At 32.9% G+C, this 1,153,433-nt stretch overlaps 1 protein-coding gene, 1 long non-coding RNA gene and 2 pseudogenes across 7 annotated transcripts; 1 reads left to right on the top strand and 3 right to left on the bottom strand.

Annotated features, from left to right (window-relative positions):
* Positions 1–256,428: 256,428 nt before the first annotated feature.
* On the bottom strand, positions 256,429–1,138,986 carry ADGRB3 (adhesion G protein-coupled receptor B3). Of its 4 annotated transcripts, XM_051997210.1 has the most exons (32): positions 1,138,106–1,138,983; positions 1,136,412–1,136,611; positions 1,134,560–1,135,331; positions 805,206–805,316; positions 798,607–798,768; positions 790,489–790,653; positions 770,183–770,347; positions 768,956–769,120; positions 759,397–759,498; positions 758,967–759,073; positions 735,218–735,412; positions 716,873–716,941; positions 711,281–711,389; positions 673,525–673,674; positions 671,954–672,029; positions 658,389–658,491; positions 638,563–638,606; positions 452,075–452,201; positions 450,349–450,452; positions 446,688–446,790; positions 343,000–343,150; positions 339,484–339,553; positions 331,936–332,002; positions 329,395–329,480; positions 323,343–323,441; positions 322,856–323,027; positions 308,582–308,677; positions 307,149–307,188; positions 299,236–299,879; positions 279,661–279,696; positions 265,276–265,380; positions 256,429–258,997 (listed from the first exon to the last, which is right to left on the bottom strand). In XM_051997210.1, exons 3-32 carry the CDS (start codon positions 1,135,314–1,135,316, stop codon positions 258,809–258,811), a joined length of 4,569 nt encoding a protein of 1,522 aa, XP_051853170.1. In that variant the 5' UTR covers positions 1,135,317–1,135,331; positions 1,136,412–1,136,611; positions 1,138,106–1,138,983; the 3' UTR covers positions 256,429–258,808. The 4 variants fall into 4 exon arrangements, with proteins under 4 accessions (XP_051853170.1, XP_051853172.1, XP_051853173.1 ...); XM_051997212.1 differs by lacking the exon at positions 279,661–279,696 and having other exon boundaries at positions 1,138,106–1,138,986; XM_051997213.1 differs by lacking the exon at positions 323,343–323,441 and having other exon boundaries at positions 1,138,106–1,138,984.
* LOC127561893 (60S ribosomal protein L6-like) lies at positions 686,552–689,659 on the bottom strand (annotated as a pseudogene).
* Positions 850,112–907,315, bottom strand: LOC127561894 (uncharacterized). 3 transcript variants are annotated; one of them, XR_007953565.1, is made up of 4 exons: positions 905,825–907,315; positions 892,331–892,398; positions 875,038–875,179; positions 850,112–850,465 (listed from the first exon to the last, which is right to left on the bottom strand). It is a non-coding gene; the product is annotated as an uncharacterized LOC127561894 (long non-coding RNA). The 3 variants fall into 3 exon arrangements; XR_007953566.1 differs by lacking the exon at positions 892,331–892,398; XR_007953567.1 differs by lacking the exons at positions 892,331–892,398; positions 905,825–907,315 and adding an exon at positions 880,298–880,532.
* LOC127559229 (40S ribosomal protein S8-like) lies at positions 1,065,501–1,069,517 on the top strand (annotated as a pseudogene).
* Positions 1,138,987–1,153,433: the final 14,447 nt, after the last annotated feature.

The following is a 1,153,433-nucleotide window of genomic DNA, read 5'->3' as shown; positions in this document are numbered from 1 at the left end:
TAAAATTCTTTACCAATGAAGATGGTCTTCTGCAATTTGTCATAGGTGTTCACAATTATGAATATAGCATAATGTCTTGCCTTTGTATGTTTGTGTTGTCACTTATTCAAAGAATGATATGGAGACGGAAACTTCTAAAACAATCAAATAAGTGATATGCAGATGGTGATCTATAAACACAGAAAGTTTTTTAAGAAAAATAATATCACACTAAGTAGTTCAATGACAGTAGATATTTCATCCCAGTTGTTCAAAAACAAACAAAAAAGGTAAAAATTCCAGAATTTTTTTTAACACACTCTTTTTCATATTAACAGCAAGTCTAACATTGCTTGAAAGACTCAACAAAGCTAAGATGCTTTTCAGTTTAGTGTTTCCAGTGTATTTTGGGCATGTTTTCCTGTTTAAAAAAAATGTTCTTTCAAAAATCAGACAATATTGAATGGGATATATTTGTATGAATAGTCTTCCTTAATATAGTTCATGTTTCCTCTGATGTCCCTCTGACTTAGAGTATTTGCTTTAAAATTCTAAGACCAGTTAATTTTATATTGTACTTTAAGTATCTTGAAGTAAAAGAATAATGAAAGAATAGAAGGAAACTTTTAGTTGAGATATCGTCATTTCTTTTTTTTTTTTAATTTTTAAAATATTTTTTATTAAAGATTTTTATTTATGAAATGTATGCATGGGTAATTTTTCAGCAATGACCCTTGCAAAACCTTCTGTTCCAAATTTTCCCCTCCTTCCTTCTACCCCCTCCCCTAGATGGCAGGTAGTCCAATATATTAAATATGTTAAAATATAAGTTAAATCGGATATATGCATACATATTTATGCAGTTATCTTGCTGCACAAGAAAAATCAGATCATCAGAACTGATTATTATATAGTCTGGTTGTTGCCGTGGATAATGATCTCCTGCTTCTGCTAATTTCACTTAACATCAGTTTATGTAAGTCTGTCCAGACCTCTCTGAAATCTTCCTGCTGGTCGTTTTTTATAGAATAATAATGTTCCATAAAATTCATATACCATAATTTATTCAGCCATTCTCCAGTTAATGGGCATACAGTTATCTTCATTTCTTAAGGAAGAAATAGTTTTAAAGCAATATATTTCCTACAGATTTTAAATGACCAATTATTTAGAATAGAAATTAAATTCTACAATATTATCATTATATGTACTTTGCAGATCAACAATAATCAGTTAATAATTTAAGTGATATAAGCAGCTTATATTTGTTATTAATTTTCTCATCTGCTGTCATACTTGATCTTTACAATAAACCTGAGAAATTGATAAACAAATATTAATCTTATTTATTGATTAATAAAGAAGGAATCTTAAATAATCTAATCAAATTATTTCATTTTATAGATGAAAAAACTAAAGCATAGAGAGTTTAAATAACTTATTCTAGACCCTACCAGCATTCCTGGTATGAAACAGATTTCACTTGTTACTTTAACTTCCAGAAGTGGACAACAGATAAAAGGATGGGACATGAGATGAGTACTTTTGAGAATTAGGAAGAGAATAGGGGAGAACAAATGGTGGTCAAGTCAGAGATGTTCACATGTTCCTTCTCACTTTGTTTTTGACATTGTTTTGTTTTGTTTTGACATTGGTTACTTTGACAGCAATCTTTCCGAGTGGAAAATACCAATAAACTTTCCCCCAGGTCAATAGGAGAAAAATTTAGACCAAAGCAATGGTAGAAAATTAGAATCTAATAAATAGCCAGCACCAAAGTGTACTTGAATCAGATAACATTTTGGCACCTAAGGTGGACTAAGGACCCTAATTTCACTGAAGAAGGCCTAGTGACCAGGAAATAGTATATTTTAAATAGACTAACAGGAAACTTTGTTAAAAGCTAAACTAATAACTCACATTTTCTAGCTGAAATGGGGCAGATATTAGGAAAAGAGTCTTCCCACTCCCACCCCCACTCCCAACCCCACCCCGAGGGAGATCTACAGGAAGCATACTCAGCCTGATAAAGAGGCAGGGTTTGATTGTTACTTGGGAGCAGATTGATGGATTTGTGGATATATCAGAATGCATGTCCCCTTGGTTCTTCAAGGAAGAAAGAATAGAGGCAAATAACTGGAAACTAATAGGAGATCAACTATGTTAATATTATAATGATAATAGAAATTAGATTCAATTTCTAAGGAAACATTCTATATGTACAACTTAATACAATTGGCCTTAAAGAATCCCGCAAGTTATAGAAAAAAGAAAAATTTTAAGAACAGCCACATAAGGAAGTATGAGGAGAAGACAAAGGAGAGATTAATGGAAATATTGCCAGGGGGCATGAGGAGTTAAATGAACTTGAAGGGCCTAGTGATTCCTACTTTCACAGCCCAGTTTCAACCCTGCCTATACCAGCGCAGACTCTTGACCCTCTCCCATCAATTTTACCTTCCTGGGGGGAAGGAGAAAGAAGAGTGGGACAGGCAGTGAATTCACCAGCACCTCCTCCCAGAAATCACCCACTCCTATGACTAGATTGCAACAGGCACTATTTAAAGCCACAGAAGAAGAGCAGGATTTAGCTGATTTGAGAATAGAAATGTATCCTGTGATTGAACAGCTTAACTCTTCAGGTCAAGAAAGTAGAAGATACACTCCTTTTGATCTATAAATAATCAAAGATCTGAAAAAGGCTTGTACTCTTTATGGGCCTACATCATCTTATGTTAAGATGTTATTACAGAATTTGGCTTATGAAATTTTAATCCCTAGTGACTGGAAAATCTATAGCAAGGACATGCTTAGAACGTGGACAAAACTTGTTGTGGCTTTCTGAATATCGTAAACTCTGTAGGATACAAGCCCAATGAAAAAGGCAAACTGGAGTTAATCCTTCAATTCACCTGTGACCAACTAACAGATGTAGGTTCTTATGCAGATACTTCAGCATAGATTAATTACCCTATAGCAGCATATGAGCAAATTGCTTCTGCTGCTATCAAAGCATGGGGTTTTATCCCAAGTAAACAGGACAGAGGAGAGGGCTTCATGAAAAATAGCACAAGGGCCAAATGAACTCTTTGCTGATTTTGTGGAATATCTGCAGACAGCTATCACAAAAACTAATGGTGAAAATGCAGCAACAGAAATTATGATAAAGCAACTTGCTAAAGAAAATGCAAAAGAAGTTTGTAGAAGAATTATACTAGGATTACACAAGGATGCTCCTTTAGAGGAGATCATAAGACACTATGCCACAGTGAGCACAAATACCTTTTATAGCCAGGCTATGATGCAGACTTCCCAAGATCCAAACATGAAAAGACAGGGTCCCTTTTGGCAAGGGACTTCCAGAGAGACTCGTCAATGCTTTCAATGTGGTAAAGTAGGACATCTGAAAGCTCAATGTTGACATAGAGACAGTGAGAAAACAGGGTGGGAGAAGAAGACCCAGAACCCCATGTCCAAAATGCAACAGAGGCTTCCATTGGGCATCAGAATGAAGACTCTTTCAGGGAAATGGGATGGCGGGCCCAGCCCCAGGGCCCAAGACAAAAAATACTTGGGACATAATGGCAGCCCAGAGAGCCTCTTTACAAGTTCAATATTCAGACATGACCAATCATCCAAGAAGCAATCTGAGGGGAGAAAGGGATTACAATTGGGGAGAATAGAGTTGTATGCAGCTAGGACTACTGAGATACCCCCTGGAGAGGTGAAATCTGTTCCTCTCCAGCCTATGGATCCTTTGCCTACAGGCACAGTAGGCTTGACTATTTCATCTCCTGAGAGTACTTACAGAACAGTGTCCATTCATACACTGATGTGGGAAACTGGGAAACATGTAGATAATATCCCAGTCAGTCACTAATACAGGTAGACAATGAGTGACTTATCAACCAGCAGAAGTAGTAGCATCAGGCTTCCTGATACAGACTCCTAATAAGCAATCTGGTGATAGTTTCCCAGATTCTAACTCCAAGCAACAGAATCCAGGAATATTCAACTATTAGAAGGGTTGGTAGACATGGATGCAGATCATACAGTCATTAGAGGTGCCCATTGGCCCAATCACTGGCCAAAGATCTTAATCTTTGGATGCAGATACCAAATGTCTGGCATAGGAGGATCAATAGCAGCTGAAGTTAATGCTACCCCTTTGAGATGGACATTTGAAGGTAAGACAGGAGTTTTTACTCCTTTTATAAATGAAAAATCCCCATCAATCTGTGGAGAAGAGACATTTTACAACAATTAGGATTACAAATGAATACTTCGGTTTTTTAGGCAGGGCTGCTGTTAAAGGCCCGCTTGCCCTCTGACTTGTTCCTATTCAATGGAAAACTGATACACCAGTGTGGAGAGAACAATGACCCTTAACTAGTGAAAAAATTCAGGTTTTATTAGATATAGTACAGGAGCAACTTGACCAAGGACACTTACAATCTTTTCAAAGTCCTTGGAATTCCCCTGTATTTGTTGTAAGAAAGAAATCTGGAAAATGGAGGATGTTGACTGATTTAAGAAAAGTAAATGAACAGATGGAAACTATAGGAATTCTTCAGCCTATGCACCTGAGGAATAAATGTTAGAATTGTTAATGAGACTGATGCAGGACTTCAAAGCCCTCAGGAATCATTGGATTCTCTGAGACATGATGAAATTGTTGCAGGACTTTAAAATCTGCAGAAATCATTGTCTGAGACATGATGAAACTGTTGCAGGACTTCAAAAATTTGCTGGGATCATTGGATTCCCTGACACATGAAGCAATAGACAATAGATTGGTTTTGGACTATCTCTCGGCTGATGAAGGAGGCTTATGTGTGATTGTTATTTACATACCCTCCTTCTAGGACTTCTGGAAATCTTTTACAACACCATGATGATTTATAATGTTTATTACATCACTACTTGCATTTACAATTCATGTTTGTTACACCACATTGAGCCTGCCCTGGCTATGGGGAGAGTCACCACTAATAGCCTCTGCATTATTGCTATGTGCTTGTGTAATACCTCCCATGCTGATGGGTTTGTACATATCTGTTTCTAGTAAGACCCTTCAACCCAGAAACCCGCTAGCAATCCCCGTTTCCCTTTGGTGTTTTTTATCTCTCTTCCTGAGAAGTCCTGAGAGGGGTGGGGCATGATCACCTGTGTTCTAAAACAAAAGAAAGTGGGAGATGTAGAAGGCTGAAATTTTGAATAGATGTACTTGAATCAGACAACCGAGCACTTAAGGCTAATTACCTATTCAATGTGAGAGAATGGTGGCGAGCCTCGTGGCAGTTTGTCTGTCTCCTTTACTTATCCCCTAAAGACCAAGGACTTCAATTTATCCTGACTCTGATCCTGGGAGGCCTCCAGAGAGCTGGCTTGGACTTAACAGTGGTCAAGTCAGAGATGTTCACATCCTGTCCCTCTTACCCATTTGTTTTGACATTGGTTACTTTGACAGCAATCTTTCCTAGTGGAAAAGGCCAATAAACTTCCCCCCAGGTCAATAGAAGAAAAATTTAGACCGAAGCAATGGTAGGAAATTAGAATCTAATAAATACCCAGCACCAATTCTGTCTACTTATTGCATTGCCTCAGTTGCTAAGATTACTGCCAATGAGAAACCTTGGAAAGATAACTTTGCCATGTTACCTCAGGGACTAACTGGGAGAAACAGAACTCCTGGGATTTGGACCTTCCTACAGCTTGGGAAATTTATTCAGAAACTAGAGATCCCAGAGATATGAGTACTGAATTCATTGATATTAATGTGATTTGATTCATTTTTATAATTCTGATTGAAACGACTGTAAACAAAAACCTCAATAGAAATGCTGAAAGAATAGGATTTAAGGGAGAAGATTCCTTTAAGAGGAAAGGGTCTTTAAGCCTCAAGAAAATCAAATCAACACAATGAAGTGGGTGCTGGATTCAACATTAAAGTTCAAATCTAGGTACAAGTTTGGATTCTTCTTTCTAACTATGCAATCTTAGTCAAGTACATCCCTTAACCTCTCCAAGCCTGTTTCCTCATCTATAAAATGGAGTAGTGTACACCATCAGGTCTCTGAGATCTCTTTTGGTTTTAGATCTGTGATTGTGTATGTGTGTGTGTGCTTTGTAAACAATGCTCACAGACATGTGTGCATAATAATTAATTGGTTAGATAATTGATACCAACCTCAGACTAACAAGAAAAGTGCCATCATACTCAAAGATATGAAGCCAAAGAGTGATTGGCATCCAGCTAGCTCACTCAGAGCCACAGGGAACCTGACATAGTGTTCTCTGATGTTACATGGTGTATATATAATCAATGAAGCTGAATGCTTGATTGACAGCAGAAACCTTGATCTTTAGTGCTGAAGAGAACCAAGCACTGATCACAGAACCTCCACAGCTATCCCACTGATAAGTGACAGACTTGGATTCCCTGCTGAAGCATTTTGCATTCGGGGCTTTTTTTTTTTTTTTTATTAGTGTTGTCCCTGTGCAAAAAAAAAAAAAAAAGTAACAGAAGTTTCATTTGTATTCAACAAATATTAACTGAATACTTGCTATGGGCAAGCTCCATGCTATACAGTGTTTCTGAGCATATAAAATTGACTATAGTAACCAAAAACCTTTTTTTTCCTTAAGGGCTATACCATTCACTTCAGCAACCAGGGTCAGGAGAATTCAACCTTTCCATACCCAGAAGTCCTACATGTCTTCATAGATGTCTAGACCTAGACTTCAGCCATGGTTCACTTTACTACTTGATTTTCTCTTCATTAACTGTCATTATATTGTACATGTGATTTCATTATTCTTTTTCTGTTGCAGTTAAAAAACCCATAATTAATTTTTGACATTGTTCTTGGGAAGGGTATGTCAGTTTAACTTGCAAACCAAAATATCCTCCTGATCACAATTCCCCTATGTTTGTTGTTTGGCTCCATTAGAATATGTAATATTCCGTCTGAGTTCATTCTGCTCATTCACACTAGACTAGCAATTTAGGATCTCAAAAGGCAATGAATAACATTCCCTTCAGGTCTCTAGGGTTTTTGCTGAAGGGTTGTGACTTCTAATGTAACTGATCAAGAATCCCCATTTGATGTGCTCCCTCATGTTGAATGACCCATTGCTTTTTGCTGTTTATATTTAGTGATAAGATATAACAGGAATCACAGGAGATTTATAAAATTAATATGGACTTAAACTTTAACACTAAGGTAAGAAGGCACATACATAAGGAACATATGGGACTAAGGATATCTTGAGACTCTTGCTTCTGGGAGTTCTTTTTTTAACTTTGAAGAAACCCTATCAAGTCTGATTCATGGCATTGCTTCAGTGATGGATGAATTGCTCTCTTGCTCTGCCTTAGACCAGCTTCTGCTAGGAGAGGCATTTTCAGTTGGGGTAATCAACTGTCAGGCTGAGTCAAGCAGGCCACTTGGCTCTTAGTCTTTATTACTCTTGCAATCTGGTGAGGTCTTTTTTGGGACCCCGGTAGATCTCAGGCTCACTGGTCACCTGGGCACTCCTCTCTCTCTGAATACTCCTTCATCTAAGACCAAGAAAGAATAAACATAAAAGAAATGGATGACCAGTGTTCCTCCCTCATCTTAATAGGAAGAAAAATATAAAAGGGTTATGAGTTGCATCAATCCTTTTATATTTGAACTTGGTTCCAGTTTCATGCCTCTTGAAGTATTAGTCCTTCTGACACTGAAGCCAATGAGGAAACATTCTGTCACATAGTATCATGAGTCATCATATCTAAAAATGGTTTCTGAAGTTCCATGATTTGTATTGGTGACAAGGTAGAGAATGTTTGCATATGTTTTAAAACCTATGCTAAAGTTGGCCAGTCTTCCATTACAAATGTAAACCATTTTTGTTACTGTATTTGTATTCCCCAGCACTTATTATGGTGCTTGGCACATTATAAACGGAATTTTTTTCATTAATTCTTTAATTTATTATGAATAGAGGCAACCAGTAATGTGTTCATGAAACATATTTTCCTAAGAGAAATTACTTCATTATTCCTGTCTTAACTAGTTATCCTCCCTAGACACTTAGCTCTAGCTCAATCTGTTTAGTTTTGTCTTCCCACCCTCCTACTGTCTACATCTCCTAAATTCTAGCTTAGCAGATATTTTCATTTGAAAGTACCTTAATCTTCACTCTGAGCCAATTGCCAGAATGGTACACTCACTTTTTAGCAATGAAAAATCCTACAAGACCAATTAATTGTTTAACTTAATGACTGAAGGTGGTGGCAATATTAAATTTCTCTTTCAAAAATGGGTCTTATGAGAGAGTTATTGATTTCCTATTATCCTTTTCATCAGAATCAAAGCAGATATTTTCTGCAGAAAGCAATTTTCCTTGTTGGGGGCTCTTGAAAGAAAGTGCCTATTGATTTCTAGTCATTATTTTTTTTTAATATGCAGAAACATTTGCTCAAAATGGCAGGTATAAATATCTTGTGTCTGTGTTTAGCCTGAGCACTTTACTAAGATTTGAATCTTTAAATGTTCAAAAAATGAGTGTCATTTGAAGGAGATACCTGTGGTCAGACTTTAGTTTCCATTCCAGTGTTGTGTTCTTAGTTAGTCTCATTCACATAACCCTTTTCTAAGTGATAGACATAATTCAATTTTGTCATTACATCCTATTCCATTTAGTTTTGTCAAGGTTGGAATAGTCAAAAAAAAAAAGACTCTGAATGGCCTCATCACATCCTGGCAAAAGACTTTGACAATCCAGCTGAGCTGAACAAGGTTAACAACGTAGTGTGAAAGGATGCTATTATTGACCTGCTGTCAGTTGAGCAGACACTTGGATTTGTTTTTCCAGTAGCACTGATAGGTCCACAAAGCCATCCATGTTCCTATTCATTCTATTTCCCTAGTATTCAGCAGCATACATTTTTGAGACAGGTAGCTGAGGTGAAGGGTATTGTCTGTGTTAATGTAATAGACATTTCCCCTATGTGAAGCTAACTAGTCCCTTTGAAACCTGGAACCCATGACCTGACTTCATTATTAATATAGGGGGAAAATATGACTCCAGCATACAATCTTCCAATTAATTTCCAATTAATTCAATTTAATTCAACAAACATTTAAACACTACTATATGATAAGCATTGGTATACAAAAATTTTTTAAAAAGTGGATCCTGTCCACAAAAACCTTAGATTGTGCTGGAATATGAATTAAGGTGGTGGATTGACAGTAGTTGGCCAGGAAGGGGTAGATGAGCCATCATAATGTAATCTTGATATTATTGTTATATCATTCTTTTTTCTGAGGCAATTAGGGTTAAATGACTTGCCCAGGGTCACACAGCTAGGAAGTATTAAATGTCTGGGGTCGGTTTTGAACTCAGGTCCTCCTGACTTTAAAGCTAGTACTTTATCCATTGTGCCACCTAGCTACTCCCTTACTTTATCATTTTGTTATTTTCATTGAATTAATCATTTTAGTACTGCTATAGTAGAGTGTTATAATTTTTAGAGCTATTTGGAGTCAGGAAGACCTAATTTTTTTTTTTCCTTATAAGCTGTTTTTGTTTTTTGTTTTTTTTTTAATTATAGCTTTTTATTGAGAGAACATATGCATGGGTAATTTTTACAACATTGTCCCTTGAACTCACCTTCTGTTCCAATTTTTCCCTTCCTTTCCTCCCCCCCCCCCCCCCCAGATGGCAGACAGTCTCATACATAGTAAACAGGTTAAAGTATATCTTAGATATATATGTGCAGACCTGTACAGTTCTCTTGTTGCATAAAAAAAAAATTGGATTCAGAAGGTAAAAATAACCTGGGAAGAAAAACAAAAATGCAAGTAGTCCACATTCATTTCCCAGTATTACTTCTCTGGGTGTAGCTGATTCCGTCCATCATTGATCAATTGGAACTGGATTAGATCTCTTTGTCGAGGAAATCCACTTCCATCAGACTACATCCTCATACAGTATCGGTGTTGAAGTGTATAATGATCTCCTGGTTCTGCTCATTTCACTTAGCATCAGTTCATGTAAGTTTCTCCAAACTTCTCTGTATTCATCCTGCTGGTCATTTAAAAAAATATATTTTATTATTATTATTTTTTATTTTAGCTTTTTATTTACAAGATATATGCATGGGCAATTTTTCAGCATTGTCAATTGCAAAACCTTTTGTTACTATTTTCCCCCTCCTTCCCCCCATCTTCTCCCCCAGATGGCAGGTTGACCAATACATGTTATACATGTTGAAGTATATGTTAAATACAATATATGTCCATACAGTTATTTTGCTGTACAAAAAGAATTAGACTTTGAAATAGTATACAATTAGCCTGTGAAGGAAGTAAAAAATGCAGGTGGATAAAAATAGAGGGATTGGGAATTCTATGTAGTGGTTCATATTCATTTCCCAGAGTTCTTTCACTGGGTGTAGCTGGTTCAATTCATTACTGCTCTATTGGAACTGGTTTGGTTCATCTCATTGTTGAAGAGGGCCACATCCATCAGAATTGTCATCATATAGTATTGTTGTTGAAGTATATAATGATCTCCTGGTCCTGCTCATTTCAGTCAGCATCAGTTCATCTTAAGTCTCTCAGGCCTTTCTGAAATCATCCTGTTGGTCATTTTTTTTTACAAAACAGTAATATTCCATAACATTCATATACCACAATTTATACAACCATTCTCCAATTGATTTAGTTTCCAGTGTCTGGCCACTACAAAGAGGGCTGCCACAAACATTCTTGCACATACAGGTCCCTTTCCCTTCTTTAATATCTCTTTGGGGTATAAACCCAGTAGAAACACTGCTGGATCAAAGGATATGCACAGTTTGATAATGTTTTGGGCATAGTTCCAAATCACTCTCCAGAATGGCTGGATGTATTCACAATTCCAGTGTCCCAATTTTCCCACATCCCCCCCCCAACATTCCATATTATCTTTCCCTATCATTCTAGCCAATCTGACAGGTATGTAGTGGTATCTCAGAGTTGTCTTAATTTGCTTTTCTCTGATTAATAATGACTTGGAGCATCTTTTCATATGGCTAGAAATAGTTTCAATTTCTTCTTCTGAGAATTGTCTGTTCATATATTTTGACTATCAATTGGAGAATGATTTGATTTCTTTAAATTAGAGACAATTCTCTATATATTTTGGAAATGAGGCCTTTATCAGAACCTTTGAATGTAAAAATGTTTTCCCAGTTTATTACTTCCCTTCTAATCTTGTCTGCATTAGTTTTGTTTTTATAAAAACTTTTCAATTTGATATAATCAAAATTTTCTATTTTGTAATCAATAATGATCTCTAGTTCTCCTTTGGTCATAAATTCCTTCTTCTTCCACAAGTCTGAGAGGTAAACTATTCTCTGTTCTTCTAATTTATTTATGATCTCATTCTTTATGCCTAGGTCCATGACCCATTTTGACCTTATCTTGGTGTATGGTGTTAATGCCATACTAATTTCCAATTTTCCCAGCAGTTTTTGTGAAACAGTGAGTTCTTAACCCAAAAGCTGGAGTATTTGGGTTTGTCAAACACTAGATTATTAAAGTTATTGACTATTTTGTCCTTTAACTCTAACCTACTCCATTGATCAACTAATTTATTTCTTAGCCAATACCAAACAGTTTTGATAACCACTGCTTTAAAATATAATTTTAGATCTGGTACCTGCTGGTCATTTCTTACAGAACAATATTCCATAACATTCATATACCAAAATTTACCCAACCATTCTCCAATTGATGGGCATCCATTCATTTTCCAGCTTCTAGCTACTACAAGAAGGGCTGCCACAAACATTTTGCCACATACAGGTCCCTTTCCCTACTTTAGTATTTCTTTGGGGTATAAGCCCAGTAGAAACACTGCTGGATCAAAGGATATGCACATTTGATAACTTTTTGAGCATAGTTCCAAATTGCTCTCCAGAATGGTTGGATTCATTCACAATTTCACCAACAATGTGTCAGTGTCCTAGTTTTCCCACATCCCCTCCAACATTCATCATTATCTTTTCCTATCATTTTAGCTAATCTGACAAGTGTGTAGTGGTATCTCAGAGTTGTCTTTATTTGCATTTCTCTGATCAATAATGATTTGGAACACTCTTTCATATGAATGGAGATAGTTTCAATTTCATCATCTGAAAATTGTCTGTTCATATCCTTTGACCATTTATCAATTGCAAAATGGCTTGATTTCTTACAGAGTCAATTCTCTATATATTTTGCAAACGAGGCAGGAAGACCTGATTTCAAATCCAACATCTGACCTCTAACTAGTTTTGTGACACTAGAAAAGTTAGTTAAGTTCCTCCTGGTTTCTCTGGCTTCTTTCAAGTCTCAGTTAAACTTTGACATTATACAAGGTCTATCTCAGACCTTGCCTTGTGTTTTAATCTTAATGCCTTTCCTCTGGGGTTATTTTCCAACTGATGCTGTCTACTTTTTATTTGTACATAATTGTTTTCTTGTTTTTCTCATTTAGATTGTGGATTCTTTGAGATCTTAGATTGAATTTTGTTGTTTTGGTTTGTTTTTTGTCTTTGTATACTTAACACTTAGCAGGGCACCTAATTTGTAGAGTGATTTGACAACCCTTCTGACCCTCAATCTCATCATCCCTAAAATAAGAATAATGATTACAAATGCTTCTTGCAGTGTTGACAGGGTCTAATGAAATTTTATATATGTTTATCTGTATCACTTTGAAAATATTTAAGCACTATAAGAATATGAGCTATTATTGATGCTATTATTATTACCACCAGATGATGTTAACATAAGCATCATCTTCTGAAACTTAATATTGATATGATGTGGCTCCCGGGGATGATGTAGCAATAACCCTAAGGCTATCTGGCTTTAACCCTATAGACCCTTGGCCTTGGGAGTATTGTAGTTCCAACCAATAATGGCTGTCAGATAACAACAATCCATTGGTCAGTAATAACAGTTTCCAAGATAATAATGAAGTGCGTACTAGACCACTCCTTAACTCCACCCCAAGCCATAGAATTCAATACTAAAATCACTCAATTCATAAAATTAGCATATCAGTGGTGAATGAAATCAGGTGAAGTTTTCTTAAAAAATCTTCCAGATGGAATAGTTTCGACCTGAGGCCTAAGTCATGTGATTCTTATTCCCAGAGGCCTTCAGGGCAGGAAGTCACATGATCTCTAGGTCTAGAGTTCTTTAGGGCAAGAAAGGTCAGAACCTACATCTAAGCTTCAGGAAGTGACAGGAAGTGACATGACCCACAGGAAACAGATATTAATGACAGGAAATGACATGACCCACAGGAAACAGACATTAATGACAGGAAGTGACATGACCCACAGGAAACAGATATTAATGACAGGAAATGACATGACCCACAGGAAATAGATATTAATGACAGGAAATGACATGGCCCACAGGAAACAGATATTAATGACAGGAAATGACATGACCCACAGGAAATAGACATTAATGACAGGAAGTGACATGACCCACAGGAAACAGATATTAATGACAAGAAATGACATGACCCACAGGAAACAGACATTAATGACAGGAAATGACATGACCCACAGGAAACAGACATTAATGACAGGAAGTGACATGACCCACAAGAAACAGACATTAGTCAGTAATGGTCACTTCCTTTTTAGTCCATCCAATGAAAAGACTTGGATTTTTTGCTATTTAACCAGCTTTCCAGACAGAATACATGTTGGGAACTGAGATGCCTCCTGTGTGTGTTTGGACCTCTTGCTGCAGGGATTGAATAAATGCTTTCTCTTTGTATCTGAAGATGTTTCTGATTAGTTAATTTGGGTAAGGGGGTCTAGCACCCATTTCACACAGTGACAAGAGGTTTTCTATCCTTTTTTCTATAAATTTATCTTCTTACTCCTGATTCTTTGCTAAATTCCTTTGGAACTTAGCCCACATTCATTGGCATTAAAATTACACTAAACTTTGCCCCTTGATTTGGAGATGGATCTAAGACTGAAAATTCTTTTGATATACCCCACAATACTGGTCTGGAACACCAACTTTTGGGGATTTCCTTTGAACCCCAACAATATTATATTTATACTTTTCCTGGGCTACTGTGGGCCTAAATCAATCCAATTTGGTTCATTTGAATACTTATCTGACAAATTGTTCATTCTTCTTATTTCTTATCTTTCATTTGTTTATTTATCTCACATGGTGAACCTGGGGACAGTTTGAAATATTTGTCCATTAAGGTGACTCATTAAAAACAAATAGACTAAATGTTTAAAGTATTTTTTATTGTTCCATTAAAAACTTAAAAAAAAAATAAGGTCACTTCCATTTAATATGGTGATATGAAAGGTTTTAGAGGAACCCAATTTCTCTCTCACAAGTACTTAAGCAAATTTCTAAAATTGTACTAGAAGAAAGAATGATAAACACAACCTAAGAAAAACAATAAGTTGCTCTAACTGATCTAGGACTATAGAAAAGTGATGAAAGAAAGAAAAAAAGATTTTTGAAATTAATTCAATTCAATAAAATTCAACAAAAAAAATCACATATTATATTCTAGATATTTTGCTAAATCCTAGTAATACAAAGAAAGTACAAAATAGTCTCTGCACCCAAGGAGCTTACATGAGGGTATGTGGGAAGAACCAGGAGGAGGCAGGATAGTTAAGGTAGAATTGTATTTTATGCACAAAGACAAATAAATACTCCTCCTCTCCTCTTCCCCAGTACAAGCCAGGCCACATAAAGATTTTTAGAAAGAAGAGCAAATAAACTGACCAACTCAGCAAATACCTCTTTAGAAAGACCCACTATTCACTGTTTAATGTGACATGGGAGTAAAAAGCTCCCTGGTGACACTTGAGGGCTCTGTCCCTGAATTTTTATTTTAATTTGGATTTCTGAACTCTAAAATGTTCCTTAAAATTATTACTTGCTGACTTGCTAATCTGTCTAATTAGATGGGGATGAGAATATGGAGAGGAGAGAGATGGGGAAAAGGAACATATATCTAGCCATGACATTTTTCAAAGCAGATAAGTATTTTTATATACATGTTGGGCCAACATTAGTCTTTTAAAAAGTCTAGAAATGAAATGGAACTTTTAATTTAAATAGAATGTTAGCTAGAATCTCAGAATGTAAGAGCTGGAAAGAAATTTAGAGATTATGTAGAACAGGGGACAAGAGTGGTCTAAAACCCAGGTGGGTCCTTAAATACATACCCTGGGGCTCTTTTAGTCTAAAGAAAGTAATAAGTTTATAGCATGCCTCAATTAATCTTTCTAATGGATGAACCTTACATCTGTTGAAAAAGAAAGCTGCTAGTCTTGGAGAAATATTGTGTTCATGTTCAGTGCCTTCATGTTCTAAAACCCCAGAAGAGACCCTATATAGGCTTTCTCCCACTTAGTCATTAACTCCATCCATCAACTTCCTACTCTCCTGGATTTGGCTTATTTTTTTTTATCCTCTCCCTTCTTTTTCAGACTTCATTTCCTTAGCATTAAACTCGGTCTACTTCATAATTTGTTGATTAGCTAATCTGCTAATCTCTGTACTTTTAGAGGAAGAAGGATATAGAAATACGATCTGTGTATTATAGCAAGGTCCTTAATAGAGACAACAAATAGTTAATATTTGATCTTCATATTATGTCATATTAATTATTATAACTATATTAGTTCAGCAAATTAACTGATAAAATATTATGTCACATTAACTGTTATTAGCTATTCAATTGAAAAATAAAACCCCACAAACCAGTGCAGATTTTTATTTGCATTATTTATTGTGTGTGTGTGTGTGTATGTGTGTGTGTGTGTATCTTGAAAAATCTCTGGTATCGATTGACAAAAGAATTATCGGTCTATGTGCATGGGATTTTAATAGCTACTTTTCTTTATAATTCTTTCTTCTTGTGAAAGAGAAATTGGGCTTCTCTAAGTCCTTTCATGTCATCATATTTTTTGATGTGACCTTATTTTTTTTAATTTTTATGAGAATAATGAAAGGTTCCTAAAACACTTGGTCTGTTTTCAATAGATTACTTTAATAGGCAGGACAAATATTTCAAACTGTCTTCAAATCCTCATGTGGGATGGATGTGTGTGTGTGTGTGTGTGTGTGTGTGTGTGTGTGTGGACTTCTGCAGATAAGATGAATGAATAATTTGTCAGATGAGTATTCCGTTGAACTGTATGCAAACCAGAATGTGGGAAAAATTCAACTGAAGGGAACTTTTATTTCCTTGCCCAAGGTAACCCATGGGAATATCAAGAGAGAGCAGATAGAGAGCAGAGGTCCCAGGATATAGCATGAAGACAGTTGGATAGCACTCCATTCATACTTGTCTGTGCATGTGTAATGAATGATGATCTAAAAAAGAAGTAAATAAATAGAAGATGAAGCACAAAAACATTTCTATGATTTAAAACATAAGGTGTGGGGAGTTGCCTGGGACAGGCCAATATTAAGCAACTTGCCCAGTAGCAAGTAAATGTTATAGGGTCTATGATCTCAAGGCTGCATGAGACTATAGTCTCCAAGAATCCAGCATTCAAGCAGCTAATGTGAGTTCTCAATGACATATATATGCACATGGCTCCAAGCTACCAGGGGGTAGACCAAGACAGGGGCAGAGTCAGAGCATTGAGAGCCTGAATGGACTATCAATCTGGTTCCGACAGGATGAGGGGAGGCACCTGATATTCTGATAAGTTGGGATCAAGAAAAACCATGACAGAAAGGGGGAGGCACATATATAATAATATATGATATATATATATATGTATATATATATATAATGATATATGATAAGTAGAGAAGGTATATATATATATATATGTATATATATATATAATGATATATGATAAGTAGAGAAGGCCTGGGATCATGATGTCTAAGATAGAAGGTCTTTCTTCTTATCTGGATCATGATGATTAGGAGGGAGGGATGGCGTTGCAGGACTGAGCAGAACAATTCGGAGCTGAGGCCGAACAATTCAGGGAAATGCGAGGCAGGACAATTTAGGGAAACTGAGGCAGGACAATAAAAGGGACAACATTATGTATCAGAAAGGGGACTTGACTTCAATCTTCCTATCTTTCTATTCACTATATCATTCTACCTTCAGTACATCTAATAGACATACACATATGCACATATGCACAGATGTATACTCATTTATAGCTGCATATATATATATGTATTTATAACATACATATATGTATTATATATATATATATATATACTTTAAAAATCTAGTTCTTTAAAAATTAATATTCTAAGAACATTATGTAAAACATCTTGTATCCCTTAAAAGGTTACTCAACTTGGATATAGTCTATCTTCTTCATATTACAAATGAGGAAACTGAGGCCCAAAAAATTACTTGTCCAAGGTCACCTACAAGTCAGTAACTCATCTGGCAGACTAAGGCCAAGGTCTTAAATCTCCTTTTCAGTAGAGTGCTTTTTCCATTTCTGTGCACAGCATCCCAAATGATTTCTTCTCACCTCTAATGGAAAAATGTCTAAATACCTTCTCTCAAAGAAGAAAGGAGTCTATAAAATTATTCTTTTTAAATCAGAGACAAGTTATTCTTTTCAGCCCAGCTCATTTCTTAAGAAAAACCACAGACTTTTCTTGAGGATTATTTTTAGTGTCAGACACTCTTCATTTCTCCACCCCCCCCTTTAATATATTCAGCAATATGATTGAAAGAGGCTCATTAAGTCTTTAGTGTGATTTTTATCATATCCTAGGGCCAAATTATTTTCTAGGAGGACATGTCTCCATTTTTATAATCTGAGTCAGTCAAAGGGAAATTATGATTCAATTTTCAGAAATTGACTTTATAACCAACTTTTGGGGAGAACATTTATTTCCTAAAGTATGCCTTCTATGCATTTTCCCCTGTCTCACTGTCTTATTTACATTGCATAATCCTTGAAAAGAAGAATGATTTTTTATCACTTTATGATGCACAGCACAAACTGTGTCAGGTGGAAACTTAATAAACATTATTCTATTTTGATACACTGGTTAGGATGGTAATGGTATAGTGGAAAGGATGCTTGACTTTGAAAGTCAGAGAGGTTAGTATTTAAAGCCTAGCTGATTCTTATGCTCAGTGTTCTTGTGTAAATTGCTTTGTCCATTCTGAGTCTCCTATGGAAAATGGGATATGAGTCATAATGGAAAGAGAGCCAGTCTTGAAGCCAGGAAAACTGGGGTACAAGTCAGTTTTCTCCTTTGAATCACACACTGCCTGTTTGATTGTGGGCAAGTCACTTAACTTTTTAATGCCCATTCTAAGCAGTTCTTTAAAATTATAGTTTGAATATAAGGTATTTATCTGCATTGATAGAGGAAAGTTCCTCCCCTGGGATTTCCCAATACTAATAAAATAACATATAGCTCCATCCTTATCCCTAATGCCAGTGGTTCCTACTTCATAGGATTATGAAGACAAAATGAGAAAATGTATGTGATATGATTCACAGAACTTAAATTGCTATATAAATGTCAACCATTATTCATATTATTTTTAAATTTTTATTTTTTACTATATTTTACTGTGATTTCATGGAACTCTCAATATGGAATCTCTCTTCATGGATGCAGATCATCTGCTATTCTGTAATTTGTGGTTCTTGAAAACTGCCTGGAAGCAAGGAAATGTTAAATCACCTGCCTAAGGTCACAAAACTAATGTGTGTCAGAAGTCATCTTTATTCCAAAGCATGTTTTCTATATCCATTCTACACTGTGTCTTTTGTTTTTTATTGACTTTAATATTATATATCTGAAAGATGATATAGATAGAGAACATATTTTCTTGTAATAAAGTAACTTATATTTGCAGTATTCTTAGTTTTCCAAAACTCTTTCCTCAATCCTATAAATTAGGCAATGTAAATATTATTATGTACACTTAAAAAATACTAAGAAATGATTGATTTCAATTCAGTTAGTGTTTAGTAAGCACCTACTATTGTCAGGCATGATACTAGGTGATATGGGATGATAAACTTACATTCTACTAAGAGGGAATAATAAATATGCAAATAAAGAAATATAAAATCTGTATAAAAGAAATACAGAATAATCTGGAGGTGGTATGTGGAATGCTAATTATCATGACGAGTGGGAGAGACTTTGTGTTGGAAAGGATTCTTAATATAACCCATAATTAACTTGCATATGGTCATACAACTTGTTCTTTTTCTCATCCCGGACTCAGAACTTTTCAATTATCTGGCTCTGAGATCAATAATCTCTCTACGAGGCCACACTATGGCTGGGCATAATAGATAGATTTCAGGTCTCTAAACTAGGAATACCTGTGTTCAAATATTGATGCGTGTTGACTATAACTCTGAGCAAATTACTCAACTTAAGTTGCTACCCTACATCTCTCTAAAAATATAAATTGTAGAACATCTGATTTACATTGGTAAATACATTCCTTTATTAATGAAATTACAGGTCTGTGGTCAGTAGTGGTGGTGGTAGTGAAGTGTGTGTGAGTGTATATATGTATGTATGTATGGTGGACATGAGAAGAGCAGTTTCAATATCTTTATATGGCTCTGATTATCTTGACTGAAATACATCATTGGTGTTATTGGATGGAGACCTTTGCAATGAGCTTTTAATTATTCTTTTTAAATGCTATAGATTAAATTATTTTCCTTTAAATAATTTCATAAAATCAAACGAGAGTTTAATGGAATTGAATTAGGATGATAATATAAAAGGATAATGGAGAGGGGAAATGAAAACAATAGGTTGAATTTTTTATTTTCATTCATTGATTTAGAGAAAGAACAGAAGTAACATTTAAAGGCAATTTGCATTTAATTTCCTTTGAATTTTCAGGATAATACACTTCTGGGTCTTCTAGTTTTACTTCATATCCCCAGCATCCCTTTAAAATATATCACTGTGCAACTTTATACTGCAGTAATATGGAGATTGGGAGAGAGAGTAGTCTTTTGATTTCTGTGGTCTAGGAATGTCCTGCATGAAGAAACTATGCTGATGTAGATCAGCACCTTATCTGCAATTTATAACTTCAGAGAGCTGTCTCTGCAGAGTACTGAGAAGGTAAATGATTTGCCCAGGATAACATAGTCAGTATGTATCAGAAGCAGGGTTTGAAGCCAGGTCTTCTTGGCTTTGAGACCATTTATCTATCCACTATATCATTCTATCTCCATAGCAACATCTAGATACATTTACATAGATACACATCTGAGTGTGTATCATGCAAGATGAGGTGAGGACTTGTATTGCAATATATAGCACCTTTAGAGAAAGTGCTATATGTGAACTAATGAACAAAATTTTATCCCCGGTATTTCATGCCATTTGGTTGTAAGAAACTGATTTTCATTGCACAGTAGCAAAAATTATTCAGTTTTCAAGCTCATATTTAACCTGTAGAAGTAATGCTGGTAGAAAAGAAGCAGATTAAATAAAACTGAAAATATACCCATCTTTCCTTCCCACTCTCCTCTCTTTTAATCCATGCAATATTGATAAATTCTTTAGTTCTAATTTGGTTTCTGTCATAAGCCAGTCCTGTTTGCTTTCTCTGACTGACAGAGATCTCAAGATAACTTGAATTCAAAAAGTTACTTATATTCCATCCACTTATTATAAGCCAGTCTAAAAATAGATCTAGAACAAAAAGGGGTTTCATTGTGACTCTGAGGAAATCACAGAAAAGCAGCACCTGCCACACCAGGGCATCTTTAATTACTTTGAAGACTCCAGCTGGCTTCCTTGGGAACTCTCAGGGCATCAGAGAGATGGAGTGAGCTGTGCTCATCCCTGGAGCAGAAGAATCAAAGAGAAAATATGTCCCTATAGCTAAGAAAGCTCACTTGTCAGACAACACAGGTATTCAGGATAATTTCATTATCAGTCTGCTTTTCTTCTGTACAATTTTAATTGAGTCACAGTCTCCAAGATATTTCTTCTTGGCACTGACATTTCCTGGGAGTGATTTGAAAGAGTATAGGCCTAATCAAGGAAATGAAATATTTCTCCTTTTCTCCCAACTTCAGGAGGGTGGTGGAAATTAAATGCTAAGCCTGAAACTGCACAAGGATTCTCAATATTCCCAGAAGAAAAGGGCCTGTCACTTGATAGGGAAAAAATGTTACCTCCTGCAGAAGATGTTGTTTGATTCCGCTTAATAAATAAATGGCGTGTAGGAGTGGGCAAAAATCATTCTCAATATTTAAGTTGAATTTAAATAGTTTTGTAGTTCACTTGTTTTTTTAGGTAAACCAACCCTTTTGAGAGATTATAGATCTAATTTAGCAAGCTCTACAATGGTTAGGAGTTTCATGCCATCTATAATAATCATTTTTTCTATGTAATTGGATGGATGGGCCAAAAGGCTGGTCCATCAGTGCCTATCACTTGGATAGACACTGAGTATGGAAAATGAAGTGGGTTAGTAATGAAGAAAAAGAAGAGAACTGGCTGGATTTCTTTTGGCAATCTGTGCAGTACTTTCATTTTCTTAAAACAAATCTTTATTGATATCGTTTGCTTTTTATATTACCAGAATTTCTTTTCCCCCATTCAAAAGAGTCATCCCATGCAGCAAATAAGTTTTTAAAAGAAGAAAAAGAAGAAAAGAAAAAAATTAGCAAAATTAATCAATGCAAAGTCTAAAAATATATTCAATTTCCTTTGCCTGTGTATCTCTTACCTTTGCAAAAGAGTGAGGGGAACTATTTTCTCATTTCTCTTCTTTGGACTGTATGCAGTAATTTTAATGATTCAGATATTTCTCTCTGAAACAAAGGCCTTTCTTTTTTTCTTTCTTCTTCCTTCCTTCTTTTGTTTCTTCTTCCTTTCCTCCTTTTTTTCTCTGTATCTCTCTTTTTTAATATTTAACTAAACTCATTTTAAAATTTCTTACTAGAATATTGCTTCTCCATAGTCCTTTCCAAAAAGTCCTTATCAAAACATGAAAGTGATCCATGATTCTTTTGTTTTCTTCCTTTTATAAACATGTATAGTCAATCAAAACAGATTTCCACATTGGCCATGTTAAAAACAATGTCTCATTGTGCATTATGAATCCTTCCTTTCTCTATCAAAAGGTGGGAAGCAGGTTTCATTATTAGACTTCTGGAATCTTGATTGGTCATTACACTGATAAGAGTTCAGTACAATAGTATTTCATCATGTTTATATACCATGACCAGTTCATTATAGGCACCCTCTCAGATTCCAATCCTTTGCCATTTCAAAAAGAGGCAGGATTAATCTTCACTTTTCTGGATACTGAAAGAAAGAATGAGAATGTCCCCATATGGCAGTTTATATCCTTAGAATTTTTGGTTAGTACTAATTCTTCTCTTAATATGCCTCCCCTCTAATTTCCTCCCATCTTCCCCTTTTTCCTCTTTCCCTTCTATTTCTCTATTGAGTACAAGGTATTATCCAATTATGTATGTGTGTATGTATGTGTATTCCTCTTTCTTTTAACCAGTTCAGATGAGAATGAGGTTCAAGCATAGCTGCTGCTCTTCCTCCCCACTCCTTTCTCCTTATGTAAATGTCTACATGTGCTCCCTAATCATAAGAGATAATTTCCCCTAACCTTCCTTTCCTTTTTGTCCCAATATATTTCCCTTCCCCTCTCTTTTCACACTTCCATCATTTCTTTAAAATCAACATTCTTTGGTTGATTATAGGTTCATATCATGAAGTACCATTTCTGAAGAATTTATAAAGATACAGGCTACCAAAAGGGCCCGGAAGGCCATTGGATTAAGTGGGTCATAATCCATGACCACACAAAAGTGGTGCAATTGTATTAGAATAAAAAAAAAAAAGTAGGGTCAGACTCATAGCAAAAGACTTATAAGGAGAAAAGATAATTACCTTGTATGCACCATTGAAATCCATATAATGTCAAAAGACCTTAAAGCAAAGACTTCAGGACCTTGGGTGGGCCCTCTGCTGAGAGTACTTGACAATGAAGAAAAAGATTTTGATCCCCAGGATTCTTAAGGGATGTTTAGAAGTGTTTAGCTTCTCTTCCTATTTCCAGTCTCCACTAATGGTATTCCTCCAATATTAGAGGTCCCTTGCACCCCAATTCCATTTAACTACATAATAGATTAGCTTTTATAAAGGAATATTTACTTCCCTGGGGCCATAATTCCAGCCCCTCACCCATATAAACTACTTTATACTCTGTAGCAGGGAGGGGATTAGGTTCCCAATTTAATGAGTTCCTAGACATTCCAAGTTCTAATTCCAAAGTACCTATTTTGGCTTGAGTTCCAGGCACTCTGATTTCTCAGAGCTTTTCTGCTGGGATGGCTAGTACCATAGCTTGAAATCCTGCCTCCAAGGTCTCCATTGCTCATGTTCCTTGGTCCAGTAGGGATTCTACCTCCAGCACTGAAAAGAACTGAGAAAGACAAACCAAGCCAAACAAAAGAAAATACCCAATCCCAATTTCTAACGATAAACAGGGTAAGGAGGAAGAGAAGAGGAAGGTAGTCCATTTCCATTGTCAAAGTGCTTACACTGTGGATGAGTCTTTCCCCTTCTGGAGACTGAATAAAAGAGAGAAAATGTTCCCATTTGGCAGTTTTTAAATATTTAGTTTGCTCTAACTACATAATTGAAAGAAAGAGTCTTTTGCCACCTATATAACAGGGTAATACTTGCAAGAATATTTTCTCTCAGAAGCTCAGTTATCACCTATGTTAGGTGATCTGGGCATGTGCAGGTAGATTCCCATTACATATGACAAAACAAATGCATAATAAAATAGCTTCTATTTTTGACATGCATGCCTGGTACTCCTGAGGGAAACATCAATTTTTATGATGATAAACAGCTATAATCTTCAAGGCAAACTTTCATATAAAAATAATAATGCAAAAAAACCATAAACTTCAAACTATGATGAATCTTAAAGATGCTTATTAGTAACAAAAGTGCCCTAATAGTTGTTCTGTCAGATCTCTTTTTTTAAAATAAGTTCTTGATATTATCATTATTTTAGGATATGATTTTAGCCAGTTGCCATTTTGTTATTATAATTTTTTTCTTCAAATTTGCATTAATTGGAATTTTTGAGGATGAAATCTGCATTAGTGCCTGCTTATCTTTCAGCACAAATATTATCATGGGCATACTGGCTGAGTGAAAGAAGCAGTGAAAGTCTACTTGTATTAGTGAGGTTTTAAAACCATATATTGGAAAGCATGCTTCAGAGCTGGTTTTAGAAGCTAGAATACCATCTCTGTAGCCTCAAGGTGCAACCATCTAAATCTGCTTTCTCTCAAATGATATCTTAGAAGACCTGGGTTCAAGTGTTGGCTCCACCACTTATTTCCTGCATCACTTTGCACAAATCACTTAACCTTCCTGGCTCACATGTAAAATGAAGGATTGGACTAAGACTCCATTCACTAGTTCTAAATTTATATATTCTGTGTATTTTTCTGTACTGTTGGCAATTTTAACTCTATATAAGACAGGTGACCCCATCAATTCAGTCATTTCTTCCGGAACCATGACTTCCCTCAACTCTTTACTTGTTGTTTAATTATTCCAGCAATGTTTAATTTTTTTGTGACCCCATTTGGGGTCTTCTTGACAGAAATACTACAGTGGTTTGCCATTTCCTTCTTCAGTTCATTTTGCATATGATTAAACTGAAGCAAATAGGACCCAAAGTCACATAGCTAATAAGTATCAGAGGGTCAGATTTGAACTCAGGAAAATGAGTCTTTGACTCGATGTTCAGCACTGGCCACTGAGCCATCTAGCTTCCCTTGTATAGCAAAAGTAATTGAGCATGTCTTGTCAACCCTACCAGCCTTCCCACATCTTTGTTCTTCATTTTTTTGACACACAAATTCTAGAAGACCCAGTTTACTGTAAAACCTTTTCAACTCACTCCAGCCTAAGATCATTTCTTCCTCTAATGAGGAAGTAGTAGTAGTGATCTACTCTAAAGTATCAGAATTCAGACAAAGACCAAATAAGACTTGGGCTTATTGGCCAATCAGTGAGAGCCAGTGTGATTTAGGTTTAAGGCATGGTCCTTACAAAAAGAAGTCTAGCCCATTAATTCCAATTTAAATGGAATTTAAATGATCATTTTAAATGTTTAAATGATCAAAATTTGTGTACCTTTGAACAGAGCATACATGGTAAGGATGTAATTCCCTACATAAACAAAGATATTGGAGAGAGGAAAAATAGAGAGAGAGAAGGAGGAAGACAGGCAGGCAGGAAACAATTGCTATTTACATTCACTCTGAAAGATCAGAGCTCAAACAATAAACAAATGAGGCTTGGTCTAGGATTTATACCTGATGTTTGGTAAAGACCAGATTGGATTTTTTTTTTTTTGACTAGGTTAAAAGACACTGTTTTCTGCTTCATATCTTTTTATTTTTATTTAAAAAATTTTTTATTTTCAAAACATATACATAGATAATTTTCAAAGTTTTACCCTTGCAAAATCTTGCGTTCCAAATTTTTTCCTTCCCTTCCCTCTCCCCTTCTTCTAAATGGCAAATAATCCAATATATGTTAAACATGTATAGTACATACGTATGTATTTCCACAATTCTCTTGCTGCACAAGAAAAATCAGATCAAAAAGAAAAAATGAGAAAGAAAACAAAATGCAAGCAAACAGCAACAAAAAAGTGAAAATACTATGTTGTGATCCACACTCAATACCCACAATGCTTTCTCTGGGTATAGATGGCTCTCTCCATCATAAATGGAATTGGCCTGAATCACCTCACTGTTGAAAAGAGCCACATATATCAAAATTGAGCATTGTATAATTTTCTTGTTGCTATGTAGAACATTTTCTTGGTTCTGCTCATTTCACTTAGCATCAGTTCCTATAAAGTCTCTCCAGGCCTTTCTGAAATCATCTTGCTGATTATTTCTTATAGAACAACAATATTTCATAACATTCATATACCATAGCTTATTCAGCCATTTTCTAACTGATGGGCATCCACTCAGTTTCTAATTTCTTGCCACTACAAAAAGTCTGCCTCCTATCTTACCTAACTAGAATCGTTGAATGAACATTGCCTCAGATAAACTGAAACCCAGGAAAAACATTAACTTAAAAAGGCCAATGTTTCCCAAAATGGTCCTTTCCACTGGACCCAGACAGCTCCAGAGGAGGAGAGTGTAGGACTGATGACTTTGCGTAGCTCTGCCTCACTTAAATCCAAATAACTTCCAAGTCATGACTTCAATATCCTGATGTATGGTCTTTGAGAAAAAAGGATAAATAACAATTATGGCCATACTACTTGGAGGGAAAAATTTGGACTTGACTCTAGACTCATATTTGCTATAATTACATTACCAAATATAAAGTTAAAAATAATTTTTTTCATAAGACAAGTGGAAATGTCTAGTTGTTATACTGATAAAAATTGTTAATATATACTAGTTAATTGAGTTAGAATTCTTGAGCAAGAATGATTTAATAAGTGTGCTAGAAGTTGATTAGATGATTTTAAATAAGAAGCATTCCTCTTCATTGGCTTCAGGGCCCACCGGTTCCATAATTTCTTTGGGTCTGTTTCCTTTGAACTCTTCTGAATACCCCAATGAATAAAATCAAACTTCTATGGATTCGCATTTGTTTCTATGTTCTTATCAGGAAGAGGTTCATGCTTTGTAGCTCTTAGGAATTTATGTAAGAAATTCTTTTTACTGCCTTGTTATAAAATTCCTGTTATTTCCCAAAAGATGTCATCTGAATTAGTCTTGATAGGTAAATGTATCTCAGAATTTTAGATCACAAGGCCCTTGACCTTGTCTTTTTCATTTTCATTTTTTTTTGTTTTATGTCCCCAGAACCTAGCACAGTGCCCAGCATATAAAAAGCAAAATGTTTGTTAAAATAAATTAAATAACATAAACAATCATACTTTATATTGTCCCTTAAGGTTTGAAGAACGCTTTTTCTTCACTATCCAATTTGATATTTGTAAAATCCCAAGAGGTAGGAACTATTAGTATCCTCATTTTACAGATGAAGAAACTAAGGCTGAGAGAACTTAAGTGACTTGTCCAAAGGAATACAATTAATAAATAACTCATGCAGAATTTGAACTCAGGACTTTCTAGCTAAGTCCAATGCTTGATTTGCTACTGGATATAAGATGTAAAAGTAGATTCTCAAAAAAATAAATTAGAATAATGAAAATTAAGTACACTATTAGGCAACAACAAAAAATTTAAATCAATTCAATCGACATTCTGTAAGCACTCTATATGTAAAGTAATATTCTAGGTATTAAAGGTTTAAGTATAAACATGATACAGAGCATGACTCATTCATTCTATCTCCCGCTTTCCATGTAATATGCAGCATACATACACACACACACACACACACACACACACACACACACACACATCTAACAATGATATCCAAAATAATATATAGAAGGGGACAAAAAAACCGACAAGATTTTTTGTTGTTGTTATCTTGTTAAAGTTAATTCACTCATTAAAAAAACAAAAACAAAACCTCAATTTTATGGCATCATATATAGCTTTCTGGCAATATGCAAAAAAACAAAAACAAAAAACCTACAAAACTGTTCATGCTCTTAAGCCCAGTGAAAGCATCACTATGATTAAACCCAAAGGATGTTATTAAAAGAAAAAAGAGACCCATCTGTGCACTAATGTTCATAGTACAATTATTTGTTATAGTTAAAAAAGTAAATTACCCACATGTTGAATAATTGGTGAATAACTAAATTAATTGTGGTATGTAAATGTATTAAAATATGATGGCCCCATAAGAAATGACAGCTATAAAAATTACAAAGAAATTTAGGAAAACTTGTATGAAATAATAGAGTGAAGAAAGAGAATCAGAATAATAATACACATCTGGCTACAATTCTGTGAAATACATATATAACCATTTCAAAATTGCTTTATTTCATCATTATTTTTATATTCCATCTTTCCCTATGCTTTATAACTTTTTTTTTTCTGACTTAAGTGACTTGCCCAGGGTCACACAGCTAGGAAGTGTTAAGTATTTGAGGTCAGATTTGAACTTAGGTCCTCCTGACTTCAGGGCTTGTGCTCTATCCACTGCACCACCTAGCTGCCCCCATTTTTTAACTTTTAACTCTATTCTTTGTTATTATTGTAACCTCTGGTCCTTCCAACCCTCATTTCTTTCCTAGGTTATTATCCCCCTTCTAGCTATACTTTTCTTCCTTACCTACCTTTTGATGAAGCAGATCAAGTCAACTCTTTTTTGCACTAGAGTATGTTGATTCCCCCTTTCTTAGTGAAGATCTTGCTCTATCAAGTCCCAGCTTTGGATTATTCCTACTATTTACTGCCTTTACTCCTATTCTTGAGTTTCTAAATGAATCCGGAAACCATGTTGGTTGGGTATGCTACAAATTTATCTTACATAATCTCAATTGAGTCCTTACTGCAGCAAGGCAAACTCTTAAAATTCCCTAATCAATTTACTATCCCATTCACTACAGTGGCTATTCTAAACCTTTTGATTCCTCCTAAACCTTCCACATCAAACCCTTTCTACTCTCTGAGTTTTGGGGGACCTTGCTATAATTCACTGAAAAAAATAGAGTTGCTTCTAGCTTCTTAACCTCTCCTTATTTTACATCACTAAGATGTCTTTTCCTCTTGCTTCTCTTCTTCCATTGGCTTACATGAAGAGAGGTCTCATCTCTTTGCTATAGCAAATGCTTCTGCACTGATCCTTGATTCCATTCCATCCCATCTTCTCTAAGAGACTGCCACTTCTGTTATCCCACTCTTATTAATCTTAAATCACTTAGTGACTCTGCTGACTACAAACATACCCAAGTCTTCCCAATGGCTTAAAAAATAAAACACCTCATTTGATATGGCCATTCCTTCTACCTGTCCTGGAGTCAGATTGCAGAGGGCTTTAAATGTCAGTATAAGTGGGAGGGAGATTTGGTTCCCTCTCTTTCTCAAGGTTGAAGTAGTCATGGAATGTAGTCACAGATGATAAGGTGATGCTATCTTGTCAGGATGTTAATATCCTGTTGTCCCTGTGTGAAATATGAATTACTCATTGAATCAGAGAAGTTAGAATTAGAATGCTATTAAATTAGAAGAAATGAGGACTTAAATAAAGATAGGTCAATAGGAATAGGGGCAGCAATGGATTCAAGAGATATTACAGAAGTAGAAATAGCTAGTAATTGAATTTTTGAAATGAGAGGGAAAAGTATTGCCAAGATTAATTACCTGGGAGATGAGGATGAAGCAGACTAGGGAAAATGTATGCCTCAATTCAAAGTTTTATTGATAGAAAAATGTTAACATTAGATAACAAATACTAGGCTATATTGCAAAATGCATAGGGATAAACATCCTATCTCATCTTCCTTATGGCATGCTCAGGCAGTTAGGTGGTACAATGGAGAGAATGGTACCATGGTCCTGGAATCATGAAGTTAGTATCCTGTACTATCTGTAGTACCCTGGGCAAATAATCTATCTCTATATAGTTTCCTCACCTGTAAAAAAGGGATAATTATAGTGTCTACCCCTCAGAGTTATAATCTAATGGAAAGCCTAAGTAGCAACTGTAAATCTTAAAGCACTATATAATCATTGTATATTTTTATTATTGTAGAATAGCACATAGTAGGCCCCCAATAATGTTGACTTCAACAAAAACTAGATCATATATTAGCACTTTTTTTTTATGTCATTAATTATATCTCCTTGGACCAGCTCTGAAGTGATCCTACTTAGCAGTGACATAATTCATTTAGGCTTCTATCATTTTACAAATATTAGTTCATCTGTTGTATGAATTAATCTCTTAATAGCTGCTACACTTTCTGTAAGTATGAGTAGGCCATCTAGGCAGTGATGGGCTATTTGAAGTCATGCCAACTGAATCAATGGCTGTGGTTGAAAATGACTTAGATTATGCTCAAGAGCTATCAAATTGGGCATACTCTTTGATCTAGTAGTGTTACTATTAGGCTTATATCCCAAAGAGATCATAAAAAGGTAAAGGGACCCACATATGCAAAAATGTTTGTGGCAAGGAATTGGAAACTGAATGGATGCCCATCAGTTGGAATAAGTTATGATATATGAATGTTATAGACTATTATTATTCTATAAAAAACAAAAAGCAGAATAATTTCAGAGAGACCTGGAGAGATCTACATGAACTGACGCTAATTGAAGTGAGAAGAACCAAGAGAGCATGGTATGCAGCAATAACAAAAATATACAATGATTCATTCTGCTGGACAGCGCTCTTTTCAGTTGTGAGGTGATTCAGGCCAGTTCCAATGGTCTTGTGATGGAGAAATTTCCCCTGTGGTGTATCATCTGCACCCAGAGAGATGACTGTGGGGACTGAGTATGGGTCATATCACAGTCTTTTCACTTTTTATTGTTTGCTTAATTTTTGTTTTCTTTCTCATTTTTCCCCTTTTTGATCGTTTTGTGTGTGTGTGTGTGTGTGTGTGTGTGTATGTTTGTGTATGTGTGTGCAGCATGATAACTGTGGAAATATATATAGAAAAATTGCACATGTTTAACATATATTGAATTACTTGCCATCTGGGGGTGGGAAGAAGAAAGGAAGAAAAAAATTGGAACACAAGGTTTTACAGGGGTGAAAGTTGAAAACTATCTATGCACATATTTTGATAATAAAAAGCTTAAAGAAAGGAAAATGAGTTAGATCATTTGCTTTCTTCTGAACCTCACAGCATACACACACACACACACACACACACACACACACACACTATACATACATCCACAGGTTCACAGGTTCCTAGACTATAGTGTCTGTGAATAGAGAACTGAAGTACTCATGGAAATTGAAAACAGTGATCATGAGTTGGAGGTAGGAATTAGTCAATAATTGTTGGAATGGCAATTATGAAATTATCAGGTAGTAAGGATCCAGAAGAAAACATTATAGACTATAAAGCAAGACTTAGAAAGCAAGAAATGACAACATCCTTAGAATAGACAGATGTTGTTTTTATTATGATCACGATACTGCAGAAAGTAATATTTGTATTTAATCACATCTATGATTTTATCAGTATATTGAACTCTTGGTAAAGGGTAGGAATATTTTTATATTTGGGCAAAAACAATAAGCCTCAGTTTCCAATGTTTAAGCAAGAAAAGTTCAATTTAGAATTAGGTTACTTTCTTGGATTGATTTTCTATTACTAAAAATTCAGGGGAACTTTGAGCCACTTACCATCTTTTTTTAGTATCACCATATTTTCACTTTTCTTGCTTGCTGAAAAATTGAAATTTTCTCTCATTTTCTCACAGGATAGAGAAAAAACACACTTTCAATCTTCCCTTCTTCATACTGCTCCAAAGTAAGAAGAGCCAAAGGGAAAAAAAAATAAGTTTGCACATTTTAAATTCAGAAAACAACCCCTTATTTTAAGATGAGATTAAATTGAAAATTCAAAATAAAAATAAGCAAAAACTAAAACTCCAAACAAAATTAAACCCAAATGTCCATCTCAATTTTGAATACCTATCTGATATACTTATGTCTTGATTAGTTCAGGCTGCCTCTACACTAGAAAAGTCCATACTTCCTATCTACTCTACTCCATTCTAAAACTTTCATGGACAGTGTCCATGTGATATATGCCTCCTCTAGTCAATCCCTATTATCTTCCTACCTAGTACATAAAAGATGGAAAACCTATTAAACATAACTGAATAAGAATTGGTTGCCTTCTCTATACAACCTATGGCCTTTGATTGAACCATTGAGTTGACTTGGTATGGAAATGGTGAGATTCAGATATTCTATATATTAATCAGGTGTAGGGACTTGAAGTGGTTGGCAGAAACTGTGTGGAACAAATCAGAAGATGGTCTATTATGGAACTATGGTTGATTCCAACCTCCTTCCTCTTCCTATCATTTGCTGAAGTCTTAAGGCTGGGCTATTTCCTCTACTGACTGAGAACCAATTCCAAATGGATCCTACTTCCTTTAGATGCTGGAATCCTTGGAATACTCTGGCTGAAATCCCTTCTTCTTTCTTCCTTTTCTCTTTTCTTCTGCCCCTACCCCTACCCCTACCCTTTAGTCCCTGTATCTTCCTTGTGAGAGTTAAAATCTATCAAATACATATCTATCATCATGGATGCAGAAAACTGTTTAGGAAGTTTAAATTTTGTCTTATGAGTTTCTTGATCAAGAACAAGGCAATGTGGTGCTTTTGAAAGAACACTGAACTTGGAGCCATACCACCCAAGTTCAAATCTTCTTACTTCTCTGGGCTTTAGTATTCTTATCTCTATCTTGAGGACATAGATGAGATGACAATATATGGTTCTTAGAGTCCCAATCTTAGGCTCTTAATCTGAAGCCTGAGAACTTTATTTTTAATATTTTGACAATTGTTATAATTGGTTTCTTTTATAATCCTATATATTTATTCTGAGAAGGGCTTTGTAGTTTTTACCAGAAAGCTAAGGAGTCCATAATTTAATAAAAAAGGTTAATAATTTCTGCTAAATCTATGATGCTATGGTCTCTCAGGACTTGTTTCCCCATCTGTAAAATGAGGATAATAATATTAATAATACCTATCTCAGGGGACTTCTATCAAGTCTAAATAAGCTGATTATAATCATTAATGCTCTTTCTTCTGTTTTTATCAAATCTCTTTTAAGTCTCTAAATCCATGAGGACAGATTGTGACCAAAATATACATAAATGTCATACATATGGATTAAAAAGAGAGAAAAATTCAGGAACATCTGAATGTTTTGTCTATGGAGAAACAACATCTAGGAATTTAGGAATTTTTTAAAATTGGCCACATCTTTCTCTCTTTACCTGAATGTCATTCATTGTCAAAGAGAGAAAAGAGATCACCTATCACAGATATTTCAAACAAACAAAAAAAAGATCTATCAAGTAAAGAAGCTCAAACTCTCAGTTATCAGCTACTTTAGAAAAGCATACCATATTGGTACAGCAATTATTCTTTTGTTGCATTCCACTGATATTAAACAACCATATGGAAGCTTATATTTCATTCCATTTCATAGAGTTCTCTCGCCCCTCTCAATGCACTCCTAGCCAAGCACTAGCCTGGAAATGGGGTCAGCTGTGTGTTTTCTATTTTAAGGAGCTGTGGGTGTATGTAGAATGCCCCAGTTTCATCAATCGCATTTTCATTTTTGTAGGTCACACACCAATAGCTCCAATTCAGGATGTTTTTCTCTATTTCTGGAATAAATTGGGCACGTAGTATACTTCACCTAGGTTAACTTAGAACTGTGAGAACTGATGGGACACATTTTTGTTCTGGATGTCACCATTGAGACAATAGCAAACTGTCACGTTTAAGAAATCAAATCAAATGCTTAACATGTGGCTAAAATATGAAGACTTGTGCTTCTTAAAGAATGAAAATGACATGCATAGTGTTGTGGGCAGTGGGGGTGGGAATTTCAAACAAGTAGCTCAGCTTATAAGAGGAAAATTATAGAGGTCAAACAAGAGATAAAGGATAATATAATGTGATATTGAATTATAATTCACTCATTGGAATTAAATTAAAATGGAATAGAAACCGAATGTCATGAAATAGAAATATTAATAGGAGAGGGGAAAAAAGTCTCTTTACAAGGAGTTTTCTGCAGAATGGTACAAGGTAACCAGTGCTGGATTTGGCATCTGATGTCCTGAGTTCAAATCCTGTGTCTGTCACGTGCTATCTGTATGACCTGGCAAATTGATTTAACTTTTCTAGACCTTAATTTTCTTCTCTATAGAGTGAAGGACTCATTTTAGATAACCTCAAAGATCTTTCTGGCTCCAAATCTACTATCTTATGTGTCCTGTGGAGACAAAAGCTCTTATTTCCCAAATTTTCTTCCAAAAGATTTTTTTCCCTAATTTAGTTTACTAAAGGGAATAAGATGTGTCTCTACATTTCTCTTCAGACATGCCTATTTGTCATTTTCAATTACTTGCTAGTAGGGGAGAAGAGACTAGTGAACCAGTCAAACTTATTAATGGAAGAAGACAGAAAAATGACAAATGATCAGAAGAGAGATTGCAAAAAAAGAAAGGAAGGTGTAGTATTTGTAGTGTCATGGAAAGAATATTGAACTTGAAATTAGAAAAACTGTTTAGTTAAACTTAAAAAAAAGTTTAAAAGTTTTTTTACTTTATCTGCATCCCTCAATGTATTTTCCTCAACTCCCACAGAATTATTACAGTTTTAAAAAAATAAAGAAAAGAAAGATTTTTTTAAAATTCCAGCAAAACTAACCAGTGTATTTTAAAAAGCCTAGTGTTGCATATAGCATTTATATCTATGTTCTCCAACTTCTGCAAAGAAACTGGGGGAGATGTAATCTCAGATGTCCTTATTCTTGTTAAATTTGGTCATTTCAATGTGAACTTATTCATTTCTATTCTGTTGTCGATTTATTTCCATTTATATTACTATAGTCCTGGTGAATATTATTTTACTGTTCTTATTTCATTTTACATCATTTCTCACATCTTCCCAAGCTTCTCTAAGTTCATCATATTCTTTGTTTCTAATAGAAGTTTGATATTTTGATATTTTGTTGCATTCCTGTACCATAATTTATTTAACCATTCCTCAATTGATTGCTGTTTACTTTGTGTCTCTCCATTAAACCCTTTTTGTTGTTTTGGCTTTTAAAAGTATAATTCCTCTTCATAATCTTTAATCCTCTTCTTTTAAGATGTAGCTCAAATGCCATCTTCTGTATGAACATATGTACCTTCATATATATACCTTTTTGAACTCTCAAAATGATAGTTGCCTTCCCTTCCAAACTATCTTGTATTTAAATACTCAGAAACCCCTCAGGAACACCTACTCTTTGAAGGACACATAAACTGTGAATCCACGGCCATTCGATGTCTTTGGTCTAAGAAAGTCGACCTAATGACCATTCTTTTATTAACGACTTTATTAATAAAATGATTAGTTACCCAGAAATTATGTCTCTTGGAACTTTTTTTATACTTGTCACAGAATATAAGCTCCTTGATAAATTGTTTCACCAGCACCTAGTATGGTACCTGGCATGTTGTAGGCATTTAATACTCCTTAACTGATTAATTAATTGCTTTTGAACAAGAAGTATGTTTGGTCTCATATCCTCCACATAAAAATACAGCTGTTTGGTGAAATGATAAGAATGCTGAATGGAGGGGCTGGGTTCAAATTCTGACAATGCCATTGTTATGATACCTTTTACTCCCAGTATAGCACAATTCCTGAAACATAAATGCTTTATAAATTCTTGTTGGCTGACTATCTGAATAAATGTGTAATCTTAGGCAAGACTTTGCATTCCTGAATCTAAGTTTTTATATCAGCGAAATAACTAAGTTAGAATAGATTCCTTCTAGACTTACATTTATGGTTCTTCTAAAACATTTATTAAGAGGCCTAAGGGAAATTAGTCTTTCCATCTGCAATTATTTTCATTATCATTGTCTTTGTCATTTCAGCATTTTAAAGTTTTCTGAATTTTTTTTCATTTAAATAAGAAAAGTATGTTTTGAAGTTTTCTCTGCCACTGCTTTATTTTCATGAAGAAGATTCTGTAGCTGTGTATTTAATTGCTTTGATTTCTGTAGACTTTTAAAACTCAGAGTTCTAAGGTGTTGGAGGGGGTTCCTTTGTGTTATTATTATATATCTAATCTTTCTACAGATAAATAATCACCATGGCAAGATTTATAGGTGTTTTAATGCCTATTGTCATAATACTCTAACCCATTTTTGTCTCTATTATCTAGTCACCTAGTCACTAATTTAAAAGAGCAATGTCTTCTTAAATGATTGTTTCTTCAGAGTCTCACAGACTCTTTGAGCTAAAAGAGACCTTATTGATTCTTTCTCTCTCTTTCTATGCTCTCCCTTGCTGATTTCTTCTGCTCCCACAAGCTTAATAATCACCTCTATACAGATGACTCCGAAATACATATACTGGACTAGTTTCCCCCTTGAATTTCATGCCTAAATATCTTGACTTGGATATTTCTTCCTGGATGTCATACCAATACCACAAATTTAACATGAACTCATCATTCCTGATGTGGACTTTGAGTTTATTCTCTTCTCTTGTCAGGAAAAAGTCCATCTTGCTATCATCATGCAATCCTGTTTGTAAAATGATTACTAGACTGGAACTCTTTATCTGCCTCTATTGTCTATCCCCGCAAAACTCTGGGCATCTTTAAACAACCTTTGAGATATTTATTAGCATATTTTTAGACAGGTGTGGCACAGAGTCAGCCTGATGCATTACATCTGGTTCCTCCTTGATCCTTTCCTCTAAGTACCAAATTCTTCCCTTATACTTCCCCTCTTCCCCAGAGAAATCCCCAATGTTATATTTCCTCTATAAAAGATTCTCTCATGATGGAAATCTTCACTAAGCCTTTTTCAGGACTAAGTTTACTATTAGATACTCTCCCTTTCCCTCATAGTTTCTTTCCTTTAATGGCATCTTTTTCCTTACTGTAGCTAGCTGTGATTATTCTGCTATATTCCTTTGTGTATTTAACTTGCCAGTCAACAATGTACTCCCACCTCATAGTGTATTCCTTCAATGGATTCTTCCAAACTCCTTTCCTTGGTAACTCTACTGCTTTTCCAAATCTATTTCATATTTACCATTTCTGTGCTTATTTTACCTCTTCATTTTGCTGGAACCTCTTCTCCTATATAAATGTCCCTTTTGGCAAAGAGAATAAATTATTTTTGTGAATAAAATTTCTTTTGAAATAAATATTCATATGTTTATTTCAAAATAGAAATTTCTACCCTCATCTCATTACTTCTATCTATCTCAAATCAATGCCTCTTCCAAATCTGTCAATTTTTGGTATAGGAACTCATCCTCCTAATTGTTGAGGCTCAGAGAAGATCCCAAAAGATTGGGGTTTCAGACCAATGTCATAAGGTATTTCAAAAGAATTTGCAGGTTTAAACCCATCTCCAAATCAAGGTTCAAAGTGTATTATAACTATGATGCCAATTAAATGAACTAAGTTCCAAAAGAATTTAGCAAAAAACCAGAAACAAGAGGATAAATTTATAGGAAAAAGTTAGACCAGTTGTTTTATGTTACTTAGTTTTATGGCTTATAGATAGGTTTGAGGAGTGATCTATTCACTATTGTCTCAGAAACTTTGTTATCACTGATCAACAGATTATTTATCTGATAGCAAGTCAGCAATGTTTGTAGGACTAAATATTTTCTTTAAAGGCCAGGGGAAGAAATACATAGCTATATAGTACTATATGTACATATAGTACTATATAGCTATGTATTTCATAGTACAATATAGCTATGTATTTCTTCCCCTGGCCTTTAAGGAAAATATTCCCAAGGCCAGGAGACTTTGGAATTACTGACAAACAGATTGTTAGAACAATAGAATTCATAAAGTCAGGGAGCCTCAGGATTATTAAACATTTTCCCCTTGAACTGCACCCATCATTTCCTTCTCAAGTAGTTGAGATCCAAATTCATTTGAGACAAAGGGAAGGTCTCATTTTCTGGAGCTGCTTCATCCTGATAAGGGGTGTAAAGATAGCCCTACCTTGTAGGATTCGTACTGAGGAGGGGAGATTTGAAGATGGCATCAGTAGCATCCAGGGTGTGCTGATTGTCAGAATCAGGTAGCAGATCACATTAAGATTGAACAAGTTTTTGGAGGTTCATAACTTGGATTCTGGAACAAATTTCACAAATAGATAAAAAACGCAGGAGTCAAGAATAAGCAAAACTGAATAAGCAAAAGTCGAGTTAGTATGGGGGTTATTAGGGATAGTAATCAGGAATCCCACCCAAAAGCAGACTTAGGTGGGGAGTGAGGCCATCATGAATGTCTCACATCCAACTAGTTTAGTGCTCAGGTGGATGCAAGCCATATAATGTTTAAAAGTATTGAGCATTGGGTAGAGAGGATGAGAGACAGAGTGGAGATGATAATTAATCTTAAGTGCCTCACTCACAGATAGGGTTATTTGAGAAGTAAAGACTGGGCCATTATTGCTCTGTAAAGAGCTGGGCAGGCCAAAAGGAAGTATGATCTCTTTTAGCAAAAACTCTAAACCCTTTCAGTCTTGCAAGAGAAGACTTTTACCCATTTAATAAAGGGGACAACAAAAACCAAAAGCAGTTTGAAGTTCCTGCAAGGGGGCATATACATTTCTCTTAGCTTATGACCAGTGAAAATAGGTTTCATAAGAATTATGGGGCTTTCCCCAATTCTAAAGCTCTGGTGAGGGCAATGAGTTTGTCTCTCTGAGCAGAAGTCCCAGGGAAAGTAGTTTAGCCTTATTGAGGTTCACCACAGAATAGTTACCAAGAAAACTAGATATATCAATCAGTTCCCTCAAGTCAGGCTGAACAGACAGAACCTAAAGCTTACTCATAATTTTAAATGATAAAGCCTGACTGAGTACTGTCAGGGAGCAGGATGGCAGAGTTGAGAATGCATCATTGGGTCTGTCTTAACAAGAGAGTCTGATACCTGGTAAGCCTCCCACTAGCAAGCCACTGATGAGCTTTGGCTTCCAGAATGCTCTGAACCTGGTTAGGGGTTTGAACTTCCAAAGGTTGGCCTAGGATGAGATTGGAGGCTTCCTCAAATAGAAGGGCTGTGAAAGCCACTGCTCTAAGGGGCCACCCCGAGGACATGAGTCAAATTTCTTTGAGAAGGTCCCAAGAACTCTATTAAGAACTCTAGAGTCTGGTTCCATCATACTCCAACATTCAGAGTGAAAGGCTTTTCTAAATTAGTTAGGACTAAGGCTGTCAGGGTTATAAAAGCCATGGACTGATCAAGGTCCCAATGGAGGGGAAGTGTGTCAGAATTTGAACAGCTACAAGATCTAGCTATGCCCAGCAAAGTATGCAGTTGTTTCTCTGAGGCAGGTTCAGGGAGTTTTTTCTTGTTGGCTGCATTTTAAATATTTCCAGTAACAAAATCTAGTTTATAGGGGAAAAAAAGCCATTTCACAGACATTCTGCATAGAGACAAACACAAAGAAAATGACACATAAGAAAACTGTCCCATCTCTGTCAAAAGCCATAATGGTGCCTCATCTGTCCCAGGTGTTCCAGGGAGGGTGAAAAGATGGCAAAGCTTCCCTAGTTAGAGGGGACTTTGATGAAAATTGCAAGAATTTCCAAGTCTGAGCATCCTTAGTCAAGGAAAATTTGCTGAGCATGGAGCTGCTAACAATTCCCAGGGGCTTGGGGTATCCAACTACAGTATTGAAGAAGAAAAGAATGGGAGACTTACCTTGATAATGAGAGGGTAAAGCCAGAGAAGATCAGACTCTCCCTTTTCAGGGCTACAAAATGTTGAGGTTCAAAGGAGAATCCAAACTCCAAAAGTTGGGGTTTCAGATTAGTGTCATGAGGTATCTCAAAAGAATTTGCAGGCTTAAACCCATCTTCAAGCCAAGGGGCAAAGTTTATTATAATTATAATGCCAATTAAAGTGGGCTAAGTTCCAAAACAATTTAGCAAAAAACCAAAAGTAAGAGGATAAATTTGAAAAAGTTAGAGAGACCAGCAGCTTCATGTTACTTATTTGCCAGTTTTATGGCTTACAGGCAGCTTTGAGGGGTGGTCTATTCATTCTTGTCTTAGAACTTTGTTATCACTGACCAACAGATTGTTTATCTGACAGTCAGCTATGTTTGTAGGACTATATATCTTTCCTAACAGTTAGGGGAAGAAATAAATGACTATATTACTATAGCATTCTTAGGCCAGAAGACTTTAAGATTATTAACAAAAAGACTGTTAGAACAATAGAATCCCTAAGGTCAGGGGGCTTCAGGATTATTGCAAATTTCCTCTGAAGCTGCACCCCATCATAGTTACTTTGGTTTGAAGCCTAGGCATCATTTTTTTTTTACTTTCCCTTCTCTTCCACCAATCTCCTCTCTCTTTCTCTCTCCCTACCTCCCTTTCTCCTTCTCTCTCTTTCTGTTTCTGTCTCTGTCTCTGTCTCTGTCTCTCTTCCCTGCCAAAGAGCAGAGACTATTTACCAAAAGAGAAATGTTTAAAAGAATATGAAAAAAGAGTTGTCAAAAAGAAAAATTGCAATTGATTAACAACCATATGAAAGGAGGCACCTAATCAGTGAAAAAAGAGAAATGTAAACCACAACGGTCCTGCTAGAAAGGTATTTTTACTCTGGCAATTATACTCTGGCATATAATTTTGAATTATATGAAGAGAATTACTGAAATATTCCCTTGGATTCAGAGATTCAATTACTAACAATCAATGACAAAGTAAAGGACCAATATACATCAAAATATTAATAGCAGCATATTTTGTAGTAGCAAAAAACTGGAAATAAAGGAAATGAAATAAATATCTATTACTTGGGGCTAAACAAATTGTGATAACTGAATGTGATGGAATATTATTGTATAAGAAACAATGGACATTTTAGTCCTTTTCTTCATATAATTCAAAATTTATTTCCAGAATGAAAACCCTCAATTCTCTTTACTTCTGCTTTTTCTTTCAATGAGAATGATCCTTGGATTTGGATATATAAAAGAGAAATAGTTAACAAGAACTAAGGTTTTGTAGCAAGCATTTTGTAAAAAATATTCTTGTTCATAATTCAGTCTAAATGGTCTCTGTGGTCTCTTCTAGCTCTTAGATTTTGTGGTGCTCCTTACATATAACTAAAATCTGCAACTTTGACTTATTATTAATAGAGGCAGCTAGGTTGGACTTGGAGTCAGAAAGACCTGAGTTCAAATTTATTTTACAAAGACTTACTAGCTATATTATCCTATGCAAGCCACTTAATCTGTCTGCCTCAGTTTCTTCAACTGTAAAATAGAGATAACAATAGCACCTACCTCACTAGGTTTTTGTTAGGAGAAATGAGATAATATTTTAAAGCACTTTACCCAGTTCTTGGTTCATAATAGATACTATAATTGCTTATTCTCTTCCCTTCCTTAACTTGGTTTGATAAAATATGATAATATTTGTAAAGTACTTTGCATACCTTAAAGTGTTATATAAATGCTAGACGACATCATCATCATCATCATCATTACTAGTTCCATCATGGAGAAAAATCCTAATTAATCTCTTTTTCAGAATTTAATACTGGGATGGATAGAAGAGAAACAGTTAACAGGACAAAGGATTTTATATTACTTTTTGGGGGGTTACTATGTCATATCATTAATTCATATTGAGTTTACAATCCACTGAAACCTACTTACTATTTCTACATTAACTATTGTCTAATCATATTTTTCAGTTGTTTATTTGGGAGGTTGAATTCTCTTGTCTGATTTTTGAAGCTCTCTGCAGTTTGGCCCCAAACCTGCTTTTCCAAACTTATCTAATATTATGTGAGCTGCATAACTCTCTGTCCATTACACATGTACTATGCTCCCTGACTAGCATCATGACTCAATCTTTTTCTTCCTTTCTTCTTTTTCCTATTCTTTAAAACTCAGTTCAAGCACTACCTTCTTTAGGAGTGTTCATTGATTCCTTCAGCTATTAATAACCTTTTCTCCTCCGATTCTATACATTGTTTAGGAACTAAGGGAAGTACAGGACAGTGGAGGTATTAGTATTTCTCAGCTACTGCCTCCTTAAATTCAGCCTCCAGGGTTTGAGCTTTTTAGGAACATTGAATTAAGTTGGAAGGATGTCAGAAAGGTCTCTTGTTCCCCCTCCCCAATTTTCACAACCTGCCTGTCACACTACTTGAACTCTCACCATTAAAAAGTCAATCCCTTGGGTGAACAATCTTTCTATTAAAATATAAACAACTTTGGAAGGGCTAACATGGGAAATTGATAAGTAGTCTATTATTTATCAGTCAGTTAGATTTATGTGTAGCAACATTCCAGCTATAACAATGTATGACTGATCATCTCAGGACAAATTAAACATTTATTTGCAAACATGTAACATAATTAAAATTCCTTGGACTCAGTAAATCAAAGATGATCTCATTTAACATGAGTAACATTTGTAATACTAATGGTGTAAAATAATACTGAGGCACTTATCTACTTCAAAGTGTGGGAAAAATAAATTTCTGATTTTCCCATATTTGCAGTAGTTTAGACATAGGATTTCATTGGCATAGAACAGTAATTCTCAAACTATTTTGTCTCAAAGACCCCTTTACACTCTTAAAATTAACACAAAACCTTCTCCTAAGAGCTTTTGTTTATATGGATTATATTTACTTCTATTTACCATAATAGAAACGAAAACATCTTGGTATTATTATGAAAATAGTTTTGATCTTACAGAGTTCCTGAAAAAGTCTTGGGGACACCCAGAAGTCTCCAGACCAAGATATAGCTTTAGAGAGAGTAGACTGAGGCATTGAAAGGCTAAATAACTCACCTAGGGTCATGCAGCTAAGATGAATTATAGGAAGAATTTGAACTTAGGTCTTTCTGACATCACATTTTTAAAAAAATTATTTTGCCACCATCCACTATATTAACTGACTCCTATCTTTCTCATTTTAAAAGTTTTAAACCAAAAGGATAAATCTTAGCATTTGAGACTCATAAGTAATTAAATTTGCTAGTTGTAAAGATCAAATGATGAAAGATCATCAAATTTTATCCCTCAAAAAAAAGATATCATTTAGATTCTATAGGGATAAGTAAAAAAGCAAAATTCAATTGCCTGATATATTGCTTATGACTTTCTTAGGAATAGTATGGTATAAATAGATAAGAGGGCTGGTTTTGAAATCAGAAAGCTTTTAGTACAAGTTTTACCTGTGACATTTATAGGCTTTATGACCATGAGGAAATCACTTAATATCTAGTATACCAGAGAACTTCCTAATATGATATAAGTTGCCAATCCTCATTGATGAGATAGTTTCCCACTGATTTTTCCCAATAGCAATAAAATTACAAATAAGAATGCTACCATTACTACAATACTCCTCAACTTCCCAAATTATTACAAATTATTAATCCAACTCAAATTGAATTTAGAATGAACATTGATTTTTCATTCAAGACTAAATATAGAATATCATCCTTTAGAAAGGAAAGGATATTTATTCCTGGAAACCATTATAAGCTTCTCTCTGTGTCCTTTGTCCCCCTTTCCCTTTGTCTCTCCAGTTGTACATAATTAGTAATTATACATATTAGTGTATATAATTAGAATATAACCAGATTCTAAACATATTGAATACATATTACATAATATATGTGTACATGTGTTATGTATCATTATACTATACAAACATTGCATATGACTAATGAATAACATTTTATATACATCTAATATATGTGTATATATATTTTGAATGTGGTTCTATTATATTCAAATATTTTAGTGCTTGGAACCACAAGAAAATACCAAGTTGGCTTCATAAGTAATCTTTACATTTTATGCAAAATAATTTTTATAACTCCTCTAAGCTTTACAATCGACAGAAATGAGTGAAAGGATTATTTGTTATGGAAACCTTTTATAATTAGAAAAAGTGGGTAGCAGGGCTCTAAATAGTTTCTAAACAGCTTCTTCTAGAAGTATGAAATTACCAGTTCTAAATACCTCCACCCTTGGCCTTCTTTCATCGTTCTGAGAAATTAAAGGGAACAAATCAGAGATGGACTACAAGAGATAGCCAAGACCTATTTCCATATAAGAAAGAATTTTTTTTCCTATTGCAATGTTGTAAAGTCATTAATACCAACTGCAGAAGAAAGCCACTTTGGAGGGTGAATGGAATGCAACAAGCTGTGAATAATAAACATTTTCATATACTAAATAAAAGAGGGAAAAGTAAAAGGCTTATCTGCACAACCTGTTTGCTGCCAGTCAATCCAAATATCTATTTTTTGGGAGAAGCAGAAAATGTAGAAGTGAGTCATGCAAAATGGAGATACTGCAGGCTTTCAGCTCTGGTTATCTCGATACTGCCTCACATAGTCTTGCTCTAATTGTCTAACATCAGTTAACTGTGTCATGTAATCTGAATCTTTATGAACTCAATTTTATAAATTGGTGTTGATTGCTTTCTTACATCATACAGATCTACCCTTTGCCTCTGGCTCCCCTAATTTCTGTCAGCCACTTCATCAGATTCTTTATCTGTAAATGAGGGGACTGAACTAGATGGCCTGTGAGATACATTTTTATTGTATGATCTTATGATTTCTCCTCTCCTCCCATCCCCTCTCCACTTCTCTTTCTTATTGTGATTAGTTATGTGTAGTTTATTACTTTTCTCTCATTCACCAATAGTTTGATTCAATTCCTACTCTTTGGGCTCAGAGTTAATCTAGGGGGAATGAAATATTATGAAGAACATTAAAATAAAAAAGCTCTTCATGAATGCTCATCCTTTGGGGCTTCCCCATTAGTTCACAATCTTCCAATAATTCATATTTTCAGGGAATTAGCACATTGTGATTATATAGTTTATTGTACATAGTGTAAAAAAAAATTGATTGAACATTCTGACACTGCCAGATATCTATACCCACTTCCAGATATCTGCTAAGTCTCATTATTATTATTTTTTTTACCCTCCCAGATTTTTGGTAGCAAAAGGTACTTACCAATATATATGTCAGCAATTTGTAAAAAGGAGACATTTGAACATTTTTTTGTGAATATAATAGAATAGATATTTAGGAATAAGAATGTCATTAATTTGGGGAAATCAAAACCTCCTAATAAGAAGCAATAATTTTTATTAATCTTTGAAAAATCTATTTTATTGATTCCTTGAGATAGTTATTTATCTTTACCTTCTACTTGTAGATCTATCTACTAATAACTTCAGCTAGGTAGTGGAAAGAATGCTAGAGTAGAAGTCAGAAAGTCCTGAATTCAAATTCTGACTCAGATACACTGCTTGTGTGACTTTTGGCAAGACCCTTAATCTCTCATCCTCAGTTTCCCTATCTGTAAAATGATATAAACAACATTTATTTCATAGGATTGTTGTGAGGATTAAATAACATTGTATATGTAAAGTGCTTTGAAAACCATAAAATGATACATAAATATTAGTTATTATTATTATCATCATCATCATCTTTGGAAGAAGAGAATTCTATATTTTTCACTCCATTGGGAGGCAGTAAAGAAATGGGGAAAAATGGAATAGAATGACTGTTACACATTCTCTTACTAGCATGTGGGTGTTGATTGAAGCAGCATCCCATTTATTTAACTCTCCTCTTCTTCCCCCTCCTTTTCTTCATTAAATATTTATTTTGTTATTTATATGTATAGAATACCAAGCTACTTTCATGTCTTCATTCCCACTTAACATCAAAAGCTCCATTATGTTCACTTCTGTCTTGTCCCTGTATTTCGTTTGTTCTTTTTTCTTAACCTATGGCAATATCATGAATAACTTAAATGTTCAGTTACTTTAGTGAAGGGCTGCTTTGTGACACAATTTCAAGTATCATAGTATACTTGGAACCCCTTTCAATTTTGAGGGGAAAAACAAACGGAAAAGAGATCATAGAGGTTGAGATATTTCAGGTGGATTTTTCTGGCTCACACTGAGTTTGCACTGGGACCAGAATGATAGGCTATTACCTGTCCATCTAAGGAAGGTAATTGCTCAATATAATGATTACTTTCTTTTAGAATAGGATGGCAGTTTTCAGGAAAAAAATTGATACTTCTATTCTTACATATGGCAGGGATGAGGCATTTAGTGGGTGGGACTGCTTCTTGCTCTAAGAACTAATAAGTAAGAATACTTATTAGTCAGAGAATCAGAAAGAAGCTCAAGGGGCCAGATAAAAGCAATCTTGTATTTTGTTCTAAGAAGGAAAAATGCCATTGATTCCATTTAAGATTCAGATAATAATTAAATAGCCATCTGAGAACAGACAGTCAGAGCCAAAGTAAGAGACTTAGTATACCAAATAGATAGAGATAGCATTACGCAAAATTTTGAAGTAAGCAAAACTGGGTTTTTGCATCTTTTCACATCTGCAACTTTACCCTTCTTCTTTCCAGGATACATAATGTGACAGAGTTAAAACAAGAGTAAGGAAATGAAGTGCTTGCCTCTTAGGGACAAAACTGAAAAATGAAGATTAAAAATGTCAAATGCATGTCTAAAGCATTAGTATTCTTGCCTTGGGTGCGACATTAACTATTTATAGTTCTGCTCTATATACTGAATAATTACATAAATCATGTTATAATAAAGATCTATTAGATGAAGCCTATTATTTCTTCTAAAAGTAACAACAATAATAACACTGACATTGATATACCCTAAATTTTGTGAAGCCCTTTACATACATCACCTCATTTGGGTATCACAGCAACACTGTGATGTAGGCACATATCATTATTATTATTATTCCTATTTTCTGGATGAAGTAACTGAGGTTCAGAAACATTGTTATTATTTTCCATAGTTACACAGCTATATGACAATTTTCAAAAGCATGATTTAAATCCAGAGTTTTATTTTTTACTTTAGATCCTGTATTCAATTTATTATGCTACACTATCCTTCTAAATAAATAAGCATTTTCTATACATAAATATAATGTATGATCACAATGTAAAAGGCTCCTGAAAAAGTAAGGATATATAGAATAACAAGGAACCAGAGGAAATTGGTCTTTTCTGGAAATAAGAGGCTGACACAAATGATTCACTCTTATTTGCCTTCACTTCACCTTTTTCACCTTCCCAATCTTAAGGCAGCTGTTAACATAAGTTGCAAAGTTTGGAAATTCTATTGCTCTATGGAATATGTCATTGTTGCCTACTTTCTATACTCCTCCACTCCAGGGCATTGAACTTCATGGAACTTCTTTCTCCCTGAAGCTAAGAACAATTGCGTTGTTCTATTTTGGACTTGACTCTAGTCCTCTGGTAGTTTAAGATTGTTATTGGAATGAAATGAGAAACTTGTTGGTCATTCAACAATGAACAAAATGAGATTTGCTTAGCCTCTAGTAGGGGGAGGATTATCAGTAAAGACAGTTGGTTCATCTGAACAAAGCTCCCCTGATTCTGAATTGCTCATGGTGGTCTCTTGGCCAAACATCAATAAGCACCTTTGCTCTTTGTGTCTGTTTTGTACTTATATGACCAGGAAGTAATATCAACAGCCTGAATTTTTTAGTCCCTCAGTCAATTAAGTCTTTCTTGAGTGTGATTTCAATGCCTATTAAGGAAAAACTAGTCTAACTTGCATAGAAAAGAACTGTGATACTATTCTTGCCACATGGTTTATTATCCTTCCTTCCTCAACCTACTCCTCTTCCAAATTTCTCTATTACGCCATGTATTTTGTATATCCTTATACATTCTATCTTTTCTTATAGAATATAATCTCCTTAAGGGTTGCCACTGTTTTCCAGGTGGTTCAGTTCCAAGCTAGACTAATTCTATTGAGCATAAAGTGCAAACTAATAACTTATTCACTGAAAGAACACAAATGTAACAAATTATATTTTTAAGACACACACACACACATATATATTTGGAATGTAAAGCTCTTTGGGAAGTTAAAGAACTACACAAATGCAAAATTTATTGCTATTATTATCACTAATAGAAAGTTAGGGACTTTTGAAAATAGCAACTATTAAATTAAATTTATAGGCTTAGGGAAAGGGATTGAACATTGGTATAGTGAGCTTCCAGGAAAAGAAATTTTACCAAGAAAGGTAAGCACCTTCTTTGCAACTTACAATCTTAGAGACCAGGTAGAACACTGAGATGTCCAATGACTTTTCCAGATGTCCACGACATGTTATGTGTCAGAGACAGGATCTGAACTCTTAAATATATACTGTGCAAAGTACATACTATGCTCTGGGAAGGAGACTAGAGCTCTTACAGATACAGACTATATTTTCATTACTGCTGACTGAAGATGGTGAGTTCAGAATAAATGTGAATGAAAAAATAAAGATAAAGTATGTTTGGGAAATAAATAACTAGCTAAGAAAGAAATGCCTGAGAATGAGATTTGGATTTGTGTGTTATCAATCCATCAGCCAACAAACATTCATTAAATACCTCTATGTGCCAGGCACCCTGACAGGCACTTGACAGGTATACAAAGGCAAGAATGAAAGACTTTCTGTTGCCAAGGAGCCTATATTCTATGGGGAACACAATATGTAAGTACATAGAGAGAATGTCTCTACAATTAGAGAGAATAAATACCAAATAAATATGTAAACATTTAGAGAGGTGACGACACCAGCATTTAAGGTCTATAGATACAGGTGGGAAGAGCTTAAATAGAAAACAAAAAAAGCTCAACAGAGGAGATTCTATAATAGCTATAATAATAATATTATAATGATAAGCATTAATTTAGTGCTTTAAGTTTGCCAAAGTGCTTTACATATGTTTATTCAATTGATCCTCACACCATCCCTGGCAGGAGTTACTATTACTATCCTCATTTTATAGATAAGAAAAAAGAAATCTAGACAATGACTCCAGGTTCACACAGCTAATAAATTTTTGAGATAAGATTCCAACATAGGAATTCTTGACTATAAATCTCACAATCTATGCAACAGATGAAAAATGAGGAAATTTTGGCTAAGGTTGTACCTAAAAAATATTGACTAAAATGCATTTTCACTTGAATCATGTAAATCTGATCAAGATAACTTTAAATTGAAAAGAATAGAGGAGGGAGAAAACTTCCTGCCAAACTAGATAATGCAAAGCATAAAAGGTAAAATAAATGAAGAGGATCAGAAATGAAATCCATGGTCTCAAATTTTAATATATAAAACATAGACCATAAATAAGGTGGCCTACAATTCCAATAGACTTATGATGGTGAGAACCATCTACATCCAGAAAGAGGACCCTAGGGACTGAATGTGGATGACAACATAGTTTTTTCCCCTTTTTTATTGTTTGTTTGCTTTTAAAAATCTTTTTCCTTTTTGATCTGATTTTTTATGCAGTATAATAAATGTGGAAATATGTATAAAAGAATAGTACATATTTAACATATATTGGATTACTTGCTCTTTAGGGGAGAGGTTGGAGAAAGAAGAGAGAAAAATTTGGAACAATTAATAATCCCAATTCCTTTAAATAATTACTCTCAACAAATTTTAGAACACCAGAACCCATAAAAAGATGAAATGGAACAATTTTCCAGCTGAAGACAACTTGAAAGGTCCACAAGAAATATCTATAGCACTGGTGGAGGGGAGTCCAGTGTAGTTCCAGGCCTTTCCAGTCTCAGATCCAGCAGCAGCAAATAAAAAAACTGGCCTTGGGATCTCAGAATCAATGGCAGTACTAGCTATTTCTAAACCTCTCAGCCCAGAGACATCAAAGATGACTTGGAAAGTTGGCAGGAAAGTTTTGTCTCACTGGGTTGAGAGGGCCTTGGGAAAATAGCAAACCAGGAGAGGGCAGTGGTGGTGGCAATGGCATCAGCTTTGGGGGGTTTCAGCCCACAGGAGGTCTCTTTACTAATAATGAGGAAGGACTCTGCTTTAGCACACTAGAACTTGCAGTGATCATGGAGACGGTCCCTTCTCAGTTTCAGAGCAGAAAAGAGTACTTGTGGTCAGGTCCATAAAAGGATCTCTGAAAAAATCTGCACAAAACCCCTGAAGCTTGGGAGATTACACACCCCACCCTAGAAAAAGCCCTATTTTGACAGAGAGTTAAAAGCCAAAAATTAAACTGGTGAAATTAGCAAAAAAAAAAAAAAAAAAAAAAAAGATTCTGGACATAGAAAGTTACTATGGTGACAAGGAAGATCAAAACACATACTCAGAAGATAGCAAAGTCAAAGCTCCTACAACCAAAACTTTCAAGGAAAAAAAGAATCTCAGGCCATAGAAGAGCTCAAAAGAAATTTTGGAAATCAAGTAAGAGAGGTAGAAGAAAAATTAGGAAGAGAAATGAGAGTGGTGCAGAAGGAAATGCAAAAGGCTAATGAGGAGAATGCCTTAAAAAACAAAACTGGTGGGGCAGCTAAGTGCACAGTGGATAGAGCACCAACCCTGAAGTCAGGAGGACCTGAGTTCAAATCTGGTCTCAGACACTTAATACTTCCTAGCTGTGTGACTCTGGGCAAGTCACTTAATCCCAATTGCCTCAGAAAAAAAAAAAGGCCAAATGGAAAAGGAGGTACAAAAGCTCATTGGAGGAAAAAAAATCCTTATAAATCAGAATTGAGCAAATGGAACTTCATGACTTTATGAGAAATTAAGAAAAATATAATAAAACCAGAAGAATGAAAAAAAGAAAAGAAAAGAAAACTATGTGAAATATCTCATTGGCAAAACAATTGACCAGGAAAATAGATCCAAAAGAGATAATTTTAAAATTATTTATCAAAAAGAGCATAGACATAATCTTTCAAGAAATTATCAGGAAAAACTGTCCTGATATTCCAGAACCAGAGGATAAAATAGAAATTAAAAGAATTCACCAATCATCTCGTGAAAGAGATCGCAAGATGAAAACTCCTAGGATTATTATAGCCAAATTCTAGAACTCCCAGGTCAAGGAGAAAATATTGCAAGAATCCACAAAGAAACAATTCAAGTACAATGGAGCTATTGTCAAGATGACACAAGTTTTAGCAGTTTCTATATTAAAGAATTGGAAATTTTGTGAATGGATGCCCATCAATTGGAGAATGGTTGAGGAAATTGTGAAATATGGACGTTATGGAATATTATTGTTCTATAAGGAATGACTAGCAGGATGAATACAGAGAGGACTGGCGAGACTTACATGAACTGATGCTAAGTGAAATGAGCAGAACCAGGAGATCATTATATACCTCAACAACGATACTGTTTGAGGATGTATTCTGATGGAAGTGGATCTCTTTGATAAAGAGAGCTAATTCAGTTTCAATTGATCAAGGATGAACAGAAGTAGCTACACCCAAAGAAAGAACACTGGGAAATGAATATAAACTGCTTGCATTTTTGTTTTTCTTCCCGGGTTATTTATACCTTCTGAATCCAATTCTCCCTGTGCAACAAGAAAACTGTTCAGTTCTGCACACATATATTGTATCTAGGATATACTGTAACCTATTTAATATGTAAAGGACTGCTTGCCATCTGGGGGAGGGGGTGAAGGAAGGGAGGGGAAAAATCGGAACAGAAGTGAGTACAAGGGATAATGCTGTAAAAAAATTACCCTGGCATAGGTTCTGTCAATAAAAAGTTATTTAAAAAATAAAATTAAAAAAAAAGAATTGGAAATTTTGGCATATGATATTCTGGAGAACTATGGATCTAAGATAACATCTTAATCATCTACCCAGAGAAATTGAATATAATCCTTCAGGGGAAAAGATGCATATTCAAAGAAATAGAGGAATTTCAAGCATTTGTGATGAAAACACAAGAGTTTAATAGAAAATTTGATTTTCAAATACAAGTATCAGGGGAAGCATAAGAATGTAATTAGGAAAGGGAAATCATAAAGGACTTAATAAGGTGTATCTGTTTACATTCCTAGATGGAAGGATGATACTTTTAATTCATAAGAACTTTCTCATTATTATGGCAATTAGAAGGAATATATTTATTTCTTATTAAGGCTTTTTAATTTTCAAAACATATGCATGGATAATTCTTCAACATTAACCCTCGCAAAACCTTGTGTTCCAATCCTCCCCTTCCCTCTACTTCCTCCCCTAGATGGCAAGTAATCCAATATATGTTAAACATGGTAAAAATATATGTTAAATCCAATATATGCATACATATTTATGTATGTAGTTATCTTGCTGCACAAGAAAAATCAAATCAAAAAGGAAAAAATGAGAAAGAAAATAAAATGGAAGCAAACCACAACAAAAAAAAATGAAAATATGTTGTGACTCACTCTCAGTTCCCACAGTCCTCTCTCTGGATGTAGATGGCTCTCTTCATCACAAGATCATTGGAACTGGCCTGGATCATTTCATTGTTGAAATGAGCCATGTCCATCAGAATTGATCATCGTATAATTTTGTTCTTGCATTGTACAATGATCTCCTGGTTCTACTCATTTCACTTAGCATCAGTTCCTGTAAGTATCTCTAGGTCTCTCTGAGATCATCCTGTTGAGTATTTCTTATAGAACAAGAATATTCCATAACATTCATATATCATAACTTATTTAGCCATTTTCCAGCTGATGGGCATCCAGTCCATTTCCAGTTTCTTGCAATTATAAAAAGGGCTGCTACAAACATTTTTGAACATGTGGATTTCTTTCCTTCTTTAAGATCTCTTTGGGATATAAGTACAGTAAAAACACTGCTGGACCAAAGGATATGTACAGTTTGATAGCCCTTTTGGCAAAGTCCTAAATTGTTCTCCAGAATGGTCGGATCACTTCACAACTTCATCAACAATGTGTTAGTGTCTCCATTTCTCCACATTCCCTCCAACATTCGTCATAATCTTTTCCTGTCATCTTAGCCAATCGGAGAAGTTTGTACTGGTACCTCAAAGTTATCTTAATTTGCCTATCTGATCAATAGTGATTTAGTGATTTAAAGAACCTTTTCATATAACTAGAAATGGTTTTAATTTCTTCATCTGAAAATTGTCTTTCCATGTATTTTGACCATTTATTAATTGGAGAATGGCTTAAATTCTTATAAATTTGAGTCAGTTCTTTACATATTTTAGAAATGAGACCTTTATCAGAAGCTTTGAATGTAAAAATGTTTTCCCATTTTATTGCTTCTCTTCTTATCTTGTCTGCATTAGTTGTGTTTGTATTTTAAAAAAAAAACTTTTTAACTTAATATAAACAAAATTATCAAAATTTTGCTCAATAATAAATTCCAGTTCTTCTTTGGCTACAAATTCCTTCCTTCTCCACAAATCTGAGAGATAAACCATCATTTGTTCTTCTAATTTGCTTATAATATCACTATGTTTCCATAATGAATCCATTTCTACCTTATCTTGGTATACGGTGTTAGGTATGGAACAATGCCTAGTTTCTGCCCTATTAGTTTCCAATTTTCCCAGTAGTTTTGTCAAATAGTGAGTTTTTATCCCAAAAGCTGGGGTTTGGAGGTTTGTCAAACACTAGATTATTATAGTCATGGACCATTCTGTCCTAACCTATTCCATTGATCAACTACTCTATTTCTTAGCCAGTACCAAATGGTTTTGACGACCACTGCTTTGTAATATATTTTTAGATCTGGCATTGCTAAGTCACAGAAGGAATATATTTAGACAGTCCTTTTGGACATAATTCCAAACTGCTTTCCAGAATAGCTGTATCAGTTCACAGTTCCACCAAGAGTACATTAGTGTCTAAATGTTTCCATATCCCTTGAAAATTTATTGTTTTCCCTTTCTCTCATATTAATCAATCTGATATGTGAAAAGTAAACATCACACCCTGTGAGTGCAGAAGCTGGAGGACTGGCACTTGGAGGAAGATGCAGCTTTTGGTTTGGGGTTCCAGGTCAGAGGGGAGAGCTGAAGAATGAAACTAAAAACATCATCCTTCCACCCCACATTTAGAGGTGCTTATACTAATACTTCTCATTTAAAAAAAAAAAAAACAAGCAAAGAAGAAGAACCCAATCATAGAAATTGTGGGAATAGGGAAGACCAAGGTTCATCTTCAGAGGAGGTTGCTGAAGTAAAAAAAAAAAAAAAAAAAAAGCTTCTTCTATCACCAAAAATTCATGGTAAATGGCTCCCCACATAGAGAAAATTTATAGAACTCAAAAAAGAATTTACAAATCAAATAAGGGACATAAAGGAAAAAAAAACTACTATTCAAGAAAAATAAGATTATGAAAAAAAAACTAGAAAAGTAGAAAAGGAGATACAGAGTCTTTTTTAGGTTGATATAACATTTATTAAAATGAATGAAATTGTTATTAATAGAATCATATAATTCTATTATAGGTTAATATATTGATAATATATTTATGTTAATGCGTACTAACAATATAATATAATTATATATCATAATATATATTTAAATATATAATAGAATTCGAGTTAAGTGACTTGCCCAAGGTCATTCAGCAAGAAACATTAAGTGTCTGAGACCACATTTGAACTCAGATCCTCCTGACTTCAGGACCAGTACTGTATCTCCTCCATCATCTAGCTGCTCCAAGATAAAGAATCTTAAAGTCGAAAATTAGAATTGGGTAAGGAAAACCAGTGAAGCTATTAAAAAACCAAGAAATAACAAAATCCAATATAAAGAATGAAAAAATAGAAGATGTAAAACATAAGAAAAATGAGAGATCAAGAAGAAAAAAATTAAAAATAATAGGATATCTTGAAGCTGTGACCAAAAAAAGAACCTTGACACAATAACACAAGAAATAAGGAAAGAAAATTGTCCAGAAATGATAAAAACAAGAGGGGAAAGAAGAAATAGAAAATAAAATCTGCTGCTTATCATCTCAAAGAAATATTGGAAGGAAAACACATAGGTACATTATTGCTAAATTTTGAAACTCCCAGGTCAAAGAGAAAATTTTTCAAGAAACAAGAAAAAAAATTCAAATACAGTAGAGCTACAATTAGAATTGTATAGGACTTATCAGCAGCCATAATATAAGACTGCAGGTGCTAGAATCATAAATACAAACAATCAAAAGAAATAGACCTGTAGCCAAAAAAATCATGTTGAGCAAAATTATCCATAATATTGGAATGAAAAATAGGAATATTCAACAAACTTGTAGATTTTCAGTACTTTATTTCAATCAAACTTGAACTCAATAGAAAATTTAATGTATAAAAGTGATTAATCTTTTGTGTTTTTTAACATGAAAATATATACCATATGTCTTAAGATCAGTATCAGCAATTGAGTAGTTAACTCAAAAGAAAGATTGGGGCAGAATTTAGTATGATCTTACTCTAAGAAGCAAAACTACCTATGAAAAGGAAAAAAAATAGTTATTATCATACAAATGAGGTACAGAGGGAAAATAGAGGTATTAAAGAAGGGAGGAGGGCTCATAGTCTGAAAATTTACATTGGGAATGGATTAAATCGGTAACAGTATATATATACCTTGAAGGGTATAGCACCCTCTAAAATCTATAAAGAAACAAGGGGGAAGGGATAGGTGTACAATGAAGCAACAGATGAAAGAAGAAGATAAAGGAAGGAATCCATGGGTAGGACAAAGTTAAGTAATAGCAAGGCAAGTTAAGGAGCAAAATTAAAGCAGAAGACTTAGCAGGGATAGGAAAGAATGAGATATATACAAATATACAACAAAGATCAGGAGTTGAATTTATTAGAAAAAAAAAGTTCACAAGCAAATCATTGATTTTAGGCAAAATCAACAAAGATTCAATCAAGAGAGAAGAAAAATCTATATTATATGTCAGCCATATTAATATTGTATTAGATGTGTGTTTACATGTGGGTAAATGCATCTGTATATATACATACATACATATATTATATATATATAATATATCTATGTATGTGTGTCTGAGTATATGTAGATAAGTATACATGTTGCTCTTTGTATGTGTGGATGTGTATATATTATATAATATATATATATATATATATGTATATATGTATATGTGTATTTCTGTGTTTATAAGTGGTGTGTGTATGCATGTTGCTCTATGTATGTGTGGGTGTGTATATATATGTGTGTTGTGAGCTTTTTCTTCTCAAAATGCAGTCAGGTGATAAAAGTTCAGATCTTTTATTATCTCCAATATAGCCCGGTTAGCTTAGAGGCCTATCTCTCTGCTTGGTTCCAAGAGCTCTCACCGAATGTCGCCAAATCCAATGGTCTGCTCCTTCAGCCTCTGCCTCTGCTTTCTTCAGCCTCCAGCCAGCTCCACTCTTCATGTCATTCCGGTGAAATCTCGATTTGTAGCTTCTTCACTCTGAAGAACTTCTTTGACTGGCCCATTGAAGCTCTATTTATGCTCCTTCAAGAAAGGGATTGTGGGTTTTCTCCCATAGTGCTCTCTGGCCCAAAGAGTTTCAAGGGAGGTGTGAACTCATTGAACTCCAATGAGTAAAGGTGTGAACACAAGCCTTGTATTAATTAGTTCTACTTAGTACCTTGTTTCAGGTTCTGCCCAAAACATCTTCTTGTAAGATTAGATCAACTCTAATTAGTTAGCAGTTAGTAAGGATTCCAACATATGTGTATATGTATCTCTGTGTACATGTATAGATGGTGTGTGTATATATCTGTATATGTATACATGAAGATATCCTGCCTGAGTGATATGGGGGAGATCAAATTTTAAAACTATGCAGTAGAGAACAAAAGAACAACCCACAAGGAAACAAAGAAAAGATGAACGCTCATGAATATAATTTTTTCTATTATTATATCTCCTTTCTTGAACTGGTAATTTATTGTTACATATTTTAAATCCTCCCTGTTGGGCACATGATAAAATTCTGTTCTATTTTGTTTTCCTTTTCTTTTTTGTTTGTTCTTTTCTGTTTTTAAATATATATATATATATTTACTTCAAATGGAAGGTCTCAAGGACAGGAATTTATTTCCTAAGGACAAGATCTTGCCTAGACTGGGAAGATTTAGGCAATTGCATCTATCAGTAATGTCCTTTAGAGGTTGGCTTAATAACCTATAGAGGTTGGTTTCTTAATGAAGAGACATTAAGGAAAAACCTTAATCTTAATTTAATATTTAGTTAATATATGGGAAAAATAACTATTTCTTTTCAACACAATAATATTCTGTAACATTAATATAACAACATTTCAGTAGCCACTCTTCAATAGATCCTTTAGTTTCTAGGTTAGAGTTATTAAAAAAGAGCTACTATAAATATTTTTATACTTATGGATCCTTTTGCTCTTTCTTTGATCCCTTTGTATCAATAGGTCAAAAATATGCAAAATTTAGTAACTTTTGCTTTTCAGAATGACTAGCCCAATTAATACCTCTGCCTAAAGTTCATTAAGTGGGCCTGGTTTTCCCCCAGGCCATCCAACATAAAGCATTTTTGCATATGGCTATTAATAAATTAAATTTCTTCCTTTGGAAACTATTTATATCCCATGTCCACTTATCTATTTGCAAATGCTTCTTCATCTTATAAACTTGAATCAATTGGTTTATGTAAAGATATTGTTTATATAAGGATACCCTTATCACAGAAATGTGCTACAAATAAGGAAACTGTATGGTTCAATGGATAGAATGCTGAGTCTAGAGTTTGGAAAATTTGAGTTTGAATCCAGCCTCTAACACTTATTAGCTGTATGACCCTGAGAAAGTTCCTTAATCCCTGTTTGCCTTAATTTTCTGGAGAAGGAAATGACAAACCACTCCATTATCTTTACCAAGAAAAATTCATGGATCCTAATGTCTACTGGGTCATGAAGAGTTGGACATGACTGAAGAACAACAGCATGCCGTAGATATTTTTCCCAGTTTCCAATTTGTTCTTTAATTTCATTTTTTCCCAGTCATATCTAACTCTTCATGATGCCTTTTTTTTTTTGACAAAGATATTGAAATTGTTTGCCATTTCCTTCTACAGCTTATTTTACAGATAAGGAAACTAAAGTTAAGTGATTTGCCCAGGGTCACATAGCTAATAAGTATCTGAAGGTATATTTGCATTCTCTCCGTGTGACTTGTTGTTTTTATTTTTGATATATGTCCTTTTTTAAGTCAATTATTCAATCAACCAATCAATATACAAGAATCTACACCAACTATATGCTATTCACTATTAGACATTGTTAAAAGATGACAAAAATAAAACTGTCCCTTTCTTCAAGATGATTGTTGTTCAGTTGTTTCAGATTCTTCATATCCTTATTTAGGTTTTTCTTTTTCTTTCTTTCTTTTTTTTAATATTTTAACTTTATATTCACAGAATCCATGCCAGGGTAAATTTTTTTTACAACATTATCCCTTGCACTCGCTTCTGTTCCGATTTTTCCCCTCCCTCCCTCCACTCCCTCCCCAGATGGCAAGCAGTCCTATATATGTTAGATATGTTTCAGTATATCCTAGATACAATATATGTTTGCAGAACCGAACAGTTCTCTTGTTGCACAGGGAGAATTGGATTCAGAAGGTAAAAATAACCCGGGAAGAAAAACAAAAATGCAGATAGTTCACATTTGTTTCCCAGTGTTCTTTCTTTGGGTGTAGCTGCTTTTGTCCGTCATTTATCAATCGAAACTCAGGTCTCTTTGTCAAAGAAATCCACTTCCATCAAAATATGTCCTCATACAATATCGTTGTCGAAGTGTATAATGATCTCCTGGTTCTGCTCATTTCACTTAGCATCAGTTCATGTAAATCTTTCCAAGCCTCTCTGTATTCATCCTGCTAGTCATTTCTTACAGAACAATAATATTCCATAACATTCATATACCACAATTTACCCAGCCATTCTCCAATTGATGGGCATCCATTCAATTTCCAGTTTCTAGCCACTACAAACAGGGCTGCCACAAACATTTTGGCACATACAGGTCCCTTTCCCTTCTTTAGTATCTCTTTGAGGTATAAGCCCAGTAGTAGCACTTCTGGATCAAAGGGTATGCACAGTTTGATAACTTTTTGGGCATAATTCCAGATTGCTCTCCAGAATGGTTGGGTTCGTTCACAACTCCACCAACAATGCATCAGTGTCCCTGTTTTCCCGCATCCCCTCCAACATTCATCATTATTTTTTCCTATCATCTTAGCCAATCTGACAGGTGTGTAGTGGTATATCAGAGTTGTCTTAATTTGCATTTCTCTGATCAATAATGATTTGGAACACTCTTTCATATGAGTGGTAATAGTTTCAATTTCATCATCTGAAAAGTGTCTGTTCATATCTTTTGACCATTTATCAATTGGAGAATGGTTTTATTTCTTATAAATTAGAGTCAGTTCTCTATATATTTTGGAAATGAGACCTTTATCAGAACCTTTAACTGTGAAGATGTTTTCCCAGTTTGTTGCTTCCCTTCTAATCTTGTTTGCATTTGTTTTGTTTGTACAAAGGCTTTTTAATTTGATATAATCAACATTTTCTATTTTGTGATCAGTAATGGTCTCTAGTTCATCTTTGGTCACAAATTTCTTTCTCCTCCACAAGTCTGATTGATAAACTATCCTATGTTCCTCTAATTTATTTATAATCTCATTCTTTATGCCTAGGTCATGGACCCATTTTGATCTTATCTTGGTATATGGTGTTAAGTGTGGGTCCATGCCTATTTAGGTTTTTCTTGACAAAGATACTGGAGTGGTTTGTCATTTCCTTCTCCAGTTCATTTCATAGATTAGGAAAATGAGGCAAACAGAGTTAAGTAATTCAACTAAGGTCACATAGAGTCTTCCTGACAATAGGGCCCATGCTCTATTACCTATCAACAACCTCTTTCTCAAGATAACCACATCCATCTTTTGAAATATTTACTCCTTTTCTGGTTTATTGAAATAATTTTGTTATTCACAAGTTCTCAAGATCAAATTCTAAAAAACAGAATTATAGGAGTACAGAATTTCAGATGGAAGGCAGTTCGTTACACAGTAGAATAGCTGAACCTGCTAGGAAGTATGTATCTCACATCAAGCAAAACTGCAACAAATATAGGACACTCAAGGTTTTGTTCAAGGGACTCATATCAATCAATCAATTAACAAGTATGTATTAAACACCTGCTAAGGCACTGTGCTAGGTGAAATGACACAATCCCTGCCCTCAAGGAACTTAAATTCTAATAGAATAATATGTTCATGAAGTAAGCTTCGTCATTTGAGGGAAATAACTCGTCTTCATCCCAAAGCTGGTGCAGCATGAGCTACTTGGACTATTCCCTTGCCCAGCATGAGGATTCCACAGCTGTCATGGCATTCTCCAGAGCCAGGTAGTCTGGAACAGACAGCCCCAGATGTTCTGCTGGCACACATATCTGTGCTAAGTTGGACATCTGGGATCAGCAGGATCAACAGGGAGAGCAGCTGGGAATCAGCATGTACATGTCTTTTTAAAATCTAACTTTGGCTGTCAGAAGGGCCATCAGTGTTGATTTCCACTGACAGCTCCCCTTTTTTCTTCTTAAGAGAATTATTTCTTATTGTATCTTAATCATTTTCTTTCTGATAACTTCTGATTCCCCTAGGGTAATTTCACTCTTATATTTTAGTCTATCTATCCTTTGAATCTTTTGAAATCTGCTCTTCCAAAAAAGAGATGTATGTGATATTATCTCAGCTTTTTTATCTGTTTCCCAGAGTGATCATCACTGCTGAAAGTTTCCATCATTAATCAATCCATTACCCCCAAGTTATTTTACTATCATCCTTGGGCCATCTTTCTCTGTATAGTTTTAGCCCACATGACCCTCCATTTCTTTCTCTGAAGTGTTTGAGACCCGCTATTCCAAAAGCTTGAGATATGTTTCAGTTTTCCTATTCTGTCTAAGGGGAAGCAAAAGGTTCCTTTTTTTTTTTTATTGTCTATTGAGTTGTGTCCTTTTTTTCAATTGACACATTTATTTTCTCTTTCACCTTTCCCATTGGAAAAATAAATAAAACTAAAATCATAAATATCCCTCATCAAGGAGATACATCCAGAATGAGCAGAGCCTGAACTTGGAGTCAGGAAGACTGGAATTCAAATCCTGCCCCAAATACCAGATATTTCACTTAACTGCAATTTATCTGTTTCCTCATCTGTAAAATCAGAATTACTACAGCATCTATCTACTTCACAGAGTTTATTGTGAGAATAAAATGAGAAAATTTATAAAATGTTTTGAAACCCAAAAGTTCTCTATAATATTATTATTATCAAGCAAAACAAATTGCAAGATTAGATATTATCCAAAAACACGTCTCCCCTTATAGATAGTTCCTTCTTTTCATTCAAAATCAATAGATGTTTTTCCTTCACCTTTTGAAAGATGAAATTATTATTAGAACACATTAAAATGTATTCATCACTCTGCTTGGATATAGCAAGGGGGGGGGGGGGACAGAGACAGAGAGACAGAAAAACAGACATACAGAGAGATCAGAGACCAAAACACACACACACACACACACACACACACAGAGACAGAGACAGAGAGAGACAGAAAACAAAGAGAAACAGAATGAATACTCAAGTAAATATCCAGGTAACTGAATTCATCCAGTGTTTCTTCTGTCATGCTTGAGGCAGGCTTCTTGAACTCCTAATCTTTTCCTTCGGTCCAAGTAGTCTGCCGTATACTTCCATGCTAATATTTCTTCTGTTTCTCCCTCCATTTTTCTTCACCTTTCCCCAAATGCTGCCTTCCTTTGTATCTCAGATTTTTTAAATTATTATGTCTTCTGAATGTATTACTTTCCTGTCTCTTTTAACCATCCTGTTTGTTTTGAATGTGTTATTCAAAGTCATATTCTGGTCATGATTCCCAATTTGATCAAGTCTCAGTAACACCCATGAAAATCAATTTTTCTCTTTCCAGTAGTATGTCTAGGCCACCTTATGTTTTTATGTATATAAATTTATTACATCCTGCAACTTTACTGAAGTTGTTAACATTTTCAGGTAGCTTATATGACACAGTGCTAAACTGCAAAGGAAGGAGTTAGTTTTACTAAAATTAAAAACAAGACAAATGTTAAAGATGGAGAAATTCATAAATTGAATGTGACATAGATATCATGTGATAATTGGCATTCATTAGTCTCAGAGGTGTCCTGATTACCAATTTGCAACTGCTCATGAGTGATGGGGTCACCCCTGTATCACAGGTATAGATTCCAATATCTTCTGTCTAGGTATGACATTTTTCCTATATGTAAAATGCTTGATGGCTGAGTCCTGCACTGACCTTTATCTTTCCTTGTGAATGCAGACTTGTAAAGTTTACAAAAATAACAGACAATAACCTCAGCAAAAGCAACAGAAAGTAACCAAGCTGGATCTTTACTTATAACCAAGAAAAAATGAATACAAGCAGTAGGTAAACACACAGAATCCTAGAAAGAAAATGTGGTAGAACCAGGGAATATATAATATCTTCTCTGTAAATATCTGTTTAGACACTCTTGCTTTTTTCAGCAAGCCTTTTATTTAAATACATTTTGATTGATGTCTTCTTATTATACTTCTCATAAAAAGTCAGCTCATAAAATAAAAGGTGGGTTTTTAAAAGTGAGATTGTATTATTTAAAAGGGGGAAATAGCACAACTGATCAATACATTAAAAGTCCAAAAAAAAAATGTGCCACATATCACTCCACAAAGGGGTAGCTTAGGAGTTTTTTCTCATTTTTCTTCATTCAAATCATTCCTAATCTTTATAATTTTATTACATTAGCTTTTTTTTTTTTTGGTTTATGGTTGTTCTTTTAGTTTGCATTGTTCAATTATTCTATATGTTGTTTTCTTAATTTTCTTTCCTTTACTCTGCATCAGTTCGTATTTATTCTTTCCATGATTCTTTGTCTTCATCACATACCACATTTCTTTCAATACAGTAATATTCTGTTACATTTGTGTACCACAATTTCTTTAGCCATACCTCAATTAATGGACTTTGTTTTCCATTCTTTGCTATCATAAAAAGTGCTACTATAAATATTTTGGTGTCCATGGAGACACCAAAGTTTTTGTCATTGGTAAACCCAGTAATAGAGTCTCTGGTTCAAAGTATATGATATATTTGCATGATTCCAAATTGCTTTCTAAAAAGATTGTACTAAATGAAAGCTCTGCCTGTAATATACCTATCATCCCATAACCCCTTTGATATTGACTATTGCCAATTTTTATCTCTGACAATTTTCAAAGTCTGAGATGAAACGACAGAATTATTTTGATTGTGATTTTCTTATTATTAATGATTTGAGCATTTTTTCCTGAAGCAAATCTTTAAAATTGATATGCTTTTAAACAACCAAAGTCCACCAAAGGAGAAGGCCAGGAGAAAAATTCTGCAATTTGCCATGAATGTAGGAAATACTCAATAAATATTGGTTTGAATTCAATTGAATCTGAATAAAAATACTTAAACATATAAAATTATGCAGATGTTTCCAAATATCCAGATGTCTGATTTTTATGTATGTAAAACATGTAGATAATTAATTGAATGTTGCAATTTTCATCCAGATGCTTGCTATCATTTGGACAGATCCAACTACTAATGTTCATTTTTTGCTAGTGCATTTCCAGCATATATATTTTTTTTTTTTGGTGAAAAGACAATAATACTAATCTGAGGATAGTTTTCTCATGTAGAAAATGCCAGATCATTGCAACTTTATAGTTTAAACTTGCTCAATTGCTTTTATTATTCCATTTAGTGTTTTCCTGGCAAAGATACTGGAGTGGTTTGCCAATTTCTTTTCCAGTCCATTTTACAAAGGAGGAACTGAGCAAACAGGGTTAAATGACTTGCCAGGGTCATATAGCTAGTAAGTGTCTGAGAACAAATTTGAACTCATGAAGATGAGTCTTCCTGATTTGAAGCCCCATACTCTATATGACAGATTATACACAAATTTACATGAACGATCTAGAGCAAGAGATAAATACTTGCCAATATATCCCTAACCTAATGACATTCCAAGTTCTAATCCTGTCTCTGAGTTTAATTTATTATCTATGCTATTACTTGACTTTGTTTTAATTTCATCATTTGCTAAATGAAGGTAGTAAAAATGACAGGTTTGCCAATAACCTGAGGTTTTCAGTGAATGTAATAATAATATTATTCTGAAATAAGGAACAATATTTCAGTAATAAGTTTTGTTATATGATTTTGATCTGCTTAAGATAGTTTAAGAAGTAGCTGCAGAATGAGATCATCAGGCTTTTAGATCAAAAAAGGGCTTTAGAGATCATCCATATATGCCCTTCAGAAGTATGGAGGAAAAAAGTCTAGGAGCAAAAGAGAATCTTGTCTCACACTTGACCTAAAGTATTTAGTCAAGAAACTTCTCCATTGAAAGTTTCAATCTTCATTTTAGTCAAATTAGATAATGTTTATCCTTCCCCTGCATCACAGAGATTTTATAAAATTGAATAATAATGTTCTAAAAAGCAATCTGAAACCCCATTGAGGTAGACATAGTTTAAACATGTGTTCTTACAAAGAGAAACATTTTTAATTAGAATCACAGAAATTTTTGTTCTGAAACTGTATCTGGAAATTGTATTTGGAAACTGTATCTGGAAATTGTATCTGGAAAAACTATTCAGATTCAGGCACTTCTCTATAACCAAATGCTTTCTTCTAAAATTAGCACTATATTGAACAAACATCTAATATAAATTTTAAAATATCTAAGGATAAAGATTTAATTAATTCAAATCAAGGTCTCATTCCTCAGTTTTTAAAAAAACTAATTTCTGTATGAAGAAATCTAACTTTAATATATTTTTTTTCTTAATAAGATATAATCCTATTTCTCCCTAATCTATTTCTAGAGGGAGAAAACACTTAGTTGCTATCTTTCTTTTCATTCAGGACCCAACCTGTAAAACTGAATCCATCTGTCAGTTAGAATATTTTTCTTTTTCCTTTTACTCTTTCTGTCCCCTGACTAAAGAAGTCCAGATCCCATGAGATAGGGACATAGAAACAGCCAGACCAGGGCTTCTTCTCTCCCAAATTTCCCATCAATACCTCCTACTCTTTCTTCTTTTTAGCTAGAAAGGTACTTTAGAACCAGATTGTGCCAGATTTAAATCAGAGGGTTTTAAATTTCTTATCTTTAATGCCTTGCAAAGCATAGTTCTCACTCCACTGCTACTTATTAATGTTTATTGAACTGAACTGAACTGAATTGAATTCATTTTATTATTTTGTTGAAGGAAAAAGATGGGAGACCTAAATTACAATATATTCTCTCTCTATTTTGTTTTCATTTATTTCAAATATGTGCATTTAGTTATGTATTTGTGTATATCTAATTATTCTTATTTGTTTTCATAAATCTACCTGTCTGGCTTGCCTTAGTCTTTTTTAAGTCTTCCTCTCTAATCATTGTGTTATTTATCAAGCTTTTCTTGGTGTTCAGGTGCCCAGAACTAAAAGTGTCTTCTTTTGTATTTGTGGATATGTTTTATGGAGAAGGCTTGCCACTGTGAAAGGACAATTGATTAAAGATTACTGCGGCATTGTAAGAGTTAGTACCTTGAGAGCAGAGGAACCATATCTCAAACTCTTAGTATTCACAACTTCAAGAACCTTAGTTGATATGCAGTGATCACGCCACAAATATTTATTGTTGATGATGCTGTTAATTTTGTTATTTATCAGATCATGAGGGAAACTTTTAGCTTTCTGGTGGCTAAATTAACACAGCAAGCAACAACTCTTAAGCTCTCAATGTAGCAAACATGGATGGCAAGCGAGAATCTTGTTGCAGTAGGTAGTCAGTTATAAGAGTTAGCTTAGAGAATTGTAAAGAAAAAAACTCCAAAAACCTGAGTATCTGGTTTCATGCAACAATATAGAGCAGAGAGAACTTTTTATGGACTGCAGGGAATGGCTTATGCTTTTTTTTTTTTCCTCTTTTACAACTTCAAGTAAGGATTATGTTTTCAATAAATACAAGTTGGTCTATGTCCTTTTGGAAAAGAAAATGGATAAAAGAATAGCTCTAGCCTCTCCATAATATCAAGAATTGTTTCTTGAAAGAGTGGAAAAAAGAGATTCAAGGAGGAGGCAGAGGAGAAATCCTAACTTTTACTTAAAGATTAAATAGTGGGAAAATGTGCTAAAGAAGAAAGAAAAGGAGAAAGGGCATTGAATATTCTAAGCTAATTAATAAATATGAAGTTCTTTAAGAAGAACTGAGAATTGAACCATACTAATGGGAAGTATTTTTATTTTGTGTGCTGTAAGAAATGAGTATGAAATCAATTGATAGCAACAGGAAAGAGATTATCCAGTTACAATTAGAAGAAAAGATGGGTAGGGATGTCAACTGAAAGGTACTGAAATGCTACTTAAGGAATTTCTATCAACAATAGAGAAGCATTCTATCCCCCCAGTACGGGTAGCTGAAACGTGATGTACCTTTTACAACACTCAGTTATGATGAATTGTAGATCTAATTTCACTTCATTACTTTATTCTCACATTACCATCTCCCAAGTTGGGATCTATCCATAATTAACTCACCAGCATTTCAAACATAAGTCATCTAAATCTTATACTCTAAGCCTACTCGTGCCCCTAATCTTCCTGTTTTCATTGAGAGGACCACCTAACTCATAGTGACTCAGGTTGCAAAATTTCATGCTTAACTTTCCTTCCCAACCCAAATATTCAATGATTGCCTGAAAGTGTTAATTCTACCTCCACAGAATAGCTCACATCAATACCTTTCTCTCTACTCACATGGCCCCAGTTTCTTATGTACTTTTTTTTCACAACTGGTCTCCTTTTCCCTAGTCTCTTCCCTCTCCAATCCATCTTTCACATAGCTGTCAGCAAAATCTTCCTTAGGCACATATCACTCCCCTATTCAAAATCTTTCAGTCACTCTAGGATAAAATACAATCTCCTTTGCCAGACTTTGGAAGCCTTTCATCATCTGGCTTTCATGTACCTTTTCAGCCTTATTTTAATCTATTCCCCATTGTGTTTGCTGTATTCTAGCTATAGTGTTCTCTTTTTTGATCCCTGAACTTAGCAGTCCATTTCTCATTGCAGGCCCACCCTCCAACCTGCCATGCATGACCCCTTCATCTCTACTTCTCTTAATCCTTCTTATCTTCCTTCAAGACTTAGCGCAGGCTGTGTCTTCTGTCTATAGCTTTTCTGGTTCCGTAGTAGTAAGTTTTCTCTCTTTAAAAAAAAGTAGTTTATATTCTGCTTATTTATATGCATGTTATATCCATCACGACTCTATAAATTCCTTGAGATCAAATCTGAACCCTTAGTGCTCAGTACAGTGCCCAGCACATAGTAGGTGACAAATAGGAGACAGATTTTTAGCTTGACTTGTAGGGGGGATAATCCCAATAATTAGAACTGATTAAAAGTGGGATGGGTTGCATTAGAAAGGAATAAATCTCCTATCATCAGAAGTCTTTAAATGAAGACTAGATGTTGTAAAGAAGATTATTCATCAGATGATTTGAAAGCTTTTAAGATTCCTTTTACCTCTTAATTCAATTATTTCATGATTAAATTACTATAGTTGATTATCTTACTTTCTAGATATAGTTAAGGATTTTTTTTTCATCTTGAAGCTATTTATAGTTTATGTCTTGGAGAGAGTTATTAATTCTCTGGAATATCCATGCACTATCATAATTTTTAAAAGGGGTCCTTTAAACTAAAGGAATTCTGGAAATAGTTGCTATATGACCTTAAACCAATATTCACATTGGCTCTTTTTTTTAATATACCCCTGAAGAAGTCAACAATCCCAAATGTTCCTGTGTGCATTCCTTAGAGTTGTGTGTGGGAGAAGAGTTACGTTCTAGTATCATAGTAAGTGACTTATTTTTCTTTATCAATCTAGCTTTGAATTCATAGGAACCAATAATCAACAAGAATTTATTAATAGAATTTTTGTATCAATTAATTTGTTAATTGAACATTAATTAAGCTTCAACTTTATTTGAGTTAGATGCTAGGAACACAAGGAAAAAGTGAGATAGTCCATATCCTCGTATTTAACACAGAAAGTACTCTTTCTACTATGATTACTTTTTTCTTGTTCATTTTAAAATTTTACCAAACATCCATGGTGTTTTGGCCTCTACAGAACACACACACAGTCTCTGCCTCCTTAATGCCCTTATTTATTTTGTATATATTTATTCTGTGACAGGCAGCAAAGGCTAGTGGATAGAGAACTGCCCTCAGAGCCAAGAAGAGCTGGTTTTAAATTCTAACCCTAACACAGATTAGCCGTGTTACTCTGGGCAAATCATTAAATCTTCCTGTGTCCTAAGCTTCTCTTTAAGCCTTCAAGTTGCAGAACAGGTGCTGATTTTCATTGTTAGAGGGAATTTCCTAATCTAGGAATTCTCTAGATTAGTGAATCTTGGGTCCAGTCTTTGGTTCCTATATTTGTTCTGTATAAGTGTATATAGACATTCACATAGGATCTTCCTTGATAGAATTAAGCTCCTTGAGAATAGGGATTGTTTCATTGTTTGTATTTCTATCATCAATAAATGTCACAATTCTTGGCATGTAATAGTGTTTAATAAATGTTTGTTGACTGGTTTGTTGATTCTATTTAATTCTAGGATTTTTCTCATATTAGAACATATTTTCTTTTTTTAAAAAAATGTTCTCCCTTTCTTATTTTATTGTCATCTTTTCTTGTTCAGTAGATTGTGAGCAAGTATCAGAAATAGAAGCTTGAGACTGAAGGTGAGACATATCATTCTAATCTTCTAGTCTTGAAATTATTTTTCTTAAATCAGTTAACATTTAGAAAGGAAGTTCAATGATAGGGGAGTAGTACCTTAGCAGACAGCAGATGGGAGGATGTACAAGGCTTCTGAAAAGGCAGACACTACCATGAAAGAATCACTGATAAGAAAGAGTCAGAGGACTCTGTGAGTGGTTTTCTTGATTAAAGTGCTAAAAGCAACTAGGAGAAAAGCTGTCCCTAACACAGGTAGGTGTATGTAGGTATAGGACCTGAGTAACAGAAGTGGGCATAGGACCTGGGAACCCAAAGAAAATTGGACAGAGAGAATTAAAGCAGAATGATGAAAGGCTTTGAGAGATTGACAGAGTATATGGAAGTTCATTTTTACAGTAATAATTGTTTTGCTCAAAAGAAGAATCATTCTTGGAGGAAGAGAAAGCAAGGTAAGGAGATAAGGGATGGAAGAAGTAAAGGGAAACTTGAAACATAACAAATTGAGAGAATTCAACTTACCAGAAAAAGGGGCACTATTTACTATAGATATACCTCAATAATATTGAGAGTTCACTTCCAGTCCTCCAAATAAATCTAGCTACATGACATTTTTGGTTTCCTAGTGCATATAAAAGTTATAATTGCATTGTACTGAAAATGCACAATAGCATTATATGTAAAAAGAACAATTTACTTGTCTTCATTAAAAAAATATCTTATTGCTAAAAAATACTCTCATTTGAGCCTTCATTGAGTTACAATCTTTTTGCTGGCAGAGAATCTTCCATAAATGTTTATAGATGCTGACTGATAGGGTGATTATGGGATTTCTTAAAATAAGACAATGAAATTTGCCCCAGAAATTGACTCCTCTTTTCACTTGAACTCTTAGAATCATTGCAAGCTTACTAATTGGCCTAATTTCAGTATTGTGTCTCAGGGAAGAGAGAAGCTTGAGGAGAGAGAAAAATATGGGGGGATGGCTATTGGCTGCAATGGTTTTGGTGCCCAAAACAACTATAATATTAACATCAGAGATCACTGATCAGAGACCATCCTAATAGAGAATTACTAACATGTGATACAGAGATACCCATCTGATCACATGCTATTGGAAAATACCTAATAGACTTTCTCCTAGAATTGCCACACATCTCCAGTTTTGTAAATAAATAAAAGCAAAGTACAATAAAACAAAATACAATAAAATGAGATATATTTGTATATGGAAACCATCTACTATCAACAAATAGCATTTATTGAAAGTCTATTTTCATGTATACAGTATTATGGTGAATGCTGTACAATAAAGTTTATATCCAACAGAATTCAATAAAAGAGTAATATCTGTAATCAAATAGGATATACAAGGTTCTGTATTATACAGAAATGAAACATTCCCTGCCTTCAAGCAGCTTATACTTACAGTAGGTGATGGGTTATAACATATTATATTATAAGAACTGAAAAGTAATTTAATTTAATTGTTCTAGTTCTTTTATTAGTGAAGGTCAACTTTCTGTTTTAGAGAGTTTCCTGGAATAGTAGGGTCACACCCAAATAGAAGTGGAAACACTAATCCATATGCAAAGATGCTTGTGGGTACATACTAACTTTGTTTTAAAATAATATAATATTATTTGTTTTATTATATTTTTATTTATTTTGCTATTTCCCAATTACATTTTAATCTGATTCATACTATACTTGGAAGTGTTGGGAACTACTTGCTACCTTTGACCTTGTGCTTGATAGTTCTAACCTAGAACACTGAGAGATTAAGTGATTTAACCCCAACTCACAAACCAGTGATAAAATTTGAGCCTATCTTTTCCTGCCCTCAGTTGAACACTATGTCCTATGTCATGTTTCTTCTTACTTTTTAGCAAGTAAAATAAATGTGACAATTGAAAGGTGAAGATGAAATCTCCAAGGTGGTCAAAGAGGGATTTCCATACAAAATGCTACAAGAGCTAAGCCTCTAAGGGAACTAATATCCTAAAGGGAATTGTTGAGGAATTAACACTTGCACAGACTGCATAAAAACATGAAGGCATACCATCAAGTTCTGTGTATGGGGAACAGCAAGGTAGGTCGATTTGGGTAAAATGTGTCATGAAACAATATGTAATAAATCTAGTCATGAAACCATATGGTGAAGGATTTTCAACTCAATTCAAAATTTTAAAGTTCTGAAAGGGGGGTATATTACATGGCAAACAGGCATTTATTTAGTGCTTATTACTTGCCAGATGCTGTGCTAAGCCAAATATAAGCAAAAAGAAAGACAGTTTCCGATTTTTTGGAGCTTCTAATAGGAAAATTCTAATTCTAATAGGAAAAGATAATGTACAAAAGGAAACTGAAAAAGGGGAAGGAGGAAGTTACTGAACTCAGCAGCTTGAGGGGCAAGTCCAGAGAGCAGCCTAGTGAGAAATGAATCATGGCCAATCTTTTACTTCAAGAACCTAATATTTATCCATGAAAGGAACATTGAAATGGGAATGGATTATCATTGCAGGTAGGTATATATTTATGAATGTGAAACTTACAGTTGACATACAAAAGACACTTAATGACATAAAACACTTATTACTTGTGATGGCTCAGTTTATATTATCTGTAGAATCTCTTGCATGTAATGGATGGCTATCAGTATTTACATCTCGCAGGCACTGGAGAGAGCTTTGTGGCAGGGAACAAGATTTTATGATGTTGTGGAAAAAGTGGGAGAGAGACCTTGAGAGTTCTGGAATAGATTTTCAGACTTTGCAGTCTTATTAGGTTATGTTTTTTCCCCCCCTTTCTCTCTTGCATTTGCTTCTGAGACAGAAGAAATCAAATCTCTCTTCTGTATTTCTTTCACAGATGGCCAGCACTATCTTCTCTACAAGTCACCAATTAGAATAGCTGGATTTCGCTTTCTGTATACTGGCTATTATGATAATAATTACTTTAGTATATTTAGAGTCAGTATTTTATATCTTCAAATTGTTTTGAGAAAATACCAACTAATTAATTCTCAGTACACTCTTGTGTGGAAGATAATGGTAATATTAGTTAGTTTTTACTGATGAGGGAATGGGGGTATGGGTAGATCAATGTCATTATGGCAGCTGGTGGTTGTGCAGGCAGTTTTGGAGAGATCATTTACTAGGTGAAATTGCCCAGCAGGTGAACACATTGAATGAGTTTCTTGAGAACAGTTTCTTAATAGCTATGATCCCTTTAAGCTATCAGATCTATAATCTTATGATCATTAAATTATAAATATGGTCCATCTAGAACTTTTGGGAAGTTAATTATTCCATGTTCTGACAGCTGACAGCATCTCTGATGTTTTACTCTTTCAAATTCCAAAATTTTGTTTTACATTAACCATGTAAGTTGGAATATATTATAATATATATTAGATAATTCCTTTTCCCCTTAAGTTTAGTTAAATATCTCAAAAATAAATGAAGATTTTCATGGTTCAGGGCTTCACATTCTGAAAGAATGAAATAATAATGCATTTACTAAGCACCTACTAAGTACTAAACACTGTGCTAAGCCCTGTGAATGCAAATATTAAAGCAAATAGAGTTTCTACTGTCAAGGACTTTATATTCACTCTAATGTGGGGAAACACAAAGAGAGGGAGGGAATGTTTTGGCCTGAAAAGTTGCAGGGTAGAGAATGGCATTAAAGAGGAGTAAATTTTCCTTTCCTGAAGAGTAGAAAAGTTGATTTTAACTGTGGAACATGACCTCAGATTTTTACTACCTATGAGATCTTGGGCAAGTCACTTCTGTTTCCTCTTTGGTAAAATGAACCTAGAGAATGAAATGGTTTAAAACCACTCCAGTATCTCTGCCAAGAAACCCCCAAATGTGGCCATGAAGAGTCAGATACAACTAAAAAGCAACTACAAAAACAACAACATTTGGATCAAGGAGAGGAAAAGTATAGATTTGGCAGCAGAAAGGTTGGCTGTAAAGATAAAAGATTGAGAATGAAATAAAATAATTATGACTGGGGTTTTATAATCTTTTAAAAAAATTTACTCTTGAAAAGAAAAATCAAATCCTCATAACAAATAGGCATAATCAAGCAAAGAAAATTTCTGCTTTGACCATGTCCAAAAAATGTATGTCTTTCTGCATTTTGAGTTCATTCTTCTCTTTGTTAGGAAGCAAGTGATATGCTTCATCTTTCTTCCTTGAAATCAGGTTTGTTTGTTGATCTGAATTTTCAAGTCTTTAAAACTTAAAACTGTTTTTCTTTATACCATTATTGTATAAATTGCTTTCCTGGTTTTATGTACTTCACTCTGCATCAGTTCTTGCAGATCTTCTTTGACTGGGTCTTTCTTCAAAAAATAGTATGGGAGAGGTAATCACCAATAAGCCCCAGACTTTCTCGTTTATTTAGACTCTGATGTTTCATAATTATTTGGCACTGCACTAAATGGGCCCAAGTTGCTGTAGTTTTTTAAAATTTCTTTGTTGATTTATTATATTTTCCATGTTTTTCTCGCTATCACAAATGAGATAATATTGATTAAAAATGCTTGGCACACTGCCTAGAACATAAATAAATACTATATAAATACTTATTCCCTGCTTTCGCCTCTCCCCGCCCCCCCAAATCAGGCAATGACTTCTTGTTACTATAAATTTGTCTGCTTTTAGAAGCCCAATGTTCCCTATTTTAATTTGCTTCTTCTAATCTTCTGGAGACCTGGAAAGCAGCTAAACAATCTTACTAGAATCATGTGTAAATCCAGAATAAATGTGCTTTGAGTGAGGATTTACATCACTTGCTGAAAGGGGCCTGAAATTCAAAGGTCCAGCTAAGATCACAAAATCCTGTATGAAAATGAATGTAGCAGCAGAAATCCAGCTAGAAAGCTGTAAATAGAAAGGCCTTCCTATAAGGGAGGAGATCTTTGATTTGTATTCTTTCCAACACTGAGAGTGGCTGACTACCAGACTCAAGTTCAACAGAACTCACATAAAGTTAGTTGAGCTAAGCTGTTTCTTAAGAACTGGGGAAGTCAAACTGTGAAGAGAAAAGAGGGGTCTTAAGAGTTCATCAAGCTGAGGAATAACTCCAAGCAGGAGGGCTTCCAAGTAGCCAGTCAGGTTTGAGCACAGAGGAAATAGGAATGAAGGATCTCAGATGTAAAGTAATATGAACCAAACTGAGACCAACATACCCCAGTTGTTTCAACTATTTTTGAATGGTCCTGGACTATTCCTATAGTCCCAACCCATATGTATAAAGACATGAATCCTGATGTTTGATCAGACAGTGAAACCTAAGACCTTTTCAATGAACAAAACATAAGAAATTTGTCTGTTTTGATTTCTCAAAGAATTTTTTTTTAATATAGTTTTCTATAGTGGATTTAGAATCAAGAAGACTGGGTTTGATTTCCTATCTTATCAGTTGCAAACAATCAGATTGAGCCTCAGTTTCTTTACTTATAAAATAGGGAGCCTCTTATTTCATATGATGGCTGTGAGAAAAGCATTTTATAAACTTAAAAGTGCTATGCAAATGTGAGCTGCTGATTTGCTTTCCCCCTGATTATTGTGTGCATTCTAAGTACTGCAGATCACTAAATAGCTGACTATAGACAAGCTATTATTAGGACAGCCAAGTAGTGCAATAACTGAGCACCAGGTCTAGAATCAGGAAGAACTGAGTTTAAATCTGACCTTAGATACTTAATAGTTGTGTGACCAGTGGCAAGTCATTTAACCTGTTTGCTTCAGTTTTCTCATCTATAAAATGAGCTGGAGAAGAAAATGACAAACCCCTACAGTATCTCTGCAAGAAAACCCTAAATAGGGTCACTAAAGGTAGGATATTGCTAAAAATACTGAACAATAACAAAAGTAGATAAATATCTATAGTTCTGTATCCAAAGATGTGAATGATCTGTGATTTTGTAAGCATGGAGAACTTCCAGTGTGGTCCTCTTTCACTAATACAGATAACAAGTTACTTAGTACTTCGTAGACAAATTAAAGGGAGTAGCTTTGAAACTGAGGACTTAAATGACTTCTTCAAGATCACATATCTTTAAATATTAATGAAAAGATTTGAACCTATATGAAAAATGTCTTCAAGCCCAGTACTGTATCTACTTTTAAAATACTGCCTCTGCATTGCTGACATGGAATTATAGAAGTTACTTTCATATGCTGTGGAAATTCTGGATTCTTGGATCAGTTCAGAATTTGTTCAATGCTTCATAGGAAATTATTAGAATGTATAGATTAATTTTCTGTCTCCAATAAGCATGGAAAAACCCAAGAAATACATCTGACAATGTAAAAATTTTAAGGAATGGAACTTGGATGAGATTGTCATCTGCTTCTACTCTGGGTTTTTTTTTTTTTTTTTCATTTTCTTGCATAGAATAAGGCTGCAAATCATATTGTTTTAAAGTTGGACAGGATCTATTAGGTTTTTGTTTTTATTCTGAGGCAACCTGGGTTAGGTTACAGCCCAGGTCACACAGCTAATAAGTGTCTGAGGTCATATTTAAACTCAGGTTTCCCTAACTTTAGGGTCAGTCCTCTATTCACTGTGCCACCTAGCTGCCCTTTGGATAGGATCTGCCCAGGAAATAAATCTACTTGATTCTCTCTCTCCTTTTCTCTTTATGTTTAACAAAGAAGGAAAATGAATCTCAAGAGAGCAATAAATGTTTTCATCATCCAGTAATTCAACATGGCTAAGATCATGCAGACTTTAGCTAATTAATCTGTTAATGAAAAAGTCAGGGGAAAAATCTAGGTCTCCTAACTCTTTATCTGATACTCTTTCCAGATACTGTATATGGAATGATATGAATAAAAAATATAAAGAAACAATTCTACTTAGTCTTGTTTAAAATATAGCTAAGTAAGAAGGCAAAAAATCCTGTATACCAATTCTGAAAATTACCTTACCATGATCCTCGTGATTGAGAGTATATAGGGAGAAGGATCGTGCTGCTTTAGGAAAACCCTTGTCATTTCCAGTTTCCAGTTTCCAGCTGTAAGGTATCAGGAAGGTACCAAAAGCAACCAGCATTGCCTTTTTCCTTTCTCTGTAAAGAACTGAAGAGACAGAACACCAATGGACAGAATATGGCAATAACATTCTTCTTCCTAATATTCTACATGGATGGCATTTATCATTTAAAATGAAAGTTCCAGACCAGCAAAATTTTCTTGTGAGCTTGCAATGTTATTTAGGTTAGATTCATGCATAGACTAGAAAAACTTTTCCTCTTCACATTCCTATCAACAGTAAATAGTCTGCCAACAAACAATTATTAAATACCTACTATGTTCTAAGCACTGGACTAACATTTTTATTCTGGTTTTCATTATGGGACAATTTAGGTGGGGTAAAATAAAACTGCAATTAGGAAGCAGTTGTGTAGCTCAGTAAATAGAGTTTTGAGAATGGGGTCAGAAAACCCTGAGTTCAAATCCAGCCTCAGATACTTACTAGTGTGTGAGACTGGACAAGTCACTTAACCTCTGTTTGCCTGGATCTACTGGAGAAGTAAATGGCAAACCATTCCAGCATCTTTGCCAAGAAGATCTCATAGACAATATGGTTCATGGGATCACGAAAAGTCAGATACAACTAAACCGCTGAACCACAAAATTATAAAAATAGAATTTGAACAAAATAAATTTCTTTTTTTCCCCAAATAAACATTTGGAATTTAAATGAACATAATGGAAGGGATATTTTGAAAAATGGCAAAGGTTTTACTACAAAGAAAAGACATTCCAATTCAGTTTTTCTGGTACTAGAGTAGATATTGACCAATCTTTAAAATCCTATACAAGTAAGGCCATTGCATATTTTTAAATTCCAATACCAGCATCTAAAAATTGAAAATTTGGTATTTTTCTAACTCAAACTACTATCATTTTTATATAGTTTCTACAATTGCAGACTGGGCTAGTTATTTCATTGTGCTCTCTACCTCTTCAAATGAATGCTAGCCTTCTTAGGTGAAACGAGGGACTAATACTAGATCCAGTAAGTCCCCATGAATGATTTTCTGCTATTTTGTTATTTTCAGTAATGGCACACTCCAAAATATTCTATCCCTTAGGTGAACTCTGTGCTGAATGTGTCATACTTAGGATTACAATGAAAGGGTGATATTATTCAGAAATAACAGGAATGGAATTTTTACAAGTCTCTATATAACAGAGGGTTTATTGTTCTCATACCAATCCATGAAGGTTTTGGGACACGAGACTACTTCAATATGACTACAGAAATGAGTCAAGATGCAAATATTGGCCTTCTACATAGACAATAAATCACTGGAAAGATTCAGCAGCATCATAAACTGCAAATTTAAAGCAAATTATCAGGATACATTCCTGTCACATGAACACTGACAAGCTAGAGATGCAGACTAGAGGCAGTATATATATTGCCTGTTGTTTTGAAAATTGTCACTGTTTATGATTTATGGAGAACATTTAAAATAGATATATTTTTGACAAAAGTGACAAATGTGATGATCTAAAAATGGTGAGTCTAGTTTAATCGCTTTATTTTGTAGTCAGAAGAATATATAATGCCTTAGAAGGTAAGTTGTCAGGGAGTCCTTTGGGATTCAGCTAATTCTGTGATGATTGGGATGTTTGCTGACATTTTCTGGTTTTGAATTTCCAAGGCCATCACCCCAGAGGATGTTTATTTCCTTCTAGATTCTTAGGATATATACATTTCCACTAGGTAGCAGTAGTGCCTGATGGTCAGAGCAACTAGGTTTCTAGTGTTCCTAAAAGCTCAGAAATAACTATATAAATGCATTTTTATCTAATTATGCTTTTTCAAAGATGAAGAATATAGCTCTTTATTTAAAAAGCTAAGTATCAACATCAACTTTTATTATAAACAATTTCCTTTACAGACAAAAAGACAATACACAATTAAAGCAAAACAAGTAAATATTACATCTCTGTGTCATTAAGTTCCATATTTTTAGGAACTCTTCACTGTTATTAATTATTCCTCAAACCAACCTTTTTCCCTTTTTTCTTCTAAGACTTAAGTAGAATGGTTCTTTCATTTTACCATGATTTTTATATTTAGACTCAAAAGACAGTATATGTATAATTCATTGTATGAGACTTATGCCCAATATAGTGATTTTATCAGTATGTTCAGATGCTTGGTATTAAAGTGATTTTGCAATGTCCCATAATACCTATGGACACTAATTGTATTTCTCCTTGAGGCTTTCTAGCTTCTTTTTTTAAGTGCTTATCTTTTTGTTTTCTTCCATAGAATAGAGGAAGTGTTGACTATAAGAGTGAGTATCACAAATCAGGCACTATCAAAGTCAGGGAGTCCTGGTTCAGGGCTTGAAGTAGCAACAACAACTAAGTAGAGTGAAATTAATTAGTAGGGTCCAAGAAAAAAATAAGGAATGAAACAAGAGATATAATCAGGGAGTCTGAGATCAGCATGGCCATAACATCAAATTAAGCACAACTCAAAATAACTCTAAGACCTAGAGGCAATTATTGATCAAAATCTTAGGCTTTCTGTAAACTTTTATTCCTAGGCAGTCCAAAGTCATCTGAATGACTTCACTACTAGAACAGTATTCTTTGGGCTTTAAAGTGATACTGGGAATAGTTAATCCTTCTGAAGTTGAGAATAATCTTCCATTAGTTCGTGAAACTTTCAGACTATGCATCTAAAGACAAGACTCTGTTTTCTGGCTGGATTCAAGACTTAGTAAGGCCTGTATATTTAGACAATCTATTAGGTTGGATCTCAGTGATAGAGGTAAGCAATTTAGTTTTTGAACTTTATCTCTGATTTTTTTAATTGTTATTTTTGGAGATTTACCTCCATGCATTTCAATCCCATATCACCAATCTAATGTTGGTCATTTCTAACTGTATCTTTGGAATCTCAAGCTCAACATGTCTAAAAGAGAAAGCATAATTTTCTCTCCTAAACCTTCACTTTTTTTTAATATTCCCATTTTTCTCATCCTTTCAGTTATGTTTATATGAAACTCTAGAGTTTTCCTTCTTCTCTCTTCACATTTCCTCCCCGTCCCTTACTTCTCTGATCAGTATGTTCCCAAGTTTACTGTTTTATCCACTACATTTTACAAGACAATCAACCATTTAGGAATTTAGCAGCTTTCACTTAGATTACTGCATCAGTCCTTTAACTGGTCTTCCTACCCTTTCCCATATTACTCTATCTTTACACAACTGAGAGGAGGAAGGGAGTAAAATGGTCAGACATACATTTTAGGCAGATCATTTTGACAGCTTAGTAGAAGATGGATGTATTTGTATAAGGGAGACCTACCAGAAGACTTTCAATAATACATGCATGAGAGGAGAAAAACCTTCAACAAGGTGGTAGCAGTGTCAAAAGAGAGGAGACATATAAGAGAACTAACAGATCTTGGCAACTGATAGGATATGAAGGGTAAGAAAGAGTAAGGAGGTGAGGATGATATCTAGAGTGTTAGTCTAGATGACTAGGAGGATGCAGATGCCCTTGATAGCAATAAGAAAGTTAGGAAGAAGAGAGGGCTTAGGAAGAATTATAAGTTCAGTTTTGGACATGTCAAATTTAAGTTGTCTATAGAATATCCAATTTGAGATCTCTTCTAGGCAATCAGATATATAAAACTGGAGATCAACAAAAAAAAATTAGAGCTGGATAAGTATATTTAAACATTTTCAACATAGAGCTAGAGATAGGAGCAGATAAGTGGCATAATGGATAGAGTTCAGAGTGTGAAGTCAGAAAGACTCATCTTCATGGTTCAAATCTGGCCACAGACACTTACTAGCTGTGTGAAGGGTCACCCCCTGTTTGCCCTAGTTTCTTGCCTGTAAAATGAGCTGGAGAAGGAAATAAATAAATATATATATATATATATATATATATATATATATATATATATCCAAATCTTTGCCAAAACCCCCTCCATCACTTCCTTCCAAAAAAGAGATCATGTAGAGAAAGTGATGATTGAATAACAGCAGCCAAAAACGGGGCATCTAGGTGGCTTAGTGTTTAGAGTATTGACTTGGAATCTGCTCATCTTCATGAGCTCAAATCTGTTCTCAGACACTTACTTGCTGTGTGACCTTAGGCAAATCACTTGACCACAATTGCAGAAAGAAAGAAAGAAAGAAAGAAAGAAAGAAAGAAAGAAAGAAAGAAAGAAAGAAAGAAAGAAAGAAAGAAAGAAAGAAAAAGTAAAAGGAGAGAGGAAGAGGGAGAGGAAAGAGGAAGAAGGAGAGGGAGAAAGGAAGGAAGCAAGAAAAAGAAAGAAAGAGAGGGAGAAAAAGAAAGAGAAAGAATAGAAAGAAAGAAGAGAACTATTGTGAACATAGTTGTATTAAACACAACTGAAAAATGACTAAACAACAACAAAAGGATTGCTTTACTGTAGCAGAGGCCAAAGTGAGATTGCATAATTTGAATTGGTAATGGACCCAGTAGGCACAATTTTATGATTTTCTCCATCTTTGAACAGGAATGGTGGGAATAATCCAAGACTGAAACTTGGCAGGGCAAGGGACTCAGAGGGAAAAAGAAAAAAACTGAAAAAAACAAAAAACAAACAGTTTCCAAAATTTCTATTATTTAATGTTGAATGTGTTCTGGGAAAAAAGATTCAGTAATATAAGAAGAACTATAAATAAATCCAACCTGAGTTTAATTCTGGCTTCAAATATTATCTGTATAATACTGGGCAAGTCACTGCCTACTTCAGTTACCTCAACTGTAAAATGGGGATCTTATAGAACCTTTTCTCTTAGGATTGTTGTAAGGATTATATGAGATAATATTGTAAAACATTTAGCACTATCAAAGCTTTAAAAGGCCCTGAGACTTTTGGGACATATTGTGAATGCAGCAGTGGTGTGGTGCTATATATATAGTGCTATGCTATGAGAGAAAGCACTGTATTCAGACATTTCCACTCCCAGCCTTAGGAACAACTGTATTAGAGACAGTTAATAAAATAGAAAAAGTTATGGAACTGGAGTCTGGAAATCCTGACTCCAATTCCAACCCCAGATATTCTTAGACAAATCACTGGCCTTTTGTCTGACTTAATTTCTTCAACCATAAAATTAAGATAGCAATAGAATCTACTTTACTAGATAATCATGCCATAGGATATTACTATTATAATTATTTTGGGGTACCACAAACTGTGACCATATAAGATAGTGAACTTAATCAATAAATTCTTCTAGTCTCTCTATGCCCTGGGATATAATAATGTTGAAAATAGCCCTATTAATAGCCTTACAAAGTCTTCTAAATGTTCAGGTTAATCAATCACAGTGTCTGGTATGTAGTAGGTACCATATGAGTGCTTATTTCTTTGATTGTTGTCATAAAGTATCAGGGCCAGGATTCAAATTCAGGTCTCTTGATTCCAGGTCTAGATTTCTTTCTGTTATATTAGGTTACCTTTCATACCTAAATCTATAATTATAATAGAGGCAGTAAAAATATAAAGGCTTTTTTTTTTTAATTTTTTTTTTTTAGCTAAAGAGAATTTCTTTCTACAGAGTAAGGCCCTTGCTGGAGTAATTTCTTGGAATGATGCCATTTACAAAGAAACATTTGACAAATAATTTTTGAGAATAAAGTTGCTCTCTTACAATTAGATGAGAGAGAGAAAGACCAAGGATTTAAGAGCCTTCTTGTCCCTGAGGTAAATGAATCAGCAGAAAAGAAGTCAATAACAAGTTCACAGGATTGCACAGCATAATTCAACAGCTACTCAATGAACAGCTAACAGTCTACTGGCCTGTCTTACCTTAACTAAATTTATAGCTCACATTAAATGGTGAGATTAAACCCATTATCTTAGGCTTGGTCTCTGGAGCTCTAGAGTTTGTCTTTAGGACATGCATTTCTGGTAGCAGGGACTTTAGAAACTTGGATGTGGCAGCTTTGAAATTTCCTATCTTTACCTCCTCATTTTATGGACTAGGAAAAATGAGGCACAAAGCCTTGCTTCTAGTGCTTAGACAGTTCCTGTCACATACTAAGTGTTTAATAAATGTCTATTGACTGATTATTTGAAGCCAAATAGTTAATAAGTGGCAAAGCCAAGATACCAATATAGACTTTTTGATTCTTATTTCAGTGCTCATTATCCTATACCATCACATTGTGCTCTATTAAAGTGCCTCTCATGTTGAATGTTTTAAAATTGTTTGTTTCTATATTAATTTATCCTTTCTGATCATAAGTGTAAGGACAACTCTCTGTGTATATGTTATTCCCAAGTTAACTTTACTTACAAGCAATTTAGGTAAAGAAAGAGAAAAAAAGATAGACATTTTAATTTTTAAAACAAATTTTAATTTTTCCCCACATTTTCATTATTACCCTCTGCAAAACATATCCAGTCCAATACCCCCTTGGTAAGAATTAAGTAAAACAGACCTATATACAACATTCCATAAACTTGGGCTCTCACTTCTTAATCAAGGTGGTGGACAGTAGTCTGATTCATGATTTATCTGATTCATGATTTATGTTCTGGTTCCAAGACTGATCACTGCAGTTGATCTGAGTTTTGCTGCCTTTTTATGTTGTTTTAATTTACATCATTGTAATAATTGTTTATTTGGTACTATTTTGTACATATATTTATCTTATATAATATATATTTATATTTTGTAAGATTTGTCTTCCCTGATAAACTGGTAAGCCCCCTAAAGGAAGGATTATTTCATTTTTTCTTTGCATACTTAGCACCAAACTTAGTGCCTGGCATATTATAGACTATTAATAAATGTTTGTTGACCAAATAACTGATATATTCTTCTCCTGTTTCTTTCTTTGCTCTGAATCATATCAGTTAACTCTTACCATGTTTCTTTTAAGTGTTCACTTTTGTTTATTATGATATAATAATATTTTATTGTATTCATATGATTGAATATTTGATTTGTTCACCACTAAAATGCATCTTCTATTCAGCCATCAGAATGATTTTCCTAAAGCACAGGTCTGACCATGTCACTCCTATACAACAAGCTCCAGTGGGTCCCTATCATCTGTAGGATCAAATGTAAAATCATGAAGCAACTGAGACAAAGAGGATTAAGTGAATTGCTCAGGATTACATAACTAGTAAGTGTGAGCCAGATTTGAACTTTCTGACTCCAGGTTCAGCAGTCTATCTTCTTCACTACTTGGCATTCTTATTATGAGCCTAAACCTTTCTACTAAACTTTTCTTTATCTTTCCAGTCTTTTGAGGTATAATCCTAGAATTTCTGGGGGAAAAGGTATGAACAAATTAGTGACTTTTTCCTATAATTCCAAATTGTTTTTTAGGTAGATAAAATGTTTTTAAAAATATCTCTCCTGGGTCTATTTTCCAGGTCAGTTGTTTTTCTCTCTCTCTTTTTTTTAAGTAAATCTTTTTATTTAAAAAAAAACATGCACAGATAGTTGTAAACATTGTCAGTTTTGCCAATGAGATATTTCACATTATTTTCTGTTTTTCCATTATTTTGTTTTGTTTTATGTTTCTTGATTTCTTATAAAGTCTTTAGGTTCTATTTGCCCAGATCTATCTTTTAAGGAATTATTTTCCTCAGTGAGCTTTTATACTCTAAAAATATTTTCTATTTGGCCAATTTTGCTTTTTAGAGCATTCTTTTCCTCATTAGCTTTTTGTACTTTCTTTTATATCACTCTGATTTCTCTTCTCAATTTTTCCTCTTTCTCTCTTACTTGATTTTCAAAATTCTTTTTGTGTTCTTCCATGATCTGAGACCAATTCTTATTTTTCTTGGAAACTTTGGATGTAGGAACTTTGACTTTGTTATCTTCTTCTGAGTGCATGTTTTGGTCTTCCTTGTCACTATACTAACTTTCTATGGTCAAAACCTTTTTCTATTATTTGCTCAATTTCTCACTCTATTACTTGGCTTTTAATTCTTTGTTACAGTAGGACTCTATTTCCAGGGGAGTGAGTATGATGTACCAAGCATCAGGGATTTTGTGTAGCTGTATTCAGAGATTCTTCTGGAGAATCTGCAAGTTTTCAATTCTTCCCAAGTAGTATGATCTAAGGAGAATTGCGTTTACTCTGTTCTGCAAATGACCACAAGCACTCTTTTCTGTCCTAGAATTTTGAGATGAGTTCTCAGGGATCCACTCTGGCTATGAGCTCTAATGTGCTAGTGTTCCTTCTTATCCTAGAATGGTAAGCTACGACTGCTTCCCAGATCTAAGTTTGGGCAAAGCAAGAGTCCTGCCTCAGTACTAATAAAAAGACTTCTTTCTGACTAGCTGTCCAACCCCTGTATCATCTGTGGGTTGAGACCTCTGGAAGCTACTTGCTACCACCACTCCACAGGTGCCATTGCCGATTTAGTGGCTCCCAAGGATCACTGTAATGGTTTGCTGGTTCCCCAAGACCCTCTTACACTAGTGAGGCAAACCTTTCCTTCTGACTTTCCAGGTGAACTTTAGTTGCCACTGAGCCAGAGGCCCCAAGATCTGTTCCTGGATTTATGAGACTAGGCTGTGCTGTTCTCTCACCGTGATGCAACAGACCTTTCCTGCTAACTTTATAAAGTTGTTTTCAGCTGAAAAATTGTTTTACTCCATCTTTTTGTGGAGTCTGACACTTTAAAATTTGTTTAGAGTCATTGTTTAAAGATAATTGGAGAAATCCTTGCCTTTATTCTGTCATCTTGGATCCATCTCCCCCAAATTATTTTTTCCACAATGGAAAGAAACAAGCATTTATTTTATTAAGTGCCTGTTGTGTGCTAGACACTATGCTAAATGCTTTACATTATTATCTCATTTAATCCTCACAATAACCCTTGAGAGAAAAGGTTCTATAAGATTCCCATTTTACAGTTGAGGTAACTGAAGCAGGCAAAGTGACTCTCCCAGTGTTATACAGATAATGTCTGAAGACAGTATTAAACTCAGGTTGGATTTATTTTTAGTTCTTTTAATATAGTACTGAGTCTTTTTCTCTAAGAACCCATTAAATAATAGAAATCCTGGAAACTTTTTTTTTTTTTTCATTTTTTTCTCCTCCCCTCTCCTCCCCCCCATTCTATCCTTATTGGAACTCTTTTATAGGAGATAGAATATTTAAATGGTTCTCATCTGGTTAACAGGCATTCTTAGCTCCTTGTCCTTGACTTTCTTTTACATTCTTCCCTTATTTTTTCCCCTTCTTTAAGGGAGCCATCATTATGTCTCAAATGAAATTTTTTTTCCTCTGTGGCATTTGTGTTTTCATCCAGTTGTAGATGTAGGTAGGCACAAGCTATAGAGTCAGATGAGTGGATTTTAGATTTAAATCATGACTCTGCTCCTTCCTACCTTTGTGACCAACGGAATGCCATTTCACTCCTATAGGCTTCACTTTTCTCATCTCTTAAAGAGGGATCTGGATTAGATGATCTTTAAGATATTTCCTAGTTTAAAATCCATAAAACTGTTTTAAGTTTTCCTTATTTATATCTGGAATTCCAGATCCTCTTGGGATTTTTTCCAGTCATCTGATGAGAACATGTGAAAATAGTATTAAATTTTTAATTTTCCTTAATAAACAATTATTTAGAAAAATATTGATTTCTGGTTGCTTTGTTGTTAATTTTCTTAATGATGATCAGTCTTGTCTGAATCACTAATGAGATCATGAAAGTCATATTCATTTTTTATTTAATTTTGATTTCTGGAATGGTGTGAATTAATATTTACTTTGATTCCCTGAAAGAATTTCCATACATGTACTTAAGTATATCTCTATTTGCTAGATAGGTTTGTAGAAGATTTGTATGACCTATGGTGTACTTCAAAGCAGTCATGTTTAATTTTATTTTGATTAAATATCACCTTGGAATAAGAAAACCTTTTGTGAGACAATGTACCTTCCTTCTTTTTTCTACTTTGCTGTTTATTTAAGTCTTTTTGTAAGGAAAAAAAAAATCATGTGCTTTATTGTATTTTCCTATCTTTTGCCTTTCCTTAACCATTTCCACTGTCTTCAACAGATTGCTTTTAAATCTTTTGTCCTTGGAGACCAAAAGCTCATATGGAGCAATATTAATGGATTATGAGAAAATCTTTTTAAAAAACTTTCCATTTTACTTGTGGATGTAAAGAAACTAGCATTTTATCTAGTATCAAGGGTCCGAATATTATATAGAAAACCAGTTAGCAACTAAGTTTCTTACTAGTCAACCATGTACAATATATTTGCTGTTCTTGGTGCTCTTAGAGCAGAAAAGTGTGTTGGGGGGGACTTTTACTTACTCTGAAGAATTTAATATATTTAATGAATAAGGGGAATCACACAGCTAATCATCCTCACAACTGGAAGGCTCCTCAGTAGCCATCAAATTCAAAGCAGAGATGGATGATGAATAGGAGACAGTATAGATTGTAGGCAGAAAGACTAATTAGGAGGATATTGCAAAAAAAAAAAAATGCATGTAAAACTCTAATGGCCAAGCTTGGATATGAGAAGGTAACCTCCTTCTGCTGGATTATTCCATTTGTTTTCTAGAAAAACTGCTTGGGAGTTTGGGTGATGGTACCCCAAATGGGGTGGCCGGGAGAGACCACTGCATATATAAAGTATTTTGCAAACTTTATGTAAGCTATTATTAAGCCATGATATGTCAAAGAACATAACAAAGATCTGAAGAATTACTTAAATCTTCCTTACAGATGAATTTATTCCTGAGGCCTAAGGCAAATCTACCTGTAGTAAAATCCTATTGAAGTAATAATTGGATTGGTGCTCCTTGAATGATTTCTTTTTAAGCAAGTGCCATTCTTTATAACTTCTCAGCCTTTAAAATTACAGCTGAAAATTACCATTTTCATAGAAGAGAGTTGACATATTGTTTCCATATGTTGGAAAAGAAATAAAGTCATGGAGAATACAGATATACATTCTTATCAGATTGCTGGAAAATAGATCAACAGCCTTTGTTTTACCCAGAATATTTTTTTGAGAAGTTCAAATGTTAATACTTCCAGTTTTAATGGTTAGTTCAAGATGTGGATTTCTTTATAAATTACATAATTAAACTTACAATTTTTTTCTTAGAATTTTAATGATGTTTTTTAAAACTATGTTAATTAGGCATATGACAATTTATGTTTGATTTCATGACTCCATAGACCATAGCATACCAGGCCCATTTATCCTCCACTATCTCCTGAAGTATGTTCAAGCTCATATTTATTGCTTATATGACACTTTCTATTCATCTCATCCTCTGCAATCTTCCCTTCTCCTTTTGCCTTCAATCTTCTCCAACATCAGGGCCTTTTCCAATGAATCCTATCTTTTCATTATATGGTCAAATTGTTTAAGCTTCAGCTTCAGTGAATAGTTTCCAATTTCTTTAAGTATTGGCTGCTTGGATCTCCTTGCTGTCCAAGGGACTCTCAAAAGTCTTCTCTAACATAACAATTTGAAAGCATTGATTTTGCAGAGCTCAGCTTTCCCTATAATCCAACTCTCATAGGCATACATTATTACTAGAAAAACTAGAAAAACTATACAGATATTTGTCAGAAAGATGATGTCTCTGCTCTTTATGATGCTGTCCAGATTTGCCACAGCTTTCCTTCCAAAGCACAAGGTTTGTTTGTTTGTTTGTTTGTTTTTTGCTTGTCTTTTGTTTTTTAGATTTCATGGCTATAATGATTATCTGTAATGATCTTTGAACCTAAAAATGTAAAATCTGACACTGTTTCCATTTCTTCCTCCTATCTTTGCCAGGAAATGATGGAATCAGATGCTATAATCTCAGTCTTTTTTTATATTAAGCTTCAAGTCAGCTTTTATATTCTCCTTTTTCAATCTCAGCAAGAAGCTTCTCAAATCTCTGTCACTTTCTGCTATCAGTGTTAATCTTCTGCATATCTGAAATTGTTGATATTTCTCTTAGTAACCTTAATTCCAGTTTTTGATTCATCCAGCCTGACATTACACATGTTATACTCTGCATATAAATTAAATAAGTAGGGTGAAAACATACAACTTTGTCATACTCTTTTCATCATCTTAAACCAATCATTTCTTTTAAAAATTTTTTATTATAGCTTTTTATTTACAAGATATATGCATGGGTAATTTTTCAGCATTGACCCTTGCAAAACCTTCTGTTCCAACTTTTCCCCTCCATGTCCCCACCCTCTCCCCTAGATGGCAGGTAGACCGATACATGTAAATATGTTAAAGTATATGTTAAACACAACATACACACACACACACACACACACACACACACACACACACACACATCCATATAGTTATTTTGCTGCACAAGAAAAATCAGACTTAGAAATAAGGTAAAAATTTCCTGAAAAGGAAATAAAAAATGCAAGCGGATGAAAGCAGGAGTGAAAATGCTATGTTGTAGTTCACACTCATTTTCCATAGTTCTTTCACTGGGTGTAGCTGATTCTCTTCATTATTGAACAAATGGTCTGATTTGGTTCATTTCATTGTTGAAGAGAGCCACGTCCATCAGAATTTATCATCATATAGTATTGTTGTTGAAATGTATAATAATTTCCTGGTTCTGCTCATTTCACTTAGCATCAGTTCATGTAAGTCTCTCCAGGCCTTTCTGAAATCATCCCTCTAAACCAATCATTTCTTAACTGTTTTTCTTCATCTGCATAAAGTTTCCTCAGGAGATTTCATACTCCTATTTCTGAACATTTGCCACATTTTGTTGTAATCTACACAGTCAAGGACTTTAGTGAAGTCACTGTAACAAGAACATACATAGTTCCTGGTTTTCCCTTTCTTTTTCCATAATCCAGCAAATGTTGGCAATTTGGTCCCTAGTTCCTCTGCCTCTTTGAAAAATAGCCTGCACTTGTGGCACTTCTCAGATTACATATTGCTAAAGCCTAGACTGAAGAATCTTAAGCATATGATTTCTGGAATGTGCAATTATTTGGTAATCTGAACATTCTTTGCCATTGCCCTTCTTTAGGATGGGGACACAAACCAATCTTTTCCAATCTAATGTCTAACTACCAATAACTTCCTGGAAAAAAAAAAAAAAAAACACCCTTCTGCTTTATTTTCTGCTTTCCCCAGTTTCTTGACCAGACCAGACTACTCAAGTTCAACCACCAGGAATAGTGAGATATAGGAACAGCCAAGGATTGCAAAGCAGTGGTGGGGAGAACATACATAGCAGGGGCCGTGAGGCCCTCGGCAGGATACAATTCCAATTTAATAATACTAGGATCAAGAGAAAAAGCCTCATGCTAAAGAGGGAAGAGTGGGGAGAGATAGCAGAAGATAAAACCACATTAACATGCAACTTGATCAACATGCAGGAGCCAAATCTAAAAAGTATCAGGGGAAAAAAATCAGATACAGGGAAATACAAAGCTAAAGCAAATAAGGTACTATCTCCTTAAGGAGCAAGACAAAGCAGATACAACTAAATTCAAGAAATATATATTTAGATCTTGAACTACTGTGATATTTTCTTTTTAAATGAAATTTTTATTCATTTTTATATTACTTACATTTCTTAATATATTCCCCCCCATTCAAAGCTATTTCTTATTTTTTAAAAAATATTTTTTTTAAAAGAGAGACAAAATCAGTTTAGCAAAAATAACCAATGAAAAGGCCTGAAAATAGATGCAGGTTTCACATTTATAATCCTTGTACAATACAAAGAAGAGAAGGTGAAGTGCTTTGTTATATTTACTCATTTTATTCTAATTGAAAACAAACGGGATACTTAGGTTATTTCTGACCTTGAAATTTGTAAAGGTCATTTATTCTTAGTTTATAGGTAAGGAAAAAAAAAAAGATGTTCAGCAAGTGAAGAGACTTACTTAACATTACTAGTTAGCAAGTAGCAAAATCAAAATTTCAGTAAATATCTTTTGCACTTGTAAGCCATATCCTTAGCCTTAAAGAATTCACAGGAGTTGCCCCTATGCTTGAAACCACACCCCTTGCTTGTAGTAATTCTTAGAAATATTGTGCCTCTTTTACTTTCTCTGTGAGACTTTTTTATCTTTATCTTTATCTTTGTCCCCAAATATCAATTTTTTTTTCATATTCAAAGTACTTTGAATTTACTTATCATAATGTATCTTTGCATTAAAATGTAATCTCTTTGAGGTCAGAAGATGTTGAGTTTTAACTTTTGTATGCCCTATGTCTAGTGTGGTGTCTTACACATGATGGGTCTTAATGAATGCTTATAAAACTGAAGTATTGGGGTAAAATTTGATCCATTTTTTCCCCCTGTTCCAACATCAGCATGTTTTCCAAAAATACTGTTCTGGGCCTACTTAATATGAAACTAAACTTATGATTTTTGTTCTGCTGCTGGATTTCAATAGTTCAGGAAGAGAGAGCCTGACGACTTTGTGCAATTCTACCTTACTTTAATCGAATTCACTTTGCAAGTCAAGATATCACCTGTGATGTCATTTGTTCCCTTTGAAAATAAAGGATGACCAACAACAAAATGAAATTAGATTGATACTACAAATCCAATTCAATTAAAAAAAATCTTTATCGAGGGCTTGCTTTGTGGAAGAGTACTGACTATACAAAGATGGATGTGTAAAAGACTGAATACTTCAGTTGTGAGGACATGCAGTGAACGACTGTCAGTCACTTTATATACTGTCTCTCTTGTTACATTCAAAGATATAATTTTGGGATATCTTTCAGTAATGATGTGTTACTCATGAGCTCTGCCCCCACCCACCATTACTCCCATTTTTTTCAGATTCACAGTTTTTTTTTTAAGACAGTCAGTAAACATTTATTAAGCATCTACTATGTCCTAGGCACTGAGGACCCAAAGAAAGACAAAACCTTAAAATAAGAAAAGTTAAACAATTTTCCCTTTTGATCTGATTTTTCTTGCACAGCATGACAATTATGGAAATATGTTTAGAAGAATTGCACATGTTTAAACTATATCTAAATGCTTGCTGTTTTGGGGAGAGGGAAAGGAGGAGGGAGGGAGAAAATTTTGGAACACCAAGTTTTGCAAAGGTGAATATTGAAAACTACTTTTTCATGTATTTAAAGAAAAGTTAAATAATATTTTAATTAGATAAGTAAAAATATAGTAGCAAAATTAACCTGGTAGCTGCTTATATCATATCATGTAATATTCCAAACACTTCCCAGTCTCTATCTGAACAAATCATATCCTCATAGGTTGGAATCATTTCAGCTTTCTTCATGTTATCAATTTGTGAGAAATCAAGGCATTCAGCTGCTTATTTTATATCTATGATCTCTACCATGGAGAACATTGTGGGGGATGGGGAAGAATCTAATAGCCATCAATTATAGTACTTGCAATAGAAGCAGATGCTTGCTATGTAAAGAATGATTATAGCCAGTTTGACTATAGATTATTCTGGCAGTGGGTACTGGGCTTCTATGTAAGGATTGTTCCATTAACATAGTAAAATCTTTATCATCTTCTCTGAGCTTTTTGGCTCTGCGTCAGAAGCATGTGTTTCTAGTTAGCCTTCTTAAAATCCATTATGGAAAGGGGCAACACTCAAATGTTTCAGAAGCTAGCGTTCATGGAATGTGACCTATCACGAGTCTAACATCAACAATGGCAGGGGAATAAGCTAGACTATATGTCGGCTCTGGCTGCCATCTCTCTGTCTCTCTTTTTCCCTTCAGAATTCTGTAGCTTGCTTGGGCATCAGATGCCACATTTTCATTCCAAAATTTCCAAGTCATGCTGGCAATAAAGGCAACTGGCAATTGTCCCAGTACTTACATTCCTGTGGAAACACTATCCCAAAAGATGCATTCTCTCCAGATGTACCATAAACCTTTCTGTCAAATAACTTATAATCTAATAAAAGGAAGGACAAGTACATGTATAACCATGATATGAGAAAATGAAATAAGTACAAAGAAGGTACCTACTCAAATTCTTTTAGAAATTTTTGGGAAAAAATGAGCAAGGAGAAAGTACTTTCATCCAAGGTGTCAGAAAAACTTCATGGAGAACACAGCATCTGATTTAGCTCTTGAGGGCAGAGACTTGAATAGATGGAAGTGCTGTGAAAAAAGAACAAAGTTATTTAGACAGGATGGGGATGAGACAAAAACTAGGGAATAAAGAGTAGCTATATTGAGCTGAAAGTTGGAAGAGATGATGCAGCATGGGGCTAAATATGAGATAAGACTGCAAAAGGGATTTTGGAGACAAATTGTAGTGGGGTTTAAATCATGGTATTAGGAATTTATGCTACATTTATTTATTTATATTCCTTTATTTATAGGAAACTAAGAAAAACTGAAGGTCTTTTACCAGAGGGATAATATAATTAGAGTACTGTCTTAGATAGATCGCTCAGCAATTTGAAATATGGATTGGTGAAAAGAAAAGATTGAAGGCAGGAAAAAAGAGTTAGGAAATAATTATAATAGTCAACCAATATAGCACTAAGATTATTAGATGATGAGAGAGATTTTATTCCATTCCCTATCAGTTATATACACGGCAACAGGTTCACATACTTATTATAATCAACTTTTTAGTAATTCCAATTGTATCTTTAGGCAGAAGTGTAACTAGTACAATGCCGGGCTTTCTCTTAAGATTGCTCACAGACAAGAGGATGCTTATGCTTCCTTCCCATGCTAGCTACCATTCCTATAGTCCTCCACTAGCCTGCTGAATGTGAAATAGCTGCCAGCTGTCTCATTACTACGGCACCTCTATGCCAGATCTGCCTTCTCCCCTAACCAATTCTTACAATGGCAAGACAGTTCCTTAGCCCCCGTGGATCACCCATATCCTCATTCCCTCAATGGTTCTAGTTCTCAAAGCATTGTCTTTTGTCTCCAGCGCAAAACATACACCACAGCTGACATATATTTAAATATAGCTGCTTAAAATGCCCCCTCTACTAGACTAACTTTTTTATTTGAATAGAAAGTTGGGCAAGGAGTGCAAAAGGGAGACATTTCAATGTCGCAGTGGCTTCTGAATAGGGGAGTGGCAAGGAAAGGAGTTGGAGTGGTGGAAAAAGAAATAGACTTTTTTTCACCTTTGTTCTCCAAGTTATGTCTAACATGTTACAAACAATGAGAGGCAGCATGATATAGTTGATGGGTATTAGACTGGGAGTGAGGAATATCTAACTTCAGAACCCAACCAGATATACTCTCAATATGATCTGGGCTGATCACTTGACTTATGTCTCTTTCACAGTTTTATCGTTATAATCAATGGTCTCTAAAATTCTTTCCAGTATAAAATTATTATCCTATGAATTATTCATATTTCCCTATTTTTCCTAACATACCTATTTCTGGCAGCTATGTGGCACAGCAGAGAGAGTGCTGAAACTACAAAGGAAAATCTGGGTTCAAATATGACCCCAAACACTAAGTGAGTGACTTGTCCTCTGTCTTAGTTTTCTCAGCTGTAAAATAGGGATAAAGATAGTAACTGCCTCATAGGATTGTTATGAGAATCCAGTGAGATGATATTAATAAAATACTTAACAAAAAGCCTGCTACACAATAGGCAATGAATGCTTATTTTCTTCTTTCTATTGAGGGCTTGACCATCCTCCTGGTTACCTAGAGTGCAACATTCATTATTAATTCCACTGACTGCTCTTTTCATATTTTGTCAATTTCTTAACTATTTTCTTTTTCTCTAGTCTCTTACCTCCATAATCCATGATTCAATTATTTTCTGATTGTGGCCAACTATTCAAAAACTTTCATTAATTTCATGATTTCAAAAATTTTCAAGATTAATCTGATTTGATCAATTATCAAGTATCTATTAAATTATGTTCTAATTCCATTCTGAAAGGAGCTAACATTCTATCAGACATGTGGATAAAAATTACATGCAAAAAATAAAAACACAAGTTAACATTTTTCTTTTCTTTGTTAAAGCTTTTTATTTTTAAAGCATATGCATGGATAATTTTCAACATTCATCCTTTCAAAACCTTGCATTCCAAATTTTTCCTTTCCTCCCACCCCTCCCCTAGATGACAAGTAATCCAATATATGTTAAACGTGCAATTCTTCTATACATATTTCCACAATTATCATGTTGCACAAGAAAAATCAGATCAAAAAGGAAAAAAAATGAGAAAGAAAATAAAATTCAAGAAAACACAACAAAAAGAGTGAAAATACTGTGTTGTGATCTATACTCAGTTCCCACAGTCATCTCTCTGGGTGCAGATGGCTTTCTTCATCACAAGACCATTGGAACTAGTCTGAATCATCTCATTGTTGAAAAGAGCCATGTCCATTAGAATTGATGATCAAAAAAATCTTGTTGTTTCCTTGCACAGTGATCTCCTGGTTCTGCTCATTTTACTTAGCATCAGTTCATGTAGGTCTCTCCAAGCCTCTCTGTATTCATCCTGCTGATCATTTCTTATAGAACAATAATATTTTATAACATTCATATACCACAACTTATTCAGCCATTCCCCAGTTGATAGGCATCCACTCAGTTTCCACTTTCTTCCACTACAAAAAGGGCTGCCACAAACATTTTTGCACATATGGGTCCCTTTCCCTCCTTTAAGAGCTCTTTGGAATACAGACCCAGTAGAGACACTGCTGAATCAAAGGGTATGCACAGTTTTTTATTTTATTTATCTGCTTATTTATTTATTTATTGCTGAGGCAGTTGGGAGTAAGTGACTTGCCCAGGGTCACACAGCTAGGAAGTGCTAAGTATCTGAGGCCAGATTTAAACTCAGGTCCTCCTGATTTCAGGGTTGGTGCTCTATCTATCCACTGTACCACCTAGATGCCCCAGATATGCACAGTTTGAAAGCGCTTCAAGCATAGTTGCAAATTGCTCTCCAGAAGAGTTGAATTAATTCACAACAATGTGTTAGTGTCTCATTTTTCCCACATCCCTCCAACATTCGTCATTATCTTTTCTTCTCATCTCACCCAATCTGAGAGGTATATAGTGGTACTTCAGAATTGTCTTAATTTGCATTTCTCTGATCAGTAGTGATTTAGAGCACTTTTCATATGACTACAAATGGTTTCAGTTTCTTCGTCTGAAAATTGTTTATATCCTTTGACCATTTTTCAATTAGAAAATTGCTTGAATTCTTATAAATTTGAGTCAATTCCCTATGTATTTTAGAAATGAAGCCTTTATCAGATCCCTTGTATGTAAAATTTCCCTCAATTTATTGCTTTCCTTCTAATCTTGTCTGCATTAGTTTTGTTTGTATAAATTTTTTTTAACTTCATATAATCAAAAGAATCCATTTTATATTCATAATGTACTCCAGTTTTCCTTTGGCCACAAATTCCTTCCTTCTCCATCTGAAAGATAAACTATCCTTTGTTCTTCTTAATTTGCTTATAATATCATTCTTTATGTATCAATCATGAACCCATTCAACTTTAATGTGGTTTAGAGTGCTAGGTGTGGGTCAATGCCAAGTTTCTGCCATATTAATTTCCAAATTTCCCAGGAGTTTTTTTTTCCCAAATAGTGAGTTCTAATCCCAAAAGCTGGGGTCTTTGGATTTGTCAAATACTAGATTACTATAGTCATTGACTATTTTGTAAGAAACAGGAACTCTGTTTTTTAGCTAGAACCAAATGGTTTTGATGACCGGTGCTTTATAATACAGTTGTAGGTCTAATACAGCTAGGCCACCTTCATCTGCATTTTTTTTTTCATTAATTCCCTTGAAATTCTTGACCTTTTGTTCTTCCAGATGAACTTTGTTATTATTATTTTTTCTAGCTCTGTTAAATAACTTCTTGGACATTTGATTGTTGTGGCATTGAATAAGTAGATTAAATTAAGTATTGTCATTTTTATTATATTCACTCAGCCTATCCATGAGCACCTGATATTTTTCTAGGAGATTAGATCTGACTTTTTTTGTGTGGAAAGTGTTTTGTAATTGTATCCATATAGTTTCTGATTTTGCCTTGGCAGGTAGACTCACAAATATTTTATATTATCTATAGTTATTTTAAATGGAATTTCTCTTTGTATCTATAATTTTCTTTCTCGGTTTTCACCCTATGTGGTTTAGCTATCAGCACCATATCTGTGTCATAAAAGGAATATGGTAAGACTCCTTCTTTCTCTATTTCTTCAAATAGTTTATATAGTATTGGAATTAATTGTTCTTTGAATGTTTGGTAGAATTCACAGGTAAATAAATCTGGCTTTGGAGATTTTTTTCTTAGGTAGTTGATTAATAGCTTGTTCTATTTCTTTTTCTAAAATGGGACTATTTAAGTGATTTTTTCTTCTGTTAATCTGGGTAATCTATATTTTTGTAAGTATCCCTCCGTTTCACTTAGATTATCAGATTTATTGACATATAATTGGGCAAAATCACTCTTAATTATTGCTCTAATTTCCTCTTCATTGGTGGAAAGTTCTCCCTTTTCACTTTGATACTAACAATTTAATTTTCTTCTTTCCTTTTTCTAATCAAATTAACTAAAAGTTTATCTATTTTGTTAATTTTCTCATAAAACGAACTTTTAGTTTAGGTTTATTAATTCAATAGTTTTCTTACTTTCAATTTTATTTAACTTCCCTTTGATTTTTAGAATTTCAAATTTGTTATTTAATTGGGGGATTTTCATTTGTTTTTTTCTGACTTTTTTAGCTGCATGCCCAATTCATTGATTTTCTCTTTCTCTATTTTATGCAAATAAGCATCTAGATATATACAATTTTCCCTAAGAATTGCTTTGGCTGCATCCCATAAATTTTGTTATGTTGTCCCATTATTGTCATTCTTTTAGATGAAATGACCAGTTGTGTCTGTGATTTGTTGTTTCACCCACTCATTCTTTAGGATTAGATTATTTAGTTTCCAATTTTCATTTACTTTCCTCTGGCCTTTTAATTGCATGTAATTTTTATTGCATCATTATCTGAAAAAAATCATTTACTATTTATGCCTTTCTATATTTTATTTTGAGATTTTTATGCCCTAATACATGGTCACTTTTTGTATAGGTTCCATATACTATCAAGAAAAGAGTATATTACCTTTCTGTCTTTGTTCAATTTTCTCCAAAGATCTATCATACCTAACTTTTCTAATATTCTATTTACTTCCTTAACTTCTTTCTTATTTATTTTGTGGTACCAATTTTTTCTAGTTCTGAGAGAGCAATATTGAGATCCCCCACAATTATAGTTTGCTGTCTATTTCTTTTTGCAGCTTTTTAAACTTCTCCTTTAGGAATTTAGATGCTATACTACTTGGTGCATATTTAGTTTTGTTTAGTATTGATATTACTTCATTATTTATGGTTCCCTTTAGCAAGATGTAATTTCCTTCCTCATCTCTTTTATTCAGATCTATTTTTGCTTTTACTTGATCTGCAATCCCTACCCTACCCCTATTTTTTTTTACTTTAACTGAAGCATAATAGATTGTGTTCCAGCCTTTTACCTTTACTCTGAATGTATCACTCTGCTTTAAATGTATTTCTTATATATAACATATTGTAGGATTCTAGCTTTTAATCCAGTTTGTAATTCACTTCTGTTTTATGGGAGAATTCACCCCATTCATATTCATAGTTAAAATTACTAGCTCTATTTCCCATCATCTTGTTTTCCCCAAGTTATATTTTTCTCTTTCCCTTCCCTTCTCCCTTTCCTTCCTCCACAGTATTTTGCTTCTGACCACCATCTCCTTCAAAAGCCCTTCCTTTTTATAGCCCTTCTCCCTTTCTTATACCTTTCCCCTTCTACTTCTATTTTTCCTTCTATTAGTGTCTCCCTTTCCTTTTCCCTTTCTCTTCCTATTTCCCTATAGAGTGAGATAAGTTTCTCTATGAGGCTAAATATGTTCTGTTATTCTCTCTTTAAGCCAAATCTGAGGAGAGTAAGATTCACACAATGCTTACCCCCCCCCTTTTTTCCCTCAAATGCAAGATGTCATTTTTTTTTTTTGCCTCTTCGTGATATGTAATTTACCCCATTTTAACTCCATTTTTCTTTTCTTCCAGGAGAATATCCTTTACTCTTCTAATTTCTTTCTAAAATCATCACAATAAAATCAAATTATACATGCACTCTTTAAGTATACCCATAACAGAAATATGAGAGTGAAACATATTATCTTCCTGTATAGGGGTATATGTGTTTTTTTTCTTTCCTTTTTTTCTTTTTATGCTACTCTTGAGTTCTGCATTTGAAGATCAAATTTTCTATTCAACTCTGGTTTTTTCATCAGAAATAAATGAAATGAACCTGTTTTATTGAATGTCAATCTTTTCCCCTGAAAGATAATGCTTAATTTAGCTGGGTAGTTGATTCTTGGCTGCAATCCAAGTTTCTTTGCCTTTCAAAATATCAGATTCTAGGCCTTTCTATCCTTTGAAGTGAAAGCTGCTAGGTCCTGGGTAATTCTGATTGTGGTTCTTTGATAATTGAATCATTTTTCTGGTTGTTTACAATATTTTCTCCTTGATCTGATAATTCTGAAATTTAGCTATGATGTTCCTTGGAATTTTCATTTTGGGGTCTCTTTCAGGAGATGATGTGAATTCTTTCAATGACTATTTTACCTGCTGATTCTAGCACATCAGGGGAGTTTTACTTGATAATTTATTGAAAGATGATGTCTAGGCTCTTTTTTTCCATCATATTTTCAGGTAGTCCAATAATTTTTAGATTGTCTCTCCTGAATCTATTTTTTCCAGGTCAGTTGTTTTTTCAATGAGATATTTTACATTTCCTTCTATTTTTTTCATGTTTTTGTTGTTGTTGTTCTGTTTGACTAATTCTTGAAGTCTCATTGAGTCATTCACTTCCATTTGTTCAGTTCTAATTTTTAGTGAATTATTTTCTTCAATTATATTTTTTATCTCCTTTTGCATTTGACCAATTGAACTTTTAAATAAGATGTTTTGTTCATTTTTTTTTCCATTTCACAAATTGTATTTTTTGATTAATTGGTTTCCTATTTTGTAAGGAGTTATATGATTTTTCTATTTTACTAAATCTATTTTAAAGAGTTTTCTTCAGATAATTTCTGTGTTTCCTTTTCCAAACTTTCTTGAAAAGTTTTTATTTCCTTTCCCTATTTTTCTTCTAACTCTCTTTTAAGATACTTTTTGAATTCTTCCAAGAGATTTTCGTGAGATGGAGACCAATTCATATGATTCTTTAGTGTTTCATCTAGAGACAATTTGCCTTTAGGATTCTCAGGGCTTGAGGTCTGTTCTATGTCTTCATAAAAGCTATCTATGGTCAGAGTTGTTGTTTTTTTTTTCCTTTTTTGCTCATTTTTTAAAGGTTGAGATCTACTCTTAGGGCAAAGGGGAGATTGTCCCAGTCTTCCTTTACAAGTGACAGCGATGTTATGCTGCCCTAAATTAGTGCTGCTGACTTCCTTCCAGTGCTAGGTGGGCATGGCCAAGTCCAGGGTTATTCTGGGATTCAGAGGCTCACTATTTGCCTTTTGTATTTATGTTGTATGTCTCACCACTAATCTGCTGGTCCATCAGCTTGTAACCAGGACAGAATAGCAATGCTGCTGAATTTTTGCTAAGAGCATCTTGGTAGATTCCCCACATGTGGATGCCACACTGACAAAGGGACCCTATGCTTGGCTGCCTCCCCTAGCCCTCACCCTCAGCCCTATCCAATTGAAACAGATCTTTTCTGAAGTTCTTCTAAAATAACTTCTGCTGAAAATTTGTTATACGTCAAATATTTGTGGGTTCTGTCACTCCAAAACCAGTTCAGTGGCTTTATTTGGTGTTGATCTGAGGGACACCAGAAAAAACTCAAGTAAAGACCTGTCTACTCTCTACCATTCCTTTTTGATAGGAAGATACTAGAAGATGGAGATTTCAGGAAAGACTTTATATAATAGGTAAATTTGAACTGATCTTTGAAGAAAACTATGGTTTTCTTAAGGGTAAAGTTTGAGAAGATACATTCCAGGCACGGAGAATGAAATTTTTTTTCGGTTTTCTTTTCTTTTCTTTCTTTCTTTCTTTCTTTTTTTTTTTTTTTTAACAAAAAATAAGTTGTTTGTGATACCTACATTTTTCCAAAGATAAAAACCAAGGAGAAAAGTAGATAAGAGAGGATACATCTATATGGAGACTAGTAGAGTAGAGAAGACCAAAGGCAAAGTTGAAAGAGGCCAGGGTTAGCAAGATATGTGCAAGGCTCAGATTACTACATTCTTCATAATCCTATGGAGGGGGAAAGTGGAATTTGAAATTGTTCCTCATTGCATCAGGAGAGGTGAAACCTTGAGAGAGAACAACTAAAGAACATTTGTGAGAATACTGGGATGAGGAGGGACATAAGTTTCCTGCAGATCATTGTCAGACCACAGTGGGACAGGAATGCCAATGGATATAATGGCCTGAGTCCCAGCACAACTTAGAACTGGGTTTCTAGTCAGGGTCAACAATGGTATTGTTTAGGAATATTATTACAACAATTTCTTAGCATGATCTGTTTCTGGAGGGTCTCTTGGACTGGTTTGTGACTCCTAAACTGCTTCAGCATTAAAGGCAGTCTCTTGAAAAGAGAGGTTTCACTCCACACTCTTGGTCAGAGGAAGATACTTAGGGCTTGCCTATCCTTGTAAGATGGGTCATATCCTAGGTATGATTTTAAGCTCCTAGATGTGCTCCTCATTATTTCTCTAGAGTGGCTCTGAGTGACAGAGAGAAGACAAGCTCATCTTGGTAAGAGGAAGGTGGTTTTCCCTGGCCATCCCTATCCATTTGTTATGTATCCATTTCCTATGGTAGGATCAGGTGACTTTTTGCCAAAGGTAACTCTTCACCATATTTTAGTATCCATTATAATCTTTCATTATCTCACATGAGCTGCTAAAGGGTCTCTGCCACTTCAGTCCTCAGCTGACTCTTGTCAGCATCCATACACCCTCTATATCCTGTCCATTCAGGATCTTGTGCTCTTGGAAGGCTGGGAATTGGCTTTCCATTCAATGGGGCCTTTTTCCCTCAGGAAGGGTATCACAGCCCTAGACTTTGCTCTGGTCTTGGAGTACCTACAGTGAAGAAGAGGCTAATTAGGGCCTCTAAGAGTACCAAAGCCAAGAGGACAGTGACAAGGATGAAGTGGGACCACTATGATCCAGGAGTGCGTCAGGGAGGTGGGTCTGTCAATAGTCAAAAGGGTTTCTGCCCATTCTCTGGGAATCCCTGTTAATTCTGGGGGCAAGAGGTCCGTTGGGATTTGTGTCTATTAGGAGACAACAAGATGAGTGAAGCCATTCTCCATTGCCTAGCACTAGTAGAGACCTCTGACTTTTTCCCAAAGTAGGATCATGAGGGAACCATTGTAGATTGCTATAGAAGAAGTCTGAATGGGGGTTACTCAATAAGTCCAGTGGTACATAGCTAAGGTGGAGGTTTGGGGACAGAGGAGTTCCAAGATTCAGTGAAGAGGAGTCAGGACTTCTTTAATGAGATGGGGTGCATTCTGGGGTTGCTTTGGTCTAGGGATTCATTAGGGGCTAAGTCCATGTCCTTAGTCTATAGTTCTTGGATCTATGTATGGGGAATAAATTATGAAAAACACCATAAATCATGAATATGGAAGATGGATTGTTTTGTGTGCGGTAGTTTTGCTAGACTACAGAATGAGGGAAATGGAGTAACATGAAAGGCCAGAAAGATAGGTTGGAATCAGGTTGTAAAGACCCATAAACATGAAGAGATATAGAAGTATAAAAGTATAGACTGAATATTCTATGTTTAACAGTAATAATAATAAGGAGCCATTGAAGTTTATTGAGTAGTAATTTCCACAGATCTTAGAAAAATTATTTTAATAGCTGTCAGAAAGATAGATGAGAGGAAAGAGACTTGGGGCAGGAAGATCATCAAAGAGGCTATTGTAGTAGTTCAGGTGATTATGGCCTAGACTAGGATGGTGTTTGCGTGAAGAGAGAATGGGACAGGTGTGAGATGCTGTGGAGGAAGAAACAATACTTGACAATTGATATGATATGTGGAATGAGAAAGGAGTTAAGAATGACTCAGTGTGCAAATCTGGGTGACTAGATGATGGTGCCAATGACAGAAACTGGAATAATTAGGAAAAGAAGACTGGGAAAAGTTTTGTTTTATACATGTTAAATTTTAGATGACTTATAGTCATCTCAGTTTGAAATGTGACTTATGGCCATATTCAGCTTGACATTTCTAATAGGTAATTGGTCATGTAGGACAAAACTCAGGAAAGAGATGAGAGTTCCTGGACATCATGGAGTCAAGACAAATATCCAGGTAGAAAATAAGGGCAGAGAAGACTGAGGAATAGTCAGATAGATAAGAGAACAACCAAATTCATTATCTTGTCATGAAAGATCTTCTACTATCAGGTAATATTTTCTCAATTTTACAGTCTTTTTCATAGTAAGTGCTTAATAAACATTCATTTCATTGAATTGACTTGGGATCAGGTTGAAACTCAACTAATTAGTTCTGTGACTAGGTAAATCATTCAACTTCTCAGTTTTCTTATCTATAGAACATGGGGATTTATTAGACTGTGTAGTGGATAGGGCAGAGTATTAGAACTTAGCTTTTACTTTAAACATTTACTAATTGTGTGAACCTAGTCAAGCCACATAATATATCTGTGCCTCAGCTTCATTATCTGCAAAAGGAAGTAGTTCAACTTATTGGCTTCTAAAATTTCTTCCATTCTCTCTCTCTCTCTCTCTCTCTCTCTCTCTCTCTCTCTCTCTCTCTCTCTCTCTCTCTCTCTTCACATACACATACACACACACACACACACACACACACACACACACACAAAGATCATGTATATGTGTGTTTATACACATATATTTATTTTTGTAATCCTATATATTTTTCTCAAACAGTAATCTGAGAACTGAGTGACATTTTGGGATTTGTAGTTCACAGGGACAATTTCTACATTCTCAGCTCTAAGAAATAGTTGAGGTCTTTCTAATTTTGAACAGGAGATGGAATTGACTCATGTCTTGAAGCTCATAAAGAGACAGTCACAATCTGGGATAGAGAATGTGAGCAAATCCTGGAGATTTTAATAGGTAAGCAGGAGATGTGTACTGCCTCTTCAGTCCACCCAGGACTTAAGGAATAAAGCAACAAAGAATTAGTGGCAAAAAGCCAAAAGAAAGAAAAAAGCAGTATTGAATTGTAATAAACAAGAGAGAAATCAAGGAAAATCACTGGCTTTATAAGAATCTTGGAGCAGAAGACTTAAAGATAGACTTTAACTTCCTCTTTGGGTACTGAAGAAAGTTCCTAGAAAATATTTGCCATTTTATCAAGTTCTGTAACCTTCTCTACTCACTTATTTACCCAGTGTTTCCCATAGTTTAATTTTGCCTCAACCCTAAAGAAGTCAGGATATAGATAAAGAAAACATAAATCTAAATTAAGGCAGAGAATTACATTTCTGACTAAATTTAGGAATTTTCCTAAGAACACTGAATGATCATGATTATACTCCTGATTTTTGATTTAATATTAACTTCATCAAAGGAAAGAACTATGTACATCTGAAAGGTTATTATATTGCCTTTAGGCTGAAAAAAAAGAGCTAGTTGTGACTTGGTGTAACTAATTAAATCTCTGGAGACAAAAGGATTAAAGAAGAAAGAATATTGATATCCAAATACCTACCTCCAGTGGTGACACACTATGATGAATCTATCATCTCTATGTCACTTTATACTATCATTCCAGGATGAAAATTATTTCAGGAAGATTAATTTGACAGTTGGCTAAGTTAGAAGGAATAGAGACTACTCAAAGAGACCAGCTACAAGAAAATAGTAATTTAGACATGAGATGATGAGAACCTGGACTAGGCTGATGGCAGGGAAAAGGGAGAGGAATGGGTAAATCCAGGAGCTATTTCTTATAATCAATGTCTACCTTGTATAACACTGTTAGAAGGTGCTCAGGCTTTTCTTAAACTAGAGGGTCTTCTCTACCCTTTAACACAATTATACAATCGCTGTATCTCTTTCATTTCATTTGCTGCTAAAATTGAAAAAAACAAAGTCTATACCAGATGTCTCTATTTCCTCACCACCCACTTACCCTTCAATCCTTTGGAATTTGGCATCTGTGCCCACTTCTTTAGAAACTAGTCTTTCAAAGATCACTGACAGCCTCATTAACAAATTTAAATCTTAGCTCTGATCCTCCTTTCTGTAGGTTTGATATTTCTGACCATACCCTACTTCTGAATACTTTATTCTCTGGGATTCTAGGACAATGCACTTTCCTGGTCCTCCCTCTACCTCTCTAACCAGTCTCTCTGTCCCTTTCAGTGTTGGTTGTATCCCATCCTCTGGCTCTTCTCTTTATATATACTCTTCCTTTGCAAACACATTTTCTCCCTAGAGTCCAAGTATCATTATTATATATATGGCTTCCAAAATTTCTATATCTCTTACACTAACTTTTCTCCCAATATTTAGAACCACATGCTGAATGTTTTATTAGAACTCCAAATGAAGCCTATAACAAATCATTTTTATTATCTTTACCCTTATACTTTTTTCCTTCTGTCGGTGGGATTACTATCATTCATATTTGAAATATTGGGGTTGTATTTGATTTTTCTCCTCCCTACCAAATCCAGTCAATAGTCAAATTCTATCATTTCTACTTCTTCACTCTCTTGCAACTGTCACCTCTTCTCCTTTCCCAAAGCATTACATTAATCCAGGCCTTAATTAATACTTATGTGAACTATTATAATAGCTTTCTACTTGGTCTTTCTGTCTCCCTGCTATAACCTATTCCTTGCACTGATGACAGATTAATTTGATTTATGCATAGATAAGATCATGCCTCCTTTCTTCTAAAAAAAACCTTTAAAAGTTCCCAGTTGCCTACTGGATAAAGTTCAAACTCCTTAGCTCGCTATCCAAGGACCTTCATAATCTGGTAATTTAAAAATTTCTCACTTTGCCTATTTTTTTTAACCTATACTTCAGCCAAATTGTACTATTGTACTACAAATTGTACTTCCTCTTCATGCTTTGTAATTTCCTGTTTCTGCAGCTTTGTTCGTGCAAACAATGACTGGGGGATATTCACCACTCCATCCTTTCTCTTCTTTTTGAAATCCCACCCATTCTTCAAGGGAATTCTCCTCCATGAAGTCTCTCTCTCGCTCTTTCTCAGCAATGGTTCTTATGTAATCAGATTTTACATAGAACTTGGCTGATACCTGTCATGTACTTATTATGGGTCATTTTTTAGGATAGCTATTTGATTTTGTATTGTAACATTGCTTCCCCTCCTCCTACATTATTAACTCATTAAGGGAATGTTTGTGATTTATATTGTGATTGTATCAGATATTAGCATAATGCTATCTGTATACAATAAGAACTTAGTGAATGTTTATTGAACTTGAATAATTTTTTTAAGGTTTTAAAATTAATATGAAAGGAAAAAACAGACTAGACCATTAGAATGTTTTTTGGCATTGGAAAGGAGAAATTAAAATGAAGGTCTATGTTTCCTCCCACTAACTATTCCCTATAATTTGCATATCTTCTACTATCCTCCCTTCATTCTCTCCAAACCTCATCATGATCTTTCAGTCACCTATGGTCTTTTACATCCCTTCCATTCAATGAGGACTAGTTCCCACCTCCTCTATTAAATCTATTCTTATCACTCTAGCCCTTCCTGAAGTCCTTTTCCCCTGAGCTCCTATAGTTGGTTGTTCCTGCTTTGTAGCATGCAATTGGATCCTTAGTTTAAAACTTTATTTTGTTGTTTTCTAATGTAAAAATTTTTGTTCTAACTAGATAGTAAGTGCCTTGAGAGCAAAGTAGTCTTGTAGTAGGCATCTTGGTTGTGAGTGGTGAAAGAGGGAAAGAATACATAGAAGATAGAGGGAAATTCTCTGTGATTTTCCCAGGATCCCAAGCTCCTGATAACAGCTGAATTGAGCGGTGACTGATTGCATTGACATGTCTTCTAGGATATTTCATAGTCAGAGAATAAAAGGGGGCTCATGTATCTTGGAAAGACCAGCCCAGAAGATGTGGTAAGGAAAAAAAAAAACAAACTTATAGTAAAACTGGAAGGAGTGAATACAGGGGGAAGTTTACATAGGTGAACTTCTTTACATGGGTTAAGACTGGGAGAAGTAGAGTAGTGGCTGTTGTAGGGCCTCCAGTATTTGGATCTGGAGGCTTCATTTTAAGGATTTTGGGAAAAGGGCCAACATTTTTTTATTATTATTATTTTAATAGCTTTTTATTTACATGTTATACGTATGGGTAATTTTACAGCATTGACAATTGCCAAACCTTTTATTCCAATTTTTCCCCTCCTTCCCCTCATCTCCTCCCCTAGATGGCAGGATGACCAGTGGATATTAAATATATTAAAGTATAAATTAGATACACAATAAGTATACATGACCAAACCGTTATTTTGTTGTACAAAAAGAATTGCACTCTGAAATATTGTACAATTAGCCTGTGAAGGAAATCCAAAATGCAGGCAGGGGATTGGGAATTCAATGTAATGGTTCTTAGTCATCTCCCAGAGTTCTTTCGCTGGGTGTAGCTGGTTCAATTCATTACTGCTCCATTGGAACTGATTTGGTTTATCTCATTACTGAGGATGATCAGGTCCATCAGAATTGATCATCATATAGTATTGTTGTTGAAGTATATAATGATCTCCTGGACCTGCTCATTTCACTCAGCATCAGTTTGTGTAAGTCTTTCCAGGCCTTTCTGAAATCATCCTGCTGATCATTTCTTACTGAACAATAATATTCCATAACATTCATATACCACAATTTATTCAGCCATTCTCCAATTGATTGGCATCTACTCATTTTCCAGTTTCTGGCCACTACAAAGAGGGCTGGAGGGCCAACATTTATTAAGCACCTACTACATACCAGATATCATATTAAGTGCTTTATAAATATTATCTCATATGACCTTCATAATAACCCTGGAAGGTAGGAACTATTATTATGAGTATTTTACAGTTGAAGAAATTGCATCAGAGGTAAAGTGATTCATCCAAAATCACACAATTATAAATGCTGGAGGCTACATCTGAACTCATGTCTTCTTGACCAATATTCCACTGTACCATTTAATTGTTGCCTCTTATGTTGTTATTGTGGTACAAACTAGTGCCTTCAATAGTTCAGTGATATTCTTACACAGAACTACAAACAACAGGTCATGGAACTAGAGAAGTAAGCAATAAGGAGTGCTGTGATCATATTCAAACTTGAACTGCTGCAAGGTAAATTTCCCATCCATTTCCCATCCCTAGAGAAGGTAGCCTGTTGGTGGACATGAGGCTTTTGAAGCTGATTCTCCACCTGATTAATTAGCCTTATAACATTATAGGCACTTAAGTCATATAATCAATCATTAATAAGCCTTTACTGCCTGCCATGTGGTATAATATATGAGTAAAAGATGCCATAGATATCTACAAGAGACACAATCTGTGCTGATCAGCTTTCAGCTGTTCATTCTTTCCTGCGGCTTCAGTTAATCCTCATATATGAGGACCTTTGAGGATAACACAACTCGTTAAGGACCAAAACTATCCATTTTCCAATAGCTGAGAGAGGAGCTATCAACTCCAGAATGTAGGTGGCAGTGGGTGATGAGTATAGTAGGGAAAAAAGCCTGGAAGAGTTGTCTAGATCAGGAGTCAAGGGTTTAGGGAGGATGAGGTAATGAGATGGACAATGCAACATCCTGGACTTGAAACCTGGGGGGTCTGGAACCAGGTGCACATTCTTGGAGTGAGAATTCAACCAGATATTATAGGTCAGAGCAAGTCTGTGAAGCAGAACTAAGTAAGCAAGCTGGAGTCTGGGTATACAGAAAAACCTTAAGGAAAATTAGCAAGTCACAAGCCAAGTTCACAGCAATAAGCAGGAGATTTACAAATATTGGAAGATGGAGAAAGGCAGGAGATCTAAAATCTAAGCAAACAGTCAATATCCAAGGGATCTGCATGGATCAAACTAATAAGGCAAAATGTATGCCTCAGTTTTTTCCTCTATAAAATGAACTGAAGAAGGAAATGACAAACAAGTCCAATATCTTTGCCAAAAAAGAAAACCCATACCAAACAAACAATCAAAACCACCAAACCTTAATGGGGTCAGGAAGAGACAGACATGATTGAAATGACTGAACAAGAGGTTAAGGAATCAAAAGATGTGAATTTGAATCCTTACTCTGAATACATACATCTATGTGGCCTTGAGCAAGTAATGAACATTTCTAGTACTCAGTTTCAATTTCCTCATTTATAAAATAGGGCTGATATATCTGCATAATCCAGATTGACATGATAAAAGTACTTCCATAAAGGAGGACTATAGAAATGAGCTATTGATGTGTCACAGGCAAGATTTGATATTTCAGTGCTTTAAGGTTTGCCAAGGATTTTACATGTATTTTCATTTAATCTTCATAACAATCTTGGAAGGTAGGTGCTATCATTATCTCCATTTTACAGATGAAAAACTGAGGCAGAAAAAGATTCAATTATTTGTTCCAGATTGCACAGTTAGTGCCTGAGACAGGATTCAAACTCAGATCTTCCAGACACCATGCTTTATGTACTATGCCACTTTCCTCAAGCAGGTTTTATTTGCTTCCATACTATCTATCACCTACTCAGTGTTCAAGGCAACTATATATTTTGAAGGGAAGGAGGATCCTTACCTGGGAGTACCTTATACTAATGGAATCAGAGGCCTAATCCATCTTATTTTTGTTTTTATTTGTATTTTAGCCAGAAAAGTAGTCCAGAGTCCAAACTTTTTAAATGGCTCTTCTGACAGGAGAAACCAATCACTAGTTAACTAATAATCAATCAATGAACCTTTATTAAGGGCTTACTATATGTCAGGCACTATGTTAAGTGGCTAGGGGTACAAAAAGAGGCAAAAGGCAATCCCTGCTCTCAAGCAAGTTACAGTCCAATGCAAGAGACTCTATGCAAACAAATAAACTCAAAGCAAGCTATACAGAGGAAATAATTAACAGAGGGGAGGTTGATTATCATCACTTATAGATAACAAAGAAAACTGCACTGAAATAGAATGCATATAGGCAAAAACAAATTTTACCTTTTAGTAGGCTGATCCTAACAGTATTGTTAGTGTGAAAACTATTTTAAGGGATGTTTGTGTGAGTGTGTGTGTGTGTGTGTGTGTGTGTGTGTGTGTGTCTGTAAAGCACTTTGGCTCCATTGTGTTCTTCTGATGGAAATCAATTTAAGAAATGGATATAAATCATGAAGGGCATTTGCTTTTTAATACTTTTCCACCCAAGCATGATTCCTGTTGACGATTTGTTACTGTGATTACTAAGGCAATTCTGTTTTAACATCTGCAACAGAATGAAACACCAATTTCATCCTTTGGGAGAGAGAGATAAAAATCCCTAAAATAATTTAATTGGTTAGCTATTAGAGATAGAAACATAGAGCTATGAACGAATGTTAGAATTGAAAAAAGGACCTTAGAGATCCTCTGGCTCAACATCCTAAATTTACAGCTGAGGAAACTGAGGCCCCAAACAAAGGCTGCCTTTCCCAAAGTCACACTTCCCATCTAGAGCTTTTGTCAGATTATCCCACTTTTATTGTGTATGTGTAATGCTTTTTTTTTTTTTTTTCTTATTGAAGAAAAAAAGGAATTATCCATTAAGGGAAAAAAATGATTTGTACTGAAGTAGCCAACTCTAGTGAGGGATTTAAAATTATTGATTTTCAGCACAAATTATTTCCTCAGGCCTGATGCTTCTAGCCATACATTCAGTGTTTACATCTGGTGCCAAGTTTCAGGGAAATATTTCTGACAGTGTTTTCCTTTTGCCCTGCGCTGACTACTTGAAATTTACAGTTGACCTCAATGATAAGAATTCTGTCAGGAGGGAGTCCTGCAGGCACATTGCCAGTTTAGACAAATGGCTCTATAAGTAGAAGAATGCCAATTTTCTTTTAGTATTAAAATTCTTCTAGCAGAGGGGCTCTGTGTGTGTCCATGTGGGTGTATTCTTGCACAATACTTCAGTATGTATTTATAGCTACATATTTTATATGCATTTATATCTACATATAAATATACAGGTATGTATATATCTATATCTGTATATGTATATGTGGGGGAGAGGCAACTTGGTGGGGTTAGCTAGAACACTGGCCCTGAAGTCAGAGGATCTGAGTTCAAATTTGTCCTCAGTCACTAGCAGTATGATCCTGAGCAAGCCATTTAAAACTGTTTGCCTCACTTTCCTCAGCTGTAAAATGAGTTGAAAAAGGAAAAGACAGACTACCTCATTATCTCTGCCAGGAAAGCCTCAAATAGGCCCCTAAAGACTCAGGTGTGACTGAAATGACTCAACAACAACAAAGATAGGTGTGTATATAGCAAAAAAGATATTATATATTTGGATAGCACAGCAAAGTGGCTAGGGCCTTTTACTTGGAGTTAGGAAGAAATCCGCTCAAATCCCACCTATTACACATTAACTACATGATTCTGGATAAGACTTAAACTTTGCTTCAATTTTCTCTTCTATAAAATGAGAAAGTTCAACTTGATAGTCTCTAAAGTTCCTTCACATTTTAAAGCTTTGATCCTATATACATAGAAACATTTTAAAGAACTCAAATGGCATTTAATATTTGTCCTTGCAAATCACTTCTCTCTATCCCAACTGCCAGTCCCGTTAGAGGAAAAGCAATAAAACAGACTTTTTCCCCCCCCACTGGTTAGAGTCCAATGGCATTAAAATGCCAATTACTCATTATTACTCTTGAAACATAGTTCTCACAGATGAAAATTTGTAGTTGCCAGGAAGGTTGGAGTTAGTTCCATTCACTGAACTGGAAGATCTGTCTCTTGATATGTGACATTCCACAAATGGAGGAGTTGAAAATGGGATGAGGTTGGGGAATGGGGGATGGGAAGACACATGATTTTGTTATTTTTCTCCTGCTAGGGGCAATGACTTCCAATGGTTTTCCCCATATGTAGATTTGCAATAGATTTGTAAACCCTACCTGGTTAGAAGCAGCCTATAGTATTCATGCCAGATTAATACTTCTTAACAGTCTTTCCTCATGAACTCAGTGTTTACTGGGAGATAACTATTATGAGTGAGTTATTAAGATTTCCTCGCAAGGAAAATAAAAAAGAATTATTGTTCCTCAATGATGACACTTTATTTAATGGGGCAATATTTTTCCTTACAGAGAGGCATTGCTTTCTGGCTAAGTGTAATGAATGTACATAGATAAGTGCTTTTGCCCAACATCAGTTATCTGCAGGTGCTTACTGCATGTGTAGGGAAGGGCCATATTCTCTCCAACATCAAACTTACCTCACACTGGGGGAATAGGGTTGTGTAGAAGCCAATAGTTACATTCATATGACTTAGGTAAAATTTTTTCGGGGGATTAGTTTAAAGATCAACAAAGAACTTATTTAAAAAATGAATATAAATCATGAAGGAAATTTGTTTAGTAATATTTTTCCATTGGAGCATGATTCCTATTGAATATTATATTTCTTACATTTACTAAGATAATATAATAAAAACAGGTGTTACCAAATAACTTCCCCCTAACACCTCCACTATAAATCTGAGGCAGATTATCCCACTAATTTACATGGGAAGAGTGGGCAAAAGCTAAATACAATCATAGTGATGCACAGGTGTAGGGGGACATCCAGCTATGGCAAATCACAAATATTATTATTACAGAATTTAGATGTCCTTTCTCCTTTATTTTCTTTTTTTTTTTTTTTTAAATTTACCTGAATCTTATATTTCTTAAAGAAGATTTAGCAGTAGAAAAGCTCTTAGAGTTCATCTAATTCAAACGTCAGACCTTCTGCCTACTTTTTCCAGATAGAAAATTGATGTCAGTAAAAGACAAGTGACTTGCTTAGGATCATACAGAGAGGGAACAGATTTGAGATTTGAGCCTATTTTTTGATTCCAGTTCCAATGTTGTCTCCATTATAGTATGCCATATTCTCCTTTTTCCTAGTTCACCTCAACCATTCCATCCCTTCCCATCTGACTTTGGTTGCCACTAGAGAAAAAAAATATTTAAATATTCTAATTACTTATAATATAGTAGCCATGCTGTAGTGAATAGAGAGGTGACCATGGTTCAGGAAGATTTAGGTTTAAATCTTGTTGCTAGCACATTAATTGGCTTCTATGACTCTGGGAATGTTATTTAGGCTACTTTCTAAAACTATAAATTGAGAAGCAAGGATGTACCTGAAGCTAGAGGAAATTTTTCTTAATGTAGTGAAATCACAGGTTTAGTTCATTTTCATGATTTAGCAACTTTTCATTTTTTAGAACCTACAAATAATATTAATGACCTTCTTCTATATGTCTCTCTGTCTCTCTCTGTCGCTGTCTCTGTCTCTGTCACTGTGTCTCTGTCTCATTTTCTTTCTCTATGTAAATTGAAGTGTGTTTAAAATGTGAAGGAAACAAAAAAGAACCAATAAGTTGGTTCTTTTATTTCATATGCCTCTCTGGTATTAACAGTGACTGAGAAAAAAAGGCCAACAAATCAGTTTTTTGTTTTGTTTTGTTTTGTTTTGTTTTTAAAGCAAAAACACTGTCAACTTAATGAGAAGAATCAATCAAACCTGAATGAGTCACTGACTGAACTGACCCGTTTGGTCAAAATAATAGTCTTAGCCCTTGTCATTGTTTAATTTCCAACATAATTCTCTTTCAGACTTAGTTTCAATTCAATGAGCATTTATTAAAGCCTTCTATGTGCTAGACACTGTATTAAGAGCTAGCGATATAAAGACAAAAAGGCTTGCCTTCAAGGGACTTGTTAAGGGGTTGGGAGTGAGGAGGGACAACCCATATATAGTTAAGTAAATAAGACATAGTTAAAGTACAAAGTAATTTTAGGAGTGGGGTGAAGGGAAATAAAAAAAAAAAAAACAGAACTGGGGCCAAAAAAGGTGTTGGGTTGGAGATGGTTCTTGGGCTGAGCTTTGAGGGTAAAGTCAAGAATTTTAAGAGGTGAAAGTTAAAAAGGAAAGAATTTTCTAGATATTTAAAGTAGATAGGAGAGATAAGCTCTGTAAAAGCATAGATATGGGACATAGCATGACTGCCTGCATGCAGTAAAGGACAGCCTACAGGTCAAATCCTATACTCCATGAAATTTTCTGTATTGTATAGTATCTGAGAATGCCTTTCACATTTTAAAATAAAAAAATTTTAAATAGATAAAGATTTATTTTAAAATTTAAAAACTATTCTTAGCTTATTAGAGCAAGCCCTGATGGATTTGGCATTCTGGCTATTGATTCCAAACCAGTAGATGGTAAAGTAGTTGAATAGGATAAGTATGAAATTAATTAAGGCAGGTTCGAATCAAATAGTGAAGGACTTTAAAAGCTAAACAGAGGAGGCTGACTTTTGTTTATGATAATAGTGAGCCACTGTAGTTTACTGAGCAGGTGAGTCACATGGTCAGAGCTATGCTTTAGAAATTCAATTTCAGTAATTCAGTAAATATTTATTAAGTGCTGACTATATGCTGGGCATTGTGCTAAGTGCTGGGAATACAAAAAGAGGTTTTTACCTCTTGATCTCAAAGAACTTACAACTCTGATGAATACCAGTTTGGAATATCATTTGACAGCTTTGTGAATGAAAGATTAAAGATGGAAGAGAATTGTCAGAGAGAGACTTTCTAAAAGGATGTTGTACTTGTTCAGGGAAAAATATTGGGGGTCTTGTCTAGGATTAGTTTGTGATTTAGAAAATGGGAGGAGAAGGAGTAAATGGGAGGGCTGTGGAAGTGGAATCAAGACTTGTTAACTGAATGTTTATGGGAATGAGGGAAAAGGAAGAGTTGAGGATGATTTTCCATTGACTTTTGAAAGGAGGATTTTAAATATTTCAGTAGGGGTCGATGAAGTTTTTTTTTTTGGAAAACATCTTTCCATTTTTCAGTAATATTCTATTAATCTCATCTGGAACATAGGGACTCTTTAGATTAACTACAACCAAATGACATGAATCTAAGTAAATGAAATTGATGAGAGGTTATTTCTACCTTCATCTATGGTCTCATATATCCATAAAATGATCAATAGAATAGATCAATGTAGTCACTTAGATTTAGAATCTTTAATCTCATTTATAGTATGATTTCATGATAAAATGAACAAAAGAAAAGATTATTTAGGAAAAAGGACACTGAAGTTGATAAAGCAGAAGTAGTGAGGGAGAAGAAAGATTTTGTGTGTTAAAGGGGTTTTCTGGGTGAAGTACAGACGAAAGACAAAGCACAAGCTCCAAAAAATATACCCTTTGCAACTGTAGGCTTCAATTTTGAGAGATGAATCTCAGGACAATGATGCTCTCACAGTTGCAAGACAAGAAGTGATTGGAGTGGTTTGTTGTGTTAATTACATCAGGAGCTTATAGGATACAAGAATGTTTGGGTGGCTGAAGCAAATTTATGGTAGGTATGTGAAAGATAAGATTTTAATCTCAAATTCCATATCAGTTCTCTGAATTCATAAACAATCACAGCATATCATGATTTCAGTCATTGGTTTGATCAGGATGAAGTACATGGTACAAAATCCAGTGCTATAGGAAAGTAGTTGGGGAGATGCCTGATCACTATTAAGGGGTTAGGCTACTTGGCTACATGTTAGGGATCTGTGGTATATTTCCTGAAATAGGAGGGTGTTTTTTCTTTATGTTATGTTAGCAAAGATGATTGACCCACTTCATTAACTTAGGTGTTTTATTGCAGATTCTACTAGAAGTTGTTTTTTTTTTTTTTAATATATTAGTTAAGAAGAAAGAGAAAACATTAAAATAATACTTGAATGGGTCAGGGTTCCTTGGAAACATTAATTAAAGTATGAAACACCCTGGAGGATTAAATATTATTTTCCTTATGGGACAGAAATCTTTATCAAATTATAGAATAACAAAAGAATCTGACTCTAAGTGTACTCTTATTAAAATTGTCAGCAGATTTCTTGATTATCTCTCCTCCTTCTAGCCCCATCAAACAGCAACATAATTCAGTGACCAAGTACTAATTAACAAAAAGAGTAAGAGAAAACAATTGAGAGAAGAGCAAGGATGACTCTTTGGAGTAATATAGTAGATATCGTTTTTAACCAAGAATCAAGCCCTGTTTGTTCATTTTTTGTAGCATTTTGGGCAAGTTATTTTTTTTTTTCTAGCACTTCAGTTTTCTAATCTGTACCATAATGATAATGGTCATTTCTATGTGATTTATGAAACTGTTTTCTGAGGAGTTTTTTTTTTTTTTTGATGGAGATTTTTAAAAATTTATTTTATTTTGTATTATCAGTAGATTACTGGGCAATGAATTCCTTGATATTGGCAAATCATGAAACAAACAAACAAAAAAGCATATGTTTTATTTAGTCTGCCCAACTTGTGTCTTGCTTTTGCAATGCCACTGACAATAGCAGAAAAGGGAGGAATTTGTTAAGAATTATACAGCTTTCTAAATTTTCTTGGTTCTTTCTCCTGCCTTCAGACATTGCCAAGTCTCCTCCAACCTTAAAAAAATTTTTCATTAGACCCTATTATACTGTCAGGCAGATGCCAAATATCTTTCTCTTTCCTAGAAAAAGCTATCTATACTTAATTGCTCTGTTTCTTTCCTCTCACTTTTCTACCTTTTGCATTCTGACTTCTGTCTTCCTCATTTATTTCATGACAAGCTTTGGAATTAGTGCTTGACTAAAAAAAACCACCAATAATTACCAAGAGAAGATATCCTCGAAATTTGCCAGAAAAGGTCTGTTCTTGCTCGTGGATGGGAATGGATAGATCGAGCACAAACTGAAGGCAGGCAGCAGCAGCACAGCAGATAGAGTAAGGCAGGCAGCTCATTGCTGAGCAGACCAAAGTGGGGTGGGTTGTGATCTCAGCCGTTTCTTCAGCCAACACAGTGTTGACTACTTTGCCCTGGCAGCAAGCCAGTAGACAAGCAGAGAAGCTAAAAACACAGGGGATAAAGACTATAACCCTGAAAAGTGAAGGTCTCTTGGGACATGCCCACACCCACCCATAGTGTCTCAGCAAGCTCTCAGAGCCTCAGAGCACAGGCGCAGCACAGCCATCACTCTCCTGCAGTGCCTCACTGCTGCCCCCTGCAGTCTGTAGAGGATGCTCGGTAATACCACCCAGCTTCCCTCTCCTCCCCAAAAAAAGCAGATTCCATTTGTTTTTGTTTTGTTTTTTCTTTTGCTAGCTTGTCTTCTTTGATTTTTCTCTGAAAAAATGAGCAAAAAATTTAAATAGACCTTAACCATTGATAGTTTCTATACAGATAGAGAGCAGATTTTAAACCCTGAGGAGACTAAAAACAGACAGTCTCCAGATGAATCCCCAAAGGGGCATATGAGCTAGTCCTCAATACATAAGACTCTCAAAGAAGAAATTAAAAAGACTCTCACAAGAGAGCTAGAAGAAAAATGGGAAAAGGAGAGGGAAGCTTGGCAAAAGAATCTAGATAAGTCATTCCACTCATTTAAAGACAGAGTGGATAAAGAAATCAAATCATTGAAAAACAGAATTAGTGAGTTGGAAAAAGAAAACAGCTCTCTAAAAAATAAAATTGGTGAAATGGAAAAAAATCCCATAGAACAAAACAACTCACTTAAAAACTCAATTGGACAATTAGAAAAAGATATAAAAAAGTGAGTGAAAAAATACTTCATTGAAAATCAGAATCAAACAAATGGAATTGAATGATTCGAGGAGACAAGAGTCAGTCAAGCAAAATAAAAAAAAAATGAAACAATGGAAAAAAATGTGAAATACCTTCTTGGGAAAACAACAGACCTGGAAAATAGATCTAGGAGAGACAATATGAGAATTATTGGACTCCCTGAAAAATATGATGAAAAAAAGAGCCTGGACACTATTTTCCAGGAAATTATCAAAGAGAACTGCCCAGAAGTTATAGAAATAGAGGGTAAAATAGAAGTTGAAAGAATCCATCAATCACCTACTGAAAGGGACTTTAAAATCAAAACACCAAGAAATATAGTGGCCAAATTCCAGAACTATCAGGTGAAGTAAAAAATACTGCAAGCTGCTAGAAAAAAATCAATTCAAATATAGAGGAGCCACAATAAGGATTACCCAGGATCTCGCAGAGTCCACATTAAAGGATCAAAGGATCTGGAATATGATATTCCGAAAGGCTAAGGAACTCGGTATGCAGCCAAAAATAACTTAGCCAGAATGAGCATCTTTTTCCAGGGAAGAAGATGGACATTCAACAAAATAAGCAAATTTCACCTATTTTTGATGAAAAAACTGAAACTAAACAAAAAGTTTGATCTACAAATATAGAACTCAAGAGAAACCTAAAAAGTTAAAAAGAAATCTTGGGAATTATTTATGGTATAAAGATATATAAAGAATACATGTATATTTTGTTCTAGAAACTAGAGATGAAAAGGAAATTGTACCCAGAAAAAGGTAAAGTGGGGATACTACATCTCACAAAGAGTCAAAAGAAACCTATTATATCTGAGAGAAAGAATGGAGGGGATGAACATAGTGTGTATCTTACTGCCATCAGAACTGGCTTAAAGAGAAAAATATTAGACATATTCGATTTATGGTGAAACTTCTCTTACCTCATTGAAAAGTGGGAGGGGAAAAGTGAAAAGGGAAGGAGTAAGCTAAGCAGAAGAGAATGCAGAAATTGTGAGGAAAAGGGGTAAATGGGGGAGGAACTCTAAGGTGGAGGGAGGGATACTAAAAAGGGAAGCTGTGAGAAGCAAGTGGTGCTCACAAGTTTAATACTGGGGAGGGAAATGAGGGGGAAGGAAAGGAGAAAAGCATAAGCAGGGGGTTAACAAGATGGCAAGTAATACAGAATTGGTAATTTTAACGACAAATGTGAATGGGGTAAACTCCCCCATAAAGAGGAAGCGGTTAGCAGATTGGATTAAAAACCAGAATCCTACAATATGTTGTTTACAGGAAACACACCTGAAACAGGGTGATACATACAGAGTAAAGGTAAAAGATTGGAGCAGAATCTACTATGCTTTAGGTGAAGTAAAAAAAGCAGGGTAGCCATCCTCCTCTCAGATCAAAAAAAAAGTAAAAATTGATCTAATTAAAAGAGATAAGGAAGGGCACTATATCTTGCTAAAGGGTAGCATAGGTAATGAAGCAATATCAATATTAAACATATATGCACCAAGTGGTATAGCATTTAATTCATAAAAGAGAAATTAAGAGAGCTGCAAGAAGAAATAGATAGCAAAACTATAATAGTGGAAGATCTCAACCTTGCACTCTCAGAATTAGATAAATCAAACCAAAAAATAAATAAGAAAGAAGTCAAAGAGGTAAATAGAATACTAGAAAAGTTAGATATGATAGATCTTTGGAGAAAACTAAATGGAGACAGAAAAGAGTACACTTTCTTCTTAGCAGTTCATGAAACCTATACAAAAACTGACCATATATTAGGACATAAAAACCTCAAACTCAAATGCAGTAAGGCAGAAATAGTAAATGCATCCTTTTCAGACTACAATGCAATGAAAATTACATTCACTAAAAAGGCATGGGAAAACAGACCAAAAAATAATCAGTAACTAAATAATCTCATACTAAAGAATGATTGGGTGAAACAGCAAATCATAGACATAATTAATAACTTCACCCAAAAATGACAATAATAAAACATCATATCAAAATGTGTGGGTTGCAGCCAAAGTGGTAATAAGGGGGAATTTCATATCTCTAGAGGCCTACTCACATAAAATAGAGAAAGAGAAGTTTAATGAATTGGGCTTGCAACTAAAAATGCCGGAAAAGGAACAAATTAAAAACCCCCAGTCAAACACCAAACTTGAAATTCTAAAAATAAAAGGTGAGATCAATAAAATTGAAAATGAAAAAAAAACTATTAAATTAATTAATAAGAGTTGGTTCTATGAAAAAAAACCCAACAAAATAGACAAACCCTTAGTAAATCTCATTAAAAAAAGGAAAGAAAAAAATCAAATTGTTAGTCTTAAAAATGAAAAGAGAGAATTTGCCACCAATGAAGAGGAAATTAGAGCAATAATTAGGAGTTACTTTGCCCAACTTTATGCCAATAAATTCGACAACTTAAATGAAATGGAAGAATACCTTCAAAAATATAGCTTGCCCAGATTAACAGAGGAAGAAGTAAATAGTCTAAATAGCCCTATTTTAGAAAAAGAAATAAAACAAGCTATTAACCAACTCCCTAAGAAAAAATCCCCAGAACCAGATGGATTTACATGTGAATTCTACCAGACATTTAAAGAACAATTAACTCCAAAAGCTATATAAGCTATTTGAAAAATAGGGATTGAAGGAGTCCTACCAAATTCTTTTTATGACACAGACATGGTACTGATACCTAAACCAGGTAGGTTAAAAACAGAGAAAGAAAATTATAGACCAATCTCCCTAATGAATATTGATGCCAAAATCTTAAATAAAATATTAGCAAAAAGATTACAGAAAATCATCTCCAGGATAATACACTATGACCAAGTAGGATTTGTACCAGAAATGCAGGGCTGGTTCAATATTAGGGAAAACTATTAGCATAATTGAGTATATCAATAACTAAATTAACAAAAACCATATAATCATCTCAATAGATGCAGAAAAAGAATTTGATAAAATCCAACATCCATTCCTAATAAAAACACATGAGAGGATAGGAATAAATGGACTTTTCCTTAAAATAGTCAGGAGCATCTATTTAAAACTGTCAGTAAGCATCATATGTAATGGAGAAAAACTGGAACCTTTCTCAGTAAGATCAGGAGTTAAACAAGGTTGCCCAACAAAACCATTATTATTCAATATTGTATTAAAAACGTTAGTCTTGGCAATAAGAATTGAGAAAAAGATTAAAGAAATTTGAGTAGATAATGAGGAAACCAAACTATAAGTCTTTGCAGATTAAATGATGGTATCCTTAGAGAACCTCAGAGATTCTATTAAAAAACTATTAGAAATAATCCACACCTTTAGCAAAGTTGCAAGATACAAAAAATTCCACATAAATTCTCAGCATTTTTATACATCACCAACAAAATCCAACACAAGAGATACAAAGAGAAATTCCATTCAAAATAACTGTTGACAGCATAAAATATTTGGGAATCTATCTACCAAAGGAAAGTCAGGAATTACATGAGCAAAATTACAAAGCAGTTTCCACACAAATAAAGTCAGATTTAAATAAGTGAAAAAAATATTAAGTGCTCTTGGATAGGCTGAGTGAATATAATAAAGATGACAATACTCCCCAAACTAATCTATTTATTTAGTGCCATATCAATCAGACTCCCAAGAAACTACTTTAATGACCTAGAAAAAATAACAACAAAATTCATATGGAAGAAAAAAAGGTCGAGAATTTCAAGGGAATTAATGAAAAAAAAAATCAAATGAAGATGGCCTTAGCTGTACCTGATCTAAAACTATATTATAAAACTATAAAACCATTTGGTATTGGCTAAGAAATAGTTTAGTTGATTAGTGGAACAGGTTAGGTTCACAAGACAAAATAGTCAATGACTATAGCAATCTAGTCTTTGACAAACCCAAAGATCCCAACTTTTGGGATAAGAATTCATTATTTGACAAAAACTGGGAAAACTGGGAATTAGTGTGGCAGAAATTAGGCATGGACCCACACTTAACACCATATACCAAGATAAGATCAAAATGGGTCCATGATTTAGGCATTAAGAACGAGATCATGAATAAATTAGAGGAACATAGGATAGTTTACCTCTCATTCTTGTGGAGGAGGAAGGAATTTGTGACCAAAGAAGAACTAGAGATCATTATTGATCACAAAATAGAAAATTTTGATTACATCAAATTAAAAAGCCTTTGTACAAACAAAACTAATACAAACAAAATGAGAAGAGAAACAACAAACTGGGAAAACATTTTTACTGTTAATGGTTCTGATAAAGGCCTCATTTCCAAAATATATAGAGAATTGACTCTAATTTATAAGAAATCAAACCATTCTCCAATTGATAAATGGTCAAAGGATATGAACAGACAATTTTCAGATGATGAAATTGAAACTATTTCCACTCATATAAAAGAGTGTTCCAAATCACTATTGATCAGATAAATGCAAATTATGACAACTCTGAGATACCACTACATATCTGTCAGATTGGCTAAGATGACAGGAAAAAATAATGATGAATGTTAGAGGGGATGCGGGAAAACTGGGACATTGATGCATTGTTGGTGGAGTTGTGAACGAATCTAACCATTCTGGAGAGCAATCTGGAATTATGCCCCAAAAGTTATCAAACTTTGCATACTCTTTGATCCAGCAGTACTACTACTGGGCTTATATCTCAAAGAAATACTAAAGAAGGTAAAGGGACCTATATGTGCCAAAATGTTTGTGGCAGCCCTTTTTGTAGTGGCTAGAAACAGTAAAATGAATGGCTGTCCATCAATTGGAGAATGGTTGGGTAAATTGTGGTATATGAATGTTATGGAATATTATTGTTCTGTAAGAAATGACCAGCAGGATGAATACAGAGAGGCTTGGAGAGACTTACATGAACTGATGCTAAGTAAATGAGCAGAACCAGATCATTATATACTTCAACAACAATACTGTGTATGAGAATGTATTCTGATGGAAGTGGATATCTTCGATAAAGGAAAGATCTAATTCAGTTCCAATTGATCAGTGATGGACAGAAATAGCTACACCCAGAGAAGGAACACTTCTTTCTCATTTTTTCCTTTTTGATTTTTCTTGTACAGCAAGATAACTGTATAAATATGTATGCATATATTGAATTTAACATATATTTTTACCATGTTTAACATATATTGGATTATTTGCCATCTAATTGAGGGAATAGGGGGAAGAGAAGGAAAAACTGGAACACAAGGTTTTGTAAAGGACAATGTTGAAAAATTAACTATGCATATGTTTTGAAAATAAAAAGTATTAATAAAAAATAATTATACAGTTTTTAAACTCATCTATTAACAAATAATCATTTATCTACTGGCTCTCTAAAGGTGAGGGCATTGTCCAACAACAAAAATATATATGATATTCAAGAAAGTTGTCCATATCAATTTTGACATTCTCCATATAAATGACATCAAAAGATGTAAGGATATTGCATCTAAATGAAAGAATGGCTTACAATTCTCTTTGGAGAAACAAATAAAGAAGATAGTAAAGATAGTTGCAAAATATTCCCAAAGGCAAGAGGAAACATGATTTCCTGAAACATCTAGTTGTCTTCCCTTACAATGCTTATAATGGAGATAAACAAAAAGATCACTATGAAAATCATTGCAACTTATGATCCAATATCTATCCTTTTTTTTAAAAAATTATAACTTTTTATTGACAGTAAATATGCATGGGTAATTTTTTACAACATTATCCCTTGCACTCACTTCTGTTCTGATTTTTCCCTTCCTTCCCTCCACCCCCTCCTTTAGATGGCAGGCAGTCCTATACATGTTAAATATGTTATAGTATATCCTAGATACAATATATGTGTGCAGAATTGAACAGTTCTCTTGTTGCACAGGAAGAACTGGATTCAGAAGGTAAAACTAACCTGGGAAGAAAAACAAAAACTCAGTTTACACTCATTTCCTGGTGTTCCTTATCTGGGTGTAGCTGATTCTGTCCATCATTGATGAATTGGAACTGAATTAGATCTTTTCTTTATCGAAGAGATCTACTTCCATCAGAATACATCCTATATAGTATCGTTGTTGAAGTATATAATGATCTCCTGTTTCTGTTCATTTCACTTAACATCAGTTCATGTTAGTATCTCCAAGCCTCTCTGTATTCATCCTGCTGGTCATTTCTTACAGAACAATAATATTCCATAACATTCATATACCACAATTTACCCAACCATTCTCCAATTGATGGGCATTCATTCATTTTACAGTTTCTAGCCACTATAAAAAGGGCTGCCACAAACATTTTGGTACATACAGGTCCCTTTCCTTTCTTTAGTATCTCTTGGGGTATAAGCCCAGTAGTAGCACTGCTGGATCAAAGGGTACATACAGTTTGATAACTTTTTGGGCATAATTCCAGATTGCTCTCCGGAATGGTTGGATTCATTCAGAACTCCACCAACAATGCATCAATGTCCCAGTTTTCCCACATCCCCTCCAACATTCATCATTATTTTTTCCTGTCATTTTAGCCAATCTGACAAGTGTATAGTGGTATCTCAGAGTTGTCATAATTTGCATTTATCTGGTCAATAGTGATTTGGAACACTCTTTCATATGAGTGGAAATAGTTTCAATTTCATATCTGAAAATTGTCTATTCATATCCTTTGACCATTATCAATTAAAGAATGATGAGCCAATATCTACCAAAGAAAATGAAAAGAAAACTCTTTCAAGGAACTCAATGAGATCAAGTTGTATGTTTTGGAGATTTCTCAGATTTAACATTTTTAAAACTGAACTCCATCTTTCCCCTAAAAAAAGCATTCCAAATTTTGCTGTTTCTGTTAATGGCACCATTATTCCTCCAGACTCCTAGGTTTGTAAATCTCCAACAAAATCCTTGACCTCTTACTCTCCCTCAATCTACATATCTTATTGTTTCCACCTCTACAATGTTTCTCACATTTTATCTCAACTCTATTCATACAGTTTATCAACTTAGTTCAGGCTTCCATCCCCTCTCAATTTCTTTATTGCAATAATACTCATATTGGTCTCCTTGCCTCAAGTCTTTTTTCATTTCAATGCATACCACATGTTGCTGACAAAGTAATTTTCCATAATCAAAGAACTGACCATATTGCTCCTTAATTCAAACATTCCTATGACTTCTTGCCTCTAGAAAAACAAAATAAACAAAACAAAACCTTCTACTTTAATTTGTAAAACCCTATTTAGACTGGCACCAACATATTTTTCCAGATTCATTGAACATTTTATATTGCTCTCTTTCAAACTGGCCTTCTCTCTGTGTTTCCCACATAACACTCTACCTCTCTTCTCCATCTTTTTGCTTTTACTATCATACTTTCCTAGAATCTATGAGAATCATTCTTTTACTTTAAGATAACATTCAAATGCTGTTTTCTTCATAAAATCTTTCTTCATCCTACAGCTGTCAAATTACCTTATATTTAACTAATTTTTATTTATCAACTGCACATATATAAATAACATGTGTTCTCGTTGCCTTCCTCATAGTCTACAGTCAGTCAACAAGTCTTTGTTAAGCCTTTACTTCAGCTCAAGTCAAACTTTATATTAGGAATACAAGTAGAAGCAAAAATATAGTATTTGCTCTCAATGGACTTACATGTTAAGGAGGAAGATAAAAGGTGAAGTGGTGAGGGATGGAAGATACCTAGCAAAAAGATAGATGAGTGAGGATTACAGTCAGGTAAGAAGTGAGAAGATGATTGACTTTGGGCACCCTCCTTAAATGGAGGTTCTGGAAAAAGTCATCTAATCAGTGGGAGAAGCTGCAGTGAGAGAGTGTATTCCAAAGTTTGAATTTCAGGGCTGGAGTGTATTTCCAGAATGAACAGCTTTCTAGGATACCATAGAGAAGTCCAGAGTGAAACTTTGTAATATAATAGGATACAAAGACAATAGAATGAAAGATACAAATACAGTAGAATGTAAGCTCTTGGTGTGAAGGGATCGGTTGTATTTATATCCTTGGCACCTAGCACAGTCCTGGCACTGTAGATGTTTAATATATACTTATTCTATCAAATCATAGATAGTTGCCAAGTTTTTGTAGAATAGTATAGTGAACAATATCTTAGAAAATGTGGTTCAGGATTAAGTTGAGAAAATAGAACAAAGGCTGCACAGAAGCCTCCTGCATATAATTCAAGAACATTTTCTTCAAGAAGAGAGTCAGGAGGAACAGGGCAGGCAAGGACAGACTAATATCACTGAAAAAATGCAATTTCCTATATCTTAGCAAACAGGAAATGACAGGTCACCAATGTGGCAACCTCTTCCAAATCAGCTGTCCATGTTCAGTCAGACTATTGACTTGTTAGGGCAAAAGTCAAAATTGATACCAAACTACAGTAGAAGGAAGGATAAAGATGACAACTTCAACCTGACCTACTGATAAACTATTGATGCTGAAAAATAGAAAATGTATAACCAAAGGGCAGCACTGATTATAATCTTTTCCTATAGGGCTTTGATTAGTGTGAAGCAAAAGGAGACAAAAAGAGCCCCCAAGCTACTTCAGCCAAGCAAACACTGACTATCTGAGTAGAAACTCATTTGCCCATTATGGAGGAATATGGCAGAAGGTTATTTTCTTACAATACAATAAAGAATGGTAGACAGAGCTAGGTGTGGTAGATTGCAATAATAATCCCTGCTGCCTATGTCAGTTTATGCCGATGAATTCTTGAGCTCAGGTGTTCTGAGTTTCTTTACAGCTAAAGCTGATCAATTGTTCAGAATGATGTGCTGAGACCCAGAGCAGGGGAAACTATTGAGCTGCTTTAAGAGGGGGCAAATTGGCTCAGACTGGAAAAGCAGAGAAAATTAAAGCCTCTGTGCTAGATGACTTTAAGACTCTATTCCACTAGTGGCTGCTAACAATTATGATCCAGACAAGAAAGGGACTCCAAGACAGGTCTGGGAAACTGTACTTAGAATAGATTAGAAATTAACTACTACTTACTTTAGAACTGGGTGGTATTCATTTATATACACTTGTAATTACTTTTCCCTGGAGACTTATTTGGTATCCTGGACTGTGTTATAAAGAAGGATAAAAAGTTAAAGAAGAAAATGGCCCTATATCCCCGGTATCCACCCTTTCCAATTTATTTTTCACTAATCATCCAAGGGACAGAACAGGTCATTTTTAATCTTCTTTAATAAGAAAAATGGATTGTGAAGGCAATCTTAAAGCCAACTATTTGATGATTTTCTCAGGTAAAAAGACATATATAGCACATATCTTTTAAGTCATTGAAATATCCTAAATATTCAATTCATCTAGTATATATTTGGTTGTACAAAGCCATTTTTATGATTTCTTCCATTAGACTTGAAGGTCTTTGTAAAGAGAAACTAACTAATTTTTCCTTTCTTGCCATCCCCTGGGCTTACATAGCTCAGTGCCTAGCACTTTATAGACAGTTTCTACGTGCTTGTTGGCTTGAAAACTTAATTAATATTGTATATAAATAACTTATTTCCATGGTGGTAGGACCTTATTTAAGTTTACAAAATGGAGCATATTATTATCTGTCTCTAAGGTTCTCCTCTAGTATTTCATTGAGACATTAACTCTAGTAGATTCTACCAACTAGTCAATGGATTGAGGATGATCTGTGTATCTGTTGTCTGGAGACTAACCTGACTCAGTATGGAGGGATTTAAAACCTGGTTAATCTTTATAGGATGAATACTTTTTTTGGCCTTAACAAATCAAAGCATCTATTAAGTATCTATTCTAATCAAAAGTATCTTTTAATGTGTGGAAGGTTTAAGATCTCATGGGAGGAATAAATTTTTTATCCTTATCAAATCATAAAGAGATCTCCATGAATCTTCTTATCTGATCCTATTGGCAGCTAGTATACTCCCTGCTAAGACTCCTTTGTATTTATTTGACATGTGTCTTTTATATTCTTAAATATGTTTATTTTGTCTCCTAAGTTACAATGAGTTCTTTGAATGCAGGACAAAATGTTTCTCTTGTCTTTGTATCCACCAATTCTTTATATAGGACCTGACATACAGTAGGTGATGTACTTAACAAAATGTTTGTCCTATTATTATTATTATTATTATTATTGGTAAAGGAAATACCCACAGTAATGAAATCATAGATCTTTTGAGCTATTAAAAAAGGATTTGCTCTGGAATCATCATCTTCTTCTCTACCATTGGTAGACGTCTAAAGCTATCTTTACAATAGATAATAACAACTACTGTCATGATGTTTTAAGGTCTGCAAAAGACTTTGCTCACAAGAAAACTGTGAGGGAAGTATATAGATACTTTCTTTCCCATTTTACAGATTAAAAAAATAGATCCTGAAAAGTTAAATGTTTTCCCCATGATCACATGGTTCATGAATGGCAGAAGGAGGATATAAATCCAGTGCTTCTGACTCCAGAAAAATTATCCAACATGCTGATATTATCTTAAAAATATAATTAGTAATTTTAGATCCTTTTAGGTGTTTCTAATATAATTTTTAAATCAAACTAGCACTAAAACTTTCAATGATAATGTTTTTCTTGATGTTTATTTCAAGGCACACTCATGAAAGTGAAGAAAAATATGGCTATCCCCTCACTGGAACTTTAGTATAACACAAACACACTTGGATTAATTTTAAAATTCAGTTCTAGTTAATAACATTTATTTGACATTTAAGAATTTGACTTCTTTTTGTAGGGGTAAAAAATTGACTCTTTTGGGTACAGGTCCTGACTCTGATACATACCAACTGTATGACTGGAGCAAGTCAGCCTCTCAGTGCCTCCAAGCAAATTTTTAAACTACGAATTACAAAACAGTTGTTGCTATCTACCAATGGAAGGAGTTTCATACCAAGGAGTTTTTCCACATTCATGAAACAGTAAATTTGAACCAAAAGGGAAAAAAAAAAAAACAAGAAAGATTCTCCAGTAGGCACTTGGTTTACAGGGAGAAAAGAATAAGACAGACTGTCCTTAAGGAGATTACAGTCAAATAACATGAATACAGATCACTTGGTGTTTATAACACTCATTTAACATTTTACATTTACTGCCTTTTATTGCTATTCACTTATATATCCTGTGCCCAAACTAAATTATAAACCTGATGAAGGAAGTGACATCTTCATTTCTACCATCAATCATCCCCTAGTATCTGTATCTTCATAGTAGTAGGTGTTAAATAAATGTCTGTTGCCAATAATAAAATTTATACACCTTTTTGTACTTATATCCATACTTGCCATGGATTGATTATTTACTTTCAAAGTTAATCTGAATGAATGAAAAAACAAGTTATTAAATGCCTGACTATATACGCCAAGTGTTTTGTTAATAGCAATACTTATATACAACAAATGCCAAGTTATATTGGATGTTATAGAGTCAGTTTTCATGTAGTCTGGTTTAAAAAAAAAGGTGAGGTGAGGTTAGTGAATTCTTATAACTGACAATACTGTTAAAGCCAATGTTCTTCCTATATGAGGACAGTGCCGTTGATCATATTACAAAGATGCCCGAGGTTCAGAGCTTTCTGGACTAGACTCTCATGGGCTCTGTTTAGCAGCTGTGGCTCTTGCCTTTTAGTTTTCTCATTATTGTAGCTCTACCTCTTGGCCTCATCTGTCACCTTTGCCAATCATTCATGATGTTACCACTTTTTGGACTCTAACCTGTCACCACGATGTTGACTTAAATTGTGTCTCTACCTTAACATCCATATGGCTTATCCTTTGTTGGCAGAAAAGAAAGTAGCTAGATTTAGGGCAAGTAGCTTCTGATTAGAGACACTCTGTACGCTGTTTCTTGGGAATTAACTTTGCTACATGCATCCTGCTAATATGTCAGCTACCTTTGATAAGGTGATAGTTGCCAGCATAGAACAATGAGAACAGTGTGCTGTTAAGGTTAACTGAGTTGTATAGCCCCACATTTGGACTATTGGCTCATCAGGATGTTATTTTGTAAGGGACAAAGGTTTAAAGGAGAGATATAAATATAATGGGGAGTTTGTCTGAAATCAGAGATGCAATCATTGGATCAGGAAGAGATTAAAAGATGTGTTTCTTGTCTTTGCTGTTATAAAATTTTAAGAGCAGTAAAAAGCCTGGACCCATACATATATCATACTTAAAAGATTTGTGGCTGACATATTGAGGTTGTAGCCTCCAATTTGATCATATTCTTTCCTCCTCCTAGCATTATCTCTTTTTCCAAGCAATGTTTAATTCATTTCCCTGTGTCTTTGGGGGAATCACATTATTAGGTTGAAAGATCTGTTTAGTTTGTTCCAGGAAATGAGATAAAGATGAGGCGCATCAGTGTTGATATTCTGATGGTTTTAAAGACAAAAACAAACAAACAAATAAAAAACACCAAAATATTATATCTGCTTCTTTGGCCACCTGTGGTCAGGGAAATCATTATATTTTCCCCCTTCATTCAGATGCCCCCTGAAAGTGAATGGACATTAGTACTCATTTGACTCTGCCTGATAGCCATCAAAAATAATAGCAGCAGTGGCATTTTGTTTTCTTTCTCATTTTTTTCCTTTTTGATCCGATTTTTCTTGTGTAGCAAAATAATTATATAAGTATGTATACATGTATTGAATGTAACAAATATTTTTTACATGTTTAACATATATTGGATTACTTGCCATCTAGAGGAGGGAGTGGAGGGAAGGAGCAGAAAATTTGGGACAAAACAAGTCCCTTGTTTTGCAAGGGACAATGTTGAAAAATTATCCAGGTAGGGGCAGCTAGGTGGTACAGTGGATAGAGTTCAAATCTGCTCTCAGACACTTAGCTTTTCCTAGCTGTGTGACCCTGGGCAAGTCACTTAACCCTAATTGCCTCAGGAAAAAAAAAATTGCCCAGGCATATGTTTTGAAAATAAAAAGCTTTGATAAAAAACAAAACAAAACAAAAATAATAGCAGCAGTAACAACAAACCACTACTACAACAAAAAGTACATATGTTCCAAAGTTGAGGATCATGTCCCATTTAAGTCCTCCTGTTTAAGTATGGTGCTATATATCCTTCAGCACTTTACAATAGTGCTACCTATCTATTTGAATTTCCATTATCTATTTTGAATTAAATTTTATATTTTCAATTAACAATTATTTATTTTCTCTTTTAACTGTATTCATTTTCAAGTAAAACAGATTCCCACAATGGCCATGTTCAAAGACATCTTATTTTGCAACCTGAGTTGCATCTCTCTTAGAAGGTGGATAACATGTTTTCTCCTCAGTTCTCTTGAATCACAATTGGTCATTGTGTTGATCAGAATACTTATGTCTAAAAGCAACAGATTTAAGCAGGTAATTATGTAAATATGCATACTTACATATGTGCATCTATATTGCTGTGTATATTAAACATATGAATAAAACCCCAGTTTTCGTCAGGCCTAGTGAGACAGTCACTAACCTTAGAAAAAATTTTAGGAAAAATCAAATAATCACCATTTGGAAGATGTTTCTCTTTGAGTGTTTGGGGAAGATTGGCAGGGCTCCTGGAATCTCTCACTTGTTCTGAAACTTTGGGAAAAGAGATTCTGACTGACCATATTAGGGCCAACTTGTCTGTCTCATAGAGTCCTCCATTTCCTTTAAGCTGAAGCTCAAGCATGATCTTCTATGCTTGAGGTCTATCTTAGAAAGTTAGGTAGCATAATAAATAGAAGGCTGGATTTGAAGCCAGAAAGACCTGAGTTCAAAATTGGCTTCACCCACTAACTACTTTGTGACTCTGAATAAGACACTTTGCCTCTATGTAGTTAGTTTTCTCATAATCTATATAAAAGAAGAAGAATAAGGTATTTGTAACAATTCCTTCCCAGGGTTGTTGTGAGGATCAAATGAAATAATATTTATAAAGTACTTAGCTTAGTGTCTTGCCTTTATTGAGCACTATATAAATGTTATCATTATTATTCAATCTTTCCTACTACTGGTGCCTGCTCTTCAAACTAATATATATATGTATGTATCTATATATGTGTGTGTATTTGCATACAATCACGCATATTTATGCTTCTGTGTGTATTTGTGTATATATAATATATATTTAAAATGTTTATATGAATATATTATGTTTTTATAAAAATATATATTATATTAGGTTATATACAAAAATATTTTATTTATTCATGGGTATTCACACTTTATATATTTGCATATGTATTTTTCTCCTAGAATTTAGTCTCAGTAAAAGTAGAGATTGTTTCATTCATTGTTCTTTTATCTCTACCTTAGGTACCTAGCACAATGCCTAGCACACAGCATGTGCTTAATTAATGTTTGTTGATTGATAGGGCTGTGAAAAGCCTCATTATGTGCAGTAAGGGATTATACAGAATCTCAAATTACTTTTGGGGGGGGACTGCACTGATTGAGCTGGATAATGTGAAAAATACCTATTTAGTCTAGTTTCTCAAAGAAAAATCTTTCTCTCATTTATATGACAGAACAAAAATCTTCTCATTATGTAAGAATGCTGTCATGCTGTTTTTGGGTCTATTGTGACAAAGCATTGTTTTCTATCCATCTTTTTAGATAATCAAAGATTTAGAGTTCTGAGGGACTTTAGAAGTCATTTAGGCCACCTTTCATTTATACAGATGAGAAAACTTTGGGCCAGAAAGATAAATTCATCTGTTCCTTATTTTAGCAGATCAAATTATTTCATTGGTGCAATTTGCTAACTAACCATACTGATTCATCTTGGGTGATACTTATTGATGTCTTTCTGGAAATCTTCCAAATCTAGTGTGATTCCTTCTTTAGTTCTTTAATATGTAATTGAGTCATATTAATTTATCAAAAAATAATCAGCGAGGGTATAAACATATAATTATAGTCTATTTCATCCAATTAATTTTATATTATAATACATAGTTATAAATATATTATATATCATATATTTAAATATAATATATTAATAATATTGCTATATTGTTATACATCTATATTAAATATAATAAACAAAATTAAATTTATATTTAATATAAATAATAGATTAATGTCTAATATGCAGTATAATTCTGGCTTCTTCCCATTCTTGTTCCATGTGCAGCCCATCTCCTTTTCTGGTAATACATAAGATCACATATGATCATTTGGGGGTTTTTTTGAGGGGGGAGAATTCCTGAGGTTTTATTTTAAATCTTAAAAAATCTAAAACACTGTAAGAAAAACTGAAAGATGTTACAGAGATCTTCTAGAACAACCAATCAAATCAGACAAGAGGAAACTAAAGTCTGAAGAAATCATGACTTACTAAGGTTGCAAAAGCAGCAACGATCAGAGGTAAAATTTGAATTCAGATCCTTTTATTCTACAGATAGGATTTTTTCCATTGAACTACAGTTTCTCAAGTTTGGTTCTAGTTTAAAATTCTGGTCCATTTTACAAGCTGTTTTAGGATTTGGATACCCAGAGAACTAAAGTAAATATTCATAATGTTTTCCTTCAGTAGGAATACCCTGAAGATTCTTAAGAAATAATAAATAGTTAATTAAGGAACAGTGCAATCACCAACGGACCATCATTAGTGTACATTAGTGTACAGTAGCAAAGTACACCTGAAAAGTTTTCAATTTAAAATGCTAAAAGTAAATGTATATGTTCTATTAAAGGAATACTTGGTATTTATAACCTTTTGCTGAACAGTTTATAAAGCAAAAATCATGTTAACTGTGATGAATAAGTGGATTCTGCTAGGCATATATCATAGAGAGCTATGTTCTTTCTAGGGATCTCAATCCTGAAATTCTTATTGCTCTTTATGGATATTTAAAACATATTTCAAATATGATAAAATGATAAAATCATTTTTAATTTAAAAAATTAATAAATTTGTAGAAAACTTTATGAAGATATGACAAATGAAATTTTGGAAATGATCTTCCCTTCTCTAGCATACGCTCTTCTACACCCATATTGCCTTTGACTGCTGCTATTTCTCTGTTTGTCAAGATGCTTGTGTTTGTTGACCAAGATAATTTTGGGGCATTTCTAGTCTCTTTAGTATGTTGATTATTTTATATAAATTGTCTTTCTAAGAAATGGTGATTGTGTTGATAATGTTGCTGTTGTCCATTTCTTATTTTGGGGACATCAACATTTTGTTTAAAAAAGGTGGGATGATCCTGTAGTAGTTATTTGCCTTTATTCTTTCTTTAGATTGCATATGCATTATGACGCTTGTTCTATGTCCATGAATGATGATGAAGAAGGGACCCCGAAACTCGAAAACTCCTTGAAGGAGAAAATCTCCTTCAACTCTACCTCAGTGAGGGACCCCACCCGAGGGACAAACAGTTTCATTATGTTATCTAGGTGGGGTCAGTTCAGTCCTAAAACTCGTAGTTGAATTCTGTTCAAATTCCAGCCCCCTTCAGCTTGTAGCCAAAGCTCCTATTATAAAAGAGCCAATCTAAAATCCTCTCTTTGTAGAGATTCCAAACATGCTATGCTATGCCATGCTAGGCTATGCTGCTATGCCAAGGAGCCTCTGCCCACTGGGTAACATTCTTGTCCAGTGCCATCCTCTCTTTATCCTCACCTATTTCCCTAACCAGATTTTATGCCTCTCTCTGTCAGGATTTCTAACCTTACTTCCCAATCCCTATAATGAACCTTTTATCAATCTAGGTTTTTGGATCTGTAAATTCCTTTATAGAGAATCTCTGCACCACCAGAAAGGGGGTTCCCCAAAATTCCCTACCTTTGCACCAAATCCCAAGGGGTGCAGGGGAGCCAAACCTCTCCATTTGGTTCCCTGAACCCCAAACCTGCCACTAAACCTTATCATTTAACTCCCTGACCACCAGAAACTCTAATCTCATTTTGGTTCCCTAAATCTAGACCTTATCCTTTGGTTCCCTACTAAAGAGAACCCCAAAACCTAAACATCATCAATCTGACTGCATCCAGACACCTGATTCTTTAAAAAAAAAAAAAAAAAAAGAAAGAAAGAAAGAAAGAAAGAAAAGCCCCATGTCAGCAGAAGATATTTGTTTGTTAAGCTAAAATTAGTTTCATTTTTTTATAGAGTTTCTAGAGTTCAGTTCATCAGTCTTTTAAAATCAAGATTGGCCATTGTATCTATCCAAGTTCTGATATTTTTAGTATGATTTTATTTAGGTTATTATGGTTACTGTATAATTTATTCTCTTGGTGTTGCTTAACTTGTCCTGTAACATTATATACCATAAGTTTCTCTGAAAATTTTGTATTTGTCATTTGTTATAGCACAAAAATATTCCATTATAGCTGTATACCATTGTTTCTTCTTTCCTTCCTAACTTTTAAAATTTAACTTAATTTTCAAAATTTGTCTTCTTTTCTTTATTCAGAGCCATACTGGAACCTAGACAAAAGTAAAGTAGAACACAGTAAAAGAATCCCCATTGTGGTTATATCTTCTTTGTGCCTTTACCCTTCTTTCCACCTAGATCACTGCTGAAAAGCCAGAGATATTTAAGTAAGTCTTGAATAATTTCCATTGACTAAGAAACAAATGCAATCAGCTCTTCATAAAAAAGTAAGCATGTTGTATGATTAACATTTTCTTCATTATTTTCTTAACTTCAAACACTCAACAAAACAATAAATCAAACACAGATTTGTAACTTGTTATTTTCAGAGGCATAAATGTTTATCTTTATTATTATTTAAGTATTGGAGATGACTCTATCATATCCTTGGCTTGTGGTAATTCTAACTACCTGTTTCTTCTCAGGAATACCTTTGTCTCTTTTAAAAAGAAGTCGAAGGCCCCAGATATGGAAGGATAGTGATTTTATTCAGCAATAGAGTAGATTCAATGATATTGGATATAAGGATTTCCAAAATACTGAATTATTCTGCTATCTCTGCTGAGATCGATGCCCTGGCCAACTAATGCAAAATGAGTTTAAAATTGATATACAAAGTAATTCTCTCAAAGGTAAATTATAGGAATAGTTTTCATTATTACAGATGTTTCATTGGATAAATTCACAGTCCATAAGACCACAGAGCTTAGGACATACTGTGGTCTCCTTTTACTAGTTTTTTGGGATCGTGTTTTAAAAAAACAAAACACTGTCATTTCAAAATTTTTCACAGACTGTGATTGCCTTTCTCAACACTGGATTCATAATTCTCGTATTGTAGAGTCAATGCATAGTCTTTGATCAGAACAAACATGGGTTTAAATTTTGTTTTGAATACTTATAAGTTCTCTGATGCCAGAAAAATTGCTTACACTTCTCAGCTTCAATTTCTCCATTTAGGAAATGAGAACAATAATACTTCCTAGCTCACAGGATTCTTGTGAGGAACAAAGACCCTGTACCTTTAAGGTTGTATGAATATCAGCTCTTTATCTTTCTGCAAAGATCAAAGTTTGTCCCGGAGCAGAAAAAGTTGGCTTATACTCAACTCTTTCCTCAGCTTTAAGGTTAAAAACTCTATACTGTCACATCTGCCTCTTAGTTTCCATTTCCTTCAAGACTCAGTTGAAATTGAGCTTGCAGTAAATCTTTCTTGATCCACTTGGTTGTTAATACCTTTGGCTTCAAGACTACCTTCATGTATTCCATATAGCTTTTATGTAGCTAGTTAGCTAGGGTTAACTTAAAAACCTGAGTTCAATGTCTGCTTCAGATACTTTATATTTGCTTCATACTGAACAAGTCACTTAACATCAATTTGCCTCAGTTTCCTGAACTCTAAAATGAGGATAATAATAACATTTATCTCCTAAGGTTATTGTAAGGATCAAATAAACATATATATACACACACACACATAAATATGTGTGTGTGTGTGTGTGTGTTTATATGTGTTATATATAATATATATCACATAATAGATAAATAAATATTTCCCCTTTGCATGTTGCTTCTCCATTAAAATATGTCCTTGGGAGGAGAGAGATTGGTTCCCACCTCTGCCACTTTAATCCCCACTGCTTAACACATAAGGGAATACTTATTGACTAACAAATCTTTCATTTCCCAGCAGGCAGGCACTTTGTGGATGGACTTGATAACTAACAATGGCCCCACTATAAAGTACAATTTTATTATATTATTCTGGTACAGTGTCTCATTTTTATCTTCCTTGATTTCTGTGAAGGATACTATGTATATATAAGTCCTGAACATGTTAGAAGGCTAAATCTAAACTGTTATGTATATCATAATTATTTTTAAGGAAATTTCTTTGTTTTCTCCAGCTGTTTTGTTAGTGATATACAGAGAGAGATCAGTGATTTTGATGGACTTTTTTATATGCTGTTCTCAGTTATTTTATACATTAAATTTCTGGAATTCTCTTAAGTATTAATCATTATATTGTCCGTAAATAAAGACAATTTTTGTTGCCTCTATTTCATTTCTCAAGTTTTTTTTTTTCTTTTTGTCTTCTCGCTATAACCAGTATTTCAAGGTCCATGTTAGATATATAGTAGAGAGAATAGACATCCCTACTTGATATTCTGGAACTTATGTGGAAAATTTCTAATATTTCTTTTGTAAATGACATACCCTTGTGTTTTAGGAAATGTTTATTATTTATATTCACTCTGAGATAATCGAACCAAAACAAAGATCAAGTGGGCCTGGGGCCTTTTATTGGCCAATCATTGAAAAGCAGATTGATCACAATTTTTTTTTTTCTTGACTAGGCAAAAGAGGCCATATTTGTCTCATTTCTTTCATATTTAGCCTTAATCACTACAGGAGTGGTTGCCTTAGTAAAACTGAGACCTGTTAAAGACTAGCTTAAAAAGGCCACTGCATCCTGGGCCATCTCCAGTCTTCCTGATCTATATTTGGCCACTGGATCCAGATGGTTCTGGAGGCAAAAGTGAAGCAGGTGACCTTGCACAGTCCTTCCTCACTCAAATCCAATTTACTTATATGTCATGTCATCACTTCCCTAATGTCACAGTTGTCTTCAAGAATGAAGGACAAATAACAATGTTTATTATTATAACAATGACATAATGTCATTATAACAAAACAAAAATGATAACATAGTCTTTTAATTTGTCTAAGGATTTTGTGTATGTATATGCCATTAGTGGATAGGACCCCTTATTTATCCTCTTAAAATTATTATTAAGGCTATTTTAATTATTAATATATAAGAATATATTAATGAGAACAATGTGAGTATATTTTATAATTTTTTTAAAATAATGCTTTGATACTTTGTGATATAATTTGAAACGTGTATTAGGAATTCAATTTATTTTGAGATTTTGTTTTGAAGGTTATGAAAAATGATTATTAAATATCTCTTGGAAACACATATGATCCAAATGAATGAACTACAGCTGTTGCTGGCTTACTAAATCATGAAACTCATTTTTCATTCCTATATACCAAATTATTCAGAGGTTTTTGTTAAAATATATAAAGTAGATTTCTATCTTCCCTGATGTTTGTTAATTTTCTTACTAATTCATTGGGTATTAAAGTTTTATATATATTTTTACAAACAAATTCAATATCCATTGAAACTATTTTATTTGGAAGATTTTTAATTCAGTTAGAAAATTTTGTTTCCAAGTTTTTTTAATTGTGCAAAAATCAGTTGTCATGGGTGATATATTTACATTTTTTTGCCAAAAAAAGAGATTAGTTTTAAAGTGTTTTCCTAATTGTAATGAAGACTTACTGTGATTAGCTAATATTGCAAGACTGTTTTTCCCCCCTTAGAGAGGGAGTCATTGTTAATGATAGTGGATATAAATCTATGTTTCAAATAACCTTGATAATTTCAAATTTTTTGTGGCTGACTTATTGACATATGCAATTAGTCATTGTTTATACTTTGTAATGTGGCTGATAAAGAGCTTGTACTAGGAACAGCAGAAGTGTCAGCTCTGCCATTTCCCTGATTTCTTTGAAGGAATCTTTTAAAGAAACTTAACTGTTCTTGTGAGAGCTAGTTTAGTTAAAACTAGATAATAGAATCCATAGATCTACTTAACTAAACACATATAAACTACAATATAATATAATTCATTGAAAATGCATAAATAAGTGAATGTGTTGCTGTCATTCCTTCTGCTTTGTAGAACTCCCAGTCTTCCTTCAGAATACCTCATATGTCATGATATAGATAGTCTGACGAATGAGCTAAATGAGAATGCCAATGTTAATTTCCATATTAAATACTAGAGATTCATTTTTATATTGAAAATATAAGAGAAGTATTGATACTATTTTGTATTTCAGTGTGTTATTTTGTAGGTACCCCCCATCCCCTGTCATGTACACATACTTTGTAGACCACTGATATACAAAGTTGACCAGAGCAGGCGATTCCCAGAGGTAGGATGGAGATTAGAGTTAGATTTCTATATTTTGTTGATGAGAGTCAATTTTCCTTTTTGCTCAGGAACTCATATTTTAATCTCTTTGGTAGTCTGATGAAGTCTATGGACTCCTTTTAAGAATGATAAAATAAGATACAAAACTTTAAGAAGAAAACCAATTATATTGAGCTATAGTTAGTAAAAATATATATTTTTAAAGACTAAGTTTATGGACTCCAGTTTAAACTCTCAATTCTAGAGTCATTTAGAACCCAGGCTCTTGCAAGGAAGATTTCTTGTAGCTATGTGACACAGTGGATAAAATACTGGCTGGAATCAGGAAGACATGAGTTAAAATGTGACTTCAATTAAAATGTGATCCTGGAAGATTATTTAACCTCTGCTTGCCTTGGTTTCCTCATCTGTAAAATGGTGATGAAAAAAGCATCTATTTCAAAGGGATGTTGGGAGAATTATATAGGAAAGCACTTAATACAATATCTGGTACATTGTAGGGACTTAATAAATGCTTCTTCCTTGGTGGTGTTCAATTTCTTATATAGCTCAAAGAGGATCTCTTTTATGCATTCATCATGGTTTTCTCCTCTGATCTGATGGCAAGAGTTATCAAATTTCTGATTATGTTATATTTAGAATATTTTTCTGAGAATGATATATTTATCATTTTAGTGATTTTCATTTTGTCTTCGGGTACCCAATATTTATGTGAAGTTATGATTTATAATTTCTTGATATGTGACACCTGCATTTGTTTTTGTTTTATTATATTTTTCTGGAAGCCCAATGATTCTTAAATTATGGACAAGTTTATAGATTATAATTCCTTGCTAGCAAAGGGTAAAATGATTCCCTGCCTTATATTTACCTATGTAAAATATTCCATGGTTCAAAAGTGATCCAAATATTACCTATAGTACCTTCCAAGAAAATATAGTCTGTACTACCATTAAGGCTATATATATATATATGTAAAACTGTTCTTATTAGTTTTACATATAGTTCTTATTCCTTAATCTGTAATCCCATCTGGAATAGGAAGAACTCAAGTACATACCAAAATCAAACAGGAAGAGATCTCAGCTTTCAGTCTTCACTGTGGAACATTTAGCCTTTAGCCCTCCAAGAAATCTTCAGTCTAAGCTAAGCTTACTTAGCATGAGGCAGGTAGTATCCAGAATAGTGAAATGCAATTGTTAATATAACTCTCTCTTCTCTCTCTCTCTCTCTCTCTCTCTCTCTCTCTCTCTTCTCTCTCTCTCTCTCTCTCTCTCTCTGTTCTGTCCTCCCTCCCTCAGTTTTTGTTATTCATTTTTTGGCTGTACTCTAGATATTAATATATTTGGGTTTGAACAGATAGTCAAACAATGTAATTAAATTAATGTAATTTAGATATACAATTTACCTTCCCATTCTCATAAGCTTTAAGATCATAGACTTGGAGCTGAAAGAAAGCCAAATCAGAGGCCAACACCCTCATTTTTAGATAAGGAAAATGAGACCTTTGGGAGACCAAATATGTTATGTACTCTCCCATGGGAAGAATCAAAGAAGAGGGATTTGAAGCCTTGTCTTAGCACTTTGCAACTAATACTCTTCAGTGAATCATATTATCTTTCTGAAGGAGTCTTATTGGGATATTTTGATAAAGCATTAGGAGATAGATTGCCCTAGCAAATAGATTTCTGGAGTCATGCATGGAATCCTAATATAGTCTTTTGTTTTTGAATAGAGATTTATACTCTTCAAAGCTTTTCCCTATCTTTGAATGTAGCAAACACTCTTGCCATAGTAGTCTGGGCAATCCCCTGCAACAAAGCCTTATGATGCTATGTATAGATAGGAAGATGTGATTCTTGAATGGATGAAAAACCAGAGATAAGAGAGAAGCAGACAAAAGTATAGAAAGATGAAGCAAGAAGAGAAAGCTTAGACTTTGCTAAACAGAAGTTCTCCAAAATTACAACATAAATGGAGGAGTAGGCATCCTATTAATAATCTGGAAGTTATATAGGTTGACCAAAGTGAGGAGGCGCTGCCATCCAGAAACAAAACAATACTTCTACCTAACTGGTGAGAAAAAAAAAAATCCTCCCTTTGAAAGTCTGTTCTGGATGGTGCAGAAACCAAGAAGCATACTGCATCATTGACTCTTATGTCTGCAATTTCAGAAACCTTCTATTCTTTTTCAAAATTTGATCATTGTCCCTCTTTGTCTTGTTCTTTGTACATTTCTCTATCCTTTTCTTTCCTCTCTGTAATCTCTCAGCCAATTTAAAGAAACACTTCCCTGAATGTAAGCAGACCCCAAAATCTATTCTTCTACTTCCCAGTTCTCTTCTTCAAGGGATTTCCCAGCTTATGTGGAAAGGATATATTAGATGTAGATTCCAAAGTAGAAGTCAAGTTTATTGCCCAGTGTGAATGTACTTTTTTTTCTTAACCTCTAAAATTCTTTGCATGTATGTTGTCCACAGTGGTTCATGATAGGAATATTTATACTCATTTCTTTTTAAATTGATTTTTATTGATATCTTATATTTATCTTTCCCTCTAGGAACCTTTCATCCCTCCTTTCATAGAGAGATCCATATAACAAAGAATTTTCCATCTATTTACTAATGAGCACATAGTTTACTTTTGGTAGACAGATGACTTCACATCCCATTTTATTTAAAAGGAAAGATTAAAACCATTTGATGTAAAATCCCTCAACTTCTGTCCTCTGATCATCATCTGTCAGTCTTCATTCATTCTCTTTCTTTCAGTCTTGAAGGATGAAGTATCTATTGTATTTGTCAAAAGTAAACACTCTTTTACGCTCTTAAACACCTGACCTTCTATTTTATATGTGGTATTCTATTAACTCTTTCCCCTCAGCTTACAAACTTGCTGTTGACCCTACCATTCCCTCAAGTTGTCATTCATTCTCCTTCCCTCCTCTTCCAAACTCCTAGAAAGAAGTATCTACACTTAAATGCTACTTTCATTTTTTTCACAATTGATTCACTTTTTGATGCTTTACAATCTGGTTTCCATCCTTAGCACTTCATTGACAATTATTTTCAAAGTCACTAATAATTGTATCCTCAAATCTAGTAGCCCCTTTAATTCCCTTACCTTAATCGATGCCTTTAGGTGGTTTATGATACCCCTTCTTTCTGGATACACTATGCTCTGGTGTCTTCCTTCATGTTATATTGTCATAATTCTCTGTATCTCTACTCCTCTTCTGTCTTTTGCAGTCTTCCTCTTTTAACCCTTAATCATTGTTGTTCTTTAAAACTCTATCTTTAGTTGTCTCTTTTGCTAACCTTACTTTCTCTTCTGCTGATCTTATTTATTTCCAATAGAAATACATATAACCTTTTTCCATTCAAATAATCATCAGTTCTATACAGATGACTCTCAAATCTTTATTTCCACATACTTCTGGATACTATCCCCCACTTCTCACCAAGATTCCAAAATGTTATTTTTGACTGTCTGGTGGACATTTTTGCTGGACCTTGAACTAAAATCTGGAATTAAACTCATTTTCTTTCTAAATTCTGCTTCTTCTCTTAACATCTCTATTTCTATTAATGGCACTACTATCTTTGCAGGCACCAAACTTATAACTATCTTTGACACCTTTCTCTCCCTCATCCCACACATCCAATCAATCAGTTGCCAAGTTCTGTTGATTCTACCTCCTATTAATTTCTCACATCTGGCCCTTCTTATTAATTCCCATGGCAACTTCCCTCATTCCGCCTATCATCCCTTTTCACCTGTACAATTGTAAGAGCCTACTAACCAGTCTTTCTGCTTCCAATTTAATTCTTCTCCAATCATAGACTTACAGCTTAAAGGGTCATTGATGCGATCTTTTTTATAGATGAAAAATTGGAAAGATTTGCCCAGCAGCTAAACTCAGGTCCTCTGACTTAAAACTAAGGTGCTCTTTTCACTGTATTATGCTGCCTCTAATCTCCATAACACTGCATAAGCAATCTTCTTACAACATTCCTCTAATAGCATTACCCTGCCACCCAAAAGATCCTCCCCACTTCTTAAGGAATATCAACTCCTGATCCTAATATTCCAGGCTTCTCTGCAAATATGCTCTATCTTGGGTCTTCTAACCTTATCTAGAATTTCTCAACCTTGTCACCATCATATATACTATCTTACAGTCAAATTGAATTACTCTAGCCTCCATCCTTTCATCTCCAATGTCCCTTGTTTGTTCTTTCCTCCATTTTTGGAAGAATTACACTCTACTCCCAATCTCCATCTATTAAAGTCCTATGTCCAACACAAAAACCATTTTCATGTAACCCTTCTTTTTTCTTGATTATCTGTCTAAGTTATAGGAATCTCTCCCTCACTGAATTGCCGAAGCATTTTGCTAGAATATCTTTCCCTCAACCTTTTATCATATGTACCTTTATTGCTTCTTTTCGATTGTCTTGATTGGACATCCCACCCCCAGTTAAACTTCTAAACTCCCTGAGAACAATACCCGTGTGTTAGATCTATTTTTTTACATCTCCAGTATGTGGAGATAGTATCTTGTATCAGGAAGGTACTACCATACTAGTTTTTTTCAGTGAACAAACAAAAATATTCTCTATCATCGACTTTATGCCTTGTAGCATTTGAAGCAAGGAAGAGAATATGAGAGAGTGAGTAGTTTTGTTGGAATCAGACTTGGAAAGCACAAAAGCATTGTTTTACCCTATTCACAGATAAATAAAGTTGTTTTTGGTAACTATGGTATCTACTTTATGTCCATACATCTAGAAGAAGGCCTCTTGAATTTTGGATGGAACCCCTATGTAGAATCCATGAGAAAACATAGATGAGCTCCACAGGATAAAATGGTAAACTGTCATCAGCATTGTTAAAGGGAATAGCTATAAATAAAGCCTCAGATCCATTGGACTACCTAAGTACTTTTTGGCAGAAATAGTTTGGTTTTTTAACATAGCATTGACCATTTCAGGTAAGTAATAAAGCTTACATCCTTAGCATCTGCATCTGAAGTGTCTTATGATAATATAATAAAAGGTATAGAATATTTTAATTAAATAAATAGGTCTGTGATTCTCATTATTTGTAAAGTGTGTTGTTCTGAATTTTTAGGATGAGGCCAGTTTTTTTTTTTTTTTGCAGAAATAATATCTTTAAAAAAAAAAAAAACTAAACAAATTCTTAGTAAGTACCTACTTTGTACTGTGGATTATACTAGGTAATGTGAATATTAAAGCAAAAAAGAAATAGTCTTTACCCTCAGAAGTTTGCATTATATTGAGGGATATAACATACAAATGGAAAATAAAATGCTAAGTAATTTCTTAGGAGAAGTTATTATAGCTATTGGGAGGAGGGAGGGGAAGAATAAATATTTGCTTCCTGTTTGATAAATACAATTTGATTTGAAACTTTAAACAGTGTGGTAGAAATGAGTAAATAGGACAGTCAGAGCATGGGGAACAGCCTGTGCAAAGACATAGAAATAGGGGATATATTACATATAGGAAGTAGTATACTGGTAAAATGTTTAACAATCAACTTTTTTTCTTTTACAAAAAATGTATGTAAAACAAAATTTTTCATTTGATTTTCATTAACATTTTCCTATCATTTTATTAAATAAAGGATCCAGACAATCAACAAAACAATAGAATCCTCTAGACTCCAGACAATCAGCAAAACAATAAATGCCTTTAGACTCTAGTCAGTCACAATAAATCAAGCCCTAGTTTCCAAGGTCTAAATGCTCACACTGAAAACTGAACAATTGGTTCTTGGGTTTGACCTGGTTTTCAGTCTCCCATTGTATAGTAAGCATAAGCCACAATAAGCAAGTCAATCTGGCTGAATACTAAAACATGTAAAGGAGAATATAATTCTTTACTCTCATATTATGTTATAAGTATTATTAAAACAGATAATGAGTTTCAATCATCTTTTTGTATCTGTTGTTGTGACTTGTACCTAATTATTTAGAAAAATAAAAGGTTGAATGAATAAATTTTCCACCATTATTAGAAACTTAGAATTTTGACACAAAGATCACATGCTTAGAATTATGAAATGTTGGCTGTATTTTATTTTTTTCACCAACACTGTAAGGATTAAAGAGCAATGTTGAATACTTAGTTGACATAGCTGCAAATTATGAAAGAGCTTTCTAACAAATTTTTCCCCATTTGATTGTGGTTTTGTCATATAAGTTTTTACTTTTGAAAACTAAAGTATCATTCCCTGAGACTGGAGAGGAGAATAATGTAGATGATAATACAGAGTGAAGTGAAATGGATAGGTTTCACTTCAAATACCTTCAATATTCTCAACAAAGTAGGTGGTAAATTCACCCGATGAGGATAGGCACACACATATTTTTTTTTCTTTAGTGGAATGAGACATGTAGAGACTCTACAACATATAAAATTTCTGAAGCTCTATATGCTGACTTTTTTTTTTAGTACAATGATGTTGTACCACAGTTCTCTTTTATTGTCCTGACTGTTTTCCCAATTGTCCCAACTCAGTTTCCCTAAATTATCCTACCTCTGCTTCTGTGAATTGTTCTGCTCAATCCTGCAACACCATCCCTCCCTCCTTATCATGATGATCCAGATAAGGAGAAAGACCTTCTATCTTAGACATCATCAGAATATTGGGTACCTCTCCCCATTCTGTAATTCCAATTATCAGATGTCCCTCGCCTCCCCTCACCCTGTCAGAACTGGACTGTTAGTCCCATGTTCCCACTCTTAGTACTCTGACTCCGCCTCTGCCTTGGTCTACCCTTATATCTGAGCTACATATATATATATGTCATTGAGAACTCAGTTTGTTTGTTGGATTCTTGCAGACGATAGTCTCATTCAGCCCTGGGACCAAACCACGGATCCATTTGGTCCCTGTCAATCTCTCCCTTTCAAATAAAATATCAAATACTCTCTAATTCTATCTTGCATTAGTTTCTCCAGCATTACATTTTGGAGGCCTCCCACCAAGATATTAGAAAATGAGCAGGATTAAAGATTAAAGACCTTCAGGTTTTTGCCTTGGAGGCTGGAGATCTGAGTTCTTGGCCTGGAGAGGATGGCCGTCTGAATTTTTTTTTCCACAGTCTCCAGGGAAGAAAGCAGTTTTCAGTTGCAGCCATGCCCGACAGTGGACACCTTCATTTTGGCCATGGGAAAGTAAGTCTGGATGTCTTTTTTAGAACATAATCTGATCTGTTTACCTGTTCTGTCTTTCTGTGCTAGCATCTGGATTCTCAGAATAATAAACTGCTGATGGGCATTAAATTCTGAGAAGTAGTGTCAAACTAGACACTGGATGATCGATCCCCTCTGGTTTTGGTGTCTTCTAAGACACATCTGGTCTGATCTGATTCTGAGCACCTTTTTAGGCTCTCAGGTTATATGTGTTAAATGCTGTAACTGCGCAATCTATGTCTGTGTGTTCTGTGTTCTGTGTGACTTGTCTGTCTGTTCCATTGGTTAAGAGCTCTGTTAAGTTTTAGGAAAAATGATGAAAAAATTTGGGAATTGGCTATTTCAATATTGCAACTGTGCTTAGTATAAAATTTGCTTGTGATTTTAACAGAGGTTGCAAAACCGTATCTGATTGAAACTCAGACAGGAGAAAACATTTGATTAGGAATTTTAGGATGATTCTGAAATTGTGGGAAATAATTTTACTGTTGCCTATGCAGGCTAGATTTGGTTATCTTTGAATATAAGATAAGAGAAGTTCTGTTCACTTGCTTGAAAGGGCTCACGTGCTTCTAATTAGGTAAAGTATGTTACCTTCTGAAATACATTGGGTAGTTTGTTATATTATAACATTATAAGTTATGCTTTAAATTCAGCTCAGCTGGACATGTGAATAAAGATGATTTATTAAGGAATGATTTGTAAGAGCAATTTAAGGTTTGGATGATTTTAGGGAGTAAGAGAAAGCATTGGGAAGGTATTTGGGAGAAGAAAAAAAAATTGGATGGGGTAGAGAGAAACAAGATTGCCTTCCCTCCCCCCTGCCTCTTTGGAGGTGGAATCGGGGAAAGGGGGGGCCACATGGAATCCTCTCCTCCCTCCCTTCCCCTTTCTCCCCCACTTTGTTTCTCCAGCATTACATTTTGGAGGCTTCCACTAAGTGTGTTCCAACTTGGCTTTGGCAAATGACTTCAAGAGATAGGCCCACTTTTAAATTAATTGACTCAATATTTGTTTCTTTTGATACAGAATGGTTTTCTTGGTTAAGGAATATATCATAAATGTGATCTATAACTTGGTAGGGCTATTTCTTTTAATTGATATTTTTAAGAATCTTTCAGATCCTTTTATGTGGAATTGGGTATTCTGTATAAGTTTAATTGATTGTATTGATTGTATCCTGAGGTTATGTCCATCATTTAAAGGGCTTCTGAAAATAATAGTTGTTTTTTTTTTTAATTTGTCTTTTTGAAAATGTTTCTGTTAAATATGAAAGATAACTTATGAACTTACTGAGACAAATTTCTTACTGTTATTAATATATAGTTATGGTATTTCTAAAACTTTAATATTTTAAAGAACCTCTTAGATTCTTTTATGTGGTATTAGGATATTCTGTATAGGATATTCTATCTGTTTTAATTGATTGTATTGGATCATCCTGAAGTCATTTAAAGAGCCTCTGAAAATAATAGTTTTTTTTTCCTTTTTTGTCCTTTTGAAAGTGTTTCTGTTATGGACAATGGGCAATTTGGAATATTTGTCTATGTATTGAGTATTTAAAAGCAAACTGATTGGTATGTATAATGTTCACTTATGAAACATCTACTTAAATATGAAAGAAGTGAATTTATTGAGACATTCTTACTGTTATAAATATAAAGTTATGGTAAATATCTGTTTAGGATTTATCTGAAACTTTGGTTAATGGGATTTATTATTGGAAGTAAAATTTCTTGGGCTTATAGTTAATGTTATTTGGGAGTTTTAAAGCTCCATTGGGACAATTAAGTGGAGTAAAAATGAATTAAAGATATTTTATCCTGTATGTGCTGAAAGTTGAGTTTTAACTGCTTATGTTGTGTCCCTGCATTTTTTCCTCCTGTGACTGATTTCTATGATCAGAGCAATGGTCAATAGAAATTGTTAACACAATTCAATTATGTCATACCTTGCTATTTCCAACCTGATTATATGTAATCATTATATCCTAAATATTTGGGCAAATAAGTATTTAGCCCGATCATTTCTCTGTTACTGGATATTGTGTCTATGACATTCAAGTTTTTTTTTTTTTTTAACTTTCTAAATAATGAGAGGACAATTAGCATAATGAGACCTAACTGCTATTTATGGGGACTATAGCCTTTTGCCTATGAGACAAGCATATTTTCACATAGGAAGCTGCTGGACAATCTATTTTGGCCTCTCTCTCTTGTAGCAGTCATTGTGGACCAGTCTTTCTGTCTCAGACTGTTCTAACCTTTATTTGTTAGGTTTGTGTTTTTTTGTTTTTTTAGATTTTGGTCAAATTATAGATTATTGAACCCTTTCTGGGATGTGGATCAGCCCATATGAAGATTTGGTAGTAGTCAGCACACCACACGTATCCCCTGCATGGACTGAGAGTTTCCACCAGTGTCCAACCTGAAGCAGTTTTGAATGAGGCTTCGTCCCTTACTCTTGATGGACTGATATGGATGAATTTGGGAACCCTGAGTGGGCTATTACTGTGTGTTTAAGATTTGGGATGGAATTTATTAAACTTGTGTACTTATTACTGTTATGTTTGAGGGATTTTTAGGAAACTTACTATACTAGTCTGTGAGGTATAGGAATTTTGATTCACTCTTGGGATTTATATGTGGAATGGTTATTTAATAATTCCTTTCCATGAGAAAAAAGGGGAGGAAGAGATAGGAAATTGGGGAAATTGGTGTATTTTTCTCAAAAATACCTGAAAGAATGGGAACAATTCCTATTTATTTTGCCTTATTTAAATAGTCCTTTTCATTTTTACTCCTTATTTAAAATTATTGGACTATGATTTGCTGGTTATGTTTTAACTTTGAAATCCCTTATTCTGCTGGAATTGCCCTGGCAGACTCAGTTTTGGGGATTATTTTTTTAGAAACAACCCAGAAATCAGACATCTGTTTTGGGACTGGCAGTCTCTCTGATCTGTTTCTCCACTCCTGTTACCCCAGTTCCTTAATTAGTATTTCAGCATTCTCAAAAGACCTTGAAATTTTGTATCAGGCCTCCAAGAATTTGGGGTTGCCTGCTTTGGTCTAACTGTGCATAATCTGTTCAGAAATCTGGATCCTAGTAACAGCTCCTGTTCTATTGAGAGGGGAGAGGTGGAGCTACTCCAGACCCCACTTTTCCCCACTTTGGAGTCCTTGACACACTTGGGGTGCCCTCTTAGGAGGGCCAGCAGGACTGTCTTGAGCACTGCTACTCCCTATATAAGCAAAGGCTGAGTTAAATGCACAAATGACCATAGACTTTAACTCAGTGAATTGTCTATCTTAAACTAGATTCTCTGGCTGAGGTGCCCCAACTGCAGAGAATCTGACATGCTAACAACAGGAAGCCTTTGTATTGCTGATTAACTCTAGGATTACCAGGGAGAGACTTGTCCTTGCATTTTTCTAATTTTATTTTGCTTTATTTGCATCACATAGGGTTAGTCAAAATTATGGTGCGAAGACTTGTCTAGAGAGAGGTAATTCAATAATTTGAACATTCAGAAAAGAAAGAGTGTGGAATGTTATGTCATAGTTCTCTTTTATTGTCCTGACTCAGTTTCCCTAATTGTCTTGACTCAGTTTCCCTAAATTGTTCTGGCTCGGCTTCCCTGAATTGTTCTGCTCAATCCTGCAACACCACCACTCCCTCCTTATCATGATGATCCAGATAAGGAGAAAGACCTTCTATCTTAGACATCATCAGAATGTTGGGTGCCTTTCCCCATTCTGTGATCCCAATTATCAGACGTCCCCCATGCCTCCTCTCACCCTGTCAGAACCGGATTGTTAGTCCCATGTTCCCACTCTCAGAACCCAAACTCTGCTTCTGTCTCTGTCTACCCCCTGTATTTGAGTCACATGTATATGTCACTGAGAATTCAGATTGTTTGCTGGATTCTTGGAAATGATAGTCTCATTCAGTCCTGGGACCAAACCATGGATCCATTTGGTCCCAGTAAATCTCTCCCTTTCAAATAAAATATTAAATACTCTCAAATCTCTATCTTGTCTCAGTTTCTCCAGCACTACAATGACAGTTGGAAAATGCAATATTTTTGATATACTAAAAAACAAAGTATGGAATTTTGTATTTTCTTTCTTTTTTTTTTAATTTTTTATTTAATAATTACTTTATATTGACACTCGTTTCTGTTCCGATTTTTTTTTCCTCTCCCTCCCTCCACCCCCTCCCTAGATGGCAAGCAGTCCTTTATATGTTGGATATGTTGCAGTATATCCTAGATACAATATATGTTTGCAGAACCGAACAGTTCTCTTGTTGCATAGGGAGAATTGGATTCAGAAGGTATAAATAACCCGGGAAGAAAAACAAAAATGCAGATAGTTCACATTCGTTTCCCAGTGTTCTTTCTTTGGGTGTAGCTGCTTTTGTCCGTCATTTATCAATTGAAACTCAGGTCTCTTTGTCAAAGAAATCCACTTCCATCAAAATATACAACTCTGAGATACCACTACACACCTGTCAGATTGGCTAAGATGACAGGAAAAAATAATGATGAATGTTGGAGGGGATGCGGGAAAACTGGGACACTAATGCATTGTTGGTGGAGTTGTGAACGAATCCAACCATTCTGGAGAGCAATCTGGAATTATGCCCAAAAAAATTATCAAATTGTGCATACCCTTTGATCCAGCAGTGTTACTATTGGGCTTATATCCCAAAGAAATACTAAAGAAGGGAAAGGGACCTGTATGTGCCAAAATGTTTGTAGCAGCCCTGTTTGTAGTGGCCAGAAACTGGAAAATGAATGGATGCCCATCAATTGGAGAATGGCTGGGTAAATTGTGGTATATGAATGTTATGGAATATTATTGTTCTGTAAGAAATGACCAGCAGGATGAATACAGAGAGGACTGGCGAGACTTACATGAACTGATGCTAAGTGAAATGAGCAGAAGCAGGAGATCATTATACACTTCGACAACGATATTGTATGAGGAATTTTGTATTTTCAATGTAACATCCAAATATCTTGACCAAGCAAATTTTGAATCTAATAGGTCAAAGAATGCTTAAAACATTAAAGCAATCAACTGCTAATTATTGAAAAACTGATTATTTTGTTGGCAGTTTTTGAAAAAAATATTTTCCTTCTCTTCTGCCCTCAGGTTTGTTTGTAGGGCTTATTGATCATAAGCCCTAATATCATAGGATTGGCAAGGGAAACAATAAAAAGGGAAAAATAAATCCAATTATCCCTCCACTTCTTGTGAAAGAATAAAAATGAGAGAGAAGCATGAGAGAGCATAAGAGAGAAACTTGCAACTAATGATAAAATGAAATATGAGATTATCTGCAAAAATTAATTGTTATGCTTTCCCTGTTAATTATCAAGACAAGTGTCTACAGCTTATTCTACCTACTTCTAGACAGTCTATCACTAGTAACTTGCTCCTTTTCCCAAGAGTGGGTTCTTTCTTTGCTCCCAGCTATACATTCCCAATTCCTCTAACTGTACATATATAGCATTGTTTCTATAGTCTTCATTAAGTGTTATCTTTTATAAATGCTCTCTGGTTTGTCCATGTCAATCTTAAAATGTGGTACCTAGAACTAAATAGAATAATAGTCCAGATGTGTTCATACTTGCAGATCCAACTCACTTACATGTCATGTCATGACCTCCCTGATGTCCTAGTCCCCATTAAAATTGAAGGACAAACAACAATTTCTGTGAATAGAGATGCTTTCCTGGGGAGCCAGGAACTGTTCATTTGGATAGCATAACTCTCTCTTCTCTTCTTCCCTTTCTCCTCTTACCTTTTGTACTTTTTCGAAAAAAAATGCATTTTTTTTTCTATTGATGAAACCTTCCAAGATATCTTGGTGTTTACCAACTAGATTACTTTATTAAGCACCATGTCTTAAAACCAAATTACACATGCTGTCATTGGCCACCAATAGGTCCCAGCCCAAGCTCTATTTAGTCATTATTTGGGGCCCTGATTAACTCAGAGTGAATATAAATAGCAATTGCTTATTTCTGGGTCAAAAACCCTGAAAGTTTTCCCCAGCCAGGTTGGAATTTTTTTTTTTTTTGACTAGGTAAAAGAGGACATTTTCCCCTCAATTCTTACTTAGCTTTAATCACTGAATGGGCATTACTTCAGTCAAACTGATACACATTAAAGACCTTAACTTAAAAAGGCTAAAGTCTCCCACTGTATCCAAGGCTCTTTTGAGTTATCCTGATCTCTATTTTGCTACTAGACCCAAGTGGTTCTGGAGGGAAAAGTGAGGCAGATGACCTTGCCTAGCCCTCCCTCACTTAAATCCAAATCACTTGCATGTCATGACATCACCTTCCTTATGTCATGGTCCTCTTTGTAAGAATTAAACAGCAGTGTGACTAGCGTCACCTGCATTCTAGATATCATACTTGGATTAATGTGGTCTAACTTGACTTTACCTTCTTTTTTCTCATCCCCTTTGGTATCAGTATCACATTATTGCCTTATATTAAACTCTCAAGTCCTTTGTTAACTATTTTTCAACTGTATTTCCTATATCTTTTTTGCTTATGCAATTGATTTTTTTTCCATATTCACATCTCTGACTTTGATCTTTGTTAAATTTCATCTGGATAACTTTGATCCTTCCAACCTCGATCTCCATAAATCCTAATCCTGTCATCACATACAGTAGCTTTCCCCTTAGGATTCATGTCATCCCCAAACATGATAAACATTTTTTTCTGTCTCTGAGGTGTGCCATCTTCCCTTTACAAATTGATACTAATGATGCATGATTTTTCAAATAATCATGAATTCATCCAGTTGTGATATCATAGGCCTGGTCACCTTCCTGTTTTCTATAAGACTATTATGAGGTGTTTTGAACAGTTCTTAGTTGAAATCTTTGTATACTGTGTCAATTGGGCTTCTCTATTTCAAAAAGTGAAATGAGATTAGTAGGTTAGTTTCTTGTAATAGTGATTTTCCTTTCTTAAGGGTTTATCAGTTTAAAAACTGTTCAATAATTTTATCCAAAACTAATATTTACATATCTGAAATTTACCTTCCCCCCAAAAAACTAAGAATATTTGTGAATGTTGTGAGTTTGATGCATCTTTCATCTCCTATGATTCTTCAAAGCTTGAACAATTCAGCAATCTCTCTTTCTGTCTCTGACTACCTCTTTCCAGTCACATACATACTCTTTTTCTACTCTGTCATAGATACTTAAACTCACTTAAAGCTGCTAGGAGTTCTCTCTTACTTATTGCTATATTATAGAGGCTTCACTTCTGTAACCATCTTTGATCTGCTATTTTTCAGTGTGAAGATTATTCTTGCTAAATAGATGGAAGAATGTTGGAGTTGAGTAGATCTAGAAACCCCAGGAAATGTTAAACATGGCAACAGACTTATTTGAAATGTAATACCAAAAGGATCTTGGAAAATTTCCAGCTGATAAAGCATCTTTTGAGCAGTGTTGGCGGTTTAGCACGATGATTGACTAGAACCCGAAAGGACTAGCGGCATGCTGTGAAAGAAATGTGGTAATTGCAAGAAATAACAAATCTGTATTTTGATGTTACTCTTGAAGACTGTGGTCTTTGAACCATAAAACCTGCCACTTAGGAATGAATAAAACACTGCTTTGCCCACTTCCACCTGACATGGTGTTCTTGAGGCTTAGTTCTAACTAACCATTGCAACCTTTCATCTTAAAGTAGAATCACCTTATGAATAGAAATACCAAATGCTTGGATCCATTTATAGCTCTCCGGTTATAGCTAGACAGTTAATATTCTTGGAGAAGTAGTTTCACAACTCTAAGTAAACAGATGAGTAATTTTCACCAGATAGATTTGAAGTTATGGGATAGGAATAATACACACACACACACACACACACACACACACACACACACACAAACACATCATATATATAGTGAGAATGTTATTCCTTTCCAAGTCTATGTATGAGCCAGTATTTCATCTGCAAAGTATATTTTTATACCAAGGTAAGTTATCTAATTACTTTAGATCAAAAAAAAAAAAATTACCTACAAAAGCCTGGAGAAGTTGCCAATTTAAAAGGCTTTTTGTTTTCTAAGTTCTTCCATGTCTGAAAATATGATCTAACTTTGAAAATCATTTTGTAATGTTGGAGAAATTGAGGCAAGATAGAGATTAGTGAGTTTTTAATATTTTATTTTATTTTCTGAGAGGGAGAGAAAGTCTGGAGGCAGAGCAAAATCCATTCTGCTGAATTGTACTTTCCTCTCAAAGAATCCAGCATTGAATGTGAGATTCCAATGATTTTTATATGTGGCTCTAAGCAATCAGGGAAGACAAAGGCAAGAGGTGGAGTCCAAACTCTGGTGAAAGCAGGAAATTCCAGAAACGGACCATCAATCCAATTCTGACAGGGTGGGGGATAGGACCATAAATTCTGATAAACTGGGAGTGAAGGGGTAGTCACTAGGGACAGAAAGTCTGAAATTTAGAGAGGCTGCCAATTAGGTATCTGAGATAGGACATTTGGAATTCTATCTTTTGGAATGCCAGAGTGGCCAGATCTCTACAACCCTAATTATCTTAGCCCTAAGGAACAGGAAAGGGGAGTTACAATAAGGGGGATTGAGGCAGAACAATTTAGGAACTAAGGCAAAACAATTTAGGGAAACTGAGGCAGCACAATAAAAGGAAACTGAGGCAGCACAATAAAAGGAAACTATGGTACAACAATGTTATTTTTGTGCTGGGTTAGGAGTCAGAAGCCCTGGGTTATAGTCACAGTTTATTTCTATATGGACTAGATTGGGATAAGTCATTTAGCTTTTCTGACCCTTAGTTTCTTCATCATTAAAGAGGGAATAATTATACTTGCCTTTGCTATTTTCAGGTTGTGAATTAATTACAAAAGAGATAAAGATGCAAAAAAGGTGCTGTACAAATCTAAGAAATTGTTGCTATTATTATTTTGCAGTGAGGCAGAGAAAGCTATTTTAAATAACAAGGTGTGTTTCAAAGATCTTCAAGGTCCTTTCAGAGTTGGAAAAAGATATTTGTACACTAAGAAAGGTTTGAAAGTTGTGGTTGATTTCTCCCTCCCTTCTCCCACAGACTCAATTTGAACCTACAAGATAGTAGTTTATTTCATTTCAAAACTGAATGCTTAATAAATGTTTGTTGACTTAGTTTTATAAGATGGGGAAAATCCTTAGGCCTGAAGATTTAAGGTATCATCAGATAACTATGGACAGAGTTGGATTTCAAATTCAAATTAGCTGCCCCCAAATTGAGCATTCTCCCTAGTACATCATACTTCCTTGACATATCTCTCCATCACATCTACAAACTCATCATGAGATGCTTAGGCAGACCTATCCCTGGGGCTCATCAGAATGAATTCACTTGTCCCAAGATCATGCATTTATTTTAAAAAATAGCAACATTAAAAAAATATATCCCTTATTGTACTTCCTACATGTTGCCATGTGGAGGGGCTGCCTCGTTGAATGATTTTCCATCTTGATTCTGGTTCTTAGTAAAGATACATAAGAAACTTTAAAATATGTATACATACATGCATACATTTATATATATTTTTATTTTTATCACAATCATTATCAAATATGTTCCTATCTCCTTCCCTCACATTAGCCATCTCTCCTTTCTCAGATGAAACTTCCCTTGTTAAGCAGGTATTTAAAGGCATAGTGGATAGAACAATTTTCAGCCCTGTTCAACTCTTCATGACCCCATTTGGGATTTTCTTGGCACCATTTCCTTCTCTAGCTCATTTTACAAATGAGGAATTGAGGTAAACAGAGTTAAATTAACCATGGTCACACAGTTATTAAGTGTTTGAGGTCAGATTTGAATTCAGGAAGATGGCTCTTCCTGACTCCAGACAAAGCACTCAATCTGATAAGGTTTAAATTTAGGGAACCAAAATGAGATTAGGGTTTCAGGTCATCAGGGAGTTAAGTGATAAGGCCTAGTGGCAGGTTCAGCGTTCAGGGAACCAAATGGAGAGGTTTGGCTCCCCTGCCACCCCTTGGGATTCGGCGCAAGGGTAGGAAAAGAATTTACAGACTTGAAAACTAGATTGTTAACAGAAGTTTATTATGGGGATTGCAAGTAATGTTAGAAATCCTGACAGAGAGACATAACGTCTGGTTAGGGAAATAGGTGAGGGTGAAGAGAGAGTGACACTGGAAAGAATATTCCAGTAGACCGAGGCCCTTGGCATCCCAAGCATGGCATAGCTGGCATGTTTGGAACCTCTGCAAAGAGAGAGTTTTAGTTTGGCTCTTTTATATTGAATGTCTTAGTGGGGGCTGGGACAACTCAAGGTGACTAGAGCTGGAGGTTGCTCTTGATGAGGATGAATACAATTTGAGTTGAATTGGATTGGAATTGAATGGAAGATCTACATTTGAATAGGGTTGGAATTCTTTAGCTCAAGACTCAATCAACCCCACCTAGGTAAACCACTTTATATGATTCCCTGGGGTGGCCTCTCACTGAGGCAGAGTTGAAGGAGATTTTCTCCTTCAAGGATTTTTAGAGTATCAGGGTCCCCTCTTCAAATCCACTATGCTGAATTTATTCAGAATTTGAACTCTTGGCTTCCTGAACTGGGGCAGTGTGTCACCTAAATAATTTTATTTAGGAACCTGAACTCAGATCTTCTTGTGTAGCTAAGTGGCATAGTCAATAGAGTACTATTTGCCATGGGTACTAGAGTATCATTGATATGGGAAAGATTCCTTTCTTTGTGACTCCCAACCTCTCCCTTCTTCCCCCCTTCTCCCCCAGTTAATGTAATTACCCTTTAACTCACAAATCCTGGTTCCTTTGTACTCCAATAGAAGATCCAGGCCTGTCCCAGCCCCACCTGTATCTGAGCCAACTTTGGGGCTACACCCAAAAGCCCCTCGAGCTAAATCTCCCATTATAAAAGGACCATGCTGGGAACCCCCTCTTTGCAGAGGTTCCAAACATGTTAGCCATGTGAGGACCCTCTGTCCACTGGACCTCTGTCCGGTGCCCTCCTTATCTCTACTTTCACCTATCTCCTTACTTCCAAACCCAATAGTAAACCTCTTTTATCAATCTAGTTCTTGGGCCAATAAATGCTTTTATGGGGGATTTGCACCGCTACTAGACCTCATTTACCATACAACGAATCCAAGGGGGTTGCAGGGGAGCTCTGTTTAACTCCCTGTACCCCACACCTGCCACTAGACCTCAACTAAACCCTAATTTCATTTAGGTACCCCAAATCTAGACCTCAACACTATGGACCTGCAAGATTAATTCTTGAGTTCCAATCTAGTCCCAGATACATACTGGTTGTGTGACCCTGTGACTTCAAAACAGAGATAATAATAATATTCATCCTACGATTGTTGGGAAAATCAAGAGGTAAGATTTGTAAAAAGCATTTGGCATTGCATATAGTCAGCCATATACAAACATTTATTCTCTTTCTCTTTCCCTTTATAACAAAGAAAAGCAATTAAGCTAAAAAAATCTCTGATAATGCATACAACTCTCTACTCTAGAAGTGGTTTTGCCCTGGATGAAGATGTTTTATTATCTGCTCTCTTATACCATTACTTTTTGTTTTCCATTTACTCAGTTCAATTTCATTTTAAACATCTCTTTCTGTATGTTGTTGGAGCCATTGTATATATTAGTATTTTCATTTTTTTTCCTCTCTAAATCAGATGTTCCCAAGATCATTATAATCCTTTTCCTTTCATGGTCATCTCTGTTTAAGAGGGAGTAATCAACACTTCAGGAAAGATGGTCTTTGTTAATTGGGAAAAACCAACAAAAACCAACTTGTTCTGAGTGTGGAAAGTAGATCCCTGCTAATGGTACTTTACTATTTAAGAACTTGATTATAAAAGCCCAATGAAGATAAAACTTCTCCCCATGTCATTGAAAGCACAGTGATGTAGCTTTAATTATTTACTGACTAGTGGTTTTTTAGATCAGTATTTCCTTAATTTATGCAGTTTCGAATTAAAATGAGATGGTATGTCTCAGTTGATCTCTGACCTCCTAATGAAAATTGTGTTCAGGAACTTAGGTGATTTATCAGAAACTGTCATGGTGTGAGAACCACAAAATGAAGAATTATACAGATTTACATTTTATTACATGGTTTAAGAAAACATGGGGAAAGAATGAATTCATTTAATAAGTATTATTATGGACCTGTTTTACATTTTCTTACCAATGTGAGCTCTTTGAGGGTAGAAAATTTTTGCTTTTGTCCCCACCCTAAGGCATATAATTCCTGGCACATGCTAAACGCTTAATAAATACTTGCTCTATTGAATTGAATTGAATTGCAATTTATTGTGCTATGTATTGGGGAAAGATACAAAGAAACATGAGAAATAATGTAACTTAGTTAGCTGAGTTATGAAATGGAAGTCAGAAAATTTGTTTTTCAGATTTTTTTTTTTTTTTTTTTTTTTTTTTTTTGGTTTTTACCTAACTCTTCTACTTCTTCCAGAGAGTCTGGTTGCAGTTGATGCTTGAAAGAAGCCACAGAAGTCAGAAGATAGAAGTAAAGAGGAAGAGAATTCCAGGCATTGCAAATAGCCAAAGAAAATGCATAGAATCAGTTAAGTGAGAAGTGACATTAAGGACATCAAGGAGGTAAGTGTCACTGGAGTGTGGGAAGGGGAGTAAAAAAGTGGGAATAATGAAAAGGTATAAAATGGCCAGATTGTAAAGAGTTTTTAAAATGAAACAGGATTTTATTTTGATTCTGGAGGTAATAGAAAGTGACTGGGGTTTATTGAATAGGGGAGCACTGTGGTCAGATCTGAACTTTAGAAAAATCATTATTGGCATCTTAGTGGTGAGTGGATTGGAGTGGGAAGAGACTTGAAATGGAAAAGCTAACCAGAAAACTTATTACAGTAAACTAAGAATGAGGTAATTCACCCTCCTGATGAGAAAGGTTGGCTCTCACAGTATTTGAATTTGGCAAAGTATTTCATAACTTCCTCTGATCTCCAGCTTCACTCCCCACCTTACTCAAGCTATCCAAAATTCATGGAGTTTTCCCCCAGGAAAGGATTTCATACATTTGGGTACAGAGCTCTATGAGCTTCAGTGACTGTCAGAATTCAGCGCAACTCAGCTGATTGTCAGCTCTTGAAAGCTCTTTTTAGAATTGCTTTTCTGGTTTCCTGGGTGATGTGCTTATTGGCACTCGTGAAACAATAGACAACTTTGTTACTAGGAGTATGAACTGTTCCAGCATAGGAAGGAATGGAATCAGTACAGACCATACTGCAATAGAATTAATTTGCAGGAAAGGAATCATGAGTGGGTTCATCTAGTGATTATAATATACCAAATTTAAATATTAAGACTGTCTATAGGGCAGTTGAATCACAACATAGCATGTAGAGTAAACCCTTCTTTCTGACTTGGCAACAAAGTAGCTACCACCTAGATGCTAATCAGGGGAAATGAAAAGCACTTGCAATAGGATTAACCTAACCAGGTAATAGGAAGAAAAGTTACAATGGAGGAGGTGAAAATTTGGACTTTTGATTGACAAAACTATTCCCAAACCTATATTATAGTTGTATTTGATAGACAATCAATTCAATTTCACAAGAATTTATTCAAGGCATTTTTAGATACCTACCTTGCCTGGAGATAGAGGAAATAGAAAATAGTTCTTGCTTTCAATAAGCTGACATTCTTTCTTGGGTGATACAAGTGAGAAAATTCAAAATAATATGAGGAAGAAGGGGATGGGTGAGACCAAGAAAAATTTCCCACAGGGGATGTTGCACCTGAGATGACCCTTGAAAAAAGCTTAGATGGATAGAATGCTGGTTTGGAGTCAGGAAGAATGTTTTTAATATATTTTAATAATAGTTTTTTTTTTTTAAGTTTTCAAAATACATGCAAAGAATTGCACTGTGCTTACAGAACTTTGTGTTCCAAAATTTTCTCCCTCCTTTCCCCTAATCCTCATCCCCTAGACAGCAAGTAATCTAATACAGATTAAACATGTGCAAGTCTTCTAAAATATTTCCACATTTATCATGCTGCACAAGGAAAATCATATCAAAAAAGAAAAAAAAAATGAGAAAGAAAAAAACCAAGCAAAAAACAGCAAAAAAGGTGAAAATACTATGTTGTGATTCATATTCAGTCCCCATAGTCCTCTTTTGGATGGCTTTCTCCATCACAAGTCTGTTAGAATTGATCTGAATCACTCTTTGTTGAAAAGAGTCACATCCATCAGAGATGATCATCACATAATCTTGTTGTTGCTGTACACAATGCTCTCTTGCTTCTACTTCACTTCACTTGGCATGTAAGTGTCTCCAGGGCTTTCTGAAATCATCTTGCTGATCGTTTCTTATAGAACAATAATATTCCATTACAAACATATAACTGTAACTTATTCAGTCATTCTCCCACTAATGAGCATCAGTTTTCAGTTCCTTGCCACTACAAAAAGAGCTGCTACAAACATTTTTGCACATGTGGGTCCTTTTCTCTTTTTTTTAATCATCTCTTTAGGATACAGACCTAATAGAGACACTGTTGGACAAAGGATATATACAGTTTTGTAGCCCTTTGGGCATAGTTCCAAATTGTTCTCCAGAATGGTTGGATCAGTTTACAATTCCTTCAAAAATGCATTAATGTTCAAATTTTCCCACATCTTCTCCAACATTTATCATTTCCCTTATCTGTTATATTAGCCAACCTGATAGGTATGAATACCTCAGAATTGTTTTAATTTGCATTTCTCTAATCAATAGTGATTTAGAAAATTTTTTCATATGATTATAGATAGCTTTAATTTCTTCATCTGAAAACTGTCTTGCATATTCTTTGATCATTATTTTTAAACCATCCTTGAAAAATATATTTGAAGGAAATAGGAAGTCTATCACACAATATTCTATAACAGAGGACATCTTTACAGTATCCAATGGTCTAAAAGATATAAAAAATGTAAGCTCCTACCCTACAGCATTTAATTTGGTAGGCCAAAATTTCATTTTAAAAGCTGTGTCTTAGGGGCAGCTAGTTGGTATAGTGGATAGAGCATCAACTCTGAAGTCAGGAGGACCTAAGTTCAAATCTGGCCTCATACACTTAATACTTTCTAGCTGTGTGACCCTGGGCAAGTCACTTAACCTCATTTCCCTCAGCAAAAAAAAAAAAAAAGACAACTGTATCATATAAAAAGTCTTTATGATGCAGTAACACAGAAAACTTCATTCAATCCTGTAATTATTCTAATATACTTTATGCTCATTGGAGCTGTTTGCTACTACTATGAAGCTTGTTGAGCAGAATCTGCAGAGAAGAGGGCTTCTTTATAGAGATTTAGAAAAAGTTTCTGAAAGGATAACTTTGGGGCTGCATAGAGTTAAAACTTAAATGGAAATTAGTACTTACATTGCAAGTAAGGAAACTGATATACCGTGAATGGAGTCTAGTGATTGAGTTTTGATTATGAAATTTGATTTTGATTGATTCTAGGAAAAAGTGTCATTACAAAATAGGTACTTTCTTTTGCCTTGCATAGACAGCATTTATTCTCTTCAGGATAGTATGACCTAGTCTATACAATGTCTTTGCAGTAATGTCAAGCTTTCTAAAAGCATAATATAATTAGACAGATATGTTATCTTGATTCCACAGTGTTCCAGTTTGCAGAAGTTATTAAATTCTAATTACATCCAGTCCAAGCATGTTGTAGAGCCTTCTAAATACAATCATTCAAGAGATGGACCTCACCATAACCAAAGAAGGGAAAAAATCCAAATGGATTAAGAATACCTATAACCCAGGTTGTGATATGTCTTTAGATGTACAGCCCATTGAGTATAAGAAAAATGACGAGATTGCATTTGGAAGTTTTTATAGTACTTTTAGAGACCTCAAAGCTTTTTTCTTAGAAAAAAAAATCCAGATTTTTAATACTAGTTTTCTTGTGATGATGTTATATGTCCACCAAATATATAATACTATAGACTCTGAAGAATAAAAATTACAGATAACCTAAAAAAGATGGAGTGACACAAGAAGATCATAAGTACATTATGACATTTTAGGAACAAAGGATTGCTCCAAAAATAAGACATAATACAGATCATTCTGATCAAATGATCAGAAAAGGAGGTGAACAAAAATGTACCAAAAATGAAGAATGGTCAGCTTGTGTGCTGTATTAATACATGTGGAATATAAGAGGTTTAGAAAAAGTCATTTTGTATATACTTTCTACAAAATATTTATAGGAGAGCATGGGTAAGAGTTGCAAGGAGATGAATTCTAATGTGTACAATTAGAAGGAATACTGCATTGGTGAGATAAAAAATATCTACTGACTTAATGAAGTCTAGAAATATGGTGTGGTGAAAGAATCAAATTTGACATCTGAAGTCCTGTTCAGCACACCTCTCTTACCATCTTTGTGATTTTATGAAAATCCTTTAACCTTACTGACCGTCTCTCGTATAAAATGAAGGATTTGGAAAAGTTCTTTATTTTTAAGATATTACTTTTTAAAAACACAAATGGGTACTGTATTTTGTCAAAAACCTTTTCTGCATCTATTGACATATGAAAGGTAGCAAAATATAATGAAAGCAGCACTAATTTGAGAGGACATGGATACAAATTCTGCCTCACTTACTTATTCCCTATGTGGTCTGATGTAGATCATTTCACCTATCTATCACACAGTTTCTTCATATGTAAAATAAAGAGATGAATTATATGACTAATAAAGTCCTAACTTAAGGCCTATAATCCTATGATTATATAATCTCCAAGGTCCTTTCTATTGACAAATCCTATGATATTTTTCATATCTTTGAAAAGCAATTTACCCTTTCTTCCAAGGCTAAACTTCTATTTCAAAATAGAAGGTTTTTAAAAATAAACTAAGTGAATAAATAGCTTATCAGTGATGAAAGTTGAACTTGATATGAGAAAAAATATACTAAGAAATGAAGAGAGGACTATGGGGTCTTCATGAGGACTTAAAAAAAAATCAAGGTAATGTATTAATTTAAACCAATTCTTTTTTGTAAGGAAATTTTTAACAAAAAATTTGTCAAAATAGCTTTTAAGAAAACGAGGAAAAATATGTGGTGCTTAGAATATTAAAATATAGTTGAGAATCAGTACAGATACCAGACTTTATAATATTCCTAAGCCCCTTTGGAAAATTTCAAAGATGGTTACAGGTTTAGAAGAGAAACAATCTCAACCTAAATAGAGGAATGAAGTAAAGAGTGATAAGTACTACTCCCATGGGAGAATGCAGTGCTAAAAGTTGGGATTAATTTTGAGGATGGACATAGAAAAATCTGTAAACTCATTTTAAAAATAGATGATCAGATGGAAAATAAATTATGCTAATATTAGTATTCTCATCCAGTGATTATCAAATTAGGAAACAATAACATTATTTTCCATACAGGTTTACAAAAGCCGTGAATGCAATATCTTTGGAGTTCAGTGGATTTGGAGAAAAGCTGTTGAGTGCATTGAAATCTGGCTGACTAAGCAAAGCCTAATGATAAATGAGAGTGATCCATTTGGAGGTAGGAAGTAGCTGGTAGGGTGCCTCAGCAGTTGGTATTAGCTATAGTTGTAATTAGCATTTTTATTAGTGAATTGGAATGAGGAGTAAGCATCAAATTAATGGAACAGCTGAAAAAATTGAAGCAGAAGCTTTAGTTTATAGCACTGGAGACAGAAGAAAATATAGGGAAATCAAACACTGAACAGTCAAGGAGAATAGGGGAAAACAACAACTACAACTAGGAAATTCAGCTTTATAAGATAATAAATCATTCTGAAGAATATTAATTTGAAATACAGTTATAAAATGGGACAAATATGCATAACAATGACACATATAGCCTAGTGGCTAAGTTGCAGATAGTAAACTTGGGAATTGTAAATTTTGAATTTGATCCTGCTACCTTCAATAAATTAATTTACCTGTCTTGGCATAGTAGAAAAGTAAGAATAGTTTCTCATCTGTAAAATTAAAAATGCTAGACTATAATACTTGAAATTGAACACAACTCCTATCCTGATAAACAGATCATCTTGTTGATATATGCCAATAAATTCCTGAGTGGGTTATGAAAGACAAAAAGAAAGAGGGGGAAAAATGAATGAAAAAGCTTTTATTAAATGCTTACTATGGGGCAAGCACTAGAAATACTAATAGGAAACACAAACCAGTCCATGTCCTCCTGGATCTCCTACTCAAAAATGAGGGAGACAGCCTATATTCAGTCATGATTTAGATGAAAGTTCTAAGGGTTCAATGTTAGGATAGATGGCATGGTCCAATAATCAGTTAGTCACATAGAGAAAGGGCAGATGATTAGGCTTGGAGGAGCTTCCAGGGCAATAATGAAACAGATGGGAAAACCTATTGCTCTTCCATCTCATGGGAAGACATATAGTGTTTGACTTTCATCTCATGGGAACTCTGCAAGAAGTCCAGCAGCCCAATGAAAAGGGGAGTAAAAAAGGGGAGTATGCCTCCAGTTGTAGGGGAGCTTCCAGTGCCAAGCCACTGTGAAAGAGTCATAGGATTGACTTGGAGGTGGAGAGAGATAGGAAGAGAGGAAAAATATTCTTGGTGTTCATGGGACTTCCAATCATCTAACTGAAGAAAAAAAAGGGAAGGAGAAGAGGTAAAATCTGCTTGTATAGATCATAAAATAGAGGAAGGTAATATGAAATAAGGCTGAAAAAGTAAACTGGAACTTGATTGTGAAAAGCTTTGAACTTATGCTAGAGCATTTGAATTTTATTTGGGAGGCAACATGGAACTATTAAAGGGTTTTGTAGTAGATTTGTAGATAAAAGAAAATAAGCATGGCAATACCATGAAGAATAGGTGAGAAGAAGGCCAGAGTAAATGTGAGATCTGTTAGGGAGATAGTTCTCAAATAAGGGACATCCCATACCTTTAATGGAAACAACTTTTTCTTTTCTCATTTTTTGATAGAATCTAGTATATATTTTTTGCCTTCCTTTACACCAAGCTGTATGATAAATATTGTTCCCAATTTTTTCTTTAGAGGACCTTATTTTTCATTGTTTCTTCAGTTCTTTTCAATGTGTCACAGAGAAAGATTCAACCCTAGTCTACCATCTCATATTTTCCCTATCCAGAAGGAGGATTTGCTGGATGTAGGTTACAGTAGCAATAGCTGTCAGTACTGATTAATCGGTAAGAATTTCTTAAGTACCTACAGTGTGCCAGGCATTTCATTAGGTGCTGAAGATACAATAACAGAAACAAAATAGCCTCTTGGAATGTATATTCAAAATCAGGAATCTGTGCAAGAATTAATTTCTCTACATAAGATGTAGCCTTGGCTCCTGTATTCATTTGATAATAGAATGCAATGATAATTCTGGGAGCCTAAAATCAGTCTATATAGTTCAAATAAGCTTTTGTTAGATACCCAAAATGCCCATTTTATTTAATATTAGTTAAATTATAAAGAAAAATTGAAAAAAAATTAAATCTTCCAATATGAAGGAAACATGGGAGAAAACTGGTATAGAATATGAAAACCTCACCTGGTTATTAGAAGGACCAGTGGATTTGGAATCAGAAGACCTACAATTCAAGTTTGAATTAAACAATCTATAGTAATTTTGTGGAAGTCAATGTTCTTCTCTGGATCTTAGTTTCCTCATCTATAAAATAAATGTGTTGGACTAGATCACTTCTGAGATCCTTTTTGTCACTACACCCTATAAACCAACTCTGCATTCAAACCAAAAAGAAATAGCAGCTGACCCTAATATGCCAGTGATTTTGTTATATCATTGGTGTGAATATTCTCTTTAAGAATACATTTTTCAACATCCTTTCCTGCCCATCTTATGCTACTATTGTTCATATCTTCTGTAAAAAGAAGACCCCAGGCTCCCCCAAATGGAGTCCAATGTAACAATTAAAAGTGGTTATTGTATAAGAAAAGGAATTTTCAAGAGAGAGCTCACATGGGAGGAGAGAGACAAAGTATGAATGATAAATCTTAATTGCTCAAAATTGGTATGGAAAAAGTGAGATATTAATGTTTTTAAGAGTTTTTGAGGGGTATTAAGTAGAGGGAGATGTCTGTAGACACAATAAGCTAGGGAGGTAGGTATTTAGAAAATCCCGAACAAAGCTCTGAAATGCCAGAAGTATGTCATGTCTTGACCATATGTTCCTTATATGTATGTCTTCCTAACATTATATATTATACAAATGTTTATTCTTCCTACTCATACTATATTTGTGGATGGTATACCCCACATTTTGGGGAGAATTTTTTTTTAACTATTTTATGATGTCATCTTAGATTTCTTTGCTTTGAGCTTCTTCCAGGCTGATTGTTAAAGATAAATACAACATCAATGGCTTATGAGAGTTTGGAATGTAGACTTATACCTTAAGAATATAGACTTATAAAATACCTTGAACATAAGTAGCTATTGTCCATTTGATGGGCCCAAACTTTTGAGTTTATGTTTGGAGGTAGTGTAAAGGGCCACAGATAGTGGGGGATCTCTGGGTGAGGTATAAGATCCTTCAACCCAGAGGGAACCTGCTGACAGTATTTGGTTTGGCTCCCTATCTCCCCTAAGGGCTCTTGGCTTTCCTGAGAAGTTGGGGGTGCCAACCTGTGTTTTGTTGAAGGAGAGTGATACCAATTGTCAAAGAGTCATCTACATACAATAGCAAGTTGTTTATGTGATCCTGCATGTGCAGTACATAGTTAGCACATGTAGTGTTGTTATAGTTATATAACGCTATTAGGGTATATAAGGCTGAGAAAATTTGGAATAAATGGACTCCATATTTGACCATCCATGCAAGTCCTGCCTCTTCACTCCTTTTCTAAAACCAAGGATTTGGGCTGGTACTGAGATCCTCCAGAAAGCTAGTCCAGATACAACAAGGTAGCTTAGAGTTGGGTCTGTGTATGGTTGATGAAACTGAAGCTCAGAGAGATTAACCTGGGTCACAAATCTAGTAACTATTTGAGGAAGAATTTGATCTCAGGATATCTCTTACATCCTTTTGCTATACTTATCCCTTGTATATTTTTATTATCTTGGATTAATTCTGAAAATCTTTTTTGCCCTATCCCAAATATTGATTATTCCATTCTGTCCTTTATGTAACTTATATTGTATTCTCCTTTTCTTTTAATATTGTTTTGACCCTCTTTTCTCCTTTTGAATTCTTTCTGAAATCTCATTTGTTATTGAATTGTTTTTCGGTTGTATGTGACTTTTTATGACCCCATTTGGAGTTTTCTTTGCAAAGATGCTGGAGTGATTTGCCATTTCTTTTTCCTGCTCATTTTACAGATGAGGAACTGAGAGGAACAGGGCTAAGTGACTTGCTTAGGGTTACACAGTTAGTAAATGTTGGAGGCCAGATTTGAACTCATGAAGATGAATCTCTCAATTCCATGCCCAGCATTCTATCTTCTGCATCAGCTGCTCTGAAACCTCATTTGGAAGATTTCAAATGGAAAAGAAAAATTCAAGGAGTTCACACAGTTCTGTATTCCTCTTTCTTCCTTTATGTATTTGAATGTATCACTAGTTTTCAACATCTCAAACTGAATTAACTGAGGTTAAGAAAACAAAAAACCCAGAGACAATTCAATGGCTTAGCAGGAGCTCAGTAAACATTTACTGATTGATCAGTGGATGTGGCAAAGAATTATTCTATTAGCCTTTCAGTGTTCTGTCCACAATTTAAGCCCCTGCTATAATGGATCAATTTCTGTCGGTGGGTGTTGTTTGTGCTATTCAGGAAATACCAGTCTAGTCTCTTTTAGTTAGATATATTTATATTGAAATTGTGCTTCAATGATACAGAATTTTAAGGGAGTGAGTACCTTCTCTATCATTGCAGCTTTCAAACATATTGATCCTTTGTCATGCATAACTCTCTGTGACCCTATTTTGAGTTTTCTTGGCAAAGATTTGGGAGCAATTTGCCATTTCCTTCTCCTGCTCATATTATGGATGAGGAAATTGACACAAACAGGGTAAAGTGAATTACCCAATATCATGCAGCTAATAAATGTATGAGGACAGATTAGAACTCAGGAAAATAATTTTTCCTGACTCCAAACCCAGTGCTCTATCCACTGTACCATATAGCTGCTTCCTTAAAGGCAATTTGGTGAAGTGAATTTTCAAAATTTGCTTTTTCATGTAGTAATCAATTTCCTAGGGATGATCTCTCTGGCCATTAGGATATTTCCATAATTTATGGTTGATGGTTATATACCCCACTACTGAGCCTGTCTTCCTTCCCTATGCCTGGAAGAGGTATATGTAATAGAATAAGAATTAGCTCGGAATCAGATCCCGCCTTCTGATGTCAACTACCTGAATGATCTTGAGCAAGTCATAATTTCTGTGGATCTTATTTTCCTCTTCTATAAGATGAGGGTTTTGAATCTGATAGAATTTGATGTCCTTTTTAGTACTGGTTCTATGAGTCTCACCTCAGTATCTTCAAACATCCATAGTTTCCTTTGTACTCCATGGCCACAGCCTTTGAGAATTTCGTTACCTCCATGCCATGATGGGGCATTAGATCGGGGCTTTACTAGATTGAACCAGTAGTGATTGATATTAAAATGATAATTGATTAAACAAGCTTTTTTATGTGTTCTGGTAAGATGAATTTGCATTAATCCCAATGATAGAAAGCAAACAATTATTCTTCCACTGAGCCCTAGTTACCACACTATGATAGAAAGTTCTGATTATTACATTTGTATGAGAAAACTTTAAGGTAGCATTCAGTTCTTCTAATGTGAGTAATTTTAAAAACCATTGCTCTGAAAGCAGGACAATTATTTCTGCATCCGTAGTTGCTCTATAGCAAGACAATGACCCAAGTGAGTCATGCAGAAACCTCAATACTACTACAGCACCTTTCCTGGAGCCGTTAATTAAAATTACCCTCTCTCTGATTCCAATGAATTTAGTCTTGTTAGTTTTCATTAAAATTGAACTAAAAAAAGAAAATGAAAAATTTTAAGGATGAAGAAAATGGTAAAGAAAGGTCATTGCCTTCCTATAATGGCCAGATTACCACAGAAGCTGCCTACTGGGTAATATGAATTTTATTTAGCCTTCAGATTGAGTTAAAAGGAAAAAAAGGGAGGGAGCTACTGACTTGCCTGTGACTTTATCACTGTAAAATGAGACAATCTCCTCTCTTCTACCATGACTATTAAGTGACAAAAGCTAGCTAGTTTATTTCTACCATTGGGATTTTATAATATTTCTGAAAAATACATATGTAAATCCACTAATTTTTTCATATCTTAATCATTGAAATCAATCCTTTTTCCCTCATCCCTTTATGCTTTCCCAACATTGTGCTATAACATTTTTCTATGATTTTCTTTGCTATGCTATATCTAGATGGTGGCTTACTTAGAATTACCACCTCAAATCTAATGTTGCATGACTTATGGCATTTGGACAGGGGCCATTCAGCTAAAGGAGACTTTGAATTTCAGAATCTAAAAGATGTATTCATATTAAAGTATCATACATAGAAGAGCCTTCTTTCCTTCCAGTGAATAGCTAAACTTCAATTGGCTAGATTGGAAGATTTTTCTTTCAAAGTAGGACTTGGAATTTTAATGTTTATGGTTGTTGATAAGCTTGGTTAGTTGTTTGCCACTGGGCTGAATCCCAAACACCTTCCTACGTGAGGGAAGACTTGGATACTAACAATTAATACATAAGTGTTACAGACAAGACTCTCTAGAGGCAGCTAAGGAAAATAAACAACTTCACTTACTGTCATTCTGAATCAGAAAATAGAATCTGTCCTATTTTTCCCCCATGGTTGACAATATATTAGGATGCTTGCCAAGCTAACATGTCTATGGCCCCAAATTCAAATAATAGAATATTATAGCAATTTGGTGAAGTTAACTTTCCTAGGTAGTCAAATCATAAAGGCACAAAAATGGACTAGTTTGGGGTTATCATAACCTTTATCTTTTTTTCACCCCACTTCATGGATTACAATGGGAAGAGCTAAAAGATTCAATTTTCCTTTTAGTGGAATTAGTCAATATAATCCTAAATGTTTCTGAGTTGAAGTTGAGCTGAACTTGTATAAATATATCTGGAACCTTTGAAACTTATTAGGTCTATAAAACTGGATAAAAATCTTGCAGCTTATAAAAAGTGCATTGTCAGATTTTTGGCATATCGTGCAGTAAGAAAGAAAAAATAACTTCTAGTGCCATTTTAGATGGAAGAGTAAAAGGATACAAATTTAGCTAAATATTAGAAAATTGCCTCAATATATTGTAAAGGTGATCCTTATCATGAATATGGAGAGCAAGTGCTAGAAAATCCTACCAACTGGAAAACCTCTGAGTTCTGCTCATTAATCCTTTACCCAAAAATTATATATTTAAGTTTTGATAGGTTCATTACCAGAAAGTGAGAAAATGCAAAAAGATTGTTTTTCCTCTTTCATTTAAGAATAACTATCCACTAAGTTATGTTGAGTTTACCATTTATCTAAGATACAGTGAAATACCCATACTATGACATTATAGATTTTTTAAAATAAGTTATATTATCAAAATAGAGACAGGTAGGTAACATAGTGGATAGAGTATGGACTAGAGTAGGGAGAGCTAAATTCAATTCTTCCTTCATACATTTAGTAGCTATATGACTCCAGGCAAGTCATTTAATCCTGTTTGCCTTAGTTACCTCATCTGTAAAATAGCCTAGAAAAGAAAATGGCAAAACAGCTCCAGTATCTTTGCCAAGAAGACCCCAAATTAAATCTCAAAGGGTTGAACATAACTGAAATGACTGAACAACAACTACTATCAAAATGCATTACCTTTCAAGCCAGTGCTACCCATTATTCAGGACATCTTCAACATTGCTATTATGTATTCAGAATGTATCCTTAAAGCAGAAAGAAAATCCTCATAAGTTTCTAAATGAATAGAATCTTAAACTCTTTTTGCACAATACCTAATTTTCCACATCTCATAGAATAAAACTTATCTGTGTTCATTGTTACAAGAACAAGAATTTACTATATAACTTGTTGGAGTTTTATCAAATTATGAGATTTTTTTAGTGGAATCCAATGTTCTCAATCAATAAACCAGTTTAAAAATTATATATATCCATACCTATATAGACATATCCATATACAGAGAGATAACTCATAAAAGTAAGCACATGGCTCTTATAAAGGGACATTTAAACCCCATGTCTGGGAAAAGTTCCAACACTGGTAGTTCTTTTTCTCTTACTGACATTTCCCTTGTCATTCCAATTACAGAGACTAGTCTTAATTTCCTGTTTTCCTTGCAGAATGACTCTGCAAGATGAAAATGTTTCTTGAAATGGCTGCTCCCTTTTACCTGGAATCCAAATAGCTAAACACTCCAAATAACTCATACTGTATTTGTGCATTTTGTACTCTACTCCTGTGCAAGCCAAAAAGCAGAACACGGGGATGTATTTCTAAAAGAAATGTCTAGGCCATTTCACACTGTCAACCTTCTATTCAAATCTTGTGAACTTTCTTCATCTAAAGGACAATGCAATGATAACAAATTCTCTTAACTATGTCACCAAAGCACTGGTTGATAGTGTCTTTTTAGTGATCAAAGAATTATGTTTTATATCTGAAGTAATTTATTGATAAGTGGATCTGATTATATTTAAATGCATTAAAAGTTGGTAACCCAAGTGAGATAATAATTTACAGGTGGCCATATAGTTAACTAAAATATTATTCCATCACAGTGTAGGCTAAAAGAGAATTGAGGAGGTATCCTACATCTGTAATAGCAGATTCTCTAGAGAAAGAGTTGGAATCTCCCTGCACCCAGGAAGTTTGGATTTCAGTTTCCTTATTTCTAAACTGAATAAGCTGATTTTGATTCTAGTTCTTTAGAACTCTTAGATTTCATGCTTCCTGTATTATCTAAGATTGGGTTGAGACAAAGATTTCAGTCAGAAATATTAAATCTCATTAGATGCATTTCAGAATAGGGTAGAACTAACCTTAGTCTTCAAGTCCTCTTTCTGATATGTATGCGATAATAGTTAAAGTTACTTGGCCTCATTTTGAGCATTTTACCACCAATATTGGCAAATGCTACAAATCAAGATTTGGTTTATTTAATTTGAAGATTAAATTGAAAAAGTAAGCTTGTATATACAATATCCCATCCTCCCTGAAAGCCAGTTGTTAAACATTTAACAATATATCACTCTTTCTCAGTGACTTTAGACAAGCCTCAAGACAATAAATTACCTCACACTGATGAAATCTAAAGTTTGAGCCAAGAAAAAAATTAGCTGTCATGGATATTATGCCTATGGAGTTTGTCTACTTACTACCCATAGGGTTGTTGAGGTTGTTTGGTAGTTTGGTTGTTGTTCTTCAATCTTGACAAAGATCAAAATGATATCACTATGTCGGAGTTAAGGTACAATGTGTCTAACTCTGCCTGATCAGACCAATGTGAGCTTGGAAGCTCTACCACAGTTTGGGTACAAATAGTCCATGTTTTTTGAATGACTAGTGAATCGGAAAGGAAATGGTATTGTCATATAATACCCTTCTTCCATACCCTCCGCTAATGAGGCTAAATCCTGATATTGTTACCAGTTATCAATATTACAATTTGTTTTATTCCATTAAAATTAAAAATTTCAGTATTCACTAGTTTATTTCATTAGATTTGAAATCCTTGAAAGTAGGGATCATCTTTTGTCTTTCTTTGTATCCCCATTGCCTTCCACATAATAGATGCTTGATAAATACTTATTGTCTTTATTTCACAGAAGAGGTAACAGACTCAGAGAGGTTATGCAATGTGTTTGTGGGCATAGCAAACAAATAACACAGTGGAGATTTAAACAGTAGTTTCCTGATTCCAAGTCCAGAACTTATTCCATGACAATATTCTATATTATCGCAAGCAGTCATGACCTATTTCAAACTTAGATTTTTTTCCTCAAGATACTTCTGAATCTCCAGAGTTGTTTTAATATTAAATGTACACACACACACACACACACACACACACACACATGCACACGTCTCCTATGTGACAGACTGGAGACATAAAGATAAGACTGTTTCATCAATAATTTGCCTCATTGCAAGTAGAAAAAATGAAATAAAACTTTGTATAATAACAACAAAAGCATTACTACTAATAGTAACTGGCATTACATAGTTTTTTATTTTATTTTTAATTTATGGAATAAAGCAAGCATTTTCATAACAATATAATAAATGATTGTATATGAAACTGAAAATTTATTATGTGCAACTTACTATTCCTTTCAAATATATAATAAAGTTATCATATACATTTTTCTCTTTTCCCTCTCCCCAATTTAAAAATGGCTACCATTAAACCAAAATTGCACACACACACACACACACACACACACACACATAAATGTATATAGTAAATTATTCTATACATACTTATTTTTATCAGTTCTTTCTTTGTACACAGATAGCATATGTCCTTTCTAGTTAATTTGAGTATTTATAATAGTCAAAAGGATTGATTTGCTCAAAGTTGTTCTTAAAACAATATTGCTACTATTATATTTTCTTGGTTATGTTCATTTCACTCTTCATTATTTTATGCAAGTCTATCCATATTTAAGACCATTGACTTCATCATTTCTTATATAACAGAATATTACATCACAATCACATACCCCGACATTTCCCAATTGATGGGCATTCACACAGTTCTTAAGGGTATGCTAAATACTTTACAGATATTATTTCATTTTATCCTCACAATATCCCTGGGAGAGTTGTGCTGTTATTATTATTTTATAGATGAGCAAACTGAGGCTGACAGAAATTGTTGGTTCAGGGTGACATATCTAATAATAATCTGAGGCTGAATTTGGACTCAGGTCTTCCTAAGCCAGGTCCACCTAGCCTGCTTCTGATACAAAAACAAATACAGGCAGAGTTATGTATATATGAGCCTAAAAATAAATTTATTACTGAGTACAATGTAATAGGAAAAACTCAGACTAGGTGATCTAAAAATAATTGAGATTGTAGACATTATTTCCTATTTGGAGTATCAGGGAAGCTTCACAGAAAAGATGGTACCTGATCTGGGTATTGATAGAAGAGAAAGATTTCAGGGGCAGCTAGATGGCTCAGTAGATAGAGAACTTACTTTGGAGTCAGGAGGACTTAAATTCAAAACTGCTTCAGATACATGACACTTACTAGATGTGTGACCCTAAGCAAGTTATTTGACCTCAATTGCCTCATCAAGAGAGAAAGAGATGGGGGGAGGAAGGAAAGAAAAAAGGAAAGAAAGAAAGAAGGAAGGAAAGAAGGAAGAAAGAAAGAAAAGAAGAAAGAAAAAAAGAAAGAAAGAAAGAGAAAAAAGAAATTTAATGTTAAATGAAAGTTAAATAGCCAGATGGAAAGCCAGTGCAGTGTGAGGTAGTTAGCAGTTCCCAAAATGCAATATTAACACTTAATTTTTCAGTTGCCTTTCTCATTCTAACTTGTTTTCATTCTGGCTGATCTAGTTTCCTAGAGAAAGAACAATTATTGCTCAGTTATACTCATGTTCTTTTAAAGTTCTGGAGGGTGGGCAGGGAGAACCTGTTGAGGGAAAATATTTTCTCCTATTACCACTTTAGCGCCTTAGTTTCTATAAAGTTTCTATTTACATAACCAGCCACTTACAATAATGATACTTTTCTATCTTAAAAATAACTTTATTTGACAAGGCAAAAGAAAAAACCCTCAAATATTAAAGCAAGTGCATAAATAATAAAACATTCCACAATCCACATATAAATTCCCAAATGTACATTAAATATCTGCAGAGTAGAATGGGCATACACTTATGAGAATTGGTAGGGGAGTGAATGGGGAGAAAAAACCACTCATTTGTGGAGAACTCACTACTATGCATTGTAAGTTTTGATCAACTTATTAGCATCTATATTATACAAAACTGCTTCTTTGCTCAATCCCTGCTTACATGTTAGTCTTTACCATTATCCAGTTGGACAAATCTTCTTCACTCTTGATGGCATTTACAATCTCAATTTATAATCACACTCAAGTGAGATTTTAGAAAATATCCCCTATTTCTTTAATATAAGCTTTTACTGATTTTTAAAATATATATCAACATATTTTTCTTTAATGTCCTTCCTTTTTTTTTCCCTCCTACAAAGTGAACCCTATATAATGAAGAATATTTTCTAAAGAAATAAAAAGAAAATATAGGAAGATTTCCACCCAGTTTTGTAGAATTTACATTTTAAATCCAGATAATGTGAATACTGATAATCTTAAATTTAGAGCAATTTAGGATTAATGTACATTGTTATATCAACAAGTATGTTTCAGTAAAGGGAAACTAGTCTTATAGTTATTCCTATTATGATCCATGAGATGGAGAGAATAGACACACTTTCAGACTTTCTAGACTTTCCCAGACCTTCCAGGATTTTTCTATAGTGCTTTGGTACCTTCATTTTCACTCAGACCCCCATAATTTCTATCTATCTTTTATGTATTGTAGTCCTCCATTAGACTATAAGTCCTTGAGAATAGGGACTATCTTTTTGAGTGTGAGTGTGAGTGTGAGTGTGTGTGTGTGTGTATGTGTGTATGTGTGTGTGTGTAGGTTCCTGCTTAGCACAGTACCTTGGACATAGTAAGAACTTAAATTCTTGCTGATTTCTTGTGACTTGTTGACTTGGGTCTTCAAAAAGATGTGGCTATAGCTCTTGCAAAAGCAGGACCTATCTCCACACAAGTTGTTTTCTAGGGTGATGACTGGGAACACTTTTCTGGGAATATTAGCATTCCCAAAGTTTTTGGGGTTCAGGGTTCTGAGATGTTTCCATCAGAGCCTGAAAGGAGATTGAGGTCAATATGGTGGTAGTGATTTGCATGACATCTGCTGCCTCTTGTTTCTCCTTCAGGTTGCCTTGACATTTCATTTAGCCTATCTTGCCCATGATATGATTGGTAGTTGGTTGATAGTGAGAATAATTGGCTCCTTCTCCATGGGAATTGCCTCTCTATATGATACTAATTGGGGTGGGGCTGGAAATAGGATGGGTAGGCTAGGGATGCACTGCCTCTCACAGGTTTCTGTGATTATCTACCTGTTGGTGGCAATTGGTCAACCACTGTTTCTGTTGGTGATAAGAATTCTTTATCCACAATGGTTTATCCACTCAATGAAGGACTGTACTAAAAGCAAGTCTGGTAGTTTGATGGACATTGTAATTAATTCCCAAGGCTCTTAAAATTTTTTTTTTGATTTTTATTTTTTCTCAATTATATGTAAAAAAAATTTTAACCTTAGGGTTTTTTTTTTAAATTTTGAATTTCAAATTTTTCTCCTCCCTACCTTCCTTCCCCCCTCCTTGAACTCACCAACAATTTATTAGCAGCTAGGTGGCACAGTGGATAGAGCACCAGCCCTGAAGTCAGGAGGACCTGAGTTCAATCTGGTCTCAGACACTTAACACTTCCTGGCTGTGTGACCCTGGGTAAGTCACTTAACCCCAATTGCCTCAGAAAAATAAAGAAAAGAAAACACCAGCAATTTGATATAGATCATACATATGCAATTATGCAAAACATTTTCATGTTAACTGTGTTGCAAAAGTGAACACAAGGGGCAGCTAGGTGGTGCAGAAGATAGAGCACCAGTCCTGAAGTCAGGAGGACCTGAGTTGAAATCTGACCTCAGATACTTAACACTTCCTAGCTGTGTGACTCTGGGCAAGTCACTTAACCCCACTTGCCTCACCAAAAAAGAGAGAGAGAGAGAGAGAGAGAGAGAGAGAGAGAGAGAGAGAGAGAAAGAGAGAGAGAAAGAACACAAAACAAGCAAACAAAAAGAACAAGTTTTTGGAAAAAATTTGCTTTAATCTGTATTCAGATTCCATCAGTTCTTTCTCTGGAGATATATAGCATTTTCCACCATGAGTTCTTTGGAATTTTCTTAGATCATTGTATTGCTAAAAATAGTTATTTACATTCACAGTCCTTTATCATACAACATTGTTACTACTGTGTGTCATGTTTCCCTGATTTTGCTCATTCACTTTGCAGCAGTTCTTATAAGTCTTCCCAGGTTTTTCTGAATCACCTCCCCTCTTATCTTTTCTTATAACATAATAGTATTCAATCTCAGCTTATTCAATCAATCCCCAATTGATGGACATTTCATTTTCGAGTCTTTGTCACCACAAAAAGAGTATGTACACAACACACACAAACACACATACACACACACACACATGCATGCACGCACACACACCATTTTCCTTTTTTCCTTTTGAATTCTTTGGGATCCATACCTGGTAAAGATATTGGTGGGTCAAAAGGTATGTATTGTTTTATAGACTTTTGGGTATAGTTCCAAATTGCTCTCTAGAATGGTTGAATCAATTCACAACTTCTCCTGCAGTGCATTAATGTTCCAGTTTTCCCACGTCCTCTCAAAGGTGCAACACTTTCCATTTCTATCATATTATCCAATATAACAGGTATGAATTGGTACCCCAGAGTTGTTTTAATTTGTATTTCTCTAATTTATGGTTATTTAAAGCATTTTATATGACTATAGATCATTTTGATAACTTTCAGATAACATCTGAAAACTCTTTGTATTCCTTGACCATTTCTCAAATTAGGGAATGACTCAGTCTTATAAATTTAACTCCAAATTTCTTTTAAAAATGAGCCTTTTATCAGAGAAACTTGCTATAAAAAAATCCCCCCAGTTCTCCTTTTCCTTCTAATCTTGGCTTATTTAGTTTATTTGTATCTTGTAAGATTCTCTACCTCTTCTTTGGTCATAAATTCTTCCTTTATCCAGAAATCTGACAGATAAAATATTCTATAGTAGCCTAATTTGCTTATGAGTGAAATGGGAAACTGAGGACTTGCTTTTCTAGCAGAAGTACCTGAGATAACCTCCTGGACCTTTACTTAACTGCTTAGAAAAAAAAAATGACTAATTATTTAATGGCCTGGAGATATTCAAGAAATATCCAAACTAGTTATCTCTATTTGTTAATTGAGGAAGCCTGAGATAAACTTAAGTTTCCTTGATTATTCTAAAAACCTTCTAACTCCTCTGGCTTAATGGATTACTTACCTCTAAATAAATCTCCTTATTGTGAAGGATTCTGTGACTTCTCATAAAATTATTAACTAAGGTAGATTGAACCTATAACCTAAATTTAGTTTATGAAGATCTGATGGGTTTGAAAAATGAAATTCTTTGTACATATCTTATAATACAATGCTCATACTAGCTCAAGTACCATAAACTTAGGCAAACACACTTGCAAGCATTTGTAAACCTTGTGAAATCGACCACCATAAACTTAGGTAAACATATCTGCAATAAATCAGCTATATTTGACTTGGCTAGAATTTAACAAACCTATGCTACTTCCATCTAAGCAGGCAGTGAAAATAAAATAAAATAAATTGGGAGGGGAGTGGGTCATGGATTCTTGTGGGTTAAAACTATATAATCGCCCTTAACTTTTGTGAAATTGGCCTCCTCTCTCTGGAGAACTACAGTGAGTGAACCATCTGCTTCTCCTGAAATTCTAATAAAACTTCTGTTCTTCACTTTGAGAAATCTCTGAGTAGTCATTTTGAGTTAGGACTTGCCATACCACACACTTATGATATTATACTTTATGTCTAAATCATATATACATTTTGATCTTATCTCACTATATGGTATAGAATGTTGATCTATATCTAGTTTCTGCCAAACTGTTTTCTAGTTTTCCCAGCAAATTTTTTTTTTTCCATTAGTGATTTCATTTTCCCAAACTTTGGCTTTTTGGCGTCATTTACTACTATGTATTATATATCTGATCTATTTTTCTCATCCACTTCTCTTTCTTATCCATATTAGATTGTTTTGATGATTACTAGTTTGTAATATTGTTTGAGATCTTATTCTGTAAAGAATTCCCAAGATTCTTAAGTTCAGTATCTGAGGGGAGATAGAGATTAAGGTTGAATGCAATAATTTCTCCTTTGGGGGCCAATCTGAGGAATCTCTTTATTTTCATATTACTTTTATCTCTTATATCCTTTTCCCTCTCAGGAAATCAAGTATTAAGTAACATTAAAAGTTTTTTTTTTAATCTCCAAAAATCAATCAATTGATGGGAAAATATGACATTATATCAAAAGTTGCATATCTGTGAGCCCTGACTTCTGCAAAGGAGTAGGAAAAGATGTTTTCTCACTTTTATCCTTTGGAACAAATTGTGGGTTTTTTTGTTTTTTTTTTTTTTTTTGGTTGTTGTTATTTTGCAACATTCATTTTTAATATTTTTATGGCAGTTATTGTATTTTCATTGTGGCAACCATTGTGTATGTTATTTTTCTTGACTTTTCTTATTTCATTCTGTATCAATTCATGTAAATCTTCCCATGCTTCTTGTTTTTTCATCATACTTGTCATTTGTCACAATACAATAATATTCCATTGTGTTCATGAGCTACAATTTGTTTATTCTCAATCAATGGACATTTACTTTGTTTTCAATTCTTTTCTAAATACAAAAAATACTGCTTTAAATATGTTAGTATTTATAGAGCCTTTCTTTTTGTCAATAATTTCCTTGGGGATACACAAATTACCATAGAATATATAGGGCAAAGAGTATGAATATTTTAATCACTTTATTTGCATAATTTCAAATATCTTTACTGAATAGTTTCCTGAGAGCAGCATTTTAAAGGTATAATATATTACGCAGTCAGATAAACAAGTACAAGATTGAGGAATAGCTAGTATCTTAGTTTTTCTGGAATGTAGAATGCATAAAAAGGAATAAATGGGGAAAAAAAAATCTGGGACCGAGTAATGAGAAAACCCCAATTTTGCAGTCTTCAAAAGCTATGTATGTGAGCAGATATTTTTCTAACAGATTATAGTGAGGCACTGATGATTTTGGAGCTCAGGAGTGCCCCACTCTTTGTGTATTAGGCAACAATTTGGGCTGCTATATGAGATGAATGCAAGAGAATAAAAACTTTAGGTTTGCATTAAGTTCCAAGGAAAGGCAATCAAGGCCTGAACCAGAGTGACACCATTTGAAGGGAGTCAATGTGAGAAATGTTGTGAAGGTAGAACTTAGTAGCTGATTGTATGTGTGAAATGTCAAAGAAGAGATAGATTCAATGCTTAGAATATTTCTCTGACATAACTTCTGGGGGGAGGGAGGGGGAGGAGAGACAGTGAAACCATACATTGAATGGACTACATGCTCATTTATGAAAATAAGGAAAAGAATTAATTAAAATCTTAGTAGATTATGTTCTGGCTCAAAATTAAAATAATTCTTAAAGAATCACATTTAGATTCAATGTTTAATATCACAGTTTTACAAATAATAAAAACTGATAACATTGTCTGGTAGTAAATAACAATGAATGAGCATCACGAACACATTGTATTTTGTTGCCAGCTTTCATTTCCATCTGGAACAGATTCTTTCTGGTAAACAAGAATGAGATCAGAGTATTTGAATTTGATTGAACACAACGTAAGATCCACTGTCCTGATATTTTGCACTATAATTTTTCTTTACAACAATACCTGATAGCCTAGCTACTATCTATGATGGGGCCTGTGGCTAATTATATGGAGATCTGTAGGAGAAGTTGAACAGAAATAAGATCCACAAAATAAAAAGTTGATCTTCAGATTGCATTGTGATAATTAGATTATTTCTTCTTGGTGTATCAGTATTATGCCTCTTGATTTACTCCCTGATCATTTAGGCAATATTATTAGTGCATTACGATAACCACATGTGATTTGTATGCAACTTCTTTCAAATTAAGAACCTGAATTCAAATATGGATATTAGAAGGATAATGATTATTAATATAAGTATGCTAGAAAATGTATTTTAATTTTTCAATATTATTATTGCATTTTGGTTGTAAAAATAATTATTTCTCCTTAATCTTCTATCTTTCTATCCCTCTTCTTAGTCCTTTTGTAGTTAAAAATATTTTTTAAAGCAATCCAACCAAATATAACTGTCTGGCAAATGTAATTGTCTGGCAGTGCTTACTACATTCTATATCCATGGCCTCCATATCTCTCCTGAGAGGAAGAAAATATTTTCAAATGAATTTCCCATACTACTACTGCTGCTGCTGCTGCTACTATTGCCATTACTGCTGCTACTAGTGCTACTATTACTACTACCACTGCTACTGCTGTGCTTCTATTGCTGTTACTATTGCTGCTATTACTGTTACTACTACTCCTATTACTACTGCTACTGCTATTGCTACTACTACTACTACAGCTAACTAGCTTATTTATATGATTCTAACGTTTGCAAAGTGCTTTACAAATATGATTTCATTTTATCCTCATAGCACATTTGGGAAGTAGATGCTACTATGATCATCCCCATATCACACAGATGAAGAAACTGAGGCTATTAAATGCCTAAGGTCATAACTAGGCATTTAACTATAGAATGAACTTGAGTGACTAAAGATTTCATTTAGAATACTCTGTGTTGTTTCAAGGCTTTATGAAACAAACACAAAGTCATCCACAAAAACAAAACAAAACAAAATATTTGGAGCATTTGACCATGAATAAATCATTTAAGTTCTTTGGATTTTAGCTTTTTCATATGTAAAAAGAAAGAATTGGACTAGACTTACAAAGATGCAACTCTGAATCTATGACCCTATTATTTTACAACTTATTCTTGATTGGATCATGTTATAGTAGCAAGCACTTTTGGGTAATTTCTCTCTGTTACATTTCACTTAATTGAAGAAGGTTGTTGAATTAAATAAACTTTTCTTTTGACTTCCCAGGAATTTTGTATGATTTTAACATTTGGATGCTATATTGCTGCATGAGAATGTTTAAAATGCCATTCTACCTAAAAAAAAAATCAAATGCTTAAAATATTTAATACATAATAAACAAAATAATATTTAGTATCCTTTTTTCTTTTATTTTTCATCAATTATATGATTAAATATGTGGACTTCTGTAAAGTATTGTTTATAAAACTTTCTTCCTTCCCTTTCTCTATTTTTAGAATTCTTCAAGTGAAGACTTTAAAGTAAAAAATGACTACTTTGGGGGCATGATTTAAACTAAAAAGACCTTGACAGCCCTGTAAATTGCTGAAATTGTGATACTTCCTTTGCAATGCATCAGGGATTATGTTATAGAGTCTAAGCGTTAATAGCTCTACTGTTATGGATAAATATGATAACTGCTATAGAAATATTTGTTCTTCTTTTTCAATTTTCCATCTGTTTTAATTTCCCTCTTTTAGTTTCATAGCTTATCTTGTAATGAGCTAAGTCAATTGAGTCACTAAATTTTTAAAAATTTATTTTTCCCTCCATCCTATCTTAATATTGTATGAGGTGACATTGCTCATAATCTTCTCTTGCCTTCCACCTGTCAGGGAAATAAATATTTAATGGTTTTCAGGTTCCCTTGATCTCTTTGTTTTGATAGTTAATTTACATTGTTTAAGATTCCTTAGGCAATATGTAGTACTTTCCAATGTCGACTATTTTATCCATTTCCTCTTTTTTTTTTTCCAATGATCATAGCTTGTTTAACATTTTCAGGTTGGAGATGATTTTAAATTCAATGTCATGTCTTCTCTTTTTCCTTCTTTCTTTTAATTTAGCATTGATTTTGATTTTTGCATTAAGAAGTTGATGGTTTCAGGATTCCTCAAACTTTTTTCACTGTCCTTCATTCTGTTGGAGGGTGGGACTATAGTAAAAGCAAAAACTTTGTTTTGTGGGCCTTTAAATAAAGAAACTTCATAGCCCTGAGTGAGAGGGATAATCGCCCTCAGTTGCTGCATCTGTCCTGCGGGCCATAGTCTGGTTAAATAATGTAATCAGTTTATTTGGAAATAATTTCCACATTAATACATAGTAATTTCTTTCACTTAATATATACCCCAATTTTTTTTATTTTTGTTATGCTATTTTGTGCTTCCTGATTCTCCTTGAAGAAAAGTATATAAAAGCATGCAACTTATTTATAGTCCATAAATCTATGAATTCTTTTGTTTTTGAAGATTTAACAATATTTGACTTGCAAATGATTATCAGGAACATTCCAATATCTCAAAGACCAAGCATTCCATGAAAGTGTTTCTAATTGCTTTTGTATATATGACAAAACAATAAACTTCTTTATTTGACTTTTGAAGAACTGGTAAACCATTTTTCCATTCATAGTTAGTAGGAGTTCTTAACCTGGGGCCTGTGAACTTGTTTAAAAAATATCTTGATAAATTTATTTAAATATGATTGGTTTCCTTTATAATGACTTGCATTTTATTTAATGCCTTTAAAAGTATTATTCTGAGAAGGGATTCATAAGTTTCACCTGCCTGCCAAAGAAATCCATGAAACAAACAAAAATGGTTAGGAATACCTGGTCTGTAGACATGCATTTTCTGTGTAGTCTTTAAGCCTATGGATTCTTTTTATTTTATTCATACATAGTTTTCACCATTGCATTCTATGCCTACTTTTGTACTGGTGTTATTGAACATTCAAATATATGTTGCTTTGGCACTATAATAATAAAACTGCCAAGCATGACTGGCTCTCTTAAGAGGTAGGTCTAATCTGACACTATCTTAGTTTAGATTCAATTTGGGGATGAAAATAACGCACTTATAAATCATTAACCAGTTAAGAAGGGGTCTAGTCCTAACATAACTTTGGTAGGAAAAGTGTCTCTCATCTCCTTAAGGAAGCAAGTTTACCCAAGAAGTCATTAGGATAGAGTATGGCAGAGAAGACCACTCCCTTGGATTCTCATGGAACCTTTTATGCTCTTAGGTGACTAAGAAAATGCATCAAAGAAAAAGGGCCAAGCAGATACTAAGAACTGCTTTGTCTTTTTTTTTTTTTTTTTAAGGGAAAACTAACCCCTTTAATAGGAAGGAAGGTGAGGGCCTAAACCATAATGTGGGGAAGAAGAGGTAGCCATGTCCCTAACCCATGTTGAGTGGAAAAATGATATATCAGTCCTATCATGGTCTCCTTCTAAATTTCCTTCTGTGTATTTTTATATGTTGCAACTGTTCTATTTTTTCTTTTTCTTCCTCATCTTCCTCTTTCCTCTTTCTCTTTCTTCTCACTTTTACCAGTCACTAATTTCTTCCCTAATTTGTCTCCAATAGGAACCCTTTTTATAACCAGTGGAGATAATTAAATAAAAATATCAATAAATAGATATATCTGCAAATGCATGCCATTACAGTCCAGGCAGAACCTCTTTGGTAAGAGGTAGATGACATATTTTTTGATTAGTCTTTGATAAATGGACACTATATTGATCAGAATTCTGAAGTATTTCAAAGTTGTTTTCCTTTACAATACATTATTGTGGTCATTTTATAAATTGTTCTTTTATTCACTGCTTCAATCTATATAACTCTTCACAGGTTTCTCTGAAACTTTCATATTCATGATTTCTTATACTACAAGAATAACCTATTGTTTTCATATGCTATAATTTGTTCAATCCTTTCCTAAAATTTGTGAGCATGTATTTTATTTATATTTTTGCTGGAAAAATTAATGCTAAAATATGTTTGTGCATATGAATCCTTTTTCTTTGTCTTTGGTTTTTTTGGAGATAATGTGCCTAATGATATACTGCTGGGCCAAAGAATATACGGAAGTTTTGACTTTTGTGGTATGATTTCAAATTGCTTTATGGACCAATTCATCTCTCCACCAACCATGCATTATGGGTAGAGTTATCCTTATCATTAATAAAATCTTTATGGTAATCACTTTGAAAATGCTAATATTAACCATTAGTATTGTACTATTGACAAGAGAACCAAATATGGTGTAAAATGATGTTTTGAATTGCTCTTTAACTGTGATAAACAATCCTCCAAACATTCTTTCAAAAAAGAGCCTATATTATCCATCTGCTGCAACTTTTTGTCTTCTGATTTCATCAATAAAATTAATATTCAGATGGTTATGATTCAATTCCTCCAATAGTATGTCAATTTGTTGGTCACTGCAAAAGGATGTTACATTTCATAGTCCCAAAACTTATGTCAACATTTTAAACCATGTCAAAATGTGAGATTTTTTAGCTTTAAAAAAGTCTTCTTTTCAGTCATTTTGTCACCATCACTGACAAAGAACTACCTGAGATCATATGAAATTTTGTTTCTTAGGTTGCCATGGACAAATGATTCATCCCTTAGTTGCCAACCAATTAGTGAAGAGATCTTTTGTACCTACCTAGGCAAATCCTTAGAAAATAGTTAGGATCTGTTACTGGTATTGCTTACATGTGAATTTACTAGTATATAATAAGAACTGGAAAACATTTTTCTCCCTCAATAGGGTATCAGATACGTAATCAATCAATATAGGTTTTAGACTAAATGTGGGAAAAGTCCTTTATATTCATTTGATACAAAAATACTGTTTGAATGGGTTGGAAAATTTAACCATGGCCAAAGGTCACCTATAATTTGTTAAATTGTTTGAAAAAAGAAATAGATTTGAGAGAGAGAAGCATGGCTGACATTTCATTATATCCTTTAGGAGCAAAGGTATTATTGAACTAAGTCTGAAAAAGATATTGAGGCGGAGCATTGGCTTCCATAGATATCTAGCAGAAGAAGATCCATTCTGAAGGAAATTTGAAGAGGTCAGTTTCTTCCAAAATCCTCTCCTAGTTTTTGTTATCACAAACACTAAAATATTATCTGTTGTGTTACCTAAATATTTCAGGTAAATGGAGTTTTGCCTATACTACAGAAAAATAAAGAATTAAGATAAGATAGATATAAATATAAAATTAGAGAGGCTAGCATCTTTTTATAAGCTAAGACATCTCTTAACTGGTGGATCATCTGACACAAAATCCCTGAAGTTGAAAAAGGAAACCACATGGACTTTAACCACTATAATATTGTCCCCAAAACTTAAAAATGATAATTTAAACTTAAAATATTATCAAATTATTGATGTGGGATGTTACCTAAAAATAAGCATAACAGAAGCTGTGTTTATAAATATTGCTTGTATTTTTCCACTCAAACTGTTGAAGTTTTTCTTTCTTTTTTAACCTACAAAAATGTGTTATTTGCTTATTGTAAAGGCCTTCATATCTTTTTCATCAATGAAAATAAGAGTTTGGTAAGAACTTATTTGAATGAACAATATTACTTTAGAAAAAGCGGAGAAGATAAATAATGAGGAAAAGTAAGAAATTAACTTTTGAAGATATTTCCAGCTCAGTAACATTCATTAAAATTATTTTTATAAGTTGAGAATATTGTTAATAATAAAAATCCCAAATAAAGTAAAAGCTTCATTCATGTTATTCAGAATAAAGGAGGCCAATTACACCCAGATCATATAAGATTTTCAGTTACAAGTACAATATTTTAGAAAGGACATTGGCAAGTTTGATTATTGTAAGGAGGATATTCAGGAGAGTGGGGGGATTATGGACAAACAGAGATTGGATAAAGAATTGTGTCTTTTAACCTGGAGAAAAGAAGATTTAAGGATGACATGATAGCTCATTTCAAGTATTTGAAGGGAGGTTATGGAAAAGAGAAACCCTCAGGACCAGAAGTAAGATAAATGATTGGATGTTGCAAAGATGTTACTTAAGACTCAATGCAAGAAAAACTTAAAAGTTAGAGCTGAACAAAAGTTGAATGGACTGATGATGAGTTTCCTTCCATTGGCAATCTTCAAGATTATTGACAAGAATATTGTCAAGGATATTTCTGTTCTGTTGTAGTTTGGAATAGATGACTTCTGAATTTCCTTCCACTTCTTAGATTCTATGATTCTAAGAAAGGGAGAAATATGAGATAGGGCTGGAAAGTTAATGTGGATTCACAGTGTGAAAGTTATTGAAAGCCAGGATTAGTACTCAAATGCCAGCATTCAGTATTCAAAGGGAAATTACTGAAGTTGCTGAGTGACATAACCAGAGCAATTCAATTGAGAATTATTCAGACAATAGTGTGAAGCATAGATTGTAAAAAGCTAGAAAGGAGGAAGAAAGGCTTATTGAAATATTATGAGAGCCTAGATGAGAACACATGAATCCATAGAGTTATTGCTCTGGGGATGAAGAGAAGGGACAGATGAAAAGGATTCTTTAGGTAGAATTGATGAGAGTTGACAACTGATTAGATGTAGGGAAAGAAAAACAAAAATCTAAGATAATTAAAATTACAAACCTAGATGATGGAGAGAATGATGGTGCTGCAAAAAAAAAAAAAGTAATAGGGAGAGTGATAGATTTGGGAGAGAAAATGATTTCAATTTTGTATATGCTAACTAGAAGTATAGCCTAGATAAGTGGGCATACGTATCAGACAGTAGGAAAGATGGAACAAGAACTAGGGAGAGTGATAGATTTGGGAGAGAAAATATGATTTCAATTTTGTATATGCTAACTAGAAGTATAAGCTAGATAAGTGGACATATGTATCAGCCAGTAGGAAAGATGGAACAAAAACTTTGTAGAGAAAATGAGATAGGAGATTATAGCTTTTAAAAGACAATTTCAAAAGGTTGATAATGAAATTCATAGTGCTGCATATGCTTACCAAGAGAGAACATATATAGAAAGATGAAAAAAAAAAGCCAAGGACAAAAATATGGGGATATCTTCACATTTGAAGGGCTGGAACATAAAGAGTAACTGTAAAAGATATTAAAAAAAGAATAATCACAGAGACTTGAAGCTTAAGAGGTCAGTATTGTGAAAGCCTGAAATGGAAAGAGTATTAGGAAAAGATGGTCCATTAGTGTCAAGTGCCAAATATCATTTAAAATAATGTTTTGGGTTTTGATCAAAATTTTAAAAGGCAACCAAAAGTTTAACTTCATTCATGGAAAGTGTATTCTCTCACTCCTCTCACTAAATTCACTTCTTGTTCTTCTTCCTCCTCCTCCTCCTCTTCCTTCTTCTCTTCCTCCTCCTCCTCCTCCTTCTTTTTTTTGTGAAGCAGGCAGGTTAAGAAACTTGTCCAGGATCATTTAGTCATTTGTCAAGTGTCTGGTCTGAGGCTAGATTCAAAATTAGGTCTTCCTGACTGCAGGACCAGTGCTCTGTCCACTAAGCCACCTAGCTGTACCCTTCAAGTTACTTTTCAATGACATCTTTTGCTACTCTCTTCACCTGGTCTTTTGCTACCTAACTCTACTCTGATGCATTATATATATAGAAGATTCTCTATTTCTCATACATTTAAATTCCCACTAGTACCAACTTTAACCTCTTAGAACATAATTTTAGACAGGTTACCATATGATGTAGTATACACTATTTTAATGAATAATGTAATAGAGTCTACCCATTCTCCAAATTGCCAAATTTAAATGACACGTTAATTTTTTTCCTTTCATGGAATCAAAACTAGAGTATCCTTAAAGGTCATCAAGTCCAATCCCCAATTTGACAGATGAGGAAATTGAGGCTTGAGGAAATAGTTCTTGATATTTCTTCATGAAATACATTAAGGACTATGATATAGACTTTAAATATGGTTGTTCTGTTATCAATAAAAAGAAGCTTGTTGTTGTAGAATAAATTACAATTACCCTTTCATGATCTGATTCCAAATTCCATTCATGTTATATAATATGACACAAATTAAATGTAAGAATGTCATTGGATAGTACAATAATGAATGAATGAAACACAAACATTTATTGTTTAATATGTGGCAGAAACTTCAAGATGTACCGAGGACACAAATACAAGTACAAGGAACATTCATCCATCAAGGGAAGACAGACAGGAGAATGATCACCAGGATTAGGTACTTTGGTCTGGGAGGCCACCAGACTAATAATTAGTTATAGGATAATTAAATGACATGCTCTTTACATAAGAAACTTATTGTTGATTTGATTACATTTCCCAAAGCAAGAGATGAAAAACAGGGAGTGGGGTATGGATGGGTGGATAGGAGAACACAGGTTTCGGTTAGGCTGAGGCTGGCCAGGTGGAGTTGTTGTCATCACTGGACAGCATAGCAATACAAGAAGTACCAAGTAAATTATCCAAAGAATACTTTCATTAATCTGGTGTATATTTTACTTATATTCTTCCTATTGATATTTCCAAAACAAATAGAAAAGTAGATTCCTTTATATTTTCTCCTAACTTTTTACTCAATGACAAATTAATTTCCATCCAATCTTCCCCCATATCCTCTATTTAATTATTCAATAAAATCAGGGGGAAAGCTGTGATGATTTTATAGTTAAAGTATCACACCCCAAACTTGAATATAACATTGTTTTTTCTTGAATGGAGAAGGATTCAACATATGGCAGATCATTCTTGAGCTCTATTCAAAGGAACTTTATCACTGATGTCCTGAAAGAACATAATAGAAAGTAGCTTCACCTGTGAGGTAGTCTCATGGTAGAAATATGTAGGACAGCCTTACAGTGAAAGCCTAGAATACAGCTCTTCTTTCTAATTGAAGATGATGCTAATGGTAGTGAATACAATCTGTGCCTACATGTGTAGTTCACAAGGGAAATGCATCTTTTCATTCTCTCCTAAACCAATCAGCTAAGGTAACAATAATAATTAGGAATTTCATATATGGAATGATCTTCCTTCAGACTCAATTAACAAATAATTATGAAGTAACTAATACAGGCCAAGTATTTTGCTGGGTACTAGGGAAAGAAGAACAGACTTGAAATAGTGTCTACTCTCAAATAACTGACATTTCATTGAGGGAAAATGTATATTAATTAAATATGTACTTAGTAAATTCAAGGTACTTTGGATTTTTTGTTTGTTTTGGCAAGGGAATTGCCAAAGTTATATGATTTGCCCAGGGTCATGTGGCAAGTATTTGTTAAGTGTCTCAGCTCAAATTTGAACTCAGTTCCTCCTGATTTTAGGGTTGATGCTGTCACTGAAACATCTAGCTGCCCTAATTCAAGATACTTTGGAAGGGAGGCTGTAGGATCTAAATGTTGGATTAACAGCAATCTGAGACTGATGTTTCTGCAAATATTGCTGCCTATCCAAGAGAGTCTTCCTCTCTTGCCAGCCAGCCAAGTGGAAAATATTCTGCCTTGCCTCGGAGAGAGGGCTTCTGGCATAACTCCGCTGAAATCTCGACTTGTAGCTTCTTCACTCTGAAGAACTTCCTTGACTGGCCCATTGAAGCTCTATTTATGCTAGTGCTCTCTGGCCCAAAGAGCTTCAAGGGAGGTGTGAACTCATTGAACTCCAATGAGTAAAGGTGTGAACACAAGCCTTGTATTAATTAGTTCTACTTAGTACCTTGTTTCAGGTTCTGCCCAAAACATCTTCTTGTAAGATTAGATCAACTCTAATTAGTTAGCAGTTAGTAAGGATTCCAACATCTGGGTCTCTCAAATCACATAAAAGCTGTTGTGTTAGATGTGAATTTTTAGATCTTCTGCAAAGTCAGGAAGTAATGGGGAAAATCTGTTTATGATAAATACAGAAATACCGGGGACATAGATGGCACAGTGGATAGAGTGCTGGCCCTTTCCAGTCAAGAGGGCCTGAATTCAAATTCAGCCTCAGATACTTATTAACTGTATGAAATTGGATGAGTTATTTAACCTCAGATATCTCCTCTTCACTCACCCCCCAGTATATCTTCTAAGAGGGAAAGACAGAGAGAAATACAACAGTAAAATAGGAGAAAAGGTAAAAGATCACATAATAGTAACATATGGTATCCACTATGTGCCAGGCACTGGTTCTCTTAAGAACCCTGGGAGGGAGGTACTATTATTATATCCTTATTTTATGGTAGAGGAAAGTGAGGTAAATAGAACTGAGTGACTTGGCCAATGTCACACTGTTAAATGTAAAAGGTAGATTTCAACTTAGGTCTCCTTGACTCTGAACCTAACACTCTTTCCACTGTTACCTAGCTGCTGAGAACTTGCCTTTTTTTCTTTCCCTTACTATCTATTTATTCCCTAATTTACTAACTACCTGAAATGATTTTTCATCTTCACCTTTTTAGAACATCTGATTTTCCTTAAGACAGTTCAAGTATCACTTTCTGCAGCAGGATTTTCTGAGTCCATATACTAGTACTTCCTCCTTCCCCCCTCCCCATAAGGTCAGTCAGTCAGTCAATAAATGCTTGTTGACTATGTGTTAATGAGTGCATTAAAATCAGCCTCTTTCTCCACAAAGCTTACGTTCTAAGTAAGAGACTAGAAGACAATGTATAGCTCTTTTTATATATTGTATAAAAGCTTTTGGAGGGGGTGAGGAAGAAGAAGACAAAAAGCATTTATATAGTACCTACTATGTGCCAAACACAATGCTAAGTACTTTTCAAGTATCATCTCTTTTGATTTTATGTATATCAGATGTATATGATTATATATTTAAATTATATTTCATGTATAAGATAAAATGGGATAACATATAATAAATTATTATAATATATACAAAGGGTTAATATATACACATGTATACACACACACACACATATATATACACATACGTGTGTGTGGGTATATATGTGTGGATAGATAATCTGGAGTCAGTAAGACCTGAGTTCAAATCTAGTCTTGGACATTTACTACCCATGGACAGTTTACTTAACTTCAGTCACTTCAGTTTCTTCATCTATGGAAAGGGAATAATAATAGCACTTATCTCCCAGAGTTGGTGTAAGAATAAAATGATATAATATTTACAAAGCATTTTGTAAATCCTAAAGTGTGGTATAAATGCTGTTACTGTTGCTGTTGCTACAAATATAAAAGAGACTAACAAATAATTAATACATAAGAAAATTCATCATAATTGTAGTTATCAATCATCAAACAATGTATATAAAACACTGACAGCAAATTATTCATTCAGGATGCTTCGAGATTGGCTGAAAGTCAGACTTAAACAATAGAATAGATCAGTGAGCTAAATTCTGAAAGATGCAGAATACACATGGGTCCCCCAGAAAGATTTCAGGAAGAGGAGTTAGTAACCTAAGAAGTTAAAGCTTATTTAATACTACTTTTTTTCCAATTACATATAAAGATTATTTTAACATTTTTTTTGAGTTCCAAATTTTTTATCATCCCTCCTCCCCAAGAAAATCTTATATAGATTATACTTGTGCATTCATGTGAAACATATTAAATAGATTTGAGAATAAAGCCTGGATTAGTGATTTGAACAGTACAGATTGGTGTGTACATACACACACAGACACATATAGTATTAGAGGTATTTAGGTAACATCTGGAGGGGTGGACCTGGAATTAGGAAGATCTTGAAGTCAATCCTGGCTCAGACACATATACTTTTATGACTGGGCAAATCATTTAACTGTCTCAGATTCAGTTTCCCCATCTAAAAAACACCTATCTCATAAAGCATGCTAGGTATCATTAGAACACTGAGAAGTAAAGTTACTTGCCTGGGTTAATCCACCCGATATCACAGAAGGAATCTGAACCCTGATTCTGAGAATCAGAAACTTGCTATCTAATGTATCACATTGACCCTCTTTCAGGATTAAATATTAAGACCTCTTTTAGTCTTCACTTCTGCCTTTAATTATTATTTTAATCCTCTGAATTTTTCTCTGTATTATTTTAATAAAATGTTTAAAAATCATTTGAACAAATGTTTATATGTATTTTTCAATGTCAGTGGGAAAGACATGTCTGTTCACTTTCTCAAAGGTCAGTATTAGACAGCTTACATTTCAGAAAAGACAGAAGGCAGTAGCACCAAAGTAGGACTTGTTGGAAGAAAAGAGAAGGGAGGACAGGGAAGGCATGGAGCACATTAGGTCTCTGGTACCACACTTGGGAACCTGGTCATGAATTCTTTAAGAATGGCACATTCACTTGCTTAAACTCCAAGTCTGTACTATGGAGTACTAAAGCAACATTTTGTGTAAGCCACTCACCCTGCCTTGGGAGAAGAAAAGACTATATGACTTAGAAAGTCTTTTCAGTTCCCAATCTTCATGATATAATATGTAATGCTTTATAAAAGTGACATTTTTATTAGTCTAGGTAATAAGATATGTAATCGTTTTGCAGGGCAAATGTTGGCATGGTAGATTAATGATTTCAGAATGTTACTATTATTTATTGTTATTTAACCTTGATTGAGCTTCAACAGCATTGCCATTGAGTAAGTCTCTTTCTGATTGGCTTAAGAACCATTTATTTTGTGATTTAGTGCCCATATAAGCATATATTAAGTTTTTATTGGGCTAAAAGATTTACTGAAAGATTTGTCCAATTTGGAAAAAATAAAACTTTTTTCAGTAATTATCAAATGTATCCAGTAACCTGATAAATTGGCCTACATTCAGTTTTGAATAATAAGGAGGAATAATTTGAATTCACCTTTGGGCAACTTGTTTGCATTGGAGATGCAGGATCTTCTTTATAATTATGTAGAAGTATGTTTATATAACTTATTTTATTGGAGATAAAATATAACCTACATGTCATTTTCAGGATGGGTCATGTGGGTAGGAAAAATAAGCCAGCTTTCTGTTTGCTATAGTTAGAAAGCTCCTAGATAGGCTTCCTTCTTCCAAATGCTAATTTCACTTCTTTTCATTCTACTATTCCTTTGAATCTGGAGCACTTTTTGGTTCCAATATCTCTGGGAATGAAGATAGCTTGATTGGCCAAAGTTAACCAAGCATCAGAAAATTACACAACCTCAGAATTGGAAGGTATTATATCAACGAGAATACCTTCTACTTGAGGAGTTCTTAATCTTTTTTGTGAGATGGATCCCTTTGGCAGGCTGGCAAAGTCTATGTTTGTTATTGTTCAATCATTTCAGTTGTGTTTGAATTCTTCATCCCAAATGGGATTTCTAGGCAAAGAAACCAGAATGGTTTGACATTTCCTTTTCTGGCTCATTTTACATATGAGGAAACTGAGGTAAATAGGGCTAAATGACTTGGTCAGGTTCACACAGCTAGTATTGTCTGGAGCAAGATTTGAACTCAGGTCTTCCGGACTTTGAGCTCTTTATTCTATCCACTTAACTCCAAAAAGGCCTACATTACTCCTTAGAATAATGAATTTCCTTTGAACAACAAGAATAAAAATGAGAGCAATAAGAGCAACAAAAATGATGATAATAAAAATAATAGTTCCTGGGGCAGCTAAATGGCACAATGAATAGAGTACCAGCTCTGAAATCAGGAGCACCTCAGTTCAAATCTGGTCTCAGACACTTAACACGTCCTAGCTGTGTGACTCTGGCCAAGTCACTTAACTCCATTGCCCCAGCAAAAAAAAAAATAAAACAAAATAATAATTCCTTCAAGTCCCAGCTAAAATTTCACCTTCTGTAAGAAGCCTTTCTCAATCTCTCTTTACCCTAGTACCTCCCCTTTAAGGGATTATTTCCTATTCATATTGCATATAATTCATGTGCTTACATACTACATGTGCATAACTACATGTACAAGGGCAAGGACTGTCTTTGCCAGTCTTTACCTACTTCTGAGCATAGTACTTTGCACAAAGAAGGTACTTAACAAATGCTTATTGACTGATATTTTAAAATAATTGAAAGAAATGCTAAATTTCATTTAGAAGCTAGTGAAAGATGTAGGGTTTTCCCCCCATTTTCATTGACAGATCTTCTCCCTGCCCTATCTACAGAATCCTTGGGAGTTCCATGACTCATAGATTAAGAACTCTATTGTACAACATATTTGACAAATAGTCATCTAGTCTTTACTTGAGGACCTAGAAGAAAGGGGAAAACACTATCCCTAAGGACAACCCATTTCACTACTAGAGAATGGTAAGAGCTCCTTAAATTAAACAAAACAGAAGGTATACACTAAGTAGCCTTCTTGATCATATACAAATTATGTTTTACCTTTATAAGAAGGTAAATAAACAACCAAATGGATTACAAAGCTCTAAACAGATTCTGCATCTCCTTTATAAAAATGTCCATCAATTGAGAATAATTGTATAAAATATGGCTTATAAATATAATGGAATACTATTGTGCCATAAGAAATAATGAAGCAGATGGATTCAAAGAAACTTGAGGAGACTTGTATGAACTAACATATAGTGTAAAAAAAAAAAATTCAGAGAACAGTTTATAAAATAATAATGATACATAAAGGCAAACAACTTAGACTCAAGAACTCTGATCTACAAAATGACCAACCAGGATTCCAGAATTCTTATGTTCAAGATTCTGGACTATCATTCAGTTAATATTTAATTTTAATAAGTATTTGCTATTTTCCAGGCACTTGGATGAGTACTTTGGATAACAAAAAAAGGCCAAATTTTCCTTTTCTTTCTCTCAAGGAACTCAATGTAAGGAGCTTGGCAGCAAGTAAATAGCCATGTACAAATAAGATATTTATAGCTTAAATTGGAAAGGCACTAAGATTTAGGAGGCCTGCAAAAAGCTTCTTGCATTAAGTAGGACTTCAGATGAGAAGGAAGTTAGGGAGCAAGGCAGAAATGAATAGAGAGAGAGGCAGGGGAATAGCTGGTGAAAAAGCCTCATTGGAATGTCTTGTTTGAGGAACAACAGAAAGGCCAATGTTACTGAAAAGTATATGGAAAGAAATAAGACTTGAAAGACTTAAAGGGGCCACTTTATGAAGCACTTTAAAAGCCAAACAGATGATCTTATATTTGATCCTGGAAGTAATGAAGTTTACTGAAAAGGAGAGTGATATGAGATCTGTTCTTCAGAAAGATTATTTTGGCATTTGAGTGGATGATGGACTGGAATTGAAAGTTACTGCAATAGAGGGGCTGCACCAGGTGGTTCCAATGTCAGAGGAGATAAAATGATATATAAGAAAGATGTTAGGAGGAGGAAGAAATATATATTTTTTGTTGGTTGAAACAAAAATTAAATTAAATTTAGAATAAAGTTTATGGAACTCCACAACAACCAAAAAGAAAAAGAGGGAGGATTGTTTTGTTTTGTTTTTTCTCAACATGGATTAGCAGTTCTGAAACAATAGACTTCCAGGGCTCCAAGACTAATCTCTGCTAATTTAATAGTGTTGCTTGGGGCAGACTCTGAGTCACAACTACACATTTTGTTGTATACTTCAAATCTTAAGAAAAGAAAAAAAGGAAAGGAAAGGGAAAAGAAAAAAAAAGAAAAAGAAAAATCTTTCTGTTAAATAGGAAAGGGACCAAATATTGCCTCAATCAGAAGAGGGAGAGATTATAAAACTTGCAAACTAGCAACCTTAGACATTTTTAGCTGTCTGCAGCTGTTTGGGAGTAACAATGTGTCTGTAGCAAAAGTTTGTTTTTTTTTTTTTTTTTCCCTGAGGCAATTGAGGTTAAGTGACTTGCCCAGGATCACATAGCTAGGGAGTGTTAAATGTCTGAGGCCAGATTTGAACTCAAGTCCTCCTGACTCAGGGATAGTACTCTATCCACTGTGCCACCTAGCTGCCCTTTAGCTCTTCTTTTCAAAGATTTTCAGAGTGATGAGGTTTAGAGTGGTCTAGATCTTGGTGGTCTAGAGTTAGTGGCTATAAGCGAGTTATTAAGAATCCCCATTAAATCTGCCGTAGGTTTTAGGAGTGAAAGAATTCACTCATTCCCGAATATTAGTTGCAAAATGAAAGTTTATTGCTAGATAGAAATCAGTTTACTCAGAGACTGACTTCTAAAATGGCAGATCTATGGAAGATGGAGTTTTGCACTGAGAATGCAGTTCTCAGTGGACAGAGAGTCCTGGCAGCAGAGTGAACTACCGAGGGCCATCTGTAAAGACTTTAGTCGATAGAAGCTTATTCTATTGGGTGTCTTGGTGTGAGTTAAGTAGTCCAAGCAGATCAGAACCGGGGGTGGGGGGTGGGGGGGAGTGGCTCAAGCAAGTCAGAATGGGGGCTGGGACAAGCCTGGATCTCCTATTGGAATTGAATTCAAATGGATGCTTTTTGAACAGGATTTGTAATTGAATCAAAGGCTCTGGATCCCAGAAAGACAACTTGTCTGGGGAGGATATGCCTCAGCCATGAAGAGCTGGGAATCTGAAAGGAATCACAGATCAATAGGAAATACGGTTTCTTAAAGGGACCACAACCTGCTTCAAGAGTACTTGTGATCAGTCTCAGTTCTAAGAGGAAATATAAAGTTCAGCATTTGTACTAAATTGTAGATTTGTCTTATTGTTATCTGTTCAAATTTCATGATCTTTAATAGGAAATGTAAGCAAAACCAAAACTTTTTTTCCCTTTGCATGAAAAACATGCTCATTTCTCTAGAATTTAAAAATATTAGACATTTTATGCCGATATCTTATCATACTACAGAGATGAACATGCTTCTTGAGCACTGACTCAGCAAAACTCAAAGTATGGCAAGTTCTATCAAACATGCACTGTCAGTTTTTTGTCCAGTAACCAACCTGGTTACATTCAAATAGCTCTATCAACAAATTATCTTTAGGGTGATGAATTTTTTCCTCTGGATGCCTTTCAAATGACATTCAATAAGTCATTGGGTGAGGGGAGGCACTCTCTGAGTTGGTGCAGGGAGTACTAAGTTACAAGTTTTTGGTGCATTGAAGTAGATAGTATTGATAATTTAGAGAGAGTTGCAAATATTCACGTTATTTTCCTAAGTTAACTTCAAGTGAAGGACAGAAGGTGAAGACTATGAATATTAGATTTTCTTGTCTGCTTAGGGAAGCACACTGGCTACTTTAATCTATAATTCAATTGCTTTACTTAATCAGGGAAGTGCTGTTGGAGGTGCAAGAGTCTCTTCTAGCTACAATTAATGCCCTGTCTAAATCCAAGCTCTTATTCTATGTTGTGTTTATCCAATGGAAGAATTAAAAATTAAAACGAGACATTCAATCATCATACTAAAACCTCCACAAAGTATTAAATGGATGATGCTGGATAAAAGGGTTGTCAGAATTTTGATGATGTAGAACACAAAAAAAGAGTAAGGGGATTTAGCAAATTACATTTATGAATCACCATTATATATATAAATTAATTTAACAAATTAACATTATGAAACCTTATACTTACTGTGCATTGCACTGGATGATGTAAGACTATTTTTACTACAACATAACTCCAGCATTATTTAGTTCTGTTTATTTTCTGCTTGCCATCCTTTCAGCTCATTAGTTTGCTAACCTGTAGGTACATCTTTCTCCTGAATATGACACATTTAAAACATAGCCCTTACTTTTCAGTTCCATAGGACTTGAAGTTCCTTGAGGACAGAGACTATTTAAATCTTTGCATTCCTAGTTCTGAGCAAAATGCTTTGCCAGTAGTAGGTGCTAAACAAATATTTGTTAAGTGAATGAATGGTTCAATGAATGAATGAATGAACTGGGAAGAAAAGAATGTCAAGTTATATTCATCTGCATCTGACTCAAATTTCTTATCACTTTAGCAAATTGATAGCTTTGAATTTTTAAGGTCTTTTTTTTCTAATGGTCCCTTTGCTCAATTGTATTCAGTAAATCATGACTGAAATCCATATTTATGAAGTTAATACAAAAGTTCGAACAATATAAAAACCAATTAAGAGAAAATTGTATGAAAATGCCCTTTTTTCCTTTCTCCAGATCAGTTTTTTTTTTTTTTTTTTTCCCAACAAGAGCTCAACAAGAGTACCAATTCTATTGGCTCTCAGTGGAATTTTTTTTCTCTCTTTTGAATTTCTTCCTGTTTTAGTTATTTGCTAGTTTCCTTTATACTTATATCCAGTATCATGTCAGCATGACAACAATGTTATGGAGAGAGCTAGTTTCTGAGTCAGGAAAACTTGGGTTCAAGTTCTGTTTCTGACACATATTAGTTGTGTAATCCAGGAAAAGTCATTTTTCAGTGCCATTTGAAATTCTTGATTATTAGTGATAGAGAAGATGTAATTATTTAGAAAAATAAGTTCCTAGCAGCACCTTAAGTGGCACAGTGGATAAAACACTGGGCCTGAAGTCAAGAAAAACTGAATTCAAATACAGTTTCATTTACTAGCTCTGTGACTCTGGGCAAATCACTTATTCCTGTTTGCCTCAGTTTCCTAATTTGTAAAATGGGCTTGAAAAGAAAATGGCAAAGCACTCTAGTGTCTTTGCCAAGAGAAACTTAAATGTGGACACAAAGAATAGGACATGACTAAAGAATCACATTAGTACAATCTACTACCTAAAAGCAGAAGCCATACCTATTTCTGTCACCTTCTAGAATATGGATGCTTCTCCATGATGTTCAAAATAAAACCATCTAGATTCTGCAGAATGACAGTCAATTCTCACTCTCCTGTGCTAACCTCTTCTGGGTATCTTGAGACATTGTTATTTACTTAGTATCCTTGGCACTGATGATTTAAATCCTAATATATTGATGTGATAGGAATGAAAGCCATAAGAAGCAACAGATCTAGATGGATGAGGAGAGCTGAAGGGACCTCTGAGACCTATTCCATCTCTGACACTCCAGATTACAGGAGAGTAATCACTTCTGTTTTTAAAGTGGAGATCACTGGGTTCCAATACTAATAGCTATTGCCTCTTTAGAATGGGAACTCTAGAGTTGCCTAGTTACTTCAGCAAAACAACGTTATCATTGTTCCCAATTCAAATAAAATTTAATTGATGAGAGATTAGGATCACTCATAGGAAAGATAAGGTGCTGGCCTTTATAGAGTTTATATTTTAAGGTTGGAGGAATCATTTTTGGTTACAAGCTTTAGTTTTAAAATTATGCTTTGGGAGCTATTATTATTTAGGAGAGAATTAGCTAGAGGAAAATCCATATACATTTCATTTCCCTTTTATCAGGAAGAAATTCTGTTGGAATGTGAAGTTGTATTTAGGGAAAGGGAAAGACTTGGTCTAGGACAGAATGTTGTAATACTCTAGTAGATCTGTGATCTCATTGGTGTGAGTATTCCTGATAAATTCTTTAATGTTAGGTATGGTTAGCAGAAAAACTCTTAAAAATTAATCCCTGAGGCAAGCAGGGAGAAGACACTGAGAGAGATCAGTTTAAATCCATGGTTTCACTTTTTGGGGAGGTGGTCCAGTTTGAAATCTAAGTTATGTCTACCTTCTGAGACCCACCTTCTGTAGAGGTCTCCAGCAGTCTCACTTTGCTGTGCCCTGTCAGAAATCCCAGTCATGTCCTGAGGTTAAATTTTTCCTTAGACTTTATAGCAAAAATAGGTCATCCTGATGACCAAAACTCTTTCTCTCTCTGTGACTTTGGGGGGACTGCTAAGCTCTCCCCTGAGGACCCTCCCAGGGAATCAAGATAAAGTGATTTTCATTCTGTTAGTCAGATGGGACTGGTTGAGTCTAGGACCACTCTCTAACCCTATTGAGTTGTAAATTAGCCCAGAGACACTCATTCAATTTCAAGATTTTCTATTCTGATTCCAGCTCAAACAAGCCCCCATCAAGAATTTCCCCCAACTTCTAGCCAAGGTTTCAATTATAAAAAGAGGCAACTTGGGGCTCATTGCTTGCAGAAGGCCTAAAATAGCTTGCTCAGCTGCAACCCTCTGCCCGCTGAAATGATATTCTCTTTCAGTGTTACCCCTTCTTTATCCTTCTCACCAATTTCTCTTACAAGACCTTATCCATCTCTCTGTCAGGATTTCTCTGCTAGAAACATTATCTTTCTCTGTGCCAGGATTCCTCCACTAGATGTTTTACTTCTCTGTCAGGACTTGCCACCAAGGAATTCAGTCTTTCTAACAAAGGCTGACTTCCCAATGCCAATAATAAACTTTTTGCCACTCTAGCTTTTCAATTTCATAAATTCCTTTACAAAGGACCTCTGCGCCAACCAAAGGAGTTGCCACAACTCACTGCCCTGCACTGAATCCTAAGGGAATCTAGAGGACCTCTGGGTCAAACTTCATCATTTGGGGAATCAACCCCAAACCTCATCAATCCCATGGCTGCTGTCTTCCTTTGAGTCAGTCCTCAAAGGCACTCTTTCTCATGCTATCTTTCTCTTTACCACTCTCCTCATGCCATATAGTATCTCTCCTACCTCCATTAAGCTTCCCAAACCCACTTTTCCTCCTTACAGCTAACAGACCAGTTTTTTTGTTTGGTTGGTGTTTTTGTTTTGTTTTGTTTTAACAAGAGCTCAACGAGGGTACCAATTCTACTGGCTCTCAGTGAATTTTTTTTCTCTTTTGTATTTCTTCCTGTTTCAGTTATTTGCCAATTTCCTTTACACATATATATATATCCAGTATAAATACAATCTTTTATTCTCAACATGGAAAGTACTCCTTTAAGGTGCTAAGTCCCTTTCAGGATTTAGCTTGCCAGTTAAGGGCATGCCCCAATCTCATGAGATGCCTCCTTTCAATTGGGTAATTTTGAGTTCCACTGAGGAAGTTGTTTTTCATATGTACTGCTAATTCTATTTCATTTTTACCATTCCTGGTGTCTATTGTATCCTCTTCCCTAGATAAATATACTTTTTACTAAAAAAATTGGTCATTGTGAATTCTTCATATGACTGAACCCCAACTTTTGTTGCCTACCATCATTTGGTGTCTACATCACTCACATTATTTGGTGCCAAACTCCACATCATAAGCCATAACATTTTCCCCAACAATTCAAATCCTCACCCTATTCTTCTTTCTTAGACTTCCTGGTGTGCCATAGTATATCAACCTAAAAACAACAACACCACTTTTTTTTACTTCCCCTACTTTCTCTTAACATGATTATAATAATAATGAAGAGTACTATATATAGTTTTTAATGATTTATAGAATGCTTTACAAATCTCAACTCATTTGATCCTTATGACAACCTTGGGAAGCGGGTGCTATTCTTATACCCATTTTACTGATGAGGAAACAGATGCAGATAGAAATCAAATTATTTATTTAAATTCACACAACTAAGTAAGTATATGAGGTAGTATTTAAAGTTTGATCTTCCTGACTCAAGGCCCAGTGCTCTCGCCTTTTCTTCATCTCAGTGACTGCATATCAATGGAGGATGTGGGCTATCTATTAAATTATAATAGATTCTTTGAGTTTCTCTCTTCCTTTTATTACAGTTAAGCAGCCATCTTCTAGGCAACTAAGTGGTATAGAAGATAGAATACTAAGCCCAGAGTCAATAAATTCTGAGTTCAAATGCAGCCCCAGATACTTCCTAAGTTTATGACTCTGAGTAAATCATTTAATCTGTTTGCCTATTTCCTCATCAATAAAATGGGAATAATAATAGCACCTTCTTTCCAGAGTTATTATTGTTGTGCCACAGTTCCCTTCTAATTTCCCTTAAATTGTTCTATCTCAATTCCTAATTGTTCTGCCTTAATCCCCCTTATTGTAACACCATCCTTTCCTCCTGATTATTAGAACTGAAATAATTTAGGGCTGGTTACATGAAGATTATAAATTATAAATGTTTGACCCAGATAAGGAGAAAGACCTTCTATCTTAGACATCATGACCCCAGTCCTTCCCTACTTATCAGAATGTCCCCTGACTCCCCCCTTTCTGTCATTGTCCTCCTTGATCCCAGCTTATCAGAATGTCCAGTGCCTCCCCGCACCTTGTCAGAAACGAATTGATAGTTCGTTTTGCTCCCAGTGCTTTGACTCCACTCCTGTCTCTTGTCTACCCCAGTGGCTTGGAACCACATGTGTATGTGTGTTTGTGTGTGTGTGTGTGTGTGTGTGTGTGTGTGTGTGTGTGTGTACTTCATGGGAAACACACATGGATTCTTGGAGATGATAGTCTCATGCAGCCCTGGGAATGGATCCATTTAGTCTCAGCACAATCTCTCTCTCTCAAATAAAATATTAAAAACTCTCTAGTCTCTATCTTGCCTTAGTTTCTCCAGCATTACATTATGAAGATCAAGTGAGATAATAAAGTACCTAGCATTTAGTAAGTGCTTTATAAATGTTATTTTATTATTATTATTCTATATAAAGCCTTTCCTGATTCCCCTCAACCTGCTATTCCTCCCCATGGTTTATATCTTCTTTAATCATACTCTTGTTCACATACTTTGTATATCCAGTGATCCAGTGATCCAGGCTTCCTGACTGTTCTCTGATTAAGACAATCCATCTCCTGACTCCAGGCATTTTCACTGTCTGTTCCCCATGCTTGGAAGGCTCTCTTCCTCCTGACCTCCTTAGCTTTTTTCAAGTCCTTGCTAAAATCTCACTTTCATAGGAAGCCTTTTTCCAATTTCCCTAAATTTAAGTGCCTTACTTCTGTTGATTATTTCCTATTTATCCACTATGTAGCTTGATTGTATATAGTCGTTTTATTTTTATTTTTAAATGAATTTTCTGTCCTTGAATTGTCAACTCCGTGACTGGGAATGGGTTTTTTTATTTTTCTTTAGTAGTTTTTGTATTCTTACCACTTAGCATAATGCCCAGGGCAAAATAGGTACTTAATAAAGATTTATTGATTGACTGATTAGTAATTGCTAGTGTTCTCCCTCCCTAACTTCATTGTATTTACAACTTTGTATATATTTCTTTTTTTTTTGTGGGGGCAGCTAAGTGACCCAGTGAATAGAATATGGGGTATCGACTCATCTATCTACATTCAAATCTGACTTCAGACACTTACTAGGTATGTAACATTCCAAAAATTACTTAACCCTGTCTGCTTTAGTTCTTCATCTGTAAGAGGAAGTGGAGAAGATGGAAAACACTCCTATATCTTTGCCAAAAGAAACCGCCCCAAATGATATCACAGAGAGTTAGACAACTGAATAAGAACAAAAATAGATTTGTGTTTATTCATTTTATAGTTATATTTTGAATATAGGTATGTGTATACACACACACACACACACACACACACACACACACACACATATATTTATGCATACGTGGATGTTTAGCTATCTCCTTGATTAGAAAGCAAATTACTTGTCAACAGAAATTATTTTATTGTTTGTATTTGTACTCTGTGGCATAATGTCTTGATTTTGGCATTAAAAAAAAAAAAGGGACATTTTAATGTTAAGAGTAGCATAGGAAAATGTTTGATAATTGAAGGGAAATCAAACAAGACCAGGAAAATGTTGTTTCAAGCAAGAGTGACAGCTAGGCTAGTAAGAAAAATCAAGAACCCTTGGAGCATTTTACAATTATACTTTTTCTCATTGTAAAATATTATCTTTGAAAAGTAAGGGTTTTCTCCTTGATCAGACTTTAATTTCGATGCTAAGAAAGCCATATTTACATAGCTTTTGTTTTTGCAATCATATTTTCTGAGGTGCTAACTTCAGGGTCTACAGAAAGTGATTTACCATCTTTTACATATGCTTTCTGCCAGCAAGACTTCCTTTCCATAATTCACAATATCTTATCTTGACCTTGCCTTAAATCTGTATTATGTTTCCATGTTGATGACATGGATATAGCTGAAGAGAAAATATGAATAAAACATTTACTAAACAGATCTAGTTTTAGACAAGTTCTCTTAAAAGTCCTTTCCATGTTGAAATCCCTCTTGTGTTAGTTTCATCAATACTTTAAAAAGACAATGATAAGTGGAGGATTCTGGGAAAATGGCAGGGTAAGTCAGAAAATTCCAAGCTCTCCAGATTTCTCCCATAAACAAAATGAAATTGTACCTCAGGATGAACATAGACCCATGAAAACAAGACTAGGGGCAGAACAAGGGTTGTTCTGGGACAAAGATCCAAATAAAGATTCCAGAGCCAGGATTTAATCTCTGTGAAGTATAAATATCTTTAGTCTAGCTCCATAGAAATAACAAGGAGGGAGCCCTAGGACTAGCTTGGTCAGAGGACCACAGGAACTTTTGCCTTTGGGACAATTAGCAAGTTGGGAGTCTGAGTCTGGGAAGATTGAGAGAACCTCTGCTGATTAGAAATTCCAGGTCCAGCTGTGCTACAAAAGTGCTGTCTTGGGTAAGAAAGAGCCAGGATAACCTATGAGTCCAGAAGCAATGGACTCCAGAAGCACCTGCTGACTATAGACATATATAGAAGGATGGAGTTTTTGGTTTGGGGTTCTAGGTCAGAGGGGAAAGTTGAAGTGAATCCAGAGGCACCCCTAGGATTGGAGGTACTATAAAAACTTAACTGTGGAGATAGGGAAGACCAGGGTTCATCTTCAGAGGACGACAGTGAAGTAAAAAAAAAAAAGTTTAATAATTTCTTCTTCCCCAAAGAGTAATGTTAAATGGCTGCCTGCCTAGAAAAAATTTGTAGAACTCAAAAAAGACTTTGAAAATCAAATAAGAGAGATAAACATTCAAAAATAAACATAAGAACCATTCAAGAAAAACAAGATTATGGGGGGGAGGGGAGTTAACCAACTAGAAAAGGAGATAGTCTTAAAGGAGAAAACAATTCTTTGAAAATTAAAATTATTCAAGGGGAAGTCATTGAGCCAAAGGAGATCAAGAAACAACAAAATAAAATATAAAGAATGAAAAAAATAGAAGAGAGTGTGAAACATCTTATTAAAACAACAACAAATGTGGAGAACAGATGAAGAAAAGAAACATAAAAATACTTGGACTACCTGAAAGTTATGACTAGAAAAAGAACCTTCACACAATAATACAAGAAATAACCAAAGAAAATTGTCTTGGAGAGACACACAAGGGAAAATAGAAATTAAAAAAAAAATCCACTGATCACCATCTAAAAGAGATCTTACAAGAAAAACACATAGGAACTTTATTGCTAAATTTCAAAACTCCTAGATCAAAGAGGAAAATTCTATAAGAAACAAACAAGAACAATTCAAATATTCTGGAGCTACAATACAGGATTTATCAGCAGCTACAATAAAAACCCACAGATTCTGAAATAATATATCAACAATTTTAGTGTTCTTATTAGGTTTTCTTGAGGTCTTTGGGGGCAGCCTTCTTTTCAATTCAGTAATCATCATAAGAATAGCCAGGTGTTAAAAATCCAAGTCTTTATTGTCTCCTTTACCTGGTGCTCCGCTAGCTTTCTTTTGGTCTTCAGAGGGAACTTGCTTTCAGTGGAGAAATGAAGGAGGAGATACTGCCATCAGAAGCCTGACTAAAGATGGAATCAATCTCTCTCCTTTGCTTCGAGAGCTTGAGCTCCCATCTCTAGTTCTCTTGTCTTCTCTGCCCCTCTAACTCTGGCTGAGGCTCCCAGCTTATATTCTCTACACTGAATATAAACCAATCATTATATCACTTGGAAATAATTATTTGTTGTAAGATTAAATTAATCATACTGAATTTAGAGAACTATTAAGCACCATGCTAAACTAGATAACCATTGTATCATCAATTCCACTGACTTAACAACTTGTAAGGATCTTTGTTTCAGAGTTCTGGCCCATAACAAACAATCTAAAGAACTAGGTCTGTAGCAAAAAATATATTCACCAAAACTAACCATAATATTGGATGAAAAAAATGGACATTTAATGAACTCACAGAAAATTTTGTGTCAACCAACCTTGAACTCAATAGAAAATTTAATATATAAAAGCCAAGATTAATTTCAAGGGACTCAACAAGGATATACTGTTTGTTTTTTACATAGAAATGTAAACTATATGTTTAAGATTGACATCAGTAATTGGATACTTCAAAAGAACAATTGAGGCAAAGGTGATCTGATTCTAAAAAGCAAAACTGTCTAGGAAAAGGTAAAAAATAATATTTATGCTATATAAATGAGGTGCAGAAAAAGAACTGACATAGAGGTTAGAGGGTAAAGGGGAGAAATAATAGTTCAGAGAACTACCATCATCAGAAATGAGTTAAAATATGGAGCAATACAAAATATGGAGCAGTACAAACTCACATACACATGTGCACATGCGTGCACACACACACACACACATACATACCATGAAGGGTGTAGCATGCTCCAAAATCTATAAAGAAAGAAGGGGAGAGAGAATAGGAAAAGGTGAGTATAGAAAGGTGTACAGATTTATGACAGTGGGTCAAGGTAAATAAAATTAATCTAATTTAATTTAATTTCCCATTAATCTAATGGGAAAAGGATGAAGAGGGAGGAACAGGGTGGGCTAGGATAAGGTGAGGGACAGAAGGGTGTTTAGAATAATGGGAATGGAATAAGGTATACAGATTAATGTGAATGGGATAAAGAGGGAGGGAAAAGGTGCAGGTAGAGATAAGGGAGGCTTTCATAGGTGGGCGGAGGTCAAGTTAAGGATTAAATTAAAGTAGAAGAGTTAGCAAAATTAGATCAGGGATAGAATTTATTAGAAAAAAAAGTAGGGCTAGTAATCATTGATTTCCAACAAAGTCAAAGAAAAAAATCCACATTATACGTCAGCCATATTAATATTGTTTTAGATGCATGTCTACATATTATATAAATTTACATATGTGTGTGTATTTTATATGCATGCATTTAGGTTATATATCTGTGTACATAGATATGTGGTTATATATGCATATATGTAGATGTGTGTATGTGTATATAGAGGTATATATGTATGTGGGTAGGTGTGAGTATATATATGTACACCTACATTATATATTTTATGTATGTATATATGTATGGGTACGTAAAATTTTCCCATGCTTAAATGTAGCCTGCTTGGGTGAAGTGAAAGGAATGAAAGGTTGGGAAAGTATAAAGTAAAAAAGTACATAGCAGAGAACAAAAGAATGACTTAGAAGAAAGCAAAGAAAAGATGAACAGTCATAAATATAGTGTCTTCTATAATGATATATGCTTTTTTGAATAGGAAATTTATTGTTATATATTTTGAATCATCCCTGATGTTCTGCTGGGCATAGGATGATGTTTTGTTTATTTTCCTTTTCTGTTTTTATTTTTCTATTTTGTTTTTTTTTTCTCATTTTGTATTTAGTTTTAAATTTAAAAAATAAAATAAAAAACAATGACAAGTGGTCAAACTGGTGGCTATAAAGCAAAAGCTTCTTCAACTATTAGTTTTGCAGGAAGTAACTATATCTATCTTGATAGGTGGTTCAAACTTGAATCTGATCTCTCTTTTCCCTAACTCTCTCCTTAACCCAACTATTTCTCTGGAAACAATAATCAAATGGACATTATAGCTGCTATTGGTAAGACAATCAATTATCCCCATTCACCATCCCTATATGTGTTTAAATCAAACTATCTTTCCTGGCCATCACTAGATTATATACACTCTGACTCCCTTTTATAATGTGCATTCCTTGAGCTGTCTCATTTTGTACACATTTCCCTACCATTTTGCAATGCTTGACACACAACAGTTGCTTAATAAATGGTTTTTCATTCATTCATAATCAAGCCTCAATTTTAGCCCTTGCGGCAGCTCCTCCCCTCCCCGCCAACAAAATTGGTTGTGTGTCAAGTCCCAAGAATAAAATATGTTTTTGTACATTAGGAAGAAATTCAAAGAACAACAAGGAGAGGAAAACATACAGCTTTTGAGAACCATCTCTAGTCTCCATTTGTTGGCATAATAATAATAAGGAGCATCATTCACAAACTTTTAATTCCAATAGTAATTCTATGAAACATCACTAAAAATTGGCTTATTTCTGCTTTTCTTCTTTTACAAGGGAAAGAATTTGGGCACTGAGCAGCTTAGTAACTCACAGCTGCAACCTGAGCGACAATATCCCAAAGCTTATCTGCTAGCCTCCACTTCTTCTCAAAGAACCCTACTGATAAAGGACAGAACTTTTCAAATCTGCGCCACTGAAGGCTGTAAAGCCCCTGACATTCATTCCGGGGACTATTTTTGCAAAGTATATAACCTGAAATCTTATCCCAGCTTGGTGTTCTCGGGTCTTGCTTGTAATTACATTTCAGTCTAAGGGCTGGACTTGGCGCAGATGTAGTTAGATTTACTAGCTCCGAACATGAAAATCAGAACATTGCTAATCTCCTTACACTTCGAGGTTCTCACCGTTCGAATAGCTAAATAAATTTTTAGAGAACATTCTCAAGAACTGATGTGATAACAAGCCCACGTCTCAGACCTCGTACTTCCTCAGAGCTAGATGGTACAGGTGTGGAGACCAGCATATTCAGCATCTTACCATCTTCATGCTTCCAGACATTAAAAACCCTAATTTGACCTTATCTCACAGCTACAGCTGTACTGATTTTTCTTTGCTTCCCTTCATACCCTTCTAAAAACATTTGCTGTTTCTTTTATAATGGCTGACATTATGTAATGAAGGTATTTCTGAAAGGCTGTAACAGACCAGGAGTTTACCTCTATAGAATTAAAATATCAGGCTCAGCAGAAGAACAGGTTGCCTAGCAACTGATACTGCACGCTCCAGCAACTGTTCATGCCTGCTGAGATTGACAAGGGAGCTCTAGATGACTGGCTGGGTTCTGCTCTTAGTAATTCTGGCAACAAATATTAAAATGCATGGGGAGAAAACAGAAACTTAGAAACTTTTCTAAGAGAAATTATTACAAGTGAAAAGAGAGTTTGAAGGTATATTGCATGCATGTGTGTATGTGTATATATATGTGTTATGCCTCATCCATATACAAAACTGCATTTTATCCCTGGAGAGTGATAGATAAATTAGGTTCTGGAGAAAGAAAAAAGATATAAGATACACTCATTGCAATAAAAAAACAAAACAAAACAAAACAAAACAACAACAACAGTGCAGTTCATTTTAGTTTAGAGGCACATTTGAGACATATGTGACTGAGAATGTCCTAAGAAATTTTGTTCTAGATGAAAATGGATACCAAATGACTTTTGAATATCTGGGCAGGTGGAGCTACATGTTTCCATCTACTGTTTTATATGCCATTGTACTTATGTGTTGTGCTAAAATTGTCAAGTATTGGTAGCAGGCTGATTTAGGAGCTCACTCTTGCAGCCACCAGGGAGGCATTTTTTAAACTGTCGAAATAATTAACTCATGTGAAGCATTTTTTTTTTCTGTTATATTTTGCTGAGTTGGTGAAATATGCAAATATGAAGTGCAGTCAGAAATATATTCCCATAACATAAATCTATGGGCCTGTTAGGTTATTTTGTTTCTTTGCATGATGTTAAAGGCAAGGATTCTAAATGATTTTCTTTCTTTCTTTCTTTTTTTTTTCAGGGGCTAAAAATAGAAGTATCACCCAGAGGACAATGGCACATGGTGGGTATGGATAGGCTGTAATGCATTACAAATGAGGAATTATGAAGGCAAACAAGAAGAAAGAATGTCTTCAAAGAAAAATGTATGAGTGAAAAAGATGACCTGAGTGAAGGTTAACTGTTAGACAGCCATAGGGCTCTTTTGGTATCTTTGATGTCAAGGGAAAATGAGGAAGGCTGCATGTCAAGAGAAATTGAAAAAGATAGCAAGTTGCATGGAGTCTTCTTGATGAGCTTATGGGAGGGAACTGATAAACACTGCCGAGTGGACCAGCAGTGATAAATAATAATCTTTATCCTTGGAAGAATTACTCATATTGATGAATTAATAGATCCATTGAATGTTTTTGTATGAAAGGAGGGGAAATATAACCTATTACAAGAGCCTTCAGAATTGAAAAGATTTTATTCATCTGTGATTTTTCCCTTCTCTTATTTTTGTTTTATTTTATTATTTATTTCAACACATATTGCTTTATGAATCATGTTGGGAGAGAAAAATCAGAGCAAAAGGGGAAAGTATGGGAGAGAGGAAAAAAACAGAAAAAAGGAGCAAACATAACATATGTTGATTTAAATTTGATGCAAATATGTATCCCCCTTGACTTTGGGGGGAAGCAAAGGGGGTGAACTCTGAAAAACTCTCCTTTGGGAGAAGCCCCCTCTGGGAATCAAGGTAAGTGGTTTCATTCAGTAGGAAATCTTGGTGGGGACTAGTTGCACCCTCTATTGGGTTGAAAATTAATTCAGGACCACTCCTAGTAGCTTATACTTAAGTAGTCTCTTTAGTTGGAGATCTAGGCCTGATATTCCTATTGATTGGCTTGAAACTCCAAAATGAATATTCTCTTTTCAACTGGAAATCTAGGCCTGGCAGTATTGACAATATTGAGGAATTCTTGTTCCATTTTGAATGGAAGCCCGAACCTCACACTGCTAATATAAGACAATTCTGAATTCTAAATCTCAGCAGAGGTCTGAAGTAAGATTATACTTTGCCAAGGAAACTCTCTTCTTGGCAAGGCTGCCTGCCAGGACTTTTGCCCATTGCAAAGATATTCTCTTCTCAGTGTTAACCTTTGCCATTTTCCCTGACAGGACTTTACCCACTGAGAAGTCTGTCTTCCTAGCAAATCTGGCTTCTCAGTGCAAATAAAATTCCCTTTTGCCTCAGATTTTCAGGTTTGTGAATTCTTTTGCATTGAACTTGCATCTCTGACCCAGAGGGGATTCCCCATCTCAATTCTCTACCACTAGCACCACAACACTTGGACCATTTACCAACTGGTTCTTCATATATTTAGAAATGAGAATTTTTTCAGAAATATTAGATGTTGTCAGATTGGCTAAGATGACAGGAAAAGATAATGCTGAATGGTGGGGGGAATGTGGGAAAACTGGGACACTGATGCATTGTTGATGGAGTTGTGGACATATCCAACCATTCTGAAGAACAATTTGGAACTATACTCAAAAAGCTATCAAACTGTGCATACCCTTTGATCCAGCAGTGCTACTACTGGGCTTGTATCCCAAAGAGATAATGAAGAAGGGAAAGGGACCCACATGTACAAAAATATTTGTGGCAGCCTTTTTAATAGTAGCTAGAAACTGGAAATTGAAGGGATGCCCATTAATTTGGAGAATGGCTGAATAAATTGTGGTATATGAATGTTATGGAATATTATTGTTCTATAATAAATGACCAGAAGGATGAATAGAGAGAGGCTTGGACTTACATGAACTGATAATAAGTGAAATGAGCAGAACCAGGAGATCATTATACACTTCAACAACAATACTACATAATGATTAATTCTAATGGACGTGGCTCTTTTCAACAATGAGAGGATCCAAATCAGTTCCAATTGATCTGTAATGAACCAGAGAAAGAACACTGGGAAATGAGTATGGACCACAACATAACATTCCCACTCTTTCTGTTATTGTTTGCTTGCATTTTTGTTTTTTCTTCTCAGGTTATTTTTACCTTCTTTCTAAATCTGATTTTCCTTGTGCAACAAGGTAACTGTATAAATATGTATACACATACTGTATTTAACATATACTTTAACATATTTAACATGTATGGGACTACTTGCCATCTAGGAGAGGGGGTGGAGGGAAGGAGAGGAAAAGTTGAAACAACAGTTTTTGCATGTGTTTTGTATATAAAAAGCTAAAAAAAAAAAAATACTGGATATAAAGATTTTTTTGCCTCTGGGAGGGGCCACACCCATTCTTAAGGAAAATTCTCAGATAAGTAATCTCATTCAATTGGAAATCTTGGCTTGGGGCATGGTCAACTCAATAGAGTTGGTGATTAGTCTTTCAAACTGCTCCCCAGCTGAGGCCAGAACAAATCTGATAAAACCAAAAGCTGTCAATCCATCTCTGCTAATTCCTAATCAGGAATTTGCCCACTAAGAAAGCTGTTTTCTTAGTTTAAATAAACCCATTTTTACCACAAACCTCAAGCCTGTATTCATTGGGATTTGTGAATTCTTTTGCAAAGCCTGCCACTAGCCAAGGGGATCCAATTGCTGTTAGGGGATTTCTCAACCCTCAATTCTCACACCTCATCAAAATTAATGTAATCAAAGTTGTCCATTTTACCTTTCATAATGTTCTCTAGTTCTTCTTTGATCATAAATTCCTCCCGTCTTCAAAGTTCTGATAAATTGTCCCTTGTTCTAATTTTTTTATAGTATTATCCTTTATGCCCAAATCATGTATCCAGTTTGACCTTCTTTTGGTATGGGATGTGAGATGTAGGTCTATGCCAAGTTTCTGACGTATTATTTTCCAGTTTTCCCAGCAATTTTTGTCAAATAGTGAGTTCTTATTCCAGAAGCTGGAGTTTGGAGGTTTATCAAATACTCATCTGTGATCTTGCTGATTTGGGTATTTTCTTCAGTCACACAGATGGGAACCCCTTCCCCTCAGCATGCCTCTCTTAAATAAGATTCTTGTCCATATTCTTCCTGAAGTGGAATATTAAATTATAGCATTTGTTCCATATTGAGAAATGAATTTTCTTTAGCTGTTGCTCCTTTAAAATTTATAGCTTATTACCAAAAGCAAATGATGCATCCTATCATTTCAGTCTTACAAACATGTTTCATTCAAAGAATTAATAAAACAAAAACATCTTTCAACTAGCCTTCTTTTTAAAATGTATTATTGAATTTTGTTTACAACAGTCATTTTCCTTTAAATCCTATTCTCTTCACCTTGCTGCCATTGGATGCTTCTTATAACCAAAGAAAATATTTAAATAAAGCTAAATAGTACTGAATTCTTATCTGAAAGTGTATATTGTACTCTACATTAGTCTCATCCTCTTACTGAGAGAATGATAATGTTATATATTAGATCTCTAGAACTAAGATGGGATTTAATTGCTTTTTTCTTTTCGGTTTTTTTTTTTTTTTTGATCATTTACATGATGATAATTTTTGTATATGTTGTTCTTTTGGTTCTGCCTTCTCTCTTCTGTAGCATTTCATATAAATCTCTTGTTTCTCTGAATTCTTTATTGTGCTACATCTTCCGATGTAATTTATTCTAAATATTTACATACTGCAGTTTATTCATCCTTTTCCCAATCAATGAACATTCATTTTGTTTCAGTTTTTAGCAATCAGAAAGAGAGCTGCTATGAATATTTTATTATTTGCAGGACTTTCTGTTACTGATCTCCTTGGAGTATATGCCAGGGAGTGTCACCTCTCCTTCTAAGAACATCTTTAAAATAATTTTGTATTCAATTAGCCAATTATCATAAAAGATTACAGATGATCTCCTTGGGTCTTAAGGGTGTTTCCAGGCTCTTAAGCGAATTAGCTCATGAACTTTCTAAACCTTAAGTAATTATCTTTGAAAAGTCATGGAGAAGACTCCAGAGACTAGAAAAGAGTAACATCATACTTGCTTTCTTCTATTTCTTTTACCCTTCTCAAAGATAAAGATGTAGAAACATTTTACCATTTTAGTCCTATTCTAATGCCTCATTATCATAGGTGATGATCCCAGATTCTCAAAAGATATGAAAAAAAGATATTTTTAAAAAGTACAATTTCTGACAGTTTCTAGCAAAGTGAAAGGATTTTAATTATGGTTCTATTGGCAAACTATCTCCTAAATGAAGACGGGCCTACATAAGTACAGAAGAGTCTTATCCCTAGTAACTTGACTAGCAAATGGTGAACTTTTTGACCAATCACCCACAAAAATAAAAATTGCCCTCCATCCCATACAGGCCTCTTTGACTTATGCAGCAATCTTGTTGAGGTATCAGAATATGACTCTAAAAAATATTGTTTTCAGACCACCTAAAATTATCTGAACAATTTACATTCTAACTGACATAGTTAACTTTGACATAGTTGCATAGAAAATCAGCCTTGTCATAGCAGGAAGTCTCAAGTTCAAGTTCAAACTTGTATACTTGATGTGTGATCTTGGTCAAATTTAATTTTTTGGTGTTCCAGATTAGAATCTGATATAGTAAGTTGTTCAGTGATTGCTGATCTAAAACTTTTCTCAATCTAATATCTTTCTACTTCTCCAATTTTCTTAATTTTTACTCCTCCATATATTCAAAACAATTCAGTGATACTAGCTTCCTTGCTGTTCATCATCCAGACTCCATATGAAGCTTTTACTTTTTCACAATCTGTCCTCCATGCCAGAAACGCTCTCCCTCTTTGCCTCTACCATCTGGCTTCCCTGACTTCCTTCCCTGAGTTTCTTCAAATCTTATTTAAGCCTTACCTTTTTAAAGAAACCTTTCACAGACCTCCCTCACCATTCTGAGATTATCTTTTACTTAGCTTCCATGTATCTTGTTTACATACATTGTTTGCATGTTGTCTTCCCTATTAGTATGTGAAATCTTTAAAGGCGGGTACCATGTTTTTGCCTATCTTTGTAAGCATTTTGACAGTCTTCCTATAAATAAAAACAGGATGCATAAGGAAATTGAAATAAAAGTGATGACTTACAGATTCATATTTGGAGAGGCAAATAAAGGAGTTCCCACAGATCTTTCCCTGTTTACTAGGATATCATAAGGAACATTGTTTCATGGGTCACTTGGATATCTTGCATTGTAATGTTCATGATTTTATAAGCAATCAAACAATTGATTAAGAACTATTCATTAAGCTTCTACTATGTGCCAAGCTGTGCTAGGTACTAGGGATACAAAGACTAGAGTAAAATTTTCCTTGCCCTCTAGAAATTTACATTCTAAGAGAGACAATATAGACAGTGATACCTATATATGCACAGATGAATGTAGGTATTCATCTGCTTTGAAACTCATCAAATTCAGTTTTTGTCAAATTTTGATGAGAAAAAAATGTTTCAGCACTTGATGATTGCTTGGCACTTGTTGCACTTGGTTGTTGTCATGGTTGAGTGGTGAGTTTGGCCAGTTTGCTGTCGAGCTGTGCCTCTGATGCTCCTTCCCAGTGAAGGAAGTTGTTCTCAGGATAGTCAGATTGGGATCCCAGATGCTGAAGTTGTGTAGTCTATGGGCAAGTTATGGGACAGTTCTTACAGGATGATGTGGTTTGCAGCATATAGTCTCCTGGCTTCCAAAATATTAGCACTTTAAGGGACACAAGTGGTCAGTGAGAATCAGAAACATCAGGAGTAGAGGCAATGGCATAAACAGCAGTGATGAGAACTGAAGTGGAGACTAAGACAGGGGAGAATGGAAGGCTTTCAGGAGTCTAATTCCCAGGTGACAGCCAGAGCCCAGGGCTGCCTCCACATTCAGGTCCCTCTCCTGCCTCCCAGAAAACTGAGTGATGTGGAGAATGAGGGAGTTTAAAGGTCATAGTTCCTCTCAGAAATTGACTTGGATCAAGAAGGAATGAATCCAATGAGCTGATTTTTCTCCACAGCTGGAAGCCCTACTTTTGCCCCTTTGGGGTATTGGATGGGGAAGGATGATTAAACTGTGGATTGGAGATTTATTCCTTATGGGAAAAATAAATTCCTATTCATCATTTTTAAGTCATGCCTTCTGGAACCATGAAACACCACTGTACATATATATGTAGGCATGTACATACACGTATATACAGAGTAAATAAAAATTAATGGGGAGAATAGTGTCTGTGGTGAGCAGGAAAAATCTCATGAAAGATGGGGCTCTTAGCTAGTCTTTAAAAAAAAAGTTGAGGTTCTAAGAGGTAGATGTTACAAGGGGATGTATTCCAAGCATGGGAAAGTTACAAAGTACTTTGAGGCAGCTAGGTAGTGCAGGAAATGGTCCAGGAAGGTGTTAAATTGTTTTTTCAATTGTGCCTGATTCTGCATGACCCATTTGGGGTTTTCTTGGCAAACATATTAGAATAATTTGTCTTTTCCTAATCCTGCTCATTTTACAGCTGCAAACAGTGATTTGCTTCCAGTCACATCACTAGTAAGTGTCTAAGGCTTGATTTGAACTCATGAATATGAGTCTTCCTGATTTCAAGTTCAGTGTTCTATCTACTATGCCACCTGAGTTCAGATTCTATCCCAAACTTTTAGTAGCTGGGTGACCCTAGGCAAGTCACTTGCTTCTATTTACCTTAGTTTACTAAAGTATAAAATGGGGATAATAACAGTACTTGACTCTTAGGATTGTTAAGAGACTTAAATGAGATAATATTTGTAAAGCACATTGTACAGTCCCTGGAACATAGTTGGTACCACATAAATGTTTATTTTATTTTTCCTTTTCCCTATGTAGAAGCATGGATATGGTTAATAAATATTATATATAAAGAACCAGAAAAACCAGAACAAGAAAGCTACATTTATGTAGTTAACACTACATAAATGTTATTTCATTTCTCTTTTTCCCTGTGTCGAGGCACTGATATGTTAATGGGATATTGTGTATGAAAAAAGAACTAGAAAACCAGAACTATAAGGTACATAAAGAGGAGTAGATTTGTGTAAGGTAGTAAAGGGCTTTAAATGTCAAACAAGAGAGTTGGTATAGATCAGCCATGAGAATAATTATAGTTTTTATACCAACAGCTGTTATAGTGGCTAAAGAAATGATATTCTCTAAAGAACTTAGTAAGATCTTCTAAATTAAGTCAACATATACTTTCCTACTCTGTGACTCAGATGTAAAAATGGAAGCAGAAGACATTATATAAAACTATGATGGCAAAAATTGATAGGGTTTATGACATTAAAGAAAACACAGACCTTTAGATCACTTAGAAGCTTCATTCTTGTATACCTTGAATACTTAATACCATAAGAGAATCAGAAGGTCCTAGACAGCAAGCATGAAAAGGCATCATTAAAAAAAAAGACCATACACAAAAACAACCCAACAACTAAACTTCATCTTAAAAGACGAGAAACAACTTGTTACAACAGTAGCGATCATTGTATAGTCAACTCTCTGGTCAGTTGTATTATTGACTGGTTAAAGTAGAGATAAAAATCAATATGAGATTAGAAGGAAAGAAAAATAGTTGATATAGACAATCTAAACAATTATAGTAGTTCTAACCTATCTTGTTTAAAGTAGATATCACCTGAAATGGAAAATTGAAATAAAAACAATGACTCAAAGAAGTTTAACTGATGCAAAACAATTATCTCAATTAACAAAAATATAATCTTCTTGACAAGTAGTGATCTAAGACATCCATGGAAAATACATATTTAGGGTACAAGGTCATCTGTAAAACATTAGAGACTAAAAGGAGAATGGTTTAGAAGTAGTGTTCTCTTAGAAACCTGCGAAAAGAAGTTGAAAGACTGAACATGCTGAGTTCTTGGTGCAACAGCATCCAAGCCAGATCACCCAGAGAGAGAACATTTGTAGATGAAAGCAGAAGGAAAAACAAGAAACAGATGGACTAGAACTGCTGTTGTTTCTATAGTGATCTATTTTCATCAGCAGTGATATCAAAATCATCACCATGGTTAACATCCGCCACTTCAGTATGTGATGTACCATGTGAGGAAGTAGCAAAGACATTTAAGAAAATGTTGGGAAGAATGTCTGGATGAAATACAATTTTAAAAACACTTGTAGATCAGTTTTTAAGACTTTTAGAAAAGAAGAAATTAGGGAAAAAAATACAAAGTCAGAAGCAATATTCTACCAAGAAGACATGAGCTATCAGGCTAATAAACCAAATTCCTACTTTCTCTTTTTTTTATAATGTTTATAGAATGGTCTATGTATATCAGTTGGGTATCCTTGATGAAAACACAACACGCTGGCTTTTCTTAGATTATGAGTTCTAAAAGACCATATGTTATAATAACAAAGATAATTTAGAAAATTAGAGAACACAAAATTTTACTGTTAATGCTTTCAGTGGGTTTTTTGTTGTTATTGTTGTTGTTGTTGTTGTTGTTGTGATCTCATTGTTATAAGTAGAAAACTCCCTGTGTGAAAAGGAGTAACTCACTTATAACTCACAGCCTTAAAGAATTGCCTGGAGGCACTGAAATGTTAAGAGACTTGCTCAGGGTCATATGACTAACATGTATCAGAAGCACTCAAACGTTTTCTTATCTTCAAAACAAGCCACTCCATACACTTTGTGGTATTAATTCTCTGTTCATTATTTATTGACTAAAAAAGTTGACTTGATGACATTAAATGAAATCTTGAAGACTTTACTTAAAAAAAATCTTTTACATAAATGTTAATAATAAGCATTGTGATAAATGTGACTATGAGAAATATTTTTGTGTGTGATAGTCCATTGAATATTGATGTCAAGTAAAGTGAAAAGCATGGGGTCATATGGTTTACTCACTGAAAGTCAGGGAATGGAAGCTGTATGACACTGACATTCTTAATTAATTTCATAATGAGATTCTTCAAATATTCCAATTAACATATTATATTGTATGAATTTCACTGAACTCTGAAAGCTCCTTCAGTGAAATCCAGATTTATTGAGAAGATATTGGAAGATATTTTCTAGTTTACTACTTTGGATAACAGATTTTGTGGAAAAAGCATATTATTCAAACTGTGTTATAGAGCTGGATGGGCTGCCCATCAAGCTAGACCAAGAATACTGGAAGATATCATAATTCAGCCATTACACTGAACAATAAAATTTGGGAAATATATATTGTTTATTTGCTTATTTTTTTTTTCTATGTGAATTGTCAGGTTATACTTTCATTGATAAGATCCAGTAGTATTTTAGAACTTGATGCAATCAGTATAGCAGTGGCTGTAACAGGTTGTTGGATTTGGGTACTTGTGCAATGATTTTAATGATTATAACAGATTCATTGAAAGAAACAAAATGTATCTAATACCAATGGCTATGATTAATGGATTTATACAATATTAGGAGGCAGCATGGTATAATGGAGAGAGCACTGGCTTAGGAATCAGAGGAATGGTTCAAATTCTGGCTCTGTTGTGTGTGAAATTGGTCAGCTCCCTTAACTTCACAGTTTTTTTTTTAATCTATAAAAGAGAGGCTTGGATAAAGTGGCCTCTAAGTTTTCTTCCAGCTCCAAATTTATGATCCTATGATTAAAATGAAATGCAGAATTGAGATATGACCACTGATTAGATATGTAGGACGAGGGAGAGTGAGGCATTAAGGTTGATTCTAAAAGGGTAAATCTCAATGACTCTAATGATGAAGATACCCTCAACGGAAAATAGAGAAGTTTGGAAGAGATGTGGATTTAGAAAGAAAAATAATATATTGAATCTGAGATGTCTATTAGGACATTTGTTGAAAATAACTAATAGTGATACAGAATTGAGACTTAGGACTAGGCTAAAGCTAGATATAATCCACTTATTTATAAATTAGATTCATTTGCATAGAAATAGTAATTAATCTCTTAGGAGTTGATGAAGTTATGAATACTGAGTTTAATGAGTTCATGCTTTAATCCACATGGGAATTCTCTCCAATGTTCTTTTTTTTTCTTTTCTAGGAAATTTTAATACATTTCCTATGATAAACTCTCCATAGAGGATCTAACCAGCACAATGCAGTTCTTGTAGTTATGATTTGTTTTGTTTTGTTTTACTTTTTAACATTTTCTGGGGACTGGTTTCATCTTGATAGTTGGGCTATCCAAGTTTTATCCCTCATGTCTCTAGATGACTAGTCAGGCACCTTTTCCAATCATCTATTTCTTGGATGATATCCCTTATGCCATTTCTTTGTACAATTTATCATTGGTAATATCCCTCAGACTATCAATGGCGGCCATTAATTTTTTTATTGCCCTCTGGGTCACCTGCAATTTTTATTCTTTTGAGATGGTGGTGTTCCATTATACATAGCCATAGAGCAGAAGACAAATGAGTTTAATGTAAGGGAGCAGATTAGAATTGTTGAAAGTATTGAGTAATTTCCTCAACACAATCCCTTCTTTCTCCTATTTATTTCTTCAAACCAATTCACTATCTTTATTCAGTGACTGTACAAAATATAGATGTTCTGTTAGATTAACTCAATCAACTTTCCATTCAGCTACATATCATAATTTTATTAACATAATTTTTTTTCTCACAGATTGCTAGACTGATTTTTGATATCTTTCTCTCTTCATAGAGGAGGCCTGTTAGGATTTGAAGATTGATATCATCATCACAGTGTCATCCACAAATAGAATAATGTAGAGAATCTCACTAGTCACTGCAAATCTCTGTACCATTTAGATTCTGTGCAATGCAATCTTCAAGATGGTAGCTATCAACATTGGCAAATTGCTTTCCCCTTTTCTTCTAGATCATGTGATAATGATAAACAGAGAATGATTGAATTAAATTATATCTGTATTGTATCTCTGAAGGCTTCTTGTTTGTATGTGAATGTAATAATCCTTGTGGACAGAAAGTCTTAAAAGTCCATATTTTGATCTACTGAATGTTTTAAATCACCAGATAAGAATTTATATTCTCAACATTACTTTAGTCAATTGTACCCTTGAGAAAAGTTGACCTACTTTAGAAAACCATTTATGTTTTTGTATTCCCTTTCCATATTTTCCCAAAAAATTTTTTTTGATCAAATTATAATTATTTGGATAGAGTTTAGGAAAAAAGGCAAATGAATTGGCAACTGCTAGTATTCTTTCTATCACTTTTTTGGACACTGATGTCCATGATTTTTTCCCCAACTAGTTGGTCTTTCTCCATTTTAATATATCTTGAAAATTATTGCTTTGTAAGTGATTTCAAAATTGTGTTGCTCCCTAGCATAGATTTCTCCTGCTTGTAGAGCTATAGTTCCTCTTGTAGAATTTCTGTGTATGGTCTTTAAAGCTATACTAGTGATTTTTCCCCTTCCATGAGAACAGCCCTCTTTTATAAAGTCTTTTTTTTATTATTATTATTATTTCTACCAGGAAGTCGTTGTAAGCATCTTGACCCAACATATCTACTATAAAATTCTTTATCTTTCCTTCTAAACTCATGTCTTTAATTCCCTATTTCTGTCAAAAAACATCATTCTTGCAGTTATAACTGTTTGAAACCCAGTAGTGATGCTCAATTTCATTCTCTCTTACCCTTACATCTGATCAATTTTCAACTTGTAGAGGGCCACAGATAGTGGGGGAACTCTGGGTAAGGTATAAGACCCTTTAGCCCAGAGGAAACCCACTGACAATATCTGGTTTGGCTCCCCATTTCCCTTGGTGTTCATACCTTTTCCTGAGACATCGAGGAGGATGTGACCACCTGTGTTCTACTTGAAGCAAAGATACTTATAGCAGAGTGTTTACTCAGTGTGATTAATGAAATAATGATTCTCTAGTTCACATATACTTAGTGTGATATGTGATATAATGGTTCTACAGTTGGCACATATTTAGTGTGCTGTAGTGATGTAATCACACTAAGGTATTTAAGGGTTGAGAAAACTGGAGAGGAGTATGTGTATGCTCAAGTTTGATCTCAGACTCCAGACTCCAGACTCCAGACTCCATCCTTGACCATGTTCATGGTGGTTCTTCTGTCCTCATCACTCCTCCATCAAAGACCAATGCCCATCCAGAGATCCTCCATAAAGCTAGTCCAGACATTACATTTCGGCACCCAATGTAGGGCTCTAAATGTGGGGCTGTAGATGTGAAGCTCTGGACATAAAGACCTACATTCAGCAGTTTGACTGATGCAATCATAAGCCCAGTGGAGAAGTTCCTGTTACTCGGAAAAAGGGTGAGTAGAAAAATAGATGAGAGGAAACTGTAGTAAGAGCTAAACAAGTCACTTTCATTTTTTTTTTCAGTTGAAATGGGCCAAATACTAAGAAAAGAACCTCCCCCACCCTGAGGGGAGTGTGTCACATGCATAGTTAGATTAATAAAGAAGCAGGGTTTATAGGTAACTTGGAAGCAGATCACTGGACTCTTAAATATATTAAAGTGCACATCTCCTTGGCTAAGGAAGAAAAATTAGAACCAGATATGTGGAAAATGATGGGAGAGCAACTAATTGAATATGGGTCCTGATTCAATTCCTGAGGAAACATTCCTTATGTACAACATAATACAATTCACTTTAAAGAAGCCCGCAAGTTCTAAAAAAAAGGAAAAATTTTAATGTGGACAGCCAGACAAGGAAGTGTGAGGAGAAAAAGGAGAAGGGGGATGATACTGATAATGCAGCTGGAAGGCATGGAGAGTTGGGCAGGAAAAGAGTTAAATATCTTAAGGACAGTTCTGATGAGCTTAAAGAGTATGGTGCTTCTCATTTTCCACAGCTCAGTTTCACTTCCACCTACACCTGAGCAGGTGTCCTGTAGGGCATTCCCTATATCCTGACCCTCTTCCCTCAATTCTTGGGTGGAGGGAGGAGGAGGAGTGAGAGGGGCAGTGACACCATCAGCACACCCGTGAAGCAGTTTTGTCCACCCCTATGACACGATTACAAAAGGCACTAGTTAAAGCTAAAGAGGAAGGATAGGATATATCTGGTTTGAGAATAGAAGCATACCCTGTGATTGAAGAGTTTTGACTCTTCAGGTCATGCCAGGAGAAGATACACTCCTTTTGATCTGGAAATTATCAAAGATCTGAAAAAGGCTTTCACTCTTTCTGAGTCTACATCGTCTTATGTTAAGATGATATTAGAGAATTTGGCTTATAAAATTTTAACCCCTAGTGATTGGAAATCTATAAACAAAGACATGTTTAGAACCTGGACAAAACTTGTTGTGGCTTTTTGAGTATAGTGAACTCTGTAGAATACAAGTCCAGTGAAATAGGCAACCTGGAGTTAATATACCAGTTATCTTTGACCAACTAGCAGGTATAGGTCCTTATGCTGACACATTAGAGAAGACTAATTACCCTATAGCAGCATATGAGCAAATTGTTTCTGTTGCTATCAAAGCATGAGACACACTCTCAGGAAGACAAGATAGAGGGGAAGCCTTCACAAAAATAGCACAATGTCCAAATGAACCCTTTGCTGATTTTGTGGGACATCTGCAGATAGCTGTCTTATGAACTATTGGTGAAAATGTAGTAACAGAAATTAGGATAAGACAACTTGCTGGAGAAAATGCTTATGAGGATTGTAGAAGAGTTATACTAGGACTACACAAGGATGCTCCTTTAGATGAGATCATAAGATGTTGTGTCACAGTGGGCACAACTACCTTTTATACCCAAGCTATGATGGAGACATTTCAAAATCTGAACATGGGAAGACAGGGGCCCTTTTGGCAAGGGACTTCCAGAAAGACTCATCAGTGCTTTCAGTGTGGTAAAGTAGGGAATTTAAAAGATCAATGTTGGCATGAAGATAAAGTGAAAAAACAGGGTGGGAGAACAAGACCCAAAACCCCATGTCCAAAATGCAACAGAGGCTTCCATTGGGCCTCAGAATGTAGATTGACTCAGGGAAACAGGAAGCAAGGCTTGGTTTCAGGCAAAAAATATTTGGGGCATGATAACAGCCAATGTTATACCCAGAGAGTCTTTAGAAGTTTAGTACTCCAACATGATCAATCAGCCAAGAAGCAATCTGTTGGGAGAAAGGGATTACATAATCAATCAGCCAGAAAGAAACCTGATGAGAGAAATGGATTACAATTGGAGAGAATAGAGTTGTATGCAGCTGGGACTACTGAGATATCCCCTGGAGAGGTGAAATCTGTCCCTATCCGGCTTATAGATCCATTGCCTCCAGGCACAGTAGGCTTGACCATTTCACCTCCTGAGAGTGCTTACAAAACAGTGTCCATCCATACACCGATTTGGGAAACTGGGGAATGTGTAGCTAATATCCCACTCACTAATACAGGTAGACAATGTGTGATCTATCACCCAGGAGAAGTAGTAGCATCAGGTTTACTGATATACACTCCTGGTATGAAATTTGGTGATATTTACCCAGATTTTGACTCCCAACAACAGAATCCAGGAATATTTTAGCCTGCAGCCATTATAGCTGAACCTCTTATGCTCACTCTATATGTAAATGAAGGCTAGTAGATAAGAGTGCAGATCATACAGTCATTAGAGATGCCAGTTGGCCCAATCATTGACCAAAGATTAAGTCAGACATCTATATGTGTGGCATAGGAGGATCAATAGTAGCTGAAATTAGTGCTACCCCTTTGAGATGAATATTTGAAGGTGAAACTGGAATTTTTACTCTTTTTGTAGTACATAAAATCCCCATCAATCTATGGGGAAGAGACATCTTATGACAGTTAGGAATACAATTTAGTACTTTAGCTTTTTAGACAGGGTTGCTGTTGAAGGCCTATCTGCACTCTCACCTGTTCCCATTCATGGAAAACTGATACACCAGTGTGGGTAGAACAGTGGCCCTTAACAAGTGAAAAAATTCAGGTCTTATTAGATTTAGTATAGAAACAACTTGACCAAGGACACTTACAACCTTCTTTAAGTTCTTGAATTTCCCTATATTTGTTGTAAAAAAGAGATCTGGAAAATGGAGAATGTTGACTAATTTGAGAAAAGTAAATGAACAGATGGAAACTATGGGAACTCTTCAGCCTGGACTTCCATCTTCTACTCAATTGCCTAGAGAGTGGCCTCTTTGGGTTATAGACATTAAGGACTGTTTCTATTCTATCCCTCTGGATAAGGAAGATATGAAAAGATTTGCCTTTTCAGTGCCCAGTGTTAACTTTTCTGAGCTTTATAAAAGATATGAATGGACAGTTTTGCCACTGGGAATGAAAAATAGCTCTACTATGTGTCAAATGTATGTTGCTGCTACTCTTAATTCAGTAAGAAAAGTATTTCCAAAAGTTATGTTATTACATTACATGGATGATGTCTTGGATTTTGCGCCTGAGGAGCAAATGTTAGAAGCATGACTATAAAAGACCATAGAAACACTAAGGAACTAGAAAAAATTCAAAGACATTCTCCTTTTCAATATTTAGGATATGAAATACACTGTGCTAACAGTACAATAACTTTTTTTAAGAAAAGAGAAGTTGAATACCTTAAATGACTTTCTGAAATTAATAGGAAATATCCAATGGATGTGTCCAGTGTTAGGCTTGACTACCTATCAATTGCAACTATTATATGACATTTTAAGGGGAGATAGTCCTTTAAATTCACCACGCCAGATTACAAAAGAAGCTCAAGTGGCATTGAGAAAAGTTGAACAGGCTTTATCCAATGTGTTTGAAAGAGTCACTCAAAAACTCTTGGAAATATCAGGTTTTGCTACAAAAGAGGCACCCAAAGCAGTCCTTCATCAAGGAGATGGTGTGATAGAGTGGGTGAACCTCCTGGCACAACCAGAACAAAGCCTTACTCCTTACCCAGGGCTTGTGGCTAGAATTTTATTAAAGGCCATTAAGTGAGCAGTACAATTATTTGGGCTAAGACCTGACAAGATATATACCTTTTATCCCAAAACACAAATTAATGTATGTTGTGAAATCCCAATACACAAATTGTGAAACCATCCCAGAGTGGCACTTTTACACATGGGTCTCCATTTAAAGATAACCAGACTATTACATAATTAGCAATGGATTTTTGAAGAAAAGGTTTCTAAGGTTCCTCTTAAAGGACCAACTATCTTTACAGATGCATCCAAATACAACATTTGTTCTGTATACGCTCACGATTTAAGTATAAAAAGAGTTGTCAGAACTCCTTTTCAGTCCACTCAGCAGAATGAATTGTATACAATCATGGTGGCTCTTACTTATTATCCAGGAGATGTAAATATAACATCTGATTTTTGATAAAGATGCGCTGGCTCCAGCAGACAGGTTTTATAACCCACCAGAAGGGCAGTGTGCAGTGTGAGCAGCTCCACTGTCTAGATAATCGCCAGGTAATATGGAGAGATCTAGAAAGTGGTGAATAGAAGGGACCAGATAGATTAACTGCTTGGGGGAGAGGGTTTGCTTGTATCTCTATAGATGGAGAAGAAATCAGATGGGTGCCAACAAGCTGTATTTGTCTTGTCCATTGGAGAGAGACAAAGAAGACCCTTGAAACAAAGGAGAAGACTCAAGAAACATCTTTGACTACATGTGCCACTGAAAAAGCATGGCTGTTAACGCAATGTGTATGGCAATTGACTCATTAACATGATGAGATTGTTACAGGACTTCAAAATCTGCAGAAATCGTTGGATTCCCTGACACATGAAGTGATGGACAATAGATTGGTTTTGGATTATCTCTTGGCTGCTGAAGGAGGTGTATGTGTGATTGTTATTTATAGACCCTACTTCTAAGACTTATGGACATGTATAATTTCTCATGTTGATTCATATTGTTTAGTGTGTTTCCTATTCTTGGAATGCTCTCCCTTTTAATCTTTGCTTCTTAGAATTCTTAGATTTTAAGGTAATATAATTTTATTACATGACTAGCTAGGTACTTTTTCCAATCATGTAGTTCTTGGATAATTTTTTTTTTCTGTTACTTCTTTTGTGCAATGTATTGGTACCATTAATTTTCTTACTGCCCTTTGAGTCACATGCAGTTTTCCTTCTTCTGAGATGATGGTTTTCATGATACATAGCAAAATAACAAGAAAAAGAGAGATTGTGTATATGTGCATATGTCTGTGTGTGTGCAAGTAAGGGAGGAGTTTAAAATTGTTTAAAGTATTTGAACAAACATGAGCATATGAAGAAAAATAATCCAATCCATTTTCCCATCCACTTCTTGAGTCCTCTCACTATCTCTATGCAGTGGCTAAAATTGGCTAGCTTCAAGGCCAAACTGCTTTGACCTCCTTTGAAAAAGCTTTCTTTAAGGCAAAAGACTATGTTTAGAGTAAGGTTACCTCACACAGTGGTTTTTTTTTTTTTTTTTTTTACCCTATCCCATGTTCAAATGCTGGGCATATACCTATGCTAGAGTGACTCATCCAGAGGTGTAGTTATCCCTTCCACATTGTGAAGGTAAGGGGAATCACTCCCCTCCCCCTCTCCCCCCCATGATTTAGAAAATCTATGTAATTTTTTTTTGGCTCTGCCTTCATACCAGATAAAAATCAGAATCTTTTCTTTTTCTTTTATAGGATGTTTTGAATACCTTATCATAAAATTTGGTTAAGCATTTGGTTATAGGCTTTGTGGCATCTGTTGGTCTTCATGTGTCATCTGTGGCTTCCACAAAACTGCTCCCAAATTCCCATTTAATTTTTTTATGCCAAGCTGTGATATATTGAAGCCACAATGGGAAAAGTCATAATATGGAAGGAATAACTATAAGGAGTTTAGAATTAGTTCTCCATATAGAGAATTAGGTAGGGGAAAAAAGGAAGTTCTGAAAAGGTGACAATTTCTTTCTTTCTTTTTTTTTTTTGACATACTTTCTTAATATGCTTCAGAATTGTCACTGGCTACCTAGTCAAGGAACATATATGGTAAAAGAAAAATTCCAAAAACATTAAAAAATATGACCTACAGACAGGAGAGAGGGAAGAAGACTGTTTTATGCTCTCAGTACTGATACATGTGCAAAGCAGAATCTGGGAGCATTTTTCATGAAGTGTGTGGGGAGGGGATGACCCCATGGTGCTGGCCCTTGATCCTTTGAAATAAGTAGGTCAATAGGCATAAGTCTGCTTGAAAGCAATGCTGGCACACACTATGCAATGTGCATTTCCCAATTCGGTCCTTCCATTACTATGGCCTGGCTTAGAGTACTTAATTTAAGTGCTTGGGGATACCTTGACCATGAAAAGCACTACATTAAGCCAAACCCAGGTGTATCATGGATAAAAACACCTTCTCTCAGCAACACCTCATAAAGAGACACAGTAGGTTTAAATTGGAAACTGTGGCCTTTCTTTTGTTTCCTCCTTCTGCTAAAGTGAACCCTTTGATTTCTTTTCTTTCTTTAACCTAAATACTGTGACTTGACAAGCATGATAAAAGGGAGCTTGCTTACTTATAGCTTTTAGTCTGGTAATATGTTTTATATTATTTTGACCACTAATAAATAACAAAGAGGTTCTTCATTTTCTTCTCTTGTCTCCTTTCCCAAAATCTTATCACTTATTCATTGGTAACCTATTAGCCTGCAAATTAATATTTTTTGAGTAGTTTTCTTGTGACTAGCACTGTGCTTAGAGGGGATAGGCTAAGTGATCTCTAAAAATCTTATATTCTTCTAGAACTAATAAACCTTAGCTTTTGGAAGAGATTTGAAAATCATTTAGCATGAGGTATATAAAACTCATCCTACAGGATATTGTTATACATGTCTTTTATATAAGAACATTGGATTTGTATTTATAAGGCCTGGATTCAAATTCTATTTCTCTCACTTAAAGGATCTTGTTTTCAGGCAGAGAGATGGCATAGTGTTGAATGATAAGACTTACAGTCAGAATTAGAGACAGTCGTCTGTCTGAGACAATTACTAGTTGTGTAATCCTGGGCCACTTAACCTCTTTCTGTCTCAGTTTCTTCATGTCTAAAATGAGAACTTATTTTCAGGAGTATTGAGGGTATTAAATAAAATAGTATACGAAGAACATTTTTCAAAGTTTAAATTTCTATATAAGTGCAAATTGTTAATATTATTATTATATTATCATATAATGTTATATTTTATATGTTAATATTATATGTAATATAATTTTATTATCAGTCAGTTAGTTATTAGTTAGCTGTTATTAGTCAGTAAGCCCTTTAAAATTATTTATTCGTTTTCAACATTTAATTTTATAATATCTTCATTTCCATTTTTGTCCCTCCCTTCCTTCCTCCTTTCCCTCTCCCCAAGACAGCAACCAATCTGATATAGGTGATGTACAATCATTTTAAATGTATTTCCACGTTTAGTCACATTTTGAAAGAAGAATAAGAACAAAAGGGAAAAACACATCACAACAACAACAAAAACAACAAAAAAGTGAAAATAGCATACTTCAAACTGCGTTCAGACTCCCTAGTTCTTTCTTTAACTGTAGATAGCATTTTTCATCATGAGACTTTTGGTAAGTACTTGCTAAACATTTACTATGTGCCAGGCACTGTGCTTACAGTGAGGGATACAAAGAAAGATGTAAATATTCAAAGAAATAAAAGCATAGTCCCTGGTATCAAGCAACTCACAATTTAAGGGAGAATAACGTGCAATATTTATGTATAGACAAGATACATATAAGATAAAATGGATATAATAAAATAAGGAAAGCACAAAGATTAAGGAGCACTAGGAAAGACTTTTTGCAGAAGGCAGAATATTAGCTGATACTTGAAAGGAGCCAGTAAGCAAAGATAAAGAAAGAGAACTTTGGCATGAGGGACAGCTAGTGAAAATGCTCAGAGATGGGACACAGAGTGCCTTTGAGGTATTTCAAGGACATAGTGTCATTGGCTGATGTACTACAAGATAGTGGGGAGGGCAGATAAGGAATAAGGAGACAGGAAATATAGGAAAGAGTTAGATTATAGAGGACTTTAAAAGGAAGATTTGTATTTGATTATGGAGTGAATTGAGAGACACAGAAACTTGCTGAATAGAGAGATAACATAGTGAGGTTTTACATGTTAGGAATCACTTTGATAGCTAGAGGATGGATTGGTGGGGAGACCAACTAACAGACAAGGCAAGTGACTCTTGTTCTGGAGTGATGGCAATGGATAATGGCATATATAAAAGAGATGTTGCATAGGTAAAAATAATTGACTTGAAAATTAATTGCATATGAGGGGTAACAGAGAGAGAGGAGTCAAAGAACCTGAGGAAAAAGGGCAGGTTTGCAGTGATTAAAAAAATAGGACCATTTTCAGTTGAGATGTTTTGATCAGCATATGCTAGGCAAATACATTCTTTCTTGTATTGTTTAGTTTTATTAAAAACATTTATCAATTAAGTGCTTACTACAATCAAAAAATTCTTCTGATTCATTTCATCTCTAAGTAAGAATTTATCATTTTTGCATTTTAATCCAAAATCTAGAAATTCAAATTCTATTTTTTAGTTTTCAGTAATCACACCTATCCTACATGATTCATTTCCATGGTTCCTTACTCACTATAAGTATTTTAATATCATACATTGTAATCCTCTTTGTCTAACATCTTAAGCTCATTTAAACTTAAGATTTTTTTTTTTTTACTACCTCTGTACTTTTTTTTTTTTTTAATAGAGATCCTGAACTTTATCACCAACTATTTAAAAAAGCCAAAAATTATACAAGACATGTTGGAGAAAAAATTATACAAGACATGTTGGAGAAAAAATTATACAAGACATGTTGGAGAAATTGACAAATCCAACTTCCCTCTCTCTTCTTCGGCCAGATTTGAACTCAGGTTCTCCTGGCTTCAGGGCTGATGCTCTATCCACTGCACCATCTAGCTGCCCCTCCCTTTTGTTTTTTTCTTCCCTCCTTCCCTCCTTTTGTTCCTTCTTTCTTCCTCTCTTCTTTTCTTCCTTTGTCACTCCATTTTTAACTTAATTCTTTTAAAAAGAAGCCATAATACAAATATTATTTGTCTTACTAAATTTAAATATTTTCTTTAAAAATTTTTAATATTTTTATTGCTGCTTGTCATTTCTTATAGCACAATAGTACTTCATCACAATCATATATCACAATTTGTTCAGCCATTCTGCAACTGATGAATATCCCCTCAGTTTCCAAATCTGACTCCAGGCCCAACAATCTATCGTCTTTTACTGTGGCACCTAACAGTCAAGGTGATAAGTTGTTTTTTGTTTGTTTGTTTGTTTGTTTTTTTTCCATTTACATTGTTATAGTTATTGAGTATATTGTGTTCTTAGGTTATGTTGCTCTGCATCAGTTCATATAGATATTTTCATGTTTCTCCCTATTTGTCATATATATTATTTCTTAAAGCACAGTAATATTCCATTACATTCATTCAAAACATTTTATTTAGCCATTCTCCAAATGATGGCTATTTTTTAAAATAATTTTTTATAATTTTTCTTTCACAAAAAACGCTGCTATAAATAATTTGATTGTGAGGAGGCTTTCTTCTCATCATGGCTTCCTGGAAATATAAGTCCAGTAACTACTCTATTCAGTCAATGCTTCAAAGACTATAGATATCTTAATCACTTTATTTGTATAATTCCAAATTGCTTTACAAATTGGCCATGCTAGTTTCAACCTCATCAATAATGTAGTAATATATCTCTCCATCATTAAGTATTGTAATTTTGAGGAATTTTTGCCAGTTTTCAGGCCATAAAATATAACCTTAGGATTGTTTTTGATAATTAGTGATTTGGAGCATTCTTTCAGGTGGTTTTAAATACTTTGCAATTCTTTTTATGAAATATTTGTTTATATCTTTGATCTCATTTATATGGAAATAAATATTGGTCTTATGTATACTTATTGATTGTTTATCTTCAACACTAAACCCTTATTAAAGATATTTATACATTAATTTTCTCCAAATTTAATCACTTCTTTTCTAATTTTAGGTGTCTTAATTTTGTCTGTGCAGAAGCTTTACAATTTTATATAATCAAAATTGTCTATCTTTATCTTCTGTAATTACTCCAATTTCTAGTTTGGTTAAAAATACATCTCTTACTTATAGCTTTAATTGATATATGTCATTCACTTCTAATTTTTAAAAATAGTTTCATCTTTAATATTAAGGGCACATATCCATTTAGAATGTTATGTTGAATTTGGTGTAATGAGGTGATCTAAGCTTATTTTTTGCCAGATAGTTTTCTTAGGCTTTTTAACCAAATAAGTTTTTCCTAGATAATTTATATTCCACTTCTTCAAATACTAGGTTAAGTTCTGTTGTTCTAGTCTGTTCTGTTGATATCTCTGGTTTTTAACCAAATAACAGATGTTTTTGATGATTAATGCTTTATTAGGTAGTTTGAAATCTGAAAGTTCGATTTATCCATCATCTCTATTTTTCACCATTTCTTTGATATTTTAGATCTTTTACTTTTCCAAATGAATAATGTTATTATTTTATCAAATTATTTAAACTATCTCCTTGTTAATTTGATTGATATGGCATTAATTGTAAATTAATTTTTATTCTATTGCTTCATTCATTCATTTATTTTTATGCTTGCATAGCCCAGCTATGAGCACTGAATTTTCTTTCAGCCATTTCTGTTGTCCCTCATTTGCTATTTTATTTTATTGGATTTTTTCTCTTTTCTTTTAAATTGGATTAGCTAAGGGTTTATCAATCTTATTAGTCTTCTCAGACAACCAACTTTTAGTTTTATTTCTCTGTTGCTCTTTTTCTTTCCAATATATCTATTTTCTCTCTAATTTTTAACAACTCATCTTTTCTGTTTATTTTAGGTCTGTTTAGCTCTTAGAATTCTAAGTTTTAAAATGCATATAGGAGCAGAATGGACTTTTCAAACACCAACTCCCCAAGATCATGCCCAACAAAGATGCCCATCTCCCTTCACTGAATAGCTCTCTTCACTCATAGAAACATTTATCAAGGGAACACCAACACACCACCAAAGCAAGGTCTTTTTTCTTTTCTCTCTTTTTAATTTTTCCTCCTTCCTTCTGACTCATTTTCTGGCAGTTTCTTCTCTTACTGAGACCACAGGAATCATCTTCCCTACTATTAGCCCTTGTTCCATTGCTCACAAAATTCAGGTATAAGTGCAAGTTTGCTCATTCTAATAGTAATACTAGCAAATATTTATATGATACTTTATGGTGATAGAATGCTTTAAATTTGAATTGTATCTCAGACTCTGTATCACAAGGGAGGAAGATGGTTCAAGTGTTTCATTATCTCTGTTTTAGAGGTAAAGAAATGAAGATTCAGAATAAGATAGTGATTTGTTTATTTCGCTTAGAATTAAAACAGACGCTTGGACTCAGATCTTTTGACTCAAGCTCATTGCTCTTCTCATTGTATCTCACTGTTTTCCTTCAATAAAATATATTAATCAATACAAAAACATATCCTATTTTACTGCAGAAACTTGGCAGCTTGATTCAGTTTCTAGTAATGGCTTAAGCTTACTTTTATATATTTGTGGTGAATCAAGTTTTTATGTGTAGCACTTGGGACTTCCCTCTCACATATAGATTTCCTGAAAAACTATTGCCAATACAATACACTATATGGACCTATATCTAAGCAAAACTATAAATCAATGGGGCAGCTAGATGGTGCAGTGGATAGAATGTCTGTCCTGAAGTTAGGAAGATCTGAGTTCAAATCTGAACTCAATGCTTAACATTACCTCAATGTGTGACCCTGGGCAAGTCACTTAATCCCAATTGCCTCAGAAAAAAAAAATAAAACAAACCCATGATTCAAGAGCCCCAAATGATGTTAATTTTTATGAATTAGAGATTATAATTAGTTCAAAACAAAAGACATTTAATGAAAAAATATGAGAAAAGTATTAGAACAATTTTGTCCATTGACCTAGTATATACCATGATAATACACACACACACACACACACACACACACACACACCTCCAGATCTCCAATGCAAAGAATGGACTTGTTTAGGGGTTAAATATTGGGAGTTACACAAATACGGAACATATATGACTGGCACAGGTGTATGGAATGGTATACATGTAGGAAACATATTTGTCCAACTATACACAGAAGGAAAACTTGTAGCTAAGGAATACACTTGAAAAAAACATATATTTAGGGGATATATGTAGTTAGATGACATGGAAGGCCACTACTGATGTCTTTAGGTGATGTTGCCAAACTATTCTCACTGAGCCATGCTAGGAATTATTTCCTTATGTAGCATTGTTTTTATCCTTGTAGTTATCAAATTTCCCTCCACTACTGGCTTTAAGGCTTATTTCTTTTAGATCTGTTTTCCCATCTACTAGGTTACAGTAAAAAGATAATCTCTCCTAAAAAAAAAAAAAAAGGACAGATCAATAAGTATTTATTCATAGTTGGAGAAGTTTTGAACCACCATATCCCTCTAAGAGTTTTATTGTCATCTCTATTAAGATAACTACCAGATGTATATCATTTCTATACAGATAACTCCAGATCTATATATCCTTCTCCCTCCATATCTCTAGGCTTCTATAATCAAATTGAGACATTTTGAAATGGATGTCATGAAATCATATCAAATTTAACAGAGACTGGTATTTGAGTAGAAGGTAAAAGATAGGTAAAGATTATCTGGATCTACTGAAACATTGAGGCATTGGTCAAAATAGGTAACAATTATAGATGCGATTTCATTAGTGCATTGATAACTATGAAGAAAAAATATATATAAGGAGATAAGATCCTAAGTTTCCTTTGTGATAGACTAAAACTTTTTGTGGATAACATTTCATTCCAAATACCAGACAGTATTCTAAAATACAGTTGCTTATTCACAAACTATACTCCTTTATGCTTGAGGTATTTTATGTACCTTTGTGTCCTTGGAAGCACATTTTTAATTCATTCTCTTAATTGTATCCCATGAGGTTTTTATTCTTTTTTTCTCTCTTTTGAGAAATTACAAATTTGATGTTACAGAATACTTTGAACATAAATTTGTGGTATAATGTTTTCCATCCAGTTCTAACTATGATCTTTGGATAAAAAAGCAACTTGCCAAATAAGCCATTTTTTTGGTCATGAAGCCATTCTGTAATGCTCTACTGGAGAACTAAATTGCTTAGTGACAGTGGTCACCTGTTCTCATTTATTCACTTCCAATGAAGAAGATATTAGAGACTGAACATCTGAGTACAAGTGCCATATTAACTATTTTAACAGTTTTTAGAAAAATCCAAATAACTCTTCTCTGTAAACCTAATGCACAATTTAATGTAATATTTATTCCATTATCTGAATGACTTCTAGAGTGTTCTGAAAAGGTCCAGTCTTTGTGAAAGGATATATTCTCACACTGAAACCCAGAAATGGAAGTTATTTCAATAATTTCAACATTAGATGGTTAGATAACATTTGAAAAGGTTATTTCCAGAGTGAGGTAGTTAGCAGCTGAAGGTGACATTCTTCATTATCTTAACAGTTCAAGGTCCAATGAAAATATTTTTTACATGATTTCAACAAAACCTAAGTAAACAAGGAATCTTTCTTTGTGTAAAAATGTTTGCTTATTCTAAGGAATGTGAGCACCTTGCTATTTTAGGAGAAAAGTAAATTAAACTATAAAGCCAATGGTATTAAAATGAAACACAGAAAAATGTCAATATGCTTTGAAACCATTCTATCACATGAAATGAAGGGTACAGGATAGGAATTCTAAATTTGGGGGCCACAAAGTATTTTTTTTAATATTTTGATATCTGTATTTTGATATAATTTGTTTCCTTTATGATCCTTTACATTTTATTTTATGCTTTTAAAAACATAATCCTGAGTAAGATTTTATGAGCTTCACCAGAATTCCAAAGGTGGGCCATGATGTACAAAAAAAGTTAAGAACCCTAGCTTTAGAGCACTAAAGTTCAATTGAATTCAATAAACATGTATTAAACATCTATTATGTATAAGACTCTTCCTGGTCTTGAAGAGACCAAGAAAGAGATGAATTCTACCATTTGATCTACAATGCAGTTGAAAATTTTGTGATAAAGATGCAATAAAGAACAACTGAGCCACAAAGTTTCAAGCATAATCAATTTATTAGCAAGGCAAGTGATTACCAGTGAAGTGAGATCCCAATTCCCTCAGTGATCAAAGATACATCTTTCAGAGAAGCTTTTTATACAGTCAAAAGAAGTTATATAGGTTATCAAAAATGATGCAAACTAAACAAAGACTGTTATTGATGGATAACAAAAGTCAAGTACTGTCTGTGTATATTTTGCTTAATTACGTTGACTATCAAGGTGGCCAAGTGTCTCCAGGACCCATAGCAACAAGGAAAACAGAGTTAGTTCACATCCTCTGAAAAGTCCAGTTTCTGATATACTCAATACCAGACAGATCAAGTGCTGAGCAAAACATCTCCTAACAAGATTGAATCATCTTTCACACAGCTTCTTTATTTCCTTCATGAGACAGGATTAGTTTGTAGTCCTTAAAATTAGGGAATTCTTATAAACTCTATTGCTGAAATCTATACAAATAAATACAAGTCTGACCTATAGATATTCATTTCAGCAATTAACTAAAACTCAACTATTAATCAGTCAGTAGTCAGTGGTCTAAAGTAGTCATTTAAATTTCACAAAACTGAATTCTGTTATTTTATTACCTGTGTGACTTCAAGCAAATTACTTCTCATTTTAGAGTTCACATTCCTCATATATAAAATGAAATGTCAGTATATGTGATGTTAAATGCCCCTTCCAAATTTTGCTTCTTTGCTTCTTTGAAATAATACCTGTCTTTGGAGTTTTTTTTGGTAGAGGGAAAAACTTGATTAGATCAAGTACCCTAAACTAGATTCTTTGCCTCAATTACTACCTAGCCTTAATCACTAAATGTCTGTGACCTCAGAAAAAAACTTAGATCTGTTAAAGACTTTAGCTTTAAAAAAAAAGCTAGTCTTCCACTGTATTCAGGGCCATCTCGAGTCATCCTGATCTGTATCTGGCTGTTGGACCCAGATGGCTTTGGAGAAAGGTGAGACAAGTGACCTCATTTAGCTCTGCCTCACTTAAATCCAACTCATTTGTTTATCATGGTATTACCTCCCTGATATTATGGTGTTCTTCCAGAATGAAGAACAAACAATAGCTACAACAAACTAGTTATCAACAAACTCCAAAGTTGGCTCATCAGTAGACAGTCTACAAATCAGGAGAGGCCTCAGGTTGTTATGTCCTATTTCAAGGTAGAGTCTTTCCAATTTTGGAGTTTTGTATTCTCTATAATTACCTTATCCAGAGATGAATTAGTCCTGAAAAAAAGAAAAACCTGCTTCATTTCACCCAAACTCAGAGGAGGTTTATTTTATTTTGCTTTACAATGAAAAATATCCCTTTCCAGGAGGAAAGCCTAATTAGGAAACCAAATTCAGAGCAGAAGCTTACTGGTAATCATTCATTCTTTCAAATACCTATTATGGATGAGCACTCTGCTAGATACTGTAGGAGATACAAAGGTGGACAAGACAGTTTTAAGCCTTAAGGGACTAATGTGGGGATAAGGCAAGTACTCAATTTATACAAGACAATGATCATTAATGCAAGGCAGACAATGAAGCAAGTGTTGTACAGTGGAAAGAAAAGCGAACCTGGAGCCAGAAAAGCCTGGAGGAATTTGGATAAGTAAAGCTTTCTTGATATGGAGAGGCATAGCAAAGTTTACCTTGGAGTCTGAAAGAGCTGATTTCAAATGCTGCTTTTAAAATATTGCCAGGATCATTGAGTTACATAACCTTTAATTGTACTAGAGTCCAACTTCTTAAACTGTAAGTTGGAACCCCATATGGTGTCTCATAACTGAATGTGATTTCATGATGATTCATTATCAGTAAATGCTTGATTTGTATACCTATTTTATATATCTATATACTCAGAGTTATGTAAAAAAAAAAATTGGGCAAAATAGTGTGCTGAGTAGAAAACTCTTTAGGATAACTCTAAGATAACTCTCTGATGATTTAAGTTTCAGGGAAGAGGCCAATTTGCATTAGTAGAAGAAATTTTCCTTGTATCAATGAAATCACACTTCTAACCCAAGGTGTCCTTATACCTATCCTACTTTTGATCTCATAAAAATGTTATTCAGGTCAAAGGAGATAATACATGTCAAAGTTCTTTCTTTCTTTCTTTCTTTTTTGTTGTCTTGTTTTTCAAAATTTTATTTTTCTTACTTTTGATCTTTGCATTAACCAACCTATGATCTGGTTTGTATAAAGACAGCTAAAATGACTCCCACATTAGCAATAAAGCTTTTTATTTTCAAAGCAAATGCATACAGTTTTCAACACTTACCCCTGCAAAATCTTTCATTCTAAAATTTTTTTCTCCCTTCCTTCCCTTAGATAACATGCCAAAGTTCTTATAAACTATGAAGTGTTATATTTGCTATTAGTATCATTATTGAGTGGCAGCTGACATAGCATATAGAAGTTTGGACTTGGATTTAAGAAGAAAGGTTCCAATCCAGTTTCTGACACTTACCAGTTTTGTAAACTTCTTCTTCATTCCTTTCCAAGGGAGACTCTGGAATTTCTGACCTATGCCATAGAAACATCTTGATCTTAGGAAGTTCATTCTAACCCTGGAATTCATACATTGGAAGTACCTTCTTTCTCCTGATTATATGGATTCTCCCAGCACCTCCACTTGAGGAGGGCAGAAGGCCAGGCATGTCTCATTCCAGTTGCACTCTAAACTTTCTCTACTACCCCCTTCCTTCATCTTTTCATACTTCTTCCTCCCTTTCAGCTTCTTTTTGTGTGTTGTCTTCCTCCTTTCGAGTATATTTTAGAGAATAAGAACTATATTTTTGCTTTTTCCCCCTTGTATTCCCAACATTTAATCGAATGCCTGGAACATATTAAGCATTTAAAAAATATTCATTGACTGACTGATTTTCCAAAGGTGATGTTTTGAGGGTTCAGTATAGGAAGTAATGTAGATATTAAGTGGAACTTAAAGGATGAGTGGTAATTAAACAAGAGACAATGAAGAAAAGGGAATTCCTGGAAGAAGGAATAAAATCACATCTAAGGACCTGTCTAATTGGGGAATTTAGACCAGATAATTCTTTTTAAACATTTTTGTCAGGGGCAGCTAAAATAGAGTATCGTTAGATAGAGCACCAGTCCTGAAGTCAGGAGGACCTGAGTTCAAAAATGGCCTCAAACACTTAACACTTCCTAGCTATGTGACCCTGGGCAAGTCACTTAACCCCAATTTCCTCAGCAAAAAAAAAAAAAAAGTCAGTTATTTCAGGCTTTTTGTAATTCTTTATTGGGATTTTCTTGGTAAAGATACAGTAGTTTGCCTCTTCCTTCTCCAGTTCATTTTATAGATGAGGAAGCTGAGGAAAATAGAATTAAGTGACTTGTCTAAGGTCACACAGTTAATAAGTATCTGAGGCCAGAGCTGAACTCATATCTTCTTGACTCCAGCCCCAATGGTCTATCCCCTGTGCCATTTAGTTCCCCTTTAAAAATCCTATTTATTTTTAATAGTCTCTAAAAATTTTGAATTCCAAATTTTCTCCCTTCCCTCAATCTTTTCTCACCCCTTGATAAGGCATGCAAACCATGTTTCCATATTCAACATTTTGCAAAACATCAAGAAAAATAAAGTGAGTAAATTATGCTTCAATTGAACTCAGAGTCCATCTACTTTCTCTTTAGAAGTGGATAGCATTTTTCATGGGGTCTCAGAATTTTCTTGGATGATTGTATTAAGTGGAATAGCTAAGTCTTTCACAGTTGATCATCATTACAATATTTCTGTTACCATTTCTGTTGCTGTGTACAATGTTCCCTTGGTTCTGCTTACTTCATTTGGTATCAATGTATATAATTCTTCTTAGGTTTTTCAGAAACTTCTACTTGTCATTTCTTATAGGACAAATAGTATTTCATCATAACCATATGCCATAGCTTGTTTAGCCATTCTTTTTTTTTTTTTTCTTTTCCTGAAACAATTGGGATTAAATGACTTGCCCAGGATCACATAGCTAGGACGTGTTAAGTGTCTGAGGTCAGATTTGAACTCAGGTCCTCCTGACTTCAGGGCTGGTACTCTATCCACTGCACCACCTACCTGCCCCTTGTTTAGCCATTTTCCAATTGATTTGGGATACCTTCACTTTTCAATTTAATGTTACCACAAAAAGAATTGTTTTAACTATTTTTGTATACATCAGTACTTTTCCTTTTTCTTTGATCTTCTTTGGTTACATACATAGTAGTAATCTTTATGAATCAAAGGGTATGCAAAGTTTTAAAGCTCTTTGCATAATTTTAAATTGTTCTCCAGAAGGGTTGGACCATTTCAATACTTCATCAATAATGCATTAGTAGGACTAAAAAATATGAACGACTCTTCTGGCTTTACATCTCTGATTATGATCTTCTGAGGAAGATGATGCATTTGGTTTTGGAAATTTTGAGTATGAGATCCCAATAGAAATGCAGATAAAGATAGTTGGCATGTTGTTGAAGTATTCAGTGATTTCAGTGAAATAAAGCACTAGACATATAGATTTTGAAGTTATTAATATAGACCAAATTTCATTTTAGTAGAGAATAAAAATGTGTTTCTCAACCCATATGATACTTCAGAATAGGAATGTATCTAAATGCTACAAAGGTAGAATTTGGTGGAATTAATAATATATGTGAATATATGGGGACAGGGAAAAAATGTGGGAGGGAAATAGAAAGAGATAAGAAGAGGGAGAGGAGGAGGGAGAGGTGGCATGGATAATGAGAGACAGAGAGAGAGAGACAGAGACAAAAAGAAACAAAGAGAGATACAGATACACACAAAGACACACAGTGAAAGACAGACAGAAAGAGAGACAGGCAGACAGAGATAGACATTGGACACTTAGACTGTGGGCCTGGTTGACTGGGAAATTGTGCTGTTTTATTTTTATAGCTCTTTGATTGCTCCCATTCTATTGTTTCTGTTTCTTTGAGGTGAACAATATCCAAAATTAAACAGCATCTTTTCTTTCTTCTCCCTAAACAAGCTTCTCTCTAATTTTCCTGTTTCTTCTAATAGTTGTTGTTCAGTCATATCCGACTCTTTGTGACTGCTTGGACCATAACACACCAGTCTTCTGTACTTCATTATCTTTCAAAGTCTGTCCAAATTCATGTTCATTGCTCTCATGACACTATATCCATCTCGTCTTCTGTTTGCCCTTCTCCTTTTGCCTTAAATCTTTTTTAATATCAGGGTCTTTTCCAATGAATCCTGTCTTCTCATTATGTAATCAAAGTATTTAAACTATGGCTTTAGTATTTGTCCTTACAATAAATAAAATTATTTTCAAATGTTGGCTGATCTTATCTCTTCACTTTCCAAGGAATTATCAAATGTCTTCCTGAACATTTCTATTCAAAAATCTCAATTCTGTGGCACTCAACTTTCCTTAAAATCCAACTCTCATGGGCATATTTTCCCCTATAAAAACCATGGCTTTGTCTATAGGGACTTTTTAAAGTAAAGGAATGTCTCTGCTTTTTAGTATGCTGTCCAGATTTGCTATAGCTTTCCTTCAATGAAGCAAGCATTTTTTAATTTCATGGCTTAAGTCATCATCTGCAGTGATTGTCTAATGGTACCAGAGTGGTTAGTCACCCATAGCTGCCCTTTCATTTAAGATCCTCATTTCTTCTCCCCTGGACTATTGTAAAATTCTCTTTCCTCATCACCCTGCTTCCTAGTTCCTCTCCTATAGAATCTATCCCTTATAATACATGAGATTAATCTCTCTAAAGCATTCCTCTGAGAATTTAACTTCTTTGTCCAAAATTGTTTGATGTTTCCTCATTGCCTATTAATTAAGTCCAGACTCATTCTGTCATTCAAAAATCCTACATACTCTAGATCTAAGCTCTCTTTTCAGTTAGCTTTTATTTCTCTCCTACATATAAACTACACTTCAGTCAAGTTGGACTCTCTTTTTTTGGTTAACTTTCATCTATGACTATGGATTTAATTGTCATTATTTGGATGACTTTCAATTACCTGAATAATTGCTGTTGCATTTTCCTGCGCTGTTCCCTCCACATAGGATATTTTTCTTCTGATCTTCATTTATAATAAACTTGCCTATTTTTTAAAGCTCACTGTGATCAAAACATTGCTCTCTTCATAAGGCCTTCCCTGATCCCCAGATGATATCGTTATCAAATGTTTCTTAAGTTCCTCCGAATGACTGATTTTCTTATAGCAATTTACATATTTTGTTCCATGTGCCAGTTACATATTTATCTTGTCTTCTAGATTGGTGGTTTTGCTAGGAAGATTCATCCCTGTGTTCCCAACAGGGCCTAGTATATAGTAGATACTTGGGATAGGCTTAGAATAGGTGTTGTGGGGAATTAGTGATAGATTAGAGAATCAATAATAGATAATAAAAGGAATTTCACGTTACTCTGGAGATCTTGGTTGAGATCTTTCAGCATGAATTAATAGTGAGTTCTTGACTTTCTCTAGCAATGTCCATCAGCTTGGAAACCCCAGCAGATTCACTCAACAATCCAGTCTAATTCAGTAAGCATTTTCAAAGCATTGGTAAAAAAGAAAAAGAGGCAAAATGGGACCCAGAATAAGAAAGATACACATAAATATAAACTTGTTCCATTTTTTCATTTATTCTTTTGGCTTGTCACATATATTGTATATGTATGACTATATACATATATACACATATTATATATGCACATATATGTGTGTGTGTGTGTGTGTGTGTGTATACATACATATACCTATCTATATCTAAATAGATAAATATATCCTTCTAGTAGGTAGAAATCTATTCGTTTAATATCCTTAATTCAAGCATTTATTAAGGACCTATTCTAGGCACAGCACTGGACATTAGGCTTATAAAGACAAATAGTCCTTGCCTTCATAGAGCATACATTCTACAGGGTGGAAGGCCTGATTGCTCAAGAAAGTATGTATTGGGGCAGATAGGTGGCACAGTGGGTAGAGCATCAGTCCTGACGTCAGGAGGATCTGAGTTCAAATCTAGCCTCAGACACCAAACACTTAACATTTCCTAGCTGTGTGACGTTAGGCAAGTCACTTGACCCCAATTGCCTCAGCCAAAAAAAAAAAAAGTATGTGCCTACCACACAAATCATTAAGAGAAATTACTCTTCTTTTCTAGAGAAAATTATTGCAAATTGGTAGTTATACAAGAAGGGGCAATCAACTTAGCAACATGCCTTTTATCAATTTGTTGGGCTCTATGTTAAGCACTGAGAAAATAAATACAAAGAATAATACAATCCCTATTATCAAAGAACTTACATTCTATTAAGTATATTTATCATATACCATAGTTTATAATATCTCTATTCTCTATTCATTATCAATATAGTAGTAGACTGTGACAACAATCAAGCTATGCTGAATGAATTGCTTTAGAGAAATAGAAAGCAACTCTCTGATCTCTAGAGAACCATGTATTTGGCTGGTCTGAAATAAAGTTTAGTATATATATTCTTTTATTTTTTTCTCTCTCTGAATTTAATGAGGAAGTTTTCATTTCCCCCATCAAATATAGCAAGAAAGCTTTCATTGTTTCCTTCTTATTAAAAACAAACTTGGAAGGTTTTTTTTTTTTGACAGTTTCTTCTAAAATTCCAAAGGGCTTACCCATTGGGAAATGATTAAATGCTAATGATGGTATATAAGTTGTCCATTGAGAAACTATTAAATGCTGCTGTTCATGTGAACTTACTAAGCTAATTCTTTGGGGAAGAGAAGAACAGAAGAGTCTTTCCCCATCTATCATCTAATAGACTTGAAGAATGGGTAGGACACTTTATGCAAGCATCTGTTGTTCCCCAAAGTATTGGTACTAGTGTGACTCCTTTCTTGTTAAGAATACAGTTTTAATGTATATATTATCCTTATAGTTTTTACTGGATCATGCTAACAAAGCTTTGAGAAGTCATGTGTTCACTACTAATATGAATTCATTTTTCTTAGAAAAATCATTACCTATCATTCTAGATATGTAAGAATATAAGAATTAGAAGAGACCTTAAAAGAGTACATTGTATAGTACATCTGCCTTCATGAAGGTGAGGTGTTATTATCCTCCTTTTACAGCTTTTCTTCTTGTACCAGTTATCAAAGGAAGAGAAATTCAGCATTTAGGACTTCATGCTGGACAGCTCCTTTATATATATTTTTTTATTTCTCTATTTTCCCTTTTTTTCCTTCTTCCTTTATGTTCTTTACTTACTTCCCTCTCTTCTCACTGAATTTCAAAGATAGCATGACACAATGTATAGAATGCTAGTTGTAGAATCAGAATCACTAGGTTCAAATCCTGTCTCTGATGGGTACTGGATGTATGACCATGTAAAATCACTTTATGACTCAATGACAGGACCTGATGATCAGAAGATATCTCAGCAGTTATCTGTGAAGCAGAGTAAATAGGTTGTCATACTTGAGTCCTGTCTTTCAATGCTATCTACTTTTGCAGCTATAAAAATGAGGAGTTTTGTACCTTATGGTTTCTAAAACCTTTCTAGATCTAAATCAGTGACCCGAGGATTTAATCTAATGTATCCCTGAATGAAATCTTCATTACAACATAACTGACAAATGCTCACTTTGCTTCTGCTTGAAAAGACTTTAAAGTGGGGTGTTATAAGATTGACATGGGATAATATATGTAAAGTACCTTGCAGACTTAAATAAGCTATATAGATGCTATTATTGTTTTGTTGTTCAGTTGTTTTCAGTTATGCATGACTTTTTATGACTCTATTTGGGGTTTTCTTGGCAAAGATACTGAAATGGTTTGCCATTTCCTTCTCTGAGTATTGTTATTATTACTACACAAATCTTCTAAACAAAGTTTCTTTTGGGTCAATGGGATAGAATGTTTGTCTTTATGATGAGGACAAGATTGAGGCTAAATAAAGTAAAAAAAAAAAATTCTGGTTCTGAATCTGAATGCTTGGTACTGGTTCCAATATAAATTAACTTCATAATGTAATAGGAAAAACATTCCTAAAAGGCAGGGTAGATTTGTGTGTGTGTGTGTGTGTGTGTGTGTATGTGTGAGCCTAGTACTTCTCACAGTGCCTGATACATAGTGGGTGCTTAAAAGAGGCTGCTGATTGATTCGTTGGTTCAAAAAGCAAAAATTGCCATCTGGTGTCCAAAGGTATTTTTCTTTAAGTTCCTTCATTATTTTTTTCCTATCAAGGATCAATTTTTTCAAGATTGCAACATGGCTTTTTAAAAAAAAAATTCAAAAGAGAAAAAAATTATAGAAATACAGGTTTAGAACCTAAAGGAACATTGAGGCCATTTAGTCTCAACTTCTCATTTCACAGTTGAGACAGAGAAGTTAAGTCACTTGTTCAACATCAAATACTTAACGAGGAAGGATTAAGTCTTCCTCCCTTCTTCCCAATTCCAATCCAGCACAACAGCTTCAATGCCATTTGGAAACTGAAATCAGATTACCTAATTCATTGCTCTTAGAAGTAACTGACCCATAGCTGGAAAGTCATATATAGCACAAAGTTTCTTAAACTGTGGGTTGTGACCTCATATGAGCTCATGTAACTTCATGTGGAGGTCATGAAATTATGATTTATTATCAGTAAATGTTTGATTTGTATACATAGTTTATATACCTTTATACATAAAAATTTCTTGGGTGAAAAATGGGCACTAGTAGAAAAAGTACAAGAAGCCCTGGTATTGTAGACCTCACAGAGGCAATCCTGACTACCAGGGCTTAGATCAGATCTGCTTATAGTCCAGCATTATGGTCACCCATCTCATTTAAGTGGCACCTGTTTGTTTTCTGTTCTCTGGCCCTTTCCATTGTGTTCTGTCACTCCTCTGGTTTCCAATGCCTCTTGACCTTCCTTTTAGCACAATGCATTCTCAAGGGCAGCCTCAGGTTTTTGTTTTGTTTTGTTTTTACAGTGATTCTGACATATTGTTTCTCATGCAGAAAGGCATACCTGTGTTCTTCTTTCTCTGTTATTTTCAGTAAATACTGTATATTCCTATCCATTTACCTACAGGTCCCTCCCTACCTCCTTTTCTTTTCTCATTTAGAAAAGATAGAGAGACTGTCCTGGTTTCTAATCCATAGGTTGTTAGGAAGAGGCAGGGTTGAAAGAAAAGCTTTCTTCAGGCACAGTGCTAAATTGCTTTCCGCTCTACAATTTCTGTTCCACAAAGTCTTTTCCACCTGCAGCTTCTTTAAAAAAAGAAATTCTTTTTAACAGCATGAAAGTTTCTGAAATGTAGACATTTACTAAGCATAGCCTTAAGTAACTATACCTTGATACTATGGGGAGGGTGAAAAGAACAACCCACATTGGAGTGACTTTGTTGCTTCAACATCTATGTTCATAAGCAAGCAATGGACTATCCTCTTCCCAATTCCAGCCCCAATACGTCCAGTATTTCTGCAGCAGTCTTTGCTTAGCCAGAAGGAACTAAGAACAAAATATCCCTTTGTAATGATGTGAGGGAATCTGGGTTGTTGCACTGAAAGCCTGTTGGTTTTTCTTGGCCAGTTTGATGTGACCACTCTAGGGACACCACCTGGTTCTGGGATCTGCTGCTACCATAAAAATTGATTTCTTTAAAGGATGAAATGACTGTCCGAGGCTTTGAGCATCAGGTGATAAGCTCCATGGAAAACCCATCCCACTCTGGCTGTGAGCAATGACTGTTAATTATGCTAATTAAAATAAGGTCAGGAGGATCTCTACACAGCTGTGGTGAAGTGGAGCATTTGAAATTGTGGGCTGAGGCCAATATTCTGACTATAGGAACACATGGTGTTTGTGATATTACTATCAATAGAAGAACATTCTCAGCAGAGAGATAGCCCCAAAAGGTAATCATACACAGGCAATGTAAGCTTTTTCTGCCTCAGTTTCTTCCTCTGTAAAATAGGGTTGCTTTGAGTTCTACATTTAAATTTAAATTATAGGATCCTATGATCCTATGATAAAGATATTTTGGTATGATATTATTTAATAATCTTTTCCCCTTCTTTCAGTCACAAATTCAGAGAAAAATTACTTCTTTTTTTAGAGCCCTGTCTCACCAATGTATTTATTCTGAAACCAAAAATTCTCAAAAAATAGTACCTCTTATGATAAAATGTCTTTTTTGATTCCGTCAAGAGAAACAAAAATCTCCAAGCCCACTTCCAAACTCGAGTACATTTGGGATCACCATTAATTTCTTTTTTTCTACGTGGAAAGCAACTTCTTAATTAATTGGAGGATCTGAGTATGCAAACAGTGCCCCTTCATGTCTCTTCATGAGACCATGGAATGGTTTGTTTTTGAAGAGCTCACTATTTCATTGTCAAATTTGGCAGTGGGGGTGGTTTATTTTGGCTTTATTCCCTTTCTTAGGGGATTGGCAAAACTGATGCCAGCACTCAGTCAGTCCATGGTATGCCACCTGATTCAACAAGTCTAATAAAGGACTTCAAGTGCCAATTCATGTCTCTTCTGTTTGAGTTATATAATCCACTCATTACAGTTTCTCATTAGGAGACAAGTACATACATATATGTACTCTTGATATGTACTTCTATAATTACCAAAGATACCATGTTATAATTTCCTTGATTGAAAAGTTTAAATTCAGTCTCGAAATGTAAGGTACATGCAATACTTTTTAGAATTCTATATTGGCCCTAAAGTAAAATAAGGGTTAATCTCCCACACTGTGTAGCATAGGAGCTATAATCATAGAATTTACAGTTGGAAGGGAACTTAGATATTATCTAGTTAGGATGTAGCTGGGGATACAGTAGATAGAGGGCCAGGCTTGGTATCAGGAAGGCCTGAATTAAAATCTGCCCTCAGACACTTCCTAGCTGTATGACCCTTGGCAAGTCACTATCAATCATGTCTAATGTCTATCCACCTCAGTTTCTTGAATTGTAAAACATGGATAATAATAGCACCTACCTCATAAGACTGTAGTGATCAAATGAAATAATATTTGTAAAAAAAGGCACTTAGCATAGTGTCTGTCACATAGTAGGCACTATCAAAATGCTTATTCCCTTTTCTTCTCTTTTATATAGGAGAAAATTGAGATTCAGAGAAATCAAGTGATTTGGCCATAGTCACACAAATACTAAGTGGCAGAAACAAGATTTAAACTGGATACTCAAAGCAGAGTGCAAGAAAAGCAACCCAACAAGTTAGTTTTTTGAGATGACTGATGCTCTGGATAGTTTTGAAAATGAAGTTACAAACTAAAAGCAAAAATAAATGATTGTATAGGGACTGATAAGACTCTAAGGCAGTGATTCTCAAACTTTTGTTTTCAGTATCTTTATCCTATTAAAAATTATTGAGGATCTCTCCAAAGTGTTTTTGTTTATCTGGATTATATTTATAGATATTTACCATATTGGAAATAAAAACTATTTTTGATGTATATCCTCTAAAAGGATTTCAGAGATCCCCAGGATTCTCTAGACCATACTTTGAGAACCATTGCTCTAAGGTAAGAAGTGGGTAGCATAGCTGCCCATAGTTGTGGAACCTGAAATCCTTGCTATAGGAGATTCTGAGGCTGGTGGATTACTTCAGTTAAGGAGTTCTAAATTTCAACAGGGTTAGAGCTAATCCCTAAGTCCCATATCAATATGGTGCTACTAAGAGCAAGAGATCAACAGACATGGGAGGGTGAACCAGACCCATTTGAAAAATCATACAAACAAACCAGAATATGTCAAAACTCCTGTGCCAATCAGCAATGAGATCATACCTGTCAGTAGTTCCTGTATTTCTAGCATAGATGAGGAGCCTTTAAAAATAAATGAACAAATAAAATTAAAAATAAAACCTTGTGGATGTTTGTGAGGTCTGAATTGTAAAATACTTTATAATTCTGGAGGAATTGAAGCTGAAAGATTCTGGGAGAAGGGGCAGCAGCAATAGGATTAAGAGGTCAATTCAATTTCTCTTTCCAAGTGACAATGAAGCTAGATCTTTCTGGATGAGGTGCTGCCATGGCAGAGTTATCCCTTTTTCTTACCCTGAAGGATACATTACAACATTAATTACTTTTACTTTTTTCACTTATTATTTTACTTATTATACTTATCATTCCAATAATTAATAAATACATAATTTTTACATTAAAAAGGTTCAGCCAACAAGGGTGGGTGATTGGTACTTTTTAAAATTGTGATGGGTCTGAAAATTGCTCTCCCAAAGTTTTGTGATGTAACAGAAAGATTGCTGATCAAAGGACCTGGGTTCAAAACACCTATCACTTGTATGATCCTAGCAAAACAGACTTTCTCTTTATGGGCTTTTTTTCTCTTCATCTCCTCATCTATAAAATGATAATAATGTAATAACTGATCCATAAAGTTCTTTCCAGGACAAAATCCTATGACTTTGTAGATACAGTATCTATATTTGCACAACTCACTTTGATCATTTGTATTGTTTCTAACTTCATTATATCTTTCATATACTGCTCACTTGCTCCTTCCCCTTTGCTCCATTTGTTCTCAAAGCTACTATTCTAGTATAGATCCTGATAGATGGACCCTTGTTGAAATTTCTCCCTACTCCAGTCCGTCCTCAGTTAGGATGCCAAAGTGATCTTCCTAAAGTTCAGGTCTGACCATGTCACTCATTAATCATTAAGCTATTTCCTTATTGAAGGCAGCTAGGTGGCTCAGTGGATAGAGAACTGGGCTTAGAATCAGAGAGATTTATCTTTATGAGTTCAAATCTGGCCTCAAGCACTTACTGTGGTTGTGTGTACCTGAGCAAATCATTTAACCTTGTTTGTCTCAATTCTTATCTATAAAATGAGCTAGGTAAGGAAATATCAAACCACTTCAATGTTTTTGCCAAGAAAACCCCAAATGAGATCCAAAATAGTCAGATATAACTGAAATGATTGAATAACATCTTTATTAATTTTTATTTACTATTTATAATCATTTTTATAGTTATTCTTTATATTTTTATATTTATTGTTACTCTATTAATTCAAGGATGAAAATTAATTGATTAATGAAATTAAAATGATTAAATCAAGGATGAAATAAAATTCTCCTTTAAAAAATTTTATTTTTTTATTTTAAAATTCTTCTTTTGATATTTAAAACTCTTTACAAACTACTTTACCTATATTCCCAAGCTTCTTAAATTTGATTCTGACCTACTTTCTCTATGATCAAATAATACTGGTCTTCTTGCTCTTTTCATACCCAATACATCTTTATTCCATGCCTTTTCATTTCCTATTCTATGTCCTTGGAATGTTTGCCCCACCTGGCCTCTGTCAACTGCCTTCCCTGGCTTGGTTATGACTTGGTTCAAAATTCTGTTTTTATTTCCTATCTTCCCTAAACCTGCTGCTAGTGCCCTCCCTCTGAGATTACTTTCTGTCTCCTTTGTATATATCTTCTCTGTATAACAGTATTTTGCATATTGTCTCCTCTATCAAAATATGAGCTCCTAGAGGGCTGGGGCCATGTTTTTGTGTTTCTTGTATGCCCTGGGACTGCTTTCTGATACATAGTCAATGTTTAATTAATGCTTGGTGACTGATGGATACCTTTGTCAGTAAAGTAACCTGTTTGTTTTTGTTTTCATAAAGGAAATAAACTATAATGTTTAGTATTTGGATAGAGACATTGACCCCAAACAGGAGCTTTGATTAATATGATAAAGAATGACAAGGTTATACTGTGTAATTTTTTTCTGGAAATTTCAAATCAAAAGGTAGAGCTTTCCTTGATTAGTTTAGTATCAGTATAGGGCTACCCGTAGGCTAGGGAATATATTCAGTAACCCCTTAAGGTCCCTCCAGGCCCATCATTAAGCAGGATGCAGTTAAGAGATGTATCCGTATATATAATGAGTATGTTTTAATGTAAGAAGGATAAGACCAGATGGCTGTTCAAGGCTGGGTCTCCTAGTGTTTCTGCACCTTTGGGGGGTGGTGGGTGTCCCATATTTATGTCTTCAGCTTTACAAGTTCAAAGTCACTTTTGTTGTTTCAACTAGAAGTGATTGGGATTTGGGTTTGTGGCTTATGTCAACTGTAAAAGTTCACAGAAAATTGATTTATAAAACAGGATGACTATTAATTTATAATACCAATCAGTGTTTTGATGCCAGTCATCTGTATGAGACGTTCTTGTCTTAACACATTAGCACTCAGAAAATTTTCACATAGAAGGCTGTTTTTTGAGAATTGGAGCAAAGGGAGTTTGGTGTTTCTGAGGGGACATTTCTATGAGGTTGTGGCAGTGAACAGGGCTTTAGAATTAGAATCCTAAGCCTCAGGTATAACTTCCACTTCAGGAATTTACCAGTTATGCAACCCAAGGAAAAATAATGAAATCTCTTTGTGATTCAGTTTCCCTCCTCCAGCTCTAAATCTATGATCCTATAATCCCATGTCATTTTTCTATTCTGGAGAGTAGGTTGTAAAGAACTCAATGAGTCCTGGATAAAGCTTAACAAATTCTCTCTCTCTTATATAATTCTAGCATTATGTTGTCTGTTACATATTTATGTTTTCTTTACAAAATTAGGGGTCAAACTAAGTAATCTTTATTGTCTTATCAAACTTAAGCAATCTGTGATTCTCTTTATTTTAAATATCTTTTTAAATGCCAAATTGCATTATTCTGTTCACGAATATGACTACAGACTTGTATTGCATACATCTTGATGGCAATGGTGTATTTTTTCTTCTATGCTAAATGACTAATTTCACATTACCTAATCATATATATATTAGGGTAATCTCTCTCTGGAGATTTAGTCTTGGGCCTTCTTCTTTCTCTACACTTATTCTCTAATGAACTCATCTATTCCCATGGATTCATTCATCTTCTCTGCATACAATATTCCCAAACCAATATAGCTGGCTCTAACTTTTCTCCAGAATTCCAGACCTACATTATAAACTGTTTGTACGAGCTTTGTCCAATTGGATTCTTGTAGTCCACAAATTCAAACTAATTCATCTTCTCCTAGGAGTTACTCTTCTACAAATCCTTTTTTTTTCTTTTGAGGTTACCACTATGTCAATCACATCGGTTTGTAATTTTGTAATCTTAAAGTCATATTTGATTCTTTATCTTCTCCCCCTCTAATCTATTATCTCCAAAACTAATCTTGAATTAATCCCCTTTTCTTCATCATTAATTATGTCCATCTCACTTATCATTTGATCTTCTGTGTCCTCTTTATTGCTTTCTTTGATTTTGGCTTCTCCTATCTCCAGTCCAATCTTTCATTCAGCAACCAAAATAATCAGGGTTATGTGGGTAAATATTTACCAACTGGCTCCTCAGGAAAATGTATATATGAATCACTTTTGATGTACTGTGGGGGATTCTCTGCCTCTGGAAATTCCCAGGCCCAATCTATCAGATTGTGATTACTACTTAACAGGTAGCTTCTGGCCTCAGGAAATTCCACACCTAATTTGTCTGATTCTGAATAGACTATTTTTCAATTCATTGCTGACTCGTGATCTTGTCAGTAATAATCTGATCAACCAAGAACCACCCCTTCCAGAGACTACTCCTATGATTGAAAGTTGTATAAAAAATATTTCCTTTGCTTCTGTTTCTATATTGAATTCCCTTACAATTCAGTTTACCTTGTAATGGTGTATCATTACTTTCAATAAAACTTTTCTCCTTGAGTAGGAGATGGATTCAAGCCTGCAAATTTTTTTGAGACATCTCATGACACCAGTCTTTTGAGGTCCCCTCCTTCCCAATCTCAATTCTTTTAAGTTTAATTTGCATTATTAATATTTTCTTCATTACTTTCTTAGCACTAGATAATCAACAATAATTATATATTAACTCCTGATTTGTAAAATTTTATGATTTCTGAAATTTTATCCTGAATCCTGAAAATCCTGAAAGTTTAACCTTATTTCTGCTTACAGCATACCACTGATAATAATATCTAAAGTACCAATACTGACTGTGCTACTGAACTGCTGAAAACTTTTAGTGTTTCTTTCTTACTTAAGACAAACGACAGACTTTCAGATGGGTTTTCAAGGCATTCCACAGTCCAATTTCAATCTATCCTTTCAGCCTTACCCCTTATTCCTCAGGCACTTTTCATTGTAGCCTAAATAGACTACTTATGTGTTCCTATGATTAACATACTGTATCCTGCCCAGTGCATTTCTTTATGCTTAAACTGAATTATATCTCATTCTCCTCAAGGCTTTTTAGTATCTTTATCTTCCTTCAAGGACCAGCTCAATTATCACCTCTTCCATGAATTCTTTTTTGAATCCCTTCAGTTATTAATATACTTTCCCTCCTGTAAATGACCATGATTAACCTAGGATCAATTGATCATAGATTTAAATTTTGAAGGGATCTGAGAAAACTCTCAGTCCAACTTCTTCAATTAACATAAGAGGAAACTTAGCTATGTACACATGACAAATCCCCAATAGAATGTAAATTTCTCTAGGACAAGGATTACCACTACCACTAGTGCTTTTCACAAATTGTTATAAGTAGGTGCTGCTATGAATGAAATAATTGTTCTAAACATTTGCTTTCCTTGATGTGGACACAGGGAGACTTTGCTCTGTTTTTTTTTTCCTCAGTAGAGTGTTGTAAGTTTCTGCTTCCAGTTAAGGATTTAGACTTAAGTGGTTGAATTCATCTCCAAGAAAGCCTCAGGTGGTTGAAAATCATGGAGTTTAACTTCCTCAAGTCTTGCTTTTGTGTGTGTATTCTTTAATCTTATCTTTAACAAATGGGGAATGTGTTAAAATTTAATTAATCTATTTAGGTATGCCCAATTTTATACATTAGTTGCAGCAAATTTTGAAACCTGGCTTTAGTTTCCTTTGCCAACAAATTATACTTGCTTGAGCCATAGAACTGGGAAAGGAAAGGCTCTGCAGAACAAGATCATAAAGTTTATTCCAAAGCTGGAATTTTGTAAACACATGTAAATACAGGTTAACCAGCCTTTGGGGTCACTTTAACATCTACCCCCATACTCTACAGATACACAACACAAACACACACACACACACACACACCACACACACACACACACACACACACTTCCTTTACTTCAGCAAGATTGGTCTTTTCATTCCTCCCCAGAAATCTACACTCATTGCTACTCGTAGTGTGTGTGTGTGTATGTATGTGTGTGCACACGTGCTTTCCCCTGTATGTGTGTGTGTGTTCCCCTGGCCAGAATATTCTTCCTTTTCCATGCTCCAAATTCCATCCATAATTCAGAGTAAAGCTCATGGGAGATAGGAGTTGAGTTACTTTTACTACTATGTCATATCATGTGTTGGATTTTTAAACTATTGTTCTTTTCTCTTTAGTTAGATTGTTAGCTTTTGAAGAATTGGAATTATATTTTACATGCTAATAAAAAAAGTCCCCTCACTATGACTAGCAGAGTGTTGTGTACTTAGTAGTTAATAAATTCTTATTCCATGAATTATTAATATGAACAGTTGAGAAATGAAGTGATAACAATGCCTGTGAATGTATGTGCTCTTTATTCTAGAAGATCACATCATCTGGAAGGCAGTGTACATTCTGCAATAAACTTGTCTCTGACACATACTGCCCATGTGGCCTTAGACAAGTTACTTCCCTGAGAATCAGTTATCTCATTGGTGATAAGGGGAAGAACCAGATGGATTCATAGTTCTAGAATCAAGATTTTGTGATTTTATCACAATATTAATAAATACATTAGCTCTTTCAAAATAAAATAAATTGGCACAGCTGACACCCAGGGTACTTCACATATTTTGATGCCACAAATAAATAATTCAGAAATTAGGAAAACAAACTTTACATGTTATTAATAATAAGAATTTTTTTTTTTGTATTGATTCTAATCAGCTTAGGGACATTTTAAAAAGAAAATCAGCCACCTAGCTAGAGGTAGCTGTGTGGCAAGAGTGGATAGACTGCTGAGCCTGAGAGTCAGCAATACCTGAGTTCAAATTCGGCCTCAGATACTTAATCACTTTGTAATTCTGCTTAAGTCACTTTGCCTGCATTTCTTTAGTTGTATAAAGGCGATAATAGCACTGATCTTTCAGTGTTGTTGTGAAGATTAAAGGAGATATTTGTAAAAAAATGCCTATCCTATATTGTTTTATAGAAATGATTATTCCTTCTCCTTTTACTTCAATAATTGAGAGATAGTTTATTTTGTAGATTATACAAAACTATTTCAAATTCTTGACATTGTCACATATTTTGCTTAGTTATATGCTTAGAGCATTTGGGGTCTTAGATTATTCTAGACTAGCAGAAGGTAGAAGTGAAATCTTTATAGAACAAAGCAATTATATTTTTTCCATTTGGGAAGCATAATCCCACAATTTCTAGAGAAAGACCTTCTTTATTTTAGGTTAATGTTTTGTATAAGTTTGGAAGAAGATGTAATATATTCCAGATAGGGAACAAGAGGGCAGGAAGAAATCAAATATTAACTTCTAAAAAAGAAGTATCCTTCATCTCTTTCTCTATACCTAAAACCTAATTTATTACCCAAGTTTATTCCCATATCAGCCCTTCTCTGGATTATTGATAGGTTTCTAATTGATCTTCTGTTCCCTTTTCTCTTTAACTCATGACCTAAATTTGCCAAAATACCCAATACACAAAATCTGACTATGTCATTTCCTTGCTTATAATGGTTCCTTTGTTTCTAATCCAAAATGCAAATTATTTGGGCTGACCCTTACACTCCTTGTCCATGTCTGTCTCTACAGATCTATATGAACATAGAAATATATATGAATAAATGCATATAAATTATATATGAAAACATATTCCATGTTTAGATAGGTTTAAGAGAGGCAGTATGACATACTGGATAGAAGATCATCTAGCAATGGTATTGGGGAGACCTGGGTTTAACTCCTGCCTCTGACACATACTGCCTATGAAATCTTGGCCAAGTAGGTTAACAATTTCAATGGTCACTCGGGAATTTTTCCAGGATTATAAATTGCAGACTTAAGTGCAAATTTCTACTAGCAGAGGAAATTTTTGTGCCTATATCAATGAAACTTGTTAAGATATGTAATATGTAAGAGATCTGAACAATTATCTTGTTCCCTTAATCTGTATACCAAACATATTACACCCTAATATTCTCATGGATAACAAACATACACATACATATGTACGTATGTTGCATACCTAATAATTTAAGGGTATGTTCGTGGCTTTGTTATTGTAGGTATTTTCTTCAAAGATGTAAATAATATTCCTTCTATAACTTTGAAGATATGTGGTTTTTGGTGTTTTTTATGTATGTTCAACAGCAATTAAAAGTACATATGAGTGCATATATGTATATGAGCAGATATATTATAGGCACAACAAATACATGCATATGTATAGGAAGTTGTGTGGTATGGCAAAAAAATCCAGGGAGTCTTCCGACATCTACTAGTTAATAGAAAGGAAATCATCTCACCTCTATCATCGTCTACTTTATCATAATCCACTAAAATTATAAATTGCAAATTAGGTACTGATTTGCTATAGTAAATGGAGTTTCCTCATTAGAATTTCAATGAACATACCAATGAAATGAGGAGTTAATTCCAAAACTATGGATACATAAATGAATATATAGGCATAGTAAATATATTTTCATATATCTTTCTATGGCACTACGAATTTACCCAAAGAACAGAAAACCCTATATTAATAGTAGAAGGGAAAAAAAAAAACTTTCAAAGCCAAAAGTGAACGATTTTTGGATTATATGTATTCCCTGTAATGGAGTTTACCTACTTCTCTTGTAGGATAATTCAATTTTCTGAATCACTAAAAACTACTGAGAACCACAGTTTCCTAAGCTTGTTTAGAATAATCTTTTGCACTTTATGTAAAATCCCTTTTAACTGAGTTTATGAGTTTATGAGGCTTGACTTGAATAAAGGCTGCTTACACACATTCAACAACTGGGCCTAGTCTTTTATTTACTATATATATCTCAAATATAACCTGCAAACATTTAAGTCATTGGAACTGAAAAAAAAATATAAAGGAAGTGTGTTATTTAATTTTAAGTATTTCATGACATTGTGTAGTATACTGTAAAATTCACAATTTAGAAGAAAAACTTTTCTTTCTGATATATTAATATCAAAGGAAAAGGGACTAGACCTCCCTCTACTAATTCAAGCCAGTACTTTCTCTGTGATGTACAGTATTAGAGAGTTACCTAGAATACTATGACTTAACTAGGATCACATGGCCAGCATGTATGAGAGGCAAGACTTGAACTCAGCTCCTGTTGACTCCAAGGCCAGTTTGCTATCCATTAAGCTTGGTGACTCTCATGAGACTCATTTGTTTACCTAAATGTTTATACCAATGCTTTTTTAGGTTTTATTATTATTGTTATTTCTCAAGACTCTATATACTCTGCAGTCTCTACATCTGGTATTCTGAGTGGTTTCATGATTTTAATTAGAAACTGAAGTCCCAACTACATGTTACAGGAATTAAACTGAATAGTAAGCTTTTTGTGTTTTATATCTTGACAGAATATTATTTCTATAACAAAAAAAAATCTCATAAAACATTAATGAGTTTTAAGAACATATTATAATTAGTATGATAATTTTATGCTAGTGAAAAATCAGGCTTTTGTTAACAGTTATACTCTTTTTTGCATATTTTGATAATGTTTATTTTTTTTAAAATTTGATTAAAAATAGACTTTTCAAAATCTTTACATTGAGAACAATAAAAACAAACGACAGGAATGAAGCCTGAGCTGTTTGTTTGGTTTTTAAGGCTCCAGCTTGTGGTGGAGTTGGCTTTTTTAATTGAACCTCTTTCTAAAAGTAGGTCATTTTCTCTTTGCCTGAGCTACACCGGTTCCAAAGCCATCACAGCCACTGTCCCTGTGTCCAGAGACTTGGGCTGGTCACAAAAGATAATGCAGCTCAGGTTAACATTAAACAAGTCTGAATAAACTTCTTGAAAACTTGGGATACCCTTCCTTGCCACAGTATCATAAATACAATGTTCAATAATTTGAACAACAACAACAAAAAAAAGTTTAAACAAGTCTCACAATAAATTTCCTTTAATGATAATCTGAGGGGGCTAGTGACATCACTAGCATGGCTTATAATGAAGCTAGAGACAGTTTGCACCAACAGCTTCCCTCAGCCTTCCCCTCTCTATGAGCTGCCAAATACATTCCCTTTTTGTCTCCGTTATAGACTATGGATTTGAGATGATTTTAAATCCTGCATAAGTGCAGTTTTTCTCATATGCTATGAAGAACTTTAAGCACACATGGCTTCTCTTTTGATACATGCACTGCCCTCAATTATTTAAAATAAGCATTTCCTTTTTTTTTTTTTTTTGGCATTATAACTTACTGTTTTTCTTAGTTGTGTTTTCATCATAAGATAGAAAAAAAAATTTATATATGAGAATGATGGCAGCAGAATTCTGACAAGCTGAATTTACATAGTACATTGTTCCAAAGAGCGTTTTGAGTAGAAAATACAGAACCTATTATACAAACCTACTTTTACATTTGAGAAATCATTAGCCTCAAAGGAGTAATAACGATATGCCATTAAAACTGAGAATACATTTTTTCAGTATCTGCATTTAAAAAAAAACTTTATAAATATGTAAATTTCAATTCAATAAATCCCAAATAAAATGCACTAAAAAACTGATATGTAGACAAAAGTTTATTTACACCATACAACATTTTAAATATTTTATACACAGCTGCAGCAGAGAAAGCTACTCTGAGCTTTCTGGAGAAAACTGCAATAATAAAGATGTGAAATATATTATTCATATAAAAGTGAGATTATTACTTTATTGCATTTAAAGCAATGAAGAATGTAGCTCAACAAACATTCATTTAATGACAAAAACTTTGCTTTTATATTATAAAGTAAAAAGTGTAGTAATGGCCAAACAGACTGTTATAAACTTTAAAAACTGCATAAATATATACATTGTGCTTCATGGTGAAGTTTTCTGAAAACTAAACCAAATGAAGCAGTTACAACATGAATCGTTGCTTGAGGTTTATCTATAAAGATTACCTTACAAATCCATTCCACGTTTACTTACAACACAGGATGGTAAGAATTGTACACCTGGTTCTCCACACTAGCTTGCCTAGCGGGACGATAAGGTACGAAAATACCACTGACGTTTGGCACATGAAGATCCTGACATTTGTACAGTAGCCATAATGTCCAGAGAGGAATGTCAGGCTTCCCAAGACTTGAATGTCAGTGCAATAAGCAATCTAGTTTCCGTATTTTGCGCTTTGTTTGTTTGTTTGTTACACCTCTGTTTGAAAGTCTCCTTCCTGCACATCGAGAGGCAAATTCAGACACTTCTCCCATTCTGCTGGTCTTAGTTCCAAAGCGTCTTTTGCCTCTGTGTCCAAAACATTTATTGTGGTGTAATGTTGATAATCACTAGGGTTTTTGAAAGTGTCCCATGGGCTCTTGTTTGGTGCTGGGTTTTCCTGTGAAGAAAACAAGAGAAAGAAGAAAGCCATTTATGTGATGGATGGGATTGATGCCTTTTTTTTTCCTTTTTTTGAGTATCCCAGGTAAGTGCCTATTTGCTGCCTTAATCCAGCTTAAGCAATTACAGAGAGGAACTGAAATTGCAGCCAGCTGCCAACATGCATGATTTGAATTCATTTGCATTGAAAAAGAGCAGATGAGAACCTTGTCTCTAACTTGTGATTCATGGAGCTAATCTGGAGGAGCACAGAGACTAAACTCATTTAGGGAAGGAATTTTAGTAAGATTAGACTTTTAATCGCTCAGTCACTAGTCTTGGAGCTCTAGCTAGACAAGTAACTCATTTAGCCCCAGTTCCCTCATCTGTAAACTATGAAGAATAATTTCATTTACCTCAGCTTTGTGAGATCAAAGAGATAACATAAAGAACTTTCCTTTATGATGCTAGCTATTATTATTATGATTATTATTTAGAGTCTAAATGGGCTTGAGGGGCCATCTAGTTTAACAAGGTAGAAAACTGATGCAAGGAAAAGATATATGATTTATATACAAGGTAGCCTGGCTCAGATTAAATATTGTTGTTGTTCAGTAATTTTACTTATGTCTTCACAACCCCATTTAGGGTTTTCTTGGCAAAGCCTCTGGAGTAGTTTCCTGATTTCCTTCTCCAGCTCATTTTACAAATAAAGAATTGAGGCAAGCAGGATTAAGTAATGTACCCACTGTCACCTAGCAAGTAAGTATATGAGGTCAGATTTGAAGTCACGAAGATAAATCTTCCTAACTCTGGGTCTGATTCTCTATCTACTATGCTACCTTGTTGCCAAGCCCTTTAAATCCAGCTTTCTACTGTAGCACATGCTCTGTGGCTATTGTTTGGCTTATTGATGTATTTTTCCAGGGTCCTGAGTTTGACAAAGAAGAGAAATTCAAGTTAAATGATAGGTCAGAAATTTAGTGATAGAATCTTCTGAGATATAAGTAAGGAGCTCTTATTACAAGATAGCCATTATGGGATATTAAGAATTACTAATGAGTACACACCTTGGTAGTGGTTTCTAGGCCAAAATCAAAGACATCTAGCCCTTTGGGGCTATTTCTCACATTTTTTCCTTTTCTTTTTTTAGTCAGATATCTTCATCTTTCAATTTTTACTTTGCACAGCAATTTCTCAAGCATATTTTGTATATTCATTTCCACTTTTGCAAATTGTTTCCTTCTGATAGTTCAGTTTTTTGGAAACATTTCCTGAATAACAGTAAAACTTTTGAAGACACCTTTGCTCAATACTTTTCTAGAATCAACTTTTCCTTTTCTACTAATAAGTTTGGATATTGCTTTAAAGTTTCCAAACTGCTTTATATATGTTATCTTTTTGATCCTCAAAGCAACCTGAGAAGTAAATGTTATTACCCTATTTTTAAGATAAAGAAATGAGTCTGAAAAGTGATAACTTGATTATCTGAGGAAGTCTTTTGGAAAATTAATGTTTTCCTCAATCCAAATCTAACACTATAGCCATCGAGCCATCTTATAATGAATTCATCATGCCTTTTCTGAGGGAAGGGCGCATCTGCCTCTTGGGTAGAGTCTTGATCATGTCTATATGGTGCAGCCATTAAATTTTTTTTCCTCCTAAGGCAATTGGGGTTAAGTGACTTGCACAGGGTTACACAGCTAGGAAGTGTTAAGTATCTGAAACCAGATTTGAACTCAGTTCCTCCTGACTTCAGGGTGGTGCTCAAACCACATCACCTAGCTACCCCATAGCCATTAATTCGTTTGTGGTTATGGGAACTGCTGTGTTTTAAATGACAAGTTATTTGACAATTAGTGCAAAATGAAGAATGCAAACATAAGAACAAGTAGAGTTTTATCTATGAAGTGTAAAGCAGAAATCATTATTGACATCTAAGTTTAAAAAAAAAAAGGAAACTATCCATCAGAACAATTTGTGTGTTTCCAAACCAATGTGAAATTACAGTGTATTGATCTGAACGTCACATCACTCAGTCATATGAAGAAACATCAAATGGAAACCGTGCTTTGTATAACTGCCCAGTTATTAAATTTAATCCAGAAATTTGGTAACATGAATCATTATTCAGAAGAGGATATTGGCTATTTAATGTCCTCTTGATAAATATGACCATTAGAATAAAGAATGAATAGTTTTTTAAAAATAGTTTCATTTAGGATCATAAATTTAGAAGTTGAAGGAAGCTGACAGACTAACTAATCCAACTTTCTCATTTTACAGAGGTCTAATGATTGCAAAAGGCCCTGCAGGTAATAAATGACAGAGCCACTATTCAGTTTCATGAACTCTGGCTCCAAGTTTAGCCCACTTTACACTTCTTCAGCAATATTATTTTGAAATTTAAAATGATTTTGCTCCTAAGGACATGGACTGTTTTATCTTCACTAATTCTCTCTTCCTCTCTCTCTCTTTTTTAGAAATATAGTTTTGCATATATTGGATTGCTTACTGTCTAGGGGAGAAGAGTAGGGAGAAGAGAAGAAGAAAAATCTGGAACACAAGGTTTTCCAAGGGTGAATATTGAAAACTATCTTTGCATGTATTTTGAAAATAAAAATAAAAGAACAAAAAAATTAAAAAGAAATATAGCTTTGTATTTATTCTAGATCAAAGTAATATAATTTATATTACATTTATTCTAGTTTAAAATATATTTAAAATACAGTGAAGCCTTGTTATCAGATTTAGTCTTCCATGTTTTCTCTGCTGACATATCTAAGTCAACAAACTTGTATTTATAAAGATTAAAGTTAAATGTGTGTTGGGTATACAATATCTTTTGAAGAACTGTTTGTTAAACATTTAGCAGCATGTCTCTGGTCTTGTTTAATTTCTAAGAATTTGTTTTAATGAATCATAGGGATCTGATTTCGCTGGCATAGAATACTCTTGGAAGAGGAAACTCCCTTTACCAATGCAGGTAATATATAGCTTTATAGAATTGCTTAGAGCATTATGAGGGCAAGTGATATATGTTCAGTCTGTTAGGTGTGGAACTTGAAAACAAGACTTTCTTTGTGGCCAGCTCTCTATCCATTATTGTATACTGCTTGTCATAATGAATAAGAGGATTTAAACAATGTTGGCCCCATTTTGAAGTTATTCCTGAACAATTAGTCACTCTGTCCTTGCCTGCTTTGTCTGTAGTTTCCACCTCTGGAGCTCTGAATGAATAAGAGTCATGTCCTTGAAGACAGCCTTTTTGTGGTGAGGAGTCATCCTGACAATTACTGAAGCCTCAAAATATGGGTTGGGGAAGCTGGAAGAGGACAGGGGAGGGAAGGCAGAGGTGGCAAGCAGTAATAACCAGCAACATACTGTTCTCCTAATAACTCTCTGTAGACTGGGAAGAGAGTACAGAGCACTTTGCTTCAAAGGAAGTTATGAAGTCTAATGATAGAATATTTGTAAAAATGTCTAGTATGTAAGTATTTATAAGTCCTTCCTTCATTTCCCTATGCTTTTTCCTCCTTCTTTTCCCCCTCCATCCCTTCTTATAAATAATATATTAAATAATTTCTGCACAATGTAAAAGTTCCATTTCTGCTTTTTTCACCTGATATGATATCCAGGCTTCTTTCTGTTCTTATTTCAAGCCTTGTGATGATGGAACACAGTTCTCTGAGAAAATGGGTTTAGGCTGCAGCAAGAAGGATTTTGAGCAGCTGTTTGGGTGCTCATATACTACTCATAACATGTGCACATATACTACATTTAAAAGTGAAAGAGAAGAAATTCTCTCTCTGGACATCATTAAACAATGATCTCTTCAGGGTGATTTAATTATTATCTTGCCCAGAGTAGTGAAAATAGATAAGAGAATCTCTCAAATTTCTTTCTGTCCCTAAAAATTTTATTATTTTATTTAATTACCATAATTTACTATACTTTTAGGTATGATTAGTTGGTAACTAGAGAAAAAGAAAAATTGCCTGATATTTTAAAATATCTTTTCTTATCCAATTGGAAAATTTGTTAGCAACAATATGCCACTGTAAATTATGCGACTCAATTAGTTATAATGAACTCATATTTTACAAGTTTATGATCACTAAAACAGAATAGAAAAGTCTCTTTTTCCTCCATTTTTGAAGAGTTAGGGCAATAATTATCTAAGAAGGACAGTTTTGCTCTCTCCTACCTACCACTTAATACAGTAATAAATGTTTATAGACAATGAAATTTAAGTAAATAGAGAAAAGTCATGCAGGTATAGAGATGTTGAATCAGGAGGGCAATCGCAACTGTCAGGATACTGAGATCCATATATTTGCACCGTTAATAATTTAATCCTCTGACTAGAGACTGAGGAGGAAAAGGAGACCTGTATACAATCTTGGTCAGCCAGCTAAATTAGTTACATATGCCTGCTGTATTTGATAGGTGTTAAAAATATGTTTTCTTCAATTTATTTCAAATTCACCATTAATTGTTTTGGGAAGAATTGATGGATTGAGACCTATGTTGATGTCATTTGTTGACTGAAAATCTGTGAAAATGGTTAGAAGAAAGTGGAGGAAAACAATCAACTTTTGAGTATCAAATATCTGATATAAGTATAGCACTATTGTAAGCACGAGAGGGAATACAAAAGTATAAAACAATCCCATTTTCAAGGAATTTATATCCTTTTCTGGAGAGATAAGGCCAATAGCTGGAATAATCACTTGCTAACTATCACTGAAATATGAAAGGCTCAACTCATTCTTGAACTAAGATTTGAATAAAGTTAGGGATTTTAAGAAGTGGATGTTAGGAGGAAGTGCATTGGCATAGGAGACAGTCATAGTCAAAGTATAGAGATGGAAAATTGATGAAGGGACTTCAACAGCATCTTGAACAACAACATGGTAATATATTCTTTGAAAATGGCAGTTCATGAAATAAGATTTTAAAAAAAAATAAGGTGATAATGGATTCTTTTAACCTGAAACTCTATGGAACAAGATTAAAAAAAAATAAATCTCAGTCCTTTTTTCCCCCTCTCTGAGCTATAGTTATCACAGAATCTAGAGAATTCTGCTTGGGGAAAGGGGAAAGGATGCTAGAGAAAGAGAACTCAAGTTGGATAGGGAGAATGCTTAGGTTTTAGGTAGACAGAATTTGGATGGAAGGGCATTCAAGATACATGCTGGGGGAGGGGAGGGAAGGGGGAGAATGAGGGATTAATATTTGATTTATTAGGGTGGTTGTAAAGAACAAGAAGAATGATCAGCGCAGACTAGAGTGCATGGCATAATTTTGAACAAGCCCCCTTTGCTCTTTGGGAATCAGTTTTGCTTTTTACAAAATAAGGTCTATGTGAAGATGATAAAGTATTGCATCATAGAATTGTGTTCTGCATCAGTGGAGGAAACATATACCAGTGAAATCAGGGATCTTTTAACATCTGTTTTTCATCATGTAAAATAAGTCTTTGAAAAAATATATCTTTGATTAATTCTAATGGACATAGCTCTCCTCAACAATGAGATGATTCAGAGTAGTTTCAATGACCTTGTGCTGAAGAGAGCCATCTATACTTAGAGAGAGAACTGTGGGAACTGAGTATGGACCACAACATAGCATTTTCACTCTTTTTATTGCTGTTTGCTTGCATTTTGTTTTCTTACTCCTTTTTTCCCTGTTTGATTTGATTTTCTTTGTGCAGCAAGATAATTATATAAATATGTATGCATATATTGGATTTGGTATATATTTCCACCATGTTTAACATATATTGGATTACTTGCTATCTAGGGGAGGGAGTGGAGGAAGGGGAGGGAAAATTGGAACACAAGGTTTTGCAAGGGGTAATGTTGAAAAATTATCCATGCATATTTTTTGAAAATAAAAAAAAAGCTTTAATTAAAAAAAAGTTAAAAAAAATTATCTCTCTTGGGAAAAAAAAAGAAAAAATACATCTCTTTCTAATGATAAGGTCATTCTGTAGCATAATGACAGGTGCTTTTGTCACACTTGTCAACTAAACCAGTCATTTTGGTACCTAATTACTTGGTGCATATATGGATTTTTCTAATTTTTTTTATGATGGACATATAGTGGATATCTTGGAAAATCCTGAAAGATTGAATTGGCAGAAATCATACCTTTTAGTATATATTTTATTTATATCCCCCTGAAGCAACTTAGCAAGTTCTGGTAACATAACACAGTGCATAGACATTAAATACTTGGTGTACTGAGTACTTCACACAGTGAATTGAGCTAACTAAATAAGAGTATACTCACCATACTGCTTGTATTTGGTATGTCCCGAAATCTGTCCAAAGTCTGAAATTTCTGATTTAGTTCCTGAAATAGTTCCATATGTCTCTTCCTAGTATGCATGACCTTCTGCAAGAAAAGACAGAACGGTTTTCATTCCTAATTGGATTTTTGGTGTTTTTTTTTTTTTTTTAAGATTCATTATTTTTTCTTTGCTAATAAGACAAATTGAGTTTGGCAGAAGTCAGAGGGTCCCTGTAGACTCCAGAAATGTAAATGAGTTCTACCAGATCTCTTCTTGATCTCTTATTCAGCAGTTTTTGTACATAAAACATTGAATTATCCTTCTACTGCCAAAAGACTGCCAAAAAATAATTTTCTCTTATGATAGTATAGTTGTATTATAAATATAATCATTACCTCAAGATTTTTATCATTCAAACTTAAAACTGTTTTTAGTAAAACTGTTACAATATAAAATAATATAGTATGTATATGTATATATATTTATATATACACACACATATATACTTACATGCATAAATCTGAATGTGTAAAAGATGTGAGTTCCTCAATTGTTAACAGGAAAATATTACTTCTTATACTTTATTTCTATAAACATTAAAATATGATTTGGTTGTACTAAACTGGAAAGAACTCCTTCAGTGACTGAAATGTATATAAGATCTAAACTCTTCTGTGTAATTGCTGAGTGTTAATGCAGCCTCATAGAACAAGAATCTGGTCCATCAACTTCAAATACATGAAATCTTTCCAAATCCCCTTTAATATTAGCACTTTCCCTTTATTAATGATCTTACACATAGCTCATTTCCATGTAGTTGTTTGAATATTGTTTCCCTCATTGGACTGTTATCTCCTTTAGAGCAGGAACTGCCTGGGGTCTTAAAATATGATAATTGATTAAGGAGATTAGGGGCAGTTATTTCTCTGTTCTATTCCTGGCTGTACTCCTAACTCTCCCAAAGATTTTCTACATTGGCTTTCACCCTGAAAGTTCACTCCTTCTCTTTATTTCAGACGTTGAAAGCACCCAGGACCTTCACTTTAACAAAGAGGTCAAATAAAATTATTGATTTTTAAAAGTTAGAAATTGAGGAAAAGAGCATTAATATTTTCATTGTTCCTCTAGGACCAGATACACAACTTGTTTCAGAGGTCTTTAACATGGCTCATTTGCATACAAATGCTACAGAAAGCCCAGGTTTAAGTACTATTTGAAAACATGGGTCAGAACTAAATGGCTTGTTTTTTTTTAAGGATTTGTTTTGAAAATGTTAAAGTGACATATGTTTGCTCAAAGTCTGTAATGTCTACTTTTGTCCTTGAAGACATTCATGGAGTGTATTTTGGCTTCTTCAGGAACAAGAATGGAAATGATCCATGAGAATTCAAATTTTAATTTAATAATATGAAGGGATCTTTTTTTCCTATACCAATACTGATTCACATCTTTTATATACAATAAACTTGGATTTAAGCCAGTATCTTCTCTGTTCATTCTTTTTGTATGAGAGGGATATTGCACTTAAAATCTTATAATACCCAAATAATCCTAACCCTTGACATTTTTTAGTTCCAGATATTCACTGATGACAAATCAGATAGTTGAGGACAGGAATATAGCAGCATTATTCATGATAATAGGATGAAACATAGTAAGCAGTTATAGAACTGTTAGCTTCACATGAGTTGTGGGGAATATAATGGAAACAGCATAGCAAGACTTGATGAAGAGCCACCATGCAAATATAATTTGACTTGTGATAGATGGTAAAGATTTATGAAAGGGAGAATTTGCTAAAAGTAACAAGCATTTTAAAACACATAGTGACCTTTGTTGGCAAATGTAATGCAGTAATGCAGTAATAATAGGAACTACTTTTTTTTTTAAAATAAAAAGTATTAACTTTAGTGCCATGTCCAAATCTATTAGATAAATTGAGGACAAATGTCAGAAGGCCTACAAAAATTTGGCTTATAGAATCTTGGCTCAATTCTAGCCCAACAACATGAATTTCAGTTAATAATGACTCTCCCTGTGTACATATTTTCAACTGGGGCAAAACAAATATCCCATTGTGACATTTTCCTAGTTGATTTCAAAAATAGCTAGTGTTAATAAAATAATGCGAGAGTGTAGTATGGCCTAGGAATCAGGAAGATTTGAGTTTAAGTCCTGCCTCAGATACTAATTATGTGACCTTGAATAAGTCACTTAAATTTTGTCTGCCTCAGTTTCCTGCCTTGTGACTTGGGGATAATATTTCTATCTCCTAGATTTGGTATAAGGCTATAATGGGATGTTATTTCTAGAAATATTTTGATACAAATACTTTCATAGTCATCATTATAATGTGTGACTGGAAAAATCATTTAATTTTCCATTGCTCCCAGATAACTTTCTAAAACTGTGAACTGCAGGTAAATTTCTGCTATCAGTGGAGAGTTTTCACACTGGGAGTTCTTCACATTAATGGAAACACAGGTCCAAGTCTCAAACAAAGAGAAACTTACTTATTTATTAGCAAGGCATTTGGGCATAAGTAACTTGGCCAGAGTCATATAGCTAGTCATTACAGCTGTAATGTTACTATTAATAGAATGTTAAATGTCTGAGACTACATTTGAACTCAGGTCCTCCCAACTCCAGGGCTGGTACTCTATCCACTGTGCCATCTAATTGCCTCAGGATCACATTTTCTAGGATTCCCTTTTACAATGAAGTAAAGTTTCCTTTAGTAATTTCTTTAGAACTCGATTACCTCATTTATAAAGTGACACTGTTTATGAGGTTTCTTCCAGCTTTATAACACAACTATTTTTGATACAAAAGAGAATTATGTTTCTACCTCTTGGATTTTGGGGGAAAGACCAAGGATCAAAGCTATATAGTTTCTCTCTCTCTCTCTCTCTCTCTCTCTCTCTCTCTCTCTCTCTCTCCCATTGGGGTTAAATGACTTGCCCAAGGTCACAAAGCTAGGAAGTGTTAATAAAGTGTCTGAGGCCAAATTTGAATTCAGGTCTTTCTGGTACTTTATCCACTGTACCACCTATAATTTCAATTCTCTGTCATGAAAATCTCCCCACCAATGCATATCAATAATTGTTCTTAATTTATAATCTTAGGTATTTAGTTGTATGGGGACACTGGTGGCTAAAGGACTTGCCCAGGTTCACTTAGTATATGACCAAGAGAGCATTTAAACCCAGGTGTAATTGACACTGTTACAGGGTCATAATCCATTAGATATGCAGCATTAGATATACCTATTACCAATAGAACTTACCCTCTGTCCCTTTTCCTCCATGGACTTTTATTCATTTCTTTTCTCCCATTTCAGTTTATTTCCCTCTAGTTTTCAATCTCTTTTAATCAAGATTTTTGAAAACTTCTTGTTTCTTTTTCTCACTGAAGCAGATCTTCCTTTTCCCACTTATTCCTTTCCTCATTTGCTTTCTATTAAGTTGGTGTCCCAACCTTACACTCCTGCAATTTTAAGTCCTTCACTTTTGATTTCTCTCCCTTTGATAATGCTCAGCTTTGACACATCTCAATCTCTTTGGCTGGCCTCTTGAACTTTTCTGTTTATTCATTTTCTTCTGTTTCTTGATCTGATCAGTTAGTAGAGCACTTTAGTAGAAACAAAACTATTTCAGTATCAGTAATGAATAAACCTAGCCCTAACTCTATTCTAGGAAAAAGAAGTTGTCTGGCTTTCTTGGAGGATTTCCAGTCATATTTTGATTTTATGAGGACTATACCTGAATTGCATGAGTAAGTGCTTACAGAAATGGGATCCATGTGAGAAACTCATTAATGCACTTCACAAAGAATTTTAAGAAAAAAAAGTTCTATTGCATGCATCATCACAAAATAACAATAAAATGACTGCAGTGTTTTTTGAATATAAAACATATTGCTGATATGCTTTGTTAATGGTTCTATGTTAAAAATGAATATATAGAAATTATTATTAGAAGATATGAGAAAATCTGGATGCCAGATATTTGTGTCCCTGCCTTTCTACCTGAAAGCATTTAGTTATTAATAGGTCTAGCTGTCAAGGAATCACTATTTTTATATTTTTAATCATAGTGACAGTAAATGCTCAAAGCAAAGGAAAGCAAAGTTCTGCAAGAGATACATCAATCCTTCCTTCACAATATCTATTATATATGGTCTTCACTTCACTTAGTCAGTAAGACATTGTCAGTCCATCAATAAGCACATACTATATGTCAGACATGGTGCTAAGTTGCGGGAATTTCAAAGAAAGGAAAAAATGGTTCCTGATTTCACAAAGCTTACATTCTAATCAGGAAGATACTCACATATCTATCACCTTAGTTTAGGTTCTGTCTCTTACCTGTATGATATACCAGCATCCTAATTAGATATTCTACTTTCTGTATTTTCCTTTTCTATATGTTTTCCACATTGCTGTCAAAAAAATCTTGCTAGAGCATGAAATTGACTATGTCTTCCTCCTGTACAATAATCTACAATGTCTATTGTTTCCAATATAAAATACAAACATCTTAGCTTGACATTTTAAATCCTTTATATTGTGGCCCCTGCTTATCTTTCTGAGTTTAGTGAGCATCATTTCACTTTATATTCTAGCCAAACTAGCCTAACCATTGTTCCCCAAACATGGCATGTACCAGCTGTCCCTCATTTCTAGAAATCACTCCCTATTTACCCCTACTTTTTTTTCCTGGCATTATTGAAAGCTGCACTCATGTGCCATCCCCTTTGGGAAGCCTTTCCTTAACATTTCAGATATTAGTGCTCTTCTCCCCTCCTCCTTGCCCCTGTTCAGGTTTTGATAAATATACTCATCCCTTTTTATATGTTGTTATCTCCCAAGAAAATGATCTTTGATTCCAAGAACTATTTCATTTTCTTTTTCTCTTTGGACACTCAGAACTTAGTAGACTTTTAACAATTGCTCCTTGAACAAAGAGAAGCCATGCATATAAAAGAATGAAAATGAAACATGCCAGACTTACTGACAGAGTAGTGATGAATTTAAAATGTAGAAAGCACATACTTTGTTTGGATATGGCCAGTATAGGAATTTGGTTTTCAGGACTGTGTACATATGTATTGAGGACTTTCTGTTTTATATTTGACTTTTTTATTTACTCAATTGGAAGGAGTTGTATAAAAAAGATAATAGATTTTTAAAAAGAGGATTAAACAAGTGCTTATCAGTTAAACTTATTTGGGAATTATTTTTTAGACTACTCAATCCTGTTAGCATATTGAACCTTTCCTCTATGATAGCTTGTTTCACCACAGTTAGGGCTAATAATACATGTGCAAATGAATGTTGAACATATGCGTAAATCACATTACCTAGATTCACATCTCAGTTCTACCCTCTTACTGCCTTGGGAATTTTAAATGAATCACTTAATGTCTTTAAGCTTTATTTTCCTCATTTGTAAAATTAGGAAACTTGACCTGATGATCTCTAGAGTTGTGTCCATTTTATATCCATGATACCATGTTCAAGTAAGTCTCTTATCCCTATGACAAGGACAACAGTTTTCATTGGTTAAAAATGACTATTTGAGAAGAAATTACCTGTAGGCATGGATGATCATGCCAGAGAGAGACAGGCAGCCAGCTTTGGCTATACTGATTATATGTTAAACAAACAGCAAGGGGTTTCCCTTTGCTATTTATTTATTTGCATTACTCATGCTTTGGAAGGTTTTTCTCAATCTAATTACAAGTTCTCATGTGTATTTCCCTTATTCTTAGTCTGCTTTTCTGGTTATTTTGGTTTTATTGGTACTAAGGTTAGAGTAAGGGGGTATTATCTACCTCTCCCTCTCCCTCTCCTTATTCCCCTTAACTTTTTTGAAACCGTCTTTTTCTACTTAAGTTTTCAGAATGATTTTTCCAAAGCTCAGATTTGACCACATCACCTTATTTAATAAACTCCATTTGTTCCTATGATTTCTGAAATCAAAAGTAAAATCCTTTGTTTGTTGTTTAAAGCCCTTCATAACTTGGCTCCATCCTGTCTTCTCATACTTTATGCCTCTTCGTGAATATCTCATGGCTCAGAGATACTAGCTTCCTTGTTTTATTTTTTTCTCACAGGATATCTCATCTCCTGAATTTGAGCATTTTCAGTAGCTATCTCCTATGCCTGGCATTCTCTCCTCCCCCATTTCTGTATACTGCCTTTTCAGGCTTCCTTCAAGTCCCACTTCCTATCTTTTATAAGAAGTTTTCTCCAACCCCACTTAATGTTAATACTTTCTCTTTGTTGATTACTGTCAATTTATCATATGTATAATTTATTTGCATGTTGTCTGCTCTCTTAGATTGAGCTCTTTGAGAGTTGGGTTTTGTTTTTTGTTTTTCTTTGTATTCTAAGAAGTTAGCACAATATCTGTCATATAAAAGCCGTTTCATAAATGTGTGTTTGACTGACAGAAAGAAGTAGCTACTGGGGTGGGGGTGGGGTAATTTAACTACAAAATTTATTTATAAAGTTCTTACTGTTTCTAAAATCAAATGATTAAAATAAATAATGACATGGAGCCTCCTAAACCTTTCTTCCCTACTTAAAACTTATCAAAAAAGATAAATCAAAAAAGATAATGACCAACACATTCCAGTGTTAAATCTAGCATTCAAGTCAAATAATGTAGTGCTCTATGGATTGTAAGGTCAAATCAACATTGCCAAACATCTTTACCAGAAGCTATTGATAACCCATGTCCTGAGAAGACCTGCTATCTGTCTTATGGCACAACCATAAGCCTTTCTAATAACATTAACATCAGTGTGATCATTTGATGCCTTTTGTATTCCAAGGTAGCAGTGCTTTGAGATGAATTGTAGCAAGTTTTATAATAGCAACAAACTGAAAAGTCCCAGTATGATTTGGATTTTGGTGACAAATGATGCCCTTTTAAGTCTGATATATCAAGTCCTACAAATCTTTGGATTCAAAGAAGCAGTTTTAAAAATAAAAATAAATTTTGATTTAGAAGGAAAACAGTTTCTGGAGGGAAGATTTTTTAGTTTCACAATTAGGAAAAGTTATTGGGAGAAGAGAGCAAGCAGCTGATCTCCACTTGTTCTGTGTATAGCAGCAGGAAATAGATTTAAATCAGACTTATTACTAGCCTTGGGGTGAGTCAACACTTTTGCAAAAGGAATCTATATTTAATACTGACTTCCTTCACCTTAGTGAATGTCTCAGGAGTCAGGTGGAGAAGGGCTCACTTTTTGGAGGGTTAGCAACTGGAGAGGTATGTTCATAAAGATGCTTGACTAATCAAAACATGATAGTCAGTTTAATATAGAGGTCAGAGCACTGGATTCAGTGCTAGAAGAGCCAAGTTTGGATCCCAGACTGACTTCTCAATGTTTACCTGACTTTGATTGTCTTTCCCTTTGAGTGTAAAAGTATCAGAGATTTGGAGATTAAAGATGCTAGATTGTCATCTAGCTGAATCCTTTAGTTTTATAGATGAGGAAACAGGTCTAGAAATTAAGATAAGCCATGCAGATAGTAAGTGAAAGATCCAGCCTTTCAACCTAGATTTCCTGATTCTAAAGGAAGCATGAACTATAAAATAAGGGAATTGACTCTAAGGTCTCATCCAGCTCTAAATGCTATAGAACATGTTATCTCATTCCCACAAAGAAAGAGAATTTTGCAAAGAACAATAATTGCTCATGCATTTGACATTGGCCTTCCATGCTAACTTCTCTGATTTCTGTATAGCTGAACCTTATCTTCAGAAGATGTGTTATTTTTTCAGGATTAGAATGCACCAATCATTATTATTGAGAAAATTTTTGGAATTTCTAAACTTAGAATATTTCAGAGTGAGAATGAGAGAAACCTGGCTACGAAAGGTTGGAAGAATTTAACTTCAGGAAGTCACTTTCTCCAGCCTTGCTGTTTTCAGTCTTGTTATTATTTATAACTTAGATGATGTAAAGGATGAGTGCTGGATCTGGATTCAGAAAAACCTAAGTTTAAACCTGACCAACACTTATCATTATGAATCTGGGCAAATGATTTAACTTCTTTTTGCCTCAGTTTCTTTATTTGTAAAATAGGGATAATGATAACCTCCTACAATTGTTTGAAGGATCAAATGAAATATTTGTAAAATGCTGAGTGAAGTGTCTGGCACATCACTGGCACTTAACTCTCTCCCTCCCTCCCTTCACTTTTTAGTAGTGCAAGATTGAGCATTTCTTCTGTTTTGCATTGAACTATCTCTTTATAACAGGCTATTATGAACAATTTAACCCAAATCACAGCTTAAACTAAGGGAGTAATGGAAAAGATGGATAAAAAAGAAATGGGAGTTAATGTTTGGGATGTTGCTTCCCTTCTCACCAATTCACATCTAGATATGAGGCAGATTCTGAGTAACTGAACAGTTACATGATTTGCTAGTGGCTGTCTTTTTTTTCCCTCTCCAAATTACAATTTCAAAGCCTAAAAGAAAACTGACAAAGGATCTAAAAAAATTTAATAAGCTGTCTATCTTATCTTTTTTACCATCAGCTACTGCAGTTGTTTGCTGTTGCAGGTATAAAATTGTCTTTGCTCAGTAATATGCAGAGGACCCCCAAGCCTCCCTCTGTTGCTTAACTGTGGCATTGAGATGTTGCTACTGGACTCTTAAAGATAATATAACAAAGTCCAAACTCCAGTAGCTCTGGAAAGGCTTCAGCTATGAGTCCAGGATTGTGTTATGCAACTGCTTATGTCATTTAACTTGTTTTTACCTCAGTTCCTTCATCTGTAAAATAGGAATAATAATAATAACTCTACCTCCTACAATTGTTTTGTGGATCAAATGAGAAATACTATGTATAAAATGCTGAGCACAGTGTCTAGAATATCATAAACATTTATCAAATGCTTATTCCCCTTCTATCACTTTTCAGTGATGCAAGACATTTTTTCTTCTTCTCTTGACTATTTTGCCTTGACTTATCTTGTTTTAACTGGTTATTATAAACAATTTTGTTTAATATGACATCTTAAACTAAGGAAGTAATAGAGGATATGGTCAACTGAGGATTGGTCAAGAGACTGGTTCTTGTATACTCATTACTAATGGTTTGGTTGCCAAGTGATGAATTATTTTTATCTACAGCAATTGACAAAGACCATATTCCAAGGAGTTAGGGCTCAGAGATTTTCAACTTACATTGGTAAATAATATAGGGATAGAATCAGGACTTGTAAATTCATTGGTATAAAGAATTCTTAAATGAAGAAACACCTCTCAATAATGCAGCCAAGACTTTCTTTTCAACTTTAGAGTCATAGAAAGTTGCTTAGAGTTTTGAGAGAGTAGGTGACTTGCCAGAGTATGTACCAGGAGACAGGATTTGAATTCAAGATTGTCTGGCTCTATGGTCGTCTCTGTATCCATCTCTGAGACACTGGGCAAATCACTTGGCCCCTTTCTACCTTGCTTTCCCTATCTTCAAAATGAGGATATTAGTAATACCTGCCTTACATAAGTGCTGTGAATATCAAAAGATATCACTTATTTAAATGGTTTGCAACCCTTAAAACCCTAAATCACTATTTCTTAAATGTGTATGTGTGTGTGTGTAGGACTCTTTTGGTAGCTAGTGAAGCCTGTGAACATCTCAGAATAATGTTTTTTAAATATATCAAGTTACAAAGGAAATGATTTACATTGAAATGCAATTATTGAGATATTTCAAAAAAAGTTCACAGATCCTAGATTAAAAACCTATGCTATGATGATGATGATATGACATATAACTATATTACATATAGTTATAATGTGATTATAACATAATAATACATATTATTATCACAATATTCTGAATCTAATAATAATGATAAATTAACATATATAGTGCTCTAAAGTTTATGAAGTATTTTATGTATGCTATCTCATTTGATTTTCAATTTGACACATTAATAAAACCATGCATTCCTGAAGTATTGGAATGAGTATGGAGAAGGTATTTAGATAAAGAGGTTGGTTTATCAGTATTTACTAGATGAAGTGACAGAATTCTGTAATTTGCTTTAAAAGACCCCCAAGAACTACAGGGTCAGTCAGTTTTGGGAGAAAGCTAGTAGTCTAATTTTGATATTGAAATCAGTTAGTAAACATTGCTTTAACAGTCAGGGTCTAAAATGAATTTTTATCTTGTTTCTTGCTCTACATGCTCTTGACAGTGGGCAACTGCCTTATTTACAGGTTGTAGGAATAATATTGCTTAAAGGATCTCAGGAAAACACGATTGGGTCTGAATACATTTATGAAGGTAAAACATGGACAAGTGGGCACAGAGGTCTCTTCAGCATTTGCTTTATTTATCCTAGGAATATAGGGCTGTCTTAAAGGCATGGGAGAGAGCTTTAGTTAATACATTACATTAAGGTAAATTATGATAAAGGATTTTTAGATATCATAGATGACTGGATGTAATTAGTATATCTATTATAAACTGTAGAGGCATGGAGAGGGGATGCCTTCAAGAGACCCAGAGGCAAAGCAAGCTCTCCTAATTAGAACTGAGTGGGAACATGTAAAAGTCAGGGGGTAGGAATGGAAAGATTCTGTGTGGGTGTTGCAGAGTTTTAGGCAAGCAAACCCAAGTAATCTGTGTCAGAGGGGGAACACATTAGCTTTATCTTGTGAATGGTCATTTAGGATGGTTTCAGACTTCACATGATAATAATAAAAATAAACACACATACATCTTGTTTTAGATTTGGCAATAAATAGTTCCTGAATATTTAAAAAACAAAAAAACAAAACCTTGTAATCCCTAATCAGTATTACATCCTCAGATAAATGCCACTTTCAGATGAGGCTGTATTATGTAACACCCAACTGCTTATGAAGGGAAAACTAGCTCTTTTCCCTGAAGCACACAAGTGGCACCATTTAGGTTTTCCTGAATCTCAAGAAAATATAGCAATCACATAACCAATCCCACAATTATATAGCTGAACAAAATGTCCTGGTTTTTGATGCATATTATGTGTTGGTCAACTAGAAATGTATTGATGTTAGGATGATTTGCAACTATAAATTAGGATGTAAAAATATTGCTCTGAGGCATAGGATGAAGCATTAATTTACTATATTCTGGTACCATAGAAAACATTCAAAAAGAAAGTGGAATTCCCAATGCTTTGAATGCCACAGCGTGATTCAAGTCTTTTAAAATGCTTTGTGATTATATAATTTAGATTGGTTGCACAGCAATTTGATTTTATAATTAGTTTTGTTATTAAATGCCTGGCACAAAGTAAGTGCTTAATAATTGCTTGTTGATTTTTACTTCTGGATTACAGTGAGTTAATTTGCCCCTTTCCTTAATTTCTCTAGCTTGGATGAACAAAATATCCCATATTATTCCAGAACACAAAGTTTCACATTTTAAGAGATGTAAATGTATGACATAAAAATATGTGATTCCTGCTCTTTTTGGAAAGTTTGCTACTGAAAATGAACAAAAGCATTTACAAAAATGGACAGTTCTTAATATTTCTCTAGTGGAAGCTATTCTCTATTGTTTTATGCAAAAAAATCAGTTTGTGGGACACTGATACGTTGTTGGTGAAATTGTGAATACATCCAGCCATTCTGGAGAGCAATGTGGAACTATGCTCAAAAAGCTATCAAACTGTGCATACCCTTTGATCCAGCAGTATTACTAGTGGGCTTATATCCCAAAGAGAATTTAAAGAAGGGAAAGGGACCTGTATGTGCAAGAATGTTTGTGGCAGCTCTCTTTGTAGTGGCCAGGAACTGGAAATTGAGTGGATGCCCATCAATTGGAGAATGGCTGAATAAATTGTGGCATATGAATATTATGGAATATCATTGTTCAGTAAGAAATGGCCAGCAGGATGATTTCAGAAAGGCCTGGAGAGACTTACATGAACTGATGCTGAGTGAAATGAGGAGGACCAGAAGATCGTTATATACTTCAACAACAATACTATATGATGATCAATTCTGATGGACGTGGCCATCTCCAGCAATGAGATGAACCAAATCAGTTCCAATGGAGGAGTAATGAACTGAACCAGTTACACTCAGGGAAAGAACTCTGGGACATAACTAAGAACCATTACATTGAATTCCCAGTCCCTCTATTTTTGTCCACCTGCATTTTTGATTTCCTTCACAAGCTAATTATATGCTATTTCAAAGTCCGACTCTTTTTGTACAGCAAAATAACTGTTTGGACATGTATACATATATTGTATTTACTTTAACATATTTAACATGTATCGATCAACCTGCCATCTAGGGGAAGGAGTGGAGGAGAGGAGGGAAAAAGTTGGAACAAAAAGATTTGCAATTGTCAATGCTGAAAAATTACCTATGCATATATCTTGTAAATAAAAATCTATAATAAAAAAATAAAAAATTCAGTTTTTTACCCATTTCTAGGTGTATATATGAATTATATTCCAATACATGAATTCTAATGTATGAATCATTTTCCCATGCTTGAATCTGTGTAGAGAGCTGACCTCAAAATCCTATCCCTGGTTATATGCATATTGGGTATGTGACTTTACTGGTTATGCATACTGGTTATATTACCTTAGGGAAGTAAATTGATATCTCAGTGCTCCAGACAATTCTAACTCTAAAAACTTTATGTTGCTAAGAAGATGCAAACCTAGATTGTGAGAGATTATTTCTTCATCTCGGAGAGCTCTTTAGTAATGAAATCACAGGTCCAGTTCCTATCCCTGAGTCACATTTCATCTCTGACATTTGTTACCTGTATGAACTTAAACAACTTGTCCTCAATACATCTCAATTTCATCATCTGCAAAAAATAATGTGCTTGGATTAAATGACCATTGAGTTGTTTTATCTGTGATAGATTTTCTATTATTGCTTTGCCTCATTTAGTCTGAGAACAGGGTCTATTTCTCCTTAGACACTGTTTAGGGGAGAAAAAAACAACAAAAAACTTTGCTCAGCCACCAATAATTCTGAAAAAGAACAAGCAGATATAACCTCAGGCATATAATGTACTTTGTAAAATGGACTTTTACATTCTTATCCAAGAAAGTGTTTTGATTCAAACAGTAAATTTCATTTCATTCTGTTTTGAGAAACTTCTCCCTTGAGAAGTTTGAAAACTATCCCTAGGTTTACTGAGTTCTAAGTAATTATTGCAGAAGTCCAAATATGCTTTGAAAAATCTATAACAGATTACCCTCAATTATGTCAATAGGATATGTAATCTTATCCAGTTAGATGCATAATACAATTTGTATAAAATCCTAAAAATCGTTAATTTGGTACTTAACAAAAGCTGCTCAAATAGTACACTGCAGTAATTTCCAAAATCAATATTCCACTGCCAATATAATTTTGAGGCAAATTAGAAAATGGGAATTTTAAAATTTTGTTTATGTCTTTGGAAATGCAGTTTTTAAACATGGTAGTACACTGGGCAATCAGTTAAACTTAGGAAAAGGGAACCTAGGCGTATGAGGGAGAATGTAAATGACAGATATAGAAGAAAACATTGGTGACTATGCCGATGATAATAACTTTTCCTGAGAAAAGCACAATATGGCAGAATATATGCCAATTAAAAAAAAAGTGGGGAGAGGAGAGGAAGGGAAGGGTCATCAATAATTTAATGTGATGTGTTTAGAGAATATCCCCACAAATAAGAGCAGTAAGGAGGAAATGGAATCAGAAGACATGGGATCAGAATTTAGTTCTGTCCATGTATTAACCTCTCTGAATCTCAGTTTTTTTTATCTATAAAATGGAAAATTTGGCTTTTGTACTGCCAATCTTCCTAATAATTAGGAACTTACTTTGCAAACATTAATGTGTTTTATGAACCTAAGTCATTTTTATTGCTGAAATTATGTTTGTGTGTGGGATATGAGAAAGGGGATAGAGAATCAGTAAGATTCTTTTTTCCTGGACAAAGTCTGGTAGAAGTAAATTAGTTTCCTAATACCCCCTCCCAATAGTCCCCACTGCCCATACTCCCTTCCCAATATGACTATTCATTCCATTTAAATATATATATATATATATATATATATATACATATAATATATATATATATATATATATTTCTCTATCTTCCTATCATCTTGGTTTGTTAATAGGTCTGTTCTAATCCTGGAAAATTTCATTTCAGAATATTCTTAAAGCATCTTAAACAATAATACTTTTATTCACTACCAGTTATATAGTTTGAATTATCCTTAAATATTTCAGAGTTTTATGTTTTTAGATAATTGTTTTCTATCTATACAGAATGTTAAGTTTAGATAATATCTTTATAGTTAAATAACTTAAAATACAAAATAATTCATGCAAACTTACTTCAAAGTCAAGGTCCGAATATCGTGATTTTCTTCTCTGTTAGGCATTAAAAAAAATGAATTCAATAAAATTAGGGTTAGCCATGCAAGTAATTTCATTAATTTCAATAAAGACGCTCCAGCTTTCTGTCCTAATTGAAATTTGGTGTTAGGAATATTTCTCTTCACAAAAGAACCCATGCATGTTATGATTTAAAATTATTTCTAGAAACCTGTCACATGCTTTGGTAATTATTTTTGGGGAAAACTCAATGAAAACACCTCTCCCCCTTTCACTAAGATTTAAGAAAATATCTATTTTCATGCTAAAAATTCACTTGTATTCTTACAGGTGTCATCTGCACTTCTTTCATTTAATTCTAGGAGTGTCAGATTTTTTTCATTATTTAAATTCATCACTCTACTACTTCATTCTGAAAGAATGTTAATGGATGTTCCTGAAGCAATTCAGACAAACACAGAGAATAAGAATGCTAGAATGTTTGAGAGAAAACCTGATACTTTCATGGGAAGCATTCTAAATCAGCCTATGTGTATGAGCTTCAGAGGTGAAGTCTTTGCAATCTTCCCTAAATACATTTATTAGATCTCAATGCTTAATAATTCTTTATGTGAGAAAATTCTACTTGCTGGCCCTTGGGAACAAAACAATTCTTTCTAATTTGATAAAACAAATTAGAGCATGTTATACATCTCAGAAAAATTTGATGATAATATCTTATTTAAAGTTATTTAATCTTTGTGGCTTAGTTTTTTAACACAATTCCTGAAATATATTTTTTTAAAAATCAATTTGTGTTCCTGAAATAAAAGAAATCAGATATAATATAAATTTGGAATACATTAAATTACTGATAACTGAAGTTGTAGCAAGGACATTTTCAGGGGCCTAAAATTTTTGTTCAACTACAGAAAGCAAATTATTATTTTCTCCCAGGGTAGAGTCATCAGAACACACATTATAAAGAGGGACTAACTGGACAGTGATATGTCCTGAGGCTATTCTTATCTGAACTACATTTAAAAAGCAAAACGAGAAAATAAAAAGATAGGAGTGATAACAACAATTAACAAAAATAATAATAGCAATTGATATTGAAAAGCACTTTAAGGTTTGCAAAGTACTTTATACATATCGTATCTAAGAGTCTAGAAGCTATGCATTACAGGTATTATCATGTTAGGGTAGAAAGTGCTGGATTTAGAATCAGGGGAGCTGATTTCCACCTCTGGCCTCTTATTACCTAAGTTACATATGACGTTGGACAGATCATAAAGTATCTCTCTGGGCCTCAGTTTTACTCATCTATAAAATGATGGAATTGAAATAAATGACCTGTAGGGTCCTTTTCAACTCAAAATCTAAATTCATATCATCCTTATTTTATAGATCAGGAAACTGAGCCTCAGGGAAGTTTACTTTCTTGCTTATAACCAGAGATCTAATTTATTAGAAGTAGAGGTTGAACTCTATATTCTTGATTTCAAGTCTGTTACCTTTCACTATACTACATTGCTTTACAATCCCAGAGTCTGGGGCTTTCTTAGCAAAGTAACAATAAATAGCAGTGGAAGGAGAGAAATCCAAATGGACTTATTCATAATTTTAGTTATGCCTGATTCTTTGTGATTCCATTTGGGGTTTTTTTTTGCACAGGCACTGGAATGGGTTTTCCTTTACTTCTCCAACTCATTTTATAAATGAAGAAAGTGGCAATCAGGGTTAAATGACTTGCTCAGAGTCATACATCCAATTTGAGGCTGAATTTGAATTCAGGTTTTTTGGACATAGGCTTGGCTCTCTATGCATTGGGCCACCTAGCTACCTAGCTAAAAGGGGTTAGGGATTGGTAAATATAGAACAGGCTTTTCAAAATTCTAAGGCACTGACAGCAGTTTTCTAGACTAGAAAATAATTTTTTTGATGATTTAGTGATTAAAAAAAAGATTTTCAAGATAAAACCAGATTGTTTAGGTAATTATAACTTGAAATCAATGTCAAGGCAACCTGTAAACTCTTGATCAAATTTTTCCTGCTTCATCTTTTCTTCCCTTTCTATTCCTTCTCTTCCCATATTCCCTTATCCAATGTTTATTTCTTATTTCAGTAAATATAACAGCCAAATACTTGCATCAAAGAAAAGTGAGAGAAATAGTTGTAGTTATTGAGAATTAGAATAAATATAGAGAACCACAATAAAATATAGTTTATTGCAAAAAAAAGCCTGAGATAGCTATAACTAGAATGCAATAAGATACAAATATTATACCTTAATACAAAACTGAAAATCTCCCTAAAATGAGTCCATCCTCCAGGGAAAAATTCACCAAAGGACATTTCAGTAGATAAAAATCTAGATACCAGAAATTACTTCCTTAAAAAATAAATAAAATGAAACAAAAGTACTGCAAAACACTCATTTTAATGAACTGCCCCAGACCTACTGCCTCAGTTAGATTAAAATTTGTGAGAAGTCCCAAGAAGAAAGTGCTCTTTTCCCCTGATAAATGAAGCATTTTAGGACCATTTTATATCTTGCCCCCAACACTCCTTTTCAGGAGCACTAGTAATATGACATTATGGATGAAGAGAGATCTGCAAAATAGTATTAAACATCTCTTTCCCCATCCCTACCTACCTCTTTTAATTCCTTTAAACGTGTAGTAAAAAACCCATGTTTGGTATCTTGTACCTTATTTCACTGCAAGAGGTACAGATAAATAACAGTATTGTAACTGTTCTTGCACCGTTCAGCCTTCTTGGCATTACAGGCCATTCTGTAAGTATATGTTTAAATAGAGTCCTTTTCTAATATTGCAGAGCTCAATCTCTGAACATTCATGTTTCAGCAGGGCATCTTGGCACATTAGTTGTGAACTTTGCCTTTGTGTTCCAAAATTAAACAGTGTAAGATTTGGAGGGAGGAAAAAAAATAAAGTTTAGACATCTGTAAGTAAGGGACTCTTGTGTGGCAGTCATCCAGGGGTCCTTCTGTGGCCACAGGTCATCAAAGCCATATTGCTGCACTGTCAGCTTCTGAAAACTAAGCTGTGCTGGCTAAGAGATGGGAGAGGCTGCTAACGGCTCCATCTGTTATTCACAAAAGGCAAGTTCAACTAAGAGGAGTACTGCACATAAATTCTGCTTTTGTCAGCAGATGTCACCTATGTCAATATGAAATATTGGAGAGAAAATCGAGGTTTATTTGCAGGAGTATCCATCTATATTTGAATTCATTAAAATTCAAATCACATAAGGGGAGAGTAGAAATGGCAGCAGGAAGTAGGACTTAAGAAGGTACAAATGAAGCAAACAGATTTTAATTTAAAAAAATCATAAGGACGGGCAATTAGGGGTAGGGAAGGGAAGACTGGAAATTGAGGGGTAATAAACTGCCTACGGAACATGATAACATAACAACTTTGCACAGAATTCGGAAAAGTGTATCACTGGTCAGTTTGACACAATGGAAGACCAAAGACACTCAGGCTCTTTGTGAGAAGGTTCTACCTTCTTTCCCTAATGCTCTAAAATCATAGGGAGACAAAAGGAAAGAGGAAGTCAAAGCCAGGCTTGGAAGCAGTGCTGACTATAAAGTCTGTGGGCAAAGCATATTATCCCTTCCTCTCAGCTGAGAACCCTGGCAAAAGGAGGGAAAAAGGGAATATAGTAGTGCCAAATATCCTTGGAGAGAAACCAGGTAAGAGAGAGCACTTGATCTAAAAATCAATTTGCATAATTCAGTCAAAGTTAATTGAATCAAACATAAAACCCAGATGGTAAATCAAATTTTTGAGTCAAAGTCTGGAAATACCCCTTAAGATAGTTGTAGGGCAAAAGGACGTGGGTAGTAGTGACCAGTAATAAAGTTTTATGACAAAACTGATTATTTCTAAAGCACATGTCTGTTCCAGAAACTTCAGTGGCTCCTATTGCATTTGGGGTACAAGACAAACTCCTCTTCTGTTTGGCATTTAAAGCATTTCACAATCTGGATACAATTTGTCTTTCCAAACTAATATCACACAACTTTGTTACTTGTACTTTACATTCCGTCTAAACTAAGCTGTCTGCTGTTCCTCAGACACAATCTCTTATGTCCCACTGCAGTGACTTTGCACAGTTCTGGAATGCTCTTTCCTCTTCACCTTTTCAGACTAAAGTCAACTTAAGCACTGCCTCACTATTTAAGGCTTTTCCAGATCCTCTCCAATATTACTGCTCTGTACAAGAATCGCTCCGTATCCTGAATGCTTAGAACAATAACTGACACAAAACAACTACTTAATAAATGCTTCCATCTTCATCCCAAGTCTTCTCTAGAACTGACTCACCTCAAAATGCTATGTCCTGGATTCCCTGGGTCATATCTCTTTTTCTCTTCCTGTTGTGAAGCTGGATACATCACACCTAACCCTAGCGAGGAGTGGGGGGGTGGGGAGTGGGGGGAGGGTGGGAGTGAGGGTAGGTGGGGGGGTGGGGTGGGGGGGTGGGGGGGTAGTGGTGGTGTAAAAAAAAGATCTACTTCCCTCGGATGATTTCTCTCCAACCACTGAAACTGTACAAACTTCTTCTTCAATGGCAAGCATATTCCTACTCCTTTATAATTTTTGTCCCAATGATTGTGAATCCTTTGGTGCCTCTGTACAAAAGCCATTCTTCATCCCAACTCTCCATTTCTTATTCATATACCTTGATCCTATTGTGCTAGTATCCCATTATAGATAGGGAATTGGAATTGGAATATCTGTTCCATAGTTAATAAACTTCTATTCATCTTAAGCCTTTTCTTTTCTCACTGTTTTCACAAGGCTCCTTTCTGGTATCATTGCATCCCTGGTAACTCTTTACATTCCTGACTATCCTATAACCTAATCCTCCATTCTATCTCAGCTATGCACAAGTGATTTTCTTGTCATTCATAAGTATTCTACTTCCATACTGATGAACTCAAATTCCTTTATCCAATCTTAGTATATTATTATTCTGTCTTGCCTAATACCTTATAGTTCAACTATACACTATTCTTTAATTGTGAATCCCTCGCTAAGTCATTTTATTATTGATCTTGACTTGCCAGACTGTAATCCTAGGTTCCTTTGTTTTTATGCATGGGCTGATGAATAGAGCTAAAGAAAAGTGAAAAAAACATGCTATTTTGGGTTAACTATAGAAATTTGTTATCTAATTTCACCTGTGCTCTAAACCCTTCTTGCTTTCTTTAAGCTTTATGTGCTATCCCATTTCCCTACCGTATCATCTTGTCTCATATTTCAGTGAAAAAAATTTGAAGCCATTCATTGATAACTCCTTTTCATCTCACATCACTCAGATATTTTTTAACCTCTACCACAGTCTTAGATGAAGAGATGGCCTTCTCCTTGCCAAAGCCCATCCCTCTACATGTACATCTTCAATCTGCTCTAGCAATTTACCGACACTATCTTCTCATTTCTCTCTTTACACTTCTATTCTCCTCCATCTACTAGCTCCTTCACTACTGCCTACAAATGAAATATCCACGTCACCTTATTCTTTACTTGACCTGTTCATCTTTGGTAGTACTTTAGCTTTCCTCCCATTCTCAGCTAACTTCTTTAAAAAAAAAAAGTCATCTATATTAGGTAAGTTACATCTGCTCTACTAAATTCTGCAATCTGGTTTCTGACCTTGTCATTCAATGGAAATTGCATTCTGCAAAGTTATCTGTGATCTCTTAATTGCTAAATCAAATGACCTTTTCTCAATTATCTTCCTTCTTGTTCTCTTTACAGCATTTGCCACTATTGATCATCTTCTTCTTGATACTCGTTTTTCTCTAGGTTTTTGTGACATAGCTTTTTCCTGTAATATACTACTGTCTGTTTACTACTTAGGCTCTACTGAATTTTTATTCAAGTCATTCCAATTAAACATGGGTGAAGCATGAGTGTTTCACAAGATTATGTCCTATTTTTTTCTCTTTTCCCTCAATCTTATCAACTGTCTATACAAATCATTCCCAGAGCTATATATTCAGACCAATTAACTTTTCTGAGCTCCAGTCCTGCATCATTAAATGCCTTTTGGACATCTGGACCTACACATTTCACATTTCAAACTCAAAAGTGTCCAAAATCTTTTCCCCTAAGTCCCTCCATTAACATTTTTTATTTTCTATTATTGTCAAGGATAACACCATTCTGCCCCTTATCTATGTTGTCAACCTGTGTAATCTTGGACTCTGCTCTCACCTTACTTATTGTATCTGTTGCCAAATCCTGTTGTTTCTACCTCACAATATATCTACTATATCTCCTCTTCACTCCCTTATTACCTTATATCTGTCTGTATTATTGCAATAGACTGGTAGCTGGTTGCAAAAATCTCTCCATATTCCAATCTGTCCTACCAAAAGAACAGTTTAGGTCTGTCCATCTTCCCCTAAAAGACTCAATAAATTCCAATGGCTCCCTATTTCTTCCTTTATCAAAATAAAGTTCCCTGCATTACATTTAGTTCTTTTCCAAAGGTCCAAAGGTGAATCAATAGATACCATTCCAGCCTTCATTTACACTTCACTTTTCTCTAAGTACTCTAAGGTACATAAGGTACCTTGGCCTTTGTACACAATACTCAGTTTCCTCTCATACTTGGAATGCTCTCTTTTTTTATCTCTCTTTTTTCTTTCCAGATCCATATGAAATTTCACCTTCTATAGGAATTTAGTCCTTGTAGCTACTAGACAGAATCTTCCTTATTGAAATTGCCATGCACATTGAAGGTCCTGTAAGTATGATTTTTATTATAATGTGAGCCCTTTGAGGACAGATATATACATTTATTTTTAATATTTCCAGTAGTTATCACATTGCCTAACACATAATAAACTTTTATTAAATCCCTTTTGATTGATTGACTAGTTTAACTGTTGAAGCCAATCAATCAGAGACAATGTTTACTTTTAAGCAGGAAGCAAATTTGTTAAGCAACCATGTACCAAATGATGTGCTAGATTCTGGGGGATATAAAGATAAAACAGTTCCTAATGTCAAGGAGCTTGCATTTCAATTGGAATGAAACCACATTCAAATAGATAGATAGATAGAAATTTTTTTTTTTGTTTAATGGAGGCATAGGTAGGTATTAACAGCTGGAGAAATCAGGAAAGTCTCCAGGGAGGAGTCCTGATTGATTGATTGCTTCAAGCTAAGTCTTGCCTAAATCCTAAACATATTTTTACTTGTCAGTAATACCTAAAGTATACAGAAAAAATATGCCAGAAAAGGAAAAAGTTGTAAGCCAACTGCATAGAGTAGCATTAAGTTTTAAAAGACTAGAGTGTGGTGTGATAGAGGGGGGAAAAGTGATAGCATAACACCCAGTCACATCCTGCTACACTTAGAATTCAATGCGTCTAACAATCACACTCTCTACCACACTTGACTTTAAAGAGTGTCAAGCAGAGGATGCTTGATACAGTTTATTTTTTTTTTAGCTCTATTTTTATAGAAGCACATCGAATAGCCTGGAATGTCTTAAAAGCATCAGAGATCTTGATAGCATGGACAATTTACCATTTACTGGACATCTTTCTTAGCCTTGTGCATTTCATAAATATTGCGTTCCCTTATGCTACAAAGTTACAAGTACTTGAAATAAAAAAAAAGAGATTTAGTGAACAAAATTATTGTATTGAAAATTATGTGAGACATTTCTTTGTTCATTCTTTCATTTAAAAATATTCCCATGATCACGATGTGCATAAAGCTTTGCTAGATATTTTAAAGTATGTTATTGTTCAGTTGTTTTTTAGATATATTCAATTCTTCATGACCCCATTTTTTCCCCTTTGGCAAAGACACTGGAATGGTTTGCTTTTTCCTTCTCCAGCCCATTTTACAGATGAGGAAACTGAGGCAAACAAAGTTAAATGACTTGCTCAGTATTACAAGGTTTTACTGTGTCTGAGACTCCATTTGAGTCTTCCTAACTTCATGCCAGGCACTTTATCCATTATGCCATCTAGCTGCTTTATTTTAAAGTATACAAATAATAATAATGGTCTCTATCCACATCATGAATAGAGTCCAATTTGGCTAGAAGAGAATGCATGAAGAAAAATAGTATAAAATAAAGTTGGAATGTTATGCCACAGTTCTCTTTAACTGTCCTGACTCAGTTTCCTTGTACAAGTTTCTCTTGTCTCAGTCTTGCTAATTACTCCCCTAAGCTGTAAATCTCCCTCTGGTTCATGAAGGCTGAGGACCAATTAGTCTAAGGTTATAAATTGTTAGCCCAAGCAAGATAAACAAGAGAGTAGACTTCCTGATTATCTTCTGTCCTTGAAAATTTACAACATACCTCTAAAATATTCCAAGATATTTCACTAACATCTTTATCTCTGGGTATTCAGACATCCTGTCTCTGGGTTCCTTTTTGATTCATAGCCTTTTCCAGCTGGGCTTTCCCGCTTTTTCCTACTCTTTCCCTCTTCTTTGTCTCTAAAAGGTATATAAAGGTTAGAGATTCTCCATTCATTGCTGGAGAATGGCGACTGGCGGGTGGATGCTGGACGCTGGATTCTTTGAGATGATAGTCTCCTCCAGCCCTGGGACCAGCATGAATTCCTTGGTCCCAGTATATCTTTATCTCTGTCTGACTGGATAATTTGAGACGAGAGTCCTGTCTAATCAATCTTACTCTCCCATTAATAAAATATTAAAAACTCTCTAATCTCTCTCCTGCCTCAGTTTCTCTGGCATTACAGGAAATCAGACTGTAGAGAGTTTTGAATATGTATTGAGGGTTTTTGGTAAGGAAAACAATGATCAGATCTTTGGTTTAGAAAGATGGCTTGGGTAGCAATGTTTTGGATGGGTTGAAGAAGATGCTACTGAAAAGGATAATGGAAGTATTGTAAAGATGGGAGTGATAGTACTAACAATTAACTTGACAAAAGGCGGGGAAGGAGAAATGAATTAAAGCTAGTTCTACACTTTTACACTTTAAGTGATTAGAATCTTATAGGTTCTATCAATAGATATTGAGAAGTTAGACAAAGGGCAGGTTTTAAATGTTTTATTTAGTTTGGAGTGTGTTGGGTATGAGGTGTTGTTGAGATATCCAGGTGGTTCCTTCCATTGGCCAGTTGGAGAGGCCTGTGGTTAAGGGGAAATGTTGGAGGTGTAGATATGGATTTAATACTCACCTTCATAAAGATAATAATTCGAGCTATGGGAGTAAATGAGATTTCCAAGGGACAGTAAATACAGAAACCGAACAGAAGAGAATTGAGAATAGAGATGTGCAGAATACTTGAATTGAGAAGGAGGAAGCATCAAAGTAGACTAAAAAAAAAAAATAATAATCAGAGAGGTAGGAGGAAAACCGGGAAATTTCAGCATTACAGAATCAAAGGGAGAGAAGAATATGAAGAAGGAACAAATTATCTACAATGTCAAATGCTGCAGAAAATACCAGGAAGAATAAAACATCAAGATGGTACCCAAATAAAGTTGAGATCCATCATTGACATACAAAATGCCATCCTCAAATTGTAGAGGCCAGTGGGATTAATACAGTGAATTTAATTAAAAGAAAGCATTAAGAACTGGTCAAATGAAAACCTGAAGGAGCTAGACAAGACTGTAGGATTATTGGCTAAGGAAAAGCATAAATCCAAGAGGGCACACTAGTGATATCTAGCCACTTGGAGATGAACTTTCCATTTTTGGCCATAGAATCTAATTATTGTCTATGGGTGGAGCATCTATGATTATGTATCATGAAAGTAACAAAGTGTGTGTTTATCACTAGGAAAAAAACAACAACAATCATTTATTATGACTTAAGAGTGGAAAATGCATTTTGGTATAAAAGTATTTAGAAGAATATGTAGGGAAAATATTCAGAGAATCTCTCTACATCTAAGTCTTTGCAATTGCTAAATACATTCCTAATCCCTGTAAATTAGACTGGGCAGGATACTAGAAGATCCATAGTAAGGAATATTTCGCTTTGACAAATGTCTGGTAGAATTACTACAGAGGTCATTCTTAAGCTTTTAGATTCTATTACTTTGTGAGCAATAGTCCCCCTTCCAGAAATAAAGCCTTTGATACCAATTCCAAACTAAATCTCTCAGGACATGAAGTCTGGGAGAAAATGATTTCAAAATGATTTTTCTTTGAGTTAATTTTATTTAGCACATCTACAAAGATACTAATTTCTTCCTTTCTCCACCCCAATCCCACTATCTGGGGAATAAATATGAGGCAGGAGAAAGAAGACCAAGCCAGAATATAAAGAAAATGGTTATCTTTGTAAGGTTATTCCTTTTTTTTAAAGTGAAAATATTTGAGAGAGAGGAGAAAAGAGAGGAGGGAGCAAGGAAGGGATGCAGAGAGAAAGAGAGAGAGAAAATGTATGATATTAGATATGACCAGCACCTACAAAATATATTGGAAAGAATATTGGATTTGAGGAGGGAGAGAAGGTAATGAGCATTTGTTAAACATCTACTATATGCCAAAAATAGTTTGATTTGGATTGAGTCTCAATTGAGACTGAGTTGAAGTCTCATTTTGAAGACTCATTTAAGACTGAGAACAGTAGTTCTCATTATGAAACCTCATTCTGGCATTTAGTACCTATATAATTTAGGACAAGTTACTTAAATATTCCAGAACTCAGTGTTCTCATCTGCAAAGTGATGATTTTGGGTTGGGTCTACATTCTCTTCCAGCTCTAAATCTTTGATCATGATCTAAACGCAATGTACCCTATGTTGCTTTATATATCACCATTAATTTTAAAATTACAGCAACTCAGTAGCATATCAGATACCCACTGCATTGCAGAAGTTGAACAAAATGAATGATGACATAGAAAAGAAAAATGTACAGGTGACAAGATGAGCACCTGGCTCTTTGCTGAACTCAGTAGCTGAAGGCCACAAAATTGTGGGCTAGATTTTAAGTATCAATTCAGTACAACCCCCTGGGTATCATAACAAAGTGGACTGCATTTTGTGTATATTTTTTCTCATTAAAAAAAGATTTCATATTGATACAGAGTAAAGACAGCCTTATTTGTGCAGGAAAATTGAGACTAGAATGCAGTAGTTGATACAGCCACCTTTTGTAACTCACAGAGATAAATGTGCCCACGATTAACTAAGCACAGTGTAGGATAAAATGGAAGTCCACACCAGAACAATAGATTTAAGGACTTCTATGGGTAAAATCATTATTCTTCCAGCTCTATAGTCCATTCCTTTAGGGAATGGGACATATACAGTGTAATCCCAAAGTGACTCTTCTTATGTCTCCCTGAATTGTTTTTGAGGTCCAAAGGTGAATTTATAAACAATAGGGAAAATTTTTTTAAAGTGCTAATGCCACGAAATTTTATGTTTAGCTTCTAACATACCTCCGTAATTTTTTTAAATGAATAAAAAAATTAAACTAAGATGGGATAACTTTTGAATGGAGAAGATGATGATAATTTAGGTAAATCTGCTAGGAGCTATGGCATAACAAATGTCAAACTTATGTATTACCTTAGCCTTACCTAATGCAAGTATCTCCAATCAATCATTAAACATCTATTAAATAACTATTATATACCCAGCACTGTGCTAAGTGCTGGTGATACAGAGATAAAAGATATTCACTGTCCTCTAGAAGTTTACAATATAATAAGGTTCCAATATAATCTCTATTTTTCTATTTCTGGAATTCTGTTTCTGAATTAGATTATTAAATTGTATAATCTTAAAGTTAGAAGAGATCATATATATGATCTAGTCTAAAACCTATTTGTTATAACTCTAAATCTATGATACCACACTACTTGAATTAAAAAAAAATTAATTTAATTATTTTCATTTTTGGCAAGGCAATCAATTGGGGTCAAATGACTTGCCTGGGGTTACTCAGCTAGGACAAATTAAATATCCGAGGCTGGATTTGAACTCAGGTCTCTCCTGACTCCAGGACTAGTTCTTTATTTACTGTATCAACTAGCTGCCTCAACAAGCTTCTTTAGGGAAGAGGAAACGGAAGTTTAGAGACTGAACAAATTTCCTGAGGTTTCAGTTGAAGAAGTGGCAGAGCAGGTATCTGTGTATAGGTTGCACAGTGAATAAAGCCCAATGGGGTCATGAAAATTCAGACACAACTGAAAAATGACCAAATAAAGAACAAGAACCTGGTCCTAGATTCTTTCACTTTAAATCCCAAGCTTTTTCCAATGAAATGTCCTGCCTGAAATCAGGTGCTGAAATCAGCATTTGAATCCATATGCTCTCATTCCAATGCCTGTGCTTTCTCTGTTGTGCATACAGTCTTTATTCTTTTCAATTTCCTCATGACATTAGGTATAGTACTCTTCTGCATATAACCATTCAATAAAAACTCATTTATTAAGAATCAAAATTTAAGTTCTTATTATAATTTTCAACTAGTGTCATATAATGAAGAGTGTTGAACTTGAAAGCTGAGTTCAGATTCTTTTTCTATCATTAGCTAGGTAATCATGAGAATAATTTTGTGGAGACTAGCTTCCTCATTGTACAATGGGGATAGTAAGATCTGTGGTACCTACCTCACTGGATTGTTGTAAAGCTCAAATCAGATGATGTATGGAAAGTGCTTGACAAATCTGTAAATGTCATAATTTTTATTATCATCATCTTCATCATTTTATAGGTTTTAGAGAGCAATGAAGACAGAAGTGAATACAGAATACTGCATATGAAATATTGAACTTGGAAAATTTTAGCTTCATTGTGGCAGAAAAGTCCAACAGAGGAAGCAGATTCATGTAGTTTGAATGCTACTTTCTAAGGGTATTAACAGTCAGATTCCAATCAGACTGTATGAGAAAGAACTGGTGGAGGGAGAGAAGGGAAGAGGAGAATACCAAATGAGGAGACAAATTTACAGCAAATGTTTCTACTTCAAACCTAAATTTTGACTTCTAGTTATATTTTCAGTAATTTTTTCCTCCTAGCTTCATGTTCTCTGGCAAGCTAAAATCCTGACTCAAGCTGAAATATGACACATTTCTTTTTAATACAAGATACTGGCCTTTATCCACCATCTTTTCTAATGTCTGAGGATGGTTCTTTGACACAGCCAAGCATAATTCCTTCAAAAATTTAAAGAGGACAAAGTAATTTCCATATCTATAATAAAAGATTGTTCATGAAATTATCAGAGAATAAACTGCCTTTTTTCTTTTATCTTCCCCCAAATATTATTTTCTTTTTTCCCTTTTTCCTCTCTTTTCCTCCTCTTTCCCTTTCTTTTCCTTTGCTTTCTTCAGTGTCTAGCACTATTTTTTTTTTCTGTTTTAGACAGGGTCTTTCTATCCCACCCAGATTGTGTAGCAGTCTTCTTATAATGCTGAAAAATAAGGAAGATTTTTACCAGCTATTTTTTAAAAAATCAGGCCTGATTAATCCCTTTAGGCAACCTAGTGGCTCTCCACTGTGAGGTATTCCCCATATCCATGTCTGATATCCTTAACTCAAGGAATCTCTCTCTGTTTCCCCCCAGGAGCAGAGATTGCAGATATGTGCTATGATGTCCAGCTTTAAATATAGTCTAAATTATTTGAAAATGATATTCTTTAGGCTATATAAAAAATAAAAACAATTTCCTCATTTCCTTCTGTTTTTCCCCTTCCTCAATTTGTTTCTCTAATAGCCAATTCAAATTTGTTGATAAGCACACCAATCTTAATTAGCAATTTTAGAGTTTCTTTTGTCATGTACTCACAATCCTAATGGATATGAGAATTAATATTCCAATGCTATTATGGCCCTGTTTCCACCAATATTCCATCTAATGCTCATTTTGAACAACTTTTGCCCTGGTAGCATGAGGGATATCCTCTGTTGTACTGTGGACCCTCCTCTGTCATTTTCCTCCTATATTTCATACAAATCAAGAAAGCACATGGGCTGTCATGGAATTATAGAATTATAGATTTAGAGTTAGAAGGGACTTTGAAAATGATAGACTCCAAATATCTCATTTACCAATGAGGAACTTGGGTCCAGTGAGATCAAGTGATCTGTCCCTTTAATCATGGATTGTTCTTTATCTTCGTGACTTAACCATCTAATGTATTTATAAAATTTAACAAATTTGAAGGCTATTTTGAGAGATGCTTACACTTCATGCCTTCACCAGAACATATTGAGCGCAGAGGTCAAATTTATGCTTAAAAAGTGTGCTTCAATTTTACTCAGGTACCAGAAGTGATTAAGCAACTTGCCCAAGATGACACTAATAGTGTCTATGGATAGGAATTTGATGTTTTCCAGTTTGCTCAATCTATCTATGGTTTTTTATTCTTTCCTTCCTTCATCCTACATCCTATTTCATTCATTTCTATCCTCATTCAATCTAAGCATAAGTTTTTTTTTGTTGTTGTTGTTCCAAAGATTCTCTTCAAAATTTTCCCAGCATGTCAAGTTTATTTTACATTATCTTTCTCTGTTTCAATATGATCAGAATATCCTGCTATACTACCTCAGGTAGTATACTACACCCTCTTCTCTACTCTTCCCTTCAACTTAATCTATTTTGCTGTCTTTATGCTCCCAACTCCTCTTTCCCAAGTCACATTCATCTGTATTCTTTTTATCTCTTACTCTCATCCTTGACTATTTTCACTTTTCTATAAATTCAAAATTCTTAATCAGTACTGGCAATTTATTTCTTGCATGCTCTCCCTCTTTCCTTCACCTCATGATTTCATTTTGTTCTAATCTAAGGAATCCTCCTATAATTTGGGGCAATTTTTCCACCATAGATTTATATTTAATCTCTTTCATGCCTAAATAAGATAAAAAATACCTGGATGCTCAGGGAGTCACAACTTTTTAAGTCTCTTCCTCTGCTGTCCTTTTTAAAGAATATCTTCTTGATTCCTAGTGTTATTCCCTAAACACTTGTCTATTTACTTCTCTTGTCATTTCATTATGATATGTTATTGTGCTTGGATGCTACCAGACACAGTTCATCTAGACATTTCAGTATTTGGGTTGTGGTCATCTTTTTTACTTCTTTACATTCCTGATATTAGCCTCAATGATTTCTCATCCTTAAATTAGCTAATTGAAAGTTTCTGAATTTTCTTCCACTCTTGATGATTTTTATTTCTACTCATATACCATCTATTCACCAATTAAATATAAGTTATTCACTAAGAAAAAAAATATCCCTGGTATTTTCATACATAGCAAGATTGGTTTATACTTGTAGAGTGTAATGTAGGATGAAAGACTAAATTTTGTATCTCCCTCAGCACCTAGGACAATGTTCTGCATATAGTAAGATACTTTATAAATATTAAGGTAGGGATTAGACCCATGATTTCACTGGTACATGGAAATATTAGATGAGGAAACCTCCTACCAATGCAATCTTCTCTGAAACTTATAGTCTTAGAAAGATGCATTGTAAATGTAAGTCACTTTGCCAGATCTTCCAAGATGGAGCTTTGATGTAGGTCTCATTGACTTCAAAGCTTGTTCATTATCCACTATTCCATGCCACCTCTTACTTATAGCTGAATGGATCTGAAATTTTTCTTCTAATGAATCCACTAGATTATAAATCTACTTGATTATTTTAGTTTCCAGCATAATTGATATTCAAAGAATATCTCACCAATTCATTACTACTCTTCTCAAATCACACCTACATCCCCTACAATAAATACTTTCTTCACCCCTGCTGTTAGTCTCTCACTAAAATCATTAATATTTTAATCTCACCCATTTAGGTTGAATAACTGAGCCCCTTTTTTACTGAACTAATTCTGTGGGAAACTATATAAACACTGACTTTACTATGAAATTATTCTTTCATTTCACCTTAGTTTATTTTTCTCTAAGCTCCCCCTAACCAATTCTATCCATAACCTGTTGTTAAGAGGACTTTTGAATTGCCCTGTTAAAGACTTTCAATTCTCTGGCTTCTGTTTTTCTGTTTTCTTTTTTCTTTCTGTTTTTTTCTCACCTTATAGATTTCCATATGTTTTTTCTCTCTCTTTTTTTAAACAAAAAGGCACAGCACAATTGACAATTGAGTAAAAAATACATATACACATGCCTTTAGATAAAATAATATTACCAAGGGCATTTAGTTTTCCAGCAACAATGTTATAAATGAGAAATATGTTTCTGGGTATCTATAATTCAAAATACAAATTTTTAAAATCAGATGTTACAAAGATTTAGGACTATAATAGGAATGGGTTGGGCTCAGCTGCTTCAATAGAGCAACAGACCAAGAGATTTGTAGACTAACAAACCAAGTTATCAGAGGGACTTCTGAGATTTGTAGCTGGGATTTGAAGCCAGTGGAATGAGGAGGGGATGGAGTGACATATTTCTACCAGGATCCACCCCCCACTTTTGTCCCATTTTCATTTTCTTTGAACACATTTTTACATGTATTAGTCGCTAAAACACCAAGCATAAATAATCTTTTTTCCCCACTGACATTATATTTATAGAATACACTTGCCAGTATGCTTTTCTTTCTAGACTTAGAACTACATTATAAAAAATATAGCCATCATTTTGGTCACTCTTTTCTTATCAAATCAAATCTGTTTAATTCACTTTTGATATGTAAATTATGGTAGAAAATTGGGGGTAATTGATTCAAATTCCCAGCCACTCAGGTTCTTAGGAAAGGTTAATTACTTTATGTGGATGGATACTTTGATGCTCTGACAATAATATGTTTCTAGTTCTTGGGTCACAAAATATACTGGTCCAAGGATAGATAAGGCCAAAAAAATGAACATTCAAGTTCAAGAATAATCTTATTAATGTGGAGAATTATTAATATTCTTCCTATTCAGGGGAGAAAGTTTCTGTTCCAGACTTTGATATGCACTTACTCTATCACCTTGAAGTAGTCACTTTACTTCTAGGATTACTTACTGGTTACACAGAGGGATGATAAAGGTAGATGAATTCATGTTTTTTAAAATGGTTAGATGATCTTCTAATGAAAGGCCCTGTATAAGTGCTAATTTTTATAATTCATTCCCATGTCCATACATTCTATTTTAGCTATCCCAAGTGGTCACCCAAAGCACTAATTAACTATTAAATGTATTTCAAAAGGAAAAGGAAGAACTGAAATTTCAGTCTAAATGCTGAATATTTTTTCTTTTTAGTATATGTGTCTCATGGTTCCAAAGGTATTTGAGTGCAGATTTTTTTTTTAGGAGACAGAGCTGAATGATACACTGAATGTGGTATTATTATTATTATTCAATGCTAAGATTATGGAATATTTTCGGAGATTTATAAACTCCACAAACTGCACATTGCAATAGTTGAAAGTGCAGTCCATTGATCTAACATACACAATATGTTCTGTACTAAACCTAGCAAAATTTTTAGATTTTTATATGTGACAAACTTTTTTTTATCTTTCTAAAATTATTAGATGTGATTACATTTAAACCATTTTGGTATTCCTTGAATGGAATATGGTTTAGAGAGCTTTTCAACATGCAAAAAAAAAAATTGGAGATTATTTTAATTATTTTGTGATATCTTTGCAGCTGAAATTTTTTGAACAGTTAAGTGCCAAGGATGACTAATGTACTGCTTTTGGTTTTGTGTTCACAATTGTCCACTTAATCAAACAGAATAATAAAGAAAATATATCAGCCATTTCTCTGCTGTTTCTCTTTCTATTTAGCTTCTGATTTTCTCCACCATGTCTCTGAGCTGGTACTCTCCTCCTCTTCACTTTGGTTTCCTTTTATATGTTATTTTCCTCCATTAGAATGTAAGCTAGTAGAACGGCTATCTTTCTTTTTGTTTTTATTGTGTTCCCAGCACCTTAGCATGGTGTGTGGCACATAATAAGCATGGAAAGCACTTACTATGTGCCATAGTTATGTATTAAGTGTTTTACAAATATAATTTTATTTAATCCTGCTGGGGAAGTACTGTTATACACCTCCAGTTCACAAGTGAGAAAACTGAGGCAAACATGTTAGTAAGTGATAACACATTATTTAAGGCTAGGTTTGAATTCAGCCCCTTCCTGACTCTAGGCCCAGTGCTGTCCTCATAGATTTCTACACAGCTGTAGTTCAATTACTCCCAATTTTCTATCACAGTTCTACCAATAAAGGATTAATAAATGTTTGTGGGTTTGACTTCCTAGGCCACTTGCATATAAGATTAACACTCAATGTGCTATAGAACTTCTTTCTTCTGAAATTGAAAGGACACAGAGACTTAGGGTATCCATGTGTTCTCCCTTGTTTTAGCATATGATTGATCTAGTTTTAAATATGTAGGTTGCAAATTTGAAAAGAGTCATTCAAGCTAATTAGTGGTATCTCTCTCTCTCTCTCTCTCTCTCTCTCTCTCTCTCTCTCTCTCTCTTTCTCTCTCTCTCTTTATATATATATGTATGTATGTATTAGAATAACCAGTAAAAGAAGTCCTAGAGTGAATCTAGTACCACAGAAAGATTATTCTAGTGAACATCTTGTCAACCTCATCTGGTGGGTGTAGTTCACCCTCAGTTTCAATGCTTCTGTGCTAACTAGCCCTGGATGAACCCTGAGCATGTAAGTAGTAACTTGATTATTCCTGGAAATATTTTTTTTTTATTCTGGGAATAAATCATCAAAAGTTGACAGTATGCACCAGGGCTGTCTGGTAAGCACATTGCCAAATAGAATACTGTTTTATTCTAAGAATGAATGAACAAAAATTGAAGATATGTACTAGAGCTATCTGATAAGCACATTATCAAGCAGAACACTAGATTTCTTCTAGAATTATACTCCCTTCTCATTAGGGACACCCCTCAATTAGATTTTAGGTCCAACAGATTGAGTCACAATAAAGTATGGCTTCTGATCAAATATTTGCAATCTATGACTTTTGAGGCACCAGGAAAAATGATTGCTGATTTTGCTCATTTCACTACTATAAATAGATAGATTTCTGCAGGACAGATTAGGTAAAACAAAATAAAACAAAAAGCAAAACTTGAATGAACATTGCAGGATGATTATAAAAAGGCTTGAAAAAAAATAAGATTACAAATAATGTTAGAATATTATGTGGCTACAGTAATAGATTAAATATTTCCCACATTTTAATAAATGATTAAGAAATCGGGAAAACTTTTAATTTGTTTGGACCTTCCCCTCAGGGCCTGGGGATCAAATGATGCTGCCTGAATAACCTGAGAGCTTTGTATTGGCTTTCATTAAAAGAGTTATTATTATGAAACACAATTAAACACTTAAAATCTAATAAAGCCTGTTTTCATTATGATTGATTAAAATGTTTCCAAAACATTTTAGGTCCAATCATATCTACCAAGAAATTTATATAATATTACAACTCTTCAACTTTTCCTCTTTTTTAATATACTTCCCATCTTACCCCCAAACACTGTTAGGAATTATATCTGCTTTTTAAAAATTTGTTTTCTACAAATGGTGGCATTTTTAAGAGAGGCAACCATAGAAGCCAAGAATGAGAGTCAAAAATGAAGGAACAATTTCCACATTACTGACCTCTAAGGAGCTCATGGATATTGTTGATCCAGTTTCACTTCTTGCTAGTCCTGCATTGTCATCCAGTTCAGAGGCCATGAAATTCTTTACAGCTGTGCGAGGCTCAAATGGCAAATTCTGCATATGCTCTTGGGGAGCAAGATGCTGATCTAAATTCATACCGAATTGATCCATAACAGGAGGATTGATGTTAAATTCAGGATTGACTTTGTAGTGCAAGAGCCTTTCATGAGGCAAAGTTTCCATGCCAATATTAAGTTTACTTTCCTCTTTCAATGCTGATTGGGCATTAACTGAGCTTCTGGGCATTACTATATAGTCACTTTCCATCATTCTTTCTTGAGGATGTACTATGTCCATATCTGCCCCTCTCAAATTATCATCAGTGCATAAGTACACAGTTCGCCGTAACTCACTGTTATCTTTTTTCAGACACTGATTCGCCAACTCATTCATGCTCATTGGCATATGCAGGCCTGTGGGCTGCTGAATTATGACTTTGGAAATTATATTTCCAGGCAAAGTTGAATAGCTCAGACCCTCAGGATTTGTTGTCTTTTCTTCTTCATCATCATTCAGAGAAATCCGAGATAGTGTTCCTGTTATTGTAGCTGCCCGACAAGGTCCAATATCCTTATGAAGAACTATAATTAGAACACAGCATTTTTCAAATAAAAGTCAGTGCACCCTGATTTACTTTTCATTAGTGCCCCCCTTTGTTTTTCTTTTTAATTATTTTATTTCATTTCCTTTTCTTAACAAACTACTCTGAAGCCCTATTTCACTACTTTAACATAATATACACCTGATTTTTTCAAAATGGGCAAGCTTTAAGTGTAAATTGTCTTCTCAGGAAGAACTCATCTAAGTGTAGGAAGTTTTATCAACCAGAATGTTAGCCATCAAGTAATTATTATTATTTTTTAAAGACCACATAACTCAAGATATTACCTATTAAAAGTATGGAGGAATAAAGATCTGTATTAGTGGAGAGAATTGAAATCATGGATCTTTTGAAATACTGGGATATTCCTTAACAACACGAAAGTTTTCCTTTAATTAAATTCATGTTTTTATATGTTGTTTATAAATTATTTTTATAATTTCCTACAAAGATGAGACAGAAATTTAAATTACTCTTTATATCAACACAGTGTATTAACTCTGGTAACCCAAAAATTTATGTAGGAGCTTACCTTCTGAAATTTGATTAATAGCTATAAAATTTGCAGGATATACTAACATGTAAGTAACTCAGCATAACCTCTTCGGAAACAAAACAACAGAGTATAAGTTAGATTTTTCTTCAACCCACCCTATAATCTTTTGTGGAATTATAAACTGATTCATGATTTTTAAAATGTCCATTGTTTTTCTCTAAAAATGTTCTAGAACTAGTAATCATTATTAAATTATCCTCTGAATAGAGATAATTACAAATGATTATATTTATACCAACCATTCCTATCTCATTTCACCTGAAAAATTCACTAAAAATTGTGCCACTGAAAAGTAATGAACAATTATCCATTGAAGTCCATCTGGCAAAGAGAGTACAGGGAACAGAAGTATTTATCATATTTAATTTAAAATACAAAATTAAAAAAAATATAACCAACCCTGATGCTCTATTTCTAAGACAGTATATGAAAATCACCAACTGAGTTTTAATAGATGAGCAATTTAAGCCTTTGTGACTCATCTTTCATAAACCTTGGGGAGAAAAGTAACTTAGAAAAAATAGAAGCCTTACCAAGATTTAAAATGAAGGACAAATGGGTAGCCAAACAAACAAACAAATAAAAAATAAACATATTTTTTCAATGGAAATCATTGTCAAGCTCTGTCATTTAAAATAAAGAAGTGTTCTAACTCATGCTTGGTTGTACTCAATAGTATATGTTCAAGGGTTCTATAAGCATATAACTTATGCTTATAGACAGCGACAGTGGTAATATAACTTTCTTCATTCCAAACAACTGCCACCTTCTTTCATCCTCTGTTCAACACAATCCCATGGACCTGATTTTGTAATATTTTTAAAATGAACACTATCTGTTAATATTCACTTTGGTTCATAAACTATGGAATTTATTGCTATATTGTCTTCTCATAAAGACTTTCACATATATTATATTTCTCTTCCAGTTATCAAATAAAAGAATGACTTTCCATATTCATTCAGGTAAAGATTTTGGATATTTGTCTCTTTTACAAATTGACACTTATTACAAAGAAAATTCTTAAATGTAAGTTTAAGCTTATATTATTTATCTTGAATCTTTTTATTGGAAAGAACTATGCTGTTATTTTGATAGATTTCTTAATTTAGATCCTGAAATGTAATATGGCCATTAAACATTTCAAAATTATCTGCCATTTTATTTGGGTTTCCACTTTAATCCTCTGCAGGAGGTAAAATAAACTTAGATTTTTTTTAAAAATCTATTTTTGTGTCTTTTAAAACAAAATACTAATAATGAATGATAGTTCATGAGCAATTATGTTAGCTAATTGATTTCAGGAAACTAAAAATAATATTTAAATCTTTCAGATCTCAGAGAATACTTACAATTTTTGAAACAATTTATTACATACAGAAATAAAGCAAGAACCAAGAGAGGTAGAATATGTAGAACAGTAATGGATTTGGAGTCAAATTTAATTAAAAATAAGAATCCATTAAGTTATTATCATGTACCATATGACAAATACTGGTAATACAAAGAAAATGCCAAAACAATCCTTGTCCTCAAGAAATTTATATTCTAATGGGAAAGACAGCATGTATATTAATAGGCATATATAAGATGTATCCAGAACATAACCTTGAAGGGAATGTACAAGGATATGAGAAGACCTGGGATTAAAACCTCTCTCTATTACCACTTGCATAAGCTTGAGTAAGTCTCTGAATCTCTTTGTTTCTATTTCATTATTTTTACAGTCAATTTTCTACTGCCTTCTGTACTTTTATAATCAAGGCATTATGCATTTTTTTAAAAATCCAGATGAAGGCAACCATTAAGCTAATTTTCCCATATACAAGAGAGGCATATAATTTAGATTTTCTTTAAAAGTGTATTTATATATAAATGTATGTGTATGTAGATATGTGTATATACATATGCATCCATACACATGTATATATGTATATATATCATACATACATATACATATATCATATATATACATATATATATATATCTACATATAAAGTCAGTTAAGAAGCACTTATTAAATACTTATTATTGCCAGACATCTTCCTAAGTGATGAGAATACAAGGAAAGATAAAAAATTGTCTTGGTCCTCAGACGTTTTGCATTTTAAAGTGAGAGACAACATGTAAATAATTAGGATTTTCTGTTCTGGATCTGACTTACTATAGGACCTTGGAAATTTATGTTTGATATTAGAATAAAATTAAATCATCATCAGTCAAAAAAATGACTTAGCTAAATCTGGAAAAAGATTGTTATGCTTTATTCAAAAAGGATCTGTATTTAGAAACACTTTGAAATGATTCTGCTGAGTAAAGATCTCTTGACTGACTTTTTCGTTATGGTATACTAATGAAGTATTAGAGAAACTTGGAATTTCTCATGACAGTTTAATACTCAAGGTACTATAAAGTGATGTCAGCAGCCTAAACTTTTAATCCCTTGAGCCAATCAAGTTTTGAGAATGATTGGATTGAATTCCTTTTAAAGAAAAATTAGTGTAACTTGCATAGGGGAAATAGAAAAATTTTCTCACTGCACAGACATATACAAGATGTCTAGATTGTATGTACAGTAAATACAAAGTAATACGAAGGGGAAAGGCACTAGTAATTAAATTAATTTGGAAAGGACATCTAAAGAAGGTAGAATTTGAGCTGAGGCTTGAAGGAAGCCAGGGAAACAAAGAAGCAAAGCTGGGATACAGGTACCATTTCAGGCATGGGGAACGGCTAGTGCAAATACAAGAGGATGAGAAATAGAGTATCCTATTCAAGGAACAACCTTGCTGAATTATAGGCATATGGAGAGGATTAAAGTGTGAAAAGACAGGGAAAGTACAAAAGAATTAGATTATGAAGAGCTTGATGTGCCCAACCAAGGACTTCATATTTGATTATTTCAGTTTTGGACATATGCATATGTATATATGTGTATATATATATCTCTATACACACATACACACACATATACACATATATCAATCACATTAAATATATATGTAACTACATATAAAGTCAGTCAAGAGGCATCCAGTTTAAGTCTAGTCACATATATATGAGATAGAAATGATAGGAATCTCAAGCCATGCGATATGAGTAAGACACTTTGCTTAAATACTTTAAATAATCTAGGATTTCACTGGTGGAGAGATATTACCTGTTCCTCTATTCATCCCTGTGTTAATCACTTGCTACTAGTCACTAACTAGTACCATCTCCCACTTCATCCCCATTTTTCCATCCTTACTTTTCTTAACCATACTCCACCCATTTTCGTAATCCAACTCTGCCTACAACTTTCATTATGCTCTCTCAAATCCCCCTAATCCTCCATAGTGGATAAACTTCCTGGTATTCTGGTATTTTTTTTCCTCATGTCTTCCCATCCATTTACTTTGAGATCCAGTTTCCCTAGGTGACACTGCAAATCTGACCATCTTTTCCATCACTTACATCCCTTCCAATATACTGGTCCTGGAGGAAGGGGGAAAGAATTAGAATACTTTTTGCTCTACCATGCTTCTTCCAATGCTATCTTTGTCACCATAACTAGCCATGTTCCTATGACAAAGTCCATAGTATCAAAAATTATCCCCATTTTCTAGGAATGGAGGTTCTTTTTTACCAGATCTTGGTCATTAATTCTCCTTTCTCAGGGAATATAGTTCAAGGACTGATTCAGAATCTTTATTAAGTCTCATTATTACCTTCAAGTGTTTCACTTTCTTAATAAAAACTCTTACATCAATCTGACAATATCTTTCTGCCACTCCATTATAATATTATTTGTCAGCCCTACAGACTAGATAGATGTCTTGGTCATTTTTGAGAATGAAGGACAAATAACAATTTCTATACCTATTCTACACTTGTATGATGATTTTCAATCCTCAGTATAATTTCAGTCCATAATCATATTGACTCATCATTTTTCCCTCCCCAATATCAACACTTTAACTCTACATAGCCATCAATACTCAAACCCCTTGCCTTACCATTACTCATCCCTTTCCAGCCTTTTTCCTCTGTTCCTACTCTCATATTGCTAAATAGAATTGGAAAAAGTCACAAAACCATGCTGTGTATACTATAAATTCAAAGTATCTAATTGAGATAACTTAATCTTGTCTACAGCAATGTAATCCTTTTATTCTTCCCCAATTGATTCCCTATTTTGCTACTGTCAGAAGCTATTCCAAATCTTTTCTTCTCTCTTTGAGTTCCTTATGCCTCCCCTTTCTCATTCTACCAATTAAAGAACTTGCTGCTTTACTGAGGAAACTGAGACTATTTTGTATGAACTCCCCTTTTCTACCTTTCTCCACATTATCTCTACATGCTACTTTCCTATGCTCTGATAATGATGTAACCACTCTCCTTGTCAAAGCCTTTATACAGATGTGTTGTGAGACTCAAATCAAATTATGAATACAAAGTATTTTTCAGACCATAAGTCTTTATACATGCTTCTTTTCTTTCTTTTTCTTCTTTTGTCACTGGACATAACCTCCAGTCTGATGATGAATTCATTCCTTGAGCTTTCTGTAGCACTCTTGACTCTATATTAGTTATTTTTTTATTATTATAAATTTTTATTTACAATATATATGCATGGGTAATTTTTCAGTCCTGACAATTGCAAAACCTTTTGTTCCAATTTTTCCCTTTCTTTCCCCCATCCCTCCCCCAGATGGCAGGTAGACCAATACATCTACATTAGTTTTTGATATCCTTTTCTCTTCCCCAAATCCCCAGTTCTCACATTTTCTCAAGAAGTAGTACCTTTCAATTATCTCCTTTTTCCTTCTGATCTTTGATCTTTCATTTTCTACTGGTTCTTTCTCTACAGTTTTCAAATTTTAAAACTTTCATTAGACATTACCATCCCATCAAGCTATCATCCTCCATCTTTGTTTTTTTATTAGCCAAAATCCTAGGGGGAAAAAAAAAATCTGTGTACACTTATTTGTTCCACTTCCTGTTCTCTCTTGCAATGTGGCATGTGCCCTTACCATCAAATTATACCACTCATTCCAAAGTTACCTAACATCACTTAATTGCTAAATCTGAAGGTATTGTTTTAGTCCACATCCTTGTTGACCTTTGTGCTACATTTGACATATTGATATAAAATTTCTCTTATATACTCTCTTTTTTTTTTTTTCTGAGTTTTTGTGACATTACTCTTCTGGTTCTTTTCCCAACTCTTTGATAGTTCATTTTCCATCTTTGTTGTTGGCTTGTCATTCATATTACATCTTCTAAGATGCTCTTTCCTAAGTCTCATATCTACATCCTTTCTGTGATCTTGCCAACTCCATGGATTTAATTTTCATCTCTGTGCAGATGATTCATATATCTATACTCATCACACTCTTTATCACACTCAATCTCTTAACTTTCATTACTGCTTTCATCACCACTTGCCTAAATTATTGCAATAGCCTCCTAACTTGTCTCACTGCTCCAAGTTCTCCCCCAATCTTTCCTATTCTTTACATAGCTGCCAAAATGATTTTCTATAAGCACAAATCTGATCATGTCACCCTGCTATTTTTGTAAATGGCTCTCAATTCACTCTGGGATAGAATATGAACTGTTTAGTTTCTAAAAGCCTTCATAACCTAGCTCCAATTAGACTTCTAGAAACCCTGTACACACATTGTTCCATTTCTAGTTAAAGTAGCTTTGTTCCTCACACATAGCATTCTTCATCAAGATCTAGCATTTATTTACATTTCTTTTCTTTAAATCCATTCTGTATATTTATATATGTATTTATTCTCTCTCTGTTAGAATGAAAGGTCCTTTAGAGAGGAAATTCTCTCATTATTTTTAGTTGTATTTCCAGAATTTAGCATAATACCTGTCACAAAACAGGTATTTAATAAAAAATTATTTATTGAGGTTTAAATTCTTCCAAATCTTAGAATATAGTTTAATGAGATTTTTTTTTGTGGGTAAAAATATTAATCACCAATTAGATAAGGGAAAGAATACCTCACTACCTTAAATGAATTCAGGTCTCAAAACCTAGCTACATCACATTTCAGGCTATTGAGATTATAGAGAAGATAATAAATGTTATAAGACTACAGCATATATTTAACTCAGTTTTTGACAATGAATCAAATGTGGTCTTTAAAACATATATGTCAATCAGTACTACATTTTGGGTAAACTAGAAACTATCCAGATAAGGGCAACCAGTAATGGTGAAGCAATTTAGAAATGGTGTCATAAAGAGTATACAAGCAAAAACAAAGGGAAGTCTTAATAAGACATGTATTTGATGGCATGTCATATACAACAGGAAATAAACAGTATTACTCCAAGAAGAACTCTGAGTATTAGGTTAAAGTTATAGGAAACTGGAATTTCCCATTTTTAGTGTCTAATAATGGAATAAAGTAATGGATCCTTCATTACTTGAAGTATTCAGAAACAGTTACCAGGAATCTTATAAAAATAATTCTTTAATGACATAAGGAAGGAGATTGGAATAACTGACTTCTAAGTTCCCTATCAAAGCTAAGATGCTCTGATTCTACAAGAATACTTTAAAGACATTTATTTATATAATTACATCTATGTAATAAATGTTAATAGAAATTATGTTTATATTAGATGAAACTTCCTGATTTTTTTTAAACACCAGAAGTAACACTGATACCATCCAAAGATTCTCACCTGAACGGCAAGCAATGTCCACATCCTTTTCAAAATCTGTCTGTAACAACAAAAATGAAGCATAATAATGATCACTTAGTGGGAACTTTATTTTCACTCCCAGATAATCTGAAATTTTCAGATATATGATGAGGCAGGGTAGTTTATTCTTTTGTGCAAATAAAAAAAAGAATATTTCTCTAGAATAAATTGTTTTTAAGAATATCGTCTAGACACAAAGTATTAAATAAAAATGACTGGAGATGGCATGACATTTTAAATAGGATAATATAATACATAGTGACTTCTTTATTAAGGTTGTTGATCATCACATCAAATTGATTATGATTTTAAGGAGACAATGTTAGGGCTATTTTATAAATAATAAAAATGAGAAATAATTGTAAATCATATTGCTATAAATGTCTCAAAACAGACTTTTGTATTTTATTTTAAATGGCAACATTAAATGTATTGTTTATGGCTACATTTCTTGCATTGCACCGATTGTCTCTCTTTGTAATCAGCCTCCCTTCAAGTTATCTTTTTTCATTCCCAAGCAATAAGAAAGAGTCTTTTTTAGCTTAATGATTTTATTTTAAAAATGTCAAGAACATTTATTACAGTTAAATAAGTACAAATATGGTGAAAAAAAAAAACAACAAAACCTCTTATTGTTAATTTAGTTTGATCTTTATGTTACCTCTGCACTTTAAAAAAGATAACAGCATATAAAAAGCTCAATTTGAGGAGAAAAAAAAGCTAAAGTAATTTATGTGGCTCTGTGTTATTTAATATCATCTTTGAATTTTCTAAAGTTAAAAACTTTTGTTGTGTATGGGCACACAATTTTTATAAGTATCAACTTTTCCTATATTTTAATTAAAGATGTATAACTTGGTCTCTTTAAGATAGATTGCAAAGAAACAAAGAGAATCTATAAAATACTGTTAACTTTTTAAAGACCTAGAGTATCAGTCGCATCTGTTTTCTAAATTGGATGTCAAAGCAAATCTAAATGGTTACAATTAAAGTATGCCTTCATTCAACAAGTACTGTTTCCACCTCTACAATTACCTAGCTATTCTTTCTCTAGATAAATGTCAAACCATTAAGCTTTGAAGATAGCAAAAAGTGTACCACCTTTCATATTCTCTCTTCTAAGTAAACATCAGAGTCAAGCAAACATCCTCTGCAGATCATCAAGTAATAAAAGGTAACACAGGGTAATAAAAGAGCAACATATAAACATTTACAACCCTGGAATCCTAGTTTGCCATATTGGAATTTAATAAAAAAAATTAATGTTATATATTCTTCAAGTGAAGATTAATGAGTCAAAAATTAACTCACTAGTTGAGTCTTTCCTGTTATTTTTACACTAAGGACATTTGTTCTTTTTATCTTTAAAAATTATTACTTAATGACACTTTTAAGCCAAAGTAAAAACTCACCATGATTTGGGCATGTCCATTAGGAAAAGAACTTGAGGAGTCTGCATTGATTGGATCTTGGCAGTTTCTTAGCCGACATCTAAATGCATCTTGAACCTGTGAAAAGGATGACACAATATTGATTTTTCTTTGCCTTCATATAGTGACTTAAATATGAAGTGAACAAAGCTTAAATCTTATGATCTAATGCTCACTTTGTCATGACATCTTAATGCAAATATGTGAATTCTTAGGCTTTCTTCTCCCCTAGGGAGATTTATATTTTGCCAGATAGTCTATGGAGATAAGAACTGAGAATTCTGCTACTATCAATGTAGTTGTATCTGGCTTAGCACTAATAATTCTTCTGTCTAGCCATCAGTATGCCAAAGGGCAGATTGATTCCCACTGTTAAAAACAATATGTATGTCCTAGACAAGAAATTTACTATCTAGTTTTTCAGAATCTTTACCAGAATTTGAAATGTTGTGAGAAATGAGATAAATCTTAGATCTTCATAGAAAAGGAAGATTTAGAGCTTGCTTTTTCTTTTATTATACATGTAGAGGATCCCCCAGAAACAATATATCTATTCTTTTTTTAGGACTTAATAACTTGCTGTATATGACAAAACTAGTGCTAATTCTCAATGCTCACACCATCAAAGAATATTCCTATTGTAGCCTATATTGAAGCTAAGAAGTATAAAAGGATAGAAGCACGTGATCATTTAAATTGCTTGCTCCTTCTATATTTAAAGATTCTTTTTATGTAAGGATAAAACATTGGACTCATAGCATCTCTTCTCGCAGGTATTTAGAGGCAATTTTAATACAGTAGAAAGAGTACTGGATTCAAAATAACAGGCTCATGGGTCTATATCTAGAAGGGTTTTCAGAGGCCATCTAGTTTAATCCTTTCATTTTATTGATAAGGGAATTGAGGCCCAGAGGGAATGAGTGTCTTAGTCAAGGTCATACAGGTAGTATCAAGTGATGGATCTGAATCCATATCCTTTGCCTCTATTGTCCTTCTCTGGGCTTTAATGCAGATTCAGTTTTCAAATCTTGACTCCAGAATTTAATAATCAGGTGTCCAGTGGGTTTGGTGTACAATGGCTAGTGTGTCAGGTCAGGCCTGGAGTTAAGATTCATCTTTCTAAGTTCAAACCTGACCTTAGACATTTGTTAGCTGTGTAGCTCTAGACAAGTTATTTAATCCTGTTTATTTTAGTTTTCTCATCTGTAAAATGACAAACCACTAGTATTTTTGCCAAGAAAATCCCAAATGGAGCCACAAATAGTTGGACATGACTCAACAATCCAATGAGTAGTTAGTGATCTCTTTCTTTCTTTGGAGCATGTGCTTTTTCAGATTCATTCGAGTATATGCTTTGGAATTTTTTTTTTTAAAGTATCAATTTGAATTTTCAGAATAATGTTTTTAAATGCATTAAATAAAATATATGGGCATGAAGGAAACAAAATACTGAAATATGGTTATTTGAATATTAAAAACAAAACAAAAACCATTTGACAGATTGCAGGTTAAGAACCCTTGTCCTGAGAAAAGATTTCCAGAAAATGAGTAATAATCGGAAACTGTCTTTCATACCAGTGAATTAGAAGTTGGACAAGGTAACTTCTTTATATTACCCATATGTGTAATAATAAAAGTACATATACTGTAAGGCTTAGTCTGACATTTCTATTTGTCAGTTTTAGAGAAATAGCCCTAATTCCATTAGATAATTTCTAGGAATGACTTAGTGGGAGAAACAAGCTTTTTCAAGTTTTGGAGCCTTTTGCAGTCTACTTTGGAAGCCACTTCCAAATTAAACTACATGGCATTGTTAAGAGTTTGATATAGTTCATGAATACAAACAAGAAATTCACAGAGTAATAGAGGAAATTTTGTCTTATCATCTATTTCTTTGGTCTGCAGAAACAAGAATGGATAAAGCCAGTACTAAAAATATATATTTGTACTTAAAGACAATTCACAGAAGAGTAGTCAGAACAATCACAATATGTTAGTTGTCTGCAATGGTGCCTTAGGCAATTGCAGATAGGGCACAGTTTAAAAAAATGGAATGAATAATATTTCAAGAAGGCTGCCTTGGGGGATCTTGGAATAGGGATGACTTTTGTTTTATTTTGTTTGTCTTAATGATCTACAAAAGAAGTGTGAAACACATGTTTTGCTGGAGCATGTGGCCCAAAATACTCTCCAGTGTGGCCTAAAGCATATTAAAATGGAACTGGAAAAGATTTAACAAAACACATACAAACAGAATAAACAGAGATAATATTACATTTTTAAATTGTCACTATTCAGCCTGCAGGGATCCTTTTGTAAGTTCAGTGAGCCTCACTTCTATTTGAGCTGGATATTTGACAAGTTACATCTTAAAAGGTTTCCCTAAAAGAATATCAAACACTTCCTTAATGACTGCTCTGTGATAATACTTTATTTTCCTAATCTTCAAAATGGGAAAAGCAGCCAAGGATTTGGGTCTGATTTCAAAATATGAAAGCATTTCTGCAAGACTCTCTCCAAAATATGGCAATTTTTTCATTTGTTAAAAAAAAAAAAGACGGATAATTCCAGCTGTAAATTTTTTAATCCCAGAAGTTCAGTCTCTCTCTGGGGAAGAGTTTAAAAACAAGGATAAATTAGACAGAGACAGATTTGGGCAAGCACTACAATAAAGGGCCTTAAGTCCAGGCTATAGGTGAAGATAGATTGGAGGTACTTTTATACTTTTTCCGTGAAAAAGTCTAGGAAAAAGAAGACTCTAAAAACAAGGTGTAGTGGTGGAAAATTCTGATGTTAACTATCTCCAAATATTTAAAGTGCTTTCATGTGGAAGAGCATTTTGTTTGAACCCAGGACAGAACCACAAGCTAAAGGTACACATTACAGAGTGGGAATTTAAGCTTGAAAAATTTCCTAACAGTTATCCAAAAGAGGAATGAACTGCGTCAGAAAGCAGTGGCTTTTGTCCTCATTTGAACATTTTAAGTATAGGTTGGATGATCATTTGTAGGATATATTCTCATAAGGATTCCTTTTGTGGTTAGGTTATCCAGAAGACTGTTGAAGCCCCTTCTAATTCAAATTATGTGATGAACTACCATTTCTACCTTCATAAAGCTTAACATATGGCAAAGGAAGGGTGATTCTAAGAACTAATACTCTGAAAGGATACATGTACATAATATTAAGATTGTATAGCTATAAATTTTGGACAGTTATTTATTTTTCTTGTTTTCTTCTGGATGGTACATATCAGGGAGATATAGACAGATTTTTCTTTGCCTCTGGGGCTTTATAAAGATCTGAAAAGAATTTAAATTGTATTGATTGGTTAAAAAAAATCAAACTCAATAATATAGTGAGAGAAAAGAAATGAAGTAAGCCTTTTTTTTCAGGTTGGCAAATCTTTAAGACCAAAGAAAATATTTAAAAGATTAAATATAGTCAGAATTCATATCTGAGTTTGCTTCCTTTTTTTGGACAAGAAACTGATAAATTTCTATCAAAGTTCATAACTATAACCTTCAGGGATTTTGAAGCAGTGAACACTTTTTGCCTTTATTATTATAACCATCTTAAAATAATAGAAGTAATTCTGTTTTCAAACCCCTAACTAGACTATAAATTCCAACAGGAGATGAATTGTGTTTTATGAAAACTTTATTTTTCTCTCAGCACTTGGTATGGGATGAACTCTGTGATTTTCCTCTGTCAGAGAAGGAACTTCCCTCTATTGATACATATTGACACTTTCTCTGTAATTTATCCTCATACAAATAAGTAGCAAATGGTTAATAAATGTTTGTTGAATTAGTTAATCTTGTATACCTGATTTACAATGGATTATAAATAATGAGTTTAGATGGAGCTACAGATGAATCATTTTTATAGGAAATGACTTGATTCAATTCTATATATTTCAGTTATTTAAAAATTAATGGAAATCTCTTGCTTATTAACAATAGTGTCTTTAGTAGTAGTTCATAGCTAAAAAATAAAACTAGCTTAATTTTTAAAAAATCCTCCCCCAAATTATTGTTCTAGAGCTAGAAGAGACTTCAGAAGTAATCCAGTCCAACCTTTTCATTTTATAGATGTGAAATTTGAGTCCCAGGAAACAGTGTATGGTAGTAATAGGCAAAGTCCTTGAATTCCAGAAGTAGTGCTTTGTCCACTGTACCATAATGCCTAGTATAAATTATGGAACATGTGAAAATTGAATTTCACTTTTTTTCAAAATACATCACTTTAGGTTTTCTACTTCAGATAAAATTATAGAGCAGCCTAGGTTTTAGAACATTACAACTAAATTAGGTTTTGAGGGAGGTATGTCAATAGTTTTAAAATCATTAGAGCTTTAAAATAAAGTTATAGAACATAAAATGGGCATAAGAAATCTGTGACTTATTTTAAACAAGAAATTATGGACAAGTATAAAGTTATGCCATTTAAGAACTATAGATAGAAGAGGAACTAGTTACATGGCAAGCACAAGAGATAACTAATGGACAACTATGATAGTGGTATAATTGGCATGCTCAAGGCAGATTTCCAGCATATGGCATAACCCTTTCCGTCGGACTCATGGAAAATCAAGGGCAGGAGTCACATTGGATGGACAAGCATGTTATACTTTGTGTTGCAGGATAAAATAGTCATATTAATGATATCACAGATACATCAGTATGTGAGTTACAAAAAAATTAGAGAATAAGTTTACAAAAATAAGAAGCAGGAAGATAAAGAATTAATAGTCTGAAAGTCTTTTAATATGGCTGTCATTTTATCTTACCACATATGTGGTAAGTTATCTTGACTGTTTCCTGCTGGGAGCTGTTCTTAGGATTCCCTTAGGAAGCTATAAATCTTCCTTATTAAGGAAGGATTCTTGGATGAAAAATAAGTTCAAAGCAGTTGTCAGGAATATGTCTCTTTACTGTCTATCTCCTATAGAGAGAGTGATTTAATTAGTCACAATAGAAATTACAGAAGGGCTTCTCTGTTGGTACTCCTTCAGAATAAAGCTTCCAGAGAACAATCTTGAAAGTCATTGGCAGAGTTAGAGATCTCAAGTAGGTTGTCCAAGGAATGTTTGGCAATAGACCAGTTTAGAAAAACTCCATAAATGGGTCTTTGCAATTCGAACGGAGTTCCTTTAAATATGAAGCCAAACATCTCATTTCCTGTCTTCCTAAATTTCCTATCACACAAGCCATTTTAAGCTATTAAAAGAAATAATTTCACAATTTAAGGCTTTACTGGTTAATCACTTTTCAAGGATTTATTAAATATTTGTGTCAAATACAGATAATTTAAACATAAAAAATGAATTATAAGGAACCATATTCTGTTAGGGAGGACAATAAGGATATGTGTAAACCTAGACTAATTAGTACTGATTAGCCATAGATATAAAATAATCACTATGTTTTAAGGGATCATTATATGAATGCTTAAATCTTTCTACATGTAATTCCCAAGAACAACTAAAGCACATGAAAAATATTCTGCATTATCAATATTGGTTTAGCACCCACAGAGTCCATTATTTCTCCCTCTCTTCTTCCGCATCCAAGAAATAAGATCTGATATACAATTCTATATTCTGAAGTTTTTTTGTTTCAAGCATATCACCACTAAATTTTGTATAATTTGTTCTCTTAGCAATTCCCCAATCTTAAAGCAAATTTCCCATTTAAGCACAAGTTGAGCTAGTAGTCTGCTTTTCAGGTATTCCATTTGTGAAATACATAAAAAAATCTGTATGACATTACAGTCATGAAGCCTATTTGCTTCAGCGATAGGAAGGGGAAAATTAACAACAAAAGTGTGTGGCTTTTGTTTCTGAAAGAAATCTGGGTTATCATGATGATGATTATCACTATTACCAGTGTTTCTTGTTTACCATTGACTTCCTAAAGGAAGTTTCTAGTGACCAAGGAAACAATCATGAATTCTTTAGTGTTGAGTTGCATTCTTACTCTTTGCATAATAATATATTTTTAGTTGATTTATTTTTTTCAAATGATAAACTTCTAGAAGTGACAGATCCTTATGATTTTTCTCAACTCTGAATTGTATGATGTTAGCAACAATTTTTTTAGAAGGCTGATTTATGTAATTGAGAAATGAAGTAGAATAACTAGAGTTCACTGGTGACTGCAATTATTCCCAAACTGCAAGTAATCAATACTATCATTAATATGGTGATATTCATATTTTTTAAAGTGTTATGGAATTAAAAAAATAGAGATGTGTCAACTTAAACCCTTGTGCCCAAGATATACTTCTTTGTTTTACTGTGCCTTTTTCACGAGAGGAAGGCATTACAAGAACTTGGAAGGAAGATAGAAGAGAAGAGGAGACACATATACTAATCCAGTAACAGTGCAATTATTTTCTCAACTCTGACACTCTATCCTTTCTCCCAGACCACAATTCAACAATGCAATTTAATACAACTAATAGTTATTATACATCTGCCATATGAAAAGAATTGTTTTAACAAGAATACAAAAACAAAAACAAAATATTCCTTGCTCACAAGGAGTTTACATTTTTCAGAGAGGAGAGTACAACAGGAGGTGATGGTTAAGAGCACTAAACTGGGAAGACTAAGGTTTCATCACAGATGAGGCACACTACTTACACTTGGCTTTAAAGGAAACTGGGGATTCTAAGGCCTAGAAATGAAGAACAAATTCTATGTAAATTGAAGAGGTACATGGGAAACAGTACCCTGAGGCTACTGAAGAAGTGATCAGGGCAATGATAGACAAGAGATAATATTACCAATTAGAACATAAGGCAGGATTTGACTCTTTTGGTCATAGGCTTTTTATATGTCAACATATTCATAAATAATTGTTATAAATGATTAATTTAATGTTTTAAATCTCATAAGCCTCTAGCTATAATTAGAGACCCAAAGGAGTTTGGTGAATTTCAGATCATGGTGTCACCAGATCAAACAAAACTATGAATCAAAATGTAAATGGAAAAAATATATACTGTTGGATTTTTGCCTGGAGAAAAGCAAAGTATATGGAAAAATTAATGTTTTTTTTTTTCCTTCCTAAACTCACATGCCTGATGTGAGGCAGAGAAAAGCCTTCATAAATCTACATAAGCTCTTTCTCTATATGCATGCTTATTTTACCATCTGTCCAGTCAAAGACCCAGTCATATTGTAATTGAACTAATTCAATATTTTTTTCCTGCTCTTCCATCATCTTCTCTATTATGTCTAAATGGGTGCTTTGAAGCCAATTATTTCCAAGCATTGTGCTGCTATTCTTTGTGACATACTTTTCTTTTGAGGACTTGGGTTCCTCTCTTCCCCTTATTTTCCATTAAAGAATCATCTTTTATCTTTTAGTGTACATTGTTTAGGAGTCCCTGATTATCTCACATTTTAACCTTACCTAATTTCCTGTGTTCCATTTGCTGATTAGAAGACCTTTTTTTTGTTCCATTTAAAGATCTAAATCATCCCAGAAGTCATCTCCTATCTTTGTCTTCTCTTTGTATCCACCAATCCACAAAGAATTCAAAGATTCCAAAATCTACACTTTCTTTGCAAGTGATGGAAAAATACTATAGTTCATCTTTTAGCTTTTCAAAGATCTCCACATCAGTATCATTGCTCTACATTCTACAAAAATCTAGGATTTTAGATTCATGCAACTGTTTATGGAATTATCTTATCTCTGATACACACACACACACACACACACACACACATACACACACATAATTTCCCCCTCAAAATTGTTTATTGATTGGTTGGGAAGGTTGGTTCTATACAGTGTGTCCCAAAATTTCTTAGTACACTTTTTAGCTTTTATAGCTATATTTTTAAGCTATTAATAACCTTTTAATAGATTATTATTGTACCAAGGCTTTTGGGACATTAATAGCTTAAAACTGCACCAAGACTTCTGGAACATTGTATCTGAAACATAGACAAGGGCATTGTTTCTTTTGTTTATTTACTTAAAACACATTCTCATGCCATGTGCAATATTAGATATTGCTGATGATATTAGTGATACCAAATAGCAAAGAATAAAGCTGTCTGTGATTGGAAATGTTCAAGTCAAATCAACAAGTCTTTTATTAAATACTATGTGCCAGACATTGTGCCTTCTGGTGATACATAGAAAGGTTAAAAAAAAATCAAAACAAAACAAAAAAACCTAAGAAGTTCACAGTCTAATTTTCTGCTTTAGAATGTATTTTTGAGTTTGGGGTAGAATGATCTGCACCTGTGATTTAATCAAAGCTACAGACTTCCAGGACAAAGACTTCTTTCACTGATGGTGACCAGAAATATCTGTAATTTAGAGTCTCAGAGAACTGCTTGACATTGTAAACAATTAAGGAACATGACTACCATCACCTAACCATTATATGTCAGAGGCAGAACTTGAATACTGACTTTATAGCTATCCCTCTATCTATGATGTGTGCCATATTGTCAATAAACAATATATGTTTGGATGTCTACTATTGTCAAGCCTTTCTAGTTATTTACTAGTCCTTTCTATTATCTAAGGGTAGCCTAGATCTATTTTATATCATTTACATAACTATGTGCCCCTACATATGTATATGTTGTCTCCCCTGTTATAATGTGAGCTCCTTGAAGGAAAGGAATGCTTTCTTTTTTTATATGCTTAGCACCTATTACAGTGCCTGACTTTCAGAAAGTACTAAATCAATTGATTGATAGTGTATGTGTATACAATTATATGTACATACATCTATCTACAAATATAAAATTTTGCTCTGATGCATTCTTAGTTTTTTTTTTTTAAACAATGTCTTACAATGATGCAAAGAGTCCTTGAACCTGATATGCCATTGTCTTTAACAGCAGGACTACCAAAATAATCCTTACTTGGAAATTATGAAATCAGCTACCTAAGCATTCACTTTCCTTCTGCCTTTCATTTAGCAAAAAGGACTTTATAGTGGTTTAGTCTGTATCACAATCTTATTTTCCTTCCCCTTCTGCAATCAAACTGCAAGATTGTCTCTGAGCCAGGCAGAGGAAGAGAAATGGATGTGCTGAACGTGCGGCTACCAAGGAAGGTGTTTCCTAGCAACAGTTACCACTTCATAACTCTCCTCTGGCTTGTTTTCCCCTAGCAATTTAGAAGCAGGGGAAGTAAATAGGATATGCAGGATACATGATTAATCTTAATGGGTTCTAATTAATAAATGTGAAGAAAAATGAGAAAATGTGTGCATTTCTCCTAGGAACTCCAGGGTTATTTCATTTAATACAAATTAACAACGAAGATTTAAGATGAACAGTTGAAAGTATAGCAAAATTATAATGATTTGGGCTGTTAATGAAGGTTTTTCCATTTTTAAAATCAGTTTCTCCCCTCCTCACAAATATTACTTACACTTTTTTCCCCTAACGTGCATGAATTAGATAATTTTAAAATAGACAAAACAAAGAATCAGTTATAATTTTAGCAAAGCAAAGTGATAAGGCATAATTATGTTGAGAAAATGCCTTCTGAGTTAAATGATTGAAAAATAACTTTGTGAAAGTTGAAGTGTGAGGGAGTTCATAGGATCACTGATGTTGAGTTAGGAGAGACCTTAGAAGTTATCTAGCCCAACTCCCTTATTTTTACAGATGGGAAAATTAAGGCAGAAGGGGTACTAAGTAACACTGGTATTAAGTGGGAAAATGGAAATATGAACCCAGATCATAGTTTTTTATCTCTGGTTTTCCTTCTTGTTTTCTCTCTCAATTTTGTGCTTCTAAGATATCATTCTAAGCAACTTGACTATTCAAAGGCTTAGATCAAATGAAAGTTAGCAGAACTATCAGGTCTTATCATTTTCTCTGCTACTGCATCCTATGGTCTTCCAGCTTTTATACTGGTCCTACACCACACACTGTTTCCTGATCTCTTGAGCCTTGCCATCTATCCTATAAGCGTACCTTTAGAATTTCCATTTTCCAAAGCTATCAGTCCCCAGATTTTGTAGGTAAGAAACTGAAGTCCAACATGATTACTTTAGTAGCCGAGGTAGACAAAGACAGTGACAAAACCTTGATTTGAATCCAGTTTTCTTGATTCCCAAAATGTGAATTATTATAATTATTACACCTTAAAGAAAATTGTCATGTAAATACTAAACTGGCAAATACATATTCATTGATACATGCTTCCTTTATCTCTTTCTTTTAATTGCAAACAATTCTAGGCTGCATATTTCTGAAAGCATGGCTACTTCTCAAAGAAATTATGTCTTACTCATAGCATCTCTATTAAAATCTCAGCATTAGAGTATTTCATTTTCTTTTCTCTCTTTTATACTACAAGCTATGTTCCTCCTACATGAACATCTACTTTTTTCATAGGAAAACTAGAAAAGTTAATGTGCATAAAATAATTTAAAGGAAAAATAAAAAGAAACACACTAAAAAGGATTATTAAAGAGATAGTATATTGGCAATTTTTACAATATAACTCAAAAAACACAATGAAACTGGAAATCATTTTTGCTGATACATTTCTTACCCCAAATTGATCTCCATTTAAAACAAATATATGGTACAGTGTTTATATAAATTGTTAGAAAAATTTAAAGGGATTGCCCCAAAATATTAGCATATCTTTTGAGTCACAGAAGAAAAGAAATTATACAAGAGGGAAATCAGTAATTATTGGAAATATGTTTGTCTCTGGGATCTCCTAGAATTAAAGTTTGATTATTGTAGAAAACAGACACATAGCAAGGCTGTCCATTTGTCTTTAGTGATAATGTTTGTGGAATTTGTGTTTGGGGGAAGTGTTTTGTTACAGAAAGATGTATCTATTCTATTAGCTATGAATAATAATCTAAGCACAGGGTGAACAAATGATGTTGCTTAGGATGAAGACAGTCTTTAATATATATTAGCAGACATGAAACCTTCCTTTATTGCAATTGTTAGTACTTTCCCTCCCATACCACCTTGAATTTAATTACTTTAAATATATTTGTACTTATTTGTTTTATATTTAGGCACACTTATGCATATTTATATGTGAACTCTTTTCTCTTGTCAAATTAAGCTCTTTTTGTATGCTGTTTTTTCCATGTGAACTCATAGAGGGAAGAGACCATTTTAAAATTTCTTTGTACTCTTAGGGCCTGGCTCAGATCTGGGACATAATAGACACTTAACAAATACATGCTGACTTGACTTATGAGAAGAGATTTTGTCATTCTTTGTCCTAAACTCCTGATACCTAATAGGTAATTAAATACTATTTGATTGATAAGTAAATGTAGACTATGTTCAAAGTAAATACCAAACATTTTTAAGTGAAAGGGAAGATCACTTACAACTGGAAATCAAATTTTAATCCAACATTGGTAATAGTCCTTTACTCCTTAAATAACAAAATCTATTTTTATGGGTTTTGACATAGAGTCAACTTTAATTGAAATGAAGATTTTTGATAAAGAGAAGTAGTAGTATTTTCAAGAAGATATTACATGAATAATACAAGTATGCTTTGTTATTTTAGTGTTGGGACTGAAGGAAGTTTGACATTCATGTTTTATAAAGAGTTTTCTGCCATAAATTCCATCAATTTCAATTAATTTTAAAAGTTATTATAGGTAATAGACCATCCCTGCTTTATTTTCCATTAATACACAAGAGATATTTACAGAACATCAAAGAGAGTAAGAAATACTTTTAGTAAATGAGTTGAATTGGTTATTGTTGTCAGTCATTTCAGTTAGGTCTGACTCTTCATGAATCATTTGAGGTTTTCTTGGCAGAGACACTGAAATGATTTACTATTTCCTTCTCTAGCACTTTTACAGATAAGAAATCAAGGCAAACAGGGTTAGGTAATTTGCCCAGGGTCATAGAGCTAGTAGGTGTCGGAGATCAGATTTGAACTTATGAAGATGAATCTTCCTGACATCAAGCCTGGAACTCTATTTGCTATACCACCTAGCTGCTGCCAAATGATTTGAATTAATTATAGTTTAATCAGGTATCTGATAAAGTTACTATTCTTGTAAGAAAACTAAGGAGGATTCCTGCTTGAGATAAATTATTGCTCCATTTAAATGAAAACAGTTGAAATAACCCTTTATAGTGATACTCAACTATCAAAAATAAGTTAAGGCTATGTAATATCAGCAAGGCAATTATAAAGATTGAAATAGTTTCTTTAAAAAAAAAGAAAGCAGATTACTTAGAAATCAACTCTTTCTTTCTACTATTGCACCTGAAGGTTACAATTCAGGATACACCAATAAATATTCAAATGTTTATTATATATAGAAAGCATTAAAATTATAGGTAAGATATATAAACCTCTTTTTCATCTATGAAAATGTCCTATAAAGGCAGGGAGTTAGCAAGATTTTTCATTGTTTCTAAATACTAATTATAATACTAAATATAGCAAAATATCATGGTAAATATAGTTAAAATAGAACAGAACTTTGAATTTCATTTTTGGCTCTCTAGGATCATTTGCTTTAGAGTTGAAGGTGTCAATCCACTTATCTTACTACCTGAAGAAACTGAGGCTCAAAGAAATGAGAATCTAGGTCACAAAGTTAGAAGTGTCAGAGCCAGCACTGAAATCTGAGTTCTCTTATCTCAGATTCACTGTCAACTTCTAGCACAGAAACTGGAATCTGGGAGATTCCTAATAAATTCATGCTGGACTGAATTAAATCATTAAATAATTATCATACAAAGCCTAGAAAGAAGCAGTATAGAAGAGTGGAAAGAGTGCTAGATTTGAAATTGGGGGAGTCTTAGGAAGATGTTTTACTTCTATTAGGTTTGTGATAGTCAGTTTTTTTGGGTCTTGGTTTCCTAATTTGTAAAATGAAGTAATAGAATCCTGTAGGGTTTATATGAAGTTCAAATAAGATGATAGGCAAAGAAGGTTTTGGAGCCCTTAGAGCATTTTCTAAATGTCAGTAAAAGAATCTTATTATCACCACCTTCATCTTGTTATTCTTTGGTAAGAATAAAAATAATATTCTATTTGAATCTATTGCCTGCTGCCATACAGGCTTAGCAGGCAATATTCCCTAGCAGGCAATAAATATACATAGAAGTTGATATCTGCTAACTACTTAGGGAGCTAGAAATATCCTCAAAGGCTGTGTGGGTAAGAGCTAATAGTTATATTTATGGGACACCATGTATGTGTGCATCTAGGTATATGCATGAATTTAAATGTTTAATGGACAAGATAAAGGCTATAATACGACAAGATAGAATAGCCTCTTTAAATTCCCAACATGAGACCAAGTCGTATGGGTTCTCAGTGTTCTTGTCTCCACTCTCTTCAGGGCAAACATTAAAATGACTCATGAAATATAGCCTTCTAAATATTGCATCAGTGTTTGCAGGCTATCAGACTCTTTTCACGCAGATTGGAAAATAATATTTCATCACTAAACAAATCAAGTCTGAAATAAATCCCACTTCTAGGGACATCTGGTGAAGTTCAGTGGCTGTGATGGTGAAGGATAGCTTGTTTCTTCACTCACTCCTGGTAATAAACTTCAAACATTACCTGAAGGAGTTCTGTCATCTTAGATTCCCTAGCTGCCATGCACAATTACTGTCAATCATGGCAAACTGAACATGCTTTTTTTCTTTTTTCTTTTCTTTTCTTTTTTTTGCTAAGTATAAACATCTATATCAAAACTAGTAACCTCTTTTATACACTAGTAATCTTTTCTACAATTTAATAAAGAGCTGAAAGATTGCATTTATCTTTAACACTTCTCTGTTTAAAATGAGATCATTTTAAATACATATTAGAGTACAAGGTATGAACTGTCTTTGGAAGCCCTATTTAAACAGATGAGGAGTTTGTATTTCCTTTGTTACCTTAATCCAATTGTACCCCCTTGACTTCTCATTCACCATTCTCCTGTACAGATATACTGATCTTTCAAATTGGTTTCTTATTCTTTTATCCCTATCTTCTGATTTCTGGAGATTACTCTTTCCTGTGGATAGACCCCATCTATTTGATACTGTTTCTTTCTAAGCCATAGTAGTCCTTTTAATCATTTCTTAAAGCCTGATTTCTGCTTTGGGTTTCTGAGTGCCTGGTTCTCTGGATAACTGATTTTACTCTAAAGAACTTAATATCAAAAAATGAAAGATCACACATGTTAGGAACTCCAACTCCTTTCCAAACCTTTCCAATCCAATTTTCTTTTCCCTAAGGTAGAACTACTTACCTCTCTTCGAAGGATGCAGTGGACCATGACAATAACAAAGCCTTGCAATGAATCAAATACTGCAAAAAGTATCTGAAAGAGGATAGACCTTTTGTCTGTCATGGCCAGAACAGCAGACATCCATGTCAGAGCCAGGAGAGGCAACACGACACAGGAGCTCCAAAGAGATGCCCTATTCAGAGACAGAAAAAACCATATGACATAACACTGTGGGCCAGTCCCATGGTAGAAACCAAACCCACCGCTAAACCAGGCATCTTTACATGGCAACAAGACCATTTACATGGAAACCACAAAGTTTATAACATTTTAGTATTTTATTTTCTACATATAATATCCCATGGTAGTTATAGAAAGGCTGTTGCCAGTTATAAATATTTAAGCATGTTCAGAGCTAAAATATTAGCAAACACAATTTTCATCATAGCATTTTTCACATGCACTGTATAAGATTTGTAACAAGAAGATGTAAATGATTAGGACTAACATGGCATTACTGGCGGTGGTGGCTGACAAAGCTGTTGTTGAAACTACTCCACACTTGGCACATTTGAGCGTCAAACCGCTATGAGGCTCACTCATCTGACTGCAAACAAACAGAACACCCACAAAAAGAACAAAATATTGAATTTTCACCAAAAAAAACGTTGCTACTGCAAGTTAGCTTTTAAATACGATTTCATGCAGAAAAATAAGAGTACTTATCAAAGATGAATGAAATGTGCTAGACTGTTGTAAAGCTGCATTTGTACTACACATTAAAAAAAATAACTTTTAACACTCTGGGCCTTCATTCCATGCAAAGCATATTTTCATCATTTACACTATTAATGGCCCTTGTGCCTAATGATCAAAGTTGCTGAATACACTAAGCTAAACATAAGCATGTGCTAGTGTAGACACACAATGAAATCCCTTTATTCAGACCAGTGTTTCTGTCTTTAAGAGAGGTATTCACATTTATCTGAGAAAGAACCATTTGTGGATACCTTTATGAGATGAAAAATATTGATGGTCTTAAAAGTTATTAAAATAAGCAGAAATTTGCAAAAAAAAATTTCCAATCCTTTCTTAAAGTACTATTTACTTCTCTTCCCACAATGGGCTTGTATGTTAAAATTTCCTTTAAATTAAAATTTTTGTTCAAGTTTTGTAATGGTCTGAATATAGAGGCTGAAATGTATGAAATACAATGAATTTATTAGTTGAGAATAAAAAAAGATGATAGATTCTTCTGCTTTAATAAAACACAGTGGATAAGCATTAAGTTCAAAATATTCATTTCTGAACATTTTGTTGAAAACTCTAGTTAGATAGCTAAGATTTTTGTGGGTTTTTTCAGATTGCTTAGAATTTAGCTAATTTACAATCCATTTCATTATGTGATTAATTCCATACCACAAGGAAAATGTTACATAAATACTGTTGGGGGAACAGGTCTCTTGAAAATAAACATACACCTTTAGATATTATGATAAAATACTTTCATGTCAAAACCAAGAAGAAAGCTTTGAAACAAAGTATTTCCAAATGATTTTCTATGTTTTTTTTTTTTTGGTCTTTTAATTTTAAATTCAGATTATAAATGAAACAAATTTTCCTAATATTTTTTAATTGTAAAGAAATTTTCTAGCTTGGGTATGTATATCTTTGTTATATTATAGTAAGTCAGTTCTCCCTCTATTTTGGAATGTATATTTTAAAAATGTGGAAAATAAATTAATTCATATTTAAAAAAATGGGTAAAAATAGGGATTTTCAATTTTTTACAAAAAGGAATGCAAGTAGTTCCTATATGTAAAAAGTTTTATGTGATAGTGGAAAACATAGACTGACCTTGAATCACTTGCATTACCATGCTATTCCAAAGAGAACATCCCATTCCTTTCTCTTCACTCATCAAAAAAGGGTAATATATCCCCATGTAATTTGCTTCACGAAAAATAGTCTTATATATTTTTGAAGCAATGATCTAGATTTTTTCAGTTGGACCTAGGCTTTTTGTTTGTTTCAGCTTTTAAAGAGACAAAAGATTACTAGTGAAAATCTGTCTTTACCCTAGAATCCTTAAGAAAATGGTATTACATTTGTCTTTCGATTGTCTTATAGGAAATATCTTTTCATGGCTGAAAGTATACACTAACCTTTCCCTCTTTGTAAAACTAATTTATCTATAGACCTTCAAATCATGGCCAATGGCCAAAGGTTACTAAATGTTAATTTTAAAAGCATGGCATAAATTTCTTAGCTTGCTATAATAAAAGCTAATTTAATTGAAATCTCATTTTTCCTTGTGCCAATAATACAAAGGTATATTTCCATGTTGGCATCTCTAAAAAGAAATATTAATGAGGGCAATGATGACTCTACAATCCATTTTTATTTTTTTCCCTAAAAGAAACATTTAAGACTACCTTAGACTAATTTCACTTTTTTTTCTAGAAATAAATAGATTGGCAATAGATTGTAAAGAACTTGGAAGTGTTTGATATATATGGAATATAATAACACAAAACTATAAAAATATGTATTAACTAAACAACATTGTAGAATGGAAAGAACACTGGATTTGGAGTTAGAGGACCCTGATGCTACTATTTGCTTCCCTCAGGCTCTAAATCTATGATTATATTTTGTCTTAAGTCAAGGATGATCCTGAGCAATGCTATATATAATGGTTTGAGACATTTCAACATTCTAATTCTAATCCTGATTCCTTGAGTGAGATGGGAAAGATGGGAATTTAATAATAGATTTTCTTACAACTTATATATCTCCATTTAAGCTTCAAAATATTTGCCTTTAAAAAAGGGTGTAATTATTTTTATTGTGATGCAATTGGCTAAAAGTTGATAACCTGTTGCAATGGAAAAAATGGATTAGGAGTCAAAGGACTTGTGTTCTGATTTTTCTTTTGTCACTTGCTACTGCCTGGATGTCTTTGGGAAAGGTTCCCATCCTCTCTGCTCCACTCACATCTGTAAAAATTAAGAGGTTGGATCAGATGTTCTCTAAGTCTTTCCTAAATCTGTACTACAAAGACCTTTTAATTTTATTTGTTTGTTTGGGGAGGCAATTATGGTTAAATAATTTGCTCAGGGTTACACAGGAAGTGTTGTGTCTGAGTCTGGGCTTGAATTTATGTCCTCCTGATTCCAAGGCCAGTATTCTATCCACTGTGCTGTCTAGCTGCTACTCAGACTTTTTAATTTTAAAATCTGAGGAAACAACTACTACATATATCATACAACTACTTATAAACGCAAAAGAAAACAACATAAAGTGACTATTAAATACTGTAAAATGTGAGGGCAATAAGTTTTTTTTTTTAATTGAAAGTAAACATCTCTTTTGTGACATTATTTTAGTAATTTTTTGCTTTGTAAAATGAAAGATCCTGACTAGTAAGGCTTAAATTTCTCAAATTTAGGACTTCCCTAGTGCTCAAATAACAGCTATTTTCCAGAGAGCCAATGGAATAAGATGGATCTTTGCCAATCTCACCTACCTCATCAGATATAAAGAGAACTTTGTTTTGATATCCTTCTGCATCAATTATCCCTTTTCAAATGTTATCTCCTATTTTCTGTAGGCCCCAGTGCCTTGACCATCAATCATTTTTCAAGAATGAAAATAATGAAAATTGTTCCATCAAAATGCCATACCAGATGCATCAAAGTTTTGCTTTCTGGAGATGAATCTAACCTCTTCGTTCTGGAAAAGTTTCAATAGCTTTCTCATATATAATTCACCCTTCTGACTACAAATTAGCCTAACAACAAAAATGACAATAACAACTAATCTTAATTTAGTACATTTTAAGATTTGCAAAAGATATTGCATTGTTCTCTCATTTGATCTTCACAATGACCCTGGGAGGCACCTGTTATTATCATCTACACTTTATAGAAGAAAAAATTGAGGCTAATTGACTTTTAGTACCTTGTTTAAAGTCACACAGCTAATAAAATGTCTGAGGGCAGATGTGAACTCATATGATCCTGATTCAGGTGTTCTCTCCACTATATGGCTTAGCCTACTTCCTTTCCTTTAGGTAGTTAAGGTAAAATGCTGCTTTAAAGGAGTTTCCATAAAAAGGAAAAGGTAGCATCAATAGAATTTTCTTTTTGAGATTTGGAAGTACACATGTGATTCTATCATTCTATTTTTGTTATTTGATTGTCCTCATTAGTATTTAAAGAAAATTATTGCTATTCTATTTTATATAGGAGTTGACATTTACAGAAATTTTCTTTTATTCTACTCTACCATACATTCAGTTATTTTATGATATTTTATGGTAGATATTTTCTGGCCATTACATTTTGTATTCAATAGTAAATACCATCTGAGGTTGTGGATAAAAAAGTAGAAGGGAAATGGAGAGGGGAAAAACTTCTTCTAACACAGATATATGTAATATAATTCATCATTTTTTTTTTAAATTAAGTTTTCCCTGCAAAGACAATGCCCTTTGAAGGCAGCATTATGGATTGATTAAATCCCTGTGAATCACACTATGGGAATTTATTTCATAGATTAGATAGCTTTCTATATAAAAGAATATGGGTATTTTGTTTAACTGAATCATATGATTTGACTATGTATATTTTCCAACTCCATCTTTAACATACAGACTTAAGGTCTTTGTCATTTATTTTTGGTACAATTTATATCTTATTTTCATGATAATAATTTTGAATTCATATAGATTATGATATGACTGATAAAAACAATTTCAAAAAAGCATTTGAACTCTTGAAAGATGTGTTATGACTAAAGAAAAAATAATGGTTCATTGCTGTAATAAAGAAGACCATGTAGCAACTTTTTCAAATAGAGTCCTTTTTATTTTTACTTCCTCTATTCTTTATCTTAAAATTCTTTCACTTTTCATTGAAGAAGTTAGTATTCAGTGAAAAGATATAGGTTTGAATTCTATAAGTATTTTGGAATTTCATGTATTTGCAAGTTAAAATTGCTTCAAAACACTTAGTAAGTATTCAGGTAATAAATCTTTTTTTTTTTCACAAAAGAAACATAAATAGAATTCTAATTCCTTAATTAGCTTTTAGTTATTTGCTGATATAATTTTCTTTTTAAAAACATATGCTTTAAAACAATGACATATCATGTAAATATATACATGTACACACGTGTTTGCATGTGCATTTATATGCTTTTATTTATTTTGGGGCCCAGAATGGAATTTCAGAGTGTAGGAAACAATGGGAATGGAAATTTGTTTTTTCAAGATTTTCTTGAGTTATCAAGAAGTGGGTGTCTGTGTGTGTGAATAACCTTATTCAAACTATTATTTTTGAGGGTGAATAATGTATGAACACTAAATGGAAAGTTGCATTCACTCAACTATTGAGACTAACATTTTTTATTTTTTTAAAAACAGAACTATAGATATGGCAGGAATGATCTTAAATTGATCTCAAAAGCAATTAATTCCATACTAGCAAAATAAAGTGCATGTAGAATAATCTATTTTGTCATGAAGATCTTCACAAAGATAATATTGCTTTGAAAGAATTTCAAAATTCTTACCACTAGGTGATAAAATGCTATGAATGTTAAATAGCACTAGATAGCTTATCAGATATAGCTTCTAGGTTATGAAATAAAAGAGAAAAATTGCAGAGTAAGTTCTGAATTACACTGCAATTACTTTCTAATGGAGAGAGAAAGAGTAGGTGAAAATGAAAGGTATAAAATATATGTATAGATACAAAGAGAAAACTAGAGAGTTAATGTTTCATTCACATTTCTACTAGCTTACAAAGGGTGACAATGTAACCCTAGAAAGCTGACATCAATCTGCATATGAAATGTCTTCATTAAGTCATTAGATACAGTGGTAATACAATAACAGTGAAATTAATTCAAAGAGATGCTTTTACCAATTTTATAAGCAGATGAAATGTGAATGTAAAAACTCTGATAGCTCATTTTGGCAGGGTGTAGTCACAAGTACTGCAAAAAAGACAAATCCAGAGCAAGAATGCTGTTTGACAAGGTATCATTATATGTGAAGAACTAGACTTAACATAAAAAGTCAAAGGTAAATCTTTGAAGGAAACATAAAAACTCTTTCAGTCACTTGGCAGGCATATCATTCTGTAAACCATAAGCTGTTTCTGTTTTTGTTTTTGAACTTGCCCCTTGGCTATTTTTTTCTTATTTTTTAGCCAACAGGAACAAAGGCATCTGAGGAATATATGTCTCATCTAAGAACATTTCTTCCTAGATACACTTGAAGTTTTAATGTTTTTGGTGAGCAAGACCAAAATCAGCATCTTTAAAAATTAACTTAATACTTTAGTTTGTGTTTTATTATGATTGGGTATTTTTGGTCACATTCCCTGAGGATAGTACAACTGCAACTTTTGGAATGGATGGAATCTACTAAACACATCAGTACATGGAGAACAAAATCCAAAGCACAATCAAATGCATTTGATGAGTAATTGGAACTGAAAAGATGATATTCACTAGTAAAAAATCTTCATAATCTACCAATTGCAGCTTACCCGGCTCTGTGTTTGAGTTTTTTATCTAGGATCCCATCTCTGGAAACAAGTTTATTAAATACCAAAATGCCAATCACCATGTTGACCTGTCAAATAGAAACAACAGTTGACTTTTCAATAGTAGTGAAAGGAAACTAGTAATATCTATTATGCTTGAAATTAATCTTTCATTAATTAAATATTTACAAATATGGCAATGTGGTTTAGCTTATTCCTAATGATAATAACAACACTAACGATAGTGTTTGAAGTACTTTCCAGATAGTTGTACCTTGTAATACTTGATAATTTTAATACTAGATTCTTACTTTAATAATTTGTAAGTACATTTAGCTTTCTTCTTTTGCAATAAATACACAAGACTTATTTTTTTTTTAACAACTCTCCTCTCAAACTCCTTAACTCTCCTTAAAACATTATTGAGGAAATCTAATATTCTCCTCCCTTTCTTCTATCCCTAGGTGGTCTCAAAACTATAAAGTCAATTTGGTTAATAGGAGGCTGTTCTCATTTTACATATACCTTTAATAACCTGGCTATATCCTGGGGATTTGGTATACGAGGCAAGCACTAGACCTGAGTCACTGTTTTAGACTTTGAGGTCAAAAAGCCCAGGAGCCTCACAGAAGAGAAAAAGTTTGTATCAAACTTCAAAGGATGACATTTCATGGTACTAGTCAGGCCTTATCAACCCAAAGGACCAATGTGCAGTAGATCACTGGGATCTTATAAGAAATTAATTTTCAAAATGGCTAACAAAGCACCATTTTTACAATATGCGCTTTTAAACATTCTTCAAAATTTCTTTTTAATGTTTCTTTTTTATTAAAAAAATCTTTTAGATAATTTAGCTGAGATGTGATCATAGGCAATTTTCTTTCTCCAATGAAAATGTAAAAGCAGAATGAAATATCTCTCACTATAACTATTTATAATAGCTTCTCAGGATTTGGCCAAACCCCCCCCCCCAAAAAAAAAAAAAAAAACGAACTTACCAAAAATTCTTTAAAAAAAATGTATCAAAAGGAGTTATCTATTTGAAGTCAACTCAGTCATAGGACTTAATTATTAAATATAAAAATATTTTTGCTTTTTTTCCCTTCCTTCTCTTTTTTGACCTTCTTGCCCAAGAGATTATTTATAAATGGGGCAACAAAATTGTCTGTTATAAAGGTTCAAACCACATATTGGAATTTCAAGAATTTTCTTCCCTTTTTGGTTTATAAAATGATTTGCAGATTTTAACATAAAGTAGTTAAATCTCTGAATTCACTCAAGCCATGTGAGTTTTATAATTTGACTGTTTAACTGATGCTATAAAGAACCATACCACTTTTAGTGGATATAAATCCCTTTCCTCATAAAAAAAGTTGCCAACTTCCAGGTTACCATTTAATCAAGGAAAGAGATATTTATCTTCTGACTTCTTATTATTGAAAATAGGAGAAATGTTGTATATGCCACAAATTCCATTATAATAGTAGCAAAAAGACAGGAAAAGATTGTTACCTTAAAGACTAATAACAGTGTTTCTTTTATACACAATAGTTTTCTTTATTTTAGGGTTAGTTAAACAGTAACATAGTAGCTTAGAGAAATGATCCTACCTACTAAATCAGGATTCAACTCAGCAGATAAAAGTATTTCTAATAGTTCCTATTTTCTTAAGTGCTTATCTAACCCTATGCCTGGATTTTATTTCACTTATAAATCTTGCTTAGCATTAGCTTCTTGTTATATTGAAAATGTTTAAAGGCAGAAAAGACCAAACTTCAAAAAAAGGGAAAGTTATACATTTATAATGCTGAGGAAACTGTGCCATTTGCTTCCAATTTATTCCATGAATCATTTAAAAAACTGAGGAACAATTTTCCAATTAGAACGCTAATTGCATAAAGATGGGAATCTCTGGATTTAATTCAGACTGCTCCCCCACTTTCCCCATACTCACTTTCCAGATTTATTGAGGGGAAAGAGATTTGATATCAATAAAATGAGATGTCCTCATTAAGAGAGACAAAGGAAATTAGTAGCAGAATTAATGTTCATTTTTGGGTGATGTTTTATAGTTAAAATTATGAAGAAATTGCTTCTGGGTTTCCAACAAGGAAAAAAAAATACACACACATAACTTTTGTGTATTTCATAGAGGTTTGTTTTGACTATATTTTTGTCATTCTTGAGAAATGGGGACCTTTATGAGATATTCCTGACAGGAATGATAGTCCTGAAATATTGTATATTAAAGGCAAAGATTTTAAGTTAACCACAGCTTCTCTACACAATTGTAATTGTGCAGTATAAATGAAAGCCCAAACATATGAACACTTTCCTCCCACTACTTGAAACTCAAAATGAGATTTCAGAATAGTAATGTACTTCCTATAGAACATTATGAAGTCAAATAAAATCAATCTAACAGTGCATTGGATACTAAGATTTCTATACAATACTCAATGACTAGTGAAATAGTCAATTTAATTGCTATAAAATAGTCTTTCTCTGCTCAGAGAAAAAAAATAAGGTGATTTTGATGTTTACCAGGACAACAGCAGCAGCAGGCCCAACAAAAGCATAGAGTAGCCCTCCTTCAAGAGATAGCCAGCAGCTGGAAAGAATATTAGATAAGAACTAACAAAAATTAGTGATGAGTATTAAAACCATTGAAGCGTGATAAAAACAATTTGGTTTACTGATTTCTCTTAGGCATTCTAGAACTATGTAAAAGCATATACAATTACACATAAGGGGGAAAAGTCTAGAATTATAGCATTCCATGTATTGGATTGTTCTCACTGGAAAGGAATTTTCAGTATAAAAAACTTATTTTCAAGTACTTATAACTTTTAGGAAAAATTGCCATTGCAGTGAGATTTCTTATATTTATTTTCAGCTCTCAAATGAAAATTTAGTGTGGATAAAAAATACTATTTGCCATCCACTATCAAAATTTTCAATTATTCTTTTAAGCAAAGACAGCTAGTCTTAAAAATTTCAGACATGCCATTTACCTGCTTTTCCTGAAGGCTTCAGTATATTGGAAGAAATTTGTTTAAAAGCATCAGTTTCAAAGAGATGCATCTTCTACATTTTACATGCATTACTTGCCTCTATATCTTTGCAGAATACTAAGAAAATTAACTAAATTTTAGATTTTGAATGAAAATAAATGCAGCTGTGTTTATTTCAATTTTGGCATTTAGAAAGAGTTATACATTTACATGGGTAGATCCATGAAAAAACATAGAAAGAAATACATACATTCCCCTATTACCTAGAGAAATGGAGATGGCATGTAACTTGCTATAAGTGGCCTATCTTACTAGTCATTGGTTGAATATATAATTTAGACTAGGTAGGAACAGGCTGCCTGAGGAACACTTTTCATATTACCTAGAGAAACTCATCATTCCCATCTTTTAAGGTGCTTGTTTTTAACCTTTGGGAATAATAGCTTATTCCAAAATTTCTTCTCAGTATGCAAGCCCCTGCCTTCCTGCATGCTTTTATCATGCATCCAAAATAATGATTATTTATTTGGTCATCTCATACTGAAGTATTCATAATAAGCATTTGCAAAAAACAAAACAAAACTGAAAAGCACCAGGAAAATAACAGCAACTTATGTATTGACATCTATTGTAGAGCATGAGGAAGTAGGAGGTATATGAAGAATATAACAAGATCATCTAAATTAAAACAATTCTTTTTTAATACAGATGACTTCATATATAAATATGAATATAAGGGAGGATAGTGAAAAATGTTGGAAAACATGGTTCAGGTGTAAGACTTGAGAGTAAAACTTGCAGAGTTTTTATATTAGCCCTGTATCTAGAGAGCAGGTCTTGGCAAACTACAAATCACAGGACAAATCCAGCCTGCTCTCTGATTTTGTAAAATCAAAGAGTTAAGAATGCTTTTTACATTTTTAAAAATGTAAAAAACATTCTTAGATCATCAAGTAATTTGCTGATCCTTTAGGACAAAAATAGTGTTTTCAAAAAGACTATTAAGGAGTACTGAACTTGGCAAATACCATATTCATCAAAGGAAAAAAAAGAAAAGAAAAGAAAAAAAATAAAAGTATTATAGTTAAAGAAATGGTGGGTTGTTATTTATATGAGAATAATTTCTGAATTAATTTCTTATATATGGCCAATTTGCAGGCTTGTTAGAACAAAAATCAAATTAGAAGAAAAAAGAAATAAAAATGAAGAACATGGAATTCAATTGAAGCAACTCTCATGTGACATTTAAATAAATGACTAGTATAAAAATATGAAATGGATTAAAGAACAAATATTTAAACTTTCACTATAATATATAGAAATTTAGGTGATTTAAATCAATTATCACATATAGATGTCTAAAAATTGACTTAACTAGTGAACTATTAATGCCAAGTAGAGAAATATGACAACTGTGAGAAAAACGGGTTCAGAAAATAAATTCCTGTGAAAAATGTTATAGAAAAGGATGATAGAAAATCACAAATAGTCTCACCTCACAGAATGAGAGAAGTATATGGAAAAACAACTTTGCAGATATATTTGTGAGAGAAATAACTATTATAGCTCATCTTTAAGATGTTTTAAAATGAAAGCAGGACAAAGAATAGAAAAAAAATGAAAAATCTCTACTCATTTCTTTAACAAGCTGTTTTCTCTCTTAATAATGGCAAATCTCTTATATTTGGACTCTAATAAATATAGTCCACAATATGATAAATGAAGTATGGGAATAAGAAAATAAGTCTAAAGTGTATCAAAGGAAAATTATGATAGAGATAATACAATTTTAAAGTAATTTAAATTCTTTTATGTAAAGGAAGACAGAATATTCCAGGAGTGATCATGAATGATTATGGTCTCTGTTGCTAGGGGTCACTGAGATTGGTGAATCACTTGAGGTTGGTAGTTCTGAGCTGTGGTAGCACTAATATTGATTAAGTATCTGAACTAATATCAAAATGGTGAATTCCTTGAAGCAAAGGGACACTGAGCTACCTAAGAAAAGATGAATTAACCCAATTTAGAAAAAACATAGCAGATTGAAGTCACAATTGGGATCAGGCCCATAATTGACCACTGTACTTCTATCTTGGGAGAGAGAAGGAGAGCTAGTCTCTTAGGGGGAAAAAAGAACAAGAAGAGAAAACATTTGGAAAAAAAAGATCATGAACCTTATTGTTATGAAAAAGGGCAACCAATCAATAGCTGACATTTACTACCATGTGGCTTTGGGAAAATCATAACTTTCCTGGGCTTCACCTTTTTTATTTATAAAATAAGGGATTTTGACTCAATGGCCTCTGAGATGTATTTGAGTTCTGCATCCATGAACTATGAATTATTGATACATAAGACCCTTCAAAATTTTTGTGAGAATAATCTATGCCTCCATTGAATAACCTACTTTATAAAGGCAAGAAAAAGAAAAAAAATGATTTTTTACAAATAATATTCTATAATACATATCTCCTTTATAGTCATACAGCTGATTGAAAGGTTTATAAAATAAAAGATCTTTCTATATTTGTTGACATTTAAACATTTAATTCCACAGGAAAAAAAAAATGTTGCTTTATAGGCTCTCCTTCAACATTATCTCCTCTACAAATACACTAAAAACATGATTCCTTGTAAAATGTTATAACAGAACTATTTGTTCAATAAAATAAGGCCCAAAATAAGAAGAGAACGATGTCTTACTCATAGGTAGGATTCCAGCACAGAGTCTAAATCAAAATTGGATTTCCAGATATTCAGTTGATGAGTTTCCCCTGATTATCCTATTTGTGAGTAACATTGTGCTATCCACATCAAATCCTAGAATAATGTACCATCTTTAAAAAAGCATTCAAACTGAGTGGCAGTTGGGGGATGGCTGAATGATTCATAGTATATGAATGTAATGGAATATTATTCTTCTATAAGAAACAATCAGCAAGATTATTTCAGAAAAGCCTGGAGAGACTTACATGAAGTGATTCTAAATGAAGTGAGTAAAACCCAAAGAAGATTGTACACAGCAACAACAAGATTATATGATGATCAACTGTGATGAACTTGGCTCTTTTCAACAATGAGCTCATTCAGGCCAGTTCCAATAGACTTGTGATGTAGAGAGCCATCTGCATCCAGAAAGAGGAGCATGGGGATTGAATGTGGATCACAACATAGTATTTCCACTTTTTTTCTTGCTTTTTTTTTCTTTCAATCCCTTCCTCCCCTCTCTCCCCCACCCCCCGCCTTTGACCTGATTTTTCTTGTTCAATATGATAAATGTGGAAATATATTTAGAGGAATACTTAACCTACATTGGATTACTTGCTGCCTAGCAGACAGGGATGGGGGGAAGGGAAGGAGGAAAATTTGGAACACAAGGTTTTGCAAAGGTGACTGCTGACAACTATCTTTGCATGTATTGTGAAAATAAAAAGCTATTATCAAAATAAAAAAATTCAAAATAATTTTTCATTATCCACATTTAAAAAAAGCACATGAATGAAGAACACTATGTTCCAGATCAGAGATGTCAAGTAGGCATCCCATCATACTCTCATATGTGATAGCCTGAACCAAAATAAAATGTAATTGGAAAATATTTTAAAAAGTAAAAAAAAAATAGATAAAACACACATCAAATGTCAATAACTGCTGGTAGGGACTTCCTATATGGATTTTTTTTTTTAAGTTTGATACCAGTGCTCCAGACTTTGTTATATAATTAGATAGATATTCATAGAGATATTAATACATACAGCTTGAGTAGGAACTGGAGATGGACAATGTCTTAGGCCCAGGATTGAATGAGAAGAATGTTTTTTATGACCCTCAGTTGTTCCCAGCAATAAAATCCTATCTTTTTAATGTCTATATTCTCCCAGTTATGCTCTGTGTCTGAGTAGCAAGTCTTCTAGAAGTTGTTGCATGGTGCAATGGATAGACTGCTAAATCTGGAGTCAAGAAGAACAAAATTCAGATCTGATTTCAGACATTTACTATCTGTGTGGTTTGGGCAAGTCAATTAACCTCCCTTTGCCTTAGTTTTCCCATCATAAAATGAAGACAATAACATCTACCTCACAGGATTGTTGTAAGGATCAATTAAGATATTTAAAAATCACTTAGCAAGGTGTCTGGGACTTAGTAGGGGTTACATAAATGTTACTTCCATTCACCTTCCCTTTCTCCTAAGAATGAAAATTACAGATATTACAAAAGACAGCAGAGAAGAACTTGGTGGAAGTAAACAGGATTCAACATATTATCAATAAAGAATTAAGCAGGAGAAGCAGTGAATAAGGCATTACCAATGAGATGTTAGATGAGAAAAGGAGGTGGATCATCATGTAACAAGAATCAAATATAAGAGATGGATAGCCCATCCATGGACTTAACAGAATACATGTCATGCTAAGACATAGTCTTAAAGAAATGGTCCCAGAATATTAAGCAAATTCTACCCCTACCTCCAACTGAACATTGAAGTTTTTTATTTGAAACCACAGATAAAAGTCACCTAGGATCAAAAGTAATGATTGGGTTATAGCTACACTAGCAGAGAGAGCACCTGTAGTGATGAAATAATAGATCCACTGAAGAAATAATCTATTTATCCTAATCTATAACATCCTTAAGGACTTGTATTATGTTAAGACATATGCTTTGGGTTCCTCATATTCTGGATGCTTAATATTCAATTGAATTTATTTTTTAAAAACAATAATAAAAGCTAAAATAACTACTAAAATGGATTACTATAGACTTGTCTTGAGGAACACATAGTAAGCACTCAGCTCTCTAAGAATGGTCTAAGGTTTTCAAATCCTACCCTCATATGTGTCAACAAATGATTTTTCACTTTGAGCTTGCTTTTAATTAAACAATGGAATTTGGCATTTTAAAACTGGCTTTCCATCAATTGTTTTTCTCTTTCTTCACTCTTCTCTGTGTCTTTATTAAAATTAGAGAGGAATAAAAATATATGTAGATGAATTTAAGTTCTCCATATAAAAATATCAAGGATCAGTTACAGAGTAAAATTTCACGATCCTACAATTCACACATTGATTTGAGGATAAAATGGAATGAGATAAAGGATGCACATTTCTGGATATAGAAAGGCTATTTTTAAACCATGAATCTTATGCTTTTTCTCTATTTTCCCCTCCTACCATTACTATAGAGATCTTCAAATCCTAGGTACAGACTACTATGGAGTCTAGAAATTTCATCCTGGGATCTATTATTAGTCAAAAACGTAATCATAATATGAAAATGTGAATAATATTTCAGTATTAAACCAATTGCCTTACAATCTTTGCAGGGGATTTGAGGTGCAACATTGCCTTCAGCTAACTTTTTGGAAGAATGATGGAAATACCCAGCTCCACATTTAAGCATCCAAGTAACAGAAATTCTTTATTCCTCATTCCCTTAGAAATATTGGTTTACCCTGGAAGAAGAAGGGCTAGGGACTATGGATATTACATGGCCAATTGTAGGAAGTAAGAGACAGAAAGAATGTATTGGGTCCTGTTGAATGGGACTGATTAGATGAAGTATTTCTCAGTATTGAGTCACATGATCCCTGTTTCCAGAACTGGGACCTTGAAAGATTATTCAATCTCTGGAGGGATGACTTTGAACCTGGAGATACAGGAAGTTGCAAGAAGTGACATGACCTATGGGAGGCAGCCAGCATTAGTGACCATTGGTGAAGGATGGTTACATCCTTTTAATCTATCCAATGAGAAGGCTTGAGTCTTTTACTTTTAAATTCTGGGCAAGCTGGAAGCTGGGCAGGTTCCAGGAGCACATGACAGGAGTTGGGATGGCTCCCAGGTGTGTCTGGGACTCTCTCTGCAGGAATTAAATAAATGCTTTCTCTTTGTACCTGACGATGTCTCTGATTAGTTAATTGGAAAGGGGATCTTGCACCCAACCTGTCCCAGACATTGTTATAAAACACAACTCACCTAATACAGAGTTTTCCAGCTTAGCTACATTTTCTATCCTCTACCTCCAAATCCCCAGCAAAACACTCACAGGAGCAATAGCTGCTGCTTCTTTTCTGTGTTCATGTCCATCTTCCATAGCTCCTACTTGTCCTGCTCTGAAAATTTCCATATTCCTTATAATTCCTGATCTGACCATGTCTATTGTCCATCATATCCCCTAAAAGTACTGCTCTCCAGCACTGTATTCGGAACTGGATGATAGTATGCTAATCTTTCTTCCCAAATAGTGCTCTCTCTTTAAAATTTTCTTACTCAAGGAGCTTCCCCAGTATCCTTAAGGAAAATCCCACTTTTCTGTTAGGATAGTTTTAGATTTGGTTGCAGAGAAATTCTGAAGTATCTTCCTCTCCTTTACTGTGCCTTCCTCTTTCTCAGACTCCCATGTTGGATGTATACATACATACACTCACATATACTCACACATTCATTTCAAACATAGATCAAGAAACATTCAATCATTTGAAGGCACTTTTAAGTATGGATTATTTGATAAACAATGTTATGATTTCTGGGCTGGCTTTGTGAGTCAAAGCAAATGTACTGAACCCTATATTACTATTTTATGTAGTTACCATAGTTTGGCTGACTTGACAAATGTGACAACATAGGCTAGATGCCAATATGCTTATGGTGTTTTCATAGTGACACTGTAAACTCTGTGTCAGATTGACATTTGAAATGAAGTCAAGTGCCAAGAATTATTCAATTCTAAACATTCAATGATGTTACCCTATGTTAACTACAAAGAAAGTGTCACGCCCCTCACTCTTCTAACATGTTAATGGAACAATAATATCCATGAGAAACAGAATAGGTAGACACAGTAATGATATTAAAAAATGATCACAGTGAACGTGGAACTCCAAAAAGCCCTCTAGTTCTAATTCTATAACTTTCATGCATTTAAAATCCTTTTAATTCTACATTGATGCAATTTCTGCAATTGTTAATGACTCACTGCACAAAATGTAAGTCATTAGCAGTGGGAAACTAGCACTGATGAGGCCTATTTGATAATTAATTTAATTATAAACATGATTTATCACTGTGGATGGACTTACTAGTGATCAGTGCCATATCCTTTCGTCCTGGTGAAGCCTACTGAAATGGCCACTACTAATGCTGGTAAACCTGCAAGGAAAGCAAAGACCAAACTTTGTTTCAATTCTAAATCACCCATTTATCTAAGAAGTACTCTATGAAATAAAATGGAATAATTGCATGTGGATGAATACTTTCATAAAACATGATTCCAGAAGGAAACAATGTTTCTTTCAAGTATGAGAATATTAAAGAGACAACTAAGTTTTCAACTGAGAATTGCTGCGATGTTGCTAGGTAACTACTTTATTTGACATTGGTTTATAGTTAACTAATAATAGTTTTGATGTTTCTAGCTTTTTTCTCCCTTTCTCTTTTGAAAGAGAGTAAATTTATTCTGATTTATAGAAAACTTACAGATTTAAAGCCAGAAGGCAAAACACAGATGGGTGATGAAATATAATAGCAGTGACATATTCATTCAATCACATACTGAGAGAAATGTGCTAACTTTCAATCTATATCATCCACTTTCTACCATGGGAATAGAGGACATAGGAATTTCTCTACTGATGCAGTTATGGTTCATTTAGCTTTCTGGTCTCTTGTCAAAAGTCACACCAAAAGAAATAAGGTGAGAGTATAAGGTTGTATTCTCTGATGTCAATCTTCAAGGTGATTGTATATCAAATTCTCTTAGCAAACATTTATGACTATTCCACTTATATAATTGTTGAATTTTTTTTGGAATCCATTGATAAAGATCCCTGTACTACCTCTTGTGGGTAATGATACTCCATGTGAAGTCATCCTTTTGTGAATCTTAGACTTATCTCATTCAAGTTTCTCCCTGTATTTCAGGATTTGGTAAATGAAATCTGGCTTTATGTTAGTCATATAATGGATGATTTTATAGATTTTGTTCATCTCCATTCTCAAGGTTTACTTTTTCCAATTTAAGACTCTCAAAACATTTTTACTGTTACACTATCATGACTCTCTTGTCTTTCTCCTCAATCATTCTACTTGTCTTTTGACTTTTAAATTTTAATTTATGGAATAAAACAATTATATCCATAAAAGAATAAAAAAGACTATTGCTCATGTAACTTCAAATCTACTATGTATGACTTGTTATTCCTTTAAAAATATAACAAAATTATTATGTAATTTTTTCTTTAAGTTTCATCTTTCCTCTCCCCCTCCCCACTCTAAAAATCATATCACATAATATGAAATCATCTACAAAGATAGTTTTATTATCTCATTATTTATTCTGATATCTTTTGTTTTTTCTCTTCTCTTGTTACTACTGCCAGGATTTCCAATACAGTATTAAATAATATTGGTGACAGTGGGCATCTTTGTTTCATACTTGATTCATACATAATTCAATTGGTTGGTTTTTTTTTCTGGATCAAGATAGTATTTTCTTTCATATATTTTTTATAGTCAACTTAGGAACTTTCTAGATTTCCTCTAATTCCATTATATTCTTTTTAAAATTAAAAAATTGGAAAGTCCAGAACTGCATGTGTTCTTAGCTTTATATTCCTTTTTATTTTATATCCTTGATATATTTTACAACATTTTTGGCCTTTTTGGTCATAGTCACATTGTACCAATATCATCATTAAAAGATGAGCAATGATTCTTTGGTTCCTTTCTGGGGAATGACTAATAGCTCATTATTCTTCATTTTATATTCAATCATTAGAAGGATTTCTTTACATTTACGCACATCAATACTCACCAGCCACTTTTTATTTTATCTTTATTTTTACTCACACTGTTCTTCAAAAGATAGAATGCCCATTGGGAAAGCTTTCACTAATTCATCCATGCAACAAACAATAAGTTTTTACTTAATTTAGCTAGGGCTTGGAGACACAAAGACCAAAAATGTACCACTTCTGTCCTCGAGTCACTTTCTATTCCTGGGTCCTACAGGTGGGGCGGAGATATGAGAAATAATTTCCTGCTCTTTCCTGCAGCATGATTAGTAGCTCATAATTTTATGGATGTAATTTATATATTTATTCATTACATTCATTACTTTGTCCTTGTCTACATAAAAACTCATCTGCCATTTTAAAATGCAAATCAGTCTTCAAATAATCTTTTCCCACTGAGTAGCTTCTTCATTCATTCATCCATTCAATTAGTATTACTAGTTTAGTTTATTCATTTTTCTAAAAGTCTTTGTCTCCAAAATTATGTTCCACTAGTTGGAAACAACATTTATATAGATAAATCAAATCAAAACCTATAAAAGTGAATTTTTTTTGGTGGAAAGGGCACAATGTAGAACTGTACAGTGTTACACAAGTTCAGGGGTTTCATTTGTATTCCTGATCAATATAATCAATCCGAGTAGGAATTCCTAAGAAACCCTAATCAATATGGTTCTTTACCAAGAGAAGTGCTGATTCTTTATGACATACAATTCTATCTAATTCATTCATGATTTTTAATAACTTTGTTGGATTTTTTTTTAAAAAAAGGTTAAGTAACCCCTCCTTTACTTATATGGCTATTTAACCTCTGAATGAAACCCAATAAATAAAAGTCAACATTTACATTTACAGAAAGTACTTTTCCTTGAATGTTGGCTTCATAAGTGTCTATAATCCTGTCTTTGACTATCAACACTGTCTTGCCCAGTATGGAGTGGGATTCACTATTAAAAATTTCTGGATTTTCCTTTGGAATCTTCCCTATAAATAAGTGTCATATATGAATTTACCATCTTTTGTCATAGTTAGCCATCTTTTATATATTTTAGCCAGCTCCCCTAATTTAATTCTTGTCTGGCTTTAAAATACTTTCATAGATGCCACTTGGTCCTAGTGATGTGTTTACATTTTATTTTTAAATTTAGCTTCAAATATTGTGGATATTTCCAATATGTCTATTTTGATGATGGCAATTGAAGAATAGAAATCCTCCTAATGGCCTCCTCAATGGATGTTGAAGAAAAAATTATTGAGTCTGTCATTCAATTTCTTTTATGTGTGAATTCTCCATGTGCCTACCAACAACAAGGAATCCCACTGATTCTCTAGCCAATTTTCTCTTTTTGATATAAAACTAGTTTTTGAATCACTTTCAAGTTTTTCCCCACAGCTATTTTTTAATGCACCTAATTGGGATTTATACCTAACCTCTCATACATAAAGGCCAAGGGTCTTAAAAAATTATAGCCTTTTTACATTTCCAGGGGAAAAAAAACTGGCAGAAGTTATTCCCTTTTCTGCATATCTGAATTTCAGGTTCTACATTATGTGCATTGGGAAAACTATAATTGGACACCTATGTATGTAATTTTGAAACTTATTCCTTATTTTTAATTCCCAAATAATGAACAGACTTTCAGAATGAAGTATTATCATGACCAGGATTTCTGTCCCCAAATATTTCCAAAAACAAAAATCAATTAAGTTTTTTAAAAAAGGGGTTATCCTTCTTAAAAATCTGACCCTCTAAATTGAATTTAATGAAATATGGAAAGTATACTTTTTTGTAAATGTGCTTACCCCATCCAAGGCACAAGAAGCGTTTTCTTATGAGTCGAGTTCTAATTTTTCCTGTTACAGCCATGTATGACTGCCACGCTTCTGTCAGTACCCAACAGAATGAAGCTAGGAAGAAGAAGTGCAAAAATGCTGTGGTCGTAGTACAAATGCCCTGTGGAAGATAGAAAGATTCACATTGAATATCCAGGGAGAATAATTTTTCTTTCAAAGGAATTTCAGTCATTCACTTTATATCGCCCCTTCATATCCTCTTTTCTCCTCTGGTGATGGAATTTATCCATGTGAATACTCTTATCATCTTACTCCTGAATTATGGCAGGTCTCCTTTGATTTGATTGTTTTTTTTTTTTAATTGGTCTCCTTGTTTTCTCTTTCTTTCTCTACTTCCCTCTATTATTCCTTTAGTTGTCAAATTAATCCTTCTAAAATTGAGGTCTGACCATGCCACCTTGCTATACAAATTTCAACTTCTACAAGAAGCTTTTAACTCCTCTTTAAATCTTTGGTCTGTTAATTATCTTCAATTGAACCTTCCTTTCTTTGTATCTCCAGCACTTATTACAATATCTGATACACTAAGTCCTTATTAAATCTTTGGTGATTTAGTATTTATTAAATGATTAATGTGTATCAGGCACTCTGCAAGGCTCTGGTGATTCAAAGACAAAACTCAAATAATTTCTTCCCTCAAGGAGCTTACATACTGTGAGGTAAAACAACATATGCACATACCAATGTATACAATATACATACAACCTAAATTCAAGATAATTTATTCAAGATAATTTACAGGCTAGGTGGGAAAATTATGATAGTTACCATAAATAGTCACAGAATGGACATGTGGCTATTAATACCCTATATATGAGCACTGGGCACAATAGTAGTTCTATTATGCCAGAGATACAAAATGCAACAATCTTAATTTATATTAATTTTGGTTAATTTATATTAATTTGGTTACATATCTAAATTCCAGGGTACAGATTAAACTTCCTGCTTACTTTGATTTTCTTCAATTATCATAAGAAGCTTGAAATATATGATGGGTTTCTTTTAGTTAAATACAAATACATCTTCAATGATTATTTGGTGTTTAATGCATCATTTTTAAAAAAGACATCTGAAAAATCCCCTGTACAAACATATTATCCAGTTTCTTCCTTATGGTTTTGTCTGCTGAATGACATTTAGTTCACATAAGCAAGTACAATATTCTTCAGAAGGAAAACAATGATCAAGGACTACATTTCTTTGATATGAGTATTTTATTTAAAGTGCAGCAGCAAATATAAAATAAGTTTTGGCAAATAGCCCAGTGAAAAAGAAGTATCATGAGTATTTTTAGGTACTTAGTACATTGCTTCTGTATTATTACATTTCAATGTGAGCTAATCAGATCATTTAGAAAAGCTAATGGAGTCATTGGCAATATGCAGCTATGATTTCATGGCATCTTTTCTCATATAATTTAATCACTATGAATATACTGATTATTCCTTTACCTATAACTGACTTATAAAATAAATCCTCACTTCAACTTTGGTATTAAGTCTATTCTGTTCATTAATGCTTCCATTTTGAGGAATATAATTCCTACTAGAAATGAGTCTGAATAAATCATATTTAAGAATGGGATTAAGTCCTTTGGTTTGTCAGTGTGTTCTTTGTCTATAAAGAAGCACAAAAGCTTGAAGTTGAAAGTTGAGGCAATTAGAATCTTAAAAGCCCACAGTTAGAATGGCCATCCAAATTCATCTTGTCCAGTTCATACTTGAGGTAAGAACCCTGAAAAATTTCACTTCTATAAATGGGACTCACTAAAACCTGAAGGAGCTCATTCCACAGTTAGCATGTATTTCTCATATTGAACCAAATGTATCTCTTTATTACTTCTGTTCTGAATCTTAGTTTAATGCCCAACAGAAAGAAAAAGCCTTTTCCTCTCTTCCCTTTCCCTTTTCCCAACCTTTCCCAAAGCTTAATTACTAAGTTCATTGATTATTTCTTAACATTCAACCTACCTATATAATTATTTGGCATTTCAAATTTATTACCATTTATCCTTTATGTATATTGTTTGTACAGAGTTTGTACATAGTTTGCATGTTGTCTCCCTATTAGATATGTATAATCTTCTGTCTTTTCCCTTTCATTGTATCCTCAGTTTTATACAGTATTATGGTATGCAATAATCACTTAATAAATGCTTACTAAATGATTGAAATAAATCTTCAAATACTTGAAGCATATTAAAGCATATCAAAGAAAAAAAATAAAATTTTCTGTTTTAGCAAATATGTTATAGAAATAACTGAAGGGTTATAATCAAAACTTTGAACAAAGAATAATTTTTATTTTACTTTTAGCCTTTTTAAAAATTGCCTCCCTCTTACAGATTGACTATAGTAGTGATTGTAGTGATTGGCCTATTGCCTCTCAAAAGGCTTTTCTTTTTTTTTTTCCCCTCTCCTTTCTCCTAAGGTTTTAAAGTCTGACCTACTCTGCTTCATTGAAAAAAGTTAAGTTCTTCATTTCAGGAAGAATTTCCTTTTGTTTATCTCAGGAAAACACTGTAGGGCAATGATTAGGGAAGATATTGAGAAAGGATTATTGGTTTAGAATATTAATTCTCAAACCCTATTTTAACATGGTATCTCTTCCTTGTTCGGGATTTTTTTGTTAGTTTAAATTGTCTTGCAGTGGTAAGACTTGTTGGACATTATTGAGATCTATGTCTGAATATCTCTCTATAAGCTAGAAATGCTTTGAGAGAAAGTAACATAAAATTAAATTAAATTGCTTCTGAAAGACATGCCTAAAAGTCTGCACAGATTTTTAATATTTTTTTCTTTAATAATATTATAATTTTCTAATTTTCTTTTCCTTCTTCAAAATATTCCATATTCTTACAGTCAATGAGATTGATTCAAATTCCTTCACAATGTAAGGATGACATTCTCTGAAGAGGTTCTATCTAAAATTCTAAAATCTGTTTGCAGAATTGAATACATAGCTACAGATGTGGTCTGACCAGGGCAAAGTTTATGTGAAAAGTCCTTTGTAATTGTGTTCATATGGTTCATGGGTTTTTCTTGGCAGGTAAACTACTAAGTATTTTATGTTGTCTGTACTTATTTTAACTGGAATTTATTTTTCTATCTCTTTCTACTGGGTTTTGTTGGTAAGGTATAGAAATTTCTGTGGGTTTAGTTTATACCCTGCAATTCTCCTTGTTAATTGTTTCAATTAATTTTCTAGTTGACTCTAGGGTTCTATAAGTACTCCATCATATTATCTGCAAAGAGTGATAATTTTGTTTCTTCATTGACTATTTTTATTCCTTTACTTTTTTTTTCCTTTTCAAAATATAGCTATTATAAAACTGAACGTGAGCATCATATACAATGGATAATTATGTGTAAAGTTTTTAGGAAATGTGAGAGTGAAGCAAGAATGTCCACTTTCCTCCCTATTATTTGTTATATTTCTTGAATTACTAATACCATCAATAATATAAGAGAAAGAAATAAAATGTCTCTAGATTGATAAAGAAGATGCAAAACTACCTTTATTTCCTGATGATCTGATTTTATACTTAGAAAATCCTAGGGAATCTGCAAAGATACTAATTTTGACAATAGTTTCAGCCAGATCTATATGAATTGATATAAAGCAAGCAGACAAGAAGATAATATATTACAAGAAGATAATAGTTACAAAAATAGAAAGGTAAAAGAAAAAATATACACCAGCATACTAAGATGTAACAAATCTATAAACAGCAAGAGGATTCAAATGAAAAGATAACAACATACCATATAATCCCCCTTTGTGAAGATAGGAGGTGCATAGTCACTTTGGACATGTTTTGGGACTTCAATGATTTATTTTACTTTCTCTAAAATATATACATACATACACATACACACAACTTGTTTAGTGATAGATCTTTGGGAGGAGAAAGATTGAGATAGCTATGACAATGTAAAAAACAGAAGATACTAATAAAAACTTGTAAAAAATATAGCTAGTATTTCTAGTGAGATATTGAACAATAGTGGTGAAAATGGGCTTCACCCTGATCTTCTTGAAAAGTCTTCTAATTTATATCTGTTACTGATAAAGGATGGTCTTTATTTTAGAAAAATACTAAATTTTAGAAAAGCTCCATAGAGAGGTGGAGCTAAGATGGCAGAGTAAAATGTAGGGACTTCCATAAGCTCTTCAAACCCTTCAAAATTCCATTGAATATCAATTCTAAACACATTTTAAAGTATCAGAACCTACAAAAATGGAGTAGAACATTTTTAGCATAATATAACTTAGATGGTTAGCAGAAAAGATATGTTACACAGTGTGGAAATCCACTGGAGACCAAGAAGAGGCAATCCCAGAACAGCCCTGGCCCAAGCAAACCAGGAGCAACCCTGAGGCCTCTGATTCAGCAACCTCACTGGTGATTTCTAGACCTCTCAGCCCATAGACATCAACAATTACTTGGAAGGTCAGAGGGAAAGGTTTGTCTCATTTGTGTGAGACAGCCTTAGGAAACCATCAAATCAGGAACTGTCCATGGGAGCCACTGAATTGACAGCCACTGCAATAGTAGTAACAGTGGTGACCATAGTGGTGGTTTCTGGAGGTCTCAGTCCAAAGACTAAGTGTTAAAGGGCATCAAACACCAAGTCAGAAAGCTGTCTCTTCATTAGCATTGAGAAAGGACTATTGCTTTAGCATATTAAAACTTATACCCACAATGGAGCAGGGACCCTCCTCATAGTTCCAGGGTAGAAAAAAAGTACTTGTAGTCATTCAAACACATTTCTAGTTGGATTATGCTGAATTGAAAAAAGAACTGAAAACTTAGAAGTCCTAAGACGCATCTCTGAAAAGAGCTACACAAACATCCTGAAACTTGGGATATTACATCCTCCATTCTGTAAACAAAGCCCTACTTTAACAAAGAGCTAAAAGTCAAATAATAGGCTAGTGAAATGAGCAAACAAAAGAAAAAAGATTCTGAACACAGAAAGTTACTATGATGATAAGGAAGATCAAAACATACACTCAGAAGAAGATAGCAAAGTCAAAGTATCCAAAGCCTCTAAGAAAAATGAAAATTGGTTTCAAACCATGGAAGAGCTCAAAGGGATTTTGAAAATCAAGTAAGAGAGTTAAAAGAAAAATTGTGGAAACAAATTAGAGTAATGCAAAAGGAAATACAAAAAAGCTAATGAGGAGAAAAATGACTTAAAAAGCAAAATTGGTCAAATAGGAAAGGAGTAGAGAATCTTGCTGAGGAAAATGATTCCTTAAAAATCAGAATTTAGCAAATGGAAACTAATGACTTTATAAGAAATCAAGGAACAATAAAACAAAACCAAAAGAATGAAAAAAACAAAACAATGTGATATATTTCAAACAACTTACCTGGAAAATAAATACAGAAGAGACAATTTAAAAATTATTGGTCTATTTGAAAGCCATGATCAAAAAAAGAATCTTGGACATCATCTTTCAAGAAATTATCAAGGAATGCTGTCCTGATGTTCTAGAACCAGAGGTTAAAACTGAAATTAAACAAATCCACTAATTATCTCTGTAAGAGATCCCAAGATGAAAACACATAGGAATATTACAGCCAAATTACAGAACTTTGAAGTTAAGGAGAAAAGATTGCAAGTATCTGAAAGGAAACAAAACAAGTATAATGGAGCTATAGGCAGGATAACCCAACATTTAGTAGCTTCTATATTAAATGAATGAAGGGCTTAGATATAATATTCTGGAGAGCAATCGAGCTAGGATTTCAACCAAGAATCACCTATCTTGCAAAACTAAATATGATACTTCAGGGGAAAAGGTCTTTTTATTCAATGAAATAAATGACTTTCAAGCATTAGTGATGAAAAGACCAGAGCTGATTAGAAAATTTGATATACAGGACTCAGGAGAAGCATAAAAGGGGCATCAGGAAAGGAAAATCACAAGGGACTTAATAAGGTTTATCTCTTTATACTCCTATATGGGAGGTTGATATTTGTAACTCATAAAATTTTTTCATGATTAGTGCAATTAGAAGGATTATATTTAGACAGAGGGCACAGGTGTGAGTTGAATATGAAGGGATAATATTTTTAAAAATAAAAGTAAGGGGTGAGACAGGAATGTATTGGGAGAAAGAGAAAGGGAGAGGCAGAATTGTATAAATTATCTGCCATAAAAGAGGCAGGAAAAATTTTTTTACAATGGAGGGAAAGAGGGGGAGAGGAAGGGAAGGGAGTGAACCTTACTCTCATTATAAGTGACTCAAAGAGGAAATGTTATATTCCTCAGGGAAGTAAGAGAGAAATGGGATAGGAGAAAGGGGAAGGATGATAGGAAGGAGGGCATGGTCAGAAACAAAACATTTTTGAGGAAGAAGTGGGTGAAAGGAGAGAGAATAGATTAAACAGGGTACAAATACACTTTGCAAAAATAATTGTGGAAAGAATTTTGAAGCGAGTTTCTCTAATGAAAGCCTTATTTCTCAAGTGTTTAGGGAACTGAGTCAAATTTATTTTTAAAAAGCCATTATCCAATTGATAAATAATAAAAGATATAAATTATGCCCAAAGGATTGTAAAATCATGCATATCCTTTGACCTAACAATACCACTCCCAGGCATTAATCCCACAAAAGATTAAAAGACCCATATGTAATATATATATTATTATATAAGTAAATATTATTATATATTATATTATATATTATACATATATTATATAAATTATATATATATGTATTATGTGTGTGTATATATATATATATATAGCACCTCTTTTCCTAAAGCAAGGAATTGGAAATTGAGGGGATGCCCATCAATTGGGAAATAGCTAAATAAATTGTATTATGCAATTATAAGAAAATATTACTGTTCTTTAAGAAATGATGAATAAGATGCTCTCAGAAAAAATCTGGAAAGTTTTCCATGAACTCATGTAAGGTGAGATGTACTATGTACAAAATAATAGCAATGTTGTAGGATGATCAGCTGCAAATGACTACTGTGCTAAACAATACGTTACAACACTATTCTGAAAGACTTATGGTGAAAAATGCTTTCCATACTCATAAAAGAACTTATGTCTCTGAAAGCAGATTGAAACACACTTTTTATCTTTTTACTTTATTTTTCTTGAAGATTTTTTTTTTTTGCCATGAATTGGGACACAAGGGAAGAAATCTGTTTTCTTTTGCAACATGACTTTTATGGAAATGCTTTGTGTAACTTCACATATGCCTTCTCAGTGGAGAGGGGTGGAGTGGAGAGGAAGGAATAAAATCTGGAATTCAATTTTAAAAACAAATGTAAAAATTTAGAAAACAAAAAATATAAAATAAAATAAAAATAAAGAAAAGCTCCATTTATTTTTTGCTTTCTAGTGTTTTTTTTTTAAATAGGAATGAGTATTATATTTTGTCAAAATCTTTTTCTGCATCTATTAATATAATCATGTTTTTATTGTTCTTGTTATTGATGTAATTATACTTCCACCTTTATTAATATTTGACCAGTGTAGGGTTTAGTGGCATTATTGCCTCTTATTTTTTTTATTTTAAAGCATTATTTTGTTCCTAACGTAGCTTAGAATTTTATTCCTCTTGTAATTGATAGAACTATAAATTGGTCTGGCCATTTTGGACAATGATTTAGTTATATAAGGATATTGACAAAAATGTCCACACTCTTTGATCCAGAGATCCTACTAGTGGAAAATTCCTCAAATTGGTAAATGTGGAACAAAGTATCTTATGCACCAAGATATTTATAGAAATATATATATTTTTGGGCAATAGAGAACTACTGGAATCCAAATCAAATAATGATTATCAATTAGGGCATGATTAAACAAGGTATTGCACATCAGTGTAATGAGAAATTGCTATGGTATAAGAAACTAAGAACATTGAACAGACTTGCATGTTGCAAAGTAAAGAAAGCAGAACCCAGAAAGAGACACAATTATTACAACAATGTAAATGGGAAAACATAACCAAAATAAATCAAAGTAAATAGTATACAATAAAAATGGTCAATGGTTGATTCCAAAGGAGAGATATGAAAATGCACATTTTTGTAGTAGTGGAGGCTTACAGATGTGGACTATTACATATAACATTGAACTTTTTGGATACGTTGTTTAGTTTTAATGAACTTTTTTTCTTTTTTGTTCTTTGATAAAAGGGATCACTCTCTAGAAAGGGAGGCTAAGAAAGTCATATTGGGTAATACAGTTGATGTAAAAAGAAAATTCAAGTTCATAACAATTTATTAAGCATGCATTTCCCAAGCAGTGCTTGTATTGGGAATATAAATACAAGCAAAGAAACTAATAACCTAAGAAAATTGCATTAATCTTTTTTGCTTTACTGTACTTTCTTACAAAAGGACATTCTATGGGAATATAGAAGAACAGTGGTATCACTGAGAAATTGCTATAAAAAATCAATTAAACATTAAAAGCAAAAGACAACACTCAAACTTATTATTATTGTTTCTCATGCCTGCTTGAGGCCCACTAAAACTGCTTTCTTTTTTTTTAAACATATACTCTAAGCATATTAGCTCTTATCTCTAATTACAATAAGATATACAATTGATCTTTTAAAAAATAAGTTTAGGACTTATACTAGGCTTAATTCACTGTTCCAACCTGTTGAAATCTTTTTGTTGATATAGAATTGATCATTTCAAGACTTGCTTACTCATCTTTTTCAGCCAAATGATTTTGCTGCTGCCCTTGCCTTATCCTCCTACCCAAGAGATCATGGGAGCATCTGAACCACTTTTTCCCTCTTCACTTCAGTCATTTTAATTATTTTCCATTCCATTCAATAACTTTTTCTCATAAAAGGGATTTTTGGTAGGTGTAAAAATAATTGATTTTTGACACATGAAACAATATTGAATTAATCTAAAAAACATTCTGTTGCATCCTACTTTAAATATAAGTGACAGTGATTGGTTGTAATTTGATAATTAAAATAGGGTTTCTATTTCTCAGGAATTTATGTAGTCATTTACACAGTGGGAAAATGTAGAAGTTATTTCCACACATATACAATTCACTTCCTTCCCAAATACAATTTCCTTTGGAACTGCATTATAACTTCAAGAATCTAGCTAGTTGATAGAAGGGATAACAACCAGCTGTGGATTAATCAAATATTTAACATATGCCAGAAGAGCCCTCTAAGCAGGAAGAAGACAGAATCATCTGTAGGAATCTTAGAGATATTGAATCTCCAGAGGTTTCTTTGACATCTGGTGAAAAAAGGAAAAGTATAAAAAGATGATAAAAATATGGAATGGTCACATTAAGGGTACCCAACACCTAATAATAATGACACTAATGATAGTGTCATTACAGGAAAATCAACCTTGTATCCTAGTCAATAAAGAGCCTGAGGTATTACTTTTTGCTTAGGCATCAGGACAGATAATTATAAGAAAGGCTGGGCAACTAGAGTCATGAAACACACAGCAGGCCTGTAGACTAAAGGACATGAACCAGTAATTGGACTGACTGAACAGAAATAAAATTGGTAAACATGATAGTCAGTTTTGGTATTTGCTGGGTCAGAGTTCACTATTCATCATGTGGAGTGATGACAGAGCAGAATAAAATGCAGTAATCTATTCCTTATACTGTGATAATATATATAAATTTAAAATGTACTTTGGATCTGAGCTAGCTCTCAAATTCTATTATACTGTGAATAGGTCTATAAACCATAAACATTGTCTTGCTCCACAATATATACGTAGTATCTCACATACTATGGCACTGAATAGACTGAGGCCATAGACAAAAATTGCCTTGTCTTAGATACTTTGCCCAGTCCTAAGAAGATTAGGATCTCAAGTATCCTATTTGGTACCAAATGGGCTCAATACTGGACCTGAAATGTACCAAATGGTCTCAATACTGGGCCTGAAATGCATTCTCCATATAAAAGTTTTGTTCCAGGTATATATATATATAAAATTTGCCCATACCATTTTGGGATGTAACTTTAGACATGTGTGAGTTTGGTTTGGTCAAGGAGGATGTAGAACTTTCACTTAAATACCAGGGTCATATCCAATTCCATCTCTTCAGTGTTTGGAGAACAGATGGTTTGTACTTTTTGTTTTCCTAATCCCTGTCTCCTAAGGCAGAAACACTCCTGCCTCTGTTCATATAGAACATTTTTATCAAAATATACTTTTCAGTGATATCTTTTGTTTTTGCATCACTTAATTTCTCCCCTGAATAGAAATAAATTGCAATATATAGAACATAGTTTTCACATGGTATTTGTAAAAATTTATATAATGACCATAAAAATCATGATGCATCAGTCATCCCTTTGACAATTATGTCTCCGAAAATATCTATTTTCACTAGTGCTAGGGATTCCCAATCCATGGCATCTCATACAATATTTCCTAATAATTGCCTTTATTTCAATCAATGGCAATGCCAAACACTATGTAAAGTTTGGTTAAATGTGCTGTAGAATTATTATATTATAAACCAAAAGACATAAAATGTCACAGATATAGGTACTATAGTATTCATATTTATGGTATGATAATGGTGATGAACTATAATGATACCATCCTGGCTATAAAATGGCAATTGCTTTTTGCTTTCCCAAGTAGCATCAGTTTAAAGATAAAAGGATAAAAAAAAATTAATATTGCCAAATGTATATTTTGCTCTGCATGGTTTCTATATATAAGCTTATATACTTCATTCTCTTTTGGGGGATCACTGGACACAGCACTGCAGTGGGAAAGAAGTAAGCTGCTCTGAATTAACATTCAGCAGATAGAATTACTATGCAGCATGACTGCAAGGCCCAATGCTCCTTATCATTAAACCAAAGCCCTTATGTTATTCACTCAATAAGAACTTCTGGTTTTTATTTTTTTCATGTCACTTACAACTAACGCTGTATGGTTGTAAGCCAAAAATCCTGCTTCTGGGTTATGATTGTCCTTATAGCAGCTGTTGTTAATGGTACATCAACTGAAATGTCGTTTGTGGACAGATGCAAAATAAACCTTTCCTAGTTCTCTGGGTCCCAAATTCTTATTGTATTCATTTGCTTGCCTAATTTGTTAGGCAATCATAAGATGTTAGAACCAGAAAGGACCTTAGAAATCATCCAGTATACTCAATCATTTTGCAGTTGAGGAACCTGGGACCCAGGCAAAGTTTATATGCTACCCCATATCTATAAGGCTTTCTCTTTTGTTAATAGGGTGTCTTGCTTTTAATGGCCTAAAGTCATAAAGGTAATCCCAAGGTGCAAAGTCAGCACTAGACTGCAGGCCAGCATTTCTCCTATTACAATATGCTGAAACTAAGGAATCTAACCTTCTTATGATAATTTGATAAAGATTTTTTCCCAGCCTTTTCTAATGGGAAGAATTACCACAACCTAAATTCTTTAGGCAATAGCACAAAAGAATTCTCTAAAAAACCAGTACATGAATAAATAAACCATGATAATATGCTAAGAAATGGAAGCTTCTCTATATCCCTAAGAGACAGTGCCCACATGTTAAGAAAGCATATTGCATAAATATCATTTGATTATCATTCCTGTCCATCTTCTTGCAAAGGTACAGGAAGATTCTATTCTGAACATCTGGATATTTCAAAACAGTTGGTTATAGTAACTAGAAAAACTTGTAAGTAGAACTTTTTAAGCAGCAAATACATTGAAGAAAAATTTAACAGTACTCAAAAATTTTAATATCTTCCTTCATTTATCATAAGCACAAATCATTGTTTTAATTTTTTAAAATAAAAGACATGATTCCCCACTAGATATGATCAAGATATATTCAAAGGCAGAAATTCCTAAGAGAAACCAAATGAAAAAAATGTTTCAAATAATTTTGTAAAATAAAATTGCAAAATAAACCACCAAATAAGTAGGAATAATGAATAATAGAAATAGTCAATATTGGCGAGTGTGAAGATGCAAGTACACAAATACATTATTAGGTAGAGTTGTGAATCAGAACAGCTTGTTCTGAAAAACACTTTAGAATAGTTATTTGTTAAAATACTGACTAAAGTGCCCAGAGATTCCTATGCTAGACACCTATCCCAAAGAGATGAAAGAAACCACATTCATTATATACTTTTTTTTCTATTAGCAGAAAACTGGAAACTATCCATTGATTGAGGATTAGCTGTATTAAGTAACATATGAATGTAACGGAAAGTAATTTTTTCCCACTATAACTATAACCAATGATGATTACAATGAATTCAGAAAAACTTGAAAAGACTTTATAAATTGACATAGAGCAAAGTAACTAGAACACAGAGAAAAATAAATATAATCATTAGGTCAAATGTAAGCCCTATGAGATTTTTGTTTTTATCTTAGCATCTACTATTATCCTTGATACATGAGGTACTTGATAAATGCTACTTATTTTATTATGATGATGTAAATAAATACAATAGAGAAACTCAGAATAAATAGAAAAATCAATAATGATGCTTCCTTATACACATTCCATTAAGGCTCAGAAAAATCATGTTTTTCTCCAAAATTAAAATAATTAAGTTACTAATTGAAAATAAGTTTAAGTATTTAGAAATAGCAAAATATTATAAATTGTATAGATATGCCAAGAATATATTTGTATTATGTTCCATATATGTAAAATGTGTTTATAGGTTAAAAGGTACCTAACTCTTTTTGTAGGAAACATCCTGGGCATAGTAGATAGAATATTGATGAAGCTTAGTTAGTCACTTAGTTAATAAGTGTTTATTGTGTCCTAGGCATTGTCCTAAAATTTAAAAGTCAGAGCTAGAATCAGGAAGATATGATATCATTTCTGATACTACTTGTGTGACTCTGAACAAGTCACTTTTTTAAGCCACTTTTAAAGCCAATTAGCCAAGACAGTTTCTTATAGTTTATTTATTAAATCAGAAATGGGTTGCTTGTAGTGAAAGGTGCTTGAGTAGGAATGCTCTATGAAATTATAGTTCTGTCACTTATTCTTATTTACCTACCTTAGGATAGTAAGATAGCACTGTTTAGATTCAGATGATCATTTAAAGTAATTAAGAGATGGCTGTGCCAACACACTCAGGAAGTGTTTTAGCATTGATCTAAATATCAAGTTCAGCTGACTTGTAGCAAGCCAAAATGTATTAAAAAAATTAGTTGGTACATATTGAGACAACCAAGCTTTTAAAACTTAACAAAAATCAGAAGAACTAGGTCTTACTTGAGGAAGACTTTATTCATTCTGTTTACAGATTATAATTATTAGTCTTCATTGTTTTAATGACTCAAAATATATTTCAAATGGGATTAGAGATATTTTTAATTAATCAATATTCACAAAGCATTGTCATGAGTCATATGAACTGATTTGTATAGTTCACAAAAGCCCTAGAAACACTGCTCAAAGAGAACCAGTAGTGGTGTGCTAATGTTTTCTTTCTGAATGACACCACTATGGCCAAGGTTCATGGATGCCTGCTAATGAAAGGATAATTGAATTTTGTCACCCTAGCAGAAGGCCTGAGATAATGGCTTCCTTCTTTTCTCCTCTGGCCCCTCCCCCATACCCTTATGCATTTATTTCTGCACTTCCTCTAAGGACTGACCCTTTTTCTTTTCTTTTCTTTTCTTTTTCTGTTTTAGCAAAAGAAAAGGAGAACTGAACGTAAATTCAGATGGAAGGTGATATGAAGTTTAGATGGGGAGATTTCCTCTATTTTACTTTATACTTCTATTCCTAGGTCTTTAAAATCCCAATAATACTAACATTATAGAGTTTGCAGAGTGTTTTATACACAATTCATATGATTCTCAAAGTCTTAATATGGTGTAGAAAAAGGAATTCTGGATTTGAAATCAGAGAACCTTTCAATTCCAGCTCTGTTGAGATGTTAGGTCCCTCATCTGTTTTCTCATCTGTAAAGTAGGGGAACTGAAACTAGATATGGTAGTGAAGGTCTGTAATCCTTGCTACTGGGGGATGCCAAGGATAGTGAATCATCTGAGCTCAGTAATTCTGAATTGTGTAAAGATAAAGACAATCAAGACTGTATGGCTTCTCCAGAGTCACACAGATAATGCCAGAAATGAGATTTTAACTCATCTTCCCACTTCCAGAGCTTACTTCTAGTGCTTAGCATCCAGTAAGTGCTTATTAAAAATTTATTGATCAACTCCAAGGCCAATCAATATACTATCTACTATGTCCAGGATGCTTCTCCTTTAGAAAGGGACAGGTACCTTTTAACAAATAGATAAATTTTACCAATATAGAATATAATATAAACTTTTATTAACATGATTATGCAACTATTTTGCTTTTTTCTAAATACTTGAACTTCCTATTTTCAGTTAGTGAAATTCTTTTGATTTTAGAGAAGGGCATGATTTTCCTGAACTTCATGGAATATGTATAAATGATTTGAACTAAGCCTAGCATTGGTGTAAAGGTGAACCCCCAAGGAGTGGAAGGCAACAGAACAAGGAGGGGAGAATTGGTACAGGTTAGAAATAGGAGTGGTCAAAGTTCCTATAACATATCAGTAATGAGATCCATCTGTGAATGGCTATGACCTATTATGATCACTTAATTTCAGAAAGTTAAATGTTGAAGGATCTGAATTCAAATCTCTTCTGACTTAAAGTCCACTATACTTATCATTACAATTCATAGTCTCCTTAGGTTTCCTTTAAATATTTAGCCTACCTATTACAGAAACATTGGGGGCTTTTAAGGGGGTAGGAGTGATGATGGTGGTGGTGGTGGTGAATAGTGAGAGCTCCTTAGCACACTAAAAACATTTTCTTTAAGGGTGACATAAGAGTCATGTGATATTGTAGAAAAAGCATAGGACTGTATATCAGGAATTCAAGTCTTGTTTCTTAAACTAGTTATACTGATCAAGTACCTCTTTAAAACTCAGTTTCTCAAATGAAACGGAGTTAGCTATATTACTTTCCTTTCTTTGGAGCTAGGATTCTTAACATTTTTTGGTTTCACAGATCCCTTTAGACATCTAAAAAAAATTAACTTTAAATAACTGAAGGAATGCTAAATTTCAGTTAGAAGTTTATTAAAGAAAGGATGTAATTTTTTTTTCCTGTCCAAGTTCATGGATCCTTGCAAACTATAAATGAATCTCTCCACATCCAGGGATCCTAATTTTAAGAGTTTTAGTGAAGTAACTTCCTTATCAATCTTGTAATGCATTTCTTATTGATATTTTTTGATATTTTAGTATTGATATCATTCAGTTAACCTTAAAAGCTTACTATAAGATAACATTATTATAATCTGTTGAGATAGAAAGCCACATTTTTAGAGAAATGGTAGGACTACTAATTCCATAAAACTAAAGCTACTAAATCTCAGTGTAAAATCATACTAGAGAAACAATAGCAATTTAAGCTTGCTTCAAAAAATTTAAAATGCCAATTTTCAATCACTTTAATATCCAAGTTATTCCAACCTTAGGAAGATTTATTTCATTTGCCTGACCCTTAATTGAAGTGAGTATCCTGTATTCTCCTGAAAAATAAGAGAAGGTATATGTTTTAAAGGGATTTGGGTCAATTCCTTCCCAAAACCCAACTGATAAATGAATGGCTGAATTGTCTAAAGAGGCAATAAGTCATTAGAAAAATTCATTAAGAGATATTAAAAATGACTAGAACTATGAGAAAAATAGGATTATAATTTCTTAAAATTAGAAAGGAAAAAATAGTTCATCTAGTCTGACCACTCACTTTATAGTTGAGGGAACGAAGACTTAAGAGGCTGAAAAAAACCCAGCAGGGTCTAAGTGAAAAGAACATTAGAACTGAAAATGGCATGCTTATTAGCAGTATGACCAGAATTGAGACAGTTTACTTCTTTGTGCCTGTTTCATCAACTGTAAAGTACTGGGGAGAATGTATTTTACCTAACTTCACAGGGTTATACAAAAAGAATTTTTGTGAGCTTTAAAACATTACATAAATGTATAATTAGTATTAATACCAATAATTAGTGACAGAGATGAGACAAGAACCTAGATTTCAGCTGTACTCTTTTTGTTATGCTGTGCTATTTCTCAGAAGGAAAAAAAAATCTTGTCCAATTATAGTAGACACAGGCAAATCATATATTAACAAATTCTTTATTCAATCTAGCTTTCATATGAAACTCAGGCTGTAGCTTGTCTCTCTAGTAAGCACTTATATTGAAAGCCTATAGCCTTACTGAGTTAGATTCTCAGTTTTCCAACACATGGGAACACTGACCCCAATCAGAGTACAACATTTCATATTGAATATAAATGACAAATTGTGGAAATTCTGGCTGCTTTAGCATCATGGTTTTTGTGTGCAATGACCAGGAATCCTATTCAGGAGGTATTCATTTGTTAGAAAAGAACAGTTCAGCCCAGAGAGACTTTTCTTTTCCTTATTTGTTAATGGATTTTTTTTTTGTCAGTTAGGAATTAAATCTGTGATATTTACTGAGTGTTCATGGTGTGTGGAGAACTTTGTATTATGTGGAGTTATATGTGGTAGACAAGATTCAATCTCCACCCTCAAGAAGCTGCAAAAAACATTGATAAAGCAAATGTGTAAATTCATGATAATAAGCACAACATAATAAAAGCTGTAGTGAAAAATGAAAGATGTTTTATCCAAATGGTTAAATTTAAGGAGAATTAAGAACATTTAGGTTTCAATTTTATATTCATTTTTGATAAAATCATGAAAATTCCATAAGCCTAAAATTCTTTATCTTCCATCTTTCTTTCTTTGTTTTCTTCTTTCCTTCCTCATCCTCTGGCTTCTTTCTCCCTTTCCTCCATAAGGAAGCCAGATAGCGGAATATGAGTGTAGTGGACAGAATGCTGAGTTTAGAATTAGGAACACTTGAATTTTGTGTGCCCTTAAGTAAGTTACTTAAACTCTATTTACTCATCTGTAAAATGGGGATAATAATAACATTTATTTTCCAGGATTGTGATGATAAAAGAAATTTATTTTTGTGAAGCATTTTGTAAACTTTAAAGTACTACATGTTATTATTTTTAATATTTAATTAATTTTTATATTTAATATGCTATTATTATTTTAAGAAAAAGAAAAAGACAGAGCTATGTTAAGGGAAGAACTTCCAAGAGTTTCAAATTTAAGTAAGGTATAAAAACATGAGATCAAGAGGGAGAAAAAGTCTTTTAATTGTCTAAAAATAAGATAGCTCCTACTTGGCTCCCATCCCAATAGAATGCTATGGAGTTTGTGATAAAATCTCTGTGTTTGAATTATTCAAGGACTAAAAACTAGATTAGGAGAACATGACTTTGCTGTTTCAGAGGTAGACCTCTGAAAATGAATTCTTTTTAAATTTAAGAGTTAGAAAATGAATTATTTTGAAATTTAAGAGTTAGCATGAGTACTATTTTGGAATCAATTAAAAAAGATGAATTAAAATAATGGCAGTTAGTTGTTTAGGAATTTATAAAGGAATAACTGATATCACCGAAAATAAAGAGAAAAGATGATGTCACCAGGCTTAATTGTCATGTCCAGGAAAAATTGGAATTTAGTAAAGATATTATGAACATTTGATTTCCATACTGCAATCAAATACAATGACTCCTGGAAAGAAAAGGAGCAACCACTTAAAAAAAAAGGAGCATATTTTACAAAATGTAGTTTGGAGCAATATTATGGAAATGATAAATGAATAGGAAGGGAGGAAAATTGTTTCAAAACAGGAGATGTTGTGTGATTGAGAACAGAGGTGATATTACTATGTAAAAGAGGAAAGATTGAAGTTCAAAAAAACTCAGATACACAGGATTATAGTTAGTGGTCTAGATCAAAAGTGTCAATCCCATGGCCAGTATGTGCTGCACAAAATTCCATGTATAGACTGAACTAGATTAGAATGTGATTGGGAAATGTTTCACAAAATAAATAAATATACAACGCAGCATAGATAATGTTAAATTGAGGTTTTTTAAGTCAGAATGTGATCCCCAGGGTTCAGTTTCCATTTAAATTTTACCCTTTGTCTAGATGAATTAAACATGTTATAAAGAATGATAATTCATGAAGATCCTCCTGGGACTTAAGTAGACAACACTGCAGAGGTGACAGTTTACTAACACATTCTAAATTTCATGTGAATATTTGAAAATTCTTAGTAAAAATGATAGTAGTTTAAAATCTCTCCCCCCCCCACTTTAAAAGAGTATTCAGCCAGTTAGTCTAACTAGTTAGAATATTAAGAATAATGCCAAATTCAGATTCTGTCTTCATATGTTCCAGTAGATTTCTCTCTCCTGCTACCATAAATTGCATTAGTGTTGAGAGTCTGTGGGAGAGATTGGTGTAAATCCATTCCCATTACAATGGAAAAACAACCATGATGCAAAGGGCACACAGTCAACCACATTGGTTGGTTAGCAAAACATTGATTTACATAGTTTTTTCATTGCTGAGTATCCCAAATTTGGTCTGTTCAGCAAGTATTTGTTATTTACTTTGTGCAAAGTTTCATGATAGGCAGCAGGGAGATATAAACTTAGAATTGATACCATCCCTACTCTCAAGAAGTTTATATCATCATGATCATGATCATGATCATGATCATGATCATCACATTCATATAGCACCTTAATGATTATAGAGTGTTTTAAATCATCTTATTTTATCCTTAAGACAACTCTAAGAAGCAGGTTCTATTATGCACATTTGACAGAGAAGGAAACTGAGGCAAAGATAAGTTAAGGGACTTGCTCAACATCCCATAGCTGGTAAACATTTTACATTTTCATTATCATTGACACATAAGATTAACAGAATACCATAGTTGGAAGAAACCTCAGAGGGTATAACCTGAAGTTGAGAATCCATAGTATCACATAATAGAAAAATAGAAAGAGAATACAAACAAAACAAAACAAAACAAAACCCAAGGTTTAATGATGAAGAGGCCATTTGGAAGACCAATTTCAATAGCATTTCCATATTGAAGCTAGATTGCAAAGGGTTGAGAAGTGAGTGATAAGGAGACTTTCTTTAAAACTGGAGGGAAGTAGAGAACAGTGGCATGGAAAGGGTTAGAGGAAGGGAAGAGACAATTGAAGGCTCTTGACTTGGATAGCTGCAATCTTCTTAGTAAAAGTAGGAGGTGTACTCATTTGCTAAGAATAGATGGAGAAATGTGTAGGTTTGTGGGCTGGTGGAAAGGAAAAAATAACATGTGAAATGTGTTAGAGTGTCAATAAAGATTTTTTTAAAAAGGATCCCTATGGAGAGAATAGGGGATAAAAGGGATAGAATTCGGAACTCAGAACTTTAAAAATGTTAGAAATGTTTTTAGATATAATTATGAAAAAATTAATTTTTTAAAAAGGATTATTATATAGTAGGGAAGGACCAGTTGAGATTAGTGAATATATCTCACTATTTTGCAGTAAATCCCAATCATGATGATTTTATCATTTTTTTTTTTTCAGGAATGCTCAGTAGTGAGAAGTAGAAACAGAAAAAGTGGATATAAAAGTTATAAAAAAAATGAGAATTAGTAGAAGAAAAAAGTCATAAGATAATAGGGACCAGAAATGTAAAAGAAGAAAGGGGGCTTACCTTGAATTTGTGATGGGGGGGGAAAGTTAATTTCTCAAGTCATTGCTTGAAAGTATATGTTGCAAGTCAGTTTTTGAAAGAAAAATTGTTACCCATTATAGAAGAATATGGCAAATCGGGTAAATCAGGATTTGAAATCATATTTTCTGAATCTTAGGCCAGTTCTCTTTGCATGATACCACTTGCTCTACTACTTCAGTCAAATACAGGCTCAATCTAATACAGTAAATGGGCATTGAGCCTGCAGTCAGAAAGGCCTGAATTCATATTCATTCTCAGATACTTACTAGCTGTGTGACTCTGGACAAGTGACTTAACATCTGTTTACCTCATGTTCCATATCTGTAAAAATAGGGATTATAATAGCACCTTTACCTCTTCTACAATTGTGGTAAGGAGCAAATGGAATGATATTTATAAAGCTCTTAGTCCAGTTCCTGTTACATAGTAATTACTAATTCTTGTTTCCTTACTTTCTCCTACTTAGGGAATGAAAGTGTATCCAAATAAAACCAAAGCAGTCAAGATCAGAAGGGAAGCAGAAATGTGAAAAAAAATTTTTTTTTTACAGCCAATGTTTCTTATAAAGGCCTCATTTCTAAAAATATATAGAGAATTGATTCAAATTTATAAGAATACTAGTCATTCCCCAATTGATAAGTGATTAAAATAGAATAATTTTCAGATGAAATTAAAGCCATTTCTGGATCACATGAATAAATGCTCTAAATCACTATTGATTAAAGAATTGCAAAGTGGTACCTCAGAGTTGTCTGGAAAAAATAATGATGAATGTTAGAGAGAATGTGGGAAGACTGGAGCACTAACATATTGTTGGTAGAGTTGTGAAAAAATCCAACCAATCTGGATAGCCATTTGGAATTGTGCCCAACGAGCTATCAAATTGTGCATATCCTTTGATCCATCAGAGTTTCTACTAGGCCTGTATCCCAAAGAAATCACATAAAAGGGAAAAGGACCTACATGTACAAAAAATGTTTGTACATTTTGTAGCCCTTTTTATAGTGGCAAGGAATTAAAAACGTAGTGGATATCCCTCAGCTGGGGAATGGTTGAATAAGTTATCGTATGTGAATGTAATATAATATCAGTGTTCTATGAACAATGATCAGCAGGATAATTTTAGAGAGGCATGGAGAAACTTACATGAACTGATGCTAAGTGAAATGAGCAGAACTAAAAAAACATTGTATACAACAACAAGTTTATATGATGATCAACTGTGATGGACTTGGTTAAACGATGAGGTGATTCAAGGCAATTTCAAAAGACATGATGGAAAGAGCCATCCACATCCAAAGAAAACTATGGAGACTGTGGATCAAAGCATAGTATTTTCACCTTTTTGTTGCTGGTATTGTTTGCTTGTTATTTTCCATTCTTGTGTTTTTCCCTTTTGATGTGATTTTGTGTGTGTGTGTGTGTGTGTGTGTGTGTGTGTGTGCAGCAAGACAAATATAGATACTTTTAGAAGAAGTGCATGTTTAACTTTTATCAAATTGCTTGCTGTCTTGGAATGCGGGATGAGAGAGGAGGGGAGGGAACACAAAATTTTGCAAAGGTGAATGTTGAAAACTATCTTTGCCTGTATTAGAAAAAATAAAATACTATTAAAACATTTTTTAAAAGGTGAAAAAATGAAGATGCAGCTCAGTATAGAATGTTATATTGTAGGAATGCCATTTGAGGGTAACAACCCCACTCCAACCCCCCAAATGTTTTTTTGTCCTAGTTAAAGAAAACCCATATTTGTCAAATATATATAAAGCTCCCATTTAAAGGGAAATTGTATCTTTTCTCATTATTTTCTAGCATGGCTGGTATTGCAATTCTGAGGAGTTTCTCATAGCCCAAAGGTGCATCTTTTCCTCTTTAGCTAGATGAGTGGGATGATTTCAAAACCACTCTTTGAAAACACTTCGATGTATGCACTTCTACAATCAACACTTCTCTTTTTGCAGTTTTAGCAATTCAATCTTTCTCAATTGCTAAGGGACCAAAGTTCAGAACCAGCTCTTTTGCTTCCCTCATACTTTAATGATAGAAAATGTGTATCCTTCAGATAGCTTAACATCAAAATACCTACTCAAATTGGACTTGCCTTTAACTTCTGGAAACTCTGCTCTTGTAAGTAGTAGGTATAGAAGTAACTCCAGGCAAGATACTATTTTCAGAGTGGATATTTCATATATCAAGGGATTCGTAGCTAACATTCCCCAAAAGGGCCAGCATATACATTATCACTATTGACTTCATTTAGGAATAACTTGCATTTGAAAAACTGCCATGGGCTACATCTTGGAAACCAGTTTCTGCTTTGCCTCTCCAGTGCCTTATCCCTGTGTAATTTCTAGCCTTGAGGGTAAGGCTGAGGAGTCTTTAGAGTAATGTTGCTTTATTATGGAAAAACTATGTTCCAAAGGGAACTTTTGCCTTCTATTATTCACTTTTCATCTTTCTTGGAAAAGAAAACATTTTTCAAGTTAGCAGAAACATTTCACTGAAAAAGGACACCTTTTTATACATGGGGTTTTTAGTACTTGCATAAAAAATGGTGTAATATTTGTAAAGCACTTAGTTCCTGGAAAATAGTAAGTGCTAATAAAATGTTTATGCCATCAACTCATTTATAATTATATTTATCTACCTAAAATCAAGGTAAGGAATTGTCTTTAGACTCCATTCTTTCTATAGGTGCTTTGGGGATAATTCTACCTGGCTCTGGCTACTTCACCAGTTGATAGATATCTCATAGCATGTTGTGAGAACATAAAATAATACAAGAAATCAGGCTTTAGAAGAAAGTATCGGACATTATTATTATTATTACAAGAAGAAAGACCATCTGTTTCTTGAGAACTAAATGTAGAACAAGGCTATTCACTTCTTGTTATAGTAATCTTCAAATAATATGTTTTTACCACCTTCTGTGCTGATCTGGATTTCTATCTCACAACTCTCTGCCCTTTGTAGGCCTCTCATTATTTCCAAGGGAAATAAAAGCTATTCCTATTAGCTCTGGAAAATTATTACCCCATATAGTGAATAGACTGCTAGATTTGAAGTCAAATCCCTCCTTAGATACTTATTAGTTCTTTGACCCCAGGGCCCCAGTCTCCTCATCCATAAAATTAGGGATTTGGACTTAAAGACCTTTACATTTCCTTCCAATTCTAATTCTATTATCCTACCACCTTTTAAATTGTGTGTATGGAGGTTAGGGAGGCACACAAGAAAATATAGAGTTATATTTTTAAATAATCTGATAGCATTGACAAGTCTCTTTCTTTTCAAAAAGAACCTGCCCGGGAAATACTGTAAAAAACATAGCACTGGTTGTTAATCTCTATTTTATTGTTGCATAATCATTTTTCAGTTGTGTGTGAATCATTATTACCCCATTTGGGTTTTTTTTCAGCAAAGATACAGGTCTGCCATTTCCTTCTCCAATTAATTTTACAGATGATGAAATTGAGGTAAATAGGTTTAAGTTTCTTGCCCAGTGTCACATAGCTAGTAAGTGTCTGAGGATAGATTTCAACTTATGAATATTCTTTGTGACTTTAGACTCAGTAATTATCTATTGTGCCACCTAGCTTGCCCTAATGAAGAATAGTGTTAATCTTCATAGAAATATTTTATCTTGTGATTTAAAACAAATGAAATTTTATATTGGTTATTGCTATTAATAGAAATCATCATTTCTAATTTTGGACAATCCTTACTTCTTTAGTCTCAGCTGATTAGGCAATTATAGAGGCACATTTACAATTTGGGGATTGACAGTATTGTACAATTTGTGTTATGTGAATACCGAAAAGGAGAGAATAAAGCTATAAATACATATTTGTAGATTATATATATAAGTGTATATATATATATATATATATATATATATAGAGAGAGAGAGAGAGAGAGAGAGAGAGAGAGAGATCTATGTATCTATCTATCTATCTATATATATCTTCTGAGGAAGGAAGCTACTATTACATTAATAAATGAAATAACATCTATTAATTGTTTACTATGGGTCAGGAATTAATTGTGTTAAACACTTGAGGTAGAACTACAAGAAAATAAGATCATTCCTGTCCTCAAATAGTTTATATTCTAAAGCTGAAGATAACACATGTGACCACTATGCGGTCAGTGGAATATATTTTGGACTGGGAAAAGTAATAATACATTTAATTGATTGATCTATATTGTATTTCCTAATTTCTCTCGTGAATAGAAAAAACTAGTTTAACTTGTTCAGACAATGACTAGGAGTCAAATATATGGGTATGAAATGGAACAAAACTAACTGGAACATATCAGTAGATAGTGTCTGGGACTTTCATTTAAAGGAAGGTCAAAGGAACTAATCAATTAAGCTAGCCAATTTTAGACAATAAATATATTTAGGGGGTTTCTTTCTGATCCCCTCCCTTCCTTGGATCCATTATTACTTCTTATTAGCATCTACAATGGAATATCTGCAGGCAAACAGAAAGAGGATAAAATTAATGATAAAAATTGCTCAGATGTTAGTAGCTATCACAAAGAGGTGATGAGCAAGCTTCCACTCCAAGCAGATTACGTCTGTATCTCAATGACACTTGTCTCCTTTAGTAAAGATAATTGAGAGTTGGCTATGGTTTTTAGTAACATTAGGCAGTATGCTTCATTTTTAATTTATTTATTTCCTCTTCTTCCATTGCCAAAGCTTAATTGTGTATGCCAAACTATAAAGAAAAAGGTTTGTTGCAGAAATAATTGAATATACCATTTCTGAATTGGAATTAATGGAATTCTGCAAAATAGTTCTTTGATTTCCTTGCCAACTCTTAGTTTGCAGAATTTAATACAATAAAATTCAACTAGAATTTATTAATCACCTACAACTTACAAGGCAAAATAGGTAGAAACACAAAATAAAAAATAGTTCTAGTCCTTCAGTCTTTTAAGTAATCACAGTTTGCTAGGGGGAACAATATATAAGCAGACAAGTAAATAAATGGCAATTTAAGATAGAGGAAAAAAAAAACACTAAGAACAAAGGTAATCAGGGAAGAGTTCTGGTATCTCTCCAAAGTTATCAGTCATTTCTTAATTGCCAAGTGGAGTAGCCTTTATACAATATTCATCCTTCTTGACATTTCTCCTAACCTTGACACTGCTGACTTCCTTGATAATTTCTTCTCTCTAAAATTTGTAATATTTCTCTTCTATTTCTCTTTCACTTGTCTAATTACTTCTTCTCAATCTATTTTTTTGGGATCTTTAATCATGGAGATACTTTGTGATTTTCCCCTTTGGAGGAAAGAGTCTCCAAAGCTCTTTCTTTCTCCTTTTTCTCTTCTATCTCTCTGTTACTTCACTTAGTGATCTCATCAGCTTCCACAGATTTAATTATCATTTCTAGAAAGATGATTCTCAAATATATTTATACGATTCTAACTTCTCTACTGACCTCTAATCTTGTATCTTTAAGTGTCTAATGGATCTCATAGAGATTTTAAATTTAACATATCCACCACACCCATCCCTTTTCCTACTGATTTGAGTACATCACTGTTCTGTTCAATAAATTCCTTCCATCCTTCCCTTTCTTCCTCCTCTCCCTAGCCTCCCTTTTTCCATATAGGGAATCATACCCCTGCCTGTGAGTGCTCTTCCCAAATAAATAAAAAATTTGATCACTGAAACCTAGCAAGATATATTGGAGTTTTCTGGATAGATTTCTTTTTTATGGACCATGTCTTAAACCCAAATCACTCTGATAAGCTAAGTATGTGTTCTAGCTCAACTCTCACTTGGTCATTGTGCTCAGAGTTAGTGTAAATAGTAATTGCTTCTGTTTTGGCCAGAAGTCCTTAGGGTCTTCCCCTCCCAGATTGATTTTATTTCAGTTTTTTTGACTAGGTAAAAGAAGCCATTCTTTGCCTCATTTTTACTTAGCCTTATTGTTTGTCCTTTTCTAAAAGTAAACCATGATATCAGGGAGGTGATGCCATGATATATAAGTAAATTGGATTTAAGTGAGGGAGGGCTGTGCAAAGTAATTTTTCCCCTCCAGAGACATCTGGGTCCAGTGACCTGATATAGATCAGGATGCTTGGAGATGGCCCTGCTTGCAACTAACCTTACTCATTGGATGAACTTTAGACAAACTGAGATCTGGGAAAAACTTTAGCTTGAAAAGGTCAAAGTCTCCTACAGCATCCTGGGCTCTCTTCAGTCATCCTGATCAATATCTTGCCACTGAATCCAAATGGCTCTGTAGGAGAAGGTGAGGCTGGTGATTTTGTACCATCCTCTCTCACTTAAATTCAATTAAGTATAAGCAAGTCGTGACACTCCCTTCCTGATGTAGTGGTCCTCTTTGAGAATGAACAGCAACAAGAAACTCCAGTGACTCCCAATTATTTCTATGATCTAATATAAAATGTACTGTTTGTCAGCAGTTCATAACTTGACCCCCTGCTCCTTATTCCATTCTTCTTGCACCTTACTTTACTCCATATACCTGTGATTTAGTGATATTGTGATTCAGTTGGTCCCAAATAGCTTCCAGTTCCAATTCCTCAAAGAAGATTCTCCCATCACCTGATTTCATATATCTTTTCTGGTTATTTCTCATGTCTGGAACTTTTCCCCTCCTCACTTCTATCTCTTGGACTCTGTTTTCCTTCAGTTCTCAGCTAGTATCAGTTTTTAGAAAGGACATCTTTTCCAAATCTGCTTAATCTTTCTGCCTGAGATTGTCTGATATCTATCCTGTTTATATGTTGTTTGTACATAGTTGTTTGCATGTTGTTTTCACGATTAGACTGTGATATTCTTGGAAGCAGACGTTGTGCTGTGTTATACAGTGTTTTGTTTTGCCTTTCTTTGTATCCCTAAAATTTAGCACAGAACTCATCCTACAGTGGGTGCTTGATAAATGCTAGTTGACTTGAATTGTAAAATGTGGCATTATAAGCTGAGTTTTGAAGGAAGCACAAAGTGTAGTGGTAGGAAAAGAAATTCTGACTTTAAAATAAGAGAGAAGGCCAGTTGTGTTGTAACACAAGAGTATAGGAAGGGAAGCAATATAAAATATCTGAAAAATGAGGCTGGCACTACATTGTGAAGGGGCTTTAAATATCAAGCAGATAAGTAAAATGAGCAAAACCAGGAGATCATTATACATGGCAACAACAAGATTATACAATGATCAATTCTAATGAATGTGGCTATTTTCAACAATAAGATGATCCAAACCAGTTCAAATGATCTTGTGATGAAGAGGACTGTAGGAACTGTATGGATCACAATAGAGTATTTTCACTCTTTTAGTTGTTGTTTGCTTGCATTTTATTTCCTTTCTCATTTTTTCCCTTTTGATTTCATTTTTCTTGTGCAGCAAGATAATTGAATAAATATGTGTGCATATATTGGATTTAACATATATTTTTATCATGTTTAACATATATTGGATTACTTGCCATCTAGGGGAATGGGTTGGGGAAAAAGGGGGGAAATTGGAACACAAGGTTTTACAAGGGTTAATGTTGAAAAAATATCCATGCATATGTTTTGAAAATTAAAAAGCTTTAATGTAAATTTAAATATCGAGCAGGGGAATTTATTGTTTATTCTCAGTACAATAGTCACTGAAGTTCCTTACTGAGCAGAGATATGGCAATATTTAGATTATTGTAGATTATTTTTACAAAACAGATTGTCAATAGGAAAGGCAGAATGCAAACAATTTAGGAAATCTAATAAGAACAAGGCCATTGCTAGTAATTCTGGATGGAAGTAATATGTTTCTGAACAAGGATGATGGTCATGTGAACAAACAGGGAAAATGTGATTAGTGTTCTGGAGGTCAAATTGACAATATCTTGCAATTGAATGGAAATGGTGGCTGAGGGAGAGGGAAAGGTCAAGGATATTTCTGAGATCTCAAGGCTGAGTGATTCCATTATGGAGATGCCATCAATAGAAATAGAGAAATTTGAAGGAAGGTTGGGTATAGGAGGAGAGAAAATGTGTTATGTTTTTGATATGTTGAATTTGAAATGTCTATAGGACATTCAGTTGGAAATATTGATCAGACACTTGATATGGGAATTTAGGAAAAGATTAGGGCTGAATATCTAGAGGTAAAAGTTATTTATAGGTTATGGTTAACCATTTAGAAGTTGTAATTAAATCCATGAGAAGTAATTAGGTCGCTATAAGAAAGAAAGTAAAAAGAGAAAATTAGAATGCTCAGGCTAGATTCTTGGGATGTGGGAGATGGGGATGAGAGCACACCCAAGGTTAGGAGAGGTTTCAAGGTTAGACAAATCAGAGACCCCAAGATAAAATATGAGGATTATGTGAAGGGAACTTGAACTTTGAATTAGGGAGAAATATTAGCGTAAGGTAGCCTCTGTTCTCAGCAAGGTACAAATAAAATCTGGGGAGAAGGAAGTAAAAAAATAATATAGAACATTTAGGAAGAAAAGAAAAGATATAATCAGGAATATCATAGAGAATCAATTTAGGAAGAATACAAGTTTTGTCATGGAGCAGCAAGGTCCCATTTGAGAATCGGTAACATAAATGTGGAATAGATCTAGTCAATATGGTTGTGATGCTTCCTCTCACATCTTTTGGCAGCTCTTTTCAGAAGCATGTGAGCATAAGCAGAGAAGACTGATGCTAGGGGTAACCTAGATTTGGAGTTTGTCCAGGCATGTGCTGTAAAGAACAAGAGAATTTACCCAGAACAGAATAAGTATATATATATATATATATATATATATATATATATATATAGATAGATAGATAGATAGATAGATAGATAGATAGATGATGTGAATATATTTACCATTGAAAACCAAGACTTTTACATTTTATTTTTAAATAAAATATTATGCTGATTACATTAAAGGCAAAAATATGTCAAATCCCTTTATGTCTTTAGAGAAGTTAAAGTGCCATCTCCTGACAACTGAACCCTTTTACAGTAAGCAATAGTTCTTCTAAGGCAAATATAAAAGTGAATAATTCCAGACCCAGTGCTTGAGTTTTATCTTCATTATGTAAGTGCCATATGTGTTCTTCTTATTTTAAGAGTGAGCAATACACTGCCCTTGAAGAATGACATGTGAATAAATCTAATGTGGGAAGTGTCAGAAGAGTTTGAAAAACCAAACAGCTGCAGCTTAAAAGAAGAGACCCTATATTAGGTAAAGTACATCACTCAATTGATTTTTCACTGTCCCTTTCTTTCTTTCTCTTCCTAGCCTCCTCCTTTGTTTCTTCCCTTTCCATCTCCTGCCTCCCCCTTTCTTATTCTAACATTTCTTTCCCTCTCCACTCCACTCATCTTCTTCCTGATGTGGTAGAAGTAATACCACTCCTCTCTCTCTCTCTCTCTCTCTCTCTCTCTCTCTCTCTCTCTCTCTCTCTCTCTCTCTCTCTCTCTCTCTCCCATCTGTGCTGTTTACCTCAGTACTACACATGAACATGCATTTAAAATTAAAGAAAAATATGACCAAAAATCCCTTGGGGAACCAACTGCTTGTGGAGAAATATAAAATTAGCACTGAACTTTTTATACCTCACATTCTCTCTAAGCCTGTGGACTTGAGCTCAATTTATTTCACATGGATTCCCAGACACTATAAGCCTAACCTCACATACTCTTTATATTCCTCTATAAAAATCCACCCAGTAAACTGTTAGAAATGTATTTAGCATGTCTTAATCTTTGTTTAATACTGATCTTTTCAACAACTTATTCAGGGAGTCCCTGGGAAACCAAAGAGCATACAACGAGTTTCTTTGTTTCATGTATCAATTATTTTGATGATGAAGGAAGAAAAATAAGGGCTGTTCTAGGGTGCAGTTAGCAACCTCAGATTGTATAAAAAGTAGGTTAAAAAAAAGGTGGTTCCAGGAGATTATTCCCTTGGTCACAATCATGTATTCCATACTCCCTAGAAAAATGTCAGCCACGGGGTTACAGAGGGCTTCAATACAGGGCTACCTCAATGAGGAAAAGTAGCAGAGACAATTTTGTTTCATATTCAGAAGTAGGGGTGGAGGGAAGGAAGGGAGATAGTTTCAAGTAAGGCTTCTTAATAAATATGAAAATTGCTCAATTCCAATAAAGGACACTGAAATTTAGGGAAATGAATCATAAAGAGGAATTAATACAAGGAACAGATGGACCATGGAGACTTACTGGAAATAGCCATAGACTCATAGACTTCCTCTATCACCACCCCCCCTCCCCTTTATCTAGACTATGCTTAGATGATCCCAAACAAATAAGAACCCTAGGTTCAAAAGATTTCCAAGAAGAAGATGTATTCTTCCCCTAAAATCTATTCTAATATTTAATAAGTTTACTTCTATATACCTAATGTGAAGCCTTGAGTTAATTTTCTCTTGTCAATACAGTTTAACTTGATTAATAGTGAAGATTGAACATGAGCTAAACCCTTATAAGTAGGCAGTATGGTCCAGTAAAAATAATTCTACTAATTTAACTTAGAGATAGGAGAGCCTTGGATTCAAATCCTGATTCTGATACCAGACATATGGCTGTGGGCAAGTCATCTAACTTCTTTGAATCTTAGTTTCTTCATTTATAAAATGTGAGCAATTATATCAGTAGCAGCTACCTCATAAGGTTTCTATGAGGTGCAAATGAATGTAATATATATATATATATATAATATATATATGTGTGTGTGTGTGTGTGTGTGTGTGTGTGTATTACACAGACACATACACATATGTCAACTACCTTGAAAATCCATATAAATATTAGGTATTATTATTGTTAATTATTGTTATCATTTTTTGAGATTACATCTTCCTATCACATCTCACTTGAAAGTGAAGTAGAAGCTTACAGGCTTGAGTCCCCTACTGATGGGCAAATAAGCTTTGATTTTTTTTTTTCCATTTTTCAATCTGGTCCAGTTTTCAACTTTTAGGCAACCTAGTGGTCTTCTTTTCCCAGAAGCTCATCACACTGGTGCCAGAATTAGTATAGCATTCCCAGTGGCTTTATTCTTACTGCAGCTTGGACCACCTGAAATCAAGTAATCATCTTTGGCTGCTTTTAATAAAGATTACACAGTGAGCCACCATCTATGGCAAGGGTTATTATCTCAAACAATAATTAATTTCATTTGTTAAATTTTGTCATTATAGTTCTTTCTTTTAAACTTCATTCATACACTTTAGTAGATATAATATCAATCTCACCAAAGATCAGTAATACCTTAGTTCTATCTCTGATGTGTGATAACAGTAGGACCATGGACTATCATTTAATCTTTAAATCCTTCAAAATGCAAGACTTTTGTGTTATCTGCATTTTCTCTAACTTCTCCAAAAAAAGTTCTAATAAGGGAATATTTAAAAGCCACTGAAAGCAAAACTTAAGCTTATTTCAAACTTGTTTCAGATTCTTGCATGAATTTATTTTCAGTTTTTCAAGACACCATTTCCTTTTTTCAACATTAATACTCACTTCTTAAAAACTATGCTAGAGATCAGAGCTATATATATATATGTCTCTGTGTGTGTCTATATATGTATATGTGTGTGCATGTACAAATATACATGTGTATGTATATATAAGTGCATATATATTCACACATGTATATGTATGCACATGTATGCCCATATACATATCTTTATATAATTTTTAAATCAAATAAAATGTCCAGGATTATAAAGGAAACAAAAATTTTAATGGAAACAGAGATATGTTTCTCCCCCTTCATATATACCTTATGACTCTGATTAGAACTGTTAACATAGAACCAAATCCTCTGAGAGGAAAAACATGTGATATTGAAACATATTTGGAAATTGAAATATTTTTGCCCTTGTAAGTGAAATATGGATAGAGATTTTAATTCAAACAAACAAGAATGTTAACTACGCCTGTCTGAGCAGGACCCTATTGATTTTCCTTTATGTATGTTTGAATATCACACATTTTCTTTATCATAGGGCCAGCTCATATATTAACAGCATTGTCAAAAGCATAGGGTGGACTTGCTGGGAGAAAGTACATCTTCATTTCCATTAATCTTTATTTTCCTTTGTAATCTTATACATTTTAAATTAATTTAAAATGTGCTTCAGAGAAAGGGTCCATGAGCTTCACCAAACTCCCAAAAAAGCCCTTATCACACATACAGTTAAAACCTGCTGTAGAGAATTATCTGGGGTACTGTTACAGGTCACAGACCCAAGATATGGCAGCAGCATAAGGATTTGAGCCCAGATTTTCCTGATGTTGTAGCTGAGTTGCTATCCAACGACCCATACTGCCTCAGATGAGTCTTACTAAAACAAGAAATTTCTTTCTGAAAGGACTAGAAGGATAATTCTACTCGTTTAATTTGCTAATGAATCTTTCCTTTTCGGACTTTAGCTTCCGAATCTTTGGCACATAGAAAACACTTCAAGGGTTAACACTTTGACAACTCCATGATAAGTCTTGTTACTAATTATTTTAGAACTAGGATTACAGCAACTTCTGCTTGGTGAGATTGCTACTTTCCTGTTTCTGTCACTCCCTTCTGTAATTAACCTTGCTATTCTTAGCTGCGAACCACAAATCCAGTGCTGAGCTTCTTTGGAATGCTATCTTATATTTGAATGTCCAGTTACTATCTGATTTTTTTCCCCTGAAAAAAGTATATAATCATTGAGGGATATTAATGATGAACATGGTTTAACCCACCCCTATCTCCTTTATGCTGATAATCAACTCAATCCATTGAAAACTCAGCGGCTCACTCTAAAATAGATCCTTGAGGTCTCTGTTCTAACATGATCAGGTCTCAAATCATGTATCAGCTACCTGCTGAGAAACTCCACTTTTCACTATGAAAATCAGTGCTTCTGTGGATTTTTAACAGGCTTCTTTTTCTTTTCTCTCCATTTCAAGGCTGCATGCACTGGAGGGAAAATGAGATGCTTCTCTGATAGCTTTTCCATACTTTGACATACATCAATGCATTATGCCAATCATGTGTGACACGTTGGCAAACGAGATGCTGCAGAACACAATGTGATTAGTCAGTGATGGACACAAGTAAAAAGGTAGAATTTAAAGGCAAAGGGGCCAGCTTTCTGTTCTCATGCAGCTTAGGCAATTGCTTGAAACTATGGTGAAATTGCATTGTTATATAAAGGAAGGGCTTTTCTAAGGCAGCAGGGAAGCCTGTGCTAGCTTTGCACAAATCAAGCATTTTTGGATCAATTTGTAACTACCATGAACACTGAGGTAAAGCTTTTTCTGGACCCCATAGAAATGCAAATGTAGCTGATGTATTATAGGAGATAAGGCAATATATAGTCAGACTGTGTTCTTTGATTAAACACGGGAGCGGAAAAGGTAAGAGTTCAATATTCTGTATGTCTGCTGAGAAAAGGAAAGAACTTTATGATGGAATCTAAATTTCCAAAGGACTTGGAATGAAAACCAGTCAGTAATGAGAACAGAGATTTTTGCTACATCAGTCACAATACAAAAAAAGGCCCAGTCTCTTTTCACTGTGAATTCACTTTATCTGCCATGCTATACTTCTGTACTGTGTTCTTTCCTTGGAAAGACAGATGTTAACAGAATCTCAGATTTGGAAGGATCCTTTAAAAATTCCTTAATCCCACCCAGGCTAGATATATCTTGAAAGAATATCCTTAATAACAAATCAACAGATAGTCATTCTACTTCTGACTGAACAATTTCAGTATCAGAAAACTCATTACCTCACAAAACAGCTTATTCCATCCTTAGATAATATTCGCAGCTGGAAAGGTCCTAAACTGAATTGAAATCTGATTCCTTAAGTATGATATCTTATTTACTTATCATAATTTTATCTTCTATGGCTAAAAATTCACTTTTTTTTCTTCTGCATCTTAGCCCTTCAGTCAATAGTTAGGATGAAGTTAATCATGTTTTCTCTTATTTTTCCTTTATTTCAACATAAATATCTATAGTTTTTCCACCTTTGTTGCTATTTTTTTTTTAATGGAAGAAGCTCGAAATGGCATCATAATATTGGGCTCTATCTATAGTGTGTACAGCTGTGGCTGATAAAAACCAAAATGATCTCAGAAAGTTCTACTAGAGGTTGAGCAAAAATAATCCTTATGGACATTTGGGAAGATATCTTTAAATTTGCATATCAGACAGATAGCATAGGATGCTATCTGGGTTCAAGTTCAACCTGTGACATCATTGACTTTCTGATTCCAGAAAGACATTTAACTTCTTAGTGCCTCCAGGAAATACTCTAAACAGGAATTCTTATCTTTTTTGTGTTATAGACTCTTGGCAATCAAGGAAAGACTAAACAGAGACTCCTCAAAATAATGTTCTTAATTGCATAAAATAAAATGCATAGCATCATAAATGAAACCAGTTCTATTGAAATACAGTTATTAAAATATTAAAAATAGCATGTTCATGAATATCAGGTAAAGAACTCCTGACCTAAGACTATATGCAGATCTACATTGATAGAAGAGAATTTACTCACCAGGGAGTTCTTTATACTAATAAAATCACAGGTATGGACCAAAAGAAGGTATATATTCCTCCTACGGCATTTGTTTCATTTCTCTTGCATGCTATTTTATTCTGGATTTGCCATATTTTGTCATTGCCTTTTTAAAATGTATCACCTCAAATTGAACATATTACTTCAGATGGCATCTGACCTGTAGAGAGTACAATGATTGCCTTCATTTTTTGCATATTACATTTCTTTTGGGATTTGTCTAAATCCCTGTGTCTAAAAGAGGTGTGAAGAAGAATTGGACAGGTTAGTCTCAATGTAATGGGGCTATCTGTTTAAGGGATGGCCATATGGGTTAATTTGGAATACCACAGGGAAAACATATTGGAGAAATAGACAACAAGGGAAGGGTACTAGAGTAGCCCAATGATCACCAGTCTGCTATGCAATAAAGGCTAGAGTTGACCCCCTCTATACTACTCCAACACTGACACCTCCAAAGTGGCCTTCAGAAGAAAAAAGGAAGGTTAAGTATACAGAAGGGATATTTGTCAGAGAACCTCAGGCATGATTATATTTAGGTCAAAGCAGGTTGAAAGCATTTATCATATTTTAGGACTTTATTTTATGTCATGAACTTGGTAGTTTAATGGAAGCCTGTGGTTCCCTTTTCAAAAATATTTTTTAAGTGCATGAAATAAAATACATACAATGTCATAAAGAAAACCAAAGGTTAGTGAAAATAAAGATGTATTTTTTTCCTTTTCATATTCACAGATCCCTTAAATTCTATTACCGTGGTTAAGACCTTTGTTTAGCAAGATGCTGCTCTAAGGCTAGACTTACCACTGCACTAAATTTTCACTAAAAATCTTAAGTCTATGTTTACTCCATGCCCTGGGATCAGGGTAGCTCAAGTATTCTATAAGGAGGGATGGGGGTCCAATTTAGGCAAGTCTAATTGCTCTAATCTCTTAATTCACAGACAAGAAGATTCCATTAAACTAGGAAATATGAAAGTTTCTAGTTTCGGAATTTTTATACATAAAAGTTCCAGACATACAGTATTTTAGAAGGGAAGCAGGTAAGGAGGGAGGAACTGCCAATTTTGAAGAGGAAAATATAGCTAGGGTATAGATGGTAGAAAAGAAAAAAAAAACAGGCAACTCCAAAACATAGCTTTTTCTAGGTAACCACAATTTCTCTTCAACGTAGTCTAAGTCTGTTTTTACTTATATTCATCTACACCACAATGCCAATTCATAATAAACAAGAGATTAACTTAAATTTCATCTTCTTTGCATGAACTATTAGGCCAGGTCTTATGTATCCTAAACCTAGATATTATTCATGACCAGATTAATTCTTTCTAATTAATCACATTAGATTAAAATCACATGTTGAAATCTGATTTTTTGAATCCCAATTTTGGTCATATCAGTTCTTTTATTTATATTCAATTTTAATAAACTTGCCTTTTCTAATGAGAGACCATTTGTAAAAAAAAAAAAAAAAAATCACAGTGACTGTTGTGTAGTAGGTGCTATGTTAGTATTTATCCCTTCCCTTTCCTCTTCTCCTCTTTCATCTTCAATAGGAAATCACAAAGTATTCAAGTAAGAGATTTTAAACAATATCTCTTTAGCTGAATACATATCTCTTTAGAATTTCCTCCCCCAAATACTACTAGGTTGACACAAATCCATTCATTGATCAACAAGTCTTTTATTGTGGTAGATCAGTTGTTTGCTGATCTAGATGATTACATTTTTATTATCCAGTCCCCACTGTTTATCAATCTGTCCCCAAACAGATCTAAAGTAACTATACAAGATGGTTTGCAGATAATCCAGATATATAAATTCTATTATATATCCCTGATCTGCTAGGATGCTAACATTGCAAAAAATGCTATTGATTTATTCATTCAGACAACAAATATTTGTTAAATGATTATTATATTTAGGGCACTACACTTATCTGATACTTTGGTTTGGAAAAAAATTATTCTTAAAGAACATTCTGGATTCTAGTAATACCTTTCCAAGTTCTACTTTCTGATATATTTACAGGAATGTTACAGTGATTCACAGAACTGACTTGATTTGGTAACAGAATAGGAAATTTCCTATGATGTAAAAAAAAAAAGAGGGAATTCTTTTGTTCAAAAAAATCTTCTTTATTGACCTGCCACGAAATAATCCTCTTTACCAATTTTTCTATATAGTCATAATTAGAATTTTTCTCTGAATTAAATAAGAAAAGCAAGATATTATATCCAGAAGGCCACTCTTAGAATATAAAGATACCCATTATTCCCAGAGAAAGAAATTCTATTCGCTCATTTGAATCTTACTCTAATGAATGCAAATTAGTTTATTACAGTAATTGGTCACTTTTGAAGGCACAGAAAACATAAAGGGATGAAATATAGAGATAGAGCAGTTAAGTTTCTTTTGAGTTGTTCATGTTTGTATATGCAAAAGATATTTTTCCATGTTATGAAATTACAGGTTAATTTTCCTTGATTAAAAGGCAAATAAATCTTGGAATGAGATCCATGAAAATAAGCATACTGACTTTGGTGGTATTATAGGTAACATAGGGCCTTTCAAGAAAGTTTGAAAAAATGGTCAAGAGAAAGACATTTTCTAGCTAATACAAGGCCTCCTTTGTGTAAAGTATCAAAAATAGGCTATTTCCTTTTATTGACCATCAAGATGGCCTCAGCTTCCTTAATTTCTTTTATTTTAGGGTACAGGCTTTCTATTCAATTCTCTTTCCCAGAGACTTCATTTCTTACATCGGCTTCTGACAATTCTTTTATCTTTTCTGCTTGTATGACCTCACTCAGTCATTGAGGAGGGTGGGCACATCTTATACTTATTACCTAAAACTGCTCTACTTCCAAGATATTTGACTGTCAAATTATTTTTTCTGCTTATAACTGGTCACATATATCTCCTCAGCACTATTTCCTGGTTTCATTTTATTTATTTATTTATTTTAATACACATTGTTTTGCGAATTATGTTAGGAGAGAAAAATCAGAATAAAAGGGAAAAACCATAGGAGAGATTTAAAAAAAAAACAGAAAAAAAAGAAGTGAACGTAATATGTGTTGATTTACATTCAGTCTCTTTAGTTCTTTTTCTGGATGCAGATGGCATTTTCTGTCCAAAGTCTATTGGGATTGCTTTGGATCACTGAACTACAAAGAAAAAACAACTTTCATAGTTGATTATTGCACATTCTGGCTGTTATTGTGTGCAATGTGCTCCTGATCAATTCATATAACTCTTTCCAGGCCTTTTTAGAATCAGCTTGTTCATAATTTTTTTATAGAACAATAGTATTCCATTATCTTCATGAACCACAACTTGTTCAGCCACTGCATAATTGATGGGCATTCACTCCTTTTCCAGTTCTTTGCTACCACAAAAAGAACTGCTACAAACATTTTTGCACATGTGGGTCCTATTTCCTCCTTTGTGATTTCCTTGGGATATAATCCAGTGGTGACACTGATGGTCAAAGGGTATGCACAGTTTTATAGATCTTTAGACATAGCTCCAGATTGCTCTCCAGAATGATTGGATCCATTCACAATTCCACCAACAATGTATCAGTGTGCCAGTTCCCCATTCTCCCCTCCCCCTTATCTTTTCCTGACATCTTATCCAATCCGACGGGTGTGAAGTGGTACCTCAGAGTTGTTTTAATTTGATTTTCTCTAATCAATAGTGATTTAGAGCATTTTTTATATAATTATACATGACTTTAATTTTATCATCTGAAAATGAAAAACCATATCCTTTGACCATTCATCAATTAGGGAATAATGTGTATTCTTATAAATTTGACATGGTTCTTTATATATTTTAGAAATGTATTCTCTGGTTTCATCATGATGTTAAGATCCCCAGTCCTTTACTTTTCCTTTACTCTGTGACTACTGTTTGGGTTTCATTTCTTTCTCTATCTGATCTTGACCCAAATGGTTATATGCTTCAATCATGCTCTCTCCTCTACTCTTTAACAATCATGCCAGCAAACACCTTTGAACCATTTGTAGTTCTGTTTCAGAGAATCATAAAATTTGAAGTTGGAATGGGCCTCTTTTGTCCAACTTTCTAAATTACATTTTCCAGATTTCTCAATTTATGGATAAGGAAATTCAAATCCAAAAAAATTAAGTGACTTGTTCAATATTTCAGGATAGCAGAGAAAGAAATCAAGCTCACATTCTCAAATTTCAAATCTATTTCTCTTTCCACTGACTATACCATGATGTTCCTCATGTTCTAGCTGCCATAAAGTGCTGGAGAAAAATAAGAAAATTAAAAAAAAATCATGATGTAAATGACTCATGGTAAAAGCATAATGGTTTCAAAGAGGCATGGAAGACTTGCATGAATGAATGACGAGTGAACTGAACAAAATTAGTAGAATAATTTATGGTGACTAGATTTGAAATAATAAGAACTTTTCAAAGATTTAATAATTAAAGTCAATGAAATGACCCATTACAATTGCAGAGAATTGATGTGACATGATGCCTACCACTTGAGAAATGACAAACATGAGATATAGAATGATACATACATGTTAGATATGACAAATATGTATTTTTTGTACATGCTTATTTGTCACAAGTTTTTTTTTTAATTCAGTTGGTATTTGAGGGGAAAATATTGACATAAAAAGGGGGAATAAGGTCATTGAAGAACATAAAAACAGAAAAGTAAACAGAAGGAAACACTGAGAAGGAGTACAGCTAACATGGTTTTATGCTTTTAAAAAGGCAAGCTGTTTATAATAGAGATGCAATTTCACATACATTCAATTCTTTTTATTTTTTTTATTTGCATACATAAATGTACATGTTAATTGGTGTATGACAAGGATAGAGTAACACAAAATAGAAAATCTTAAAATGAAAAAGGATCTTTATTGTGCATACTCACTACTGTATAGCTATTTTCTAATTCACTCTTGATTGACTTCTCACATTCTTTATAATAACTTCTAAATCGTAATCTCTCTTCTCAAGTTCCCTAACACTATCCTAATTTTCAGGAAATGGCCTTTAATTCAGGAAAATTCAACAAATATTTATTAAATATCTATTTTGTAAAGAAGTACTAAGGATGATATTGTTGGGATAAGGCCTGCACAATAATGTAGAAATATGTAAAAAGGGAAAATACAAAGTGCTTTGTGTAAAGAAAACAATGGAAGATAGTTGGTACCAACAACAGATTCCACTGGAAATTTCATGGAAGAAGTAGCATTTGAATTGAAATCTAAAGGATGTATACAAATTCAACAGAAAAAGAGGAGGATTTAAAAGAATTCAGAGAAAAGTGGGCAGAATTAAATGGCCTAAAACTTTACAGTATATCATTCCAGCAAGTACAGGAAAGTCTCAGCAATAAAATTTTGAAGAGAAAAAAGATTACTTCTTGTAAAGTATGTTATAATATGGAATTTTGTTCTGCTATGGCTTAGACTATGTCATTTGAATTCAATCAATAAACAAATAAGTATTTTATTGGATACTTAATATATAGCAATATACCAAGCATTATGCAAGGCTCTTGGAATGAAACAATCCTTACTCCTTACAGTTTACATTCTATGAGCTTGTGATATTCCAGGGATAGGCAACAGTAAGGGGCCAAAGGCTGAGATGGGAAAGTATGTATATTCAGTAACAGAGATTTTGCTTCTTGTAAGTTTTCTCAAGTCTCCATCAAGTACTATTCAAACTCCTTCCTTCATTTAAATCTCAGAGGATAATTTACTTTCCTTCTTGTTAAAGTAAGCTCTTAAACTTGTATTCTCCTGTACCTTTTCTCAATCAATCTTTCAATCTTCAAGCTCTCTTTGTCTAATGTTTCCTTCTGTTTGTCTACAACCAACCTTAAGTCTTCCCTGTATTAAAAACAAGGTCAACGAAATGCTCTTCCTATGACTCTACTATAGTAGGCCCCACTTTTCTTTGTTAGGATTCTTACAAGGTGCTAAGTCACTGGAATTGATAGGCACACTGGGAGATTCACAAGTCCAGGAGATTCACAAGTTCAGTGGAAGAGATTCACAAGTCACAGTTCCCACAATCCCACTGTCAGAGGAGGAGTCAACCTTTGAGTTCGTACCTTTAAGCGACCATATATAAGGAGCTCCCACAAACCAATGAGAGACTTTTGGGAGATTGAGAAGCCAGGATTCAGTTGGGCAGAACAAAGGACTCAGAGAGAGCTGGAGGCTGAAGCTGGCAGAGGCAGAAGGACTAACAATAAAAACTCTTGGAACCAAGTCTCTAAGAAAACTAACCGGGCTATTTTGGAAGAGACAATAAAGGACTGGACTTTAATTCTTGACTGCATTTGAGGTGATTATTGTTCAGAACTGAAAGGAGACTGCCTCCAGAAGCCCCCCAAGAAATCTGCTCTCAGAGAATGATTATATTTTAGAGAGAAGAACATTGCACTTCTTAATCAAAAGTCTTGGATAAACTGACAGTCTACACTCCCTGCCTACTTTTCTTTATCTACAATTCACTTGCCTCCCATTTCCCAATACAATTTCTTCAGATTTATTTTTGAATTTCTATATCATAAAATTCAAGGAATTTTTTTGGTCTTTGTCCCCCTTGATCGATCTTTATTACTATCTGTCTTCTCTTCTTTTTTAATATTTTCTTTACTCTTGGCTTCTGTGACTCAGTGCTTTTATGGTTCTCTTCTGTGACCACTCTTTCTTTGTTCTTTACCTGACTATTTATTACTCTCCTAACTGTCCTTGGCTAACTTTTCTTCCCTGTTTATATTGTCCTTTTTGCAATCTCATCCACTCCTATGCTTTTAATGATTGCTTTTCAGATCACCTTGACCTTTACCCTGAATCCTCCAGTCCTACATTTTTTTTGTTTGTTGGATAACCTTATTTGGGTTTCATGTAATTCATATAAAATAGGTGAAAAGCTGAAGTTATTATCAGCAAGTGATAACACATTATCAATTCTATCTTTTCAATATCTCTGGAATAACCTTATATTTTGTCTTTCTTCTTCCAGATTCTTCAATTTTCTAATATGTCTTTCAAGCTCTGCTAAAGCAAAAGTTGCTCTATTTTAAAAACTCAAAAATTTCCACATTATCTGAAAGAAAAAAAACCACTTTTTAATCTAAAATTCTAAGTCAATAACAATCACACAGTATGTTTCCTTTTCAGCCTTATTTTATTCTTTATACCCTAGCTAGCACTCACCATAAATTTTCATTATCCTCTGTCTTGTCTCTAGAGCTTGGCTTCTGCCAATTCCTGTATTTTCAATGAATTCTTCATCATAGTCACCAACTAATATCCTATCTATTCCATTAAGCCTTGCCCAATTTCTACCTCTTTCATAAAGCTTTCACCAAATATTTTATCACTGAGCTGAAAGTTCTCTCTTCTTTGTGTATTTTCTAATACCTTTCCTCCTACCTTTCTTGGAATTTATCTTGCAGTTTGTATCACAGTTATTAGTATAATGTCTTTATTTCCACCTCTAGAGAATTCTGCCAAACTTGAGAATAGAGGTTGTAACTTCTTTTTTCTTGTGTATTCCCAGGCCATACAAAACACATTGCCTTTCATACTGTTTTGTCCTTAACTGTGATTTCACTGGAGCAGGGAAATACCTATGAAGAAACTCCTTCTACCAATGCAGATCAGCATCTGATCTGTAACTTATATGTTAAAAGAGTTAAATGGAGAGGTGATGTAAGTTGCTCATAGTCACAAAGTCCCTATATGTGTTTCAGTGAAAGGTCTTGAACTTAGGTCTTATTGACTATGCTTTGCGTCTCTGTTGTACATTGTAGCTATTTAATAAGAGTATTGAATCAGATTTTCCCCATTATTTACTGGGGGATTATTTCCCCATTACTTGAGCCATAGGGTAGAAGGACTTCTAGTTTCCATTCTCAATGGGAGATGGAAAGAAGTTTCCCTGATCTTTTTCTCACCCGGGAAATTATTAAGAAGATTCACTTAGAAATGGGGACGCTTTAGATTCAGCACAGGGCATTTTCAGATGTTGAAGAACAATTCAGAGAATCTGAGGGGGGAAATGAATTTAGATTGACAAATAGAAATAGAATAGAAGGAAAAGTGAAAATGACAATTGGAAGAGAAAATGGAAATGACAAATAGTAGTGGAAAAATATGGAAAAAAGTCCCAAATGACTCAAAGAAAACACTCAAACCCAAAATTATTTTATTTCTTATTAGTATGAAATGTTAAAACACACACACACACACACACACACACACACACACACACACACACAGAGTTCCATATACTTGTACCAAATCTAGAATGCTAAAGATATTGAAATTCCATTTAATAGGAAATGATTTAGTGTTTTCCATGTTTAAACTAGTACACTGTAGGTTACTTGATAAATATTAAATTAAATAAAATCACTAAAGTCAGTGCAAAGCTCTTCAGAGAGTTCAAAAATTTAACAGTTAATGCTTTATAGATTTGAAAGCACTGGCATTATGCAGAAATAGAATCCCTGAGAGAATTTGAGGCTTTTGCATAGAGCCAGACAGTATAATTTTTCTCCCTTTGAATTTTTCTTTTACCTTTAAAATGGGTTACTCCCAATACAATAGTTAATCTGAGTCCATGGCTGATTTAACTGGGGCTTGCTTTTGAGCATGTTTATCCAAACTCCCAATTTGAAAGGAATCCAACATTTTCACACTGATGTAATATTTCTGATGACAACACAGCTGCATCCTCCACTTGGATCTGGATATCTAATTTGGCAACCCTTCTCTGGCCTCATGGAAGGACTGCTTATCCCACTCTCACATTACCAGGCCAAGTCTTCTTACATCTGTGATCTTTGCCATAATGTTCTTTGTCCACTATGCCAATTGAGAAAGGATAGGTTAGGATAGTGAAAAAGACATATGCAAGCAAAGTCATTGAACTGCCACACAGAAGTGAGAAAAAACACTGCAAAAAAAGACTGTAATAATAGGTAGTAAATAACTACAGATCATAATTGCACTTTTTAATTTACCAAAGCCTCTAAAATGTGGGAAGTCCGAGCTTATTATTCTAATTTTATAGATGAAGAGACTGAAAGTCAGAGAAGTTAGATGACTTTCCTGTGATCATGTGGCTAGTGAAAGTCACTAGCAGGAACTGAAGCCAGCATGGTACATTTATAAGAAGAATGTTTCTGGAGTCAGATGACCTCAGTTCAAATTTTCCTTATAACATTTACTGCCTATTTGGTCTAGGGAAAATGACTTTGCTTCTCCAGCTTCAGTTTTCTTATTTATAAAATGATGAGCCTGAATTACATGGGCTGTGTTTGAAAAGTTTTAAATATCAAGAAACAATTCAACAACAATTAAATTATCATACAACTGAAAAAAAAAAGCCCAGATGATGGAATGGTCAGCATAACTTGGAGTGATTCACTGATGATTCATAGAAAAGGCAGGATTTGAAGGATGAGTGGGATTCAGATGGGCAAGGAATAGTATGATCAGGTCAAGGACAGAGGAATGAACATGTCACTGATGGGTTACAAGGAGAAAACAAGTCCAATTGAAGCAGATGTTTCACAGGAGGAAATAATGGGAGAGGTAGCAAGATGGAAAGCATGAAGTGGCATGTGGCAGGAGACTGAATATAATAGACCACAGGAGATAATGGTAGATGGAGAATGACACAATGAAAGTAATTCCATGAGGGTAGGGACTGTTTTAAGTTTTAACCCCATTATTCTGTAGATAGGGAAAAGAAGGCTCAGAAAAGATAAGTAATTTGTTCAGATTCACACAGATATCAATTAGTTGATCTGGGATTTGAACGTAGATCCTCAGGTCTGAAGCTTCTTTTCCATACTACCTCAAGTGCTGAAGCTTTTATCTTCCTCTTTGTATCTCTATCACTTAATACTGGCTATTGCATACAACAGGCACTTAATAAATGTTTGTTAAAATGCATTGATTTTAAAAGGGTATTGTAGGAAAGTTATCCTTGCAAAGGATAGAATGAATAAAGGAGTAGAGATAGGGATATTAGATTGGACATTACTTTAGTACAGTTATCCCTTCTACACTGTAACTTTCCCCAACTGGTTTTGATATATTTCTTGGGTTAGCATTAGATATTAAATGGGAATTTGGGGGGAGTTTTATGGAAGTTACAAATGACACACAAAGACCAATAGATGACATAGATATGACCAAATACTTAAGCCAAATTTTACAGTAAAATATCTCCCAAAATCTTAGAAAAAGAAAAAAAAAATCAGTCTTCTTTGTTTTAAAGAGAGGGCCAAGAACTTTTTACGGGGATTTTCTAGATCACATAAGGCTGCAATCCTAAACCCTGAGAAAGGAATAATTATACTTTATGTATAATATGATCCTGGGTCAGAGTAAAGTAGATTTAGACCTCTAACTTCAGCGAAATCAGGGGTTTGTCTGAGGATGACAAATTCTATCTGAAGATACTATCACCTGTTGAACCCTTCATTGCCCTGATCCCAGTTTATGGTTCATATTAAATTTTAATCATCATTTTGTATAGGTATTTTATTCTAGTTTTTAAGAAACTTTCTGAATTAGGTTTTCTTTTTCTGAATTGCCCCAATAGCACATGACTATAGAAATGAAAGTCCTTACTATGAATAAATAAAAACATTTATTATTATGAATTTCTATGAATGAATGAAACTGTACTTATTAAGCACTTGTCCATGCTTGCTCCCAATATGACTAGATTTGTGTAGATTATTATAAAATCAGGCCAGAAATTCTTCCTCTGATTTTCCAATTGCTTTCTAGCATTTGACCTTCAGCTCATAATGTTTTTGACTCTGAATAAATTTCTCTGAAATTTTCCTTTGCACTGATCATACCTGTCTTATTCCACCAACTTAAGTTATAAACTCCTTGAGGGCAGGAACTAGGACTTATTTATTTCTAGATAATATTTTTCCCCCTGAGGCAATAGGGGTTAAGTGACTTACCCTGGGTCATTCAGCTAGGAAGTGTTAAGCTGTCTGAGACCAGATTTGAATTCAGGTCCTCCTGACTTACCGGCTGGTACTCTATTCACTGTGCCACCTAGCTGCCCCTGCCTGGATAATTTTAATGCTTTCTAAAGGCACTTGCAATTATCCTCAATCTTCTTAATTTTTCTCCCCCTGAAAACCTGTATTTCTAATATTTTGATTTTTAATGTCAGTTTCATTTGTTAAATATATTGTTGATTTTCTGCTCATATCCCTAAGTTTTTAGTGTTTTTCTGGTAAGCTCCCTGATCCCATTATGATCCTTTCACTCTCCCAGAAGGCCATTCATTCACATCTATTCCCTATCTTCTGTGTGAGGAGTTGAAAGCAAGGTATAAGACCTTGTTACATTTGTCAGGCTCATCTCCAAGTGAATGCAAGTTGTTTCTGAGGGCAAGATGTATAGCATAGAGAAGACTATCCTTTAGCTTACATTTCTTCTCCTTTCAGAGAGGTTCAGAGGAAAACACACTGAATTGAAAGGTTGTTGAAAAGCAATTACTGATTGGTGAGAGGAAGATTTTTCTGGCATGGTTTTCTGGGATGCCTTCATACACAATTGCACAGAGGCTTTGCTCAGCCAGGCCCACAGCCTTAATTTCGATAGTCTGATGTTTTCTGCAATGCCAGACCAGCATAACAAGGAGCTAGATGCCAGTAGTCAAACAAATCAAGCTGAAAGCAATGTTTCCAGGCTCTGACCTTTCCCTTGAAAGAAACGGAGATCAACTATTTTCATTACTCAAAGGAATTCGAAGGAGAGCCTGTCTATAGCTCTGGACATTGAGGCAAAGTGTGAAGAAAAATTTGACAACTGTCTTTGTAGTCTTTAAAGCCAAATGTGTAGGAATTTCCCCTTCTTTGAATTTGACTCTACTAAAAAATAAATAATTTAATGCACACACAAAAGGGGAATCTCAGTGACAAATCAAGGTAGAAAATGTGTTTGCATGCGAGTACCTCTGTGTATACACACACACACACACACACACACACACACACACATACATGTAAATACACATACACACTCATATACTCACTGCATTTTATCTCATAATTAAAATGGTTTATGTCCTTACAGACAACACTAAGAGAAAGTATTTAGATAGATAGCATAAAATACTTTATCCTTTGCCCTTAGGGGATGATGAGATAGAACAATTTTTCCTACTACCTTTGTGATGTGCAAAGAATTTTGGGATAGTCTTAATTCTCATTTGTTTGCTATAAGATGAGGCTAGGTCAATGGTATCTAGAAATAGTGTAATTCCTATGTAGAGATGTCATAAGCAACTGCCAATCAGGTGCCATTGAAAGGGCTTCAAAAGGTCTCTAATATACCACTTATTGACCTGTCACAGAGACTCAAATTCTTTCCAAAGGAATCATGTATTTGAATTAAGGTATTCTGTCTCCAGAAGGACCCTTTTAAAGTGGCACTCTGTTCTGAACATTCTGAACTTTTAATCCATTTGGACCTATCATTAATTATCCTTGGCAGAAATACACTATTTTGGGGTTAGTTGGCAAATAATCAGAACCAGAATAATAGAGATAGAAGAAAGTTTAATACTTGGAGAAAAGTTGGAGAAGGGAGTGTGATAAGGTTTTGAAGCATGAAGGACTATTAGGAAGGGTGAAGACATATAGAGAGTCTGGAAAAGAGAAGTCATGGGTAGCTAAAGGGTAAAGGGAATAAGAGAAACTGAAGGAAGAGAAAAGTGGGACAAGAAAAACTAGAAAGGATGGCATAAAGTTGACAGCATATCTATCTCTATGCAAAAATATACATGTATAAATAGATATATTTGATACAGATATAAGCATAGATGTAGTTTAGTGTGCTATTTTACATCATATCCATAATAAATTCCAAATAGATATATGACAACTATAAAATATAACATAATTTTTAAAAATTAAATTAATGCAGGTATTTTTCAAACAAGGTTAGGGAGAAAAAGATCACTTACTGTTAAGCTATCTAAACAAAAGAATAAAGTACATGATTTCATTTCCATATAAATGATAAAACTTATATGAAGAAAATCAAGGTGGCTAAGAAAAGAGGGAAAATAAATCAGGGAAAATATTTGAAACAAATATATTTTATAAGAGTTTGACATATATGTGTGTGTATTTTATATATGTGTAAAGAAAGGAAGACTATATCACACACATATAAACATGTATATATGTTACATATGCGTATATATATGCATGTATAAACATATAAAACAACACAATTATATTAGAATAAGAGTCATCCATGAATATATGGATAAAGTATAAGAACAAAAGTTTGTAAAAAGAATTTCCAACTGCTAATAGAGAGATGAAACACTACCTTAACAGACCACAAATCAAAAACCACTCTCAGAAAATTGAAGGGATGGCAAAAGATAGGAATAGTGTTGGAATGGATAGAGGAGAGGAAAATTGTTGGTAGAAGAGTAATTTGGTTCAACTATTTCAGAAAAGCAATTTGAAATTAAACTTAGAAATGACTAAAATATTTTTAATCTTTGACTCAGAAATACCATTTGGATGTATATATCCAAAAAAAAAAAAAAAACAAAAAAAATGACCCATAAACTATTTGTAACAAGCCTCATTATAGTAGCAAATAACTGGAACAGTAGGTGCTCAATGAAAGGCAATGAGGTATGAGTGCTATCCAGGGAGAGGAAATGTGGTGTAGTGCAAAAAGAACTTGTTTTGGGGGTCTAATTGGAATCAACCTAGCTCTAATCCCACCTCTGATACTACCTGTATGATCTAGGATAAGCCATTTACTCTTTTGGGATCTTTTCCTAAACTGTAACAAAAAGCTGTACAAGACAACTTTTGAGGTCCCTTTCATCTCTAAAGTTATGATCATATGATGTTATAATCCTGTGATTAAGGAAAGGCTAAATAAATTGTACTGCATGAATGTTAATAGAATATTACCATGCCACAAAAAATAACACATGAAGAATACAATGAAAAATGGGAAGATCTACATGAATAGATATAGATATAAATAAATAGGACTCAGAAAAACTAATTGCAGTGATTGCAAAAATATAAATAAAAAAATATAAGAAGAAACTAGATATAGTTTAATTATAATAAAAAAAAGCTTTTAAACAGAGAAGAGTTTAGAAAATGTAGTACTTTTTCTTATATGCAGAAGTAGGTCTTAGACTACAGGTATAGAGTGGCGCACATACTATCATACAATTGGATTGTGATTTCCTGAGACCAAGGATTATATTTTAACCTTTTTTTTTGTATCCCTGGCACCTAGGAAAATGCTTGGTACTTAGTGGGTAATTAATCAATATTGTTTGACTAACGCAATTAATATATTGATGTTTTTCCTAAACTATTTAAAAATATATATGTATATATGTGTATATGTATATTTATAGTAAATATGTGCATGCATACAATAGAAGAGAAAGCTTGATGGTGGCAGAAGGAGGCAGATAAAAAAAGATGAAATAAAAAAACGTCATAAATAAAAAATAAACAATTGTTCTTTCAGAAAAAAAATTCTTAGTTTATTTACTACCTTCTAGCTATTGAGTATTTATATTAAATAAAGACATCTGTTTTAAAATTTCCTTTGGGTCTCTAAATTCTTCTACTATCATGATACCTACACATTCTCTCCTTGTCATTTAATTTCTGAGTAAATTTCAAACATCTTTATTCCTTCAAAGCAGCTTTTAAAATCAGATGGTTTTAATACAGATACATAGCCATATATCAAATGAATCTAATTTGGAAGAATTCCTCTTTGGGATTCATCCCTTCAGGAAACTAAAAAGAGTGCCCTCTTAGTATTCCATAATATGAATAGTCTTCAGTGTGGAGGCAATGAAAAAATACTGTACTCTATATTAACCATTATTCTAAATAATTGACCTGGTAAATAAAGAACCCCTTTTATTGCTGTCAAGATATTTCTATCTTATGTTGCTATTTAGTTCTACTATTTGCTTAGATAATTGAGGTTGATAATCATATATATATGTATATGCATATATATACATATACATATATTTAGAGTTAAAAAGAATATTATATATTAGCTGGACCATTTAATCAGTCAATCAAAAGGCATTTACGTAGTGCTTGCTATGTTCCATACTATATCAAACGTTGAGGATATAAGCACAAAATTTGTCTTTAAGGAGTTTTCATTCTAATGGGTGAGATAACATACAAATAAATATGTACATATAAGTGTAAATGGAAGATCACCTCTGAAGGAAGATGCTAAGGCTTGAGGGTAGGGCAAAGGAGCAGAAAAAGATTTCTACAGTAGGTGCAACTTGAAGTGGACTAAGAGGTAGAGATGAGGAAGCATGCTAGGGATGGGATACATCAAATGAAATGTAGTCGGCATTAGTTTTGTTTGTACAAAAATTTTTAACTTAATATAATCAAAAATTTCTATTTTGTGATCAATAATGATCTCTAGTTCTTCTTTGGTCACAAATTCCTTCCTCCTCCTCTGAGAGGTAAACTATCCTATGTTCTTCTAATTTACTTATAATGTCATTCTTTATGCCTAGATCATGAACCCATTTTGCTCTTATCTTGGTGTGCGGTATTAAGTGTGGGTCAATGTAATGGGCTGAAGCTTGAGTTGATGCACTGAGGTCCCAAGCCATGTGAGGCTAAATAGTAATTGGACTATACTCTATTAATATATGCTTGGAGAAAGAATGGCCCCGCTCACTCTTTGTACAAGTTCTAATGTATTGTATAGGAAATGACGTAGAGATGATTTTGGTGGGTGGAGGGAGAGGGGCGGAGAGAGAGGAGAGAGACTGCTGGCCAGGTTCCTGTTGAGGCTGCTCACATTCCTATCACCATCCCCCTTCACCTCCACATAGGATAAAGATTGAAGATTTTCTCTTAACCTGAATTCCTGACTGCGGCTGATTTTAAAATACATGGTCATCACATTTGGCACAGATCACGCCTTCCCTGACATCTCAGGAAGGGAGATGAAAAGCACCAAAGGGAAGTGGAGGTTACTAGAAGGTTTCTGGGCTGAAGGGTCTTATTAGAAATAGGTAGGCACAAACCCATCAGCATGGGAGGTGTTACACAAGCACATAGCAATAACGCAGAAGCTATCCGTGATGACTCTTCCCATAGTCAGTGCAGGCTAGATGTGGTGCAACAAACATGAATTGTACATGCAAGTAGCGGTATAACAAACAATATAAATCAACATGGTGTTGTAAAAGATTTCCAGAAATCCTAGAAGAAGGGTATGTAAACAACAGGTCAATGCCTAGTTTCTGCCATACTAATTTCCAATTTTCCTAGCAGTTTTTGTCAAATAATGAATTGTTATCACTTATTAGTGATACTTACTAGTGTTTGTCAAACACTAGACTGTTATAGTTATTGATTATATTGTCCTGTGAATCTTACCTATTCCAATGATCAACTAGTCTATTTCTTAGCCAATACTAAAGGGTTTTGATCACCGTTGCTTTATAATATAGTTTTAGATCTGGTACAGTTAGGACACCTTCATTTGATTTTTTTTTTTCATTTGTTCCCTTGAAATTCTTGACCTTTTGTTCTGGAATGTAGTATGAAGACTGAATTTGGTGCATTAGAAATAACATGTAACCAGTGAAGCTGGATTTTAGAATACATGGAAGAGAGGATGTGTAAGAAGACTGAAAAGGCAGGAAGGGTCTGGTTGTAAAAGTCTTTAAATCCTAAACAGAAGACTTCATATTTGATTCTGAAGGTAGTGGGGAGTCATTGTAATTTATTATATGTATAATGGTAGGGATGGGTTGGGATATGGCATGGTCAAGACTTGTTCTTCAGAAAATAATTATGTTAAGCAGTTGCTTGCAGTGGGGAGAGATTTGAAAGATGGAATATAATTTGGAAGGTTAGTGCAAAGTGTGAGGTCATGTGGTCTTGAACTAGGAGTCATTATGGGAGTGTAAAGAAGATATATGAAAGATGTAAAGATAAAAATAATTAGTTTTGATAAGTAGATGTGTGGAATGAATATGAACAAGGAATTGAGGATAATAATAATAGCTAATACTTAAATAATACTTTAAGTTTTACAGGAATTTTACAAGCATTATGTCGTTTTATTCTCACAGCAATCCTGACTAGTAGATGCTATTATTTTTCTTATTTTACTAAGGAAGAAACTGAAGCAAATCAAGGCTAAGTAACTTGTCCATAATGAAACAGCTATTCTAGGAAACAATATTAGGAAAGTTGGAAAGATGATCCATAAGGAAAGAGTTATGTTTGGTTCATTTTTAAGTTTGAGATGCTTATGGGACATCCAGTCTGAGATGTCCAAAAGGCAACTGATAATGCAGGATTATAGATCAGAAGAGAAGTAGGTCTGGATTAGAGATCTAGAAATGATCTGCATTTAGAGATGGTAATTGTACTAATGAGATCACCAAGCAAGATAATATAAAGGAAAAAGAAAAGATTTCCTAGGACAGAACTTTGGGGATATCCATGGTTATGGAGAATATCCTGGAAAGCAGATTAAGTAAAAGAGACCAAGAATGAGAGATCCTAAAGAAAGAAGTAATCCCAGATAGTAGGAATGAAGGACTTGCACTAAATGACTTCTGAGAACCCTTCCAGCTCTAGACCTATTTTCTTTTGACACTATAATTTATTGATGATATCTGAAAATAGGAACATAATTTACACTTGAATATGATCAGAAGTAGGGCTGATAGCTTTTCCTACTGTAAAGTTAGAAATATATTTTCTCATTGTCTGATTCTGACCACACAGAGCCATCATTCAATCAAGCATTCAAAAAATCTAGTTTAGAAAATTTCTCTCAGTAGAAAGGTATGCCCTACATTACTGAATGGAATTGTTCGCTAGTTTGTGATTTGTTTACCTTTGCAGGCAACATTATTCTTTTGTTGGAATTTTCATATAAATTAATTGGCATTTGGTTATATTTCAGGAGAGAATTCTGACTATCTGTAAATGGGCCATTAGTGTGATAGAAAAAAGATCCTGCTGAGCTTTACTATTGTGGTAAACTTGTTATCTTCCTTGAAGTTTTTCTTTTAGACCTTCTTTTGTTCTTAATCGGGAAATTAGTGTCTTCTTTTGACATTGACATGTATAGGAGAGTTTAACATCTAAGTGAACTACAACTTTTTTTGTCTTTGAGCTGTAATAAAGTTAGCAATTCTCTTTAAAAGAGTTAAATGTAGTTTTAGAATGCCAATATATCCCACTGGCTTGACCACTCAGAGAAAAGAGTAACAAGAACATGAGCCTAAATCTTTACTTTCCTTCTACACAAACCTCTTTCCTTCTACTGATTACTAAATTTAAGTGCTTCTGAGGAATTGGCTCAAAGATCCCCAAAGATGTTTTAAAGACATAATTTCTTGGCCTTTCCTAATTTGCTTTCTATCACCAGTCTGAGCAGAAACACTTCTACTATACTTCTAGTATACTACACAATACTTCAGCAATTGACTAGTTAACAGTAGCATATAATTGGCATAGCAGTAGAAGGCAGGTGACCAGGTGAAAGAGAAAACAGTGGGAATCTTTTCTCTAACAGATTTATATTTCTCTTCCACTTTGAGGTTTTGATTAGAGAGATAAGATACATAGGAAAGTATAGAAGAATTGATGAATTCATACTATGAAAATGTGTACATTTGTATGGGTGTTAAAGGTTAGTTTTAACTTAAAGAAATTATATGATTTGTTCTCCCATTATGATCTTTTCCCCCTAATTGCGTTAGGATTATAACAAAGTTCACATTTCTTTACAGGGGCTGCCTTTTACAAAGATGTTACTTGTTACCCATAATATATTCAATAATTTAATTGACTTTTTGACATTGGTAAGATTGGTAAGATAACAGTCTTGAGATGGGAGGTATTAGAACTAATTTTTTACCACTAGATGGGAAAAAAACCACACACACATACTGAGGTAGTTCAAAAGGAATAATAATTGCCAACTTGGTAGAAATAAATAGGAACTGTCAGAACAAGTTGGAGTTGATTTTGGAGTTCTTTCCCAAGAAGATACATAACTGCTCATAAATATAAAAATGGTTAATGGGTAGGAATGGATAAGAACTGAAAAATGGAGAAGTGGGAATAAAGACTTGATAATCAGAATTGAAACATGCTACATCTAAGAATGGGTGCCATTTCTTTTCAAAATTCCTTAATACTGCTATAGAAAACCCCTAATACCTGAATTTAGAACTAAGAGACCTCAGAAACCATTCTCATTTCATAAATGATGTATCTGAGAACCTAGGAGCTTTAATGATTTATCCAAGGTCATATAAGCAGTAACATAAGATGTAGTATCTGAACTTAATTTCTTTCATTCCAGATTTCATAATCTTTTAATTATGTAACATACTAATTGATAGAGTGATGGATTTGGAGCCAGAGATAACTAGATCAAATTTTACCTCATACATTTATTAGCTGTCTGATCCTAAGCAAGTCAGATCACCTTTAATTGTGTCAGTTTCTTCAATGACCTCTAAAGTATCTTTCAGCTCTAGATATGTCATCCTAAATTCAGTAAAGTCAGAATTATAGACTAAGATTTCTTTTTATTCCTAGTTCTCAATGCTATTCACCAAAACAAACTAGCATAAAGGAAAAGAGACAGAAAAGGTGAAATTAATGACATGGAGGCAGTGATCTAATGTGGGAATTATTACGGATGACTTAATATCTCAATATTTGTAATGGATAAATTCAGACACTAATGTCCCATTTCTCTACATCACAACAAATTTACAAGAGTCCACTAAATTAACATCACAGCTGATTAAACTTTATTTTCTGAGAACTGGATGAAAAGAAGGGAATGATACAGCAGAGGATTACTTTGCCTTCTCGAGAAAAAACTGATCAGAATATAGGAATACATCTGTTGGAAAAATGAATTCATCCTGTTCTCCCAGATTGTCACATTTAGTACTGTTCAAGAAATAATTTTGTGGCAAATACTGAAAAGATGCCACACGTACAACTTGTCCTGAAAATTCATGAAAGTATATATGAACTTCATATTTCAATTGGTGCTCTATAGTTTGCCTTTGTTTCCCAAAAAGACATGCTCAACTGATGAGACAATACAAACCATGACCTGTATGCACTGGAAGACATTAGAGAAAACTAATAAGTTTGGAAGACCTATAATAAAAGCATCTGAGTACTTCCCGTAATGATTCAGAAAAAAAGTTCCTTCTCCATAACAACAAATCACAAATAACAACTCACAGTTTACAAAATAAAAGATCACACTTTCTGTAGACTGATGTGAGGATTTATGAGATGATTTCTGTAAAGTACATTGTGTTACTTTGAAAATAGATGTTGGTATTTATTAATGCTTAAGCCTTACTCCATGGCAGCTTATTGTAGTTGTGTTTTTATTTATATAAATGCTGTAAGTCATGTGTACTTTATAAATATAGAACATATTTCCAATGCTGGAAATGAACTTCACATAAAGGCATTATTCTGTGAATACTTTAACATGATAAAGAGTCTTTGATTTCATCAGTGTAACTACTTACTCCCCTTAGCTATTAGAGCCCAAATAAACAAACAAGTCAACAAAAAACAATAAAAACTCTCTTACCACCTCATGAACAATTTTCTTGTATAAGTAGCCTTTCCATAGTACACTAAGCTGTTCTCAGGATGATAAATATGATTTATCTGCAGATCCATTTTAGGGGAACTTTTCAACTTGATAAGATTTGAATAAATCTATTCAATTATAATGGTCTTTGAAAATTTATAACTCTATGTGACGATAAGCATCACAGGAGATGGTTTTCATATTTATTCTGCACCTATATAGAAAAAACAGTATTTAATAGCATGGAACAATGTTCTAATATTCTTCCCCCCCCACTCTTCCCCCTCCCCCCCCTACTAAACATGATGGTGGTGGTTCAAAATATAATGATAGTGCTTGCCTAAGAAATGTCCTTTTTTAAAAGAACCCCATTAGCTAGCAACTTGAGATCTGAAGAATACTATTGAGAGATAAGGTAATTTGTACAGAAGTAGTGACAAAAGGGGGTGGGGGATTTAACAGATTCCTTTTTCAGAGGTTTTTCACATGAAATTCACTGAAAAGCTTTTATCTTTGATAATCAATGGTGTATGGCCTACTCCTGGGTATAAGACTTCTCTTCATCAAAAGAAGGACAGATATTGAAATGGAGGACTCAAACTAAACTATTATTTCACTGAGACATTTAGGAAAAAAAGACTAAGAGGACTGTAATGCATTTGAGTAATTCTATATGGCAGAGTTTTCCTGTTCCATTTTATTTCAGATAAGTTTCAGAATTTTTTTCCCTTTGAATTCCAAGAGCCTATAGCACAATATTTAGTACATAGTAGGTATTTAATAGAGGCTTGTTGAATTGAGTCAAATTTATAAAAATCTGTGGTTGAGAGTATACATTTGCATTCTTAAAAAACAAACTCAAATATTCTCTGTCCATATTTTGAACTTCTGAAGGTTGTTTAGTTTCATTTTTGTGTCCTCTATGCTTTGTAACACCTACCAATTTAATGCCATTTGTGAATTTCATTAAAATGATTCTAACTCCCTCTTCCAGATGGTGTCAACTCTGTCTTCCTGATCATTAATGAAGACATTAAATAAGAACAGGCCTAACACCAGTCCCTGAAGAATTCCAGGAGACACCTCTCTGAAATTCGTTGCCATTTATCATTATTCCTTGTTTACAGCCCTTCTGGCAGTTTTTAGCTGATACAAAAGCTCAATAGCCATGCCAAATTCAAATAAAGTACTATTATTTTTTAATTCAAGCATCTCATATTTCATAGCAAATAAAAATGATTATTGTATCTGAGAGACAACAAAGCATAATAGAGACAGCAGAGGATTTGGAGTTAAAAGAAGTGGGTTTGAATTCCTGCTCTATTAGTTACTATTTGTATCAGTTTGTTCAAAGCACTTAATAGTGCTGGATCTCAGTTACCTCATCTGTAAAATGAGACAGTGGGTTTAAGCAACTTCAAAAGTGCTTTTAAGCTCTAAATCTATGACCTTATGATCCCAAGTTAGTTTGAATGGGAAATGGATATAGAGATACATACTAATGCCATTAACTGGATACGTGAAAGCAGGATACAAAGATAAACAAAGTTATAAGGGTCAGAGAGTTTCATAAGAATGATGCTATAAATGGGTGATTGGCTAAATGCCATTACACATTGTTACAGGGAAATGGTTTTTATGTATTAATAATGCTAGGAAAAATATGTTGGTTTAAATAATATTAGGTGGAATATGACTGACCCATAAATTATTTAGTTTTGAATAACATTTGGGAAAAGTCAATTACATATATGGTTGGGAAAACAATTCAGATGAGGAAGGGAAAAGGGAATTGGGAAAAGGGAATTATGTAAAGCAAACAGTCTTGATGCACAGAGAACTTACTAACCAAGTTTAATTTAAAAAGAATATCTAAGTGTGTCTTTGTGAAAACATAACTTGATCTTTTAAGAAGGTTGTCAGGAGAACTAAAACTAAAAATGAACTGAAGCTTGCAAAGAAAACTAAGTATGATAAAGATTTATTTTTTGCTATATGGAGGAAAAGAAGATTGAAGAAGGTAAGGACTTCTGCTTGGATGAAAAGAACAATAATAACTGACAATAGAAAAAAAAAGAACTGCTCAATTCTAGTTTTATTTCTTTTTTATTTGCCCAAGAGAAAACATTATTTGAGCTAGAAAGAACTGAGAAAAATGGCTAATACAAATTTATACTTAAGAGATATAAGGCAATTGTAAGACATAATCTAGCAGTCCCTTGATGAATTCAGTTCTGTCAGCCCAGATGAACAAAATCCTTAGAAATTGATTGCTAGACTACTGTTAGTAATATCTGAAAGACCGCAGATCAGATTGAAATTTAGTTTAGAAATATTTAACAAAGTAGAATAAAAATACAATGTAAGCAATTTTAATTTGTGGATTTCAAAATAAATATATGGTCTGCAGGAAAGAATGAGCTTGACTTTAGCAACAAAATTTCATGAAGATTAACCACTTTTCTTTTTTTTTTTTTTTTTTGGTCAAGGTTACTAAAGTAATCAGAAAGAAGCTGTAAAGAGATTTTACATAGATTATAGCAAAGCTTTGGATAAAATCTCTCATTCTATTCTTGAGAAAAACAATGGAGAGATGTGGGTCAGATAATAATACAATTACAAGGATTTGGAACAGATTGAATGGTTGGACCCAAACAGTAGCTATTAATGGAGAATTTGTAAACTTGGCAAGGAAGTCTTCAGTGAAATGCTCTAAGAATATGCACGAGGTCCTAAACTATCTATACATTTTCATCAATTACTTGGATAAAAATATAGATGCCACTTTTTATCAGATTTGCCAATGACATAAAACTGGAGAAATAGCTAGCACAAAAGATGACAGAGCTAAGACTTAAAAGGTGATGACAAAAACAACAAATCTTGACAGATTGCAACTTTGGGTTAAATAAAATAAAATAAAATTTAAACACACACAATATGCATATATTAATATCTGACACATTTAGATGTAACATACACATGGAATATACATGTGTATGTGTATATACACATGTGATATATATGTGTACATGCACAGACACAGAAATACACAGCTATATAGACATATGTTTTTTAGTGACTATGAATCACACACTGTTGATTTATATTGAACTTGAAATCTTCTAAAACTCCAATCCTTTTTTTTTCAAGTGAACTTTTGTTTCCTTGCCATTCAGACTCCAATTTATGAAGCTGCCTTTCTGATCCAAGGAGTAGAAATATATGAAATATATGTATGTGTGTATGTATATACACTTTAGGTCAGAAAAGCAACTTTGCAAGTTGTGGGGGGCATGGATAAAATAGGTGAAAAAAGATATTTAGTTTTAGAATATTGAAAGTTCAACATGAGTCAATAATGTGATTCATGGTCACTAAGAGGACTAATGTTATCTTAGTTTTCATTTTGAGAGATATAGCTTCCAAGAATAGTTTTGTTAAATCATATATGGATGCAATATTTTAGGAAGGATTCTACTATGTTGGTGAATGTATGGAAAAGAGCTCATTTGTGAGCTCATGCCAATTGACTGATTGGCATGAGAGTAATGGCAAGAAGATGTCCAGGGAATAGTCAATAAAGTCAAGTGTAACTTAGGCCTTTCTGAAACAATGGCCAGGAGAGATATATGGCCAATAGGACTGTAAGATTCCAGGGGTTTTAGTTCTGAAGATGAAGATTACTTTAAGGGGTTGGGAATGTTTTGCCCAGAGAAGGCAGTAGTGGCAACCCACAATAGCTGTCTTCTAGTTTCTGAAATACTCTTATAGTGAACAGGAATTATTCTTGTTTTGTTTATCCCCAGTAGACAGACCTACAATCAATGGGGGAAAGTTACAGAGAGACAAAATCAGATGTAGATTGAAGAGAAACTTACTAACAATTAGTGTTCTTCAAAAATAGAATGAGTTCCTATTCACTTAATGTCTTTAAGGAAAGATTTGATAATTACTTGGGAATATTGTTAAGGAAATAACTTTTTTTTTTTCAAAAAAGATATGTAAGTTAGAGTATATAGACTGAGATTACTTCTAATTCTGAAATTCTGTGGTTCTCCAATATTCTCACAGGCATCTTGCCTCAAGAATGTGAGTGATGGTTTAACATTTAAATTATTATTTTTTACTACTCTATATAGTAACTAACCTCAAGGAAAGCAGAGAAAAGAAGCATTCTAAAAAGCAAGGCAAGAACATACTTATGGTACTTCCTCTCTGAATATTGTTAAGCAACTGTCAGGTCATCTATTAATTTTCTTTAAATTACATCAATCACATTATTACTGTTTAACATAAATCACCACTATTTTTAAAATTGATTTTCTACCTTTCCCCCTGCAGTAAGTATTCTAAGTGCTTTCTTCCTTTTGCTGTCCTTCCAGTGTATTCCTGATCTTCATACTTTGTAGATGATTTAGCTTCCTACTTCATTGAATAGTTCCTGATTAAGAGATGAGGATTCATTTATTCTTTGATTTCCTACCTTCAAAACTATTGTCATCACTGTGTACTTCTTTTTCTTTCATTCTTCTATCACACTTAAAGATACTCCTTGTTAAAGTTAACTGTTATGGGCCAGAGCGCTGAAACAAGGATTCTTACAACGTGTTAAGTCAATAGAATTGACTTAATAGTTCTACTTCAGTATATGTACTTAGTTCTTAATATAGTTCCACAAGATTCACACCTATGATAATGGAGTATATAACAGCCAGCAAAGGCTGAGACAGATTCATTCCATTGTCCACCTTTGTGGTGGCTGGAGGCGGAAGTACAAACCTTTGAACTCAGAGAGATTTATTCACTTCATCTCACACTGCCTTGGTGGCTGGCTCTCCTCCTTTGCTGCTCCACTGAAACCAAGACTCTGGAAGGCCTCCAGAAAAGTAGCCAAGCCCCAAGTGAAGGAGATAGAACTTTGAAGGAGACAATCAAGGTTTTGGACTTTAACACCTGGTTGTTCTTGTGGTGATTACTGAAATGAAAGGAAGGCTGCTCCCAGAGACCCCAAGAAAACTGAACCTGAGAATACTACAGTTAACTATAATATCCTAGCTTTAGACCCAGAAATGAACTTAAAGGTTATATGGTTTAACTCCTTCCCCCTTTACTTATGAGAACTCTGAGTCCTAGAGAGTTTCAATGACTTTCCTAAGAACATGCAGCTAGTAACTGTCAATATGCTTTATACGACATCATGATATCTCCCTTCTCTCTATGCATTTCACCATATCTTCTCCTGCCTTCTTCATTTTCTTCTTTTTCAATTTCTCCCTTTTCACTGCCTTCCCATTTATATAAACTTATAAACACTCAGTCCTCATAAAAATCTTCCTACTGCCTCTCTCAGTTCCATTTACTGTTACATTTGAAAAAAAACAAATAAACAAACAACACTTTGTTTATACCCAATCAATCATTTTAAATATTTCCCATCACTCTTTTTAACTCTTTTCAATCTGATTTCTGCCCCATCACTCTACAGAGACTTCTTTCTCAAAGTTGACTAAAAATTTCCAGATTACTAACTCCAAAGACTCATGCTTAGATTTTACCTTATTTGAGTTCTCTGTAACATCTGCTATTGTTAAGGATTACTTATTTCAAAATACTTTTTTTTAACTTTAGAAATGCTAGTCTCCCAGTTCTTATAACTGTCTAATGACTCTTTTATCTTCTTATCCCTTTCTTAAACCTTGAAAAGTAGATATTCTACAAAGTTCCTTCCTCTGTCTCCTTCCTCTGTCTTTTTCTCTTCTCTATTTATACTCCCCTTTCATACACTCATTTGATTTACAAACTTCAATTATCACCTCTGTACAAATGACTATACTGATTATATCTTCTATAAAGAGATATCTCCATGCTCTTTGGGCTGAGTTTAATTCAAAATTCTCAAATTGATAATGCATATATATCTAAATGTTCTATTAACACTTCCAACTTAAGTGAATTTAGCTTTCCTTTCCCCAAAACTCTTATTATTTTTACTATTTCTAGTCAGAGACCTTGGTAAAATCGTTCACTGTATTTCTGCCTCACAGCTCATTTTTAATTAGTTTCCAAGTCCTGTTGACAACTACATTTGCAGTATTTCTGTCTTCTTCCATGTTGCCATTCCCACTGGATCATTGGAATAGTGTCCAATTCCTCATTTTCTGGCTTTTATTCTTTTAACTCTACAAGCCATTCTTCATACTAGTTGTCATCCTAACATTTTTTATATATTCAAGTCAATTCAACAATGATTTATTGAGTACTTACACATTGGACAGAGGATTAAACTATGTTCCATAGAGATAATAAAAAAAAAAAAGTTTTGATAACACTAGATGCCTGGACTTAAGAAGCTTACAGTATGATATAGGGAGAAGGCACATATTCAGATAATTCTGATGCAAAACCATAAATAAGTCCTTTAAAGAGGTAAAAACCAAAATGTGTATAATTGAGCTTTCTCTCCCAAAATTTTTGGAAGATCTCAGGAATAAAGTGATTATTTTGGTTGGAGAATGGTGGGGATGTTGAGGATAATTTGAGAGATTTTGTAGAAATAGAGTTTAGGATTTGGCAAGTAGAGTAGGAGGTAAAGAATAAAAAAGGGAAATTAGCTTAATCTTCAAATGTACATGTATGAATTTACAAATGGATGAAGGAGTGTAGTTCAGGAGAGAGATTAGGGTCAGATATATAAATATGAAAATCTGAGTAGAAGGATATTCAAAGTTATGAAGATTATGAGACCACCAAAAGAAATAGTGTAAAAAGAAAAAAGGAGAAAGTCCATGAGAGAACCTTAAGGGACAACAAGGCTTACTGGATAGAATATTGATGATAATCCATGAATGGAGACTGGGGAATAGACAGGTAGAATGGGAAGGGACAATACTGTTACAAAACTAAGAGAGTAGAGAATGACAGTATCAAAAGCTGAAAATAGGTCAAATAGGCTAAGAATTGGGAAAACGTGCTTGGATTTAAAAAGAGGTCATCATAACCTTAAAGAAACAAAGCTATTTAAACTTTAGTAGGCAATAGGTGTCACTGCTGCCTCTCATTTGACATATGGTAAGTGCTTAATATATTTATTGATTAATAGATGAATTAATGTGAAATGAATGGGGTAGATAGAATGTAACAAAAATCATGCTAAATTGGTTAGATGCATTTCTTGTTTATTAAATCCTGTGTCCAGCATTCTAATAATCTATTCCTGTTTTACTTTGTTCTTCAGGTCAGGAAAAGAAATGTGAGACTGACATGCAGCCCAGCAGGCAGTAGCAAAACACCTTGTTTTGCTTTTGTTGTCTTGTTTATATGCATGCCCTTATTTTCTGATTGAGTTAAATTTCTTTTTGTTCATGCCAAAGAAAGGATTAGCAATGGAAGTGGACAATTTAGCATGGGTAAAGTCACTTCCTGATTATTCCCCTAATTCTTAAATATATCAATAAGAACATTTTTAGTTCTTGGCTCCTTGGTATAAAGACTGCAAATTAAATCAAATTATTTAGTGGTTTGATGATGGGCAAGAGGTACAAATTGGGATGAATAAGGGTGAAGTTCACAAAATTGGTTTTATTTTTGACTCCCATTGTATTTCCAGGGGTTAAAGTCTCCATTTAATAGCTTAGAAAACATCATTTTCCCCCCACCTCTCTTTTCTTTTCAGGTGCATTCATAGAGATTTGGTGTCTGGATAATTTCTTTATCTTTCTGCCTTACTTTGCTCAAAGTCTTTAAATACATTTGTTTTGGCCCCTTTTGGATTTACAGAGAAATTTGTCGTTCCTGACCCTTCCTCTTCACATTCTCTTTCTCATCTTCCAGATTCTTTATAATTTCTGTATATACATCTGAGCTTTTCTTTTTCATCATTAGTCTCAATTCATCTTTTGAGTTCTGGCAGCTGGGAGAGAGGAAGAACTTGCTGACAAATACTTGATATCAATTGCAATCACAATTTTTAACAATTTATATAAGACCATGGATAAAATTGATCAAGGTCTTAGGCATCATTTAGTCCAATAACTCTTTCACAGGATCATAGAATTAGAGGTGGAATAGACTTAGTCAAGGTCACACAGATAGTGAGTAGCAAGTCTAGGATTTAAATCCACATGGAAACCTCTTTCTACTGAACCATATGGTTTTCTTTTATGTGTAGAGTTTGTAGGAGAGCAATGTATAGAAAAAGAGCAATTCTGAAGATCAATAGACTATAGTATATCTTTTCTCCTAAGCAGGTAAACTGCATTATGATTAATATCATTGAGGGATTTCATTAGTCATTAACAATTACTTAACATGCAGTTGTTTTTCTTTAGAAATTCCATACAATGAGAAGCAAGGAGGCAATTATAAGTTGCCAGAGTATGCCAAACTGTGTGTGCATTGTAAAACCAAAGGTTGGATACACAAAGAAAACTATTGAGACTAGAGGAAGAAAATCCAGGGTGCTTTTAAGTCTTAAACCTCCTACCACACATTCAGCTTGGTTATAATTGTTTGTAATGTATGTGTTGCTTGCCAATCCCCAGAATAATTAGGAACTCTTACTTGTGATCCTTTTAGTTGCATTGGTATAACAAAATTGCTACCATGTATAATGTACACAGTATGCATGTACCCCAAAGTATGTAAATTCACCAATCACTCACACTAACATTTTCTCTAAGCTGACGGAAATATCATCAAATAAATTCTATAGGTGACCTAATTTTACTTCTTAGAAGAAAAATTTAAAATAATGAAAGGAATACTGTGCTTTGTAGTGGAGAAAACTGCAACATAGAATCAATAAACCTGAATTTGGATCCTGGATCAGGTGAATTACTCCTTGAGTGAACATGTGCAAAACATATAACCTCTCTGAAGTCTAGTTGCTTCAGAAATGAATGTAAATATGTGAATTATGTAATCTACAGGATTGTTGGGAGGAAATTTTATTTTGTAATCTTGAAATACTAATGATGTGTTATCATTATCATTATTACAATAAATAATTTTATGAGACTATGGCTAACCAACATTGGGAATTCTTCCTATATATTTGGGTGGACCTACTATAATGAACTTCTAGAAGAAATGCAATCTCCTTTTCTAGAGTGAATTTACTAACTAGTTAATTTAGTTAATCACTAGTTAATTTGAATATAACTAATCAGACTATCAAGTAATCAGATTTTGGGTGGGAGAGTTACAACTTTATAGCAATAGATGCGAATATAAACAAATTGATGTCAATAATTTATTTCAACACCCTCACTACAACCATTCTTATTATTGTGATATTATTCTAATAAGAATAAAACATTTCTGAGATGATTTCTAAGACTCTGTGTTGCCCATCTTTTTATTGCCAGTAGTTTATCAGTGGTACTCTATGGCTATAAGGATTATATACCAATGGAGAGGTGCATAACTGGGTAAAAAAAGATTTTTAGGAACAAAGACCTTAATGGAAAAACCAGTGTAAAAGATATCATCAGAGAGGCATTTGACAGGAAAAAAAATCAGATATTAGTTTATTACAAGAGAGAAGGATAATCAGTGGATAGGCTGCATACTTCAAAAGTCACAACCAAAATGCCAAGAGATCTAAAGTAATGTCTCTTAGCATATTAAATAGACCAACTACTTCTGGTCCCTCACATAAGCTCCCATTGAAAAAAAAAGTATATACATTGATGAGATCACAGTTCCATTAAAATATCTTAGTAAAGTCTAGGGTCAGTAAGCATTTATCACATTCATTGCAATCTCCTAAACTTTACATATCTAAAATATTTTATAACAAGAAATTATCTTCAAAAGATGCTCTTTGGTCATGAGAAGTCCTGAATCATCAAAGAAGTATTCAGTTTTGTTTAATGTACTCACTAAATCAGAAAAGTTAGATTGATGCATTTTTAAAGAATATAGGTTGAAACCAATGAGGTTACTTGCTTAATTCTCAGTTCATCAATACATTTGAAAGAATTTATTATAAATTTAGATGCTTCAATATATACCTGCAAGTATTTAAGGGAGCCCTAAAGTTATTTTATAAGTCTGTTCTAAAAGTATTGATTTTGAAGTAAAAGACAACCAATATTATCTGAATTCAGTAGAATGTAAATTTCTTGAGGCCAGGAACTGTTTTCTCTCTATTTTACTTCCCATTTCTCAGCACATAGTAGGTTCATAGGATCACAGATCTGAAGATGAAAAGGACTTCAAACATCATCTCATCCAACACACTCATTTTATAGAGAAGGAAACGAAGACAATATATGTGATTTATCCATGGTCACATAGATAGTTTGCATCTGAGTTAAGAGTTGAATCCGGATTCTTGGATTCCATAGTACAATGATCTTTCCATTGTACCATTTTAGGATCTTTGATAAAGTTACTCAAATTAAGTGAAATAAGTTGAGTATTATCCTCTTAAATCTGTTTCCACTTTGTATTATCAAACATTAAGTAAGGCTGTATTTAGTTAATAAGCTGCAAGTACATACAGGATAAACAGCAAAATGAAAAGCTGTTTGAATTTTTATGCAGTTTTAGTATATTTTGAATACAATGAATATTTTTATGCATTTTATGCAATTGTGGAATATTTTGAAACTAAGACCACATTCCCTTTGTCCATTGTAATGCAAATTTTGTATTCCTTATAACATCCTTAACACACAATGACTGATCATTTAAAATCAGAAATTGTCTCTGCCTTAAAACTAATGAATAGAAAACGACTCTCCTACTAATTTCCATGATTGCTTGTGAAGTTCCCTTTTAATACAACTTTTTGATTAAAAAATTCCCACTAAACTAAGATTGTTATTCATAGATACTGTCAGACACAATCAATGTCAAAGTGACTTATACTAAGATATATTTAATGGTAATTTTGGATTTACTGTGTCATATGAGGTTTCTCTGTGTTTTAATGGCTCAGTGTAAAATATTTATGTTTATTTTAAGGTTAAATTCTTACAATGATGACATGTGAAGCTCGAAGTCAGTAAACAATGGAATTTATTGTTTTTTTTTTTTTAAAGTGAAGCTGTTGAGCATAATAAAAAAATAGAATTAGAATCCAGAAGACATGTATTGATGCCCAAACTCTGCCACTTATTAGCATTGTGACCATTTGATAGTCTTTAAATCTCAGTTTCTCCATCTGTGAAATGAGGGCAATCATACCCATCCTGCCCGCCCCACAGCATTAGTATGAGAATCAAATGAGATAAAGTACATAATTATTCTTTGTACAATGTAAAATACTTTACAAAAGTAGGACATTGGCATTGTCTTATATTGATAAAATAAGTTCAGAGCCAAACACATTATCTATATCAGAGGCACTGTGTTATTTGAATAGATCCTAATAATCATTCACTGTGATTAGATATATGATTTGCTGTTCCCTTATCCAACTCCTTTTATAATTGGGGAAACTAAGGCCAACAGGGTTAAGTAACTTGCATAGGCACAGGATCACAGTGTCTGAGCCCAAATTTGAATTCAGGAAGATGACTTTTCCTAACACCAGGGCTGGTGTTCTATGTACTGTGCCATATAGTTGTCTCAGATGCCTTTCTGAAACATTAATCAAGATTTGTGATTCTACCTGTTTTCTAGTACAGTAGAATTGATTGTAAAATAAAAAATTTGAGAGTGCTAATATTAATTAAAGGGAAATTCTTGCCTAATGCCAAGGCACAGAATGAAGTAGTTTCTATCTTTACCCTTTGACTCATCCAGTAGATTTTAGAGACGTGGCAATGAGTTTGTTACATTTTATGGACGTTATTACTCCTTTCAAACTAAATTTTGAAATGAGAGACTTGAACTCATGTCTTACTGAATTCAAGGACAGCTCTCTTTCCACTATGCTAGTCAATCTATTTCCAGCTCTAATGTTGTATCTGAGTACTCAAAATGTTCAATATGTGGTAAAATAGAAAAAAGAAATCTCATGAATTTTGGATCAGAAAATCTAGGTTCAAATTCTGGATCTGAAACTTAATGGTTATGTGGACTTGGGCAAGTCACTTACTCTGAGTTTTTGTGAAGTTTTAAAATATTTTGAATGCAATGTATATTTGTAAAATGGTATGTATGGAGGAAAAAGAAATACCGAAGTCAATGATCCTTTAATTTCCTCTTTCTGTGACTACAAACTACTCCCCAGCAAAGTTCACACTAAACACACAATTCACATAAATAAAGACTATAAAAAAAGAAGAAAAGAAAGGTTCTACCCCCAAGTTTTAAAGTCCTTCTTACTAAAACTGTAGCCCTTTTTCTTGTGGCTGCCTTAATAATGGTGTGTTACTTATTTGTCAATTCATTTAAGTGAGATTATACTTGACATTTTGTACTAAAAGCTCTAATCATGAAAGACCTCAGCTATTTAAGACCTATTCTTTACAAGATTTCATGGTAGGGAGTCGCATTGCAATATGTCACCCTACATGAAAGCATCCTGTGCATTAAATGTAATGACTCTAACTTCTTAAAATCCAGGATAACCATGCATGTAACCTTGGTGAGTTAGAAAGCAAAAGTAAGAAATTGTATTTCATGCCTTAGCATTAGGTAAGAATATCTCATTAATTAATGATAATACTCTCACACATTTAATTTTAAAGTCAATTCTCATGTTTTAACAGTACAAATGATGTTTCTAATATTTTGTGAATCCAGAATTCTGTAGGACTTTGGATTTTTTCTATGATTTAATGTATTTAATGGGAAGGAGTTTATTTGCATATATAATTATACATCAAAGATATAGGCTAATGAATGCCTTACTGATGTACACTAATGCACCAAAGCTTTTCCAAGTTTTCATTGTATTTTACCTGAGTTGCTTTTGACCATTACTTTCTATTGAATAGTCTACTCATTCTGCTGAGTAGCCTACTCATATGTGTACATGTTATTATCACCGCCAAATTAAATATATCATTTATTTGGAACTGAAGGGGAACTTAAAAGTCATTTTGGCCAATGTTTATTTTTCAAATTATTAAACTTAGGCTTTATGACAGGTAAACTGACTGGACCAATGTTGCACAAGTAACAAGTAGCATGGATTTTCAATCTCCTTAAGAACAAGTAGTATTTCATTTTTCTAAATCATTCCTTCATTTCTTAGCTAAGTCTTCTTAGAATACACACTTACATGTTTATCAAATATGCTTAAGACTAAACAAAAACTCATAACAATGCAAACTTTCCTTTTTGGCTCATTTTCTTGTGTTTTTGTAAGATATTTTATGAAGATATAAAATTGTAATTTTAAAGAATATATCATTTTTTTAAAAGAAGAAATAAAAGTATGTCACAATTTGTAATCAGCAACTGAATGGTCCTACTAAAGTATCAAGCAATGTGGAAGCTTAATACTATGGAAAAAATCACAGAAGCAATATAACTTGCTATATATTTATTTGAAACAATGCCAATCTTGGTATGCAAGAAGATAATGTCCTAAAAATAAAATTAATCTTAATTGCAGAATAAAAGGTGAGAACCAATTTGTCAAAATAGAAAGCTCAGTTTAATTACACATAAAGAAGGAAAGTATTTTTCTGAGACGAAGTCTTCTTATCCATCACGTCTCTTTATAGGAACAAGAATTTTGCTTCTACATTTGTAACACTTGTCAAATGAATGTTCAGTAAATGATTCTAGCTGGTGAGGACAGCTTTTATCATTGTTCTTGGCAGTGTCAGTAAAGACTTTCAGCTCCAAACCAAACTTTAGTCCATTCTTCCAGGTAAATGAGAAAATGAAAGTAATGTTAATGTAATTGCTGGGGGGAACATGGACTGTCTCTAGTGCATAGTGAGTAAAAGCAGAAGTGGTAGAATAATAAAGTTAAATCAGTTCAATTATTCCACACAAAAATCAATATGAAGGCTCTAGCCAAAGAAGAGCTTTCTTGCTAAGAATAAAGGGGATATAGACCTTAAGAATAAAGGGCACCTTCGCTCTAGGGAACAGAATCTGTCACTGCTTGTTGCAACAGGAGTGGAACACCCACAATGCCCCAGGACTTTGTAGGCAAATCATCCCTCCAGCTGCTTTAAAGTGTTAACATAACAATCTTGTCAGGATTGTGATTGCTTACAAAGAAGCTCAGTAGAAAGAGCAATAAATTCAGTAGAGTATAATGTCAAAACTCTTTAATGTAAAGCATTATGTGACTCTCCTCATTCAAAAGCAAATGGCTGCTTCACTTAAGCAGGGACCCAGTTCTAACAGACGATACAATGGGGACATGCCTTTGCTTTTGAATAAATCCATTTTAAGTTTCGATTAAAATGCCATAATTATATATGACAAATGATATTGAAAAGTGTTATGATAAATTCCCACAGGACAGCACCAAACTATATCTTTTCTTTGTGCTATGTAGGCTATCCCTTATTGTCAATGGATTTTTCCAAAGGTTAAAGTAGTAAAACAAAGCAAGGCTAAAAAGTATTCTAACTACTTTCAACTTCAATCAAGAAAAAGTGATGTCATCAAATCGTCCCATCAATAACTGTTAGAAGATAAAAGTATTTCACACTGAATCTGTTTTTTAGTTTAGTTTGCAAGTGCATACATATATATTCTTCTTTCATGAATATTTTAATACTTATTAGAACTGTATATCTAAAATGTGATGAATTTCATTTTTTGATGAATTAACTATTATACAACAGTAATAGCATTACATTCATGCTATAATTCTAGGGCCTACATTTAAGATTTTACAGTTGTCAAAGTGACTTATGACAATGAAACCAAAAGAGCTTACTTTCTATAATGAAAACGCAAATATTCTTGATTGATGTCATAATAACAGATACTAATACTTGATTATAGGTTATTTATCTTATCTCACAAAAATTACAAGAAACTAAAATGGTAACTTTTAAACAATAAAATTTATTGCTGCTTTCTCAAGCCTAGAGACAAAGTTAAATTCCTTGTTTTAATTTCTTGATGCAAAAAAAAAATCTCTACTGTGTATTTCCCAACTTTGCCAAAAATATAAAAGCTATTTGGCTTTAAAAAATAGTCTAATAGGAAGGGGCTGCTATATATAATACAAAAAACTTAACATCCCACCGAGTGAACAGATTAATACCCTGACAAGTACAAACTCTGCTTTTATGTTCCATCTGTCACAATAAATCTTTCATAGAGTTAACTGAATGTATGAAATAATATGGCTTTTGTGCTAAGATCTCTGGAGATATTAAGGCTAAGAGCATCTTCAGAATGTTGAATGGGGAATTATCCATCTATATCCTATTAAAAGTTACAGAAGGCTACAGGCTATTACCCCCACCAGCGTAATACAGACACAAATGATCTTTAAATAGTTGTCCTGGAATAATTATTTTAAAGGAAAAAAGGCATATAAAGCTTATTTTTCCAAGTCCACTTCCATTATAGTCAATGAGAGACAATTAAAGCCATGCACAACTCTGAAGATATATTCAAATAGCTAATTATTATCTTTAATTAGTCCATGAGTATTTCTAAGGAGCCCTGAATTCCAACTTCATTTTAGTTTGTGGTGTTTCCCACTCTTTTCCTTTCCCTACTCTAGGAAAAAAATGATGTTTAAAAGGAAAAGAACAAACAAAAATAATGAACTCTAAACATTTCTCAAAAGCCTTCTAAAAGATCTCATAAACCCCCATTCAATTAGGTTAAATATGTTGTACTTTCTTAAAAAGATTTCTCCTAAAGGTGAAGTTGCCTGAAATACTTCTGAAATGGTACAAAGAGTGAGATAAATCAACTGATCAGAGTAATTTGTCTTATGTAGATGGATATTTCACTTTTCTGAGGAATAGTCCCAACTAAATTTTAAGAGGAAATGAATTTTACTTAATTTTCTTTATCATAGCTATAGATTGAAAAACAAACTTTCCTTTTCATAAGGTAATTGAAAATGTACTTCCAAAAATTTTACAGGTATCTGTGCAAGGAAAGTCTTGCAACAAAAATCAATTGCCATTAATCAGACAATTCCTGTTTTTTTTTTTTTAATTTAGTCAGTAACTTTTAATTATTCTTGTATGAATATAAAAATTAAATATTTTTATTTTTAAAGTCCCCCTTCCCCCCAAATCATGTATTTGAAAAAGAGGTATCATCTTATAACCATTACTATGTTATCTCTGTAACCTTAGATCTGGGCATAGGTGCTGCAGAGAAGCTAGGAAGAATAAGCGAAACTTTGTTCATGTAAGAAAGAGTCAATATTCTAAGACCAGAAGATAATTGGCAATCTCTCACTTAATTTTGCTTGACTTAATCAAAGTGACTGAAGAAATAAAGAAGAATGTGGCTTAAGAGAGTTGAATGTGAATATCTATGTATATATGTGTGCATTTATTTAGGTGTATTAAAGAGTGTTATTTGACATTAATTGGATTGCTAGGTTTGGTTTGCATCAACTTAAAGTTATTCAAATGGCCTAGCATTAGAAACCAATCTCAAGGTTCTATTTGGGGTTCAGACCATGAACTGTCTTATAGACAATAAAAATCCTTTTGCTACTTCAATAACTAGACTCTTTTGAATGGAATTCGAAAGTAATCATCTTTGTAGTGTACTGTGAATAAAAATAATAATTTACCAGCTTGAAATAGTATACAGTCAGTCTTGAAATTAGGAAGACATAAGTTCAAGTACTGTTTGCCTTTGACATATACTGACCCTGTTACCTTTGACAATTCTTTTTATGTCTCAGTGATCTAAGACTGGATCAGAAGAGTTATTGAATAGTCCATTGCAGTTATCCTATCTATGAGATAATACAAGTATTACATAAACCTCACTTTAGTATTAAAGAAAATTAAGGCTCAGTGAGATTAAGTAATTTATTTAAGATTGCATATATAACCTGATCCCCCAAATTCTTTTGTATGAGACTCTTTCTTTATCATAATAGATCATTGCCCTGCCTGTCTGAGGGTTGAAATGAAGGTGGTAAGAGTGAGAGAGATATGTCCTTGTTTTTTGTTTTGTCTTTTTTGAATCTCTTTAATCTTTGAAGTAGGGTTGACACTTTTTGGCTCCCAACTCTTTGAGAGAAAAGATGGATAATGTCAAAGTGGCTGAAGGGAGATTAAGACTCTGGGAAGAAATTGACATAGGAAGAGCTAGCTAGCAGTCTTCATCACATACTGAACCTAAAAAAGTTATACTGGAAACAGAGCTTTCCCCAACCCTCTTTGAGTGAAATCTGGGGCAATCTCTTAATTGAACCAAGTTACTTAGCTCACAATTAGAGAACTCTTTTGCTCTGTATTGTCTAGTATATATTCTTCAATGCAAAACTCATCAATATTCCTGAGCAGTTAGAGAAAAGACAGAGATATTTTAGTTACTATTGTAAATAAGGATTTCTTTGTAAAGAGAAAAAAACAAATTCTAGCAATTATTTTTAGTTTTGTCTAGAATAGGTTGATTAGATTCTTGAATTCTTTTAAAAATATTTTCTTAAAGAGAGAAAAAATGAGCATACTAAAGAGACAAATGGAATTAAAATTAGGGCAATTAACAAATTGAAGCAAAATACATGAAGCACTGGAATAAGTTGGGTATTAAAATGTAAAAGATGATGTGAACAAGACAAAATAAAAGTTAGAGAGGAGAAATAGCATTTAAAGATCAAAAGTTAGTCAGAGGAAATAGGGGAAAAAGGGCACACTATATACCAAGATAAGGTTAAAATGGACACATGATTTAGACATAAATGGTGATATAATAAGCAATTTAGGGAAGCATGGAATAGTTTATGTGTCAGATCTATGGATAAAGGAGGAATTTATGACCAACCAAGAGATGGAGAGTATTACTGAATGTAAAATGGATAATTTTGATTATATTAAATTTAAAAGAGTTTATACAAACAAAATATAGCCAATATTAGAAGGGAAACATTTTTTTTTTTTGGGAAACAATTTTTACAGCAAGTTTCTCTAATAAAGGAAGGCCTCATTTCTCAAATAAATAGAGATATTTATAAATTTATATGACAGTTCCCCAATTGATATGAACAAGCAGTTTTCAAATGAAATAATGAAAGCCATCTATAGTCATATAAAATGCTCTAAATCACTATTAATCAGAGAAATGCAAATTAAAACAACCCTGTGGTACCACTTCACATTAATTAGATTGGTTAATATGACAGAAAAGAAAAATGTCAGATGTTGGAGGAGGTATGGAAAAATTGGGACATTGATTCTCTTAATGGAGTTGTGAACTAATCTAACCTTTCTGGAGAATAATTTAGAATTATGAGGGAAGAACTATCAAAACTGTGCATACCCTTTGAGCCAATAATACAACTATCAGGCCTATATTCCAAAAAGATCAAAGAAAATGCAAAAGGACTTATATATACCAAAATATATATAGCAGATCTTTTTTGTGATAGCAAAAATGGGCATTTAAGGGGATGCCCCCCAATTGAGGTATATGATTGTGACTGAATACTATGGTGCTATAAGAAATGATAAGCATGCTGGTCTCAAAAAAAACCCAAAAACTTGGGAAAACTTATACAAACTGATGCTAAGTGAAATGAGCAGAACTAGGAAAACATTGTATAGAGTAACAGCACTATGGTGCAATGATTAGTTGTGAATCACTTAGCTATTCAGAACATTACAATGATCTCTAAGACAATTCTGAATTTCTTATGATAGAAAATGTTATCCATTTTTAGTGAAAGATTTGGTGTGTTTGGTCTGTGTTTCCTTTTTAAACTGGCTAATAGGGAAATATTATGCATGACTTCACATGTATAATCTGTACAAATTGCTTGTTTTCTGAGGAGTGAACGGAGAAAGTGCAGGAGAGAATTTGGAACACAACATTTAAAAAAATACAAATGTTTAAAATTTATACATGTAATTGAGAAAATAAAATATAAAAGCAATAAAAAGATAAGAAAATAAAGGGATAAAATAGAGAGAAGAGTGTAAAGAAAAATATCAGTTTAAGACAATTAAGGCCAAATCACACCCATAATATATATATATATATTATATATATATATATATATATATAATATATATATATATATATATATATATATAAGCTTCTTGTGTTTCAATAGCATGAAAATGCATTGCTAGAAATTGCTTTAGACTGTGAATAGCTTATTTCCCCCCTAGGTCTTAGGTAGGATACCTTTCATTAGGGAGACTATTTTCTGTTCTTTGATTCCATTTAAAATATATATATATATATATATATATATAGATCTAGACTTGATCCTAGCAATGACTTTTATTCTAATAGTAGATGTTTAAACAGCTCCATTTCCAAAAGATCTCTTGACATATCTCTTATTAATTTGCCAGACTATTCAAATACCTTTGAAAGTGAATAAACTTTTTGTTACTGAATCTGTAATAATTGGGCAATAGGTATGGAATAAGCAGAGTCATATCCATGGCCCATCTACACATGAATTATTGGTTCCTGAGGGCAAACATATAGTTACTATTTAGAACTTTGGCATTTTGGCTTTAAAATTTATTATCTAATCAAATGACTTGCATAATAAACGTGCCCTAAATAGACAGGATCTGGTCCTAGTCATTAATCTACTATTGCATGACTTTTGGCAACTTCATTAACTCTTATAAACTTCACTTATCTCATCTCTGTATCATCAAGGTAAGAATTAACCTTATTTTATTGAAATGCCCACCTTACAGGTTATAATTATCAAATAAGACACTATATATGAAAGTACCTTATAACTAGAACTAGAAAGTTCATCTATATAAAGGATAATTATAATTGATTATCTTTTCCTCAATTTAAAAATGGTAATACTAACATAGATTATCTTTGAATTCCTATTTAAATCTTCAGAATTCCCCAAATTGCCTTGCATTTACTTTGTAAACATTTTTACTTAATGTATATATAGTAACACATATAACATAACACACATATGTAATATTGCCTAAATCAAAGAAAAAAATCTTTGAGGTCAGGAGTGTTTGAATGTTTGTGTTTGTATCTTCAACAAGGAACACAGCAATATTTAGCAGGTAGCTAACATATTTATTGACTGATCCCCTGTTGATTTCCTATCTCCCTAGGAGGCCCATCAAATTATATTTCCTAACATTGAAACAATTTTAGAAATCTTGACATGATGACTTCCCAAAGTAATGAAAGCACACATACACACACTCCCTAAAGAATTCTTTCTTTTCCTATCCAAACTGAAAAACTACAATCACTAGTTGGTTGCTGTTTTGTTTTAATTTTTGGTTTCTGCTCCCAAAGTACATTATTATTGACCTGCAGATAATAAAAAAGATTTCATTGTCATTCTAGGTATGGATTTATATGGCTAATTTACTACTGGCAATCCTACCTATCTGTTTTTGTAAGAGGCACATTCTAAGTAAGTACAGTATATTCTACCTAATGAAATCACTAGTTTCTTTTTTTTTTAATCACTTTTTATTGACAGAACCCATGCCAGGGTAATTTTTTACAACATTATCCCTTGCACTCACTTCTGTTCCGATTTTTCCCCTCCCCCCCTCCATCCCCTTCTCTAGATGGCAGGCAGTCTTATACATGTTAAATAAGTTATAGTGTATCCTAGATGTAATATATGTGTGCAGAGCCAAACAGTTCTCTTGTTGCACAGGAAGAATTGGATTCAGAAGGTAAAAATAACTTGAGAAGAAAAACAAAACATATCTAAAAAACAAAAATGTTCCTTCTCTGGGTGTAGCTGGCAATCACTAGTTTCACCTACTGAAATAGCCAATTAGCTGAATCAGAATGCTCCAACTTTAGACATTATCATCATATTAAAATATCATTTACAAGAATAATTATTCTTAAAGGAGACTATTTAAAAAAACATATCTAGCTGGAATTTTGGTGAGTATTTTACTTAATTTAAAATTATAAATAGAAATGCCAGATTTTTATGACTTGATGGTATTAGATGCATCAGGATCAGGTATAACTCAAACTTTAATTTAAAAGGCACTATTAATTGCAATCCCACCTGAACCAAAAACTCTTTAGGAGAAAGAAACAATTTGGGATTTGTTTACATATGTAAGATATAATTATCATTGTTTACCTACAACTAAATTTTAATAATGGCTACATTAACATTACCCCCCTCCAAAATTCCCATAGAAATTTCCACAATTATCCAAATTGTGGGTCTTTTAACTTTACAAAAGTTTTTGTTTTTGTATCTATTTGTTTCAAATATCAAATGTGAAGCAGTTACTGTTATCTTTGTAACTGTCTCTAATGCCCAGCAGAGTGCTCAGCACATGGGAAACATTTAATAGATTCATGGTGATTTATCACTGAGAACAAAGTTTATTAATCTTTATTCTTTATAATAACTTTCTTTCAAAAAGTAAAAACTAGGGATATTATTTGGATAGTGACATGGAAATGGGACTTCCATCTTATTGCCAGGCAAAAATTCAGAGATGAATTAAAATTGTATTTTGTTCTGGTGTTCCTGACAACTCTTCTCCCTTTCCAGGCAGCATAGGAAGTAAATTTATAAGTAGCTAGTATCAAGTAACAATAGCAGGAAGTAAGATTGTAAAGATAAACTTCTAAATTACATAGAGACTGTCCCCAAAATCAAAGGAGCATATAATAAATATCATTTATTAATTAAAAAGTTTATCCTGAGACTAAATCAGGGAAACCATGAAGGTGTTAACTTCAAAGGTGTTTAGTTCTGTGCTATGTAAACCTCAAATAAGCCCCAAACATCCACAGTAAGATTAGCAGAACACCAAATGTTGCTAATAACTTATTGTTATTGTGGATGCATTAATGAATTAATGAATTTAACTTCAAGATATCACAGAAAACAGTCTATCTCCTACCAAAACTCTATCAACTGAGACCCCAAATTCTTGCCACTCCTGTACCCTTCCATCTTTAGGTGAGTCCTTGTTATTGAGTACTTTCAAATCCATTTGGTAGTTCCCTTCCCTATACCACCTGCTTTCTTCTATCAATCCATTCCTAGTCTCATACCATCTGTATCTGTACCCTCAGCTCTTTGTGCCATTTGTCCCTGCATCCTGTGTGCCTTATGAAAGTATAACTGAAGCCTTACTATTTGCTGTCATCCTGATCTTTCCAAGTGAGTTCCTAAAAAATGGTTGTGTCGGCTTCCATTTCTTTAATTTCACAAATTAATTATCAATTCAGATGGGTAAATAAGATCAGCCTTGTGAAACGGGACTAATCTCTTGTTAATTATTTTATGTGCATGAGTAGTTCTGTTTGAAAATTTTACCTATTACTCTTGTATGCAGTGGAAAGAAAGACAAGTTTTGAAAGGCCTGAATTTTGCCTTGTTCTGTGACCTTTTGCTTTCAGTTTGTTCAACTGTAAAATGAATAGCTAGATTAGATGTTCCCTTCCAGCTCTAAAGTTCTATTAGTCTATGAAATCTAAGAGAACATAGACCATGCACCACCATTTCCCCAGTCACCTATTATAATTGCAGTCCTCTTTTATGTTTCCTGTCCCCTACCCCTCTCATATAACTAACTATTTGCTAAATTTTATTATTTTTGTCTCTGAAATCCTTTTATTCCTCTCCTTCCATGCCCACTGTAACTACTTCAATTCATGTCTTCATCTCTTCTCATATAAATAACTATAATAGATTCCTATCTTTTCTCTATTACCTCTATAATCTACCTGAACTACTGACTGAATAATCTTCCCAAAGCTCCAATATTATAATATCACTACATTACTTCTACTTCTAAAACTTCCTTGGCTCTTCATATCCTGAAAAAATAAAAAAAAAAAGTTAAATGTTGACAAGTTTCTCCATATTTTCTCTAACAATCATCCAACCTGAACTGAACTCAATATTTCTATGTTATATTCCACACTGGGCTACAAATCTCACTATTTCCCTCCATTTTTCATGGCCAGGATTTTATTCATGCCTTCTTCCATAATTGGAATAGACACTCTCTTCTTTCTAACTCCCCTATATTAAAGTATAAGTTTCTTGAAAGGCTGTGGACTCTATTTTAGCATCCTCAGATTTTTAAATTGAATTTAATCAAGCAAAATAGCACAGTTTTTTATGTCTACTTGTGCTCTAGATTGATTGCATAGCTTCTTCAGGTGAGGATGTTTCCTTTCCTACTTTTTCATAAAACATCATTTTTTTCCTTCTTTAAAAACTGTTTCCTTTTATTAGAATCATCTGGCCAAAAACGTTAAATCTTCATTTCTCAAAGAAAGAACATAAGCACAAAGTAAGATAAATTAGTTAATAATACATATTTTTGGAAGCAATGTAAGGAGTCCCTGAATGTAAAAGGCTGAAACTCTGAATAGGTGCACTGGAATCGGACAACCGAGCACTTAAGATTAATTACCTATTGGACAATAACTCTTAGCATATGCTTGGAAAAATGGCCCTTCTCACTATTCCATGCTGGCTCGATCTTTTGATGTATACAGATAACTGTAGGAGGAATTAGAGGGTGGAGTGAGACAAGCCAGAGTCACTTTGGAGGAGGACGAGGGGAAGGGAAGGGAAGTTATTCTGACTCTGGCTGATTCTGAGGCCTCCAGGGCACTAATCCAGACATCACACCTGGAAGTGGGTTCACATCTTACCTTTGAAGCTTGTCACCTGTGTGTGATCTTGGATAAGTCTCTTAATCTTTCTTGCCTTAGGTTTCATCATATGTAAAATAAGAGGTTTGGACTAGATGATTTCTGATATCTGTAACCACTGTTATTGAATATGGGGGTAGAAGAAGGTGATGATAACAATTCTTGACCTGCTATTTTAAAAAGGCATATACAATATGTGAGTTTGTGTATATGTTTGGATATGTGTGGATGTGTGTGTGTGTGTGATAATGTTCTTTTGTTTTTGATTCATTGTGATTTCATTGGCATAGGGAATTTCCATTAAGGAATTTCCCTCCACTAGTACAAATCAGCAATTTTTTTCATTATTCACTCTTTGATATTTTCCTGGAATCCTGAGATATTAAGTAAAAGGGCTTAGTCATATAGCCAGAATCTGACAGAGGGAATATTAGACATTAAGACCATCTCTCCATTCACTATACCAAATACCTAGAAACTGAATATGAAATAAAGATAACTCACAAACCACTTTTTCATCTCTATGCTTTTAGTTTCTTCCATATCTGGAACAGATTCTCTACATTTCCTCTTCAGCATCCACTACTGAGGTCTGTTGAAATTTCTCCTTCAAGATTCCTCTTGTGTGATACCTTCTCCATGAAATATTCCCTGATCTCTCTGGATGAAAATGACCTACCTTTCATTTTATCTGTTTTTTATATATTGCAGTTCCCTATTGCTACTTAGAATTTATCTCTATAAAGACAAAGCAATCCATTTATTGTTTTTAGCTTTAGGCACATGATAATATTTTCTCTATATATGGATAATGATTTTCAGTCTTTTTTTTCCTTCTGACAAATAGCAAAGTTATATTGGCAATGAAATGGCTTTCATGTGTATAAAATGCTTTTTTAGGAACATGTGTCTTAAAATCTTTCTAATTGGTCCCATATTTACTTCACAGGTTTATGGCTTACAATTCATATCCAATCCTTCCATTTTATGGAAAGAAGATGAGGAAACTGAAACCAATAGGAGTTGGATGACTGTCCATGGTCATACAACTAGTAAGTGTTCTAGTTGATTCAAACCAAATCTTCTTTATGCCAAATTTAGTGCTCTATTCACTATTTCAAAGATCTGTTATTTCATCACTATGGAGACTTACTCCACAGACACAGATCACAAGTATTCTACAATTGTGTAAATAGGCAGAAATTAAGAGCATCAGTGGTGAAAAAAGAAATCATTATTCTTCATCTACCTCATCATATCTTCTCTGAAATACCTAGGAGGAACTTTGAGCAATAGACATCATGATTGTCTATATCGTTTATATTCAAAGCCTTTCCAGTTTAGTAGAATAGGTCAAAACTTGATCTAGACTGGCACATCTTTGGAGAAGTCAGTATTACTATCACACTGTTAAAAGACATCAGAATATAACTTTGGTGGGGGAGGCAGAATGTTATAGTGGTTATTGTGCTAGTTTGGAAGTTCAAATTCTGCCAGTGTATACTAGCTGTGAACTAGCTGTATAACTACAATGAAATCATTTAATATTTTTCATCTGAAAAAAAAATAATGAATATGATGGACTCCAAGGTTTTGTAGCTATTGTTCAATTGTTGCAATAGTGTCTGACTGTTATCACATTTGGAAATTTCTTTGGCAAAGAGACAGGAATGTTTTGCCATTTCTTTCTCCAGCTTATTTTATAGATGAAAAAAATGAGTCAAATGGGTTAAATGAATTGCCCAGGGTCACACAGCTAGCGAGTGTCAGAAGACATATTTGAACTTGTGGAAATGATTTTATGCCCAGCATCCAATAGCATCTAGCTGTAGTATCCAGCTTCCTCCAAGTTTCCATCTAGTTCTAAAATAGTTTCCATATATTACATTTCACTTACCACACAAATAGTAATATCATGATATTACTATTTGTGTGGTAAGTGAAATGTAATATACAGAAACCCCACTGCATAGATGAGTGTACTAAATTTCTTGGTTTGTAAAAAGGGCTCTTTAATGGTGTTATTTGTTATCTGAATAATATCGACTGGAGTCATTATTTAGTGAAATAACAGTTCTGGGAGTCAGGAAATCTGGATTTAGATCCAAGATATATCACCTTTGTGACTTAATCAGTTACATAAATCATCTATTATTTATTTAGTGCCTACTATGGAGGCACTGCTAAGTCTAAAGAATATAAAAGTAAAACTAAAACAAATAAAAGAAAAAAACAAAACAAACAAAAAAATCTTATCCTCCAGTTGTTCACAGTCTGGAAGGAGGTATGGGAAACAGGGAAGAAATCATGCAAATCACTATATATAAATGAAATATAAACAGGACAAATTGGTGATAGTATTAAAGGGAAAAAACTAAGATTGAAAAAGAACTGGGAAAAGCTTCTTGGAGAATGTGGGACGATAGCTGACACTTGAAGGATGTCAGGGAAGATAGGAGAAAGACATGAGGAGGAACAGCCTTTTAAGCAAGAGGAATAGTTATTTAAAAATGAAAGGCCTTAGTTTCATTAGGTATAAAATCACAGGTTAGAGTAAACAACATGCTTTCTGATTTTAAGATTAAATCAAAAACATTTTGTAAAACAAGTAAAGCTTCATTAGATGTATATAATGTTATATAATACATCTTTTGAAAATCCCTTTGCAGAGCGCTCATGCCAACTTGTTTCAGAGCGGGCGGGAAGGCAGAAATAGAATTATCTTCCCACTCTTTTTCTTGTGCAGTATCTTGAATACATCAAATGCATAGTTGTAAAGACCTCAAAAGGCTCAGATGACATAATGTTAATACTATTTTTTAAAGAAGCTTTGCTAATACAGAATCAATAAGCTTTTAAAACATGACAGACCAAATATGCTTGCCAATGCCTTTCATTGACATCCCTAGCTATTGAAGGCAGATGTTTCATTCTTTCTATAGTAGCAAAAGTAGTGCTTTGGAAAAATGTGGTGAGCTAACTTCTTTTGATACCTCAGAAGAACTCTTATGGAAAACAATAACCAATAGTTACGACTAACTAACTTTAATGCTGTAAAATATTTATTTTATAAATAATTTTGTATATTCTGAGAATATTTCCAGCTGAACAAAATGACAAAATATCTATTATTTTGGCAAATATAACATAAACGAATATTTTAAAAAACTTCCTCCTTCAGATGTTCCACTGGTTCACTAATACACAATTTAACCAGAACTATTTGCAACAGTAAAAATTAATACCTGTTTCTGTTTTTACTCTTTGTGTGTGTGTGTGTGTGTGTGTGTGTGTGTGTGTATGTATACACGTGCACATGTGTATTTCCCCCTTTTCTTATAACAACAAAATCAATTACAAGAGAATTTTGTCCATGATTTTCTCAAGAATGGATTAACTTCAACTTTCTCTTTTAAGTAATATAAAGATTTTTAAAGCCTTTAGAAAATGTATGTCTTCTGCCTTGAAAAAAAACTGCATTATTCATATGTAGTAATGGACAATTAATTGGTGACTAATATTTCACTTGGTGGGATTTTTTAAAAAAGTAAATGATTTTGTTTTTTTTTAAGGAATCACAAAGAAATAATACATTTTAATAAATGAATAATAAATTAAAAAAATAACATGATGATAGAATTTAAGTTCTTTGAAGTCAGAAACTGAGTTTTATGCTAGAAATATTTCTTTTTGGCCTTGCCAATATTAAGACATTTCTAGCATAAGTAGTTTTCTTACTTGATGGGAAGAAATTTAGGAATGGTTCTGTACTCTAAATACTTCAGTCAGTTATTAATTTAATATGTATCAGTTATGCGCCTGTGTACAATGTATTTTTATAGTCAATGAAGGAAACAAAAGGATAGATTAGACTCAGTTTGTTATGTTTTTAAAGCATTCTTTTCTTCTTCCATTGGAGTACTAGAGTAGTATTTTGCCTGAGTGTTCATTTGAGCCACAGAAATTCACTAATTAGGCTTTTGTGACCTGCACATAAAAATATTCCCACTGACTTGAAAAAATATATTCTAGGGCTGGTTACAACATTAAAAAGTTAAAAGTACTCCACATATGGAAATAACATTTAAACATGAAATTTTTGAATTGCTATATTATTTGGCTGTATATATTACATTTTATCTTTTCTTTTAAAGAAATGAGATATTTCTTCCTCACCCCCTAGTTTTCTTGAAAGTGAGTTTATTTTAATTTTCTTTTAAAACATAATAAGAAATTTAAAAAAGCATTTAAAAAAAATCTTGTAGCTTTAAAAAGCCTGGCATGGTCCTTACATAGCAACAAGCAATTGCTTAGTAACTGATATTTAATTTTGTAAAATATGCTGCTTATAGGTTTATGAAATTTCCCCCCTCAAAATATAGGTTTAAAAATCAATGAAATAATATATTCAATTCTGTTTTCTTGCATAGTTCTGAAGACTCTGAGCTATGCTTATTAAGAAAAATCCAACTGGGTATTAGGATCAGTTTTAACATTTTTTAATAATTTTTTTGTTGATGGTGTTCTTTTGCTTAACTGTATCAAAACAAGGTTTTTTAAAAAGTAAAATGAAGAAAAAAAAAGTAGAATGGCAACAAGAAGCCTATACAATGATCAATTCTGATGGACATAGCTATTTTCAACAATGAGGTGATCCAGACCAGTTCCAATGATCTTATGATGAAGACAGCTATCTACACCCAGAGAAAGGATTGTAGGATTGCAGTGTGGATCACCACATATCATTTTCACTCTTTTTGTTGTTGTTTGCTTGCATTTTATTTTCTTTCTCATTTTTTTCCTTTTTGATTTGATTTTTCTTGTGCAGCAAGATAACTGTATAAATATGTATACCAATATTGGATTTAACATATATTTTTGCCATGTTTAACATATATTGGGCTCTAGGGGAGTCGGTGGGGGAATAGGGGGAGAAATCGGAACACAAGGTTTTGACTTCCGGTTAAGATGGCGGAGAGGAGGCTCACAGTTGCATAAGCTCCGCGCTTTCTCTCACTATCCACTTCATTACAAGCCTCTGAATCAATGCTTGACTGAAAAAAACCCACAAATAGTTACCAAGAGAAGCCATCCTTGAGATCCGCCAAGAAAGGTCTGTCTTTACTGGAGGGCTGGGGCGGTTTTAGATCGGGCGCAGGCTGAGGGCAGCGGCAGCGAGAGCACGGGAGCAGAGCTGAGAGGGGGTGGGGAGTGATCGCAGCCGTCTCTGCGGGGAGAGCTTCGCTACAGGTTTGGAACCTGCAGCAAGTCAACAGCCCAGCAGAGAAGCTAAAAACACCGGGGCTGAAGAACACAACCGCAAACAGCTGGAGTCTCTCAGGACCTGGCCGCCCCCCCTTCCCCCCCCTCAGTGACTCAGCACGCTCTGGGATCTCAGAGCGCAGGCGCAGCACAGTCCTGCTAGTGCCTCACTGCTGCCCCCTGCAGTCTGTAGAGGAAGCTCGATAACACACCCAGCCCCCCCCCCCCAAAGAAAGACTCCAGTTTTTTCTGTTTTTCTTTGGTAGTTTGTCTCTGATTAATAGACAGAATGAGCAAGAAGCTGAAGAGGACTTTAACCCTTGACAGCTTCTACACAGATAGAGAGCAGACTCTAAATCCTGAGGAGACTAAAAACAGGCAGTCCCCAGGTGATTCCCCAAAGGAGGAGATTGTCTGTTCCTCAGCACAGATGAACCTCATAGAAGTGATTAAAAAGGCTCTCACAAGGGAGCTAGAAGAAAAATGGGGAAAGCAGAGTGAGGCTTGGCAAAAGGAGAAGGAAGCTTGGGAAAAGGAGAGGGAGGCTTGGCAAAAGAGCCTGGAGAAAGTTAAAGAGAGAGTGGATAAAGAAGTAAAATCCTTGAAAAATAGGATTAGTGAACTGGAAACAGAAAACAGCTCTCTAAAAAACAAAATTGGCGAAATGGAAAAAAATTCCACAGAACAAAAGAACTCAATTGGACAATTAGAGAAAGATTTTAAAAAAGTGAGTGAAGAGAATACTTCACTGAAAATCAGAATTGAACAAGTGGAATTGAATGACTCGAGGAGACAAGAAGAATCAGTCAAGCAAATCCAAAAAAATCAAACAATGGAGAAAAATGTGAAATACCTTCTGGGAAGACAACAGACCTGGAAAACAGATCCAGGAGAGACAATCTGAGAATCATTGGACTCCCAGAAAAACATGATGAAAAAAAGAGCCTGGACATTGTCTTCCAGGAAATTATCAAAGAGAACTGCCCAGAAGTCATAGGAACAGAGGAAAAAATAAACATTGAAAGGATTCATCGATCACCCACTGAAAGGGATCCTAAAATCAAAACACCAAGGAATATAGTGGCCAAATGCCAGAACCCTCAGATGAAAGAAAAAATATTGCAAGCGGCTAGAAAAACCCAATTCAAGTATCAAGGAGCCACAATAAGGATCACCCAGGATCTGGCAGCATCCACATTAAAAGATCGAAGGGCCTGGAATATGATATTCCGAAAGGCTAAGGAACTTGGTATGCAACCAAAAATAACTTACCCAGCGAGAATGAGCATCTTTTTCCAGGGAAGAAGATGGACATTCAACGAAGTAAGCGAATTTCATCTATTTCTGATGAAAAAACCAGAACTTAACAAAAAGTTTGATCTACAAATATAGAACTCAAGAGAAATCTAAAAAGGTAAAGATTAATCTTGGGAACTATATTTTGACTATATAGATGTATAAAGAATACATGTATACCTTGTTCTAGAAATTGATGTGGAAAGGACATTGTACCAGAAAAAGGGTAAAGTGGGGGTAGTACATCTCATGAAGAGGCATAGGAAACCTATTATATCTGAGAGAAAGAATGGAGGGGGATGAATATAGTGGGTATCTTACTGCCTTCAGAATTGGCTTTAAGTGAAAAATCTTAAGACATATTCAATCTATGGTGAAACTTCTCCCATCTCATTGAAAAGTGAGAAGGGAAAAGTGGAAGGGAAGGAATAAGCTAAGTGGAAGGGAATACGGGAACTGGGAGGGAAAGGGGTAAGATAGGGGGAGGAACTCTAAGGCAGGGGGAGGGACACTAAAAAGGGAGGGCTGTGAGAAGCAAGGGGTGCTCACAAGCTTAATACTTGGAAGGGGGGGAAAGGGGAAAGAAGGGAGGAAAGCATAAACCGGGGTTAACAAGATGGCAAGTAATACAGAATTGGTCATTCTAACCATAAATGTGAACGGGGTAAACTCCCCCATAAAGAGGAAGCGGTTAGCAGAATGGATTAAAAGCCAGAATCCTACAATATGTTGTTTACAGGAAACACACCTGAAGCGGGGAGATACATGCAGGTTAAAGGTAAAAGGTTGGAGCAAAATCTATTATGCTTCAGGTGAAGTCAAAAAAGCAGGGGTAGCCATCCTGATCTCAGATCAAGCTAAAGCAAAAATTGACCTAATTAAAAGAGATAAGGAAGGACATTATATCTTGCTAAACGGAACACAAGGTTTTGCAAGGGTTAATGTTAAAAAATTATCCATGCATATGTTTTGAAAATTAAAAAGCTTTAATAAAAAAAGAGGCTAAGATTACTTTGTAAAAAATAGATGATCAAAAAAAAAATCAACCTTAATTTACTATCATTAGAGAAAAGCAATTAAAACAACTCTGAAGTACCACCTCACATCTCTCAGAATGGCTAAGATTGGGAAAGATAATAACAAACGTCAGAGGGGATATGGGAAAACTGGGACATTAATGAATTGTTAGTGGAGTTGTGAAATTATTCAACCATCATGGAGAGCAATTTGGAACGATGCCCAAAGGGCTATAAAACTATGCACACCTTTTGATCGAATAGTGCCACTACTAAATCTGTATCCCAAGGAAATCAAAAAAAGAGAGAAAAGGACATACATATGTAAAAATGTTTGTAAGTAGCTCTTTTGGGAGATGGCTAAGAATTGGAAAATGAGTAGATTCCTATCAATTCAAGGAATGGCTGAATAAGTTATGGCATCTAAAAGTAATGGAATATTATGGTTCTATATAAAATCATGAACACAGGCAGATTTTAGAAAGGCCTGGAAAGATTTACATGAACTAATGCTGAGCAAAACACACAGAACCAGGAGAACATGGAACACAGCAACAGCAAGGTTGGAATGATCAATTATGATGGACTTGCTTCTTTTCAGTATTTCAGTGATCCAAGGCAATCCCAATAAATTTTGGAGGGAAAATGCCATCCAAATAAAGAAAGAACCATGAATTCTAAATGTATATCAACACACAGGTTTACTTTTTTTCCCCTCTCTCATGGTTTTTCCCTTTTTTATTTTTCTTTCTCAGTACAATTCATAAGAAAACATGTAAAAAAATGAACATGCATGTATAACCAAAAATATGTTTCTACATGTAACTGGGGAAAATTAAAATTAAAAAGCATCCCAAAGCAAATGAACAGCAGAGTTGTGGACAAAATTAGGGATAAATTTTGATCTATTTCACAAGAAGATAATATTCTAAAATATAATTTAGCTTGGTTCTACATCATAACAATCACAATGATTCCCATCATTAGCCCAACAGGACGACATCACTAAAATGTTTATAGAAAATGAAAGAGCAAATCTTCAAATGTTCATTTGTTAATAACATCTGAGTTCCCTTGGAAGTATAATATGGTGGGAAGAACACAGACTTGGAATAAAATGACAAATTCTGGTTCTGACTTTTACTAGCTGTGTGACCTTAGACAAGTCATTTTACTTCTCTGTGTTGGGTTTTTTAAAAATATAAGTAAATGTGAGATTTGGGCTTGATCAGAGGCTCTTAACCTGGAACCTACATTCAAAAACCAAATGGTGGGGCACCTAGCTGGTGCAGTGGATAGAGCACCAGCCCTGAAGTCAGGAGGAACTGAGTTCAAATCTAGCCTCAGACTAAACTTTACACTTCCTAGCTGTGTGACCATGGGCAAGTCACTTAATTCCGATTCCAAAAGAAAGAAAAAAACAAATGGTTTGTGAATAGATTTAGAGGAGTTCATAAACTAAAATGGGAAAAAATACAATTTTTTTTTTACTACCTTCTAAATGAAATTTACCATTTCCTTCAATTATGAATGTAGGCAACAAAACAGTATTCTGAAGGACCTATAGATTTCACCCAAATTGTAAAGGGGTCCATGACCTGAAAATATTTAGGAACCCTTAGGCTGTATTATCTTTAAGTTTTCTTGTAACTCTAATGTTCTATGATTACATGGTGAAATAAGTTAACCAAACAGAACAAATTTTATAAAGAAATAACTTTGTAGAAGTAACTATTAGCAACTGAAATTTTTAAAAAGGGACGCCAAAGAGTCAGTCTTTGCTAGGTTGGCATCAGATTTAGCAGCAGAAAAAAAGGAAAATTTTGTGCTGATTGTTTTAAACTTCCATTCCCTACAAGAAATTAAACATGCCATGTGAAAGGTAATGCATTTATGGTAAACAATCTGTTCCTTATACATCTCCAGTCAATTGCCTTTCCCCTCCAAAGCAAAGAAGTTTGATACAAGAATCAGCAACTAAATATAAGTTAATTTTGGAAAAGACTTTTCTCATTTTGTATCCGTAGTACCTAAATCAGTGTGTGGCACATAGCAGATATTTAATAAATTGTTCAGTTACCAAGCACCAAACAAAACATGTACTATTTGCCAGGCATCATACAAAGTACTATGGAGACAAGGAAAAGCAAAAACATTTTCCCTTCTCTAAAATAGCTCACATTCTCCTTAAGAAGACTATAAATAAATATGTACACACAAAAACATATATAGAGTAAATGATAAAAATACTAGCAGTAGCGGGAAGGGTGACAGGTAAAACTTTCTATACAAGGTGGGATTTCATCTGATTCTGGAGGAAACAGAGATTTGTAGTACTAGAGCTAAGAAGGGAGAGCACTTAGGGCACAGGCAGTGTAAAAACTTGGACTTATAAAATGGAATATCAAGCAGGAGGAAAAACAGTTAGGCCAGAAAAAACATGTAGGTCAATGTACCTGGATTACAGAATATACAGAAATGAATAAAGTGTAAAGTGTAGCCAAGTTGTGAAGAGATTTAAATGCCAATCGGAGGACTTTATGTTTGATACCATTTCTAATGGAAAGTCATTAGAGTTTATGGAAGGGGAACAGGATTTAAAGGGTAGAGGGATACATGGCATGATCAGATCTGTTTTGGGTATATCACTTTGCAATCCAAGAGGATACTAAATTGGAGTAGAGAAAATGCTGAGGCAAGGAGAATAATTAGAATGATATTTCAATACTCCAGGCAAAAAGTGGACAAGACTATGATCATATATATAGAATATATAAGAAAAGAGTTGTGAAAATAGAGGTGACAAGATTCAACTATAAATTGGATATGTATGATGAGTGTCAGTGGGAGGTAAATGATGACATGGAAGCTAAGGCTTGGATATAGGAAAGAATGGTAGTGCCCTAAACAACATTTAGAAAGTTGGGAAGAGGGAAGGGTTTTGAGGGAAAGATAATGATTTGCTATTAGTTGATTTTATAACATGAAATCCCACAGGCATGAAATATTTTTGCCCAAAGCAAAAAATGCTTTTGCTTAAAAAAGTACTATTTGCTTTACTATATATTAAAGTGACACATTTTTAGTAGACTCACGAAGAAAGAAAATATGGAATACATCTGCTATTTGGTATATATGACCTCTAAAAAAGTGAACAACTTACTTAGAAAATACATTTTAAATTATTAGATTCTTTGAAACATCTAAAATTGAATTAAAAGATTTCTTTGCTGTGGCAGCCCTGTTTGTAGTAGCTAGAAGCTGAAAAATGAATGGATGCCCATCAATTAGAGAATGGTTGAATAAATTGTAGTATATGAACATTATGGAATATTATTGTTCTGTAAGAAATGACCAGCAGGATGAATACAGAGAGGACTGGCGAGACTTACATGAACTGATGCTAAGTGAAATGAGCAGAACCAGGAGATCATTATATACCTCAACAATGATACTGTTTGAGGATGTATTCTGATGAAAGTGGATCTCTTCGATAAAGAAATCTAATTCAGTTTCAATTGATCAAGGATGGACAGAAGCAGCTACACCCAAAGAAGGAATACTGGGAAATGAACATAAACTGCTTGCATTTTTGTTTTTCTTCCCGGGTTATTTATACCTTCTGAATCCAATTCTCCCTGTGCAGCAAGAAAACTATTCAGTTCTGCACACATATATTGTATCTAGGATATACTGTCACCTATTTAACATGTAAAGGACTGCTTGCCACCTGGGGGAGAAAGTGGAGGGAGGGAGGGAAAAAATCAGAACAGAAGTGAGTGCAAGGGATAATGCTGTAAAAAATTACCCTGAATTGTGAACACATCCAGCCATTCTGGAGAGCAATTTGGAACTATGCTCAAAAAGTTATCAAACTGTGCATACCCTTTGATCCAGCAGTGTTTCTACTGGGCTTATACCCCAAATAGATACTAAAGAAAGGAAAGGGACCTGTATGTGCCAAAATGTTTGTGGCAGCCCTGTTTGTAGTGGCTAGAAGCTGGAAAATGAAAAGATGTCCATCAATTGGAGAATGGTTGAGTAAATTGTGATATATGAATGTTATGGAATATTATTGTTCTTTAAGAAATGACCAGCAGGATGAATACAGAGAGGACAGGTGAGACTTACATGAACTGATGCTAAGTGAAATGAGCAGAACCAGGAGATCATTATATACTTCAACAATGATACTGTTTGAGGATGTATTCTGATGGAAGTGGATCTCTTCGATAAAGAGAGCCTTAATTGATCAAAGATGGACAGAAGCAGCTACACCCAGAGAAAGAACACTGGGAAATGAATATAAACTGCTTGCATTTTTGTTTTTCTTCCCAGGTTATTTATACCTTCTGAATTCAATTCTCCCTGTGCAACAAGAAAACTGTTCGGTTCTGCACACATATATTATATCTAGGATATACTGTAACCCATTCAACATGTAAAGGACTGCTTGCCATCTGGGGGAAGGGGTGGAGGGAGGGAGGGGAAAAATCGGAACAGAAGTGAATGCAAGGGATAATGCTGTAAAAAATTACCCTGGCATGCGTTCTATCAATAAAAAGTTATTAAGAAAAAAAAAATTACCCTGGCATGGGTTCGGTCAATAAAAAGTTATTGAAAGAAAAAAAAAAGATTTCTTTGCTTCTGTTTATTTTCTAGAATGTTCCTTTTCACATTTCTGTACCTTAAATGGGTGGGAAGTTGAAACACTGAAAGAAAATAGTCTTGACCAGTTTAATGGTTTTTATATTTTAATTCTTCAGTATTTTTTGTGTGTGCATGATCCTATTTGTTGGAATCCTTACTAACTGCTAACTAATTAGAGTTGATCTAATCTTACAAGAAGATGTTTTGGGCAGAACCTGAAACAAGGTACTAAGCAGAACTAATTAATACAAGGCTTGTGTTCACACCTTTACTCATTGGAGTTCAATGAGTTCACACCTCCCTTGAAGCTCTTTGGGCCAGAGAGCACTAGGGGAGAAAACCCACAATCCCTCTCTTGAGCATAAATAGAGCTTCAATGGGCCAGATGAAGAAGTTCTTCAGAGTGAAGAAGCTACAAGTCGGGATTTCAGCAGAATTACGCCAGAAGCCCTCTCTTCAAGGCAAGACAGATTTAACTTGGTACTGGCTCTGGAGGCTGAAGAAACCAGAGGCAGAAGCAAAGGACAAAGCGGCAAGAGCTCTTGGAACCAAGCAGAGAGATAGGCCTCTAAGCTAACCAGGCTATATTGGAGATAATAAAAGATCTGAACTTTTATCACCTGGCTGCTTTTTGAGAAGAAAAAGATCACCACATTTTGGCGCCCGAACAGGGACCGATTCAGACCCATCTGAACTAGATCACAACATTTTGGCACCCAACGTGGGGCTAACAGACCCCCCCCTCAGTGGATTTCAGTGGAAAAGCTACGATCCTGATTCAAGTGGAAAAGCCTCTGATCCTGATCCAGTGGAAAAGACTCTTCAACCCAGAAATTAGGGTGAGTGCAACAAAGAAATTTTGTTAGAAGAGTTAAAGTAGAATTTCAGCTAAGATGGGACAGATATTTAGAAAACAGCCTGTTTCTGTTCAAGGAAAATGTTTAGAGAGCATTGTCAAAATTATGGAAAGCCAAGGTTTAATTATAAGTTTACAGCAAATCACTGAACTTTTACAAACTGTAAAGGACATATGTCCTTGTTTCTCTCTTGAAAAGGAATTAGATCTAAATGAATGGAAATTGGTTGGAGAGGATCTTTGTCAATTCTATAATAAAAATGGGCCTAACTCAATAATTAATACATATAATGTAATACAATTGGCTATAAGAAGTTATTTAAGTGATAGAATGATGAAAAGGAAAGTACAGGAGGAAGAAGTGCCAACTTTACTAGGTGAAAAGGAGGACGAATCAGATGAGAATGGAGTTAATTACAATTCTGAGTGTGATACTTCACAGCAGGAGGAATTAGATGATTCCACATCTCATGACCCTCCCCCCGCAATTAACCCTTCATGGGTGGAACAAGGGGGAGGGAGAGAGACAGAAACACAGTCAGCTTCTCCTGTAAAGCAGAATTTGACAAGATTAGAAAAAGCATTAATTAAATCAAAAAATGAAGGAGAAGATATATTTGATTTTATAAATGCATATCCTGTGATTGAAGAGCTCAACTCCTCAGGTCAAAAAGAGAGAAAATACACTCCTTTTAATTTGGGAAAAATTAAAGATTTGAAAAAGGGTTGCACTCTTTATGGGGCTACATCATCTTATGTGAAGATGTTACTGGATAATTTGTCTTATAAAATCCTAACCCCGAATGACTGGAAATCCATCGCTAAAACATGTCTAGAACTGGGACAAAATTTATTGTGGCTTTCAGAGTTTCATGAATTATGTAGGATTCAAGCCCAATGCAATAGGCAAACAGGAACTATTGGACAAATCACTTTTGACCAACTAGCTGGTCAAGGTCAGTATGCAGAGAGTTCAGAACAGATTTATTATCCCATAACAGTGTATGAGCAAATTTCTAAGGCTGCAATAAAAGCTTGGAATTCTCTCCCTGGACAGAAAGATGGAAATAATGCTTTCACAAAAATAGAGCAAGGTCCCAATGAACCTTTTGCAGATTTTGTGGGACGTTTACAAACAGCTGTAATAAGAACCATTGGAGACAATGCAGCAACAGAAATAATGATTAAACATTTGGCTAAGGAAAATGCCAATGAGGTTTGCAAAAGAATTATATGGGGGCTAGACAAAGATGCTCCTTTAGAGGAAATCATAAGACGCTGTGCCACAGTGGGCACAAATGCTTATTATGCCCAGACTATGATGAACATGGAAAGACAAGGTCCTTCTTGGCAGAGGAATTCTAGAGAAACTCGTCGATGTTTTCAGTGCGGAAAAATTGGACATTTGAGAGCTCATTGTAGATATGGAGATAGAGTGAGAAGACAGGGTGAGAGAAAACCCAAAACCCCATGTCCAAAATGTAACAGAGGCTTTCACTGGGCCTCTAAATGTATATTGACCCAGAGGAATGAGAGGCAGGGCCCAGCTCTAAAGTATCAATCAAAGGACAGGTGGGGCATGATAGCAGCTGAGGTTACACCCAGAGAGACTTTAGAAATTCAGAACTCTGATGTCATCAACCAACAGAAAAGCAATCAGGATTACAGTTGGGAAGAATACAGGCCTTTTAAGACAACAAGGCAATATCCAGTGCAAATGGCTCCAATGTAATTACCAGATGATGAGGAGAAATCCCAAATTTGGTAAATAGAAGGGAATTAGGTTAATTGCTTGGGGAAGAGGATCTGCTTATATTTCCACAGGTGGAAAAGGCTAACAATGAGACTGTCAAAAGAACTTTAAAATCTTCAGCTTTCAGTTCCTGAAAAACCAGCAAGAATTATTGGGTTCCCTGAGATGAAAAATTGTTGATGAGACTTTTTGCAGTACTTCAGAGCTTACAGGAATTATTAGATTCCTGGCACATGAACTAAGGGACAATGGATTGCTTATGGACTATTTCTAGGACTTATGGACATGTGTAAATTTTCAGGTTGATTTATGTTGTTACATTACTACTAGCCTGTGTTATATTGCTATGTGCTTATGTAAATTATGTATAATACCTCCCATATTGATGGATTTATGTATGCCATGTATATCATATTGATGGATTTATGTGTACCCCTTCAAAAACCCACTAATCTGATTAGATTTCCTATTTCCTTTGGTGTTTTCATCTAACAAAAGAAAGGGGGAGATGTTGGAATCCTTACTAACTGCTAACTAATTAAAGTTGATCTAATCTTACAAGAAGATGTTTTGGGCAGAACCTGAAACAAGGTACTAAGCAGAACTAATTAATACAAGGCTTGTGTTCACACCTTTACTCATTGGAGTTCAATGAGTTCACACCTCCCTTGAAGCTCTTTGGGCCAGAGAGCACTAGGGGAGAAAACCCACAATCCCTCTCTTGAGCATAAATAGAGCTTCAATGGACCAGTCGAAGAAGTTCTTCAGAGTGAAGAAGCTACAAGTCGGGATTTCAGCAGAATTACGCCAGAAGCCCTCTCTTCAAGGCAAGACAGATTCAACTTGGTACTGGCTCTGGAGGCTGAAGAAACCAGAGGCAGAAGCAAAGGACAAAGCGGCAAGAGCTCTTGGAACCAAGCAGAGAGACAGGCCTCTAAGCTAACCGGGATATATTGGAGATAATAAAAGATCTGAACTTTTATCACCTGGCTGCTTTTTGAGAAGAAAAAGATCACCACATTTTGGCACCCGAACAGGGACCGATTCAGATCCATCTGAACTAGATCACAACACTATTGATATTCTACCTGTGGGATAAATGTTGAATTGGACACTAAGAAGGCATTATAAGTATAGAAGAGGAAAAAACAAAAAGGAAAAATGACAAAAATCATCTTCATGCAGTCCTTTGGAGATTCAAACTAACCATATATTCTCAAACAGAGGCACAGGAGGGAGCCTTAAGGAAATACAATAGATTAGCTGATGAATTTCACTCCAGCAAGGTTATTCATTGAAATGATCCAAATTATGTTATTTAAAAATTATTATTCTTGTGAAATCAGCTTTTTAAAATTGAATCTTGTCTACTTGGAAGTCAAATGCTAAATAAGTTTATAGACTTGTTCCTTTTAAGTTAATTAAAATTATGTATTATTTGTTTATGCTTAATTTTTTCTCCTTCTTACTTTGTGTCTTTATTTTGAAAGAGAAAAAAAGGTAAAATAGTAATCTTCAAAAATGCATTCTGATTATATATAATTACACAAATTTAATATATGGCAAAACTAGGTGAGGGAAGAATGAAATGGCAAAGTCCATTAGAGTTAGATTTAGTAAAGTATCTCACACATAATTGACACTCAAAAGCATTTGATGAATTGAAAAAAAAATTAAATGGGATCTAATTTTTAAAAAATAGCTCCATTCTATTTAATTTGTATCCTATTTTCTACATTGTAAACTCCTAAAATAGTGGCATGGATTTGCTACAATAGCTTTTTAATTAAATTCAGTTCAATTTGTTTCAACAGATATTGATTGTATATTACATGCAAGGCAAAATGTTAAGTATTGGATATAATAAGGTTACAGTCTAGTAGAGAGGATGAGAGATACATAAAACATGTAATACAAGTTAGAATATGACTAACTTAGAAAAAGAGATGAAATAGGATGACCTAAAAAGGTCAAGGAAAGAGAGTACAGTCTTAACAGGAAAGATTAAGGAAGTCTTCATTGAGGAAATTATGCTGAAAAATAAGCCTTTCTTAACTGCTTATATTTTTAAACCCAGACATAGTACCTGGCACACATTGGATCTTTAAAAATTCTTATTGACTGAGTTAGAGATGGAAAGCGACCTGTAGAAGATAGTATACACAGGGGCATGGAAGCAGGACAAAACAGAACAAGATTGGGGCGAGACCACTGAATAGTTCTTTTTTTTTTACCAATACATTAACAAGCATTTATTAAATGCCTACTGGGTACCAGGCACTGTGGTAGTTGATATAAACACAAAGATTTGATTTGTCTAAATAGAGAAAATAGTTGAAGCCAGTAGAATAGATGATTTTGCCAAAAAGAGAAAGGTCCAGGGACAGAATTTTGAAAAATATCCATTACTTCAGGGATATTGTTGCTGTTGTCCTTTGTTCTTGAAGAGGACCGTGACATCAAGGAGATGATGCCATAACATGCAAGTGATTTGGAACTAAATGAGGGAGGATTGTACAAGGTTACCTGCCTCACTTTCCCCTCCAGAGTCATCTGGCAAAATATAGATAAAGACGACTGGAGATGATCCTGGATGAACTTAAAAGATAAGAGGAAGAATAAATAGCCAGTGGGACAACTTTGCTGTATATGTCACTTTTTGGTTGTGGATTTTTTTTTCTTCAAAAAAGCACAGCCTTTAACAAAGGGATAATTTTGTGACTTGTCCAGTTCTTTATGTAAGATGGTATAAATTTTAGCATTTCCAAAAACTTATATTATTTTCAGAAATTATATTATTATTTCAAAGCTATTGAATCATTATGTTTCTACATTTCATAGGACATATTTATCTCTCTTCTCCCCCATTTTGGAAAGCAACTAAATTCTTAAAGGCAACACATCTATTTGGATAAGTTAATCCATTTAGTTAGAATTTCTTCTAAGGGATTCTAATGCTTTTCATTTTTGAAATTTCAATTTTGAAATTTAAGAAAGAGAAAATGAACAAGAAATCAGAAAAAAAAAGTATCTCTTCATCTCTATTAGCATTCTAGTCCTAAATGGCAACTTCGGTTTCTGTCTCATATCAAATGACAGTAGGAATTTTTAAAAATTCTCATCACAAATACAGTTACATTTATGGAAGTTAAGCTTAAATTTTAATAATTTTAATTTTATTGACAGCAACAAAGATTTAAATCACTGTTCTCTACTCCTTTCTTCTCCTCACTCCAACCCTCAGTGTTCTGTACAATCTTAACAAAGCAGAACATTAGAACAGAGGATAACACTCTCCTTAGAATCTCAACCAGTAAATTCATAGCCAGAAATGACAAAGTGCTCTAAATACACAGCCCGAGTTATCCAGCTTGGTAGCTGGAGGGATTAAGTGTTCTCTTGATGTGCATTGCTAAGCAAGTCCTATTATCATCAAAGTAAAATGCAAGTATCTGAAGGTGGATGTACTCCTGAAAAATGTACCTCTTTTACAAAATTCTCACAAACTCTCTTTGACATACCCATGCTGACCAGTCAACTAAATCCTAAATATGATCAGCAGATAAGATTGAAAATAATTAACTTCTATCCCATCTGTGTAATTTACTTTTGCCATTTGTTTTCAATTGAGTTTACCACTGACTTCTTGCAGAGAAAATAGGTAAACAGTATTTTGTTTACCTCAGATGGCTAATGTCTTTTTATTTACAAAACAATTGTTAATGAAGCCAAATGAGACAGTATTGCAATGTGAGCAGGCTAAACTAAAAAGACAATTTAGAAAACCTGAAAAATACTAATCAGTCCAACAGCAATCACTACCTTATTGAAAAGGGAAAGCCACTCAATAAGGCAGAGCTGGAGTATAATCAAAAGATTTATAGCTCTGGGCATGAAGTCCAAATAAAATACACCCATTTTTCTTGATAGCATAGAAAGAAAAAGAAAAGAAGATAATATGGAAATAGTTATGCAGCATAATCATGTTTTCATATCACTAGAACATTCATAGGAGAAAAATGAGAAATCTTTCTAATGATATGTATATATGCTTACAGGATTCTTCACATCCGAAAACATACACTCATGCTATTACTCTATCATAATAAGGATAAAGTTCTATTAAATGGCTCCTTTTACCTTTTGGATGACTACATTCATTATTTAAGTATTAAAAGATATAACTGGGGCTGTTTTCAGATATGTAGATGCTGAGAAATCTTACCTTAATAGGAAATAATGAGTTCTCTAAAGAGTCTAGGTAAAAAGCATGGCATATATTTTGTTTATTTTGAAAACCTATGCAATAAATCTATTTGTAGTCTTCTTAAGATCTTGTACTAAACGATGCACTCATTATATTTCATTTTAAACTAGATAAAATTTGCATGTAATGGGGACTCAAAATTTTTGGAATTGAATTTTATATTCATGCTGAATTTTATACACACAAATTCTTCTCTAATCATGGGTAAATTTGGATTGGTGATTTGTGCCAAAATATATCTTTCTATCACTATGTTGTATTTTTTTTTGGCAGAGGAAAAGGAAGAAAATAGAGAGCTCCTATGCAAAGATGGTCATGTCAGTGGACTGGCTCAAGGGGAGAATCACTACTAACACCTCTCTCTAATAACTTTTTTTGGCACCATCTGTAGAATGTATCCATGCTGAGGAAACAAGTTAGACTTAAAGACTTGGTATCTTAGAGATATCTATATTGTGCCAATCATTCAGATGCTTGGTAAACTCAGGAAATAAATTCAGTTACAAACTTTAGCCAGTCCACTGACATGACCATCTTTGTGTTATGTTTGAGAAGGTGTTCTGGGTTTGAACTCAGAAAACCTGAATTAACCATTATTTATTCTATACTACAAGCTTTATCATGAAAAAAATCACTTTAATTTTCTGGATCAGTTTCATCACTATAAAATGAGGGGACTGAACTAGATAATCCCTAAGGAATAACTATATTAAATACAATTATGGCACAGTCTTTTACATATATAACTATGATGAAATTTGTCTTACCAATTCTAGTTTTCCTTTGAATTCCCTATCCCTTGAAAATGTATATGTATGTACATATGTATGTATCTATATATCTATGTATATAATGACAACATTTCAGGCCCCTTCTACATTGAATCTCTTGACCATGTCATCTAATTTTTCTACACATCTGAGGGATTAACATAGTGTATACACAGTAGGTATTTAATAAGTGTTTGTTGAACTGAAATGATATATTAAATCTGATAAAAGAACAATAATATTAATAATAATCATTTGCCAGGATTCTTCCTACAACAACTTTCCTTTAGCATTGATACTCTTAAGAAAAGCAAAATCCCATGTAGCTTACGACTTTAGTGAGTTGTTTGAAGTTAAAGATTTTAATAAGAATTCTTTTCCTTTGTATCCTGAGGGACATAAGTGTCTGCAAGCTATTTGAAACTGAATATTTGAACAAGTATAAATGTTGAGAGGTTTTTGTTTCCTTTTTAAAAAATAGTTCTAGGAATCTAAGTATTTGGAATTTCTTCTTTTCTTCTCTAGTTATATTCCAACATGTATTTCTTATCCAGTTCTTTTAAAAATAAATTGCACATTTTACACAGACCAATATGCAAAGATTTACTTTTTAAGAAAAAAGGATGATATCTCAGTTTTGCCATAGTGAAGTTAAGATAATCTCTGATAAAAGTGTTTAACCAGAAAAAAAAATCACATTCATAATATGTGTGAGTATCCAAGAAGTCATGTTTCTTTATTTTTAAACTTTGAGAAGATCAGATACAAATTCTACCCACTAGAAAAAAATTTCAAGTAAATAAGCTTGACTTACCACCTAGAATCATAAAATATAACACACATTCAATAATTAACTGAGTTAAAAATTCACTTTAGATTTAGCCATATAGATATGTATATATATATGTGCCTGTATAAGATATAAACAAATGTGTCTCAATATAAAAGATACATGTAGTGTATTTTATCTATGTATACTATGCACTTATTACACAACACTGCTACTGTCCTCAATGGGGAAAAATCCAGGAAGCATATGAATCAGGATTCTGCTTATATCTATTGCCAAGACTAATTATGTCTTTTATTTTCTACAAGATGATGGAGGATATGTTATTGATGTCCAAGAATAAATAGTTATGTGTTTGAATTTTATATAACATTTATTTCATAGCTCAAACTCAGTTAACACTTTATATTCTTATTCCTGTATTCAAAACAGAAACATTTAAAGAAATTAGCTTCAAATCTTTTAAGAGAAATATGAACAAAAACTTAAACCCTAAATTTGTTCCCTAGTATGAATATTAGTCTTTAATTTTAATTTTTACTTTATATTTGCACTTGTGGATATTAGTATAAATATATCATCATATACATATCCTATATAATTTTCTTTTGTTAATTTTCTAGTCATAGTTATGGTTTAACTCATAGGTTCATTTAACACACACACACACACACACACACACACATATATATATATATATATATACATTCCCATTACATAAATAATATCAATACAAAGAGCTTGTGAATCCCAAGAGGTGACTGATTTCTTGAAAGTATAATTTTGATAGGTTTAATATTTAAAATGCATAAACTTTTTAGTTAAATTTTTAAAATACTTAGATCAAGAGGACAACTCTACTTTATGAGGAAGCTTAAAACATAGTGAATTATAGTTGAATTTCATTCTTATTTTAAGAATAAATATAGGAAATGATATTTGATATTCTTGCTTTGCTCACTCAGAAAATGGAGGGTATGAGGCTTGCTTACATCTTAGTTTTGTTCAATGGGTAATTCCAACATTCTATCCACCTGAAAATATTAGATAATAATGCCAATTATAGTTTAACAAGAATTGTAAGATCTTCAAATGATAGCTCAAAATATTTTAAAAATCCATTTCAAATGTCAATTTTTATTATAAGCTAACTCCAATATTCTGTGTTGGCAAAATTAGAGAATTTGCACATTGACAGACACTCTAAAGTTAGCTTTTTTCCCCTTAACTGGAATGTTTTTTAAATAAGCCAAAATTGCATAAAGAATTAAATCAGTAACAAATTCTCACAGCCACAGAATAGTCTTATGCACAATCAAAATAAAATCCATTTGCCATCCATCATTATTTCAATTTCACATTTTTTTTCTTGGAGCCCTTAGCTTAATAATTCTCATAGACTTGTTTCCTCTCTTACCTTTCCCTGTTTTTTAAATGGGATTGCTAGGTCCAATACATTTCAAACAGGTCTATAGTCTACAGAGCAAATTTCCATTTATGACATGAAATATAGATTTTATGTGAGGACTTTCATTGTTATTCCCATGTAAACATGGGAAGAAGGGATACAGAAAGTAAGAACCTAGCTTTTCATATTTATTTATCTTCTCAGGGCTATCTATAAGTTATTTAAGTAGCTTTGAAAAGTTTTTCTGACATGTAGCAATATATAAACAATATTGTATCTGAAAAATTTATTTTTGCTGCTCATCATTGTCATCACCACATCGTCATCACCACCATCATCATTTAGACCTCAATTACATTATCAAAGTGAACATTTTGGTCAGAATATTAGTAACAGTTGGATAATACAATTCTCGTCTACAATTCCACTAATGGAAGCAACCAACTATTCAGTGATCCAATAAAGAGTCTAAAAACAAAATAAATGTCCTAGTAAGCACATCATATTTTTTTCCTTATTTCCCAAAATAACTTATATGACTATCTTTCTTTCCCTTTGAGAGAAAGAGACTGAGCCTGTAACTTCTTTGTGGATGAGGAAATTTCCCCTCTAGAGTCCATGTTTTCTCAGAAATTTATAACCTTAAAGTTTTCTGGGCTAATGAGAACTGACAGGATCTGTCTAGTGTTCTACAGCCAGTATATAGCAGAGTCAAGATTTGAACCCAAGGCTTCTTAGCTTCAAGGTCAGATTTCTTTCCTCTAAGCCAGACTGATAATTTTTCTTATGAAGATTCCCTATGAAGAATTCTCCTAAATTCTGAATACACAGTGAATGAGAGAAAGTGATCAGTAGACATTATTTTTTCTCCTCTAGATTTTAGACAATAAAAAATAAAGGCATTATTTAGACTATAAATAACTATCATAATAAGCTGAGAAGCTTCTGAATAAATCTATTACTCTATTGCATGGAGTATAACAGCTGTCAGAGCTTTTTAAGTTTTAGAAATACATCTCTAAATGAAGACAGGTTGTTTAGCATGTGGCCAAAGGAACAGTGTATTTGGGACTTAAAGACTTGCAGAATTTCATTCTAGATTATATCAACATACTAGAACTATGATTTAGATTTATTTCCCCTAAGACTTTGTTCAGCCAGATGTAAAATGGGAATAGGGATATTAATATTATCTACATCATAGGATAACTCAGTTACAAAATAACCTTCTTAGAAGTACTTTTTAATGACAAAATAATACATAAATATAAGCTCTTCTCATTCGCTAAATGAGGTATATTTACCAAAAGAACCATAAAAAAGCTAATACAGTCTAAGTCTAGATAGGAAAAGATCTCCATCTCAAGAATTCAATCTGACTTGTGGCCCAATTGATCACTGCTTATACCTAGATGTTTTCCCTGGATGGGAAAACTAAATCTACCCCAATTAGAGTGCAGTCTCAGAATGTTTTAAGTCCAAGAACATTTAAAGAATGATTTTCAATTAATCATCATTTCTAAGGATCAAATCATCCCTCAATCCAGTGAACAATTCTCTAAACAGGAACTAGAGTCGAATATCTTACCTTCTCTAAATCAACCTTTCAAGCATTCTGCCCCATAACTCTATAGTGTTGTTTTCCTTTCTCTTCTTCCTTCCTTTTTCTCCTTTCCCTTCTTTTCTATTTAATTTCCTTATCCCCTTCAGTTAATCTTATCATAATGACAAAAGAGAAATACATTTTTAAAATACCTACGGTGTTAATTAAATACAATTTTAAAATGCCCCTCCCCCCATTCTTAATTTCTAAAAACCAAGTGAGTTAGGCAGCCTTTTCTATGTCTCTTCCTTCCTCTCATCCAAAGATAACAAAAATTGTTAGCCTAAGTAAAAATTCTTTTTTGTACTATATGGTCATGGAGAGATCCTTGAACGCTACATTTCAGAAATCCTTATTAAAAAAACCATTATCCTTAGTCTAGGATATAGAGAGCATAGACACAAAGAACTTTTATACTGATAAATAAATTGTGACTATCTAAAATGTTTACTAAAAATTCAACTTTTATTTCTCAGAAGAAAGAACCAACTTAATTCTTGGTCAAAATTAAGAAGAAAAAAACAAGATTCTTAGAATTTTGGAGAATTATTAGTTCCTTAAACTTTCAGTCATGCTAGTTTAAATAAATTAATTCAGAAAAGCTCCTGTGGGTTTGGAAATGGGGGAGGATTTCTAGAAGAATTCAGAGAGGGTCTGACATATTTGGATATATGAATTACAAATAATATTTAAAAAAACAAAAACAAAAACAAAACACATGTTTCTTAAAACCATAAAAAAGAACACTAGTTAAAGATTCACAATCTCAGTCAAACATTAAAATTCTTTGATTTAAGTAAAATTTTTTAAAAGTCTAATATGCTTTGCAACTGGAATGGTGTCTATACAACATTTACAGCCCAGCTAGGACATCTTCTATTACTCCCTGTAGGCACATTTCCTTGAGCTCATTTAGAGAGCAGCATGCAACTTCTAAGCAATTTATGGTTGCCTTTTGAGTGTCAGTATGTTAATAAAGAAGACCAAAACATAGTGGCAATCCTATTACAATTAGGATAATGAGTCACAATTTTTGCTTTTGATGTTTTAGGTCTTTGAACTCACTGAGCTTTGATTTGGTGTTTAGAAAACACTCTTACCACAGAAAACAGGGTATCAGAGAGAGATAACCAACCCAATGAGGACAGAGGGAATACTTTGGTCCAGAAATAAGTATAAGCATTTTTCTTGCTTATCTTTTTTTTGGGGGGTGGGGGGAGCATTAATATTTGGAAGACAAATGAGTTATTCTAAATTCAAGAGAAATATTTTAAAAATTAATTAGAAAAATCAGCATTCATACCTTATTATGTGTCTGAGTTTGTCCAACCAGTATGAGAATATTTGATGAGATGATAGATAGGCAGAAGTTAATTAAGATTATTGACCTCTCAGATCGAATATATCTGTCCAAAGAGATAAATAATTGCAAATGTTAAAATTCAAAATAGGCATTCAGAGTTTTATCTTGTACAACTTTTGAATTCATCAAGAATTAGGCCCATCAAAACAAAGTCTATTACATATAATAAAATATGTTTTTAAATGCAAAATTTTATAGAAAGTTGCATGTATATGTATATGGGTGTGTGTGTGTGTGTGTGTGTGTGTGTGTGAGAGAGAGAGAGAGAGAGAGAGAGAGATTCAAGTATGTCTAGAATTTATGTGATTTAGAGCTGAAAGGGATCTTAGTTATCAACTAATTCAGTCTCCTCATTTTATGGTTCAGAAAACGGAATCCCAAATCACATTCCCAAGGATTTAAAGCAACCAATTCAAAATTGATATCCAAGTGTGCATAATTCAAAATTACTGCATGGTTAGGAATAATTTAGCATATTCTAAATTATGCTTTTGAATTGACCAATGAGAATTAATTTAAAGATTTAACCATACTTTTATTATGTGATTTCTATAAATACATAGGTTAATATTATGAAAATTTAAAATAAATATGATAAAACATGCTCATCATTGTTGTTATGTAGATCAACATAAAAAGAATTCATACCAATCTTACATATTCCATTTTTAGTTAATATTAAAAGAGAATAATCATATATATGTATATAATATACATAACATGTGCTATAAAAGTTTCCCAAAATAGAAAATATCTGCTTTATATTTATGTGTGCTAGAAGCCCCAAGGGATAATTCTTTTTATTCAATCCAGAATTAAAATTTTTTTTGATAGTACTATGAAGGCCCTCTGATTAAAAAAGTGCCCCCCAAAGATTTAAATGATTGAGAAATTCTGTGGTAACTCAGTGGATGGCATTATGTATTTTATAATAATACCTTCTATCTTTGTACACTTTGTATACTTTGTTGATAATTAATATTGGATCAGTATGCACAAGTAAATATGTTCTACAATAGGTATTGGTATTGAAACATCAGGATACAGAATCTAAAACACAAAATTTAAATCCCCCTTTCCTAATTTAGTAATCATCAAGTAAAAAGCTCTAAATTTTGAGGCATATTCCAGGAGAGTAGAATAAAAAGTAATTTTATAATCTAGCAGGCATTCAATTCTTCCTCAAAATAACCCAAATGGGTACTACTAAAATCACATTCAGATTTTACTCCAGACCTTTCCTACCCTCACATATAAAGAAATTATTAGCATTTCAACTCTCAGGATAGTCACAGACATTATAAATGGTAATGAATGTGCTATTTCTCATTCTCTCCCCCCCACCCCAATTCTCTACATGAAGTCTTAGTATTTCTAAAAAGTTTTGTGTGAGTTGCTTGCTCAAAAAAATCATCTGCCAATTGTGCCTATGGTGTATGTATGAATTCATTTTAAAGAGTCAATATAATTGACAAATCAATCTCACATATTCCTTGTTCAGTTATATATATATATATATTGTTTAGCAATTTTAGTACGTAGGAGAGCCTAATTTCATGTAGAAGTAGTAGAATGGTTTGCTGATAGTTTTAGACAACAGAAAGTAGAAATATATTATGGATGCCTCTGAATTATATATTTGCACTTATGGTAGTAAATGATGACTAGTTCAAATCATCAGCAAAAGAAGTTATTACTCTATTCCATATATGTGCCCACTAGGGGTTTTATCTAAAGTAACTGTCTTTCCAACCACCAACCACCAAGCCTTGAAATGCCCATGATTGTTCATGCTCACATTTCTTTGAGCAGACTAAGCACTAGTTTTCTTTCTTTTTAAAAAAAATATTTTGAGAATTGTCCCAGACTAAAAGTCCAACTCTGTTGATTGCTTCAAGGATACATGGTTTCGTCACTAGGATATTCTCTCCAGTAATGCATATTTTAGGGAATGGTTTTCATGAGGTTCTGTGGCTAAAAAATTCATCAGCCTTATTCTTTTAAAAATGTTCTTTCTTCTTCAAAGCTCACCTCAGATTATAGATATACAGTCTATATCTAGTGGTTGTTCAGTCTTTCTGTTGCTCATTGACTCCCTTTTTTTCTTTTGGCAAAGACACTGAACTGGTTTGCCATTTCCTTCTTCATTTTACTCTTCTCATTTTACTGATAAGGAAACTGAGGCAAATAGAGTTAAATGACTTGCCCAGGGTCACACAAACACACAAACACAAACAGTAAGGGTCTGCAACTAGATTTGAACTCAGTTCTTCCTGACTTCAGACCCATGGCTCAATCTAGCATATGTGTAATTAAAAGATTTATAACTTCAAAGAGCTTCCTAACATACTCTTCATGGACATAATATTTAAGTGTACAGAGTCAGTTCCACATAATGTTAAAGAATTTCTCTAGGACTTCTTTGGAGAGGTGAATCCTTTACCATCAGAAAATAATGATTCCATAAAGAGCCCTAGGTATCCCTAACTCTTCCAACAACCTTAACTGAAGAGAAATCTTTATAAATAAGAACCTTTAAGCACCCCAAATATTTTGCTATGAGATGTGAGAATTAATATATGTGAACAAGTTAACCTCATTGATCAGGCAGTGAAGAATTATTTATTAGAGGGAAAAAAGGGGGGAGAGAATATTCACAAAGACAAAAATGAAGATAAAAAGTCTAATCAAATGGTCTCTTGCTACTGAGAGTTAATGATCATTTTTACTGCTGTTCTAGGTACTGACTGACTTATTAAACTTGTATTGAAGATGAGACTACCATCTATTTCAGATCCAATTTCATAGGTTCAAAACAATAGTTGTTTGGCAAATGCATTTAGCATAGAAAAAATTTCTCTACTGAGGTTGTGTTACTAAAATGAAAAACAAAATTTGGGAGTATTGCTACTACAATATTTTAGGCCTTAAAAAAAATCTGAAGGTATGTTTTGTATGTTCCACAGAAATAAGTTCCAACCAATATCATGGTAGAATTTTTCCTAATACTGTCTTTACTACTTTTATGTTATCTGCTTATTGCCTCATTTGATTTTTCACTCTTTTATAGGAAGGAAGAAATGTAATCCACTAGAAGGCCTTTGATAAGTGTTGAAGTAGTGTTAAGAAATACTTTTTTAAGGGAGCAGGTTAGTTTATTTGGCCCTCTTTAAATTCACAAGTATGAAATTCAGAAATTGACTATTTGGTAACTGAGAAGTTATACTCAATATCCAAATATCATTTTTGTCCTGAATGGAAAACAGGAAACACAGAGAGCATTATGTAGCCCTCACCTGAGAGTTTTTGATGCATGGATAAGGGAGAAAAAGTGTGTTAATTAATAGCACAACTATGCACTAAATGACCAATATACTGAGGACTAGAGATGAGAGAACATTTAAAAAAAGAATATAGAGTCACCAACAGGTCAGCACATAATTAAGTCAGGTAAGGAATTCTAATTTTTTATGTTATAACTATTTTTGAAAATTATTGCACAAAGTAAATAAAGCAGAAAGACATAAATGGGTATCAGATTTCTCAATTTATCTCTAAATTTCTGAATATTTCATTCATGTGTAAAAAAGCAAATACATACCTCCATAGTGCTGCATAGACAACTGCGAGGGTGATCAAGGCCAAGCAAGACAGACCACTGCCTACTATGAGTGTTACTGAAGGTGCCCCAGATGATTCCATGATCTGTAAGTCACATGCATGTGTGAACACACACAAACAAAAACAAAAACAAGAGAAGCATTTTTATAAAAATTAAAAACAGAGAACAAATTGAGTAAAACCAGATTACTATTTAAGATATATCACCAAAATCTAGTTTGTCTTTGGAACAACTTACTTGCCAAAGCTTTCATCTCTCCAGTGACTAATTCTATCGACTACTCCTCTTCTTCTCCAACCCCCAATATAAGAAGATATAAATAAGGCCTTGTAGGCTTAAAATGTTAAGATTATACAGTACCACTTTAATAACCTATTTTAAAACAGAGACCTGAAACTCTAACTTGGTAGTCATTTACATATTAAATCATTTTTCAGCTACAACTTACAGCTATATTTTTTCCTTTTAAAATATATTTAGTAATTTATCTATGGATATTTAATAATATTTTCTTTATTCATTTCATTCATTCAATACTTATTTAATTATTCAAAATCTAGTTCATGCTTACTTAAAATTTATCAAACTTCCTGACTTTTAAGAACTTTGTCCTAAGTCAAGTATTCTCCATTTAATTTTCCTTACTTGGCCTCTGAGCAGCCTAAAGAAATTCTGTTTTCTGGGGCAGAAATATATTTCATAATTTTGCGAATGAATATTATATGCAGAATTAATTTTCATAATACCAAGAACAATAGTAAAACATATGACCTTGAAAAATAGTCTTATTTCCTATTAAAGACAATTTTAAAAAGTAAACATTTACTATGCAAGTCACTTTTTTGCTTAGAAATTAACATGACAAAAAGCAGTAAGCCTGCTATTTTAAAAGTATTTTTTTTTTTTTTAGCATTGAAAGTTTGAAAGGGTATGTTAAAAGCCAGTATGCTGTTTCAAAGCCTTGGGGATTTAACAAAATTGTATTTCAGCATGTTATCTTCTTTATCTATATGAGAGGAAACTAGCATTCTTTAGGCCAAGTTTAGGTTGAAATATAACATTTATTGAAATTGTTATGTCCATTTCTAGAAATAATTTCTAATATACAACATAAGCAAATTATTCCCCATTTAGACACTGCCTCACAACTCTCTGCTTTGGAAAGTATTTTCAGAAACCTCTTGTACTTATAAGGATGGATAATACTTTTTATATTTCATGATTTCCTGAAAACTTGATTTAATTCCCCCCCCCCCAAATATCAGCAGACAACCCAAAAATCTGAACTGAAAATATCCAATGCAGATCTGCAATGTGTTTAGCTACAGTGTCTGGGATTTTCATTCTACTATCAACAGTATCCTTACAAATTCCTTGGAATATCTTTACAATCTTAAAAATGCAACTGAGTTGGCAATTATTTTATTTGAAAGTTTGCAGCACATTAGTATTATAGTGAGAAAGCTTTCTCAATTATTTACTGCAGAAAATTCAAGTTAGAAGACATAAAATTGAGTAAGATTTAGTTCTATCACACCAACTGGAATTCAATTCACTAAGCTACTGTAGCCAAGGTGGAGACGAACCTAATTTTGCCATCCTGTAATATCGTACATCCCCCCATCTAAAATGCAGTTCTCTGGAGAAACACTCCACAAAATATCCCTGTCTTTACATTAAACCGTGTTTTCCCTTTGTTACTTACTATTTCTCTAGGTTGCTGAGCCAAAATGGCGAAGGTGGAGAGACGATCACATAAGCATTTCGTATGGGATGCATCGGTAAGCACAGTTTTACATCCCTGGGTGGACCAGGTTCCCAAAGACTCGTTCCTGCAAAGGTGGGGGGAAGGGGGAAATCAGGATAATTATGCCTGATGACCAATTCCGTAAAGAAGAAAATGCAGTTTAATTGAGAGAATCGTCTACTGTAGTTCCCGGACAGAAAGAATCTACTTGTTGTTGAACAGGACGTAATTTAGATGCATCTCCAGTTGTACAGTAATGCAAAGCAAGAGGGGAGGAGGAGGGAAGGGGGGGAGAGAAAAGCAGGCTGGAGGCTGTGCAGCGTGCAAAGAGCTGTCCAGCGCCGTTGGTGCTGAAACCAGGGCTTGCTCTGTCCAGCCCTCTGAGAGGAACCCAGCAGCGGCAGAGGAGGCAGCAGCGGCAATAGCAGCCTGAGCTTTGGCAGCTACTTCCTCTGCTCATCGGATCATTTCAAACACTCGTGGTGTAAAGAGGCTTTTCTTATTCTCAAACCAGCTCTGACTTCTGTCCCGCAATTTTGGCGGTGAATGTTGGGATTTAAAATGCGGATTTCTCTGAAAAACCTGCCTAAAAGATTACATTGGTTTGTCTGGGTGATACCAGATCTTCTCTGCTGCTGGTTAGGGGTATTTTCCTCCTTATAAAATTAGCTGCTGTAAAAATTTCACCCTGGAAACGGGAAGCAACGACAGCGGCATCAGATGATTCCAACTCTAACTGCCTTTGCCTTAGATCCAGCAGAGGGGTGGGTTTCAGCACTGCTTACACTGCCAGAGCCAAAGACACGAGTTTGCCCTCCAGACTTCACTCAGCCTAACTCGCTTCTGCGGCCCCTTTGATTTCTTCCCCTCCCCCTTTTTGTTTGAGTTGGGGCAACAGCCTCAGGATAACCCTAAATCAATGGGAAATATGAGGGAATGGCCCCGACTGCGAGTCTAGTGTGGGGGTAAGGTGCTGATTGAGGGCGGGGAGAAAAGTTCCAGGATCAATTCATTTTCCCCCTATTAGATTTAGCCATTCAAAATGCTAAAGCATATGGTCTGTTTCCCACCCCAGCAGAACAATAAAAATGGTATCAACCTACATTTTCTTTGTGCAGGGAAAAAAGAAAAAAAAAAGAAAGAATCACCCCCTCCACCCCCAAATGAACCAAACTAGAGAGATTATTTCTATAGGAAAAAAAGAAAGAAAAAAAAAAGATATTCATTTCACTAATCAATCCTAGTATCATTACACGTGTCACACATTAAATGAATCATTTGTTTTTCCCCCTTAAGAACAAACATAGAAACTCTCTAGCTAACAGCATCATTTATTGCAAATTTCTCTTTGCTTCAACCCAAGTCCCCAAATGGAATAAACTAATCGAACAGGAAGAAAATAATAATAATAATTTGTTAAGTTATGATTCTATATCTTCTACTTTGAATACCTCAGAATTTTCAACTAAAATACATATGCAATATATTCCTGAAAGGTTTCTATAAGTACATTCCTAAAGTCCAGGAACAACTGTACTTAACAATGAATTTCAAAATACGATAATTTACAATAGATCATTTTGGCACCTTGTAACAACCTTCTACCCATGATGAGACAAAAAGATACCGAACAATTGTGGGAAGTAGTTTAAAATACTCTCAAACTCATCCAAATAATTCTTTACCTCATATTTAAGAGATTTTTTTTATTTTTCATTAAGGTGTACTGAAATGCCAAATTTTATTTTAAAAAGCAAAGAAAAAGTTGTGGTGCTAGTTTTAGCCCTACCAAATTTCAATCCCACTTCAACTTTGATTTCACTATTTTTCTGTCTCTTATCTAATTGTAGCATATAGTTAAAGCTAAATGAAATACATTTATCTCTGCTGATTACATACCAAAGAAACATTTAAGAAAAAAATAGATATTTTAAAACACTAGAATCAATTATTCTTCTTAAAAAGGAACTTTATCACAATGCAGCCATCTAACCATCATGCTTTCAAGATGATGTCCAAAGATTTTTATTTCAATATTTTATTATAATTATATGGATCTTAACAAAAAAAAAACAGGAAAAAGCTTTATTTGAAAGAAAATATAAATATTTGTAAAATGAAAATTTATTTGCTAAATACATAAATACGATGCTTAATTATGCCTGAAAGATATGTTCAATTCAAGAATATTCTTGAGATCTACAGATCACATATACATAAGCAGGTCCTTCAAAAGCAGTACTCTTTACACAACTGAGTAGGTCCTGACTAGGAAAATTAGAAAAGAAGCCAAGGTTTGTCTTTAGCTTCAGCTGATGTAGGCATTCTCTTTTTCTCTTTTCATTTTCTTCTTCCTTAACAAGTACCCAGCATTCAGTTCCTTACTGTGATACTCACAAGCTTCTTCCCAAAATAGTGATCACATGTTCCAAAATGTTCCTCCCTCTTCAAAACTTCTATTATTTCCTTGTCCTGATCAGATAAGCAAATTCACACCAAGATGTGAATGACTTATAATATCTTTGTATTTAATCCTTCCCAAATGTCTATTGCATTTAAAGAGAAAGAACTAAAAGAATGATTCTTTACATTATAAACTTTCTATTAATAAGGTATATTATTGAATATATTTATGTAAAATTTTTCAGCCTCACTTTCATTCAGAGTTATTTGTAATTTTTGGGGCACAGATAAAACACACACACATATATAACATTCATTTTCTCTTGTATTTTTCTACTCTATGAATTTTTAAAATCAATAATATGCATGTCCTGTTGACTTCAAGGAGAAACAGTAAAGGTAAATTGATATGCAGTAATCCTAACATATGATAAAATTGCTTCTAATGGTTCAAGGAGAAAGGATATATACCAGTAGTCACAATGCATAGTTTTCTATTTGCCTTTAAATAATATGCCTATTTATTATTCTTTCTCCCATATTTTCCAATAATTTACTTTTATTAAATGATTTATTCTATAATATCTTATAATGAACTTTTTGGCATAAAATGTATTTATGTGTAAGAATATATGATGTAATAATAAATGATAATAATAAATAATAAATGCTTACTAAGCACCTACTGTGTTCAAAGTACCATTATGAAGTACAAAATACAGAATGAGGATCCAGCCATAACAAATTAGTAATAACATGTTTCTTATTATACATGTGTTTTCTGAGCTCTAGGCATTAAACTTATAAGAAATACTATGGCAATATCAAAGCTTGCATCTACTTATAATTATTCTACATTCACTCTTGCACTCCTATGTTAAGTAACTATCTAATACCTCTTTTCTTTTTTTATTTCATTGTTAGGTTCAAAGAATTAAAGAATGTATCTGATCTAATTATTCATTTAGTCAATCAGAACTTATTAAGCATCTTTAATGTGTTAGATACTAGGGATTCATAGAATTAAATGACACATTCCTTACCCTCAAGGAACTTACATTCTATTGGAGGAGACTACACACACACACACACACACACACACACACACACACACACACAAATATAAATAACATACTTTCAGTATTGCAGTTTTTATATTCTTGGGAACAATGGAAAGTACTAGCAACTGGAGGCTTAGGAAAGATCATGGATAGAACACATTTGAAAATTTGAAAGCACCTTTTAAAAAACAGGGTTTTTAAAAGGTGGAGTTAAGAAGGGAAAGTATTTCCAGACCTCAGGGAACAATCTGAGCAAAATCATGGAGAAGAAACAATGGCTTGCATCCAAATAGAAAGAAAAACGTGTTTCAAAATACACATTTCCATGTGAAGGCAAAGAGCAAATTATTTTAGTTTTTATGTCTTTCATTAGGTCTGGGTCAGGCTCATCTCTTTAAATTTTTCTTACTATGGTCAGTTCCCACTTCTGTGACCATATTTATAATATGTGACTGTATTCTGTAATTTCAAAATTAACAGGGCAAATATTCTGTTCACTACAATGAAATATAGTGTAATAAAACATTGTTAATACAAATATAAAGTGACATATGTCAAGACTGTTCAAAGGTTTCATGATTTTATCACTCGAGATACTAAAAAAATTGAAAGCTCCCTTCAAACAAGTCTTTTGTAGACAACTTGTCCATTTTGCTTCTTCATCAGCCACTGTGTAAATTATTGATTAGAAGTAAGCTAAGTACTTTAAGCAAGTCATTAACATTCCATTTATTCAGAATTGAAATTGATACTATAACAATAATTTCATACATTTTCTCAACTATTTTTTATAAATTGTCACAATTTAAAGCAAAGTATATGAACATTAGCATCCAGAAAGAAAAAATTGCTGAGTTTGCCAGTGTTCTTGGGTCACTACAAGAAAGTGATTCACTCTAGGAGAATTTGGAAAACAATTTAATTCATATTTTAAGCAAAATACTAAAATGATGATCTGTTTCTTAATGTGAACTGGTCTGACAACACAGAAACATTTAATTGGCAGAATGTGGCAACATGATCCACTGTAATATCATTTGAGGTCCTTTTGTGGTTTTAAAAGATTCCTCTTTTTAAAAAGTATCTCTTATTTGGGATCTCAAAAGCAAAGGAAATTCAACTTAACTTTCCATGGTGATTATGTCCAATAAAGCAATGAAGCCAGGAACATAGTCAATATCATTTGACAATGTATATAGCTGTTATTAACTACATTTAAAAAATTGAACAAATAATTAGTGAATGACTGATATTCTACTAGGTACTATGGAGGAAACATGAGAATTACAAAGTACAGTCTGTCCTAAAGGAGTTTAAAATCTAATTGGAGAGATGAAATAATGTTGAACTCAAGTTTACTTTTCAAAACATGTGTGAAATTCTTCACAATTTATCACTATTATAAAAGATACGATTTATATCATAATTTCTACTTTTTGCTTCTAAATCTACATTAGAAATTCAGTTTTTGATGGATATGACATATGCTTTTATTCTATATTGTATTTCAGACTTATATAAGGCACTGTATAAAATATTAGGATTGGAGTCAGGAAGACCTGAGTTCAAATCAGGTTGTTGACACTTACAAGTTATATGATGCTAGAAAAATTACTTAAGCTGTGTTTGTCTGAATTTCTTCATCTGTAATAACAGCATCAACCTCACAGGTGGTTATAAGGATCAAGTGAGATTAGAATTGTAATGTACTTAGCCTGGTGCCTGGTACATAAAAAATACTGTATCAAAGGTTCGCTGTTGTTCTGTCATGTTCAGTTTTTTCCAAATCTTTGTGATCCCGTTTGGAGTTTTCTTGGCAGAGGTACTAAAATGGTTCGCTATTTCTTTTCCAGATCTTTTTACAGATGAACAATCAGATCCACAGCAATAAGAGACTTACCAAGGATCACACAATTCATAAATGTCTGAGGCTATATTTGAAGTCAAGAAGATGAGAGTCTTTCTGACTCAAGGCCCTGTCCTCTATCTACTGTACCATCTAGTTGCCCATATCAATGGTTGGAATTGTTGTTATATAAAAGAATTGAAATAAATAGATGATGTAGTAAATAGAGTGTCAGGTTCAAATCTAATCTCAGATAGTATTAGCTATGTATATTAATGAACATACATTATAGCTAATGTATAGTTATATATTATTAGCCCAATTTAATGACTGGACAAGTCATTAAACACCATTTGCCTCAGCTTCCTCATACATAAAATGAGCTAAAAAAGGAAAAGGTAAACTATTCTATTATGATTGCCAAGAAAATCCCAAATGGGATAACAAAAGAGTTGGACATGAGTGAAAAGTGACTGAACAACAACAAGAAGAAGATATATTTTTTGTTTGCTACATTTGGTTAAAAATCAAAATGTTTAATTAAAATTAGCTTCTTAACATATTGATATCCTTCCCCCTCCTAAGTCATAGGAAATATTCTGAAATCTCAACTCCATCCTTCAGGGATCACTACAAAATGGGATTAATTAAATACTTTTGGTTAAGAATAGATTTTGCCACCTTTCATTAGAAAAAAAATAGAGGGCTAACTGCACAATAAGAACAGAAATAAAATATGGAAATCATAAAATTGAAGAATTCTGTATATGGCATCATACATATTTATAAATAGCCACACCATCAATTAGTAGACTAGCGAATTTCCAAAATCAATCATTAGATCAATCAAAAATATACCAAATATAGGAAGAAATAGAAAGAAAAACTAGAAGTGGTGTAGGACAGATTCATTGAAGATGTTAAAAGCTAGGAGACAAGAGTATGAAAAGGGTTCATTGGAAGAGAGAAAGAAGAGCTGGTTAGAAAAGTAGGAAAGGAATTACAAAAGCCAAGTGTGACAAGTATTAATGTGTGTAGGGGAATATAGTTTTAAGAAAGTATAGTCAACAAACATTAAAGTGATATTAAAAGGGTTAAGGACTTTAAAAGGACCGTTTCATATAGTGACATTACAGATAATAGTTTTAATGGACTTATGGAGAAAGAATCCTATTTGCAGGGCAATTAATGAGGGCATAGGTAAACCCAATAGAAATGAAGCAAATTTCTATAGATTATAAATTGAATGGGATTGACATCAAAAAGAATGAGAGAATTAACATCATTGAATGAGATATAATGGCCAAATAAGTTAATTTTTTAAGATAGGGAGATAGACAGGAACCCTTGGAAAGGAAGATAGTGTAAATATCATTAAAGGAATAACTATGATGATGCATGCAGAATAAGACAGATTTCTTGTCACCAATGAATTACATATGACATGAAAAAGCATAAGATATATGTATGAATGGATATATATATATATATATATATATATAAAACATAACATGTATACTGAATTATATCATTTTTATGAGTTGCATATAAGATGTAAAATTCTAAACTGTACTTACATATAATTAAATATGTATGGTATGCTTATATAATTTTAGTGAAATGTGAAGATATGATGGAAAAAAAATTCATTCCTTTATGAAAAGATCATGTGAAAAAAAGATGCTGAGATAGCTATTAAAACACATGCCAATATTAAGTCAAAAGATATTGAATGGAATCATATATCACTGCTACCAAATAATGTCACTAATATACTAATATCAATTAGCTAAGTAATTTGAAAACTAGATTTTACTAGGCTAAGAAGAATTTTTAAAAGTTACTTTTTGTATGCAGAAGACAAGTCATAAATCCTTTCTCTAATAATTCTCTAAAAGTATTGAAAATCTTGCTTAGTAATCTCTATTACAAAAACAAATTTAGTCTACTTTCTTCCCCTCCCACCTCTGATAAATATGTGTTTGTGTTGGTAAACAGTTATCAACATGGCAACTGTTTGTGACATCCTAGTTGTTATATTGAAAACACTATGAAAGTAAATAAAAGTTAATGTTAACATTAATTTTCAACTATTCTCTGACCAGTAAGTTCCTGCATAAGAATAGTGCATTATAAAATGGTAAAGAAAGCTAATGTTTACCAAAAACCTTACATAAAAATAACCTGGGCCACTTTCTATTCTCATACTTAATTCAACTCAAAGTTCTTTCTCTCTCTCTGTCTTTCTTTTTCTCCTCTTCCCCCCCCCACCTCTTTCGTTTCCTCCATTCTTCTCTCTCTACCTCCAACATTTCTTTAGCTTAAAAATTAAGATCATCCAAATTTTCATCTATCTGAATAATAAAACCATCAGGAGATAAGGTTCTTTCATTGCATGTACTTAGAATCAGTGAACTTATCTCTTCAAGTATCTTCCTATCTAGAGAACCATAACTCTTTCAACAACAAAGAAAGCTACCTTTTTATGGAAAACAACAACAAAAAAAACTTTTAGGGAAACTCATATTACAGTCTTAAAAGGAATTTGACTATATCAAAACTATATAGTATTCTAATTCTGAACTATTTGTCAAAATCTAAAAAATAAATTTAATACACAAATGGCTCCACAAGACAAAATTTTATATAGAAAGTAAAGATTCTTTCTGAACTTGTCAATGCATTATGATGTACTGAAATGAATTAATGGTGCTTGGGTTCATTGATTGAGTCTTATTTTTATTATCTTCTGCTTTTCACAGAAGAGGTCTAATCTTACATAATCATTTGCTTAGGTTGTATAAATAATTTTTATGAGGAAATAAACTTTGCTATTTGATATTTTTCTTCTGCGCAATCTGAAGAAGCCTTATAGTTTTAACCATTATTTTTAAAGGGACCTAGCCAAAAGGCATCTTACTCAAAAGCTCAATGCCAGAAGCTTGCAAATGAAGGTCAAGAGTTTTTCCCGGAATTTTATACTGAGTGCCTAGTTAAAAAGTATAGGAAAAGACTACAGTTTTTTTTCTATAGTTTTCTAGAGCCTCTGTCCTGTAAACTGCTACATTTTGAACTGTTGCAAGTGAAAATCATTTATCAATCATTTTAATTTTAATTAAGTGGCATGAATATATATATATATATATATATATATATATATATATATATATATATATATATATATATACTATATATACTATATACTCAACATATTTCGTGTTAATAAAAATATATTAAAATTTGAAAGGGGCAGTGATTCAGCATGACTATAAAAGATAGGTTTTTTAAAACTTTTTCTACAATTTTTTTTACTCTTAATGGTATCTATGGAATCTGTTATTGGCCTGATCTAATTATGTCTTTTGGTAAAGCACCATAGATAACATATCCTTATTTTCTTAGAATTGTGCATGCTTTTATTACATATTTAAACATTCTAGATTTTACATTTCAGATGATTAAGACAAAAGGAAACAATGTTCTACTATAAGTGAGCTAACTCTTTCAAAATGTACCAAAAATTCTAATTGAAAATTTTCTAAAGTAGTAAATAGGAATATTAAGATTCCTAGGGTAGTATTAAACTATTTTTCTTGGGCATTTGTACATTTTGGATTAACATAAAATGAGTTATTAATGAGGTATCTTTGTGCAAACTTTATGAGATACTATGGGCAAACTGGGTGACTGAACATTGATGTACAAAACATGGATATATCACAATTAGTTGAAAGGAGACAATTATGATTATTGAAAAGAGAGCTGCCACAGAAAATAAGTAGCAAGAAGATAAAATAATATCTACTATTTTGACACAAATCAAATATAAACTGGGAAGAAAAAACTAGTTCACTAAAACTTGAGAGATCTATATTTAAATTCCGATTTTATGTTCCATGCCAACTAATGTTGATTGCAGCTTTCTCTTTTGTTCACATTAAGAATATTACTGCATAGTCTTAAATCCAAAGAAGCTAAATCACATTTTGTACATATTCAATAATGCAATGAGACATATTCCACAAAATCAAACTTTCTGCTATTATTTTCATCTAATAGTTTCAAGGCAAATTTTCCTGTTCTTAGTTTTTCTTCTAAATTACAATACCTATTTTTGAGTTGTCAGAAACTAATTTTTAAAATGGTATAGAGATTCAGCCCCCATTTTTAATCATCTATAGTTCTTATGGGTAAACACAAATCTAGCAAGACAGCCAGGAAAATGTTATATACCATAAATTCAACAATGCAAATGGAAAGAATGACCACTATAATTGAAAATGAAATAACAAAGAACTAAGTATTCAAAAGCTTGACCTCTCAAAAGGAAATGAAATATGAGAATATTTCCCTCCACTATTTTGTACAGCTATGTATCCCTGCATATAATATTAGATTATTTGCATGTTTGATATATTTGTACATGGATTATGTTTCTCTTCTTTCTTTCTTTAAAAAATAATGTGTTATAAGGGATACATCTTAGAAGAAGATAGGAGATAATTATAGGAGAAACATAGGCAATGTTAAAAAAGGATATTAATACATTTTTAAAATAAATATTAATATCCTATGACATAGAGATTCCAACAACTGGCTTTTATACTAAGGAGGTCTTTCCTTTCCTTCAAATGATTCTAAATGTATGAAAAAATACTCATAGCATTGCTTTTGTGTGGAAGCAAATAACTGGGGAAAAAGTAGATCATCATGGATTTTAGGATGGCTAAACAAATACTTTGAATGATGGAATATTACTGTGTTGCAAAAAAACCTCAACAAATATTATGAATACAGAGAAACTTAGATTTATATAAACAAAGGGATTTATATAAGAAAAGAAGTAGAATTGAGAAAATAGCATATATGACTAAAACAATACAAATAGAAAAACCCTAATTAGGACAAAATAGTTTTAAAAAAAGAATGTTGTAAAACTGTAAAGAATAAGCTGAGTTCCAAAGAGATATGTGGACCTTTGTAGAGGTGAGGGGTATTTAGGTAAGGTACTTTGCAAATGATGCCAGATATATTTGATGCTTTCATAAGTTTTGATTATTTGGTTTGTTTATTCTCTTTTCTTTCCCTTTTTAAAAAAAAACAGTATTATAAGGGATGATATTCTTCAAGATGGGAAATATTGAAAATGTAAAAACAAAAAGAGCTCATAAAAATCTATTTTAAATATAGTGTTTTATATCATCTTTTATATCATCCACAATGTCCTCATCTAAATACAAATCTATGCCACCCTTTCCACATAGAATGGTATAGCAACATGTATAGTTTTATTTAATATAGTTTGACTATTTTTGCTCTTTCACATGTTTAATAAAGTTACATTAGAAATAAATATTTTCAATTTCAGATTTAGACTAAATTTGTGAGGTAATTTTTGGTAAGTCATTTGACTTGAAGATCTCATCTTTTACTTAATTTTTTTTCCTGTAAAACAAAGCTAATATCTGCTTTAACTACATTACAGAAATGTTAGAATAAAATTAAATAAGTTATAAAGGGAGCTTTGGAAATAGTTACAATAATAAAAATATATAAGCCAATATCAATAGAAAATAGTGCAATAAAAAATAAATCTTACTAGATTGGAAATAAGATCATTGAATTTCTAGTACTCATTCTGCCACTAATGATATGTTTGAACTTGGGTCAGCTATTTATTCTCTCAATATCTCAAGATCTTTTGCTATGTAATAAGGATATTTTGTTATATTTTCTTAAAAGCCCTTGTCAGTTTTAGTATTTCATTTTTTAAGATAAGAAAATTGAGGCCTTCAAAAATCAGATAGCTCATCCAAAATTAAACATTGTTGAGGGTTTTCTCCATGTTCATAATCCTATATTGTTAGTCCAAGAAAATATCCTTTGTTCTTTGTGAAATCATCATTTCATTTTTCTATAGGCAGAGTAAAACCCAAGTATTAGATTTGGAATGAAGTAATATATTCTATAAGCCTATTCTTCCCTAAAAAGGTGAAAAATAGCTACAGATTCAGTCACTATTTTTAGAGTTTTCTTTGGGGTCACACATCTGAATCAAAATGTAACTTTTAAATAACTTAATGCAAGCAAAGTATTGAATACAAAGTATTCCTATTTGTCAGAGGGACCTATGTTACATCACATTATGTATCTCAAAAGATACCACTAAAATAATTTGATCTCAAAACGAAAACTTTCCATTTAAATGATTATCTCTAAAATATGTCAAAGATAGAAACGAAGATCCTAGAAATTTGGTTGAATTTGGGGAGAGCAAATTTTTTCTGTCTGGCAGATACATACACAAATATTTATATATTTAAGAAGATTCAAATTACTCATTCAGTATCAACTGCAAGATGGATGAGGGCAAGTTAGATTTTGTTGCTGAAAAGAATTCACAGAAAAACACTCTTCCATGACCACATGTACTGATCTACTCTCTTTCATGTGACAAAATATTCCATTGATTCATAGAGATTTGACTAAAGAGCCTTGGGATTTCAAGGGATTATATTACTAGTATTGAAAAACCAAACCCAACCCAATCTGAAGTACCTACTTTTCTTCTTCAATAAAGGAATATAGAAAATGTCTAATAATCATAGTGAATGATATTGTGTTTGTTTGTATCATATTTGCACAAAGTTCACTTTGACATATCATACTTAATTTCTCTGTCATCATGTACATATATTTGGAAGTTGTAAAATGTTTCAATTTTTTAATCTTATCAGATTCAGATAAGGATGCCATTCATAATTTGAAGGCTATTAGTAGCCTGTATTAGGAGAATGTAGACTGGATAAAGGGGCAATGTGATTGAGTGAAACATAAGACTAGGAATTGGGATAACTTGTTTCTAGATAGTATCACTAATATGTTTGTGCCCCAGCAATAAAATGGGGTCTATGAGGGCTAAATGATTACCTAATTCCTTTCAAGCATTTGAAAATGATTGATTGTTTATTCTAAGAAATACACACATTCTTTTTCTAAAACACTGTAGCTCCCTTAGCTGTTCTTCTAGTTGTTCTTGTGATGAGTCAGATAGTTAAATATTTGGTAAAGGACGGTATGGAAATCTCAATGGCATAATTAATATTTTAGTCAGATATTAAATATTTTTAGATTTCAACTATAAGATTCACATGTCAAACTTACCCACTGAGCTAAAAAGTTTGAAAGCTGAGAGTCCTAGTAGGATTCCCCTCTCCCTTCAGGTATTCTTCATTAAATCCTGGGAGGAGAGATAGAATGGGGAGGAGGAACCCTGTATGGAAATAAAGTCTCTTTCAATCTTTCCCTCAGTCTCCCCTGGGGCTATGTGTGTACAAAACAGAAAGAGCCATTTGAAGCTCCCTTTTTACATCCTACTTTGTTTTGAGGACACTGGAGTAAGAGAAGACAACTTCAGAGTAATAAATGTATTCCCTCCACTCTCTTTCTCACATTTCCAGGTCCCAGTCAGTCACTGCCTCAAATTCCAGGAATTGGAGGGATGGTAGCAGATGACTTCCCCTGCCTTTCTAGTCTTATTAGCCCACTCAGTGTTTTCTTGGGTTGTGAATTCCTTAGGGTAGGTGAAGGAGAAGTATTATGTGTATGATTTTTTAGCCTCAGTCTAAAAGGATGTACATAATGATTTGAACCAAACTCAGAACTCTTCAGGGGGATGAAAAATTGGTCTGTCTTGGTGTTCCATCTAGATTTCACTCCGGGAAATGAGGGAACCTTCCAACTATGACTCTGTTTTCCCTCTGACTAGAATGGTATGAGCCCTTTCTATACTTCCTCTTTCTCCTAGTTTTTCTTGGTTGGATTAGTGGTTATAGGGGCCCAGAGGACTGGTTTCCCATTGCCAAACACCTGGGTTATAGGAGACTCCCTTCCCAGCTTTTCTTTTCCCTCTCCTTTCTCCTTAGCATAACAAAGACCATGCTTTACCTCACTTCATCTCCCCAGCCAGGAGTAATAGCAGAATGGCCCTCTGCAACTACTGGATCTACATTTCCCATTGAGGAAGGATGTTGTCTTTAATTCAGGTGGTCTGATCAGCATACATGTCACCCAAATTTTTGGCAACACTACATACAAAGTGGCTAGTTGACTCATCTATAAGGGTTCCTAGCTATTGAGAAGAATAGGCCCATAGGTATACTCTACACATAGGCCATCCATTCAAGCCTGCTCTGCCCATCATGACTCAAGGTAGCCTCAATCTGACCAACAAACCAATTCAGTGGACACCTAATGGAAAGGCTGAGGGGTAGTAGCTATTCTCTGAGAAGGTCTCCTTATAGATGACCTTTTCCCCATCTACTTGAAGGGGCCACTAGAATAAAGCAGCTAGTCATAGAAAAAGTGCTAGGCATGGTAGCCCTGCTGCTCTTGTCTTTGTGTCTTCTGGCAGGGAAGAGAACCAGGAGTATGGTCAAATAGACAGCCCCTGTGGAGATATAATGGACCATAGGAACTGAGCCTCGTCTCAAAGTCATCTCTTGGGAATCTATATTAATGAGAACGACTAGAGGAATAACCAAGAGAGCTACCACATTATAGGTCTCGGCCAATACTTTGAGCTACATGGCTCCTTTGTTGATCCTTCAGAGTAAGGTAGTGAGCTCACAAGTGTAGTCAACTTCATTCTCATATGTTCAACAGAAGAGTGGCATCCAGTAGTTCCGTCTCACTTTCTCTGGAATTTCCAGTGACAAATGGCATATTCTAGTAAAAGGGTCCTGAATTTTGGAAGCTGCCACTATACATAGATGGAACATGGCCATACTCTGACTGATCTTTATGCTTGTCCCAATGGAGGCACCTTACCTGGGGCACTTAGATTTTAGCTTCCACATATTGAAGGTGGCAGGGGAACTTCATATCACTTCCCAGAAGGCCCTGGAAGCTTGAATGGCATTTGAAGTTGGGCAATTTAAGCTCTCGTCTCCAGAAACAACAGTAGCAGCAGCAGGGTAGTGGATTAGCCCAGGGCACTGAGTTTGGGCCAGGAAAGGCAATGCCATGTCCACGAGTCCTCTCAATTCTAAGGCCCATTCTTACTCTGTTTTAGACTTGTCTCACTGGGACAATTCTGGCTACAGCCATTTATCTGTCTTGCTGGTAGGATTTTAATGATCATTTCTACAGCTGAAACCAACTCCTATAATCTGCAGTTGTATTTTAATGTTCTAAACTAATATAATCAATTTTCAGCATCAGTTTTCTTTTTTTTTATTTTCTTTTCTTTTTTTGGTAAGCACAGAAATTGTATCCGTAACATTCATGATCCACAGTGGTCTAATTTTGTGCAAATGACCAACTAATTGAAAGCCCCTTTCATTTGGAAGGTGCAGTGAACCAACTGTTATTTAGGGACAAGATTAATTACAGAAGAAGCATAAGGTAATGTTTACAATTTAAGCAGGTGCAAACCAAACTTTTTCTCATAAACCAAAAGCTCTAACTTTCTTCATTGGAGACAAGTTGCAAGGTCATTAAAAAGTTATTTTGTTTTGAGGGATCAGAAAGTAAAATATTTGAAAAAACATTCTATTAGAAAAAAAATTATGCATAGATGTGATCTTTCAAAAACATTAAAAACAAGCTCTTTATTTTCATTAGTTGGCAAAAAAACTGTCATGAGAAAAATTCCTGTGGGAAAGTTTTAAGCCTCTTAAAACTGAGGAGTATAATGGAAAAACCTTCTCTGTCATAATTAATATAGCATCACTAATATAATTCTCGGGCTATGCTCCCTCCTTCATATCTCATTTCTGTCTGCTGTAGACCCATTAATATTACGTATACTCAAATATAGCAGAAAATATTTTGTATTATTCTTCAATCAATGCTATGGAATCTCAGGGTATTTGGCATCCACTGCTTAGTGACAAGAAAAATATATCCTATACGATTGTTTAGTGAAAGAAGAGTATGTCCCATAATAGAGATGAACAGATATAAGTGCTAAAATTTTATGTGCTTTCACTATTCAATCATGAAACCACATTTATTTTTACCTATAGATGGACATGTTACAAAATTCTGTAATCATGATCCAAATTCTATTTGTATTTTGTAGGTCACTCAATTTTTATTTCTTTATAAATTCTGGTTATAATAAATAATATTAAAAACAACCACTGGAAACTTCTACTGCAGTTGGCATGCTGATTAAGTGACAAATATTTGCCAAATCTTATCTATCAGAGATTCAAGTGTGTAGGTAAGAAGAAACTCTTCAAGACTGTCTTCTGAATTCTCAAGCAAAAATTAGAAATCAACATGATGTCCCAGGATATAAAAATTAATTTTTATGGCTCAACTCTTTAGGACATATGGAAAGCCACATAAAGATAGGAAGTTTCTCATTAAGCTATACATTTGAGCAAACTAGTATGAATTGAGCTTTACTCCCCAAATAATACATGACTTTTGCTTTATCAATAGTTCCTAGGCCTATAGTTTTGCAAATGACAGGGTCTAGACTTATGATTTCATAGCTATGGAGAGATGCAGGTAAAGATCTTTCTCAACCAGTGCAGATGGGTACCTAAAGCACCATCAGCTTAAATGACTAGTCCAGCATCACAGATAATATGCATGAGACAATAATTTCTGGAAGAGAAAGAAAATTATCCAATTCTCAGTTTTTGATAAACACAATGAAACATTGTTTCATAAACGTGAGCTTATGTCATAGTCATTTTTTCTAATTATATTGACAATTTACAAAACAAAATAAAAAACAGACTTAAAAAACTTTGTAACCCTATTATTGAGCAATGGTTTTGAACATGCTGAAGTAATACTTTTGTAATAACAAAGCCAGTTCCATGCCTCTCAGTGCACACTAGTAATGAATAGAATAAACCAAAGGAATGAGAATGATAACATATGAGAACTGTGATTTACATTAAAGAGACCTCAGATTATAATCTGTCTATTATTTACTAGATAAATCCTAAGAGATGTGGAATGGGGATATTCCAGCTACTGTGCCAGGCTGTCTCCATAGTAGAAATAGTTTTAAATTGTAAATGATGGATTCCCATGATGACAATAACTATGAAAAGAGCTTTAAGAAATACCAAGTCTATGAACTGTCTATGGCAAATATTACTCAAAATTCTCCCTAGCTTCATCACTGTCTATTCATCAATAATCCCTTTTAATTTCTTAGAGTAATTCTTACCTAATTTTATTTCTATTTTATTATACTGGGAGAATCCAAACATCTGGCTCCAAAAATGTATGTGCATTCTCAGTAAGACAACAACAAAATACCAAATTCAATGAGAGTATCTTTATTTTTAAAAGTCCATTGAATTGACTTCTTTTAGATTTTGGGTTCAAAATTATCCTGAAATATTTTGGGCTCTTTTAAATAGCTTTTGTTAATGCTTATTTCCATTATGTCCTCCCATATTTACTTGAGAATGTATCATTTCCTTTTTTTCTTAAATAATGTTGAATATTCCTCTACAATGTTAGACAAAAGCATTTCTCAGACTAATTAGGCCATGAAACATGTGATTGAAATATAGTGGCAAAACTAATAGATACTCATCTGGCAAAGTCTGGAAATATTGAATGCCTCCAGAAGAAAGGACAGTTGGGAAATTTTTGAAGAAAATCAGAAGAAATTAAAACTATTTTCATTTTAGAAAAATGACTATACCTAAGTTATATGCAAAATTTCATATTTAATATTTTCTCAAAGAATATCTGTTTATACTTTTTAGAATATTTAGATTTTGTGGGGCACTCTTTAAAAAAATGCTACTCCATAATTTCCCCCTTATTTCCCAGATTGTGGAATAGGGGCTTGGATTAGAGAGTTTTTGAAGTCCCTTTCAGTTTTACTTCTATTATCTTATGAATCATCAAAGATAACTGCACTACTTGGTAAATTGATACTTTAAGCTGCAGACATGGTGACAACCTTCATGGATCAATAGTTTTTTGTTTTGTTTTGTTTTTTACCAGTTAACTCCCAATATTCATGAAACCAGAGGTTCAGTCTCTATATCTATACTAGTCTAAGAGAGACACAGAAGACAAATCACAAAAGATTATTTATAATACTTATGTCATTGAGAGGGATTTATTAAATTAGAACTTCACTAAGAGACCCTGAGTATAAAGACTTATTTTTATATATATAACTGCTTTTGATGAGAGGTAGCATGAAGTCAGAAACACACAGGTTCAACATATATAGGCTATATGATCATGGACAAATTACTTAATTGGTCAGTGCCTCAAGAAACTCTTAAATGGTGAGTTCGAGATGAGTTGTCAGTCTATATTGGGAAAGGGTGTCCACATACCAGATGTTCCTTTATAATGATTAAAAAAAACCACAAAACACTAGTCTAGACTTTCCCCCTCTCAAAAAAAGCATACCAAAAGAAAAATATAACATGTCTGATGGTTTTTATACTTTCAACTAGAAGCACTTTGGGATCTCTTGATTTTATCAATTTAAAATAGCTTTTTTTTTTGCAAAGGTAAGATCCTGATGGTCTCTTTCCATGATCAGGAATGAAACTTTATCTGAATGTTTTCTTAAATACTCCTACAAAATCACTGAATATAAGGAGAAAAAAAAGTATTCAGAAGTACCACAAAGATATTAAATTCTCTGGAGGATTTATAATCAATCCCTGCATGAATGGATAATTTTGGCTGAATTTCAGATCACCTTTTAATTCTGACAAATAACAAGCCTGCTTCCAAAGTTTCAGTGCCTAGCTAAGGAAAGCTGTATCCACACTTTTTTCAGCCCATCAGGTTCAAATCTGACTTTCAAATACATGTTGAGACAGCTTTACAAAAAGATATGCTCTTCCTTTGGCTTCTGAACCTTTTGCCTGCAGGGCTGGGGAGAAAGATAGAGTCTGGGTTTTAATTGTTTTCAATAGTACACATGGGAAAACATGATAGCACAAACCGGGAATAGGACTCTGAGAATTTCAGCCATGTGTCTCAGTCAAGTAAAGGGACATGTCAGATTTGAGTATGTGACACATCCCAGTCTAAAGGACACTGTGTGACATGCAGTTTCCTTGCAGTTAGAACCAGGCCACCTAGAACAAAATGCTGCAATCCTGCTGCATAATCTTGCCATACACACTTGCTGTATTACTGAGCTATAGATAATTTATGACTGCAACACTCAGGGACAAGGGGAGAGTTGGAAATAGTCACTAAGTTAATTTTTGTCAATTTCCTATCCTGTTGTTGTTTGAGTAGTTTGAACCTGTCATTGCACAAAGCTCCCTTTTCCCCTGATATAATTGTAATTACTGTTATTATGTAGATGGTTAAAGTTTTTTATAGACAAATTACTATGATGTCTGTCCAAGGAGCTATAAGAATATTTGCAGTGAAGTCTGGATTCAGTATCTCTATGAAGATTAGACATGTTTGACAAAGGTATATGGATGATTATGATGATAATATACAGATCTATAAAGGGCACTGGATTTGGTGACAAAGGACATCAGTTTAAATCTCATTTGTTCCACATACTATCTATATGAATTTCATGCATGCTTCTTTACTTCTAGAAGACTCATTTCATCCATAATATAAGGCTGGAATCAATGACCTCTAAGGTCACTTCCAGATCTAATATTTTATAATGTGACATATAATAATCTGATCTCATAGCCAAGAAGAAAAAAGGTTCAAGTCCAACATCTGCCATTGGCTGGTTGTGTGACCTTGGGCAAGTGAGTCATTTAGTCTCTCATTGCTCCCAAACAACTCTCAAACCTTATATGTTGTAGAGTGATTACAGATTCACAATAGCAGAGTAACATAAGGAAATCACAAGAAGCTTTAACATCTCCTACCACCACTTCTCACAAAAAAGAAAAAAATTCCTATAGAATAGACATTTAGCAGGGCATGGAGTGCAGATATGAAGCCAATTATAATGAACTTTACAGAGGTATGTCCAAAATCCAAATAAGAATATAACTTCTGGAGGTCAGAATTCAGTAGCTATAATGAACTCTAAGCAAAGGTTAAAGTAATAAGCATTATATTATTCATTTAGAATCAACTTTTCTATTTTTAAAATTGTTGTGTATTGGGCGTCACAAAATTTCTGTGGGTCTTTACTTCATATACAATACAAAAGGATGGTATTTTTGTATGTTTTGTTTGGTATGTTTTGCCAATTATAAGCAGTTTAATCTGTCAAATTGTGTCAGCTTTCCAGAAATCAATTTCTTCATCAATACAATAATACTAGATCATCTCTAAGTCCCCTTCTAGCTCTAGCAATTTGTCAATTTGTCTAGCAACTGTCCCTTCTACTTCAATGTCTTCATTTGCGAAAATGGAAAGGCTCTTCTTGTTTCTTGTAAAGCTCATATGAGATAATAATAATTATTATATGTATGATATTTCATTTTCAGTTTCAAAGGATTTTATAATTATTAATTTATGTGATTCTCAGAAAAAACTATGAGACAAGTGCTATTATTATTCTCATTTTAATATGAGGAAACCGAAGCACAGAACTATTAAGTGACTCAGCCAAGATTATTGTCGGAGATCAGATTTAACTCAGGTCTTCCTGGATTTAAGTTCTATTGCTCAAAAGCACTATACCACCTAGTTGCCCTATAATAACGGGCAATATGTGGTTACATGATAATTATGAGATATTCTTCAGAAATTTTAAAATCTTAAAATACCATATATATAAGCTTTAATTTTTTAAATAAGTTATTATAAAAACAAACATACAGTAGATAGCATTTTGCTTATACACTATTTTATATTACCTCTAGCAAACACTGTTCCCTTCCATCAAAATGGAAAATAAGAATTAAATGAAATATAGAAAAATCCTTAGGGTTGCTTGAAAAATATACTTTCCCCCTTTGTATAAAGGCAAACTGTTTTGCCTTCAGAAGAAATAGAATAGATTCATAATAGCAAAATTAGAGAATACTATACCTTTCATGACTAAACAATACTCTTTATAGTAAGATGTGCACAGCATGTACTCAATAAATGTTGAGTAGCCATGGAAGATTTGAAATGTTCTCAACTGGATAGCAAACATAACCATTTATCAAAATAAATTTAGATTCAACGTCTAAGTACAACAATCTAGTCAGTATGCTTTCTCTAATCCATAAAACCCTCCCCTCCCAAATCATGAATTTATAGACAACTGTAAAAGCAACCAGAAAAAGAGATGGATGTTATAGAAATTTTAAAGATGGAATAGTGTCATGGAAAGAGTATAAAAAAGAAAATTAGAGGACTGGAGTTTGAATCCAGACTCAATAACTACTTCTAGGATACTGAGGAATTCATGTCATTTTCCTAGATCTGTTACCTCATTTGAAAAAATGACAGGATTGAACTAGATGATCTAAATCGACTATGCTGATATACTCAAAAAGGCTTGTAGCAGCTTTAGTTTATATATTTTTGTGTGTTTTATTCTTAAGGCATTTGGTTTTCAATCTGAAAGGCTATTTTTTGGAGCCAGATTAACTTTTTCCTCCAAATCATGTCTGTTTTCCCTATAGACTCCTTTCCTGATGCTATTAAGAGATAATGGTGAAATGTAGACTTAAGAGATTAATGCCACCATTTCCTACATTCCTGGACCTTATCTGGTTAGAAGTTCAAGTCCAAATCTTTTCTTTGTATAGGGAGGAAAGTACAGAATTTTAGCAGCTCTGACCCTTACTATTGGTTAATGAAACTTGTCCTTATAAAATCATGAGGTTATTTTTTAAAATGACTCAGTCTTAAGTTTCTGCTGGATAAGATATTTCATATTCACCATGCACTAAACTTATTCCTCTGTACAGAAAATGTTTCAGATTGCTTTAACTCCTACTCAAATAATTCATTAGATTGATAGGTCGCTAAAACACCATTTGATCATTTTACATTGAAAAAAATTGCTAACTGATGTCTCAGCTCTGATGAGCAGGAGAATATCCTTTTCTTTTCTACACCCCCTTTAATAACTTTAGAACTAAAATAAGGTCTCCTACCTTCCACCCCCTAGCCTATGCTGCAAGGAAATGCTACCTCAAGTTTAGAAATCAGTCATAAGCTTGGTAATGTACTCTCAAAATGGTAACATCTGTAGGGTGAAAAGCTTAGTTACTGATAAAGTTTATATACTAAGGCCCTTAATAGAAGGCTAACCAGTTTTCTTTTGCTAACATATTAATTTTTTGCCACAGTGAATAGTTTCATCATCTGCAATGAAATTGGAAATAAAAATAACCAACCAATTAAATACTTAGGCTATTCTGACTTCCAAATAAAGGGAATGGAATGATTATCAAGCTGTATTTCCCTAACGATTTTCACCGGCATGGGGCGGTTGGGGATGAATTAAGGCGGTGTATTTCAGTATTTAAAGGAAAAGATTACTACTCCCTGCCTCTTTCAACATGAAGCATTCAGGAAAAACCCACAGATACCAATATTTAATTTCAGATTTGATTTTGAATATAGGATGTTTGCTTTAATTTTCAAGTTGGGTCATCTTTTTGAAAGTAGAATAGTTCTCAGAAAATGGTCACTCAAAATGATAGGGACTGAATTACTAAAGAGGGGGAGAGGATTAATTGAATTTCTCATATCCAGACATGAGTGTCTTTTGTATGTCCAGTCTAGTCTTTATAAAATGGTTGTGAAGACAATTTATGTCTTTCACTAATTTAATGTAGCTAATTAGCAAGCAGACTAGAAAAAGGCAGAATGCAAAGCACATTTGCAGTCAAATCAAGAATAATAAGAAATAGTTTTGATGCTTTTTGTAATGTTTTATTGTTCCACAAAGTGACACTACAACCTTGTAGCAAATTGATTTTCCAAGACAATTTTCCTGGTTATGTACTATGATAGTAAGAGTAGAAATCAATGGCATTCTAAAAATGAATTACTAGATAATCCAAAGAATAGTAACAACTTTTTTTAACCTCAAAGAGTTAAATTAAGTCCTCTAAGCTGAATAACAAAGTGGACTGTTGATTCTATCCCTTTTCTCTCTCGACAAATTCTTCTTTATTAAATGATTCTAAACTCCTTTGATATAACCCTGGAAAATATATGAACTGTATAATGTACTTAGTCCTGCATACAATTCTTACCTGTCAATGTGAATTGTATTTATAAGTTGAGGATGCTATATGTGATTGAAAGTTCTAAGAAAAGAGTATTTTAGCAACATTGAGAAATGAATAAAAGCTTTGATTTTTTTTTCTTTTGGTCCTAGAGTTAACAGAATTTTAGAAACACAGGATTATACAAATGAATGTACTTTTAACTAGCTATGGAAGATATCTTTTCTAATACCTTCATTTTACGTGTTTAAAATAGCAGCATTAATGTTAACAGATTTTAAGTCTAATTCACCTATTTTAGCACCTTTCCCAAAAATGATATATCACAGACTAAAAATCATAGAGCTGGATAGACCACAAATATATATCAAGCTATCATATCTTTCATGTATGGATTGACTCTGGGATTGTATTAAATCCCTTGCTTTTTTGTTGTGGCTTATCCAGTAATTTCTGACTCTTTATTATCCAAACTGCTGTTTTCTTGACAAAAATACTGGAGTGTTACACTCTTTCTTTCCCCAGTATATTTTATGGATAAGCAAAGGGTTAAGTGACTTGTCTAGGATCACACAGCTTATCAAGCATCTGAAACCACAGCTAAAAGATATGCTAACTTCTTTAAAAAGTCTTAGAACTTTTAAGGTTATTGCTTACTTTCAATACACTATTGGTCAGTCAATCAATAATAGTTATTGAAAACACAATATGTACAGGGCATTTTCACACATTGTTCCTATAAGATAAATAATAGCCACAGTCCCTTTCTTAGAGTTACTTATATTATAAAAAAAGAGGAAAAACACAAGTCCAAAATAAATAAACTTAGCTGAATATAATATATCTATAATGAATGACAATTTTATAAAGATATACATACATATATGTGTTTATGTACACATGCAGCATATAGAGAAGCAGAATTTCATGGTGGCAAAATAACAAAACTTGGAATTAGGAAAGATCCAAGTTTGAATCCTGGCTCCAGACAGTTAGTTCCTTTGTGACTTTGGATAAAACATTTCATCTTTCTGAAATTTGGTTTCCTTATTTACAAAATCAAAATAACATCTCTAGTACCTATTTCATAGGGCTAATATGAAAATCAAATGAGATCACATACATGAAATTTTTCACAAAACTGCTATGTACATATCAGTGACTTATTGTAAGATATGTGTTAACTTTGAAGTTTGGGGTACAATTAAAATTATCAGAGATGATTTGTCTCATGAGGTTTCATGGTAAATTCTTGCAAAGACATGTAGAATAGAAGTAAGAGATAGAAGAAATGAGGCATTTAAAAAGGGACATTCTGGATTTAGGGAATATGATATTCAAATGGTAAGAAATTTAACAGAGGGTAAGTTGGTTGTCTGACAAGAGCAGTGTATGATCTGGGATGAATATATTGATAATACTAATATAATTCATGATGTTAATAATAATTACAAGCATTTACATAGAACTTTGATATTTTCAAAGAATTACATATTATTTTATTTTATTATCACAATAATTCTATGAGGTAGGTGCTATTATTATCTCCATTTTACAGATGAGGAAACTGTGGCAGGAAGAGGTTAAAAGCTAATTGCCCAGGTTCCTTGAGCTAATAATATCTGAGGCAGGATTTGAATTTATGTCTTTTTGATTCCAAGTCCAGCACTTCATTTACTGTACCACCTAACAGAGAAGAGAAACAGCTGTTGGACAATTTGGAGGTTGGAATTTACATGGTGGCACCTGGAAATCATGGTAGATTTATGACCAGGAACCTAGTGAAGCTCCATTATAGCATCATAAATTGAGAACTGGAATTTACCTTAGAGCTCATCTAGTATAAATACTTCATTTAACAGATGAAGAAACGAAGAACCTGAAAAGTTAAATGACTGTTTCGAGTTACACAAGAAGTAAGCATCACATTCAAGATGTCTACAAAGTACCAATGACTTCAAGTTTCAAGATCTTATGGTATACCACATGGTTTCCTCATTTCCATTAAATAAATGTTGCCTGTTTCTGATTCCTGGATAGATTATTAATAAGAGGCTAGAAGAAGGGAATATTCTTAAAAAGGACAATCATAATGATCTAGGTGAAAAGTCATTAAAAGGATCTAAAGGCAGCTAGAAAGAATGACTCTAGAACTAATGTAGATTGTAGTGAAAAAGGTGTGCAAAGAATGCTACTCGTGACTGAGGCTAGTGCATTTTTTGAGTTCAAGAGGTCTGAATTGCTTACAATATTGATGAGGCAAGATGAACCATAGCAGGTTGGAAATGGGGTAAGTAAAAATTCCCATAAAAATTGGTATTTTGGTATTCAGGTCAAAATCCTGAATGGTCAGCTTTGAGTGATTTAGAGATCCTTCATCCAAAACAAATATAAATATAGGAGAAATGACAAATTTTGGATATAGATGCAAATGAAAAAAAAATCAAACACGTTTAGCCTTAGATCTTGTCAGGATAGCAATTATCTTTGGCACTAATGGAGAAATTGAGATGGACTCTGGAAAAAAAAAACAATGTTTGTTTGTTTGTTTTAGTCAAGCATAGTCTAAGATATCAAGACATTCAAGAGTACATGTAATATGGGTATTAAATACTATGAAATTGAAAAAAAAGTAATGCCAAAGGCATAGTTGGAAAGATAAAACTATGCTTCACACTATATCTCCTTTCAGGGCAGATCTCAAGAGTACAGCTAGTCTATGAAAATGAAATAGATAGAAAATGGGGATAATAAATCCTGCAAGTATGACATACTCAACTACATTTTTTCCTGAAGATTTTGTAAGTAAAACAATTCTTTTGAAGCAGTTAAGTATTTTTATTGCCAGAAAGATTCTCACAATATTAATTCAGTTCAATAAGCATATTCACTTATTCATTCATTCAACAAATTAATATCCATTGAATAACCACCATATAAAATCACATTGTGAAGGACTAAGGGAATACAAGATAAATAAATTAAAGTTCTGTCCCTTCAGGAGATTATCTTCCAGTATGGGACAGAGTATATGTACAAGTTACTATAGTATATGGAATATAGTAAATCTAAGAGACAGAGTACCATTAACTTTTGTATTGGCAGAACACTATGAGAAATAAGATATGTTCTAGATAGGTGGGAATAGGAAAAAAATAGAAGACATAGCTCTCAATATTAAATCAATTAAGATCTAGTTAAAGAAAGCACAAAAATTTCAAATGACTTTACTATTATAAATCAACTTAGCCACAGATACAAAATGTTCAGAATGAACACATGAATGCCAAAAAGAAACAGAGCAGTAATAGAAATAATGAATAGTAACTCAGAATACTGGGAGTTTTTAAAATTTTATTTCACTTTCCTTATCTACATAATAAAGGTGAGAGAAATTTGAGGGTATAGCACTAATGTCATTCATCACACCTTTAAGTTCCATTCAGAGTTGCAAATGAGATTTAACATTAGTTCTCTTATGTTTTCAGGGTAAAGTGAAAAAAAAAATCTTGAAGAAAAAAATAGCATATCCCCAAAGACTGTAAGACAGTAAAATTCTTAATCAATCTACAAGATTTTATCAAATTGTGAGTCAGTTCTTATTGACACTCAAAGTATTCCAGTGACTATAAATAGAAGAGAGAGAGTTAAAATGCATTCCAAAAATGAAGTGCTCAAATATGAAAAGCAAATGAGTTTTTCCATGGTACCAGTAGATCACTTATTAAATTCTTCCTTTAGGTATCTATGCTGTCTTACCATTTATATTTCAAACCTAATCTTCTAAAAGACTAGTATCACAAATCACCACAATACACATTTAAGTCTGTATATGCACACACATGTACCTATGTTGCCATGTGGGTATTTAATCTATGTACTACACATGCCACATATGATGATATACATATTTGTATATGTTAAATAGGTATATATGTGTGTATATGTGTATTTGTATATGCACAAAATCATATGCGTATACGTGTATTTATACACATACACACATTTATATACATTCCACACTAATTTCATTTCTTTTGGAGGTAGCATTAATAAAAAAAGGAAAATAAAAGAAGTGTGAGAAAAGTAATGCTGTATCTCAGCAAGATCTTTGACACAGTATCTTAAGATATTTTCCCTGCAAAATGTGGGCTAGATATAGTTAGGAAATCAAAAAACTGTTTGAGCACCCATATGAAAAAATTGTTTTTCAACATACCTAAATAAACTCAAAGGAAGGTCTCTAATATGATGTCAAAGAGCTCCATCTGTCCTGTAAGCTCAACAATTTTATAAATGACTTGGGTAAAGATAGAGGAAGTGCAGCTTATCAACTTGATGGATGACAAAAAGCTGAGTGGGCTACCTGATATGTGGATATCAGAATCAGAACTGAAAAATATTTTCTAAGGTTGGAATAATGGGATGAATCTACAAATATGAAATTCAATAGGAACAAATTAAATTTTAAAAATCAATTGAACAAATCTGGCCTCAGATACTTAATATACTTCCTAGCTGTGTGACCTTGGGCAAGTCACTTAACCCCAATTGCCTCAGCCAAAAAAAAAAATCAATTGAACAAATAGGAAATGGCTAGACAACAGTTTGTGTGAAAAAGATTTGGCAATTTTAGTGCACATCAAATTTAGTATGAGTTAACAATAAGCATATAGCATTCAACAGTTAATGTCATCATTGACTAGATTAATAGGAACATAGTATGATTAAAAAATAATAGCAAACACTTGTTTAAGCTTTTGGCTTTCAAAACACTTTCTAAACACTATTTCATTTGAGTCTCACAAGAACGCTGGAATTTAGATGCTATTATTCTCATCATTTTACAGATGAGGAAAGCTAGTAAGTATATTAGGCAGGATTTGAATATAGGTCTTCCTTAATTTAGGCCCAATGAACTACCTACTTTATCACCTGCTAACTTCCTCTATACTCTACCTAGAGATCACATCTGGAATATTTTGTTCAATTTGGGGTAGTGAACCAAAGTTTTATCAAGAATCTTGACAAACTGGAGCATGTTCAGAGAGGATGATGAGAGCCAAGCCATATGGAAATCATTTGAAAGAGTAGAGATATTTAGCCTGAAAAAACTGAAGGTCTTGTGGAGGATAGCAGGGCAGATAGTGGTAGGATATTTATGTTAGTCATTTTTAAATAGAGATTTATTTGGAAGAGGGATTACATATGCTTTGCTTGGCTCTAGAAGGACTAGGACTAACAGGTCAAAGTTATAGAGAGGCAGATTTTAGATAACGGAAGGAAAAATATATAATTATCCAAAAGGAAAATAAACTGGCTCAGGAAGCAGTGAGTATATGATTACTGAAGGATTTCAAGGGAAGTTGAATACCTATTTGTCAAGGAATGCATACAAGATACCTTTTTTGTAGACAGTTTGTACAAAATTATGTCTATGATGCCTCTCAACTCTATTTTTCTAATATTTTGAGAAATCTGGGAGTTTTTCCCCTTTGTTATTTGAAAGATATGCAACATTTGTATAATTGTAAATTCTATGAGGAGAACAAGATTTTTAAAATCTGTTTATCTTCCCCAGCGATTAGCACACATTAGTTACTGTGCTTACTTAATAAAACCTTTTATTTCAGTGACCTGCTAGAAATTAATGTTGGTATCTAAATTCAAATAAAATGTCCTTTACTGGTTGGTTGCCACCTGTGGCTAAGATTATATAATAATGATTTCTAAAGATTCTCAGATTTGCGATGTTAATTTGAGATTAGTCGTACATATTTTCTTTCAGACATTGACTATTGTAATTTTCAACTGCATACTACTATAAAACTAGAATCTATCAGCAAGCATTTATTAAACACACATGAAGGCTTTCTGATAAGCACTGGGGATACTAGACAAAAGTGCTCTCAAGAGTTTATATTTCACTATTCACAGAATCATTTGAAATTAGAGATGTTAAAGAAACTTTAAGATCTAATTCAGTCAAAGACACTTAGAACAATAGAAATGAAATGTCTTAGGTAAGACATCAAGTCAGGCAGTGGTAAGCATAACACGAGAACTTGGATGTCCTGATTCCAAAGTTAGTGTTCCTTTCCAATGCTTACCTGAAACTTCCTATACAATTAAAAAAATGACATGGGAAGGTAATTCTTATCTAACTGAAGTAATTGCAATACGTTTCAACTCTTATCACAATAATCTCATAAAATAGCTGGGTGGGGGAGAAGGGAACAAAAATGGTAACATTCCTTTTTTTCCTTTAAGGGCAAAAAAACCTACCTACTATCAGACACAGTGTTTCTTTATGTCCTTCATGGATAGACTGTACTCAAATTCCTTAAAAATGCCTAGAAAATCTGGGAATATTCAACATACTAAATGCTAAAGATTTAGCTTCTGTGAATGTTGCTTATCTCATGTCCCTTATACTTTCTAGGATAGAAATAGATGCGATTTGGACTTGTTTTCACGACTTTCTTGGATAACACTTTAATGATTTTGCAAATAGCTTTTTGTCATGTGTGCCACTCTGAGGCTCAGTATTCTTTTAGTTGTTATGATCAATATGTTCCTCCATTATGATTATTATCTGTCATGGTGCTAATTTTCAGATAATGTTTGCAGTTACAGATTTGCACTCACAGCTGTGCTGGCTAATTTATTGTGTGCACATCATTGCTGAAGGTCATGTAACTCTAGACAGCCCTATTAAAACATTTGATTATATCATGAATACTCCTGCCAGAGAGAGACTGTCTTTTGGCTCCTCAGGCCTCTATGGAATTTGTCACTTTTTCATCCAGAAAAATTGAGGAAAGTAGTGCTTATTTCTTGTTGCTGCCAATAAAATTGTATCTGATTTCTCATATGCCCTGTATGTATTTAACTTTTCCAAGTAAGGTAAGAGTAGCAAAGAAGAGGTTTCCATTAAAATGCCATAAAATTATGATGATGTTGCTAAAAAAGAAAGTTCTATATCTAATCATGCATCTTTCCACTATCCATTTAATCTTTTTGGATGAATTTATGACATATATAGTATTTGAAGGCAAATGTGGGAGAGCTTTGTCTACCTACACAAATACAGTGAATAGATAGGACAAAAATACACTTGGGATTCTGGGGAGAAATTAGATATAGGAAACTGTATAGCTGGTAAAGACTCCATGATTTTAAAAAAAAGGTGAGACAATAAAAAGTCAAGTGTGATTCACTATAGGATTAGAAGGACAATGATGTTTGAGAATATGATACCTAGCTTCCTCAGTAGTTTGATCAGTATAATTTTAAGTCATTCTTAATAGTGTTTAGCAAAGTAGGATCACCAAAACCAGGGATCTGTGTGGCATAGCCAATTTAACAGCACCAGAATGGCATTTGCTGAATATATTCACTGTATGGAACATATGTGGCATATACATAATAGCAAATAATCTTATAAATTACTGTTTGCTAAACTGAAATGAGACAACTCTAAGAAGAATGAGCAGAAACAGAAATAGTCCTCTAGCACCCAGTTCTTCAAATGATAGAGCAGATTTCTCAGTTGACAGAGAACAATGTTGGCAGGCCAATTTAGCATGCAGTATGCATGTTACAATTTAAGCAAAAGTTTGAATCAAGTAAAAGATAGGATTCCTGACATGGAAAAATTTTACTATTGTAAAATAAAAGTTTTTATGTGTTATTTAGATTTCTATATTTCTACATATGTTCAAACAAAAAGTTGTGATATATGAATATAATGGAATATTATTGTTCTATAAGAAATGATAAATAGGTTGATTTCAGAAAAGCCTGGAAAGACTTACATAAGTTGATACTGAGTAAGGTGAGGAAAACCAGAAGAACACTGCACAGCAAGATTATGTGATGATCAAATATGATGAACTTTGCTCTTCTCCACAATACAGGGATGCAAGACATTTCCATTAGACTTTTAAGATAGAAAATGCCATTCAAATCCAGAGAGAGAACTATGGAAATTGAATGTGTGTAAAGGGCTGAAACTCTGAATAGGTGCACTGGAATCAGACAACTGAGCACTTAAGACTAATTACCTATTGGACGATACTCTATTAGCATATGCTTGGAAAAATGGCCCTTCTCACTATTCTGTGCTGGCTTGATCTTTTGGTGTATACAGATAATCGTAGGAGGGATTAGGGGGTGAAGTAAGACAAACCAGACTCACTTTGGAGGAGGACAAGGAGAAGAGAGGGTGGTTGGTGGAGAGCTTGTTGTGGCAGTTTTGTCCATCCCCTTCACTTCTCCCCCTAAAGACCAAGGACTTTTGCTTATCCTGACTTTGGCTGATTCTGAGGCCTCCAGGGAGCGAATCTGGACTTCACAAATGTGGATCAAAGCATACTATTTTCTTTCATCTTTATTGTCTGTTTGTTTGCTTTGCTTTGGTAGTTTTCTCCCTTTGTTTTGATTTTTCTTACACAATGTGATATATGAAATGTTAAAAATTATTGGACAAGTGTAACCTGTATCAGATTGCTTGCTTCTTGAGGGTGTGATAGATAAGAGAGAGAGGGAGGAAAAAATGGAACACAAAACCTGACAAAACAGATGTTCTAAACTACGTTTACATGTAATTGGAAAAATAAAATACTATTGAAATAATAAAAAAAAAAGAAATCTGACTCTATGTTTAGGAAGCAGATTCAGAAAAAAAGGTAGGAACACTGATAATGATGAAACTGAAAATGCAAGGAAGACAATGTCGAGGTTCAGTTTTTGCCATTTTAAATTTCATATGCTAGTGAGGCATCAATGATTCCTCATTATAAAATAAGTGAAAATTTGAAAAATGAGTTAACTTTATCCAGTGAGCCTCATTTATAAATATTGAGCAAGGTATAAAACAGGCAAATGTTTGCCACTATCATAAAGGATATCTTGTGTAGAGTTGAAATAGAATTGACATGTTTTGGTAAGATTTTCTAAGAATTCTGTTTGAAAATAGCTATGTTCATATCACTAACAACCAGAATATTAAAGGTGTCATTCCTAAATGACACCTACAGCAGCTAAGAAAGAGATTGGTCTTAGAGAAAAACCAAGTTGGTAAAGAATGTCTATTGTCCAAATTAAGAGATACAGTTGGATACACCAATATTTTAATAGATTGCTACTGATAATGGATAATGACCTGGAAATATCAGGATGGATTTCATTTGAGAAATTACAGATCTTTGTCAGTAACAAATGACTGGAAGGGTAGATGAGTAGTTATAGATTGAGTGAAGAAGTGTGTTATATTAATTTAATGGAATATTATTGCACTGTATGAAATAATAATGTGAATAATTGAGAGAAATTTGAAGAAAATTTTTATGAATTGATAAAGAGTAAATTAAGCAGAACAAGGTAAATAATTTCTATTATAGACACAGTAGTTCAGAGTTCATAGATGGAAGAGATATTAGAAGACATTAAGTCAAAACTCTTCATTTTATATATGAAGAAAATAACATTTTGAGAAGTTAATTGCTGAACTGGGAACTAAACTCAGATACACTGATTCAAAATTTAACACTATTTCCATTATACCAGATAATAGTATAAAAGAGAACCTAAAACAGATTCTACCATCCAGAAAGCTTGATTCACAATGCTCCATCTCCCATCTTTCTGTCTTTTACAGACTATCCTTTTCCTGGAATAAACTTTCTATTTATGTCCACCTCATAGAATCCCTCTCTTTCTTTAAGTTGTAGCTTTTCAAACTAACAATCAGAGATAGCTAGATGGTACAGTAGACAGCTTACTGAACCTGTATTCAGAAAGACTGAGTTGAAATCCAGAATCAGATATTTAATAATGGTTATCTATGAAATTAAAAAAAAATCACAACATATTCAATGACTCCACATTACTCTATGATACAAATAATTCACTTTTTAAACTTCAGTATTCTCCCAGTGATGTTAAATTAATGAAAATCGTGGAACATAATAAACTTTAAAGAATCAAAACTTCAGGTAAATAAAAAGGCATGGTAAGCATAAGTAGGCTGTAGCATATTGCCCATAATAATTTTCACAGAAGAAATTATGAGATTTAAATTGGGAAATGAATGTTTGGAAGAGAAGATGGGCTACTTATGTAAAAGAATGAGTAATGATAAATTAACAATCTAAATGTTGCATTGTATCTACAAAACATTAAAAGAGCTAGAAGAAAACTTCTAGTATATTTGGAAGAACCAGCGCCTTTGAAGAATTCACCTTCAAATTTTGACAATTAGCACACAGAATGAGAAAGCATGAATGAATTGAGGTCTACACTCTTAGTAAGAGTATTTACATTGATTACTTATGGAAAACTACTTTGGGAATTAGTTATGTTAAAATATATGAATAGATGAACTACTTGAGTAGTTAAGTAGAGGGCACAGGACTAAGAAGAAAATCTAGAATTGTGTGACAACTAAAATTGATATATGAAAATAATTTTGGATAGGGTCTGGTTTTTAAAAAAATTCTAGTTAGAGAGACAAATATGATTTTTCATTATGCCCTACCTTTTTTACATTTTCCCCCTAAATATACTATTTCCTATTCAACCCCTGCATGCAGAAAGAAATCTCTCAAAAATTTGATTTATAAACTCAGTGCAGATTAACATAGTAATATACACCAAATTTTAGTTGTATTTTTGAATGCTTCATTTATTCTAATATTTTCATTTTAGAAGCAAGGAATCTCACCTAATCTATACCTCTTCTTTTTATATTATTGAATATTCATATTCAAGATTATTAATAAAATAAATTTGCATCTAGTAATTTTTATTTTTATTATAGCTAATAAAGTCTCTATTTCCAGGTGTTTCTATGTTAGAATATAAATTCATGCAGTGGGACATTGGAATTTTGTGCTTGCTAGCACATATGCATTCTCTATTGTCTTTCTATTCCATCCCAGATGTGACTATGTCAAAAAGGGCAAATTGCCTCTCCTTCATGTTAAAGGGGTGATGATGAGGTTGAAATATTTGAAATACTAGAAGTGAGCATAAGTTGATGGCAGGGTAGAAGAATCAACCTAAGTAGAAGTATAAAAGATAGAATGAAGTGGCAGATGCTAAATTGGACTGTCAATTCAGAAACCCTGAGAGTAGTTCTTTAATAAATTTGCTGCATTAATAGATAAAAAAAGATGACAGTCCAGCTGTAGGAATGAAAATTTAGACCTTCACTTCAAGCCTTATATGTAAAAGAAGCTATGACAAGATTCTTTCTATTAGAAGTAAACAATACAACTATTAGTGAGACTGATTTCATCTTCTCTGCTGGAAATGAAAGTTTCATTGGTGAGTAAGAAAAGGATTAGCTTCTTCAATCTTGTATAGAGTAATATCACTTGTAGGTAATGTAAAAGCTAGTTTCCCTAAGATGTTCAGAGAAGCACTTCCTCCAGGTACATGAAGTTAGACCCATTGCATCCACAAGTGTACTGGATTTTTAGAAAAAATAAAATGCTAGTAAATGTAATCTGCATTATTAGCATTTTCTTAAGTCTAGATAATTAACTAAATAACAAATAAATCTTTTATTTCAGAGGTGTGAATCTTCACAGTAAAAATTAATAATTTGACTCACAAGCCTACTGGACTTGCTTCCAACACATGGCTTCCTGTATTACAATTGTTTGTCCTTCCATTCTCAAAGAGGACCATGACTTCAGGCAGATGATGTCATGACATGCAAGTGGATTGCATTTAAATGAGGAAGGACTATGAAGGACACCTGCCTCACTTTCTCCTTCAGAACCATCTGGGTCCAGTGGCCAGATATAGATCAGGATGACTAGTGTTGGCCATGGATACAGTGAGAGACCTTGGCTTTTTGAAGCTAAAGGATAACATTAAAGTTTGGTATGTTATGTTAGAGGGTAATTTACTTAAGTAAGGAATTCTGTCAGGCATGGACTTGTGCCCTCCGGAGCATTATAGAATTGGAAAGCATTTGACCTAGAAAGGATGAAAATTCATGGACAGTCTTGGAAATGGGTTATGAAACCATGGTACCCAGATAGCATGGTATCTATTAATTAAGATAACAAGGCAGACTTTTTTTTTTTAACAAAAACTTGAGGGTTTTTTTCCTCAGTAGTGAAGCACAAGCTCTACATATGCTTCATTCATTGAATTTTCACTTTAGCAGAGAGGCAAAAAAGGCAACATCTAGATTAGTAATTAATGTAAATCCTGAATTCAATAAAGAGCAAAGATAGATGCATTAAACTCTATAGAAAAGAACTTCAGTAGGTTGAGATGAGCATGCAGTAGCTAGATACACCACAACCTAGTAAGGACAATATTGGATATATGAGATCTTAAAGATCACACAATTGGGTGTGCATAATGGAATGAAATATCCAAAATTTCAGCTTTTCCCCTGTAAAGACTCATCTGCAATTAGCTCAAGAACATCTCCCAGAAATGAGCCAGAAAAATAAAGCAAGGCAGCCATACTAGAGATAGACACCCCAAAGTCGAGTTCACATGAGATCTTTTTGAAGGAAGGTACCATGGACAAAAAATATTTTGAAAAATTTGAAAAATATTTGAAAAAGGAAATAGAGAGAATGACAATCTGAGACTTAAGATCATCAAGTAACAATCAGGAAGTAATGTAATTTTTCTTTTAAAACTTTAAAATATGGCCATAAAATGATAGATAGATATGTGAAAAGAAAATAGATTTGCTGCTAACTCTTTTCTCAACAGGGCCCCATTTTCCATGCTTAATGAACTTCAGTTATAATGCTATTAGAAACAATGAGAGAACAACAATGAAATTCTGTTAACAGGACTGAGAGATATAGAATCTAATGACTTCTATTCTCTCATATTCTACCTTCTGCCCACTGCCCCACACTTTCTCTTTCCTTAAAGGGAGATAAATCTGCTGGGCTACTCCTTTTTTCCCCTAGTCTTTCTGTTTTGGCACTTGCTTTAAAAAGATTTTACTAATACTTTATGAAAGTTAATGCTTTACTGATCAGTGTGTATTTTACTGGAAGCAAATGGATAGTATGGTACTCAGGAATAACTTTCCCAGCATGAGGGTTCACAGTTACATTGAAAAGAGATTTCACTGATTCACATTTTATAACCTCCCAAAGTAAAGAAAGCCCAAGTGAAACTGGACCACAAAAAAAGCCTAAGAATACCTGGGTGCATGCCCACAGTATCTGTAGAATAAGTTAGAGTTCACTCTTTGAGATAGGTTGCTTCAATATCTTCAAATTTCTTTGTTATACCATATAACTTTGAAAGAAATCTCTATCATTGCTGAGAGTGAGTACTAGACAAAAAGTTATAACTGAAGGAATTAGTTGAGAATATGAGGCTCCACCCATATTAGGATGGGGCCAGCAAAAAGGGAATTAATCCCTTTATTTTCTAACCTGCACACTATTAAAAGCACCTATATTCAGTAATGAAAGTATTAGATAAAGATTAAGGAATATGATAAACTATATCTAATTTGTCACCATTTATAATCAATTAATTTATAAATTCATTCTTATTAATCATAGCTAATATGCATATAGTATATTATATATACTAATATATGTCATGCTAAGTGCTTTATAATTATGATCTCATTTGATTTTTACAACAACCTTGTAGGGAAGAGCTATTATTATCCCCATTATACAGATAAGAAAACTGAGGCTGACAGCACTTAAGGGTGCCTAGGGTCACAAGGTAGTAAATGTTGGAGATGAGATTTAAACTTGTCTTTCTGACTCTACGTCCAGTGCTCTCTCTATTGTCCTAGCCAACTGCCTTATTAAATGCATATTATGTACTCAGAATCTTGAAAGATAAAGGCAAGTATAAGATATCGCTATTTCCCTCAAAAAAAATTTAAGTTGTTCTATTGAGGGGAGAGAAACATATGAAATAATTAGTAGACAATTAAATGGCACTTAACATACGTGGTTCTGATGATAAACAAGACAGGAATTTATAGGGGACTAGTTAGTCCTGTCTGGAATTGTCAAAAACAATTTAAAAGAATTGGGATACTAGTTAAATTTTGAAAGGAGAGTGTTCAGACTAGAGAAGAACAACAGTATGGGGAAAAGAATCTCTGTAGCATATATGGAACAATGTAGAAACAAGCCTGATTATATGAGACAATTAATGGTGAGGATTGATGAGAGCTGAGTTTGATTTAAAAAAAAAAGTTCTGAAAACCTTGAGAAATAGATTGTATAGTAAGCACTCAATGAGACATATTGAGGTGCTTTTATAAATTTTTTTGCACAGAATAATCAGGAAGACTATGAAACTATATATTTAATGCTTGCCTGTCAATCTTATCTCAAAGCACTAGAATGAGGGAAACAATTTTAGGAAAAATGAATTTGGAATCACTTTGTAGGATGTCCTAAAAAATAAATTATGAAAGCAAAATGAGAAGATTTGTTGAGACTAAAACAGGAATCCAGGTTATAGTAATTAATGTGGTTACTTAGTTCTTCCAAAAATTTCCCCAAAGTCATTGCCAATTAGCTGCACTCCTGGTTTCAGCTCCACCATCATCATCATACCCTCCTGGAAAGGCTTATCACTTTACTTTGGTAAGTTATTTTTAATAATTATTTTTAAATATTCCATTTTATTCTAGATATAAGATGCATTTCCCATCTTCCTCAAATTTGGCTTCTATAAAGAGTTTTCCACTAGTATATACTATTTTTAAAGTATAAACATATAAATAAAGCATATATGCATAAAAATATGTATGCAATGCATAGATATATACATATACATTTATTAGAAAAAGTTGTGAAAAGACAGGTGATTATAAAATAACATTTTATAATATGAGTAAAAATACCCACATTGTTTCAACTCTTTTTTTTTTTTGGCTTACAGACCATTCATAAATGTTTGTTTTTCCTTAAAATTATCTCTCTGAAAAAAAATGTGTGTGTGCTCATATATGTAAACATGCATGTCTCCTATGTGTATATACTTAGATTTGTTGTACTTCTGTGGACATATATACATATATGAAACCGCTTTGAAAGAAATATGTTCCCATATGTTCAAATGTATACTTTTAAAAATTCAAAGGGGTGATCACTGATTTAAGATTGTCAAAGTTAAAAAAAGATTCACTCAAAAGAGAGCAATTGGCATTATTCATGAGCCATATTAACATTGTTTTAGACTATTTAAAACAATTATATATAGTCTATATAAAAGTTGGAATATTGGTGTAGCATAGGAAATTATGAGTTGGTAGATTTAGAAAAATATGGAAAGGCTTGGACTTAAGATTAAAAAAAAAAACAAAACCTTAAATAGATATATACCAATGTGTATGTATATATAAATGTATGCTTATAGATATCTATTTATATGTGTGTACATAGGCATATGTACATATGTGTATATGTGTGTGAATGTAGATATGTATGTGTATATGTACTATAATTAAGCACCAATATGTTTATGTGACATGACAATTTTTTTTTCTTTTCTTTATATGTTTTCTATTTGTTTTAAATAAATACATTAAAAGGAGCTATATTTTCCTATAGATTAATATATATTCCTTTAAAAATTCAAATCAGTATGTTTTTTGTTGATTCATGTCCAACTCTCCATGGCCCCATTTGGGATTTTCTTGGCATGATACAGGAATAGTTTGCCATTTCCTTCTCCAGATTATTTTATAGATGAGGAAATGAAACAAAAAGGATTAAATGATTTGTTCAGGGTCACACAGCTAGTAATTCTCTAAGCCTAGATTTGAATTCAAGTCCTCCTGATCCAGGGCTAGTACTTTATCCACTCTGCCATCAAACTGCCCAAAATATCTGTGTATTTTGGACACACAATATCTACATGTTTATATCTCTTTCAGAGTTCTCATTATGAAAAATCTATATTTGTGGATTGTCAATGTGCAGATTAATATTGAAACAATATATTTTAGCCTATATTATGAAATATTATCTGAAAGTAGCATGCATCCTTCCTCCAGTTTTATTCTTCACATACTGTTTATGGTTTTCTAATTTCTTGATCAACTGCTGATTTCTCCCCCAAACTTTCTCCTTTGATACTTATGATAATCTTTTACACTGAAGTCATAGAGAATGAAAAAAAAAATTAAACAATGGAAAAATATTTCCTTTGAAATTTATCTATCTACACGGCTTCTTTAAATTGAAGTCATCTTTAAAATCTTTTGTAATTTTAGTTTATTTAGTTGACTATGATTAGCAATGTTGTATACAGAAAGGAAAACAACAAAACATAGACCTTTGAATCAGAATATCTGAATTCTAGTCCCGGCTCTAATATTTACTAATTGTTTGAGTAACAAGCCTTTTAATTTATCAAAATTATTTTTTCTTCAACAATGAGGATAATTTGTATCATCTTGCTCACAGGGTTAATGTAAGGAATACTACTTGTAAACTTTAAAGGACTGTAAGAGATGAACCATTATTACATTTAGCACTTATGTCATTTGTTGGTCACTATATATCATTAAAAGGAAACTTATGCTTGTGGGTATTTTTAAAAAATCAAATATAGAGAAATAATAGTCATTTCAAGGACCATATATGTTCTCCTTCTTAGGGATATTTACTAACAAAGAGTACTTGCCTTAAAGTGCTATGAAAATCTTAGTTACTATTATTACTACAACTATCATTCATGTTTTTAGTTTTGTTTTGTTTATAAATTTTATTTTTTAGAATGATGCTAGCTAACTTTTCTTATTATTTTGATAAGCTTTCTTTTTGAAGATTCTTGGATATTTTTAGCTTGTATTATATATAATCCTAAGATTTTATTCCTATAAACTATGTGACTTCAAGAAATAATTGTGAAAACCACCTTTTAGAGGTCACAAATTTCCCAATTTTCTTCATTACTTTATAGACTTTTTTTTTTTTGCAAAAGTTTAGAAACCATCCTTTTGAACAAAACTCTTTTTATTGTTGTTGCTGTTTGTTGTTGTTTTCAGAGTTATCTAATGAATAAAAATTACATACATGTGATATTCCAAATTTTGTTACTCAGTCTTTTGTCTCAAGTATTACTGGAATGTGTGTTTTTAGATGCCTGCTTTAAGTCCATTGCCAGGCTTCCCCTTGGCAATTTGATCTGTCAAGGAGGGTTTAATTGCACTGAATATCCTGATGACACAGAGATTGATGTTATAAAATTAGTCTTAATATTCATTCTGTTACATCTGTGTTGTCTGCTTGCCAAACTAATGTCAAGACTTAGGAATTCAGAAATTTCCTTTAAGTTAACACTGCAATAATAAATTAGTCTTCAGAAATAAACTAATCACCTTAAGTTTACTAATTTCCCCCTTTCATTTCAGCACTTTAAAATCAAACAGTGTTGTAGATATAACACCTTGTTAAAATAGATACTATGTAAACCATACGTGGATAGTTTAATGAATGTTTATTATAGAGATGTATCATTTAGTTGAAATATGGATACCTGCTCATCAGGAAGTCAATATCAAGGGCTTTCTTATAAAATAAAGAAATGTTATATACCTCTACTTCAGAAAATTAAATCTGGCATTGACTATATAAGTTCTCCTTAAACTCTTGATTTCTCTAAAAAGAAGATAGGATTATCAGGTGTCAAGGAAACCTTCCCCCCTTGAAGCTATGTCCAATTGCCCCCCTCCTTCCCAAGCAGCAATGTGGTTTCTTTTGCAATCATGACATCTTAAACTGAAGAGTAGGACAGTAGTTTTTCTTTCCTTAGCTTTAAAACATTCCCAGATTTAATTTTGAGGAAGCTAGAATTTTGACTAAGTCAAGATATCTGGTATGAAGCATTCCTTTTTTATGGATGTCTTAACATCACAGTTGAATTGAAACTCTGGAGATATAGTTAAACTATTGAGAAGACCCATTTTTTGGATCTAAAGTGACAAAAATTGGGAAATTATTTTTAAAAAGCTACATGTTGATCTTAGCATGATAGAGCATGCCTATAATCCCTGCTACTGGAGAAGGCTGAGGCTGATAGATCCCTCTGTGTTGTGGCCAGGGGGTTTTGAGTTTCAGCAGGTCTGAAGTCAACTGAATGCCACCTAACAAGTCTGGGTCTAATATGGAAAACTCTTGGGAGCTGACAGGGGTCACTAAACTACCTAAGTAAAGATAGAACAGTTTAAAGTTTCTGTTGAAATTAATAGCAGACTTGTGTCTGTGAATAGTAATTACATTTTCACAGGTAAAATAAGAGAGATCTAGTCACAAAAATTCCCACAACCAACACACACAATTACAACAAAAGAGAGAATAACAACTTTTGGTGTTTTAGGTGTTTTAGGAATAACAACTTTAGAGTCATTTGGAGGATGGATTAGAGAGAGAAGATGTAAAATACGATAAGCCGACAATCTAGGTGAAAGGTGAGGATCTGTGCAAGGATAATAGCTTTGTGGATGGAGAGAAAAGAATTGGATATGAGAAATGTGGACTGGGAGAAATTGACTAGATTTAGCAATTTCTTGGATATGACAGATGAAGGATAGGGAAGAATTAAGAATGACTCCAAAATTATGAATGGATAATGATGCTACTCTTAAAAGTAATGGGAATATTTGGAAGAGAGGTTGTTTTTGGTGAACTGTACTTTTTTTTTTTTAATTTTTTTATTTAATAATTACATTATATTTACACTCATTTCTGTTCCGATTTTTTTTCCCCTCCCTCCCTCCACCCCCTCCCCTAGATGGCAAGCAGTCCTTTATATGTTGGATATGTTGCAGTATATCCTAGATACAATATATGTTTGCAGAACCGAACAGTTCTCTTGTTGCGTAGGGAGAATTGGATTCAGAAGGTATAAATAATCCGGGAAGAAAAATAAAAATGCAGATAGTTCACATTCGTTTCCCAGTGTTCTTTCTTTGGGTGTAGCTGCTTTTGGTGAACTGTACTTAATTCTGTTTTGTATATGTTGAATTTGCAGTGCTTACCAGATATCAGATGGGAATTCAAAGAAAATTAGAAATGTGAGGTTGGAGCTAGGGATGCAGTTGAGGGTTGAAGATATAGTTTTGTTGTTTTTTTTTTTTATTATTATATAGCCTTTAATTTACAAGATATATGCATGGGTAATTTTTCGGCATTGACAGTTGCAAAACCTTTTGTTCCAACTTTTCTCCTCCTTCTCCCCACCTTCTCCCCAAGATGGTAGGTTGACCAATACATGTTAAATATCTTAAAGTATAAGTCAAATACAATATGAAGATATAGTTTTGAAAGCTCTCTGCATTAAATAATAATTTAACTCATAGGAGATGAGCTCACCAAGGAAGAGAAGCTTGGTGGGTGCTAGGCAGTCCAAGAAAAGGAAGAAATAACTGAGGAAACAGGAGATGGATGAGGAACCATCAAAAATAATTGAAAATATTATTTGAATAGGTAGCAAGAGTTCCCAAAGACAGCAATTTTAGGAAATCCAAAGGAATGTTCAAACAATCAAGAAAGGAGTTTCTCAACAACACCAAATATTGTAGAAAGGTTAAAAAAAAGAATGAGTATTAAACAAAAGCTGGTAGATTAATTTAGAAGTCAAGAGATCATCTCTTGAGGCAGTAGTCAGTAAAAAGTGGGGGCTGAGAAGCAAGACTGCAAAACATTAAAGTGAGGAAATAGAAGCAACACAGGTGGTTAACTATTCAAGGGATTAAGCAGAGAAAAGGGATAGATATAGCTCAATAACTAGAGGGAATGTCAGGGGTCAAATGAAGATTTGTTAAAGATGAGGAGAGATTGGAACATGTTCTAAGCAGTGGAGAAGGATCCAGGATTTAGGAAAACAACAAAGATGAGACAATAGAAGAATGATTGATGGGGCAGGCTCCAGGCAGAGGTGGCAGGGAAAGAAAATGAGAGCAAGAGGAGAGAACAGTTAACATTGATAAATAGAAGAGCCATTTCTTCCTCAGAGACTAGAACAAATGAGAGGACTATTCTTCACTTTGCACATCCATCCAATTTTGAACTCTTCTTATATTTTCTTTTTTTGTGTGTGAATTTACCCTTTCTTCTGCATCACTTTATTCACTATCTTAGCTCTTGTCTTCGTCCTCTCTTATTATACTTTTGAAATATTCTCCTCAAGTAATTTCCTATTTTATGTACACTTGTCCTTTAGTCTTATCTCAATTCTTTGGAAAAAAACATCTTCTTTCTTAATTATTTAATGTTCTTTCACTCTTTAATTTTAACTTCTTCAATCAATAAACAAATAATTCAAATATATAATTCTGCTGTTATTTATTAAGAACCAATTATGGGTTAGCCATTGTGGTAAATGGTAAGAATAATTTAAAAGTTGATATGAGAAGTAGTAAGATATTAAAGATAATCTTTAACATTAATGTCTATTATCATAGGTTTTGCATTTAGTAAATATATATATAGGTTGTTGATCAAAACAGGTTTTGCTCCCCCAAAATATTTTTTAAATTAATTCCTATAATAACACTTGCTTATATATATATATGTGTGTGTGTGTGTGTGTGTGTGTGTGCGTGTGTGTGTGCGCGCGTGTGTGTGTGTGTGTGTGTGTGTACAATCTCTATTTTTATGCAGCTTATATTCTACATGGTGGTGATTGTGAGAATAGAGGAGAAATACAATATTTACAGATCAGTAAATACTGGAGATATTTTTCAAAATACAACTATTTGTATAGGCAACTAGTTGAGTAGTCAGAGCAGGAACACAGTGTGTGGAAAGGGGAGTGATGTACAATTGGCCAGGACAGAGATAGCGGTGACACATTGTGAAAAGCTTTCAATACCAAATAAAATTCTTATGGTTAATCCTAGATGTAATAGGATGATATTGAATCTTCTTGATCAGAGAGGTTTTATAGTAAGGTCTGTGTTTTTCTGATATCTACATGGAAGATGGATCATGAGAAAGGGAGAGTGTGTGCAAGGAAATCACTGAGAACTTTTGCAATTATTAAAGTAAATTGTAATTAGGTCCTAAAACAGAATTGTGATTTAAGTGGAGAGGAAACATGTAAGAAATATTTAGGAGGTAGAATTTTTGAAGACTTGGTAACATATTGACTCTGGTGGGGAGAGTGGAGAGTCAAGAATAATTTAGTTTGAAATCTGGGTGTCTGGAGAATGGTGGTACTTCTGACATCAAGTAATCAGTCCTCATTGATATAAAAGATTACACTAAACATTTCAGAAAATATAAAAAGAGAAAAAAAAGTTTGCTTTTAATCTCAGAGAAATTAAATCATATATACATAAATATATAAGAATCAGCTAAAGAATGAATGAATATTAAAGATAATACCATAAGCCTTGTGAAGTGGAAAGAATGATGGTCATGGATCAACTCTGCCTTTATTAAACTACATGATCTTGAGCCACTTGAACTTTCTGAGCCTCTATTTTCTTATTTCCAAAAATGAATGCCACATTTAAAATATGCCTTCAGATGTCCAAAGTCACAAAGACTAAGGAAGGTAAATTCATACTGCACTTCTAGATGACAATTAAAGAAGAATGTAAGACATAAAATGAATTTAAGTATATCTGTAAAATGATAAAGAAAAACAAATACCATGAGTATTGCATATTAAAAAAAATAATTACTGTGCTTAGTAGTAAATAATGATTGTGAAAAATAAGTTTTCTTGACATTAACTCCTTATGGTTTTTTTAAGGTCCCATGAAAAAGTATGAAAACCATGAGCTTGTATACATTTTCTAATTTTGAAATAGTAGAATTTTTAACATTAATGTTATATTACCATAGATTTTGAATTTAGTAAATGTATGTATAGATTGTTGATAAAAATAGGTTTTACTCCCCAAAATATGTTTAAAAATAATTCCCATAATAACACTTGCTTTAAAAATACATATTAAAATATACACAGTAAGGTCACCAATAAGTTTTATATGTAAGACTCATTTCAGGAAATTTGAAAAGGTTAAAAGATGATTGAGAAATCTCAGAATGTGAAAAATATTTGTAATATTTATTGAAATTTGCTTGACATTCTAGACAAATGTTAACATTTCCAGGCAAAGGAACATAAAACTTTACATTGTGCCAAGTATCTGTTAAACTGAAACAATAAAATACTGGACATTTATATTGTGCCATATGCACAAAGGGCATCCTTCTATGATGAGAAGCTACCTCTATTCTGAGATTGGTCATCATTTAGTTATCTAATTTCAGGTATATCACTTAAAGAGCTTCAGTTTCATCATTCCTAAAACAGGAATAAAACGTGGATAGATCAAATGAAATAAAATCTTGCTTCAAAAGATGAAAGCATTTGAAAATGGCAAAACAGTGCAGATCTAGTGAAATCCTATGGAGAAACAATATTCTATCATGTTAGTAACCCTGGGATTTCTAAATAGAGGACAAGTTATCATGATAGGAAGCCTCTAGTAAAAATATAAGCTCCCTGAAAGTAAAAGTTTTTGAGGGGTTCATTTCTGTTTTTATTTCCCCCAAAATAAGAATGCCTAGAAAATAGTAATCATTTAATATATTTCCTGGAGGTATTGATTTTTTTTTCAAATTTTAGATACAATTAAACTTTATAAGAACCATGAAAGCTAAGTTTGCAAAATTGGGCATGATGTCATGGATATTTTTGGCTATGAAAATGATGGCTAAAAGTTAGAGAAAGTAGCTAAAGAATCAATTAAAGAATGAAGAAAGAATAATTTGTGTCATTGAAGGGATTTCTCATGCTGTTTTAATCAGAATTTTTTTGCATTGAAGGAAGTGCTAAACAAATGTTATTTTTAATCAGTTAAATAATTCTCACTAAAAGTTATTCTCCTTTTTTATGTAACTTTAGAGTTGATTAATATATAGAGATAAACCATAGGTAGAACAGAGAAGCATAGTTTTAGTTAAAAATCTAATATTCATGAAGTTTGGCAAAGCATCTATCTTCTCTATACATCAATTTGTCTACCTTCAATATCTGGTAGAGTTATGCTTATATCCATCATAAGATGAATGGAAGATTAATGTTTAGTTGTGTCAAGATTCTCTGTATATAGTGCAGCTTTTATTATTAGCAGAATTTTTTTCTTCTGAAATCAATATTAGTTTCTCCAACTTCAAACTTCAAAAGATAAATAAGTTTTTGCTTTGTGATATTTATGCTTTCACATGCAGAAGTAAAAAATAAAATTGATGTAATATATTTAGCAAGACAGTTGTGATAATCAAAAAATCAAAACAAAAACCAATAATATTTTAGTTTTTCAGTACAGCTTCTCTTGACAAAAGCAGTCTCTGCTCTAGACATGTCCACTCCTCTTGTCTAGCTCTTACTTCATTTTTTTCAAATATGCTAAGCTGTAAATTTAAATGCTAAGAACAGCCATACTCATGCAATCTCTTTAATGTAACTATATAATTAATGTAATCTATGCTTAGGATATCATATACAGGAAATCAATCAGGTAAAATTGAACAAATCCCCTATCATAGGTTCTGCCTTGTTCTTATTACCTGCTTCAGTTTTGCAGGAGAAGAGTACTCTTAGCATAGTGACTTGTCCATGTCACCCTAATTTTTGAGGTGCTAGGTTGTGATCCAGTTTGTGAGATGTGTGTATGTGTTGGGGAGGGGCTGGGAGTGGTGGTGGTTAGTGCAGCATCTTTCTCCTGATTTTGTTTTCTTTTGGGTTGAGTAGAGGGGCAGAAACTCCTCACTCCCTTCTCCTGTTTTTCTTGCATTAAAGCAGAGCATAACTCTCCATTCCTCATTTTTTCTTAAGGACAGAGTAATAGGAAATATATAAATTTTAAATGTCTCAGTTAAGGTGGATAGGATAATGACCAAAAGTCTTTGCTTTATAATTTTTTTCTTTCTTATGTGTTCAGTATTATATGTCTGGTCTCATTTCAAGAAAGGTCTTCTGAATCCAGGTAACAGTGTGGCTGACATATAGCAGGCATAAGAGATTGGTGAATGAATGAGTGAATCACATGCCTTTTCTTTTCACAATTTATGTCATTTTTCACCTCTGTTTTCCTCTATTATCAGTATTGCTATTATTACATAGGTTATATTGTTACACCTAATAATTTTATAATTATTATACATACATATTTGGATTATTGTTAAATATTATGTTTCTCTTCCAAAACTAAAAATTTCCTCTACAATCCCTATTTCTGGCACCTTCTTATAATAGTTTTTCTTAGAAAAAGTGCTATTATGTTATGGAGTTAAACTTCTAGATTCTGTAATGGCCAATGCTAAGGTAAACTCAAGGATTGTAAACCTTTAGAGATAGGAGATTCATATAGAGTTGATTAACCACAAAAAATGAGCTGCTTATGAATCATCAACTTTCCCATTGTTGAAGCCACTTTTGTGGAGGATATAATGCTATGATAAATATTAAGCCAACTGATAATTTCAAATATAAACTATTCACACAACTTAAAGCTTTCTTTGGCAACAAGGATCCATTTACTTTAAACAACCATCACCTCACATTGAAGTGCCTCCTATTGAAAACTATGCTAGCATCATGGAATTAGGGATCTTGAGATTGAAGAGATCTTAGTGGTCACTTAGTGTAATCATCTTTTTTCTACAGTTGAAGAAATTGAGCCATAGGAAAGTCAAATCACAATTACACAAATAGTTGTCAGAGGCAGAATTTTTACCCAGACTCATGACTCCAGAAATGGAGCTTTTCCCATTGTATCATGATATGTTAAATGCTCTAAAACCAGATTTAAGTGAAATTCCTATCATTTATCAGAAAGTAATTCCAACTTTTTAAAAGATGCCCTTCTCTTTATATATTAAAAAAAAAACTATTTATAGTTTGTGCCTATATCACCTTAATTTCTGAATGTATTTCTCATTTCCTACTTTCTTCTATACAAACTTTTTTTTAAAAAAAGGGGAAGTAGTAGGGCAGCTAGGTGGTGCACGGAATAGAGCATCAGTCCTGAAGTCAGGAGGATCTGAGTTCAAATATGACCTCCAACACTTGACACTTCCTAGCTGTTTGACTTTGGCCAAATCATTTAACCCCAAATGCCTCAGGGGAAAAAAAGGAACTACTGCAAGATAAATCAACAAATCAACTGAATCTTATAGTGTGTACAAAGTTTCATACCTAGAATCCTTCACTTCTGCAAGGAAGATAGGGAAGTGTATATTTCTCATCTTTTCTTTGGAGAAATACTTGACCATTTCAATAATATAACCATCAGTTATAGTTTTTTTTTTTGGGTGTCATTATTTCCACTTATATTGTGCAGACTTTTTCCTTATTTTACTGACTTCACTCTGTATCAATTTATAAAGTTCTTCCTCCTTCTTTGAATTCATCATGTTCATAATTTACACTGCTTTAATCATTAGTTTTTAAAATTATGAACACAAATAATTCTGAAAAGGGGAAGACTTAGATAAACTAATATAAAAAAAAGTAAACAGAATCAAGAAAACAATATTCATAAATAAAGCCTTTATGAATAGAACAAATGAAAAGAACAATAAAACAAAATGAAATATTCTGGGATTATAAGGGCAACTAATTTATATTAATTAATTAATGTACTTATTAAGCCATTTATTAAAGGTAATAGTAATACAAAAATAAGAATAAAATATCTAATTTCTCAAAACACAAGCTTTTCACTAAGAGAAAAGAACTTGTATTTAAAAATTACAAAGTAAATATTTTTTCCAAGGAAAGGACACTAGTAATGGTTAGATAAACTAGGGGAACAGGAAATATTTTCTGTAGGAAATGGTACTAGAGCTAAGCTTTGAAAGATGGTGGAAATCCTGTTAGTTAGAAGATGCCATATAAGGATAGCCTAGGGAAAATCCCGTTACTGAGAGATGGAATCTTTTATACATTGGTCAGCAAGTAGATTATTCTGGCTGTTTTGTGCTTACATGGTAACATAGAGAGTATGAAGAATAATATGCAACAAACCTAAAAAAAAGTAATTTTCAGCCAGATTGGGAAGGGCTTTAAGAATCAAAAAGGGAATTAATATTTTATTCTGAAGTCAAGTGAGAGTCAATGGACCTTTTTGATTAGGGGAGTGATATGATTAGTTTTATGCTTTAGGAATAGAAATTTGAAAGTTATATGCAGGATGCTTTAGACAGGGGATGAAGAACTAAAGCTCTAACTCATATGGGTCAGGTGACTTAAATTTATCAAGGCCATGTAAGTGTTCTTTTATTATCTCTTTACTTACTGTGATTAACAATTACTTATTTAAAAAAACACCTCATTTTTGGATTTCAATTGGCAAAAACATGATTAGGCAGAACGTCATTAGTGGTGGTAATGATGAGCATTGATCCATACAAAATCAAAACGACTACAATCTAGACGCTGCTAATTTTCTTACTGGTTGTACCTCTATTGCCACCCTCATACAAGACACCAGTACTCCTCTCTTGGATTAACTTAATGGTCTTCTAACTAGTCTCTCTTTTATAATACATCTTTGACAATACTACTTGCAAAATTATTCTCATGCATAGTTGTGAGCACTTCATTTTTTTTCCTGCAAAAATCCTTCAGTAACTCTTTAATGTTTACTAAAAAAAAAAAAAAAATCCAACTTTCTGACTTTCATTTAATGCTGTCTCCACTTTATCACCTGCTTATCTTTCCTATCTCTTCTAATACTCTGTTAGATCAACTGTATTCTAGCCAGATTATTGACCATTTCTTTAATCAATATTTTATTTTCTTGCTTCTATACATAATTTAATTCTTAATATAACGAATATTCTCTGTATACCTTTTAAAATTCTACTGATCATTTACAACTTACCCAAATATCTTCTTTTTCATTTCAACAAACTATTAAGTAGAGGTGATGTTTTATATAGAAAGAGCACTAGCTTTAAAGTCAGTGATTCAAATCTTGCCTCTGATGCTTACTATTTTATAAAACTTCTTGGGCCTTATTTTGCTTATCTATAATTCAAGAGGATTGAAGTAGAGAGTCTCTGAAGTTCCTTCCAGATCCTGATTTATGATCCTAATAAGACCATACTATGTGAATGGCACTGTTCTAGGTGATGAAAGAAATAATAATAATAATAAAAGATGAAAGTAACCATCTTTGAACTTGAAGACATTATAATATCATGGGAGGAATAAGCATGAATATGCATACCCATAATGTGAATGCTAAGTAAAAATTCATCAGAGGTTTAAGCCTAACTACAAGAATTTGAGGAAAAGAAGGTTTATTGTTTTTTGGAGATATAAGAAAGATGAGAGAATATTACATGGAGGAAGAAGAATTTTAGTTGAACCTGATAGCATTGAATGAGAATTGCATTCGTTAGGGGAGGTAAGCACTGTAAACATACAGTAGGAACAGTAAAAAACAATGTAGGCAAGTAACTTCTCAGAGTATTCATGGAAGATAATGACAGAATCACAAAAACTGAGAGATATGGATTTGCAGTGAATGACTTTAGTAGAGAGAGTTACTACATTGATCATGGTCAGTGAAATACTCAAAGAAATAATCTTTGCAAAACTTCAATCTTCAAAAGTGAAAAAGATATGTTCATATATATTCATATAGGTTTAGATGTAGGAGATGGTGTGTTTCTAGAAATTAGCTTAAATAAATAAAATATCCCACCATATTTATAAAGAAAATTATCATAGTTTTTAGAAAGTAAATCATACTCTGAAACTAAAATCAACTCTAAACAACTACATTCTTATGCTAAAGCATTAAAAAAAAAAAAGAAATACTACCAAAAGACTCAAGGTTCAAGAATCATTTTTCCAGTCTCTTCTGTAAATGAAAAAGAAAGGAAAAAAATGACCAGAATTCTTATCACCTAAACTCTTTCTTTTTTGCATTCCATACTCTAGCCTCAGACAAGGAAGCCATTCATCCATAATCTGACTTAGAAGAGAACACATGGCCTTCTTGGAAGATCAGATAACTACTTATAACTTTTTCCAGTCTAAAAATGGATCACACAATTTATATCTCATGTCACACTTGGCAATGCCTCTCTGCCCCCAACAGAGTCCACAGTATTTTTGGCACAGGGTATTACTTTGAGATAAAATATATTAAAGTATTTTTAAAGAAATTATTTGTCATATAAATATAAGATGTTTTATTAGAATAAAGAAATAGTTAAAAGTAAGAAGATTAGTATTTTTAACTTAAAAGACATGAGCTTTAAAGTCATATTATATCATCCATTAAGATCCAAATACTTCAATTCACTCAATTCTACTTCAAGGCCAAAAATAGCTGAACTGTTATATTGATATTTTTATTATCATTGTAATTTTTTTGTGGTTTTCATATAAATGAAATTTTTCATACAATATTGAATTTATATTTTAAGATGAATCCCATTAGACTATAATTAGACTAAAATAATAATTTCTTATAGCTGCATTCATCAAGTATGATTTCTATGGAAAAGGATCCATCTATCTTTTAAAAAGTAAGGTGATGTTACTGGTAAAATGACCTTCAAAATGGTACATATAAATTCAAAACAAGGTCTTATTAATGAGAAATTTAAGGCTGTTTGCTGAGTAATTTGAGAAGAACTTGAATTATTTATATATATACACACACATATATAACTATAAATCTGAATCATTACTAGAGGAAAATATTAAACTGATTATATTCATCTAAGATACTAATTTTTGCACACAAATAAACATAAATAATAATGGATGCTTGATTATTGTGAAATGACATTGATGATTTTTTATATCTTTGGCATAACACGGACAGACACACACACACATACATACAGAGAGAAAGAGGGAAAAAGAGCTAGAGGAAGAGACTAATTTGGCCTCAGTTTCCTTATCTGGCACATGAAAGAGTGGTTACTTAATGTCTGTTCCTTCACAGTTCTCCATACCTTCAATGAATTTCTTCCTCATCTCTGACTCTCAAAATTTATATCTGCTTAAAAGACACTATTTTCAATACCACTACACACCTGTCAGATTGGCTAAGATGACAGGAAAAAATAATGATGAATTTTGGAGGGGATGCGGGAAAACTGGGACACTAATGCATTGTTGGTGGAGTTGTGAACGAATCCAACCATTCTGGAGAGCAAGCTGGAATTATGCCCAAAAAATTATCAAATTGTGCATACCCTTTGATCCAGCAGTGTTTCTATTGGGCTTATATCCCAAAGAAATACTAAAGAAGGGAAAGGGACCTGTATGTGCCAAAATGTTTGTAGCAGCCCTGTTTGTAGTGGCTAGAAACTGGAAAAGGACTGGATGCCCATCAATTGGAGAATGGCTGGGATGCCCATCAATTGGAGAATGGCTGGGTAAATTGTGGTATATGAATGTTATGGAATATTATTGTTCTGTAAGAAATGACCAGCAGGATGAATACAGAGAGGACTGGCGAGACTTACATGAACTGATGCTAAGTGAAATGAGCAGAACCAGGAGATCATTATACACTTCGACAATGATATTGTATGAGGACATATTTTGATGGAAGTGGATTTCTTTGACAAAGAAACCTGAATTTCAATTGATAAATGACGGACAGAAGCAGCTACACCCAAAGAAAGAACACTGGGAAACAAATGTGAACTATCTGCATTTTTGTTTTTTCTTCCCGGGTTATTTATACCTTCTGAATCCAATTCTCCCTGTGCAACAAGAGAACTGTTCAGTTCTGCAAACATATATTGTATCTAGGATATACTGCAACATATCTAACATATATAGGACTGCTTGCCATCTAGGGGAGGGGGTGGAGGGAGGGAGGGGAAAAATCGGAACAGAAACGAGTGCAAGGGATAATGTTGTAAAAAAAAATTACCCTGGCATGGATTCTGTCAATATAATTATTATTAAATAAAAATTTTTTTAAAAAGACACTATTTTCTGCATGTGTCTTCTCCTGATTCCTTTTTCTTCTAGTTCTCTCTCCATTTTTATTTAATTACTTTCTCTGTGTATGCATTCTCTTTATACTTCTTAGACATGTACTTGTTGTTTCCTTCATTATAATATCATAATGAGTTTCATTATAAGCTTTTTCAGAGTAGGGATTTATTTTACCTTATATTTGTACATCCAGTACCTAGGTCTTTTTTTATTTACAAAACACATGCATGGGTAATTTTTCGACATTGACCCTTGCAAAACCTTGTGTTCCAAATTTTCACCTCCTTCCCCCCACCCTTTTCCCTGGATGTCCAGTAATCCAATACATCTTAAATATGTTAAAATGTATGTTAAATCCAATATATGTTTACATATTTGTACAGTTATCTTGCTGCACAAGAAAAATCAGATCAAGAAGGAAAAAAAAAAGCTGGGAAAGAAAATAAAATACAAGCAAACAACAACAGGAAGAGTGAAAATACTTTGTTATGGTCCACAATCAGTTCTCACAGCCTCTTTCTGGGTGTAGATGGCTCTTTTCATCAAAAGACCATTGAGACTGGCCTCAATCATTTCATTGTTGGGAAGAGTCACATCCATCAGAACTGATCAATCTTGTTGTTGCCATGTAGTACCCACGTCTTAATAATTATTTGTTGATTGTTTAAATGATTGATTTTGTTACATTCCTTACAATTCAATAATTTTATAATCTAATTTTGCCTGTATTCTCATGCTGAGGTCACACTAAAGTCTGGAGTTATTTTATCAGTAGCACAATAGTAACAATATGAAATAGATACATGATAATCATTCATAATAAGCCTTCATATAGAAAAGTTATGGATAATGAAAACAACGAAATAGTTATCTGATCATTCCAACATAAATCACTCAAATAGATTGATCATAAAAAATTTTATTAAATCAAATGGTGAGATACAATTGTACTATTATTTGACTACTACAGGCATGATGGGAAAGTCAGTGATCTAATATAGCTAAATATTTGCCTATTACCAATTTATTGAGGAAAACAAAATACTCATTGAAAAGCACAGTATTGTTTCCATTCCCGGGATTTTTGCCAAGAATCTGAGAGAAAAGAATATTTAGTTCAACAAATATTGTCAACTCAGGGAATGGATATGTAGAAAATACAGAGATACTACCTGTTTTTAAATGTAAGTATTCTGTTTTGTCTTGTAAAGAATTTTTTGACTTCATTTCATTTCAGATGCTTAATCTTACTATAGTTGAAAAGGCACTTAAGATCAAGTTTCAGACTTATTTGCATAAAGTTTAATAAAGATAGAACAAAATAGTTTCTACAAAAATGCATATTTTTGAATAAGTTAATATTGTTATAGCCCGATATTTTATCTAGATACTTTAATAAGTCCAGAACTAGGGTTTTGAAGTGAATTTTCTGCATATGTCTTTTTAATAATACCACCTAAATTCACAAGTTTTAAAAAATATGTCCATAGTGAGATATAGGACATATGAATGATTAAAAAAAAATGACTCCAAAAAGCAGCCACAACTTAACACATCTATAAAATCTTTCTTTCTTCAATAAAGTCTCACAGCTGATTCTACAGAGAATGGTCTATTTCCATCTGTTAAGGAAAACAAAAATAAAACCTCACACCTTTGATTTATTAGGTTGATTAGTTTCCTGAAGATAATATTAAGACATTTTCCAAAATACAGTTGGAAAAAAAACCAATTATAGTCATGTAGCTTTTTTTCTGGATATTGGGGGAAAGGGACCTCTCACTGAAGGTAGATGGCAATACTTTCTCCAAATCATCAAGATAATTTCAACAAATTACTATTATTTTTCTTGGTTGACAGGGGCTCAATAATGAGTTTACAGCACAATTTCAAATTGGTTCCACATCTGGAATGGCATAAAGTCTGGGAAAATGGTGGATTGCAATTCTTTTTTGAAATCTCCTTTAGGCAAAATAATGATAATGACAAAAATAAAAACAGCAACAAAAATTGGGTAAAAGTACTGGCTGTTCAAATAGAGTATTTCATCATATTTCCTTCTGACTTTTAGCATTTCTCTACTCAAATCCCAATAGATAAGGAATAAAAACTAACTATTTTAAGTAGCCATCAAAGATGGAAAACCTGTGGCTTTATTTTTTAACTTAAATGAAAATAACTGATATACAGTTGTGGACCTTAAATTGCTTATGCCTCAGAGATGACTATTTTGAGAAAAGGTAAGCTTAAAGAGAAAAGTTATTGAGTGACATATTACGATCTGGATTCGAATATTTTGTAGATTAAATCACATTACTTGTGATTCAACAAAAATATTCAATAAAAGTCTACATTCAGTAGAACTTTATATTCACTTTTCTTCATTGATGTATTATTTAATGCTGCTTAAGAAAGGTCAGTTTTGCTCTATAGTCCTTTATTGTTTGTTGAAAGCCTATAATCTCTTAGTCTTGATAATACACTAGAATTATAACAAAGAGGTTTTATTATAATGTGACTAGATCTCCAAGCATCCTTATTTTCATCTTGAGCGTGGCATGTAATAAAATTAGCATGACAAGACATAGACATTGTTGATTTAAAAAATCAACTATTAATCAGCAAATTATATACAATAGTGTGGTTAATTTCTTAAACTTTAAAACATTTTTCCTTTGATAATTTCTTTAATCAGAGATATAAAAAATAGTTTAATAGATTTTCAAATAAACTGGATTCATGGTAAAACCGTGCATATATGTGTATTAAGATTATAGGGAGGGTCAGATGTGTTGTATCACTGATAGAAGAATTTCTAATTCAGAAATTCTCTTCATTGATGCATATGAGTAATTCATCTTTATCCTACAGACTCAGATTGTTGTTTGAGGTTCCAACAGGTTATGATTTGCCCATATTTACACTATTAGTATCTGAAAAATTTGTGCCAGGTCATCCTGAATTCAAAACTGACCTTTTCTCTCACCTTTCTTGTGTCTAATACATCTATACAGATATCAAAAACTTAGATTATAAAATGCAAAATGCTAAAAATGGCACATAGAAACAAATGTCAGAACTAGAATTCCTAACAGAAAAGTGAGAAACCAGTTAAGGTAGTATATAGAGAAAAATAAATGTACAAATAGTCCATTTGCCATCTTTGTTTTTTACTGCTGCTATGACACTTGAGCTCAGAAAAATCGATTTATATGTTTGCTGTTCACCAGCTCACATCAAATCTATTTTTGAAGGGCAATAGAATAGGGTGGTATATAGGTAGAGAGCTTCAATAAGGTTAAAGTATCTTAGGGAATTTTTCTCGACATCAATTCATTGAATGTTAGTTACAGGGCAGGATTAGTAGGGAATCTTTGAAATGGCACAGATATTTGGTTCCCTACCTCCCTTATTTTCCCATGATACTTTAGTGATAATGAAAAGATTCAGTTCTCTTATCTGATTAGTGAATCAAATCCCTGTAATCCCATCTCTATGAAAATCTATCTTGTGAGTGATCCTAGAATCTGCCTAGCATTTGGAGCATCTGGAAAAGCAAGAAAGCAGGACTTTCCAGGCCTTGATAAACTTTAAAGCCCTAGACAGATATGGATTTTCGTTTCTTGCCCTTTCTCTAACATTCCTGCTTTTGAAATTCTCTATATCATCGTCAAACAAGATAAACCTTTCCACGTATTTTCATAATATAGAGCCCAGAAGTCCTTTCTTACACTGGAGTTGCATTAATATCTTCAAATTAATACTCTTCTGTCCAGTTGTGAACTGATCCAGCTAATCTAGAGAGCAGTTTGGAACTGTATCCAAAGGGCTATAAAACCGTGCATATCCATTGATACAGCAGTCTCATTACTGGGTCTATATGCCAAAGAGATCATAAAAGAATGAAAAGGACCCACATGTGCAAATTTGTTTTTTAGCAGCTTTTTTTGTAGTGGCAAGAAATTGGAAATTGAGGCCGTAAAAGTTATAGTATATAAATGTAATGTTCTATAAGAAATGATGAACAGGCTGATTTCAGAAAAGCCTGCAAACACTTATACGAACTGATGCTGAGCAAAGTAAGCAGAATCAGGAGAACATTGTAAACAGTAATAACATGATTATGTGATGATCAACTGTGATAGATTTACCTCTTCTCAGCAATATAGTAATTCCAATAGTATACTTTGATCCTCATTCAGTTTTTATAGTTCTATCTCTGGATGTGGATAGAACTATAAAGACTGAATGAGGATCAAAGTACACTATTTTCACCTTTTTGGGGGGGGGTTCTTTTTCATGGTTTTTTTCCTTTGTTCTGATTTTTTCTTTCACAACATGGCAAATATGGAAATATGTTAAAAATGATTGTACATGTATTATCTATATCAGATGGATATCTTGGGGAGGGAGGGGAAAAAACTGGAACTCAATCTTACAAAAATTAATGGTGAAAACTTTTTTACATATAATTGGGAAAATGAAATACTACTAAAATGTAAAAAAGAAGTGCTTTCTTTCTTTTCAGGCAACAGCAAATTTACTTCAAAAATAAAGCTATCAGAAAACTATGAAACAACTATTCTGAAGGATTAATAACATACCAAGTGGGTTGTTTCAGGAAATATAAATGCATACATCAATCAATCAAAAGACAGCATTAATCATGCTTACTATGTGCTAAGCATATAAAGATAGCTGGGTGGATTGGGCATTGCCTAAAGCCAGAAAGACTTGAATTCAAATTTAGACTCAGATATTTACTCTTTGCATGACTCTGACAAGTCACTAAATCTGTTTGTCTTAATTCCCTGGAAAAAGAAATGGCAAACCACTTCAATATCTTTGCCAAGAAAACCCATGGGCAACATTAACATGTTGTGGCTAATGGGGTCACAAAGAATCAGACACCAATGAACAACCAACCAATGTGACAAAGCACTATGCTAAGCAATGGGCATACACAGAAAAATGAAGAAAAATAGTCCCTGTCTTCAAGGAAATAATATTCTAATAGAAGAAACAAAATATTTATATAAAAGTGCTTAAGGTATCTAAGATAGATACATCTATATATCTATATATACACATATTCATATATATGTTTATATATACATACACATCTCTAGCTCTGTATCTGCACATGCACACACACACACACACACACACACACACACAATCACACATTCACACACACAGACACTATTACCTTAGAAAGAAAGACTAGCTATTTAGCTGGATTTAAGCTGAATCTTGAAGGAAACCAGAGATTTTCAGAGGTGGAGATTAGAAGGGAGAACATTCAAAGCATGGGAGACAGCTGGCAAAGGCACAAAGTTCAGAGACAGAGCCTTATGTATGAAGTATAACAAGGAAGCCAGTATGATTTGACCACAGAATATATGGAAGATATGCTAAGAAGATTTAAAAATAAGAAAGGGGTAGATTGTGAAGAGCTTTAAATGTCAGAGGAGTTTACATTTAATGCTAGTGATAATGGGGGGATCGGTGGAGTTTATTGAATAGGGGATAGTGTGGTCAGATTTTGATTGTAGGAAAATCACTTTGGAAGATGTATGAAATATGGATTGGAGAGAAACTTGAGGTAGGGAAATCAAGTAAAAGGCTATGATTGCTATATTCCAGGGAAAAGATGATGAAGGCCTGAGTAGTAGTAGTGCCTCTTTTAGTGGAGGGAGGGAGTTTTACATGATAGATATTATGGAGAAAAAAAGAGACAAAATTTGGCAACTCTTTGGATGTGGGCAAGAATAATACCAACCTTTTGGAACTTGCTAACTAAGAATGGTGACACCTTCTACAGCAACAGAGCAGGTTTGAAAGACAGATAGGTGTGCTTTCTTGTAATTTTTGCAACTTATAAGTCTCACTAGGAAGATTTTGACTTTAAAAAAAATTAAAGCTCACATATGTTTTATTTCAAGCTGTTAGATTCTTCTGTACCTAACTGCAGTAGTCAGGAATAAGATCTTTTAAAAGCTTAAAAAGGCACAAGCAGCATTCTATACAGTATAATGCAGATAAAACAAGCATAGAAAATTCTGAAAAGCTTTTTACCAAGATGCCACGTTATGTTCTTTATTCAAAATATTTTTGGACCTACTCTGTATAATAGAAGTAGAATACTTCATAATAGATGCTGTCTACATTTTTATATTATGTCCTAGCAGACTCTTTATCATATAAATAATGCTACAACCTAAGAACCAACATAAACATATCATGGATTTTGGATCTGCAAGCATAATGTATCAGTAAATAATTATCAACCAATAGTTATTAAGGGGTTATTATGGGCAAAAAGCTATGTTAAGGGAGATAAAAAGTATAGATAAGACTCAGTCCATTTAAAAAAAAGTGACCTGTGGGTAACTGGAGCAGAACAAAGCAGACTAGAGACAGGATCAAACAAAGCTAATTAATTTTTCGAAGTGAGAAAAACACTTGCATGCAAAAGTTCTCCTGAAGAGGAGGGCTTAACATGCTATGGCAAAGCAACAGCTTATATACATAAAAAACCCAAATGGACTGGAAATGACCTAATTATTTTCAGGTCTTGAGTTGTATACATGGAAAATGGAGGTATTCCTGGGTCCTGTGAGAACAGTCTCCAATTTGATTGTCTCGCAGCAGGGTATACAACCAGAGTTAGCATGAGAGGAATAAGAGTAGAGTAACACAAGAAATAGATTGTGAGAATGTCAAGAGATGTGATAGAGCACCTGCTTCTGGCTCTCAGGTCCCTGGGAAATAGTGGGAACTCTCTCAGTGAAGACCTTGTGCTGATCAAAGCAATGCATTTTACCAAAGAGTGAGGTCAGCCAGAGCACAAAGAATTGTTATGTGAAGATCAGACTACAGCCTACTTTATGGCTCTACACTCTGGGAAACAGAGTATCTCCAAAATATTTTGACACTAATGAATAAAAATAGTAAATAGTAAATAAAAATAATAATAAAAAATTGAAATGAGTTTCAATTGTTTGAGAAAAGTAGGGGATATGCGAGATCTAAATCAGGAAAGGTCTCTACTGACAGGGAATCAGGGTCATAAAATCTCATAGAAGAAACTTTAAATGGGCATGTGTAATAAAATGTAACTCTAGTCCATACTTGATAAATCAAGCAATCAACAAGTAATTATTAAGCATCAGCTATGCAAAAAGCATTGATATATGCTGACTTTCAATGATAAGAATTCTTTCTACAACCTATTTGCTGTGAGCGCAGTCTTTCTCTAAAGATCTCAAGAGACAACTCATTATCTAACAAGGGAGTCATTCTATTTTTAGATAACTTTAATTTTTAGAAATGTCTTTCTTATCCCATTCTAAACTTGTCTTATTTCAAAATCCATATAACGTTTCTAATTTTGTTTTCTGGTGCCATTATGGCAGTAGAGTGGATAGTGGCTGTTAATAATAGAATGCTGTACCTGTGGTCAGAATGACTTCACGTTAAGTTTTGACTCAAACATTTGTAGCTATTTGGTTCTGGGTAAGTTGCTTTACCTCATTCCACCTCAATTTCCTCATCTACTAAAATTCATTTTTATGCAAGATGATATCAATTCTGAAACTTATATCTACCCAGATCATTTTCCATACAAATATAAAATTTTATTATGCCTTTGCGATGGATTCCCTTCTTCTCTCTCCTCCTTTCAGTTTCTTTATGTGTTGTCTTCCTGCCTTAAGTTATAAATTCTTTTAGAGTAAGGAATAGCTTATATTTTACTTTGTAACCCCTGTGCTTAGCTCAATGTCTGGAACATAGTAGATCCTGATATTGACTCTGGCAACTAGGATTCTTCAGAGTGAACCCAGGTATTTCTGAATTCAAAATGAGCCCTCTACTCACTTTGCCAAGATGTTGTTACCAGTATGTTTTTTAAAATATGTCAGGTAAGTCTTCCTGGAGATGGCATTTCAGTTGGGATTTCAAGGACAGATAGGAATTTTAAAGATGTGGAAATAAAATGCAGAGGCAAGGAGAAATGAGAAGCAAAGAAAATCTGCTATCATAGGCATAGACAATATTCTAGCAAAGGAATATCACTTGATTTTAAGTATTAATGAAAGTGAATTTTACTCATATATAATTGATGTAGTATGTGTGGAATTATAAGAGGCAATGTGGTATAGTGAAAAGAGAGCTAGCCTTGGAGCAAAGTTCAAGTCCTAGCTCTGAAACACATTGGCTACAGTAAGCCTAGTCTTCAAGCAACTCATTTAGACTGTAAGTTGCAGAAAGAGACAATCTGCATTAGTTGAGGGAGTTTCCTCATTTGGGAGTCTATATTAATAAAATCACAGATTCAGTCCATATCCCAATTCCTAAATAGGATAAGATGGTACATACAAAGTCTTCTGAAAAATTTAAGTGCTAAATGGGCAGCAAATGTTATTACTATAATCATTGTTTTAAGTCTTTAATTTCCATTAAGAGGCAGTTTACTCCCATTGTACTTAAAAACACAAAAACAAAACAAAACAATATGTCTTTATAGCAGGAGGTTTGGAACACTTCCCAAAGAACTAGGGTTTTGGATCAGTGGGGCTGGGTAGATGGCCATTTGCTGGACATGCTCATTGAGAAATTCTTAGCTGTTTCCTTGATCTCCTTGATAGAATGATTCACATTGGTGGTTCAGCACTCTAATCTCCAGGATGATATAGACTGAGTTAAATCTTGGGAGATCAGGCCCATATTACCTTTTTTAGTTTATTATATCCCTCCTTCATCTCAATTTTAATATGAATGTTTCTCTGTATTTAGCTTGTATTTAGGTTCTCTATCTTCTAACTCCAGGCCCATTTCAAGCTTTGTTTCTGTTATGCTCTCAGGAACTCTAAGGTCTAATGGAAGAAGTAGAAAAATACATTAAGAAGATTTCTTAGTTTCCTTTTATAGACCTAGTGGCTTACACTAAAAATCAGGGAACAGTGGGATCCAATTGATTCATTTTGGGATACAGATCCCATCTTAGGAAAGGTATATTAAAAAAGCAGACACCACTTAAGAACACCATAGACCATTAGTGATAAATTCTGTTCTGTTTTTATTTTTAGCAGTTGTGCTTTTTGTTTTGATTTGTTCTTTCAGGGGAAGAAGTAAAGTTATTTACAGAAATCTTGCAAAATTCTACTAAGAAAATAGAGTTTCATATTCATTTTAAGTGCATTTCCTACTAAAGATGAGTTTTACTACTATTGGGTCTATTTTCATAGTGTAATATCATAAAACTAATACCTTGGAATTCCATTTCTCAAAAAATAGAAACTGTGACCTAAGAGAAGAGATCTTTTCTCTCTTCTGAAGGTGATTGGCAATTAGCTTTTTCAGTTATAGCTAACTACTGTTGTGATATGGGAGCCATCTGCCAGTGGCTGCTGGAGGTCTAACTCAATACTGTAGAATGGATCTCTTCATGTGAGAGGATGATGATGATGATGACACAAGGAGACTGAGAGGCAGTTGTATTCTCTGACCTCTCTACTGAGAAGCAGTTGTGTTGTCTGACTTCTCTCCTCTTCCCTCTTGCCTCCAATTTATTTCATTCCCAATCCAGAAGGAACATCTGTGAAACTAAAGGCTACTTTGCAATTCCTTCAAGCTGTGGAGGCTTTCAGAGAATTGATCTGCCCCTTCATTTAGGCGTGGGCCTAAACACAACTACATAACTACATTATTAACAATACTACATAATTAACAAATTACATAACTGCATAACAAACTACATAAAAATGGAAGTGTGGTATCTTGAAATTGATTAACCAGTTTCTTTAGGAGATAGAGACTTTGAGGATAGAGGTCTCCATTCAATGTGATTCAGGTCATAGGATCACAGGATTTAGAGCTAGAAGGAATGTTAAAGATCTTCTGTTCCTTTATTTTATAAAAAGGAAGCTGAAGTCCCAAGTTTGAGTTGTCTAAGGTCAAAGAGCACAGGTAGTCAGAATTTTATTCTACAAGCATGTATTAAGGTTTTACTATAGATAGAGCACTGTGACAGACTTGGGGGAGATCAAAGAAGAGGAAAAGGAAAGTAAAAGTGAAAAATGAAATGGTTCCTGATTTTATGGAGTATTCAGTCTATGATATAATATAAACAAGTCCAACACATGATATATACACATGACTACAACATAAAGTATAACATATTAAGTGAATTAAATAAGTACAAAGGAAGTACTTTAGAGGACTTGAGGAAGTAGGAAAATAATTTTTATGTGTGTGAGTATGTGTATGTGCTCATATAAGCAAGCATACCTACATATGTATTCACATTTAAAAAATATGAAGGAGATCACAGAAGAGTTCAAGACTGTTAGGATGATAAGCCATCATATCAGTTTGCTTGGCTTAGGCAGATTAAAAGAGTTTTCCCATTTTTTATCCTTGAGGATATTAAATTTCCTGGATTTATTTTATTCAAGTTTTCAGAAAGATTTTCATCCCAGGTGTTCTCAGAAAGCCCGTGTATCCAGGATACTAACTTCATATAATCTTAACTGCTATCAAAAATTCAAAAATAGGAAACTGACTTCACACTATTGACAAATTCATGTAATGACAATCTGAATTTTACATCACAATCACAAAGCTTAGAATTACAATATGAAAAAGACATTAATATAGTGTTCTAAGTTTTGTTTAATATTTTACATATATTTACCTCATTTGATTGTCATAAGACCCTCATAAGATAGTATAAATAGTATTATCTAAGTTTATAGAAGTTATTACTTGATAGAGCTCTCAAGGCCAGTAAGTTCCAGGGACAGGATTTGATTCAAGGATCCTTTCTACTATACTCTTCTATACTTCTACTATACTCCTCTATTAGTTTATTCTTTATATTTAAGAGAAATTCAGGAAGAGTTCTGATTTTTCCCCAGCTAAACACAGGTTATAATGTTCTTTTTTATATATTTAAGTATAGAATGTTGTTGGTCATTTCATATATATCCAAATAGATTAGGTAAAGTTTAAAAGTTTAAGATTTCACAAGTCAATCTATTATGCCCTCAGTGTTTCTTGTAACTGCTGAAAAATTCAAAACCAAAATGAATTTTAAAATATGACTACAATCTTTTTGAAGACTGAGAATTACTAAGGGATTTTAGGGTCTAGAACAAGCATGCTGTTGAGAAAGATCTGAGTTTAGGGTTTACAGCATTTAGCAATTTAAAGTTACTGGAGTGCTATACAGATTGGAATTACAGTTTGGAAGAATGAAGGGCTGCTAAAAATCTGAAGCACTCTAATAATTTTAAATTATTTTCTACTTTGTAAGTTCAGAACTCTCACTACTTAGAATGAGAAGTACTTATAACAAAAAAGTTCTCCAATAATCTAGACACTGTATGCATCATAAGACAATTTCTAGGCACTGAAGTGCCTGTGATTTTTTCTCTTTCCATCCCACCTCCCTTTCCCCGTTTGTAAAAGCTCTCAATTCAAAAGCAAGTCAAGCAAAAGCTTCCATGCTACAACAATTAGGAGTCCAAGGGTAGAGCCAAGATGATGGAGTTAAGTCAAGAAGCTGCAGGGATCTCTCCCAGTTTCCCCATGACCACATGAAATCAAGAATCTGATGGAATGCAACTACTCTCCAGTTCAAGATAGACTGAAAAAACTTCAATAAAGGTCAGTCTCATTGGGGTGGAAAGGGTGATCAGCCCAGAAATTCAGTGAGAAGGTCTTAATAATAGCAAATCAGCAACTAAAACCCTCAGTCATGGCTCAGTAGAGAAACAAATCCGTGGGGGCAGCTTCCGGTCCCAGCGCAGAAGGCAAACTCTAGAAAACTCCCAGTTTCCTGAATAGAGCAGGCAAAGCTACCCTCTACAAGCACAAGGGGCCCCTATGTTCAAAGCAAAGGCTTAGAAGTACACAGGAAGCTTGGGACAGCACCATCTGGTCCCCAGGACCAGCTCTCCCTTAAAAGTTTTTTTAAAAAAGAGGAAATACCAAAAGAAAATGATATAAAATGAACAAGAAAGAGAAAAAAAAACTTGACCACAGAAAATTACTCTGGTGACAGGGCAGACAGAAACACAAACTCAGATGAAGACAATATCCACAGAAGAAATCTCAAAGAGTGAGATAAATTGGTCTCAAGTCCAAAGAGGCTTCTTGGAAATGCTCATAAAAAACTTCAAAAAACAAATGAGAGAAGTAGAAGAAAAAATGAGAAAAGAAATGAGAGGTGTGCATGAGAGTCAATAGCTTGGAAAAGGAGGGAAAAAAAGTTTTCTGAAGAAAACAACTCCTTTAAAAGTAGAATAAACCAAAAGGAAAAAAGAGATAGAAAATATAACTGAAGGAAAAAAAAAAACACGTTAAAAACTGGAACAGAGCAAATGGAAGCCAATAACTTTGTGAGATAGCAAGAATCAGTCAAACAAACAAAAAAGAATGAAAAAAATGGAAGAAAATATGAAATACCTCATTGTCAAAACACCCAACCTAGAAAATAGATCCAGAAGAGACAACTTAAAAATTATTGGACTACTGAAGACCATGATCAGAAAAAGAGGCTGGATAGCATTCTGCAAGAGATCATTAAGGAAAACTGCCCCAATATTCTAGAAACAGAGGGGGAAATACTCATTGAAGGAATCCAATGATTGCCTCTGGAAAGAGATCCCACAAGGAAAACCCCAAGGAATATTGTTGCAAAATTCCAAAACTATAATCTCAAGGGAAAAATATTGCAAGCTGTCAGACAAAAACAATTCAAATATCAAGGAGCAATAGTAAGAATTACTCAGGATCTGGCAGTTTCTAAAATCAAGGATCCTAGGCCCTGGAATACCATATTCAGGAAGGCAAAGAGCCTGGGATTATAATCAACAATTATCTAACCAGCATTCAGGGAGACTTTCAATCATTTCTATTGAAAAAATCAGAACTAAACAGGAAATTTAATCTACAAACTCAGGACTCAAAGAGAACCATAAAAAATGCATACATATTTAAAGGTTAAACTATTTATATCCCTAGATAGGAAAACAATATCTGTAACTCTTGTAAATTGTATCTGTCACTGGGGCAAACAGAAGGGGGCATCACATAGACTGAGGATGTGGTTGTTAATGGTCCCTGAAATGATGGCATTAAAAAAAAAAAGACATTAGGGGTGGGAAAAGGTCTGTACTGGAATAAGAGGAAAGGGGAGATATAATGGGGCAACTAATTCACATGAAGAGGTGGAAAGAAGGGAGAGAAATGAACATTATCTGACTCTTGAGCTCCTCAGTTTGGGATTTAAGAGGGAATAATTTAATTATTCAGTTAGGTATAGAAATTTGCCTAACCCTATAAAGAAGCAGGAGGAGAAAGAAGAAAAGAAAAGGGAGGGACAGGATAGAGGGAAGAGCAGAAATAGTAGAGAAAACAGGTAAGAGAAGATCTATACAAATAGCAAAGTGGATTGAAAAGCAGAGTACTATGATATGTTTACAAGAAAAATATTTGCCGCAGAAAAAGACACATACAGAGTAAAGGTAAAAGGTTGGAACAGAATTGATTATGCTTTAACTGAAGTAAAATAAGCAGGGGTAGCAATCTCAAATAGAACAAAAGTAAAATAGATCTCATTAAAAGAAATGAGAGAAAATTCATCTTGATAAAGGGCATGATAAATAGTGAAGTAATAAAGATACTAAATGTATATGTACCAAATGATAGAGCAGCCAACATTCTAGAGAAGATTTTAAGCTAGGTCAAGAAGAAATAGACAGCAAAACTATTCTAGTGGGGGACTTCAATAATCCCCTCTCAGAATCAGACAAATCTAACTACAAAAAAACAAGATGGAAACTATGGAGTTTAATAGGATCCTAGAAAACCTAGATATGATAGACCTCTGTAGAAAATTATATAGGGACAGAAAGGAATACACCTTTTTCTTGGCAGTACATGGTGTCTACACAAAAATTGACCAGGCACTAGGACATGAAATCTTCACAATCAAATCCCAAAAGGCAGAAATAATAAATGCTTCTATTTCTGATCACAATGCAAGAAAAATATATTTAATAAAGGGCCAGGGAAAGATAGACTAAAAACCAACTGGAAATTAAGTAATCTAATTCTAAAGAATGAGTGGGCTAAACAACAAATCACAAAAACAGCCATAATTTCATCCAAAGAAAATGACAATAATGAGACAACATACCAAAACCTATGAGATGCAGCCTAAACAATTCTTAGGGAAAAATTTATGTCACTAAATAGCTACATAAATAAAACAGAGAAAGAGAAGATCAATGAATTAGGTATGAAACTAAAAAAGCTAGAACAATAACAAATTAAAGTCCCCAATTAAATGCCAAATTAGAAATTCTGAAACTCAAAGGACAAATTAATAAAATAGAAATAAAAAAAACTATTGAACTCATAAACAAAAATAAGAGTTGGTTTTATTAAACAATAACAAAATAGATAAACTTTTGATTAATTTGACCAGAAAAAAGAAAGGAGGGGGAAAAAACCAAATCATCAGCATCAAAAATGAAAGGGGTGAACTTACCATCAATGAAAAAGAAATTAAAATAATAATTAGGAGCTATTTTGCCCAACTGTATGGCAATAAGTCTGACAATCTAACCAAAATGGGTGAATATTTACAAAAATATAAACTGCCCAGGTTAACAGAAATGGAAATAAAATACTTAAATAGTCCTATTTTAGAAAAAGAGATTGAACAAGTAGTTAATGAACTCCCTAAGAAAAAATCCCCAGGGCTAGATAGATTCATAAGTGAATTGTACCAAACATTTAAAGAACAATCAATTCCAATATTATGACAAATATTTGCAAAAACAGGCAAAGAAGAAATACTGTCAAATTCCTTCTATGATACAAATATGGCACTGATATCTAAACTAGGAAGGGCCAAAACAGAGAAAGAAAATCATAGACCAATCTCCTTAATGAATCTTGATATACAAATTTAAATAAAATATTCATAAAGAGATCATAATAATTTATCAGCAGCATAATACATTATGACCAAGTAGGATCTATACCAGGAATGTAGGGCTGGTTCAGTATTAGGAAAACTATTACCATAATTGATGATATCAACAATAAAATCAATGGAAATCATATGATAATCTCAATAGATGCAGAAAAATCTTTAAACAAAATACAGTACCTACTCCTATTAAAAACATTAGAGATAATAGGGATAAAAGGAGCTTCACTTAAAATAATAAGCATATTTAAAACCAACAACAAGCATTATTTATATTGGAGAAAAGCTAGATACATTCCCAATAAGATCGGAGGTAAAAAAGAATGCTCATTATCACCACTATTATTCAACATTGTATTAGAAATGTTGGCTTTAGCCAAAAGAAAAGAAAAAAGAAATTAAATGAATTAGAATAGTCAATAGGGAAATAAAACTATCACTCTTTGCAGATGATATGATGATATATTTAGATAATCCTAGAAAATCATCCAAAAATTTACTAGAAACAATTCACAGTTTTAGCAAAGTTGCAGGATATAAAATAAACCCATACAAACCATCAGTTTTTTTTATATATTACTAACAAAGTATTTCTGTATAACTAACAAAGCCCATCAGCAAGAGATAAAAAGAGCAATTCCATATAAATTACTATAGACAAAATAAAATACTTGAGGGTCTACCTGCCAAGACAAACTCATGAACCATATGAACACAATTACAAAGTCCTCATCACTCACATAAAATCACATATAAACAAGTGGAAAAATATCAAATGGCTAGACTGAGCTAATATAATAAAAATGACAATTCTGCCTAAATTGGTCTACTTGTTCAATGCCATACCAAACAAACAAACATGATTTTAAAAGAATTAGAAAAAAATAACAAAATTCCATCTGGAAGAATAAAAGGTCAAGAATATCAAGTGAATTAATGAAAAAAAAAAACTACAAAGAATAGTGGTTTAGCAATACCAAACCAAAAACTATATTATAAAGTAGCGGTAATCAAAACCATTTGATACTGGCTAAGAAATAATGTGGTGAATCAATGGAATAGATTAAATACACACAACATAAGAATCAAAGTCTATAGCAATCTAATATTTGATAAACCACCAAACTCCAATTTCTGGAATAAGAACTCTCTATTTGACAAAAAATGCTGGGGAAATTGGAAAATAACGTCAGAAACTTGGCAAAGGTATACATCTCACTCCCCCAACTCTCCCCCCCCCAAAAAAAAAGATCAAAATGGATACATGATTTGGGCATAAAGGATAATACTATAAACAAATTAAGAGAACACAAAATAATTTACTTATGAGATCTTTGGAGAAGGGAGAAATTAAATTAAATTAAAAAAGTTTTGCACAAACAAAACCAACCAACACAAGATTAAAAGGAAAGTCCAAAGCAGGGAAAAAAATCTTTACAGCCAATATTTATGAAAAAAAGTTTTTGAGATCATTAAATTAAATCCATTTATACCTATATAGAAAATCCATATATGTAGTTATATTTTGAGTCACTATTAAGAGAAATGCTAATTAAAACAACTCTGAGGTACTACCTCAAACCTTTCATATTGGCTAAGATGCCAGGAAAAATAATGATAAATGTTGAGGGGGATTGCAAAAACTGGGACACAAATACATTATTGGTGGAATTGTGAAATGATCCAACTATTGTGGAGAGCAGTCTGGAACTATGCCCAAAGGGCTATAAAACTGTGCATAGCCTTTGACTCTGCAGTACCATTACTGGGTCTGTATCCCAAGGAAATCATAAAAGAAGGAAAAGGACCCATATGTACAAAAATGTTTGCAGTAGCTCTTTTTGTGGTAGCAAAGAATTGGAAAAGGAGTATATGCTCATCAACAAGTTGTGGTACATGAGGTAATAGAACATTATTGTTCTATAAAAATGATGAACAAACTGATTATAGAAAAGCCTGGAAAGATTTACATGAACTTATCAGGAACACATTGTATACAATAACAACAATGTGCAATGATCAACTATGAAAGGCTTGGCTCTTCTCAGTAGTTCAGTGATCCAAAGCACTCCCAATAGACTTTGGACAAAAAATGCCATCTACATACAGAACACTATCTAAGTAGACTCAATGTAAATCAATACATGCTATGTTCACTTCATTTTTTCTGTTTTTTTTTTTATCTTTCCCATGTTTTTTCCATTTTACCCTGATTTTTCTCTCCATAAGAGAAAAAGAAAAGCTTAAGTAGAATGAAAGATGGAAAGTTAAGGTTTGTGGTATATTGAATTCAAGGCGCTAACTAAATATTTGAGTCAAGAATATAGTTCAGAAGATAGATTAGTGCTAGTGAGAAATATAGGGGAGTCATCTGTATATGCATGAAAATTGAAATTGTTGGAGTGAATGAAATTATTTTTCTTTGAGAAATAAGTCATATAATTCTCCTTGTTGTGCAGGTATCTCCTCAGCTGTCAGTGGTGAGTCCTTTGCAAAATAACTCTGCTCAGTTTTTTTATGTCTTCATGAATTCCTTACACTATTCAATTAGAAATATATTTAGTGCTTATATTGCCAAACTCCAAATTTTTATATTGAAGGTAAGGGCAAGAAACTTGCTTACAATCAAATTCACATATCCTTTTATCTGTTTCATCTCCTTAAGCAAGATACTTTTATTTAATTAAATCCTGCCTGTCCTGTAGTCATCTTTTTCTTCTGAAAGATAGTTATTATTATTATTATTATTTTTTATCCTGGGAAGATTCTTGTGTAGATGCAGTCCAGAAATTACTCCTTCACATATTAGAATCGTAATTATTGAAAACCTAGAAAAGAAAGTTTAAAGTCTTTGAAACTATTCAGTGGTTCAACATCAGAAACTGACATAACTCTAGTGGTGGAAATAACACTAAAGAAAAGGCATTACTATCTGCTTTGTCTGGTACCCTAAAGTCATGAAATCTTTCCATGTGATTTCTTATGTCCTGTCTCCTCCATTAGAAAGAGAGCTCCATGAAAGCAAGGACTTTTTACTTACTAGTCTTTTTGTATTCCTACCACTTAGCACAGTGCTTTGCACATAAGCACTTAATACACACTTCATTCATTCATTTTCTTTGAATCTAAGGAGTTCTGTTGCAAATATAGGCAGTATTTCTTTTGTTTTGTTTTTGTTGTTGAGCTGTTTCAGTCAAGTCTGATTTCATGATCCAAGATTTTCTTGGCAAAGGTATTGGAATAGTTTCCTTTTTTTTTTTTTCTTTCCAGCACATTTTACAGATGAGAAATCAAGGCAAAACGAGTTAAGTGACTTGCTCAGGATCACACAGCTAATAAGTGTCTGAAGTTGGACTTGGATTCAAATCCTTCAGATTCTAGGGATAGTGCTCTATTCACTGTGTCATCTAGCTTTCCTGTGTTGCTTTTATCAACTACAGCAATCAGAACCCATTCCCTTCCCGGCAAGTGTTAACTGATATTTACAATTCAGTTATTTGAATTCATTCATAGAGTTTTCTGGGTGGTATACATCTGCTTGCCTCAAAGTATATCATCTGTGCTTTTGCTAACTTGAAACCAATTTATTACTAGCTAAGACTTCCTAGCTCAACTGATTATAATTTGTAAAGCTAAATTGAAAATGCATCTTTTCCCTGTTTCTTACTAATTTTTGCCACGTGTGTTTGGTTTAGCATACTGCTTTTTTGAATAATATTTTAGCCTTTTATGAATTGCCTCTATTTAGACTTTGCTGAGCTTAAATTATTTTACAGTAATATTAGGGAGAAATAAGACTTCTGGACAGGGAATAGGTAGAAGAAAACAGCTATATGTAGACTTGAATGTTATATGACTTCAATCTGGTTTGGGGCTTATGAGCTACTTTTATAATACTTTCTTAGCCAAATTTGCAAATAGTGAAAGTGGACCATAACAAAAACTAAGACCACTATCTGGTGGAAGAATGACCAAAAGCTGTCTTGTACTGCAGTGCAAGGCTATGGTGTAAGCATTTTCCTCCCTTCCTGTCTTTCTGATGATTAAGAAAATTGATAACAGGTTGAACTGAATGTCAGCCAAAATCAATAACTTGGAGGTGAGAGTGAATTGAGACAAGTGAATTAGTTTTAGAGGAGGTACAAGGCAGAGTAGAATGAGTCCACCATAAAAAAAAAATCAAATTTTTCTTTGGTGTTTTTTAGGAAAAGAAAATGAAAACTGTAAAAATGGGTTTCACAGATTTGTGGGAAATAAAGGGTCAGAAACACTTCTTAGATCATAAAGCCTATCTACCCTGCTTTAGCAACATCACAGTATGATCAATTTATAGCTGAAATAGAATTTGGAGGTCATCACTTTCAACCTTGGTATTATACAGATGAAGAAACTGATATCTAAAGGGGAAAATCACTTTCCCAAGGTCACCCAAGCAAAAGGCAGTAAAGTTAGAATTTAAACCCAGGTTTTTTGCTCTAAATTCAATGCTCTTCTCAATGAACCACTCTATAACTGCCAAATTTTAAAAATAGTTTCATAAACTAAGCCTTCAGAAGTCTTCAACTTTTAGTGTATAAATTTCCAAATCTATCTTAAATTCTCCTGCCTTTGTAACTAACCAAGATATAAATTTCTTTATTTTTTATGTAATCCTTACTGTAGATGTCTGCTTGTTTTAGGACCTTTAAAGTCCATTGTGCAATAGGCCATTTTATCTAAGGCCAATCTAAGGACTTTCTAGAATGAGGGACATATGTGAGTGACTGTGTGGATCCAATTGCTTTTAGACTGATACATTATAGTTAGTTCTTTCCCAAAGTCTGTTTAAAAATGATTACCATGGGACTCAAGACTATTTTGCCTTTTTTAAAGGTATTATATAGATAACAACATGAGAATGGACAAACATGAACCATGGAAGAGACAAGTTTGAACCACAATCCTTAATAGTATTTAGAGCTTGCTATTTTTCTTTTATAATGTTGAATATGAAATTTCTCAAAGTCTCCCAAACCTGATAAGCCTTAGACAAAATAAACAAGTGAAAACTCATCACAAAGAAATATTTACTGATCACTATATTTTTTATATTAGTTATCTACCTATGGAATTGCATGTACCATTGATTCTCTATAAATAAAAATAGTGAGGTAGACAATATAAAAGAAAAGCCAAACTCATGCTTAGTACCAAACCCAACCTATGAGAAGTAACAAAATATATAACAGACATTGGGAAAGAATGGTACCCATGGTTATTATGCTAATGAATGTATGAGGTAGTCATTCAATAGGATTTAGAAGAAAAGTTTGACCTTATTTTGGCTTAGGCAGGAAAGAATTCCTTCCTGAGATAAGACTTAAAGGTAATTTAGCTAAAGAAAGCAAGATATGGCAAACATTCAGTAGCAATGGGAAGGTGTAAGCTTTTGAAGATATATTCTGTTAAGTGGATCAGGGCATAGGAGGCTTAGTTATTCATGAATTTCTATGCTCTAGATTTAATGACTATAATATTCTCTGTGTAGGCATAAGCCTAAAAGACATCTTGAAGCTTCAGTTATAAGCTCAAAGGCTTTATGTGAATAGTGATTATTTTGAGAGTATTCTGTAGTTGAGGAAACAGAAAATTTTACAAGGCACAGGACAGAGGAACAGGTCTAGAAATTGAGAAAAATTAAAAAAAAAAAGAAATCCTATCCTAAAATAGAGACTAAGGAATTTCCTTTTTCTTTTTTACTTAGGGTGGCATTGAATGTGATTTAAATATTAAGCAAATTAAACATGAATAAAATAGAGACAGAAATGAAATGAGAGTAGTTGAAGCAGAGAAAAAGGAGGGGAAAAAGAGGAGGGAAAGGGGGAAAGAGAGAGGCAGAGAGAGAGAGAGACATACAGAAAAGGAGAGAAGGGGAGAAGGAGGGGAGAGAGGGGGAAAGAGAGAGAGAGAGAGAGAAGAGAGAGAGAGAGAGAGAGAGAGAGAGAGAGAGAGAAGAGAGAGAGAGAGAGAGAGAGAGAGAGAGAAACTCTATTAAGGAAAGCCTATGAGATTAAGGGTTTTTGTTGTATATTTTTTAAAAATCTCTGAGTATTTTCCATTTTGCAAAATTATCTCACATAATGGAAAGAAATGTCATTTGCTGATTTGAATTAGAAATAAATGCTATTTTTTCTTTTTTACTTTGTTAAACTTACTTTAGATATTGTACAGTAATACAATAAATTCATGTAGAGTATCTTTCAATCAGAGCTAGAGGGTAATATATAGTATTTGAATTTGTCTTTTTGGATGCATCTTCTGTGTAAAACAATGAGGAAATATATTGAAGGAAAGAAAAGGAAAAGGAATAGGGGATTTAACCTTAGCAAGTTATTAGTAAACATTTAGTAAAAAATGACTCTGATACTCTTCCAGGAAACAAAAGAGGGTGTTTAAGAGAATTCATGAGATAACAAAAACTGGAACTGAAGTGAAGAAGAATAGAGAAAATCTCAAAAATTTCTGAGAGGGGTGAGAGGGGATTCATTGAATAATATTTCATTGGAGTAGAGAAACAATTCATAATAGTAAATGGAGACATTAAAATGTGCACAATCTGTAAGGATTTGCTTAGAGATACCATTACCTTAGAAATTGTTTGACTTTTCTACATCTTACTGTAAGAAAAGGAGAATAGGAGTTCTAGGGGTAAGTGATCTTTGAAAAAGAGGGAGAGTATGGAACCAGACAGGAAATTTCATGACAAATAGCAAATAAGTGAATTCAATGGTTTTTTAAAATTTGTTCATTCATTCATATATCCACTTATTCATTAATTCTTTTGCTTGGAAGATAATACAAGATAAGAATATTATTTCATGGGAGTATATCATTGACTATTATTTATGAAGAACCCATGGAATGTAAGGCACCACACAAGACCTGTTGTAATAATAAGTGTGTAATAATAAGTACTGGTATTCAAAGAAAATTTTTTTGACTATCTTTTGCATAGAATATCAAAAATTATAAATATTATAAAAACTAATATAAAGGAAAGATTCTTCATATTTGGAGGCATTAATGGATACATCCCCATGGAATATGAACAACCTTACTGTTATGTAGCTAGAAGAATGCAGTGACCTATGGAGATTGGCTGAGAGGGCCCCAAGGGGACAGAATGTTGGACAGGAATTATTACCTTATTCAATTGCCTATCAAAGTGAGTTTACAGATCAGCTGACTCTTTCTTTATTGGTCTTCCTTTCTACGTTCAGAAAAAATAGAACAGGACATAGCAGAGTTTAGCCCTGGTGAGCAAGGACTCAACAGAGGGTAATAAAAAGAGTAGAGAATCAGCAAAAAAAGAAAGATGAAACAAGTATAATATAAAGTGAAAAAGGATGAACATTTTTTTTTAAAGTTCCCCCTTGTCACATGTCAATTAGGAAAAATACAGAAAAGATATAATTTGAACAGATTTAAAAATAAGTGGAAGAATTTAAAGAGGATAACAAAATGGTTTGGGGACCACTGATTAGGCTGACGGCTTTTTGAATTTTCGGATCTCAGATATTTGCCATTTTGAAAATCTTAGTAATAGAGATATTGTAGTTTTAATTTAGCCTCTCATTAGCTATGTAACTTTCATCATTTGATAACCTTTCTGAATTTCAGTTGCCTCCTTTATAATATGAGGTTCTTATTAAGACATAACATTTACATAAGACATAAAAATAAGTTACATAAATCTTAAATAATTCAAAGGGACTGGAGTCAGGGAGACCAAAATTGAAACATGGTCTCAGACACTGAGCAGATCACTTAAAAATCTATTCATCTCAGTTTTCTCATGTGTAAAATGGGGATAATAATAGTGCTTCCCTCTCAGGGTTGTTGGGAGAATCAAGTGAGACCACTGCAAAGTACTTAGCATAGTCTGGCACGTAACATAAGAAATGTTATTTGTTATTATTATTATCATACTTATTTTTAAAATATACTTTAAAGTTTGTATATACATACAGATCATATTGTTATAGACTTGACAATTTAAAATGGATCCATCTTAATGTTTTATCTACTATATACTAAAATCATATTAATTAATTATTCTTCAATAATGATAAATTTAAGAATTAAGAATGAGACAAAATTATATATTCTCAGCTGGAAATAATTTCTTTAAGCCATAAATGACTATATCTCTGTTTTAATGGTAGATGGCAAACATACATAAGTGGTCTATCACACTTTAACTACAAAATCATTAATTAAAATTTTTCTGTTTTACAATTTATTAAATAGACTTTTTCTAAGAAGTAGGTTTGGGATTCACATGTTTTGTAGAAACAAGTTGAAATGTGAAAAATTTCCCAGTTAAAGTAAATTATTTTTACTTATTTATTCTGCTTTTATAAAGGATTCTCATTTTAGATGCTAGCATTAGAGTGACTGATGGCAGTTGATAGTGCTTGGGAGCTGCTCTTATATCTCATCAGTGATGAATCAATTTACTCCTGCAACTAATAACTCTTCCTTTATATACTTGCAGTTTGATGGCTTTTTTATGATCTAGAATTTATAGTGTACTTTGATAAGGAGAAAAAAGTATTTAAAGATTTTAATGATGGCATAATGTCCTTTTTGCATTTTCCAGGAAGCAAATAAACATTAAGAGGATGTTATCATTTATACTTTGTCTAGGAGGACAAACAAGTTTCCGTCTACTTGCTGAACTATTTCCAATCTAGACTTCAATTTCCATTTTCATGGATGGAAAAAAATTTCTGGAGAGAACAGTATAGATAGAGGTATAAAATATACTCTTATTTCATATCCTTTCTCCCCATTCGTGACTCCATTAGATGAATTATAAAGCTATTTTTATTTCACAAAATGGCCATATTTGGGCTGTATAAGAGGATTAGTTTTGTGATTAGAATTAGGTTTTAAATCAAACTTTTGAAAAATAAATTCTGAGATTATGAAATGCATATGAGAGCCTTTAAATAGTATTAGTGCCATGTAAATAATCAGAAATCTGGCAAGTATATTGCCAGGATTTTTTATGTGGCACATGACTTATTCTAACAGAGGTACTACAGACAATCCTCCTGTTCATAAGATTACATATACATATATATAAAAAAACATACACATATGTGTATGTAAACATATATGCACACATTCATATAATATGAAATATAAAACAGTATATTTCCTTATTTCTTATTAATTGTATTAGGAGTCAAAAAATGTTGGGAAGAGAAAGCATTTGTTTTTTAGAATTAATCTTATTCCTTTATAGTCATGCTTGGCATATCAAGCTAATTTTGCAAAAAATTATGAAGATCATCCTATACAATCTTCTTTTCATTTTATTTTTTTATTATGAATCTCAGTATTCTAAAATTAATTTAATTTATATTACCAATACTTTTATTATTTTTTTGTATCAGCAACAACAAAAAGTTAAATTTGTATGGCAGGAAGGAAATCAACCTTTCTGGGAAATGCTAAAGGGTATTAATTGCTGAATGGTGTCTTAATCTTCTCTGAAAGTGAACTAATAACTATAGTACAGTGGTTCACCTTTGATTTTTAGCACTCTTTGGGTGAATAGGTTCTCTGACTCTCTTTCCTTAAGTATTTTCAATTATAACTTTTATAAAAATATGTTTATTTTTTCATGATTCTTCCCATCCCTATGTCTGTGTGCATGTGTATTTTCTTCTAAATTTTCTAGTATATCTGTCTTGAGATATTTTGATAGCTTCATGAATTAATTCTGTCAATTAACTTCCTGTGTCAATACAACAGGAATTTTATAATTTTCCTTTTTTTTTGTTGTTAATTATGATTAGATATTATTTACCTCTTTTCCCCTAGGATGCCTTCTTCCTAAAAGAATTTGAAATCAAAAAATCAAATCCTCACTCTGTAGTTCCTTGAGCATTCTGCTTTCACTCAGTCTCTAAAGCACTCTGTTATGGAATAATTTATGTTACTTCATAATTTTTGTTGATATTTCCAGGTTCAACACATAGACAGGTTTTTAAAATCATATTCTTAACCTTATGCCTTAGATATTTATTAGAAACAAGCAGGGCCTTAAATTAAATGCCTCTGTATAGCTCTGGAAGACTCACTCTAGTTTTATAGATATAAATGACCCTTTTTTACAATTTATTTAGATAGTTCATATAAAGTCATAGCATATCATAAAAAAGATGTAGATAAATGAATTTTACTCCCTTTGCTCTTCCAGCATGTAGGATCTTCAACAAAAATGCTATTTTAAAATATCTAAAGAAAATCCAGTACCAATGCATACAGAAATATTTTCAAAATTTGTGTCAATTGCTAAAGGCCAAGGTTTAAAGCTTATAAAACCCAGGTATCCTATTTTGCTTGTAAATTCACAAACCTACAAGATTTACAAATTTAAAACTAGTGGCTAATGTAATTGCCCCTGCAACTGACTTTGTGCACACAAAAATTGGCTATTTGTATCTTTGTGATGAGGGGCAAGTCATTAACAGCACCTGCAATTAACCACCTGCTCATATAATTACTGAGCTGCAGATTAGATATTTTGTAAAGCAATTCCTTTTTTTCCACATTTCAGATTAAAGACATAGATTTACATAATAAGAGAACATTTATCTTACTAATAGTTTTTAATAACTTCATCCTACATTTACACTGAAGTGAATCACATTTTAGACATGGACTTAAAACATTGGTTTTTTCAATGCCCATTTTTCTTTCTTTATGTTGTCATTGTTGTTGCTCTGCCTCCCATAAGAAGGACTTCCTCCAAAGTGACAAATACTTTTTAAGGGGAATCATTCTAAAATACTTTGAAGCAACAAGTTTCTTTGACCTTTAGCTGGAGAAGAGATTTATAAATAAAAAGATTTCTCCATCTCTCTCTGCCTCTCATAACCCCTACTTCACCACAAATTTGATGCCCAAACTAGGTTTTTGTGTATATTTCTTCAACTTAATTAGAACAGAAAAATTTTTTCTCACATCTTGAATTTTATAAAAATCATCAAATTAGGCTTTGGTGAATATTCATTCAGCAACTAAATATAGTAAAAACATATTATAATATCTGAAATAAGCAAACAGGAGTAGGTATACAGTGTCAGGGAAAAAATGATACTTCCAGAAAACCTTTTTTTCCCCCCCTACTCTTTCTCTTTTAATACACATTGCTTTATAAATCATCTTGGGAGAGAAAAATCAGAACAAAAGGGAAAAATCATGGAAGCAAAAAAAAAAAAGTGAGCATAGTATGTGTTAATTTACATTTAGTCTCTCTAGTTACTTTTCTGGAAGCAAATGGAATTTTCTATCGAAAGTCTATTGGAATTGCTTTAGATCACTGAATCACTGAGAAGAATCAAGTCTTTCATAGTTGATTATAGTACATTTTTGTTGTTATTGTATACAATGCATTCGTGATTCTGTTTGTTTCACTAAGGATTAGTTTGTGTAAATCTTTCCAGGCCTTACTAAAATCAACTTCATCATAGAAAGGCAGGGCTGCTACAAACATTTTTGCACAGGACCCACAGGTCCTTTTCCCTCTTTACAATTTCCTTGAGATACAGACCCAATAATGGCACTGCTGGGTCAAAGGGTATGCACAGTTTTATAACCCTTTGGGCATAGTTTCTGATTGTTCTCCAGAACGGTTGGATCATTTCACAACTCTACCAACAATTCATTAATGTCCCAGTTTTCTTCCCTCCCCTCCAACAGTTATCATTATCTTTTCTAATCATCTTAGCCAGTCTGAGAAGTGTGAGATGGTACCTCGGAGTGCTTTTAATTTGCAGTTCTCTAATCAAGAGTGATTTAAAGCATTTTTTTTCATATGACTACAGATGACTTTAATTTTATGATCTAAAAATTGTCTGTTCATACCCTTTGACCATTTATTGATTGGGGATGAGTTGAGGACAAATTGGGGATAAAAACTCAATTGGGGAGTGACCTGAATTCTTAAAAATTTGACAAAGTTCTTTATATATTTTAGAAATGAGACTATTATTAAAAATACTGGCTATAAATATTTTTCCAGCTTTTTACTTCCATTTTAATCTTGTTTCTATTAGTTTTGTTTGTGCAAAACCTTTTTAATTTAATGTAATCAAAGTTGTCCATTATGCTTTTCATAATTCTTCTTTGGTCACAAATTTCTCTCTTCTTCAAAGATTTGATAGGTAAATTATTCTTTGTTCTCCAAATTCATTTCTGATATCATCCTTTATGCCCAAATGATATACTCATTTTGACCCTATGTTGGTATAAAGTGTGAAATGTAGGTCTATGCTGATATTCTGACGTAATATTTTCCATTTTTTTTCAGCAATTTCTGTCAAATAGTGAGATCTTATTCCAGAAGCTGGAGTTTGGGGGTTTATTAAATATTAGATTACTATAAACCTTGATTATTGTGTTGTATGTATCTAATCTATTCCATTGATCCACGATTCTATTTCTTACTCATTACAAAATGGTTTTTTTTATCACTATTGCTTTATAATATAATTTTAGGTTTGGTACTGCTAAATCACCATCTTTTGTAATTATTTTATTCATTCCCTTTATATTCTTGACCTTTTGCTCTTCCAGATGAATTTCATTATATTTTTTCTAGTTCTATGAGTTCATATTTTGGCAGTTTAATTGGTATGGCACTTGGACAAATTGACCCAATTTAGGTAGAATTGTCATTTTTATTATATTAGCTTGGCTTACCCATAAACAAGTTATGTTTTTTCAATTGTTTAGCTCTGATTTATGTGATGAGAAGTATTTTGTAATTGTGTTCATATAGTTCTTGGGTTCAAAGAACTTTTCCTCATGAGGATTTGTGTTACTTCTTTGGAGTTATTATAGTGGAAAGACTTGGGATCTGGAGACGTTGACTCACTTTCTACTTTCCTCAAATTCCTGGCTTCCTGCTTTTATGACAATCACTTTTTATCTCCTATCTCAGTTTTCTGGTCATAATATTAGGAGGTATTTTGAGGAACTTTCTAGATCTAATATTCTAAGCTTCTCCTAGTCTTAGGAAATATAATTTGGCCACAGATGCCATTAATCTTTTTTGATCAATGGAAACTCAAAGGTCATGTAAGATCAATGTTTTATAGTTGCACTCTGCAGATGTCTGAGTCTTCTGGTTTCAAGGAAATAGCTAATAATAACTGACTTTCATCACATTTTAAAGTTTTCAAAGTTATTTACATTATTTAATTTGAATCTCATAATCAGACTATGTGGTGGGTACTGTAAATATTCCCTTTTTACACCTGGTGAAATAGAGAATTAAATGACTTGCCTACGATCACATAACAAGTGAGTATCAAAGGCACAATTTCAATAAAGATCCAAGTCCAGAGAGCACCCTTCATCATTCTTGAAGTAAAAAAAAAAAGGAAATCATAGCACATACCCAGTTGGCAACAGTTAGTTCAATCATGCTATTAATCATAGGATTAAATGTTTAAATTTGTTTTTCTAATTAGGATGAACAAGGGCACTCCTTCTGTTGCTTCTGCAAAGCAGATAACCAATAAGTTTGCTTCCATATATGGATATCTCTTCAGCTCTGTAGGTATTTTTTTTTGTGTACATTTTCAACCCTTTAGATTTCTCTGGATATAAGTCCTTAAGTGTCCTAATGTAAGCTGTGATCAAATAAGATTTTTTTAAAAAATCATTGTTTCATGTGTGCTATTCCTTAAAAATTTGTCCTTAACTATAATTTTGTTATGTATTCCACTTTTTATTTTAGACTTTCATAAACATGACTTAAACTTAATATGTGAATTTGCACAATATAAAATGTCAACTGCTAGTTTTTTTTTTTGAGCCCAAAATTTAAGTGCTTTTCCTAAGATATTACGCTTATATAGGATTTCAAGGGGAAAGGACATATATTAAAACAGATTACTTCTTCCATCTTCCTAGGAACATGTAATAGAGTTTTGGTAACAAAAACAAACAAACACTAATTTGATAAAAAAAAAAAAGTAGACATGACATCATGTAGGTCGGCCTTCTCCTGTTTTCTATTTTAAGTTGTTCAATGATCTATTTCATGGAATAAGGTCAACTGAGTATATGAAGCATGAAAACAATTCTGGTACAAGTTTTAAATTTTTTATCAGAAGCAGTATTAAATTTGCTCTCAAAATAACCCCTTCCCTTATATTCAAGAACTATCCAGCATTTCTTAAAAGCATCAATGAAAAACAAAAAATGCATTTTTTTCTTGTCTCCATATTATTTTTTACATTTACTGAAAACCTTCACTTTGAGGTAAGAACTGATAAGTCTTTCTATTAAGAACATCTTGTAAGGAAATACTGACCAATGACATTTTCCTCTTTCAGAGACGATTATTGGGCAAAATCCCTGGCAAAATTACTTTCTGCAATAATAAACCTGAAAAGCGATAATTTTTAAAATATGTACCTGCATCATTCTAACCATAAAAAACTCAGTAATGATGCTGCTTTTTTGCGTATCAGCAGTGTCAAATGATACAGAGAGATATAGCATGATCAAAATTGAAAAAAAGACTATTGCATTTAGCAATTGAGACACAATGGGTAGCATTGAAGAGAATAATTTCAGTTTAATTATGTATTGATAGTCCTCTTGCAGAGGGTTTAGAAGAGAAAAAAGAGGAAGTAGTGTATAAATGCTTTATCAAGGTGTTTGGCCACAAAAGAAGGGAGAGAAAAAATAATACATAGTAGGAATAGCATATTCAAATCAGGATATTTTTAAAGATGAGAATAACATGGACATGTTAATAGGCAGTATAGAAGTAACTAGTATATAAGGAGAGATTGAAGATAAAAGATAGTAAGCATGTTAGTGGAAACATTCTGCTGGGAAAATCAAGAGAGAATGTAGTCAAAGGTTCACACAGACTTTAAAAATTACAAGTTGCTAATAAAGGAAGATAACTCAGTGATATGAGTTAAGGAGGAAGAAAGAAGCAGGAACTTTTGTCAAATGGTATCAAATTTTTGGACCAGTTATGAGCATGGTCCTTGACCTGTGAAGAGGAAAGTGTGATGAGTGAGGCTTGAGCTACCACTTTTATGGGGCTTTAAGGTTTACAGAGAAACCCTATCAGGTAAGTGTTATTATTATCCAAATTTTACAGGTGAGGAAATTCCAGATGAGAGAGTTTAGCTGATTGTCAGGGTAAAATAGTAAATGTATGAGGCAATATTTGAACCTACATGATCTTGATTACAATATATAATATAGACTTTTATTATACTAATACTCTATGTTACCACCTAACAATTGCCCTAAGGAATGGGATATTGAGAAGATTAGAAAAGGATGGAATAGAATGGTTGCAGTGTTGAATGAGAGCCCAGTTAAGTATGATTAGATACCAAAAATTTATAGTGGATCTAATTAGTATGGCTTCCCTCACTGCTATCCTGGACCTGGGACTTGTGAATATCCTTTCACAGATCTAGCCCAATCAATGCTAAGTTTGTATTCTATTCTCACAAGCAACATATGGCATATTTCTTAGAAGAGAAAAAATTGGTATAAACTGTATAGCCTATGCAAAGATGAGAGAATCTTTTTGCATTTCTATGAGCTTAGATTGCATTTCAATAATAACATTTATATTGACAGAAACCAGTCAACAGAACCTCAAAATGTCATTGAATAAATGTGGCTTTAGATGCATAAATTTTGGGCATGGGTTGTTTTTAATTTTTTGTGTTACCATTGACTTATTAAAAGAAAAAAGCCCATTTAGAGACTATTTGCTGCTAACTGGGGGCAGAAGGAGAAGAGGGGCTTCCTCTACCTTCAGTTTATATAAGAAGACACAGCCATAGGTGGAGTTGAATGTGTGATATGATTTAAGGAGCAAAAAAGTCTGTCATACTCCTAAATACCTATCCTACCAGCATACCAAAGGACCTGAAATTCCTATATCAGTTCCCTTTGGATTAAAGCATTATTAAAACCTTGAAAAATTCTATCTTTGCATATCTTGTGTTTATGGAGAATAGTGCTAAGTACAATCTACAGTAATATTACATAGTTCTAAGATGTTAGGAAAAAACTTAATGTAAATTAAAGAGCTTATATTTTAGTTATCTTTCCTTGTGTTGTGTCATTTGCAATCATAATGCCATGTTTTCATCTAAATAATTTGTCAAATTTTTAAAAAATAAAATAGAGCCATGACATTTTAGAAAATTTAGAGATGCCAATAATAACAAAAATAATTGATATTTATATAGCATTTAAAAATTTGCAAAGTGATTTACTCCATTATTACTTTGAGTCCCATAGCAACCCTAATAATGATTACAATTTCCATTTTGAAAATTATATAATTCATTAATGATTACATAGCTATTAAGCCCCTGAAAGAGTATATGAATCTATCTTTTCTTGACCACAAGTTGAGATAGACATTCATCCATTGAATAATTACAGTTTTTGAAGCGGTGATTTCAGTAACTTAAATTTACTGAGTTCTACTATCATTTATCTCACTATTATTGTTCCCACTCCATTTTGCCTACAAGGACAATATAAGAGGACTTCTCAAAAACCTTGCTCAAATACAGGTATACTATGCCTACAGATTTCCTCTTTCTTACTTTTGTGTAAAAAGGAAATAAGGATAATTTAACAGGTCTTGTTTTTAGAGATGCTTTTATGGGCCAGAACTTGAAACTAGGTGCTAAGTCAGTGGAATTGATAGAGACAATGGTTGTTTAGCATAGTGCTTAACAGTTCTCTAGTTCAGTACCATCGTTAGTACTAATTATAGTTCCACAAGATTCACACCTTTAAGAGAGCATATGTAAACTAGGAGCCTCAGCCAAGATTCAGTCGGGGAGATTCAGAAGCCAGAGCTCAAGCTCTAGAAACCAAGCATCTAAGAAAGCTAACTGGGCTGCAGGAAAGGAGACAAGACTTGAAAAGAGGCAATAAAGAATTTGGACTTCAATACCTGGCTGCATTTGGGGTGGTTACTGAACTGAAACTAAGGTTGCCTCCAGAGACTCCACGAGAACCCCAACAAGAAACGATTACATATTAGAGAGAATATTACAAGATTCTGTGTTGGTTTCTAGTATTCACTTTTTGTAAATGCCCCAAATAGTTATGAATTTTGCTTAGGGATAGCTCCATTCAATGCAATATGAGGAAAGGGCTAATGGTGGTATATTTATCTTTTCTGTAACACCCATGCAACAAATGGTAATCAGCTATATTTGCCAGTTTTCAAAGGGAACTTCTTGGATCAATGTAAATTTTGAAAGCTATTATTACCTCACTGGAAGATAGGAAAATGGCAGTTAATTTTGAAGTTAAATCACTTTTTTCCTTAGAGTCTCAGCTGATGGGCGTAAAGCAATTTTTCTCACATTAACATTTCCTACTTATAACCTCTGCTTTGCTTAGTTGCATGAATTATGATATAGGTTTCATCATACATCTCTTACTTCTAATCTTAATGGCAGTTTTACAATGGGAACTTCTTTTTCTTCATAATAATTCATGCAATTAGCATTTTATAAACTAAGTATAGTCAAAATCATTAGTTTGAAATTAAAAGAAGAAAAATAGCACCCTTATAGTTAATTAATTTAAAGGACCTTATTTCTCATTTTAATTACTTCAAATGGCTCTACATAACAATCCTTGTTCTTTAAGTAAAGAATGATAAGTTTATGGAAAACTTGGTAATGGGGAGGTAGGGTAATTAAAGGTTTATTTGTAATTTCTCCCTCTGACAACTCTGCACAGAATTTGACCTGGATTCTGCCAACTACTAAGTTAGTTCATCAAGACCTTTAGGCTAGAATATGAGAATATAGTAATGACACTATGTCAAAATCATTCCCAATCACCAAAGGAGGGAAGCAGAGCTGTGTCCGGTCTTATTTAATCCATTTCATACAGCATTGCTGAGGGCCTTAAATCCTCTAGCAAGAGAAAGTAAGCTTCTGGTAGACTGGGAATCTTATTTCTTTAAACTGTCATTAAAAGTCTTTGTGATGGTTATATAAGGAGAGCTATGGGCCAACATCCACATTTCTGCCAAATATCACCTCATCCTTTCATCTCTGTGCCATCTTTAGAACTTATTTAAAAAGGATAAATCCACGATGAAAGATTAAAAGAAGGAAAGGATATTTGGGGGACATCCCTTACTTGTTTTAGGTCACCATCAAGAAGGACAACCATAGCCTCTTACAAAATACCTCTTGGCATGCCTGTCAGAAGCAATGCTTGCCAATGAGAGACATAAATAACCTGTCTTCCATTCTAAGATTTCTATAAAAATGACCATTATGAATTTCATTTTATTATCATCTAAAGTTAGAAAAATTCAAAATTGCTTAACAGGGTCTTAATCAAAGGAAAACAGCACCCAACTCTGAATGCTGGCTAAGGAGATAGTTCCATATTTATAATTCCTTTTTATTAATGAAAAAAAAGTTGAAAAGATATCCTGCAAGATATCTCCATTGTGTTTCCTCATACGTGGAGACTAAAACACAATTGTGTTCCAATGTGTATCCTTATAATTCATTTCAATTGTCCCCAATACCATTTGCAACTGAATAATTTTCTCTTTTACTTTCTGTTTATTGCTATAGAAATAACCTGCTATGACTTTGTTCATATTTATCTAATAGTCCCTCCAGGCCTGTTTTCTTGATTTTATAGCATTCTTATCTTCAGGCATGGCTTGGTGATGCAAGCCAAAAGCATGACTTGTTAAATTTTCTGAGTATGAGTCAAAATTTTGATAAATTCAGCAATTTGTATAAGGCATTACATAAAGTAGGCATTCCACAGATGTTTGTCAAATTATTTTTTAATTGACTATGTTGTTTAGCAGATGCAAACTTCCTAAAGATCTAATAAATTACAACAACATCTTTCAAAGTTCTTGTCCCTTTTAATTAATAAAGTAAAATACATTTGTTCTCACACTTTTTCTCCCCAAATTGTAAAATTTAGTTTATTAATTTTGGGCAGAATGATATAAGAAATGGTAACTATTTTATTATTATTAAATTAGCTCAAAATTCATAATCTTGTTTTTGAAAGAAATTTTTATGTATTCCATCTCAAGGTCACTGGAGAAAATATGAAAGTAATTTATTAAAATAGATTGTTATTGAAACTTTTATAAAACGAAATATAGACAAATGCAAAAGAGAACTTACATGTAGGAGCATTGTGTCAGATTAAAAAAAACTTGAAAAAACTTTAATATCAATAAAGGTCATTATTTAACAGTACCAACTCTCTTTTCTGAAATTCACTGAAGTTTTTTTTTTCCCTTTTTGAACAGAGCTGATATATCTGTACAATAAAAGCATTACATTTGTGACCTGAATAAGTATATCAAGGCATAAAATTAACAATTTACTTGATTTGGGTTACACTGAATTTTCCATCATTTAGATGTTAAGATTGGATTTTGGAAATAAGAATTCTATGCTAGGTCAGAAAAACAAAGGAATGACTAACAAGTGTTATTGGATAGAGGGCTGGAAGTAAAGTTAGCCAAGACACAGTTGATTTCTGCCAAACAGACATATCAGGCAAGTATTATACTGAGTTAGAACATAAAATGATTTGTAGGACATCATTATCCTATATAGGGCAGATTATTAGCACCATTATCTCACAACCTAGTAGAAAGTGTTATTTGTTCTATTTTGTACAAAGTTTTGTATGAGAGTCAAGTAAGCCAGTTCTTCTGGAAAAAGAGATCCAAAAGTGGCTAAAAAATGGGGCCTGTGATTTCACGGATGTAAAGGATTCCCATTACTTTGTTGGCACCTTCTCTGTAATATATGGACAACAAAATGGATTTCAAATAGAACATATTTGCCAACATTTCTATAGAATTCTATATAGAGTTCTAAATGTGTCATGAGTGAAATAACCACTAAATAAGATGAGTTCACATCATTTGGCTGGATCAAAAAATATGTACTAGAGATGACACCATTTTATATTTACCAAATGAATTGAAAACTCGTGGATCATATTATTAACTGCCCCTAAAATATTTCAGTTACTATCAATTCATATGTCTACTTTTTCATCTCTTTAAAATCATTATAAGAATTACAAATGAGATGATACATAGAGCACTTTGCAAACTTTTAAACCACAGTATACATGCTGGCTATTATTTTAATGAAGATACTCATAATGAAAATGAGAATGGAATGAACAAGTTCTCAGACAATTTTTTTTTACTGCAGATTATATCGTCATAAATATGTTAGTATCTGAAAAATATAAAGTCCCAACTTTTCATTGTTTCTTTGTACAAAATCACATCTTATTTGGTAGATAAAAATTAACAAGAGAGACTAATTTATTGAATGATTCTAATTATTATGCAAGGTATAAAACAAAACTACATATGGTCTCTAAATATGTTTGCTACTGTCATCAAGATATGTTCGGCACAGAGACAAGATAAAAGAGTGAATCCATATGGCTATTGAGATCTTTCAGAGGATTCCATTTGTAAATGGTATTATGCTTATTGCACTAAATCCTAGAGGATTATGTAAGGTCTCCTCATTGAGATCTATCACAAGCTCTAAGAACATTACACAATAAACAATCACAGAACAATCCAAGTGTATTAAGAATGATCACTTTTTTATTTCATATAAACAATTTCTATATCTTGGATAGATACTATAGATTGATCATTAATTGCTTCCAGAACTAGAAAATATTGGTTACTTTCAGGAAAATGTATAGTGTTTTAAACTGTAGCAAGCTTTCTCGTTCTTCCCCTTTCTCAAAATGTGCAGTGGAAAGATCAGTAATTACATAGTCAGAAAACAAGAGCATAAAATCTGGCTCTGGTATCAATGTTCTAAGGGATCTCTCTAGGCCTCAGTTTCCTTATTAGTAAAGTGAAAATATCAGATTAGATAATTTTTAATGTCCCTTCCAATTCTAAACCTATAATATTGCTATCTTTTTACTATCAACATTTTATGCTCCTAACTTTTCAAAAACACTTCATGTAAAAAAGTATACCCTTTATAGTACTGGTTGAATATGATAGCATGATTTTATCTTTTTCTGGATCCAGTCTTAACTGATTACTTTGGAAGTTGATCTTTACAAACTGCAGGGTTTAAGAAAACTGACATTGTTTGACATATTTTCATGCTAATTATTTAGAACATTTTAGTTTTTTATTTCTATGTTTTTCAATGAGAATAAAATCTGTTGGTGAAACATAAGGGCAAAAACATTCCAATATGATGTGTATGTGTATGAAGGTTAAATTCCATGATGTTTTAAAAAGAAGCATGAATCTCATGTGCCAAAAAGGAATGTTTTTTTTATTTCAAATTTAAAAACTAATATGAATTATTTGCAAAGATAGATAAAAAGATTATATTTTGCTTACTAGCCATATGATGTCACTCTTTAAATCAGAAGAAATGGTATTATCACACATCTGAAATATCATAATACCAATAAATAGTATTTAAAATAATTTAAACCTAAAAATAAACTAGACAGTACTATAAATATCTTCTCTAATACAAATAGTATGGCATAAAATTATTTGAGAAGAGTAAAGTTTAAATGTGAGCATTATTTCATGACAGGTAATTTTGACCTCATTGTAGCTTTTGACACTGTGGACCATCTCTTCATCTCCCTTTGGTTTCGAGATATTGATTCCATTCTTTTCATACTTCTTTGACCACTACAATTCTTTTTCCTTTAATGTGTATGGTATTACTTTGTTGATCCCTTTTGTTGATCTCTAGATGTATGTGTGGCTCTCTTCTCTTCTCTCCATACAGTCTCCCTTTCTCTCTGTCTCTTTCTCTCAAAACTCTTGGAAGATGATTTCAATTACTATTTATTTGCAGAAAACTACAAACTCACTTTCTCCAATGAAGGTCCCTTTTCTAAGAGCCAGACCCAGACATATCTCCACCAAGATGGCCCACTTGTCCTTATCTTTAAATCTAAAATCTGAAGCACACATATTTTTCCCTAAACCTATTTCTCATATTTCCCCTATTTTTCCCATGGATATCATCTTTGATATATTCTTTCTTATTCAAAATACTAAGGTTACCTTTGAGTTTTACTTCTCTTCACCTTTCAAATTCAAAGAGCCATCTCCTTCTGCTAACTTCACATCCACCATATTTTGTGCTTCCATTCCTTTCTCCCTATTCTCATTGCTTGCAACTTTGTATAGTTCTTCATTTACACTGATATAAATTGTTTCAACAACTACCATACACATATTTTCACCTTTTTATAGGAGGTTCTGCTATCATACTCTCTGTCTTTTAATCCATAAATCATAGTGCTTGCAGAATAATATGCTCTATATAGTTATGTGGTCAATAATCTAATTTTAAAAAAATTAAAAATTGCTTAGTGGGTTAAGTGGGATAAATTAATCAACAAAGAGTACTTCCTATGTGCCAGGTACTGTGCAAAATACTGACATTTCAGAGACAAAAGTGAAATAGTCCCTGTCCTCAAGAGCCTAAAATTGTAATGTAGGAGACAATATTGTGTACATATACACATTTGTATTTATAGATGCATATATGTATATATAAAATACATATTCATTACACATTTTGAATGGTCAATAAATATTTATTAAGTACCTATTCTATGCCAGGCACTGTGTTAAGTGCTGTGTATAAAGAAGCAAAAGATATCCTGCTCTCAAAGATCTTTCAATCAAATAGGCAAACAAAAAAAAAGCAAATGTACAAACAAGTTATATACAGGTTAAATAGGAAATAAAGAAATGAAGAGACTAGAATTTTGAGATATTCAGAAAAGCTTATTATAGAAGATGCCATTTTAGTTGGAACTTAAAAGCCAGGTAAGTCAGTAGGCAAAGATGAATAGGAAGAGCAATTTCAAGGCATAAGCAATAGCCAAAGAAAATGGTCAGGAGCCAGAGAAGGAGAGTCTAGTTCATACTATACCAAGGAGGTCAATGACACCGGATCAAAGAGTAAAGAGCAAGGAGATGAAGTGTAATATGGCTAGAAAAGCATGAAGGTGATAGGTTATAAAGAGTTTTGAATGAGAATGTTGTATTTGATTGTAGAAGTGATAGAGTCACTAAAATTTATTGAATAAGAAGTGACATAGACCTGTACTTTAGGAAAATTGCTTTGGTGGCAGAATATATGATTGAGTGGAAAAGAGAGACATTTAAGGCAGGCAGAAGCACTACTATTGCAATCATCCAGGCATGAAGTGTTGAATCCCTGCATCTGAATAATGGGTGGTGTCAAAGGATAAAAAGGGATATATTCAAGAAATGTTTCAAAGGTGAAATTGGCAGGTCTTTGAAATGGATGGATATGAGGGTAAGAGATGGTAAGGAGACAAGGAAAAGACACAGCTAGTAAGTTTGAGGGAGTAGGAAGATGGTGTTTCCATCAACACTAATAAGGAAGTTGTGGGCAGGGGGAGGGCCTACGAGGAAAAAGGATGAGTTCTATTTTGGAAATGTTAAATTCAAAATATTTGTTGGATGTCTTGCTTGAGATGTCTAAAAGGCAATTAGAAATGTGAAACTGTAGCTCACTGGAGAGGTTAGGGAATAATAGATAGATTTGAGAATTATCAGCATAGAAATCATCAAGTGAAGTAGTATGAACAGAGAGAAGAGGACCCAGAACAGATACCTGAAGGCATCTACAGTTAGAGGGCATGATTTGAATAAAAATACAGCAAAGGAAACTGAAAAGGAGCATTCTGATATGTAGGAGGAGAATCAAGAGTGGGTGGTATTCCAAAAGTTTAGAGATGAGAAAATATCAAAGAGAAGAATGTGATCAGCAATGCTAAAGTTTATAGAGAAATTAAAGAGAAAAGGCTATTGGATCTGACATTAAGAGATCATTGGTAACTGGGTGGAAGCCATGTTATGGGAGTTAAGTAGAGAAAGAGGGAAGAGAAAGTAGAAGCTTCTATTGTGGATGGCTTTTTAAAGGAGTTTAATCCCCAAAAGTTTCAGTGTACATAGGATGACAGTGGGAAAGGAAGGATTAAATGAGGATTTTTTTGAAAAATGGAGAAGACACTGACACATTTTAGACATGAGAAAGTATATTAAAAGGGGGAAGCTAAAGATAAATAATAAAGTGCAAAAGACGAAATCATTTGTTGTAGGAGATGAGATAGAATGGGATCACTTTGTACAAGTAGTCTCAGTAAAGAATGAGGCAACCTCTTCATGTGAAATGAAGGTAAAGCAAAAGATAGTGGCACAAAATGTGGAGGAGAAATCATAGCAAATGACTTTTTTTTTTTTCTATAAATGAGAGAAAGTTTAGAATATTGGGAGAAGGTGGTTCATAGGAGGTGAGAAGGGGGATGAAAAGTAAGTTATTAAGAGAGGTATAATAGGGCCAAGATGGCGGTGAGGAGGCACACAGCTGTGTAAGCTCCGCATTTTCTCTCAGAATCCATTTCATGACAAGCCTCTGAATTAATGCTTGACTGAAAAAAAAAAAAAAAACCCACAAATAGTTACAAAGAGAAGACATCTTTGAAATTCACCAGGAAAGGTCTGTTTTTGCTCGAGGGCAGGGAAGGTTTTAGATCACGCACAGGCTGAGGGCAGGCGGCAGCAGTGAGAGCCGGGCAGGCAGCTCTCAGCTGAGCAAACCGGAGCGGGGTGGGGTGTGATCTCAGCAGTCTCTGCAGGGGGAGCTTTGCTACAGGATTGGATACTTTGCCCTAGCAGCAAGTTAGTAGCCCAGCAGAGAAGCTAAAAACACTGGGGGATGAGGGGGTGGAGGGGGGGTGAAGAATACAACCCCAAACAGCTGGAGTCTCTCGGGACCTGGCCACCCCTCCCCCACAGTGTCTCAGCATGCTCTCAGAGTCTCAGAGCACAGACACAGCACAGTCCTGCTACTTCCTCGCTGATGCCCCTGCAGTTTGTAGAGGAAGCTCAGTAACACCACCCAGCCCCTCCCCCCAAAAAAGCAGACTCCATTTAGGGTTTTTTTCTTTTTTTTTCTTTGCTAGTTTGTCTTTGATTCCTCTCTGACAAAATGAGGAAAAAATTGAAAAGAATCTTAACCCTTGACAGCCTCTATATAGATAGAGAGCAGACTCTAAACCCTGAGGAGACTAAAAACAGACTGTCTCCAGGTGAATCCCCAAAGGAAGAGATTGTCTGTTCCTCAGCACAGACGAATCTGATAGAAGAAATTTAAAAGGCTCTCACAAGGAAGCTAGAAGAAAAATGGGAAAGGGAAAGGGAGGCTTGGCAAGAAAGTCTGGAGAAGTCATCCCACTCATTTAAAGACAGAGTGGATAAAGAAATCAAAAACTTGAAAAATAGGATTAGTGAACTGGAAACAGAAATAGCTCTCTAAAAAATAAAATTGGCGAAATGGAAAAAAATTCCATAGAACAAAAGAATTCAATTGGACAATTAGAAAAAGATATTTAAAAAGTGAGTGAAGAAAATACTTCATTGAAAATCAGAATCGAACAAATGGAACTGAATGACTCGAGGAGACAAGAAGAATCAGTCAAGCAAAACCAAAAAAATCAAACAATGGAAAATAATGTGAAATACCTTCTTGAGAAAACAACAGACCTGGAAAATAGATCGAGAAGAGACAATCTGAGAATTATTGGACTCCCAGAAAAGTATGATGAAAAAAAGAGCCTAGACACTATTTTTCAGGAAATTATCAAAGAGAACTGCCCACAAGTCATGGAAACAAAGGGTAAAATAGACATTGAAAGAATTCATCGATCATTTACTGAAAGGGATCCTAAAACCAAAACACCAAGGAATATAGTGGCCAAATTCCAGAACCCTCAGATGAAGGAAAAAATACTGCAAGCACCTAGAAAAACCCAATTCAAATATAGAGGAGCCACAATAAGGATCACCTAGGATCTAGCAGCATCCACATTAAAGGATCGAAGGGCCTGGAATATGATATTCCAAAAGGCTAAGGAACATGGTATGCAACCAAAAATAACCTACCCAGCCAGAATGAGCATCTTTTTCCAGGAAAGAAGATGGACATTCAACAAAATAAGCGAATTTCACCTATTTTTGATGAAAAAACCAGAACTTAACAAAAAGTTTGATCTATAAATATAGAACTCAAGAGAAACCTAAAAAGGTAAAAATAAATCTTGAGAACTATATTTCTGCTATAAAGATGTATAAAGAATACATGTATACCTTGTTCTAGAAACTAGATATAGAAAGGACATTGTACCAGAAAAAGGGTAAAGTGGGGGTACTACATCTCATGAAGAGGCAAAGGAAACCTATTATATCTGAGAGAAAGAATGGAGGGGGATGAATATAGTGAGTATCTTACTGCCTTCAGAATTGGCTTTAAGAGAAAAAAATTAGACATATTCAATTTATGGTGAAACTTCTCCCACCTCATTGAAAAGTGAGAAGGGAAAAATGAAAAGGGAAGGAATAAGCTAAGTAGAAGGGAATACAGAAACTGTGAGGGAAAGGGGTAAGATAGGGGGAGGAACTCTAAGGCAGGGGGAGGGATACTAAAAAGAGAGGGCTGTGAGAAGCAAGTGGTGTTCACAAGCTTAATACTGGGAAGAGGGGTAAGAGGGAAAGAAGGGAGAAAAGCACAAACAGGGGTTAACAAGCTGGCAAGTAATATAGAATTGGTAATTTTAACCATAAATGTGAACGGGGTAAACTCCCCCATAAAGAGGAAGCGGTTAGTAGAATGGATTAAAAGCCAGAATCCTACAATATGTTGTTTACAGGAAACACACCTGAAGCGGGGAGATAAATGCAGAGTAAAGATAAAAGGTTGGAGCAAAATCTACTATGCTTCAGGTGAAGTCAAAAAAGCAGGGGTAGCCATCCTGATCTCAGATCAAGCTAAAGCAAAAATTGATCTAATTAAAACATTTAAGGAAGGGCACTATATCTTGCTAAAGGGTAGCATAGATAATGAAGCAATATCAATATTAAACATATAGGCACCAAGTGGTGTAGCATCTAAATTCTTAAAAGAGAAATTAAGAGAGCTGCAAGAAGAAATAGACAGCAAAACTGTAATAGTGGGAGATCTCAACCTTGCACTCTCAGAATTAGATAAATCAAACCACAAAATAAATAAGAAAGAAGTCAAAGAGGTAAATAGAATACTAGAAAAATTAAATATGATAGATCTTTGGAGAAAATGCAATGGAGACAGAAACCAGTACACTTTCTTTTCAGCAGTTCATGGAACCTATACAAAAATTGACCATATATTAGGGCATAAAAACCTCAAACTCAAATGCAGTAAGGTAGAAATAGTAAATGCATCCTTTTCAGACCACGATGCAATGAAAATTACATTCAACAAAAAGCCAGGGGGAAGTAGACCAAAAAATAATTGGAAACTAAATAATCTCATACTAAAGAATGATTGGGTGAAACAGCAAATCATAGACATAATTAATAACTTCACCCAAGAAAACGATAATAATGAGATATCATACCAAAATATATGGGATGCAGTCAAAGCGGTAATAAGGGGAAATTTCATATCTCTAGAAGCCTATTTGCATAAAATAGAGAAAGAGAAGGTCAATGAATTGGGCTTGCAACTAAAAATGCTAGAAAAGGAACAAATTAAAAACCCCCAGTCAAACACTAAACTTGAAATTCTAAAAATAAAAGGAGAGATCAATAAAATTAAAATTAAAAAAAAAACTATTGAATTAATTAATAAAACTAAGAGTTGGTTCTATGAAAAACCCAACAAAATAGACAAACCCTTAGTAAATCTGATTTAAAAAAGGAAAGAGGAAGTTAGTCTTAAAAATGAAAAGGGAGAACTCACCACTAACGAAGAGGAAATTAGAGCAATAATTAGGAGTTACTTTGCCCAACTTTATGCCAATAAATTCGACAACTAAAATGAAATAGAAGAATACCTCCAAAAATATAGCTTGCCCAAACTAACAGAGGAAGAAGTAAATATCCTAAACAGTTCCATCTCAGAAAAGTTAATAGAACAAGCTATTAACCAACTCCCTAAGAAAAAATTCCCAGGACCAGATGGATTTACATGTGAATTGTACCGAACATTTAAAGAACAATTAACTCCAATGCTAAATAAACTATTTTAAAAAATAGGGATTGAAGGAATCCTACCAAACTCCTTTTATGACACAGACATGGTACTGATACCTAAACCAGGTAGGTTGAAAACAGAGAAAGAAAATTATAGACCAATCTCCCTAATGAATATTGATGCTAAAATCTTAAATAAAATATTAGCAAAAAGATTACAGAAAATCATCCCCAGGATAATACATTATGACCAAGTAGGATTTATACCAGGAACGCAGGGCTGGTTCAATATTAGGAAAACTATTAGCATACTCGACTATATCAATAATCAACCAAATAAAAACCATATGATCATCTCAATAGATGCAGAAAAAGCATTTGATAAAATCCAACATCTATTCCTAATAAAAACACTTGAGAGCATAGAAATAAATGGACTTTTCCTTAAAATAGTCAGGAGCATATATTTAAAACCGTCAGTAAGCATATATGCAATGGAGAAAAACTGGAACCTTTCCCAGTAAGATCTGGAGTGAAGCAAGGTTGACCACTATTACCATTATTATTCAATATTGTATTAGAAACACTAGCCTCTGCAATAAGAGTCGAGAAAGAGATTAAAGGAATTAGAGTAGGCAATGAGGAAACCAAACTATCACTCTTTGTAGATGATATGATGGTATACCTAGAGAACCCCAGAGATTCTACTAAAAAGCTATTAGAAATAATTCATAACTTTAGCAAAGTAGCAGGATACAAAATAAATCCCCATAAATCCTCAGCATTATTATACATCACCAACAAAATCCAACAGCAAGAGATACAAAGAGAAATTCCATTCAAAATAACTGTTGACAGCATAAAATATTTGGGAATCTATTTACCAAAGGAAAGTCAGGAATTATATGAGCAAAATTACAAAAAACTTTCCACACAAATAAAGTCAGACTTAAATAATTGGAAAAATATTAAGTGCTCTTGGATAGGCCAAGCGAATATAATAAAGATGACAATACTCCCTAAACTAATCTATTTATTTAGTGCTATACCAATAAGACTTCCAAGAAAATATTTTAATGATCTAGAAAAAATAACAACAAAATTCATATGGAATAATAAAAAGTTGAGAATCTCAAGGGAATTAATGGGAAAAAAATCAAATGAAAGTGGCCTAGCTGTACCTGATCTAAAATTATATTATAAAGCAGCAGTCACCAAAACCATTTGGTATTGGCTAAGGAATAGATTAGTTGATCAGTGGAATAGGTTAGGTTCACAAGACAGAATAGTCAACTATAGCAATCTAGTGTTTGACAAACCCAAAGATCCTAACTTTTGGGATAATAATTCATTATTTGATAAAAATACTGGGATAACTGAAAATTAGTATGGCAGAAATTAGGCATGGACCCACACTTAACACCGTATACCAAGATAACATCAAAATGGCCATTATCTAGGCATAAAGAATGAGATTATAAATAAATTAGATAAACAAATAAATAAATAAATAATCATAGGATAGTTTATCTCTCAGACTTGTGGAGGAGAAAGAAATTTGTGACCAAAGATGAATTAGAAACCACTACTGATCACAAAATAGAAAATTTTGATTATATCAAATTAAAAAGCCTTTATACAAAAAAACTAATGCAAACAAGATTAGAAGGGAAGCAACAAACTGGGAAAATATCTTCACAGTTAAAAGTTCTGATAAAGGCCTCATTTCCAAAATATATAGAAAATTGACTCAAATTTATAAGAAATCAAGCCATTCTCCAATTGATAAATGGTCAAAGGATATGAACAGACAATTTTCAGATGATGAAATTGAAACTATTACCACTCATATGAAAGAGTGTTCCAAATCACTATTGATCAGAGAAATGCAAATTAAGACAACTCTGAGATACCACTACACACCTGTCAGATTGGCTAAGATGACAGGAAAAAATAATGATGAATGTTGGAGGGGATGCGGGAAAACTGGGACACTGATGTATTGTTGGTGGAGTTGTGAACGAATCCAACCATTCTGGAGAGCAATCTGGAATTATGCCCAAAAAGTTATCAAACTGTGCATACCCTTTATCCAGCAGTGTTACTTCTGGGCTTATATCCCAAAGAAATACTAAAGAAAGGAAGACCTGTATGTGCCAAAATGTTTGTGTCAGCCCTGTTTGTAGTGACTAGAAACTGGAAAATGAATGGATGTTCATCAATTGGAGAATGGCTGGGGAAATTGTGGCATATGACTGTTATGGAATATTATTGTTCTGTAAGAAATGACCAGCAGGACGAATACAGAAAGGCTTGGAAAAACTTACATGAACTGATGCTAAGTGAAATGAACAGAACCAGGAGATCATTATACACTTCAACAACAATACTGTATGAGGATGTATTCTGATGGAAGTGGATTTCTTTGACAAAGAGACCTAACTCCGTTTCAATTGATAAATGATGGACAGAAGCAGCTACACCCAAAGAAAGAACACTGGGAAATGAATGTAAACTATTTGCATTTTTGTTTTTCTTCCCGGGTTATTTTTACCTTCTGAATCCAATTCTCCCTGTGCAACAAGAGAACTGTTTGATTCTGCAAACATATATTGTATCTAGGATATACTACAACATATTTAACATATATAGGACTGCTTGCCATCTAGGGGAGGGGGTGGAGGGAGGGAGGGGAAAAATCGGAACAAAAGCGAGTGCAAGGGATAATGTTGTAAAAAAATTACCCTGGCATGGGTTATGCCAATAAAAAGTTATTATAAAATAAAATTAAATTTAAAAAGAGAGGTATAGCAGTAATGAGGGTCCAATTAAATTTGTATAACATAAATTTGTAATGGACTTAGTTGGAATAGTTGCATAATTTTCATCATTTTCAGTCAGCAGCCCATAAATAGAAGAAGAGATAACAGAAGATAGGAGTAATCCAAGACTGAATTTTAATGGGGTATAATAAAAGGCGATTCAACTGGGGTCTTAGGAGAAGAAGAGAGTGTGGAATCGAACTGGTTAACCAAGGAATTTAAGATGTAGGAAAGATAATATTTTGGAAGAAAACTTAAGAAATGAGGGATGATCATAATATGGATGAAAAGGGGGATTTGGTAAGGAGAAGCAGAGAAAGAAATGAAGAACCCAAATATTAAGGTAAGGTAATTAGGATTTTTAGAATTCTTGAACATTAAAATGATACCTTTCCAAACGATGCAAGATTTAATTTATGATCTAGTATATAGCTAAAATGAAGTGGAGAAATAGGTCATGGGAAGTGAGTAGGTTGGGTTTGTTTGAAAGAGATTTTATATATATACATATATGTATATATATACATATATGTAAAATTATCTATCTATAGCTATTTTATATATATAAATGTTTATATATATATATTTATTATATATATATATATAAATGTTTATATATATATATGTATGTATGTATGTATATGTATATGTGATAACCATGTTTAGCACCCAGGGTATTTTAAAATCAGCCAGAGTCAGGATAAGCAAAAGTCCTTGATCTTGATCGTTATTCTTTGTCAAGATGAAGGGGAATGGTGATACAAAGTAAGAGCGATTGCAACGTGAATCCAGCCATCAGTGCCTCTGGCTCTGGCATTCCACCCATCTAATCCTCTGTCTCCTATACAACACATCAAACTTGCACAGAGAGTGGGCATGGCCATTCTTTCTCCAAGGATATATTAATATTTGAGTATTGTTTAATTGCTGATTAGTCATAAGTGCTCGGACTAGACCTCAGTGCCTCTGCTCAGCTTCAGCCCATTACATACACACATACACACACACACACACACACACACACACACACACACACATCCCTTGAGTATGAGGGTGACAAAGATTATTTTAATTAAATGCCTATTTTACTTCAATAGGTATTAATTACTCAGTTCAGTGTAGTTCCATAGGATAGTTATTATTAGCAATTATTAGTAATATACACTTAGTCAGTCTAGTCAACTAACATGAAGGAATTAAATATATTAATACACATGTCATATATTTACTATGTAGGGATAATTAAATAGGATTAGAAATATTTTGATTGTATTAGGTCCCAAACTTTAAACTACTAGTTATAAAGTTGATTTACCTAACCACAAGAATGGTGATCAAACCAGTAGGGTAGGATGTCCTAATGTGATATGGAAAATTCTCTGACTTATTTTGCATCTTTGGCCCAATCTCTCTTGTCCAACATGAAGAGAGACCCACATTATGACCACTTAGTCAGTGGAGATAATCTTTGCCTCGTATATCCTGTGACCACTCATGCTGATAAAGCATTCCTGGCCCTTCTGGAGGGTAAAGACCAAGCAAGGTCTATCATCCAATGAAACTCTGTTTTATTTTGTCCCTTCCATGTCTCTGGGTGATAAGCATTAAGCATTATAAAACTAGGGTCCTGGAACATGAAGGGGCTTCACAGTTCATGAAGAAAATCTGAAGTCCACTTCTTTAGAGGGAACTATTGACCCTTTAGTAAATAGCAAACCAATTTGCTATTGCCTCAGAGGTTTTCCTTGCATTTTGGACAATTTTGGATCCTACAAGGGCAAGAATTAGAGAGGAGAGAAAAATTGTGAACTGGTTACCAAATTCATATATACATACATATGAATGTATATATATATATGTATATATATATATATGCATATGGAGTCATTTTAATGGTAAATAAACATGTTTATATGCATATATATTTTAGAAGGAGTATTATCAGTCTTTGGGGGGTAATCATGAATAGCTTCCTGTGTAGCACCTGAATCTTGAAAGAAAGTGAGGATACAAGGAGGTAAAGATAAAAAAATTAGTATATTTCAGACATAGCGCATAGCCATCTTCCTAATGTGAAAGAACCTGTTACATCAATCTGCAGACTATTTAAACACCAGGTCATGAATTTAGTGTATATCTTTAATTTTTTGACATTGTATTAGAGGAATTTTTTTTTCCTTTTGAATTCTTTCTATATCATTCTTATTTGTCAATTTAGGGTGTTGATAACTGCAAAGCTTTTAGTTTAGACAACCAGAAGAAATATAAAGCTTCCTAAGAAATATAGTAGTAGAAGGAAAGGTGATTTGGGAGGCAGGCAGGCAGGCAAAGAAACTAAGTTCATTTTCAAACATATTGGGGTTTATGTGACAGCAGGCTAACTAAGACTCAAAGGTATTTTGGTGGCAATTTTGAACCAGAGGTCTGGTGAGAGCTTTGGATTGATAATATACATTTAGGAGTTATAAGCAAATAGAGAAACAGACAGAGACAAAAACCAGAGTATTTTGATTTGGGGAACACTATAAAGGCATAAATATGAATAATGAAAAGCAAAAAACCTGGAGAGCTATTTCCACCATCTATTACTCCCAATTTCTTTGCCTATAAACTAATATCCGAATCTGAGATGAAAAAAATAAGTATCATGTGTGTAGAGCAGCAAGAAGACTAGAATGGTTAAATTATATAAAACATAGTCAGGGGTTATGGCTAAGAAGACTAGAAAGATACGAAGAAATTGGATTATGAACTTCCTTTGCCTAACACTGAAAGTTCTCCATAAAATCATGCCATTACATCTTTCCAGTTTTTTCTCAAATTATAATGGTCCATGCATTTGATACATTACAGTGAAATCGAACTCTTCTATGTTTTCCCACTTGTCTTTACTCACTGCCACATTAGAGATATGAATACCTGACTTCCTTGAATGTCTGTCTCCCTGTCATACATCTCCTTTAATTTAGATACCATTTTCTTTGTAGAGATGCTACAGTTTTCCTAGTCAACAATGACTTTCTTCTCAAATCTCATATTAAACTTTGTTCTTTATCTTTCTAATATACTAACACTTAGCATTTTCTATTATCTATTCATGGATTACACTATATAAGACTTTAATTTTGTGAGGACAAAGGTCAGGTTTTAGCAAAGCTAGTATAATTGCTCTACAAACAATAAATGCTTAACAGTGCCTGTATTAATATTTGTACTAAACACTGCATGTTCAGCTCAGAACTAGGAATGGTGAGAGGCACAAATGAAGTATGTGCATAGTTTTCAGCTCCTGGAAAACTAAAAAAACATCTGATATTGATTTTAGGTAGAGGCAAGATATCTCTCCCCATTTTATGACTAGAACTCTAGGTTTTTAGATTCTCGGTGAAGTGTTTCTTTTCCCTACAAAACTGCCTCAATTTGGCTTACTATAACTATATGATCATTTTCATAAATGAAACAGTATTTTTAAAGAAACAACATGTAGTGAAGTGAAATGGGAAGAAAAGAGAAGTGTTACTGAGGTTTAGGAAAAAATAATTGTTATGGGCCTAAACTCTGTACATAAAACAAGGATTCTTACAAGATGCTAACTCAGTGGAATTGATAAAAACAGTGGTTATCTAATTTATCATGGTGATCAATAGTTCTCTAGTTCAGTACATGTATGTAGTACTTAATATAGTTCTATAAGATTCACACTTATGATAAGAGACAGATTCATTCCACCATCCACCTTTGTGGTGGCTGGAGGCTGAAGCACAAGCCCTCAGAGTCAGAGAGATTCATTCCATCTTCATCAGCTTTGTGGTGCCTGACCTGTTCTCCTGCTCTCTCTACTGAGATCAAGGCCAGTCTGAAAGGCTCTCAAGAAAGCTAGCTGGGCCCCAGGCAAGGAAACTAGACTGTGAAGGAGATAATAAAGGATTTGGACCTTAATACCTGGCTATTCTAGTGGTGATTATTAAGCTGAAACAAAGGCTGGTCCAGAGACTTCCAGAAAACCAAACAAGAACACTAAAAATAATAATTAGGAAATCTGGATAGAGGAGAATTCTGGAAAGATAGAGGAGTAGGTTGGTAAATTTCAAGCTCTCCAGATTTCCCCTACAAATAGAACAAATTTACTCCTCAGGTCAAACATAGACTGGTGCAAGATCAAGAAGAGGTCATTGGGCCTCTTGACACAATCCAAGAAGACCAAAATAAAAACTCCAGTCCAGGATTAAACTGTGTGAAGTACAAACATATCCAAGTTAACTCCACAGAAATATCAAGCAGGGATCCGTACGGCTGAGTTTGGTTGGAGCCTTAGCAAGAACCATAGAAACTTTTACTTCCCAGAGTAAAGAATTGGGGTTCTGAATCCTAGAAGACTGAGAGAACCTTGTTTGATTTGGAACACAAGGCCCAGCTATACTGCTGAGAGGTAATCCTGAACAAGAAGGAACTAACACATTCAGTAAGTACAGAAGAATTGGGGCAGGAGGCACTGACTGTGGGCAGTTGCAGACAGTGGAGCTCTTGCTTTGTGATTGGTCAGAGTGGAGAGCTGAAGTGAAGTTAGAAGCACCATCCCTGCACCCTATAATGAGAGAGGTTCACATTAATACCTCTTATTTAAAAAAAAAAAAGAACCAAAAAAAAAAGAAAGAATCCCACCACAGAAACTTACTATGGGAACAGGGAAGATCAGAATCCCTCTTCAGAGGAGGACACTGAAGTAAAAAGCTTTTTCCATGTCAATGTGTAAGGTCAAATGGTTCCCTGCCCAGAGAAAACTTATTAGAAGAACTCAAAAAGGAATTTAAAAATCAAATGAGAGACACTGAGGAAAAACTGAAAAAATCCAAGAAAAACAAGATTATATTTTAAAAGTTAACCAATTAAAAAAGAGATACAGATTCTCAAAAATGAAAATAACTCTTTGAAAATTAGAAATGGACAAGAGGAAGCAAGTGAAGCTTTGACAGATCAAGAAATAACAAAACAGATTATTAAAAATTTAAAAAAATAGAACAGAATATGAAAAACAAAAAAACTAGATCTGAAGAGCAGATGAAGAAGAGAAAATATAAGAATAATTGGACCACTGAAAGCTGTGGGAAAGGAGAAAAAAAAAACCTTGACACAATAATGCAAGAAATAATCCAAGAAAATTGTCCTGAAGTGATAGAACATGAGGGAAAAGTAGAAATAGAAAAAACCCACAGATCACCACCTCAACAAGATCCTTTGTGGAAAACACATAAGAATATTGTTGCCAAATTTCAAAACCCCTAGATCAAAGAGAAATTTTTGCAAGAAAGAAAAAAAAAAAAAAACAATTCAAACTCACTGGAGCTACAATTTGAATTATACAAAACTTAGCAGTAGCTACAATAAAAGACCATAAGTCCTGGAATCATATCTACTGACAATCAAAAGAAGTAGGCCTGTGACCAAAAATATTATATCCAGAAAAATTATCTATAATATTCATTGAGAAAAAAATGGATATTCAATGAATTTGCATATTTTCAGGACTTTCTATCAACCAAACCTGAACTCAATAGAAAATTTAACATATAAGAGTCAATATCAAAGATTAATTTCAAGGAACTTAACAAGGACAAATAGTTTGTTTGTTTGTTTTGTTTTTTATGTGGGAAATGTATACCATATGTTTAAAATTGAAATCAGCAATAGGGGTAGCTGAAAAGAAAGATTGGGCAGAATTAAGGTAAAAATAGTAATTATGTTATACAAATGAGGAACAGAAGAAAATAGACACAGAGAAAATAGAGGGGGAAGGAGGACTCCTAGTTTTGAAAACCTACTTACATGATGAATGGATGAAAAAAGCAACTAAATATATTACATGAAGGGTATAACACTTTCCAAAATAAGGAAATAAGAGGGGAGGGATGGGTGGACAGGGAAGCAAAGGGGGAGGGAGGAAGACAAGGGAGGGATCCAGTGTTAGGAAAATGTTAAGTAATAACAAGGTCAGTTAAGGAGAATAAATAAAGCAAAGAGTCAGCAAGGATAGCAAAGATGTGTGTGTGTGTGTGTGTGTGTGTGTGTATACATATGTGTATATATATATATATATATATATATATATATATATATATACATAAATATATCCTTTTTTGACTATAGCCTGCTAAGGAAGGTGGAGAGGATGAAATGGGGAGAAAAAGAATAAAATAAAAAAGGTGCACAGCAGAGAACAAAAGAACAATTTACAAAGGAAGAAAAACAATTTACACTCATGAATATAATTTATTATATATATAGGTACACACACACATATATATATACATACACATATACTTCCTTTAATTAGTAATTCATTGTTATATATTTTGAATCCTTCCTGTTGCTCAGCTGGACATATGGAAAGTTCTCTTTTGTTTTGTATTCCTTTTCTGTTTTTTTCCTTTTTCTTATTATTTTAAAAAATTAAACAAAAAAGAAACTTGAGGATTTGAATCGGGTGAAAAAGCAGAATTTCTTGTGATGCAGGAAGGAAGTGTGGAATGTTATAGGTAGAAATATTAACAAGGACATGGGCAAAAAAATTAGGAAATTATATGGGAGAGTAATCTATAGTAAGTCGAAATAGTATAGCCGTAAATTCATTTGGTGCATCAATGGGAAATAAGATTAAAGAGATTAAAAGTTAATTGATTTGTGCCTTTAAATTTCAGGATGAAGAGTGTAGATTTTACCTGATAGTCAATAGGGAGCTATTACCTATAGGCCCTTGAACAATGAAACATGAAAATAGTGTTTTACAAGTTTAATTTGACATAGGTACATAAAATGCATTAGTAAAAGGAATAAAGGTAAGAAAACAAGCTAAGGGACTGTTAAAGTAGTGCAACTGTGAAATGTTGAAGTCCAGGATTAACATAGAAACTATGGCAACGAAGAGAAAATTATGAATTTGGTGTATATTACATGTAATGAATGAATCAACAAACTGATGATGTCTTTGTGACAAACTGCATATAAGTGAAGACATAGATATGATTCAGTGGTGATTGTGAAAAGTTTCAGTCTTCACAGCCTTAACAGCCAAGTAGGAAAATGGTGGTACAACTAAGCAATGGAAGTTAATAAGAGAAACTAGTTTGAAATGGCTTGAGTGCATGAAGATGGTGAGTTTGGTTTAAAATGTATGGAATTTGAAGTGACAGCAGGATAATCAAGAAGAGTCTCATAAGTGTCTGGCAATTTGGAACCAGAGCTCTGGTGAGAGGTTGTGGGAAAGATGTTGACTTAGGAGTTGCAATAATACAGCTGTAACTCTAAAATTTAGAGAGCACACTCTAAAGGAGGATAATGAAAATCAAATGAAAAAGAAAACTAAGCCTTAGGGTAAAGGCTCAGCAAGGGGTGGCATGGGAGGAGAACAAAGTGCGAGCAAAATGATCCATGGAATAAAAGGTCATTCATTTGAAAAACAAACAAAAAACAACAAAGGAAGAGTTTCTAACAATAAAGAACAGTCAGAAGGAATAAGGACTGAATATATTTTTCTCAGAAATTAAACCTTTTAAAAATCCATTTTCACACGGAAAATTAAGAGAATCTATAAATGAAATATAATGCATCCAGGTTAATTTCTAATGCAGAATAGGACCAGAAAAACCAATTAAGAATTCAGGTAAAGAGCTGATAGTTATAATCATTAACACACTACAGCTCTAATAAATTGTCAGGTTACCAACTAGCAGGTAATTTGCTACCTTTTTCTTTTCTTCTTCTTCTTTCTTTTTTTTTTTTTTTACCAGTTTCTCTTTCTTTAGCTTTCCTCCCTCCTCACATTTCTCCTTTTTCTTCCTTTCTCCTTTATCATTTGTATAGTATTATTATCTCCTAGCATTTTCTATTTAATTTTTTTCCCTACTGTCATACTTTTTTCCTTCCTTCAGGACAATTTAATTTGATTCCTTTCATTTCTTGACTTGAAACCTTTCTCTGAGATAGGCGTATTAAAGGTTTTGTTTTGTTTTTATTTTTGTATGTAGTGGATCTTTTTAGCAATCTTGTGAAATCTATAATGGCAGCCAGATGTTTTAGTGGCTAGAATGCCACACATGGAGTCAGGAAAATTTGAGTTCAAATCTCACCTCAGATACTTACTAGCTATGTGATGTAGGATAAGTTATTTTACATCTGACAGTAATTGTCTTGGGTTGGTTTTAATAAATATAGGGTAAAAGAGCTTTGTTAGGGAATTTCCTATTGGTTGGGAAGATGATTTCAAATTTGGGATGACTAATATGTAGAATCAATTACTAGTTATTAAAGATATTAAAGCTACCTACAGAATTAAACAACACAGAGTTTACTTTTATTTGAAAAGCTGATATGAGGAAAGAGAGTACTAACAAATTGACATTTTTTCCTATGGCTTATTCGGAAAGTGTTAAAACTAGATTGCTTGGCTTCAAGCCTGGATCAATGATTCCTAGAGGAGTCTTTTTTGGGGGGGGAGGGAGGGTAAGGGCTCTGCAGCTCCTTTGTAGATTGCTAAGTAACAGAAAAGAGATTTCAGAAGCAATTCTATAATTATAGCTACCATATATTAAGGTAGAGAAGTGGTATTATAAATGATCAGCAGGATGTCTGCATAGTGAATAATTTTCTTCATGTGAGGACCATAGGATTCTTTAACAGCTCATTTCACTTAGAGGTGAGCTTTTTATTTTAATAAATATCTTCTTGCAATAAAGGCTCTCATTTTGGTTTGGGGGAATTATGCTTCTCACTAAAATGGATGTTCTAAAGATACCGTAATACATTTGCATCTTAAACAGGGGGAGAGCTTTTTTATTCAGCCTTTTCTACTAAATAGCCTAGTGACACAGCAAGTGATAGAGGAAAACTGGTGAGCAATATGCTGAAGCCTGATAATAGATAATAAATAGATCTCGGTTGTAAGGGATTTCAGAACCTATCTAGTTCAAATGCCTTTTGGGATAGATAAAGAAACTAAAGCACAGAAATCTTGCATTGTTTAAGGTCATTCAGGTAGTAAATGTAAGAGGTCAAATTTGAATTCAGATCCTCTAAGTTCAGAGTCAGCATTCTTTTCCTGGTACCATGATGATGGGTTAAGACACAGGTATCAACTTACATGTACTTTTGTGGTTTATGTGTGGCATAGGAAAGGCTTGTGAATGACCACAGAATGACTTAAATGTTATTAATATAACATATTTGTCAGACCCTCCTTGGAAGTAGTAAATTAGAGGTGCTTGTTTAGCTAGTTGGTCACATGGAAAGTTGTGATTCTTTCACATGCCACACCCAGTAGAGTTGGGTTTTCTTAATATTATGGACACCCAAGAAAGAACAATGTCTTTTGAATCAGAAGACCTAAGTTTATATTCCATGTCTGAAAGTTATTTCCAATATGCCTTTAGGTATATTTTTATCTTTTCGGCCTTACTTTTCTTTTGGGTGGAATAAGAAAATTGGACAGATGATCTTTGAGGTATCTTCTGATTTTATAATTATTCATCTATAAATAATCAATAATTTATTAATTACCTATGTGCCAGGAATTATTCTAAGACTGTACATATCAGTATCTTTGGAAGTATCATAATGATATATCTTTTCTTCTCTTAGAACTTTTAGGATTATAAGCTCATAATTGTAGAGCTACAATGAACTCAGGCAATCCAATCTACCTCCTTCATTTTTTAAAAAAAGTGATTTATTTCTTGAAAGGCAGCGTTGTATCTGGACTCAAATCCAAGAAGTCTTGACTTTGAAGATACTAAATATGAAATCCTGGCAAGTCACCTACTCTCTCAGTTTCCTAGGTAAGTGTCTAAAACCATAAATAGCAGAGGTAACCAGGGAGTTCCCAGTAAAATTGAAGCAGGTTGTGGTCCCTTTAAGAAACTGTATTTCCTATTGATCTGTGATCTCTTTCAGAATCTCAACCATTCCTGGGGAAGGCATATCTTCCCCAGATAAGTTATCTTTCCAGGATGCCAGGGCCTTTGATTCAATTAGAAATCCTGGTCAAAACCAGGTACACCCAGGAAAAGAACTCTGGGAGATGACTACATAGAATTACTGACACCTCTATTTTTGTCTGCCTGCATTTTTTATTTCCTTCACAGGCTAATTGTACACTATTTCAAAGTCCGACTCTTTTTATACAGCAAATTAATTGTTTGGACATGTATACATATATTGTATTTAACTTATACTTTAACATATTTAACATGTATTGGTCAACCTGCCATCTTGGGGAAAGGGTGGGGGGAAGGAGGGAAAAAGTTGGAACAAAAGGATTTGCAACTGTCAATGCTGAAAAATTATTTATACATATATCTTGTAAATAAAAATCTATAATAATAACAATAATAAAAAGAAAATAAAGTACATAATGAATTAAAAAAAAAAAAGAAATCCTGGTCAAAAAGCACTCCTTTGAAGTGTTGTTAATTCCAATAGGAGATCTGGGCTGTCCCAGTCCCCATTGGGTCTGACCTGCTTGTGCTGTCCCAGCCAAGACACCCAATATAATAGCTTCCATTAATGAAGGTCTTTTGCAGATGGACCCAGATAGCTCACTGAGATATCAGGACCCTTGTGTCCACTGAGAATTGCATTCTCTCAGTGCAAAACTCCATTATCCCATAGATCTGTCACTATAGAAGTCAGTCTCTTGGTAAACTGATTTCTATCTAACAATAAACTTTCATTTTGCAACTAATAATTCGGGAATGAGTGAATTATTTCACTCCTAGAATCTGCGGCCGATTTAAGGGGATTCCTAATAACTCTTTTATAGCCACTAACCTCTAGACCACCAGGAATCTAGACCACTCAAACAGCATCATATTCACATGTCTACTTCCTGAGTTAAGGCAGCTAGATGGTACTGTATATAGAGACTTAGTCCTGGAATCAAGGAAAAGCTGAGTTCAAAACCAAGTCAGGTACTAAGCACAATACCTGACTTCTGCCTGCTTTTTCAATTGTAAAAGGGGATAATAACAATTTTCTCACAAAATTGTGAAAATCAATCAACCAATAAACATTTATTAAGCATCTGCTAAGTACAAGGGATTATATTAAGTGCAGTGGGCATAAAAAGAAAAGACAGTCACTCTCCACAAAGAGCTTACTATCTAATTGGGGAAATTATTTGTAAACAAATATATACAAATTAAGTTATCATTTCAGTTATTTTTCAGTCATATCTGACTCTTTATGACACAATTTGGGGTTTTCTTGGCAAAAGATACTGGAGTAGTTTGCCATTTCCTTCTCCAGCTCATTTTACAGATGAGAAACTGAGACAAACAGGATAAGTTATTGGACCAGTTTTGTTTGTGTTCCCTTCTTCATTTAAACAAATGTATTTTTATTGTGTCTTCAATTGATTTTTTTTTTGCATGTAAATCTCCACCCACTAATCTACCATACCATGCCCTCCAATTACCCCTCTCTTATAACAAATATGTATTGTCCAGCAAACCAAATAAATACATTAACCATGTCTTAGAATGCATATCATTCTGTACTTCTTATTCTACTCTCTTCCATGATTGGGAAATAAATTTGAGTGTAACTTTTGAATTCTCAACTGGTCACTGCTTTCATTAAAATTATTCTTTTAGTCATTTTGCTTCACATTATCATATACCCAGAGAAGTCAAGGGCAGAAAGTAACCTGTATATTTTTTTTCAGATGAAGAGAATAAAGTGCAGACAGATTAAATGATTTGCCTAAATTGACCTAAGTATTAAGTGATAAAAGCAGGCTAACTAGAACCTTTTTTTTCCTCTCCCCTATAACACTGAATTATGTTATTTTTCTTAACTGCCCCTCCAAAAAAGTTTGTCCATATTCTAAACAGAAAAAAAAAATGGTCATTTTGAAAAAATTGAAATATTTTAAAATTTATTTTCTGATTAATTTTCCTTAGTTGTTCAATATAGAGGAAAACAAAAAACTTCACCGAAACTTCAAATATACAACTTACAATTTTTTGCTGAATTTGAAATGACTAGTGATGTACAATTGCTAATTGCTATAAAAGTGACTAGTGGAAGAGGCTGTATGTGAAACATTTTGTAACAAGGTTAATGAAACAGTGTCTGAATTTGTTGATCAGACCATTCTCAAGCCATGCTGTTTTCAGCATGTTTTCAGTGCCAGATACAAGTATGTCAAGTATGTCAGAATATATTAATCTAGAGGATTAATTGCTCTAGGATCAACTACTGGAGCAGCTAGATGTAAAGTTTGGGACAGACCTGAAGTCAGGAAGACTCAGCTAAAATCCAGCCTCAGACACCAAAATGCTGAATGACTCAATTTCCTCTTCTGTAAAATATGGGTATAATAATAGCATCTATCTTACAATATTGTTCTGTAAAGTGTTTTGCAAATCATCATCATTAGAAGTGCTGGCGCTTAGACAACAAAGAGACCCAAAATTCTCTTGGATAATTTGAGTAGGTAGTAAAAAAAATTCACTCCTGGGATTAGGAAAGGCATCATGGAAAAGATTATATTTGAATTGCACCTAAAAGGAAGAGGATGCTCTCAGACAGAGATGAGGAGGGAATATGTTTGGATGTATAGTGGGGCTGGGCTTTCAAAATACCACATCCTACAGATTGTCTCAAACAGGCTTTCTCCAAAATTTCTGGCATCTTTCTTCATGGGTCTCTTTCTTCTTTTAGTTTCGTGAAACTCATTTCAGCCTGTATTTATTGAACTGATTTTTCTAAACCACTCAGAGGTATGGCCTATCATTTTTCATGACACCACTCCCTTTTTAATTCACTCTGTGGATATATTTAATATCTTGCTATAGGTCCCTTTTATTTTTATGTGATGAGGTCTTGAAATTTCAAGATTTCTAATTACCTTAAAGGGAAAATATAAGTAAACATGGGAACAGGTAATTTTCCTAGAAGATAGCATATAAAGGGGAAAAATGTGTAATAATCTTGGAAAGGTAGATTGGTATGACATCATGGTAACATCTAAATTCCAGATGAAGGAGTTTGTATTCCTGCTTGGCAATAGGTGGTGACTGAAGATTTTTGAGCATCGGAGTATTATGGGTTGAATCTATACCAAAGGATGTGCAAGGCTAAAGGGGAAAAACTAAAAGTAACTGTGAATGGCTAAAAGCTTCCCAAAAGCTTAGTGACCATTTATTTTATTCTCTAAATCAAATTGAAACTAGGTTTTTTCTCTTTTTTTCCCTTTCCTTTCCTTCCTTCCTTCCTGCCTTCCTTCCTTCCTTGCTTGCCTTCTTGCTTGCTTTCTTGCTTTCTTTCTTACTTTCTTTTTCTTTCTCTTTCTTGTTTTGCACATAGGATTTACCTTTGAAGGATACTCTTTAAAAGTGTGAGGTAATATTCTATTGCTTTGTTTAGACCAAAGAAAATTTAATGGATTTTAGGGGAGTCCCCTAATGGTATATGCTTATAAGAAGAGAGCTGTTCAAGGAAAGCAGATGAATAGGGTAAGGGTTGCATAATATTAGGTTTGATTCCAAGAGAGAAAAATGTGGACAAAGGACACGCTCCTTATATAGTTACATTGTGTATGTATTGGGGGTGAGGAAAATGTAGACTCAAGAAGAAAGATCTAAAGTTATTAGAATACCTAGTCTAATGACAATCACCCAGGGTTGTTATGAGAATAAAATGAGTTAATATTTATAAAGTGTTCCTGAAACTTTACAGCACTATATCAATGTTAGAGCAATTAAATACTAGCTATTTTTTTGATGGATAAGTACATGATCTCATTTTTCTTTCTTTACAATCAATGGGACAGGATATTGACCCCACAGACTTTTTGTCTTTCATGTGTATTTGTCTCAATAAGCTTAGGTCTTCAACCCACCCCAACAATCTCATGACACTTACTTGTTTATGAATGTGAGAACAATTATCTAATTACATGCAATTATTGCTAGTCTCTCTACAGTTTGGCAAGTAGAAGCCATTTTAGATATTTTAATTTTTTTGAAAGTAATCAAAGCATATTTATGGAATTTGGTTTTTAGCTCAAAGAAAGCATTTATTTCAAAGTAATGTCTTCTTTGAACTCATATACTTCTAAATTTTATTTATTTTAAATTTACCATTTAAAGTGTTATTTGTTTTGAAGATTTGAATACAGATTTATTTTTCTCATCTGAGTAACATTTAGTAGCAGATAGGCTGCTAAAGTTGCATAAATAATAGAGATATATTCTCAATTAGTTTTTATTGCATAATTACTGGAACCATATTCTCAATTAGTTTATATCAGGACTTTATATATCTTCTAAGTAGTGTAGTAGATTGCACACTGGACCTATAGTTTAGGAACACTCAAGTTCAAATCTGATCTCAGACATTTAGGAGCTGTATGGACAAGTCATTCAGTCACTCTCTGTCTCAGTTTTCTTATATGTAAAATGAGGGAGAATAATAGTTCTTATCATCTAGAATTGTATGAAGAAAACTAGATACTATTTATAAAGTACTTTAGAAATCTTAACATGATATATCAGTGTTATAATAATAAACATTATTAGGCATATATATGTGGGTATGTGGGGAAATATATATATATAGTTCCAAATTGATAGATAAAGCTAGATATATTCCTCAATTAGAGTTCCTCTTTTTGTCATAGAAGCAAGTCTAGAATCTCAAAAACTTTGCTAAAAGAACACAAGCCCTATAGGCTTTCACAGCTTTGAAAGCCTCCTAGTACCTGTCAGTGACTAATTGGTTCTGTTCCAAAATCAACTGGCTAAATTTGGAGATACTTATCATATGTCATGGATTTTTTAGATTAACAAATCTAAAAGACCATCTATTAGGTGATAGAGATTTAGCCAATTGCTTTTATTTAAAAAAAATCTAATACTTATTCTCTATTTCCTTTCTTAAATCATCTTTCAGATCATGATTTACTACTTAAAAGTAGATATACTTCAGAGTTCTAGCCTGGACCCTTTTTTCCTATCCCTCTATATTATTTCACTTTGTGATCTCATCAGCGTTTATGAATTTAATTGCCATGTTGATGATTCTCAAGTCTACCTATCCTGCCCCAAATCTGCTGACCTGTAATCTCATATCTCCATCTGCCTTTTTTGGTTGTCTTAAATTAGATGTCCAGTAGATTTCTTAAACCTAGTATGTACAAAACCGTTCATTACCTTTCTCAATAAATTTTCTACCCATATTCCTTTTCTTTTACAGTAGCAGGCAACACCATTCTCCTAGTCACTCAGACTTGGAACTTAAGAGTGATGCTGGATTCCTCATTATCTCTCACCTCCCAAATCCAATCTGTTGCCAAGGACTGTTTATTTTATCTTTGCATCGTCTCTTGAACATGACCCCTGTCAGAAAAGAGCCTCTGACACTGTCACCATTAAAGTGCAGACTATCATCACCTCACATTTCATTACTGCCATAGCCTCCTGATGGGTCTACCTGCCTCCTGTCTCTCCCTCTCCAACCATGCTCCATTTATCCACTAAAGTGGTTTTTCTTTTTTTTTTTTTTTAAATTATTTTTTAAGTGGTTTTTCTAAAGCACAGGTCTGATCTAGCCATTCTTATACTCAAACTCCAGATGTTCCCTATTGCCTCCAGGATCAAAAATATATTGGATTTGAAATCCTTTATAACCATATCCCTTCTTGTCTTTTCAGTCTTCTTAGAATATACTCCAAACTAGTTACTCTGATCCAGTGGCACTAGCCTTTTGACTGTTCCACTAATAAGACATTCCATCTCTTTACTCCAGACATTTTCTTTATCTTTCTCCTGTGCCAGGAAAGCTCTCTCTCCTCCACTATAACTACTGACCTCCCTGGATCCTTTAATCCCACCTTCTACAGGAACCTTCTTCAACCCCTCAATCCTAGTGCCTTCCCTCTACTAATTATTTCCTATTTATTCTCTATGTATATAAGTATGTATATGCTTTGTATGTATGAACTCACATGCTGTCTCCACTATTAAATTATAAACTCCTTAAAGAGAGGCCTTCTCTTTTTCCTCCTTTTTGCAGCCCCAGTATTTAACACAGTGTCTGGCACATAGTAGGTGCTTAATAAATGTTGATTGATTGTTTGAAAATTATTTTAAGATAATGAAGCATTCTATAAGTGCAAAAGTAGGTTATAAAGAATTAAAGAAATTGCAGTTTCATTTCAATGACAGACTAAGGGACCGGGATTCCTAAGGGCCATCTCTCAAACTAAACCAGGCAAGGAAACTTGGGACAATATAAGAAACACTATTATTCCTTCAAGTATCAAGCTCCCCTTGAAGGGACAAAAAGTAGTTATATGAACTGATGTAGGCATGGCAGTTTCCATGTGAGTACAATTTAGTTTTTGGTGCAGAGAGAAAAAAAAAAGACTATGATATAGTTCTGTTGTTGAGTTGGGGGCATATATCATCATTATAGAAATTTAAAACTATTCAAAGCTTAAATCACTAAGACACACCTGGATCTGACTATTCAGCAGCTAGGAGATAAGCAAATGTATTCAAAAACTCTAACTTGGTACTGAAGTGTCAAGGTAGGGTGTAGTAGAGAGGGAAAGGGAGACAGAAAGAGGGAAACGAAGAGAGAGGGGAAATTGAAAGAGAGAGACCGACACACAGAGAGAGACAGAGACAGAGACAGAGACAGAGACAGAGACAGAGACAGAGACAGAGGAGGGGAAGGGAGGGAGGGAAGGAAGGAGGAGGGAAAAAAGAGGGGAGGGAAAGGGGAAAGGGAAGGGGAGAGAAAGTCAGAAGAAGAGGGGGAGAGAAGGGTGTGCTTACAAGAAGAGAGTCAAAACAAAGAAAGGGTTTTCTTTCTGTTTCAAATTTCATTCTTTAAAAAAATTCTACCTATTCTACATGCCATTTAATTGAACTATATTTCAATAATAGAGAAATTATTCATAGATTCATAGATTATTTTATTCACAGATTATTATTTTAATAAATTTTATTCTGAACTTAGTACCAAATGTAAGAAATTGTGTAGAATAGAACAACAAAAAAGAGGCTTGTACAGGAAATTACAGGTCTCTTATGTATAGCTTGCTTTTTGAATATAAAATAAGGACAACAAGATTAAAAGGGGAGTACAAAGCTGGAAAAATATCTTTACAACCAGTGTTTCTGATAAAGGTCTCATTTCTAAACTATATAAAGAACTGTGTTAAATTTATAAGAATATAAGTCATTCCCCAGTTGATAGATGGTCAAAGGATATGAACATACAATTTTCAGATGATGAAATTAAAGCCAATAATATTCATATGAAAAAATGGCCTAAATCACTATTGATTAGAGAAATGCATATTAAAACAACTTTGAAGTACCATCCTACATCTCTCAGATTGGTTAAGATAACAGGAAAAGATAATGATAAATCTTGGAGGGGATGTGAGAAAATGGGGACACTAATGTATTGTTGGTAGAGTTGTGAAATGATCCAACCATTCTGGAGAACAATCTGGAACTATGCCCAAAGGGCTATAAAACTGTGTATATCCTTTATCCCAACAGTCCCCCTTGGGTCTGCATCTCAAGGAAATCAAAGAAAAAGGGAAAAGGACCGATATGTACAAAAATGTTTGTAGCTGTTCTATTTGGAGTCAAACATTATTCTTTTTTTATTTTTTTGAAATTTATTTATTTTAATACACATTGTTTTATGATTCATGTTGGGAGAGAAAAATCAGAGAAAAAGTGAAAAACCAAAGGAGAGGGGGAAAAAAGGCAGAAAGAAGTGAACATAGTATGTGTTGATTTATTTTCAATTTTGATAGTTTTTTTTTTTTTCCTGGATACAGATGGAGTTTTCTTCCAAAGTCTATTGGGATTGCTTTGGATAACTGAATCACCAAGTAGAATCAAGTCTTTCATAACTGATCATCACACATTTGTATTGTTATTGTGTACAATATATTCCTGGTTCTGCTTGTTTTGCTCAGTATCAGTTCCTGTAATTCTTTCCACACTTTTCTAAATTGGCTTGTTCATCACTTTTTATAGAACAATAATTTTCCATTATTTTCAAATATCACAACTTATTCAGTCTTATTTTGGTGTGGGTTGTGAGATATAGGTCTATGCTGACTTTTTAACATATTATTTTCCAGTTTTCCATGCAATTTATGTCAAATATTGAGTTCTTATTTGTGAAGCTGGAGTTTGGGGGGTTATCAAATCCTAGATTACTATAGCTCTTGATTCTTGTGTCATATGTACCTAATCAATTCTACTGATCTATCTCAAACATTATTATTAATTTTGCAAATGAAAAGCTTCCCCCGCACCACTTTTTAAGAAATTGTAGAAAGCAGGAGATTCTGCTAATCACATTTGTATCTGGGGGTGGCTGTCTCAAGAAAGTTCAAAAGATCTTTCAAGATCTTTCCTTGGACCTGTAAGACCCTTTGGTTTCCCCAAACCTGCTGGGACCTAGTAGTATGTTTTCTTTTATCAAGAATTTCTTGCAGGACCTTATTCCTGTCTGCCTCCTTCCAGATCTTTCTTTCATTTACTTTCCTCCAAATTTACCTTTTCCATCTTCCCTCAAACTCTAGATTAAAAAAAATGTTTTATTTCAGAGGTGATATTATTTCAGTAAAACTTTAATATTACATTGTATAATAAGTATTGGTTGTTCCTAATTATCACAAATAATGAATATCTTGAAGTAGTCACATTCAAATTCATACTGCATATCTCATTTTGGCTAGAACCATGTTTTATAAAATTATAACTTCAAATAGTATGAAGTAAAATACATGGGACTTCTGCACAGGATTCATTATTCACACTAACTAGGACCTAATTATTCATCATTTGGGGCATTCTAAAATGGATGCCTGAACCTCCCACCAGATTTCTATGTCTGGTAATGAAGCTTCTGACAATAGTATATATCACTAGAATGCATCTTTTTGTTCAAGAGGTACATTCAGCTAAAAGCTTTGAGTTTTGCAATGGCTGGACTTGTGAATATGCAGTCCCTTATATGGCACTAAAGAGTCTTCCCTGACTCTAAAATTTAATGCCATGCAGGTGAAAAATATTGAGGCTATACTCCTTAAGCCACACCTTTAAATTGAAAAATATGTCCCCAGATAATCTAAGGTTAATTGTGAAAAAAGTAACATTCTGAGAAAATGAGAATCTCTCTATGTTCTGATATTGAGAATAGGGGCAAGAAAAAGATAAACTGTGGTGAGATATTGTGCCAATGAAGGCTCCTTCCTATTCTTAAATGGATCTAAGACATTAAACGTTTTATTCAGAGTTTATTCTTTAATCTGTTATTGATCTTAGTAATGTGAATATAGAGATACAAGCACAAATGCCTTCCAATTAAGGAAGCTGTTCATCTCTTCTACCACATTTTAGACTTGCTCCCCAAATCTGCCGAGAAAGCAATCAATTGTTAGACAAGAAAAGGAGAAAATATTTAAGTGACTTATTTTGAAATGTAATTACTTCAAATTTATGTCTCATTGATACTAAAATATTGTATAAAAGTTAGTAATTTTGAAAATAAAGGATGAAATTCTCCCAGGTCACCTGGTCAATACATAGTTCCAAAAAAGTAGTAAATTTGGTTAAGCCATGTCTAAATAATATATTTTAAAATGGCTGAACATAGGGATCTAAAATCACATTAAAGTACATTAATTTTTGGAATGAAACCCAAATGACTTTTTGTTTTGTTTTTTGTTTGTTTGTTTTTGCTGCTGAGGTAACTGGGGCTAAGTGACTTGCCTAGGGTCACACAGGTAGGAAGTGTTAAGTGCCCTGAAGTCAGGGCTGGTGCTCTGTCCACTGTGCCACCTAGCTGCTCCTGACCTAAAAATTTTTAATGTCTGTATCTAATCAATTCCCAAGTCTTATCAATTCCATCTTTATAAACATCTTGTCTCCCTCTCTCCACTCACAGGCCACCTCCCTAGTTCTGGAACTTATTAACCATTGCCTGGACTCATAATAGTCTACTAAATGGTTTGCAAGTAATTTAATAGTTGGAACGTTAGCTTATAGTAAGGAAGAACTAAGTTCAATTCCAGCTTCAGATAATTACTAGTTGTGTGATCTTATATAAGTCACTTAACCTCCAGTTATCCTCAACTTTAAAATGGAGATAATAATAGTACCTTCTTCTCAAAGTTACCAAGGAAATTAAATAAAATAGTATTTGCAAAAGTACCTGATACAAACTAGGCATTTTAAAAATATGAAGGATTATTATTAATTACTTGACTGTCCATCTGAAAGAACATAAGATAAAGAATATTAAAGGAATTAATGGAAAGAAATATAAAGGATAGCAGCCTAATAGTACTAGTTCTAAAACTATTATAAAGAAGCAGGTATCAAAACCAATAGGTACTGGCTAAGAAATAGAGTGAGGGATCAGTGAAATAGGTTAGAAACATAAGACAATAATCAATGATTATAATAATCTGGTTATTTGATAAGTTCCCAGACTCTAGTTTCGGGAAAAAGAACTCACTATTTCACAAAAATTGCCGGGAAAATTGGAAAAAAATATGTCAGAAACTCTGCATAGACCTACATGTCACACCCCATACCAAAATAAAATTAAAATGGGAAGATGATTTGGGAGTAAAGGCAAATTAGGAGAGCAAGGAATAATTTATCTATCAGATCTTTGGGGAAGGGAAGAATTTATGACCAAAGAAGAAGGAAAGAACTTTATGTAATACAAAGTGGACAAATTTGATTATATTAAATTAAAAAGGTTTTACACAAACAAAACCAACACAAAGTTAAAAAGGAAGTACAAAACTAGGGAAAACAATTTCCACCCAGGGTTTCTGATAAAGACCTCATTTCTAAAATATATAAAGAATTAGATCAAATTTGTAAGAATACAAGTCATTCCCTAACTGATAAATGGTCAAAGGATATGAACAGACAATTTTCAGATGACGAAATTAAAGCCATCTATGTCATATGAAAAAATGTCCTAAATCATTACTTATTAGAGAAATGCAAATTAAAATAACTCTGGGGTACCACCTCACACCTTTCAGATTGGTGAAGATGACAGGAAAAAATAATAATAAATGTTGGAGGGGATATGGGAAACCTGGGACACTAATGAATTGTTGGTAGAGTTTTGAAATGATCCAACCATTCTGGAAAGCAATTGGAACTTTGCCTAAAAGGCTATAAAAATGGCAAAGCTTTTGATCCAGCAGTGCCTCTATTGGGTCTTAATCCCCAGGAAATCATAAAAGAGGGAAAAGGATCCATATGTGCAAAAATGTTTGTAGCAGCTTTTTTTTTTTTTGTGGTAACAAAGAATTGGAAAATGAGTAGATGTCTGTCAATTGGGGTATATTAAGTTATAGTATATGAAAATAATGGAATATTATTGTTCTATATAAAATGATGAACAAGCTGATTTTAGAAATCCTGGAAAGATTTACAAGAACTGATGCTGAGTGAAACAAGCAGAACCAAGAATACACTGTATGTAGTAAAAGCAAGACTGTACAATCATCAACCATGAAAGAATTGATTCTTCTTAGCAGTTCAGTGATCCAAGGCAATCCCAATGAACTTTGAATAAAAAATGCCATCTGCATCCAGAGAGAGAACTATGGAAATTGAATGTAAATCAGCATATGCTATGTTCATTTTTTCTTTTTCTTCTTTTTGTCTCTCTCATGGTTTTTCCCTTTTGTTCTGATTTTACCCTCCCAACATGATTCATAAAGAAATGTATATATAAAAAAATGAATATACATAGATAAGAAGAAAAAAAATTAAATTAAAAATTAACTGGCAGAATCCCAAGTGTGAATAATGAATCTCATGAAGTGTAAATTTATAATATGTGAAGTTAAAATTATGTAAGATATGTCATAGATATTATAAAATATGCCAATGATAAAATGATTTGTGAATTTATAACAATGTCATAACTTCCTAGATTCATTATTTATACTAACTGGGATCTTTCTGTATTCCCACACTTTATATGTGACCATATTTCTCCTGAACTTAGAAATTTTTAGATAAAATATAAATTCTTTAGCTTGGCATTAAAAGCCTCTTATACTGTGGTTTCAGAGTGCCCTTATTTCACATTATTCCCCTTCATGTTTTACAGGCTTTATTTAGTCGGACATACTATGTACTGAGTACTGAGTATGCGTACTGAATATGTACTGAGCTAGTATTCTAGCTCTATGCTTTGGCATAGATTGTCCTAAATACTTAGTACTCCTTTCTCAATTTCACCTCCATTTCTTAGACTCCTTTTGCTTCTTCAGATGATATCTTTTATGGAAAGCCTTTTCTGATCCTTCTAGTTATTAATTGGTTCTCCAACCAAAGTCAAACTACTTTGCAAGGCACTATACTAAATAGTTTTTTTTAAATTTATATAATTTCAACAGAATCAGATGCTGTAATTGTGTCTACAGTTTAAGAACACAGTGTCTCATTGTGTCAGTGGGACAACTAAACCAAACATGATTGTTCAATAAATACCCATTGACTTTAGTTAACTTTAAGTTGATTGATCCAGAGGGATCAATGAGGAAAGCAAATTCCTTACAGCTGGCTTCCCATTTTCAGTCAAGTACTTGAAAAAGAAAAGCATTCTAGGTCTGGTTAAACAGATAGTCTGAGTCATAAGTCTATTGTACAGGTCCTTATTTTTAATAGAGGATTCCACTAATCTCTCATTTCTAATTTAATGATCCATTACTCCCCCATCACTTCTGCTCTGTCTCTTTTCTAACACACCATGAACCAGTCAGATAAAAGTTCAGCAGATGGAGAGAAAACATGGAAAACAATGTTGTCAGCCTCAGCATCTTCCACCACAAAGAACATACACAAAACTCCCTAAACTTACAAAGTCTGCTTTACTTCAGGTTCATTTTACTCAATTTATATGCAAATTATCTGGATGGCAGGAAGTCCAGCACAGAGAATGACATTGCAAACCTCAGATATATACAATGCAATTCTTTGTACTCTAAACTTAAATTTCCACCCCATCCCCCTCATTAAAATTATTAATGGATAGAATGTTTAGTGAGTTTTGCTAGAACAAGTCCTTGAATTGTTTTAGTCACTACTTTACTTTCTGAGGGAAAGAGGTGGGAAGAAAAGCCTCCTATTCAATTCTGCTTGATTTTTCAAAAGAATAAATGACACTCAGATGTAATCAGATGATTATGAACATCTTCTAAATGACTATAGCTCCTCACAGCTACTGGGTCCAGTTAAGCCATTTCTGAACCTCAATGGCCTATATTACAATCCCAGAGAGGCATAGTCATGAATGTTTGAACTCTTAGTATTGAAAAGTAATTAATAACTAGGAGGTAGATGTCAAAGGAAGGAGAACTGGGGGTCTTCATTGTACACTATTTATCAAACACCTTATTTAACATGACATTGTTCTGACAGCCATGAGGTTAATCCTGTGAGATGCACACACATTTATATCTTCTTTTTCAGGTTCGTTACCTGAACAATGCTAAGTAAAAATATGTCATAGCCATTTAACATTTCAAATACTAAAGTAGAGACATTCACAGCCTTTTCCTCTTTATGTCTTAAATGCTGACATATTTTTGGCTTGATAAAAATAAAACTGTAATTTTTATTATTTATATTTTGAAGTCATTAAAAATCTCCTCAAAAGACTGAATTTTCATTTGACAATTACTGTTTTTGAGAATTTGAGAGAATACTAAACTTTTGGAATTGATAGAAAAGGAGTTACAACAAGATGTGGTCAAGGCAATTTATATAAAATGAGTGAATATTTTAAGAATTAAAAATGTCTTTTGCATAATACTACTATCTCTAAAGTGAAAAAATGCCCCTTCTTCAAATCATTTGCTTTCATCATATAAAACAGTAAATGATATTGGAAAAAAAGCTCAAGCTCTAGAATCAAATGACTCTAGTCATCTAGAATCAGTCTATGAAACATTGGGTGAATCATATAAGCTCTCAGAGCCTCAGTTTTTTCACCTGGAAATAAATATAGATTTTAGAATTGCTAGTCAATGAAGTCTCTTCCTGAACTAAATTTATAAGCTAGTAGTAATTTAGCTGATAGTTACCTTTTTATTTCTATTTTTAAACTATTATTGATATACTCTAATGAATACAAATCAGTTTACAAGTCAATAATTCTTAGAAAAAGGTGTATTTATATGACAACACAAGGACAGGAAATACTATTAGTGATACAACATTCATTTTAGAGAAACCCAAAATAGAAGCATCCATGACTAGGGTTAGCCCCAGCTATACTTCTGGTTACCTACAGTAAAAAAAAAACAAAACAAAACAAAAAACTGATTAAAAACACATTTCACTTTATAGCATATTATTTTAAGGCACTTTACTCATTAGAATGAATTAGAATCCTATTAAAAACACTTGAGAGTATAGGAATAAATGGACTTTTCCTTAAAATAATCAGTAGCATCTTTTAAAAACCATCAGTAAGCATCACATGTAATGGGGATAAGCTGGAACCATTCCCAATAGAGATTAGGAGTGAAACAAGGTTGCCCACTATCACCATTACTATTCAATATTGTATTAGAAATGCTAGTTGGCAATAAGAGTTGACAAAGAGATTGCAGGAATTAGAGTAGGCAATGAGGAAACCAAACTATCACTCTTTGCTGATGATATGATGGTATAGAGAACCCCAGAGATTCTACTAAAATGCTATTAGGAATAATCCACACTTTAAGCAAAGTTGCAGGATGTAAAATAAACCCACATAAGTCATCAGCATTCTTATATATCACTAACAAAATCCAATAGTTAGAGTTACAAAGAGAAATTCCAATTAAATTAACTACCAATAGTATAAAATATTTGGGATTCTATCTGCCAAGGGAAAACCAAGGGAAAAACTACAAAACACTTTCCACACAAATAAAGTCAGATCTAATCAACTGGAAAAATATTAAGTGCTCTTGGATAGGGCAAGCAAATATAATAAAATAACAATACTATCTAATCTATTTATTTAGTGCTATACCAATCAGACTCCCCCAAAATTATTTTAATGACCTAGAAAAAATAACAAAATTCATCTGGAAGAACAAAAGTTCAAGATTTTCAAGAGAACTAATGAAAAAAAAATCAAATGAAGGTGGCCTAGCTGTACCAGATCTAAAATTATATTATAAATTATCTATAAATTATATTATAAATGGTTATCAAAACCATTTGGTATTGGTTAGGAAATAAATTAGTTGATCAGTGGAATAAGTTAAGATCAAAGTACAAAATAATCAATTACTTTAATAATCTAGTGTTTGACAAACCCAAAGACCCCAGCTTTTGGGATAAAATTGATTATTTGACAAAAACTGCTGGGAAAATTGGAAATTGGTATGGCAGAAACTAGGCATTGAGCCACATTTAACACTGTATACCAAGATAAGGTCAAAATGGGTTCATGATCTAAACATAAAGAATGAGATTATAAATAATTAGGAGAACATAGGATAGTTTACCTCTCAGACCTGTGGAGGAGGAAGGAATTTGTGACCAAAGAAGAACTAGAGATCATCATTGATCACAAAATAGAAAATTTTGATTATATCAAATTGAAAAGTTTTTGTATAAACAAAACTAATGCAGACAAGATTATAAGGGAAGCAATAAACTGGGAAAACATTTTTGCAATCAAAAGGTCTGATAAAAGCCTCATTTCCAAAATATATAGAGAATTGACTCTAATTTATAAGAAATCAAGCCACTCAAACATATGAACAGACAATTTTCAGATGAAGAAATTGAAACTATTTCTAGCCATATGAAAAGATGCTCCAAGTCATTATTAATCAGAGAAATACAAATTAAAACAACTCTGAGATACCACTACACAACTGTCAGATTGGCTAGAATGAAAGGAAAAGATAATGCAGAATGTTGGAGGGGATGTGGGAAAACTGGGACACTGATACATTATTGATGGAATTGTGAAAACATTTATCCATTCTGGAGAGCAATTTGAAACTAGGCTCAAAAAGTTATCAAACTGTGCATACCCTTTGATCCAGCAGTGTTACTACTGGGCTTATATACCAAAGAGATCTTAAAGAAGGGAAAGAGACCTGGTATGTACAAGAATGTTTGTGGAGCCCTCTTTGCAGTGGCCAGAAACTGGAAAAGACTGGATGTCCCTCAATTGGGGAATGGCTGAATAAATTGTGGTATATGAATATTATGGAATATTATTGTTCTGTAAGAAATAACCAGCAGGATGATTTCAGAAAGTCCTGAAGAGACTTACATGAACTGATGCTGAGTGAAATGAGCAGGACCAGGAGATCATTATATACTTCAACAACAATACTATATGATGATCAATTCTGATGGACATGGCTCTCTTCAACAATGAGATGAACCAAATAAGTTCCAATAGTGAAGTAATGAATAGAACCAGCTACATCCAGTGAAAGAACTCTGGGAAATGAGCGTGAACCACTACATAGACTCCCCAATCCCTCCATTTTTGTCCGCCCACATTTTTGATTTTCTTCACTATTACTATGTTAATAATTAATTGTACATTATTTCAAAGTCTGATTCTTCTTGTGCAGCAAAATATATGTATGGACATATATACATATATTGTATTTAACATATACTTTAACATATTTAACATGTATTGGTCTACCTGCCATCTGGGGGAGAAAATGGGGGGAAGGAGGAGAAAATTGAAACAAAAGGTTTGGCAATTGTCAATGCTGAAAAATTACCCATGCATATATCTTGTAAATAAAAAGCTATAACAATAAGAAGAATGAATTATAATTATTCATTTGACTTTAAATATTTTGAAAAGGGAAAACAATAGCATTTAGAGCATAATAATCTTATAAAAGTAATAGCTAGCATTTTTTTTTTAATTTTGCAAAGCACTACACAAATGTTATCACATTTTATCATTATAACAGTCTTAGGGAGGTAAAAGGCATAATTAACCCCATTTTACAGATGAGAAAATAGAGATTAAGGGACTTGTTCAGTATCACACAATTAGTTTTAGTGGCTCGATTTAAACTCATGTTTTTTTCTATTCCAGTTGCAGCACAAAGATATAGTTGTAAAAGTACATCAGAGCTCTATGGAGGCAACTATATGGTATAGTCATTATAGTGCCTACCACCTAGTGGCCTCCATGGAGCATTGATATACTTTTATAACTATATCTTGCTTTAATACTACCTGATGTTTTGTTTTTGTTTTTTCAGTCAAACTGAATCAATAAAGATAAAACCTCTGACTTGCTTTTTGTTTTTACTCACATGTTTAACTTATATGGGACATATCCTTTATCATTTCTCTGAAATTCTTGTCTTTGTTAAAGACTCAGCCACCTCCTCCATGAAGCTTCTCTAATTCCTGATCTTCTTCCACAATTGTGACCTCTCCATTCTACAATAGGTTATTCTATTTAGTTTCTACTTTTCCTATGCACTTATCACATTCTATCTTATAATTATTTGTCTACATTTTCCTCCTTCTCTATGAGAAGGAAATATAGCTATCATCATAGCAAGACAGCACTCTTATAAGACTTGTTAGACTAAAGGACAACATATCTATGTTATTCAGGTCATGTTAGTGCTTTGTTATAGAAATCTGAGGGAAGAAGTATGCAGATTTTCTTTGAAGATGTTTGCAATGTCTCTCCTTAAGACAGAATAGGACCTCTGCTTAATATCTCTCCAAACTAAATATTATTGATCAAGCACCCAGCATTTATTTTTAAACTTTAACTCAAATTTATTTTATTACATTTTATGTTCCACCTCCCCACTCCTAGAGGAGACAGTACCTGACAAAAATTTATAAATATATTTATTATATATAATGTATATGTATATTATACATATATATATAAATATATATATATAACTATCCACATTATGCATTCTTCCATTTATCAGTTCATTTCTCTGGAGATATTTAAAAATAAGTTCTTTGTGGTTATTTCAACTATTTATAATTCTCAAAATAACTTTGTGGTTCACAATTTTTCTTTGAACAATATTGTTACTATATACAACATTCTGTTTTTTGCTCAATTCACTTTTCATTAATTCATGAAAGTCTTACCATGTTGTTCTCAAATCAGCCAGCTCTTCCATTATAATCATATACCACAACTTGATTAGTCATTCCCCAACTGATTGGCATGCCTTCATTTTCTAATTCTTTGCCATCACAAAGAGAACTACTATTAACATTTTAGAATATATATATACATATATATATATATGTTCTTTGTCCTTGAACGCCTTGGAAAACTGAACTAATAGTGGTATTATTAGGTCAAAGGGTAGAAACAAGCATTTATTAAGTATTTATTAATGTATTAAGCTCTGTGCTAGGCACTAGGAATACAAAAGACAGTAACAAACTAGTCAATAAACATTCATTAAGCACCTACTATGTGCTTGTACTAAGTGCTGAGAATACAAAGCTTATATCTTTTCATATATAGCATATGTTGCATTTACAATACACATACTATAAAATATGTACAACATAAATACAATATCACTGAAAGGGAAGGTGGTAGTACTAGTGCAAAAGTATTCCTAAATAAAGTGGCAATTAGTCTGAGTTCTGAATGAAACTAAGAATTGTGATCTAATGCAATAAAACACATCCTATTTAGATATGAGAAGAAGTTGTAATTGTCAAGGGGCACAGACTCTTTTGGTTTTGAATTAACTTGCTGACTTTAAAAAGATGAAAATTTTAAAGGCTGTCAACACTTCTTTCATCACTCTGCCCTCTACTTCTTGAGATAATTAAATTTTAAACCAATGTTTGTCTATGAAATATATTGAGTGCTTTCATGAATACCAATGAATCCTGCAATTTATACATTTTCACTGTATTATTACAGTTATTCCTTTTTAATGGACCATGTTTTAGTACACACTTATACATACTTTTTTTGTTTCTCTTGTTTTAAACCAGAAAAAAATCAATATATGCTTCATAGGCAGATTGTCACAAGGACTTACGAAATGCATTTTGGTAACTCCTTTTAATATTTAGAAATAAAGACAATACCCTCAGGAATTAATGGCTTATGAAGTTAAAATTGCCTGTCTGATAGATGTAAGGGAGGTGACAGTCAAGAAGCACTATTTGACAGAAGAACATAATAAAGAAGACGTGTTATATAATGGGGAGTCCCATCCTAGAAGGCATTTACCAAGTATTAACATCAGTAAGACACATCAGCAAACACAGCATCTCTACTGTAGCCATATATTTGAACAAAGCATTTGATGTAAGGAGCTATCTGTCTGTTCAAGGCTGTTAGATTTGTTAATAATTGTTTTTTTTGTTGTTGTTGTTGTTATAAATAGAACTTTCTTTTGGTCCTTTTTGACATTGTCTTTGATGACAGAAAAGAGGCAGCTTCAGATCTATATTCTCAGATAAATACCTCATTAATTTAGTCCAAGATTATTTTCATTAACAGCCACCATCATTTCAAATCAACTATGGCAGGCAAATCCCCCACTTGCTTCTAGACACAGAGGGAAGCATCAACTAAGAGTTGGTAGGTCTCTCCCTTCATGTCACCCCAGATCTCTATGCAATCCTCAGAGATGTTGGAAAGGTTGGAGGTGAAGCATTTATGTAGGTAGTCCCTGGTGTTATTTAGAAGCATGGTATTTCTTTAAGAATATTCTGGTGCTAAGTGAAATGAGTAGAACTAGGAGATCATTGTATACAACAACATCAAGACTATACAATGACCAATTCTCGTGGATGTGGCTCTTTTCAACAGTGAGATGATTCAGTCCATTTCCAATGGTCTTGTGATGGAGAGGGCCATCTGCATTCAGAGAGGGGACTATGGTGATTGAGTATAGATTACAACATAGTATTTTCACTCTTTTTGTTGTTGTTTGCTTGCATTGTGTTTTCTTTCTCATTCTTTCCCTTTTTGATCTGATTTTTCTTGTGCAGCATGATAATTGTGGAAATATGTTTAGAAAAATGCAAATATTTAACATATTGGATTACTTGCCATTTAGGGGAGGGAATGGGGGAAGGAAGGAAAAAAATTTGGAACACAAGGTTTTACAAGGGTGAATGTTGAAAATTATGTATATGTTTTGAAAATAAAAAGGTTTAATAATAAAAAAAATTTCTCAGAGTTACTCCATGTTTCTGCTAAGACATTCATTTATTTGTGAACCAAAATAATTTAATAATGGTCTTTTCACTTTCATTATTTGATTAACTACCCTTAGCTTTTTACTACCTTAAGTGCAAGGATTACAGTAAGTGTTTTCAAGATTGTTGACTATGTAAAATTTTGTGAGCAATTGTGGGAAGAGAGCAAGGAATCCAGTCTGTGTTTTGATTTGAACCAGAAATAACTTTTACAAGTTGGTTTTAGGATGTAAAATGTTTTGTATACATTACTTACTTTGCTTCTCACAACAACCCTGTGAGGTCAGTGTTATGATTATTTCCAATGTAAGGGTAAGTAAACTGAGGTCTACAGAAGAGATTCTTAAATGCAAGTTAATGAACTTGTTTTTAATTATTTGGTAACTACATTTTAATATAATTGGTCTCCTTATCATTTGTCTTTTATTTTGTAAATTTATAAAGATTATTCTGAGATGGCCTCTATAGCTCTCACCACGATAACCAAGGCTCATCATGAAAAAAAAAAAAAAAAAGGTTAAGAATCCTTGGGTATAGTGTTTAGTGATCTAGTGTCTCATAGAAATTAAGTGCCTAACATAGGATTTGAACCTTAGGTTTTTTTATTCGAATACTTTTCAAAAGGTTTCTTTACCTCTATTGGGATTTCTAACTACTTATACCCTATTCAGATACACGATTGCTTATTTGTTATAAATAATGAATATCAAATCAGTCTTAAAGTAATAGTCATTCAATTATTTTATGCTTCAGACTACTATTAAGGAAAGTCATAAAGATAAAAAGTATGTCCAATGTTACTAAAGTCTCAAATAAATTAGTTCCAGAAGCAAAATAATTGACTAATAGCCTCAACATATTAGTTTCTCCTTCCCAGATTTTTTATGTCTGCAAATCTTGTTGTTAATGATATGAAATTCTGGTATCTGTGGATATGTTTAGTGGTTTAATGTAAATGTTTATTATACATCAGGTTGAAAAGTTGTTTGTCCTACTTAATTTGGTAAATAACAAGAGCAAGCATTTGCAATTATCTTCTCTCTATTATGGTTTAATTTTAAATTATTTTTATTTTAGTACTTGGATTTTCATTTTGTAAAATTTTATGAATTATAAGTGTGAGATGAAGTGCACATGTATTCACAAATGTACATGAATTTCTGTGTATCTGTATCATAGACCACAAAAGGAAATCTGTCTGAGAACACACATTGTCCTGTTTAACAGCTGAGAATAATACAGAAAAATTCAAATGACTATAAATATTAGAACTAGTTTAAAATAAAAAGAATAAATAAACTCCACCCCTACAGAGAAACTTTTCTCTTTTTATTTGTTGAAGATGTACTAATATTTTCTTATTTCCTTTAATATTTACATTGCTTGTAGCACCCTCCCCCCACTTTTTTTTTTTAAAGAATGCCTGCATCTAGCACTCATCATATTGGCAAAGATGAAAAAGAAAATGACAAAAGTGGTTTAATTTTTTGAATATTCTCAATAGTTTTCTTTTTTCATCTCACAATTAAGAAGTATCTGAGGCTGGATTTATACTCAGGTTTTCTTGAATCTAGGTCCAGTGCTCTACCTATTTGTTCCATCTAATAACTTTTTAATAGTTATTGTTAATTTTTCCATCCAGAGTTCAATCTAAGAAAGACAAAACAGTTAAGTTATATCCATGGGTTTATTCCTCCTAAGTAGACAGAGCACATAGGAACACAGTTACAACTAAGCTTAGGGTGAGCATAGGTAGCAGAAGTTATAAAGACAAAAATCATGGGGTGGGGTGGGGTGGTATAAATGCCTAATGGTCTTATCTAATCATCTCTTGGTTGGGTCTTTCCTGAACTGGAAGTTGACATGAATCAGTATGAATTGGTTATCTGGCATAGTATAAATTCTGGGTTAGTATGGCAATACTGCAAGGAATTTCTGATGCTCTGCTATTGCAGCAAACTTACAATATGCCAAACTTAAAGAATATTCATTTTTATTGCTTGCTTTGATGATTCTGATTCCCAGATCAATATAGCCTCTTCTTGAGAGTATATAGTAGTTAAGCAGATCAAGGGGATTTAGTAAAGTCATTAACCATTCCATTTGCACAATATGAAAGTTTCTTGGAAAAGGATGAGAAGAACTTCATGAAACTGATAAAAAGATAGCTGTCTGAACTACTATAAATCTAATCAGAAACCATGGTTACAAACCAAAATTAAGGAAGAACAACAGAAGAGATCCTGAATTATGCATAGGAATCGAGATTGAAGATAGAAGCCAGAGAGACAAGATGGCAGGGTAAAGACAGAGACTTGCTAGAACTCTGCCCCAAACCCACCAGAATACCTTTTAAAAAACGACTTAAAAATTTTAGTGTCAGAATTCACAAAAAAGTGGAACAATTTTCCAGCTCAAGATAATTTAGAAGGTCAAGAGAAAATGTCAATTACATCAGGATAGGAGAGCAGTGCAGGACATCCTAGCACAGTCCTGGCCCCTGCAAATCAGTAGTAGTTCTTGAGACCTTTGAATCTGAGGTAGCAGCAAAAGTTTTCAGACTTCTGAACACATAGATATAAGGATTACTTAGAAAGACAGCAGGAAACGTTTGTTGCATTAGAATGTGAGGAGGAAACCCAGCAAACCAGGAGAAAGCCTTGAGAGTCACTGGATTAGGCAGATGCAGCTGTAGCAATGGCAGCTTTTAAAGGTCCCAGTCCACAGATATTAAGAGGGTCTATCAACTGGACAGGAGGAGATTACAGGGGTCTCTTTGCTAGCACTGAGGAAGGAGTCTGTTGTTTTGCTCATACTCAGATCCAGATTGTGGTGCGAGAGCCAGGGTAAGGGGGAACACCAGCATACTAGAACTTAGGACCAGAGTAGGTCAGGGATTCTCCTCACCATTCCAGAGCAAAAAAATGGTGTTTGTGGTTACTCAGAGACCAGAGCATAGGCCAAGAGATTACTAAACACACTTCTCCATGGATCATACAATCTTGGAATAATTGAAAACTTGAAAGTCCCTAGAAGTATCTCTGAAATTTCTGAAATTCAGTGCCACTGAAATTTGGAACATTGCATCCTCCACCCTGGAAACAGAACCCTACTTTAATAAAGAGTTAAAAGTCAAGTAACAGCTGGAAAAAAATGAGTAAACAACAGAAAAGTTTTTGATCATAGAAAACTACTTTGGTGACATCATCTTTCAAAAAATTACCTAAGAGGGGCAGCTAGGTGGTGCAGTGGATAGAGAATTGTAAAGGGCTGAAATTCTGAATAGGTGCATTGGAATCAGTCAATCAAGCACTTAAGGCTAATTACCTATTGGACAATAACTATATTAGCATGTTTGGAATTTCTCTTCTCACAGTTAATGCTAGGTCAATGCTTGGGGTTAAGAGATTTGTAATCAGGGATTAGGGGGTGAAGTGAGATGAGCCAGAGTCACTTTGGAGGAGAACAATGAGAAGGGAGGTTAGTGGAGAGTTTGTGGCAGTTTTGTCCATCCCTTTCACTTCTCCCCCTAAAGACCAAGGACTTTTGCTTATTCTGACTCTGACTGATTCTGAGGTTTCTAGGGAGATAACCCAACTTTACAGAGAACCAGCCCTGAATTCAGGAGGACCTGAGTTCAATCTGGTCTCTGATACTTAACACTTCCTAGCTGAGTGCCCCTGGGCAAGTCACTTAACCCTCAACAAAACAAACAAAACAAACAAACAAACAAACAAAACCCCCCAAAAAACTACCAGGGGAAACTGTCCTGGTATTCTAGAACCAGAAGGTAAAATCGAAATTGAAAGAATCCAGAAATCACCTCCTGAAAGATATCATAAGATACTAACTCCCAGAATTATTATAATCTAATTTCAGAACTCCCAAGTCAAGGAGAAAATATTGCAAGTCTGCAAAAGAAATAGTTCATGTGTAGTGGAGCCGCAGTATGGATAACATGAAGATTTGCAGATTCCACATTAGAAGATGAGAAGGCTTGGAATACAATATTATAGAGAGCAATGGAACTAGGTTTAGAGGCAAGAATCACTTACCCAGAAAAACTGAGTATAATCCTTTAAGGGAAAAGGTGATCATTCAATGAAAGAGATGTCTTTCAAGCATTCTTGATGACAATACCAGAGCTGAATAGAAAATCTAACTTTTAAATACAGGACTCAGGAGAACATAAGGGGGTAATCAGGAAAGGAAAATCACAAATAGCTTAGTCAGTTTAATCTATTTATATTCCTACATGGGAGGATGATACTTATAATTCACAAGAACTTTCTCATTATTTGGGCAGTTAGAAGGAGTATATATAGACAGAAGGTAAAGTTGTGAGTTAGATATGAAAGGATAACATCTAAAAATATAAAATTAAGGAGTGAGAAAAGGATGTACTAGGAGAAAGGGAAAAGGAAAAATGGAATAGTCTTCTGCCATAAAAGGGGCAAGAAAAAGCTTTTGCATTGGAGAGAAAGAGGGGGAGGAGAGGGAGCCAAGTCATACTTGGCTGAAAGAAGAAATAATATACATACTCAATATAAGTATAAATATCTATCTTATCCTGCTGGAAAGTAGAAGGGGAAGGTGATACAAGATGGAGGAAGAGATGGCAGGGAAGGCATATTGGGGAAGGGGGAAGGTCAGAAGCAAAATACTATTAAGGAGGGACAAATGAAAGAGAATAAATGGGAGGATATAATTATCTACAATAATTATGTAAAGGATTTTTAAAGCAAATTTCTTTGATGAAGGCCTCATTTCTCAAATGTATAGGGAAATGAATCAAATTTATTTTTAAAAAAAATTCATATTTTTTGATCATTTATCACTTGGAGAAAGAGTCATTCCCCAATTGATAAATGATAAAAAATATAAACTATGCCCAAATGGCTATAAAATCATGCATATATTTGACCTAAAATACCATTATGAGGCATGTAGCCCCAAAGAGATTTTTTTAAAAAGGAAAAGGACCTATATGTATTGAAATTATTTATAGCAGGTCTTTTCTCAGCATGAGAAATTGGAAACTGAGGAAATGTCCATCAATTAGGGAGTAGCTGCATAAATTATGGTATATGATTATGATGGAATAGTATTGTTCTATGGGAAATGATGAGCAGGATACTCTCAGAAAAACATGGAAAGTCCACCATGAGCTGAAGAAAAGTGAAATGTACCATGTGCAAAGTAATAGTAATGTTGTGGGATGATCAGCTATGCATGGCTTTGCTATTCTCAGCAATACAAGGATTTATGACTATTTTGAAGGACTTATATGGAAAAATGCTATCTATACTCAGAGAAACAACTGATTGTGACTGAATGTAGATTGAAGGATATTTTTTTTAATTTTATTTTTATTGAGCGATTTTTGGGGGAATGAAATCTATGTTTTCTTTTGTAACATGCTCTTTATGGAAATGTTTTCCACAATTTCATATGTGTCTTCAAGGAAGAAAATCTAGAACTCAAAGTTTTAAAAAGAAGTGTAAAAAATGTTTTTCATGTAGCTGGGAAAAATAAAATATTAAATAAACAAACAAGATAGCAAGCAGCTATACAAACTGTGGAATCCCAATTGTGTACACAAAATTACAAGAAATATTTAACAAGCAAGATAAAAATAGAAATCCTGAATGCAAGAAGGCAAATTTAGTGCAATAAGTATCACTGAAATTTAGTAAGATGGAAAGTGTTATTGAAATATAGCTGTGATAGGTTTTTGTTTCTGTTTTTTAAACTGGAATGGAATTTATTGTACAGAACTCTTAGTAAGGAAGGACATTCTATGGAGCTTTATTTTTCATCTTTATTGAAACATACCATTTGAAAGTTGCTTGGGGCAGTGAAATGCTAAGTAACTAGCAAAGTTAAATAGTCAGTAAATTTTTTTTTCAAGGCAATTGAGGTTAAGTGACTTGTCCAGGGGCACACATCTAGTGAGTATTAATTGCCTGAGGTATGATTTGAATTCAAGTCCACTTGACTTCAAGACCATTGCTCTCTCTACTGAGCTTTCTAGCTATCCCACCAGTAAATGTTAAAGGCAGGATTTGAATTCTTTTATACTTTAAATATATTATCTTAATTCTCAAAAGCAATACAAGATATATGTGAATATTAGTTTCATTGAGCAAAGTTATATGACTTGCCAAGCATGAGACATAACTAGTAAGCTTCTGCTAGAATTAACTATTTTATTCCATTCCCCAACTTCTCACCTTGATATAAACTAATAAAGAAATTAGGGTTAGTATCAATTAATAAAGAAATTAAATTTATGTGTTTTTGATTCTGAGATTAGTTCTCTGTAATCTAGTAGTATTTACTGTAGCTTTATACTGGGAATATAAACACAAACAGAAAGAATGACAGTCCCTGCCCTCAATGAACTTGCATTCTAATATGGAAAGACAACTCATAAAAAGAAGTTTAAAGGGAGAGGTGGGGAGAGAGAGAGAGAGAGAGAGAGAGAGAGAGAGAGAGAGAGAGAGAGAGAGAGAGAGAGAGAGAGAGAGAGAGAGAGAGGAAGTTTGGAGATGAAAGTGCCTTGTTAGGGCATTGTAGATAGAGTCTACAGCATAGACTGTAGACAAATGTCACATAGTTGGCCTGGATACCATTTTAAATGGAGGTTTAGGGAACTGAAAGGAATGGCCCTCTGGGTGGAGGATACTTCAGATCAGTGAATGGTTTCTAGGGCATGGTAAAGAAGGTTCTGAGTACATCATGGAGAGGAGTGGGTCTCCTTAGTGCTATCTCTCCTGACAGGCCATAATTTATGCAAAAGGAACAGAAATGAAAAAGAATAGGGAAGAATGCCATTATATATTAAGAAGACACACCAATGTGGGAAAATCTAGGAACCAGTGGGGAGAAACATATTGGGGAGCATCTGGAGAAAGATCGATGGTGATAAAATAGAAACAATATTGTCATGACCATATACTATACTCATCTGGACAGAAGGAGAAAATAGATGAGTTTGAGAAATAGATCAGAAGACTAGAATAGAGTTATGCTATAGTATAGTGAGTAGGGACTTCAATTATCTAGACATCTGTTGTAGCTCTGTCTGCCAAAAGTAGATCCAGTAATAAATTCTTGGCTTGCCTTAATGATAATTTTTTTTTTATTCAAAGGTAGAGGAAGCCAGAAGAGGAATTGCTATTCTGGACCCAATTTAACAATAGTTCATATTTATCTATGATTTTAATACTTTAAAATGCTTTAAATACATTTTCTTATTTGATCCCAAAATCCATTTGAGATAAATGTTATGACTAGCCTCACTGAGCAAGATGAAATGATTTGCTAGTGGTCACATATAGCCAGAAAGCACCAGAGGCAGGATTTAAATCTAGGCTTTCCTGACTATCTGAGTACCTTATTACATTAACTACATCTCTATTTGATATTCACTGTTAAAGAAATTAGAATTACACATAATTAATAATTTAATTTTAATTGATGCAATCAGTTAAACATGTGTTTAAGAATGGAATGAGACATTTTTAAATACATATTTTATTGTTTATTTTTGGAGGGAGAGGAATCAAAGAAAGAAAGAGGACAGAGGAATAAATTTGGAACCTTGCCCAATGCCTGAAATGGGATGCTACATTGAACTTCTTAGATGCCTGTCACAGACCAGGTATCTCCAGTTTTCTCTCAAAAAGGGCCACCCTAATTTAGTGAAGATCTGAAGACCAGGAGAATCATCAATTCTTGCAGCCCTAACTCATTTTTTATATGGAGAGGAGAAGGATCCACATTCAAACAAATCAAACATCATTGTATATTTGCTGTATATAATTCTGTGTTAGTGCAAAGTAAAACTCCTTTTGCTATCTATTCAATGATTTGAGTGCCTCACTTCATCTAAAAATTGAGTCTGAACTAACAAATTATTGACTTCAGTCCTCTTCTTAACTTCAATATAATGCAATCTATCCAATCACTCTGGTCAAGATATAATAGCCTCATTCAGTTTAATACTGTGTCTTCCTGTATGGATTCACATGTACTTTTTCTGGGAAGAAGGAGAAAGAGAACTCAGATTAGGGGGAGTAGAAGAGTAAGACAGATAGGAACAAACAAAAAATTTATATCTATCATGCCTATAGAAAGAAAAGTAGCTTGGGAGGTCAGACCTTTCTCAGATTATTTTTCTTCCCTTACCATCCTTCTTCTACCTTTATTACAGAAATTCAAAGATTCTCCTACTTAGGGTGATACAGAAACTATTCAAGTTATAAGGAGCTTTTGATATCATCTCTTCTAAACTTATTTTTACAAATGAGGGTTAGACCTAGCAGAGATTAAAACCACATTTTCTTGAGTTTCAAACATGCAATTTTACCACAATATTACATACTTGAAAGGACTTTAGGACTTCTGAAACCTATCTACAATGGTTATTAAAAACTCCCCAAGAAATGTCCTTTTTTTCCTTTCTAATTTGTCTTCCTTTTAAGCTTTAGAGAGAGAGAGAAAGGCTGCCCAGAGGCTTTCATCTGCCCCCCAATAAATTTACTCTTTATATGATATGACCAAGAAAAATTGGCTCTCATTTTAAAAGGATATGAGAGAACTGCATAAGAATTGGGAGATTCCATTTTTACCAAGTCCAGCTGAAGCTTCAACTTTGATTATGCCTCAATCTGAATTTATGCCTTTATAAATGAACTAATGTGCTGATAAACATGAGAATGATGAGGGAAAGGTCCAATTTCCTTCATGTTACTAAATCATTGTTTCATGTATTTATGATAACTGACATGCTCCTTTACAATTGGATTGAATTAATTATTTTCTTGCCCTATTACCTCGCTGATCAAGAAACCTCTGATTATCTTATTAGCTGCTCAGTGTTCTATGAGGAAATAGTACCTTTTCTATAACATTTCCTTCCTATTGATGACTATCCATCCATGAATAACAGCTGAATTTGAGGAATTGATATCTGAAAATCTAGAGGACATTATTACCATAGTATTTGCAAAAGACATAAACACATAGTAAGATAAAGCACACAATTGAGACAACTCTGACAATCTTTTAAAACCATTGGTTGAGGTTAAAAAACAAAAGAAAGAAATGGATAAGGGAACAAAATCAACCCAGAACACATTCCTATGAAAGCTCAACTAATATAAATCAGTTCCTACAATGAAATTGCCCAAAGAGTCTAGAAACAGCTTCAGATGGAAAATACCTAATTACTCTTCCATGTGGAAAATAATGGCAGCCAAGGCTCAGAATTTAAATTCATTTATACATTCTTGCAGAAGAAGATGAGGAGTTACCGCATAAAATTATTTATGTACTATGTACCAGACACTATGCAAAATGTCAAAGATGCAGTGATAAAAATGCAATGATCTGATCTCTGTCCTTATGGAACTTACAGTTCATTAGGGATAGGGAACATGGAAGAGCTTTTATATTCCTGAAAGGAAAAAAAAAAAACTCTGGGGGAAGAGGGGGAGGGAGAAGCAAGGATTCTTTGTAACTCTTTATCACTCCAAATAAAGGAAAATATAAGGACCTTTGAAAGTTAGGAAGATGGGGACTTTTCAGTTTCAGGAACAATACCCAGAATAAGAGTGATTAATGGTACAATTTGCATTGTAAGGTGAAAAAAAATTAGAGCCCTGAGGATGACTAGGTTAAGGACTCTAAAAAGGTAGCTACCATTGTTGGTGGAGTTGTGAACGAATCCAACCATTCTGGAGAGCAATCTGGAATTATGCCCAAAAAGTTATCAAATTGTGCATACCCTTTGATCCAGCAGTGTTTCTATTGGGATTATATCCCAAAGAAATACTAAAGAAGGGAAAGGGACCTATATGTGCCAAAATGTTTGTGGCAGCCCTGTTTGTAGTGGCTAGAAACTGGAAATTGAATGGATGCCCATCAATTGGAGAATGGCTGGGTAAATTGTGGTATATGAATGTTATGGAATATTATTGTTCTGTAAGAAATGACCAGCAGGATGAATACAGAGAGGCTTGGAGAAACTTACATGAACTGATGCTAAGTGAAATGAGCAGAACTAGGAGATCATTATACACTTTGACAATGATATTGTATGAGGATGTATTCTGATGGAAGTGGATTTCTTTGACAAAGAGACCTAACTGAGTTTCAATTGATAAATGACGGACAAAAGCAGCTACACCCAAAGAAAGAACACTGGGAAACGAATGTGAACTATTTGCATTTTTGTTTTTCTTCCCGGGTTATTTTTACCTTCTGAATCCAATTCTCTCTGTGCAACAAGAGAACTGTTCGGTTCTGCAAACATATATTGTATCTAGGATATACTGCAACATATCTAACATATATAGGACTGCTTGCCATCTAGGGGAGGGGGTGGAGGGAGGGAGGGGAAAAATCGGAACAGAAGCGAGTGCAAGGGATAATGTTGTAAAAAAAAAATTACCCTGGCATGGATTCTGTCAATATAAAATTATTATAAAATAAAATAAATTTTTTTTAAAAAAAATTTTTTAAAAAGGTAGCTACCTTTCAAACCCAGAAGAAATTCACACCTATCTTTTGTTTACATGTACTCTATATTTTTGATCCCACTCTCATAGTAAATAAGTGTGTGCAAAGGCATAGAGGTTAATTCAGACTAGTACATTCATAATCAATTGGGAGTTCACTAAGGAGGCTTTTGTGTGATTATGTTAAAAAAGCATGTAAACTTCAGTATTACTCTAGAACCCTGAGAAGAGAAGCATTTAGCTACCCTGTGGTAATCCCTCCAATGTTAATGTGAGTCTGGAGAAAGTAATCCCAGAGTGGAGGCCACACATATATCCAACTGATCATTTTTATTTCATAGAAACATAATTTGTTGAAAATTTGTGAAATTGTGAAGAAATTATGACAATTCACAATCAGAATTGTCTATCTATATGCTGCTGAGTCATATTGCACCAATGATTTTAATATACAAGGTAAACATATTGGCCAATAATTTATCTACATGGTAGGATACCAAAAACAAAACAAAACAAACAAACAAAAAAAACCTTGTAATTCTTAAGAATTCTAGTATATTCAGAATCTTGCTAGTGCATGGTGCTAAGAATGTAAACACTTAAGAATTTTGCTAAAAAGAGCTTAATTTGTGAGAAAGTGAACACACATACATATACACCCAGTAATTTTCTTACTGATCCTTTATACAGATTAGTCACAAAATCTATTGTCTTTCTATTTAGAAAGAAAATTGCAGATTTCTTTGGGAGTTCTTTAAGGAAGGTAATTATTAAAAAGATATATGTCTAATAATCAGAGTAGAAATCCTTATTTAAGTAATAAAAGCTCTGAGAATTTTACCAGGGCTCTATAACAGTAAACTAATTTGCTGGGACCAGCATTTGGTGGAGCTTCATTTGATTTAGCTCCATCTATGTTCTAGTCACATTTTGGGGACCTGGAAGCACCAGACTCAGTGTACTTAGCTAAATTACAACAATCCCTTGGTAAAATGCATAGAACCTAACATCTATAACAACAGCAAAAACCCAGACAAATTTCCCATCTCATTTGCTTTCAATTTTTAAAATAATTTTGGGGAGGGAAAATAATTCATAATGAAATTATTTTCTGAAACTTTTTTTTCCAACATCCCAGGTTCTGATAATGATAAGACAATGCTCACAGTCACCTGACACATCAATCATTTTTGACGTCTTTCTCTCTCTGGTCTCCTCTACTTATTCCCATATCCAACCAATCATCATGTCATATCAGTGATAATCAGAGAAATTACAACAAAAATAATATCAGTCTATCTCTATGTATGTAAATTAACATCTCAGCAATTAGGAGAATAGTACAAGGCAAAAAGACAGCTTGCTTCCTCAGTGTGCACAAAGGAGAACAAAACAGGGTTCAATCAAAACCATTATCAAGAATTCAGAATAAACTATCCAAATTTCAAGACTGAAAAATTTAAAAATTGGAAATTGTGTTCATTACACATATATAATATATTTATTTGTAAAGAGTGTTTCACCTAAAGATGAAGGTCTCATTGAAAAGGAAGAATCCAATTTCAAGAATTTTAAAGGAAATATCAGTTTGTTTTCCATTAACAAGTTGTGAAATATTACAAATGAGTATCATTCTAGAACAAGGATACACTAATATGGCTAATTCTGGTGGCCACCTGGTTTTATCCTTCGTAGGTCAAGCATGATTTGCAAACCTCTGTTAAAAGAAGAAAAAAAAAAACAAACAGAAACAGAAGAAAATCAAAGTAGAACCATCAATATCTTAGCAATAAGAATGAATTTTTAGTGGAAATGTTACCTTTGCCATGTTCCATAACCAGTGGAGAAATTCAAACACACAGACACTGATATACCTATCCAAGTTTCATTTTCCCAAAATAAATTTATACCTGAGTTACACATTTTTAATCCGTTTTTTACCCATTTAGGCTTTTCTATCAATTGGTAATCCTATAACATTGGTTTATTCATCAGGATAGTCTTCCTTCACATTTTATGTATCTAAGAATCATCAATCAATTCTTCAGAAAGCACAAATTAAATACTTTCTATGTGCTAGGCATTGAAAGATAAGAGATGAATCTGTAATTTTATTGGAATAGGGAACTTCTCTATGAAAAAACTACATTTACCAATGTAAGCCAGTCTCTTTCTTTCAACTATAAAGTTATATGACTTGATTAGATTCATAGTTAAGATGTATCGGAAATTGGACTTGAGTCCCAGATCTTCCTAACCCCGAGGCCAGCTCTCTATCCACTACTCAAAAATTCTCAAAGTGCAGTCTGATGACTAATGGGACTCTCCAAGATCCTAGAGAGTTTGCAAAGTCAAAATTATTTTTAATAATAATAGATTTTAATTTCTAACCCCATTAATGTTAATAAACATAATCCACATTTTAAAAAAGCTTTTTTAGGAAGTCCTCAATAATTTTTAAGAATGTGAAATAATTCAGAGACCACAGAATTTGAGAACCATTTTACTACACCATGTTGCTTTTGAAGATACAAAGACAAAAATCAAAAAAATCATTGTTCTCAAGGATGTTATATTTCATAAAACACAAATAACATGTACCATAACTAAGTACAATATGTATATACTAAGTAAATACAAAATTGTTATTTTGTTTTGTTTTTTTATGGGAAATACTAGGAAAGATCTTATGTGAAAGTGGTGGCACTTGAGCTGAATTTGAAAGGAACCATAATTCTAATTTTTTAAAATTGATTCATTCTTCCTTTAATTTTGTAAAAGTGTTATGAGAACAGAGTTTGATAGAGGGAAAAGCAAACTTAGCAATCATAACTGTGGATATTGATGGAATAAATTCATCAGTAAAATGGAAGAATGTGACAGAATAAGCAAGAAAAGTCCCCCAACAACTTTCTATAAAAGAAAAATGCAATCTTAAAATAATAATAAAAAAAAGCTTCATAAAAAACTAAAAAGAAAGATTGAATTTGAATTGGTTATCTTTGGTGGAATCCAATAAAATTAGGAGTGCATGTCATAATTTTGAAGAAGTCGATAGCATAAAATTAATGTTATTTTTATATAATAGCATTTTATTTTTCAAAATACATGTAAAGATAGTTTTCAACATTCACTTTTGCAAAAACTTGTGTTTTAAGTTCTTCTCCCTCCTTTCCCACCTCTGTCCTCTCCTACACAGCAAGTAATTGTTTTTCTAAATCCATTTCTAAATTTATTATGCTGCACAAGAAAATTCAGATCAAAAGAATGAAAAAGAAAAAAAAAAGCAAACAACAACAATAATAACAACAAAGGTGAAAATACTATGTTGTGATCCACATTCAGTTCCTACAATCCTCTCTCTGGATGCAGATGTTTTTTCTCCATCACAAGATATTGAAATTGCCCTGAATTACCTCATTGTTGAAAAGATCACATAATCTTTTGTTAATCTGTACGATATTCTTTTGATTTTACTCACTTCATTTAACATCAGTTCATTTAAGTCTCTCCAGACCTCTCTGAAATCATCCTGCTGATCATTTTCATAGAACAATAATATTCCATAACATTCATATCCCATAACTTATTCAGCCATTCTCCAACTGATGGGCATCCACTCAGTTTCCAGTTCCTTGCCTCTATAAAAATAGCAATCACAATCGTTTTTGCACATGTGGGTCCCCTTCCCTTTTTTATGATCTCTTTGTGATATAGACTATAGAGACACTGCTGAATCAAAGAGTATGCATAGTTTCATACCCCTTTGGGCATAGTTCCAAATTGCTTTCTAGAATGGTTGCATCGGGGGAATCATGATTTTAAAGGAAAGGAAGATAATTCTGCATTAGGAGACAGTGTTGTCAAAATAAGGAGGTATGAGATGAAATTTTATATATGGGAAACAGCTAGTAGGCCCCCTTGATTAGACTACGTGAGAGAATAGCATGTGAGAGAATAATGTGTACATGTTTTAGATGCCAAACAAAATGTTTATATTTTATATTAAAAGTACTAGAAAGTTACAGAAGCTTTTTGACTAGATAAATTGTTTCATCAGATCTGAGTTCTGGGACTATCCTTTTGAAACCTGTATGAAATGTGGATTGGAGAAGGGAAATACTTGAAACAGGAAGACCAAGTAGTAACATTTTACAATAGTTCAGGTGAAAAGTAATTAGAACTTGAACTAGGGGAATGGTTAGGTGTGTGGAGAGAAGGGAACAGGTCAGAGAGATATTTTGGAGGCAGAATTGAGTAAACTTTGCCTTTTAATGAGCATGGGAGTTGCAGAACAGTAAAGTTTTGCTAATGATTTTGAATTTAGGAATGACAGTCAGTAGAAGGATGGTAGTAACAGCATGATACAAGAAATGGAAGTTAGGAAGAAGACTGGTTTTGAAGGTGTATACAATGAACTCTGATTTCTGTGTTGAGTTTGAGATGACAGTACAACTTAGTGTTTTAACACATAATTACACCTAGATCCAATAGTCAGTTAATGAGGTAGAACTGAATCTTATAAGAAATAGTAGGATTAGAAATATCAATTTGGGAGTCATTTTACAAAGAGATAATAATTGAACCCATGAAAGCTGACAAGTTAGTTCACCATGAGAAGAGATAAGAGAGCAGAAAGAAGGGACCACAAAATATCTTTGAAGTACAGCTACAGCTAGGGATAAGATATAAATGATGATCCAGTAAAAGACTAAAAAACATAGAAAAGAGTTTCCAGAGAAAGAAAGTAGGCAACAATGCAAACTGCTGTAGACAACAGGGAAAGGATAAGGATTAAAGGTCATTGAATTTGTCAGTTAAGATATCACCAATTACTTTAGATAAAGACAATTCCAGTTTAGTGGTAACATAAGGCCTATGAAAAAGGTTTGGAAGTCTAGGAAATAGAGGTCACAAGTATAGACAATGTAGTCTAGCATGGAGAGCATGGCTGAGAGACCAATAAATCCAACTCCTCAAATTTTATAGATGAAGAAATAGAGATACATTGAGATTAACTGAAGTAGCTCCATGGTCATAGAGATAACAAGCATCATGGGAAGTATTTGCACCTCGGTTCTTTATATTTAAGGGCAATGTTATTAAAACCATATCATGATTTCTCTACTTTGGCTATCAAAGGGAAGAGAATTTTAAAATAACACTAGTTACTTTAGTAGTTTAAAGTAATAGACATCTCTAATACTAAAAATATTTCTAGTTCTAAAAAAGAGTTAAATAAGTAAAAACTTTAGTTATGATCCCCAGTTCATTATGATAAGACAACACTGAAATTATCTCTTTTAGAAAAAAAAGGAAAGAAAAAGAAATGGAAGTATAGAACAGACAACTGAACTAACCTTTATATGAAAAGACCAGATTTCCACCCCATTTTTTTTCTGAAGCTGTCCAGAAAAGTCAAAATGCTAAAAACACAGGGTTAAATAATGAAATATCAAATTACCTGGTAACTAGAACACGTATTACTAAAACAAATAGCACGTTTTAAATGTTATTCATTGCCTTCCCGGGATGCAATACCTATTTAGGAGTTTCCACTTTTTTCCTGACTACACTAATGTAAAGGGCAACATATTCCTCAAATGAAATGTCATTATTTTATACATATTTCTAGAAAGACTCCATCAAATCTAATAAAACAGAGAAAAATGCAATTTAATGATGAGTAGAATTTATGTTCAATGTTAGCTATTAAACAAGCCAAAAATGAAGTCTCAGAGTGAGCAAGAATAAAAAAAACAACAATAGAGCAAATTAATGACATTATATCATTCAATATTTGGCAAATTAACATAATATTTAAATATTTATAAATTGAGAAAGCATTGAACAGAACTTAATTGTTCATTCATTTGCATATTGATTCTCCAGTGGACACTTTCCTATGAACAGAAATTTATGTCTTAATTTATTTTTATCTTAATATAGAAATATTATCACCTGACAAATTCATTTGTGTGTGTGTGTGTGTGTGTGTGTGTGTGTGTGTGTGACAAAAGATAGTTCCTCTTTTAAAGGAAGGAAAAAATGTTCCAGGTGATATGAACCATGTAATTATACTTCTTCATAAATTTCAGAATTCACAATGGACTGAAATTAGATAGTAGCCTGAGGAAATGTTATTCTTTTTAGACTGCTGAAGATAATTTAAGAAATGATAAAAAAAATCAAGAAAAATGGATATAAAACTGTGATTCTATAATAATTAAGCAATCTTTAAAGACTATTTGCTGTTCCTTCATCATTATATTGGAATGACTAAGATAAGTTTTTTGCCTCACTAATACATTATTAAGAATATGTGACAATGCAGCAATAAGGCGAGGATGTTTTACCCGATAGATATTTCCCATAAGCTAATAAGTTATACACACTGGTCATGATAAACATTAAAACTGCATATATACACACATATGTACCTATATACACACATAAATACATACTTACATTTTATACACACATACATACATGATATTCTAAGCAACACTATTTAAAACATAAGATAGAATCTATGATTTCTTTCTTTTAAGAAATTTCTGGGTAGGAAACTCCCTCGACCATTCTAGGTCAGCACCTTCTTTTGAATTTATAGTCTTAAAGAGTTTACTTTAATACTGATAATTTAAGTGATTTTCCTAAGATCACAAAGCCAATATGAGTCAGAGGCACCATCTAAACCCAAATCTTATTGCCAAAGTGTGTTCTCTATCCACTACACTAGTGAATATTAATCTTTCCCCCATGAATTCCTCTGAATAGTGACAAAGGATATGTTGCAAACCCTCAAAATAATGAAAGAAATTACTGACATATTTTTATGATTATTTATTGCTTAAACCACCACTTTTTCTTCTTAGTATAAATTCAGTGGATCATTCTTATGAACTGAAAAGGGCCATAAACTACTCAATGGAAACCACTTTGTTTTATCAAGGCTGCCTATCCCTTAAAACACAAGGGCTATTTAAATACATATTCTTTGCACTGAACTAAGTATCTGTTTGTTTTTATTATTTTGAATTGTAGATCATATTTTGCAATGTAGATCATAAAGTCAGACACTGTCCGAATTGGGAGGGACCTCAGGAATTCATGTCTGAATAAAAATCAATAATAGACAACATGGGCAGCAGGGATTCAACAGTTTTTTTCTTCATTTTCTACCAGCTATATCAATTTGAGACTTCTGAGGAAATCTCTTACATGCCTTTCTTCCCTAGGAAACTAAGCATTGGGAAATTTCATTAGTTGCAAGATTGAATTTGTCTGTTCCTCCCATCTAATCAGGACCCTCTGTCTGCCTTTTTGATGGACCTATTACTGAAGGGCAAAGCTATGGGCTCTAAGGTCTCTGTTTAAAGAGAGATTCAGCACAATTTTTCTCCCTATCTCACCAGGTACACAACTTTTGGACTTCTCTGGAACTCTCTAAAATATCTTTGTCTATCCCTCTGCCTTTTTAGCTTCCTTTTCTGTGTTTCTTTCCCACTAGATTATAAGCTTCTTGAGAGTAGAGGCTGCCTTGTTTTTATCTATGTGCCTGGCATATAATAGGTACTTAATAAATCTTTATTGATTAACTCAATAAGTGGTCATATAACTCTTGCTTGAAAACTTCTGATGGTGAAATAGAGCTCAGTAGTTTCATCAGCTCATTTTATTTTCAGATGGTTTTAATTTTTAGGTGAATTCAAAACTGTTTGACATTGTCATCTAAATTCTCCTAATTCTTTCCTTCTGGGTAAATCAATCAATTAATCAATCACTCTATAAGCATTTATCATCTAGGACCTGGGGTTACAAAGAAAAAACAAAAATAGATTCTGTTCTTGAAACTCTAACATTTAATGGAAAAATAACTTATCTATAATAAAAGGATGGATATGGAAAATAAAACTTAGTACGAGATTAACAGGAAGTTAGTAGGCCAGTATGAAGGGAATGTAGTGTACATAGTAAGGTTTAAGGACAATAGAAAAGTAATAAAAATTAGGTTGCAAAAATTGTAAATGATAATGTGAATAATTTATATCTCATTCTAGAGATCAAAGGGAGACCTTTGAATAGGCAAGTTAAAATCAGACTTCTTTAGGAAAATCACACTACAAGAGGTATGGAGAATAAATAGGATAAGGAAGAATCTAGAAGTAGGGATGTCAGTTATAAGATTATTACTTTGGTCTGGAAGAGATTGATAAAAATCTAAATGTGGGTAATGATTGTGAACAAAAAAGAGAAGTATAGAAGAGATGCTGAAGAAAAGTGAAATTATTAGATTTAGTAATTTATTGGCTACGTTGGGTGAGAGAGAAGTCAAGGTTGACATGAAAGTTGTGAATGTGGGAGGACAGTGGTACTGTCAGAAATAATAGAAAATTCAAGAAATGGTAATTTGTAAGGGAGGATGGTGAAGTTAATGAGTTCTGTTTAAGACATCTCGCATTAAAGGAGTTCTAAGATATTAAATTCAAAATATCCAATAGGCAGTGGTTTATATAAAATTAGTGCTCAGTTGAGCTACCAGGGCTATAGTTATAGGTTCAAGAGAGAGAAAGCTATTTAGAGATGAAAGCATGAACCTATAGAAACTGATGAAGTCACTAAGAGACAGAATATAAAAAATAAAATGGAAGATCTTTAGAGGATCTTCCTCCATTTTGTGGGTGAGATCTTCAAAAGAAATGTAACAAAAGATGCAATAAAAGAGAATGAGGTAAAACAGTTAGTTGGAAAATGAGCTGAGAAAGAGCAGTTTTGTAAAAACCTTTAAGAGAAAAAAATATACAGGAGAAGATAACAGTAGGTTATTATATATATTATATATTTATAATGTTACATTATAATGTAAATAACATTAACTCTTCCAATAGAATTCAAGAAAGATGGGAATTCAGAAAAAACTGATCTACGAAGAAATCACTAGTAGCTCTTAAGAAAAGTCATTGAGGAGGTAGGTAAAAAAACAGATTGCAGAGAATTAAAAAAAAAGAAAAGAAAAGAACCTAGATGGCAGTATTGAAGACAGATATTTTTGCCACCATCCCCTCAAAGAGTACAGGTGAAAAGGAGAGGAGAAATATGAAATGCTAACTAACAAATATGGTAGGACTTAGTGAAAAGAGTCAGAATGGGGAAGAATTAGGCATTTTTGTAGACAGAAGAGAAGGATAGTTAAAATCCAAGATTAGAGAGTAAGAGAGGAATCTCCTAAAGAAGAATGAATAGGATGGGAGCAAAGGTACATATAACAACGCAAGGTAAGGAAGGAGGATCACCTATTCATCATCCACTGGAATGGAGAAAAATATAATCCAAGGGGAGATGAGAGAGAAAGAAAAGGAAGCTCATAGTGAATTACATCAAAAATTTCTTTATTTTTCCTAAAGTATAAAAATCTTCAGGAAAGAGATGGTAGAGTAGGGGGAGGTGACATATTAGGCTTAAGGAAAGAAGATATGTTTTAGAATATCAGGTAGGCCAAATGTGATAGAAAATGATAGAAATATATTGCAGTGAGGGCACAATTGAAATTAGATGACTTATTTATACTAGACACAGGCATAATTTTTGAAGCTCTGTTAAGTAACACATGTGTAAGAACAAAGAAGGCAATAGAGGAATCTAGGATGGAGCTTTCTCAAAGAGGGATTATCAATCAGACAAGGAAATAAAAGATTTAATAGTAGAGAATAATGTAGAATTGAAATAAAAGTTGAGTTCAGAAAAGGAAGGGAGTATAATTGCATCAGAGGGGATAGCTTTAGCAGGACGAATAGGTAGAGGAATTGTTGGTCATGATAAAGACAGTGAATAGATTTAGGAATCATAAAGTTAGGGAAAGAAAGAAAGAAACGATGATCAGGTAAAGGAATTTCAGAATTCTTGAACATGTAAATAGAAAAACAGCACTCTTCCATCTGACAACCCTTCGTGCTGTTGAAGATAGAAAGTGGGTGTTTTCTAGGTCTTTCTTTTCTGTAGATTTAACATTCCCAGTTCTTTGAAAAAAATCTTTGGCAGAATCTTTAGGCACTCAACTACTCTAGTCACTCTCTTCCAATCACTCATTTGATTATAACTTTACTAACTCATTTAGTTTTGAAATATACTAAAACATTATATAGTTTATAGACCAACTGCTATTTAGTCATATCTCCAGAATCTTATATTTTAAGATTTTTAGATATGGCTCATCTACTGTAGCCTGTCCATGCTATTTTGGGTATGGAACCCATTCAAATGTAAGTTTCTTGACAACAGGACCATGGGATTTTAATTTTAATTACCAGAGTTTAGCACATACTAACTACTTAAATTCTTGTTGATTCATTGGTTGATTGACTCTGTGATCCAATCTACAAAACTGATAAGCATTATAACCTATACTTTAAAAAAGATAATTGATAATTTAAAAAAAAAAACAGCTAGACAAACCTAGGAACTATATGAACACAATTACAAAAACACTTCTCACACAAATAAAGTCAGATCTAAACAACTGGAAAACTATCAATTGCCCATGGGTAGACCAAGCTAATATTAAAAAAAGACAATTCTGCCTGAATTAGTCTGCTTGCTCAGTGCCATACCAATCAATCTTGCCAAAAATTATTTTATAGAACTAGAAAAAATAATACAAAATTCATGTAGAAGAACAAAAGGTCAATAATATGAAGGGAATTAATGAAAAAAATAAAGGATGGTGTGGCTTAGCTGTAGAACAACTAAACTATATTATAAAGCAGCAATCATCAAGACCATTTGCTACTGGCTAAGAAATAGAGTGATGGCTCAGTGGAAAAGGATAGATACACAAGACATAATAATCCAAGCCTATAGTATTTTAATATTTGATGAACCCATAAATTACAGTTTCTGGAATAAGAACTAATCATTTGACAAAAATTGCTGGGAAAATTGGAAAACACTATTTCAGAAACTCAGCATAGACCTACATCTCACACTCAATACCAAAATAAGGTCAAAATGGATACATGATATGGGCATAAAGGGCAATACCATAAACAAATTGGAAGAGAAAGGGATAATTTACTTATCAGATCTTTGGAGAAGGGAGGAATTTATGACCAAAGAAGGACTAGCGAACATTATGAAAGGCAAAATGGATAACTTTGTTTACATTAAATTAAAAAGGTTTTGAACAAACAAAATTAACAGAAACAAGATTAAAAGGGAAATACAAAGCTGGGGGAAAATCTTTGCAGCTAATGTTTTTGATAAAGGTCTCATTTCTAAAGTATATAAAGAACTGGGCCAAATTTATAAGAATACAAGTCATTCCCCAATTGATATACAGTCAAAGGATATAAACAGACAATTTTCAGATGATGAAACTAAAGTCATCTATAATCATATGAAAAATACTCTAAATCATTATTGATTAAAGAAATACAAATGAAAACTCTAAGGTACTACTCACACTTCTCGATTGGATAAAAATGATAGAAAAAGATAGTGACAAATGTTGGCAGGCCTGGTTGGGAAAACTGGGACACTAATGCATTGTTGGTGGAGTTGTAAAATAATCCAACTATTCTGGTGAGTAATCTTGAGCTATACCTAAAGGGTTATCAAAGTGTGCATCCTTTGATCCAATAGTGTCCCTTCTGGGTCTGTATGTCTGAATCTACATATTCTACTTTAATTAGTAAGACCTCAAATTAAATCACATCCAAATAGAGTGATATAATGCAGAAAATCCTGAATCCTTGGGTTCCCCTTGAGTCCATGAAAATATTATATGAGTAGAGTTAAGGTTAGAAAGAAACAGATTCTGCCTCCCTCTCATCACTTTCCTTTTAGTTTTCACTGGGCAGCTCTACTTGGAATGGGAACCTCTCTTAGGGAAGCCTGGTCCCCTAAATAACTTTTTAAACTATAAATTTATTTTCTTTAGTAGATGATCTAAAATTAATCTCGAGGTGAATGTGTCCATGCTTGGAAGAAATTTTGTGAGTGTGAGCAGTCCAGGATAGTTAACCTGATTCCTGGGGACCTGGTAGAAAAAGAATTTTTTTTTCCCCATTGGAGCTGTCCACCAGTAGAAAGATAACTGGATAGTGCAGAATTGAAGAAATTCCCACATGATTTATGTTTTGAGGGATTGTAAATATCAACCTCCAAAGAAATTATAACAATAGTTATAAAATATATGATTACATCCCAGCCTAAGTTATTTTGTTAATGTACAATGTTAGTCTTTTTTGTCTGTCAGCATTTCTTTTGTGTGTAGGAAATAAATACCTGTCCCACATTTGATTCACAATGTACACTATATAAAAATTAAGATTAAAAATTGATATCAGAGTTATGACCAAAGAGTATGGAAAAGGAAGTCTAGCCTCCTTTCTAATTAGGGATGAAGTTGCTCCCAGCCCCAAGGTGGATACCATTCAGGTCATTTGTGCATGTGGGAGCAGAGGACCCTTTGGGGAATAGTAAAGAATACATACAGGGCCATAGACTCTTGGTCTAGGTAACAGTTCTCATGGTAGGATAGTAATGTAAAAACTTAGAAACTTCTGAAGGCTGGGATTTTATTGTCTATGCTTTAATAAAGGCCACATTACATATTTTATTGAGCTCTGGAGTCATTTTTAAGCATAACATTTGAGGACATTGAAATTGTGATCTCTCAGTTGTCATGAAAATGAGTTAATTTTATAGCAAGTTCTTGTTAGAAGGGTTGTCATGAGAACAAACTCATAGTGTACCACTTACTGCTTTCTTTGCAATTTTCCTAATAAGAAAGCAAAGGAATGAAATGAATTACACTTTAAATTCTATGATTGTTTACTTTCACAAAGCTGAAATGCACTCAGCATTACAAGAAAGTTCTGAAATATGAAAAACTACATATTTAATTAGTAAGACCTCAAACTAAATCACATCCAAATAGAGTATGTACCTTGCTTTCTGAGGGGTCAACTATATCTGTGCTTTCCTTGTACATCCAATCCTTTCACTAAATCAGATAAGCCATTGAAGTATTATTCTTCCTCCATACCAAACAGTCAAGAAAAATCACATGGAGACACTTTTTCTTTTGGTCCTTCTGTAGCTACTTACTGATCCCTGCCTCAATCACCTTATATTCCTGGTGACAGTAAGGTCTCAGCTACTACTTAAGCTCAGGAATAATGCTTCAATTACATTGTCATTGACTTCTATTGCCTAAAGAAATACATTTAAAATGCTGGTTCCTAAAATCTAATATTCATCATGCAAACAGTTTATTCTTCTGTTCCCCAATTTTTCATTTTTAAATGAATTTGGTCTGCTTGCTCAGTGCCATACCAATCAATCTTGCCAAAAATTATTTTATAGAACTAGAAAAAATAATACAAAATTCATGTAGAAGAAATGAACCTATATGTTTGTCCTAGGCTACTCTCCTTGATGTCTCATTTCATCTTTATAATAAGAATGCTGGAACTTATATCTCTGCAGTTTGTTTGGGCTCACTCTACCACCCCTACATTGCATGACATTCCCCAAGATAAAAGTCTTCAAAGCCACTAATGCTAAGCTAATTGGACAGTTGATAACTATGTCAGAAAATGTGCTCAGACATTCTACTTTAGGGGATGAGTCTTAATATTTTGAAAAGCAAAATGTGGTTCACTGAATATTCTCAAATTCCAACAACTGGAATGCTCAGTTAATAATAGCTAAATATTCTGAGCTATGCTTTTATGAGAAGGAAATCCATTATAAAAATTGATATTGGTGAAAATTTTTGAAAGAGTAATTTTCATGATTTTGTTGACCTAATGTCTTATGTTTTGCATCTACTCTGTCCAGTGATGTCTAATGTTATTGCTATAAGATTCCAAAAGTACCTTTTGAATCATTAAAAAAATATTAAATTGTCTTTAGTTTAGGTTTAGTGTTAGATTTAAAAAAAATATTTCATGTATTATATGCTGACTTAAGGATAAGAAAAATAAATAATTAAACAGAGATCTTTTTTTGAGCATTTTGGATCATTGAAAGCTTCCTTTAAATCATACTTGGTAATATCTGTTAATTTACCTACAAAATAAAAAGAAATCCATTACAAATAGTACTGATATTGTGACATAATTTTAAAAAATGAATGTCCATGGTTTTATTAACCTAAATTCCTATTAAAGTTCTGTAGAGGATATCCAGGGAACTGGAAAAGCAACATGAAAAAGAAAGTATGCTATAAAGAAATAGTCAGAAAATATCATTTGCCACTCATGAGAAATGGAAAATACAACTTCCAAGGACATTAGAAGACTGCTTAATTGGTGTTTTCTGAGTGGATAGTGTCACTCCTGCTATTCTAGTAACTAATGTCATGTGACCTCATAACCAGTCCTGAATGTGAAGGTGAATAAGATTATTTTTAAGCCTGATTTCTGTCAAAGGAAATATTCCTTTTTCTTTCATAAAACAACAAAAACTTGAATTATTTAATAAGTGGCTAAAATACACAATCAAATCCCATTTAGTTTTAGAGTGTAATTACATATGTATTAGGACACTGAAGTTTATTTTTATTTTTATTTTTTGAAATTCTAGGAATTGAAATAGTATTATGCTCCTGCCTTGACTGAGCTATACAGTATATATTACTTGTGTCAAATTTACCTGTCTCCACATGTCATAGGTGAAATAGAAAATTAGAATGGAAGAGAAAAGAGGAAATTAATTGCTCTAGTTGAGTAAAAACATTCCTCTGATTTCAAATACAAAATATGAAAGAACTCTCTCTTAACTCTCAAACCTCTAAACTCTGCTTCCTTGTGGAAGGTTCTAGGCTATATAACTTCATGCTTTCTTTCCTCAAAAAAAAGATTCAAAACGGATAAAAAAATTTAGATCTAGAGAGTACTATTATAATTCCTTCAATTTACAGATTAAAACACTGAGGATCATATATTATAAATGGCTCAATCAAGGTCACCCAAATAGTAATTTAAAGTCCTTTTGACTTAAAGAAAGAGTGCTTTTTACTGTCTCCCTATATATCAAAGAACTGAATGTGAACATGAGTATTATAATGGGAAATATTAAAATTTCATCTTTCATGGTAGCTCCTGAAATTCATGAATATGTGCTTACTAGCTTCTCTGGCTCTTTCTATGCAGTAAAAGTATATAGCACTTAAATGTATACTGAACTAAGTTGAATATTGCATGGTAAAATAAACAGAAGCAAAAACTGCCCAGTATTTGCTGGAGTTTATGGATTCCATAGTTTACTGATGAAAATAATTTTTTACCTTTGGGAGATTCAAGAAACCATTTTCTGGGTATGTATTTTATGTACTTAAAATATGTTTCTTTTTTCTTTAGCCTCTTATAACCCCCATCAGGCTTATAATTGATAGGAATATTTTCAAAGGATATATAGAAAAGCAAAAAAAAAATAGCTTTCTGAATTGGGAAAGATAATTTATTTGACTGCTAGAATATATGGTTACTGAGGACAGAGGCTATTCTCTTTCTGTCTTTTATCTGTGAATTCTTAGTACCGAGCATCATGCTTGGTACATAGTAAGTGATCGTGCTTAGTAAATTGAAATGAGTTGAATTGTGGAGAAGATTAATTTTCACTACAATAATAACCACTAAATATTTATATGGGACAGCTAGGGGATACAGTAACTAGTATAGATTGTCAGGACTAGAGCCAGGAAGTCTTATTTTATCAGGGTTCAAATCTAGTCTCAGACACTTAACTAGCTATATGCTCCTGGATAACCCTATTTGCTTTAACTTATGCATCAACTATAAAATGAGCTGGAGAATGAAATGGTAAACTACTCCAGTATCTTTGCCAAGAAAGCCCTAAATAGGGTCATGAAGAATTAAATACGACTGAACAACATTTAGATAGCACTTATTTTGTGCCAAGTATTGCACTACATGCTTTACAATTATTTTATCATTTGATCCTCACAATAACCCTGGAAGGTAGGTACTATTATTATTCTCATTTTACAGATGAAAAAACTGAAACAGAGGTTAAGTGACTTGCCCAGCATCACACACTTGAAAAGTATCTGAGGCTGGAGTTAAATTCCAGTCTTTTTGACACTGCTCCTCTATCCATTAAGCATACCTCTTTTTGATTATAGAAAAACACAGTGGGAATTGCAAAACTTTCTGAACTATACTCGAGAAAACCATGTTTATGTACAGCTATTTCTTGCAAAACTCAAACTACTGACTGGAGACCACTATGGTTTCGAATGAGCTATATTTCGACTATATTTTTCAAGTGAAGGGGGATAGATTCTCAGTATTTACTAATAAAGATTATAACATAAATAAAAAAGTTTCTATTTTTTCCTACATTGCAATTAACATTCTATTTTACTTTAATTTCTCCAATGATAGCTTTCTAGCTTATGTGTCTGTAATTTTTCAAAATATCAAAATCACTGGGATTTTCTGCCTGACATAGTCAAATAAAGTTTTCACTTTACAAATTTCAATGCTTTATAATTTATAATTTAACTCATTCATTCATTCAGCCAGTGGGTATTTATCATGGTCTTACTTGTACTAAGAGCTATGCTAGATACTGAGGATGCAAGGAAAAAGGATAAAAGTCTCTGTCTTCATGAAACTTACGTTTTACTAAAAGTGAAAGAACACAAGTATAATATAGTTAAGTACAAAAAACATATTGGGAGAAGATTAGAGATGATTCTTTCAGGCAAAATCTTATGAATATGGTCAGTATGGTAAAATAAAACAAAAATAAAAAATTGACACTTCTCCTCCCCCACAAAAATACTACAGTTTAATTCATGGGAAAAAAGTTTTTTTTTTCCTTGAGTGATCTGAATTTATAGCGTGTAAACTTGGTCAAAAAGTGATAATTTCAGTGATATAACTAGGGTATTTTTACTTGCTTCCCCTTAGTATTATTCTTACAAATCTGAATTAGTCTTAAATATTTTAATTGAAGATGATACTTTGGATCATCAGGAGCCTTGAAGTTATAGTGCATGTGTTTTTCCATTATATTATTTCATTAGGTACTTCAATTTGCCTGGCATTTTGAGAATTTCTGAACATCTGAAATGGCATACTACATTATGTACAAATCAATAAAATAAAAGATCAACACTGTAATTTTGTCACAAATTAATGGGGGGAAATGTCAAGTGCTACAGATTGAAGCATTAAGAAAAGCATGTGGTAATAATAATCATGGCATTTGGAATTTAGGATCTAATGATACTGCTGTCATTTTAAAGAATTATGCAATCTATTGGGACAAATTTTCTCATAGGTACACACATGAATGCATAGGTGCATTACATTTGATTACTCAACTATGCAGATAATGTTTCTCAATCAATATTACCAGACCAAAACAACAAGAAAAATACACATTTTTTCAGCAGAAGATGTAGCATTTGCACACAATCTTGTCAGTTATTCAAAAGATCTCTTTAAAAATCACTTTGCTTTGAGCTGTTCTAGTATGTTACCATTCTTCTTAAATATATATCAATCTAAAGATACAGCTGTATTATTATTGTTAAGTCAGGTCATTTTGTACAGCTTATGAGGAATTAGAAATCTTCTAATCATAGTTAGTAGTATAATAAATAAATATTTTAAAATATTTTTATTTTAAAATATTGATTCACTCAGATTGCAAAGGGCTGAAACTTCAAAAAGGTCTGCTTGAATCAGACAACTGAGCACTTCAGGCTAATTACTTATTCGATGAGAGACAATGACTCTATTAGCATATACTTGGATAAATGGCTCTTCTCACCTCTTCTGCTTACTGAATGTTTGGTGTTAAGATAATGAGGGGCAAGGATTGGAGGACAGAGGGAGAGAAGGCAGAGTCACTTGATGGCAGGACGAGGAAGAGAGAGGTTGGTGACTCTGGATTCCAGAATCCAGAATTTTGCTTGTCTACCTCCTTCACTTCTCCCCTAAAGACCAAAGACTTTAATTTATCCTGACTCTGGCTGACCCTGAGGCCCTCAAGGGAGCTAGCCCATACTTTACACCAGATAATATTAATCACATTGTAATATTTAATTTTTATCATATACTTTTAAAAGTAGACTAAGGAAAGAAATTTCATTAATTTATATGAAAGCATATAAATATAACATAAGTTTATATTTATATTATAATACATAACATATTATAGATGTTTATATGAACATTACATAAATAATGAATTCATATATTTGTATATGTAAATATGTATACTTTTTTTAAGTATCCTAAAGAGAAAAAAATCTGTATTTGTGTGTTTATCCATCCCTTACTCCCCAAGGATACTTTTCTCCTCTAAAACTATGAGTCATAAGGATCAGCTTCTAGTATTTATTTTCCCAAATCATTCAAACAGACTCACAGGAAATACATGATTTCTCTTTTTTAGATTCAATGCAAATTCTATTTGCATTCTTCTGAGATCAGGCAATTCCCTTCATACTTCACATTATGCAGGATAACTAAAACACAGTAGACCAAATTTTCTGTTTCTGAACTATTCTCTAAGAGAAAATGAAGCACTTCTGTAGATACAGAAGGTCATTGTGGTATCATTACTATTGTTGCTCAATTGGATACCTGACACACTTACAAATCATTCACCAAAAGCTTTTACAGACTGAGTAGTCCAAGTTGATACAGCATGAGAGAACTAAATACAGGACAAATGTCCAAAGATTTTTTTTTTTTTTTGCATTCTGACACTGAAGGAATAAAATGCAAAGCATATCCAAAATAATGCTCATTCATTCTAATCTATCAGAGAAGTATAAAAAATCCAATAGAGCATATAACACTGAATTTCCAGATGTTAGGCACTTTCTGAAATAAGAGAGCTAAACTAATTTTTCTAAGATGAGGTACTTTATTATTAAGTACCTGAGTGACATTGAAATATTTGCTAATGGAATCACAAGAGTGTCTCCTTTTCTTATTCAAAGGGAAAACCTGGATAGATGCAACTCAAGATATAATAGAAGATAAATTTAACTGTAATAAGAAAAGAAAGGAGATAAATGTTACTTTTTGAAAAGAATAAATTGAATTTCTTCTAAAGTAAGATCACATAGCTTGGAGACCTTGCTGAATGAGTTATACTATGATACTTAGGAACTTTTATACAATGAGCTAGAAATTGAATTAAAATTTTTTGAATATCATACTTAGTGAAAAATTTCACAGCTAGAATTTTCATTAATGATCTCAAGACAATGGAAGACTTTTTCATATTGTGATCACGCCATTCTGGATAAATTCCAGTAAGAAATTTAAAAACAATCCACAGAATAAATTGTAACACCATTCATTTGTACACAATGGGCACAAATTACTTTTACTTGATGTGTACAATATTCTAAGTGATCTATCCTTGCATCAAGGAACATTTTATAAAAGGGACAGGACTTCATTATTGTAGCCCAGTTCCTGCCTACCATGGGGAAAAGGAAGTAGCATGTGATTGATAATTCTAGGATTAATAAAATTGGCAAATGACACTAAAAAGTGAAACATATAGCACAAAAAGGCATACATAGGCACATCCTACCAAGATATTAAAATGATAACTATTGGTTTTCTCCATCTTCCTATTACTAGCAACAGATTAGTTTGTGAAGTAAATTACGTAGCTTCTGCCCAGATTCATGATAGAAAATAAAAGTTATGAAGTGCGATAATTTTCTTTTAAATACAACAACATATAAATATCCTATGCAAAAAACAAACAACAACAACAACAACAAAAACTGCAACAAATCCAATATGCTCTTTCTGGTCATTAAAAACTAACAGTTTGACTCCCATACTACATTAGCCTACATTTTCCTAATTTCTCCAAATAGACTCATACTTCATGCCAACAAGTTTTTAAAAGGTATGTTGTTCCCCAATTCAATATTATTTTACCTATGTACATGCTTTTTCACATGCTTTTTCTGACATTTGCAAAATTTTTTTAAAATGCTGACATGAATTGATAGGCATTAGTCTATGTGTATGGAAAGTACCATATAAAGAATAATTGACATGGCTTTGGGAGAACAGAGTTAAAAAAGAACTATTTGCAAGAATGTGAGGAGTATGATGATTGGTTATTTTTTATTTCTCCTGAGGGAAGGATATTGTAACCACGGGCGTGCTGGACATGAGAAAAAATATTTCTACCATAATAATTGAATATTAATAACCTATTATGAGTCAGTATTGTACAAAATGCCATGAAAGAAACAAAAAAGATCTCCCTCATAGAGATTACATTCTAGTTGGGGAAACAAGGTATTAAACATAAGTAAAGAATATAATATTGAGAGTCTGAAGCAACAATAGATGAAATGGAACAGGCTGGTACTTATGTATTCCACTATCAAAAGAAATATCAAAGGAATGTGAAATAGGAGCAAGATAGGAAGCTACAGCTAAGTTACTAATTTTGAAAAATTGTAGAGGATGGTGGTGATATGCACAAAGAAGTATGTGGAGATGGAATAAAGTATATCTACTTTCTCCATAAATGTGGGTGACTTCCACCTGAGTTACAGTTTTGTCTAAATTTAGAGACTTTTCCCTTAGCAACTTTAAAGGATGATCCCTCATTTAACAAAATAATAAAATGAGATCTCAGGGATTTGCTGAAGGATGCAACTAGTCAATGGTGGAACTCAGAGGGACTTATGTCTCTTGATGCTGTCTAATGGGTTTTTCCCAGTGTCTTCTATTCTTCTTTGAACTAATAATGCAACTCTGGGTAAGTCATTTTAATATCTTGGTGTTCCTTGCTTTTGTGACAAAAGAAAAAGTTTGACTGATCTATAAGGTTACATTTCAAGCTAAAAAATAGACAGGTTATAGATGATGAAAGATACAGAAAAGTGTTATGAGAATTCAATGAATCATGTCGTATTGGAGGGCAATGCTTAGCAGAGATTGTAGGACTTGAGCAGTATTTTAGGACCCTTAGAAATATAGAAAATTAGTTGTATCCAATTGACTGACATGATTCTTAGGTGATCCTTTAGCTTACACTGGGAGAAGTGACAGCTGGCGATAATGAAGAATCTCTCCCAGTCAATTAGACGGGGACAAATAGCTCTACTCAGCTAAACTGTACATGAGGATCTCATTGTTTTACAATATATTTCAGAAACATATTTATAATGCCAGTTTTGGTCATTCAAAAAAGTTTATTCTGTGAGACACACAAATGCTTATTCTCAATACATAATGCCTATGATGACCATTCATAGTCTCACATCAGGGAAAGCACACTTTGGAAAGGCATTCAAAATAAAAAAATTAACTTATACACTTATTTTCCATTTCCTGACTCCAATCATTTTTCAGTGGCTGTCTCATATACTTGGAATAGTCTTCTGCTTCATTTCCACCTCCTGGATTTCTTGACTTCCTGCAAGTCCTAGTTAAAGCCTACTTTCTACAATAATTTTCTATGGTTTCACTTGAAAACTGGGTGGAGCTGTGAAATGATCCAACCATTCTGAAGAACTATCTGGAACTATGTCCCAAGGTTTATAAAACTGTGCATACCCTTTGATTCAGCAGTGCCATTACAGGGTCTGTATCCCAAGGAAATCATAAAGGAGGAAAAAGGACCCACATGTGCAAAAATGTTTGTAGCTGTTCTTTCTGTGGTAGCAAAGAATTGGAAAAGGAGTAGATATATACATCAATTGGGAAATGGTTGAATAAGTTGTGGTATATGAAGGTAATGGAATATTATTGTTCTATAAAAATTTTGAACAAACTGATTCTAGAAAGGCCTGGAATGTTTTATATGAACTGAGCTGAGCAGAACAAGCAGAACCTGGAATACATTGTATACAATAACTACAAGACTGTGCAATGATCAACTGTGAAAGCTTTGGTTCTTCTCAGTAGTTCACTGATCCAAAGCAATCCCAATAGACTTTGGACAGAAAATGTCATCTGCATCCAGAAAAGGAACTAAGGTGACTGAATGTAAATCATATGTCCACTTCTTTTTTCTGTTTTTTAAATCTCCCCTATGCTTTTCCCCTTTTGTTTTGAATTTTTATTTTCCAACATGATTCATACAGAAATGTGTATTAAAAATAAATAAACTTACTAAAACAATTTTTTTTGTAGCTATAGCACCTTTCCTGTTTTTATTATTTTTACTTTATCCTGGTTATAGCTTGTTTGTACATAGTTGTTTTCATGTCTTCTTTTTGCTTGGTCTTTGAGCTCTTTGAAAAGAGGGTCTGTCTTTATGTTCCCAAAAGTTATCACAGAGAATTAAGTAGGTTCTTAAGAACTATTTATTGAATGATTATATAGAATTCTTCTCTCTCTTTTCCACCACAGATTAATGGAAGATCACAGTGTTAGTGATTTACTGCTACTCTGCTAACTTGAAAGTTTTCATGCCATTTTTCAGAAGTCTCCTGTATAAGATAGTCAGGCTTATTATATAGGAAATGCTACTCTGCTAACCTGAAAGTTTTCATGCCATTTTTCAGAAGTCTCCTGTATTTAGACATTACCATTTAGTAAGTAGATAATTTTGTCTCTGCACCAAGTTCATGCTCAATAATTTTTCATTGAATTGAACATCTCATTTTAACAAACTCAATTTCACTTTGAACTATTTCTGTTCTGATTTTATATTAAACTAATGATTAAGAGAATTAGCATGTACCTCCTATTATACTATAGCTCTCCAAAAGAATAGTGAAAGAATTCTGAATTACTGAAAATAATATTTTATTTGGCCTTTGGATCTCAACAGATATATCCTATCACTTAATCCTTTACTTTATTTCAAATTACATGAGCTCTCCTTCCTGTGGCAAGAAGACTGCATTTCTCTTTAAATTTGTAATATCAACATATAGGAATCCTTTCCTTCATAAAATGTGGTTGATTCACCATTTAACCTAGCAAATTAAAAACTTATCAGCAATTATGAAAATAATTTCCTCCTTTCACTGAAATACTTAGCAGGGCATGCAGTTAAGCACATTGTTATTCTGGGGAGCGTAGGTGTTTTTGAAAGGCAGTGTGAAAATAAGTGCCTGAATTATGAATTCCTCCCATGAACACTGAATCACTTTATATTTTTTATGGCAAAAAGAGTTGATTTCTCTTTTGTAAAAAGAAAAAAAGGCCTCACATATATTGCTGTATGATATAATATCAAACTGGATCAATTCTCAAATCTTAAATAATATATAATTTTTATTTTCCCAACCAAGCCAGAATTATATCTGTCTTCAAACCTTATTATTCCCTTTACAAAGCTATGAGACTATGAACAATGAAATAACCAGGCCAAATTATAAAAAAACTGAGGGTTTGTAGATTTCCTCATGATAACATACAGAAACTCTAAAAAGCAGAGAAGGTGCATGTTTCTCTACACAGACAGTGTAGTCTGTGACTTTTGTTTGTGAAAATAATTTTACATTACGCTGTATCACAACATATATGAATAGGTCTGACTGACAGTTCAATGGGGAACCAGCAGTCCCTTTCATATTGAATAAGCATTGAATTTGACCTTTGTTTGATTCATACCAATAGTTGATTATGAAATAGGATTCTGGACTGGAGGCTGGCCTAAAGTCATAATTCAAAGAAAGATACTTCATCCCATATAGCCACACATTGGGCTTGTCTGCCAACATTGTGCCAGTTACCCATAACTCTGCTTCACAGCTTCAGGCTCTGCTTTACTGAATCTGCAAAGTATTTCAATTTCCTTTCAACTTTTGCTTACTTTCCAATACAATGACCATTTGGACAGATGATTATATCTTATTCAGCACATGTGTTCAACCTAGGGTAAGTGGCTCATACTTTTGAGCTGATAGCGGCAGAAAAGCTACCTGAGCTTTTTGTTGTTGTTGTTATTGGTGGTGAAAATATATATATATTTTCCATTAAAAAAAAGCTCTCACACTTAATATTGTGACTTGCATTTAGTTGGTATTCAGAAGATTTTTTTGTTGGTTTATTTGTTAAATAGTTGATGAAACCATTCACAAAGCTGGTGCTTGATGTTTCCAGTTCTGGTCCTGCCATTGACTATTTCAGTAATATTGGATATTGCCCTTTCAGTATTGCCCTTAATCCTTTCTGAAAGTTCACAATGATTTTTTCTGAATGAAATGATCAGCACGCCAATTCTCCACACACATACCTGTTCCTGAACTGAAGTTTTTGTTTGGTATGGTAGCTAAAAATGACTGTGTGGGAGAGGGAAGAGACCACAAAGCAATGACTGAACAGGCAATTGGGAGACAAAACTAAACTGGGTTTAGTATTGGAAACATTCCTAAAATCAGAATTAGAGGACCTGAATTTGCCTCCTCCACTAATCTCTTTCTATAATGCTGAATAGATCACTTAAGCTTTCTGGAAGCTAGTTTGCTGTAAAATAAGGGGATTGGGCTAGATAGTCTCTAGGATCCCATCCAGCTTTATATATATGAACCTTTAATTCTAATAATCTTAGAGGCCCCTTCCGGTTTTAATAATGTAATTCTATAGTAGGGCTAGTTTTCAAGGCTACATAGATAGTTTGAAAACAACAACAACAATTGTTTTGGAGCTCTAATTTAATGCAAGCTGGTGCTTGATGCCACAATGGATCCACATTCTATCAGTTCCCTAAAGGACATGCTGATCTCCTTGATTTGGCTTTTTAACTTATTTGCCAATTAGTACATTGTTGGCTAGTAGCAGAATAATTGCTTCTGGTTCTATATGATTGTCTGACCTTTGTTTGTGTGTAGTCTACTAGAAGAGTTCAGAGAAGACTTCTTAAGGAACCTGGAACCTTCATTTTACCTTCAAGGAAGGGATGGATTGCAAGATTGGAGAGTCATTTGTTTCTGACACTGAAATGGTATAACCAATGGCACAGAAAAGGAAGAGGATAGAATGAGGAAAGAAAATCACATAATGTGATTACATTGGTTGAATCACATAATGTATTAAAGTAAGTAGTATATAAGCATGTTTTTCTCAGTAGAATGCTTTTATTTTGGTCTTTGAAAATTCAACACCTATCAAAATGATTAGTACAAAGTATGTACTTAATGCTTGCTGAGTTGAATGGATGTTCTGAATTTTGGCTAGAAGCCACATCATAGAGGTTGTGAATGTCAAAGTCAGATGTATTTTTAGGCAATAGGGAGTATTCAAGATGTTTAAACAAATGAATGATATAATCAAAGTGATCTTTGAAGAGGTTACCATGTGCAAGATATGTTGAAAGGATGATAAGTTAGAGGTAGGGTATCATTTGGGAGACTTATTAAAGGAAGATGTGAAGGTTTGAACTACAATAGTAGTAATGAAAAATGAGGGATTAGTATAGGAGAGGTTATAAAGGTAAAATTCACAGATTCTGACAACTATCAGATGTCCTGGCTGAAAGGGAAGAGTCATAGGTGATTCCAAAGTTTAAGCCTATTTCACTGAGTATTAAAAGTACTCAGTACTAATATATACTTATGTAAATATAGAGGGCTAGCAACAAGCAGATTTCCTAAAAAGCTAAGCGGGGGTTAACATAACTCTCTGTATAGCTGTGAATTGATGTGCAGCAGGAATACCACTCTTCCACAACTAGAGTTGAGAATATGACATGTTGACATATTATATCAAACAAGTGTTGCTAACACAAAGATATAATTAATCTGGAAGTTACCTATGTGAACATGTAAGCATGAGGAAAACATGTTTGATATAAATTCAAAATAACTGAATGCATGTGATGCATGCATGGAAGGAATAAGGCATCACAAATTAGACAACTTATGAGGTAAACAGAATATTTTTGTTTATTGTTTAATTTTTTTTATTGCTTAATTTTGTTATTGTTTATTGTCATTGTTTAATGTTAATGTCTAGCTAGAATGTAACAATAGAAAGTACATTATGCAACTTTAAAGTATCGGGTGTTATTGCAACACTAGCTTAAAGAGTATATAAATCCTGGCTCTCAGATCAATAAATGGACTTCAATACATTGAAGTACCTGCCTTTGCCATATCATACCTTCTCCTCCACAAGGCCCTTGAGCTAGTCTCATATAAACAGAGAGGTTGAGAGGCAGGGTTAAAAGGGAAAAGATGATGAATTAAGTTTTAAATATAGCTTCTAAGCATCTAAAACAATATCTAACATTTTAACTGGAAAGATAGGGCTGGACACATAGTATATTAGGGGGCTAAGATACACCTTAGAAATTATCTTCATAGAAATGATTTCAAATTTTTAGAAATGATTCAATTTTATTACAACTGTGATATATGTGCTACTGGTACTATTATCACCTATTTTACAGATGAACACAGGAGGTTCAGAGAAGTTAAGTATCTTGCTCATACCACAAGCTAGTGATGTAGTGAGTGTATCTGAAGGGGGATCTGAACTCAGATCTTGCTAGATCTGAGTCCTATATTCCATTCATTCTACCATGTTGTCTTTCCTTGTTCTAAATGAAGTCCTCTTTCTTCTCAAACTTGGGTCACCAACTGAGGTCTCTTACTTGGTACCTGCCTCTTATCTCCAAATGCCTTTCTAGTCATCATGGGTCTCTACTCTGGATATGACTTGATGATTTCTCTCAGGATTCCTCATTTTTACATATTTAAGCAGCATTTTCCCAGGATGACTCTTCTATTTTCTCCTCTCTGTGATTCTCTTCCCTTTCAATAATGATGAGCAAGACATAAAAACAACAATATTTCCATAGTGTTTTAAAGTTTGCAAAGTACCGGCATTATTTTATTTAATTTAATTGATCTTCACAACAACTCTGAAGTAGGTGCTATTATTATTCTCTTTGCCAGATGAGGAAATTGATGCAGAAATAAGGTAAAGTACCTACCCTGGGTCACATAATTACTAAATGTCTGATGCAATATTTGAACTCAGTTTTTTTTTTTATAATTTCAATTCCAATTCTGAATTTGCCACACACCACCTATTTGTCTCATAGTGCCTTAAATTTTCTTTTTTTTTTTTTTTTTTAATTTTTAGGCCCAATCCAAAGTGCCTTTTCCATAATACTTTGTCAATATTTTTTTTTGATATTTCACTTTGAAAATACCTCTCATTGCTTATGAAAAAGAAGATTCAAATAGATTTATTTTGGAGACACAATGAAAATTTGAATAAATAAGAATCCCCTCCCCCCCCCAACTTACATGGGGTTACACTATTGTTCTATTGTTGCAAATTATGTTTTCATCAATAGTACATGACTCAAAAATCTTTTTCTCCATTCTTGAGATATATATTAACAATAAGTTTTAATTCTTCTTTCTATCATACTCAATATATAATTGCCCGAAGGATGATCTATGCTATGATAATGTGAAATAATAAAATTTCACATGGGTTGATTTAAATGCTGGGCTACTCGAACTTTTTCCTATTTCCACTAGCTTTTTCTTAGCACCCCAGGGTAGGGCATTCATTCCCTTGTGTTTACTGACTAATTTCAAAATGATCTTATTAACATTTATCCCACAGCTATCACATTTATTCAAACTTCAGCCCATTAGAGCTAGTTCAGAGAACAGCAATATTAACAAAGAGTTTAGGGAAGTGATTTCATTAATAAATAGTGTATCCCTTGGCTAATCAGTGACTAAAATAGGGATATGTTAATTATCTTTAAATATCATTAGTCTGTAAACACCAAAGTAGTAAAATAGTTATATATTGTGTTATTCAGTGGGCAATGCTAAGGCTTAAAATAAGAAAGGGAAAACAGCAAATTGAACATGAAGAGAGAATGATCCAATTGGTGGCTTACAGGACAAAAGAAAAGAATTGTGAAATTTAGGCTGCTATTTAAAGAAAACAATAGGCACAACAAAACCCAGTGCTAAACCCAAAAGAAAACCCTAGGAAAATCATCTGGCATATTTTGTCATCAATTTTAAGTCTAGACCTTTGGGAAAAAAAATAGCATCACAGAACTTAAAAAATGAAAGAAATTTTCCAGTGGTTGAATGTTACTTGACAGTTCATGGCTTTTGCCATAAATATGCACATTAATGTTTTAGCCAATCTAATTCTGAGAATCTCATCAAAGACTCTCTTGGGATCATTCCAGAACCCTCAAAGCCAGATTTGAAGAAACAGAAAAGTGTTGGAGGTACTCCCAGCTTTGTTGTTATTGATCTAAAGCACTTAGTTTAACTAAGTACTTTGAAAATTGGCCTCAAGACTTCATGGAGGAAAGGGTAAGGAAAGAACAAGAGAGTACAAAGTGGAGAATCTGTAAGAAAGTTGTGGAGCCTCTGATTTTCTAATAAAATAAAAGAACATGATGGTAAAGCAAGTTATTGAGGGTTTTCCTAGGATTTTCCAAACATCTTCAGTTTAAATTTCTGCTGTGCCATTTGTAGTTTTTAGATAGGAAAATGTATTCAACATTCTACATCAATAAACCTCCAAAAAGTGGAGCCTTCCTGATTTAAGTAACTCAAGAATCCAGAAACCACAGATAATGGCACAGAAAAACACATAAATAGGTTCTATTTTTTTTTTTAAATTTCTGAGTACCAATGTATGTAAAGACTGAACTAGCAAACAACTATAGATGACTAGAATTTTTTATTCTAATTGTAATGAATGAAGATAGCCCTTCAATTAGAAATAAACCAATCCAGTTGATATGATCTATATTTCTAAAATTGTAGACTTTTTTCTATATTGACATTTGATAAAATCTCATCTTCTTTTCACTTAGTATACAACCCATTTCTACCTCTATGTAATGTTTCCTTTATTTTTTCAGTAACATACATAGTATATTATCAAAATTTGAAGGGATATGAGAAATCATGTCATCATGTCATCTAATCTCTATTTATATAAAGATTTCATTTGTTCTGGACAGTCCCCACTTTCAGGTTATTAAGGAAGAAGGCTGTCAGCAGATAGAAACTTTCAAAAGAACTAATCTTTCAGAAAGATAGGTGAAAAGCATACTAAATTGTGAGATCTACTAATCAGTCAATAAACATTACTTAAGATTGCACTATGCATCAGGCTTAGGGGTAGAGGTAAAAGAAACAAAAACATTGCTCTTCTCTCAGGACTCACTTTTCAATGTGAGAGACAACAGGAAAATAACTAATCACATTATAATCTAGCTAACAATCTTGTTACAGTTATAATCTAATTAGCAAATTTGTTGTTCTTTATCTTATAACTTTATGCCATTGCACCAGCTGGTCTCAATGCCTAGAAGGGAGGGAGGAAGGAAGGAAGCAAGGAAGGAAGGAAAAGAAAGAAAAGAATAAAGATGATGTTAAACATTGAAAAGAGCTCAGGGTAAGTTCTAATGGGATAGATCCACAAATTTAAACACCACTAGAGGACCGGTGATTCTTCTCCAACTCCCACTGAAAAACAAGATTAAGAGGTGGAAAATCTCAAACTCTTTGCATATAGTCCTGCATGGTGTCTGTTGCAAAAGTACTGGCCTTTTCCCTTCTCTTCAGAACACGTCCAAATCTAAACATGACTTTAGCAAACCACAAAGATGAGTAAAGGACTCCCTAGTAAGTGGCTGGTAGCACCATCTGGTGATTAAATTTAACATATCTCATTTACTGTTTCATTATAAATACTGACAGTATTTACTGATATTAACTAACTCTGAATACAATATCTCTAGTATTATCAATATTATAATACAGTGTTGTATTATCACCATAGCTTTGAAACAATTTATATGATGTCTAAGTCTACAAGTTGGTCATTATCTGTTTAGCAGACAAGATTAGTCCTTAAAATATTAAATAAATATTAATTATTATAAAATAGTAAAAACATTTCTTATATAATACTCTACTGATTTTGCTTTAACCATTACTGAGAATGAATGCAACTAATGCACATATTTTCATCTTTGCAATTCTCATATTTTTCCTCCTTTTAGTTTGAAAGAGAGGGTCACCTTAACTTGCAAGAGATATTTTATAAAGTTCATTATCTTAAAATGCATAGCCTTATATACTATCAGTTCAGACCCTCTTGAGAAGATATCTCTTTTCTGAAATTCCAGATCATACCCTCATATCCACATCAAGACAAGCAAACAGAAATGTGCACCAGTCCTGAAGTAAGGAGGACCTGCGTTCAAATCTGGTTTCAGACACTTAACACTTCCTAGCTGTGTTACCCTAGGAAAGTCACTTAACCCCAATTGCCTAAGCAAAAACAAAATAAAAATAAAATAAAATAAAAAGAAATATATATATACACACACACCTCTCCTTTTACCAAAATAAAATAGTAAAAATGAAAAAGTATGAAAATGAATAAAAAGAATTTTGAAGCATAATATATTTTTTCCAGATGACTAGGCTAGGGATTACACAGCATTTAAACCTAATTTTCCCTATGGTGCAGACAAGTAGCAACAAAAGAAATGGTCTTTTAAACATTCAAGGTTTGAATTTTTTTCTGTTTTCTGTGGAAATAAAAAATTTATATTGCTATTTGCAGTTCCATTAAATTGAAATATTTCTCTAAAAATATAACAGATCTTATACCAGCCATCAATCTAAGCTAAGACAAAATAGTCTTTTGTAGGCCAGAATTATTCTCTGACTGTTATATGGACATTTTGCTTCTTCAGAAAGAAGACAGACTTTTCTATAGATTTTATTTTAGAAATTTGTAAAACTGCCAAAGTTTGCATCTGCAAAGAGAGAGAGCTCTGAAAAGCTGAAGAGATGATCTTGGCATTTTTGCTTGTGTGAATTGCAATGCAAGATTAAGAAAGCATGATTCAGTGTTTGATGATCATCTGAAAAATGATAGAAGGAAATAGTTGCTGGGGGTGTAAATGGATAACATCCTGCCACACTGGAAGCAAACATAGAGTTAAAATATAACATGTTTCCATCCTTAGTATTGTTTCAGAATATTACAAAGCTCAGCATTCTTCTAATTGCAAAATGGAAATAGGATTTTACTTCAATAGATTCATAATCTTAGTATTGTTCATCTTCCATCTATTAAAAGAGAATGCAATACTTTCTTATTATTCACATTCCTTATTTGTGCCTTTCCAAGATTCCTTTGTAGTGGATTTCCTCAATGTAATATGATTTTTTTTCTTACTATTGCCTGGACAATAGCGAAATATATGATCTGTCCATCTCTTATGTTTCTTGTTTACTATTAGGTGACCTCAAAGTCTGTCTATACACATCACTGATAACATCCTTATCCCACTTCTTATGCCTATCATAATTGGTAAAATGGTAATATTGAATATGTTCATCAATATACACATCTTTAATACATATTTGTACCAAAATTTGTTTTCCCATTGCCCTTTGGGATTTTGATTTTTCAGACATTACTCAATGCTCTATGCATTTGTGTGGTGGACTATTCTAAAACTGTCTTAAATCTTTTGATACTTTCTATAACATGAAAGAAAATCTAGAAATATTGGAAAATCTCTTAGTCAGTTTTTGTAAACTACTAGACAATTGCTTTGATATCTTAATATTTAACCTTATTGTTTCAAAGCAACTTAATATTTAAGAAAATCTTTAGATTTTTATCTTGATTTAATCACATACTAAAGTCATTTTAGATTATTTAATTTTCTGATTTTTGCTATAGAAATATAAAAATAATAAACAGACAAGCTATGAAATGTACCTGGCCAGTAATATCTTTTTTGTCTTATGACTTCTTTAATCTATAAAATACATATAAAACCTATTCACACATCAACACTTCTAAAGAAACAAATATCTAGGACCTTATTATTATAATTTTTTTAAGAACAAGTGATAGATTGCTGGGGGTGGAGCCAAGATGGCTGAGTGAAGCCAGGAAGCTGCTCGAGTTCTTCTAATTTCCCTCAAAAACCACAGGAAACTAAGATCTAAATAGAGTTTGATGGAATGAAGTCACTCTCCAGTTCAAAATAAACTGGAAAAACTTCAAGACAAGTCAGTCTCACTGTAGTGAAAAAAGGTCTTCAACCCAGATCAAACAGACTCTGGAAAAGCTAAGGTTTTAAACACAGCAAATCAGCAACTAAGACCCCCTAGTCCTGGCTCAATAAAAGAGCAAATCAGTGGGGCAGCTTCTAGTCCTAACTCAGAAGGCAAACTCTGAGAAAGCAGGGTGTTTCCTGAAAAGATCAGGTAAAGCTATTCCCTGCAAACACAATGAGCCCATGTGCTCAAAGCTAAGCCTCAAAATTGCACAGGAAGCTTGGGACATTGCCTCCTTTACCTCAGGAGCAGAGTTCAACCATAAAAGTAAAAAAGAGGAAATATCAAAAGAAAAGGAAAGAAAATGAGCAAGAAACAGAAAAGAACTTTGACCATAAAGAGCTATTATGGTGACAGGAAAGATCAAAACAAAAATTCAGATAATGACAAAATGTGCCCAAAAGAAATCTCAAAGAGTGATATGAATTGGATTCAAGCCCAAAGAGACTTCTTGGAAGTACCCATAAAAGACTTTAAATGTCAAATAAGAGAGAAAGAAAAAAAATAAGAAAGGAAATGAGAGCTATGCATGAAAGAGTCAACAGCTTGGGAAAGGAAGGAAAAAAAATTGTGAGTAAAACAACTCCTTAAAAAGTACAATTAACCAAATGGAAAAAGGGATACAAAAGCTAACTAAAGAAAAGCACATGTTAAGAACTAGAAAGGGACAAATGAAAGCTAATGACTCTGTGAGACAGCAAGAATCAAGCAAATAAACAAACAAAAAAAGAAACAATGGGAAAAAATGTGAAATACCTCTTTGGACAAACTGCCAGACAAAAACAATTCAAATATCAAGAAGCAACAATCATGATTACACAGGTTCTGGCAGATTCACCAATCAAAATTGAATGGTCTGGAATACCATGTTCTGGGAAGCAAAGGCTACAGGGTTATTACAAAGAATTAATTATCCACAGAGACTCATCTATCATCTTTTGAAGAGATGTATCTTTAATGAAGTAAGAGATTTTCAATTATTTCTACTGGAAAAAAAAAACAGAACTAAACAGAAAATTTAATCTATAAACATAAGATTCAAGAGAAGCATAGAAAAGCAAACAGGGGGAAAATACATTATTTAAAGGTTAAATGGTTTATATACTTAGATAGAAAAGTGATATCTGTAACTCTTGAAAACTTTGTTACTGAAGCAGACAGAAGTGGGTATCACATGGACTGAGCATATGACTAAAAGGACTCTGATGTGATACATCAAAGAAAAAGATATTAAGGAATGGAAAATGATCTGTATTTGACAAAAAGGAAAGATACTGGGAAATATAATGGGGCAATTAGTTTAAAGGAAGAAGCCCAAAAGATGTATTACAACTGAGGGAAAAAGGAAAGTGGATAAGCATTGCCTGAAGCTTGGGATCTCATAAGTTCTAAAAGGGAATAATGTAATCATTCAGTTGGGTGTAGAAATTTGTCTAATCCTATCAAGAAGTAGGAGAAAGAAGAAAGAAAAGAGAGGGGGGAGGATAAAAGGGAGGACAGAAACACTAGGGAAAAAGATAAGAGAAGGGAGGAAGGGGTGATAGAAACTAAGATTTGGGTGGAGTGAGTTATAAACAAACTACTAAAAGAAGAGGGGAGAGGTGATAGGAGATAAGATAGTGGATGGGCTAAAAAAACAGGACTAAGGATAGGGTGGAAAGAGAGAACAAAAATATACATAGGGAAGAAAATAGGACAGAAGGAAATACAGAGCTGGCAATCATAACTGTAAATGTGAATGGGATGAACTCTCCCATAAAAAAGAAGCAAATAGCAGAATGGATTAAAAAGAAAATACTACAATATTTTGTTCACGAGACACATATTTGACACAGAGAGACACATACAAAATAAAGAGAAAAGGCTGGAACAAAATTTACGATGTTTCATCTGAAATAAAATATGCAGGGGTAGCAATTCTAATATCAGATAAAGCAAAAGTAAAAATAGATATTAATAAAAGAGATAAGAAGGAAAGTATATCTTGATAAATGTTACTGTAAACAATGAAATAGTAATGCTACTAAATGTGTATGAACCAAGTGGTAGAGCAGCCAAATTCCCAGAGAAGCTTTAATGCCAGTTACTACAAGAAATAGACAGAAAGACAATATTAGGGGAGAACACAATCTTCTCCTCTCAGAATCAGACAAATCTAATCACAAAATAATCACAAAAGGAACTAGGGGGTTAATAGAATCTTAGAAAACATAGATATGATAGAATTCTAGAGAAATTGAATAGGGACAGAAAGGAATACACATTTTCTTTAGTACATGGGATCTACATAAAAATTTACCATGTATTAGGGCATGAAAACATCACAATCAAATGCAGAAGGGCAAAATTAGTAAATTGCCTTTTAATACCACAATGCAATAAAAATTATATTCAGTAAAGAGTTAGGGAAAGATAGAATAAAAACCAATTGCAAATTAAATAATCTAATTCTAAAAAATGAGTGGGTCAAACTACAAATCACAGAAAAAATCAACAATTACATCCAAAAGAATGACAATAATGAAACAACATATCAAAATGAGACAATATAGCAAAAGCTAGTCTTAAGGAAAAAAGTTATATGTCTAAATAGCTAAATGAATAAAATAAAGAAAGAGGAGATCAATGGATTGGGCATGCAACTTAAAAAGCTAGCAAAACAAAAAAATTTAAAAGCCCCAATTAAATACCAAATTAGAAATTCTGAAGCTCAAAGGAGAGATTAATAAAATTGAAACCAAGAAAACTATTGAACTAATTAATAAAACTAAGAGTTAGTTTTATGAAAAAGCCAACAAAATATGTAAGCCTTTGGTAAATTTGATTAGAAATTTAGATTAGATTAGATTAGAAATTAGAAAAATTGATTAGAAAAAGAAAAGGAAAAAAAAAAACACAAATGACCATAATCAAAAATGAAAAGGCTGAACTTACCACCAATGACACCAATGACAAAAAAATTATAGTAATAATTAGGAGCTATTTTGCCCAATTGTATATATGACAGGAAGTCTGACAAATTGAAATGGATGAATATTTACAAAAATATCAATTGCCTGGGTTAACAGAAAAGGAAATAAATTACTTAAACTATCCCATTTTAGAAAAAGAAATTGAACAAATTATTAATCAACTCCCTAAGAAAAAATCTCCAGGACCAGATGGATTTACATGTGAATTCTACTAAACATTTAAAGAACAATTAACTCCAATACTATATAAACTATTTGAAAAAATAGGGAACAAAGGACTCCTACCAAATTTCTTTTATGACACAGACATGATACTGATGCCTAAACTAGGTAAAATGAAAACAAAGGAAGAAAATTATAGACCTATACCCCTAATGAATATTGTTGCAAAAATCTAAAATAAAATATTAGTAAAGCGATTACAGAAAATCATCCCCCAGATTAAATACATCATGACCAAGTAGGATATATATTAGGAATGTAGGGAGGATTCAATATGAAAAAAAAAAACTATTAGCATAATTGACTATATCAATAACCAAATTAAGAAAAAAATATATGATTCTCTCAATAGATGCAGGAAAAAGCATTTGATAAAATCCAACATCTATTCCTATTAAAAACACTAGAGAGAAAATGGACTTTTCCTTAAAATAGTATTTTATCTATTTAAAACTATCAGGAAGCATCATATGTAATGGAGACAAACTGAAACCATTTCCAGTAAGATCAGGGATGAAACAAAGTGGCCCACTATCACCATTACTACTCAATATTGTATTAGAAATGCTAGTTTTGGCAATAAGAGAAGAAAAAGAGATTAAAGGAATTAGAGTAGCTAATGAGGAAATCAAATTGTCACTCTTTGCAGATGATATGATGGTATAGAGAGCCCTAGAGAATCAACTAAAAAATTATTAGAAATAATCCACAATTTTTGTAAAGTTACAGGATACAAAATTAATCTACATAAATCATTAGCATTCTTATACATCACTAACAAAATCCAACAGCAAGAGATACAAAGAGAAATTACATTTAAAATAACTGTCAATAATACAAAATATTTGGGAATCTATCTGCCAAGGGAAAGTCAAGAACTATATGAGCAAAACTATAAAACACTTTCCATACAAATAAAGTCAGATCTAAACAATTGCAAAAATATCAAGTGCTCTTGGATAGGTTGAGTGAATATAATAAAGATGACAATACTACCTAAAATACTCCATTTATTTAGTGCTATACCAATCACATTTCAAAAAAAAAAAAAAACTATTTTACTGACCTAGAAAAAATAATAACAGAATTCATCTGGAAGAACAGAAGGCCAAGAATTTCAAGGGAATTAATGAAAAAAAAAAAATGAAAGTGGCCTACCTGTACCAGATCTAGAATTATATTATAAAGCAGCAGTCATCAAAACCATTTGGTACTGGTAAGAAATAGACTAGCTGACCAGTAGAATAAGAAAAAAAACAAAATAGGACAAAATAATCAATAACTACAGCAATCTAAAGTTTGACAAACCCAGAGACCCCAGCTTTTGGGATAAGAATTTACTATTTGACAAAAATTGGAAAACTGGAAATTAGTATGGCAGAAACTAGACATTGACTCACATATAACACCATATACTAAGATAAGGTCAAAATAGGTTCATGATCTAGACATAAAGAATGATATTTATAAACAAATTAGAAGAATATAGGATAATTTGCTTCTTGGATCTGTGGAGGAGGAAGGAATTTATGACCAAAGAAGAACTAGAGGTCATTATTGAACACAAAATAGATAATTTTGATTATATTAAGTTAAAAAGTTTTTGAACAAACAAAACTAATGCAGACAAGATTAGAAGGAAGCAATAAACTGTGTTCTGATAAAGGCCTTATTTCTAAAATATATAGAGAATTGACTCAAAATTATAAGAAACCAAGACATTCTCCAGTTGTTAAATAATCAAAGAATATGAACAAACAATTTTCAGATGAAGAAAATGAAACATTTTCTAGTCATATGAAAAGGTGCTCCAAATCACTACTGATCAGAGAAATCCAAAGTAAGACTACTCTGACATACCACTACATACCTCTCAGATTGGCTAAGATGACAGGAAAAGATAATGACAAATGTCGGAGGGGATGTGGGAAACCTGGGACACTGATACATAGTGGAACTGTGAATGGATCCAACCATTCTGGAGAGCAATTTGGAACTATGCTCAAAAAGGTATCAAATTGTGCATACCCTTTTACCCAGAAGTGTTTCTACTGGGATTATATCCCAAAGAGATCTTAAAAGAGGGAAAGGAACCCACACATGGAAAATGTTTGTGGCAGCCCTTTTTGTAGTGTCAAGAAACTGGAAACTGAATGGATGCATATTAATTGGAGAAAAGCTGAATAAATTATGGTATATGAATGTTATGGAATATTATTGTTCTGTAAGAAATGACCAATAAGATGATTTCAGAGAGGCCTGAAGAGACTTACATGAACTGATGCTGAGTGAAATGAGCAGAACCAGGAGATCATTATACACAGAAACAACAAGAATATATGATGATCAATTCTGATGGATGTAGCTCTCTTCAACAATGAGATGATTCAAACCAATTCCGATTGTTCAGTGATGAAGAGAGCCATCTACACCCAGAGGGAGGACTGTGGAAACTGAGTGTGGACCACAACATAGCATTTTCACTCTTTCCTGTTATTGTCTGCTTGCATTTTGTTTTTTTCCCCTCATTTTTTTCCCCTTCTGGATCCGATTTTTCTTGTGCAGCAACATAACTATATAAATATGTATACATATATTGGATTAAACTTATATTTTAACATATTTAACATGTATTGGACTACATGCCATCTAGGGGAGGGTATAGGGAGAAAGAGGGGAAAATTTGGAACAGATTTTGCAAGGGTCAATGTTGAAAAATTACACATGCATATGTTTTGTAAATAAAAAGCTTTAATAAAATAGAAAAAAAACTGAGCTGGTTTTATGAAAATGCCAATAAAATATGTAAGCCTTTAGTAAATTTGATTAGAAAAAAAAAGGGAAAAAACACAAATGACCATAATCAAAAATGAAAAGGCTGAACTTACCACTAATGACAAAGAAATTATAGCAATAATTAGGAGCTATTTTGCCCAACTGTATGTATGATAACAAGTCTGGCAAACAAGCCGAGATATTTACAAAAATATTAATTGCTTCAGTTTAACAGAAGAGGAAATAAATTACTTAAATAATTCCACTTTAGAAAAAGAAATTGAACAAACCATTAAGGCTCTCCCTAAGAAAAAATTTCCAGGGCCAGAATTCACTTGTGAATTCTACCAAAAATTTCAAGAACAATTAATTCCAATACTATGTAAACTATTTGGAAAAATAGATAAAGAATAAGCAAAGTCAAATTCCTTCTATGACACAAATACTGATACCTAAATCAGGAAAAGCTAAAACAGAGAAAGAATATTACAGACCAATATCCCAAATGAATATTAATGCAAAAAGTTTAGATAAAATATTAGCAAAAAGATTACAGCAATTTGTCAGCAGGGTTATACTCTATGATCAAGTGAGATTTATACCATGAATGCATGGCTAATTCAATAGCAGGAAAAATATTACCATAATCCATCACATCAATAACAAAATCAACAGAAATCATATGATAATCTCCATAAATGCATTAAAAAGTTTTTGACAAAACACAGCATCTATTCCTATTAAAAGCTCTAGAGAGCATAGAAATAAAAGGAGCATTCCTTAAATAATAAGCAGTATCTATCTAAAACCTACAGCAAGCATTATTTGTAATGGAAAGAAGGTGAACATATTCCCAGTAAGATCAGAGGTGAAACAAGGATGCCAATTATCATCACTATTATTCAACTTTGTACTAAAAATGTTGGCTTTATCAATAAGAAATGAAAAGGAAATTAAAAGAATTAAAATAGGCAACAAAGAAGTAAAACTATCACTTTTGTAGATGATATGATATTATACTTAGAGAATCCTAGGAAGTCATCCAAAAACATACTGGAAAAAAATCATAGTTTTAGCTATGTTGCAGGATATAAAATAAACCCATACAAATCATTAGCATTTCTATATATTACTGATAAAGTCCAACAGCAAGAGGTAGAAAGAAAGAAAGACAAAATTCCATTTAAAATCACTGTAGACAAAGTCAAATATTTGGGTCTCTACCTGACAAGAGAAAGCCAAGTACTATATGAACACAATTACAAAATATTCTTACACAAAAAATTCAGATCTAAACAATTGGAAAAATATCAAATGCTCATGGTTAGGCTGAGCATAATAAAAATGACAAGTGTGCCTAAATTGATCTATGTTTTCAGTACCATACCAAACTGCTAGAAATTTATTTTATAGAACTAGAAAAAAATAATAACAAAATTCATCGGAAGAACAAAAAGTCAAGAATATCAAGGAAATTAATGAAAAAAATATTACAAAAAATGGTGGCTTGGCAGTACCAAACCTAAAACTATATTATAAAGTGGCAGTCATCAAAGCCATTTGGTACTGGCTAAGAAATACAGTGATGGATTAGTGGAATAGATTAGATACACATGACACAATAATCAAGTCCTATAAAAATCTTGTATTTGGTAAATCCCCAAACTCTAGCTTCTGGTATAAGAACTTATTATTTGACAAAAATTGCTGGGAACCCTGGAAAATAATATGACATAAACTTGGCATAGATCTATATCTCATACTCTATACCAAAATAAAGTCAAAATGGATACATAATATGGATATAAAAGATGATAGACATTAGAAGAGCAAGGGATACCTATCAGATTTTTAGAGAAGGTAGGAATTTATGACCAAAAAAGAACTAGAAAATGAATGAAAGGCAAAATGGACAACTTTGATTACATTAAATTTAAAAAGTTCTTATAGAAACAAAACCAATAGAAGCAAAATTAAAAATGAAGTACAAAACTGGGAAAAAATCTTTACAGCCAGTGTTTCATATAAAGGTTTCATTTCTAAAATATATAAATAGCTGTGTCAACTTTTTAAGAATACAAGTAATTCTCCCATTGATAAATGGTCAAATGATATGAATAATTTTCAGATGATAAAATTAAATACATTTATATGCAAAATGCTCTAAATCATTCTTGATTAGAGAAATGCCAATTAAAATAACTCTAAAGTATCATCTCACACTTCTCAGATGAGATAAGATGACAGAAAAATATAATGATAAATGTTGAAGACAATGTGGGAAAATTGAGACACTAATGCATAATTGATGGAATTATGAAATGATGCAGCCATTTTGGAGAGCAACTGGGAATTATGCCCAAAAGGCTATAAAATTGTATGTACCTTTTGACTCATTGCTGAGTCTGTATTTCAAGGAAATCTTAAAGAAGGGAAAAGGACCCATATGTGCAAAAATATTTGTAATGGTTCTTTTTTGTGGTAGCAAAGAAAGTAGAAAATAAGTAGGTGCCCATTAATTGGGGAATGGCTGAACAAATTGTAATACATGAAGATAATGGAATATTATTGTTTATAAAAAAATAATGAACAAGTTGATTTTAGAAAGGCCTGGAAAGATTTACACAAACAGATGCTGAGTGAAACAAGCAGAACCAGAAATACATTGTACACAATAACAGCATGAATGTGTAATAATCAACTATGAAAGACTTGGCTTTTCTCAGAGGTTCAATGATCCAAAGCAATCCCAGTAGATTTTGGACAGAAAATACCATCTGCATCCATAAAAATAACTAAGGAGACTGAATGTAAATCAATACACGTTATACTCACTTCTTTTTTCTGTTTTTTTTTTTTTTAATCTCTCCCATGGTTTTTCCCTTTTGCTCTGATTTTTCTCTCCAAAGATGATTCATAAAGCAATGTTTATTAAAAATAAATAAATGTACTAGGAACAGAAACAATAAATGACAAAGAAATCTTTCCTCTTCTGAGTAGTTCGCATAATAAGAGTTAGAAGAAACAGATAAATAGTCCAAGTCTTGTATTTACACTTGAACCTTGTAGATGTTCCTTCTAATTCTAATTATATGACCTATCCACATCCTTTCCCAGTCTTACATTTATATATGTATGTGTGTGTGTGTATGTGTATGTATATCTATCTCCTTTTTTTTTTCTGAGGCAATTGGGGTTAATTGCCCAGGATCACACACCTAGGAAGTATTTTTTGCCCCTTTTCTTGAAGTCACTGGTATTAATGTATTGCAACCTATTTATATATAATTCAATTAACACACAAACAAGACACTGGCTTGGGGTGTTAATTGAATTATATATCAACAAGTTGCAATATATATAAGGACAAGGAATATAAGGACAAAGTTTATCAATAATTCCTGCTCTCAAGGAACTTATATTCTAATGCAAGAAAAAAACATATGCATGAATAATTGCAAATATACAATAAGAATTGAATCAGGAAAGTCTTTATGAATAAGATTATATTTTAGCTGAATCTTAGTAAAAATCAAGAATTCTAAGAAGCAAACATAGGAAAGGACTGCAAGTGAAAAGTTTAGAAACAGGAAATGGAGAATTGTGCTTAAAGAACATCTAGTCTTTTATTTCTCACCAGGATGAAATCTGAACTCCTCCATGAGTGATGAGCATGATCCTCACATCTCTCATACATTCCTTCCTCTCTTCTTTTTCAAAACTTTCTTTCATGTAATTTCTTTGCTTCTTAGAACATAAGCTCTTTGAGGGCAGGTATTCTTCTTTCTTTCTTTCTTTCTTTCTTTCTCTTTCTTTCTCTTTTTCTCTCTCTTTCTCTTTTTTTCTTCCTTCCTTCCTTCCTTCTTTCCTTCCTTCCTTCCTTCTTTCCTTCCTTCCTTCCTTCCTTCCTTCCTTCCTTTCTTCCTTTCTTCCTTTTTTTTTTCTTTTTTTTCTCTCAAAGCTAGTGGCATAGTGACACAGATTAAAAAATAATAAATCAACCACAAGACTAAAGATTGATTAGTTGTGAACTTAGAATAATAATGTGTTTCCTTTATACTATACCTGTAGGAAATGATTCACATTCAGAAGCCATAGAAACAGACTTATCAATGTCCTAACATGATATCTCTTTCTATCTTTATTTGTAACTATGTAGGAGAAAAAGATTTCTTTTTTTGCTGATGTATAAATTGAATGGTATAGTGGATCAGGCCCTGGATATGGAGTCAAAAAGACCTGAATTCAAATCTTGCTTCAGGTTTAACAAACTTTGTTACTCCATGACAAGCAACAAGCTCTCAGTCATCTCATCTTTTTAAAAATTCACATATTAATAGCACATACCTTATAGAGTTGTTAGAATTAATTAATATGCATATATAAAATGCTTTACAAATAATGGTTATAATTATATGGGTATAATATATGATTATAATGAACAATTACAACAACAATGTAATATTAACGATGATGATGATGATGATTTTGTAGCATGAAACTACCTGTAAGACTACAGAGTCAGCTTCCCTACTTCATGTATTAAATGAATGGATTACAGCAGAAAGCCCCTAAGATACAATCAAGATTTACAGCTAGATCATATATGATCATTGATAATCATTGAAGTACTTATGATTCTAAATCTTATGATCCCATAATACAATTCTCAATATTAGAATATCCAGTAGAGATAACTGGTACTTATTACAAAAGTTTTGTGAGGCTGTTGAATTTTCCTTTGAAATCACATAGACTTCTGATAACTCACAGAATGCCTCAACAAAGCACCCACTTCTGTCTGCTTAGGAAGAGTGAGAATTATTGAAGAAGAATTTTGGCTCAAAAATAACAGCTGCAGGAAAAAAATAAATGCATCTATTTGCTTTATGCATTGTCCCTCATCTCCACAAGCACAGGAAAAGGGACTGTTGCTTCAATTTTGCAGGTAATAAAAACTGTAGAAAATAATAGGAATTGGATATTTTATTGACACATCCAAAACAGGTTTCATTCTAAGAACTTCCAATAGTACCTGGGAAGAGGAATTGTTTTTGTCTATATCTCATTATATATCATATTTGGAGCAAGCTAACTTTTTCATAACTCCCTACTCAATTTAATTCAAATAAATGAATATGAAATACCTAATATATGCTAGGTACTTTACTGAATGCCAGAGAAATAAATATAAAAATATATACTTTGCATATGTTAGCAACTAAAATGAAATATCTAAATTATGTATTTCTCTCAATATCTAGTCTAATAATGTGTACAAAGTCAATATCTAAAAAAAGTCTGTTTGCTAAATGAATAAATTAATAAATGAATAAAATAACACTCTCAGCCATGGTTCTAATACAACTCAAGTTCATTAATACTTGAATACCACAAGAAAACCAACTACTTCCAAAACACATCTATCACTATTTATATATTGTTTATCTGTGCTGTTGTACAAGTAGAAACTACCTATTTATAAACACCAGATAGGGAACTTTATCAATGCTTTTATCCACACTAGCCCTCCTCAAAAAGTGAGTATTTTTTTTAAAAAATTGAATTTTTAAAATTTGAATTTCATTGTATTTTCAAAGAGCCAATTTCTGCCCCTCCTATCCTTTCACCCTTACTTAAGAAAGCAAGGGAAACAAAACCTATGTTATAACCATTTATAGTCATCTAAAACAAATTCTCATATTGGCCATCAGGCTACATTCTCCCTCAACATGTATTAGTTCCTACATTGTATCAGTAGGTGAATGACAAGGTTCATTATGAATACTTATGTTTGATCAACATATTGATTTGAGCAGCTAGGTGGCACAGTAGATAGAGTGTTGGGCATGGAATAAGAAAGACTCATTTTGCTAGTTGTGTGACCCTGAGCAAGATACTGAGCTCTCTATGCCTCAGTTTCTTTATCAGTAAAATGAGCTAGATAAGAAGATAGCAAGTAATTCCAATACTTTTGCCAAGAACACCCCAAATTGAGAATGACTAAAAATGACTGAATACGATGTATTGATCCTAAGTCTTTCAAAAAATTTTGTCTTTCCAATATTGCTTTTACTATATAAATCATTCTTGATTTTGTCTACTTTACCCAGCATCAATTCATACAAGCTTTACTATATTTCTCTGAAACTATCTCCTTCATCATTTCTTATAGCACAATAGCATCCCATCATACACATACATCATAATTTGTTCAGCCATTCAACAAATTATAAGCATACCTTTAGTTTCCAATTCTATGCTACCACACACACACACACACACACACACACACACACACACAAGGTATACAAAAATAATTGCACAGACAAGTTATTTTCCTCTTTCTTTAATTTCTTTGAGTTACAAACATGGGCATATTTCAAGGCCTTTGAACTTTAGATTTATTAAATCACTATGTAGTAAATGTTCTTTAGAGACACTTTGCCCTATGAAGAACTCTGGTGATTTAATCCATTGTTTGGAGTTCTATGGTTTCTTTTACTGGGACAGTTGTTACTGTTAGGGATTCCTGAAGAATGAGATCTCTTTTTGAAATCATTCTCTTCTAGGGCACAATAAAAGAGCTGAAGAAGCATAGCCTAAAGAACTGCATAGTGAGAGAGAAACACCAAGAAATTAGGGACTACAGTCTAGGACTGAATTATTTACTTTTATATGCACTCCAATTGCCATTCCATAGTATATTATTCTTAAGCTTTATATTTTATTTACCCTTGTAAATAATCTTCTACAGAATTATACTAAACATTTTGCATTTGTAGAAAGGACAGTCAAAAGGGGAGAAAAAAAAAGAGGAAAGGAGATGTTGAAAGGAAATATTCTGATATGGTAGAAATAGTTTGAATTCAGTGAATCTCTGAATCTGGGGAAATGAACTGGCTCCAAAGTCAGGAAAGTAGAACAGAGCTTGAATAGACAAAGAAGTTTAAAAAATAGTAAAAGATAAGAGGCAATAAGGCATAAGAGATAGAGAGTTAATGTTAGAGTCCAGAAAATTGGATTCAAATTTCACCTGTGTTACATATTGCCTGAGTGGATGTGGGTAAACTCTAGACAACTTTCTAAAGTTAAATATTATACATTAGTTGCTGATCTGCACCTCAGCAGGGATCTCCCAACATTAGTGAAATTATAGGTCCAAACAGAAGAGAATCATGAAGGACGATATTAAGTAGAGAGTAGCAGTCCCACTTCAATCCCTGAGGCACAAGTCTCTAGGAAATTGGCCTGATTATGATTTAGTTGTTTTCTTGAGACTGGTGGTCTTAGCATGAAAGTTACATGCTTATATGATATATAACATTCTAAGGAAGTATTCCAAGAGAAAATAGGCCCCAGGGGAAAAAGAGAATCTGTAATCATACTGTAATCTGTAATCTTAATCATCTATAATCATCAGATCTGGAACAAAATATGTCACATAATCTCAACATTTAAAAACAAATGTGTATACAAACACATATACACATGCATATATAAGTGTACATATACATATACATATGTACATACATATATATGGATTTGAGAACTAAATGAAAGCCTTGGAATGGTAGTTCAAAGGGACAAGAATTGCCTTTAGCCTTGAAATTGATTTGGTATTCTTGTTATCTTTAAGGTAGAAGATGGAGTCCATACCTAGGAATTCTTAAAGGGATGTTCAGTCTTCCAGATCTAGGAACTCAAAAGGAAGGACTAGGGACTGTAAGAGCTGAAGAGCAAAAACAGAGAAGAGATAGCAATCCTAACCCATCAAAGATTTAAGAAGCTAAATCAGAAAGATTAAAAGAGGAGAGTAAAAGAAAATCTGAGAAAGATCTAAAAAAAAAAAAAAAAAAAAAGAAGGATTATGAAGGGCTATCAGGCTCCTAAGGGTTTCTCAAAGCATAAGACTCAAGATTAAGCCATTTGTATCCACCTCTTTAAGGAATGAGGGAAGTTAAATAACTTTCTTTCTCCAACTTGCTATCCCAAGACATATCCTATAACAGACACTATAATATATTCTGCTTGTTTCTTTTACCTAAACAATTCCTGTATCTTGACTTTATTTCAAACATAAAAAGAGGTAAATAAAAATTTAAATTAGAGCAGATAGTTAGACTTCAGTCTGAATAGGAACTTTCCTTACTGAAGGCTCAAAAATACTCTGATTGCATTAATAATTTTTCTTCTGAAATAAGTTCCCAAAAAATAGAATAAAAGGGGTAAGTGAACCCGATGGCCATTGTATTGTGTCAGCTAAAAAGCAAGCCAATTATTTTTAATAGTGCGGCTAATTAAATTTCTAGAGAGAAAAGGTAGACAGAAGTTATTGACCAAAGACCACATTCTTACCCACTCTTTACGGAAGAGATAGGAAAAGCCAGAGAAAGATTCAGTTCTCTTCCATACAAAAAGGGAAAAGGAAAAAGAAAGGATGAAGGTAGGGGTGGGCCATCTTTACTCTATCCATTGACATCCATCTTTGTTAGGAAAAGAACTACTAAACTAAACTTAGCAGATATCAGGAAAACACATTAATTAGGGTAAGAATTTGATTAAATAAATAAGCAAATAACAAAGAAATAACAACTCAAGTATCATCTATTTTATTCAAAACATCAGATCTCATATTACCAATAGTCATGGATAATTGACCACTTGTTCTAGTAATACATTTAAATAAAAATACAACTGAAAGATTGCTGTTATTTATCCAATAAATATTTTTATTCACCCAAATGCATCTCACTCCCCCCCCAAAACTATGAAAAATGTTATCCAATTGGTTAACTTAAATAAAAATACTGGACTCAATTAAATACAATATGGTTTTGAATAATGGAGACAATAGCCCAAGCCCTTCTTTTGTAAACTATCTATGATTTAAAAATATTCCCTTGAAATCTGCACAGGAACATGATTTACAAATTTGGTAAGGCACTTCTATCCTGAGATAGATATATTCTGGTAGCATACAATACAAACATATTTATCATTCTGCCTACAGATTTAACAAAAGGAATATTTTTTCTTCTGGTGTAACACACATCCCACTGACTTGAAAACACTCCTGTTGACTAGCAGGCTGCTCAAATAATTTAATGTGCTTTTGAATATATTTAGTTCAAAATAAGGTAAGAAAACATCTGTTACTTACGTTTTTGAGTCATCCCAAAGCACACAATAAGGATTCAAAGTACCCTAAAAAAGAAAAGAAAAAGAAAACAAATATAAGTTGAGTAAATAAAAAGGAATAAAGCACTGGATATGATTTTGCAGTATGGTGCTTGAAAAATCCTCCTTATTTTAACAAATTTATCCTGTTCTTTATTTTTTGGAAATAATTTTGCATTTTTATGTTAGAATAAGTACTCCTACATTATTTGAATCATAATAGTAGCTTATCAGGAAAAGCAGTGGGATAGAGGAATGGACTCAGAATTAGCAAGGTCTGGTTTAGGTCTTCCCTATAATAATTCATACTATTTATTTCACCATTAGAAAATAAATTAATCTCTTATTGTCTAAAGCAATCATCTAAGAATCATCTAAGACGCTAAGTCACTGAAATGAATTGATGAATGAATGAAGAAATAAATGAACAATTTTTTTTTGAAAATCTCAATTACAGACCAAAAGGAATTTTTAAAAATTAAGATTATTAGAAAATAAGTTCTGCAAAGGAGAAAATTCTGGTAAACTGTCACATATTATGTTTTATATTTTGAAAGATATATAATCTTTTTAGTCCAAAAATATTGTTATATAATTGTATCTAAGAAGACAAACAACTTTCCCTATAATTAAATTATAATTAAGTATTCTAAAATCTGACATATTATAATTTAGATGAGAGAACAAAAATAGCAACTCTCAAAATAGATTTAACCTGTTTTGGGGTGTGTATGTGTGTGTGTGTGTGTGTGTGTGTGTGTATGTTTGTGGACATGTTTAAATTACCACAGATGAGAACATGTGAAATCGGCTCAGAAACAGACAATCCATTAGGGATTTCTTAGTAAACTACATAAGATCAGACCTCTTTTTTTCAATACAATTTGGTCTTTCTTCCTATTCAAGCCACCAAAGAACATCTTTCTAAGGTCTTTATAACACAATAGTAAATAAATAGATAAGTAGATATTCAGTTTCTGTTTAAGCAAAATAGATTGTGTAGAGTTCAAAAATAAGTGATTTCTTATCTCAAATGAGATATTTACTAACTATATGATCCTAAACAATTCATTGAATGTTTTTCTGACTCATTTTCCTCATATGTAAATTGGGAGGATTGGATTCAATTGTCTCTAAAATTTTTCCTAGCTGTAAAGCTATTTGTTGTTGTTCAATTGTATCCAATTCTTTGTAGCCCCATTTGGGATTTTTCTGGCAGAGATACTATAGTGATTTGCTATTTCTTTCTCTAGGTAATTTTACAGATGCAAACTAACAGAATTAAGTGACTTGCCCAAAGTCATATAGCTAGTAAGTGTCTGAGGCCAGATTTGAGCTCATGAAAAAAAGTCTTCCTAATTCCAGAGCTGGTATTTTATCCACTGAGCCACATAAGTGCTTTACATCTGTGATACTATGAATATTTATTGACATCTTATTGCTTTTTTAAGTCCTGTAAATAATTCAATAAAAGTCACTGTAGAATTATGGAGGTACAAGGAATCTTTAAGATCATATGGTCTAATCTCTCTCTCTGTCTCTTTCTCTCTCTCTCTCTATGTATATATATATATATATATATATATGCATATATATATATATATGTATATATATGTATATATATATATGTGTGTGTATATATATATAGACAGATAGATATAGAGATAAATATAGTTATAGATATAGATAGATAAAGATATAGATAGATAATTACATATCATGAAACTGTGGCTTAGAGAGGTTAAGTGATTTGCCAAAAGCCACATAAGTACCTAGCACTAAGATTGAGATTAAAACCAAGTTGTATTAATCTTTAACAAGTACTTTTTTCATTTATCCCATGCTACCAAAGTATGAAGCATGGTGCCTTCCTACAGAGTTTAGATGTTTATTAGAGAGAGGAGGTATGTACAAATGTAATGCTACAGACATTTACTAATTGTCTTCTTCACAAAAAGGCTTTATTTTGGGTTCTTCTGGATATATAAAAAAAGAAATCAAAGATTATTTTTGGCAAAGGAAATAAGTAAATGACTATGTTATTTTGTCTGAAAAAAAAAAACCTATTAAGTTCTTACTATGTGAAAGACATAATGTTAGGGACCATTATGATGTAAATTATATTGTCAAGATTTTGTTGCTGTTTAGTTATATATGATTTTTGTTACCCTGTGGATCTATAGGATTTTTATTTTTTTGGTGAGGCAATTGGGCTTAAGTGATTTAACCTAGGATGACACAGCTAAAAAGTATTAAATATCTGATGCCACATTTGAACTCAGGTCCTCTAGACTTCAGGGCTGGAACTCTATCCAGTGCACCATCTAGCTGCTCCATTGCCATCTAGTATGACCTTGGGTACTTAATTATATAACTAAGTCATGCAACAAGGAAATTTTTGAGGCTGTATTTGAACTCAGGTCCTCCTGACTCCAAGCCCAGGCCTTTACCCTCTGTGTCATCTAATTTATCTTCTCAAAGTACTAATAATCTATTAAAGAATAATAATCTAATAAAGTTTCCAATAGAGCAATAATGAATTGAACCAGCTATACCCAGTCAAAGAACTCTGGGAAATGACTATGAACCACTACATAGAATTCCCAATCCCTCTATTTTTGTCTGCCTGCATTTTTTTATTTCCTTCACAGGTTAATTGTACAGTATTTCAAAGTCCAATTCTTTTTGTACAGAAAAATAACTGTATGGACTTGTGTGTGTGTATATATATATATATATGTGTGTGTGTGTGTGTGTGTGTGTGTGTGTGTGTGTGTGTGTATAGTATTTAACTTATACTTTAACATATTTAACATGTATTAGTCAACCTGCCATCTGGGGGAGGGGGAAAGGGAGAAGAAAGGGAAAAATTGGAACAAAAGGTTTTGCGATTGTCAATGCTGAAAAATACCCATGTATATATGTTATAAATAAAAAGCTATAATAAAAAAGAATTACTTCAGCAATTATGTGAAGGATGAATTGGAGATGGAATAACTGAGCGGAGGAATAAGAGTTCCAATAGTTTAATTAACAAAAAACAAAGGCCTAAATTAGGGAAGTTGATGTCTGAGTAGAAAAAGCGCAAGAAGAGAGATTTTTGTAGAGGAATAGTTAACATAACTTGAAAATGACTGAATATGTGAAGAGAGGGAAGAATCAAAGATACCTATGGAGAAAAAAAACTAGGGGACTGGTAAAATGGTGGAGTCATTAAAAGAAATAAAATGTTAGAGGAAGATTTATGCTTTGATAGGAGTCAGGGGGTGAGGATGGAGGTATGGATTCCTATAGTGTACTCTTCAATCCAGTAATCCAGGTCTCCCAGTTGTTTTGTAAACAATATACTCCATCTCTTGGCTTTGGAAATTTTCTCTGGCTATCCCCAAATGGAATTCTCTTCTTCTCCATTACAACTACTAACTTTGCTAGCTTCCTTTAAATCTCAACTAAAATCCCATCTTTTATTGAAAGCTTTCCTTCAGTGCTGGTATTTTTGCTCTTGTTAATTATTTCCTATTGATCCTACATGTAGTTCTCTTTGTATATATTTGATTCCATGCCATCTTCCTAGAGAGACTGTCTTTTGCCTCTTTTTATATCCTTAGTATGTCACATAATAGTCCTCTCATAATAGACAATAAATGTTTGTTGATTGGTTGATTGATTGGAAGTTCACAGATAATGATTTTGAGATGCCAATGGGATATATAATTAGAGATATCTACCAATCTGTTGGAAATATAAGACTGGATCTCTCAAAAAATAACAGAACGTAGGTTATAATTGTTTTTCATAGATATAATAATTGTAGTCATAGAATTAGATAAGATAGATCATCAAGGGAGATAGCATGGAAAAAGAGAAAGAAGTCTGGGGCAGAGTATTTGTATGCACTCATGTTTAAGGGAAGAATGGGTATGTGGAGCTAATAAAAGAATGATAGGAAACATAGGAATAAAACTATGAAAGTCCAACATCAAAGAAACAAAGGGAAGAAAGGTTATTAAGAAAGAAGAAGAGGTCCCCAGGTAAATGTTATAGGACAATAAGGATTAGAACAGAAAAAAAAAGGGAGGGGGATCTTAGAAATAACCAAGAAAGATGCAAATGAAGTGGTAAGGGGAAATAAAAACTATTTATGACTATTGCAGCTGAAGATTAAGGAGACTTCATGAGACATTGAAATGCAAATGAATACAATGCAATGTTCATAACTAAAATTGAACTTTCAAATAATAAGATTATTTGTCATTAAATTCCAATATGATGACTATTGACAATAAATAAATGCTACATGTGGGGTATGTATGTGTGTGTGGAATAGTTAAAAACAGCTTCAGACAATGATCCATGACTACTCGGAAGAACTTATGATGAAAAATTCTATCCATACCCAGAGGAGGAACTGATTGTGTGTGAATACAAATTGGATCATACTCTCTCTCTTTAACTATTTTTCAGGAGGTTTTTTTTTTTTTTTTAATTGGAGTGGGAGATTTATGTTTCTTTTACAGCATGACTTGTATAGAAATGTTTTTGCATAACTTCACATGGGTTTCTCAATGAAGATAAGAGTGTGGATAAGGGAGCAAATGTGGAGCTCCAACATTTAAAAAATGAAAAAAAATTGTTTTAAATGTAACTGGGGAAAATAGTGAATAAATAAAAAAGAAATTAGAAAAAAAAACAGCTTCAGAAAAGTGAAATTTTTAGCTGAACTCTGAATGAAAACCCAAACTGACACAGAATAGCTAGTGGAATGTTAGGTACAGATCCTCTAACCTCCCTACTCAGATTTTATTTGATTTTAACAGCATTATACATATATTTGTACCTTTTAGCTTTCTGGGCAAATATTTTATGACAACACAGTTTAAATTGTTTCTTCAAAGTACTGTGTACTGTGTTTGTTAAGAGCTTCTGTTCTAAAAATCTCAGAACACTTTGTAGAGATTAAATAATTCACCCCTGCACAATGAGGAAGGTGTTCTCATACTGAGGAAAGCAGCAAGATGGAACCTTGGGGACCAGAAAATAGTAGGTATGGCCATTTTCATTAGAAATGGTACTGACCTTTCCATCCATTCTAGGTAATAAGAAACCTCTGAATTAGGAAACAGGGAGCAACAAGTTTTGAAACCTGTCCTCTCAGTAGTACAGATATAGAACAATTTAATGCAAAAAGATATAATACAGAACAACTTAATGTCAGACAGGATTCTTGTGTTAAATCCAAGCGGTTGTTTGGGTTTGGAGTCCATGAATGTTTCCCTTTTATGACTGTATTTCTTTCTGGTGTGCTCAATCCCTGTAAAAGTGTGTTCAGGTGGAGTTTTTTTTTTTTTCTTTTTTTTTTTTGTATGTGATCTTCTATATGCTCATAAAATTGAAAGTCTAGGTACAGTAAATACCACTGGATATAATTTATGATGATTTTGTATCTATAGATTAAATGTAAATTGGCTTCCTGATAAGTTTCTTCTGGGGCCACTCCCTTTGAATAAAGAAACTTATTACTCAGACATTTACTGAAGATGTCAATACTGTAAATTCTATTACATACCTATTGTATGCATAATGATGGCCCTATATTTGATAATTACTGGTCACCAAGGGCAATGTCAGCACAACATGCAAGTCAATTCTAAAGTAACAATTAAAATCTATTTGTACAGCTTTTCATTAAATGCTTACTTTCAATGAACTTAGTTTTCACTTTTATACAAGGGAATACTTTTAAGATAAGTCATTTCAATTCACTTAAATAAAAAGATTGAATGGCTACAATTTGCAAAGTGAAGTAGAATACAAATGCAGAAATGAAAGATACCCTGTCTTCAAGAAATTTAAATTGTACTGAAAATAATGGGGGAAAACTATTCTTGCTCCTATCCTAAACTCTTAGCCTCAAATCAAATCTTATCTCTATACTGCCTAGTTCTATCCACATGTCCCAACATATCCTAGGAGGCATGAATAGTAGGGCCATGATTGAGATGATATACTTATAGTTTATAAGAAATTTGAGAAAATTAAACAATTTTAAAACTTTATAACTGAATATACCAATTATTTATGAAGTCAGAATCTAACTTGGGAAATAAAAAATCAAAAGTTGAATGAAATTTCCAAACTCCAAGAGAAAAGAATGAAAGGCTCCACTGAGAAACCACTTGTAAAACATTTATGCTATAATTTCCAGAAAACTATCTCTAAAAGGACCAAGCTATAAGATCTGTTATGAAAAATTTATAGGAAATCAATATCAGGAAATGCTGAACCCAATAGAAAACTACAAGAAAACATGGTAGCAAGACATGAGAAAATAAAAATATGAAATTATAATGAATGTTATTTTAAATGATAAAATTGAAAATAATTTGGAATGGATCAAATGATTAGATAACATGGACAAGATTTTGATTTAATAAGCTGAAAATCTGATTAACATTTAAGACCCTGCATCTGAAAACTTTCTAATAAATGAATTACACTTGACAAATATGGCCCAAAAAATCTTGTCAGTGAGACCAATCATTCCTGACTCTGCTCTCAATAGCATAGCTGAACTCATTTCTTTATCAAGTTTAAGTAATTTCACCACTTTATTTTCTGACCTTTAAAAAAAAAGTTCTAACATCCATTCAATTTCCATATTAACTTATACTTTCTGCATGTCACCTTTAGATAACTTTGATGCATTCAATTTCTCTCTCTTCTCTTTTTTGTTCCTCACAGCCATCAGTCAGCATAAGCTTAACAGTATATCATCTCAGGTAGGGTTAATCCACTTAGCTATCAATGAATTCCTGTGGATATTTCTACCTGATCTCCATATCTAGAAAGATCTCTTCTGTTTCCTTTCTTCTTTCAAATATCTACATCCTAATCTTTCATTCTGTGAAATCTTTCAATTGATACAGTATCTTACTTTCTAAAGCATGGGAATTAGAAATGTGTCATAAATAAGGAAAAAAGAAATATAAGAAAAGACAACTGATCCTTATTTTTCTGAGGTGTTTTTTTTTTCTTACAATCTCCTGATGTTGATACATACTATCTATCTCATCTGTGATTCATAGAGCTGAAATTGTATTTTATAATTCTTATACTTAGTACACATTTAGTAAAAATATTATTATTTTTCATTATATTCTCTCCCAAATGCCTGGATTTAAAAATTTTCGGTTCCAATATCTCTGGAAGCTGAAATTAAATTCATGACCTCCAGTACTCTAGGCTGCATCAAGAATTATGCTGTTGGACACTAAAGGAATACTAGAATGGCTGTTTGTGCACAGCCTTAATTTTTACCTCTTATATTCTTTTAAAGCTCTATTTTGTTGTTTCACGACTAGAGCATTCCTACAGAATTTCTTATTCTTCAACCAGCCCCACTTGTACATTTAGTGCACATGCTACGTTTGTCCATATAGTGAATACATAATTTAAATTCAGAAAGCATTGATATGAGAAATCCCTACCTCTATGCACTTTTGGGCCACGTCAACTGACTTTCTTTCTATTAATTGCACAGGATACTCCAATTTTTATATCTTTGCCCTGGATATTTCCTGTGTCTGGAATGCCTTCACTCTTCATGTCTTATTGGGTTCCTTGATTTTATTTAAGAAGCAGCTCTTTCTATATAAAACCTTTCCTTTTTAACACACCCTATTTCAAGTCCTAATGGTTAGTTAGTGTCTTCTCTCTTCAGATTAGTTTTTATCTGTTTTTTTTTTAATATCTACTTTTGTATAATAAAACATGTAAGCTGCTTGAGTATAAGATATTCATTTTTGTCTTTGTAGCTCTATCTAGCACAATGCATAGAAGAGAGGAAACATTGAATAAATGCTTGCTTATTGATTGATCACAAAAATAGCTTTTCAACTGCTGCCTGACTCATTAAATATGTTATAAATATCATTCTGTATCAAATTCAAAGTACATTGATAATTCATACTTATATGATTTGTGCTATCAAAAACTTTAAAAAGACACACACTTACAAATAGATTTTTTAAAATGCTAAATTCTGCAATTTCCTATTCTTTTGAGTTATGAAATTTTTTTTAAATAGGGAGCATAATAATTACATTTAGTAAATATACAGAGCATGAATTTGAAATGCAAATATGACAGAGCATCAAGAAAACGTCTACTCAAATTCAGATATTTTTGGTTAGAGAACAAAGAAAAATACATTCTGTAGAGGGCTGAAACTTTTGCGTCTAGGGACTGAGGTCAGGACAGTCGAACACTTGAGTCTAACTACTGATTGGACAATACTCTATGGGCATATGCTTGGAAAATGGCCCTTTCCACTATCCTCTACTGGCTCAATGATTAATGTATACAGAGGATTGTAGGAGGGACTAGGAAGTGGAATAAGACTAGCCAGAGTCACTTTTGCTGTGGATGAGGAAGAAGGAGGTTGCAGAAGATCCCCTTCACTTCTATCCCTAAAGACCACGAATAAAGACTAAGGACTTTTGCTTATCCTAACTCCGGCTAATTCTAAGATATCCTGGGTGCTAACGTGGTCATCACAACATTCAAAGAATAAACAAGAAAATTCAATCCATTTATGAACTCTTTCAGCTGTTCACTAGCAAATGGCTAAAACTCTCTATGTCCTCATCTATGTTTTCTGTTTTCTTTCAGTGACAGAGGAATAAATTACTTTTCTCCTTGCTAAAGCTTTTACCTGCAACCTCAATCTCATAGGATCATAGGATCATAAAGATTTTTAAGGAACTTTAGAAGTCATTGAGTCCATTTTACTCATTTCATATATGAGGAAATTGAAGAAGAGTAGTTAAAAGTCTTCCTGAGCCATATAGCTAATAGTTAGCTGAGGTACACTGAATCTAGGCCTTCCTGACTTCAATGTTCAATCTACTCTACCAGGCTGGCTCTCAATTCTATCAAAATTTTTCTGCCAATTGTTTCCAAACTTATTCTGTCCTGTCTCTTCTAACATGGAATGGAAATGCTTTTGTTAGGGATTTGCTGTGTACCAAAGATTAGTTCATTATCCACCTGTCTTTTATTCTGATAGTGTTGTTATTTACCTCCAAAGCTCTTTCGGGCTTCTTATTGAAAACTGAATAAATTATAAATACATGATTTTAGAATTCTAGTCCCTATATGACCTAGCTCTTATCCAAATTGGTCTACTTTGCTCCCAATCTTAATCCATCTCTTTCTCATTATCATGCATTTGCTCACAACAGCAGCTTGTCTTTAATTTGCTTCTTCCAAACCTCTCTCTGGGGAAGTAGGACGTTTTATCTTGAATAAAAACCATGAAATTTTCAGTTCTAATGTGGCCTCTATCACCTACTGGTCCTGTAGCCTAAAGAAAATTACGTAGATTATTAGTGCTCTAGGTAACTCATTAAGGCTGAATATTACAAAGAACAATAGTCAAAGTCAACAAGCATCTATGAATTTCTTACTATGTGTTAGGCATTGTGCTAAATGCTAGGAATAGAAAGAAAGGGAGAAACACTAGCATTGTCCTCAATGAGCTCATGTCCTAAAGGAAGAAACATAATGTAAATAATTATGTACATATAAGATATATACAGAACAGATGGAAAATAAGGGCATTGTGGATAGAGTGATGGGCCTGGAATCTGTCATCTTCCTAAAATCAAATCTGTTCTCAGATACTAACTAGCCGCATGATCCTGGTGAAATTACTTAATCTCATTCACCTCAGTTTCTTCATCTGTAAAATTTTCTGGAGAAGGAAATGGTAAACCACTTCACTATCTTTGCCAAGAAAAATCCCAAATGGGGTCATGAAGAATTGGACACAACTGAAAAATGATATAACAATTAATCTTAGAAGAAAACCAGTGGTTCCTCTCTGGGAAAAGTTTTCTTTTAGAAAGTTCTAATAGAAAGGGAAGAATGGAGCTGAATCCTGAAAGAAGTCAGAATTTTGAAGTAAGGAAGGAGTATATGATAGACATATGAATAGCCAGTGCAAAGGCAGCCAGGAAACAATGCCATGCTACAGGTATAGCACATATACCAGTGTGGAGGTATACCTGATATACCTGAGGAGGTAAGGAATGTATGTGAAGACTAGAAATGAGATCCAATAAGTCCCAGACAGATTCTGGAGGAAAGATAGAACCTCTGCTGGTTACTGAAAAGATGAGTGATATTATCAGACTTGCACTTTGGGAAGATCAATTTGACAGCCAAATGTCAAATGTATTGGAGTGGAGAGAGACAAAACTATTGCAAATAAATAAGTGATGATGACATGACCTTGAGTAGTAATTGTGAGTAGAGAGAAAAAGGGTTGTAAAAGAGATCTTAAGAAGGGAGAAATGACAAGATGTGACAACAGAAATGTCGGAGAAATGTGAATGAGAAATCAAGAATAACAGCAATGCTGCAAGCCTGAGTTACTGGAAGAATGGCAGTACCAACCACAAGAATAGGAAAAATTAAAAAGAAGGAGGAGTTAAAGTAAAGATAACTTCTATTTTGAACATGTTGAATTGGAGATAATGAGATATATCCAGTTCTAAATGTCTAAAGGGCATTTGATGATATGGTTCTAGAACTCAAAAGAAAGAGAAACTATCTTTGGATATATAGATCCAGAAATGGTTTTGATAGATATGACAAATTAATCCATTGGAGCAAATGAGATCTCAAAGCAAGAGAGAATGGGAGAAAACAAATGGGCCTGGGACAAGAGTTTTGGAGGATACCAACAATTAGAGGGTGTGAAATGGAAGAAAATCCAACAAAAGGGAATGGAAAAAAGACCAGATAGATATCAGGATAATCAGAAGAAATTATAGTTAGGAAAAACTAGAGAAAGAAAGAAGAGGAATAAGCATTTATATAGAGCTTCCTATGTGTTAGACACAGTGTTAATTACTTTAGAAATATTTTCTCATTTGACTCTCACAACAACTCTGAAAGGTTAATACTGTTATAATCCTAATTTTTACAGCTGAGGAAACTGATACAAGCAGGAATTAAGTGATTTTCTCAGAGTCACCAACTAGAAAATGTCTAAGGCTGTATTTGAACTTTTTTCTTCCTACTGTAGAACTAGCACACTGCCTCCCTTGGAGAGGTAAAGACAGAGGGGTAAAGAAGATAATGCTCTATAGTGTCAAAGTTTGTAAATAGATAAAAGTTAAGAAAAAGGTCAATAGATTTGACAACTAAAAGATCATTGATAGTTTTGCAATTGAATGCAAGTTTCAATTGAATGGAGGTCAAATTGTAGAGGGTTTATAAAATAAGAGAAGATGAAGGACAATCTCAAAGAGTCTAAATAGCTATAAAAGGATGAAAGATATGGGATAACATTTAATGGGTATGGTGGGTCAATCTATGGTTTTTTAAAAACCTAGATTAAGGAAACAGGAGTGTGCAGGCACCCATGAAGGAACCAATAAATAGGAAGATATTATGAGGAGATGGTAGTGAAGGTCTGCTGAAAAAATTGGGAGAGGATGTGATCAAAAACACGTAATCAGCGATTTGTCTTGATTCCCTAGATAAATGTAATCCCGCATCTAGTTCCTTTCTCTATCTCTATCCCTACCTTGTGTTTATCTTAAGTATACACCTTCCTCCCAGCTCCAATTTAAATTCCATCCTTCCTATTCCTGACAGTCTTTTCCACTTGGCTGTTTCCTTTCTTTCCACAGATTACTCATAGTGCTTTTCTTGAACCTCTCCTTTTCACTTTTAATACTTTTCTTTCTTCACAAGTTATTTATATATGTATAATTGTGCACAAAAATACACACACATACACACCCACACCCACACACCTTTATTTGATTAGAAACTCTTGGAAAGTAAGAGAATATAAATATGGGAGACAATTTTTTTTAATTAGACTGAACATTGATTTTAGCATTCTGGAAAAATGTTCATCCTGTTTGCCTAGTTTTCATTAAAAGTTTCTCCATTAAAATACATCATTATCTTACAAAAAGAAAAAAATGCAATTCTATAAAAGCAAAGGACAGTAAGTAATTTTAAAAATGTATAAGTATAAAAGCTCCTTTTTGTAGAAACTGGGTTTGGAAGGAAATGGATTTTACCTTTCTTTAACATTGTAGTGTGGTTTTTAATTGGTTGGGTTGGCACTACTGGTTGATTTCCATGAAGATAAAGCACTGACTGATATAATTTTGATTATTTCTTGCAGCTGAGATAATGGTAATGACTGGAGTCGTTACTATCTTACACTGTGTTTTCTATTAAGGTTTGATGGGAATGTAACTCATGAGTCATTTTAGCTTATAAGTGTCTTAATTTGATTAATTTAATCTCATTAGCAATATATAACATAGATAATATAAACAAAACCTGTTAACTCAATTCCTACAGTGTATTTTTGTGATGATAACTACCTCTCCTAGTTAATGGATACGGACTAGAGCTGTGATGTCTCTGGAAAAATAATGAGGATTTCCTTCCCTCTTCCAGTATAGGTTGGTACTTTTTTGGCAATAAATAAATGACTTTCTCAAGATCAAACAGATAGGTTATGTCAGATGCAAAATGTGAAACTAGCTCTTCTTAATTACAAAGCAGGCTTTCTCTCCACTAGGTCATGCTGTCTCTGCCTGTTAATGGAACAAGTGGTTTTATTTCTATCAAAATATTTGAAGAGGCTGTTTTCCAAAGACTCAACAAGCAGACTGTGCCTTGAGCACTGCATAATAACAATCCTTTATGACCTGGATGATCTCACCTCTTGGCAAAGTGTGTTGCTTTGAGCAGCACAGGCATTCACTGTGGGATTTATGATTTTCATATTAATCAATAATTGGTTGGATTTGTTGGAGCCCCTCCTTTCCCATTTCCTGGTGGCCTGAGAGCCAGAACCAGATGACATGCTACAGCCTAAAATCATCCATCACATCTCTTAACATGCTTGTCCCCTTGTTTCTTATAATTGCTGAGTAAACAAACCATTCCTATTGTACTCTGTATGATCACAAGGCTCAACAACTCTTTAAGACTTGAGATAATCAACATGGAGTCCATTCCTACAAGACTCAGGAATGTCAGCATTTTCCACATGAACTTGCCATGGGTTCTCAAGACCTAAGAATGATAGTATTCTGATCCTGTTCTCTTGTGTTTTTGTTTTTTTTTTTTTTCTTTTTTAATGTATATAAACATTGCCTTTGCCCCAGCATGTTAAATCCTCCTAATTATGACAGGACTTGTGTTTGTATGCAGTTTCCTTACTCTGAAATCAATTAAATTTCTTTTTTATTTCTAACTCTCTTGTATCTAGCCTGCTCTGTTTGGTTATGCTCGTCACCCACAAGTTAGAGATCATTTCCAATCCAGGTGACATTACATAACCATAGCAATCTAGAGACATTTGTTGGCTGAACAATTTTTAAGGGAGTTGTTTATCCATTTTTCTAGGCCTTGAGTACAAAGGATGAAAAGAAAAGAAGTTGATGCTTTCTAGGATAGTGATAACTTTGGAGAAATCACTGGGTAATGATCTTGTTGGAAAGAAAACTATGCGAAGAAAAGAACAGGTAAGAAGTTGGCAGGACTTTCTGATCCAGAACCATCTTCCTAGAATTATAATACAACAGAAAGTATGCTCACCTGAGCCTGAGACCTGAGTTTATAACTGGCCTTGGTTTGTACTATTTGATTTGTGCTACTTGTACCAATTATGTGACTTCATATCTTCTTCCTGTCTTGAATAGCTTCCTATGTAAAGTCAAAGAGTTGGACTAGACAGCTTCTGAAGTCCCTTCCAGCTGTTTCCATGATCTTACTTCTAAAAGATATAATCTAGGGAATTTCTTTCAAGTAACAGTGAAACATTGTAAAAATATGAGGAATACATAAAGGAGAAACTCTTAAAGTGTGGTCTGGGAACACTTAGGAACCTGGAAGTCCTTTCAGGGTTATCCATAAGGATAAAAATTATCTTCATAATTCTAACACATTTTAATCTCTAATATAACAAATATCACTAGTTATAACCCACATTAGCAAATGACAGTTAGATGGTTCACTGGATAAAGCACTGAGCTTGAGTTAGGAAGACCTGAACACATATCAGGTGTGTGACTCTGGGCAAGTCACTTACTTTTATTTGTCTTAAGCCACTCCATAAGGAAATGGCAAACCACTCTAGTTTGTTGTTGTTGTTTGTTTGTTTGTTTTTTTACCAAGAAAACCCCATGAACAGTTTGGTCCATGGTGTCTCAAAGAATCAGACATGTAACAACAACCAACAACAACATAAGAATTTTGCTGTTTGGGGGTATATTCAATTGTTAAAGAAGTCAAAGGGTTACTGAGATCAGAGTTGGAGAATGACTGGTGAATAGGATGAGTCTTCTGTTTTTCAAACCTCAACTCCACTCCACATGTCAGGGAAATTCTCTACAATGAAAAACAGCAAAGGATCAGGTTCCATGGAACACCAGGAAAGCCTCAGAATAACCTAGACTCATTTGTTTGCAATCATTCCAAGTCAGCTCCTACAAAATAATGACTTTCAATAAGAAAGTTATTGTCCTTTATATACTTTGAATCAGGGAAACAATTGATTGTACTCATGCAGAGAAGTCTATAGTCTCTTTAACAGATTATGTATCACAACTCAATTTTAGAAGAAAAGAAAATGTGATATTTTTAAAAGGCAATGATTGCAGATGGATGATACAAAGGACCAGGCCGATATTGTGGATACTTGTACCAACAAAACAAATAAAAAAATACTTTTTTCTCCCATTAAAGAGTGATGAGAGAGTTAATATTGCTCTTGACTAGTCTACACACAGCTGGGAATTTCAAGGATCCATACCGCATTACTTATTCCATCCAGTTCCCAGAGGGCCTATTATAGTTAACATACTATAAATGCTATTTGTTAAAAAGCCTTTTTAAAGAACACATTAAGTTTAGAAAAGGTTAATTTGCTTTTCCCCAGACTCACTATAACTACTAATTCTTACCTGCTGATTTTCCTCCCTATGACTATATATGAGACAGACATCACTTACAATATTAATATGCTTTCCTTGGCTTCAGGAACACTGATAAAGCAAGTATTCTTGGATGTCAGAGAAAAGATGAGAGCAACAAGGAAGTTTATTTTGATCATATTGTGTCATCTCTAAAATAATCAGATGTTTAACCCAATTATATGATTGTGAGTATTCTTACCATCACTTTGCAATCTTCACATTTAGAAATATTTCCTTTTACTTCATCTAAGAGGCAACTATACTAATTTTCTTTCTAGTGAAAATGGAAAACTGTTTACTTTATTTCACAAAGCAGCAGTTTCTAAAAGTAATAATGCCAAGCCAATCAGTCATTGTGGCTATGACTCTTACAGCCTGTATGATTTGGGGCAAGTCATTTAATATTTCTGACCCTTAGTTTTCATATTTATAAAATGAGGAAACTGAATTAAAGGACCCCCCCCCCAAGGTCCTTTTCATTTCTAAATCTATAAGTGTGATCTATGACCCCAATTGTTTATGTGATCAGCATAGAGCTAGGCATTGTGAGGTACAAAAAGGATAAAACATAATTCTTATTCCTATTTGGTTAGTAAAATATTTTTTTAAAGTATTTGGAGAAGTAATCTAACCATGAATATAGTGTGTATATTAGAGCTGAATTGTATTATATAGACTTTAGGTGATGGAGATGATCAGGGAAGAGGAAGCTTTGCAGAGGAAATGGGATTTAAGTTGATCCTTAAAAGGAGAGAGTATAGCAATTATTAAAAGGAGAATATTTTATAAAAGGGGATCTTGAACGAAGATATCTTTCTACCTTCTCTTATCTAACTTAAATAATTCTGATTTTTAAAAAATTGCTTTATATGTGATTATCTGTCTAATAATGTTCCATTATTCTGCTGAATTTTCTTCAAATTTTTCATATTTTTGTTAAATATGAGACCCCAAACTGGAATGACTGTTCTGATAGAGTTTGAATAATATCAAGAATGATGAGAACATTGCCTCACTTTTTGGTGTATGTATGTATGTGTATATATATGTATATGTATATATATGACATATATACATATGTATGTATGTATTCCTTACATATATACAAGTGAGGAAGTTTTATACATATATACATAGGTGTAAATATACAAAAGATATGCATATATAAAAATATGTTACTATATAATAGTATGTAAGATATATAAATGAGGTAATTCTCATATATATGTGTGTCTTTATATATTTTATATTGCATAAGGCAGCTAGAGAGCATAGTAGATAGATCTACAACTATGTTCCAGAGTTCAAATGCAGCCTCAGATACTAACTAGCAGTGTGACCCTGGGTAAGTCACTTAACCCAGTTTGCTTCAGTTCCTCATCTGTGAAATGAACTAGAATTGGAAATGGCAAATCACTCCAACATCTTAGCCAAGAAAACCCCAAAAGGAATCACAGAGAGTCAGGCATGACTGAAAAATGGCTGAACAAAACCAATCATATTTACACATACATTTTTTTATTTACATATATAAATGTATTTATATACAAATGAACTTTTGTATATGTATTACACACAAATATAAACACCCATAGGGAAAGCTAATCAATCTACAAATAATTTGATCTAGTTAATAAGAAGATATGCTATAGCTGGGGGCAGGGGAACAGTATGTCAAGCAACATGTTAAATGCTATATAAATATTTTCTCATTTCATCCTCACAACAAGCAAAGTTTAAAAAGGTAACTGAAAAAATAGAGCTAACATATTAAAGGTGAAACTGTTAAAAAAAAACTTACATATGTACTTCATTAAAATATTTATAATAACTTGATAAGACTTTTCTCTATACTTGGGCAGGAACTATATGCTGATTAAGTGATAAGAAATCCTGATTTCTGCATATTGATCTAAAGTTGTATTATTATGCAGCTTTGTTTCTTCTTCTTGGTTGAATTCAGAGCTCTATTTGGGTATGTGGGAAGGATTATTTTTAAAAAGATATATACTATTGGGACTATACTTAACTTTTCATCTAACATTGTATTAGAAGTTAAAAAAAAAAAAAACAACCCTATGTGTTTATTCTGAAGATGCAACCTCCTGCTTCTAAACTAACATCAAAGATCTCTGACTTAGCAAAATAGGTACTCCCCTCCATTGATACAAATTACCACCTATCCGTTCCTTCTCATCCTGTGAGACTCTTGCTCATATCCTCCCATAAATTTGTTCCCAGGGATATCCACCCATCATGCTGGGTATCTTTCTCAAGACTTCTTATCATTGACAACAATGATGCAACATATAAGGAAACTAACATTTATTTCTTGCTTTTGTTATATGATAAAGCTATTTTTTTTATCTTAGTTTTATAGCATCTTTTCGTAGCTTTACCTGAATAATTCTTTCTTGGTGATATGGTATAGTCTGGTTGTGGCCACTATGTACTTCTTTGTCCTTCCTTGCCCTTTATTTCTATAAAATTTGAATACTTCATTAAGATTAACTTTATTAAAAATTTAAGGAAACTGTAGGCCATCTAAGTGATAGCTGACACAATGCAAGAAATCTGCTATTTTTGGCTACAAAGGGAGCTCTTAATTTGTGGTCCAAGGATAAATTTTAGGCAGATCACAAACTTGCATGGAAAACAATTTATATCTTTATTCCATTATAATTGATTATCTTTGTAATTTTATTCATTTTATCACATGCATTTAAAATTATTCTGAAAAAAGATCTATAGTCTTTACTGAACTACCAAAGGGTCAGAATCTTTAAATTGTGTAAGAATCTTTAAATGATATAATAAGAACAATAGGTTATGATGAGCTTTGAGTCCTTATCTTAAACTAAATCCTTTCTGTGTTGTTTATATTGCTCAGAACACATTCAGACATTAGATAGAAAGAAAAGGTCTTTAACTAATGCATAAATGTTCTCTTTTCATTGGGCCTCTCAGACTAACCCACTCTCTGAATTTTTACCTAGACCCCTTTGTGAGGCCATGCTATATATTTATTTGTATCCATAACAATCTTAATGCTATTGTCATGTTGCCAATATGGTAACTAAATTTTAATTTAATATGGTAACTAAATCTCAAATCTCAAATGAGATATCTCAAATGAAAATCTCAGCTCAAGTATATCTATGTTGTGACCTTAGTTCTTAAAGATTCTTCTTCATCACTTTTTATTGATTTTGAATATATAATTTTAAATTATTCATCTGGAATAAGTTGTCATCCCATCTGTAAATATGTTGTAAACCTCCTTTAGAAAATGTAAATTCCTTGAGAACAAGATATGTCTGATTTTTGGTAATTGTGCCCCCTAGTGTCTAGCACAATGCCTGATCCATGGCAGAAACATCATAAATATGGTTACTAGCTAGGAGAAAGAAATGAATATTCACTGGATTTGATAGATTTTGGTAAATGTTGAGAAGAACTCTAGTCATTAAGAACTACTGAACTTTTAGTAGCAGAAATGCACTTAAGAAATTCTGAAGGAAGTGGGGAGTAATGAATGGACCACAAGAGTCCACAAAAACAGCCGAGTATTTTAAGTTTTTAAGATGGATTCAATGGAGGGAGGGTGTCACTATAGAAAGAAGAATTTGAAGAGGGGCCTCAGAAAACTATCTTGCAAATGTGGAAACAAATACACTGTGATGTTAATAAGGAAAGATTTTTTCCACCAGAGAAAAAAGTAGTATTGAGCCAGGGACCAAGTACCTAGGAGGAAACTAGGTATCTGGTACTTTCTTATTTTTAATAAATATAATAATAATAATAATAATTGCTATGTGCCAATATTGTTTCTACTTAGTGGAGTACATTTTATCATCACCTTCTAAAACTCAACATCTCAAGGCAAAAACTTATGATTCTGATTGCTTGTTGTTTAGATGTATTTGACTCTTGGTGACTCCATTTTGTTTTGTTTTTTTGGTTTTTTTGGCAAAGATACTAGAATAATTTGAAGAAACTGAGGCAAATAGGGTTAAGTAAATTGCCTAGGATCACACTGCCAGTAAGTGTCTGAGGCTGGATTTCTACATAGGTCTTTCTGATTCTAGGCCTGGTGCTCTATCCACTGAGCTGTGTATATACAACCAGTTGAACCAACCTAATTATGCAGGTAACTGTAGATACCAAGTTTTTTTTGTTTTTAAGAAGACTAAAGTTGCAATGAATATTTTTGCATAATAAAGGGAAAATAGGAAAATAGATCATTTAAACCTATTTGATAATGTGTTATCTTAAAGAATTATTTCGAAAATTAAAAATTGCTTTCAATTATTGAGAAAGGAGAACCATTTCCAAAATGCTTGGGATGGAAAATGTTATCTGTATGCAGAGAGAGAGAACTATAGAAACTGAATGTGGAGCATAGTACAGTGTTTTCACCTTTTTTTTTTTTTCTTGGTTTGTTTTCTTTTCCTTTCTTGTGCTTTTTTTTTTCTCTGTTTAATTGTTCTTGGATACATGACAAATATAGAAATATGTTTAAAAGTTTTGCCCTCATATAACCTATCTCAAATTGCTTGCTGGTTTAGGAAGGCAATGAAGGGAGGGAAAAATAAATTTGGAACATAAAGTCTTACAGAAATTAATTTTGAAAAATATATTTAGATATATACTATATATTTACATATATTTATGTGTTTGAAAAAAATAAAATACTATTGAGGAAAAAAGAAAAGAGACCCATTAATAATAACCTTTCAAAAATAAATCCTGTCAAAGAACCCAATATTATGTAGTAGATAATACTTACATTGGCCAAATGTGCTAATTCTATCTCCAGAAAAGCATCTGTTGCTTTGGGTTCAGGCCTTATTGTCACCACGATAATTTTGGAATTAACGACAGTAAAATTTCTAGAAGAGAATAAGAATCATTATCATAAGGAGAAATAATAATAATAATAGCTACCATAATTACATTATACCTTGCATTATAAATGAAAGTTATTTAGCTCTAGAAATTATATGGAAGCTTCTGCATATTGCAATCAGTTTTAGATTGAGAAGATTAGAAACAGCAGTAATAGAACTGCTATTACTAAATTTATTCACAGATAAGAGACATAGACTGAAAACTCACATCTCCTAGAAAATTTATCATTTATTTATCTCAAGGTTTATTTAAGTTTTTTTCTCTAGGAGTCAGAAACTCCCCTTCTCCCTTTTTGGATGGTAGGCTACTTTAACATATGCTTAGATGAATGAGTAAAGTGAAGGATGTCATGCATGCAAATGAGATTTAAAATTAAATAAATATTTTTCTAATTATGAAAAGTTTCTATATTCTTTGAGATGTACATTTATTGTTAGAATCTTATTCTCTGAAAAGAAAGATCAAATTATTTATAAAAATATCCTCATAAAAGGAAATCATTTTATACATATATTTAACTATAAGTAAACACATTTTATTAATAATTCCATATGCCAATATAATATAAAATGATTTATTTTTTCAACAATGTACACTTTTTTCCTATCAAAATCTTACAATATCATATCTGAGGCTATGACAATAGTGGGCAAACTCTCTCACAGGTTTGCTTAAGCTAGAAAACCTTTAACCTCAGGAATGGTTACTGACTGAGCCATTCAACTTACAGATGGCCCACACCCAGAAGTCTGGCCACTAGATAAAGAATGATTTCTCTCTCCACAGTGGTTTCTCAGAAAACTGTTAAAAAATGGTATGGTTGGGATCATGATAATGGAGAAAGAACTCAAGTCAATGACATTAGAGGTCTGTTAATGTGTTGCATTTTAATGTATTATATTTAATATTTTAATGTAATACTATTTCATACTATTTTAATATTTTGTAGTAAAAGGTATTAAAACATTTAAGATATAAATGTATTGAATTAATTGTTTTAAATACCTATAAGAGAACTAGTGCTTTCTAGGCTATATACTTATACTAGCTTGATATCTACTAACAAGATTCTGCTAACCCTGTTTTTAGGGTCCAAAGGGTTTAAATGAGGTGTCCATATCAGCAGATAAATTACTTATTTGTCTTTCCTCTGCTCTACACTTTCCATTTGGAATAGGCAGGATGATTTTCCATGAATCATGCATTATTCAGGCCAGGTTTTAGCATCTATCACAAAAGCAGCTACTCAATTTCAACACTGTTAAAATGATGTGGCACATCATCTCCTGGGTGATTTCATTTTCCTTAAGGGCACAGACTTTAGGGGAAAAATTCATGAAGTGTTAGTGAGCTATGGAAAATTATTGTCTCTGTGTTAGGAATGTAGCTTATTTATTGGCTCAATAACTCTGAACTCTTTTATAAAGGATGCCAGGTCTCTAGTTCTTCTATCAAGTGTATTATCTGACCTTTTCAAGAAATAAACATCTAAATACTGGATTTCAAAATATTTATCTCTCCCAAAATTAAAAATATACTTAAAGTTTTTCTTTCTTTGGATGTAAAAAAGAGGGAAAATTATGCTTTCTTGGAATCTAGTATTCTCACACCCACTATTAAGGACTTCTATAATTAACACCTGCATAGAAATGTGACTCCCAATTCCTTATTGTGTCATAAAATAACCTTAGTTTTTCAAAGACTGAGCTACTGCTACTTGCTGAAGTTCCTACCAAATTGGGTTTGTACTGAATACTGCCCTAGTCTTAATCTGCTCACAAGGACCAACCTAGGTACATATGGATAGATTTATTACCAATGGAGTGAGTAATGGATTTTTTAGCTATTTCAATCCATAGAACAGAGAAAAGTACAAAATGGCTTTTAGTGATATGAATCTCCTTTAGAAAGAGCATTAGTAGATAAATAGAAAAATTTATCAAATATTTACTATGTGCTAGGCACTTTGCAATGTGCTGGGGAAACAAATACATAGAAACAAACAACAAAAACTCAATAATTTTCAATCTCGAGAAGTTTAAATTCTAGTGGATGAAGACAACATACAAAAGGAACAGAGCGATAATACAGTATTAGAAAAAAATGTTAATTGAAATCTTAATTTGGACACTTACTAGTTGTATGTCTCTGGACAGATTATTTAACATCTATCTCCCACTTTCTCCATTTGTCTTCCTAGGGCATGTGTTTAAGACCCATAAAAGAAAATATTTTAACATTCATCAAAATGGATGATTATTGCCATGTGTAAGAAGCCAAGAAAGTAATGCTAAGGGTAGAGTTTTGAGAAAAAAATTGAAGACTAGAAGAACAGGGGTGATTTTGTTATTGTTAACATTTTGAAGGAAAAAGATACAGAAGAGAAAAATTGGTTTGAGAATCAAATAGTAGGATAAAAAGGTGGTATCTGATAGAGAAATTTGGATTTCTGGACCACAACTTAAACTGTTACATGTAATTGTCATTACAATGTAATAAATTACTAGCCAAGAATGGAGTTCCCATAACAAAAGTTCATAAAATCATATATGCCAACAGACTTGTAAATCTAATTAAAAGGGCTTTCAATTAAAAAATAAAAAGGGGAAGAGAAAACTACCTCTCATAGGGATAACAATGTTAAGTGATCCAGTGCTTAGCAAAATTCTTAAATTTTTCTGATCATTATTAGATCTGAGCTTGCCAGTTTTGTGTAGGATGTCCTAAATCAATTATCTACTTGTACACAGTGATCTTCCCACCAATATCAGTGTATATATGTTATTTCATTTGTAATCTTGAAGAGTCGTGGAGAGACTAAATAGGTAACTCAAGGCCACACACATTGTATTTATCAAAGGCTATACCAAAGATGTCATGTTACAGTTCATGGGCCACATGAAGCCCATAAAATTATTGAACATGGGCAAATTAAAATACAATTGGAAAATATTTTTAAAATAAATAAATATAATATTACATTTCAAAACTAAGTCAATATGTGGCCCAAAAGGATCTTTATGTATAAATTAGTGGCTCATTTTTTTTCCCTCCATTTGACACTTCTAGGTTCAAACAGTTCTTTCACGACTGATGTGTGGGCTCTCTAATTACACTATGCTGTCTCTTTTACTTGATATTACCTATAAGTCCTATATATTTATTTATTATAAAATATTAATCACATAAGTAGATAAGTAATAAATACAATAATAAAGAAATTTTGAGTTAAAATAATTAAAGAGAATGTCCAAGGTAAATGCATAATAATTGTCTTAAACTATTTAGAAATATCATGATTTCACACTAAAGAAGAAAAAAAAAATCAATATAACACAGTGCATCATTGTTAAAACCTATTCATTGCATATTATTTTCTTTAATTTATCTCATCAGTATATCCTAATTTTCCTAAGTGAATGCCTAATTTTTGATGGGTCATGTCAATTTTTTTTTATTTACTCATATTTCCTAACTGCGAACAAGGTTTGCATTCGTAGCTAGCACTGCTGACTTTAGCTCCCAGCCAAATGGATTCAGGTAATGAAACTCATCTTTTGTGTCCTTGATATTTGTGCTATTTAGGTTTTTAAGCACTCAAGTTATATAAATATGTTCTGAACATTTTTTTTCTTTTTTAAAGTAATGACATTATTTATGATTTTGTGATCGTTGTAGGAGGGGCTGCTGATACAAATTATAATTTAAAAAGCAAACAAATCTGCTCTTAGTACTAAAGATGAGTTTTGTTTTTGTTTAGTCATATCTGATTCTTTGTGATAAAAGAGTAGTTTGCCATTTTCTTCTCTAGCTAATTTTACAGACAAGGAGACTGAGGCAAATAGGGTTAAGTGACTTCCTCAATTATATTTTGTAAGTGTTTGAGGCCACACTTGAGTTCAAAAAGATGAAATCTTCTTGACCCTAGGCCTGGTACAGTATCCACTGCATTATGTAGGTACCAAAGCTGAGTTAATGTACTTTTTAAAGAAATTCAATTTAGTCCACCAAAAGGCAATAAGGCAAACATCATCAGCTAAGTAACATACCACACCTTGGTCAAACATGGTAAGCACATGAAATGAATATTGAAGATCCTTTGATTAGTAAAGGATTATTCAAAGTCAAGGGATTTATACATACTTTTAGAATTTAAGTCTTTCAAATACTAAGATTTTTCTTGATCTTGAACATATCTCCACATTTAAAGAAATGAAGTTAAAATAATTATCTAGTCTAATTAAAAGGTAACATTAAAAAGTCACTACGCTCAGAGGATTTTCCATGAAAACTGAAGTCAATTGTAAACTATAAGTTAAAACTAGAAATGTTTGATTTGTTTAGCAAATTAAAGGGAGACTGTCATTCTCAATGTGTTGTAGTGAGAATTTCATATTTGAACTTAGAGAATTTGGGTTGTGGTGCTTACTATTTGTATGACTTTGGATAAGTAATTTATCTTCTTTAAAAAAGACAAATTTTATAATGGGGGATAAAACTAGCTGACTTCTAAGGTCTGTTTTAGCTGCATCAGTAAATCTCTGATTATATAAATATACATTATTTGTATAATATACATGAATATATTACATATAATTATATCATATATTTATATATTATATGAGGATAAATTGTAGAAAAACTGCTGATTTGCATTGAACAAAGAATTTTATCAATGGTCTCAGTCCCTGCTTCCCCAAAATAATTGGTATATTTCAATATTTATAATTATGCACAATTTAATCTATTCATTTGATGTAAATTGTTGATTTCTAATTAACATTTGACAAAGAAGGAAAATGATGAAGTCAATGACATAATCATATTTCAACAAATCCTCACAATTAAGAAATGAACCCTAGGATTGGAATCCTAAATATTACAATCTTGTAAATTCACTTTAAAGAATTTGATCATTTTTGGTTGATTGTCTACAAGGTACATTGTATTAAATAGAATATGGTCATTGATTTTTTTATTCCTCTTATTTCCAATATCAGACGGTTCAATTGCATTTTCTATTTGCTCCTATTTGTAATATGAGGAACTGAAATAAGTTCAGTTTCCTAAATATAGAGAAATTTCAGTATCATTTATCATTATTAGGTCAGAGCACTTGACAGTAAATTCCTGTGGTTTTGCAATATTTAAATTTGTTCCATTTTCAGAGATTAATTTTTGGACTACTACTGATTTATTAGAAGGTAGCAGTTTTTCATTTTACTGTATTATTCCTGTCATTATCATAGTCTAGTGGAATTCATATTTTTTATTTGCTTCTTTAAGAAAATCCACAAACATTGGAAGTAGCATATAGGGGTATTCTCTCACATGATTTTTATGCTCTCTGAATATTGTTTCATTCTTACTGAAATAATTCCCTTCATCCATCAAAACAAAGAATTTGTAAACTGATTACTGAGTCCGAGAAATGGTGAGTTGCATAGATCCAATGATGTACTCTTTGGGCCTAGTGCCAAAGGGTATGTTGGAGAGAGGACATTTCTTGGGGAAGCAATCTTGTTCTCCAAATCAAATGTTCTTTTTCTCAGTTCTCAACCTTCTTGATCTCCCTCTATCTTTAAATTGTAGATCACTCTCTTCTCCATTATATTCTTCTGCCTTCACCCCCATCCCAGATTTTATTACAGTTTTCTCTCCTTGTTTTCCTATTAGCCTGGATGTTCTGTGGAAATTTTAAACTCAGTGTCCAAAATTGAACTCATAATCTTTCCTCCCAAATCAAAATTCTCTATTCTAATTCCAAAGTTCCCTATTACTATAGAGGGTACCAACATCTTACCAGTCCTCCAGAATAGTAATGTTGACTTAACCTCCCATATACAATTTGTTGACAAGGTCTTTTGGCTTGACCTTCTTAGCATCTCTTCAATATATACCCTTCTGTCTACTCCCACACTGGTACAAGTTCTTATCACAACTAGTACAATTGCAAAAGATAATCTACTGGTTGGTCTGTGTGCCACAAGTCTTCCCCCTCTCACCTCATTCTAGTATATCCTCAACTCAGTTACAAAGTGATCTTTCCAAAGCACAAGATAGACCATGATATTCCTTGCCTTTAATAAACTCCTATAGTTCTCTGTAACCTCCAAGATTACATATAAAACCCTCTATTTGGAATTTAAATCTCTTTATAATTTGCCTTCTTTCTCCACTTTTTCAATCTCTTTATATCCACACTTTACCAGGTATTCTGTAATTTAGTTTCACTGGACTCTTTGCTGATCCTTCCTAAACTGCAAGTATTTTAATTGGCTCTCATTCAACGGAAAGTCCTCTCTTACCTCTGCCTCGAGGCTTCCTTCTTCACCTCTCTTAAATTTGGTGCCTTCTCTTTAGTGATTAAGTCCAATCCAAACTATATATACAGCTGTCTACAAGCTATAAAACTTGCTTGAGATAATCATATGCATATCTCTAGATTAGGTTGTGAATTCCACCGGACAGGGACAGATTTTTTTTTGTTGTTGTTGTTGTTATTTTATCTTTCTTTGTATCACTATGCTTAATATAATACTTGACAAACAATAGACACTTATTAAATGTTTATTGATATACTAAGGGACCAGTGAGATAATAATCTATATTCTCCCACACTAATGAGCTTGTCTTCCCTCCTGTCTCCTGCACTATTTTTTTTGCCATTCTTTGTATTCTTAGAGGTTAGTACAGTGTCTGACACATAGTAGATCAGATTTAAAGTCAAATTTGAACACTTCCCTTCACTGTTTATAAAGTCACAGAGTAAAAATCACATAGTTATAAGAGGATAATTTGGGGAAAGTCTACATGAATTTAAATTACAGAGTGAAAAGAGTGCTGAGATAGTAGTTAGAAAATTAAGTTTAAATTTTAGCTATTCTGCTCACTAGTTATGGAGCATAGGCAAGTCTTTGAACTCTCTGACTCTTAATTGACTTTTTTTCTTTTTCCTTTTTCTTTTTTCCTTCTCTTCCTTTCCTTCCCTTCCTTTCCCTATCTTTTCTTTCCTTTCCCTTCCCTTTCCCATTCTTCATGATACTATTTATTATCCCTCTGTTCTCAAATAGTGTATGATCCATCAAAAAGAGTTGAATCCATTTAAATTTAAAAAGCAAGATAACCAAGTGGTGAAAATGGTTATACTTCACATGATGTGACTATATATGTAAGAGCAAATATAGAAAACCAAAGATTTGAAACATAAGCATGGTAAATTTTTTCTTCTCTTGTTGTGAAGGAAACTTTTAAAATTATCTCTACACATAACATTTCATGTTTTTCCTCAGAACACCCTAGAGGAAAATTATACATAGTATTGTTTTGAAAACTGGTGTACAGAAAATCAATTTTCTGCAAACCTAACAATAATATGCATGTGTATCAACCCTTGGGACCAAACAACTATAGAAATATAATTCAGTCTATACTAAAGTAGGCCCCAGAAATTTCAATAAATGATTAGGAAAACAAAGACATATGTTAGGAGAATAATATATGTAATGAGTAAATTTTTAATGGGTTTGTGAGACAAATTTAGTATATGTTTACCATTCATGTAGAGGTCTTTTTTTTTTTTTCTTATTTGAATCTAGCTAACCTAATACAACATGGCTTTCTTTAAAAATTCAAAGTCTAATTTTCTCATAAAAGAAAAATGAAATAGGCAATGTTTCATTAAAATAGCTGCTCTGCAACACTGACCCTCTAAAAGTCCCTAAAAGTTGATTTTAAAAGAAATAAAATCAATAACATTTTCAAGACAAGAGATAATTGCAATGGATCCTAGGTTCAAGGCCCACCTTTGATACAGGCTAAATATTTGACCCAGATAAGTAAATGAACCCCTTAGTGATACAGATTACTCTCTAAAATGAAAAGTTGCAAAGAAAATACTGACCTATGTGGGTGAGAGGATTTTCCACATCTGGGAACTCCCTCTATATATGAAAATCATAGGTTTAATTCCTATTCTCTATTTGAAGTGCAACAAGATATTCTTTTTTTTTCTGTTCTATATTGATATTTGATAATATTGAAATATTATCAAATGGAGAAATAATGAATTAGAACATTATTTATTGAGCACTCTCATCAAGTCTCTCATGAAGTACTTCTACTTTAATGATGGAGGTAGGAATGGACATAAGTACAAAAGAAAAAAGACAGAATCCCTGTCCTGAGGAAAATATGAAATATAGAATGAAGTCTAAAAGATAAAACCTAGATAATAGTCAATATAAGAATAAAGGATATTCTCAATGACAGATCAAAGCATAACATTATCTAAATATATAAGAAGATTTATGAGATTTTTTAATATTCTGAGCATACATTTGTATTGGTTGGCCAAATGATCACAATATGAATAATAATAGCTTGCATTCAATCCTTATAACAACCCTGTGGGGTACCTAGTCCAATTATTATGACTCCCGTTTTAAAAATGAAGAAACTGCTGATCAAATAAATTAAGTGACAAAAATCACATAGATAGTAATCATAGCAAGGATTTGAACTCAAATCTCTCCTGACTCCGACTTCAGTGCTCTTTTTCTAACTACACCATATATGGTTGTTATAGGCAGGACAATTTTTTGCTGGTTAGAGTTCTAATTTAGGTACATCAGCAATCAATTCAGTATAAATCTTGACATTCAGATTCTCTGGATTTCACATCTCAAAAAAATTCCAAGTTCTTAAATCTCTTGTTTCTCTAAAAAAAAAAAAAAAAAAAAAAAAACCCTGAATTTTAGTATTGAACAATGATCAAAATGTTCATAAATTCAACGAATATGAATTTTTAGAAGGGAAATTTAAAGATCACTGAATTTAAATCATTCATTTTACAGATAAAGGAACTGACCCCCCTCTCCCCCAATTTAAATGACTCTTCTAGGATCATGAAGGTGGTATTAGATCTGGGACTCACATTCTTATCTCCTCACCTCCAATAGCCATGATCTATATATATAGTCTCTCCACAAGTGTTGGTGATTATAATTATCAGTTTCTTTGATGTGGGAAAGATTCCTTTCTAGATTCCCACCCCCTCCTAATGAATGTAATTACCCTTTAACTCACAAATGCTGGTCCCTTTGTATTTCTATAGAAGATCCGGGTCTGTCCCAGCCCCACCAATATCTGAGCCAACTTTGGGGCTACACCCAAAAAGCTCATCTAGCTAAATCTCCTATTATAAAAGGGCCACGCTGGGAACCCCCTCTTTGCAGAGATCCCAAACATGCTAGCCAGGTGAGTACCCTTTGTCCCCTGCCTACCTTATCTCTACCTTTACCTATCTCCTTACTTCCAAACCCAATAATAAACCTCATTTACCACCGTATCCTTGCGCCGAATCCAAGAGGGTTACAGGGGGAACTCTGTTTGACTCCCTGTACCCCAAATCCGCCACTAGACCTCACCTAAACCTTAATTTCATTTAGGTACTCCAAATCTAGACCTCAACATCTTCATTAAAATGTCATTACATTTTGAATGAACTCGTTAAAAAAATGCTGACATGTTTATATAATTAGTATATATTCCTTTTTAAAAGAATTCTGGTATGTAAATATTGTTATTTATATTAGCTGTTTTTCAAAGAAGTTTTCCTGGGACCCTGATGACTTGAATCCATGTGTTTTGTTTTGTTGTTTTTTTATCTTGTTTTTCCATATGAAAATCAGAGAGACAGAAACTCATCATACTGTCTTATAAAATTCTTTGAGTTTTGTATTTGTTTATGGAATTTTTTTCTGCAAGGCAATTAGGATTAAATGACTTGCCTAGGGTCACACAGCTGACAAGTATTAAGTGTCTGAGGTCACATTTGAACTCCTATCCTCCTGCCTCCAGGATCATTGCTCTGTCTACTGAGCCAACTGTCTCAGAGTTCTTGCAAGAAAAGTGTTCTGTCAACCTTAAAGTCCTATATAGATGTATCTATTTAGTGTTACCTTTCAAAATAACATCACAACCATCACAAAATAAAATACATATATTATAGCAAGAAAAAAATATACATTACTGAAAAGAGACAATGTGACATAAGGAATAGAAATTAGCCTTGGAGTCAGGAAGACCTGAACTCTCCAGCATCTATCATATATAAAAATCCATCTATTAACTTTTCAGGAAATCTGATAAGACAACTAATTGTAACAAAGGTGCTGACTTTCACTGGTAGAAGTTTACTCATCAATAAGTTCTCTCTTAACAGGTCCTATCCCTAGTCTCCATAAAATTATTATTTATATCACATCCCAGTTCAAATGCCATTTTCAGCATTAGGCCCTTTGAAATTCCTTAGATGATAGAGTTTCCCCAAAAAGATTATATTTTTTATGTATCTATGTTTTCTTTCTCCTGATGAAATATAACTTAATTCTCTGAAAGCAGAAACTCATTTTTGTTTTTATATTATCAGATTCTTGCTTAGTGCTTGGTGCATTATAGGCATTTAATACAATGGTTTCTGATTGATTGATAAAATGTAAATATATATATATATATCTAATAGATTTTTACTTTAAGTTAAAATAATAAATATAAGAAAGAATAAAAACAAAAGAAATAATAAAAGGAAATAAAAGAACATAAGAATATAGGAAAAACAGATCATTTTTTATGCTGAACACGTGACTTATTTTAATAGTATCCCTTAGAAATAAATAGGGCTACAAAGATAATGAAGGAATCTAAATAGATCCTGGAAAACCACTCTTATTTGGATTAGCATATGAACTATGTACCTTGAGAGCACAAGGTTGGTGAATTCAATAGAACTAATTCAGGGAAAGATGGCCCATGGGAAGATTGTCATCATAGCTCAGAGAATGACCTTGATATTTGTTATCTCAATTCTTCCAATCACTGGAAAATTAGAGTTGAGCTTCCAAAAGTAAAATGGAAGCTTAGACTGGAAGGAGACCTCATACAGAACAGGATGAAGATATCTGTTTAAAGAAAGTCATCATGATTCTGGTCTAATTTATTACTAAATTATGGCTTTTGGGTAGGAAATTTAATTACAAGAGTCAGGACAAACTTGTACAATATGACTAGAGATCTGCTTTTAAGCAAACCAACCAGGACAGAGAAAACAGGTGGATAAATGAGGAAAAGAAAAAAATCTTAAGGATTGAAGCAAGCAGATTTTCAGGATTTTCTAAAATAGGTGATAAGTAGAGGAGCAGAGTCAATTAAGAAAATCCTAGTACAATGAAAAAAATAATATTTGACTCTGCAGTCAAATACTCCACCCACTTTTGACAGGTACTAGTAATGTGTCTTTGGGGAAGGTATTTAATCTTAAATCTCAGGTTCCTCATTTTTTAGAACAGAGCTAAAAATAATTTCATTATTTTTATATGAAATATAAAATCATGTATGTAAATCATGTATGTAAAACATGAAATCATGTATATAAAACACTGAAAACACTTAAGTGCTATATAAGTACTTAATATTATAAGCAAGAAGCAGTACAGCCTATGAATAAAAGGCTAGCTGCAGAATCTGAACAATTTGGATTTAAGTTGTTTCTGGCACATATTGATTCTATGACCCTGGAAAAATCATTTAACTTTTCAGTGTACCTTGCAGTTAAGACTGTAAACTCAGGGAAAAGTACTGACCTGGGTTGGTACAATATGTTTTTTCATTAGAATCTCTCTGTGGTCCAGTATATAGAATGTCTAGAGTCGAGTCAGATAATGACCTTTGCCAAACTATTTAATCTTTTCCTATTTCAGTTTTCTCAACTGCATTGGTGAGAATAATAATAGCACATGTCTTTCCTGGTTCCTCCCTTCCTTCCTCAGTGACATCATAGACATAAATAACAACAACAAGGAAAATACTGGACCAGAAGGCCTAAATTCCTGTGGGTCTGAAGTTTGATAGGACAAATGAGGATTTTGAACTATAGTTCCAGGGAATATATTTCTTTACCAAGCCTTTTCCCACAGGGTTTCCTTATAGGCCTAGAGCCTAAGAGAAAGCACTGATGGCTAAACATGCTTTACACTTAAAGCAATTGTGGAAATCAGAGGTAAGAATTTTCATTAACACACAAATAACCATTCCCTCTCCTCCTCCAAACAAAGCAAAATGAAACCCACACCTAGCTGATTATGAAATCTCTAATCCAATGCAAGAAGGGAATTAATGAAAATGCTTTGCTGTGTCTTCTCTGTATGTCTTTTCTGCCTAACTAATGTCTCTTTAGTGGCAGAAAAGTCTGTTCCACATTAGAAAATCTGGGTGACTCACTGACTACATTAATAATGTGTCTCCTGCAGAAAGATTTTCCCCAAAGAATCATGACTGTTTGCTGCAGCTGCAGAGTTTAGAAAGGCCTGGAAGCTTATGCAGGAGCCTGCTTTATGCTGGGTTGAGATCTAATTGTTTTTATTTATTGTACTGTTTGTTATCTCTTCCTAAGAATACATTCATCATCCACATATTCTCAAGAAAAAAAAAAGCTTAAAGCTTTCCTTGCGAAGGAGTGAGTGAGCAGGGTGGTGTGTAATTTTAATACAATATAGTTGGTAATTAGGAATCCTCATTAACATCTCTCCTCCTAAGAGAAGTGCAGAGGGAAATTGCAGATAGTGCTATCAGTAGATATACTAAAGGATATTTGCAATGATTTATGGCAAATTCTTGTGAGAAAAAAAGATACTTTAATGAGATAAGGTAAAATTAGTGATTCCTCTTTGTAATTATATTATTTTTGGAGATATGTGAGGGGGAAAAGAAAAGTACAAATCTATGGGTTTTATCCAAAAATAGTCTCTCAATAGGTCATAAGCATTATTTCTTAATGTAGATATAATTGGAAATGTATTTAGAAGTAAATTGAGATCTTTTGCAAATGAAAGAAGTCATGGAGTATTTTAAGTGATCATATATTGATGAGTGGTAGCATTAATTACAAATAGTAAGAAGAGTTAAATTTTTTCTACCATTCATTATATTAAATAGCCTTAAGGATTTTTTTTTTTTTTTTTTGAGTTTGAGTTGAGATAGAATTAGTTAAATAAGAATGACAGCACTATAATCAGATAATCCAATCTAATGAATGGATTCCTATCATATTGGGATGAGGCCAGAGTTTTTGTTTCATTTGGGCTAGAGAACTCTAGATGAGGAAATTCCTACTAAAGTAGGTTTGCATTTCTGCTGTTTGGGAGTAGCCTGGGAAAATGAAAGCCCAGTGTCACAGAGACAGTTTGTATGAAAAAGGAGAACTGAATCCAGGTCTTTCTGATCCTGAAGCAGGTTATCTATACATTATTCCATGTTGTCTAATATTAAACATTTTTATTTAACTTGGAAATGAAATTACTTATGTTTACTTAACCTATGTCAACTGAATTGCCTTTTTTTCATAATATGCCCTACAATAAGTAGAATCTTTACATTTTTCCTTACCTCAAAGTAGGCAATATAAGATCTAAATTTTTATATAGAACTGCTCCAAGGACAAACACAGAAGATTCGTCTAATTCTAAAGAGAAAAAAATAAGCATATTAATACAATAGCAAGAAAAAATATACATTTTGAAATATTGCAACCTATTGGACTTTCTCCAACTTTCCCATATTGCCAGTATTCATATAGGAAATATGAGAATTGAACTGAAATTCATTCTTTTCTCTTTATTTTGCTGTCTCTCCCAATAAAATGTACCTGAGGGCAAGATTTTTTTTTTTTTTTGCCTTTCTTCATATTTTTAGTGGTTAGCATAGTACCTAACACATGTCTGACATAGAATAAATGTTTCTTGACTGACTGGTTGATTGACCTGAGGAATCACTATTTAATTTCTCTGACATATGAATCAAAGCAGGGACCGTATACATATGCCAATATTTATACTGTCTTTCCACTGTTCTATCCCTTACAAGGCATCTGCTTTAATGGAAGCCACAGTCATGTAACTGAGGAGGGGGTAAACTAAAGTTCATGTATCTTAAGGCCTTGTAGGGACCATGGCCTTGCAGTATGCTCTAAAGCATGAAAGAGAATTAAGTCACAGGATGATAGATTCATGATTGGGAAATATCTTAAAATTTATCAATTTGATCACCTTCCTTTTACAGCTAAGGAATCAGAGGCCCATACAAGTTAAATGACTTACCTAGTGTTACAAGGAAAGAAAGGGGGTAAATCAGAGTTAGAATCCTACTCTTCTGACTACAAATTGAGTGTACTTATAAGTGTACCATGAAAAACATTTTTTTTTTCTTTTTTGAAAATAGGAGTTCAATCATATGTACTAGTCTTTTATTATTTCTTTCCATTTTTATGTAACTAAGGATTTTTTCCCTAGATATTTTGAGCCATATAGAATAAACAAAAATATTGTCACCTTAGTAGCACATTTGAGAAAATGTTTTTTAAAAACATAACAAAAGTTATTTTTTCCATTTATATAATACCACTCTATTATCCAGTAATACTGGCTTGCTTTCTGCTCTTTGCTCATAATACTCCATCTTCTGGCTCCAAGCATTATCACTTGTGGTCCTCCATGCCTGGAACTCTCACACTCCTTATCTCTACCCTCAAGCTTTCCCAGCTTTCTCCAAGTTTCAGCTAACATCTTAACTTTTGAAAGAAGTTTTTTCTAGTCCTCCTTAACTGTAGTGCTTTTCCTCTGAGACTATCCCCAATTTATCCAACATATATTTTATTTGTAAATATACAACAAATAAATTTAGTTGTTCACATATTATCTCTCCTAGTCTCTATTCTCTTAGAATAACTCCTAGATATTTAGAGTTATCTCTTTGAACTTCTTGAGATTGGAAAGTGTTTATCTTTAACCATACATATTCAGTGCTTAGCACAATGCTTTGAACATAGCAGGTGCCTAATAAATGCTACTTAACTGACATGGAATTTAATCTTATTATCAGAAAATACTTTAGTTCTAATAATATGATAACATTGGGAAAAAATCAGATACTGGTCACATGTTCATCTAATTTATCCTTACCTCTTGATGACATTGGTGTGAAGATATTTTTAGGAATAACCACCCTGTCTTCTGAGTTTCTTGCCCAGTCGACCATTCCTTTCCTTCCTTTCATTGGGAAATTGATGTCTGTTAAAACAGAAGCTGCAGGAAGCTTCTGAATACTAGCCACTATGAAGAAAAATCCTAGAATCAATAGAGTCTTTTGCCATATTTCAACATAGTCACATTAGAGTAACAATTATTACATTTTTAAAAATAAAAGCTCAAGGCACAAAAATATTAAAATGAATTGTAGTTAAGAATACTTCCAAGAATCAAATTTTATACTGACTCAATGTAATTTTTTTATCCTTAATGGGAAGAAAATAGAGTAGGATGAATAAAAAAATATTTCAAAGTAAAATTGTAATATCTTCTTGTAATTATTTGTTAAAGTATATTTGCACAAAGAAGAGAAATTATAATAAATGTGTACATATATGTATACATATACCTACACATATCTATTCTTATATTTTCTAGTGATATGCCAAGTCATGTCAGTGACCTAGTCTTTCTAGTCTGAAACATGCTACAAAAATTACCTTAGAGGATAGAACGATTGGGTCAGATTAGCACAATCTTAACAATGTTAATATCACCAACGCAGCTACAATGGCATTTGAGAAAAATAATTTGAAAATATTAGTTTCTTGCAAACAACTATTTGAAAAAATAACTTGATGGGACTTGAGGTGAATGTCTGTGTGTGTGTGTGTATTTGTGGTTTTGTTAAGCCTATCCACAGAAGAAAGACAAATCTATTTCTCCCTATATTATCATTCTTTTTTGAAAACTTTGAATATTACTTCTGTTTTGAAATGTCAGACTATCAGTGGGAAACTACAAGACCAGAATAGAATTTAGATTGTCATAGGTCGTCACTGTGCTGAATGTCTTTACTTAAATTGTTTTGCTTTGTCATAAGGAAACGCTCAATCTAGAAGGGATTTTTTTTTTTTTTTGCCATAGCTACAATACAAAGACAAAGTATCAATAAAACATATTAATAAAAGGAAAATCAAGTCATCTGTTTGTTTAGGTGAACCCATCACAGCATATCAATTAACATCTGATAGCACTTTACACAGACTTTATTTCAGTTTAGCTTCTCATGATAATCTTTTCAGATGTGTAGTCACTGGAATCATTTTTTATGGATGAGATAACAGAGGCACAGAAAAAAATTGATGAAGTTGCAGATTTAGCTACTTTGTAAATCCTATAAGATGGTCACTGTGATACATTTGTTTACCCACTTTAGCACTTTCTTTTTATAGCTAAAGGATTTATATAAACCAGTCTTATCATTTCCCTTAAAAATCTGACACTGAAAAGCCATGGTAACCATTAGTTTCAAGGAAAATTCAGGTTACTTTGAAGAAAATGACAGGCTTGACAAAATTAATATGTCAAAGGACAATAGATTCAAAGATAGAAGAGACCTGAGAGGTCACTTGGTCCAGCCTCCTCATTTTACAGATGAAGAAACTAAAGAATAATGAAGGCATTTTCTCCAAATCACACAGGTGGTAAATGACAAAGCCAAAACTTGAACCCACATCCTCCTCCCTAATCAAAATCCTTTTATAATCTATTTGGTAATGTAAGAAAAACAATTTAGGCCAATTATGCTGATGATCACTTGAATATTGTATTTTATAATCAATTTCCAGTTATGATAATGCATTTCACTTAATTTTTATATGGGTCCTTACTGTGATCCTCATTAAGATTTTGTTCTAAGTGTCCCAGAGAGGGGCTAAATGGAAAGACAGTGGAGGAAAGTTATAAAAGCTAACACAACAGAAAAATTAAAGTAAAATCCATTAGGCATCTCAGAAGTGGATTTCATTTTAAAGGAAATTGTAATTTAAATCAAGAAAAGAGGAAAAGCAAGATGTTAACAATATTAGCACTATAATGTATGACTTGACAATTGGCTTTTACTTCCAAATTAAATTGGTTATGTATTAAAGCATAATATTAATGAAACAGAACTTAAAAGATTTTTCAGGCTTTCCATCCTGTGCCTCTATTATTTGGGGTTTATAGCATAGGATACATTTTACTCCAAGGCTGTAATTTGACATTAAGAGATAATATTAGGTAATAGCACGATCACTCCATTTGAAGAGAGGAACTGGGTGTGGATACTGTTTCTTATTACATACATTACTTTGGGCAAGACTTTGTTTCCTCATTGGCAAAATGAGAGAATTGGCCTCCAGGACATCTAAGGATACTTCTATCTCTAAGTATTGGGATACATGAATCCCAAATGATTTTTAATCATTTGCTTAATAGACAATGGACACAAATTATTGTTCTTGGATGCAAAAAAGTGTTTAGAGCTAAGGCTTTATTATTAGAATGGAAGCTCATTGAGGGCAATGTATTATTTTTGCTTTTTAATTGTATTCCTAGCATTTAGCACACAGTAATATTTTATTGAATGTTTGGTGATAGATATTTCATTATTAAAACACCAAATTTACTTGTCAGAAAATAGTAAAATTTTTTCAGTGCTACTGGAAATACACAAGATACTTCAGGATCCACTAACTCAGCCCCATGGTACTTGCAGAAGTCATCACTTTAACCAGAAAGTGGAAATAATTCATTCTTCCTAGAAATCCCATGGCCCCAGTTTCAATTATCCTAGTGGCTTTAAGAGAACTTATTTCTTCTCTTTATTATATCTATTGTCTACAGGGAGAGAAGGATAAATGAAAGTCACCTATTGTTACCCAATTATTTAAAAAGCAAGGCAAAATTTGATGTTCCCTGAAGTATGAAGTATTCTCCAGCTTTTTTCATGCATTAGCCAAAGGAAGGTAGAGAACTTTCAAAAGAAGAGGATACTTTCTTTACCAACTATGTTGTTTTAACTGAAATAAATTGTAGTTTCACAGTTTTCACGAAAATATGGTCTTGAATATTTTTAGCAGCACATAAATTTATCTCATATGATATAACATTCACACTACTAAAGACTAACACATACTTAAATCATAAACTGCATAAAAGACAGCATTTTGCTACAAATTAATTAAGAAAAATACAAAAATGAAAAAGGATAACTTTTTTGTCAGATGTATTAATAATTACTTCATAAGACCACTATGGGAGATAGTCAACCTCCTAGGGCCTAGATTTTCTTAGATGTATAAACTAGACTAATTGGACTCTAATGCTTCTTCCAACTCCAGATCAACAGCTATCATCAATACCTTGGAGTCTAAACCTGGAAACACTCGGGGCTCTGAATGGAAAGATCTTCCCTGATCCATATCTCTACCTTACTTCCTGGACACTTTTATATCATTCTTCAATATACCAACTCTTGTCTTTCTGGTTGTCCTTTATGCAATATCACCATATTAGACTTTATGCAAAATCACCATATTAGCAGGCATATTAGCCTGCTCCCTCAGGCTAGTGGATAATTTTCTATTTGTATACCCAGTGCTGGACACCTAATAACCATTTAATAAGTATTCACTTTATCTATCTATCTGCCTGTCTATTATTTGTCTACCTATAATCTTATTGCAAAGACTTTAGTAAGCAGTCAAATATCAGAGACACTTTTAACCTAGGATCATGAGGTCCTAGATTTAGAACTAGAAGGAATCTTAGAAGTCACATAGACCAACCTCCTAATTTTACATATGAGGAAACTGAGACCTATAGTGTGAAGTAAGTTTTCCAACATCACAGAAGTATTAAATATCAGATCTTAGATTTGAACTCAGGTATGTTTAACCTCATAGTGCCTTAAACATAGTAGGTGTTAAATAAGTTTATAGATTTTCTATATTATATAGCCAACCATTTTGTAGACAAAATAATGTTTGCCTGGAAAAGGAAATGAATGTATCTGGTAGCAAGAATGAGGATAAAATAGAAACCATTTCAGTAGTATTTTGGTACTTGTGACATCACAAGTATCAGAGGGGAAGACCTGCAGTGTATTGAGTAATGCCTCTTCAGAAGATTTATACGAAGATGTGGATGTGAATCTCAGAGGATGTGAAGTCATGAAAAGGCTGTAATATGCATTTGTGGAGGCAATACCTTATATGGCATCACAGTAAAACTTTAGGGTAGGCTGCCATTAATTATGAAGTATAAAATATTACTTAAAACAGTATATGATTAGTCAAAAATATTTGGACAAAAGGCTAACTGATGATTCTGCATTCAATTTGAAATGCTTAGAGAGAAAAAAAAATACATGAAAGATGACAACCCTTTTCTACCTTTTCTATAGCAAAAACCTCTGTACTGGGCTTAAGTGGTCTTTAGGGAAATAGGAAATATCTAAATTATATGAATTCCAAAGTTAGAGGGTTTGCTGAATTAAAACCTATGCCTTATACTACATCTGGAAGTAAATATGTGGCTTCTTCAGATGGTGGGACATATGCATAAAGAGCTTTGTACATTCTACATTAAATCACTGGACTATGGCAATAATTCTTGCATTAGAATCAATTGCTGCAGTTTTGGTGATGGGGCAACTTTTCTCCAAAAAAATAATAGTACTGAAACTTCTCAAAGAAAATTACAATGTTTGGAAGAAGCCTCAAAGGATGCTGTGTCCCTGAACAAATAAGCACATTTTCACAGCTATGAGAATTATTCTGGATATACTTTTTCATATTTTCATTATAACAGCAGATCTAAATTTTCTGTAATAAAAACATGTGATTCATCATGGATAAACCTTGGGGAGAAAACTAGCCATACTTTCCCTTGGCAATTTCAATACTTTCCCATTGACTGGATTGAAGACATATTAAATCATCATTTTTATTAAAAGTCTTAAAGAATCTCATATTGAACCTCCCCCCCCCCAATGTTTTGTGTGTGTGTGTGTGTGTGTGTGTGTGTGTGTGTGTTCATCAGAGATACATAGAGACAGAAATAGAAATAGAGACATACAGAGATATTGACAGAAATAAAAGGAGGACCAAAGATAGACAGATATATAGGAAAGATGCAGAGAAAGACACAGAGACTGAGAGAGACACATAGATAGGGACACACATAGATATAGACAGAGACATAGAAATAGATTAAATCAGAATGATTAGACTAAACAGAAAGAGATACATAGAGAGAGATAGACAAGATCAGAAAGAGAAAAAAGTAGAGAGAAAAAGAGAAAGACACAGAAACAGAGAAATAGAGCCAAGAAAAACCCCATGATATCAAAAAAAGAGATATTGAGCCTGCTGGTTGCTACTCACTAACATTATTACCCTAGAAGTAAAGCCAAAACAATTCTTTTTTCTCCTGTTTTTTAGTAGAATACACATGATATGAATAACGGCCCTATAAAACTCCCTGAGTACAGGGATCATATTACTTTGTATCCTACTCAGGACAGTGAAGCTGTTTAGTAAATTCCTTGTGTTATTGCAACAGAGGTTAACAGACAATTAATTAACTAGCTTAAAGAGGACTAAAAATAGGACTAAAAAGGAACTAGTATAAAAGTACAGATAGAACTGATGACATTTTACCACCTGATAAAATATTTGACTTTCATTTGTCATTCTAGTCAATAGTCCTATTTTTTTCCTTAGGCTTTAGTTTAAATATTTAATCTTAAAAAACATACACACACACACACACACACACACACACAAATATCTAAATGTTCAAGAAGCAAGATCACATATTTAAAATATGAGAGCCCATTCTTCTGTACTTATATTTGCCATCAAGGGAACTCAAAGATAAGGCCTCTTCATTCCACTCAATCTTTCTCTTTTTCTTTTGATAGAAATTACCAGAGTAAAATGATTATTTAGTTATACAAGGTTATCTGAGATAAAAATCAATTGCTATAATAGATTAAGTGAATCAATGTACCACTGTGACATGTGCTACATTTCCATATCTACCAAGATTACAGAGAAACCTTCACTTCCTGCAAGGTAGTCACATGAATACCTTAAATTGCACCATCCATTTTGTGGCATTAAATAAATGTAAACCTGTAAACTTTTAGTATAAAGACGTTCTTGAAACAAAAGTATGCAATTCAATGTTCTTGAAACAAAAAGTGCAATATATGATAAACTTGTTTTAGAGACAGGAAGGCCTTTGTTAAAGAATTTAGGAGGCATAGTAGATAGAACATTAGACCTGAGCTCAGGGAGACCTGAATCACCCTGCACAATTTACTTAACTTCTGCTTGAGTTTCTTCATCTCTGAAATGGAGATAATAATAGTATCTCCCTCCTAGCATGTCTGTGGAGGATAAAAGTGAGCAGGTGACTTTGTACAGCTCTCCTTCACTTAAAACCAATTCACTTGCATGTCATGGTATCCTCTTCCTGGAGTCATAGTCCTCTTCAAAAATGGACAAATAACAAACTCCAAGCAATATTATAAAGATAATATGGGATAAAATATCCCATTTATCCCATGCAAACTTAAAATAAATCTATTTAAATGATACATAGTAACTATTAAGTTTTGATTGTGACACATATGATTATATAAGTTGGTGAAGCTGCCCTGTGCATTCCTTTAACTTATTTTTTCATCAAAGGGGCTCTATTTCACAGGTTCTTAATTTAGAATCTGTTAAATATTTTTTAAAAAAATTATTACTGTATTTTATTCAATAAAACTTGTTTCAAAATTCTAAGGATTTTATTTTATGCTTCAAAATATGGTTTTTGGGGAAAGACTTCTATAACTTCACCAGGCTGACAACAAGATTTATGACACATAAAAAAAGCTAACTGTACAAAATCTAGCTGTAAAAAAAAATCAAATCATAAGATGCATTTGAAAATAATAGAAAATTTAAGCAAAAGTAATTAAGAAAAAATAATTAAAGACTATGAAACCTCATTAGAAATTCTGTCTCTTTAAAAGCAAAAAACCTTTCCACATTGATGCTTTTGATGTTTTTAAAGAAAATTGCACTATGTACAATTGTTCTGACCACATCCAATTCTGTCTGAACTCATTTGGTGTTTTCTTGGAAGATTAGAGTGGAAATAGTGGAGTGATTTGCCTTTTTCATCCTAGCTCATTTTGTAAATGAGAAAATGGAAGCAAACAAGGGCAAATGACTTGCCTAAGGTCACAGCGCTATCTGAGTTTAGATTTGAATTCAGAAAGATGAGTCTTCTTGTTTCCAGGCCTGGCACTCTATGAGCTATGCCATCTAGTTGCATTGCTATTATTGTTTAACAGCAAGTAAATATACTCAGAGGAAGGGTATACTGGAAGCAATAGCCTTGGCTAAGTGACACAGAAGCTCTTTATTGTATAGTATTGGACCCTAAGTTAGGAAAAGCTCAGTTCAACTTCTGTCTTAAATACTTATCAAATATGTGGTTCTGAACAAATCACTTAATATCTTTGAGATTCAGTTTCCTCATCTCTAAAATCTCTAAAATATTATCTAATTCACAAAATTGTTATGAGAATTAAATGAGTTAATATATGGAAATGTCTTTGCAAATTTAAAGTTCTATATAAATGCCAGTTATTATAATTGTTATAATTATTATTGGAGTTTGTAAACCATAAAGCAACATATAAATGTTAACTCTAGTTATTATATAAAACCATTTTTGCAAATCTTAAATCACTACATAAATGCTTGCTATTGTTATTACATATCAAACAATATGACATAGAAATAAAATAAATCTTCAGTTAAAGAAAATAAATGCAGTGTCTTGTACCTACAAAAAAACATTCCAGGGAACAAAAACAATGGGATTCTATAGACCAAAGATGCTAATTCCAAATGTGTATATTGAAAACCTACTTTTGTTTGTTGTCCTAATTATATAATCTATATGCTTTATGGTAAGCAAAAAAGCATATAAGATAGGAATGTCATAGATTTAGAGCTAGTTAATTAGAATCTCTAATTTTACAGTCTAGCAAACTGAGGTCTAGGTAGGATAAGTGTTTTATTTGAGGTCCTCTATGTAATAAGGTTCCTGACTAGGTCTCTGAATGAACCAATAAAATTTTCTGATCACCATATCTTAGGGATGTATTTCAAACTCTTCGCATATTTCCTTTCCCCTATCACAACTTCTGATAGAGCTCTCATTCCTGCAAGGTTCCCATCATTTCTGCATCATCAACCAGTGCCTTTTTGTTCATGTGAATCAAGTCCAAAATAAGTTTCCCCTCATTGATTCTTCAGTTTTTTGAAGGACGCATTTACCATTAAGGCAAGCCAAGAATTTATTAGCTTCCCTGCTTTTGGCAAAGAGAATGCTCACTTTATTTATTTTTTTTGGGGGGGGGGAGGAGGAGGGATTGCTAGTATAGGAAAAGTGCTGTCAGGATACTTTCCCCACTATCTTTTTGTCAAAAGTGCGGCAAAAATATCAATAGGAGCAGCAACAAAGACGATTTTGAAAACAATTTATATAGTGTTTTGTGGTTTACAAAAAGCTTTACAAATATTATCTTATTTAATCCTCACAACTCTAGGAGCTATGTATTATCATTATCTCCATTTTACAGATGATAAAAATAAGGCAGACATGGGTTAAGTAACTTTCTCAAGTAATTCAGGCAGTAAATCTGAGCCTGAAGTTAAAATCAGATCTGAACTGGGGTCTTCCTGACTCCACATTCAGTGCTCTGTCTACTGTACTTATGTGCTTATGTGTTATGGCAACAGCAGCAGCAACAACAACAATAGCCTACATTTATATATAATGTTTTATGCTTCCCAGTATTTAATATTATCTCTTTAACAATGAGATCTTAATAATAAACTCCATTATTGCCCTCATTTTACAGATATAGAGATGGATGCTCAGAAAATCAACTGAGTGACACAGAGAATAAAGTACTGCACCTAAAGTCAAGAAGATCCAAGTTTTGATTTTCTAAATCCAATCTCAGACATTTAGTAGCTCTGAGACTGTAGACAAGAAATTTAACCTGTACCTGTCACAGTTTTCTCATATGTAAAATGGGAAATACAATAACATTTACTTCCTAGGGTTGTGAGGATCAAATGAAATAATATTTGTAAAGTACATTGCAAACCTTAAAATGCCATATAAATGCCACCATTATTCAATGACCACATAAATGCCATCATTATTCAATTTAGGGTCACACAGAGAAAAAGTATCAGAAGTCTATACCCTGAAAGTCTATATCAGAAAGTCTATATCCTCCTTTGTTAAATACAGCATACAATGTATTCACTACTTTATCCTAGCTCTTTTAAGACATTGAGGGACAACTCTTAACCATTCTTTTCCACATAACAGAGAAACATGGCAAAAAGAGACTATAATACCAGAGAGGAGGATATGCTTTTCGCTAATTTTTCAACATCACTTTCTTTAGAAAATATTTCAGCCCTTGGAGAACTTTAAAGAGCATTTCTAGGACCTATAAAGAGATGGAAAGGAAAATGATCTTTCCTAGTACATGCCAGTTCTTTCAGCTGAAAATAACACGCACAAAAAGAAGAGGCAAAATACTATGATTTCCTGTCCCTGGAGTTTACTCAAACTAGGTAAGCAGACAGGTGAGTAGTTACATGTAATTGAAAGAGTTCTGATTCAGGATGTTACTTTTTAATTATGCATTATAGTGAGCAAGTATTTAAATAATCTGGGAGTTTGGGAAACACCCCATTAGTGTTGAGAACAGAAAGTTAGACATTATTTATAACTCATCAATTTTTTTCTTTTTTTTTTTTCCAGGCATCAATTTCTAGACTCAGATGTATAGCATCCTGAATTTCCTTGGGGCCTAGGAAAACATTTTGGATGTTGTCAGGGCCTTTTCAGCCCACATTCTCTATAAAGAGATGACCAGGCTTCTTCCCTCTATTCTTCCCCATCCCCATTCATATATCTACAGTGATGATGACAAAAACAATTGTTACATAAAAACACCATGTTCAAGATCAATTTGCCCAAACATTTTTTCTCATATTTTTAAGTATGTAAAATTTCAAAAAGGGGATTTCATTTAAATATTTTAGCTTCTTTGCTTATTCGGATTTCCTTTACTACTTTTCTTTGATTTGCATACTCACTGAACATAGAGAAAATGAAGCAAGGACTTTTAAGCAATTCATACTAATTTCTTTTTTATTTTTCACAAAAGTGATTTTTAAAAAAAAAAGTATACTTGTAAATGCCTTGTCTTTTGTAAATGCCCTGATTTTTTTTTTTTCAAAACATATGCATGGATAATTTTTCAGCCTTGATTCCCCACCTTCCCCCAATGCCCTCCTCTAGATGGCAAGTAATCCAATATAGTTAGACATGGTAAAAAATATATGCATATATATATATACACGTGCACACACACACACACACACACACATATATATACAATTATCTTGCTACACAAGAAAAAAAGATGAAAAAGGAAAAAAATGAGAAAGAAAATAAAATACAATCAAAGAACAAAAAAAAGAGTGAAAATGCTATGTTGTGATCCACACTCAGTTGCCACAGTCCTCTGTCTGAGTGTAGATGAATGTCCTGATTTTTCTGCCTAAATAGCTCATGAGTCTACTTCTAATATGAATTAATAATAAAATGTACCAAAGAAACTACCTTTACATAGCATTTTATAATGCTAGATTAGACTTTTGTATAATGCTAGATTAGACTTTTGTATCTTTTCATGAAAATTTTCCTGTGTGAGAAAGACTAGATTTAGCAAAGTCTAAAAAAATTTTTCCCTGCTATCTCCATTAACAAATTCAATTTTAAAAATAAGACATATTCATTATGTAAAGAATATTCATTCTCTATATAAAATAGATATAAAATATCTATGATTATAAAGAATATATTTCCATAAATCATATATATTATATGTAGCAAAATAGAGTATCAAACAATCTCCCACCATAGTAAGTGCTCAATAAATTTTTTATCTTAATTCAATTATTAACTATTAAACATCCTTTGTAGGGAAGAAGATTTTTAAACTGAATTGAAATTCTATTTTATAGGTGTCTGCTCGAAAAAATCACTTACTTCCTGCTGCACTTCATTTAAGTTCCTTCTCAGGTTAGAATTTTCAGAGATATTCTTAATATTAGGGAAAGAAATTTCTATTCAAGAGGATTGGGGCGGAAAAAAAAAGAAAACAGGAAAGAAAAAAACAAAACAGTTTTGTAAATGTAGGAAGGTTTACCTACTATGGGTAAGTAAAATTTACCCTTTTGTTTAAGATGTGCTCTCGTGCTACCAGATATTGAACCAAACAATATGAAACAATGTTAAGCAGCAAGCAAGGTAATACACTATTTACTTGTCTATTTAAAATTATATTATATACCTGCCATCTAGGGGATGAAGTAGGGGGAAGGAGAGGAAAATTTGGAACAGAAGATTCTGCAAGGGTCAGTGTTGAAAAATTACCCATGCATATGTTTTGTAAATAAAAAGATTTAATTTTAAAAATAAATCAATTTATAAAGTTTTAATAATATTTAGCCATTTAAGTCCTTATTAGAAGGAGTATGGTGTAATGGATAGAGTTGTGAGTTTTGATTAGAGAGACTTTGATTCTAACTAGCTCTGTACCTCTGGCCAGACTTTCAGAGTCTCAGTTTCTGAATCTGTAAAATGTGGATAATAAATTCTGCATTGTGTGGTTTTTGTGAAGATCAAATAAATCTGTTTAAACCAAAAAAATTATATATATAATCATTGAATAATTCAGGGGTATTTAAGAATTTTATTTTTCATGTTTGAAGCTAAGATATTGTAATTAAAAACCAGGAGATAATTTCTGAATGCTAACAAGCTAATAAGCATGAACCTCTTCTTAGGATCTTCCCTCTATGGATTATCCCCAATTTATTCTGTATCTGTTCTATTTGTACATACTTATTTATATATTGTTCTCCCCCATTAGGTTGTGAGTTTTTTAAAAGCAGGGATTTTCAAAAGCTTTCTGTTTGTCTCTCTTTAAAACCTAAGCATTTAGTGTAATGCCTGTTCTACAGTAGGTGCTTAATAAATGCTTCTTGATTAATATAGGTACATATACTATTCTTATGAGAAATAACTCTAGTTGCCAAATACATTTTATAACCAAGTAAAACTAATTGTTTGGAGATAGATCATAGAATTTAAAATTTAGAACTAGAAAGGACCTCCAAGATTATTTAATTCAGCCCTTTCAATTTATAGATACAGAAATGTATAGATGCAAAGAGATTATATGATTTGTTCAAGGTTGGATCTAGAATCTTGGACTCTAAAATCCAGTCTTTGCTTTGAGAAAAAGGGAAAAATATAGATTGCCCCCAAATAATAAACTTAAAAATCTATCCCACCAATTTGTGAACATTATCCAATACTCACTTCAAGGGAAACACCAATAAAAGATGGGAGCAAAAGCTTTAATCTACCAACAAAACACTAAAATATTGTGTTTGGGGTTTTCTTAGCAAAGTTATTGAGGTGTTTGTGATTAAGTTTTCTTAACTAAACTGCTGATACTCTATCTATTTTGCAATACTTTCATTAAAAATAATAAATATTAATTTATGTCAATTTCAATTCCTTTTTAGAATATTATTAGCATTAGTATCTAAGTTTCTGCTTAGCCAGAAACAAAAGGATTCTAGTTCACAGATCTTATAATGCTTGGGATTTTCAAAATGTACCCAAAGCCCCATCTCTGAAATATATATGGCTTTTAGATAATATAGACTTTTAGAATAAAATAAAAGATGATTAAAGATAACATAGGTTGTTAAGTAGAGCTCATGATTACTGGACAAGATCTTGAAGGACACATTTTAAGGACTGTAGATTAAGAGTAAAAAAATAAGAGTTCATCTAGTCCAAATTCCTCATTTTGCAGAAAATGAAACTGAACACCAGAGAGTTTAGTGTATCAATATTCATGTAGTGGGATAATAGGAAAACTGAGGTAGGATTCCTAGACTCCTTAACTCTTGGCCCTGTGTTTTTTCCATTATGCCATTCTTATGTTGAATTTTTTTTTTAGTTATTCAAAATATTTTAATAAGAATTCTCTGCAAGGCTTTTAAAACACCAGTTTGTGAGGATAAACTCCATTAGAGAGAGAAAATACAGACTGCAGGTAGCCATGGAGCTGAGGAATTTTCTTGATTTTGGCAGGATCTGAGAGTCTACTACTTTCTGATCAGCCTTGAGCTGCTCAGTAATCTCATATTTCTCTTTTTCTGTGTCAAAAATATCTCCTTCTTGGTGTTGAGGTTTGCAAAGCCTCTTCTTCTTGAAATAGGCATCAGTAAGATGATTTGGAATTTTTACACTAGAAAGATTAACCTTGGTGGAGGTGTTAATGACAAATTTCTGATGGGTTCTTCTCACAGTTGATGGTCAGAGGTCCAGCCACGAGTAGCAAGCCACTAGCCAGCTGCTTCAGGAAAACCACTTGCTTGTCCCTGTGGCAGCCAGTGAGCATGATCAGAATAGTGCCCAAGGAGATGCTAGATGGAAGTGTCCTCACATGCTGACTGAAGAGCTTTTGGCCATGATTTAGCAGCTTTCTAGGCACATCTTCATTAGGGTAATACCTAAGCATTTTGCAAATCTTTACCACGGGTTCCTCTATTCTTATGACTGCCAACTGGTTTTAGTAGCAGGTACCCTCTCTCTCTTTTTCCTTTCAATCCAGGTTTTTGGTGCAGCTTATTCCCACTTGTACATAGCTCACGGGGAATACTTGGCAGACCTGGAGTATTTACCACTCCCTCAGGTCAGAACTACTGAATACAATGCTTTGAAGGTTTTTTCACCATCTTCTCGGCTGCATTTTTCTTTTTGTTTTTCTTTTCCTTTTTCCTTTTTTTGATTTTCTTTTCCTTTGGTACCTTTTGGGATTTTTTTTTTTTTGTTTGCCATCTTGAGAGAAGGGAAAAGGCTATGTTGCCATTAAAAAATATAGTGTTTTTTTTTTTCAAGTAACAAAACTAGATTTTCTCTTCTTCCCTTCCCATTCTTTATTGGGGGGAAAATAAAATTAAACTTTTATAATAAATATTCATAGTCCAGTAAATAAATCCTCACACTGTTCAAAAAAATAGATTTCATTCCTCCCTAAGCACTTCATCTCTATGTCACAAGATGGATACCATAATTCATTCTTGTTAAGGGAGTTTGGTTTTGAAGACAATGAAGAAAACAAAGCAAAGCAGAATGTTTGAAGGTTATAAGAGAAATAATCAGGAATCATTTTGTGGTAAAGCAAGAGTTGTTATGCCACAGTTCTCTTTAACTGTCCTGACTCAGTTTCCCTATATGAATTTCCCTTGTCTCAGTTTCCTTAACTGTTCTGTCTCAATCCCCTAAGTAAACTCCCCCTCTGATCCATTAATACTGAGGACTATTTGCTCTAAGGTTATAAATTGTTAGCAAGATAAACAAGAGAGTAGATCTCCTGACTCTTTTCTGTCCTCAAGAATTTACAATATCCCTCTGAAATATTCCAAGATACCTCACTGATATCTTTATTTCTGTGTATTCAGACATCCTGTCTCTGGGTTTTTAGGATTTATGGCCTCTCTATCCTGACATAAGTTTTCCCTTCCTTCTCACCCCTTCCTTTGCTTAGAGAAAAGGTATTTAAAAAGTTAGGGTTCTTCCATTCATGGTTGGAGGCTGGCGGCTGGATGCTGGATGCTGAATGCTGGAGGCTGGATTCTTTGGGATGATAGTCTCCTCTAGCCCTAGGACCAACATGGATTCCTTGGTCCCAGTATATCTTTATCTCTGTCTGACTGGATAATTTGAGACGAGAGTCCTGAGTAGTCAATTATATTCTCCATTAATAAAATATTTAAAAACCTCTCTAATCTATCTCCTGCCTCAGTTTCTCCAGCATTACAGAGTGACAGTAAATGAGAACACAGATCAAAGCCAAAATGTGAATAGCATTACTTATAGGAGTATAGATTGTACCTCTCCAACACAGGGGAGAAAAGCTCATAGATCTAGGAGTCTGTTATAAAGCTAAAATGGACCTTCGGGATGATCTGAAAACTCTCAATTCATCATTTCAGATCTGAGGAAACTGAGGACCAGTGAAGTTCAATGACTTGCCTAAAATATCATGGGTAATTTAGTTCCAAGTCCATTTTGTTTTCCAGTGTATCAAGAAGGGAGAGATTTCAAGACGATCCAGAGAGTAAAAGAAAAGATGATGATGATAACAATAACAACAATGATAATAAAATAATTACTATGTGCAGGACTGTAATAAGCACTTTACAGATATTTCATTTGATCCTCACAGCAAACTTAGGAGGTAGATATTATTATACCCACTTTACAGTTAAGGGAACAGATAAACAGGGATTAAGTGACTTGCGTAGTGTCACATTGCTAGAAAATATCTGGATTTGAACTCATGATTCTATGCCTGGTGCTCCATCTACTGCACCACTTAGCGGATCAATAATTTGTTTATTTTTTTAAAATACTGACAAACAAAATAAAGTCTCTGCCTTGATGTTATCAAATCTGTACATAAAGCTTTGGAGAATTGAAAGTATATCAACAATATTCTTTTTAAAATATAGATTTGAATTTAATTGTAGCAATTGATTGCTACAAATTTTATGGTGTGTCAGAATAAATTAAATAATTTCATTTATTACAATTTGGCAAATATAATCTGAATTCCAGGTGATTTGTCTGAAAAAATCCCTTCAGCACTGATCAATCAAAAATCACAGTGAATATTTAATAGTCTTTTCCCCCCTCAGTATGAATACAACACTTTCTGATTGTTAGAGAAGCCTAAAATGGGGCTGCATTGAATTTAGGGTCTTAGGCCTTCCTTTATTGAACTATGGTCATACTTTTATGAAAACTTCTCATACAGCATTATTTTTTTGGTTTCCAAATTGAAAATACATAACATTTTTAAGGAAAATATAAATAATTGGACACTAAAGATATAATATTTTGAAAACAAACAAGCAGAACACAGACTAAATTACCACAATAAAAATTTTATGTATTTAAGGAAATAGATCATGAAATTTCACAAAGCAGATCTAAAGATTATATTCTTTATGGGAACATAAGTTACAGCATTAAAGAAACAGTGTTTGTTTCTTACACGTTACAAAAGGAAATATAATTGCCCCCAAAGCATTAAGAAAATGACAGAAATTGTTAGCTTCTGAGAAAATTTATATTCAAACTTCCACTTGAACATTTGTTTGAAATATGTTGCTGAAACAGAAGGCAATGCATTTGGCCAATAATTGCATAAATTTATGGCATAAATTGTTCAAGTATAAAAATGTTAATTGATAGGATAACAGTTTGAGGAATTTAAGGGTACCCATTCAAGTAATTTTTTTATGTGTAATGTGGTAGCAATTTCATTGCTATTTTCCAGCTCTCTTTTGGACTTCCTCTGAAATGGACAAAAGACTGGCCCCTTCATTGCTGGGTCAAGGGGCCTCAGGCTTATAGGCAGATGTTGCTCAAACTAAATTAAGGGAAGTGTTATGTCCAAACTGGGTCCCATCTCCCAGTTCATGAGACCCTAGACAACATTGCAAAACATGTTGACAGGTTCCGTTGTGTGCTCACTTCCATCCAGACATATCCCCATTGTAAATGAGAAATTGTGTCAGTGCTTTCCGAAATCTGTAACCACAAGGCTGTACCAGGATGTGGCAAACCTGCTTAAAAGTGTACCTCACTAAAGGTTTGGGGCTGATCTCTTCTAGCCTGTCTAGTAGAGGTTAGTTCTGGCCAGCCAGCTATTAAAGAACGCTTTACATTAAATAATCTGGGTCTGAGCTGTCTATCTCATGTCTGTCCATTTCATTTCTTAATGGTTTCAGTTTAGGGAGCATTTTTGGAGAAGACCATTCTGGTCATCATTTTTGCATGTATGAAGCCTTTTTGAAACAGACAAGGTCTAGCCTGTGGTGATGGCTCCACTGTTGGTTATAGGTGTGTCACCTCATGTCTGAGGAATGGGATGTTCAGTTTCATTGAAAAGGAGATTTTTAAACAGAGTATTTGGGTATTGAGACAACACTAAATATGTGCTAAATTTGCTTCAGCTGTATTCATGTGTTTTTCTAAAAATGTCACCAGAGGTAACATTCTCGCTATTATGATAGTGATTTGTTTGGTTGTGTCAGCCTAATAATCTTAAGTATTTTTTTTCTGCTAAGATGCATTTTCATTTTCTATAAAAATTCTCATTTACTTTAATTACATTTTATTGAAATTTCATGTCAGAGTCTGTGATCATTTTCTCTGTGTGTGTGTGTGTGTGTGTGTGTGTGTGTGTGTGTCTGTGTGTCTGTGTGTGATCAAGACAGTAAAAAGAAATTGTGGACAAGAGAAGAGACTCTGCACTGATTTTTTAAAGACAGGGAAAAGAAAATAATGATGTGAAACTATAATTTCAGAAAATGAAATGGTTGGGGGAAAAAAGAAGGAATTAGTGAAACCAACTCTTATTGGTTACTAAAGTATTATTGTAGAAATGTTTAAAATTGGATAGGAATAGTTTTAAATGTTTTCACATTCATACAGATTTTAAGATAAAAAAATAAAAGCATTAAATCATTTGAATAATAGAAAGTGCTCTTTTTCAAGTAGCACTGTTAGTAAACAGCTTATTACCTTCACTAATGGAAAAATAGGTGTTTGCTGTCTCAAAAAATAAATAATACCCAAATTATATCTAATTATTTTCATATTTTTATATGAATGTGTGTGATTTTGTAATTAAATTTAGATATATGTTTATCTTATGTTGTAGAAAGGTAAATAGAAGTAAATAATGAAACTGGCATTAGGGAGAAGTCTTGACTGAGAAGAAATGGAGACATGGAACCATTTCTCATTTGGCCTTCATGTCCCATTGCTCTCTACAGACCACTCACAATTGGAAAAAAGACAACAGGATCTCATATTATTGCAGACAGTCAATCTAAACAAAGATACTTTCTTTGTTTTTCAAACTACCCTAGAGTAGAATGTTAATTAAGGGTTCCCCTGCTAAGTTGTATATTGTATAAAAAAAGTATTTAAAAAGAATGTATAATTCAGTTTCTATACAGTTGGATATAGGAGAAAAGGAAAGGAAATGCTCAGACATACACAAAAGTTCTTGAACTGCATTTCTGTCAAAAATGCAGTGTAACCAATCTTTATATAGATGTTGAAAGTTAACAAAAATCATACCATTTTGACTATCATTTTTAATATGCTTCTTCTAAGCTGTTTTGTTTAGGCTTATGAAGTTACAGGGCAGACCACCATTTTCTCTGTTTTTTGCAGACATTATCTCTTCATGGGAAATAAAATTGTACAGATAAGACTATGTCACATAATCTCTGTTTGAAATTCAGTTCTGACACAAAACACCTGTGTGACCTTGTGTAACCTTGGGTAAATTTTTAAACTTCTTTGGACCTCACATGCCTCATCTGTAAAATGCAGGGGTTAGATTAAGTGGACTCTAAGTTCCTTTCAAGGTCTAAATCCATGATCCTATGATTCTCAAAATGTAATGTACGCTTTCTTTTTTTTTTCTCAATATTGTTTTCATTTTTTCCAAATACATGTTTTTAGCATTCTTTTTTTTTTTTTTTTTTTTGATAAGGCAATTGACTTCTCTAGGGTCACACAGCTAGGAAATGTTAAATGTCTGAAGTCACAATTGAACTCGGGTCCCGCTGACTTCAGGGCTGGTGCTCTATCCAGTGGACCACCTAGATTCCCCAGCATTCATTTTTTGTAAGATTTTGTCTTACTCTCCCTCTCTTCTTTACAGATATCAAAACACCAAGCAGTATGATAGAGGTTATAATGTATCCTTTCCAAATGAGTTTTACATGCCTTCCTTTTACTTCTCAGAAGCAAATGTGCAATTATGCTGGTGAAAACAGTGAAAAAGAAAAGGCGTAAAGTCAAATATTTATTTCTATTTCTAGATCTTCATTAACCAATTTGGAACAAAAATAAATAAATAAATCTGCCTCCAGACAATAAGCCAGTCAGCATCTTTTGAAAAGGAACTAAAATAAAGCTGTAGTTTATTTTCATCATGAATACTTTGAGGCCACCTGAGAAACTCAAAATTGAAAGCCCATTTCACTTTTATCAGTTAAAGCAGATACTGGAGGCCTGATGAAAAGTAATAAAAAGTAAAGCCCCCCCCCCAAAAAAAATAGAATAAGGACTTTCTTTACCTTGATAAAAGGGTATATATCCCTCAACTCACTGATACTACATAAGACTGACATATGTAATAATGGTTAGGAACAGGAATTGGACATTTAATTTTATTTATAGAGAGAATTATCTATGAAAATCCTTCCTCTACTAATGCAATTTGTTACCTTTGTTGTAATAATGATTATTAGATTTGCTCAAAGCACTTAAGAGGTTAATTGTCTTCCTTGGCCAGTGTATATCAGAGGTGGGTCTGGAAACTAGGTCTTCCTGGATCTGAGTCCAGTTCTTTGTACACTGAGCCAAACTGACTCACATAAGGGTAGAGAAACTGGCAAACTGTTCATTATTATAAAACAAGACATAAAAATAGAAGTTCCTAAAGATCAATGGCAAATAGCCACCCCAACTTGGAAGCATAGATGTAATACAAAGTGTTTTACTTTAATTATGGCTTCAAATATATTAAAGTAAAAATGAAGCTACTGTTTGCGAATTGGGAAATGCCCCACGATGTACTGATCAGCTAGGAGAAAAGACTTACCTATATTTTTCTGGAAATTGTTAAAAAAAAAAATAAGATAAGAAAGAAGTCTTTTCCTACTTCCTGTCTTAAAAGTGGTATTTTTAGAGCCGTATCCTTGGACTGACAGCAAGCACAGTTCTGGTAATGAATTAAGAGAAAGAGTTCTTATTAAATGTAGTATGGCTAAAAATAATTTAACAAAAGGGACACATTGGGATAGAAAGCAAACATACTTTTTCCTCTGCAATAAGTGATCTCCAAAGATCTCTTCTATCAAACATAGGACAAAGAGATATAGGTTATTTAAACAGGATGTAGAGATTAGAAACTTCCAGGAAAATAGGGGAAATGATTGGGGTCAGAAGAAAAAGACTATTGAGAAAATATAAATGCATTGTGTTTATTTCAAACAGAGAGGGAAAGGTTGTTAACTTTATTCACCTAGAGAATTATTTCCAGAAATACCAGAAACATAAGATGACACTGGCTCTAAGATACACTTTTTACCTTGAACCCATTTTTATTCAATCTGTAAAAAAATAAATAAAATGGGGGCAGCTAGGTGGGGCAGTGGATAGAGTACCAGCTCTGAAGTCAGGAGGACCTGAATTCAAATCTGGTCTCAGATACTTAATCCTTCCTAGCTGTCACTTGCCCCCAGTTGCCTCAGCAAAACAAACAAATAAATTTTAAAAAATAGGCAAATCATGTAACTTTTATCCATCTTTAAACTTATTTGTATAAGAGTCTAATTCTGCTAATGACATTAAATGTCATATGATGAATGTCATATAGAAGTAAAAAAATAATTCTTGTGAAAACTATTACTTTCATTTTATATGTTATCATTCTATTAATGCAAATATAATTACTAACACTATTTCCCTCCTCTGAAGTTATAAAAATGTTTTACAGATAACTATTCAACTTTGATCAATAGTTCTTTCCATTTAAATAGATAATATCCAAATAAGAAAACAGAGGAAGCAGTAACATCAGAGATCAATGTGATACGATGAGCATCAGAATATGTAGATATTCTGTAGATAGATACATCAGATATATGTAGAAGCATAATCTCAAATTGGAAGAGGTCTGGGTACCTTTCATTTTGTAGGTGAGGAAACTGAGGACCAGAGTGATTAAGTCACTTCTCCAAAGCTGCAGAAGTAATAAGTGACAGGGCCACTCTTTTCTTCTGACTCTAAGTATCTTGTTCTATATCTTGAAACTTGGATGCTATCTCTATAACATTAAAAAGTTCATTTTGGTCACATGTAGGTGTTTATTAGAACTTCAAGTATGGAGACTTACTATACCAATGTAGATCTGTAATAATTCTGCAAATCGTAGTCTTAGAGTTTCCCAGGGGCATTGAGAAGTTGAATGTTATTTCTAGGTCCACAAAGCACGTGTGTTAGAAGTTGTCTGAGAACCCAGGCATCTTAGACTGCAAGGCTATGTTCTTGAACTCTGGAATTTGGTTAGTTGATCATAATCTATTGTAAATTTCCCCCTTCCTTTACCTTACAACCCCAGATCCTGTTCTTCAATTTCACTGTGACCTGGAATCCCTCAATCACTCCAGTTTTTCACCAGGCCATCACTCCTGCATTGGCTATACGTTCCTACCAACCATATTTTGACCCCTCTGTGAGGCAATTCAACTCTACTCTGTACTTTTCTCATTTCCTTTGCTCCCTTATCCTGTCAAGGCTCTTACCTTGCTAAAAGTCAACCTTGGATTTTGTTGCCTCTCTGTTGCCTTTGGTCCAGCTCAGGTGTTATTAAACAAAACTGCAGAAAACCAAGCTGACTGGGTCCATTAAAAATATTATACCTTTTCCAGTTTATTGTCCCCTCTGTCATCATGTGGTTTCATTTTCCTTTAATTTTTCCTTGTCTGCTGGTGACTTCCCTATTTCCCATAAACATGGCTATGTTTTCTCACCCTCAAAAACAAACAAAAACCTCGTTTTATCCATCTAGCTTTACTAGTTTTGTCCCATATTGCTTTTTTGTATGGCTAAACTGAATGAGATAGCATTTTATTATTGATTCTTCAATTTCTTTTCTCTTACTCCCTTTTTGATTCTCTACTGTCTGGCTTCCCCTCATTATTCAACCAAAATTTTTCTCCATAATTACTAATGATCTCTTAATTTTCAGATCTAATGGCTTTTTCTCAGTCTTCATCCTTCTTGATTTCTATATAGCTTTTGACACAATCAATCTTGATAGTGACTCTTGACTGGTTTTTTTGACACTATTTTCTGTAGATTTCTGACACTAATCTGTCCTGGTTTTTCTTTTTTACAACTCCTTGTTAGTCTCTTTTGCTGAATCTTCATCCAATTCATTCCCAGTAGATGTCTATCAGGATTCAATGCTGTACCCTTGTTTTTCCATATTATTTCACCTGATATTCTCATCAGCATCCATGGATTCAAATACGATCTCTATGTTAATGATTTTCAGATGTAACCATCTAATCCTATCCTCTTTGCTGACCTCCAGAATTACATCTTCAACTGTTAGGCATCTTAAATTACACAAATTCATAGTACCTGTTCTAAAGGAGTCTAGTAGAAGAGACAAGACATTTAATGAGTAGTACTGAATTCATTAATCTTCCTTCAAATTCTCCCCTCTTTTTAACTTAATTATTCCCCTAGAATCACAACATTCCTAGTTATAATCTTCTCGTAGTTTATCCTTTGTTTTCAAAGAGGACCAATGGCATCACAGGATAATGTTTTGACCTGTGAATGAATTGGATTTAAGTGAGGCAGACTTGGGAAAAAAATAAGTAGCCTCACTCTTTTCTAGAGTGATAATCTGGAGCAGGATGACAGACAAAAGGCCCAGAATGGAATGACTCTAAGTGTTTCACAGCACCTATGTCAACCCACCTTCACAGCTGTTGAAACAAATTGTTCTCATTTGTCTATTCTGTCATGAGGAAATCTTCACTTGTTTGGAGGATATAGTCTTCTAATTCAGATCTATAGCTTATTGGTTGTTCTCAACCTAATTTAGCTATCTGCCAATTTGGTTTTTACTGGAATGTGGCTTCTCAAAGCCACAGATGAATTTAATGGCCGGCAGATGCCAAGGGAGATAAGTAGCCCTCAAAAGGACTTGGCAAGCCTTCACACCAGAGAGAATAGTCTTTCCTGAACACCTCATATACTCAAGCTCACAACCTATATCATTCTTGACTCCTCACTCTCTCACACTGCATATCCTGTCTGTCACCTAAGTTTGTCAAATTTATTATACAACAATCACTTTGATAAAGGTCATCATCACCTCAGACCTGGATTTTTGAAATAGCATGCTACTTGGTCTCCCTGTCTCAAGTTTCTTTTCATTTCAGTCCATCTTCCACTTAATTATCAATGTGATGCTCCTGAAACATAGGTTTGAATATTTCTACCCTCCTCTCCATATTCAATAAATGTCAGTGTTACCCTGTTACCTCCAGGATGAAATATAATAAAAGCTTCTGTTTGGCATTCAAAACTGTTAATAACTAATATGTTTCTAATAGACTTATATCTTACTCTTCAATAGATTTTGCAATTCAGAGACAGTGTTCTCTTTTCTGCTACTCATACACAAGATACTCCATTTCCAGACACCACAAATTTTCATGGATTGTCTCCTATGCCTAGAATTTTTCATTCCTCATCTCTTCTCCTGGTTTTCCTAGATTGGTTCAACTTCCAATTAAAATTTCAACTTCTACAAGAAACCTTTGCTATTTGTCTTTAATGTTAGTGATAGTCCTCTGTTGATCATTTCCTGTTAAGAGTGAATATATATTTTTCTTGTACATTAGATATATTGTATCCCTCATCAAATATGTTGTCTCTTCCACTAGTTTTCTTAAGAACAGGTACTATGTTTTGCTTTTTTTTTATATCCCCAGCACTTAACACAATGGCTGACATACAGTAACCACTTAGTAAGAGCTTATTGATTTTTTAATGATTGATTGACTTTTTCTCCAGCAGCAAGCTAGAATTATAGCTAAAGCTTTCTCTGGAACCTACCAATCTCCCAATATTTTGAAGTTTGGGGGTGGAATAAGGATTATTGACTATGCCATGGCATTGTAGGTTGAATATTCTGGATGATAAATTCCACCTCTGACTATATCCAAACACAGTGTCTTCACATACTTTGATGAAGGGAGCTATGGTGCATATTTTACAAGATCAACTACCATACTGGTCAAGGTAGAAACCCAAGGCTTTTCTTTTAATTTAGTTGGCTTTTTCGTTCTCTATACATGTCCTGATTTCTATTTCTCCATAACACTCTCAAATAGCAATATTCCAAGTCTCTGATCTTAGGAGGCAAATTTGCCACCTTTAAATCCTCAATGTGGTGTCTCTGAGTATTTGCCCATATTACTATTAACAATGTGTTCTGAGCTCTTTAAGATTCCCAGAATTCTTTCTACTCCATTTTTTGCTAGGATAAAGTGCTTGGCCTGGAGTCAAAAAATATTCATCTTTTTGAGATCAAATTTGGACTCATATTTATTAGCTGAGTGATCTGGGACATATTATTTAATCCTGTTTCCTTTAGTTTTCTCACTTGTAAAAAGAGTTGGAGAAGGAGATAGAAAACCACTTCAGGATCTTTGCATTGTCAGTTATGAATGACATGACTTAACAATTAATAAATACTTCCCCCAGGTGATATCTCAGGGTTTTTGTCAACATTAGACATTGTGTTCTGATCTCACTATGATTCCCTGAATTCTAGTCTTCCTCCTCTTATCCCTCCAACTAAATTTTCCCTAAAGGCTAAAATTCATATTCATAACTAAGGTTAGACAACACTGGTTCTTCTCCCAATTTTGTCTATAATTAGCTTTGTGACCTTTGGAAAAATCATTTCCCCTCTCAGGGTCCTCGTTTCCACATGTGCAAAGTGAGGAAGGTCAATTAATGACCTTTAAATTTCCTTTCAGATCTAAAATCCTAGTGGATTTAAAGTGAAAAAGTACAAACTACTTGATTTAGTAACAAGACAGTTTGCTAGGATGTTCCAGCTACCCTGATTATATAAAGCTGTTTTAGTGAATGTTTTTTGTTCTAGATAGTGAAGTGATGATAGAATGGTATATGGTGTCCAGTGATGAGGTGCTAAATAGCACCAAAGATATTAAAAAACCCAGCAATTTAAATTTCAATAGGATGGCTTTATATTGGAAAAATAATCTGTGTTTACAAGACAGAAATATATTACTGAAAAAATATGTATGCCTTCTTTTACAATATTGCTAGGCTAGAGAAAGGATTGGATAATGTTACATCTTTATTTCAATAATTTATTCATAAAAATTTTAAGAAGCAGCTTGCTATAGTGAATAGAAAATTGGACTTAGAATCATAAAGATCTGGATTCAAATTTTGCTTCTGGCACTGGTGGGAAACATTTAAATTCTCTGAAGCTGTTTCCTCATTTGTAAAGTGAAGGGACATCATTAGAGAGTTATAAAAATTCTTTTCGGTTCTAAATCTATTATTCCACGATCTTGTAATATATTCGACTGCTATTAAAATACCCAGGTCTGGATAAACCTAGAATCATAGAAACATAGGAAAATCATAGGAAAATACTTCCTTCTTTAAACAAAGAAATGAACAAAAAACAATCATCACCCAACAAATCCTGAAAACATAAGAATGAAGAGTGCAACAAAATGCCATATGTTTTACAGTGACTAGGGTAAATGAGTTTATGTTTTAAAGTGACTGGGGAAATTGTTATTGAACAAGGTACCAGGAATATATTAGCAACGGAGAGATGCTTTTTATGGCTTTTCTTTCTAAACAATAAGAAAGACCCATCATTTGCTCCACCTATGTAGCAAGAGTTATAGAAAGCCAGAGGCAGAAGCATGACCTGACACTTGCAGACAAAGTCTAGCTGATGGAACAGATGTCAGATAGTGCAAATAAACAAAAAGATGTTACCTTGTATTTCTCAGCCCTGGTGTCAACTTACTACAAGAATCTTTTTTTCTTTTTTTAAGAATAGATTTTATACCACAAACATAACAGTATAAAGCAAAAGGTAACAGTCTGGAAAATAGGAAATAAGTATGAGAAGAGACATTGTCCTTATTTCTTAAATTTTATCATCAAATTGCCTTCATTGCAAGGCAATTACTTAAAAGGAGAACTCGATGTACTACTAGGGAAATTATTAAATTTGACCACCATGTGCAAGAAAACAATAGCTCAGATTCTGATGAGATGGCTCTATAGTGGGTGAAAAGAGAGACAGAAATTGCATTATTAGAATAGGGGTAGATTCAATTTCAGTCTCAGGAATATGAAATGTGAATGATCATTCTGAAATCCTTAGTATTTCATATAATTATATTCTTGGACACCAAAGGAAATGATCTTTAGGTCAAGAGAGAGGGATGGGAGAAAGAGGGAAAATAAGGAAAAAGAAAGAAAGAGAGAGAGAGAGAGAGAGAGAGACAGAGAGAGAGAGAGAGAGAGAGAGAGAGAGAGAGAGAGAACGAGAGAACACACTTTAAGTACCATTAGGACTCTGACTTGCAGACAATTTAAAATAAATTTGGAATCTACTTCTTTGTAGGTTGATTTTTTTTTTTCACAGAGGGTAGTCAGGAGATTCTGAAATTACTTTGATAATAAAATACATTTATGCTTAATATGCATTAAAAGAACCCACACAGGAGATCATTAGAACATGAAATTCCATGTTCCATGTGTCATAGGAGTTTATGGGACACCTACAGCAAAATAGAAAAATTGTGTTTATTTTCATTCCCTCAATTGCCAACCACAGTATTTTTGGCAAATAATTTCTTCAGAAAGGCAATGTAGGATGGGTGTCTTAAGGTGAAGAAGATCCAAATTCAAATTCTATTTCATATTGACTTTGTGGGCAACTTGCAATCTCTCAGTGTTCCTTTGAACTCCCCAAGATTCTAAATTATATATGAATTACTTATCTATATCAGTATAAAAAATTTATATACTATGAGTTCCTCACAATATAGTTCTTATTGAAAAGAAAACATTTTCACATAATATTCTGGGGAAAATATATAGCTCACATTCAAAATCTTGCTTAAAATTCAAGAAATAGCAGTTTCCAAAAGAAAAAGGAACTTTGGGAAATACTATTTTAGATGAAAGGATGATAAATGTTGAAATTACTTCTAGCTTTAACATTTTCATACTTTTTAGTATATAATATTCTAACCATGAATTCATTCTTTTTTCTGGAATTGCTGAATGTTTGAAACTTTTTTTTAGGGAAAAAATATTCTTCTATCAGGAATGTAAGCCTTTACCTGTAAAATAAGGTAAACTCTTAATTCTACAAATACAAACACTGGATGTTTAAATATGTTCAAATACTCAATACTAGAAATTTATTAATCTGTACTTCAGTTTCCATCTCAATCTTGGAAGTTGAGAAGACTTAGCTTTAAATTCTAACTCAGACATTTATTAGTTATATGTCAATGGGCTGATTACTTTTTCTCTCTTATATTTCTGTTTCTTCATTTGTAAAAATTTGATAACAATGCCTGTAGTACCTTCCTCTAAATCTTGTTTTAAGGATCAGAAGAAATAATATGTTATTCTTTTAAAAAAAGAAAAGATTCAGCCTGATACTATGGAAAGACTGCTTAACTAGGACTCAAGACACTTGGGTTCAAATCCCATTTTTGTTGTTTATTGTTGTCCAATGGAACTAATTGCTTGACTGCTTTGAGCCTCTGTTTCCTCATCTATAAAACCAGGAAAATAACTATATTTTATAATAGCTTCACAGTGTTAAAATGAAGAACTAAGATGAGTTAAAGTTAGGAAAGCACTTTTTGAACCTTAAAAAGTTCATACTTAGTATCCTAGTGCTATCAATTTAGAATTGGATGATGGGACACTTCTATAATATAATATGTATTTGATATAATATAAAACATATTGATATATTAATAATATATTAATAGTATTATATTAATGAAATGAAATAATATTAATAATATACTAACATATTAGATATGATATATCTAGTATGTATTAATATACATTATTAATATATATTATATTCTATATAATAATTCTATTATATAGATGAGGGAGCTGAAACTGAGAAGTGTTAAGTGGATTGTCCAGAGGCACAGAAATAATAAATTAGAAAGACAGGATAAGAAACTGGATGCTTATTCAAAAAAAAAAATTGTCACTCTTTTTACCTTATCATGTAGCTTCACTGCATATTGAGCTGTTCTCAGCCATAAAGTAAAGGGGTAGCATTAGATGCTGCCTAAATTGTCTCCAGCTGTAATAAAATTCTGTGACTCCCAAAAATTCAAATCTATTACAATCACTTTGAGGTTCTAAAAACAAAACAAAATCTTATGTGATTCACATTTTAAAATTGTTGATGAAATAAGACATCTTTATCCAACTATATATTTCCAAATGTTAAAATAAATATGGTTGTCATTCAGTCTTTTTCTGTGAGAATATTTTTCTATTCATCATACTTTTTTTTTAACAGAATAGGAGTTATAGAGATTTTTAAAAATTAGATTTTAAGAATTGTAATTATTATGCTTTGATCTAACTTCCAAATAGTATAAGCCATTCTTCTCTTAACAAGTTTAAAGATAGCAATACTCCCTGCTATCTCTCACAATAATGTTCTCAGAAGAAACCTCATGAAATGATGAATGGTACATAATTGTATCTGTGTCTTCTCCGATGGGTATAATTAAGCTCTTTGGAATCTATACATTTTGTGCCTATGCATATGTGTATATAAAATGCATTTTCCCAATCCAGGTTAACAAGTTCAGTTTTTTAGTGTTCCTGAGATATATATACATATATGTATGTATACACATACATACATACATACATATAGTTTTTCCAGATCTTGGATGCACAATCCTTTTTCTCACATGCATTTCTAAACACTGTATTCTATCTTTTTGGTCTTAAACATCTAGATCACAATATTTCTTTTTTAGATCATCTTTCTTCTATACTTCATTTTAGAACTTCAAATCCTATGATCTATAGTATTAAACAAATTATTTCACACACTCTGCCCCCAATAGTACTCTATATATAATATTTCCAGATGATGATTACAATTCTTTACTTTTTCCTGTTCTATAGTATACTTACAAATTTATTGAGTCAAAATAAATAAAATGCCCAAGGCTATTGAAATAATCTTATTCTCCTCCTACAAATTAGAAAAGTTAAAAAAAAAAAAAACCTTCAGTCTGAATCTAATTTCAATCTAAATATAATTAGACAGCAAAGAATTTTCTTTGCCATCTTGTTCTTTTCTCTGAATAATGGATAGGCTTAAAGTCTAGCTTAAAATAATCTTAGCATGTGGTTCTTTCTCATCTGACAAAGAAATTGTGTTTTTTTTTTTCCCTTTTTATCTCACATTCACCAGGAAGACTAATACAATGAGGTATTAGTCACTGAAATCTGTATCCCACAGCCAATTTTTTAAAAAAATCAGTTTTTACAGCAAGATACAGAATATTTTATTTAATTTTAGTAATTTATAAAACATTATACTAATAATTAAAATAATAGCTGATATTTGCACAGTAATTTACAATTCAAAAGAATATTACAGATAGCATCTCTTTTGGAGATCACAACTAAGAAAATGAAAGGAGAAATATAAGCATGCCCATTTTATGAATAAGGAAATTGAAGCTCAGAGAGATCAAATGACTTGTCCCATTTTGAGTCCAGTTTTATTGCTCTTTTCACTATACTACTGCCTTAGTTAATAGTAACTGTTTTGGGGAGATTCTAAGAATGGCATTATAATTGTTATCTCTAAGGGTACAAAGAGATATCTTAGAGAAGAGGGGTTCTATATGGAAAAATTATGAAAAATGATAAAAAATTAGAGGGAGCATACATATATCCCTTCTACATTGAGACTTTCCCCAACACAATTTTGATATATCATAAGTTGGCATAAGAAATTATTGCAAATGGGAATTTGGGAAGAGTTTTGTGAAAGCCACAGTATTTTTACTTTACACTGACCTATGATGAAACACTAACCCAAATTTTATTTTTTTATTTTTATGTATTTAATAAGTATTTATTGAGCACTAACTATATGAATATCACTATGCTATGTAGATGCTAGAATTTCCTTTTTTTTTTATTTTAAAGCTTTTTGTTTTCAAAATATATGCATGGATAATTTGACAACATTGACCTTTGCATAGTATTATGTTTCAGATTTTCTGCTCTTTCTCCCCATAGCCTCCCCTAGATGGCAACTGAATATATGTTAAACATGCTAAAATATATGTTAAATTTAATATGTATAAATATATTTATACAATTTTCTTGTTGCACAAGAGAAATCAGATTTAAAAAAAAGAAAGTTTTATGATCCACATTCAGTTCCCACAGTCCTCTCTCTGGGTGCAGATGGCTCCATCACAAGATCATTAGAAATGGCATCAATCATCTCATTGTTGAAAAGAGTCACATTCATCAGAATTGATTGTCATATAATATTGATGTTGTCATGTACAATGATTTACTGGTTCTGCTCATTTCACTTAGCATCAGTTCATGTAATTCTCTCTAGGCCTCTCTAAAATCATGCTCCTGATCATTTTTTATAGAACAATAATATTCCATAACATTAATATACCATAACTTATTCAGCCACTCTCCAACTGTTGGGCATCTATTCAGTTTGCAGTTTCTTGCCACTACAAAAAGGGCTGCCACAAACATCTTTGTACATATGGATCTGTTTTCTTCATTTAAGATCTATTTTGGATATAGGCCTAATAAAAACACTGCTGGATCAAAGGATATGCACAGTTTGATAACTTTTTGAACATAGTTCCAAATTACTCTCCAGAATGACTAGATCTTTTCACAGTTCCACCAACAATATATCAATGTCCCAGTTTTCCCACATCCCTTCCAATATTCATCATTATCTTTTCCTATCATCTTTGCCAATCTGAGAGGTGTGTAATGGTATCTCAGAGTTATCTTAATTTGAATTTCTTTGATCAATAGTTTTAGAGCACCTTTTCCTATGATTAGAAATGGTTTTAATTTCTTCATCTGAAAATTGTCTATTCATATCCTTTGACCATTTATCAATTGGAATATGACTTAAATTCTTATAAATTTGAGTCAATTCTCTATTTATTTTAGAAATGAGGCCTTTATCAGAACCCTTAAATGTAAAAAATGATTTCCCAGTTTATTGCTTCCCTTCTTTTTTTGGCATTAATTTTGTTTGTGCAAAACTTTTTAAGTTAATATAATCAAAATTATCTATCTGGTGTTCCAGTTCTTCTTCAAACACAAATTCCTTCCTTCTTCACAGATCTGAGAGGTAAATATCCTATGTTCTTCTAATTTATAATATAATTCTTATGATATCACTCTTTATGTCTAAATCATGAACCTGTTTAGATCTTATCTTAGTATGTAGTGTTAGGTGTGGGTCAAACCCTAATTTCTTCCATACTAGTTTCCAATTTTCCCAGCAGTTTTTGTCAAATAGTGAGTTCTTATCCCCAAAGCAGGGGTCTTTGGGTTTGCCAAATACTACATTGCTATAGTTATTAAATATTTTATCCTGTGATTCTAACCTATTCCACTGATTGACTACTCTATTTCTTAGCCAGTACCAAATGGTTTTGACAACCGCTGTTTATAATATAGCTTTAGATTTGGCACAGCTAGGCCACCTTCGTTAGCATTTTTTCATTAATTCCCTTGGAATTATTAACCTTTTGTTCTTCCAAAGGTTATTATTATTGTTATTTGAACTTTGTTATTATTTTTCCTAGATCTATAAAATGACTTCTTGAGAATTTGATTGGTATGGCACTAAATAAGTAGATTTATTTATGGAATATTATCATTTTTATTATATTCGCTCAGCCTATCCATGAACACTTGATATTTTTTTCCAAATGAGTAGATCTGACAAATAATGATTTCTGTGGAAAGTGTTTTAAAATAAAATATTATAAACATTCCATAAAAGAAAAAGAAAAGAAAAAACTTCTTATCTGGTATAAATAGAGGGCTAAAACATTTTAGGAGGATCTTCCAGATCATGAGCTGCACCCCTAATTCCCATAATATGGAAGAAATAACTATTTCATCTCAAAGTAAGTGAACAATGCCTAACAAACAAACTATTCAAATATGGGATGGATTGCCAGATAAAGTAGGTGGAGGTCTTCATCACTGAAAAAATGTCACATAGGAGTTAGAAATATTGGGGATGCTTCTTGATACAATCATTGAACTATAATTGACTCATATAATTTGAGACCTAAAAGATATCTCAATAGCTATCAGGTTTTACTTACCTGTGAAAAGGATTTCTTTTTATTACATATCCAACAAGTCATTAAGCATCTCTTTGAAAATTTCTGAGGAAAAAATCTATCATCTATCATCTTTCACTTTTAATAGCTCTGTTTATTAGGAATGATTTTTTTTTTTTGGTAATGTGTGTGTAATGTCTGTAATGCATATTCATTTTACCCTTTCCTATCCCCATCATAGAGTCTATACTGGCCTCTTTGCAACTTCTAACCCTTGCTTCTATTTGTGCCATATATAACTGAACAGATAACGTCTAAATTGTCTTTCTTATGATAGCTTTGTAAGATAACTATCTTTCTGGCTTTAAAAATGTCACTGATCCTCCCATGGTTTTGACTCAAGGCTCTTCACCATCCTGGTTGCCTCCTTCAAAATAATCTCTAAATTATCAATGTTCTTAAAATATTGCTTCTTTTGATCTTCTGAGGATTAGGATAAGTGACTTTCAGACTATGTGAATTTTTGCTTAAACTTATTACTCTTTCAGTTGTCTAAAGAGAAACCAGATTTATTAAAAATGATACTTGCTTAATATGTACACCAGGAAAGACAATATCAATCATTTATTATTCCCATTTAGATGCTAAGGATATGAAAACAAAAATCAGACCCTTCCTTTCTTTAAGGAACTTAAATTGGATTTTTACATCAGAAAAACAGCATTTTATTTGCAGAAATAATAGCATCTTTACATTCAAACTCAAATGTCTTTTACCTAACTCTGAATCGCCATTCTTATAATGAAATCTATAGGTGGGTAATAGTTATCCCAACATACTCCTAAAATTATCTCAATCTTAAAAAGCAATAATTTTTATGGGTTATCCAAGATACTATTGGGCATTCAAATACTCTGATTATGATGACAATGATACTTTTTTGAGATAGAGAACTCAAATTTCTTTGGAGAGCTCTGAAAATTGGGAAGCAAAATATGATTTTCATGATTCATCATAGCTAAACTCTATCCCTCCCCCCCCCATTCATCAGCCAACTTGGCTCCCTGCCCTGAGCAAATAGGCTCTAGACTAGTTATTTAATTTATGCTGAATGTACTGTACTTTCATCTAGTCAAATGACTGCAGGAATTTCAAATGACCATTCCAGGAAAAGTGGGATTCAGTTATTATGATGAATATAAGCATATCATCAAAAACATATCCACCAAAATATATTTCAGTAACATAACTAAAAATGAAGCCAACTTTACATTGCAGAAACTATAAGTAATACTCACTGAGACTCAGTAATGAGTATAATGTGGATATTAGAGATAATGTTCATGAAAAATGAAAATACTGCTTACTTATTGATTCCCCAATATGTAATTTTTAATTTGTGCTTTTTAAAAGAAATATTAATTATGTATATGGCCTATTCTTTAAAGCTAAGGAGAATATTTTTCTCTGTAGTATCACAGATCCATAGGTTTAGGGCACAAAAAAATTGAAAGCTAACATATGTGAAAGAAAACCAATTGATTTGAGGAAAGGTAGCTATTGCTTTTTCTTATTTATTTGTTTTTGGAAAATTTTGGAGAATGGAAAATTAATAAAATTTACTTTCTTATTTTCTTGAAGAATTGTAAATATATTATAAGACATAATATGAATATGTTTAATAACAGTCAGTTTAAGTTAATTTCTTTTTTGTTTCTCATTTGCTTGTGAAAGATCTGACCTTAGAACAAAGAATTTATGGTGAAAGATTTTAGTTTTTTTTTTATTTTGTTTCTTTGCTTTTACCATCTAGTTATTTCCATTGTTAATCTCAGAGATTGTTGGGGCTGAGGAAAGCCATGTGGCTTCAGATCCATATAGCCCTTTGCAATTCACTGGACTGTAATTTTCAATATACTTTGAAGGAGACTATCCTTTTTTTTTTTTTTTTTTACCAATTATTGGATAGAGTACTGAGCCTAGAATCAGGAAGATCTGAGGTCACAATCCAGCATCAGATACCTGGGCAAGTCTCTTAACCCTATTTGCCTCAGTTTCCTCATAAGCAAAATGAGTTAGAGGAGGAAATGGCAAGCCACTCTAATTATCTGTGCCAAGAAAACTCCAAATGGGGTCATGAAGAATTGGACATAAATGAAATGACTGAATGACAAATAACAAACTTTGCTTTAAAAACCATTCAAAAACTAGATTAAGTATATACAAGAATAATATATTAAATCAACTTCAAAGTTCAGATATAATAAAAACTAGAGGAATGCTCATTGATATTTAAGTTCTCTCAAACTAATATCAAACATGAAGTATCTTTTAAGTTTATATTATGAAACTGAATTAGTACAAAAATATGAACAAAGATATAAATATCATTCTTTTTTAGTAAGAGGTTCCGTTACTACCATTCAATTGTAAGCTTGTTTTCTAACTGTGGATAGGTCGTTTTCATATTGGGAAATGTTATCAGTACATGCTAAAGCTAAGAAAACATATTAAATAAGGAGACATAAGATATAATTGGAAAAGTATAGATAAAACCAAATGTACTTAGAAGAATCTGTGAATGTGTTAATGTAATTATAAAAAAAAACTGATCAATCATTTCATGAAGTACATGAAATTGATAGAAATGACAAAGGTACAGAAATTATTTTAGACTTTTTAATATTAAAAAAAAGTCTAAAATCTCTGTGTCCTTTTTCTGAACTAAATAAAATTTTATGAGTATAACATGCATTTTGATGTAATTCTTGATCAGGATATTAGTAAGAAATAGGCCATATTTTGTAAAAAAAAAAAAAAAAAAAAAAAAGAATTCAATATTCTTCTATGATTATCTTTTGAACAAAAAAGTATCTTAAAGGATCTCGGGCAATAAAAATGTCTCCCATGCAAATATACAAAGTAATAATATTCCAGAAAGTTTAATAGAGAAAAATTTATTTGATGATCTTCTGATATTTACTATCCCATAAAATATAAAATAGGAAGATATGTTTTGTGTTCAACACCATCATGAAGGAGATATAAGATGTTTCTGTTATGCATAATATAGTATTTCTATTAATCCTTAGAATGTTGTTGAGTCTCTCGAATATGGTTCATAACCACTCAGAAAAAATTTGGTTTAACTATCCACATGGGAAAAATCAAGAGAATGAAGAGTACTTATTCTTTAGACTTTAGATTATACCATAGAATGAAATGTACAATCCATAAAACTCATTCATTAAAATATACATTGGGAAAGATACTACAAATGGAGAGCAAGTTGGTGGAAGAGATTAATTGAGCTATGAGAAATTGCAAAACTCATGTATTGGCCATAAATATCTTGCAGCAACAAAAACCATACTTTTTTAGTACCCATAAATAATCTGCCATGATGATTTTGTCACGAAATTATATAGTCTCTGAAGAATTAAAATTGAGTGTCATTCAGAAGGCATTTGAGAGGTAAACTGCAATATGGAACAAATAAAGAACCACTAAGGAAAAACAAACAAACAAACAAAAAAAGCATGCCATCAAAAGAACTTAAGTTAACACACACACACACACACACACACACACACACACACACACACACACATTGCTTAGATGGCCAGAATAAAAAATAACTGTAAGCCAGCCTTTACACTTCACTGGTATCCTTCTTAAGGAAAAGTAAGGAAGGCCTTAAAATGTTGGGTGAACTCTAGATGAATTTCTAAGGGGATATAGATGAGAAGAATACTGCCTAGGCAAGTGTGGATGGAGTACAATATTCATTCCTGGACAGAATATACACCCTGATGAGATCATAGAACCACTTGAATATTTGAGTAACAGAAGGAGGTTATTGAAATCTAAAAAAAACCTGGAAGCTAACTGACTTCTTTATTTCCTATTTCATCCAGCTGAATTCAACATTTAAAAAGTGTACAAGATACAGAAATAAAAATATCTCCTACATTTCAGGGTAAGTGTTAAGACATAAGCATATGTGATAGGAATGAGTGTGTTTAAGAGTTCTCAGATAGCAGGGAGTATGATTGGTGTATTTTTGTATGAATGATCCAGGAAATATTTTAGAAATGTGTCCATATAAGGTTATCCAATTATTTTAATTCTATGTTTCCTTGACCAATTGTCAAACATGAAAGAAAATGACTGTTTTTGAATCCTGGATTAGCTAATTGGGGCTAATAATTAATAATATTAGAATAACCACTTTTCCCCACGTCCTATCCAATTAAGATCTTCTTTTGTCCATACACAAATCTGCATTTACAGAGTATTAATATGATACATACATACATATGTTTATTTATATATACATATATAGTCACATGTGTGTTTGTATGTATAATTTTTGCATGTGGCTGAACGGAACCCTAACTTTAGTTAGAGACTTTGTTTGAAATTGATATACGTATAATTCTCAAAATATAACTATACATTTGTTTTAGTGTCCTAATTAGCCATATAAAAACTCAAACTAATAGAGTTTAGTAATCTAGGTTTTACAACTAGTAAATTATTCTATGTACAGTCACAGACATGCCATAGAAGGAAGGTACAAGAAACATAAAAATGAAATCACTATACTCCTAACTCAGTATGTAAAGCATTTAAGAAGAAAATTTATTTGCCTTTGCTGGTTTTAACATTGGGAATAAAAGGTACACTTTAGTTATCATAACTATCAGTCAACTCGATATAATTATGTTGCTATAAAAATGGCTGTGTTACTATATGATGGAAGTGAACCCCATTGGAGAACATATAATATTAAGAACAACTTACTGTGAAAAAAAATGTTCTGAATTGTATAGGTTGTTATGCTATGTTGCTGTTTAAATAAATGCATAACTAGTTTAGAGGAATCTGAGGAATCTATAGATTCTTGGAAAGTGTGTCATGAGAACTTCCACGGGCATAATATTATGGGAGACATTAAGTAAATAACTGAAAAATTCTTTAATATACACAAAATCAATACTTCAGGAAGATAATTCAAACCAAACAATTAGGCTTTATAGTCATTTTGTAAGGAAGAAAGTGGAGACTTTCCAAACATGCTGTGCAGATACACTGAAATAAAATTAGATATTAATAGGCAGGAGTACCAAAATACATATGCCATGCCTATAGAGAATATACACATCATCACACATGTGCACTTCTTTAATGATATTTATGTACATGTAAACAAATATATATGTGTTTGGATGTGGCAGTAAGAAGTACTTATTAAAACTAGGTAGATGTACATATATGTATATTATACATGCTATATAAAATCTTTACATAATACTTAAGAAATTTACTATTATCCCTCCTTTAAAAAAACAGAATTGTACTGAATAGATTAGTATTTATAGATGCTTATGTCTACATATGTCTACAATCTACCTGAATATACATAATCAAAATGTGACATAACAAGCAGATAAAAACTAGCTGTGGAATATGTACTGAAATATTCCTACGTATATAGATCTATGGAAATTGGACATATTAAGCATGACAATGTATAAAGTGCATACTTGCAATTTGTGATTTTCAGTAAAAGTATGAGTTTGACAAAATATATTCCTATTTCTTACCTACATTTCCAGTCATTAAATATGAATTCTGAAAGTCCATCATCCCCATTCCAACAATGTGTATAAAATCTTCAATCACCTGCATTAATTCTATGGATCCTGGGTAGATCTACAGAAAGAAGCAAAACAATATGAAAAATAGCACTGTCTTCTATAACTCTAGAAGCATCGATTCCATTCTATTTTAATAAAGTCAGCAAATATTTTAAGAAAGTCAGAACAGTTTGGTATTAAAGAAGTTTATAAACTAATGGTTTGAACTATTAACAGAAAAGAAGCCAGTGTTGTTACAATAAGTAGAACTTTATAGCAATGTGTAGCAATGATTAATCATCCATGATAAAAAAACAAAACAAAACAAAAAGAGAGAGACACATTTAAGGGTTGTCAACTCAGAAATAATCAAACAAAACAACTGTCAATAGATATGTTACTGCAGTTATTAAACACAATGTTGAAGAAAAACAGAACTCTGGGTCTTTAATTTTAGCTTTTAATTTTAGTATGTCATGCTTGCTCATAGGTAGGGTAGAGAACAAAAGGAAAGGAGAGTCGTTTCCAAAAATAAAGCAATTAAGATATAGTAAGTCTAGAATTCACCTTTACTTTCCTAAGTTTGTATAGCACCTCCCCCCCCCCCCAAAATGGGCTGATGCCAACAAAAGTAGAGTCTTACTAGAAAAATAAAGGGGATGGCTATATGACATAGTGAATAGAATACTAGACTTGATATCAGGAAGACCTGACTAAAAATCCAGCCTCATAATGGCTTTGTGACCTTGGGCAAGTCATTACCTCAGTTTCTTACTTTCTAAAATAGCACATAGCAACTACTTCTAGTGATTGTTACCAAAATAAAATGAAATAATATTTATAAAGCGCTATGCAAATCAAAGTGCTAGTTATTTCTTGCTGCTACTATTATCATCATTATTATTGCAAGTTTTTAGTATTCATAGCTAATTAAGCAGTAAAAATTTATCTTTAAGGATCATTACTTTGCTCCTACTGCAACTAGATAATTAAATTATATGAAGGACAAATATTTGAAGTTAGATATTTTACTTTGGTCATTCTTCACCATGAGGCAGAATAGGGTAATGCATAGAGAACTGATTTCAGAGCTTGGAAACACCTTGGTTTAAGCTCCAATTCTGACATATTGACTGTGTGACCCTTGGCAACTCACAATCAGTGTTCTAAGCAAATCTTCAAAACTATATATTAAAGAGAAAGTGTTGACCTGCTTCAGGTAGAAGAAATTTCTTTATCTATGAGTTTACTATATTAATGAAATAATAAATTTAGCACTTATCCCTGTCTTTACTCTTCTCCACTGCAGTTTCTCACTTGCTCTAAAAAAAGTGCTTTATTTCCACATTGGGTTATGTGGATTTGCAAAATCATATAGAATGTTATGAGAGATATTGACCCATAGCAAAGAATATAGTGCTGATACTAAGGAGTTCTGGTAGGAATAAAGTTTGGGAAGAGTAATTAGTAGGCACTCTACGTGTATAGACTTGGAGGATAGTTTTTACTTAATCACATTAGCCTGAGAGGTCTCTATAGACTCTACTTCTGGAAAATACCACCGTGAAAATCATTCAATATTATTTACCAGCATATCCAAACCTTACAGAGATAAATGCACTTTCTGACTGACTTGAACATATGGCACATAAGGACACAAATGAATTAATTGGGGCACTGCCAAAGTGACTTATCATGCCAACAATCCATAAAAGAACACTTTCTAGAGCATGACCTTTTCTCATAATAGTGTATTTTTTTAGATCAGTAATAGAGTTTTGGAGTCAGATGGATCCTTGGAGACCACCTTTCTTTAACCTCTTTATAGAAAATGAAAGCAGAGAAAGTATAAGTGCCTTTTAAAGATAAAACAACTAATAGGTAGCAGAATTGAGGCTAGAACTCAGTTCTTTTTATTCCCAGGCTTGAAAACAAAGGCATTGTCCTTTCTCATCCTCAAAAAATTATTACTTTGGGGCAGCTAGATGATGCAGTGTGCAGACCACCAACTCTGGAGTTAAGAAGGCCTGAGTTTAGAAGGATCAGATACTTAACACTCACTAGCTGTGTGATCTTAGGCAAGTCAATTAACCCCAATTGCCTACAGGGGAAAAATACTTCCTTTCAAATAATGCTAATTTCTATGAACATATATACTGTTTTGTAGATATGTATGGGAAAGTAGATATGCATGAGAGAGCTGAATTTTAAGCTCACTGCATTTTGTATCTGCTGTTCTGCCTGTTTAAATTAGTACTAAGTTATTCCTCCCAGAATAAACTCATCACTTCCAAACTCAAAATCATTCAATCAAGTCTTAGCACCACTAAATCAAACCTCCTTTCCTCTCTGACTGGAAGGCTAGGCAGAATACCAAACTTCTCCCAATGCCTTTTTTTATAGAAGGCAAAAAGTGATTCTCAGCTCATTTTACTTTGCATTTCCTACTTTGCCTACTTTCAACTCCATAAAACACCTCCTGATTCTCTTTCTCCCCCATTCTCTGCTTTTCTGTGTCATTTTATATATTGTCTCCTTCACAATGTAAGCTCTTTAAAGCCAGGGATAATCTTTCTTTTTTAAATTAATTTTGTCCCCATTGTTTATCATACTGCCTGGTACATAGTAGGCACTTAACAAATGTTTATTGAATTGGATTAGATAAAAGAATTAATCTCACAGTCAAGAAGATGTGGGTACAAACTCTACTTTGGACCAACAATGATATTTGATTCTGAGTAAGTTATTTAATCTTTTAGGGTTCCAAGCAACTCATACTCCAAGTTACAGAAACATTTATTAGGAAGGGTTTCCTCATTAGAAATTCTATCCAACAATGTTATCATATATGACATTTATGTAGAAGAGTTTTACAAATGAAGAAATATTTTTGTTTTTGTTTTTGTTTTTTTTTGCTAAGGTTTGGGATCCCTTTTCTCTCTGTCTCTTTGTCTCTGTCTATCTGTCTGTCTCTCTCTCTCTCTCTCTTTCTCTCTCTCTCATTCTCTTTTTCTTTGTCTCTGTCTCTCCCTTAAAAGGCAGAATATCAATAATGTACCAACCTAGAAAACTTGGAGCTAAGTCTTCTCACTAAAATCTCTTATTCTCTAGTCATTTATACAACAAATTGGGAATGTTGGTATATGAGTTTTCATATGTAATATTAAATCTTTTTTATCACAGTTACAAAACAGTTTTTAGAAAGTATTATCTTTATTTAAAAATAAAATTAAACATTTTTTTCTGGAAGGCAATAAACAGATTCTTTATTGATCCAAATAAAAAATAATTGGACAGATTATAGATTTAGAGATTTGAATTGACAACAAGAAGTTCTGTACCTATTTGTCATTGGCACGTATTGAGAATCAAATGAATTGTAGCTTTAGTTTTAAATAGTGTTATATATTTGTTCTAAATATGCCCATATTTAGTGGTCTCCAGGGCTCTAGAAGGAGGATATATCTAGAAACTCAAACATTTACTTACAACAAATGAGGTTTGCCAGTGAAAGGATGCTATATACAACTATATAATTCAAATCAGTAGAAAGAAATTGAAATTCAGGAACTCCATAAAAGAAAATTTATTGATGTGGTACATGGAATTTGTACATGGGCCTTCATTTAAAAAAATCTATCAATGGATTAATAATAGAGACCTATATAACATGAATATTCAAGAACAGAGACTAAAAGTTATATTAAAAGGCATTGACTTATTAACTTTTTCTTTCCCATAATGGAAAAACATCATTTAACTTCCTAAAACAGAGCAGGTCATATCTCCTAATACCATATTATGTGAGGGCTTCCACAGAACAAAGATGAGAAGTTTCCCACAGATGCTATTTAAGGAGAAGAGAGAAGTTATAAAATTAGTTTTGAATAGTAGCTTTATTTAGGCCTTATAAAAATATAAATAATTCATGATTCACAGCAGGAATCAAAAAATGTGTAATTTCTCATTATTCTGCTGGCCAAGTTTTTATTTCCTTAACCTAGCAACCACTATCTCCATAAAAAAAAAAATAGATTGACAATCTTATAGTTTAATTTTTCAATCTTCATTTTTTTAATTACAGTATGGTATACAGGAAACTTTCCTTAGCATTTAACTAAATGTGAACATTCTTAAGAATTAATTCATCTAAAAAGATGGTGTACAATGCTAAATTTTATCTTTTTCATGTACTTAGAAAATCATAATTTTCTATGTAAACAGAATTTTTAAAAGTGCTTTAAAAATTAAATAATTTTACTTGATTTTAGAAGAACATCTACTCTTATGTAGATAATAAAGCCACTGGAAGTGATATATCTACCTCATACAAAGCTCACAAAATATCATTTTTAAGTTTGCATTGTCAATTATAAGTATTTAATAATAGTGAGAAGAAACAAATCCATTTAGATCACTTTTCTTTCTGAAATGCTTGTTTTTAATATAACAACCTATTCCTTTGTGGGTCCTCACCATATTTTACATAATAAAGAAAATTTATTGATATTTATATAGTTGTCAATTTTCAATGAAAATTTTAATGTAATGCTTTAGGGAAATGATCCTGATTCTGGTTTCTAAAAGATTTGTAATCAGTGAAGTGCAATCTCTGATAGATTTCATGTACATGATTAGCCAACAAATGAATCTTTGTTATTGAAGGTCCAGTCTAGTGAAATTCAGTGAGACTTATCATCAGAAAGCTGCCCACCTGCTAAAGGTGGATAGGAGTAAGGTTGGAAATACCATTCCTGCAAAATTGATAAGTGCTTTTTAAGACAAAATTGTTGTGCATAATTAGGTAAATGGAAAGTAGAAGAAAGACACATTTAACACAGACATATAAGACCATTAGTATGCTACTAAAAGTCAGAAGAAAGGGCAAGAAAATTCAAAAGCAAATGTTCTTGTTTGGGCTCTCATTCACCTTCACAAATTTCAGATCAGTGTAAAGAGTTGCATGCTTCTTTATTAGATTATAACTCAGTTGTAAATACCAAAGATAAGTAGTCAAAATCAAAATATCCTGCCAGCATTTTTCTGTTTGATTTTAAAGTAATCAACTTTTTTTTCTTTCATGATCATGAAGCCCAGACTTATTAGAAATTCATCCCTAAAAGAATTAAATTACTGAAATTAGGTAAATCTTTTCAGGATTCTAAAGTGATTTTCAGTGAAAAGTGTAATATCAGGTCATTACTTGATAATAATCATGTTGTCAAAAATCTGCATGATTTTATAGGATCAAATCTGAAAGGTAGAATAGAGATTATTTAGTTCAAGTCATTGCCTTATCCATGGGAAACTGAAACCCAGAGAAGGTGAGATACTTGCCTAAGTACATACAGCAGTGTAACTACCTAAATTAGAATTTTGAACCTAAGACCTCCTGTTCTCTATAGTGTTCTTTCCACTGAAGTTTGGGGCTCCTTTTTCTCTTCCCTCTTTTGTTTCCTACAATTAATATCCCAAAAATTAATTAAACATTTAATTTCAAGACTAATTTTTACAACTCTAACTGGACAATATTATTAAAAGCATCCAAATTCATCTTACCTGTTGTGCATCTTCCCATTTTTCTTTGTTTTCTTCATCTAGAAGGTTGCTAACTATTTGAAAGAAGTTCTGCAAATTAAAACGGGCATGACATTAAACGAAGCATTCTTTCCTTAAACAATATTCATTTGAGTTGGTCCTGTAAAAAAGTTCTAATTAAGCAATATGTAACATTAGATGATCTCTAAGGTTCTTTCTAAATCTAAAATTACATGATTTTTACATGCTTTGTACATCTCAGTATATTCATACTTAAAAAGTTTCCTGTTTCTCCTCATATTTCATATGTTTTATTATATCCTCTACCATGTTTTAAAATGACTACATAATCATTCATTTTTATTCTTCATATATAATAATTCTAGTAACACACTTTTGGTAAGATTAATATTTTGTGTTGCCTTTTTTTTTTCCTCTTCAGGAGCAGGGATTCCTTTGTAGGAAAGAATGTATGTTATCTCCATGTCCCCATCTGACTATAATAGTTGTAGTTAAGGTTCAAAATTGCTTTACAAGTAATAATAAGAGCTAACATTTTATTAAAGTTAACACAGTATAAATATAATCTCATTTTATTTTCACAACAAATCTGAGAGGCAGGAGCTATTATTATTACCATTTTATAGATGAAGAATTATTTTAGTAACTTGCTCAAGTTCACATCGTTCAAATACTTTTCTACTTTTTTATAGATACTCTATAAACTTTTCAGATTAATGAATCTGAACTCATCTTTCTTATTCCAGGTTGAACACTATCCACTGTGCCAGCTACCTGTTTAAATAAATTCACCTACTTTTCTTTTCTTTTTAATATGAAAACCAATATACTTTGATATTATCAACCTTCACTGTGTACATGTCTTATCACTTCCAAATTACAAATATGGTTCCCTTTGGAATTTTATTTCTTACACCCCTTTCAATTCTAACATTCTGCGATTCTTCAATATATCAACAATCAAAAGCTCTTAATTTCTCTCTTTATATGATGTAGAACTTTTTACTATTCAATAGCCCTCTCTTCTGTGATAGCTTTCCACTATTTCTTTCCCATTAATCCTATAAAACCCCCTGTCAAAGTTCTAGCTGGTCATAAAGCTACCTGGGATTTATATTTCTTTGCTGTTTGGGAAGAAAGAAAAAAAAAAAGCCCAGACTTCTTGGGGGAGACTGGGGATGAAAGAAAAGTAGATTTTTGCCTACAGGGAAGGTCTGAGTCTCTAAACTCTTCAGGAGAGAAAGATAAAGTGGTGTTCACCCTTTGGCATCAGCACTATTGGAGTAGCAGGTGTTTTTCTTCTTCCTATTACTCCCATTTCTTTCCTTTCTCTTACTCTTCTTATTGCATTCTCTATTTTCATTAGTTTCCCATTATCCTAGTCTTGGTCTTGGCCCTTTTCACTGAACCACTGTTACTGGCCACTAACAAATACATGAAAATTTTATTTTTTGCCTAGTTTAATGTTAGCTTAGCCAAGATTTGGTATTATCCTCACTTAAGAGAATTTTGAATACCCAGTACTTTCCTCTTAATAACACACATTTACTGTAATTATTGTTAATATCCATGTGTTTCTATTGTTTGTTGGTATAAGCCCTGTAAGTAGGTTGTGAGAAAGGGACTGTGATGGACATAAACAGATATAAAATGCTTCACTTAGTGATTGGCTAAACCAGCCTAGAAATAGCCAGCCTTTAATTTTTTTTTTTCTGTAATGTTTGATCAAGATTGAAAGTATGTCAACACATGTTTAGAAAGGCCATTTCCAGGAAGAAAGTACATAGGGTCTATGTAAGAATTTTAAGACTAAAAAGTATGTCTCTATCTCTTTCAAGTCACATTTGGGCTAGTATTTGTTTGGTAAAAGAAGGGGCTCTTTTGAGCCCCTTTTTCTTCAAGTCTACATTCTCTAGCCAGCAATTCAACATCTAATATCTGGATAGCATCATTGATTCTAATGGATTTCAGTCCTCATATATACCAAACATACAAAAAATATACAGACACACAGAGTTTTGTAGAAAAGATTATAAAGTATGTGTAATGGTATGGTGGAATAGACAAAAGCTAATAATCAAGTTAATTGATAGTCAGATCAACTATTCCTTTTCTTATCCATTCAGAATGAAATCAGAAATTTTGAAGGTGATATGGAAAAGTAACAGAAAAAAAAATTATGAAGCTTTTTTTTTTTTAAATTCTGTTTTCTAGCTCTAGTTTCCCCAAAACAGACTCTTAATTAAGTTCACCTTGGTGATTTTAGAAGAAAAACAAAGATGCTTCATTTCCTCTATCCTTGTGGCTTAAAGCTGTTAAGTCTATATTTAATTGTTCTATTTATACTATTGCCATTTATTTGAATAGTTCTTAGGATATCACATGTTGAAACATTAAATCCTAACCTCTACAAAAGTTACAGAAATATTTTATGCTACATGTTTTCACAAGTTCAGTCTTGTTTTTAGAACTACTTTCAATTCCTTTAACTTTTCTTCATTTTTTTTCCTTTTACTACTAATGAATGTACAATTGTTTATTCTATTATGCTACACCTACTTCTATGGCCATGAAATTATTTATTATTCAAAATTCCTTAATTTATTATGACCTATTAACTCAGTTGGGAGTACTGTGTTAATAAGGCCAAAGATACAAGTCTAATTTCCAGAGAGGTCAGTGAGTTTCTCTCTGTTCCATAACTGCATTATTAAATTACCATGACACCACTAACCTCTGCCAGATATTTTACAAATATATGCTGTTAAACCAAAACAACAGGGATCAGGTCCTGCAGATCCATTTCTATAAATGGAGAAAATTCTAAACATATGTCCTACTAATATTGAGCTGGTAATATCATCCCAGTACATGAAGAATATAATATATATTCCAGCTTCTGGATATCAGCTAACCAAACTAAGAATCAAAGCTCAACAAATCATTGACCTAGAAGGAAACTTCCATTAACATGGAAGGAAATCAAAGACCATCTAGCCCCTCATTGAGGCCTTAGAGACTAAATGAAATAGCTATGATCACTTAATTAACAACTGCAGTTTTTTAGATTAAAGAAAAAGACTATTTTGGGCAAAAGTATAAAACAATAACTGTTAAATAACTTATAAAACTTCACAACAATGGCCAACAAGCCTAAATAAAACAAAAGCAGTTATGTTTCATCATGTTACAAAGTCACCAATGGCACCCTACTGAAATTAGGGAAGAATGGGAATTGCAAGGAAGATAACAAGTTGTTTCCATTCCCATTTATGTGGAATTTGAAAGAGTCATCAGTAGCACACTAGGCAGCAGTGACTCTGATAGAGACTACAAGTATCATTTTTCTCGTTCCAATTTGCACTATAGGCTTCCCAGAGCTCAATCATTGTTTCTCATAGCACATCAAATACAAGCTTATAATGTACTCCCTGTTGAAAATAAGTATCACATAAGCAGTTTCATGAATCTAACAAAAATTTTCTATTTTAATTTTAAATTCCCTCAAGGCAGGGCCTGTGTCTGCTTCTCCCATATTCATCTAGAATTATGCCCCGCACATGGGAAGTATTCCATAAAAGTTTACTGAATGAATTGCCATTTAATATTTCTATTTTGTTAATATTTATATTGTTGGTGCTAACAATGATGCAATCCCATCAATTTTTAAAAAATATATCACCAGTATGGCTAAACAAAGTATATTATAAATAGATCAATTTGCTTTGCATGCTAGGAGATTTTTTTTTTTTTTAAGTCAGAGCATTTTTTAAAAATCAGTATTCTGAGGAATATAATCAGTTATTTTAGACCATGAGACTAAATTTTTGCAAAAAGACAAATTAGATAATATTCTACTAGCACTAGGGCTCTACCTGTTTTATCTTAAACCTCCTACAAAAGGAAATGTCACCTGATTCTCATAAATGATTGTGAAATAATTAGATCATTGTGGTTACCTCACATAATATATTTGATAACTTGTTTTCTTTTTCGTCACCAGTTATCAAATCTTTTTCTGGTTTGAGTAACTTGTTGTTGTCAAATATTCTTTTTAGTTTCTTCAATATAATCTTTTTACATTCTGGTGACCTGATTTGTGTTTAAACTCAGATATCCAGGAAGACTAGAAAGCAGAGTACTTTCTTGCCTTCAGGTATTAACCCAAACTTTTTTCTATTCAGTTTTTCTTTGTAATGCATGGATCAGTTCTAATTTCTTTCTTGCTTGCTTCTTATAAATTCTAAAGCAGAAACTACCTTTGTGGTTTCTACAGTCATTTCAGGGAATGTCCAGGATGATAGAAATTTGTTCCCTATTGTTGTTGTCTGGTCCAGTTGGATTCTTTATGATCTCATATGGTTTTTCTTGGCAGATTCACATTAGCAAATTGCTCTGCAATAACATTCATGCTAATCAAAAGTCTCTGACATTTAGCAAAATAGATAGCATGCCTCAAGAATCTTGCATTCATTAATATATTAAATTCCATAATCCCTGAGTCAAGGATTCCAATCAATCTAGCTAAAATATCTCTAATGCAAGAATTATTCTCAATGTTATGTACTAAGACCTCTACTACTGGATTGTATGGAAATATATTACACTTGTATTGGAGCAGGTAGGTGCTACGACTGATAATAGTGGAGATCTGAGTTCAAATACGACATTAACAGTGTAGTAGAGGTTCTTGTTCAATTAAGAATTAAAGTAGATAGGTTCTCATTTTGACACTGGTTTCATGAAAGATTTCTTGTTCAATTAAGAGTTAAAGTAGATAGATTCCCATTCTGACACTGTGGTTTCATGAAAGATTTGTTCAGTCTATTTTTTAAGTCATGTCTGATTCTTCATGATGACATTTGGAGTTTTCTTGGCAAAGCTACTAGTTTGCCATTTCCTTCTCCAGCTCATTTTACAGATAAGAAAACTGAGGTAAACAAGGTGAAATGATTTGCCCAGGATCACAAAACTAGTAAGTATCTCAGGTCAGATTTGAACCCAACAAGAAGAGTCTATCTGACTCTAGGCCCCAGCTTAAACAAATAATCATCATACTTTGAAGTCCTAATGGTAAGCAGGAGCCCAGACCATCTAATCATAAGCAACACTTGGGCATGTACTTAAGAAATATCACTTATTTCCAATCAAGGTTTCTAGTTTTCCTGATCCATTAAAAAACAGAACACCATTTTACTACTTTTTCTCTACTCTCCTGTCCTTGAAACAAATACAAAGTGTTTTATACCTTTTCTACAAATTCATTTTACTTCCTGGTGGTAACAGAGTTCAAGCTGAGAGGAATTCCCTGTGGATTATAGAACTCTATATATCTGAAATACCACCCTAACATCTTAACTAACTCTTGCCTAACCTTGGAAGCTTAGATTATAGTGAAATCCCTGGGGTCTGAAAGCTATGGCCAGCATGACTCAAACCACTTGTCCTCAAGGACAACACAAGACATCTTCTTGACTTCATGCAAAAAACCCTGATAGGTCTCTACCATTCATGCACAAGGTCAGCATTCTGTGATCAAACTCCCTGTAGACACACCCTGTTACCCCATGACAAGGAATTACAATAAACTCCCCCTGCTCTTAAGCCCCTAAGGGTTGTTTTTTCAATCAGCCCCCTCCTTTGTTAACTCCCTGAAACATCTTAAGATAGCATGAAGTGTAAGGGCATCCCCAGATAAAGAACTAAAGGCTGTTTTTTTGTTTGTTTTTGGTTTTTTGCTTCTGTACAACTATTGCTTATGGAGATAAGGACCTTTCCCCATGTGCTTCTTGCTCCTTATAAACCAGAAGCTTCATTAATTAAGAACTGCTGAGATTCTTGTAGCTGCACTTGCTCGTCAATATTCCATTATTAATAAATCTCCACCTCAAATTCCTGTTGGGTCTTATTTCTGTTATGGCACAGCAGATATTCCTCTTTGTGATAATACTGTTCTAATTGTGTTCATCCCTAGAATACTGGAAGTTTCATCACTATTCTAAAAACTTTGTCTTTTATGAGGTTTAGTTTGGGGTACCCAAATGAAAATGAGGTCTAGTGGCAGGTTTGGGGTACAGGGAGTCAAATGGAGCTCCCCTGCAACCCTTTTGGATTCAGCACAAGGGTAGGGAGTTAAATGAGGTCTAGTGGCAGCACAAGCAGTTCTCTATAAAGGAATTTACAGACCCGAAAACCTAGATTGATAAAAGAGATTTATTATGGGGATTGGAAGTAAGGTTCAAGTCTAGTTGGTAAAAGGTGTTAGGTAAAGAGAGGGGGCACTGGAAACATTATTCCAGTGGGCAGAGAGTCCTTGGGATGACAAGCATAGCATAGCTGGCATGTTTGGAACCTTTGCAAAGAGGATTTTAGTCTGGTTCCTTTTATAATGAGAGATTTAGCTAAAAGGACCCGTGGGTGGAGTCCCAAGTTGGCTCCTCGCTGGATTTCAGCTAGGACTAGAATTTGCTTGGTGGGGGTTGGGAAACCTGAACAGATCATTAGAATGGGGGCTGGGACAGCCCAAGTTGACTCAGATCCAGTGGAGCTGACAAGCCAGATCTCCTATTAGAATTCAAAGGGATGCTTTTGATCAGAATTTGTGAATCAAAGGTCCTAGCTTCTTGAATTGATAATGCATCAGCTAGGAGGGGTTGGGAATCAGAAAGGAATAAATCAATCTGAAAGAACTACTTTCTTAAAGGGACCATAACCCACTTCATCTTGATCTTCCATATAGGAAAAATCAAATGGATAAAGAATACATTTTTGCCCAAATTTTGCAGGCTATAGAATTTGAAGATGATAATCTATAGAATTTGAAGTACAGATAATATATTCATGTCAACAATGAACAGGAAGAGATAAATAATTATAAAGATATTAATAATAGCTAGCATTTATATAACATTTTAAGGCTTGTAAGACCCTTTTGCATTTGATCCTAAAACAAATCTGTGTGATTATTATACTTTTATTACCTTTATTCTACACATGAAGAACCTAAAGCTGAGAGGCAACATGACTTGCCCAGAGTCGTATAACTAAGTAAGTGAGCCTTCCTGACTCCAAGCACAGTACCCTAAATCCTTTGCTGCTGGAACTGCCTCATATTCCATAATGCATAGTACAGTAGTCTGAATTGCTATCAGAAAGTCACAAAACTCCTTTAATAACCCCCTACTCAAGAAGGAAAGGCCCACCACTTTTAATATCATTATTATGATTATGTTTTCAAGGTATGAGATATAAAAGGTGTTAGGAATTGAAAATGAATACCACAAAATGGCTTAAGAGAGGCACATGATGGGTGTGAGTTATCTATCCATGTAAGGAAGGAGAAATTTCAAGGGAGAACAGATGTGAAATATATCAGGGAAAGAGTAGAATAAGTTAATTGGTGAGAGCAAGATAAGGCAGGAGTACTATAACGTTCTCATCATGTTATCAAGGGAAAACATGGAAGACCTTAGCACATCAGGTGAAATTTTGTCGTAAATTTAGGGGAGAGCATGAGTAGGGGGAGCTTAGGATTGTTGACATAGATGCCTTGTGATCAAGATTTCTATGATTAATTAATAAACTAAATATTATATTATTGATACACTAATTTCTTTAGTATAGATCAGTTAATATATCCGAATCTGGGATGTGCTCAGTGTCGTACTAGTTTGCTGTACATAATATTCTAGGAAGTGTGATGCAGTAGCTAGAAAAGGAATTTGATTTAGGAAGATTAACATGGTACCTGGAATATAATAGGCACTTAATAAATGCTTATTGATTGAATGGGCCACATAATGGCTCTGTGATTTTGGGTAAGATAGTTATAAATTTAGTTGCCTTAGGCAACTGCCTAATAGAAAATGATTCATATAAGTAGAGGGAGTTTCTTCTAATACAGAGTTTCCTAAAAGGAACTACTGACCTCTTTTTGCCTGAAAAATTTTTACATGACTCTGGGTATATAGGTAAATAAAGCAGGTATACAAATTAAACATTTGCTAATAATAAATTAAAAATTTATGACCCCCCACATTTAGTTATGCAACCTCCATCTGTGATTGTGAGCCTCAGTTTAAGAAACTTAGTGTCTTAAATTAAAAATAAATAAGTAAATATGCCTTGTAAGCTGTCTTGAGTCCTTTTTGGGGGGCAGGGATTGAGGAAGGTTTTGATCATGTTTATTTTTTTTTCATGTAGAGATTGTTTGCTATCAGCCAATAACTATATATATTTTTCCCCCATCCTGTGTGTGTGTGTGTGTGTGTGTGTGTGTGTGTGTGTGTGTGTGTGTTTACCCTTAGCAGAATTCAATTATATTGATCTCTTAAACAGGAGTGGCTCCTTAAACATCTAGCACATTTAAACAAGCTATTTAACTCATTTCTTATTGCCATGTTTATAGTAAGGCCAGGTTTAAATGCTGCATCAATAATGATTTCTTTTATTAAGGGCAACCACTACTACAATGTTAATAGGAAGAAATCTTTCCTGGTTGATAAGCAGGACAATAAACAATCCATTAAATAGTAATAATAATAATTGAGTCATTGTTATGAGGAAAAGTTATAAGACTTTATATAACTTGGTTCTCAGTGAGCTGGGAAATCCTGATATTGATTCTTGTCAATTCTTACACATTGATCTTTTTTTTTTTGATGTTCCCCTAATATCTGCAATGATGCTAATTGATTTCCCCACTCCCATTTTGTATCATTCTATATCTAGTTCTCTCTTTTATATTAAATTTCTTTAGAAAAACAGTATCTCTCTCAAAGGGTACCTCTACCCTCTGGTACCTCTTTTCTACCTTTATGTAAGCCATCTATCATTACTGGAATGGACAGGCCTCCTTCCACTATTAATGCTTATTGACATTTCCCTATTCTTTCAAGGCCCACATCTCTTTCATGAATTCTTCTCTAATATATACCATGTTAAGGATAGTTTTCCTGACTTCAATCTATTTGGCTACTGGATCTGAACTCTTCTAAATATTTAATTACAATTAAACTGATATTATAGTTAGTATTTATAATAGTTCATCCTTCTGCTGACTAAGTTCTTAAAGAGTAGTTTCTCTAATTTCATTTTTCTATCTTCTTGAATCTGAAATTTTATCATATATTTAATAAATATCTGAATTAAGTTGAATGTTAAGGCAACTTTGACCCACATGAGGAAAAAATAATAGTATGCTATATTATTTAATAACTAATATTATTCTATAACTCATCTTATTTTTCATTTTGTCAAACTTGTATTAACTGATGAAAAGAAAGGTCTCAAAATGTTATAAGTACAATCACTAGTATTGCAAACATCTTGATGTCTCCCCTGCTGCTAATATTTTGCCCTCTCTTCTTACTTCTATTTCTTGTTCATGCTTTGAGAACAATAATCAAATTAATTCTATATTGAAATATAAAAAGCAGTGAGCGTTTTTGTCATATGATCCATTTCCATTCCTTCTGATTGCCTGAACAAAATTCCCTTCTCTGACCACTATTACGCTACATATTTTATATCCCATTCTAGAATATAAACTTTTGGAAGGCAAATGTCATCTCATTTTTCTATTTGCATCACTGACACCAAACATAGACTTATTAAACTCACAGAAGGTGCTTATCAGTTATTCAGCCAACATTCACCCCAGTATGCTCTGTACTGCCTAAAACAAGACTCATAATAAATGTTTGTTTTAATTTATTTGAACATGTACTCTTCATTGTTGTCAGATTACTTTGCTCTTTGCTTTCTTATTATAACATGCTTCCCTCCATTTCATATTATTCATACCATTCAATCAATAAATACCCTGCTTTTTATTGAGTACCTTCTAAGTGCCTATCACTGTTTTCTTCCTTTGCTTTGCTAATCCAATTCCTGTTCATCATTTAAGGTCTAGGTGGAGAGTCTCCTGCTTCATTAAGACTCTTAATTTTTGCATCTATCAGGGGTTCTCAGTGACTGAGAGTTGCTTATAGTGTTTGGGGACCTTAACTATAATAGGAACAACACTTACATTAATAGTAAAATATAAATGACTCATGAAAACATTGAAAATACACTCTATTAAATTTAAATTTTTCTTTGGGAACTATTATATAGTTTGAACTTTTAAATAGTAATAATTTGTGTTCTCAATTGTATATTGTTACTCCTGGGATTGTGTTATTTAAAAAAAATCTTCCACAGAACTATATCAATACATTGTTGAGTAAACAGTAGGTACTCAATTAGTTCTGATTGAAAGGTATATTGATTTAACTTCAGATCATTATTAGTGAGTTCTCTTTAACTTCAAATATTAAAATAGAGGCTGTATAACTGTGTTAGGGATAGAGTACATTCCTATTGGCTTATCTCTAATGTCTGTTGCAATATAAAACCACATGATATATTCCTCAATATAGAATGGGAAGCAATGAATGTGTTTTGTTCTTTTTCTTGTTTTCCCTCATTACTAGTGGTGGCTGGTAATGGAGGTAAGAATCTTTTCTTTTTTCTCTTAATTGGATATTTACAATTCTCATCTTGCTTAAAGTGCTAAGAATTCACAAAATACCCCGACTTCAGATAATGACATATTCAAATATCAATATGAATATGTATTACTAAAGAAAACTGAAATTATTTTTGTATTATCTGCTTTATTGTTTCAGAAGAGTATGCGTTATAATCAAAGTCAATTTAAAAAGAGTGTTCATTTCAAATCCTAAAGACATTACTACATTACTAGTTCAAGAACATTTTGGAAATATTTCTAATTTACATTTTTTTCCAGTTGTCAACCATGATAGAATATTGTTGTTAAGTAGATGCAAAACATTTAATAATGTTTACAAAGTAAGTTTGAAATACCTTCTTTTCAGCTGGAAATAGAGTTTAAATGATGTAATAGACTAAGATTTATAATAAATCATTATAAATTCATAGTAAGGTTAAGGTGAGGGACCAGAACTGTGATTACAAAGAAATAGGAAACTGTCAGATGAGGAAATTGCTATCAACACAGGACATTATTTCTGAAATTTGGAGATGTCTTAGAGAGATATCAAGAGTTCTTACAAGTTAAATGATTTGTCCAGAATCACATAGTTAGTTTATATATATCAGAGACTGATCTTAAACACTGGTGGATTTAAGGAGATCTCTCCATCCATTATTCTATGGCTACCTCCAACTTATAATTTAAATCATAAATTTATTTTTAAGAAGAAAAACAATGTTTAAAGTAAGATCTATATATTTAAAGTTTAATTAAATAATTATGAAGGATTTATTCTTTTTTAAACTTATTTTAAAAGGTATTCACAAATTTCTGGAAAATTTTGTATAGAATAATGAATTCAAACAGAATCTCCCCCCACATATATGTATATGAAGTATAAATATATTATTACTCTTTTCCAAAAATCACTGAATCAGATTCTCATGGATAGATCTATAGGCAATTAGAAAAAAAATGAAGTGAGAAGAATTTTGTATATGCAGAAGATTAGGGTTCAAGTTCTCTTTCTGTCATACAATAGTTGTATAGTGATGATTAAAATTATTCAATCTCCCTGAACATCAGCTAGAAAACTTTAGACTTCAATGATCTTTATAGTATCTTACTCTTAGAGCTATAATCCTATGAAATTATAAAAAAAATTAATATAATAAGATAGCTATCATTGAAGAAGTAAAGGCCATGGATTTTGCTAATTAATTATAAATGTTAACATTACTTAACATTATACTTATGTGATATGGCATTATAGTTAAAGAAATGGCCTCAGGGTAAGACAGTCATCTTTCAAGTTCTTCTTCTGACCCTCATTGGCTTTGTGACCCTGGGGAAGTCCCTTAGCTCTCAGTGCTACAGCCAATTCTCTATTTCTAAAAATTTCAAAGTAAGAGTAGATTGGCATTAATACAGAAAGTTCCTCACTAGGTTTTTCCCATATCAATAAAATTATAGATCTGGTTATAAAAAGCAAAGAAGAAAACAAAAAAAAAAAAAAGAAAAGAAAAGAAAAGAAAAACACCCCCTTCTCCCAAAATTTCTCATATTTACTACTAAGGATACCTTATATTTATATGATGCTTTTTTCTATTTTCAAAAGATTCATATGTGAGCAAATGATATGCTAATGATATTCATACTGATCAGAAGTTTCTAACAATAAACACAATGATTGCCATTTCCTCAAGGAATCACACATTCCTTACCATTCCTTAATATATTAAATCCCATAATCTACAAGTAAAGAGGATTTAACTCTAGTTAAAATATTTCTAATGCCAGAACTGGACAGGTAGGTGGCATAGTGGATAAAGCATAGTGAATAGGCCTGGAGTCAGGAAGACCTGATTTTAAATCTGGCTTCAGACACTGTGTGAGCCTGGACAAATCACTTAACAGTTTGTCTCAGTTACCTTATCTGTAAAAATGAGCTGGAGAAGAAAATGGCAAACCACCTCTTTAACTTTACTAAGAAAAGCAAAAGTGGCATCATGAGGGTTTGGACATGATCAATGTTAGAACGATAAATGCTAGAACAAGGTTTCTGGGTGGTGATAATAATAGTAATAGTGATAGTAGTAATAATAATAGTACCTCCTTTACAGAATTATTGTGAAGAACAAATGAGATGATATAGGTAATCTTTATAAATCTTAAAAACTATATAAGTGCTAGTTGTTATATCCATTAGGAAAAAAAAAAGACACTTGCAATATTAAGAGTGATAAATGCAGTGCCTAGAACCTAGTAGACATTTAATACATATTTATTAACTAAAAAAAAAAAAACAGAACAAAGTCTGCAAAAATTATGGATTGATGAACCATCTCTATCTCTCTATCTGTCTTTCTATCTCATTTATCACTTCAGTGTTAGAAAGAATCAGTTTGTTATCTGACAAAAACTGCTAAGATAACTGGAAAATAATGTGGGAGAAACTAGGCATAGACTGACATCTCACACCAAGATAAAGTTGATATTAGTCCATGATTTGGACATAAAGGTGATAACATAAGTAAATGTCAGATTTTATGGAGAAGGGAAGAATTTTTGACAAAACAAGAAATACAGAACATTACGGAATACAAAATGGATAATTTTGATGATATTAAATTTAAAAGGTTTTGCAAAAAACAATGCAGTTAATATAGAAGGGAAGCAGAAAGTTGGGAAACAATTTTTATAGCCAGCCTTTCTGATAAAAGCTAAATTTTGTCACAAATATAAAGAACCAGATCAAATTTACAAGAATACAAGTCATTCCCCAATTGATAAATGGCCAAAGGATATGTTGAAAAAAAAATTAAAGTTATCTGTCATATAAAAATATGCTTTGAATTACTATTGATTAGAGAAATGCAAATAAAAACAAATGTGAGGTAGCAACTCATAGCTATCAGATTGGCTAATATGACAGAAAAGCAAAATGATAAATGTTGGAGAAGATGTAGGACAATTGGATGAATGGAACCGTTGCCTGAGTTGTGAATTGATCCAACCATTCCAGAGAACAATTTGGATCTATGTCCAAAGGGCTATAAAATCTTGCACCCTTTGATCCAGGAATATCATTCTTAGGTCTGTATCCAAAAGATCATAAAAAAGGGGAAAAGGTCTAGAGGTACAAAAATATTGATAGCAGCTTTTTTTGTGGTGTATAAGAAATCATGAGAAAGAGGATTTCTGAAAAACCTGGAAAGACTTAATGAACTGATACTGAATGAAGTAAGCAGAACTAGGAGAACATTGTACACAATAACACTGACATTGTGAAATGATCAGCTTTGATAGACTAAGCTCTACCCAGCAATGCAAAAATCCAAGGCAATTATAAGGAATTTGTGATGGGAAATGCTGAACATATTTAGATAAAGAACTATGGAATCTAAATGCATATTAATCATATTATTTTGAACTTTTTTTTTTTTATTGTACTCATTTTGTTCTGGGTCTGACTAATGTGGAAATATGTTTAACATGTTTGTATATGTATAAACTATCTCTAATTGCTTGCTATCTTGGGGAGAGGTAAAGGAAAGAAGGGAACAAGAAAAAAATTCAAGCTTAAAAATCTTACAAAGATGGATATTGAAAACTATCTTTACATCTAATTAGAAAAATACAAAATTCAAAAAAGAAAAAAAGACAATAAAAATGATCTTTTTTTTTGTCCTGGTGCAAAAATTTGCTTTGTAACTTTACATAGTTTGTATATACTTTGCTATATAGTTTGTTTATATTTTTAGAGTATATATTTTCTAGTCAAGTATATTTTTGTAAACCAATAGGTGTTCCTTACACATAGAAAAATACTATTAAATTAATTAAAATAATTGCTTATTTAAAGGAAAATCACTGAATTGATCAAAGAGACAGTTTACTTTCTTCAATAAAAGAAACAACAGTATATATATATATATATATATATACATATATATATATGTATATATATATGTGTGTGTGTGTGTGTGTGTGTGTGTGTGTGTGTGTATGTGTGTATATATTATATATATATATTAATACTATTATATATATATATATATAATATATATATAGATAGATAGATAGATTTCTATCCTTAAACATTTCTGTTTGATTCACTTTCCTTTTATCAGACCTAGTTCCTCTTACAACGGGAGAGATACAGTTTAGTCCTTTATTCCCTTTCTGTTTTTATTTGGTTAACATTCTATGAATGTCGGGGAGATTTAATTTGCTATTCATTCATCAAACATTAACAGATTCTTTGAATTACTCTGCAGCCTCATCTTGGCAAGAATTCAGTCCTTTTTTATAAAGTGCTTAACATAGTGCCTACTACAATTAATGGTAGTTAATAAATGTGGTTTCCCCCCACCCCCAATCTCATGCTTTCCCTTTTTAAACAACATTCTAAGGGCATATTTGCTATGGCAGAGTCTACAAAGTTTAATGGGCTTCAACTTTGGACCTGTGGATAGATCTTATTTTGTTAAGGACTAGATTAGTGATATATAGAATAACTTATCATGTAAAGGTTGGGGAGAAAGGAAGGGATAAAACATTTATATAGAGTCCAACATGTGTTCTGTACCAAGTATTTTCTTTAAAAGTATTATCTCATTTGATTCTCACAACAAATAGGAAGGTAGTTGCTATTATTATTATTAACAATAATTGAAATTTGAGGCAAGGAGATATTAAGTGATCTGCCTGGGGTTATATAACTAAACAAATGTTTGTTACCATAGTTGAAGTCCAGGAACAGCATTTTGTGATATCTCGGTGCCTCTAAGTTGGTCACCGGGTAATGAGGATTCATTTTTGTTTGTGGTCACTGCAACTCTTGAAGTCAGGATTCTGAGCTGCAAAGAGGCTATAATGTGTGTTGGCAGAATATCCACAATAATAGGAACCATAGATCTTTTTAAAAAGATTGAAATACTCTTTCTGAAGTATTGTATCAGGTGTCTCCTGATTGCTACAACAATTGTCTGTTGAATTGATACAATTTAGTCCATATTTTAAAGGGTCTTATAGTCTCATATAAAGGAGAGGAAAAAAATCATATGTACAATAAAGACATGTAAGATACCATGTGATAAGTGATGATAAAGGTGACACCAAAAAAAGGGTAATTAATTGTTGATCAGTTCATTCAGTAATGCACAAGTCTTCCTTGTTTTCTTGGCAAAAACACTAAGTGTTTTCCACTTCTACTTCCACTTCCTTCTCGAGTTCATTTTACAGCCAAAATTAAATCATGATTTGTTTGTCAAAAAATATATATCTTAAATTTCCTGATGAAAAATATCTATTCTAATACTATCATTCAAAAAATCCAGTGCAAACTTTTTATGTTGGTAAATATTCTTAGTATTTTTAAAATTAAGGAGTTGGGAATGTTTTTCATTTATTTACTTTATATAAATTAGAAAAAAGTTCCTTATGTAATAAACACTTTAAAAAAAAATATTTAAGACAGATAATAGGATATAATAAAAACACAATACTTTGAACAGTAAAAAGTGGGTGGGAAGACCAACCTAGGTATTAAGATGCTAAGTGAATTGTTTAATATCATATATCTTAGTATAACTATTTTAGTAGTAGGTTAACTAGTAGGCAGATAATTTAAGTAATAGACTAAAATAGTGAGCAGACAATTCCTTTCTCAGTGAAATCACAAGACTGGTCTTCTTGCCACCACCCCTCCACTCCAAAAAAAAAAAAAAAAAAAAAGAATGAGTAAACAGGGAAACTGAGGACTTTTCAGAATAATAAGATTCAGTATCAAGGGTTTAATCTTTAGGCTCTGGGAAGAAGAACAAAGATTTTCCAAGAGAAAACATTTAAGAGATAACTGCTTAAAGAAGAATCTAACTATTTAATGGCCTGGAGATATTCAAGAAGTCTCTGAACTAGCTATCTCTATTTGCTGATTGAAGAAGCCTGAGGTAAACTAAGTCTCCTTAGTTATTCTAGAAAACCTTCTAACCCCTCTGGCTTAATAGATTATTTACCTTTAAATAAATATCCTTATTGTGAGGGATTATGTAATTTCTCATAAAATCATTAACTAAGATAGATTGAATTTATAACTTAAACTTTAGTTTATAAAGGTCTGATGGGTTTTGGAAAATGAAATTCTTTGTACAAATTTTACAATGGAATGCTCATATCAGCTCAAGCAAGTATTCGCAAACATTGCCTAAATTTACTGTGGTCAGCTACAAATTAACTATATTGGCTTGATGAGGATCTAGCAAACCTGTGCTACTTCCATCTAAGCAGGCAGTAAAAATTAATCAGATTGGGAGAGGGGGGAGTTGTGGGTTTCAATGACTATTTAATTGCTTCTAACTCTGTAATCATCTGCCCTTCTTTCTCTGAGACTTCAGTGAGTGGACTGTCCACTTCTTGTGAGATTCTAATAAAGCTTCTGTTCTTCATTTTGAGATATCTCTGAATATTTTGAATTAGGGATTGTTATCTCACACATTAAGAACAAAAGCAAGAACATGGACCATATTCATAGGATTTTTTCATAAGAATTCATAAAATTTCATAGAAATGTTATCCATAAAATGGAGATATGACTTTTTTATTTTTTTTTTTTTACTGTTCAAACTTGTTTACAGTTAAGTGGCATAGTGTTTGTTGGGACTCAGAAAGACTTTAATTCATTTCTTTAACTCAAGACACTTAATAGTTGTGTAATCCTTAGCAAATTATTTACCCTCTTTCTACATTATTTTTTAAATTTGTAAAATGAAGACAATAATGGCATTTGTCTCACAAGGTTATTGTGAGGAATAACTTAGATTATATATAGAACTTTGTATACCTTAAACCTTTAAAATACTAGCTATATACTTTGGAAATCTCTTCCTGAATAATGCAAATACAACTCCCAAATGAAGAGCTTACTGAAATTTAAAAAAAAAAAAAAAAACAACCAAACAAAAAATGCTTCATCTGGGAATTCTGCCAAACTCTTATTTTAATAAACTTTATGCAAAAAGATAGAAGGATAGGTCATGGTGGAAATTCAGTGATCAACAACCTTTTCAGCTATAATTATTTCAGCCTACAGCTTAAAGTTAATACCAAATTCAAATTGAACCTGCGTCAAAACACAGTCTCTACCTATTTAATGAGCTTTAATTGTTTTTGTGGCCTGATAAAAGCTGAAACTCTTGAGTGCTTGGACTTCAACCTGAAATTGAATGGAGCAGCTATAAAACAATGATATAGTCTTTTGATACATAAAAAATAGGCTATGAATAGTTACTAGATTGCTTTTCTTTTAAGAAATCCATTTGCTAATATTGTCTATCTGACTATCCCTCACCCCACTTCTTATAACATAGCCCAGGTAATACTTATTAATTGATTTATGAAATGAAACACTAGAAAACTTAAGTTCTTAAGATACCCAGTGGACTTGTACAGGACCTAATGAAAAGTTTCTATTATTTTTCTATGTCAAACTCATAAGAAGTGTGAAAATAAGGTCTTTGCAATTTCAGTTTAAAATTTTGCTAGTTTTTTTTTTTAATCTGAAAGCTCAGAACATTTTATAGACCTCACTGATTATCTTTGTGAGAAATTTTATTGACTTTTTTGTAGTATGGGGCACTGAGGCATAGAATGAAGCAACCTACTCTAATCAAGGTCATTTTTTCCAGGGAGAAAATAGAACACAAAATCCTCTTCCATAAAACCAAATACTTTTTTCCATTTTGCCAAGCTTCTTGTCCTGTGTCCAACCCTGGCCCTAGTTCCTCTAAGCTAAAAATTGATTTCCTCTCAGTCACTCCCTTCCTTTATGTTCTCTTGTCTCTTACCTGTACACCATCAGATGCAGGAATGTAGCTTGCCCTTTTGAAGGTATCTGTCACATTTCGTAGAATTTCCACTGATATTAGAAGGTCTCCTGCATAAAAATTTTTCCTCTGAGTTAAATCCAACAAGGTCTTGGTCACCTGGGACATTCCATCACCTGCCAACATTCGTTGACCTTTGGCAAGGTGCTCTTTAATCTGTTATGGGCAAAGAATGGAATAAATATCAGAATCTTCTTTACTGTATTTCTATCTGGCTTGAGTAAATAAAACCATTTCTAAATGTGTCAATAAATTGTTAGGAGATTGATTTATTTTTGAGGTATTAAATTTTTAAAATGTGTCAAATTTATGGGGATAAATGAACAAATATACCTGGGGCAAAAATTTATTTATGAATGCATACAGTATGGTAGGCTTGACATAACTGCTGATTTGGACTTAGATGCCAAAATAACATAATTAAAATAATTTATCTTTTTTTTTAAAGAAAAAAGTCATTTTTCAAAATGGTAAAAATGAGCAATCTTTTATTTAGTTATTTTTCTTTAATTTGCTGAGGCAATTGGGGTTAAGTGACCTGCCCAGGGTCACACAGCTAGGAAGTGTTAAGTTAACACTGAGACTAGATTTGAACTCAGGTCCTCCTGACTTCAAGGATGGTGCTCTATCCACTGTACTATCTAACTGCCCCTTGAGCAACTTTTTAAATTAGGATACTCAGAGAAATTGTGAATACATGCATTGAAAATAGTAATTTAAGAATAAGTATAGGAGAACTATTAGGCTAGAGCTGAGTATGATGTGATTCCAAGAAGCATGGCCACATAAGAAAAGATTAAGAGTAACATTATATGAATGATGTGTGAAAGGAATTAGATGTGGGAGGAAGGGTGGTAGTTCTGGAATCCTATTATCATCCGGAATTGGTTAAAGAGGGAACAACAAACATACATATCTAGAAGTGTATACAAATCTTTTTTATTTATCAAGAAAAAAAAGGGGAAGGAATAGAATAATGGAGGCATACAAAGGTGGGTAGATTAATGGCAATGGGATTAAGTATATAGATTAATGAGAATGGGATAAAGAGGTAGGAAAAAATGAGAAGAAATGATAAAGGAGGGATCCTTGGAGAGGGGTTAGTCTAAGTAATAGCAAGGCAAAGCAAAAGGTATAAATAAAGCTGAGGAGAGAACAGGGATAGGAAATAAGAGACATGCACAAACATAATAAAAATGATCAGGAGTAGAATTTCTTAGAGAAAAAAAATCAGGGATAATCATTGATCTCAGACTAATTTAAAGTTAAAATAGATTTAATCAAAAGAGAAAAGTAGGGAAGCTATACTATATGTCAGTCATATTAATCAATATTGTGTTAGACTAAAATAACTATACAGTATAAGGCTGGAATATTGCTGTAGTGTAGGAAATGATGATTGGTAGATTTGGAAAATTTGGAAAGTCTTGGTCTTAAGAAGGAGCATGTTAATCAGTTTCAGAGAAACAAACCAGTAGTAGCCTTAAAGATTTGTATATGAATATATATGGATATATATTTGTATGATTATAAATATCTACATGTGTATATATACATAGGTATATATGGATGCATATATATAAATACACACAATATATACACATATACATATCTACAAATGTATATGTATATGTGTATATATTGTGTGTATACATATATAGATATATATCTCCATGCTTAATTGTAGCCTTCCTAGAGGGGCAGAGGGAAAAAAAGAATAAAATAAAAAGTGTACAACAAAGAACAAAAGATAATCTATAAGGAAGCAAAGACAAGATAGACAATTCTGAACACAATGTGTAGTATTTATTATATAGGCTTTCTTGAAATGGAAATGTATGGTTTCATATTTTGAATCCTCCCTCATGTTCTGCTGTGTACACGGCAAGGTTTTGTTTTTCCTTTTTGTATGTTGTATTTAAGTTTTAAACAAATTAAAGAATAAGTTTTCATATTTTGTTCCATTCAATTCACAGTACAAATACAGAATTGCATTCGAGAAATATGTGTAGCAGACATATCACATTAACACGGGCCATGAGGTTAGTCTGTGATGAAGAATAAAGGTCTAAATTTTAAAATTTCCTAATCATATGACAAAAAGTAGGTTCCTTCAAAGATTTTTTTAAAGTTTAAGTAACTAAAGAAACTCAGTTCCTTCAGCTGTAAAATTAATAGTGCTGCCACTGACTATTCTCTGGGTCTTAGTTTCATCATCTATAAAATGAGAAAGATTAGATGATCTCTAAGGGTTCTTTTATGGTAGATCAAGAGGCTAGACTTAAATTAATAGCGTAACTGCCTAAAAGCTTCTCTGTAAAAAAAAACAAAAACCCAACAAAACCTTCTGTTCATTCTTCATAGCTAATTTATTATTAAGGGAAGGATGGATACTTGATTCTTGAATACAGTCCAGATAAAATAAGCAAGCATTTATTAAATACTCCTTTTAGCCAGGGTATTTTGACAGACATTGGGGGTGTAAAAGATAACTATATTCTAGACCCTATTTTCCAGAAGTTTACAAAGACATGTGTATGTGTATGTGTGTATATGTATATTACTCATTCAAAATTAACTAGAGTAGGGTAAATGTAAAAAAGAGTCCAGGCTAAATTTCTATGAAAATGTGAGAAGGGAGCAGTCATTTTTAATTGGGGACAAGGGAAAGGAAGGACAAAAAGAAATAAGATTTATTAAGTGCCTATTTTGTACCAGGAATTGTGCTAATATTACATCATTTGATTTTCATAACTGCTCTGTGAAGTATGGTTATTATTATTCCCATTTTATAGTTGAGGAAACTGAAAAGTGACTTACCAGAGTCACGTGACCAGTAAGCCAGGGCCACAATGCTAATAGATATTAGGTCAAAAATATTCCTGACTTCAGGATCTCTAGCCACTATGATATCTAGTTCTAATGGAGAAGGAAATGGCAAACTACTCCTCTATCTTTGCCAAGAGAAACTCACTCAATAGCTTTAACATTGAACTACTGAACAATAAAACCTAGCTATAAAAGCAAGTAAAGTTTTGTGGAAGAAGATGTGCAAATATTGGGACTTTAAGGAAGGAAAATACTTCAGTAGACTGAAATGAGACAGGATGCCATTCTAGGAATAGTGCATGGTGAAACTGAAGGAAAGAAGGGAATAGAGTCACAAAAAAAAAAAGGGATGAGGAATAATCCAGTTTGAACACAAATTAAATACATGAAGGGGCAGAAGTGTGATACAAGAATGGCAAAATATAAATTATTGCCATATTGCAAAAACATATTGAATTCTAATATTGGGAACCCATATTTCACTCAAAAATCAAGGGAAAATCCCTTAAGTTTTTGAATAATAAGTGGATAAAGGAATGGCATGATTCAAATAGTATATCAGGAAGATTTCTTGGACAGCATTTTGAAGAATGATTTGGAAGGAAGCTTATAAAAAATAGGCAAGATGGCAGAAACTAGGCATTGACCCACACTTAACACCGTACACCAAGATAAGATCAAAATGAGTTTATGACCTAGGCACAAAGAATGAGATTATGAATAAATTAGAATATAGGATGGTTTACCTGTCAGACCTATGAAAGAGGAAGGAATTTATGACCAAAGAAGAACTAGAGATCATTGTTGATCTCTAGAAAATTGTGATTATATCAAATTATAAAGTTTTTGTACAAACAAAAATAATGCAGACAAGATTAGAAGGGAAGCAATAAACTGGGAAAACATTTTTACAGTCAAAAGTTCTGATAAAGGCCTCATTTCCAAAATATATAGAGAACTGACTCTAATTTATAAGAAATCAAGCCATTCTCTAATTGATAAATGGTCAAAGGATATGAACAGATAATTTTCAAATGAAGAAATTGAAACTATTTCTAACCATATGGAAAGATGCTCCAAGTCATTATTAATCAGAGAAATGCAAATTAAAACAACTCTGAGATACCACTACACACCTGTCAGATTGGCTAGAATGACAGGGAAAGATAATGCAGAATGTTTGAGGGGATTTGGGAAAACTGGGACACTGATACATTGTTGGTGGAATTGTGAACACATCCAGCCATTCTGGAGAGCTATTTGGAATTATGCTCAAAAAGTTATCAAAATGTGCATACCCTTTGATCCAGCAGTGTTATTCCTGGGCTTATATCCCAAAGAGATTTTAATGAAGGGAAAGGGACCTGTATGTGCAAGAATGTTTCTGGCAGCCCTCTTTGTATTGGCCAGAAACTGGAAACTGAGTGGATGCCCATCAATTGGAGAATGGCTGAATAAATTGTGGTATATGAATATTATGGAATATTATTGTTCTGTAAGAAATGACCAGCAGGATGATTTAAGAAAGGCCTGGAGAGACTTACATGAACTGATGCTGAGTGAAATGAGCAGGACCAGGAGATCATTATATACTTCAACAACAATACTATATGATGATGAATTCTGATGGACGTGGCCCTCTTCAACAATGAGATGAACTAAATCAGTTCCCATAGAGCAGTAATGAATTGAATCAGCTATATACCCAGGGAAAGAACTCTGGGAGATGACTATGAATCACTACATAGAATCCTCAATTCTTCTATTTTTGTTTTCCTGCATTTTTTATTTCCTTCACAGGCTAATTGTACACTATTTCAAAGTCCAATTCTTTTTGTACAGCAAGATAACTGTATGGACATGTATACATATATTGTACTTAACTTAAACTTTAACATATTTAGCATGTGTTGGTCAACCTGCCATCTGGGGGAGAGGAGAGGAGGAAGAGGGAAAAAGTTGGAACAAAAGGTTTTGCAACTGTGCTGAAAAATTACCCATGCATATATCTTGTAAATAAAAAGCTAGTTAAAAAAAAAAAAAAAAAAAAAAAAAAAAGAATAGGCAAGAAATGAGAAAAGAAAAGCCTGAATTAAGGTAGTTTTGGTAGCTTTGTAAAAGACACAAGAAATAGAGACAGAGGAGGACAGCTCAACCCTGGTCCTGCTACTCCTTACCTATGTGATCTCAGGGATATATCTTCATTTATCTGGGCCTTAGTTCCTTAATTTAATAAAAACAAATGAATAAACAAAAAATAGGAGCAGATATTGTCTTTGAATTTCCTTTCAGCTCAATGTCTATGATGGCCTATTGTAAAAGTAAAATTAACCTATGTAGAGTATGAGAAAGGGGAGTTAGAAATGATCTTCAGTTGAGAAGGCCAAAGTGTCCCTGACTTCAGATACAATACTCTATCTACTTTGCTGTGTATCTGTCAGAGGTAGTCAAAACAGGTTTTGTGGAAAATGCTATTGGAACTTAAAGGAAGGAAAGTGAATGGATGACTTGGAAGAAGCTGAAATCATCAAAAAAAGATAAATAAGGGAAATCAATAACAGAAAGAAAAGGCTTTTTAGGAAAACAGAGTAAATGAAGCTTTTGAAGAGCTGAGTTAAAGGTGTCACTTGAAATTCAGGTGGATATATCCAGCAGGAATTTAGGAATATTTCATATTGTGATGAGATAATTGAAGCCAGGGACGGGGATTGGGGATGGAGGGTGTATATAATGCCAAATGGTAATTTTGTATGGGGCAAGATTGACAAAAGTATAGAGAAGAGAAGAGGGCCAAGGCTAAGTCTTAAGGAACTTTCATATTTAAGTTGGAAGATGAAGAGTCAGAAGTTTCCTCATCTATAAAATGGGGATAATAATAGCATCTATTTCATAGAGTTGGGGTGAAGTTCAAATGAGATTATATACATGAATAACTTTACAAATCTCAAAGTATTTATTAAATGCTAGTACTATAATAATGATTATTTACAATACTGCATAAATTTATAGTCATATATATACCTATATATCTCTATATATCTACAGTATGAACGTCATTGACATCCTTAATATTCCCTGATCTCCTACTTTCTAGGATAGTGCACTCTAATGGTTTTTACCATTTAAATAAAAGCAACAAATTGTAATAGGCTGAGGCTTGAGGTGATGCACTGAGGTCCCAAGCACGTGAGGCTAAATAGCAATTGGACCATACTCTATTAATATATATGCTTGGAGAAAGAATGGCCCCCACCCACTCTTTGTGCAAGTCCTGATGTGTTGTATAGGAAATGAAGTTTTTGATAGGTGGAGGCAAGGGAGTGGGAAGGGAAGTAGAAGGAGAGACTGCTGGCTGGCATTTTGACACAGCCGCTCACATTGCCATTGCGACGGCCTTTCATCTCCAATCCCCCTCTGCTAGCTGGCTTCCTGTCGCAGCTGCCCATATTGCTATCACAATCCTTCTTTCCCATATTGTTATTGCAATCCTTTTTCACCTCTTCACTTCAATAAAGATTGAAGATTTTTCCCTTAAGCTGAATTCCTGACTCTGGCTGATTTTAAATACGTGGTCTTCACAACAAATAACTATTATTGTTATTATTGTGGTATCAATACTATCTGAAACTGCAGAAAGATCAAGAAAAAGCTGTTATAATTTACTGTTAATTTTTTTCCTCCTAATCGAACATTAGATTTGGAAGAACCTCTCTCTTCATTACAAGAGCTGAAGCTTAAGCACAAAGTTAAAACAGAGATAGATGGCAGAGCTTACTTCTTCTGAAAAAGCGGTAACAACTCTACTGAAGATTCAAGATTTTGATTGGGTATCAATTTCTAGTTGCTCTTGATGAACATAATATATTATGTTTTACTATACATTTTTGAATACTGAAAGCCCTGCAGTATTTGATTATGGAGCTACCAACAATGATATTTTGAAAACTGCAGGGAATAGAAGAAGTACCAAAGAATAAAAGGAGACAGAATTTCCAAGATTTTAAAACAGAACAGATAATAGAATGCATAAGCCATAGTCTAGAAAACTCAATTTTGATTCTGCAAAAAATTCTAGAATGTTATACGAGTGGTTATTTAATAACCGTAAAAGGAAAGTGATCACAGTGAGCCAGTACTGACTTGATCAAGAAATAATTATGCCAAACATACCAGAGTTCCTTTTTGGATAAATTTTATTAAATTGTTGAAATAAGGTATTACAGAAGATAGTTTACCTAGATTGTAGCAAAGCACTTGATGCAATAATGCATTTCAGGTTATTATTGTGAAAAAATCAGTTAGTCTTTATAACAATCATATAAATTCTTATGTTGAATGGCTAGACTCAAAGAGCAGTAATTTATATTCACTGTCAACCTGGCAGGAGTTCTTAAGTGGAGTGCTCCAGGGACCTATGCTTAGTGCAATGATGCTGAGCAATTTTTTAATCAATAATTTGGATAGTTATGAAGATGACATCCTTAACAAATTTGCTGATAATAAAATAGGTAGGAATAATTAATGAATTGAGTGACCAAATCTTCTTGACAGTCTTTGTAACTAAACTGAATATAAGAATAGGAAATTTAATAAGTATAAATATCAAGTATAGATTTGTGTTTAAAAATTCACCTTAACAAGTACAAAGTGAGGTAAGTATGATTAGACAACATTTTCTCTGGCAATGATCTGCAAGATTAGTGGAATGTAGACTCAGTAAGGGAGGTGATGAAGGTTTCAATTAGGATGATTATGGTATGAGTGAAGAGAAAGGGATGGATATAAGATATAGTGTCAAGGTAGAATTGACAAGATTCAAAAACTGATTATATGTGGGAAAGTGAGGAAAACTGAAGAACTGAAGCAGATTTTAAGGTTGTAATCCTGAATGATTGGAATAATGGGGTTAATTTATAGGGAAGGTGAAATCTAGTCTGAATGTGATGAGTTTGAGGTATTGATGGTATATCCAGGTAGAATAATAGTTCAGGGGGTAGCTAACAATAGTTAAAGGGTTGTTATGTATAAAGGGATAGTTTTATCCTATTTGGCCCTAGAAGACAGAACTGTGAATAATGAGGAAAAGGTAAACAGAGGCAAATTTAAAAAGGCTGAGAAAATATCCTTTCTAATAATTGGAGCTATAAAGAAGAATAGACTGCCTTGTCCTGGAAGTCTTCAAACCAAATTTGGATAGCTACTTGTTTGGTATGCTATAGGGGAGACATTCAAAATGAAACTTTGAAGTTCCTCTGAAATTCTGCAAGTATATGATGAGGGTTAGAGAAAGTTTTTCTAAATACATATATCTTCACAAAATCTCATATCCCCTTTCCTCCACTCCCAAAGCACTACTTTGATTCAAGCTCTCTTCACTTCATGCCTAAACTACTGAAATTGCTTCCTAATTGTCTGCCATTCTCCACTGTTGCCAAATGATTTTCTCAAATCACAGACCTAACCATTTAACCTTAACCCTTTGCTCAATAAATACCCCTGGTTCCTAATACAAAGTCCTCTTTTTGAAATTGTAAAGTCCTTCATAATTTATTTCCAACCTACCTTCCTATTTTTATTTTTCACTTCTCCCCTTTACTCATTCTATTATGTCATTAAACTATTTTTCTTGCTGTTTTTCACATACATCACTCATTTCCTATTTCTGTATCTTGTCATAAGCTACCCAGAATTCCTTAAATACCATTCCTTTTTATCTCTACCTCCAAGAACTGAAAACTTCCTTCATAGTCTAGATTTAGTATCATCTATGTGAGATCTTTCCTGATTATTTTCACTGCTGGTGTTTCAATGTGCTCTCCATTCACCTAAAAAACAAAAATAAAAACAAGCCTAAACAACTATCTATCCTGCATTTTATATACACACAGATATGTATGTATATATGTACGTATGTATATGTATATGCTATTTGATAAAATGTAAACTCTTGAGAATAGGCATTGTTTCTTTCTTTTAATTTTTTCTTTTTTCTGTGTATTCCCAGCTCTCAGACAAATTCCTTGCACAGAGTAGGTACTTAATAAGGCTTGTTGAGCAATTGATTAAAATAATTAAATACCAACATAATGAGGTAAAAATCCTATATTCTTGAAAAAAAAAAGAACCAGAGAATATAAAAATCTAGAAACTTCTTCTCCCAAGAGACATTTAGAGATCTACTTTAAAAATATAAGACTCTGCAGAGTCTTTAAATACTTATCTGAATAAAAATATAATACTTCAAAAAAAAAATATTTGCATGAAATATTCTATTAGTGCATATGGTAGTCTTAAAGCAGTTATTTATAATTTATTCTATTTTTAAAAATAGCTAAATTATATGATGGTAATAACATATGATAAAAAGATCTTGAGAAATATTTTATTTTTAGTGGCCAATATGTAATGACTATCTATTCTTGACTGTTTTTTATTCTTTCAAAAATCAATCATATTCAATCTGCTTTCTTCAGAAGTATTACTCAACTATTTCAGCAAAATCATCTCTATAATTTCTTTTTAGTGTTTCTTTTCCAAGAGACAGTGTGGTGTAGTGGAAAGAGGTCTGCACTTGAAGTCAGGAAAATCTAGGTTGAAATTCTGCCTATCATATTGACAAAATACATGACTTTGTATTCCTTGACTTCAGCATAAACATTTGTATAATAGGAAGAGATTTGGAATAGATGGCTTCTAAGATTCTTTTCTACTCTAAATCTGGACCTATGACATTAAAGAAAGTACCTATTGACACAGAGTATCAAGAATGATGATTCACCATTAAGATTGAAAAATGTACCACAACCTAGTGAAGTATGCAGTATAACTATCCTTTTTTCTTTTTTATAGATAAGGAAAACCAGCTTGGAATGATTACATGATTCACCCATTGTCACTAGTATTTAAAGTTAATAGTTGAAGCCAAGGCTTCAACAAAAACTTTTTTTTCTGAATTAAAAAAACAACTACAAAACCCATTTCAATCATTGCCACAATTTTTTATGTATTATTATATATTCCCTGCATGCAGGGTATACATAAACACTTCATGAATCAAAATTTTTCCAAGTTATGTTATCAATATAAGCAGTTAAATCAAGTTAAAACCATTCAGAAAGCAGTCAATATCTTAGCAAATAATATTGAATTAAATCCCACCAGAAGAATAGATTCAATTGCCTAAGAAAGTTAATGTAGCTTATAGACCAGCAGTGCCTTGTTTAATAATTATTTGAATTGAGAGTTGACTAGCCTGATGGGATTTGTCCTATTATTATGCATTGGCTGTATTACATATAGTTTGGTCACAATAAAGACTAAAAGGTTTTTTTTTTTAAGAGATTTTAATATTCAATTTTTCTTCATCATTAGTGTTGGTATAGACACAGATGAAGGAACTTTAATTAGTTTCTCTTATGTGCCAAGGTGAGAAAAAGTAGTCTCTGTAGTACAGCAATCAGGGAGCAATACCACTTGATGTGGAGGTACTCCAATATATCACTGATAAGAAGAATGACTGAAAAAAGTTATTGTCCTGGCATCTCCAGAGGTCCTTTATTTGTGAAAGAGAAAAAAAAAATCAACCACATTTGTTTGCTTTTCTCTACTTTCTTTCTTTTGAAGGCCAAGTCCCTGAGAGCAGAGATTATTTTATTTTTCTTAGTATAAACAATACAGTGGCTGGAACAAACTAGGTACTTTATAAATACATGCTGATTGGTTGATTGATAGTTCAAAAATAAAGAATAAAGCAATCAATGATTCACCAATAGGTCAGCTTCAAACCTGGCCTAAACAAGAAGCAAGTAAATAGCACCATCTGACATCTGTTCAAAAACTATATGTGAAAATAATTAGTCTTGATGCTGTCTTTCAAAGACAAGTATCTTCCTCATAAAATCCCACTACCACAATGAGTGGTAATTAGCATTCTTGGTAGTGTTAAGATGGTAAAACTCAGGATAAATAAATTTTAATATTCCCACAATTCTGTGGACAATATCAATAAGATATTTAAATAGTTTTCTAGAAAACAACTCTTTGGAAACCTTACAACACTATATAAATATAAGTTGTTGCTTCATAGAGACTGATATAGCAGTATAATATATCTTTTCAAGACTTCCTTCTATTCTCAATTTATAGGAGTCAGCTTGAATTTAAATTATGGGGCATTTCCTAAAGAAATGCCTATTATAATGTGTGATGTCTCAATCACAAAAGAAGGAGAAATACTCTTTAATGGAAAAGGAGAATATGGAGCTCCCAGTGAGTTCAATTGGAAATCAAAAGCCAAAAAGAAAATTGAGAAAATTTACAAGGGAGATAGAGAGAAAGAAGAAGGAACAACAGGAAGAAAAGAGACTAAGAAGGGAAGGACAAAAGAGACAAAGGAAAAATAGAAGAAAGAAGAAGAAGACAATGATTTTTGTTCCTGATAAAAATTGTTCAGTGAAGAAAACTGTGTGAAGAAGAAATTTCTCCCTTTGGAGTCAGGAATAAATCTAAACATTTTCATGCTTAATCATAGATGCTAGAATCCTGATGTGACTTGAGCATATGAGAACAAGGGAAGAATAAGTGAAATATTATAGCAGAACAGCAAATATTTGAATATGTTTGTATAATAAGTTTAGATGTTTACTAGAGGGTGCTCATTTGAAAGAAATGTCATACTAATATGTCTATGATCAGAGAGGAAGGAATACATTAATATTTGTATGATTTTAATCTCTCTGAGCTTCAGTTTCTTCATTTGCAAATCAAAAAGTATGAACTAAATGAATGCTAAGTTGTTTTCCAGTTTTAAACATATTGATGAGATTAGCTACAGGGAACCAAAATGATGAGATTAGGGTTCCTGTTGGTGAGGGAGTTAAATGATGAAGTTAGTGGCAGGTTCGGGGTTCAAGGAACCAAATGAAAAGGTTTGGCTCCCTAAATCCCCTTTAGGATTGATGCAAGGTAGAGGATTGTAGGAACCCCATTCTGGTGGCGCAAAGGTGCTTCATAAAGGATTTTATGAACCCGAAAAGCTAGTTTACTATTGGCATTTGGAAGCCTTTGCTATGCATGAATAGAAAAGCTGAATTCCTTAGTGACAAGGTTCCAACAGAGAAGTAAAGTTTCTAGTAGAGAAATCCTGTCAGAGAGATATAAAGTCTTAGGTGAAGATGAAGAGAGGGTAATGCTGAAAGAGAATATCATTCGCAGAGGTTTCCTTGGCAAAGCATGGCATAGCAGAGCATAGCATGGCATGGCATGTTAGGTCCTCTGCAAGGAGAGGGGTTAAGATTGGCTCTTTGTATAATAGAAGTCTTGGCTAGCTTTTTGGGTTCTTAAAGTCCTTTACAAAGGATCTGCTGAGGGTAGTTCCTGGTGGGGGCTGGTGGATGGAGTTTGAGCTGGAATTGAATATAATTGAATGAGTCTTTTTAATTCCATAAGGTTGGAATTTTCCAGCTCTGAACTCAACTAGCCCCACCTAAATAACAGAATGAAGCTGTTTATCTTGTTTTCCCTCGGGCAGGGTCCCACAGAAGCAGGGTTCAAGGAGAATCTTTCCTTCAAGGAGTTTTAGAGAGTTTCAGGGTCCCTTCATCAATATGATCCCATGAACACTGAATTCTCTTCTTACCTGGATCTTACCAAATCCTCTTTTTTTTTAATGATGTCTGTTTAGCTTGTTTAAATGACCTGTCATTACCATTTAATAATTTCATTATTAAAGCCAATGCTTACTCTGCTTCTACAAATCCACTGGGTAAAAAAGCTGGAAACCTGCTCCAGCTAAAAATTCCATTGGTGGTTATTAAGTAAATGTCAACAGTTGATGAATATTCAAGTAAAGATGCATAAAAATCAGAATGCTTCATATACTGGCCACTTAGGACAATTACTTTAATTCTTCCATGATTCTGTGATCTCATTAATGTAGGTACTACTAATAATAATCCAAATCATGATGATAGCTATTATTTGTATAGTACTTTATGATTTAGCAAACACTTTGAATATATTATCTCATTGGATAAAACAATCCTGAGAAAGAAATAGTTTAATTATTCCCTTTTTTATAGATGAGGAAATTGAGGCTTAGAAAGATAAAGTATGTGCTCAGGCTGACATAACTAAGGAAGTATCAGAGACATGATTTGACCTAAATCCAAGTCTATCAGATTATCCACTGCACTACTCAGCTATTTAGACCTATAAGAATGAAGATCAAAAGACATTCAAAAGCCTGCTTTTCTGCATGGCTCTTGCTTTGTTCTTCTATAAATTTTCCAAAGGGAATCATCCAAGTGCTGAAAGTATTCACCTAAATATTTTTATTTCTTAGTTTCTATCTTGTAAATTTCCTTTTACAATGCTCTACTCCTATTCCAAATCACCTTCTATTTACCAAAGTGATTTTTTTAAAGATAAATTACCATTCCCTATGCCCCAGTGGTTTTGGATACCACCAAGATGAAAGCAAAATTTTCTGTTTGGCATTTAAGACCTGGGCCTTTTTATTTTTCCAGTTCATTTTCATCTATGCATTCTAAAATCTAGCTGAATTATCTTGTTTTCTTTTCTTTACAAAAGACATCCATTTTTGTTAACTTTGTTTTGGCTGTCTTCCATACTTAGAATACTTTCCCTCTTCAGCTCTACCTCTTAGACTCAACTTAACTCTCTTCTGTAGAGGCCTTCCAGATTTTCTCCAGTTACTTGTCTATTCATCTGTATTGTTATCTTCCACCTACTCTGTATATATCATCTATATGTCTAGGTATTTACATGTTGTCTTCTCAATTAGAATGTAAAGTTAAGGACAAGGACAATTTTTTTTTTTGCCATTTCTTTATATTTCTAGTTTTTAGTAGTGTTTGACACATAGCAAGTACTTAATAAATTTTTGTTGACTAACTCAAAGTTTTTGTTTTGATATCACAGTTATTGCTGAACATATGATTTTTTAAAGAATGCACAATAAATTATGTGTCCCACAAATACCTGTCCATTTTCCCTGATAAGAAAGAAAATAATTTAAGCTAAACCAATTAAGAGAGAAACTCTGTCTATTGCAGAGATAACACTACATAGCTGAGACTCTCCTCTCTAAGAAAAAGGACAAAGTTCATTTCTTCATTTTTTTCTTCTGGTCTGAGATTGGTTGATACAATTATAGTGTTTGTTTGTTTGTTTTTAGTGTTTTTTTCTATTTAGTTCATTATAATAATGTTAATATATGTATTGTTTTCCTAGTATACTCTTTTATGCTTACTTCAATTCATACAAATCTGCCTCTTTTCCCTCCTAATCTACCACTTTGATTTTTTCCTTATGGTAAACATATAAACATATTTACATAGTTAGATCTAAATTGTTAATATACTTCCCAAGTGATAGGGTCCTACTTTGTTTTTAGGTTTTAATTATTTATTTTTCAATTTTTTGCTACCCCCCCAAAATAAATGTTTTACTTGAAATGCTATATTTATTTCAGCTTTGAACTCCTTGTAAGTATACAGAGAGTATTGAGAACTCTAGGTAAAAGAATATTAATAATTTTACATCATTTTCACAGTTATCAATTATTTCCCAGAATGACTGGACCAATTAACACCTCCTCCAATCAATATATTGTATGTCAATATTCCCTCAAAACTTCAAACAAAACTTCAAACATAAGATTCATAGGAATCTTTAACATGATTGTTGAAAGTTTACAATTAAAAAAAAAAAACAAAACAACTATTCACACTCCTTGATTATAAATCAACTGAGAAACTATTGTAGTTCTTATGTAACTGTGTTGATTGCTTCTATATCTTGACTCCCAGGCCTTTATAAAGAGATATGTAAAAGAGGGAGGCAGTAGGTTAGATTTCATAGGGACTTATCCCCAGATCCTAGTTTAAGTCCCTCTTCAAGTTGTTCTGGAAAAGTTAATTAACCATTTAGCACCCCCAGAAACCTCATTACAATGAATGAAAGTTAGTAAGCAGATACTTATCTACACTGGTAGAAAGAGTTCCTCATTAGAAGATCTGATACCAATGTAAACACAAATTCAGATACATTTTGAGAGTTTTTTCCTATTAATAATTTCAGTGTTGACCAAATATAAGTGGATTTTGTTTGTGCAAGTCATTTTTGTTTTCAGCAAATACAATTGTCTATTTCTCCTTTATCATCTCTTCTATCTCCTATTTAAGAATTTTCACTTCTAGCTATAGTAGTGAAATTTTTCTCCATTTCTTCTCTAAGTTCTTCATTTCCTCCTCCTCTAATTCATCATCTTTATTATTATTATTATTATTTACTTGTGGTGGAGCCTTAAGTACTTAGGCCATTGATTCATTATATATTAATTGTGACATGATGGTCTAAAATAATTGTGAACTAAGCTGTTTTCAGTTTTCCTACAAAACACAATAATCAAGGAATACTTTCTCAAGTATTTTATGTTCTCAAATTTGTCAATGGATTACTGAATTACATTGCTTCTAATTCTTGCTTAGTCACAAACCTGTTTTCTATTTTTAAAAAGGATTAAGTAGTTTTAATAATTGCTACTTTTATAAATAATTTGAGATCCACTAGACCTCTCTACATTGCATGCTTATGCATGACACATAAAAGGATATTTACCCATTAAATACTTCTTTACATACTTATCTACTCTTTTCAGTTATACAACTCTCGTGATGCTGTTTGTGGTATTTTTCTGATTTATTGATTCATTTGCAATATGTTACAGACTCTTTCATGCATCATGCACCTCTCATTCCTTTGGATGACTCTCAGCCTTATCCTTCAGAATGTCCTATTAGATGATTTACAGAAATTCAAAATCATCAGAATGTTGTTTTAAAATATATATTTTTAATAGAGAAACCTTGAATCATTAAAGGTACTATGTGATTACTCCAAGACAACTGAGCTCTTTCTCTCCTGTTCAATTACTCATATACATCATTTGTCCAATATATGTGCACTCATCAACCAATTTTATGTATTTTTGCATCCAACTGTATACAACATTTTGGACAATAAGCATTCTTTATATGTGGATAATCTACCAGAATAGTTTGATTATCAAGGTCATTTAAAAATATTTGCAAGATTCTGAAGCTTGTCCCAACTAGCACAATATTATCTAGAAATAGGAGCAAAAAAACAAACAAAAAAGCAAAACAACAACAACAACAACAACAACAACAACAAAAAACTTTGTCATATGTGTGTACACGTACATATACAATACATGCATACACAAATATATTTCTAAGACACACACAAATATATAGTATATTCATTATATATATGTATATATACATACACTCATATGTATGTTATGTGTGTATATGCAAGTATATATATAATATCCCTCAATGTTCTCCAAATTTTTTCCACCTGCTTAGACCTTCTTTCTGTAGACTTAATCTAATTAGGTCTCCTTTCCCATTTGGGGGAAGTACCCTGTAAAAATCACTGATCTGTAATTGGGGTTTTCCAGATTTTTCAAGCATATTCAGATCCTTAGTTCACCCTACAAAAAGTAATGATTATGATCTCTTATATGATATTATTGAAGACTATCAAAATGGATGAAAAACCATTATTTTTATTTTTATACCCTTGATATATAGAGATAACCTTGTAAGATTCCCTAACAAATTAGAAAACAATTCAGGAGATTTTAACTTACTTTCTAAAATACAAGGAATTATAGCTGAGAGAGAATATAGGAGTGTGCTGGAACCAGTTTTAACCAGCTTGAGAAGGATCAAGTTTTCAGTGTGAGCATTTGCATCACAGAAATCAAGAGTAACCATGAATAAGTGCTTGATTTGAGTACTGGTTTGTTTGTTTTTTTTTTTTTGGGGGGGGTGGTTGTCTAAATTAATATGGATTCATTTTTAATATATTCTAAATTTAATATTTAATATATTCTCCTTTCCCTGCCTATTTAATCAAAGTTTATTTGTATTGCTCTATTTATATTGTTTGAGATCAGCAGAAGTGCAATAGAAAACTTAGGAAATGAAATCAAATTGGAAGGCCAATGATTGAAGAGATATCTCTACAAACAATCCTGGATACTCTGAATATTTATTTTGGGTTTGATGTTTTACTCTTTCAAATTATAGTTATGACTAACAAGAAAGATGGCACTACTTTAGATCTACTCAAATGGTGGGGGAAAAGATGATTCTTAGGAAACTATAGACTGATTTTTATTTATTTTTTTTATTTTAGATCCAGTCTCTTAAAGATGTTCATGAATTTGTACACAGGAGTTTATGTTTTAAATATTTCCCTTCACCATTGCAATTAATCCTGTTCATTTTAGAATGCTTTGTGAGCCTTTTGTCCTAAGGGCATGTATTTAAAAAAAAAATTAAGTCATTCAGAATTATTGTAAATCAACAACATCAACTAATGAAAAGATAAAAAGATTAGGATCTAAATATAGATTCCTTTTTGTAGCCTAGGATTAAGTCTTATTTCTTTCAAGATCAAGAGATCTTCCAAAGTCAGGATTCAAAGAGTAAATGTATCACTCAAATATTTAATTCTTTTGCTTTTACTTAATATCTCTTATTAGCACAGTTGTCTCTATTGTATTGATTCCTTTTTTTAAAAAAGTCAAGTCAAACAAACCTGTTCATAATTTCTCATTATAAATGATACACATAACATTTTAAGCTAATGTAATTATATACTATTTTAAGCAACAACTCCCACAGCCCATCTGTAAGGTATACTATAGTTTTTCACAGTTTCAGAAAGCTTCAATTAAGAAGTAATTATATTAATGATACCTTCCCACCCCTCTAATTCCTACTCTTTACCTATTTTGGGGCAGTGAAAAGAACAAAGGACCTAGAGTAAGAGCACCTGAGTTTCATTTTGTCACTAATTACTTATATGACTTTAAACAAGATGCTTAACCTTGGTTTCCTTATAGGTCAAATGCAAGAATTGAAATAAAAGAACTTCAAACTCCCATCCAGCTCTAAATTTATAATTACCTCTTTTGATAAATCTGTTTTATCAGAAAGTACTTTCTATAGTATTGATTTGAGCCTTTAAAGAACACACAAATTGTAAAAAGTGTGGCTTTAAATAATAGTATAAACATACCCCTTTAAAAATTATTAGTCATTTTCTATTGGCAAATTTCGCCTATTAATGATATAAAGTAGTTTAAAGAGAGATTAGTAATTTCCAGAAGTTACAAAGATATATACCATTGAGTTACTTGGAACAAACAATGATTTTGAAATGGTCTTATTTTGCTATAGCAATGGACACTTAGAGAAATTGTTTACCCATTTTAACTGTGTTTTTTCAACTGAGTACTAGATATTATATTATACATACATTTCATTGTGCTTTCTGATGTGTTTTTAATTATATGGTATAGCTCTTGAGGAACATAATTAAATGACTTTTAGAAATATTGTATTGACTGTTGGTATGTTAAAAGTCAAGCCTTTCAAGGATCATTCAAGCCTAGTATGACATAGAATCAGTCACATAATACTCAAAGGAAGGTACAGTCAAAACTGAAAAGCAGAACCAAGAACTGACCAGTTATTGCTGCCAAAAGCTAAAACTCAAAACTTCAGAGTATCAGTAGACCTTCAGAGGAATTGCTTGTTAAAATTCAAAGAACAGTGAGGAAATTATTTTTTTTTTAATACAACATGGAGCAGCTAGTTGGTACAGTGGATAAAGCACCAGCCCTGAAATCAGAAGGACCCAAATTCAAATCTGGACTCACTTAACACTTCCTAGCTGTGTGATCCTGGGCAAGTCACTTAACCCCAATTGCCTCAGAAAAAGAAAAAAAAATACAACACATATTAACTATGTGTAAAGTAAAAACATTGTCACAAACAAGGCAATTTGGAGACTGGAATACTAATTAGTAGATAAAGGTAAGTTGACTTATGATACTTTTTTTAAAAAAAGAATCCATGATATATTAAAATTGCTAGAAGAAAGCTTGGCAAGCCTAGAAGATCTGCATATTTTTATTAAGCTGCAAAATATTCATTCAAACATCAAAAATGTTTGTTTTTTTCAAAGAAAAATTTCTACTAGGCCTGGAAATCTTACTTCCATTGAATGAATAATACATTCTAATGTATTCATATAGTGAGAAACAAAACTATTTCAGAATTATATATGTTTCCAAATGGAGGAAATATTGCAGCACCATCTTCTACCATGCAACATGTTATCAAAGGTTTAAAAATATAACTAAGATATACAAATAAACAAGCTTCAGTGGTTTGGGAACTCTTTTGATTTAAAAGGAATTCTAAGACTATGGGTCATAATTAAGGCCAGACTTTGACAAATGGAGTGTTTAAAATCCAAGGTGATGAAAATGTGGTTTGCTAGTGAAAAATTAGAGACTGTCAAAACCTTGTGAAATGCCAAACTATGTAAAACAAGTGCCTTCAACCAAAGGACAACAAATTACATATTAAAAAAATTCTGGAAAATGTACAATATTATAAGATTTACTATATGTCAATAAATTTAATTATTTTACTTTGTCTTAGTTAATTTACATACCACTGAACTTGCCAAGTGGAGCATTGTAATAAAGGGCAATGAGAGTTTTGTATTTAATGTCATTTATAACATTTTATAAAGTAAGATGATGGAAGACTGTGATTAGTATCACCTCACAAGACTGACAAAGAAGATAAAACCACTTTAAAGATAGCTTGGTGAAAGACTCAAATAAACAAAGTAGTACCAGAGCAGGAGAATAAATAAGACAAACAGGACACAATAATCAAGGCCTATAACAACAATCTAGTATTTGATAAACCCCCAAACTATAGCTTCTGGAATAAGAACTCGCTATTCAACAAAAATTGTTGGAAAAATTGCAAAAGAAACTCAGCATAGACCTACATCTCACACCTCATACAAAAATAAAGTAATTTTGACTTTCATTCAAAATTTCATTGAAAATTCATTTCATCAAAATGAATACATGATTTGGTCATAAAGAATAATACCATAAACAAATTAGGAGAGCAAGGAATAATTTACTTATCAGTTCTTTGGAGAAGGGAGGAATTTTTGACCAAAGAAGAACTAGAGAACATTATGAAAGATAAAATAGACAACTTTGATTACATTAAATTAAAAAGGTTTTGCACAAACAAATCCTACAGAAACAAGATTACAAGAGAAGAACAAAGGTGAGAATAAATCTTTACAGCCAGTATTTCTGATAAAGAAGTATCTACAATATATCAAGAACTGTGTCAAATTTAGAAGACAAGTCAATCCTCAATTGATAAATAGTCAAAGGATATGAACAGACAATTTTCAGATTATGAAATTAAAATAATCTATAGTTATATGAAAAAAATGCTCTAAATCACTATTGATTAGAGAAATTCAAATTAAAATAACTCTGAAATACCACCTCATACCTCTCAGAATAGCTAAGATGACTAGAAAAGATAAATGTTGGAGGGGATGTGAGAAAACTGGACACTAATGCATTGTTGGTGGAATTGTGAAATGATCTAGCCATTCTGGAGAGCAATCTGTAACTCTGCCCAAAGGGGTATAAAACTGTCCACACCCTTTTACCCAGTTGGGCCATTACTGTGACTGTATCCTAAGGAAATCATAACAGAGGAAAAAGGACTCACATGTGCAAAAATGTTTGCAGCAGCTCTTTTTATGGTAACAAAGAATTGGAAAATGAGTGCATGTCCATCGACTGGGAAATGTATATGTAGTATGTGAAGATAATGAAATATTATTATTCTTTTAAAAAATGATGAATAAGCTGATTTTAGAAGGGCCTGAAAAGATTTACATAAACTGATGCTGAGTCTAACAAGCAGAACCAGGAATACATTTTATATAATAACAGCGCAAATGTACAATGATTAACTATGAAAGACATGTTTCTTCTCAGTGGTTTAGTGATTCAAAATAGACTTTGTCCCAAATGGCATCTGCATCCAGAAAAAGAACTAAGGAGATTGAATGTAAATCAAACCATGCTGTGTTTACTTCTTTATTCTGCTTTTCTCTCTCTCCCATGATTTTTCCCTTTTGCTCTGATTTTTTCTCCCTATGTGATTCATAAAACAATCTGTGTTAAAAATAAATAAAAATATAAAAATGAAAAAAGAAAGAATATGCAAATCAAAAACAAAACAAAACAAAACAATGTGAGGGAAAATAAATAAAACAAATAAAAAATTAATTGTAATACTAGGGGAAAGGTAATATACATAAAGAAGAGGTATAGAAAAAGTGCTATGAGAAATTTGAGGAAGGAAGAGTCATTTCAGTGAAAGGGGTAAGGAACTCAGAGAAGGCTTCATACAAAACACCTGAATTGAATTCCAAAGGTCTGAAATAATTAGATGATACTATGGGGAGCCCTTTCCAAGGATAGACATGGTATAAGCAAATGTATATGTTTTGTGATCTAATTTAGTTAAAACATAAACTACATAAATCACAACAGAAATATTATCTAATATATTGGTCATTTCCCTATCTAGTTTATTTTACAGATGAGGACTCAAGGCAAACAGGGTTACATGATTTGTCCAGAATCTATAAGCATCTAATAAGTATTTAAGGCCACATTTGAACTCAGTAAGATGTGTTCCTGACTTTAGACCTAACTAATACCACCTAACTGTTAAGAGTTAGTGCTTTGCTAATATCTTGTTTTATACTCAAACTGCTCTCAGAGGTAAATGCTATTATTATCCCCATTTAAAATGAAAATATTGAGGCTGAGGCTAAGTGTATCCAGGAACACAAAACTATTAAATATCTGAAGCTGAATTTAAACTCAGAACTTCCTAACTCTAAGTCCAGTACTCTATGACTAAGGATATCTAGCTAATAAGGAGGCTAGAAATAGAGTGGACACATTTTGATGATCAATTGTAAATGGTCTTGAATATTAGAATAATCAATTTAAATTTTGTTCCATAGCCAATGGATGTCTATTGAAAGTTTTCAAGTAGACATAATAACACCACAGCTTTTTGCTGGGAAGATTGATTAGTAAGTGAGACGAAATATATTTTGGATAGATGAGTTAGTCTCTTTTCAGTCTCTTTTCACTCAGAAAGACCAGTGAGAGAACTACTGAAATAATATTGATAAATAGAAGGGAACAAAAAAAAAAATTGTTGCTCATGTAACATACTAAATTAGAAGGTAAAATAAGGAACTAACAGTCTTTTTGAAGGACCTAGATATTGGGGGTTGATGTCCCTGACCTGACAGTATCTCTGGATAGTAATCATCTTGACAACATTCTCTTCCAATGACTTAGAAGAGAAGTGAGGACATACCTTGGTGGCGTTTCCTCAGGAGTAGAAGGCATTGGGTGGATTTTGTAAAGTAAGTGTTTAGAATACTTGATACTTGATTGAATATGTGGGATAAAAGACAAGATAGAATCAAATTTTGCACTAAAGTTTTTGGCTTGAGTTTCACTGTAGAGAAAGAGAAGAAGGTTTGGGGATCAAGAAGAGAAATTCAACTTTATACATATTGAATTTCAGTTACTAGCTCCTACATGGAGATATTTAGCCAAAAATTGGACACATAAGAATGGAATTTCAGTGAGCAAGAAAAGTGTGGAGAACAAAATTGGGGAATCATTTCTAGAGAGGTCATAATTAAAGTAATGGAAGTAGATGAGCTATTTGAAGATTTCCATCGTGGAAGACACTAGCGAATTAATAAATCATCCTCCTTATACTTTCATTCTGAAAGCCGTCTCCTCACATATTAATTGCAACTGACAAATGGAACTCTTTAAATTTTACTGAATGCTGAATTTCAGTCTATAAAGCCAAATTCAACCAGCATTTCTCATATACAACTCTAACCAAGTAATGAACTTTTGCTTAAATAACTAGCTTTCAAAATGAAAGTATAAACACTCATTAGTCAAGACTTGGTCTTTAGCCATGTTTTACATGTGCATGCTTATGACAGCAAAAATGTAAAAAATACAAATTAAGTTGTAATCATCCTTAAACCATCTTAACTAAAACGCCTTGTTGTCAAAGTTCAAAATTGAGATTGGTCCACTTTCTTATTCTGCATTATTTCTCATAAAGCTTAGTAGAAGGAAGTTCCTACTGATGTACAACCATCCCAAGTAATGATATTGACTTGTGCTTGTAAAATGTCAAGCATAATTTAATTGTCCTCAAAATATTCATGCATCACACTTTATGAATAATTCAATGGTGTGTGGGAAAAGAGAGGCTATCTTTGGAACATTTGGCCTACGTAATCTTTCATGAGTAATTAATTTTCTTAGTAATCTGGTGCAGTAACACTGCAGGTTAGTCATTTGCACATGTCTCAGTCTTAAACTGCAATGAGAAATTTGATATCTAAAAAAATCTATCATCAATTCTGTGCTAGTGAATGAATAAAGAACTTAAAGTGTCATAAAATTACCCAGGGTGACTGGAAGCAAAAGTGTCTCATTTTCTACTGAAGAAAATATTTTATCAGCAAAAATATGTGATTTTTCTCTTTGAAATTTAACCAGGTTTTTTTTTTTTTTTAAATCTTTCTCTTTATGTTAGATAGAACATTCTTTCATTTAAATAGCAGAAAAAACCACCACCACAAAAACCCTGGGAACAAAGCAATTTAACATGGGTTTATAAAACAGAAACCCAAAATCAAATATTCTGTCATTATTTTTTTTCTTAAAGGCATTTTTTTTTTCATCAGAGACACTTTTTTGAAGTGATTCTCAACAGAAAGTTAAATTCTCACACACTGATTATTAGCAAAGAATAAACAGAGCAAGTACTAAAGCTGGCTTTGCACCTACTGAATGCTGCAAGTGTCTGTATTCATTTGAAATGCATCTTGCAAAGCTTGGCTGTTCCCAGAAGGCCACTCCATGAAGACTGAGAGAGCAGCGTCTGCTAGTGGTGCCTACAAGTCACAAAGAACAGAGAAAAATCATTATAACAGGGTTGCTGGAAAGCATCAAAATAAATGCATTCTCTTTATATTGAAAGCATTCTAATGGTTTTAGCAAAATTTTCTGGTTCATCTCATTAGCTCATAGGTTTTAATTTCAAATAAAACAATTCATGAAACTCATTAAGTATGCTATTTGCCACTTCTGGTTAGCTATTAGAGAATCTTATTCACAGCAGGAAACACAGGAAAAGGAGACTGGTATAAATAGGAAAAAGAGTCTTCCTATGCTTATCATTAATGTCAATTTGAAGTGATTTTTTTTTCTACTGTACCTGTGGCATTCAAAGGACATCGGTTAAATGCCATATCTCCTGCTGGAGTCCTTTTCCATACCATCGACATTAGATTATCCTCTGGGCATATTTCATAAGGTGCTGTGATTTAAAACAGAGGAAGCTTAATTTTGAGGAAAACACTTATTCTTTTCTTAAGTAGCAATAAATAATCTCACATACAATTCCTGCAATAGTAGAAATCATTCACACTCTTTCTTTTTTCTTAATCCTACTGATTTGTGAGAGATTCTGCTCCTTGGATTTCATTTTATAACATATTGCTGATGCATACCAATGTCTTTTGCAGCCACAAATAAATACTTTACTATTTTAGTTACAAATAATTTTTTTCTCTGGCTATGAAAAATGGACTTGTAGACATGTAGTCAAACAAAAATGATTACAATGTTTTAAAGTTTTGATAGATTACTCAATATAAGGATTCTTGATTAATTGACAATAATTTTTAGATCATATACAAAAATAGCAACCATAAAAATCCTTAAGAGACATAGTTCATTTTACATTCTTTTGTTTAAATGCATTACAAAGACAGAAAATTCTGTCATATAAAATATGGTATGCTGTTTTATAATTTATAAGATTATTTGATCTATCATTATTAATGAATTTGAGGCAAAGTTATTTCACATTTCATTCCATAGTAACACTTTTATAATACAAATTTTGTTAATGGCAAGTCTCCTCCCCCCCGCAAAAAAAAAAAAAAAAAAACACCAAAAAACTATGATAGAAATAATTTAATCCATGTAGATCTTCATTACTATCTTTTGGTATGATATATATATATATATATATATATATATATATATATATATATATATAATATATATATATATATATATATATATATATATATAAATTTGTACTTTCTGAATTTGACTACAACTCAATTAACACTTGGGATCTTTAAGAACTTTGAATAAATATTTATTTGAAAATAACAAAATATTAAAAATTATTTTGCTTTCAAAAGTACAATGGGTATCATATTTTTCCCTTCTTCGTGGGTAGGATAGGGAGGGAGGAAGATAATTTGAAACTAAAAAAAATTTTAAATGAATTTTAAAAATATTTTTTAAAAAAGACGAGGGAGAGATATAGAGAAAGAGACAGAGAGAAACAGAGAAACACATAGAGATAGATAGAGAGATAGAAAGATAAAAGAGAGACCAAGACAGAGAGACACACACAGAGATTAAATAGGTATCACTTGTACTTGGAGAGGGCTTCTGCTCCTACAATTGGAAGTGACGGCTGTCTTGCATATAGTGTGGATAAAAGTGTCCAGCTATGTTTCAGATACATGTGATATTTAAAGAGACATTTGATAGAAGAATAATAGCTAATGCTTACATAGCACTTTAGATTTTGCAAAATACTTATCATAGTGAATGAGCTCATATGTTACTGGAAAAATTAAAACACTTCAGTTTTGACAATTCTTACTATCAATGAAACTAGATGTGGAATTAACACTCCACTTTCCAGCTATAGTTCTGAAGAAACTCCCACCACATATGCTTATTTTCTCATTTTTAAAAAAATCTTTATAAAAATGCTCCAGATGCAGTCAGCCAGATGATGCAGTAGGTAGAACACTGGGCCTGGAGTCAGGAAGACTAATTTCAAATCCAGCCTTAGACCCTTACTAGCTATGAGATTTTGGGCATGTCACATAACCTTTGTTTGTCCCAGTGTCTTCATCTATAAAATTAAGATAATAGCACATACCTCACAGGATTTTTGAGCAAATGAAAATTCATAAAATGCTTAGCATAATGCTTGATACATAGTAGGTGTTATGTAAATGTTAGCTATTTTTATATATGAAAGATAATCTTAATGAAAAGATGAGAAGGTATATTATTGTAAGCAATAGACTGCATCTTCTCATCCTGTAATGAACTAAAAAGTAAAGAAAAGAAAAGATTCCCTTTTGAACTGAAAAAAAAGAAAACTATATCCTTAAATGCTCTGAAATATTGTACAAGAAATCCATCTCTAATATTTAGATTAAAGTTCTTATTAGACATAAATATGTGTTCAATGAGCCTTGGATTATCAATAACCACTTTTCACAGAATCAAAAAAATGTCAGAACTAGAATGTATCTAAAAGATCAACTACTCATAGGCTCATAGATTTAGATTTAGAAGGGACATCAAAAGTCCTTTATTTCAGTCCCTTGATTTTCTAGATGAAGAAATGGAGGTCGAAGAGAGTAGGTGACTAGCTGAGGTAATAAAGGCACTAAATAGCTGAATCAGGAAATAGACTTTGGTCTCTTAATTCTAAATATAGGAGTCTTACCATTTAATAATGTTGCCTTCAGCAAAAGTCTAAACAACTATCTGACAAATGAAAATTAAAAAAAAAAAAAAAAAACCTTTGCTGATAGAGATTCAATAAAGGATTAGCCACAACCTCTGGAAACAGTCTACTCCATTTTCATATAATTCTTAATTCTTAGGAAGTTTTAACTTTTTTAAACCTCAAAACCAAATTTGCCCCCTTTCAGTTTTTACCTTTTTGTTTTTGACTTTTTACCCTATAAGCCCCCCAAAATAATTCTAATTTCTATTCCATATGAAAATCTGTCAAATACTCAAAAATTTTTAAATGGTTATTTTAAAATGGTAGCCTAAACTACTATTATTTTTAAATGGTCTGTTGTTAATATAATAATGTATCCAAGACAGAAGAATAACAAAGATTAAGCAATGAAGAAAAGATGAGTGTTCTGTGTTCTGATTTGAGTCTGAGCAGCATCACACCCAATAATATCAAATTACATGGGGTCAAATCATATTAGGCTATAACTAATGAAGCTGCCTTTCACTCTTGCCTTAGAAGTAAGAAGTAAGGGTGAGGAGCTGAAGCTTTTAAAATTCTCTCAAAGTTTCAGCTAGTGAGCAGTCTGGGAGAATAATTCACATTAATAGTTGTCCCCATAGCAACAGGTACAAACAATGAGCAAAAATCAACAAATACAGGAACATAGATTGATGCCTGATGAATTGTCTGTGATTCTTCCTCACTGATGACCATAAAATTTGGTTTATTTAATTAGGAAGAATATACAGGATTGTCTAATAACTCTTTTTCTTACTAACAATTGGATATTGAATCAGATATTTTTAATCCAGCAGATGGTCTCTCTCTTGCTGTGTATCCTGGAGTTATGATTTATTACTCCATTTTCAATGTGTATTGTGAGATGACTTGGCAAAAGGAAGTAGACAATTTAAAATGAATTTCATTAATACTATATCTGCCCACTAATTGCTCTTATCACTGAATTCTTTGCCTATGTCTGTGTTTATAACTGACTTGTCTATTTTCACACATGAGTGGTTAGAGTGTCTTTGAACAATAATGTGTAGTAAAAAGACGATGGGAGTTGGTGTCAGGAGACACTGGATTACCTATTCAAATTCTGCAAGTACTATTTGAAAAATCATGGTTGTTGCTCAGTTGTGTCTGACTCTTAATGTCCCCATTTGTTTTTCTTTTTTGTTTTGTTTTGTTTTGTTTTTTACAACAATACTGGAGTGGTTTGCCATGTGCTTCTCCAATTTGTTTCATAGATGAGGAAACTGAGGCAAACAGAAGTGAAGTGACTTGCCCAGGGACACCTAGCTAAGTGTCTGAAGCCAGATATGAACTCAGGAAATCTCTATCCACTGGGCCATTATTTCTCTCCTTTAGTTTCTTTAGTTGGAAAATGAGGGGATTGGATTGAATGATTTTTAAGACATCTTCCAACTTTAAATCTATGATTCTGTTTCATTCATTAAATGGATATTCAATAAATTCAAAGTATGTTGTAAATGTTGTAGACACATAAATAAGGTACCCAGGATATCCTTCCCCCTCCTCTCTGTTTGTCTATGTCTGTGTGTGTGTGTGTGAGTGTGTGTGTGTGTGTGTGTATCTGTCAATCTTTTTATCTCTCTCTGTCTGTCTCTTTCTCTCTTTTTATTTCTCTTTCTTTATATGTATTTCAGGCATGAGGTATTGTTTTGTCAAAGTATTTGGAGGAGAGAGATATGGTATTCACATATGATATGGTATTCAGGGGCCAGGACAAAGTTTAAACTCGTAATAGGAGCTTAATAAGTACTTGCATATGCACACACATATATATAGGCATAATTAATATAAAGATAATAGTCAATAGGAATAGATTATAGTACCATAAATCTAGAGACAGAAGGGAACTTAAAAGTTACCTAATATACTTCCTCGTTTTAGAGTTGAGAAAACTGATAATTTGAAAGATTTGGGGAGCAGTGAGGATAGAGAACCAGCCTTGGAATCAGTAGGATCTGAGTTCAAATCTGATCTCAGACACTTACTGACTGTGTGACTCTAGGAAAATCACACCCCTGATTACCTCAAGAGAAAAAAAAAAAAAAGGATATTTGCTTAAGGTCACAAAGGTAAATGTGACAATTGGGATTTGAATCTTCCTACTTTCAAACCCAACCTTCTTTCTATTATACCATTATCTAATATATTAAAATCACCAAAGTAGAAAAGAAAGAGATGAGAAAATAGTTCAGAATAGAGGTTTTATAGATCTTTTGCAAAATAACATTTAAAAAAATGCAACTGATCACACCATTCATCTATTTCTTTGAGGTGGTAATCGTGACTTTCCCCTCCTCTGATATCTGAATCAAATTATGTAAGAACAACCACAAATCACTGTTAGGCATGTAAATAACTTGTTTTCACAAGTAGACTGAATTACATAAACTGGAATCATGATTGGGGATCAAAAAGCATGATGTAGCAGTTCATAATAAATATGCATTTGAGGAATGGAGAAAAAAGATGCTTTATCATCAATTTGATTAATTATTATTACTATTATTTGCTGAGGCAATTGGATTTAAGTAACTTGCCCACAGTTACACAGCTAGGAAGTATCAAGTGTCTGAGGCAGAATTTGAACTCAAGTCCTCCTGACTTCAGGGCTATTGTTCCACTGAGCCATGTAGCTACCCTCATTTTGATTAATTATTAAGTCAAAACTATGTGTATGTTATGTTTCTTTGTTATTGAAACTGGATTCTTAGCACACTTGATGGATTTTTTTTTATATCCAAAATAAGTGAGGCATAAATACAAATACTATGAAATTTATAGTAACTTTTATTGGGGAAAGTATTAAGAAACATAAGATAGTACAAAAAATAAAACCAGAAAAATATGTTCCGTTAAAAAATGTTGAAATTAGGTGCAACTAGGTGGTGCAGTCGATAGAACACCAGCCCTAAAGTCAGGAGGACCTGAGTTCAAATGTGGCCTCAGGCACTTAACACTTCCCAGCTGTGTGACCCTGGGCAAGTCATTTAATTTCAATTACTTCAGGAAAAAAAAAAAAAAAAAGATTGAAATTTTGCTAGTGGTTAAAAAAAAAAAAAAAAACAGAAAACACCTTATAAACTCATTTGTGGAGCTTTATAATTTTTTCCTATTTATATCTTTTGAAAATAATTTTGGAATAAAATGATATCCTTTGAAATCATATTTCAACATTACCAAAAATTATTATCAACCATACTAAGGTAAAGAAGCAACCATTGTAGTCGAGTATGCAAATCAAAGCTGTCTTGGAAATAATTTGTTCTTTTAAAAGTCTGCCATGTTAAGAAGAAACTTTGCTACCATTATCTCTGAAAATTAAGAACAGAATACACATTTCATTTCCATGCACCTTGTTTTCCACTCCATTTCCACTGCCACACAAAGAAGGAACTAAAACAGAAAAACTATCCTTAATTTGCCATCAAGACCTTTCCTATTCCTCAGATGTAAATTTATTATGAACTATTACATCTTTCTTTTGATTTCTCTTTCTCTCATTCCTGTCTATAGAAACTTTCAAAAGAAATTACTTAGGGCATACCTACTTCCACATTCACGGCAACTGGATATCTTTTACATGTTACTTACAGAAATATATAATTCAGTTTAATTGTGAAAATAAGTTATTTACGTGCCTGAAAGTGATTTGTGGTTGTTTCCCCATAATTATCGAAGTCAGAGAAAAGAAAATGTCAAGGTTAGCACCTCAAGAAATAAATGAATAGTATTAAAGTTGTATTTCTCAAGACCTCTTATTAGTACTGCTTGCCTTGAATGATGCAAGCTTTTAAACAAATCTAGTAGTTATGATGCCTTGAGAGCATTTTCCTTGTAAGTAAATTTGTAAAATATTTTACTAACAGCAGGTGGCAATCTTTGAAAATATGTTTTCAGCAGTACCATTTTACTGCTGTGGCTACAAATGCAGTTTCAAAGGACAATCTAAAGAAACCTCTGAGATTTCTTTTTTTGAGAAATTGAGAGATTCTTTGAGAGAATATTTGAGGGATTGATTCAGATCACTCCAACTATCAAAAAATTCACATTTAATCATATATATAGTTCTAATGAAAATACAAAATAAACATCTAACTATGATTTTTTTTTTCATTTAGAAAGGGAAAAAAAAATAACATTCGGTGTTGTTTTTCAATGAACACATCCTCAACAAAGCATTGCAGGAAGGATATTTTTCATAACTAAAACTTAACACCTAGGAAAAACTGTATTAATCTCAGTTCTTCCTAGGAATTTGTTCCTATTTTGAACAAATACATTGCTTCTTTTCCAATATCTACACAAAATAACATTTATTACTTTTTAAAAACAAGTCAAGTATGAAGTCCAACTATATGCCAGACACTATATTAAATTTTAGGAATAAAAATTCAAAAATATATCTTTAACCCCATGTAAAATATTATCTATATTGAAGGAGGTTAACATGTTTTAGAAAATCTACAAAAGTAGAGAAATATTAAGCATTGACTCCATCATTTGAGTTGAGTTTCTAGTAGAATGTGAAAGATTTTTTGAGGAATTTCACAGATGAGAAAAATTTTTATTTCTCTCTTATATTAATAACCAATTATTAAATTAGGACTCCCCTTTCTATTCCCTCATTTAGAAAACCTCTATGCATTGTTATTCAAGTAGCCTTTGAAGTGCAGGGCTGATAATGAGAAGAAATATTGGATGAAGCCAGATAATGTTCCCCTTTTGTTTATATTACCCTGTATGGGGTAATATGGGTATTGATAAGTCTCTTCTATTAAGACTGAATGATTGGAGTCCTCTAGACCCTCATTAAAATAAGTTAATCTCTCATTATGACATGCATTGTCTCATTTTGTATTAACCAATCAGAGTTGATTTCAATCTCTATTTGCCATACTCAGAAACTTTTTCACAGTAGAAACTTCAGAATGATCACAGAATTTTTGCCTGCTATAGCTATATCAAAGCATTAGATTATATACTTAGCTGACTTATTTATTTTTTCTTCTCATTTATATAAATATGTTCCCACTACATGATTGGTCCTTATGCGAACAATTTAAGGAATTTCATTAATAATAATAAAGGTTCTTTTCTCTAAAGAATCTTCGGTCTTCCTTAAAATGAAGATCTGAGTAGCACTTTATGATTCTTCATTCCAATCCTTTTTATATATTAGCAATAATGTATGTAATTTTTGTAGTACCCTGGAATATCGTTTTTCCCCAGATCTAGTTCAACTTATCAAGAGTGACTAAATATATTCTTACTATCTACTTACTTATTTTGTGTTTCTATACCTTGACAACAGTTTTAATGATTATTCTCAGGACAAAACCTCTATTTTTTTCTGGCTTCATTTCATATTACCCTCCTCTCCCTTCCTCACCTCTCTATACCACATCCCATTAAAACTGGCCTATTTGCTATTCTATATATACATGACATTGTAACTTCCACCACCATGGCTTTATGTGGGCTTCCCCAAATTCTTGAAATGCACTCTTTCTTCAACAACACTTCTTGGAATTTCTAGTTCCCATCAAGATTTAGCTCAGATTTCACATCCTTTGCCAGATCTTTTCTCATTCCCATAATTGTTAGTGTTTCCCCACCAAAAATAATTTATATTTTCTTTTTATGTCCTCTATATTCTCTATGTATGGTGGTTTTTATTTTTTTTCTGATTCTCCTTTTTGTGGGTGGTATTGCACATAGTATACCACGCCCAGGAAATTGCAACCTCTCCTCAATAAAATCTACAACCACTCAAAAGAGTTAGACTTAAATACATATCTATATAGGAAAGATTCTTCATTCTATTCAAAATTTAGAATTAGGTATTTCCTATGATAATTAAGACTTGAATTTATGATTTTAAAATGATGAAAATCCTCCCAGGTCTACTTAATAAAGAAAAAAGAAATTTGGGTCCATCTCAAATTTTCTCATTTGATCTGACAACAATTTTGTAAGATAGGCAATATGTATCTTATTTTCTTTATATTTAAAATGAGTCAGTTGAAGTTGAAATGTACAGAAAAATTGAGATTCATAAATATGAAATGATTTTTTCATGGTCATGACATTAGCAGCTTTTAAATGTGGGATTCAGACTCATATCTTTGGAGGGAGATCCAAATACAGAATATTTTCTATTACACCGTGTTGTCTTCAATCATTTATAATAGCCATCATTTATATCATGCTTTATAGTTTATAAAGCAATTAGGTAGCACAGTGGATAGACAACTGGATCTCAATTAAAAAGACATGAAGCCAAATTTGATATCAGACAGTTATGAGCAATCTGACCATGGGCAAGTCAGTCACTTAATCCCTGTATTCCTCAGTTTCTTCAATTGTACAATGGGAATAATAATAATACTTGTTTCCTAGGACTGACATGAGAATAAAATATTTGTTAAGTATTTAGCACAGTATGCAAAACATAGTAGACAGTAAATTAATGCTTGTTTCCTTCTTTCCATTTCCATGTTTCCTTATTTGATCTTACACTGGGATCTTATACTTAGGTTTTATTTTTTATTATACAAATGACCAAACTGGGACTCAAAGAAGTTGGCCATCATACAGATAATAATAACTATTACAATTGGAATTTAAAGCTAGGTATTCTGAGTAAAAGCATATTTCTGTATTCTGCCATGTTGTCTTTTATATTTTTACATTAATGTTTTTCATTCATGCATTTTGTTTTTAATCATACTCATTTAATTGAATTAAACTAGGTCTTGAAAAATAATTAAGCAAAAACATCTGATACAAAAATTGTTTTTGACAATGTATATGTATCTATCCTATAAAATTATACTATTTCTCTTTTAGAAAGACATATGTTTCATTATGTCTGACTCTTAAATTTTATTGTGTAAGTCTAAAATGTGCTTGTATTTTAGTAAAAAAAATTATAAAATAGACTAAAATTATATCATCTTATTGATATAAATAATTTCAAGTAATAATTGCTAGCATTTATGAAGCATTTTAAGGTGTGTGAAGTACTTGGTAAATATTAGTTATCTTCACAACTATCTTGTGAAGTAGGTGCTATTATTATATTATATATATTATATATATATAATATGCCATATTATATATATTATTTTCTATATAAGTGTTGTCAGAAAACTCTCACCAGGGCATCTTTGCTCACTGCATCTTCTGACCTCTTCACCCGTTCCTTCACATTGTTGTCCTGTTACTGCTGCACCTTGGCAGATCCTTATTCTCCTTTCCCATCCACCATCACATGACTTGGAACATCCACTCCAGTGACCCCATTGATTCCACTGGCCATTTGCTGGAGTAGATAACAGAAGAAATAGTAGCAAGTCCATTTTATGTATTGAAGGAAGCTTAATATTAGAATGGAATATTTTCATTTTGTATTAAGCAATATAAATAGTGCTGCTCTTCCACAAAATTTTTGCTCTGAAAACTCATCATGGTGAGGACATGGTATTGATTGGATTTTTGAGGGCAGTGTCAAGATAACACAAGCCCTAGTAGTTCTTAGGAAACCTAAAGACTTAGAAGTCCAGGGACAGTGACAGGCTATAATGCTTTCATGCAAAAATCAGCCTATAGGAAGGCTTGAAAAGAAGCATTACCAGAAGATTTGTTAAACAGGCAGTAGTTATTTTTTTTCTCCATAGCAACTCATGAACTTTGTCCATAAAATACACATGGGTTACAGTCTGTATCAGTTAAAGGAATGCTTACATTGATTAAATCATGAATCATTAAGCAATTGAAATATGCATTAGCATTCTTATTGAGTCATACCTGTAATATTTGTAATATTTATTTTGAGATATGTTTAGCTATCTTTCTCAGACTGGTTAAAGGTATATCTAATATTATTTATAATAGGAAATGAATCAAAAGAAATACTGAATAGTAGAACTCTAATTAATTGTCATTCTTTAATTATTTTATACTCAATCTTCCTATAACATGACTTACAAGATCCTCAACTTTGTCATAATAAAACATCAGGGATTTTAGTCTCAAATATTGCTAGTGACTTTTCTTTGAATTTAGCACCTATTTATACTATATATAATTTATATGTACATTGTTGTCTATATACTGTTTTTCTCATTAGAATTTAAACTCTTTTAGGTCTGAGATTATGTGTTTTTTTTTTCCCATTCTTTACAACCCATGCACTTATTACAATGACTGACATGGGTAAGTACTTAAGAAATGCTTATTGATAGATTGCTTAAATTACAAGGATCTTTTTGTAACATGTTCTTATAACATTCATAATCTCTAAACTCTAGGACTCAAGTATAGGGAGGATTCTAGGGCACCTGCACATGGTGGTGGGATCTATTTCTGGTACATCTTGTCTTACCTGTACAGTCTGGGTTATAACATTCTCTACTCTCTGCCCAAGGACCTCTGCATTCAGAACCACCATGAGCAGCTGCAGTACATTGCCGGCTTCTCTGTTGTGTTCCATTGGAGCATGTTACCGAGCACTGACTCCAGGAACTCCATTCCTGCCATTGTCCATCAACTAGCAAAAGTAGAAACAGAAATATATGGGAAAAGATCTTATAGAATGAAAACTTTGATGCAAAGTACATCATGCAAGTATTCCCTTTGAAGATGAAACCAAAGAAAAACATTTCAAATTAGTAATGATTCATTAACTTATTCAAAAATTTTCACATATTTAATTTAAGCTTCATAACAAATTTGTGAAATTAGAATGTATTAGTAGTCTCATTTTATGGATAAGGAAAGTAATTCTGAAAGAGAATAAATGACTTGACCAAAGGCAGAACACCAGAAAGTGGTTAATCTGGAATTTGAATCTAGATCTTTTGTCCTTAGAGTACTTTCTACAATGAAGCGGAAAGGTCATATATTAATTTATATGTTCACATGCATAGTATACACATTAAAACCAGTGTTCATAGGTTACTGCCGCTATACATGAGGATACTATTTTTAATATTTTTTTTTAGCATTTCTTTGTGCTCACTGTTATCATCTTAGATTCTGTATGTAATGTCCAGGCTAGCTTTCTGGAGGTTCTTGGATTAGCCTGAGACCTTGGTATTAATGGAGAAGTGATGAAGGCAGGCGAGCCACCACAAGGCTGGTCAAAAAATGGAATGTCTCATTTCCAGTTCTCAGTCCTTATATACCTTAGTACAATTACATATAGCAGACTGAATATGTGTGAATTAGAGAGCCATTATATCACCATACTAAGTACTATATATATATGTGAACTAGAGAACCATCATCTCATCAATTCCACTGAGTTAACATCTTGTTTCAAGTATACTTCTCCAGAGTTCTGGCCCTCTACACTTCTATATCAAAAATATATGTATGAAAGATGTCTCATACATAACAAAACAATAAATTGAGAAAAATACAGCAGGAAGTTTTTTTTTTTTTTTTTAAAGCTTGGAGTTTAAAAAAGAATCACAAATTAATGATAATGACTATAATTTCTAGAGTACTTCTATATTTTCTCTAGCTATATTCATTTTATTCTTGCTTCCTTATCAATGAACAAAGAGAATATTCCTGCAATTCAGCATAATCTATAAAAAATTCCTATGAAGCCTATTCAAAACAATAAAGTTAGAAAGAATATGAAGAATTTATTTAATTCCTTTAGGACTTAATATAAGGGCCTACACATATCAAACAGAAACTTATTTAATATATACATATCTCCACTTTGAAAAATGCTTTATGAAATAAAAAATCATAAAATGACTTTTTAATAAGATCATGTAATAGAATTTACATAAAAATTATTTAAAATGCTTGATACAATCTTATCTGTGCAGTCTATTTGGCAGAAGACATAGCTTCTTCTATGCTAGCATTTGGAAAGAAACAACTTAAGAATTTATAATAAGTTTAATTAAAAATGAACTTTAAATTTTTTTTCTTACTAAGTCAACATTTATCTATTGCATATTATTAGTACTGTATTAAGCATGAGACCTCTGAACATACTTGAGGTTTTATTTTTTAATTAGATGGATAAAACATAGATATAAATGTTGCTAAAGTACTTAGAAATATATATGTGTATATGTATATACACAATTACAGAATTTAACTAGTATAAACTGAGAAATAATACTAATAAAAAAAAAAAACAACAGAAATGGAATGAATAGCATCTCATGGACTTATTGAAGAAAGCTTTCCACTATAAGATGGTGTGGAGGCATTTCACAAAGAAAGAAGAAATTAAGGAAAAACTATAGTTGTCAGAATGACATGAGACACTATAAGAAAGCAAAAGTCATTACAGCACTCTGTATCAGAGAATTTACATTATATGTGTTGATGAATAATGAAAATTGATGTTAGCAATATATGGGTGAGTAGAAAAAAGTGCAGCTATTTGTTGAAATGTTCATGTTTTAGAATGATTTGTCTTGGGAAGACAAAAGATATATTACATTATTAAAAACCACCACTAATGTTATTTGGAAAAGCCTGAGGTTTTACATTCATGAATTTTTTTATTCAGTCCTTTCTATCAATATGTATATGTATACACACACATACACACACAAATAGCTTGAAGCCCAAACCATGAATTGGATAATAGTTGACATTAATCAATAGTATAGCTCACATAAATCTGAACATCAGAAAAAAGGGGCTTGAATTGTGGGATGATTAATTGATAAAGGTTCATTTTATAGGGGAAAGTATAAACTAATCATTACCAATAAAATAGATATTTTTAGAGGTATAGATTATATCTACTATTAGAAATTCCCTTAGGTTAATGTCCATCATGAATTCATTAATCTGGATTGAGAATTGCAAGGAACCTAAAGGTCATCTTGTCCAGCTCCCTCAATTTATAGTTGGGAAATTGAAGCCCAAAGATATTTTTCATCAAACAAGGAACAGTGACAGAATAAGGATTGAAATCCAGGTCTTTGACTTCAAATCTAAAACTTTTTTCTCAATATGTTACTCTGCTATAAATTCATACAAGATTAACATTGGAAGGGAAGTTAGTACTCATCTATTAGTATTGATCATTTTACTTTTGAGGAAACAAAATTATATAATATTGAGGACATTTCTAAGGTTACACAACTAGTTAATGGCAAGTCTAGGACTAGAATTTCTTAGGTCATAGTCACTTAAAAGGCAATGGTTATATTTTTCAAAACATTGCCTCTCCTTCAACTTTTAGCACAGGGCACTAAATAATACATGTTTAGTACTCAAAAAAATAAGGACAGCCTAGGCGTCCTAAGTCTCAACTTACTGCCCTTTCTAAAACACAAAGGTATATCCCATCCCATTCCACCCCATTCCCCAGGGAAAAAAGCATTTAAAAGCTTAACTCCAATTTCCTATGTAGTCCAAATCTAGAAGGCTCTTGGTTTTCTGTAACAAAATAGATAACAGCAACACTGGACAACAATGCAACAAAATAAAGCTATTTCAGAATAAAACAGCTTTTGAATGTGCCTAGCTCTCTATAAATATAAAGTATCATTTTTTTTTCTTTTCTATGTTATAGCATATATCCTATTTTGAAGAAATGTGTGTATATAGAATTTTATGGCTTTTGCCTGAACACCAAATTTAAATTAATGTTCCTTAGCAAATCCATTAAGATTTTTTCTATTATGAAGTAAAACTTTAATTATTTGAGGTATCTTTGTTAATGAAAGTTATAATTTTTGTCAATATAGTTGACAACCTCAAATTTTGCAGATATGCCATATACCTCAATTTCCTCAGTGGTATGGGGAAAGAACTGTCAATCAGTATTTTTATTGAATGTCAAAGCTCCAGAAGGCACAAAGTCTTGCTCAAGTAATTAACCTTCTCAATGGGAATGCAATTAATCAATAAATATTTGTTGAATATCAGTTGAATGACAGGCTCCATGCTAGGAACTGTGGATTTGAAGGAAGTTATAGAAACAGACAAATGCTACTTTTAAGTTATTCAAAATCCTATTAGGGAGACAAGACTTGAGGCAAGGGAATCAGTGAATAAGTCAGTTAACAAGAATTTATTAAACAATTATTATGTGCCAGGTACTGTTCTGAGAAATAGGATTACAAATAAAGCCAAAAACTGTCCCAGTCCCCTTCATTTTAATAGAGAGAAGGGAGAAAAGAAACATATGAATAATTAGAAATATACAAATATATATATAGAGAGAGAGAGAGAATAGGTAGAAAACAATCTGAGAGGGGAAAGTACCAGCCTTTGAAGGATAAGGAGACAGAACCTCCTGTAGAAAAAAGGTGGACTTAATCTAGGTCTTGGAATAAAATGGGGAAATCAATAAGTGGAGGTAAGGGAACACTACATTACAGAAAAGGCACAGAGACAGATGTGGAATATTGTGTGTGATTAATAGGAAATAGACCAGTATAGTAGGATCATAGAGTATGTGAAGAGGAAGACAGTGGCAAAATGTAAGAAGATAGGAAGCATAGGAAAAAAGAGAAGTATTTTTGATGTTGGAAGTAATAAGGAGCCACTGGAACTTAGTAAGCAAGGATATAAAGTGATATTATTAGACATATATTTTAAAGAACTAAATTTACTTATTTATTTTAAAATTCTGAACTTAAGAATGGGGGGGAAGAGGATTACACATTAAATTGCAAATCTGTTGTGTATAACTTACTTTTCCATGTAAAAAATACATTAAAATTATTATGTAACTTTCTTTTTTATTTTTGCCTCCCTCCACTCCCTGTCCTACCCTAGAGATGGAGACAATTAGACATGAATATGTGTATATCTATATATGTAAAAGAATAAATTTTTGAAAAATCACCTTGGCAGTTTAATGTAAGATAAATTAAATAGAGGGTATCTTGAGACAGTAAATCCAGTTAGAAGACTGTTATGATATTTAAGGAAAGTGATGATCCACACTGGAGATAGTATTATGGTTATGTGAGTGGGGAGAAGAAGTACTTATGCTACAGCAAAGCTCAAAAAGATAAGATTTGGAATGTGGAATTAGAGTGAGGATTCAGGGATGATAAAGAAGTCACAAGTCTGGTGACTGGTAGGATGATGATCTTTTCTTACAGTAATAGAGAAGTTGGAAAATGAGGAATATTTTGAGGGGAAGAGACTAAGTTTTTTTTTTTTAATTTTTGTTTTTGTTTTGGGACATGTTGAATTTTAGATAACTACAAACTAATTAATTCAAACTATCAAAGAGCTAGTTAATGATGCGTAATTGTAGTTCAAGGGAGATACAGGGGTTAGATACATAGATCTTGGAATCAACTACAGAAAAATAATGACTGAATTCATGGGAATTAATAAAATCACCAGGTAATATTATGATAAAATAAAATGAGAAGAGGACCTATGGCAAAGCTCTGGGAGGACATATTTTATTAGTGTGCATGATGTGGATAAATAATCTGTAAAAGTGACTAAAGATTGTTTGGGCAGATAGAAGAAGAACCAAGAGAGAAATGTCATAAAATCCCAAAGAGGAAAGGGTTTCAGAAATAGGAAAAGGTGATAAGAAGTGCCAAATATTTCAGATAAATTAAGAAGGATGAGTATTGAGAAAATACTTTAAATTTGTTAATTAAGAGAACTCCAATAGTTTTGAAAAGCTACGTACTACCTATGAAAAGATGAACATCTAAATCGGAATAAAGAGGATGTAGAAACAAGTGAGAAAATAAATTGGGACACTAATTCTAGAGAGCAGCACCTAGTGGGACAGTATATAAAGGACTGGGCCTGGAGTCTGAGTTCAAATCTGGTCTCAGGCATTTAATAGCTGTGAAACTCTAAGTAAGTCACTTAACCCTGCTTGCCTCAATTTCCTCATCTATGAAATGAACTGGAGAAAGAAATTGCATACCCCTCCAATATCCAATCACCGAGTCATATACAACTGAAAAATTACTAATAATAACAATAAATCTAGACAATTTTCTCATGATAGGTAAAAAATATTTGATACTTCATATCTTTCCTTCCCAGAACCAACTGTTTTATACACAGTAAGTACTTAATAAATATATCTTAGAAGAGACAATACAAGTGACAGAAATTCAGAAGTAGAAGAGATTAATATTTGCTAGCATAATTGGGAATATATTTTTGGAAGAGAGGAGGAGTTGAGCTGAACCTTGAAGAAATTTAAGATTTAAGAAAGGAGAGGGAATAGTTGATATTATTAGAGAGGAAAAGATCATCTAGGGCAGAAGCAAAAAGCCACGAATTTGCAAGGAATATTTGAATAGTATAAGTTGGCTTTTTTATTTGGAGGAGCAGTTGGTCATAAGCTGAGAAAATAGTTGAGGGGTAAATAGGTGGTGCAATGGATAGAGTCGAGAGGACCTGAGTTCAAATCTGGTCTCAAACACTTAACACATCCTAGCTGTATGACCCTGGGCAAGTCACTTAACCCCAATTGTCTCAGGGGAAAAAAATAGTTGAAGATCTGTTTTATATCAGGCTTTGTAAGCCATGTTTAGAGTTGATGATTTGTTGAAGATTAAGAGGAACTACTTGAAGTGTTAGAGCATGGGAGTGAATGATTAAATTGTATTTTAGGAAAATAAACATCTTAGAAAAGAGAAACTAAAGACAACATCAGTAAAAAGCATATTACAAAATGCAAAAGCATGAAGTTTAACATGTCAAATCAATATGGAGGCAGTGGGAAAGGAAAGAGGTGAAGGTGAAATGGCTTTTAACATAATGCCTCAAACAAATTTTGGAGTAGTAAAACTAAAAAAAAAAAATTGAGGTAAAATAATTTTCCAGCCCAAGACAGCTTGGGACATCAGCAGGAGGGGTATGTGACACTAGAATGAAGGACTGCACAAACCATAATATGGCACCAGCAGCAGGTCTTGGAAGTGATTGCAATAGCAGCAGCAGTTTGGTAAGCCCCCAAATGGTAAGAAGATATTACAAATGGTCAGGAAAAATTACAGGAGACTCTTTGCTGATCTGGGGTTCAGGACTCTGTTGCATAGCCAAGACTCATTTCTGGTTTGCAGTTTTAGAATAAAGAGGAGCAGTCATAGGTAAAAGAAGTCTCTGACCACAGTTCCAGGGTAGGGAGGAATGTTTGTGATTGATGAAAAAGAAGTAGGGACTTTGGTTTCAATTCAAAGGCAGAAAGGAACATTAATGCTTGTGACTACAAAAGGCAGGGGCCAAGGTCACACCAGGGCCAAGAGGGGCAAAAAAAAAAAATTGTGACTTGGGGAACATCTTCCCTTCCTAGGTAAAGACAGGGGTACATAAGGGACCACACCCTATTATTTTATTACCACCTTGGAAGCATCAAAAATCTACAGATTCCTCTTCCCCCAGAACTAGCTCTGAAAACAGCAGTATGAAAAACCTGAAGGTTCAAACAGTGCACTTCCACCCAAGGAACAAGACACATAAAGTTAAAAGTCAAGAAATGGGGGGAAATGAGCCAACAACAACAAAAGAATATGACCATAAAGTGTTACTACTACAAACAAATTCAGATGAAAACAACCATGTAAAAGAAAACAAAGTCTCAAAGTTAAAAAAAAAAAAAAAAAAGAATTGCACAGCAATCCAAAAAGAATTTCTGGAAGAGTTCAAAAGGGATTTTCAAAATCAAATAAAAGATATAGTATAAAAGTGGGGGGCGGGGAGGGGAAATGAAAGTGATGCAAGAAAATTAGAAAAAGAGAATCCATACCCATACCCAGATAAGGTATCAGTCTGAACAATAAGCATTATTTATCAATATGTTTTTCCCCTTGTGTGAATTACTTGAACTCTTCTAAATATATGATCTTTTTGAAGCCAAATCATTCTACAGGTTCATATTAAATTTATAGAAAAATATTCCCTTAATCTTTACCACATGAATTATCCCAGCAGGATGTACAATCACCAATTTATTTTTTCATCCCAACTTAGGATTGAACATTCATCGCTTTTGTTTGTCCCAACTTATCAAATTTTGCTTTTTGAACCTTGATTTTCTCATCCAAATGAATTTTTCATTCTTTCTTTTTGATTTACTTGTCATTATTAGATTTCTTTCCTCTGCTATATTTTATGTATTTTAATATATGTAATGTATATGTGTATACAGATTTATTAGGTTTAATCTCTGATATCTTATAACTGAAAAGTAATAAAATTATACTTACTTAAATATTTTTTAAAAGAAAATCAATAGTATGGTAAGAGATGCAAAAAAAATACAAAAAAAAAAACACACTGAAGAAAATGACATCATAACAGTCAGAATTGGACAAAAGATAAAAGTCACAAAATTTAAGGAAGAGAAGAACTCCTTAAAAATAAAATGGCCAAAAGGAAAAAGAGCTTTTGCTCACTGAAAAAAATATTTTTTAAAAATTATTATTGAGTGAGGAGAAGCTAATAACTTAATAAGATATTAAGAAACAATAAAATAAAGTAAAAAATTGAAAAAAAAATAGAAGAAAAAGTCAAATTTGGAAATTTTGGGAAAAAAATTGACATGGAAAGCAGATTGAAGAAATATTATTTAATATGGATTTGAACTATGTGAAATCCATAATCAAAAAAGGAGCCTAACCATCATCTTTCAGGAAAGTATCAAGGAAAACTGTCCTCATATTCTAAAACTAAAATTGAAATTGAACTTGAAAGACTCCATCAATCATTTTATGAAGGAGATCCTCAAATGTTATAGACAAATTCCAGAGCTCCAAAGTCAAGTATAATAACCGAATGAAATTACTAAATATGAATAATAACCAAATCTGAATATAATAACCAAAATGAAACTATTTAAATATTGTGGAGCCACAATCAAGATCACAAGATTTGGAAGCTTTCATATAAAGGATTGAAGGATACAGAATATATTCCAGAAAACCAAAGATCTAGGATTAAAATAAAAAATAATCTATCTGGCAAAACTGTATAATCTTGTGAGGAAAAATGGATATTTAATGAATTAGAAGACTTTCAAGCATTCCTAACAAAAAAAAAAAAAACAGATCTGAAAAGAAAATTTGACATTCAAAGACAAGACTCAAGAGAAACATAAATAGGTAAATAGAAAAGATAAATCATAATGGATTCAATAAGATTAAGTTATTTATGTTCTTACATGGTGAGATGGTATTTGTAATTCTTAAAAATTTTCTCATTTTTAAGGTAGTTAGGAGTATATATAGATAGAGAGCATGAGTACTAATTAAATATAATGGGATGTTATCTAAAAAAATTAAGGCAACAGAAAGATAGATGTACTAGGGAAAGGGGTAAAGGACATATATAACGTGATAAATTATCTTATATAAAAGAGATCTAAAAGAACTTTTATAGTGGAGGGGAAGATGGGGATAAGTGGAACAACTGATTCTTACTCTCATTGAAATTGGCTCAAATAGGGAATAACATACACACTCAGTTGGGTATATTAATCTATTTTGCCATACAGAGAAATAGGAAGGAAAGGAACTAAAAAAAAAAAAACAGAAGTGAACTGATAAAATGAAAGGGAAATTAAAAGAGGCAGTAGTTAGAAGCAAAATAGATTTTAGAGAATGGTCAGGGTTAAGTGGCACACAGAGAGAAACAGAGAGACAGAATAGAAGTACATAAAAGAATGTATTAAAAGTTGGAACTTAACAATATTTTGCTTACAAGAAACATACTTGAAACAGAGATACACAAAATACAAATCAAGGATTGAAGCAGATTATGCTTTAGCTGAGATAAAAAAAAGGAGGGATAGCAATCATGATCTCAAAGAAAAAGCAGAAGTAAAATTAATAAAAAACAATAAGCAGGAAAACTATATTTTCCTAAATATAACCATAAATAATGAAGTAATATTAATAATAAAAATATATGTGCCAAATGGGATAGCATCCATCTTCTTAAAAAGAAACAAAACAAAAGTTAAGAGTTAGAAGAAGAAATGGTCATTAAAACTTTACTTTTAGGGGACTTTTATTTTCCCCTCTCAGGATTAATCTAGCTCCAAGATAAACAAAAGTTAAGGAGATGAAGAGAACTTTAGAAAAGCTAGATATGATAGATCTCTGGAGAATCTCTTTTCCCCACCTATCCATGGCATTTTCAGGGGAAAAAAAATCACCATGTCTTCACAACCAAATGCAGAAAAGCAGAAGAATTAAATGTAATTTTTCCAGACCATAATCAAAATCATATCCAACAATGGGCTGTAGAAGCACTGATTAAGAATGAATTGTTAACTAAATAATCTAATCCAACAGAATGGATGGGTCAAAGGACAAGTCATAGGAACAATAAAATATTTTACTAAAGAGAATGTCATCAATGAGAGGACATACCAAAATTTATGGGACATAACAAAAGCACTACCCAGGGAAATTTTTTTAAATCTCTAAATGTTTATATTAATGAAATAGAGAAAGAACAGAACAGAAGCAAAGATATCCAACATTACCACTATTATTCAGTATTGAACGAGAAATATTAGCTATAACAGTAAGAGAAGAAAGAGAAACTAAAGAAATTAGAAAAGGCAATGAGGAAACAAAATTATCACTTTTTTTTGCAAATGATATCATTATATACTTAGAGAATCCTAGAAAATCAACTAAAAACTAATTGAAATAATTTACAACTTATTCAAAGTTTCTGGTTATAAAACAAAACCACATAAATAATTAATATTTCCATATATTACCAACAAAGTCTAGGAGCAAGAAATAGAAAGAGAAATTCCATTTAAAGTAACTGAAGACAATATAAAATACTTGGGAATCTGCCTGCCAGGATGAAGTCAGGAAATATATGAACACAATCACAAGTCATTTTTTCATAAAAATAAAGTAAGATTTAAACAATTTTAGAAACATTAATTGTTCATGGTAGGCTAAGTCAATATAGTAAAAATTACAATTCCACCTAAATTAATTACTTATTCAGTGCTGTACCAAATTACCAAAAACAGTTTTATACAGCTAGATAAAATAATAATAAAATTAATCTGGAAGAACATGTCAAGATTATCAAGAGAATCAATAAAAAAATTGCCCATAGCATTCTACTGTTTCATATAAATAAATATCTAAGTCTTTGGAACAAGAACTCATTATTTTTGACAAAAATCTCTGGGAAAACTGGAAAGCAGTTTGATAAAAACTAGATATCAACCACCTTATGGTCATCTAACTGAGAGCCAGTTTAGCTTCAGAAAAGGATAAGAAATGATATCTATGCTATGGCTTTTGCTACCCGACAACTTGAAAAGGAAAGGCATGGAACAAAAGAGAATACACAATCCTTGTCAAAATTTGAGTGTCAGGAGAAATTCCTCAGAATTGCCCATCAATTTCATAATGTCAGGCTTGCCCAGGTACTGGATAATGGATGATGCTCTTATGCTTTCTATCTCCAATAGAGTGGAGCAAAGCTTTGTGCTTGTACTCAGGCTTCTTAGCATGATATTTTCAGCAGTGTTGTCAGATATCTTCAACAAGAATGAACACAGCATCAAAGTCAACTTCAGGTAAATAATTTAACTTTCAAAGGCCATAAGTCAAAACTAAAGTGGAGGAAGAATTAGTACATGATTTTTTGTTCATAGATGACTAAATGTAGTTTTGGAAGCTCTGATGCAAAAACGTATGGATTGATTCTTTGCTATTTGTGCTAATTTTGGCCTAACAATTAACACCCAGAAAATACAGATTTTCCACCAACTAGCACACCACGCCATCCATAGGTGGAACTATTGGTTATAGAAATATAGTTATACCAAAATTGGTGACACTGAGAAGAAAAGATAAATGTGACTTCTGTTCATACTTAGAAACCATAGCTTGAGAGAATTAAGAAGAAAAGCTGAATTTTGGGTATACCTCTAATATATTCCAGGTTTTTTCTGTCAATGAACTAGGGGAATGGATTTCTCTTGAGTATCTTCTCAGTATATAAAAAAAAGCCCTTTTTTATTGTCTCACTCCAGATATCTAGGTAGAGGTTTAGTCTAGTGACACTACTGGTCCTCCCTTTTTCCTGAAATCAGCTCTATTTTTCTTCTAATCTTCACTTGAACTATTGAGCCACTTGGGGCATAGGCAACACAATTATATGTTGGAAATAAGCATTACACTAAATTGTTCCACCCTCATGAGTTCATCCCTCATATTGGAATATGTTCATCCATCCTAGAGGTCTGCTGTTCTTTAATCAGGAGTTTTGATAACCATTTGCTCAGGGAGATCACTATGCAAATTCCAAAATAACTTTGAAAATATGGGAATTTTTGAGTCAAAACTGGCATGACTTCAAAAACATTTACATGTGTTTTTGGCTCTGTGCTTAGATGAATTCTTTCATTAAATGACATATTAAAGACAGTGGATCAGGAGGAGAATGGGGTGGATTCATTCCCACCTCAAGAATCAATACTTTAGCAATTCTCTTTGTACAGAAAAAAAACAGTGTTATCAACAATTAATTTATATTTCATTCTAGTTGGCCATCTTTCTCTCTCATTTCTTCTGTCTTCTTTTTCCTCACTCTGAAACATCTGCCCATATTTAAATAATGGCTGTGTAGTATGAAATACAGTACAGCCAATTTATAGCATGAAGGTCTTTTGCCTGAAAGTCAAGGATAGCTGTTTCTTTTGGGAGGAGAGGCAAAAAACAACATATTGTAATGGAAAGATCATTGGCTTTCACATAAAGAAATATGTTGTCATATTTAACTTTTCTAAGCCTAGCTTTCTCAAGCTATTTTAAAAAATGGAAGGGAGATTAGATGATCTCTCAGTTACTTCTGCTTCAAAAATCTGTGATACATGTATATGTCATTTTATAAGGGAAATTGCCAGTATCATAGAAAGAACACCTGATTATCCATAAGAAAACTGTGTAGTCTTTACATATGTAATATTGGACAAATTTCCTCTTTGTTACCTCATTAAACTCATTAAATTAAAGAAGTTTTCTCTTTTTTTAGAATAAAGATGTCATCACAGTCCAAATTGCAGGATTACTATGAAGTTTGAATAGGATAACACACATGAAAACATTTTGTAAATTGTAAAGCTCTAAATAAGTGCATCAATTAATTAGTAAAAAATATGTAGTGATCACCTGCTATGTGCCAGACATTGTGCTAAAATTTCTAATCCTAAAAGAGGCAAAAGATTGTTCCTATCCTCAAGGAGCATACAATGTATTAGGGGAGACAATATGTTAGTAGAAATATATTAATTTAACTACATACAAGATAAATAGAAAAGAAGTAGAGAGGGAAAGCATTAGAATTAACAGAGCTTGGGAAAGGTTCCCTATAAATTATGGGATTTTAATTTGGATTTAAAGGAAGGGAAGTAAATAATCAGAGTTGAGGAGACAGAGCATTCCAGGCATGGAGAAAATGACCAGAATGAAGAAATGTGATGTCTTGATCATGAAATTGCAAGGAGACGTGTCACTTAATCAAAGAGTTTGTGGAGGGAATTAAAATATAAATAGCCTAGAAAGATAAAAGATTATTAAGGGCTTTCAATGCAAAGTAGAAGATTTTTATATTTAATATTGGAAATGAGTCACTGGAATTGACTGAGTAGAGGATGACATGGTCAGACCTATATTTTAGGAAAATCACTCTAGTGGTTGAGTAGAGGCTGTATCTTAGGGAGAAATGATTTTAGGCAGGCTTAAATACCTATTCGGGCTATTGTAATAGTATCCATAATCAAAGTTATTTGGAGGAAAGGGGGAAGTACAAGAGAGAGAACACATTTACCTCTTTCAACTATTTTATGTAATGCCACTTCTGAAACTTTCAAAAAGAATGGAAAACTTGAGTCTTTACTAAATGTTTGGTAAATTGGCACACATACAAATACTTGGAACACAAAGATAAGAATTTATTTAAAAAAAATTTCATGTGCATAAAAAAGCACAGGGTAGAGAATTATTTTAAGGTTGTGCTTCAACTATGCTCAAAAAGTTATCAAACTGCATACCCTTTGATCCAGTAGTGTTTCTACTGGGCTTATATCCCAAAGAGAGCTTGCATAAGGGAAAGAGACCCATATGTGCAAAAATGTTTGTGGCAGCCCTTTTAATAGTGGCTAGAGACTGGAAATTGAATGGATGCCCATCAATTGGAGAATGGCTGAATAAATTGTGGTATATGAATTTATGGAATATTATTGCTCTATAAGAAATGACCAGCAGTATGATTTCAGAAAGGCCTGGAAAGACTTACATGAACTGATGCTGAGTGAAATGAGAAGAATCAGGAGATCATTATACATTCAACAACAATACTATATGGTGATCAGTTCTGATGGATGTGGTCCTCTTCAACAATGAGATGAATCAAATCAGTTCCAATTGTTCAATAATGAAGAGAACTAGTTATACACCCAGCGAAAGAACTAGGAGAAATGAGTGTGGACCACAACATAGCATTTCTGCTCCTTCTGTTTTTATCTGCTTGCATTTTTGTTTTCCTTCTCAGGTTATTTTTGCCTTTTTTCTAAATCTGATTTTTCTTGTACAGCAAGATAATTGTATAAATAGGTATACATATATTGTATATAACCTATTGTATTTAATATAACCTATTGTATTGTATTTAACCTATACTTTAACATATTTAACATGTATTGGTCTACCTGCTATCTAGCAGAGGGGGTGGAAGGAAGGAGGGGAAAAGTTGGAACAGAAAATTTTGCAAAGATCAATGCTGAAAAATTACCCATGCATATATCATGTAAATAAAAAGCTATAATAATAAAAAGATTGTGCTTCAGAATATTTTTCCTATGAAATGTTTTACTTATAGCAGTTCTGACATTGAATATTGTATCTGTTTTCAAATTCATGAATTTTAACTAATAAGTTAATACATTCTGCCCTATATCATCTCTTTATATAGTTATGAGATTGACCATGTGGGGGCAGCTAGATGATGCAGTGGATAGAGCACCAGCCTGACCCTGAAGTCAGGAGGACCTGACTTCAGATTTTGTCTCAGACACTTAACACTTCCTAGGTATGTAGTCCTGGGCAAGTCACTTAACCCCAATTGCCTCAGCAAAAAAAAAAAAAAAAAAATTGAACATGTGGGAATTTCATAATTATATGATATGATGTTTTCTCATTCATTTATTCTTCATTTCTGAAGCCATGATCCAATCACTGTCACTTCTCCAAGAAGACCAATATCAGTCTACTAATTGTGGCCTCATTTCCTATCCCAGTGAAGTTTAGGACCAAAATTCTCCTCTTTGACCAGTATTCCTTTTCCGTGTTATGTAAGCTGCACATCATAATCACTATTAAATTTTTTGAGGCCATAGATCTAATAAACTCTTTGAGGTCAGAGAGTGTTTCTACTTTTTTGATTTGCAGTGTTTGACATATAGCAAGCATTTGCTAACTGCTTTTTAATGCATTCTTTAATGCATTTTTAATGCAATTACTTGGGTATTTGAATAAAATGTCTGCTCCCTCACAAATACTTCTCCCCATGTACCATTCTCACAGGAGAAAATAGACATGAATCTCTTTTCATTTTACTGGCCGTTGATATTCCTCTTGCCATCAACCTACACAACTATCTAAAATGTTTAGGGGTTAGCTTGATATTCTCAGGGAACAGGGGGTTCATTATAGTCCAGTTTAAGTGTTTTGTGGAAATTTGAAAATGATCTGTATCTCTTTTCTAACCTGAAACTATAACTTCCACTATAAATAAGAGCATTTAATTCAGACAGCCAATGAAAAACTTTTAGATAAGTCTCCCTGACTAAAATCTCTACCTGCTTCAGTATGTTCTCCATTCAGATTTCAAGGTAATTTTTCTAACTTATTAACTACATTACCCTTTTATTCAATCAACTCCAGTGATTCCTGTTGCCTCCATGATCAAATAGAAAATCCTGCATTTCTAAAAAAAACAAAAAAACACAACCCCCCCCCCAAAAAAAAAAAAAAAAGTATATATATACAACCTGTCTCCTTCCTGTCTTTCTAATCATCTTAAATCTTACTTGCATCTACATACTCTGACCCAGGGACATTGCCTTCTTTGATTTTCCTTACATGACAACCAATCTCTTGAATCTGTGTATTGTCACCTGCTGTCCTTTATTCCTAAAATTCTCTTCATCTTTGATTAAGCTTCCTAATTTTCCAGGTTTCCTTCTTGCTGTAGATAAAATCCTATCTGCAAAATAATCTTTCTTAATCCTTCTTAATAGTAGAGTCTTCCTTTTGAGATTATCTCCAATTTATCTTTTATTTTCTTGGCAGTATAGTTGTGTTTGCATACTGTTTTCCCCATTAGATCATAAGCTTCTTGAGAGAAGCTTATTTTTACTACTTTGTATTCATACCATTGCCGTTATGATATTTATTGTTGACTATTAATTTGTCATAACTATATTTCTCTGTTGTAAACCCAATAGCTTTTAGGAATTGAGAATACTTCTTGATTTTATTGTAAATTTATTGTAAATCTATCTTACTAATTGATGTTTTCCATAAGGTCTCTCTCTCTTTCTTTATGTGAGTATGTGTATTTGTATAAAATTAATACTTTGAGTGCTTTGATTGTCTTTGTAAAAGTAAACAATCTTCAATGGAGAAACAATGAGAGTTCAAAGTCAATATTTTTTAAAAGAGAAAACTAAATTTCCTTCCATTCTCATGTATACAACAAATGAATGAGCATTCTAAGTTCAAATAATTAAAACTCAAAATCAAAATCAATACTGTTGAAATAATCTTAAATTATTTTGACAGCATTGTGTCTAATTTCATCTTTTATCTTTACTATATAGAAGGCACTTATAAATGATAGTTGAGTGGAAATTCAAAGAATGCTAAATGTCATCTACTTGTGGGAACATATCAGGGGAAATTCCTTGACATGAACCTGAATGGATGATTATCCTTTCTCAGGTAAATGAATCTCTTTACCTTATTTCTCCTCACTAATTTTCTGATGTCTAGATATTGACCGTTTCACTAATTGCTAAAAAAAATCTAAAGCTGCTGGACTTAGGGAAGGAGGGTCAGTAAATTTTAAACCCCTTTTTGTGCTAAGATTTTACAGCTTCTATTATATGATGAAGCAGGATAAAAAATTTAAAAATCAATTTTTTTATAGTGGTGGTGATAATGATGATGGTAATGATTGTAGTTGGCATTTAAAGAATATTTTAAAGTTTGTAAAACATTTTACTTTATTATCTCATTTGGGTGTCACAACAATACTGTGAGGAAGGCGCCATTATCCTCATTTGCAAGTCATTTAACCCCAATTGCCTCAGAGGAAAAAAAAGTTTTCAATGTGCTAAACATGCATGATCTCATTTGATTCATAACAACTCTGTGAAGTAGGTATTTTTTATATTTTATTTTGTTTTATATAATTAGTATTAAATAGGACTCAAAAATTACTTTTTTACTATCATATCACTAGTGTCAGAGGAATAGTTTGAATTCCAAGTCTTCCTATCTTTAGGTTCAACACTAGTACTACACCATTTCATTTTTCACTAAACTACATGGTATGTTAAATTAGCAAATTCATATTATAATATAATATTTACGTATAGGAATATTAATCATGTTGGGAGAAAAAATCAAAACAAAAGGGAAAAAACCACACACATACACACACACACACACACACACACACACACACACAAAACAAAAGAAAAAAAGTGAATGTAGTGTGTATTGATTTACATTTAGTTTCCATAGTTCTCTCTGGATGTGGTTGTCGTTTTCCATCCAAAGTTTATTGAGATAGCCTTGGATCACTGAACTGCTAAGAAAAAAGTTTATCATATTTAATCATCACACAATCCTGCTGTTAATGTGTACAATGTTTTCTTGTTTCTGCTTGCTTCACTCAGCATCTGTTTATATCTCACCATATTTTTTATGTAACTTTACGTTCATATTTTTCTTTTTGCTTTTTGGGGAGGCAATTGGGGTTAAGTGACTTGCCCAAGGTCATACAGCTAGGTAGTGTTAAATGTCTGAGACAGAATTGAACTCAGGTCCTCTTGATTTTAGAGCTAGTGCCTATCCATTGAGCCACTTAGCTGCCCCTCCATTCATATATTTTTAAACAATGGCATTCGTTTCATCCTAGATTTCTTTTCAATCTAAAATTTAGTTTTTAGAACTTGAAGGATCTGCTTCAAAATATGATGCTTCTTTGTCCTTGGAGGGGGCCTCTTACTTGCCAACCATGCAATAAGTGTCTTGGGTTGGATGGACCATGTGAATATTAATGCATATTGAACTCTCAAATTTTGTAATTATAGATTATTTCCTTGTCTTTACCACATATTCTGTTTATATTTTTCTTGATCATGTTGAACCCCACCACTTTACTTTCATTTATTGTTTAATTGTTTTTTCAGTTGTGTCCCACTTTTCATGACTCACTTGGGATTTTCTTAACAAAAGTATTAGATTGCTTTGCCATTTTCTTCTCCACTTCATTTTACAGAAGAAAATAAGGAAAATAGGATTAAATTACTTGCTCAGAATTACACACTTGGTAAGAGTCTGAGGCCAATCATTTCTAAAATATATAGAGAATTGACTTTAATTTATAAGAAATCAAGCCATTCTCCAATGGATAAATGGTCAAAGAATATGAACAATTTTCAGACAAAGAAATTGAAACTATTTCTAGCCATATGAAAAGATGCTCAAATCATTATTAATCAGAGAAATGCAAATTAAGACAACTCTGAAATACCACTACACACCTGTCAGAGTGGCTAGAATGACAGGGAAAGATAATGCTGAATGTTGGAGGGGACATGGAAAAACTGGGACACTGATACAATGTTGGTGAAATTATGAATACATCCAGCCATTCTGGAGAGTGATTTAGAACTATGCTCAAAAAGTTATCAAACTGTGCATATTCTTTGATCCAGCAGTGTTGTGTTAAGTTTAAGAGATCTTAAAGAAGAGAAAGGGACCTGAATGTGCATGAATGTTTGTAGTAGCCCTCTTTGTAGTAACCAGAAACTGGAAACTGAGTGGATGACCCTCAATTGGAGAATGGCGGAATAAATTGTGGTATATGAATTTTATGGAATATTATTGTTTTGTAAGAAATGACCAGCAGGATGATTTCAGAAAGGCCTAGAAAGACTTACATGAACTGATGCTGAGTGACATGAGCAGGACCAGGAGATCATTATATACTTCAACAATAATACTATATGATGATCAATTCTGAGGGATGTGGCCTTCTTCAACAATGAGATGAACCAAATCAATGCCAGTTGTTCAGTAATGAATAGAACCAGCTACCCCCAGTGAAAGAACTCTGGGAAATGAGTGTGAACTACTACATAGCATTTCCAATCCCTTTGTTTTGTCGGCTTGCATTTTTGATTTCCTTCACAGGTTAATTGTATATCATTTTAAAGTCTGATTCTTCTTGTGTGCAAAATAATGGTTTGGACATGTATACATATATTGTATTTAACATATACTTTAACATATTTAACATGTATTGGTCTATCTGGCATCTGGGGGAGGTGGTGGGGAGAAGAAAAGGAAAAGTTGGAACAAAAGGTTTTGTGTTAGAATTCTTACAAGGTGCTAAGTCAGTGGAATCGAGGAGACAATGGTTAAATCCAGTTTAGCATTGATTTAATCCTACAACAAATAATGGTTTCCTAGTGATGTAATGATTGGAGTATACTGAGTGTGCAGCATATAAGCAAAAAGCTCTCAAGGCCAAAGAGCACTCTAGGAGATTGAGAAGCCAGGATTCAGTGGGCAGAACAAAGGAAGACAGAGAAGAGGTGGCAGGCTGTCCTGTGGAGAACACTGAAACCAAGATCTGGAAGGCCTCCAGAAAGCTAGCCAAGCTCCAAGTGAAGGAAAGAGAAAATAAAGGATCTGGACTTTAATCCCTGGCTGCATTTGAGGTAATTATTACTCTGAACTGAAACTAAGGCTGCCTCCAGAAGCTCCCCAAGAAACCTGCTCTCAGAGAACGATTATATTATTAGAGAACATTACAGTTTTGTAATTGTTAATGCTGAAAAATTACCCATGCATATATCTTGTAAATAAAAAGCTATAATAAAAAAATAAAAATAAATACAGAAAATAACAAAAAGAGTCTGAGGCCAAGTTTGACCCTAAGCCTTACTAACTCCAGGCCCAGCACTCTATTCTCTGTGACATGTAGCTACCCTTGCTAATATTAGAATTTAATAAACCTGAGGACAAGGAATCTTTTTTTTTCTTTGAATATTGGAATGAGCACAGTTCCTTAGGATAATTACAGTTCCTTATAAAGAGAACTAGTATCTTTCTCAGAACTTGAATCCATATTTTTTGATCAGATTGCTTCAGCATACCATGCTGTCTTTTTCCTGGCAAAGTGTAGATAATTGATATTTATTGGGTTGGATGGCTCTTCATAAGGGAAATATATATCTATATCTATATCTATCTATCTATCTATATAAAACACTTTTGACATAATGAATAAAATATTCCTAGAAGGTAACAATCTTGACATCAACACTTTTTTCAATGCACCTAAAAAAAGGTTGTAAGCCACTATTTGCATAACATTTTAATGCACAGTGCCATAGAATGTACTGTAAAACTTTACACCCACCTGGGCAAAGAGCAATATTGCATGGTTTATGATGAGTTTCAGGTCCCTCGCATGGTCTTCCCCCATACTGGGGAGGTATACATGATCGTGTCCTAGTTCTTTGGCCTCGACCACATGTAAATGAACACAAACTCCAGGGTGACCACTCTTCCCAAACTCCATGTACTGTAACAAAGTAAAAAGAATTTAACAACAAAAGAAGGCAATAAAATCAATTCAGAAAAAGGTAATAAACCTAAAAAATTAATCTATTTCTCTAAAATCATTTGATCAAACTACTTAATTGCCATAAAAATAGGAAAAAAAATAATTTGAAAATCTGTTGAGTTTGTTGGAAAGTCCAAAGTCTCTCTATATTTGAGTATGGCAAATTTTAAGCCACAGTAAAGAGAAATACTTTTTATTTTTAAACTAGGAAGATTTCAAAGAACTTATTTCTGCTTTACAGTAATTATCACAACAAAACTAGTAGCATAGTGATCAACTTCTATTAATCTAATCACAATAAGTAAAATTTCTTTTTTCACCTATGATCCTAGGTTAAAAGCCTTAATGGACTTTTGAGGTCATTTATTCCAGTCCTTCTTACTTATAATGTGAACACTGAGAACCAGAGAGGTTAAGACACTAGGCTAAAAATTATACATAAAAGACAGTATACTGTACAGGAATAAAATGCTAAGTGACATCCTTAAAAGTTTTGCCATACATTTAAAAAAATGTGAAAGACAATCAGAACTGTGAAAGAGCTACTTTTATGTTATTTTCTTATTTAATATTTTTCTTTTGAGAATAAATTAAATCAATATTTAATATATAAAAAATAATTTTTATGAAGAGTTTTAAAAATTTTTCAGGTACAAACCTTTCTTTTCATCAAATATTTTACTACTATTAACATAAAATATTCTTCCTATATCTTTTAATTTTGGATGATTTCAAACCTCACAAACTTTATAGTATCAACATAGTACAATTAATTATAACTTAAAGACATTAGCTGCTCATATAGCTGTCTGTGCTTGAAATTACTACTATTAGTAATGTATGCTAACTTTTTAATCCCCTTACAAAATTGCTCAATAATATATCACATATAGCTACTTTAAAAATTGTCTCTCAATTTAAAAAAAGAGAAAGAAATCAGCATGAAGAATATAAAGGAATATCCTACCTAATTTGCTGTTTGAACTTAACTTCAAAAAAACATTACATTACTAGAAATGTAAAACTCCATCAACCAACCAGTGAAAGCAGCTGCTTTCAATGCCACCTTTTGAAAAAAGAAATCAGTCCTGTTTCATACAGGTCATAAGATCAATCAGCAAAAATTATCTCATTTTCCTCTCAAATAGTGAAAACAGGAAATTACAATACTTACACTATACACTACTATGTTTACCAGATCTGAAATTCATTATGTCAAAAAACAAATGACAGCTTACTGGGGGAATAGGGGTGATAGATGAGTTGTAAAAAGAAAAATAAATCTATTTCCTCCTTAAAACTAGAAAAGGATAAGCAGTAATCTGAGGGAAGTTGAAGGCAGCAGGTTAGTTGGCAAGTAAAACCTATATAAGTTAAGAGAATCATTACAAATAAAGAATAGCCCAAGTGGCCATTCTAAATACCACATCTAAAAGTTTTCTAATTTCTATGGTTTTCCATATTTGTGAGCAAGAAAAATATGAAAAAATATTTGAAAAGCATTTAAAAATAATGCTCTTGAATAATAAAGAACTTGTCATATGTTGATATGTATGTGTATATATAAGATACATGTTTCACATATGCATGTATACATGCATGCATACATATAAATTATACGAACACACATCTATTCTATGTACACATACTTAATCTATTCTTAGGTGAATTTGTTTCAATTTTTTTAAAAAACAGGGAGGGTCATATGGCTTAGCCTTTAGAAATAATAGATGTTATGTCATTTAACATGAGAATTAACACTTTTTAAGAATAACAGATGAGTTACAATGAACATTTTAAAATATTTTCTAAATACATATTGATATTAAAACTATTTCTTTTTGAATAATAATTTTTTTCTTTTCTTCTGTAGTCTGCATTTCTCAGTTCTATTGAAATAGCTGGTTCTAGATTTCTGAGTACTATCGCTAATTACATTGCTTTGTTGTTCAATTTACTAATTTATGTATTTTCTTTCCTTGAAAATAGTTCAGCATTCAAAACATCCCAGAAAAAGAGGAATTTTCTAAATGAATTCTAAATTGGCAGATTTTCATCTGTTAATCTTTAAAATTCTGATTAATTTTGCTGATGAAATGTAAAGCTTTTGAAAACTGTTATTGACTTTTTTCTTGTCTTTATTTTTCATGCTGTGATTTCATGGTTCTTCCATCGCACCAAAGAAAATAAAATATTATTAAGTCCTTTTAATTAAAAATTTTGGATCTAATATTGACTACGAAATTTTTTTGTTTCTATAGAAACTGCCGATTTGTTATAAGAAATAATGCAGTGGAGATACAATGCCACCATTTCAGCTGACTATTTATAGATATTCATTGTGAATGGTTTGAATATGGAGGAAGATAGAGGAGAAGGAGGAAAAGAGAGAGAGAGAGAGAGAGAGAGAGAGAGAGAGAGAGAGAGAGAGAGAGAGAGAGAGAGAGAGAGAGAGAGAGAGAAAGAAAGAGAGAGAGAGAGAGAGAGAAAAGTGAAAGATAAAAAGAAAGCGAGAGGGGGAGGGAGAGAGACAGCAGAAAGAGAGACAAAGAGACACACAGAGAAACAGAGAGATAAAGAGACAGAGACACAGAAACAGACAGACACAGAAAGAGGCAGGGAGAAAGGGAAAGAAGGAGGGAGGGAAGGAGGGAGAGAGAAAGAAACTCTTCTGCTTTTAATTTTGAAAACTATTTGGTACATTTAATCAATGTACTGATAAACAAATGTGATTTGGGGGAGGGGAACATGATCATCTGTTTTAGCTGTAGAAACTGATTAGATTGATCATGTAACCATTAATTAATAATTTTTTTATATGTAGACAGATTTAGTCAAGTAACAACTAATATGGTGAACAGAAAGCTATATTATCAAAAAGTTTTGAAACCAGTATAAACAGTACCATTTTTAAAAATTCTGATTTGAAATATTATAAAATAATTTTCAATGATATTTTCTTTAAAAAAAAGTTATCTCTTTGAAGAAAATGGACAATACATTATACATTTCTCTTGTAAAAGTATTGTTTTAATCCTTGTATCTAAATCTCCAGTGCCTAATATAGCACTTGTCATATAATGTATTAATAAGTAATTATTAAATTGCTCAAAAAAAAAGCCTAACATAAACCAGATATGAATCTAAAGGGAGAAAATTATCACACTTAAGCTTATATAAAATTTTCCTAAAGTATAATAAAAAGTGTGAATGAATGCCACAAAATTACAAATTCAGGAAACTATGACCTCTTAAAGCTTTTCACTTTTTTTGCTAAAAAGTCTGTATACATCACTCAAAATCTATAATTTCCTATTCAAAAGGATCAACTTTAAAAAAGAATTTCTAGAATCTTGAAATGGTAGGGAAATCTGAGATCAGTTTAAGGCAAGGGCCAAAGGACTACACTTGGGGAATGAAACAGCCAGTGCTCAAACCCAGCTCTTATTACTCAAGGTCCAGTGATTTTTCTGTTCCACTAGATGAACCAGGAAGTATTATGTGGTTTAATTAAGGCAATATGTAAAGGAAACCCCAAAACTAAAACAATTAATTTCCCATCATTCTCCTTATTAATATAAATAATCTCTAACATCATTATTTCATAATATGAAGTAAGAAATGGTTAATTTTCTAGTCTATGTACAATATTATATTATTTCTTTAAATGCCAAACATATTTTGGATATATATTTAACTAATCAGGTAATGTTTTTTATCTCTTTTATCTCATTGCAAATATGATATTTGAATATAGAAAATTTATATAATTTCAGGCAACATGTAAATGGAAGGATTCATTTGGAATCATTGCTTTAAAATTAGATTAAAATTAGCTTGAAAGGAAAGTACACATAATGAGTTTGGAAAATAGCAAAACAAAATAGTTAACATATGAAACATTGCATAATAGCCATAAAACATTTATGTAAATATGTTAAAACATCATTTGAAAGTATCACCCTTCCCTAGGAGAGTATTAAAATATTTATTCTTAATATTAAAATAAAATAAATTACTGTATTATAAAATAACATTTAGGTTTGTTCAAAAAAGAAAAAAAAGGAAAAATATATCTGCTTTTTCATTATCTTTAATTCTATTTTTCTATATTGTTATGAAACAAAAATGTTTTTCCCCAATATCACCATCATACTATAAAACTTATAACAATAAATAAAATGGATACATCTGTTTAGGGAAAATGGTTATCAGCTCTATAAAGATAAAGAGTTTAATAATGAGCTAAATTTTCTGTTACATACACTAGTCTACAATTTTCTCTTTTATTCCAGAGATATAATGAAATAAAAGTAAGGATGAATGGCCAATGGAGAAATGTATTCTCATTCCTCTAACAGATTCTCTCTCTTGCCTAGATGAAGGACAGAATCACATGTTTTTTGGTTGAAATATATAAACATACATGTGTGTAAATAAGGGCTGGAAAGTGAAATCTGACCAAGGTGCATTCCTAGTTTAACCTTTATTCCTATTCATTCATTCATTCAGTTATGGGGATAATTACCTGATCTCAGTACAAGTTTAAAGAAGGGAAATGATGTTCTTTCAAAAGGAAACAATATTCTGAGTAACTCTTTGCTTTTAAATCTTTGTTATTGTGATATTATTATTTTTCAGGTTGTTAACACAAATTTTTATTTTCCTTATGAGAAATTAATTTGATTCTTCTAATGGATTAAAATAAAAAGCAACCTTAAATATAGGCAGAGTATTTCTTACCAATATAGTGGGATTAATGGGACAAAAAGAGGGCTCTTTATCCACAAATATCTCGACCACTGTATTTTTTACCCTTTTGACTGTCAATGAAGGGACAGAATTATTCTCTGCAATGAGATGTTAAATGCTTTGTCCAATCACACAGCCAGCCAGATAAGAGTTGAGATCTAAAATCAAATCTTCCTGGTTTCAATACTAGCTCACTAATTACTGGGTGTCCTGTTTCATGCTGCCACTGCCTTTAGCAATGCAGAACAAGGTTAAAATATGTAGCTATAATTGAGAAAACACAATTATCATCCTTAGTTTGTGCCTTATATCAAAATGTGTTTATTGTAACTATTCATCAACCTTCTGTGTCCTAAGCAAATGGAATGTAAATTTTGATGGTGAGTGATGTGAGAGATGGGAGAAGCTTAAAATTTGGGATATTATATGTAGTATATAACATGGTGTAGGATAGTAGGTAGTAAGGCACTAATATAATGGTAATCGTTACTTAAGCTGAAGTATATCAAAATAAAGGGATGTACCAAGAATGCCATTACAGCTTCCCACAATTTTGCCTTGGGTCTGTTTTTGACTTACAGCTAATGTTTAGTTGACAAGAAATTCAATGAACTTTTTTTTTTTTTCGAACTGGACATGAAATTTCATTAACTTAGGGAGCTGTCAGTGAGAAGTTCCTTCTACTGATTCTGATCAGGTGCTAGTTTTCAGCTTATATTCTTAGTGAGTTGACTGGGTTACTGAGAGATTAAATGATTTGTCTTTAGTCACACAAGAAAACATGTGTCAGAGATAGGACTTGAACATAGATTTTCTTGACTCTGAGGTCAACTCTCTGTCCAACATATGGTGTTGCTTCTCATGAATACTAAATACAGTTATCCTCTGGCAGATTGTGTATGAGTATACATACACACACATTTGAACTTAATCCTTAAAACTGAAAATCCATACATTTTAACCACAGATCTACTATATTGTCACAAAGCAGACCCTACTAATTGCTCATTTTCAATTTTCTCATCTCTCAAAACTTCTCTATTCCTTTCTGCCATTCTGCACCTTCTTTTCTGCTATTTTTTCCCCTGAATATTGTTCTTATCCAATCAATGTATTCTTTTTAGTATCATCTACTCTTCATTTAGTTTTTTTTTTAATTACTGCTTCTTTTATTTTTAAATCTTTGTTTCCTGCCCACAATGATTCTACTCTTTTTGTCCTTCACCCATTCTTTCTGTTCTTTTAAAATTGTATAAATTTCCTTTTGCCACTTCCTCCTTTCATTCTTTTTTTCTTCTTTCCCTTATATCTTTTATTTCTGTTTCATCCCATATTTTAAACAATGTCAATACTTTGGTACTCATAGCATTGTTTACATATATCCTATCTATATCTAGATATCTGTTATCTTATTCATTAGAATGTGATCACCCTGAGGACAAGGATGTTTTTTTGTTTGTTTGTTTGTTTTATCCACAATCCTAGGCATGGTTTTTGGTATGTAACAATTGCCTATAGCACTTAATAAATTCTCATTCATTAATTATCTGAATGATTGGTTTCATTGGTTCTTTCCCAACTACTACCAATGAAAAGGAAACTTTTTATTACCGTCTCCCCATCCTGTTCTCTAATGTCTTATACAATCTCTTCTACTTATTGGTGCAATTATCTTGCTCTACTCAGCTGTGGTTGTTTATCTTTCTGCATATTTTTGTTTCTTATTTGCAAGGTTGCTTCCAAGAATCAGGAGCTCCTCCGGGAACATCCATTCACTTAAAGTGCCCCATATTTCTCTGGTATTCACTTATACCTTTCCCTACTCAAAGGAAGAAACCCTTTGGGGACCCAGATATAAAACCATATGGGTATTCCTAGGAAACCTGCAAAACTCACAAGCTGTGACAAGCCATGTGTTTAGTGGAGGAGCAGGTAAAAATTGATGCTCCTCCATGGACCCCAAACCCCTGCAGGTTGCCATAAAACAGCTCTTTATGGCATTAGTAGTGCTAGATCTTGGATTTATAGTTAGGATCTTTCCACATGATCCCACAGAAAATGAACTACAAACTGGCATCTACAGAGGAGAAGGGAAGGGAGGAGAAGGAAAGAGAGAAAAGGAAAAGGAGGAGGGATGGAGAGAGAGAAAGAGAGAGAGAGAGAGAGAGAGAGAGAGAGAGACAGACAGAGACAGACAGACAGACAGACAGACAAAAAAAGAGGGGAAAGGGGGGAAAAGAAAGAGAAGCAAAGGAAGACAATGAAGGATAGGAAGGAGGACATAGGGAGAGGACAGAGGAAAGGGAGAAGGAGGAAGGAGGGAGGGAAGGAGAGAAGGAAAGGAAAAAGAGGAAAAAGAAGAGAAAGAGAAAAAGGAGTAGACTGGGAAAAAAAAACTGTGCAGTTGTGGGAGTGTATCAGAAAATTCTGATTTACAGTGAAATATTTAAAATTTGCCTTAAGTGAGAAAGGAATGTTATTCTGTTCCATTTGAATTATATCACTTTCCTAAATGACTGTGCCAAATGTCCAAAGCAATGGATAGTTCAAAATAGGGCAGTCATTTCAAATTTTATATTAAACAAGTGTAAAATAGAGCTTCTAGTTCACTGACAGTAACTGAGCATAGAGGACCAAATGTGACCATTGTATGGTCAAAGGAAGAGTTTGAGCTAAATGAAAAAAAAAACCTGAATTTTTTTTTTTTTAATTTATAAGGCTATAATGACTTTTGTGGCAATTGGAGAAGGCATGGCTTCAAAAATTTGCCACTTGTCTTAAATAAAGAAAATTAGTTTCATATTCTCAGCACATTAGCAAATTAGCATATCATAGTTTTTTTCTTTCCTAAATCATTCAATGGAATATTATTCCTCATTTTTTTCCTGAAAAATAAAACTTTATGGATAAACATTTTATAAAAACATATACTCGTATCTAAAACAAGCATTTGAAAAAATGGTTATATAATTCTTCTGACTGCTTTGAAAGCAGAAATAATCACATACATAATGAAATTTCACAGAAGAATAAGAATTATAGTTATCCACTCTAATTAAAATGTCCATAATCAGTTCATGTGAAAATAACCAAATGTTTTAAATGCTTAGCAAGACACAATTCAATAACATCTACAATTGTATTTGCTGCTAACACTACCTGGACAGAGGGCAGTGTTATTGCAAACCCTTGATTCTCTTAATGGGCCGCTGCAGTGTGTCCCGTAAGGTGATACACAAGCTCTGGTTCGCACCTGCGACCCTTGACCACAAGTAACTGAACATGAACTCCACTGGGACCACTCTTCCACACCAGATTCACCTGTACACAAGACAACAAATAAAAATGAATACTGCCTTGAGTAATAATGTAAAACATTGTAAGCAACTAACATTGTGGCATAATTTAAAGGCAACAGTATGACAGTAAACACTTGAAAGGGCCCATGGGGAAAAAAAATGTTTAGTGAAACAATAAATTAAAAATTGGGATGCACAGAGAACTGAAGCAAGAACTGACTTTGAGTCCAACCTTGTTAGTAGTGCTTCCTTTCACAAAACACCACTGCACTATGGCCACTAAAAGAAAAAGAATCAGTCAACATTTTACATAATAGAAGACAAAATTGGTTTTAATTCTCTGCCTCAAAAATTTTAAATAGATATGAAATGTTACAAGGGACAGTAGATAAATGCAATTTAAGCATAGTCTACTTAAAAAAAAAAAAGAGAAATGAATTATATATCCATGAATTTCTTTCATGCCTGCATTGTAGATACCTATTCTTAACTCTTGGGATATTCAGGCCATGGATATTTTGTCATATTTATGTTGTTGCACACTAAACAATTGCTCTCATTGTTTCCAAAAAAGATCCTCAAGTAGTACTACTACATTTCAAAATGAATCTATTAATTCGATTGCAATTATTAATAAGGCATTTTGACAACATTATGTTTTTCTCAGGGTCTAGATCAGTTTAGTGGCTATGACTCAGAATGCATGAAAACTCTTCAATATTTGCATTCTAATGCCAAAAATAACTTTTAACGTTGGGCTTTTATAAAATAAGGAAGGTTTGAATCCATTTCCCCAAATGAAATAAATCACTTCTATAGCATCAATGGTTTCCAAATATATAATGAATTCAAGTTCTAAGGAAACTTAGAAAAGTATGAAATGCTGAAGATTATTAAATTGGGTTCCTAATTCTCTCTGAGCTTAATATTCATAGTGGGTATAATAAAATTGATCTCAAAACATAAAGTTTTTTGGTCAGACATAAATACTATTTTCTTACTAGTAATACATTATCAAGCTTTAACATTACGATAAACATTGTTTCCATTACTTACAGTGATTGAGGAATGATTTAAGCATGCTTCTATTTTAAGTATTCCCACAGAGGTATTGACGATAGTGAATTTTACATTGGTATGTATCATACTACATAGAGCATAAGGAGAAGTAGGCAGATGAATATAAATAGAATTAATTTGGACTAGTTTTTCATGGTCAACTTGTCCTGGCTGTAATAAATTATATCAGAGTGTATAATCTAAAGTCACATTCTACTTTAGTGTCTTTGTTTTAACAGAATTATAATATTTGATTCTGATTTTATACAAGTGACATTATTTATCTTATCTTAAACTGTGAAGTCCTTTTGCCATTTTTTGTATACCTAGAATTTAGTGCGGTGACTGGCACACAGTAGGCATTTAAAAATATTTATTGATTGATCAACTAATTCAAGTGACAGTAAAACTCAAAACTTTTCTTCTTAGGTATTCTTCACTGGAGAACAATAATAATAAAAACAACAACAACAACAATGATATGCAGAAGATAAGTTATAAAGAGTGTTATTTCAATGTTGTGGAACTGAAGGGAAAAATTTGTCAAGTACAAATTTAAGGAAGATGTTAAAAAAAAAAAACTTGATCTTTAGAACATCTTGAACCTATATGTAGGGCAAAATTAAGAAAAGTAATGATTTAGTGGGTTTTAGAAAGGTATCAATTAATACTGAGCTAATGTGTATAATGTAGATTTAAAAAATAAACTCAGAGTTTTTATCCAAAGTTGAAAAAATTTTATCTCAAATAATGGTTTTTGTTTTAGGCTGGCACAGTAGGAAGATCAGAAATAGTTGGAAATGTACTTTCTAATGATAAGACCCCTCAAGATGACTGCATAGTAACAATTTAAGCATTAAAAGAAAATACTGATATTCTGTGAATATTAAATGATTAAATATTAATTCCAAATACATTTTTGCCAATTTTTTTAAAAAATTGGAGATCAGTTCTGAATGATAAAACTAAATGATAAAAAAATGAGATTTTAGAATGAAAAATTATCTAGCTATGGAAATTAGCATTAGTCTGTCTTTTTTTTCCTCATCCCAAAGTTTCAAAAATTCATTGACACATTTTCCTTCAATTGAAACCTTTTCTAATGACATGTATTCACTTTCAAATAGGACTTCTTTATTTAGATGGATGAGATAATGAAGCTTGCTGAAACAATTCTTTCCTGATAGAGATACAGGCCAAATGCTTTGGTTTGTCCCTGTGCCAAAAATGTCTTGACTTTTTAAAACTTTAGAAAATAGCATAGCTCTTTGGAAGAATGACAAAAGTGAAATTCATTAGATGATTGAGAGATTAAGCACATTTTGTAAGAAAGGCTTTAAGTTAAAAAGGGCTTTGTATGATTTTCAATTTTTGATGTAAATTGCATTTTTGAAAGTGAGAAATAAAAAAAAATCATTGTGAGAATCTTTATAACACTTCATGCAATATAAAGTGCTTCACAGACAATCTATTCTGGTCCTCACAACACCCTTATGAAGTATGTAATAAAGGCATCTATTAACATTTTGTTGACAAAGAAATGGAGACTTAGAGGTTAGGAAATGATTACTTGAAATGTTTGTCTCTTTGGTGATGAAGACATTTAGAAAGAACTTGAACATTTCAATTTGTTCATTCTGCTGTTTATATGTGTATATATTTACATAAGCACATACATTTTTGTGCAAATGCATATGGTATACAAGTATACTACTATATTAGTTTGTATATATATATGGAGAAATATTCTTAAATGAATATAAATTAGCAATTAATCTACACAGTACAGTAAGACTAATATCTGCCCAAGGGAAAACACTTGATTTTACAATCCGATCTCTTTTCCAGTCTTAATAATTGTTATCAGGAAACAAACTGTTTGTCCAAGGTCAATTAGTTTACATGGTAAAACTTTTAGATTTCTTATGCTTTAATAAGTATAGATTAGAAAGTAATATAGAATAATCAGACTATTAACCATGGCTATTTGATAAATTAGGATTTATTAAGAGGTAGAAATCTCTGGTTCTTAAAGTATTGGTTAGGTTTTTAAAAACAAACAGACCAAAATAATAAGAAATAGCCACCAAATGTCAGTATTCCTTTTAAATTTTTAAACCTTCCAAACGTAAAAACCTATTGTTTAATATTTAAAATGGTATCTGATTTAATTTTTTTTTTTTTGTGGAGTGAGGGATCTAGAATTCTGATCTTATCAGTGTAGTAAACTCCTGTATTGAGAAAATTCTCCATTAATTCAGATCTGTAAAGTTGCCCAGGGAAATTAAAAATTAAGGCATTTTCCTATTGTCACACAGTGAATATTGTAACTTTAATCCAGGCCTTTTTCACTCTGAGATAAGTCCTCCAACTATCCATAACAATATGTGTCCAACAAATTAGTCCATAGAACAGTAATCTCAATATTTAACCCAACTTTTCCTGCTATGTAATTATGATAAAATGATTTGTGTAATAATGTATATCAGTTCCAAAAAATGACTCAATGATTATATTAACCATACCACAACCAAATCTTTTGATTTGGGAGGTGATAGATTGTCTTATTGTAACATGAAAACATGAATTTAATAAGTTTTATTTTCAAACTGGATACTTTCTTAAGAAATTTCTTTAAAAATCTGCAATTAAAATTCTCTAGTCATCTTTATTGTCAAAGAGAAAAATATATTTAAAATATTTCTGAAAGCTACAAAATCTATTCTAGTACTTGATTTTTCTACCCTCTGTATAAAGAGTACAAAAAAAAATCATATAACGGTTTTCATTATTTTATATTTACAGTTATGGTATGTTTTCAAAATAATGTGAATGAGAGAAAAACATTCATGTCTCCAACCATTTTCTGTCCTTCAAAGATAGGTAGAAGAGAATTTGTAGTAATAAAACACTGTATAGGATGTCTAATTGTGAGACACTTACCTGTTAATGATCCATACTAACTCCCAAAATGCCTAAAGGAATGATAATTTCAGGAAAATGTAAATAAAAATGATTATTAAAAAAATTTCCAAAAGACCCGATGGATGCTTTTCATTTTATAGCGTTGTCAATGCTGACTATTTCTTTTCCTCAGGAAGGAATTTTGTTTATAAAATAAAGTTTCCAATAAGTGCCAAAGAAATGTAATTTTTTAAATGTTAATTTTATAGTCCATGATTATAGTTTTGTTTATAGTTTTTCTATATCTTTATGTATCAATTTCTTGTATTAAATGAGTTCAACATTAATATCATCAACTCTCACACACAATCACTTTTTTTCAGACTTATTACCATAAAGTTCAATGAATTTTCTAAAATATGGATAAGAATTTGAGGAAACATTTTACAATATCCTCATGGCTAAATTAGAAATGCTTCATTAATTTTATAATCCCAGAGGTATAATATATTAGATATAGTGAATAGAAATAAATAATTAAATCAAAATAATATATATTAGTAAGTTTTTACTTTAAAAATCAGGTTATTTGGTTTGGGTTATTTGAATTTATATCAAAAGTTGGGTTTGTGAAGTTGTATGCACTACTTGTACTTGGTTTAGGCAAATGAATTGTGTGTATGTATGTAGGTCTAATGTATGGTCATGTAAATTCTGATTTGCCTCAAATCAGTGCAAAAAAAAAAATAAGGCAAATGTCCTATGATTAAACATATGAGAACTGTACACTGAGGGTTCACAAATCTAATAAATTTCTTTGTCATTTGCCTGATTAAAAAAAAAACAACACATTCTCTGTCAGCAGACAGATGAGGCAAGCCAGAGTCTTTCCACTCCATACCAGATCACATCTCAATGTAGGATTTTCTTTTTGTTTGAAAATTTTCTCCTGAAATTATCCAGGAAATAGTGATGACCACCTTGTGTCTTAGCCATTTGTTTAGACCCAAAGAATTGTTTAATAGCTGGCCAAAGGCAAATTTCTCAAAGCTTATTATGAAGAGTGGCAAATTTTAGGATTTTTATGTAAGTCCAGTTAGACATTTCTTAATTCACTTAACAAAATGCAAATGAATTACTTTGTTTTTGATGTCTATGTTTTGATCTCAGCAAAGCAGTTTGTATTAATTTCTGCATTTGCAAAAAAAAAATATACTTATGTCATCATTGATCATTGTACGTTATTATGAACATCAATCTCTTTCTTTATATTTCTAAATTTGAATTTGGCAATACTCTCATCTTAAATTCTCTAAAGTCTATGCATTTATCAGTTATCAAAAAGCACACTTCAGTAATATGAGAGACACATTAAAATTGCATCATTAATTTTAATCTGGTTAAACATCATCTAAAATATAGAAAAAAGACGAATATATTTGTTCTTTTAGGGGTTTATATCATAATCGACTAGGCATCACTTCACAAGGTGACCAATTTGTTTCCCATCAGTATCAATGGAAATGCAATCTAGATTGCAATGGATAAAACCTTCATGCAGACAAAGACGTGTTAGTTTTCAAAATAAAGATGACAATTGGATATGTTCATGACACATTTAAAAAGAAAAACTTTTATCTAAGATGAGTCAGCTGCAGAATTACCTGATAAAATGCTAGCTCATTTATTACAATGAGCCACAAGTTGAATATAAGCTTCAGCAGCATCTCTGTATACACAAACACAGACACTAAATATAAGTAATCATTATTCTCCTAGCTACTTGTAAAATATATGGTATTTTTAAATATATAAAAACAATTATGAGAAAGACAGTCACTTTGTTAATATTTATTTATTCTTAATGCTTTGAGGTACCATACTATATCCAAATAGACTGTCTTCTTTTAGTTTTTAGGTTTCCTTAAGAAAACCTGCTTTTAACCAAGGATATTATAACTAATATTAAAAATACACCATTTATCATTAATAATTTCTGTAAGATTAAAATAAATAATATTGATTTAGGCATAAAATTAGATAACTGAAACCAGAACTTATGAAGAATTTGTTAAGTTCTGAACATCTTAGTTTAAATGTTATAATATTGAAGTCTTGCAATGTTGATTCATTATTAAGAATCTGGACTTCCAATGGCAAGAGTTTCTTTCAAAATGTTTATCACATATTTCAACAGTTACCCAGCATATTTAAATTATAAAGTTCCACTCCTAATATTCCATTTGTATACTGTACTTTATGAACAATGAAATCTATTCTGATAGTTCAGTAGTTCATAGTGCATATTTTTATATTTTCTACTCAATTTCCAGCTACTTTATTTATGGACTTTAACTGGTGACAAAAAAAAATGGTTGAAAAAAGTATCAGCTTCAAAACTGACAAATGTGCAGCAAAAGAATATGAAAACATGCAGTGTTTTTTTTTTTTATTAAATTAACAACAGTAAATAGGAAAATGTAACTAACGTATTACCAGTTTGTGCCATAAATTTAGCAGCATCAGCTTGTTCCTGAGGGACCCTTTTCTCATGAACAGATCGAGGTCGCTGACTTTTAATTGTATGATCTCCCATCATTCCAAATTCTAAAGACAGAATAAAGGTATATGAAAGCTTGTGTGTAGACATTTCTCAAAAGTTACATTACTGACTCATGCAATATGTTCCTACATATTCCTAGAGACTTCTGATTAGGTTTACATTTACTTCATTTGCTAGGCTGATCTCCTTCAAACATCTAATCTCAATGTCAGCAGAACTTCAAACACAAACAGATTTTAAGAAACAACAGAAACATTCATTGTAATGACACATATCAGAGTGTAAACCAGCTAAATTAATGAAGACATTGTAGTATTGAGGACATTATTCTAAATCAAATGTATCGTATAAACATGATCACACCATTAAATGTTGCTGTTCAGTGATAGAAATTTGATTATCTTACAGGGTGCTCCTCTCTCTGAACATCAATCAATCTAATAAGTTTGTCAGTATCTTTCTTTGAGTTTGGGATTAGTATTTTTACCGAGGTCTTTATTTACTGAGGGGAAAAGTGAACTGATGGAATACTGTATGGTGTATAGTGGTCCTTTTCTCATAGGTATGGAGGCACTTGGGTCTTCTGTCACCAAATTATATGGCAACAAAGGTTCAGTGCTAGGTTATGGGGAAAAACTGTGTATCTTTCAATGAGACATATGTTTTCCAATATGATAGGAGACTGATTACTCAGATTGTCCTTTCTGTTCAACCTCCCTTTGGAGAATAACCACATGTATATGTAGAACTTTCAAAGGAGACTATGCTTTATGACCATGTGGTTGATAGAAACTGATTTTAATATTTCTATCACTTCACACAATTTCAACAAGATTATTACAAAATATCATAAGGAATAGACCAGAAGAAAAGAAGTAGGGGGTTATATCACTTGCATAAAGAAGTATAAAGAACAGATTTTTATATATGGTAAAGGGAACTGGATTCAGCATATTATAACACAATCAAAAGGATTCTTAAATTAAAACTGAGAATGTCAGTATAATTGAGAAGAGAATGATTTCATAAGCCTCAGATTTACTCTTACCATCAATTCTGGATGAACTTCAAAAGAAAATACAAAACATTTCCCTCCCTAAATCATTTTTACTGAAGATATTTTAATACTTACCCTTCATTCTAAACTATAACTTTTTACCACAACAAATTCTATCCACTGTGATCAGGTTTTTATATAGGAAATAAAATCTTCAGCCATATCCAATCATATCTGGCATATCTATTTTAATATTTATCTTCATTTAGAGGAAAATCTAATGAGATGAAGAAATCTCCTCTCTCCCTTCCCCAACTCAGACCTGGGACAGAATGGTATAGACATGGTCATATTATGATTCTGATATAGTCAGTGCAGTGATGGGGCTTGGTACATTCATTAAATCACAGTCAAAAGTTTCAATTGTGCAGCTCATTACAACTTCCTAATGCTTATTGACACCATTTCTGTACATGGCCTAAGCAAATGTTTTACTACAAGAGTAAGAAAAAAAGACAAATGCCATTTCATAGTATCAGCAATAATTTTTTTATCTATAGAACAAAATTGGATGAGGAAAATTTAAAATCCTAAAGATTTTATTAGATAATATGACTTGTATGGATGTAATTTTCTATTTAATCTTTCTATATAAAAATATATTTCATGCAAAACACAAACAATAAGATTAACAGATATAAAAGAATTTAGATTTAGCAAAATATTTTGCTATATCAAAACAAACCTTTCGATTTATACCCTGCAGTGTGTATTTCAAAGGAATGATATGTTTATAAAACAAGCAAAAAAAAAAACCAAACAAACCTGTGGTATTAACCTCATACTTTATTTGAATTTTTTAAAAAATTCATGTAAAAAATTAAAAAATATTTGATAAAAAAATGAAGATACAAATAAAAAATAATTTAATATTAACTTTGATTAATTGCAAGCTTCTTATATGGAAAGTCACTTAAATACTTCTCTTCTAAATTATATTTAAGTAAATATATAGACATATACATACACACATACAAAATATACATCTATGTATATTTGTGTGTGTGTGTGTGTGTGTGTGTGTGTGTATTCTTTAAACAATTTTTAAAAATCCACAGAGTCCATGCATTTATAAAAAATAGCTAAGGAATTTTATTTAAATAGTTGTATGTCGGAGATGGTTACTCTTATATAAAAAAAGAAATGCAAAAAGATTATTGTTCCAGATTACTTCTGATATGATTTCCACTATTACCTTGATTTAATGAAAGCCTTTTTTATTCAAAAATAATAAAAGAAATTATCTTTTTGGAAAAATTAGAATACATGCAAAATATATCTTTATGTCTTTACATAAGGACAATAATATCAGTTGATGAGGATGATTAATGATGATAATGATGATGATAAATGTCCTTATATTTGCATAAGATTTTCACATACAAAGTGCCATTGAATATTCCTCTAAATGACAAAAATGAGGGGGAAAATAATCTTAAGATATGGGGCAATTTTGACATAAAAATTATTAGACTATCCTTAGATTGTAATAATTTACAAATTTTAATATTTTATAAATTTTTGAATTTTAAAAATAGACTCCAGAATTTCAAATATTCTATTATGCATTCTTGCCTCAATATTAGGAATCTTTCCAGAAATATATCTCATATATTTCAGATGTCAAGATTTTGACTTTAGTCATTAATACTTGTCATTGATATGTAGGTGATACATTTTCACTAATGTTGAGAAGCCTAAATGCCTAATATAAGAACCTTTCCAGAATTCAGATGACCAGATTTTGACTTTAGTATTGATGCTTATCATTGATATATTGATGGCTTTTCATAGGAATATTATATATTTAATATATAAATTAAGGACTTCTACTTTCTTTGTTACTATTTATCCTTAATTATACAACAATTTGTAGTCTTTCCCTCTAATGCTTTATTAGAAGCCTTTTTATAAGTGTAAACTCCATTCTCTTGTGTTTGCTTTTTTATTTTGGAATTTTTAGATTATTTATTATATTATTCAGACAACTAACTATATAATTATACTATTTAAATCCATCTTTATACATTCTGCACTCAGAATATCATCTGACCTTCCCAAGTTCTTAGGAATATGGGAAATGATGATGAGGAAATATAGGTTTCTCCCAGGTTCAAGATCAACTCAAAACATACTTATTTTGGCTTATGACAACTAGAACTTGCTTAGGGTCCAGCCAAGCTTGTGCATGTGAATTGCATTGCATGACTCTTATGGGTACTTTTGCAAAATAATTCATGTGTAAGGCTGTGGAAACTGAAAGCCTTTGCCAAAATTCTTCATAATGTAAATATTCTATAATCTGGTACTGCCCCTCTCCTTCTCCCCCACATAACTTAATAAATTTCTTTTGAAAATTTTCAGATTAGGAGAGTGTTTTCTTGAACACCACATTATTATCTCTTTGCAGTCCTCATTACTATCTATTTTAAGTACATTATTTTATTACATTAATGTGTGAGAACTTTTTTATGTAACAACTTCCCTATTGTTGGACATTTTATTTGCATGTATTTTGTTTTGTTTTTCAATTTCATGATATGCGTCTTTGAAAATCTTTGAATTGATAGCTTTGGATTTTTGTTGTTGTTGTTATGATTTTAAAGAATAGCTGCAACAAGGAAATTAATGGGCCAAGGAATGATTATTTATTTGCTCTTTCTATATACTGTCAAATAGCCTTCCAAAAAGATTTCACAATTCATAATTCCTTTATGGATATTATGGATTTCGAATGTATCTGTCTACAACCTTATCAGTGTTGCATTTCATGACATGGCTACTTATGAAGCATCTGAAGTGATATCACACACAAAAAAAACCTAATTTACATCCCTTTAATGATGAAATGAGGCTAATTATTTTCCTCAAGCAATTATTAGCATATTGTGTTTTGTTAATTCCCTTTTTTTTTTGAAAAACTGTCCACAAATAATTTGTTCATTTATGCATTATACTGTTGGGCTACCACTATGACTTTTTAATAGTTTCTTTTATATATAAGATTTCTTTCAGTAATTACAAGAATAAAATTCAAAACTAAATATTTATAGAAAAATCTCCCAAGAATGAATAAATTTAACAACCTACCTTCTAAGTTAAATAAAATTGTATTATCCAAATCTATGTTAAAAAAATTAGCTGTATTCTGTTTTGTAAAGAGAAAATTAATATTTTATTGTAGTTTTTTAATATGCCAGACTTAAGAACAATATGCAGTGTTAAGTGGATGGTGAAAAATATATTGTTTTGCTTCTGTCAGTATTTACTAAATCGCCAAAAAAAAAAAAATTATAGAGGGGGAAATAAATTTAAAAAGACTTCTTCCAATGCCAAGTTTCCATTAAAAACACAACAAAGTGCAAATGTATCTCTCAAAGACTGTTTCTTCTTTTGATTTTTCCCTCATGAGAATGACAAGGACATCCTTTCATCAAATCTCTTCTTTGTGTATAATAAAACTTTGAAAGATAATTATGATATCTTTCTGAGGAAAAAGCAAATCAATATTTTCTTGCTTTTGCTTTAATAATGGATATATGCTGAATATTAGCTGTACTAATTGTAACTTGACTAAAGAGTTTTATGATGTAGTGGTTACACTTCTAGTTAGAAGCAAAGATAGCAAAGAGAATTGGATTCATTAAGTAAAGTAGGAGCAAAAGATAATGAAATGAAAAAAGCTTGGTGAAGAAAATGCAAGCCAAATTAAGAAATTTCATTAAAACGATGATTTTGAATATATATGTGTGCTTCAAATTCATGGTAAATACAAATATAGCAATAGGAAAAACTACAGTTACAAAATGGATAAATGATGAAAGGAACTGAACAAACTTGGAAACCCAAATTGTTAATAATAAAATACTTGGACTCATTTCATCATTAAAGAGGTTTTTTGTTTTTTTTTTTTTTTTTTAATTAAGTACCACCTCAAACCAACAGACATGACAAAAATTCATGAAAGTGCACACTAGAGAAACAGATTGTAGAAACAGGTGTAGAGAAATAGGTACACTCTAATTACTAGTGAATTTATAAACTTTGAGCATCTTTTTAGAGATTATAATATGAATAAAAAATAGAATAAAATTTCAATTATTTTATGCCAATTATATATATATGATTGTGAGTAAATAAGTATAATATGTAAAAGCCTAAATTCTTAGGAATATTTTTTCCTGAAGGGATACTTGATAGTTCTAAAGAATATCTAATAACCTTAAGTGGTTCCCATTAGAGAATAATATTTTGAACAAAATGTATGTAACATTAATATTTCCATCTGATACTGATTCCAGAATATTGCTAAATGTAGTAATCATTACATGTTAAGTTATAAAAGTAGTTTTAAATTTTAAATTTTAAGTAATTTAGTTTACCTGCCAAAAACAATTCTTTAAATAATTTGACCTTGTTTCCATAATTCCTAAGTAATATAGACACTGGTAACTGTAAGCATATATATATATATAAACACTATTATTTTATTGTGGTCAATTGATCTAGAAGTGGAAAAACTTTATGTGGGGAAAAAAATGGAATTTAAATTTAGAGATTTAAATGAGCTGTTTTTAATGATTTTTTTTTTTGAGAAAACCAGAGTAACACCAAAATATCTATTTGCCATTACATTGCCAATATAATTATGAAGTATGCGAAACTTTCCTCCAGTTTATCTTCTACAAAGTTGCCAGTTTACTCCTTAGGTATAGCTATGATATCACAGTAGCTTCATGAAACACTTTCAAAAGATAACATTGCTTGCATAAGATAAAATCCTCTAGTGTTCCTTGTTCTTTTAAGTCCCTTTTCATTACTATTGAACCATTTACACATATTTGTAAAATAAAACTTCTGCATATACAATTCTTTTTTGTAAATTCAATTAAATTATTTGTGGTTCTTCAAATAGGCCTTAAACTTTCCTAGCTCTGAATTTTGTGTCTCTTGTTTTGTTTTCTCTACCTGTCTCTATCTGTCAAAGAATCATTCTTGGTAGCCTAACTCAAATGCCAACATTTCTGTAAAATCTTCCCACAATTCAATCTCCTCTTTTCGGAACACCTATGCTACTTTATAGTGTTCTAATGCTATTTATAATAAGCTTCCTCAATTATATCTATTTCCTCTATTCTTTCACCACACTAATAACTTCTTGAGGGTGGGAATTATATCTCATAACTCATAGTGTCTTGTATACTATGTGTATACTATATATTCTTAAGGCTCAATCAATATTTGGTAAAGGAAGAAATGATTAAGTAAAAGGAACTTACAGTGAACATTATCTTTCTTTGTCTCCCCTTAGAGTAGGTCCTCTAAAATCTCTTCTGTTTTTAAACTGTGATGACTACAGCATACTTTTTATTTGAATATTATGATAGTAATCATTCTCTATTGGTAATATTATTTGTGATAAACTTACCTAAGACAATCATAAGGTATACTCAAGGAAAGACTGTCTTTAGGAATTAAGGGAAGAATTTCCCACTATGAACTTCCACCAATGGAAATGAGTAGGTAACTTCTTTCTGATCAATTTTAAATTTCATTTAATCCAATTCCTTTCTTCCTTCCATCACATGTATATATATATATATATATATATTTTAGGCTTGCATGAAATTTCTGGAATAAGCTACATTAGGATGGAGTGAAAATATCTGAGAAGAATACATATTCTAAGCTAAATAAGAGGGAATTTAATGCTGAATTTGAATTAAGCCAATAGCAAAGAATTTTCAGAAATCTGGATAGTGCAGTGATATAATCTGATGAGAGTATGATTTACACTAGCAACAGTACAAAAACTTTCACTTCTATAATATTTCATATTCATACATTTAGCTCTAACATCTCCCCAAAATCAGTCTACATGGTCAACCACTTGTGGGTGTCCTATTAGCATTTCAAATAAAACTTATCCATAATAAATCTTATCTTCCTTCCTAAATCTAAAGTCTTCTAAACTTCACTGTTTTTAATGAGAGCAGCATTCCTATCAGTCACACAGGCAAAAGATTTCAAAAATTATCCTTGAAACTCCCTTCTCTCTGAAAATGCCTATCAAATCAACCAATAAATCATAATCATTTACTAAATATGTAACACACAGTTTTGAAAATTCTAGTAGTACAAATATAAATGAAATTCATATTAAGGAAAAAAGAGAGCAAATATAGATGAATTACATAGTGCAGAAAGGAGAGTAATATACACTCAGGCTCCAAAGATAGTTTTGGTCAGGGTTGTAAAGAGCTTTAAAAGCTCAACAGAATATATTTCTTATTCTAGATGGAATCAGAACCATTAGAGTTTATTGAGTCATAGAAGAACATATTCTTAGCTGTACTTTGTGAAAATTATTTTGCTAACTATCTGAAATATAGATGGGAGTAAAGGAAAGTATAACATGGAGATTAATGAGGTGATATTCCATTATTTTAGGTGAGAGGTGGTATCATATGACTGGAGAAGGTAAGAGATAAGAGATAAAAAAAGATGTTGTAAAAGCAGAAATGACAAGATTTGCAACTGAAAAGATATGTGGACAGAGTGAAAAGTAGAAGAAAATGCTGAAATAACAAACAAGAACTAGGAGAAAGACAATACCTTTCAAAGAAATTTTGGGAAAGGAGTTGATTTGGTATGTTTGGGACATATTTTGTATTCAATATTTCTAAGATATTCTCTTTGAAATGCTTCATAAGAAGTACAATGTAAAAGGTAATATATGCCTCAAATTCAATAGAGAAAGTAGAGATGAATATGTAAATTATGATTCATCTTCTATCAAGGAATAAAACAGTCTACCATATACTCTATTGCCAAGGTGTTATTTATCAGCTTCCACAGCACCTCTCACATCAATTGCCATGTAGCTTTGATAAAGTCACTTCTCTCGTTCAGATACTCATCATTCCTTTTCTCACTTATTGTATCTGTATGACAGGTCTATATGTTTCCTATCTCTAGGCCCAATGTCTCTCTCCTTAGTCTAGCAGACAACATACACCATGCAATTCAGTATGGTGCCATGGTGTTTTTAAAGTCCATGGTATTGAAAAGGGCAGAAAGAGTTGATGAAACCTTACAGTGACATGATCCTCACTGGCATATTGAAAATTACAATTTCAATTACTGACCTTCATCACCACCTAAAGGATAAGAAAAGTAAAACTTCTCAGAAATGATCCTTTTCTTCTTCCTCAGTTATGAGAGGGAAAAATCAGAAGGAAAAAAAGACATATTCTAGCTATTTAAGAACTAGCTAGATTGTTTTACTCTATATCCTGTTTTATTGTGACATTATGTTTGAACTTTATTCTGAATGGATAATGCATGTCAAATCCAGATGAACAAATAACTGATTAAAATGACTTTTTTGTCTAGAGATAGCCAGTCTTCTGAACTTCACAGTTATTTGTATTAAAGGTAATTGCTTTATTCACATTAAGAAGCAACAATTTTTAAATTATATCATAGAGGTAACAGTTAGTTGAAAGAATTCACAAATGTCATGTTTAAGCTTAGAAGATATTTCCATTGGGAGAGAAAGGAGAAATAACAAAGTTAACAGAGAAGAAGTTTCTTATTTTATAGTTGTTCTTGTGGTATTAATGGCATTAAAACCTGCATTCCAGAGATGTGAATTAATATAAGCAAATAGGTTTTACTCCCTCATGAACTCATCAGATTCCAGTAAATATGTATTTAATGTCCCCAAAAGGCACTTGGTGTTTTAGGGGAGAGTGTGGAAAGACAGTGGAAAGCATGTGATATATGTGTGTACATGTATCTATACATATGTACTGAAGGTTTAACTTTTTATAAGGTTTAATTATAGCCTTCTTGGGAGAGGTGGGTGAGTGAGGAGAAAAAAGGAGGAAAAAGAATAAAATAAAAAATGCATGGAAGAGAACAAAAAAAAAAAAAAAACCTACAAGAAAGTAAAGATGGACAGCTTTAAACACAATGTCTAATATTTATTACTTAAACTGGAAATTTACTATTTTATATTTTGAATTCTCTCATGTTCTGCTATGCACAAGGCAATTTTTTTTCTTTTAAATAAATAATTTTTTAAAAAAGAGTATATGTGGATTGTGATTATTTTAATTTTTATGCATGTGCTTTAACATATGAATATCTATATTATTATTTCTTTTTCTGTATTCTAGCCAATCATGTCTAAAGTGTAAAAGTGTCATTTTTTTGAGTGACTCTTTTCTGTAACTCAGTGGATTTCCACCAAAAGCAGAGTTTTTTTTTAATATTTTGAATGAATAATTAAATAAACAGATATACATTGGTGGAAACTTAAGAGCTAGATTGGCAAATAAGAAGAATGTGATAACTTTCACTAGTGTCACCCACAGGAATGAGAGATAACTTGAGTATAACCATAGGAGGCTATGAGAGTGATTACTTTTTCAATAGCATTGCATTAGTAATTTGGACTACTATCCAAATCAGCAAATTGGCAACAAATGATCTTTGCATATTTATTTCCCATATCTTAGTTTTTGCATACTCTATGTTCTTTTCAAACTGGACTAGTTGTTTCTTGGATTCAATATTCCTTCTTCTGCTTCTGCTTCCCATAAGCTTTTTCTTTGTCTCTACCTCTCAGAATCCTAAAGATAACTTGAGTGCCATCTCCTGTGGGAAATCTGCCCTCAATTCTCTACCTTTGCACAGTTGTTAATGCTCTTACTAGAATCAAACAATAACTTAATCCCTGGGTTGGAAAGAAAGAAAGTTAAGTCCACACAAAAATGAAAATTTCCACTATAGTATAAACTGCAAGTTTCAATATTGTCTCTCCTGAAAGAATTCCATTCCTCTTCTTCATAATTCTTCATAATCAAAACATAGTTTGTTTTGATTTTTTCTTGGATCCATTCTACATTTGCTTCTTTGAAATTGCCACTAATTCCAATTTTACAGATGTTAAACAGATATAGAAGTTAAATTAATTGTTGAATGCCACCCAACTAATTTGCTGTCAGATTATTTTAACAATATTAGGAATGGTATCATATATATTTTAAAGTGAGTACTGATTATTTTATAATTCATATTTTATCAATAATTCTAGATAAAAAACTATTTTAAAAGAGTTAAGTATAAATATTTAGTATTAATTGAAGTTGAAAAAACATTTTCCTCTATAATATAAATTCTTTATACAGAGATTTTGTCCCAACCGATTTTATATGAGATTAGTGATAAAATATTGTACTCAAAATAATTCAAGATTAAATAGGGCCTAAACAATAAAATAAAAATGTATTGTGTTCATCATGCCTATCTGTATCTCTGACAAATGTCTTTGAAAAATAGAACTGACTAATGGGAAGAGATACAAAAGCCCATTGATGAAAATAATTCTTTTAAATTTAAAACTAGGCAAGGGGAAGCTAATGAATCCACAAGAAATCAAGAAACAATAAAACCAAGTTAAAAAAAAAAAGAAATACATAAAATATCTCAGCAGAAAAATAACTGACTTGGAAAACTGATTCAGGTGAGGTAATTTAAGAATTAAATTCGAAAGACACGATCAAAAAAGAGCCCAGATTTCATATTTCAGGACATTATAAAGCAAAACTGCCTTAATAGAATCTGAAAGTAAAATAAAAATTGAAAGGCTATATCCATCATTTCCTATTAGAGACTGAAAAGTTAAAACTCCCAGAAATATTATAGTTAAATTCCAGGATTCCTAGGTCAGAGAAAAATATTGCAAGCAATGAAAAAGAAACGATTCAAATACTATGGAACTATTGTCAGCATCATATAAGATTTAACAGATACTATGATAAAAGAATGGAATCTTTAAAATATGTTCCAGAAGGCAATATATAATCTAGTCAGTAAAATTACAGATAGTCCTATGGGAAAAGAAATCAACATTTAATAACATAGAAAATTTTCAAACATTCCTGATGAAGAGATAGAAAATTTGATATTCAAATATTAGATTAAAGAGAAATCATAAATAACTCAATAATATTAAACTATTTATATTTCTATATGTGAGGATGTGTGACTCCTAAGGACTTTATATAATTATTTGGGCAGTGAAGAGTATACATAGACACAGGGCACAAGTGTGGGTAGATTATGTTAGGATGATCTCAAAAAAATGATAGAGTTGCTAACACCAAGAACAACTATTTTCAGCAATGAGGATAAACTAGAAGCCTCCAAATAAAATCAAGGATAAACTAAGATGTCTTATTATTATCATTATTTATTAATGTTGTAATTAAATGCTTGCCATAATAATAAGACAAGAAAAAATTGAAAAAAATAAGGTTAGGCAATGAAGAAACAAAGTCACTCTATGAAGATGATATCATTATGTATTTAGAGAATCCTAGAGAATTCCCTTAAAAAATGAGATGAAAAATTCAGGTTGTAAAATAAACACACATAAATTATCAGCATGTCTATATGCTACCAACTAGCAAGAAGAGATAGAAAAAGAAATTACATTTAGAATAACCGAAGACAAATTAAAATACCTGATAAGAAAAACTAATGGACTGTCTGAACCCAATCACAAAACAGTTTTTATACAAATAAAAATAGTTCTAAACAATTGGAGAAATATTAATTGTTACGGGGAAGAAATAAAATGAAAATGACAGTTCCACCTAAATTAATTTACTTGTTCAGCATCCTACCAATTCACTGCAAATTATCTTATAGAGTTAGAAAAAATATTAATAGATTTCATGTGGAAGAACAAAAGGTTAAGAATACTAAGACAGTAAAACAGTCTAGGAAATAGTGAAGGAAAGCAGTTTAGTAATATCAGATTTCAAATTCTATTAAAAAGTAGTAATATTAAAAACAATCTAGTGTGGATTAAGGTAATAGTCTAGGTTCAAAATATACAAGGATAAATGACTGTAATAATCTAGTTCAGATAAATCTGAAGTCCCAAACTTTTGGGGTAAAAACACTATTTGACAAAAATTAATTATAAAACTAAAAAGCAGCTGGGTCAAAACTAGGCATATACAAACATTTCACATTGTACACCAAGATAAATTCAAAATGGATATGTGATTTAGATATAAAGGATGATAGCAGCAATAAATTAGGGGAGCATGGAAAATTTTACCTGTCAGACCTATGCATAAAGGAAAAGTTTATGATAAAACAAGAGATAGGATCATAAAAGTAAAATTTTACAAGTTAAAAATGTTTTATACAAACAAAACCAATGCAGTTAAAGTTAGAAAGAAAGCAGGAAACTGGGGAATTTTTTATATCTATTTTTTCTCATAAAGATTTCATTCTTCAACCATATGAAAACTACATCAAATTTGTAAAAATAAGAGACATTTCACTATTGATATATGGTCAAAGGATATAAATGGACAGTTTTAAGAAAAAGAAATGAAAACTATCAGTAGTCATATAAAAATATTCTAAATCACTATTTAGAGAAATGCAAATTAAAATAACTCAGATACTGTATCACATCTATCACATTGGGTAACCTAACAGAAAAGGAATGTGACAAATGCTGAAAAAATCTGGGAAAAATAGGGACATTAAAACATTGTTGGTGAAACTAAACTAATCCAAACATTGTGGAGAATAATTTGCTATGAATGCTCAAAGGGCTATAATGTGCTTATCTTTTGATATAACAGTATTATTATAAAGTCTATATCCCAAAGAAATCAAAGAAAAGAGAAAAGAATCTATATGTACAAAAGTATTTATAGCAGTTTTTTTTTTGTGGTGGCAAAGATTTGGAAATTGAGGGAATATCTATCAATTGGGGAATAGCTAAACAAGATATGGTATATGATTATAGTATATAATTACACAATATGCTATTATGCAGTAAGATAAGGGAGAAGGTTTCAGAAAAAATCTGAAAAGACATATCAACTGCTGTAAAGTGAGTAAAATTAAGAGATTTTATACTGCAGTATTTTGCAATATCATTACAATGTTTCTTTTTCTTTTTACGATGTTACTTTAATCAAAACAATGATTTGAGAACAATTCCAAAGGAGACATGATGAAAAATGCTGTCCACCTTCAGAGGGAGAATTGATGAAACTTAAGTGCAGATTGAAACATACTTTTTGAATTTTTTTTTCTAATATAGAAATATGGAAAATATGACTAATATGTTAATTTACTTTATATGACTTCACATGTGTACCTGATATCAACTGCTTGCTTTCTCATTGTGGGGGGAGAACCTGGAGTGAAAGAGAAAATATGGAACTGAAAATTTAAATAATTTTTTAAAAAAGTATGAATAATTAAAAACAAATTAGAGTACACAAACATAATGAAATATTATTGTTTCATAAGAAATGAAGGAAGAGATACTTTCAGGTAAACTAAGAAAAAAACTGAAACAGTGAAATGAGCAGAACTAAGAAAATAATTAACAGTACTATTGGAGAAAAAAAGAAGACTAAAGAAAACACTGAAAGGTACAATGACCTTTCATGATATCAAAGGACAATAATGAGTGACACTATGCATCTCCTGACAGAGAAGTGATTGATTAATTGTGTGAAATTAGACACATTCTGGACATGGCCAGTGTAGTAATTTGTTTTAACTACTTCTTTTGCTAAGGTTTTCGTTTTGTTTTTAATAGTAAATGAGAAAGGGGGAGAAAGGTGAAAAGAAGAGAAAATAAATATATGGCTAATTTTTTTTAAAAAATGCTTCTTTGGCAGCTTTTTAGAAGGTGGATAAAAGAGAGGAAAAATTTAAGAGAGGAAGACTAATTAGAAGGCAGAGATAGCAAAGTTTTTAATTAGGGTGAAGTCTCTGTAAATGAGGAGGAGATAATTGCTAGATGTATTGTGGAGATTTTTGCTTTGGGATCCCTGATGTCTTCTTAACACTACATGATGCCTAACTAATGATTTGATGAATTGTGATTATTTCATATACCTGATCTGTTCCTTTGGATTTGATAATTAGGAAGAAACTACATAAAGCTTCCAAAGCCTGAAGGGCTGCTTAGTTCTTTGATGGAATCACAAGACTCCTCCAAAGAACTATATCTATACAGGAACTGACATCAATAAAAGGGAACAAGTAGAGGAATTATGGATTCATGCCAAAAACCTTAATTGGATATGATGTCCTAAAGCAAGCAGATATCTCCTGGAATATTAAAGTAAATTGGGAATACTTAATAATAGCAATAATGAAAATTATAATTAAATAAAATATTTAATATAATAAAATTTGCAGAATAAATTTCTTATTACCATATGTGTAACAACCAGAATTTTATAACATTTAAAGTTTGCAAAAAGCTTTACAAATATTTTATCTTTATAACATCCCTGAACAATAGGTGCTATCATTAAAACTGTTTTTACAAATTAGGAAAATTAAAGTCAACAGAACTTAAGTGATTTGCTCTTGGTCACACAGTTATTATCTGAGGCCTAATTTGAATTCAAATCTTCCTGAGTCCAATTGTATATGTGGAAAAAGAGATTCATTTTCATTGTGAGCAAAATGCTGATATTTCTGGGATATACTCTGAATGTTGTCATATCTCAATGGATCTTTTAAATGTGTCCATTCTCTGCAATGAATGATTCAAACCCATCCATGCCCTCTTATTCAGCAACCATATTCTCCTCCAAATTCTTCACAGTGGTCCCAAAGTATTAAATATTTCTCTAATATTCTGAAAATTGTAAGGATACCAATGGAGTCTATGGAACTTCATCAGTTGTACTTCCTACATGATAAGCCTATCTCTATTTCTAAGCATACTTTTCTTTTAAAATTCATTATGCTATTTTTCTTTTGCTGTCCTTAAAAAAAAAATTATGTGTTATAGAGAAATCCCCCAAATTAAACTGAATTCATGCAAACTTAGACATTTTGTCACGATTACAGGTGTATATAATTACCAATATAGATTGGTCTGAGTTAGTTGGCCACTAAAAAACCTATCATTATATAATCCTTAGGAAAAGTACCCTTAAATGTTTTATTTGTGCAATCTGCCTTCCATTCCCTTCCCATGAAATAAGGAACCCTTTTAAGATAGGGTTTTTTTTGTTTTTTGATACTGGAGGAAATCTTTAGTTTAGGAAATCTATGACCAGTCCCATCAAAATAATACCATTATTCAAAAAAGAATGGCAGAGAACTAGAAGAAAGTCAATAAAAATCTAAAAATAAGACATTACTAAAAAGAAATGTGTACTTTTTACATGGTGATATAAGTTTGGGACCACATATTGTGTTTGCTTTGGAGAAATGGATAACTGAAAGGTAAGAGTATTTCTCTATTCTCTGACAGTCTTTGTGTGTGTGTTGGGGGTGGTAGGGTGGTGGGGTGGTGGTGAAATTGGGCTTAAGTGACTTGCCCAGGATCACATAGCTAGAAAATTTCAAATATCTGAGGCTGGATTGGAACTTAGGTTCTCCTGACTCCAGGAGTGGTATTTTATCAATTGCACCATCAAGTTGCCTTTCTCTGACAATCTTATCCCTCAAGGAAGTGAAGTTCACCTTGAAATATAATGCATACAGACTTTGCTAGGAGAAATGTGGTCAGAAATTTTAACTTCAGATTTTGTGTTTTAAGGAAGCAAAGTAGAAGAGTAATGAGAAGATCTTAATAAAAATCCTGCTGCTGAACCTAATAGCTATGTGTTGTTCTGGTAATCAATTACATCTCTGATCCTTACTTTCTGTTCACCAGTAAGATTACCTACTTCAGAACATTGTTGCAAAAATTGTAAGATGAGATATGAATGTGAGCTCTTACAAAGGAGTTTTATAACCTTGGGGAAAATGACAAAAAAAAAAAAAAATGAATGTGCATAGTACTTAATAGCTATGTAACATGCATATCATCCCAACTTTCCTCTCCTTTGCCTTCTTCCTTTGTTGGAATGATATTCTAAGATTACTGAAAGAATGGAGATCTTTACTAGACTAGATGTGCTTGCTTTCAAGACAGAAAAAAATGTTGTCTTTGATATCACAGAATGATTTTTGACAAATTAAAGGTAATGGAAAGCATGGAATAGTAGAATAGGTATCAAGTTTCTTTCTTTTCAAGCAGATAGGTATTAAAAGCCAGGAGCATATAGACTTACTGTAAGCAATGCTATCTCCTGGAGTTAGAAGGTGCTTTTTTAAGGTAGGCTTTGGGGACGAAGAAGATTCCAGAGCCTGGAGGAACCTTTTTTGTGGGGTAGGGTGAGAAGTTTATAGATAGCTATAACCTTAGAATTTCTATGGTGTTTTGTCTCATGTGCTGAAATTGGATTCTGCAGAAGTGTAATAATCTTCTCTGTTGTTTTATATGTTTGCTTAATATATCTTGATTATACTTTCCTATACAGAGAATATATTTGATAGATGAGAACTTGTATTTTAAATTTTTCTCCAATTATTCAATGAATATTTTTGTCCTGGATGATGTAAATATCTACTTTATTCAAATTTGTGGTTTCATAAGGAAAACCCAGTGAAGAAACTTAATTTACCAAAGGAGATCAATTTGTAATCTTTGAGGGTTGCTTGTGGGACCTGAGAGGCTTACTGTCATATAGTATATGGCATACAGTTGATAAACATGAATGAGTGAAGGAAAACTCATCAGAAAACCAAGTAATGTGCTTGATATATATATATGGAATTGAGTGTAGCTGCAGGAAAGATAGAAATATTCCATGATCCTAGAGTGCATAAGAAGCACAGAGAGCAAGGTCCAGGATTATAGGAAAGGAAATAGCACATTATATGCTAAGGTCTAACAATATAGAGAACATAACATTATGGAAAATGATCTAACATTTTACCTTAAGTATTAGAGTTGATGACCCCATATTAATTTAACCAGCATGAACAATCTCGTTCCTAACCCTGACAATTGGGAACAGGCTAATGGGCTCAAAGGCAGAACTCACAGCAAATATTCATATATGACAGTAACAAAACAGAGGTTGGAAATGGGAAAGGACTACCTATAGCCTGCTCCTCAGCTAAATCTTTTCAGCCTGCTTGTTAATTTTTTATCTAATGTGTCAGAGTGAGGTAGGGAATGAGAAGGTTCTGAATCCCTCCAAAATATGAACCATGATTGTGAGGTAAACTTTCTATTTTCTATATCACACAGCTTCTCGATTCTAGTGATGTCATTTTGTTTTCTTTGAACACAAAGAACAACTAGCTTCTCAATTTTTATTTATAAATTTTCATTTAAACAAATAAATAAATTCATAACAAATATATAAATGCAATTTTCAATAATAAATACATGAACTCCCAATTTTTAGGAGGAAATCAGTGTGGATTTGAAGTAATCTCTTGAGGCACATAGACAATAGATGAAAAAATACATGTAACATAAAAATCACCCTCTGGAATTAGATTATCATCTTGTTAAAAATTCATGAAGGAAATTTAGATATGCTCATGGGGTGTCAGCAGTAGTATATCATTGTTTTATATTCAGAAATAAGGGGAAATTAGGAATACCTTATACTAAAATATATAACTTATTTAATGTTAATACTCTAACATACTATGTGGAATAATCATTCATTTTAATTGACAAGCTAAGACAGTCTTATCGATAGCTTTATTTTGTCTTATAATTTCTTTGTAGTAATCATATTCTTTTGTATTAATCAAGCATCATGAAAATCCTGTCTGTATTAAACAAAATCAGGAATGCATTTGAAAGCCAGTAAACATTTTTGTTAATAGTTTTTTAATGAAAACAATGTGCTTCCAGGTTTTTGGGTTTAATTGCTATATCAATATAGTTTTAAAAAATAAGGATCACAGATATGCACTAGGCCTAAAATAAAGTAGGAAGGATTTCCTTTTAACTTGTTTTCAAGGAAATTTATAATGGAAATAAAGAAGAGATGATAGACAAAAGGCAATATGGAAGGATTTACCTAAATAAAACACCACCCTAAAAAGGCATAGAAAAGGCCTTTTCATTTTAATATTTGTTGACTCTTTCTATGGATGGCATGCCAGTCCTATTAAAATTTTATGGTATAAAGAGCTTTTGATAAGAAAATGAAACTCTAGGTCAGAGATTCATAGCTTGGGGCACATAGATTCCCATGAACACTGTGAATGGAATCCAAGGGATTTATCATTGGAACTCTTAATATTTTGATAACTATTTCAACATAATTGGTTTCTTTTGTAAGATATGTATGATACTTTTTAAATTTAAAAATATTACTCTTATGAAACTATTAAATTAATTAATAAAAATAAGAGTTAGCTTCATAAAAAAAAAATAGATAAACCTTTAGTTAATTTGATTAGAAAAAGGAAGGAAAAAAAAACAAATCATCAGCATCAAAAAAAGAAAGGAATGAATTTACCCCAAATGACAAAGAAATTAATGTAATAATCAGGAGCTATTTTGCCCAACTGTATGTCAGGAAGTCTGACAATCTAATTGAAATGAGTGTATATTTACAAAAATATAAATTGCCCACATTAGCAGAAGTGGAAATAAATTACTTAAATAGTTCCATTAAAAAAAGAAGAAGAAGAAAGAAATTGAAAAAGCCATTAATGAATTCCCTAAGAAAAAAATTTCAGGGTGAGATGGATGTATAAGTGAATTCTACAAATATTTAAAGAAAAATTAATTCCAATACTATGTAAATTATTTGGAAAAATAGGTTAATTTTTTTTCTTCACCTATTTCTTCCAAATTCCTTCTATGACACCAAATAAGTTACTGATATGTAAGCCAGGAAGAGCCAAAACAGAGAAGGAAAATAATAGAACAATATTCCTAAGGAATATTGATGCAAAAAATTTAAATAAAATACTGGCAAAGAGATTACAGCAACTAATTATCAGGATAATAAACTATGACCAAGGGGGATTTATACCAGGGATGCAGGGCTGGTTCAATATCAGTAAAACTATTAGTATAATTGACCGCATCAATAACAAAACCAACAGAAATCATATAAGAATATCAATAAATATAGAAAAAGCTTTTGACAAAATATAGCACCCATTCCTATTAAAAACTAGAGAGCTCAGGAATAAAGGGGGCTTTCCTTAAAATAATAAGCATCATCTCTCTAAAACCGATAGCAAGTATTATTTGTAATGGAGAAAAACTGGATACATTCCCAGTAAAGATCAGGGGAGAAACAAGGATGACAATTATCATCACTATTATTCAACTTTGTACTAAAAATGTTGGCTTTAGCAATAAGGAAAGGAAAAAGAAATTAAAAGAATTAGAATAAGCAATGAAGAAATAAAACTATCACTCTTTCCATATGATATGATAATATTCTTGGAGAGTCCTAGAATCATACAAAAACCTACTATAAACAATTAACAACTTTAGCAAAGTTGTAGGATATAAAATAAACCCACAGAAATCATGAGTATTTCTATATATTACTAACAAAGCCCATCATAAAGAGATAAAAAGAGAAATTCCATTTAAAATACTATAGACAAAATAAAATATTGGGGGGGGGAAGAGAAATTCCATTTAAAATTACTATAGACAAAATAAAATATTGGGGGGGGGTGTTCTACCTGCCAAAACAAACAAACTATATGAACACAATAACCAAACGAGTCTCACACAAATAAAATCAGATCTGAACAACTGGGAAAATATCAAGTGCCCAATATTATGAGCTAATATAATAAAAATGACAATTCTGCCTAAATTGGTCTACTTGTATAGTGCCATACTAATCTAACTGTCAAAACATTATTTTATAGAACTAGGAAAAAACAATAACAAAATTCATCTGGAAGGATAAAAGATCAAGAATATAAAGGGAATTAATTTAAAAAAATACAAAGTATGGTGGCTTTAAGTACCAAACTTAAAACTAAATTATAAAGCAAACTTAAAACTAAATGATAAATTATAAATATATAAACCAGTCATCAAAACTATTTGGTACTAACTAAGAAATAGAGTAGTGAATCAGTAGAATAGATTAGATACACATGACACAATAATCAAAGCTATAGAAATCTAGTATTTGATAAACTCCCAAACTCTAACTTCTGAAATAAGAATTCAATGTTTGACAAAAATTGCCAAGAGAACTAGAATATAATATGTCAGAAACTCAGCATAGACCTCTCACACCCCATACAAAAAAAATTCAAAATGGTACACGATTTGGGCATAAAGGATGATACCATAAACAAAATAGGAGAAAAGGGGATAATTTATCTATCAGATCTTTAAAGAAGAGAGGAATTTATGACCAAAGAAGAACTACCAAACATTGTGAAAGGCAAAAAGACAACTTTGATTACATTAAATTAAAAATTTTTTGCAGAAACAAAACCAACAAACACAAGATTAAAAGGGAAGTACAAAGCTGGAAAAAAAAAAATCTTTGCAGCTAATGTTTCTGATAAAGGTCTTGTTTCTAAAATAAATAAAGGACTGTATCAAATTTATAAGAATACAAGTCATTCCCCAATTGATAAGTGGCCAAAGGATAAAGTGGCCAAAATAATTTTCAGATGATAAAATTAAAGCCATCTATAGTCATATGAAAAAATGCTCTTAAGCATTATTGATTAAAATTAAAACAACTCTGAGGTACCACCTCACAGTTTTCAGATTGGCAAAAATGACAGGAAAATATAATCATAAATGTTGGAGGGGATGTGGGGAAACTTGGACACTAATGCATTGTTGATGGAGTTGTAAAATGATCCAATATAGATCTATGCCCAAAGGGCTATAAAACTGTGCATACCCTTTGACCCAGCAGTGCCATTACCAGATCTGTATCCCAAAGAAATCATAAAAGAGGTAAAATGATCCACATGTGCAAAAATATTTGTAGCAGCTTTTTTTTGTGGTAGCAAAGAATTGGAAAATGAATAGATGCCCATCAACTGGGGAAGGGCTGAATAAGTTGTGGTATATGAAAATAATGGAATATTATTGTCCTATAACAATGATGAATAAGGTGATTTTAGAAACATCTGGAAAGATTTATAAGAACTGATGCTGAGTGAAACAAGCAAAAACAAGATTATATTGTACATAATAACAGCAAGAATGTGCAAAGATCAATTGTGAAAGATTTGGTTCTTCTCAGTGGTTCAGTGAGCCAAAGCAATCTCAGTTGACTTTGGACAGAAAATGCCATCTGCATCCAGAAAATGAATTAATGAGACTGACTCTAAATCAACACATGCTATGTTCACTTCTTTTTTCTCCTTTTTTTTTTTTTTTAAATCTCTCTCATCCACGTTTTTTTCCCTTTTGCTCTAATTTTTCTCTCCCAATATGATTCATAAAGCAATGTGTATTAAAAATAAATAAATTTATTGGAAGAAAGAAGAATAAAATTTTTCACTTTTTGACCATGTTAATTGTTCCATTCGGGGTCCTCAAACTTTTTAAATAAGGGTCCAGCTCACTGTCCTTCACACTATTGGAGGGGCAGACTATAGTAAAAACAAAAACTTTATTTTGTGGGCCTTTAAATAAAGAAACTTCATAGCCCTGGGTGAGGGGAAATTATTTAATTTCTGTCTGCTTTAGTATTTTCTGCATAAGATGGGATTACTAACGATAGTGTCAATTACTGATAGACTAACAATAGCACCTGTTTTACAGTTGTTTTGAGGATTAATTTTTATTATTTTTAAATTTTATTTTTTAGAGGTATCTAGGTTGTACAATGGATAGAATGCTGTTAATCAAGATGTGAGTCTAAATATGGCCTTAGGCACCTGGCACATAGAAAACTATGTAAATGTTCATTTTCTTCCCCATCCTAAATGCTCTAAATTTTTCTTTATTTAAATTTGTTTTCTTATCTCACAAAACACTAGTTTCATTAATCTAAGTGGTATGAAAATTTCCAGCAACACTGATGTAAAAAAATAAAAAAAAAATTCTTCTTTTTCAGAGCCATCTTAAAGGTAAAAGTTTTCCTCTTTAAAATGAAACAAATCTTTTCCAAAGTTCTGTTTCTTTATTTTAGAGAACTAATGCATTCTAACACTTTCATGTTTAAAATACATTATTCATTTATTTTATCTTTTTTTAATAATAATTATCACCATAAATTCTTCCATCATAATTTCCTAAAATAATTTTTGACAGTCTTCTCCAACAATCTCTCCCCTTCCCCATCCCAGAGATTCATCTCATATACCAAACAGGATTTTTAAGACAAAAGAGAATAAAAAGAAGAAATCAGCACAATTGATCAATTCATCAAAAATCTAAAAATATGTGTAATGTGTCACATTAGTAGCTATCCCACTTTGATTGGATGATTGGAATATGAGAAAGTCTTCTCACATCTCTTCTTTTGAGCTATTCTTTTAGTTTATAGTTTTACAACATTCATTTTTGATGTTGTTTGTATATTTTTTATTTCCCTTTACATCATTGAAGTTGGTATATATTGTATTCTTTGTTCTGTTTTCTTGACTCTGCATCAGATTTTATAAATCTTTCCATGCTTCTCTATTTATCAGTTCTTACAAATTCTTTGAAAAAGCAATGTTCATTTAATTTGTTTAGCCAATCCTCATTCCATGGGCTTTGTTTCCAAATTCTTTGAGCTTTGTTTTCAACTTTTGGGTTCACACAAAAAACATTTGCTGCTATGAATATTTTGATGTATACCAGGATTTTTTTTCTTGGGGATTAAGTATAGTAATGGAATTTCTGGGTCAAAGGATTTGGAGAATTCAGTCAGAAGAAAGGAAAGAAGGAAGGAAGGAAAGAAAAAATCAAAGAAAGAAAGAAAGAAAGAAAAAAGAAAGAAAGAAAGAAAGAAAGAAAAGAAAAAGAAGAAAGAAGAAAGAAGAAAGAAAGAAAGAAAAAGAAAGAAAGTAAAACTGGTTATATCTATATAATGTTGAATTTAGCTAGTCTGCATCATAGAATTTCACTGTTTTCCAGGCCATACCCCTCAAAGAATTGATATCTTAATATACCTCTTGAGTGCTTAGATTAGAGAGTCAACCTAGTCTCTCCCAATTCTTGAATTCTTTTTTTTTTTCTGATCAAATCATTTAAGTCATTGACGCTTAACAAAGACCATTCTGATTTGGGACAACTCTAATTGGATTCTTTTTCTTTTCATAATAACTTATAGACAATGTATAGAGCATAAAGATCATTTGGAATAAACTTAAAAAGATTAATCAAGACTCCTTATTATACAGTATGTTCAATGCCATATTTTCTCAGCTCTTGACCCTGCATCCAACTGTTTTGTTTATTTTACCTGATGCTCTTTGGGAAGCACAACTCAGTTGAAATTAAAAGGCTCACATTGTGAATTGATTTTAAGGATACCTTACAAAACAGCACAGTCTTCTGATGCATTAACATCATATTGGATCAAACAGAAAAGCTTTGATGTGGTGGATGCATTTTGCACACCATTTTTTTCCCATTAATGTTCCTACCTCGGGCCATCCAGATGCTTGGCTAATTTAGACTCCATTAAAATGCTATTTGTTGAGCTTAAGTAAGAAGAACACACATCCTGATTCGTTATGAAGCATGAAAAGACATAAGGTAACCTCTCACACCTTAACTTTCTTGTAGAAGAGCATGCCATATATTATCATTCATTTTTATATATTCTATCCAATAGGCCTCTACAATTCTAACAAAGAATTAAGTTTTTAAAATTTCCCTTATGGATGTTTGGACCTCCAACCCTTACTATTATAGAAGAACTTATATTGTCATGACAATATTTAATTCTTTTGACTGGGAGGCTGAAAAAAAGAATTTCTCCACAAGGGAAGCAATCCACTAATCACTCAGAAAGGTCACAGCTGAGTCAAATGAAGCCTTAAGTTAGTACAAATAATACTGTATGTCATACTCACATATTTTGGCTTCCAAAGCAAATAACTGTTTTGAGAACTCAAACTGAGTTTTTCCTCTAACACAAAAGTACTAGGTTGACCTTGAAAACTACTAAAAGGGAAAAATTCTTCAAGATGTTAAAAAACTTAACATGAATAATCACTGCATGATTTCTGACATTCAAAAATGACCAAGTTTTTTTTTTCCTCAAAAGGCAACATTTGAATTTTCCTAGAAACAGATTTGCAAATGAAAAGATATCTCCAGTTAAAAAGTAATTATTTGCCATAAACTTTTTTTTGTAAAAACTCCTTGGAAATCTATGGAGTTAAATACCCAGATTAAATAAAAATGCTCCATCAATTTTCATGTAGCTTTAGCAACACTGCTGAATCAGGTTTGAAAAATCCCATTTAATGTACTTTTTTCTTTTCTTTTCAATGGCTGTCCCTCCCTCTGTTACATAACCTAGCTGAAAAGAAACAATGAATATACAGCTTGCATTCTGAGTGATTTATAGTCTCTGAGTGCCTTGGGCAGTCCTTAAGTTTTTTGCTTCTTTAATTCTTTGATCTTGGCCCCAGAATTCTGAATCTCAGACTAGTTGTGGAAGGACTGTTTCTTTCTCTCCTATTGCAATCCTTAGGCAACTAATCCTTTTAACTTTCCTCATAATTGGAATTGAATTTACTATTTCTTCTGCAAGACAAACTTACTTCTTAAAATTTTGCCATGCATCAATTAAATAAAATTTTGGTTTGGGATCTAAACCTGTCAATTAAGGTAACCTCAGGAAGTTTTATGAGCACGCCAAGATGTCAAGTATTTAGAATGTAGCCAGGGAAAGAGAATTCTGATTGGTAGTTTTTTCAATGAGGAGGTAGGATTCCTGTCACTTTGGTTCCTCCCTCCTTGTAGCATCTTTGAGAGACAGAATTTGCACTAAAGGAATGAGATTAGTTTTGAGGAGATGGGATTAATCCAGAGTGAGTCTTCCTCTCCACAGGCTAGCCCAATCTACCCCAAGGTCAAACAAGATTAAAACTTGAGTTCAGTCTAACTAAATTCTATCCCAGTGGCTGATTTCACACATATCTGATATCAAGAAAATAACAAAAGCTGAAAAAAATGTGGTAAAGTAGAATATAAATTCATAATCCAAATAAACACACAGATAATTTTTGTTAATTATTTTTACTTTTTTATCTATGTAGTTTGACCAATAAATCATTTAAGAATTATTTTCTTTGTTTTAATTGATGGTATTTTTTAGCAAACTCTTCTTTTTATAAATGAAATGTTCAAAAAACAAAATTCTATATTAAAGCACTGAAAAATCACAAAGTACAAATTTAAGATTTACAATCCTTAAATTTCTTCTTCTTATCCCAATTCAGCATGCAATAGTCTCTTGAAAATAACATGAATTTGATTGCCAAATTCTAGACAATACCTGTCTCGAGTTCCTCTTAGTTCTGCTATTAACCTCAGACACACACACACACACACACACACACACACACACACACACATCCTCAGGGACTAACAAAATGCCTAAAACTTAAGTATGTCCTTTTTTGCTTAATGGCTATTTGGCAATGGAGAATGAAGAGTAAGAGAATGAAGAGTCTAAGATGGCTCTAAAATCTTGAAGATGGGCGAACCACTGTGAAAGTGGAAAGCAACAGGAACCAAATTTTAGAAGCTTAAAAAAAAAACTGATTATGATTCAGGGGAGATAGCAGGTATACTTCATTTATTCAAGAAGTTAAGCAATAAAAGAAAGAAAAAAAATAGAACAGTTGCTAGAAGGGGCAACAAAATCTGTTTATCTAGGAAATCTTTTTACCTAATTGACAAGGAACTACATTAACTGTGGTGGAGTCAATCAAAGAACTGCCTTAAGCCAAAAGATTGCACATGATCCTGAATCCTTCATTATGGCAACAATGGACCTATAAACCTGAAGATAGAGATCACTTACAGCCTGCACTTGGGGTGCAGGGTGGGGGCAGTAGTGAAAAGGTAATAGTAGTGAATGTGAGGCTAGCAGAGCAGGAAGGAAAGGAAAGTATGTCTATATTTGTTAGCATTATAATAGCAGTTATGATGAAATGTGGCATAATTTGCAGAGATATAATAGTGTGAATTCAGATGCAATTTTACTGCTTCGGGCTATAAAACGGTTCTTTATTAACTTCAGCAGGAGATATTATGAATAGATATATAGTAAAGCAGTACACAGATATAAATGTAGGTTGTAGCATACTTTTGTGGCAAAACCAGTGCTTTAAGATGACTCTTTTAGAAGTAGTTACATAAAAAAACCAAGTTCAACAAAATGATTTGTAGAAAGAGTCCTACATAGAGAACAGAAAGTTTGCTTTAAAAAAAAATAATATTTTTCTCCTAATTACATGTCGACATTTTTATCATTGAATTTTATGAAACTTCTGAGTTTCAAATTTCTCTCCCTCCCTTCTTCTCCCCTTTTCTGAAAATGGTAAGCAATTTGATATAGGTTATACATATGCTATTACATAAAATATATTTCCATATTAGTCACAGTTATACATGTATATCTTTCCCCCGTTTTTAGTATCCTTTGGGATACAGAACTAGTAATGGTATTACTGGGGCAAAGGGTATGCACAGTTTGGTTGCCCTTTGGGTATAGTTCCAAATTTCTCTCCAGAATGGTTAGATAAGTTACAAAGTTTGATTTCTTATCTCAATTCTGTTATTAACATTTATCTGTAGGAGAATTATATAAGGGTTTAGTTTCCTTGGAGTTATAGAACGTAAATTAAAGAAATGAGGAAAAATGAAACTTAAATCACAGAAATGAAGCTGAAACCTAAGAAATGAAACCTAAACATTACAAAACTCATAGAGAGAAGCTATAAATTAAAATAAGAAACATGTTATGAGATGTAATCAAAGGTGGGGACTCACACTCATAGAGAGGAATTAGGCATCTGGACAGGCTATTGCTTCTGTAGTACCCAGTCAATAGGGATACAAGGAAGGACTTGCATTTCAGGGACAGAGTATAGAAAGGCATACTTAAATCAATAATGCACACTTTTTTTGTATACAGCATTTGCTGTATCTTTACCAGGTAGCAGGAGAAGAATGGATAAAATATTGGATTTGGAGTCAAAAACCTAGATTTGAATCTTGCCTTAGACATTTACTAGTCATTTGATCCTGGTGAAATCATTTAATCTTTTTTCAATTTCAGTTTTATATTCTGTAAAAAAGGAGGATAATACTGACACTTTTTTCATCGAGATTATAAAATCATAGAGTTATAGATAGAGGGGACTTTAGAGGTCATCCGTGCTTCCTCTTTTTTACATGAAGTAACCTACCTAAAGTTATGCAGTAGGTAACAGAAGAAGATAATTTGAACTCTGATTCTCTAAATCCAAATTCTGTCCACTAAACCTGGATCTAGTGAGGATCAAATGAAATTGAAACTTAATAAATATATAGGTCCCAATGTATATGTGAACTGTATGGGAACTAACTGTATTCCCTCATTTTGCAAAATAATATTTGCATGTATTCATTAAGATACTCAAATTTTTTTTTTCCTGTGGTCAGCTGAATCAATTAATTAAATCAATCTATTAGTAACCAATCAATTAGTAATCAACAAACATTTATTAAATACCTGCTATGTAACATAGACAGCTATACATTGGATTTCCAAATACAAGGAATAAAGCGGTCTCTACCTGCAAGAATCTTAGATGACTTGTATAACTAAATGAGAAGACAGAAGGAAACACTCAGGCTTTATTTGAGGAGAGTTTCACTTCCATGACATTTTTTGGGGAAAATATGTATATGTTAAATGATAGCCCCGATGGATGGATACAAATAACTTAGTCTTTATTGAGAAAAGCCTGTGGGATAATTGCAAGTCTTAGATACAAAGATGATATAATAAGATTAATATTTAATCAAAGTTTATTCAGAGTTGAGGAACAAATATGTAAATGGTCTATTATATAGTAATAATATTATATGTTTTTAATTGACTCAAAAAAAGGAAAGAACAATATCATCCTCTTCTGATGGTCAATATAGGACACAAAAGGAATTAGGAGTGTTCCTTTTTTTGAATCTATTTTTCATTAAGTACAAAGAAGTCAATAAATGATAAGAAGATAGATACAAAACTAAAACATCTATGTGCTCTTAAGACAGATCTGAATTACTCAAAGGGCAGATTTTGTCTTATAATGAATCATATGAGATAAAAGCACTTAGCACCATGCCTAATCCATTGTGGGTACCATGTAAATGCTTGTTCCCTTCCCTTCCTCAGTAATGGTAAGATCAGAAGTCATATCTCTTTATTTACAGAATACTTCTTTATGTCATTTCCTTACCCATGGACTGGATATTCTATCATACCTTTTTTCCCCCTAAGTATCTCCAATGAAACAAAAATATACTATTTTTGTTTTTATAGTAATTATTATTTTTTTTTTTGCAAGTTCTTAGCTCCTAGTAAGCTTAAGGCAAACCAAAAAAAAAAAAAAAATTTATAGGATCAGAACAGTCTTTTAAATACAGTTATACATTCAGTTATATAGTATTGCTTCTATCTTTTGAACATAAAAATTTTAAATCTGAACTCATGTAACCTCATTAAACTCTTTAGATATTTCCCCAATTCTTCCTCAACATCATTCAAGATGCTGTTGTTTGAATTTCTCTCTTGAGAAAAAAAAAATTCTCTTATAAATCCAAGTGACTTTTATTGTCCCAAACCAGGAAGGTATATCTATATTTTGTCAGAATTTATTGAAATTTGCTTTCCTCAATTCTAGGGGAGAGGTCAGGACTTTGACTACAAGTCTTAGATGCAAAGATGACACTGCAAAAGGATGCTCAACCATTCCCATCATCATTGATCACGAATTCTAAGATGGCAGGAAGTAAATATGGATTTTCACTAGGAAAAACTCTAAATGTTCTTAAATATTTGTCTCTAGTTGTGATCATTTAATGCTAATTTGAATAAGAATGATTATAATACATCATGATATAATGGAAGGAAAACTGGATTTTAATGGAAAGAGGACTGGATTTTAAATCAGAGGATTTTGGATCAAATCCCAAGTCAGCTCTTATACAAGGAATTAACTTCTCTGGGCCTCAGTTTTCTAATAACTACAATTAGACTGGATAATTTTATATCTAACATTTATTCAAACTCTAAAATCTATGATTTTATTTGTATTGAACTCAACAACATGGGCATATTTGTATTAGGTTAAATGATCTATCTGAAATTAAGGTCATAGGTAAATGACCTTAATTAGTAATTTGTAATATTTCTGATGTTTGAATATAAATAATTTCCAGATTACACAGGAATAATGATTGGATCTATGATCTTACTATTATAGGGAACTACCAGAAGAATCAGTTCCTTTAATTCAGGCTGTTACTTTGTCTGCAATTTATTGAGAACTTTATCTGAGGTACTTTGGAAACCTTAAAGTACTATATGCATTCTAGCTAATTGTTATGCTAAAAGATGCATTATCAGAAGTTGGTCAATCTAAAATGATTACCTCTGTCTTCAGACACTTTTAAGGCTCTACTATATTTATTCTTGATACTAAAATTCCAAAGGAATTTTTATTTATTTAAAAAATCACTATTCAATTGGATTGGAGAAACTGAAAGATAATCTCAATTGTTCAATTTAATATGCAAAATAAAATCTATACACACACACATATATATCAAAAAGTACTTAATAAATGCGTGTTGCCTTGTTATTTATAGAAATCCTACTTAAAGGAATTTGCCTGATTTTTTAAAAATCCTACAAATATGGCAGGATATTTTACAAATATAAAAATATTCATATATATTTGTAGATATGTTTATATCTATAAGTATATACATGTATATATTTTTGTTTAGTTATTTTCAGTTTAATTCCAATTTTTGGTGATCTCATTTGGAGTTTTCTTGGCAAAGATACAATAGTGGTTTGCTATTTGGTTCTCTAGCTCCTTTCACAGATGAGAAAACTGAAGTAAATAGGATTAAGTGACTTGTCCAAGGTCACATAGTTAATAAGTGTATAAGGCCAGATTTAAAATCAGTTCCTCCTAACTATAAACCCAACATTTTACCATTGAGCCACCTAGCTGCCCTGTTTACATGTTTCTCTGTCTATTCCCTACCCTGTGTATGAGATTTTGCAGAAAATTTTTATCTTATCTTATAATGAAATGTTAAACTACTCTGTATTGTTACTTTCTACATCTATATTGAATTCCTTTTTTTCTACTGACCTCAATACCCACCTTGCCTCATCTTCTTAAAGCAAATAGTTTCTTAAAAGTGGAAAGTCTTTATAAGTCTTTAATATTTTTCATAGTGCTGAGTATTACTCTGGAAACCTGCCAGAACTAATAGATTTTAGTTAATTGGCTGATAAAGCCTTCCTAACTTTTTGGAAGATTCTATCATTTTCCTATAAGCTTAGGAAGTATAGTGTAGAAGAAAGGAAGAAGCAAAGAAAAGAAAGTAGGAAAGAAATAAACTTCTTGATTTGTTCTTCATTCTTATGAGGACATACTTAGAATTTTATAGAGAAAATCAACATTAAATAAAGGGGGGGAAATCTCTAAAAATTAATTGGGTAGTATAAACTTTGAGTAAATCTCTCTTGATATCATGAAATCTTGAAAAATGATTATCATTTCAAATTTTCTGCTGATTGAACAATCAGATTTCTTGACTATACAACCCACCCCTAAGCACATATATTCTGGATAACAATAAAAATAGCAAATATTTATATTGTACCTACTAAGTGCCAGGCAATGCTAAGTACTTTACAAATATTATTTCATTTAACTTCACAACAATTCTGGGAGGTAGGTGATATCATTATTCCAATTTTACAGGAAAGGAAAATAAGGCAAACAGACGATAAGTGACTTATCCAGTATTATATAGTTAATAAGTATCTGAGGCCACATTTGAACTCCAGTCATTTTGATTCAGGGCCACCTACCTGCCATTAGATAGATAGATCAATAGATAATATGCATATATACATACTTATGATTGGTAGCATGATCTTGATATATACTAAGAATTGCATATAGTTGTAGACTTATATCACTCTTTTTTTCTGATATATCTGAATCTAAGATATTTCGGATTGTTAAAAAAAAAAAAACTAAAACTTTTTTTTTAAAGCAAAGTAGTAAACAATGAACTTTGATGAGTGTTACATAAGGGCAAAAAAACTAGTCTATTGAAGATATGACATGCTCTTTCATGCCCAAGAAATGATAAATTAAAATCAGTCAACAATGCCATATGTCAATATCAATTTCATCAGAAGATCTTAGGGGTAGATGTTACCACCAATGGCTTGATTCATGCTGCTTTAAAATGCTGCAGTGAACAAACTCTTTCAAAGTATACATTAATGATTAGACATTTGGCTATTATAATAAAAATTTTCCTTAGGGAAGGAAATAACTGTCAGGACTCAAAATCAGTTTCAGCATCTGAAGTTTAGGATAAGAGATAATAATAGGAATAACATCTGGAAATATTTAAACATTTTTAGAATGTGGAAAAAAGTAAAATAACAATAAAAGCTATTAGTGAAAGATTTATTCATTAAACAAATTATGGAATAAAAATGGGTTACTGTTCATATTTCAAGATAGTATTATGAATAAACATATTTTTCCAGGAGGGGTAATCAAACATCTCTATGTTAAATTTCTCTTGTGATCAAGTCCTTGGATAAAATTCCAGTGATAGTAAAAAAATAAAAAGGAATAAAAACATTATTTCATCATGCTATAAGTTAGCATGAAAAGAACAATTCTTTCCAACAAAATTTCCTTTTTAATTAAAAAATATTGATTTTCACTGACAAATACAAAATGATAAAAGGAATAAACAAGAAGACAAGAAAACTGAATAAACAAAAAAAGATTGTAAATTGTTGTAAATGTCCATAAACTTTTATTTACCAATTATTTATTTAACTATCTTCTAAAAAGATGCATATATTTTCTTTAATACACTATCAAAAATGCCTCTTTTATTAATATTAAATTATAAATGCAGGCATTAAATCATGTTTTATTGTTGCAGATACTTTTTTTTATGAAAGCAAATATTTTACTGTCTCATCCTTATAGGTTCAAAATGTTTATTAGAAAAGATTAAAAGGATCATATTAGACCTGAAACAAAATGATAACATGTCTAGGATTCCATACTGCTGTGCTATAAAGCTAATGCAAGGAAACAAGGCATGTAATTTGAGCAGATGAAGTACAAGATCACCTTTTGAGATGTAAGAATTTTTAAAATAATTTTAATGTATCTTTTAAACCATGTCAAAAACCTCATAGATTATTTAACAAGCAGAAAAGGGAATAGCAATGCATGTGTATGTGTGTGGGGATGTCTGTGAAATTTTTAAACTATAATGAATTGCTAGAGTGACAGTAGGCTGAGTGGACTGAAATCCTGAGGTGATTTGAATACATATTTGGAGTCACAGGATCATTGATCTGAGCATTTAAATGATACATGAATATTGATGTTGTAACTGAAACTCTGCATGACTGAAGTCAAGAAAGGCAAACGATAGGAAGCAAGAAGAGACAAGATAGGAGTAAGGCAAGCAGGCAGGCAGGAAGGAAGAAAGGGAAGAAGGAAAGGAAGAAGTAACAAAGGCAGGGTAGAAAACAGAGTAAAAGGGAGGGTGGAAAAGAGAATGGAGAGGAGGAAGCAGGGAAGGAAAAATCAGGGTGGTACAGTGGATAGAAATATCATGAGCTAAAAACTCTAGCTCTAAATTCTTCTTTTGACACCCTGAACTTCAGTTATCTGGACAAGTCCCTTAAACTCTTAGAACTCCTGATAATTATCTGATACTAAAAGTTGTGCTGAAATACCAATCTGCATTAGTAGAGCAACTTATCTTATATAATATTTTCGATATCTATAAAAGTATAGCTCCTATCTCTATCCCTAAGTGAATACTAAATTCCCAAATTGTGCTAATCTCTAGGGATCTAAATAATTACTGAGCTCTTGCCTTAAGGAGATTACCTGCTAATTGTTATTGTGGAGAGGAAATAAATGTAGAGGAGTGGTCTCTTGGGAGGGGCAATTTCATCTGTAAAGTTATAGGGAAGGTGAGTAGAGCCCTAGAAGAGTAGATAAATGCTAGTTGCTTAATTATGGAACTCACACAACTCCCATTTCAACTGGTTTAGTCAACTTCTAATTATGTTTTATAACTAAACTAAATTAGGGGATAAAAATAACCAAAATGTCTAGCTTTACAATCTTTTTCAAAATATGTCACAATTTTAAATAATTTGAAAGCTGTGTTTCCTAGGGTTTTCTGCAACAGCCATGCTTTGCTTCAATATTGTAAGTGTCTGTGCCCAAAGAGATATATAACTGTATGTATGCTTTGATCCAGCAGTCTTACTACTGGGTCTGTATCCCAAAGAGATTTTTTTCCTTTCACATATCAATTCTTTTTTATTTTATTTTATTATATTTTATTTAATAATAACTTTATATTGACAGAACCCATGCCAGGGTAATTTTTTTTTACAACATTATCCCTTGCACTCGCTTCTGTTCCGATTTTTCCCCTCCCTCCCTCCACCCCCTCCCCTAGATGGCAAGCAGTCCTATATATGTTAGATATGTTGCAGTATATCCTAGATACAATATATGTTTGCAGAACCGAACAGTTCTCTTGTTGCACAGGGAGAATTGGATTCAGAAGGTAAAAATAACCCGGGAAGAAAAACAAAAATGCAAATAGTTCATATTCATTTCCCAGTGTTCTTTCTTTGGGTGTAGCTGCTTCTGTCCATCATTTATCAATTGAAACTCAGGTCTCTTTGTCAAAGAAATTCACTTCCATCAGAATACATCCTCATGCAATATCGCTGTCGAAGTGTATAATGATCTCCTGGTTCTGCTCATTTCACTTAGCATCAGTTCATGTAAGTCTCTCCAAGCCTCTCTGTATTCATCCTGCTGGTCAATTCTTACAGAACAATAATATTCCATAACATTCATATACCACAATTTACCTAGCCATTCTCCAATTGATGGGCATCCATTCAATTTCCAGTTTCTAGCCACTACAAAGAGGGCTGCCACAGACATTTTGGCACATACAGGTCCCTTTCCCTTCTTTAGTATTTCTTTGGGGTATAAGCCCAGTAATAGCACTGCTGGATCAAAGGGTATGCACAGTTTGATAGCTTTTTGGGCATAATTCCAGATTGCTCTCCAGAAGGGTTGGATTCATTCACAACTCCACCAACAATGCATCAGTGTCCCAGTTTTCCCGCATCCCCTAAAACATTCATCATTATTTTTTCCTGTCATCTTAGTCAATCTGACAGGGGTGTAGTGGTACCAAAGAGATGATAAAAGAGGGAAAAGAACCCACATGGGCAAAAAAGTTTGCAGTAGTTCTTTTTGTAGTGGCTAAGAATTGGAAATTGAATGGATGTTCATTCAACATAACTTATTCAGTTATGTTATTTGAATATAATGGAACATTAATGTTCTATAAGAAATGATGAGCAGGCTGATTTCAGACAAGTCTGGAAAGACTTACATGAACTAATTATGAATGAAGTGAGAAGAACCATATTCTTGTATGGTAACAAGATTATGTGAGGATCAAGTGTGATGGACTTGATTCTTCTCAACAAAGAGCTGATTCAAGGCAATCCCAGTAGACTTGAGATGGAAAATGCCATCTGCACTCAGAGAGAAAAACTATGGAGACTGAATATGAACTGAAACACAGTATTTTCAGCTTTTGTTTATTTGTTTCTTGTGATTTTTTTTCCCTTTTGGTCTGATTTTTCTTGTACAATATTACATATGTGGAAATATGTTTAATAGCATTGCACATATTTAACCTATATCAGATTGCTTGCTCTCTTGGGAAGGGAGGAAAAAAGGGAGGAAGGGAGAAAAATTTGGAATATTACAAAAATGAATGCTGAAAACTATTTTATATGTATTTGGAAAGATAAAATATTATTGAAAAATTTAAAAATATATTTTAAGTATCTCTGTTTTTATCAACATAGGTATTCATTCCATAGAAACACAGTAACTCCTCTACAACTTAATCTAGGGGTTCTTAGATTGTGCCACAGTTCTCTTTTAATGTCCTGACCCAGTTTCTCTAATTGTCCTATTTAGTTACTCTGCCTCAGGTTATAACCATTCCCTCTTAATGTTTGATGGGATAAAGGTCTTTATCCATTTTCGATGTCATTAGAATATCAGGAGCCTCTCCAGTACCTCCCATTACGTCATCCTAGGTGCCTCCCCACATTAGGTCATCCCCATCCAGGTCTTTTTATCCTATAAAAGAATCTTGTATCCCATAGTCTGAGCTGGATTCTTTGAGACAATAGTCTCATTCACCCCTGGGACCAAACATGGATCCATTTGATCCCAGTAAATCTCTCCCATTTAATAAATTATTAAGTAATCTCTAATCTCTGTCTTGCTAAATTTCTCTGTCTTTACATTTTGGAGGCCCCAGCGAGATGTTAGAAAATGAGCAGGATTAGAGATAAAATATTTTCCCATCTCTGCGTTGGGCAGGATATCTGCGGATCTGAATTGTTGGCCTAGAGAGGCTGGGGCCCCGTGAATTTTTTTTCCAGAGCCTCCAGGAAAGAGAGCAGTTTCCAGCCACAACAGCCTGATGGTAGACACCCCCATTATGGCCACAGGAGAGTAAGTCTGTCGGGATACCTTTTGGGGTACCATCTGGTTAAATCTTAAGACCTCTTCTGTTCTGTCTATACAAGACCCTTTCTGTTATGTTCTGTATGCTAGCATCTGGATTCCCAGAATTATGAAATGCTGACAGGCATAAATTCTGGGAGTAGGCTCTTCTGGACTCAGGGGACCCTACTTGGTGTCTAAGACACATCTGTGCCAATTCTGGGCATTCCAGAGTATAAATCTGGGTGTTTTTTTTAAAGACACCTATCTGGCTAAAAAAAAGAGGGGGGGAGGGAGTCTTCATTTGGATTATGAGAGGGAAGACTGGAGCCAACAACTTCCCTCAGGGTTATTCTTTCCAGATAGCCCCTGGTCTGTGTTAAATGTTTTGACTGCTCAGTCTATGTATGTTCTGTGTTCTGTGTGATTTGTTTGTCTGTTTTGCTATTTTAAGAGCTCTGTTAAATTTAAAAACAGTGATCAAATTTGGAAACTGGTTATTTCAATACTGAACTCCAGCTGGGGAAAACATTTAATTAGGAATTTTAGGATGATTCTAAATTTGGGAAATGCCTTTGCATGCCAGATTTGTTCTGAGTATTCTTTTGAGCAATTTTTAAAATTGTGGGAAATAAATTTACTGTTGCCTATGCAGACTAGACTTAGTTATCTTTAAGTATAACATCTTAAAAGAACAACAGTTTGTTAAAGAAGTTCTGAAGGGTGTCACATGCCTCTAATTAGGTAAACTATGCAAAAAAGATCTGATTTTTCTGAAGGATCCAACTCTGGCCAAGTTGGAGCTTAGGAGAAGTCCATTGGGAATAATGGTCACATGGGGCCAGAGGGAGAGAAAGAAAAGCTATGCTGTTTCATTATTTGAAATATGAAAGGAAAAGCTGTTTTATGTCATTGGGAATTTAAAGCTGTATTTTGGTTCAGACTTTGTTACCTATATTATAACATTGCGAGTTATGCTTTAAATCCAGCTCTGCTAGACATTTGGTTTTATGGAATCCTTCTGCCTTTCCCCACACCCCTCTTATTCCCCAACTGCTTCCTGCTACTTTAAAGGTTGGGTGGGGTAGGCATTTTTTGTCTTCAAAGGTGAAGATTAAACTCAAACCCCACTGTTCTCTGCTATTTCTATGGAGCATCTAGTTAGCCTGGAGCGAAGTTTAGTTTGACTTCTCTCCCCCCCTGCCTCTTTGGAGGTGGAATGGGGCAAGGGCAGCCATGTGGAATCCTCTCCCCTTCCACTAAATTGTTCCAGATTTTTTTTTATCAAGTTGTAGCTACCTGGTTCTTGGCTAAAAGGAGCAAACTGATTTTTTATACATATTAGGTTATAGTAAATATCTGTTTAGGATTTATCTGAAACTTTGGTTAATGGGAATTGTTATTAGAGGTAAAATTTCTTGGGTTTGTAGTTAATATGTCACTGTATTTTTTTTTTTTTCCTCCTGTAGCTGATTTCTATAATCAGAGCAATGGTCAATAAGAAACTGTTAATGCAATTCAATTATGTCATACCTTACTATTTCCAATCTGGATATATGTTATACCTGGTTATCTATTATCATTATACCCTAAATACTTGAGCAAATACATATTTAGTCTTGTCATCTATTAGTTACTAGTTATTGTGTCTGGATATTAAAGTTTTTTTTTTTTTTTTTTTTTTTTTAAGGTTTATAACTAATGAGAGGCCACATCTTGTAGCAGTCCTTGTGGACCAGTCTTTCTATCTCAGACTGTTCTAACTTTTCTTTGTTAGATTTGTTTTTATTTCTAGATTTGGTCAAATTACATATAAATTGATTTACTTCTGAGACCTAGATCTGTTTTGATTGTTAGTTCCCCATGCACACCCCTCCCCCTCCCTGGACTGAGCATCTCCACCCATCTTCAGCAGGAAGCAGTTTTTGAGAAAACCATCACCCTGCTCCTGATGTAATTTGGATTGATGGGGGAGTGGGAAAGTGGTTGAATTGTTAACATTTTAACTGTGTTACTGTGTTTAAGACTTGGGATGGAAATTGTTAAACTTGTGCAACTATTGCTCTTATATTTGAGGGATTTTTAGTCTGTTATATATATGTATATGATTTATATGTGGGATGGTTATTTGATAATTCCTTTCCATGAGGAAAAAAAGGGAGGAATGCATAGGAAATTGGGGAAACTGGTGTAATTTCTTAGGCACTTCTGCCCCACCCCCTATTTTACTAGTTCAGATTTAATTGGAAGTCCTTTAAACATCACTAGTTCAGATTTAATTAGAAATCCTTTAAACAGTCTTTTTAAAATTTTTCACTCCTTGCTTAAATTTACTGAACTATGATTTGCTGGTTATGCTTTAACTTAGAAATTCCTTATTCTGTTAGAATTGCCCTGGCAGACTCAGTTTTTAGTATTATATTTTATAAACAAACAGAGACAGACTTGGGACTGGCAAACTCTGATCTGATTCTCCACTCCTGTTACCCCAAGTCCTTAATTATTATTTTTTATACATATTGGCATATGTATACTTAAAAGGACCTTGAAGTTTTGTATCAGGCCTCTAAAAGTTTGGGGTTTGCCTGCCTTGGTCTAACTGAATAATCTGCTTAGAAATCTGATCCTTTCTGCAGCCCTGTCTGTTCCTCTGGGCAGGGACAGGTGGAGCTATTCCAAGTCTCACCCTTCTCCCCTGGAGTGAATTGCTCTTCTGAATGGGCAGGACCACTGTCTTGAGCCCTGCTGTTCTAGAAGCAGAGGATGAGTTGAATGCACAAATGACCACAGACATAACTCACAGTGAACTGTCCATATGCTCCCCAACTGCAGAGGACCTGACATAATTGCAAAAAGGAGCTTTGTATATTGCTGATTAACACTGGAGTTATCAGAGAGAGACTTGACCTTGCCATAAGTCCTTGCATTGTTCTAGCTTTATTTTGGTTTTTATTTGGTTCACATAGGGTTAGTCAAAACTAAGAGTTTCTAGAGGAAGGTAATTCAAAGATTTGAATAGTTAGAGAAAGATAGTGTGGAATGTTGTGCCACAGTTCTCTTTTAGTGTCCTAACCCCAGTTTCCCTAATTGTCCTATTTAGTTACTCTGCCTCAGGTTATAACCATTCCCTCTTAATGTTTATTGGGATAAAGGTCTTAAATCTTAGACCTTAAGCTATACTTATTCCCTCTTAATGTTTGATGGGATAACGGTCTTTATTCATTTTAGATGTCATTAGAATATCAGGAGCCTCTCCAGTACCTCCCATTATGTCATCCTAGGTGCCTCCTCCCATTAGGTCATCCCCATCCAGATACCTCCCCCATTACATCATTGTTCTTGTTACCCTATAAAAGAATCTTGTGTCTCACAGTCCGAGCTGGATTCTTTGAGATGATAGTCATTCTATCTATCTATCTTAAATATTCATGGATCTTAGATGAAGAATCCATCACCTGTGGCCTTACAGTGAGCTTATAGCTGAAAAGCTTCTGATCTAGTAAGAAGCTTTCCCAAAAACTCTGTTATTCTGGCCACAAATACAGAATATATTGTTGAACACAATCTCATTAAAAAAAACCAAATTAACATAGCAAGTTAGAGCTACAATATCTTTTCTTCCAATCTTTAGAACATTTGTTTTACCATTACTATCTACTCTAAATGTATCTTATATATCTATTCAATTATATGTAATCTCCATTAGAATATAAACTCTTTTGCTTTGTTGTTGTTTTTCCTTTACAAAATTCTTTAGCACAGTGCTTGAAACATAGCAATTAATAAATGCACATTGATTTTGCTAGCAAGATCTTCAAAAGTCCAAGGTTATCCTTGTCACAGTGAAGCACTGGAAGAGAATCAAAAGCAGGTATTGAATCCCAAAGTTCAAGAAGAATGTATTATATCATTGAACTAGCAAAACAGCAATACTATCAACCTCACAATAGTTAATACTTATATGGCACTATAAGGTTTGTATATTTTACATTTGCTATTTCATTTGATCCTCACAAGAATCATGCTATTATTATCTTAAACTTACAGATGAAGAAATTAAGATTGATTAGGGTCACTCAATCAAATATGTAAGGTAGGACCAGAACTCAGGTCTTTTTATTTTTTATTTTAATGGTATATTATTTTTCCAATTATGAGTAAAGATGGTTTTCAAAATTCATTTTTATAAGATTTTGAGTTGCAATTCCCCCTGTCCCCCTCACTTATCCCTTCCTCAAGACATCAAGTACACTGATATGGGTTATACATGTACAATCAATTTTTAACATATTTCCATATGATTCATGTTGGGAAAGAAAATGAGAATAAAAACCCTCAAGAAAACAACAACAATAACAAAAAAAGGTAAAAATAGTATGCTTCAATCCATATTCAGTCTGCAGAGTTCTTTCTCTGGATGTGATGGCATTTTTCATTCAAAATGTATTAGAACTGTCTTGGAACATTATATTTCTGAGAAGAGTTATGTCTATCATAACTGATCAACACACAGTCTTGCTGTGAAATTCAGGTCTTTCTGATTCAAAGTTCATTCCAATCTAATATGCCTTTAGTTCCCTCTCTAAACCAAGGATACCTAACATCAAGTATGGGCATAGTTTTTAGAGAGGTCATGAAGTTGAATGGGAAAACAATATATTTTTATTTCAGTGTAATGAGTTTTTCTTAAAATCTTATATATTTTATGTTATGCATTATACAGGCTTTATCAGACGTCCAAAGCAATCTTACATTAAAAGATAAGGTAACCTCCTCCTTTACTAAAAAAAAAAAAAAAGAAAAAAGAAAAGAAAAAAAAAAGATTTGCTAAAATTTTAGGTCATCCAATGTTCTCCCTTTGAGTTTTTTCCACTCTTATTGTGTAGTCTATTAATAACTACAAAACTCAGAGTTCTTGCAAAAAATGTCTGATGGAGTGACAAACTGGTAGTTAGCAATTTTAGATTTGTCACTAATTATCCATAAGATCTTGGTCATATCCATGTGATATCTCTGGGTATGTTCTAAGATTCAAGTTGAAAATATCAGATTAGAATATTCCTAATGTCTCTTCTAAAATTTTTATGCTTTTTTGGATTCTTTGTGTTTAGTACTACCCTCTTAACATGGTGGTTGTAATTGGCAGTAAGAATGTATCTGTTGGTGTGCCATGTTTATTTTTTTCTTCTTCTTGTGGCTCAGTCAAGCAATAGAAATAAACTAAAAAGAACTGATATTAAAAATGCTGAATAAAAATCGAAATATGTACATTTCCCTCATCACTACACAAATGGATTTTTACATGATTGAAGTAATAGAAATTTCCTATAAAAATAGCTTTGTACTTGGTAACAATAAAATGTTGAAATCTATTTGAAATCACTTTCATAGGTTTGCAAAATGAAATCAAAATGCTCCAAATTAGACAAACTGCTGTCAATTAGAAAAACAAAGTGCTTTTCACATCTTCACTCTAATCTAGAAAGATAATATCCATATATGCCTGTTTATCTATCAATCTAAATACTATAGGAGCTGGGTCTTTGGCTGATATGTTCTTCATCTCCTGATAATGTTTCAGTAAGTATCTAGTTTTCTCTACTGAGAAATTAATTTCACATCTTTCTTTCTCCCCCTTTCATTATTAAATACCTGGAAATTAATTTCATTTGGAAAATATATGTAAGATGCCTTTTTTGCAGCAGGCACTGGGCTGAATACTGGAGAAAGATGTGACAATAAAAATAATTATACTTTCTGACCTTTAGGAGCTTACATACTTACTGGGGGCAAATTAATGGATATATGTTCTTTTAGAACATATGGTAGAAAATATAAATATAGTATGGGGAAATGCTAGGAATCAGATTATAAGTTGATTGCTTCAGAACTATATTCAAATGAATAGCTCCATACAATCAACAGAAATTGGAGAGTATTTAGTGAACAAATGATGCATGCATAGATGGATTGGTTCTGCTTTGACTAAAAAGCCTTCCTCCCACCACCACCCTGCCCGCCCCTTTCAAAGTAGTTGATTGTAAGCCCTGACCCTCTAGTCTCTAACTATGTAAAGACATGGCTGTCTACAAGCAGGTAAAGTGGATTCATAATGTTTTAATGAGCAAGCAGGAAATTACCACATACATTAACTCCAGTAAGTAATGATTAATGGGAACAACTTAAGAGACAGAGAATGGCCCCAAAAAAGATGCAATGATGGCCTGAGTTAAGGTAAAGTCTCAAAAATTACATTGTATTAGCTGTGACATCAGCTCACTTTAGTCTCTATTTCCCTTGCTATCCTATTTTTCTTCTCCTTAAACATTATGAGGGATGCTCAAACATTAATTTGAATGCTTCGATATAAATCAAGTGCAAAGAAGACTACACATAAAGCAGAACTTGTGAAATTCACTTGTGAAATATTGTATTTAATACACAACATTAACTTACTAGATAATACCCAACCCCTCACCCATCTCTTTGGATGTATAGATCTTGAAGAGTATACTATGATAAGGAATAGGAATGTAACCAGGAATTATAGGAATCAGAATTTAATTTCAGTACTTGAAATGGGATACATACATACATACATATATATAATACACACACACACACACATATGCATACATATATATAGTTCAAATCTGGCCTCAGACACTAATACTTACTTGCTTTGTGACTTGAGCAAGTCACTTAGTACCAATGGCCTCACAAACCACATCCCCAAAACCCTTCCCCCTAAAAAATACTCCCACAAAACACAATGTATTCACAGACTATTCTGGCATAGCTTAATGGCTAAGATTGTTTTCATATTTGTCTTTGTTAGTTGGTAATATGGAGATTGACACATAAGATTTTTTGGGGAAATTTTTTGGAATTGGATCTGTGATTTCATTTAAAAAGAAAACTTCTAAAGGACGCTCCCTTTACCATTAAATTGGTACTTTATTTACAATTTTTAGTCTTGGAGAAATACCTAGAAATCTAAGTTAAGTGAATTGTCCCAAATCACACAAGTATGTCAGAGACACAATTTGAACTGTTTATTCTGCCTCTAAAGCCATCTCTAGAACAATACACCATGCTGCCTCATCTAATATATAACACTTATTTTTAATAAATAAGTATATGTTGACTGATTGATATAGAATAAGTACTTGACACATCCAAGAGATGGTAATAATAACAACAATAAATTACACTTATATAGAATTTAACTATGCTAAGTATTTTATAAATATTGTTTTATTTAATCCTTATAACAACTCTGGGAAGTAGATGATATTGTTATCTCTATTTTATAGATGAAGAAACTGAGACAAACCAATTTTTTTAAAATTTTGTTTCATTTTTGTGACTAAGTATCACACACATATATGCTAGCATATGAATCTACGCTTGAATTCATCTTCTTGATTTCAGTCTCACAGTTTCACTGTGCCAACTAGATCTATATTTTAATCCTATTTCTGCCTTTGTCCCTTTGTGAAACTTTAGGAAAAACACTTCATACCTCTCAGACTCAGATTTCAGATTGTCAAAAGTAGAAAATGGACTGTTTCATGTCCAAAGTCATCTCAAGCTTTACAATCCTATAATTGTATGCATGTGGCCACTACCTTTTTCAACAGAAGCCCAGAAATTGTCACATAGAATCACTCTAGACAACAGAGTTCATAACTTTATTCTTTACTAATGTGAACATTAGGTTAAAAAAAAAAAACTTTATTCCTAAACATATGGGCATATATTATAGATTTAAAATGTGGCCAAATAAAGAGCAATGATATTTATTAATGAAAATACTAGTTATCCCATGAAGTTGGACCAAATATGGGCTCAGGAATAAATTAAAGAAAAGGAGCGCTTATATTGCAGTATCTAAGATCTATAGATCTAGAGTTCTATATATTACTAAATATCTATAAATAGAGGGAATCAAATCTAAAGTCCTTAAACAGAGAAAAAAAAAAAACAACATGGAAATGGAGAATTACTTGTTATAATTTGTAATGGGCTGAGGCTCGAGTTGATACACTGAGGTCTCAAGCACATGAGGCTAAATAATAATTGGACCATATTCTATTAATATATATGCTTGGAGAAAGAATGACCCCCTCCCACTATTTGCGCAAGTCCTGATGTGTTGTATAGGAAATGACGTTTTTGGTGGGTGGAGGCAGGGGAGTGGAGAGGGAAGCGGAAAGAGAGACTGCTGGCTGGTGTCTTGTTACGGCTGCTCACATTGGTATCGCAACCCCCCCCTTCACCTCTGATCCCCCTTTCACTTGCAATCCCCCTTCACCTCTGCTAGCTGGCTTCCTGTCGTAGCTGCCCATATTGCTATCGCAATCCTTCTTCATCTCTACTGAGAATAATTGATTATATATATATATATAATTTATATATGTATATATATATATACATATATAAATTATATATATATATTATCTCCTCATAATAAATTGTTCTCTAATACTAAGAATTCCCATATCATGACATGTAGAATGATCCTACAGTATAATGGATAGAAAGCCTGACTCAAAAGTCAGGAAGATTGGGTTCAAGTCCTAAGGTATGCTGGTAAGTCACTTGATCTCAACTCCCTGCTAATTCCATAAAATTGTGAATTACAGAATAATTTCTGATTTGCACTGGTAGGAAAATCCTCAATGGGAGTTCTCAATACCAATAAAATCACAAATATAATTAAACTGTTATATTTTATATTTTTTACATTTCTTCACTTAAAATATCTATGCCATGACACATCAGCTACTTTCTGGAGGTGTGGTGATTTCTATTCAAATTCAGCTTTGACAAAATGTGATCTGTTTTAACTCTAAGATTCTCTAAGCTATTAGAAACATTTCTTGGTAGATATATCTACAACCAAAAAACCAAAAATATTGAAGTGCTGATATAAGCATTATTTTCAGAATCTTTTTTTAAGGTCAACCTTTTTAAATGAATGAATAAATGAGTGAAATATATACATATTTTATATATGATATATACATATTTACACACACACACACACACACACACAAACACATATACAATATCTCCCTTTTTAATGCCTAAATTATAGACTAATCATGTTCATCTTAGTGAATGATGTAAGGTTTTATTGAAATTAACACTATCTGTTACTTGGGTGCTAACACTCATCCAAAAAAGTCAGCTGTTTTGTTTCACAGAGAATTAAAACAAGTATCTCCCAGATCATATATTCTCATTTTTTTTTCTAATTTTAAGAAGTAACAACTTTTTCTTTTCTTCAGTGAACTGCCAACTGGATGAGTAAAGACTTTGGCTAGTTGAATTCTTCTTTTACTAATATCAATGTAAATCTTCAATGCTTCTGATCATTTCAGCAAGTTGAAAATGTCTGGGCCTTCAACATGTGATCCAACAAGGTAATATCACCTCCAGAGCCATGCCAGAAAAGTAGAAAAAAATAGTAATTATAATTCAAACTGAATTAAATTTATGCAGCTTGCCATAGATATTTCTGATCATACTATTCACATTTGAAAAACTTGAATACTTACAAATTAAAGTACAAAATCCTAATCCTCTCCTTATAATCTACTTAATAAACAAAAGACCCAAATTGTAGAGAAACTGTTATTTAATTATATGGTCCACTTTTGAAAAATGTGAATGCTCTTACTCTATAAAGTGAAAAAAAAATCATCAGTGTCCAATTAATAAATCAGAGACAAAGGATGAAAATAAGGTTAAAAAAAACAACAACACAGTAGCATGGTAGTTCCCCAAGGTAGCTGTGCAGACAAGTCTCATTTTTTTTTTTTTTTAACTTGGTGGGAATAATATCTATATAATTCTAAAACTGCATATGATATGTTATGTTACATATTATTTGTATATCAAAATTGCTGTTTTATGGCTGCTTTTAATTCATATTTTCTCTATGGTTTTAATGTAGTATCTAAAGCATCCCCAACATTTTCAAATAATGTCATGATAATGTTGCTGCAATATTTATCATTTTCCTAAAGTGCTGCAGTAACTAAAAACTTTCATGACTTCCATGTCCATATCTGGCACATAACAGACACTAATTAATTGTTTGTTGATTAAAAGTTTTTTCTTGCCATTGCATATTCTTTCTTCAAAATAATCAACCTATCTGGATATATTTTTTTCCTGCTCTGAAATGATGCTATTTCCCTTTTCTTTATATGATCTTTAAAGTAAGAAATTCTTATTTTTGCCCTCAAATCCCCAGAATTTACCATAGTGTCTCACATAAAAGCAATAATGGGAAAAAAAAGTATTATTATATATCACTTTAAGGCTTACAAAGCATCCTATATGTATTATATCATTTGATCTATCCAATAATAGTGAGATAGATGCTATTATTATTTTCATTTTATAGATAAGGAAACTAAAGCAGACAGTCAAATGGTTAACTTAGGATTGTAGAAGCAGGAAATGACTAAGACATGATTTGAGCTTATGCCTTTCTGATTCTAAGACCATGATATTTAGTTACTTTGTCAGGCAGTAAATTTTTAATAAATGGTTGTTAATTGAATTGTAGATGCATGCAGCAAAAGTCCCAAATCCCTTGAAGCTTTCCTTGCATCTGTAAAGTAATATTCCATCTGCTTTATACAGGTGCCAACTATGTTCTTATGAAGAATAATTGAAATATAGTATTATACATATTTACTCAGGGGTTGGGGGACTGAGATTTTGGAGCATGAACTGGAGTCATCAGCTGTAATGAGTCATTCAAATGGATTATTCTGTGAAAAGAGGCATAATTGGTTCTGTTTTGGTAATACAAAAGCATTCATTAAGAATAAATTGAACAAAATGTGTAAAATTCATAAGTAGCTGTACTTACCTGAGAGCCAACCTTTGCCAACCTGCTTTTCACAAATTCTTTGGCCAAAGAGAAGTGCCTGATAATATACTTTGGTACTTAGATATAGCATTTTTGATGAGAAGTACAATAAAGAGCACAAATAAGCATGCATATTACTGTACTAACATGCTTAAAATTTGCCTTTGGTTTTGCTAAAATAGCAGATCTCAAAAAATAAATATATTTTAAAACCCTGGGTGGGGAAAATATTACTAAAATCTAATGATTTGCTATGTACTTTGAGAGAAAAAAAAAAAGTATAGTGGTCAGAGAGCCAGCTTTGAATCCAGGACAGCTTGGCTTCTCTCTTCTCACTTCACTATGCCTCCCTACAGAAAACATAAGTTGGATGATATCAAGATTGGCATTATATGCTTTGTGGAGCTGTGAACTACCATCCATTCTGGAGAGCAACTTGGAAATATGTCCAAAGGGGCTATAAAACTCTATACTCTTTGATATAGCAATATCACTATTAGGTCTAAATTACAAAGATATCATAAAAAAGAAAAAAAACCCAATGTACAAAAATGTTTATCACATAATATAAATATAAAAACATTTATAACAGCTTTTTTTTTTGTCATATCTATGAATTAGAAATCAAAGGGATGCCTATCAATTGGGGAATGGCTGAACAAGTTGTGGTATATGAATGAAATGGATATTATTATTTCATAAGAAATGGTGAGCAGACAGATTTCATAAAAAACTGTAAGGACTTGCATGAAGTGATGCTGACTGAAGTGAGCAGCCAGTTATTCACAGCCATTTAGAGTAACACTGTGAAATAATCAGCTATGATAAATTTAGATTGTCTCAGCAATACAATAATCCAAGACAATCCCCAAACTCCTGTTGGATAATGCTTTTCACATTCAGAAAGAGAACTATAGTGTCTGAATGCAGATTAAATCATAGTTTCTACTTTTTTGCTTTTTCTTTCTCATGGTTTTCTCTTTTTTCCCTTATTCTTTTTTCACAATATGACTACTACAGAAATATGTTTAACATGTTTTTCCATATATAACTTATATCAGATTGCTTGCTCTCTTGGGAAAGGGGGTGAAGGAAGAAAGGGAAAAAAATTGAAACTCTAAATCTTACAGATATAAATGTTGAAAGTATTTTTACATGTAATTGAAAAAAGAAATACTATTTAAATACAAAAAAAAGAATTTGTTATTATGTTATTGCTGAAATTGATTGCCATTGAGTATATATATATATATATATATACACACACTTCAGGTTACATAACTGCATCATCCCCAAGGCATAATTCTCTAGAGAGCTGCTCCATTAAAGATTCCTAATTAGAAAGTCAGTGTTTGGATTTTTTTAAATAAATAAAAACATAAACTAAGATTTTAAATAAAAATACAAAACCTTAAGCTCAACATTTTTATCAAAATAATAACTAATATGATATTATTTAATAATAACAATAACAATAATGGTAGTTAACATTTGTATAATGCTTTAAATCTTGGAAATCACTTTACAAATAATATCTGATCCTCACAACAATCTTGGGAGTTGTTATAATTATTAGCTGTTATTATTATCTTTAGTAAACAGATGAGGAAATTGAGGCTGGTAGATGTTAAGTAACTTGTTCAGAGTCACTCAGCTAATCAATATGTAAGGCCAAATTTGAATTCACATCTTTCTGAATCCAAGCTCACAACTCTATACTCGGTACCATCCAAATAGCTCTTATATTTCAGTTATTAGCATTATCATTTGTATAATTTTTGCTAAATTTGTGTATTACATGAATATTTCTGTTAGGAACTCTATCATTTCCCAATGTTTGCTAGAGTTATAATGTATCTTTGATACTGTTTTCAACTTGGAAAAACAATTGCAAAAAAATTTGCATGCAATTAATGGGAAATCTAAAGCATAAAACTACTCTTTTGTCTTTGGGTTTATAAAAAATTATTGAAATATTTGCAAATTAGATTTAAATTATGAAATAATTCAATTTTCCATATCAAAATTTCCAAAATTACTCCATTTCTTATAAATGGAATATAAAATGATTATAATTAGCTATTATCAACTGATATTTTTATATATTATATGCTTTTTCACATGTTTTGACAGAGTTTTCACCTTTTTACCCATTTATCCTTAATAATCACATTTGCTATGTTTCTTTTTTAATCTATGTATCTATTATGGTATATTAGACAAACTGTAGAGGAGTAAAATGTGCATCTCATTTTTTGGTCATTTTACATCTACATTAATTGTTAGTGCAGTAGGAAAAAAGTTACAGAATTAATAGTAAGTTTTGTAACAATTACATAACATCTTCCTTATTCAGGTAAGCCCTCATGGTGATGATAGTGCTGATTGGTCAGATTTTGTCATCTGCTCCAACCTCTGCCAGAAAACTTCCTTGATCTCCCCTTTATCCTAGTCTCATTTCTATGATATTACCTTCAACTTCTGTACTTGTTTCTATGTAGTTGTTTGCATGTTGTTCCTTCTACTTAACTGTGAGATCTTTGAAAACAGAAAAGCTTTTTTATTTTTAGAGCCATATCACTTAGCATCTAGCACATAGTAGGAATATAATAAATTCAATTTATTTAGCACTCCTAATTTCTTCCTTGGTAATAATATCTTAAAATTCTTCTGAAGCATTTCAAAAAGTGATTTATTTAAACGTATAGAAATGTTAATTATAGAATTTACATAATCCATTTATTTGTGCAAATATTTTTAATAAGCAACTTGCTGAATAATATTTTCTTATGATATCAATGATCATCCTGAAAGGAGAAAAAAATATTGCTTACACACACACACACACATACACACACACACACACACTATACACACCCCCATATGTTAAAGTTCCATTTTATAAATACTTAAACAGAGAGTCATACCTCACAAATTATATTATACATATATATTCAAGTATTTCTGAAGAATGAATATTCCCTGAATAACTTCCTTCTAGACCAGGTAGTCCCTGCTTAGGCAACTGAGTACCTCTCCTTCACCCTAAGAGCTCCCCATATTAGTCACCTAATTATTTTAGCCAACTACAGTATAGAACTCTTAAAATCAAAATATCTAGTCTCATACCCACAGGCAGCTGGAAAGGATTACAGGAATTTTATCACCAGCACATTTATTTTCTAAGCAAAACTATATTAGGGTATTTGTATCTGAAGAGCAGTCAAAATATTATGGATGAAAAAGTTCACCCATACCCTTTGTGCATATGTCTACACAAAAAATCAAAATATTAGGAAAGGAAACATAGCATGATATCTCAAGCTGAATGTCTTAATGGCTAAAATATATAACTAACTTAAAAATTGAGGGAACTGGCTTGAAAAGTTATTACATCATTATCAGAGAACCATTAGTTAAGACCTTATCACCTGTCACCTAGAGTATTGTAGCAGCTTTTTAGTTGGTATCCTCCCTCCAATGCAGTCTTTCTTTTATAAAGTTATGAAAATGATTTTCCTTAAACATAGATATGTCCCACATCATCCACCTACTCAATAAACTCAGTGGCTCCCTCTTACTTCTAGGACAAAATATAGACACTTCTCTGTATAGCTTTTAAAGCTGTTCCCAAACCTTTCTTCACCCATGTTTCCAGAGTAATTGTACATAAGTTTCCTTCCCTGATTCTGCAGTCTAGTCAGATTGCCCTTTTCTCTATTAAACATCACAGTTTTCCACATCCATGCCTTTTCATTGGCTATCTCCAATGCCAGGAATATAATAATATACTCGTCACCTCTGCCTATCCCTCACCTAAAGATGAAGTTTAAATAGCAATACTTAAAGCCTTTCCTAATTGATCACTATTTAGAGTCTTCTTTCCTTAACTATGTTGTATGAAACTTCAAACTTTGTTTTATTTATTTATATTTATTCCATATAATTATATGTAAACTTCTTATTTTCCTGTTAATATGTAATCTCATTGAAAGCAGAGATTGATTTATTCAATCTATGGATTTATATTCCTGTTGCCTAGAATAATGGTTGGCATATCTATCAGCTTAATAAATAAATTAAAAGTTTTAAAATAATTTCATAAATCTCCTTGATTGATTGATTATATCTTATTTTCCCCTTAAAAATTAGAGAGGTGTCTATGACTATATAAATGTCCTATCCTAAAAGTGAAATGACTTTTCTCATCAGACTGCCAGTTGAACTATAGTTAATTAAATTGTATTTAATTGATCTTTAAGCACCACTATGACTTGATTTCTTGTTTTATTCTTTATTGATCTCCTGTATCCAGGCAATTCAATTCAATAATTTAATTATCAGCATTATCATTAATTATTGTTATTCATTCAAATTTTGACCCCAGAGGGTCCCCAGATAGAATAAATAAAATGTCTATGCACAGCAACCTCAACAGTTCAGATACTGAGTTGAAAGAACACTAGATTTGGAGCTTGAGAACTTCGTGTTGTTTCATTAATTGTGTTTGTATCCCCAGCACCTATCCCACCACACACTAAAATAAATTTTTCATTAATTTTCTGACCTTAATTAAGCAAGTCATGTAAAATTTCTGTGCCTGGGTATCCTCATCTTTAAATTAACAAGGTTGAATTTGATATTATCTCTTTCAGTTCTAAATGCTATGAATCCTTTTCACATGACATTACTTCAAAGATTTGACAACAAATAATAGTATCTTATCCAAACCTTCTCTTTTCAAAGCTAAATATCCATAGCTGATTCAATTATTTCTCTATTTTCCAATTCTCTTTCCATCCTGTTGATCCCTTCCTGGATTTGCTCTAATTTTTCAATAATTCACTTTGAGTGTGGCCAACAGAAAGAAACTCAATACTAAAGAAGTAGATTGAACAGTGAAAAGAAAAGCAGAGTTACTTATTACCATATTTCTATTAAAATGACTTAAGATTGTCTTGGATTGATTATTCCTTAGACACATCATAGAGTTAATTCAATTTGACCCTTAAAGTCAGTGTATATCTTAATTTTTTTTTTATTTACAACTTATGTAAATATTGAAGCATTTAATAAAATAATAAAAGAACATTACACATCCCTGTTAGATTTCATTTTATTAGTTTTATCCCCTAATCTGATGATCTGATTATGGATCTTTATTCTTATACTACAAATATGCTATACATCTTAGCATTGCCACATTTAAATTTGTTCCATGTGCCTTTTACATCCTATATCCAATGAAAAATATTGAATGGAACAAAACTATAGACAAGGTCTTTGTATATGCCAATAGCTAACTAAGAACCTATGATATTATGTGTTCTCTTTGAGTTGACTTGACTTATTAATTAATAATTATGTATTTAACCTATGATATTATGTGTTCTCTTTGAGTTGACTTGACTTATTAATTAATAATTATGTATTTAATCATTAAATCAGATATAATTCCTCTTGACTGCACTAGCATCTAGACCAAAACTCTCTACCTTTTCTAAAAACATCATAAGGGAATCTATAAAATAACTTGATGAAATGTACATATACTTTTTGTGCTATTTCTCTCATCTTTCATTTTTTTCTATCTCTAATATGTAGGGAGGAATCAAACATTTACTAAGTGCCTACATTGTATCAGGGATTGTACTAAACATTTTACAAATATTATCTCATTTGATCTTCACAATAATGCTGTTCTGATTCCCATTTTAAAGTTGAGGAAACTTCTTATTGGGTTTAACTGTAATTTCATCTATATAGGGGATTGATAATGAAGAAACTCCAACAACTAAAGTAAATCCACAACTACTCTGTAATCTGTTGTCTTAGAGAGGCACTGAGAGTTTAAGTGACTAGCTGAGGGTCACACAGTGTATGTCAAAAGTGGACTCTCTAGGACAGGTTATTAATTCTTTTTGTTTTACAAAATGGCTTTTTAGTCTTATGAAAACTATGGACCCCATTATCAAATAATGTTTTAAATACATAAAAATTTAGAGTTAAAAAGGATATCATATCATATATATGATATAAAAATGATATATTAAATTATCAACTTAGGTTTTTTTTTTTTTTTTTAATTATTATTTTGAATTCTTGAATCTCAGGTCAAGGATTCCTGTTCTAATTGAAATTTCTGACTGCAAGGTCAGCTTTTTGTCTTCTATACAAAATATGCAGCAGGAATGCTGAACGTAGATTTAAAAAGCAATTGAGAAATATCTAATAAAATAAATCAAAATATGACAGAATGTAGATATCCTAAGATATGGTTTTCAGTATCAAAAATAGCCCACAATAACCCTTTTAGTGGTTTCTGATTCTATCTGAGTTTGACCCTATTAATGGCTGCCATGGCATTAAAAAAAAATAATGACAATAATTACTAACATTTACATAGTATTTTAATGTTTGCAATTCTGTAAGAGTGTGTGTGTGTGTGTGTGTGTGTGTGTGTGTGTGTTTGTATGTGTGTAAAATTTTAACCTCAAAACATTCCCTTAAGAGTCTTTTTATAGAAGAAGAATGTGAGGGGGACAGGGTACAAAGATTATTAACTTGCTGATGTTACATAGATAGCAAATGATTAAGACAGGACTTGAAGTCATTTCCTCGTGATTTTATGTTCACAGCTTTATCCACTATACTACTATACTATATGATTTGGTCAAGGTCACATAAGTAGTAAACAGCAGACCTATTTTTTTTTTTTTTTTTTTTTTGGTCTTTGTGGGCTTGGATAGGTAGATGGTAGAGTAGAATAGAGTATTAAAGCTGAAACCAGTAAGGCTCATCCTGAGTTCAAATTCAGCCTTAGACACCTGCCAGTCCAGGGGCTCTGAATAAATCACCTCTTTGTGTCAATTTCCCCATTTGTACAATGATTTGAGGAAGGAAATGGTGAACTACTCTAAAATCTTTATCAAGAAACCCACAAAATAGGGTTGGAAAAAGGCAGATTGAAGAAGGGACTTCAAAACTCGAAAACTCCTTGAAGGAGAAAATCTCCTTCAACTCTGTCTCAGTGAGGGATCCCATCCGAGGGAAACAAGATAAACAGCTTCATCCTGTTATCTAGGTGGGATTGGTTCAGTCCTGAGAGAAACAAATTCCAACCCTATTCAATTAAAGATCTTCTATTCAATTCAACTCCACCCACTAGCTTCATTGGGAGGGGAAACAGGCCTCCCTTGTAGCCAAAGACCTCTTTATAAAAATGGCAATTAAAAACCCATTTCTTCACAGAGGTTCTAAACATGCCATGCTATGCCAAGGAAGTCTCTGGCTACTGGATAATATTCTTTTCCAGTGCTACCCTCTCTTTATCCTCACCTATTTCCCTAATGAGACTTTATGCCTCTCTGTCAGGATTTCTAATCTTACTTCCCATCCCTATAGTAAACATATTTTTTATCAATCTAGTTTTTTGGGTTTGTAAATTCTTTCACAGAGAATCCCTGTGCCTCCAGAAGGGGGTTCCCCCAAACTCCCTACCCTTGTGCAGAATCCCAAGGGGATGTAGGGGAGCCAAACCTCTTCATTTAGTTCTTTGAACCCCGAACCTGCCACTAAGCCTTATCATTTAACTCCTTGACCACCAGAGATCCTAATCTCATTTTGGTTCCCTAAATCTAGACATCATCATTTGGTTCTCTACAAAAGGGAACCCCAAAACCTAAACCTCATTAAGATGACTGAAAGCAGAACAACCTTTGCTGATATGCCATGACTATCTTATTTATCATTATTAATCTTATTAATATCAATTAATAAATGTTTATTGAATTGATTAGAATCATGTAAAATAAAAATGATTTTAGATCTGTAGCAGATGTGAGACAATTTAATTGATCATTTTAGACATAAAAATGAGACCCAGAGTTGGCCATATAATTTTCCCAAGATCATACAACTAGTTACTGACACAATTAGGACTAAAGCCCAGGCTTCCCAACTTCCAGTACAGTATTTTTTTCTCTATATATCATCTTGTTTCCTGAATATTGTCATCATCTTTAAGGTAGCTCTTGGCTGATTCTGATTTATTGGAGCAGTGTTTCTAAATGACAAGTGAAACTTAGAATTAGAAAAGAGAATCGGAGTTCATGCTTCAAGTCCTAATCCCAGCAGAATAACTAAAAATCTTGTGGCTTGAAACTATAATTGCTTCACAAGTCCCATTTGTACAGAGACAGTAGTCCTCACAAAGACAGCTTAGCTGAATTTATCAGAAGAAACCATAGACTCTAAAGTAGAATTCCTGATTTCTCCTTATTTTACAAAACGATTTTTGGAAAAAGCAAGCAAACAAAAATAATAACCTTTCCCTTTATAACTTCTTTGACAAAACAAAAAAGACACTATTTATTTAACTGAAAATCAGGTAAGGAGGTTTAAGAAATTAATATCCAAAAGATAACAAACAAGACAGCCTACATCAGCAGCTATGTGCTATCCAAGAACATGCCACAGAGACATGTCATTGTAAACACTATTTTTTCTCCCATAAAAAAGTGTCTTACAGATGACATTTTGCAAAAAAGCATCAGCAAAAGTATCTAATGATAAGAAATCATGATTTTTATATTCTATGACTCATTGAAGGTAGAAGCTGCTAGTGAAAGGGTTTATAAATTCAGATATTCCATATTATCAATTTGTTTTTGATGAGTTTCTTATTGATAAACATGGGTAACAATTCGATCCTGCATCAAGAATTGTTCCTAAAAAAAAAAGTATGTCAGTTTTCATCAGTCCTATGGAGAGAGATAAAAAAAAGAAAACCTGTACCAATCTATGTGACCCAGAACCAATGAAGTATTTTATCACAACAGCCACAGCTGAGATCTTATCTATCATGAGGTAATGGGAGGGTTTGGAGGACAGGAAGGAGAGGGGATGATCCTTTCCACACAGTAGTCTTCAATTAAGAAAGATAATTATATGCTACACTGACAATGAATAGAATAAAATTTCACAAGAGGTAATGAGCATTGAATGCTCTAAAATTCTTTGCTGCAAAATCACACTAAAGCATCATTATTATATAGTGTGTCTAATACAAGAAAATGAAAGCCTTTAACTGTTCAGAGAAAGGAGGGTCACTATATTCCCATGATAATCGCTAACAGTAAATGATACTGTCATACACAAGAATCTTATGGCTTAAATGATTTTATGTGCAAGAAAACATAATGGCTGTTACATTCATATGTAAAATCTACACTGCTGAATCAATACTTCAAAAGAGTCTTTGGATACCTTAGGGAAACCTAATATTTTTTCTGTACTAATAGAGCAATTATTAATAATGTCTGTAATTTGCAGTGCAAAAGATTCTGATTATAACAGTTTGGGTGGGAAAATGTTAAGAATTTGTTTAAAAAATTAATCCATATATAATGTGTTCCCATTCAAATTCAAATAATAGTCAGGAAAATATTAAAGGTCACTAGCAGATGCAATTTAGAAACATCTAGGTACACATAATAATAAAAATAGATGTAGAACATTTATACACGCAATGAGATAATTTCAATCAGAACCATATATCAGAACTCCAGGCATATCATGCTCCAGAAATCCATGGTTATGATAATATTTAAATATTTCCATTACTGGTATACAAACTATGAAGAAGAAAGGGATAATATATTTCCTTGAAATCTCTGAATCTTTAAGATCTTTTCCAGCTCTGATATTCTATGAGCCTATGAAAATTATATCATAATACTCTGACATATCTAGAAACTGATGGAGAGGGATATCTCCTCTAATGTTAGATAATTTTATTTATTGATATAACTATCAACAACTATTTCTCATCTAATCCTGTGCAATTATTATTAATATCTGTTTTTCTACCAGAATAGTCCTCCAAACTGTCTAGAAACCTTCCTTTAAAACCCATCATTGGGTCTCTCAATGGACCTTTGAACAGATTTTAAAAGATCCATGAACTTGGATGGGAAAAAAAATCTTTAATTCCATTAGCCAGTAACTAAAACTAATCATATATTTAATTATTAAACAAAACAAAACCTTATTTTCAGAAGGGATCCATAGGCTACATAATAATTCCAAACAGATGTATAAAATAAAAAAAAAAAAGTTTAAAGACCACTGGGGCTAGGTTTGTTGATATCATGATGGAACACACAGACTATCTACCTATAACCCTTGTTTTTGCCACATGACAAAGGTAAGATAACAGGCAATACAATTCAGAGATATGAGAATCTTATATATTTTGTATATATATAAGATTTTGTTGGTGAAAGAATTATAGTTTTATTATAATTAGAGGCAGCCAGATAGCATAATGGATGGAGTGCTAGATCTGAAGACGGGAAGGTCTGAGTTCAAATAAAACCTAATATATTTATTATGTGACTTTATTAAGCAACCTAACCTTATAGGTTTCAGTTTCTTCATCTGTAAAATGAGGTTAATAATAATACCTACCTCTCAAGGTTGTTGTGGAGGTAAATAAAATATTAGTTATACATATATAGAGAGAGCCTTAAAACACTATGCAAATATTATGATTATTATTATAATTAGAGGAAGTTTATTCCAATATTGCTAAAACCCTCTTCCAAACACCACTAAGATAATGGGAAAATTAAAGTGTTAACTCATTTTTTTTTTAAAGCTGAAATAAATTCCATGGAAAGTCAATTAGACACTAAGAGACAACATAGTTCAAAATTCTTACTGAACAGATAAATAAAGTGAATCCCAAAGTAGTGAAATGTCAATGTCACAAAGATGGAACTCAAACCCAAAATAACTCTAAGTTTAGTATTTTTCCTGAAAAGCCAGATCTCCTCCCTATTATTTCCTATAACTGATTTGATAAAAAGCCTAACTACATTTTTTTTCCCTCTTGGAATTAACATTTAGATAAAAACACTTCAAAATTAAATACTACATAAAAATGAGCTATTACTATGATCACTAATGTTATTATGTAGTGTCCGGTAGCATATATTTGAGTTTTGTAATGATGAGATTTCGGTGCTATCACCTTGATTCTGCCTCTGGATTTCATTTAGTTGAATCCAAATATAATAGATGATATTCTCAATTATTCACTATTTCAGCTGAGCAATTTATTGGTATGATGTTTATAAAAATGATAAATAATGATAAAGATCAACCTGACATTTATGTAGCAAGTTATAATTTACAAAGGATATTTTCCACAACAATTCTATGAGGTAGGAGGCATATATTATTAACCCTATTTGACAGATGAGGAAACTAAAACTTAGAGATTTCTAATGTCTTATCCATAGTCACATAGCTGCTGAAAGTATCACGACAGATATACATTTTTCCCTCTTACCATGCTTTTTCTTGGCTTTCTAACTTGTAATTCAGGAGAAGCATTTGACAGATATTAGATCAAAATTAAGTAGGAGTGTATAATTTCAAAATATTATCTTCACTTGTTTTTAAACATGCTAAACAATCCCTAAGTTTTATTATTAAGATGCTTTAAGGCCCATAAAAAAGACTTTTAATTCTTTTGGAGCAAAATTTAGGGATAGGTTCCTATACATGGCAGGAGATGGATTATCTATTCAGATAAAAGCAGAATTCAAAATTAATTATCAAATATTCCTCAAATTAGTCACCAGCATCTGAGTTTAAAAGGTCCATCCATTCAAAATAAAGGGAGTACAATTTAATTAATCTATTTATATTAGCATCATTAATACTTGGCATTATTTGTCACAAAATTATTTCTTCCTAAGCAATCAGAAATACATATGTGGCAATTTTCTTTGCCTACCACATATGGATATAATCATTGTCATGTTTGATGACACTGACTATTTATTATGATGGGAATTATTCTGACTCACCAGGCCCAAATCTTGATTAGAGATTTGTATCATAAAAGTATAATGCTTAATCTTGCCTATTATTTTTTTAAGGCAAAAACAACAACAACAACAAAACAGATGAATAATTGATGAATGAAAGGAGAGATAGATAAATGGATAGATGCAAGTTATCAAGTACTAGTTGAGAAAATTCATATCTTGAGGCTTACTCTATGTAATTAATGTGAAGATGGAGTTTAATACAAATAACTCAACACTTAAAATAAATTTAAATGCCATTTTCATTTTTTATGTTTCTTTGCTACATATGACTATAATAGATGCAGTCAAAAATATATACAAACATTTGTGTGTGTATGTGTGTGTTCAGCAAGCATACTAGTAAAATGGCCTTTTGACAAATTTCCATTTAATATAAACTGCCTCTTAATGTCAGAAATAAAAAAAAAAAAGTGGCATAAAAAGTGATGCAATTCCAATAGGGATTTCTTTTTCTCTTTCTTTTTCTGGTACCTCGTATTTTCTGAAAGTTAAATATAGATTTTGTTTTGAGGAATGATCATATGTAATCAAAATGAAAATAATAGTAAAATTCATAATGAACACTGTTCCTGTCTTATTTTTCTTTCTACAGCTACTTTACTTTTGATCTGCAGTTGTATCCCAGATGATAGCATGTTCCTACTTGTAACTGTTCTCAAATGCTGCCACCTAAAGGATAAAATTGTGTGCAGCATGAGCACTGGAGAGAGAGAGGAGAGGGAGGGGAGAGAAAGTAGAGAGAACAGAGAGGAGAGAGAGAGCAAGAGAAACATAGATGGGAGATAGAAGAGAGAGAGAGAGAGAGAAAGAGAGAGAGAGAGAGAGAGAGAGAGAGAGACAGAGAGAGACAGAGAGAGAGAGAGAGAGAGAGAGACAGAGAGAGACAGAGACAACAAAGGCAGAGAGAAAAGGTCAGAAAACCATGGTTCATTTACATCTCAAAAAAGTCTTTAAGATCCTCTTGAGTATGGAATATATACATATATATATATCTTATTTTATTCCTTTTCACCTTTTTGTACTTTGCAAATGGTGTATGTTTTAGCAAATTGAAGTTTATGGCAACTCTATTTTTTCCACTGGCATGTGATCATATTATCTATCAGTATCACATTTTGGTAATTCTTACAATATATCAAATTTTTAAAATTATTATTATCTCTGTTATAGTAATCTATGATCAGTAATCTTTGATATTACTATTGTAATTGTTTTGGGTTGCCATGAAACATGCCCCATATATGAGGGTAACCTTAATCTATAAATATCCTCAGGTCTCCCTTTTCTCTAAGATAAGTATATTGAAGAATATTTAATAAACCTAATTGATAAGTTAGTGTGGTAGGATTTAAGAGTATTGACTTCAATTTTGAAAGAAGAAGTTCTACTGTTGGGGGAAAATCACATACTATAGAAAAATCTTTCATGGAAGGAAGAGTCAATTAATTCAGTAAACTTTATTGTTACATTATTAAAAAAAAAAATTACTACAGCCACCTCATCTTCAGCAACTACCACCATGATATTAAGCAGCTATCAATATAGAAGTTATACTTTTCACAAGTAAAACTCTCTAAAGACTTAGATGATGGTTAGCATTTTTTAAGCAAAAAAATACTTTTTAATTATATCTATATAACTATCTATATCTATTTATAATACTATTGCAATTTGATAGACAAGAGTAGAGTATAAACGCAATTTTTAAATGTACTTAGAACTCAAAATAAATTTGTAAGTCACTTTATTGGCTTACAATTATCTGGAACCAAACCTACAATATCTCCAAGATATATGTGTCTTTGCTTGTGTAGTGTGTGTGTGTGTATGTGTGTGTGTGTGTGTGTGTGTGTATGTGTATGTATGTGTGTTTATAGAGTACCAGGTCTATAGTCAGGAAGACTCATCTTTCCAAGTTGAAATTTTGGCTTCAGGCCCTTACTAGTTATGGGATATTGAGCAAGGCATTTATCCCTGTTTGCCTCAGTTTGTTTATCTGAAAAATGAGCTGGATAAAGAAATGGCAAACCATTAGTCGAGTGCAACTGAAAATGACTGAACAAAACCAACCAAAAAAAAAAAAAAAAGGTATTATCAATTTTTTTTTATATATCTGTATCCCTCCCTAGTACCTTATTTCATGCCTGGAACATAGTATATCAAAAATTATAAGAATATCTCGCATTAGGTAACATTTTAAAGTTTATACTTTACAATTATTATTTCATTTGATCCTCATAATAACTCTGGAGGTAGTGTTGAAACTATGGAGTGCAGTCAGATTCTTTCCAAAGCAGGTCATCAAAATAATGAGGTTACCTATCAAAAAGATGGGGTATGGGGTGAAACTCAAAAGTATACTGGGATATGGTTCAGTGTTGCAAGTCTCTCTTGAAAGAATTTGTACGATTAGACATCCTCCAAATCAAGGAGCAAAGATTTTTTTTTTTTAATGCTACTAAGGGTAAGCTAAATCCATAAGAGTTTTTAGTAAGGGAAGGATTTTTAGGAATTAAGAAGGGGGAAGACAGGTTCCTTAGAAGCAACCAGGAAGATACCATTAATAGAGAAGATTATCATAAGGTTATGACATTGATTGGTAGCCTAAATTCATAGATTAGTTTAGGAGTCTAACCCCCAAAAGGGATTGGAGTAAAGGGAATTATGCCATAAACTTTTAGATTAACTATAAAAGGAACTTTGCCCCCTAAAAAGAGTTAGAAAAGATGTAGATCTTTTATAGGGGAAGTAAAACCTCGGCTGGGGGTGGGGTGGGGTGGGGGTTGACATCATATTGTGGCTTTCTGTATGGATACTATAATGTTGGAGTTCCCAGAGACATTCACCAGAGATGGGACTATTATCTAAAGTCCATTTAAACAAAAGATGTATTTAAGAACACAAAAGGTCCAATAAGACTGAGAAGATCCCATTAGTGTCCTTCCTGGTTTGCCTCAGAGAGTATGTGTGTTTCAAGCTTTCTCGGTTAAAGCCCACTAGGACCTCATCAGGAAGTATTATTATTATTCATTTTACAGATGAGAAAAATAAGGCAAACAGATTAAATGACCTGCATAGGGTCACCCAGCTAATAAATGTCGGAGACTAGATGTGAATGCAGTTCTTTTTAATTCCAAGTGTTTTATGCATTGAGACACCTGGATGCTTATAAAATAATATAAATACCTTTTGGTTGATTGTTAAAATAATTCACTAATATTACACACACAGTTGTATTCCATATATCCACATGTGTCTCATTTAGCTTGCTAAATTGTAAAGAATTGTAAGGAATGTTTACTTTACTAATATAATTGTCTCAATTCAATTTCACAAATACTTAAGTCTACTAGAGAACAGATATAGATATATAAGTAGATGTATATACATATAAAGATATTAATAAAACAGATATCTATAAAACACAATAATACATTATATGTATAATGCAAAGCTGCCAAACTAAATCTGTGTTATGAGAAAAGTCAGGAAAAGCTGGCAATACTGAATCAGCATCACCAAATATCAGGTAACCCTAATCAATCAATTAACATTTATGACACACCTACTATTTGCCAGACACTGTTCTAAACTCTGATTCTCTAATCCTTGATACATTTATCTGAGGATGACTCTTTGATTGAATAAAAGAATCCATCAATAGACTTAAAGTAAAAAACCACATTGTCTATACCCAATAGAAAGACTTTTAGATTGAGTTAAGAAGGAAAAAAAAATATTGACTAATCATACCTCTAGGAATTGTAAATAACAGAGGAATTAAAGTTTCCCAGTCCACAAAAATACAATCCAATCTTAAAAGATTTCAATATTGAACTTAGGGATTCCAATATAAGTCAAGCTCATAAAAAAGAACTGCTTTTAGAGGTAGGTAGACAGTTTTTCTTTATCTTTCTGTTCTTTCCTCCTTCTTTCCCCCCCATCCTGAAACCTAAATTGATTATGTCATTGGAAAGAAAGAATCAGTTGGAGATATCTAGTGAAGAGCAAAGAGTTAGAGAACAAATAGTATCTTCTAAGGTAGGTGAGGCTATAAATAGAGATAGGCACACAAGGAGAACACACAAGAATGACTATTGCTTAAAGAACTGTGATTATTGAGGGCCCGAGAGATAAATAAATATCATATCATGTCTCCAAAAAAGAAATAGAATACAAAACTCAGAGCTCAGAAAAGAGATGAATTAGACAGGAACATCAGGAGACAGAAACAATAAAGGGAAAAAAGAGATTTCTTGGCTACCTATGTTCTTTACACTTCTGCATCACTATCGTTGTATTTAAAGTTTGAATCCACTCTATCCATGATCCATTTTTGTGCAAAGGAAGAGTGTGTCCTCAGCTGGTGGTGGTTTTTGGAGGAAGATTATTTATTTATATTATCCCTTTCTTAAAAATTAACTGAAATATGGGCATTTGATTTTAATGGAAACATACCAATGTGATCCAAACAGTAACACATATTGTACTTGGTCTTCCTAAGGAGTATAGTTACCAAAAGAGAGAGAGAGAGAGAGAGAGAGAGAGAGAGAGAGAGAGAGAGAAGGAATATAGGATTGTACTGAGTGGGAATAGAAGAATCAAATTAGGGTTTTTCCAAAGATGGAAAGACTTAGATTTCTTTGTAAGAAGTAGGAAAGTAGCCAATAGAGAAAGAAAGATAAAGATAAGTGAGAATGGGATGATAGGAGTGGCAACCTTTTAGAGAAGATTAGATTGAATGGATTGGCTTTGGCAAGGAAAATTGCCATTTTAAGAATCACAGGGAGGACCTAGCAGGAGGAGAGTAGAAGGAATCTGGGTAATATGCGATGAGAAGGAGGAAAGAGAAAACTCTCATTGGATGTTTTTTTTTTTTTTTTTTTTTGGGGGGGAGGCAAAATATGATGCAGAGATCTGAGTTGAGATGTTGTCTAAAAGAGGGAATCATGAGAGGTCTGAGGGGGGATAAAGAGGTCTGGAAGAGCCACTGTGGTGAGTGTCCTAGTTAAAGAGGTATAAAAGGATTGTGTGAATGAAAGCTCTGTTGAGATTATGTATCTGTAGTGAACACAGGATGATTGTATGATTTTCTTCACTTTCCTTTAGAAACACAAGTGTAGTAATAAAAGCAGTAGAAGGTGAGAAAGAGCTAAGACTGAGGCTTAGCAAGGCATAATAGACAATATAAAGAGGCAAGGGACTTAAGAGAACAGTACAATATAAATCTGAATAGATTCAGAAAAGGCAAATTGGCAAAACAAAAAGAATATGGTTAGTGCAAGGATCATGGTGTAAGAGAGAACTATGGGATCTGGAGATTGGAGGTCAGAGTCTTGACTGTAAATTTGGTATTAAAAGAAAAAAGGAAGAAGTGGAATCAGAAAAGGGAATTTCAGAGTTCATGATGCGTGATGGCAAATTAAGCATTTTGTCGTCTTTGTAGGTAACTGAGATGAATAGAGTGAATGTCATGGTAAATAGCAAATTGAAGAACTAAGATAGTTTTTGAAGGAATATCAATATATATGATGAAATCCCAAACTCAGCAGTGCTATAATTGCAACTTTAATTACTTTTATTACTTTCTTTAAAAAAAATCCATTAAGTAAATTTATATTTTATATGTAAATAAGGTTGGATAAGAGCCGAGTATTTCATTTACTATTATCATCCTAAACTAACAGAATTTCTGTTACACATTATAGGTGACTATTATTCTTGAGTTCAATGCAGCAAGAAATAAATACCTATAATTATAGATTATATATAGATATATATTCTTGACAATGGAATATAGTATCAATGAAATCCAATGACAGTAGAATAGAATCTGAAAACTATTCTTTTGATTCTGACTACTGATTTTCTCAGATTAGATTTAAAGAAACCACAATGTGATTTATTTTTAAAATACAAAGAGTTTTTCATTGTTTTGATTTATTTTGTTTGATTTATTTAATTCAACAAACATTTATTAAATACTTATGTTCAAGGTATGAGGCTGGAGCCTATGCAGAGACAAAAAAGAAAAAAAAGAAAGAAATCCCTACCTTTAAAGAGCTTAACCCTTATTGAAGAAGTTCTCCATGGGGAAGATGGGAAATTAGGTGAGCTAGTCATTAAAGTGCTAAGCGGAAGAGTTAGGAAGACTCATTTTCTTGAGGTCAAATATAGCCTCAGAACCTTAATAGCTTTGTGACCTTGAGCAAGTCACTTAACCCTGTTTGTCTCAGTTTCTTCAACTGTAAAATAATCTGGAGAAGGAAATGGCAAAATACCTCCTATATCCTTGCCAAACAAAACTCAAAATGGCATCACAAATATTGGACATGACTAAAACAACAATAAGAAGTTGGGGGAAGAATTATATGTTAATTTAAATTAAGGAGGAAAGAAAAGCATTAATAATCAGAGAGAATGTGATAATAGAAAATTAATGAAAGTCTTGAAGGTTGAAGAGTATTCCAACATGAAGAAATGAAGAAGAAAAATATTGCTGGCATGGGGGTCATTTGTGGAGAAAGGTTGTCCAAGATATATGGAGGTAAGAGATGGGATGTCAAATTAAAAATAATTTATACTGAAAAATATTTGGGGCAGCTAAATGGCACAGGATGGAGCATTGGCCTTGGAGTTAGGAGCATCTGAATTAAAATCTGGCCTCAGACACTTGATACTAGTTCAGTGACCCTGTCAAAGTCACTTAACCTTGAGTACCTTACAAAAATAAACAAACAAATAAATAAATAAGCATTCTTTGAAGTTAGCTAAATCAAATCCAAAATAGTGGATCATTGATGTGAGTGTTTGATTTTCAATGATTTTCAATGAATTTTTCCCATGAGCTTTGAACTGGAGTTATTATGATAATGGCTATTATCATAATTCACGTTTATACTGCACTTTTAAAGTTTATTATCTTCTTCCCTCACAATACCCCTATGAAGCAGGTCTGGCAAATATTAACCCCATTTTACACAGGAAGAAAGTAAGACTCAGAACTCAGTTTTACACAGGTAATAATTATAAGAACTGGGATTTGAACCTCTTGTGTAATGTCAAAAATCTTTGCATTTAATATTCCTTAGGAAAAAATATCATTTAGTTAAGACATAGTAATGCTATTTCAGATCTTACATAAAAATCAGCATATTACCTCATTAAAAAAATCTCATGAAGTTTGGTTATCTTACTTAAAATGAACTCAGAAATATGTGCAATTTTTATTTATAACCAATTTATTTGTAAAATCGGGCATCTTGTCAGATCAGATAATCTTCGGGAAGGGAAGTTGATTTTAAATGCTTAAGCATCTACATTTCAGTTATGAATAGTCATAAAGTATTTATAGTAATAGGATTCAAGCCTAAAAACTTGAGGCATTACCTGAAAGAACTGAAATAAATTAAGGATTTCAATATGTTATCTAACAGGTCAACTTGTTAAAAAACAAATATGACATTGATATTTCTGTGAGGACAAATTTATAATGAGAAACATTTTAAAACAATCTTATGATGGCACCCTTTTAAAAAGTTATAGAATTAAAATATTGTATGTAATGAGGAATATAAACTGTTAACATTTTTGAAAGCCAGATTTTAGAACATGATTATACTGTAAGATGTTGAGTAATGTTATCAAGAGATCTTCATAGGGAATCAATTCTTAATATATTATTTAACTACTAATATAATTTTAGAGTTTTCATTTAATATTTAAGGTTTTCCTTGAGTTATATTCACCAGCTTTTTGGAGCTAGAGAACTTAAAGTAAATTTTTATAAAATAAAGATGCCCTTCCAAATATACTGAATTACCTTTAGAGAAGGATAATATAAGCATTCTGAATATTTAATATTATCTTCTGCTATATTGTAGTAATCATAATTTCATGTCCCCTTCTCCCCAAGAACCAATACTTTATTAATGCTCCTTTATTTATTTTTTTTTTTTGAGATGGGAATTTAGATCTCTTAATGACCTTCCATATGTTTTAATCTTTCAATTCACATTCAACAATTGGAACATGGTATTTCATGCATTATTCCTTCATGGCAAATATAAATAGAATACTGAGGTTTGCATTCATTGTGATAGTTGCCCTTCAGCACAATTGGAACATTTTTTGCATCATTACTCACTATTTAAGATGTCCATTTCTCAACTTTTAGTGTCTGTCCCTTGCTGTTAAGTACAGGTTCCAATCTTGCCTATAGCATATACTGCATCTGCTACACTAATGCTGTCCCACTTATTCTCTTCCCTAGGGATCAATATTATTATTTTCAGTCTACTTCTTAATTTCTCAATAACAGAAGAACAGGAGGTAAATGCTTTATCAAAATTAAAATCTCCCACGAGGTAACTTACTCTAGCAACAGCTAAAGCTTACACACTATTTATGAACAATTTCACATAAATTTTGCTGAGACATTCAAGTTCAGAATTACACATAGCTATCCTAGTAATTATATTACATATTAATTCCATCTATTTTGTGCCATCAGGAGAAAAAGATCACATTTCAAGGAATTGCAGCTTCTTAATCTCTAAACAGCTTCCAACAAATTCATCCCCCTTCATTGCATTAACAAAATATAATACCATTTTGAGATTTAAAGAAAGATGTTGCTTGGAAAAGATTTTCCAAGTTTATTGTTGTCAGGATGATAGGTTTATGAAGTTTTAAGTTTGTTCCAGGAATTGTGGATTTGTGATGTGAAAAGAACCACTGTGAGAGATAGTATGGCATAAAGCAAAGTTTGTAGTCTAGGCATTGACAGGCAAATCTTAGTTCTATACTTCTTAACTTTGTGACATGGAACCAGTTATTTAATCTTTCTAGGTGTCAGTTAGCTCATCTCTAAAATGAGAGAGTATGGGCTAAGAAGATTTCTAAAGCCCTTTCAAATTGAAAATCTATAATTTACCTTCAAATATTAGTTTATTGTTCTTTGGGAGCCCTATTAGGAGTCCAAGTATCCAATCTGGTTCAGTTACTTCTCCTAGGAACTTTAGGCCTAAGCAGACCCTCCCACTGGATCACATTCTTATTCCTTCTTTCCATTTTTCCTTCCTTTATTAATCTATGCTGCCCAAATGTATGAATTCTCAAATCTGTTAATTTAGCTACTCCTCAAGTCTCCATTTACCTACTTGTTCTTTTTTGTCCCATCTTCCTTTCCTTCTCTCTTTTTTCTTCTCCTATCATCTTACAGTACACATATATCACAAGGCCAATTCATTCAACATTTCCATACCTATCTACACATTTTCATTTTGGTTTTCCCGTAAAAAAATCTAGCAAAAGTATGTCTATAAATGCTAAAAATTCTATTTTCTTGGCATATTCTACTTTTTGATTTCAAGTCCCTAAGTCTTAACAGAATTTCTCTTTGCTCATGTTGAAGCTAAAAATGTAAAGCACAACCATGTCTGAAAGATGTATAAATCATAATAATGGCAACTACAATCAGTAAATGGCATGACATTTAAAAAGTGGCCTTGGCATTACTTGCATTATTTAAATAAATAGATATTCTTTTTTAAAATGTACAATCCTTTTAAATGTATTTCCATATGAGTCATGTGGGAAAGAAAAATGAAAACAAACAAAAAAGATGAAGTTAGTATGCTTCAATTCATATTCATTTTTCATAATTCTTTCTCTGCACCTGAATGGCATTTTCTATCCCAAGATATTAGAATTATCTTGGATCCACTGTATTGCTGAGAAGAGCAAAGTCTATCATAATTGATCATCACATAATCTTACTGTAACTGTGTACATTTTCCTGATTCTGTTCTCTTTACTCAGCATCAATTCATGTACATTTTTCCAGGCTTTTCTGAAATCAGCCTCTTCATCATTTCTTTCAGAACAATAATATTCCATTACATTCATATACAACAGCTTATTCAACCATTCCCCAATTGATGGGCATCCATTCAATTTCCAATTCCTTACCATTGCAAAAAGGGCTGCTACAAACACTTTTGCACATGTGGGTCCTTTTCCCTTTTTTATAAGCTCTTTGGAATACCAGCCCAGTTGTGGCACTACTGGATCAAAAGGTAGGCATATAAACAAATACTCTTAAAATAAAGAATAAATTAACAACTTTTTTTTTTCTTTTCCCCAACAATTGCTATCTACTTATCTTGTATGTCTGTTTTCTATTACCAAATTATTTATATGTTGTCTTCCCTAATTATAAACTTTACAAGAGTAGTAAGTTTTTTGGTTTTGCTTTGTGTACAATGCCAAATATATAATAAGTGTCTAATAAATGTTTGTTGACAGACTACTGATTGACATAACATGCTTCAATCATCATGATAGATTTTAGGCAGGTAAAAAATTCAACTTGATTTTAAGGATCTATTCAGGCAGGCAATAGGCATTATGATTTTTTGGTTGTTGTTCAGTCCTTTCAGTTGTGACTCCATTTGGGATTTTCTTGGCAAGGATACTGTAGTAGTTTACCATTTCCTTTTCTACTTTATTTTAGAGATAAGGAACTAAGGAAACAGGGTTAAATGACTTGCTCAGAGTCATATAGCTAGTAAGTGTCTGACTTCACATTTGAACTCACAAAAATGAATCTTCCTACCACCTTGCTGCCCTAGGGACATGTGATAGTAACTAGCAGAGATCCAACAACAGAAAATTGAGTTCAGAGGCAGGACTCCATTCTAAATACAAGGGAAGGTTAAGATAAAAACAAATCTAATAGCATTAGAGTACTAGCTAGGGAACCAAATCAGAGACTTGGGATCAAAGAAGGTAAAATAGCACTTCAAGAATGTCTGTTTATTTTTTAAAGATGTCCCTGTAGTGCTTAAATTTGACTAAGGCATTTTAACATGTTAAATAAAAAAGTAATACTGTTTATTGATTGCCCTTGGACATTATTGTGGTTTATGAGTCTCTTAGACATGATCATTCTCTATCTTTTAACTTCAACAGGAGTACAGGGACATGCTTTAAGGCATTCTGGTTGAAATTATGAAGACAGTTATCATGTACCCTTTAAATCTACTCTTTAGTTATCATAATTTCAGCTATATTACCTTATATCTCTGAATGTAGTATTGTAAAAAGTGGAGGAGCAGATGGCAACTAACCTTAATAATCACTGCCAGTTTCTTTAATCAACATAAATAAAAAGAATTGCTATAGATCAGCCCCAAATTGCCAATATTAAATACCTGATAAGAATAAGGATCAGTTCTGGGGTTCGATGAAGTTATGATCACTTATCCACACTATAGATTTCTGTGGCATATTCAGTGGTTGTTTCACATGGGATGGTGGTTAATGTCAAAGGAAAAGGAACTGCAAATTCTTGACCTAGCATAGATAATGGAAAGCACATGAATGTTATAGAGAGAATAATTTCTTTCAGAGTACAACCTGTTCCTAATATATATAATAAGTACTTAAGTACTCATTAATTAATTAAATTCTCAGCTCTATATATGCATTTTATATCAAGTGAAAATTTTTAGAATTTCTTGGTGAATCATGTCAATATTTTCCCAGAATACTAAAAAGATATAAAGTGCAAAAGAGTATTTTCCTTACAGAGGGCAAATTACTTTTTCTCTTATGTAATATTTATGAATTTTATGATCAAAATCTTTTGGCTATGCAAATTCTGTTTACTTTTTATTACTGTCAGCCTTCATTCTCTGCTTCATAAAGTATTAAATGCATCTTTGATGCATTTCTTCATAGTTCTTCCAGCTTAGAAAATTTAAGTTTCTTTACAGATGATTATCAATATAAATGTGAAATATGCAAGGAACACTGTCAAAACAACCAAAGATGAGGCTTGAATTTATTAATGTCAAAATTCTCTAGATAATTTGGTAAATTTCAAGTCAAATCAAAATTACAAAGAAATGTGCATAAACTATACAACTGTTGTGTTTGTGAAGCTTTTGTTATTTTCTATTCTCCTTTAGACAGTAAGCAAAAGCTATCTAGATGGTAAGCATAATAATTTTTAAAAAATACCTTAATTTAATTTTATACTTGAATTTCAATCGCATGCAGAGAAGGCCAAGTTAAGCTATTTTAATTTGTTGAGAAAAGTCATCATTGAGGGTTTTTGGTAAAGATTATTTTTTCATAACATAAATATGGAGAAAATATTAGATTATTAATTTTTAAACAGTTAATAGTATGAATTTTACATGTATTTGATTTTTTTTTTAATCAGCTTCTATTTCACTACCAGGGCTAGGTTCACAATGGAACATAAAACACTGCAGGCTTACTACCATTTAGTACCATGTGGTGTGAAGGCATGCAGTGTAATGTTCATGTATATACAGTGTACAAGTATCCATTCAAGATTTTGTTTAAACTGTTCAATTAATTGATTACTTTTAAATTTTATTTAGAAGTGATAAAACTGAATTTCCTAAATGGAAATCTAAAAAGTTGATTTTAGAAACATTTGAAACAATAATTTTGACAATGCTGTAAAGAAATTGATCTTGGTATAATACAAAATATTATACTTCTAATGTTATTTGAATGGGGAACTATTTGAATGAAGAAATACCATCACCAATGCAAACTGGCATCTTTTTGCAGACTATACTTTTAAAGAGTTGCCTAGAGTAACAAAAGTCTGAAGTGATCTTTGTTTAGGATAACAAAGATGCCATATACTAGAAGTTTGACCTGAATCAATGTCATTTTGGTTCTGAGACCAGCTTTCTATTCATATTCAACGATTCCAGATATATATTGAATCTGGACTAGATTCCTGGCTGGAGGAAGGCCCTGGATGCAGTGAGAGACCTTGGCCTTTTAAAGTTAAAGTCTTTCTCAAGTTTCAATTTGAATAAGGCAACATTCAGTGATTAAGACTAGGTATGAAATGAGGCAAAGAATGGCCTCTTTTACCTACTCCAAAAAAAATCAATTTGGGAGGGAAAGATCCTCAGGATTTCTGGCCAAAACAGAACAATCGCTATTTTATACTCAACTCAGAGTCATCAGGACAGGAAGAACCAGAGTAATTGGGGTTTAAGATATGATCCTTAAGAGAGATATCAAGTCAGTAAACCCTGATATATCCTGATCAGCGATCAAAATTTTTATTCCTCTGGGCAGAGCATCCACAGGTAAAGTGTTAATAATCTCTCTAAGAGGAGGGAGAAAAGGAAAAAAAGGAAGGGAGGAAGGAGGAACGGAAGGAGCGAGGAAGGAAAGGAGGGAGGAAAGGAAGGAGAGAGGAAAGGAAAGAGGGAGGAGAGGAGGGAGGGAAGAAGGAAAGGAAGAAAGAAGCTGTATTGCCCAACTGGAACTAGCCAGTTGTATCCCCAATGGGGCAGCTACTATTACTCGCAGGTTGTTTGTCCTTGACTCTGGAGGAGAGAGTAAGGTAGATGATTTAGCACAGCCCTCCCTCACTTAAATCAAATCCAATTGCAAGTCAAGGCATCTTCCTGCTGTCTTGTTCTGCTTTGAAAAGGAAGACCGAACAACAACCTGTGAGTGGTTGTAGCTGCCCCACTGATGACACTGTCCAGTCCCACTAAGGCAATGAAGCTCATTTTTCATTCATTCATTTGTTCCTTCTTTCTCTCCCTTTCTCCACTCCCTCCATTCACATTGGGCATCATACTTTTACCTGTGGGTGTTCTTTCCAAAGGAATATAAATTTTGGCCACAGAAACCTCAAAAAGATTTCTTGAGATTCATTAGCTAGATTTCTTTCTTAAAGATCATATCATAATTCCAATTCACTCTGTCTCTCACTTATTAGCTAACAATAAAGTTCCAGTCCAAGTCTCATTTGGTCACTGTGCCTGGATGACTCAAGGTGAGTGTAAATAACAATAGATATTTTGGTTGGAAACCTGAGGGTCTTCCCCTCCCAGACTGAATTTTTGGGAGACTAGGTAAAAGAGGTCATTTTAGCTTCATTTCTTACCTAGCCTTAATTACTGAACAGGCATTGCCTCAGCCAAATAGAGACCTGAGAAAGATGTTAGATTTAAAAGTCTCCCACTGCATATAGGCCATATTCAGTCATCCTGATCTACATCTTACTACTGGGCTCAGATGGCTCTGGAAAAGAGTGAGATTAGTGACTTTGCACAGCCCTCTCTCACTTAAATCACTTCACTTATAAGCCATGGCATCATCTTCTGATGTCATAGTCCTCTTTCAGTTCCAATGGACAAATAAAAAGCAACAACAAATCATGACAACTTATGGCACAACCACACACACACACACAAATACATAGTATAGTATACAGCATTAATTTTCACTTTCTTATTTTCTTTTGAAAAATTTTATATTCTTATAAACTGCTTTTTTCTTTCACAACATGACATATAGAAATAGATTTTACATGATTGCAAATATATGGCCTATATTAAATTGTTTAGTATTTTAGGGAGGAAGGAGGGAGAAAATTTGGAATTTAAAATTTTAAAAATCAAATGTCAAAATTATCTTTAAATTTAATGTAAAAAATAAAATACTTTAAACTTTTAAAAATAAATTGAATATATATTAGCCCATTAACATAGAATTGTTTTAATTTTTTAAATTAAAAAATACTTAAAATACTTTTAAATAATGTTTAAAATATTTAAAAGACAAAGTCACTCCCATATAGAAATCATATTAATTAAAATGATTGAACTAGAAAAACAAAGTTTCTGAGAGCTGCTAAGCCTTGCTTTGTGTTTAGATTTTAAATTTCAAAAGGTAAAAGCTAGCAACAGAGAGATACTAGTAACTTAGCAGATTCAAATTAGGACAACCCACCAGAAAAGGCAGATGGGCATTTGTGATGTGTGTGCTATATTTCAAGGGCAAAAGGCATTCAATAGAAGCTAAAGAAAACTGGTAATTTGCCATGTTCTACTCCTTATTATTCAACTTTCACTGAGATGAAGAGATCCAGAGCGAAAAATTCTTGCTGTATCAAGAATGGATAGTGAAGCTAAATCAAGAGGTAGGAGAATGAGTTACTTGAAAGAGAATTAATTAGTTTCTTAAACTTCTTGTGCTTCATATTTCGACAGCAAGAGACAGAGATAGAAATACAAAGTTAAAATAAGAGCGAGAGAGAGAAAGGTCAACTTTGGAGCAAGGAATACTTGGGTTCAATACCTACCATTGATACACATTGGCTCTGGCACTCTGGGCTAGTCATTTAACTTCTCACTGTTCTGAGAAGCTTTCAAAGACTTTAAATTTCAGAGAAGCTATCAGTTTATTTGAGTAGAGGGATGTTCCTTACCAGGAGGTCTCTACACTAATGTAATTATATTGGATAATACATGTGATTTCATGCATATAGAGAATTCCTGAAGTGGAGATTGGAAATTTCCTACCAATGCAAATCAGTATTTGCTCAACAATTTCTAATCTTGGAGTGTTATCTATGGCACTGAGAGATTAAGTGATTGGCTGAGGATCATGCAGTCAGTACACGATATATCAGAAACAAGGTTAGGACCTGGTCTGTACTGATTTCAAGGACAGTTTTCTATGTGTTATATCAGGCTTTCTTGTGCTTACCAGTCTCCCTCACCTTTTACACTTCTGGAAACAAAACAAAATCAATAAGACCATTGTTTCTTGTACAGATATATCAATCTTCTCCCTTACTGCTCCACTCATCATCTGTGTACCTTAAAAAAAATAAAACTTTTTCCTTGGTCTCTACTTTCTTATATATATTGCCACTCCTTATTTGGATATAAGCATCATAATTTATGAGAACTGTATCTAAAAAAAGCATATTGGCAAAATAGTTGCATTATTAAATGTTTGAGCAGAATGAACAGAAGTATGAATATATTTCTGTCTTGTAGTTATTAAACTTTTTGAAAATATTATGGATTATGAAGTTCCAGATAAAAAATAACAATAGCCAATGCTTTTTATTGTGATGATTTTTTGTTGTTGTTGTTGTTTTTTGTATTTACCTTGGTCATATTTTGTGTATTGGTAGATGAAGACATGTCATATTTCTTTCTTCTTTTGTTCTTCATGATTTTGTAAGGGACTTTTTCTCAAAGATCACAAATAAAATATATTTTCAGCATATCATTCATTCATTATTACCATGTCTACAAGTAATGACAACATAGTTAAGTACTGTTGTTGTTCAATTTCTTTCTGTCATGTCCAACTCTGGATGCCCTGTTTGGAGTTTCTTAGCAGAAATATTGGAGTGATTTGCCATTTCCTTCTCCAGCTCATTTTTACAGAAAAGGAAACTGAGGCAAACAGGGTTAAGTGACTTGCCCAGTTAAGTGACTAGTCACAGCTAGTGTCTGAAGCCAGATTTGAATCCAGAAAGAAGAGTTTTCCCGACTCTACGTCTAGGACTATCTTCATTGCACCACTTAGCTGCCCCTGTAAGATATTATATTATAATTTCTTTAATTATATATAGATTAAATCAGCATCTTTTATACTCACCAACTAATTTAGTTTCCTCAAAGGCTCACTATTCTGAACACCGGGGTAGTGATATTTGTTTAGATGTCAACTGAAATGCAAATTAGGATTATGAATAGAGGGTTAACCTTGGATAGGAGACTTGGATTCACATCCTTTCTCTGGTATGTATTGGCTATGTGACCATAGTCCCAAACAACTTTGTAATACTATAAATTAGGGGTATATAATCTAAATCAATGCAGAGACTTTTCATATCAAGTTGATCCATAAACCAACAAAATTACAAATTCAAATTAAACCCCAAAACAAGAAACAGTTACTAATTGAATATAAATTGATAAACTCTTCAAGTGATTCTTTCAAAGTATTATTAAAATAGGAACTCTATTTCTGCTCCTCTGTCTTCTTCATACTCTCCATTTATTCTCTAGTCACCTCAGGCTGTCAGACTGACAAGAATTAGGGGTTTCCCTAGATTGTGACTCCTTGTGTTACTGAGCAGCATCCCTCTGTGTAATCTCCTCCTCTCTCTCATACTAGAAGACATAGAGAGAATAAATGAAAAACTTGTAACTGTCACTTCAGAAACATTATCACTTCCTGCTGTAGAACTTGATAGTTTGTGTGACTGCCAATGAGTCTATGACATTTATTGAGTGCTCTTGTGTGTCCTTTAATGAAGCCTTTAATAAATTGCTGTTGAGGTAGGCTTGGAACTCTACCTCAATGGTTTTTCTTAAAGACTAGACAATTCTGCATCCCACACTTTAACCCTTCCCAACTATGTGATCTTGGGCAAATCACATCACCTCTATGAGCTTCAGGTTCCCATATTTGTAAAATGGCAATATTTTTTCTCTTGTTTATTTCTAAACACAAAATTTTCTTGATGATATTTAGACTATTCTATGGTCATTTGCTAAGTCTAGAATGTATATTTTTAAGTGAATTTTTTCAAGAATTTTAAACAGCAACAACAACAGTATTTTACAAATATCTCATTTGCTCTTTACAACAAGCTTAGGCCAGAGGTGTTAGTATTAGTATCCATTTTAACAGATGAGAACCAGATAGTATTCAAGTGATTTGATTGCAATCACACAGCCAATATGTATCTGAAGCTGGATATGAACTCATGTCTTTCAGACTACAGATCTGACACTATATCCATATCCACCTAGCTGCCTATCATAGTTACTGACAATAATATTTGCTATCATTATCCTAATTTATTCTGAACATCGATGTAAATATTAATATAAAGACTTTGGAAAATCACAGATTGAGGAGTATGTGTAGCCTTTCAATAAAAAGGCAATCAATAGAAAAATTCTACTCTTTTCATTACTTAGTAGGGTTACTAAAATTTACTCTTCTACATCATAATTTATGAGAACTATATCTAAAAAAAAGAATATTGGCAAAATAGCTGCATTATTAAATGTTTGAGCGGAATGAACAGAAGTATGAATATATTTCTGTCTTGAGTTGTTAAACTTTTTTTGAAAATATTATGGATTATGAAGTTCCAGATAAAAAACAACAATAGCCAATGCTTTTTATCATGATGATTTTTTTTTTTTTGTTGTTGTTGTTGTTGTTTGTATTTACCTTGGCCATATTTTGTGTATTGGTAGATGAAGACATGTCATATTTCTTTCTTCTTTTGTTCTTCATGATTTTGTAAGGGACCTTTTCTCAAAGATCACAAATAAAATATACAGGCAAAATGATATAATGAACCGAGTGCTGAAAGTGGATAAAAAACTTGGTTTCAAATTCTTAGTTCCAGTACTGGCTCTGACACTTACTATGACACTTTGGATAAATCACTTTGTCCCTCTGAGTCTCACTTTCCTGAACTATAAAACAAGAGACTGGCCTATAAAAGAAGCAACAAACATATCATCTACTCCCAGTATGGTAGAAACAGACAAAAATGTGATTGGAAAATAATTAAGAAAATAAATACAAATAGAACATAGATATCATTAATATGTGGTTTTCTAAGTTAATATGCTTCTAGGATGGATCCTTATGTGTATTTTAGTAGTCAGTGTTTCTACCTGAATTAAATACTATTGGGTTAGATCATTCTTGATCTTTGACCCCAGCCTGATGTGTATCCCTGAGCAAGTCATTTAATTTCTCTTTCTCTCTCTCTCTCTCTCTAAAACAATTTCTTAGAATTTATCAAACAAATTTTACATGAGTTGCTATAATTTTTGAAGTATGTAATTCCTATTCAACTACTCATAATGATGAAATTCTCTGTATAAAAATAAAATGTTTCGCATTAATGAATGTTCTAATGCAGAAAATACATGAAGAGCTGCAGATATAATCTACTTTGGGAGGGGGGATAAATTATAATACAAAAGCTCCTGAACTTTTCTACAAAAACAAAATGATTTTTATTTAGTTCATCATATAATGTTCTAACTAGACAGTTGACATGTTTCCTTATCCTGGTATTTCAACCTAAGAAGTAACTCTTATTCTATATTCAAAGCCAACATTTTCCACTTGACATATAATTCTGACAAAATAAAATCATATGGAGAAGGAATTAATTCATTTCCCAAATAAATTGGTTATCTAGTCTTCAGAAGTTTCATTGTTTCAATATACAGGGCTATTGTAGCCTAAAGAAGATTGAATAAGGAAAAAAGAATATGATTGAAATCTTGAAAAAAAAAACTTACTTATGCACTAGTTAAAAATATACTGTAAAGATGTGAAATATAATTCTGGAATAATTTATATAAAAAGTTTCATGAATATTCAAAGATTAAAAAAAAACAAGTTCATGCTATTCAATTTAAGGGGGAAAAAAGTAGAAATACATTTATCTAGCTCTAATAAAAACATATTTTTAATAACTTCTATGAATTTCTCCTGACAATTAAACTGTTTATTTTTTAAAAGTATACAGACATATAAATGAATAAATATTAATTCTTTATTCTTATTTAATATAAAGCAATTTCCTCATTTTTACAATATATCTCCAATTTTTAAAAGTTTTTACAATAATGTTAATGATTTTTTTTCAAAATTTAACAGTTAATTCAGTTTGTAATACTTATTATCTCCACCAAAATAACAACATGAGAATAATTTTAAAATAATTGCTAAATTACTGACCTAGCAAAGTGACATCACAGGAAGTGATGATACTGGATCTGCCATTTTATTGATATAGAGAAGTTCTAATGAGAATTTTTTTTCTAACAATACTGATTAGCATCATCTCAACAAATCAGTATTAGAGAGCAGCCAGAGTCATAGAGAAGTTCAGTAGTTTACACATATCCTCACTCCAAGGCCAAATTATCTCTGTCACAAATTATCTCTCTCACTGTCACAAGAAAAGACTGATATAGAAATGGTTTCTACTCCATAGTAGCTTACACTGAAAGTTGAGTAAAATGGATTACACATCTTCGGATAGATCACTTTCAAAAGAATCTAATTTTAGTAGGTAATTCACAATGTCTAATATATTTTTAGAGGATGATGAAACTTATCATGTAGATTATTATACCAAACTTCTCAATATATTTCAAGAAGTTAATGATCCAGGAGAATAAATGAAAATACCATAATATTTTTAAAGAGCAAGATTAAAGATTAAAAAGTAAACTCTTTGAATTGCCTTTTTTAAAAAAGAACTGGAATTTAAAAACATCTTGAAAGATATAACTTTGTCAATTGATCCCAGTGCAATTTTTTTTTTAACCACAAGGCAAAGAAAATAGAGCTACCAGGATAAACATTATTTTATTTCAATGGAAAATGATAAATTTGCTTGTAATTATTAAATTCGCATCTAAAGTGAATTTGCAGATAAGAAAATTATAGTAATTTTTAAAAATTGTAAAAGGTGATATTAATATTTCTAATTATCTAATGTTCATCATAAAACAGGATTCCCTTAATCTTTATAATTTAAGGATATTACTAAAAGAATCAATCAACAATGTGAAAAACAGTTAAATGTCCAGATGAAATCATCTTTAGAAGAAAGAGCTCAGAAAAATGTCTAGCAAACTCTAAATGCCATCTCTAGCTCTCTTTCTGTTAAATATTTGAAATTTTTAAATTATGTAGTGCATTTGCATGGCCACATCAAGTGATTATGCCATTATACACATCTTAGGCATCAGAAATAGGACAGGTGCTGATCCCAAAGGAACTTATATGAAGAAGAAAAGAGACTATATTGCATCTGCTGATTTATGTAATAATTATTAAAGATTACAATAAGCTCCTCTTTAACCCCAAATTTTCATCTTTTAAAGGTCAATTTTCTAAGAAGAATTATTGTAATTGACAGGAAGGCCTGGGTTCAAGTCTTGACTCTAATGATGATTTTAGAATCCTGAGCAAGTCATGTGACCTCTGTCAGAGTAATTTCAGAGCTAGTGCTCTTCCAAATTATCAGAGAATTTTCTACAAGAAAATTATAGACCATAGGCACAAAAATACGCATTATTTGGATCTTTAAGCAAAGTCTTTTTTATCACTTTAAATATAAAGTTAATTGCAACTTTAAGATACAAACATAGAAAAACCTTAATTATATTTAAAATTTGATGCAAGCATAATTTTATGAACTTAAAATATTTATAACTTTCAAAGAAAAAGATAACAAGAATGTATGATGTGTATGTTCTCCATCCAAAGAGAAAGCATTTTGGTCAAAAGGGAACAATTTATGTTTTTTTGAAAAAAAATTGACTTATTTATTTTATATTTTTGCCCAGTTACACTTAAAACAATTTTTTTTCACATTTGTTTTTTTAAAAATAACATTCTCAACTCCTTAAAATGGTTTTCATATAAAAACAAGAAAGGAAAATAGTTGGGGATGGGAACTCAATGGTTTTATAATCTCATATCTAGTCCCCGCCAATCCTCACCCCCCCCAATAGATTTCTTTATGTTTCCTCTGCTAAACTTGGCTTTTTCTCCACTATAGTTTTTTTTTTTTTAATGATATTTTCCCCTCTCCAGATTAAATTAAGGGATAAGCATAGAAATGGTGATTTGAACTATGATTTGATTTATAGAGGAAGGAAGGAACACAAGTAAGGAAACTTCCTCTTCCCATCCAAATAGGAAACTTTTCAGTAACTTAGTCATAATGAGTCATCTGGAACACCAGAAGATAGGGTCACTTGCCTAGAGTCCCACAGGCTGAATTGGTTACAAGCCCAGCTGTTTATTCAGTATGCCATGAATTCCCTCAAAGCAATAATTTAGAGAACCTAAAAAACCAAACCAAATCTACAAAATTACTAACTATATCAAATGCTTTTTGGAAAAAGATAAATTATAAATCCTAAATAAACACACAAAATGAATTATTCCAAAACCTTAAGCTAATAGCATGCAGGGTTTACTTTGAGTTAGCATTGTGTTGCAATTAGTGGTGCTGATAGTTTCTTAGACTCCCAATAAAGTAAATGGGCTTGCAAGGTAAAACTAAGGTTATATATATGTGTGTCTGTGTGTATGTATATATTCATGTGTATGTGTGTGTGTGTGTGTGTGTGTGTGTGTGTACGTATGTATTTAAGTGGGAGGAGAAACGAGTGTACAGAGAATTACTTTTCTTCACTTCCGATTCCATTTGCAGTATTCTTGTCAAAGATACTGGAATGGCTTTGAATAGAGTTTAAATAAAGATCCTTTAGCCTCCAAATCCAGTGCTCTATCTACTATGCCACCTAGCTGTGGGAAATTTGACTTTCACATGTTATACAATCATAACTAGAATGACAATGTTATTTTCAGAAGACAGCCAATGATTTAAACTTAGAAAAAAATCTCCAAATTAAATTTCTATTTTTTCAGCTAAGACTATAAACTATCCATGATGGCTAAGATTTTATACTGAATATTAGACTTTTAAATCCTAAATTCTTTAATTTTCATTGATAATCCACACTGCTTTTTAACTGAATATAATATACAGTTTCTTTTTTTAAAGTATTTATAACTTTACATGTGAATAATTATAATGAGATTATAACATAAGAATGAATATACTATCTATAAGAAGAATAAAGACTATTCTTAGAACAGAAATAGAAGGGACTCTAAGAGGCCAACTTATTTTACAAAGGATGAGGTCCAGGGAGGTCAAGGGACTTGAGGTCCCTTCTCAGAAGAATCAGAAGTAGGTTTTAAATCCAGATCCTCTAAATTGATTCATTGTACTATCTTTCCTATTTTATGTCCTATAGTAAATGTTATCATTGGTAGCCTCATTTCAATACATTTTTTCTATTGTGAACTCCTTAGGTGATATTGGTTGTTGGTTGTGAGGAAAATACTTTCAGACTTTAAACATTAACATTACTTGAACTATGGCATTGACAAAAATTCAAGCTTGCATTGTTCTTAATTGCAAGTTCTTTACTATTTTAAGAAAATATAGCTGATGCTATGAAGATTTTTCCCATTAAAATGGCAGTCAATAAATTTAAAATGTCTGAATTATGCCAAAATTTATTCTAACAAAATGCTGAAAATATGACTTTAAAGTCCCCAAATTAATTTTACACCCCTTAGAGGTCCAAAGACTCTAACAATGGCAATTGCCACTTCATCCTTTATAAAATTGTGGATTGAGGGAGGATAAGAAACAGAAAAAAAATACATGTTAACCTCTCAGCATATGCTTTTAAAGTTTATTTTCCTTATATTATGTAATTGTTTTCATTATTGAGTTAAATTTTAAATTTTATTTTAAATTTAAAAAGTTTTTCCCATTCTCTTACACTGATTAAGAAGCTACAATATGTAAGAAATTGTCAGCATTGATGTAAGTTATAAAGACAAAGTAACCTCCTTCAAAAGACAAAGTAATCTTCTTCAACAAACTTGGAATTTATAAGAAAGAATAAGTACAAGAATATCTATAATGAAAAACACAATTTATAAGTGTCATAAGATGATTCACTTTTGAATGAAGGGACCATTTAATACATAAATATTATTTATCCATAAAAAAGTGAGAATTAAAAGATAAAGCTATTGAAATATAATTAACTGTTGATCTTGGTTATTTTCCCCGAAATCTTTGACCCCATAGCATACAAATCAATTTTCCAAGTGGGTTTTGCTATTAGAATTGTTTTGAATTTAATAAATGAAATATCTTTCATTTATTATTAGTAAGAATCCATCCATTTTATGTGTTTTCAGATGGTAGTTTAATTTGAAAAAAAAATCTAGTATTTGCTTTGATTTTTTAATTAAAAATATTAACTCATTTTCCATAATAATAGTTAGATTTGTGACTGTCATTATTGTCTTTATTTGTTTGTTACATTTTTATTGTACTAATGAGACTCGGTGTTAAAAGTTTTGCTTGATTTTTAACATCATTTAACACTTTAAAGACAAGTTTTCATCATTATGAGTATCGCTCATGCAGATTTCATCTTCTCCACTAGGATGGCCTTAGTAGATGATATTCCTGATTTACTATAGATTTACCATTGTATTTGCTATAGTATTACCCTTGGAGGCTCAACTTTTAATGAAGAGGTTCTGCTTTAGAAAGAATAATAGACCTACAGCCAGGGAGACTTGAATTGAAATCCTCTGTCAGAAATTTAGAAGCTGTGTGACACTGGGTAAATCATTTAAACTTCTGAATCAATTGTCTTATCTGTAAAGTGAAGGAAATAATAATACCTACCTCCCAGAGTTGCTGTGAGTATGAAATGAAATAATATTTGTCAAATGCTTTGCAGAGCTTAAAGTGTTATATAAAAACTAGCTATTGGATGCTTGCTCCAAGGCTTTCCAGTTTAATAGTACTTGTTTTACTTTGTTCTTCACTGGCACAGTCTTTAGGAAATATATCAGTTTGATAGCAGAATAAAATTTGGGAAGAAGTATAATTTTAGTAAATAATTTTCTAAATCTTAATATATATCTTAAATTTTCATTTATAATATTACATAGAGAATATATGTAGAAAAAGATTATAACAAATTTACATTTCACATAGAGGTTATATTATACACACACACACACACACACACACACACACACACACACACACACACACATACATATAGGAAAAAGGAGAGAAGAGGAAGAGGGAGATTCTATAAGATCCAGTTGAGAATATTTGAAATGGCTTTAAAACTTCATGGTCTTTATAATGTTTATTAAGAGCAACAAAATAAAAGTGACTAAACAAATTGATCTCTCCTATAGTTTGCTAAATTTATTTTGCTTTTGTTGTTCTTGGGGCATCAAGGATTCTTAGCATATTTCTGAATGTCTTTAGTAGTACATTTCTGCTTAAAGTGAGTCTATATTGTTGAATATAATTATGTACTTCATATCTAAAATGATTATTCTTGAAACAATATAGCATTTTAAATTATAGGTATAGATGCTTGGATAGATCCAGGAAGTATTATGGAATACTTAGGCTTTCAAATAACATACAAGCAATTTCTCTTAATGAATATAGACATCTGTTTTTGGATAATCCTGATTTGGTGTAAAATCAAAAAACTAGTAAAACTCTTAGAAATATATTTTAAAATCCAACTAAGGGCTATATTTCTCATGTACAAAATAATCAGATTTTGTATTCTGCTATGTACAAGCAGGGAGTTCTTTCAACAGAAGTCAAAGACCTTTTGTCAAATGTTTGCCATTTTAAGTGAGGAGGATCATTCATTGAAAGATTCATATCTTAAAAGAGGATCAAATATAAATATATGTTGTTCTTTGCATATAAAAATGTTACTGAGCCACAATCAGTAAGGCATATTTTCTGAGTGCATTTGCAGTAAAGGTGAAAGATTTGTGCTACTTCTTTCACATTCTTGGGTCAAATCCCTTGAGAAAAAGAGCCAAATTATGAATATTAAAGATTCAGTATATAGTATTGAAAGGCAACTTAATTTTTCCACATGACAATCACGTTCATATTCTTGATTTTATCAACATAGCACTTTTCCCTCCTCAAGATCTAAAACTAAGTCTTGATCAGCATCTAGCATCCTATCTTGCAAATACTAGGCATTTAATAAATACTTTTTGAATGAATAATCCAATCAAACTGGTCAATGTGTTCATCATATTAGGAAAAATTTGGATGTACTCATTTTCTTGTTGTGTTACTTTTGAAATAACACTTTATTAAAGTATCTGTATCTAATTTTGATCCAAATTAAATATAAGGATGTTGTTAAATTTAGAAAGAAAGTTTTTATTAGAGAGAACTTAAATACTGTACCTTAGATCCATTTTTTAATGTTTCTATAGTAACACACTCAATAAATTAAAATAAAATCAACTAAAAATATTGTTGTAAGTATCTGAACTAAATATCACAGCAGGTATAAAACACCTATATTTCAGATCAAGCTATACTTTCTGATAGTCTTTTGATTAAGTTAGTTCATCTCTCTCTATATATTCAAATATATACATTCATTCATATTTTTCTATTTGAGTCCTATTCCAATCATAAGACAATAAATTTTAAATTGGAAGGGATTTTAGAAACTATAAAGCCTAATAACCCTTACTTTTACATCGAGTAAACAGATGCAAGGAGGATACGTGACTTACTTTATATCACATAGGTAACAAACACCAGAAGCAAATCTTGAACCCAGATTCAGGAAAACATGAGTTCAAATTTAGCTTTAGACACTGTGTGATCCTGGGTACTTAACCCTGTTAGGCTCTGGTTCCTCATCTATAAAATGAGCTGGAGTAGAAAATAACAAACCATTCCAATATCTTTACCAAGAAAATGGCAAAAGGGATCATAAAGAATTAATAACATTAAAAAAGGACTAAAAACAACAACAAAAGCATTTAAGAAGTGTTATTGAACAAATAAACTGACCAAACTGGTCTATATCTGTTACGAGGACTCTATATCTATGTCACTAGAAAAAAGAAGAAATTGAAATATTCATTCTTATTGGCTTGATTTTTTAAAAAATAAATATATTTAAGATAATTATAACTGAGTTTAAGAACACTGAAGTTAAATGACTTGCCTAATGTCGCATGGTTGATTTCAGAAGAAAGGCTTTTGATACTAAAGATTATGTTCTTTCCTATTGTACAATGCTTACAATTAGAGCACGAAAATGACTGGCTGTAATACATGTGGGAAATTGCACAACACTTCAAAAATTCCTACATATTTACTATGGTAAAATTCTTTTTAACATCCATATTTTCCTGGTAGTGCCAATCATAGAAATATCAAGATCCTAGAATAGTCAAAACTACAAATAACCCAAAGGGCACTGGTATGATTCATAAAAAGATTAAAAATGCTACAGAATATTTGCAATGATTATTTGCTCTTGAAAAGTGACTTAAAAGCCATTATCAGTGATATATATATGACTGGAAAATAAGGTCATGCAATGTAATGAGGAATGACAACAGATGGAAAGTGCTGTACTGATTTCCTTGAGAATTAAAAAAAAAGTGAAGTAAGGGCCTCTAGTACTTTGGGTGAATCATTTATGAAATTTTTTATGACCAGAATATATAAGAATCCCTATGGTATTAAAATGAATGGAAAAATTGAGACTTTTTTTTTTCAGCACAGAGATTACCCACATTGCTAAAAGCAAGGATCCATCAAAGTAAGTACAATTACTGTTTATAGTATTAAGGAATTTAAAATAATTCTGGTACCTTTCCATAGGAATCTATAATAATAAAATTAGATTTTCAGTAACTTAATAAATTCAGTTTGATGTTATTTAACCATAATTTTTTTACTTCTATTTATTACAGGATTACAGAAACTCTTTAAAGTCAAGGACAATCTTGCTTTTAGGAATATATTCCTATAGCCTATCTCAGTTCCTAAAACATACTTGATTACTAAATGCTTATTCATTGGTTGATTTTGAAACTAAAGATCTTTTTTGGTATCTTTTTCACAATAAGATTTTTGGGGAAAATGAATATATATATAAGTGATTTTTGAAATCCTCTCTGTGTGATGCAAATTAATTTCAAAATTGTTGATGTTGTTGGGATTAAGAAAGTACATCTTTCATAGACAAGTCCAAATGTGGTCATAGTAATAAACAAAAGTATTAGGAACATTTGGTAAGGTTTGTCATTAGTAGTAATAGTAAGTAAAAAGAGAAATAGTCATTAAGACTGTACATTGGAAATGGTAGTACAATATGGGAGAAATAATGACTTCGCTACTTAGGAAAGTTTTGAAAGAAGTAATATTTTTAGAATCCCAATTGAATGAAATAAGTGAAATTTTTTCCAGATAATATCATTCTACCCTATTACTTTCATCCCAAGCCATTTTGTTTAGGGAGGCATAGAAGGATACAAAATAGAAAAAGAAGCCTGAAATTTTCAGCTCTATAACCTTTTTGATTTTTAAAAAATATTTTCATTTTGGTAAGTTATCATTCTTGTTTCCTTGGCATAGTAAATGATCTCTGCTTGAAATGAGAACAATTTTGGTCACTCCAGAAAACAAAGGAACTTTTTTTAAAGCTTAATCTTGTTGTACCAGATGCTTTTATTGAAATCTAAATGGATAATGCCTGAGTCTTGCAGAAGCAAAAGCCATATATAGATTAGAGAGCTAGGAGGAAAGCTTAAAGTTCTATTTATTGCTCTATGCTGATTGAAATCTGTAGCTGAAATGGAGAGATTGAAGTGGCAGGATGCGTTAGTATATATTGTTATAAACTTCAGGAGGGAAAAGGAACTATTTTCTGTCACTTAATCCTTACTTTGAATTTTTATGCATTCATTCTTTATCTTTATGCAACACTTTATGTTTCACATGAGAAAAAAGAACAAGATCTTCCTAGATATATAACATATACATCCTAGACATTATAATGGTGAAAAAAATTCTAATGGACACATATTTGAGTTCATTTCAATAATATTTCTAATATATAACAATTGAGTTTTTCCTTCCTAAAATAAAATAAAACAATCACTATTTACTTTATAGGCTAAAGAGTTAATGTTTATGAAGATACTTACTTCTGTAAATATGCATTCTAGTATTTATCCTTTTTCTTAAAGTGGTTATAATTGTTGCCTTGAGAATTCTGTATGTGTTTCAATGAAAAATATAAGTAGTTATTAAAAAACAAAACAAAATAAAACAACAAAAACTCCTTACTCCTAACATGATTTTCATACTAGACAATTTCATTTTGTTTTTTTCAAATATAGTAAATTCCATAGAATACTATATTTTCCACTTTAATTACAGTATCAATATTTCCCCCACTTCTCATGCTGCCCTTGTAATTTAAACATGAATATGGAAAAAGATAATAAATAGTCCCAGTTGGAATATACTGATTTTTAAATTATTCTTAAATTTTTATCACACTAATTGAAACACTTAATAGAGGTATAAACAGTACCATGTAAAAGACCATAATGAATCTATATCAAAGAATATGTAATATATTACATTACTTGTAAATTAATGTATTGCCATGTAATATTAGAGCAGGGAGAGATCATTCAGATCATCTAAGCCAATGCTTTCATTTTACATATGAGGAAATAGAAGCACAGATGAATTAAATAAATCATCCAGGGTCAAGCAACAGGATAGTCTGAGAAACCAGAAGTAGAATGCAGCTATTCAGAGTGCATTCCAGTGCTTTGTATGCTACAATTTTATTTATCTGAGGATGTATGTGAGTGTTTGTGCATGTGTGTGTATGTTTATTAGTCTAATGTAAATAACAATTAACTTGGAGTCAGGTGAAATGTTTCAAGCTTTAAACATTTCTAAACAATAAACAAATATCATTTATTAGTTATCTATTAAGTCAGGTACTTTAAGTGCTGGGGATGTAAAGACAAAAGTGAAATAAATCCTACTTTTTAGGAATTTACATTCTATCAAGGAAAATAATATGTATATATATATGTATATATATGTATATACACACAAAATATATAAAAAGTAAACACAAGATAATTTGAGTATATGAGGAGGAGTCATTGTCTGTAGCAACTGGAGGCATAAGGAAACTTTAGCTGGGCTTGGAGAGATTCTAAAGATTTTAAGATGTAAAGGTTAAGAAGAAATGAAAATTTTGAAATGGAGGAACAGTGTATAAAATGGTATGGAGGTAGAAGATGAAATGTAATATGTGCAGAAGATCAAGAACATCAGTTTGAGTCGGAAAAGAGTGAATTTTGAAAGATAGATTAGGGGCAGTTTTTAAAGTATATTTGGTCCTTGATAAAAGCAGCTTCTTCTTCTTTTTTTTTTTTAATTTAATTTTATTTAATAATAACTTTGTATTGACAGAATCCATGCCAGGATAATTTTTACACAACATTATCCCTTGCAATCACTTATGTTTCGTTTTTTCCCCTCCCTCCCTCCCCCCCCCAAGATGGCAAGCAGTCCTATATATGTTAAATATGTTGCAGTATATCCTAGATACAATACATATTTGCAGAACCGAACAGTTCTCCCGCTGCACAGGGAGAATTGGATTCAGAAGGTAAAAATAACTCGGGAAGAAAATCAAAAATGCAAATAGTTCACATTCATTTCCCAGTATTCCTTCTTTGGGTGTAGCTGTTTCTGTCCATCATTTATCCAATGAAACTCAGTTAAGTCTCTTTGTCAGAGAAATCCACTTCCATCAGAATACATCCTCATACAATATCGTTGTCGAAGTGTATAATGATCTCCTGGTTCTGCTCATCTGACTTAGCATCAGTTCATGTAGGTCTCTCCAAGCCTCTCTGTATTCATCCTGCTGGTCATTCCTTACAGAGCAATAATATTCCATAACATTCATATACCACAATTTACCCAGCCATTCTCCAATTGATGGGCATCCATTCATTTTCCAGTTTCTAGCCACTACAAACAGGGCTGCTACAAACATTTTGGCACATACAGGTCCCTTTCCCTTTTTTAGTATCTCTTTGGGGTATAAGCCCAATAGAAACACTGCTGGATCAAAGGGTATGCACAGTTTGATAACTTTTTGGGCATAATTCCAGATTGCTCTCCAAAATGGCTGGATTCGTTCACAACTCCACCAACAATGCATCAGTGTCCCCGTTTTCCAGCATCCCCTCCAACATTCATCATTATTTTTTCCTGTCATCTTAGCCAATCTGACAGGTGTGTAGTGATATCTCAGAGTTGTCTTAATTTGCATTTCTCTGATCAATAGTGATTTGGAACACTCTTTCATGTGAGTGGTAATAGTTTCAATTTCTTCATCTGAAAATTGTCTGTTCATATCCTTTGACCATTTATCAATTGGAGAGTGGCTTGTAAAATGCAGCTTCTTAAGCAGAGGAGCAACATGATCAGACTTGTGACTTAGCAATCTTATCTAAAAAGGGGGTGGGGGGCTTGGGAAGATCACATAGGAGCCTATTTAATTGCATTGATCAGTCAAGCTACAGGTATTTATTCAGTGCCTCTTAGATGCAAGACACAATACTAGCTTTTGAGGATACAAAAATAAGTTAAATAGTGAATTTAGGAGTGTGTGTGTACGTATGTATGTATTTAATTATTTATTGTTGTCCAGTCATTTCTAATTATATTCAATTCTTCATGAGTCCATTTGGGATTTTCTTGGCAAAGATACTAAAATGGCTTGCCACGTCTTTCTCCAACTCATTTTACAAACGAGGAAAACTTCACACATCTAGTAAATATCTGGAGGTAAGAGGGTGAAGCTTTCTGATTGAAAACCCAAGTTCTATCCACTGCACCACCTAACTGGTCCATATATGTATATATACAAATACAATTGTACATGCTATTTTCCAAAAATACATATACATATACATACATATACATACACACACACACACACACACACACACACATATATATATATATATATATATAGAGAGAGAGAGAGAGAGAGAGAGAGAGAGAGAGAGAGTGCTTCCTTCTAAATTCCTTAAGTTTTCATTGACTTAAGTTTATTTCTTTTATGCTGTTCATTCACCACCCATTTCCTTCCTTACAATCTTATATTTCATAATTTTTTTTCATTTTTTTCTAGACATTCTTGTAGTCTTTATGGGAAATCCCTTCTTTGTGTGTGTGTGTGTGTGTGTGTGTGTGTGTGTGTGTGTGTGTGTATGTGTGCGCGTATGCGTGCGTGTGTGTGTCTTTACAGTTATTATAGAGTTAGTTTTGCAATAATTGTTGATACTAATTCTTTGTTGATTTATTGACCTTTTAAGCTTTAGTTACTAAATTGGGATTTTGTGCCAGGGTCAAGAACTATCCCTTGCTGTACTTTTGAGTGGGATTGTCTGCTCTGCTTAGTCTCACCCTGGATTGCTCTTGATTCTTATTCTGTATTCTATTTTCTTGATCTTAGATATCCTGGAAAACTGAAGTTAAAAGAACTGGAGTTTCATAGTCTATCAGAATAGAGTTAGGAATCTCAGAAATTTGGGGTCTAGGATATTTTGTTCTGATAGCAAAGATATCACTTTTGTGTCAATGTGGTCACTGCTATTCCTTGAGGCTCCTAACATCCCCACTTGGATTTTCTGAATACCCTTGATGTGTCTTAGAAAATCCTTTTTTTTTTTGGTTTGGTTTTTTTGCCTCTGGACATAAAGCCTTGCCACCTATTTGATCTGGTTTCTGGTTATGCTGGTATTCAACTTGCTTGATGGGCCAAATTTCCTATTTCCTCAGAATTCTGAGTGTCTATTTCTATAATTAAGGAGTATATTATAACTTTTTTTGTGTGTTTTCCCACTATTATTATTATTCAGTATAATATGAACTTCAAACTTTTGCCAGAGAAGGTATATGTTAGCTAGATGGCCTTCCTCCTATTCAGGCATCCGTTATGGTTAGAAGTCAAAGGGAATGCATACTTATACAGTGTATGATATATAAAATTACACAAAAATCAGCAATTGAGGGGAATCAGAAAAGACTTCTAGGAATTGCTGTCTATTTGAACTGTGCTTTGAAGAAAGGTAAAGATTCCAAGAAGTGAAGATGAAGGGAGAGCCCAGACCTGTATCACTTTGGTCAAAAGCTTGGAGACAAAAGAATTTGATAGCTATGTAGAGGATGAATTAGAAAGGGAAGATATGTGGCAGATAAACCAATTAAGAAGTAATTACAGTAGTCCTAGTGAGAAGCAATTGGGATCTGATTTAGGTGGAAACGGTGAATAATAAAAAAAAATACAAATATATTATGGAATTAGAAATGGCAAAATTTGGCTATTAATTGGATATGTGAATATAGTAAGGTAAGGAGTCAAGGATAATTCAAGAGCTATGAACCTAAAAGACTGATAGTTTTCAAGAAGAAAATAGGGAATTTTTAACAGATGGGTTTGAGGAAAAGATGATGACATTTGTTTTTAATTTATTGAGTTTAAATCTATCTGATTCATTCAGTCTGGAATGTCCAATAATGCTAACAATGTTTGCAATGCCAGACCACAGCTCAGGCTGGAGATTAGAGTTAGACATATAAATTTGGCAGGTATGCCATAAAGATCATAGGAGTTGATGAGGTTTCCAAAATAGACATTACATAGAGAAAAGATGGTCAGAATCTTTGGGTAGAACAATAAGCAGGATTTGAAAGATGGAAAATTATTAATACAAAGGAGTCTGACAAGTCAATTAACTTTCTTAAGCCTCAGTTTCCACATCTATATAATGGTAATCACATTGCTGTTTAGGGCTGTAATCAATCAAGAAATATTTATTAATAACACATGTTATAGATATTGTTTTAAATCCTGAGGAATAATACAATAAAAGTGAAATTGTATCAGTCCTCAATAAGCTTAAAATCTAAGAGGAAAGAGAATATATAACACATAAAAGTAAACACACCTTATATACAAAATGAATATGAAGTAATTTTAAGAGAGATTGCACTAGCAATCATTGGGTAGGAAGGTGAATTGGGAGAGAGCGCTAAAGAAAGTGTCTTGAGAGATAAAGATGAGAAGGGAATACATTCCAGGAAAGGAGACAATGAATGTAAAGAACAAGACATGGAAATGCAATTTCCATGTATATGGAACATCAAGTTTGCTCCCCTTCCCCCCATGAATGTCAGGATGTTAAGATATTTAAATGTCAAACAATAGAGTGTATAGTTGATCCTACAGATAAATGAGAATCTTTGTGATTTATTTGGTTGTAGTGTATAGGTTACTGAATAGTTGTAAAGCTCAACATAAATGTGAACTATTATAATTCTACAACTAATAAACACAAGCACTATCAGTGCTGCTTGGTATAAAAAATTAAAGAAAATTCTAATTTAAAAATATCACCAATTTATTTCTCCCTGCTTGAAATCTGATATTAATTTATATTTAAATAATAATTCACTAATTGACATTAATGGTGGTTTTTTAAAATTGTCTTCAAAAGATAAAATTTAACAAAAAGTAAACTTGACCTGCATCCATAATACAAAACTCTCATCTGAAATGTATGCACCACTGAAGAATAATGCTCCACAGATTCATCCCATATTTCTCCAAAATTTATTTAACAAATATCTTTTACACCTAATTATATAAGCCAATGTTTTAAGCCCTGAGAAATATAAAAATAATTCCTTATTTTAAGGAATAATCTAGTTGAATAGATAGAACTTGCAAGTACATTATAAGTATACATAAAAGTATTTCAAACAAAATGTACAAAGTTCATAGAGCAGAGAGGAGATAGCCCTTCTAGTTGCAGAAACAAAAGATTTCATGAAAGAGGTGATATTTAAGCTGAATGCTGAAGAATGTATAGGATTTTAAAAAGCAAAAAGCTAAGAGTTACCCCATTTTGGATCTAAGAATTTTAGTAATAAAGCAAATCAGAAAATTTCTTTATTTGCCCACACAATTCAATCCTTCTCTCTTTTGCCTTTTATAAAAAACAAAATAATTCACACAAGGAATTGATTTAAATAGCTTGGTAATAAAACAAACCAACTAGTTTTTATTTCTTTTTTCAAATTTAAATATCTTTTAATGACTCAGTTTCTCTTTTTGTAAGTGGGTGGGTTAGCATAAATAATGTCAAGCATTCTTGTCTTCACATTGTATAGATAAGCTTTGAGACAATTAAAATATGTCAGGAAAAAATAGGTATCTTAACTTAATATTAGAAAAAGATTTAATTGTTATCCAAAATATGGATAGTTCTAAAAAGATATTTATGAATAACAAAAAGGGCTAGAATTGATAATGAAAAACTATATATCATTCAGGTATTAAGCAACCAGACAAATAACATGGAAGAACATTTGTTTCTTCTGGATCAATTTAATTCCCTAAGTTAACATCTGACTTAATTACAGAAGCACTGAGTACTATAGAAAAAGAATACTACTACTAATTATGAGAACTGAAGGAAAGTGTTTTTTACCAGCTATACAACTTTGAGCAAGACAGTCAACCTTTTTAATCCTCACCTGGGTCACCTATAAAATAGAGCGAATTGTATTTTAGCTTCACAGACTCAGGAGACATAGGGCCAAATAGTAGCCTAAGGATTTCCCACTTCTAAATGGAATGATTCTATAACTACAGGCATTTTGTAAAAACAGAGAGAAAAAAATTGCTCTGCAAGCTTATATAAAAATGTATTTTAAAGAATAAAACTAATAGATTTTTCTTATTTTGGGCTATGATATGATAATCAGATGCCCACTTGATCTTCCTAGAACAATGTTAACGTGATCATTCTGTTTTCTGGATGACAGGAAACATACATTAAAAATTAAATAGAATTCTTTATTTCTGTAGCTTTATCAATCTAATTTTTATTGTTGGAATCCTTACTAACTGCTAACTAATTAGAGTTGATCTAATCTTACAAGAAGATGTTTTGGGCAGAACCTGAAACAAGGTACTAACCCTAGAGAACTTCTAAATTTAGTTCTCTACACCATTAATTTTTTAATCTTTGATAAAGATGCACTGGCTCCAGCAGACAGGTTTTATAACCCACCAGAAGAACAGTGTCCAGTGCGAGCAGCTCCACTATCTTTAGATAATCACCAGTTGATGTGGCGAGATCCAGAAAGTGGTGAATGGAAGGGACCAGATAGGCTAACTGCTTGGGGGAGAGGATTTGCTTGCATCTCTACATGTGGAGAAGGAATCAGATGGGTGCCGACGAGCCGCATTCGCCTTGTCCATCGCAGAGAGATGGAGCAGACCCTTGAAACAAAGGAGAAGACCCAAGAAATATCGGGTGATTCTGTTGCTGATTGTGCTCACCATTGAAAGAGCATAGCTGACAAAGAGACTGTTAAAAAGACTCTTAAAATCTTCAGGAATCATTGGATTTCCTAACACAAGATGAAACTGTTTTAGTTCTTGAAAAACCAGCGAGAATCATTGGATTCCTTAAGATGAAAAATTGTTGATGAGACCTTTTGCAGTACTTCAGAGCTTACAAGAATTATTAGATTCCTGGCACATGAACTAATGGACAATGGATTCCTTATGGACTATTTCTAGGACTTATGGACATGTGTAAATTTTCAGGTTGATTCATGTTGTTACATTACTACTAGCCTGTGTTATATTGCTATGTGCTTATGTAAATTATGTATAATGCCTCCCATATTGATGGATATATGTATACCATGTATATCTGTTACAAAGTTCTGGCCCATATTGATGGATTTATGTGTACCCCTTCAGAAACCCACTAATCTGATTAGATTTCCTATTTCCTTTGGTGTTTTCATCTAACAAAAGAAAGGGGGAGATGTTGGAATCCTGCTAACTAATTAGAGTTGATCTAATCTTACAAGAAGATGTTTTGGGCAGAATCTGAAACAAGGTACTAAGTAGAACTAATTAATACAAGGCTTGTGTTCACACCTTTACTCATTGGAGTTCAATGAGTTCACATTTTATAAACTGAAATTCAGAGATTTAGGTTTTCCTCATTTGATATAATTTTATTACTCCCTGCATTCCCAAATATGTAGCATTCTTTCTTCTTCTTTTTTTTAACTTTGCCTTCAAGCAAGGCAATATTGTTGTCTTTTTTTTTTTTATAGCTTTTTACTTACATGATATATGGATAGATAATTTTTCAGTATTGACAGTTGCAAATTCCTTTGTTCCAACTTTTTCCCTCCTTTCCCCCCACCCCCTTCCCCAGATGCAGGTTGACCAATACATGTTAAATATGTTAAAGTATAAGTTAAATACAATATATGTATACATTGAAATAGTGTACAATTAGCCTGTGAAGGAAATAAAAAATGCAGGTGGACAAAAATAGAAGGATTGGGAATTCTATGTAGTGGTTCATAGTCATCTCCCAGAGTTCTTTCCCTAGGTGTAGCTGGTTCAGTTCATTACTGCACTATTGGAAGAGGGCTATGTCCATCAGAAGTGATCATCATATAGTATTGTTGTTGATGTATATAATGATTTTCTGGTCCTGCTCATTTCACTCAGCATCAGTTCATGTAAGTCTCTCCAGGACTTTCTGAAATGATCCTGCTGGTTATTTCTTACAGAACAATAATATCCCATAATATTCATATACCACAATTTATTGAGCCATTCCCCAATTGAGGAGCATCCAGTCAGTTTCCAGTTTCTGACCACTACAAAGAGGGCTGTCACAAACATTCTTGCCCATACAGGTCCCTTTCCCTTTTTAAAAATCTCTTTGGAATATAAGCCCAATAGTAACACTGCTGGGTCAAAGGGTATGCACAGTTTGATAACTTTTTGAGCATAGTTTCAAATTGCTCTCCAGAATGGCTGGATGTATTCACAATTCCACAAACAATGCATCAGTGTCCCAGTTTTCCCACATCCCCTCCAGCATTCCACATTATCTTTCCCTGTCATTCTAGCCAATCTGACAGGTGTGTAGTGGTATCTCAGAGTTGTCTTAATTTGCATTTCTATGATTAATAATGACTTGGAGCATCTTTTCATATTTCTAGAAATAGTTTCAATTTCTTCATCTGAGAATTATCTGACCATTTATCCTTTGACCATTTATCAATTGGAGAATGGCTTGATTTCTTATAAATTAGAGTCAATTCTCTATATATTTTGAAAATGAGGCCTTTACCAGAACCTTTGACTGTAAAAATGTTTTCCTAGTTTATTGCTTCCCTTCTAATTTTGTCTGTAACATTATTTCTTATGCAAAAATAAAATTCCTTCAAATGATTTTAAATCAAATTTTTTGTATACTAGTGTTCAAAATGAAATACTATGGAATGTTTTTGTAAAATGGTAACTCACTTATGTAGTTGAAAAAATTTAGACTCATACATTGATTAAAGTTCACCTAACTTTGATACAGTGCTTGTCAGTCAACTAGGATCTATTAAAAACCTGCTATGTGCATGGTTATATGAGAGCTTATTATTATGAGTTGTGTTTATGATAAATTCAATAATAACTCATTTATATAGCTTTTTTAAGTTTTTAAAATGTACTTTCCTCAAATAAATCTTGGGAGATAGGAAGCACAAATATAATTAGTCTCATTTTGCACATTAGAAAAGTGAGATTAAATATTTCCTAAAATTTAGTCTCCTTAATCCCACCCTGCTCCCCAACCTAACAAGATATAATAAATTTCAAAATTCAAGTATAACCATGGGTTGATTTTAGAACATTAATCATAATATATTTTTGGACTGAATCTGAGATTTCAGAGATGTAAGGGCCTTCAAGGAAGAACTTTGCCAATAACAATTGACACCTCTACAGCAATATATAGTCTTAGGGATTTCCTTGAGACACTAAGGTTAAATCACTTTTTCAGTTTCACAGAGCCAGAATGTGTTAAGAGACAAGACTTGAATCTGGTTTTATTCTTTATTTCAAGATCAGCTGTATGCTAATCTTGCATGTAATTTTTTTTTTTTAAATCCATTTCAAGAGCTTTAATTTCTTCCTAAGGCCTGGAATCTAGGCCTGACTTTATCATGACATATATCGATGACTTTACTAAACTTTAGTTTCATCATGTATGAAATGAGAGAATTAGACTAGATGATGGTCTGCGAAATCTTTTTTATCTCTACAAGTACTATGCAGTGGTTAGTATAGCACATATGTAAATATCATATAGTAGTCCATAGTAGTTATGAAAATAGTCAATCTATTCATCACTTGAAATGACTTCACTCACTTTATAGGGGAAGTCAGAGTTGTGGGATGAACAATTTTTGGACAATTATTTATGGTATAGGGTTGAGGCAAAACAAAATTGAAGGAAAAAAGAGAGATTATCTTTAAAGGTCTAGAATGAAGTGCCTCATAAAAGGTTTGAAAATTTTTTGTTAATTCCAGTTTAAAAGTAAAAAGAAATTGTTTCAGTCTTTAATTTCTAGGCCAAGTATTTACATGTGTAATCATAAATAAGTCTAAGTTCCTATACTTTCTAAAATTGCCTAGAACCTTATTTATATTTGCTTCACATCAGACCCTTTCTCCAGGATAGCATATATCTGTAGCTATACAAAGTAATTTATTGAATTGAGAGTTTCTTGCCATTTGTTTCTTTGCTTGTGAATTATCATCACAGGACTTTTCTTTAAGCACAAGCTTTTGTACCCCTGTATACTCTAGGCATTGTTATTTGAATTTGAGAATGTTTGCAACAATTATTTATCTCAACATAATATAATATTTAGCAATGGAGAAGAAATAAATGCTTTCTGAAAAAAAAAATAATGATACCGTTTTTTTCAGGAGCAAGGATTTTGGAAACTAATAACATTTTCCTGTGAGATATTTTTAAGCTACTTGGAAGGACTTTCACCTCAGTGACAGTAGAGACCTAACAAATTGACACTAGCTCTAAAGCGTGGAGAGTCATGTAATATTGAAATGATCTAAAATGAAGTGCCCCATAAAATGTTTGGATGATAACTTCTATTTCTCAAGATTGATTCAGAGTTTTTTGAGCTATATTACAAGCTTCTGCAGTGAAACTTTATAGAAGAAACATTCTGAACCTATGTAATGAGAAAGATACCCCTTCAAACACTAGATTGAATAGTTGAAAGTGCGATATGAACCTTGAAGATAATAAGTTTAATGTATCTTTTGAATTTTAATGAGAATAACTTGATAATAGCAGAAGTCTGGCCTTCAGAAGCACTGGTTAACTCTTAGAAATAATTTTTATGGGTATTTTAACTTTTGTTAAAATGAAGAAAAACTCTTCTTACAGGAAAAACAACAACAACAACAACTGGGGGAGCTAGATAGTGCAAGTAGAAACAGCACCAGCCCTGGAGTCAGGAGGACTTAAATTCAAATCAACTCTTAGACACTTAATACTTTCTAGCTGTGTGACTCTGAGTAAATCATTAAATCCCAATTGCCTTTCAAAAAAGAGAAAGGAGGCTGGAGGGGTGGGGAGAAAGAGCGGGGAGAGAAAGAGGGGAGAAGACAGAGAGGAGAAAAGAAAGAAAGAGAGAGGGAGGGAGGGAGGGAGAGAGAAGCAGAGGGAGAAAGAGAAAGAGACAGACAGAGATGGAGAGAGAGTGGGAGAGAGAGATGGAGAGAGAGACAGACAGAGATGGAGAGAGAGACAGACAGAGATGGAGAGAGAGACAGAGATGGAGAGAGAGACAGACAGAGATGGAGAGAGAGACAGACAGAGATGGAGAGAGAGACACACAGAGATGGAGAGAGAGACAGATAGAGATGAAGAAAAAGATAGAGATGGAGAGAGAGCGGGAGAGACAGATGGAGAGAGAGAGACAGACAGACAGAGATGGAGAGAGAGTGGGAGAGAGAGATGGAGAGAGACAGACAGACAGAGATGGAGAGAGAGACAGACAGAGAGAGAGTGGGAGAGAGAGACAGAGAGACAGAGACACAGACACATACACACACACACACACACACACACAGAGAAACAGAGGGAGAAAGAGGGACACAGAGAGAAAGATAGAGAGACAGAGATAGAGAGACAGATAGAGATAGAGACACACAGAGAAAAAATTCCTCTCAAGTACTTAATTTTAAACACTAGAATTTCAGGCTGCATATAAATTCAAGGTAAGAAACCAGTGAAGTGCATGGCCACCTAGGAACTGATATATTTCTCTGATCAGGATGACATGACCCAAATTGCTTTTGATTACTAACTTCTGACCCAATCAAGAATTGCTTAGATAAAATTACATAGTTGCTCTACTTAGCTCCCATTTTTTAAAACCATTTTCTCAAGGATCCCATTGCTCCTTAATTTTAGAATTCATCACCTTTTTTTTTTTTTAATGTGACCTATTAAAGAAAAAAGCTGCTAATAATTTTACTTATTATCTCGTAGGCACTTCCGAGCAGATTTCTTTCACTTACATTTTCAAATAACCACAACCATTTATTATGTATTATTTCATAGATACTGGAAAAAGAGGCCATCATAGGTTATTATTTGTATGCTTTACAAATCCCCAAATGCTTTACTTTCTTATTGGAATGAAAATTATTGAGCATAAATATAGATATTCAAAATTATGATTAAAATGACACAAGCAAAAAGATATTTAAGATTAATTCATTTGAACTTAAGTTAAATGGACTATTATGTGCATAACACAATTTTATTTTTTGGATGCAGATTCAAAAGAAACAGATGCCAATGTTCTACTTACTTTGAGCTTATAACCTTGCTGGAAAAACAAGATATTTGCACAATAAAACATTAAGTTACAAAATATGGTAGTATATAATTTAATGCCAAAATAAGAGAGATCTGGGAGTATGCCTAAAGGATATGTACTCTCCCCCTTTTTATTTGTGTTGAATTCCAAAGGAGGTATAACTAAGGTAATATGCATATTATAGGAGAATCTAAAGTATTCCCTTGAAAAGTGTCATTAAAATGTATTGTTAAAAGATACTCTTCTTAATAAATAATAATCATCTACCCTGGTCAGAATACATCTAAAATATTATGTTTAGTGATCAATTTTAGGGAGGGGTGGAGCACATGCAGAAGAAGGAAGGGCTTCAAATTAATTTATAAGAGGACCAATTTGAAGGATTGTTTATTCTAGAGTCATGAAGAAATGTTATGTGTGTGTGTGGGGAAGAGAGTATGATTACTACCTTCAAATATCTGAAGGATTAAAAACTAAAAGATAAATTAGGCATTTTGTGTTTGACCCAAGAAGGCATATCTAGAATCAGAGAATGGAAGATTTAGGCTCCATATAAAGAAAACATTCTTAGTAGAATCACAAACTCTGGAAGGAGGTAGAAGTCGCATTACCTTGCTTGGCTACCTCAGACCTGAACAACAACAACAAAAAAATCCCTTCTATAGCAATCAGTAAAACAACAGCAGCAAATACCTATTAAGCACTTACTATATGGGCCCTTTGCTAAATATTGGTGTTAAAGGCAAAACAAAACCCAAAAGAGAAAAGCAGTCCCCGCTCTTGAGATGCAGACCAATGGGGGAGAAGACATGCAATAAGCTATGCACAAACAAGATACATACAGGATGAAGTGGAAGTAATAGACTGAGAGGCAGTTGTTCTCTGATTGAGAGACTATTCCATTGTCTTTCCTCTCTCTTCTTCCCTCTGCCTCCAATTTATCTCATTCCCAATCCGCAACACCTGTGTCAGCAAAGGCTGCCTTGCAACTCCTTCAGATGTTATGATCCACAGCTCTAGAGGTTCTTGGAGAATTGACCTGTCCCTTAACACTGATGTCTTTTATAAATGTAGGATATCTTAAAAGAATTATCTGAATAATTCAAGTCACTTCAAAATTTAAATAACATACTTAAGAGAAACCCTGGCAATGTATTTCTCACTTAAATTTTGGTGATAAATAAAAATTTTAAAGTAAATAAGCATCTAGTTTTATTTGTGGTTTTTTTTTTTTTTGATCAGAATTGTGATTTCATTGGCATAGCTTTTCCCTTCCTGTATAATTAATACTGAAAATTTATCTCTAATTCATAAACTTAAATGGTTGCCAAGGAATGGAGAAGCTAAGTCACTTAGCTATATCTCATAGCCAGTATATATCAGAAAAAGAACTTCATCTCAAGTCAGCCTGACATCCAAGCAATCTCTTTATACATTACACCACACTTTTTTTCCTCCATTTACACAGTCACAACATTAGTTTAGGTCCTTAATACTTTTTAGCTGGATTTCAACAGCTTTCTAAATGATCTCTTTGCATTAATACTCCAATCTATCTTAGTTGCCACTAATTTTTTTATGAGCAAAATTCTGAAATTACAAAATATTTAATAAATTCATATACATAAGGATACACAGAGTCTTTCTCTTTCTAAATTTAGGTAGCACCTCCAAAATGAAATGCAAAATTTTCTAGCATTTAAAGTTTTTCACAACCATTTCAACCCTTTTTGTATTCTTACATTTTATTACCCTTTATGCACTGTATAATCCAATAATCTGATCAACTCACTTTTTCTCACATAGCACTCTCTTCATTTTTATTCTCCCATAGTTTAAAACAAACCTTCTCCCATACCTGGAATCCTCTTGTTCCTCATTTCTACCTCTTAGTTTCATTGACTTTCTTCAAGATTTAATTCAAATTCCATCTCTTTGTGTGAGTCCTTTCCAGTACCCCAGCTTTTTCTTCTTTCCCTCTGAGCTTATTTTCCATTTACTATTTCTATATATCTTGTATGTACCTAGTTCTTAACAGGTTTTCCTCTATTAGAATGTGAGTTCCTTGAGAACTGGGACTGATTTATATTTCTTTTTATCTTCAATGTTTTTAACAATGGCTATGACATATTGAATATTTAACAAATGACTGTTAACTTGATTTTTTTCCAGTAGTTTTCTTTACAAGCCTAAAGAGAGGGCTCTTTGCATTGACAAGTCTATGAGGTTGTGCTGTAGTGAAGAAAAATTGGATTTGAAATCAGGAAAACCCAAGTTCAAATTCCTGTCATTCACTTACTATTTGTATGAACTTAAGGAATTCACTTAATCTCTCCTGGCTTCCATTTGCTCTTTTATAAAAAGGAGATGAAATAGGGGCTGTTTTCAATATAAAAATGAGATAATATGTGTAAGACACTTTATAAATATTAAAGTGTTATATAAATATTAGCTCATTTTGAATATTTGGTGATGTACTTTCTAAAGATTTAAAGAGAAAAACACCATGTATTTTTTTCCCCTGAGGCAGTTGGGGTTAAGTGACTTCTCCAGGGTTACACAGCTAGGACAGATTAAGTATCTGAGATCATATTTGAACTCAGGACCTCCTGACTGCAGGACTGGTATTCTAGCCACTGCACCACCTAGCTGCCCCAACACCATGAAGAACAAAAGGGAGATTGTTTTCAGCATTAATTATTAAAAACAAAAGACATCCCCTTTCCTTATTTCTTTTTGCAAGTTCTAAGTTGTTCTAGTCCCTTTTTTATATTTCTAAAATGATCCAAAATAAAAATTATGAAAATAAATTCATTCTCAAGGTTTACAAAAAACAAACTCAACAATTGCCTCCCTCCAAAATTAAAATTAGATATGCTGATGTTAAATTTTAGAATCTAGAGTAATCGCTCCCTCTTCTCAAAAATTGCAACAAGTATGCAGTTTCCTTACATGTGTGATCATCCTTCATCTTAATTGGTCCTCTGTTCCTAGCATATGAATTTACCTGAATCACATTAGAGAATCATATTTTGAATGCGTAAATTTCAGCTAAAAGAAAAAAAATAGCTCATTTCAAAGTAAACATTTAGAAAATAAATCTGATGTTAAAATTATGCTAGATCTGGCCTAAAAGCAGAAATATTAAGGTTTTTGTTGTTTTGTTTTATTTTTGTATTCCAGCAGTATATTGTTTGTATTCCAGCAGTATATCGTTTGTATTCCAGTAGTATATCATCTAGGAGTATATCAGCCGTATATCAGAATACCACATTTCTCAGATTTCATACTCTCAGAACTAGTATATATTAAGATATCAAGATTTATCATAGTATAAATGTGAAAAGAAAGCTAAGGTATTAAAAATACTATAAGGAAAGAAATTTAAGATATGAAATAAAAACTAGCATTTAAATAAACCAGAAATTTAAACATTTCTATTATTAACTGCCTTTAATAGGCCTAAATATGCTTGTGACTACTATTAAGTTATATATTATATATATATATATGTATATATATATCAAGAAAAACTGAATGTAATCAGGAAAGTGTATAAAGGAAAACAAAGATGGGCTGGTCACAAGGCAAGAATGAATGACAATAGATGAAAAATTCAAGTATTTCACTGATGTCATGACAATTTTAAAGATACTCTGTGTCAAACTTATGAAAAGACATAAATATGAGTTACTATGAGTGGGAATGCATGGGTGTCTTGCAATCAGCATTACTGGACAGAATATTCAAATGAATAAGATCACAGATACATTTCAAAATTCAAATGCATATCAATTAATCCATAAGCATTTATTTATTAGGCCTATTATATGCTAGGCACTATGTTAGATGTGAAAATACAAAAGCAAAAGCAAAAACAGTTCTTATTGTCAAGGAGCTTCTTGTTCTTTGTTTTTGAAGAAGACAAATGCCATGACCATGCTGGAGTAAAATAGAGGATAATGGGTGGTTTTAATCTGTTTTTTAAGTGGAGCAAAGTTGCAAAGTCATCAGTCCCATTCTCTTTTTCAGAGTCATTAAAATCCACTGCAATTCTATTAGCTATCTTTAACCTATTTAGCTTCCCTGCCAGGATGATTTTACTGGGGTGTAGCTATTGTACATGCTATAGTATAGCTTCTGTGTGACTTTGACCAAGTCCCTTAACCCTGTTTGTCTCAGTTTCTTCATCTATAAAATGATATAGAGAAGGAAACAGTGAGCCACTGTAGTATGTTTGCCAGAAAACCCCTCAAAGGAGTCGTGAAGATTGGATATGATTGAAAAATGATCAACCTGAAAAAGTTTAGAATTATTTATCCTAACTATATTGCCTCTCTATTAATAAGATTGCTGTAGAAAAGAGTAGATTCTTACAAGAATGGGATACATTAATAAATAATCACTATTCATTAAGACTTATGTTCTGATGCTAAGACAAAATAAGAAAAACCTTATATTGTCTTAGCAAAAACAACATGCATTGAGATGGTGTCATGAACCAGATAACAGAGGAATAAAGAAAGTCTTTACACTGGAAGTATTGTCTGTGCTGAGTTTTAAAGTTTTAAAGAAACCTAGAGATCATAAGAGGCAGAAATAAGGAGGGAATACATTTCAGATAAGGAAGAAAGTCTGTAAAAAGTCATGGACACAGGAGATAAACTTTAGTTCAAAGGAAAAACGTATAAGACAACAAAATTTTAACACAGAATTAGTGAGGGAGAATTATATATAATAAAGCTGGTGAGGTAGGCTAGAATCACATTGGGAATGTTTTTGATAGAACTAGCTTGGGGGAGGGAGAGGAAAAAGTTAGAGACTTTGAAAGCACAGTGTGCTGAGGAATTCAAACTTGGATAATAAACCTGGAACAAGCTAGGAGAGTGGTAAAACGGTAGACACCTGAGGAAGATGGTTTGAGAGTATGAGGGAAAAACAAGGAAAATAGATCTTATTACTTTATAATCTTATGTCTCAATTTTTAATCATAGTACTTCTTTCTCATCAGAACATAAGGACAAAAAACAAGGTCATATGAAAAATATGGCTAAAGAATTATAAGGACATAGTTAAGGAATAACAAATTTAAATAGATTCAAATAATGCATTTATTTCATGAATATCGGGTAGTAAACAAAACTAATTAAAGCAAGTAGAAAAATCTTCCTATTTAATTTGGTCTTCATTAATTCTGCAGGAATTATTTTTACACTCCTGTAGAGTTAATTACAAATCAATTTTATATAATTAGATATTAATACCCTCTGTTATGTTTTCTAATAACTCTTCATTTAACAGTGTCATAACTCAGTACAGATTCTTAATCATTTTCATGATAATAAATAAATCATATCTTAGATTTCAATAAGCATATTGACTACTTGTTTACAACAGAGAAATATAAGGTAGGTTTATTTCCTTTCAGATTTATTTCAGCATACAGAATGGTTAAATTAGTGATTCAAGAGTATTTTAATGTATTCTACTGACATAATAAATGAAACAAGATTATCCTCTCTTCTCAGCTAATTTTCACTAATTCTGTGTATTTAAAAATAGCATTAATTCAATAGTTCTCACATTATACTATATTTCTGAGTTTTAGAGTACACAGAATGTTATAGTGAAAAGATCACTTGATTGGTAGTTAGAAAACCTGGGTTCAAATCATGTTTGATACTTGGTTTAAATAATTTAATTTTAACAGGTCTCAGTTTTCTTATATGTAAAAATGAAGGGTTTTGATATGCTACTTTGTTGTATTTAAAAAAAAAAGTCATTTATATTCTAACCCTCTTAATTTCTGTCCCCTGGGAAGAACATTTCTTGAAAGCCTTGAAAAAATGAAGCCATGAAATCTAGAGTGTTCAAGATCTAGAATTTGGGATTTAGGAGTACTAGTTCATCATCCTCATGTTTATTATTATTATCATTATTGTAATTTTCCCCAAAACATGTCCCAGTACCTACCAGAAGACAAATTTGAGTAAAAAAATCTGTGGATTTTAATTTTAATTTTATTCCTAATAAAAGGTATAATTTCTTTCTTGTCATAGATCTCTAGATAATTTTATCCTCTCTCCTTCTATACCAAAGACATATTTCTTTGAAATGGATTTGTAAAAAACCTAGAGTGATATATTCAAATATAATACAACTGAGAAATGGACAAAGGCTATGCAAATTAGATGTTATTTCAAAGTTATCTGTCCTTATTTTGTGAGGAATCACATAAGAGAAACAGAATAAACTAAATCATCAGAGAAATGTATGATCAGAAAAAAAATAGGTTAGCCATGTAGCAGGAATGAGACATCAATTAATGCCTGTGCAACAACATTTATTCTCAATACTTGATGAGGGGAAAAAAAAACTTATCAAACTGCTTTTTTTAAATGAATATGTTCAGAATTCCTAATACAAGAGACAAAACCAAAGAAAATAAACTATAGATCAATAAAACTCAGTAATCTTGATAAAAGCAGTTAAATATAATTTTAGGAAATAGACTAACAATATCTACAAAAATTTATTCATTCAGACATAATTGAATTTATACCAGGGATCTCAGAATGATTCAGCTATATAAAACAATTAACATAATGAATCATGAAAAACAACAACAAAAACTAAAACTATATGATTATAGCAATGAATGCAGGGAGGAAAAAAAACCAAACCTTTTTAACTAGACATTTAACTAGAGATGACCTTGAATAAGGCAGGGAGACCAACCTGTAGATATTGTAATAGTCTAGGAATGAAGTAATGAGGGCCTGCAACAGAGTAGTCGCCATATCAGAGGAGAGAAGGAGCCATATATATGAGATGTTAAACAAACAAAAAAACAAAACAAGTCACACATAGTGGTTAAATTGAATAATTCAATAGAGAAACAATAAGTTCTATACGCCATTAGGAGAAAGATCTTCAAATACAAAGGAAAGAACATTTCAATAACTCATGACTACTCTGAACCCAGTAAAAAGAAATGGAGAAAGGAATAGAATAATAATGTGTTCTAAAGTAGAGCTTTGGATGCCTCCCAGCATGATGTATACTGCAAATCTCATCTTAGCCATATAAGAAAAAAAAATTACATTTCATAATAATAAAGAGTTTGAAACATTTTTAGAAAGAAAACCAGAACTGAGGAGATTATTTGCTTCTCAAATACCCCAAATAACAGAAGTGAAGAATGGGTGAATAAATATAGTCAGCAATAACAAAAAAAGGTATAACAGAAAGAAAAAAAAAACAGCAGGAGAAAGAAATGGAGGGGAAAAGTTGGTAAAGGTAATAGTAAAGAGGCAGATAGAGGGCATTATGGAAAGAAGGTGGTGACATCCTGTTCATTTGTGAATACTTCTTCTGTGGGATTCCATTTAATTGGTCATCAATAAGCCCTAGGCCAAGCCCCATTTGGTCATTGTTTGGATCCTGATGTACTCAGCTTGAATGTAAATAGCAATCATTTCTGCTTTGGCCAAATACTCCAAGGGTCTTCCTTTCCCAGACTCATTCATTCATTTATTTCTTTATTATTTTTCCAGAATGAAAGACAAACAACAAGGAGGGCATATGAAAAGGGGAAACTGGACAAAGGGATAGAAAAGAGTGAGGGATACACTTGATAGGTCAAATCAAGGACTGATTATGAGGGAAAGGTGACTTCTGTGGTAAAGGGGAGGTGGATAAAGTGGAGGGGGAAAGATTGAAAAGATGAGGGAATATACTCAAAGAAAGTCAAAGATAGAAACAACACTGTCATTTGTAATAATAGATATTAATTTGTAACACTTTATGTGATAGCAAAGAAAAAGACATGGATGACCATGGATTAAGTAATTTTTGCATAAATCATGGTTTATGAAAGCAAGAACTTATTGCTGTAATGAAAAATACCAATTATAGAAATTCAGGGAAATGTGGGAAGACTTTTATGATCTGATATTGTGTCTAGCAAACCATATATACAATAAGTACAATAAGGTAGAGGAAATGAACAATTAAATGATACCACATGTTATTTAAGTATAATGTCTAATTTTGGCCCCGGAGAAGGAATATCTCCTTTTTCACTGCAGAGATGAGAAACTTTCATTTAGGATGCTATATACATTATCAGAAATGGGATGTGCATTAGTTGGTTTTAACTTTTTTTTTTTGTTGTTGTTACAAGGGAAAGTTCTCTTGGGATTATGCACATGTTTGAGTGAATATGTGTATACAGAAATTGTAGCAATTGTAGTAAATTGTAATAATACAGAAAATGTAGCACATAAAATGTAGTATACAGAAATTACAATAAAATGTAATAAAAATTAGCCACATTTGAAGAAAAAAAGATCAAGGATAATCAATGACAGCTTACATGCTGTATGTGATATTCATAATGGCAGATTTATTGTTTGACATATGCAAGAGTTAAATCATTTGAGTCAATTAAAACACCAAGAAAATGGAAATCTCAATGTCATAAAATAAAGAAAAATATGTTGTATATATCAAGATTAAAGTTTAATTTCATATAATATAAACAAGAAATAAAAATTATATTTAAAAATTGGTCTACATATGTTTAACAGAAATCTAAATTTAAAATATATTAATATGTGCACATGAAAGATATTCAAGGTCAATGCAGACAGATTGTTTAACATTTAATTTGCATTTATTTCTTTTTTTTTCCTTTTTGAGGAATTATGAGTTATAATAAGCTGTTCACAGATTTGTTATACCAAAGAGGTGCATTATTTTGTACTTTTACCATTTTTTATTTTTAGATTTCTCCATTTCTGGTGATGGTCCGAAGTTATTGTCTTGAGAACAGACTATGCAACAACAATGACAACAACAACAACAACAACAAACAACAGAGAGATATTGTGGCAGTGAATACAGAGATTTTAATCTGTACCCAGTATCATTTGTGTTCAATTCCTACCACTAACATATTCGGACTTTGTAATCCTAAATCTCTTAATGTCTTAATGTTCTAGACAGCTCTCCAAGATGATAACTTGCAGATAAAATGTTTATTTTCCTTGGTAGGGTGCAGGCCATATCCCCAATGATACTAGCAAGTAATATTTATAAAAGGCCTGAAAAGTTTACAAAAGGCTTTCCAAAATTAACTCATGATCCTCATAACAATCTTTTGCATAGATGATTATAGATAATTGATAAGAAAAATAATGAATGTCTAGGGAACTTGAGGGGAATGGTCATATTTTCTAAATTGTAAAATCCATAAAAATATTTCATTCTTTTTGTAGAGATGAGACCATATCTCTTAATGCTAACATATATAACTACTCAACAAATTCCATAAGTGCAGCCCATTCTTTATAACAAATTAATCTGAATTAGGTCCTAGGGCAGTAAATCCTTAGGATTTGGCATGCAATTATTCATCTGGTGTTACATTTTAGATTAGTTTAAATTCTGAGGAATGAGACCAGTATTGAATTTCTTATGATCACCACTACTACTGTTATGCCACAGTTCTCTTTTATTGTCCTGACTCAGTTTCCCTAATTATTCTGACCCAATCCTGACTCCATGTTCCTAATTGTTCTGTTTCAGTTTATAATTACTTGCTCAATCCTACAAAACCTCCCCTTTCTCTTTATCAGAATATTTGATAAGGATAAAAGATCTTATATTTTAGAATATTAGAATGTCTCTCTCCATCCCAAGTATCAGAATATCAGATATTATCTTATCAAGATGTCTCCCCATCTCCTGGATTTCTCCCCCCATTATGTCATCCCATCTCTGGTGGCTCACCCCACCCTATCAGAGTTCCATTCCTGCTCTCAGCACCCTGACTCCACTCTGTCTCAGTCTACTTCCTGAGTCTGAGCCACATGTATATATATCATTGAGAACTCACACATTGTTTGCTGGATTCTGGATTCTTGGAAACAATAGTCTCATTCAGCTCTGGGACCAAATCATGGATTCATTTGGTCCATACTCTCCCATTCAGCCCTGGGACTAAACCATAGATCCATTTTTTCCATACTTTCTAATCTCTATCTTGCCTCAGTTTCTTTGGCATTATACTCCAAATTTCTGAAGTTAAGAAGGAACAGAATATTAGTGTTACTCTCCAGTATCACATGACCCTGAGACATAGTGGATTTAACTAGGTGGGACCCTTGGTTAACAAATTTATTCCCTATTTATCCTCCAAACCTTGAAAAGCAGAAATATTATCTCCTGAAGCAAATTTCTCTTTCCAAGGTTCTGTAAGTACAAGATCATATCATTTGCAAAACAGTGATAATTTTGTTTCTACTTTGTCTATGCTAATTTTCTAAATTTCTTTTTCTTATATTGCCATAACTAATATTTCTAACAATATATTAATTAGTACTGGTGGCAATGGGCATTTTTGTTTTATTTGTGATCTTATTGGAAAGGCTTTTATTTTTTTATCCATTACATGTAATGTTTGCTCTTAAATTTAATGAACCCACTAATCAATTGAAATTGATTTAAGTAGTGATCTCTTTACTAATTTTGATGTTATTTTCTTAGTTGTCATTCTCCCTGAATTCTCTTCTGCTTCTATCACTAATTACTAACTTCTACATATTCCTCTTTTCCTTTGGACTTAGAAACACAGGATAGACCACTGAACCTAGAGCAAGGAAGTCCTCAGTTCAAATCTGAACTCAGACATTTACTAGGTAAGTGGCCTGAGAAAGTCTTTTGACACAATTTTCTCAACTGTAAAATGGGAATGATAAAAATAGCACCTGTGAGAATACAATGAGATAATATTTGTTAAAAGTACTTAACACAGTGCCTGGTATATAGAAGACACCTTTTCTTCCCTTCCCTCTTCTCCTTATTTGATTCTTTCTCTCTATATATATTTTACCACTTCTCAGTTAACTTTGTTAGATTATCATAATTTCCTTAACCTTATCCTTTTTCCCCTAGATAATATAATAGGTTCTCATCTTTTCCTTCTTGGAGATCTTATTAATTTCCATTGATTCAAATATTATCTCTATGTAGATAAAGAATAAATGTATATAAACATATCTATTCCCTCTGGAATTCTAATCACATATTGTCAATTCTATGCTGTATCTATTCTTTTAAATATCTTGCAGATATCTACAACTCAACACTCCCAAAAGAGAATTCATTATCTTCTCTACTAAAATTACCTTTCCTACAATCTGTTCTATTTTTTTTTTCTTAGTGTATCATTATCACCCAATAACCCAGGATCATCAGAGTAATTTTTAACCCTTCCCTTTCCTTCATGCCTTATAATATAATTCACTGCTAGGATTTGTTGTTGTTTCTATTTCTGAGATTGTGTTTCCATTTTCAAAACATCTATTCCATTTTTATTCATGTTCTCCAACATAATAACTAATACCAAATTTAATAGTCTTATTGACTTTGGTCTTCACTACTCTGAGTTCCCAATTAGTATCCTGTTTCCTGCTATCTAATCCATTCCTTCTATAATTGGAAAAATAATTTTCCTTAGGGACATATCTGACTATATCATTCCTCTGTTTAACAAACTTAGATGGCTATCTATTAATTCTAGATAAAGTACAAAGTTCTTGAACTAGCCCTCCACATTTTGGCTCCCACCTATATTTATAGACTATCTGTAAACATTTCCAGCCATCCTGCACTACTTTCCTTTCCCTGAATTTTACTCTTTATCTCCTGCCTCCAAGTATTTATGCAAATCCTTCTCTCATACCTGGAATGAACACCCTCCTCAATTCTCAGAAGCTTTGCCATCCTTTGAGACTCAAATTCAGATCTTAACTTGTGTGTGTGTGTGTGTGTGTGTGTGTGTGTGTGTGTGAAATCTGCCTGCAATGTCCAAATGCATAATACTTTCTCCTGTGTCAGGCTTCCTTTAATTATACTTAATTGTGGGCATATCGCATCTTTCCTCCAGAATGTAAACTGTGAAGACAGAGATAGTTTTCTTTGTGTCCTTAAATCTCAAGAGTTTACCTCATTGATTTTCACTTAAGTGCTTAGTAAATGATTACTTAATTCAATTGTTACAATCTTATTTGTGAATGTAGCTACTATACAAACTAAAATACCTCTAGGAGGTCTATTTGAGTATTTGGTCAAAAATGAGACATTCTCTAACAAATAACCATTTTTGAAGAAATAAAGATAATATGACTATAAGAAAATATGAAAGAAACTATTATCCTATCTAGGTGGGAATAGAGCTTGGAATTTTATAATTAAAGGATTTATTTATTTATTTAAATTTATTAAGCATATTTATTACTTGATAGACATGAAACTCAGAAAGCATTATAAATGTGCATGTTCTTCTGGCATTTCTCAGTGTTACATGAAATTGATCATATTGATCAGTTTTCAAAGCTTTTCCAACTTATATGACTTGCCAGAGATTTTGCTCTACTCATATAAACTTAAAAAATTCACATAACAAAATGAGATGTTTGAGGACCTGCATCTCACAATCTTACATTTGAATACACGTTGTCCTATAATGTATTTATTTTTTAACTGATTCAAAGAGATGCACTTTATCTTCTCAAATCCCTGAGATTAGGCATTATACCTTAAGTTTTTTTTTTCTTTTTTTAAACTCATAATACTTAGCTCAGTTCTAGCTATATTTATACAGCATGCATTCATGCTGATTCTTACTATTATATACAGATAACTTCTTTAGAGAAACAAAAGTTTATCTTTGTGATGATTCCATAAATTGATAAAATTCTTCTAATTCCTAATAAATATTATTCATAAAAGTTCTAATATTCACTCATATGAAAATATGTGATTGATAAGCATTAATAAATCCACAAAGGTTTATTTATTACTAGGTGTTTACAATGATCACTGAGAATACAAAATCCTAACAGCTAATAGCTTACATTGTTGGATTGTCCTTCATTTTACTTACAAAAAAAAAAAAAAAGAAAATCTTAATTTCATCTTTTTAGAATTCTAATAGCTTTTAAAAATGCTAAGGTTATAAAATTATCTTTCATGAGTTATTTTTACATAATTTTAATCCTGAAATTAGGGGTTATAATACATTGTGCTGTTGGGGCTACAATATTTTTTACTTCTGGAAATTAAAAATAATCTTGACACTCACTTGGATTTTATAGCACTAAAAACAAAAGGAAAAAAAAAAAAAACTACACCTGAACATCTTAAAAAATGTTGTGATGAAAGATATATTGTTGCAAGAAATAAGCAAACATAACAAATTAATGACTGTTCTCTAAACAAAAAAATTGCAGACTCTTTAAAGCTACTTCTCATTGGATATAGATGTTCACAAGTAATTTTGATCTCTTTTTGTAGAAAATAAGAATTTTTCTTTCTGTTATAATAAAGCATTTTGCCCAGAAAGCAATGTTAGAAAGTAATGAGCATGTACCAAGTACGTTTAGTACTTGCCAAGCATGGGATTTTGTAGTCTAAAGGTACTTAAAAGATCATTTCACACATCTCATTTTAGAGAAACCCAGAGATATTTCCTAATTTCTTCAACATCACCTAGCTATCTTGAGGCACAGAAATTCTTAATCCAAGTGTCCTGCCTCAATTGGAGTGATTCTTTCATAACATTGCACTAGCACTATTTTCAACAAAGTATCCAAAAATTGCTAATACTATTAAAAAAAAATTGAAAGTTTTCTTTGATGTACATTAACCTCAAGAAACTCGCTATGTAGAATTGTCTACAATTCTGAACACTATTTAAAGAAGAGTATTAATAGAATAATCAGTACACAAAGTAAACAAACTACAATGCTAAAAAATCTTAGGTTGTGGTGATATAAAGATAGGTTGAAGGAATTGTAGAAGAGAGAAGAGAAGATTTATAGATTACATAATAAATTTTCAAGCACTTTATTTGGAGTGTTGCAAGGTGGAAAAAGGGTTAAATTTACTCTTTTGGGCTCCAGAGAGCAGAACACAGAAACACTGTTGGCACTTTTAAAAGATAAATTTAGACATGATATCAGAAAACTTCTTAACAATTAGAGTTTTCAAAAGTAACATTTTGGTAGGTTCCCTTTTGGATTAGATGGTCACTAAGGTCTCTTCCAAATGTCATCTTCAAAATTCTTGTGAAGTCAAGTCTGGTAAATAAAAGCATAACTAGCAGAGAAAAAGGGAGAGAAAGAAAGACAGACAGACAGACAGACACAGAGAGGCAGAGAAATAACTAACCTTCCCTCTACCTACAAGAAAAGAAAAATATCTAGACTCCAAAATCCCCTCCTCACTCTGATGCCTAAGGCTCTGCTACTGAAAAATAAATATGAAAATTTCCTTATATAATATATGCAAAAATATGTATGTAAAATAGAGTAAATTACCTATGTGAATAGGGGCCACACCCTTGATTTCTTGGTATAGGGAATGCCTAGTTGAGGAATTTCCCTTTGCAAATGGGGTTCATTATCTTTTCTATATCTTCTAGTCTCTGAAAGTTACCAAGAACATTAAAATCACTTATCAAGGATCACACATGTCAGAGGAAGGACATAAATCCAGGTCTACATGACTTCAAGGTTAGTTTTCAATGCACTACAGCACACTGCCTTTCTCACAAAGTACCTATGTGAGTGCTAAATCCTTCTGAATATATGCTATTGCTATGTATAGACAAAATCCCCTCCTTACTCTGATGCCTAAGGCTCTGCTACTGAAAAATAAAAATGAACTTTTCCATATGTAATATATGCTAAAATATGTATTTTTTGACATTAGATTTTCCAGTACTTGGAAAGAATTGACCTGATTTACATAATATACTTGTGTTGAGATCTGACTTCAAATTCTGAAGGGAGAAAAGCATAGACTAATGTGTCTTAAACACAAAATATAAATGCCCATGTCAAAATGAGCTCCATCCCACATGACTTTTTCCTTATTAATCAATAATTGTGCATATAAAAGTTAGGGGAAAAAAGTCTAAATAGAGGGAAATATAGAACTTGTTCTTAACTTTTGCAACCATTAGTAGATCTCTTGCTTTTTAATACTAGATTTTCTTTCTGATAGAGGAAAAGTTATCTGAATGGCAAAAATATAAAAACAAGTTTACAACCTTTATTGACATAATTAAGATATTTATACTCTTCAACCAATCATTTTTTTTAACATAAGGATAATCACCATTAACAATAATCAGTCATCATTACATATCATTTAACAAGTACTCAAAAAATTATTCTGAGCAAACTATATTCCAGTGTCAGTTTAATGTTGATAAGATTTACAATGGGTCATTCTGAAATACAACTAGTATTTGGAATGCAAATGCTTTCACTGGAAATATCATGTGTGTGTCTCTGTGTGTGTGTGTGTGTGCGGGGGTGTGTGTGTGTAAGAGAGAGAGAGAGAGAGAGAGAGAGAGAGAGAGAGAGAGAGAGAAATACCTAGGCTTTAGTAGCTTATGAGAGGCAATACCTACATAAGAATAAAATAACTTGCAACTGATTTAAAGTGTTAACCATTAATCACACTCCCATTCTGCTTCACGTTGTCTTTAAAGATTTATTGTTTATCTGAAGAGCAAAAAAAGTCAAATTAAAAACTACTTTTTCTCTGCGTCTATATTGTAAAGTAGTAACAAAAAAAAACAGTGTTCAAAACTTGGAATGTTTTTAAAACTGAGCATGGATATATTTGAATATGTCGTCCAAGGAAGGAAATGTTCCCCAAAAGTCTCAGTTTCTCTGTAACAATCCTGATCTCTGGGTCTGATATCCAGGGCCAAATAGAGACAATGGGCAAACAGAGCACAATTTTGTTATTGATGTTGGATGTGCTTATTTTCCAACATGTTTCATATATTTGTTACTAATCGTTTGAAACTGATGGAGTCCATGCACTGATGGAATTATTGTTTCACTATGTCTTATGAATGCAAAATATATTTTCTGCTCATCTAATAATTTTGTATAATCTGTTATTTTAATTTCCATTATATAAAGATATATGAAATTTATATTTTAATTTACATGAATGTTATAGAATAGTCCATGACTATCTTATAAAAGTCATTTAGATAAAGATATATCTATATTTTATTAAAGGTGATTTTCAAAGATTCATGTACAGGAAGGTATAAAAAAAATTACAGAAATTTGAAAAAGGAGATAGTAGGAAAAATCAAGATTTTAGCTTGAAACAGAAAAGATCTTCATCAAAATATACCACTAATTTAATATGGCAAAGCATATCAATAAATAGACCATATTCTTGTCATGCAAAAGTAAAGAGGGGATTTTTAAAAATCTACCTCAAGTCAAGAACTAATATTATTTGGAATGAAGAAATACTTTCCAGTAATATGAAAGGAACAGCTAATCATTTATTACTCTCTATAGCTCTAGAAATGCTAACATACTAATAAAACAAGCAAAAGGTATTAAAAGATGACATGGAGACAAAGAAAAGGCAAAATCATTTCCAGTTGCAATTAACATGATATTTTACTTAGAAAACTCAATATTCAGTTAATAGCCAATATGCATAGTGAAATTACATACATAAGACAAAGAACAACTCCCCAAGAGATAAACAGCTATTGAATCAATGATTTAGCAGCACTAATTGCTCATTTTTCCCCTAGTAAAACAAAATATCTAAGAGGGGTGGAGTCAAGATGGCTGAGAGAAGGTAGGGATTTACCTAAGCTCTTGCCTAAATTCCTCCAGAAATCTTTAAATAATGCCCTAAAATAAATCCCACAGTAGCAGAAACCACAAAATGATGGGGTGAGACAATTTTTTTCCAGCCCAAGACAACTTAAAAATTGTAAGGAAAGCTCTGTTGCACTGGAGAAAAAGTGAAGGGACAATACAGTGCAGGCTATATACCAAGGGCCCAGCAAACCAGGAGCAGTCAATAGGAGTTTAATGAATCAGCAGTTGCATTGGCTGCTTGCAGAACTCTCAACCCATAGATGGTAAAGGAATCAAACAATTAGTCAAAAGGAGATTTTAGGGATCTATTTATGGGCACTGAAGACAGGACTCTTGCTTTGCCACATTCAGATGCAGGTTGCAGTCCTGTATTGCAGTTCCAAGGCAAAGACCATCATCATAATTTCAAGATTAAAAAGAGTTCTTGTTGTGACTCATAGACCAGAACATATACCAGGAGAGTAGTAAACAAACCTCTCCTTAGATCATCTTGGAAAAACAGAAAACTTACATAAATATTTCTGAAAATAGTTGCACTCAACCCCGGAAGCTTGGGACAATACATCTCCTTCATGCTGGAAGCAGATCTACTCTAGAAAAGACTTAAAAGTCAAGAAATAGGCTGGGAAAATGAGCAAACAACAACAAAAAAAATCTGACCATAGAAATTTACTATGGTAATCAGGAAGATCAAATCCCACACTCAAAAGACAGCACAGTCAAAACTCTTTTTATCAAGTTGCTGACTATATTTTTGGTGATTTTCCTGTATCACTCTGGTTTTTTCCCCAATTTTTAAAAATTTATTTTGAGCTCTTCTATGACTTGAGGCCAATTTATATTTTTCTTGGAGCCTTTGAGGAAGAGCAGGGTGAAAGAAGAGAGACTAAAATAAACATGGGGGAAATAGAATGAAAAGAAGGACAGCTAGCAATCATAAAAAAATCTGAAGCAAGTTCCTTTGATAAAGGTCTCATTTTTCAAATAGGTAGAAAAATGAGTCAAATTTATGAATATAAAAGCCATTTTTCAAATGATTAATAAATGGTCAAAAAATATAAAGTCAGCTTTCAGATGAAGTAATCAAATCCACATATAGTCATAAAGGAAAAATGCTCTAAATCACTTGCTTAAGAAAATGAAAATTAAAACAACACTGAGGTACTACCTCACAGATATAAGATGAGCTAATAGGAAAGCAAAGGAGAATGATAAATTTTGGAGGGAATGTGGAAAAATTGAGACACTAATACAACATTGTGGAGTAGTGAACTTATTCAACTATTACGTAGACTAATTTGGAATTATATCCAAATATTTATAGCAGCTTTTTTTTTTTTTTTGAGGCAAAGAACTGGAAATTGACAGGATGACCATCAACTAGGAAATGGCTGAACAATTTATGATATATAATTGTGATGGAATATGATTGTGAAATAAGAAATGATGAGCCAAATGCTCTCAGAAAAGCCTGACATACATGAACTGGGACATACATGAACTGATGCAAAATGAAATGAATATAACCAGGAGAACATTATACACAGCAACAGCAATATCATAAGATGATCAACTGTGAATGACCAGACTATTCTAAGCAATACAATGATCTAAGACAATTCTAAAGGGCTTGTCATGAAAAATGCTATCCATTCCCAGAGAAAAAATTGATGGAAACTGAATATAGATCAAAGCGTAATTTTTTAAAATTATTTTTTTTGATTTTTATTTTGTTCCACGTTTTCTTTTACAAAATTTTGATTATAGAAATATGTTTTGTATGATTAGACATGTATAATGCATATCAAGGTGCTTGCCTTCTCAACAAGAAGAGTGGGGATAGAGAGAATTTGGAACTCAATTTTAAAAACGAATGCTGAAAATTACTTTTACATGTAATTGGGGAAAAAACAAACGATTATATTAAAACATCTTTTTATGTTGCTACATTAAAATTGTCTAATGTTGATTTTCATTCTCAACCAGTTGAATGGATGTTATATGTTTGTGTGCATGTATACATATAACATACATATATTGATATGTACACACATTTATTCAAGTGTATATATATTCATATATTTTCATATCTGTTCCCAACCATTCTAGAGAGCAGTTTCGAGCCATACCAAATAGTATTATAAAGCTGTGTATATACCCTTTGATCCAGCAGTGTCTCTATAGAATTTGCATCTCAAAGAGATCATAAAAGGGAAAAAACCCATAAGTGCAAAAATGTTTGTAGTAGCCTTCTTTGTAGTGGCAAAGATATGGAAATTGAATGGATACCCCTCAGTTGGGAAATGGCTGAATATGTTATGTTTTTGAATGTAAGATTCTATAAGAAATGATGAGCAAGTTGATTTCGAAAAGCCTGGAAACTTACATGAACTGATGGTGAGTGAAGTGAGCAGAACCAAGAGAATACTGTACACAGTAACAAGAAGATTATGTGATCAACTGTGATGGATTTGGCTCTTTTCAACTATGAAGTGATTAATTCCAATAGTAGAAAGTGCCATCCACATCTAGAGAGAAAACTATGGAGATTGAATATGGATTGAAGTACAATTTTTCACATTTTTATTGTTTTAGTTTGCTTGCTTGTTTTTTTTTTTTTTTTTTTTTTTTTTTACCCTTTCCTTTCATGGAAACATGTTTAGAAGAATTGCTTATGTTTAATCCATATTAGATTGCTTGTTATCTTGGGGAGAAAACAGGGAGAAGAGAGGGAGAAAAATTTGGAAAACAAAATTTTCAAAAGGTAAATGTTGAAAACTATCTTTGTGTATATTTGGAAAAATAAAATACTATTATTTTAAAAAAAAAAAAAACGAGTTTACAGATACCTAAAAATCCTAAACTCTAATACTTCATATGTCGTATTGAATAATTTTTTGGATTTCCATTTCTATTGGTCTTGATAAGCAGGTTGCACAAAGCTGTAACAATGCTCAGTGGTCCTAGGTTTTCTAATTGTTCTTTCTGAACCCTGGTCTGGCCAGTTTGATAGTTATCAGGATGAATGTAATGATAATCAAGACTGATTATAAAGGATAAATTAAAAAAAAAACTTATTTCATTAATTCTAATTAGATATTTGGAATTGCACTTGCAGCAAATTAGAATAGATTAATTGTAGAGGGCTGAAACTATTTGGTTGATGCATTGAGGTTGGGACTGCTGAGCACTTGAGGCTAACTACCGATTGGACAACATACTCCATGGGCATATGCTTGGAAAATGGTCCTTTCCACTATCTGTACTGGCTCAATGATTGGTGTATAGAGGATTGTAGGGGGTGGAGTAAGACCAGAGAGGGACACACTCTTGGCGGTGGATGAGTAAGAAGGCACTTGTGGAGAATCTGCTTCCATCCTGTTCAATCCTGCACCTAAGACCAAGAACGACTGAGGACTTTTGTTTATCCTGACTCCAGCTGACTCTGGAGTGTCCTGGGTGCTAGCCCGGTCATCACAAATAATCCTTGCATCCTGAATATAGCCAGTTTTGCAAATTCCTAACTCAAAAAAAATTTATGTATGGAAACCACTGTTAGGTTGATATGTGTGACAATCCAGGGACAGAAGTCTCTGTCACCTACTACTTGTGTCACTTTGAGGAAATCTCTCTACCTGCCTCCTATTTCATTTCTTCATCTAAAAAAATGGAAGATTTGTATTAGACAATCCCTTATAACTCTGAAACTATGTTTACATGATCAAGTCCAACAGGAGTAGTGAAGTTAAGTAAAAATAAGGAAAAAAATTATGTAAGAATAATATGTAAATATGTAATATATGAATAATATACAATATTTAAAAATTATGTAAGAAATATGTAAGAAGAAAAAGACTCTGACCCATATTTCTATTCCTTTTTGTCTCTATTAAAAACATTTTGTCAATCTGTAATTAGTCTTCCATTTCTTTCCATTTTGAATTAATATTAGATTTTTAGTATTTTTCTAATAAACACTAAATTCAGGCTAAGACCTAAATTGAATCTCAGGACTGATGGACACCAATTCAATATAGAACCTTAGGCAAACCTCTTGATATGGGATTTTAGTTTCTTCTTATAGGAATAAAAATGCTCATATTACTTCAGAGTTCTGGTGAGAAAAGTGATTTATAGCTATAAAGAACTATAGAAATGTGAGCCTTTACTGTTCATCCTATTATTTATTTTTATAATGTGTTCATACACAGTTTAGTGCTTCAATTATGAAATTATAGAAGTTTATAACTATAAGGACTTTTGAAATTTACCTAGCCCAAGGTGGGGGGAGGTGGAGAGAAAGGGAATAAGAAAAGTAAATGTTGTGATATCGAGATTTTATTAGATCTCCTAATTCTCATGCCAGAGTTTATCTATCCTTTCCTCTATAAGTAACCTCTTTATACCAAATATTATCTTTTAATGACTTATCTCCCTAACTAGATCATCAACTCCTTGTAAGCAAGGACTAAATCTTATCTATTTTTATATTAATTTGTTTTTATTTCACAACAATTTATGTCATCTATGTCAATATTTATTTTATTTTCATAACTCACCCTTATAAGTGTTTTACAGTACTAAAAAGCTAAACACTAGCAATCAACATTACTAAGTTCATGAACAATTCATATCACATGAACCAAGAGCGAGTGACCTTTAAGAACTCATATTGTCTCAAATTCTGTCACACAAATTCTTCAGCTTTTATGTTTCTACATTTCAAAGTTTAATATGCTTCACTCCTAAGCAATTATTCATTAACCTGTCACATCACAATACATTGAATTTTCATTGGATTTTCATGACACCTCATTGAAAATCTTGTCATTCTTAATCAGAGAAGATAGAAATCCTAATCTGCTAGTCCAGCATTTCCCAGACTATTTAAGAGAACACCAAAGCTGTTGTGAAGAAAGGATTGTGAAACAAGTTTAAAACTAGAAAGTTTTTCCTTTTAAGGTATTAAATATTAAATTACTGTGCAGATGACAAAAAACTTGATGACTATATATGGCAATTTTAATTATTAAAAAATAATTGTAGTTTCCTCAATTTTTCTTATTCTCCCTCTGCATGTAACCATAATATCAGAATTCCAAGGAGAACTATAACTATTATGTTTCAAATGTCCATATTTATGGTGACCAAGTTAATTTGAGAAATATCATCTTACTAGACCTAATATGTAAACCTTATATGTACATTTTTTTGTGGTATATATTATCCACATTATATATATTTGTGTGTGTGTGTGTGTGTGTGTGTGTGTGTGTGTGTGTGTATGTGTTTATGTATGTATGTATGGCAGGGTGAATCAAGGTTAAATGAGTTGCCCAGTATTTGAGACTGGATTTGAGTTCAGGTCTTCTTGACTCCAGAGTTGGCGTTTCATCCACAATGCCACTAGCTGCCAATACATTTAATGCAACTATAAAATATCAATTTAATACCATCTTGTTGCTGGAGTTTGAATCCTCCTTTAGTTATTTACTAGCTGTGATATCCTGGAAAAATAATTTAGCCTTCTTCAGTCTCAATCTCCTTATCTGTAAATTACCATTAATATAGACTTTCCTATGCTTTGTTCTAATTAAGTGATCATAGGATTATAGATTAAAGCTGGAAAGGATCTTAAAGACCAACAAATTCAACTCTCTAATATTAAACATGAAAAACTTCATTGAATGTGTACTTAGAGTTAATAAAAATTGAGTTCAAATCATGCCTGACACTTAGCTTTGTGATGCTAAGCAAGTCACTAAACCTTAGTCTCAGTGCCCTTGCCTATAAAAAGAGAATAATAATAGAACTTATCTCCAGGGATATTCTGAGGATCAAATGATATAATATATACTCAGTATTTTGTAAACTTAAATGTATTCTATAAATACCAGTTATAATAATAATTCTCATCCTCCTCATCATTATTCTAGAGTAGAGAAAATAGCTGAATCATTGAGTTAAGTGATTTTTTCAGAATTACAAAGTTAGTGGCTGAGGTGGAATCCAGTGCCCTATTCACTGTCACACTTTTGCCTACCCAAATAATTGGTACTTTACTTGTCTTATGTCTAGTTAATTTCCACTAAAAAGAAAAGAACTTACCCTTGTTTCTTCTCATTCTCTTTCCTTTATGAGTTAGTCCCAACTCTCACAAGGGTCAAGTATACTTATTCTCTTCTCAAATCTGACTCAAAATCATTATTTTCTTCATGACAGTGGGTAAATCTTTTATTCTTTACCCAATTCATCTCACCTCAAAGTCTTTAAGTGCACTTTTCTCCTCAAATAACAGTGTACTGACTTATCTATTTCTATGATAAATTCCACCTCTTCCCTATAATCTTGATAGGAGCAGGAATGGCTTTATATTTGTCTTTCTATCTTTACCACTGTACCATGTTCATATAAGAAACTTAATAAATATCTGAGGAGTAGCTGAATTGAGAAGTTCTACTGAACAAGTTAGTTGTTTTAATAATGACCAGTTACATTTAACACTATGAAAATAGCAATAATGTTTAACTTAAAGACATTAATACTTCTCATCAGCAAAGATTTATTAATTACCTACTCTGCCTTATATATTTTTTATAATTTCCTATAAACAAATAAGATTTTGAAGATACAAGAATAAAACAATAAAATTAATGATATATTCTTATTTTCTTTGCTTCATAGTAAGTTGTAACACATCTATATTATTAAACTCTTATAGAGCTTAATAATTATCACACATGTTGTTCTTCCATTTCCAAAGAATAATGAAAATGATCCATATACCAAGCTGGAAGAATACAAAATGCCCTCAGATTCAGTCCACTTGTTACACTCAATTTGAAGCAGTGAACCAAATATGCTAAATAATTCCTATCAAGTATGAATTTCCTAAAGGCAATCTTATTTTCAGGAGCATCTTTATTCACATACTTTTTGGAAATTTGTATCCATTATGATTGCTCATGTACTGAACACAAATTCATCAAATATCACAAAAGGCAATCATGCATTCACTGTTTCTACCTTTGTCCAAAAACTTGGGCCCTAATAGCTTCCTAATCAACTGTTTTTGATCCTATGAGAACTAATCTGCAGCCTCATTTATTTTCTATCACCCTGATTTATGCTGTTTCCAGTGTAATTTTTCATGATAGATGGTCTTTAATATATGACACATACTCTTCTTTTCCCTTCCTTAGAGAGTATCTTTTGTAATGTGTTTCCATGGGAAACTTTCACATATTGCCTTTTACATATTGAAATAAAAATGTTAAGATTTTAAATTGAAGAGAATGTGATGATCTGTAATAATAGTTTCCTCATCCAGAAGTTTCACATGCCATTGAAATCTTAGGTCTGACCTCTGTCCCATGCTTTAAATTTTCATTATATTCTGGCTGATCATAAACTTTTGCTCTAGGTATTTTGTTATGAACCATTCATCAATTCTGTCTATCACTGAGAAGATTGTAAAAACAGGTATTTGTGGTCTAATTTTATAACTATTGGTAAATTGGTCATTGTATTACTGAAGCTGAAACCAATCCAACTACTTCGTAATTTTTGATTTGTTTTCTCCTAACATTGTTATTTTGTTGGAATTAGTGACAAGGAACACCAATTACACTTAAAGACTTCCTACATGGAATATCTAATAGCATTTTTATTTTATTTCCATTTATTTTTAAATTGGTTCATCTCTAACTTGCAGGGGTCCTCAAACTACTTCCCCGGGCCAGATGCAGCAGCTGAGGACGATTATCCCCCTCACTCAGGGCTATGAAGTTTCTTTATTTAAAGGCCCACAAAACAAAGTTTTTGTTTTTACTATAGTCCGGCTCTCCAACAGTCTGAGGGACAGTGAACTGGCCCCCTGTTTAAAAAGTTTGAGGACTCCTGAATGGGATCAGTATATATATATATGTATATGTATATATTCTTTATATAAATATATTTTCTATATATAATATATTCTATATATATTGTATATATATTCTCTCTATATATAATATGTATATATTCTTTATTTTTTCTTAAAGTTACCAAACTGTACACATGTATAAGATTGAATTTCCATGATAAAAAACCTACCTATTCCAATTCCTAAATGTTTTATCTTATCACTATCTCATCAGGAAGTCAATATATATTTCAAAATTAAGCTTTAAAATTAATATGCCAGGAACATTGAAAATGTTGTCAGACTTGGCTTCCTTAATATATTTTCTTTTTATAAGGGGAAGAAAATATCTGGAAAAAACTATAACAAATCTAAAGGCATAAATATTCAACTAATGAAATGAATTGGAAATTTATTTATTTGGAAGTTCCATTCAATATTACAAATGGAAAATCATTTATGTCCTCCAATAATTTCACTATGTGGGGCCTACCATACATTATTTTAAAAAAAAGAAAGAAAAGGAAAGATAGTACAATAAATCTGCCCAACATAAAGAAAAAGTCTTACATTACACGCAGTATTTCACTACCATAATGACCACCCTCTGCAAAGAAAATGGATGGGGTGTTTCTTTTCATATTTCTTCTTTGGGGCCAAGTTTGGTCATCTAATTTTCATAACATTCATTTTGAACTGTTTTCCATTATAATTCCATTAACTTTGTCATAGTTATTGTGTATATTATTTCCTGTTTCAGTTTACTTCAGGTTATTAACATCAGTTCAAATATTTTAAATTTTCCTCTATATTTTTAGTATTTGCTGTTTCTTAAGAAGCCATTTTTTATTTTTCCATTGTGCTTATGTGACCAAAGTAGCTTAGCCATTTTCCCAAAAGAGGGACATCTACTTAGATTCTAATTCTTTGCTACATCAAATAAATACTGCTATAGATATGTTCAAGTATATACAGACTTTTTTTTTTCTATCATTGACTTCCTTGTGGTAAATCCCTATGGGTAAATGACTGACATTTTAATATCTTCTTTTCGTAATTCCAAATATCTTCCAAGAATACTGTAGTTAGAAATATTCATAGTTAACCAAATGTTGATTAATGTGTTTGTCTTTCCATAATACTTTCAAAATTGATGATTCTTCTACCCTTTGTTATCTTTCTGAATTTTCAGGGTATGGAATAAAAACCACATTTTTTTTTCAATCTGAATTCTCTTATTTTTAGTGTTTTAGAGTATTTTAATCATAATTCTTTTAATAGCAGTCAAGTGGTTCATTGTGAAGATGTAGAATCAGGAAGTCCTACATTTGAATCTGGTCTCAGACACAATTCTTAGCCTGAGCAAATCAATTAACAATTGATGATGAGTCCTACTTTGAGTTCTGAAAATTACCATTTTCCCCATCATTTCTGATTTTAAAAAATCCTTTATTTCACTTGATATTCTGTATCAATTTTCTTCCAAATCAACTTTGTTTTTATTTTGTCTAGTTTCATAAAGTATCCCTTTAGTAATTTGATATAGCTCTAAATCTATAAATTAATTTTGGAAATATTAGAATGTCATATATATATAATATATATATATATAAAAATATATATATATGTATATATATATATTTTTTTTTATTTTTAGCATCAACATATTAGGAGATTAGAACAGCTAGATGGTGCTGTGTATAGAATATCAGCCCTAAAACCAGGAGGACCCAAGTTCAAATCTAGCCTCAGACAGTTAACACTTACTAGCTACTTCTTGGGCAAACCACTTAACCCAATTACCTCAAAACAAAAACAAAACAAAAAAATTATAAAAGATTTCTGTCCCCTTATCACTCTTTGGTATCTTTCTTTTCTACAACTATCTGTAGACAACTATGTAAAGTTGATTAGTGTTCTTTTTTATATATACACTTGGTTCATCAAAGTTGCTTTTCACACCCATTAATTCCCCCTTTACTGCTAGTTCTATATTACAGATAAACATATATCTATGACTTTGATGTTAGGATAATGATAGTTGTCCTATTCTCTTTTTTTTTTTTTTTTTGCAAGACAATCAGGGTTAAGTGACTTGCCCAGGGTCACATAGCTGTTAAGTATTAAGTGTCTGAGGCTAGATTTGAATTCAAACTCTTCTGACTTCAGGGCCAATATTCTGTCCACTGCTCCATCTAGCTGCTCCAGTCCTATTCTTTTTTTTTTTTTTTTTTGAGGCAATTAGTGTCTTGCCCAGGGTCACACAGTCAGGAAGTATTAAGTGTCTGAGGTCACATTTGAACTCAGGTCCTCTTGACTTCAAGGCTGGTGCTCTCTCCACTGTGCCACCTAGCTGCCTCCCACCCCTGTCCTATTCTTGATGAAGAAAAATATATTATAATTTTTTTTTACAAATCTTTTCTATTTTTCATTCAATTATTTTCCTTTCTTTTTCATCCTTAGATGACCTTGGAAGATTTTGAGTGGTTGAATGTCTTTAGCTTCTTTAAATCTTTGTTTCAACTCAGTAAATGAAGACATTTCTTTTAAAAAGCATCAATAAAACTTTGAAAATAAAATCACAAACCATAACAGAATCATTCAACTGGACAACAATATTAATCATAAAAATGTGTTAAATACTGTGAGACAGAGAAAGATGAATATGAAATACTCTTGCCATCTTAGAGTTTATAGTTTAGGAAGAGAAAGATGAATGCAAATAATGATATAAATTATAATGTGAAAGCACAATTAAATAATAAAAAGTGATTACATAGTTATGTGTGTGTATATATGCATATGCATGTATGAATATTTTGTAATACACACATATATTTAGATGAGGCTACTTCAGCTCAGCCATGATGACTTAGGGAAGGGTAGGGTGAAAAATGAGATGAGATTTTATCTAGACCTTAAATGTTGAGGGTTGGGTAGACATTAGATAGACTGAATTAAAGAGAAGAAAATAGGCAAATATATTGTAGTAGAAAGGAACAGGGGTATGTTGAAGGAATGCTGAATATTCTACTTTGACTAAAACTTAAACTATTTGATAATGAGGGATAAGAGACAATACTAGAAAAGTTAGCTTGGCATCAGTTATGGAAGATATTGAATAAGAGTCTGTTGGATCTTGCCTTTATTAAATTTTCCAATTATATTGATTTATATGTAAAACTTTTTACTGATTATAATCATTTACTAAAGGGCAATTTTAGTGAAATTAATTTTATTCAGGATGGATAGGAGAAATTTTAGTTAACTCAGAAATAAGCACTCAAGAAATTGAGATTGGGTAAAATATGCATTAGGGAAAATGGCCTCAGATTATGTACATTATATGAACTTTGACAATGAGTTGAAACTCATTTGAGTCTTAAAACAGGAATGTTGTAGGAAAGACATCAAGAATATGAGTAAGAACAGGAAAAAGAAATCTATATGAAAGATTTTTTTACATGACACTTTTAAACACAAAGAAATATTTAAGGTGACATAGGTCACATTATTTTTGGCTCCTGCTTATAGAGGTAAGAGAGATCAGATGCTAGAGGAGAACAAAAAGTAGATTGTCCTTGGTGTCCCTGTACACCAATGTCTCCCCTAAATGGCAGAGACATTATATTTTTTAAATGAATTTGTTTCCCATAAATCATATCAGATGGAAAAGAATAGCCAAAGTGAGAAAGCATCTATGGCAGAAGCCACTGAAACCTTCCAGAGGTAAAGAAAAGTGACTTTAACTACCTTCCTAAGAAGTGGATATGGAGAAGAGTGGTTTGAACAACCATTGAATAAAATGTGTATTAGAGACCTGAAGCCCTTATCCAGAGCTAAGCTTAGGAAAAAGACTAAGACAATAACCAGTTTTACCAAACAAAATTTATGTCAGTTGGTAATTTGAAAATTGGTCAGTTATTGTCCAGATACATGACTGAGTCATTGGAATAAAGTCAGGCAAGGTAGAGAAACTGAGAATTAAACAAATCCTTATACCATTTATATTTTTAATGGAGAAATACCAGGAATTCTTTAATCAATAATAACACAATTTTAAACTGTTGTTTAACTGTAAATTTATAAATTGTCATTACATTTCTACCATGTATTCTCCATCCCACCAATCACTTTACATTGTTCTGATGCTACAGAACCCTTTAAATTTCCCAAGATAAAGGTTGTACATATGTTAGTTGACATCTGAAATATCAAATAAGAGATAAAATTTTAAGTTTATGTCACCTCCCTGGGTTATCTACAAAAGAGAGATGATGAAAGTAAATTAAATTCTACAGTTAGTTGATGGAAGAAAAATGGTGCTTATTTGGGTACAGAAAAATCAGTATGATTCAAAGATTAAGTTGTTTCAACATGAGTCACAGGTCATGGGAAGCCATCAAAGCAGAGAGGATCAGATTTGTGTCTTAGATTAATCTGGAGATTATATCTAGGATGGAATTGAATACTCTATAGTTTGGGCTATCTTTTGAATTAGTTGTACATTTGATTTGATTCATTCTTAATTGTGCTTATACTTTTCTCGCAATGACTTAAAAGCTAAGGCTACTGATATTCCTAAAAGATGCTTTTTTATATTAAAATGTACCTTTCAGAAATGACTTGCTATTATTAAAATTAATGGGCATGTGATAATCATTAGTAATTGGAAAGGAAAAATCCTGATGATAGGAAATTCATTTCTAAATAAATTATAATACTTTAATACTATAGTATTTTAGTAATCAATCAAGTAGCAGTAAATAGTTAGAAGTGAAGAATTAGGTTATTTCTTGAAATAAGAACCTAGTGAAACAGTAGTGAAGTTAATTTGCTCAAGGAAAAGTGAGAATCAGGAGAGCACCAGAACATAAGAACCACAATGAAAAAAGAACTTTTATTGTATTGAAGTTGAGAAGAGGACTCTCACATTTCTGACTACAGTTGGAAACGCTAGCAAATTTCTTTATGAAACACTCTCCTATATAGAAATATTTCATTATCACTCGTTTCATAAGACTAAAAGCTTCTTCAAACCAAGGAGGACATGACTCAAATCATCCTTAGATATGCATGCTAAATAATTAATAGGTATCTAAGCAATTGTTTCATGTTAAAAAATTCCACTGGCTAATGATAGGAAAGCAGCAATTATTACCTGATTGAGTGAATGTATCATATAATAAGTTCTGACTTCTGAGTTTAATCAGTGGTCATTACTAGAAGCTTTTTCTGCTCTCTTTATTTGTATAAATCGTCCTGAAATTCCCTAACTCCTACAGATCACTGTACTTTTTTTCAGATAAAATTGATGCCATGCCTAAAACCTGGTATCAACACCATAATCAGCAAAATTGTCATTAGCATCAGCAGCAATATCACCATCACTATCCTCAACACATAACGAGAAAGAAAACTCATCATTTCTTAAGAGGAAATTTTTATCTTGTGCACATCTCCATTTTTTGGATGATTGGTTTGTTTTGCTTTGTTTTGTTTTACCATGGTGAGATTTGACTCTCTCACATAATGACCCTTTTACTAACATTTCCTAAGGAGACAGGGAACAGGAAAAATCTTAATAATATTAAAAAGTCTTGTGTCTTTTAGGAAACTTTCCCTGGGAAGTGACTTTTCTTTTTTTTTTCTCTTTTTCCTCATCTATAATTTTCTTCAATGCAACTGAGACTACTATTACCAGGTCTTTTTTTTTTTTCTTTACATTTTATCTAAATTAATATTTGTACAGCAAGTATCTTGTAAAGTAGGAAATAATAAAATATATCCCTGTAATTGGATCATAATGTGTCCCTTGCAATTATTTAAAGACAAGCTGGTCTGGAAATCCTATAACTAAACCAGCAAAATGCCTATTTTTCAAATGGTAATTACACTTATTTTGGTAGTGACAGAGAATTTCATTGGGCCAACTGGAATTAGTGTTGATAAAAGAAGTAGCAAACAAATTGACAGAATTTAGGGTTGGAAGAAACTTGGAAAATATCAAAACATATCTGACTGAGAATTTCCTCTAAATCTCAATAGATAATCATTAAACAATTGTTTGAAGTTTTCTAGAGATGGGGAACCCACTATATCCTGAGGCAAATCATCCTACTTGTAAAAAAAAAAAAAAAAAAAAAAAAAAAACAACTTTGTCAATGAGTTTTTCCAATTTCTAAACCTAAATCTGCCTTTGAAAATTGTACACATTCCTCCTAGTTTTGACCTTTGAAACAAAAAAAAAAAAACCCTCCAAGTTTAATCCTAATCTTCATGTGCAACAGTCTTTCATATGGTTGAAGATAAATTATTATCTATTCTTCAGGGGACATAGTCTCCTGACCCCTTAAAAAAATTCATTAAATGTCATGCACTGGAGGCCCTTTACCATCCTATTAGTTTTCTACTGGGTCCTCTCTAGCTTTTTATATATATATATATATATATATATATATATATATATACACATATATATTGCCTGATTTTCGTGACTGATCTCAGAAGATAGAGCTAGGAACATTAAATTGAAACTGTACAGAGACAAATTTAGATTTGATATGAGAAATATACTTTCTACAGAACTACCTGGAAGTGGAATTGGTTGCAGTGGATTTCCCCTCATTAGAAGTCTATATATATATATATATATATATATATATATATATATATATATATTATATATATATATGCCTGACTTTATTCCAATGACTCAGTCATGTCTCTGGACAATAACTGACCAATTTTCAAATTACCAACTGACATAAATTTTGTTTGGTAAAACTGGTTATTGTCTTAGTCTTTTTCCTAAGCTTAGCTCTGGATAAGGGCTTCAGGTCTCTAATACGCATTTTATACCTACTTTTTTGTTCTATTTCTGAAAAATGAAACTACTAGTGAAATATTTCTCTTATGCTCTTTTCAAAAGGCAGCTAAGTACCCTTTTTTTCTCCCTCTACTCAGACTAGTTTCTAACTCCCCATTAGCCATTTTCTATCTGCACTTTCTAATCTATTGATTATTCTCCTTGGCAGGAAAAACTGAAACAAAATGAGTTAAGCATCTTAGCTTTGTTTTACAAGCCATTACTCCCATCAACCCTGAACAGTATAGTATCCTTTAGTCAATCTTGTTATTTCTTCAATGTAACTAAAAACAAAACAACCATGCTTATTGTACTTATCTTTCTTTTTTCCAACTTCAGAGCATTCTAAACTTTAATGCTTCTAACACTGTTTTAGAGAACCATGTCTCACTTTCATTTGTATCTTCCATTTCATGTTTCTGCATCAATATTAGTGCATGTGTGTGTGTAAAAATCTTTTAAAATTCTAAGTTGGTTGGACAGATAGATTAATATCTTTATGTAACTTCTTTTTTTCTTCATTGAACATATTTAACTTTGTATATTCAGAATATCATTCACGAGACCTTTCCAGTCTCCATAGATCATTTTCAGCTATCAGTTTTTTGATCCTACATCCCTGCTCTTTGAAGTCTTTGTAAGTTGACTTCTCCAAGATTAAGGATATATGCTGAACTATATCTGGATTTCCTCTGTCATAAATTCTAAAGTGATGCAATCAATTCTCTATAAAGTTCTCATCATTTTTATTTCAGCATTAAATTCCTTCTTATTTGTGAGAATGAGGTCTAGAAAACCAATTATTATTGGTTCCTTCACCTTTTAAAAAATGAAATTATCATAGAGTAATAAAATTCCAAAGTTTAAAGTCATTTGGCCACTTTAAGTGTGCTCTAGTAAAACTCAAATTTGAAAAATGCCTCCACAAAACATGCAAGAAATGGTTATCACCTCTTCTTAGAGACTTCTAGTGAGGGGAAATCCACTGCAACCAATTCCACTTCCAGGTAGTTCTGTAGAAAGTATATTTCTCATATCAAATCTAAATTTATCTCTGTACAGTTTCAACTTAATGTTCCTAGCTCTATCTTCTGAGATCAGTCACGAAAATCAGGACAATATCATTTTCTTACAATATCCTTCAAATACTTGAAAGCATGACCATGGTATTGTCTTCTTCTGATAAATGTTTTTGGTTTTTTCAACTAATACTCATATAAAATGGATTTAAAACTTTGCAGTGTCCTGGTGGGCATTCTTTGAACTCTCTTTAGTTCAGAATATCTTTTCAAAAATGTATAATTAGGACCTGAAAACAACACTTGAAATGTGGTCTGACCAGAGCAGAGTACAAAAGATCTCTCACTTCCTTATTCTTGGAATAAGGAATATCATATTGTTGATTTAGATTGAGCTATAAATACACTAAAATTGCCAGCTTTATTTCACAGAAATTGCTATCTATATATCTCTTGTCTTATATTAAGGGTTAGTTTTGAATTCCAAAATAAAAATATTTGTATTCTACCCTCCCCCCAAAAAAAACGGGTTTAGAGTCAGGAAATCTTAAGTTCACATATAGTTTTAGATATTTCCTAGCATCCTAGACAAATCACTTTAAGGTCTGCCTGAATCAGTTTCCTTATCTGTAAATGGAGATAATAACAACATTCACTTCACAGGGTTATTGTAAGAATCAAGTAAAATATTAATTATAAACTGCTTAGAACATTTCCTGGAACAACATAAGTGCTATATAAATATTATTATTACTATTGCTATTATTTTTATTCAGCTAAATGTCATGACTTTTAAATCTTGACTATAATATTTTACTTCTCACTTTTCTATTCTTTAAAAATATGATAATCATGTTATTTATAATTTTTCAATATCATTGATAAAATTTTAAATGAGGTTTCAATACAGCATGATAGTGGACTCAGTTCTCTAGAAATCAATATTAAACTATTTATAATTGCTCGTTGCGACAGTCATCAAACATTGCTTAATCTACTTATTAGTTCCATCATCTAGAATTCATTCTATTGTCTCTGTAAGAATAGCATAACATATTTTATCATTGGTTTGCTTAAGGAAAACAAATAAAAATATAGCTACAACATTCCAGTAATCTATCAGTTAATTAACTATGTCAAAAAAAGAAGAAAAGAAGCTTAGTCTGGTTCTCTGTGGTCATCACTTCCTTTTTTGGATTTCCATTACTATTTACATAATAATATATTCTAGAGTTTTGCCAGGAATCAATTCCATATCACCCTACAAATCTCAATTCTAGTGCCACCTGCTATAAAAGTCTATCCTAATTGACTCTAATGCTAAAAACTTTCTCCTAAGAAATAATTGCACAAACCTTTAATTTTGTCACTTATATAAAGATTGTTATCCCAGCACAACAAAATAAAAGATTCTTCAAAGTGGGGACTGCTCAGTTTTCGTTTTGAATATCTGTCTAGAACAATGCTTGGGACATAGAAGAATATGTTGGCTAATATTAAACATTTTAAAAAAGGTTAATTGTTATGAGTTAATAAATTCTCTTACCTTCCTTTAAAAAATCAGGGCATTTGGCCATCTCCAGTCCTGTAATACTTCCCCCCGCCCCGGGATTTTCAAAAATCATTGACAGCAGTTTAGCAATAACATCAACCAGTTCTTTTTATTGTCAGAGAATATAATTCATCTAAGCGAGGTGCCTTATCATTAAGGCAAACCAGGAAATTATTAGCTGTTCTGGTTTTGGCAAAGAGTGCTCTAGCAGATGTCCAGATAATTTTAGTCCCCAATCTTTCCTACATCTGTTCTTTATAGCAGGCTTATGATCTGTTGCCCAAACTCCTCAGCAATTTCCTCTTTCTATCCAGGATGACTATATTAGACTCTAATAAAGATAACTGTTCTGTTTCTAACTCCAAATATTAGCAAAACATCTTTTCTTTCTCTAGCTGTTAGATTTCCTCACTTGAATATGTATTATTAATATTCAATGCTATTCTAATTCCCTCCTGCTTTCTGTTACCTATATTGATCTATTTGAGTAAAGAATACAAGAAGAGTACTCAAGTATACAATGAGAGTACTCAAGTATAGAATTAGAGTACCCAGTGAAGTGGCAAGACCAAGATATCTCATTGATATCTATGAGGAAAAAAAATTCCTTCTTATTTTAGTATCTTTAGCACAATATGTTGATTAAATGTACACCTTTTCTGGCAGATATTCATTCTCATAGCTGAGTCGCAGGGGGGACTTGATGGGCCCAAAATGTCTCATCAAGGAAAAGTAAGTATAATCCAAGGTTTTCAAATTCCAGTTTTGAAATATTTAGTATTTAATTTAGACATTTGGCTATAATGGTAACTGATTTCCCTGTTTACTTTAAATTTGTCTCTCTCCATTATTTCCAATACCTCTTTGTAGATTTCTAGTAGACCTCAGTTGATTTTGATAGGGAAGTCAAACTAGTTGGCCTTTAGTTCATCAAATGATAGTTTGCATTATGCATTGTGTCAATGTGGATTTGATGTAAACAATATCATGGCATGATTATATTTGATAATTGTATAATCACCCTTGTTATTTTTAACATTGTTTTTTATTATGTTGTTTCTGAAGTTTTTTTGTAAATGTCAAGTGATTTTGGCCGGCATTGAGATAAAGGAATGAACAAATGGAAATAAATAGCAGACAGGCAGGAAGACATTTCTAAGAGGTTATAAGAGATGTGTTTTAAGTAATACTCTGTGCCATAATCCATTGATATGAGACTATCTTTTTGTTGCTAAAGATGAATGTTTTGCATGAGGGATGGGACAGAATTGGTAAGAACTGGAAAGCTCCAGAATTCTTCAGTCCTCTATGGAACTTTCAAATTTCAAGTCTTTGGGATTCTATAAGCTTCAAGTCATTTCAAGGCACTTCTAGCCTGTAGCTTCAAAAGGGAAGTTGTAAACGACCAAACTTGGTTAAGGTTGTTAAAGGAAACCATTGGGGAAATATAATGGAGACAGCCAGCTCCTCTGGCTATTAATTTGGATTTGACATAATTAGTTTCATAAAATGAATACCTATGAAGTTGGGACAATCATGCCTAAGATTTTAGATAGTATTAACTTATTTTTTCAAATAAAACTTAATTATTATAAGGAAGAATACATTTTTGGGGTAGTGAGGGCATGAGGAAGAATGCAATCTTTATGTTGGCACAGGTCAAGTCTCTTCTAGTTGTTACCATGAAATTGGGGGGTTTATATTATTTAGAAAAAAAGGCATTACCAAGAATTACCTGATTCCCCATGGATTTTGATTTTGAGGTAAGTTCCATGGAAAAACTTGAGTCGGTAAGAGAGACAAAAAATTAACTACAGAAAGGTCTATCCATAGAGCTTTTATGAATTATATGGCATTTCAAAAATTTAAAGATCAAGTCTTGTGTCTTACATGTGACTTAGACACTTAGCTCCTGAAATATTTTGTCAAGATGCTTCTTTATAAAGTGGTTTTTCATAGTTCTGCCTACTGAATTCACATTAATGTGAACATGAAGTTAAATATCATGGAATGATTAACTTTTATACTGGAATAATCAATTTTATTATCCTAATCTTGAAATTTAGATGCATTTAATGTCAATTTGCTGATAACAACTAAGTCTAGGATGGTAAAGGTGTACAAATTTAATTCCTTTATGGTAAAGGTGTGGCCACTGAGAGGAGAGTTATCATGTTTTTATAATGTCATAGTGTCAAGCTGCAAGAAAGCAGGCAACCAAGGGCTGAATAACTTTGGCTTCAGACCTTGATGGCACTTCCATAGAGAAATTTAGGCATCTAGGAAGACAGAACTAAATAGTATACATACATACACACACACACATATACACACACACACACATGCACACAGATACACCCACACACCCATACCCCACACACACATCCACACCTGCACACACACATGCACACACATACACACACATGCACACAGAAACACACACACACAGACACACACACACTCATCCACACACACGCACACACACTCATCCACACACATGCACACACACTCATACACACACATACACCATATGGATAAGTGATCAGAGATCAACACACAACAAAAGTAGTTACCATGGAGACTTGGTGTCTACCTGTAGGCACACAGGTATTATTCAGAGTTGCCTAATCTCTGGAAGCTCTTGACAATGAAGGGGTTTTCAGTGAGTAAGTTAAGTGGCCAGGCAATCAGAAAAAGGGGGCACAAAATTTCTAAATACAGGCATCCAGACATTCCCCCAAAGTTCCTTAAGTTCAAAATTTAAGTAAGGTATATTTTATTTAACTTAGATATTTAATCACTGACTCTTCAAGTATCTTTTAATGGAAATTTACTGACTATTGTATGTTGCTTAAACACTAACATAGTGTTATAATCCAGGACCCTATCTGTTTTAAATGTTGATTTTTGTCCTGATGCATGTGATGCCTATTTGTAGTTTTTGCTTCTGTGTTTATCTATCCTTCCCTACATTAGTTAACATGGAGACAATGTCTATTTTCAGGTCAGCAGACAATATTCAGACTATCTCAGATTCAAGTTTTAAGTAATACGTATCACATGTTATTTAGAAATTAGCCACCAAAGCTGTCTATCAAGAGATATTTTATATGTTTTCTCCTATATGCAAAGCTAGTGAATTTGAAGATAATAATACCATAGGATAATTACCTATAATTTTAGCTAATTGCCCCATTTACTTTAAATTTATTCCCCTCTATTATTTCCAATGTCTCTTTGTAGATTTCTAGTAGACTTTGAATGATTTTGATAGGGAAGTCAAAATAATTGACAGACAGTACCAGGAGTTGCCTAAATTTATCAAAATTTTTAATTTTAAAGAGACTTTTATTGACAACCCTAAATGATCACAGAGACAGACAGAAGTATTTACCACTGTAACACATCAGACATGGCATCAGTTATCCAAATTCCAAGTGTCTAATAGTGTCTTTAGACATCTATTCAGTGATGCTATCTATCTAGTTATGTTTTATATTGTTTTAACTACAGCATTTCATGTTAATATGGATTTGAGGCCAATAATTAACATTCAGTGATTTCCAGTAACTGGGATAATTTGTCTTGTTTTTATTTTCCATTTTTATATTAATGAGTGTGGTAACAATTAGCAGATTTCAAGCATAGATCAACTGGTTTGGAAGACACTGCCAACATTTTGACCACATGGACACAAAATTTTTGGCTGCATGGAACTCCAAAAACATCCCAACCTGAGTCTCGATTGTATCTGGGATCACAAATATGAACTACCATGCCCAGTTGCATACAATCTTAATGTACATAACTATATCATGTGATTATTATTTATGAGATTGGTATAATCATCCTTCCATTTAGCATTGATCATGATTTTGGACAAAAGAGAAGCATAGGATAATTATTTGTGATGTTGTCACATCCATCTTGTTTATTTTTAAGCATTTAATATTTTGGGGATCTTTACTGGTCTTTCATGCTTGTGATACCTCCTGTTCTCCAAAGCTGGCAACTTAGTCCTTACTATGCATCCCCCAGAGTAGCTACCATGGAGACTCTATTTTTTCGAGTTCCCTTGGGTTCGGATCTTGATGGGACTTCCACAGACAATATTGGACTGCCAGGTAGACAAAGGAGTAAGACATTGAAGTGAATATTCACATGGCAGGAAGGAATTACACAGAGTTTCCCAAGTACTAACTTTCACATAATACCTGCCGAATGTAATCTAGACATTTAGCCAATGCAATAGTCTTTTCAAATGACATTTTTACAGTATATGACATGTAATAGGTATTGCAGATTTGAGATAAACAATAACAAGCATGATGAGGCAGCTAGATAGCACAATGGATATAGAGAACCTGGCTTGAAATCAGGAAGACCTATCTTCCTGAGTTCAAATTAGACTTCAGACACTTACTAGCTGTGTGATTCTGGGGGGAAAATCACTTGAATTTGCTTGTTTTAGTTTTCTTAATTGTAAAAATGAAAAAGAAAAGGAAATGGCAAACCTCTCCAGTATCTTTGCCAAGAATACTCCAAATATGGCCAAAAGAATCAGACAACTAAAAAACAATAGGATTCAAAGATTACATGTGATATTCCAATGATTGAATCCTGATAATTTCAAAGCCTTTCATAGGTAATTCTCTGTGTCATGAAAAAAATGATTGCATTCATGTAATGATTTTAAAATGTCTATTGGTGCTACTGATTAATGTGTTAAATATATGTTTTGATGAAATTATATGCATGAATAAGTGATACTGATTTAATGGGTACTATTTGTCTACTTATATGCTAATCGTTGGCACAAGGTTGTAGTTATTGTAATTGCTTTCCCATTATTCTATGTATATCATTTTATATTGCCACTAATATGCATACCTGCTTTATTATTTCATTTGCTATATATTTCTTATATGCAGAAATTGCATGATTACTGCATTATATTGTATTTTATTCCAGAATTTTACAGTAATTTCTTCTTGTGTTTGGTCAATGGGGGTAGGAAATGATTTCAAGATTACCTCCCAGAAGCTGTATCTTACCAAAAATATATCAGGAATATTTGAATCATCAAATACATCTGGTAATTAACAAAATCCCATTGAAATGATGTCATTGAATCTGATACTGTTATGAATTATTTTATAATTTTCAATGATTTTTAGTGTTCATAATATTTTTATACTTGGGCCTACTAATATTAGAAGATCTCTATTCATTTATACATTCAAAAATAACATAATATATTGCATTAAAGTCTATCTCTTTGTAAAAAAAAATTGATCCATGTTCATAGCATTCTGCAAGACAATTATGAACACTAAAAATCATTGAAAATTATAAAATAATTCATAACAGTATCAGATTCAATGACATCATTTCAATGGGATTTTGTTAATTACCAGATGTATTTGATGATTCAAATATTCCTGATATATTTTTGGTAAGATACAGCTTCTGGGAGGTAATCTTGAAATCATTTCCTACCCTCATTGACCAAACACAAGAAGAAATTACTGTAAAATGATGCCTTATTGAATACAGAGAGCTGTTAACAGAAAAAAAAAATCTAAAGCATATTTAACTCAGAAAACATGTCCTGTATCAGAGAAATATTATGGGTCTAACATATATCTTTGTATGAAAGTAACTATAGGAAGTTTAGGCCAACCCTTAAAAAAAGTGCTTTTAGAATTAAGAAGGGTCTAAAACCTATACATTCTGGAATACCTTTAAGTTTTATAAAAGTATAAGAATTTGTATTAAATCCTAATGTTTATCAACATTTGGAATATAAAAAAGGAAATTTAAAGTTTCTTAAATTATTGGCTTTGGTAAAAAGATGGATACTTATAAGTCCATATTTAGGAACTATCACAAGAATGAAATCATTGATTTGGCCAGTTCTAGACAAGTTAAAGTATAAAAAGGATACTTCAAATGACAACTAGGTATACCCTAGCATGTAAAGAATGGAAGGATTAATTGAAGCATATACTCAACCACAAAATAAGTGCATCACAATTCATGAGTGGGATGTGGAATGTATTCAAAATGTTACCAACAGAATCTATCTCACAGAATCCTGATCATTCCAGAAATGATCAGGAAGATTCCTTTATTTGTGATGAAAGACCTTAGAAAACATTTGTGAGAGTTACTGGTCAGTAGCAACATCACTAAGTCTAGAAAGTCTGTTTGCATCACCTAAAATAGTCTTATGGAAGAAGAAAAGGAAGATATGAATGTGTGTCCACTAGAATCTGAATAAAAGAATTATAGACAATTAGTACATTGCCCCAAGAGTTCAAGATATGCTGGCATATCTGGTGGACATTCATTTTGCTCATAGTATTAAGAGTTACACAGTATATACTTCTAAATTTCTTTAATGGAGAAAAATAAAATGATTGGCAAAGCTAGATTTTAAAAGTTTGACCATATATATCAAGAACATCAAGAAGAAAACTGGTTAGAGAACCAAATAAGAGAAATATGAAAGAATCTAATCACAGATTACAAAAGACTTTATTTGTATAATATTGATATTACTATATAAATTTTGTGGGTTCTCTTTATTTTTTGCTCTTTTTTCCTTTTTTAAATTGTTTTAATTTTATTCTGAACTTTAAAATTATCAATAAATTTTCTTTTTTTGTTTTTTCCACTTTATTTATATATTTATTTAATAGTTTCCCCAGTTATATTATAACACTTTTTTTATATTTTTTTAAACTTTTAAGTTCTAGATTCTCTCCCTTATCCCCATCCCCAATCCCCATTAAGAAATTACATGTGAAGTCATACAAAACATTTTTATAAAAGTCATGTTGTGAGAGAAAACAGATCTCCCACCTAATAAAAGAAACTTTCAAGAAAAATAAAAGTTTTTTTTTAAAGAGAGAGAGAATATGATTCAATCTATATTTAGACAAAATCAATTTCTTCTCTGGATATGTATAGGATATTTAATCCTAAGTTTGTTAGAGTAGTCATGGTTCATTGTACTGCTGAGAACAGCAAAGTTGGGTTCTGCTTTCATAAAATGACAAACAGAATAAGCAGAATGGAAAGAACAATTTATACAGAGATAATAACACTATATAAAAAAAAAACTTTAGAAATAAGAACAATAATAAATACAATGACTACTCATGATTCCAGAGAACTAATAATAAAAAATGCTATCCATTACAGAAAGATGATAGATTTAGGGTACAAACTATGACACATATATTTTGTGTACAGCCATTAAAGGAATTTGTTTTCCTTAATGTGAATATGTGAGAGTTACTGGTCAGTAGCAACATCACTAAGTCTAGAAAGTCTGTTTGCATCACCTAAAATAGTCTTATGGAAGAAGAAAAGGAAGATATGAATGTGTGTCCACTAGAATCTGAATAAAAGAATTAAAGACAATTAGTGCATTGCCCCAAGAGCAATTTCTTTTTTCTTTTCTCTAAGAGCCTTTCTTTTTTCTTTTCTTTTTCCTTTTTTGGGGGAGAGGAAGAAAATAAAAAAAAAAAGTGTGGAAGGTGTGATATTTTTGTAATATGATGCATGAATTTTCATATGAGTTCACATATTAAATTTATTTAATCATTTTTTACAATTAAAATTGCTTAACACTGTTACAACTTCCAGAAAGTAGAAGTAATCTATACATTTGTCATGTAAAAACAAAATACCAATAAAACTAATATATATATATAATATGTAACTTATATATACACACATACACACACGTGCGCGCGCGCGTGCACACACACACACACACACACACACACACACACACATATATATAAATTTTTTTAAAAAATCAAATCACAGACCAGGAGAAAGCAATCATTGTTTTTGGAAAGACAGAGGAAGAAGGGGAAAAGAGACTTGGCTAAAAGCAGATGATCTGAAGATATCAATCAATAAACTCCATTTTTAGAGTTTATGTTAAATCATATATTATCGCAAAGACATAAATAGTACCCAGGGGAGATAGACATAATCCTGAATTAGCTATTTCCAAGGAAACATTGAGAACTAAAAATGCATAATACAGGAAAATAAATTCCCACCTTAGCTATGTCCCCCAATACATTATTCTGCATTTATTATTTAAATTATTTATTTTAAACAAATACAAAATGGTCAAAGAAAAAAAAAAGAATATCAATTTGATAGAATAAAGATAAAAATCACTACCAAATTAAAAAAAAATAGACTCAATGGTATACAATCAAATCAATTCCAATCCAATTTATTTTATTTAAAATATTTTATTGATGCCTTATGTCTAACTCACAGTCATTCTCTCCTCTGTCTTGTGACAAAAAAAGATAATTTAATAAAAATAACTGATTTTTATAACTGATAATATATGTAACATTCTGTCCTAATACTTCTCTCTTCCTTTGCTGTCATAAAAGAGATATTATTTTGTTATTTCTTCTCCCTTCATTTTTAGTCCCACTTATTTAAATAAGCTATTATAATGCAGAATAATAAGAAGTGGATATGGAAACAAACATCAGTGTAAATTTTTACCTTGCATTATCGAAGTTTATCTAATGTAAAACATTTAGCACAATAAGAAGGCCAAGGGAATCCTATACACCAATACAACTAGTATGTACTTGACTTCCTTGCCAGATGGAGAGATTTGACACCCAAGGACAATACTGCTTTAAAATATAAACTTCTTGAAATCTTATGGAGGACAATCATAAAAGATTATAAGTGGTATTATCTCGAAATAAGAAATAGTAGAGGGACAAGTGAATTTAAGGAAAGATTGAAATGAAAATCATTTGAGCCGGATCAACATCCCAAAAAAGCATTAAAGGCAAGAAAGCATCCTGGCAAGAAGAAAACAAACTAATGAAAAATGGTAAAAAGTTTGTTAAGTTTTTTCTACCAGCTATTTTTTTTTTTTTGTCCATAAAAGAAGAACTACTGCATTGGAACTCTGATATCACAGAATTTGATATTCCTGCATGGGGAAGTAGAACAAGTTGAAAGAATAGCTCCACGAGACCAATAATTATTCATGGGGGTGATACTGTTGCTGAGTGATCAACCATCTTTTTTCCCCCTCAAGGCCATTGGAGTTGGGTGATTTTCCCAGGATTACACAACTAGTTAAATTTCAAGTGGTTGGGATCTGATTTGAACTCTGTCCACTGTGCTACTTATCTACCCCCAAATAAGTCTTTTTGATTACAAGCCAGTGTTTTGATCCATTGTAGCATCTATCTTCCCCCTCAACTTTCAAAGAGATCTGAAATAGTTTAAGATATTGAATGATTAGACAAATATCAAAGACTGTATTAATAATAAAAAAGGGGCCTGAAAAGGGATATCCTGAAAGGATATCAGTAAATAACATATTTTGTATTTACTATCTCATGTCTACAAATCTTTGAGAATAATTATACACATATTGGGAGCCTTTCTGATGAAGATCTGATAAGTACATAGGCTTTTGTAGACATTTTGTGCAAGGTACATAGGTAGATTTGGTAGTGACCTCAGGAGGTAAGGACAAGGCAAGTGACAAGCCTTGCTGGTATTTTAGAAAGATTGCAATCTACACCTTCAGCAAAGTTGCAGGATATAAAATAAACCCACATAAGTCATCAGCATTCTTATATATCACTAACAAAACCCAACAGTTAGAGATACAAAAAGAAATCCCATTTAAAGTAACTACTGATTGTATAAAATATTTAGGAATCTATCTGCCAAGGGAAAATCAGAAACTTTATGAGCAAAACTACAAAACACTTTCCACACAAATTAAGTCTGATCTAACCAACTGGAAAAATATTAAATGCTCTTGGATTGGGCGAGCAAATATAATAAAGATGACAATACTACCTAAATTAATCTACTTATTTAGCGCTATACCAATCAGACTCCCAAAAAACTACTTTGATGAATTAGAAAAAATAACAACAAAATTCATATGGAAAAACAAAAGGTCAAGAATTTCAAGGGAATTTATGAAAAAAAAAATCAAATGAAGGTGGCCTAGTTGTACCAGATCTAAAATTATATTATAAAGCAGCAGTTACTAAAACCATCTGGTATTGGCTAAGAAATAGACTAGTTGATCAGTGGAATAGGTTAGGTTCAAAGGACAAAACAGCCAATAACTTTAATAATATAATGTTTGACAAACCCAAAGACACCAGTTTCTGGGATAAGAATGCATTATTTGACAAAAATTGCTGGGAAAATTGGAAATCAGTATGGCAGAAACTAAGCATTGACCCACACTTAACACCGTACACCAAGATAAGGTCAAAATGGGTTCATGATCTAGGCATAAAGAATGAGATTATAAATAAATTGGAAGAGCATAGGATAGTTTACCTGTCAGACCTGTGGAAGAGGGAGGAATTTATGACCAAAGTAGAACTAGAGATCACTATTGACCACAACATAGAAAATTTTGATTATATCAAATTTTGTACAAACAAAACAAATGCAAACAAGATTAGAAGGGAAAAAATAAACTGGGAAAACATTTTTATAATCAAAGGTTCTGATAAAGGCCTCATTTCCAAAATATATAGAGAACTGACTCTAATCTATAAGAAATCAAACCATTCTCCAATTGATAAATGGTCAAAGGATATGAACAGACAATTCTCAGACGAAGAAATTGAAACTATTTATAGACATATGAAAATATGCTCCAAATCATTATTAATCAGAGAAATGCAAATTAAGACAACTCTGAGATACCACTACACACCTGTCAGATTGGCTAGAATGACAGGGAAAGATAATGGGGAATGTTGGAGGGGATGTGGGAAAACAGGGACACTGATACATTGTTGGTGGAATTGTGAACACATCCAGCCATTCTGGAGAGCAATTTGGAACTATGCTCAAAAAGTTATCAAGCTGTGCATACCCTTTGATCCAGCAGTGTTTCTACTGGGCTTATACCCCAAAGAGATACTAAAGAAGGGAAAGGGACCTTATGTGCCAAAATGTTTGTGGCAGCCCTGTTTGTAGTGGCTAGAAACTGGAAAATGAAAGGATGTCCATCAATTGGAGAATGGTTGAGTAAATTGTGGTATATGAACATTATGGAATATTATTGTTCTGTAAGGAATGACCAGCAGGATGAATACAGAGAGGACTGGCGAGACTTACATGAACTGATGCTGAGTGAAATGAGCAGAACCAGGAGATCATTATATACCTCAACAATGATACTGTTTGAGGATGTATTCTGATGGAAGTGGACCTCTTCGATAAAGAGAGCCTTAATTGATCAAAGATGGACAGAAGCAGCTACACCCAGAGAAAGAACACTGGAAATGAATATAAACTGCTTGCATTTATGTTTTTCCTCCCGGGTTATTTATACCTTCTGAATCCAATTCTCCCTGTGCAACAAGAAAACTGTTTGGTTCTGCACACATATATTGTATCTAGGATATACTGCAACCCATTCAACATGTAAAGGACTCTTGCCATCTCGGGGAAGGGGTGGAGGGAGGGAGGGGTAAAATCGGAACAGAAATGAATGCAAGGGATAATGCTGTAAAAATTACCCTGGCATGCGTTCTATCAATAAAAAATTATTTAAAAAAAAAAAAAAGAAAGAAAGATTGAAGTTGGTGACTACATCTCATTCAAATAGTGAATATAATTTAAAGTATAGAGGAGAATTATGTATATTAAAAGATTGGAAATATGTCATGAGCTGTTACATTGTTTTTCCTTCCTAGTTTTACCCCAGAGTAATTTGGTAAGGGAAGGACAAAGGACCTCTAAATCCCCTCCAAAAGGGTCTGGGTGGCTGGGTTGGGGTTAGGAGCATTAGGAAGACAAGGATATCCTGGTTCCCTTTTCCTTTACACATCTTGGTTCTTAAAAACAAAACAAAAGAAACAAATAAGAAAAAAAAAAGCATTTTTGATAATGCTAAGAAAATGCCAAGTAAAAAGATTTTTTCCATAAACATAATAGAACAAAAAAGAGGACTGTACATGAAATTTATGTACAGCTTATTTTCTTTTTACATGTATAATAAAGTCAACATATAAAAATTTTAAAAAGACATTCTTTCAGTTGATATTTAGCTTTATGCTATTTACTGTATGCTACCTTAACATTAATAGCAGCAACATGAAGTGATTATTTGTATATTGGTATAATCATCTTTATTATTTTAAATACTATTCTTTTTTATACTTGTGAAACTGATTTGACGATATCACATATGCCTTAGCCTATTTTCCATAGGGAAACAAGATTCTCTGCCTGGGGGAAGAATGTAATCATTTATTCTGCACAGATTAACATACACCTAGAGTAGTTACCATGGAAACCTGGTGCTTACCAGCAGGAAGGAAGACAAGTATTAACCAAAATTTTCATGAAGTCCTACAATATTTTATCTTTGAAAGGATTTCCAGAAAATAAGATTGGGTGGAAACACAGAGACTAAAAAACAAGAAGAACACAGAAGAGTCTATTCATAGAGCAGGAATGCATTACCCAGAGTTCCCTGAGTTGTTCAAGTAATATATTCTGCCTGGGCGGAAGATATTTAAACACTGAAAGATTTCATCAAGTGAAATTTTCATGGTGTTGTCTATTGCATGAAATGATTAATATGGATTTTATATAAATAGCACCATAACATGATCTCCTGGGAAGCTGAGATAATCTTTATTATTTTAATATAGATAGATAGATATATAGATAGATGTGAGTGATGCCTTTTTTGCCCATCAAATTATACTTCAGCTGGTTTTGTAAGAGAGTGACTAATAGTTGGCCAAGTAGAGGACATAGCTCTTAATTAAGAACAAATCAACCTTCCACTACAGTGGCAACTATAAACACTTGATTTTTACAAGTATACATTAATCATAGGTGCTTAGAAAATTGACCTCAAAATCTGTTTTCAAGGTGAAGATATAGTGGCCAAGGAGACAGACTAAAGGGGGAAGAATGGAAATGTCTGCCAAAAGTTTGGTAGAAATTACCCACAGTTCCCAAATTCCTAGTTTCACATAGTATATCCTGTATGTGACTTAGATATTGTGCCACTGAAGTGATATCTGATGAAACATTTTTTATTGTTTTCTATTGCATGAAGATTAATGTGAATTTCAGCTTAAAAACAAGATGAAATAATTAGCTCTAATGTTAGCATAATCATCCTTGTATTTTAATTTTTTTTTCTTTTTTAAGTACTAAGTACTATGGATACTTACTTTGTAAGTGAAAAACTATTGGCCTATCCAAAAGGATGCATAATAACCAGAGTTCACCTAGTTTCACATTTCAAATAGTAAAAATTATATAGGATTGGGCTCATTAATCCGTAAAAGCAGTCTTCCAAGGACTGTTTCATTGTTTTCTTTTTTACTGCATGAAATATTAATGCAAATTTGAGGCAAACAGGAGCTTGAAATAATTACCTGTCATATTAGGAAAATCAACCTTGATAGAGTAAACATTGAACTTTTCTTTTTTAATGTTGTCAGTACCTATTTAAAGGTGTCATATATGTCTTAGCTATAGTCTTCCACATAGATCAACTTAACCATGTAGTTGTTGTCTTGAAGACTTGGTGTCTACCATAGGCAAGTATATATTAAGCTGAAAATTCTAAATATGCATGGCTTTTGAGCCTTAAAAATACTTCAATGGAGAAGTCTGGTTGGCTCTAGAGAAAACACACACACATACACACACACACATGAAAAGGAGGTATAACAAAAAGTTCCCCAAATTATTGAAGCAAAACATTTTGCATATGGCAAATCTAGTTACTTAAAGAATCTGTCAAAAATGTTTGCATGGTGTTGTTTGCTAATACAGAGATTAATATAAAGTTGATATAAACAGTACCATAATATGACCATCTGTGATGTTGACATATACTATATATGTTATCTATACTATGTTAAATGGTGATGTTTAATTTCAAATGTCTGTGCTCTATTTAGAGATGCAAAATTTAATTCAGTTGATTTTGAAAATGAATCAAAAAAATTGATCTAAGGAAGGAATGTAGTTCTTGATTCTGTACAGATCAATCCAGCCTTAGAGTAGTTACCATGGAAATTTGGGGTCTACCTGCAAGCAGGCAGCTTTTACTCAGAGACTCAGAGTAGCTTTTGTACAATTAAAAGGTTTCCTAGAAAAAGCCTAAGTATCTAGGAAGATAGAAAATGAAAGTAGATGGGGAAAAGTCTCCCCAGTGGCAGGCAGACATTTACCAGTTATTCATGTTACAAGTTCCAAGTAATGTTTACTACATTGTTCTTTGTATTGAATGCACTGTTATTGTGAATTTGAGATGAGCAATAATATGGGAATGATTATCTTCAATGTTGGCATATGAATCCTTGCTGTTTAAAATGCTTATTTAAAAAAAATGCTTGGGACCATTGAAAGATATTACATAAACCTCAAGATATTTTGCAAGGGAATAAAAATTCATAGGCCATGAGGAGGACAATAATTTTTGCTTGTTTACTGATCAAATGAGCTCTAGATTAGCTTTCTTGCCAATTTTCAGGCAAGCAGGATGATATTTCCCCGAGATTCCCAAATTTTAGTAGTTTATGTCACTTGAAGGACTTCTCAGGAGAGACTTGAGTGACCATAAGTAAAGGAGATTGAGAGAGGCAGGAATGAATACACCCCTACAGAATGAATGAATTACAATTTTTCAAAGTCAAAGTTTCAAGAACTATATTCTACATTTGTCATACATTTTGAGCAATTAAAAGATTCTTTCAAGTTCTAGTTTGCAATGTGTTGTCTACAAGATCCAATTTATTAATGTAGCTTCAGTAAATAATATCTTAGGATTATTGTTTGTGATTTTGAAATGGTCATTCTTGTTAGTTTGTTGACAATTATCTTGACTTTCATTTGTATGATACTGATTTGCAGATGTCAAATGTATTTCAGCTACATTTTAAAGAGAATGAAAACTTGTTACTCAGGGGAGGAAGGTATTTCATAGTTCTGAACAATTCAATCTTCCCTAAGAGTAGTTACCATGGTAACTTGATATTTACCTGCATACAGGCATGTAATACCTAAATATTTCTAAGATTTTCTGGATATGGACCTTGAAGGACCTTTCAAAGAAAAGCTTTAGTGCCTGAGCATATAAAGGGGGGAGAACTAGAAATGCCTATTCATAGATAGAGAGCCAGGCATTTAATTAAAATTCCTCAAGTTCCAACTAATACAAACATATGTCAACAGTGAACCATTGTCTGTCAAGTAAAGATTTTCATTGAGATTTCTGTTTCATGAAATAATATGAATTTGAAGTAAACAGTTTTTGTTGTTGTTAAGTCCTTTTAGGCATGTCAGATTCTCTACCACTCCTTTTTGGATTTTCTCAGCAAGGATATTGAAGTAGTTTGCCATTCCCTTCTCCAGTTTATTTTACAGATGAGGAAACTGAGGCAAACAAGGTTAAGTGACTTGTGCAGTGTTTCACAGCTAGTAGGTGCCTGACATCTAATTTGAATTCAAGGAGATGAGTCTTGCTGATTCTAAGTCCCAGTGGTGGTTGACATAATTACCTTGTTACTTTCAAAGTTGATCTTCTAAAAAACACTAGTGACATTTATTTGAAGATATCTTCTGTATTTCAGCTTATTTAACAAAAGGGTAAAATATCATTGGTCAAGAGGGTTACAGGCTGTGATTATCTAGAGTTCAATCTATTCTTAGAATAGTTACCTTGGAGATTTCATGTTTACCTCAGTTAGGCAGAAAAGTATTACTCTGATATTTCTAAAATGTAGTAGTTTCTAAAGAAGTTCCAAGGAGGAAAAAAAAAAAAAAAACACTGAAAAGTAAACTCCCAGAGCAGGAATACACTACCTAGAGTTTCCCATTTGGTGTTGCAAATAATCTATGATGCATGCTATGCATGTGTTGTAGACACTGAGCAACTAAAGAATGTGCCAAACTCTATTTTCACTTTTTCTATTTGCTGCATTCAATGATTAATATGGATTAAATTTTCATAGTATGATGGGATCATGGTTTATGATATTAAAATAATCATTATTATTTTGACTACTGACATTTATATTTTAATATTTGCATGTTATACCTCTTTGCATATATGTCACATTTTTTTTCCAGAAGTTGAAAACTGGTTGCACAGGGCAAGGTTTATTTTCCTTGCTTCTGGAAAGATCAATCCTTGCCAACCTGCAGACTGGTAGATGATATCTTTCCTAATATCTTCTTAATTCTGGCCACTGAAGAATCCTCCAAGAAAAAATTTGGGTGGCCAGGCATATAAATGAGTAAGACCTGGAAGTGCCCACTCACAGACACTCAGCAATCTGTCAAGTAAAGTTTTGCATTGTGATTTCTATTTCATGAAACATTATAAATTTGAGAGAAAGAGCAGCATGAGATAATTATCTATGTTGCTCATACACTCATGCTCATAATCCTAAATGCTGATTTTTGTAAAAGTTTATGATATCGGTTTGAAGATGCCATGTAAACCTCAATTTAATGTAAAAGGAAGTAAAACATTGTTGGCCAAAAAGAGGACCATAGTCTTGGCTTATGTAAAAAGAAATCCAGTTCTAAAGTAGTTACCATAGAAACTTGGTGTCTACCTGCCAGCAGTCATATAGGTATTACCCAGAGATTTCTAAGGCCCAGTAGCTTTTGATCTTTGAAGAGACTTCCAATGAGAAGGAAGGTGATCAAGGAGAAAGAAAATAAAAATCTATTGAACACTGCATTCCCAAAGTAGGAATTCTTTATCTAGAGTTCCTCAAGTTTAACAAATCAAGGAATATATCCTATATGTTGTACTTCTGTTATAGACACTAAACAATTAAAAGAATATGCTAAACTGAAAAAAGCATTCCCGCTATTTTGACTGTTAATATTTAATATTTGTTGGTGTATAGAATTCTTGGAAGATGTTGGAATAGGTCATAAAATTTCAAGCTCTCCAGATTTCCCTTACAAACAACAAATTGGAGCCTCAGGGATAACAAAGATGGGTGAAAAACAAATAAGCCATGGGAAGAACAGAAGTCCTCCTGGGACAACCTGAGAAGCCCAGAAGAATCACCCCAGAATATGGGTTTAATCAGAGAAAAGTGTAAACATCTATAAACTAGCTCTGAAGAAACAGCCAGTGGAAGTCCTGGGGCTACCTGAGTTAGGATGGAGCCTCAATCTGAATCAAAGAAACTTTCACTTATGGAATACCAGGGGGGAGGGGGGTGGCTAGGAAACTGAGTCTAGGAAGACTGAGGGAATTTCTCCTTATAAGGAACACCAGGCTCAGCTGTACTGCATAAACACAGTCCTGGGCAAGAAGGAACCAGCACATGGAGTGAATGCAGAAGTTGGGCACCAAGGCTGCTGGCTGCTAGCACTTACAGGAGAGTGGAACTTTTGGTTTGTTGTTCCAGGTCAGAGGGTTGACCTAAAATGAAGCTAAAATTACCATCTTTCCCACCCCAGGGTTAGAATGCTTACACTAATAGTTCTCCTTTTAAAAAAATAACAGGCAAAGAATTCCCTTACCATGGGAATAGGGAAGACCAGAGTTTATCTTTAGAGGAGGACAGTGAAGTAAAAATAGCCTTTTGTACTCCCAAAGAATAATGTTAAATGTATACTTGCAGAGAAAGAATTTATAGAAGAACTCAAAGAAGACTTCAAAAATCAAATGAGAGAGATTGAGGAAAAACTAAAATAAATAAACAAATGAATGAATAAACAAACAAATAACTATCCAAGAAAAACAAGATTATGAAAAAAAATATCAACTAGACAAAGAGATACAAGGTCTTAAAGAAGAAAACAATTCTTTGAAAATTAGAATTGGGAAAGAGTAAAGCAATGAAGATATGAGATCAAGAAATAACAATATATATATATATATATATATATGAAGAATGAAAAAAAATAGAAGAGAATGTGAAATATCTTCTAAGAAAAGCATCAGATCTGGAGAACATATCAAAAAGCGAAAACACCAGAATAACTGTATTACCTAAAAACTGACCAAAAAAAGAACTTTGACACAATAATGCAAGAAATAATCAAAGAAAATTCTCCTGGAGTGATAAAACACAAGGGCAAAATAGAAATAGAAAAAATCTACCAATCATCATCTCAAAGAGATTCCTATGGGGAAAACACACAGAAATATTATTGCAAATTTTGAAACCTCCAAACTAAAGAGAACATTTTGCCAGAAACAAACAACCACCACAACAAATAACAATTCAAATATACTGGAGCTACAATTAGAATTGTACAGGAGTTATCTGCAGCTACAATAATAAGACTGCAGGTCCTGGAATCATATATATCAGCAATCAAAAGAATTAGATCTGTAGCAAAAAAAAAAAAAAATCATATCCAGCAAAACTAATTATAATATTGAATGAAAAAAAGGACATTCAATGAAATTGGATATTTTCAGGACTTTGTCTCAAACAAACCTGAACGTAATAGAAAATTTAACATGTAAGAGTCAACATCAAAAATTAATTTCAAAGAACTCGACATGGACAAATTGTTTTATGTTTTTAAAATGGAAATGTATATCACATGTTTAACATTGACATCAGTAATTGGGTAGCTCAAAAGAAAAATTGGGGCAGAACTGAACATGATCTGATTCTAAAAAGCAAAACTGTCTAGAAAAAGGTAAAAATAGTAATTGTCATATGAATGAGGTACAGAGGAAGAATAGACACAGAGGAATTAGAGTGGATAGTAGGGTGGCTAGTTCTGAAAATCTAAAGACATCAGGAATGGGTTAAATAGGGAACACTATATACATATACTATGAAGGGTATAGCACCCTCCAAAATCTATAAAGAAATAAGGGGGGAAAGAACAGGATAAGGTAGGGGTTAGAAGGATGTGTAGATTTATGGCAGTAGAAAAAGTTGTGTAAATTAATTGGCAAGGGATAAAGGTTAAGGTGAGGTATAGAAGTATGTGTGGAATTATTGCAATGGAACAAGTTGTGTAAATTAATTGGCAAGTAATTAATGTTAAGATGAGGTATAAAAGAATGTGTGGAGTTATGGCAGTGGGATAAGATATAATGTTCTTATTTCGGTTTTCTGGTGGACTTTGGGGCAGTCTTCGTTTCAGTTTAGTAATCACCACAAGAGTAGCCAGGGGTTAAATCCTTTATTACCTCCTTCAAAGTCTTATCTCCTTCCTAGGGCCTGGGACCCAATAAACATTAATAAATCTTTATTAATGATTGCTTTATGTTATAATAATGTAAATATATAATATAATAATAATTTGATACTAGGTAAATTGTAGGATTGAATGATTATCTACTTCTTTGCAATAATACTCCATGTTACTTTAAAATGTTCTTTTTGAAAAAATATGGTAAACCATGGTAAAATGCTTCTATACTTAAGCTACTTTTTTTAAGGGAGTACAAAAGTGTTAGCATTGGGAAGAAACATTGTCTTTTCTTCTACATATATCAAGTTAGTCCTGGAGTAGTTATTATGTAGCCCTCATTCTTATCTGTAGGAAAGTAAGCATTCTAGTGCTTTTAACCAGAGATTTTAAGTTCCTATAACTTTTGATCTTTGAAGGAAAATTGGGGATGTCAAGGAAGACAGAAAAAAAGTGATAGATTTTAGAAGAATATACTACCAGAGTTCCCTAAATTCCAGTTTAAATGCACTATATCTTTCATGTAATTTAGATATTGAGCCACTGAAACAATGTGTCAAGTCAAATTTTGCATTGTGAATAATATTTCATGAAACATTAATATGAATTGGAGTAAAACAGGAGTATGGGATAATTAGCTAGGGTATTGATACAACAATCCATGTTATTTTAAATGTTGGTCTTATTTTTTAATGTTTGTGATATCTATTTGAAAATATCATGTATATAATTCAGTTCATTTAACAAGGCAGTAAAAATTGTTGGCATAAAAGAGGCTTATAGATCTTCCTCGTGCAATGGCCAACCCAGTACTAAATCACCATGTAGTATAGAGGGCAAAGGAAAAAAGATCCTAAGTCAGAATGCTGAGGAATGCTTACTTTAGAGAGGCTAACATGGATAAAGAGCCGGTAAAGGAGAGATAGGAGGCAAACCTGAGGTCCCCAAAAAACTAGATTTGTTAGAATATTACAAAGAAGAAAGTAGTCAGTAGTGTCAAAGATTGCAAAGGTCAAGGTGAATGAGAATTGAGAAAAAGCCATTGGATTTGGCAACTAATCAGTAACTTTGGAGAGGGCACTTTCAGAGGAACAAGGTTAGTAGACAGGCTGTAAGAACAGAAGTTAAGAAAAGAATGAGCAGAGAGAAAGTGGAGATAGCCTTTTTGAGAAGTTTAGCTATAAAGAAAAAGAAAAAAAAATAGGATGATAGTTAACAGGGTTGGAGGGGATCAAGTAAAGAGTGTTTCCAAAATAAAAGAAACATGATCATGGTTATAGGAAGTGGGAAATAAATAAATAGAAAGGGAAATATGGGAAATAAGTGAAATAGAGAGGGTGACAGAGGGGACAATCTGTTGGAAGAGACAGAATGGAATAGGATCTTGTGAAGAAGTAGAGGGGTTAGCAGTGGTAAAGTTATTTCATCACATGAAACAAGTGTGGAACACAAAACAGCAGAAGGCATTTAAGTGATAGGAAACAAGGAAGAGAAAAGAACAGGGAGTTCACTTGGCACAAAATAAGCACTTAAAAAATCCTCCTTCCTTTCCTTCTTCCCTCCCTCCCTTTCTTCCTTCCTTTTTTCCCTTTTTCCTTAAAAACAAAAACAAAAACAAAAACAAAAACAAAACAAATAAACAAAAAAAAAAAAACCCTCTGAACTAATTACAAGTGCAATGCTTTCATGAAATATCCTAATTCTAATGGAATTGTTGTCTCAGCACCACTTAGAAATCACTTTATGCCAAGAAAGTTTCTTGTCCCCTCATAACTTCAGCAGTTCTTAACACTTTCATGACATTTCTAATCCCATAATCAGTGAGATAATTTCTGTTCCATTCTTTGTTCTATACCTATAAAAATGAGCTGCATTTTCAATTCTTTGTCTTTGGCATAAATGGAGGCAAGTCATTGACTTATTTATTGGTGGGTAGCATGGCTGTTAATACAAAGATATCTTGCAAGCAGAAGTAGGCCTCAATTTACCTTGATTGAATTTAGCTCGCAATAATGGCATCACTCAGGCATGGATATCTATGTTCCTGTGTTTTGTTTTGTTTTTTCTTTCCTTTATGAGACTTTCTGGAGAAGTCCTCTGAGGTTAGGTAGATATAAAAAAGTGAAAGACATGGAAATGTCTGTCCACAAGCAATCAGGCATAAGCCAGAGTACTCAAAGTTCTTTCTTTTAGAAAAGTTTAGATATATATTTTTTTTTCATTAAAATAATGTCAAGCAATATTTTGGATTGTTCTTTTGACTATACATACAACTAATGTGAATCTGTATAAATGATACCAAGCAATAATTACTTGTGATTTAGTATAATTAATCTTGTAATTTTAAGTGTTGATCCTTTTAAAAAATGTTTTGTGGCATTTATTTGAAGATATATTCTTTAGTTTATATTGCAAGAGAGTACCAAATTGCTGACCATGAAAATTACAATAGTCTTTTCCTCTGCACAAGTCAACCCAGCCCTAGAGATATAGTGTCTATCAGCAAGGAGGTAGGTATTAATATCCAGAAATACCTTATGTTCCATATCTTTTGATATGAAGGAGAAGGCTGGGTGATCAGGTAGACAAATAATGAATAATGACATCAAAAAGTCTACCCAAAAACAGGCTGGGTGATCAGGTAGACAGATAATGAATAATGACACAAAAAAAGTCTACTGCAAAACAGGAAGTCATATCTAAGAATTCTCCAAATTTCAAATTTCAAGAAACATATATTTCAATTAATTCAGCCATTTAGTCACTGAAGTTGTCAAGTGATGTTTGTTTTGCAATCTTTACTGCATGCAATGGTCAATGTGTATTTGATATAAATATAATCATGGGATGATTACTTGTAGTATGTGGATAAGGGATAGGGGATTAGCTTTAAAAAAAAAAAAGTCTTCATATTTGTTTTTTACCCTTGTGATATCTGTTTGCAGATGTTAACCATAACTTCACTGACTTTTCAAAAGGAGTTTAAATTTTTTTTTTTTTTTTTTTTTTTTTAGCTGTGGAGAAGAATGTGATTCTCACTTATGCACAGACCATCTCTCTTCTAGGGTATGTATCATGTGCACTTGGTGTTTACCTACAGGTAAACAGGCATGATTTTGTAGTTGGAAACGAGGCAACTATATGCCTCATTTCCCATGGCTTTTAACTTGAAGTCACTTTTATGGAAGAATTTTTTAGGGATCATACCAAATTCAGAGAGATTAAGATTCTTTGAGAATAAGAGCTTAAGCCACTTGACAAATTTTAGGTTATTCCTCATAATAACCTTAGACTCTTACATTAGAAAGACACTGGGAGACAAATGAGAGGGAAATTTGGAAATAGCAACCATTCTTACATATTCACTAAAAAAGAGAAATAAAGCCTCAGAGCTAAGAATGCCAGGAGCAATCACATATGTCAAACTGCTGAACCTGAAAGTGCCACATGGTAGCTTATATACATATAGGACTCAGCCATGTTCCTTTAAGGTTGATGAAAAGCAACTGTTCTTCTGAGTGTGCAAAGGGAATTTTATAATTAAGCACATTCTACTAAGAACTAATGTGCTCTGTTAATATCTAGTAAAAGAAAAACTTTGGTGAGAAGTCATGAGCAAAAGTAATGGATGCAGGCTCAACATAGCTCAAATATAGGGTACCATTCTAGATATTCAGATGGCAGACAGGTAGGGCTATATTTAATTTTGACAAAAATCTGCGGTTTCAATCTATTAAAAACATGAATTTGAGGGAAAACAATAATTCAATCAGTTAGGTTAACTATATCAGTCCTAATATTATTACTATCAGACATTATATAATTGCTGCTGCTCTTGTTAATAGCAGCAACAATGATAGTATGAGATCTAGTGGTACTTCCATTTTCTATCTTCTCATTATATTGTCATATCGAATTACTAAATGAGATAAAGGTATCAAGAAAAAACTTTTAAAAACTAGGGCATAAGGACTTTATGTATCTGGGAATGGATGAGAATAAACTGATAGTACAAGAGAGTGAAGATTTATGGGAAGAAAAAGGAGAGTGACTGTTAGATACAGATCCTAAATAAAAAATAAGGAAATGACATCTAAAATATTACTTTGAGTGAATTATAAGGATATTAATTCTTATGTGAGTATAGAGAAAGAAAAGATAATTGTTAACAGGCTGAGAAGTTCTGAAGAATTTAAGAAGTGAATCTAGGAAATATAACACTAGAAGGATATCATCAGCTATAAAATAAGAAGGCAAAAGATGATTGCAGATTTGAGGAAAAAAGTAAAAGTTTATAATATAGTAAGGAAAAGGATAAGAAGTTGACATATAGAGATTAAAAAGATTGTTAAGATGTAATGAGAGTGAATTTAAGCAGTGGAGGCTCTAGCTATACTCTCAAGCTAACTAGATGTGTCATTATGGATTGAACCTCAGTTTCTTCATCGGTTAAATGGGGGAAATAATGTTTGTAGTTTTTACAAGTTGTTGTTAGGTTCTACAGTGTATGTAAACATTTTGTAAATCTCAAAATATTACCTAAATATCATGTAGTGTTAATAGCATACACCCTCAGTATTATCAATAATTATGATACTTCATAACGATTGTTGTAAATCTTGGAATTCTGTACAGAATTCTTAGGAAGTGCAGAAAATTCTTAAAAGTTTCTAAAAACCATTTCTAAAAGAGGTTTAAAGTGGCTGGAAGGTTGCTTTTTAAAAACTAGGTCAGTTAAAATAAATTAAGGAAGTCATAGTTTAAAAAGAATAGAGCTAAGTTTAATTGCTGGTTTTATCATCATATGTCCCTCAACTTTTCTAAATTGATTCAGTGAGAGTTAGATGAAAAAAAAAATTCTCTGGTCTTAAAATTTTTAGGGTTATTTTGTTTCTGATCTAGTTTCCCTTGGGTGTTTCTCACATCTTGAGGATATGTGATCAGATCCCATAGCTTGAAACTCTCCTGTATCATATTAGCTAATGCCATTAACATTAAAAACATGCCTTCCTTACCTTGGATCATGCCAATAGGAGCCATTAACTTGTTTTTCTTTGTATTATGGCTAAACAAAATTGGAATTTTCTTTCTTTCTTTCTCTCTTAATTCTTGTTGAGTTTTCAAATATATCATTTCATTTTTGGAAAAAACTACCAAAGAATTTGGAGCCCCTAAATCAATGCAGGTCAGCAAATGCTTCAATTTATCATTAAAAAGTTTCCTGAAACTGGACTTATCCAGGATCACATAGCTTCTATTCATTAGATGAGGCACAGTAATCAAAGGAAATTGTTCCACAGTTTTCCTTTTGCCTTTGTCTCCCTTTCCATCTTCATGGACTCAGTTCTTTTAGCATTTCCATATTATCCAGAAGCTGAGCTGATTCAGAGGTTACCCTTTCCTGTCCTTTGTAATACTCTCAGAGTAGAAAACAAACCTGGCTAGGTTAGAGAATAAGAGAAAAAGCCTAGATCCAAAGCACCAAATAAATCTCCTTCTAGGTACACAGTGAATAGAGTGTTGGGCCTGGAGTCAAGGTGACTCATCTCCCCATATTCAAATCTGATCTCTGATCACAAACTATTCAAGTAACTTTGCCCAAAAAACCCTAAATGGAGTTGTTAAGAATTGAACATGACTTGAAAAATGAATCATTCTATGTGAAGACCAAGTTAGCACCCTGGATACCATAGAATCAGCTGGAGTCAGGATAAGCAAAAGTTCTTAAAGATAGAAGTGAATTGGATGGACACAGAATCTCCATGACCTCCTTCTTCCTCATCTACCGCCAAAGTGACTCTGGCTAGTCTTATTCCACCACCTAGTCCCTCCTACAATTCTCTGTATACACCAATTATCAAGCCAGCACAAGATAGTGGGATGGACCATTTTCCAAGAATATGCTTATAGAGTATTGTCCAATTGGTAATTAGCCTTAAGTGCTCAGTTGTCTGACCTCAATGCATCGACTCAAGAGTTTCAGCCCTTTACAATTATATCTCTTTCTTGCCTTTACTGACCTCCTTGTATTTAGACTCGGGTAATACCAAAAAAGCTGAGAACTCCTAGGCAAAAACAAAGGAAGGAATCACATTACAGATTCACTAAGAAGCAAGGACACCATGAAGGGAAATTATGTTATATTGTAATTGCAAAAATTATGTTAATCGTAATACTGTATTGTAATATTAATTGTAAAAATATAATATTTGACCTATCATTCTGGTATCAGCTTTCTTAACTCTCCCATTAGTCCTTCCTTTGTTTGCCTTTTTATAAAGTTTAGAATTCTTGGTTTTGATTCAAGCCTGTTTACTCAATTTGATTTAGAGCCCTAATCCTATGTTATTCCCTTCCATAATTTTCCACAAGTAACCTTTTATTGCTTTTACCCATTTTCTTCTCTCTGTAGTTTGGATTTTTATCTTAAGGAAATCTGGATCTATTGAAAGCAGAATATCTGTATCTTTGTAGTGAAATCTTTTACTTCCTAAGACAAAAAACCATAAGACACATTTGCATATTACTTCAAAAGTGAAATATAAAAAGTAAATACATGGCATTCTCAGAGAAATACAGTAAATGTGGTAACTGAGAAAATTAAAGTAAAGCTAATATCAAATTAGAAATTTGTATATATCATGTGCACTATTGAGATTACCTGGAACTAAAGATCTCTCATTTTTTGATAAAACTACAGATCTATTAGAATATCATACTACAATGCTCTAAGGGAGTCAGAATGTTGTTTCCTCCACTTGTTTAGTTAAAAATCAACAACTTAATATACTTAGCTATTTTTTCTCCACTCCTCTCAATTCACCTCAATTGTTTAAGCACACCACCTAGTAATGAATATGGAATTGGTGACATTTAAATAAATGAAAAGAATCCCGTTTGACTCTGTCAACTCAAAACAAAATCAAAAACAAAACAAAACAGAGAAAGAAAACAGACTATTTCAATAGCAAGAATGGATTTTGCTTTGATGAAATGAAGCTGCTTCCATTGTAACAGATATGATGTATAACTCAATCAGTTTATACAAGGAAATAAAATCAAAGAAAACATAAAAGAATTTGTCATGTTATTGATCAGACAAAAGTACATTTCCACTGCTAAAGCATCTTGCAACACAGAAAAACCTAGGTGAAACTAAGTTTAAAATCCTCATTAAAGTGTTAAGTTTTTTATTTACTAAAGAAAAATTGTATAGTTGATAAGTGATAGTTCTGAAATGGTAGACAATGAATGGCTCATGGAAAAATCAAACACATTTGAAAATTTTCTACAGAACACTAATACCTGTTAGTGCCTCTAATAGGAAATGGAATTCATGGGAATTTTCTAATTGGCCTATTACTAAAATAATAATACATTTGTATTAGTCATTTATGACTTTAAAATACTTTATGGGCATTATTTCATTTGATCCTCACATATCTAAATAAGATAATATAAAATATCATATAAATCATATATGTGTGTGTGTGTGTGTTTGTGTGTGTGTGTGTGTGTGTGTGTGTTTGTTTGGATGTGTATATGTGTATAGGTGCTCCATTGCTGATTGGGGGGCAACTCTAGATTTTTCAAAGATTAGGCCTGTGGAACATAAGGTCCCACAGATCCTGCCAAGCAAAAACATGCATCAGATACTGACATATATAGCAGATTGTACATTTATTATCTGAAAACTGACCTAGCTAAGTTTAGAAATGTTCATTACCAGGTTGGCTAGAGGAAGATGAATGCTTTTAGCACAATGACTCTAAAGGACTGCTGCTCAAATCAGGGAAGCTGTCATTTGTGTTAGTGCAGAAAATAATGACAATGATGATAAAGATCACTGAGGTATAAGGATTTATTATGTTTCTAGATTGAAACTTTAGAGGTCACCGAGTCCAATCTTGTTATTTTATGAAAAATAACTCTTACAGTGTCTTTACTTGTCCAAGATCAAATATGTATTAACTAAAAGAGTAAAACTTTGGATGCAAGTTCTCTGCCTCCAAAGCTAATGTTCTCTCCATATTGTCTCCCTTTCCTATATGTGATTCTAACTGTATTTCCTATGAGAAATAATCTCCAATTAACTTAGAGCCATCTCATGCAATCCCTAGTAGCCAATAACTTTTCATAGATTGCATGAACATAGTATGGATCCTTTCTTACTTAAATTTCATTACACAGATATATAACAATGTTGCCTTACTTGTGTTCTTGAAAAAAAAAAAATGTGATAATCATCTTTTTAAAATTTCCTCAGTGAAGGTATCTATTGTCTTCGATGAAGCACTCTTCTTCTCTACAGTAAACCTCGACTCAGATGGGAAAGTTCATTAATGCTAGATCTGAAAACCCAAATAAATTTCTATAGATTCTGAATTAATTTATGCAAATAAACTTGCAAGTATACACACACACACATCACTATATGTTCATACATAGTGATATGAAGCAAAATGAGATGTCAAATTGTTTTTATGATGTAATCAGTACTCTCAGTATTGAAATTCCTTCACAGATATATTTCAGTAACTGTCTATAACTTCAAGGATTACAGAGCCAACTTGGATAATATGAAGTTTTATCAATTGCACAGTGCAACACAAGTTACATACTTCTTCTTCTTCTTCTTCTTCTTCTTCTTCTTCTTCTTCTTCTTCTTCTTCTTCTTCTTCTTCTTCTTCTTCTTCTTCTTCTTCTTCTTCTGCTTCTTCTGCTTCTGCTTCTTCTTCTTCTGCTTCATGCTGAGGCAATTGGGGTTAAGTGACTTGCCCAGGATCACACAGCTAGGAAGTCTTAAGGGTCAGAATTCACTTTTGAAGTCAGGTCCTCCTGACTTCAGGGCTGGTGCTCTATCCACTGAGCTACCCATCTGCCCCCAACTACATATTTCTGAGACAGGACTTAAACCCAGATATTTCTGACTCCACATTGGCTCTTTATCTCTTCTACCCACATTGCTACTCTTGAAAATGTTATTGAGCAACCAAGATGAGAAGGGAAGCAGAAATCTGAGAAATATTTTTTATAGCCAATGTTTCTGACAGAGGCCTCACTTCTAAAATATATAGAGAACTCAATCAAATTTATTAGAATACAAATCATTGTCCAATTGCTAAATGGTCAAAAGAAATGAAAAAATAATTTTCAGATGAAAAAATTAAAGGTACAAATGGTAATTTGAAAAAAAAATGTTCTAAATCACATTGATTAGATAAACATAGATTAAAACAACTTTGAGGTACCACATCACATCTATCAGATTGAATAAGATGATGATAAATGTTGGAGGGGATAAGGGAAAATTGAATGCATATTGTTGTTGGAGTTTTAAGTATTTTAACCATTCTGGAGAACAATTAAGAATTATGTCCAATGGGCTATAAAACTTGGCATACCTTTTTTCCAGCAATACCACTACTAGATCAGTGTTCCAAAAAGATCATAAAAATTAGAAAAGGACCCACATGTACAAAAATGTTTATAGTAGTTCTTTTTGTAGTGGCAAAAAACTGGAAATTCAGGGTATATCCATCAATTGGGGAATGGTTGAACAAATTGTGGCATATGAATATAATGGAACACTATTGTTCTATAAGAAATGATAAGCAGGCTGATTTTAAGGAAAAATATCTTGGAAAGACTTACATGAATTGATGCTGATTGAAGTGAGCAGAACATTGTACACAGTAATAGCAACATTGTCAAAAATAAAATAATATAACACAATACCAAAAGACTCAAGATGGAAAATTCTATCCACAGCCAGAGAAAGAATTATGGAGTCTGAATGTACATTGAAGTATACTATTTTCACTTTTTTTTCTTTTCTTGTGTTTTTTTTTTCCCTTTCTTCTGGTTCTTCTTTCACAATATGACTAATGTGTAAATATGTTTAATTTGATTGTACATGTATAATCTCTATCAGATTGCTTGATGTCTTGGGGAAGGAAAAGGAAAGGGAGGTTTGGAACTCAAAAATCTTATAAAAGTAAATGCCAAAAACTCTTCATATGTAATTGGAAAAAATAAAATGCTATTCAATGGGAGGAAAAAAAATGGTATTGAGGCTAAAATAAGAAAAAAAATTGAAAACTACTTTAAAATGTTTAAAAGTTAAGAAAGATAGCAAAAAGAGTAATTCATTGAAGACAAGAAATATCCTAGAAGTGTTTAGTCTTTGATTAATTATTGATTATTTAGAAAGGCAATCATGATGTTTAGTAAGTACCAAGGAGTTCAGACAGCTGTATATTCTATACAGCACTTATATAAAAGAGGCAAATATAGAAAAGTAAAAAATAAATTTGATTTTAAGAAGTTATTCAAAAAATCCAAGAACCTAAATATGTTTGAAAGTCATACAAGAATCAGGCTAATATTTCAATGAAATCTATAGAACTAAAGTTAATCGATCACTATAAAACCAACCCTTCTTACTTTAAGGGAAAATATTTCATTACTTGAGCTGATATAAATCCTATTTTTTCTTACTAGATGATGTTCCTAAGTTGTTCTGATTAAAAATAAATTGACATATTGAACAACCTTTGGTTATGCATACTTCCAAATCTAACTACAATGATACTCATTACTGAATTTTTCCTCAAAGATTTTCCCCAGCAGAATATTGACTCTATGAAGACAATAACTATTTTGTTTTATCTTTGTTTCCTTAGAAACTAGCAGAGTGATTGACACATAAAAGATACTTAGAAAAAATTTTAACTCAGTAGGATTAAAAAAACTTATTCTTGCTTAACCATTAATGTCACAAGATACACTTTTATTTCTGGGTGAAGTTTTAGGATTACCTTTTTCATTTAGGTAAATCACCAAAAACGGGTTAAATAGTTTTTAGTTGGAAAAAAAAAGGTGTGTCTATTGCAAAAATTCTCACAGAAACAATTGAAATAATTATTTTTGCACTTAAATTAGCAATTTCCTGTTATGTAGAAGATAATCCCCTATGTATGGTGGATAACAAAGGTATTATAATTTTAATACTTTTCATTACTGCTTAATGGATTTTCTTTGTGGATCTCTGATCCAAAATTTTTTAGTTTCATCAATGGAACAGACTTTTTATAGAGAGAGAAAGAAATACCTTTTACTCTTATATGTGGTTATATGTGGCTTAAAGTGTTAAAGAAATGCCCACTGTAATGAAAAAGTAGGAGACTTACCCAGGGCAACACAGGTAGGATGTGTTAGAAATAGATTTTAAACCCTGGTCTCCTTCACTTCAAAGACAACCCTCTATTACCTGTTCCATACTGCTTCTAGAATTTTGGATATTATAATTTTAATTTCTGTTATTTGATTAGAAGTAGCTGTCAACATTTTAATTTACTCTTTTCTTCCTTCCAGATACCCCTAAGCAATCTAATAGGTTATTATTTATTATTATCTAAAGATAGATATTATCTATCTACAGCCAAAGATAAATAAGCATTACCTGAGTTATATATTAGGCTTTCATTTTTTATTTGTTTGTTTTGCACGTTCAGTTTCTTAAAGTCAGAAGATCTAAGTTTTAAGTTCTGACACTTGTTATATGACTTTGAACAAGTCGGTTAACATTTCTAGATCCATGAAATTAGTGTTAGACAAATGTGTAATCTGAGTTTGGAAAACGTTTGACATCTTATTCAGTGATTTATCTGGGTCACTTTTAAGTTTCAAATTATATGTTTCTGCTATTGTAATTTTAGAACTTGTCTCAATAGCGAGGCATAAAAAATTTTAAATAAATAACACTCAAATTGAAAATGTACAGATATTTGAATGTTTACCTTAAACTATGCATGGAAGCAATCTAGAGGATATTGATCTTTCAATCTCTGCATAATTTTAGTTAGGACAACAGAAGTACATGGCATCACACTATGTTTTGGTTGTGACATGGAACAAAACAGGTATTCATATTTTCTTTTGATACAATGAAATATACCAATTTGAAAGAAATAATACCTGCACTCAGTGAGTAATTATTAAGTACCTATTATGTGCATGGTATTATGTTAAGCATCAAGAATACAAAAAAAAAAAAAAAAGGAAAGAAGGAAGGAAAGAAAAGAAGGAAGTCTTTTTTCTCAATAAGATTATACTACTGCAAATCTACCTTGAATTTTAAGAAATAAGAAACTTACATTCACATAATCCATTAAATTTTATAAAGAATTACCTTATGTCAAGATAAAGCCAAAATGGATTAATGATTTAGACATAAAGAGTGATACAACAAACAAATTAGGAGAGCAAGGGATAGTTGACCTCTCAGATCTCTGGAAAAGGAAAGAATTTATGATTAAACAAGAAGTAGAGAATGTTATGAAATGCAAAATGAATAATTTTGATTACATTAAGTTAAATTACTTTTGCACAAACAAAACCAATATAGCCAAGATTAGGAAGGAAGTAGAAAGCTGGGAAACTATTTTTACAGCCAATGTTTCTTATAAAGGCTTTATTCCTTTTCCCCCACAATGATCTTATACTTTTCCAGATGAATATAAGGATGGTTTTCAACAATCATTTTGTAAGACTTTGTATTTTAAAATCCCCCCCTCCTCATTTTACTTCTCCCCTTCCCAAGTCAGCAAACAATCTGTTAGGTTATATATCTGCAATTCTTTTAAACATATTTACATATTTGTAAATCAGATCAAAAGAAGAAAAAAAAACAAGAGAAAGAAAAACAAACAAACAAAAAATGAAAATGCTATGCTTTGATCCATATTCATAGTTCTCCCTCTGGATTCGAATGACATTTTCCAATCTCAAATCCATCAGAATTGTAGAGACCTAATTTCTAAAATACATAGAAAACTGGCTCACATTTATAAAAATACAAGTCATTCCCCAACTGATAGATATATGGTCAAAGGATATGAACAGACAATTTTCAGATGAAATTAAAACCATTTATAGTCATCTGAAGAAATGCTCTCAATCACTATTGATTAGAGAAATGCAAATTAAAACAAATTAAAACAAAAACACCTCATACCTATCAGATTGAATGACAGGAAGAGATAATGATAAATGTTGGAAGAAATATAGAAAAAACTGACACACTAATGCACTGTTGTTGAATTGATTCAGCTATTCTGGAAAGCAATTTAGAACTATTCCCAAAGGCTATAAAACTGTGCAAAAAGTGATCTAGCTATGTTACTGCTGGATCTGTAAATGATTGTAGAAGGTTTGTTTGTTTTGTTTTGTTTTGTTGTTTTTATGGTGGCAAGGAACTGGAAATTGAGTAAATGTTTATAAATTGGTAAATAGCTAAATAAGTAATGGTATATTAATGTAATAGAATATTATTGTACATAAGAAATTATGAGTATGCTGATTTTAGAAAAGCTTAGAAAGACCTCCATGAACTAAAGCTGAGTGAAGTGAGCAGAATCAAGAGAACATTGAACACAATAACAACAAGATTATGTAATAATCAACTGTGATGGACTTAGCTTTTTCCACAATGAGGTGGTTCAAAGCAGTTTCAATAGACTTGGGATGGAAAATGCCATCCACATACTATGGAGAATGAATGTTGATCAACTCATATTATTTTCACCCTTTTTGTTTGCTTTTTTCCTTGTGTTTTTTGTCTTTTGTTCCAATTTTTTTCACATGACCAATATGGAAATATGTTTTAAATGATTGTACATATATAACCTGTATCAGATTGTTTTGTGTCATGGGAAGAGGAGTAAAGCAGGAAGGGAGAAAAAAGTTTGGAACTCAAAATATTACAAAAATGAATGTTGAAAACTATCTTTACATATAATTGAAAAACTATTGGAATTTTTAAAAAATCAATTATCTTAAAAACCTGGTAAAATAAGCAAAACAAATATATTTGCTTTTACTTTACAGATTAAAAAAATGGTGCTTTGACAGACTGAGGGATTTATCCAGAGTCACAAAATTACCCAGGGCTGAAACTGAGGATTCAAATCTAGTGTTTCTTGCCCTAGTCCTTGAAACTTTTGATCTCCTATGATTTCACTTATCATTTGTCAAATGCTAGCTCACCCAAACTAATCCAAAATTTAAAAGAAAAACAGAAATATAAATTCTTCAACTAGCCTGGAGACCAGAATGAAATGTCTTAAATACTCTAGACATGAAGAAAACAGGAATCATGTTAAATTTTTTCTTCTTCTTCTCATAATCTTCCATCTATTTAAGGCTATAGAGAATTTTGTCTTTTTTTTTTTTTTTTTAGCTTTGTAATCCTAGCGCTTAGCACCATGCCTGACACATAGTAGTCACTTAATAGATTTTTGTAAAGAAATTAACTGTGATTTGTGATCATAACAAAATCTTTCTAGAAATTAAAATATTTGATTTTTTAAATCACCACAGAAACCTGATGTTTCCTTTTTGCTTAGTACATAGCATTTGTTTTTCAAATAAGAGAAATGGTAGCTAAATTGTCATATATAGAGAATTGAATAACTACACTTTAGCACATTTCTGAGATGAGGAAAATTGAAGCATTTCTATATTCGGAGTAAGCATTGTCTAAGTACTGCTACATGTCCTCTTAGATATTAAAATGAAAAAAAAATTGGAATTGTCTATAAACTTATTGCATAGTTCTAGATTGCTTCATGCAACAAATAACACAACACAGTAGAGGATTTATAGGTCCATGATTGTACTACGTGGTGAAAGAAAATTTGAATAAGACATACTCTCTTCCCTCAGATATCTCACAGTTGAGAAAGGCTTCTGGCACGATCATTGTTTTGTCATATTATTAGGAGTTGCACCTCTTTAACACTTTCTTCTAGTAATCCTGTCTTTATTTAACATATTTCTGATTACTATGTAGTATATTTACTACATAGTAATACACCCCACTATACAATATACACAATAAATACACCCCAGCACAGGGCTTTTCTTGACCATAAAATTGCATTGTAAAGACTGGTCTATACTCCAGGCATGACTTCCTAGTGAGTAGTCTAGTCTTATCATTTGCTGGTGGTAATTGACACTAATCCAATTTCATTTATTGGAAGAATCTTGATGTGGCATTTGTACTAAGCCAAAATTTTAGGGCTAAACAGAAAAAGGGATGGGAGTCACAAGTTGTAGAACACCAACTACTGTGTTTCCCTGATAATAAGACCTATCCTGAAAATAAGCCCTCCCCTTACTGTGTAAGATTCCTCTAAAATAAGCCCTATTGAGATTGCTACTGTAGTGAAGGTGATCCCCTGCGCTACATTATGGTACCCTCTGTATGCACCTCCCTTTCCCTCCCCCCCCGGGTGAAATGCACACCACACTCCGAGCTGCATCCAATCAGAGCTGCAGCAGTGAGCTCCCCAGTGATTTGCTTGCTGGCACCATTGAGAGCAGTGCCGCGGAGGAGAGCTGAGGCAGGACAACATAAAAACCCGGTATGTAAGCGGGAGTGAGAGGGCATGATGGAGGATAAAAGAAGAACTCAGCCAGCACTCACCGCACTAAAGAAATGAAGAACTTCATTGCAGAGAGAAGAATAGATCAAGTAATGATTCCTGCAGGGATGACTGCCTATCTCCAGACCCTTGATATTGCAATAAACAAGCCATTCAAGGACCATTTGCGCATAGAAGTCAATGACTACATTGAAAATAGAATGGAAAGCAATCAGCGTGGAAACTTTGTGAAGCCCTGTCTGCAAGAAGTCGTGACTTAGATGAAGAAGTCATGGGATAAAATTACTGACCGCTGTGTCGCCAAGGCACTACGAGCAGGTCACCTGGACAAGACATGTTCATTTAAAGAGAGCTATATTGCTGGACATGACAGATTGGGTCCACTTCTTCTGAAGAAAATAGAGGCGCAAGACATCCAGGACAGAATTCAGGGTATGAACACTTATGATGATGTTGTTGAAGAAGATGACATGATCATTATTGAATAAAGATACTTTTTTTTGTTCACATTTACCTGTTTATTAAAATTGCTGTCAATGTTCATTAAAATAAGCCCTCCCCTGAAAATAAGCCCTCTGGGGTTTTTCTGTCCAAAAAAATAATAAGACAGTGTCTTATTATTGGGGAAACACGGTATATATGCATTTGACACTTCCCTAGATTCATATTGTTAGTCTATCACCTCCAAGGCATACTAACTCATTACATCTGTATATCTGAGTTCTTTGGACTAGATCAGCTGATAGATTCTTTGCTAGTTTGCTTCATACAGCAGTTAAAGAAAAATGACTTTCAAACATGAATTTTCAGACTATATTTGTGTTTGTGTGTGCGTGTGCATTTATGTATACACATATAAGATTTCCATTTTTTCAAGGTTTGTCAGTGGAAGACAGCACAAAATAGCTTATAATTTTATATGTATGTGGAGCCTATCATGCTCACACTAAGTGATTTTCTAGTCTCCCAAAACTAATAATTGAGTTCAGTCTCCTTCTCATGGGATTATTTTTACCTTGTTACCAGAAAAGATCATGGATTTGTTTCTACTCTCTGTCATATTTTTCATGTCCCATGAAATCCATGAAATTACACTAGTGACTGTTTCTATTGAAGTAAATAATTCTGGTTAATATTTATTGTTGTTCATTCATTTTGGTCAAGTCCAACTCTTTGTGACCCTTTGGGAGTTTTCTTAGCAAAGATACTGATGATTTGCCATTTACTTCTCCAGTCCATTTTATAGATAAAGAAACTAAGACGAACAGGGTTAAGTGATTTGGTCAGGGTCATACAATTAATAAGAAGTTCCAGATTTGAACTCAGGAATATGAGTCTTCCTGACTCCAGGAATGGAACTCTATCCATTGGTTAGTACAGTAGATAATACTAGATTCATATTTCATTGCCTTGTTATTTTAAATTATCTCACAAGGCTTAAATGCATAGAAGCATCTATATCCATGGTAGCAAAATAGCTCTGAAATTCATGTCTATAATTTAAAATGTAAAATATTGTTATCTATACCCATAGTAACGTGGAGGTATGCTGACGTTAATTGTTGAGATAGAAAATTACATTTAATTCTTAGAACTTTCTGCTATCATACAGAGAGAAAGGTACACATGCAATTTCATTGTCATGAGTTAATGTATAAGGTCTTGAGTTACTAATTCATATTTATGAAAGCAGACAGATTTAGCCTGCTAAGGCCTATCTTTAAAAAATATTACTAACACACACATATTGTTCATAGCATTATGACAGATACAATCTTAGCAAAAATGTAGGGCCTTTTTTGTGCAAAATTTCTTATGTTACAAATAGCTAAATGGGTCACAACATAATATTTTATATTTGCTACTAACCTAAGGTTATTTAGAGATTTAACCTAATTGAAGTCCTTTATAGAGCTCTTTAATCTTTCCATTACCACTCATTTTGGTTGGTGATGAAATAAAGTAGGGTGATTTCTTTTTGATCATTTCATAGAGCACTTCCCAGGAAAATCAATGTAGCTTTACAGATTGGGTAGCAAGCAAACTTTAAGTACACTGTATGCTTTTCACTGGGAATATTTATCATAGTTCTGTATAAAATTTTTCTTAGCTTTGTTTATCTTCCACTCCTTGTAATTACTCCTCTTAATTGGATGAAGCTAGCTTAGTTTATACTCCCCTTGGGACTGTTGTTGGCAGGAATGATTGGCAGTTTTCTCCCACATAGTGCCATTCTGAAATTGCAAATGTCATTTAACAATCTTATTCTCTCTTCTGTTTTAGAGTGGGAGTGTGCCATTAGAAAGGAGCAGTCTGGGGGCATATATTTCTATACAAATGCCTGTGAAATTATTCCTTCACATAATAAAATCATAGGACAAGAAAGGGCCTAGAAAGGTCAACTATTCCATCTACTATACTTGAAGCACCTACATGCCTCTCAAAGTATCACAAACAGGTAACCATTTGTTTTATTTTCAGAGAACATTCTACATAGTCAATTCTTAATTATCTGTGATAACAGGTTTAAGAATGGTATTAATAATATTTCTATTTCCCATTTCATTCCAGTTATGACTTGCTTTACCAGTAAAGCTTTTATTAGTGTTTATAACAAGAAGTCAAATTGCCTGGATTAAGTTTCTCATCTTTTACTTATCGTGTCTATTTCTGATAGAGTTGCCATTAAATGATGAAATGGTCAAAATGATAAATATTTCAAAGAAAGAAAAAGCAAGAACAGTACCAGTGAGGCACATCAAAGTCTCTGAATCATGTCTGGAAATTGACTACATTGATATTATCTATGGAATTACATTAAATAAAGGTCTTGACCACAAAAAATTCAATCCAAAGGCTACAATTTAATTTATTGCAAAAAGGACTAGAATGCTCACGTGCATCATTAAAACAATGATCAAAAAAAAAAAAACCCTCTTAAAGACTTAAAGACTTCTAGAAGGAAAAAATCCCTTCTGAAATTAATTATATTTAGAAAAACTTTGCGGAGACAAAGTGACCTAGACATGAAGAACGGGAGAATAACACCAAAAAATTTGTAGTAATAGGTTTCAATGAGGAAGAAACCATGTTATCCCATCTACAAAAATAAGATGTAAGTAGATAGGAGGTAGGAAAAGGGTTAAAAATACCAGTATCATTGCTATTATTCTTTGTCTTTCTGGCTCAGAATCTTGGCATTATGCTCAACTTAATTCTTCATATCAATTGCCAACATTTCTCATTTCTACCCTTTTTGCCTGGTTGAAAGGCTACCATCTCAGCTCTGGCTCTCATCACTTCTTATTTAAACTATTTAAATGACTTCCTAATCTGTATCTTAGATCACTCTCCATTTCATCCACCACAGAGGTGCCCAAAGTGACTTTTCTCAAGCACAAATATGACCCTGCCCTTCATTGCGCAATACAAATAGCAACTTTCTATTACTTCTAGAATAAAATACAAGTTCTTCTGTTATGCATTTAGAACCTTTCATGACCAGACCCCCATTTTCTCTTTACAGTTTTATATTTTACTCTCCTTACCATATTCTGGCATAATAACCAAACTGGCCTTATCTCTTTTCTTCACACAGGATATTCCATCTTCTATCTCTGACTTTGCACTGACTGTCCCCAGAAGAGCCTAGGATACACTCTTTTATCACTGACTCAGAATCCTTCTCTTCCTTCAAGACACAGCTCAAGCATTACTTCTTCTAGAAGCCGTCCTTGATTTTGCCAATTGTTGGTCCCCTCCCTTCCTAATTACCTTTTACACAATTCTTTTATATTTATTATGTATATATTCATGTATTTGCCTAGTATCTTCCCAGTGAAATGTAAGATCCTTTATTATAGGAATTGTTTCATCCTTTGTGTTTATATTTCCAAAGTTTAGCTGAGTACTTGATACTTTGTGGATGTTTAATAAATGCTTACTGATTGACTGATTAAAACATAATCAAGTTAATGATGCGGTCTTTGAGACTTTTGGTTTTTGATATGGTTTTTGAGACTTATTATTATCACTGATAATAAAATTACAATGCCAAGGAGGAAAGATTTTTCAGGATCCCACCATGATCAACATAAAGACAAACTCTAGCTCTCATGTTCCAGTTCAGTTCACCCCCAGGGTAGCTGAGCCTGGATGATGTCCACAAGGAATTGACTTTTGAAATAAGTATTCTTTAATGGAATCACTGACACAGGATTTAAGAAGTTAAAAAAATGCATTATCCTCCCCAGATCTTCCTTGGTTCTATTTTTATTACTGAGGAAAGTCAGGTTAGCTACATACTTGTACACATATGGACTAAATGCACAGCATAATATGCATCACAAGAACTAAATTTATAAGAAGAGAGCCAGGGACGCCTTTTCTTTCTTCAATCAGCAATAACTCACTCTTTTCATCAACCTAAAAAGGAATTTTCTAACTTCCTCAGGTTTCATTTTCTTTTCTTGTTTTTTTTTTTTTTAATATATATTTTATTTTATTTTATAGTAACTTTATATTGACAGAATCCGTGCCAGGGTAATTTTTTTACAACATTATCCCTTGCACACGCTTCTGTTCCAATTTTTCCTCTTCCTCCCTCCATTCCCTCCCCTAGATGGCAAGCAGCTCTATATGTGTTAGATATGTTGCAGTATATCCTAGATACAATATATGTTTGCAGAACCAAACAGTTCTCTTGTTGCACAGAGAGAATTGGATTCAGAAGGTAAAAATAACCCGGGAAGAAAAGCAAAAATGCAAATAGTTCACATTCATTTCCCAGTGTTCTTTCTTTGGATGTAGCTGCTTCTGTCCATCATTTATCCATTGAAACTCAGTTAGGTCTCTTTGTCAAAGAAATCCACTTCCATCAGAATACATCCTCATACAATATCGTTGTTGAAGTGTATAATGATCTCCTGGTTCTGCTCATTTCACTTAGCATCACTTCATGTAAATCTCTCCAAGCCTCTCTGTATTCATCCTGCTGGTCATTTCTTACAGAACAATAATATTCCATAACATTCATATACCACAATTTACCCAGCCATTCTCCAATTGATGGGCATCCATTCAATTTCCAGTTTCTAGCCACTACAAACAGGGCTGCCACAAACATTTTGGCACATACAGGTCCCTTTCCCTTCTTTAGTATTTTTTTGGGGGGGATATAAGCTCAGAAGTAACAACGCTGGATCAAAGAGTAAGGTTTCGTTTTCTGAGATTGGAGATGGGGGGAGGGGAGGGGTAGAAGAGAGGAACAAGAAAGCAACACTCCAATCTAAAAAGGCCTGAGATCGTAAAGGAAAAGGTTATTTCAAATCTCAACAGAGCTGCTGTCTACCTCAGTTTCCTCATCTATAATGGAATAATAATAACATCTCCCTTAGAGAGCATTTGTAAAGATCAAATGAAATCATATTTGTAAAGTGTTTCACAAACTTTAAAGAACTATTGTATGATGTGATCCAATATAAAAATCATTAACTCTGGAATCACAAGACTAAGTTCAAAAATTATCTTTAACAGTAAGAGCCTTGTGAACCTTGGACAGATCACTTAATCTCAGTTTACATAATTATAAAAAGAAAGCAATGGATTAGAAGGCATTCAAGGACCCTTTCAGATCTAGATACATGATCTATGACCCCAATGATTCCTATATATCTGATCAGTTCATGCAAGTTCCTTTATTTCCATTCTATTACACACAGAAAAATCACAGGCAAGTGCAACTTTACCTAAGGATCTCCACTCTCTCAGTGACACATCAAAATCTTTTTCTGTACCATTACAAAGTATCAGGACACAAAGGAGTCTCACATATATCCATGCAAGGACCAAAAGGGATAGGATTCTTAAACACTATAGATGTTCACAAAAAGTAAATTATTGTTTTTCATGATCTCATCAGTGTCCATGAATTCAAATCAAATCATCCCCTAGATCTGTATCCAACTCTTATCTCTGTCCTGAACAACAGACTTGCAATCTGACAGTATTCTGTGTGAATAGGCGTCTCAAACTCAACACATCCAAAACAATTTGGTGTCTATTCTTCTAAACCACCTCTCCATTGATTTTCTTTTTCTGTTTGGAACACCTCCATTCTTCCAATCATTTAGATTCTCATCGTCAGTCATTGTTAGTTACTCTCACTCATGCACCATATTCTATTTGTTGCCAAAGCTTACACATTTTGTCTATTCATACTCACACTTCTCATTTCTTTTCCTTCTATCTATTCATATTACAATTACCCCAATCTAGATCTTTACACTTGGGATACTGAAATAAGCATCTAGTTGTCTCATGCTTCTAGCTCTTCTTTCTCCAATCTACTGTCAACATAGCTGCCAAAGGTAGTTACAGAGAAACTTGAAAAGACATCTAAATTGACAGAGTAAAATGAGAAGAAACAGAACATTTTTAAATAAAGTTTTAAAGACACACTTGAAAAGTCTTTTCAGTAATTTCCAATTCTTTGTGACCACATTGGAGATTTTCTTGGCAAAGAAACCAGAGTGGTATGCCATTTCTTTCCCAAGCTCATTTTATACATGAGGAAAGTGAGACAAAGTATTGTAACTTGGCCAGGGTCATCCAGCTAATCAATCTGAGGTCAGATTTAAACTCAAGAAGATACTCTATCCACTTAGCCATGAGCAAACAGCTCCATATTCTAATTCAGATATGCCTTTCCATTATGGTTGAGCAATCCCAGATAATCTTTCTGGTTCATTGTTACAAGTCATATTTCATTGGATGGTCCTAATTTCAAAGGGGATACTCAACCATGGCTGCACATATCCCTATCTTTTTACAAATGCATAAAGATAAGACTCTCACAATATTCAGACAGTCTAGCAATCCCCACAAGCTCCCTAGGGCATCTATCCAATAAGGGGACATAGTTTATCTATGTTAACAAGAAGGTCACCTTGGTGATTCTAACTATAAATAGTCCAATGGAAAATCTAAGAACTTTTATCAATGCTGTGTTCAGCTATGATTCTAAAGAACTGATGATGAAACATTCTGCCCACCTCCCAATAGAGTTATGATAGATTCAGGGTATAGAATGAGACATATATATATATATATATATATATATATATATATATATAAATATATATATATATATATATATATTTAAACATGGACAATTCAGAAATTAGTTTTGATTGATAATATGCTATTTCTTCCAAAAGTATTTTTTCTTTTATTTTTTAATTGGGGGGAAGTTGGATGAAGAAAAAATTAATGATTAATTGAAGAAAAAGTTCAAACAATAAAAATAAAGTATAGGTATATTCACATCACCCCTTTTCTTACATTTTGGCAGTTCTTTTTTGTCTTGGGAATAAAATATTACTTCTTTTTCTTGATATTCCCTTCACAACTTGAGCACAGAATTCCTTTCTAGGATCATTTAAAATTACTGCCTTTAAACACTATATTCCATTAAAAACTGGAATGCTTTCTGTTTCCAATCATGCCATTCTATCTGTCATCTTTTTACAGGTTGTGTCCCACAAATGGAAGGTTCTCTCTCCTGACTCCCATTCATTATCTTAACTCCAATTTAGACTCAGCTCCTTTGTTTCTGATTTTAAGTTCTTTCCTCCTTCCCCTAATTAGTGAACCATCTCACTTTTCATTGTGTCATCTACTTATCTGAGAAAATTTGTATCCCTCTTGTAGAATAAGAGCCCTTTTTCCTTAAGGATAAGAATCACATAGTTTTTATATTTGTAGCAACAACACTAACATAATTTTAATGACAATTAGGTGACACACAGTCAAAGAAGGGAATGAAAAAAATTACTCCAGTACCCCAAATGAGATCATAAAGAGTTGGACAGAACTAAAAAAAAAAAAAAAAAAAAAAAAAACAAAAACAAAAAACAAACAAACAAACAAACAAACAAAAAAAAAACAACTAAACAGTGACAACAAAGATGCAATAGAGGATATAGCCTTGAATAAAGGAAGATGTGAATCTCAGTCTGACTTTAGACACTTACTAAGTCACAACTCAATTTGCCTCAATTTCCTCATTTGTAAAATGAGTTGAAGAAGGAAATGGCAACCTGGAGTCTTTGCTAATGAGGTCACAAAGATTTGGAAGCAACTGAAATGACTGAACAACAAGAAGTAGTTACTTAAAAAATGCTTATTGATTGATTTAAATGAATGAATAAATGCAGAATTATTTAAATCTTAAAGTTCTCAGTGAGCTTCCTATTTATCAAACCGAACAATACTAAATGCAATAGTATGTCTCAGATAGGCAGAGATAAGTAGACAAAATTAGATAGTATGTCTCAGATAGGCAGAGATAACAGAATAGAAAGTTTTGTGCCACAGTTCCCTTTTATTGTCCTGCCTAAGTTTCCCTAAATTGTCTTGCTTCAGTTTCCCTGGATTGTTTGGCCTTGGTTCCTAACTGTTCTGCTCAATCCTGCAACATCACCCCTCCCTCCTAATCATCATGATCCAGATAAGGAGAAAGACCTTAGACATCATAACCCCAGCCCTTCTCTACTTATCAGAATGTCTGGTGCTCCCCCAATTGTGACATTGTTCTTCTTGATCCTAACTTATCAAAATGTCAGGTGCCTTCCCTCACCCTGTTAGAACCAGACTGATAGTATGTTCCTAGTCTCAGTCAGTCCTGCTCTGACTCTGCCCCTGCCTCAGTCTATTCCCTGGTAACTTGGAGCCACCTACATATATATGTCATTGAGAACTCACATTGGTTGCTGGATGCATTGAACATCAGCCCTAGGGGTGACATGCCCCCAGCACAATCTCTCCCTCTCAAATAAAATATTAAATACTCTCTAATCTCTATCTTGCCTCAGTTTCTCTGGCATTACATTTTGGAGGCTTCCTACTGAGATATTAGAAAATGAGAGCAGGATTAGAGATTAGAGACCTTTGGGTCTCTGCCTTGGGCCTTGGGGTAGTTGAGAATCTGGGTTCTTGGACTGGAGAGGCCAACCCTCTGGATTTATCCAGAGTTTCCAGGGAAGAGAGAAGTTTTCAGCCACAGCCACACCCAGCTGTGGACACCTTCATTTTGGCCACAGGAGAGTAACTCTGGAGTCTTAGGACATAATCTGATCTGTTTACCTGTTCTGTCTGTCTGTGCTAGCATCTAGATTCTCAGAATAATAGAATGCCAATTGGCATTAAATTCTGAGAAGGGTATCACTCCAGGATGCTGAATGATCCCCTCTATTTTGGGTGTCTTCTAAGACACATCTGGTCTGATCTGATTCTGAGTGTCTTTTGGGGCACTATCTGGTTATATGTGTTACATGTTTTGTTTAATGCTGTAATTGTGCAGTCTATGTGTGATTTGTGTTCTGTGTTCTGTGTAACTTGTCTGTCTGTTAAAGAGCTCTGTTAAGTTTTAAGAACAATGATTAAGAAATGTGGCAATTGGTTATTTCAATGTTGCAACTGTGCTTACTATAAAAAAATTGCTTGTAAGTTCTAACTCCTTAACCTGTTGCACTGATCTGTAAGTAAAAGGAACAGAAAATCTTGGCTATTTTAAAACTGGCAGATGGGTTTTTTCTTGAAGCAGTTTAAAATTCATGCTTGGCCTAGACTGGGCTGGGAAGATAAGGCTTCTGGAAGACAAAGGAGTTTATGCTTATTGCTTCGAAACTTAGGGAAAGGTTTTGGAGAACTAGTTTAAACCTAAGTGAACACAAACAAACAAACAAAAGAAATATCCTTTTGAGCAGTTTTAAAACGTTTTTACTATTGTATTCTTTTGGGTAGCTTAAAAATGGTTTTACTATTGTCTGTTCATGCTAGATGTGGCTAGCTTGAGTAGAAGGTCTTAGAATTTGAATACTGAAACATTTGATACTGAAGAGAAAACAACAACAACAAAAAAAAAACTGTATTTAGTTTGGTTCAGAGTATGTTATCTTCTGAAACATATTGGGTAATTTGTTAACATTATAAGTTATGCTTTGATGGACATGTGTGGGGTTATTGGAGTTATTTAGCTCTTCACTGTATTGTGAATCAACAGTTTTGAAGGGGAAAGGAGAGGAGAATGAAGGTGATTTATGAAGGATTGATTTGTAGGAGCAATTAAAGGTTTGCATGATTTTAGGAAGTAAGAGAAAATATTAAGAAGATATTTGGGAGGAAAAAGAAGAGGTGGGGGAGGGAGAAAGGGGAGAGGATCTTTTGTCTTCAAAGGTGAAGATTAAATTCAACACCCCACAATCCTCTCTGAAACTTTAGCAATGGACCATCTAGTTAGAAAGATTGTTGGAGATTCTTTAAGACATGCAGCTGAGGTAAAGAGAAGAGTTAAGTAGGAGAAAAAAGAGGAAAGTTTGTAATGGAAGGATTTCTGTGTGAGGAAAATTGAGTTGGAAATGGGAGGGAATCTTTTGTGGGGTCCAGTTTAGCTCGCCTTCCCTCCCTCCTGCCTTTATAGAGGTGGAGTGGGGGGAAGGGCGGCCACATGGAATCCCCCCACCTTCACTAAGTGTGTTCCAATCACTTTCTGCAGAGGCTTGGCTCTGGCAAGTGATTTTATGAAACAGGCCCACTTTTAATTGAATTGACTCAATATTTGTTTCTTTAGATACATAATGATTTCCTTGGTTAAGAAATATGGTTATAAATGTGACCCATAATTTGATAGGGCTGTTTCTAAAAGTTTAATTGATATTTTTAAGAATCCTTCAGATTCTTTTATGTGGTATTTTGTTGGAATCCTTACAAACTGCTAACTAGAGTTGATCTAATCTTACAAGAAGATGTTTTGGGCAGAACCTGAAATAAGGTACTAAGTAGAACTAATTAGTACAGTGCTTGTGTTTGCACCTTTACTCATTGGAGTTCACAAGTATGCCAGCTTCACAAAGTAAACTTTGTAACTTTGTGAGTCCACACCTCCCTTGAAGTTCTTTGGGCCAGAGAGCACTATGGGAGAAAGCTCATAATCCCTCTCTCTCGTATCCCACAATCCATCCTTCTTGTATAAAAGAAACAGACAGAGGCTCTCGGTCAGATTTCACCGGAATGACATGAAGAATGGAGCTGGCTCTGGAGGCTGAAGAAAGCAGAGGCAGAGGCTAAAGGACAGAGCCTTTGGATTAGAGGCTAAAGGACAGAACCCTTGGATTTGGAGACATTTGGAGGGCTCTAAGCTAAACCGGCTGTGTTTTGAGAAGAACAAGAACTCCAACATTTGAACTCCAACATTTGGTGCCCGAACAGGGACCAACAAAATCCTGATTCCAGGGAAGGCACCCAGAGAGAACTTTTATAATATTTTAAAGAAGAACAAGAACCCAACATTTGAACTCCAACAGTATTTGGATATTCTGTATAAGTTTTAATTGATTGTATTGGGTCATCCTGAGGTCATTTAAAGAGCATCTGAAAATAATAGTTTTTTTTTTCTTTATCCTTTGAAAATGTTTCTGTTATGGACAATAGGCAATTTGGAATTTTTTCTATGTATTAGGTATTTTAAAGCAAAATGATTTGTATAATGTTTAACATATATCTTTTTGAGTATGAAAGATGTGAACTTATTGGGACAAATTTCTTACTCAATATAAGGTCATGGTAAATACCTGTTTGGGATTTATCTGAAACTTTGGTTAATGGGATTTGTTATTGGAGGTAAAATTTCTTGGGCTTCTAGTTAATATTATTTGGGAGTTTTAAAGGTCCATTGGGACAATTATTTGGAGTAAAAACTGAATTAAGGCTATTTTGTCCTGTATGTGCTGAAGATTGAGTTTTAATTGCTCATATTGTTATAGTCATGTCCCTGCATTTTTTCCTCCTATGACTGATCAGAGACAACGGTCAATAAGTGTTAATACAATTCAATTATGTCATATCTTGCTGTTTCCAATTTGGTTATATGTAATCATTATATCCTAAATACTTCGGCAAATTAGTATTTAGCCTGGTCATCTATCTGTTACTGGATCTTGTGTATGGATATTCAAGTTTTTTTTTTTTTTTTTTTTTTTTTTTAAGGTTTCTAACTAATAAGAGGATAATTAACAGTGGCCTGTGAAACCTAACTACTGTTTTATTTATTGGGACTATAGCTGACAGTTTTTGAATGAGAAACCATCTTCCCTGTTCCTAGAGTACTTTGGACTGATATGGGAGAATTTGGAAATGGTTGATGAATGACTGTTAAACCCTGACTGGGTCATCTATTACTGTGTGTTTAAGATTTGGGATGGAAATTGTTAAAATTGTGTAAATATTACTGTTATGTTTGAGGGATTTGTAGGATACCCTACTGTACTAGTCTGTTATTTTTAGGAATTTTGATTCACTCTTGGGATTTATATGTGGGGATGGTTAGTTGATAATTCCTTTCCATGAGAAAAAAAGGGAGGAAGAGATAGGAAATTGGGGGAATTAGTGGATTTTCCTCAAAGTACCTGAAAGAATGGTTCCCTAGTTCCTATTCATGCACTTCTGCCCTACCCCCTATCTCACTAGTTCAGATTGAATTGGAAGTACTTTAAGCATCCTTTTCATTTTTACTCTTTGCTTAAACTTACTGGACTGTGATTGCTGGTTATGCTTTAGCTTTGGAACCCCTTATTCTGTTGGAATTGCCCCAGCAGATTCAATTTGGGGGTTTATTTTTTAGGAAATCTCCAAGATACAGACATCTGTCTTGGGACTGGCAGTCTCTCTGATCCATTTCTCCAGCCCTGTAACCCCAGTTCCTTAATTAGTATTTCAGCATTCTCAAAGGATATTGAAGTTTGATATAAGGCCTCTAAAAGTTTGGGAATTATCTGCCTTAATGGTCTACCTGTGCATACTCTGATAATTCTGCTCAGCAATCTGAATCTTTTCTTTATCCTAGTAGCAGCTCCTGTTCTTCTGAGTGGGGACAGGTGGAGCTACTCCAGGCCTCACTTTTTCCCCCCTTGAGTCCCTGAAAGACTTGGGGTATCCCTTTTAGGATGGGCGGCAGGACTGTCTTGAGCCCTATTCCCATATAAACAGAGGCTGAGTCAAGTGCAAAAATGACTGCAGACCATCTAACTCACAGGGAATTGTTCATCTCAAACTGGATTCTCTGGCTGAGATGGTGCCCCAACTGCAGAAGACCTGACATGCTGCCACAGGGAGCCTTTGTACTTTTGTTAACTCTGAAGTTGTCAGGGAGAGACTTGCCCTTATCAATATGAGTCCTTGCATCTTTCTAATTTTATTTTGGTTTATTTGCTTCACATAGGGTTGGTCAAAATTATGGTGCTAAAACCTTCCAGGTATCTAGAGGAAGATAATTCAATGATTTGAATATTCAGAAGAGAGAATATGGAATGTTGTGCCACAGTTCCCTTTTATTGTCCTGCCTCAGTTTCCCTAAATTGTCCTGCCTCAGTTCCTAATTCTTCTGCTCAATCCTGTAACACCACCCTTTCTTTCTAATCATCATGATCCAGATAAGGAAAAAGACCTTCTATCTTAGAATCATGACCCCCAGCCCTTCCCTACTTATCTACTACTTCCTACTTCCCTACTTATCAGAATATCTGGTGCCTCCCCCCATTCTGTCATTGTTATTCTTGATCTCAGTTTATCAGAATGTCAGGTGCCTCTCCTCACCCTGTCAGAACTGTGGTCTGACTCTGCCCCTGCCTTCGCCTACCCCTGGTAGCTTGGAGCCACCTGCATATATATGTCATTGAGAACACACATTGATTGCTGGATGCTTTGGAAATCAGCCCTGGGGGCAACATGCCCCCAGCACAATCTCTCCCTTTCAAATAAACTATTAAAAACTCTCTAATCTCTACCTTGCCTCAGTTTCTCCAGCATTATAAAAGCATTACACAACCTTCCTTTTCTTTTCCCCTTATACAAACTGCTCTTAAAAAAATGACAAAATAGGAAGATTCATGTAATAGTAACACATTAGAATAGTTCTTAACTAAAACTAGTTTCAATCATGAAATAAGTAGGCAAAGAAATAGAATGTTACTACTTCCAACTTACTGCTTCAATTCCAATTTTAGAGGAAAGATAATATTAAAAGGAAGTATTTTCATAATGTAACTTTATTTTTATGATGTCTGGAAATGCAATCCTGTAACTGACATTATTTCCTTTGATAATTAAGTTTCTGACAAAAAAGTGTGTCATTGCAATACATCCAATTCATTAATAAAGACATTACTGTAAAAATGAACATATTTCTTTAGATAATAAGATTCTAAGACCATTTGCCATTGCACAATAGGAAATTGGGAGGAAAAAAAAGAAAGTTAACCTAGTTTCATTTTAAGTTTTCAAACCCCTAAACTCTTTCTTTCCTGGAGTGCTATTAAAGAGATAAATGCTTTAAAAAAAAAAAAAAAAGAAGAAGAAGAAAGAAATGAAGAAATTCCTGATAGGTAATGAAAATGTTAAATTACATAGAAGTAGCTTTGCTAGATTTTTAAAATCTAAATTCTTTCTCTTTCTACTCTATCCCTTCTTAGCTAGCACTCCTGATCAAAAAGTCAAGACACAAGAGGGTACTTTTGTTTCATTTGGTTCATTTGTTAGACAGAGATAGAGATAGAAATAGAGAGATAAGATAGAAAAGCATTTATTTAATGGTATCTAAAATTAAGATAGTAACCACTCCCGAGGAGGTTATATTCTAAATAAAGGATTATAAAACAAAAGGAACAGATAGAGGATTAAAAAAGAAAACAAAGGATGTGTGGAGATAGATAAGAACAAAACAAAAACTGGTGTGGAAGTAGAACAAATAGAAGAATCATTTCCAGACAAAGGGTACAATTTTACTAGAGGTTTGTCATTGTTGCTTGTTTGTTTCTTTGCTTTGGACATTCTAGAGCAGGGTTTCATCCATAAGTAGATCTCAGGGTGAGGCTCAGAGGCAAGGTAGCTTGCTGAGGCAGAGTAAATTTGAATGAAAGAGGGAGGTGAATTGAGCAGTATGCCTATACCTCCTTAGTTCTATAATTCTAAGAATAATGGTATAAAAATCAAGGGAAAAGACATTGACTAAATTCATCTTAACGTCTTTACATGCCTTGAGAAAGAAGGCACTGGTTTAAAAAAAAGCTTACTATCTGGTAAAAGTCATTTGTCACTTCTCATTTAGAAATGATAAGGAAAGCCTTGCATAATTGCCTAATTGAAAGAAATTGATAACCCAAGGAAACACTGCAGCCCAAAATCTCAGTTTCTTCTTATTTCCTTGGCTCTTCTTCAGATAGCGATATTAATGCACAATAAAAGACCAAAAGACAATAACTGGGAGGATATGAAGCCTTTCTGCATAACCTGAAGATATAATCAACTTTAGTTGGAAGATAGGTATTTACCAAAATTATCCAAATCAGTGGTTTGGCAAACACTTATCTTATCAGTGCAATAAAATGTTGTTTCCTTAATGTATTACTTCTAGAGTGTCTGTCTTCCTGGCCAGACAATCAATAATAGCTCTAGAAAAAAATGAGACTGTAGGCTTTGAATCTAATTATTGGAGCTTAAATGTAGAACATTGAAAAACAAAATATGCAGATTTTCTCATATTGTTAGGAAGATAAAGACAGTGATTGTCAGTTGAAAATGAATAAAACAAGAATAATCAGTATATTGAATGCAGCAGAATGTGCAATGCAGTAATTTGATGATATACAAATCATTTAGATTCAGCTGGTGTCAACAGAGAGTCAATCGGAAAAGTAGGAAGTATCCTTAGCTGTATTTAAAATGGTATTTCACATTCACTGTCAGAATTCACAAGTCAGAAAAGAATGAGAATCATTGTCTTGTCTGTAAATTTCTGTTCTTAATTCAATAACTTGCCTCCAGTAATAAGTGAGAATAGACTTTTAAAAAATTACATTTTTGAGTGTTGTTTAACCCCAATACAAACACCATTGCTATTTTTCTTATACATTTAAATAAAAATGGAGACTAAATATGGCTGAACTAATAGTATTCAAATGAATATTAAAATTTATAAGTATATGGCTCAATAAATATGAGTAAAATATGATGACGTGATTAAGAACATTTTCATCTGTGCTATTCATGCATTTAAAAAATTAAAATAGGTGTTAGAAATAATAATTTTCTTCTAAATCATAAGTACATCCATATGCTTTTATTTATTGAAATTTTAAAAGCTTTGCCTTAGTAAAAAAATAAAAACAAAATTTAAATGGCTCATATTTTTCAAATGTGCCTGAAGGAAAATGGTAGACGTGGGTTGATTTTCTTCTTTTATTTATATTTGAATCAGTTCAGTGATTTTTGTAGAATGCTAGGTAATAAATATGAAGTTTTTTTATTTTTTTTTATTTTGCCTAGAAGCATATTTGAATACAAAAATTCAAAATGACTGCTTAACACTGAATAGTGGATTTGACTTTTTGATGAAGAGGAATTTTAAAATGTATGTGTATGGTGTGTCTATGTAGGAAATAGTCTGCAAATACAATGGCCATGTGATGTAAATATTTTCAGAGTACCAGTAACTGTTGGAATCCTTACTAACTGCTAAGTAATTAGAGTTGATCTAATCTTACAAGAAGATGTTTTGGGCAGAACCTGAAACAAGGTACTAAGTAGAACTACCCATAATCCCTCTCTCTGGAAGGAGCATAAATAGGCCAATGGGCCAGTCGGAGAGTTCTGGAGAGTGAAGACTCTACAAGTCGAGATTTCAGCGGAATGACATGAAGAGTTGGAGCTAGCTGGAGGCTGAAGAAAGCAGAGGCAGAGGCTGAAGGACCAGACCTTTGGATTTGGTGACATTCGGAGAGCGCTCTTGGAACCAAGCAGAGAGATAGGCCTCTAAGCTAACCGGGCTATATTGGGATAATAAAAGATCTGAACTTTTATCACCTGGCTGCGTTTTGAGAAGAAAAAGCTCATCACAAGTAACTGCTGTTATTAATTTTAATTTAGTTTTCTTAGATCATTTAATATAGCAGCAAGAAAAAGTTCATGCTGCCAAAATTATCTGTTTTTTTTTTCCTTCATTTTCTGTAAAGGGCAGGAAGTTTGTATGATTGATTTAATTCTACAACAAGGTGTTAACTCAGTGGAATTGAGTTATCTAGTTTAGCATGTGAATTTTCTAGTTTAGTATGATTGATTTAATACTAAAACAAGGTAACACAGTAGAATTAATATAGTGATTCTCTAGTTTATATGTACTTATTATTTAGTATAGTTCTCCAAGTTGACACCTACTCTACAAGATTGACACCTATGATGATGTACTTATAATAGAGTATGTAAGAACTAAGAGATTTGAGAGTGGAGAGAGACTGGAAGATAAAAACCCTCCTAGTGGCTATCCTGGCTCCTTCTCATTCCCACAGAGATGAGAGGGATTCCATTTTTGACCAACCTCTGGTGGCTCTCTTGCCTCCTGCATTCCTCCACTGAAACCAAGACCCATTCCAAGGGCCTCCAGAAAACTAGCCCAGCCCCAGGAGAAGGAGACAGACTGTGAAGGAGATAATAAAGACTTTGGACTTTATCCCTGACTATTCTCGTGGTAAATACTCTGCTGAAACCAAGGCTGGTCCCGAGACCTCAGAAAGCTAATCAGAACATTACAATTTTCTTCTATACGTACATTGAGAAAGACCTCAGACTTGAAGCACATAAAATTCAATAGCCACAATTACCTAGACATTTATTAATAGAAATCAGGCCACCATGAAACAAAAATAGTTGTAACTTTTCATATATACAAAGAAAAGATTTTTTTAGTTACATTTTTTTCAAAGTGACATTAAATTATATTTAATATCAACAATATCCTAAATATTTTTGATCTTTAAAAATTGCAATAATACTAAACTGTCTGAAAGCTGATATTGTTTTTACTTTTGTTATCCCCAGTACTTAGCACAATGCTTGGCACCTAATAAATAGAGAATACATATTTTAATTTTGTTTTGTTTTATTCATTCAATAACAGAGTAAATAAAGTGTCAGCTTTATGTCAGGAAAATCTCATTTTAAATTCTACATCTCCTATTTATTATCTATGAGATTGAGTGCGACTAAGTCATGAAACTTTTTGTGTCTGAGGCAACTAACTCCCTAAGAAGTGTCTGTTTAAGATATAGACTAGTTGTGTGTGATCTTGTTCAGCTTGAAAGCATCACATCAAGAATTCCTCATAACAGGAAAATCACTGGTCTTTCATGGATTTGTTACACAAATTTAATAACCATATGGCAACATCCAGGGCTCACATATAAATAAAAGAATCCTCAGAGTATTCCTTTCCATTAGCCATTTAGTGTATAGAAGACATTAAATAAAGAAAAAAAAAATCAGTGTTTCCTAAAGTTTTTGCCAATAAAATTTTAATTTGTCAGCCCCAAAACAGCCTATGCTATTTAGCTGGAAGGTATGGAGGAAAGAAAGAATTCTGCATTTTATAAATTATAAATTATATTATACAAAAGAAGTAAATGTAAAATTTTCTACCATAAACTATACCTAGACTCTATGTTAAACCCGAGACAAATTTATTCAAAGAACACAATATAGTGCTCTGATCTGGTTTGTAATTGGACATCAACTCTAGCTAGTATTCATCCTTAGCAAATTTTTATTGTAGGGAAATAGATTCTGGTAAATGGAATATTCCATTTAGTGAAAATACTAATAAGGATTCATTCCACCTAAAAAGAAAACTGCTATGGTACAGATTCTTTACAAATGATCATTCTTTCATGAAGCTATGTGAACATTACCACGATTGTTTTCCATCCCAGAGGATACCACATACATACCAAATATGAATCTAGGTTAACCTAAATCCAGGGCTTAGACCTGTTTCTTTTCATTGCTCCAGTAATTTATTAGTGGTATTATTTCATTGAAATACCAGTGTAGTTTTGTTCGGGTGTCATTTTACTTAATTCTGTCCAAAGCAATCCTTTGATACATTATGAATTACTTATTTTACATTAATAAGGTTTAACATGGGATATTAACCTCCTATACATTCCTAATTAGTTTTTAATGAATTTTAGTTTCTCTGTTAAGAAAAAGAGCTACCCAAGTAACTACTAGAAATTTAATCTCCCTTACTGAAGCATATGACAACTTCCCCTAGGGATGAATGTCCTTGAGGATATTTTTCTGTAAAACTTCTAGTCTCATAAAAGATTGAAATAAAAAACTCACTGAATCTGTTCAACTTTGATAGTTTAATGAATTAGCTAACATGTATAGATAACACAATATTTTAAATATTTTGTTATTTTTTACTAAAGATATGTGTTATTACCTTTCCAGCAAAACGAAAAAGAAAGCTTAAAATTATTACAGGAAAAATATAAAAGAATATGGCCAGGAAATATTGGAAAGAATGTGCTAAGTAAAAATAAATAAGATATTAACAGTTATTCTCATTTGAATTTATGAGGAAATTATTAAGGACCATGTCTAAGTGAAGGGGCAGGTCAATTCTAGAGCCTCCACAGCTGTGAATCATAATACTTGAAGGAATTACAAAGCAGCCTTTGCAAATGTTTCTTGTGGATTGAGAATGAAATAAATTGGAAGCAAAAGAAAGAGGAGGAAGGTCAGAGAATGCAACTGCCTCTCAGTCTCCTTGTATCATCATTATCCTCTCACATGAAGAGATCCATTCTATAGGACTGAGTTAGACCTTCAGCAGCCACTGGCAGGTGGCTCCCATATCACAATAGGAAATGGTGTCAATAATTTTATATATATATATATATATACTTCAATATGGCAAATATATAGGGAACTGGCTTGCTTACAAATTATTATTTGATAAAATAATAATGCCACTTTAGAATTGAATTTAATGACTGATAAATTATCTAATTATTAAAATTTTCAATGAGAAAATAAAATCTCTATGTAAAAAAATCTAAATGTGGAGTATAAATGGTATAAATTTAATTATTTTTGCACATTTTTAAAGCAACAAATGAAAGTATCATATGACACTTTATTGTCAAAATGTCAAATATAGAAGAAAATTTGTGAAGACACACCAATTACAATCGTTTTTTTCTCCTATAGCCCTATTTGCTTTGTTTTAAAATTGGAACCATTTATTTTTCTTTATTTGAATATCTCATTTCTTTTATTTAAAAGTGCCAACACCAAAATGCATACTTTGAAGACTTACCTCTTAAAAATGCTATTATTTCTTTACATAGTGATGAGGTATTCAATAAATAAATATTTGAAAAAATACTTAGGATAGAAATTATTTAAAAGACAATGTACTGCAACAATTTTTCTTTAAAATTAATTCACTTAAAATAGGGAAAATAACTCTGAAATAATGTGAAACATGGCTATATAATTTTTGTACTCCAATGCACCATTAATATTGGTGTAATCAAATTAAATCAAGCAGTAATTAAGCACCCATTATTTCCTAGACACTGTAAGTCAGCTTGCTTATGTAGATGATGCAGATGAAGTTAAAAGAAATAGCAAAGATGATACAATAAAATTATTGAAAATATAAAAAAAGGAATAAAGTAAAATATTATTTATTCCTGAAAAAAGTTGATAATACAGAAATTACAAAATGTTGTGTAGCAATGTAAAAGTGCTCTATGTTCAGATGTTGTATGTATACCACTATTTGAACATAGAGATATTTGGCATTAAATAATCTTCTGCGATTCTAGGTTCCTGGATGCAACATTGTCAATCATTAGAAGCTAAAAGATAAACAAAATCATCACTGGATTCAAAATGGCCTGTGTGCATCACAGGATATATGCATATAACCTAATTTTTTTTTTTTTTTTGGTGGGGGCAGGATTGTTTTGTTTATTTGTTTTTTTTTTTTTTTTGTTTTGTTTTGTTTTGTTGTTTTGTTTTTTGGTGTTGAATAGTCCTTAAGTGAAGACAGCACCTACACTAGACAAAAAAAAAATGTTATTCAACATATATGAATTTAGCCCTCTAGGGGAGAGGGTGGGGGGAAGGAGGGGAAAAATTAGAATAAAAAGTTTGGCAATTGTCAATGCTGTAAAATTCCCATACATATAACTTGTAAATAAAAAGCTATTAAAAAAATTTATATGATTTTGAATTTAAGGAGCTTCTTACCCTTATTTTATTTATCACATTATGTTTGGATTTAAACATAACTTTCTTTTGTGTACCTAAATTTCTCTATTGCCTCTGTGAACAGAATTCCCCTGGGATTCAGTGCTCCATGTACAGAAAGGGGAGTAGTGCATGTGCTTGAAATATTATCTTATTAAATTGTTTTAGCTCTCAAATCTCATACACATGAGGTAGAGAGAAGCAAGTTGTGTTATTCAATTATAAAGTAACTTCTCCTCTAACAGAATGCTTTATATTATGCTAAAGCTATTATTTTTTCCTGTTGGCATTCATAAAGAGGTTGTCTAGGTGCTTGGGGAGTTAGTTCTCTGCTTTTGAACTCCATTCCTCCTTTGCCAAACAGGGAAGATTTCCCAGAACTGAGTTAACCAGCAGGTAAAGTAAGAAAACAAATTCCAGCACTTCTATCAACAAAGTCTACAGACACAGAAACCTTTCAATGTTTAAGGTGTTTTTGAAAATTACTCAGAAATATTTGCAAGCTGTAAAGATTCAGCTCATTTCTAAAAGGTACAATACAAGTATCTGTTTTTGCTGAAAGCTTCTGTGTATAAGGAAACCTTTGTGATCAATGGCAGTCTCTATATGAAGGTGAATGCAGTATAATATTGTGGAATGTACAACTCACCTCAAAATTGCAAGGAATATAAAGTCTTAAAGAAGATATGAGAAATAAGAAATGGAAATGGAAAAATAAAAAGCAGACTCCTTCAGAAACTGACACAAAATTCAGGACTTTTCCCACTGTATTGCAATGACTTCATTACAATAAGAAAAAGAAAGAAATCAAGAAAACAAGAAAAAAAGGTGTTTTGAGGGTCATGAGGTCACTAAGCTGAGGCACATATTAGTCGAGAATGTAAGTAATTTGGAATAACCTAGAATGCAAAATACATTATTGTTCAAATTATGTTTACCTTAATTTCTCATTCATAATAGCTCATATTTACATACAGTTCTGAGGTTCCTTCCTAACAATCCTATAAGGAAGGAAGTATACTAGTGTCCCTCCTTTACAGATAAGGAAACTCAAGCTATGAGAATTAAGTGACTTGCCCCAAATATTCTGATACTGAATTCAGGTCTCAAGGTCATCAAAAAGAACTTCAAGACCATGGAATATTACAGCTTTTCAGAGAAGCTGCTTAATAGGAATTTCCTTTTACTGAAATGCCTGATAAACCAAATTTTGCTTTATATTAGACTACTTCAGTGTAATCAGCAGCAGTTACATTACTTGATTTGAAATGCCTAAGGATCATTTTTAATAAAATATAGACTGCATCAGCAATATCCTCATTTCAACCTTAAGAACAGAGCAACTTACTGTAATGATTAAACCATAATGATTTATGGTGTTTAGTAATGCTTTCTTTTGATAGTCACTCTACCAGGACAGATTCACATTAATACAAAACTGAATCACAATGTAGTTATTTGAAATCACTTTTTTACAATATTACAGTACTTGACTAATATAGATGAAATAGTGCCAGTGCTAGTATAGCATCTAATCACTGTTTTTGCTAAATGATGTCTAATGGTGTAGGGGCCCTATTTTGCTAACGTATCTTTCTTCTGGCTAAAGCTGCTTTAAAAAAAAAAAAAAGATGCTACAAGCTTCCATAAATACATTAAAATTCTCCCTTTTCACTCTTCATCAAATTATTCTTCTCTTCAGTGTATTTAAAGTGAAATCTGTAAGATGACTGAAATTATCCCATTTACATTGGTTAGATGTCCAAATTGGAATATCCTAAAATGGGTTCTAGCCCTTTACAAGTTGAAGAGATTACCTTCTGTTACTTGACATTATAATATTTAAAAATGATAGCCACTCGTATTTCTATGATAGTTGATATTTTATGAAGTACTTTTTTTATAATGGCCATATTAGTAATGTTTTTAGTAAGTATTTTGAGATGTCCTTCAAATGTGACTCTTGCTCTTTGTGCTACAGAGGACACAGAAGAAAGTTAACTCTAACACTCAGATTGTCTCAGTTCTCTTATTTACATATTATGTATTTACAGATTATTTATGACCCACTCAGAGACTTCTGGGAAATAGGAAATGAACAACTATAAAGAAATCATTGTCTCCTTTATTCTTCTTACTCCCTACTTTTCATATATATATATATATATTAGTGCAACACTGCCTCTAAGGACCTTTTCAACTTGCATTCATACTCAGAAATTGGCTTTTCAGAGAGCAGTTGTGAACCTCTGAGTAGCTAGTTCTACTATTGGAGTTCATAAGTTTTTACTGGTATATTTCCTATTAACAATCAGCTTTTTGTTACAGATTTTACTAAGATGCTATAATGAAAACTAATAGAGAACATTTCTTCCATAATTTGGAGTTTACTCTCTCTTCTTCCTTTTCAATAAGAAAAGTGGGCTTAAACACAGATTATAGTGGCAATATATAGAACACATTGCCACTATAATGGAAATACATCTCATGTATGGAATACACTTATAGTAAATGATAGCCCACAACACTAGGTCTTTATATTTTGGAAGTTCTTTCACTCTTTACAGAATCCTCACACAATTCATTTGGATTCATTCTTTCTGGTGGGAAGGCTCTTTAGTCAGCCTCTCAGGGTCTTTTTTTTTTTTTTTTTGAGTTTATTATGAACTTTTCTGTTGTCAAGAGTTTGAACCTGTTTTTTTCTATCTCTGTATTTGTTATCTGTCTCTGAGTGTATCAGTGCTCCAGTCTGAATGTATTTTTTTTTCCCACTTGTCCAGTGGCTCTAATAACAAGACCTACTGGGGGCTGCGGCTCCATTGGATTTACTTTGTCAGGGATTTCTCTCACCATATCTGGACTAATGAAATATGTCTAGCTAATAAGAGATCCCAAAGGCAGGGCTTATCTTTTTGCTCAGCCAACTATTAAGTAAATTGATTGTTGACCCAATCAAAGAAGCTAGCATTTCATAAAGGAATCACACATTTGGTTTACATATTAAAACTTCATCATGGCTGTTGATTTTCTGTGATCACATCCACTTAGCTAGATAAGGAATCATTTCTCTCTCCATTCTACCTCTTCTCCCCCATACCCATCTCCCTATTTACAGAGGGGTCATATTAGTACAATCCCACAGTTTCCTTCCTTTTTTATTTATCAAGATCATAAGCTTGGAATGAAAAGGCTCGTCTTACAGAGTCTTCTTCATTTTTCTAAATAGCTATTTTGGCAAATCATAGGTCAAAAAATAGGATAAACTATGTATGCTTGTGTGTATTCTCAGGCACAATCATGAAATTGGAGAAATATGACTTTAAGGTCTATCTCTTTTCTATTTATGTGTCTCTTTTCTCCAGAACTAAGATTTTCTAGCTACAATAATCTCAAATTCTCCCAAATATTCTTAATCTAGAAAAAATACTATTGTGCTACTTCATATGAACCTTTATTTCTTGCCTCCTCTCACTCTCCATTTAGGAATTTTACATCCCAGCATGTACTACATAGTAAATGGATTGAATGATTTTTTAAAAGTTTAAAATCCTAAAATTTATTGTAAAATGTTTTGGAACTAAATTCAGTACTTTGTATCATCTCAGGAACATCTTATCTTATCTGGAACAGGATAAGGTAGAAAACCTAAAAGAATTCATTATAATCACTTTGTATCACATAATCCATTTAATGATAGTGATTTGATCTTTGAAAAGAAAGAAGACAGCCTTTTCGTTTTTGTCTCTCTTTTTTCCCCTTTCTTCCAGTGTTAAGGTCCCCAAGGAAGAAAGAGAGCCATCAGATTTCATTTCAACCGCATATCACTTATCCACAGCAAGGCTTGAAACTCTGATCAGACAGTTATGTTAAGATTTAATGTGGTAAACAGTGTGTTTAATTGGAACCCAGGGAATCTAAGAAGTGTATGGAATTTTAGAGTTATTTTTGTAGCACAAGGAAGATACTCATTAGGTAGTGATTTGTGTTGATGAGACTGAAGAAAATAGAAATGATTTACTTTAAAAAATTTCTCCAAGAGCTAGTTATAAAATAAAAGTAGGCAGTCAAGGCATAGATATTATGAGCATTATTTTCCAGGAAAAGATGTTGCTGTGACATTATTCCTTTTCTTCCTGAGGCTAAATTTGTCATGTCAGAGACATATGCATATTCAGCCCTCAGAGACAACTTAATATTGAAGCAAATAATTCTAATTTTTAGAGAGATTTCCTGAACTTCCCCTACTTACTCAAACAATATACAATTATTTTAGAATGATGGCTATAGAGGATTTTCAAATTTATTAAAATGTATGGTAAGCTTCCATTAAATTACTTTAAAGAAAAATTATATTACAATAAGGGATCAAAGATATTGTTGATAAATAGTGGGTTGGGGAGGAGGAATAAAGTATTTTAAGTTCATTTTACAAAATAAGGCAGTTGGTGATTAGATTTGGAGTCAGGAAAATCTTACTTCTGGGTGAATCTTTCCTTACTGGATGGGTGAACCCAGAAAAAATCTCTTAAACTTTCTAAGCTTCTATTTCATGATCTATAAAATAGGGTTAATAATATTTCCTATCTCATAGGATTGCTATAGAGACTGAATGAGATGATAGGTGTAAAGTGTCTCGCAAACTCATATGTGTGTGTGTGTATGTGTATGTAATATACATATAAATGAATATATACACATATGTGTCTTACTGATTGTTATTATTGCTACTAATATGTTATTAAAATCTATTTTTGTATATTCAATAAACCTGAGAACAGAAATTTATAATTTCATCATAAAACTTCAGTTGGCCATACAATTTTTATTAGGTGTACTTTTTATTTTATTTATTTATTTTTTAAATATCAGGATCATACTACTATAGCTCCATTCTGGTGAACTTTGATAATTCCAGCAGTTGAAATAGAAATAATATCTCCTATATTACAAGAGCAGCTAGGCAGTACAGAGGATAGAGCACCAGGCCTGAAGTCAGGAAGACTCATCTTCCTAAGTTCAACAGGATTCAGATACTTACTAGCTGTGTGTCCTTGGGCAACTAACTTAACTCTTTTTGCCTCAGTTTCCACATCAGTAAAATAAGCCGGAGAAGGAAATAGCAAATCACCCCAGTATCTTTGCCACGATAACTTCCATTGGAGTCACTGAGTCAACCACAACTGCAAAATAACTGAAAATATGGCAGGTTGGCTCATAAAACTCACATAATGTGAATTCCTCCTCTCAAACTGTGTTCCAGTGAAGAATATCTCAGATGCCATAACTTTAAGCCCTATTCTACATTAATTGAGCATAAAGACAAAAAGAATTATCTTTTAAAATGTGTATATATTCTTGAGAGTTATTTTTCACATTTAATCATTTTATCCCTCCTGTCATACAATCATTTTTATCTGTCTTTTTCAAAAGTTCAGAAAACTGAATTTTGCACATTTCTAAGAAATTCAGATTTTAATTTAAAAAAAAACTGGAATACTAATGTTTTGATTTTACTAGTCAAAGTTCTTGTTTCAGTTACTGAATAATGTGACTATTTTATTAACTTTTGCCCCATTTTAACCTCTTGGTCTTTTTCAGTTATCCTTGTGCCTCACCAGTTGAGGAAAACTATATTTGAGATTATTTTTCTAAATTTTATCTAGTTCTAGATGTACTATGTTGCAATATAGAACTTATCTTAATGAACTTTGATTAGTTTTAATCAACATTTTTCAAATATCATTTATAAAAGAATAGTGAGATTCATGATAGTAACAACATCTAAGCATAAGCATCATTATTCTAGATATCCAAGCTTGAAATCTCAGAAACATTTGTGACCCTAACCTTTTTTTATTATCCTCCACAACCAATTAGGGTGATATCTAGTTGATTTTATCCCTCAAATTAGTCCAGAATTGACTGAAGTCATAAACTAATAATAAGACTAGAAAAAAATATATATCTATATGGCAAAGTCAGATCTGCATATTTACATGTATACATGTATATATATGTATATATATATGTATATATATATATATATATCAGTGTGTGTACATGTATATTATTTGTGCGTATATAAACATGTTATGTAAGCATAACCTCTCCTCCCTCCCTCTCTCTCTCTCTCTCTCTCTCTTTCTGTTTTCCCTTAACTTTCTTCCATACCCCTATGAAAGTCACAAGAATCTACTTATCTTTTTTTGATCTGACTCTCTTTTCTGGCTGCATTACTTGTGAGAGAGTTACAATGTTTTACATGGAAAAAACTTTGATTCCTCCTCTATTCTTTGACTTTTTGCATTTGTTTTGATTTTAAGTGAAGGAATATCAGTCAGCTGTGACTACATAAACTTCAAAAAATCAAAATGCTGAGCAGCAGGGATATGGAACTTGAGCCCATGTCAGGTTTTCAGAGAGCCTGAAGGTCCTGTGGAACAATTTAAAGGACTCAGATTGGCAATATCTGACAAGAAGATCAATCCAACAAATATCCCATGTTTGGAAATCAATCTTATGGGGGCAAATGCTACATACAGACTGTATAAAATTTGACCATACTTTCCCTAGGAACTATGTATTTATAAGAGAATATAACCCCAAGTGATAGTTAAGTGATGCAATAGATAGAAAAGCTAGGTTTAGATTCAGAAAGACCGAAGTTCAAATCTGATCTCAGATGCTTTCTAGCTATGTGATCCTGAGCAAGTCACTGAACCAATCCTTTGCATCAGTTTTCTCAACTATAAAATGATGGGGATCATAATAGTACTCATCTTACAGGACTGATGTAAAGACCAAATGAGATATATGTAAAATGTTTATCAAGATTCCTGATACATAATAGATGATTCATAAATGCTTGTTTGCTTCTGCCAAATTTTTGTGTGTGTTTGTGCATGTGTGTATGTGTATGCCTGAGCATGTTTGCATGTAGAGGGGTTAGGGAATGTTTGTATTTCTTTTCTTGTTATATTTCTATATCTTTACAAAAATATTCTTTTGCTGGGGAGAAGAGAGAGGGACAGAGACAGAGAGAGACAAAGATACAGTGATAAGGACAAAGATACAGGAAAATATATTAATTTATGGTGCTGAAACAGGAACTGTATTTATCAACAGAAAGCAGAGCAGTTGTTTGAGTCTAATTAGTAATAAAATGTTGGATTAAAAATAGAAAAGTCATAAAACTTTATCTAGGCTCTCCCATGTCTGAATAATATAGAAATAGTCATTTTCTATTGTACTTTTGAATATAAACCTTGTCACTTACTAAAATGTATTATACTAGTATCTCTCTTAATGAGAGACAACATTTTGGAGTTAATAGTACAACAAATTAAATAAAAGCTCAGTTAGCTAATTAAAACTAAATAGGTGAGCTAGTGAACCAAAATTATTAATAGTCACTTAACATTCCCAATGAATTACCTGGCTTGCATCAGACCTATTAATGATTAAATAGATAAATTTAATATGTAAATGTTACATTGGTCATATTTAAGCTCATGGCATTTCTTAAAGAAAGATAAGGCTTAAGGCAGGAAAGTAAGTTCTTCTGAAAATTAATTTATAAAGGAAATAATTTCCATTTACTATTGATTTATATCCTTATCAGCTAAAACCTTTTTCCTGTTTTTGAGTCATATGGCTATAAATTACTCAGGGAATGTGGATGTAGCATCAACATCTAACTTCTCTTCCTCTTTTCTGGATTCAGGTACATATGAGGCTATAATTTAAAGGTCATTAGTGTCTATATAATTGAGCTATATCAGCAAAATAAACTGGCAGCATCCTAAATTTGAAAAAAACAGAGAAGACAATAAATTCACAATAATTTGTAGTCTTTTTGTTCCATTGGAGCACAAAAACAGTTATAAGTCACTTAGAAATATACTATTTTTTAAAGTAATTGGCAGGCTGGTACTTTTATCTAGAGCCAATGTAATTCCAAATAAGATGATGCCCTAAATGTCCTCCAGCTGTTTCAGTGCTATATAAATTCCACTAGCTTGATGACAAAGTAGTGAGTTTGATATGTGTAATTCGTAAAAAAAACAAAACAAACAAACAAAAAACAACAAACAAACAAACAAACAAAAAATATATACTATAGGAACTTAGAGAAACAGGAAAAAGTCCTCAAAAGTAAAACAATTCTTTCTGTCTTCTAGGTGTCATGGGAATGTTTTCAAAAACATACTACCATATAAATGGTCAGAAAAGTATTTGTCCAATATATTGTTGTAAGCAATAGATTTTAAAGGTAGATATGAAGCTGGACTGCCAAATAACTGTATTCACTTTCCTAGGGCTAATCTTGTGAGGTAAAATGACACAAATAGTATATAAGTTTGAAGAACAATGAAATTATATAATAAAAAATATTACTCTAGCTACTCTGTCATGTGTGACTGATATTCCTACAGTCATTTTTTTGTTGTATTAAGGCATTGTTTACAAAAAGTGCTCATTAAAATATACTTATTTTATACAAAAGGTTTAATATGTTAAGTCAACATTTTTCCAAATAATTTAGTAACAAAACATTTTTAGTCTTGAATTATACTGATAAAACCCATTTATAAATGAGTTAATGTCTAAGTTTCCATAATACTCATGGAGTGAAGGCAGCTCAGGGAAATTCTTTGGTCCCAGATTAAAGGCATTATATTAGAGTGGAAAGGTAACACTACTGACTTAAGAGTCATAATACTAATGTTCAAAACACATCATCGACACTGAATAAATATGAATTTAGGTAAGTAACTCATTGGGATTCACTTTCCTCATTTGAAAAAAATGAGGAGGTTGCATTCAGTAGCCTCTGGGTTCCTTCAAGTTCTAGATATGATCTATTATACTATACTATTATACTATATCTATAGAATATTTTCAATCCCGGGTATTCTATTTTAGGAAAGATATTTGTAAGATGGGGAATAACTAGATTGTTAAAAGATCTTTATATAATCCTATATGAGGATGACTAGATAGAAACAAAGGTAATTTATAATGCAATATAATAATATATCACACCTGAAGAACAGAAAACGTCTTTGAGACTTAACGATTATCTACAAACATGTGAGAGATAGAAAAAAAAATAACCCTAGAGAGCAGAATTAAAGAGAATGTTTAGGGAAAAAAAATTTAGAATTAATATTAAAAAACCTTTTTGCAGAATTTGAGTTCTTAAAAAAAATAGGCTGCTTCAGAGAGTAGTGGGATCTCACTCACAGGAGCTCTTATCAGGTATGCTCTAGAAGAAATTCAATTTGGGATAGAAAGCAGACTAGATGACCTCTGTGTTTCCAGCTCTGAAATTCTGTAAAGTTGTGGAGTGATCCAGAATTCAAACAACATTATAAAGCAGCAGTCACCAAAACCATTTAGTATTGGTAAATAAAAATAAAAACAAAAAAGGAAGATTATCAGAATAGACTAGATTAGGAAGAATCAGAAATAATAGAACTCAGTAACTCCACATTGAAAAAAACAGAAAACAAAAATTACTTAGAAAAGAACTTATTGTTTCATAAAAACTTCTGGGAAAATTGGAAAGCTGTTTGGTAGAAATTAGATTTAGGCTATCATATTATACTTTATATAAATATATGACCTTAATATTAAAGTTTGTACCATGACTTTAGACAAGAAGTATTTCATAGCATTCTTAATTGCAGATAGATATGTTCTTAACTTTAAAAAGTGTAGCTATAATTGCAAAAATATAATTTTGAGAGAACTGAAAAGCTTTCTTCACAAACAAAATTGTTGCACCTGAGATATGAAAAAAGTGGTCAAAAGGATTTTTTTTTAATTTCAAATTATCAAATTTCTCTGATAATAGTTTAGTACCCATGACATAAAAACAATTGGCATATATAGAGGTTTATATGTACCACTCTCTGTATCTTTATCTATCATCAATCAATCTATATCTATCCATTCATGTATCTATCTAACCAAAAGTCATTCCCCAATTTACATATACATTAAAAATATAAAAGCAAACAGTTCTAAAAAGAAATGTGAATTATTGACAATAATTTGAAAGAATTATCTAAATTCTTAATAACAAGAGAAATATAAATCAAATCAACCATAAGTCTTTACCTCATACACTACAAATTCATATATTTGACAAAAGATCGAATGGTCAATGTTAGGAAAACTATGGGCAAACAGGCAGACTAATGCATTGTTGATGGAGCTGTAAATCAATACAGTCATTTTAAAAAACAATTTGGAATTATGTAAATAAAGTGACTAAAATTTCCATACCCTTTGATCCAGAGATTTAGAGATTTTATCTTTAAGGGGGCCATTGATAAAAAATGTCCTATGTATAGAACAATATTAAAACAGTACTACTTGTGGTAACAATGAATTGGAAACAAAGTAGATTTTCTTTGACTGGGGAAATGGTTTAAAAAATTGTGGTACATGAATGTAATTGACAATTACTGTAATGTAAGAAATGATGGATATGAAGAATACAGAGATTGATGGAAAATTTTTCATGAACTAATGTAGATTGACATAAGCAGAAGCAAGAAAACTATATATACTGTGACTACAACAGTATAACTGGAAAGAAATACAAGAAATAACAAAAAAGAATCAACATTGAAAATTTACAAATACAAGCATAGTCCAAAAATGATATATAAGAAGATATGGGAATTCTGCAGGTGTGGTACAGTGTTCACATTTCTCAACCTTTTTAAAAAACAAAATGATCTTATTTGCTTATATTTTTTTTTCTTAAAAATACTATCTGAGATGACTCTCTGAAAGGAGAAAGTGGGGGGGAGGGGAATGGGAAAGATATTGGAGAAATCTTTCGTGATAAAAATATGAAAAGATAGTAACAAAATATTTTAACAAAATCTGAGAAATTAAGTCTATTTTCATAATCCGTGTCATTTATAAAGATCAAATATGGTTAAAGACTCTGTATTTAAAATTTTAGAGGGGAAATATTACTAACATTAACCTTTATCACTGACTCCTTATTAATAATCATGCAATATAACAGAGTTCCCCAAAAGACAATTAGAAAATGCTCCAATGTGCCCTCACAAGAATTAAAAAACACCTTTTGCAAAGATATTAGGTAAATTAAACAATTTTCTTAATGAAGCCAAGGTCAAGTGTTTAATCCTCCATAAGGTAATAAGCCACTAGCACAAACATAATTCTGACCAGACACTTTGAAAATTGGTACCTTTAGAAACAAGTATAAAAAAAGTATTAGTATATGGCACAGTGGAAAGATCCATAGTTCTAGAGTCTTAGGATCTGAATTTAAGCCTCTCCAAACTCTTAGTACATAGTAGTATAAGTTTGGACAACTCATTTTACTTTAAGAAAAATCTCTTTACTTTTCTGCAAACTGAGAGAGATTTTTGAAATCTCTAATTTACCTATCAGTTCTAAATCCATAATCCTGGAGAATTAGTTCAAATCTATTATTTGAGGTAAAATAACATACTTATAGTGATTCACCAGAATCATCTTCATATTTGAAGCTCAGAAATCATAATTCTAGATGATACTTTAAAATTTCAAAATGAATTTAAAAAATTTATTTTGCTTTATGTCATTATAAAGTCATAAGACTTTGTAAGTCATTCACAAGCATTTCCATTAAAATAACATGCATATACATATAATGAGATACACTATCCTTACATATTTTTGTTTCCTCAGATAGTCTATTTGCCAATGGTTTTGCACAGACAAAACTATGAGCTTCAAGGTTTTTTTCTTATAGTGGCAAGGAACTGAAATGTCATCCATTCCATGGAGCTATTTTCAGATATCTTCTGGAAAGATTTTTATGTGTCATTGTCCTATTACCTAATTCATTTTCACATATACCATTGTCTTCTGTAACTACTCTGTGCATGGTCTCAGACAATGATTATAATGGAGATTAATCCTCTTATAGATGGCTTTTAATCTAGAAACCCAATTCCTCTAAGAATCCTTAAATAATTTATCTTTTCAAAGTTCAGAATTTTTACCCTCAATAATGAAAAACACATAGTAACTCAATACTGTGAGAATAATTTAAGCATTTAGAAACTGGGACATTACACAGCTTCCTTGTCAGGCTAGTCTCAATTTCTTAGTTCTACATTTTTATATACTGTTTCATAACTTTTCTTCCAGAATTTCATTTGGTCAAATATAATCAATTAGAATCTAAGAACTTGCTTTCTTTTTACAAAATCTTTTCCCCACATTTTTATTACTTCTGCTCTTTTTATTGAATACTATTTGTCCCTTTGTGAATCATTCATTTCAGGAACCTCACTTGATTACTACAGGTACTAAATTCTCCCTAAATCAAATTTATTTTCCTTATTAAACATTTTTACAACTTTATTCTATTGCTAATCTTTCTTAAACCAAATGGCTCCTTCATTTTTTTCATAAACTTTACAACATATCACTCAGCTTCTGCCTAATATTACTAACATTTTTTAAAATCAATATTACAATTAAAATGTACATGACAAATGATTCCTATGCAGTAATGGGTAATTCCCTAGAGCCCTGTTAAATTATCTTGGAGTCGGGGGGTGGGGAGTTAGGTAACTTCCCATTAAGAAAAAATTGTCTGCTAAATTATGTATTCATTTATTAAAATGCCAAATACTATGAAAGTAGATATTTCAAAAATATACAGGCAAAAAGTAATATAATTTAGCTAGCAAAAAATATTAGGAATACTATTCCTGCTTATAACAATAATATTAACAATTTATTTTTCAATGATAATATAGAATGAGGATATGGTAAATACACCTCAATGAAATAATCATTAACAAAGTGAATCAGTCTTGGTGTCTAGAATTTTCAGTGAAAAACCTTTGGTGACTTAGGTGTTCTATATTAGAACCATATGGTATCAGAAAAGATGCAGGAAAAAGGTCTGGATCATAAGAATCAGACCATAGGAAAAAATGGCCAAAGGAAAAAGACACCAAGAAATAAGAAAGGCAACTGAAAATGGACCAGATAAAGTCTTTCATTCCAGAGTCATTTCTGTGATTGATTCTTCGAGAGACAGGAACCAATTTCAATCTGGTCAGACCAGACTGAACAGGTAAAAGTTAATAAAACATCCCAATGAATAGGATGCGAGGTGGTATATAGCTGGTAACTTTCTTCTATTCCATTTGCTTTTGGAAAGAAAAAACAATATACTTCTTAAATTGAGGGAAATCTTTTTGCTTTATTTGAAAAGAAACAAATTTAATGATTGCTATAGTATTTATGTCAAACAACATTTTCTGCTCAAATTTCTTAACATGAACATTATTACCAAAAAACCTATTTTAGCATATTTATATATTCTAAAAATATAGAGCAAAATTTACTCTGGAAAATATCCTGGTATTCTTTCTCATTCCAATTCATTAAAGAAGTCACTAAGTATAAAAAGATATCTTGGGAAAAAGAGCACAGTACCCTTGAATAAATTTGCTTTATGCTAATGTGACCTATTGGGAGTTATATTGTTCATAATTTTCTTGAGTCACTAATATCTATGCTGCTTTTTAAATATATGATTCAACTTTGGCCTATAGTGGGAATATAATCAATGTTCCCATTTATCATTTTTAACTTACAGATGTGTGTATATACATATATATATGTAATGTCTTTATCATTCTTGAAATTAAATATAATACTATAATGCAAAATTGATTAAGATTCTATGATTCATTATATTACTATAAATGCAAATAATATGGCTTGAACATAGGTCAATTAATGTATGTTACAAAACATCTATGTTACTTCAAATTGAATAAGCCAATGAGGACAGCAAATATATAATAAAAATTCAAAAGTAATAATGAATCATTTTGTGATCATAATGTGAAGAAATGAGAAATTTATATAAGGATACAAATAAAAGATATTTAAAATATTTCATATATTCTATTTTTATGTTACCTATAAAGCATCTACTTTTAAATATAAAACTGAGTCAATTAAGTAAATTTAAAGGCTAAATTTAATTAAGACAAAAGATAGTCTAATATTACATTTAAAAATTTCAATTCCCTCAGATGAATTTTTTCACTGGCTTATTTAGAGAAACAGTCTAAGTCATTATATATTTCATCATGTCTTCAGAACTGTAAAAAAGCAGTAACATAGTAAATGCTGCCCTACTGAAGTGTATGTAATTCTTTTTAGGAAAAAAAAAAAAACATGGGCAATAAGCCAATGCCTTGAAATAAATCAATAATTTATAGATTAAAAGATATACAAAATACTACCAACTAGTATGCTAGTTAAATATGACAAAAATGTCTATATATTTATTTATCAACTTGTATTTTTTTTTAAATGTTCAGCACAATAGCCAGAAAGATCTTAAAAACATTTTGAGTTATGTTTCCTACAGTCTCTTAAACCTGCTTAAGCATCACAAGCCTACTAATTCCTTGGCTATAATCCAGAAAATTCATTAGTTTCCTCTTATGTTCACCCCCAAAAAGCTTTTCTTGGCTTTTTTGAATTATTAACTTTTTTTTCTGAGCACAACTTTGAAAGTCTATAGTTAATACATCTAAGCAAGTAGCAGTTCTAGAGAGCAGTTCCCTTTCTCGATCTATAGATAAATATCTGGAAGAAACGTTGACAGAGTTGTAGCTAATGGAAAACAAAGATTCCCATGCATAAAGGCAAACCACAGATAAGTGAAAAAATTTATTTCAAACATTAGTTTGAAAATCCTCCAGTGACATTCCACCCAAGTCCTTACCTATTCTCAAAGTTCTTGATCTTTATAGAACTGGGGGGCTTGAGTTTTCTGTTTTTTTAGTTGTCACGTTCAAATCTTTAGGGATACTATTGAACAATAAAATGGTGAAATAAAAAGAGAAGAAACAAACTAAGTTTTTGAATTCCACAAATGGTATAAAAATCTTTAATTTTAAATTTCATTTTTAAAAATAAATTTCTTATCTGAGGATATTTTTGACATTATATATGTACCAGTTTCCCAATTTTGCATATTCATATCTATAATCAGTAGGGTTACTGTTAATAAAAACATTTATAATTATGACCTATTGATCATGGTACATAATATATCCAGTCAGCAAAACTTTTTTTTAGGGATAGTGATCAAACTGTCTAGAAACACATTTGTGAGTCACTAGGTGCCTCAGTGGATAGAATGCTTGAAGTCAAGAAGATTTATCTTTCTAAATTCAAATATATTCTCAGACTATTATTAGCCGTGTGACACTGGGAAAGTCACTTAAGCCCCAGTGTTATGTTGTGGTAGGGGAAAACTTTCAGTATTATCTTGACTCATTCTCTTCCTTTTAAAAACTAATGAAAGGAGTCAGAGTCTAGATGACAGAGTAAAGGCAGGAACTAGTTTGAGCTCTTTCCCCAAACCCTTCAAATTCCTTTAGATAATGTCTCTAAACAAATTTAAGAGCATCAGAACTCACCAAAAGACAGTGGACAATTTTCAAAAGACAAAAGACAATTTTCATCTGACAACAACTTGGAAGGTCAGCAGGAAAGATCTGTGAAACCTCACCAGAGTGAGAATCTGTTGCTTTAGCACATTAGAACTTACAGCTACAGTGAAGTAGGGACCCTCCTCAGTTCCAGAGCAGGAAAAAAAAATGCTTGTGGTCACTCAAACACACTTTTCTTCACATCACCTTGGATGAACTGAAAACATGTAGGTTCCTAGAAGGATTTCTGAAAAAAGTTGCATAAAATTCTTTCAGCTTGGGACATTAAACCTTCCACCCTGGAAACAGAGCCTTACTTTAACAAAAAAATTAAAAGCCAGTAATATACTAGGGAACTGAGCAAACCACAGAAAAAGATTCTGATCATAGTAAGTTACTATGGTGATAAGGAAGATCAAAACACATACTCAGAAGAAAATAACAAAGTCAAAGATCCCACATCCAAAACCTCTAAGGAAAATAAGATTTGGTCTCAGGTCATAGAAGAGCTCAAGTAAGAGAGGTAGAGAAAAAATTAGGAAGATAAATGAAAGTGATACAAATGGAAATACAAAAAGCTACTGGGGAAAAAATACTTAGAAAAAAATTGGTGAAATGAAAAAGGAGATACAAAATCTCATTGAGGAAAATAATTCCTTAAAAATTAGAACTGAGCAAATGGAAGCTAATGACTTAATGAAAAGTCAGGAAACAATAAAACAAAAATAAAAGCATTTTAAAAATATAAAATAATATGAAATATCTCATTAGAAAAATAATTGATCAGGAAAATAGACCCAGGAGAGATGATTTTATAATTACTAGTCTACTTGAAAGCTATGATCAAAAGAAGAACCTAGACTTTGTCTTTCAAAATTATCAAGGAAAACTGTTCTGATAAAAACTGATTTAGAGCCAAAGGGCTAAATAGAAATTGAAAGAATCCACCAATCACCTCCTGAAAAAGATCCCGAGATGACAACTTTCAGAAATATTATAGTCAAATTCCAAGAACTCCCAGGACAAGGAGAAAATATTTGAAGCATCTAGAAAGAAATAATTCAAGTATATTGGAGCCGCAGATTTAGCAATTTTCTGCATTAAAGGACTAGAAGGCTTGGGGTTTGATATTTTGAAGAACAATGGAACTAGGATTACAACCAAAAGTTTGACATAAACTAATACAATATAAAATGAAATTAAGGGTCAAGGGAAAAATGTACTGGGAGTAAAGGAAAGGGAGAGGTGAAATGATGTAAATTATCTGCCATAAAAGAGGTTAAAAAAAAAAAGCTTTTACAATGGAAATAAAGAGGGAGAAGGGCGAGGAAGTCAATGAAGCTTACTTTCATTGCAATTGGCTCAAAGAGGAAATAATATGAAGGAAATTAGCAAAGGAAGAGAATATGAGAAGGAGGAAAGTAATAAAAAGAAGGGCATATTGAGCAAAGGGGTGGCCAGAAGTAAAACATTTTTCAGGAGGAACAGGGTGAAAGGAGAGAGAGAGAACAGAGAAAATGAGGGGAAATTCAGCTAGCAATAGTGAATTTTGAGGCAAGTTTCTCTGATGAAGACCTCTTTTCTCAAATGTATAGTGAACTAAGTCAAATTAATAAGAAATAAGTCATTCTCCAAAGAGCCAATAAGTGGTCAAAAGATATGAACCATAGTTCATAAAGGACTATAAAATGATGTATGTCTTTGATCTAACAATACCACTACTTGTCATGCATCCCAAAAGAGATTTAAAAAAAAAAAAAAGGAAAAAGATCCATATGTTCAGAAATGATTTGCCTTAGGTCGTAGAGCTAGTAACTTTCTGAATTTGGATCTGAATTCAGGTTTTTCTGATTTCAGGTTCAGTTGTATTTATCTCTCTCTCTCTCTCTCTATATATATATATACACACACAGTCACACACGCATAGCACATATATGAGTATTATATTTGTGTCTATATGCATGCATGTATATGTGTGTATTGTATATACATGTGTGTGTGTACACACACATATGCATATACTTGTGTGTAGGCATGTATGAATATGCACATCTATGTGATATTTGCTTTTGTCTACATATATATGTGTGTGTGTGTCTGTCTGTGCTTGTATGTGTGTACATACATTTATGCACTGCCTACACTTCCTAGCTGCCTTTGGAAATGTATAGAAGGACCAGATTATAAAGAGTTCTGAAAGCCAAAAAGATCTGGACTTAAGAAAGATAATTTTGGCTGAGCTGAGGATGGATTGGAGTAGGAAAATACTCAATAAAAGGTTACCAATCAGTAGATGAGGACAATAGTCCAGGAATTAAATGATGGGGAACGTGCATCAGGGAAGTGACAGTGTTGGAGAGAAGCATGTGAATATAAGATGTTGCAATGTTGCAAAAATGGCTATAATAGGACTTGCAATGATGTGTGTGTGTGTGTGTGTGTGTGTGTGTGTGTGTGTGTGTGTGAAAGAGAGAGAGAGAGAGAGAGAGAGAGAAGGCCAGGGCACTTAGATTTTGAGCCTGGGTGATTGTGAAGATAATGGTACTCTTGACAGTAATAAGGTAGTTAAAAAGGGGGTAGGGGGCAGGGAAGATAATGAATTCAGTTTCAAAATGTTGAATTAAAATGTCAAAAGGACATCCAGTTGGAAATGTTAAATAGGCATATGGAGGTAAAAGACAGGAAGTCAGGAGAGAAAATAGTGCTGGAAAAATAGATCTAAGAGTCATTTGCATAAAGTGGGAATGGATTAGATCCATTCTGTTTTATCATTTAAGATGAGTCTAAACAGAAATGCTATAATAATACCAAATTAGATTTTTTTGAGTATTATAAACCAGATATCACTGGGAAGTCCTCCATGGATTCATAGCCATTTGGAGAATTTTATTCTTAGAGTTAACTCCATTGGATTTTTCTCCCTAGGTGGTTTTGGAGGACACTTGAAAATGCCCTGCAGAGCTGAGACAGAAGGTTCAGGCCATCTAGTGAATAATTTTCAAGTATGTAGATAAATACCCAAATAGGGCAATATAGAATACCTCATTAAAATTCCATCTGGACTGAGTCATATTTGGGAAGGTACCCAGCATTTCTAAATTCACAATCAGTCTGCAAAGGAAAACAAAATGCTCCTCAGAAGACCCTTCAATATATTAAATGTGTTCTTTTTAAAGATTATATAACCTATTTTCTAGGAATTCCATTAATGCATTAAATCATCAATATGTCAGTTTGAGAGAAACTGAAAAGACAAAGAGCAAACACAGGAATGCAACAGAGAGAAATCAAATCAACTAAAATTCAATAAGAACAGTCAGATAAAAGGAAGCAGAAAAATTCATATTAGATTTCTGGCAAATAAGAGTTTGATTATTTCATTCTCAGAGAATATTAAAAGTTCAACATTCATTTTTCGAGAAAGAGTTAATTTAGACTGTGAAATTTTTTTAATGACCTCCATTTGAGAGAACAACCATTTTATCACCCCAGAAAGCCCTGCTGTCACTGACAGGGGCAGAGGGCTATAAGTCAAACAAAGGACTTCTAGTATCAGTTGTCCAATTGGCTAATGAAGCATTTTGATTTGCCAGGAATGCTAAGGGCACATAAAACTCCAGTGTTCTACATGCATGCTCATTTTTACAATCCCTTCAAAATTAGACTGGACTTTGTAATGTAGTACAATAAATACTGAGCTATTCTGAAATCTATTTCAGAAGGCCACCATTTGTTGCCTTGAGAAGAAATCTTTCTGATAACATTGGTAAATAAACAGAAATATGCAATAGATTTGTTTCCTGTATATCCCACTGCTCTTGAATCTTTCTAATATATGGAATGAAAAATACAAGTTCTGCATGATCAGTTTCCCTCTACTATATATTTTTTTCAAATTTCAATATCACTTTAATGATCTTTACTCTTTTGTTTTTCACTATTGGTTTTCCATTAGCTTAATGTTTTAGCATTTAATAGCAGTTAATAATGTCAGAAACTATTTTCTGATATCATGTTGACTGCACAGATAAATTGGTAAGGCAATTTAACTTGGTTTATTATAACTAGAGAACTTATAGAGAAAATGATGCCATTTCTTTGTAGTCTTTTTTTTTTTTTTTTGGTATATAATTCCTTTGTAATGTATCTACATGTAATACACTAAGTCAACCTAGTAAGGGAATTAGATGACTTGTCCTGGGTCATACCAAACATTATCAAAGGCTAAAAGCTCCCTAACAGTAATGACTGTGCTAGCACCCAAGACACCCCAGAATCAGCCGGAGTCAGGATAAGCAAAAATTCCTAATCTTTATTCTCAGTTCTTAGACACAGGATTGAACAGGATAGAAGCAGATTCTCCACAATTGCCTTCCCCCTTGTATACTGCCAAGCATGTCTCTGGCTAGTCTTATTCCACCCCCTAGTCCTTCATACAATCTTCTATACACCAATGATTGAGCCAGCACGGATAGTGGAAAGGACCATTTTCCAAGCATATGCCCATAGAGTACTGTCCAATCAGTAATTAGCCTCAAGCGCTCATCAGTCCCGACCTCAGTGCATCAACCCAATAATTTCAGCCCTCTACACCTAACAATAAAATAGAGCCTATTACTTTGAAAATGTATTTTTTTTCCCCAACTCTCACATTTTTTTCTGAGGTCATGATTACTCTCCAAAGAAGATTCGCATAATGATAGGAACCCAGAATTGGAAGGGGATGCACAGATCGTCTAGTTCAACCAAACTGGTTATCTTGTGTGTTCAGGCAATAGCCTGTTATAGTCCAGATTTACCTATTATACAGGAGGTAGAAAATACCAGAATTTTTTTTTTTCATATAGAAAGGGATGAAGGAAAAAAGAAAAAGCAAGGGAAAGGGGACAAGGACAGAGAGAGAAAGGAAGGGGAGGAGAGAAAGGAGAAGAAAGAGAGTGAAAGAAGGAAAAAGAGAGAGAGGGAGACAGAGAAAAAAAGAGACACACAGAGAGACTATGCAATTTACTTAGCACATATATGGAAGACACTGCAAAGCAATGAGGATAATAATACTGGCTGTTATGTGAACAGTGCTTTAAATTTGGTATAAATATAGCCTCTGCCCTCAGAGACCTTACATTCCATAAGAAATGATGTTTTAAGAGGAGACAATCTGTAAAAGAGAATTGTAAACAGAGATGGGAGATTTGGGCAACATAGAGGAGTTAACTGTCACATATTTTGTAGAGGGCTGAAACTCTTGAGTCTATTCACTGAGGTCAGGACAGCTGAGCACTTGAGGCCAACTACCAATTGGACAATACTCTATGGGCATATGCTTGGAAAATGGCCCTTCCCACTATCCTGTGCTGGCTCGATGATTGGTGTATACAGAGGATTGTAGGAGGGACTAGGGGGTGGAGTAAGACTAGCCAGAGTCACTTTAGAGGTAGACGAGGAAGAAGGAGGTTTCGGAAGATCCCCTTCACTTCTACCCTTAAAGACCAAGAATAAAGACTAAGGACTTTTGCTTGTCCTGACTCTGGCTGATTCTAAGGTATCCTGGGTGCTAGCATGGTCGTCACATTAACTATCTTTACAGATGCATCCAAACATAATATTTGCGCTGTATACTCTCATGACTTAACTATAATGAGAGTAATCAGAACTCCTTTTCAGTCCACTCAGCAGAATGAATTGTATGCAATCATTCTAGCTCTTACTTATTATCCAGGAGATATAAATATAATATCTGATTCAGTCTATTCAGTAGGTGTTTTACAAAGAATTTCCACAGCCCAAATAAAATTTGTAGACTCTAATATATATCAACTCTTTAAGGAACTTCAAGAGCAAGTGAGAAAGCATCTAGCTAAGATTTATATCTTGCATGTCCACTCTCATAGTGGACTCCCAGGTCCTATTTTTGATGGTAATTCAATGGCAGATAGCCTTCTAACTATGCTGGCCATGCTGGCCAATACTCCTTTATTTTAAGAAGCCCAAGAATCTCATTTTAAATATCATCAGGCTGCTCGAGCTTGACATTTGCAATTTGGAATAGAGAGGAAGCTAACAGTAAAAGCCTGTATAGCTTGCCTTCCTTTCCATGCTCCTACACTGCCTCCAGGGAAGAACCCTCATGCTTTGAGACACAATAGAATTTGGCAAATGGATGTGACCCACTATAAATCTTTTGGTCGTCTGTCTTTTATCCATGTTGTAGTAGACACTTTTTCAGGATTCATTTTTGCAATACCAGCAGCAAAAGAGACAGCCCAAGTGGTCACTGAATTCCTTATACAAGCATTTGCAATTATGGGTGTGCAACAAGCCATAAAAAGAGACAATGGACCTGCATATACTTCTAAACATTTTGAACACTTTTGTGCACAGTATTAGATCTTACACACCACTAGCATACTCTTTAATCCTCAAGGACAGACAATAGTAGAGAGGAGAAACAGAGACATTAAGATGCTCCTCCAAAAACAAAAGAAAGGGGGAGCCACAAGTAACCCTAGAGAACTTCTAAATCTAGCTCTTTATACTATTAACTCTTGATTTTTGACAAAGATGCACTGGCTCCAGCAGACAGGTTTTATAACCCACCTGAGGGGCAGTGTCCCGTGCAAGCAGCTCCACTATTTTTAGTAATTGCCAGGTGATGTGGAGAGACCCAGAAAGTGGTGAATGGAAGGGATCAGATAGGTTAACTGCTTGTATCTCCATAGATGGAGAAGGAATCAGATGGGTACCAACAAGCTGTATTCACCCTGTCTATTGGAGAGAGATGGAGCAGACCTTTGAAATGAAGGAGAAGACCCAATAAACATTGGGTAGTCCCATTACTGACTGTGCCCACCACTGAATGAGCATGGCAGTTATGGCATTTGACTCATGGACATCAAAAATTGTTGGACTTCAAAACCCTCAGGAATCATTGGATTCTCTGAGACATGATAAGATTGTTGTAGGACTTTAAAACCCTCAAGAATCATTGGATTCTCTGAGACATGATAAGACCATTATAGGACTTCAAAACCCTCAGGAATCATTGGATTTTCTGAGAAATGATAAAACTGTTGCAGGACTTCAAAATCTGCTGGAATCATTGGATTCCTTAACACATAAAAAGACTGTTGCAGGACTTCAAAAACTTGTGGGGATCACTGGATTCCCCAACACATAAAAAGACTGTTGCAGGACTTCAAAAACTTGTGGGGATCACTGGATTCCCCAACACATAAAAAGACTGTTGCAGGACTTCAAAAACTTGTGGGGATCATTGGATTTCCTGACATGTGAAGCAATGGACAATAGATTGGGTTTGAACTATTTCTTGGCTGTTGAAGTAGGCGTATGTGTGACTGTTGTTTACATACCCTCCTTCCTAGGACTTCTGGAAATCTCTTACAATACCATATTGATTTATATTGTTTGTTATATCACTACTTGCAATTCACGTTTGTTGCACCACATTGAACCTGCACTGATTGTGGGGAGAGTCGTCACTAATAGCCTCTGCATTATTGCTATGTGCTCATGTAATACCTCCCATGCTGATGGTTTGTGCATACCTGTTTCTAATAAGAGCCTTCAGCCCAGAAACCTGCTAGCAATCCCCACTTTCCTTTGGTGCTTTTCATCTCCCTTCCTGAGATGTCAGGGAGGGCATGATCATCTCTTTTTTAGTGCTTTCACCTCCCTTCCTGAGAAGTGGGGGGGGGGGGGGGGGAAGGAGAGAAGGGGGAAGAGTGTGATCACCTCCTTTTCAGTGTTTTCAGCTCCTTTCCTGAGAAGTCAGGGAGGGTATGATCACCTCGTTTTGGGGATCTCAACTCCTTGAAAAGTCAGGGATGGCATGACCACCTGTGTTCTAAAACAAATGAAAGCGGGAGATGTAGAGGGCTGAAACTATTGGGTTGATGCACTGAGGTCGAGACTGCTGAGCACTTGAGGCTAATTACAGATTGGACAATACTCTATGGGCATATGCTTGGAAAATGGCCCTTCTCACTATCCTTTGCTGGCTCGATGATTAGTGTATTTAGAGGATTGTAGAAGGGACTAAGGGATAGAGTAAGACTAGCCAGAGTCACTTTTGCAGTAGATGAAGAAGAAGGTTTCGGAAGATCCCCTTCACTTCTACCCCTAAAGACTAAGAATAAAGACTAAGTTTTTCCTGTTTTTTTTTGTTTTTTTTTTGTTGTTGTTGTTGTTGTTGTTTGTTTGTTTATCCTGATTCTAGCTGATTGATTCTAAGGTATCCTGAATGTTAGCACGGTCATCACAATATTTTCCAAAAGCAATGCATTGATTTGATTACTGTTCCAAAAAGAAGAAATATGTGTGTGTGTGTGTGTGTGTGTGTGTGTGTGTGTGACAAGGCAAATTGCAAGATATCAAAAGTAAATGGATGTTGGACCATGTCTAGAGAAGAGATATAGAAGGCTTGGCAATTTTGTCCTTATTCAATGATCAGTACAATCTGATTGGGGGAGGGGAAAGACATAATCATGTATATAGTGCCTATAATGCCAAGTAGCACACTAAGAATTTTATAAATTTTATCTCTTTTGAGTGAATTAACTCTTTGCCAGGCTGAAGTGGAATATCATGAAATCTAGTTCAGAGGGTGGTTTTTCAGATGTAAAGAGGAAAGTGGGAAGAAGGAGGGAAAAAACCTGATCAGAGAGAGAACAAAATGTCCAGAGGAGATATATGTGACCTTAGGAAATTTAGTTACCCTTGTAGGTTAGTATCTTCATTTGTAATATAAACAAGCTGGTCTAAGATGATATCACAAATGACTTCAAGATCTCAAGCGACTATATGTTATAGTAAGGATGATTTTGGTAAATATACACTTATAAATATTCATGATTATTACAGATTATAGCATTTAATTTCAGAATTCTTATGGAATGAGGACTATAAGAATTCACAGTTGTTTGTTCATATCCATTCAAGTAGCAAACCAAAAATTTAAGTCTTATCCCTTTCTTGATGTTTGGGGAGAAGGCTCAGACAAATGGGAAAAGTTCTTTTATATGACAGCACTGTTTTAAGGCTAGAAAAGGAATTAGAGAACTAGTTCAATTATTCATTTTACACAGTCAATGAAGAAGATCCATTGATTGCCCCCATCAAACTTAAAAGTAATTAAATTTGTTAAGAACACTTTTCCTGTGAATCAATCAGACTTAAGTATGATCAAAATGTATGCATCTCTTTTGAATACTCAGAGGCATTTCAATTAAGTGTAATTTGAAATTTGTTTTGATTGGTAAGGAATTTGATCAATCTCAATCAATTGAATAGGAGCAATCAATGAAAGAGAAAGATTAATTAAACTATGGCTTAGTGGGGAAGGATTACGGAAGACCATCAACACTACAAGTATCATGGAGAAGAGTCAAGATGAAGCCATAAACTATAACTATTTTCTCAAAAATGAAGTAAGAAAATATCAGAATTCATATAGAAAGGGATGAAGGAAAAGAGAAAAAGTAAGGGAAAGGGAACAAGGACAGAGAGAGAAAGGGAATATTCTGTTGAGCCTATTAGTTAACAGAAATTATAACATACCATTTTCTTCTTTCTCCATTTTCTGTAATCAAACTGTTGTGCCACAGTTCCCTTTTAATGTCATGACCTAGTTTCCTCATTGTCCTATTTAATTACTCTGCCTCAGGTTATAACCTTTCCCTCTTAATGTTTGAGATAAAGGTTTTATATCTTTAGGCTATAATCATTCCTTCTTAATATTTGAAGGATAAAGTTCTATCCATTTTAGACATCATTAGAATATCAGTAACCTCTCCAGTACCTCCCTCCATTGTGTCATCCTAGGTGCCTCCCCCCATTAAGTTATCCCCATCCAGGTACCTCCCCCATTATGTCATTATTCTTGTTATCCTATAAAAAAATCTTGCTGTCCTGATACTCAGGGCTGGAATCTTTGAGACGATAGTCTTATAGTCTCATTCAGCCCTGGGACCAAACATGGATCATTTCTTCCCAGAAAATCTCTCTATTTAATAAACTATTAAATTGTTCTCTAATCTCTCTTTTGCTCAGTTTCTCTAGCATTACAAAACTTTCCCTCAACTGCAAATAATTCAAGTATTAATGACAGATGTAAATGTGAATTAGAGCATCAGCAAAAATTCTGCCTATTAGGAATTTTTAAATTAGTGGCTTTAGAATAATTATGACTTCACTTCTAATGTTATATTTAATATAAAGTCCATAAAGAAGGAAAAAAGGAAAGGACTATTATATTTTTCCTAGGCTTAAGTATCATGACAGGGTCTTACATAGGTTTTAAAAAAAAAAACATTTATTTTCAGCAAAGTTAAATGACCCATTTAAGTTCACAAATATAACAGATGATATGGTAGCAGAGACAAAATTAAAATCCAGGTTTTCTAGCTCAAAATCAAGTTTGCTTGTCTTTAAATCATTTTCTGTGATTAAATCATTTTCTTTTTAATATGTCATTGTACCCTTTATCAAAACTTGCAAATATCAAAGCGCATAAGAGATAGTTAATTGGTGTAATGGAAAAAGAGTTGAACATTATGTCAAGAAGACCAAGGAGACCAAATTTAACCTACATACACTTACTAGCTTAGTTGTGTGACCATGGGCAGGATTTTTGTTTTCCTTCTTTCTTCTTCAGTTTTCTTATCTGTAAAATGGCAATAATAATAGAATCTATCCCCTCCTCCTCCCCAGAGTTGAGAGGACTAAATGAGTAAAGTGCTTTTCAAAACTTAGTAAGTACACAAGTAAATGTGTGTGGGTGTATGAATACATACATACATACATACATACATACATACTTTTTTTTAAATATTAAAAGACAAAAATGTAGAAAATTGGCCTTTAGCTGAATTAGATTTACAGCAATCCTCCAAGTCAATAAAAGAGGTCCATAGAGGATATATTTTATTTTCATGTTTTCCAAGTTACTCTTAAATCCTTTTTTTCAGAAAAGTCACACAAAGAATGGCCATTGTGTTGATGAAAAATTGAGATCATGTTATAAGAGTATTGTTTCAAGGCAATGGAAATTTCTAGTCTATAGGAAGACGGGGACAAATCCACTACTGTCTAGATACAGTTGACAAGGTACATGTGGAAAAGGAATTAGACTTTTTCAGCCTGGCCCTGCAGGACCAAAAAAAGATGGAAAATCCAAAAACTTTCCAACAATGTACTCTATCCAAAAGTTGAATGATATCATGAATTCTTCTTTACAGGATGTTTTCAAGCAAACACTTGGAGTGAATGGCCACTTAGTTGAATATATTTTATTATGATGTCTTCTTCAGTTGGGGGTTGAATTATATAGCACCTGAGATTCCTTCTGTCTCTGGAATTCTATGACTTTGTGTACATATTTGGAATGTGAAATTAATTTATCAGAATTATTTCTTCAATGCCTAACTGAAATAGAATTGCTGGTGAAATCAATTACCTAGGAAATCTGCCAATAAGGCAAGAATTACTAATTTAACTTATTAAGGAAATAATTTTCCCACAATCACAGACACATGACAACCACAAGAACATGAGTCAACCTTCTAAGAAAGCTATAGGACTGTTTATAAAGATAAATGGTGATTTTGTAAAGGAGAAGTGAGGATAACTTAATACAATTTCTACTAATGGACAACAAACATAATATATGACTTGACAATGGAATTTTAGTAATACCATAATTTAAAGTCATTACTACTCTTCAAATCTTATTAGTCATTATGAATTTTGTTATTTTATTTCTTGGTCTTTTTTGGCCTTTTAATATTTAGCCACACTACTCATTAGAAAGGAACTAACTGTATGGAATAATGCTAGACAATTGGTCTCAGACAGAGGATGACGCAGGATTAAGTCTTGCCCCTTGTATACTGACTAAACAAGTAGAAATCAATTGGTGCTCCTGTAGTTTTCAAATGAATGAATGAATAATAATACATTATTAAGTTATTACTATGCATAAAGCACTTGATCAATATGTAGAAAAGTGGAGATAGTTCTTATTCTTAAGGAGTTCACATTTTAATAGTTGAGATATACATACAGAAAGTTTTAGCTACAAGTCAGATGGAAAAACCCTGAGGTCATTAGTATACTGACAAGGTGGATAGTAATTAATCAGCTTGATTCATCTGCTTGAATGCCATTTCTACTGATAAAACCCTATACCTTTCTGACGCCAAATCATTTGACAATGTCAAAGAGTTTGGCAGTGAGAACTTTCTTTTCTGGGAGGTCATGAGCAGTGGCTGCTCAGGAGGCAGGGGCTGTAGAATCTACAGAAACAGTTGCCAAGTTTTATCTTCATGGTGATTGCTTTTCCTGCATGAGAGCTGTAGCATACTAAAGAGAAGAAGCTGCTTTACATTCAAAGAATAAGCTCCTAATGGGAAGCTCCCCATATCAAGGAAATTGCAGGCTCAGTTAAAAAAAAAATCAATTAGAATAAAGTTGGAAAATGCTTACAAATTAGACCACAAATTTTAAAATGCAGCAGCGATAATGAAAAGAATATATAGATCTGGAATCAGAAAAAAATTCAATGTTTGAATCCAGTTCTAATGTTTAACAGCTTTGTGCTGAGAGAAGCCACATACCGTCTCTGAGAGGAAAGGCAGTTAATATATTATTTGTACTACCAACCACATATGATTATTTGGAAGAAAGTGCTTTGAAGGTATTCAACTGCTCATGTCTTGTGAAAATAGGAAATCTGTAATGCCTCACTATTTATTGTAAACCTCTCTTCCATTTATCTACTCTGTTTAACATTCTTTGTAACAGTAGCAATGTGGCAGACATGAATCTCACTGTTTAAAACTACTTTATTTTAATAACTACAAGGTCATCACTTTAAGTCCCTAGTAGTGGATTAGCTTAGAAATAGTAGGTCTTAAAAGTGCTTAAAATAATTGGGTACCATAAAGAATAATTCTAAATAACTGAAATTATTACTTAAGTAATTTATATGATTTTTTGGAAATATAGATCCACTTATAATTGCATTAATTCTGGTTTCATTTTAAGCAGGACAATTATAACATTATTTTACTATTTGGCATTAAGAAAAAGTGTTGAGAAAATGCATGGATGAGGAAATTTGCAAGCTATGTGGTTTTAATCCAAGTTACCTCAGCTTAACCTTATGAACCAAATACCTAACATAAATTTGATAATTCATTTTATTAGAAATATGATTAGAAAAGTGAATTCTTCTTTGATTTTCTTGGATTGTAGATTGATTGTTAAAAGACTGATGTAAATGTTTTAAAAATTCTTTAGAAATGGAAAAGATAATAACAGTTTTCTATGAAATTAACATATATAATAGTATTATAATTTCCTCATCTTTGAAAAAGAGAATCCTAAGAGATATCCTGGCTAATAGTTTGAAGTAATTAGGTACTAGTACTGAGTGCTGGGGTCTAGCAGCAAACTGGCACCTGAGCCAATGTTCAGGTTAAAATATAGTGATACAATTTTAGTTGAGAATTAGAATTTAAAAAGACAAAAAAAAATTCAATTCATACCCCTATGCATCATACCACACTGCCTAATTTCATAGTCAGCTACAAGTGAAGTTAGATAAGTATCTAGTGAAAACCAATTTTCAGAATTATTTGTAAGGAACTCTTGTTATAGAATGCTTAGCATCCCACCTTGCCCCATATTACAGTACATCAAGCATTATACACAAGTTGGCTAATTACTAATTATTATCTTCAGTGCTCTGTTCTTGTTGTCTTTAAACAATATTTTATCCTTCCCCAATAATATACTAAAACAATTTTTAACGTATAAAAATGTTTTAAGTTCCAGATTTTATGCCTTCCTCCTATCTCCTCTCCCTAACACAGTAAGCAATTCTAATAGAGGTTAGATATATGCAATGGAGGTTATACATATGCAATCATGTAAAGTATTTCCATATTAAACATTTTATATAAGAATATTCAAACAAAAAATGACAAAGAAAGAAAGTGAAAATGGTATGCTTCAGCCTGCATTCAGACAATATCAGTTCTTTCTTTAGAGGCAGATAGCATCTTTCTTCATAAGTTCTTTGGGACTATCTTAGATCATTGTATTATTGAGAATATCTGAGTCATTCACAATTCATAATACAATATTATAGTTCTGCTCACTTTACTTTTCATCAATTCATAAAAGCCTGTCCAAATTTTTCTGAAATCTTCCTGATGGACATTTCTTATAGCACAATAACATTCCAACACAATCATATACCACAACTTTTTAGTCATTCCCTAACTGATGGACATCCCCTCAATTTGCAATTCTTAACCATCACAGAAAGAGCTGCTATAAATATTTTTATATAAATATGTCTTTTTATTTTTCTGTCTCTTTGGAATATACTCCTTCAACAGTTATTTATTTTACTTTTTTTTTGGTCATATTTGCCAATCTGACAGGTGTGAGCTGATACCTCAAGGTTGTTCTAATGTGCTTTTGTATAATTAATGGTGATTTAGAGAAATTTTCATATGACTATGACAATTATGTAGTACCATAAGTGTTCCCTTGTACCATGCAGATTGAAAATTATTTAATTGATTCTGAAAACTCTCAAGGATGTCTGCCTATGAATTAAGGGGCCATGCCCTGTCAGCAACAGATAACATTCCTTAGAGCTTTTATGTCTAGACTGAAAATCAGTCTTGCATCTAGAATCTTAGAGTGATTTTTAAAAGCAATGGCTTATAACAAGGAAATAACAGTTATCAAACTTCTATGTATTTTCTAGATGATGTAAAATTAAGTGCATGTTTATATTGTGAAACTTGGTAACACAAACATAATAAGAAAAATAATTTCTCTTGTAACTTGGATTATGTTAGAGTTGTCTAAAAGATACGTTTTATTAAAACTACTTCATTTTATTAGGATTATAAAAATGGTTTTTAAAATCTCTTCATTGATTCTTAATGAGAATTCTGATAAGATCTGAGACTAGTTGCATGTAATTAATAGTTTTTTTAAACATTGCTAGTAATATGATACAACTTCTATAATGCTTAAACCTAAAAACTACACTACTCAGAGGTACCAAAAAAAGCTATCTTCTTTTAATTTGCATTATAAATCAGCTTATATTAAAGGAGTAAGTTCCATCTAAATGTCTTCAATTGAATTAAAGTTATATGTGATGGGATGAATGATTTTCTGTGTAAGATAATTTGGAAATGTACTCAGCTGAATTGTGGTCATTTGATTGATTGGTAATAGATTTTGTTTTATGTTATTGTTTGTGATATTGTAAAATTCAGTAAACTATTGTATCAAATTTGTTGTTGGGAAAGCAGTGTCTCTTAAATCTGAATTTTAGATTGTAGAGGGCTGAAACTCTTGAGTCGAATTGATTCAAGCACTTAGGGCTAATTACCAATTGGACAATACTCTATGGGCATGTTCTTGGGGAATGGCCCTTCCCACTATCCTGTGCTGGCTCAATAATTGGTGTAAACAGAGAATTGTAGGAGGGATTAGGGGGTGGAGTATGACTATCCAGGGTCACTCTCTGGGCAGGAGATGAAGAAGGAAGGTTGCGAAAATTCTGTTTCCATCCAATTCAATCCTACCCCTAAAGACCAAGGATAAAGACTAAGGACTTTTGCTTATCCTGACTCCTGCTGATTCTAAGGTATTCAGGGTGTTAATGTAGTCATCACATTAGATCATCAACTGAACTTCAAAAGTGAAGGATAAAAAGGGAAAAAAAAAAACTGTTACATTATCAGCTTTGCTGATCATATGTTGTAATATGGTTGAAGTATTATAATTTTAAGAAATTGGAAACTTCCAAATTTGCCTAAATTAAAGAGTAAGTTTCATCTTGAATTTATTTGGTTATCACTTATGAAAATTATGAAGCTGTTGGTAAAATTAAGGGTTATTATGGTAAAACTAAAACCTATGAAGCATTTGATTTGATTTTTAAAGGGAAAAATGGATCTTTGTTTACTGTGTGAGGAAAAAGTACAAAGAACATATCATACCTATTTCTTACCTATACATTTCTCATTACAGATTTCTTGGGACCATCTAGTCATAAACTTGTATCAAACCTGTTTTGTGCCTCTGTTACAAACACTCTTTGAACAAGATGGTGTTGAAATTTTCAAAACTATAATGTAGAGCTAATTTCATCTAACATTACTTGCATATCACTTGAAAAAAGTTGTGAAATTGTAGTTGAAATTATATATAGAAGTTACATTTTTAAGCAGGTTAGTCTTACCAGATATGCTATTTTTTGTAGGAATTAATATACCTTAAGAGATGATCTTATATAAGTAAATCCATTTATTTTGAGAGATTCTCTTTGAGTAAACTATCCTATATTCATTGTTTCTGTGAAATTATGGATTATAATTACTCTACTGATAGCTTTTATACCAGCTTTATTTCTGGAGATACCGGAAATCTCCAGAGAAATGTTGTATTTATAAAAATTTCAACATAGGAAAATTGTGGGGATTTATTTTCTGGGTGTACAGATACAAATATTGAGAGCATAAGCCAAAACATAACTTCTAAGACTGTATCATTTCAATGTAGAGCTATCTTCAATTGCTAATTAAAGGATAGACAAGCATGATGCAAATGAAAGAGTGATGGATTTAGAGTTGGAGGTCCTGAGTTCAGTTTTTCATTTTTATTACTTACCTCTATGTCTTTCAAAAAGTCACTTAACTTTTCAGGATCTTAGTTTCTTCAACTGCGAAACCAATTAGTTGGATTTGAGTATTTTTAACATCACTCTTAGTTATGATGTTAAGAACTTATTAAGATATTGTATATTACTGATTAGTTTCAGATATGTATCAGTAATGCAAAATGGTAACTCTTTTTGTTTCAGGAAAGCAACAGTAACAAAAACAAGCTATATGAAACTTACCTAGAAGTTGACATAAATTTGTATATTATAGATGTCAATATTGTTAACAATTATATACTTTAATTATTACAAGCTTTTGAAAGCAATCATATGACAACAGATGGATAGGTAAAATCCATCCTGTCCCCTTGGAAAAGAAACTACAAATCCTATAATAAAAAATTACTAAACTACTATTCAGAATCTCTTGCAAGCAATAAGCACAAGTCAGAGAGACCAAAAAAAAAAAAAAAAAAAAAAAAACCTAATAGAAAATGAAATACCTTCATATGTTAGATCATATTGCTCATTATCATTAAAACCATTTATTATTTGTCTAGAGATACTGTACTATAGAGTGCTATAAAAATCAAGGGAAATCAAGTATGGGTGTTAGAATTCTTATAAGGCACTAAGTCAGTGAAATTGATAGAGACATTGGTTGTTTAGCAGAGTGCTTAACAGTTCTCTACATGTACTTGTACTTATTAAAGTTCACACCTTTAAGAGAGCATATATAAACTAGGATCTTCAACCAGGATGCACTTCCAGGAGATTCGCAAGTCAGAGACAGAGACGGCAGTTGGGCAGAACAAAGGAAGACAGAAAAATGGTGGCAGGCTGTCCTGTGAAGAACACTGAAACCAAGATCCGAAAGACCTCCAGAAAACTAGCCAAGCCCCAAGTGAAGGAGATAAAATTTTGATGGAAACAATAAAGGATTTAGACTTTAATTCCTGGCTGCATTTGGAGTGATTATTACTTTGAACTGAAACTAAGGCTGCCCCCAGAAGCCCCCCAAGAAATTTGGTCCCAGAGAACACTACATATTCTCCCAGAGAACACTACATATGCTGCCAGAGAAGAGAACACTACATATGAGTAAGGTGAAACTTAGACTTTTACTTTAAGAAATGTTAAGAAATAGAAGATCAGAGCACTGATTGATGTTGAATAAGTTATATTGATGCAAGGATAGGGACTGGACTTTTGATATCATTTATACTTGGAAATCCTAAATGAGAAAAATCTCTTTACTAATGCAAATCAGAAAATTCACTTTAATTTATAGTCTAAGATGAATTGGGTCACATGACCAGTGCATGTCAGAGGGTGTTTTCTTCAAAACCTGAGACAAATCTCTACCCTCTATGATTAGTCCAGGATCACACAGATATTAAGTTTGTTTGAGCCCACTCTGGATGGAATTCAGGTCTTCCTGACTCGGGGCCCAACATTCATTATAATGCATTGAAGTTTCACATAGAATCCTAGATGAATGCCTATTTTTTGTTGTTTATGGAAATATTATTGTCCCACTTTTGGTGTTCATTAAATTCAGAATGAAAAACATAATTTTAAAAGTTCAATATTTAATAGAATGTATGGTTTCATACGGAATCCTTTCTCTTATTCTTTCTTTAAAATTTTTGTGTCTGTTTATTGTTAAATTCATAAAAACATTTTAAGTTAAAAAAAACACACAACTGTGAATTATTTCCCAAATCAAGAAAATCTAATTATCCTCTAGCATAATTTTACTTACAAATCAAATCAAAAGGAAGATGATACAAAAGTTAGTATAGCTCTCTAGAACCATGCTACCGCAAAGGTTATTCTAGTAGAGTACATGCACTGAACATTCTAGGGAGATGGAAAGACTTTGAATATGGCCATTTTCCAAGAATCAATCATCTCAATACAGAGATGCTCATTACCATATGAATCTTTCTAAAATTCCCAACTATTTTTGGGGGGCAGGGAGAAATGTGTGTGTGTGTGTGTGTGTGTGTGTGTGTGTGTGTGTTTAGAAATGGTGTGCAAGAAATAATACATTTTTCTCTTCCCCTTTATTATGCCCTCTAAATATTTTTCCTTTTAAAAGAAAAAGTTACTGAAGGAGCCCTATAACATTTATTTATAAATATGATTTAAAAAATAGTAATACTTTTGAAGAAGGAGGGTCATTCCAAACTAAAGATTCATTGAGTAGTATTTGAAAATAACTAAATAGTCCATGCAGGGTGAGATAAGCTGCTAAGTAAGAATCAGAGAGAATTTTATCTTTAGGTCTCTTCATTGTCATAAAGAACTTGAAAGAATTTAATAGATCCTAGAATAAAGAAAAGAAGAATTTGAATGTTAAGGTTAGATTCCGGGAAAGTAAAGCACTGCTTATCTTTCAGGAACAGGGTGGTAAATTATTCTGCTTAGAAGCCAATTCTTCACAAAACTCATAAAAATTCCAGGAGGACTTATCAGCAAAAGAATTAACATAAACCCAAGTATTTTTTAAAATGTAAATACAGTTATTTATTGACATAAAGAAATAAATGTGTAGAGTTAGTGTAAATATAACACTATAAAAACTTGGTGTGTCCAATTCACTTTGAGATAATTTGGTCTTATTTTGAATAGTGGATATTTATATTTGCAGATCTTGCCACATGGAAGTCAAGCTAATGAGTTTATAGTAACAAAACTCTTGCTATCAGAAATTAAAAAAAAAATTAAAAGGTTATTTGACCACTGGCCAAGGGTTTTCTATATCAATTATTTTAAAGATCTTTAGACCAGAGGCAAGTTGGGAAATTATTAATGAGAACCAACCAATTTCCAAGTAGGAAATTAGGGCAAAAGATGAAGATGATGCAACAAAACTATTTACTAATGAACATTAAGTATCACTCACCAAATAAGGTCAGTAATTTACTTATTTTTTAACCTAGTTAACAATATATATTCCTTTAGTAGATTTTTTTTTTTTTTTTGGTTTGGAACAAACATTCACCTGTAAGATTTTATTTTTCAATTTTTAATAATAGCCTTTTATTTCCAAAATTCATACAAAGATAACTTTCAGTATTCACCCCTACAAAACCTTGTATTCCAAATTTTTCTCCCTCCCTTCTCCTCATCTCTCTCCCCCATATATAGTTTAAACATGTGCAATTTTTTCAACCACATTTCCACGTTTATCATGGTATACAAGAAAAATCAAACCAAAAAGGAAAAAAAACAGTGGGAAAGAAAAAAAAAAAAAAAAACCACAAATGACAAAAAAAAAAAAAAAAAGGCGAAAATACTATGTTGTGGATCCACCTTGCTCTTTCTAGATGCAGTTGGTTTTCTTCATCACAAGTCTATTGGAATTAAGCCAGTAATTTATAAAACTGCTAATTTCTCTCATGAGTAGGTAAAGTCACTAATAAAATCTTTATCACCTATTACCCCATCCTGATGACATGTTCTAGGAATTTACTTTCTTTCTAAATAAACATTGCAAAAAATAAATACTTGCAATGTAATTTTATCTATTATTTCTATAATACAGTTTATTCTAACACTAGTACTGTAACATGGCATACTGGCTAGAGAGCCATTCTTAGAGCTTAAAAATCTAGGTTCAAATCACCCCTCAGACATATACTGGTTGTGTGACCCTGGGTAAATCAATTAATCTTCAAATATTCCAATAAAATAGGAAATTCTTTTGAAACAGATGCCTATCCATTTAGGTAAAGTAAATTCCTTGTCAGAAGTTCTCTACATTGATAAAATAACAAATCTACTTTAAAAAATACTTAAAGCCACATTAAAAAAGAAAACACAAAAATAAAACAAGAAAAAAATGAATAAAGTTTTTGAAAGGTATGCTTCAATTTGCATTTAGAGTTCATCAATTCTCTCTGGAAGTGGATAGCATCTTCATGAAGACATTTTTTGTCCTCTCCATCTAAGAAAGATCTTTTCCTTTTCAATTTCTTTTTTGACCTCTCTATTATTCCCACCTCTCTCTCTCTCTCTCTCTCTCTCTCTCTCTCTCTCTCTCTCTCTCTCTCTCTCTCTCTTTTTCTTTCCAATACCAAAGGCAATGCTTTGCATTATTATTAAATAAATTTTGTTTAATAAACCTTAGTTGGCAATGCTACAGTTTTCTAGTTTTAAAAGAAAGGAAAAGAGTATCTTTTTTATAACTTTGGAATAGGCTAGGACTTGAGGCAGAATAGAAAGGATTGAATACAAAAGGCAATATAAAAATAAAAGCTGTTTAAATGAAGGATGTACTACTATTATAGGGATGTATTTATACATAATTATAAGAATGCACTTATAACCATAAGTGCCATGAGGGTGGTTTCTGTTTTTATCTTTTATGACATCTATACTTCCTTACATATGGTAAATTCTTTACAAATAGTCTATTAATAAATGAGTGATTGGTAATTAGAAAGGACCATAAGGCAAAAGGAGGTCAACAGCACTCCTGAGGAAAGATACAAGAGAATGATAATAGAGTAGAGAAAGGGACTTAAGATTTTGTTCAGCACAGCACTATCTGAATATGGATAGTTAATAATGATTTTTGACAATGTGAGAATAGACTCTGCTAGAGGCAAAAATGCATATTTGCACTATACAGTGCTGGATTTAGCTTACATTAAAATGCACAAAAATAAGTTAAAAAAAAAAAAAACTGAACTGGCTAGCGAAACTGCCTGTGGTCTAGATCAAGGCCAAAACTGCTAATATAGATATGCTCTTTGTCTTTTCATTTTCAGTTACCAGAAACTCTGCCTCATTATTTATGAAAGGATTTTATCTCCTTTGAGTGCAGATAGCTTAAAAATGATAACTATTCATGCATAAATAAAGCTTCTAACTTCTGTTTCATAACTTTTATAATTCATTCTGGATTTTTTAAAAAAAGCTTGTTAATAATATATTTTTTGTTTCAATCATGTTTTTGAAACTTTTATCTGGGAATACTTGCTGTAGAATTATTTTTTCTACAAGCTAAATATTTAAACCTGGGAAAGTTCTTTTTATTTAGATATATTTTTAGATAACTATGACTTCACTAAAATATACTATTCAAAGATTAGAATTTAGTCAATTGTTGGAGAATTCAATTGGGTAAGAAATTGCCACTATAGAAAAATGACTAAAAACATTCCCAAACTTGAAAATATGCTTTATTTCATCCAAGAACACCAGCTTTATTGTTTTTTAATGGCAGATCTCTACCTGACCTGCCTCCCATCCCCTGTAAGAACACAGCTCATAGAAATTTTACCATATTAAGTAGAGGTTTGGGTTTCCATAAAGTAGAAATTTTACCATATTAAAGAGAAGCTTTGGTTTCCACAGGATAGGAAACAAAACTTTGCATCTGTAAGTGTAATCTATCTTAGGTGTTCTCGAGTTGTTGATAACTTGACATAATTAAGTCCTTTGTAGTCTTATGCATTGGAAAAACTATTTGCTAGCTATCTCAGTGGTGGATTTAAACAGTCATTTAATAAACTGAATTTTTTTTTACCTGGGGCAAGAGACAAGTGAAGTACCTTCAAAAGAAGTAGTTATACTTCCCCCAGGTCTGGGGGAATAGACTTACAAAAAAAAAAATGAAGGCAAGAAATGAACTGCAGAGTTTCAATAATAGCAAGTATATTATTTTGACAAGAGCATAGACTTCATAAAAGAGAATATAGGAAATAAGTCTAAAAAGGTAGACTGACCAAATTGTAAAGAATTTTATTCTACAGGCAATAGGGAATTACTGAAGGTTTTGTGTTTTGTGTTTTGTTTTTTGTTTTTTTTAACTAAAAATTAGTAACATGGTCAGATGTGCTTTAGGAAGATAATTTTGGCATCTTGTTTAAAGCAAAGACCATAAGGTGAATCCAATTAGTAGTAGTCTTTTGTCTATTGTAGTCTAAAAAAAGGGGGATGCACATGTGTAAAAATATTTGTAGCGGTCCTTTTTGTAGTGGAAAGGAACTAGAAACTGAATGGATTCCCATCAGTTGGAGTATGGGTGAATAAGTTATGATATGTGAATGTAATGGAATATTATTTTTCTATAAGAAATGTTCAATAGGGTAATTTCAGAAAGGCCTGGAGAGACTTACATGAACTGATGCTAAATGAAGTGAGTAGAACCAAGAGAATATTGTTCACAGCAACAAGATTATGTGATGATCAACTATGATGTATGTGGCTCTTTTCAAAAATGTCAATAACCTTGTGATGGAGAGAGCCATCTGCATCCAGAGAGAGAACAATGGAGACTGAATGTGGATCACAACATAGTATTTTCACCTTTGTTGTTGTTATTGTTATTGTTGTGGTGGTTTGCTTGCTTGTTTTTTCTCCTTTTTTCTGATTTTTTCTTGTGAAGCATGATGAATGTGGAAATCTGTTTAGAAGAATTGTATATGTTTAATCTATTTAATTATTGCTATCTAGGGAAGGGAGAAGAAGCTGGGGAGGGAGGAAAAAAAAATTTGGAACAAAAGGTTATGCAAGGGTATGTGTTGAAAACTATATTTGCATATATTTTGAAAAAAAAACTATTATAAAAATTAAAAAAAGGAATGAAATAGTTTATAACCTTACTAATCTTAATCATTATTTCTTCCCTGCTCCAAAAACTGAACATTCCTCAGCATTCTATCCACCATCACTACTTACAGTCCCAAGACTTTCTGTCAATTTGTTCAAAGGTAGGAGAGGAAGATAAGGTGAGAAAAAGAAAAAAAAAACAATGCAAAAAGTAAGGAAATATGAGAAAAAGGGCAGGAGATTGGAGTGCTGAAGAACAGTTTTCATTTTTTCTAGGTCATAAAGAAGAAGAATTAAAGGCACCTAAAGAATGGTCATTTGATGCCCTTTTCCCCATCCAACATCAAAGATATCTTCAAAATAAAAGACATTGATATTATCTCTATACCTTTAATTCTTTTTATCTCTATATTCACATACTAAAGGATAACATCCCAGTTCAAGTAAGAGTATGAAAACTATATTCTTAATAAAAACATTTCTCTTCATAAGAAATCATACTAGATAGGGAGAATTTGCTGGTTCTCAGAAACAGTCTAACAAACATAATAATAGGTTCAGTACATCCACTTGATAATACTAGATATACTTTGCTTCTTCAAACTTCAGAAATGATTAAAAAGTTCATTCAATAAAGTCCTGATTTCCCGCAGAAGATTAACAAAGGGAAGATGCACTTAGAATGCAGACAATCTTATTATTCCATTAAATTATGTACATATATAAGAACTATTTTTATAAGGAATGAAAATGTCATATCCTATGGTTAATATGAAATCAAATTTTAAATACCATAAGAGAACTCAATAAATATTTTTGCTTATTGGAAAATACATGAGAATAATATTAGTTTACAATACTGCATATCTTCTGGTAAAGAAAAAAATATCAGTGTAACCAAGGGAAATGTTTTTCGAGATTGAGCTGCTGAAACAGCAGAAGGCATAAAGTACCAGCTTCTCATTCAGGGTCTGGTTGCTGCAATAATATTTTATTTGTTTCAAAGTATTAAACTTAGCTTCTTTTGCATTCAAAGGTATTTTAAAATAAATGTATTTAATGAAGCAAAAGGTGAAAAATGCCCAAAACACTGAGCTTTGTCAAAAGACAATTTTATGCTAATCATTATGAAAAGTGTGTAGGTTTAATGCATTCTCCTTTCATAAAAATCTCAGTGTGTGTGTGCCCAAAAGATTTATAGTGATTTTCTACATAACAATGGAACAAAGTTAAAAATTTATGTAAGGTACAAATTGCTAATAAGCATTGGCATTAATCAAACATTTTCTTAAAAAAATCTTTTTGCCTTTCAGAACTTCTCAAATTATAATTTCAAGCATGAAATATTCACTTAATTTTCCCTATGATAAAATCATTAAAAGACAAATCAAATGAAGCTTCAAAGTTGGGATGTATCAAGAGTGATATATTATCTTACACATAATTAATTCTGCATAAAGTAACTCAAAAATATATTTGAAGTGTCAGTACAAAGGTTAGTGCTATAATTTCATATAATAGAGACATCTTTCATCTTTTTTTAAAAAGAAGGTCAAACTTATTGTGACATGTCATAGATTTCTGCCAGTCTTAAAGAGCATCTATTCCTTTCACCAAGTCCTTTGTTAATATCTTTCTAAATATCAATAAATTCAATTAGATTTTATTTAGACTTGATTTAACCAGCATTCCTTATTTACTTTATAAATAATATATAAATAAGTAGGATGATGAATTTATGTAGAATAAATGTTTATAATTTCATAATTCACTTATCATTTACCATTAAGGATTTATTCCTTTTTTATGTACTCTAAAACATTTTTTTAAAAAAACATTTTTACATTATTGAATTAATATGAAAAAGTGAAATGATAGGTATGATCTTCAAATGCAAATTACAAATAAGTTCATGTTAATTTTATGCTTTAAAAAAATGGAAATATTTTCTTAAAAATCGGTCAGGATATAAAAATATCACCCCTTAGAGGAATATAGGGTGTTAATTTAAGATAAGTTATTTAAATTTATATTGAATACCTGATTAAAATGATGATATTTGTATGGAGCAACAGATTTGTAATGTCTGAATCAAGTCTCTTTTCCAGATAAACTTAAAGAACAATGTGCACAATTTGTCATCAATGGCATTCTAGATTATTTATAAAATAGCTGAAATAAATATTCTTTTTTTAATGAAGTTTTTTTTTTGAACTTTTTGGTTATAAATACTGTCAATAATAACCCAGTTCTGTTTTTAAAGGGAACAAATGATGAGTAGCATTTAATGGTTTCATATATAGAAATATGTATATATTTATATATATGTATGATGATTTGTATTGATATTTTTTATATAATCAATGCATATGTACACATATAACTTTATATACATCTTTGGTTTTTTCTTAATTGTATGTAGAAAACTTTTCATTATAAGATGTCAAGGTGAATCTACATTTTTACCAAATAATTGTCACTATGTTTAATAGCATTTCCATATTTTTAATTTATTCAACTATTGACTTAAACACTTTCAAATTTGATTTTTAAATTAGAAGGCAGTCTGAGCACAACTGCATGTCTTATGTATATCTTATTTGTTTCCAACCTCAAACTCAGTTCATCTACTCAGAAAGATTTTTAAAAATAAGACAATTATTTTTGTAGTATTTGTTTTAGAAACCCCTAGATAGAATACCCAATCCTTTCTCCTAGCCCCATGTTTTTGATTTGTTACCAAAGAGATAAGAAGTATGAGACTCAAACAATAATAATAACGGAATGAGAAAGGTTATATAAGTCATGAGATGGAGGAACTTTTAAAATGGTCATTGCAACATTTCTAAGACTTTATTTTTCTACTAGGGATGTTTTCTTTCCCATTCAGGATTCTTCTCTTTTATTTTGGAGAGAGAACTTGAACTCTCAGGGTCTAAACAGTCTGCTTACAGCTTAGGTGGTGGTTATATTAGTAGCCTGATAGGGGGAAAAAAGCTGATCAGCCAAAGAGCACATCAAGAAGAGGGCAATGTTCTGGTGTTCAACAAGATTTCTGATTGGACTCTAGTGGGTGATTAGCTTCAGTAAGTGAGGTGAAATTGAGAAAGATATAAACCAGACTTATTTTATAGGGTGGCAAATTGAGGAGATAAGTTCAAAATTCTAGAGCTAGAAGGAAACTCAGAAACTGAGAGATTGAGAACAGTCAAGTAAGAGAGAGCTCATAATGAAGTGATAATGATGAGATGACATTCCTCTCTCTTGAAATTTTGTTATAAGGCAAAGACTTAAAACATTTGAACACTAAATGCCTGGCTGGAGGAGTCAAGATTTCAGACATGGTAAGAACAAAGGTGCTCACTTCAGAAATCTTAACCTATACATTTGATTTTTTTTTTAATGTCATTTCAGTAAATGCATTTCAATTTACATGTGAGGGAATATTCCTTTTAAGGTTATGTTGACATGGGTAAATTTTATGGAAAGGAGGGATTAAAACTATTTCATAAATTATGAATTACTGTAAAGATTAAATAAAAACCTTTGAAAGGGTAGACCTGGGTGACAAGTAAGTCCTATCCACAAATGCCTGGTTGCTTCAGCTAAAGCTGAGCTTTGATTGTAATTTTTTGATTTGATTTTAATCCCAGTTTAGAGGTGACCAGTAGGACCTATGAGCACAAGTGCAATGCAAATGATTGGAACAGCTAAAGCTTGGAGGGCCACCTGGTGACTTGTATGGATATTGCATTCTAGGTATGTACTCAACCATACGTATCAATGTAAAATAATTAATAATAATAATAATAACTTATATAGGTTTTTAGGATTTGTAAATGTTTTATGATATAATATCATTTCATCCTCACAATAACTCTAGAAAGTAAAAATTACCATTACTCCCATTTTACAGATGTGGAATCTAAGGAAGACAGAAATCAAATAATTTTGCCAAGATCACAGGGCCCTTTATATTATAATTAAACAAAATTCAACTAAATCAAAGTAGCAGTTTTCACCAATCTGAAAATCAACCTCATTCAACAACTAGAATAGAGATGCTCTTAAAAGCAGTTTTATTTCTTTTATACCTCTGAATACTCCCCAGATATCTTGGGGTTTACTGGCTAGATTTCTTTCTTAAAGAACAGCCTTAAACCAAAACCAATCTGATTTTAATTGGTCACCAATAGGTCCTACGCCAACCCCCATTTGGTCACTGTTTGGGTTTGACTGTATGTAGCAATCATTTCCTTCCCAGATTCTTTCCTTCATTTATTTAAATACATTTTTTTTTTTGAATAGGAAATTCTGGTTTCAATTGCTACTTAGCCTTCATCACTGAATGGATGTAGCCTCAGTCAAACCAAGACCAGTTAATAATCCTTAGATATGTCCCATCTTATCCAGGGCCATCTCCAGTCATCCTGATCTATATCTTGCCGCTGGACCCAGATGGCTCTGGAGGGGAAAGTAAGACAGGTGACTTTGCAGAGCTCTCCCTCACTTAAATAAAATTCACTTGCATGTCACAGCATCATCTCCCTGATCATGGTCCTCTTTGAGAATGAAGAGCAAACAACAAACAATAGCAAGAGTGGGTATAGAAGAGAGGAGATGACTCATTGGCATGCAGAATGTGATACTCAGCAGCATTTAATTAGTTCAGTCTTCATCATTTACTGGGATGTCATTAACTCCCAAATCAGGTAAAACTTATATTCAACTATATTTGTTTTAATACTTTAAAGATCTGGCAGCTAACCTTCTTGTGATGAGAGTCTCTGAGCTGAGCTAGATTGATCATTAGATCCACTATTTACTATGAAAGAATTTTGTTGCTGTTTGTTTTGATTTTATTTCTCTACTCATCCTCAAATGTTCAGATACTGCTCCATCATAAGTTTGTACCAGCTACTTCTATAAGTTTGAAAATCCAATGGTTATCCTCACAATGAAATACTGGAATATGATTTTAAGAGAACAATTTTTTTTAAAAGCTTATCAATTATATAATGTTACCACTTCTATATTTTAACCTGATCTATGCTAAGCTTATGACTACTGTCCATTTGACAATCAAAAAAAAAATTATGAATGGAGGAAAAATGGTGAAATCATACTTTGGAAATGATTATGATGTCAAAAGTATTTTGGGGACCTTATACATAAATGTAGTTTATATTACATATTTTATTATGTATTTATATTATGATAATAATTTATATTGTTTCAATATGCAATAAAAAACTTATGCAGAAGCAAAAGATATATTAGAATATGAGCTCTTTGAAGACAGACTATTTTTTCTTTTCTTTTTATATACTAGAATATAATTTCTTAAATATTTTTGGACTGAATAATGAGATTAATAAGTGAAATACAGAAAATTAATCCATAAATATATTAATGTATCCCCAAGAAAAATGTCCAAGGACAGCAATTTTGCTATTGTAGTTTTGTTACCAAAAACACCCCAGAAAGATGGTAATTCTGCATAAGCAGTGCCTATTAGGCATGTTAAACATTTCACTAGGAATAAATAAACTGAGAATGTGCCTGAATGGGGAAGTTTTATTTTGTTGATTAGCACTTCAGAAATGGTGCTAAGTTGCTGAATTAAATAAGAATCATTATTTTAACATCATAAGTTTAAGTTGGGTAGTCAAGTCAGCTAGCATTTATTAAGTGCCCAATATGTTTTGGACTCTGTACTAAAAGATAAAGGCACAGAAACAAAACAAAACAAAATAGAAAACCAGTTTTTATGTTCAAGGAGCTCTTAGTCTAATGGGGAAAACAATATGCAAGCATCTACGTACAAGATAAATTTAGAGCAATCTCAGAGAGGCACCAAACTTAAAAAGATTTCTTGCAGCAGTTGTGATTTATTTGATAGTTGAAGGAAGCCAGAGAATGTAAAAGGCAAAGATGAGAAAAACATTCTGCACATGAAAATTCCTGGGGAATGGAGATGGACTGTCAGTTCTGGAAAGGAACTTAGAAGCATTATGATTCAGTCCCTTCATTTTACAAAAAAGGAAATCAAAACTCAGAGAAATTAAATGGCTTGTCAAATGTCACAAGGTAGGAAGAGCAAGAATTTGAATCCAGGTCTTCTGAATCTAACCCTTCACATCTCTGTACCAGGCTGCCTCCTTTCTCAAAAGATCTGACATTTTCACTAGCCTCTGTACTATATGACACAGCAAAAAATTCAAGTAACTAGGTGTTCCAGAAATCTCTAAAAGTAGGGAGAGCAAGATGAAGGAGTAGAAACCAGATAGCGAAGAAAAAGCTTGCTGTTTTGATCACTAAAGTCCTTCAGAATTTTATAGCATCAGTTTAGGTGACATTTAGAAATGTCTACTTTCTCTGGAAAATTAGATTTTTTTACTGGAAAAAAATGCATCTAAATCATATCTTTTCAATATATCAATATTACATCACAAAATATCAAAAACTGTCACTGCAAGGAATTTTATGTAGCCTAGACTTGAGAGGAGGGACATGTAAAGGTTACCACTAAAATGATACTGAGAAAAGCAAACTAGCATTTCAGTGATGTTTCTGTGCTCCCAGCTTGATTCAACTTCTTTGATTTCTGTCTGATCCTGCTTCATCTTCTGAGCTGTGCACATCTGTGCTCATCATAGCTTTGTTCTAGTTTGCCTACCCCTTTGTATAGGCCTGACTGACTTTCCTGACCTCCTTTGTGTGATTATTATCTTTTTCCAAATCCCCTGTCTAGATTCAACTGCTACTTTATTTTAAGACTTCAAATTCTCTGATTCTAATGCCTCCCTCTCCTGTGCAAAAGGTCTATGATTTTATTAGTATTGTGACTTCCTCAACTGACACCAATTACAACTTTTTCCATACTTTATTAAATGATCTTCATGAGGTACTGTGAACAAAAACTTAGCTCTCTAGACTTGAGTTCCTTTCCACCCAATTGAACTTGTTTTAGCATGCCAGACATCATCACAATATTGTCAGCTGAGACTCACTCCCTCAGCTTTGAGGAGTCATCAGAATCTGCTCTATGTTTCTACAATTTCTGAGAATTCAAACTCACTTGCACAATATAACAAGGAATAAAAATTAGTCTTCAATATGTTATATGATTCATCTGATTTTACAAATTTTTAAATTTTAATTTTACTATGAAATATATATGTATATATGTATATGTATATATATGTATATGTATATATATATATGCTTGAATCTTTTGTGTATTTGCACTTACGAGCATCTTCTCAATTTGAATATTGAAAGACATTGTAAATTATTCTCATTAAGTCAAGTTTTGTGGATATTTAATTAATCCTAATCGCTTAATTTTGGCTCTACAATCAATATGTTATTGAGGTATCTGCCCCAACAAAGGAAATTTCTACAATTGGAGTTTTTTTACACCAATGAAATTGAAGGTCCAAATGAAAGTATAAGCTGATTTTCCACTCAATCTATTACATGGGGAAAAAAATCCTTCAACTCATTCATTATTTTCTGTCAACTGTAAAAAGGTAAAGTCATTGTGGCATGGACTAATAGAGGGCCACTGATAGAATTCAGTTGCAAAAAGTCATTTTGATTATTTTCCAAAATCAGTAAAAGAATTTGTGAAACTTTTATGTGAGTTAGACAGTGACAAAAATAGCATTTTTTCCCTCTTAACTTTTTAATGATTTCTTGAGAAAGTACTTGAAAATAATATTCTTCAAGTACCAAAGTGCCAAAAAAAAATTTAAATATCATTGCGAAGTAATTTATATAGTATGTACATAAATATATATATATATATATATATACACACACACACACACCACACACACACACACACACACACACACACACACATATATATATGGATATACATATCCATATATATATGAGATGATATTTCTTAATATATTATTTAATATATACATATATCTTTTGGGGTTTATAGGCATCTATATGAATAAATGTCATATCATTTCTTTCAAAATCATTTCACATATTTCATTTGTTTGTTTTCCAAAAAAAATGGAAATACTAACCTGAAATCAAAGCCTATTCGAAGCCATGAGCTAACCTATTTTTTTTTTTTATAAAATATCATTAATATAAATGAGAATCCCATTGGTTATCACATTATTTTAAATGCTACTTATATATTGACAACATTCTTTTCTTCAATTTCATGCTGGGAACTCCTTTAAATAGGAAGATGATTTTAATTGCAAATGTACTCATCTCAATAAAATTATTGCCTAATTTCTATCATTTACAGTTTCTTTTCATGGGCAATATTCCCTCAAGGAAAATATGAATTCCAACCTTAACACAGAGAAAGGCTAACAATTATATTTCCAATTAATATAATAACTTTAAAAAGCCTTGTAATATGATTTTTCTATTTCATAAAATGAAATACTTTCACATCTAATTCTGGCCCTGGTGATGAGGCAGCTCTGCTATAGAAATCATAACCTATTGCTACAACCAAAAGACTAGACATTTGCAATGGAATCATGTATTTTCCTTGGACATTTCAGTTGAATTAAAATTGTTTTATAATTGTTGAATGTTTTACCAAGTAATATGGAACTATAGAAAATATGATGTATTTTTTGTCCTCTAATAGAGCTTTATAGTTAGAAGTATGTAGTCCCTTTTCTAGACTCTATTTTGTTTGCCAATCTTTAGCTCTTAGGAGTGATAAAGTTTGGTTCCACATTCCTGGTATCATATTATCTCCATTCTTCCAGTTTGGCATGGAGCATTCAGCAGATCACAAGACCAAATATATTTTTAAATTTGAAAGTGATTAGAGGTCCTCTAGCCTAATTAGTTTATGGTACAGGATGTTTATTCTCTGTGGAGTTATAAGTAGCTTGCTCACCATAAGAGAAATTAAGATTTGAATCCAAGTGAGCATAGGAAAGAAAGTACAGGCAAAATATTGGTAGAATGAACATAACTGAATAACAGAACTGAATGCCATGTACCTTTAGCCATGTTGTCATTATAAAGGAACACATTTGAAGTTGTTCATTTTTGTTTTCCTTTTTATATGTTGATAACTATATTCCAATATAATCTGTTTCTTTTGCAATTCTATGTGTTTTATTTTGAAATGAGGTTAATAATAATAATAATAAACAGTTTATAACACTATATACCAAGCACTTAAACTCATTACAATTATCTGATTTTTATCCTCACAATAACCTTGGGAGGGAGATGCTATTATTATTCCCATTTTATAGATGAGAAAAACTAAAATAGAGATTAACTGACTTATCTTCAGTTACACCTTTAGGAAGTAATTGGAGCCAAATTTGAATTCAGGTCTTCCTGACTCTAAGTTCAGCTCTCTGCACCACCAGCTATCCCTAAGCTCTATAAACTTCATCAGATTGTTTAAGGAGTCCATGACTCCAAAAAAATTAATATCCAGTGTTTTAAAGGGTCTGAGTTCAAAGTGATGAAGTACCAAATTCTGAGAGAGCAGTTAGTAATGTGAAAAACTCACAAAAACGAGGCGTTATTATAGCCACAAGGAACCCTTTATTTCATCAAAAGGCACACAGTTAATCAAAATAATCTAGCAATGAGCAGTGATTGAAAGTCATTTAAAGGTCAAAGGTGAAGAGGGAGAAGGTCAGAAAGGGTGGGATCTAGAGATTTAGGTAGGAGAAAATGAGAGTCCTTGTTGAGAACAAACTTGCGTGCTCAATATGTCTATACCAGAAACGGCATAATGGGAACATAGGAAGTAGGATATGTTAATACAGGATAATGAAGGTATTTTGGTCATAAATGTTACTTATAGGGTAAAAGTATTTTTAGTGTACCTGCTCAGGGGAAGTAATGGTCCTTATCTACTAGATCTTTATTGATTTGCTAAGCTGAACAAGCCTTGGTCATGTTGATGAGATAAAACAATCCTAGGAATGTGGCCTTCTTTTGTTTGAGATAAGATTAACAATAGTTTGAGTTCACATCATTCCTAAGAGCTGTACCATATCACATGGGATTACTTGATGAATATTCCTAATATTTGTAAATGCTTCAAATCAAAGAGTTTCAAAACTTAGACATATAGAACTTATGGTTAAAGTTTGAAGCTTCAAACATTGTCAACAGTAACATATTAGATATATTATTTGTATGTCTCAGTAAATGAAAAAAAAAAAGTTGTCCGGTAGCTTTACAGATCTAAGTGAATATTTCCCTTTCAAATGTTCAAACATTATAAAATATTTCAGAGCTATCAAGAGCAAAAGATATGGTAAATTCAGAAAGAGAGAGAATGAAGTTCTACTAGGCTAAGAAAAGACAGTCAAAAAGGATCTGTAATGCTAGAAAAACTGAGCAAGACAGAGATTAGAGACCAATTTAATAGTTCATTAAATGGAGAGATATATTGGGACCAAATGGATCCATGGTTGGTCCCAGGGCTGAACAAGACTATTGTCTCAAAGAATCCAGCCCTGAGTATTGGGACAGCAAGATTTTTATAGGATAACAAGAACAATGACATAATGGGGGAGGTACCTGGATGGGGATAACCTAATGGGTTAATAACCTAGGAATGACACAATGGAGAGAGGTACTGGAGAGGTTACTGATATTCTAATGATGTCTAAAATGGATAGACCTTTATCCTGTCAAACATTAAGAAGGAATGATTATAGCCTAAAGATATAAAACCTTTATTTCATCAAATATTAAGAGGGAAAGGATATAACCTAAGGCAGAGTAACTAAATAGGACTATTAGGGAAACTAGGTCTCCCTATTTACATCAAAGGACATCAAAAGGGAACTGTGGCATGACAGATCATCTTAAATGGATGGTAAGGCTCATATATCTTTAATCAATATTTTCTTCTTAAAAATATTGATATGTTTCATCCATGAACATAGGTAATAACATTTTTCCTGGTTCTGCTTTACAGAGATATTTATTGCAATTATATTTGTTATTCTTCCTTCTTTCTTCTTGTTCTCACTTTCTTTTATTTCTTTCCTTTCTTTTTTCCTTCACAAAAACCTCTTATTTTTGCTGTAGTCATTGAAAAAAAATCAATGATAAAGAGTAATGAAATAGAGTCTAGTAGAAGGTAGATAATAATTCCATTTTGAAAATATTTCCATGATAGTTATTAAAATGAAGAGATCATCTACTCCATTCCCATGATTTATGATTTAAAAAAAACCTTCAGAAATGCCACTATTATCCATTCCAATTCTCAACTTAAAACAAAAAAACAAAAAACAAACTTACTTAACCCATCAAAATTTTTTTTTTATAGTTTCTTTTATTTTCTTTCTCCTCACTGGCTCTTATTTTGGTGAAATAACATTTTCTATGGGTGAAAACATTATTAAGTTTATAAATTTTGCTTCTAAAGGAGATTTTTCTTCTAAACTTTGTTTCTAAATATCATATTTTATACTATTCTTTTGATCTCTTTCTAGGTTTGAACAATACCAGTTCATTAGAAGGGAGTCCAATTCCAAATACTCATAGGTTCAAAGTTTGAACATAAAAAATTAGATAAAGTTATGGAGAACAAACTTACAAAGTTCTGGTTATCAATTAAAAATTTAGAAAAATGAAAAAAAAATGGCTTTTTGCCTGTGGAATAGGGGAGTAGAAAATTTTCTGGAAAAGATGTCCTGTTTTTGTAAGAAATGCTAAAAGGATAGCTAGAAGGTACAGTGGATATTGCATTGGCCTTAGAATCAAGGACAGTCATCTTTATCAGTTCAATCCTACCTCAAACATTTAGTAATTGTGTGACCATAGGCAAGTCACTTAAATCCTGTTTGCATCAGTTCCTTACTTGTAAAATGAGCTGGAGAAGAAAATGACAGACCATCCCATTTTTTTTTGTCAAGAAAAACCCAAATGTTATTACAAAATGAGACACCATTGAAAAATGATTGAACATTACATTACATTTAAAGACTAAAAGAGCAACAGAAAGAAATTACTTAACCTAGAATGGGCAATAGTCAAAAGTTAATAGAGCCAACTGTATTGCAGAACTGAAATATGAAGAATTATCACCCTCAATCAAATAATTTACAGGATAGCAATATGGCACCAAAATAACTTGTAATGGCTCCCTATTGCTTCCAGAATTAAATACCAACTCTTTTAAGTGGTATTTAAGAGTTTATAAATATGTATTCTCAGTTCTTTATCACCTTATTCTTCCTAAACACTCCAACTAAATGAGACTAGATATTTACCAAATTCAAGACTCAATGCTAATATTTATAAATTCACACAATCCATCACTTTTGCTTCAAATGCATGCCATTTTCTTATTCAACTTTTTAGAATCCTTATTTTCCTTCAAGATTTCACATCAGGTACCACTTTTTCCATGAAGTCTTCTATGATCTACTTAGATAATTGGACTTTCTCCTACTTAAAAAACTATTTGTGTTTATATGCATATAGATATTCCTTGTAAATTGAATGTAAACTATTTGAGAACAAGAATGTTTCATTTTTATGTTTATATCTTTTTATCGTTGATGCCCAGAACTAGTCCATAAAGATATTAAATATTTGCTAAATTAAATGATATAGAATAGTATGCTAGCTCAGTGTGAAAGTAGTTAGCATAAAGTTTAAAAAGTCAGAGAACAAGATTTTTAAAAAATTGATAATAAAATCATGCCTATATGTTTATACACTAAAAACAACAGAAAAACTTTTTTCTCATGGTTTTAGGTCAATACATCAAGAACTTGTGCTTCTTTGTTCATGAGATCCTTCCAAATAGGTAACTAGTTTATAAATTCCAGTTTTAAACAGCTATCTGAGGTTCACAGGTCATGTGACTTTGCCATAATTACTCAGCTAGTATCAAAGGCAAGATTTGAATTCATATTACCCTGACACTAGGTCCAGCATTTCTTATACTCTCATGATTTTATATGTTTGTGTTTGGCTCTGAGTTCCTGCTTGAAGGAAATGACTGCTTCTAGAAAAGTATATGATTTCATGAGAATGCAATGAACCTGGTGATTTATACAAGTAATTTAAAATAACAAAGAAAGGAATCTGGTAAAAATAAGGTTATCCATCTTTTAAGCACAGAGGTATTTATGAATAAGAATAGAACACTGATTATGTAAACTTATTATGTGATTTACCTTGGGGTCAATCGTTATCTAAAAAAGATACATCCCCTTTCTCCCCCCAACCCCCACCTTTTCCATAAAAGAATGATGCAAGTGATCTCAAAGTGGAAATATTAGATTAATGAATTTTTATTTCTTAAAAAGTCACAGCTAAAATATTTGATATTATAATTTAAAAGCCACACACAGTTCCTTACAGACCCTCTTCATAACATTTTTTGATCCCCTAAGCTATTTCTTTCTTCTCCTACTTCTGATCTTACTGAATAGCAACGATAACAATGCTCATAGGGTTAGAAGTGCCACACTACAAACGATTAGCAAAATAGATTCAGTTTGTTGGAGAATGAAAGTTCTTTTAATTATATCAAAGCCATTTGGAAATTTGAAGTCACACATAGAGACACAATGCCTAAGTGCTATTTGGTCAAATTATCTTCAGTTTTCTCTCTAAGATGAGAAAATAACTGGCCTAATTTTCTTTAGCATAAGACTTAAGCACTCAATGCTCTCTAAAGTAGGTTATAGGGAAATATTGGTTGCTATGGTGGAAACTTTAGTTGCCATGGTGGGAACAGACCCTAAATTTACCAATATGATAAAAAAAAAAAAGTGCTTAACACTTTGATACTTTGACTTCAATATGACACACAATCATTGAAATTATTCTTAGTGTTCCTTTTTCTTGTCCATTTAAACACTATCCAAAGAGCAATCAATATATATATAAAGGGATTTTTTTTTTCTATACCAAACAGTCCAATATCTGATAGTACCACTAAAGTACTTTTCATCAGGAATATTCTCTACCTACATAGAATTCTCAAAGCCCCTCTTTAAGGCAGTAAATCCATTTTATTTTGTTTTATTCTTATTTTTACATATGGATAATCTCCATTGTGTATGAAATCTTGTGTGTAGGGCTGTGTCTTGTTCAAAGGTATATCTTTTTCAGGAACTAGCAAAGTCTGAATATATACTATATGTTTAACTGTTGAATGGAACTGAGTTTTGCTGGAAGACATGGCTGTCTTCTATAATAAAAAAAATCAGAAAAGTATTGATATATTCAAAAACACATCTAGTTTTTTATTATAATGTAATAACTGACATTTTATATTAGTTATTATTAATTCTTACACTAATTTGACAAACCAATCTTTGTTCATTTTATTGTATTCATTAAGATTTTATATATTTAGATCACATCTTTTGTCAAATACAGCTAGGTAGAATAGTAGATAGAGCACTTAATTTAAGAGTCAAAAAGGCCTGAATTCAAATCCTGCTTTAGTCAGCTACTAAGAACCCGGGGCTAGGATTGTGTTAGAATTAGCTCAAACTGACTCACATGCTGAAAATTTTAGCGTGAACATTTGTACTTTAGATCAGCACATTCTACAATTCAGTGCCTGATTTTATTTTTTTGGTTGTCTAAATTGGAAGAAAATCATGGAACAAATGTTAATAATGCAAATTAAATGTAAAATCATGCCACATGTACATGCTCTGCCCACATTCCCAGCTATTTGTTAAACATTTATTAGCACATTCCTGACCAGGGTAATTTATTTAACCTTTTCCAGCCTCAATTAATTCATTAAAAATAGAGATGATAATAATAGCACCTGCCTACACCACCTACCTAAGTAGCTGGATCACCTAGTGGATAGAGTATTGGGCCTGGTTTCAGGAAGATCTAAGAAGAAATTTAGCCTCAGACACTTAATAGTTGTATGATCTTTATGTCACTTAACCTCTTCCTGCTTTCAATTTTCTCTACTGAAAAATATAGGTAATGACATCATCTAGTTCATCAGATTGTTTTCAAAATCAGATCATATAACATCACATAGGCGTTATACTAAATCCTTTCCCCATTCCTTTCCCCTTCCCCTCTATCTTATATTTATGTTTTAAAGATCAAATGAGGTAACAAAATGTGACTGGTAAGTCTTAGCTATGTAAATGCTAGCTCTTACTATCCAGGCAGAAGGGGAATACATTTTTTTTTTTAAGTTTAACTTCAAAAAAGCAGCTACTTTAACCCTTTGGCTATTTTGACTGCTTTCCTGGGAACCTTTGCCACTTCTATTCATAGCTTTTAAGAAGTTGAAATTTAAAGAAATACATAGTTCTTAATGTATACAAAATGTCAGTTTTTTGGTAAGGAAAGAAAGTGACTTTTGTTTTTGTTATTGTTTTGTGTTTTGTTTTGTTTTGCTTTGTTTTTTGGGGGGGATTTGTTTTGTTTTGATTGCTAATGCCTTTGCTTAATTATACCAGACTTTAGAGGGCAGCAGAAGCTTGAAGAAAGCAAAAGCTTTGACTATTGTCCCTATCATATACATTTGAAAATAGATTGTTTTCTTTTTTTTTCTTTCCCTTTTCTTTCATTTCCCTTTCTTTTTTCTTTTTCTTTGCTCTTCCAGAGTCTAAGTCAGGGATTCTTAACCTAAGGTTGATGAACTTATATTTTTTTATTTCAAATTATTAATTTTCCTCAGCAATTCTAAATATTTTATTTTATGCATTTAAAAACATAATTCTAAGAAGGGGGGAGGGGTCCACAGGCTACATAATAATGGGCTCATTATTTAAATTAGTTCATGATACAAAAAAGATTAAGAACTCTTGTTCGAAGTATATTTAGGATAATTTTCCTCTTAAATACAATGCTTGTAATTTACATATAAAGAAACTAAGCTGCTACCTCTCTGTCTACCTACAAATCCTTGTAAAAATCTCCCCAAAATTTGACATTTCAATGGACAGAAGAGATTAATGTTAACCATAAATTTCACTGGGCTTATATATCATTATAAATATATGTATAGACCCCTCTAAATAACAGTCCCTAATTCTAGAGGAACTTTGCTATTGACATTACTTTACCTCTATTAGTTAAATCTTACAAAATTAATTACCATATCATTAGAGAAAAATGTTATGTCAAAACATTTTTAAACAAAATTATACTTGAAATTATTGCTATTTTTCTTTACTATGTAAGAACCTTTGCTGAGCAGTATCAGGGGTAGCCACACATAAAAGGGCAGCCTTCAAAACTGAAAGACTTGGAATCAAGTCCTGTTTTTCACACATGCTTTTTGTGTCACACTGGACAAGAAAGTATGATCTTAGGAAACACAACACAAAGACTGGAATGCAAAATAATTGTAAAAGATAATTTAAAATAAAAAAACAAATTAAAAATATTCAAGGCTATTTTAAAACTTTTTTATTATTGGAATAAAATGGAACTACAAAATCTGTACAGCTTTAACACTATGTAAAACAACTACCCCCGTTCAAATGGGGAGATTTTTCTTTCTTCTAATAAGTTTAGAAACTTGTCTCCACTGAAGGAATGATAAAATGTGGAAAATATGCTGAAATATTAAGAAATAGCATTGTTCTCTTGTTATGGGACAGAACTCTTGCACTTAAAACAAGGATTCTTACACAGTGTTAAGCCAGGAATTTATGATACAATGGTTATCTAGTTTAGCATGGTGACTAATAGTTCTCTAGTTCAGTACAAGTACTTAGTACTTGATATAGTTCCATAAAATTAACACCTATGGTAATGGAGTATATAACAGCCAGCAAGGACTGGACAAGATCCATTCTGTCTTAGGTCAAGCTCTTGGTGGCTGGCTTGGCCTCCTGCACTTCTCCACTGAAACCAAGACTCTGAAAGGCTCTCCAGAAAGCTGCCCAGCCCCAGGAGAGAAGGCAATAAAGAATTTGGACTTTAACACCCGACTATTCTTGTGGTGATTACTCTACTGAAAGGAAGGCTGCCCCCAGACTGCCAGAAAACTCCCCCCAAAATCACATTCTCATATTATAGAAATTCTCAAATAGAGAAAAAAGTTAATGTAAAAAACTGAAAAGTTTATTTTATTCATTAATAAATTTAACCGTTTTATACATCCTGTGAATAAACCATGATATACAGTGTAATCAAAATTATATATATATATATATATATATATATATAAATTGGATGAGGAAAGAGCATACCTAAGTTCCTTTGGTAGTTTGGTAGCTAATAAATAACAACTTCAATTGTTGGATCTGTAAAGTAATGGAGTTAGATTAAAGTTCCTTCCAGCTCTAAAAGGTTCTACTAACCCAAATATTCTTCCTAAAAAGATAGGGGGAGAAATATTCTCTATTTGAGTAACTTGATTTATTTCTTATAAGATGGAAGGTCCTGACAAGAACTGTTCAATAATTTGTAATTTCTTAAATGTGAAAGTCCACTGTTCAAATGTAGGAATACAATATGTGCCCCTAACTTGATTGATGATGTACTTGTGAATGCATCAATAGATGGCCATGCCTCAGGCCTGCCAATTCATTTCATTCCACTGGTTTATTGTGCAATTATTTCTGTGCTACTAAACTCCAGAATTGGGGGGTAGGAGGGGAGAGAGAAGAGAAGAGAGAGCTGATTTGAACTGCATATTTTGCACAGATCTTTTTGGAAAATGTAGTTATGGTATTTCATAATACTGAATTCACAAAAGAGTAAAAAAGGACCAAAATGAAAAAGTTCAACTTCTGACATTTTCTCCATTTTTATTTTCCTCAACAATACTGCTACAATCAAAAATGAGCTCTGCAAACATGTGACCCACTTTAGAATGATTTCATATGCTTGAATGAAAGTTAGAGCGTCTCAGGGGAAAAACTTTCTATGTATATGCATCTGTAGAGGTATATGTACATGCCTGAATATATGTGTATTTCAGAGGTCATTTGAAAACAATATTTCACTGTTGATATTTTCAAGTGTCAAACTGTGTATTGTAGTACTAATCATTTTCATTTCTCTTTACAACCCCTTCTGTGGTGGGAAAAATCATTTTCCCCCATCCAAGATAGGAAATATAACCAACTTATTTATTTTTAACAATGAAAATGAGTTTTTAAATACTGCACATTTCAAAACAATGTAATAAATGAACCAATCAAATGTTCCCACATCTCTAGTCTGCATTTGTTTCAAGCAAACATTGAAGGCATCTCCAAGATTATCAGTGGTGCTTTATTAACCAATATGTTCTGAACTCTGGGATATCTAGCTATGTAGTATATATTTCATTAACTTTATTAAAGTTAAAGTTTTTAGTGAAAAATCATAAATAGTAATGTTAAATAAGTTGAAATTTAAAGAGAGATGTTGGAATCCTTACAAACTGCTAACTAATTAGAATTGATCTAATCTTATAAGAAGATGTTTTGGGCAGAACCTGAAACAAGGTACTAAGTAGAACTAATTAGTACAAGGCTTGTGTTTGCACCTTTACTCATCGGAGTTCACAAGTATGCCAGCTTCACAAAGTAAACTTTGTAACTTTGTGAGTTCACACCTCCCTTAAAGCTCTTAGGGCCAGAGAGCACTATGGGAGAAAACCCATAATCCCTCTCTCTCGTATCCCACAATTCCTCTCTCTGGTATAAGAAACAGACAGAGGCTCTTGGACAGATTTCACCGGAATGACATGAAGAGTGGAGCTGGCTGGAGGCTGAAGAAAGCAGAGGCAGAGGCTGAAGGACAAAACCTTTGGATTTGGTGACATTCGGAGGGAGCTCTTGGAACCAAGCAGAGAGATAGACCTCTAAGCTAACCGGGCTATATTGGAGATAATAAAAGATCTGAACTTTTATCACTTGGCTGTGTTTTGAGAAGAAAAAGCTCACCACAGAGAAAATCCTGGAAAAAGACTGAAATACTTGTAATTTGTGTTAGAAAACCTGAAAATGGACAGTAAACTTGCTTTCAACTTCTTTCCTTCTTTTCTTTCAATTTTTAAATTAGTAAAATCTACTATCCAATTAATATTTCCTAAGAGAATAATCAAGCCATTTGTTCAATATGCAAATTATATTTGAACTCACATTAAGCTAGAGACTTCAAAATTGATTTTAAAATATTACCTCAATTGCATTTTAGAAGGTACTACCAAGTAAAAAAATATTTTACAGTTTCTAAGCAATGTTTTAAATCATACTTAAAAAATGAAATAGTTAAATATTACTTTCTTTTACATAACTGTACTATGTATCCCTGAAATGTCTCATAGCAAATATATCTTATGACAGTTTATTAAAGGTAATATACTATAGAGAATAAAGTATTGATCTCAAAGCCAGGTAGACTTGTTTCAAGTTCTGCCTCTGACACATATCAGATAGGTAAATTCTAGATAAGTCACCTGATCTCTCAGTACACCAGATAACTCTCTAATAAGTTGCAGAGAAGTGCTAACCTTCATTTGCCCAGGAAGCTCCATTTAAAAATGAAATCACAAATTCAGTTCATGTCTCTCAGTGTCCATATGAACAAATGTATATGTACGCTTATATAGATGCAGCTAGACTTAATGGATACAAAGCTCAGAATGGAGTCATTAAGGTTTAGATTTAAATGATGCTTCTGACATTTACTATCTATGTGACTTAGAAAAGTCACTGAACCTATATATCTCACTCAAATACATATGACTCAGTCTCACTGATTCATCCGCTTAATATTTTCATATGATTATCTTAATAAAGTCTCAAGATTTTATAAAATCATGGTTATTCATGATAGGACTATAAACAGGATGCTCCATTATGGACTTACCTATTGCTCTGTTTGAGGGCAGAAAGGAATTCTCTATACAATACAGACTGCAGAACAGTTACTGATCTGCTTTATTACTGCTAGTTCCTTACCCCAATGAAACCATTAGTCCAATCAACAACAAACTAACAATAGCCAACAATATGTTGACAAATGCTTAATCATATGGATTTGTTTATATGATAGGAGCAGTTTATTATAGTGATGGAAGATCAGACCCATTGCGACTAGAAATTAATAAAAGGCTGTCCTTAAAGAACCCAGATTAATTAATTGATTCAAATTTAGCAAAGAAAAGTTAAACATTATGTAACAACACTATAGCTTTCAAAAAAAGAAATCAGCACGTACAGAATTCTGAGAAAGAAATAATAAGGTGTTATACACACGAGGTTTAGTATGTTATGATATGTGACAAATTTCCATATGACAAATAAAACTGCAGAAATATTAAGAATTCAACTAATAAACTATGTTAGTACCAGAGTATCATGATTGATAAAATGTTGCCTATGATTACCAGACATTACAATAATCCCTCTAATTTTAAAACATTGTTTTTGATAGATATTAGAGAGCCCTATCTGATATATAGCCCCACTAAATGACTATAACCTCCAAACCCTATGGAATAAAATGTTTTACAAAATTTGTGAAAAACAATAAAAAGAAGGTGGAAACACTACAAGACATATTAAATTTCCACTTTCCTGTTTTTGGAATTGTAATAATAATATCTGCAATGAGCATAAACTTAGAATTTAGGACTTAACCACAAAAAGCAGATATTTTGATATCCTGTGCAAAATTTAGAGAAAAATTAAGAAAATAATATTATCAGGATAGGGATGTGCATTAGGACCTTTTCTACCTGAACTCTATCAAACAAAATAATATTTTTCCTACAAATAACAATATTATTTTTGTGGATGCATGGTTACATTAATTAATAAGCTGGAAATATGTTATACATATTTATGCATAATATACATAATACATTATACATAAATATATAATGACAAAATAAATGTGTACATTCAATATTTAAAGTAGTTTTTTTTAATTTCATACATATGGGATTACTTTCTACTGATATAAATCATTGCTCTATTTATTTGTTTTTGTTCAGTCACTGCAGATGGGTCTGACTTATCATGAGTCTATTTGGGGTCTTGGCAAAGATACTAGAGTGATTTATCATTTTTTTTTCCAGCTAGCTTTCCAGATAATGAAAGTGAGACAAACAGGGTAAAGTGACTTCCCCAGGATCACATAGCTAGCTACTTAAGTGTCTGAGGCTGGATTTGAACTTGACTTTTTCACTCTTGGTCCAGTACTCTTATCTACTGAACTATTTAGCTGCAATTATTCAATTACTATAATTGGAAAAATCACTATCAAGTGGCTAATCTTTTAGCAATAAGGCTCTTGACAGTTAACAGTTTATAAGGACTGATCCTTATGAAACATAAATGAATTCCATCATGAAGCAATTCTCACATTGTTTCTAGTTGTTTGTTTTTTGAGGGAGATGGGGGAAGCAGAAAGAAGGTGGTGGTATAGAGAAGAAATCAGTATAGCTCTCCCAACAATTTTAAATCCAAACAATTTTAAAATGTCTCAAGTTAGTTTTTGGTGTGGCAGAATCAACTAAAGGACAGAGTGAGATATTCTTCCAGTCCAAGATAACAGAGAAGGTTGGAAGGAGAGATCTGTGACATAGGAGAGAGCTGGCCTAGAGCCCATATGGATGACATACCAGTGGTAATACTAAGTGGTAGTGACAGAAGCAACAGCACCTTCAGGAGCTCTCAAGCCTAAGCTGGTAAGGGGATCTGGCAACTAGTCAGAAAGAGATTATAGGCTTCCACTGGACATATATAATAACTGAGACAAAATAAGGAATTAAATACTAAAATAAATAATCCTATCTTAGAAAAAGAAATTGAACAAGCCATCAATGAGGTCCTTAAGAAAATATTCCCAGGAAGGTTAAATTCACAAATGAATTCTACCAAACACTTTTAAACTGTATTTATTTTTTAAAAATTAAATACAAAATTTAAAAAAAAAGAAAAATTAAAGAATTGTCATGTATACAACAGAACATAAGAGATGATTCAAAATATGTTAACAATAAATTTCCATTTCAAGAAAGTATATATAATAATAGAATACAATGTATTCAGGACTGTCCATCTTGAATCTACTTCTCAATAGGTTTTCTTTTGTTCTCTTTTGTGCACTTTTTATTTTATTCCTTTCCCCCTCTTTCCTTCCCCCAACTCCTCCAAGCAGGCTACAATTAAATACAAATATATTTATGTAAACCTACATATATGTCATATATATATATATATATATACACATCTATATGTAAATTGTATATACACATATACATAGATTTCTATAGACATATACATTCATGTACATCTATGCAAGGTTGTGGTATACTTATTTGTCCTCTGTTTTCCTGAAGGCAGATAGCATCAGCTTTCTTAGGTCTAAGTCTTCCCATATTTTTCTAAATTCACCAATTTATTTCTTATGCCACAGAAATAAAGACTCCAACTTTATATTATCTAGTTATTTTGAATAATCTGAAACAATGTTAATATGGCTGACATGTTTGTGATATGTGTATGGAGAGAGCAAGACAGAGAAAGAAAGAGAAAGAAGAAAGGAGGGAGAGAGAGATAGAGGAAGGGAAAGGGGGAGAGTTTTCAGAGATAATTATCAATAGTCATATAAAAAGATTTTAAATTGTTAATAATTACAAAAATACAAATTAAAACAACAATGGATTATCCATGTATGTCCATTAGACTGGCTAAGATGACAAAAAAAAAAAAAGGAAAATGATAAATGCTTGAGAGGATATAAAAGAATAGGTACACTAATGCATTGCTGGTAAAGATGTGAATTAGTTCAACTCTACAGGAAAGTAATTTGAAACTATGCTAAAATGATTGTACAGACTCTTTGACCCAGTAATACCACTAGAAGACCTCTATGCTAAAGATATCAAAAGAAAATGAAAAGAATCTTTATGTACAGAAATATTTATAGTACCTTTTACTGAGAAAAGGTCTTTCAATAGGAAAAGTATGAATAAATTATGGTACATGAACATGATAGAATGCTATTGTGATCTCAGAAATGAATGGAGTAGTGAACCGAACTGAATGAGAACAATTATTAGCAATAGTGTAAAAATAAGCAACTCTGAAAGACATAGTAACTCTATTTACTATTAACTAATTTCACAACTGCTAGATTACAAATTTGAGAGTTAGACATAGGTAGCTTTTTAGAAAAATATTTACTTGCATACTACTATATAAGGGAATTGCAATTGCATAGAGACCCTCCTAAAATTTCTGTCTATTGACAAAAAGGGATACTTGGCAGTACAAAAACTTCAGTGTTTGTTAAGTCACTAGTAGCAGTAACCTCATCAATTTCATAATATTTTTGAAGGGGTTATGAGTCAGCCATTCAGCACTCATTTATTAAGCAACCAAATGCCAGTTCACAGCTTCAAGTCTTTTCAATGTTCATGAAACTGTGATTTTGTCCTCTTAAAAATAAGCAGGAATTTCCAGATTGGGCAAAAAAGGAAAATATCACTTTGATGTGATCCAGGAAGCTAAGTGATTTTGTCTTCTTAAAAATAAGCAGGAATTTCCAGATTGGGGAAAAAAGGAAAATATCACTTTGATGTGATCCAGGAAGCTAAGAACATAAAGTCATGGGTGATTAGTCTATAAACAAGCTGAATTCTCTGTGTGTGTCTCTCTCTGTCTCTGTCTCTCTGTGTACATACATATATATGTATACACATATACAAAAAGAGTCTCCTCTTCCACATGTATCTTTTTTTTTTTCTTTAAGCATATAAATAACATTAAGTTCACTATTGCTTATTAGTAGCTATAAATATATATTTTATCTTTATATTTTTTAAATTCTAAAATCTTGTTTGGTTGACAGAAAGTTATGATAACCTATGATTTTGGCTTAAAATGGTAAAACACATTAGAATATACATTATATTACCATCTTTACAAAACCTATGAACTTTGACACTTTATATGATTTATAAGTTAAAAATAACAATATGATTTTGGTATTTGAATTTTTAATAGGGGAAAACTTCCCTACTTAAATATAAAATTTTATTAAGTACCATTGCTTGCTTCTATCAGCTCTAAAATATATAAAATTCTATTCAACCCCAACATAAATTGCTCACTTTTTGGGATTGTTGAAACATTGCACAAGCAACAAATGGGGAAAAAAGGCAGCAGCTTTTTTCTCAGTGCATGACCACAGCCTGTCAGCCAATTCCCAAATCATCATCCTGACATAGAAAGCAAAATTGCTTATAAACCTTCCTTAGATCAAACTTATTAGAATTCTGGTTATTTTCTGTAGCATTTTAACATTGATTTAAACAGTTTCTGTGAGTAAAAAGAAATCATGCTAGAGAAAGAGGAGCAATGTATATTGCTAACAGAGTACTATAGATGGTCTCAGTGGCTCAGAAGCCCTACCTAACTCCATGTTTAAGCAACAAGTAGCATACAGTGACAATGTTACTGGAATTCATATCAAAGGAGCAAAAACAGTATTCCAGTACTTCAGTAGGAGTATTTTCTCCTAACAATTGAGATTAGGGTAATAAAAGCAGACAGGCGGAATTTACCTCCATCTTATTCAGCAGCAAAAGACATAATTTCCTTTTTTAAGGCACATGAACTTAAAGAGGTATCGTGTTCACAAGTTTGCCTCTTGGCTTTGGTGTGGAATCAAGGATTTTAATATTCAATAAAGTCCAAGGATTGAATCTAGATGATCAAAAATGTTCCCAACATATTAAGTATGGGGGAATGGAATTGCTTAAGTCACATACAAATTATCTTTCCAATGAATTCAGAAATCCATGTATTTCAGAGTGACTGGGTTATAAATCTCTAAAATATAATTTAAGTAGTGATGTGTGGTGAAGTACAAAGAACATCAAATATGAGATGCAGAAGATCAGATTCAAGTCTAGGTTTTTACCCAAGTAAGCATGAAAAATATTTTAACCTGTCCAAGTCTCGGTTTTTCTTTCTGTAAAATAAGTAAAATTCTGATTTTACAAATAGAACATGATTATCACGTGAACGTGCACTTTGTAAAACCCTGTTCTAAGTATACTTGAACTATTAGAGTGCTCAAACTGTATGCAGTTCCCTTCCCTTGTCATTTCCAAAAAACATATCACATATAACACAACAAATGCTATAAGGACATTTTAGCCAATTCTTGATAAAATCATCACAAATTTCCAGTTGAAAGGGAAATCAAAGAAAATCTAATCCAATGCCCTCATCTCATAGATTAAAATATCAAAACAAAACAAAATTAAATAATTTTCCCCAAATTTACTGACCATGTTAAAGTCCTTGAGCTTTGACATTTAAAGCAAAGCTGCTTATCTTTGAAAAGTTCAGTATACACTTACAATTTTTTTTATTCTGAATTTTCATTGTGGCAAGGGAGAAGAAGTGGGGAAAAGAAAAACAAAGAACTAGGACTGTCAGAAGCTTTTTTATAGTTATGCCATGGAATTGAAGAATGTTAACCCATTTTAACTAAGAAAATTAAATATGCTAAAAATACATTAATATAAATAGCCTGTTTAGATTAAATATGGGTTCAACATGTACTCTGACACATTCAATGCCTCAAAATGATTCTGAAATGGAGCACAAAATCAGGAAAATACTACTAAGATGAAAAGACTTGAAGTATAGAAAAGGAATGTAATACATAGTTGTCATACAAGCATCAGTTTAGCTAAATGCAAAGAGTTTCACCACCAGAAATCTGGCCATTAGTTAAGGATTTATTCAAAAAATGGTCATAGCCAAACTTCATAAGTATGAATACTCTGTACTAATACATCTTAATGGACAAATACAGATCCTACAAGTTTTAAATTATTGGAGGGAAGGCACTAGAATTAAGAGGGGTCTGATAAGGCTTCCTGATTTTAGTTGAAACTTAAAGGAAGCAGAAAAATCAATAGGCTGAGTTCAGAAGGAAGACTATTCCAGGTATGATAGAGAAAATTCTTGGAACTTAGAGATAAAGCAGATAATTTCTAAGGTATTTTCCAGTTGTAGGATTTTGTGATTTCATGCTTTCAGACCAGCCAATGGTTTTTAGTAATTGTGAATTTCCTAACAGTAGCAAAACTATTTTGACCTTCTTTATTTCTCAAAAAGTTCTTCCTGTAATTAGCTGAACTAAAATCTTGCCTAGTTTTACCCTCTGAAGCTTTGCCACACCGCCCAAATTTGATGATTTGTGAAATCAAACCATGGAAAAGAATGAGACCCTTAATCCCCTCTCAATTTGGTATGGATGTCAATTTTTTGGTGAGGAAAGATTTTGAGTTAGGATGGTTTATAGGTTTCTTAGAGGTAAGAAGCAGGTATGATTATTTGACAACCAACATAAAACCATAAGGTTTCTCTTGAGTTTGTGCCTCATTGGAAATATACATATATAAAATATCATATAATAGTCCTTAATAAATGTTAAGTGTCCATCAATGAAATGGATAATAGGTTGGACAAGAGGTAAAGAAGTGATTTTTTTAATGCAATTTGAGAAAGTATAATTTAGTTATGGTACATACTATCAGACATATTAGCTGAGATAGCAGAACCTGCCCTGACCTATCTGACCCCACTTAAGAGGCAAAAAAGCATAGGGGAAAGAATTTGGAATTAAGAGTCAGGACTCCAAAAAAACCTCTGCTTTCCTTCTATGTATTTTTGAATGAGTTATTTCATCTCTCTAGGTCTCAATTTCTTCATTTATAAAACCAGAGGGTGTGGTCAAATGAATGGACTTGTAAAGAGCTAAAAAGTACAAGTGGAAAATATAAAGTGAAAAATCATTCTTATTATTTTAAGCCAAAAATGACAAATCAACCAAATTGGATCTTGGAGCAATTGAAAATTAGCAAACTAAAAATCTGGATATTTCTAGTCAACCAAAGGTAAAGAAAATATAGATTTCCACCTACTGAATGTCTCTTCCATAATAATCTTCTAGATATTTTTCTTGATTTATATTACATTTATTTAGCTTAACAGAATTCCATATCATATCTATAGCTATATGTATCTTCTTTTTGTGTCAATTTTGCATACAATTCAATCTAGAGATTAAACGATATAGAAAATGTAGCAAATAGAATTAATGTTAATAAGCAGAAATACTACAAGATTAGTAATTATTTGTAGAAATTAAGAAAATAAATTTACAGAATAAAATTAATTTGGCTTTTTTAAAAGATGGAAGATATTGTTAGGTTGACTACTATTCTAGACCCTATTCAGCCAATCAAGAAGAAATAAGTGGTTATCAAGTTAGACATAATAAATGTTGGGAGTAAGTGATCACTCCATCTACTAATAGTCATTTTAAGGTGCAAAAAGATTTGGTAGATGAGACTACTGTGAGATGAGAAACCCTGTGTGTGACCTTTGAAAAATGAAGGAGAAAGGCCAAATTAAATTTGGTAATGGGGAATTATTCCAATCTTTAAAAATGGAAACGTAAAGTATCGCTCCATATATAAAATACTAAGCTTAACTTCTATTCCTAGAAAAATTCTAGAATGTTACCAAAGAGATAGATGATGTGTTATAAAAAGGAAAATGATCATTTAAAGTAAATATTACTCTATCAGGAATAGGTCATATCAAAATAAACTTTCTTTTCAAATGGGATTATTAGAGACATAGTTGAGGGAAATGATACAGATATAGAATATCTGAATTTCAACAAGATATTTGACAAAATAGCTTATGAATACAACTCAAATCAACTTAAGGTGACTGTTAACTTCCATCAACAGAATAAAAAAGAGGAAGCAATGATTCTCCTACACTTATTCAATTTGGAATAATCTGTTCAATTCTGGCCATCATATTTTAGAAGGAAAATGAGACTAGAGAGCATCTGTGGAAAGAGATGGTGGGAAGAATTAGAAATCATTTCATATGGAAAATAGTTGGGGGAGAGAATAAAATATTGTTAACATGGAGAAGACTTGACATTTTCTGGGTAGTTGGGTTGTTATAATTAGAAACAAGTAAAGAAGATATACAAAACAATCCAATTGTTCAATTGTATCCAACGTTTTCTGACTCCATTTGTGATTTTCTTGACAAAGATACTAGAGTGGTTTATCTTTTCCTTCTCCAGTCCATTTTACAGCTGAGGAAACTGAGGCAAAAAAAAAGTGTAAATGACTTGCCCAAGGTTACATAGTCCATACTCCATAGTCTATCAACTGTACCACCCAGCAACCCAAAACAATTCAAATACAATAGATTGATTGTTTATTATATACCTTTTTACTGTTTCTCAAATATGCCAATTCATCTCTCATCTGTACACTTTTGTTCTGGCTACTTCCTGTGTCTGAAGTCCTGTGTCTGTGTTATTTCCCCTTCCTACTACCCCTTGGAATACATTCCCCAAAAAACATTGGTCAAGCACCACTTTCTACATAATAAGTCCTTAATTAAGAGCTCATGATTTACCTACTTACTAGAAGACTTTCCTAATCCATCTGCTACTGTTGCCTTCCCCCTCAAGAATTTACCTTGTATTCATTTTAAATATAGGTTGTCTATAGTTGTTTATGTATGTACTCTCTCCCCAATAAAATGTAAGCTTCTTGATGACATTTCATTTTTAAAATTTCTTTCCTCTATGTTAACACAGTAAGGGAACATAGTAAGTGCTTTATAAATGATTATTGATTGATCAATTTAGTTCATACTAAGTTATTATAATTATTCTGGATTATAATGTGCTTCTTCAGAAAGCACTGAGTTCCCTACACCTGCTGCTCTTGAATATAAGATTAATGACCATTATTAGGTATCATGGAGAAGGGACTATTGCTCCAAAATTGGTTTGAACAAGATGATACGTAAGCAATCTTCCACTCTAACCCTATGTAAATCTGAATGTTTATGTGTATATAAAAAATTAGAAATACAGACTTTTTTTGTCTTCATTGTTTTATTGCCCATCATTTTATGGTACTTAACAAATATTACATTTTTACAAGTTAAAAGTTACAAGTTAAAGATCTGTGACAATTCTGCATCAAGCAAATCTACCAGCCATTTTCCCAGTATCATATGCTCAGATTGTGTCTCTATCACATTTTGGTAATTCCTGTAACCTTTCAAATATTGATTATTATTAGATGATCTGTGATTAATGATTGTTGGTGTTATTGCAGTTTTTGGAGTGCCACAAACATTGCCCTTACAACAGTGAACTTAATAAATGTGTCTGTTATGACTATTCCACCAACCAGAAGTCCCTGCTCTCTCTCTGCATGGGGTTTTCCTATTCCTTGAGACACAAAAATATTGAAATTAGGCCAATTAATAAGCCTACAATGATTTCTGAATGTTCTTGTGAAAGGAAAAAGTCAATTGAGGAGGCAAATTTCATTTTTATCTTTTTTAAAGAAATATCTATGGCCTCACCAACCTTTACTAACAGTTACCATCCTGTTCAGTCAGAGGCCATCAACATGCAGGTACCAGCCAAAAAATTTGGCTTGCTGAATTCTTAGATTATGGTTCAAATCTTTTGGCAATAAAGTATTTCTTAAGGTATGTATATCTTTTGCTATCCACATCTAGCGAGAGAATTTTGAACACAGACTAAGACTGAATCATACTATTCTAATCTGTTTTGGGGTGTTTGTTTTTTCTTTCTCATGAGTTTTCCCTTTTCTGATTTTCTTTAACAACATGAACAATATGGAAATATATTTAAAATAATTGTGTGTATGTATACATATATATGTATACACATAAACACACATATATATGTATACACATAAACACACATATATGTATATACACAAACACACACATATATATACATACACACACACACATATATATGTACACACACACATATATACATATATATATATATATAGTTCAACCTGTATCAGATTGCTTACTGTTTTGGGGATGAGGAAGGTAATGGAGAGGAAACATCTGAACCTCAAAATTTTATAAGAATGAATATTTAAAACTATCTTTACATGTAATTGAAAAAAATAAAATACTACTGAAAAGTTTTTAAAAAGGTATATATAGAGGCAGCTAGGTGGCACAGTGGATAGAGCACCAGCCGTGAAGTCAGAAGGACTTGAGTTAAAATCTGGCCTCAGACAATCAACACTTCCTAGCTGTGTGACCCTAGTTAAGTCACTTAACCCCAATTGCCTTAACAAAAAAAAAAAAAAAAAATGAAGGGGGCATATACATTTTTAAAAAATGTTATTCCACACTTAATAGAAAACAGCATAGTGAAAATACAACTTTTATATGCATTGAGAAACAAACAAAAAAATCATGTAAACTATTTTATTGTGATATTTTCTTTACTGCAGTGCTTTGGGGCTGAAACAACAATATCTCTGAGATATGCTTACAATAGCTTTCACTCTTATTTGATATTTAACTATCATGTTTTAACACATTCCTATTTTAAGTCTATTTCTTAGGTTTTCCTATTATTGTATTTAGAGAATTTAATCACTCTGAGTAAAGAAATTATTCTACTGATGTCAAAATCCTTTTTGTCTTTAGTTAAAATTTTTTTCCTTGTGTTTTTCTTTCCAATGGAAATAATTCTCTTCACAAATCATTCTTCTATCCCTTCCTCATCACAAAGAAAATTAGACCATAGACTTTGAAATAAATGGGATGACTAATTTAAAATATCAATCATCCAAATCTAGTTTTTTTAGTGCTATACAAAATAGTAAGCCAAAACAACAGCTAACAGTTTTTGTAACATTTGTTGAAGGGGAAAATAATGGCTACTAATTCAAATATTAGCATTTGGCTTCTGTGAAAATTTTAATTTGTTTCATATTCAACAGATTTTTAAAAAATACTTATATGCAAATGCAAGGCATAAAATTCTAAGAATACAAAAATGTGATAGAATATTGACCCTGCCTTCAAAAAGATTACAGTTCAATGAAGTGAGAAAACACATCAATAACTTTGCTAGGAGAAAAAGGAAGACTACAACTCTCATTGATTAAAAAAAAAAAAAACTGCCTTTTTTATTTTAATTTCTTTTTTGAATTTTCTGTACAGATATTTCCACTTCTTTGTAAGTTATTGAATCTCATATTCATTAATTTCAAGAAATATCTTTGCCAAATAGTTTTTATTCTTAACATCATATTAAATAAACATTTAATAAGGTACAACTTCTCATTAAAATGCACATCTGAACTATCACTCTCTTATGATGAATTAAGGATTGTATATAGAAAACATTTTGAGGAATATTTTTACATGAATTATACTATCATTCTTCAAATTCATTATTTACTTTTCTCTTTCCCTTTGCTGTAATGAAAATATAATCTTAAATATAGAGTTTAAATAGAAAAGGTATAAACAGAAGTAAAAGACAATAAAATTCTCTTTTAGGCAACTGAAAGTCTACATCATACAGAAATGCCACAATAGATTATTTACTTCTTTTAAATGATCAAACATAAGCAACACACAGCTTCTTTTTGGATCTCAATTGTCTTGATGGTCCAGAATTTTATCATTATCATATTAGCTTATATTTCTTGTTTGGTTTTAACAACATATGAAGATCAACGAGAATACCCTCCACAAAATTAAAAATAACAAATATATACATTAATTCTTCACAGACTCGAAGATAGTATCCAAATCATCAACTGAGCAAATACTCCCCATAAATGGGCATCAGTTTCATTAACTATGAAATGAGGCACAGGTTGGAATAGATGTATTTATTATCTACTCTTGCTGAATTTATATATCTAAATGAAAATTTAATTTGCTCTTCTTCATCTCTTCATGCTAAAAACAAAAACAAATTAAAAACAAACAAACAAACAAAAGGTGCTCTGTACAGACCATGGGGATCTCCCATGACAACTGGCATAAGCTCTGCAAGACCAGGGGAAAATGCCAGCCCTACCATGAAAAGAGCAACATGAGCTGCCAATATCAATACCAAGATTGCATCTCCTCCCATGCACACTATTTGAAACCGAGGAGGCAGCAAAAAGTACCATGAGCTGAGGATGATGAGAACATTTTTTCCTGGGGTTCTGTAGAGGGCTGAAACTATTGGGTTGATGCACTGAGGTCGAGACTGCTGAGCACTTGAGGCTAACTACTGATTGGACAATACTCTATGGGCATATGCTTGGAAAATGGTCTTTTCCACTGTCCTTGCTGGCTCAATGATTGGTGTATACAGAGGATTGTAGGAGGGACTAGGGGGTGGAGTATGACAAGCGAGGGTCACACACTTTATGGGTGGATGAGGAAGAAGGCGCTTGCGGAGATTCTGCTTCCATCCTGTTCAATCCTGCATCTAAGACCGAGAATAAAGATTAAGGACTTTTGCTTTTCCTGACTCCGGCTGATTCTGGGGTGTCCAGGGTGCTAGCGCAATCATCACATTTGGCACCCAACATGGGAACCAAGGGCCCTAACTTCACTGAAGAAGTCTCCAATGACCAGGAAATAGGGTAAGTATTTAAATAGACAAACAGGGAACTTAATTTTATTAAGGACTAAACTAGTATCCTTTTCTAGCTGCAATGGGGCAGATATTGGGAAAAGATTCTCCCCTACCCCCAGCCCCAGCCCCACCTCCAACCCCAACAAAATAGTCATAGTGGACTCCAATCACATGTGACCAACTAACAGGTGTAGGTTCTTATGCAGAAATTTCAGTACAGATTAATTACCCATTAGCAGCATATGGGCAAATTGCTGCTGCTGCTATCAAAGCATGAATTTCGCTTCCCAATAAGAATGACAAGGGTGAAGCCTTCACACAAATAACACAAGGGCCAAATGAAGCCTTTGCTGATTTTGTGGGACATTTGCAGACAGCTTTTGTACGTACTAATGGTGAAAATGCAGTAATGGACATTATGATAAGGCAACTTGCTAAAGAAAATGCTAATGAGGTTTGCAGAAGAATTATACTAGGACTGCGCAAGGATGCTCCTTTAGAGAGCATAAGACGCTGTGCCACAGTGGGCACAAATGCCTTTTATAGACAGGCTATGATGCAGACTTCCCAAAATCCAAACATGGGGAGACAGGGTCCCTTTTGGCAAGGGACTTCCAGAGAGACTCGTCAATGCTTTCAATGTGGTAAAGTAGGGCATCTGAAAGCTAAATGTTGGCATAGAGACAGAATGAGAAAACAGGGTGGGAGAACAAGACCCAATACCCCATGTCCAAAATGCAACAGAGGCTTCCATTGGGCCTCAGAATGTAGACTGACTTAAGAAAATGGGATGAGAGGCCCAGCCCCAGGGCCCAAGACAAAAAATACTGGGAGCATGATGGCAGCCAATGGTGCATCCAGAACGTGCCTAGAAGTTCAATACCAATTAGCCAGGAAGCCATCTGATGGGAGAAAGGGATTACAACTGGGGAGAATATGCATCTGGGACTACTGAGATATCCCCTGAAGAAGTGAAATCTGTTCCTCTCCAGCTTATGGATCCCTTGCCTCCAGGCACAGTAGGCTTGACCATTTCACCTCCTGAGAGTACTTACAAAACAGTGTCCGTCCATACACTGATGTAGGGAACTGGGGATTGTGTAGATAATATCCCAGTTACTAATACAGGAATATACTGGACAGCAGCTGTAACAGCTAACCGACCTATGCTCACTATCTATATAAATGGCATACCATTAGAAGGATTGGTAGACACTGGTGCAGATCAAACAGTCATTAGAGGTGCCAACTGGCCCAGTCACTGGCCAAAGATTAGGGCAGACACCTACATGTCTGGCGTTGGGGGATCAATAGCAGCTAAATTTAGTGCTACACCTTTGAAATGGCTATTTGAAGGTGAAACAGGAGTTTTTACTCCTTTTATAGTTGAAAAAATCCCCATCAATCTGTGGGGAAGAGACATTTTACAACAATTAGGATTAAAAATAAGTACCTCAGTTTTTTAGGCAGGGCTGCTGTTGAAGACCTGCATATACTTCTAAACATTTTGCACACTTTTGTGCTCAGTATAAGATTTTACACACCACTGGCATACCCTTTAATCCTCAAGGACAGGCAATAGTAGAGAGGAGAAACAGAGATATTAAGACGCTCCTCCAAAAACCAAAGAAAGGGGGAGCCACAGGTAACCCTAGAGAACTTCTAAATCTAGCTTTTTATACTATTAATTTCTTGATTTTTGACAAAGAGGCACTGGCTCCAGCAGACAAGTTTTATGACCCACCAGAAGGGCAGTATCCAATGCAAGCAGCTCCACTATCTTTAGATAATCACCAGGTGATGTGGAAAGACCCAGAAAGTGGTGAATGGAAGGGACCAGACAGGTTAACTGCTTGTATCTCCATAGATGGAGAAGGAATCAGATGGGTGCCAATGAGCTGTATTTACCTTGTCCATTGGAGAGAGACGGAGCAGACCCTTGAAATGAAGGAGAAGATGCAAGAAACATCATGGGGTTCCGTTGCTGACTGTGCCCACCACTGAAAGAGCATGGCAATTATGGTTTTTGACTCATGGACATCAAAAATTGTTAGACTTCAAAACCCTCAGGAATCATTGGCTTCTCAGAGACATGATAAGATTGTTGTAGGATTTCAAAAACTTGTGGGGATCATTGGATTCCCTAACACATAAAAAGACTGTTGTAGGACTTCAAAAACTTGTGAGGATCATTGGATTCCCTGACACATGAAACAATGGACAATAGATTGGTTTTGGACTATTTGTTGGCTGTTGAAGAAGGCGTATGTGTGACTGTTGTTTACATACCCTCCTTCTAGGACTTCTAGAAATCTCATATAATACCATATTGATTTATATTGTTTGTTATATCATTACTTGCATATACAATTCATGTTTGTTGCACCACAGTGAGCCTGCACTGATTGTGGGGAGAGTCATCATTAATAGCCTCTGCTTTATTGCTATGTGCTTGGGTTTGTGCATACCTGTTTCTAATAAGAGCTTTCAGCCCAGAAACCCACTAGCAATCCCCACTTCCCTTTGGTGCTTTTCATCTCCCTTCCTGAGATGTCAGGGAGGGTTGATCACCTCCTTTTGGGGGCTCTCACCATCTTGAGAAGTCAGGGATGGCATGACCACCTGTGTTCTAAAACAAAAGAAAGTGGGAGATGTAGAGGGTTGAAACTATTGAATCAATGCACTGAGATCAGGACTGTCAAGCACTTGAGCCTAAGTACTGATTAGACAACACTCTATGGATATATGCTTGGAAAATGGTCCTTTCCACTATCTGTGCTCAATGATTGGTGTATAGAGGATTGTAGGAGATACTGGGGGTGGAGTAAGACAAGCGAGGGACACACTTTGATGGTAGACAAGGGAGAAGGTGCTTGCAGAGATTCTCTTTCATCCCCTTCACTTCTACCCTTAAAGACCAAGAATAAAGAACAAGGACTTTTGCTTATCCTGACTCCGGTTGATTTTGAGGTATCTGGGGTGCTAGCACGGTCATCATAGAGTCCTAAGAGTTGTACCCACAAAACAAGGATTATTGATATCATCTGTAATGCATCCAACAATGAATTGGTCTGGACCAAAACCTTGATGAAGAACTGCATTGTGTTTATCAATATCATCTGATACCCCCAATGGTTTGAGTCCAGCTATACTCTGCCATTGGTCCAGAAGAAGGGAGCAAAGCTGTCACATGAGGGAGGAAAGAAATTTTAAATAAAAAGCAATCAAAGAAGATCCAGAAGAAATATGAGGAGTGGAAGAATGTTAAGATCAGCTCACTTGTGGAGAAAGCAGGGCAAGCTTCTTTTATGTATTACATCAACCCAAAACAGTGTAGCCGAGCAGATGGCTACGTTTCAGGGCAAAGAGCTTCAGTTCTATCTTAGAAAGATCAAATTCTAACCCAGACATAGCTCTAATTTGGATATTCACTAATGGAGTAAATCCCCAGATGGCAAAAAACAAACCCCCCAAAACTAAGACCTAAAATTCTCTTAAATATTGTTATGATTATTTTCCATCCTCCTTAATTTTTTTTATTTTACATTTAAAGTTATCTTGCAAAACTGAGCCACATGCCCTAAATGTGACGAGTCAATATAAGAAATATGATTCTAGATGTTCTTTACTGATAATAGAAAACTAGGACTTTGGAAGAGTTTTGTTGGTACATCTGAAGGAAAGCAAAATTTGGTAGAAAGAAGCTTGTCAAAACAATTCCATGAGGAACATAATAGTCACATTTATATTATAGCTTATTTAGGCTGACAAAGATCTTGCCTTAAAATGACCCTTTGAGATTGACAGCACAAATTATTATTATTTCCATTCTATACATGAAGAAACTATGGGTCAGAAAGGTTAAGCAACTTTCAGCAAATAACAATTTAGAAATCAAACTCAAAATTTTTGACTCCAAGTCTAGTATTCTTTTCACAAATCTAAGAGAAGCTTAATTTACTTCTAAGTTTACAATTATGTTCTAAAGAGTTGAAAATTCTGAAATCCTAACAAATAACTACAGGAGGTATTAATATATCATTTGAAGATAGTCCATTGCAAAAGATCAAGATAAAGTTTGAAGCTTGAGAATACAAATTGATGGTAACTATTTTTTAAAAAGTTCACTTGAGGGAATTTTCTCTCAAAGATTGCATCTTTTTGTTCTCTTAATCCATTCACACTTTTATCATCTTGAATATTATATTCAAACCATGGAGAAGCAGTAAAGTCTCCAGAACAAAAGACCACATATAATTTTCAAAAAATCTGAAAATAATAAAAAAGGAAGAAAATATGTGTGCCTCAAAATGACATTATTGTTAGGAATAGCTTTGAAATTTCAAAAGAAAAGTAACCTGTTTAAAAGGGAAGACTAAAGGCAGCTAAAAAAAAGAAAAGAAATGAAATATTCTAAAACTTTGATTTCCCCCTGTTCTCTATGTCCTGAGACTCTTTCCCCATAATCTTTTCTCCTTAATGGTGAGATGGCATGGAGCCTTCTCAATCACTTTCCTTTAGAATCATAACTAGAAGAGATACAAAGTTTAGTATCTTATCTCAGATACTATCATTGCTTGGTCCTGCATTGGTCTATGATGTATAGCAAGTACTAGAGCCACTAAGACATGTCAACCTCATCCACAAATGTAATCTTGAATAATGACAAAATGGAGAATGAATTATGGAACAAATTCTAGGAAATATCTCCTAGACAGACCCTAGACTTACTTTGTATGTTCTTGGGACTCCCTTGATATCATGGTGAAGCCAGTTAGCAAGCATTCATCACATGCTTAATATTTGTCAGACAAAATGCTAAATTCTGTGGATTAGAAAAGCAAAAACGGTTCCTACTCTCCAGAAGCCCACATACTAATTAAAGGAACATCATATAAATAACTAAGTACATTTTTAAAAATCTATAGATTAGTTAGAAAGTATTATCAGAGCAAAGAGAGCACCAGTTACAGAAATGGAAAAAAAAAAAAAGTCTTCTCTGGAAGGTAGGAGTTAAAGTGAGTTTATAAGGAAAATCAGGAAACTGAGGGGTAGAGATGAGGAGAATTTCTACTCTTAACTACTGTCTTACAAATAGACCATAAACAGTACAAAAGTACAAAGATGGGAGAGATGGAAGATCCTATATGAAGAAGAGGTCATTATTGCAGTATCACTAGAAAAGTAAGAATGGATCTGGTTATAAAGGGCTTCTAAATGCCAAACAGGGAACTTTATATTTGACATTGAAAGTATTAGGGAATCTCTGGAGTTTATTGAGGAAGAAAGGTATATCATCAACTCCATACTTCAGAAAGTCACTGGCAGCTGAGGAGAAAATAGACTGAAGTAGTGAGAGGGCTGATACAGGGATACCAGTTAAAGACTTCTTTAAATCTCAGCTAAAATTAAGATTTTAAAAAACAAAACAAAAAAGCAACAACAAAAGACAACCTTCTTCCCAGTCTTCTGCAGTTTTATTGCTTTCCCTCTGAGAATACGCCTTGATTCCCCTACTATATATTGTTTTTGTACGTTGTTGACATGTTATCTCCTCCATTAGAATCAGAGTTTCTTTTCAGCAGGAAAGTTTTTTTTTTTTTTTTTTTTAACATACTGGTTCCCTTTTTTATTACAGTTTCCAGTACCAAGGTTGTGTTTAATAAATGCTAATAGACCAATTAATTGACTAAAGACTGCAAATTACATATCATGATACCAGAAAAATGTCAAATTAATCTTTAGTTAGATTATGTCTAGAGTAATGGAGAGAGCTATTCAGGAATTTAGAAAGACCTCATTTCAAGCTTCACTTCAGACAAAATTTCTGTTATCTCAAGCAAGTCACTTAACTTCTTACTTCCCCAAGCAAATCTATAGGTTTTTAGAGTTCCAGAAAGTCCTTATGGGGGAGGCAGCAAATTTTGTATCGGCATAATAAACTTCTGCATTACTATTTTGAAATACTTAACAAAAATGAAATATTGACAGTAAGCACAGAAAATGATTTTGTTCATTTAAATCCTTTAATATGAATTTTTAAAAGATAGTTTTCTGAACTGGGAAATTTTTTTATATTCAAGGGTTCTAATAAAGGCCTCATTTCTAAAATAACAACATTATGTGATGATCAACTGTGATGGAACTAGCTCTTCTCAACAATGAGGCGATTCAAGCCAATTCAAATAGATTTGTAATGGAGAGAGCTATCTGCATACAGAAAAAGGATTGTGGGGACTGAATCTGGATCAATAACATCGTATTTTCACTTTTTTTGGTTGTTGCTTGCTTGCTTTTTTTCCTTTTCTCATGTTTTTTTTTTTCATTTTTGATCTGATTTTTCTTGTGCAGCATGATAAATGTGGAAATATATATATATGAACTGCATATATTAAACCTATATTAGAATACTTGCTGTCTAGGGGAAGGGGGCTGAGGAAACAAGAGGGAGAAAAATTTGGAATACAAAATTTTACAAGGATGAATGTTGAAAACTATCTTTGAATATATTTTGAAAATAAACAGCTATTAAAATTTCAATAGAAAAAAGAGCTTTCTGAATGATTGTTTTTTATTCATTCTTTCACTCTAAATCACCCTAGTACTAGTTAACTATGTACTACATTATTTTCAATTGCATATACATTCTCCAAAAATTTTTACTTGCAGATTTATTATTCATTTTCAATTAGAGGAGAATATTTTAAGAAGAGCTGAGGTTCTTTTTATTTCTTTTTATTGTTATTTTAACTGTTTGAAAAATATTCAGATTTGAAAAAAATTGAAAAACCTTAGATCATGATATGGAATTAATACAGGACGTGGAGCCACAAGTCTTTGTTTTCAATGTCAGCCTTGTCATTTACTCCTTGCATGACCATAAAGCTAGGCACCTACTTTCTCTGTGTCTTACTTTACTTATCCATTGAATGACAAGGGCTGAACCAAATGACCTTTCAAGTCCCTTCCAGCTCTTCATGATGCTGTATGATCAGGTATAGGCTGGATTTATTGAGAAAGAATGATAAATTCAGACCTTGGATTTATTTCATCGAGAGATCTTTAATATTAATCTATAGCTTTCTACGTCATGACAATATTGGAGGAAGGTGAATGTGTTTCTCTTGTACACTTTAGAAAAAGCTTTTAAGGTTATATATGTATTTTATAAATTGATTATTCATGTCAATGAGAAAAAAAAATACTTCACAAAATTCAACCACATGACTGAGATGTCTAAATCCAGCTACTGATTCAGCATAGCCTATCATAATGTTTGAAATTCTCCAAAAATAATTTAGAAATAAACTTTTATATAGATTATCTCAAAATAGCTTAAATCAGCTTAAAATGACACTAAAATTTTCAAAACATCCTGTGTTTGTATATATAGGCACATATATAATACATACATGCATGCACATGCTTGCTCACACCTTCTTAAAGAATTCAGCTTTATATAGTAACTGATTTCTTCACTTGTTTGAGTAATGCCATATATAGTCAAAAATCTGTGATTTAAAGGGTGAGCCAAGATGGCAGAGTAAAAGCAGTAAGTTGTCCAACCTCTCCCCCAAACCTCTTCAAATGTCTTAAATGATAACTCTAAACAAATTCTAGAATGTCAGGACACCCATAAAGATGTCCGTCAGAAGACAATCAGCAGAAATGGTCTGTGACACCAGGGTGGGAGGCCAGTGTACAATCTAGATGCAGGCTGTAGTGCTGGCTGCAACCCCAGCTCTAGAACCAGCAAAGCAGGAACAGTCTGGGGACCTCTGAATCAGTGGAAGTGCTGGTGGTTTCTAGACCTGTCAACCCAGAGACAAAAAAGATGACTTGGAGGGTCAGCAGAAAAGTTCTGTGGCAACAGAGTAGGAGCCCAATATGCAATTCGTGTTGGCTGCACCATCCCAGTACTAGTCCTGGCTAACAGAAGTCCTTATTAACAGTGAGGAAGGGCTCTGTTGCTTTAGCACATTAGATCTTATAGCTACAGTGGGGCAGGGATACTCCTAATAGTTCCAGGAAAGAGTTTGTGTCTAGTTCCCTAGAAGGATCTCTGAAAAAAAAAAAAAAACTGCACAAAACTGTTGAGGCTTGTAGTAGTGCACTCTCTATCCTTTAACTTTAACTTTAACAAAGAAATAAAACTGAGTAATAGGCTAGAAAAATGAACAGACAACAGAAAAAGTTTCTGCCCATAAAAGTTATTATGGTGTTAAGAAGATCAAAGATAACAAAGTCAAAGCTCCTATATCCAAAGCCTCCAAGAAAAACAAAAATTGGTCTCAGACTATGGAAGAGCTCAAAAGAGATTTTGAAAATCACAGAAGAGAGACAGAGGAAAAATTAGCAAAAAATTGAGAGTGGTGTGAAAGGAAATAAGAAAAGCTAATGAGAATGCCTTAAAAAAAATCTGATGTACCTTTTTGTTATTTTTAAGTTATTTTAAATTTTTTCTGAAAATTCTATTTCATATCAACCAAATATGAATTTTGTTTTGAAAGAGACTGAAAGCAAAATGTGGGTGGGCAAAACAACAGAGGTGTTCAGAAGAAAGAAATCTTGAATTGCAAATGTTTAGTAAAGGGCAAGAAAAACAATATAAAAAGGCAATTCAACTTTCCAAACACGATAATTTAATAGAGAGACAATGTTGATCAGTAGTCATTAGTAATGTTCAAAAGATAACAGTTTGCTTCCTTTTCCATAAAAGCAAGTTATACATAGCATGTTGAAATGATCTTTCTTCCAAATTCAAATAAACTTTAAATTTACATAATGTAGATTTTTTGTTTCATTGTACATTTTTAAACATGTAAATTACTGAATTAAAGACACAGCAGAAACTTTCTCATATCAAATATGCATTCATGCCAAAAAATAATGTATGGAATATTTATTCATTAATTGCAAAAGAAAAGAAAAGATAGATGGTAAGTAGGATTTTAGACTTCGAGGAGTAACTATGAAAATACAAATAGAATAAAATATATCCTAGAAAGGTTGATATTAATGTCCCTTTATAAATTTTTATAAATTAAATCAGCATATATTAGAAATAATAATAATAATTCTATTATAGCTAGACATATTTGACAAATTTAATTTTTTACAAAATTACATTAAAGGCAGATTGCAAAACATGCATCACTTAGCCACATTAAACATTTTCTAGCATAGTGATATACTAAAATATATTCATAATAAAACATATTCATGTTTTCCAAATCTTGTAGTGTCCTCATCTTTCTTTACTTCATTATGATAAACTATACCTGATTCATGATTATTAAACATATTAATCAATAATAGCAAACCAATATCAATAAAAATCACTTTATTAATGTGATATTCTTTGCTACTATGTGAATATGAAATGTCTGGATAACTTATGAAATATTTCAAGATATATGCCTTATGCATATAATATATTGGGCAACTTTCAGCAATTCTGGCAATTTGGAAATACTGAAGAACAATGTTATCCAAGAAAATTCTAAAGGATTATATAGATTCATAATGTTCTTTAGCTTTTGTTATGAAAAATCTTATTTGCTCAAACAGGAGATGGAAAAAATTAAACATCAACATTTTAAGTATTGGTGAACTCAAAAGGGCAGTAATGGCTGAATTTTAATACAAGTGATTATTATGTATACTTTTGTGCAGAAGAATCCCTTAGAAGAAATGTAGTAACTCTCATAGTCCAAAAAAAGAGTAAGAAAAGCAATACTGGAGTATAATCTCAAAAGTGACAATGATGTCTATTCAAATCCAAGGTAAACCTTTATGTCTTCTTTCCAACTACTAATGCCAAAGAGATCAATGTTGCTTTGATCTACAACATCTAGAAACATTTTTTTTTAAAGATGGGAGAGAATAATAGGAATATGATAAAGTGAGCCCAAGCTCCCTGATTTCCCTCACAAACAAGTCAAAATAACACTAAAGGCCAAACTTAGAAGGGAGAGAGAGAGAGAGAGAGAGAGAGAGAGAGAGAGAGAGAGAGAGAGAGAGAGAGAAGAGAGAGAGAGAGAGAGAGAGAGAGAGAGAGAGAGAGAGAGAGATGAACTGATCTTCTAAGGATAACTGGAAGAAGATCTGAAGAAAGATACCAGGACTGGTTTGATCCTTGTAAAGTGCAATTCCTTCCATGCTAGCTTCACTGTAACAGCAAGGGACAAGCCTTGGAGGTAGCTGCGTTGGAAGCTAGCTCTCTTCCAGTCAGCCATAGCAATTTTCATCTCCCAGATAGTGTTGGGAGTCCTCTTAATGGGAAGATTGAGGGAACATCTGCTGATAAGGAATGCCAGACGTAGCAATTGTACTAAGATGTGGCCCGTAATAAGAAGGCACCAGCATACACCGAGTGAATACAGAAGCAATGGGGCAAGATACTGCAGGTTATGGCTATGGGCATTTACAAGAATGTGGAGTTTTTAGCTTCAGCTCAAGGTCAGAGGGGGAACTGAAGGAAGACCTGAGGCCAGAGGCACCATCCCACTCATCCTATGTTTAGAGGTGATTACAATAACAAGCAACTATAGAGTAAAAAAAAAAAAAAAAAAAAAGCACACAAGGGGAATAGAAAGTTATTGTGGGAATAGAGAAGACTAGGGCTCAACTTCAAGGAGGATACTGAAGCAAATAAAAGCCTGTCTTACCCCAAAGATATCAAATGGTCACCTGCCCCAAAAAGAATTCATATCAAGAACTTAAAAAAAAAACTTTAAAAATCAAATGATAGAAATTGAGGAAAAATTAAAAGAAATAAATAAAACCCAAGAAAAACAAGAAGATTATGAAAAGAAAGTCAAACAACTGGAAATGGAGATCCAGATAAAAATCAGAAATGGGATTTATTAGGTTAAAAGAAAAAGCAGGGATAATAATCATGATCTCAGACAAAGTCCAAACTAAAATAAATTTAATCAAAAAAAAAAAAAAGGGAAACTACACCATCAGTCATATAAATCAATATTGTTTTAGACATTTAAAATACATAGCATAAGACTGGAATACTGCCATGGTATAGGAAATACTAAGTTGGAGGATTTAGAAAAAGCATGGAAAGACTTGGACTTATGAAGGAAGATGTTATGTATGTTCATAGAAACAGAGGACAAATAAGGGTAGTACAGTATTACATATTTGCATAATATATATACATATATGTATGTATGTATGTATATATATATATATATATATATATATATATATATATCCTAAGACTATTGAACCCTAGATAATAATCCATAGTCACACACCTCCCTCTCTTGCCATTAGGACAAAATTGAGTTTAGAAAAAAAGCCCAGGAAAACTTTGAAGCTCTGACCTCCTTTACATACCATTGTGTCATAAACATCCTGGAGCATTATCTTGATACTTGCTAGGATAATTCCCCCTCCTTTTGAGTATTACCTTCTGCCTCACTGTCTGCTGTTCTTGATCTTCTTATCTTAACCTCTATCTTGTCAGGATTAAGTTATGATCCTTTCCTGGAATTATGGCTTGTCTGTCCTCCCAGTATCCTTGCCCCAGCTTATTTGCCTTGGTTTCCCCTAAAAGATTGTATACTCGGGTTATGCATTCAGTTTCTAAAACCCTATATAAACTTTCTGTCTCGGTTTATCTGCACTGAATACTTTGGAAGCATATTCCCTATCTGGTCAGCTAGCTCAATCTCTCCACATTAAAATTAAAAACCAATCTCTATTTGCCTCAATTTATCTGATATTACATAATTATATTTATCTATCTATACATTATGTGTGTATATGTTTGCATCTGTGCTTAATTGTAGCCTTGGGGGAGAGAGGGAAAAAGGATAAAGTTAAAGCATGTAGCAGAGAACCAAAAAAAAAAAAAAAAAACCTACAAGGAAGCAAAAAGAAGATGGCTAATTCTGAATCCAATGTATAGTGTTTATTATACATAGCTTTTTTGAAATGGAAATTTACTTTTTTATTTTTTTGAATTCTCTCACGTTCTGTTGTGCACATGGCTTCCCCCGCCCCTCCAATTTTGTATTTAAGTTTTAAATAAATAAATAAAAAGACAAAGGGAGAATCTGTGTTTTGAAATCTGACACTCGGGAAAAGTTACTAAAGTGGTTGTTGTGTTTTTCTTTTGTTCAAGCTATAATACACACTCACTTTTTATCCAGTTTTTTCCCCCTAAGTTGACTGAAACACTTGTTTTTGAGGTATTGAGTTTTTCTTTAGAACTAAAAACAATGCAAAATAGATTTGTTATAACAAAAGCCAACTTGATTTTTGCAACTTATTTGATTTTAGATGAATAAATGCCTTCAATTAAGTAATATGTCATGATTTGGTAATTTCATGCAGTCTAAAAGAGTTATGTTAATTTTTTTTTTTTTAATGAATTCACTGCAATCCCTACATATAACAATATTTAGATGAACATCAGGAAACCTTACTGGAACTGCCACATAGATTTTAGGATCTTTGTTTACATGTGTATTATTATTCCTGATTAATTTTTGTTTGAACATGATACTTCAAACATGTTTCCCATAATTAGGAAGAATATTCTTGATATCTTATATACCAGTCTCTGAAGGTTTTGGATAACAATTATATTGGTTTGGATAAAAATTCATGGTTTAGAAGTTATGTAACAAATAAACATTATTCTCAAGTAATATTCACAAATAAAAACAAGAAAAAGGGAAAAATGTATTTCATTCTAGGGAATTGGAATGTGGAAGTAGGAAATCAAAAGATAATTGTAATAACAGGTAAATTTGGCCTTGGAGTACAGAATGAATCAGAGCAGAGATTAAGGAAATTTTGTAAAGATAACTCCCTGGTCATAAGAAACACTATTTTACAACAATCTAAAAGACTTCTACACAGAAAAAGACTTCTACACAGAGACATCATCAAATGGTCAATATCAAATTCAGATTGAATTACCACCAAAAGTGGAGAAGCTCTATACAGTCAGTTAAAATAAAACCTGGAGCTAGCTCTGACTCTGCTCATGAATGTTATTGAAAAATTCATGCTTAAATTTAAGAAAGTAAAGAAAACATTCAGATCATCTAGGTATCAACTAAATATCAACTGAATAAAAATCCTCAAGAAGTTGAAGTAATGAATAGGTTTAAGGGATTAGATATGGTACACAAAATGTTTGAAAACAATATGCACAGAAGTTTGCAATATTATACAGAAACACCCTCTTTCAAAAAAAAAAAAAAGAAAGTAAGCAAAGTGGTTTTTCAAATAACTGAGGAAAGAAAAAGCAAAAAGTAAAGGAGAAAAAGAAACATATACCCAATTGAGTGCAGAATTTCAGAGAATAGCAGAAAGATAAGATTTCCTTAAATAAGCACTATTTCTTTTCAGAAATAGAAAAAAAAAAAACAGAATAGGAAAGACAAGAAATCTAGTCAAAAAAGGAGAGATATCATTGGAATATGATAAAAACCCAAAGTGGCAGACACTTAACAAAAGTAGGAAGAGATTGCAAGAATATGTAAAAAAAAAAAAAAAAAAACTGTTCAAGAAAGATCTTAATATCACAAATAACCACAGTGGTGCGGTTACTAATCTAGAACAAGACATCCTAGAGGATGAAATCAAGTAGTAGGCCTTAGGAAGCATGCAACAGCAAAGCTAGTAGAGATGATGAAATTCTATGTGAATACCTCCAACCATTCTGGAGAGCAATTTGGAACTATGCTCAAAAAGTTATCAAACTGTGCATACCCTTTGATCCAGCAATGTTACTACTGGGATTATATCCCAAAGAGATACTAAAGAAGGGAAAGGGATCTGTATGTACAAGAATATGTGTGGCAGCCCTCTTTGTAGTGGCCAGAAACTGGAAACTGAGTAGATGCCCATCAATTGGAGAATGGCTGAATAAATTGTGGTATATGAATATTATGGAATATTATTGTTCGGTAAGAAATGACCACCAGGATGATTTCAGAAAGGCCTGGGGAGACTTACACGAACTGATGCTGAGTGAAATGACCAGGATCAGGAGATAATTATATACTTCAACAACATACTATATGATGATCAATTCTGATGCACCTGGCCATCTTCAGCAATGAGATGAACCAAATCAGTTCCAATGGAGCAGTAATGAACTGAACCAGCTGCACCCAGCGAAAGAACTCTGGGAGATGACTAAGAACCATTACATTGAATTCCCAATCCCTATATTTTTGCCTGCCTGAATTTTGGATTTCCTTCGCAGGCTAATTGTACAATATTTCAGAGTCCGATTCTTTTAATAAGATAACAGTTTGGTCATATATACTTATTGTGTATCTAATTTATACTTTAATATATTTATCATCTACTGGTCATTCTGCCATCTAGGGGAGGGGGTGGGGGCAAGGAAGGGAAAAATTGGAAAAGAGGTTTGGCAATTGTCAATGCTGTAAAATTACCTATACATATAACTTGTAAATAAAAAGCTATTGAGAGAGAGAGAGAGAGAGAGAGAGAGAGAGAGAGAGAGAGAGAGAGAGAGAGATATGATGGAATTCCAGCTGGAATATTTAAGTCTTAAAAGATGATGCCATGAAAGTGTTGCACTCAATATGCCAAAAAATTTGGAAAACTCAGTAGTAGCCAGGGGAATGGTAAAGATCAGTTTATGTCCCAATCCTAAAGAAGGACAACACCAAAGAATGTTCAAATTACAGGGAAAAAAAATTCTCTCATTTCACACACAAGCAAAGTTATTCTTAAGATTCTTCAAGATAGACTTCAACAGTATAAGAATTACTAGAATAGTAATTCTGGTGTTTGAAAGTGCCAAAGAATAAAAGACTGAATTGCCATCATTTGCTGGATTATAGTGAAAGCAAGGGAGTTCCAGAGGGAAAATAATGATAAAATAGAGAGAATAGGGTATACTGACAATTGATTTTGGAGTGTGGATAAAACTATATATCAAGAAATCAAGGTTAGCATATGAGAACTAGAAAGAACTTTAGATATAATTTAACACTACTTCTTCATATTGGAGTTAAGTCAATTGAAGCATAGACTAAAGTTATATAGCCAGGTAGTGGTCAAGTTAAGAAGAGATGAAGCCCTTAGCTGTCCCAAGTCAGTATCCTTTCCTGTATATCAGTATTTCTAAAATTTTTTGGTCTCAGGACTCATTTATATTCTTAAAATGTATTGAGGTTCCAAAGAACCTCTGTCTATGTGGGTTAAAAATGTTAATATTTACCACATTATAAATTACAGCATAAAATTTGAATGTTTATTAGTTCAAATAAAACTTAAAAGTAATAAACCTACTACATTGTAATATAAAAATAATTATGTTTGTCAAAATAAAAAAGTGTGACTAGAATAATACTGTTTTTCATATTTTGTAAAATTCTTGAAAGGCATAGGAGAAGAAGATCTGGATTCTACACATTGGCTTTTGCAGCAATCTATTGGGTTTGTTATTTTGTTTGAGATTTATAAAGAAAATCCAGCCTCACACAGATTGTAGTTTAAGAAGAGGGAAATATTTTAATAGGCAGATAGCATTTTAGTATTATTAGAAAAATTGTTCTGGCTAAATGAAACTCATTTTGAGTACCACTATAATATACCATACAATATTTCAACCACACTTTGATTCTCTGACTAAAATTCTGTTATGAAAGCCAGCTGTTTATGCTACTGTACACTGTAGAGATCATAAAAGAGGGAAAAGGACCCATATGTGCCACATTGTTTGTAGTAGTTCTTTTTGTAGTGGCAAGAAATTGAAAATTGAGTGTATGCCCATCAATTGGAGAATTTCTGATTAGGTTATAGACATATGAGTGTTATGGAATATTATTGTTCTATAAGAAATGATAAGCAGGCTGATTTCAGAAAAGCCTGGAAAGATGTAAATGAAGTGATACTGAGTGAAGTGAGCAGAACCAGTATACATTGTATACAGTAATAGCAAAATTATATGATGACCAACTATGATAGTCTTAGTTATCCTCAGCAATGTGGTGATCTAAGACAATTTCAATAATCTTGGAATGGAAAATGTCATATCCTGAGAGAGAAATGATGGAGACTAAATGTGGAAGGAATCATAGTATTTTCACCTTTTTTGTTTGTTTTTTCCCCTTTTGGTATGATTTTTCTCGCACAACATGACAAATATGGAAATATATTTTAAAGGATTATACTTGTATAACCTACATCAGGGAAGGAGAAAAGATTTGGAACATAAAATCTTATAAAAATGAATGTTGAAAACTATCTTTACATGTATTTGGAAAAATATAAGACTCTTGAAAAAAATAAATTTAAAATAAGATAAAATAAATTAATGTACAATCGACCTTCCAGTGGTATTTACTCTTTCACACAAATTTTTTCTTGATAAACATTTTGGGAATGGGGGTGTCTGGGAGCCACACACTTTTTCCCCTCTTCTGTTCTAATAACCATGCCCTTCTATACAATCTGATTAACTACTGAAGGTCAGAATCAATCAATCTGTGTCTCCTTTTCCTAAGAGTCCTATTTGGAAGCACTAAGGCCTGGGTTGTTGAATGGAAATTCACACCTGTGTTCAGGTCTGAATTTACTACCTGTATGATCTTTGACAAAAAACGTGATGTCCCTGAACTTCACTTCTCTTTTCTGTAACACAAAAAGGTTGAAACAATGGTTCAGGTTCCTTCTAACTTTATACCTATTATGATCCCATGACTTTATCTCTTCAATAGAATAGGTTATTTTAATTGCAACTAGAAGAGTCTTTCATAATGTAAAACAGATATGATTAAAGATTTTTGTGTTCATAGAGTCCTATCTTCCAGTATTTGGAGTCATGTTTACCTGTCAGCTACATATCCTAAAACATTAAGGACATAGAAAGACACCTTTTGTCAGAAAAATGAGACACATAATTGCTTAGATTTTCTTGATGTCTTTCCTTAGATATGAATGAAAGAAAACTAATATACATTTAAGTGAAAATATTAACAATTGTCAAACAATAATAATGATTTTGTAGCTTATGTGTCACAGTAACTGTGTTGTGAGATGCCTTTATCTTAATAGTATATTCTATTCATGTATTTCAGTTCCCATAATCAATCCATGGAAACATTTATCTATGTAAAATTCTCCTTTCATGCATGTGCAAAAGCTTGTCAATTTGAGATATAGTCATGTAAAGATTTCAAAATGCTAATTATAGGATTTTAAGAAAGTACCTAAGAACAATATAAATTAAAGTATAGCTATTTTTTTAATCAAGCACCAAAAATAAAATTTAAAGATTTATAACATTTAAGATTTCTATCTTTTAAAAATGAGAAGAGTATGGTCTTGAGATACAATTACCATTTCTAGTTTTAATTCAATAAGGAATACTTAAATCACTGCATTGAAAGTTATAGATTATACAGTTACTTTGCTATATAATTTTTGAACTATAAAACTCAATAGTTATTAAAACCACCCATTTAATAATTAATATGATGCTTTATTCATTAGATATTATCTAATATTTAGATCATTTAATTAGAGGATGATAAGTAATAAAGCTAAGGTCAAAGCTCTTATGAGCTAATTAGTTTTACTGTTTTTTCTTTCAATGGCCATAGAATATACTTCCATGTAGATACATTATTCAAAAGTATGCAACTCATTGGCCAACCAGGACTAATTTTTTCAACAATAAAAAATGAAAAACTTAAAATTCCATGCAGTGCAGATTGGATTATTTTGAGAAGATTATCTTCATCAACAAAAGATTTAGCCAGTCAATTAGCATTTATTACAAAGAAGATTATATAAATATACATATGTATGTGTGTGTGTGTGTGTGTATATATATATATATATATATATATATGGCAATAATTATCAGAGGAAAAATGCCTGAGTTAGGAAAGACTTCCAATAAAAGATATGATTATAATAGAGCCTTTAACAAAGTCAGGAAAGTCAGGAGGTGGAGAGGAAGAGGAAGAACATCTTGTTCTTGACATCTTGAAGCATGCAGGAGGCAGGTGTCAATGGATTTAAGAATACATAGTAAGTTATATGGTAAAAGAAAATTGGAAGTATAAAGAGATTGGAAAGAGCTAAGTTATGAAAGAATTTTAATGACATACAGAGTGCTTTGTCTGACCTGGAGATCAGAGCCAATGGAACTTATTAAGTAGTGTGGCTAACACATTCATACCTTCCATTTAAGAAAATAACTTTGGCAGCTGAATGGAGAATAGATTGGAGTAATGGTTTGAGAAGAGACTTGAGGTAGGCAGCCACACAATCAAATTGTTATAGTAATCCAAATATGAAGTAATAAGGAGACATGATAAAGGCAGCATCTGAGGAGAGAAGGAGGCGTATTTGAGGGATTTTGCAAAGGTTAAATGAATAGGCATTCACAGCAGATTGAAAGTGGGGTGAAAAGAAGATTATGCAGGTTTAGGGATTGAGGAATACCCTAACACAGATTGCATGCTTTTGGGATGGAGGGTATGGTGATGCTTTGGTAGTGAAAGAAGTTTGGAGTAAAGGTGGATTTAAGGAAATATATAATAAGTTTAGCTTTAGATATGCTGAGTTGAAGATTATCTATTTGATATTCAATTTGATTTGAAAGGTAGTTGGAGTTGTCAAATTATATATCAGCAGAGAAATTAGGGCAGGCTTGATAGATTTGAGATAATTGATGATTCATCTTAAAGATGATTAATTCATGGGAGCTAATGGAATCACTAAGTAAAGTAGTTAGTATAGAAGGAGAAAAGAAGAGATGCCAGTTATAAGTTATAAGAATGAGTGGTTGAAGATCCAACAAAGATTATTGAGAAGACATGTTCTGATAAGTAGATTGGGAATATTATTAATAATTCTAATGTTCATATTATAAGCTTGTGATTTCACTGGCATTAAAAAAACACAAAACTCCTCCAACATTTCAGATTGGCAACTCCAAAAGTGTTTTTTTGGAGAAGAGATTTTTAAGGTATGAAAATGTTGAGTGATTTATCCAGGGTCAAATGGTCACTATGTTTCAGAGACAGAACTTGAGCTCAGGTCTTCCTGATTGCCAGACCAGATCTCTCTCTAGGATGCTATGCTGCTTGTCAATAATAATGTTTATTTTAATATTTTTCAAAGAAAACAAATCTGAGGAAATCAATTTCATTAACCTGGACATTTTGATTTTACAAAGGAGCCGAGGCCTTTTGTATGTATATCCTTAAAGTATAATCAAGAAGAAAGTAAACTCTTCAGAGGTAGAGACTGAGACTGCTTTATTTCCAATTTTATGCCCTTAGTACCTATCCCATTTTGTACATAGTAAGTACAAACAAATGTTCATTGAATTGAATTGAATGATTCTTAACAACCTACACAATGTTATAAATATCAAAATATCACTCCAATTTGGAGAGTCAGAATAAATGTATTTTGATTTTGTAGTTTATTGGAATGAGTGACTATCATATTGTACATAATATATTTCTATATATGACATTAAAATATTGGAAAAAAATAGTAAAATATTTTACTTTTTGCTGAAAATTATAAAGCATCTGACAATAAAAACAAAATGACCAACTTTTCCTATTAAGAATTATTTCATTCCTATTCAACAACTTCCAGCAAAATCTTATTTTGTTGTCTCATCAGGACTTAGAAGTGATACCAGTATCACTATTCTAACGACCACAGAGAAAATTTGTTGAGAATGAGCTGTTCAATCCTATATGTTTGCGTTTGGCACTGGAGTAGCTAAATTCAGATAGGTTTGTTACCAGAGAATTGATAACAATTTATAAATATATTTGCAACATTAACTCATGAAGTTTATTTAAAAATAAAGAATAGAAGAGATGGGATCTTTAGGGATGCAGAAGTACCTAAGTGAATATGTTATATTTTGCGCCAGTACTATTTAAGAAATTCAGTATGTACATGGCCACTTTTTTAAATCAAAAAGATGAAAAATATAATTATATTTCCTGATGAACTATACCACAAAGTATTATATTCATATTTTGGTTGCAGTGTATCAATTAAACAGGTTATATATAAACTAATCAATTATTTGAAGTAATATACATTTAAGATGGAGGGAAAACAACCTCTCCAAAGCATACTAAATTTACTAAGGTAATTACTAAAATTAAAAGAAAACTATTATTATAGTACAAAGAAATAAAAACAGAAACACAGATTTCTTCTACATAGTAGTTTCCCTTGAGAAAGAAAACTTAGCAAGTACACAGAAAAATGGTTGTTTTAGTTATTAATTAAATAGGTTCTTCTAGATTTCCTGGTAAATAATTAATAAAAACAGTTTTCATCAAAGCCAAAAAAATTGAAGTTTGAAAATAAATCATTAAGAAAAGACAACAATAATCCATTAAGAAAAAAAAATACTTTGTTAATTTTTAAATGCTTTTGAAGATAACCGAACATTTAAATGAGATCATTATGTAGCACAACTACAAAGTTTGCATATTGCAAACAGCTACAGTGTAAATCCTATGACCAGAAAATGCTAATAAGGAAGGAACTAAAAAGGAAAGTGACTTGGCTGAGAAGAAAAATAGGGCTCCAGTGCCAGATGAAACCGAAACATTACTTGTGAATGACTCAGAAAAATTACTGAACTATAAGTTTGACTTTAAGAAGCAGGCCACTCATAGAAAAACTGGATGATTAATTGAAATTGGGCTCTATCTGAATTTTAATACTTGGGAAGGATGGGAAAAACTGTCTCTAAAAGGAATGAGAGGTTTGACTCAAAAGAAAGTAATAAGCAAGGAAATAGGAAAGTAAAATTAGATAGATAGATACATAGATACATAGATGCATAGAGAGATGATACAGATAAGCATATAAGTTACAAATATAATTTCCTAGCAAAATCAGTACATAATAGTTTATTACAACTAGTTATGAATACAACACAAACAGCTATTTTATTTACCTTGCATTTAGACACAAACTCAGCAGAGACAATGAAACATAATAGAGCTTATTGCTCAAAATTAGCAAATTTATAATGATATGCTAATTATTTGAAACAGGTATAATCCTTAGAGTTTCTTTTCTGACAACACTGATTTTATTTTTGTATTTTTACTGGCATTGGAGTGATTCAGAACTTTGACCTTGACCAGATGAAACCAGATTATAGATTGAATTCTTTGCTCTACCTTAGCTAGTTCTCTCTGAAATGAGTGGTGGATTTCTTACCTCATATACATGCTGTATATCCATGTTATGTTTTTAATTCTGTGGTTTTTAGGAATGAATATTACTTCAAAGAAACATACACAAATTGTAGTTCTTAAAAAGCACATTTTAATGACTGTTAAATATACTACAACTCTCCTTGGTGTAGGGCAGCTGTTTCAAATATCAATCAAACCTACAATGAAAACAGTATCAGTCACATAAAATCTCAGAACAAAGTATGCTTAAAATTAGTATTATTAGAATGTGGGGTATACAAGACATTGAAATTTATTGTTTTTCTTGGAAAATCAAACATTTAGCACAGTGCTTGGCACATACATAATAAGTGCCATTAAATAATAATAATACATGATAAGTTTCCATTAAAGGAATTGATGAACTTTGACAAACATATTGATTTAATGAAAAATAGGGTTATTCTAGAATTAGAGAATTTCCTAACTGAAGAGAAGTACTTCAAAAAAACTTTGCACTATGTCACATGTCATGAATGGTTTTTCAGGAAATTAAGATAAACACTCTAAAAGTCTGGAAAATCCTGATCAAAATTCTCATTGGAAATCCGTGTGTTATAATCAAAAGGAAAAAATGGAATCTTTCCATCAATATAACCTTAATAATTTCATGTTATCAAATGGTATGACAAATGTAAACTGTTTTGCAAACCTTAAAACACTATGGTCTCTAGTACTTAATTTTCCCATTTCTAAAATGGAAAGTACCAGAAGGTGTGTGTGTAGTGTCTGTAAGAGAAAAAGTCTCATCTCTTTTTGAAATGTATATGGGAACAAAAAGGGTTTGGGGAGACCCAGATATTTTTATTAAGGCTCAAAAGCAGATATGGAATTTTATTCTTAAATGTTTTCTAAATTAAATATTCTATATGAATTTTGGGAGAAGACCTTTAAAAATAAAAATAATAGCCATTATTTATATTTCATTTTATAAATATCTCATTTTATCCTCAAAACAACCCAAGTTGGTAGATCCTATTATTCTGTTTGTGAATAAGGAAATTGAGACAGAAACAGTCTTCTTGACTTCAGGTCCAAAGTTTTGTACATTAGCCACCTAACCCTTTGTTTTGTGGAGTGTGCATTTGTGTGTGTGTGTGTGTGTGTGTGTGTGTGTGTGTGTATGTGTGTGTGTGTATGTGTGTGCACACGTGCATGCCTGCATATGTGTATTCAGCAGAAAAGCATTTTTGTCTCTGCTTCCAATATTCTCCGATTTCCTTTATGTTTCAGGCAAAGCCTCCCATTCTGCATAACTCTTTTAACAGACTCCTTAACCTTAATGCCTTATCTCTAAAACTGTCTAATTTATCCTCCATAGATATATTTTATTTGCACATAGACATTTGCTTGTTATGTTTCCCATGCAACATGCAAGCAGTATTGCTTGCCTTTCTTTCTGTCCCCATAGTTTAGCAATCAACCAATCAACAAGCATTTATTGAGTTTTGTTTTTTTTTTTCCTGAGCCAATTGGGGTTAAGTAACTTCGCTAGAACCACACAACTAGGAAGTACTTTGTGTTTTCAGACTGTATTTGAACTCAGGTCCTTCCGACTTCAAGGTTTGTACTGTATTTACTATGTCATCTAACTGCCCCTTAAGTAACTATTGTTTAGGCCCACAAGTAGGCACTTATTTATATCAGATTTTTTTAAAACTATAAACTGTAAGAGTGACTACATATCAGTTAATATTGATGTTCTGGATTTTCTTCAAAAATAAAATAATTAGAGAAAGAAAATTCCATTAACTTATTGGACTATTTAAAAAAAGAAAAAAAAAAAACACGTAGCTTTACTATATATTTAAAAGGAATAGTAAGTTGTACATAATAAATTTGCAGTTTCATGTGCATCATCTTTTTCTTTTCATTATGCTGTGTTATGTAAATTATAGTTTTATTCCAAAAATTAAAAATAAAATGTTTAAAAATTAATGTTCACCAAAAAACAACATTATACAATGGAGCCAAAGTGTTGATTCTGGAATCAGGAAAGACCCAAGAAAATACTTTAGCTCTGACATATGCTAGCTATTCATGCTAGTCATTCAAATCTCCTAAACCTAAATTACGTAAAGTAGAGATAATATATTTGGACTCTGGAACTTTTTGGGATATGCTTAAAGTGATATGTAAATATGAGGTATGATTATATACCTGCTTCCTTTTTATTATTATGATGTTTTATATTTTTATTTATTTTTAATTTTTTAAATTTTATTATTTTATTTTTATTATATAACTATCGTGGCTGAAGGAGCTCATAGCTGAAGCCCTAGATTTTCTTACTTAAATATTGCATTCTTTCATTTGTTTAGTAAAATCTCGGGAACTTATAAATACAAGTATTTATTAAGTGTCTACTGTGTGCAAAAATATTTTTCCAGATACATTGAGAATACAAAGGCAAACCAAAAAGCAGTCCCTATTCTCAAGAAGCTTATATTCTACTTGGAGAACAAACTTTTAAATAATAAGTTTGTGGAAGAGCTAAGAATTTACTTCCCAATTTTAATCCTTTTGAATGGATTCTTTATAAAATATGCTTTATATTTTAAACACAAAATATTGAACATAGTTTAACTTTGGGGAATAACCATAATAATTCAATTCACTTATAATCATATTTGACTACATGCAAAATTAAGTAAATTCATTTCTAATGGAGAGAAGTAACATAATGGATATGGGAAGACCTAGATTCAAGTCCCACCACAGACACATACTTGCTAAGTTACCCCAGGCAAATTAGTTGCTCAGTTCACCCTTCTATGGGGAACTCTTTGAAAATATAACTCAGAGCACTGATAGTTTCCTACATCAGTAAAATCATAGATCAAATTTTTATCCCCTTTTTATATGATGTTATAATATAAGAATGTTAACAATGGCTATTAAAGTTTATAGTTTTATTTATTTTTATATTAAATGATGCCCAAAACGGCATCCTTTGATCTCTTCTGCCTGGTTTCTAAATGGTTCCTTTACTATTAGACTGTCACCTATCATTTCTTCTCAGCATCCTTGCCTCTTTCTAATTTACTGCCATAGAAACTAGTTAACAATTCATTAGTGTGTGTAAAGTAAGAGCAGAATTGTTACATCAGGTAAAAGGGGTCTTCCAGGCTTATTATCTTATTCTTCTAGCTACTAAAAACAAACATATACACATACATATAGTTTGTATACTTACACTGTATTGTATGTAAATGTGTGCTTACTTCTTTGTTCTGAGCTGTGTTTAAGCTAAAATGAGATTGGCAGATAGTTCAGTACTAGAATGCCACTGCTTTTCTGACTTTGAGAGATCAGTGATCTTATCACTGAGCTTATTTTATTCACAAGCATTATGTTCTCTCTCTGTCTTTCTGTCTCTGTCTCTGTCTCCCTCTCTTTCTTTCCCCCCCACCTCTCTCTCTCTCTCTCTCTCTCACACACACACACAGAGTCTATGTTTTCTGTGCAATTTTGCATGTTATTCCATAAATTCTTCTATAAAGAGTCTACCAAATACATTTGAGGCATTTTTTGTTTCTTTTAGTGACTTCTAAATATCATTGTAACAATCAAGCTGTCTATATGTTATTTCTTAATGTTAATATGTGACAGCCCACCTCCTTTTCATTTCGTACATGTTTTTGATATCATCTATGCCATTTCTTCTGTACAAATCACCAATGATAATAATGTGCTAGATTGCAAAATGGATAGGGTTCCAGGCCTGGAGTCAGGAAGACTCCTTGAATTCAAATTTGGCCTTAAACACTTATTAGCTATTTGACTCTAGGTGAGTCACCTAACCCTATTTGCCTCTAGTTCTTTATTTGCAAAATGAGCTGGAGAAGGAAATAGCAAACTAATCCTGTAAATTTGCCCCCAAAATTAAAAATAAAATAAAACCAACAACCGAAGTGGAGTCATGAGGAGTTGGACACAATTGAAAAATGACTAAAGAACTACAACAGTTTTATATACCTATTCTGTTATTAAAAAACTCAAGTAACAGACCATTTTTTAATCTGGCAACCCATGAAACAGATAAAAGTATAAAACTTTTATTTCTTCAATTTGAAAAAAATGAAACATAATGCTATGGGAATATAAGACTAATCCTGGAACACACTAAAGGTTCCAGATAAAAATCAATATGTAGGCAGTTTTCAGACCACTCTGGAATAAAGGTGACTTCTCAGGGAAGCTCTGAACCAAATTATTGTTAAGAAACTCTAGGGCCATAATGCAATTCTATTTCATTCAATATTATAAAGTATATAACATGTGTGAAAATTGTACTAACCACTACCTATATGAAGAAAAATTAAATATTTTGGCCAGTAAAGGAATTATATAATCATATGTATCTTTATGATAAGTTTTTTTTTAAATGAAGAGAACACAAAGTAAAAACTGAAACTTAAAAAAAAAATAAATCAAAGGACTCTACCAATATTTAAGGAAAGAGCTTTAATAGTTTGGAATATAAAGGGTAGATAGGAAAGACTGCTATACATTATAGATGGCACTTCAACTGAGCCTTGAAGAAAAAAAAACATTCTTAAATGTGGAAATGGGGAAAGTTATTTCAGGGATGGAAGATATCTTGTGCAAAACCTTTAGAAGTGAAAGATCGAATGCCACATTCAAGAAACAGGTAGATGGTTCTTTAGTTTGTTGTAAGAGAATGTGTGAATGGTAGTGATGTAAACACAGGCTATAAAGTCAACGTGAAACTAGACTGCAGAGATCTGGTCCTTACAACATTCAAGAGACTTCAATATATTTTAAAATGTAGTCTTGTTTTATACACATATAAATATTCACAATTTCATTTTACAGTTTATCATTTTTAAACCTTTCACTTTTTGAAGGAATTCAACTCTGGTTACAAAAACTCATAGAAAGTCAATAGTCTTCAATGTACTTTCTTCTCAATATACTTCTGTCATTGAACATGTTATTTCTAAGGATGATTTCAAATGCTCATTATAAAAACTGAAACTAACCATTTGTTAGATGTTCTAGATTTGACCAAATTTGACCTCTCTTGTAAAGGGATTTTAAAAGTTGTTTCTAAAAGAATAACTGTAAATCCAATAAGATTAACTTGTAAAATCAATGTCTAGTTGTTACCTCTTTATAAATTTTATCTAAAACAATATGATAGGAAAAGAAAACGATAAATGTTGGAGGGGATTTGGGAAAATTGGTATACTAATGAAGTGTCAGTGGAATTGTTAATTGATCAAACCATTCTGGAGAGCAATTTGGAACTATTAAAGGGCTCAAAGGGCTATTAAAATAGATCTATCAGTGCCTCTACTTGAATTGTATACTGAAGAAATCATAAAAAAGGGAAAAGAACCCACATATACAAAATGTTTGTAGTAGTCCTTTTGGTAATGGCAAGGGACTAGAAATTGAGTGAATAACCATCAGTTGGGGAATGGCTGAATAAGTTATAGTATATGAATGTAATGGAATATTATTGTTCTATAAGAAATAACAAGCAGGTTGATTTTAGAAAAACCTGGAAAGACTTGCATGAACTTATACTAAATGAAGTGAGTATAATCAAAAGAAAATTGTACACAGCAACAAGATTATGTGATGATCAAGCAGGATAGACTTGGCTCTTTTCCACAATGAGGTGATTCAAGCCAATTTCAATAGACTTGTGATAGAGAGCCATCTGCATTTAGAAAGAGAACTGTGGGGACAAAATGTAGATCACAACATAATATTTTCACCCTTTTTGTTGTTTGCTTGCTTTTTTCCCTTTCTCATTTTTTTTTTTGATTTGATTTTTCTTGCGCAGCATGATAAATGTGGAAATATGTATAGAACAATTATATATGTTAAACTTATATTGAGTTGCTTGCTGTCTATGGGAAGGGTTGGGGAGAGGTGAAAGAAAAATTTGGAACACAAGGTTTTGTAAAGGTGAATGTTGAAAACTATTTTTACAAGTATTTGAAAAAATAAAAAGCTATTACAACAAGTAAATTTTATCTTAAAAGATTAGATGATTTTCCCCAATAATTCTGTAATCAAAAGCTACAATGTCTATGGTATAATTTCATAATAAAATCTTCGAGGCTTAATAGAGTGAAATTATAATTATCTACACAATGGTTGTATTATGATATATTTTTTAATTAACTAAAATATGTGAAGTTAAAATTAATTTTTATGTTTCTATCATTCTTCTTGAGATAAAATAAGTTAATACCAAGATATTTGAAATTTAGTATATGGTCATTGGTATATGGTTGTGCTGTATGACACCATTTTGTTCTCAGTGATAAATATTGGAATACTTTCACTTCAGAGATGTATCTGTCCTTTATTAATTCCAGTTTAGTCAATTTGTTTCCCATCAGGTTAGTTTTAACAGTCAATTTAATAGCTATATCCTACTTTTCATTATGTGTATCTTGGAAGAGTATCATCAGAGCAAATCAGATATCATGATATATGCTCAGACTTACTTTGGATTCTACTCACCCTTGATCATGCATGATGGACAAGCACTACTACAATGTTCACTTAAATTTTTTTCACTACAAAAATTCAATGGGCACATGCTGATCTTGCAAAATCAATAAGATATTGAAAAATGTTTTCAGTTCTCAGTCATTTTAACAATCTAGTTTTATTTTACCTCTCACAATGACAAACTGTTTAAGTTAATTTTTGAATAATAAACAAAATATTTTAATATTTTGGTCCTTAAAGTTCATGCTGCAAATTAAACAAAATTTAATTCAATTAAATTTCACAAATAGTGTCATCACAATATATTAATTACTATTACTGGCATATGTACAGATATTTTCAGCTTTAACACATTAGACATATTTCCTTTTGCTTTAAAATATATATCTGAGAATGCAAACAAATCAATTTGATAAATTGCACTAGTACTAGTATATAAAATATTGTAAAATAAACTTCAAAAATCTTCATTAATTTTAAGGGTACTAAAAACATCTTAGCACCTCCCTCACAGGGATATTGTGAAAATGAAATGAGAAAACACACACATAAACACGCAGTGCTTTGCATTTGATAATTTTCATCATAATCATCTCATTGAGGGGAACTCCCTTATGTAGAAATTGGAAACTGGAGACTGGCAGCTTATGTGTAACTTATTGTCTAAGGGAACTGCTGAAGGGTCCTGAAACACTAAGTGATTTGCCCATGATCATAAATCCAGAATGTCTCCAAGCCAAGACTTGAGTCCTAAATCTTATTGATTCCAAAGCCTATTCTTTGTACATTATCATAGATTACTTCTCAGAGGAAAAGTAAAAAAAAAAAAAAATAGTAAAGTATAAATTAAAGCATGAAAATTTCTGATCACCTAACTTTAATCCAGTGGTTTTTTTTTTTTGTTTGTTTGTTTTGTTTTTTGTTTTGTTTTGATAAGGCTTAAAATATCTCCTTTCTCTTTTAGAAGAAATTTTAATGTTCAAAATTTACTAACAGTGCACTCTTGCTTTTAACTACTTTGCTTTTTTGTTGGGTCATTTTTCTGTCATGTCCAACTCAATGTGACCCTTTTTGGAGTTTTCTTGGCAAAGATACTAGAGTGGTTTTCCGTTTCCTTCTCCAGCTTATTTTACAGATAAGAAATGAAGACAAAGAAGGTTAAGTGACTGAATCCAGTGTTAAACAGCTTGTAAGTGTCTGAGGTCAAATTTGAACACATGAAGATGAGAATTTCTGATTCCAAGTGTAGCACACCACCTAACTGCTCCATGCTTTTAGAGAAAATTAAGTTGCACTGAAACCAGCATATAACTAATATTTTATTTAGTTGATTTCTAAATTAACAAAAGTATAATATGGGAGTTCATAGGCTATAGTGTGTACAAATTTTTGACTTGTCATTGCCTTCCACATAATTCATACTAAAGGTTCTAGAATTTTTAAAAAGTAATGCCTGAATCTCTCCTCAATTATTCATTTTTAATTCCACTGAAATCAGTACTTGGTTATCTAGAGTTGCAGAATTCCTCTCAGAGCTTTTATTTAATGATCTCTATTCAGAGCTATTAATAAATTCTAAAAAAAATAAAAGCAAAAATTTCAAGTGGGCAATTCTCAATCCTATCTTCATTAAGAGTAAAATGTTCCTTTCTAATGTGTCTGGATTCCTGTAGTTTGCTGCTGTACAAGCAGAACACCCATGGATCCTAATGGAAGCTTTGAATAGATATAGAATAGATCAGAAGTTGATTTTGTGGAATAATTTCTTTCAAAAATGTCTTAGTTACCTAAGTGCTCATAAGATACAAAATGGTTTCCCCACCTTTTCAAGTAGCTCATACAGATTTTCCTTTTGAGCATGATTTTCTCATAATACAGTAATACATGTCTTTTCACTAAATTATGTTTAAATAAAATTCCAAGGAAACAATAAAGTAAAACCACAGTCAAAGATATATAACAATATTGCAATATTTCTCAAAGTAGGCATTATTGGTGAAAAGTAGTTATTCTGTATAGAAATTGCACAATTTTGAAATATTGCAGAATTTTATCATTGCAAAATGTGATCAGAATTGTTTCACAATGTGATATAATGATCCACATTAGGCATACAACTTTAGAAAATGGGAAATTGTTGTGATCTTTTTCTTCTCAAAACACAGCCAGGTGATAAAAGTTCAGATCTTTTATTATCCCAATATAGCCCGGTTAGCTTAGAGGCCTATCTCTCTGCTTGGTTCCAAGAGCTCTCTCCGAATGTCGCCAAATCCAAAGGTCTGGTCCTTCAGCCTCTGCCTCTACTTTCTTCAGCCTCCAGCCAGCTCCAGTCTTCATGCCATTCCGGTGAAAATCTCGACTTGTAGCGTCTTCCTCTCTCCGAAGAACACTTCTGCCACCAGCCAGCCAAGTGGAAAATATTCTGCCTTGCCTCGGAGAGAGGGCTTCTGGCGTAACTCTACTGAAATCTGACCGAGAGCTTCTGTCTGTTTCTTTTATCCAAGAGGGAGGAATTGTGGGATACGAGAGAGAGGGATTATGGGTTTTCTCCCATAGTGCTCTCTGGCCCAACGAGCTTCAAGGGAGGTGTGAACTCATTGAACTTAGTTCTACTTAGTACCTTGTTTCAGGTTCTGCCCAAAACATCTTCTTGTAAGATTAGATCAACTCTAATTAGTTAGCAGTTAGTAAGGATTCCAACATCTCCCTCTTTCTTTTGTTTTAAAACATAGGGGGTTTCTGAAGGGGTACACATAAATCCATCAATATGGGCCAGAACTTTGTAACAGATATACATGGTATACATAAATCCATCAATATGGGAGGCATTATACATAATTTACAAAAGCATACAGCAATATAACACAGGCTAGTGGTAATGTAACAAATAACATGAATCAACATGAAAATTTAACTACTGCAAAAGTCTCATCAACAATCTTTCATCTCAAGAAATCCAATGATTCTTGCAATTGCTTAAAATACATAAGCACATAGTAATATAACACAGGCTAGTAGTAATGTAACAACATAAATCGACCTGAAAATTTACAAATGTCCATAAGTCCTAGAAATAGTCCATAAGGAATCCATTGTCCATTAGTTCATGTGCCAGGAATCTAATAATTCCTGTAAGCTCTGAAGTACTGCAAAAGTCTCATCAACAATTTTTCATCTCAGGAATCCAGTGATTCTTGCTGGTTTTTCAGGAACTGAAAGCTGAGGATTTTAAGTTCTTTTGACAGTCTCATTGTTAGCCTTTTCCACCTGTGGAAATATAAGCAGATCCTCTTCCCCAAGCAATTAACCTAATTCCCTTCTATTTACCAAATTTGGGATTTCTTCTCATCATCTGGTAATTACATTGGAGTTGTTTGCATTGGATATTGTCTTGTTGTCTTAAAAGGCCTGTATTCTCCCCAACTGTAATCCTGATTGCTTTTCTGTTGGTTGATGACATCAGAGTACTGAATTTCTAAAGTCTCTCTGGGTGTAACCTCAGCTGCTATCATGCCCCACCTGTCCTTTGATTGATACTTTAGAGCTGGGCCCTGCCTCTCATTCCTCTGGGTCAATATACATTTAGAGACCCAGTGAAAGCCTCCGTTACATTTTGGACATGGGGTTTTGGGTTTTCTCTCACCCTGTCTTCTCATTGTATCTCTGTATCTACATTGGGCTCTTAGATGTCCAATTTTTCCACAATGAAAACATCGACGAGTTTCTCTAGAATTCCTCTGCCAAGAAGGACCTTGTCTTTCCATGTTCATCATAGTCTGGGCATAATAAGCATTTGGGCCCACTGTGGCACAGCGTCTTATGATTTCCTCTAAAGGAGAATCTTTGTCTAGCCCCCATATAATTCTTTTGCAAACCTCATTGGCATTTTCCTTAGCCAAATGTTTAGTCATTATTTCTGTTGCTGCATTGTCTCCAGTGGTTCTTATTACAGCTGTTTGTAAACGTCCCACAAACTCTGCAAAAGGTTCATTGGGACCTTGCTCTATTTTTGTGAAAACATTATTTCCATCTTTCTGTCCAGGGAGAGAATTCCAAGCTTTTATTGCAGCCTTAGAAATATGCTCATAGACTGTTATGGGATAATAAATCTGTTCTGAACTCTCTGCATACTGACCTTCACCAGCTAGTTGGTCAAAAGTGATTTGTACAACAGCTCCTTTTTGCCTATTGCGTTGGGCTTGAATCCTACATAATTCATGAAACTCCGAAAGCCACAATAAATTTTGTCCCGGTTCTAGACAAGTTTTCGTTATGGATTTCCAGTCATTCAGGGTTAGGATTTCATTAGACAAATTATCCAGTAACATCTTCACATAAGATGATGTAGCCCCATAAAGAGTGCAACCCTTTTTCAAATCTTTAATTTTTCCCAAATTAAAAGCAGTGTATTTTCTCTCTTTTTGACCTGAGGAGTTGAGCTCTTCAATCACAGGATATGCATTTATAAAATCAGATATATCTTCTCCTTCATTTTTTGCCTTAATTAATGCTTTTTCTAATCTTGTTAAATTCTGCTTTACAGGAAAAGCTGACTGTGTTTCTGTCTCTCTCCCTCCCCCTTGTTCCACCCATGAAGGGTTAATTACGGAGGGAGGGTCATGAGATGTGGAATCACCTAATTCCTCCTGCTGTGAAGTATCATACTTAGAATTGTAATTAACTCCATTCTCATCTGATTCGTCCTCCTTTTCACCTAGTAAAGTTGGCATTTCTTCCTCCTGTACTTTCCTTTTCATCATTCTATCACTTAAATAACTTCTTATAGCCAATTGTATTACATTATATGTATTAATTATTGAGTTAGGCCCATTTTTGTCATAGAATTGACAAAGATCCTCTCCAACCAATTTCCATTCATTTAGATCTAATTCCTTATCAAGAGAGAAACAAGGACATATGTCCTTTACAGTTTGTAAAAGTTCAGTGATTTGCTGTAAACTTATAATTAAACCTTGGCTTTCCATAACTTTGACAATGCTCTCTAAACATTTTCCTTGAACAGAAACAGGCTGTTTTCTAAATATCTGTCCCATCTTAGATGAAATTCTACTTAAACTCTTCTAATAAAATTTCTTTGTTGCACTCACCCTAATTTCTGGGTTGAAGTCTTTTCCACTGGATCAGGATCAGAGGCTTTTCCACTTGAATCAGGATAGGAGCTTTTCCACTGAAATCCACTGAGGGGTTTGTTTGTCCCACGTTCAGGGCGCCAAAATGTTGTGATCTTTTTCTTCTCAAAACACAGCCAGGTGATAAAAGTTCAGATCTTTTATTATCCCAATATAGCCCGGTTAGCTTAGAGGCCTATCTCTCTGCTTGGTTCCAAGAGCTCTCTCCGAATGTCGCCAAATCCAAAGGTCTGGTCCTTCAGCCTCTGCCTCTACTTTCTTCAGCCTCCAGCCAGCTCCAGTCTTCATGCCATTCCGGTGAAAATCTCGACTTGTAGCGTCTTCCTCTCTCCGAAGAACACTTCTGCCACCAGCCAGCCAAGTGGAAAATATTCTGCCTTGCCTCGGAGAGAGGGCTTCTGGCGTAACTCTACTGAAATCTGACCGAGAGCTTCTGTCTGTTTCTTTTATCCAAGAGGGAGGAATTGTGGGATACGAGAGAGAGGGATTATGGGTTTTCTCCCATAGTGCTCTCTGGCCCAACGAGCTTCAAGGGAGGTGTGAACTCATTGAACTTAGTTCTACTTAGTACCTTGTTTCAGGTTCTGCCCAAAACATCTTCTTGTAAGATTAGATCAACTCTAATTAGTTAGCAGTTAATAAGGATTCCAACAGGAAATAACCCAAATAAGTTATACTTAAGGTGATTTTTTTTTCAAAATAATGCTCAAATAGTTCAATTCTTAGTACTTGATAAGTTTCTTGATGAAATGGATTTCTTACCAAACTTCTTTATTCAACAATCAAAATCATTTTGAATATCTAGAAAGCTTCTATTTCCTTTAAAAAATAATATGAATAATATTAAATATCATGTATACATCTTTTCTCCTTTTTTATTATATGATAATAGTCATAAAAGTATAATTTTTCAGTTAAAGAACCCCAGATTCTCAAAGAAATGATTCCAGAAATGAGTTCATTCCACTTATACTTGAGCAGGCATATGTTTTATTTTTTTAATTCTTTATTTGAAATTTTATTTAAAATGTTAGTTTATCTTAAGTTATGTTAGCAACAAGAATCCAGTAAAATATTGGGTCACTACACAGAATAGATGAAATGATAACACACAGCAATAAGAAGTAAGAACTAGTCAAATCTTATTGGACTTCTGATTTGTTTTTAGCCTGGAAAGAATATAACAAAAATGCTTAACAGGGATTTGAAACCCAAGATAAATTAAGATATGATAATGTGATATGATGTTCATTTCTTTAAATTTTGATAATCTGATTTTCCTCTTTTTCCTATTCTTTTAGCTAATGGCTTATCAATTTGGTTAGTTTTTCTTTAAAGATTTTAATAACGGTGTTTATTTTTGTGTACTTTTCTAATTTTCAAGATTTTTTTTTTAGATTTGCTTTAGGGTGCTTTACTTTCTATGTTTTGTTGTTTAAATTGAAATCTCAGTTTATTAATCCTCTTTTTATGTTTTTTAAAATTTTCTTATATATTATATATATTTTAGAGAAATAATTTTTCTTTGAAGAACTATGTTAGTCGCATATCAGAAATTTTGTTATGATGTATTATTGTTAACATTCTGTTTAATGCAGTTACTACTTGTTTATGTGATTTATTCTTTGAGCTACTCATTCAGGATATAATTATTCTTCATTTATTAAGTATTAATATGTAAATCAAAGTATGTAAAAATAAAGTAATATGTAAATTAAGTATTATATGTAAAAGACTGTTTTTATTGCCACACTGCATATAATGGATGAATTTACTATTTCTGCTCTTTTACATTTCTTTTTCATGCCATAGCACATTATTAGTTTTTGTTTAATTCATGATTAAAAACATGTATATTCTCTGATATCCATAATCAGAAACTATAAGTCTTTCAAATTTATTTTTTTCAAAATTCTGTTCAACTATTCCCCCCCTTTCTTTATTTTATATTAATACAGTCCTAAGAGAGAAATATTGATGTCCAACAATTACTGTTATTCTCAATGTTTTTGTTTTATTTTTTGTAGTTCAGTTAAGTTTCCTATAGAAATTTATATGTTATGCTACTTTATCCACACATACTTAATAATACTATTCTTTTACTATCCATAGTACCTTTAAATATAAGGTATTTCTGTGAATTAATGCTTATACTCTAAGTTCATAGTCTTTTTTCTTGACATGATAGCAACTGATGAAATTGTCCTAATCATTTTAATCCCTACATTTGGTGGCAAATAGTTCTTCATATCAATGATTCTCTGATAAATAAGTTTCCACATTAAAGAAAGGAGAGGAGGAATGACAGAGACCTCTCACATAAAACTTATATACACAAATGTTATCTATTGCTAAATATTGTTTATAATTAATCCCAAGGCCTCAAGATATTGAAGATAGATATTTTGCATCTGACAAACCTGTACCCAGTGTAGCATATATGTCATTTGGGGAAAGGTTGAGATTGGAAATGTCCAGCAAAAACTATTTTTCCATATTTAGAAAGATAAAATATAATTGAAACAATACATAATAGAAGTGGATTTTTTAAAATCTCCAAATACTGGTTAATGGAAACATGACTAAACATTCATTTGCATGAAAAATACCTGACAGTTGTAGAGAATTACAACTTAAATGAGTTAACAAAGTAATAAGGGACACCAAAAAAAAAAAAATTCAGTGCTACCCTAAGCCATAATGAATGTATGTCAGCCTACATAATGAAAATGGAAGTCTCAGTGTGTTTCATAACTATAGAATTGTCTTAAATTCGGGGCATATCATTTTTGGAAGGTAATTGGTAACCTATTGCTGTACTGAAGAGTACTGAATATTGAAATGAAAAGAGTAAAGCTAATGAGATATGATCAGTTGAAGGAATTGAACAATAAGAGAATTATTTTTAATTTTTTTTTTCATTTGAAGGTCTATCTGTTATTGTTATTCAGTCATTTTAGGTATGTCTGATTTTTTGTGATCCTATTTTGGGTTTTCTCATGAAATATAGTAGAATTAACTTGGCTTGTCATTTCCTTCTCCAGCTCATTCTACAGGTGAATTAATTGAGGCAAACAGGGTTAAGTGACCTAGTAGCTAATAATTTCTGAGGCCAAACTAGAATTCAAGGTGAATTTTTTTGACTTCAGTACTCTATCCACTGTACCACCTCTCTATGAAAAGTTATGAATGGAAATTACAGATTTCATCTTAAAGTAAGGAAAAACTTTAGCAGAACAATTCAAAAGTGGAAAAGACTATCTTAGGAATCTACAACTTATCATTTATTGAAGCTTGAAGAACAGATTAGAAAACCACTTGATAATCATGTTATATAGCATATTTTTTATCTTATATGTGTTGAAATAGATAGTTCCTGGGGTTCCTTCCAATTCAGATTCTGTGAAGTCTATAGCTCTGGTTATAAAGGAAATTAATGGCAGAATCATAATTGGAACTTAGGACTCCTTAATTTTTAGTGCTCTTTCTAGTATAGTAATACCCATTCTATTAACTAAAAAGGTTGCTATAACAATAAAATTAAATAATGTATACATAGTACTTTAAAATGGTAAAATGTTATGTGAATATGTTTATTACTGTGGTTATTATTATAAGATCACAGTAGAAATGTGCCATGTATTATATGGATTAATCATAGAATAGGGTTAATTTTTCTGTTTATCATTTCATTTGAGTAATTCTACACCCAATGAGACAAAATCCTTAGTGGAAGTTGAATGCTTTACATTAAATAAGACAGTACATTTTTAGCCTTGAACCTTTTGTTCAGAAGAAAAATAAATTTGAGGCATTAAGGCACATCACTTTCTTTCAGCCTTTATTCCAAGTTTTCTACTAGAATTATTTAAGTATCCACTTACAGTCTCATAAACACTGACAAGAGCTCAATAAGTGTTGATGAATAGAAAAGGAAAAGGGAAAGTTTTTTTTAATATTATGTAGTAAGATATTGAAAAACATAATTATTATAATTGCAAACTACAAAGTTATCATGGAGGGCTAAAAGATTGAGATATTTTGTCATTGCAATATAAATTGCTTAACAGTGATTTCAGCTTCTTTTACACACATTTTAACTATCTCAACTATATTTTGTGATGCAGGTACCTACACTCATTTAGGAAGAGAAGTAACTAGGGAGTTAAAGAAAAGTGTTAGAAAAGTTAAGTGTTAGGAAGGGAAGTAACAAAAATGTATTATTTATAGTTCCATTAAGACAGAGTCACAAAACTTAAGGAGTGAACCAGATCCTTTCACAGTAATTGTTCTAACTGGAAAGAAAGCTCTTTAGAGGCTGGGAATTTTATTTTTCTCTTTTATCCTTTTATATTCAATGTCTTGCACATAGTAGGAATTTAATGTACTTGCTGAATTAAATGGAAATATGTACAACCTACTCACTTTTTTATTTTCAAAACATGAAATTATGGATTTCATTAATATGAATATCCAAGTTTATTTTTTCTTCCAGATCTACCTTTATTAAGCCTGAAGCCCTTTCCTAATGCATAAAGAAATTTCAGTCATGAAGGTGATTCCACTAAAATAGAAACTATTCAAAGTCTAACCCCAAGAAAAACTTGTAAAAGCCTGGTATGTTTATTGTCTAAAGTGCTAAAATATAGTTCATTTATTTACTGATCACTTAGGGCACCTGTTATTAAGAAACTATAAACAATATGTACAAAGGAAAATTTTCATCAGACATAAAAGAACTACTCCTACCAAAATGCTACATACCAAGATGATGCTTAAAAAATACTGAGCAGTTGATTCAACTTAATTTTTTAAAATATGTGGCCAATAATTGTAATGTTGAATTACAAAATAATGTTAATATCTAAAAGGAGCTTATAAAAACATAAGCCAAAATAGCTTTCTAAATTAATAGATAAACTGCATGTTTCTAATTAAAATTAAACAATAAAACAAGAGACAATAATGAGACATGTGTCTCACTACTCCTTAAAGACATGCAAATACATGTTTTAATGCTAGTTTCTTAAACACTTTTCTCCACCAATGTGCATTGGTATCCCATTTTTTCACATCTTCTCCAACATTAATTATCACTTTTATTTTTTGTCATATTAGCCAATCTATAGTATGAGATGGCACCTCAGAGTGGTTTAATTTGTATTTCAGTAATCAATACTGATTTAGAGCACATTTTGATTGTTGCCAGATAGCTAGATTTCTTCAAATAAAATTTGCCTGTTCATATCCTTTCATCTTTATCAATTGGGGAATGTCTTGTATTCTCATATTTGACCCAGTTCTCTATAGATTTGAAAAATGAGACCTTTATCAGAGATGCTTACTGGAAAGATTGTTTTTCAGCTTTCTGCTCTACTTCTAATGTTGATTGCATCAAATTTTTGAACACTGTAGAGGGCTGCAGATAGTGGGGGAACTCTGGGTAAGGTATAAGACCCTTCAGCCCAGAGGCAATCTGCTGACAATGTCTGGTTTGGCTCCCCATCTCCCTTAAGGGCTCTCGGCCTTCCTGAGAAATCAAGGAGGATGTGACTACGTGTGTTCTACTTGAAGCAAGGGATGTTTACATTAAAATGCATTTAAATATCAATAGCAGGGTGCTTATAGTTAACACATGCACAGTGTGCTGTGATGATGTAATGCTACTATAGTTAGCACTTGCACAGTGTGCTGTGGTGATGTGGTGATGTAATGGTTCTATAGTTGGCACATGCTCAGTGTGCTGTAGTGATGTAATTGTACTAAAGTATTTAGGGGCTGAGAGGACTTGAAATAAATGGACTTGAAATAAATCTTTGACCAGCCTGGTGGGTCTCCTGCCTTCATCATTCCTCCACTAAGACCAAAGACTCAGGCTGGTCCCAAGATCCTCCAGAGAGCTAATCTGGCCAGTATATTTTGGCACCCCAATTTTGGGGGCTCAAGAAAGTACACCATAGGACAAGAGTTTTTTATTTTATTTTAATATAAGTAAAACCATTTATCTTATATTTCATAATGTTTATAACTCACTTAACTTCTCCTCTAAGAATCTTGATGCTGAATGTTAAGTTTAACCTCTATCAGATTGCTTGGTGTCTGGAGTAGGGGGAAAGGGAGAAAAATTTGGAGCACAAAGTTTTGTAACCCCTCACTATACTGAAGATGTAGGGGGTTCTGGTGTTGACATTTGCTTGCTCCACTACACTGGGGCTCAGGATCTCCCATGGATTTGCTGAGTTGGGACTTGCTGCTGGCTTGCTGGTGCATTTTACATGCTGGACTGTGCTCCCCTTTTACTCAAGTAAAAAGCTCTTATGTGGTGTAGGAATAAGGGGGAGAGAGCCCCTCTGCTCAGAGACGCATGTCCAAATATGAAAGAATTCGTGAACCCCAAAATTTGTGGTAAAAAGGAAGTTTTATTTGTTCACTAAGAGGGAATTCTCTTAGTGGACAAATTCTTAATGAAGAGATTTGCAAAGAATGTGTTAACAGAAACCTATTTTATGAGCAAATCTTGGCGGGGAGGGGAGAAAGCTAGGAGCAGTTTGGGTTGATTGTCAGACCAAGATCTCCAATTGAATGAAATAATTTTGAAGACTTTTTTTCCTAGAGCCTGGAATTTCTTGAAGAGGATAGGGGCCACCCCAAAGATATATGGAGGGTGATTTGACCAGGATCTCCAATTGAATAACACTGCTTAACTTAGAAAAGGCTTGTCTGGGAAAGTATGTCCCTTCCCAGCCTTTTTAGAGTCTGAGACCACAAATCTAGTTTCACTCCCATCAGATCTGTCTTGTCAATTTTCCAAGTTTCTTGGGCTAAACAATTGTTTTACCTTGTTTTTTTGCTGGTTCTGGGAAATAATTCCTATTTATTTAGAGCTGCTATTTTATGGTTATTTGAAAGTGAATATGGGAGGATTATTACAATTTATTTCTTACTCCACCATCTAGGCTTCTCAAAGTCTCTCCCTTTTAATTTTTGTTTAATTTTAAGTAGATCAATATGGGGGTGGGGGAAACATAGGAAAAAAGCTGTACTTAAATTCTTATACAACACCAATAAATTAGAAATGAATGAACTGTGAAAGCTATATCACAAGATGGAGACAGTGTTCTAAATACTAAGTAAAGGTCAGTTGTGCCTCAGGACCAGGTTTCTTCCTCCAGAAATCATGTAGTTTATAAAGAGTGGGACTTTTTCTTTGTGAGACTAAGTTGGGGGCACCTTGGCATTGAAACTCCCATATAAGGTAATTTAGTAATCCTAAAGATGTGGTTGGGTTGAAAGTTTTTCCTCATTTATGATTTAGAATGTGAGGTCATTTGGCTTGGCTAATCAGGGCAAAGATCCAGCCTATAGGGAGTGTTAGTCCAGGTCCCTATATAATTTTTGTGTGTTAACTGGGCCTCTCCTCTCCTTTCCTAACTGTTTGTGGGGAAGGAGATACCTTTTCTTGAGAGATTCTTTCTGCTTTTGCCTTGAGGAATCTCCTTAATTTATTTGATTGATTTGAGCTAGTGGTCTTGTTCCACACAGAAATCATAAAACATGAGTTCTAGAGTCTTGATTCTACTTTGTAACTGTACAGTTTGATAAAATTATTTAGGCTCTTTATACCAGGTTGCCTTCTCTATTAAATGGAGGGGGGAAGAAAGGAGGGACTTGACTTCCAAGGTTCTTTTCATCCTGAACTTACTATAGAAAACTAGAGTTAATTCTACCGTTCAGGTTTTTTGGTTTGTGTGTTTTGTTGGGGGGGAGGGGCAGAAGACTCATTTTTGTTTGTAGACTCAGTTTAAAAGATGGTTAATGCTTTGTTAGCTTTCATTGTTTCTGTAGTTAACCAGATGTTCAAAGGAGGTAAACTACATTTGAACAGTTTCTTTAACTCTTTTCCATAACTTGTTATGGCATGTAAATTCTAGAACCTTTTAAAATCATTTGGCTAAAGTCTTATAGCTATATAATTAGTACTGGGTTTGGTACAGATTTCCACAATTAAGCCTTACAAGGATTTGGGATTAAAAGGACAATGATTTTTACATGGCATACTTTTGGTTACTGTAAGAAGAGACAGATGGAACAAAAGGTAGCAAAAATAAGGAAAAGAAATAAGGAAAGCCTAAAAATATTTGTAAGAAATATGCCATGTCTTACACAGAAATGTTCACTATATCTTCTTTATATCAGAGAAATTGAAGAAAATATTTACTATAAATACAAATGGAAAGAAATAAAATTTTTACAATATTAAAAATTTTAATTTTTAATTAGTACTTAACAACAACAACAACAAAACTTTAAAATTATCTTTCTCTTTTGTTACAGACATCTGAAAATGACCTGATAATATTCAAATCCACTTCTTTCCAGAAGGGATTCTTGTGTTTCTAAGGAAAACCTTATTGTCTCTCCCTACTTGAATGAGAGAGAAAAAAAGAGAGAAAGAGAGAAAGAGAGAGAGAGACAGAGAGAGAGAGAGAGAGAGAGAGAACAAAAAGGAAAAAATCCTTAATACTAAATCAGTATTTTGAGCTTCTAAAATGTATTAAGTAAAAGTAGCTACTAATTGCTAATTATACTTGAGAACAATTCCCACAATCTTACAATTTTCTACAATTAGGGATATGTAGTTTTGCACCATTTTTCAATGACTTGTGTGAGAAGCTATCAGGTAGTTTCTACACAAAATAATGAATTCTGCTTATTTATTTATTCATTCTTTTCATTCATTCTTTTATTTATTTGTTTATTTATGTATCTATTTTGCTGAGGCAATTGGGGTTAAGTGACTTGCCCAGGGTCACACATAGCTAGGAAGTATCTGAGACCAAATGTGAACTCAGGTCCTTCTGACTTCAGGAATGGTGCTCTATCTACTGCACCATATAACTGTTCCTTCAGTTTATTTTTTTAAAGATATAAATAAATAAAACCACACACTCAGAGATAACTAACACATTAATTTTGTTCATATATTAAATGTTTTTTCCTATTACAAGAAAAAGGATACATTTCAGCTAATCCTGTTATGGTTATTCTACTCTTTGTAACCTCCCTTCCCCCAATTTGGTGTTTTCTTGGCAAAGTTAATGAAATAGTTTGCCAATTTTGTCTCTAATAGATGAAAAACAGAGGCAAACTTGGTTAAATGACTTTCTTAGAGTCATACACCTAGTTAGTTTCTACTAATTCTAGCTTATTTTAATGAAAAGAATGACATACTAACTAAAAATCACTAACTTGGGTAAGAAAAATAATTATGCTTGAGGTCTTTATATCATTAATGATCATAATAACCCAAATTATTTATTCAAATACCTGATTGTGTTAATATTCTATTAGGTGAAATAGAAATCTAATTAAATTAGTGCAATAATTGACATCCCCCCCAGCTGCTTGTGATTTAAGAAAAATCACATTTATATGGACAAGAATATTAAGGACAAACTATATAAATATATGTTGAACAAACATTTTGCAAAAACTGCAAATATAAAAAAACTCATGTAGTTAATGGGGTGAGTTATCTCACAAAAATCATGAGAGAAGGAATCAAAACTAATATTTTATTTAGTTGGTTTGTGATTTCTTTCTCCAATCCACTTCAGAAATGAAGAAACTGAGGCAAACAGGCAAACATGGTTAAGTGACTTTCCCAGGGTCACACAGCTAGGGTCTGAGGCAATATTTGAACTGAAGTCTTCCTGAGGTCAGGCCCAGTACTCTATTTATTGTACTACCTAGCTGACCAGAATGACCAGAATACACACACACACACACACACATGCATGTGTACACATAAGTATGCATATATACATACATATGCACATGTATATTTGTATATAAATCTCCATGTGTACACATATATACACATAAATATAGTAGTATATGCACACATGCATATATGCGTACCTAATGTGATGTAAGAAATTTGGAATACCCTGAAATTCAAACTAGATATTTTAGAAGATCAGCAATATGACATTTATCTTTTTTTAATTAACTTTTATCAGTCATTAAACTTTGTAAACTTCTTAAACTTTGTAGCTTCTTGAAAACTGGGATTATTTTGTTTTATTTTTATCTTTATATTTTTGGCACATAGTTCAGAATCTGGCACATAGTAGGCACTTAAATGCTTATTGATCAATTAACTAGACAGCAATTTTTCTTTAAAAAAAGATATGAGATAGTTAATAGACTATGCCCCAAGATATGTGAGTTAAAAATTGTAATAATGCATTCCCAAAACCTTGTATGGCTTATAAGCAAGACATAATATGCAAGGCTCAGAAGGGGATTAATGTTATTATGCTATGCATAGTCGAAAAATGTAGTATTGTCTTCAGGTCTAGCTATAACATTTTGGGACCACAGACAAGCTGAACCATAGCCAATAGTGTACAACTAGAATATGAAAACATTGAATACTATACTCTGGATATAAGTTGAAAGAACTATGGTTATTTAGACAAAAGCTGTCCTCAAATATTTAAAAGACTGTTAGGGAAGGATTGGATTTGCCTTGCTTTGCACTGGGAGGAAAAACCATGAACAATAGGTAAATATTTCAAAAGAAACAAATTTAAGCTTTAAGGGAGAAAACATCAACAACACTTCCTAACTACTAGGGCAATCCAAAAAGTGGAATGTACTCTGCAAGACTTTTTAAGTTGCATCTTACTAGACATCATCAAGTAAAGACTTAATGAGTGCTCGGCAGATATTTTCTAGAGGAAATTCTTCCATGCTTAGCCTGTGAGATCTCTTCTGAGATTCCATAATTTGATAATTTATGAAAGCTATGTAGAAAAAAATTATGCACAATGGATGGGGAAGCTTGGACTAGTTGCCATTTGTACAATTGGAAAGATTATCACGTCAATGAATCAGATATAAACTGAAGTATTAACATTTGCTAATAAATGTATCATGGTGCATAATTGAATTATCAACGTATAGTGGAAACATTACTAGGCTTATAGTAACATTTGAATTCAAGTCCAAGACTTATTATGTATTAGTTGAAAAAATTTGGTCAAGTCATTTAACATCTCTAATCTTTAGTCTTCTGAAATGTAAAACTGAGATACTGATTGTTGGAATCTTTACAAACTACGTGAGTTAGCAGTTTGTAAAAATCTCAACAACTGATAATGAAATTTTTTATATCACAAAGTAACATAAATGCCAATTGATGTTTTAAATAATTCTTTTTTTATTTTTAAAGCCACAGAATGTTTTTTCTAATATCTAAAAACTTTGCAAGAAGTAATATTTCACTGGAATGAAAAAGCAATATTTGGCTGATACATCTGTAAATTGATAAACAAATATATGGAAAGAACTAAAAAACAAGACAGCAAAAGAAGAATTTCCAAATCTCAAAAGTGACAACTTATATATGTAATAAATTATCATATAATTTAAATTGAACATAAACATAACGAGATTATTTGAAGAAACAGCAAGCACATCATACATAGTATGATTCTTTTATTTATGAGGTTCTGTTATTATTACTGGCATTATGTTTAGGAGAGAAATGGACCATAGTACTATAAGGTCTCTTTTATTCAGCAATTTATTTTCTAGTCCTTACATATATCTATAGGAAATTATAATTGATATACATAATCATGGATCTTTATCATTGCAAAAACCCAGTGACATATGAATAATAAAAGAGACATTTATATATAGTGTTAATGCAGTATTATGTTTTATTGTATTCTAATTATCTGAAAATATCTACTTAATATAGCAGATGTTTACTCATCAAGATATCAGACTAAGCAGAACATGAGTTAAGCATGTTTGGCAAAAGAGAGTTTAATGGAGACTGTAATTAAATTTAGGCTATTGTATTTGGTCCTCCTGGAAAATGAATGACATTTAGGGTACTTTATAAACTGCCCATTATATCTTCAAATTAATATAGATTTAAAATGTTTAGTTCTAAAAAAGTTCCAATGATATATTCTAAACTACATTCTATCTAAACTATTTTCATAACTTACTTTTGAAGATCTACATTTTATTTCATCTGTCCTTTGCACTTGATCAAAGAAAGAAAATTATATTTTTCAAAAATATTTGCCAACTGTTAAGAATCCATAACTATGCCAACTTTTCATAAATCAATACCCTATCTTAAGTAGGAAGAAACAGAAAGACAGCTCTTCAGTGTGTCAAATATATTTGCTGAGTAACTTCCATTAAGACAATGTAGTATTGTCTACATGTGACATTTTGTCCTCTGAGATAATTCTAACTTGGCAACGTAGAACAACAACAAAATCTAATACATTGTCTAATCTTTTTTGACAAACATAAAAAAGCAAGGCCTTATAATAAACTACCTCATAGAATTTAGAGTATTTACATTGAGCTGCATAAAGGTATATCATTCCATGAGCATGTAGGTACTTTATATTTCCTTCTACATGTTATTAGTATTTTAAAATATCAATTATTAAAAATAAAATTAAATAAAATATCAATTATTTTATTCAGTCTTATAGATATATATGCATGCAAACTTATCTAGAACATTTTAGCCCCCAGAGAGAAGTTGTTCCTGCACATTTTTAATTCTCTACAGATTTATTTGAGGACTTTGAAGATCAAGGATTGTGACTAGTTTAACATTTCTTTCATGTGCTTTGAGCATCCAAGTGAACACCAATCCTTCTAAATCTGGCTCCTAAGAAACTAGACATATTCATATTTATTTTCTAGCTGAATGACATAAATTATGAAGGAAAACATTTATAAAGAGAATAGTTGTTTGCCTTACAAATAATATGTGTTTAATAAATGCTTTCTCAATACAATTATTATTTTTTTCTTTCCCTTTTTCTTTCTTTCTTTGTTTCTTTCTTTCTTTTTTTTTTTTTTGCTAAGGCAATTGGGGTTAAGTGACTTGCCCAAGATCACACAGTTAGGAAGTGTGAAGTGTCTGAGACCACATTTGAACTCAGGTTCTCCTGACTTCTATCCACTGCACCATCTATACAATTCGTTAATCATAACTTTGGTTCTGTTGCATATATATATACATATATATAAAATTAAGAAAACTTGAATTCCAATCCTACCTCTCACATACATAATATGACCTCAGTTGGATAAGACTGTACTCTATAGTATAGATAACTTATTGATATATATAACTAGAGGTGTTTCCATAGCAAGAATTCACTGTACTAAGGAAATCAGAGACCTGTAAAGTCTCTAAAAGCTTACAGTTATATAATCCCTAGAACCACACTTCCACTTAATGCAATAGACGAGTATGATTGTATTTTAATACACTTTGATTAAGCATATGACATGTTTTTAGAAATGCATCAATATTAGTAAGATCATATAATCTAGATTAATAGTGACATGAGGATTGGTATTAATAACACTTTTTTGTGCATGGTGCAAAATACTTAAATGGAAAATGCCAAAACAATTCAAACTTAAACTTAATAGCTAAACAATTTTCATGTAAGTTTATCTTTTTTTCACTAGAATGGTTCAAATGATTTATATATTTTTATTTATATATATATTTTATATTTATATACATTTATATATTCCACCCAGTCAAAGGAAATAGAGAAATTGCAATAATTTTTAATAATCAGGGAAAAGGGAGGTAAAAAGTAAATCCAGAGTTATTAAGTTTAAAGAAACAAAACTATAGGCAGAAATATTAAGTTTAATGATATGTTCCCATGTAAACAGGGCAGCTAGGTGGTATCAAGAACAGAGCATAAACTTAGAATCAGGAAAATCTGAATTCAAACCTGGCCTCAAACACTGATGAAGCACGAGTCATATAACCCAGTTGGCTTCAGTTTCCTCTTCTGTAAAATGAGCTAAAGAATGAAAAGGAAGTCACCCTAGTATCTTTGCTAAGAAAACCCAAATGGGATCAAAGAGAATCAGACAGAACTGAATAACAGTAACCCTATTACATAAAATGGAACCAGGACTAAATCAAAGATCTGAAGATTTTTCAGGCAGTCCTCTTTCCATATTTTCTAGATAGCCAGAAGACCAAATTTTTTATATAAACAAACAAATAAAAATACTTTCAATGGGCTTGATTTCTTTATATTTTTTTGTTAAAGCTCCAATCTGAGCCAAAAAAGAAAGCCCAGAAAGAACAATTTAAGGGGGAAGATCTCTCCAGCTATTGAAAGAGAATAACTGGAGGAGGTCCAGGACCAGAAAACAAATGTACACATCCCTGAAAGGAGAAACGATTCATTTATAGGCAGCAGAATGGATATGTGCCCACCAAAGAAGCCATGGGAAAAATGCATATCTGTTTCACCTCAGATTTTGCCTGATACTAATATGAGGTATTAGTGTTGACTAAATATGATCTGCACATGTTCTACAAGGGACAGCTCAATCCAAAAAATGGAAGAATGATACCAAAGTAAATTCCTATGGAAAGAACAATAGATACAAAAGACCACGGAGGCCAACTAATTTCCACTCTCTGCCCACTTCCCCCCACCCTTTATTTTATAATTGAAGAAATTGAAAAAATCAGAGAGAAGGAATTTGTCCAATATCACAGAACTAGTTGATAGAACCTGTTCTCATAATTCATTGCTTACATAATTTACCTTTTCAGTGAATTGAACTTGAATAGTGATGAAATTAAAAAGGTGAACAAAGTGATAAAGAATGTCAATTGTTGATGTATCTCATTTGTTCCTCTATATTCAAAAAGAAATTCTTGATTAATGATAGCATAAACATCACTAAAATGGCATATAAATTCATTTTCAAAGGTCCCTAAGGTCAAAATGTTAATTAAATTATCCATTGCTTATCAAAAGCTTAGGGAATAAGAAGACTATTTATGTCTTGATGGTAAAGCAGTTCCCTCTTAAGAGCAGACATAGCTGGGCAAATGCAAAGAGTACCTAGGACCTAGGGGAAAGTCAAATCCACAATACATTGAAGTAACTATGCTTTTAAATCTTGAGAATATTATGACCAGAGTTGATCCTTATATTTCTTCAAGGTACTGAGGAAATAAGATGGGATAAGATGTTGTACCACAGTTTCCTTTTATTGTCCTGTCTCAGTTTCCCTGCCTCAGTTTCCCTAAATTGTTCTGCCTCAATCCCCTGGTTGCAACCTCCCCTCTCCTGACCAGTAGGACTGATATAACTTAGGGCTGGCTACTCTAAAGTTATAAACTGTAAATGTGTAATCTCAAGATAAGAGGGAGTTCAGACATTCTGGCTCCTAAATCTTCCTAAGTTATCAAGAATTTATGATTCTACCCCCAACCTGTCAGAACCGAATTCCTGACATTTACTAATGCTCATACTCCACCCCCTGCCTTTGTCTACCCTGACCTATGGAAACATATATTTCATGGAATCTCACATTTGATGCTGATGCTGAAGCTGCTGCTGCTGCAGAATGCTTTAAGACATCAGCCCTGGGACCAAAATGGATCCTTTGGTCCCAGAAAATCTCTCCCTCTCAGAAATCCAAATAAAATATTAAAAACTCTCTAATCTTTATCTTGCCTCAGTTTCTCCAGCATTATACAGGAAGCAGAAATAAAATCCTCTTCAACCCTTTCATGTTTTATATATGTGTAGGTGTATATATATATATGTGTGTGTGTGTGTGTGTATACATATGTATAAATACTTAAAAAAAATTAACACTAATGTCTAATATCAGGTGTAGGAAAATATGAGTATAAGGAGAATAGTCCCATACTTACTTTTTCCCCCCAGATATTTTTTATCCTACAATAATCAAAATTCTTAGATGTTCTTACTTTCTATCGACAGTTCTGCCTAGTTTCAATATCAAAGACAAGTGCCTGATCCTTAACATCAGGCTACTAATTCAGTTATGGATTCTCATTTTGTTGTTGCTGTTCAGTCATTTCAATTATATACAATTCACCTCCTCCCTATTTGGAATTTTCTTGATAAAGATACTAGAGTGGTTTACTATTTCCTTTTTCACCTCTTTTTACTGAGGAAGAAACTGAGGCAAATAGGATTACGTTATCTGAGATTGGGTTTGAATTTATCTTCCAGACAACAAGCCTTCTGTAACTATTCATTGTGTCACTAAGCTGCCCTTTGGATTTCCTATTTCTCAGCATCTGTCTTCCCCTTCTGAAGGGAGGGTTTCAGGATGTTCCACTGAGCTTTTCCTAAAGCTTTCCTTTAGAGAGGGCAGGATTTGCACTAACTCCATTTTTCATTTGCAATTTGTCTACGTTTCAACTTTACTAAATAAAATGCCCCAAAGGTCATCCCCTGGTCCTCAAGCCTTTTTAGCTTCCTTCTGTTTGTAATCTTCCCTCATTAGATTGTAAACTTCTTAAAGGCAGACAGTATTTTTTTTTCTTATTTGCATCCCCAATATTTAGCATAATATTAACATATAATAATTACTTAGTAAATGTTTATTAAATTGAATTCAACTTTCTTGATAATGAGATAATAATATAGTGAGAGAGCAAAATGGTGATGAGACCCAATTTTCAACAAAATAAAGAGGTAACTTTTAAATTAATTTGAGGTTGATATTAAAAGGTGACCAGTTTCAATGGACAGAGAGTTAACATTGAAGCGAAAAGGATTTTGGTTCACGACCTGACTCTGACATATACTGGCTATGTGAAACTGGGCAAGTCACTTAACTCCTCAGGGTTCTAGGCTATTTATTCTCAAGGACCATAAATTGCAAAAAAAAAAAAAAAAAAAATCCAAACTGCATTAAAGAATACCAATGAAATCACAGGTCCAGGCCCTAACCTTGGACTTATTTTCATGGTATGGCATAAAGTGCAATTGATTGTAATCTGAATACTTGGTTTTAATCACTATTTTTGGTACTTAGCACTCTTATGATCTTAGACAAATCTTTGGATCTTACTTTCCTCCTCTGTAAAATGTAAAATGGGAATTAGGTATTCCTTAATGCCCTTTCTAGTACTCAATCACTATAAATCTATGAATCAAGAGTGAGACAAAATTAACCTCAAATGATAATGGATAGAAGAGCTTAGATTGATTTCCTAGATAGCTTTGGACACTTAAGAGCAGGTGGTAGAGTTGGCAGAGATATAATTGGTCAAAACCAAACATTATTAAGAAAAACATTGGGAGATGGATCACAGAAAATCCTAAAATATTGCCCTCTAATTTTGAAATATTTAAAGTGATTGAGGGGAAATGGAGGTAGGAAGGCCTTGTAGCCAGATTAAAGAAGTGAGTTCCAATGGTAGAACACTTCTGCAAAGAGAAATTGTTTCATAGAGACTTAATGGAATCAAGAGATGAACACTACAACACACATGGAAAATAATACTACTAAACTAAAAATTCACTAAAAAATCAGGATATTAGGAAAATGAAGTTTAAATGAATAGTTTCATTTTATTTTCATTATTATACAGGGTCATTTGAAAATAACTAACTTTTGTTTCTATTTAATCCATTAAAGAATATCTTAATCATCCTGATTATTTCTCTGTGGGAGAAGAGGAACTGGTGACACTGCAAACAAAATATCTTTTAATTCTTCATGGGAAAGAAGAGGGTAGGCAAGGAGAATATATAGCTAAGCAAAGCTGAGAATTCTTTTCCTTGCTAACTGATATTAAAACAAATTTATAAACTAAGTAACTTGATAACTACTTATATGGGTTTTAATTTAGGCAATATTAAACTGATGTGTTAGTATTAAAACCTGAAACAATATTTGTGATATTATATTTGGGGCAATGAAATGGAAATCTAATTTTCAATAATTCCCATTTAAATAGAGACTAATTCCATTTAAAACTCTTTAAAATCAGAAAACGAGATTAAAGCTTTGGGATCTAATATGAACAAGGTGCTTCAAATGAACAAAAAATTCTCCCTATAATCAGAGATATTAAAAGCAAATTGTAATCCAAATAAGATATTCATTTAAACTTTCAGGAAATATAAAGAGTAGCTCTTAACTTTTTAAGACAGTGATTTTTTCAACTTCTATAAAATTTAAAATTTAAATTATTTTTACTTTAAGTCACAAATTTCAGTTTCAGAAATTACTGATATATTCATCGTCTTTACAGTTGAATGGAGTCTTGGTAATCAATTGTACAATTCTCTCATTTAATAGAAGAAGATGCTAAAACCTAAAAAATATGTAGAAAGTTGTTCAAAGTCACACAGTTAATAAGTAACAAAGCTGACCTTTAATTCTGGCCCTCAGATCCAAAGAGAAGTTACTTTTTAAAGAAAAATTCTATCTATACTATATTAAACTATAGTATACTACCTGCTTATACTGTATTACACACTGCCCTCTCATTCTTGATACAAACAACAGCATCATTCTACAGGCAAGGTAGGAATTAGTTTATTTAGAAGACATTTAAAGAATGTTCCCACAAACTACATTTTCCTTTCTATAGTTGTCTCATTCCTAAACTTTAGTAAGAAGGCACCCATAAGTGAAATGAATTTTTTTTTTAAATACCAGAATTTACATTTTAATAGTGAGCTAGAATAAACTATTAAAAATATTTGCTAAATGAAATGAGCAGAACCAAGAGATCATTATATACTTCAACAACAATACTGTATGAAGATGTATTCTGATGGAAGTGGATTTCTTTGACAAAGAGACCTAACTCAGTTTCAATTAATCAATGATGGACAGAAGCAGTTACACCCAAAGAAAGAACACTGGGAAATGAATGCAAACTGTTTGCATTTTTGGTTTTCTTCCTGGGTTATTTCTACTTTCTGAATCCAATTCTCCCTGTGCAACAAGAGATCTGTTCGGTTCTGCATACATATATTGTATCTAGGCTATACTACGACATATTTAACATATATAGGACTGCTTGCCATCTAGGGGAGGGAGTGGAGGGAGAGAAGGAAAAAATTGGAACAGAAGTAAGTGCAAGTGATAATGTTATAAAAAATTACCCTGGCATGGGTTCTGTCAATAAAAAGTTATTATTTAAAAAAAACCAAACAAACAATATTTTATTCCCAGAAATTAAAAAAAAATTCCTTTATAAAAAAAAAGAAAAATATTTAGTTTTTTTTCACATATGTATGCACATGTGTGGATGTACACACACACATACAAACACACACACACATGGCTATATCACCCATTAATTAGCCTGTAATCCTTTAGGACCTCTAGACTGTACAGTTCCTCAGAGTTAACTCATCACTATTAGAGAATCGGTACTCATTAACAAGAACTCAGACAGGGAAATACAATTTCCACCTCAGGACAAGAAACTAATCTATTTCTATTCGAAGCTGAAGTGAAAATACCATAACTTCATCATTTAACATTTAATAACTCCTTATCAAGAAACCCTTGTTTAGATATGACTAAATTCTGTATATTTTAGTTCAGAACATTTAATCTTCTTCAACTATAACATGGAACTTCCTGATTTTTAGCATTCTGTTTCTATCAGTTTCTACTGGATACGATATTCTATGGACATGCTATCCAACTGGCCATCCATTTCAAACTGTATATCCTCTCCAAGTCATTAAATGACTACTTACTTTCTTCAACTTCAATGATTCCTTTGGGTTTATCCTTTCCCTCTGAATTCTAAAAAGTAGGTGCTTTGTGGAGTTTTCAGGTTTAATTATGTCCCCTTTTCAAATTAGAAGCCTTGTGGATGGGTGGACAGAAGAAGGCAATTGATAGGAGGCTGCCCTACACAAAACTACTCTTAACTATATGTCTTAGAGAAAGTAAAGAGCTATTATGCCTTGAAAGAGGCAACTTGGTGGCAATATAGAGTACTAAGCTTGGAATCAGTAGGAGTCATTTTCAGGAGTTCAAATATAGCCTCAGACACTACCTGTTTGACTACAGGCAACTTTTAACCCAGTTTGCCTCAGTTCCTCATCTGTAAAATTAGTTGAAGAAAGAAATGTTAACCACTACTGTATCTTTACCCAGGAAACCCCCAAATAGGATCTTAGAGAATCAAACAACAACAAATCTTTCCCCCAACTCATTAAATTCATGTGTGAATATGAAAGTTCAAAATAGTCTTCTTTACTTTCATGGTCCTCATGAGAAGAAGAATAATTTTTAATGTAATTTACCCCACCTTCCAAACCAAGATGCTAATTAATTATGGTTATGTATGCAGGAAGGAGGGGTAGAGGAGAGAAACAACAATAACAAAACTGGGCCAATTTATATTGTACATTGATGTTATCAGAAGTTTTGTCTAATAGAAAACAAAACACACACTCTTATGCTCCAATGAATCTTTTAGCATTAATATCCTTCTTCCTTACATAAATAAACACATAGCAAACAATAATATAGGAAAAGTTTTTTTAAAGTTTATAATACTCTGTCTTTAAATATATAGCTATATGAAAAAAACATTTGAAAATAAATTGCATAACCTTGATTAAGTGTAAGCTTCTATAGAAAATACATTAATTTTCAGTTGCATCATTTCAGAAGGATGAGGAAAAGGAAAATAGGGAGAGGAAAAGAACAATTGGGAAATAGAGGAAAGGGAGAAGGAAATAAGCATTTATATTGTATCTACAATGTGTTAGGCAGTTATTATAGTTGCTAAGCATTTTACAATTATTATCTTTGATTCTCACAAAAACCCTGAAAAGCAAGTGCTTTTATCCCAAATTTTACAGTTAAGAAAACCCAGGTTGTCAGAAGTTAAGTGACCCAGAATCATGTGTCTGAGGCCAGATTTGAAAGTTGAAGAGAGAAGAAAGGGAAGGAAGAAAAGGAAGAGGAAGAGGAAAAATAGAAGGGGGAAAGAAAAAAAGGAGGAGGGAAAAGAGGAAAAGGAGAAGGAAAAAGAGGAAGAAGAGGAGGAAAAGAAGAAGAAAAGGAAGGGGAAAGAGAAGAGGAATGAAAAGATGAAGAGAGGGAAGGATTTAGATCAAAAGACTCCATTACAAGATTTAAACTTGAATCATGAGTTTTTATTATGGAAAGGAAAAAAAAAGATTCAAACTAAAACTCTTATAAGAATGCTTATTTTCATAATAAATCAATTACAATAAATTCAAAAAAGAAAAAAATCAGTGTAACAATATTAAACATGAAAGAAATAATTTTTAAATAATAAATAATGCATTAATAAACACTAAACAGCAAATCTGAATAAGGTTAATTAACTTTAAGTGACAGTTATGTCAAGTTAAAAGTTCCCAAATCAAGTGTTAACAGCTTTCCTAGAAAGCATGTAATATAGATTCATTATGAATAAAAAATTAATAATCTAAAAATATTCAGATACCTGCTCTTTTGGTGGCACAGTAGATATAGCTATAGGTCAGGAGTTAAGAAGACCTATATATATTCCTATGTGATCTCAGACACTCACTGTGTAACTGCAGGCAAGTTATTTAATCTCTGTTTGGCTCAATTTCTTCATTTGTAAAATGGAGGTAATAATAGAACCTACTTCACTACTATGAGAACCAAATGAAAAATAAATAATTGTAAAATGCTTGTCATGGTATCTGACACATAGTTAAACACTACATACATTTTGTCTATTGTTGTTATTATTGTTTATTTCTCCTTCAAGATCAATAATGTCCCTGGTGCTTTTGGTGCTTTTTTATGAAAATTCTTTGGATGAAGATATAAATGTCTCAGATTAAAGGAAATTGATTTCATTCATTTTGGTACTCTCTCCTCCTATAAAGATCAAAACTCATTCATGTTTTCATCTTGTATGATTCTTGTTCACAATTTCCCAAATATTCTCCAGAGAAAATTTACCCAACTTGATAGAAGCTATTTTCCTGTTCTTTTGAATGTCTCAGCAATGCCAATGTATCCCTTGGTGTGTCCATCTGTTATTTTTCATCTTGATACATAAATTTTCATCCACCTCTTAAAATTATTGATTTTAATATATCACAAGCACCTTATAACCAAAGACAGTTTCCTATTGCCCTTTAAGTTATTTGTGATCATAATTTTCTGTACTTTATGATATTCCATGATTTAGATATATACCACAATTGGCAAAGTACTATTATTAAAAACAAAAAAAAAAAAACTAGAATTTTAAGAGCATTAAATAGGCAGGACTGAAAAAAATACCAAATTTTATTTATCCCAACCTTCATTTCAATGCTAGTGTGTTTTGCTTTTCATTTTTAGCACCATCTAGGATATTCATATTAATGAATTAAATCAGTAGTGTGCCATCTAACTATAAGTCATAGGACCCCATGATGAATGGTTAGACTAATCTTTAAGTTGCATCAGATTTCACTGAATACATTTTTTTTGACACAGTATTTGGAATTTTTTTTTATTTTATGCAAGGAATTTTGCATAAAATTAACAAATACCTTCTATGAGTATGTATATCTTCATTTAACAATACTATTTATATCAATATTTAAAGTTATTTTGGAAGTTATCTCTTCAGTAAAATTTGTTGTAGAGTTTTATTTGTATTTTTTAATGTATAGGGACAAAATATCTTGATGGAAAACCTTCAAGGTTAAGTTTTATTCTCCAATGACAAATATTTGCTTATAAACAACAAACACAGTGGGGTTTTATATTTCATTCATTTCTCAGACAACTGTGTGACCTGAAAAAATGTCTGATATAGAACAACATCCAAACAGGCCTTTCTAGTTCAGACTGATATTATATCTAGGATATGACTGATTTATAGATATTGTAAATCTTTCATAAGTATTTGATAATGATGAGAAAGATGAAAATTGGGCAAGTTGTTCTTGATATTTTCTCATTCACTTTTGTTGTTTGTTGACACAGAGAGAGAGAGAGAGAGAGAATGAGAGAGAGAGAGATTTTTTTGATTTTTCCCATTCTTTAGAAATTTTCCAACTCTATGTGCTCCTCCAACTCATATATGCTACTAATAGCTTATTGTATGTAAAGGATAGAGAGTCAAATTGTCATTATCCTTATTAATTATTATAGAAAGTATAATTGCAATTGGACAGAATGTCTTAAATAGCTAGTATAAGGAATTAAAACAAATATTATTTTCTCTATTTGTTGAACTGGCAAAAGAGTTAAACTCATTTGATTTATCAAACAAAATTCCACTGAGTTTTAAATGCAAACTCTATCAACTTGTTACCAAACTGATTTTTTTGAAATAAATAAAAATGTGTTTTGGAGTAATGCTTCTAATTTTTATTAAAAGAATTTTGGTATTCTATTTTCTGATACTTGAGTATGTCCTGTTGGTCAATCTGTAAAAGACCAGTTTCTACCTATCAAGCGTAACTTTCTAATGGATGTATCAACATGAAAATTAGTTCTTTCAGTATTATGAATTATATTTTCAGTTTTTAATTATAAATTGCATTAGATCATCTTTCAGATACCTTCTTAAGCTAAAATATGAGACCTAAATAATCCATTTGTTCTTCCCTTTGTAAGAAGAGCAAGACAGTTATTTTCATTCATATTTTTTTGATGACGAATCTAGGAATGAAAATGTTGAGACTTCTCCACAATCCCATAATTTATTTTTTAAATGATCAAAAGCATGGTTAAATCTAAATCTTTTTCCACATCTCTCTAGTCATCTTTCCATTGCAAGTCAGAAATAATTCTGTAACTTAATCTATACTTGAAAGTATTTTATTAAAATTATTTTTCAAATTAGAATTTGAAATTTAAACTTTATTGTGGTACCTGAAATAAAGGTTAAAGAAAGGGCAGAAACCTTATTTGTCTCTACTCTATAGATAATCTTGTCCAAATATAAGATAGCCAAATTTGAATTTTAATATTTCATCCTGATTGATTTAATGGATTAGGCATTCTTACATCAACACATATTTTTTTAAGTACTAACATTTATTTAATAAAGAAAATAATACACATACAGAAACTTGAGATTTTGTCAAATACCACAAATTCCTTGACATGTTTGACCAAACAAAAGAACAAGGAAGAAAATAAAAGGCATACTTAAAAATTAATTCTACAATCCTTAGACTTGAAAGTTATAATCAAAAGAGATTAGAAAAACATGAATTAATTTAAAAAGACAATAAAGATTTAGGTTAATCTAGAATGCTGAAAATATCTTTATGAAATAGAAAGAAAATTGGACATTTCAATTAGTAAAATATTTTATATGTAAGATACATTCATGCTCTACTACAATTGGAAAACATGATACAAATTATTCATTTTTTAAAATTACTTTGCTTCATAAATGATTTTTACTAGCAAAAAATGAAGCAAAAATATTCACATCTTAAAATGCTCCAATAAAATACTATCCTGTTTAAAATACATAGAAAAAATAGTTCATTATGAATTTTGTCAAATATTAAGCATATTAACTTATATGCTGAGATTATTACAGTGGAATGAGCACTGAAATATGGAGTCAGAAAATATGGGATTTAATTCGCAATCTGTTCCTTATCCCCTTGGACACCAGATTAGAGACTCTTTGAACATCCTTAATTCCCTGATTTTTAAAATGAAAAAAAAAAAAAAAACTGGACAAAATAACCTCTAAGTTCATCAAGCTCTATATCTATGGTTTTATATAACCTTGAAGGGTTTATAAAGTTCTAGCTATTCTATGTAGGCAGTTTAAATTATCTTTATTCTACAAATGAGAAAGTTAGGTTTAGAAATTTTAACCTTCTTCCCAAGGTTACACAATTAAGTACTAGAATCAGGATTTAAATCCAGACTTACAGATTTTATCTCTTTTTGCACACTGATTCACTTGCCTCAACATGTTTAGGAAATGAACAGAAGAATATTCACAAACACCATTTTTTTAGGTCTTGATTTTCACAAACTACTATATGTATCAATTCCATACTTCCTCATGTTCTTTCTCTAATATTTTTATTCATTCCATTAAAGAAATATCTTATGAATTTCATATGCCAATGTTTTTTTCTATCATTCTCACACTTCTTGTATCTTACATAGTGTCTCTTACACTATTTCTATTGGTTTGTTGTGTCTTTCGCTTTCCAGCTCTATTCTCAACAGAAAATAAGATTGTATATCCACAAAATCTCATAACTGATGACTCTTTTCTATTTTCACTGTCCCCACCCTAGATCAGATTTCCATTTATCTCTTTATATATACCACAACAGTGGTTTCTAACTGATTTCCCTATTTCCATTCTTTTAAATCAGTTAACAAGCCTTTATTAGGTACCCACTATGTGCCAGGCACTGCGCTAATCACTAGGTATACCCCCCGCCAGAAAACTGCACAACCAGTTGCTGGTCTCAAGAGATCACATTCTAGTGAGGGAGACAATATGCAAGCAATTAGGTATAAATAAAAACTATATAAGACAAATTGGAGGTGATCTTCAAGAAAGGCATTAACATTTCTTTTCTATTTTCCAATTTTTAGACTGTTGCCCAAATAATCTTTCTAAAGCAAAAGTCTGATATCATTCCTTTAGTGGCTCCCACTATTTTTCCACATAAAATAATAATTCCTTAGTAGGGCATTTACAGTTTTCTATATTATATCAAACTTGTGATTCTAGGATTATTGTAACATATAGTTCTTGATTCTTTTTGCTCCCTAATTTCAACGTATCATTTCCTGCTTCTTTATTTTTATTCATGAAACAAATGTGAAATGGTTTCATAGCCCTGGTTGATGAAATGTTCCAATTTCTTCAAGATCCTACTCTGGTTATATCTACCCTTCTCCATGAAGATTTTCCTGACTTTTCTCCATATAAATCACTTCTCTTTCCTTGAACTTCTTAAGCCTCTTTAGATCTCTCCTTCATAACTATATTATAATTTGTTATATATTTATCTGAATATTTGTTTTATTTCTCTTATTCTTGGAATGCTCCTTTAGATTAGAGAGTGTGGCTTTGCATACTCAATAACAATTATAATAATAGCTAGCATTTATATAGTGCTTACTATGTGCCAGACACTGTACTAAGTGCTTTATAATTATTACTTTGTTTTATCCTTATAATAAATTTGGGAGCTAAGTGCTCCCAAATTTACATATATATATATATAATATTATTATAATTTTCCAGGTGAAGAAACTAAGGCAAATGGAAGACTCGCCCAAGGTCAAACAGCTAGTAAATATTTGAAGCTGAATTTGAGCTCATATCACATATCATTATATCTAGACACCCTGTTCTCTAACTACTTTCCATCCAGTTGCTCCTCACATTATATGTACTATATATAATCTAGTAAGGTCTCCCAAATATTTTAAATTACAAAAAATTAAATTTGGAAATATTCCACAGCAGGAAAGATATATAACAATGTTAAAGGAGCTTTGCAAACATTTTAAAATCACTAAGTCTGCAAAAATCCCATTTGATACGTAAATTAATATTAGTTGCATGCTTTATTAAATTCACTCTGTCCTTTCCAAATCAGTGTCTTCTTTCTATTCCTATGCAAAAGCTCATCCTTATATGTCAAGTATCAATGTATTTAAGAATATCTTTTCTAAGATTGAGACAGTATATTTGTACAAGATAAAATGTCAGCTCCACAAAACAGCATGTAAGTTTACCCACAATCTGCTTTAACTTAGTGATCCAACCTTAATCATTTATTACATCCCTTCCTATGCTTTATGTTCTGGACAAATGGGGCCACCAACTCTTCCAAGAATTTCAAATATTCTTTCTTGACTATGCAGTACCACAGATCATCTCCCAATCCTCTCATATGATTCTTTTTCATTTACACCTCTCAGAATCCTTATATCTTCAAGGCTCAACAAATATAATCTCCTCTAGGGATATTTTCCTCATACTCCAAAGTATTTTCTCTTTCCTTAAATATTTCTGAAACATTTAGTTTAGACCCCCTTTTATCCATTTTTCCTTATACTCATATATGTAAATTCCATATCCCCCTTTGGAGTTCTCCCCTTCTCTCCTTTTTATCCCTTCTAACATTGTGCCTTAGACTCAGTAGGTACTGAATAAGTTTATTGAATTCAAGATTCATAACATACCAATTTTCCAAACATATCTCAAGCCCATTTTGAACTTGATTTATAATTTTTCAGACCATATATATGTAAAGGGCTAAAACTCTGAATAGGTACACTTGAATCAGACAACCAAGCACTTAAGGCTAATTACCTATTGGACAATAACTCTATTAGAATGTTTAGAATTTCTCTTTTCACAGTTAATGTTAGCTCAATGCTTGGGGTTAAGAGAATTGTAAGGAGGGATTAGGGGGTGGAGTGAGACAAGCCAGAGTCACTTAGGAGGTGGATGAAGAGGAGGGAGGTTGTGGAGAGCTTGTGGCAGTCTTGTCCATCCCCTTCACTTCTCCCCCTAAAGACTAAGGACTTTTGCTTATCTTGGCTCTGGCTGATTCTGAAGCTTCCAGGGGGGCTAACCCGGACTTTATATATATATATATATACACACACATACACATCCATATATATATATATACACATATCTAATTCTCATGGCTTCTGAACCTGGGGATCACAAACTTGACAAAATAATTATAACTTTATTTCAATATAATCTGTTTCATTTATAGTCCTATGTGTCTTATTTTATGTATTCAAAAACATTATTCTGAAGAAAGATCCATGACATACAAAAAAGGCTAAAGAATCACTGATCTAAGTACAAATAGTATTATATTCTAAATGGCTACACACACATTTATATTATGCACACAAATATATGTATGTGCTTAAATAATCAAATTATTCAATTAAATAAGTATATTAATTATTAAATAATGTTTTAAAACAATGATATCTATATTTAAGATTTCAAAAGTATGAATTTCTAATTTAGATTCTTCCAATAATGAACAAATCTTATAGAGTGAATTATCATAAAATTGACCTTAATTAAAAAAAAAAATAAAACTGAGTCATGAAATGAAATGAAACTATAATTTTCCTATAGTTAGTACAAAACTAAAAATACAAAGCTTTACTACAATAGAAAAATAGTTACCAATGGACTTAGTATCCATTAGACAAGGGGAAATAAGCATGTCCCAAAATTCCCATCTATTTTCTTCCTGAACTACCTAACTTTATACCTAATTTCATTAAGGAACTATACACTTTTATGTGTACACAAGTTTTATCAACTTTGGAACATTTATTCTGGTAAATATTTACAAAGCTCATCTTTAAAAGGATTACATGTAGTTCACTGAAGCTCAAATTATTTGTATAGAAATTGCTATCTCCAAAAACATTGATTAACAATGAAATTGTTTTCACATGCAGTTATAACAAACAGCTATATGTTTCAAATTGAATTCCAAATGATATGGTAAATTTAAAATCCTGGGATTACTTTTATAGGAAAACTAATCAAAAATACATTAACTTTAGTTATTATTAAAGGCCTTCCTGACATAAACACACAGTTAAACTGGAATCACTATTTTATTCTTTTATTCTTAATTTTAGTATCTATAAAATAATCTATCACCACATGATAATGTTTGGATTTTTTAATGCCCTCCAAGATCTGAAATATATGGTAACATTTTAAGTAACAAAAAGGAGAAGAAAAAGATTATCTTTTCTCCTTTCCTTTCTTCTTCCCCTGTCATTACTGTAAATTCATAAGTCATGTTTAAGGTACCTACACTTCTAAATCCCATGATCCTTTGATCCTAACAGAACATAATAGAAGCACAGCACCATTATTCGTTTTCTGTTTTCCCTATAAAATTCTATGTACGTGTTACATGCTGTCTTAAAGCTGTGGAATACGATTTGTTATTTTTTTCCTTATTCTTTTTTTTTAAACTCAAATTTGTTATACTCAATTCAATTCAATAAACATAAGGGTATGGTTCAGGGCTATATGCTACAATACAAGGATACCTTCAAGGGACTAACAAGAAAATAATATGTCCTTTCTCTATGTGTTTGTGTTTGTGTTTATATATTATGCATTTGATATGTGTTCATGTTTTACTTCATAGACTGACATTTTCAAATCTAATGAGGATTATCCAGGCTGACTGTTCCTCAAGAGATGTTATCAGGGTAGTATTCAAAGTTCTTCCATCTTATAACAATCATCTGAAATTACTTCCCCACCTCTACCTGGGATTGCCATGTAAATGGAATTTCAAAATAAACATTAGGCTCAGAGGCATCATAGGTCAACATTCCTTTTGATTTGTAAATGGTTGTACCACAGACATCTAAATGGCATGACTTTCAAAGACTATGACGTCATTAGAAAAAACAGAGATGAAGGGTTTATATAAAATTAAGAAATATTTCTCAGTAATTTCCCTTTTGCCATTTTTAATCATATTAAGCATTTTATGTAAACAATATTCCTAAATAGCAACTAGATGAGATGACTTATTTTATACAAGATAATGAGCCATCGCCTGAGTGAAATGAAATTGGGTCTAAGACCTGCCTCTGATACATATTAACTGTGTTCACTTAGCAGTCATCCATTCTTAGAATTCTTTCTAGATTCTGCTCTGTGTCCTGGCTTCCCTTGGCTTTTTTTGTTTGTTTGTTTTGTTTTATTCTTGTTTGTTTGATTTTTTCCAAATCTTAACTAAAATTCCACTTTATGCAAGAAAATTTCTCCAGTTCTACTTAATACTAGTGCCATTCCTCTGTGATTATTATCAATATATCCTGTACATATATTGATCATACATAGTTGTTTGCATGTTGTCTCTCCAATTCAGTTGGGACCTCATTGAAGGCAGGGACTCTTTTTGTTTTTCTTTGGAACCCCAGAATTAAGGATAGTGTCAGACACATAGTAGGCACTTAATAAATGCTTGATGACTTAATTTGACTTTGTGATAATGTGAAAGTCACTAAATTTCTCAAAGCTACCTCCAATTCCCTAAAATTCTGAGCTAGAGAGAAATCAAATATTTGCATCACTGACTAGATTGCTCACACTGGGAGTATGAAAGTGAGAATGTTGTATATAGGACTGCTTGCCATCTAGGGGAGGGAGTGGAGGGAGAGAGGGGAAAAATCGGAACAGAAGCGAGTTCAAGGGATAATGTTGTAAAAAAAAATTACCCTGGCATGGATTCTGTCAATATAAAGTTATTATAAAATACAATAATATATATATATATAAAAAGAAAGTGAGAATGTTGGCGTTCCCATAATGAATAAATTATAGATCTGGAATACTCTACCTGCCCCCCACCCAAGAAAAAAAAATTAACATTAGGTAAAATAAATGTTCTTAATCTACAAAGTGGAAAAATTGTCAATAAATCAACTCTGACCTCTTATGTCCTTTACCTTTTTCAGTTTCACAAAGAAAGCTGTTTTGGACTAGGGTGTGGGGGGAGGAGGGAAGAGAAAGAAGAATGTAGGAATTGACAGAAAGCCTTCTAATGCTGGAGAAACTGAGGCAAGATAGAGATTAGAGAGTTTTTAATATTTTATTTGAGAGGGAGAGATTGTGCTGGGGGTAAAAGAGAATCCATGTTGCCCCCAGAGCTGAATTAGACTCTCATTTCAAAACATTCAGTATCAAATGAAGAATTCCAAGGATTTTTTATGGTTCCATCTATCAGGGAAACAAAGGGACAGGGGTAAAGCACTGGTGGGTGGGAATTTCCAGGAATGGACCATAAATCCGATTCTGACAGGAAGGATGATAAATCCCTATAAATTGGGAGTGAAGTAGGTAGTCAAGCTAGAGACAGGAAGTCTGGAAGGAGGAGATATCCCCCAGATCTGAGATTAAACATTTGAAGTTTATGACTCTTTGGAGTGCTAGAGTAGCCAGCCCTATTTTATATCAGTCCTAATGGTCAGGAAGGGAAGGTTGTAACCAGGGGGTTTGAGGCAGAACAATTAAAAGAATTTAGAGAAACTGTGCCATAACAGCCTGACAGATATTGAATGTACAAATTATGTGTACCTATGTGTTTATCTATGTATGTAATAAGGTAACATATAGTGTAAACAATATACACATCTGCATTTTTGTTTTTGTTTTTTGCTGAGGCAATTAGGGTTAAGGGACTTGCCCAGGCTCACACAGGAAGTGAACAGATTTGAACTCAGGTTCTCCTGACTTCAGGGCTGGTGCTCTATCCACTGTGTTATGTAGCTGCCCTCTTACTTATATCTTAATATAATTTGTTAGGCATTTGTTAGTACATACATACACACACACACACATATGTATATACACACACATACATACACATGTATGGGGATATATAGATGTACATATATGCACTGTATGTGTTTATACAGATGAATATATGTGTGCAAATACACACACACACACACACACACACACACACACACACCCCCATACACATGAATCTCAGGGATGGCAAGAGAAGTAAAGTGTCTAGTTATCCTGAAACTGAATAGGATACAAAGAGACAACTATTTCAATTTCCATTTTTGCAAGGAACTCTTTAAAAAGCAAATAATGATATAAGTAGTCATAGAATTCTAAAATTTAGAATTATAAAGGAAATTAGAGATCATCTATCTAAACTCCCTCATTTTACAAAAGAGGAAATTGAGGTTCAAAGGGATTAAGTTATTTGCCTAAAGTCATATTCAGGTAGCACAGCCTATATTTCTGATTAGAAATCTACTGCTCTTATTAAGTAATTTTGACCTCCATTCTCCCTATATAATCTAATTTACTTGGTTCTAAAAAATTAGAATTCTGGAGTAATAATAATAATATGTCACATGACAGCTTTACTACACTGGTCTTATCTTCTAAAAAGAAAATGTACTCTGTAATAAAGGTATAAGTATTAAAAATGGAGGAAGCCCTTGTGTATCAGTTCTAGTCTTTCATTTCACTTGTCAATTTTGAATATTAAGTTAACTAATTTCATTTGTGTATCCTTTTAACCAACCCCCCTCATTCTATAGATTTCAGCACAAGAAAAACCTAAACAACATACTGGAATAGAACCCTAAGGAGAAGAAAAGACATTATATCATTGATTCACGCAGCTTTAATTAAATCATGTAAAGAAAAAAAAAAAAAACACCTAGTTTCCCAAATATACAGGCCAGGAAGAAACTCTAAATTATTTGTTAAAGGCAATTTGAAAACTATACAAATATATAAGCTCCTTAACAATGCCTTTGTTGATTCTCAATAATTCATGAGTGACATAAGCAAATTTTTGTAATTCTCAGATTCATTATATCAAATAATGAGTTTTCATTTTATTAATTATCAGACATGCAAACTGTTATTAGGTCAATATTTATTAAAAAGAATTCTAGTAAAAATCTTGTTTCAGAATAAATATCACTTTCCCTCAAAAGAATATTTGGTATCTGATTAAAAAGAGACTTTGGTATCCAAAAAACAAAATTCATAATATTTCATTTTTGGTTTGGTTTTGAATTTGCATAAGATTCTTAAAAACAGATTACATCTTCTAAATGTAACTGTTTCATTAAAACAGACCTACCTATGTAATGTTTCACTATTGACTCTTGCCAAGATAACATAGATGTCCCTAAGTCATTGTACAGTTGTGAGTTCCATGTGAAAAAGTCATTCAATTGAATACTAAGACTATCAACACCCACTAACAGTACAAAGCTATATAGAGCTGATTATTAAATTGATGTATTATTAATTATCTTAACTTATAATTTTGAAAGAGAAAATACAAATAAAAAGATTGATGGTTTGAGGTCTCAACTTAAATATATACACATTACATTATCATTTTATAAAGGTAACTTGGTAAAATTTGGTAGAAAATAAAGTCACAAATGATCATAGAAAACAAAAATAAAATATGGATTGACCTTTGATTAAAAGGGAATTAAATCATTCCTCTCTTTCTTAGTTGTTTACTATTAGAAATGCATTCTGACCATAATTTAACCTTTTTTAAATCAGTCTGACTTTGCCTCTCCTTAAATCTGTACCAACTAATGAAATCTCTTCTCAGACTGGTGAAAAAATTACAGCACATAACCTTTTAACAAATCACATACAAAACAATAGCTCTTAAATATGTTATGAATGTTTGTAAATTGTACTCTGATTAGAATAATCTAAAAAGGTGAAAGAAGATTTAAGACCTAAATTCAGAAATTAGATACTGTAGTTGTTCACTCATCCAAAATAAGTTTTTGTCCCAAAACTATTAAGTTCAATTATTCAGTTCTCTTATCATGTTACTTGTCGAAACATCATCACAGCTGTTTTCATGGAAACATTCCCTATCCATTTTTTTCCAGCTCATTATGCACAAAGAATAGAAATTGTCAGTCTTATAGCCATAGACTAACTGCAGACTAACTGAATTATTCATTTATTAAAAAAGTTGAGTCAAACCAGTATTCCTCTAATTCTAGAACTGTCTTGCTTCATGCCTCTTAAACATGACCAGCAAATTATTTGTAAATCATGGTTATTGTACATGGAGCAACTTCTTTTGTTTTGCAAGGGAATTATCATAAAGAAAGTAAACTTTTGACTTTTCATAATTTTAAGAGTGGATTAAAGTACGACAATTTGGAACTATTGATGATATGGATTTCTGTTTTTTATTTAGGAACTCTCACACTTTTTTCTTTCTAGTGGCTAATTGTGTTATGATGAGAGATTCTACCAAGACATTATGTGTGTGTGTGTGTGTGTGTGTGTGTGTGTGTGTGTGTGTGTTAGCTTCTTATTCTAAAGGACACTAATTAGTTTTAAATGGTGTTAAATACCATCCCTGCAGTTGCAAGTACTTCTCTGGGAATTTTACCAGAGAAAAGAACTCCTGTAATTTAAAATCACTTTATTTTCTTCATTCACAGTTATTAGTGAAACAACGACCTGTAGAACTCTTAGAAAGTCCTCCCCCACCCACCACACACACACACACCACACACTGTCCATTAGTCTGGATGGCTACCAAGCACATCTACTTCACCAGCTCCATCTCCCTTCAGCAATTTCCATCCCCCAAAGTGCCTCTAGCAGAGGAATAGCTTGAAGCAAGTTCAGCCTTTCCACTCACAAAGCCTTGGCTGGCCTTAAAGGAAATTCTCTTAACAACGTGTCAATTTTATATTGGCCACAAAGACAACTTCTGTTTGGGGGGAGGGGAGGAAAGAGGGACTGGAGCTTGGCTGTCCCTTTTCACAGACAAGGATCTTTGTGGCAATCAGAAAACATTTCCTGAATAAAAAATCAACACACTCTCTCCCATTGCAGGGGGAAAAAGGCACAAATATATAACATCACTCCCCTCACAGAGATGAAATGCATCCATTAATTTCCCAGTTGGGAAATCTATTTTCTTTTCTTCTGTCTTTGTACTCCCCTCTTCCCCCGACCCCCCAAATCACTTGTTAAACATAATCCACAGCTTCAAAATCTCTATGTAGCGCCCCTGGTAGGAATTTGGACAAATGCTGTAAATCACTTCTGCACTTTATCTCCTCCCTCCGCATTTCCGTTATACTCTGCCTTTCCAAACAGCCCATCTGACACTCTCCCTCTCCCTTTATATTGATCAACAGGGGATCAGAAGAGAGGGCAGAATTCTTTGCAGTAGATCTAATAAGAGTCTGCTAGTTCTCATCCAGCAACAATAACCCTACTAACTAAAAGTCCAGTGGGGGAGGTAGGGCAATTAATTTGCATGTGTGCTTTAATTGAGCCCCTTCCACCCACCCTCCCTCTGCTCCCAAGAGCACGTGACTTCTCAGCCATTGCGACACAGTGAGCTTGTGCTTCCAGTCTACTTGGGCCTCTCCTTAAGGACCAGAGTGCAATGGGGGGTTTATGGTGCAATGCAACTCAAATAAAATCATAGATCTATGCCATTGCTTCTTCTGCCTTGATTTGCAAGATTGTTAAGAAATTGACAATTGAATTTGTGTCTTTTTAGTCATTCTATCTTATTTTTGTAACTCATATTTTCCTTCTCTGTTCTTTAGGGGAGACTGGAAAGAAAGAGAACCAGAAGGGTTAAAAAAAATAGGATTAGAGGATTTTTTTTCCTGCAGATATATGCCTGCATCTTCTACATCTTCATTACTTGCTTCCACTTTCTACATACTTCCTCAGGTCCAAGGCCAAAATTATGATTTGGCTTCCAACCTGTGACTATCTTTTGGCTGAGCTGCAAACTCAAGAAGGAGGTAGTATCTATTCTTCTCTATATGCACAGGCACCAACAGATACATCTGGATGAACTTGTCAAGCTTAGGGCACTTGTCACTTCATTTCAGTCCCCAAGTACCTTCAAAAGTCTCTGAGGATATGTTTCATTCTAATCAAACTTATTCATCCTCTCACCTCCATGATTCCTAGATATCAAATCAATAAAGACCTTCTTGAATTCAGATGAACCCAAATACAACTTAAATACTAGAGGAAATAAGATGACCTAAAAATCATAAAAATGACAAAAATCCTTTTAAAGTTTTTTTAAAAATCTCCCTTCTCACTCTATCCCCCTGAACCCTCAAACCCAGTTTCCTCTACACTTACCTTCTTTCGGTGGTCGCTTGGCTTCCCTGGTAAGATTGCAGACCTGAGTAGTTTGCAGCTCCTGGGTTAGACAGCCTTCCGTCTGCTCATTGAGGGGAAGCACCACATTATTTAACAACATCAGGGACTGGTCGTCTATTCCCCATTCCCCCAAATGTTGAGGACAGGTGCATTTTGTGTACATGATCCCACAAGACTCCGTTCTCCCATTTTCGGATTTTAAGCAGCTTTCCAGCCAAGTGCATAATACATGGCAACCAAATTGGCTTGGGCTCACCTTATTCAAAACCAAAAACTCAAAAAAAGATTTTTCATCTTCATTTCCTTTTTTCTGTAATCCTGGAAATTCAATTGGATATACCCGACGTATTTGAATAAAATTTTTATCATATTGTAGAAATACAAAAGCATTCTTGGAATCGCAGAGTTGCATTATAGAATGGTTATTTTTTAAAAGATCCTTTATTTTTTCATGAGAAAAATGATCAAACTGATAAGCCAAAAGAGAAAAGTTAGAGCAGCTGAAGTCCTTTTTGGAAAATTTCAGGTAAATACTATATTTGGTTGGATCTGGATTTTCCAGCGTCCAAGTGCAGTTTGTAAAGTTTTTTGGAAACATTTCACTTACAGAATACGATCCATAAATGACTCCCTTCACCAATGTGGAACACCAGAAGTCTTGGGCAGCATTAAATCCAAACATAACCAGGAAATAGGTGGAAAATATATAAATCAGCAGATTACGAACAGCCTTCATCCTATGTCATTTGGCCTGTAAAAATGTGGAGGAAATTACAATGCAAAGGTAATTCTGCATGCATTGAAAAAGAAACTCCTTCCAATATTGTGGCCAGCTGTTTTCAAGATTTCAGTTAAAACCCTTTACAAAAAGAAGGGCAGGTAATTTTTATTTTATAACGCAAGGAAATTGTTCGATGCTGTGTGAACAGCGCCACCAAGTGGCTATTCACAATGGTCCAAATCCCTAAATTCAAATTAAAAATAGGATTTAATAGATCATTAATAGGAATGTCCTCACTCATCTAGTAGCTATCCCTGTCAGTGAATTATAAAACTACAAATGGAAATGAAACCTATAGATTTAACGAAGTGTCACATTTCAAAAAATCAATTTACATGCTTTGTTTTGATTTTTTTCCTCCCTAAACTATGCATAGAAATATCTCAAATAATCTAATCTGAAAATGTAGGAACAGTTGTCATTAAATTATCTCCTTACTATTAAATGTACTAAGTAATTGTGATAAATTACAGTCACTATTTAAAAATGCACAAATTATTATTTGTTGCAGATGGAACATTATCTACCACATATCTACATGCTTTTGCAGGACCACCTGATATACAAAGGTCTCTGTAATGATAAATTCCTGTGAGACAACATAAGTATCAACGATGTATTCTTAAAATTTGTAAATATTTTCTGGAAAAGGGTATATATAGGTAGAAACATAGAGGGAACTTATTTGACATGCCACTGAAAATCAGGATTTAAAGACATTCATTTCAATGTGACATGTCCTCTTGGGATACATAAAGTGGATCACTCTATTAGTGTCTGTATCCAAAGGCTATGTCAATGAAAAATCCAAGAACCACAGTAATTGAACTGGATTCATTTTTTTAATTGCTTTTTAAAATTAGTACTTTTATCTAGACTTATCTGTTATAACTTGAAGATTTGCACATGACAGATGAAAAACAAGTTAGATTTTCTGTCTTAGCACATTGCAGCTATAGAATGGATCCCTTCCCAGTAATGGCCCCAAACCCCTCCTGTTTGTTGTTTTATTTTGACTTTTCATGATATAATAACCTTGGTTATATTTACCTCTGTATGTTGTTTCCAAAAATAACTTGAATGTTTTCAGCTTTAACCTTTAAGAAGTTTTTGAGGATTTTTTTGTTTTGTTTTGTTTTGTTTTTCTTTAAAAAATGACTGACACTTCGTTTTCCAGTTAGTGTCTGGGCTGAGAAAAGTGATGCCAAGTTAATTTTAAAAGTCTTTAGACTGCAGCCTCTTCCGCTGTTCTGTAAACAGAGACAGACAGACAGAGGCAGTTAGAGTTTTGAATCTTGGCTTTACCTAGGTTCTTCTCTCCCAACCCAAGATATATGTATATATAAAAGCTTCTTCCTTCCCATTGCATAACACACACCAACGCGCGCGCACACGCGCGCACACACACACACACACACACACACACACATACATAGGAACACATCGACAGATTGAAGTCCCTGGAGAGATCTCTAAGCTTTCCAGATTATAATTTAAACTCTTAGTCTTGACATGGGTAATACAGCACCAACTCTAAATCTCTTTATAGCTGCAGTTTAAAATAACACAAGAACTGCTGGAGCTATCAAAAACACTGTTCCTCTGTTTTGTCCCAAGCATATAGACCACTGAATAATACATTATTTTTTCTTGATGAAGTTTAGTTACAGAACATGTAAATTTTTCTCAAAAAGAAAGAAAGTTAATGGAAATTCTGAGAATAATATCCTTTTCTCCATGTAGCACTTTGCAGGCAATGCAGGTCTGCGCAGTATTCTACAGGATAGAGTGTAGGCGTTGAAAGCCAATGTGACAATAAGTGTCTAAATTAGGAATTCCAACCATGATAAAGGATTCATTTTATAATCTGCAACTCAAAAAACGGTCTTCTTTTTCTTCCAAATGAAACCTCCGGACTTTTTCCTTCCACATAATGTGCCGGAGTCCATGTCTGCAGTGCTTTGCTCATCTTGAATTAGAAAACCTGGCACAACAGCCCTGATTTCACTTCAGCGTTTGCTCGGGCAAGCTCCCTAAAAAGACTGTTTTTGATTTTGTAAAAATCTCAGGACACAAAATTTCATTTTGTTCTTAATGCCAGTAAAAGAATACCTGAGATGGCCTCTATGAAGGACTGCAGGGTCAATTAAACACCTGCTCCTCCTCTTTAAGAAATAACCAAGGAAAGAGGGGGATAACTGGTCAGGGAATCTTAGGATTAGATCATTTATTTATTTAGTTAGTGATCTGCGGAAAAGCAAATGGGCATTTAGTTGAGCTATGTAAAACTGATTTTCTAGGTGACACTGTAGTTTTGTTGAACATAGACGGCGCCATCACTCCACTCATTTTTCCCCACTATAAGACCCACTGACTTCCCTTATCTTAACTTCCTTAACCTAAAATCCCCCCCCCCTTCATAAAATTACCCCAATCACACATAAACGTCAGATTTTCTCTATTTCTCTGGAAATGACTATGAATGAAGCAGATCTCTCGCAAAACACACTTCTCTAACTTTTCAACTGCGGCGTCTGAGTAAATGCAGAGATTTTTTTTTGGGGGGAGGGGGAGGATGATTAGGTGAGAGGGGCTGTTTTTGTCTGGTTCCCCCTCACTCCCAGCTTCTCAACCCAATAGTGAAAGCCTGTCCTTTCGTTCCCTCCCATATTCCAGGCTTCAAAGTCTATAGCAATAATCCCTGGTAATGGGCATGGAGAATGAATACCCCAAGACCCTCTTACCTTCCACTCCGAAAGCTGAGGGAGGCTATTTCTCTAAGAGCCTAGCACAGGCACACGTCCCAACAACAGTGATGGTGAGACTCCCCTTCTGGCCGAATCACCGTTGCCCATTTTCCCCGACTCAGGTTCCAAAACCAAGATTAAAAAAAAAAAGGAAGGAAGGAAGGAAAGAAAGAAAGAAAAGCACATTCACAAGAAGGAAAGGGGCAAAAAAGGGGGGGGAGGGGGGAAAAGAGGACACCCCCAGCGAACCCAGAGCTTGGCGCCGTATCCAACTCAATCCAACCTCCCAAACGGAGAACGGAGGGGGTGGGAAAGCCCAAGTCGAGAGACTGCAAGGGGAAAAAAAATGGAACTGGCTTAAGAGCGACGATTTGTTTGACCAAATCTAACCCAACAACACGAGTAGCCAAGATGCCAAGGAAACGCCGAGGAGAGAGCTCAAAGCGCTGGAGCTGCTGCTTAGGCGGGTTTGAAGGGTTGGTAGGGTTTTATTGGTATAAGATTAACAGGCTTATTCTTGTTCCTCTTTTCTCCCTCCTCCTCTTCCTCCTCCCCCCTCAGGTACTGATGGACGGACAGCGACTAGGAAAAAAAATCCTTGGCTGATGATGTCGGAAAGCTGTTTGAATGCCGAGTGAGGAGGGAGTCTAGAGAGGGAGAAGGAGAGAGATAGTAAAGCTCTGTCTGTGTGTGCGCGCGCGCTCGAGCTCTCCTCTCCCTCTCTTGTGTGTGTATGAGTGTGTGTGCGTGCGTGTGTGTGCGCGCGTGTGTGTGCTCGCGCGCGCGCACGTGAGCGCTCGCTTTCCTCCAGTGTCTCAGAGTGCGCGCGCTCGTCTGAGTGCGCTGCGCTTTACTCTCCAGCATGGGTGCGCTTGGCTGCTCTTCCCGAGCTCGCTGTGCGCTTCCACAGGCTCTGCGCTCTTGTTCTATAGTGCTGTTTTGCTCTGACGTCTGTGTGTATGAGAGTGTGTGTGTGTGTGGTGTGTGTGTGTGTGTGTGTGTGTGTGTATGTGTGTGTGTGTGTGAGAGAGAGAGAGAGAGAGAGAGAGAGAGAGAGAGAGAGAGAGAGAGAGAGAGAATGGGGAGGGAATGGGTCGCGAAGTGGGGGCGTCAGAGAATGGGGAGGCGGGAAAGGCGAAAGAGGGAGGCAGCCAGAGGGACTCCAGTGTGCTCCAACCAGGCCTGAACGTCACGGCTACTCAAAACTGAGCACGTCCGTCCTGCGAACGTTAGTTTCTGCGTCTGGGAGGTTTTTCCAGCCTCAGTTCCCACGGAGAGGGACAGGTAGCGACCGACTGTAAGAGAAACTCGGAGATTGGGATTAAAAGAAAGGGTCGGGAGAAGGGGCATGGGGAGTGGGGCAATGTGGTTAGTGGGAGGAGAAAAAGTGGAAGGGGTGAGAAATAGAGTACTTGATCTTCTCCCTTCTCGCAGCAAAAACCTGTCGCAGCCCCAAAAGCTGTCAGTTGAGTCCTGCAATACAGATTAATTGATACAGTACTCTGAAGAGAATAAGCATTTTAGCTTTCAAACTGCTGCCTGTCCCTGGCCGGAACAATAGCAATTTTCTCAGAGAGACTGCAATTAACGTCTTATTTGTTCTAGCTTGATAACGTTTTTTTCCCCCTCCCTCCTGATCTTGGCTTGGGCTCCTTGGACATCTTGCATTGCTCGCTGCATGGCAATGGGATTATGGCTTTGAGCTCAGAACTTTTTTATTTTTTTTTATTTTTTTTTTAAATATTTCTTATTCTTTTTCAAGTTACCCTGGTAACCGGTATGGGGTGGTGGAGGAAATGGGAGAAATAGGAGAGTATGGTAAATGCTTCAAATGTAGATTATACGGGAAGGGGGGGGGTATTTCCGCTTTTTTTTTTTTTAACCTTTAATTCAGACTGCTTGCTGAAATATTTGATTGAATAACTCCAAATAGTTATTAAGCCTCCTGATTGTTTTTCTGTCTGCAAATTCAGTTTATAGTTTCCAAAACAAACGCTAGAATATCTTAGAGATGGAGTTGGGAGTAGAATTCTTAAAGTGATTTTTTTTTAAAGCGATGAAATCATCAATAGACAATCCGTTTTAGCTTCAGGTGAAGTTGAATAAAACATTTTTCATTCATTTCCTTTTTCCTGATTTCCCCCCTTTTTCTTTTCTCTCTTGGTTATCCCTTTTACTTCTACGAACTAGGAAAAAACTGGAAAAACCTTGACTAGGTGGGTTAAAGGCAGGGGGCACGGAGTATTCTGGTTCTCCCTCCACAAAAGTTGTTTAGTATATGATAATTTGGGTTTTGCCCCCTAGGGAATATTAATATCCCACACAGTCCTTGCCTTAGGGCCAATGTCTGTGTCTATTATGGATAACACTCTGCCTAGGAAACAATTTGTCGTTCTCTATCCAACCAATCTACCATGATGTTAGAAATTATCTACTTTAAAAAGTAGATCCTATGGAAAGATGGTGTCCTTGATTTTTTAAATCGGATTTTCAATATATTATAACATTTCTTGATGATCTATATGTAAAGAAAAAAAATTGTCAGACATATTTCAAGACATTCCTTAAAGACATTTTTCCTCCATACATTTCTATTTCGATGTATTGTTAACCTCCCATGCTAAACAAATTCTGATCAGTAAGATTATTGGAAAACAGTTACAATTAAAGAAAAGAGGTGCAAGGAGAGAAGTATTGTTACTTTTGGATAAATCAGCTTGAAAAGGTCTCCTTTAAAAATATGAATAGTTTATATTATATTTTTGGTTTGGTTTTTGGAAGGAAAAAGATGAAAGCTTTGCATAAGCTTTTCCTTAAAAAGAGACAAAGAGATGGTGGATTTGTTTATAGTTATTCTTTATTTACATGCAATTTAAAATTTACATTATTTTAAAATGTGGATGATCTCAATAAAGAAGAGAGAAATCTCCAAAATTTATATATATATATATATTCACACTAGCAACGACCTCTTCTTATCCAACAGAGGGACAACCTATAAAGTATTATTGCTGAAGAGTACACATATATTCATTTATATTCAAGTTAGAACATGGGACTGGGTCAGAGAAGAAAGCTACCCTTAATAAAGTGTTTCACCCTTCACACTATTTCCCATAACCTTCATAAATTGCAAGATACTGAGCTAGTCTGATGATGATTGTGGAAAGGTGTATTTATAGCAGATGATATGTGGATGATAAATATGCCTCGTAAGCCATTGTCTCTAGTAACCCCATAGACACTCTGACCCTGTAATTAACTTCCTCAAGGAGGTCAACATGAAGAACTACTAAAAGGATTTATGTACAATATCTGTGTCTGATCTACTGGCTTTGATGATGACAGCACAATCCAAAGGAGAGCAAAAGGGATAGGTACTACAAGATTCTTTTTTATTTTTTCAACTTCTATGATTTTAAATGAGAGTGGATTTGAAGTAATGCCACTTAAAAAGACAAGAGTAGGAACTGACAAAGTCCTGACTTTTCTATCAGTTAATTTTTTGACAAATTGTAATTTCTACATAATTATCTTTCTGTCACTCCCAAAAATCTTCATTCCCAATGGTACATAGTAGGTATAAATGTTTTGTTCCCTATTACAGACAGCATAAAGGAAATCATATATTGAAAAGTGCCTAAGACTTTAAAGAAGAGAACCTGGATCCAAAAATATCTTTAAAACTCCCTTCACAGCTGATTTTAGACAAATTGCTCTATTTCTCTTGGCCTCATTTTTCTCATATTAGAATGACTGTTAGATTAGATGACTTTTGAGGTTTCTTCTATCTTTACAACTATCATTTTGTACTGTTCAATTAGCTTCTACATGTATTTATTAAACATCTATTATATGCAAATCACTAGCGATAGAATAAAGAAGAAAAACAAGAAAAATCCTACTACCTAAAGGTACAGCATAAATGAAGGAAGAGAATAGATATTAATATAGTGCATGCTATATACCAGACATTTTATAATTTTTTTTCTTATTTTATCCTCATAACAACCCTTTGAGGTAGGTTCTATTATTATCCTCATTTTACAATATTGAAGAAACTGAGGTAAATAGAAGTGAAGTGACTTGCCCAAAGTCACATAGCTAGACTCAGATTAATAAGGTGACATTTAAATTTAGGAGTCTTTCTGACTCCAGGCTCAGCACTCCATCTTCTATGTCACCTAAATGCCTCACAAGTACAAGTTATTCACAAATAAGAATGTCTATAAATATGAATTTTAAAACCTTATATAAAATAATTTTAAGGGGACAGGGAACAATTGTACAACATTAAAAATTGGAGTATGTGATTTCAAGAAATTTCTCCTGCAGGATATAAAACCTAAGATAATCAAAGGATTCAAAAGGAAAAAGTAAGGATGGCATGCCAGGAAAAAGATATATCCTGTGCAAAAACTGAAAAACCAAGACATTAAATGTTGTATATAAAAAACAGTCAGTAAGCCAAGCTTGCAAGTTTGTGAAGGAGAATAAGGGCAAATCAATTTGGGAAAGTAGACATGATCCTCACTGTGAAGGGCTTTAAATACCAAACAAAGGATTTTAATTTTTTTATCCCCCAGAATAAATAGGCAGCCACTCAAAATTAATAGAGGAATGGCAGTATGTGTCATTAAGGTCATATATGTATCCGTCATACAAGGTAGTTTCCAGTGAAGAAAGTAAATATATACCTACTCACAGGGAAGAGCTTTGGAAACTGCAGTTTAATTGTGAATAGTTATCATCATCACTATCATCACCATCATCATTATTATTTTGACAGGATCTACATTTTATTTGGAGGGAAGAGGAACTTCCTCTATCAATACAAATCTGCAGTTTATAACTTTTGAAAGTTGCTAAATGTCTTATCCACGGACTAATAGCTTGTATGGATGGATCAGGGTCAGGATTTTAACTCAGGAATTCCAGATCTTATACTTTGAAACCATCTCTCTAAACTTTTTGCTACACTAAACCAATCAACAAGCATATTTAAGTGACTACTATGATCCAGACACTGCAATGTTTGAAACACAAACATAAAAATTAAACATTCTCTGTTTCCAGGAAGCTTACATTTTATTTTTTTAAATTTACTTTTTATTGTATTGTTAATTTACATTGCTATATGAATCATACTGGAAGAGAAAAATCAGAACAAAAGGAAAAAAACTATGAGAGAGGGAAAAAAAAAACAAAAAAAGAAGTGAACATAGCATGTGTTGATTTAAATTTCATCTTCATAATTCTTTTTCTCAATGCAGATAACATTTTCTATCTAAAGTCTATTGGGGTCACCTTGGATCATTGAACCACTGAGAAGAACAAAGTATTTCATAGTTGATCATCATACATTCTTGCTGTTATTGTGTACAATGTATTCCTGGTTCTTCATGTTTCACTCAGCATTGGTTCATGTAAATCTTTCCAGGGCTTTTTAAAAAAGCTTATTTATCATTTTTCATAGATCAATAATATTCCATTGCCTTCATATACTTATTCAGCCATTCTCCAATTGATGGACATCTCCTAATTTTCCAATTCTTTGCTACCACAAAAAAGAGCTACTACACATTTTTGCCCATATGGGTCCTTTCCCTTCCTTTATGATTTTCTCAGGATACAGAACCCAGGCACTGCTGGAACAAAGAGTGTGCAGTTTTATAGATGACAGTCAGATCTATGTTTTAGTTATGTTACTTTAGTAACTGTATGAAGGATGGATTGGGGAAAGGAGGGACACAATGCAGAAAGCACAATGACACGATTGCAATAGTATAATTGATATTCATTAATGATATTGTTTTATAGTCCTTTGTATTTGCTTTCTATGGTTTAAATATTAGAACTATCCTTTTCCTATACAATATATTTGATAGAGTTCTTTCTCAATTTTTGAGAATGCATTGTTATATTTGCATTAATTGTTCTTTTAAACTTTGACAGAAACCTTCTTTAAACCCATTAAGGTCTGGGATTTTTAACTTTGGTAATTCTTTTATTTGTAGTTCTATTTCCTTCTCTGAAATTGGATTAAGATGTCTATTTGGTCATCTGCCAGTTTGAGTACTTTTTGTAGTCATAAACTTGGAGACAAAAGATAATTCCCATTAATTAGTAAATGACTAAATCAATTGTGATATAAGGAAGAATGTAATGGAATGCTATAGTATTGTAAAAATAATGAATTTAGGGAAACATGGAAAGATATTTAAACTGACATAAAGCAAAGTAAACAGAATCTTTTCCTTCAGTTTATAATTAGAAAAAAAGTGCTGCTATAATTATTTTGTATAAAAGAAGTCCCTTTTTCCCCTTGTTGCCTCCTTAAGTGTATATTCATCAGTGAAATCTCTGTATCAAAGGGTATAGACATTTTAGTCATTTTCCTTGAATAGTCTCAAATTATTCTACATAATGGTTGAACCAATTTATGGGGCCATCATCTCTGCATTAGTTTACTTGTCTTTTCACAACTACTCCAGCACTAATCATTCCTATCTTTTGTCACCCTTGACAATTTTCAGGGTATAAAGTGAAACCCTAGAGTTGTTTTCTTTTGCATATTTCTTATTATTAGTGATTTGGAAGGTCTCTGCTGGTCCATATCTTTTCCTTTGAGTAATATCTCTTTCTGTCTTTTGACTATATACTGCAAAATAGCATTAGGCCTTATATGTTTTTAATAATTGCCTACATATAATAGATTTTAAAATCCTAATCAAAGATATTGATTTTAAAAATGCATCTTCTTAGTAAATTGTTTCCTTTTGTATCTCACTTTCATTGATTTTATTTTTAAAAAGTCTTTTCAGTTTCTTGAAATTGAAACTATTTTCACTTTAGTAGTCATATTTATACCTTTTTGAGTAAAGAATATATCATAATTAGAACTAGAAAAGGTTTCTGAAATGTTTCTTTATAGATTATGTTATTGTATTATCTTTATTGTTTAGGTCATATATCAATTTTAAGTTTATTGTAATACATCGTAAAAGTTGTGACTCTAAATCCAAATTCTGCTAAAATACTTTCTTTTTCTAGCAATTCTCATCAAATTGAGAGTTCTTTCCTAAATAATATATGTTTCAGGGTTTATAGAACAACTGGATTATAAAATTATATTTTATTTTTTATTTTAATCAGTATTGGGGCCTGAGATCTTATAATGGAGTTTAAGATCCAGAATTTAGAGCTCTCTCTTCAATTTTACTTCCCCCCACCATTTTTAAAATATACTAATTTCTCCAAGTAAAATTTGCTGTTATATTGCATAACTCTTTAAAAGTATTTCCTTGGCAAAAATAATTTCAGTTGTTTCATAATTTTTATTAGATTAGTATCCCCAGCAAAAAAGAAAATAGGAAATTTTTCCTATAATTTAAGTCTCTTTATTTGTATAAGAAGCAATTTCTTAACTATATAAATATTGAGAATGATTTGATAAATTGAGTCCCAGATGTGTTTGTATGTATTTTGTAATTCATTTGATTAGTATAGTACTTTTATTTCTATTATTCTCTCCTGAATTTTGTTATTGCAACATAAAAATGTTGTTGATTTTAGGGATTTATTTTATAATATATTACTTATTAATGCTATTTCCTCTTTTTCTGTCTTTGGCTTTTCTCCTTCCCCTCACCCATCATCTTATTGCTATCACAAATTTTTCTATTAAGCATATCAAATATTACCCTTATATTCTTTACTCTTCTTTGCCCTTATATTTATTGAAAGCTTATGTGTTATGCAATGTTAGTTTTTTAGGGGTGGATTAGATAGATTTTTTAAAAATCATATAAATATATCTTTCTATGCTTTTATTTTGTGGAGTTTATAATAAATGGATATTGCTCTTTGACTAGAACTTTTTTCTAAAAATATTGTTATAAACATATAGTTGTATATTTGTTTTCAGTATGATTTTTATGTTATTTCCTAAAGTAGAATCATTCTTTGCACATCTGGTATAAATTCAATCTGATCAAAGCGAATGATTTTTAAATAAATTGTATTATCCTTTTCCTAGTATTTTATTTATTTTCAAATAAATGTTTATTAATGACATTGCTTTCTGGTCCTATACTTTTTCTTAACTTTCCCTGGTTTAGGTTTTAATACTATAGAGATCTCAAAGAAGAGTAAGTAATTATTTCATACTATTGAACTCTTTTGCTTTTCTTGTTAATCCAGACTTTTTCCCTTCTAAAACTTGAGAAATTGTTTTTTTAACTTAAATGTAAGACAATATTTATACTTGTTGAATTCCATTTATAATTTTTAATCTCATTTATTATTAATCTCGATTCAACCAATACTTTTAGCTTTTTCATTTAAAAAAAAAAAACCTCTTTAGATTTGAATATTCAGCATAAAATGGAAATATTCTTTCACATAGAAAAAATTTACCTTTATGGTAGGAATTAGATAAGATAATTTTTGAGGTCACTTCTAACTTTAATAGTTAAAAAAAATCTAACTTCTATTATCCTTTCAGAATGAAAATTATTTTAAAAATTCAAGCATTTATTTTTGCCACCCCAACCCTCTTCTCAATCACTAAAAAAAAAAAAAAAATGAAACACAAAAGCCTTTAACAAATAATTATAATAATGTTTTAAAATTCATGACTGGCCATGTTCAAAAATGTATGGTTCACTCAGGCTTTTCTGAATTAACTTCTTTCTTATCCCATTAATTTTACATATCATTTCAGTCATTTTTCTCATTAGTTGGTATCCCCTTTGTTTTCTATTATTTGCCACTACAAAAAGGGTTGCTTAAATATTTGTGTACATATAGGAACTACTTTTCTTTTTTTGATATCTTTAGCACACAGTTCAGTAGCTTTTTAAACATAGCTCTAAATTTCTTTTTTTTAAAGCCTTTTATTTTCAAAATATATGCATAGATATTTTTGAACATTCATCCTTACATAACCTTGTGTTCCAATTTTTGTTTCTCTCTCCTTTCTTCCTTCCCTTTCCTTACATGGCAAGTAATCCAACATGTTAAACACGTGCAGTTCTTCTGTACATATTTTCACAATTATGCTGCACAAGAAAAGTCAGATCAAAAAGGAAAAAAAAGAGAAACAAAGAAAAACAAAGCAAACAAACAACAACAACAACAACAAAAAGATGAAAATACAACGAAAATGCAAAATACAAAAAGAAAAACATTGTATTATATACTGTGGGGATCAGTCCCCACAATCCTCTCTCTGGATGCAGTTGGTTCTCTCCATTGCAAAATCATTGGAACTGGTGTGAATCACCTCACTGATGTCAATCAGAATTGATCATCATATACTCTTGTTCTTGCTGTGTACGGTGTTTTCTTGGTTCTACTCACTTCACTTAGCATTAATTCATGTAAGTCTCTCCAGGCCTTTTTTAAATCATCCTGCTGATTGTTTCTTTCTTTCTTTCTTTCTTTTTTAATCTTGCTGATTGTTTCTTAAAGAAAAATGATATTTCATAACATTTGTGTAGCATAACTTATTCAGCCATTCTCCAACTGATGGGCATCCACTCAGTTTCCAGTTCTTTCTGCTACAAACATTTTTTGTATATGTGAGTCCTTTTCCCTTTTTTATGATCTTTTTGGGATACAGGGCCCATGAATGAAAGGATATAAGCAGTTTGATAGCCCTTTGAGCATAGTTCCATATTGTTCTCCAGAATGGTTGGTTTAGTTCACAACTCCATCAACAATGTATTAATGTCTCAGTTTTTCTACATTCCCTCCAACATTCATTATCTTTTCCTGTCATCTTAGTTAGTCTGAGAGGTATGTAGTGGTACCTCAGAGTTATTTTCATTTGCATCTAAATTTCTTTTTAGAATGGTTGGAACAATTCACAACTCAACCTAATAGTGAATAAATGTGTCTACTTTCCCAAAGCCCCCTCAAATATTTGTCTTCCCCTCCTATTTTCTCTATTTATTCCTAAATTTTGCTAACCTAACAAGTTTGAGATAAATATTCTAAGTTGCCTTTATTTGCATTTCTCTAATAATTAGTTATTCAGAGCATTTTTCTTATGACTTTCATATGATTATAGATAATTTGGATTTGTAACCTTGGTAACACCCAGTCATATCCTTTGACCAATTGGGAAATTAATCTTGTCCTTATAAATTTCAATCAATTTTTCATATGTCTTAGAAATGAGAACTTTATCAAAGAAATTTACCTGCAAACTTTTTTTTTCCTTCCAGTTATCAATATCTCTTCCAATCTTAAGTACATTGAATCAGTTTGTGAGATATGCAAATACACATATATATACATATCACAAACAAATCTAAATAAATATATATAATATACAATTTATATAACATGTTACAAACTAATAGATACATACACATATAACAAATCTATTTCCCATTTTATCTTTGATGTATTGAATTCATTTGTGCAATATACAATGACATACATATAATTCTTTTTTTCCACATCATGGAGGTTAGGAGAATGTTCCTTCCTTTCTCTCCCTTTCTTTTTTCAAAATCCACATAAGGGGCAGCTAAGTGGTACAATAGATTGAGCACCAGACCTGAAGTCAGTAGGCTCTGAGTTCAAATCTTTTTTTTTTTTTTTCATATTCAACTTCTATTTATTGTTATTATATTAAGGGAGAGTTTGGTTTTTTTTTAGTTCAAATCTTGTCTCAGACACTTAACACTTCCCAGCTATGTGACCCTGGGCAAGTCACTTAACCCCAATTGCTCTAGCAAAAAAAGAAAAAGAAAAAAAATGCATATAACATTTTTTTGGCTGGCCCTTCTTATCAGAGAAGTCTGATTTTTTTTTCTTTTTCTTTTATGGAGTGTTTACAGTATCTTACTGAAAAATAAGTGGGTTAAGAATTTGTTATGGGCTACATGTAGATCAATGTTAAGTAATAATACTATGTTTTCTAAACTTTTTCTGTTTCATCTGCTGGCCTTTCTGTGTCATTTGTGACTTCTGCAAAACTCTCCCAAAATTTCCAATTAATTTCTTATGCCAACCAACAAGACTGAAACCACAATGAGGAAAATTGTGAGGTAGAAGAGAATTGTACACATATATACACATGTATATCAGCATTAAAGTAGATTGTACATGTGAACTTACATGTATGTTGTACATACTAATTCAGTGGGCTTAATATTGGAAGGGAAACAAATAATTGGGAGGAAACATCACAAAAGATAAAATGGACAATTTTCATTATATAACATTACTTATTGTTTTGCATATAGGTGCATATATAATTTATGATATGTATTTTTATTTATGACAGTATATAATGAAAATTGTCTGTTTTGTATTACTGATAAATAAATTCTCTATAAATTCTCCTTTCTAAATACTTGAAGTACTTTCTTCCTTGTTCCTCTAACTTGTTTATTATGTGACATTTTATGTCTAGGTAATATATCCATCTGAAGCTTATCGTGGCATATAGCATAAAGTGTTCATCAAAAGTTTCTTTGCTGCTGTCCAATTTTCTTATAAGTTTTGCTGTGTCCTTACCTTAGTAACTGGGTAGATGGAATGCTGGGCTTGGAGTGGGGAAAGCCTGAGTTCAGATCAAGCTTTTGACATTTAATAGTTTTGTTACCTTGAGCGAATAATTTAAACTTTGTTACTTGAAGTCATAGCATTTATCTTGTAGGATTGTTGCCAGGATACAATGAAATAATATTAAAAAGGAGGTGGAGGAGACTAAGTGTAATGGCTGGCACATGGTAGGCACTACGGATATTTATTCCCTTTCCATGACTTTATTAAACATTAAACTACTAGTTTCACTTGTTCCTTTGTGGTATGTAGCTAATTATTTCGTTGATAGGCATTTCTATTTTTAAAAATCCAATCACAAATATTGATGATTACTCCTTTATATTATGATTTGATACTGATATTATTAACCTTCCTTCTTCCCATTTTTTTCACTATTTTCATTGAGGTTCTTGTCTTACAGAATTTCATTATTACTTTTTCTTTAAAGTAGTCTATTGGTAGTTTGGTATGGCACTACATAAATAATTTAATTTGCTTAGGGGTATTAATTTATTACATTGATTTAGCCTACCTATGAGCAATTAAGACCTCCATTTATTGACTATTTCTGTAGACATGTTTTTGTAGTTATACTCATATAGTATCTTTGTGTTTCAATGTAGTAAAATGAATTTTATAAATTTTATGCTTACTTTAAATAGTTTTTTATTTCTATATCTACATCTATTTCTATATAAAATCTTCTGGGTTTTATAACATACAAATTTGATGATAATATCTTCTATGGTTTTGTATATGTATATTATTGATTTTAAAAATTAGGCATCATGGAACTAAGGACAAAATCTATAGCATGGAATTAAAATTAACCAGAAATTTTCTGTAAAAAAAAAAGACTCAAGCTTTCTAAATTCAGCTTGTTCATCATTTTTCATAGAAAAATAATATTCTGTTATCTTCATATCCTTATTTAGCCATCCTCCAATTAATGGACATCTACTAATTTTCCAATTCTTTGCTACCATAAAAAGAGCTGCTACAAACATTTTTGCCCATGTGGATCCTTTTCCCTCCTTTATGATTTCCTTGGGATAGAGACTACAGGTACTACTGGGTCAAAGGATATGCACAGTATTATAATGCTTTGGGCATAGTTCCACATTGCTCTTCAAAATCTTTGGATCATTTCACAACTCCATCAACAATGAATTAGTGTCCCAGTTTTCCCACATCCCTGCCAACACTTATCATTATCTTTTTCTATCATCTTAGCCAATCTGAGAAGTGTGAGGTGATACCTCAGAGTGATTTTAATGTGCATTTCTCTAATCAAGAGTGACAGAGTATTTCTATATGACTATATAGATGGTTTTGATTTCGTCATCTGAAAATTGTCTGTAAATATCCTTTGGCAATTTATCAATTGAGAAATGACTTGTATTTTTTTTTTAATTTGACCCAGTTCTTCTTATATTTTAGAAATTAGACCTTTATCAGAAACACTGGCTGTAAATTTTTTCTCCAGCTTTGTACTTGCCTTTTAACCTTTTTTTTTTTTGTTTTGTTTTGTTTTTGCAAAACCTTTTTAATTTAATGTAATCAAAGTTTTCCATTTTTTATAATATTCTCTAGTTCTTTTTTGGTCACAAATTCCTCCCTTCTCCAAAGATCTGATAGATAAATTATGCCTTGCTCTCCTAAATTGCTTATGATATCATTCTTTATACCCAAATCATATATCCCTTTTGACTTCATTTGGTATGGGGTGTGGAATGTAGATTTATGCTGAGTTTCTGACATTATTTTGCATTTTCCCAGAAATTTTTGTGAAATAGTGAGTTCTTATCTCAAAAGCTGGAGTTTGGGGGTTTATTAAATCCTAGATTACTATAGTCATTGATTATTGTGTTGTGTGTATCTAACCTATTTCACTGATCCATCTCTTAAATTCTTAGTAGCAAATGATTTTGATGACTGCTGCTTTATAATAATACTTTTAGGTCTGGTTCTGCTAGGCCATCATCCTTTGTATTATTTTTCATTAATTCCCTTGATATTCTTGAGCTTTTATCCTTCCAATTGAATGTTATTATTTTTCTAGTTCTATAAAATATTTTTTTGGTAATTTGATTAGTATGGCACTTAAAAAGTAGACCAATTTAGGCAAAATAGTAATTTAAAAAAAAATATTAACTTGGCCTACCCATGAGCAATCGATATTTTTCCACTTGGTTAGATCTGCATTTATTTGTGTAAGAAATATTTTGTAATTATGTCAAACTTTTTAGCAGACTATAAACTGAAAGTTAATAGTCTATAATGACCCAAAAGGCAAATTCAACCTTGGAACTATGTAAGAAAGAGTTTCTTTGCTCAAATAGGTGATAGTTCAATCCTATACCTTACTTTGATTAAAACTTACTTGTAATATTGTCTTCCTTGGTGGGTGCTGTAGTAAAGGAAGCTCTTTGATCGAATTTCTACAATTAACAAAATTATTCTAATACAAAGAATACTGGATTTGCAGTCAGAAGACCTTGGTTTAAATTCCAGTTGGACTTTTTGCTGCCTGTTTAATCTTGGTCAGGTTACTAACATATCAAGGCCTTAGTTTCCATAGCTATTAAATGGGTATGTTGGAGGAGATGTCATCTAAGATCTCTTTCTTCCCTGAAACTCTCATTTATAGATAATACCATTATTATAAGGGCAAGTTTTCATTGTACAATTTAGACCAGAAGAACTGATTTAACTTAAAATAGCACCAAAGTAGTTTACTACTATTTTCGCATCTATCTTTCACTTTTAAAAATCATATTATTTCTATCGTTAGTATATGAAGAGTATTTTCCTTGATGGAAAAAAACCCCAGTTATATAGCAGTTTTTCCTTTCCTTCTGTCATCTATAAATGGTACAGTGTAGAAAGAGAGAATATAAAGATTTTTTAGATAAAAAGAATAGAGCATAACCCTCCAAGTCCCTTTAATTCTTGTTCTTCTGATGATCTGAATGGATGATAATTGACATCATGGCAGTTTATAGGAAATAAAAGGAGTCAATTTACTCCAAACTTAGATCTCCAAAAACATGCATAACCCCTTAGATTATGGGCTAAAGAATGGAAACACTTCCATTAGAGTAGTAGAAAACGCCTCAGTGGTAATTGTAATGGTAATTCAGAAGACCAAAATATGGCACAAGAGATCTGCAGAGGACATGTTGGGAACAACCCAGTTTCAGAGAACCAGCAGATGGCAGAGCAACCAAAAAAATAGGTCCAAAGTGTACCATAGCCGCTTACACAATAAAACCATTACCAACTTACTAATGCAAAAAAGAATACCTTTTAACATAACCATGAATAACTTGATTCTACAGAATTGTTGTACTTTGGGCATGTTATTTGATTTTTCACTTCTATGATACTGAAATGCAACTAAGTATGGATCGATACTCTGATGCTTGCTCTAATTTTGGCCTACTATACAATGAAGAAAACACAGGTCCTCCATCTACCAGCACCACACCATCCATATGTGGAACTAGCACTTATAGCAAATGTGAAGTTTTCAATGCTGTGGATAAATTCACTTACCTCAGAAGTATACTTTCCAGGGTGTCAACATTGATAATAAGATTGACACATGCATAGCCAGAGCTGGCTCAGATTTGGGGAGGCTCCAAAGGAAAGTGTGGAAGAGGAGAGATATTAGACTGACTACCAAACTGAAAGTCTACAAAGCTATTGTACTGACCTCAATGTTGTATGCCTGTAAAACCTGGATGGTATACCAGTG

This window comes from Antechinus flavipes, chromosome 4, assembly GCF_016432865.1.
Source record: "Antechinus flavipes isolate AdamAnt ecotype Samford, QLD, Australia chromosome 4, AdamAnt_v2, whole genome shotgun sequence".
Classification (NCBI taxonomy): Eukaryota; Metazoa; Chordata; class Mammalia; order Dasyuromorphia; family Dasyuridae; genus Antechinus; species Antechinus flavipes.
The sequence above is the reverse complement of the archived record's forward strand: the minus strand, read 5'-3'. Positions and strand labels throughout refer to the sequence as shown.

Coding starts and splice junctions, on each gene's coding strand:
- ADGRB3 (XM_051997210.1), bottom strand. CDS start 1,135,316: ATGAAGGCTGTTCGTAATCTGCTGATTTATATATTTTCCACCTATTTC. Junction 770,348..790,488: donor CAATATTGCTCTTTGCCCAG/GTGGGTGTAAAG, acceptor TACTTTTGCTAG/TTGATGGACAATGGCAGGAA. Junction 759,499..768,955: donor CAGTGAGCAAAGATGCCCTG/GTGAGAGTTTTC, acceptor TTTAAATCACAG/CACCTTATGAAATATGCCCA.